Source organism: Lissotriton helveticus, chromosome 7 (genome assembly GCF_964261635.1).
Source record: "Lissotriton helveticus chromosome 7, aLisHel1.1, whole genome shotgun sequence".
NCBI classification, from domain to species: Eukaryota; Metazoa; Chordata; class Amphibia; order Caudata; family Salamandridae; genus Lissotriton; species Lissotriton helveticus.
In genome coordinates this window covers 855,209,358-856,362,790 of record NC_136068.1, presented here as the reverse complement: position 1 = coordinate 856,362,790, position 1,153,433 = coordinate 855,209,358, and the positions used below count along the sequence as shown (strand labels likewise).

The following is a 1,153,433-nucleotide window of genomic DNA, read 5'->3' as shown; positions in this document are numbered from 1 at the left end:
AATGAGATACCTAAGCAAAGGAAACACAGGTGATGTGATTGTGGAATGAGCAAAAAAAATTGCACGTTTTTCAATTACATTACCTGTGTTTCCTAACATTACGCATCACATTGTGTAGATGAGGTTTAGGCCTGTTCCAGGAGACAGAGGAGGTCTGACATTTGTTCAAGAGTGCAGTGGACATGACTCACTTCGTTGGTAGGCCTGCACATGTATTATCTCCTCTGTACTCTTCAACAAGCCTAAATTTCATCTGCAACCCTGAGTAGGACTCACCTGAAACAAATCTGTGGATAGGCCACACCTTATCGTCATCCTGAATCAATCATTTAAAATGTTAAGGGCAGATTTATGATGGCCGTGCGCCTCTTTTGCGCTGCTGTTCCGTCACTTTTGTGACGCAGCAGCAGTGTAAAAGATGCTCCATGTTGCAAGATAGGCCTCACTTCATCTCCAACAAGATACCGTCAGTTTAAAATGTATATAATTAGGACTGTGTAGGGGGCATGCAGAAGCTGAGGCTTCAGTAAGTGTCAAAGTTGTTGCATGCAGTGCTGCACTTCTGCGTACTCTTTCATATGCTGGACTACATCTGCACAATGAGATACCTAAGCAAAGGAAACACAAGTGATGTGATTGTGAAATGAGCAAAAGAAATTGCACGTTTTTCAATTACATCACCTGTGTTTCCTAACATTACGATTCACATTGTGCAGATCAGGTTTAGGCCTGTCCAGGGAGACAGAGGAGGTCTGGCCTTTGTTAAAGAGTGCAGTGGACATGACTCACTTCATTGGTAGGCATGGACATGTATTATCTCCTCTGTACTCTTCAACAAGTCTAAATTTCATCTGTAACCCTGAGTAGGCCTCACCTCAAACAAACCCCTGGATAGGCCACACCTTATCGGCATCCTGAATCAATCATTTAAAATGTTAGGGGCAGATTTATGATGGCCATGCACCTCTTTTGTGCCGCTGTTGCATCACTTTTGTGATGCAGCAGTGATGCAAAAGATGCACCATGTTGCAAGATAGGCCTCACTTCATCTGCAACAAGATACTGTTAGTTTAAAATGTATATATTTAGGACTGTGTAGGGGGCATGGAGAAGCAGAGGCTTCTGTAAGTGTCAAAGTTGTTGAAAAACTGTTTGTCCTTCAATCTTTTCCCTTGTCTTTTCCAATTTTTAAATACATGTTTTAATATTTTTCAAATTTTTGTTCTTTCTTTCACAGATTGAAAGTATAAAAATAACAAGTGACTAAGTTAACCACAATTATAAGGTAAACGTTTTGTACTCTTTTCATTACATTTCTATCACATTTAACTTCTATTAGTTCCACTGCTTCATTTCTTTAACCCTCAGTTTCCTGCCTTTGCTACTTCTCTCATTCCTTTCTCTATTACTTACTTACTCTACTCCTTCCACTCCTTTTCTCACTCTCTCTGTTCTCATAGTTCCTCACTCCTATTCACTCACTCCGTCTCTATTACTCTCACTGTCTCTGACTGATCACTCTTTCACTAATAGTTCATTATGCTTTCTCCCTGTAGTTCAAGCACACTAAGGGGCATATTATCAACACAGGCAATAAAATTATCGCTGCTTTTATTGGCAGAAAACTGCCGCAAAAGCGGCTTTAGCAGCAGATTTCTGCCGATAAAAGCAGTCATTATCGGCAGAAAACTGCCGCAAAAGCGGCTTTAGCGGCAGATTTCTGCCGCAAAAGCGGCTTTAGCGGCAGATTTCTGCCGATAAAAGCAGCGATAATTTTATCACCTATGTTGATAATATGCCCCTATGTTATTTACATTTCTTTGCTGTTTCAATCATTCCTTTTCTGTTACTTCTTCTTTTCTGCTTTCTGTTTTTTCTCTCTGTTATTCCACATGTTTTAATCTTATATTGAACATTCACTCACATTCTCTAAGAAACTCTTGTTTATTATTCTTCTACTCTCCTTTTTTTCTTTCACTTCCTTATCTATTTTGTTTTTCACTATTATACCCTCTTCCATCTTTTCTTCGGTAAATAGATCTATTAAACAGTATCTCTGTGTTACTCCCTATAGCTGTCTTTCTTTTAACATTACTCTCTGTTTCCTTCCCTTATACTTACTCTTCTTTTTTTAAATTTTTTTTTTTTTGTTTCGCTTCCGGTTCGCGTACCGGCGAGCGAACCGGGAAGCGAACCAAAAGAAATAGAGGTTGCCAGAGTGCTAAACATTTCAGCAATTTTTTTATAAAGGGGAGGTAGTTCTGAAAAGAACTTTTTTTTAAATGATTTTTGTTGTTTTATATTTTTTTATTATTTTTCGGAATTTTTTTTACTTTTTTTGTATTTTTTGAACAGTTTGATATTTTTTTTGTTTTTTTTGGGGGGGGGAACGAAAACGATTCATTGTAAAGGGCTCAACAGGAGCAACAAAAAAAAAATAATTTATTCTCTGGGGCGTTTCGGACAATCATGATTATCAATTGCTAAGTTGATTAAATTGATGCTACTTTCTCTGTAGCAAATCAACTGACCGCAACGCACGCACACTGGTTTGATTGTCCCGAACCTCATCTGTATATTTGGGACCATGTCCCTCGCCTCTGGTCCCGTCACTTCCTCCACATTTGATCTTCGAGCCACAGGAGGGGGGTTGTCCTGCATGTCACGTAGCTGCGCAGCACTGTAGTTGATAGGGTGCCACCTCTCCATATGGCGATGCATCGTATAATTGCCATAACTGTATTTTTTATTTGTCCCTCTGGACAGATCTTTCTTGCATATAAGGCAAGTTACATACCGGGCATTCACTTTTTTTTGGCCCCGGGGATATTTAAAAAATTGCCAAATGAAACTCTCTTTGACACGGGACGTCCTAGGCTCTTCTTCCAAAAACTGCCTCCTCTCTTGCTCCTCTTCCTCTTCTTCCTCTTCTTCCTCCTCTTGATTGAGGATTACCTGAGGAGGTGGTCCTCTCTTCCTAGGAGGTGGTGGTGGTGGTGGGGGTGCACTAGCTGAAGCTACAACACTTGCCATTGCTAAGTGATGAAAAAAGGTCTTCCTCTCACAAAGATGAAAGTCAGAGTGAGGAAACAAGGAGGGGTTTTCATCAATTGGGAAAAAAAATAGTTCTGAACCAGTGAAAAGTGTTATTTTTAGGTCACATGACCTAGCCTTACATCATTAGGAAACCAAAAGGGAAATGAACCAATGAAAAGTGTTATTAACAAGTCACATGACCTGTTATGCTTACGTTACGCGCTCTGCGCCGCGTCCCGGATCGCTTCCGGGAAGCTGCGCTTCGCGCCTCGCTTTGCGTACCGGAGCACTTCCGGGTGCGCTAACGCGACGCGTCATATGACGCATTACGCGACAACGCGATACTTCGCGATTACGCGACGCGTCACGATGTTGTTTTCTAACGCGGCAGTTGCGCAAACGGAACGTTTACCGGTTCGCGGACCGGGTCGCGGCAAGAAATTGAGCTAACGGGAAGCTACCCGGTTCGCGGACCGGGAGCGAAACAAAAAAAATTATAAAAAAAAATACATAAAAAATTGTATTAAAAACATATAAAATATATTTTTCGATTTAAATAAGAATACATTTTAAAGCTTTTGATATTTGCTATTAAAAAAACATTGAAATTCACTGAAAAAACCATAGGTTATAGACCATATATAGTTAGGAATTAGCATTTACAAAACCTTGAAAATTCACTGAAAAAAACATAGGTTATAGACCATATATAGTTAGGAATTAGCATTTACAAAACCTTATTTTACTCACACAAAACCATTGAAATTCCATATATAGTTAGTTGCACTAACTATATATCGCGCACCCGCAATCCACTGCTGATGATGTCACATATTACATCATTCATGACATGGTCAGTGACATCACTGATGACATCACTGATGACATCTCAAATGACATCACTGATGACATCACTGATGACATCTCAAATGACATCACTGATGACATCTCATTTGACATTACTGATCACATCACTGATGACATCATTCATGTGATAATACAATGAACTTCTTCAGACTCTAATATAACCTTAGATACACTCAGTGTAAACAGACACTCACAGACTGTCACTCATCCATGAAGTTACACACACACCTAGTCAGTCATGCAAAGAATCAATCACACCTCCATTTTCTCAACTATACAGTTATACACACCTTACTTATTCAAACACATACTAACACATATTTACTCTCTTATACAATCCCGGATACAAGTTCACAATGATCCATACAGCCACTCAAACATTCACTGGCTCTTATGCACAGTTATTTATATATGTCAACTCTCACATGTACTGTGTTTTACATATGTACTTACTTTGACATGTATCACTGAGATATCCATTCACTCACCAATACACTCATGCACACAGTCAACCGCCCATACAGCTGTTTTCACATGTACTTTTGAACCCATACATCTAGTGAATCAACTGCTCACACATCTATGCACAGAGTCATACACCTCCCAGACACCCACACACACACTCAGTCTCCCATACAAATACATGGGCAACCAATCAATAACCCATATAGTTACTCATATAGCTACTGATCAACACATGCAGCAGTTTACAGAACAAAAGATATAATGATGCAGAAATTAAGACAGTTTAGTCACTAACCCATGCACTCAGTGAGACACATTTAATCACTCACTCATACAGTCAGTCATGCACCTACTAAATCCTTCATCCAGACACTTATAAATCCACTCATTCTTCAATATGTAAGACATATTTTAACTTTACAGAAACATACAGTCACTGGATGTTGTCATCAGTGATGTCATCAGTGATGTAATTTGAGATGTCATCAGTGATGTCATCAGTGATGTCATTTGAGATGTCATCAGTGATGTCATCAGTGATGTCATCAGTGATGTCACTGACCATGTCATGAATGATGTAATATGTGACATCATCAGCAGTGGATTGCGGGTGCGCGATATATAGTTAGTGCAACTAACTATATATGGAATTTCAATGGTTTTGTGTGAGTAAAATAAGGTTTTGTAAATGCTAATTCCTAACTATATATGGTCTATAACCTATGGTTTTTTCAGTGAATATATATATATATCCAGCAGTTATAGTTACACCAAATACCGTTGCTTCTGCTGGACCCCTGCTGGACCCCTGGACCCTTGGAAGGAGGTGCGTGCGTCGGCAAAGTGCACCGATCCAAATATATACCATAGATTTCAGAATAATGCACTCTCAGGACACACAGGAATGCTCAGATACTCCGTTTAATGAGCTTCACGTAATGCGTATCGGCTGTGCAGCAGCCTTGATCACACGTAAAGATGAGATTCCTTGTCCAGCCACCCCCAATGTTGTTTTTTTCCTTCTGCAATCAGTGTCAGAAATGTGACAATTACCATTTCCTCCCTTTGTGACTTCTCGTAACTTGAGCCGCCTTCTATTAGTAATAGCTGTGGTTCACATTCTAAAATCAGCACTATGTAGTAGTAGTAGGCATAGTATAGAATAGAACCACATTATAACCACTCCCAAAGCTAAAGCGTTTCCTCCTCACAGAGTATGGATGGCAGTCAATGCAAAACCACACTGTTGATGGGAAGGGTTTGCCCAGAGGAATACCTGCTGGCAGTGGTAGCAGACCGAATCAGGGACCACGCCATGGGCCATAAGGTTGCTAATACCTGGTTGTGTAGGTCAACCAAAAAAGAATAAAAGAGAGAGTCAGCAGTTAACCCAAAACAGAGGCCATCATAAATCATTGCAGTAGACAGAGTTATTTTTATTAAATCAGTTGTTCTATATTTTTGGAAAGCAAAATTAGCCTATTACATTTAACAAAGTTATATAAGTTGTAGGCAAAGTATGGACTATTCTGTTATAATTCTGTATCCAAAGTCAGGAAACAGGAGCGGGTTTTTTCAGCAACTGGATCCTCTGTGGGGCATAAATTATTAAGTACACACGACCCAGCCTGAGACCTCTTTGAATATTATATTCAGCACCAGAATCTTTCAAGTCATTAGCAGGGTAAGGGGATGGTGTGGGTTATTTTGCAATGTTTTAACCTTCTCCTGTAAAAGTTTTGAACTGCTTAAAACTCATTCACTGAATCAAGTGTGAGGTCTGTTAATGTTTGAAATACATTTCAACACAAAAGCTTTCACAACTGAGGCAAGAGGGTTACAAACTCAAAAGATGGTAGGGGGAGTTAAATAAAGTGGAGAGAGAGAGAGAGAGAGAGAGAGAGAGAGAGACATGTACACCATTCAGTCACTCAATGGGCAGGGCTATCTGTTATGTAAAGTAGATGACAATTACCCTAACCTATTCAAAATGTTTTTAACATCCCCAGACTTCAAAGATAGTGATGTAGGATGGGATATGAAATAGGGAGAACACCACAGTTCAAACTTGATATAATACATGATCCTGTGACGGTTTGACCACCAATAATGAAATACGGAGGTCTGAACACGAGAGCGGCAATGGCGGCACCACCACCATGGGTTCAGCCGTCCGATGGACCGCAAAACTCATAATTAGGCCCTAAGACTGAGGAGCATGAGCTAGATTACCATTAACTAAGACCAATCTCCCAAACAACTAGGCAACCAGCTACATAGACCCTGAATGACTGATCACCCAAGCAATACAAAGTCAAGTTTAGTTATGTTCATCATGTCCACAGCATTAATCACTTAGGATGTGACACTTATGCAACTAGTCAGCCATTTCAAATAAACCATCTTTTTCAGTCCTAAGGGTATGCCTCTTTAGTCTTCATTTCCCATGGAAGTAGACAAAGATGGGTCCTTCTCCTGAGTGTTGTTGATAGACCATGCATATTTTATTATTCCAAAAAGATAAGGACCTGTTTAACAAGAAAAAGAAAATAAATTGAAACTTAGAGTCAAAGTAAACTGAGAGGTCTCAGAAGAAACAAGGGAATCTAGAGTACAGTTAACAAATTGACAAACAAGTAACACTCCCTGAGACATGTTGAGGTTTGAACCCAGAGTAGACACCCAAACATTAAAAATACAAAGTTTACCTAAGCCCCTTCCAACTGATACATTAATCTTTTTTGGAATTTAGTATTTAAAGCACATTACATGTCTTTAGATTTTTTCTGAATTGAAGAAGGGATGAGGCTGTCCTTAGGGGTAGTGGAAGGAGGTTCCAAGCTCTGGATGCTCTCACCACAAAACTGCCTCCTCCCCATTTTGCTTTTTTAAATCTGATAAAATTAACTTTAAAAGCACCTAATGATCTTATATTTCTAGTAGGCGTATGCCAGGTTAAGGCTTTTTTCAAAAACAAGGGCCCAGAGTTATGAAGAGCTCTGTAAGTAAGGCAAAGTGCTTTAAACGTGATTCTGTGTTTGATCTTTGATCAGTGAAGATCTTTCAATGCCTGGGAGGCTTATTGGTGACTGGGAAGTCCCAATAATGACATTGCTGCAGAGTTTTGTAAAATTTGCAGTTTGTTCAATTATTGGGCTGGTAGGCTGTTGTAGAAACTATTGCAATAATCGATTATTGTTGAAAACGAGTGTGGAAATAACTGATTTCCTGACTACAGTAGGGAGGAATGTCAGTATTTTCTTTAGAATTCTTAGCACATTATATGAGGACGAGATTACTGCATTGACGTGTTTGCCTAAATTGAGGTGATCGTCCAAAATGACTCCCAAGCTTTTTGCTTTGCTAACTGAGTAGGGAGGGGTCACATTTTGGCTGGCCAGTAGGAAGCTGACCAGAAGTTTGGATTGTTCCAACCAGAATCACCTCTGTTTTCCCAGCATTTAGCTTGAGACAGTGTTTTTCCATCCGAGTGTTCACATGTTATGTTAGATGTGCTTCTATAGCGCTTGGCTTCCCCAGCAAAGGGGTGTCTCGGCGCTTTTACTCACACAAACCAAACCCAAAGCCTAAAGAGCGGGAGCATAACTGTATGTCGATAACAAAACTATTGCGATGGAAACAGATACATTTTAATTGCTCTCCTGAAGTCCATCAGGCCATCCATGTCTCGAATCTCCAGTGGAAGAGAATTCCATAGTTTTGCCGTTAAATAGCGGAAAGACCGGCCCCCAGCTCGAGAGCGCTTTACCCGAGGAACCGTAACTAAATGCTGCCCAAAGGAGCGCAACGCACGAGCTGGTACATAGGGATTCAGAGTGTTACACAACAGGCTGGGTGAAGCATTGCATTGCTGAATGGGATGACCCCCTCCCCCCACCCACTTAGCGCACTTTAACTGAACAGTCCTTTTTCATCCCTTTTTAAACTATCATCCTGCATGATCACCGCCCCAACTTTTTATCCCGGACCGTAATACAGATAGCGGGTTCATGTGATGTACAAACAATACCATTGTTGTAGGAGCACACTTTTAAGTCACAACGATCTCCTTGCCATTTAGATTACTCGTGCTTTCCTTAGCCTTTTTGACCTGCACGGCACCAGATAACACACCACCGCTGAGGCCTTCATTACACAATAACGGTGACAATGTTGCACAGTAATCAGGCTCTTATGAATATCCATGAAGCCTACGACAACATTCCTAAGCGTTAACACGTAATTCCGAACATGGTTTAAATCCACAACCACAACAATGTTTTGCATGGTACCCCTCTCCTTGACGATGTACTCAGTGTCCAACGATTCACACGGCGCAGGACACTGGCCGTGCATGCACACTGCATGCTTTTAATACCACCCTATGCACAACCAGTCAACTTAATAATCACTGACAACAACCAGAAATTCAATTCTGGAAGTAGGATCTGAATCATCATCTTTCACAGGCAATCGCCAAGGCGTCCCAGACCCTTTAAATCCTTCCACCGGCTGGTTTCGAGGAATCAACATGAGTTAAAAGGTATGAGGAGACCCAACAACACGGGCTCCATAACAATAATCCATGTTTTATCATCAATGCACTAAGGTTTCTATCATACATTTATTATAGAACCAGACAGCAACATAGTGCTACATGTGCTCGTCGGCTGAAATGCACCATCCCCAGTAAAATACGAGAAGAATCACACACCTACAATTAAGGGGAGCTCAACATGGTTGTCCCCTTTCTCCAGTTTTAGCACTGACACACTTCAGGCCCTGACCTTATCTTATTTACATTTATAGGTTGTCCAACCGTAATCCAGTCCTGATGAAGACCCGCTCTTGATGCACACAAAGTAGCGCATCGACCCCAGGGTCGAAACGTCGACGTTCTATGCTATATATTCATCTGCAAAAAGTTTCATTGAGCAAAAGAAACAATTTAACTTTCCTGAGACTATTGTGATTTACAGTGGATATTCTGAAAACTTTTTCTTTTATGTATATATGTTTTATCACCTGTAAATACCCAGTCACCAGTCAAGACCTATATTCCCTATGTATTCACAGTCCATGTGTTTTGTGTATTTTGGACAGCACATTTGATTAATTGCATAATTCAAATCTTTGAAAAAGTTAAATACTAAAGTTTGACTTTTTTCACCTTGTTTGTTTGTGGTCAGTGTTTATTACTACTTGTATATATCCTTCATGGGATAAATGTCTCCATCCTTTGAGTAAGCACTATGTTCAATTGAAATGCTCTTTCCGACAGAACCATTGTTTATTGTTTAATATCTTCCAGATGGCGGCTCAGGATGGAATGATCCACCATATCGAAGGCAGCGGATAGGTCCAGTAGAATCAAAGCCACTGAGCCACCACTATCCAAAGTGAATTGAGTTCATCTGTGGCCTTGATCAGAGCCATCTCAGTACTATGCTTCCATCTGAATCCAAACTGAGTGGGATCCAAGCAGTTTCTGTCTTTAAATCAATTGAGTGTTCATGATCTCTCTGCTATTTTAGCGGGAAATAGGAGTCTCGAGATCAATTGATAGTTGGCTGGGTCCTCTTGGTCTAGATTTGATTTCTTAGGTAAGGGCAGGATGGAAGCTTTTTTCCAACAAGAAGGAAAAATGCCTGTTCTGAACATGTTATTAAAAATGTCAGTAAGATTTAATGCGATAATATCAGGGACCTGTTTAAGAACTGAGGGCGGACACAGATCATCTGGCGAACCAGATTTAGTGGTGATAATAAGCTTTTTAGCTTGGGCAACTGTAATAGGACAGAATGCATTAAAAGGCTCCACCATATTATCGCTGGTAGATTGTTCTGATCTTATTAGGAGATTGCCTGCGTGGTTGAATGAGTTAAAAGTTAAGTCGATTTTGTTCTGGAAATGTGCTGCAATCTTATCACAGAAAGACTGGCTAACCCAGTCACTCTTATGCTCAGGTTGTTTGGTTAGTGTATTAATAACCTTATAAAGTTATTTCACCAAATTCTTAGCTGATTCAATTTGCGATGAAAAATACCTCACCTTTTCTTTTACAAGGAGTGATTTATATTTAGTTAATGAACGTTTACAATTGTCTTTCTCCAAGCAGTAGTATTGCGCTCTCCATTTTCTCTCTAAGCATCTGCAGCCTTGGCATTCAAGCCTTATAGATGAAGAATTATGCTATTCAACAAACTAACTGCTTCTACATCGATATTGAACTAAGATTATTCCACCTTGCACAACTCAGCCTGCAGGAAGTCCAACATTGAGTGGCTTGGGTCATGGTGCAATCCTGCTTGCTGTTGTCCTGTGTCATAACCTTAAAAGACACTAGCATTTGGATCAGGCACTCCATTAGCCGCCATTTGCCAAACTCAGAAGCATCTCCGTATGTTAGACCTGTCTGCCTCTGTGAGTTCCCTTACCATTATTATTTATTTTGTCTCCCTTAGCCCCTAGTGTTATCAGTTTTTTTTTCTGTAATGTCCACCTGGATTTTGCTAGTGTTGTCTGGGGGCTAGGTGTTCCTTGACGCTATTCCTCCATTTTCTCTTTTTGAGGCCTAGCCTACCTCCTGGAAATTGAGGGAAACCAAAGGACCTAAAATGGTGGCCAGCAACTGCCATAACGGTTTACTTAGGGAGGCTGACCCATTGGACCAAGTGAGGAAAGTTCTGGAACCCTCTAGCATGTTCTAGTAGTCAGGGGTTAGCCTATAAAAGGCCAAGTCCAGGGCGTCCATTTTGTAGTACACACTGACCAGCGGAGAGTGTAGTGGTCAAGGACAGGAGGGAGGCAACTAAATGAGGAGGACAGCGCTTCAATAGGGAAAGATCGTCCTGTGGGCCGGCTATCGCCCTATACTGATGTTGACCCTCTTGGTTTGACTGAACCCTGACCTGAAGGGCCCATAACTAACTTTTAAGCAGGTCCAATAACTCTACCTCACCAAGGTGCTGGAGCGTGAAATTTCCCTAGAGACTGCCAGAAAGTGAGAGTTACGCTTCAAAAGGTGGTTGCCAACTTAAGAGAACTGGAACCTCTCACCGCTTTGCTGTGGGAGTGAGTATCCCCTCTGCGGGAGTGACGTTGTGTGCGAGACATCGGCTGTCAGCCCTGGGTCCGAACCCGACCGCTGTGGTGGAGGCGGGGCTCAGCAGAGGCCGGCTGACAGGAGGAGGAGATCCGCGGTGACGCTGCGAGAGAGGCGGCATCCGGAACCAGGAAGACCCCTGCGGCGTCGGAGGAGGTGCGCCCGAAGCGAAGGAGGCTGGTCGGAAGAGGCAGAGCCTGTGTCGGAGGGATCGCGGAAGGAGGAACAAGCGACGCTACGGTCCCGCCGGAGGAGCAACACAAACTGACAGAACCAATCGATGCAAACTCCAGCTGAGTCCTCTCATCGTCGGCGCTTGAACGGGTAACCGGAGCACGTAGGCAACTCCAGCCGAGTTGTCCCTTCAGTTCGAAGTAAGCTGGGAAATCTGTGGGGAAGCGGGAGGCGGCACAGCGAGTGAACTGTGAACACTGACTCGCCGGACTAAAGAATAACTGCAAATAGACATCCCGGCTTCGGGCATTAACCTTTAGAGTCCTGATTTAACCCACTTGAGAAACCACTGAGGTATTGAGGGTGTGAGAAGGGAAACGGTGCCCCGAGTAAACGAACCCTGGGCACGAGTGCTAAGAACCGGACTACAGGGTGAAAGTAACAGCCAGAGATCATTGTACTATTAACTCCTCAGGGCAGTAAATGACCTTTAAGAGCCAGAACGTCCCCAATAGAAGTAGAGCATAAAAGTAGCAATAAGAAAGTGTACTTAATTTGCCTGTCTTCTTTTGGCCGTATAGCTGGCTGTGACCATTGCCAAGAACGCTGCTGGGGGTAGAACTCTGTGGAGCCGTGAGCTCGAGCTAATTTAGACCCTGAGTTCGGATGGGTAACGTACATGTCAGGTTATATAATGTGGTGCATTAATCTTGTACAGTGACCTACCCATTCTGCACTATTTAAGTTGACAAGCAATATTGTTGATATTGATGGTGGTTAATCTCAAATGAAATGTAACCAGAATTAATCTTCACTGAATTGAGAAAGTTGATGAATATTGCTAATTGAATGTGGAAACTTCTTTTGAACTAAATGTATGCACTAATTTGACTGAAAAGGAACAAAGAGAACTTTTATAAAAGGTACTGGTATTTTTCTAAACTGGTGTGGCGTCCTTTATTTTTGATGGTAAGTCGCTGAGTTATGGTGAGTGGGGTTGTAAGCACTACACAAAAGCCCCGGAGTTTAGCTTTGTCCACTGTGCCAGGCTACCCTATGTGGACTAGGTTCCCTAGGTCTAACATAATTGGTGTTCAGCGGCGGGATACGGGTTTGTGCTTACACCCACTTAGTAGTAACGCAGTGCTTACCACGGGCCTATACCGGGAGTTTTCTCCAAGCGGTCTCCCTAATTACATTTTTTGCTTTTCCAAATTTACTTCTGGCGGTGGGTGGAGGTGATCCTTGTGTACTGTCCTTACCTACCTCGGAGTGGCTATCCACAACCCCACTGTTAAGATGGAGTTCAATTTTGAAGGGTTGGAGACCTATACTGTGGCGCAACTCAAGGACTTCTGTCAGGAAAGGGGGGGTGTTCTACAGGCGAGGGGCCAAGAAAAAGGAGCTCCAAACTAGTCTGAGGGCATTGGTGGAAGCGCACCCGGAGGGAACGGTTGAGGAGGACGAGTCAGAGAAGAACACTGTCATCGAGGTAGATGGGGTGTGCCCACTGGGGGTGGGGGATATGTCAATTAGCCCCAAAGTAACCTCCCGGGAGGGTAGCAGTGTTTCTTCACGAGGGTTAACTGAAACTGAACTAGCTGATCGGAGGGAGGAGAGGCAGTTAAAATGGGAGTTAGCTAGGTTGGAGATGGAGAGGGAGGAAAATAGGTTAGCTCACGAATTAGTACTCAAGGAGCTGGATCTCAAGGCCCTGCAAATAGGGACTCCCACACCCAACAATGGTGGCAGCGAAACTAATGAAACCAAGGAGATAACCAGGGAACCCAGACCCTATTTACCAAAGGATGTTGTCGCTAGCTACAGCGCAGGTGATGATATTGCTAAGTGGCTAGCTGCCTATGAGGTCTCCTTAGGAGCCCATGGGATACTGGAAACTCACTGGGGGGGTGGTTTGTATAAGTACATGCCTCCTGCTGGAAGGGATACATTGTTGGCCCTAGAGCAGGAAAAGCAAACCCACTACCCTACCATGAAAGTGGCGCTGATAAGAAAGTTTGGACTTACTCCCGAGAAGTATAGGCAGAAATTTAGGAGTAGCCACAAACTAGGCACACAGAATTGGGTGGATTTCCTTGATTACGCAAAAAAGGCCTTGGAGGGTTGGGTGAAAGGCAGTGAGGTAGGGGATTATGAGGGATTATATGACCTCATCCTCAAGGAACACCTACTCGAGAAATGTTTTCCCGAGCTGCGTCAACACCTGGTGGGCAGCAAGCTGACCAGCCCCAGGAAGCTTGCTGAGGAGGCGGACATCTGGGCTAGTACCCGGGTGTCCCCAAGGGGGACTGGAGGGGATTCCCAGAAGTCTGGAAAGGGCGCTCCCCAGAAGAAAGAGGGGGGAGATAACAAGAAGGAGTTCTCTAAAGGTCCCCAAAATAACTTTAAGGGAAAAGGATTCACCCCTAGGGCTAACCCACCCCGAAACCCTAATCCTGGCCAAAGCCAGCAGCCAAGGGTTGTCCATTGCTTTGAGTGTGGTGGTGTTGGACACTATAAAGGAGACGTGAGATGCCCAAAAAGACCACCCCCTCCCACTGGAGGAAAGGCCCCGGGAGTAACTAGTGTAGTGCTCTGGGAGGAATTGCCTTAATAAGGTAGGGGAGTGGGCGGGTGTCACCTTAGTGTCCCTGGGAGAACGGGAGATGGTTCCAAAGATCCAGTTGCCCGCAAATACTGTGAAGTATGAGCAATGGGTCACCATCAATGGCCAGAGAGGGGAGGCTCTGAGAGACACAGGAGCCAGTATGACTATGGTAAGGAGTCATCTGGTGTTTCCAGAGCAGATACTTCCAAATGTACTCCACCCCGCCGCGATGGCTGACGGCAGAATGGGTCACTATCCAGTGGCCGAGGTTCCATTTGAGTGGGAAGGGGTTGCAGGTTCACTTCGAGTTGCCGTAAGCCCTGCCGTGCCTGTCGATTGTCTGCTGGGGAATGACATGAAGCACAATGCTTGGAGGGAGGTGGAATACCGGACTCATTCTGAGATGCTGGGTACACCTGACTAGGCCTGTGTTAGCACAAGGTCCGCGACTACCTGGAGGGGGAGTTCGCTTACGCTGGAGCCTGGAACAATGGCCCGACCAGCTGCCAGAAAAGAGGAGGACGGTAGGCAGGAGGAGCCTGCCACAACATCCCCACCTCGTGAGATGGATAGGCCACCTGCGGAGGTGGACCTGGAGTCCACAGAGGAGGATGTTGCCCCCTTGGAGAACCAACCCATCCCTGCTAGTTGGCATGTGGAGGGAGGTCCTACCAGGGAGGAATTCTGCAAGGGTCAGAAGGAGTGTCCTACTCTTGAGGGACTGAGAAGACAGGCCGAAGCCCAGGCAGCAGGAAACGTTACAGGGCACTACCATATTTACTGGGAGGATGGACTCCTCTACAGTGAACCCAAAGCACCCGTGCACGGTTCATCACGGGCCTTGGTGGTCTCTAAACGTTATCAAGCCTTTCTTTTAGAACTGGCTCATGAGATACCCTTGGCAGGACACTTGGGTCAGGACAAGACCTTTGCCCGGCTTGTCCCCCACTTTTATTGGCCTCAGATGAGGGTGGCGTCCGATACCTATTGTCGGACATGGGTGTCTTGCCAAGCCAGTGGGAAAACAGGGGTGAAGCTGAAAGCTGCCCTGGAACCACTTCCTGTCGTTAGCACCCCCTTTGAAAGGGTGGGCATCGACATTGTGGGGCCATTGGATCCACCAACTTCAGCTGGTCACAGGTTTATCCTGGTTCTGGTGGACCATGCCACACGGTACCCAGAGGCAATTCCTCTGAGGACCATTACTGCACCGGTAGTGGCAAGGGCTCTGATGGGGATCTTTACCCGAGTGGGTTTCCCCAAGGAGGTTGTGTCCGACAGGGGGACCAACTTCCTGTCAGCTTACATGCGGGCTATGTGGAAGGAGTGTGGAGTGACCTATCGGTTCACCACTCCCTATCACCCACAGGCCAATGGCCTCGTGGAAAGGTTCAACAAGACCTTGAAGGGCATGATAAGGAGTCTGCCTGAGAGCCTGCGGAGGAAATGGGACGTCCTCCTACCCTGCCTATTGTTTTCTTACAGGGAAGTGCCACAAAAGGGAGTGGGCTTCAGCCCCTTCGAGCTTTTGTATGGGCACCCTGTACGTGGACCTCTCAGCCTGGTAAAAGACGGATGGGAACAGACTCCCAGGAAGCTACCCCAGGATGTGGTGAGCTACATGCTGGCCTTCCGGAGCCAAATGGCTAAGTTGTGGAAGCAAGCTTCTGACAACTTGGAAGCCAGCCAAGCAGTAATGAAGGAGTGGTATGACCACAACGCTCACCCGGTGGAGTTGGAGCCTGGCCAGAAAGTGTGGGTGATGGAACCTGGGGAGCTAAGTGCCCTCCAGGATCGCTGGACAGGCCCCTTTGAGGTGATGGAGAGAAAGGGTAAGTCCACTTACTTAGTGGATCTTAAGACCCCCCGACAGCCCCTACGGGTGCTGCATGCCAATCGCCTCAAACCACACCACGAGAGGCCCGAGGTTACCTTAATGATGGTGACTGATGGAGCAGAGGAAGAGGAAAGCGAGCATCTCCCTGATCTTTTTTCGTCTCAGGAAAAGGATGGGTCGGTGGAGGGAGTGATTCTCTCCCCATCCCTAACTCCTGAACAGCAGAGGGATTGCTGCCAGGTCCTGGAGCAATTTCCCTCGCTGTTCTCCCTTGTCCCGGGAAGAACCCATCTGTGTACCCATGATGTGGACACAGGAGACAGCCCACCTGTGAAGTCTAAAATCTACCGGCTGTCAGACAAGGTGAAGGCCAGCATCCATAGTGAGGTCGCTAAGATGCTGGAGCTAGGAGTGATTGAACCTTCTAGTAGCCCCTGGTCCAGTCCGGTGGTTCTGGTACCTAAAGCTGCCCCGCCGGGCACCACTCCAGAACTGAGGTTCTGTGTGGATTACCGGGGACTAAATTCAGTAACAAAGACTGATGCTCATCCGATCCCGAGGGCGGATGAACTCATTGACCGGCTGGGGCTGCCCAATACTTGAGTACCTTTGACCTTACTTCGGGGTACTGGCAGATCTCCCTTACAGATGGAGCAAAGGAAAGGTCAGCCTTTTCCATGCCTGAGGGTCACTACCAGTTCTGTGTGATGCCCTTTGGGCTCAAGAACGCTCCTGCCACTTTTCAGAGGCTGGTGAACGAGGTCCTCTCTGGAATGGAGACTTTCGCGGCTGCTTATCTGGATGACATTGCTGTCTTCAGCAGCAGTTGGGAGGATCATTTGCAGCATTTGCAAGCTGTTCTCCAGGCCCTGAAACAGGCTGGCTTGACCATCAAGGCCAGCAAATGTCAGATTGGGCAGGGGTCGGTGGTGTACCTAGGCCACTTGGTGGGCAGGGGAACGGTGCAGCCCCTACAGGCGAAGATCGAGGCTATCATGGCCTGGGAGCCCCCCAAGACCCAAACCGAGGTCCGAGCCTTCCTGGGCCTCACTGGATACTACCGTCGTTTTGTGAAGGGGTCTGGCACCATTGTGGCACCCCTCACTGAACTTACATCCAAGAAACAACCCCAACAGGTAGTTTGGACAGAGGCTTGTCAGCGAGCCTTCGTCACCTTGAAACACGCAATGTGTACTGCTCCAATCCTCAGAACCCCTGATTTCTCAAGAGAATTGTATTGTCCAGACGGACGCATCGGAACATGGCATTGGGGCAGTGTTATCGCAACTCAATGACAAGGGCTTGGATCAACCTGTGGTCTTCCTGTCCAGGAGACTGCTTCTCAGGGAACAGAAGTGGAGTGCAATTGAAAGGGAAGCCTTTGCGGTGGTCTGGGCTCTGAAGAAGCTGCGCCCATACTTGTCTGGTTCACACTTCCTGGTTCAGACCGACCACCGGCCCCTTCGTTGGCTGATGCAAATGAAGGGGGAGAATCCCAAGTTGTTGAGATGGTCCATTTCCCTACAGGGAATGGACTTCCGGGTGGAACATCGGCCTGGAGTGGACCACGCCAATGCAGACGGTCTCTCAAGGTATTTCCGCCTTAGTGATGAGAACTCCCAAGGGGTTGGGTAGCTCTCCCCACTTTCAGCTGGGGGGGACGCGTGTTAGACCTGTCTGCCTCTGTGAGTTCCGTTACCATTATTATTTATTTTGTCTCCCTTAGCCCCTAGTGTTTTCAGTTTTTGTTTCTGTAATGTCCACCTGGATTTTGCTAGTGTTGTCTGGGGGCTAGGTGTTCCTTGACGCTATTCCACCTTTTTCTCTTTTTGAGGCCTAGCCTACCTCCTGGAAATTGAGGGAAACCAAAGGACCTAAAATGGTGGCCAGCAACTGCCATAACGGTTTACTTAGGGAGGCTGACCCATTGGACCAAGTGAGGAAAGTTCTGGAACCCTCTAGCATGTTCTAGTAGTCAGGGGTTAGCCTATAAAAGGCCAAGTCCAGGGTGGCCATTTTGTAGTACACACTGACCAGCGGAGAGTGTAGTGGTCAAGGACAGGAGGGAGGCAACTAAATGAGGAGGACAGCGCTTCAATAGGGAAAGATCGTCCGGTGGGCCGGCTATCGCCCTATACTGATGTTGACCCTCTTGGTTTGACTGAACCCTGACCTGAAGGACCCATAACTAACTTTTAAGCAGGTCCAATAACTCTACCTCACCAAGGTGCTGGAGCGTGAAACTGCCCTAGAGACTGCCAGAAAGTGAGAGTTACGCTTCAAAAGGTGGTTGCCAACTTAAGAGAACTGGAACCTCTCACCGCTTTGCTGTGGGAGTGAGTATCCCCTCTGCGGGAGTGACGTTGTCTGCAAGACATCGGCTGTCAGCCCTGGGTCCGAATCCGACCGCAGTGGTGGAGGCGGGGCTCAGCAGAGGCCGGCTGACAGGAGGAGGAGATCTGCGGTGACGCTGCGAGAGAGGCGGCGTCCGGAACCAGGAAGACCCCTGCGGCGTCGGAGGAGGTGCGCCTGAAGCGAAGGAGGCTGGTCGGAAGAGGCGGAGCCTGTGTCGGAGGGATCGCGGAAGGAGGAACAAGCGCCGCTACGGTCCCGCCGGAGGAGCAACACGAACTGACAGAACCAATCGATGCGAACTCCAGCTGAGTCCTCTCATCGTCGGCGCTTGAACGGGTAACCGGAGCGCGTAGGCAACTCCAGCCGAGTTGTCCCTTCAGTTCGAAGTAAGCTGGGAAATGTGTGGGGAAGCGTGAGGCAGCACAGCGAGTGAACTGTGAACACTGACTCGCCGGACTAAAGAATAACTGCAAATAGACATCCCGGCTTCGGGACATTAACCTTTAGAGTCCTGATTTAACCCACTTGAGAAACCACTGAGGTATTGAGGGTGTGAGAAGGGAAACGGTGCCCCGAGTAAACGAACCCTGGGCACGAGTGCTAAGAACCAGACTACAGGGTGAAAGTAACAGCCAGAGATCATTGTACTATTAACTCCTCAGGGTAGTAAATGACCTTTAAGAGCCAGAACATCCCCAATAGAAGTAGAGCATAAAAGTAGCAATAAGAAAGTGTAATTAATTTGCCTGTCTTCTTTTGGCCGTATAGCTGGCTGTGACCATTGCCAAGAACGCTGCTGGGGGTAGAACTCTTTGGAGCCGTGAGCTCGAGCTAATTTAGACCCTGAGTTCGGATGGGTAACGTACATGTCAGGTTATATAATGTGGTGCATTAATCTTGTACAGTGACCTACCCATTCTGCACTATTTAAGTTGACAAGCAATATTGTTGATATTGATGGTGGTTAATCTCAAATGAAATGTAACCAGAATTAATCTTCACTGAATTGAGAAGGTTGATGAATATTGCTAATTGAATGTGGAAACTTCTTTTGAACTAAATGTATGCACTAATTTGACTGAAAAGGAACAAAGAGAACTTTTATAAAAGGTACTGGTATTTTTCTAAACTGGTGTGGCGTCCTTTATTTTTGATGGTAAGTCGCTGAGTTATGGTGAGTGGGATTGTAAGCACTACACAAAAGCTTCGGAGTTTAGCTTTGTCCACTGTGCCAGGCTACCCTATGTAGACTAGGTTCCCTAGGTCTAACACCGTATATTTGTAGTATGTAATTATTGTTAGACCTATACACTGCTGAAACAGGCATAGTGGCACGTAGAATGTGGAGTTCCATTAAGTTGAGACCTTCTGTTTCAGGGCTTTTATGGGGATTCTCTTAGCACACTGAATAATACTCAGTTTTCATGAACCTGCAAAATTAGGTTGATGCAAATGGTAAACATGGCACTCTGAAGAATCCCCATCTGCCGTAGCTATGTCAGTATTGCTGTCAATGTCAGTGGCAAGAAATCCAATGCCAAGGCATCTGTGATGAAGCAATTCATAGAGTCTGGTACTGAATTCTTCCAGGTTTTTGGAAGCTGTCTGTGCTTTCTCTGTGGAGAACATTGGAACTGTTGGAAACAAATACTTTGAAAAGCATCAGTAATGGTGCAATCAGTTACTAGCTTTTGCTTAATTCCCCTGACAGGCACCTCATTTGCAGTGATGTACATGTAGTCTGTAATGAAATATATGGATTGCACAGCATTCTCCTTCATTGTATCTGCAAGCAATTTCATCACTTAGTGGTACAGCTGTGGCACAGCAACAGTTGACTAAAATGTCAGGTTTGGAACCCTCTATCTGGACAAATGGCCCCCACAAATTACAGACACTCCTCCTCCCACTAAAACATACTAAGGAGCTCAAGAGCTAACATTGTAGCTGGTTTATGGGTTCAATGGTATGTTGACTCCCTTCTGAACACAGCTTTAGTGGTGGATTGTTGTGTTCATGTTTTTTGGGACAGTCCCACCTGACGTGATGTTTGAGGGGGCAGGCTGCATTGGTTCTTTGGCATTCCTTTTGTTTCTTGTGCCAAGATGTGGTTGCTGAAGCAGGTAATGTGAACACATTATGACCATCAGGGCTGATTGAAATGACAACAATATTTTCATGATAAGCACCACCTTCTACTTGTTCAGATTCTTCTTTCTCGGGAACAGTCATGTTTTTTAGGTTCTGTTCTCCCAGGATTGGATGTTGGTCCTTCATATGGGACAATTGTTCCCAATTCCCATAATACGATCCAAGACATGACGAAAGACATCTCTATTGATGGATGATTTTTTTTTACAAGCGCCTTTTTATAATGTGCCATCTTCTTAACTTAGTGTTGATCAACATGAGCAGTAGCACTTATCAGAAAGTTCTATGGACTCTTGTGTCAGAAAATGTACAGACTTCTATCCGTCCTGTTCTCAGTCTCAACCTGCAAGCAATCGAAAATAAGAAGTAATACAGTGAGACTTGCCCATTCTAGTCAATGCAATACAAGTCATCATTATAACAATAATATACCCTGATGCAAACTAATTGTTTTGTTAGAACATGCACTACTCAGTGAAACATCAGTGAAATGCTGCGTAGTAAATATGTGGGAGGTGACAACTATTCACAAGGTAAACTTACATATGAGGCATTCTAGAGGAAAAAATTTGCTTTTAAGCTTTGTATTAAAAATAAACCATTTGCAAGTGTAAATATACTACAAAGTGATACAATAACATATCTTAACCCCATGAAAAGAGGGGATGGAGCCCAATTTACAAATGGAATGCTTCTACTTGTAACTTTCACACATAGGTAGAGATCATCACCACTAGGGCAGAGAACTTCCTAGGGCAAAGTATAAGTACAAATTAAAAAGTTTATTAAACTGTAAAAAAAAATACTAAACATATTTTTATGTTGAAAAATAATGCAAATTAATTTAATATATTTATTTGCAATGAAGAAGAAATTAGAAAAACTGCTGCAGCACAATGTACTTAATTTTGAACTAAATATTTGACTAACTTAACTTTGAATATATAATAATCATGCCTTTGTTGTTTACATTTTATTTATAAAAACTCCTAGAGTAAAATGTTTATATTGATTTATTATGTAGTACAAAAAGTAAAATGTATGTGTGGAATTAACTTACCATCATTTTATATAAAACATAATGTTACATTATTTTATAAATAAAAAATGTACTTAAAATATACTGAAATAAAATAATAACTATTTCGAGCTGTTTTCAATTTTTAAACCATTAATTAAACATATACACATAAAAGATATGAGAGGCAGATATCTTTGCATGTAGGTTTCTGAATGTTATTTTGTAGTTTTTGATTAGTACTATTGAAGTACTACTACTACATGCATTTTGTGAATCGGACTCATGGTGTTCCTCCAGGGCCTATGGTGCCCCTTTGAGAGTCTGTTGAGGCAAAAAAAGTCAATCATATTAATAAAAAATTGTAATATTATTCATGGCCCACAAACTACTACAGAGAGTCCACCTGCATAGTAACAGGAAATATATATGAAGAAAGGACAAATTTGGAAACATTTCTCTAGGCTCAAATGGTCTATAACGCAATGCGCACAGAAGAACCCTTTTAAAATTGGAATAAAATGTCTAATTATAAATGATAACACACACCCTATCTTTTCACAAAATAGTGTAAGAGCACATTGCTTGACAAGGCAAAAGGCATGAAGAACAAAGACACAATGAGCACTGTTAGAACTGGGGGTCTCTAGTTGGCAGAGGTAGGTACCAATGTCCAAATAGGGACCCTTGCTTCTAGTCAGGGCAAGGAGGAAACACTCTTCAGATAACCCCTGCTCACCCCCTTGGTAGCTTGGCATGAGCAGTTAGGCTTACAAAAGGGAATGTGCAAGGTATTTGTACCAACACTCACAGTAACACAGTGAAAACACCACAAACTGACTCCACAACAGTTTAGAAAAATAAAGTTGTTTAATCTAAACTACACAAGACCAAAATGACAAAAATCCGACATACACAGTTCAAGAATATGGTTTCAAATGAGTTCTTAAGGTTGCGTTAAAATAATCCACATTGCGTCATGTTTTAGCCTACAATACCTTTAGATGCGACAATTGTTCCAAGTGAAAGCTGTAGCGTTGAAAAGCAAGCAATGCGTCCCTCCTGAGACCCTGGGGAGGCGGTGTGACAACCCCGCTGGACGTAGTGGGCGTGTTGCGATGACTCCAGTCTGTATGGGGAGGGATGCAATACCTTGCGTGGATTCCGGTGCACATGTCTCGGTGGAAGCGGCTCGCAAAAGGTACGATGCGACGATCTTCAGGGAGGTGAAGATCTCCGGTGCGGCGACGATGCGTGGCTCAGCGTCGATCTTCTCTTCTCTCGGCCCCTCGATGCGATGGCTCTGCGACGACTCTCGCAGTGACGTGATGCGGTCCGCAAGCAAGCTGTGCGACGATCTCACCCAGTGACGACAGGCTCTGCGACGATACTCGCAGCGATGGTAATCTTCCCGCACCGGACTGGTGTGTCCCGCAAGCGAAAGATGTGGTGATTCTGGCAGTGACAAGAGGCACTGCGACGATCTCGGCCTTCCCGGCGGTGGGAATTTCCTCGCACTGACGGGGATGCGCTCCGCAAGCGAGCGATGTGCTAAAACTTGCAGAAAGTCTTTAAAATCTTGGTTTCCAACTTCCCAACACAGGTGCAACTTCCAGAGGCACCACAACTGGCCCAAGCACTCTAGGAAGGACAGAATTCTCTGAGCAGAGTTCAGGCAAGCTGGGGGTGAAGTCCTTTTGTTCCTGGGATTTCTTAACAGAGAGTCAGCTCTTCTTCAGGCCCCTGGAGATTCCTTCAAGCAAGGGGACAGAGCACAAAGCAAAGTCCTTCCCCTCTCCTTGGCAGCAACGCAACTGCTGGTCAGTCCAGCAAAGCAACAGCAGGACAGTCTTCCTTCTTCAGTCTTCCAGCTTTCTCCTTGGCAGAGGTTCCTTCTTGATTGCAGGATGATCTGATTTTCTGTAGTCTGGGGTCCTGTACTTACACCCCTAAAAATCTTTTCTCCCTTTGTGCAGGAGGACTCTGAATCCGGCCTGAATCAGTTCTGGGTGTTCCTTGAGCACTTTGTTTTGCTGGCCTCTCCTTTCCTTTCAGAGAGAGGGGCAGGGTCGTCAGCCACCCAGCAGGAGGTGGAGCCTGCATTGTGGAAGGCAGGCAGAGCCCTATTCAGGCCCAGGTGCTATCCCCTCCCACCACTCTAGAAGCAGATGGAGCTATTCTGCCCAGGAATGGCCCACTCAGCCTCTGGGAGGTACCCAGCTCCTGTCACTCACAAACCAAACAGTCAATTCACAAACAGCCCAAGGCACACAGAAAGGTCAAACAAGAGAACGGCCACTTTCTAAAAGTGTTGTTCTCATACACAGGATTTTAAAATCCACCTTTCCTAAAAGATGTGTTATTAAATTCTGAGTTCAGGGATACCAGACTTTTATGTCCTATCTTGCTCCTATAGGAAGATATGCAGGTAACCACTGTAGCCAGCATTCCCCATGATAGTGAAAAACGAAAATGGCTGTAATTCACTTCAAGGCTGATTTGCATATGGCCATGTCTGAACTGAGGTGGTGTGGTGAGCAAAAAAACTATGGATTTAGGCCCAGATCTCTGTACTGGGGTGAATGTATGACATTGTTCTGCATTCTGTCCATCAACTGTTGTTTTTATGTAATTCACTACCAGAGCATGTCATCTGCACTAGTACATGCTCTACCATTCACATACACTGCACCCTGCCCAAGGGGGTACCTTGGGCCTTCCGTAGGGGTGACCAATGTGTACAGAAAGGGAAGGGTTAGGCCTGGTCAGTGGGGACACTGACCAGGAGGACATGGCAGTTCACAGACTGCACACAGGCACTGCGGTGGCAGGCCTGAGACACCATTTTAGGGCTACTCATGTGGGTGGCACATTCAGTGCTGCAGGCCCACTAGTAGCATTTGTATTACCAGCACTGGCACACTCACTAGGGACTTCTTGGTGATACAAATATGCCACTCATGGATAACTAATTACAATAACAAGTTACACAGAGAGCATATGCACTTTAGCACTGATCAGCAGTGGTAAAGTGCCCAGAGACCTATTGCCATCAACCACGGGTCAGGAAAAATAAGGGAGGAAGAAGCAAAAAGTTTGGGGATAACCCTGCAAAAAGGGCCATTTCCAACAAGCACCTTGAAGCCACCCATTACTTTCATAAAATTGTTGATGAGCACATGACACGAAAGGAAATGGCACGGAGTGGAAAGAGAATATGGTTGTCTATGAGATACTGGGTTTTCACAAAGGTAGATGAGTACAAGCCAAGTACATAGGTGACGTGGAAAATAAAGAGAACATGGCAGCCTGCCTGGAGCCCATTCGTCTGTCTTCCACCAACTAATACATGCAGCATTGCAGGGAATGCATTGCACAAATATATACCTAACATGTGCCTGGAGCCCTTCAAGGGCTTATACTCTACCAATAAAGTAGCAGTGAGGATGTAAAACACATAAGTGAAGATACAAATAATAATTTCACAGCAATATGGAAACAAATTAAAAAAATAAACTTAAACAATGCCCATCACAGACAGTTGTGGGTAACAATTACCTCAGGTAAATGTTTTTAAAAGTTCTGGAAATTAATATTAAGCATCTCTCACTTTCTCTCTCTCAAACACACACACACACACACAAACACACGCACACACACATACACACACACACATACCGCACATGAAAATGGGGAAGAAATGTGACTAAGAAGAAAAACTACATGGCAAAATGGGCTTGCACTCCTGGAGCCACTCTATCCAACAACTGGCACATGCCCACACAGTACCCTATATAAGGCATGAATTCAAGGCAATTCACAAACCCCTAAAAATCTCTAGCATACGAGCAGTAACAATGTGAAAAATACATTAAAACCAGCATCAATGACGTACAGCAGTCTAGGCCCTAAACTGTTACATTCCAGAGGATAATTCACAAATATGGACAAAACACTATGTAAATCAGGAAAAGTGTATATTACCCTTTTCCTCCACAATTGCAAAATATCCATTGTCCTTACACTCTTATCCCTTAATCCCAACTGAGCTTGCCATGATCTCTCCAGAGTCAACTCTAGCAATAAACAAAATGAAAACAAAATACCAAAAAAGGAAAAGAAACATAGTGGTACCTGTCATCCCTGAAACATTCTACAAAGTACAGCACTAAACTTACTTACTTTTACCAACAAACACAGATATTATTTTTTAAACGATTATCAGTGGCCACTGTTCAAACAATAGCCCTTTACATTCAGTTCTTTCATGTTGTTCCTGTGCCCCAGCAACAGTATTTATTAAAACAAAAGAAATCTATGTTATGTGACGTGGCGTAAAATAGTATATTATTGGGCATTATGCCTCACATTTGTAATGTGAAATGCTGGAAATGATCTACGATTACATCAGTGTTAATAAAATTTCACCCAACTAACTCTTAACTTTAGGTCAAAAATGGAGATTGGCCAAAAATCTTCCTATTTTTAATGAAAAAAGTCCATTTCAATAGGTCCACTCTCTGACATGCATTCTTGAGTAATCAATAGAATAAAATCACAATTTGTCAGCAAAGTCAAAATTTTACATTGTTGCCACCACATTAAACCCAATTTAATTTTAAAAAGTCAGGTAGAAAACAGGTGCTAGTTTTAAATTCTATCTTTTTCAAAATACTATTTTCATTTAAAGAAAATCTCTTGACATAAAGCACTGAATATCAGGCATTGGACTAAAAAGATCATAGTGTAAACAGCCCCACTTTGGATGAGGTATATCATAGCAGGTAAAATTAAAAGGGATAGTGGGTTTGGAATTAAGGTCCAATTAATAGTTGGCTACAGACAAAATGTGTTTAAAGACTAAAGGCCTGATTATGAGTTTGGTAGTCTGACCGCCCAAATGCCTCATCCACCAGTAGACCACAGTACTGGTGGTCTTCAGGAGGCAGCTATATATCGAGTTTACCATGGTGCCGAAGATGTGGCTGCGGAGATCTTGAGATGGTGATGATAATTGTTCCATACGTATTAATGCCTCTGTGAACATTTTGTATGCATGTGTGTTGAATGCACACATGCATGATACATGTGGAAAAATACCATCTATCCATTGTGGGAAGCTGGTCCAGATGTGGGCAGTCCAGGCAATGGGTACATGGAACAAAACATACTAACCTATATATCACCGCAAACAGGATTGTAATCCTCAGGGTGAAGATGCTGCTGTGAAGGGGAACCTGAAGACAGGGATCCACATCAATCTCTGATGGGAAGAACAGGAAATATGATGGTTTAGCAACTAAGAGATACATTGAGATTATACCTTGATGGCATCAGGTGATTACCGTGGGAAATAAGAAAAGAAGCCGCTGGCCATCGGTTGATTGCTTTTTATAGGCTTGAGATGGCCTAACACCGAAATGGTTTGATACATGTGTTTTTGTTTTATATTGATGCATGTTTACTAGTAAGGGCATTACATTCTCATGCATTCCCATATTACTCTTCTAGCATACTCTACTTTGGACTCTCCTACTGGGTATTCTGAGAGACTTGCTGTACGCTACTGCTGACAGCTCTTTATATCTTCCACTTTGGCGATTACTTTTTACTGACTTAATTTTCTTTACGCCTAATGGGTGTAGCTACAGTAGCTCCTCTTCTTTCTCTTGGGAGACTCAGCTGAGTTTTCTTGAACTGCTCTTTATGGGGAGTTTGACTTCCTAAATGCTCCAATGATCTCACATTCATTTCAAGAACTCTTTATGGGTTCAACCAAAATGTTTTATCTTAGTGACTTAGAATAGGGACTATTTCAGTTAAGGAACACGCTTGTGGTTTTTGTATGAATCTAACCATGCATTTTCTGATATGTCTGTAAATTGTTTTATCTGACTTACTAATTTGAATACAAAATAAAAAATAAACAATATATTATCCTCCTATCGACAAATAAAAGTTTTAAAATTATCTGAAACTCTCTTTGTAACTTGACTGTAATGATGATATTGATTGAGATGTTTTGACTTATGCTCCATTCTAAAATTGGGGCAAAGATACATTTGTTTGGAGACCAACATAGCGCAGAATTGGAGTCCATCTTTCCAGGTCAAGAGTTGAACTAATCAAATTACATTGACTTCTGTGCTATCAGTTTTCTGGTAGCAGAAATATGGTTCACACCCGGAATGAAACTATAAAATAATTCCCAAGTTAGACTAAAACCCCCAATTCCTGAATCCAATGAACTAGATGATCTGATGAGGCAGCACTAGAAGGTGTTTGCTGTTTGAGGGTGTGAATAGGGGGTTTATTTGCCTATGATAATTGTGTTTTTGTTGAGATAAAAATGCTTTCAGGGTGAATGGATGAGTGAGTAAGGGTATTGATAAATTGTTGAAGAACAGAGGTTAATGATTTTAGATTCACTGTAGTCAAACTATCCTAAACTACCAAGTAAATAAATCGAAGACATGTTTGCCAGATTTGAGGTGTACAGTATGAGGTACCATCACCTATACCATTGAGATAGAGATACTATGCATTGTTGTGATTGATTAACATTGATCGATGTTAGTGAACCTAATTGCACAAACGGGGGAAACTGCCTTTGTTAGGGTGATTTCACGCTGGTCGAGATTTATTTGCGGTTGTGTGAAAATTATTCTTGAGCATTTGTAAAACTATTATTTCTTTAGTAGAGCAAGCAAGAAAAAGTTTTCTTTATGCTTATTGAAGATTAGTTGAAGTTGTGTGAATGTCTGAGAAAATGTAAAGGAGGGTGAATTGCTGCAAGAAGTGAGGTTATATGTCACATTGATTACGCTAGGGATTGGTTGGTGACGTCGAAGTGCCACACAGAGAATGGACAGTAGAAAAGTAAATAAAGTAATTGAATTTGTAAACTATTTGAGAAATAAATAGCAGTAATAGATTTGGTTTAGTGAAATTCAATATATATGACACAGAATCATAAAATTGAATTGAAAATCCCTTGATTCTCCCTGAATTACAAAAATGAAATGTTTTAAGGAAATTAAGAATTTAATAAAGGGAGATCTTTCAATTCCAGTACAGAAGGATGAAAATACATCTCATGAAGGAATGGCTGCATACTTCTTGACAACAGAACATTGGTTAGGAACTTGTATGTGGCTTCACCAATGGTCTAAGATCACTAAGAAAGAAGGAGCTTTGAGATTTCTTAAACATGGAACCTTTAACATCAGGATTCTTGTTCATTTGAAGGGAACATTGTATGAAATGAAGCCACCAACTAGATCTGCTCACTACTAAGCCCCAGGTGTATGGGAAAGGGTTACAAAGAAAAAAAAGGAGGGAAATATCAGATGAGAACAAAAAGAGCAGTGCATACTTATGCAGATGCTCAATGGATGATTGAAAGTGAAGATGAATAAAGGCTATATTAGAGAAAAGTGCGATAAGAAAATTCAAGACACAAGGATAAGTCAAGTAATGCCATCACCTGTCACCAATAAGGGTAGTGATACCCAAAAGAATTTTAAAATCGATGTAAAATCAGAAACAATCAACCTAGTAATAAGTGCCACGAATTGCATATCATAATACATGATACGCTCAGTAGTATGCGAGAGAGAAAGGAAAAAGGGGGGAAGAAAACAGTTTTGACGAGCGAAACACTCACCTATTGCTAGACTAATAAAGTTATTGTTGATAGGAAAGTAATATCAGCGTCTAATAGGGCGTGTTGTCAGGATCTATAGAAAAGTTCAACCAAGACAACATTTGTCAGACTATTGACCAAAATTTAAAAGCTAGGGTCACCATAAATTAGTGTCAAGTCAACTCACGAAATGGTCTGGAGACTCTTGATTCAGTAAATCATGATTCAGGCAAAAATTTCAGAGTCACAGTAGATCCCCAAGTGACCTAATATTCGCAAAAAAATGGAAGAAGAAAGAGACAACACCCTCAGTAAAAATGTAGCTTATCTGGCCCTAGAAACCCCACTAGGTAGAAAGAATAGTAAGTCAGTGCAACCATCAACAGAAAAAATATATATTTAACACAGTATGTTGGTGACACACAACATGTCAATGTGCTGATTTATCCCGAATTAAACTGTATATAACTTCACAATTTAGTAAATATCCAAAAAGAATCACAATATACCCACTCATCTAATCCCCAATGGCAATGGTAAGCATTGGTAACGTTGCTCGATTACATCCAATATATTTAAAATTGAGCAGTCACGCACAAAAATCACGATTCAAATGTCCATTTTCAATTAGACCTGTAGGTATGCAGGTGACATTAGACATCTTATGTTACAACAAACACTTGAGAGTGGTTCGTGTGTATTCTGTGTTTTTCATTGCTTGACTCTTACCTTTTGACTCGAGGGTTAGACTCTATCCAATTGGTTTCTCAGCCATTTGTTTATGATCTTTACTTTTAATTCACTTCGGTATAATTGGTACACTTGTTTGTAGCAATGTTGTTGTATTCAATTTTTGTATTGCGATTACTTCTGACTGTATGTATCATGATGTTCTAGCCCTGAAGAAGTCTGTGGTCTATACCACATAAGACGAAACACATGTTGGTGGCTAGATTCCTTTAAGAAGAACCACATCACAATAAATGAAGAGACGAAGACCATCTTCTTTGTGATTTATTCAAAGAACTATATTGATTATTGCTATTAGCTCATGATATATCTTGTTTATGAATCACACGTGGTATTGATTTTTCTTTACCTTTGGTTGATGGTGGATGGCCATCACCTTATCCTTGGAGCTTTCATTATTGTAACCTCAGATCTTGACATAACCCAGCGCAATTATCACTCAGCCATCCTTCCTTCATTGTACTATAATAGAGGGAACCAAATTGTAGCCAACTATTACTTTGGAAGCAACTCAGACAGGAAATAGGAGGGATAACAGGGAGAAGAGAGGAGATGAGATGGATGCTGACTAAGGAGAAGAGATTTTAAAACAGATGTTGTCTTAGAGACCCCCACCATATGCAACCCTAATTGATCAAGGTGAATTAGGTACTGGTACAAGTAGTACAATGGCAACTGCCCCTGTAGATCCTGGTCTAACACAAATTGAGCAACCTTTACAAATACTTCAAATTGTTCCACCCGTGTGGCTCCACCACAAGTTGTGGCTCCACCACAAGTTGTGGCTCCTGTTGGAACTCATGTAACTTCAGTTCATGGTACAGCTCCATAACTCCTGTAAGCATCCACTCAGTGCCCAGGGTTGTTGCAAGTGCTCCTCCAATTTCAGAATTAAGGTCAGAAACTCAACAGACTGCTGGAGGAACACCTCCAGCAGGAATCATCCAGTCTCCACAGAATTATCAGATCACTGTGTGGAATCCTCTGCAAATGGTGCAAACACTGGTTGATGGTAGTTTTCACAGCTCCTATGCTCCTGGTAACATAGGCTGAACCGAGGAGGGGTATATTCCAGTTTGGTTGGAAGAAGCAGTGGGAATTAAAAAGATGGAAGGAGTAGAGATACAGGGGAAAACAGATTCAGAGGTGTAAAATCCCTTAAATATTACTAAAGGTGGAACTGGAGGAAATAATAAGAGGATGTTTAGAATCTGAAAACATAAAGCAATACCAGAGAACATAATTGATTTATCTGTGTAAGGCAATTGCAAGGAGAGGAGCTATGGCACAAGACAAATTAACTGAAATAGCCCAGAAATACAAAATTTATTTTTACTAAAATTCTCATTTGCAGAAAAGTTATATGGTCCAATTCGGTGATCCAGCCATAGAAAACATGCAATTTGCAGGAATGTGAATGCACATTATGAAATTAGTCGTATGCATTTGCAAATGTAGTGAGACTAAAAATTAGAACTTAAATGGGCAAAGAAGCATGAAAAAAAAAGAGAGAAGCAACTTTACCAGATAAGAATGAAGAGGGAAAGGAGGGAGAAACATCAGCATATCCACTCGGAGAAATAGCAGGAGGAATTTGTGCACACCTCCTTGGAATCGAGGTGATTTGGCAGCATTTACTAATAAAAATTTCAAAAATTAAGGGGCAATCTAGTGCAGAGGTATGCACAAGTAGAGCCCTTTATAAAAATGTCCAAGGTATTGTGGATAGATTTTAATATGTTTCCCAACATTGTGGCTGACATATAGGCTGAATACGAGACAGCTGTACAATGGCTAAAAGAAGAACCGGTGAGGGAAGTTAGAACAAATGCACCATCTCTTCTAGTGATGGAGAAATATGGCTGTTTCGACTGCCCCTTTCTTCATTAAAACTCAAGCCTCTCAAATTTGAGTTCCTTGGGATCGTCACTCAGCCCTACACTTTTAATGTCCATTTGGCTCCACTTGCAGCTCTCAAACGCATTGTTGCCTTATAGTGATGACTTTCACATCTTCATTATGATGGGTAGATACCATCCTGCAGCTTCTTCAAAATTCTGCTCCATCCTAGTGACATTTCGAACTGGATGTCTCTTCACTCCCTTCAGTGTAATTCAAACAAAACGGAAATTCAAACTTTTGGTGGAATACCTTCTATCTAGACATTCTCTTCGTGGCCTGTTTCACTTACCACATTCTAGCCCTATCTCTTGATGCAAACAGTCAGGGAGTTATGTTTTAGCATCTCTCTTAGTTTTCTAAAGCATGTCAACAAAATGACTTCTCACTCTGAAAATACGTTGTAAGATCCATCTTTTTTTCCAGATCGTTGTGGAATGCTAATTCATCCACAGTAGCATCCAAACTGAACCTACAAAAATATTGCAAAAATACTTCAAATGGTCTAGAACACAGCAGCTCAATTCATTTTAGAACTCAGGAAATAGGTTTCTGTTAGGCCTTTTATACCCACAGTTCATTGTCTGCCTTTTGAAAAGGAATCTATTTCAAGTCACTCGGTGGGTACATCTAAGGCAAAAGTGCTTCCTACCTTTGATCGAAATTCAACTTTGAATCTTCTGCAGAGAAATGTAAAATCTGATTATTTTTCTTTAGGTAATATTCGACATATTATCAGCTAGTGCGTTTCCACATGCTTTTTTCTTTTCTGGCAGTAATTACTTGAAATTGTGTCAATCTAAACCTTGAATAAATGTCTATACACTTGACATTTATGAAATTATTACAACTTTTCAATTTTCATTTAATCTTCATATGGCACTTCTTTTATTATACAGCAGAAAATGCAGGTTCAGGCCACCCTAAATAACAGTGTGCTATTCATTCATTCGTTGATGTCTGTTACATTTTAATGTAAGTTCATTTCATATATGTATTGTAAATATTTAATTAATTGAACTATATTAGACTAACATTATATTTTGAAAGTCTTATTTTAATAATTACCTACTTAAAGTGAAATGTAAATTTTTATTTATTGGGCATCAACATTACTAAACGTTATGTATCGAATTAATTTATATTAATATACATTTTGTAAACTACTTACATTTATTTTTAAAATAAGGAAAGTTATTAAAATTAAGCATGGGCGTAAAATCCGCTCCGCTCGCGGATTTTTCGGATTTTCGGCAAATCCGCAATCCGCGAACGCTCGCGAATTTGTCGAAAATCCGTGAATCCGCTCGCGGCGGATTTTTTGCTTGGTTGCGGCGCGCGGCGTGGTGCACGGCGTTCACTTTCCGTCATTTTAGCGTTTGCCGAGTTGTTTTTCTTTGCGAGTGACGCGCCATTTTAGATCTTGCTGCGTGTTCCCGCGGGAGTTTGTCGCCCGCGAATACGTACTCGCGGCTTGCCACCTTGCACAGCACACCTCGCGAGAGTTCGCAATTGCGAACACGTAGTTGCGGCGGAAAGGAACAATCTCGCACTTGCGAAATAGAGATTTTGCAATTTCGCACAAGAAAATCACCAGCAAACAGGATAAACCTTCAGAAAATTATGATTTTTATCAGAATCACTCCTCAGGTTGACATTTGCATGGCTTTTTTTTTTTTGCAAGGAGTCCATTTTGGGGGGGGGGAGGAAGGAAGTGCCCCACAGTCTCCAACTTCCTGTTCCTGTCCAGCAGGCTCCTCCCAGTGCTTTGTCCATCTCCTGGTCACTTTCATTTGGATCTGGAGCTGGAAGGATTACTTTTTGTGGGTGCTGCTGGATATTTGGATTTGAGGCCTTTTTGACTGTCTTTGGATCACTTTTGGATTAGAAATCAACTTTCACAAGTAAGTTTGTTTGGGGCATTACAGTTGCTGCAAGTAAAATTTTGGAACTTTTTCAGAACATTAAATAAATTATATTGTGGGTAGCCACAGTATCCAGTAGGACCAGGGTTGGTTAGGGGTGCATGATACAACTGTTTTGTTGAATTTAAACACCATTGAGGCCATGGATGGGCTGGGATTGTGCTGATTTTTGTCTTTTTTTTGGGACTGCTGGTGGGGCCCTTTGCCCAGGGGTGGTGAGTGTTGCATGGGCCTAGTCTTTCTGTGGGGTGTCTTCTTAAATTTAAACATAATTGAGGCCATGGATGGGCTGGGATTGTGCTTATTTTATTGTTTTTTGTCGTTTTTGGGGGGCTGCTGGTGTGGCCTTTTGCCCAGGGGTGGTGGGTGGTGCATGGACTGAGTGTGCCTGTGGTGTGGTCTCACTCTCTTTAATGTAAACATCATGGATGGCGTTGGATTGTGGTGATTTCTGGCTGTTTTTCTGTTTTTTGGGGGTGTACTGTTGATGTGGACTGGTCATGTGGGTGGTGGTGGTGGCCATCTTGAGTGCTGGCTGCTACAGGCAATATGTGCTTGGGGTGTAAGGGGCCATTTTGAGGAGAGGCAGTGTCTGAGGCCTGCACTTATTTTGCCTACTTTTCATCCATTATGCCCAGGGGTAGTGAGTGTTGCATGGGCCTAGTGTTTCTGAGGGGTGTCTTCTTGAATTTAAACACCATTGAGGCCATGGATGGGCTGGGATTGTGCTGATTTTATTGTTTTTTGTCGTTTTTTGGGCCTGCTGGTGGGGCCCTTTGCCCAGGGGTGGTGAGTGTTGCATGGGCCTAGTCTTTCTGTGGGGTGTCTTCTTGAATTTAAACATAATAGAGGCCATGGATGGGCTGGGATTGTGCTTATTTTATTGTTTTTTGTCGTTTTTGGGGGGCTGCTGGTGTGGCCTTTTGCCCAGGGGTGGTGGTGCATGGACTGAGTGTGCCTGTGGTGTGGTCTCACTCTCTTTAATGTAAACATCATGGATGGCATTGGATTGTGGTGATTTCTGGCTGTTTTTCTGTTTTTTGGGGGTGTACTGTTGATGTGGACTGGTCATGTGGGTGGTGGTGGTGGCCATCTTGAGTGCTGGCTGGTACAGGCAACATGTGCCTGGGGTGTAAGGGGCCATTTTGAGGAGAGGCAGTGTCTGAGGCCTGCACTTATTTTGCCTACTTTTCATCCATTATGCCCAGGGGTAGTGAGTGTTGCATGGGCCTAGTGTTTCTGAGGGGTGTCTTCTTGAATTTAAACACCATTGAGGCCATGGATGGGCTGGGATTGTGCTGATTTTATTGTTTTTTGTCGTTTTTTTGGGCCTGCTGGTGGGGCCCTTTGCCCAGGGGTGGTGAGTGTTGCATGGGCCTAGTCTTTCTGTGGGGCGTCTTCTTGAATTTAAACATAATAGAGGCCATGGATGGGCTGGGATTGTGCTTATTTTATTGTTTTTTGTCGTTTTTGGGGGGCTGCTGGTGTTGCCTTTTGCCCAGGGGTGGTGGTGCATGGACTGAGTGTGCCTGTGGTGTGGTCTCACTCTCTTTAATGTAAACATCATGGATGGCGTTGGATTGTGGTGATTTCTGGCTGTTTTTCTGTTTTTTGGGGGTGTACTGTTGATGTGGACTGGTCATGTGGGTGGTGGTGGTGGCCATCTTGAGTGCTGGCTGGTACAGGCAACATGTGCCTGGGGTGTAAGGGGCCATTTTGAGGAGAGGCAGTGTCTGAGGCCTGCACTTATTTTGCCTACTTTTCATCCATTATGCCCAGGGGTAGTGAGTGTTGCATGGGCCTAGTGTTTCTGAGGGGTGTCTTCTTGAATTTAAACACCATTGAGGCCATGGATGGGCTGGGATTGTGCTGATTTTATTGTTTTTTGTCGTTTTTTTGGGCCTGCTGGTGGGGCCCTTTGCCCAGGGGTGGTGAGTGTTGCATGGGCCTAGTCTTTCTGTGGGGTGTCTTCTTGAATTTAAACATAGTAGAGGCCATGGATGGGCTGGGATTGTGCTTATTTTATTGTTTTTTGTCGTTTTTGGGGGGCTGCTGGTGTGGCCTTTTGCCCAGGGGTGGTGGTGCATGGACTGAGTGTGCCTGTGGTGTGGTCTCACTCTCTTTAATGTAAACATCATGGATGGCGTTGGATTGTGGTGATTTCTGGCTGTTTTTCTGTTTTTTGGGGGTGTACTGTTGATGTGGACTGGTCATGTGGGTGGTGGTGGTGGCCATCTTGAGTGCTGGCTGCTACAGGCAATATGTGCTTGGGGTGTAAGGGGCCATTTTGAGGAGAGGCAGTGTCTGAGGCCTGCACTTATTTTGCCTACTTTTCATCCATTATGCCCAGGGGTAGTGAGTGTTGCATGGGCCTAGTGTTTCTGAGGGGTGTCTTCTTGAATTTAAACACCATTGAGGCCATGGATGGGCTGGGATTGTGCTGATTTTATTGTTTGTTGTCGTTTTTTGGGCCTGCTGGTGGGGCCCTTTGCCCAGGGGTGGTGAGTGTTGCATGGGCCTAGTCTTTCTGTGGGGTGTCTTCTTGAATTTAAACATAATAGAGGCCATGGATGGGCTGGGATTGTGCTTATTTTATTGTTTTTTGTCGTTTTTGGGGGGCTGCTGGTGTGGCCTTTTGCCCAGGGGTGGTGGTGCATGGACTGAGTGTGCCTGTGGTGTGGTCTCACTCTCTTTAATGTAAACATCATGGATGGCATTGGATTGTGGTGATTTCTGGCTGTTTTTCTGTTTTTTGGGGGTGTACTGTTGATGTGGACTGGTCATGTGGGTGGTGGTGGTGGCCATCTTGAGTGCTGGCTGGTACAGGCAACATGTGCCTGGGGTGTAAGGGGCCATTTTGAGGAGAGGCAGTGTCTGAGGCCTGCACTTATTTTGCCTACTTTTCATCCATTATGCCCAGGGGTAGTGAGTGTTGCATGGGCCTAGTGTTTCTGAGGGGTGTCTTCTTGAATTTAAACACCATTGAGGCCATGGATGGGCTGGGATTGTGCTGATTTTATTGTTTTTTGTCGTTTTTTTGGGCCTGCTGGTGGGGCCCTTTGCCCAGGGGTGGTGAGTGTTGCATGGGCCTAGTCTTTCTGTGGGGTGTCTTCTTGAATTTAAACATAATAGAGGCCATGGATGGGCTGGGATTGTGCTTATTTTATTGTTTTTTGTCGTTTTTGGGGGGCTGCTGGTGTGGCCTTTTGCCCAGGGGTGGTGGTGCATGGACTGAGTGTGCCTGTGGTGTGGTCTCACTCTCTTTAATGTAAACATCATGGATGGCGTTGGATTGTGGTGATTTCTGGCTGTTTTTCTGTTTTTTGGGGGTGTACTGTTGATGTGGACTGGTCATGTGGGTGGTGGTGGTGGCCATCTTGAGTGCTGGCTGGTACAGGCAACATGTGCCTGGGGTGTAAGGGGCCATTTTGAGGAGAGGCAGTGTCTGAGGCCTGCACTTATTTTGCCTACTTTTCATCCATTATGCCCAGGGGTAGTGAGTGTTGCATGGGCCTAGTGTTTCTGAGGGGTGTCTTCTTGAATTTAAACACCATTGAGGCCATGGATGGGCTGGGATTGTGCTGATTTTATTGTTTTTTGTCGTTTTTTTGGGCCTGCTGGTGGGGCCCTTTGCCCAGGGGTGGTGAGTGTTGCATGGGCCTAGTCTTTCTGTGGGGTGTCTTCTTGAATTTAAACATAATAGAGGCCATGGATGGGCTGGGATTGTGCTTATTTTATTGTTTTTTGTCGTTTTTGGGGGGCTGCTGGTGTGGCCTTTTGCCCAGGGGTGGTGGTGCATGGACTGAGTGTGCCTGTGGTGTGGTCTCACTCTCTTTAATGTAAACATCATGGATGGCGTTGGATTGTGGTGATTTCTGGCTGTTTTTCTGTTTTTTGGGGGTGTACTGTTGATGTGGACTGGTCATGTGGGTGGTGGTGGTGGCCATCTTGAGTGCTGGCTGGTACAGGCAACATGTGCCTGGGGTGTAAGGGGCCATTTTGAGGAGAGGCAGTGTCTGAGGCCTGCACTTATTTTGCCTACTTTTCATCCATTATGCCCAGGGGTAGTGAGTGTTGCATACTTGCATGTCCGTAGTCTTTCTGTGGGGTGTCTTCAATGTAAACATCATGGATGGCATGGGATTGTGCTCATTTTTCTGTGTTTTGTCGATTTTTTGGGGTGTATAACTGAACTGATGTTCCTCTGTCTTCCATTGCTTTTAGGTGCACAAGAAGACTCAAGAGAACCACCAGTGCCAGGAAGAAGTCCTGCAGCGGTGTGTGTGTGCAGCATAACGTCACGCGACGTCACGTCTGGACACAGAACCCTCTGCAACTCGTGCAACTGCTGCCTGCTGACCTGCTCTGAAGAAGATGGCCCCAAAAAAAGTAACCCGTAGCTCCTCTAGCAAGAAAGGTGCCAGTAAGGAGCAGATGAAGCAAGTTACCAAGGACACTGGTGTGCCACCCGCCCCTTTTTTTGGGAGTAAAAAAAAAAGTATGCCTGCAGCAGCAGCGGGATCTGCTGGGGACCAAGCTGGCAGCAGCACCCCCGCTCCATTGGGCTCAGTGCCACCACCACCACCACGCCAACTTAAGTCCAAGCCCTTGAGTGCTGCAGAGGCAGCCAGTATAGTTCTTCAATCACCATCGACCAGTGATGTTGGCTCATCGTAAGAAAGCAGCAGCAATGTCCCTCAATCAACACAGGTTGTTGTAGCTCATCTGACGAGTGTTGAACAACCACAGCCGCAACAACAATCACATGTGCAAGTACAAGCCCAAGTACATGTGGAAGGAGAGGCAGCGCAAGGAGATGCGCAAGCAGAGGTGCATGGAGGGTCACAAGTGCCCACAATAGTTTTTCCTCCCGAAGTAGGAGCACATCAGGAAATCGACAATCAAGGCGAGGTATCATTTGAGGAAGCCACTCCTCCTGATGATCCTTCATTGTCTTCCACACCCCTAGCAAGGAAGAGATCAAGGGTGGTGTCTACATCTTCTTCAAGCACACCTCCTTCTGATGATACGGATTAAACTTGGGAACCAGCACCACAGCCGTCTGAGAGTGAGGCACACCATGATCCAACAAAGGTACTTAAGCGTAAAAGGAAGCTCGTCCAAAGTCTCAGACTTATGGAGTGTGATGAGGCTCAACAAGAAGTGGCGGATACTGCTGCTGATGAAGACTCTGCCAACGACGACCCAGTCATCATAAAGGTCACTGCAGCCCCAGCGGGCATGCAGCAAACAGACATTTTGACCCTAGCCCGAAGAGCTGCTGCGCGTGATGATGATGATGATGATGTTGTCGATGAGGAGGCAGTGGAAACACCACAATCATTGGAGTTAAGTAGTACACCAACTCGTCCCGCTTCCATATTTCTTTCTGGCAAGAAGAGACCTGCGTCAACCTCGACCTTAATTAGTGGCGGTGAAAGTGGAAAACGTACAAAAGTTGGCCAATCCAGATCCTCCACTTCATCTGGCATTAGCTTCATGACCACCACCACCAGTATCGCCGCCTCCTCCAGGTCCCACAGACACTTCAAGTCCCCAGTTTGGGACTTCTTTACTGTTTGTCCCAAAAATCCAAAGTTTGCCATTTGTACCCTTTGTAAGCTTGCAGTTAGTCGTGGTAAGCCAGGTAGCAACTATGGTACCGGCGGCCAGAGTGGTCATCTTGAGAGAAAGCACGCTGTCAAATGGTTTGCGCACCTAGCTGCGATCAAGAAAGGCCAAAATCAAGGAAACGTTGATGTTTCATCTGATGTTGACGAGCAGGAAGAAGACGTGTCAAACACTTCCCTTACACCCAGTACCCCTCTCAGCAGCACACCCAATGTGAGGCACACTAAGAGTGTTGGAGCGAGTGAGACACCAACGCACAAAAGTTCACCAGCGAGCAAAATTGGGTCAACGAAGTCATTATCAGCCCGTAAATGCTTGGTCCAGGGCAACATTAGAACAATGCTTACTTCAGAGGTGCCATATGAACGCAACCACCCACTGACGCGTCTGTATAACACTAAGCTGGCTAAAATGCTAGCTGTGGACCTTCTACCTTTTTCTTTTGTAGAAGCGGTAGGTTTTCTTGAATTAGTTGCAACGCTCTGCCCTAAATGGAAGGTTCCGAGCCGGTTCTATTTTGCCAGAGTTGCGGTTCCAGCACTACATGAAGATGTGCTGCAGGCGATTGGGGCAGCTTTGCAGAAGAGTGCTGTTCACACAATACATCTGACAACAGACATGTGGACCAGTGGCCCAGGCGATGATTACATGTGCATCACTGCACACTGGGTCTCTTTTTCAGGTGTTATAGCAAAGCTAAACGCAGGTGTTGACCCGGACCAAGTTTTCAAAGCTGCTCGGAAACATGCAACACTAGCCATGTTTGGCTTGGAGAAAAGTCACACAGCAGAAAACCTTTTGCAAGAGTTTAACAAAAAGGTCTTGACAATGCTATCCCCCCTAAAACGCAAGATTGGTTATGTTTCCACGGATAATGGCGCCAATGTAGTTAAGGCCATGTTACAGGGTGACCATGTTAGAGTGCCGTGTTTGGCGCACTGTATCAACCTGGTAGTTCAAAAATTCTTGAGTGATAAAGAGAGTCCAGCGTTCGAGGTAATGGCCACCTGCCGCAAAATGTGCAACCATTTCAGCCATTCTTTTAAGGCCCGGAAGCATCTGCGGAGACTGCTACTTCAACGTGGAATGCCAGTGAAAGCACTCATCCAGGAGGTGGCAACACGTTGGAACTCAACCTTCTACATGCTTGAGCGTCTGCATGAGCAGTATACGGTACTCGATCACTATTTCTTGACAGAGGCTACATCTCAGAAGGAGGACCTGCGGATGAGTAAGGCGCAATGGGCCATAGTTAAAAGCCTGACAGACATGCTTCGTCCTTTTGAGTTCTTCACGCGTGCAGTCAGCCAGGAGGACTGTAATTTGGGAAAAGCTATCCCATTGTTGTGCATACTGGAGCACCAACTGATGGCGGTTTCTTCTGAGTTTGAAAAAGATGAAAAAAAAAAAAACATTTCATTTTGTCTGAGAAATTATTACATCGCCTACGTGGTGATGAACGTCTTAAAAACATCAACTCAGATCAGCATTACATTTGTGCTACTATTCTGGATCCACGCTACAAAAAGGCGCTGGCAGACAACGCATTCTTTCCTTTCGCTGATGCAGATGTTCAAAAGTACAAACATTGGTTAGCCTGGTCAGCCAAGAGGTTTGAAAAAGAACGGCAGGTTATTGAAGGAGAAGCCAGTACATCAGCATCAGCAGGCCATCCGCAGTCACAAGAATCCACTTCTGCACCTGTGGCTGGGGCACAAGTGACCTCTCAGCCGTTAAAGACACCGGCAACTGGATCATCTGCACCACACACAATGACAACACTAACAGTGGCTGGGGAGGAGGATTGGCTAAGTTTGATGGGGTATGGTTCTCGAAAAAATGTCGCAGGCACAGCAAAAAGTAAGCAAAGTGGAGGAACAGTTGATGACCTTGAGTCGATGGTGCAGGACTATCTGAATGACTCAACAGTGGTCTTTCTTAATGAGGAGCCATTGCAGTATTGGCATGGCAAAAAACAATTGTGGCCACAGCTCTACAACCTGGCTATAAACTATTTGTCTTGCCCACTCGCAAGTGTGTCTTCTGAACGTGTTTTCAGTGCTGCTGGTGGCATTGTAACTCCCAAACGGAGCCGCCTATCGCCCAAAAATGTGGAGCGGCTGACAATGATCAAGATGAATCAGCACCTCATACCACCAGATTACAAAGTGCGAGAAAGCACGCCACATGAAGACGAGGAGGACAGCAACGTAGATGAGGGGATTTTTTCTCTGTTCGGTGCCACTGACCTCATCCAGCCTGAATTCGCAGAGTATGATGACGAAATCTTGTTCTTATTCCCTGACACCGAGCCCTGAAAATGAGACAATCAATCAAGAACTTTCTTTTTCGTCCTTATTCACTTTTATTCCTGTGTGCTTTGTGTCTCTCTTTCTTTGTTTTGCACAGTTAATTTAATTCAAACTTTAATCACCTAATCCCAAAAACAAGACCATCATCAGAACTGTCTTCACTTGTTTGCTTATTGATTTGAAGGTGCCGCAGTCTACATTCCTCAGGTTCACAAGTTCTGAAGAACATGCTCCTCTATCCTCCTCCTCCAGACTGCGATTTACCTCCAAGCAGAGTGCTGGATTACGCACAATGAAGAAAGACTCAGCACTTGTGGGGGTGTTGTACTTCTTTGCGGGTGAGTTGACGGTTTTGGGCCCATTGCTGTGAAGCTCTAATAATGGACAAAAGTGTTTTGGACCAAATATGAGGTGGAAATTTCTTGCCGTTTTTGCTGACTTGCTTGCCTTTGAGGTGCTCTTTGGCGGGGTTCCGGGGGTTTGTGTGTAATTTTTGGTGTCTGTCGAAGCACTGCTGCGACAGTCTAATCTTGATTGCATTTGCTTTTCAGGAAATCCGTGGTGGAAAACAGGAGTTATGATGATTGATGATGATGACCTAGCTGAACAGCGCGGCATTTGGAACGAAGGCCGAGAGATATTGTAACTTGTAAGTATGAGATTTAGCTTTTTCGCTGTTTGGGGGTGTTGTCGGGTGTTTTTTTGCGGGTGGGTTGGCGCCGGCGGGTCTTGCCTGGGGCATTCCTGGGAAGGTCTAATACCGGGTACAAGTGTTTTGGACAAAATCCATAAGGAACAGCCTTTTTTTTGCCATTTCTTCAGACATCTTGCTCAATGTAGCGTTTTGGGGGGCTTCCTGCTGTTCGTGGGTGGGTTGCGGCCGGGGTCTCTGTCGAAGCACTGCTGCGACAGTCTAATCTTGATTGCATTTGCTTTTCAGGAAATCCGTGGTGGAAAACAGGAGTTATGATGATTGATGATGATGACGACCTAGCTGCACAGCGCCGCGTTTGGACCGAAGGCCGAGAGACATTGTAAGTATGAGATTTAGCTTTTTCGCTGTTTGGTGGTGTTGTGTCGGGTGTTTTTTTCCGGGTGGGTTGGCACCGGCGGGTCTTGCCTGGGGCATTCCTGGGAAGGTCTAATACCGGATACAAGTGTTTTGGACAAAATCCATAAGGAACAGCCTTTTTTTTGCCATTTCTTCAGACATCTTGCTCAATGTAGCGTTTTGGGGGGCTTCCTGCTGTTCGTGGGTGGGTTGCGGCCGGGGTCTCTGTCGAAGCACTGCTGCGACAGTCTAATCTTGATTGCATTTGCTTTTCAGGAAATCCGTGGTGGAAAACAGGAGTTATGATGATTGATGATGATGACGACCTAGCTGCACAGCGCCGCGTTTGGACCGAAGGCCGAGAGACATTGTAAGTATGAGATTTAGCTTTTTCGCTGTTTGGTGGTGTTGTGTCGGGTGTTTTTTTGCGGGTGGGTTGGCGGGTCTTGCCTGGGGCATTCCTGGGAAGGTCTAATACCGGCTAGAAGTTAGTTGGACAAAATCCATAAGGAAACACCAGTTTTGGCACTTTTTGTAAGTTAGGGTTCGTTAGGGTTAGCCCTAGCAGCAGACAAAGGCTAGACGGGTTTTCAGAAATTTCAGAAAATGGCGCTCTGCCTGGAGTATACGCTGGACAGTATGTGGAGATGAGTTCTTGAGTGTGGCGCGTAAAGAGCGAACGGATTAACCCAAAACCGTTCTAAGACAATCAGAGATTACCCAAACTGTAACACAGCAATGCTCTCGCAGCCACAAAAACAGTGTAAAATTGTTTGAACAACGACAATAAGTAGCAATACAAATGAAAGAAAGCAGCAGATCTTTCTGTTCAGGTTCTTTTTCAATGAAGTTTTAATTGGATCCAAGCTCAGCCGACACGTGTTTCATCGCGTTAAAGTGGAGTCAACACGACTCTTCAGGGCCTGATAAGATATTGGCGAGTCTGCCAATATAACTAATCGATCAAAAACCAGGTTCCGGGTTCAGGAGTATGTATGACACAGGTAAATACGAAGTAAGCACACAAATTGTTGCACGTCTGAATTCGAGGAAGACTATGCACGAGTGCGTGAATAGCCGTACCGGGAGGGGACCCGACTGTTGGAGTTGCGAGTTTCAATTATAAGTATAGGTTTCTTCACGGGTAGCTTCAGACTAACTGACAGTCGGTGTCCCTCCTCCGTTGGTTCCCGGTCGCCGTGTTCCAGACGGAACACGGCGACCGGGAACCAACGGAGGAGGGACACCGACTGTCAGTTAGTCTGAAGCTACCCGTGAAGAAACCTATACTTATAATTGAAACTCGCAACTCCAACAGTCGGGTCCCCTCCCGGTACGGCTATTCACGCACTCGTGCATAGTCTTCCTCGAATTCAGACGTGCAACAATTTGTGTGCTTACTTCGTATTTACCTGTGTCATACATACTCCTGAACCCGGAACCTGGTTTTTGATCGATTAGTTATATTGGCAGACTCGCCAATATCTTATCAGGCCCTGAAGAGTCGTGTTGACTCCACTTTAACGCGATGAAACACGTGTCGGCTGAGCTTGGATCCAATTAAAACTTCATTGAAAAAGAACCTGAACAGAAAGATCTGCTGCTTTCTTTCATTTGTATTGCTACTTATTGTCGTTGTTCAAACAATTTTACACTGTTTTTGTGGCTGCGAGAGCATTGCTGTGTTATAGCCCTAGCAGCAGGATTGCATGTGTTTAGGGGGGTTCGATTGCAACGCGGTTCTGTTGTTGTAGAGCACTGTTGGAGCGATGCTGGCTATGGATACTTTTGCTTGCAGGCAAGTGGTTTGAATACAATCCACGGTCTGTATTTGGGTCTACTGTTACTTTCAAAGTACGTTTTGTAACCATTTTTCTGCTAGGCATCGTTTTTGGAGATATGATTGGGTTCTTCTACATTTTTGCGACTGGCTTTAGTAAGGGTCTTGGTGGGAGCATTGCTGGGAAGGTCAAATTTTGTTCTAAAACACAGTAGTACACCCACCTTGAGGGGAAAGATCCGCTATAATATTTTGGCCATACTTATTGATCCTTAAAAAGGTGACTCAGACAGAGCACGCAATTTCAAAAATATTGTACTGTCTATTAGGGAAATCAAAGTGTCACTTTTTGAACCACACAGCGTACATACCTTTTATTTATTTATCAGTGGTATTGTAATAGCACTTCCTGTTTTCCGTTCAATAATTACAGGCCGGGTTTCAGTCAACATCCGCCAGGCAGGCAGTGGACAGGGTGTCTCTTCTGTCAGTGGTCACCACCACATTGATGGACGAAGCGTCAGCTGGAATGGAGGAGTGCCGCCAATAAGAGGAATTGTTTGCTGCATGCAACTTACTTACCAATTTCAACAGGACAACTCCAACAACATACGCAATACAGATACAGTATCCATTGTTGTCTTTTATTCTATGAGTGTGACTGCATGTGCTTACCTTTAGTTTGTAACCAAAGATTGTCTGTAAACTCTGTATCTTCAATTATTGTTTGTCCATGCTCTGCTTTTTTTTTCTTCTCTCAACAAAACCTACCCAAAAAGAAACCCCCATTCCCATCCATTTTACAAACCCTAACCCTCTTCCCCCGGGCTGTGTTGTTTTGCTTGATGTCTGACTAAAATGACATCAATAATTCCACACACTTGCTGGGGAGGATAAGGTGATAGCAGCAACAGGCTGGTGAAGGAATACGAGGATATCTTCTAGACTTACTCAGCTTCAGTACTATATCTTCTAGTAGTAGTAGCCAATGTCAAATAAATTCAACGCAAGTACTAGTTATACTTGCAATACTTTACCATTTGTTAGGCTACATTATGGCACTGTTCTAGTGTACTGTCACCTGCTATTTTCTCGATCGTACCGTAACCGTTGTAATGCTACAGTAAGGAGTACAAACAAGGTTTCGTTTTCTTTTTTTCCATAGGCATGCAACTGCCACTGTGTCACACCACTAGTAACACCGCAATGAGGAAATGTCACCCGCCCAGGAATGACAACGTTAATCCCCATTTCACCTGGAGCCAGCCCTGGGCCTAGCCCTAATTTCTAACACAAATTACAGGTAAGATAAGCGTTTGGTGGGAGGTAGTATAATGGAGTATTATTTCGGAGTAGACAAGAGATTGACGGTTGTACTACTAAAGTCCTACGACTGTTCAGGAAAACAAAGTTACTGTTACACCCCCGCCCCCCACCCACCAGACTGAAAAGCAGTAAAAAACAGGTATGGTCAGATAAAGTTGAAAAATATATTTATTTATCCCTAACAAAATAATCTCCCTCACCCACCCTAACCCCAACGATTGTCTCTGAAACGTCCCAAAACGATCCCAACTCCCAAATCCCACCCCCCAAAAGTCTATAAAAAAAGGGCAAGGGACACTCCACTACTGGAGGGTGCTGGTGCTGGTGCATGATGCGGCATGGGCATCATACTCCTTGCGGAGGGTGGCAAGCTCGGAGCGGAGGCCCTTAACCAAGGTCTTATACCTCAGGACCTCCTGCTCCAGGTTGGACATGCGGACTCGTAGGCGGCGTTGGCGTTCCTTGCAGCTCCTGTGGGGGGCAGCTGGTATTTCGGGTGCTTGGCGGTGGCGGTCGGCTTTCTTAGCCCGGCTCGGTCCCGCTGGTTTAGTCACGGAGGAGGATGCAGTGGTCACAGTCGAAGATGTTGCCCCGCTCGACTGCGTGTCCTCCTCCTCCTCCAGGGCCACCAGCCGCCGATACTCGGCGACTGTGGCCTCCAGCCTCCGTTGCCGGGCCAATCTAGCCTGCTCCCTCCTTGTTGTTGATTTGGAAGGAGCAACTATATGAAGAAAGAAAGACATAGTCTGTAACCAATGCTCCTTATTAATAACACAAAGTGATTGAGCCGAAAGTTGGGTCACAGAGTACAAGTAGCAAATTGAAAGCACAGTACATAACTATTGAGGACAGTATCTATGTAACCTCCCACTTCTGCATCCTTGCTCTAACAGTAGTGGTAGTTTAATGAACTAATTCTACGACCACTATGGACTTCCATTACAGTCGACTATGACAGTACACCAGTCTTATTCTTCTTCTTCTCTCTTGTTTAGGGAAATGGGTACGTTATCTTATGCAAGCCGGCAGAATGACATGGACACAGCACAGTGAAGTTGCACCCGAGAAAAAAAGTTGCACACCATGATGATGGAGACAGACTTGCGTTACTGTACCGGTCCAGTACATGCAGGTGGTGAAGCTATTACTTTTCTATTACGGGTGGCACTGAGAATACTCTGTTACAAGGGCTACTGCTTAATTAATTTACCTTTCACCCTACAGTGCAAATGAGTACTAGAAAAGGAAACTGAAGAAGCTAACTAATTTGATTATCTATCACTTCACATGGGACGTATTTAATGACAGATGAGATGACTTTAGGTGCTTTGCTTAATATTGAGTGAACACAGTGATACACCCACACATGAATGACGTACTACAAGTAAACTAAAGTTATTAAGAGAGGTACGGAGTGTCCACCGTAATAACCAGATATATGCTGTGAATGCAAACGCAATACAAAGTACTGCTACTATTCATGGTAGTATTGGACACATTTACAATTTCTTTTCCTTGCCTTCCCTGCACTGGGACGGACGTGCGGGTGCGGTGGTACATGCTCTTCAAGGTAACACTTACTTCACCTGGCGACCATCTACTCTCTCTAGATACACATTTGCTATGTAAGAGTCAGAGAATACCATGCTCCAGGCATCCATTCATTCAAAGTATACGCACACATACAGTTTCTGTTTCACCCACCCAGGCTGCTGTCCTTCCACCCATCCTTGCTTCATCATTGACCCAGCCATGCACCATACCATATTCTTTCCTTCCCAGCCACCTCTGGGTCCAAGCAAACACATATCGTTCTTCTTTGCCAGCCATCATACAAGTTCGCGTCCCACTTACTTACACCCTTCTTTCGCTTTTCGTTCATCCCATCCATCACGTTCGTCTAAGAACTTATTGGGATTCTTCTCACCAAAAACTTCACAGCTAAGTCGAAGTACATTTCGAGGAGGCTACTACCTGGTTGATTTGTAATTGTAATACACCCGTGCAGAAAGCACACTATGCAGTCTTCAATCTCAATAAGTAAGGAATATATAGCTTACCTGTTTCCGCCACCACCGTTTGATCCCCCACAGGAACGGCCACCAGCTCTTCTAACGCCGCCTCCTCCCCAGAGGCCTCCGAGTCCAAGTCCAACACAGCCACCTCCGCGCTGGCCCCGTCACCAGATGTTACACCTACAAAGTACATTTAAGAAAGTTAGAATACACCACTCACTACTATATAATATTTGGTCTAGGAGAAATGTTAAAAAAACAGAATACAATGTAATAATTTGTGACTGTCTACTCCATAGTAAAAATGTCCCATTTTCCAGGGAAGGCTGTTGTCTTGCTGCACTTTTATGCACAACTGATGAATGCTTGCTTTTGATTTTTAACACGCACCACTTTTTCTCCTAACAGACAGAAGCTTGACTCCTGAGTCCTAAGAACACGACCAGGATCAAGTTCAAACTAGGTGAGAGTTCGGCTCGACCACAAGAAATGTGTCCAATTAATCGTCAGCACTAACCACTTTTCCGTTTACAGTTAAATAGTTTTATGACAAAGTAGATTTTAATAAATGTGTTTACTTTTAATAAAGCTTTTACACTTAAATAGACTCTGTGGTTTTTGTTCCTCTAGACTAGAGTGGATGAGCTAAAGGTTTTGGAATTTTTGCAAGCATGAGTGCCTCTGACACTTCTTGACTGTGCTGTGACTCCGTACTACTCTCTTGTCCTGCGTACGATAATCTAGAGATCATTGGGGATCTATAATCGGTGACTTCGGGAGCTGAATGACTCTGCCACACTATCTAGTCAGTAAGGAGACAGTGCATAGAGGTATTGCTGAATATAATGGGAGTCCAATGGAATTGCCAAATGTCCAATCTTAGTTAGCTACACAGACAGACTAATAAGAATAGTCTAGTAATACCACAGGGAGTCATATTCGAGGCAGGATAAGAATTTATATCCAGTCTACAAGAAGATCAAAGACGATTTAGAAAAAATCGAATGAGGAACGCTAGGAAAAAATAGGTACTGTTTATTAAAATGTAAACTTACTGGGGCCAGCAAAGGAGCCCTCGCCTGCCCGATCCTGGCCTGCATCCTCAGCACCCTCCTCCTGTGTCCTCTTGCCCTTGGGGGGAGCTGATGTACAACATGAAAGAAAGAAAAACCATAAAACATGGATGAGATTTTTCAACCAAATCAAACATTTCAAAAGAAATATAACAACATATTTTGGAAAAATAGCAAATAGATAGACAACTATTCCACGGGATCTATCTCATGTGGTATACTACGTTATTCGTATTGCCTGATTTGCGGAACGTTGACTTAGAAAGTTCCTATGTAACTCAATAAACAGACTACTAAAGAGGTTTGCCTAGGCCTGGCACTGCAGGCAGTAGTGCGCAACACGTGACAGACAAAGTCCATCCTGCTTGCAGATCAGTGAATACTCAAACTATCAATCCACCCGCCACCACCGCCACTATTTCTTCTGATAGCCATGTGACTGTCTAAAGGAAGGACACTGGACTTCAGTCTGTTGGGGCTGATTTATAAGTCCCTTGCGGAAGTTGCGGCTGATTTTCCTCCATTGTTGCGTGCCTTTTCTGACGCAGCGGCAGAACAAAAGACTCGCCATGGTGTTGGTGCGGCGTATATATTAAAAAAAAAACACATATGGGCATATGGGCGATGCATCACGTTGTAAAGCCCTGCGCCATCAGGGGGCGTTCCGGCGCAAGGGAGGGCGTACCTGCGCAGGAACGAATCCTAAAAGTGGCTGAGGGAAATCTACAAGATGTCAATCAGTCATTTTTAGGACAATGATGCATGACTCAAACCCTGCGCGCTTGAAGCCGACGTACGGCTTGATGCAGCATTGGGGAGATAGGGTACCCCAGAGCATTGCTGGAGCTGCGCCATCGTTGGCACGCAACTCCAGCAATGCGCTGCCTTTACGGCACAGATGCGTAAGGCTTCTGTGACGTTTTGGGCCAATGGGTGGTGGTGGCATGGCACACAATTACTGCCGCATCCCTGCTACTTTGCAGGGATGCGCCGGTAATTGAAAATATGACCCTTACTGTCTAGCATTACGCAGTTCTTTTCTTTACAGTACACTCATACATAATTTCTCAGGCCAATGAAATGCTTCTGAACACAACATACAAAACAAAGAAGCATAGTAGCAAGCAAGGCTACTGAGAAGGAGAGCAGTGCACCTGAAAATGAAATGCATAGAAGATTTTGAAATATAATTTACCTCAATGTAATCGGCAGCATTATTGCTCTTGGTAAAGAACAAAGATTTGCAAATAACAGAGCAGGATAAAACAGAGTAGTAAATGTACTACTACTACTACTCACCAAGCCCGGGGACCTCTACGCCGAGCGCGTCCAGCAAGTCCCGCTCCCGGTCCATGACATCGGTCCAGCGGTGGGTGGCCTGGTTATATGTGCGCCGGACCCCAGAGATCTTGTACATGGCCCGGCACACCTTCTCCCACCGCTGGCGGCGCTCCCGGATGCCATAGCCGGTCGCGATCTTGCCGCCTCCCAGGATCGTCTTGGGGAGGCGGCGCTGGACATGGAAGATCAGTGCCGCCACTTCCTCCGCGCTGAAGATCTCCCTCGGGACCACTTGCTCCCCCCTTAAACGCCCGCACGGGAGCCGGGCACGGGGTGCGGGACCCTTCCCCTTCTCAGGGTGCTTCCCGGCTCCCTTTACCATGGTCTGGGCAGAAATAAACTTAAATGATAAAGAAGAAATAGAATAGTGAAGAAGAAAAGAAAAGAGTTTAAAAAAGTAGTTTAAAAGTAAATAAAAGCTGCAGAAAACACAAAAATATAGAGCTAGAAAAATAGAGGGTTAGATAATAAGTAAAATTAGATCAAAAAAACTTCAAACAAGCAAAGGATGGCAGAGATTGAGAGAGGATACAGAAAGCATGCCCAGAACCATAGCAATGAATGAGAAACAAGATGGCCGCGCCCGTTCACGACCGCGTGGGTAAGTTCGCGCGAGATTTTCCTTGCGAGTACGCGCGAAATTGTACTAGCGAGCAGCACACTTTGCGAGATTACACATAGCGGGCGGAAACGGAATTACGTCACGCCAACAAGATGGCCGCGCCCGTGTACGACCGATAGGGTAACTTGGCAAACGAATAGCTAGAAGCGCCTCGCGAACACGCGCAAGATCACGCGAACATACACGTCGCAACAAAAACAATTTTGTATTCGCACGTATTCGCGGCTTCCGAAATCGATCTCGCACGGATTCGCGCCCCAAATAACGCGCGAAATTGCAAAAAAAACGATTTTAGCTAAAATGAAAGCAATGAGCAGGTGCAAAAGTTCAAACTTAACATTAGTAACATTCAAGGTAGTGCTTCCTGATGGGCCCCTCCAGAGTTTGCAACAATTCTATGACCCTGCTATGACCCAAACAGCAGGCTCATAGAATAGCACCATAAAGGTCCTGTAAAAAAAAAAATTCACTGCAACAAAAAGCAAATTACAGATAAGGAAGGAAGCAGGTGCCAGCCAGACTGGAACTTTCAAAATTACTGACACATTAATGAAACACAAATTAATTGATGGCAGTTGAAGAAGGGCAGGTGTGCTAGCTTTTTTCAACCACCATAATCTACAGTAATAAATAAACCTAATAGGTGCCTGTGAGGATGTACTAGAGGGTGGCATGGGTGTCCCAGAGGGTGGCAGTGGTGAAACAGAGGGTGCTGTGAACCTGTGATGATAAACCAGACGTAGAAACAACATAGTCGCGGCCGTTGCAAGCCGAAAAGTAAGTTCGCAATTGCGAACTTGTCCCAAAATCGGCGCGAACACGCGCCAACACAAAAAATGGAAAAATCCGCAAATCCGCTAGAGTTCGCGGATCTTCGCGGATTGCGAATCCGTAAATACGCAAGTTCGCGGATTGCCAATCCGCAAAATCCGCCCATGCTTAATTAAAATATTTTTTAACATCATTTTTACTTTTTGCTTATATATAATTTTTTTAGACATATTTTTAAAAAGTAGAAATAATTATTTTTAACAAAATTTCGTATGGGATTCTATTTTAAGTCCATGCCTCAATTATGTTCTATGAAAGGGTGCTTGCAGTACGTCGTGTGGTGATGGACTTACTCCAGGTCTGAGATGGAGTACATTTCCAATTCTTTTGGCCCTTTTTGGCTGTGTGTTACACCTAGGGGTCGATTCCGATTCGGGAAAAAAATGTCCGTACGATTTGTATCCGGAGCCCTCTCCGTACGAATCGTACCCGTGCGTCTGAGTCGCGAAGTACGATCCGTATTCCGTGAATCCGTCCGAATCGTCGCGATCCGTACGTATTGCAAGGCTGAAACCGTGAATCGTACAACTCGTACACATGCCGTACGACACTATGAGTACCATCCGGATCGGGGTATGAGGACGCGATTCGTACGGTCCACGTCAGGTAAGGGCGAGTCGTACGGAAAAGCACACAAACACATACACACCGTACGGTCCGTACCCTCAATGATCGCAGGGGTACGCACCACACCCCTGCGATCATGGGGTGTACGAGCCGTACCCCAATTCTACGATCGGTGTACGAGCCATACCCCCATTGTACGATGGGTGTACGAGCCCTACCCCCATTGTACAATCGGTGTACGAGCCGTACCCTGTGTACGATGGGTGTACGAGCCGTACCCCATGTACGATGGGTGTACGAGCCGTACCCCATGTACGATGGGTGTACGAGCTGTACCCCCATTGTACGATGGGTGTATGAGCCGTACCCTATGTACGATGGGTCTACGAGCCGTACCCCATGTACGATGGGTGTACGAGCTCTACGTATCGTACTTGCTGGGTCGTAAAAACCAGCCGCGAACCGTACAGATGTCGTGTACAGCGGGTTCCGAGGGAGAATCGTACGGCGATTAGAGTCGTACGGTGTCTTGTACGACTCGTACGGAGTACGGCTCCTGGTATGAATCGTACTTCGTCGTACGTACGGGGGACGTTGCAGGGTACGATTCGTATGGGATAAACGCTCCGAACGGCTATTCGGAGCGTTTTTTCCCGAATCGGAATTGACCCCCTAGTGCTCAGCCAGTGTGAATGTGGATTGGAATGGTGGTGTGCGAGTTGACTGTTGAATGTTGGATGAGTGAGAATGTCAGTTGGTGTATGGGCTGGGCAACAGGGAGGCTGCTCATGGTGAGGCTCTCTTCTACTTAAGATCATACTTGGAATAAATACTTAAAGACACTACCTGGACTGGACTACTTTCTTTACTACATTTTGGTGACGATTCAAGAAGTACCTGTGCCACCTGATTGGACAAAAACCTGTCAAGTTTGAAGTGATAGGATTCAAACTGAAGAAAGTAAGGAAGAACTTGATGAATCTGGCACCCTGAGCCCCACCAGTGACCACTCCACTGGTCGCTTCAACCTGAAAGTGCCAGTTTCCGTTGTACTTTCTTGCCAAACCCTCCTGTTTTGGAAGATATGTTCCTGTCATGCTGCCTGCTACCTGCCTGACGAACTGTTGGTGTCCTGCTACCTTCCTGCCTTGTTGCCTCTTTTGATGAACAAGGGTTCAGGCAGATCAGGTCATTATACCCCTTTTTTAGGTTTGCCCGGCGTTAGCCGCTTCTCACCCAACTCACGATTACCAAATAAAGAGGCAGGCGCTGGAGACTGGAAGGCAGGAAACAGGAGTTTATTTCCGATGGAACAGAACACCTCAAATCAGACAACAGGGTATCTTCTCGAGGTGCTCTAACAAGTTTTTCTACGGCTCCGTCTTTTATACACAGGTTTATGATGTACAAACATTCCTTATTGTAATAAAGACACTTTGAAGTACGAAAAGGCATGTTTGGAATCCCAGCTTCAGGCCTATTCCCATACCGGTCGCTCTGATGTTGTTTTCCCCTCCCAAATGTAACATGTGATTGTAATCTGCAGCCGGACGTCCCAACAGGACACGAGGGCAAGAGGGGGTGGTCAGATCTAAGGTTGGGCAGGCGATAGGATCACATTTCGCTATGCGGGGCCGGAGGGGGTACGTCCACGAGACCTAGTTTTATGATATGGGACTGGGTCGAGAGGCCAGGTGTAGCCGGGGGGGGGGGGTCATCAGAAGAGAGGAAGGGTGTTCCTGGGAGGAATGTAGGGGTGTCGGTCAGATCTAGGGGTGTGAAGGCCTTGATTAATCACCACTCCTCTGATGTGAGGCGAGGTCCTACTGTAGGGGGCAATAAACTGCATCTGTTGGACTAGGTGATGGCCTGGGATCAGGCCGGGCAATCGGGCAGGGAGGAAGAGGTTACCAAAAGGGCCTGTTCTATGGGTAGGATGAAAGAGCGAGGGGGCAGGGGTTCAGCACGGAGACAGGGTCGTGTTTAGTGGTGCGTTTATGGCCCGAACAGGAGAGACCGGGGGCTGTCGGGGCGCGGGGGGGATACTTGCGAGGCTGGGGGGAGAGAGAGAGGGAGAGAGAGAGAGAGATGCAGGCTATTGGCAGTGGGCAGAGAGGTCATGACACACAAAATGGCTACTATCTATGTTCGCGATGGGGCCTAAAAAGGGGACAAGATGGCGGGGCCACTGTGCCGTGACTTTCGCTTTACCTTCAACAGTGGCGAGGGTGAACACAAATGAACGCCGCTTATGTACATATACATGGTCATTTTCCACAGTCGCCGCTTTTTAACATAAGTTAGGTCATTTGCGTGTTTATCATAGCTGACGGGGTGTACATATAGTCGTGTGTTGTCAATGGAATAGCGTTTGTCAATACTGGTGGATTTGCATATAACCGTGTGCAGTTGATGCGACATACGAGGTGGAATACATATAAATTTACATTTGCCGTATTTAAAAAAATGACCGATGAAACATTTTACAGGCAAAAAGTGGTTGAGGGAGGAATTTAGTCCAATACAAGCAATTAGTCAAGGGGTGTTACGGTGTCCTTTTTTTTTTTTTAGCGAGCCATCACTGGTAGGTTCTGGTAGTTCGTTTTCTTCCGTTGGCACTGTTGAGCACCGGCGGTGGAGCTATAGGTCCAGCTTGGGTCCTTCTTTACACGTCGCAGGGTGTGATCTGTCCTTTGCCGTTAGGCCACAGTCCTGTTTCCTAACTAAGCTCTCTTAAGGGTGCCTTATGCTGGGCACCTGCATTTCTTTCTCGGAGTCAAAATCCACGTGGAAAGGATAGAAGGGGGTTTTGTCGGATAATCGAGGGAGGAGAGGGCGGAGTGGGACCGGATCTTTGAGACGGACCAAGGGAGCAAAAGGGTGATGCGCAGGCAGGTCCATCAATCGGGCTCAAAGGGGCGGGGAATTCTGGCACGCGTGGGTCAACAAGTAGAGGGCTTCAAGGCAGCCCTCCATTCCTTCGTTTTCTGCGTTTGAGAGTGGTGCATCGTTCCGCGTCCCGTTGCTCTGCGGCTCCATCTTAGGTCGAGGTCACACGCGCCTCATGATCTGTGGCCAGGCTGTGCGTCACGTCCAGCCCCTCTCCTCCGGTGACTGTGTATCCTTGAATGGGTACAAAACAGGTTTTAGCGAACTGGCAAGAGAAGGCATTCATACATTTCAATTCCGTCCCAGATCTAGGTAGTTGGGGGTACGTTTCATCGGTCACGGTCAGGAGTTATCACTGTGGAGCATGTATACAGGCATGTCTACTGAGTTTGTACTAAGTCTATTTGGCGTTCATTCATGACGTATGTGGCTTTCTGACCCTAGCCCTGGCAGTCTTCTATCAACGTGAGAGAGAGGGATAGTGGCTAAACATTCTTTTCTCGGGGGGGGGGCAACAGTTAATCGGGGTCATCAGTTATACTTCGTGTTATGGAGCTGGGGCCAATCGGGAGAAAACGGGGACGTTTTGGACATCCGTACTTGGGTGCAGAGGGGTGGGGCAATCTGGGCATTGTTTCTAACGAGCTGAGAACAGAAAGCCACTGACATATAGTCCTCCTGTAAGAAGGCCAGATTAGGGGACTTCAGTCGTCTAACCTGTCCTTTCCTTCATAGCCAATTCAAGTTCCATCATTTTACTAAAAGGAGAGGTAGTAATATGGAAAATTACAATTGTTTTAGTTTCTGTCAATTTGCCGAACTCCTTTGTGTTCGAAAACCAATTAGGCTCGTGCCGGCGGGGCACAACGTTACCACACAAAGGAAGAGGGACCAGGGGTCGTCCGCATTTTAAATGAACTATTCGGTACACGTACAACATGAAGAGAGAGAAAAAGAGAGAGAGTGAGAGAGAAACGTGTACAATAATAGGCCATTTAATGCGCACACAACACAAAACAGTAAGGGTCATGTTATATAGAAACACAGACTGAGGGACAACGTAAATCCATATACTACGTACACATGAATTCAGGCGGGGGGGTACATGTATTATATACAGAACTCAAGACAACACATAGAACAGTACTTGGCCAAAGATATTTCCTCCTGCATGCTGCGCATCCTTAGTATCCTATTTAATTCGCTTGGCTGTCTTTTGCTGTTGGCCTCTGTTGCAAATACTTACACTTTCGTCAATTGTTCGGGAACTAACCTGGTCGGGCTAGTACTTACGGTGGGATCTTTGAATCGTTATTAGCGAATGGGTATCCCGGCTGAGGCAACGGAGGGTGTCAGTCGGGGGAACAATGGGCAGCTTCGAGTTTCATGTCCATGAGGGTGCAAGAAGGAGGTGGTAAATCTTAAACATTGACAATATTCTTAGTCTTCCAGGAGGAGGGTACTTGGGTGAACCTCACCCTGGAATAGCCCTGAACCTTCCCCTATTTAGTTGTCGTATGAACCTACTCGTAGGTGCACGTCATTCTTGGTTGCATTATTCAGGGGCCGGTTGGAGTCATATTTTTGTCATACTGCAATAACCCGTCAAGTTTCTGTTTCGGCCCCCCCCCCCTTCCAGTCGTTGAGTTCAGAGAGAGGGAGAGGGTCGTTTCTAAGTAAGGGTGTGTTATATCTATGTTTGCTCGTCGTGTATAGGCACCATGCTCAGACCCCCTTTTTCCCCATTCCATCGGTCGTTCGATCATCACTCAAGTCGTACAAAAACATCTCTCTTATCAAGTCAACGCGTGCAACGTATATCCAGTCGAGTTATACACATCCGGTCATACACGCGTGCATTCATATCACCCAAAGTCGTCATGTCCTCAGGGGCAGTCCCCATGGATAATGTATCATTTGTCCCCGCGGAACCATGGCGCGTTGCTTAGGTCTTCTCCATACTTTAGTCGATGTTCCAATGTGACCTGCAGAAAGAAGGGGAAAAAGAAGGGATGGGGGCAGCGTTTTAAGACACATCCGCGCGCATAAACCCAAAAGGCTTTTACTTACCACGTATTCGACCTATCTCCGCGGGGTGCAGTCCCTTCCATCTCGGCGTTTTAAGCCCAGAGGGACTGGTAGTGCGGGAGGCATAATCATTGATGGACTGCACATTGCATAGATCGCCCACGTGTGGTATTACGGATCTTGTGTGGGGGGGTCAAAACAAAAGGGCAGTCAGTGTAAAGTGGGGTGAACTCGTGTTCTCCTTCGAGGAGGCGGGGTGGTCTACAGTGGTACCGGGTCTGGTTTAGGGGCGTCTGAAACAATTTCCCTGAGATATGTGGCATACAAAAGTAAAACAGAACACCGGGACCTTTATCGATTGCCTTATGTTGCACAAAAGTAAAAAAAAAACACAAACGCAACAAACTTGGACCATTCACATTTTCAATATTCCTGGGCACTTTGCTTTTTAACCTTTTAGTAATTGACTTGCTTTATTTCGCCTGTATTTTACGTAGATCGGAAACAATGGCTATGTATTCGAACTTACCAATCCAAGAGCTACGACTATATTTGTTTTTCACAAAATCTTTATTTAAAAAATGTTGACGTACAAATGCAGGCCTACAACCACGTGGGCCAGCCACGGAGCAGACTGTAACTGTACATGAGGGCACATTTATCTGAGGTAAACATAACTGAGTCGGTGGTCGTTTTATTTCATCAAGGTACGATAAGTGCAATAAAATCATATTGAAAATTCATTGTGGGCAAGTACCATCAGTGTCAAAAAATTCGAACTTTCAATAATACTGTAATCAATGATGCGTCAGAACTTAATATCAGTTCATTGTCCGAATGTTCAAGCAATACTCATCCCCTCCCGCCATGTGCTTCAAAAACTGCATACATATCTCACGATATCAAGTCTGAGCATCCGGAACACAACGGGGAATTGCGAGTTTCGTTTGTACCGGCGCCATTTTGGGTGGGGTCAGGCGGGTCCAAGTATAGTCAAAATGTCTCCACCAACTCGGGGTTGGACCAGAATCTCTTTCGGCAGTCCAGAAGTTCCGCTAAGGGGCAACAGACGGGACTGGTGACATGAACCATTAATCAAAGAAAAGGGAGGGGCTACAATCTTTCCTACCGGGTCATACTGGTGTTCCATCGGAACTGATCAAATCAGTAGTCTGCAGGATTTTTGGTCGTTCAAACTGAGGCTGGCGTCAGCATGAGAGCGCCAATGTCTCGTGGCTACGTCTTGGTCGTTCTGCGGGCAATCATGGCAGTCATTTCCTATCGGGGGCGGTCGGGGGCCCGCGGAGGTCGAGGGCCCTCCGCAGTTCTCGTAGAATCTTCAAAGCTGAGGAGAACGCCTTCTGGACAGGGGCCAATTTTCTGGTTGACAGGCGACCAGGCCAACTTTTCACGCCAGGCCTATTCCTGCAAAGTCGACCGCCATTTTAAGGAGTTCTGCAGCTACCGGCAGTCACTGGGTCAAATGAGCAGACGGACTCCAGCCTGCTGGGCGAGGTGTCGTAGCACGGCCATAGTGGACGAGACCCTGCTGGGTGAGTGGAGCGTCGCTATACCGCAAGAGTGGACAAACCCTTTGCCGGGTGCGTGGAGCGTCCCTGCACCGCAAGAGTGGGCGAACCCTTTGCCGGGTGCGTGGAGCGTTGGGGGTGCAGCTGAGGGCCTCCACCTGGGGAGGCGGGAGAGGCTCTTCCGCGCCGCCTCTCCCTCCCAGTGTACCCCACGGCATCTCGCTGACATTTGTTATGGCCGGACCAGGCGATGAAGAAGAGGGGGGGGTCGGAGGCATATGCAAGACAGTCCCCCCCCGTGGCCTGCAAGGCGCCGGGAGAAGAAGGGAATGGGAGGACCAGTACATTCCGGGTCGGGCCCATGCCTTCTTCGGCCGATGGCGGCCGGCCGCTCTTTGCCACGGCCCTTGGAACGGGTCCCTTGGTTCATCCTGGGGACAGGCCTTGGCGCGTGGTGTCGCCTCCGGACTATTCGTGTAATGGTTCTCCACCCCAGGCCGCCGCCGACGGCTTTTGTAGACTATCTGACGCCCAAAAACCTACTAGAAAGTAGCCCAAGGTAGCCCGACATTGCTACTTTGGGGAAGGAGGGACAGGAACGGCGTCAAGCAGACGGCGAAATGCATTGTGGGTCTGTTGTTGCAGCCGTTTGCCATGTAAATAGTTGTTTAATATATTTTTATTCAAATAAAAACGTTTTAACCTGTTACTTTGCTATAGTGTTGTATATTTCTAATATTTGCCTAGGGTTTGTCGTCAATTGGGCGGGGTGGTCGGTGGAGCCGAGCTGTCTCGCAGTCATCATGGCGTTGAGTTCGGCTTTCCTCACTAGTTTCATATTTCCTGGGGGGTTGTTCCTAATGCTTCCATTTCAGTGAGGTTGAAAAGAGATCTCATCAGTGGCCTACTGATTTTACTCGATTCCTTTTGTTTTTCCTAACGATTTTTATGTTCTTTTATTTGCTAGCACGATACAGCGGCTAATCCGCATTTTCTTTATATATGTCCTTTTAATTAGGGGTGTTCTCCGGTGGAGCCAGATGGTCTACCTCTAATAAATGGTCCGGGCTGAACCAACTACTGAGCAATGGGGGGGAGATAGGCATGACGGGTTACAACGGGGACAAAAGTCAGCACTACCTATCCTTCACTACTTTGCGGAGACTAGGTAGAATATTTCTATTCTACAGTATTCACAAATAGGGAATACCCAAAGAGAGAACCAATTCCAAACAGTCAAGTTCGGACAAACAATCAATAAATCAATCAAATGAGGAATAAAATAGGCGCGACGGGTTACAACGGGGGCAAAAGCCTGCGCTACCTACCCTTCACTATCTGCAAAGAGAGAGATCTTCCTGTTCCTCTCTGTTTGTAGGCAGAGAAGATCCTTTCCGAGAACCAATTCCGAACGATCAATGTTCGGTCAAACAATCAATCAGTGGGGGATAAAAATAGGCACGACGGATTACAACGGGGGCAAAGGCCTGCGTTACCTATCCTTCACTATCTGCAAAGACTAAACAGAGTATGGCGACTCTGTGTTTGTTTGCAAATAGAGAATGATCCAAAGAGAACCAATTCCAAAACAATAAATGCTTGGATAACAATCAATCAAATGGAGACGGAAGTAGGCGCGACGGGTTACAACGGGGGCAAAAGCCTGCGCTACCCACCCTTCACTATCTGCAAAGGGAGAATACTCCTATCCTTCCCCGTTTGTAGACAGAGAATCTCTCAGGACAAAACAATCAAATGCGTAATACTAGTATTTTCCAATGACAATCAAACAATCAATTCGCAATTTGTCGTGTTTACACGACCTTACCCGGACCGTATGGACAGTTTCTCGTCTTCCGTTTCCAGCGCCCGATCGTCCTCTATTCTCCGTAATTGCTGTGGCACTCCTGATGGTTCCCAGTCAGGACCGTAGATCACTCGAGAGAGGTCTGTTCAGAACCAGTGAAGTTCGGATGATCGGCTGCCAGACAAGGGTCTATCGGGCAGGAGCTCTTCCCGATCGTTGCAGTCGTTCACTCTGTCGTTGGGACCTCTCTCACTGGATCCACGTGTCGCTGATGGGCCCCACGTTTGGGACGCCAATTGATGAACAAGGGTTCAGGCAGATCAGGTCATTATACCCCTTTTTTAGGTTTGCCCGGCGTTAGCCGCTTCTCACCCAACTCACGATTACCAAATAAAGAGGCAGGCGCTGGAGACTGGAAGGCAGGAAACAGGAGTTTATTTCCGACGGAACAGAACACGTCAAATCAGACAACAGGGTATCTTCTCGAGGTGCTCTAACAAGTTTTTCTATGGCTCTGTCTTTTATACACAGGTTTAGGATGTACAAACATTCCTTATTGTAATAAAGACACTTTGAAGTACGAAAAGGCATGTTTGGAATCCCAGCTTCAGGCCTATTCCCATACCGGTCGCTCTGATGTTGTTTTCCCCTCCCAAATGTAACATGTGATTGTAATCTGCAGCCGGACGTCCCAACAGGACACAAGGGCAAGAGGGGGTGGTCAGATCTAAGGTTGGGCAGGCGATAAGATCACGTTTCGCTATGCGGGGCCGGAGAGGGTACGTCCACGAGACCTAGTTTTATGATATGGGACTGGGTCGAGAGGCCAGGTGTAGCCGGGGGGGGGGGTCATCAGAAGAGAGGAAGGGTGTTCCTGGGAGGAATGTAGGGGTGTCGGTCAGATCTAGGGGTGTGAAGGCCTTGATTAATCACCGCTCCTCTGATGTGAGGCGAGGTCCTACTGTAGGGGGCAATAAACTGCATCTGTTGGACTAGGTAATGGCCTGGGATCGGGCCGGGCAATCGGGCAGGGAGGAAGAGGTTACCAAAAGGGCGTGTTCTATGGGTAGGATGAAAGAGCGAGGGGGCAGGGGTTCAGCACGGAGACAGGGTTGTGTTTAGTGGTGCGTTTATGGCCCGAACAGGAGAGACCGGGGGCTGTCGGGGCGCGGGGGGGATACTTGCGAGGCTGGGGGGAGAGAGAGAGGGAGAGAGAGAGAGAGATGCAGGCTATTGGCAGTGGGCAGAGAGGTCATGACACACAAAATGGCTACTATCTATGTTCGCGATGGGGCCTAAAAAGGGGACAAGATGGCGGGGCCACTGTGCCGTGACTTTCGCTTTACCTTCAACAGTGGCGAGGGTGAACACAAATGAACGCCGCTTATGTACATATACATTGTCATTTTCCACACTTTCTCTTGCTGCTTCGTATCTCTGGTTAGTTTGTTTCCCACCATGCTTTCCTGTTGGTACCCTTTCTACCTCTTGTTGACCTGGCCAGTCAGCTTGCTTTGGTATTGGGTTTTCGCTTGTGTTTCATGGCATGGTAGCATGTGTGTTGCATTTATTTGGATTGGATTGTGGAAAGGGTGATGTGGTGAGTGTGCTTGTGTGGCACTTATTTGCTGTGATTGCTGGATTGCGTTTTGTTACTCTTTCATAAATCTATTCTCTGTTTCTTGCATACATGTATATTTTGCATCTTTATCATCCCTACATGTATTACATTTAAATTGCTTTCTTGCCCCAGTTCTGCATGTAATTATTTTATTGTCATCCTTGCATGCACCATTCTTTTTGTGATTCATTTGAAGTTGATTCCAGTTTCAGTAAAAAAGGGAGATGTGTTATACCTGCTGCTCAGCCAGTGTGAATGTGGAGTGGAATGTTAGTGTGAGAGGTGACTGCGGAATGTTAGATGAGTGAGAATGTCAGTTGGTGTATGGGCTGAGCAGGAGGGAGGCTGCTCCTTGTGGGGCTCTCTTCTACTTAAGATCTTACTTGGAATAATTACTTAAAGATACTACCTGGACAGAACTACTTTCTTGACTACACTGTAGTAACTTTGGAAGTGCCGTTTGTGAATAAGAATGAGCTTACAATTCTGGGTGGGTGTATGTACTCCTTAAACCATTCTACTCTTGTTAAACAATTCCCATTTTGCAATTAGTATTCCCCAATTTCAAGCCACTCTCCTCTGTCCCACTCGCATTTACTACTAAAAAGGTTAGCGTATGTATGTGGAGATCGCGGCAGTTAGTGTGGAGCTCTCTGCACAGAAAAGACAGAATAGCCAGAGACCTCCGCAAGGTACCTAGTAAATAACATGTTGCAGTAGGTTTAGTAATACTACTAAATGCAGTTTGTGAATAAGCCCCACTATGTTCAATAGGTTTGAATAGGGTAGTATTTATACGAGGTTGTGTTTCAATAATGACAAAATAATTTAAATGTTGAATCCCTCCTTAAAAGAGCTGAAGAGAAGGTAGCGGCATTCAGAAAGAAGAGACCTCCATGGTCAACAGGTAACTGACAGGCTGGAGGATGAAGTAGTGGGGTGGTGCAAAAGTCGGCTTTTTTGTTCCTGACTACAGAAATGAACTTGGCAAGGGTTCAGTGACTGAAAAGAGCATTATTAGCAGTGTGAGACATGTTAGAGCAGGTATGTAGGAGAGGTGTGCTGTAAGCAGGCTTGCCAATCTAGAGAAAATAAAGGTTGTTTTGGGGAAGAAGATGCAAATCAAGAGACAGACAGGAACAGAGTCGTGGCCGTTCCGAAAGGGAGAGTAAAGAGTTAATATTCTTGATCAAAGATTGAGGGTGGGCTCATTGGCAGGTAAGATGCGATTTTGAGCCCTAACTTGTACAAAATGGTCTGCTACGTTCAGAATGTTCTGCGACAACGGGGAACATCAAACTTGAAAAAAATCACCAGCTTTCACATGTGCCCCAACTGGTATCCAAACCGTAAAGTTAACTACCAGAGTAATTTGCAATAGCTGAACTGATAACGCGTTCCCGTGGCAGACGACATTTGAATCTCGTGCCAGGACTCTAAAAACCACTATTAAATAGAATGAAACACATCATCACGTTTATGATGTTGTTTCAAAGTTATGGAAAAGCAGTAAAGATATTTTATCGAAAGTCATTTTAGCGAGCAGGCACAGTCGTCATCTCGCCTGCCATTAGTTACTGTATTGGGTTTATTACCCTAGGTTTAAAGAGTAACTAATCTTTAGAGCCCTATCCGAGCCTATCGTCCGCATTCACCTTTAAATGGAATTTCCAATAGAACCAGATTTGCTTTAAAGACGCACTGTACCCAGAGCCATTTATTGTGATTCTAAAGGTGGGCCGAGGGGGCGGGGCTCTCTCTCCGCGCGTCTGCCACTGAGGAGGCCCAGACATGCCAGCAGCTGAATACTGTAATTAGGCGCGGCACTGGAATTGCCACAGAGACACGAGGGTTGGTTTCCTTGTTTAGTGTTTCCAATAAAGGCAAGCAGCTGCTGCCAGCTTTCATTAACTAGCGCTTTGGAAAACAAACACGCGTGGTAGGCAGTGCGTCCAGGGATGGTTTAAACAGGACTAATCTGCTTTGGGTTTTACTTATTTCTTAGGGATGAGAGTACGGAGCACTTTTTTGTTTATAGGCAAAACATGAGGGATGGTGGTGACCTGTGTAGTAGATAGGAGTGGCTGCCAACCCATAACACCGTGCAGAATTCAAACATTCCACGGCTCGCTCCCTGGTCTGGCTGCGCTACAATCTCCCCACTGTTCCCAGTTTGTTGGGTTCACGACAAATGGCACTGACGGTTCAACAACCGAAGTGACAGTTAAGCTTTCTACCAGTAAACATTGCTCTTGTATTTTTTCATATTTCATACTAAACAAAGAATTAGACGGGAAGATGTTAATGGCTCCAGAGGTCCGGACTCAGGAGATAAAGAAGGAAATAAATAAAAAAAATGCAAGGGTGAGAAAAATAAGAGACGTCAATCAAACTTACAAGAGCATGAGAAAGAATAAAAAAAAGGAAAATAAATAAACAGAACTTAAATAAATTAAAGAATATGGGAATAAATGACAAATCATAGAGTATAGTAAATGTGAATAAAATGAAAATATAACAGATTGAAAAACAATAATGGAACACAAGAGAAAATAAATGCATGAAAAAAGGAAAGAAAGGAAAAAATAACAGCAGAAAAAGAGAAAATCACGACAGGTGGCAGGTAAAGTAATTGAAAACACTGTTGGCCTTATTAACAAACTGCACTTTGTAGTATGTTTTGTAGTAGTTTAGTAATACTGCAATTCTTCAAAAATTACTACTAAGTGCTATTCACAAACTGAACTTTTATAGTAAATTACACTTTTGTAGTAAGTCCCTACTTCTAATATTTTCTATTGGAAGTCCTCCTGGACCTTACAGCCGCCTTTGACACCGTTTGCCACCACACCCTACACACACGCCTCCACAACGCAGGGATCCGGGACAAGGCCCTGGAATGGACCACCTCCTTCCTAACCAGCAGAACCCAGAGTTTTCGTCTCCCGCCATTCCGATCTAAAGACTCCAAGATCATCTGCGGCGTACCCCAAGGATCATCCCTCATCCCAACACTCTTCAACGTCTACATGGCACCGCTTGCCCACATAGCAGGATCACACGACCTCAACATCATCTCATACGCTGATGACACCCAGGTGATGCTCTCCTTCACCAAGGACCCCACCACTGCCAAAACCAACCTCCACGAAGGAATGAAGTCAGTAGATGAATGGATGAAGAACAGCCGCCTGAAACTGAACTCGGACAAGACGGAGGTCCTCATCCTCGGCTCCACCCCCACCGCCTGGGACGACTCCTGGTGGCCGGCCACACTAGGAGCTGTACCGACGCCCACCGACCACTCACGCAACCTGGGATTTATCCTCGACTCATCGCTATCCATGACCCAGCAAGTCAACGCCGTCTCATCCTCCTGCTTCAGCACCCTCCGCATGCTCCGCAAAACTTACAGATGGATCCCCACAGAAATCAGAAGGATGGTCACCCATGCCCTCGTCAGCAGCAGGTTGGACTACGGCAACACCCTCTATGCAGGAACATCGACCAAACTCCCGAATCGACTACAACGCATACAGAACGCCTCTGCATGCCTCATTCTCGACATCCCCACCACAGCCACCTCACACCCCACAACCCACCTGAGAGAACTGCACTGGCTCCTCGTCAACAAAAGGATCACCTTCAAGCTTCTCACCCACACTCACAAAGCACTCCACAACGTCGGACCAGCATACTTCAACAGATGACTCACCTTCTACACCCCGAACCACCAGCTCCGCTCTTCTCCGCTGACCTCACCCTCGCCACCATTCCCCGCATCGGAAGAGTGACCACCGGCGGCAGATTGTTCTCCCACCTCGCCGCCAAGACATGGAACACCCTCCCCATCCACTTGCGGCAGACCCAGGACCTGCTGACCTTCAGGAGACTCCTCAAACATGGCTCTTCGAGCAGTAGCAGCACCGCTCTCCCCCCACCAGCGCCTGGAGACAGTCACGGTGAATAGTGCGCTTTACAAATGTTGTTGATTGATTGATTGATTACAGTACCACTGCTTGGCCATGTGTAGTGCTGGACTTACTACACTACAAAAGAGTGTAAGTTACTACAAAAGTGCAGTCTGAGAATACCCAAAAATTGTAAACTTACGCACAGATGTAAACTTACTCAACTTACTCAAAAGTGTAAACACTACCAAAAAGCATAAGTTACCACTGTGAATCAGGCTTATAGTGAGCAGAAAAGAGCGTTGCTACAGTAACTATTTTTTGCAGCACTAGGGGGGCCTGATTCCCAAACTACACTTTGTAGTAGGTTTTGTAGTACTATAAAACGTACTAATAAGTGTAAGTTTTCCTAAACCCAGTGGAGTGTGTGGCAAAAAGGGGCAGGCTTACTATTAAGGGGGATAGGATAGATGCAATGATCTCTTTCTACATCTGGCATACAGATATCTTTAGCTGCCTGCCAGAGATTCTGAAAATGATATCGATATTTTAAAACATGGGGGATTTGGGGCAGCCATGTTTATCCTTCGCTTTGTTCAAAATGTAATTCACCTTTAGAAACAACTCACATGCCGCATACAGGGAGCTGGGCAAACAGTCATACTTTTAACCATTCATTTATTTTATGGGGAATGTTGGATTAACTCACAGAATAGCTTTTCAGTGGTTGGAGTGTAAGGATTTCTGAGTGACTTCTTGAGAGCTTAGCATTTCATAGGGAAGCAATTAAGTATTAACTAGGGAGGGGAGATCTATTGTGTGCAATCTCGTTCCAGCTGTCTGATGCAAAATGCATTGTATACAATACTCTATAGCTTTCTTGTCAATCTCAATTCCCTGCTTTCCCTCTTTGTCCTCCTCTGAAGTATAGCTCTTTTCCCCTTGCTTTTGGTGTAGTCTAACACTGCTGTAATCATTAAACTAATTTTGTGTTTTTAAGTGTTACATGATTAGCAATTCATGGGAGAGAATATCTTGTTTTTTAGGGGTAAAATGCACTCTAGACTTTCATTTTCCCCTACTCCCTCATCTCTCACCTCCCATTCTTCCTCGCAGTACTCCACAGAAGTGAACCAGACATGGCATGGCAGATTTTGGTGATGCCCTTTTTGTTCCCTCCAGTTTTGCATCTGATGATCCTTGGTTGTATACCATGCCTTGGATGGTAACCTTGGTTGTGTCCTGGATTCCTCTGTTATGTTATGTTATTTTAATTTGTACAGCGCACAGCTACTCGGAAGTGTCCCGGCGCTTACAACAGAAAGGCAGAAAATGCACAATTACCAATTAAAACAGTAGGGTTTTTAAGGCTTTCCTAAATAGAAGAGGATCCTGGGTGGCCCTCAAAGCCAAGGGCAACGCATTCCAGGCCAAACAAGCTTTGCGCACAAAGGAGTTCCCCCCTGGTCGCTGACGCTTAAACTTCGGGCTCTGCATCAACAGCTGCGAAGACGAACGCAACTGTCTCCCTGGTGTGTAAAAAGCATGTCTCTTCCGCAAATAGATGGGACCGAGACCGTAAAGGGCCCGTTGCACAATTGAAAGCATTTTAAATTTCAGGCGAATTTCGACAGGAAGCCAATGTAGTGACCGTAAAAGTGCGTGCACACCGTGCCTGGAAGACAGCCCCCCTAGAAGTCTGGCAGCCGAGTTTTGTACCACTTGAAGTTTCTTCACAAGGAAACCTGGGATGCCGACTAGGAGGGCGTTGGCGTCATCCAAGCGAGAAAGAATCAGTGCCCGAACAACCGTCTCTCTGGCCGTGTTCAGCAAGAAGGGAAGAAACTTTCTCAAACTTTTCAGTACACCAAAATAGGTGCCAGCCAGTTTTTTTACATGTGACCCAAAATTCAGATTTTCATCGAACCATGCGCCAAGGTTTTTGGCGGCACCGTTATTTTCAGACGAGTAAGGAAAACCAGGAGGCCAGAGTCTCTCCGGAGCAAAAGAGCCGAACAGCAGTACTTCGGACTTTCCCTCAGTACATTTTAGCTGCGCATTGGCCAGCCAATGAAAGACCGATGACAAGCACTGATGGGGTCTCGTAACCGAGTCATCCTCCTTGATCCAGGTAAACAGCAGCTGGGTGTCGTCGGCGTAGGCCATCACCTTAGCCCCCAGTGACTCAGCCCAAAAAATCAGCGGAGTCACGTAGATGTTAAATAACAGCGGGCTAAGCGATGACCCCTGCGGAACCCCAGTGGCTACCCTCAAGGGCATAGAGGCACATGGAGGGAGCCATACCTGCTGCAGCCTTCCTTCAAAAAAATAATTGATCCATTTCAAAACCGACCCAGAGATTCCTATTTCAGATAGGCGATCCAGGAGCATTGCGTGAGGCACCGTGTCGAACGCCGCTGAGAGATCAAGCATTACAGGAGGCACGGAAGCCAGACTGCGCCGGATGAAGCAGACCAGCCCCCTCAACAAAGTTGGTAAGTTGGAAAGTGACCACTTTCTCACAAACTTTAGCCAAACTTGGCAGAAGCGAGATAGGCCGATAGTTTTCTGTTAGCAATGGATCGAGAGACGGTTTTTTAAGTAAAGGAAGGATCAAGGCATGTTTCCAAGCTTTCGGCACACAAGCTTCCAGCAATGATTTGTTGACCATAAAGTTCACCTCCGAATTAATGGTATCTGCCACGTCAGATAGTAGTCGGGCTACGCAGGGGTCATTGGGAGAGCCGGACTTGAGGGCTTTAAGGATTTTAAGAGAACTAGCGAGGTCAATGGGAGTACATTCTGAGAAAAGGGAGACCGGTTCGACTCTGGGCAAATGCAGCGGCAACACAGGGTTGCTGTTTCTGGGAGAGGACAAAAAAGTCTCCTGGATACTGATTATTGTATGCCTGAAAAATTACGCCAGGGTATTACACCAGGACTCCGTGGCAGGAGCAGCCACCACCTGGGCACTGGGGGACAGGAAGCTCTGCACAATTGCGAAGATTTCTTTGGAATTGTTATTAGCCCGCTCAATACGAGCTGCATAATACTGTCCTTTGGCCTCGCCTATCGCCACATAATAAAGTTTTTGTTTGGATCTGAGGATGTTTTTATCAGAGTAGAGGTAGCCGCCAAAACGCCAAGCCCTCTCCGCAACCTTACAGGCATGCTTTAAAGTCTTCAGCGTGGGAGTATACCATGGCTTAGAAGGGGATTCACGCCGCAGCCTTGGCTGACACTGCCCCGACCCATCGGCGACAGCGCCGGCAATCCAATCGGCAAATTGAGTAACATTCTCCTCCAAACCACCCAAAAAAGAGGGCTGGGAAGAGGCAAGTGCAGCGCTTAGCTGGCCTGGATTCACTTTCCTGGAGACGGGGGAGCGACGGCATTTGACCTGCCGAGGAGAGTTATCCAAATCCCATGAAAAAAATATGGGAAAGTGGTCTGACCAGGCCACCGGCCGCGGTTTCATCACTAATATGGGGAAGATGGCACAGATGATATCCAGAGTGTGCCCGCCCGAATGTGTGGGGAACAGAACCCTTTGAGAGAGGTTCACTAGATGGAGGGAGTCCAGCAAAGCCATAGAGTCCCCCTCCTCAGTGTGGTCAAGGTGGATATTAATATCCCCAAGAAGCACAAACTTCGAAAACCATAGAGCCCGCTCGGCCAGAGCATCTCCACAAGCCGCCAGAAAATTCCTTGCAGGCCCAGGGGGCCGATAAATCAAGGAGCCACCCAAAGTAAATTGGGCTGATAGTTGGAGACTAAAATTCAAGGCTTCACACTCACCCCAAAGGGTGGAAATTTCACTCCGGAAGATCCAGACTTCCCTATACCAAATGGCTAAGCCTCTGTGGCATGTCAGCCAGCAAATGATGGCCTTAGGAATACCCTTGATGTTGCCACTCACGTGGTGTTAATCAACATTGGCTTTTGAAACTCCACCAGCTTTGACAAAGTCATTAAAGATGTCCAGCTCTGTTAAAAGTACAGAAACCAATGAAATCTTTGTTTTCTATATTTTCAAAATGGCAATCATGTTGCATTATCATGTTGCAGAAACACATTTGGCGATGCCATGTGCATTGTGTAACACAAGGAAAGCAATGCTTTCACTAATTTTGATACTTTTAAAATGGCCAATCAGGCATTGCAAAGCTGATTTCTGAAGTTGTAGAAGGAAGCTATTGTTTGTGTACCATGTGGTGAAAGTGGACAGCGAAAAGTGTGCAAGTACCATTTTATTGCCAATACTGATTTGGTCATTCAGCTCACATGGTCTGCTTCCAGCATTGGTAACTGGCTTCAATGTTCAATGATATCAGCACTCCAGTATTTGTAGGCTGGGTGTCAGGCTATGCTTCCTTTAGATCACCAACTATTAACTCTTTCCAGCCACTCTTCTTTTGTACAGGCTTCTCCAGGCAGACCAACTACCCTGATGTTCACATTACTGTAGAAGCAGATTTTAAGGAGCAGAGGGGCCACCACCAGGGGGAACTGAAAGCGCGATCTGCATTACTGAAATAATATTTGATAGGGAATCAGGAAGTGGTTTCTCTTCAAGGAGTCCAGGTTCCACCACAGTACGTTGACCCCTGTACATTCCAGTTACTGTTAATCTGCCATTCAACACTTGTCTAGGATGTCTGAGAACCTAGCCATGTGATGCAATATGAGTTCCATATTCACAAAAATATTGAATGTGTGACAATAACGTGTCCTCATGACTTCCATTTGGCCACAGCTTTGGAATCTGCCATCACACCACATGGAAAATATTTATTAACAAAAAATTGTCCCTATGGGGAAGTGTGGCATTTGATTTGCACAGCAATAGAATTACACCAGGGATAGAAGAATACCTCTCAATCGAATGAGTTTCAGTTTTGTATTTAGTGTATTTATTTATTCATATCCCAATTATTAAATATACACAATTAATTTTAACACTATAATGTAATATTTATATTTTTCTTAGAAGCAAGGTGCTCCTAAAAGGAGACAAATGCAAAAAGAACAGGTAATGGACAGAATGCTGTACAATGCAAACATTCCCCCACAGGCAACAGATCTGGGTTTAATGCTTTTTTTTATCAACCCATTACCCCAGTTTGGACTCAGCCATGTGCAAATCAGTCCTGACCCTGCTCCTCGTGGGAGTAGTCCAGCTCGAACAGTCAAGCCAGGTCCTCCCTGGACCATTAAAAAGCATCCTGAGACCTGTTTTGGGCATCACCGCCTCATCAGCCAGGCTAGCTTGAATACATTGGTGCAGTGACCACGGCCCCCACGTCTATACCCTTCTCACTTAGGGTGACAATGCAAAAAGAAGGGATCATGGATGGAATGCTGAACAATGCAAACATTCACCCCCAGTCAACAGATCTCGGTTTAAGCCATCATTTGTTTGCCCACCACGCCACCACAGTTTGGACTCAGCCATATGCAAAACAGTGTTGACCCTGCGCCTTATGGGAAAATTCCAACCCTAACTGCCAAGCCAGGTCCTCCCTGGACCAGAAACAAGTATCCTGGGATTGGTTCCAGGCATCACACCTCATCAGCCAGGCCGCTTGAATCTAATGGCGCAGTGAGTATGGGAAACATGTCTGGGCATACTTTTCCCACTTAGGGCGACAAATGTAGAAAGAACAGATGATGTATGCAATACTGAACAATGCAAACATTCACTCCCAGTCAACAGATCTGGGTTTAATCTAATGTTGGAAGACTTATTTGCATATGGCTGGGTCCAAACTAGGGTTGCATAGTGAGCAAAATAATGATGGATTTATCCCAAATCTCTTGACTGGAGGTGAATGTTTCATTCATTCAGCATTCCACCCATCATTTGTTTCCGCAGCACTTTCTGCACTGGGTGGGACGGGTATGCCCAGACGTGGCTCCCTTGCTCGCTGTACCACTGGATTCAAGCTAGTCTGGCCGATGAGGAGTTTTACCCCAAAACCGGTCCCAGGATGCTTGTTTCCGGTCCAGGGAGGACCCAGCTTGGCAGTTTGGGCTGGACTATTCCCTTGAGGAGCAAGGTCAAGACTGATTTGCATAGGTCTGGGTCCAAACTGGGGTGGCGTTGTGAGCAAAAGAATGATGGATTTAACCCAGATCTCTTGCTGGAGGTAAATGTTTGATTCATTCAGCATTCCATCCATCACTTTTTGCAGCAGCACCCTAAAAGTTGACGGAGCAGTGAGAATAAAATATGGTGAATAAAAAGTGCATATGTGCTGTATACAAAAATATATATGTGTGACTGATAGGGATAATGGAAACTTTAAAGTGAACACCCATAAAATGAGTGTTAATATCCACCATCAAAAACACAGTCCACATATGGTATTTGTCAATGTTTCGACCCCTGAGCATAGGTATTTATAGCAGGGTTATCATAAAGATGCTAAATATATACAGGAGACACCAAAAGATTGGGGCAGAAAGCCTCACAATCAAGCAATTGTCAAACACTATCTCTTGAAGTAATCACACACAGGATTGTGGCAAAAATGCCCCACAATCACAACAGTGTCGAATCTCATTTCAAAGGACAATCTCAAAACAGAATTTAACCCATTGTGATATTGTGACAAGCAGATTGTGTTCATTTTTCGGAGCTCAAGCCTGATGATGACCATGCTATAAACACCTATGATCAGGGGTGGAAAGATGCAGAGAGGAGGAGTGAATGACATCCGTCAGGGACCTCATAGAGAATAAAGGGCCTTTTGGGTCAGCCACTCGAATATAAGATTCCTGGAAGTAAGGCGTGGGAGGGGGCGTTATTTACAGTATTATATACTTACAGAGATCAGGGATGTGATGTGATGTGAGGGGAACAGAACAAGGACATCGGATGGTTACTAAGAGGGTAGGAAGAAGCTCTGATAGCAGTATCTTATTACCAAAACAGGATCATAGTTTGACTTTGCATTTAATGCTGGGTTTCTCCTAGCCAGACTGACTCCTGGCATTTCAGGGGGCACTCTGGGCCCAGAACTATTAGTAGTATGCTGTCCACTGTTGAAGAGTAGGGGAATGGAAATTTAGATGTGGCATGAAGAAAAAAGGTATGCTGAAAGAAGAAATAAGCATGACTAGTCCCACTGGACTCTTGGTGTTTGTCTGCATGAAACAGAAGGGTAAAGAACTCTGTCACTCCCTTTGATTTGTACTTTGGATGCCCCAGAATAGCTACTGTATGTCTGGGGGCATTGAGCATCCAGGAAGAACAAGGGCAACTTCTGGCAGAGCTGCGACTGAACTTTGGTTGCAGACATGGAGAGAGATGTAGAGACGTATGTCTTTCCATGGAAGCCATGTCTGTGTATACCCCCCAAAGAGCTCCTGAAAATTTGGGAGCATTTATTTATATTAGCTTGCAAGTAACCTGACCCTACCCTTGTGCTCCCAGCCTGTATGAGGTACAGCAGTTTCTTGTGAATTGTTTTCGCTGTTTTTATTTGTGGCATAACAGGACCCTCTAGTGACCACTCCTATCAATACAGATATTGACTTTGGCTCCTCCAATGGCTTCGTTTGGCATATATTTTTTAAAATTCCTATAACCTGTACCTCTTTGTTGGTTTTTGTCATTTTTGTGTCATTTTAATCATAAGTTTCTAATTTTTGCCTATTTGGCTTGTGAATTTTACTCTGATGAACTGACTTTTGTTCGAGCTGTCATCCTTAGGGTGGTCTTCTCTCAAAATGTTGCCTTTTTCCTCCACTTTTTGCTGATCTTGTTTTATCTAGCCTTAGGACTCCTCACACTTTACCGCACTGCTAACCAGTACTCAAATGTATTTGTTCACTCCTTAAAACATGATAACATTGACTTTTCCCCAATTGACATATTGAATTTACCTGTACCTGTAGAGCCATTCTACTAGGGACGTATAAGTAAATAAAATGTGCCAAAGGGCTGTATGCCAATTTTACCAAGGAGAGAGCACAAGCATTTTAACACTAGTGGTAAAGAGCACAGAGTCCAAAATCCAACAAAAATGGAGTGCAGAAAACTAGAGGGGTAAAGGCAAAAGTTTTGTGGGTGACCCTGCAAAGAAGGTCAGGTCCAACAATATTTATATTTCTTTTAAACTTTTTAAATACTGTACTTTCTTCACGTTTGACTCACAATGTACCAGTTGGAGTCTTTAGGTATGAACTTTAAATGGAATTGCTAATTGTCAATAAAGTTGCAGTTTTGGACATTCATCTGGATGTTTCATATCTCCGGAACACACATTTGAATGTCTTTGAATGACTGTTCACACCAATGTAAGGAACAGTCTTGATTTTAACTTGGACTAGTTCATCATTATGAAGTCTCTGCTATGATTGTCAACAATGGAATCTTCCATTAAAAGGGGCGCTGGAGTTCCATGTGAGTTTTCATATGGACATGTTACACACTTAAGTTGAGGAGATGGCTTATCTTTGGCAGATTGATGGAAGATGAAAGAAACATTGGGGAACAATGAAAGATATATTACATGAATGGTATATAGGTGTTTGGTCAGTGGAGGGGTTACCAAGCTATATTTCAGTCAACAATGGAATGTATCTGTCGTATAATGAATACCACGGAATGCAGGTAAGCAGCACAGTAGTTTATTCATGAAGCTGTACAACAACCAAGCCACCACTCTCGTTCTCTCTCAGGACTCACTCCAATTGCCACCAGTGGAATGTTCCTCACAAGAGCCACAGCTGTGGAACACCATAAATGAACATTCTACTAACATAATGTGCTACATAACTAAAGTAAATCATGGCATCTCCTTTTTATAGAAAAACAAGAAAACACTAAAGAGAAAAAAAGAAAGAAATAGCAATAAAGAACACAATGATAATAAGAGAAAACTGCGTAATATACATATACAGCTGATCAAAACCTTTATTCAATTGAAGACCTATATCAAAATACAGTAGACAATACCTTAGCACAATTTTCAAGGTACAAATCTTTCCAAAAGAGGACCTCCATAGAACCTCATTAGTCGGGCCAGAATTCTTTGCATACCTTTGGCTCACTGATGTTTCTGGAGAAACAGCTAAACCCTCCAAACCCAGGCTTGATGTCTGCCTTGGATGTCTACTGTATACCTTAAACATGTTCCCAACATTCCAACAATGCCCACCATCTACTCTTACAGCATTACCGCACATTTTTTGCACAGACACAGGTTCTCACTTATAACTAGCATCCCCATTCTTTACAAAGTTGAGTTTTCTCACTCACACCACAGCACCCACATTAATTGCATGGTGTCTGGCACACTTTCTGTATATCATACATTTCTTTTTTTTCCTTTGACTCTCTTCTACTCTACAAACCATTGCCCTATGATTCACAGCCATTTTCAACCTTATTCCTAACAGATCTAGATAACCAGGAGGGATAAAGCACAGATGTTGGTCCTAATTCACATAAACGGAGACACCTGGATTACAGAATGTTAGGTGGCGTGGTAAAACCATAGCATGGATTTTATGGCCGCTTAAATGCTGTCGCCATTATTTGTTGCACATTTAATGCAATTCATTAGCACCTTGTTTATTCTCTCTGTCAAACCTTTGACTTGAGGATGATAGAGAGAACTCTTAAGATGTTTTACACCTGACTCACACAAACATGTCACCATTTACACATTCATGAATTGAACTCTATTATCTAGAATGATAAGTTCTGGGAACCATTCTCTTGTGAAAATATCCCTGAAAAATAACACAGTATTGCAAGCTGTGGGTGAAAAACAAAATGTACTTTCGGCCACTTACTGTGATAATCCATCAGCACAAATGCATAATGTTGATGATGCAGTCAAAAATTGAACGGAACCACCATATCGATCTCCACTTTCACCCATGGTCTTTTTAAGGAACTGAATAAGTTGTAATGGAGGGGTAACCACCTTAAAACTTTTCTCCAACCTATTGCACACCACACATTCTTTCACTAAAGCATCTATTTCTTTGCCCATTGATGGCCACCAATATTAAGCTCAAACTCTCCTCTTCGTCATGGTGGAACCCAAATGCCCTTCATGCGCAGCCTTTATCAACCTAGGACGTGTAGTCCGGGGAAGAACACATTTGCCAACCCTAACAATGACTCCATCTTTTATGGAAAGTTCTTCCACAATCACGCAGAAAGGCTGAATTTCTGGGCACACACAACATTCCTTGGGCCACCCATTTACAATAAACTCCTTTACATGCGCCATCACTGCATCCTGCTCACATGCACTCTTCCATTCTGCTTCCAAACACGCCTCATTTTCTGACACATCCACCAAGGCAACAAAGCAGTTTTCATTGTCATCTTTAAGCCTGGGCGGAGTTTGCGAAGTGCAAAAAACATTCTGCTGTGCTACGCGGAGCTCCGCAAACGGTGGAGTGCGATAGATAATTGCTGTTTGTGGTGATTTTTAGTACCAGGTTCCTGTCCATACTGTGCAATCATCTTGAGTGGCACCATACACAGCACAAGCTGGCGCTGCTTCCTTTCTGCTGCTCGAGTAGACTTTTACTTGAGCGGCAGCTTTCTCAACGCAAATGGACGGTTTGTCAACACCAGCAGTCGCCAGCATTCCCGACCACTCACAATGAGAAATCTGACCACCCGCGTTGAGAAATCTCACTGGGAGGTTGATTTTCCACGTTCATGCTCGCCAACTTGATGTTGACGATCGAGAACCAGTAAAAATCTTGCCGGGACGTGGATTTTCCTTGCTCAAGTTTATTAGAACTCCGCAAGCTCCATGTAACACGGAGTGTGGAAAACTACGCAAACTCCGTGAGCGGGCGGAGTTTACCGCCCAGACTTAGTCATCTTTCGGGTCTACCTCTTCAGGGTTACATACAGGTAGTCTGGAAAATAGGTCCGCAGTAACATTGTCTTATTCTGGTATATGGGTGCCTTCCAAATTGTACTGTAACAGTTTAGTGAGAAGTCGGGTCATACATGGGGTAATGTATTTGAACTTTTCATCACTCAGAATGTAAATAAGCAGCATGTGATCAGTCTGGAGGACAAACTTCCTACCCCAGACATACGATCTGAATTTTTCAATAGCACCATGACATGCAACTAACTCCTTTTCTATTTGAGAAGAGATTACCTCTGGTTCACGGATAGCTTATGGTAACTACATAGTTCATAGTGTTTTGAATCAAAGCCACACTTAGCCCATATTTACTGGCATCTACTGTAAAGGTTGCAAGGAAACCCTGGATCATAGGAGCTAAATGCCCTAGCACTCTTCATCTCTGACTTTACCACTTAAAATGTCTCTTGATAATTTTCATTCCATGCCCTCCCCAGAAATACTGTGATGCAGGAACACAACACTTATTTTACAAAACTCACAGTTCCCTTTCTTCACAACCACCCCTTTCTCAGCAAAAGTCTGAAGAACCACCCTTAGTATCTTGGTGTGTTTTTCCAACCACTTGACATAGATCAGCACATTGTCCTGAAACACAAGCACTGTGAATGTTTCCCATCAACTGATACATGATGCACAGAAAAACAGAAGTGGCAGATGTCAACCCAAAAGGCATTCAACAAAAATTGTATGTACCAAAAGGTGAATTGAATGCCATAGAATGCTTGCAGGATTCTTCCAACACAACCTAATGACAATCTGAGGCCCTGCCCAGCTCTTCCAACAAAACATTAATTCTGGGTAAAGTGTGAGTATCAATCCATATTTCCTTATTGAGACTCCTCAAACAATGCAAAGCCACATATCCCCATTGCGTTTGTGGGCCACAACCAATGGAAATAACCTCAAACTTGACTCCAAAGGTTCAATCACACATCTATTCTGTAGGCTGGTCAACTCTTTTTCTAGATCATCCCTCAGACTAAATGGTAATGATCTGATCTTGTGTTTGACATCGTAATCCTTGCACTGAGTCTAACAAGAGATGTAAGCACTTGTCACCTACCAAAGCATCCATGTATGGTTTTACACAATTGTTGGGATCTCCACTCACCACTTTATCTACAGTTACAACCAAAATCGTAACTTGGAATTATTTTATGATATTCTGATTGACCTCCACTTGGAACTCTACCTCAACCACACTGCTAACTTTGGACACATTGGGGTGGTTGCTTTGGCACACTTTAGCAAAATGATCAACTTTAGAACATATATGACAAGCGACATTTCTAGCCATACACGTTTTTCCTCCTCTTTCATGTGGGCCATTGCCACATCTAAAACTTATGTATGTATATTTAAAGAATTTCTTCATATCATTTCCTACTGGTAAACCTCCTTGAAGCATATTCACATTCTCTTCTATAACTGATGGTACCTTTAACTCCTTAAGAGATATTAGCACAAATTCTACACTCTTGGCAACCTTAATAACGTCTTCCAAAAAATGTGTTTGTCTAAGCAATTGTCTGTGAACTGATCCCTAATCTGCTGGTTTGTGAATTTCCTAAATTAACACTTTAGAGAACAACTTTCCCATCACACTTACATATGTGTCCACATTCTCACACTGCGTTTGTGCTCTTTTAAAGAACTTGTGTTTGAGTAAAATTAAACTAGGTTGGATGTAAAATCTTCCTTTCAACTTTTTGACAACCTCCTGGTTTTCACCAAACTCCTCACCATCAACTACTGCCACCTCAGGAAGATGTTTGAATACGTCCCTACCTTCAAAACCCAGAGAATGCAGTAGTAGGAAAATGTTTCTTTTCTGACCTGAAACGTGATGCTCCAGTCACCCCCAGATACGTTTAGAATACATCAAACAACTGCTTCCATGGAATCCCAGGTTGCCCAGAGATTGAAGAAACAGTGGCGGAGGGTTTACCGACTGCACTCCTAATATAGAGATCAAAATGTGGAAGTGGAAAACTCTTCTGCATAAAATGAGTAACTATAAACAAGATATACACAAAGATAAGATATGATGGTATCACGTCCACCAGCTCCCAAACTAGGTTCTCTCATATACAGATATTTTCCTGAACATTACTGTTTTTCACAGTTTAAGAGTCACATTACAGGCAATTAAAGTTGTGGTGTGTATGTCACTGTTGTTCCACAGGTCCCAGACATGCTCCTGCCTTCATGAGGTAATCAAAGACCAACGTCAAAGGATGGCATTGACTTGAACAAGATGCATCAAATAACTAAGCAGCTTGAAGTGCAAAACTGGACATACACTTGGAAAAACACAGTGCTGAGAATGTTCAATGTCTGGCTCGAGCCTAGAATGCCAATGCACAGATTTAGTGATTTAGTTTTGATTGTCTGGGCGATCCTTCCCAAAACAAAATGGCAGCACAATAACATAGTGAAATAACCTTCTCAAAATGGCTCAGTGGTGGTACCTTTTCAAAATGGTGGTGGTCTACTGTGCAATGCTCCCAATGAAAAATGGCATTGTGGACGCAGCGGCATACTGCGGCCGTCAAAATGACAATGCAATGTTTTACATTGTTAAAGGGCGGGAAGCCCAAAACAAAATTGCGCTGGCTTGACTCATTATTTCAGTCAGTTTCTGGATGCTCACTGGATGCTAACTGGATGCTGCATGCTCGTCTACAACACTGACTGAGTGCAGCCTGCGTGTTCACTGCACCCATTTCGTCGCTCTATGCTAAGTACTCGCAGCAACAACCAGAAGCCTTGATTCATCTTAAATGCAGGCTGCATTACATCACCTTAGGACCTGTGTGAACACCATCACTAGGTGCAGCTACATTGTTCACAGACATTGCATGAATTCCTGATGGTGGCATCAACTCGTCGCTAAATTATGTCATAGAGTGAATACCAGGAATGCAGGTAAGTAGCACTGCAGTTTATTCATGAAGTTGTACAATAAAAAAGCCAATGCTGTCATGCTCTCTCAAGAATCACTCCAACTGCCACCAGTGGAATGCACTTCACGAGAGCCACATGCTGTGGAACACCATAACCGAACAATATACTAACATAATGTTTTACATAATTAAAATACAACTGTATCCTTTTTTAGGGAGGATTTGATGACTGCCAGAATCATGAAAACAGTAAGTAAAAGATTTAATCAGGTTCACAAGGATGGGACAAACAGTCTAGGGTGAAGAGTTGGTGGATGTCTTGATGAGTAGTAAGACTATAATACCTAGATGTTGAATCGATGACTTTTTAAAGTGAAGATAGTGATTGAGAGTCTCTTTAAGGCCATTTATATTTTTAGTCTTCTCACTGAAGAAGTTGCAATGTTGGTTATAATAGGAGCCAATTTTAGATTTTCAAATACTGTTGAGACTGTGCTTAATTCTTTTTACAAGAGCTTTGGGATGAATAATACTATGTTAGTTGCTTTTTTTAAAGTGTTTTAGTTGGTGAGGATACATAGGTATTCATATGGTTTCTCGATTCTTTCAGGGCTTTATATATTTCAGGAGTTTGCATTTTTACTATCCAGCTTTCTAGTTGTCCTTTGACAGGCGTTAAACTTTTTGGTATTCCATGGAGTTTTGATTTTCTCTCTGATGGCTATTTCCATGAGAAGGGATCGTTTATTGATGGTACTCAGAGTGGCATGGTTAAAGTATTTAACAAGTTCTTTCCTAACTGTTGCTAAGTCTTATAAGGGGGGTGATAAATTGCATATATGTTACAGACCTAGTCTTAATTTTAATGATTTTTAATTGGTCTTTTTTTATAGAGGCTCAGAAGAGTAGTATTGGAAGGGGGAACAAGGTAACCCTACTCAATGGGAGCCTGGGTATGAAGATTAAGAAGGAAAACAACGGCTCCTGTGGGATAATACAAAAAATCTTGCGATAGAAATAACGCACAATGGCAATATAGGGGGTGGTGTGGATGTCAGAAAAAGAAGCTGTCTACACACATATCCGGTTTGGTATTTCATTGCATTATTTATATAGACATAACAACTTTATACAATATATATTCACAAAATATACACAATTTAAACTGTACAAAAATTTTAACAGGTGTTTTAGTGTCCCAATGAAAATATCATAGAACCTACGCTACTCTAGTGACATTACAGTGGCATATAAAAAAGGAGGTTTCTATTTTTCATTTGTTTAAAAAAAAGAGGCGACCATGTGATGTATATACAATTGATCATCAACAATTTAGACAATAGGAAACTGTTGTTTGTGGTCTGCCTCATTGAACTGTCGACGGCGTTTCGACACTTTGGGGATGTATGGTCTCCTCAGCACTGAACAGTGTTGGGACACCTATGGAATATAATGGTGGGGTAATGTTAGCTCGAGGGCCATCTGAGTGTAATGTTTCTCATGAAGCAGAGATGCTTTTTAGTAAGAAGGTATTTATGTGAATACCTGGAGGGCCTGCACTTCTAGTGAGAGAAGTGGTGACACCATGACAATTTAGTGAAATAACAGAAACTCACAGGGGTCCCAGCCGGGAGCTGTGGAATGATGATAAAAGATTAGCGGTTTTATACTCACAATTAAGGCGAGTACAGCAGTAAAAAAGTGTTTATAAAACAACAATGTCCTAGTACGATCAGTTACCCCATGTGAGGGTGAAATAAGCAGACACGTGTGATGATAAAGCTGGCCCCTAGGCTCGGTTGTGTCAATACAATTGTTGGTCAGAAGATGCTGGGGACTGAAAGGAAAAATTGTAAATGGTGGGTCGGTCTTGGCACAGGAGGGTGCACTAGAGAACATGAGGAAAAGTACGATGCTGTTCTTACCAACATACGCATGGGGGTGCTCTTAGTACGTAGGAGCTAATTGCGATAAAGCCCGGTGACTCCTTTGCCTTTGATAAAAGTATTTTGCGCATGCTCCAGACTCTGTAGGTGAGGGAATACGGAGCGCGTTTTAGTATACATACGAGGGATAGTGGTATTTTAACATTGGCAGGCGAAATAACTGCAAACCTGTGATAAGCGTGGTTGCAGAGGTGGGCTCCCTACGTGTTCTGTCTCTGGTACGTCCTCTCCTGAAGGTGCAATGACAGTGTCACGCACCGCACAGCATTTATACTTAGGATATGACTAGCAACGTGGCCGTTAAGACGGTGGTGTAGAGAGAAGAGCACGGATGAGCTCTGTGGCTCTGTAGTCTATTGTGTGTTGTTAAAAGACGTGGATGACAGACTGTTCGTGTCTTGCATGTGGTCATGTCTCATGCAGTAGTGATCGTAGAGCAGTGTAATATGTCATAGCGGTTGGTAACAATTCTACACAGTGATAAAAATAATATACTTGCTGATACCATTGTCGATCACTAAAGAAACGGAATGCGAGTTATTGAGCTTGATTTATGTAATTTCTTTTCACATATGCGCTTGTGGACGCGCGTGCAATCTGCCGGTAGGGCAGCATACATGCCTGTCAACAGATAAAGGACTGACCTAGTTTGCATCCTACACCCTCTGTGGGGACCAGTAGAACCATTACTCAAGTTCATAGTTATGTGTACACAGGACCTCTCATTCAGAACTCAAGCCAAAAAAACGGCTGGCTTCTGCTTTGGCCCACTTCGTTCAGCCAGGAAGGTCCTTCCACTTCTTCCCTTTCACTCAAGGAAGCTTCTAATTCAAGGACTGATCCTGTCTAGGCTGGATTATAGTAACGCCCTTTACTTGGGTGCCCCAGAAGCTACAATCAACAAACTTCAACAGATTCAAAATTCTGCAGCTAGGCTGCTCACAGGTACATCGGCAAGGTCCTCTGCGAGACCGGCCCTTAGATCTCTCCATTGGCTGCCAATCCGGGAGAGCATAAAGTTCAAATCGCTGTGTATTGCCCATAAATCTCTGCAGGATAAAGGTCCTCCTATTTTGAAAAGCTTAGTGCCCCCCTATAAGGCTAACACGACTCTCCGCTCGGATTGTGAATGTTTAGCCAAAATTCCCAGAGTGAAGAGGTCGCGAACAGGAGGCTGTCGATTCTCCCTTAATGCAGCGACTCTGTGGAACTCATTACCATTGAAGATGCGAGATGAACCCTGCTACCTGCGGTTTCGGAAGCTTCTCAAAACCTTCCTCTTCCCACAGGTCCCCTAACTTAGTTCTTTCTCCCCAGTATCTTTGGTTCTATTGCGCTGGGATGCCTCCGGGTAACCATGCGCTTTATAAATCTACTTCCATTCCATTCCATTCCATTGCATAGGTGTGGTGACTGCAAGACATACAACCAGAAGTGAATAACTGATTTCACGTATTTGACACTATAGCTTCTGATAATGATGCAAGAGGTATTTCCAGTACGCATGCGTCATTGTAGAAATTATACCACATATTGAACAGAGGAACTGAATTAATAGTTGAACACACGGTTATGAATAACTAGTTTCACATATTAAGCAATATCACCTATCACAATAAGAATTTGGAAAAGAGACACACTGTAAACATACGTGAAAGATGCAAGTCTTTTGCTCATTGGACAATACAACCTGTTTGGTCAATTATATAGGCTAACATATAGTGATATAATATAGGCTGACATACAGACAAGTTTTTCAGGATGTCAGCCTGATAGCCTGATAGCAAGAATGTAATACAGTCTTGTTTTATCTGAGCATGTGTGTTCTACAGTGAACACTGTACACAAGCGTAATGACATCTCATGTAATACAGTCCTGTACTATCGATTCTGGGTAAGCGTGTGTGTTCTGCAGCATGTAATGTACAGCGTGTAATGTACATAGGCATGTGTCATAGTGGTGATGCAGGGTCTGTCTAGCCCTCCTAGTGTGCCACACTGTGAATAACAGTGTAATCCACGTGTGTTTTAGCGGAACCATGACTAGATATGGTAAATGACCAGCATCTGGTGTATTAAACACTTAGGGCCAGATGAAGGAGCCATTTACCGACCGGTAACGGCCGATTTGGGCCGTTACCGACCGGTAAATAGGTATTTGGGATGTAGGGGCATAATTTTACAGAATCGGTAAATTTACCGATTCGGTAAATTTACAGATTCTGTAAAATACCGAATCGGTATTTTTACCGATTCGGTAAATCCCAGATGTAGGTGGGACTCTTCAGAGTCCCTAAAACCTTACAGTATCGGTATTTTACCACCCAATTGGGTGGTAAAATACAGAATCCAGGTGGGCATGCACATGTGTGCATGCACACCTAGCCATGTGACAGACAGACATGCCCTTTGGGGTGCTAGAGGGTGTCAAAGTGACACCCCCTGCACCCTTGCTGAAATCCGTATTTACCGAATCGGTAAACACCGATTCTGTATTGCCCATTGATTCCTATGGGCTTCAAGGCCCATAGGAATCAATGGGCATTACCGAATCGGTATTTACAGAATCGGTAAATACAGAATCTTAACGATTTGGTATTTATCGATTCTGAAACACCTACATACCCCCCCCCCCCCCTCTATTTTACCACTTCTTAAATACCGAATCGGTAAAATTCGGTATTTAAGAAGTGGTAAAATAGAATTATCTACATCTGGCCCCTAATGTGGTGACAAAGTCATCGCCACTCTTCTGCAGAATTTAACCCCTCTGTGATTGAGTTAGTGCGTTCGATCCAACGACATTCTAGTCATTGCTAAATTTGGGAAAAGTCACCTCCTCTCGTGGGACCTGGACTTTGTCGATCACCTGCCACCTGATCTCAAGAGTAGTATGGCAAGATATTGCTTGATGAACTGTCCAGTCGACAATGTTTTCAAGGTTTATGATGATTGGGAGACGATTATTAGAGCCAGAGTATTTCTTTTGTTGGAAAGAGGGAGAAAAGCAAACTAAATGGGTTCATGTAGGGTTCAAATATATTTGTTAAGAGAGTGTATTTGTTCTAATGTTTCATGGGACATAAATGCTTTCTAGAAAAACATTTACTGCATAGTGTGTCGTCTCGGGTGATGAGGTAATTGTTTTTTGGTTTTTTCCCAATATTTTCTCATGCTCTGAGGAATGAAAAAAGTAACGGAAGCAAATATTTGTTGTGGTATAGCTGTTGGGTACCAGTCAAGGATGTCAAATAAAGATGGAAAGAGGATGGAGAAACATTCTAACACATGTGTACGTAGGTGGATCTTTCATTCATTAACATGCGTTTCAAACAAGACTCATTAGGAAGGTCAAAGTCTGGAGATGTTATGGTTTTGAACTGTATTGGTCTTTCAGTATTAAGACCTGCCATTGTTTGAATAGGGAATGATTATGTATCTTCATATTAAGAAAGTGGCACCAGGATTCTCTATGGGTTCTCACAAGCACATCTTACCCAATAATGTCGTCTGAGATGTCAAGTCCTAGGGAGAATGTCTATTAGCAAGTATAGTTCATTAGGTAATGAAAGAAGTACAGATGAGTGAGGGTATAGCATTGAATGGTATACAATCTGACTTTGAGTTATGGCTAAATCTTTGATGTAGAATGGTGAAACATTCGGTGTTCTTGTCACAGTTCACTGGATGTGCAAATCTGCTCAGTCTAACCCTTCTCCCACCATCTAAATCCATCATGGCACTCAGTGATATTTCACGGGCTCATTGGTGGGCTTAGGGTTTGCAATACATAGCATTTTCCTCTTGAATTGTTCCCTAACACGCAAGACAACTATTTGTGCACCCTTGCAGATAAGTTGCAGTGGGAATCAGCTCTTTGTACAGAATGAGTAAAGTTTATATTATATCTCAAAAAAGATGTATCCAAGGAGTGATGGAAATTTGGATCATTCTTACGTGGTCCTTTTTGTCCTGACACAGCAAAGCCCTGTAAAGTTTCCTGTGCTTCCCATTGTCATAACAGCTGTAAGGCGAAGTGATCTTCATGGGAGGGGATCCAAACAAAACAGAGGTACGGTAAAAAAATGTTATGTACCTATCATCAGTTTCATTGTTTACGAAAGCTCTGGTCTGGTTGTGAATCAGTGAAATCTTTGCAGTGCACCTTGTAAAACAGAGAGAGGTTTGTTGTGTTGAAGTCGAAGTTTGCGTTTAGTGAATTTTCCTAGTCATTTATTAATTCTTGTTTTCATCTTGGCTTTCATCTTGAAGAGAATGGCATTAATGTCATGTTTAAAAATGTAGTTCGAGGTTCCCTGGGGTTGATATACTAAAGATAAAAAGGTTAACTGAAGGTCAAATCTAAAAATTCAAATGGTTGATAAGTATTGTAATTGTAAAATAGTAAACATACAGGGGCTCATATTCAACTTTCATTTAATGAAATAAAAGCAACATCTTTGCCAGAAGATATGCAAAGTAAAAACATTCCTAGAATTAACAGCAGCTCCTCATTTTCTTCGTCTTTTTATTCAGTAAGACACATGTCCAAGGGAACATAGGGCCCTTTAGAATAATTAGGGAAAATACTCCCAATAGCAAGTCCTTGAGAACTGTGTTATAATATCTTAGTATTCAGTTTCACAATTTTTTTAATGATTTTTTTTTATTGGTTTTCATAATATAATACAGGTCATCAAAGTATTTCGCAATAGACAACATTTTATACATTTAGTACAAGAAAGATAGTTCTGATGTGGCTTCTGGGGTGCATTGTGTCAGGTTTAGTCACCCCCATCACTGTCTTATCCTGCCATTTCGATTGATGGGGAAAGCAAATCTCTCCTCTATACAAATTCAACTTACCCCACTTTTAATCCCATTGTTTTGGACACCCTCTGTGTTTGAACACTTCCTTTTCAGCAATCATGCATTTATCCATTTCTTTTGCCCATCCTTTCGAGATCGGTGCATCGCTTGCCCCCCAGCACATCGCGATATTTCGTTTGACCATTGTGAATCCCAATGTGACCTGTTGTTGTTCTATCGTAGTGAGATCTGTGTTGTCCCATATATTGAGAAGTCCGAACTTAATTGTTAATTGGCTATCTTTACTAATTGTGTTTTGTAAATGTCGTGTGACTTTTCTCCAGAATGTTACTATATTAGGACAACTCCATAACACGTGATAGAATGTGGCCTCTTCCCTGCTGTGCTGGAGGCAATGTGGGTTATCTCTACACCGTATCTTAGTAAGGGTCGCCCCAGTTAGGTATGATCTGTGTAGTATCTTAAGTTAGATAAGGCGGAATTTGAGTGGGATACCAGCCTCACGGGGGGACATTAACGCAGCTTGCACTCCTCGTTATCAAGTGGTCCCAGCTCTACTTGCCATTTTTCTCGTTGTTGGAGTGGTTCAGGTAGGTTGTTGCAAAGTTTTTGATATGTCATAGATAGGGCTTTTTTATTCAAGGGTTCCGATAGTAGTCTATCCTCTAATGGTGATGCCTCCGGTACTCTCACCCTGAGCAGGGATGGTTTTATTGTATTGTATTGTATTGTATTGTATTGTATTGTATTGTATTGTATGAACATTTATAAAGCGCACTGTAACCCTACAGGCATCCTGGCGCTGTGATACACATATATTACCAACGGGGAATGCTATAGATCATACTAAAAAGATTATATTCTGGGAAAAAGCCAGGTCTTAATTTATTTACAAAACAGCATCAAATCCTGTACCTGTCTCAGTTCAAAGGGGAGGCTATTCTAAAGGCGAGCAGCTGCCACGCCAAACGCTCTTCCCCCCACAGTTACTTTCTTTGTTTTGGGTATGATAACCAAATTGGCTTAAGAGTAGCGAAGGCTGCCTATAGGAGCATACTATTCGAACCTATTCTGTAGCGGTTTGGGCCCAATTCCATGTAGAGCTTTAAACACGATGCAAAGAGACTTGAACTGAACCCTTTGAGCCACCAGAAGCCAGTGCAACTCTGCCAAAGCCAGAGATGAAGATGACCGATGTGGTCTCATAATTGCAAGTTTTGCTACTGCCACCTGAATTCTCTGGAGCCTCTTGAGCAAATACCTCAGAGACTCCAGTAGCAAAGAATTGTAATAATCCAGGCGGCTCATGATGACACTCCTGACCACTAAAGCTCTGGCCTGGGTTGGAAGTACTGTCAGTACCTTCCGCAGTTCTCTAATAAGAGTATAACAGCTCCCCACCAGCTTGTTGACATTAGATTCTAGGTTCAGCTTATCATTAAAGCTGATCCCCAGATTTTGCACCGTCCTCACGGGCATCCATGGAGATAGGCCAAAAATTAGTAGGAAGAACCGGCGGCACTCTGCCTACTCCACAGTGCAGTATCTCAGTTTTGTCATTATTGAATTGCAGGGAGTTGTCTCTCAACCAAATAACCATTTCCTGCATACAAGTGTGGGAATATTCGAGCGCACCATCACGGTCACCTTCCAGACACAAAATGAGCTGGGTATCATCAGCATAGTTCACCAACCTAGTGTTGAATGACTAGATTATACCTATCAGTGGCCTCATATAGGCATTGAATAAAATAAGGCTGATTGAGGGCCCCCGAGGTACCCCATGCTCAATGTCAACAAAGTCAGATTGGAAAGGGGGAGATTCACTGCCTGCTGTTTATCAGCCAAATATGACTGAACCCATCTCAGAGCCACCCCTACCAACCCCATTTCTTCCAGCCTTTCCAGGCAGATCGCATGATTGACTGTATCAAATGCGGCAGACAGGTCCATCAAGATTAAAATAGCCGATTGTCCACTGTCTGCACGCATTCGAATATCGTCCAAAACGGTCAACAGAGCAGTTTCCACCCCATGACCTGAGCAGACCCCAAATTGCTCATCTTCCAGCTTGTTGTTAAGCTCCAGGAATTGAGAAAGCGACCTGCTCACCAGGTGCTCCACGATCTTTACTGGGTAAGGGAGAAGAGAGATGGGCCTGTAGCTTTTTGGACATTTAGGGTCTAGAGTTGGTTTTATCAGAAGGGGAGTTATTATCGCTCGCTTCCAACATGATAGGCCCAACCCGCTACCAAAGGACTGATCACACACTGGCGAAGAACCGCAAAGAGTTCGAAGCCTAACTCCGTCCATATTTTGTGAAGAAGGGGATCCAGAGGCAAGCCAGAGGAAACTCCTGAAGCCACCGTCATAAATTCCTCGTCTGAGGGCAACTCAAAGTGGTCCAGGATAGCTTCCTGCTTAAATAGCATCGTCCCCCGGTCCCTGACCCCGATAGTCTTTGATATTTGTCTATTATCCCGCGTCATAATGACAGCTGAGTTCTCTACTTTCAACCCTTCAACAATCTAGCTTATCTTCTCCAGAAAGAAGGATTCCAGGCCATCACATAACTCCTGTGTAGGCAAGATCTTGTTTTTTATACATTCAGGGCTGACCATCTCTTTTACTGTTTTGAAAATACTTTTAGTGCTATTGGCAGATTTCAGAATTACATCGGCAAAGTATTCCGCTTTGGCCATACAATTGCTTCTTTGTAAATGGCTATTTTCTCCCTCCAGATCGCTTTCTCCTCCTCTGCATATTGCTTCCTCCATTGTCTCACTGCCTGTTTACAGGCCAATTTATGGTTCCTTAAATTGTCATGGTCCCATTGGGCGGACGGTCTTCCCTATAGCAAAATATTTTTAAGGGGGGCAACCTGCTCTAACTTTCTATTTATACACCCGCAAAGGGCTATATAGTTATCATCCTCCTGTTTACTTGGATCAAAATAATTCTCTACGTGAAAGACGGGGGACACATTTGCTCTCCTCAAAAGTCCCTCTAGTCCCTCCCTAGAAACCTTCTTTCTCCCTTAGGAATAGGTCTGTTCATCCTGGTATATATCATTCTGAACTTAACCAGGTGGTGGTCTAACCATCCCACCTGCAAAACGTTATCCATTATGATCGAGTCTTCCCCAGCAAAGATCAAGTCCAATACATGCCCTCCATCATGGGTCAGTGCAGTTACCCATTGCAGCAGGTTTAAGTTTGTGCAGGACTGAAAAATATTATTATAACCTGCGTCCATTTTCCCATTAGTCCAAAGATTGAAATCTCCCAGGATCGATAGTCGAGTATGGGTAAGTGCCATATTGTTAAATACATCCACCAATCTTTGTTGAAATTGTACGCTGACTGCCCTTGGAGGTTTATAACAGACCATGCCTGTCAGGACATGACCTGCAGGTTATTTTATGGAGAAGCCCAGTATTTCCATGCCCACCACTTCATCAATGTCCATAGGTGTAATATCCCCAAAATTCCTTATAAATGATCCCAACCCCTCCACCTCTGCCTGTGAAATGCTTTATACCTCAATGGGCATATCAAACCCATCTCCAGATCTGACCCTGCATCCGTCTAAGTCTCTGTCATATACAGCACATCCAAATTATGCCCCTCTAACATCTCACATTCAAAAGGCCACATTTCAGCATATCCTGTTTAAAAAAATCCCAAACCAGCCTTGCTGTTTTCTCCAGTGTAAATTTACCAACTCTATTCTCCCGCTCACCTAAAGCCCGTAGTTGATTGGCAGAATAACTATAATCAGGTTACCTGGCAGTAGTCGCACTTAAACCGGCAGTGTGGCTGGCGCTGTGCGTGGCCGGTGCATTGACAGGTGCAGAAGGGCTTGCCTTTGGTGCGCCTTTGGCGCACTGGCGGCGCGTCAGCTGCGCGGTAGCTTCACCATGATGTTATATGAGCAACTCTGCGCAACAACTAGAACGCTGATCCTGAAGAATGACAGGCTCACTCTAACAGGTGGAAACCGCCAGGGTACAGAAGCGCTATCAAATGCAATTTAAAATACGGTGATTTAAACAATTCCAATTCCCAATTTCAGTTTTGTTTTAAAATAAAAAGCAGAAAACTCAGTAAATGGCAAGTAACTCTAAGGGAGCGCTGACCGCTATAGCCCCCCGTTCAACTCAGTAGCTATTTAAAACAATTCCAATTCCCAATTTCAGTTTTGTTTTACAATAAAATGCATAAAATTCAGTAAATGGCAAGTGCCTCTAAGGGAGAGCTGACCGCTTTAACCCCCCGTTCAGCTCGGTAGCGAGTATCATCTAATGCACGGTTGCTCCAGCATGACGTTATAAGAGCAACCCTGCGCAACAACTAGAGCGCTGACCCTGAAGCCCAACGGGCCAACTCTAACAGGTGGACACCACCAGGGTACAGAAGTGCTATAAAATGCAATTTAAAATACTGCGATGTAAACAATTCCAATTCCCAATATCAGTTTTGTTTTAAAATAAAAAGCAAAAAAATCAGTAAATGGCAGGTAACTCTAAGGGAGCGCTGACCGCTATAACCCCCGTTCAGCTCGGTAGCGATTATCAAAAATTATCAATCAATCAATTATCAATCACAAATTATTAATCAGTACATGGCGGATTTGCATATATCGAAAAATTTCCCTCTGGTCTAAGTCGTAGTCTTTTTGTAATTCCGAGAACCTTAAAATGTTCCCTTTTTTTCATAAATCCCCTACTGTAGAGATACCAATCATGTCCCATTTGTCAATTCCCGACTGTGTGCCCAGAGTCACTGGGTTGACCACAGTGACATGGCCTGGGTTTTTGTGCCCAGCTAGCCCAATTTTTTACTGGCCTGGTGCCAGGTACCAATGGTTAGGGCAGTAGGGGCGATATATATAGGCCTTTTTTGGGTTTTGAGTATTAGGCTCCATTATATCCTTCCTTCCCCATTTAATATCTATCTAACTGGTATGCGGGGTCTGTCTAGGGGTGGTACATCCAGTGATTAATAACCACCAGCTGTGAAACCCAATAGTAGAGTTGCATATCAGGGGGTGCAATCCCACCGCAATACCAACCTCGGGCTACTTTTTGTGAGGCTATGCGGGCGCTTTGCCATCCCATAACCAAGTCCTGATTTCGCTGTCTATGCTATTGAAATATGACTCTGGAACACTATTTGGGTTGTTTTTTTAGGATGCAGAGGAAGCACAGCAGTGCGAGCATTTTAAAAAAATCTGTGCATCGCAATAATGAGAGAGGTAGGTCCCTCCAGTGCCACACGTTGTTTTGCATTCTGAGTATGGGAGTCTCAAGGTTTTAAGTGTAAAAAAGATCTGGGTCTGTGGTTTTAAAGACACCTAGACATCTGCAGCCCCCAAACCGCTATTGTGACACTGCAGTTTGATGGCAGGGTTGGATTCGGCCCATGGAGTGTGTAAGTTATAGGGGTGGACGGAATTTGCGTAATCACGTTATGCAAATCTCTGCGAAATGGGAAAAAATCTCCACGAACACGCAGAAATTCCGCGAACACGCAGAATTGCTTGTTCGCACAAACACACATTTTGTGAACGCGAACAAGCAGAATTTTGAGCAATTTCGCGTTCTCCGCGGAACGCAAAATTACCCAAATTCTGAAAATTACTCGAGCAGAACAAAATTTACTGCCCAGGCCTAGTAAATTACTGATTTGGGCCAGCTGACTTGTAGCCCGAATATTTACCGAAATTTGTGAGAATATGAAGAATTCGATTTAGTGGTTTTTGCTGGTGACGTGAGGTATATCAAAATATCTTCAGCATATAAGGATATCCTGTCTTCTTGCCCCCTGCCCATTTCCACCCCCTTAGCAATCTGTTGCCTTTAAGCCAGGTCGCAAGTAACTCAAGCATCAGGGAAAAATCAGTAGTGATAGGGGGCAACCCTGTCTAGTACCCCTCTTCATGCGGTTGTTTACTCTAACTTGACCCTTAAGGTCTGCATGTTGGAGCTTGACCCACCCGAGAAACTTCGGGCCAAAGCCAGTTCGGAGCAATACCTCAAAAAGATACGGCCACTCAAAGGTGTTGAATGCCGTTTTGACAGCCAGCAAGAGAATTACTACACCTTCTGCAATTTTATGTTTCCTACCCCGGACGTTATGCACTCAGCGGATGTTTAAGGCCGTGTTTCGGCCTGGCATGAAACCGGATTGGTCCACTTCTACTATTTTAATGATGATGGGGGCAAGTCGGGAGGTAAGTATTTAGGCTAGAATTTTGGCCTCAGGATTTATTAAAGAAATCGGTTGATAAGAGCTACAATTTTCAGCTGTTTTCTCCTTCTTATGTATGACTACTATACTCTGTCACTAAGGCTTTATATTCAAGTAGCTTAAAATGTAATTTGTGTTTATTTGCTTCATTTAGAGTCCTAATGTATTCCATCTCACTGTCTTGGAGCTCGTTCTCGAGTTGTTCTGCCCTTTCCCTCTGTTTTTTTATGCATCCCATCTTGAGTGCTAATGCTTGGCCTTTGAGCACTGTTCTGAAGGCCTCCCATAGAGACTGCGCGGATTCTACCTAACCAAGTTTTTCTTTGAAATAGTAGTCGGTACTTTGCAGCAGATTAAGGGTTATAGTAGGTCTTTGTTGATTTTTATTGAGGGTAAATGTGGCCCAGACAGGGGAGTGGTCTGACACACCACGTGCGAGGCAGTGGGGTTCCCTGTAGTTGCCTAAGTCTGCTGTGAGCGTTAGAATATAATCTATGCAAGAAAGGCTATTGTGGGCACCCGAAAGGAAAGTGAATTGGGAAGTGCACGGGTTAAAATAACGTCATACGTCTGTTAAGCCCATAGCACTGAGAAATTCTGAAATGGGTGTGGTGTTTCAAGCTGGGATACATGGTGGCTGCAGAGCAATGCCACTGACTAGTGTTATATTGAGATCACCTCCCAGGATTAACGATTTTATTGGCACATCTAGAATGATCTCCCCAGATCTGCAAGGGCGGACCAATAGAGCGGGGGTGTAAGTCGATATGATGTTATTCGACCTTCCCTCCCAGGTTGATTCTAAAGTAGTCAATCCATCCTGCGGACAAGTCCATGCTCATTTTGGACTTTATGCAAGATTCTTAGGGATTAATAAGCCGATTCCTCTGGAGCCAGAAGTGAATCCAGTGTGTACCGCTAAGTAGTATCGACATCTGTTCAATGCTTTGCAGTTGTTTGCCCACAAGGTGTGTTTCCTGTAACAGAACCACATCTGGGCTTGTGGCTTGAGGTTTTGTAACAATATTCCCCTTTTTTGCATGTCTCCAAGCCCGTTTACGTTCCATGTGAGAGATTTTTAGTGAAGTTTCAGTGAGATTGGTTGCCATTAGATATATAGGGGTTGTCTATGTGAGCCATTTTATACAATGACTTGCGTCCCATCGTCGTAAAAAATCCTGTTGGTTGCTCCATGGACTGTCTAATAGTGTGACTATGATTTGGTCTGAGTCTGTGGTGTGCGTGTGTGTGTTTTGGGAGTGTTAGTGTGAGTGTTTTTTATGAAGTCTACAAAATCTGTGTCTTGATTTGATTGAATTTAAAACAATTCCCCCGCACCCCCAACAGTCCCCCCTCCCTGCTACCCTGCCAGTGGATTTTGAAATACCCACCTCCCCAACAATGCAGAGTGCCTGTCGCCCCCCTACCCAACTAAAACAGGTGCCCATGGTCTTGGCTTGCCCATCCCAGCCCACTCATGGCCATTTCAAAACAATATTTGCCACACAATTTGGACATTAGCCACTAGGTGGTATCCCCAGTGTTTGGCTAGATGACACATAGTTACCCATTGTGAGTCAATATAAAAAAGGAGGTGATGTAGAAGAGTGTCAAGTCTGCTGTCATGCCTGGTGCGCCAGTTCAAGACATGCAGGAGTGCCAACCTAGGCACACGTTCATATGGAGTGTTTCAGACCACACAGGAGGGGTGTCACAATCCCCCTAGCTTTCCAAGTCCGGTACAGCAGATCCGCAATCTGTGTCATTACAAGCTTGTTGGGGTTGTTTGGTCCGATTCCACCTCAGCACTATGCGCCCCTCTTTACTGGAGTTTCCGACTTGATGCCAACCATCTAGCCATTCCCACACTAGTCTGGCATTGGGAGGAACCGAGTTTTGCCATCTGCCTAGATGCGGAGCTTGGCTAGAAATAGGATTGCACATTTTATGTCTCTGTCTCTAAGTGCCTTTTTCACTTCCAAGAAGCTCGGTCCTTGCTTTTGCACTTTAATCGTGAAGTCCGGGAAGAAAGAGATTGTACTATATTTGATTTTTGTGGGTGGAGCAGTACTAGCCATTTTCAGGATAGCATCCGATCTCAGAAGTTGAAGACTCTTGCAACTATTGGGCGAGGAGGGGACACTGGTCTTGGCCTGCCTCCGGGGACTCTGTGAGCTCGTTTAATTGAAAACTACTTTGAGAGACCCTTTGGTTGCAGGTGTTTGGTTACTAACTCCTTGATGAAAAGGTCTGTTGCTGACCCCTCCGCACGTTCCGGCACTCCAAGGATACGCACATTATTTTGTCTCACCCTGGCTCCATAGTCGTCTAGTTGCGCCTCCATCGTGTCTTATCTTTCTACTAGCTGTCCCACTTGTTGCTTGAGATGGGATGTATCTGTGGATATTGTGTTGGTGGCTTCCTTAACTCTAGTGTCCATATTTCTGAGGTTTGCTCTGACATGGGATATTTTGATGTTGACTGTATCTAGCCTTGACTCGGGGCGGTACGGACATTGTTGATTGCTGCCATTATGTCTTGAAGCATTAGATTGGCTTGCCCTTGGGGGATTGTGCCTTCTCCAGTGCCCACATGCCCACTCAGAGACCTCCTCAAATATTCATGCACCCACTCACATACCCACTCTCATTCTGACATACCCACTCATAGACCTACTGAGCCACTCCTGCACCCACACACAGACCTTGTCAGAGACTTATGCACCCAATGACATCCGCTCAGCCACTAGCATGTGTAGGCACATACCCACTCCGAGATGTATGCACCCACTCACAGATCCACTGACTCATGCACCCACTCTCACATCCAGTCAGACCTCACATTCCCCCTCACAGGTCCACTGAGGCACTTATTCACCTACTCACAGACCCACTCAGATATTCATGTAACCACTCACAGACCTATTGAGATACTCATGCACCCACTCACACACACATTCAGAGATACATGCTCCCACTCACAGATGCCCTCTGGCCCTCACATACCCACTCAAAGAACCACTCAGATGTTCATACACCCACTCACATACCCACTCACACCTCATGCACCCATTCACTGAGCCACTGAGATATTCATGCACCCACTCACAGACCTACCAAGAGATTCACATACCCACTCATACACCCACTCAGACAATCACAAACCCACCAACAGACCCGCTCAGACACTCATGCATTCACTCACAGATCCACCGAGAAACTACTAAATCTGTTGGTTTGTATTAAATTTATATGTTTACTTTATGAATTTAAAACAAATTTGTGAATCAAAAATGTGGTGCTGTATATTGGATGTGTGTTTTTGTCTTGTGGATTCAAGAAACATTCGCAAGCTGAACAAAAGATTATTGAAATACAGGATTTCAACTGAAAATTAACCCTTTTTAAAAAAGGTGGCTCTGAGAAGAGTCTTTGTGTTTATGGCATGTAGGTGGTAACCACGCATAAAACAGGATGCAGTCTTTCAAGTTATGGAATATCCTGTTGCCTTTCTCTGAGAAAAGTACTCCATCACTTGTATATATATTTTATTTTTACAGAGTTTAATATAGTGCAAACTTGACCCGAATCGGGTATCAGAGCACCTTACATAGCACCAGTTGCATTACATGAGGGCACATTCATTGTTGTTAGGCACAGGGAGATTACTTGTTTTTCCAAGAATCACAGGATGTTCAGCGTCATTGCCGAGACTCGAACCCAGTTCCCCAGATTCGAGGTCGACCACCCTAGCCGTTAGGCCAACTCCCCTCCCCATATATGCTCCATGCCTAAGTGCAAGATGTAGTTGTAGATGGAGCCCATGTTATGGTTTCTAAGGAGTGTGGAAATAGTTTTGTTAACATGTTTCCTGGATTTGTCTATTTGTGGACAGAATTCTTCTGACCAGGTCTATTTCTGCCTTTGGCAAATGTTGGAGTACACATAGGCAGTGCAAGGTAAAGGTGCCATTAATTGGCCAAATGTCTCCTTCACTGTGATTTCCAAGCCTAACACCAGTAAGAGTGCCTAGGTTGTTGCTACAACCGTGCTCAATTATGAGGTCAGTATGGTGGCAATCTGTAATACTCTCAACCAAAGGCAGCATTTGGTGCCACTTTAACCCACTCTGGCCAATATAAGTAATGTCTACATTAGGCAACCCCAAGTCCCTGCCAATTCCACTCTTTCTACCATACTCTCTGGCCCTAAAAACATAGCTGTGGCCCACAATCCACACTTTAACCATTATGAAGAAAGGAGAAGTAGCAGAAGTGAAGGCTTCTGAGAGTTGGTAGAATAAAAGGCAGTTAAAATGGAGGAGTGGACCTGGTTTAAGAAGTGGATGTATATGATTGGGCAGTGTAAATGATTTGGTAGCTAAAAATTGTAATGATTTAATAGGTAAAGTAAGTAGATCTCTGATTGGCTCTGGTAAAACTTAAGAGAAGCGATGCTATTGTAGATATGCTTACATTTTCAAGGAGTCAACCACATCTGCTACATTTGAACTTGAAACTGGTATACCTCAGTTAGAAAATGCTGTGAACTTTTCACTTGCTGGTACAGTTAGGTTTTGCAAACAAGGTTTCCATGGAGACTGAGAAAAATCAGTGTGGGTGAAGGGTTTGAAAATGCACAGTACTTTGAAATTACAAAGAAAAGTACTTTACAGGTAACTTCTTTTGTGAAATACCAGTTTCCTAATAATATCATAAGATCGCAAATGTACATGAAAATTATTGTAAATGACAAAATGGACTGTTGTGTGGATTCACAACTCCAATGCGAAGTTAGACAGGGGCCGCGTTGGGTATCACCACGGAATCAAAAATCCACCCACAGTGACTAACGGATTGAGATTCTTATAAGGGGACTAATAAAGGGTTAAAAAAAACTGGTGAATGAAAACTGGATGAACAAGAGGGGCAAATGAATAGAAAGTTTTGATTTGCTAACTACGTCACTATCACTGGAAAAAGAGAGGTTACATTTGCCATTAGTGGTTACTTTTTTGCAAGAGCATTTTCCATGTGAAGACATTTGAAGTGAAAGTGTGTTAAAATTTGATGATCAACAAATCGAGTTGAGAGGTATGTTAAATATGGGGAGGATATTAATGTACACATAGACAAATATTGTCAGTTATAAGTGTATGGTAATTGCACTAAAGTTTGATTTTTAGTTACATATCTCATAACATTCTTAAAGACGGGTAAAATGTTTGCAAGTTTATGAAGTCAAATGCTCATACAAGTAGTCAACCATTTGATTAATAACATAGATATACATATAAACAGACTGACATATAGTCATTAACATATTAAACAAGTCACTACGAAAGATAGCTATGTACTTAGTCATATAGTTAGAATTATGTGACAGAAAAATGTAATAAAGGTCAACTATTATTTTTCTGTCCTACATTAAATTTTGTTAATTTATCCAGAGTTACTATATTTAATTTATTTGTCAAGCTGTAATTCTGTGCTTTAGGTGTTCTGGGATTTGTTAATAACATTCTAGTAGACATTCTGTATGGCTGATTCAGTAATACAGTCAGTACCAAATTCATGCAGCTACTAAGATACACATTTAGAGACCCATACAGTTTGTAAGAGATTTAGTGATATGACAACAGAGATACTAACATATCCAGTGGCACATGCACAGAATAAATGGTACACGCACTAAGAAATGTACTCCAATGCTGACACAACCTGAGAAGCCTTTCAGACAAAGTTACCCTTCAAACTTGTCACAGGCCTGCTACTGCAGAGCATGGGTGTCCAGTTTTACTGTTAGGTCGATTTGCCATTTACAACTTCTTGTAAAGCTTTAAACTTTCCCTATAACTACATATATCACACCTGTAAGGTAGTCTGTAGTTAGGCCATAGGACAGGGTGCTATGTGCTTTAAAGATAAGAAATGTACTTGGATGTTTTAGAGAGCTTCATGCACACTAAGGAGCCTGTATACCCACTTATACATCCAGTTTCCAACCCACAGTGTAAGTTATAAACCTATTTACAACACCATAAAGGAACGTGGGCTGCAGCTGGTCTCCAATTGAAACAGCCCATGCCAACAAACATACATTCCTGCCTGAGAACCTCACCATGTGATGATGGATGGGAAGAGAGCTGCGCAGAAGTGGGTGAGATATATTCATTTTTAGTTGTATGGCTCATTTCACTGCCCCACGTTTTCCTTTCTTGACCATGCCCTTCCCCGTGGTTTTATTACATATGAGAGCTGAAGACTGTGGCCCTGTTTGGAGACAATCTGTGGTGAGCTGGAAGGTGCTGAGAACTAGCGGAATACCAGCTGTGTGCCTGGGTCCGTCTCCCGGCAAGCATGAGCGCATTCCACGTCACTGCTGCCAGTGCTTTAACAGAATGACTGGCATGCAATATCTTCATAAGCTCACCAAAGATAGAAGCACCCCAATCCCGAGCTGCACAAATCTGCAGTGATGCTCGGATGCAAGGGAGATCTTTGTGTTGTGCGTGAACAGCACCTACTTACTGTGCATGCCAAAGAGAGGTGCTCTTTCTTCTGCCAACTCTCAGAAAGATCACTTAAACTGCTCCCAAAATTTAAAAAGTCTGTGCATGGAGGCAGGTTGGAAAGAAGTTACATGTTTTACATTCAGCAAAATGTTTGATCATATATCACATTAAAGAAAGCGGTGCAGAGTTGTATTTGATAAATGGGCTCATTCATCACTCTAAGGCTTTTTTTTAAACTATCTAGGTTTGCTGAATTATTGAATGCACACTCACGACTTATATTTCTTGGCGTTCAGACTCAATGAGAGCAGCTACCCCTTAGTGCGCACCATTTTGCCTTGCCTGTGCCCGCCCTGCATGCAGTGTGCCGAGACTGCTTAGTAATTGCCAGGGGGAGTGCTCTCAGGGGAGTTTTTGAGGTGCAGCCACAGGAGAAAAGGCAAACCTGAGATACTTTCCCTCTGTGCTCATGGCTTCAGTGCTGGTGATCACGTTTCCCCTTTTGGAGGGGGGGAAGATGCATTGGAGATTCCTTTTGATGAGCGTTGGCTCTGAAGAGGAAACTAAGTCCCACTGGCCAAGCACAAGTTAGTGGGGGCTACTGAAAAATTGACAGAGTCTGAACTCTTTTGACATAGCAAATAGCAGGCACCACACCTACAATAAATGGGGGTGGGCCAGTGCCAGCAAACTCTGCTATGCATCGCGGGAGGCAGAGAACTTTTGCAGAACTTCGAGGTTCTAGCCAAGCATGGAGTTGCAAAACTTCACAAGTTCCACCAGCAGAGCGGAGTTCACCACCCACTCCTAATGACACCCCCTACACTCATTTATGCATACAGCGAGACACTCTCAGACACAGTGATACATATCGTTGGACACCCATGGACACACTGATGCATATGATAGTATAGTCAGGCACAGACTGATGAATAGGCTGAGACAGGTAGAGACAGACACATAAACCCAAAATTTAATAGACTACAAGTGGTTTTAATATAGTAACATAACTGTTCATGTCGCCAATTGGAAGTTTAAAATGTGTAATTTAATAATATGTTATGAGAAGCTAAATGTGCTGATTTATTTTTCTGTCCAGACATCTACATCTACTTAAAAATAGAGAATGACAATGCCCAAAAAAGCTCACACATGAAAGAAACAGAAGCAATTATATTTTCTTCTTACAACAGAGAAACAAAAGGGAGACAATGTGGACAATGTGGTTAAAGTGAAAAGAGCTGCTGGTAAGAAAACTAAACAGTTTCTTAAAATTGTATGTAGAAAACTGTAAACTGATCAAAAGCAAGTAAATAAAAAGTGAAGTTCCAATTTAACTATGAATGGACAAAAACAAACTAACATTAAGAGAGAAATGAATCACATGAGAAAGCAAATAATTTAACAAGAAGGCAGAGGCAGATTATGGAAATTAGAGTCAGAATGTTTTGCAGTAGTGTAATTCAGAATCTTGTACAACCTATGGAGCAGTATGAAAGGACATGAGAAGCCCTTGAACAAAAAGAATGTGTTGAGGCTGTAGTTGATAAGGCATTTGCTCTTCAGAGGAACCTATTTATTTTGGTTCTGAGCAATATGAGAACACTGGGGAAACAATGTGTCGAAGAGAAGAAGAAGTCAGACAGAAAAAAAGACGTGTTAATAGAACAAACGTTTGCAAAATATTCAGTGGTGTATGGAAGCACACTTCCAATATTAAGCTTTTCTTTAATGCAGAAAGCTACTTTCAAGAGAACTCATTAGTGCATGCAGTTGAAAAAATTAGTCGATTTTATGAGATGAAGAATGATACTCCCATTCTAGAAGAGGAGATGGTTCTTAGGAATGTAGAGGAACTGACAGCTGAAGAGGTACAAGGAGCGTGTATACAGGCCCCTGTAAACGGATGGAACTGTAGCAGCATTTGCAGTGTTCAGTAGGAATCAACTGATATATTGAGAAGTTTCCCAAGTAAGATTCCAAGCAAAAGGCTGAAACTGAAAATAGCCATGTTACAAGGATTAGAACCAGGCAAAGTGAGGAAGTATAGTATTTTATGGGGACATTCACTGGCATGTCTATCGAACAAAGTGTGCAGAAGCACCTTTCATCGCTTCTGGATGTTTGCTGTTCACCGTTCAAAAATGCAAAATTTAGTTAGGAGACTTTACTATGTGAAATCTCTTGCCTTATGTTTTGGGGAAATGAAAATAGCTCTTTTAAATAGCACAATAGCAGAGGTAAAACAAATTGTGAAGATGTTCAATTACATTTCTTTGACCAGAATAGGTGTCTAGGGAACAGGAGGAGTTGGTACGTGCAGGCGTGGAGGAACAGGAGACATGTATTAGGGTTGATAGCTATGCAGAAGAGATTAGGAAGTTTAACACAGTTTATCTGAAAGCCAAACTCACAATGTAGTTGTATTCTCAAAGACTGAACAGAAGAACAGAGATAAGGGGCAAGAATGTGCTGTTTATTTTATTTGTGGAGGACCCATTTGATTTGTCCTTATGGCAGATTATATGTAAGTAATGCTATAAGTTAGAGGATAACAAAATACCACATAGAGCAGTACATAACAAGTTAGAAGTATTATCTTAGGTCAGTTCAATATTATTTATTTCTGAATTTTGCCATAAAAGAGACAGTGATACAACATAGTAATGTATAATCCAAAATCATTACAATCAAGGTAACATTCCTTACAGATATAAAAAGTTTAAAGCACCTAATAAAAAAAATGTGCAAGGAGAAAGACATTAATCTTTGCTATATGTATACATATTAAGATGGACACAGTAACAATTTTACAATAAATACGGATACAATACTTGTTAAAATATCAACTGAATGCCAAACATTCAAGGGCTAGTTAATATATGAAATGCTCAGCTCCATTACCGCAAGGAGCGGAAAGACATTTCCGCCTAGTAAACTACATTGCTAGTAAGTACCTTGAGACTGCAAAAGCAATGGGTTGACTAAAGTCCAATTGCAAAACTCTACATGCTGTGGCATGCTGGGTAAAACCTAGGTTCTTGCAGATAGGTATCAGCCATTTAGCCCTATCCCTACTATACACTGTGCAGAAAAAAAACATATGGGCCACAGCTTCCTTGGTGTAACCACAAGAGGGGCAGGCCAACTCTTCAAAACCAGCAAAATCCACCCATTTTGACATAAAAGTATGAAAGTGGTTAAGTTCCATGCCTGAACTATACATATAGTTTATTAGCCAGGCTTGGAACTATCTTGTCTAAAAACGATTCTGCAAAGTAGGAGTTGTTACCCAACATGAATGAGCCAGTTATTGTACCCAGGGCCTGTGAGGTTGATAACAGATCTAATTTAAGACTCTTAATCCGCCTTTTAAGTGCCTGTTTGCTGGTCAACAGACATGCGTCCCCCTAGAGCACCCGACATTTTTAACAAGACCCATATTCAAGAGTGTCTCTCTTACATATTTGATCCAAGGGAGATTTCCTGCCCTAAGGTGACTTGGGTATTTCCTCCAGCCCATGAAAATAGTTTAACTATACTGGTATAGCCCAGAGTTTCCTCCAACATGTTAAAGTACTGACTGCAATTTTTTCAGAAATCGGCCTACGTCCTACATCAAACCTTAAAGGGATCAAAGGGGGTACTAACCGGGAGGCACAGCTCTTGCCTCAAAAAACAATTTTACACTATTTCTAATGTTTTTGTGGACTCATGCCACCAAAGCTCTGCACCATATAGGGCCATACCCAGTGCTTGGTAGGAATACAATTGAACAGCTTTGGGGCATCACTGTCAGAGATAATAAGGCTGGCAACCAAATCATTAATATATCAAATAAAAAGGGGTGGGACATCCCTGTAGTATCCCCCTGCTCATGGGGAAGGGGTCTGTAACTTCTCCTAACTGCCCACAATGGACCTGGGCAAAATTATTTTCATGCAGTCTCTCAATGATTAGACATGCCCAGATCAGCAAGCACATTCCACAGTCTGTTTCTAGGAACCAGGTCAGAAGCAGGTCTTAGATCTTCAAAGACCACATATAACCTGCCCTGCTCCAAAATAATGGATTTCTAATAGATCAACTGAAGCCTAAACACTTGATAAATCGTGGATGTACAGGCACGGAACCCTGCTTACAAGGGACAGAGTATCTTATTGTCATTTAGCCAATTTTGGAGCCTCGCGAGAATAACTCTATGAAAGAGTTTCTGCATGATATCGATAAGGCTAATAGGCCTATAGTTAGCTAGGCCCATTGGGCAGCCCTTCTTGTAAATGGGAAGGATTTCTGCCCCTGCGGAAGGAGTGCGTAGCCCATTCACGAAAGCATTAACTGTGACAATAAGATATGGTGCCCTGACATCAATCTCAGACAAAAACAAATCCTCAGGGATTTTACCAATGCCCAAAGCTTTGAGAGGAACAATCTTCCTAATCGCCTGCTCTACCTCCCTGCAGGTAATAACAGGAAGCCCACAGTTGTCAAAAGACCTGTCTATTACTGGCAGGGGGATGCTCCTAGGCAAAGCAGCGTCTGGGCTGCCGCCCCCAGAAGGTGCATACATGTAGGAGAAATGTGCTTTCCAGGCTTCTGCTGCAATGCTGCTTTCAATAATAACTCTCCCCAATTTGTTCCTAGTAGCTACTATATTCCAGAATGTAGTCTGGTCTTCTTCCTGGTAGCCACAAGAAGTGAATTCTATCTCTCTTGATCCCATTCCACTCTGGCTTTATTCACAGTGCTTTTATAAGCGACTCTCGATGCTTGTATCTCAAATCTGTCCTGAGCCCTAATTGCATTGATCAAAGTAAGTTTAGCAATTCTACATTGTTTATTAAACCACAAGGGCAGGCTCCTTTTCGATCCTAGGTGCCTGGATTCTTTCCAGATGTGTTATTTAAGTTTCTCAAATAGATTGCTATGCACTTCCCCCACCTTCACCAGGTAAGTGTCATGCCCATATTAAGATGTAAGTTACCAAGAAACCCAAGACTTATTTCCAATAGGAAGTAAATGGGCTTCACTGATTCTTGGGAGGGAGCTACTTCATGCCAGTGTATCGTGTGCCTATTGGGGGCTAGTTGGTTTGTACCATCCAGGGGTGACAAACGAGCCAAAGATGGCCTAATACAGGGAAGGGCCAAGACAAGCTCTAATGCATTGAGATCCCTCTCATGCCTGGTTATGACTAAGAAATCATACAGACTAAGATGTAATCTTTTAACCAGAACAACTGGACAATCTATTAGAAGTGTGTTTTCTCTCTCTATCAGAACAAGTTCTCCCATTATGTGCATGCATACTTAGGATCAATATCAGGGTATTAAGTTGGAGTGCCAAAGCAGGCCACTTCCTAATAGGACAACTAGTTAAAGTTGGATTACACCACACTCCAGGGGCTCAAACTAGCTGTTGAAATCGCCACCCACAATCTTCTAAGTGCCCATTGATAGTCCAGCCATATGTGTAGCAAGCAAAGTCATTGTCGGGGACTTGTGTGTATTGGCCATAGGTATAGAGTATACATCATATATACATACTTGTTGACCTGCAGAAAATAAAATGATAATACACTGAAGATCTTCAGATAAAACCTCTGACCCCTCTACCGTACAACCCAAATGACTGTCCACCCATGTCATCAGCCCACCAGATGGTCTGCCCCTACCACTGGAAACTGCTTCAGTGCTAAAGGAAGTAAACTCTGCCCCTCTGAACTTTAGATGTTAACCAGGCTTCCTAGATAAGACACATATTGTATTGGTCAATAAACATTCTCCAATCAGTGTTATCTACCTCAGAAGGTATACCTGCAATGTTCAATGATGGAATCTTCAAAGAAAGGTTTGGCCCTCTCAAATCTGCCACCTGATTGCACCCTCTATTGAATTGAATTGAATTGAAGGGGGTCTTATCATGCGCAAACTTAGCCCAATGGGCGTCTATAGTCTGGGAAGGCCTAGAATTGCCACTAGGTGGAATAGGACTAATAAAAGCACCATGCAAATCCCTGCTTCTACATAAATAACTGGCAGTAGGGGTACTTCTAATAGGATGTAGAGAAGAAAATACCTCCACAGTGGTCAATATGATATCCACAATAGTTGGGTCTTGAAGGTTAAGTGCACCTGAAAGTCTGGTGGACAGTCAAATGGGGCCAATACCAGAGAGCCAACCAGGGGATTGTCATGGGAGTCATTACATTCTAAACCAAAAGACTGACAGGGAATGGAAATATAGGTATCATCATCCCCCTATTTGGATCCATCCTTACAACAACTGTAAGTAGTCCAGTTTGAATGACACAAAACAAAGGGCCATTCTCATAGGATAGTCAGTCTACGTAGTCCAAGATCTTAAACCTGTAAGATGCTGACACATTGTCAAAAACATCCAGACCAGACAACCCATTTTGTGGAGTACAGAGTCAGGTACTTTGAAGTGGCGAGAAGGGAACGGGAACCTGGCCCACACCTGGTGGGGCTTTATAAAAGTAGCCTAGTGGCAATAAAACAATACATGATACCCCACTCTAGGCTGAACAGCATAAAAAAGCAAATTATACACCACTGCAGGACTTTTTAAATTAATAACAACACAGTCTCCGGGTCGGTATTTTCGCCCTATCTCAATCCACCTCAATCTGTAAGTGAATAGAATATTGTCTGCCATTGATGTCAGGAAGTTCTTGTTTTTCCCCAGCCAGTTGAGACACATGTTGCCTAGTTCAAAATGGGTTTCATTCTGCCCTTCGTGCAGCCCCGGTACTCCAGTTTTAAAAAGAGGCAAACTGCAGGCGGCAGGATAATGACGGGTATGTCCTTCATACCTTGAATAAGGACTCAAGATCCAGCCCTATGGCACCCAGGGCCCACCTGGGAGTGAGAACAACTATGTTTAGGAACTGTTGTGTGTGTGGCCACTTGTGGCCTTGCACAGTCACCATTACTGTTTTTTTTAGTACTGACGGAAACCAGGTTATACCCACTACCACCCCCTGCCGCATCAGGCCTTACAGATGAACTGGACATGGAAGTCCCAGGATCTCTTCTTTCTGTGGACAGTCGAGGAGGTACCACCGATTTAGTGGCATCACTCAGAGACAGCTCAATCACTTCCAGTCTAGACAAAACAGGGGAAAGTCCTGCCTTTATAATTCCTTCCACCCTATCTTCATTGATCTACCATTAGATCATCCACGCAGCTCGGTTTGGCAATACAAGTAGCTCCAAGATTATAGGTGACAGCACTGGTACACACAAGCAGGGGTGAGCAATGGGCTGAAGGATGGCCACGTCTGGGTTGATTGCCTCTTCCTGGCCTCTTAACTCTTTTGGCAACTTTTTTTTTTTCTCTTTTTTTGTAGAGTTTTATATAGCGCGAACTAGACCCGAACCGAATCAGGTATCAGAGCGCTTTACATAGCACAAGTTACGTTTTTACATGAGGACACACACTTTCATTTTTAGGCATGGGGAGATTAAGTGATTTGCCCAGAATCACAGGAGGTTTTGGCGTCGTTACCGAGACTCGAACCCAGATCCCCAGGTCCGAGGTCGAGCGCCTTAGCCGTTAGGCCAGTTGCAATTCATCAGGGATATTCTCACCAGGTGCCACATTTAGTACATTGCTGGGCTTGTGAGCTGGGACCATGTTCTGCAAAATTGGATCTGCTATTGGGAAAGCCTGGGGTAAGGGTGTTGTAATTGTCACAGCTGGCCCAGGAAGAAAATGGGCACACTCCCATTGAGAACCTTCTCTTAGTTAGCTCAATCTCTGTAGCAACAACCCCAATTCCTCTTTGGAGCATCAGGTGAATTGAGGTGTGTTGGACTTGGCCCTTTGTGGCAAGTTCACCCCTAAACTTTTTGCCTTGTCTGTAACCTGGTGTTGGTGGTCTTAGGCCACTGGGCACTTTAGCACTGTGGTGCAGTGTAAAGAGTGTGTGCTCTCTGTGTACGTGTGGTGAGACTGGCCTGCCCTTCCATAGGAATGCATTGGGATTTCCCTGATCAGTGTGTGTCAGTGGTAATTCATGATATGGGTTGAGCAGAGTGGTCGAGTTTAGTATGAATGAAATTGTGGGAATAAATGCTGCATAATGGTGTGCGCAGATTCATTATGACTATGGGAGAAATGCCACTTTTAGAAGTTGGCATTTCTGTGTGCTATGTGTCTGCCTGCCTGATGTGAATTGCATGTGTGGCTTGTCACAGGGGCTGGAAGGTGTGTGACTCCAGGAGGGGCAGGGTGAGTCAGCGCTAGGCTGACTGGGATATCTACTGGGACATCTACATTTTGAGTAGTGGAAGGAGAAGTCCCTGGGGCCCCCTGAATAAGATGGTGCCTGCCCTAGTGAATGCTAGCTCCGCCCCCTGTGGTCTGCCTGATGACGAGCCCCCACCTGACAAAGGGGAAGAGAAGCTTACAACACAAAGTGCTCCAATTCCCCCTGAACCACTTGCATCTGGTTTTCCCATGCCCTGTACTTCAGACAAAATATGTATAAATGTAGAGGCTGTGACCTCATGAGGTGGTTCTGTACTTTGGTGCTGTTCCTGAAGGTGCGTGCTGCTGCTGGGTCCCAAGGGGGGCCGCCTTGAGGGTTTGCCTCCCTGGGCACTGCATTGCCCCTTTATCTCTAGGACCTTAATAAGGCTTTTGCTGCATTGTTGCACCCTGGGAGTGCTGTTCTTTATTTCTTTTATTTTCCCCAAAGGAGGAGAGCGTGGGGGCAGTGTAGCGCTGAGCTGCAGCCCTTGGCGAGGGAATCCCCACCGTATGGATTCCCCAGTGATGCCAATGTAATTGTGGGTGCCCACCCCGCTTATGCTTTTTACGTACTGCGGGTGCTCACCACGCGTTTTTGATTATTTACCCTGGGCAGGAGCCCACCCCCTCTCAGGCACCTTTGATGGTGGATGCCCACCCCGCATGTGCATTATTTTAAATGACGGGAGCCTACTCCGTATTGTGCCAAAGAAGTCTGCTCCCGGCCACAGCAGCGTGATCAGGAAATCAGGCACCTCTGCCTGGCCTGGGGCGGAGCCGGAGGCCAGAAGCCGGAAGAGGTACCCAGGTTGTGGGTCTGAGCGGGACTCCCATGAGCAGTAGGAAGCCCCAGCAACGGAGGGAGAAGTGGTAGGCAGACGGGAGCCTACCCCACCTGCATGGATGCTGCTGGTCCGGGCGAGGCTCCGGTGTTGATGGGAGGAGCCCTGCGTGCCGCCTCAGATGTTGGGAGCCTCGCAAGCTCCATGCGGAAGTCCCGCTGTGTCAGCCCATAAGAGAGGAGAGCAGAGTTTTCCCCCTCCCCATGTAGGGATTTGTGGGGTCCCGGGTGAAGTGCAGAAATGGTGGCCGAGGCCGCCGATGGCAGTGCGTGGATCCCGCGATTGAGGAGAGAGCCCCGCGTCTTGCTAGCCGAGCCAACGAGAAGCCCATAAGCGGGAAGCCGGTGCCGGAATCCATCGGAGATCCAGTGCATCCCGGTGAGTGGGGCTTGAATCCTGATCTTTAGAGCGGTTCCGCAGGAGAGCAGGCCGCTCCAACCTTGGGGGGCATTTTTTTTCTTTGTGTGTTGAAACGCCCGGAGCAGGGCTTTACGGGTACCGCGGTATCCCAGACTCATTTTCCACAAGTGCCCCGCCAGACAGCAGGCCGCTGCATCGATGGGGCATTCAGTCTAGGAGGTACAGTAGTGCCAGTGGCCAGTTACGCAACACCTGTCCCACTGGACAGTGGGCAGCTGCAACGGTGGGCATGTTTTGTTTAGGAGAGAGTCCCAGTGGAGGACTCAGGGCACAGGAGTGCCCATGCCTACAGTTTTCAACAGCTGCCCAGCAATTAGTGGGTAGCTGCAATGTTTAAGCCAGTGCCTGTGCGCACTTTCTTCTGCTGCATTGGCAGCCGGCGTTGAAATTGGGACATAGGGTATTCAAGCATTTGAGAAGGCCAATTGGCCTGGGGGCAGTTTGGTGACATTGGTAGAGCGCCAGGCTCTACCAAATTGCGTAATGTGTCTATTACTAGGAGTGTTGCCAAAATAATGATTTAGGCCCATTGTATCTATGTTAATGTGTTCATGCTGGTGAGACCTAATACATGGATCACTGACATAACATTGAATACAAAAATATAGAATTACCAAAATATCGATGACAAAATATAGAATGCAAAAATATCGAAGTCCTATCTACAAGCAGGTATGTACAAAAATATTGTTAAAAAATATATAGTTAGTCAAAATATCGATTTCTTTTAAATGTCTTAAAAATAATTTAAAATTAATGGAATAATAAATATAATTAACTTAATCATACTTAAAAATACTTAAATAACCTTAAAATTAGTAAATAATTAATTTAAGTTAAAAAAAATAAACATACAATTTTTTTATTACATATATATATATAAACATAATATTAATAAAAATGATATTATATATTTACTCTAGGATAGCGGGAGGGTAAAATTTACTATTCCCACTTCAGTGAGTGCAACAGTAGGGAAAGCGTTGGATAGCGGGAGGGTAAAAATTAATATTCCCACTCCAGAGAGTGCAACAGTAGGGAAAGCGTTGGATAGTGTAGGGGTAAAAACTACTATTCCCACTCCAGAGAGTGCAACAGTAGGGAAAGTATTGGATAGCGTAAGGTTAAAAATTACTATTCCCACTCCAGAAAGTGCAACAGTAGGGAAAGCGTTGGATAGCGTAGGGGTACAAATTACTATTCCCACTCCTGTGAGTGCAACAGTAGGGAAAGCGTTGGATAGCGGGAGGGTAAAAATTACTATTCCCACTCCAGAGAGTGCAAAAGTAGGGAAAGCGTTGGATAGCGTAGGGGTAAAAATTACTATTCCCACTCCAAAGAGTGCAACAATAGGGAAAGCGTTAGATAGCGTAGGGGTAAAAATTACTATTCCCACTCCAGTGAGTGCAACAGTAGGGAAAGCGTTGTATAGCGGGAGGGTAAAAATTACTATTCCCACTCCAGAGAGTGCAAAAGTAGGGAAAGCGTTGAATAGCGTAGGGGTAAAAATTACTATTTCCACTCCAGAGAGTCCAACAGTAGGGAAAGTGTTGGATAGCGTATGGGTAAACATTACTATTCCCAATCCAGTGAGTTTAACAGTAGGGAAAGTAATGATTTAATATATTAATAAAAATAAATTAAATATCAATACCAATAAAACATTGATTAAAATTAATTACCAATTTAATATTATCTAATAATTAATTAATTAGAAATACAAAGAAATATTAGTTACTAAAAAGTAATTACCTATTAATAATTAATTAACAAATCATTAATTTTCAATAACAAAAACTAATTAATAATAAAAATTAATACCAATTAATAATTGATTAACAGTAAATTAATTATCAATACACAAAACGTATTTTTATTTTTGTAATTAATTACAATCAAAATACTTCCCACCCTATTCCCCTATAAACCCACAAGGCACCACAGAATATAAATTAATACAAATATTGTAATTATCAATTAATCAATTTATACAAATTAAATACCAATTAATAAAAAGTTATTACCAATTCAATAATAATAAACAATACATTAAAAATCAAGACCAATAAATAAATACAAATTATTTACTTAATTACAGTTACATTACTTCCCACCCTATAAACCCACAACCCGCTACAAAAAATACATTAATAAAATTAATATCATTCTCAATTAATCAATTAATAAAAATTAATTACCAATTAAAAATTAATTAACAATAAATTCAAAATGAATACCAATAAATAAATAAAAATATTTAATAAATTACAATGAAATTACTTTCCACTCTAATCCCCTATAAACCCACAACCTGCTACTGAACTAAAACACAAAATTAAATTAAAAATAGTTAGTAATTTCAAAAAATTAATATTTCATTTGATATAATTAAATTACTTCCCACCCTATTCCCCCATAAACCCACAACCCGCTAAGGAATTAAATTACGCAAAAACTAAATAACTTAAAATTCATTACTTAAAATAAATTACAAAAATAATATGCACTTTTCACACATATACTAATTATTAAAAATTCGATATATTTTAATACCTATATTATATACTTCGATATTTTGGCTTTCTATTTTTTGAAAATCGATATTATATTACTTACCTTCAATTCGATATTTTTCACCACTATATTGTGTCCATTCTATATTTTGTCCATTCTATATTTTAACTTCGATATTATGGCTATTCTGGATTTTGAATTCGATTTGTCTAGTTACCCTAATGCATACTGTGTTTATGCTAATGAGGTTTGGGCCTAATGTCAGGTTATGACGTTTTGGTGTAGTACCAATTTGGTGTTTATGCCTATGAGGGTTAGGATAATGTGTTTTATGCCTGACGTAATAATGCTGAGGTCATTATTGTACCTTAAGTTACTGGTTGTGGTTTATATTTACTTACCTGTTCTGATGGTTCTGACTGTGGCCCGATTGGCCTGGTCCTGTATATAATCCCCTGTGAATATTGCTGAGTGCCAGTTGGCACAGTGTAAATGTGTGATTATGTTTCTAATGTGTTTATCACCATACAAAGGATATTTTCTTATATAACCTTGCGCGGAGTTCCATTTGTGGTGTGCTTAGTTTGTTTCTTCTGTGTGTATGTGTGTGTTGCGCAAACGCTTTACACATTGCCTCTGAGATAAGCCTGACTGCTCAGTCCAAGCTACCAAGGTGGTGAGCAGGGGTTATCTTCAGCGTGTAACTCTCTTGCCCTGTCTAGAGTGGTGGTTTCTGCAAGGCTTTGGCGCAAGCCTTATCCAACCAGAAATCCCATTTCTAACAAGGTAGCTTTGGGTGGGGTAAAGTGGCCACGGCTCCCCCTGCACACTTACACTTCCTCATATGAATAGTACTACATGTTATTAAAAGGCAAACCAACTTAGATGGTGAAGATCCACCCCATTGATGTGTTGTTGGATGTGTTCACATGAAAGTTTATGGCAATGAGGCACAGGGCTATGAGTTCATTTACCCAGGCTGATCAAAGCAAATCAACACAAACGTTAAAGATATAGCCCAGCCCAGCCTCATCCAGCTGTGGATGAACGCAGATGGGCCGACTATTGCACAGTCTTTGACCGAATCCCAGCAGGTTTTGCAAAGTGCCTCTGGCACAGACTGGTGTCATTGGCAGCTTCCCTGCTGCTATGTCACTTGGGGCTTGTGCTCTGCCCCCTGTTAGCACATGCGGACTCTTTTCCCTCTGCTGTGGGAAACCTAGCTGGTTTTGAAGAGCACCTTCGGGCACAAACTGGTATTGTCATCAGCTTCCCTAACACAATGTTACCTGGGGCTTGTGGTCTACCCCCTGTTGGCTCATGTGAACTCTTTCCTAGTTTGTAACTATTGTACAAGAAGTATGAGACTTAAATGTTTAATAAATCAATTCTAATATTATGTGTGCACCCAATTCAGGTTATTGTCTGTATGGCTCCAAAGACAGGGAATCTGCCACCAACTGAGATTCAGAAAGGCTTTAAAGGAACAGTTGTCTACTTGCACTAGAATTTAAACTAAATATTGAAACAGTCAGGATAGAGAGAGATGTTCAAGAACCACTCATCATTCTAGTAAATGGTGTGCATACCAAGGATAAAATAATCTTGGAAGAGTTAATGGATGTTAGTAAGCATGAGCGCAAAATCCGCTCCGATCGCGGATTTTGCGGATTTTCGGCAAATCCGCGATCCGCGAACTCTCGCGAATTTGCCGAAAATCCGCAATCCGCGATCGGAGCGGATTTTGCGGTCAAAAGTTCAAGCGAGCCTAATTAACGATGGCGCCGGCAAGCTGCCAGCGCCATCCTGCAATAGTTACTTAATTAGCTTCAACAGGAAGCTCTAATAGATAAGATACAGCAGGGGCTCGAGCGCCTGCTTTATTTTAACAGTTGGAGCTTCCTGTTGAAGCTAATTAAGTAACTATTGCAGGATGGCGCTGGCAGCTTGCCGGCGCCATCGTAAATTATTTCAACGGTGGTGTCTTCTTGAATAAATATGAAGGGCAGGGTTCATTCTGGCACGACGGTCCTGGCACAAAAAAATAAACCTCAACAGGAAACACTTGCAGATATCAATAAAGCATGTGCCCTAGTTGAAGCTTAAATTCAGTGACTCATTCATCAGCCCAAAAATTAATCTGCTGCTCTGATCGGTCTCTGCCCTTTTATACACACAAGAGGCATGCTCGCATGGACGCCCCGTCCGTTTGGCCCCGCCCACACACTCGAGGTGTGCACCGTCTTCCCGCCATTTACCCACTATGATGGACATTTCACTCAAGGGACCCCTGCGCACTTCGGCGCGATTGCATAGTAACACACACTTGGCCGCTGGAACTAGTTGAAGCGCAAATGCAGTGACTCATTCATCAGCCCAAAAAAAATCGTGAGCGTTGGGAGGCTGGGCAGATGTGCCTTCTTCCCAAATATACCATCGAAAATCCGCTGTGATGCTGCTCTGATCGGTCTCTGACCTTTTAGACACACAAGAGGCATGTGCGCTCGCGTGGAAGCCCCGTCCGTTTGGCCCCGCCCACACACTCGATGAAGCCCCGCCCCCCAATCCGCAAATCCGCTAAATCCGCGGATTTTGCGGATCCACGATCCGTGGATCCGCTAAATCCGCGAATCGTGGATCCGCAAAATCCGCCCATGCTTAGATGTTAGTAAAGTGGATAAAAGCCACATTATATCTGGTACAAAATAATCCATACTAATATTATAAAGAGAGAGGCCAAACTTTTGAGGCGGGTAATCTCAGTAACCACAGCACCAATCACAACACCCAATACAGCGTTGGAAAGGGCAGTTGCAGCAGAAGGACATAGGCTATGCAGACGGATAAAAAAATGTATAAATAAAATAGCAAAAAATCCATACTATACTATCCATACTAATTTTATAAAGAGAGAGCCCTAACCTTTGAGGCGGGTAATCTCAGTAACCACAGCACCAATCACAACACCCAATACAGAGTTGGAAAGGGCAGTTGCAGCAAAAGGACATAGGCTAATCAGACGGATAAAAAAATGTATAAAAAACATGGCAAAAAATCCATACTATCCATACTAATATTATAAAGAGAGAGCCCAAACATTTGAGGCGGGTAATCTCAGTAACCACAGCACCAGTCACAACACCCAATACAGTGTTGGAAAGGGCAGTTACAGCAGAAGGACATAGGCTATGCTGACGGATAAAAAAAGTATAAAAAAATTGCAAAAGATCCATACTATACTATACTATCCATACTAATATTATAAAGAGAGAGCCCAAACTTTTGAGGCGGGTAATCTCAGTAACCACAGCACCAATCACAACACCCAATACAGCGATGGAAAGGGCAGGTGCAGCAGAAGGACACAGGCTATGCAGACGGATAAAAAAGTGTATAAAAAAATTGCAAAAAATCCATACTATACTATGTACTATCAATACTAATATTATAAAGAGAGAGCCCAAACCTTTGAGGCGGGTAATATCAGTAACCACAGCACCAATCACAACACCCAATACAGCATTGGAAAGGGCAGTTGCAGCAGAAGGACATAGGCTATGCAGACGGATAAAAAAATGTATTAAAAAATTGCAAAAAATCCATACTATGCTATCCATACTAATATTATAAAGAGAGAGCCCAAACCTTTGAGGCGGGTAATCTCAGTAACCACAGCACCAATCACAACACCCAATACAGCGTTGGAAGGGGCAGTTGCAGCAGAAGGACCTAGGCTATGCAGACAGATAAAAAAATTATTAAAAAATTGCAAAAAACCCATACTATCCATCCATACTAATATTATAAAGAGAGAGCCCAAACCTTTGAGGCGGATAATCTCAGTAACCACAGCACCAATCACAACACCCAATACAGCGTTGGAAAGGGCAGTTGCAGCAGAAGGACATAGGCTATGCAGATGGCCACCATATATATATTTTTTTGCAGAGTTTTATATAGCGCGAACTTGACCCGAACTGAATCAGGTATCAGAGTGCTTTACATAGCACCAGTTATGTTACATGAGGACACACATTCATTTTTGTTAGGCACAGGGAGATTAAGTGATTTGCCCAGAATCACAGGATGTTTGGCGTCGTTACCAAAACTCGAGCCCAAATCCCCAGGTCCGAGGTCGAGCGCCTTAGCCGTTAGGCCAACTCCTCTATACATTTAAAAGGCAAAAAAACTGTGCCAGCAAAGTAGTCCCTTGTGGGCGTGTCTGCGTTGTGCTGTGGGCGTGGGCTGGGGCGTGTGGTACGGCCATCACACCGTAGGCTGTGGGCGTGTGCTGGGGGTGTGACAAACGCTGGGGCATGTGTCCGCCCTTCATGCCTTGTGAGTCGTACATACAAGCGCCAATTACGTTGCTGCGCAGCATCAAGGGACGCTGGGGGTGTGACACGCTGGGGGCGTGAGAAACGCTGGGGGCGTGTGTCCGGCCTTCATGCCATGTGAACGCAATTGCGCCGCATCCAGGGGCACGCTGGGGGCGTGAGAAACGATGGGGGCATGTGCTACGTTCCGCCCTTCATGCCATGTGGGTCGTACATTAATCAGAAGATCGTCTGCTGTGGCCGTGTGCTGGGGTTGTGACAAATGCGTTCACCTGGAGGCCTGGTAAGTAACGATACTGCAGCCTCTCCTGCGCGCTGTTACTGAACTCTCTCATTCAACGAAATTACACGCGCCTACTACCATCAACCAGGGCTCTAGCGGGGCTCAGGTGGCGGATCTGTACACTAATTACATGCGCCTGATAACATTAACCAGGGCTGCGCCTGGGCCTCAAGCGGGGAAACACGTGCCTGCTAACATCAAACAGGCCTGCATCTGGGCCTCCAGCGGGGGAACACGCAAATGAGCATGTATGCGGGGACAATTACTGCAGCCTCTCCTACTCGCTGTCACTCAACTCTCTCATTAAACGGATTTACCCGCGGCTGATAACTCTCAGGCGGCGGATCACTACACCAATTACACTCACCTGCTAACATCAACCAGGGCTGCAGCTGGGCCTTCTCCGTCCCTATTCTAATGAAACAAAAAATGCTGTCTACCGCGAGATTTTAAAATAAATTGCCCTTGCCAAATACACACATTACACACATTCTATTTCATACCCGGACAACGTCGGGACGGGCTGCTAGTATCTATTATAAAAATGCTGATGTTGTTCGAGATGTAACATGTATGGCAGATTAAACTTTACCATCAAGTGAACAGATCAATAAGCTGAATCAATCCAGAGCAGAAGAGATTTATGAAAACTACGGCATCCATCCCCTACTTTCTATAGAAGTCATTGGTGTGCTATTGATCTCTTTCAAATCAAATAAGCAAAAGGAGTTCTGCTATGAGTGTTTGGGAGAAAGGTTTAGAAGCTCAATGTTTTTCACAACTGCTTCCCACTGGAGCAAGTGGCCGCTATGATGACCACCTGTACAGATACCAGCAGCAGAATACTTGTCAACCAGATTTAGGGGCCGATTATGATGGCGGACGGACCTGAATCCGTCCGCCACCATAGAGTAGGAGGGAAACTCCCCATGGCCTGCAGAGTTCCCTCCTGTGCAATTAGGATGTGACCGCCACCCAGGCGGTCACATCCTCTATTTTTACCATTGCGGCGGGTGCGGCTTCAAGCTGCATTCGCCGCAATGGTAAAAATGCATACATTGCATTTGTATGCAGAAAGCGGCAGGCACCGTGCGGTGCCTGCCGATTTCTGCATACAAATGCAGGGGGGTACCATAGGTACCCCCCATGTGCACCCCCCACCCCCCTTCACCCAGGGGGCCCGCAACGGGCCCCCGCAGTGAAGTTACACATGCTTTTCCACGGCGGAAAACCCGCCGTGGAAAAGCATTTTTCACAGGCCATCCTAATATGGCTGACGGTGTCTGAGAGACACCGTCACCATGATCGCATGGGGTGTACGCACCGTACCCCGCAATCGCAGAGTGTACGCACCGTACGTCCAGCGAACATGGAGTACGGTGCGTACACCCCATGATCGCGGGGTACAGTGGGTACACCCCATGATCGCAGGGGTACGGTGCATACCCCTGCGATCATGGGGTGTACGTACCGTACCTGGGGGGGGGGCGTTCCATACCTGTTTCGAGGCGAACTCTGCTTCTCCGGACGTTTTCGGCTCCAGTAGAAAAAGCGTCGTACTGTGCGTACCCCACACGAATCGTGCTTGCCGGGTCGGAAAAACCAGCCGCGTACCGTACGGATGTCGCGTACGGTGGGTTTCGCAGGGAGATTCGTACGGGGATTTGATTCGTACGGTCTCTGTACGATTCGTAAAGAGTCCATCTCCTGGTACGAATCGCACTTAGTCGTAGATACAGGGTGCATTGCAGTGTACGATTAGTGTGGGAAAAACGCTCCGTACGGCTATTCGGAGCGGTTTTTCCCGAATCGGAATCGACCCCTAGGTGTTAAATAGAATAACCTGGAAAATGAGGGAGATATTATTGGTTACTAGTTGTCAAATGCTTCAGGGGTGAACTGATATGCAAATGTTGTTCTCAATGTACTTTTTAATTTACCACATCTTATAAATGCAATTGAACAAAATTCACAGAAGAGATTATGTTCTGAAGTGCGTGGTTTGCTGCAACATTTACATAGTGATCAGACTATAATATATTGTGATTCAGGCAGTCGAGATGTAGTAGATATATGTAATGGATCAATACTATTTACACAGAACATTCAACAAGATGCACAGGAGTTTATAATGATTATCCTTGGAGTTTCAGAAGAAGAAGAAATATGAATTGATGACTTATTTGGATTCAGTTACACATGAAACCATTACTGTGGAGGTTGCTTTTTAATGTCTGCCAATGAAATAAATTCTGAGATATTTCTATACTTATCACCACAGTATTTTAAAACTGTATTTCAATAGATTGGTCAAAAAGGCTAGCTAAAATATGACCTGTCCATATTGTAGATCAGATGTAATGTCTACATTGCATATGGCAAAAAGGGGAAATATATTAATGCTTCAATGATGCAGAGCAGATGGATCTAAATTAGAAATTGAAATTACAAACTTCAAAGCTGGACAAATTTCAGTTTCTGAAAGAACATCCACTACAGTGGTTATCATCTTTCATGAAGGATTTAGTATAAAGTCAGGACAATATACTGTTTACTTAAGAAGTGTAACTGGATGGACGGAATGCAATGACAGCAAGTTTACATTGAAACAAAAACTACCTTTCAAACTTCCTGATTCATAGCTTTTGCTTCTACAATCAAAGTTCTATTGAGGATTAGTGTTCAAAAAATGGTAAACGCTGTTCGTTCTACACAGATCATTAGTGTCTAAGACATCATCCTGTCTGCCAGGGTTGATGTCTTCAAAAGGGACTCAAAAATTAAAGTGTGCTCTACATCTATTACTAGTAATGGACAACTTTAAACATGATAGCAATCTTCTTTTTAAGATATGTTTCTTTAAATTAGTTCAGTGCCAATAGGTAAAATATTTAATAAAGTACTTGTAATGAGAGCAATGCTTAGTATCACTTAGATATAGTGACATACTGTTCAGTTCTGTTTTTTCCCTACAATCTATATGATTTGTTTCCCCACTGTTCAAGGATGAGTCTTTATATACTATATTGTTTATGATGTACAAGTATGAAAGTTTAGAAGAGTAAACAAGAGAAAATTAAATGTTAAAATTAAATGTAAATTTTCTTTACATTGTTACAGCTCTGTAATGTTTTATTAGTAACATGAACTTTTATTTTGCGGAAACATAAACCTTAATGTGCAAGTTTATAACATGCAAAAATAGATTATATTTTTGTTTTATCTCTTTTTACACAGATCAATGGAACACCTTATTGCATTAATGTAGCTGACTAATTACATCTTTAACCTTTATAATACATCCAATAAGACACATAGACATACGTTGCTCAGAAATCCAACCACACACTGATACGGAAGATGACACACCTAGGCACTCTCTCATGCATACACTGATACACTGAGGCACACACTGATGCATGTTCTGACACACCAAGTCACACACTAACACATACACTGACACACCCAAGCACACACTCATTCATATATTAACACACCCGGACAGACACTGATACACACTCTGACACACCCAGGAATACATTATTCATACACTGACATACCCAGGCACACATACAATGAAACACCCAGGCACACAGTCCTTTATATATTAACACACACAGGCATACATTGATCCACACAAACTCACACTCATTCATTCACTGAGACACACACTCATTAATAAACTAATACACAAAGGGACACACTGATGCATACACTAACACACCATGCACACATTCATTCATACACTAACACACCAAAGCACTCACTCATTCATTCACTGAGACACCCACGCACACACTGATGCATACAATGACACACCCAGGCGCACACTTATTTACACATTGACATGCCCAGGCACACATTGATACAAACACTGGCACACCCAGGGACATATTTATTTATATATTAACACACCAGGCATACACAGATACATACACTGACACACCCAGGCACCCACTCATTTATAAACGAATACACCCTGGAGCACACTGACACACACACTAACACATCCAGGCACACATTCATGCTTACATTAACACACCCAAGCACACACTCATTCAGTCAATGAGACTCCCAGGCACATAATGATACATACTCTGACACACCTAGGCACACATGTATTCATAAACTAAAACACCTAGGGACACACTGATGCATGCACACACACACCCAGGCACACACTAACACATGCACTATAACACCCAGGCACACACAGATACATATACTGTCATACTGAGGCACACACTGACACATACACTGACAGACCCAGATATACACTCATTCCCACACAAACAGACTCAGGCACACACTGACGCATACACTGACACATCCGGACACACACTGATTCATTAACTGACAGAAACAGGCACATACTGTTGCGTACACTGAAAAACCCCGGGCACACGCTCATTTATATTTTGACACACCCAGGCATACACTGGTGCATACAGTAATCCACACAGGCACACATTCATTAATTCACTGAGACACCCAGGCAGATACTGACACATATACTGAAAAAGCTAGGCACATACTGACACATACCCTGACACACCCAGGCGCACACTGACACATGCACAGACATACTCAGTCACACACTAACACATACACTGACACACACAGGCACACACACATGTATATGTAAGCACAACCTGGCATACATACAGTGATAGACCCAGGCACACACTCATTCATAACATAATACACCAAAGGACCCACTGACACACAAACTAACACACCCAGGTACACATCCATTCAAACACTAACACACCCAAGCACACAACCATTAATTTAATGAGACACACAGGCCCACACTGATGCATACACAGGCCCACACGTAGTTACACATTTACATGCCCAGACCCACACTGATACATACACTGACACACCCAGGGACATACGTATTTATACATTAACATGACCAGGCACAGACTAATACATACAGTAACACACCCAGTTACCCACTCATTCATAAACTAATACACCCAGGGACACACTGACGCATACACTATCACAAAGCAAACACAAAGAGATGATGGACTGAGTGCTGAAACTTTTCAGATACTCACCCCCGTCACAGATCTGGGTTAAATCCGTCATTGTTCTTTAGCTCACTGCGCCACCCCAGTTCGGACCCAGCCATATGCAAATCAGTCTTGACCCTGTTCCTCATGGAAGCAGTTCAGCCCAAACTGCCAAGCCAGGTCTTCCCTGGAATGGAAAAAAGCATCCTGGGACCGGTTTTGGGGTAACACCCCTCATCAGCCAGGCTAGCTTGAATTCAATGGCAAAGTGAGCAAGGGACCCACGTCTGGGCATACCCAGCCAACTTAGGGCAAACAAAGCAAACACAAGGTTATGATGGACGGAGCGCCAAAACTTTTCAGACACACACCCCAGTCACAGATCTGGGTTGAATCCATCATCGTTCTTTAGCTCACTTTGTCACCCCAGTTCAGATCTAGCCATATGCAAATCAGGCTAGCATGGCTGATGAGGGCTGTTACCCTGAAACCGGTTCCAGAATCTGCAGCATACACTGATACACCTAGGCACACACTCATTTATACACTAACACACCCAGGCTTCTGAAGAGCAACAAACAAATCAAAAGCCTTCTGTATTTTAACTGCCACAAGCTTGTGACAAGTGGCATAGACAGTGACCCTGCCGCCTAATTCTCTGCAGGCAGCTGGCACAGTAATTTTAACAGGAGTGGTAACTGCTCAAGAAGTTGAAGCACCTGTGGCATCTCGAGATCATATCTCCTACTCCCTCACCATTCACAGATAAGCCTGTTCATGAATTGTTTTGATGTGTTTCCACATGCTGGAAGTCCAGTGCCATGTGATAAATCCTTGCCATGCAGTTTGCATTTTACAAATCGGGCACAACCCTTCTCCACTGATGGTATGCTAAAAAACTGCCACACCTCGCTTTGTTTCCTGGTCCTGGATGGTAGTTGTTCTTGTTCATCATCTTTAATGACTTCAGGATCTCCAGACACCGGTGGAGCACTGCCTTCTGCTATTGGAATTTTATTTGCCGACAACAGGTGATGAAAACGAATGCTTCTCCTAGAACAAATAGAGTAGGAATAATTATTTTGGGGTGTGGTTGTAGCCAATAAGACGTGTGATTTTACAATACCTAAGAAATGTGAGCCAAGAAATGCTTTTCCTATGGAAACTAGGTCCTAACTATAACTACCTACTGGTGACCGGCGGTAGGTAATACATATACTTATATAAATATATATTTATATGTACATATATAAATTATATATGCCTGTTTCTCAAATTGCACTTTGCATCACTTCAAGGAACACAGCCATATTGCACCCGCTTTAAAGCAGGGGTAGAGAAGTTTATGTAGCCTTGAATACGGACAGGTTCAGCCAAGTTTTAAAGGTCCAGAGCGGTCAACTTTGTGGTGAAACCGTTTATATTCCAGGAGTACATACGAAGTAGCCTGGTGTTAGCTTCATCTTGTGGCTCCTGGACTGAGCGCAGTCACATTACCGGGGGGATCAGTTTATTGTTCTAATGATGCCCATTGTATTGTCATTTGATTGCTTGTTTTTGATGTCCTGTTCTCCAGTAATTTCTGGTTGCTGATGCTGCTCTAGGCGAAGAGCCCCTTGCGCCCTTTAGCACAGATGTGGTTTCATTCTGTGCCTGGGGTGGCCCTCTTCCAAGGTCAGGAGGGAGGAGGGGTAGGGAATATCCTGACTCAAAACATGGGTCAATCTTTATTCCGCATCTTTCAATGGTAAGCCCTTCTGTGTAGATTATTTTTGCAATGTTGGCTGTGGGCCATGTCCTCTTGTCTTGCTTTCCTGCCTGGGGCTTCTTCTGAGCACTCAAACTGAATTGCTAACAGATTCTTTGAGCTCAGGTCACATAAAGCTGGGATTTCTGATAGCAGCTTGAGAATGTTACCCCTGTTTAGGGCATCATGGTTCCTTCTAGAGTGTATTCTGGGAGGAAGTCTAACAATTATGGTACTGTCTTGGTGGTCCCTGGCAGGTCTCAGGTGATGTTCATTTTCCTGAAGTGCTTGGTTTAGAGTCAGTATGGTCTCTTGTGGATTTACACTGGGTGCTGTGATTTTAGAGACACTCCTTAGTAAATTGCTTTGGTTAATACATGTGTTGGGTGGGGTTTTGTGACCCGTGCTTGTCGCTGGGTTCAGCTCAGCACCCATGTGCTGTTGCCGATCTGATTGTGGGGACCTTCTCGGTTGTGAAACTCCTTATGCTTGTTTGACTGTTTGATTGAGAGCCTGTAGGATGTCCGGTTGCAGGTGAGGCGGGGAGATCAACCGCAATCAACGGTTGTCCTTTTGCACTTGAGTTACTGATTGTTACAAAACGTTGACCGTGCAGTGAGCCCAGCATGTTTTCAGCTGGAGGCCTGGTACTCTTGGCCGCTGATGTTTTGCTCCCCACTTGTGGGTTTGTTGGAATGGGAGTCTGCTCTTCCGCCAGCGATTCCTTTTGCTCTTTCTCCTGGAAGGCTTGGTGGTCTGTTCTGTCTGGGCTCACTGTTAAGTTGAAGATGGGGTACACCCTATTGGTCAGCCATTTTTTAGTTCTATCTCTTTCTTCTTTGTGTCTGTTAGTGTTTGGCATTGTTTCTTGTGCTTACGGCCTTGTATGAGCAAGTCTGAGTTGCTTCTGTTCCTACCTTTGGTCTGATGTTGTATCATCCGGAGTTGAGCTAGAGCCAACTCTCCCTATGTTTGATGGCTTGCTATTTGAGGTCCATGCATTCTCTGAGAACACTGCTGACAATTGGATTGGATTTATGCTCCTTTGGGGGCCTATAGCCGTTGGCTGAAGGCTTATGTGGTTCCTGTGGGTGGTTAAGTTATAGTATGAGGGTTTCACCCCAGTTTGTTGGATCCCCTGTGATGCAAAATTTTGTTTAAAACCAGTTATAAATTGATTCAGCATTGTAGGAAGTATTGACAGCTTGTCGACAATGTTCATGCAGGGACAGTTTGTTTAGATGTATATGGTGTCAGTCTGGACCCATTTGATCAGGGAGTTTAGCTCCCTCACTTTATTATCATTCCCAGTCACAAAACGGCCAAGGTGTTGCCAAGCGATAGTTGAATGCCCATCTTATTCGATTGGTACTGTAGTGTCTCCACATATAGCTTTTCGGTGTTCAGAAGGGATACCCATACTTTGTTCGGGCTTGGTTGTTGTGCCCCGCCTACCTCTGATTTGCTGTCTTGCCGGCAGTGCTGAGCGATGGGTTGCCGGGGAGTCTGAGTACATTGCAAGTATTTCCTCCCATTCTGGTGTTTTTAAATATGAGAGTGCTTTGCAGTCCTTTTCTTCTGAATCATCTTTGGCTCTAATGAGTCCTGTGGGTGACACCGCTGGGCCGTCAGGTAAGGTATGTGGGTTTGGAATACCTGTTAGTGTTGCCTCTGCTAGTGGAATCAGCTTGGCCTTTTTTGGGTGTCCATATTTGGACAGAGCAGACATTGTGTTCCACTGCTTGCTTGCGTTCTGGGGATTATCAGTTGTCTTCTCTGTTGGAGTAGTCTGGGCTGCAGAGTTTTAGCATTTCCATCCATTGGGGGGCTGGGAGCTCTGTTAATCGCCAGCGTTCCTCATTGCTGTTTTGTGAGGGCCTTGTGGGGGCACTAAACTGTTGGTCAGGAGTTTCAGGCAAGGGGATTTGACCCAGTGCTTCTTCAGCATTATTGGTGGTGTCCATAAGTGGTAGAGGTAGTAGGGGTGTTGCAACCCCATGAGCCTCTCATTACTCAAGAAGAGCACTAATCTGGTGTCCGTTACGAAATTATATTTTGTTTACATTTTCAGCTGTTTCAAGTAGTCAGCACGCTTGTTCGTGGATGGTGAGACATTCTCTTGAGCCCCTGGGTTCCCCTTTTTATTGTCCTCCTGGCTTAGAAGGTTTATTAGAGTCCCTTCTTCTGTTTGTGGTATGGGCTTTTCTTTACATCTTACTTGCTTTGTGGCCCCGGTGTGTGATTAGTTGTCTTTACTGCATTTCCTCTTTGAGGCAGTTATGAGGGCCTCCCCCCTAGCCTTCCCAGACTTTATGAGTAGCTGATGCCTGGTACCTGAATTGCTGGCTGATCTGGTCACTGACACTTCTTCACCTCTGTCTGCCACACAACACATTGTCTTGGCAATTCAGGCTGAACTGTTCCCATAAGGAACAGGGTCAAGACTGATTTGCATATGGCTAGGGCCTAACTGGGGTGGCATGGTGAGCAAAATAACAATGGATTTAACCCAGATCTCTTGACTGGAGACAATGCTTGATTTGCTCTGCATTTCATCCATCATCTGTGTGTCTTAGTAAAAACATGCAGGCTCGTGCAGTGGGATTTCACTGGTGGAGACAGGTGGTGGTGGTGGCTGGGGGGTATTTTTCAGCCGTAGCCAATGGTGGGCACAAAGATACAGGTGACAGCCCAATTGCCTCAGGACAGGAGTTAGAAAGGAGATGAGAAGAAATGGATTTGGCATGAAGTTTAGCTCAGTGGTCAAACTGACAGCGTTAGGATTTTGAGAGATGAGAAAACTTGCATAGCCATGGATTACCGACACTCACCTCTGTGCCTTCTTTTGGCCTTTCAGTGCCACGGCTGATGGCTCCTACAGAACCTGCAGTGCAATGATCTCCATGGGCACTTTGGAATTCCCCGTGGCTCTTTATCTGCCATCCCAAGGTTGCAGAACACAATGAGAGTGTTGATGGGCTCATGTGTGGACAGGTGTGGTGCGAGACTGATGCTGAAGAAGGGCATGGAGGAAGCAGAAGAAAAGGGCAGCAGGTTGAGCTCCATATGCTGCAGAAGGAGGAAGAGCACGCCTGCCTTACAACTGGCCTTCCAGTGCTTCCCACCAACCAGCGACTGAAGCCGGCTGCTGCAATTCTCGTGAGAGCCTGGGGAGCACAAAAAAACAAAGGGACTTATTCGAGGGTAATCTCGTTACTAGGGCTGTTACAATAGGAGCAGTGAGCAAAACAGATAGACAATACAAGTAAGTAATTACAACCAGTACTTTCCTTTAAGAATATAGATGCATGGCAGTAAATCTTCCGTGTTGATTTTTTATTCTGATGGCAAAGCGGAGTGGCAGAATTTATTAGTCATTCTGCATTACATGTGCAATGCAGAATGACTAAGGGCCAGATGTATGAAGCCGTTTGAGATTCGTAAACGCCGGGATTCGCAGAATTCCGGCGTTTGAGAATCGCAAACTGTGTTTTGGTATGTTTGTGCAAAATCGCAAAATAAGGAATCGCAAAAATTGCGATTCCTTATTTTGCTCAAGCATTTAAGGAATCGCAATTTTGCGATTCCTTAAATGCTATGCATCAAGCATTTTTTTTGCGAATCCACATTAAGAAATCGCAAATTACCACCAACTTGTAGTTGGTGGTAATTTGCGATTTCTTTTACAAATGCACTTTTTGGCATTTGTTAAGGTGCCATGTGGCGCTCAACAATGCCCTTAGGGCATGTATGTGCGCCATATGCGCACACATGTAAGTTTCAGGAGTGCAGCAGGGTGTCCTTTGGACACCCCTGCACCCTTGAAATTATTCTCAATTTGCGATTAGCAAATTGCGAATCGCAAATTGAGAATAACTTCACATTCATTCCTATGGGCCTCCTGGCCCATAGAAATGAATGGGAAATTATTTCTTAATTGCGATTAGCAATTTGCTAATCACAATTAAGGAATTTTAAGACATCTCTAAAAAAATAGTGAGTTTCTAAATACATCCCAATTTGCAATTCCCAAATAGCGATTTCTTAAAAATCGCTATTTGGGAATCGCAAATGATGGGGATGATACATCTGCCCCTAAATTCCTCTAATCCCCGAGGTGTAATTACGAATTCTAGCCACCCCATTATAAGATATGAAAATGATGTTGGTTCAGAAAGTCAGCTGCGGCTCATTGTTAGAGGACAGGAGTGCTGAAACAGAGCCACTGACCAGCTGTAGGAACTAAAGCAAGGCTGGGTATTATGCAAGACAAGAATTGTTTTTTTTAAACTTTATTTACCATTTCGTCAATAACAATCATCAGGTACATGTTCTGATTGCGACACTTTGGAGAGATTTAAAACATTAACAGATCATAAAACTAAACCCTTTATCCCAGCAATAGTTGAACGTCAACTCCATGGTCAGAAAGTCCTCAATTCAACAGCATATAATTTACCACCTAAGGGTAAGTAACTGGTTGATCATGCTCTACTAGGGCAAGCAAGTCATCAGCCCACCCCTGTGGGGACTATCCCAGAATGAGTCTGTGGGAAGGAGGTCTGATCAAGTTCTAACAGATAGGTTTTCAGTGGCTCCCATACGTCCTTAGGTCTGGAGGTCGCCATCAGGGTAGTGGAAAACAACTCACTGTTAGTGTTGCAGTAATTCAGAATATTTAACCATTCCTTAACAGTGGGAGTACGCTTGGTTCCCAGGCCAACACTATTTCATTTTTCGCTAATAATAAGGCTATCAAGATGTAGCGATGGAGTTGTTTGGGGATGTTCCTAACATATCCCAAAAGGGCAACTTGCAGGACTGCAGCTCTAACTCAGTTATTTTACACAGTATAACATATACCTCCCTCCAATATTTAGCAACTTTCATACAATTCCAGGTCATGTTTGTGAAGTCTGCGTGCTGTGACCCTCATTTAGGGCATATGTGCTGTCTGGAATGATCAATGGAATGACGTTTCGCGGGAGACATGTATGCCCTCCACAGGAACTTGAAATTCAGCAGCTGATGCTTGCTATTCAATGAGACATCCTTAATTTGGGAGCAACAGAAGGCCCACTGTGTGTCATCAATAGGGTGTCCCAAATCTTGCTCCAAAACCACTCGAATTCTGGTATCTTTAGCCGGTAATAACGACATAGAGGTTTTATATAGTATGGAAACTAGGTGATCTCCCTGCGCACTAGTAATCAAGGTTGTCAAAGGCAAATAGGATCCGGTTCTAGGGAGAATTCAGTCATCAGCACATGGAGATAACAGCGTAGTCTATTAAGTGTAAATTTGTCCATAAAGGATGCGTCATGGAATCTGTCATCTTCTGCGCTGTAAAATATCTGTCCACCTGGGAATAAGTCACCGAAGGTGAGTTGTGCGTATTTAGCGAGTGTCCTTTGTACAATCTTTTCCTCAGTGATAGGTACCCAGGGATTATTTGCAAGTGGGATAGCCAACGAGTATAACTTGTATTCCCCAGTGACTGTAGCTAGCTTACACAAAGCCCAACCAGTCGTGGAGACAGTTTGGATGTCGACTGGGTCTCTAGGAAACACCCTTAGGTAGGACCGTGTTTAGAGGGGCCAGACTAACCAAGTCAACTTCAATCTTGGAGTATGGTGTGCGTGCATCCAGGTGGTACCATGAATGCGAGTAGCTACACTGCGCAGCCAAGTAGTATCTGTAGCAATTCGGGACCCCAAAGCTACCTCTCCCCTATGGAAGGGTCAAGACATCCCAGGCGACTCTGGTGTTTTTCCCGCCCTATGCAAGTCTAATGAGGTGTGAACGCAGTGTAAGAAAGAATTTGTTAGGTAGTGGGATAGGTATATTCTGAAATAAATATAGAAATCTAGGGAGTGCTATCATTTTAATAAGTGCAACCCTACTGGCTAGTGAAAGAGGTAGCTGAATCCAGCGCTCCACCTGTTGCTCCAGGGTATATACAGCTGGGATGTAATTTAGTCGAACCAACTGCTCAGCCTCAGTATGTAAATTGAACCCTAGATATTTAGTGGAGCCCTCGCACCATGTCAGCGGGAATTCGCAATTCCAATTGGTGGTGCTAACTGTCAGCGGGAATATTATGGCTAAACCAGAAAAGCCACCAAAACGGATGATTTCCCTAATTAGATGTTCTCGGTTTTCTTGCGGTCTACGAACATACAGGACTACATTGTCCGCATATAACAATATTGGTAACGGTGCAATTGTAAACTGGAGTCTCAGTTCAAATGTTTCTCCTGAAGCTGTCTAACCACCGGATCAAGGGCTATTATGAACAGCAATGGAGACGGTGGACAGCCCTGCCTGGTGCCTTGTGTCAGTTGAAATTAGGAGGAGAGGGTTCGTTTCATCTAAGCCTGGCAGTGGGCGAGATATAAAGGAGTGAGGTGAGTTCAATAAATCTCTTTGGCATACCCAATTTCCGCATAACAGCTAAGAAGAAAGACCACTCCAAAGTGTCAAACGTCTTTTCGATGTCTACAAGCACTGCGGCGGCCGAGGTTTGTGAATCAATCCTGTTGAAGGTGGCAAAAAGAGTATGAATATTTAATGCTGTGGAGCGGTGAGGCACGAATCCCAACTGTACCAGCGATATTATCCGGTCCAGCAGCAGAGCTAAACGTAACGCTAGCATTTTGGGGAGAATTTTATAATCCAAATTTAGCAGAGACAGGGGACTGTATGACCCACACAAGGACGGGCCCTTGCCTGGTTTTGGTAACAGTATAATCACTGCCTCATGCAAAGTGGGAGGCAGAATCTGCCTTTCAAGAGCTTCATTGCAAACTTCCAGTAGACATGGGGCAAGTATTTCCTTATATGCTTTGTCGAAGTCCTCTGTGTATCCATCTAGCCCTGGAGCTGTGGAGCTGTTAATGGTGTCAATAGCACTAATAATTTTGTCTTTCGAAAAGGGTTTCACCAGAAAGTGCTGCATTGCTATTTCTAATCACACTACAGCCTCTTCAGCCAGATATTTATCACGGTCAACAGTATCATACGATAATCACGATGAGCATAATTGCGTATAATACCTCAGAAATTTGTCCTGGATATCAGGGGTGCCAGTAAGCAGGTGCGCCTGCATAGATCGTATTGTCGTAATACAAGCCCACCCAGATGATGGGCGAAGGATTCTTGTAAGCTTGTGACCTGGGCACTCGCCCTGGCGGCGAGCTATAGCGTATTTAGTCAGAAAGCGTGTTTCACGTTCTGCCGCCTCTCTAAACTATGTTAGCAACTTCAATCGTCTATTCCGTATGTCACGGTCTGGGTGTAAGATTAACTCCTGGCCTAGCGCACTCAATTGTGTTTCGATCTGTTTGAGTGTTGTCCTGAGATCTGGCAGGACCCGCACGTGTTTAGAGATACACACCCCTCGCATCTAAGCTTTGAAAGCCTCCCAAAGTGTTGCCCATGACGAGACCGAGCCAATGTTATTGCCGAAGTATTCGATTATCGCTTCACGAAGCGCATCTCAGAATAAGCTGTCAAGTATGGCCTGTCAAGGAATCTCCACTGTTGTTCACTACCCTCGGGTCTAGGTATACGGAGGGTCAAAATCACAGGCGAGTGGTCTGATAGAGTTCTAGGCAGAGGTTGTGACGCTTTGAACCAGGTGGCTAATGAAGGAATCACCAGCCAATAGTCCAGTCACGTCCAGGTGTGGTGCAGAGCAGACTAGTGTGTATAAGCCCGCTCGCCAGGGCAACAGTGACTCCACACGTCTAATAAACCCAAGTCCTAACATAGAGCTAGTAGAGCAGTGCGAGCTCAGGGCTGAGTATCAGCTGATGTGGATGTACCATCTCTAGATGGTTCCGATAGGAGATTGAGATCACCCCATGCATTTGTGATCAGCGTCTAATTGAAGGAGTTGTGAGTGGAATGCGCTAAAAAAGTCTGGATCGTCCACATCAGGGGCAGGTAGGCAAGCAAGCGTGATTTTGTGTCCCATGAGATGTCCTACCACAATCACGTAACAGCCCTCACTTTTGACACATGTCGTGGAGAGCTGAAATGGAAGTTGTTTGTTTATGAGTACTGCCACACTCCTAACATAAGAGCTATAGTTAGCAAAAAGTCTGTGGGGGCCCCAAGCCACAGCTAAGGACGTCGCCGTGGCTTTGGGCAAGTGCTTTTCCTGAAGGAATGCTATCCCTATTTGATGTCTCTGCAAATAGGCTAACACTTGTTTTCCTTTTCTAGTGTTGTTTAATCTCGCACATTCCACCTAAGGAGTGACAAGAAAAGCCATCACGTGCCATCAGGGAAGGTGTCTATACGTGTGTAAGTGCGCATTGTAGAGAACTACCTATCATGTGAACAAATAACCTAAAAAGCATGGTAATAATTTCAAATAACTGCGCACAATTCCACTCCTCTCTCCATCCATTACTACTAACCCCAATGAAGGGACATAACCTCGTACCAAATAAGGAACATGCATAATTACTCTCCCAACTCAATGACAGATAATAGTCACACATACACAATCTAAATAGTGAACCAATCAGGGCTGTAACCACCAGTCTGGGGAGGCAACGCCTCGCCGTTCTACCCAACTAATATGCAACTATTGATAAACTGTAAAACTATGTGCTCTTAGCTTTGCAATGAAAACAAAATGATAGCCCACCAGTACCACATGGCGTTACACAACTCAGTCTGATGTAAACAACTCCAAACCACTTTGCGGCAGAGAGGAGCCAGTCAAGGGCCCGCCTTGGGAGCCCCCCACTCTTTTAAAGTCTCAACAAAATTCGTGGACAGCTGAAGGTGTATCAAACACTTGAGACTTCCCTGCAATGTCTACTCCCAATCGAGCAGGGTAAAGCATGCCGTATCTGAGTCCCAAGTTTCTCAACATAGTTGTTACTCCCGCAAACATTCTACGAGCCTCTTGTACCATCGGGTAAAGTCAGGGAAAATCGTTAGCATTGAACCCTGCCAGGAGAAAGTTCCCATCTCATGCGATAGTCGTAGCACAGTGTCACGGTCTCGAAAGTTCAGCAATCGGGCGATGATCAGTCTGGGAGGAGTGCCCGGGTTAGGCCAGGGACCCAAAGAACAGTGCTCTCTCTCAATCAGGAACATGGGTAAGAACGCTTCCTTACCAAACAAATCTGTGAGCAGTGTTTCAACAAAATGGTCCATTCTGCCAGTGTTGGTGCACTCGGCAATCCCAAGAATAGTAGGTTATTTCGACGACTTCTCGCTTCCAAGTCCTTGTTTTTCATGGCTGTGGACTTTAAGATTTTTTCCATGCGGTCAAGCTTTTTCACGGATTGCGCAGCACCGTCTTCGAGATCAGTGACCCTTCCCTCGGCCATGTCCAAACGACGTTCATGAACATCCAGGTGGGCTCCAATAGTGTCCAGCCTCTTCTCTAGGGAGTCGAAACGACTGTCTAGGGAGCAAAAGCCTGCTCGCAATTGTGCCATAATGGCGTCCCATCAAGGAGGAGTGTCTGCAGCACACGTTTTATCTCTGCCACCCTCTGCCATGTTGGGGGTCAGCCATCACTGCAGGGGCGCCAGACTTGGGGAACGGCAACAGCTTCTTCTTAGGGTCTTTTTTTACCATCCCCTCCACTATGACCTGATTGCTCACCAAGTAGTTGTATTAATAGGCCCAATGTAATTGATAACAGAGTGAAGTTCACTGTATGGCAAAGCCAAGAATAGTCAATATTACAGCAGCCTTCGTAAGCCATCAGTGCGCTGCCCCTGCTCACTGTGTTCAATCCAGGGATAGTACAGTTCCCACGATGCAGTGTGTGGCCTGCCAAAATCCCAGCACTCACAGTAGGGCCGGTATAATGCTGTTGAGCATATCTCAACCACAGCACCGTAGCAACTTTCATGAGGTGGGCCTGCCAGTTGCATAAACTGCCCTCATCAGCCCTCTGGCCCACCCGCACTCAAGCCGCATGATCGCCCCGGCAAGGAGGTTGGCCCCCAGGCTCACCCGTGGCCCCTGTCGCCGCGGGACCTCCGGTTGGATGCGTACATGTTGCGGCAAAGAGGAAGAGAGGTGGGGAAGGCCAGTGGGCCACTCGCTCTTACTGCGATGGGCCCTCCCGAGATCTGGTGTGGTCCGCTTTTGCTACGGTGGCGGGAGCGCGCCCGAGCTCCCCTGAGCGCCAACCATGATCGGAGCCTCCAGGCTTCAAGGTCCTTCTCCGTTACAGGTGCAGGAGTGCCCCACAGCTCTGGGACGCCCTAGCAATCGTCTACGTTGGGCGCGCGCTGTGCAATCAGGCCACTCCCGGCAGCATCACAGAGTAAGAGAGCTCCACTGCGTCGTATCTCAAGAGCCCATGCACCCTGCAAAGCCAAAATCATTTCTACTGGACGGCCAGGTCTTTGGGGTCATACAGCAACCTCCGGTGGGCAGGATGTCTAGCTATTTTAAGGCTTAAGAGCCAGGATATCAGGCGGAGCAGCGGGGCTTCAGATCTACATAGCCATCTTGGTCGGTAGTCTGGTCACGCCCCCATGCAAGACAAGAATGGCCTGGCAGATGGATGGCAGGTAGCCACTAAGGGTGCTAAAGCACAACAGTGGTGTGACTGCATGATGACAGAATCCATGGTGTACTGAAAGATAGCTGGAACCAAGGTTGGATGACAGGGAGCTTTTGGTGCTCTGAAAGATGGCAGCAGTCTGCTGATAGGTAACAGGTACCCGCAGGGCATTCTGAATTACAACAGTGGCCAGATGTAGGATGACATGAGCCACCGGTCATGTTAAATTGTAATATTCCCACTGCGGTTTGATTGAAGAAGGGTACCATTCCTAAAAATGTTCAAGAAATTATGACAGTACTGGTCGAGTTCCAATAAAAAATACTCAGACGTGCCTCTGATGCATGATGATGCATCAGGTTTGAATTGAATTTCCAGTGGAGCTGCAAATGAGCTGCCTTGTGCCCTGCATCTTAAAATAAAAGCATTTGCAAAGCCAACAGGTCTCGCCTTTGTGACCTATTGATTTTGCCAGTGGGATTTAGCCATGCTCCACATCATATGAGATGCTGTGCAGTATGGCTAAACTTAAAAAACAAAAATCAAAAGCCTTTGACACAGTCACCAAATGATGTCGTTTTTTACGTTATTAATCAGAATTGGATCAGTAACTAAAAAGAAAAGAAAATGCACCACATCCAGCTTTATTTTAAAGCTGTCAGGTGGGAGGAGCATAAGTAGCATGGGTATAGTGAGGGGAATGGCAAAGCAACACTGAGGAGGGTGGGGGCAAATGAAGGAACACCACGGGAAGGGTGAAGGAAGCTGAAGCAAAATGAGGAGGGTGGAAGATATGACAAAGAAACACAGAAAGTGTGTGGAGGTGAGCAGCAAAGTAGCATGGGGAGAGTGGAGGGAATGCTGAAACAGCATGTGAGAGAATGTGAAAGCAATTGGGGAAAGGCTGAAGAGGAAGCAAAAGCAACAGGGGAGGGTGGGGACAAAAGCAACACGGGTTGGGGCAAAGCAACAGGAAGGGTACAAGTGAGAGAAGCAATAGTGAGAGACACATGGGTGATAACAAAATAGAGGAGAGTGTGGAGAAGCAGTGGAGCAAAAGAGTGCAATATGTAGTGGAGGGGGTGAGTCGTAATTGAGGACGATGACTCAGAATGAGAAGCATCTTTATTCGGCTGCGAGCAGCCATAAAAGCAATGCAAAACGTGCAAAATAGCAATGAAATACATATAGCATCATAAGAATTAAAACACACAGTAAAATACATAAAATCATGCAATAAAATACACAACAATCTAAAAAATCAAAATTCAATAAGACCAATTCATCAATCGTCTAGGGCATCCAATATATTAGTCTAAAAGCAATGGCCTCCTAGAAAGAACAGTAACTTGGAGAAATAGGGTCATATATCGACACATTTCATCATCGGAAAGTGCTAATAAAAAATGATAGGCTTTTAGGCAGAGTCACAAGTTCCTAAACCTCAAAAATGGTACAAGAATGTATTTGTGTACATTTTGTAGAACATAAAATATATATTTGTTTGCTTATGAATATTACTGTATGGGCATAATCTGGTATCAAGCTTGGGCTGATATCCATCCGGAAAACAAAGAGAGTAATTGTAGGGGTGGGTGAAGAATTCCGCTCTGCAGGCAAAGTTCACAGAGTTGGTTCCACTCTGTGCTCAGTGTGGGGTGCGGAGTTCCGTAAAACTCTGTGAAGTGACGCAGACAAGGTTTTTTTTCACTCGAGCGGGACGCAGACAAGGTTTTTTTTTCACTCGAGCGGCTTGCCAATGGTAAGTCGATGAGCACTCGTAGGATAAAATCACGTGCTAGACCTCCTATCCCAGCGTGATTTCTCATTGCGGGCGGTTGCGGCAGGTTTTGACCCCTTGCATTGAGAAATCTGCTATTCAAGTTGAGAAAGCTGCTGCTCGAGTAGAATGTTTACTCGAGTGGTAGAAAGCAGAAGCACCCTTTGGCGCGACTTGTAGTGCCGTTCACTGATTTTACAATGTGTGGAAACTCCTGGTGCTGAAAATCAGCACAAGCAGAACGACTTAACACACTCTGCCCCTGGGGGAACTCCACAGAGCGTGGTGGAGTTTTTCTGCCACTTCGCGGAGTTCCGCAGAGTAAAACTCTGCAAACTCCACGCAGGATTAAGTAATGTGTGCTGCCAGCCCGAAAGCTGAACAGTAAAAATCTTTCCTATCTTTACTGGTGTTCCGCAAATAGTTTGTAGAACTAGCCCTGGGTTAAGATGTAAATAAAGCTTAACACTTGTTTTATTATCTTCAACCCTCAATCTCTCTTCTTTAGCATGTTCTAACAATAGGGCTTGCACTTGCTTTCTACCAGTGGCTGCCCGTGACGTTCTGTTCAGGAAAATATCAGCTAAGCCAATTCCTGTCATAGATTTCTTAACTTATGATATCCAAGGAATAAAAAGACCCTTGTCACATCCTAAGCAATCTAGAATTATCTCTCTTGTAAGTTTTGTTTCTTCAAAGCTCCAAATAGATGGCCACAAAAGAACCGGTCTAGTATGAATTTGATCGCTCAGCAATACTAAGACTAACTCTATGTGGCAGATAAAACTAGACGTTGAAAGAGGGCAGACAAAACTCTCCAGCAAAAACGGTTCTACTCCCCCTGTAGGACGATTGGATCGTCCTAACTACATATATGTGCCCCATAAGTTGTTATAGCTACACATTGGGCAGAGTATATTTTTAAGAGAGGTATATGAACCCTCTCTCCCATGGATGATGGAAGGCTAAGCAGAGAACTGACAGCCCTTGAAAACTTAATTCTGCTTTGCTCATGATGCACTGACTGTGACCCAGATGAGCTGAAAGTAAGCCCCAAATAGGAGAAAGCACTGCTGTTGAATAACACATTAGTGCCCATAGCAATAGATGATTGCCGTTTACGCTTTGGGCCGCAAGTCATTTTTAAAGACTTAGTCAAATTAGTTAGTAAAATTTACAGAGGAATGCACTAAAAGACACAGGGCTTTGAGGGTATGGGCAATTAACACTACCTCATCTGTATTTAGTAATGCCAGAAGGGGGCACAATTCACCTTGGGAACATCTTGATTACACTTACTAAGCTTCGTACTAAGATCATTAATATATCAAATAAGAAGAAGAGGAGCTACAACACATCCCTGTTGTACCACCCCGGCCAATAGGACGATGAGTCAAAAAAACTATCACTCTAAAGAAAAAGAAAAAAGTAGCACTTGTAAAACAAACAGTGAAAGCAGCGACGCCATTCAATCTAAGAGACTGTGCAGAGGCAATGCTTCATGAGAGGGACAAACACAAGATTGACAAGCTGGGAAATGAATAGGCAGTGGGCAAATTAGAGTGACAAGGAAAGCGAACCAATGATATGCAATGAGTGGGCCATAAGCCCCTCTATGTTCTTGGTAAATCACGATATGCATCGGAACAGACAGCATATGCGCTATCCAGTAGGTTCCAACTAAAAATAAAAGGGCATATTACCAAGCAATAGCGATAATTATCGCTATTGCTTGGTTAGAGACAAAAATTTACCGCTGAGCTGCGGCGATTTTTATCGCAGATAAACCTTGGTATTACCAAGGTTTATCGCAAATGCGATAAAAATCGGCCGCAATGCATGAATATCGCTGAAAAGTCAGCGATATTCATGCATTACCGAGCTAATGCTCTTAGCCATGTTATCCACCTCCCATTGGATAACATGGCTAAGAACTGCTCAGGGCAGGTGTTAGCTTTTGGAGATATTCGCGCTTAGCGCGAATATCTCCAAAAGTTGGTAATAGGAGATAGCAATATTAGCGACTGTTTCCAGTCGCTAACATGTTGGCACGCCCACTTTGCATGTCATTAGTGATAAATATCACTGACATGCAAAGTGGGGCCCAAGATGGTCGCTATCTCCTACTAGCTGTCGCTAACTGGTGTTAGCGACAGCTAGGTAATAGGGAGATAATTTTATCTCCGCTTTCTTGGCTTTTAAAGCCAAAAAAGCGGAGATAAACCCCCTTGATAATATGACCCAAAATTCGAAGTAAGGAACTACTTTGAACCCATTCATAAGGTGAACTCTATGGCAGAATGAATGAACACATCCATGAAATGGTGTAGGCTTGACCAAAAGTCCATTCAAGCAATGACTAATAGGAAGAAAAAACCAGGAAAGCTAAAGGTGGTGGGCCATAACTCAGCATAGAGTAACACAGCACAAAATATATCACGGTTTGGAAGTAAAGAAATATAATGAAATATACATTTTTCAACATACACACAGTGTGCAGAACCTGAGGACTTCAATGTCAATTGAAAAATGTCACTCTACAAGTAAATTTTGTTTATATATGTGTTGAATTTTAGTACATAGGGTAGCTTTGGAATGTTGATTCAAATTTGTTCTAAATATTTATGCTCATATTCAGAGAAATCCTTCTCACCAATAACTTCTTTACAGCACCAGACCATCTGTGCAAGAAGATCATTTGTAGAAAAACACTTTTTTTTAATATCTATGATTTAACACCTTATGTAGTACAGATCTGCCTGAAGGTGTGTTACAACAAACAGATACAAAATGTACATACATGACCTAATAAATACAGTGACAGACGAAGAAAAAGGCTGACACCTTATACAATTATTGAATACATAATTACCAACGAAAGTAAAACCTAAAAAAGTGACACTATGCATCCATATATGGTATAACTCTGCAATGTTGCAGAATGTGTAGCATTAGGAGACATAGGGGAGTGCACCAAAAAGATAATAAATTACTCTGGCTGTAAAATACAAGCAGTGAGGCTAATTACACTGAATGGCAGCTTGTGAAGCGTGAATACCGAACCCAGAGCCAGGTTACCTAGGGCTAAGGAGGTGAACGAAATTAAACCAAACATGATCACGGTGTAGGTGTTTTTAGCTATGTAAAACTAGACATGCTTGGTTACACACCACCAAAGTTCAACCTCCAAGATGATGTTTGCACAAAGTTATCATTGCAAAGAACTCAATTCACTGACTACATACCTGATGCCTCCATCAATCTCACTGCGCATTTAACGGGAGGGAAAATATACTGCTAAAAGATTCTAAAGCCTAGGCAAGGCAAATGAGGGGTCTCCTAACCAGCAGCTGGTGAGCGTCCCTACTCAAATATGGTATTAATTCACTATTGCTTAATCATGCTTGAAGTTTTTTTTTTTGGTAGAGGGGGCACTTCACTCTGGGTGATTAAACACATTCTCTCCACTTCTAAACTTTACCCTTACAATTCACTGCTTTCAAGTGTGTCTATCTAGGTCATTAAATAGAGACAACACAAGCCTAGACACCCACAATGTATTTGGTTTATCTCAGGATAACAGCAAAAACAGTGTCTGAAATAACCTAGATGGACAAGCCACCTAGAGTGTGGCAACCGTCTTAGTGGCTGTGGTTATTTTACTTTGATTGTTACTTTGCAGCTGAATTATATCTGGGGTCCTGGTGGTCACCGAGTAACACAAAGTACAGCATGTTTAATTGGATTTAAGTCATCTTGGTTTCTAATGAAATATATGTTGATCAATTAGAATACAAATTGGCAAGCAATGAGATGCACTTGTGATGCCCTGCTGTATGTACACGCTTCGGGTGTATTTGCCTCCCTGAAGTTTCATCTTTCCTCTGGTATACAAAGATAATTATCTCCTAAAGCTTAGCGAGAGGTACACCTGTATTAAGAGTGTTTTTATAGGAGTTGCTTTGACGTAGAGCTTATCTGGGTGACCCTAGGACAGCATGACAACTGCTTGACACCATCCCCGTAGATAAACACACAATACAAGACAGTGTTCGTGTACCCTTGAGACGCCTTACCAGAGGTCATGTGGGAGGAAAAAAAAAAGCTTTCATAAAAATGTGTTTTGGTAACAAAGTTATCATGCACAATGGAAAGACAAAGATGACAAAAAGTTGATAAACATTACATCAGAGCCTCTGGTAGGAACAGAGTGTTTGGTAAACTTGTACAAGCTGATTAAGCCCTGGCTCCAAATCATCCCCTTGTGACCACTTGCACAGTGAGTTCCTGTTCGGACTGGGTATTGCCATTACCTGCTAACCCAAAATACAAGAACTCTGACGAAAGGCTATCTGTATTTAATGTAAATACGGACAGCTGGTTGTCAGCTGAAGGACAGAAAGGTCATTCTGAAAAGGATGGAAAATTACTGAGTAGACCATACTCAAGGATGTTGTACAATGTTCGAGAAGAACAATGCACTTTCCATTCCCTGATGGATTTATTGGCTCATATTCCTGTGCAATTCCCTAATTTAACTTTACTTTTCTTTGCTAACGGAGTTTACCGTGGCACATGAGATTTAAATTGTACGTAATGTGGCATTTGCTTTGTCATTAAGAGTCCTCCCCATAAAAATAAATGCAACGTGTGTGCCTACAGGAGAAGTTGTGTAGAGGTCAGCTGCCTTACAACATGTTAAAAAATGATCACGATACATTACTGAGAGGACCCTACGGCTCCAACTTGTAAGGGGTCGGATGTTTTCAGACCCGAAGCTACCAGTACTCCCAATATTCTTTACCCCAGAGGTGAGAAAAAACTGGGCCCATTACAGCGGACCTCATAATGAGGCTCTCTATCCTTAAATAGTACTTTTTGACAAATTATCCAATTTGTATGAAGATTATCCTTTGACCACATGTGTAAGTCTTACTTCACAACAACTACTGGTTATCCTAATTATGCTTTAAATTGTCTCCATCTTATCTTAGGGTTTGAATCCAGTTTGTCTCAGGAGCAAGTCGTGCCTGAATCGTAAGTATGACACAGCCTCTCGTGAAGATTTGTGGCCTGGTCCCTAAGAGAGCTCTTATTCTACAAATATCTCCACCAGGTCACGTACTAGTGCAAGGGGCCCATTTTGTGCACCAGTCACAGTGGATTAGTTCTGATTGTCCTTGGGATGCAGGGATGCAGCTAAGAATGAGCTAAATAATAGTGATTTTAATTGTGCCATGCACCAAAACGTGCAAGAGGTGTATGTTTTCCTATCGGTGTTCCTGGCGTCATTTTTTTGTAAAGGTGGAGATGTAATGCTCTTTTGTAACGCTATGTGCACTTGTGAAAAAAGTTGCCGTAACACAATTATGCACTGGCGTTTCTTCATGCCCAGGCAATGCAGCACGTAGACGACGTTGAGCTTGGTGTGCGCGCAGCTTGAAGGCCCGAGGACCCTTTCAAGACCACTCACCGGGGCATATGTCCCTTCCTGCACGAGGCTTGGAGGGTTTGCTGTACCTACGGAATATATGGCAGGGGATTGCCGGTTAGCTTTCCAAAGGTTTCATAATTATTTGAAAATGTCCTTCAATGTACTACCGTTTTATTACACTTTGTATAGGAAAAGCAATGCTCTCAATTAATTAAAATACTAGCTTGTGGGGTAACTCAGAAGAGTGCAAGCTAAGCTGCTGTGGTGTGGTGCTCCGTTTTCATACCGGCTAGTGCATTGCACATTCTGACGGTGTTCAAACGGATTGATTTTATACAGTGCAGATGTGTGGTTGGCGCTCTTTAGGTAACAGAAACTTATTTCCTGTATATGAAGGGGTAACTTCTTGTGACACAAATACAGCAAGTCCTTTCAAATCAATCTCTCGGATAGCAGCAGTTTTAGTATGACAGACCACTGGTAAGATAGTAAAGAAAATAAATGCCTATTAATTAAATATGCAAGTTTACTTTATCTGAGAGCACGCCAATAAAACACTTCAGTGTAAATTTTTACATATTTCTTAGAGGGTTTAACATTATTGCTAAACCCTCTTTGATTGAATGAAGTGAACACGCTCAGGAGTGCAGGCCTTTTAAGATCAATTTCCTTTAAATAGACTATGGGTACAATTTGACCAAAATGCTCCAAGATCAGGCTCAACTTTCTTGGTGTCTAACACTGCAAGGTTGCTGGCTGGCTGCTGCCTTAAATAATTACATTCAAACAGCACCCCCCCTATTCACAGTAAAAAGTCGTTCTAGTTGGCTGTCCGCGCCCTTGGACTTTTTTCAGCCTTTCCTGTAGATATTTAATTGTGTTTTGATTTTTCTGGCTTTTAAAAACGTTTCTGATTTAAAAACACCCATTCGTCGGCCGACTAACAAAGTAGTTTTACTTGGAATTCAGCCTCAGTGAGCGGAACTACTAAGGGGTGCGTGGGGAGGGTTATAAAACAAGGAAGGGTAGGGCTGATGAGGGCAGTGTAAACTGGGACAAGCTCACATCTCATACCACTGAAGCTTGCCTTGTTTATGTTTGTGTCACGCTACTCTTCTCAAAGGCGAGCTTACTTTTCAGTCAAGAGAAGGTGTGTTTATTGAGGATACAATTGGGCCTAGCAGTGGCGAGCATTGTGGAGACGGAACCCCAGTCACCTGGATTTCAAGATGGCTACTCTCAAGTTGAACCGACGCTGAAGTATGATCTGGGAGGCGTGGCTACTGAAGGGCAGTAGTCACCCCACCGATGTGTACCGTTGGCACAATAAAACGGCCGAGCCTTGGTCATTAGCAGAGGTATAACTGCCTGGTTCCTCCATGGTTTATTGCTTAATTATATGGTACCAGCCTAATGTCCATGAGAGCCGGAAACTACGTCATAAACCACTGCACATCAACCTAAGCCACTTCTGAAGTCTCTTCCACGTATACACTGAACAGCTGATTTAAATTAGAAGAACCATTTCGCCTGCAGAGGTGTTATCTTGTACACCTATGCGAATGAGCAGGATAAAGGCTTTGTAAAGTGCATAAGCATGTTACCTTTGACACAGGAGTGATGTACTTCCTATAAATCGTCCCACTCTAGACGCAAAAATACAAGGCAATATGACACACAATGCAAAATGTCACAGTGTAACTTCTGACTTCAGCGTGTTAGAATCTCAGCAGCAAAAACACAAGGAGAGAGGAAACAGATCAGATGGTTTAAATTATTTGCACACCGGAAATGAACATGCCATCTGTAGCAGCCTGGAACAACATATATTACTTTACTTGTCGGGTGCAAAACACTGTAGAAAGTATCAGTGATTTTGCAAACATGCGGTGTGTGGTGTCCATAAACCACTGGAAGCTTCACTGTGTGGCCCTGTCTGTATGTTTCAAAGAACCTATTAGTTTTTTTTCAGAAGAGTGTTGACCCGGGTGCGCTCAGGGGCGTAGCTTCCAATGATGCAGCAGGTGCAGTGGCACCGGGACCCAGACGCCTGAGGGGGCCACTGGACCCTGATCAGTGCTTTATTTCACAGTTCAAACAGCGGCTAGAGGGCCGATGCACTTCCATAGGTAGGGCCCAGGACACATTGGCACGGGCACAGGCTGCGCTCCCTCGTCTACACCAGGCCATTCTCCTTGCCGTAACCATGGATGGCACACTGTGGCATACATGCCCTAAAGGCGCGGCACAGATTACCTGTATTCCCTTCTCGTGGCTCTCAAGCTATAAATAATGCATTCAGATGGGCAGCCATTCATATGTGTCTAGTAACACAAATGATCACTTAATTGAGGGACAACTGTGCAAATCTGAGGACTGATTTAGCAAGACTGTGTGCAAGTTCCATTTTGCAATTCACTCTTTATCTAGAGTTGTTTCAGTAAGTGTGCACGTATTTATCATTAATTGTTGCATTTTCGTCTCAAGTTGCCTATAGTTAGCCACAAACGTAAATTATTTTCTTTCGAAAAACTAGGGTAAGACAGAGCCATGGCGGGGGGTGGGGGGTGCCTGAGAGAAGACTGCACTTTAGGCAGTTTCTCTTCGCTATCAGAGAACATTTACAATCATTTCTCTTGTGTAAGATTTCAGGTAGAACTACAGGCAATCCCCGTCAATCAGAGAACGCTGGGATCAAGGCATAAAGTGCTGTAGCTCCGCGGGGGGCGGCTTTGTTTGCCAGGTTTGTGTTGCTCATTCCAAACAGGGCAAGACTAAAATGGGAGAGAAATGACGGAGAGCAGGTAAACACAACTCTGTTGTACTAACTGGAGTAAGGTATACCTAACAAACTACTGAAGCGTGCATACTGTTAGTTTTTTACCTGGACCAGCTATTCATTTAAAATTCTTCTACATTTTAAGTCATTCAAACACCTGAGATTGAGCACATTAGTCTGTCACACAATACCAAGCGCGTGACTATGATGGAAAACACTCACAGGGATTTTAAAAGGAATCATTTGGAACTTGAACCAATATTGAAGAAGGATGCAGGACGCAAAGACAGGGAAGCAAACCAGTCATAAAATCTACAAGTGCATAAACATAGGCACAATGCTGAGCCCTAGCCATTAGTAGACGGTATGCCTACCTTGTTCATTAAGTTTTATTACTTAATTATATGGTATGAACTTCATTGTCGCGAGAGCTGGAAGAGCACTGTATATGTCTCTCTACATTTACCTAAGGCACATTTACAGCCTTCTGATTGGCTCCTTGCACATAGGATAATAGTCTTCAAACTTTCTAAACCCACACCACCTCTATGTAAAAGAATTTAATTGGGGCACTCAAAAATAACAAACGTAAACTACCACAGTTATTCAATACAATGTTAAGTACTACAAGCAAGTTAAAGAAATTTATGGGCCTAAAAGACACACAAAATAAAAACAAAACGGACTCGCAATAAGGTAAACTATAGCAAGCAAACTGAATATTTCAAGTGATGTCGCTCCGTGAAACGAGGTATAGAAATGATTTCCCAGAGGCCATTTTTTTTATTTTACTCCTTTCTTACACTAAACCCCATACATGAACCTGTACCTGTAAACAATAGATAAAGAATATGTATGGGGCTATAAAGTGTGTCAAAAACATTTTGAAAAAAAACTGTTGTTCATTCTTGAATGTAATTTTGTTACATTTGTATATCCAGCTGGTTCCTAGCCCAAGGTCTCATGTGACATCTCCAGTCTGGCCTGACATTTTAGCCAAAAGCAGTTCAGTTATACTCTGTGCTTAACTTGAGCCAGTGGTTTCCGGTGCTCAGCACCTGGACTTAATTGTCAAAACTGGCGCTTATGACAGTCTGCCACATTTTGATGCAGTTTGTGTAATATAGAGACGAGCACAACGACAGTTGGTTATTAATTCAGTATACCTTAAAACAACCATTACCTGGCTTCCAAGCCATTCCTACCGCTTTGGGGGCCTGTAACAGTCTTAATTGTCACACTTGCAGTCATAGATGGTGCTGACAGGAGCAATGGACTGGTTGAAGCATCAGCGACCTCCTGACGAGGGCCCCAACACTTATTGTTTCACAAATTAAGCACTGGTTATACCATAAAAAGAGCAGTAATATACACGAGTGGCAACATGCTATTGCCAGACATGTCACTCCAGCAGCGGACCCTCCATATGGGCTGAGGGGGCACCCCCCACACTTTTTTCCCAGCAAGAAGAATGTCACTGATTGTCTTGGACCTGGGTGCTTCAGTCTTAAGCATTGAGGTGCCCAGAGCTGAGTGTCAATCAGTGACCTTCGTCACTGAGTGAGGTGGGGTCATCAGTCTCACTGAACCCATCCTGCTCTGTGACAAGTGAGGGATTGCTGCCTTCTCTCATTTGCTGACATTAGGTCAGCCAGTGAGAGAAGGAAGCAGTCCCAACCCTCCTGGGACCTATGAGGCTTTCCTCTCTACAGTGACGGTTAGTTTTGTGATTTTTGTATGTTTGGTGCTTGTGCACATGTATGTATGTGTATTTGTGAATGAATGGGTGTGTGTGAATGCATGGATGAATGGATGCATGGATGTGAGTGAGTGTGTATGTGTCCATGTGTGGCCCCTCATCTCTCTCCCTGGTAAAATTACCAGTTGCCACTGTGACACTCTAAAAGCATGATCCTTTATCATAACAACTATTCCCAACCAGGACATGACTGACATTTTGGTGATTGCACACTGCAATGTGGCTCACATCCACTATTTTCTTTCTTTCACAAAACTCAGAGTGCTGTAATTTAGCATGATGAGCCCCCTCAAGATATGTGCCTATATATGTATACGTGTGTGTGTTTATAGTTAGGATCCTGTTTTAATAGGAAAATGATTTTTGTTTTTCTAATAACTTTGGCACCATTTCATGAATCTTTATGAAACTTTCATTAAAAAATATTCTATCACCTCAGCTCCTTCCTGGAAAGGTTCAAGGTGGTCCGCCAGGTGGGGGCTGAAATAAAAGGGAGGTCGCGAATATCATTTTCTCCATTAATTTTTCCATAGGAAATTTAGCCCAAATGGCTGAACAGATTTACACCAGATCTAGCAGAATGCTAGATATTCATTCAGAGAGCATGCTTTTTGTGATATGGTGTAGTTTTGTTCAAAAGATTTTGAAATATCAGGCTGCAAAAACTTTGTGTAATTTACACCATGGTGGAGACCTCATTATCTGCCACTACAAAAACAAAGATGTGGCGGTAGCCATTTTAAGATTTGGGACTCAGTCCAGAGTCCTGGAAAAAAGGTTAAAAAAAGATACATACACTGGGGCAGGGTATCCATACTTGTGATGTGGTACCAGTGGGACTCCCTCCCCCGCCAAAAAACCAAATATTTTCAAACATTTTGCAGCAGAGTAGTTTACTGCCCAGGGGGAAGTGGCACATACAAATAATGAATGAATTAGGGGAGTGGTTAAAACATACCATTTAAATGAACAAAATTCACTAGGTATCGTTATCTTAAATAACTGTACCACATGCTCTAAATTAACTATAGTTGGCACCCTTGGAATGCACTGCAAATCACCTCACATATTACATCAGTCGTCATGACATGTTCTATGACATCATTTATTTCAACTCTACAACATCTGAAATGGGATAATTGATGATAACACTGTGCATGGTGGGGGGAGCATTATCGTTACTTGAGTACACAATTACAGTTACAGTTACTTGAGATAATTATAACTGGTGAATTTCAGTGATTTTGTTCGTTTAAAACGGTATGAGTTAACAGAAATTTTCATCTAAGTATAACATCCCTTCAACATTTGTTTTTTTTCAGTGAATAATGTATAGAGGAGTAAAATTGGGTTGACTCTCAGAAAAGCTGTAAAAACTAAAAATGTAGTAACATTGTGCATATTCAGAATAATATTTAGTTTCTCTCCTCTTGGCCATTTATACGCTGAAAAAAGGCCAAATATGCTTGAGAGAGTGTAAATGGGTCGCTGAGACCTTCTAGGAAAAACTAAGATGTTTTAATGTGGGGATGATTACTCACTGAAAAAATGTTTTCATGTGACAAATAAAAGAAAAAAAGCTTAATGTCGCACAAGCAGATTGCCTTATCCCTTAATTCTGAGGACTGTCCTCATTACAGAGCAAAAATCCCTCAGGAGCAAGAGAAGGGGAAGAGTGTGCCTGGAAGTTGCATACATTTCCATGTGGGATGGAGGGAGGTTGAGAGTTAGCAGACATTTGGAATTCCCTTCTAATCGTAGAAAAATCCTAATCCAAGAAGAACAAATATCAGGCTTTTTCATCCAGCATGAGCTTGGGTCATTTTACCCTATTGTTTCAGATCTTTTTATATAAGAAAAAGATGCCTTCCCCATAGAATTATGTGATGTTCAATATTTTCTAACACTCACTGTTCAAATTGTATTTTACATTGTATGTAACAAAATAATAATAATAATAATAATAATCATAAGAATGCATTTTACACAGTGCATCATATTGCACTTCTGTTCTTTCTAAGAGCTGTAAATATCAGTCTTTACTATCATGCAACAGATTGGGAAAAAAACCTCTTTAAATAAACAGTAAAGACAAAATGTTAATGCGTTTCTGCGATGGAATGGAAAAGTGTACTTTATAAATCAAACATATAAGTAATATAATTGAAGCAAAACAAACTAAACATATAAGGCATACTTTAACTAAATTGCAAAAAAATATCTCTGCTAGAACTATGAACAACTGTTACCAGAGTTTTCAGGTTATCAAGGTCCATGTGTGAATAGATCATCAAGTCCAGGTTTAGTCGGTGCATGCTGGGAGTTATTATACTATTTAGTCAGTTATAAAAACAGACCTACAATTCCCATAATTGAAAGGAAATTCATTTACTGGGTGAGCTACTCACATATGGAACTGGAAAATTTGAGAACTCTATTCCAGTAGTTCTTAACCTGTGGCCCGAGGACCCCTGGGGGCCTGCGATGCCTACTTAGGGGGCCTGCAACTGCTTAGACAATTAAATGATAACAGATTAATAAAATGCGTATAAATAAATTAGCACACTTTACACATGAAAATTCAAAAATCTTCTGTAGATGTGAAGACATTTGAAATTGGAGGCTGAAAATTAAGTTAAAAGCTTCAGATTCAGTTGTCAGAGCAGTGCAGGCACAACAACCATAGCATAGTATGGATGATGAGTGGTCTCTATTGAATTTAAAAACTCTCCAACTTTCCTATTCAAATTATAATTTAGATTTTAATATTTGTAAATTAAATCAAATTTTTCATATTTTTTTTATTTGTTTGATAAATGCTTGTTTCTGATTTTTTCAGTAATGTTTTTTAGTTCAAATAATTGAAAATGCCTAAGCTGGGGTCCCCAACTTCCAGTAATGACTCAGATGGAGTCCCCGGATTCCAAAAATGATTCAGTGGGGTGCTCATGGGACTAGTATTGATTAAATGGTGGTCTTCAGAAGTAAAAGTGTTAAAACCACTGCTCTAGTCTACAACAAACCCTAATGGCTCACAAATAATGCCAGGGATGAACAAACTATATAAATTGATTGAACAAATATTAGTTAGGATCTCTCCTTGAAGTTGTGAAAACTGTTAAGACACACTCGATTTGAAAAATGACTGTAATAGTTGTTAATTTCTAAGAGGCTTACAAAGAAAGTTTTTGCCCCTAATGCTACCGTCAACCGTGGTCAATAGTGCACAGATGAAGGTGGTACATTTTCTTAGAGGAAGTTTCATTTTGTCTATTGCACTCTGTAAAAAACATAGGGGCAAAATGAACTTGGTGAAGGAGCTAAGAGATCCATTATAAGCTCCTTTCCAAGGAAATAAAGACTGACAATTTTATTGTTTTTTAGCAAGTTATAGTAATGCATATGGAAAAAAATGAAAACCCCAAGAACCACCATATTTTGCATGCCTTCTCAAAATATCTTCCAAGTGTGCCAAATCTAGAAATATAATCTGTTTCATCAAAATGCCTTCTGTGTCTTCCCCTCCTGAAATACCTTCTCAGTATTCCCCTCCAGAACCTCTTCTTTGGTTTAGTGTTGAAAAATACCTTCACTGTCCCGATTCATGAAAATACGGACACACTGTTGTGCGGGCAAAACTCCCTTAGAAATGTACACTATCGCTATTTTGGGCCATGGATTCCAATTCACAGTTGTGACCTGTGGCAAAAAGAACAGCAGTGGCAGGCTACAAGAGTACACTACTGCACATGTGGTTTCATACAGTCAGACATGCGTAATCAAAGCGACGGGTATGTATCCACTACTATTTTATGCATTTACTTCCATGAGCCATATGGGTGTAGTGGAGTAGACCTATTAAGGTCAGGAAAATTCTGGCCCTGTACTCCATTATTCATGGGAGAAAAGTAACATTAAGGTGACCTAAAACCCCTCCACAGGTCAATGAATTGAACTACTAATACCAAGGGCCACTGGACAAATGTGATTCTGTGCTGCTTTCAGCATAGTTATGCAGCAGCCATGTGCTATTTTAGGACTTCCCTAGGCCAACAGGATGGATATCAGTTAAAGATAATACCATACATATTTGTGAATGAGGAATGTAGTGGAGTCAGCAACAAACACACCCCATAGCATGCCCCCTAAAGTGCAAACTTTACATTGGGGAGTAGGTGAATGTGTATAACACAGTTTAGATTGCGTTTTGCAGATTCCCAATTTCTTTTTGTGGATTCATATATGTGTAAAATGGATTTTTTTCGAAATCTTTGTTTAGTATCTGCTCCTATACATGCCTCTCTTGAAATACATTTTTTGTTCTTCCCCCAAAAGTACTAATTGTTTTTGTTTCCCTTTTTTGAAACTGCTTGCACGTCTCTGTCAAACACACATATCAAATATTTACACCATATGGTAATAGTCTCAGTTTAAGCACTGTTATTGCACCTGCAATATCCTTCATATATACAGGGGTTGCAAGAGCACAGCGTTTCAACAAAATGGCAACCTTGCGATATCTTGGTTAAATTACAGTCTTGGTCACAAAATTGCCATGCTTACCTCATCTTATAGGCTAATGCATACAGGAACATAGCACCCTGTAGGGACATCTTTGGCATTAAATCAAGTGACCTTGTAAAGCATTCTCAGCCAGCCTCCCTGAGGTAGTCTTCAATGGAGATACACACCAACAATGCCATCAGGCTTCTCAGCAAAAGGACGGTATTGGTTTTACAAAGAAATGTGTCAACAGACTCGACAAAGACGGTAGCGTTTGTCAAGGCAGAGAGTATACATTAACTAAAATGTATTTTCTATCAATCATTGTGACCTGGTTCAAAGAAATGTTGTCCTGGACAAGCAAAAGCATGCACATAATTTAAATCAATCAATATCTTTAGTCAATAAAGAAGTCTTGACAAGATTAATCAATTTGGTTAACTCCGAGAGTAATCAATCTCACATTCGAAAAATACATTAAAATCTTTTAAACAGCACACTATGGTGCATTGGACTTAAAAAATGAGAAAGTGACATGGTCAACTTTAGTCATGTTAACCAGGTTTGCCATTGATCATTCATTCTAAATATTTGGGCCTCATTAATGAGTTCTTCTGTAGGGCAGCGCCGCAGGCCATCCTGCTGCACTGCCTTTCCGCAAAAGAAAAGGGCAGGAATGCACCATGTCTATCAGATACGGCACATTCCTGTCCTTTCCTTTTCCCCTGCACTGGCGCAAAATGGACTGCTGTGCGCCAACACTTGCACCATGGTGCAAGGATGCCAGCTTTGCAGGAATGATTTTTTTCATGCAGTAAGGGAAACCTTCCTGATCAAAAGCAATCACACAAGGCTTTTTCCTCTTTCTATGTGTGCTGCACATTAAAGCACACATAGAAAAATAAAAAAACAAGGCGAAATAAAGATATTTCTTCTCATTGTGCCTCCCTTACACCTCCCCTGGGAGGCGTAAGTTTTTGGCACTGCCTCAGAGTTATGATTTCTCGTAAATCTGAGGCAGTGTCACAAAGCAATGGATGTTGCTGGGAATGCCCTAAGCAACACCCATTGCATGCCCCATTAACACAGAAAACTATGTTAGAGGGAACAATATTTAGAAGGCAGCATTATGCCAAAAAAGTGGCTTAGAACTGCCTGGTAAATATGGAGCAGTCTTATACACTACCATAAAAAGTGACGCGCCAGTGTCTTAAGGGGTTTATCAATAAGCCCATGTATATGTATATTTATTTTGGTGCATATTTACGACATACTTGTTTCATGGATAACTGGCAGCTAAAACACACTGAAAGATGGAAAACAGAGTTAGATGGATGGATAGATAGATAGACAGACAGACAGACAGACAGACAGACAGACAGACAGACAGACAGACAGACAGACAGACGGATGGATGGATGGATGGATGGATGGATGGATGGATGGATGGATGGATGGATGGATGGATGGATGGATGGATGGATGGATGGATAGATAGATAGATAGATAGATAGATAGATAGATAGATAGATAGATAGATAGATAGATAGATAGATAGATAGATAGATGGATGGATGCTCGGACAAAAGGCAATCCCAAACTTCTCAGCCATCTCCTGGCTAAACGTACACAAAGCCAAACTAGCTAACTGGGAGTTTCTGAGCCATCCAATGGCCAGCATGTCCATCTTCAATCCATTTCAAATTCCACACTTATTTTGAAAAAGAGGAGACAACAGGATCTTTACAGAAGTTCTCCTAAGCACTCTATGTGGAGGCCTGCTGTCCTATGCACGTCATTTGCACGATCATTAGGGAGGCTCCGCGTAACCAAGTCAGAGTGAGCATCAGCAGGTCTCAACATGCTGCAATTCTTTACAAGACAAATTTGGCTTAACTTCACAATGCTTAGACTATCTCCAAAGGTGAATCTGCCCAAAACATTTGCCCACAATCTGCAAATACAGCACAGCTTCTAAGAACTTGCTCTTGCATCTTAAAAACAATTCAATAAATATTCTCCATTGAATGAAAACTACTTCTGCCAGAACCACTGGCCATTAGCAATAATGAGACAACACATTCCACGCGCACTTGTCAGCCTTGAACACACAGATGCAATTTTTACTATGCAATATGCTTTGCTTTCTGTAACTCCAGCTATTCCACTGCAAGCAGTACAGAACAATGCAATGTATGTGCGCCATGTCAAAGCATTTACATGAAAGCTTACTACAGAAAAGTATCGATTCAAGGTGGACAAAATTTAAATTCCATTCACACACTTCTACAAAATGCACAAACTTTGTAGTGCAAAAAGTTTGTAAAAGTAGTAAAACTTTCATTAGTGCAAAAGAGAAAAAGCTTTCTAAAACTGTTTTGGTGATATTTTTTTGCAAAATCTGCTTCTGCGAGAACATTGTATTTGAAGTTTAAACTTCATACCCTAATAAAAGTTTTCACTTTGTGAAGTTTTGAAGAAAAATTGATAACGTTTTCAATGAAAAAGTATGACAGCGTTGGACCACCTGGTATACAAAAATTTGCTAAATAAAATGAAAAACTTATATTTTTACCAGATGCTGCCTCTACCTCTCAAATGGTGTATTTCTATATGAACACCAGAGAAGAAATCCAATGGTGGTAAGAGGACTATGGTTTCAAGGATGCCAAGGTACTTGCAAACCGCATACTAAATAAAGTGGACTACCAATCCAAGGCAGAATGGCCTTTATTATATCCTTTTTCAAGTAATCCTCATGCACGCTGCTGGTTGGAGTCCAACGTTGATATAGACATCTCATGTGCTCATATCCATATAATTTCGTTCCCATTGCTTGCATAAATAGTGGCTGTGATTGGAGGCGTTGACACTGTTCAACAGTGATCTTGTAACTATTTTGGATTTTTGGATTTCCAAATAAATGTGCAACTCCATTCCTACAGAAATTCAAGTCCATAAGTGCAGGTATAACGGCCATTAGATTCCAGAAACATTGGGTAGGCATGCAGGTGATCTCATATTCCTCCTCGTAGACAACCTTTACTTACTGAAGTCTGTGTCTTTGCCTTTGCAGCAGCCCAGTATGGAATCCCATATGAAGAAGTAAGGTGAAGATTCATTCACCCCTGGGTCCTACATCGAATGCATGCCTTCTCTGGTGTGGGGTATTTATAAATGCACTGAGTCTACCACAAACAAAAAAAGCAAATCAATATGTAAATAAAATATGTTCATATTCAACACAGTGGACCTATTTACAACATATTCAGGATAGTTCAGTTTGTTTCAGGGAATGCAGAAAAAGGTTCAACAACTAACACGTAATGTGTCCTGCCAAATAACCCTTTACTTGTTGTTATGAGTGACTGTGTGTGTGTGTCCACTGGTGGTTTGGTGTTATAAGAAACAAATAGGTAAAGTTATTGGAAAGTTCAGTATCAGCAAAGGGGACCTCAGCTGGTGTTATTGTTTTCAACCAACAATATTTTCCTACGGACAAATCAATAACAAATATACAAGCTTGCCATAACAACTGATATTGAATGTAAGCAAGCAAAAAAGGTAATGGTTGAAGGGCAGAGTTTTCAATAAAGAAAGGTCAATAAAGTAAGTTACATTACTTTCACTCTATTCATGGCAATGGTTTATATAAATTGAACTTAAATTCAATCAAATGGCGTGCTGAAATTTGAAGTTTAATATTTGATTTCACAGTTGGGTTTAATTTTCACTGGTACAATGAAAATTTTCAGTGGAGCATTGTGATCAGCGCAAACATTTAGCTAAACATCAATGTATTTGTCACAGAACTTCAACCAGTTGTCATTTAGTTTGTGTTAGTAAATGTAAAATCATATTGTAATCCCTGTTTCATACATGGGCACCCATTGAGGGTCGTGGCATACCTCATTTTATCACAATTATGATCAACATCCGCCTACTATTTTGCAACATAAGTTACTAAGAAGACAGTGGTTGTGTATATTGTCACAAGAAACATGCACATGAACATGTGTGCGAAGAGAGATTTTAGACAGTTTCATGTCATGGTATTTGGACAGCAGCCATATCATCAAAACACCATGAGAGGAAGCTAAGGTGCTTAATGTGACAACTCACTATGTATTTTATTTATTGAACTAGTCTTCATTAAAATCATTGTAAATATATTGCAATTTCAGCTTTTTTAAGTATCAGCTTGCTTGTTTCTTTAAGAAATATCCCACTATTGAAATGTGCCTTTAAATGTGTGAACACTGCATACATGCCTTTCTATGACTAGTGCTACATTTCCAAAGGGTAGCTAAAATGAGCAGGATCAGAGTTATTTTTCTTCTAAAATTAAGTGAAAGGGCTGAAAATATATTTGTTTGTAGACAATAATGACCCGCAGTTCCATCGTGCCCAAATGCCTCCACACTCCAAAACTATACTTATTTTTCAGCCATAGTTGCTTCCCAACCTCTGTTCCCGCCATTTGTTAAAATTCTGCATCCTTTTTGATTCCCATCCGGATAGTCACTGAGAGTTATATGTTTTAGGAAAGGTGATGTCTATACATATCCAAGAAAATGCAAGAGTGCAGAAATGCTCGTGCAAACGTCCCAGACGATATTAAGTAAACAACAATTGAGTATTGTAGGTACGTTTTACGTGTTCAAATTATGCTGTAGGTTTTGAAAATCAGAGTTGTCCCTGTAGATGAAATGTCCTGTCCACAAATGTGGTTAGCACCTTTCTGAATATGCTAGGACAGGTGCACTCTTCTAGAATAGCATAACAGGCATTGTCTCATTCTCACTATCACCCAGATGTAATGTATAGATGGGAACAGAAATTAAGAAGGCTTGACATTTGAAATGGGTTTTCTTATCTTTTTCGAATAAAATAAAGTTTGACTTTTACAGTTGATCAATTAATACTGCTCAGTGCTGTAAACCTCCAACTTGTTGCCAATATTTGCAGACAAATGGCCATTTGACAAGTGGCAGTAGGCAATGCTTCATATAAATGCAGAATTGAGCAAATCCGAAGATGAGAATGGGCTTTAAGGGCAGCATGTTAAGTGGAAATTCTCAGAGAAGGCACAATCAGGGAAAAAGGATCTCTTGTGTGGTGTCCTTTACTTATAGGCACCGCTGGCTTTTACTTTCTGACTTGCACATTCACACTTAACTAGGTTACACAGTCACAGCGGTCTAGACACAATTAGGCCCTTTGTCAAATACATGCATGGCATGATAAAGAGAAGATCATTGAATAGTCTGTCCTGGATGGCACAAATGGCCTTGAGGATTAGATTGAGTTGTGCTGTTGGGAGTGCACTGGATTTCCCCTTATGCATGGTCCGGCTCCAGCTAGCAATGAACGCAGTGGTTAAATAATGTCTCAATACTACAGGTAATAGAGAAATTCTACTGAATCCGATCTGACAATCAAAGCCCAGCGCAAGCAGTAAAACTATGATATTCAAAGACATTAAGTTTCCCACATATATGGTTACCATATTCAAACAACATGTTTAGGATTGTGATCCTTCAACAGTGTATATATCCATGCATTACCGTACGCATCATTTGCATCCTTTTCAATTCATTTCCACCCCTTTAAATACTTTGTACAATTGCTCAACAATCCATTGATTTTCAAGAGGAGGTGAGATGAAGGAACGGCTTGTATACAGGAGTATATAGGGCCGGTACATGGACCAATTACTTTTGATTTCTGTATGAGGTTATTTTGAAGCATGGGCCTGGGCTGGGAAAGCAGCGGAGCCCTGTGCAGTGATGGAATATTGGCACAGAACAGACAGCAGTGAAATGGGGGGGAAGGACCATGCCAAATGATTGAATAGGATGCGCTCTAGGGGCCTCATTTATGAAAGCCTTGCGCCACCGGTGCGTCACTGTTTCCCATGTTAAAAGTGACTCACCGGCGGCGCAACGCCTTCATAAATAAGGCTCTAGGTCTTTCAGGTAAGAGCAGGAAAGGGTGGTGGGACGATCAGTTTGAGATTTTGCTTTAAAGATTATTGGGAAGGTTCATGCATTGTAGGAGGAGCTGCATTGGAACGTTATTGGGTGGGTGGGTGAAAATTCGCAGAACTTTCTTTTGCACAATTAATGGAAATTTGGGGAAAATTAGGTGAAATTATGTAAAAAAGCTAATCTATTATTTACTTCTATATTTTACTTGAAAATGTGCCTTGGTTTCCTTTTTTGACACAAGGATGCCTTTTGTGCTAAAAGTAGTGTGAAAATACAATTGCTGCTCGCATTCTGGCTGTTTGCATTGCTGCTGCTCGTTATATTTTTTACCATCAACAGAGGTGTAACTACGTAACTGGTGCAAAGTTGTTATTTTGGGAATTTCACATAGCAAGAGTAACACAAAATTCCCAAAATTACACAAATTTTGATGACATAATTACATTTTTCCCAATGCCTAGATTCTAGTTGCTGTACAATGACTGAAAAACATCAATAACGTAAACATTTATTTTGTAATATTAGTTATTTAATTTAATGAATAAGGCATAAAAACTTGAATTAAGGGTAACACATTCGTTTTGCGCGTTTAGTAGCTATAGTGCACCTTATGCATCAGCATTCATAGCATCTGTATAATTAGAGTGATATTTTCTGTTTGCTTCTTTTAGATGTGCTTTATTTGCACCAGCAGCAGTGATACAGGTTTGTAAGGCAGAAAATCCCAAGCAACTTAACTACAAAACAGGCCAAACATGCCTCAAAAATCCTTAATGAGTAGTTTGAAAGGAAACATTGCACGGCCGATGCTCTGACTGCCTCACTTCAGATATGCATGTATAAGGCATACACAGTATCTTTAATACATTTCTGTAAGCACAATGGCTGAAAAATACTTAATTAGATCGAAATAAAACAGAAAGAAATGATACTTAAAAGTTTCTATTCAAATGGATAATGTTATGTTAAGAATTCATGTTGTTAAGTTAAAATAAATATACATTTGCACAACAGTGATCCAAACGCAGAAATATTAGTCATTATAATGGCAATTATCATTGCTTAGTTGTTTAGTGTGCAAACAAACTAGGAAAGTAATCAAACACTGTAAAGAGACGCTGCATAGAAACTAATTACACCAAGTGTACCTTTCAGGAAACCCAACTCATGTGTGAGATTCATAATTTAAGAGCAAGCATTACTAACATTTTGGAAAGGAACTGCATGGCATGCTTTGAATGATAGTGCACTAGAGCCTTTTGGCGGTGATACTAGTAAATAAAGAATTATTGCTGTATTTAGAGTTATTGCAGTAAATATGAGGAAAGACCAGGGTGTTAAGAGAATTTGGCGATGATGAACAAACTTGCTAAATCAAATGCTACTGGTGATCTGAGGGGTTCAGAGACAGCCGAGGAAAGCACTTTCAAGGAGAAGCAATGACACTGAAAGAAAATATGGGAAGTAGAAGCACAGCCCTGTATGGAGTTTTTACCAGTAATTTTAATCAGACCATGTGAGTTTCATACATGAAGAGTAAGATCAGAGGAGTAACTTGAGGAGGGGGGGAGGGTTAATACTCTCCCCCTCCCCAGTAAATGCATTTCCTGGTAAGTAGTTGGGTACAGGTGCTTTCAGGCGGGTATACATTTGGTGTCTGTTTAATTTCACCAATAAGTTTTTACATACACACAGGCAAAAAAAACACATAATCTCTCTATTTTGAAAGATCTAAAAAATGGTTATTTTGATAAAATATTGTGTTTTCTTTCACTTAGTACTCCTAGCAAACCACATTCCTCTCTCTTCCCACTGCCCCTTCGGCCCCTCTCATGCGCATTGCTTGCAATAATGATACATTGTATCATTATATGCCAGCGTAATGTTTAGAAAATCGGAGGTCCCCCCCAAATCTTATTGACCAAGCTAGACCCCTGACTATGATAGACCTCAGACTGTATTTCTAAACCACTGTCTAACAGAATTCGTGTATCAGTTCTTCAAGGAAAGTATTCCGATATTCTAGCTGTCAATGAGGCTGCGTGATGTTATAAAAGCCACTTGAAACCAATGAGTACAACTGGTATTTAGACCAGAATCTTGGAATAAATTAGCTTGACAACAGAATAGAAGTGTCCTCAAAGGTTTGGCTTTCTGCTGTGGAAGTTCATAGAATAACTGTGTGTGGGATTGTCACTATCTAATAAAAAGTGTTTACATCAATGAACACTATTGTGAAAAAACACTCTCATGAACATGTACACTGTGGCCGACCATTGACGTCAATGAGGGACGTACTTACAGCTTTAGCTCCACATCCAGGTGTACGTATGTTGTTCAGAGGATTAAAAGAAACACTTTTGTGTTAAAATATTTTAAAACATTCAGTGCAAACTACTTAAAATACTGAGGCTGAGTATCTCGTAGCACACTTATCCCCCCAAACATGCTGCTTGTCTGTCTCAGTCACTTTTTCCAGTCACTATGAGGACCCTTAAAGTTCCAAAAGTTTGGCTTGCACGCACAAAAACAAACTCACACATTGCACTCTGTCGAAAAGTATATGGGGCTTATTTATGAGTCCTTAAGTCACTTTTGCGCTGCGGGTGTGTCACTTTTTGTGACGCACCAGCGGTGTAAAAATGTGCAGTGTTGCATCATATTTACAAAGTAACACATCTAGATAGATGCATCACTTTGTAAACCCCTGCTCCACATTATGCGTGTGCCAGGTATAATGTATGCAGGGTGGGTGTTCCGACGCAAGTAAGCCTCATAGAAGTGACGCAGTGAAATCTATGAGAGTTTACTGCGCCACTTCTAGGACGTGAATACGTCATTATCTTATGCCTGCCTCACAGCAGGCGTAAGACTGACGCAGGCACATTTGAAATGGGACTTGCCCATCTGAAATGACCAATTGCTGAAGTTGGGTCACTTTTGTGTCACACTCCAGCAATGTTTCATTTTTGCGCCTACAGATACGTCAGAAATACTGACGTATCTGTACCTCCATGGAACATGATGCGTCATTCTGTAAATATGACGCATCTAACATGTCGCATGGAGGGCGCAATGAAAAGTCACGCATGGCTGTTTTCGCACAGCGATGCGTCACTTTTCATAAATGAAGCCCTATATTTCTGTACTTACATTTTTTACAAAACTCCCCTGGTACGTCATCAACAACTACCATGAAGGCATCTATAAACTGCACGTCTGAGAAAAATGTGTAGTGTATAGATGCCTTCATAGTAGGCTGTTCATGGATATAACCCACAAATAACCAACTTTGAAGAATGTCCTCCTGAAGAACGAGTAGTAACTTCTAAAACAACGATGGCCCATGGACTTTAATAAATCAGTCCAGTGACATAAAACAAAACTCAACAATAAATGCAGCATAACCAAATTCACACAGACTGTGCCCACTTAACTATTGGCTTTTGTAATTGCTCTTCGTGTTCATTTTATTTTCACATTTCTGTTCTCCTCTGAAAATCTGCTATTTACATGCAATTTTGTTTTTATTTTTATTCTGATACTCATCAACATTATATACGTACGGAAAAAAGACAAATGAACATTATAAAAATGACAGCAACTTCTTAGCATGATTACACGTAGTAGGCGAAGCTAACATGATCCCACAAAAATACAGTGGTAAAACTCATATTTGCAGCTCTGTAATAGCTCAAGAACAGGAACTAGTCACCAGAGTGAGGTTAGTCTTAGCTTCACCCTAAATCGTTCGGTGTTTCTGAGCCCAAATACTTCGGTAGACGATTCTCTAGAAACCAAAAAATCTTGAGAAAGGAAAGAAAACCTAAACTGAAACGTACCTGTCTTTTCCTAATGCTCCAAAACTGATCTCACCCATTCTTTGGAGATGGAAGGGATATTTTTTGCCAAGAATCAAACAGTATCAAAAACACACATATCCACTCAGTCTACCATTAATGAAACCGCTCTTCCATTTTATTGCATAATTTATTCAGAGGTGTTCATTAATAACCAGCATTTCATACAGCAATGAAAGTGGCTTTGTAAAATGGATCTGGTAAATTGCACATTCACAATCTCCATCTCCATCTCAGTTTTTAATGGTATCAAACAGCTCTGCTACAGCCAGACGTTCGGGAAACATGCGCTCAATAGCTACCTGTAAACTCATTGGCACACAGTGATCGTAATTCCACTTTACAAGAACATTTCAGCACGTCCCAGGATCATACAAAAATCTAAGATGAGGGAACGTGCGAAGGCTCAGATATATACGGAAATAAATGAGAACACATTCCTGGTAAACACTGCACCCAAGGGCCACAGTATTTTCTGGGTATGCTAAAATCTCACCCTATTCCAGCCCACTCATAATCAGTGCCTATGTCAGAATGATAGCTCAGTGGATTAGAGTGGCAGCTACAGAGCTTGGTCAGCACCCTTTCAGGATGATACAATTACTTGAATTAAGATCCAGTCATTGGATCTGGCTTCCCGATCAGTCTGTAGTCTGCCGACCTGAAAGCTTTTACCTACAGAATAAGATTCTGCCCTAAGCAACGTGACTCACTCCCGTTTCTGCTCCCTAAAGAATCCAACTGGATGGTGGATTACGCTTCTTTTTATTCTGACAAGGACTCCAAGTGGTACTCCACACCACATCTACTGGCTGTCCTCCGTTTGTCCTGAAGAAGACCCGCTGTGACTCTGTTGCAATTACGCACTATCTAGGGTTGAAACGTCGATGTATCCTGACAAACCATACCCTACATTCTCCATACCACGCAAAATAACAACATTTATAGGAGGCTTATTGGAGATTAATTTGTCTGAGGACAGTTGTCCATTTATCTCAACATTTTATATACTGTTTTGTAAAGTTCACTGTACTTATTATCTTTTCTTAAAAAAACCTTGTCACTTCTAGATCACTTATTCATTTATATGTCACCCTTTCGACCTTCTTTTATTAATTATGAGTATTTTCTTTTGACAGCCATACATTTGTGAAAAATAAACGTAAAAAAAAAGATTACAATATACTAACTTTGATTGACTTCATCTAAGTGTGTTTCCTTTTCATTCCTGTACATTTATTGATGTCACTGTAAAGACATTTTTCACCCGACCGAACCAATTGTAGTATATTTTCCAGCACCCAGGTTCTGAGTGACACTGGGTCACCCCATTATATTTTATGTATGTCAGAATGATAGCTCAGTGGATTAGAGTGGCAGCTACAGAGCTTGATCAGCACCCTTTCTGGTTGATACAATTACTTAAATTAAGATCCAGTCATTGGATACTTGAAGGCTTATGCATTATATGTGGAATGCATTAACACATAGGATAAAGTGGCCCCTGGGGTCTGTTTTGAGGATGCTGCAAGTCATCAGGAATTTCAGGGACCAAGAAGAAGGTTTAAGCCAAAGGCCACTTTTCTTTATAGCATACTGTTGGATCATTCATAGTGGTAGAAGTCCTGGTGCTGCTGCTCAAACTACTACCATGAGTACTGTTACTGGGTAGCACATCTCAGCCCCTGCTGGAAATGTGTTATCCTGCTCGAGGTCTTCGGGAACCTCGTGCTGCTCTAGCGGCAGACACTGTGTTGTTAGATGAATTATTACAGTAGAGAAGTTAAGTCATTTTTTTTTACCAGGGAACTGTGATGTGCCAACTAATTCTAATGAGGACATTATGTACCAACTATTATCGAAAGATTGCAGCCCTCCCAGGTATTGCAATTATATTGACCTTGATGCTGCAATGACCTTGAAATTTCAACATCTTTCTCAGAAGGATGTTTCGGTGGGTTGTATGTTTTTTCAACGAACTCCGTTGTAACGCATGCCTTTACCACGCATGCGTTACAACGGAATGCTATTTACACGCCTATCTTATTTCACGTATTTTAGCGTGGTGACGTCATAAATTTAAAAAAACGGCCGTTTCCTTCCTCTGCGATGCCGATTGCCTGCACATCACGTCTAAAAGTAAGTGTTTTTTTTGGGGGGGGGAGCCCCCCCCAACCCCCCTTTTTTATATGTACCCTTTACCACACATGCCTTTACTACGTACCTCGTAGTAAAAGTATGCGTGGTAAAGGCTGTCGTTGTAACCACGCATGCGTTGTAATGCATGCGTGGTTAAAGTTTTCGTTGAAACGGCCTCGTTGTAGTGGCCGTTTCCCGTTTCGGTGCAAGTAATAGTGACATTGCAGTACCAGAAGAAAGGACCTGACAGGGTGTGTCGCAAGCTGAGAATTAGTCATGTTAAAAAACACCCCAATGAAAGACCAGTTTGCTTTGGATTTAGCAATGGCAGCATGATTCAGATCTTGGCAAGACAACTAATGGAGCCTTGTCCCCACTGCTCCTGACACTAACCTGGAATTATTTTAAGAAACAACTTGGTTTTTAATAACTTAGTGCTTGATTTAGAGCTAGGCCGTCTATTGCAAGTCCATAATATCCAATGGCACTGGTAATATGGCAGGCAGGATATCCATCACATTTGTGAGTGGTAACCAGTCCCCAAACTCTAAATTAGGCCCTAATGCTGGTGGTACATGTGTTCACCGCATACTATGATTTTATTCCATAGCCATAGTTTCACTTGTTGCTGGAAAACCTAATTTAGTATATCAGGCCTATACCAGAATGTGCTGCTGTGCCTCCAAAAATATTCCAAGCTACAATGCAAATTAAAGCCTCATAAACTCTACGGAAACATACAGCATTATCCTTGTAAAGATGTACTAAATATATTCGCTTCTTTACATAATTATCACCTATATTAAAGGATACAGCTACCTCCGGTGATATTATTGATTCAGAAACGCAAACAGGATTGAAACATCTGCACCATCAGATCAACCATTAGAAGCTTCTCCAGAGTATGACGCGGCCCTTCAGTTCAAGGGCTTGTTCTCCTTCTCAGGACCTAGAATGTATCTCCTGGCAAATAGGCAGAATGACTTCACCTGATCCTGGATGATGGCAGAAAGCAAACCATTGACAGATGATCCTCAGAATGCAAACCAAAGCACCATTGCCCACATCCTCCAGACAACAAAAGTGTTGAATCCCATCAATCATCTTGAGCTCAGGCATGCTGTTCTATTCCATGTTGCTTTTCTTCTTGCAGCGTGTCCACCACACACGTCCACGCTGCATTTGACCCAACTGTGAAGTAAAATTTGGAGATCCGGTACTGCAGAATTCTTGCATTTTAAAGAAAGTGGATGACTGTGTCAGATCCCTGTGGAACAATGGAGAGGCATGCTTGCTTTCCTTTCTCGGTGCATGCATGTATTCCCTTCCGATCTGCTTGACCACCAGGCGCGCCGCATTTCAGGCTACAATTCCACCGGAGAAAATGCGTGTCCAGAGCTGAAGAGGACGGAGATTCGTGCATCTTTGGATTCCCTTTGTGAATGCGCCGGGTCTCTGAGCTGGGATTTATATAAATACATTAGTGTCTGTAAACCTCAGAAAATGCAAATCCAATTTTAAATAAAATATTATCATTGTCAACAGTGAAGGCATATTTACTGTTTAGAAAAGAGCATATTTAGGATACTGTAATGTGTTCCAGGGAGCGAAAAAAAGTTTCAACAACCAACACGCAGTGTTTCGTGACAAAATAGGCCTTTAGATGACATTATTTGTGCCCACTTGTGGCTCCATGTTACCGCAAACAAACTGGTAATGTGATATGAAAGGTCAGTAACGGCACATAAGACCTCAACCTGTGTGTATTATTCCTTGGGGAGAGCCATATTTGCCTACAAACACATCAACAAGAAATAAAACTGCTTTCCATAACAGCCGCCATTCAAGGGTAAGCGGGCCCTGTTCTTCATGTCTGAAGGACATGTGAGTGCATGAGTAGAGAGCTTCCTCACACTTCACACGCCTTATTGTTACTGTTCTGTGCAGATTCAAACCCCCTTCATATTTTTTCATTTTTGAAAAATACCAATTATCTACATTCTATATGTCTGGAGGCTTCAACATCTCCTTAGCTACATATAAAAGTATTGACAACACGTTGAAACCAAACGTGGGCTGCTGCACTGTCAACGTTTTCTAAATGTGCATGCCGAGAAGAAACGAAGACTTACTTTGCCTATGAAAGCACAACAGCTGTGAAAGTAGTTTAAAACTTTTTTTATTGCTTATGTAGCTTTTTTTGTGAAAATAAATTTAGTTTGGGAATGGCACAGTGTTTTATTTTTAGTTGTTGAAAGACAAAGTGACCCAGCTTTGTGGATGTAGAATTGTGTTGTGAGGTATTAATATGTTACTTTGGAGGTGTTGCAGTGCCAGTACCGTAGTACTGGAATATGGTAATGTGATCATCTGAGGGTGACAGTCTAGGGTGGCACGGTTTGTTTGGAGCTGTGGAAGATTCACATACCCTGGGACTCACCCACGGTTAACTCATTGTAAAGAGGAATGCATGTGTTTTCCGCCAGTGTCCCCAGGGTAAGGGGCACCGGGCTGGTTACATATGGACACGTGTGCACATGTGTGTGCACCAGTCTAAGGGCTTTGCGTGGGAGATTCCTGTCGTACTCAACCCAAGAGATGGGTACAGATAGACTGGCATGGAAGGGACTATGCAGAGTTGAATGGTGATATGGAGTAGGACTTATATTAAGGGATAATCAGTGTGCTTTTCTGTTTCACTGTAGGAACACTCCATTATACTCCTATAGAAATGGATACCACACTGGGTAGTTTCAGTTCCCTTTGGCCTACAAACTCCAGATAGGCACAAACGTACACTGTAGGTTGTGGGGAAAGAACCATTCTGCTGTGCCCAAAAGCAAATCTGTACCACTTGTGGATCATCAAGAAATGTCATATTCCTCTGATTCATCTCAGAACCAGAGACCAGGCCTTGTGTGACCCAGCCACACTGAATTAATTACTTCTCTCCTCAAGTTGTAGCATCAGAGGCCTAACCCTTTACTGCAAGCATTCCCCAGAGTAGAGGTTTTCTCTCTAGGAGGGAGAGATTGGGAGAAGCTGCAGGTCATTAATCAGCAGCTGTCACTCAGGCCTGTTCCAGGCCTGGGCTGTGATGTCAGCGAGTGGGAAAGTGGGCTTTTCAGAAACTATGTGGCAGGGGACCCCTGGGCGAAGCTATTCTGAAGTATCCCAGAGACCCGTGCAGGACGGTGGGATCAGGAGCAGAGAGGTGATGTGGCACTGCAGAATTGGCCAGACGTGAATTCCTGCCAGCATCATCTGCCCCTCCTTAAAAGGCATTTGTGCAGGAAGAAGAGCTCTCTAGGATGTATTTTTGCTGAGGAACACTTGTACTGGAGGCTGATGCCATGTGCAGTTGGTAGGAGGAACCCCTTGCCTGTCCTCTGGACTCTAGATTGTGCTTCTGGGGGATTCCAGGACCAGTGAGGGAAATCCTGGGTTTCTGCCCAAGGATAGAAGCCCAGAAGAGGAAACCAGGTGAAGGATGGTGCAGGGAGCCAATGAAACCTGCTCCCTGCTGAGTACATCCTCTGGGAGGCCAGGAGGCAGAAAGAGATCACTCACGATGCCTAGGGCTGGCCACCAAGAGTGAAAAGAGGCCAAGATTGCTGAAATTGGCCCAACAGGGGCCGAGATAGGCCCCTGGAAGGTAGGCGACCTTTGACCTCTGGTGGGACTGACGACGAAGCGCATGAGGCTGCGCCGCTCATCTCTAATGTGCCCCCTGGGTGGGTTAGATCCCAGCGGCTGCCCGAGAAGAAGAGAAACTCAGGAAGCACTGTAGAGCCTCCGTAAAGGTGCCAGGGGGCCCAGGGTCCCAACCCTGAGCCCCAACTAAGAGAAAGCTGGGGAGTGCTGATGCGTCCTCTGTAAATGTGCCTGGGGCCCAGGATCCCAAACCTGGGCCCCAACCAAGAGAATGTCAGGGAGCGTCATTGTGTCCCCTGTGAAGATGCCCGGGGGTGCAGGATCTCAACCCTGGACCCCAACCAAGAGAAAGTCAGGGAGCGCCGTCGCACCTCCAATAAACATGCCAGGGGGCCTAGGACCCAATCCCTAAGTCCCAATGGCCTGAGGGAGCAGTGCCATCACACTCCCGCATACCCGTAGGGCCAACCACAGAGCCCACGGCTGCCTGCAGGAGCGGGCAAACCCAAAGAGGAGGGGCTGGCTCCGCAGCAGCATGTGAGTGAGCTGGCCACCTGGGGAGCCAGTGAGAGCAGCAGGGAGTGGGGTCCCCGAACTATTCTCCAACACCTTACCTGCATGTGGGTTGCCCAGGTGGGACAAGGGCCCCTTCATCCGAGAAAAAGTGGAATGCGGAGCAAGGCCACCAGTTTATCCAGCTTAGTTCTTCCCGGAGCATCGAGGAAGCCGCTGTTCAAGTATGCATGCTCTAGACCAAACACCCCATAATGGCCTGCCCATTTTGTGGCCAAAGTGAAGCAACGTGTGGGAGAGCCGCTGAAGCAGCGCAGACCCCCCACCCCCCCAACTGAATGGGAAAGTACCCACCATAAGTCTCTGGGGCTCAGAAAAGAATAACCCCTCAAGGGTTTCCTTCAGGTGTTAAGTTTCTCTGATGCAGGTGCTTCCTATTTTTGAAGGACAAGGATTATGATAGCTGCTAGTCTGGCCAGAGTTACTCCCTGGAGAGTTTTCATATTGAGAGACCATTTCTAGTGATGAAAGGTGGTTAACGCTCAGATGTGCATTTACACAAAGGTGGTCGGTAGGTGACCAAGTTTCACATGCATTGTTTTATGCTAAATGTGATTTTTGAATATATGTGGCTAGCAGTCTTGGCGGGGTGCCTGATGATAATTGCCTAGTCCTGTAATTTAAAATGTTATGCCCTTTAGGGGCTGTGATAGAATTCGTTTTATTCAGGGTTCAGTTTTAATAAGTGTATCCCACTCCCATTCTTATGTGTTCCCAATATGTATTGAAATAATGGGGGGGGGGTAGCCACTATAGGCCCTCACTCCAAGTTATGGTCAATCCTTGGCATTTAGGGACAAGATAATGTTTATGCACGTGAGTGGTGGGAATGTGTCATCAAGAAGTATTTCCATCGCTGTTAAGAGATTTGGCAGAGACTTGGCTTAGAATCAGGAGTGCTTTAAAAATCCCGTATTATAGTTAGATGGCTCTGATTTGGGATGCGCCGGGATCTCCACTTTGGTCTAAGGACTTGTTGGCTCACCCATTAAAAGAGGCGGGCCTTCTGAGATGGAAGCAATTATTCCCGGATGGAAAGTTAATCTCTTGGAGGCATTGTGAGGAGGAGTGGGCTCAAAGTTTCTCCAGATTCAAATATTTACAGATTCAAAGTTGGGCAGCTGTATCGTGGGTCCAAATTGGTTCTTATAATGAGCTGGAGGAGAAGCTTTTTTCTAGCACTGTATTTAAGAAAGAAATAGCCGAATCTATGACATAATATCGACAGACAGAATATAGACATACAAAAATATCGACACAAAAATATCGACATCAAAAATATCGGAGTTCTATCTACATAAAGGTAAGTACAAAAATATCGAAAAAAGATATCGTAGTACAAAAATATCGAAATTAAAAATATCGTTTTTTTAAATGTATTAATAATAATGTAAAAATAATGTAAAAATACATATAATTTAACAAATTATAAATATAAACATTGAAATATATTTGTAAAATATTAACTAATACATATACATTTAAAATAAATTTAAAACTCTACATATAAATTAATATATATACTTACTCCACATATTGCAACAGTAGGAACTGCGTTGGATAGCGTAGGAGTAAAAATTACTATTCCCACTCCAGAGGGTGCAACAGTAGGGAAAGCGTTGGATAGCGTAGGGGTAAAAATTACTATTCCCACTCGAGAGAGTGCAACAGTAGGGAAAGCGTTGGATAGCGTAGGGGTAAAAATTACTATTCCCATTCCAGAGAGTGCAACAGTAGGAAAAGCGTTGGATAGCGTAGGGGTAAAAATTATTATTCCCACTCCAAAGGGTGCAACAGTAGGGAAAGTGTTGGATAGCGTAGGGGTAAAAATTACTATTCCCACTCCAGAGGGTGCAACAGTAGGGAAAGCTTTGGATTGCGCAGGGGTAAAAAATACTATTCCCACTCCAAAGGGTGCAACAGTAGGGCAAGCGTTGGGTAGCGTAGGGGTAAAAATGACTATTCCCACTCCAGAGGGTGCAACAGTAGGGAAACCGTTGGATAGCGTAGGGGTAAAAATTACTATTCCCACTCCAAAGGGTGCAACAGTAGGGAAAGCGTTGGATAGCGTAGGGGTAAAAATTACTATTCCCACTCCAGAGAGTGCAACAGTAGGGAAAGCGTTGGATAGCGTGGGGGAAAAATTACTATTCCCACTCCAAAGGGTGCAACAGTAGGGAAAGCGTTGGATAGCGTAGGGGTAAAAATTACTATTCCCACTCCAGAGGGTGCAACAGTAGGGAAAGCGTTGGATAGCGTAGGGGTAAAAATTACTATTCCCACTCCAGAGGGTGCAACAGTAGGGAAAGCGTTGGATCGCATAGGGGTAAAAATTACTATTCCCACTCCAGAGGGTGCAACAGTAGGGAAAGCGTTGGATAGCATGGGGGTAAAAATTACTTCACACACTACTCCCACTTTAACACACAACACACTACACATACAAATAAACACAATTAATATAAATATCAATTAATCAATTAATAACAATTAATATTATTACATTGATGTAATTATAAATTAACTAATTAACACATATTAATTACCAATTAATAATTACTTACCAATTAATAATTAATTAACAAGATATTTACAAGAATAAACAATATTTATTAATAAATAAATTTATAATTAATATTATGAAATAATTAAAAAAAATGAATTATCAATTAATTAATTAACAATTCATTAACAATAAATACCAATAAATAAATACAATCTCTTTAATTAATTTAATTTAATTATGTCACACCCTATTTCCCTATAAACACACAACCCACTACACATAAATAAATCACATAAAAATATAATTGTCATTTAATCACTTAATAATAATTAATTTTCCAATTAATTATTAATTAACAATAACAAAAAATAATAAATATTACTACATTAACTCTAATTAATTTAAGCAACTAATTATTAATAATGAATTATCAATTAATTAATAATTAATAATTATGTATTAATCAAAAATATAAAAAAATATTAATTAATTAATTATAATTAAATTACTTCCCACCCTATTCCCTTATAAACCCACAACCCGCTCTGATAGTAAAGATCACCTAACCTTCCGTAAACAGTTAAAAACCATTCTGTTCAAAAACGAAATCTAATCATCTTCCATTGTGTAGTTGCGAATTTACTGGGCATGAAGCGCAGAGATACTCCTGGCGGAGTGATTCTAGCGCTATATAAACTCATAAATAAATAAATAAATAAATAAATAAATAGTAAAACACAAAATGTAAACAAAATGACTAATTTCTAAACATACATTAAAAAACATTTTAACAAACATGCAAACAACATAAGAAAATACATATCACTAAACGAAATTTCGATATTAGTAACATACATACCTTAATATCGATATTCTGTCTATCGATATTATTGCACATCGGTATTCTATACCATCGAAATTAAAACATCGATATTAATGTATATCGATATTTTAATTTCGATATTTTGTCTCTCTACCGAAATAGCCCTATGGTACTGGCTGATGCTAGAAATGGATGATGGCCCCTTCAAGTTACCGGAGTTCCTGTGGGGAGAATGCTTGCCGGAGATCGCTACGGAAGACCAATGGCAAGTAACAATGTCTATGCTTTATAAAATTGTGAAGCCTACGAATTTAAGGAGAAATAAATTTTTTTACAATGCATAGGGCGTACTGGTCACCGCGAAGCCTCTCCAAATTTGCCTCTGGTGGCGTGGTGGTGTGTCCCAAGTATAAAAGCCCAAACGAAGACGATCTGCACATGTTTTTCCACTGCGCGAAGATCCAAGCATTTTGAGAGGCTGTGAGTAGCTCTTTGTCGAGTGCCCTAAGGATACAGATCAAGGTAAGCCCGGAGTTAGTTATATCCGGAAGATTCAACCTGCAAGGTAAGGGCACTGACGATAATGCAAAATGTATTTTCTATGCAATACTTTTGGCACGAAGACAGATATGTAAATTGTGGGTCTCTCCGGTCTCGCCAACAGAACTTGATTAGTTACTGGCAATAGATTCATTCCAAAATTGCATATTTCGGATCAGACAAAGAAGAGATACACATTTTGGACTCCTTTTTTGGCATGTTTTGGGTGAGGGTAGGGGGATAAAGCTTTAAAAGAGATATAAGTCCAATGATTAAGCCTTAGTTTGCCTCGGCTGGAGAGGGCCTTTTAGGCTACAGGGAGGCTCCCCATTTCTCTCCATCGTTAGGTCTACCCGTAAAGGAGCCTCTGTTTTGGAAAGCGCTTGATCCCCCCCTTTCTTTATATCCAGTAAATGAGGTTGGAAAGCCCATGGCGGTTTCGTTGAGTTTTGGGCGGTGAAAATGCAAATGAGGACAAAAAAAAAGAAGTATTTCCATCAGATTATATATAGTTGTAAATTGTTGCATAGTATTGAATGGTGTGTGTGGAATAAATGTACTTTTCCTTTTTCTTAAGAAAAGCCCAGACTAGAAAATCTCTTATTGAGTGTTATTATTGCGTATCTGTGAATGGTGATTACTAGCCCACACCACCTCCCTTAAGGAGGCCTTGGACTGGTCTGCAAAGCTACCCTATGAGAGTCAAGTGAGACAATGGGGTGTTTGGTTCCCAGAGAAGGATGAATGTAGAAACATTACTTGTGCAGGCCACACAACTAATGCCTCTTTTTCCAACAATGTGGTCCGGTGATAGTAGTGCCAAGTTGTACATTGGTAGTACAGTGGTTGAAATGGAAGTCTATTTTTGGGGTAGTACTGTTGTTCTCGCTATAATAGTCAGCTTATGAGACTGGTGTGGGTGTTAGTGCAGTAGCGATGAGTGTTACAATATTGTGTATTGTAGTGGTGGTTGGTGATAATGCATTAATGGGTACTGGTTCAATGATGGGATGGTAATAGGATTTAGGGTCATAGGGTGGTGCTTTTGGTGTAGAAGAGAACTTTAGATAGTAAGGCTTTGGTTGGGGTGGGAATACTTGCTGGATTTGTTGAGGTATGTTATTAGTGCAGTAATGTAAGTTGTTGTGCAGTACTGGGGTATCACTGCACTGCTATAACGTGGTGCTGTATTTCAGAAGCTGTTGGAACGGTAGTATTGATCTGTTTGGTCATTGTTAAGACTCTGCAGTAGCTAAGGCCACACTTCACACAGGCCAAATGGAAAAAACGGAACGTAAAGAAAAACTGGGTGGGAGCATTTACCACAGTGTGAGACCAGACAAGCTGTCTCATTTGCAAGGGCAATGATCTGCAGTGGTGCTTGTATTTCACTGCAGAGTGAGTAAGAAAGAAGAGGCAAGGAAATGCAATGATTTAGCCATCAAAATACAGAGTGCTCTGATTTGAAAAGATGTGAAGGCTCTTCATGGGCATTGGTCTCCAACACCAAAGTGAGTAAACTAAATTGTGCATGCCCACCAGCTACAGAACCAGTCAAGTAAAGAACAGTTTTGGTGGGAAGTTTCTGCAGGGGTTATGCGTCCGTCCTCCAAAGAGTGGTGGTGTTTAAAAAAGTGTCGGCAAAGCCAATACATTTGACATATGTATGATGAAGATAGATAGACAGGCAGACAGACAGACAGGCAGACAGACAGACAGAGAGGCAGGTAGACAGATAGACATGCAGTTAGACAGACCGACAGGTATATAGACAGACTGACAGGTTACTAGACAGACAGATAACTCTAGTAGATAGCTAGATACACATAGACAAATAAACACACAGGCATACAGACATATAGGTAGACAGACAGACATACATACAGCCATACAGACAAACAAATAGATAGATAGATAGATAGATAGATAGATAGATAGATAGAGAGAGAGAGAGAGAGAGAGAGAGAGAGAGATAGATAGATAGATAGATAGATAGATAGATAGATAGATAGATAGATAGATAGATAGATAGATAGATCGATCGATAGATAGATAGATAGATAGATAGATAGATAGATAGAGAGAGAGAGATAGATAGATAGATAGATAGATAGATAGAAAGATAGATAGATCAATAGATAGATAGATAGATAGAGAGAGAGAGATAGATAAATAGATAGATAGATAGATAGATAGAGAGAGAGAGAGAGAGAGAGAGATAGATAGATAGATAGATAGATAGATAGATAGATAGATAGATAGATAGATAGATAGATAGATAGATAGATAGATCGATAGATAGATAGATAGATAGGTAGATAGATAGATAGATAGATAGATAGATAGATAGATAGATAGATAGATAGATAGATAGATAGATAGATAGATAGATAGATAGATAGATTGATTGGAATAAATGGAACTGCTTTAATTCATAATATGATTGTTAAACATCTATATGAGCATTATATACAAGAACACTGAAAGCAAACTATAAAGCCATAGAAGCCGGACATACAGGTCGAATTGATTTACAAGTATAACAGTAAATCTCAATTAAGATAGACACCAGCATAACATAAAGGAGAGTTGTTGTGTATGCACTTTATTCTGTGCACACTAAAGAGAGGATAACTTTTTAAAGAACATTTTCAAATAGAAACAATCTGGAATGTTGTGAAACAACAGCAGTCAGATAAATAAAGGTCACTTGCAAAGGAAATTTTTACAACAGGAGATAGGAACTGATAAACCTGGAATATGTCCTGTGCTCACATTTGGTGTACAGTATTCTATGATCACATCAGGCATTAAACACAAAGGCAACAATGAACAATAAATTACAAACAAAAAGAATAGAACTGAGGGGAACTACCTTGTGTGCAAATGTGCTACTTGTGAAAGAGCAAAATGCAGTCACTCAGAGTGCAGTTAGCCAGGGGCTAACGTAGGCTGACCCACTGTAGTTTACTGTAATGGGAGGAAGCAAAACGTGAATGACATATCAACAGACCAACTGATGAAAATGACTGACTGAAAGGCCCCCTAAGTCAGTATATTATACATTTAATTTTAGAAAAATCAAAAGGTCTTTGCTAATGCTAGATATAAGAACAGGGTGATCCTTACATGTGGCTTGGTTCCCTTCAGCAAACCAAAACACATAAAAATGATATCACAGAGCTACATCATCATTACTAGAAGTCTCAGTGGAACTAATCAATTAATTCCACTAATAATCTGTAAAACTGCCGCCTTGTAATTGACAACACGGACTTTTAGTAAAGAGTTTGCTAACTATTCCCATTTACTGCTCACTGAAGTTACAGGGGTCACTAATAAGCATAGGTGTAGAGCCAACAGCAAGTGTACAGTAGCAAAAAGGCTGCTACTAAATGTCCCTGAGAACTAAGGACCCTTATGTTGACTCCACACAAGCATTTAGTAAAACGTGTTTTTGCACCGTTTGTTTTTTAAAACAATAACTTTATCAATGTTAACAATACTGTCAGGAGTGAGCCAATGTTTCAATTTATTTCAAAGTGAGTGTTATAAATATAAATATACATGAATTATTGAACATTATCAACAATGCAAATTCAGAACATAATCACTTCTAATTTCTCCCAAATTTAGATCATGCCCTGTGCCGAGAACCCTCTAAGCAGAATCAAAAACAGTGTGCAGAATATTCCAATGAATGCCACCTCTGTGCAAGGTGATAATCTATTATCTATATTTCACATCGAATTCCATGACGACTTTTGTGCCGCTGAGAGGCAAAGGGCTGAGTACGCCTGCAGCTTCTTCCGCCTGTTTAAACGTATTGGCTTCAAAGATCAGTTCATATGAAGGAAATCAAGCCAACACTTCCTTGAAAACAGAGTACACCTTAACCAATTCCTCCAACATGCAGGGGTACAGAGAGGAAGAGTGTTCAACCACAAGGATCTGTAGAGGAAATCTGTTTTCAGCATGTCAAACTTTCCGTGCTCTACCTTGAGCATGTGAACAATGCATTTTTCTTTCTCTAATTTCTCCCTCCTGCCCTCTATCTTTCTTCTTGACCTGCTTCACTATGCCCAGTCTATCTTGTTGAAACTCTTTCTCCTCTGAAGTTTCCAACTGGGCCTTTCAATTCTAGCTGCATTATCTGTGACTGAGGGACATGTGTACAGAAAATAGGAATTGCAATGACCTGTTTGCTATTCCTACCTAATCACAATTAGGAAATCGTAATTCCTAATGTATAAAATAAAGATTTCCAACACAGCGATACCGCATGAATATTGACGAGGTAGGTTAAAATTTGCAACCCATTGGGAATCGTGGCCATCACAGGGATGGTCGCCTGCTGAGATCAGCAGACTATCATGTCTGTGATTGCTTTAGAGTAAAACAATTTTTATTTAAATGCAGCCCATTTTCCTTAAAGAAAAACGGTGTGTTAAAAGAGTAGGCAATGATCTGTTGGGCCACCACCTGCTTTTAAAAATATTTGTTTCAATATTCACAAAGGGGAAGGGGTCCCTCCATGACCCCGTCCCATTTGCAAATGGTTGCTACCTCCTTTGAGGTGTTCGTAAAAAACGAATGTACTGCAAATGGAATTCGTTCACACAACACTCATACATACCTCTACAATTCTGTATTTGGAAGCAACACCTTTACCATGGCCCTTCTGAATACAAAATCGGAAACACAAATTGTGATCCGGTAAAATGATTTGTACATATGGCCCTGAATCTTCTCTGGAGTTGGCGGTTACTTTGTGCTGGCTTAGTTGAGGTTTAAGGATACACATTAGGTCAGGTAAAATTTTAATTAAGCAGGTGTAGTTTGCTTAAATTTCTGAAATTTTGAAACATGCTTATTATGCAAAATTCCCTACTTATATCAAGCTGTGTAATTATACAATGACCTTTTAGAAAAGGAGCACATGAACAATGAGAATGACCAGAATTCTTGTGCCTTTTGTTTGCAGCCTATGTTCCTTAAAGAAAAACATAATGTGATAAAAACAAAGAAAATGAAACTTTAATAATCACAAAGGGGAAGAGATCCTCCAGGACTCCGTCCCATTTGCAAATGGCTGCTACCTCCTTTGAGGTGTTGGTAAAAAACGAATGTACCGCAATCATAATTCGGTCGCAAAACACTCATACATACCTCTACAATTCTGTATTTGGAAACGTCACCTTTAACATGGCCCTTCTGAATACTAAATCGCAAACACAAATTGCGTTCCGGAAAATGATTTGTACACATAGGCCTGAATCTTCTCTGGTGCTGGTGGTTACTGTGGGCTGGCTTATTTGAGGTTTAAGGGTAGTCCCAGGCCCAGGTAAAATGTAAATTAGGCAGGTGTAATTTGCTTACATTTCTGAAAATTTGCAACATGCTTATTAGGTGAAATTCCCTAAACTATGTCAAGTTGTGTAATTATACAACAAACTTTTAGAAAAGGAGCACATGAACAATGAGAATGATCAGAATTCATGTGCCTTTTATTTACTGCACTTGTGCTTTTGTCACTATTTTATAGTGGGAAATGTGTAATTGCATCCTTCGCCTCAGCCACCTTCCCAGAGAGCTGGAAGCACGCAGAGATCAATGCCCTTCTGAAAAAACCCACGGCTGACCCGAAAGACCTCAAGAACTTCTGCCCCATCTCTCTTCTTCCCTTCCCGGTCATCGAGAAGACCGTCAATAAACAGCTGACTGCATTCCTCGAGGCTAACAACTCGCTCGACCCATCCCAATCCGGATTTCGAGCCAACCACAGCACAGAGACAATCCTCATCGCAGCAACCGACGACATCAGGACCCTGATGGACAATGGGGAGACAACCGCCCTCATACTCCTAGACCTCTCAGCCACCTTTGACACCATCTGCCACCGCACCCTAATAACCCGCCTCTACAACACTAGGATCCAAGGAAAAACGCTGCACTGGATCACCTCGTTCCTCTCCAACAGAACCCAGAGAGTCCACCTCCCGCCTTTCCGCTCCACGGCCACCAAGATCATCTGCGGCGTACCCCAAGGCTCCTCGCTCAGCCCAACCATCTTCAATGTCTACATGAGCCCCCTCGCCGCCATCGCACACAAACACAACCTCAACATCATCTCCTACGCCGACGACACCCAGCTGATACTCTCCCTCACCAAAGACCCTACCACCGCTAAAACCAACCTTCAGGAAGGAATGAAGGACGTCGCGGAAAGGATGAAGCTCAGTCGGCTGAAAGTGAACTCAGACAAAACGGAGGTCCTCATCCTCGGATAATCCCCATCCGCCTGGGACGACTCCTGGTGGCCCACAGCGCTAAGCACCGCACCGTCACCCACGGACCATGCACACAACCTGGGTTTCATCCTGGACTCCTCCCTCACGATGACCAAACAAGTCAACGCCATCTCATCCTCATGCTTCAACACCCTGCGAATGCTCCGAAAGATCTTCCGGTGGATCCCCACAGAAACTATAAAAACGGTCACCCAGGCCCTCGTCACCAGCTGACTGGACTACGGAAACGCCCTTTACGCAGGAACCACAGCCAAACTCCAGAAACAACTTCAGCGCATACAGAACGCCTCCGCATGACTCATCCTAGACATCCCTCGCCACAGCCACATATCTGCCCACCTGAGAAACCTGCACTGGCTCCCCGTCAGCAAGAGGATCACGTTCAGGCTCCTCACCAACGCACACAAAGCGCTCCACGACATGGGCCCCGAATACCTCAACAATCGCCTTTCGTTCTACACTCCTACCCGCCAGCTCCGCTCCACCGGCCTCGCTCTCGCAGCAGTCCCACGGATCCGCAGAGCCACCACCGGAGGAAGATCGTTCTCCTACCGGGCCGACAAGACATGAAACTCCCTCCCCGCACACCTACAACTGACCCAGGACCATCTCACCTTTAGGAAACACCTCAAAACCTGGCTATTCGAGCAGTAGCGTCCCCCCCTCTCCCTCCAGCGCCTTGAGACCCTCGCGGGTGAGTAGCGCGCTCTACAAATGTATTGATTGATTGATTGAATGTGGATGGATGTCAGGATGCATTTATCATTAAAATATAGAACAAACTAAAAGATTTGAATTTGCATAATTATATGTAGTTCCACATACATTTCCTGACATTTGGTATTACTAAGCAAAAACAATTAGCATGCATCTCACCCCCAGAGCAAATGTTTCTCTATCTCAGGAGCTCTTCTCTCTGGTACATTTCCAAAGAATGTGAGTGAAAAAATGGGTTATTAGTTGAAGTATGTTGCCTCCTGCTTGCCTAAGGTGAAAGCCATGACCCATTTGTTCCATCTTATTGGTGGTTTATGCACCATGTCCCACTGGGGCTGGAGACGACCTTTACAATGCCGTTGTTACACCACTGTATGTTTACAACGCAGGTTTTACAACGCAAGTCGTTTCAACGACTTGCGCTGGAGGGCGTTACAAGCTAAGGAATAGTAGGATTTACTATCCAACACCTCCCCTACTGTATTTACACTGGTGTTGGAATAGTAAATCGTACTGTCCCAAAGTCCAGCACCCTCCAGCCCAAGTCGTTGAAACGACTTGCGTTGTAAAACCCACTTTGTAAGATACCGCGATCAACATGATCGCGTAGTATCATCATCCATTCACTGGGGCACCCACACACGTTTGGGCTCACTGGTGGGCTGTGGGTGGGGGAGTCCAAAATACCTGTAGTCCTTTCAGGCTCTGCATGTCCTGAAGGAGCCTGCATACTCTTTGTGCCGCGTCACTCACCGATTCCAGTGGGCAAGAGCAGAATCTATTGTTCTTCTTCCTGTGGGGATTGTGGGTGGGAGGGTTTAGTGAGGGGTGTGCCTGCGCCCCCGACATAGGCACAGAAAGTGGTTGAGAACCCCTCAGGCCCTTGTTCTTGTCTTGGCCTTCCTCTGATCCAGGGATGGGGTCCATACAACTATTTGACTTGTCTTGGACCAAAGAGGATAGGGTCTCTGAGCTGAAAGGTGTATCAAGGAGGTAGTCTCATACATACCTCTGCCTTATTCTCTGTTTGGTACCACAGGGACAAGGCTGTTTGTCGAGGTCCATAGGGCCTATTGCCTCGAGGAAGGTGTCATATTATTTCTGGTGGTGAGCTCTAACCACCATGAGCTTCCTTCTGGCCTCTACAGGTGGTTTTCAAAGGGAGCTTGATTTGTAAAGCTTTCTGCACCAGGCATGTCCTCTGCCTGTTTTCTTGTGCCCTTCTCCCGCTTATGTGGGCATCTTCCACGGCCCCTCTACAACCATCCTGCAGAATACCCTCCCTGCCACACTCTCCAGGTCTAGAGCCTCCATGCTTCTTGAAGAACACCTGTGTATCAGCAGAGTAAAGGGTCAGCCCACAGAGGTTTCAGGGTAACTGTGAGAAATTGGCTTGCTGGTGGAGGGGGTGTAACCCTACTCAAGCAACAGCTGCAATTTTTGTCAGGGTGAACCACAAAAAGTAAATAAATTAACCTGTGGTTAACTCTCTTGTAGCTTGGCACATCTTAGAGCTTAACTTAAATTAGAGGCAATGTGTAAAGTATTTATGCAGGATTTAAACAATAATAAAGTAGAAACATAACATAAGAAAAATCTTACACCAATTTTGAAAAGTAGAGAACATTTTAATAAATGATTTGACACCCAAATGACAAATATCCAATCATTAGAACTGGAGGTATGATTTTGTAATGTTTAAAGTGAAAAATAGCAACTGAAAGCTCAAAGTGCCAACCACTGACATGTAGTCATGCCAGACCAGGGCAAAGTGGAAAGTTATGGCTGACTGCGATGGAGCGCTGTTTAGATTTGCAAAGTGGATTGGGGCCAGTCTCAGCTTACCTTCTGAATTAGATGAATTTTTCAAGAAAAATGTGTGAGAATGTCAAGTTTAGCAAGGCAAGGTAACCGGCGGTGTCCTAGGAGGAGAGGCCATTGTCGAGGAGCCGCTGGACAAAGTTGCGGTGAAGATTTCTACATTTGGACTTAGTCTCTTTTATGGTAGTCGGAAATCTACAGTGGGACGAAGCTGGAGGCTGTAGCCAATGTATTTAAACATGAATAAGACCGAAATGTATAATAACAAAGATTACATTCCTGACCTCACAGACATACACACTTTTTCAAGTACAGTATTTTTAAGAGCTACTTAGAGTAAATACTCAGCTGTTTATGGGTATATGTCCTTATGTCTCAAACAACATACATAATATCAAGCATTGTCTATTTTATCTTTAGTTAAGCTTCCATCAGTGCCTTGTGATTCTTTCTTCTCAAAGTGAGGTACCTAAATAGATCCCTAATTGAAATCTAGCCTTTACATTTTTGTTGTTGTGATAGAAGCTTAATTTTCATACACAACCTTAATTAATTAACTCGAAATAATTTTTTCAATTTGTTTCATTTTTGTAACTTTTATCTTTTTTGTGTTTCATAAAACAGCACAAGAGAAAAATCTTATGCAAAACACAAATAGTCACCCTTTCCACCGCAAGATTTACTGAATCACAGACTTTCTCACTTTGCAATAATAGCACTATAACATGGAATATTACATAACTGGCAACTTTTTAAAGGCACAGTCATCTTAATGCATTTGTGGAGTACACACCATACAAGAATAAAACGTGAAGCGGCTTCACCAACTTCACCACAACAAAAATACAGAAACAATTCTGCCTGCCCAGAATTGTTTTTATTTTTTGGTGTTATTAGTTTAAAATGCAGCAGCTCCTTTTACTGAAGAGTGATAGATTTTGGTGTGCTGTACATGTTTACGAAAGAATAAAGTATTTGCAGGTATCAATGATTCTATGTCAGGACCAGAGGGTCCAAATTTGCTCCTCTGTCTTTACTGCATTTTTAAACAGAAGCCAAATTATAAACAAAAAAACAAACATTTTTACATTTCCAATGAACATCACATTATATCAACATTTGCTGCTCCAAATCACTATGAAGCCAGACCTATATTAACTTCAGCCACCATCTTAGGTCCCCTTTCTCTGATGCTACGCAGTTAATTAAGTGTCTTTTTCATCTTATTGCATGATGTATTTATCAAAACAATTGTGGTGCTGTTAATAGAGGATTTTTGGGGTACAGTTTTACAGGCAGTGTATTTTAAACTTGTTTATGCTTTAGTAATGTATTGTAACACAGGTTGGCCCGTATAACTTTGACAAATTCCTACGTTTTGCCTTTCAGAGGGAGCACGTTTTGCCTCCCGACTCAAGAGGCTGTTCCATGGGCGTCTATTTCTGTTGAGTGGGAGCTGGGAGCAGGACACGCCAGTCTCTCTGACCGGTGTAGTCCCTTTTCTATGTCTATGGGTCTTCACGCACACTCGCTACGGAAATTGCCGGCTCCAGAAAGGGCGGATTCAATCGAACGCATCGGTGGTGTGTTTTCTCTACGCTGTGCACCTCTTGACCATGCAAACTTCCCTGAGACGCCCTGTGGTGTAGATGATGCTGTGGGTTGTAATATACTGATTAGACTTCCAACTGTGAGTGATTCAGCTAGCTCCCTCCATGTTTTATTTCATATTTTGCTTGATTGGGGTATTACACTACCCCAGTAATATTGGGTGTGAAAAATTTCTATCACCCCTTTTTGAAAGTGCACCTTGTAGTCTGTGTGATTGACAGAATGGCCCTTAATGATCCCTTTGAGGTGGATATGAATCCCCACCAGGAGGACTCTCAAATATTCTTCAGACAGAACCCGGTTGAGGCTTTGGACTCCAGTGTCCAGCAATCCGTGAATAAAGCCCTGGCCAGGGTTTGGGGCCCCATTATTTGCCGCCTGGGAGGCTATGTCCATCAACAGGGCTGGAGCCCAAAACTCTCCCTGGTGGAGGGTGACGTGTTGGCTACTCAGGCATGGCAAAACCAGATCCTAATCCGTGACAGGGCCCTCACACAGTGGCCTCTGAGAAACTGTCCAACACACTGTCTGGGGATCTTGACTCTAGTACCCCTCTGTTGAATATCTCTCCCCCCTCTAGATCCCGTTTCAAGACAGAGTCATTAGACTCCGATTTGTCAGATTCCAGTGATATTGATCAAGAGGATGAGCCAGATTCCAGTAAGAAGAAGCGATCAGAGCACCTCAGTGACTCTTCATTCCTCTCAAAGCCTTTGAAAGTGCAGGACTTCGAACCCAGCTACATTATTCTTCTCCGCTCAACTAACTGGGCTCCCCCACAAAAGGTGGCAGGCTGCATTTAAACCCACATCAGATAGGGCTTTGTGAAGGAAGTGAGAGCTTGTCTCCGTTTGGATTGTCCCAGGTAGGGTGACTGAGACGATTAATGCAAAAAGAAGGGGGGGACCAGGAGCAGTTATAGTTCCAGTGCCCCTGCTCCTAATGTTCACCATTTAAATCAAAAAGGGGGGACTGTTCCCGTTTGAGGGGTGCAAATCATCGCCCACTCAATACAAAGAGGGGGGGAGAGCAGAGAAGAAAGAGAGGGAGGTGTAAGTAGTCCTAGGTTTTTGAGATTTTTAAAGATTTTTTAAGACCCACTAGTGAGAGGGAAGAGCAAGTCTTGTCTCTTGATGCCCTCACACACCACAAAGGATGTCATGCTTCATTATCGGGTGTTTTGCTCCTCGTCGGGCCGGCGCTGCAATGCCCCACGGGTCCCCCGAAGGGTCGCTTCAGCGGAGATCTTTTGAGACAAAACGTCGTAAGGTGCATGCGGGTGTGTGAAGTGGGTCCTCTTGGAGGGTGGTGTGCTTAAGTATGGGCGAATTTTGCTGATTTGCGGTCCGCAAATTTGCAAAAAAATCTGCGAGTTTGCGCGATAATCTGCGAACTTGCGGATTTGCACAATGTTAGTGACCACGTGTGTCTGTAACTTTGCCACCGTGCCGAAAGGTGCAGAGGTCCCTCAAGTGAGGAAAGGGCGGGAAGACGTTGCATACCCTAGTGTGTGTGGGGCGGGGCCAAACAGGTGGGGCTTCCATGCAAGTTTCCTTTTTATCTTACAGGTTGTGGTTGAAGAATTGGCGTCACTCCCCCCAAATAGAACCTACAAAGCTCTACGTTCGTGTATTCTGCAATGATGCATGGCCTTTGTAACAACGTCTGAGAAGACTGCTTCGACACGTAGTGCAACCTCTTTGAATCAAGCCAATGGCACAAGGTGAGCAAAAAAGTGTGTTTTTCCGAAACAACAACAAGTTATCTGTGAAAGGAGAGAGTGGGTAGTGTGCAGCATGCGCGCAACACCCAACGGGCTCACGGGGCTTCAGCCCCCTCCGTCGTGTGTGTCAGCATGGGCGGAGACAGCTTCGCAGACTGGTGAGCATCTAATTGCAGCCGCTTCCAAGTACTTAACAGGTCTTTAAAAGACTATTTATTTGTAAATGAGGCTTTTGTTGAGTGTTCACCCCTTCTTACAGCCACTCTGTCTATGGTTGGAAAAATTAGCCCCCACCCAAAAAAAAATTTTCAGCCTCCCCGCCCCGAAATTTGGCTCTAGTAGCCCGCCTGGTGTGCAGCAGCTTGACTGAGTAGAAATATACAATTACCTCCGGGCAGTGAGAATAGATAGGTTACAACAGTCTGAGGAACAGATATACAAGCTTCAGGCGCCACTTTTGTGTCACTTTTAACATGGGAAAAGTGGCGCAAGGAGCTTGCAAATCTGCATCTGTCTTCTCAAGAAAAATACTCACCTCCAGACTCTACGAGTCAATGGGGTGCAACAGTCTAGGTACGCAATATTGAGAACTTACCGCTATGCAGTGGGAGTGCATGGGATATACTACTTTGGAAGAAAAACAGAACAGACACCTCCTTACTGTGGAACTTGATAAAATATATTTACCTGAGTGTAAAATAAAATGAAGCAAAAATATACGTGTGCAGTTGTATGTACTATGTAATAACTCTATATACTATCTTTCAGATCAATAAACTGAAGGGTGGACTATAAACTAGCATGTGTTTGGACTCACAACGGAGGCAAAAGGTGAGCTACGAAGATTTTCTCCACTATTAACGGCTCCACCTATAACTTTCTCTCTCCCACACTTTAATGTCGTTTGTTATCTCTTTCTCTTTCTCACTCTCTCTCACATTGTTTCTCTTTCTCTTTTAAAGTTATGGACGCTGCTATCCACTCTGCCGTGTACAACCTTACCTGAATTCAAGTAGTGAACTCTGTTCACCACAGTGAAGCCTGCTTCGGCACGTAGTACACCCTCTTTGAATCATGCCAATGGCACTAGGTGAGCAAAGAAACTTGTTTCTGAAACAACAACAAGTTATCTGTGAAAGGAGAGAGTGGGTAGTGTGCAGCAGCTTGATTGCGTAGAAATATACAATTACCTCCGAGCAGTGAGAATAGATAGGTTATAACAGTCTGAGGAACAGATCTAGAAGCTTCTTGCGCCACTTTTGTGTCACTTTTAACATGGGAAAAGTGGCGCAAAGAGCTTGTAAATCTGCCTCTGACTTCTCAAGAAAAACACTCACCTCCAGACTCTGCGCCTCAATTGGGTGCAACAGTCTAGATACGCAATATTGAGAACTTACCGCTATGCAGTGGGAGTGCATGGGACATACTACATTGGAAGAAAAACAGTGGACAGACACCTCCTTACAGTTGAACTTGTTGTAATATAGTATCCTGAGTGTACAAAAAAATAAAGAAAGAAAAACGTGCAGTTGTATGGACTATACTATTACTAACTTTTTATACTATCTTTCAGATCACTAAACTGGAGGGTGCACTCTGAAGCAGCATGTGCCTGGACACACAACGGAGGCAAAAGGTGAGCAATGAGAATTTACTCCACTATTAACTACTCCATGTATAACTTTCTCTCTCCCACGTTTTAATGTCGTTTTTTCTCTCTTTCTCTTTCTCACTCTCTCTCACATCATTTCTCTTCCTCTTTTAAAGTTATGGATGCTGCTGTCTACTCTGGCATGTAGAACCAAAGATAAGTTGAAGTTTTGAATTCTGCTACACACAGTGTTTACACATGGTAGGCAGTGCGGCCTAGATATACAATGCCTCTGATTAAATGCATTAGAAATAAAAGAACTTATTTACAATCCAGTTTGCCACTTTTGCGTCACTAACACAGTAGCCACTTTCATACAGACACCGCTTCAACGCGGGCCTATAACACAAGTGAAATGTACCAGGCACACTGTACTCGTAAAATCCTAGTGTTACCTTGACTTGTAATGTTTGACCTCATTTAGTCACATCGATCTAATTTTAAACACTCATTTTCTATTTTGTTTTGCAGATTACCTACCATACGTCTATTGGAGTCCACAGCACATTTTGTTTATTATATTGTTTTATTAAAGTTACGTTTCTAGTTCTTTATTGAATTGTTATCTTTAAGTTACGTTTCCAGTTATTTATTGTTTTAATAAAAGTTAATTTAAAAAAAAAAGTATATATGTCTTTTTTTTGGTGGAGGGTAGCGGTCCCCAATAAAAATAATATTTATAATTTGAAGTACTATGGTAACAGGCAGAAAAACAGTTGGAGGTAGGGCTGAAAGGTACTGGCTGTACAAAAACCGTTATATTTACCCTGGATCCTCTACAAGACAGAAAGTAAAGCAAACTAAAGCAAAACACTGTGTACCAGATTTACAACCCCCTTGCGCCACTTTCGCGTCCAAGACCCCCCTACAAAATTAAAAGTGTATGGGCCTCAATGACGTCCTTCAAACCCCGGGAACAACCACCCCTCCGGAGATTTGTGTATTGTATGACGAGGGCTCCGAGGCCCTCCGCCTGGTGCCCTCGAGAACCCTGGAGACTGGCACGCCAAGAGCCGGTTCCTGCAGTGTCCCGGGGTGCCTACCCCCGGGGCACTGCTGTTTGCTATGAGAGGGCAGAAGTCTTGAGGCTCCCGCACTCCCATAGCAAACTCAGTTTGCATTTTGAAAGACAGAGCAGTAAAATCTGTTCTCACTTGCAAAATCCAAACAAGATTGCATTTCCACATACAAGTTAGCATCTCCCCATGTGTAAAAGCAATGCAGGCTCCCGAAGAACACAGGAAGCCGTCCGGACCCTTGGGGCATAATGGCTCCCCTCACGGTCCCCAAAATATTTTATAAGAACCGGAGGATACGATCCCCACGAACATTAGAAACTTCTGATAGGGGCTATTTTTTAACGGAAAAAGTAAAAGTTGCTCACCCAGCTCAGTGTGGACCCCTGTTGTGCACGCCCTGGATGCACGACTCATAAACCCGCGATTTGAAAAAATATATAAATATATCTTTTTTGGGCCTTGGGGGTCCTTGTGGGGCCCCCTGAGCAGGCCAAGCGGGTCAGAGTGTTTCTACCCTGCCCCCTTTGCGTCTTTTGCTCACTTCTTTTTTGTTTTTTTGTGCCTCGATTCTACTGACACATAAGATGGCTGCCAACACTTCCTGGTTTGGAGTGTTGACAAACAGTTGACAGCCAATTAGCATGCAGCTCGTGCTCATAAGCGTACGCGTATAATCCTCGGACGGTACTTCGTCCATAGATATATCTATGATTTTACTTTTGATTTTCTCAGGAAGCAAACTTAGTTTGCATTTTGAAAGACAGAGCAGTGACATCTGTTCTTACTTTCAAAATCCAAACAAGATTGCATTTCCACATGCAAGTTAGCATCTCTCCATGTGTAAAAGCAATACCGGCTCCCAAAGAACGCGGGAAGCCGGCCGGACCGTGGGGGCATAGTGGCTCCCTCACGGTCCCCAATATTTTTTATAAGACCAAGGGGATACGATCCCCATTAATATTAGAAACTTCGGATAGGGGATATTTTTTAACAAAAAAAGTAAAAGTTGCGCACCCAGCTTAGTGCGGACCTCTGTTGTGCACGCCCTGGATGCACGACTCATGATCCCGCGATTTAAAAACAAAAAGAAAACGTTTTTGGGGCCTTGGGGGTCCTTGTGGAACCCCTGAGCAGGTCTGGAGGGTCAACGTGTTTCTACTCTGCCCCCTTTGCATCTTTTGCGCACTTGTTTTTCAATTTTCTTGTACCTCGGTTCTACCGAGACACAAGATGGCTGCCAACACTTCCTGGTTTGGAGTGTTGACAAACAGTTGACAGCCAATTATCATGCAGCTCGTGCTCGTAAGGGTACGCATATAATTCTCGGACGGTTCGTCGTCTATAGATATATCTAGGATTTACACCATTTAACAAAAAGCATCATCTGTGAACCACACTCTACCTCTCTGCCAAATTTGGTGTAATTCCGTTCAGCAGTTCGGGCTGTCGCCCGTCTTTAAGGTCCCTATGGAAAATTGCATGGGGAAAACACGTTTTGGGACCCCCCTTTTTTTTCAGCCCCCACGAATCACCCCCAAACTTTCAGGGAAGGAGCAGAGCGAAGCAGGCCATCTTCTTGGAGAATTTCTCGAAGATTCATTGACCGGCGCCAACGTTATTCCAAATAGAATGTTGCGGATTTCCTTCGGAAACTAGGTCCTAACTATAATGACCTACTGGTGATATATATATATGTACTTACAATTTGATCTTATATTTTGGTGGTATTGGTTGGTCCTTTGTATGAGTGCGTGGTAGGTGAATTGTGAAGTTGCCCAAAGGGGGTATTACTTTTTTGACTCAACCACATGGAGGCCTGGGATGGCAAAGCAATCTTTGGCTCCCCTCCTGAGATAGGTATTGAATAAGATTCCAGCATCGAGGCTAGGGTGCAACATGCAGCTCAATCTCCACGGGAGGTCGTTGATTGGAATCAGAGCAGAACCTTCTTATCAGCTGCTTGGAACTTTTTGCAGGCTCGTTCAGGATAAGGAGTCAATCCCCTTGAAGACAGACTGCTGCATCCTGCTAAGGATGGACAACATCTCAGCAGTACTGTATGTCAACTTGGGGGAACTAAATCTCAGGTTCTACTGAAAATTTCCAAAGACTTTTGGCACTTTTACCCAGTGGCGGCCACCATGGCTCGCAGGTGGTGAGGCAGGTGCGGCGGTCATGGCGGGGAGGGTGCGCTGGGGTGGTTGTGCTCAAATAAAAAAATACACTTACATTGCCGATGGGTCCCCGTCTCTACTCCTGCTTTCCTCGTCTTGACTCGAGGAAAAGGAACCACAGCCAGGCTCCCCTGACCAATCACAATGCTGCAATGCAATGCAATGTTTTGATTGGTCTGAGCATCTTAGTTCGACGCTCAGCCAGGGAATGGGGGCTTGGGCATGTTCTCCACACAGGCTGTAATGCAGCCTGCATGGAAACCAGGGAAAGTGTGCATGGCTGTTTTGAGAAACCCGAGAGGGCCGGCCAGTCATGTGCACTTAGGAGTGGGCAAATCACTCCTCCCCTGCCCTGCTCTGAGAGCAGAGCAGCCCCGCCCGCAAAGCAGCACAGAAAGATAAAATGATAGAGCTCAAAGTTATTATAATTTTATGTTTCCTTTTCGTTGCATTGCTTAAAAGGAGTAGGGCATTGCTCCTCCGCCACAGCGGAGGAGCCGCCACTGCTTTTGCCTCCAAGACCGAAATTCAGTCATAGCGGAATACATGCCAGGCCAACGGGTTATGATTGTGGATTGGCACTCTCGACACCTCAGGAATTACAGTGATTGGAGACCCAAAGATCTTTGTTGCTGTCAATCACCTTTGGGGACCATGCAAGGTGAATCTGTTTGACTCTTACTTCAATTGACAGATCCCGATCTTCTGCAGCTGGTGTCTGGATACAGAGGCCCAAGCGATGGATGCCTTTCTCTAAGGCTTATCTCCTTTCCTGGGTTATTAATTTCCCCTGTTTCCCAGGTGAGGGGGTAGAAGGCAGAGATAGTTCTAGTGACACTGTTTTGGAAGGTGCAATCCTGGTTTCCTGTTCTTCTGGAGTTGACTTGTGCTGTCCCAAAGCTCATTCCATTCCACTGGAACTTCTTGCTTAACTCAGTGGGACAGCATCATCCGAAATTCTCTTGGGACATCTCTCACTAGTAGCATGGAGGCTTTCCGAGAGAGATGGAGTTTACCAGGCATTTCACAGAACGCTAAAGCCTATATCAGACGTGCATGGGTGTTAGTATCCATAAATATTATGTCTCAGCCTGGCGGCATTGGTGTGGTTGGTGCAGTGAACGAGGTGCAGATCCCATTGGGGCTGACTGATGTGCAGTGATACATTTTCTGTCCTCTTTGGCATCTTCTGATATGGCTTACAGATCGGTTAATATCTGCAGATTGGCAATCTTGGAGGGTCACATCCCTGAGGATGGTGAGCTGGTCGGTGAACACCCTGTAGTTTGCAAGCTAATGCACCCTGAGACCCTCTCAGGATGTCTGAACCCCCCTAATCTAGATATGCCATGTTGTGGGATATGAATATTGCTCTTAATTTCCTGGAACTTTGGCCTGATAATAAATATTTATCCTACAAACAGCTATCCACTAAACTGACAATGTTGCTATGCTGAGTTCTGGTAAAAGCGTTTCAGATGTGTGAGATCTTTATCTCTCTGGTAGAGTTTTCTCTCCTGAACGTGTTTCCTTTTCCATTATTAGGCCAACTAAATCAAATTCCAGGATGGTTTATTATCTGGCATTCCCTGGTAATGCTAAGCTTTGTGTAGTGCAATGTTTGAAAGTGCATGAGGTGAGTACTAGGGAATTTCGATCAGATCCGCTTGACCAACTGTTAATTGCTTTGCAAAACCCCTATAAGCTGGTTGGGGAAGCCTCTTTAGCCATATGGGCATGCTGGCTCTTATCAGAAGCAGATATTGACATGCTAGTGGCTTCCAAGTCCTTTGCTTTAGGTTCACATTTGGATGAAATCCTGAGAGCAGCTGATTGGTCAGAATCAACTTTCAAGACCTTTTATTACAAACCAATTGTTATTTCGTCAGTGCTGGGGCACGGCTTTAAACAAGCATTATCGGAGCCTTCAGTCCTGACATAGAATTAAATAAATTCTAGCTTACGCAATAAGAACTTTAAATTGTATTAAGGACACGGGGGAGAGGATTTTCCCACCCTGGCTTATTGATGCATATATATATATGTTTCTAACTTAAATATTCAATGATATTTGATTGCAATATATTTGCATTCTTATGTGTACCCACTGTGTTGTAATGATTTAGATGTTTATTCTAAGTGGACAATAGTTAGTGCTTGATGTTATGTTTCTGTAGGAAATTACCCTGTAATTTTAAGCACTGACTGGTTGGATACCCTTCTTTTCCTAAGAGGTTTTGAGTGATTCTTCGTGGAGAAGATGTTCTACAGAGTCCATGTCCAGCAGTGCTTTCGAGGAGGACGCCTGTTGGGTCCTAATTTTTGACATTTTTCTTGGTTGGAGGTAATAACAGTTAGAGGATTCCTGATTTAAAGGTTGAAATTTCCAGTTCCGATGGCAATGAAAGATGACCTAAGATGGTGGATGCAGTTAATATAGGGCTGGCTACATAGTAATAGGGCGTTACAAAAGGGGTGGTGATGGAGGGAGCATCTGAACCAATCAAACACTCACACCCAGTCAAAAGATCTGGCCATGTCTGAACTGGGGTGGCAGAGTGGGCTAAAGAACGGTGATGGATTAAACCCAGATCTGTTGACTGGGTGTGAGTGTTTAATTGGTTCAGATGCTCCGTCCATCACCACCCCCTTTTGTACCGCTTTGTTCGCCATAAGTTGGCAGGGTATGCTCAGACGTGAGTCCCTTGCTCACTTTGCCACTGGATTCAAGAAAGCCTGGCTGAAGACGGCAGTAATGCCAGAAACCGGTCCTAAGAAGCTTGAATCTGTTCCCATGAGGCACAGGGTCAGACTGATTTGCATATGGCCATATCTGAACTGGGGTGGCAGAGTGGGCTAAAGAACGGTGATGGATTAAACACAGATCTGTTGACTGGGTGTGAGTGTTTAAATGGTTCAGATGCTCCGTCCATCACCACCCCCTTTTGTACTACATAGTAATAGGAGCAGAAGCGTGTGACTGTTGATATGATGTGATGCTCATAGGAAATGCCGTTTTTTTGTTTTTCTTGTCTATAATTGCCTGCTGTTAAAAAATTCAGTAAAGATAGAGAAGCTTAATCCTTGGCTCTATGTCCTTAATAGAATTGAAACTTCTTATTGTGTAAGCTAGAAAATCTTTTATTCAAAGTTATCGTATGGTAATCATCCTTTGATACACAAGCAGAGCCAACACCCAAAACAGAGAAAAAATGGTAAAACACTGACTAATAGCACTTATTGCATGGGTTGAATTCAATAAATGTCACTTCTGTGAGGAAGATGTGACGAACGACGTGATGAGGCTTATGTGATTAAATAAATGTGTTTCGCACGACTCCAGTTATGATGAGGTATTTTATCTATCACTAAATAAGAAAGTAAACAGCCCCATTACAACGAAAAATAGCTCAAAATTAGCTGAAAGTTGTTCCTCTGATAGGTAGTGTCAGTGCATCAATAACGGTTCATGCACTCCTAAATGTCCATGTCGTACCAACCTTCATGGCATATTACCAAGGAAGTGGCGGAGAGAGGCGTTAGCCGTCTTGGCTTACCGCCTCCCTCCGCCACTTCGGAAAAGCCAGGCTGCACTATATTAGCAAGGATATGGTGCAGCCTGGCATTTCCGCCTGCGATGACGCTAAGTTACCCAACTTAGCGCCAGCGCAGGCACTCTTGCAGCAGAGTGCAAGGGTGTCTGCAAACAGGGAGGTTTGTTTATGTGCAGGAAGGAGTTCCTTTCTGCACATAAACAAACCTAAAATGCCATTTTGTAACTTTCATGTGTGCTGCTTCGTTCAGCACACATGGAAGTTACAAAATGTCATTTTGAAAAACGGTGTTCATGTACAGGAAGGGACACCTTCCTGTACATGAACAAACCTTGGCATTTTGCTTTTTCCATGTATGCTGCACAAGGCAGCACACATGGAAAAAGCAAAAATCTCCTTTCTTCACCTTAAGACCAGGATTTTTCTGGTCTTAAGTTCGGCTCCGCCACCTATTATCGCCAAACTTGATAATAGGTGGCAGCGTCGGCTTCAATGGGTGTTGCAGTGGAACGCCCACCAAAACACCCACTGCACGCCTCCTTTCACGCTAAGTTTAGTGTGAAAGGGGCCCTATTATCAAAGCAGCATTAAGCCACGAACAGCCTGATTCATCAAGCTAAATTGCACTCGCAAAGGGCAAGATTCTCAGAATCGTGCCTTTTGCGAGTGCAATTTTTGCATTTGGGATTCATCATCCCAAATGCAAAATTCGCTATTAAAGAATTCGCACATTTGCGAAGAATTGCATTTAAGGAATCTCTATTTGAGATTCCTTAAATGCAATTCATGAATCATTTTAAAATTGCGAAATTGCAATTTTGGGCCACTATTTACCGAGAGGTCAAACCTCGTGGTAAATAGCAAAAACTTAGAAAAATGCATTTAAATGCATTTTTCTAAGTTGCATGTTACACACACACATGTCCTTTGGACATGTGTGTGCGCAACACCAATGTAGATTACATTTCAGGGGTGCTACATGGTGTTCTTTGGACACTCCTGCACCCTTGAAATCACATCCTTATTTGAGATTAGCTAATTGCTAATCGCAAATAAGGAATAACTCCCCATTCATTCCTATGGGCCTCTAGGCCCATAGGAATGCATGGGGCGTTATTCCTTATTTGCGATTAGCAATTTGCTAATCGCAAATAAGGAACATGTAGGAATCGCAATATTTTTTGCAATTCCTACATGAATCCCGTTTTGCAAGTCCTTAATAGCGATTCCTTATGAATCGCTATTAAAGACTCGCAAAACGGGTCTTTGATGAATCTGGCAGGAAGTGACTTAACGTTGCTTTGATAATAGGGCGCTGACCCTATCGCCACTACAATGTCACAAAAAGTGATGTTGTGGTGGCGATAGGGGCTTGATAATATGCCCCTCAAGTCTTACAAACCAACGCAATCTAGCTACCTGCACAGAACACAGTAGATTAAGTGTTATCTCAAGTTAGATAAAACTATGATACGAGAATTTTCAATTGAATCCTTTTACTATGATGGAGCAAGGATTCGCCCGACATGCGACTTGCTTGTATTCAGTCCTCTCGACATAACGTTAATGTACTACTCAACATGTTTTGTCCTATTAATATTGCATTACATGACATCTAAGTGAAGCTTGCATATGTGCTTTTACTAACGATAATCCGCTTGCATTATTATGGCCGCTGCTACGCGGGATTTCTTACTGCGCATGCGTCTGTCACACTCACGTGACATGACGTACTGTCTGCTTTGGAGGGAATCTTTTGCTTCTACGCACTAGAACTAAGATGGCTGCCTGTGTCCTAAAGCATGCATGAAGCTTGGACTGCTGCTTATGCTAAGCTGTTCGTTCTACCTAATTTCTAATGCAATAGTTAAAATAAAGTAATGGGAATAGAGTAGAGATAAGTGGTATACAGTACATTCAGTTATTCTCTGTTCTAAAACTGTCTCCTTTCTATTTCTCATATGTATCAAACTTTGGGCCTGACATGTATTTCTGAACTCCATCTTTGGAGCAAATGCGACTGCGCAGAAAAGCTCAAGTCCATGAAGCACTGACCTTTGAAACTCGGTCAACTCCTGATTTGCTAGAAGATGTTCATGTGAACGTCAACTCCTGACCCCCGTGAAGGAAGCTGAACTAAAATATGAACTACATTGTAATCAATATTGATACATTCACTGCTGGGTGGAATAAAAGTGCATTGGAAAATAAAATTGATGGACGGGAACACAAACATTAATATTCATTCTAAAAGTTTCATTTTGGTATGGTGTGATGACCTCTCCTCTAAGCATGAGCGAAAAATCCGCTCCGATCGTGGATTTTGCGGATTTTCGGTAAATCCGCAATCCGCGAACTCTCGCGAATTTACCGAAAATCCGCAATTCGCGAGCGGCGGATTCCCGGTCAAAAGTTCACGCCTTGCTGGTCTGTAACTGATTTACGATGGCGCCGGCAAGCTGCCAGCGCCATCCTAAAGTTACTTAATTAGCTTCAGCAGGAAGCTCTAATAGATAAGATAAAGCAGGGGCTCGAGCGCCTGCTTTATGTTACCAATTAGAGCTTCCTGTTGAAGCTAATTTAGTAACTATTTTAGGATGGCGCTGGCAGCTTGCCGGCGCCATCGTAAATTAGTTACAAAAAAACGGTGGTGTCTTCTTGAATAAATATGAAGGGCAGGGTTCATTCTGGCACGACGGTCCTGGCACAAAAATTACACCTCAACAGGAAGCACTTACAGATATCAATACAGCATGTGCCCTAGTTGAAGCTTTAATTCAGTGACTCATTCATCAGCCCAAAAACAATCCTGAGCGTTGTGGAGGCTGGGCAGGTGTGCCTTCTTCCCAAATAAACAGTCGAAAATCAGCTGTGACGCTGGATACAGGCCTTTGCATCTTTGACCTTCACGAGCGCAATCCCCGTGCTGTTCTGTGACCAGGAGCTTCTGTCTCTACATCTGTTGCTCTGATCAGTCTCTGACCTTTTATACACACAAGAGGCATGTGCACTCGCATGGAAGCCCCGTCCGTTTGGCCCCGCCCACACACTTGAGGTGTGCACCGTCTTCCCGCCATTTACCCACTATGATGGGCAGATCACTCAAGGGACCCCTGCGCCCTTCGGCGCGATTGCATAGTAACACACACCTGGTCGCTGTTGACAACTCTCGGGCACTTTAGGTAGCTGTAGTGTAGTAAAAGCACTATACATTTACCCAACGAGGTAGCACTTACTGATTATCCAGTAGAAAGTACTCCAGTTGAGTAGAGGTATGGCACAAAACGGTGGCGTCTTCTTGAATAAATATGAAGGGCAGGGTTCAATCTGGCACGATGGTCCTGGCATGGAAGCCCCGCCCCCAAATCCGCCGATCCGCAAAATCCGCGGATTTTGCGGATCCACGATCCGTGAATCCGCAAATTCGTGAATCGTGGATCCGCAAAATCCGCCCATGCTTACTCTCCTCATTCTTTTGTCCAATCAAAATTGGGGATCCTTACACTTGCAACATTGGTGGGTGGTACACTGACCTGGAAAATAGTATAACTAGGGTAGGCTTAGCTAGTAAATTTGTCCGACTTGTCCGAATAGCTGACCTGTCACTGACCCAACGCACTCAATAGGTGATCGGGAGCAGAGGTGCTTGTGGAGCCCTCTGTCAGAAGGTTCGAAACCCAGATCGGGGTTTGAGAGCTGAAGTGCTGGCGAAGGAGAGATCGATAACTCTTACCGGGTTCTGGCTGTTAGCTGCAGAGAGGGAGTAACGCAGGCGTTGCAACTTTAACTGCGGGTGCTGGTCTTAGCCTGTGGTGGTCCTGTCCTGATCCAATTTGGCTTTACCTGTCCTGATTCTGATCTGCACATGCTTGTCTTTATGGTGCCTGCACTTTCGGGGTTCTGTCCTTTAAACTGACCCGTGGCCAGGGTTAGTTCTTCACACCATTCCAGGTAATTATTCAATGTGGGTATGTCATTGTACTGTTACCCCTTCTCTCTTCTCTCCCTAACACTGGGGTTCCTAATCTTTTTGACTCTGACCCCACTCATTACTGCTCTACTGTGACTCTCATTTACCCATCCCCTCTCCTTCTTTCCATTCTCTCACTCCCCTTCTCTACACCCCCTACTCTCTCTAAATTCAACTCCCTTTTATCCCTCTTTTTATCCCGTTGCTTCTCTGCCCCCCTCACGCATTCAATTCAATGTTTTACCTTTCTGTGAATTTTTCTGCACATTGTAAATTGTTTATTATTTCTTAATATGTCTAACTACCTTGTAAAGCACTCCAATACTCTTGGGTCCAGCAGCGCTATACAAAATCTCATAAATAAATAAATAAATAAATGCGTAAAGTTTGCTCTATAAAATCTCTCCATATTTTCATTCTAATCATTATTTTCCTGATTGAAAGATTTCTGATGTTTAATATTTGGATTAGGACATTTAAGAAATGTAGATAAAGAGTTTAAACCTTTCCCGAGTTTGTGGTTATTATACAAGTGCAAATGTTATTATTCTACCTATTATTCTAACTCCTTTGATCCCTTAGGACTTTAGGTACCAATGACGAGGATTGGTAAGTCAATGGTATAGGTCCTAAATGAAATTTATAAATCACTGATTAGAGCAAGTGCACAGGTTACTTGATTCAACTCACAATAAGTTGTGTTGTTTTATGGGCCCAGGTGAGTATGGTAAATTGAGTCGGGTGACCTGCGTGCTCTATCAATAGGTGTGCATTTTTTCATCAACAGTTTGCAAAGCTCTACATTTTTCCACTTTGTGAAGGGTGCAAGGTTTGCTGTTTTGTTTTGTTTAGGCAAACCTTTTCCACAATGTGAGGCAATTTCACTGCTGGTCCAGATTTTCTTTAGTTTCAGCAATCTCACCAGGTTGGAACATATATGTGAATTTTTCTATGCACTTTTAGCTTTTGCTGAGCTTTTCTATGTATAATGGTATTGTAAAGAACTATTGACAGTTTACAATGAATTATATCTAATGCAGAACCATTTTTGTAGTGTTTACTAGGCATATGCAAATCATGAAATGTGGCAAAAGTCACAAATTTCATGTGGAGAAGTGGAAAAGTCTAAAGTGAAATCTGACACCCTTCATGAAGGATGCAAAAAAAGTTGCCACTTTGATTACCCTTTCTTTATACGACTGTCATATCAAGTACTATTTCTCAGACTATGGCATTGTTTTATATGACCATTAACAATCTAGTTGCGGAATACATTGTTTAATTATTAATTTATGCGAAGCAATGGGATTTCAACGCCTAGGTTTCTTTAATACTGTTAGTGGGTCGTATTGTGAATGTGTTTTCTTCCTATATGTAGTGTCAGGGTCTAAATTATATAAACTGTTCAGTTGGTCCTAATTTGCGCTGATGTTCTAATTAGCAGCAAATGACTTATTTTAAAGAAGCACTACATCACCTTGCCTGTGTAGTTTTAATAATGTGGGCCCACGTGATATCTGAAGCTTTACTTTAATAAACAAAATGTATTTCTTGCCCTACGGTTCCGTACATTTTCCGATAAATACTATATAATGATTAAAAATGGAAATACTTAAAGATACAAAATCTTTAAGTATACCATATATAGATGGGCAAATCCTAGGAGAGTTCAATTAAATGGGATCTGTAGCTATTAAAAGTTAACGAGTCAAGTAAGTGAGGGGAAATGTGAACTCTTTCTTTTAAACTCCAAAAACAAATGTTGCCGGATAACACACATGTGCAAGTGGAAGTGTGCAGGGCGCTTCAGCAAATGGAGTTCATTCTGGAATCTCGAAGGGCATTCGGGCACATTTCAAGGGCACTCGATGATCACATCGAGGGACCAGCACAGACCTGTGAGGCATTACGTTCATAACAACAGGCACAGTGACAAAACTGCAAGCAACTAGCTGGTGAAGGTGAGGTTGTATTGATAGTAAACACAAGAAAAACAGTAACTGGATTATGATCAGTATATGATGTACAGGAACATTAACCCATAACTGGAAATACGTGCTTTGAAAAAGTGAGAAATTGTTATTGGTAGAGGTGGATGGACTCTAAAAATACCCAGAAGATTTTAATGAAATAATCTGTTGACTTCCAGGCCAAGGAACGAATTTTCTAGCTGTTTCACCACCCGCGCACCCCATAATGGCTCATCTCGATCGATCTTCTCCTTCGATCTAGGCTACCACCTCAATGGAATCACTTTTCATTGAGATCATTAAGAAAGTTAAACCATTTAAAGTTCAGGAGGATTACAAAAAGATGATTCTGTCCTCATCAGCTGTTCCAGTTGTCTTATGTGGGAAGAATCCTCTGTGCACATGTATGCACATTATCTCAGACACAATATTCTTACACATGACTTCAATGAAGAACACTCTTTAGATATTCCTGTCATCAAGGAAACATACCATGAGGCTGCCTCCATCCTGGTAGGATGATGGACATCCGTTCTGGATAGCAAATTTCTCAGCTGGACCACCCATTTGACACAGGAGGTGGAGCTCCAATTATTGGCTGCTGCTCCTTTACAATGTACAAACCAACTGGTCTGGAAGCTGAAACCATTGTACTTTCAATCCCCCACCTGCTAAGTGTAAGATGTTTGGCAAATTCTGTATGCTCTAACTGGCTCACCCACTACATTTAAGAAATTAACCATCACTATTCCCTTTATAGTTCATAAAGCCAACCCAACTTTTTTCACTGGATGTGTTGGAAAATGACCCTTTTTTGCATCACCTCACACCAGTATTTTTTTTTATTGATGCTGTTGCTATTTGAACTCTGTGTACTGGGACTCTGCTAAACAAGCCAAAGGGCATGTGCCCCGACCTCTAAAACATGTTGAAATAGACTATACTCATAATTGGCATTTTTAGTTTACCTGTAAGTCCCTAGTATATGGTACAGCGTGTACCCAGGCCCTGTAAATTAAATGTCAGTATTAGATGGAAGCTCACATACTGCCCCCACTTGGGTGACTGTGTAAAACATGACCGCAGGCCCATCATGGAAGCATATCTGTGCATTTTTAAAACTGCGATTTAGACCGGTCAAAAATACCCCCTTTTGATAGGCCTACACCCTGCCTTTAAATATTAATAATCCTACTCCATTACAGGTAGATGTAACTGCACTTGGGTCTTCCCCATCCTTTGTACCTCTATTCAGCCAGGCACTAGTCCCAGTGGGAAATAAGTTGCCCCCAGAACCGGTTTTGAGTGACCACAGAGGAGAAATTGCTTATTTTCCTGGCCATACCGCTGGGTGGGCACAGATGCCCTGCCCAAGGTAAGAAAGTTTCTGCTTTGTTGGGTTTAGGTATTGAGTGACACTGAAGTATTTTTTGCAGTATTTTTGCAGTAGGGCATGCCGAAAACTCTGCAAAAGTGGTATGGTTACTCTTTGGAAATGTTACCCTATTGGTTAGGAAGGGGTCAGGAGTCACCCACACTCAAAGGCTTGTGTCAGTCATAAATGTAGCAACACTGAGCACACTTTTCATAATTCTCCTGAATTTGTGGAAGACAGAAGAAGGACTGCACCTGCTGTTGAGATGTGAGGAGACCTGAAAGGAAATACCTATTTCCATTTGCATCTAGGACAAAGAAGTAGACTCCTAGGAACTTCAGGTGGTCCACATCCTGTTAAGCTACAGGACACACCAAGCTGATGGAGTCAATTGTCCAGAACAGCCCAGCTTACCAGTTCCAAATGGGCCTGCCCAGGACACAGCTGATGGCTTCTGCAGGAGTGAGTCAGGAACCCCAAGTTCTGTCCCTGAGGTCCTGGGAACTTTGCCTGTGTCAAAATGTATTCCTAACATTCTGAAATACCTAGGACGTAAACCTTTTTGCTCCAAACACTTCCAGAAGACCAGATCATTCCTGCCAAGTCAATTTGATGAATGTGCATTGCAGCTGGGCCAAAGATTCAGGCTGCTCCCACTCAGAACATTTCTGCAGCAGCAAATCAATTTTTGTGTGATATAACGGAGAGAGTATCTGGCTTTATGGAGCCCTGTTCAGATACAGTGCTAAACTGTCAGCCTCACCCATCTTGAGGAATTTGAGCTCCAAAAAAGTGACCAAGTCTGAAGGTGAAAATTTTCACTGAGTGAAGGCATCAAAAATATGCAGCCAGCATGGGACCTTTCTTGGGTGACAACTTTTGATATCTTTTACTCAGAGCTTTCTGGCAAAAATTCATTGCTTTCCCTGAAACTTCATCCAACAGCTATCCTGCCTCATGGAGCTCATTTCAGCCTGTTGTACCTCCCTCTGAGGATATCTGGCTTCCATTTCAGAGTCTAAGTCAGAAGACAAAACCTCTGACAGGGACAAGCCTGGTTTCTGTATCCGACCCATGCTCAATTACGGTTGGCCTTAAATTCAACCTGGGTCCCAATCAATTGTAACCAGACGACCACGTTTGCCGTTTAATGCTATTTTTATTTCCACTTATTGGATGTTGATCATTTTGTGTCACTTTGTTCATGAATTTATTCTCTATTTGTAGAAAAAGCAGTGGGATTTTATGTGTTTTGTTGTCAACTTTTTAACTGTTTTGGTACTTCTAAATGGTTTACACATTCTCTTAAGTTAAGACCGTCTTCTCTTTGCCTTAGCTACCAGGGGATGAACTCAGGTTTATATTACAGAAATTTTTAATAGACCTAACAAGAATAGTGATATTATGACTTTTGCTAGAATACCATCTACCCCAAATAATAATTGACTTTCTCACAGGGAGACTTTCATTTTATGGCAGACAGTCCCAATATTTCAGTGGTTATTCATCATACTGATTCGCTTGACACCCTCTTTTTTTGTGATCAAGTGTTTACAGGCCTTTGGCTAACCCCTTTCCTTTGATGACTGGTTAGTCGATATTCTTCAGATGATTCACATTCTCTGGACAGATGCTATAGCCATCAAGTATATTGTGTACATCATCTATACTACCCTACCTAGAACCTGCAAGACCGCTTACCTCACAGGCATAGGTGAAAGCTCCTGCCTTCAGAATTTCTGAACCCTCTAATCAGTAGCGGTTGGCAGTGGGTGTGCTGCTGGGTGGTGATGTGGGTAGGGGGAGGGGCAGGGTGGGGGGTAGTAAACTACGGAATACAGACAAATATAGTTAAGTAAACATAAAAATAAATAAAACGAATTTCATTGCACGCACTGCATTGCATTTGGCGATGCAGTGCGCGCAACACAATTTGTTTACTACCCCCCACCCTGCCCCTCCCCCTCGCCACGTCATTGTCCGGAAGCACTCCCACTACCGACCGCTACTGCCTCTAATTCAGTCTTCACTATGTCTTTCAGAAGACACACGTTGTAGAGCTAAAGAGGTGCATGATTGTATTCTTTTCCCAATAAATGAACAAGTGTGGAAAGCTCAGTAATATAAAGTATGATGGATGAACTATTGGCTTTAAATTATAAATAGGCAAACCCTGCAGCTACATGCAAGCTACACACACATCACATATTAAAATGGAGGTCAAGTGATATTATCAAGCATACTCTACAGCCACATTGCGATTGTCATGTAAAACAGCCATGTTCCATTTAAGAATTTTGTCTCACATCAGTAACATGTAAAATATTAAGAACAATACAAAACAGATATTAATTACAAAGACAAAGTGAAGTTATAATAATCTTCACGAGCCATGCATAGCTCCAACCCTTACAATAAACAATTAGACACCTTACAGAAATATACAGAAAAGAGACAGCGTCCAAAGAGGTCAAGGTCGCCTACATAAAATAGAATACATTATTATATTCCATTAAATGTACTGTATCAGCCATGTGCCCCTGAGGGCCAATAAACAGGTATTATTTGTCTCAGGTCGAGAATAGTAAAACCTAATTGATGCTGTATTTCATCCTAATATCAACTTGGGTTCACACGGCATTGAGAATGATTAGAAATAATTCCTTCTCGGCATAAATTGAATCAGAACTTGGATAGACTTCATGTCAATAGAGATATCTTCGACCAGCATGCCAGACTCTAGCTGAGCATTTCTAGAAAAAATTGTATATTCACAAGATACATCACCCACTTAAACAAAGACTATGAAGAGTTTTTAAGGTATTTTATCATTTGCTAACAATGGAAAATCTCACAGCTAACATCTATCACATACGTCATGCACAATAATTATGACTCTTTTTTTTTGGGAGGTTCATATCGCAAACTCGACCTAAAAGCACTTTGCACGAGAACCATTTGCCTTACACAAAGTCACATTCGTTTTTTTGGCACGGGGGATTAAGGGCCACATTAACAAAGAAAATGATGAAGCACAGCGCTGCAAGCCATTTTGCTGTGCCGAGCTGCATCCTTTTAAAAGCACAAGGATGGTACATATTAAAAATAAAACGCATCCGTGTGCTTTCCCCCGTGCTGGTGCACAACTGGCTGCCATGCGCCAGCGCAGGCACCCTTGAGTCATGTTGCAAGGGTACCTGCGTTGCGGAAATTATAGTTTTTGTGCAGGAAGGGACACCTTCCAGCACAAAAACAATCACTGATGGCATTTTCCTCGCTCTATGTGTGCCGCAGACTGCAGCATGCATAAAAAGAGGAAAAAAAATAGGAAAAAACAAATATTTCTCCTCGTTGCACCATCGTACACCGTTTCTGACCAATCCCAGTTCTACAAAAGTTTGTAAATCTGGGAATGTGTTAGGTTCCATGGATGTTGCATGGGAACGCCAACGGCAACCCCCATTGAACCCCCATTTACACACAGAGTATTGTGTGAAAGGTGCCCATATGTATAAGGTCATGAAAAGTCAAAAAGGGTGACTTTATGTGATGGGTAAACATGGGCAGGCAAACTGTGCCACTGGTGCGTTACAATAAGTGAAGCACCAGTGGCGAAATTGGCCTTGTAAATGAGGCCCTAAGTGATTTTCACAGAATGGCATGATGTTGTTGAGCCGATGTGAAACATTGCACCTAGGGGCATGTTTACAAGGAGATTGTACCACCGGAAGATCTCTTTTTGGATGTTCCGGTGGTGCAATGCCCTGTACCATATTTGCAAAATGGCGTTAAACCACTTATTATGGCTTAATGCCGCTCTGGCATGTGGTACCCTTTCACGCAGGTATCTGCGTGAAAGGGGTGTTGGTGTGGGCATTCCACCGCAACCCCCATTGATGCTGTCCCAGATTTACGAGGTGGTGTAAATCTGACGCAGTGCCAACAACTAACGGCATGCAATAGCAGTCGCTAGAATGGCGCAACGCCCTTCATTTTTTATTTTTCAATGTGTGCTGAATTTTGCAGCACACATTGAAAGAGTAATGTTCAATTAATGATTGTTTATGTGCAGAAAAGTGTCCCCTCCTGCACATAAACATTCATTAAGTAATGGTGATTTGCTAATTCTATGGATCCTGCAGATTCCCCATTATTGATTGTTTATGTGCAGGAAGGGACACCTTCCGGCGGGAAACATTGTTTACAATGCACACATTACAACGCGTGTTATTACAACAAATGATTTACAACTCGAAATACATTAAAACACATGTCCTTACATCGCATAATCCATTACAACGCATTCCCCAAAGTAGCACCCCAGCAGAGTTTGAATAGTAATTGCGTTGTAATGGATTATGCATTGTAATGACATGCGTTTTAACAACATGAGTTGTAATGGATTTTGCTATGTAAAAAATGTGTTGTAATGACACGTGTTGTACCGCTTGCATTGTAAAGTGTCATATTCCCTTCCTGCATATAAGCAATCATTCCCTTCAAAGCAGCACCCTTGTACTATGATGCAAGGGTGTCTGCGTTAGCACTAGGCAGCTATTTTTAGTGCCAGACTATCTTGTGATTTCAGACCACACAGAAGTAGACCTACAAAGGAAATTATATAAATTTGAGGATTATTGTAGGTGGAAAAAACTATTGGTAAATATGGATTAAAGTAGGGTGCTTTGCTTCACTAAGAATAAAAATACATTTAATTGGCTCCTGGGCTCGGAGAAACTTGAATTAGTTAACAAATATAGGTATCTTGGAGTCTGATTTCAGTGCTCTTAGAAATGGAAAATTCACCTAGGCACTGAAGACCAGGGCTATTACCTCTGTGAGTGGATTGAAAAAATTCAATAAGGCCTTTGGAGAAATATCATGCAGACCAGCCCTATAAATTACGTAGCATTGATCCCCCCGCAATTGCAATACGGAGCCAAGTTGTTATACATTAGTGGTAAAAATAGGTGGGATGCCGAGGAGGGGAAGTGTTTGAAGTATTTACTGTCACTCCCCAGTTCTGCCATGATCCAAGCAATTAGATTAGAGACTGGCATGAATTCATGGAATATATTGGCTGCAAAAGCCTTAATATGATTTAGGGTGAAAATTGAGTTGGGTGGACGGACAGAAAGTTTCTCAATGGTGCAAGAATGAATTGTGCAAAGTGGTTTAAAATGGGGAAAAAGTCTTAGGACAATACTGGATGCTGTTTGCAAAGATATGAAAGCAATGTTGCTCCCACTGTCCAAAAAATGCACTATCAATACTTAAGTGAGAATAAATCAGTATATTCAATGTTAATCTCATGGTGGAATAAAGTGAGTTACCTGTATGTGGATACCCTACCAAACCAGCTGTTACCAAACAAAGTATTGAGGGTAAGAATTGGACTCAACCCGTATAAAATGAGGGATATGGTAAAAGTAAAAATGATTCATACAGGAGGAAATTGTACTTGTGGGTTGAATACTAAATGCAATATGTTGCATATTCTGTTGGACTGCTTAAAAACGAAACAGCTGTGGAGACAGTGGTTACGCCCAATATTCCTGAAATATGGGATTATAATCCGTGGGCATGCTGTAGCATTATTAACTGACATGCGCTTTTAAGACATAGCAAGTGCCATTGGGAGATTCATGAAGGCAGTCAGAGCAGTGCTTATTGAATTTTATTATCTATTAGGATTGATGTATTTTATGGGACTATTTGTAGATTTACTTTAAATACATATTTTAAATAGGTAGATTTTTATGGTTTTATTAGATGAAATTGATTTATATATGTATTTGCTCTCTCCTTTAAGAACATGTTTTATAAGGTATTTATATAGTGCAATGGATATTAATGTTGTGTTGTTTAATAGTCAATAGTCTAAATAAACATATATTTGATTGGATTGCTCCAGTAATTGAGAAATTGAGGCTACATTTGTAGAGAAAGGAGGAAGCAATCAGAATGGAAGATGAGGCAGGACTTGTGTAGGTGCTACAGTGAGGTAGGGACACCCCCTCACATAATATTCAGAAATCTCACACTATTTATTGAAAGAAAGGAAACATCACTTTATTTCTGGTTGATACATATCCAGAACAAACAATGGGGGAGCTGAGGAGGGCTCTCAGTTCCCTCCAAACAGGAAAGTAGATCTACCTATGTGATGGTTGAGGTGTCTGCCAGGAGACTCTATATGAATTTTATTTATGTAAGACTTGCCACAGTGTTGTTTAAGGTCTTTGGTAAGACCCCCTGTGGCAATCAATAAAAGTGTGTCGATTTGTGGCACCATCAGAGACCTTCGATTATTATTAGGCAGCAAACCTTTCGGTTTTTATAATAAAAAGTTGCTGTTAAAACCTGTATGCTGATTTTAAATGTGATGAATTGACATGTTCAAGGCATGCTATTTGATGGTGAAAATAATCTGTTAGAGGCAATAGCCTTTTCTGATATATTGTGAATATCCTCTGGTAAAGCCTGCTGGCAGGTATTTTGATACTTGTAATCGCACAGGTTATCTTGGCAGGCAAGGGTTATATTGTTGTTGAACCCCTCTGACACATTTTTGGGGGAAAATATTTAGACCGTGGTCATTCTTGTGATTCCCTCAAGTAGAGTTTGTGTATTGTTTTACCTACTGTAATTGTGTACACAATTGCACTTGTGTGTGTACTATCTGGATACGTGTGCATTAAAGTTTTTTTTGTCTTTCTACAGTAAGAGGAGTCTGACCATTAATTTATTGAGTGGTATTGGTGTGCACGGCTGAGTACTGAATTTCTAACCCACTGCGACTCCCTGTCTCAAACGTGTCCTGCATTATTTTCTACTATCCTAAGAGTCAAATGGGAAAATGGAACCTGATCGGCAGTACGGAGACCCCATGACGAATGTATGACGTTACAACGAATTCCGTTGCAACGCATGCCTTTACCACGCATGCGTTACAACGGAATTCGTTTACCACGCATAACATTTACCTCGATTGCTTGCGTGGTGACGTCATACGTCGTTAAGAGAAAGCGGAAGTTTATTTTCCGTTTTCTCTTAAACGACGCTGATAAAATACATACCCCAACGTGACATCAGGTGAGTTTTTTTATTGGGGGGGAGACCCCCTCAAGCCCCCCTTTTTTTACTTTTTACCTTTACCACATATACCTTTACTACAAAACTCGTAGTAAAGGTATGCGTGGTAAAGGCTTTCGTGGTAACCACGCATGCGTTGTACTGCATGCGTGGTTACCGATTTCGTGGAAACGGCTTCGTTGTAATGGCCGTTTCCCCCCCCATGACACACGAGATAAACATCCCCAGTAGATTCTGTTGTTAATGGTGGCATGACTGTTATTTGATTTAGATGTGTTTAATGACTACTCCTGATATTTGTGGAATAACGTTTACTCTCCCAAACAGTGCAAGTACAGAAAACTGTTGTGATGTAATAGACATCGTTTTTCTCCTTTGAGCCCTGCCAAGTACCACGCAATAGGGGTTAAACTAACCCATTTTGGAGAAAACCCCGCCTCATCATAGGACACTTAATTAGTCATGCATATCAGCTGTGTGGCCTCTTAATTGCAAAGACATTCATCGTAATGATTGGCCCCCACATTCTGGATTGGAGCTTCAGACCTAGCGGGTGTTTCAGAGTGCGCACACAGCTGAATGTTCATCCTCTGCTCTAAGTGCACTGTGATATTTATCTATCCTGCTGCTTCTGTCCCTATGAAGAGAAAGAAAGCAGTAGCACTTTCAAGGAGGAAAATGAGCCCGGGAGGGGGGCCTGGCCAACAGCATGGACGTGCTAGGACGTGCTCTTTCGTGGCTCCGGACGAGCTGCACTGTATCCGACGTTAAACTTATACTGAGAAGCCCCGCATTGCCGTGAAATTACAAATAAGGGTCCCGTCCTGCCCAGGGCGCTTCAACAGCACAGCAGTACGGCCGAGAACTGGCAAAAATCGGAGCCGTCAGCAGACCGGGTCTAGCCACGAGCGCCAAGATGGCGGAGGCGTGCTGAGAGCGGGGACTCCTCCAGAGCGAAGAGAGTTGCCACGACCCACCACATGAAAGGGGGCACCGGAGTAACCGTTGCGAGCTTAGCGGTCACGGCAGGTGAGCCGTAGTTGTGCGGAAAGCGGAGTGAGGCGTCCCGCAGGAGTGTGGCAGGAGGATTGACGCTCCGTGCGAGGCGTTCCGGAGGCCTGGGACGTTCCGCGGCTGATGCCGGTAGAGACCTTGAAGCACCCGGTGGACAGTGCGGAAGACGGAAGGAGGTGAGCTGCGTAGGGACCGAGGGAAGGAGGACCAAGGCACTCTGGGAGAGGTGGAGAGCCCGTCCCTGTGCAGACATCTGGCGGCACCATCTACAAAACGACCCTGGCAACAGTGCGACCGGGAGGAGGGAATGTAGCCCACCCCCACCGAGGCGAGGGGCTGATCCGCGAATGTAAGGCCGCTGAAGAGGAAGGCCTCGCTGAGGGCCCCGACGAGGCATTGGGTCCCGGCGGCCTGCGGGGGCGTGATGCCTGGCATGTGTCTTGAGTAGCCGGGTGGCTGAGGGCCAGGGGAGAGACCGGTGGCACCCAAGTCCGGACGACTTAATCACCAGGCAGCGCTCTCGTGATCTGGAGAGCAGCGCAGACTCTGTCCGTGGACTCTGGCAATTAGGCCGGTAAGGAGGCTGTGGTGGGATGGACCAGCGTAGCATCTCGGCCCTCGCCCCCTGGTGAACACGGCTCACGGCTCTGTCATCAAGGGAGGGGACATCAAGATCATACCTCAACCAAGCCTGGATACGGGGCGGCGGAGTCAACGAAGGCTGTGGGGTGCATAGCGCCGTGTGGGGCATTGGGCCGGACTAGGAATTGGGGTGCAGGCCGGGATTTAATCAAGGATACGGCACGGAGCGTGGCTCCAGAAATAATCCAAGGACGCCTTCAGCTCCCCAGAACCTAACATGCAGAGTAGCTGGGCGCCACCCTCGTGGAAGGGCAGGAAGATTACTGAGCCTCACCCACGGCCTGTTGAGCGAGGAGGCGAAGGGTAGGGGAGTGGGCCCCCCACGCGTGTAATCCCACTGACACATCGGCCATGGGGAAAAAGGATACGGTCCCCAAAACCCTAAAACAGGGGCCCATGGACAACTACGCCGCGCCTTGGCCGCTGGCGAAGGCCGCATTTACTGCCCCCGGCACGCGCTCAGACACTGGCCTGCTCCTGGGTGCTATTCAGGCATCCAGAACGGACATCCAGGAGTCCCGGGCAGCCCTGGAAGTCAAGATCGGCGAGGTGGGTTCGGCGGTGACACTTCTGAGGCAGGACTTCAGAAAGCTAACAGATAGAGTGACTACTGCGGAGATGCGCATAGGTGAGGAGGCAGACTCGATCTCCACCCTTAGAAAAGACATGGCGGAACTCCAGGCCTCCCATCGCCAACTACTGGGGAAGGTGGATGACGCAGAAAACAGGGCACGACGCAACAACCTGCACTTCGTGGGTTTCAGGGAAGGAATCGAGAGGACGAATATGGCAGCCTACCTTCATGCCTGGCTGATAAAAACCTTTCCGACGGCACAGTTCTCGAACTGCTTTATCATCGAAAGGGCACACCGGACGTTACTGGCGAAACCACCCGAGGGTGTGAGACCGCGACCGGTCATTGCCCGATTCCTCAACTTCGCGGAGCGGGACCTGATTCTGAGAGAGGCCAGAAAACTGGGGGAGATCCGATTGGAAAACACAAACATTATGATATTCCCAGACTTCAGCCAGGAAGTGCAAAAACAACGCCGCTCCTTTGACGCGGTTAAAGCGAAACTGAGAGACATGAATATTACCTACATGCTGCTCTTACCGGCAAAGCTAAAGGTGATCCATATGGACAAAACACACTTCTTTAACCATCCGGAAGATGCCTGGCAATGGCTGGAGGAACGACACATATTCCGCAGACAGGAGAACGTTGGTCGAGGAGTGCCGGACAGGCCAACTCTCCACAGAGCCCAATGGGAACTGCCGAAGGCTCAGAGACTGAGGTCACAAAGGAATAAGAGACAGACTCCGACTACGCCCTACCCGAGACGCAGCCCGACGGACAGACGACAAGGGCACTCGGCTTCGCCCGGGTGGAGAGGCGCGACAGGATCTAGATTCAGTCGCCTAGAAAGAAACGCCCGATCGGAGGGAGAAGAAGGAGAAGATTCGGGGGGCCGCTCCTCGGGGGGTAAAGAGGGAGGGGTGCGCTCCGTCCACCCACTGGAGAAGGCAATCTGAGATCTGGAGCAGGACGGTTCGGGGCAGACAACTGACCCACGACAAGTCACCCTATGTCCCAACTGATCGCCACTTTAGGACTCGTAGATGTTTGGCGGTGGTTACATCCCACTCAGAAGGCCTACTCCTATTACTCGGGCGCACATAAGGTGTTCTTGAGACTAGACTATGTGTTTATATCTAGACAATATTTAACGGCGGACGATACTGCGGACTACAAAGCGAGGGGGATCTCCGATCATTCCCCATTGCTAGCTAGAATGGGATGGGAACGGGTTACGGACAGGGCCTCCTGGCGCCTGGCGCCATGGGACTTACAAAGTGAGACGGTCTTGAGATGAGTGCGGGCAGATGTGACGGTCTATATAGCGGAAAATGAGGGAACTGTCGACTCGAGGGTGACCTTCTGGGAGGCGCTAAAGCCTAATGCGGGACACAATACAAAGCAGGTTAGGGGAGGAACGGAGAAAACTCCAGTCGGAGGTGGCGGAGGTGGAGGCGATTATCCGGGTGCTGGAAAGAGACTACCAGACCTCACGGGAGGCTGGGACACTCAGGAAACTCCTTGACCGCCAGAAACATTACAGAGAACTAGTGATGGGGAAGGCTAAAACTCAAGCCCTGGCCACCCTTCATCGCCTTTACGACGTGGGGGACAAGTCGGGCAAATTACTGGCGTGGCTGAGTAAGAAGGAGCGTGCAGCTAGATGGGTGGAACACATTAGAGATCCAGATGGGACCCTCATTGGGTCGAATGCTCAAATAGCTGAGGCATTTGCCGCACACTATGAACTCTTCTACACAGCCAGGGAGCTAGGGACGCGCGAAGATGCTCTACAATATTTGGAGCAAGTGGATCTGCCAGCCGTGTCTCCTGAAGCCCTTAAGGCACTGGAGTCCGACATTACTGTAGACGAAGTATCTGACGCTCTTACCAGACTGCGTCCAGGCAAAACTCCGGGGCCCAATGGCTTCCCAACTGATTTTTTAAAACGCAACGGGGATCTCCTGACCCGTCACCTGAAAGGACTCTTTGACGGAGCACTCCAGGAGGGGAGATTCCCTCTGGACCTCACCGCGGCGACAATTGTTCCAATATATAAAGAGGGAAAAACGCATGACGACTGCGCGTCCTATCGCCCCATTTCCCTCCTTAACACCGAAGTGAAACTCCTGGCGACTATACTGGCGCAACGCTTATGGTCCGTGATATCAGATCTAATACATTTTGACCAGATGGGCTTTTTGACAGACAGGGCCACCAGATTGAATCTCCGACGTTCGCACAATTGGTTACAGGAGGTGCAGAGCAGGGAGGATCCACATTGGTTCCTCTCCCTTGATGCCGAAAAGGCATTTGATGCTGTGCACTGGCCATTCCTTGAGGGAATCTTACAGAAATTTGGCTTTGGACCCAAGTATCAGCAGTGGGTACAGCTCCTATACACTGAACCTAGGGCCAGAGTAAGAGTGAACGGGAAACTCTCACGTGAATTCCAGATCCAGAGGGGCACCAGACAGGGGTGCCAGCTGTCCCCCCTCCTCTTTGCACTCACAATTGAGGCACTGGCCGCTAGGATCCGACAAAACGCAGACATCAGAGGTTTTAGGAGGACTGAGACAGACTCCGCACAAGAGAAGATTTCCCTCTACGTGGATGACATCCTGTTATATATTACAAACCCGGAGTTGGCTATGCCGGCACTGTTCCAAGAACTTGAGCAGTACGGTAGGCACGCGGGCTACCAAATTAATTGGCACAAATCGCTACTTTATGACCCTAGGGGATGGGGCGACTGGGTGACACTCCCAGAACGCTTACTGACTACAGTGGAGGGCTTCCAATATCTCGGATTCTATATAACCCTTGACAGACCATTGTCGTTCCAGTGAGATCTGGAGCGCATTATCTTGAACTCCGTTGCGGATATGGACCGCTGGAGGCAGCTCCCCCTCACACTTCTAGGCCGAGCAGCCCTGTATAAGATGATTATCCTACCCAAGTACTTATACGCATTACAAAACGAGTACTATCCTCTCCCGGCCAATGTGATATCTAGAATCCACACGGATCTGAGGGCTTTTCTCTGCTTGGGTAAACAACCTAGAGTGGCACTAACTACTCTCCAGAGACACCAATACAGTGGGGGGATCTCGCTCCCGAATCTGGAAGCCTACTATTGGGCGGAACATATGGCCCCGATTAATGACTGGTTGCACGCCCCGGCGGATCACCCTACTTATGCCCTGGAAAGACACATATTGTCCACGCGAACCTTACTATACTATCTTTATGGGGGCGTTAGGCGGGAACCGCTTCTCCTCGCAATGGCCATCACCAAACTCTCGTGGAATAAAGCTACAAAGCGCACAGGATGGGAAAAGACGCCCACACGACAGACGCCTTTATGGCATTGTAAGTGGTTAACGGAATTAAACAAACTGACAGGCTTTCAACGATGGGATGACATAGGCATTACCACCATAGGGGATGTGATCGCCAAGGGGGCACTGAAGTCCTTTCCGACGTTAAAGATGGAACTCGGCTCACACCGCTCACAGTTCCTCAAGTACGCGCAGCTGCGGCATGCCTGGCGGGCCCAAAACATCCAATTAACTGAGGTCCCGGAATATGCGCCTTTGGAGGGACGACTGTTGCAAGACCAAATTCAGGGGAAAGCAGTCTCACTCACATATAAAACCTTAACAAATAACATGCTAGGCGACCTGGCGAAGCTTAGGTGGACGTGGGAAGCGGAGGTGGGAGAAATGGATGATTTAGACTGGGACATAGTATTAATGCACCCCAGGGATGTAGCCATCAAGTCTAGGCTGCGTCTTATCCAATTTAATGTGCTACACAGGACTTATTATGACAGGGTGCGCCTCCATAGGATGGGGAGAGCGGCGGACAAGAGTTGCCTTAGATGTAATTTAGAGGACGGAGACTTTTACCACATTATGTGGACGTGCGCTGCGATACAACGCTACTGGACCTACATCTTTAGGGAACTAAGTGAGGTCATGGGGACCCCCCTCCAACTGGAACCTAGGCTAGCACTACTGGGTATGACTAATGACGTGGACCTGACGAGACCCCTACTAACCTTCCTGGTGCTGGCTCTTGTGGTGGCGAAGAGGGACATAGCGAAACGCTGGGGGTCACCGGAAACCCCGGAACTAGAGGAATGGAGAAGAGAACTGGACATGTACATGGCCGCCCAGAGAGTGACTTACAAGGCTAGGGGGTGCACGAAGAAGTTCCTTAGGGTCTGGTCCAAGTTGAGGTATTAACATGGATTGGATGGGGGGATATGAGAGTGCTGGCTACAGTACCAACCTGCACAATGGCACGAGCACACTCGAGATGACTCGGAATAGGATGCCACAAGACATTTATATTGTGCTATATTTAAATTCGGGACGGATTGGGACGAATATGGTCAATAATGTGCAACTCGGGGGCGGGTTGGTGGAGGGGAAAAGTGTGTGTACAGTCGATTACATGATTGCGTTGTTGTGTATTCATAAAATGCAAATAAAAATATTCCTAAAAAAAAAGAAAGTGAGCCCGGGAGCACACACAGTACTGGTAAGCCCATGTATTCCGAGAGCCCCCATCTGACCCTGTGACCCTAAGCTGTGGGCCGGCCTGTTAGTGCAGACATTCACTTACACAGCTGAGCTAGGATGGTGCTGATCTGCTCCAGCCTTTCATTGCTAGCGGCATTCCCATTAGTACAGCCAAGAGCTCAGCTCTGATGAAGGGTGAGCTCGCACAAACTAGAGTGATGCTCTGCTGGTTCAGAGGATGGTTCATTTTATACATTGAATAAGCCCCTCAAGATTTTTTCAACTGTTTTAATGTCCATCCAAGACTATTTCAAAGCACAAAGGATGTCATTATTGAAATTACTCTCATTACATCACAATATTTACTTTGTTATCTCACAATAAATTTTCACTCAAAATGTCACACCAAAGATGTTAAAATGTCACAGGCAAGCACACTATGGCCACTGAAATGTCACACATATGCAAACTGAAAGCTTGTCAGCTCTTTCCTTTAGGTATAATTTCCCAAATACCATGATGGTTTAAACATAACACAAACTACCTCTTTTAGCAATGCTTTACATCAGACTTCAAAATCAGTGTGGGGGTAAATATTTCCCATGTATCAAATGTATTTAAGTTTCATTTAGTTCATGTGCTGTGCATTGCCCAATTATGCTGCTACATACTCACAGGACAAGAAGCAGCAAGCATGCATACTCATGCACATCCATGACATTTATAATAGTAAGGTGGTTAGAACTGTGTACATGAAGGGAGAGAAGACACCATCACCTATCCTTTGTGTCTGTTTCTCGGTGCTCTCTGTGCTCTCCATGGTCAATCTAAAACCTGTGGCTCCTGAGACTAGGCAGTGGTGGACCACAATGTGACTGTGCTACCATCAGGCCCTGGTACAAAGGCATGCCCTGTGCTGCAATTTTCCTCTCCTTCATGACAGGCATGAAGGCACATACATAAATAACATATATAGGCTGTCATGTTTTCAGTTCCTATGTTTGGTAAATTCTGGTGGTTTTTTTTCAGTGTTTTCAATATCTTAAAAAACAGTTGTTATCAGTGGTTACACATTTTCACGCCCATAAAAGAAACAGAAAAAGTGTTTTTCCGGTGTTTATGGAACATTTTGCTTTTATCATTGCTTGCTTTCTGCACTGAAAGAACATGGTATATAGACAGTGGGCCCGATTCACAGAACTAACTTAAGACAAAATCCTAAACTTACTAATTTTGGTATTCACAGAAGTTAGGATTTTGTCTTAAGTTTGTCTTAAGACAGACTTAAGAGAGACTTAAGTTAGGATTTTGTCTTAAGTCTGTCTTAAGTCTGTCTTAAGACAAACTTAAGACAAAATCCTAACTTCTGTGAATACCAAAAGTAGTAAGTTTAGGATTTTGTCTTAAGTTAGTTCTGTGAATCGGGCCCAGTGTACGTATAGTGTATATGAGTTCCAAAGAGATTTTTGCAATTTAATATTATTGTAGTACACCATACAATACTTCTTCAGTGAGTCTTTGGTCATGTGCACTCGCGCTTTCCTTCCCATGTAAACTTTTGTGAAAAGGCCCTCTCAGCATTCATAGCCCCTTGGGCTGAGAACCGTCAGCTAAGGGGCACAGTTTGGATGACTCTTTCTTTGATGCCACATAAAGCACAAAATGATCAATATTTCCGTTTTAGTTCCTGGGCATAAGAAAACAGTGCACCAGAATGGATTAAAAAGTCAATAGCATCCCTCATTAACTCTGAAGATTGTAAAGATGCTTTCAGCATACCATCTAACAAGTGGCAAGGATCTCCTACAGGGAATCAATTCAGCTCAGGTATCAATTTTGACCGGTCATCACACACATTTTATATATACGTAGCTGAATCACTACAAATACAAACAATATCACTCCAATCTTTGTTGAACTTGGAAAGAACCTTTTTTGCAGAGCATAACAAGTGACACTGCGTTCCATGTTTTCCAAAAGTCTGGTGTCACGTTTTCACCACTATGCCAGATGCTTGGTGATATATATACTTGTCACTATACCTTAAATTTAATGTTTAAAGCCGGAGGTGTTGGCAATTCACCTACTATCAATACTGACCCACTAGAAACTATGGTCTGATGTATTAAGGGTTTTTGCCCATTCTCTGTGGACAAATGTGATGACACATATTAGGAAAGATTTTTATGAAACTAGCCATTTTACCTATCAGTGAAAGAATCAAATGCAGCCAAAATATCCATTGCGAGTTTGATATGTCCTGGTTCTCTACAGTTTATAAAATAATTAAACTAAACCTAAAACGTGAAACTAAATCCTGCATCTTTAGACCAAAGGCCATAAAACTGAAAAAAATAAAAGGAAGAAGAAACAATATTTTAGTGGCATCCTTAAAGAACAAAATTCAAGCAGAATAATGTTAGCCAGTCTTTCTTACTGCTAGCTTGTATACCAAAGTTACATTTTATTGACCCCTTCAGTAAGAACAAAATGACTTTCACTTTCTTTTTCCTTTCTTTGAATGGCATTTAGTTTGTGGTTGTGCAGGTGTTTTTTCAGTGTTTATATGTTTTCACGGTGAGGGCTATTTTTCTTTCAGTGGGGTTTTATCAGTTATTATAGGTTTAAACCTAAAACCCCACAGCCTAAACATATATCAAGGTTTGAGACAATTTGCAGCAAGAGGGACACAGCAACATAGAGCAGAGGGGGGCTGCTATTTGGAAATAAGTATATGAGGGAGAGAGCTGGAAAATGCATGCACTCTCAAGGAGTTCTTAAGCAAAACGTAAACAAAATAGTATCCAAAGTGAGCAGTAAAAGGATAGAAGCTGGAAAATCAGATGGCAAAGAGTCTATGCTCCAGAGGAGGGTCAAACACAAGATGAGGAACCTGGAACAAGGAAAGCAATTGGGAAACAAGTTAGCAAATGACAATGACAAAAACCAATGGTAAGCAATGGGTTGGCTGCAAGTTTTTCTGTATGTTAGGATCGAATAATAATCAATCACGTTGTCGTATTGATTCAAAAGTCATGCAAAACAATGTTTACAAGCGTTTTTATGTTTTGTGTGCTTGCACTTATTTCTGCATTGGCCCTGCCATCTTCCTGCACCAATCTGCTGTTTTATGTTTTTCCATGATTTGCTAATTTGGATGCCGTGACATAACATGCAATCGACCACGTCGGAGACGAGCGTTGGTGGCATGGTATGTCGAGGAACGTTCCCCACTGTCTCTGTGACTCCCAGGGATGGCCGATAGAGGATACTAGGACTCGACCACCCTCTGCATATTTGTGGGGCTAGACAGAGCAATCAAAGCGGGGGCTGGCCTGGGTCTGAGTGTGTGTAGAGAGGCATGAGGCGGTCCTGTCGTTGGATAAGGCTAGAGTCATGGATCCCTTCAATTGGTGCAGAACCAGCCGGTGTTAGGCGGGTGCACCTTACTCGTTCGGCGGACCTCATCCGAGACCTATACGCCCACAGTCCATTGCTTGCTGCCTCTGCTGCTGCCGCATTTCTCCTGTATTGCTGGAAACGTCCCGCATTTAACCTATATATTAACCCCAACCGACACATTGAGTCACATTGAGCCAGAGCTTCAGTGCTTTCTCTCAGGGCTCCCTTGACCCTCCAGGGTGTAGGGGATCTTGGATATATTCTGGTTTTGTTGTTAGAGATGTCCGGTGCTGGGTGCTTGGTGGGCTCCCAAGTGCTGGGCCTGGTGGCACAAGTTGAGGTCAGTGCTGGGCCATAAGAATCCTGTTGGGTCAGAAGCAGAAGCCGAGATGGTGTCGAAGTGGAGCTGCAGTATACATAGAGCACCATACTGCTTCCAGGGCAAAGCACTCAGATTGAAAAATCCAGGCAAGATTTGGCACAGTCCTAAGTTCTAGTCCTTTGGTTCTCCAGCTATGATGGCCAAAATAAGCTATAGGTACATTATCCGCAACAACAAAAACAGGTATTCGTCATGAGCTCTGCTAAAACAAGAGGGTGCCTACAATTGTGCGGTGCAGACTGAAGCACTCCAGCGTCCCAAAACACAAAGCAAAGCAATAATGGTTCCAGTATTTTCTATGACAAACACTGCAGATCAAGAATCTAGGCTCCACCTTCCCCGTCCAGCAATTGCAGTACTCAGCCAAGATTTATGGGGAAATTTTGGACTAAATTTGATTTTTTAAATGGATACCCTGTTTTCTTACAATAAAGACACAAATGGCCTACAAACCCCTCTACAACCGCAATTGCCTAATTCTCTTGAATTATGTCCGAATGTAATACAGGGCTGCATAGGGGTTAAAAACCCCTATGGAAATGAAGAAAAAGACTGCTTTACAGTCGGAGAATTGGACAAAAAAAGAGTATAGACGTAGGGTTAGAGAGGCAATCCCTGGCAACAGGTCTTCCCAAGGGAAGCAGCGGATTCGTGTCCTTGCAGTATCCTGTGCCTAATGACCTAGTGGCAGACTTCCAGAGTACCATTGGCCCAGAGCCAGTCAACAGTATCTTGGAGACTAATGGAGCCCTGGCAAAAAAATAAGGACTTTCAAGTAGAAGTTGAGGTACACCATTCTCCTGTGGTAATAACAACATAGTTCTTTCATCAGGAACGACCAATAAGGAAGAGGCAGTCACAGTGGCATCAGACTAGGCAACAGTACAGCCAATGGCAAAAGGTGGAGCATCCCCAGCTTGGCCAAGTTTATCAGCTAGATTCATCAAGCCGAAAACGGCTCGCAAAGGGCCAGATTCTGAGAATCTGGCCCTTTGCAAGTGCAATTTTTGCATTTGGGATTCATCATCCCAAATGCAAAAATCGCTAATTGCGAAATTGTATATTTGCGAGAAATTGCATTTTAGGAATCTCTATTTGAGATTCCTTAAATGCAATTCATTAACCATTTTCTATTAGCGAATTCGCTATTTCTGGCCGATATTTACCACGAAGTCAGACTTCGCGGTAAATAGCAAAAACTCAGAAAAATGCACTTTAGTGCATTTTTCTGAGTGGTATGTTACACACACACACATGTCCTTTGGACATGTGTGTGCGCAACATCTGGCTACATTTGCTTTTCAGGGGTGCTACAGGGTGTCCTTTGGACACCCCTGGCACCCTTGAAATCGCATCCTTATTTGCGATAAGCAATTTGCTAATCGCAAATAAAGAAGATGTAGGAATCGCAATATTTTTTGCAATTCCTACATGAATCCCGTTTTGCAAGTCCTTAATAGCGATTCCTTATGAATCGCTATTAAAGACTCGCAAAACGGGTCTTTGATGAATCTAGCTGTATATCTTTTTCTGAGGAGCCATTAGACAAGGCCTTTCCTGCTTCCCAGGCTGAGACTGCAGCACTTCTGAATGAAAGGACACCCTCGGGAGGTTCCCATTTATCAGTGAGACCGAACATCTCTCTCCATACAGATTCCCTTTTCAGCAAAATGTTTCAGAAGGTAGGAGAGATAAACAAAACATGGGAGGTCTTACTTAGCTCATTTTCAGCATTAGTAAATGCCTTAACATGTCAGTCAAGTAAGTTAGACCTACCTGTGGATCTTAACACTATGGCTATCCGTGTCTCTGATATTGATTCAAAAATGAGTGCACTAAATTAATTGATATAGAGGGCCCAAGCAGAAGCTCAACTTGTATCGTCCTGCCTATGCAGCCCAGTACTTGAAAAACTGGAATGTCTTCCGGGCATTCTAGATTCACTGTTAACAGACATCAAACTCCAGCTGAAAACAGCCATTCAAGCAGCCAAAAAAACAATGGCAACAAATCCTGCTATAAATTCCTTCAAACAATCACAACAGGACATCTCCCTGTGTAATGCGGGGCATCACAGGACTAGCAGCTGACAGTCCTCATTGAATTGCCAACCAATTATGGCAATTCTGACCAACAAATTGCCCATAATAGATGCCTCAGGTAGTAGCGGCGACTCAGATCAACATGGTAACTTGGCTTCATGGCCCTCAACCAGTAAGCCCCTTGAGGAATTCGGTAGTGACATGAGGAGCAAGCAACAAACATCTTCAAACAATACATTGGAGTCTTGTGTGCCTGATACAAACTCTGTCCCAGTGTCAGTTTTACCTGTGATGCCCGCTCCCTCTATGAAAAGACAGCATAAGAGGCTCAGGAAAACCTATAATAGAAAAGTTGCACCTGGCTCAGGAAAAGTGCAGACTGAACAGATTGATCAAGTCTACTCCATCTTTAGACCATCTGCTAAATCAAAAGAGCCAGCCAGCAGAGCAGGAGAAGAGGAAAAGATCAGTGACGCAAACATTGTCAATGACAAGGGGAATGCCATATCAAAAGAAACCATCAAAGAATCCTTAAATAGCTTAAGTTCATCCTAGCCGCAATCCGTTCCAAACTCATACATTTTTTATCTGCCCCGCAGGGTGAGATAGGTATTACTGTCCTGGGTAAGCAACAAGAGCAGGTTCCAGCAGTACGTGATTTGAGTACAAGAGGAAGATCTAGTTTAACAAACAACGAGGCCACAACTGTAATGGTTTGGGAGATTCGCAACCAATCCCCGCGACCAATATTTTCTTACAGGGGAGAACTATTTGTTCACGACAAGAGGACAGATATTCATCGAATTAGCCGCAGAGAAATTCAGGAACTAATCCAACAGCCTGAATATACAGTCCCTCCAATGATCACCAACGATGTTAGGATTACCCCTTAGGTTATCATCGTTTAACAGCCATCTTCAAGATATAACGTAACTTTATCCACTGGACCAGCACCGAATTTTGTCTGCACCCCAATGAATTCTGCAATGTGATTTTTACATCAAAATACAAATTGAGGGGGCATTTTGACAAAATCAGTAGAGCGACAATGCTCAATATGGGACAGGAAAACACTTCTTTAAGACACATTAAATCATCTAACATCCATTCAGTCACCTTCATAAGTTCTCAAATCCCTGGTGGGGAAGAATGGACTGTCATTGCTCGGCAGCTGATTTGCTCATGGAGTAGGCAGAGAAGCAGGAATTTTCAAAATGGGGAATTGAAATCTCCTGAGAGGCTGAAAAAGACTACTCTCAATTTCTCTTGTCCTATAGTTGGGGAAGCTCTTCTCTTGCTCAGGGTCTGTGGGGAGACAGGGTTTCCAAGGTCAGAGCAATGGTCTACGTGAAAATGTTCTGTCTCATCCAGTATCAGTTCTTAGAGGGGCCCGGGGTCAATCGGCAACGTGATCATGCAGACATGATGACAAAACAAATGGACATGGCATTGTGATCCAGTCTGAAATGGCAGGGTATGCTCAGATGCGAGGCCCTTGCTCACATTGTCACTGGATTCAAGCAAGCCTGGCTGAAGACGGCTGGAATGCCAGAAACCGGTCCAAGGAAGCTTGTTTCCTGTCCAGGGAAGGCATGGCTTGGCAGTTCGGGCTGGACTGTTCCCATGAGGCACAGGGTCAGACTGATTTGCATATGTCCATGTCTGAATTGGGGTGGCAGAGTGGGCTAAAGAAAGGTGATGGATTCAACCCAGATCTGTTGACTGGGTGTGAGTGTTTGATTGGTTCAGATGCTCCATCCATCACCACCCCCCTTTTGTACCGCCCAGTCTGAAATAAAGCACAATATGTAGCAACAGACTGGTCTTGGCTTCCAGGTCTCCTTCTTCCCGCATCATACAGAAGCCTGAACAATTGACAGAACAACTACTCAGTTGATAGCCCCTCATAGGAGAGTCTTTCATTTCGTGTTTGGAATATGGAGGGACAATCCGAAGAAATTGAGGATGAGGCCTTCCTAACATAGTAAAAGTGTTCTTGTGGTGATCTTGCAAGAAACTTGGGCCCAAGATGTATTAGATCTTCCAGCATATTTTAGTTTCAGTAAACCGGCAGTTGAAACAAACACAATGGGCTGCTCAGCCAGAGGTCTTGCTTTATATGTAGTGGTTGATCTTAGTGCCAGAATAGAGGATATTATCATTGACCATCCCAAATTTATGAGCAGTAACATTTTGGGAATATTCTTAAAGTCCACTGCCCCTGCTGACTATAAAAGTTTACATTCATCTCTTGCTGGTAAAAAAGAAATAAACCATTGATATTTTGCTGGAATTTATGACTGCTCAATCTATAACAAATTCAGTTCCTCTTATCCTTACGGCCAGCAATTTTAACATGAACTTGCTACAGGCGGTAACCAGGGAATCAAATAGTGGAAACACTTGATCAGATCTGCCGGATTCCCTTGTTTCAAAAAGTGGGCAAAAATGTTTAAGCAAAGTGGAGCATCTGGCCCTGGGTCTGAGAGTCTTGAATGGCCCCATTGAACCTGATATTCTGACGCAGTCAACCCATCACTCAGCAACTCCTCATTCAATTTTTGACTATACTTTAGTGTTGCTCCCTTTATTTCATAGGGTGGCTTACTAAGCGTTGAGAAGTTGGCGGGAAAGTGATCATCAACTGCAGATGATCCAGCTAAATCTGAATGTCTCCCTGCATGAACAAGTCCAACCGGATATTGGAACATTTTCTACAACCAATTATAAGAAGCTGCAGTGGTCTATAGATTCCATTCATAAAGTAGAACATCAAAGCTGAATCATGCCGTACAGGTGCTTAGAAATAATCCAAACTCGAGCATTCTTAGGGAGATTTTCCCTAAACTAAGATCATTATACAAAAAAGCTGCTTGGGACCTAGGGAAATCTGAGATAGACCTATACTGGTGAAAAATCCTCTCTGCTACCAGACGAAATGATGCCAGAGAATGTTTGCATTTGGTGAATCAAGCAGAAGGATAGAGGATGTCTCCTTTACTTTGAACATTTCAGAAGTCTCTTGGTCAGTTTATTTAGAGGAAATGTATGGGGATGCAGAATTGACAAAGGGTGCTCAAAAAGCAGAGTTTCTAAACCTGGAGGGGGAAGCCTCACTTAAAGCAGTCTCGTTTGGAGAAGTGGAGGAAAACAATATTCAGGATTTGCCGTGATGGTGCCACTGGCCCTAACGGATTTCTCCAGGCAATTTTCAACCATGATCCACAATTCTGGGAAAATAATCTGGTCACCTTATTTGATTATTGTAATGATCAAATGTCCACAAGTGATCATGTAGTTTAAAAAAATGTCCTCACCAATTAGAAAATTCCAGATAGCGGGCATGTGCCTCTACTGGCCCCAATTTAGAAATCAGGTCAAACCTCCTTACCTTTCAATTTCAGGTTGATTGCTTTAATGAATGGAGAGGCAAAATATTTTGCAAAAAATCTGCTTGCCAAATTAACATATTGGACTGACATTAGTTCATTTGTCCTGTACCACCAAACAGGATTTATTTTAGGGAATCGGCACACTACCAACATCCAGATGCTTGCCTTATTAATTGAACAGGCAAGGTACAGCTCTCTAATTTGACATTTACTTTAGGTATATTTTTGCTCAGCTTTTGATGTGGTGCAGCAAAACATAGTGTGGCCCAAGCTGCTGAGCTGCGGAATTCTTCTTCTCCTCCTAAGAGCTATCGTATTGCTGTACACAGACACCCGTACAAGGATCTGGTTGGGAAAATGGTACGACAATCTTTAAAAATGTCCCACCAAGAAATGACCTAAAACAAGTCTGTGTACTAATACCGCTTTTATTTAACTTGTTTATCTTCCAGAATTGTCTCCTGCCCTAAATGGGGTCTACTCCCACTCCACACTGTGGGTCGTTATAAGGCTTCACACATGTTGTATGCTGATGATGTCATTTTGATTAGTTACACCAAGGTGGGTCTTCAGCGTTTAATCAATACAACCCCTTAGTATGCTGCTGATCATGGGTTAAAAGTTAATCTTACTAAAACAAAAACCAAGTTTGTATCAAGGGGAAGATCTTTACCAGCTACACACTATATAGATGGGTCAACTTTGGAAACTGTGTCTGAGTATAAATACTTGGGGTGATCGTTGATTATGGAGGCTGTTAGAAATTGTGTTTTCTGGTTGGCTAGGATACACCTAAGCCAGGCAGTACCCACAACTCTAGTCATTGTAAGGGAGTTGCACATCCAAACTAACCCCTGCTCCCCCCCTTGGTAGCTTGGCAGAGTAGTCAGGCTTATCCCAGATTCACACACACACCAATGACACACTAGGCACACCACAAAAAGAGACTCCACTCCAGGTTATACAAAAATATTCTTTGTATTATACATAAGACCACAAATCACATAAATCACTGTGCCACTAGGCACTTGTCATAAAAATGCATATAAAGCACATAAGACCAAGAATCACATAAATCACTGTGCCACTAGGCACTTGTCACAGAAATGCATATAAAACACAGAAATCACTGAGCCACTAGACAATGGTCATAACATCATAAATTCATAAACCACTTTGCCAACTAAACATTTGTCAAGAAATTTCATTTGGTGCAATAAAGCAAATACCTATAATTTGCACCCATTAGGCTTATAGATTGCACGTCATAAAATCACTTTGTAGTATTGGCAAAATATATTAGACCACAACCACTTTGTATCACTATGTAAAACATATTAGGCCACAATCACTTTATGCACCATGTAAATCATATTAAGCCACAGATACAAAGCAGGGGAATGTGGTGAATTTTCACATGGGATTGGGAGCCACCGTCGAAGCCTTTCCTGTGGTGTCTGCAGAACAATTCCCCCAAAGGTGGGTGGCAGCTGCCCATGACACGTGCCGTAGTTGCTGAGGAAAATGGGCAGGGGTCGGGCCACTCTGTTCGGGCCAATAGGACCAGCCATGCCCCTATAAAGCCAATCTAATAACAAAATGACCCCCCAAGGTTTGTGTCAGGACAGTGGGGAAGGGCAAACCACCTCTCTCTGCAGGGCAAACACCCTACTCTTGTAACTTCTTCAAAAGGAATAGAAGTGTTCACCACGTGCTAGTTAATCGGTTAAGCACTTCCTCAGCTTGGACTTAGGAATTCAGTGCTTCACATGCACGATGGGAAGACATCAGTAAAGTGCTCACCCTGCACTTTTCCTTTACTAAGGTGAGGAGCATTCTAGTCCTTCACCTGCACTAGCTTGGAGCAGCACCTGTAGGCTGTCCCAACCCACCTACATAAGGAACAGCGCTCCTCACACAGTTATTTAGCTCTCCTTACAGTCAGGTTCCTTTGTATTTGTAGCAAGGATCTCTCTCTGATGTCTTTTATATATGCATGAGACTTCCAACAGGAGGCTAGCAGACACAAGCCCTTGAAGATTCTTCACAAGCAGGATACCACAGCAGGGCAAAAAGAGTCAGTCCTTTCCTCCACCACCGACAGAATCAGCAACTGCAGGCCAAACCCATCCCTCTCACAGAAAAGGCAGCTCTCCTCATAGAGCCCTTCTTCTTGTCGGGGTCTTCTTGTTTCTTTAAGCAATCTAAAGTCTTGGCGTTTTAGTACTGATGCATATATCCCATATCGTCATTGTTCACTTTGCTATAAGGGTTTCTTAACCCAGTCCAAACCAGTCCGGTCCTCCTTGGAGCAGCATGAACGAAGGCAGTAGATACAGCATTGTGAAAAGGAGACACAGCCTATTTAGGTGGAAGCAAAACTCCTCCCACTACTCTAAATACATACCAGGTCTATTCAGCCCAGCAACGAGTCAACCAGGCAAGGAAGGGCACACTTCAACTCCACCAGTGACTGTCTAGAGTGAATGCACATACCCAGCTCCCGTCACTCCAACATTAGATGCTAGATACACAAACAGCCAGACGCACACAGAATGGTAATGTATGAAAATATCCACTTTGTAAAAGTGGAATTTTCAAACACAGAATTTAAAAACCACCTTCACCAAAAAGGTGTGTTAATAAATTCTGAGTTGAGAGAGCATAAACTCCATTTCTCTATCTAGTCCCTATGGAAATTTATACTTGTAAGATGTTACAAAAAAACTCCCATTTTAGCCTATGGTACAGCTAGCCTTTCAATAGTGAAAAACGAAATTGGTAATATTTCACTATCAGGACATGTCACACACACCTGTACATAACCTACGTTTGCCATACACTGCACCCCGCACATGGGGGTACATTGGGCCTACCTTAGGGGTGCCTTACATGTAAGGAAAGGGAATGTTTGAACCTGGCAATGCAGTGCACTTTCCAGGGCAAAATGGCAGTTTACAACTGTGTGAGCAGACACTACAGTGGCAGGTCTGAAACACATCTACAGGGCAACTCCTGTGGGTGGCACAACCAGTGCTTCAGACCCAATAGTAGCATTTGATGTACAGGTCCTGGCACACTTGGTGCACTTTACTAGGGGCTTACCAGTAAATCATATATGCCAATCATGGATAACCAATCATACCACCATTTATACAGGGAGCATATGCACTTTAGCATGATCAGCAGTGGTAAAGTGCACAGAATACTATAGCCAACAAAAACAGGGTTGGAAAAATAGGAGGCAAAAGGCAACAAGTTTGAAGATAACCCTGTGACAAGGGCCAATTCCAACAGAGGCGCGTTTAGGAACCAGTGTATTGCAATACAAAAAATAAATAATACACTATCTGCAATTTAATCTTTACTATGGAACTCTTTAAATTGCCTGTCCCACCAGCCACTCCTGCATGTAATGACTGCCAAACATGCTCGTTCTCTTGTATATGGAGTTGAGGTTGTGAGAGAAAAAGTGGACAAAATAGTAGACAATGCAATTGTAGGGATCTATCAATGCATGTTTAATGTATCTCAGCAGGCTTCACCTGTCCAAATTCACATAGAAGTTTGACTTTAGGAGGCAGTCTATAAGTAGTCTGAGTGCTTTTTTGAAATTCTGCTATAGGTGAAAAAGCGATCCAAGTTCCACACTAAGCTCTATTAAAGAGAAGTCATGTTGTCTGTGCAACTATTTTAAGGAAGACATTTGTCATATATTATCTGTACCCATCCAGATTTAATGAGAGGAAAGAGCTGTTGAGACCATTTTTATTTAGAACTCCACGTGTACATGTCTGCAAGCAGTTGTAGTCTGTCTCCAATGGGCTGATCCAATGTTTACTGGGAAATACTTGAAGTTTATGTCTATTGTAAAAATTAGCAAATTATGAGTATTAACAGTATCCTTCTGTGGTACAAACATTGTGATGGAGATGCCTATATGTAAAGAGGATATGAAATGGTGACCACATTTAGCATGAATTGTATTGTTTTTACCCTTAAACTTCAAATGTTTATAGTAAAGTATGGTTGTCTGAGTTAAACTAGGAAGTGTTTACTCTGTAGTTTTGCAAACAAAAGAATAATTTCAATATGAAGTATGAATTTAGGATTGGCACGTAGCACTTTGTTTCGAATACTTTGCTCAAACGAGACGGTCGTGGTAAAAACACCACTTGTTTGGGCATCTCTATATGTGACTATATTAAATTGAAACAACAAGGGCCATGCTCTGTGAAACCCTGAACACTAAAGCGCTTTCATTTTTTATGCTTAAATTGGGTAATATTAGCATGGTTTTATTCCAAAGATGATGGTTTTAAGACTTGGGGGCATATTATCATGGGCCATTTTTCCGCTTTTTTGGCTTTAAAAGCCAAAAAAGCGGCAAAAATTACATCGCCCTGTCTACAAGGGGATGCTAACATGCATTAACGCATGTTAGCACCTGTTTTTCCCGACGCTTCGCTTTGCATCTCTAATGAGATGTAAAGGGGGCTTCACTGGGCAGTACTGCTTATAAATTATCGCTGATGTGCACATTTCAATATTTACAAGGAGGCCCATGCATTTTAGCAGACGTTAGTTTTTGGCGAAAACCACGGTTTTCGGCAAAAACTAACGTCTACTAAAATGGTGACTTAGATATACTTACCATTGTGGGAGGATTATGTTGATACGACCACAGGGTCGTATCAGCAAGGTTATCGCTGTTTTCCATTATGCCCTTGCTGAAAAACAGTAATGTTTCATGGAAAACCCTGATATCGCTGGAATAATTGTTGCCATTGAGCAATTTGTTGTTAGTACAGCGCTAGCATGGCAATAATTACCAGTGATAGCCGGCGATAACAATTTTCACGCTGGGTGTGGCCAGCGATAATTATCGCTACAGCTTGATAATATGCCCCTTTCATCGCAATTATGTGACACATGGCTCATGCTAACTTACTTTCCTTCTTACATGGGTTACATGGGTTGAGTTTTACTGAAATTAAACTTGGGTATTCCAATTGATTGATTGTGGATTTTTACTGGATGATGCTATATTTGTGAGAATCCTGTTCTGTATTGTGAGCTTTAATTAACTGAACAATGAAGAATTACGTTAAATTACCTAACCTTTCATTCACCCTGCCTCCCTCCATTTACTTGTGCTGCTTTACCCCATTGACAATGCTTCCCCTGTCTTCGCTGTCGTTTGCTTCTTTTTGGGTCTGCCCTGGCCCTCCGACTCGCTTCTCCATTATTTCTGTCTGCACTTGGCCAGCTTCACAGCAGGTCCCTAGGTAACTATCTTTGAAACACTATTAAGTCCTTGAAGCTATGTTTCTCTGTCCCATGTGTGAGTGCTGTTTTCTCTTAAGTGTCCCAGCCTGCGCAGGTTAGATTTGTAATCATCCAATAAAATATGTACAGTTGGATAGCTGTACCTGGACAGCTCTATGCTGGAACAAGTGCTGTATCAGCAGCTGTTGTTATTGTCAGCTACCGGTCATGCAGGTAAAAGAGGTGGGGTGGGAGGGCCGGATGGGGGATTTCGACAGACGACGAGGGAAAATGTATTATTTATTTCATTTTTCCTTGTGGTCATCTGTCGAAATCCCCCTCCATCCGGCCCTACCACCCCACTGCCCTTACCTACACAGACCGCGGCTGACAATTACGACAGTTTCTGATACAGCACTTGTTGCTGCATAGAGCTGTCCATGTACAACTATCCAACTGTACACAATTTATCAACATCAGCAAGAGGAACGAGTGAACCAGGTCGCAAGTATTAGACCTGTGACCTGCAGTCAGATCTCTGCAACGTCCGCATGAACCCTGTGTGTAGATCATTACAAAAAGGGGGGTGGTGATGGACAGAGTATCTGAGTTAATCAGAACACTCCTACCCAGTCAACAGATCAGGGCTTGATCCATCACCGTTTTTTAGCTCACTGCACCATCCCAGTTCAGAACCTGGCTATATGCAAATTAGTCTGTCCCTGGCCCAGTGCATCATGGGAACAGGGCAGACCAAACTACCAAGCCAATTCTTCACTGGAAAGGAAACAAGCTTCCGGGGACCGGTTTCTGGCATTACAGCCGTCTTCGGCCCGGCTTGCTTGAATCCTGATGGTGCAATGAGCAAGGGACTCATGTCTGAGCATACCCTTCCACACTCATGGTGGCCAAAATAATTACAAAAAGGGGGGTGGTGATGGACAGAGTATCTGAGTTAATCAGAACACTCCTACCCAGTCAACAGATCAGGGCTTGATCCATCACCGTTTTTTAGCTCACTGCACCATCCCAGTTCAGAACCTGGCTATATGCAAATTAGTCTGTCCCTGGCCCAGTGCATCATGGGAACAGGGCAGACCAAACTACCAAGCCAATTCTTCACTGGAAAGGAAACAAGCTTCCGGGGACCGGTTTCTGGCATTACAGCCGTCTTCGGCCCGGCTTGCTTGAATCCTGATGGTGCAATGTGCAAGGGACTCATGTCTGAGCATACCCTTCCACACTCATGGTGGCCAAAATAATTACAAAAAGGGGGGTGGTGATGGACAGAGTATCTGAGTTAATCAGAACACTCCTACCCAGTCAACAGATCAGGGCTTGATCCATCACTGTTTTTTAGCTCACTGCACCATCCCAGTTCAGAACCTGGCTATACGCAAATTAGTCTGTCCCTGGCCCAGTGCATCATGGGAACAGGGCAGACCAAACTACCAAGCCAATTCTTCACTGGAAAGGAAACAAGCTTCCGGGGACCGGTTTCTGGCATTACAGCCGTCTTCGGCCCGGCTTGCTTGAATCCTGATGGTGCAATGAGCAAGGGACTCATGTCTGAGCATACCCTTCCACACTCATGGTGGCCAAAATAATTACAAAAAGGGGGGTGGTGATGGACAGAGTATCTGAGTTAATCAGAACACTCCTACCCAGTCAACAGATCAGGGCTTGATCCATCACCGTTTTTTAGCTCACTGCACCATCCCAGTTCAGAACCTGGCTATATGCAAATTAGTCTGTCCCTGGCCCAGTGCATCATGGGAACAGGGCAGACCAAACTGCCAAGCCAATTCTTCACTGGAAAGGAAACAAGCTTCCGGGGACCGGTTTCTGGCATTACAGCCGTCTTCGGCCCGGCTTGCTTGAATCCTGATGGTGCAATGAGCAAGGGACTCATGTCTGAGCATACCCTTCCACACTCATGGTGGCCAAAATAATTACAAAAAGGGGGGTGGTGATGGACAGAGTATCTGAGTTAATCAGAACACTCCTACCCAGTCAACAGATCAGGGCTTGATCCATCACCGTTTTTTAGCTCACTGCACCATCCCAGTTCAGAACCTGGCTATATGCAAATTAGTCTGTCCCTGGCCCAGTGCATCATGGGAACAGGGCAGACCAAACTACCAAGGTGTGTAGATCAACCAGATTTTCCTTAATGTAGACATTCTTAAAAAGTGTGCTAGAGTCCATTTTTGGGTTCACAGAAAGTGTTTAGCAAAGTACTTTGTGTAGCCTGATACCGCAGCATGTTTTGAGAAGAAATGTGTTTTATCATGTTTTATTAACCACTTCCATGCTAATGACAAGGTCAGCTCGTCATGCAGTACACTGGAGCTGTGCTAATGACGAGCTGACCTTGTCATGAAGAATGGGATCTTGAAAATTTCAGCACCCAGCGGGAATTGCCTTAGCACCAATGTGGTTAAAGGGTTTCCATAAGTGGCTTGAGGTGGGTTGGATAGAAATGAGGTAAAGCATCCCAGTGCTTGAGAAGCATGTTTCTTGTTCTTTTGCAATGTGCAGAACCACGAGGTGCTTTCGATTTCTTGTAATGTGGCATAAAAACATATAGAATGAATCCATAATCATTATTATTAGTAGTAGACTTAATTTTGAATTTTATGGCAAGGCACGAAGGCCAATATTATGCATTTACCTCTTTATTGCCAAACATACAGCAGCAACTACTAGAAACAAGGCCTTTAGAAAAAAACCTTTTTCAACATTCTAATAAATATATGTCACAAGCAAGCAGCCATCTTCCTTCATTGCTGCTCACGCATCAGATTAGTACATTGTGGGGTCGATTCCGGTTCGGGAAAAAACACTCCGAATAGCCGTACGGAGCGTTTTTTCCCCGTACTAATCGTACCCTGCAACCTCCCCGTACGTATGATGAAGTACGATTAGTACCAGGAGCAGGACTCCGTACGAATCGTACAAAGACCATGTGACTCCAATCTCCAGACGATTCTCCTTCGGAACCCCCTGTACACGACATACGTACAGTTCCAAGCAGGTTTCCCCGACCCAGCAAGTACGATTCGTGTCGGGTACACACTCGAAACAGGTACGGAACGCCTCCCCCCGGGTACGGTGCGTACACCCCATGTCTGAAGGGGTACGGTGCGTACCCCTGCGATCATGGGGTGTACGCACAGGACCCCACGATCATGGGGTGTACGCACCGTACCCCATGATCGCAGGGTGTACGGTGCCTACACCCTGCAATCATGGGGTACAGTGCTTACACCCCATTATCGCAGGGGTACACACCGTACTCCTGCGATCATGGTGTGTACGCACCGTACGGTATGTATGTGATTGTGTGGTTGTCCATACGAATCGCCCTTACCTGACGTGGACCATACGAATCGCCTCCTCATAACCCCGGACCGGATCATACTCGTCGGGTCGTGCATGTTTATGAATCGTACAGTTCACTGTGAGGGTCAGTGTCGTACAGTTACAGCCATGCAATTCGGAAAGTTTGCGACGATTCGCACGGATTGACAAGATACGGATTGTACTACGCGATTCGGACGGACGTGTACGATTCGTACGGAGAGGGCTCCGGATATGATCTGGTTGGACGCTTATTTTCCCGAATCGGAATCGACCCCTGTGTGTTTACTTAGACTTTGATGCATGTGAATGATAAAGGTTTAAAGAGGTCAGAGTGGTTTATAACTAACTAGAGAATGACCGATAATATGGAGTGTTGGGTTTGGCATTATAACGTACTAATGATTGATTGTGTTCAAGAAAGTTGAAAGATAAACTGTTTGAATCGAATAATTTAATGGAAATGGAAACTAGATATATCTGGCAAAAGGTAGATGCTGGGAGGTATTATATTTACAGCAAGCATTTCAGGAAACTCAATGTCTTCATTGTAACTGATAATATGAAGTAGTGAAAATTTGTTGATTATATAAAGTGGTGTGAATTAAATTAGCAGGGCTTTTGCTGTTATTTAATTTACAATAGTGTCACTTCATTAGTTTGTCAGGCTGAAGTAGTACAGCAGTTTTAATGGCATGAATACGTGAGCTGGATTTCCAAAGCCAGTCGTGTGAGCATAGGGTTTGTAAAATGTCATCATTTCCGTAGCGTGGGCGGTAGCAGGAGCCGCAAACAGAACATGGAAGGTTGGATTGGTGGCTTGCACTCAGCAGCGTGTGTGTCAGCGCGAGATGTTTGAGCTCAAGAAGGTCATGATAACATACACAAGTCAGGTAGCCGGGAAAGAGTCTAAGAAAGGAAAACAGTTTAAGAGTAGCACTCCTTACCTGTTCCATGATGAGGGAATTTAGCAGTGTTGTCATATTTGGCTTGCCATAGCAGTGAGAGAAGTTCTGGTGGTCATTTTAGATCGGTCTTTTACTGCTTTTTTTACAGGGTTAAGGTTCTGCCATATTTGGGGGGAGAGATTAACAAACAAAACTTCCAGTCGAGCACATGGTAATCATTCAGTGTCAAGGATCACTTGGTAGAAGAGGTGTGTTTTGGGAACTGTCTGTGAATTGCAAAGTTTTTGAAGGAAATTAGAAAAAGCTTTCATGATGGAGATGAATACGGTTGTAGAAATGAGTTTAGATGACACAATTCAGGCTTGTGTACACAAAGCAGTTACTGTGTTATCCTCTCAGTTGGGAAAAAAGATTGATGATTGTATGTAAAGGATGCTTCCTAAGGTCAAGAGTAGGGAGCCTAGTGTAATAGAGGAAGATTTTTGGACTGTAGAGAAGGTAGAGATTGAGGCATCAGGTCCAAATGTCAGATGTAAAGTCACGCAAAAAAGAAAGCATATAGAGTGTAACGAAGTGGCTAAAAAGTTTAAGGACTGTGAAACACCTCAGGCGAAAAGGAAAAGAGCAAGTCATTTGAATTTGAATGAAAGAGTGGCAATAATGGCCAAGAAAGGAAATCACAAGCGTTTGCTTGTGATAAACATTAAGTGGAGATGCTGTGATAAGTTGTACCTCAGAGTTTGAGGATTCTGAGATAATGAAGTTGGATGTTGAAAAAGGAAAGAAGGATCTGAATCAGACTGGTTGCTTCATCCATTGGGAGAAAACATGTTTAATCCACATTTAACCACTTCCATGCTCATGACAAGGTCAGCTCGTCATGCAGTACAATGGTTGTGTGCTTATGACGAGCTGACCTTGTCATGAACAATGGGAATCCAAGATTATCAGCACCCAGCAGGAATTGCCTTAGCACCAATGTGGTTAATTCAGCACCTTCGGTCCCTCACAGGGCACGTTGCACAACATATGCAGTATTGGTTAAGGATGGAAATGCCAAAAAAAGGCACACAATAAAGTGTGGTCAGAGTGTCCAAGACCTTTTTTGGATGACAAAATTGCATGTACACCTGAGTTGGCTGCAAGAATGTTGACCTTTTAAATAGGTCTGGTAGAGACCCAAGAAAGGGGTTAGACAAAAGATTAAAAGGGTGCCAGAATAGGCTTTTTGATGAGCTTGAAAAATTATTCAGATGTATTTGTAAGGAATATATTTTTTGTAAAACAGAAGGAGAAAGGGATGAGACCTGTGATAAACTTAAGGTAACTGAACCAATGTGTCTAATACCATAATTTCAAGATAGAGGGACATATTCTTTTAACCCCTTTATTGCTAGCCCCCCCCATGCTAAGCCTTTTTTTGGCTATTTGGGATAGTTCACGCTTAAGACCCTGTAACTTTTTGACCACATAAGGTATCCATGCCAAATTTGTGTCTTTTTTCCCAACATCATGAGGATTCTAAAGGTATCCAGGGTTTGTGGATTCCCCTGGAGGGAACCCAGAAATTTGCCAAAATGCAGGTAATTTCTTTTTTTGGGGGGGGAATGGGAAAAAAGGTCTACAGATCAAACGTCTGTTTTTTTCCCTGCAAACAGTATCAAAAAAGGGGTTGTGGTGCTGGCATGTTTCTGGGACATAGACTATTTTTGCTATTTTTTTGTGCTTCCAACCTTTTTCCAGTTAATGGTAGAAATGGGTATGAAATAAATAATGGATCCTCCAAAGCAATACATTTTAGAAAAGTAGAAACAATTCTGAATTCAGCAAGGGGTCTATTTGTGTAGATCCTTCAAGGTTTCTTCATAGAAACTAACCGTTGAATATAGGAAAAATTGAAAATTTGTTGAAAAAAATAGCCCTTTGTGTAAACGTTTTCAATGGTAACAACTTCTAATTATGACAGCTGTTTGACAGCCACATACCGTTACAACTGTTGGGCCTTTTTGGGTGTGGGGATATATAGGACTTGTAGGTTCACCAAGAACCCGACGAACCCTGAGCCAATAACTGAGTAGCGTCTTGCAATGGTTTTTTATTATGTACCGGATATATAGCAACTAATTTCGGAAAATGTATACAATGAAAAATTGATATGAAAGACACCTATGTATTTCTGAAATTGGAACAAAATATAGAGTTTAGAAACAGTAGATATTTGCACATTTCCGAAATTGTGAGTACCCATACTAGCATGAGATTTATAGGTCATTGTTCAAAATGACTCCTTTTTTATACATTGTCTTTCATTTGGAAGGTAGAAATGCATGGAAAGTCGATAGGTAAGAAAAGGTGGTCTACAATTCTGTGTTATCCTAAGTCTCTCGATAAAAATGAAACCTCACTTGTGTTGGTAGGCCTAGTGCCCGCAACAGGAAACAACCCAAAACACAACGTGGACACACCATATTGTTACAGTGAAAACTGATCCTTATTTTGTAAAGTGCCTAGCTGTAGATTTTGAACCCTAGCTCTTTCGGCACCTAGGGAAACCTAGCAAACCTATACATTTTTTAAAACGCCCATGGAAATCCAGGGTGGAGTGATTTGACTGGCTGTCACCAGGTTCTATTACCCAGAATCCCTTGCAAACATAAACATTTAAAAAAAAAAACACATCTGCCTCACATTTCTGTGGTGGAAAATTCTGTAATCTGCGAGGAGCCACAAAATTCCCCGACCCCACATTCTCCAAAGTCTTTAGAGATAAATGGTACCTCACTTGCTTGGGTAGGCCTAGTGCCCACGACAGGAAAACTGCCCAAAACGCAACGTGGACACACCACATATTCGCGGTGAAAACGGACCCTTTTTTTGCAAAGTGCTTAGCTGTAGATTTTGAACCCTAACTCTGCCGGCACCTAGTGAACCTAGCAAACCTATACATTTTTGAAAACTAGACACTCAGGGGAATCCAGGATGGGGTGAATTGACTGGCTCTTACCAGGTTCTGTTACCCAGAATCCCTTGCAAACCTAAAAATATTCCAATAAAAACACATTTTCCTCACATTTCTCTGGTGGAAAGTTCTGGAATCTGCGTGGATCCACAAAATTCCACCCATTGCGCATTCCCCAAATTCTTCCTTAGAAAAATGGTACCTCAATTGTATGGCTAGGCCTAGGTCCCGCAACAGGAAATTACCCAAAATGCAACTTGGACACACCACATTTTCACAGTGAAAACTGACCCTTTTTTTGCAAAGTGATTAGGCTCTAGATTTTGAAGCCTAACTCTGCCTAGGCACTAGATTTTGAACCCTAACTCTAGGGAACCTACACAACCTATATATTTGTGAAACCTAGACACTGAGGGGAATCCAGAAAGGGGTGACTTGACTGGCACTCCCCAGGTTCTGTTACCCAGAATCCCTTGCAAACCTTAAAATTTATTTTGAAATAACTACATTTTCCTCACATTTGTGTGGGTAAAAGTTCTGGAATCTGCGTGGATCCACAAAATTCCCCCGACCCCACATTTTCCAACGTATTCCAAGAGAAATGCTATCTCACTTGCATGGGTGGGCCTAGTGCCCGCGACAGGAAATGGCCCAAAATGCAAAGTGGACACACCACATTTTCATAGTGAAAACAGACCCTTTTTTGCAAAGTGCCTAGCTGTAGATTTTGAACCCTAGCAAACCTGTACATTTTTAAAACAAGACACTCAGGGGAATCTCAGATAGGGTGACTTGACTGGCTCTCACCAGGTTCTATCACCAAGAATCCCTTGCAAACCTGCACATTTGTCCAAAGAAGCACATTTTCCTCACATTTCTGGGGTGGAAAGTTCTGGAATCTGCGTGGATCCACAAAATCCCAACCACCCATCATTCCCCAAAGTCTTACGAGAAAAATGCTACCTCACTTGTGTGGGTAGTCCTAGTGCCCGTGACAGGAAACAGCCCAAAACACAACGTGGACACACCACATTTTCATAGTGAAAACAAAACCTTTTTTTGCAAAGTGCCTAGCTGTAGATTTTGAACCCTAACTCTGCCTGCACCTAGGGAAACCTAGCAAACCTATACATTTTTTAAAACTAGATACCAAGGAGAATCCAGGATGAGGTGAATTGACTGGCTCTCATCAGGTTCTGTTACCCAGAATCCCTTGTAAACCTTAACATTTGTAAAACATAAAACACATTTTTCTCACATTTCTGTGATGGAAAGTTCTGGAATCTCTGTAGATCCACAAAATTCAACCCACCCTATGTTCCCCAAAGTCTTTTGAGAAAAATTGTACCTCACTTGTGTGGGTAGGCCTAGTGCTGGTGACAGGAAATTGCCCAAAACGCAATGTGGACTCACCACATTTTCACAGTGAAAACTGACCCTTTTTTTGCAAAGTGCCAGCGGTTTTGAACCATAGCTCTGCTGGCACCTATGGAAACCTAGCATACATATACATTTTTTAAAACTAGACACCCAGGTGAAACCAGGATGGGGTGGCTTGTCTGACTCTCCCTGGGTTCTCTTACCCAGAAACTCCTGCAAACCTCAAAATTTGTAAAAACAAATACCCACATTTTCCTCACATTTCTGTGGTGGAAAGTTCTGGAATATGCGTGGATCCACAAAATTCCACCCACTCCGCATTCCCTAAAGTCTTCCAAGAAAAATGGTACCTCACTTATGTGGGTAGGCCTAGTGCCCGTGACAGGAAACCACCCACAACGCAACCTGGACCCAACACATTTTCACTGTGAAAACTGACCCTTTTTTTTTCAAAGTGCCTAGCTGTAGATTTTGAACCATAGCTCTGCCGGCACATAGAGAAACCTAGCAAACCTATACATTTTTGAAAACTAGACACCCAGGGGAAACCAGGATGGGGTGACTTGTCTGGCTCTCACCAGGTTCTGTTACCCAAAATCCCTTGCATACCTCAGAATTTGTGAAAAAAACAACACATTTTCCTCACACTTCTGTGGCAGAAATTTCTGGAATCTGTGTGGATACACAAAATTCCACTCCTGGATTCCCCAAAGTCTTCCCAGAAAATTGGTACTTCACTTGTGTGGGTGGGTCAAGTACCAGCAAGAGGTAAGAGCCCAAAACCAATCTTTATTTAACCAGTCAACATGGAAGAGTGGGCCATTCTGCTCCAAGTGGAGAAATTATCTATTTAATTGTCATACCTCTGGCTCCATACATCCACTGGGCCCCAAACCATTGACTCTTGGGAATCACTGAGACTTTCCTGAAGAAGGTGCTCAGCACGCCAAAACGCATATAGAGAAAATAAGAAACCTTATTATTCCGCCACTATGTCATTTGTGAAATCTTTTATATGTATGTGTTCATGTACCCAGTTGCGAGAATCATTTTACAAACTATACACCAACTAGAATTGTTTACATGTTTGTTTAATGTACATTTGAATGTGGTTTTATTTAGTACAGTGTATTGTATTATTTTTGTATAGTGGTGTATATGTCTGATACAATTAATTTTTAAATATGAAATTGCACTAATAAAATGAAGGTTTTAATTTGAATCTGTTGGACACTGAGTCCATGTTAGCATCAAGTCGTTTTGAATAGGCCCATATAATTAACTGGGCCTAGGGTTGTTATTCTTCAGATTTGTATTTTCCCTGCCCTGGGAACTGCAATTAGTAGAAGGGGGTCCTTTATTTTGACATTTCAATCACAGCATTTTCCAGGGTTTAGCAATTATGTGGCAGATTGGAATACGAGAAATCTCTGGGATTCGAGTGATTGTATGTTGAACAGGGAAGTGTTCAGGGTGTTAGAAATGAAATGGGGACCACTTCAAATGCATCTTTTTGCGAGCAGCTTGAATGCACGGCTGATAAATTTTTGCAGTTGGAAGCCAGCACCAGAGGTGAGTGTCGTGGATGCATTTCTGCAGAATCGGAGTAAGAAGCGTGTTAGACTTGGCATATTTGGTCTGTTTTCCTCTGACATTTTGCCTCTACCTCCTATATTTTTTATGCTGTGCTGGGTTTAAATGTTGCTGGTTTAGATGCTTTGGGCACTTTGCCACTGCTGATCAGTGTCAAACTGCAAGTGCTCCATGTGAAATTGTGATTACAATTGGTTCTCTCTGATTGGCATATTTGATTTACTGGTAAGCCCCTAGTAAAGTGCACTGAGTGTGCCAGGGCCTGTAAATTAAATGCTACTATTGGGACTGCTGCACTGATTGTGCCACCCACATGAGTTGCCCTGAAAAGGTATCTCATAACTGCCACTGCAGTGTCTGTGTTCAGTTTTTAACTGCCATGTCAACCCAGCAAGTCCACCCACTTGCTAGGCCCTAACCTTCCCTTGTTTTACATGTATGGTAGACCCAAGGTACCCCTCTAGACAAGGTGCAGTGTATGTAAAAGGTAGGACATGTACTGGTGTGTGTGACATATCCTGATTGTGAAATATTGCCAATTTAGTTTTTCACTATTGAAAGGATCTGTCCAATAGGATAGAATGGGAGGTACTTTGTAACATCTTACAAGTATAACTGCCCAATGGGACAAGATCGAGAAATAAAGTTTAGGCTCGCTGAACTCAAAGACTTTAAAATCACATCCTTTAGTAAAGGTGTTTTTTTAACATTATGTTTGAAAATGCCACTTTTAGAAAGTAGGCCTTTTCTTGTTTTACCATGCTGTGTGCCTCTGCCCTTGCACAAACAGAACAAAGACACAATGGGGTATGAGTAGAAGACCTTAAACCCCAGAACCTTAGAACACTTCTGGACTCAAGAGGAACCTTTGCCAAGGAGAAGAGCTTAAGAGCTGTGATGCCCCGTTGCTGTGTGCTGCGTGGTGTTAGCCTGCAGTTGCTGTTTCTGCCAAGGAAAGTAGAAAGACTGGAGCTTTGCTGTGAACCTGCTTGAAGAAGAATCTGCAAGGGCCTCTGTGTGTTGGCCTCCTGTTCTTAAGTCTCAGGAGCACAAAGACTTCACCCCCAGCTCCCATGAACTCTGCTGCTGAGAGTTCTGACCTGCCAAGAGGTGCCTGTTCCAGTTCTGGGCCTCTGGAGTTTGTTCCTGCTGTTGGGAGCTGGAAGAAACCAAAAGAACTGAAGAAATCGATGCATCGCCCTTCTTGTGGCTGTTTTTCCCAATGCAACACCCCCATGCAAGAAGAATCTCCATGCATTGCTGCAACGCTGCAGAGACGATACTGCGCCTGTTGCAGCTGCAAGAACGGACGCATCCTGGGATCGCACATGCAGAAACCAACGAAGGGCCACTTGCTGCTGCCGCCTCGATCACCAGCGCATCCCAGATTTCCACGCATTGTTCCTGTGTTGTGGTATATAAATAAATAATACCGGATCTATTTTTGACTGGACATAGTAATAACAGATAGCTCAATAAATAAGAGTCAGGATTCGAGGTAGTAGGAGTTTGCAGGTTTAATACAGCATAAGGACAGGAACAGGACAACCTGCACAGGAATAGGATGGCAGCGCTGCCGGGGGCAGGATCGGAATCGGGACGACGGCGTAACATTTAATAACAGTGCACAAGTATATATACTAAAACAATTGCATTACAATACATACAATAGGTGGAGCAGTGGGTGTGGTCAATAGCAGTCGCGAAAGATAAGGGTGAAAGTAGGTGTAACAAGAGGCGTATACATAGACATGTGATGTAAACGTAACAGAATATGTCATAAATGGGGCGGAGACATGGAGGGGGCTATCTGAGGAGCCGGGACCTCTAACCTAGTGGTGCGTGCAAACTGACAATGACGTGTTACTAGGAGAAGCTGGGGGCTATGACTTCTGCGCTAGGAGCAGAGACTGAAGTCTGGAGAGTCAGGGCGACATGTACCTAAACACTATCTAGTATCTGATGTTTAGAGAACATGTTGATAGAATCCAGAAGTTATCGGGGTAAAGGCTAACAGACACTAAGACTGGTGCATGCATTATTCTACATGTAGTGCGTGTTGAAGAATATTAAATGACCATTAATACAGTACTTCTCTTACATGGAGACGTAAAGGCTAGACGATGACTGAAACTATTGATGCGATTCAGTAGCTAAGGAATGCAGAGAAGGAGGGCTGGACTGATAACTAGAATCATAACATACTTTTGGCAGACTAGCAGGCAGAGCCAGGCCGAGCCGGGCACTGTGAGGCAGGAAGTAAGTGAAGGGTCAGGAATACAGGTGGGGGCTGTATCGCTCCTCAGCGAGGGCTCAGGAGACAGGAGCTGAATCTGGTGTCCGGGCCCTTTTGAGGCCTAGAAACGGGGACTTTTCAATGAAATAACGTGCACACTGAGAAACGTGGCAACGTAACTTTACATAGGCCTGATACTCGTAGCTTTCACGAGAACTGGAAACTGGCATACTAGAGATGGACGCAACTGTAATTGCGTCTTTAATCGAACATGGGGAATACATATGCATATTAATCATGCACACATAACATAAGATGGGGAACACGTAGGGACACAGAACATGGCAAAATTTACTTTTCCACATTCCCTCCTTGTCACTACGTTTCCATCAGGAAACATCAATATTCATGATACCATCTATTATTTCATACAGTATCATTTGCTCGTCTCGAATTTTCTTGGAACTGGATTTAGAACGGGACTTGGGACTAGGAATACAAGAGGTAGCACAAATGCCGCAAATCGCAGGGCCACATTGTATACAGAGGCAGCAACTGAATATGATCGCTACTGCAATACCTAGAAAGGACAACACTTTCCATCCCCAGGCGGAAATTATATTCCAGAACCAACCGGACCATGTCCAGGTGCCTGGATTTTGGTGTAACAGATGGGCAATTTTATGAAGTCTGGTTATAGCTGAATAAACAGACGGCGCGTTATTAGGAATGAAAATGCAGCAACTGGATCCGATGACTCTACATGCCCCGCCCCTATCGGCCAGTATGACGTCAAGGACGAGACGATTCTGGAGCACGACAATTCTCATAAAAGATTGCTCTTCGGTTAAGTTACCTAGAGCAGAGGTAGTCTCAATCACTACTGCTTCAAGTGTTCTGGTTAATCTACGTATCAGTTTACTATTCACGACAGTACCTAAGTAGGGAAAGACACCTTTATTGATGTCTATGTATTGTTCTAGAGCAGTTTCAGTATAATCGACAATCGGGAGGTCTCTCTTGTGTCTAGTATGTACTAGGTGGGAGTTCCTATGATAGTCAGGTGGGGCTAGAAAAACTGGTGGCAGTAGGAATGCAATGTAACAGGTTCCCTCCCAATCGAGGGGCAGACGAACATATGCGGTCTGACCACAAACAAAATAGGAATGACGTGAAGCTTTGAAAATAGAGTTCCCACTGTCACTATACTTGACAATAGTAGTACAATCACTATGTCCTACATGTACGGAACCATTATTTCTGACACATAATTCACCTTTGACTGGTAGTACTGACATAGCAGGTAAGTCTGGAGTAGTATCAGACTGAACATTCAGGACCATGAAATTCGAAGAATAATTACCCAAATTATAAACTTCATTTTCTAGATCTAACCCTGTTCTGTGGGGAAGACCTTGCTTGTCTGGAAAACATGTACTGTTAAGAAAGGACATATCATTTGAAGATGACGTTAACGTGGACCATGCTCCACATGAACCGTTATGTGAAAATGGATAAGGAAAGAGTGGCAGAACTCCCTTCGGTGTCTGGAAAGGGGGGAGTCGACCACACACCCAACAATTAGTGGCATTGCTGGTCTGGTGTGAATAATGTAACATGCGGATAAAGGAATTATTTCGCATAGCAAGACGATAAGATAGTTCATGAGGAGATAGATCACTAAACGTATGCTCTACTGTAGTATTAGAAGACTTATTTACATGAGAAACTGGAAAATATAAATACAATGCATAACTTATGCAGGTAATCATAAGGCTGAGATATAGCAGAAAACATAAAATAATAATGCAACTTTTAGAGTTCTCACTAACTCTCTCTCTATGGGGGTCTATTTTATACATGTCAGAAACCGGTCTAACCGTTTCACCTAGGGGAGGACTTAGACAATCAAACTGGCTGACTTATTTTACTAGACCTTAATTTTAACTTATACTCCTGCTGCGGAGTTTTCTCTAACAGGGAGGGTTTCGTATCAATGTCATTTGCGGGACAGTCCTTGAGAATAGTACTTTGGCAGTCTTTAAAATCCTCGGAAATGTTCTTGGAAACAGTCTTTAGTCCATAAAACTTCTTTACATGCGACAAATGTACCCAGCCCTTCCTGCCTTCCAGCTTGACGGCAGTACGGGTGGGCAGGAGAACTTGCTTGGGCTCCTTCCAGCGGGGCTCCAGCGGACTTGAACGATCAAAGTTCCTTACAAGAACCAGAGTTCCGGGAACGATTTCATGCGGTGCCACCTCGGTATTGTCTGGAAATGCGGCGGCAACCTGTGAACGACAAGAGTGTAGGGCAGACATCAAGGAAGCTAGGTAATCTGTCAGCATATTACTTGAAACATCTGTAATACTTCGAGGTCTAGGTGTACCCCACATATTAGGGGGGCGGCCGAATACGACCTCGTACGGGGACAGACCTGATCTGGAATGTGCGACCATGCGCATATAAAACAGAGCGACTGGCAGAGCTACTAACCAGTCTACACCTTTTTCTTGACAGATTTTAGCAATGCGGATTTTCAGGGTCTGATTATGTCTTTCTACTAGACCGGCTGCTTCAGGATGGCGTACACAATGGAACTTCCACTGGTATCCTAACAACAGGGAAACGTGTTTCATCAATTCAGATGAGAATGGCTGGCCGTTATCAGAATATACGACCCTAGGGAGTCCATAACGGGGGAAGAACTCACGAACCAACTGCTTGGCAGTGGTCGTGGCTGTGTAATCTGGAACTGGATATGCTTCTGTCCACCTGGACAAAGCGCATACAACTACAAGGACATACTTGAAACCTCGACATCGCTCCATCTGAATATAATCCATCTGGAGGACCTCAAAAGGGTGGTCAGGGGGTTGGAATCCACCTTGTTCCACCGGGACACTTTTACCTGGATTAAACTGGCAACATATCATACAGGTACGGACTTTCTGCTTGGCTGCAGCTCGTAAATACTTGTTAAACCAAATGTTCTGGATACTGTCTAACATAGCTTTTTATCCTAAGTGTGCTGGACTATGTGCGGTATTGATAATGACTTGAACCATTGAGTCGGGGAGAAACCATGTGGCTTTTCCCTTCGTTACCCATCCCTGATCTGTCTGGACCCCTCCTTGTTCGGACCATTTCTTGATTTCATCGGGAGTAGCATGTGACTGGATATCTATGACATCTTGAGTAGGGTCCTTAACTGTCATACTAGTAGTTGGATCTGGAGTATGTGTCTGTGTCGGATTAACTGACATGTCTGGAGTCTGTGCTGTAAGCTTGGCTGTTCGATCTGCTAGATCATTACCTTGGGAAATAATGTCTGTAACTTTCGTGTGTGCCTTGCATTTCATGATGGCAATGGATGTCGGTAAATGTATGGCATCTAACAGAGCTTGGATAAGGAGACCATGCTGAATCTTGGTTCCATGAGAAGTCATGAAACCTCTCTCCTGCCAGAGCACTCCAAAGTCGTGTACGACTCCAAATGCGTAGCGTGAATCTGTGTAAACATTGACTTTCAGGTTCTTGGCGTGTATGCAGGCTTGTGTCAGAGCAACTAGCTCTGCTGCTTGAGCAGACAGGGCGTCAATACGGTGTGTTTCTATAACTTCAGTGTCAGTAGTCACTGCATACGCGGCTACTAGTTCTCCTGTACTTGTTCTCATACATGAACCATCCACATAAAGTGTCAGGTCGGGATCTGGTAATGGAATATCTGTCAGATCTTGTCTTGGCTTAGTCATAGTGTTAACTACTTCCACGCAGTCATGTGTGGCAGGATTCGAATTAACTGACGGTAACAGTGTAGCAGGATTTAGAACGTTGCAGCGTCTGATTTCTATGTGTGGCTGGAACAGTGTCAGTTCATAACCTGTTAAACGTGCAATTGTCAAGTGCTGAGTCTGTGTTCGGTTTAAAAGAACTTCCACGGAGTGTGGAACTTGTACTGTCAAGGAATGTCTTAATACTATGGAATCACTTTGTCTGATAGCCAGTGCTGTGGCTGCAACTGACTTGAGGCACGCAGGCAGAGCCTGGGCTACTGGATCTAATGTGCTCGAAAAATAAGCACAGGGCTTGTACTGTCCTGCTTGATCTTGCGTGAGAACAGATAATGCTGTACCATCACGTTCTGTAACAAAAAGTGTAAAAGGCTTACTGTAGTTCGGTGTAGCTAGAACAGGAGCTTGGCATAAAGCTTTCTTTAACTCATTGAAACTAAGTGTATGTTCAGATGTCCAAGGGAGGACAGTCGATACGGCTGCCTCCTGTGTCGTTAACTGTATCAGTGGCTTAGCTAGAAATGCATACTGAGGAATCCATTGTCTGCAATAAGAAGTAAGGCCGATAAAAGCACGTACCTCCTTCTGGGTCTTGGGCTGAGGAAGACTCGCTATTAACTGGATACGGTCTGGTGTCAACTGCCTACCCCACTTGGACAGCAAGTGGCCTAAGTAGATCACTTGCTGGACACAGAATTGAAGCTTTGAAGGGGACACCTTGTGCCCCATCTCGGCAAGGAAATACAAGACTGTAAGTGATGCTCGCTCGCAAGCACGTTCAGAACGGGCTGTGATCAGTAGATCATCGACATACTGGAGCAGGGCAGTGTCAGTTGGCATGTGAATGTTGTCTAGTTGTCTCTTAAGTGCTTGACTGTAAATACTAGGACTTTCTGTGAAACCTTGAGGAGCTCGTGTGAATTTATAGCTCCTTCCATTTAAACAAAATCCGAAAAGGTACTGGCTATCTGGATGAATTGGAACACTGAAAAATGCGTTTTTGAGGTCTATGACTGTGAAAAATGAGGCTTCGGAATCAATGGCTGTCAATAGGGATGAAATATCTGGGACAACTGGGTACTGGGGAATAATACATTTATTGAGTTCTCGAAGGTCAATCACTAATCGATATACTGGGGGTGCATTTGGATCAGTACGTTTCATGACTGGAATGATCGGAGAATTACATACATTGGAGTCAGTTTCTACAACTACTCCTTGAGCCATGAGCTGGACAATAATTTTGGATAAGGCTGCTACAGCCTCAGGTGGCAATCTATACTGTCTGATTCGTGGCAGGACTATACCTGGTTTGAGAGTCACACGATGAGGTGTGATTTGCATGAAACCAACATCAGTTGGACCTTGCGCCCATAGATGCTGCGGAACCTTAGACAATCTTGGATCAAAATCTCGTAATACATAGTGACCCTTGAAGTCACGTAAAAACAAACGTATTCCCTCGGGGGAACAGCAAATAACTGCACCTAATTCCTTCAGTGTCTTAATGCCTAACAAATTTTCTGGACATGACTTCGTAAGTAATAGATCAGTAGTGCGGGACAATGGACCTACTTCTAGAGTAACTGGTTTTGATATTTCGTTTACAATAGGCTTTCCTGAAAATCCAAGGGAAACATTTCTAGAGCCTGAGAGCGGAGCCCCTGGAACTTCGGCGTGACTTATGGTAGTCCTACTTGCCCCTGTATCAATCAGAAACTTTCTGTCTTTCCCTAGTACTTGACTGTGTATATAGGGACCTTCTTGATCTACAGGAATCTCGATGAGAGGCAAGCCTACCTCCCTCTCTAGGCTGTTTCATGAGTACTGTTGGTACTCTGGATACTCGGACTGTGCGTACTGGTACATCTGCTGTGTAACATGCTGTGTTGCAGCAATAGGCTGCGGTGCTGGAACTGTCTGTTGTGCATTCTGTGGCTGAGAAGTCTGTGAAACTTGTTCTTGTCTAGGCGGACGTGGTCTTTCTTTAGTTTTACCAGTAGCTATATTATGTTTCAGAACTGCACACTCGTTTATGAAATGACCTGGCTGTTTACAATAATTGCAGGTCCTTTTAACGGGAGCTGCAGGATGACTGGCTTGATTCGGACCCCTCTTCTGACTGTCTTGTGGAATAGATTGTGCAACTAGTACTTTCATTTTCGTGTCTTTCATACATTTTCTCTCGTGTTCTTGCTCTTCTCTGATTCTATTCTGGTGATACTGGAGCATCTGTAACATCTGGGACGGGGTACTAGCTTGCCATGTACTTTCGACTTTCAAAACTCGATTCTTAACTTGTGGACTTGAATTCTCGACTAATTTAGTAACAAAAAGATGAGGGTATGACTCGCTACTCGTCTTCAATCCACTGTTTATAATAAAACATTTTTCAAATCTAGAATAAAAATCACTAGTGTCTTCATCTTGTTTCTGTTTACAGGCTGAGATTGCATCCCAGTCTTCCTTTTTAGTGGCTAACAATCTGGGCAAAACTTGTATTAACAGTTCTGGTAATTCTTTACATTTCTCTCCAAGACCGGTACCTGGTACTCGTATCTTATCTTCAGCTTCTAGAACTGCCCAATCGATCTTTTTCTCTCCCACCTCCCATTCTTTTTCCTTGAGTTTCTCATATATGCCCGCAGGCAACAGGACTTTTAACATTTTAATAATATCTGGATACGTATATTCTCCCATACGGAGCATGTCCTTTAATTCTCGGTGGAACCCTGCTGGATCTTTGTCATGACAAGGAATTAATTTCTTCATCTCTAAGAGTTCCATTTTTGTAATCGGGGTGTAAACAAATACTCGTTGCATTTCACCATCGGCTGTCCTGACTGGGTGTACTTCTCGTAACGGATTCTGTCTATCTATGTAAAACGGTTTACTTTCTGGAGGTGAGACATGAACAAACTGCGGGTTCAAAAACATACTATATTTATGGCGCTGTTCTAGAATGACACTAACTAAATCGGTACCTAAACCTTTCCATCTATACTGGAGTAACTCGTTCAGGACATCATGTAACGGACCTGGATCAGAATGTTGACCCTCATATAATGTAATGAGGTGCTGAATCATATACATACCCACCAGTCGTTGCTCGGCTGGGGGCAATTTCAGAAACATTTGTGCCACTATTTCGTCTGGAAAAGTGGTAGAACCAGTAATCCATCGGACTGCTGATCGGACTAGTTCTTGTTCATGCATAGTACTTAACTCACTATAACCGATTCGTGATTTCAAAATGTGATCGGTAGCTTGAAATACTTGTTCTAGAGAACCTTGTCCTGGTGCTGGATGATGAAAGATTTTCTTGTGTTCTAGGTATAAATGTCGGTCTGGAAATCTAGATTTTCCTACATACGCTATTCTGGCGGTATTCTCGTCCTCTACCTCTTCTGTAGGAGAGTCATTCTCTTTCTCGCTTACTTGTGCTGCTTTACGTTGTTCGTGTAACCTTATTATTTCCTTACGAATTTTCTTGTACATACTCTCTATACTACTGATAGTTCTGTGCTTACCCTCGGCTATATTATCACTCCACCTTGTTAGTGTTCTCATTTCGGCCGGATCTTTGGTCGGATAATCTTGTTCCCTTATTAAACAATTAATCAGAAACTTTAATATCATGAGCTGGATCTCAGCTTTCCTTTGAGACATGGCTTCGCCAATACTTTCTGGATCATCCCCTGTACGGATGAAACGATATATTCTGTCTAGATCTTCTTTCATATCTGGTAGGGTGTCCAAATACCCGGTCACCCGTCTTACACGTATGGAGTATATAACCGTACTATCATCGCCTGTGACTGGATCATAGCGGCATTCAGTAAGAGCTCGTCGGATGTCTGCAATGGACTTATATTTGGGCGTACGCTGTAACGCACGTTCATGTAACTCGACTAACGTTACACGTTGGTGTGGTGGCGGGGTACCAGGAGGACCTCCTCCTGCGGCCCCTAGACTAGAATCGTCGACTGATATTCTTCGTGCTGGCAGAGTGGCTGATGTGGCGGGAAGTTGTACTATGGGCTGGACCGGGGGTACCGTAGCAGGTACTGCAAAAGGTGCCCCGGTGTCTGGAGGAGCAGGAATTGCATTATTTACAGGAACTGGCGGAACAGGATTTGCATATTCCGGGACTGTGTCGTCCAAATAGGACGAAATAAAAATACCAGCTGCGGTCGGTTTGTGACGTAACTTGATCGGAACTAAGGGTGGCGGAAAATTGCTGGATGCCTCCGGGGTTGCTTTTGGCAAGCCCTCGGCAAGAAGAGGATACATACCCTTAATGAGGGCATTCCTCTGTCTGTCTGACTGTTCGGTTTTAACTCGCTCACCTATCTCGATTAATTCCCTTTCTTGGGCTCGTTCTAAGGATTCTCTACTTAATTCTGACTTTCTGATTTCTTTTTCGGTTCTTTTATGAGATTCTTTGCGCCATAACTCGATGGCGTCTTTCTGTGACTGTCTGGCTTTCTTTTTCCATAATGCTTCTTCTACTCGCATGATGCACTCGGCATCCCACGTACCTGATACGGGCCATCTATACTTTTCTTCTAACTCTTTGGTGTACTCTACCCATAAATCTAGATACAATATGGCACTTATGCCATGCTTCTGATACATAAAGTGACCTGGACTGTCCCTAGGCGGGACAGGAACTGCTTCTTCTAACAGACCTTTTCTAGTTCTTAACTGACATAGTTTGGAAAACAAAGGCATGACTGAACTGTAATCTAGACACAATACAATACACAATGAACACGATAATTACACCACTTTCATACCACGACATTAAAATACATGAATGACATTTTAAATAACAGTTCTGACAAAATACTACCTGGAATACTGGAAACAGAATACATGAATTTTCTCGAGAACAGAACTGACTAGAACAGAGACTAGATGCACTGCTGAAACAGTACGAAACTTACCGGTCTCATAAAGAGACACGTCAGGACCCGCATCCACCGGAGTGGACGCTTCGTGTTGGGTCTGTGTACCACCAAACCCACGGACCAGAGTCAATTAGATTGACCCTGTCTAGATACTACCCCAGCAACGGTACTCACCGGGCAGCAAGAACGGAAGGCCTCGGACTGGACTGGACTGCTTCGACGCCGGACGGACACACTTCGGACTTCTGTTACGGATGGGCCTCCGGATACCTCGGACCTTGAACTCTCGGCTTGGGCTCTGGTCGGGACTCGCCGCGTTCCTCCACCGCCTCGTCTGGATGCTGGACCGCAACCTCCGTCTCCTCCGTGGGCCTGAGGGATACTTGAAGCAGAAATATCTGCACGTGGCCGGTATGGTTCCGTCACGGCTGCAGAGGATCAGGGGGCATACGTGGCTTCAGCGGCGCGTGGGGAAAGGGCAAGTCCCTGTTCGGGCGCCATTATGTGGTATATAAATAAATAATACCGGATCTATTTTTGACTGGACATAGTAATAACAGATAGCTCAATAAATAAGAGTCAGGATTCGAGGTAGTAGGAGTTTGCAGGTTTAATACAGCATAAGGACAGGAACAGGACAACCTGCACAGGAATAGGATGGCAGCGCTGCCGGGGGCAGGATCGGAATCGGGACGACGGCGTAACATTTAATAACAGTGCACAAGTATATATACTAAAACAATTGCATTACAATACATACAATAGGCGGAGCAGTGGGTGTGGTCAATAGCAGTCGCGAAAGATAAGGGTGAAAGTAGGTGTAACAAGAGGCGTATACATAGACATGTGATGTAAACATAACAGAATATGTCATAAATGGGGCGGAGACATGGAGGGGGCTATCTGAGGAGCCGGGACCTCTAACCTAGTGGTGCGCGCAAACTGACAATGACGTGTTACTAGGAGAAGCTGGGGGCTATGACTTCTGCGCTAGGAGCAGAGACTGAAGTCTGGAGAGTCAGGGCGACATGTACCTAAACACTATCTAGTATCTGATGTTTAGAGAACATGTTGATAGAATCCAGAAGTTATCGGGGTAAAGGCTAACAGACACTAAGACTGGTGCATGCATTATTCTACATGTAGTGCGTGTTGAAGAATATTAAATGACCATTAATACAGTACTTCTCTTACATGGAGACGTAAAGGCTAGACGATGACTGAAACTATTGATGCGATTCAGTAGCTAAGGAATGCAGAGAAGGAGGGCTGGACTGATAACTAGAATCATAACATACTTTTGGCAGACTAGCAGGCAGAGCCAGGCCGAGCCGGGCACTGTGAGGCAGGAAGTAAGTGAAGGGTCAGGAATACAGGTGGGGGCTGTATCGCTCCTCAGCGAGGGCTCAGGAGACAGGAGCTGAATCTGGTGTCCGGGCCCTTTTGAGGCCTAGAAACGGGGACTTTTCAATGAAATAACGTGCACACTGAGAAACGTGGCAACGTAACTTTACATAGGCCTGATACTCGTAGCTTTCACGAGAACTGGAAACTGGCATACTAGAGATGGACGCAACTGTAATTGCGTCTTTAATCGAACATGGGGAATACATATGCATATTAATCATGCACACATAACATAAGATGGGGAACACGTAGGGACACAGAACATGGCAAAATTTACTTTTCCACAGTGTGGCAAGTGGGCCAGAATCATCTTGGAGACGACACATCACTTTCCCCCACAGTCCGGATTTGACGCATCACTTCTCCTGCGTGCAGCTGAACTGTTACATCAATACCCAAAGGACTCAGGAACTGAAGAATCTCTTCGTTTCTCAATGCTTCTCATCTCTGCGGCTGTTTAGCCTTGAGAATTTTGACATATCTACAGGTACTTTGTGTAGAATCACGCATCCATAGGTTTCTATGGGCCCAGTTACTTGAAACATTTAAAAAGTCATATTCTCATTACATGTATGTTGGATTTTTGTCGTTTTGGTCTTGTTGGGTTTAGATAAAGATACTTTATTTTTTTTAACTTGTGTAGTGTCCATTTGTGGGGTTATCACTTTATTACCGTATGTTTTGAGTACAAAAACTTTACACATTGCCTTTCAGATAAGTCAGTCTGCTTGTGCCTAGCTAACCAGTGTGTGAGCAGGGGTTAACTAGAGTGTGTATCCCCCTTACCCTGACTAGAAGCAGGGGTCCCTATTTGGACAAAGGTGGCTACCTCTGCCAACTAGAGACCCCGATTTCTAACAAAGCGCAATTATGCGTTTCCTCCTTTCTCCTTGATTCAGAGGGTATTGATGAGGGTAAGAGGGGAGCAGGCAGATCTTTTGCTAGTAGCTCCATTTTGGCTCACACAGGTGTGGAATCTGGATGTTATGAGCTTGTTGGTGATGATCTGGTACTACTAACAGGTTGTGTTAGATTATTGAGAATGTTACGAGTCGGTTCAGAATTGTTAGATGCAGCTGATGGCATGGATGATTTTAGGCATGTATGGAAACTATCAGGATTAAAGTATGAGGCTTGAAAACTCATCAAGGGGTCTTGGTCTTCTGGTACCAGAAAGGCATACAGACTAGCGTGAAAAATGTGGGTTTGTTGGTATACTGAAAAGAATTTGGATCCCATATCGGCACCTGTGGTGAATGTGGTAAATTACTTAACAGAAGTGATTTTAGGAGGAAAATCATACAGTTATGTGAATTTGAGTAGATCAGCTTTTTGGGCGGGACATGAGCTGTTGAATGGGATTCCCTTAGGCCAGGTAGTTGTTGTGAAATGATTGATCAGAATTATGCGGATGGAGGTTCCCCCGGGACCAAAATATAAATTTATCGAATGTGGAAAGGGTGTTGATTGAGATGTCTGCATGGAATGAAAATGAACGCTTGAACTCAATGAATTTAACACTAAAGGTTACTATGCCTCTTTGTTTAGTATTGTTTAGGAGAGTATCAGATGTGAAGGCTTTATAGGTCTCAAATAGGCGTTTGCTATGTCACAAACAAGTTTTTTTCCCAAATATGGAGGGGAATAACAAGTTGTATGTGGTAAAATGTTTGACGGAATATAAGTAAAAAACTGTGAGATTGAGAAATGAATGCGAGTCTCAATTATTGATTTCATTTAGATTTCCACATTAGGCAGTATCATTTCCATCTTTAGCAAGGTGGGTCAAACTGGTTATGTCAAAAGGAGGTGTAGATATTTCAAAGTATGGGGCACATTCCGCAAGAGGTGCTATAGCTTCAAAAGTTTATTCGGTGGGTGGAAGTCTTTCTAAATTCTTGAGACAGCTGATTGGTCTTCAGATTCAGTGTTTAAAAAAGCTTTACTTTATACCAATTAAAAGTGCATCTCTGAATGTTGTGGCAAGACTTTGAACTTTCATAATATTGGTCTCTGTGACATTCTATAAAATTCAGATTTTTCACAGCTGTGTGGGAAGAAAATCATGATTTTATTAAAGACAAAGAGGCTAATGTCCAACTTCGCAAACTGCGCAAGATTAGACGCTTTTTTAGTAAAGTGGCTATCACCCAAATCGCAATAGCCCTTATCCTATCCAAAATTGATTATGGTAACGCCCTTTACGTAGGTCTTCCACAATTCCAGAGCATCCTTTTCAGATGATTCAAAATCAAGCAGCAAGAATCATCTATCTCAAGGATAGACGCTGCCATATCACCCCCTTGCTTAAAAATCTTCAGTGGCTTCCAGTGGAGCAACAAGCCTTGTTTAAAACGGGATGTATACTTTTTAAAGCTATACAAGACACTGGCCCTGGATTTATTGTCTTGCTCATCAGCAAACACTCACCTAAGAGCACTCTGAGATCTATGCATCGGAACCTTCTGACGGTGCCTAGAATCAGACTTAAATGCATTGGTGGAACCCGGTTCTCCTTTTTAGGTCTGAAAATCTGGAACGCATTTCCGGCCTTCCTCAGGCTTGAGGATGACTATCTACGGTTCACGAAACAACTCAAGACCTGGCTGTTCACCGTGGCCTATAACTAGCTGCTACTCTGGGAGTTGGCGGTACGCTACGATTATATTTTAAAATTGTGTGTTTCACTAGCTTTATTGTGATTTTTTTTGTTTTTTTTAAACAAACAAAGCCTACCTGACCTCATTTAGGGTGGAAACCCACTGCCCGTATACCACTCAGCTGACTTGAACGCAGCAGCGGTAATTGTTTGTTTAGCGGCCGCCATCGCCGGCGTGCTCGCTGACCACGCCCCCTTGAGGCCATGCCCCCCGCCCTGTTAAAAGGCGCTGAATTACAAGCGTCCTTAGAAACTAGAATCCCAGTCCTGAGGCGGAAGCCGGGAGCTGGCGGTACTCTACGATTGTATTTTTAAATTGTGTGTTTCACTAGCTTTATTGTGATTTTTTTTGTTTTTTTTAAACAAACAAAGCCTACCTGACCTCATTTAGGGTGGAAACCCACTGCCCGTATACCACTCAGCTGACTTGAACGCAGCAGCGGTAATTGTTTGTTTAGCGGCCGCCATCGCCGGCGTGCTCGCTGACCACGCCCCCTTGAGGCCATGCCCCCCGCCCTGTTAAAAGGCGCTGAATTACAAGCGTCCTTAGAAACTAGAATGCCAGTCCTGAGGCGGAAGCCGGGAGCTGGCGGTACGCTACGATTGTATTTTTAAATTGTGTGTTTCACTAGCTTTATTGTGATTTTTTTTGTTTTTGTTAAACAAACAAAGCCTACCTGACCTCATTTAGGGTGGAAACCCACTGCCCGTATACCACTCAGCCGACTTGAACGCAGCAGCGGTAATTGTTTGTTTAGCGGCCGCCATCGCCGGCGTGCTCGCTGATCACGCCCCCTTGAGGCCACGCCCCCGCCCTGTTAAAAGGCGCTGAATTACAAGCATCCTTAGAAACTAGAATGCCAGTCCTGATGCGGAAGCCGGGAGCTGGCTGTACGCTACGATTGTATTTTAAAATTGTGTGTTTCACTAGCTTTATTGTGATTTTTTTTTGTTTTTTTTAAACAAACAAAGCCTACCTGACCTCATTTAGGGTGGAAACCCACTGCCCATATACCACTCAGCCGACTTGAACGCAGCAGCGGTAATTGTTTGTTTAGCGGCCGCCATTGCCGGCGTGCTCGCTGACCACGCCCCCTTGAGGCCACGCCCCCCGCCCTGTTAAAAGGCGCTGAATTACAAGCGTCCTTAGAAACTAGAATCCCAGTCCTGAGGCGGAAGCCGGGAGCTGGCGGTACGCTACGATTGTATTTTAAAATTGTGTCTTTCACTAGCTTTATTGTGATTTTTTTTTGTTTTTTTTAAACAAAGAAAGCCTACCTGACCTCATTTAGGGTGGAAACCCACTGCCCGTATACCACTCAGCCGACTTGAAGGCAGCAGCGGGAATTGTTTGTTTAGCGGCCTCCATCGCCGGCGTGCTCGCTGACCACGCCCCCTTGAGGCCACGCCCCCCGCCCTGTTAAAAGGCGCTGAATTACAAGCGTCCTTAGAAACTAGAATCCCAGTCCTGAGGCGGAAGCCGGGAGCTGGCGGTACGCTACGATTGTATTTTAAAATTGTGTGTTTCACTAGCTTTATTGTGATTTTTTTTTGTTTTTTTAAACAAACAAAGCCTACCTGACCTCATTTAGGGTGGAAACCCACTGCCCGTATACCACTCAGCCGACCTGAACGCAGCAGCGGGAATTGTTTTTTTAGCGGCCGCCATCGCCGGTGTGCTCGCTGACCACGCCCCCTTGAGGCCACGCCCCCCTCTCACTTTTAAATATGTGCATAGGCAGGAAGCGGAGCGGATGAGCGCAGCGGAAGCGCCTAAGGCAAGCCCGTCTGCGCCCGTCCGCGCCCCGGCAGCGCACAGGGCTAGGCACCCTGCCGAACCCGCACTGTATGGAGCCATCCCCCCTATCACGTACAACACAGACGAACTGAGAGCCTTGAATCACAACCCCTTATGCAACGGCGCCCATTGGAACGTCTTAGACTCCACTTCACGAACCTGTCCGAGATGTCTTTTTAAATTTAATCCCTCTGATCCCTCCTTCCCCCAGTCTAATACAGCGGGTGAGTCACCTATTCAGGCTGCTCTTATCAACGCCCGCTCCCTATCAAAGCATTCAGAGGAAGTACATGAATTTATCATCGACAAGGACCTTGATATCCTATATATCACGGAGACGTGGCTGAACGAGAGCTGCGCCCCAGTGGTCGAGCTGGCTGTCCCTAGAGGGTTTAAGATCACCAGACTGGACCGTGATAAAGGTAGGGGAGGAGGTTTAGCCGTGATTTATAAGGAGAAGTGGTCACTGAGGAAAGAATGTACAGGGAGGATTGAGGATGGAGAAGCTTTGGAATTCTCCCTAGCACTGTCCCCCCAATTTACCTTAGGGGGTCTGCTGATTTATCGCCCACCGGGTCCTCTAGGCACTTTCATCAAATCCCTGGAGGAGGTCGCCATCCAACGAGCTGTCAGATTCCCACACTTCCTAATGTTGGGAGACTTTAACTTACATATGGATACGAGCCTTGCTTCCGGAGTAAAAGAGCTGAAAGAGATTTGTAGCCTGGCCCAGATGATTCAACAGGTGCAATCTGCCACTCATGTAGGGGGTCATTGTTTAGATCTGGTATACTCTAACTTTAACATCTCGGTAGATCCACCCTACCCTAGCACATGGTCAGACCACTATCCAGTTCACTTTTCTTGGGATATTAACAACACCCGTGTGTTACCCACACCCAAGCCTGGGGAACTCCCTAGAAGAATTAATATTCCGGATTTGGTGGAGGCCCTCACCCACTCCACCCCAATGAAAGCACAAAACTTGGATGAAGCCGTAGATAATTTTTCATCCTGGATAGACTCTTCCATTAGGTCACTACCAGAGAGCAAAGGAAAAAACAACCATAGGGCCACCCCCTCATCCCCCTGGTATACTGAACAATTAAAGATTTTAAAAGTAGGATGTAAGGCGCGAGTTTGGAGAAAGAGTTATTGTCCCACTGCTAAATCGGAACTCCGTGCAGCCCAAAAAAGCTACTACGCAGCGGTTAAAACAGCTAAGAGGGAATTCTACGCGGCTAGAATTCTTAAAGCTAAGAACAACAGCCGAGAAATTTTTTTCCATAGTTAAAAGCTTCACAGCCCCGGTAGCAGAGAAGATACCAGCCCCGATCTCCACAGACTGGTGTGAACAACTATCCAATTTTTTTATTGAGAAAATAAAAAAAATTCAAGATAGTTTGAATACCTACAATCAGCCACCTTCCCCGCAAATCGATCAATTTTTAATTAATCAACCACCCTCACCTTCACTATGCCAAGTAACAAAGGTCAAAGCTGAGTTGACCAAATTTACTTACGTTGAAGAGAGGGATGTGATGACCATATTAAAAACTCTGAAGTCGGGGTCCCCTGCAGATCCTTGCTCCGCGAGGGTCCTGAGTGGAGTAGCTGAAGTAATTACCCCTATGGTCACTGCCCTGGTTAATGAGTCCCTAGCTTCAGGAACGGTGCCCTCCAAGTGGAAACAAGCCAAACTCCTCCCTTTGATAAAAAAAACCACCGCAGATCCATTGATTACATCTAACTACAGGCCCATATCCCTTCTCCCAGCCCTTGCCAAAGTTTGCGAGAAGGCCGCATTCCGGCAACTGGAAAGGTTTGTGGAATCCTCAGAGGCACTTCACCCAGCCCAATCAGGGTTCCGTACCTCTTTTAGTACAGAGACTGCACTTGTGGAGATGGCAGAGGCCTTCAGGGAATGCCTAGACGGAGGCGGCAGAGCGGCCCTAATTTTATTGGACCTCTCTGCCGCGTTCGATACAGTGCCCCACCTCCAGCTTCTATCTAGGCTGGAGGATATCGGCATCTCTGGCACGGCACTAGGATGGATCAGGTCTTTTCTATCTGAACGGTCCCAACAGATCTGGCTACCTCCCTATCACTCTTCTAACCGAAGGGTAGAGACTGGAGTACCACAAGGGTCGACCTTGAGTCCCCTTCTATTCAATGTTTATTTAACACCTCTGATCCGGCTGGCAGAGAACTTGGGAGCAAAGATTATGGCATATGCCGACGACACCCAACTTCTCTTCACCTGGAATAAGGAGAACATTTGTACTTCATGTGTCCGCCAATGCCTATCCTCTGTATTTGCTTGGCTAGCTAGAGCATGCCTCAAATGCAACGAGGACAAATCAGAAATCCTGCTCTACGGCCAATTTCCCACTGACTTTAAGGAGTCTATTTGGCCCAGCGAATCAACATGCCCCACGGGAGAGAGTGGGATTGCCAAGAATCTGGGTATCTGGTTTGGAGCCGACTTGTGTTTTCGTGACCAGATCTCGAGACTGGCGGGGACTTGCTTTGGAACCCTGACCACTCTTCGCAGATTCTTTCCCCTTCTCCCCCTAACGGCCAAAGAAACGGTAGCCAGAGCACTGGTGCTCTCCCGTCTGGACTACTCGAACGACCTTTACATCGGGGCACCTGACTTCCTGATTAGAAAACTACAGCTAGTCCAGAATGCAACGGTGAGACTCATCTATAACATCCCGAGGAGACTCAGCGTTCGCAAACAACTGAAGGAGCTTCACTGGCTTCCAGTGGCCCAAAGAGTGCGCTTTAAAACTCTGGTCCTCGTCTATAAAGCCCTGCATGGACCATGCCCTCCCTACCTTGCCAAAAGATTTACCATCTACCTTCCGACCCGACAGCTGCGATCTACCTCTAGAAAGCAGGTGGTCGTCCCCAGATTCAAAAGAGTTCGCCTGGGGGGACAATTTCTGACGGTAAAGGTAGCTCAGATGTGGAACGCCCTGCCTGATGCTCTTAGACATGCTCCCAACCTGATCAATTTTAAAAAACTGCTAAAAACTCACCTTTTTATAGATCATGAATAGCTGATTCCCTAATTACTCTGATTCAGTTTCATCCCCGCGCCAGGACAGTCTTGACTGTCGGAGCGCGTTATAAATCTATATATAACATAACATATAACATACTCTGCCTACTGTCCCCACCTTGAGACTCCCCAGCGCCAAGAAACCTGTTGGTGTACATGCGCTATGCAAATACCCATGTATCATAACATAACATAATATTTTCCCTCCCCGATAACCCTCCCTTAACCCCTTGCATGCGGCGCAAATTTTCACGCTATGCAGGCGATTTGAATAGTGGGCAGAATTTGGACAGCCGCCGGCCATCCTCCTCACACACCCACTGTGACGTATGATGGCCGAGGGCCGTCCCGAGCATGCAAGGGGTTAATAATTCTTATTTGGCATTTCAGAAAGTATATAGGAAGAATAGGAGGAATTCGAAGATGTTAGACAACAGGGATCAAGGAAGTTTCATCCCTCTTAGTTTGGTGGAAACAGTTGGATTCGATTTGTTTGCAGCAAAAGAAGGCAGATGGCTGCTTGCTTGGGACTTAAATATTTATTAGAAGGTTGAAAAAGTTCTAATTCTAAAAGGTTTTGCTTCTAGTAGATGGTGCTGGTGTGTGTGTGGCAATAAAGAGGTAAATGCACAATATTAGGCTCCATGTCTTTAAAAAAAAATCATGATTTTCCTCCCACACAGCCGTGGAAAATTGAAATTTCTGAAGTGTCTGGTTCTTTTCTAGAAGGGATTGACGAAATGTGCACAGCAAAATCAGAATGCGCAATCTTCTATGTGGCACGATGATGCTACTTTGTTTACATGGTACAACCGATGCTTCTTTCACTGCTAAAATCGCACCTGTCGAATTTGTCAATGTGACTAGTTATGATGGGCAAAGATAACACACCGTACACCAAAAGCTACCCTCAAATAAATATACGCACAAACATATAAGCATCTTTTAAGCAGATGGACATATTTGTGTATACATTTTGTAAGAAGAAAAAAGCGAAACAATAACAGATATCTCCCTTTACTATTGGTAGCGCTGAATGGGAATAAGGCATTCACCTGGAATGCATTCATCAGCATCAAAATTATATTAGCTGACTACGACATTACCTTGAAAGTTATGTCTGGCTATTGGCATGTTTGTGAAACTTACTCTATGAAGAGTTAAAATTACATTTATCAGCTAGCTGTTCTCCTATCGCTCGAGCCACTCACTTAGTTATTATTGGTCACCTGATGCCACCATGAGGCTACTGTGAGGTACAGCAAGTCAATTACAAACGTTTCTTTTCCGTACTGTCAACGACATGAGCAGGGACACGTATCACAGCCAATAGACAGTTCATTAGAGTTTAGCCTAATTGTCTGATTGGTTGCATGTGTAGATACAGTTATTGACACATTTGATTGTAGTGATTGATGTGTCTGTCGTGGAAAGTTCCGGAAGTTAAAAAAAATTCTACAGCGAATCTCAAACAGTGACTGACAGCATTACTCCGAATTGCAATAGCATGTGTGTTTAGTCGTTGTCAGCATTCTAGCAAATAATCCCCCTAATTGGCATACATTCCTAATCTAATCTCTTATAGCCTTTACCTCCATGACGAATATTAAAGCGGTCTGCAATAGTTCTGGAGTCAGATCTTGAATGTCAGGATTCTAGTGGAGTGACCTCGAAGGTCGATAGTAAAGGATGGAGAAGAAGATGAGCTTTGGAGAGAGAAAAAGTTGTCTAAGAGAGAGATTCAGGCATCAACGCTTGTATGAACAGTGCACCGAAGCAGCAATGAAGCAGTTTCTCCGCAGTATGTAGTAGATATAAATGCTTTCCACAGGAAATGATGTCCCATTACCTCTTCAAGTGTACTTTTCCCTAAATAATTGCTCGCAAGAGGTGGTCAGACTCAGTCGCACCCATCAACTAAAACAAGATAAAAAATGTGCCCACCCCTCTCCACTTCCTGTTTTTTTGGTTGTGTCCACCCAGGACACTCACAATAATGGAGAAGCATGGTTAGGCATCAAAATTAGTCTTTCTGCAGCTAGGCAGATTTCTGCGCGGAGCAGGTAAGCTCTCTGTTCAAGGAACATGTTGTGTTGTTTTGTGGACTGAGTGGGGGAGTGGTAGGGGTTTGCGCATGCATGTTTGGCATCTTCTGGGTTACAGCAGCAGGGAGCTTGGGAAGACGCAGACAGAGCAGATGCAGCGTAGCGCCTAGGAGCCAGCCCTGCCAAATACTACGAATCAAGGGCCAGGCAAATTCATTTTAGTGCTGGTGTCCCCATAACTTCATCCATTAGAGGCATTCGGGGAGATATATCAATCCATCTGTGTCTCACCGCAGAACCCCCTGGTGATCTTCTTTACACACCACCCTCCACTACTTTACCTCAGTGTCAGGTTCATTTTCAGCAGCACGCAGTTATTCAGCAAGATCACGCTGCACGGGCGCTATCCTAGTGGTGCGCATTAACATGTAGCATATCAGGTCCACTGGCTGCCTGTTAAGTCGAAATGCCGAGTACAGCCTCGCCCGCCATTGCCGCCATAGCATATTTTAGGATGTTGCTCCCTACCTAGGAGTTCACGATCGTTCAGAGATGTGGCGTTAAGGGCTGCAGTTGGTCTCTACCTTTCATGGGCACTGCGCACTACAGCCTCTGGTAGGGGGGTCTCGCGGCGGCTCGCGCCCGCCATTTTGCAGAGCAGTTTCGCGCCCCTCACTGTTCGGGCGTGCGGTTTGCCTAGGGGTCTCCACTCACGGTATTCTTCAGTGGGTGCCAGCAGGTATGCTACTTCTGTTACTTGGGCTCCCTCCTGTCCCCTAGTATTCCGGCATGTCGGGCATTTAACATTATCCGTTCCGGTCGCGGCATTCACAGGTCGCTGCCATCTTAGGGTCGCCAGGCTTTTTCACTGCTCCTTTCCTGTACTGCTGATTTCCTCAATTTTGGAGCCTTATTGTGTGTTTGTTTTCACTGCAGTATGTGCCGACCACATGCTTTGTTCTTTTCCCGACTTTTTAAAGTTTCCCTTTTGTCAGAGAGCGTAGAGTACATCTTTCAAGAGGATCAGAGGGACATGTTACCACAGTAAGCTTGAAAAGAGGATTCTCCAGGCTCCTCGGGGCGGGGAGAATGGCAGCTTGATGCCCGGGCACAGAAGGGATTCAAATGGAACGCAAACTTTCCCCCTCTGCCGGGAGGGCACAATGAACTGCCGAGAAACGCAACAAGTGCTCACCATGACAGCCTTTTATCTTTTAGCCCCGTCCCACTCGTACAGGCTCGGCCGGACTTCCTGCTGACTTAAAAGGTTTCTTATCTTCTTTATGGGGCCATCTGGACCCATAAAGAAGATAAGAAACCTTTTACGCCAGCAGTAAGTCAAGAAGCCCAGTCTGAAAAGGACGGCGCTTAAAGAGAAAGAAGAACGTCACTAGGACCTCTTCTCCAATGGCTGGCCACCGTTTAGCATGAAAGGTGACGTCAGCCAATGGAAAAGAGGGGCGGGGCTTAACCTCGCTAGGGAAACTCACTCTTTATCATTAACGCCAGCTCGACTGCGCATGTACGCAGTCTTCCGCAGGCCAAGACCTAAAAATGGGTAGGTGCGGAAAATCTTGCGCCCTGTGGCGGTTACCCCAAGGTGCGTGCCACACTGTGCAGGGTCAGAAACAGGGGTCCCATGGATACACCCACGGGCTCAAACCGGAGGCCTCCGGTTGAAGGGCGCCAGCCAGTGACCCCCAAAGTCAGTTTCTGACAGCCTTTTCAAGTCAGACAGGCCCAATCGAAAAAGGCTGTCAGCATCCAACATCGTAGTCGGTCGGTCGGAAACGCTGTCCATTAAGCTGTACAAATCTGTTCCGACCGACTCAGATTCTCCACATGCCGGTTGGAACCGAGTTGGAATGACCAAATGGTGTCCTTCTATCATAAACGGTTGGTCGGAAATGTTTCTGAGTCGGTCGGAAACATGGGTTCCGACACGGGTTAGGAAAATCCGAATGCCAAACGGAGCCTTTCCGTACAACATCATAATGAGGCTCTAAATTGTATAAATCACATATTTATAGCACCCCAGACCACCTGCAATGAGGCGGGCTAGAGAGCTAAGCTGCTTAATTGATAACCAAAGCTTTCCATGCAGCTCACTGAAATCAGCATTCTCTCCATACTGATGCCTCTAATGAATTAAAAAAAAAATCTTTCACTGTTTCTAGGCACTCACATTTTAACATTGCGCTACTGGAAGTTTATATTGCCACTGTACACTTCCCTGGGCAATACGGAGCCCAGCATCTAAGATTGTAGCGGGACCAGTGGTCTATGCTCACAGCAAGGTCACTGATGGACCTGGCCCTTTGTGCAGGGTCACCCCCAAACTTTTTGCCTTCATCCTCCCATTTTTCCTTGAATTTGTTTTTACTGGCTCTAGGACTCTGGGCATGTTACCACTGCTAACCTAGGCTAAAGTGCATGTGCTCTCTCCTTATAAAATGGTAAAATTGGTTTATATCTGTTTGGCATATTTATTGTACTTATAAGTCGCTTGGAAAGTGCACTACATGTGCCCAGGGCATGTCAATTAAATGCTACTAGTGGGCCTGCGTGTTTTCATGAACATGGGAACCCAAAGGTGTTAAAGGAAAAATGGGTACAATTATTTATAAAGGAATAGGTGGCTCCTCACTTCAAATTCACTCAATGATGAACATAGAAATTAAATAAATTCAGCGGAAATCACATGAAATGATACAGGTATTTATTAAATCTTGAAACAAACAGAAACATGATAAAAGTGGGAAGCAAAAAGGAAAGTAAAAATTAACACAGCTCACACTTTTATAGGTGCCTACACAAATAATGAACAAATCATTTTACATCTTTTTTGAAGTACTAATGCTACCATCATTATATAAAGAGCATTTGCGATAGTCATGGTACTCTATGTCGATGATGTTTCAATACCTCATCATCATTACTGAACAAAGAAGAGTTGAAATGGATACTTCGAACTAACATCTCACATACTGGGTTACACAGAGCAGAGGACGGATAGCTGTTCGTGTTTTTGTATGAATATGTATTGTTGTTTCTGCTTCTGTAAATATATGCTTTGTTTGCCAAGTTTGTAAATATTCTTTATTGTCCTGCCTTTTATTTTTTAAGCCCATAATATTGGGTGGAGTCTCGAAAGGCCTTTTCTAGCATATATTAATTGCGGACTAATTCCTGAATGAATCATGGCTACTTACTTAATTCGTGATTAAATGTGATTAAACAAAGAGGAATAGCTTAAGTTGACCAAAGTGTTGCAGTACTCTAATTAGTTCTGTCACGGGCACCTTGTTGGTGTATTCATGAAGCCCTCACCCACCAACCTAGTTGGTGGCATGCTTCATCATCGGGCCCACCCAGTGACACCTAGTATGTCCCGGGTGTGCTACGACGCCTGATTACAGCGGAGCTGGTATATTGCTGAGAGTGCGGTGAGTGAGGTTGAGTGAGTTGTGATTTAAAACGGCTTGGTGGTGGTCCCAGTACCCGAGGGTAAATTACATTTTAATAACTGGGCCGTCACCAGCGGTTAAAAGTAAGGCTACAGGACGCGTGAGGGTGGCGAGTTACTGCCCCCTGCGTCCTTCAGATGGTCGACATGTTTCAGCCAGTGCCTTAGAGTATTCTGGCTTTCCTCAGGAACGTTTTTTAAAAAGGTGTAGTGAAATAAAACAGACTTAGTGTTGTGGTACAGACTATGTGATACACTCACTAAGGCGTTTTTCTATATGTGAGAGGGGGATTCCCTTCTCATGCATACGCTTTGGGTTATTAGCGGCGGCGGGACAACGGGTACAAGGCAGGCACTGACCAGAAAGACTGGTCATCCCCTTACCGCTTCCCTCCAGGAAGCCTTGGCTAATAACCCAAAGGCTAAGGCACTGGCTGAAACATGTCGACCATCTGAAGGACGCAGGGGGCAGTAACTCGCCACCCTCACACGTCCTGTTCTGACGCTGGCCTGCAGTTTGCTGATTTAATTAAGGAGAGGCTAAAGGTACTTTGCCTGTGTGCTGTGTCCCCCTGCTTGAAAGGACTTTTCTGTGTGCTGTGTCTGGAAGTAAATTATCCCCAAGTGCCCTCCCTGTTGCTGTTCTGTGAGCGTGTGCTTTTGGCAGCCTGAGCCCTTTGTGGATATTATCCTGTAATCATGTGCACCGGAGTCCAAGTGAGTCTCAGCGACGCTGTGTGCATGTGCCTTGTGGAGCCTGGGACCTTTGTGAGGCTTGCCCTGTTATCTTGCACCCGGAGTCCAAGTGACTCTGAGCGACGCTGTGTGCGTGTGCTTTGTGCAGCCTGAGACTGTCGTGACGATTGCCCTGTTATCGTGCACCTGGAGCTCAAGTGATTCTCAGCGACGCTGTGCGTGTGCTTCATGCATCCTGAGACTTCTGGAAGTGTACCCTGTGATCATGCACAGCCGAGCATAAGTGAATCTCAGCAACACTGTGTGAGTGTGCCCGGTTGCAGCCTGAGATCTTCGTAGCACCAGCGGCCCGGACCGGTTGCCCCAGAGGAACTGAGCCCCCAGAGCGGAACCTCAAACGAACCCCGTAAGGGATGGCCCGAGTTCCACTACCCGGAATCCACACGCTGCATCGGAGGCCCAAGTCGCAGGAGGAGGAGAGGAGAGTGAAGTTGCACCCACCAGGTAATGTGTGTCGTGGCCTGGGACAGGGTGTGGGCTGAGAGGGACGTTCTCGGCCTCTCCCATTCCTGCAGTGTGAGCCTCTGCTTCGGCTCGTATTGTGCCCCGTACTTGCCAAGGATTGGCAGTACCGGGCCGGAGTGCGGAGCTGTACTTTGGTTTAAATCATAACTGTGTGAGGACATCTGTTGACGGAAGCTGACCGCGAGTCAGTACAAGGGGCAGAGATACCGCCTAAGGCACTGTGATCGGTGCTGGAGTGTATTACAAACTACCTGATTAGTGTATTACGTATTGCATTATTTTTGCATTACAAACTATCTGATTGTTACATTACGCCTTGCATTATCGGTGCTTGTGGAGGCTGTGGAGGCCATCCGGGAGTGTCTGGACGTTGGCAGGAGGGCAGCATTAATTCTGTCTGACCTCTCAGTGGCGTTTGATAGGGTCCCACACTCCTTCTCCTTGCTCGTCTTGCCAAGATAGGCGTGTCTGGCACGGTCGGGAACTGCCTTAAGTCCTTTCTTGAGAGTTCGGCCCAGCAGATTTGGATGCCTCCATCCTCCTCTACTCTTCAGTCTGTAAATACAGGAGTTACTCAGGGCTCCTCCCTTAGCCCCCTCCTATTTAACATATATGTGACACTCTTGGTCTATCTGTCCGAGAGCCTGGGAGCTAAGGTGTTGGCCTACGCTGATGACACAGAGTTGCTCTTTACTTGGGAAAATGACGACAATTCTGTCTCCCTGGTTCATCACTGTCTCTCCTCCTTCTTTAACCCCTTCAGCGCTAATGACAAGGGTAACTCGTCATGGACTTTCCATTGATTTCAATGGAAAGTCAATGGAGCTCAACCAACACCCTTAGCAGCCAAGTGGTTAAATGATTAGCAGCCGCACAATTGAAAGGCAACGTGGAGAAGTCAGAGATTCTCCTGTTTGGAAAACTCCCTCCCAATTTCCGGGAAGTTCTCTGACCACCTGAGTTCTACTTGCCGACCTCTGTAGGGAAACAGGCCAAGAACTTGGTTGGTTTGGTTTGACAAGAGCCTCTCCTTCTCATTTCACATCAAGAAGTTGGCCTGCACTTGTTTTGGTCTCCTCAAGACTTTAAGGAAGTTTTTCCCCTCCTGCCTCAAGCAGCAAGGGAAAGGTTACTGGTTCTCTCATCCTCTCCTGGCTGGACTTTGCCAATGCGCTCTATATTGGCATTCCTGGCTACTTGATCAAAAAGTTGCAGGTGATCCAGAATTCGGCAGCTAGACTTCTTCTGGGCATCTCCGTCAGACATAGCGTGCGTCATCACCTGCGCTCCCTCCATTGGCTTCCCGTCACTGAACGTGTGAAGTTTAAAGCGCGAGTCCTAGTCCATTGTGCTCTGCATCGCTTGGGGCCTTCCTATCTACAGAAGAGGTTCACCTTTTCAGTGCCATCGAGACAGCTAAGTTCAGCATCCCACCGACTCACACTGGTTCCTTGATTTAGGTACCAGAGGCTTGGGGTAGCTCTTTAACTGGGAGGGCTGCGGTTGCCTGGAACGCACATCCTCTAGCTCTACGTAACATCGCAGACCTTACAGAATTCTAGAAGAAACTGAAATCCTACCTCTTTGCTTGCTAGGCTCCTTGCTCCTCTTAAGACATTATGCCGGGACACTCGTGAGTAGCTGTGCGCGCTAAATATTTAAATAACATAACAACATTTCTGCATTACAAACTGCCTGATTGTTGCATTACGCATTGCCCTATTTTTGCATAATGAACTACCTGATTGTTGCATTAGGCCTTGCACTATTTTGGCATAACAAACTGCTTGATTATTGCATAACGAACTGCATTATTTTTACATTGCAAAGTGCCTGATTCTTGCATTACGAACTGCATAGCATTGTATTGAGGACTGCAGTGGATCATTTAGAATTGCTCATTAATATCGCCAGAACTTACAAGCGCTGGCTGGCCTAATAATCGGCGAGGAGGAATAATACAAATACGCATATGTTGGATTTATATTGTGTGGTCATATACTTCAAGCACCTCAAGCACTGACCGAAAGGGACCTACCCAATTAGGAGATGTACCACAATCAACTTCATTTGAGGCTTGCCCCACATTTACCAACTTCTCTCCTCTCTCAACTCAGCAAGTCTCTATCATTATTGCAGCCACTAAATCAGGCTCACTATGGACCCTTGTCCTCCATAAAATCATAAACTTGGCCACAGCTACTGTGGCAATTGTCCTGACCACCTTTTTCAATCCCATGCTGGAATCAGGTCACTTTCCCATGATTTGGAAAGAAGCATCTATCCACCCCCTACTGAAAAGGTCTACTCTAAATCCCAAAGATCAAACAACTATCTATCCATTTCTTGCCTACTCCTCCCTGCTAAGGCAATAGAGAAGGCGATGAACCAGCATATAGCACAATTTCTATCTGATAATCAGCTGCTGCACGCCATAAAATTTGGGTTCAGAAGCAGTCATAGTAAGGAAACAGCCCTGATCAAATCTACTGAAGAGATCAGAACACTTTTTGATGATGGTGGCAGCATGGCACTCGTACTCCTAGACCTATCAGCAGCCTTTGACACAGTCTACCACAAGATCTTCTTCGACCATCTTAAGAAGTCGGTGACAATGGGGCAGCCCTAAAATTGTTAAAATTCTTGATTTATGATGGGAAACAATTGGTGAAAATGGATCCTTATGTATTAAAACCTTTTAGTCTGCCATGTGGGGTTCCGCAGAGTTCCGCACTCAGTCCAAACTTGTTTAATATCCATGTACAACCCTTGGCCATTCTGATAAGATCATTTGAGCTGGATCTTACTCCATATGCAGATGGCACCCAAATTGCGGTTGGTGGACAATAGAACTGGGAGCAAAGTCAGTGGCAATGGATGACAAATTATCTTTTGGGCTGCAGGTTAACGTCGCTGCCAGACTGTTGACAGGGATTGCCAAGCACAAATCAGTCACACAGGCAATTAAAGATCTTCAAGGGCTGCTGGTTAGGCTTTGAACTAAGTTCAAAACTCTTTGCCTTGCTCATAAGGCTCTTCATGGAGCAGGCCCTGAGTTCCTGAAACAATTCTTTAAATGGTATATCCCAGGGAGAAATATGAGGTTCTTTAGTGTATATATCAGTTGTAACCAGTAACCACTGAAAATGTGTGATAAAGTTCAAGACTGTGAAAGGTGAACACTTTGCACTACATGCTTTGTAAAAGGCATGCGTGGCCAACAGAAGCATGGTAACAACAAGTATTCCTTTACTAAGGACCAGGCATGAGTACTTGCTGCCTTATTCCTACACACAGTCGCTGTTAACTTGAGTAAAACAAGCTGAAATAACGCACACTAATAACTCAAACGCACACTTCATTAGAGTTGGTAAAATATGAACACGTTGACAGTTTTCAATGTTATATAGTTAAACATATTCGTTAAAAGATAACAATATAAAAGAGTCCATTTTATTTTATGCGAAAAATGTAACAAAATGAAAAACAAGGACAAGTGTTTTAAACGTCATCATTTGGAAAAAATAAACAATATTAAAAAAATCTATATATATTAGGTTGTAGTTTTACTGTATGTAAGCTAAAACATTCTGTTAGAGACCAGGGGAACTGGGACATAAATGGACCAAAATCTCACAAAGTATAGTTAATGCAAAAATAAAAAATAAACTGTATTAGTTTATATCAGTGTATCTCAGCTTTAATATCTGGCGTACAGTATACTGTCAAACTCCCCCCGCCCCCCACCCTCAACCCCCTCAAATCGAAATACTTGGGAGTAATGTTTAATTTGAGATAAAATCTATAAAAAAATAATATACGACAAGACCATGATAAAAAAACAGCCATAAACTGTAATCTGATATATCCTCACATTGAAATACATCTGAACCTCGAGGTTGTTACAAAAGCATTTTTAAAACTTGCTTGCGAAGTGCGCATTTCTTTTAATGTATTTATTTCCTTTTGATCTTTATCTTTCCGAGGTAAATTATTAATCCAGCAGAGTTAACAGCAGAAATCAACATTTCAACATTTCCTTTTTCGTTCTCTCGCAATAATTTACATTTTACAATTTGCCATCAAATAGCATTGGAAGACTTTGGATTATCCAAGGTGAACCATTTTCGATCGTTAAATGAAGAATAATATTTAACCTGAATTTAGCAATATTTGATTATGAAAGGTCAGATTCATCTGTAGTATCGGCAGAGGGTTGTTGGCAATTTTCATATGTATTTATGCAGAGGTGTGGTAAAGCTCTGAAGATTATTTACACACTGTCAGTAATGTTGCATAGCATTCTCTCTTCAGAGTAATATTTTGGTGCCTCGGCGACCAATAAGTAGAACAAATCACATAACAGCTATGCCTTTCGGTCTTTGTGCTTGAAATCATTCTACACAATTTTACAAATATTACTTCTATGTCCTGGCTGTCTACCATTATCGTCCTCTGGGTATTGCATTATCTAGTAGGTTGACCACAAACTTCTTCTATACCACTTCAATTGTGGATCCAGGAATGTGTGTGAATAATACTTCAAATGCAGACAGGCCTCTTCCTGTGTGGGTAGGTTTCCTCGCCAATTCCTTATTTATATCAATCAGTGTAGATGGGAAACTGCTTGTCGTATCGATATTTGCTTCCTACGCATGGAGACATACACTTTTTTCACCTGCATGTATTCAGGGTGTTGTTATTCACCCTCTTATCTCCTTCCCTAACTTATGCTGCACTACTCTGGCTTTAAGGCATGTGCTTCTTGCCTCTCAGAATTTGCAGGAGCCTAGCCACAAGACCACTGTGTTTTGTCTTTTGTAAAGTAATGAGATGCACACTAGTGATTTCTTTTACCAACTGTATGAGGTTCCCTTGGGAAAGCTGGGCTTTCAGCAGCCCCGTCCGTGGAGGTAAGAGTGTGGGGGAGGTGGGGCCAGGTGGGAGGGATTTATTTTGACAGACGACGAGGGAAAATTAATTATTCATTTAATTTTCCCACGTGGCTGTCTGTTGAATCCCCCCCAACCTGCTCACCGCTCTTATCTGCCCAGCCACTCCTGCATGCGATGCTGGGGGCGCTACGAAATTCGTTCTATTAATTAAATTGTTTACTTACCTCCAATTATCCATAGTCCGGTTTTTAGCATCCCCCACTCTGCCCCTCCCCCACCCCGCCTTTCTGCCCCACCGCAACTCCCTCCATGGGCGGCGGCTGGCTCAGAGACAATTTGCTTGTGTGGAGGTTACTTCCTTGACCCTCCAGAACTGGTGCAAATAAAGCCAGAGAGGTGTGAAGTGCTACATCACACATACCTTCCCCTGGTACCTGACAAACCTTTTCACAGTAGAACCGGTTGCCAAGGTCAGTAAAAGGGGTGTCAGATGACCAGAGGCCTGGACCATTTTTTGGAAATTGAAACTGTATCTTCCTCCTGCAATCCTCTCAATCTAAATCTACCCTTGTTCATTTGTGGTTCCACTTTCCACCTCTGTTAACTTCTAACAGCTTTTCTCCACTTGCTACACTCACTCAGTTACTGACTCTTCACTCACCTGTTTTTGTTGCCTCACTGATTTAGTCTCGTATTTGTGTTTAGCGCATGAACTACTTTGGGGTGGGTGGAGCTCTATAAATGTAACAAGCTTGTACAATCTTTTACGATTTTTAACGAAATCAAATAAAAGTATTATTGACTGTAAATGTCACTATTTATGCTAATAATAATAGTCAATTGGACGCCACTCCCAAAGTGAGAACGAAAATCTCAAGTTGCTGATATGCATTAATGTTTACTCAGACGTTCCCTCTGGGTTTGCTGATACTAAATTATTGCTACCACCAGCTAAGCACATCCTCCTTCCAGGGAATTGCAGGAGTAGTTATACATATGCTTTCGGAATGGTTAATGAAATGAAAAATATTTGTGATCACATACTGAAAACTGACGCTCAAAGCATTTTGCATAGCCATCACCAGCCCCAACAAACATCCTTCCACACTTACAGGCTCGGACTGGCTGACTGGGAATCTGGCATTTTACCATTGGGTTGGCAGGGTGGGAGCTGGTTTTCTTATTGGTGGAGCCAGTTTTGTTGTCAGAAGCTGGACCCACTTAAAGCGCTTCAGCTCTTCACAAACAATGCATAACAAATGGTTTTAAAGTGTGCCGGGTCAAACCACAACTGCTTCAGAACTATTTGTGTATGCATCTGGTTGTTTCCTGTCTCCTGCCTTGTGTTCAGAAAAACGCTGGCCTTTAGGTATTCAGAGAGAAGGAGGGTCAGAGAGTCCAGTAGATATATGATAAAGACTCTTCATAATTCAAAACCGTACACCTTTAAAACGCATTTAGCAAATTAAATAATACCCTTGCATTGGGTGAGAATTGTCAGAAGTGATTCTACTCACGAACTTATAAATCCTTCATGCCCCACAGCGACTGCCCTATCGACAATATTGGTGAACCAAGAAAAAAATCAGATGTCTTTTATCCCCTGTGTGTGGCCTATATTGCTACTATTAATAGACATCAGCATTACAGTGTTTTGTTTTTCTGTAGTGCACACCCTGAACTGTTATAAAGGTGCTCTAAAGTGATGATGAAAGACTAGGGGAAAAGTAGTCCCTATTAAAAAAAATTGTCTAGGATCACACAATATGGTCAAGTGAAGTCCAGGATTGGTGAAAGGTTTCCAGATTTCAAAGTGTGCAATTTGGCCACTATATGGTGCTTTCTTTAATTTCATTGCTAAATCAGTGCACTGTATCAAAATATGTATGTTTCACAAGGATTTGTGGTGGTTGTGTATGGCAGAATGATGTTTGATTCAGAACCTAAAATGAAAAGGAGCGCACCCAAATCAAAGTTTGAGATTACACTTCATTGCTATCTACATACTTCTGGGTTACATACGAAACATTCCTCTCCAGATAAGGGCAGTATATAACTTTTGAAAGAAACAGGTGCAATAGTAAGATATTTACAAAACACAAAATCATATACCTTTTTTTCTTTATTGAAAGTGGGTGTAGTTTTCCTTGTAAATTGTGGCTTTCCAAAATCCTACTTCATTTTTACATATTGAACATTTGTATTAATCTCCTTAGGCACCCAGAAGCCCAGGCTGCCGAACCAAACTCTCCTTCAGCCATACATCTGCAGCACACAACCAACCATAAGACAACATAACAACCAATAAAACACCAGACCCTTATCCTCCCGCTGCATATCTAGCCATCCCATTCACATCACCACACAACACCAGGATATGTATTACGATGAAAATTAGAATATTTAAATTTATAAATTATCATTGTATTGCATACTATACATACCTCGTCACCCAGGCACTACATCTACAGCACATCCTCGCAAAACATTTAGTAAATCCACCATTGAAAAAGTGGCTCGCTCCAGCTATACATAGCAATTAGAATCTTGCAACACCTGCTAGATGCACAAGGTCCATCAGAACTGGACGTGCACTAGGTGAACTTCAGCTGATCCAGGTTAGCCAGAAGGCCAAATGACTGGATCCTTACAAGTCAGAGACAACCCGCATCACACATCACACAGATTAGGATGGAAGGTTGCCGAGCAACCAGATCCTCACTGCAAACAAGTCAGAGGCAGCCCGCTACACACAGGTTAGGATGGAAGGTTGCCTCATGACTGGATCCTCAATACAAACCCCAAGTCAGAGACAGCCCGGTACACACAGATTAGGATGGAAGGTTGCCTCATGACTGGATCCTCAATACAAACCACAAGTCAGAGACAGCCCGCTACACACAGGTTAGGATGGAAGGTTGCCTCATGACCGGATCCTCAATACAAACCCCAAGTCAGAGACAGCCCGGTACACACAGATTAGGATGGAAGGTTGCCTCATGACTGGATCCTCAATACAAACCACAAGTCAGAGACAGCCCGCTACACACAGGTTAGGATGGAAGGTTGCCTCATGACCGGATCCTCAATACAAACCCCAAATCAGAGACAGCCCGCTACACACAGGTTAGGATGGAAGGTTGCCTCATGACCGGATTCTCAATACAAACCCCAAGTCAGAGACAGCCCGCTACACACAGGTTAGGATGGAAGGTTGCCTCATGACTGTGATGGAGCAGATTTCATCTGCAGTCATGCATTGTTTTATTTTTGTGCTACAGACAGGCTGCATCATTTAAATTGCCACGCACATTTTGGTGCAGGTTAAAAACATGGCACATGAAAAACATGAAAGTGAGGCCTGAAAATGCTTTTGCTGAATTAACATGTTTTTTTGCAATGTAGAGAAAAAGTGGCCTTTTTACCTTTGAAGATTAATAGAATGTGTTTCTCTCTTCCCAGCTCATCCGTGTAATCTATATTTATTATTCCTGTCTTAATAGACTTTGACTTGTTGCATATTTTGATAAACATTTTCAGTTAATAACACCTCTTTTTATAATGTGTGTGAATTAATAATACACGTGGGAAACATAATGGACTGATTTACATGAAATTAATATTATCTTTGTGTTTGTTTTATTTTTGGGGCCTACACAAAACATGGCTGCCTGTGAATCCATCAAGGCTATGACTTGCAATTTAATGAGAATGGAGCATGTGCAGACTGTGGCAGCTTTCCTCATGACAAAAAGTCAAGGACAACCTTAACTGTACATTTTTGTGACTGTGCCAATGTACCAGTTAGTTAAAAGTATCCGTTCTGACTACGCTGTGGAAGGAAGAAAGAGAATCAGAATGAAACATTTTTCCTAGTAAATGTTGCAAACATATAAAATGTATTAAGTCATTTGCGCTTTTTTTGTTAAAGCTGGTGAAGTCAGGTTTTTAGAATGAGTCAGGGGGAGTGAGAACTCATGCCCTCATGACTGACCAATCACGTAAGGTTCTCCTGAAAGATGCTACATCTTTGTGTAGTCTGCCAATAATTAGGGTATAAATACTGTCCTCTCTGGATGGGGGCTGGCTATCTCAGCTCAGCTGGCTTCTAGGCTCATTAGGGGTGTGTGAGCCCTTGAGAGAAGGAACAGATTAGGCCAGACATCCTATGGGTTAGGTACGAGAAACGTCCCGGGAGATTGCTGAAGGGGCAGAGGTGCGTCCGAGGAGATTCAGGGGGAGGTTTCATGCTTCCACGTCATATCTTGGCACTTCAGGCCACATTCCTTTGAGGCCTGTGAAGGAGGGGCTGCTTTCCTCTTTTAGACACAGACAGACCGAGTGTGCAGTGGATCAGGATAGAATTAGATGCTAAACTTTAACCCCTTAACTTTAACCCCTTCGACGCTCATGACGAGCTGGGCTCGTCATGAGGTAGCCTCCTCGCACGATTTGTAAATCCCTTTATTCATGACGAGCTGGGCTCGTCATGAATAAAGGGATTTACAAATTCTCAGCGTACGGGGGGGAATCATGCCGCACGCATGCGGTTAAGTTTATGCTTTGACTAATTAATTAGGTCTGAAAAGATTTATTTCTCTTGTGCATTTATTTCTCTTAATGGGAGATTTTTGCCAACTATTTAATTATTGATTAGCCTTGCAAGACTATTTTTCTTAGAAACTTTTTAAGACTTTTGCGCCACATTTTCATAACTACATGTAATGCTTATATGCAGACTGTAATGTGTTCTGTATTATTGATATTTTTCCTGTTTTCCAAATTCTGTAACCCGATTGATATTTTACTAATGAATAAAGGGTCAGAGAAAAACTTAACTTTTGACTAGAAAATAAAACCCTTTAAAATACTCAACAACTCTCTTTATTGGCTTGAATAATAATTGCAGTTTTACTGTTCATGATTATTTAAAGTCTCCTGAAGGTAATACATGGTGTGAAGGGCCCAACACCTTTTGAGCGGTAAATTAGAGGTAGCATGAGGGTTTTGCATTGAGAAACTACCAGAAGAAATTATCGCTCCATCAGTTTTTGGTAAGCAGAGGATGGTCATTATTGATTAGGTTGGTGATTAATGATTATTGATTTCACCATCAACTATTCAACTAATGGATCATTGACCTTAAGAAGGGAAATAAAATAATTGCCCAAGTTAGATAAATGTCCAAGTCCTGATTCCTGACTCCAATGCTCAATACCTGAAGATTGGCAAAGCAGTACTGGCAGGTGATGCAAGAAGTGGTGTGAGTATCAATAGGGTTGTGAAATGTTGTTAATATGCTAGCATGTATTTTTGAAGTGTTGAAAATATTACGTTTTTTTATTGTTGGTGAAATTTTGCTCATTTTGAATTGATGGTGTTATTGATTGTATTGGTAATTTCATAGGACATCATTTTTGGTTATTGATTACATGTTTTAACTCTTCATGTTAAGTCAATGTCTTGTTCTGTGTTGTCTGGAACACGCAGGTATGCACACCTGTGGAATCCCGGGAAGGAATAGCGGGTGGTAAATGGAAGCCACACTGCACTGAGGTTACTCGTCTGTTGGAATAACACTGAGAAGCTAGGTAGGGCTGGCAGTGTTAAATTAGGGACTATTTTCTGTGTGATTGATTAATAGCAAAGTATTCGCTGGTGAAACTTTGGTCTGATATCACCTAGAAAGGGTCACACCAAAGGAGTAGCAGGTTCTTCTGAGCTTGATTGACAGCAAAAGGGTTCGCTGGTGAAACTTTGGACTAAGATATATCCTGAAGGATAAGTCCAAAGGAGTAGCAGGTTCTTCTGAGCTTGAGTGAAAGGTAAACGGAAGTAGTAAACGTACCTGTAGTGTTTGAAGAGTAAACGGAAGGTCTTACTTTGTGAAGGGTAAGCGGAATGTGTTACTCGCAGTGAATATACATCTATCCTTTATTTAGCACAACAGACAGAGTAGCGAATGTATTTATGTTGTTACTAACAGAGTTATTGATTAAGAGAAATATTGCAGTAAGATTTTGTGGAGGGTCAGTGGTAGGAGTAAAACTGACTGAAATTGAGACTGACAGCTTTGGAGAAAAGAAATTGCATTGAACTATTGCAAAAATGAAAATGTTTGAAGGTTTAAAGAAGCTGTTAGGAGGTAAAGTGAAAAATTCGTTTTTTATTGGTGATGCTCCTGAAGGAACACCTGTGCATTTTATGTCTACCAATTTGGGACAACATACATGTATGTGGGTTCACCAATGGTGCAAGATTACTGACACAGAAGGTGCTTTGAGGTTTCCAAAAGATGGTACTTTTGAATTGCAAATTATTGACAAATTAAGGGAAGTGTTATGTGAAAAAAAGACACCATCTAAAGCTGCACAATTTGAGGCCTTAAGCCTGTGGGAGAAGACAGCAAGAGAGAAAGCAAGTGAGGATAAAAAGTTAAAGCTCCAGATACAGGAGAAGGGAATTAATGCTGACAAAGAGCTTCAAATAAATAATGATTCAGGGAATGAAATAATGGATGCATTGTTAACTAAGTGTCCACCACTTTATGTGGTTCCCATAAAAAATACTGAAAATAGTGCACCAGTAAATACTACAGGGGCTACTGCTTCTGTTGAACAGAGAGAAATACAGACTGAGAGAACTGTGCAGACATTTTATATTGACCCATTACCTGTTGATTCAGCACTGACAGTGATACCTCCAGGTGTTACTGCTTCAAATGTGCCTGATTTAGTTCAAGAATTGCAAACTGCAGATGCACAGATAATGCCTAGAAAAATTATGACTGTCCCAATTAATATGGTCCCTACTGAAAAAGTTCAAAGAGCTGCAGAATCAGTGATTTTGCCAGAGTTTATTTCAGAAACTCAGAATACACAGATTATTGAACAGAAATTACCCCAAGCACTGAAAGGTGAGGGAAAAATGGTATTTACAACATCTGCAGCCCAGGATAAAATGAATGTAATTGAAAATGGGATTTTTCAAACCTGCTTTGAGGAAGCAGCAGTGATTAAAAAGATAGAAAACATGGGAGAACATATTAACACAGGCCCTGGAAAAGAGAGACAGCCTAGTGTTTTAAATGGAACATGTGAACATGAAGAAATTAACAGTCCTTGCTGTTTAAATAATGAAAATGTGAACCAGTGTCAGGAAAAAGAATTAATTTCCCTGAGTAAGGAAACAGCTGCATGTGCATTAACTACACATAATGGACTGACAGATTTGGCTCAAAAATATGAAAATGATGTTTCAGGAAGTTTTCCATTTCAGAAAGGTTTCAGGGTACACATGGATAATGAAGCAAATGAGAAAATGTGTTCTTCAGGAATGCAATTGCACATTGCAGAAATAAAATATTTTTTTAAATGCAATGGGCTTGAGCAATTAGGAGACAAGTGGGCAAGAAAACATGAGAAGAAAAAGAAACCACCAGACCTAGCAAGGAAAATGGATAAGGAAAAGAAGCCACCAGATTTTGTTGAGAAAAATATTAAGCAGAATGAGGGAGAAGCTTTTGCTTACTCATTGAGAGAAAAGGTGGGAGAAATGTATGTTCCTATGCTACAGAATAAAAGTGAACTTGCAGCATTTCTGAACACATTCCCACAATTGAGAGACAAGATTTTGCTGTGGTACCCACAAGTTGATGGATTTGATGAAATTTTAAAAGAATTGTACATTAATTTGGAAATGTTCTTTTACATTGACATGCTGACTAAATTGTGGTTTGAATCTAATGTTGTTCAAGGGTCAGGTGAAGAGACAGTGAAAAGGGTTTGCAGGAATGCGCCATCATTTTTTGTTGTTATGGAGGAAAATATAGCAGTGATTTATTTCCTGAAGGGCAGAGTGCCAGCAAAGGATGTTGATTGGGTACAGATTAAAAGAACACAGGATGGAAGTAAAGGTGTTTTGGTTAGTGCAAATTCAGGTATGGATGTTGTACTGCTGGAAAATGTGTCATTTTGCCATCTTTTTAACAGATTTGAGCATTGGATGAAGGAAAATAAATTTAAACATGATGCACAAAAACATGGAGAAATGCAGATGCAAAATATGCCAGTTAAGCAAATGCAAATGTCAGTACAGGTACCAATGGCAGGAATTTGTCAAGCACAGATGGTCCCACAAAATATGGAAAATGCTAAAATTAATTTAAATAATGTGTCCAGAGCAAATGTGAATTATTTCCAGAGACAAAAACAGAACCCAGTCCAACAGGTTACTATGTTTGAAAATGAGAGTTTTAACACTCACAATTCTGAATCTACCAAGTCCATTGTGAAGGCAGTGGAAAGTCCACATTTAGTTGCAGGAGTTTTAAACAGAGAAATTACAAACACAGTGTTAGAAGAATTTGCACCAAAAATAGGCCCATTTGAGGAAAATTGCAAAACAGTTGTCTGTGACTCAGGCCTAGCAGGAAAACAATTATTTTGCAAATCAAGCAGCACAAATTACTGCACACCAGATAATGTTATTTTTCAGATTCCTGATGAGGATGTACATTTTAAAATGGCCCAACAAGAGACAGCTGTAGCATTATTTTCAGAAAAGACAGTTGAAAATGTACCTTCTGCTTTTGAAAAAATAATAAACACAGAAATAAGAGAGTTCACAGAGAAAGATGCCAGATTAATAAAATGTGCAGAGCATGTCTTATTAAAATTTGAACCAGATGACATGTATTCAGGAACACAATCAGTTGCAGGAATTTTACCAATAAAAGGATTTTTGATGGAATTGATTAGAAGTTTGTGTAACTTTCTGATCATAGGTTCACAGAAAATAAATGAAAAGAACAGAATAGTGCAGGAGATTAAAAGCATATTTTTTCCATGTTGTCCTGTGGTACCGAATCCAGCCAATATATTTTTTCACATTCCATGTGCTGAAGAATGGCTTACACTTATTAATTTTTGCAAAAGTCATGTCACAGTGCCATTGCATGAGAATAGTCAGGAGTACTGTCAAAAAGAAGATGAATACCTGGGACACAACATTGGAAAGGGAGGTAGAAAGGTGTCACCAGAGAGGGTGGAAATGATTTCCAAGAAAAATCCACCTCAAATTCAGAAAGAAGTCAGGACATTTTTGGGAATGGTTAGCTGGTGTATAGAGTGGTAACTAAACATTTCCCTAGTGGCTAAGCCTTTACTGAGGCTGACACACTCTGGTGTGTCTGATCCGCTTCCATTGGACAACAACTGCACAAAAGCATTCCTAGAGTTGAAAGAGAAAGAATGTCGCGCCCCAGCACTAGGAATGAAAGTTTCTTTGAAAGAAAATACACTAATTTGCAGTGAGAGGGAGGGCTGCGCTCTCTCATTGCTTATTCAAAAAGATGAATGTGTTCAAAGGTTTGTGATGTATTGCCCAATGACCTTTGACCCTAACTTCACAGAAATGTCAGCAAATGAATTGGATTATGATGAAACTGAATATGAGTGTCTAAATATCATGAAAATATGCATAAAGCCAAATTCAGACTTTAAGGATGAATGTCTGAGTCAGCCCAACAATGTCCATTTTGTAGATGGCCCGTGTTTGAAAGGTGACACATTAAAAGCAGCACATGCTGTGCTCCTTATGCATTATGTTGTCAAAGCTTCATGGCTCTTAGTAATTACCCCAGCCCAAAATTCGAAATTGATTGCCCTTACCATAACATGCAGTATATCTGCTCAATTGAGAGTCACTGTTGTCATGGGAGAGAGAAATGCTAATTCAGTTGCACAAAATTGTGTTCTGTTAGCATATACATTCTATGGAATCTTCACAGATGAATTACAAGAGGCTCAAGAAAATGTTTTTGAAGCAGAACAACAGGGTTGCATCAGAACTATTTTTGAGAAAAATGACAACTGCAAAGTGGCAAAAGTGTTATTGCAAAAATTGATGCCCAGGTATAGATTGCCAGTTTCTCTGAAATCAGATCATAATGTGGTCTTAAAGATAATAAGTGCAGAACAACAGATTGGACAAGGAATGGATTGTAGCTATCTGCCTGAAGTGTCAAGCATAATAAAGCAACACAATGGCAGCACTGAGTTACCTTTTGTAAAAGACTGTTTTTCAGCATCACCAAAGTGGCTTGAAAATGCATATGCAAATGCACTTGTGGAAAACACTGAGGAGAACACTAGCCATTGCTGTGTAGGTCTGGTTGATGTACAGTGTGCAGTTTCTCACCAGATTGCAGCTGCTACACAAGATCTGCATAATGGATGGTGCAACGGATTTGATCTGAGAGATGCTGTGGTGAAACATCTGAATCTGATCAAAGTGAAATAAGAGTGAAAGGCCTTGGTTGAAAAAAGTGCAAATGATTGATGGTGCTCTGTCAGAGTTTCTCAGCACCTAAGTAGTCCAATTTGCATGGAAAGTATGAGCCATACTAATGACAAGCTGATGACAATGAGCAAAGAAATGCTGAAACTGTCCTGGTGAATTCTCCTTTTTATTATTTTAGTTACTTATTTTAAAGAAGACTGTTCCAAGAAGCTACTTACAGAACTCTGCACTAAAACAATTGAGCGTGGCTATATATGATCTGATTACAGACCAGACTTGTGTTTGCCTTAGAAATAGAAGTAACATTCTTATATGCTCAGCTTTTGCAATTTAAAAAAAAATTAAAAAAAATAAAAAAAATACTGTCACTAGTGAAATTAAATATGTGTGATGAATTATAAATCATTTTATTATGATTTGAATTATCAGAAGGGTGGATTGATGGAGCAGATTTCATCTGCAGTCATGCATTGTTTTATTTTTGTGCTACAGACAGGCTGCATCATTTAAATTGCCACGCACATTTTGGTGCAGGTTAAAAACATGGCACATGAAAAACATGAAAGTGAGGCCTGAAAATGCTTTTGCTGAATTAACATGTTTTTTTGCAATGTAGAGAAAAAGTGGCCTTTTTACCTTTGAAGATTAATAGAATCTGTTTCTCTCTTCCCAGCTCATCCATGTAATCTAGATTTATTATTCCTGTCTTAATAGACTTTGACTTGTTGCATATTTTGATAAACATTTTCAGTTAATAACACCTCTTTTTATAATGTGTGTGAATTAATAATGCACGTGGGAAACATAATGGACTGATTTACATGAAATTAATATTATCTTTGTGTTTGTTTTATTTTTGGGACCTACACAAAACATGGCTGCCTGTGAATCCATCAAGGCTATGACTTGCAATTTAATGAGAATGGAGCATGCGCAGACTGTGGCAGCTTTACTCATGACAAAAAGTCAAGGACAACCTTAACTGTACATTTTTGTGACTGTGCCAATGTACCAGTTAGTTAAAAGTATCCGTTCTGACTACGCTGTGGAAGGAAGAAAGAGAATCAGCATGAAACATTTTTCCTAGTAAATGTTGCAAACATATAAAATGTATTAAGTCATTTGCGCTTCTTTTGTTAAAGCTGGTGAAGTCAGGTTTTTAGAATGAGTCAGGGGGAGTGAGAACTCATGCCCTCATGACTGACCAATCACGTAAGGTTCTCCTGAAAGATGCTACATCTTTGTGTAGTCTGCCAATAATTAGGGTATAAATACTGTCCTCTCTGGATGGGGGCTGGCTATCTCAGCTCAGCTGGCTTCTAGGCTCATTAGGGGTGTGTGAGCCCTTGAGAGAAGGAACAGATTAGGCCAGACATCCTATGGGTTAGGTACGAGAAACGTCCCGGGAGATTGCTGAAGGGGCAGAGGTGCGTCCGAGGAGATTCAGGGGGAGGTTTCATGCTTCCACGTCATATCTTGGCACTTCAGGCCACATTCCTTTGAGGCCTGTGAAGGAGGGGCTGCTTTCCTCTTTTAGACACAGACAGACAGAGTGTGCAGTGGATCAGGATAGAATTAGATGCTAAACTTTAAGTTTATGCTTTGACTAATTAATTAGGTCTGAAAAGATTTATTTCTCTTGTGCATTTATTTCTCTTAATGGGAGATTTTTGCCAACTATTTAATTATTGATTAGCCTTGCAAGACTATTTTTCTTAGAAACTTTTTAAGACTTTTGCGCCACATTTTCATAACTACATGTAATGCTTATATGCAGACTGTAATGTGTTCTGTATTATTGATATTTTTCCTGTTTTCCAAATTCTGTAACCCGATTGATATTTTACTAATGAATAAAGGGTCAGAGAAAAACTTAACTTTTGACTAGAAAATAAAACCCTTTAAAATACTCAACAACTCTCTTTATTGGCTTGAATAATAATTGCAGTTTTTACTGTTCATGATTATTTAAAGTCTCCTGAAGGTAATACATGGTGTGAAGGGCCCAACACCTTTTGAGCGGTAAATTAGAGGTAGCATGAGGGTTTTGCATTGAGAAACTACCAGAAGAAATTACCGCTCCATCAACTGTATCCTCAATACAAACCCCAAGTCAGAGACAGCCCGCTACACACAGATTAGGATGGAAGGTTGCCTCATGACTGGATCCTCACGGCAAATCACACATCAGAGACAGACTGCTACACATAGATTAGGATGGAAGGTTGACGCAACCAGATCCTTACTGCGAACCAATAGTCAGAGACAACCCACTAAACAGAGGTTAGGAGGGAAGGTTGCAAGACCTAATTCCTCCTCTTTATGGAGCACCTTCATAAAGTTCACAAACACGCTCCGAACTACCCACCTACGACTAATGTCATTCAAGAACACATTTTCCCAGTAGGAAACCTGTGCCGAATTAGCTTCAACAGACAAACGTCTGTATTAACCAGATAGAGTCCAAGCAATTGGTGAACACTGCACTATGTCAAAATCCAGTAACTTAACCTAACATAACGAGGCAGGGAGGATTGACTGAAACACTGGTGCATCGACCAAAACACAGTGTCTGAAGCTGAGAAACAATATGAGAGAGAGTGAATTTCTGTTTAATAAAATACTTTTATACAGTGTTGAGGCTGAACTAAACACCACTCGCTCTGTGGCCGTGCAACTAAGACCACGTAATATGAAGGTGTAAAATGGTATCAACTTTTTCATCCAGCACTATATCTTCACAGAGCCAGAGAGATTTTGTATCAAACGATGATAAAAATGATAGTTTGACCCATCCTGATTTGTTCAGAATTTCGGACACTCCTGGATAACTAAACAGTTCCCTGTATCAAATCTCATTTTACAGACCTGAAAAAAAGATGCGAGGTTGAGATTCTTCCCATCACATACTGGCTCCAGAAAAACACTGCCTTTCAGCCTCAGCAATTATTCACTATTTTTCAAAGAGATAATCGCTGCTCAAAATATCCAGGACACATCTGTAATACCACATTAAAAACATTAATATGAATATATTTTTGGAGGCGAAGGTGCTACATGCCGAAGGAACAGGGCTCCCCAGTAAAATTTATTCATGTAGCCACCTAACACCCATCTCAGAGGCGAGAATTTTTCTTTCTGTTTATACCTTTTATTAATGTATTTATTTAAATGCTTTGTAAAGTGCTGTCCTTCGACTGAAGCGCTTGCAAGTGCTGCCCGACGACATTTTGCGGCAGCTTAAGAGGAGGCGTACAAGCACGCAGGTGCTCCCAGGTTGCCTGTAGACGTCTGGAGAAGTGCTCTCCTACTTCCATTAGTCTTTGAATCAGTTCTCTATTAGCTGAATTTTGGGGCATATTATCAACACAGGCGTTAAAATTATCGCTGCTTTTATCGGCAGAAAACTGCCGCAAAAGCGGCTTTAGCGGCAGTTTTCTGCCGATAAAAGCAGCGATAATTTTATCGCCTGTGTTGATAATATGCCCCTTTGTTCCTTGCCTGAAGTAAGGCTGCCCTAGAAATTGGCAGTTTAATATAATATTCTCTTTAATTTAACCTAAATTATCAACTGCAGGGACTGGTTCTACTTTTGTGAATTTGCAATACGCTGAAATACAAGCCATATATTTCCAATAGTTTGTATTAGAAGCAGAGACGTTTTAAGGCATGGGCAAAGTGGGCCTTGGCCCATGGCCCCAGCTTTTCAAGGGGCCCCCTGAGAGAGCCATTTGAATTCCCCTAAGCCTCCCTCAGTCTGCAGCACTTTTCTACATATTGGAGATGTGGGAGGCCGTCATTTTTGATCGCTGAGCTCATGTTTCTTCATTCTAATTTGCCGCTGCTGCTGCACCATTATCACAATGTGTTCAGTTTCTTTATATATTTTCTGCTGCTTTTCCTGGTTGTGATGAAGGATTCAGCTTTGTGCTTCCAGTAACAAATTGACTTTTTTGCGAATAATTATTTATTATATTTGGTGTAATATTTTCTTTATACAATTGTCAAATGAAGCACCCTTTTTCACTAACAATGCTTTTCTGAGGCACTCTAATTGTTTATTTTGAAGGTTTCCTTTACTCTGGTCTTCACATCCAGTTTCATTGTCATTGGAATCTACTATTTCCTGGTTTTTCTACGTCACTTATTGTTAAAATCCTTAATTTTACTCCAGTCTTTTGGTGAGTTCTGTACACGCTACAATGGCTAATGATATCCACTCTGCTAGGTCCTCCGTATATGGCACAAAACCAAAGAGGCATAAAAATTACCCACCTTCTCCCATTCACTCATCTCAGAATCCGGTTTTGGACTCTATTTTAGATGAAGTCTGTGGTCTTCAAACTTTTATGGCGGCAACAAATGACAAGCAAAAACAAATTGAGGAGAGATGGATTGTTATGGAATGCAAGGTGTTAGAACTAGAACAATGTGTCAGCGACCTACAGGATGTATCTACAAAGACTCCACTCCTAGAGCAGGAAATTCATGAACTGAAAATTCACACAGAGGACCTTGAAAATCGGAATTGCAGAAACAACTTACGCCCGTATGGTCTTCCAGAAAATATATAAGGTTCGAATATGGTACTGTTTCTACAGAAATTCCTTCCAGAGTTATTGGATCTTCAATCTTCAACTACTCCCCTCAACATACAAAGAGCACATTGTTTGGGGCATTTAAACTCTAATGCTACAAAACCACGTGGCATCATCATACTTTTTCCTAGAGTTTACTGAACTAATGCATATCTTGAAAGCTGCAAGACTTAAACATCTTCTTATTTGGTCTGGCCATAATATCTTCATTTCTCAGGATATCTCCAATGCAACTAACGCACGTCGTAAATAATTCCTTGCTTTGTGCCCTCAGATGAGACATCTTAACATTCAATATGGAATCCTCCATCCATGTCTTTGCAAGTTTACTCATGATGGTCGTTCACGTTCTTTTGATGATCCGGAAAAACTTAAACTTTATCTTCACAACCTCTCTCCCAATGGAATGGATACCAATACCTGATTCTTCTAGTTTTTTTTAGGATTGTCTATTTAATCTAATTTCTCATGTTTATGCAATTTTCTCAGATCCTAACTGTTCTCTTCTTTTTTCTGTTTCTTATTCTCATGAGGCTCTCTTCCTCTCATCTACGTTATTCTTATTTCTGAGGTCCGTACCATCTTGCGTCACTATGCTCCTTTTTCATTGCTTTCTTTTCTTCTTACAGATCTGGTTGTATCGCGATGATCTGTTTGCTTGCTACCTCCTTCTGTTTCTCTTCTTTACCTTCTTTCCTCTTTTTTCTACTTTTCTTGTTGTGTCCAGATTTTCTTCTTTGATACTTGTTCTTTGTTTAGTACTACGCCACAGTGTATCTCACTCCTTTTTCTGTACTTTAATAAATACTGTACTTTTATTAGTGTGTCTTTCCTCTCTCATATTGACCAATGTTTGTCTTTTTTCTTCTGTTCATTTTACAGTTTTGTGTCCCTAGATCCTCATGTACCCCTTAATCCATCGTCATGGTTAATGTGGTTTCGTGGAATGTTCATTGTCTTGGTCATCCCGTCAAGAGTCAAAAGGTACTGTCTCATTTAGCTAAACTTTAGCAGGAAACCCATTGTAACGACAGAGTCTCTTAAACTCAAACGTAATTGGGTCAATCAAATAGTTTTTTCTCCTGCTATTGATCGTCATGGTGGTGTTGCTATATTATTTCATAAGTCTGCTAATGCACAGATCTTGTCATCAGATTGTGATACCTCAGGTCGTTGGGTAATGGTTGATGTTATAATTAACAAAAAACAAATCACCTTCTTTAATATTTATGGCCCTGTCAAACCAGATCCAGAATTTTGGCAATCTATAAAAGTGAAACTGTTATCAATTTCCAATTCAAATATTGTGTTTGGTGGTGATTTTAATAATTGGTTGGACCCGTTCTCAGACAGATTCTCTAAATGTAAATTTAAACCAGATAAATCCCACAAATCATTTCAATCGACCAGTGCCTCTCGTCCTCTGTTTGATTCGTGGAAAACTTGTAATCCAGATACTACAGAATTTACTTTCTACTCTCCTGTACATCATCGTAGATCTCGTATTGATTATATTTAAATTTCCAAATCACTGTTACCTTGCCTTCTACAATCTGAAATTGGGTCTATTTTTATTTCGGACCATGCTCCTGTATCAACATCTATTGATTTATCCATCACCACATGCAAACAGGGTCGGTGGCATTTTAATAATTCTATCTTAACAGATCGTACATTCCTGTCAGAAGCCACGGCCTTTATTAAGGAAATTTTTGTCCTTAATAAATCTATAGATACATCAGTACACAATAATTGGGATGCTTTTAAAGCTTCCTTTATAGCTTTAACTATTGCATACTCTGCAAAGAAAAAGAAACTAATAAATGATAACTATAAAGAAACATTAAATCATCTCAAGACATTAGAACATACTTACTACTCTTATAAATCCCCGTCGTCTCTACAAGACCTGATTAAAGCTAAATCCACCTTGAATAAAATAATCACTACAGACGCTTGTAACATTCTCCTTAAGATTAAATCGAAATATCATGGAGGCCAAAACAAGGCAGGGAAAATGTTAGCAAATTATTTAAAAATCAAATCAGAACGTAAAGTTATCGGCCCCATTCACTCAGAATTAACCAATGCACTCCTATCATCAGATTCTGAGATTATTAATACATTCCAATCATATTATAATCTTTTATATACGGAAACCACTACACCGTCTCAGGAAGATTTTACCTTTTTTTTCCGAGATATTCCCAAACCTATCACCTCATCAGATCTATTTAATCAACTTGAAGAGGATATCTCTCTTCAAGAATTATCTAATGCTCTTAAATCCTTACGAAAAGCGAAGGCTCCTGGCCCTGATGGCTTTTCAACTATATTATTTCTAGCTTTTTCTTCCTTTTTTGCCCCTAAATGATTAGAACTTTTTAACTCTTTCATTTTCAATTCTAAGGCCTGTGGCTCTTTTTTGGAAGCCCTCATTATTGTAATCACAAAACCAGACAAGGATCCCTCCTCTTGCAAAATTTTTCGTCCTATCTCACTAATCAATTATGATTGTAAAATTTTTGCAAAAATATTAGCATCTCGTTTGGAGAAAATTATTCCCATGATTATCAATCCAGATCAAGCTGGTTTTGTTAAAGGACGCCTGGCTTCTGATAATGGTAGAATGTTTTCCAATATTCTGGCTCTTAGTAAAAAATATCCCTCTCCACTAGATGCATTATCTTCAGAGGCAGAGAAAGCCTTCGATCGTGTTAATTGGGATTTCATGATTCACACATTACTTTGGTTTGACTTTGGCCCAAAGTTTATCTCATATGTTAAATTATTATATGCAAATCCAAAAGCTTGTGTTTTTGTTAATGGTAATTTTTCCCCATATTTTAACCTTCAAAGAGGTACACGTCAGGGCTGTCCTCTTTCCCCCTTACTCTTTTTGTTATGTTTGTAACCTTTTTTAGAGCGTATTAGAAGTAATCCTCTCATAACTGGTTTTAAAATGAAATCACATCACATTAAACTGCCTACGCTGAGGATGTCCTTATTTATATGTCTAATCCTGAATCTTCCCTACCCCCCTTTTTACAGGAGATTTCTGCTTTCTCTAAGGTTTCAGGCTATAAATTAAATTATTCCAAGACCAAGATTCTTCCCTTAAACCCTTCATGTTACAAACATATGTTTGACTCGACCAATTTTGCTTGGTGTCCTCAAAAAATTAAGTTATCTTGGCACTTGGTTCTCAGCTAACATCCGTGATACATTACTCCATAACTTCACTGCCCTCAAACTTAAAATTACCAATTTATTAACTCTTTGGTCGCCTTGATTTTTATCATGGTGGGGCAGACTTGACACAATTAAAATGATGATTGTGCCTCAGATATTGTTTTTATTATTGATTTTACCCTTTAAAATTCCTAAATATTATATTACTCAAATTAATTAGTTATTTATAAAATTCCTTTGGAATAATAAACATGCACGTATTGCTCTATCCAAACTGATTCGTCCCAAATGCGAGGATGGTGTGAGATTTCCTGACTTCCAATTGTATCATACTGCTTTTCGACTTCGTCAATTTTATGCTTTATCAAAAGATTATCAAGATTTACGTAAACCTTCATGGATTAAAGTTCAATGTTCATTATTAAATTATTTCTCTGTACAAGATATTGTATACATGACGAACTGTACTTTTATTTCTAAATACCCAATTTTAAAACATCCTCAATACCTATTGCGTAATCTTTTCTTTAAAACATTTGACAAATATCAATCTTTGTTAGCCTCCTCACTATGGTTTAATAAATACATTAAATTTGAACACAAACCTTTCTATTACAAACAATGGAAAGAAAAGGGTATTTTTTATGTCCATCAATTGTTCGTTAATAATACGGTTCTATCCTTCACTCAATTACTAGAGTCCTTTCACCTACCTAATTCCTGTATCCAACAATACAACACCCTAACTCCCATTTTACAAGATTGTATACAAAGTTTTCTTACTTTGGATGAAGTATGTAGGAAGGATGTAGGATGTAGGAAGTTGTACTTCCTACATCCTTCATACCCGATACCCCTTACATCAACTCCCTTCTGATATTATACCTAGTGCTTCAGTTATATACAAAATGTTATCTACACTGATTAGTGCACATAGCATTCAAGTGTGGAACTTGAATGGGAACAAGATTTATCACAGACATTATCTGTCTCTCAGTGGGATAAGTTTTGGCAAAAACTTTTCAAGACATCTAAAGCTGCAAATATCACACAATCTTTATATTTTATTTATAATAGAGTTCTTATCACTCCCATTCTATTACATAAATCCAATCACCCTGTCTCACCATCTTGTTGGTCGTGTCTCAATGACGAAGGATCTTTACTCCACTTATTGTTTTACTGTCCTAAGGTGCATGCTTTTTGGGAAGCTATATGGTCAAAACATATCTTAATTTTGTCATGCCAGAGTCCATTTAATGTGAAAAAAAAATTCTATGTACTATGTCACCAGATTTTGAGCAAATTACTTCTAGATCTATTTCATTTGATCTATTTCTTGCTGTTGCGTTTAAAGTTATATTACCTTGTTGGAAAGACAACTCTAAATTATCTTTCTTACTTTGGTGGAATTTAATTTGTGATGAACATAGAATTGCTTCTATTCCTCAGTCTTCACTTCACCTACAGATTACATATGATTTATTGTGGTTACCATTCACTACTTTTTTATCATCATCATCTTAATCCTTACTATTTTCTACTTTTCATTTCATATTTCTTCCTTCTCTTTCTTCTTCTTCTTCCTTCTTCTCTTCTCTCTCCCTCTCCTTTCTCTCTCCCTCTTCTTTATAAATCTACCATTCTTTTCTCTTAACATTTTCTTCACTCTAATATTTACACAGGTTATATCTCTTTCTTATGTATTCTTATTCTTTCATGGGTACTGTTAAGGAAATTTAATATATATTTCTATACCAAAGTTGATGGCTGTACTTATTTTATGCTTGTGTTCTTTATCTTCAATAAAAATTACTTAACAAAAAAAAATAAGTACCAATAAGCACATTTGCATCCTGGCAGCACTTGTATCAAATGAGGACTGTGCGGTCATTTCTCTGAAAAATAGACCAAATGTGCCTTTTGGTTCCAAATCTCTCAGGCCTATCCCTTCAGCTATGTACGCATTGATGTTGCACAGTGGATAGTACATTTACGTTGATGGGTGCACTCAGGAAAGCAACGGAGAAATAAAAGTATACCAAGAAAAAGAACATGTAATTTGCTTTCTTCTACCTCTGGCCTCTGTACCCTATTATCTAGGCAAAATGCCAGCTGCAATGCCCCAAAAAACAACGGCGACTGTCATGACACCGCAATGCATCCCCTTCAGCTTCTACAAATGGAACTAGTGCATGATGGACATTTTTGTTTGAAATGTTCCATAGAAGTATTATTAACTCTGGGTTTGGACTTGTAGGTCAATTTTTATTGGTATAAAAGAAAAGGATGCTCTAAACCAAGGATTAATTGACTGTGCAGATTCCTTTACAGCAAGCAGTGTTCTGTGGTTTTCCTTTGCTTCTAAGCTCTTCCGGCAGAATGTTTCAACAAGCACTGATATCGCAAATCCCGGTCCTTCCCATCGATCAGCAGAAGCGGCGTTCTCGTGAAGTAGTCTATCATCTGAGGCACCGACTGGAAGTGCTGAATTAAACAGACAAATAAAAAAAAGGTGAACGCTGAACAGCTGCTGAAATATACAAACACTTGAAATACGTTAAATATTAATGTTTTTAACCTGTAATGCGCAGGAGAACATAGAGCTGACACAACCAATCACATGTTATCAGAGCACAATTGGTGGGAGGCTGAGCCTCACTGCCATACCCTCCTGGTCTTGGTCCTGGCACCTGCCAGATGTTTCTCTTCCCAGTCGATTGTCCTTGTAAGTATGCCCCCTACATCAAGCAATACTCTTTTCCCAGCATTTGTCCCACCTTTCTCGATCCACACTTTTTCTAGAATATTTCGCACCCATCATGACAATGTCCATTAGCACTGCCTTCAGCCCATCCTTGATGCTACCATCTCATTCAAACTCAGCATCTACTGGCACAGCTGCCCCTTTGAGGATGTCCCCGCTCTAGTAGTTAATATGCACAGGGGATATTTCATGTGTAGATGTTGACCGTGTCATTAAGTGGAACACACATCAGCCCCTGCTCTTTTGGTGGTTTCACACATGCTTATAATTGTGTGACATGAGCCCAAGGAGCTCTTGCGCGCTCCTCACAACCGAGGATGCAATGAGATGAAGCATTACTAGCCACCTTGCCACTCCCATGATCCAGTATTTTACTCCCGTAATTGTATACTTTTTTTATTTCTGTGCCTGAAACTGAGACTGGAGAACAGACTAGGGCAGAAGCACAGCAAGAAACATTGATGGTAAAAGAAAGGGAAAGACTGAGATTCAGATAGTTGCATGCTGATGAACAGAAACATGAACCAAGGACTGATGTCAATTCACCAACAAATGTCAGCTTCACATCAGATGCATGACCCTGCTTCACTAAATATCATGATCATACCAAGTAAACTCTTCCTCCTCCTGTAAAATTCTAAAATTGTTGCACTCACAGCAACTGCACTATCTCATACTAGCCTAACTGGCATTTTCAATGTGCTTGTTGGAAAACGAGGCAGCATCTGCGAGGCCTGCACAAATAACATCACTACATTTGTCCTTCACTGGGAACCAAACACCCAATTGTAGCGCCTGACTCTCAGAGGGTAGCGTTGCAGAGCAGTCTGGGGCTTACTCAAGGGAGTTGGTGTGGGCTAGTAATCGCCATTTTCAGGTGTGCAGAAATAAAACTCAATAATTGACTGTCCAGTCTGTACTTTGCTTTATAAAAGTAAGAGTACATTTATTAAACACACACTACTCAATACTATACACCAATTTACAAATATACATTAGCTGTTGGAATTACGTTGTGAAATTGCATAACATTTCCACCCCTCCCACGGGGGGGTGAGGTCTAGCATCACCACTCCCATGAATGCACATCATCTCGCCCCCTAATGCAATTAGTTGAACATAACCTGGGGCATGGACCCTGCGCACTGGCGCCATCCCACTGGAGACACCTCAGATTACCTCAACAAGCATTAAAAAGGGTACACCTGTCTTGGTGACACATAACCCTGACTGAGCATCTCCTACGGACCATAAAGTATGCACCTCTAAATCTTCGGGGCTAACAGTCTGGGCTTTTCCTCACCTAACAGCAGCGGCAAGAATACATGTTTAAGCATCACTTAAAATGACAGTACTTATCACAGTCGTTAACCAACTCAGCCCTTCATCCCTTAGTGCACTTCTCAATGCACCTCCAGCTGTAGAACAAAAGATCCAGCCCAGAAGGTTTTTATATGCTGCCTGAGCCCTTGAGGGGTTATTATTTCAGAGGCCCCATGAAACTTATGGGCGGACTGTCCTCCCTTTGTGATGGGGGAGGCTGCGTTGCTCCTGCAGCTCCCCCTGCACAACTTTTCACACATGAGGGTGACCCCCTCCTCTGGGGGCCACCAGCCATCAAAACAATAGATTTCTAAATGCCAAGGCATTGTGGGGCGCTTTGTACTCCTTGTTATGAATATTGTATTAGCGTCTCTCCCGCTGTGCTGGAGAGAGCAGCGATGTCGCAGTGGTGCTTTTGCTCCTTGGTGGGGGGCCCGGTCTCACCCCGACCCCCAGGTGAGGGTAATGCGGCTCAGGGAGCCTACCGCCAGCTGCTCCTGCTGATTGTTGGGGGCCTGGTCCCACCTGGGCCCCTGGCTCCTCCTTCTTGGGTCCCCAGTCCCACCCGGGGGCAAAACATACTGCTCCTCCGTTGGAGGGCAGCCAGGGAGCCCACCCCCGGCTGCCCCCGCCTGCTCCCTCCACCCTTTGGGTCTCTCAGAGGGGGTATTCAGCAGGGAGCTGTCTTCACTGACTCCCTGCCCCAACCTTTCACCTGTCTCTCTCCGTGCGCCTCTCTTATGCTTGTGCAGAGGCCAAGGCTGCTGCTCACTCTTCTTGGACTCTTCTCCTGCAGCTGTTCAGGACCCTGGGGACAGTCAGGGGGTTCCTCCTTCCCACTGCCCATTGCACCAGTCTCCAGCACCTTCTGCTTCAGCAGACCACTCACCAGAGAAAGCGTCTCTTCCTGTGCAAGCACTTTTTAAAAGTTGAGTAGGGGGCTGGCAGGAAATCTCTGTTTGTCTTATCAAACAGCGACACATCACTTCACTGCCCCTGCTCCCTCCTTCCTGCCCAGCCTCTGGGCTTGTTAAAAATGGCGTCGTCCAGGGTCTCTCGTCACATGGTCTCTGAAAAAGCCCCTTCCCTCCTTGGTGCAGCCTGGTGCCTGGCACCCAGTGTTGATTCAGAAAAGGGGGTGGTGATGAACAGAGTGCCTGAATTAAGCAGACCACTCTTACCCAGTCCAAAGATCAGGGCTTGATCCATCACCGTTTTTTAGCTCACTGCACCATCCCAGCTCAGAACTTGGCTATATGCAAATTAGTCTGTTCCTGTCCCAGTGCATGATGGGAACAGGGCAAACCAAACTACCAAACCAATTCTTATACTGGGAAGGAAACAAGCTTCCGGGGACCGGTTTCTGCCATTTCAGGCGTCGTCGGCCCGGCTTGCTTGAATCCTGATGGTGCAATGAGCAAGGGACTCACATCTGAGTATACCCTTCCACGCTTATGGTGGACAAAATGATTCAGAAAAGGGGGTGGTGATGCGCAGGAGAACATAGAGCTGACACAACCAATCACATGTTATCAGAGCACAATTGGTGGGAGGCTGAGCCTCACTGCCATACCCTCCTGGTCTTGGTCCTGGCACCTGCCAGATGTTTCTCTTCCCAGTCGATTGTCCTTGTAAGTATGCCCCCTACATCAAGCAATACTCTTTTCCCAGCATTTGTCCCACCTTTCTCGATCCACACTTTTTCTAGAATATTTCGCACCCATCATGACAATGTCCATTAGCACTGCCTTCAGCCCATCCTTGATGCTACCATCTCATTCAAACTCAGCATCTACTGGCACAGCTGCCCCTTTGAGGATGTCCCCGCTCTAGTAGTTAATATGCACAGGGGATATTTCATGTGTAGATTTGACCGTGTCATTAAGTGGAACACACATCAGCTCCTGCTCTTTTGGTGGTTTCACACATGCTTATAATTGTGTGACATGAGCCCAAGGAGCTCTTGCGCGCTCCTCACAACCGAGGATGCAATGAGATGAAGCATTACTAGCCACCTTGCCACTCCCATGATCCAGTATTTTACTCCCGTAATTGTATACTTTTTTTATTTCTGTGCCTGAAACTGAGACTGGAGAACAGACTAGGGCAGAAGCACAGCAAGAAACATTGATGGTAAAAGAAAGGGAAAGACTGAGATTCAGATAGTTGCATGCTGATGAACAGAAACATGAACCAAGGACTGATGTCAATTCACCAACAAATGTCAGCTTCACATCAGATGCATGACCCTGCTTCACTAAATATTATGATCATACCAAGTAAACTCTTCCTCCTCCTGTAAAATTCTAAAATTGTTGCACTCACAGCAACTGCACTATCTCATACTAGCCTAACTGGCATTTTCAATGTGCTTGTTGGAAAACGAGGCAGCATCTGCGAGGCCTGCACAAATAACATCACTACATTTGTCCTTCACTGGGAACCAAACACCCAATTGTAGCGCCTGACTCTCAGAGGGTAGCGTTGCAGAGCAGTCTGGGGCTTACTCAAGGGAGTTGGTGTGGGCTAGTAATCGCCATTTTCAGGTGTGCAGAAATAAAACTCAATAATTGACTGTCCAGTCTGTACTTTGCTTTATAAAAGTAAGAGTACATTTATTAAACACACACTACTCAATACTATACACCAATTTACAAATATACATTAGCTGTTGGAATTACGTTGTGAAATTGCATAACATTTCCACCCCTCCCACGGGGGGGGGTGAGGTCTAGCATCACCACTCCCATGAATGCACATCATCTCGCCCCCTAATGCAATTAGTTGAACATAACCTGGGGCATGGACCCTGCGCACTGGCGCCATCCCACTGGAGACACCTCAGATTACCTCAACAAGCATTAAAAAGGGTACACCTGCCTTGGTGACACATAACCCTGACTGAGCATCTCCTACGGACCATAAAGTATGCACCTCTAAATCTTCGGGGCTAACAGTCTGGGTTTTTCCTCACCTAACAGCAGCGGCAAGAATACATGTTTAAGCATCACTTAAAATGACAGTACTTATCACAGTCGTTAACCAACTCAGCCCTTCATCCCTTAGTGCACTTCTCAATGCACCTCCAGCTGTAGAACAAAAGATCCAGCCCAGAAGGTTTTTATATGCTGCCTGAGCCCTTGAGGGGTTATTATTTCAGAGGCCCCATGAAACTTATGGGCGGACTGTCCTCCCTTTGTGATGGGGGAGGCTGCGTTGCTCCTGCAGCTCCCCCTGCACAACTTTTCGCACATGAGGGTGACCCCCTCTTCTGGGGGCCACCAGCCATCAAAACAATAGATTTCTAAATGCCAAGGCATTGTGGGGCGCTTTGTACTCCTTGTTATGAATATTGTATTAGCGTCTCTCCCGCTGTGCTGGAGAGAGCAGCGATGTCGCAGTGGTGCTTTTGCTCCTTGGTGGGGGGCCCGGTCTCACCCCGACCCCCAGGTGAGGGTAATGCGGCTCAGGGAGCCTACCGCCAGCTGCTCCTGCTGATTGTTGGGGGCCTGGTCCCACCTGGGCCCCTGGCTCCTCCTTCTTGGGTCCCCAGTCCCACCCGGGGGCAAAACATACTGCTCCTCCGTTGGAGGGCAGCCAGGGAGCCCACCCCCGGCTGCCCCCGCCTGCTCCCTCCACCCTTTGGGTCTCTCAGAGGGGGTATTCAGCAGGGAGCTGTCTTCACTGACTCCCTGCCCCAACCTTTCACCTGTCTCTCTCCGTGCGCCTCTCTTATGCTTGTGCAGAGGCCAAGGCTGCTGCTCACTCTTCTTGGACTCTTCTCCTGCAGCTGTTCAGGACCCTGGGGACAGTCAGGGGGTTCCTCCTTCCAACTGCCCATTGCACCAGTCTCCAGCACCTTCTGCTTCAGCAGACCACTCACCAGAGAAAGCGTCTCTTCCTGTGCAAGCACTTTTTAAAAGTTGAGTAGGGGGCTGGCAGGAAATCTCTGTTTGTCTTATCAAACAGCGACACATCACTTCACTGCCCCTGCTCCCTCCTTCCTGCCCAGCCTCTGGGCTTGTTAAAAATGGCGTCGTCCAGGGTCTCTCGTCACATGGTCTCTGAAAAAGCCCCTTCCCTCCTTGGTGCAGCCTGGTGCCTGGCACCCAGTGTAGCTGCTGATGGATGAGCCTATAGCCCCACCCATCTTCTCTTCATGGAGAGGAGGCCTTAGCTTGTGGAAGAAAGGTTATCAATCCATCCTGCTGAGGTCAGCCTTAAGCCAGGCCCTGGGTATGGCTGACTCAGAGAAATGTGACATTTCTGGATGACCCAAAAGCAGTACAAATATGACTTTGGACTCTGCAGCATACTCCTTCTCACATCCCTTATAGTGGACTTTAGTGCATGTCTGGAATCTGTAGGCCTTATGAAAGTTCTAGCCCATCGGCTTAACACCCCATATAGGGGAAAAATGAAGTGAAACACAGTAGAACACACTGACTTTCCCTGGCATGTTCCTTCCCAGTGTATAAAGCCTACTCCATGTCACCATCCTATTCTGCATAAGTCCTGTCACACCATTCACTTTGTAGCTGCTCCTTTAATCTGCCCTGCGCAGCCCTTACACGTGTGCACACGTGTGCACACGCATGTACACCTGTGTCTGCATGTTACCAGCCCGGTGTCCCTTACTTCAGCTGGTGCACAATGGCCTGGTCAAGCCAGGGGGACACCAGTAAAATCCCCATGCATGCTCCTTCATTATGAGTTTACTGTGGGTGAGTCCCAACTTGTGAGGCTCCCCCACAGTAAAAGCTCAACAATTAGGTGCTCAGAACCACCTTCTAACAGTGCTGATATATCATGCTCTACAAGAACAAAAGTAGGCCACTAAAGAAGGACAACTAATGATTAAACAGCGTCACACGCAAAAAAGAGAGAGAACAGTAAGGCGTGAGGTGTTTGGTAAAGCATTAAGGGTGGAGGCACAGAGAAAATTCATTTCAAAGATATGGGAGAAAAGAAAAGTGGAATAAAAGACGCATGGCAGAGTGTGATGACGTGCAATGAAAGACAAAGGAGGGAAAATGGGGAAATAAGAGCGAGTACATGGAGAAGCTTTTGTGAAAATTCGTGCAGAAGGAAGTGGACATCACAAAGGTCTTGTAGCACCTAAAATTCATAAGAGAAAGCCACTATACTAGTTTGCAGTTGGCATTAAAATAGGCCAGTCCTGACACGGCGTTACCGCCTAGAATCAGGTAACCTATCATACTCATCATAAGTGCAATATTCCTTGTAAACAAACACACACCACAGTGGCAGCAAGAGAAATATTCATCTTCATCAAACATATGTCATACCCATACAAACGCACTGTAGTTCCTCAATAAATATCACAATGATAACTAAAGCAATGCCTCGGGTGATCAATCACTTAAAACACATGAAGTGAACTACCTCTTTCCCCACACACAACCCCATCAAACTGTGCATGAAAGACGTTTCAATGTCCATTACTGGCTTGCTATCCGAAGAGTTGTTATCATATAAACAGGTTTATATATAAGCAGCTGAATGGGATTTTTATTCACACCAGATATCTGATTACAAGATAAGAAAACATACCTCTTTACCTCCGGTTCCTAATAAGTACACAGCTTGGCGCTGGTCATAACGAATTTGAACATTGTAAACTTTATCGTTGAACAACACCATGAGTACAAAGGGTTGTGCTGTGGTTTTCTTAGAGCTGTTTCTCACCAGATAAGTGCCATCCTTAAAGAAAAAGCATTTAGAAATCATGTATATATGCGGCAACATTTACCACCTAAAACGACAAAAAAAGATATTCGCTTAATTTGTACAAGAATTGTCATGATAAAGTCACAGTCATGATAAAACAAGGGTGAAAATAGAGGCCCAATGAAATCTACATGAAGTTTCTCATCACTCTTTAGATCCACTGCCCTTTTCCACGTCCGTTTCACCACCAATGAGATAGTGGTCCTCTTTTGTTTCCATCATTAGCCTCCACGTATGTGCCCGGCAGGCTTCTCAGATCAGCCTCTGCCCATCTACTTAAGGTTCCCAGGATTCGGAGATGATGATAGGGTGGACGCTCCACATCCTTTTTGGCGTTCAAACTATGGAATTCCTTGAATCTTGAACTATGCCTTTTGGAGCAAGAACTCCCTTTTCACAAAGCCTTGAAAACCTGGCTGTTTAGGTAATATTTTTTATTCCCAGATGGTTCTATGGTAGCTGTGGCAGTGCTGGAAGAATAGAATAGAATGTTACATCAGTATCCACTGACAGAAAAAGGAAGGTGGACATGATTTTTGGTAAGGGATATGGTCGATCACACCTGCCCAATCATTGATTAATTGTGCTGACTAAACACAACAGCCTTTAATGTCTCACATTGAAGACCAAAGTGAACTCATTGAGGAAGGCTCAAAGTGTTCAAAATTTCTGGAAAATGTAGAGAAGTAGGCAGGTTTGCTCTTTGATTTGGCTTTTCACTTATAACTCTTTATTTGAGACTGCACAGAAGGAACACACAGTGGTAGGAAATCTCATACATACATCAGTCACAATTTTTTCTTTTCTCCCCAACAATTGACATTGGCAATGACTGTCCTTTCAATGTATCATCAGGTGACAATATCTATACAGAAACATTTCTGCCCTTCATGATACATTACATGTCACCCCGCCGCACGGGGAATCTGCAATGTTCATCCAATTTCTTCGCAGAGAAAAGAAAAACATTTCAATCCCTCCCCTCCTCCCTAACAATTCCCTCCCTGGACCCTCCCCTCTCCTGGTCACTGTAATCGCCTACCGGGCCTCCCTCCTGGCATTTAGTACAAACTACTATACTGTAGTGGGAGGGGTGTATCATGCACGCCAACACGTACCTCTGTATCGCCTACTCATGGAGATATACGCGCAGTGTGTTCATGGCGGTCTATCTTCCTGTGACGGCAATAGGTCTAACCCTTCTAGTTCCAGCAACATAACCTCCCAATCCATTGAAATGGGATGCTTCCGTTGCCCCTTCTCCTCCTTCCTTCTAAGGGCAGCACCCTCCGCCTGGCCCCATTTCACTAAGTCCCTCTGCCACACCGTTGTACTAGGGGGCCTGTTGGATTTCTATCGCATCGTCAATACCCTAACTGCTAAAAGGAGAGGCAGGTCTATAAATTTCAGTTTAGCCTTCATTGTCTTAGATCGTTTGCGGGATCTCACTAAACAATATAGGGCCTCCTACGGTATTGGCATGTGTGTAATCCTGTGTAGTGTCCGGCATATCTCTGCCCAGTATCCCCGCAATTATGGGCAAGACCACAACATGTGGATGAAGCCCGCCTCGTCCTCTTTACAGCGCGGGCAGCTGTGGGGGGAGTCTGGGAACATTCGGTGGATCCTCCTAGGAGTTAGATATGCCCTATGGAGCACCATGGCCTGAATAAATTTAAATTTAACCTTACGTGCTACCCGTTTAGGGTGCTCAAGTATAATCTGCCAAGCTTTATCAGTTAATAATGTGTCCGTGTCCTAATTTGAAGCATTGTTGATACAATTCTAGGACATAAAAGGTGTTAATGATCAGCACGAGGATGAAGTAAGAAAGGCATCTAAATAGATCAAGCATGTCTGAGCAGTAGAGGAAAAGACCTGCAGAATCTCTTCAGCATCTAAAACTATTATCTTCAGGATGTGTTGTTGGAGATTCGAGTTATCCCAATGAAACAACACAACAGTGGGAGTAAGCAGGTGACAGCACCATTAGTATAGATATTGTGTTTGCAGCCACGTTGGCTCTGACTATGGCAAGCATGATCCACAGTGGTTCATTGGAGGAAGACTGACTCATTTACACACGAATTATATGGTGAAAGTCTACTTCTGTCCTCTCGGTAAATGAGACAATGAACTAGAGGTACAAGTCTAAATTCCTGAGAATCCATCTGGATTCAGGGACAATATATGTGCCTTGCTCCAAGTCAATATGGAAGAAGTCGGCCTAGTCCTGCAGGAGTTAAATTTTTTTAAATTTCTGTTACTATGAAACGCACACTTAGGACGTGTATTTAAGCAAATAGTGGGTGTAGAAGATGACAGCTGGTTTCCACATATTCCTGGAGATGATTAAACTCTACAGAACAGGCATTTCATCTTGGAAACACTGCCACATATAAATTCCCTGATTGGTCTGGTAGATGTTCTGCCCTTTTTAGACATCACATATATATGTACGACCCGGACACAGCTATGTTGCTGGATATGATGGACAGTGTGGATCTTAAACAACTTGTTAAAGGGCCAACTCATGCAGCTGGACAGAACCTGGATGGTATATTTTCAAATCATCCAGGCTTGTCATGGACGGGCCTACTACCACTGGTGTGGTCCGACCACGTGGCCATTCTATTTGAGCTCAGTGTGGCGGATCAACATACAAGGAGTAGCTAACATAAAGAACTGATAGATACTAGAGCCTGGAATAGAGTCGATGGGACTGCTTTTCAGGAGTTTTTAACTTACAAGGCAGGTCATCTAACGGATGGGGTTGAGGAGGCCTCTGCCTCCTACATAAAATGGCTTGCACAGGCATGTGACAAATTAGCTCCACTCAAAACTATCCTTCCGAAAAGACTTCATCCCTCGGCTCCATGGTATACTGAGGAGATAAAAATTCTCAAATGTAATTGTAAACGCCTAGAATGCAATTGGAGGAAAGGCTACATGGATGCTGAGAATACATTGTAAAAATCAATCCTCCAAATTTATAAGCAAGCCATTTTCTCTGCTAAACAAAAATTGTATTCTTCCCAAATTGAATTGGTAAGAAATTCACCTAAAGATCTCTTCCGAACGGTCTCCGAATTAGCTTCCCCGAGGTAAGCTATTGTCGAACCCAGTTTAAACCTATGTGAGGAGATCGTCAAATTCTTTCTTAATAAAGTGGTGAGCATATTTTCAGTCTTCAGTGGATCTAATGATGATGGTTCAAATATGGTGAAGGAGGCCTCTGAACATACAAGGTTCTCCCCCTATGCCTTTGACAAATTACTGACTGTACACAACACTTTGGAGCTCCTAATAGGAATTAAATCAGGTTCACCTTTTGACCCTTGTTCAGTAATGATTATAAAATTGGCCCCTGGGCCAATTGCTTTATCTCTTGCTGCCATTTTTAATGGCATGTTTTAAACTGGACAATTTCCTAAGCAGTGGAAGGTAGCCTCAATACTTCCCCTTTTAAAGAAGTCAAGCCTGGACCCCAATGACCCGAACAACTTTCGCCCGATCTCCCGTATTCCTCTCCCCGCCAAAATGGTGGAGAAAGCTATGAATTGTCAACTCAGGGCTTTTTTTTAAGGAAGTTCATGCGTTGGATCCCTCACAATATGGTTTTGGAGAGGGACACAGCAGGGAGGTGGCTCTCATCAAGGCTACAGAAGAGATCAGAGCAGCAGTGGATCAGGGAGGTAGGGCAGTCTTGATTTATTGGATCTTTCTGCTGCATTTGAAAAGGTCCATCATGAGATTTTGATGGACCGTCTCAGAGAGTGTGGGGTATGGGGTAAAGTCTTGGCTCTGCTCAAATCTTTTCTATCAGACAGAGGGCAGATTGTATCCCTGGGGAAATTTCAGTCAAAACTCTTTAAACTGCCATGCGGTGTGCCGCAGGGGTCATCTTTGAGCCCAAAACTTTTTAATGTGTATGTCTCATCTATGGCCCCTGTTATCAGGGCCTTTGGATTAGGGATCACATCCTATGCAGATGACACACAAATTGTGGTGTCTCTATTACTTGGCCAAGAACTGGGAATAGATACCTGTTTTCCGAAGTGATGCTGTTCAGGAATGATCCCAGTTTTTGGACTCACCTCCCAATTGGTGGCCGGACTCTTTCGGTTCACTCCCCTCACCCTCCAACAAGGTGAAGAATCTGGGAGTTTTGTTGGATGAGAAACTGACCCTGGGAGCCCAGGTCAATGCTGTAGTCTCAAAAACAGCACATGTTCTGAGAATTGTCAAGAAGGTAGCACGGCTTCTTCCACTAGGATGCCGGAAAACAGTAGTCACAACATTGGTTTTATCGAGGCTGGACTACTGTAACCTTATACCTAAACATTCAGCAAAAGTTTTTGTATAAACTTCAGCTGCTTCAGAATGCCGCGGGCAGACTTCTTACGGGTACTCCCAAATTCTCCCCAATTTCTAAAGAAATAGAAAAACTGCACTGGCTCCCAGTCAGAAACCGGGTGCAGTTTAAGTCCCTGTGTATAGTTTTTAAAGCACTGCAAAGTGGGGGACCTGATCATTTAAGACACCAGTTTCAGTGGTATAGACCATTAGGAACTCTGAGATCATCAGAAGCTAAACTGGTTGAAGTCCCACCCACAAAAAAGGCCCAGTGGGGTGGCAGAAGCTTCTCTTTAGGTGCAGCCAAAGCCTGGAATGGTCCCCCAGTCCACTTTAGAAATGCTACCAATCTTCTAGCTTTTAGGAAAGGGTTGAAGACTTGGCTCTTTAACAAATAATTATTTCTTCCTAGTTCTGATGCATGAGAAGTAACCTGCGCCAGGTCACCTCCGGGTAATGCTTTAAAAAACTTCATAACATAACATCAATCCCCTTATTAGTATTGTATCATGTCTGGGGAACATCCACATCCAGTTTGAATTTCTATAATTTTAGTTGAAAATAGTGGCAATGGTGCTCAACAAGGACCTGGCTTACCATGGTGTACCACTGCACACCAAGAATCCATCAGTTTCCTCTATCTGGACATCTGGTCACTGTACGCAACAACAAAGAAAAGTTGGGGCAGGTATGAATCTGGTATGCAGAACCCTGCTAGATCATGAGTTCCTAATCGACTGGAAGAAATCACACCTGCATCTGGTTCAAAAGATTAACGTAATGAGAACCAGGTTCTGCACAGACATGAGTCTGGTATTTGCGCCAGCCAAAAAAATTTACAGAAACAAGAAAAGACTCAAGATCTCTTTCAAGAAGCAGCAGGCAATGGCCTGAGAATCAGTGAGCGTCCAGTACAACACACATGCTTGTTATACAAAGGCAGGCTGAGTTTGACGCCTATAGCGTCTCAGCTATATTGTCACTGCCTCCCCTCATCCATGCAAATCAAGATGGTGGAGCCCAATTTCAAAGAACATCAAGTGGTGGTGGACATCACCTAACCTGCTGAAAGGAGTTCCAATGGGTCCCTTCTAAAAGTGAACTTCACTTTGGATGCAAGAGTAGTAGTTTGGGAGCTCCAATGAGGAACAGAAACATTTAAAGTCACCAGTTCTCTTAGATGGCAAAGTTGTCCTTCAGTAAGACAAAACTGAAATGGGTATTTTATGTTGTTAAATCTGAATTGGCTAAGATCCAGCAGAAGCCCGTTCTCATCAATATGGACAAAAAATAATAAAACCAGAGTTTGTTAGCAGGCTAGATCCAAGCACATGGAAAAATGTGTATTTCTTCTGAGTACCTGTGCAGAGATGTATATCAAGGTTGTGTAACATACATGATCAGAAATGAGCAGTATTTTTCTAAGCTCCATAAACCTCACCTAAAGTCTGGAAGTGTTCTCTGAACTTTGTAATAGATGTGATTGCACATTCTGGACTATTTTATATCTCAGCAGACCTTATTCCTACCTTGGCTATACACAGGAGCTCACGAGCAGAGATTCTGTGCAAAGTGTCCCTATCTCTAAACTCTCCCATGTAATGCAGCGTAAAAGCTGATTATGCTTTACACAACATAAAAACTGATAATGACAATGAAACTCTAATGTGCAGTTTAGAAAAACTCTGAAACTGAGAAAAACAGAAGTACCAGCACCATAAAAGTGTGCTTGGATTTGTAGAAATAGAATGATTAATGTAATAATCAATTTACATTTTTTATTAACGGATTACATTATGTTTTTAACAAAGTCTTTCTGAAAGGTTATTGATGAAAATGTTTCCTATGATGCAAAAAAATATATATTTTTTAATACAAACAGTATATCAATAAAGCAAATGAGTCTTACACATGATTGTGCAAATGCTAATGATGAGACTTAGCATTAAGGGTGGGCGGTGAAATCCTGGGAGCGCGTAGTTCAGCAAAAAACTCAGATTGCGCCACATAGTGGAGTTTTCACCCACCCCTTCACCACCCACCAGAGCTTACCATCCCCTCTCTGGCTAGGGCACGCTGGCATGCCTATCCTGCTGACCCAGAGTCCGTGTGATGTTGTTGGTTCTCAGAGATTCGCCAGAATCCGCAAACTGCCCTCTTTCATTAAATTTGGAATTTGTAGAGAATCCTTGTTCGTGGCAGTTGGGGCTCCCCAATATACCCAGGACCTAGGGGGGCTTTAAGGTATATAGTCCTCTGGCTTTAGATTGCGAAAGGATAGAAGTATTCCCACACCTCTTAGGAGACCCTCGTAGTGTCACCTTCACATGGGTACAATGGATGCACCAAGAAACCACTACCTTGCTGTTCATGTTTTATTAACTTCTACACGTTTCATCAAATAGAAGGGCCTTTCATGTACCATGCGTGATAATGAATTGATGATTTAAAATAATGGAAGATATTTTCACACGGCTCAATAAAACTTGTTTTAGCTAACTGTGAAGGAGTAACAGATGAGTTTGCCCCACCGAGATTCAAAGTCAGGAACCGTGGATGATAAAATAGTGGGTATCTTTCGAGAGGGCACTATCCCACTGAGCTTTAGAGCCAGCTGTTTTTCTCATTGAACGCGACAGGCTGGGTTGCAAACAGAACCTGTGCCCCTCTCTGACACCCGATCACTGCATGTGCAGACTGCGGACTCGCCACCTCCCTGCTTCCTGATACACACGACCAGATGAGGCGAGTCCTGCGTGCATACCAGAGCTTCAGATTTACCTCAAGGAATGACACAGGAGCCTGCACTCATTACAAGTAAATGACTGACTAGAGGGGGCTGAAAGGTGGAACCTCCTGTGCCTCTCTCTCGCTCTATCTCTTCAGTGTGTTGCAAACCCTCCTTGCCCATCATTCACACTCCGCACATCCGACGCCTCTTCTTGTGGGCAGGAGGCCCTCCTTGCCCGCATTCATCTTCTTCGGCCCTTCCAGAGCCTACAAATAGAATGCTACTGCTTTGAAAATAGTTGTGCTTTTATTTAAGAGTAAAAATACAGTTCAGCTTGTTGTGACTGATATTTATGTCTATATTTGTAACTTTGGGTAAGAAGGAGTCCGGGGGGCAGTGCTCACACATTTTTTGCACACGCACATTAGAGTTTTGTTTTTTGATGAAACTCTGCTTTGGGTGGGGAGGAGAGTCAGCTCCTGCTTTCACCACACTCCCAGCTCCACATGCTAAACCACATGTAGCCCCTCTGCTCTCATAAAACAATGCTCCAAATGTGGGGGAGGGATGGCTGCAAAAAAAAAGTGCTAACCCTTTCACTGCAGACTGTAGGAGAGAAGCGCCAGGAAGGGGAGCTGGGCTTGCTGAGATGATATGTGCATGGACCTGTGGCTGAGGTTATCAAACCTGGTATGCTGAAGGCATGCAGCGTCCCTGAGCTCAGGTCTTGCCCACCTGGTGGGGTTCAACGATAATTTCTACTGTGAAGCAAGATCAAAGGGCCCAGCGCGGGTAGTGATCCCTCCTTCTGCGGGCTGCTGAATGCTGAGCAGCTAAGGAAGAGGTGGCCTCATCATCATCAAACAACTCTGCAGTGCAGACATAGCTGGGTGCTGCAACATACAGGTATGGCTGGGATTTTTCAAGTAAAGGTGGCTGTGAAAATGTTCGGAGGATCCAGGTGAGACTATTGATGGGCTCCAACTATAATAACTACAACTTTTTACCTCTTAGTAGGGTGGAGCAGAACTCTGCGGAATTCTACAGAATTTTAATGCGACTCTGCGGAATTCCGCGTAGTGCAACTCCACAAACTCCACCCACCCTTGTTTATCATCTCTATCGCTTTCAATGTAATGCACCTTAGCAAATGAGAATTTGGTGCAATTCACTTATAAAATATGTTCTAGCAATGAAACTTTCAGCACAAGTAATTCATACTATTAAAATCCTAAAATTCTGAAGGTTGCGCAGTGCAGCGACGCAAGATGGGCGCTTCCTGAGGAGCTCTGTCTCTTCGAGCAGCGCTCAGAATAGCTGGGACCTTTCACAGAACTTGCTGCCTCACTCCGACGATGGATTTCGATGTCGGAATGTTTGTGGACACCAATGAGCAAGTATCAGACCCTGCTATGGTCTGAATGTTTACTTTTTGCGTATTTGGTTTTTCCGTGACCCAGCGGCCGCCCTTTTGACTTCTCAATGCCTCTTTTTTCTCACCCACATTTCATTAGTCGAGGCAGCTAAAATAAGTGCACTTGTACCTACATAATTCCAAGAACTGCCACTCAAAGTGAGGGAAATGTGTGAACTACTCCGCTATCCACGTTGTGACCTCTAAAACCCAGAATGAGAAAGGTATAACTGCACCGGACAAAAAGCAAGTTTCTGTATTGATATTGTCTTTTGGGCTTTTTTCTTCAGAAATAACACTTTCAAAGAACCCCTTAGCCCAAAACTTAACATACCATAATTTTGACCATCAAGCAGGTATCAGGGACGACACAAAGGAGTTGCGCGACGCAGCGATGCAACAAGGCCGCCTCCTGATGAGCTCCGTCTCCTCGAGCAGCGCTCGGAATAGCTGGGACCTTTCACGGGATTTGCTGCCTCACTCCGACGATAGATTTCGATGTCGGAATGTTCGTAGACACCAATGAGCAAGTATCAGACCCTGTTATGGTCTGAATGTTTACTTATCGCGTATTTGGTTTTTCTGCGACCCAGAGGCCGCCATTTTGACTGCTCTTATTAACGAACCAACTTTTCAGTCAGCGCGATGGTCCTTTGCCATCATTAACCTCTCCTCTTTACTTATTTTGCCTGAATACTTGCTTTCCTCTTGTTAGGACAACTGAATATTTAGTTATTTTGCTGCCTTTGCCTCTTTTACCAAGGAGCTGCCTGGATTTACCGTAATACCACTTTTTGCTCCTATTTTTGAGGTCATGATACTGTTTTAACTCACAGCTCCTAATATTTTTCATCACTTCTTGTGTCAATATTCATTGTGCTACTTGGTGCCACATTTGGGGTCTCTGAAGCACTCTAACCGCTGTCTGTCTGATAACTCCTGGCAGTTCTTAACCACTCTTTTTACCCCTACTCTGCAGCAATTATGGAACACTCTCATAAATCTCAGGGCTCTGCTACTGGTGGGCGCAAAGATGCTAATGCTGCACCTGGCAAGCGACTCAAAAAGGATCTGCTCTCGCCCTCCAAATCACCTCTTCCTCTCACATTGGAGGACATTATGGAGGAATTGCGCCTCATTCACCCATTTGTGACAGCTACTGCTGCCACACTTCAATGTATCGAGGATAAATGGTCTAATCTTGATTTAAGACTCTCGGATGTCGAACAGAAGGTCATTGATGCCCAGGACGTCATTGCTAGAGTAGAGTCCCTCACTAAAGAAGTCGACCAACTGAAAAGAACTACGGAGGATTTGGAAAACTGCAATAGATGCAATAATTTGCGTATTTATGGTATTCCGGAAAATTCTGAAGGTACCGACTTGATCACGTTTTTGAAAGCTCATGTTATCCAACTTGTTGGTCTTCTAAAGTCAATGGACTTTAATATCCAACGGGCGCACAGACTTGGTCCTAAAAGTGCTTCAGATTCTTCAAAACCCAGAGGCATCATCGCCTATTTTCTTATCTATTCAGACCTTATTGCAATCCTGAATGCTGCAAAACAGCATAAGCAACTCTTCTGGTCAGGCCACAGAATCTTCTTCACTCAAAATGTCTCTAAGTCGACCGCCACTCGTCGAAAGAAATTCCTTGATCTGCGTCCTGCATTGCGCTACATGAATGCTCGTTATGGATTAATCCATCCCTGCTTCTTTAAAGTTACTTACAAAGACAGAACATTTTGTTTTGAGGATCCTGCTGAACTTCGAAAGTTTATCCACTCTCACAAAGGAGAATCAATGGAACTAAGCAAGCCCTGATGATGGCTTATTGTTTTTAGCGTTTGTTGTGCTCTTTGTTTGCTAGGTTCCTCCTATTTACTTAACATAGTTTTTGTTGCCCTCTTTTGTGTCTTCCAGGTTCATCTTCCTCACAGTAATTGAGATTTCCCATCCATTTGTTGCCCTCATTTCTACCCTGTGTAAATCGTCTTCCCAGCGGCCCTGTTTTTCCCAGTATCTGGTAAGCCTTTCCTTCTTGTCCCATTTTATAACCTCTCTTTGCTCGTTGTTCCTCTTCTGTGAGGTACTCTTGCTTCCAGCCGCCCCCTTCCTTCTTCAATGGTTTTTCTTATGTCTCGCCCTATTCTCAATGTTCTCAGACTTCTGGCCATCTTCTTTTTGATAACTATTTCGGTGGAGTCCTTTCCTCCACCTCCTTTATGTTTTGCCTCCGTTCTTTTCCATTTCTCTTTTCTCCTCTCTTTTTTTACTGAATACTCTTATGCTCATCGAATGTTTAGCCTTTTTTGCCTCTTTGTTCTTGCTCTTCTATCTTTGCCCCCTTTCTTCTCTTTCTTCTGTGGGTCCTCTCTGGTTTTTTCATCCCTCAGATTTCTCTCTCTCTTTCTTTTCCTCTCCTTTCACCATGTTTTCCGCTATTACTTTTTGTCTTGTTCACTTCACGAATTTCATACTTTTTACTCCCTACATATTATATCTTTTATTGTAAAACTTCTCTATCTCTTCCTTTTCTTGCTTCTTTTCATTTACTCTAAACACCTCTTTATGCTATCTATCCCTCCTTCTAATTTTTCTTGTAACTCTCTAACTTTCTACTTCTCCTATCCATGAAAGGATTACGTATCATAACGTGGAATGTTAAGGGATTGCGTAATCCTATTAAACGACAAAGAGTGTTATCGCACCTTGCCAGACTTAATTGTCAAATTGCAATGTTGCAGGAGTCTCACCTTAAGCTCTATGTTACGTAGGCATTGGGTTGGTGAAATCTTCTCCTCACCTGCTGTCAATAATAAGAATGGTGTGGTCATTTTGTTTCACAAATCCTTAAATGTTTTATTACAGAATAAGTTTATAGATGCTGATGGTAGATGATTATATTTTGATGTTACTGTTAATAATCACCAGTTATCTTTGTCTAATGTATATGGTCCTAATGGCGTAGATGTATCTTTTTGGAGTGATCTTTCCACTTTCCTTTCTTCACATACGGCCGAACACTGAATCTTGGGCGGGGACTGTATCCAACTTATGGACCCTTTCCTTGATAGGAAATCTCAGACCAGATATATTCCGAATAGGATGCAGAAAGGTTTTTTCAAAACTATTACTAAAAGGGGTTTAATAGATACATGGCGCACCTCCCATCCTGATACTCTTGAATTCTCTTTCTTTTCTCCCGTTCACAAGTCACACTCACGGATTGACTATATCGTCCTTACACAACCTGCACTCCAATTTATGATTAAAGTTGAGATTGGTTCTATACTTATATCTGATCATGCCCCTGTAATTCTTTATATGGATTATCCCTCTCCTTCCCCTGCTTCCAAGAGATGGCGCTTTAACAACTCACTCCTTCTAGATACGCAATTTTCTGATCAATTTCTTTCATTTGCCCAGGAGTTCCTTCAACAGAACATTACTTCTGTTTCTCAATTTCACGTTGTCTGTGATGCTTTCAATTCAGAAAAGGGGGTGGTGATGGACAGAGCATCTGAGTTAAACAGAACACTGATACCCAGTCAAAAGATCAGGGCTTGATCCATCACCGGTTTTTAGCTCACTGCCAGAAACCGGTCCCCGGAAGCATGTTTCCTTTCCAGTAAAGAATTGGCTTGGTAGTTTGGTCTGCCCTGTTCCCATGATGCACTGGGCCAGGGACAGACTAATTTGCATGTAGCCAGGTTCTGAACTGGGATGGTGCAGTGAGCTAAAAAACGGTGATGGATCAAGCCCTGATCTTTTGACTGGGTATGAGTGTTCTGTTTAACTCAGATGCTCTGTCCATCACCACCCCCTTTTCTGAATTGTGATGCTTTCAAAGCCTCTGCCAGGGGTTTTATCATTGACTTTGTTTCCCGTAAAAAGAAGAAGGCTCTTTCACATTCAACATCGCTCCTCAAACAAATAAAAGCCCTGGAACATTCATTTTTTACTACCAATTGTCGTGATAATTTACCTCTCCTCATTCAAGCTAAATTCCAATATAATAAGCTCTCTTGGGATTTGGCCAGTAATGCTCTTCTCAAATGTAATGCTAAAATGTATGGCGGTCACAATAAAGCAGGGAGATCACTAGTAAATTATCTCAAGATTAAGAAACAAAAATCTAAAATTGCAGCTATCAAGGATGACTCAGGAACTCTACATTTTTCAGATTCTGTAATACTCGATTGCTTTTCAAAATATTATTCCTCTCTCTATACGCCCGAGACTTGCCCATCTTCCGATCTCATTGATTCCTTGTTTCAAAGCATCCCTCAGTCCTCTGATAACATTCCTGATTTTACCTCCCTTGATGCTCCCATCTCTGATATCGAACTTACGGAGCCATTAGCTCTGTTACCCAAGGATAAAACTTCGGGGCCACACGGCTTTTCGGTTCATTTTTTTCTTCACTTCAAAGCATTCATGATCCCCCATCTCTTGTCACTGTTAAACTCCTTTTTGCTCTCTGGCGATGCAAAGGGCACCTTCACGCAATCAATGTTGTGTTTAATACCCAAAAAGGATAAAGATCCGTCTCTATGCAAGAATTATATCTTAATCTCCTTAATAAATACTGATTGCAAAATTGATGCCAAACTTCTCGCTCTCTGCATTAACAAAGTCGTTCCTAATCTAGTTAACATATACCAATCTGGTTTTGTGAAAGGACGTTCCATTACGGATAATTCACGCACTCTCCTTAACATCATTCATTTAGCTTCGAAATCTAAATTCCCCATTGCAGCTATCACTTTAGGTGCTGAAAAAGCATTTGATAGGGTTAGCTGGGATTTCATATTTGGATCCTTAATATGGCATGGATTTAGCCCCACTCTTAATAATTTCATAAAGCTCTTACATTCTGCTCCCACTACATCGGTTTGGCTAAACGGTTGCCAATCTTGTTACTTCCTGCTTCTCAGAGGTACCAGACAGGGCTGCCCCCTTTCCCCCTTCTTTTTATTCTACCTCTTGAAACTTTCCTAGAGACTATTAGATGTCCCAAGGATTATACTGGGTTTCACTTCCTCAATGTTGACATAAAATTCACTGCTTATGCGGATGACATCCTCCTTTTCATTTCTAACCCAATCGTTTCCCTCCCGGCCTTTTTTCCTTATTGTCATCATATTCTCGTGTTTCGGGTTATAAACTGAATGTAGATAAATCAGAAATCTTACCCCTAAATAAATTCTGTCTCTCGTCTATGTTTACTGACTCAACTCCTTCTTATATTAAATGCCTTGGCATTTTATATAGTAATATTATCAAGGACCCTATTGAACTTAACCATACCGAAATTCTTAATAAAATCACGGCCCTTACCGAGAGTTGGTCTCCTCTTTTCCTTTCTTGGTGGGGCAGATTAGCTACGATAAAAATGATGCTCCTCCCGATTATTAACTTTTACCTCTCTATGCTTCCTATTTCGCTTCCTAACACTTTTTTTTGCACTTTTAATAGTTTGCTTACCAAATTTCTCTGGAATAATAGTAAACCTAGAATATCTCTAGCCCGTCTTCAACTCCCTAAAAATTTAGGAGGTGTCAAATTTCCTAATCATAGACGATACAATTCTGCTTTCTCTTTGAAACAAATTTGGACCTTTCTGTCCGATTCCAACGTTGCATCAAGTACGGCGTGGAGCGCTCTGGAGCAGGCCCAATGCATTCCTTTTTCTCTTCTCACTGCCATGCAGGTCACCTCACCTCCAAAACGTCTGTCCTTCCCCACTCTTGCTCATTCTAAGGCTTAAATCTTTTCCTCGCTTTCTGCGCATTTTTCTTCTACCATTCGCTCTTTTGCTATCCCTCTTTGGTATAACAAAAATTTTAAGATTAATAATCGCGCCTTATTCTGGAAGGAGTGGATTGATAAAGGCATTATTACTCCCAACCCTTGATGAAAGATGACACTTTCTTACCTTTTTCCGAACTCCAATCTCTTTATGATATCTCTCCTTACCATTCTTCTCACTATGAACTTCGTAAGGATGCCCTCACCTCTTATTTTTTCCCTATGTACCCCAGTCCCAATTCTATTCCTGACCACTCACTCCCCTCTTCAACCCCTATTGACTTTTCAACTCAATTTACAGCAACCATCATTTACAAATGTATATCTCACTCCCCTCCAATTAGAATTAAATCCCCTTTGGAACTTCTTTGGGAAACATAGTTGGGTTTTGAAATTCCCATAGATACTTGGGATATCCTTTGGTCCAGGCTTCACACTACCTCTCGCTCGGCTACCACAACACAGACCTTATATTATTTCTATAATAGGTTATTTCTCACTCCCAGTGACCTTCATAGATTTAAACTGCTGAATTCCCCTAAATGCTGGTCATGCCCCCATGTTAAGGGAGACCTTTTTCATATGTTCTTTCATTGTCACTTTATACCAAACCTATGGTCTAGCACTTGGTCCAAATTAAATGATATTCTTCTGTCAGACATTCCTTTTCACATTGAATACATCTTTCTTGGCAACCTCACACCTGCATTCGATAACTACAGGGATTCTGGTAATTTTATCAATTTATTTTTAGCTATCACTTTTCAGATTATTACCTCTAACTGGAAGGACAATTCAAAAGTCTCCTTTCAAGCATGGTGGTACTTGCTTTGTCATCAACACAGACTGGACAGAGCACACGCCACTTCCACTCCTTTGCTGATTAAAAGAGACTTATTATGGTTACCTTTAACTAACTTACTATTGCCTTTTATTTACGACATAAGTTATTAATTTCCTGCTTTTTCTCAAATTTATACTGATGTTTTACGTTGTTTTATCATCTCAATAAAGCATCTTAAACAAAAAAAATCCTAACATTCTTAAAAACACAATTTTATATTGATTTTTAAGAATACTTTGCACGTATGTACTTTAAAAATTGTGGTTGTAAGCCACATCTACAATTGAACATTTCAATGCAATAATCACTGACAAACATTACAATTGTGTCTTTATATGACATGCTTGATTTATTTCATTATGTTTGAACTTAATTGTGAGAGTATTTTACTAAATAAGAATTCTGACTTTAAATTGTATAGACTTGCCTTTTTCCCTTAAGCTGCATTAGTTCATAGCCTGGTGTGATGTAATTTTGCTACATTGTCACAATAATATTCTTTTCAAATGTTCACTCCACATTCCTAAAGGACAAGATACTTTTTCTTTGTCTTTCTTTATGATTGAAACCAAAGGAACATTAACTTTTGACTTAATACATAAATACCAACAAAGGCAAACAGGCTCTTTTTCAACTAACTTGTGAGGATGCAATGAACAGTTGTTTCTCATAAGCAACATGGGAAAATATGTTTGAGTATCAATTTTGTACCTGTGTTGAAGAATGTTCACATCACAATCAGACCACGGTATGGTGACAACTAATGTCACAAATGGATGCTTTGGAGTATAAGTGACTTTCCAAGGAGGAGGAGGCAATCATCTCTTTCTTTCTCCACATCCTCCAGGTCCGCGTTTGGTCTAAATTTTTCTCCATTCTCCATTGCAGACTGCCTGCCAAACTATCTTATCCACGTCTCTTGCTTTTTTCCCTTTGCTGGTGAACTTGCCTGACGGACGATTTTGAGCTGTCTTTTGAGAAACTGAACGGACTATCCTGATTATAGCTCCATTTCCCTTTGCCCATTCCCATGGGCTTTTCATTAGTGGACTCTAACTTGATCCATTTGCCCATGCTAAGAGACTTTAACTTGAACCATCCTCCTACCTCTGTAGTTGGAAGAAATAGATTTATTTTGACCAAATGTGTGGTTTTATACTACATGCTGTAAGACTCATAACTGAGCTGCTTAAAATGTTACTTATATGCATTGATTTTGGATCTTTAATTCAATAACCAAATTATCTGAACCTGTATAAGTCTCTATTAATTGTGTCTTAATGTTCTTTCTACAGAAACTGTGTTTATAAATCTCTGATTTCCAATGCACAATAGAGAGAACTATAGTATTCAAATGTATTCTCTAACTTATGAGTTGGCTACCAATTATTGGTCTTCATTGGGTGACCAACAGTTCGACACCCAAGTTCTCACCCCTCACTGAAATGAGCAAAGTCCATTGGAGGACCATGCCTCAGTGGGTAAAATATAGAATCAGAATGGAGTGACTAAGTTGTAAAGTCATTATTATGGACAGTACCGAAGAAGCAAAAAGCTACTGATGCATCACAGAACAATGAAAATCAAATCAGGTATGTTGGGCTTCATATTGGCCTGGGATTGCAACGTATTGGAATCTCCATAGAGGTTAAAAGGGCTTTCAATTTCAAGACAATGGGATGATTACAATGAATGCCCCATCCAAAATCTTTATCTGTCCATGAGAATAACAAGTGAAAATATTTACAATGCAGAGGTTTATTTAGAGAGAAAGAGAGAGCTAAAATTTTATGACCCTTCTTCCAAGAGGGTCAAAGAAGGTGCTAGAAGGTCTTTTAGGGGTTGCACCTTGCAGAAATTTGATCTTCTGACCTGTAGTATTGCAATAGTTCTGCACTTTAAACTGAAGTCATTTTCCCAAGTATAGATGTATCATCAATTTGTGGGCTTGAGCTGAGAGATAATGGATGAGGATGTTCAATGAAGGATGACGAAGAAGGAATACGAAGTGGGGTGATTCGAACTGTGGGATGAGAAGTGGGAATTAAAGGGTGAGCAGTGAGACATGAGGAATGAAGGAGCATGTCCTAAAATGGATACTGTATATTGCAAAACAAACACATGAGGCTGGGGTTAGGCAAGCACATTGGTGGGATACAGTAAACATGGCACAGTTCTGCAATTTTAGGTTGGTCATGTTTCTAATAAGACATCAATTTTAAGAACATGTTTTAAAACGCTAACAATAATAAGGAAACACAGAAATTATAATCATTGGTTCTTAAATAATATACCTGGTCTATTGTTCTCAGGGCTTCTTCTGCATCTTGTCTACTGATGTTTCCAACATACCATTCTTCATCCAAGGAGCTCTGAAAGTGGAAATGTATGATTTGGGTATTTATCCTTGGATTGAATCTATTCTATACATATTTGCTTGCTTTCTGGTTTCAGACTATTGACTTCACAAACACTGCCATGGTTTTAGAGAACTCAATGAACTGAAAACTGTCTTTCATGGCGAACAAGCCCATAATTTCCTAGGCTTTCTGGTAAAGAGAAGAATAGATGTGTATAAGAAGCATTTTAGAAATTAGGAATAAATAATCTGCTTTAAAGCACATTTTAGAATATATATTGAGTGACTAAAGTTACGGTACCTTGCAAAATATTTTCCTGCAAATAAAGTTGCGTGAAGTTTGCAAAACTTTGCCACATTTGCATGGGGATATATTTGTAACATTTTAAAAACTTTCCTTGAGAAATGTTATTTTGCCCATATAAAAACTATTTCCTTTCGCAGACAAACTCTCAAAAATTGTAACATTTATATCAGCTTACTGTGATGTAGCTCAAACGTGCAAATTCTGCAACAAAAACATGCAGATGTTTATATGAAATGTTCCTGTACACTTGACTTTACTACCCTGTCCCTGCGGCAGACTGGCATTCTTTAGCATTTTTATAGGTAGTTGGAGAGCAGACACTAGCTGGTCGAGCAAAACATTTTAGATGCTTTTTTCAAAGCCTTACCATGTCATTGGCCCTAAAGCTGGACTATATAGGAATCAAATGAGCTTGCATGGTGACAGCACGCCACGCAACAGACCATTGTGAAACAATTCATAACAAAGAGGTCCAAATCAAGATTTAATAAAAAGAAAATGTTAAATGTATTATCTTAAAAGATCAATTGTTCATGAAAAAGTGAGGGTAACAATATAAAGAATATCAGCTCAGGTATTCCAAAAGGAAACAGTGGAAATAAATAATTATATAGCTGGCCTCAATGGCGTTTGAAATAATTCCCCTAAAATAACTATGCTCCTTCAGGGGAATATCAACTTGCCCTAGTTTTCAGGTGAGGCCGACACACATGTGCACACCATTACATAGCATTAAGAACTAGTCTTTTGGCAGAAATCTTACCTTGGACTCAACTTTTCAGAGACAGCAAAATCAGTCAATGAATATGACTTTGGAAACTGGGTCTGTAATGATTTTTATTGCAGTGGAAAAGCTCATCAGGAGCTTTGAGTAAGAAGAAAATTCTGAAAAGACACGTTCCCGCTCGGAAAAGATTCTTTTTGATGACTGATGCAGTATACAAAGTCGGTGCATGCCCTTGGTACTTTCTTTCAATTGGTTTGCTCATTAAGGTTTGTTTTGAGTTCAGTACCTTCTTTAGGCCCTAGATATGTGTCAGTAGGCATACAAAGTATTGCATCACCAGAGAGACCTGTCTGAGTAGGATTCCACACAATTGAACTATGGTCACTGCAGCGCTTGCTGTGCAGGTTTTGCTGTCCACAAAGACCCTATCTATTCCTAACAGCTACTGCTAAACCTCCGCAGTCTTCAGACAGTTCTCACAAAAATAAAGTTTGTAGCATCCAAGAGTATTTAAGTAGCAGTAACATACAGCTGCTTCTAGATCCTCAGGTCTAGTTTTAACAAGCTCATTAAAAATGGACACAGCATCTGGAAGTTTAACAAATACTATGCAACGCATCCAAGGTCCCTCCTAATCTTCAACATTGTCAGGTCTACATCAGAACTCAACGTTCAAGGAAGGAGGCTACTCTTTACTCTAAACCACACAACGGCAGCATACATAGGATTTAGGCTAAAGGTCTCCACAATTGAGTGCTGGCACAATAGCTGACCACTGGTCTTTAAAGTGAACACTGGAGGCAATTTTCTCTAGACATGACAGCCAGCTTTAATCTAAGAGCGGTGCACTCAGAACTAAGGCTGCACCTCCTACTGTTCTTCACCAGAGAGAAGAAATCATCCTCTTCTCTTTTACTAAGGCAGACATGATTCAGTCACCCATTTTTATAGAGCAAACTAGCGTCAGTGTACAGAATACCAAGAAATCAATTCCTATCTAGCCCTACCGTGACATACATCCATTTTTGCCAAAATGTGAGGTCATTAATGCCTGTGAGAATTTTATTCCTATCATGAAGTTCTCACTTGTTAATTCCTCCCTGACCAAAGTCATATCCTTGAGAGCAAGACCACTCTTTTTCTTTTAAATTTGTCCAAACATAGAACATCAAGGACCTTTCCCATCTCCATCATAGTAACACAATTAAACACTGAGAGCTCATTCTAGCCCACTTTGGGATTCCAGCACTTATCTGAAACTCAAACACAGATCATTAAGATTTTCTGTGTGCAAACTCTCTCTAAGCCACTGCCTCCAGGAGCCAAAGTTCCTAGCAATCAAACTGGCTATCCACAGTAGATTTATTAGTCCAAGTGATCAGTTATTGAGGGGTGTTAGTTTCTATGCTGGAGCGCATCCTTCCCAGGAAGACAATTCAAATGTTTGGTTCTGCAAATCCCAAGTATTTCCTCCAGAGATGCAACAGGAAATTGGTTTATCCAGCTTCGTGTTTTGAACAATTGAATAGGGGTCGTGCTGGGCCTTTTGATTAGGCCTGTGTGGAATTTTGAATGATTTTGTTAATTCCACATTACTCTTTGATGCAGAATTACTGATAATTATGCGATTACTCTTCCCTGCGCAATTAAGAGTAATTTTGGGGAAAACAATCCTACTGCGAGAACACAATGGAGTGGCCTCTCACACTTGCTGTTCGTGTTCTACTGCATGAGCGCTGTTTCAAAGAGCAAAATGCACCCACGCATCCATTTTGAACAGTTGGGAGAAAATCGTACTCCAGGAGCACTCACTATTTGTGTTCTGTTGCTTTTAGGACTATTTCACAGAGCAGATTGCTCCCTTGTGTCCATTTTGGACGTGAATGGACATTTTTGTGCTATGAAATAGTGTTAAACACAGAATTACTCTTCTAGCGTAAATCTGCATACTTTCATGGAATTTCTGGGTAACGCTGAGTGATTACGCTACATTGAATTACATGAATTACACTCACCCCTACTTTTAATTCATAATATCCAGCAATGTCACTAGATATGGGACCCCTGCTCAAAATTAAACAAAAAAAAAATTACCCATGCCAAGCACACCTTAAATAGCAGGAAAATTATGTGAATAAAGTTCTGTGTGATTTAGGTTCTGGCACTCTAAGCCCACAGAAATATCTCAGATGAATTTCAGATGGAAGAATTATTTCTAAATAAAAACACTTCCTCTCAATGAAACTGACGTCTACAACAACCAAATGTTCACTCCAAATATTACACACAGAATCAGAATTTCCCTGTAACAGAAATTGCCGCTTCCCCTTCAATGAGATTTTTGGAGTCTGCAAGGCTATAATAGCCTAAATAACTGAATCAGAGCACTGTCCTCGAAGAATAGCACCTACTATTTAGGAAGAGAAATTTCCATAGTTAAAGATGCTATCCTATCCTTAATCCTTCTTGGCTTTGCCCTTCATGCCAGAAAGTCTTTGAGCTACAATATGATTGGCAGTCCTATTATGGTTCGATAGCATAAACTACTTGGATTTACTCCACCTCAGGAATTCAGGCTGCAGGTTTCTTTATACCAGCGGACTTAATCATTGTGTGAATTGTTTGCAGGACAATGAATCTAAATTCACGTTTTTAAAATGATGAATACCTCTATTTGTTTTCCAGTGTCTGGCATCCCATACTTGCTCATTATTTTCATGCCCTCCGGTTGAGAATAAGATCTGCTAATATCACCTGTATAATTCAAGAAATGGATACAAATTAAAATAGACAACAGGATTTACTTTTGGAACTATGAAAACATGTAAATATAACAATATTAATTTATTACATTGAACTAGGATTGTACCAACCTAAAAAGGTTCATGACGTGTTAAACAAAAGCAGAAATATAAATTTTCAAAAAGGACAAATCAATAGAAAGGCCCCAATGATTTCACCATTCAATGGGAATGGGGTTGACACAGTTATAGGGTATAACATTTTTTGAATGGGAAAAGAATAAACCTCAATAATTTCTGTTATATATGTCTTATAAGTAACAATATAGTTTGGTTTTCAAATATTTCTAATTGAATTCAAAACAGGGATACACACATTCACAGTCCCATGCAGATGCTCACAAACCCACTCACAGACCTACACATCTACTCACACACCCACTCAAATACCCATTCTCAAACACCCACTCACAGATCCATACAGAAACACCCATTTACAGACCCACTAAGACTTGCACACACCTACTCACAAATCCACACAGACACTCTCACAGCCACTCACAGATCCACACAGACACTCACAAATTCAGTCATAGACCCACTCATGTACCCACTCACAGACCCTATCAGACACTCATGCACCCATTTATAGACCCACTAAGACACTCACAAACCCACTCATAGACCCACTAAGACACTAACACACAGATTAAGACACTCACACAAACACTCACAGACACTAACACACACACATCCACTCAGACACTCGTGTACTTACTCGCAGACCCACTTGTCTTCTCACACAGACACTCATACACCCACTCATAGAACCACTCCTACATCCACTCACAGACCCACTGAAACACTGTCATAGCCACGCACAGAGCCACTAAGACACATAAATCCACGCAGACACTCATGTACTTACTCTTGTCTACTCACACAGACACTCACAGACTCAGTCATAGACCCACTCATGCACCTACTCACAGACCCTCTCAGACACTCATGCACCCATTTGTAGACCCACTAAGACACTCATAAACCCATTCACGGACCCACTAAGACCCTTACACATAAACTAATACACTTGCACAGCCACTCACAGACCCACTAAAACACACACATTCACTCAGACACTCATGTACTTACTCGCAGACCCACTTGTCTACTCACACAGACACTCACAGACCCAGTCACAGACCCACTCATGCACCCACTCACAGACCACTTGCATACACACACTCACTCAGATGCTCATCAACCCAGTCACAGTTCTTCTAAGACACTCACACACTAACTCACAGGCCCACTCAGACATTCATGCACCCACTCACACATCCAATAACACACCCACTCACACACCCACTCACATATCACTAAGACACTCACATACCCACTCACAGACCCACCAATGCACTCACACAACCACTCACAAACCCAGGAAGAAAATTATGCACCCACTCACAGATCTACTCAGACACTCATGCACCTATTCACATATCTATTCAAACACTGAAACACCCACTCATAGAACTACTCACACACTCATGTACACATCCACTCACACACTCTCACAGCTACTCATACACCCACACAGATACCCACAACCCCACTTCCAGACCCACACAGACACTCACACACCCATTCCCAGATTCACTAAGACACTCATGGACCCACTCACAGACCTATTAAGACACCCATGCATCTACTGACAGATCTACTCAGACACCAATCCACCCACTCACAAACCTACTCAGACACTCACACATCCATTCACAGAGACACTAAGACATACACATCCACTCAGACACTCGTGTACTTACTCGTAGACCCACTTGTCTACTCACACAGACACACACACTCACAGACCCACTCATGCACCCACCCACAGACTCACTCGGATACTTATGCACCCATTCACAGACCACTTACATACTCACACACTCACTCAGATGTTCATCAACCCAGTCACTGACCCTCAGACACACTCACAAACTAACTCACAGACCCACTCAGACATTCATGTACCCACTCACACAACCACTCACACACCACTAAGACACTCACACACCCATTCACAGACCCACCAAGCCACTCACACAACCACTCACAAACCCATAAATAGAATAATGCACCCACTCACAGATCTACTCAGACACTCATGCACCTACTCACATATCTATTCAAACACTGACACACCCACTCATAGAACCACTCACACACCCATACAACAACTCACACACCCACTCACACACTCTCACAGCTACTCATACACACACACAGACACCCACAAACCCACTTCCACACCCACACACTCACTCACAGATTCACCAAGACACTCATGGACCCACTCACAGACCTAATAAGACACTCATGAATCTATTGACAGATCTACTCAGTCACTAACCCACCCACTCACAAACCTACTCAGACACTCATACATCCACTCACAGAGACCCTAAGACATACACATCCACTCAGACACTCATGTACTTACTCGCAGACCCTCTTGTTTACTCACACAGACACACACACACACTCACAGGCCTACTCATGCACCCCCTCACAGACCCACTCAGATACTTATGCACCCACTCACAGACCACTTGCATACTCACACACTCACTCAGATGCTCATCAACCCAGTCACAGATCCTCTCAGACACTCACACACTAACTCGCAGACTCACTCAGACGTTCATGCACCCACTAAAACATCCAATAACACACCCACTCACACACCCACTCACATACCACTAAGATGCTCACACACTCACTCAGAGACCCACCAAGCCACTCACACAACCACTCACAAGCCCATTAAGAGAATCATGCACACTCTCACAGATCTACTCATACACTCATGCACCTACTAACATATATAATCAAACACTGATGCTAATGTCAAGGGGGATGCTGTAAGTTTCCAAATCGCTAACGCTCTTTGCAAGGTCCCAGACGCCGATAAACTTTGTCAGTTGCGAAAAATTATTACGGAGGCATATAAAACCGTGGGCCGTAATAGTTTAGGTGTTAAGCCTTTTGTGAAAAAAGAAAACAACAGCAAACTCAGCAAGGGTCGTCTGATAAAGATGACTGCTAGAAGGTTCAGAAACATAATTGGAGTAAGAACAAAAGACAGGGGAAGCAGCAGCAGCAGAAACAGGGTTTCCGTCCTGCTTCGCCTACACCTGACCCTGTTGAGCGTAAATATGATTTGCGCGACCACAGTACTATTAAGTCGCCTGATAGGTTTCAGGTTCCTGAACAACGTTCTCCTTGCTCTTTGCAGGAAACATCGGTAACAGCCACTGGTGGAGGAGGCAGCGGCAGAGGTCAAGGTGCCCACAGAGCCGTGAACAGCCTTGCAAGGCTGACAGAAAAGGCAAGCAAGATGAGTCACCGCGTCAAGGACCCCAGTTTCAAAAGAAAAAAGTTGCTACTGTAACAGCGAGATATGCCACAGATAGTGAGAACGCAGCTTCGGAATCTGACATGGCTCTGACCCTGCTGGACAGCGCGGCGGAGATTACCATCATTTGAGAGGCGCTGCGATCGCTACTGAAGGTGACAGCGACTGACACCTTCGTTGTAGTGGAACCAGCTGACACTAGGGTGGCTTCCCCTGATAGACTTTATTAAATTGTTTTTGTAATTGAAGGTGACATAGAAAGTACCACAAGAGGTTTTTTTTGTGGAAAATCTAACTACTACGTATGATATTTTGTTGGCGGAGGTCGACTGGCCCCCACCTTTTGTCTTGGCTGCTCCACAAGGGGAGGAGGTGATCCTCCTCGCTTTCGCACATACTGTGCCAAAGGAGCAGGCACTGCAATTTGCAGAAGATTGGGCTAAGGCGCTTGCGCCGGCATTGTACTGTACTTACTGTGGATAGGACAAATTTTCCCCTCGACATGAGATCCCTTTGCGATCCATGCCACAGTCACAACCCCAATACCCCATACGGCGTGAGGCGAAAGCCTCTGTTGCCAAAATCCTTGACTAATTGGAATATCAAGGTGTAATTGAAACGTCCGTGTCTCCGATGAATAACCCACTTTTTACTGTGACCAAGCCAGATGGTTTGTACCGTTTGGTATTGGATTACCGCCACTTAAACTTGCATTGGTTTTTTTGGGGGGGGGGGGTTTGTCCTCATTTTCGCCCTTGGTGACCAAGTAACAGTGCATGGAGAGGGACATACTGACACAGATAACCTGGTAGGGGGAATGAACAATACAAAATAAATCACCCCCCAGTACAGTCTCCATAATCCAAGAGCACCGCACTGGAACAGCCAGGAGGGTAGTTTGCTGCAGTCAAATACCCATTCTTATACCGATGGCGCCCTATTGGGTATACCAAGCATGTAAAAAAGTACCAAGCAGCTTAATCATTGGACCTTGGGGGAGGGGGGAAACCCCTTAGTCAAGTACACAATTATAACCAATTTAATAAGAACCAGAAGTTTTTCTTGACCGGGTTACCAGATCTTAATAAATCCACTTTACAAATTTGTAGCACTGCAGTGCGCCAGTCCAACAAAGTAGGGGGTAACGGGTCTTTCCATTTTCTGCAAATTTCTCGTCTGACAAGCAAGATACTATAAAAAAGTAGATTTTTAGCCGGACCCTGGAACTCTGGTGCAACCCCAAAAATTATAAGAGCAGGACATATCGAAACTTGAGAGCCCAAAGCGGTCGTGAGTGTTAAACATACCGCATTCCAAAAAGGCACTAACAGTGGGCACTCGAGGAACATATGCAGGTCTGAGGCAGCCAACAAACCACATTTAGGGCACGCCACTGATGGATTATTTGAGAATTTTGAAAGTCTCTATGGCAAATAGTAAGCCCTATGAAGGGTGAAAAGATGGTTCCTGCGCAACCAAGAGGGTTTCACTATGTTCCACAGGATCTGAAAGGACTCAAACCACAGGTTCTTCACATTGTGATTAGTAAAATGCGGTGCCCATAACAGCTCTGGGAGATGAAACTCACCCTCAACCTCTTCCAATAGTAGATTATACCAGAGTGAAACCTCCTTCCTGGTAGATGGTTTATCCAGTAAGAGGGACACTATATTACTTTCGCCCCCTATCGAAAATCTACCCTTAGCAGAAATCTGTGAGTGCGCCCAGCTTTTAATTTGGAGGTATTTAAACCTAGAAAGTCCCGCCCCTATTTTAGAGAGTAAAGCCTCCCACGGAAGCAGGCACCCCTCCACAAAAAGGCCTCCCCAAACCTCCATACCTGCCTCTCTCAGTGGTATTGCGAGACTATCTAAAAGCCAACTCGGGGTCCCAGGTGAGTTCCACAGTGGTGACCTACTTGTGAAATAGTCGATTTTTATTGAACACCTAAGTTTCACCCATGTTTTAGCTATATCCCTCAACACCTTCAGTTTTACTTTTTTTTTTTATTTGGGGTCACCGAATTTAAACAAAAACGCATGCTCAGCTATTTTTCCCCCTTAAGCAATGCTGCAAACATATACCCACATCCAGAGTTTATGGGCGATTTTAGTAACATCCTGGCATGGGAGAATTGAAAAGCCCACGCAAATAGCTGTAGATCAGGAGCCGCCAAACCACCCTTTTCTCTGCGGCGCCTAAGTTTTTTCCAGGCTATTCTAGGAGTGTGGTCATTTCAAATAAAGGAACTTATATCACTTTGGAGATTGGCTATCATAGAGGGTTAAAAAAAAAGAGGGATGGTGTTAAACAAAAAAGAGACTTTTGGAAGTATGGACTCGCATTGTTGTACGTGTGCAGTGTAGAATACTCACAGCTCTGCTCTTGTGGATAGTCTTGTATGTAAAAGGTTCAAAACCACGCTTGACATTTCCAATGGCTTCTTTGCCCATAACTTGTCTCCCCTTAGTAGTCAGTGGACGGGTTGTACATGTGGCGGCAAACAACGCCAATTCCTTCGATTGGCGATGGGCTACAAGAAGAGTCCAGGCGTTTTTGCCACCCGGATAGTCTCTCTTCTTGAGAGGCTCGATGCAGATGCATGTTCATATGTGGATGACATTTATCTCACGGACGACGAGTTATGGCAGCATCTTTGCCGTGTTGACCGCATTATTTGCCGTTTTGCGTTCTTTGGCTATAAATTGAACTTTGTGATTTCGCATATTGCAGAATACACAGTGTTGTTCCTGGGCTACGAGCTCAACAATGAAGGTAGAGGCTTGGCTCCTCACTTCATAGAGAAATACGCACTTTTGCGCGTTCCCACAATGCTGAAAAAGCTACAATTCTTACTGTGCTTTTTGAATTTCTGAATAACATACATTCCGGAATATGCCCAGCGTATAAAACCGCTTTATGCATTGATACAACCTACTTTTTCCAAATCGTGCTGGCTGCCAGAACATTCAGCCATCTTGCAATCTTTGCAGGCTGACCTACTTAAATCTAAGTTCTTGTCGACTTGTGATAACCACATGAACCTGGTGATAAGCCTGCTATGTTCCAAAATACAATATTAAGAGTAAGTTCATTAGAAGTTCCTGCCCTTGCGGTATCATATGTGATCAGCCCCGGTTGAGGTTCAGCATTCGTCACGTCCCCTAATGTTCCAAATTCTGTCTCCATAATTATATGTGATGCTAGGCCAGTACTGACTGGGTCACTTTCATCGTGGATAATTTGGGGATCAGATTGATGACTAATTTATAAATTTAGAGCCTGTGGGCTAAGATTAACGATGGAGTCAGGGCAGAGTTGTCCTGACGTGATAGATTTCGCCTGGGTACCAAGGTGTATAGAATATAACTGAGCCAGTCAATCTATCTCTTCTAAGCCTGAAAGCATACTAAACCTGTTGAAAGTCGGGAGATTGTAACATTAACTGTGCACTTCTGCCCCATTTTTCCCAACCCTGTGAGAGGGTGGGTAAAAGAAACCGAGGGGTAGTACGTTGATCCCTTCTACTGATATTGGGTTATTACCTTCCATCCATAAGATTTTTTCCACAAGTGAGGGATTTCTAAACGTTAATACGGAACAATCCCCTGGCAACGTTTCTCCACGGTTACCAACCCACTGGACCCTTCTCGCCCTCTTAAACTCAGTGAAGAGTTGTTGTGTTGACCCTATCCTCCTGCCTAACCAGTGCGGTGTTTTATTTCTTAATGTTTCCCAAGTTTCCCTTTCTAGTGGCCCCAATTTTGGTACGTTGGCCAGAATGATTATATATGGGGTTGCCTCGGGTGGTAAGTCGAGATGTTGGTCTGTTTCAAATCTGTTGTGGTTTTGATCTGGGGGAAAAGCCCCTGCTTGTGAATGGGCATATTGTGATCGAGATGCATAATTAGGCCTGGGGTTTGCAACTTTCCTCATGTTAATACTATTCCTGTCCCCGTTCTCTACCCCGTTCTCTACCCTGTTCATTAATTTAACTGTCACATTCTGTTGTTGACAATCTTTCGCCAAAGGTTTAGCACTTTCTAGAGGGATAATTGAACTGGGCGTTACAACATCGTTGTTATAAGTAGTGTGAGGGTTTGCTGTTAATGTGCTTGGGTGCCGGCTTTGGGCGTTATAACCCCTATTCTCCTTTCTAGGGTCAATAGATATAGGTTTCACGCTATTTCCCTGGTTGGTATAGTTAATTATAGATGCTTCAATAAGAGTTAGTCTAGTGACCATTTGGTCTAGTGTGATACGTAGATAGCGATCTAGCCTTTCAACCAGAGTTGTCAGACTCTTTAGGTCATTACCATCTATCCAGAGCACCACCATTTGAGGAACTGAAATCGGACTATACTCCCATAACACAATGTGATTGCTCATACAGAGTCATCCAATAAGGACGCGCGATATGCTGGATAAAAGGAAGGTGTGGCCGAAAGTGTGCTTTTAACTGAACTCTCGAAACGCATCAGGGTTGCAATTTGCTGTTTAAGTTGACGGACCTGCACGACTGTTTTTACCTGAATTAAGCAATTGGGGACAAGCTCATCTGTGCCTGAGTGCTGCCCGCCTGTTGGACATTCCCCACTAATATTTGATTTATGTGCGGCCGTCCTGCGGCAGGGCTTGCACCACTTCAGCAAATGGGGGCCACGGATCTCCTAATTAAGCAGGGCTCCGAGTGTGGGGCACAGATGTGGATTAATAATGTCACACTGTCCGGGACTCATGCGGAGCCTTGAATTTCAGTGAATCCAGAGCACCACCATTTGAGAAACTGAAATCGGACTACACCTCCCATAACACAATGTGAATGCTCATACAGAATAGTCCAATAAGGACTCACAATATGCTGGATAAAAGGAAGGTGTGGCTGCAAGGGTGCTTTTAACTGCATTCTCCCTTTGATAAAGAGAACTCTCGAAACGCGTCAGGGTTGCAGTTTGCTGTTTAAATTGACGGACCTGTGCAACTGTTTTTACCTGAATAAAGCAATTTGGGACAAGCTTGTCTGTGTCTGAGTGCTGCCCGCCTGTTGGACATTCCCCACTGAGCTTTGATTTATGTGCGGCTGTCCTGCTGCAGGGCTTGGACCACTTCAGCAAATGGGGGCCACGGAGCTCCTAATTAAGCAGGGCTCCGAGTGTGGGGCAGAGATGTGGATTAATAACGTCATGCTGTCTGGGGCTCATGCGGAGCCTTGAATTTCAGTGAATCCAGAGCACCACCATTTGAGGAACTGAAATCGGACTACACCTCCCATAACACAACGTGTACAGAGTCGTCCAATAAGGACTCGCGATATGTTGGATAAAAGGAATGTGTGGCCGCAAGTGTGCTTTTAACTGCATTCTCCCTTTGATAAAGAGAACTCTCGAAATGAGTCAGGGTTGCAGTTTGCTGTTTAAATGTATGGACATGCGCTACTGTTTTTACATGAAAAAAGCAATTGGGGTAAAGTTTGTCTATGCCCGAGTGCTGCCCGACTGTTGGCCATTCCCCACTAAGCTTTGATATATATGTATGTATATATATATATATATATATATATATATATATATATATATATATATATATATATATATATATATATATATATATATATATCTGTCAAACAAATTCCCACCGGTTCGAGGAGCACTTAGAAAGAGTTTCAATAAATATATATATATATATATATATATATAATATATTCAACACACAAGGTCGCCCTCAAGAAAGGAAGCCACAAGCAGGTAAATATTTCAGTTTCTTTATGGAGCCAACCTGCCAGCAAACAGCAACGAGGACATTAACATCAGTTCTTCAGGCAGCCAGACGCGTTTCGAGAATCTCCGTTCCCTTTGTCAATGGCTAATTTCCTCTGCATCACTCTTGACGGCATTCGCAGCATGTTATATATTCATTCAGGGTCCTGCCCCAGTGGGCGCGGCCAAAAGGCATTCTGGTTCCTGTAGTGCCGCGAATGTTTTAACCTTCAGTGAGTCCGTTATCACAGGCAGAGAAAGAACAGTCAATTAAAACCCAAGTGGGGCGATGCCAAGTCTCGTAAAGCACTTTGCCCTGCTTTATGGTGTGCTCTGCTGAAACTGCTTCCCGTGTATGCTGACATCTCATGGCGCCAGCCGGGTCCGCTTGGCGCGGCGAGCTTCCTTTCGCGGCTAAGCAAGCCGCTCAACATTCAACACACAAGGTCGCCCTCAAGAAAGGAAGCCACAAGCAGGTAAATATTTCAGTTTCTTTATGGAGCCAACCTGCCAGCAAACAGCAACGCGGACATTAACATCAGTTCTTCAGGCAGCCAGACGCGTTTCGAGAATCTCCGTTCCCTTTGTCAATGGCTAATTTCCTCTGCATCACTCTTGACGGCATTCGCAGCATGTTATATATTCATTCAGGGTCCTGCCCCAGTGGGCGTGGCCAAAAGGCATTCTGGTTCCTGTAGTGCCGCGAATGTTTTAACCTTCAGTGAGTCCGTTATCACAGGCAGAGAAAGAACAGTCAATTAAAACCCAAGTGGGGCGATGCCAAGTCTCGTAAAGCACTTTGCCCTGCTTTATGGTGTGCTCTGCTGAAACTGCTTCCCGTGTATGCTGACATCTCATGACGCCAGCCGGGTCCGCTTGGCGCGGCGAGCTTCCTTTCGCGGCTAGGCAAGCCGCTCAACATTCAACACACAAGGTCGCCCTCAAGAAAGGAAGCCACAAGCAGGTAAATATTTCAGTTTCTTTATGGAGCCAACCTGCCAGCAAACAGCAACGAGGACATTAACATCAGTTCTTCAGGCAGCCAGACGCGTTTCGAGAATCTCCGTTCCCTTTGTCAATGGCTAATTTCCTCTGCATCACTCTTGACGGCATTCGCAGCATGTTATATATTCATTCAGGGTCCTGCCCCAGTGGGCGTGGCCAAAAGGCATTCTGGTTCCTGTAGTGCCGCGAATGTTTTAACCTTCAGTGAGTCCCTTATCACAGGCAGAGAAAGAACAGTCAATTAAAACCCAAGTGGGGCGATGCCAAGTCTCGTAAAGCACTTTGCCCTGCTTTATGGTGTGCTCTGCTGAAACTGCTTCCCGTGTATGCTGACATCTCATGACGCCAGCCGGGTCCGCTTGGCGCGGCGAGCTTCCTTTCGCGGCTAGGCAAGCCGCTCAACATTCAACACACAAGGTCCCCCTCAAGAAAGGAAGCCACAAGCAGGTAAATATTTCAGTTTCTTTATGGAGCCAACCTGCCAGCAAACAGCAACGAGGACATTAACATCAGTTCTTCAGGCAGCCAGACGCGTTTCGAGAATCTCCGTTCCCTTTGTCAATGGCTAATTTCCTCTGCATCACTCTTGACGGCATTCGCAGCATGTTATATATTCATTCAGGGTCCTGCCCCAGTGGGCGTGGCCAAAAGGCATTCTGGTTCCTGTAGTGCCGCGAATGTTTAAACCTTCAGTGAGTCCGTTATCACAGGCAGAGAAAGAACAGTCAATTAAAACCCAAGTGGGGCGATGCCAAGTCTCGTAAAGCACTTTGCCCTGCTTTATGGTGTGCTCTGCTGAAACTGCTTCCCGTGTATGCTGACATCTCATGACGCCAGCCAGGTCCGCTTGGCGCGGCGAGCTTCCTTTCGCAGCTAGGCAAGCCGCTCAACATTCAACACACAAGGTCGCCCTCAAGAAAGGAAGCCACAAGCAGGTAAATATTTCAGTTTCTTTATGGAGCCAACCTGCCAGCAAACAGCAATGAGGACATTAACATCAGTTCTTCAGGCAGCCAGACGTGTTACGAGAATCTCCGTTCCCTTTGTCAATGGCTAATTTCCTCTGCATCACTCTTGACGGCATTCGCAGCATGTTATATATTCATTCAGGGTCCTGCCCCAGTGGGCGTGGCCAAAAGGCATTCTGGTTCCTGTAGTGCCGCGAATGTTTTAACCTTCAGTGAGTCCGTTATCACAGGCAGAGAAAGAACAGTCAATTAAAACCCAAGTGGGGCGATGCCAAGTCTCGTAAAGCACTTTGCCCTGCTTTATGGTGTGCTCTGCTGAAACTGCTTCCCGTGTATGCTGACATCTCATGACGCCAGCCGGGTCCGCTTGGCGCGGCGAGCTTCCTTTCGCGGCTAGGCAAGCCGCTCAACATTCAACACACAAGGTCGCCCTCAAGAAAGGAAGCCACAAGCAGGTAAATATTTCAGTTTCTTTATGGAGCCAACCTGCCAGCAAACAGCAACGAGGACATTAACATCAGTTCTTCAGGCAGCCAGACGCGTTTCGAGAATCTCCGTTCCCTTTGTCAATGGCTAATTTCCTCTGCATCACTCTTGACGGCATTCGCAGCATGTTATATATTCATTCAGGGTCCTGCCCCAGTGGGCGTGGCCAAAAGGCATTCTGGTTCCTGTAGTGCCGCGAATGTTTTAACCTTCAGTGAGTCCGTTATCACAGGCAGAGAAAGAACAGTCAATTAAAACCCAAGTGGGGCGATGCCAAGTCTCGTAAAGCACTTTGCCCTGCTTTATGGTGTGCTCTGCTGAAACTGCTTCCCGTGTATGCTGACATCTCATGACGCCAGCCGGGTCCGCTTGGCGCGGCGAGCTTCCTTTCGCGGCTAGGCAAGCCGCTCAACATTCAACACACAAGGTCGCCCTCAAGAAAGGAAGCCACAAGCAGGTAAATATTTCAGTTTCTTTATGGAGCCAACCTGCCAGCAAACAGCAACGAGGACATTAACATCAGTTCTTCAGGCAGTCCTCGTTGCTGTTTGCTGGCAGGTTGGCTCCATAAAGAAACTGAAATATTTACCTGCTTGTGGCTTCCTCTCTTGAGGGCGACCTTGTGTGTTGAATATATATATATATATATATATATATATATATATATATATATATATATATATATATGCAAATAAAATGTTCAAAGATTGAATCACAAATCTCCTGGTGTGCGGTGAAGTCCTATGGAAGTTTTGCCTTGAAATTCATATACGAGGGTTGGTCCACCATCAACACCAGCACCCCCCGTGGAAGAGAGCACACTGCAAAGGACTAATTGATGGACGATATATATATATATATATATATATATATATATATATATATATATAATATATATATATATATATATATATATATATATATTCACTGAAAAAAACTACATTTAACTGTGAAATTAGGTTCACGTTTACACACACAAAACAATAGAAATCAGGCAATTTTAGTTAGACTTATAGTTATACTTATCTGAAGAAATTATAACTAGTTATTTAACAGCAAGAGTTATAGTTTTATCAGATAAGTATAATGATAACGGCTGAATTTCTATGTTTTGTGTGGGTAAAACATGAACGTAACTATAACGTCCCTGTAACCTTTGGTTTTTTTTCAACGAATTTCTATGGCTTTATAATGTAAAGTATTATATAAGTACTGTACATTAATACACCCACCGCCGTGCACAGCCTACCAAAATAATGATAATAGGTTCTGTTAGTGGTTAGTGCATATATATATAGGAGACCTTTTACCTGTGTTCTGTAATAAACAATTCTTGAAAAATAATATAATTTTTATATAATTGTTTGATATAGTACTTTGTTATGGCATTGGCAATATTCCTTCCTTTCATGGTATGCTTGTTTGTTAGCCTAATCTACATCCGTTTCGTTGCCATTGTCCTTCATGTTTGGCGCTATCTTTGTCAGGATGGAATGCTTGGCAATGAGTTCCCTCTATAGGCTTTTCAACATTTACTCAAAATGTTGTTTTCACCCAAAAGCTGTAAGGTGCACATAATCCTGGCCTTGAGATTTGAACATGCAAGTAGATGTAGTACAGCTGGGAGAACAATGCATGCTATCTTCACCACTTTAATTATCATTCACTGTTGAAACTGATCAACCTACAAACTGGCATGGTTTTCCATAGCAACAATATAAACTGTCATAATTTAGTTTACAGTAAATTGTAGACAACCATGAGTGATGTCTGTTTTCTGCCAACCAATGGATAGGTTGATGAAAAAATAAACCAGGACACATGCACCATCAATTTTAGTATTGGGCCATATTGGACATTACCTGTTGCATATTTGAAGAATTGCAGAATAACAGATTTTCCAGGATTTGTTTATTCTAAGCAGTATTTCAAATAATAATATATTTGAAGTCTACTCTAGAGAAATAACACTATGCAAGTATATAATACCATCTTTTATGTTAGGCTAAATTTAGAAATAAGAGGTAATGGTAAATCTTTCAATTTCTTGAACAAGTACTTACTCTGGAGGGAAATCAAATGGTGGATTTTCCTCCATTGGATTTTGCAGGTAACCCAAATGTGAGAGGATTTTACTTTACCAAGTAACTATGCACCGGGCTCCTAATGGTTAAACAATACAAATATAAATACATACCTTGTTGACTTTGCGGTGGAAGGGACCCACCATGAAAACTGTTAGGAAATATTGAAAGAACATGTTAATAGAATACAGGAAGATGTAAGAGAATATCTAATTTGCTAGGAAAAATTCTGACTTATGGTTCTCCAGTCTAAGGGCCTTATTTATGAAGACCTTGCGCCGCCGGTGCGCCACTTTTAAAATGTGAAAAAGTGACGCATCGGCGGCGCAAGGCCTTCATAAATAAGGCCCTAAATACTTTAACAGCCATTTACATTAGAATATTATGAATAAAGGGAAATAACTAACTCATGGCGTTTAAAAGGAGAGGGCCATTTGCAAACTCATTATTTATTTTATTTACTTATTTTAGTGTTTTATACAGCGCAAACTTGACCCGTGAGGGTATCAGAGAGCTTTACAAAATATACAGCAGTGTACAAGCAAAGTCCACGGTGCAGACATATACAGAACTGTACAAAGAGATGGCGAGGGGCAGGGGTGTAGGGAACATAGGGGATACTGGGGATACAAAGGTAAGATTGTGTTGTAGTTGAATCTTGATTGATGATAATGGGTAGCCAAGTGGTGTTATCATGTAGAGGTTTATTAGTAATCCATAGTTGCTCCATAGAAGGTCTTAAGAAGGTAACTTAGTTGGAAAAGGGAATCCCACCAGGAGCTGCTTGGCTGCTGCTCAGCCCACTCTCTCTAACTGTCATTCTCTCACACAAGCAAGCACTCTCACACATTCTAAACATGCAGTCATCAGGCATTCTAACATTCTACATATAACTCATTCATTCTTGCTGAGCAGCTGTCTGAGAGGATGTATTAAGATAAATTAGATTACTACATATCCTCTTCCTTTAGAGAGAACAAACAATAATGATTGGGATAATGCATCAATACTAAGATAATTGATTACAAGATACATAGTGCATTATACAATTGAATATATAGATGACAATTTAAAGAGAGTACAGAATGCTAGAAAACACAGCATGAGAAAGCATTGTATGCAAGATAGTACATCACTTCTCCTCTCTTAGGGAAAAACAAATGAACATGTGCATAATTAAACTTTCTAGCAACTTGTATTAGTAAGGAAATTAAGAAAAGGAAAAGAAACAAGATGTGAGTTGAAAGTATAGTTGGAAATGGATTGATTAGGAAGGTACAAAAAGTACTAGTCCAATTATGTTATTGCACAACATATAAAGGACGCATAGTATGGATTATCAATGTCACACATACCTCCGCTAATGACATAAATTGTTAAAATAATCATGAGTCCATGGATGGGACAAAGACCAAAGTGCATAAAATTGATATTAAAATATCTTACAGCATTATCCATGTGACAAACATCTCCAATTTCAAGGATGTTATCTATCTCCAATATCAAGGATGATATCTAAATCCAAAAATGCATCTGAGGCATCTAAATTTAAAATGTAACTGAGGCACTAAACAAAAGTGCACTGCTAACTAGGAGGTAAACACCTCTCACAATGCACCTTAAACGGGTGCTCAAGCTAGTGTAGAACAGAGAAAGTAGAGGATACACATGAAATTCATGAAGTATATACTCCACACTACAGTCATTGTTCAACTAGCTTAAAATACAATACACACCACGACACTACGGGTGTAAACCAGAAGAATGTATGCAAACCATTCTTTAAAAAAAAAACACAAACTCCATGAAGCACTCTTTCACTACTAAATAAAGAGTGTCAAACACTGCTCAGGCAGAAGCTACGCTACAATATGGAGTACACTGTCCTCTGAATACTATACTCAAGGTATTCAAACTAAAGGACGTCAAAAACAAGCAAATTCCAAAACACAGTAAAAAGGAATAAAACTCACACTGCTGTATCGCAAGTACTGCTAAAATAGTAAAAGACACATCATTGTATTTTTAAGCATGGGTTGAATATCACTTTAAGTTACCTTAACTTAAAGTGCAATATTAATAAAGTCACTGTACTAATGAAACAACTGCTAAGATAAATAAAACATACACTGTGAAATGCTTAAGATCAGGCACATATAGGGAGGGACCAGTGAAAGAGTGTGCGCATCACCCAACACTGAGAATAGACTAGAGTAAGGAGACCTGCTCCTACACACCACTTCCCTCAAAGCAATTAGGCTTAAATAACACCAAAATACGATATTTCACTTATCTACCACATATACAGGTTAATAATAGCAGTGAACATTATGAATAGCAGTGAACATTATGAACAGATTTATCTCCAACCTAAAATGATCATTAATTACAGTGAAATGTTGATAAATGATAATGAAACAAATATTCCTGTAAAGAAAATGGGTTAATGTTACGCCGGTGAGCGAACTGTCTCACCCGAGATGTCAAATGTCTTCTGCTCTGATCAATCAGTCTCGAATGTCATACACTACGGCATAAGGATTGTGCTCTCCGAGGTTCATGCAGTTGCTCCGATCAATTAGTATCAGAAATGTCACGCACAAAATGGTAAAAAGGAAGATGTTAATGTCTTTCAATGTCTCTAAACGTATTCCAATGTGTGAACAGCAGGTATCTCTATCGTTTTTCTTTTAACTTTATTGTCTTCTAGAAGCGTGAACAGTAGGCATCTTCACCGTAATGAAAACTAAGGGGCTCATTAGGATGGAGGATTTTCCGCATCCTCCGGGCCGGCGGAGGCCACCGCCGGCCCGGCGGATGCGGAAAATCCTCTGCGGACCCACCAAAGACCCACCGCCAAATTAGGATGGCTGGTGGGTCCTGGTTTCAGTCCGCCGCTTTTCCGCTGCGGTTGGCTTACAACCGTGGCGGAAAAGCTCTAACATGGCTGGCGGTGTCTACCAGACACCGCCAGCCATATTAGGATGGTGTAAAATGTATGCTTTTCCGCGGCGGCTTTTCCGCCGTGGAAAAGCATACGGACCTTCACTTCGGGGGGCCGTTGCGGGCCCCCTGGGTGAAGGGGGGGTGGGGGGTGCACATGGGGGGTACCTAGGGTACCCCCGTGCATATGCGTGAACAAAGCAGCAGGCACCGCGCGGTGCCTGCCGCTTTGTGCACGCAAATGCGGTGCATGCATTTTTAACATTGCGGCGGGTGCAGCTTGAAGCTGCACCCGCCGCAATGTTAAAGATAGAGGATGTGACCGCCACCCTGGCGGTCACATCCTAATTGTACTGGAGGGACCGCCGCGGCCCCTGCGGACGGTCCCTCCTCCTCTAGGGTGGCGGACGGACGCAAGTCCGTCCGCCATCCTAATGAGCCCCTAAGTCTCTTAAAATGGCGTCACGTTGCTTCACGTTGTGCTGAGTGGCTCTCGGCACGTTTGAGCATAGGAGTGTTGGTCAGCAGCTGTTAGTACGTGGAGACTATGACGTTTTACTGGTGACGTTACGAAGAATGGCAGTACAGAGGTAAGGGCGTGCGCTGTGGCATGAATTGGAATGTTTGAAGAATGCAGCACGCGCTAAGGATTTGAAGACAAACTGCTTCGTGGTAACGAGTCATTGCTTTTCTTGAAATTTCTGCTTCACATTTAAAATATCAAGTTGTGTGCAATGTCCATAAATATGCTAAAGCAATAAGTTTTTAAAGCTTGTCATCGTTTTCCATTTGTGCTTTTCATCGGAGGTTCACTCTTCAATATAAAATGTTCCCACATGTCAGAGTTTAAAATAATGAACAGCTGACTCTGAAAAGCTTTCAGGGTTTCCATGTCTCTATAAATCACATTTATGAGCACTTCCGATGTTATCTTTCACAATGTTTAAGCAGATGGCAAGAACTTCAATAAACAATTCGATAATAATATCATTGGTAACTTTCTTTAACATCTTTTGAGACTAATTTGAAGCTGCAGAATATCGTAGTGCTCAACCAAAAACGTAGACAGTAACTTCTAAATGTGACTGCAATGTTGTCTATACATTTTAAATTCCATATTTACAAGAAGGTTGATTTGCCCTTAGTAGGCTGTCCGTGTTTTAAAGGACACTGGTGGGATCCTCAAGGGCATTCTTTTCTTATCTTGTAATTTACTTAAATTGCTAGTCTATCTTTAGTCACAAGTTGATAATATATTTCTTTTAAAATGTCACAATTTCTCTCACCTCTAATGAATTTCACAGGGTTTGTTTCCAAGTGTCGCCAAAATGTTGTAGTTGAATCTTGATTGATGATAAGGTGTAGCCAAGTGGTGTTATCATGTAGAGGTTTATTAGTAATCCATGGTTGCTCCATAGAAGGTCTTAAGAAGGTAACTTAGTTGGAAAAGGGAATCCCACCAGGAGCTGCTTGGCTGCTGCTCAGCCCACTCTCTCTAACTGTCATTCTCTCACACAAGCAAGCACTCTCACACATTCTAAACATGCAGTCATCAGGCATTCTAACATTCTACATATAACTCATTCATTCTTGCTGAGCAGCTGTCTGAGAGGATGTATTAAGATAAATTAGATTACTACAGATTGCAATCATATTTAAAGTCGGTAAAAGATTAAAGACCCAGTAAATTCTCTGTGGGAAGAGTTGGTGATCTGGGGAAGAAGCAATAGTCTTAGAAACATCAGATTTGTGGTCAGGCATCGCAGGCACTAGGCGAGGAATTTACCCATGGGGAAGGTTTTGGCCACCCTCTTGAAACGTGCTAGAGAAGGGATTCTTCGAATGCCGGGTAGGAAAGAGTTCCAGATTCTTGGTGCTGCCCCGCTGAATGCCCTATTATGGGTTCTTTTTTTCTGAAAAAAAGGCAGGTTGGAGTACAAGGTTTCTGGAGGACCGGGAGTTCCTGCTTCCTCCTGATACCACTAGTTTTTGTGCCAGATAAACAGGGGAGTTCGAGTAAAGAGCCTTGTGTGTGATGCATACCAGTTTCAGCTGAATTCTGGCCTCTAGGGGGAGCCAGTTCAGTGCTTTCATACGTGAAGAGATGTGGTCGAATTTCCTGGTGCCGGTGAGTAGTCTGGCGGCCGCGTTGAGGCAAGCTTTTAAGGGTGCTAGGGAGATCTTGGGTAGACCAGTGAGGGTGGAGCAACCATATTCCAGTCTGGAGATGACTAGTGCTTGAGCTGCCATTTTTAAGTCAAGAACCTCAATGAAAGGTTTCAGTTTCCAAAGGTAGCTCAAGTGGAATCTAGCTGCTTTAGCCATTGAGTTGATGTGGTCCCGCATGTTCAAGTTACAGTCTCGGATTATGCCCAGGGATTTGGCAGAGTCCACAATAGTCTGTGATGGCCTTGATCCACATCTGAATCTCGGGGTTGGCTTTAGTGGGGGAGATTAGGAGAAATTTGGTTTTCTTTGCGTTGAGTTTTAGTTGGTTAGCGCATAGCTATTGGACAGTCAGTTTCGGGGTCTCGTTCAGGGAGAGAATCTCCTCAAGCAAAGAGATATTTATATATATTTGGGTATCGTCCGCGTACATGTGGTAGGAAATTTTGGAGGTACGAGGAACTTCAGTGAGTGGGAATCTTAGAAGTAGAGTATGGCTCCACACCAGGACATCTTAACGGTTTTGGGGACCCTGGGCCAAGAATATTTTGGGGGCCCCCTCCTTGCAATAACTTTGAATTCTTTATCAATTTTCAGCTAAATTAAACCTGTGTGATACCAAGCAATAGTGAATTAAAAATGCCAGGAAATGTCAGAAACAATAAAAGAAATGAGACTCCTTAAATTTTGCAGTGCTTACTTTTGTTGAATCCACAGTCTGCAGCAAATGAAGAAAAGCTGAGTCCCCTAGTTGTGCTAGGCTACGATCTCCAGTTGGGCATTTCAGTCACTCAAACTATCACTCATGATTATATCAAAGTGGGTGAGAGCATGGTTTAAGGTTAAAAAAGTAGCAACATCTAGTGCTGTGAGACTGGTGGGAAAAAAGCACTGTGATTGGTTGGTCCAGCGGAAGCAAAAGAACTGATGGACTGGACACAACATGAAAGATATATTGTGGTCACCATTATAGGACCACAGGATTTGCCCTAGAGTCCTGAAAAACAAATCTAAGAGGAAAGAGTAGGGATACCTCTGTGTATTCCTGCAGGAGAGGGATAAAAAAGAACTAGCATAGAATAGCGGTGTGTAAGGGGTGGGGTGCCGGTGAGGGGTTGGGTTTAAGGCCAGGCACTGCATTCAACCCCATGCCACGCATGTATGAAAGTGATGTGTAATGTAAGGTTATAAGCATGATGATGGGCACAAGTTATAGTTAGCTCAGTAAAGTATAACTGGTGAATTTCAGGGCTTCTTTGCATTCTGAATGCCATTTTCACCTAACTATAATGTCACTTCAACCTTTTCTTAAATGTTACGTTAAATATTATTTACCATACCTAACTACATATATTACCTACTGGCGATAGCCAGTAGGTATATATAGTTAGGATTGTTTTCCATAGGGAAATCGCAACATTCTATTGGGAATAACTTTGGCGCCGGTTGAGGAATCTTCCTGAAATTTTCCTTAACTTTGCCTCGCAGCGCTCCAGTCCTTCCACGAAAGTTTGGGGGGGATTCGTCAAGCGGGGGCCGAGATAAAAGGGGGGTCCCAAAACGTGTTTTCCCATGTTAATTTCCATAGGGCGGTTGGACTCACTTTTAGCCCGAACGGCTGAATGGTTGTCCACCAAACTTGGCAAAATTGTAGGGACTGGTAGCCCGATGTGCCTTTGCTATGTCTCAAGATATGTGCTCCAGTGGTTTTTACGAAAATTAACTTTGAAAAAATATATATTGGGCTACATTGGGCTATATATATGTTAGAGCCCAAATGTAGCCCACATGTAGCCCAATGTAGCCCAATGTAGCCCAAAGATGGCCACCAGAGACAAAAAAAAACAAATGTAGCCCAAATATCAGCCAGATGTAGCCCAACTATAGCCCAATGACAGAATGTCCCAGAGTGTTCTAAAGAACAACTAGAGCGCTAACAGTCTTACTTATGACAAAAGTATGGCACACCTGAAGTCATCTTGATTGGAATAAAGTGTTAACACTTAAAACATTTAATTTGAAAAGGAACAAAATGAGGGGGTTCATTTTGCCATAGAAATTATGATTAGTGCTGAAGAAAGAAAAATTAGGGCACATTTTGAGTGACTTCTCAAATCCTCTTATATTTCATAAAAAAATTCTGATATGCAGTCTCCCAAGACGGCCACCAGAAACAAAAGAGCCTGTGCTTAAAAACTCTGTTAGCAAAGCAGGCATTTGAGATTTAAAAAACGTTTTAATATATAAAAACGTTATCCGCTAATAGAATTAGCATTTAAAAAACCTTGCGAATTCAATGAAAAAAACATAGGTTTCAGGCCTTATATAGTTAGGAATTAGCATTTAAAAAACCTTTGAAATTCACTGAAAAAATCATAGGTTTCAGGCCTTATATAGTTAGGAATTAGCATTTAAAAAAACCTTGCAAATTCACTGAAAAAACCATAGGTTTCAGGCCTTATATAGTTAGGAATTAGCATTTAAAAAACCTTTGAAATTCACTGAAAAAACCATAGGTTTCAGGCCTTATATAGTTAGGAATTAGCATTTAAAAAACCTTGCAAATTCACTGAAAAAACCATAGGTTTCAGGCCTTATATAGTTAGGAATTAGCATTTAAAAAACCTTTGAAATTCACTGAAAAAACCATAGGTTTCAGGAGTTATATAGTTAGGAATTAGCTTTTAAAAAACCTTTGAAATTCACTCAAAAAACTATAAGTTTTAGTGGTGTGATAGTTAGCTGGACATTTTACTCATACAAAACCATTGAAATTGCTCCTATATAGTTAGTTGTACTAACTATATTTCGCGCACCCCCAATCCACTGCTGATGATGTCACATATTAGATCATTCATGACATGGTAAGTGACATCACTGATGACATCTCAAATGACAACTCGTGCCCCAAGCAGAGTGCGGAATGGGAAAACTCTGTTAACTCTGCCTAACTGGGTCCCTGTAGCCGGTTTATGCTCCATCGCAGTGAGCCTGAACTTCTGACTTTGTCCGGTTCGGCATGACCAGATATCCACAGTTGGTGCTTTGTGCTTTTTGGCACTATTTTCACTGAAATCTTTAAACCTGCATGTCTCCAGTTCCACAAATTGGATTATTGTAGGTGTTGGTGTTGTTTTATTTATTAAAATCAGCTCTATTTTTCTAAACTGGTGTTGGATCCTTTCTTTGGTGTGCTTTCACTTTGCCACTGTTTGAATTGTTGCACAAATACCTTATACATTGAGTCTAAGTTAAGCATGATTGCTCTGTGCCAAGCTCTCACAGGGTTGCTCACAGGTTGATTTAGAGTTTGCTTGTGACTTCACCCTACCAAGGATTGTGGTTGCTGCTTTAGAAAGGTTTCAACCTCTGCAACCAGTAACTTGATTTCTTTCATCAACCAATATGAGATATGGCATTGCAGCACCCACACCAGCACTTGGAGGTACTTGGAATTGGTTTGGGGAGTGCATCTAACTTTTGTAAAGTTTCCAAGCGTTTTCCATACAAGGGATGTAAGAGCTATATATTACTTACTAAGCCAAGGCTAGGCTGGAGATTCTTCTACTCTATCATTTTTTTCAGTGGGCTGCAGGCTTAGGGTCTGCATTCAGAGAAGGATGGGCTGATATGACCCAACATAATCCCATTCCATAAGTGGCTACTAATGTGTGAACCTTTTTGATATGTTTTTACAAGGACTGATTTTGGTTTTTGATCGGTCCATGGACTCAGCATCAATGTTCCTCTGTTAAAATGGTTACACACTGAAACAGGACAAGGTTTACAAGTTCAGACCAACCACAATGCAGAGCAGGCTGTATACTGGGGCCAAGTTAGGCCTGCTGAACAAAGATCCTTAAATCCTGTGCTGCGTTGCTTTGCAAGGCTTTGCATCATCTGGCATCAGTTCCGATGAAGCTGAGTGGCGTACGTGGTAGGGTTATGCTTCGCTGTGCATCAGTTCTGATGGAGTTGACTACTGTGCAATGAGGCTTTGTGGGATCCTCTCCCTCACCAACGACCCCGCCACCGCCAGAACCAACCTACACGAAGGGATGAAAGACGTAGCCGAGTGGATGAAGAACAGCCGTCTGAAACTGAACTCAGACAAGACGGAAGTCCTCATCCTGGGATCATCGCCCTCCGCCTAAGACGACTCCTGGTGGCCCCCTGCCCTGGGCACCACTCCCAAACCAACGGACCATGCACGTAACCTGGGTTTCATCCTGGACTCCTCCCTCACGATGACCAGACAAGTCAATGCTGTCTCATCATCGTGCTTCAACACCCTGCGCGTGCTCCAAAAGATCTTCCGGTGTATCCCCACCGAAACCAGGAAGCCGGTAACCCAGGCACTCGTCACCAGCCGACTGGACTACGGAAACACCCTCTATGCCGGAACCACAGCCAAACTTCAGAAAAGACTCCAACGCATCCAGAACACCTCCGCATGACTCATCCTGGACATCCCCCGACACAGCCACATCTCCTGACACCTGAGAGACCTACACTGACTCCCCGTCAGCAAGAGGATCACGTTCAGACTCCTCACCCACGCACACAAGGCGCTCCACGACCTGGGCCCCAGGTACCTCAACAACCGCCTGACCTTCTACGCTCCCACCAGCCAGCTACGCTCAACCAGCCTCACCCTCGCCGCCGTTCCACGTATCCGCAGAACCACCACCGGAGGAAGATCCTTCTCCTACCTGGCAGCCAAGACATGGAACTCCCTCCCCATCCACCTTCGGCTGACCCAGGACCATCTCTCCTTCAGGAAGCAACTCAAGACCTGGCTTTTCGAGCAGTAGCGGACTCCTCTCCCCCAGCGCCTTGAGACCCCTCCGGATGAGTAGCGTGCTATATAAATGTTAGGATTGATTGATTGATTGGTTTTGCAGATTTCAGCATCTATTCCAATGAGGCTGGCAGCTGTGCAGCAAGGATTTGTGGGGCATCATTTGAGTTCTGATGGGGACCACAGCTGGGTTGGCAGAGCATCTTCAGGCCTACTTCCAAGGATCCAGCACTAGAGGACACTATTTGGGAGGTTAGGATTCACAGCGAGCAGAGCCCATGTGTCGGGTTCAGGTTTGTGGAGCTGTTCTGAACCTGAGGCTCTGATCAGGAGGCCAGCCAAGTGACCCTTGGAGTCACTCTGATGATCCTGGGTTCAAGGTACAGGTCTAGCCCTTCACTCAGGCAGCAGGGCAGCAGGCAGCAGAGTAGCAGTCCTTCTGGCAGAGTGTCACAGAGTCCTTCTCAGTCTTCCACGTGTCCAGAGGTTTACTAAATAGTTGGGATCTGAGGCCCAATATTTATACCTAGTGCCCACTTTGAAGTGAGAGAAGTTTCTAGAGGCTTCCACCCCTGAGGCAGCAGCCATTCCTGTCTTTTCTGTCTGGCACCAACTTGTCTGTGAACACAAAATGCTAGTGACAAACCCTTTGTGAGAGTGCTCAGGCAGGGCCTGTATAATGTGCAATTGTGGTAGGTGACAGATCCTTCCCCTTGTCAACTCAGTGCCCATCGTACCAACACCTAGATGTCTCGCAGTATGGAAGAAACTACACCTAGTCATGTGACGCAGAACACAGGCAGTTGATACCAAATAGTTGGGACTAGAAAATGCCAACTTTCTAAACATTTACAACCAAAAAAGATGCTGATATCCCCAACAATTTACACACACAGTTATTATGAGCACTCTATTTAACTTTTGTAATTTCTATTGTTTGTCATATACAAAAGAATAATACCACCAAGGAATACATTGCAAATTCCATACACCCAACCACTACATGATGACATTTTGTTACAATTTCTTTTTACAAAAGTATAGAAAGAAACACAAAAAAATAAATAAATCAGACAATACACACATTTTTGACTATACACAAATTTTTCTTTTTAACTCATTTACGCAAATTATACTAATCAATATTTTGATGCAGTTCTGAACTGTATTAACCCATAAAAGAGGACTCTCAAGAACAACTAAGTAATTTACTGGTACTCCTAACTAATGGGCTGGGCAACCTTGTGAAATATGCTGTTGTTGTATAACCAGGAACTATTTTTTGGAGACTCAATATTATTTCCATGAACAACTAGCTAATTCCTTCGCTTGCGCTTGCACTGTTGGTGATGCGTTTCCAACACATGCCTTAATTCATGGGTTCTACTCAGAACTGGTAGTCTCTGTAAGTAAACCCATTTACAAAACTCATGGTGGTTGCACCTGCATTACACCCGTTGTTTACTTGGAAGTGAATCATTACCTCTAGTATACCGACTCAATGTCTTTAGAACTCAAAACAAAACCTTCAGTCTCCCTCTTAGAGTCTGAAAATAATAAACAAACTTCTGAGTTGATAAACAATAGTTAAATAATTGATCCACATTTTTTCAACCATGGAGCTCAATCATACTCACTTCGTATACGGGGAACAGTCTGTATATGAAGACATTCTGAACAGCATCAGTAATTAAAGAATTAAAGAATTGATCTGAAATGAACTACTCTCAATCCAGAATGCTTTCTCCAATCTCAAAACTTTACAAACAACATCCAAGTGTGCTCTGCATTAAATACATCTTCAACAACTGCAACCTGTGTAGTAAACTCGAAGAGTAAAAGTGGAAACCAGGCTCTGTTCATTTAAATGCAGCTCCTGCTCCCGTCTATTAACACTTATTGGCGTGTCCCGCTCATAATAATTATTTTAATAAATTTAACTGAAACAACACCTGACACTATTGGACATCCGGGTGGGGTCGTGAAATCTTTATACAGTTTTGGTAACAAATACAACACTGGTATTCTGTATTTTTTTATTATAGAAACTCAAATTAATATGGTCCAATATACCCACTGTTGAATGCTTGTTTAGTCATTAACGTTATCTTACTTTGAAGTTTTTTTGTGGGATCACTCAGAATTTTTTTGCAGCATTTCACTTAATAAGTTTGCCATTTGCCTTCATTTTTATAATCTTCAACTCCTCATATCACAATGGCACCTCCTTTGTCTGCCTGCTTCTATAACAATAGTTTCATCCTTTTGTAGCTGTGCCAATGCAAATTTCTCTGCACTCGTGAAATTATCTTCAATATTTTCTTGTTTTGTTCCCAGAAACTACATAAAATGCTTTTTTCAAAGATGCGAATGTCCTTTGGAATCTAGTTTGGAAATGGACACAATGTGGACCTATTACTTAGGCTGGAGATCTCCTTAGATGGAGTTAAAAAGAATGCTTTCAAATTCATTTTTTGACAAAATTTGAATGCTTCGATCTTCGTTCCACTAAATTTGTGTGTTTCGCCAGCACAAACGAAAATCCCTTGTTTAATGCACTTTTCTCAATATTAGATAAATGTCTAAAAGTGGCATTTTCAGAATTGTGGCAGGATCGTGCAACCCAGCCTATGTTTGATGGCATCACAAGCCCCAACGCAGTGCGATGCATATTAACTCCAACAACTGGCCTCACTCAACACATTTCAACACATCTTGACACAGGACCATGCATTGCATATTCTTCTCAGCAGCTTCACAAGCATCGACCCTGTGCAACGCATCTTGACACGACAGCTGGCCGTGCCCGACACATCCTGCCATCGATGTCTATGCATCAAGAAGCAAGTCCTTGAAGACACAGTGGCTTCATCGACCTCACCATTGGACCTCACACCGTAAGCTCCTGCCGATGGTTTCATCGGCCCGCCGCTGCGCGACGCACATCATTGAACCTCAATGCCAGTACATGCATCTCCCATTCTACTGATTGGATTTTTGTCATTTTGGTGTCAAATAATTTATGAAAATATGTGTTTTCCAACTTGGTGTGGGATTTTCTTTGTGTTGTGTATTCATGTTATTAATTATTAAAATGCTACATAAATGGATCACACATTGCCTCTAAGTTAAGCTTGACTGCTTTGTGCTAAGCTACGAGAGGGTTAAGTACAAGTTAGTTTGGGATTTGCCTGCATTTCAAGGATTGTGGTTGCTGCCTGAGTAGGGTTTCACCTCCATCAACCAGTAACCAAATTTCTCACATCCTCCTAGTGTTTATACTTTGATTTTGTGAAAGTCATCTTAATAGATTTCAGTTATAAAATATGTCTATGACTAACATGTCTAAAGACAGTTCTGTACTTGGCCAGGATCTGGAGTACACACAAAATGAAATTATACAGTAAAGATCTTAGTTATATGCTGCACCAGCAAGGTGTAAGGGGCCCAGATTGATACAAAAATTAATACACAGTCTTCTAGGGGCACCATGCTATGCAAATCTGTGGCTGGCACCCCAAGCGATCAACCCTGGGATTTCCCATATATCAAATCGACTTATTAAGACTCATTGAATTCAGTCAGGAGAAAGATCCTGGGCACAGGCAAGCTCATGAAGTATTTTTTGATTTTTAAGTGTATGATGGTGTTTGAACAAAATTTAGCTAATATAGAGAATCCAACTGCAAAAGCACTCTAAATTATATTTTATCTGGGTATAACCCCTTTAGCATCTTTTACTTAGGGTCTGATTTAGATTTCAGGTGGACGGGTTACTCCATTAAAACGTGACAGATATCCCGTCCACCGAAATATGTATCCTATAATATCCTATATAAATCAGGCCCTTAGTCATGAAGTCAGTTTCTCTCTAAGACTGGTAACAGTTTTAATTGCCATAATAGCATCCAAACTGAATTCCGTTTCCTTTTATCTTGTCCTTTACACATTATCACTAGGAACAAAAATGCCTGTCAAAGGTTTGTTTGATTATGGCAATGGCACCCATGCCAATATGCTGAAATTAGAAAATTCAACACTCATGTCTCTTTGCCATTTTGCATTTTTTACTGTTCACATAGATGATTCCTTACCTTTCACTTAAACTTGCATTAAAAACAATTCTAATAATGAACTTTTGAAAATATACTCATAAAGAATTTTTGGAAGTCTATATTTTACATAAGTGTAATGTTATTTTTTATCATGTTTCATTTGTGATTTTTATGGCTACATCATCTGAAATAAACATTTTGGCTGCCTGGCTTTTATATAATAATCATGATATACTATTATTTATCGTTTTTAATAGTCTCCTCTGTTGTTTGTCATTCATACAGATTGATATATAGGCAACCCAACTTCCAAGGCTTTAAAAAAAACATAAGATATTACCTTTCAATGCTTTTTACTGCAATAATATACCTTCAAAAGGATACTTAAGCCATACTGAACAAAGAATAAGACAACATATGTTCTATGCAGTTTGATAGCAAATCTAGTTTGTTATGTGTTCTTTGCTTTGATCATGTAAGCACTTCCTTATTACCTTATTAATTTTCTCAAGGATGCGGAAATAGAATCCATGGTTAAGTTTCATGTCTTGGCCAGTAGGTATGGGTGAAATGTGAGAATTTGCGTTCCGCGAATTCGCGCGAAAACGAATTCGCAATCCGCAAAATCCGCGAATTAGTGCAAATTTCGGATTTTTGTTTTTTTGCGCATTCGCGGGGTTTTTTGCGTGTTTGCGGGACTTTTTGCGTGTTCGCGGGCCGCTTGCATGGCGAAGTTACCCATGCATTCGTGTATGGGCACAGCACCCTCTGGTTCACCACTGCCACCCTCTGGTTCACCCCTGCCACCCTCTGGTTCACCACTGCCACCCTCTGGTTCAGCACTGCCACTCTCTGGTTCAACCCTGCCACCCTCTGGTTCAACACTGTCACCCTCTGGTTCACCACTGCCACCCTCTGGTTCACGAATGCCACCCTCTGGTTCATCACAGCACCTCTGGTTCACCACTGCCACCCTCTGGTTAACCACTGTCATCCTAAGGTTCAGCACTGCCACCCTCTGGTTCACCACTGTCACCCTCTGGTTCACCCCTGCCACCCTCTGGTTCACCACTGCCACCCTCTGGTTCATCACAGCACCCTCTGGTTCAGCACTGTCACCCTATGGTTCACCACTGCCACCCTCTGGTTCACGACTGCCACCCTCTGGTTCATCACAGCACCTCTGGTTCACCACTGCCACCCTCTGGTTAACCACTGTCGCCCTCTGGTTCAGCACTGCCACCCTCTGGTTTACCACTGCCATTCTCTGGTTCACCACTGCCACACTCTGGTTCACCCATGCCACCCTCTGGTTCCCCACTGCCACCCTCTGGTTCACCCCTGCCACCCTCTGGTTCACCCCTGCCACCCTCTGGTTCACCACTGCTCCCCTCTGGTTCAGCATTGCCACCCTCTGGTTCACCACTGCCACCCTCTGATTCACCCCTGCCACCCTCTGGTTCACCCCTGCCACCCTCTTGTTCACCACTGCCACCCTCTGGTTCAGCACTGCCACTCTCTGGTTCACCCCTGCCACCCTCTGGTTCAGCACTGTCACCCTCTGGTTCACCACTGCCACCCTCTGGTTCACGACTGCCACCCTCTGGTTCATCACAGCACCTCTGGTTCACCACTGCCACCCTCTGGTTCAGCACTGCCACCCTCTAGTTCACCACTGCCACCCTCTGATTCACCCCTGCCATCCTCTGGTTCACCACAGCCACCCTCTGGTTCATTACAGCACCCTCTGGTTCACCACTGCCACCCTCTGGTTCACCACTGCCACCCTCTGGTTCACGACTGCCACCCTCTGGTTCATCACAGCACCTCTGGTTCACCACTGCCACCCTCTGGTTAACCACTGTCGCCCTCTGGTTCAGCACTGCCACCCTCTGGTTTACCACTGCCATTCTCTGGTTCACCACTGCCACACTCTGGTTCACCCATGCCACCCTCTGGTTCCCCACTGCCACCCTCTGGTTCACCCCTGCCACCCTCTGGTTCACCCCTGCCACCCTCTGGTTCACCACTGCTCCCCTCTGGTTCAGCATTGCCACCCTCTGGTTCACCACAGCCACCCTCTGATTCACCCCTGCCACCCTCTGGTTCACCCCTGCCACCCTCTTGTTCACCACTGCCACCCTCTGGTTCAGCACTGCCACTCTCTGGTTCTCCCCTGCCACCCTCTGGTTCAGCACTGTCACCCTCTGGTTCACCACTGCCACCCTCTGGTTCACGACTGCCACCCTCTGGTTCATCACAGCACCTCTGGTTCACCACTGCCACCCTCTGGTTCACCACTGCTACCCTCTGGTTAACTACTATCACCGTCTGGTTCAGCACTGCCACCCTCTAGTTCACCAGTGCCACCCTCTGATTCACCCCTGCCATCCTCTGGTTCACCACAGCCACCCTCTGGTTCATTACAGCACCCTCTGGTTCACCACTGCCACCCTCTGGTTCACCACTGCCACCCTCTGGTTCACGACTGCCACCCTCTGGTTCATAAGGGTTGGTTGGCACGGCGCACTGCTTCGTGGTAGGAATTGAAGGTATTTAAGGTTTGTAGGATTTTTAGAAAATGTCTAGGTGCACCAGCAGGTAGCGTTACTGTCCTGAAACGCTGGCAATAGAATCTAGGGTCATGTGCATTACCTCACGTGTAAATGCATCCCTGCTATTCGGGCACACTAATGGTGGTTCAAGGTTGAAGAAACAACCGACTTCAAATGTTGTTGTATAACAATTAATTCATTGTTTTAATAAACATAAAGTTTCATGTATGATGATATCTCAAAGTTTTTGAAGTTTCCAAAGGCGTACATTCAATCAAAATAAAGTTTCAATAGATCACTAAGGGCTCCGATGCATTTCGGGCTGGGGTCGCCCTTTCTCAAGGAGCACTGTGAAAAGAATACAAAATACGGGCACATCAATGTATTAAAGCGGTAAACGTATGTATAAGTTGAACTACGAAGTGCTAGATGAGTGTGGGTTGGTTGGCATACTTGGTGAAGGTGTCTGATGCGCAAGCGTGCATACCGGTTTATGAATTTCAAGCAGGGGTTGTGAGGGGTCAAGCTACGGGAAGTGAAGGATTAACATGTATCATGCTGTGGGTTCCCTTACAGGAATGCGGAATGACCCATTAGTGTGACTAAAGTGCTTTTAGTGAGCTTGGTTAAGTAGGTCTTGCGTGATTTAATGAGAGGTAACGGTGAAGTGAGGATCGAAAAAAGATTGAACCCCGTATGGAACCGGGACTTACGCGTAGCGTTGAAGTCCCGATGTGCAGTGACCTGAAGATAGAATGGCGACCGTTAGCGGTGTGGCCTTACGGATGTGATAGTAATACGTGAAAAGATGGTAGCGGACTTACGTTTGTGAAAATTAGTCTCTCTTGGGCGCGGGCTCATTCATGGTCGGGCTGTAGAAGCACCGGGGTGTGCGGCTCTCGTTCAGGATCAGTCAGAGTGCTGCAGTGAAGCTGACTTGCGTAAACCAAGAGTGATAAAAAGAAGGACTATGGGGTCATGCATTAGCGTGGCGGCCATATTGGAATGGTGTGTGGTGAATGTTAAAACGTGGGGTTGTGGTGTTAATAAAGAATAATGCTGTGGAGGAACATACTTTGGTCCGAACTACTTATTCACAATGCGTGTAATAAGTACCACACAGGGTACTATAAATAACAATTAAACTCAAGGCGGTCGTTAAGACCGTGCGGCTTCATGGCCTGGAGTCTGTAAATCCATGATGTTTCTTTTTGCAGGAGTGTCTTGTTCGGGTCTTTACCTTCCAGTTTAGGTACCATCTCTAGAACTAAAAACTTCAGTTGCGCAATGTTATGGGCCGCTTCGTTGAAGTGATTAGCAATGTTCGATTTGATGTTTTTAGTTCTGATATTGGACTTATGTTCCGTGATGCGGGTTTTAATCTTCCTGGATGTTTTGCCTACGTAGATCATGCCGCAAGGGCATTTCAACAGATAGATTAGGTTGCACGAATCGCATGTGGCGTTCACTTTTAGTTTTATGTCGAAGCCCTTCATAGGGTGATTGATGGTGTTCCCTTTTATAATGTTATTGCAGTTGCTGCAATGATGACAAGGGCGGGTGCCAGTGTATGTCACATCTTCCAGGATTTTTTTAGATAGAGTTTCTTTGATGTTTTGTGCTCTGGTGTAAGCAAAAATCGGGGTTTCTTTGAATAAATCTCCAAAGTCGGGTTCTGAAGCTAAGATGCGCCAGTGCTTCCTGATGATTTTTTTGTATGCTTGGCTTGAAGTAGAGTATTTACTTACAATTACCGTTCTAGCGTGTGTAGTCTTTGGGATGCTTTGAAGAGCTTGAGAGCGTGAAATTGCAGATGCCTTTGTGAGTGCCTCATCTATAACTTCTTTGGGGTAGCCTCTTTCAGAGAATCTGGTGGACAAAATTTCCATTTGTGTTTTGCTTTTCACTGGGTCTGACACTATGCGTTTTATTCTCAGCATTTGGCTATAGGGCAAATGTCTTTTCAGGGAATTTTGATGGAAACTTGTGAAGTGCAAAGTGTTGTTCCGGTCGGTGTTTTTCCGATACAAGTCTGTTTGCAGGCCTTGGTTGGTGGATTTGATGAGTACGTCCAGGAAAGTAATTTCATCGCTGCTGATGTTCCACGTGAGTTCGATACGATTATCTTTGGAGTTCAATGACTTTAGTGATGTTTCTAGGTTTTCTCGTGTGTCCTTCCATACAAAGAAAAGGTCATCTATGTATCGGGCATAGAATACCCTGTGTGGTACTTATTACACGCATTGTGAATAAGTAGTTCGGACCAAAGTATGTTCCTCCACAGCATTATTCTTTATTAACACCACAACCCCACGTTTTAACATTCACCACACACCATTCCAATATGGCCGCCACGCTAATGCATGACCCCATAGTCCTTCTTTTTATCACTCTTGGTTTACGCAAGTCAGCTTCACTGCAGCACTCTGACTGATCCTGAACGAGAGCCGCACACCCCGGTGCTTCTACAGCCCGACCATGAATGAGCCCGCGTTCAAGAGAGACTAATTTTCACAAACGTAAGTCCGCTACCATCTTTTCACGTATTACTATCACATCCGTAAGGCCACACCGCTAACGGTCGCCATTCTATCTTCAGGTCACTGCACATCGGGACTTCAACGCTACGCGTAAGTCCCGGTTCCATACGGGGTTCAATCTTTTTTCGATCCTCACTTCACCGTTACCTCTCATTAAATCACGCAAGACCTACTTAACCAAGCTCACTAAAAGCACTTTAGTCACACTAATGGGTCATTCCGCATTCCTGTAAGGGAACCCACAGCATGATACATGTTAATCCTTCACTTCCCGTAGCTTGACCCCTCACAACCCCTGCTTGAAATTCATAAACCGGTATGCATGCTTGCGCATCAGACACCTTCACCAAGTATGCCAACCAACCCACACTCATCTAGCACTTCGTAGTTCAACTTATACATACGTTTACCGCTTTAATACATTGATGTGCCCGTATTTTGTATTCTTTTCACAGTGCTCCTTGAGAAAGGGCGACCCCAGCCCGAAATGCATCGGAGCCCTTAGTGATCTATTGAAACTTTATTTTGATTGAATGTACGCCTTTGGAAACTTCAAAAACTTTGAGATATCATCATACATGAAACTTTATGTTTATTAAAACAATGAATTAATTGTTATACAACAACATTTGGAGTCGGTTGTTTCTTCAACCTTGAACCACCATTAGTGTGCCCGAATAGCAGGGATGCATTTACACGTGAGGTAATGCACATGACCCTAGACCCTCTGGTTCATCACAGCACCTCTGGTTCACCACTGCCACCCTCTGATTAACCACTGTCACCCTCTGGTTCAGCACTGCCACCCTGTGGTTAACCACTGTCACCCTCTGGTTCAGCACTGCCACCCTCTGGTTCACCACTGCCATTCTCTGGTTCACCACTGCCACCCTCTGGTTCACCCATGCCACCCTCTAGTTCCCCACTGCCACCCTCTGGTTCATCCCTGCCACCCTCTGGTTTACCCCTGCCACCCTCTGGTTCACCACTGCCACCCTCAGGTTCATCACAGCACCCTCTGGTTCACCCCTGCCACCCTCTGGTTCAGCACTGTCACCCTCTGGTTCACCACGGCCACCCTCTGGTTCACAACTGCCACCCTCTGGTTCATCACAACACCTCTGGTTCACCACTGCCACACTCTGGTTAACCACTGTCACCCTCTGGCTCAGCACTGCCACCCTCTGGTTCACCACTGGCACTCTCTGGTTCACCACTGCCACCCTCTGGTTCTCCAATGCCACCCTCTGGTTCCCCACTGCCACCCTCTGGTTCACCCCTGCCATCATTTGGTTCATCACTGCCACCCTCTGGTTCACCGCTGCCACCCTCTGGTACACCCCTGCCACCCTCTGGTTCAGCACTGCCACCCTCTGGTTCAGCACTGTCACCCTCTGATTCACCCCTGCCACCCTCTGGTTCACCCCTGCCACCCTCTGGTTCAGCACTGCCTTCCTCTGGTTCAGCATTATCACCCTCTGGTTTACCCCTGCCACCCTCTGGTTCATCACTGTCACCCTCTGGTTCTTCACTGCCACCCTCTGGTTCACCACTGCCACCCTCTACCGAGACCTTTTGTGACGCAGCGGCAGCACAAAAGATGCGCCATGGTGCTGGGTATTAACAACGTGACGCATCTCTCTGTGAGATGCGTCTCGTTGTAAAGCCCTGCGCCATCAGGAGGCATTCCGACTCAGCCTCCTAAAAGTGGCTGAGTGAAATCTACAAGATTTCACTCAGTCACTTTTAGGCCAATGCTGCGTCAAAACCCTTCGCCTGCTTGAAGCAGGCGCAAGGCTTGATGCAGCATTGGGGAGATAGGGCACCCACAGAGCATTGCTGGAGCTGCGTCGCAAGCGCGACGCAGCTCCAGCAATGCGCTGCTTTTACGGCACAGATGCGTGACGCATCTGTGCCGTTTTTGCCTCATGGTGCGCCGCATTGTAAATGCGGCGCACCATGGGTGACGGAGCTGCGGCGCACAATAACTGGCGCATCCCTGGGGATGCGCCAGTTATTGTAAATCTGCCCCCAAACATTTAGCCAATGAGGGAGCACTTACTGATTAGACAGTAGAAAGTACTCCAGTTGAGTAGAGGTATTGCACAAAAAGGTGGCATCTTCGTGGACAAACATGCAGGGCGGGATTCATTCTGCCCCCTGTTAGACTTGTTTTTTTGTGCCCTTCTGCCCTCTGTTATTCCCTTGTTTTTGTACCCTTCTGCCCTCTGTTAGACTCGTTTTTTGTGCCCTTCTGCCCTCTGTTAGACTCGTTTTTGTGCCTTTCTGCCCCGTTAGACTGTTTTTTGTGCCCTTCTGCCCTCTGTTAGACTAGTTTTTCCCTTGTTTTTCTGCCCTTCTGTCCTCTGTTAGACTAGTTTTTCGTGCCCTTCTGCCCTGTGTTAGACTTGTTTTTCCCTTGTTTTTCTGCCCTTCTGCCCTTTGTTAGACTGCTTTTTGTGCCTTTCTGCCCTCTGCATCACCACATCATCACTCAGCGCTACCCCAGCATCACTCAGCTCCACCACATTATCACTCAGCACCACCACATTAACACTCAGCACCACCACAGCACCACTCAGCACCACCACAGCATCACTCAGCACCACCACAGCATCACTCAGCACCACCACAGCACCACTCAGCACCACCACAGCATCACTCAGCACCACCACATCATCACTCAGCACCACCACAGCATCACTCAGCACCACCACAGCATCACTCAGCACTGCCACAGCACCACTAAGCACCACCACAGCATCACTCAGCACCACCACAGCACCACTCAGCACCACCACAGCACCACTCAGCGCCACCACAACATCACTCAGCGCCACCACAGCATCACTCAGTGCCACCACATTATCACTCAGCACTACCACAGCACCACTCAGCACCACCACAGCATCACTCAGCACTACCACAGCATCACTCAGCACCACCACAGCACCAATCAGCACCACTACAGCACCACTCAGTGCCACCACAGCATCACTCAGCACCACCACAGCATCACTCAGCACCACCACATTATCACTCAGCACCACCACAGCACCGCTCAGCACCACCACAGCATCACTCAGCACCACCGCAGCATCACTCGACACCACCACAGCACCACTCAGCACCACCCCAGCATCACTCAGCACCATCCCAGTATCACTCAGCACCACCACAGCACCACTCAGCATTACCACAGCACCACTCAGCACCACCACAGCATAACTCAGCACCACCCCAGCATCAATGTGCGTAACCATTCAACAACAACTGGTTCAAATATGTTCTCTCAATGTTTCAAACTTTATTACAAATGTCACAAAAAGATGTTAATATTTCACTTCTGTTCTTGGATTTTCGTCACAATAAAATACACTGAACATAATCTTCACAAAAGGTATTTATAAAAGTTTAAGCTATTGCCATTATAAATTAAAATCACTTTTATTTAAGTATTAATTATTTAAACATTAAAAGCCATTGTAATTTGTAATATCAATACAGCTAAGTCACGTAAATACAAAACATGCGAGACCTATTGCATTGCAAATGCTTGTTTGTACTTTGTCATCTACGAGATCTTTGCAATGTTTCAAAAAAGAGAAAGAGAGAGAGATAGAGAGAGAGAGGGAGCGAGAGAGAGATTGAAAGAAAGAAAGAAAGAAAGAAAGAACGAAAGAAAGAAAAAGAAAGAAAGAAAAGAGAGAGAGAAAGAAAGAGACAGACAGAGAAAGAGCAAGCAAGTGAAAGTGAAAGGGAGAGAGGGAAAGAGAGGGAGAGAAAGAGAAAGGGAGAGTAAGAGAGAGAGGGGAGAGAAGGAAAGAAAGAAAGAAAGAATGAAAGAAAGAAAGAAAGAAGGAAAGAAGGAAAGAAAGAAAGAAATCGGGAGAGAGAGAATGAGAGAGAAAGAAAGAGAGAGACAGCGAAAGAGCAAGAAAGTGAAAGAGAGAGAGAAAGAGAGAGAGAGACATGGAAAGAGAGAGAGAAAGAGAGAAAGACACACAGAGAGGGAGAGAGAGAGAGAGAGAGGATGAGAGAGAGTAAGAGAAAGAGAGAGAGAGAGAGGGAGAGTGAGACAGAAAGAAAGAGAGAGAAAGAGAGAGCGAGAAAGAGAGGATATGAGAGAGAGAAAGAAAGAGAGGGAGATAGAGAGAAAGAGAGAGAGACAACGGAGAAAGAAAGAGATAAGCAGAGCAAGAGGAAGAACTTGAAAGAGAGAGAGAAAGAGATACATAGAGCAAGAAAGGAGAGGAAGAGTGAGATAGATAGAGAGAAAGAGAGAGAACGAGAGGGAGAGAGAGAACGAGAGAAAGAAAGAGAGGCCGGATCTCTGAAGGGCCAGATTCCTGAGTTGTCCCTACAGAACATACAGCTTTATATTTTTAGCAAAATGCATATGAAAATTCTGCTGTAAAGGTCTCTTTTAGTTTAACCCCTCCTGACAACTCAAAATGGGTGTATTTGCAATCCTCTCCCTTCTCCCTGTTTTTTTATATCTGTAAGTGCTTCCTGATGAGGTTTAATTCCTGGGACAGGTGCCTTGTTGCCTACTTGTAACTATTCTCTGACCCTGCTTCAAGGGTCAGAGCAGGGTCAGAGAATAGTTGCAAGTAGGCAACGAGGCGCCAGGAAGCACTTAGCAGCAGGTGCCCAAGTTGAAGTTAATTTCCTTGTAACCCTTTTGTAAAAGGTTACAAAGAAATTAGGTTCATATTTTGCACCTGCTGCTGTAAAACTTGCTTGGCTGAAAATTCGTCCCCGCTGATTCGCGGATTTTACCGCTATTTTGCGAGATTCGCGGATCGTGAAATTGCGGAAAATCCGCAAATTCGTCCGCGAAACGGACTTTACGCCCACCCTTAGTGGCCAGTCCTCTATGAAATTTTGAAATAAGAAAACGGGGTCTTTCTGTGTTTGTGACTAAGGTCCCTTATTTTCAATTTGGCAGTTGGGATACTCTGTCACACAGGAGGTTGATGTCCCGTCCACCATATTACAATTCAATTATACCCGACGGCTGTTGTAACATGGTAGAAGAGATATCTGCAAGGGGTTGACAGACTATTCTGTCTGCCAAACTCTAAATAAGGCCCAAAGTACAACATGTAGCCCATGCTTTTAAAATTCCTGCCAGATCCTGGATGACAGTTTATCTTCCCAAAAATCTCAAAATGTGAAAATAATCCATTAAAGGAGAATCCCCATGACTAAACAGGGATATTCAAATAATTCACTTCATGAAATAAGATTCAACATATGTAGGCTATTATGGGTAATGAGACAAGACAAACCTTTCTGCATGTGCACTGCTGGCTCCCAAAGTGAATGGCTTTTGTAAAGGTTTTGGTGGATTTCTTAGAGGAAATGTATTTGAATTAGATGGTGATGGCGCTGGTCTGGAGGGCCCTGTTGTGGTATTGGAAACAAAAAATGCAGTTGTCATAAATATAGTCTTTAAAGTGTGTCAAGAAATAAGCATAAATACACTTTTGAAAACATGTTGATGGTTTTTTTTTTAAATGTGTCAAATAAGTTATAGAGTGAGTTTAAATTGTCTTCTCAGGCACCAGCCACCCACTTAAGGAGCCTTTTTACACATTTCTCAGGCCTGCCACTGAAGCCTCTAGTGCAGTTTTAAACTGCCATTTCAACATGACAAAATAAACCTTTTTTCTGTCCCAAACCTCTTTATAAGATACCCTTAAGGTAAGCTATTGGAAAGTGGATTATGAGTAGGTATAGGCAGGCTACCACTAGTAATAAGGCCACAATCACAATATAAGGCACAGTCAAGGTCTCAATAAATTATACACTTGCTCAACCCTTGGTACCTGGCTAAAATTCAAGTAGACAGGCTTAACTTCCTGTGCCACTGGTTTCAAGCTAGCCTGGCTGATATGGGGTGATGCCCTGAAACTGGTCCCAGGATGCTTGTTTCGGGTCCAGTGAGGACCTGGCTTGGCATTTCGGGCTGGACGGTTCCCATGAAGCATAGGGTCAATCAAGACTGACTTGCATATGGCTGGGTCTAAACTGGAGTGGCATCGTGAGCAAACGAACTATAGATTTTACCCAGATCTCTTGACTGGGGTGAATGTTTGATTTGCTCTGCATTCCGTCCATCATCTGTGTGTCTTTTGCTTTCTCTCCCAAGTGCGGCAGGTATACCCAGACATGGGTCCCGGGCTCACTGTGCCACTGGATTCAAGCTAGCATAACTGATGTGGTGAGATATGCCCCAAAACCGGTCAAGACTGATTTGCATATGGCTGGGTCTAAACTGGGGTTAAAAGAACAATGGATTTAACCCAGATCCCTTGACTGGGGGTGAATGTTTTATTTGCTCTGCATTTGGTCCATCATCTGTGTGTCTTTAGGCTTAACTTAAGAGACAGGTGTGTGTAGCATTTAAAAACACCAATGTAGTGAATAAATAAGACACAAAACACAATAAAATCCCAAACTAATATATAAAAATAGGAAATATTTGTATGACAGAAATAACACCAAAATAAAAAATATTCATTGTAGGGAACTGGAGATATGAATTTTTAAAGAATAAATACTTTCTAGTGCCTAAAAGCAAAAAGTGCACTCTGGGATATCTGGTTGTGCGTGCCCGTTAAAAAAGTCAAAGTTACAGGCCGACGGCGATGGAGCATGGATCAGATACACTTAGCAGTAGGGCCCAGTCAACTTTTTATCTTCTAACTTTGTCACTTTTTCCAGCTTTTTCTCTCAACATTGGATGAGGATCCTCGCCAGGCTGGGTTTCAAGTCAACAACAGCGGCTCGGTTCAGCACAAAGCTGCAGTGAAACCCTGAAAATCTTGAGCGCCAGAGCTTTCAGCGGAACAAACCTGAAATCCAGGACGTGTTGCAGTTCGATGTCAGCAGCTTGACCCTTATGGACCCTTTTAAGAAAAATTCACCAATCTTCTCCAAACGTCTGGGTCTTCTTCCAGAAGGTCTGTTTGGGATCCCAAAGTGCCCACAACACCAATTCATGGTTCCAGAAGCTCTGAGTTGCTCCTTGAGATGTTGGGACTACGTCTCCCTGGAGATGATGTGGGTGAAGCTCTTTTAACCTGTTGCTTTCAGGGAGTCGACTGCTTCTCTTTTTAAAGCAAGGCAAAATCCTAAGGGCTTTAGGGCCAGATGTAGGTAGGATTGATTTACCGATTCTTAATTACCGAATTTTACCGATTCGGTAATTAAGAATCTGTAAATCTGAGGGGTGGGTATGTAGGTATTCCAGATGTGCTGGAATACCGAATCGGAGAAATTCGGTATTTACCGATTCGGTAAATACCGAACGGTAATGCCCATTCATTCCTATGGGCTTTGAAGCCCATAGGAATGAATGGGCATTACCGATTCGGTATTTACCGAATCGGTAAATACCGAATTTCACAAGGGAGTAGGGGGTGTCACTTTGACACCCTCTGGCCCCCCCAAAAATGGCTCGGGTGCCATGTGGCAGGCATACATGCCCTAAGGGCAGGTCTGCCTGTCATATGGCATAGGGTGTGCATGCACACATGTGCATGCACACCGGAATCGGTATTTTACCATCAAATTGGATTTGATGGTAAAATACTGATTCGGTAAGGCTTTTGGGACTCTGAAGAGTCCCACCTACATCTCAAATTTACCGAATCGGTAAAAATACCGATTCTATATTTTACAGAATCGGTAAATTTACCGAATCGGTAAATTTACCGATTCTGTAAAATAGTGCCCCTACATACCGATAACCCATTTACCGGTCGGTAACGGCCGAAATCGGCCATTACCGGTCGGTAAATGGCCTGAAACGGCCACCTACATCTGGCCCTTAGTTCCCAAAGTGAACAGCAGGTGCTTTCATTCAAAGTGCAACCCCCTTGGTGCAGTCCATGGTTCCAGCAGGGCAGTCCTTCTTCCTCTTGTAGTTTCAGACAGGGATCTGATTTGCTTGGGCAGCTCCCCCATATTTATCCAGGGTTCTTGGGTGACAAGCAGGGGGCATCCTGAGCAATGGGGTGCAGGGCACCACTGTCAGGTATGACTACTTCCTCCAAAGTGTGGCATTATCTTGTTCCAGAAAGCACTATTCCTTTAAACTCCAAAATGGATGAACTCTCTCTGGGAGGTTACGATATGGCTAAGCCAACCAACTGGTGTAGTTGAGTTCCCCAAATACTCTCCTTTCAGTCTCTCTGCTAATTCAATAACTGGGGCTCCTGTCTGGCTGTTGGCGTAGAATATGGGGGGAGGGGTTGCGCCTGTGTCCTTTCCTGTCTTTTCCTCTTTGAAGACCAGTTTGGCTACCCAGCACCCTTCCTGCCTTTTGCTCTGCAACTTGCAGCTCTCTTCCCACAAGATGTTCCTTGTCTCTATGCAGGTCACTTCACACCTCATCAGAAAAGAAAGTTCTATAACTTCTTTTCTGTGATAGTTATAATAAATCTAACTTTGGCAAGATGTTAGATTTATTCTAAATTTCATTTTAATACTTTGAAGTTTATTTTCAGCTGGTGCCTGACCATATTATACTTAAAGGATTTCTGTATTAGCCTATGGAGCTACTGTGCTACCATGGGGGAAATTAAATTGGCAGTTTTTTCCTCTCCAGGGCATATAAAGCAAATTTTATAATGTCCCTGCTTATAGATACATGGCACCCTATCCACAGGGCACTCAGTGAAGACCTTATGGGTGACTCATATGTAAAAATAAGGTCGTCTGAGACTTTGGAAGTACCTTTAATTCCAAAGTTGAATTTGCATACAATTTACTTTAATAAGCAGCCTGCAAAGTAGAACTGCCTTTAAAATTATAGCAGGCGACAGAGCAGTGCATATTTAAGTGCATTAAATCTGCTGGGCCTCTAATCCTACATTTAGAGGCCCACCATATATTAGGGGCTTACAGGTTGGTTGCCATAACAATTGTAATTCCACCTAATTACCATATACCTTTTACGCAGAGGACAGGCCCTGGCTCTGGTTAGCAGAGCCCAGGGTACGATCAGAGTCAGTTACCACCAGTATCAACCAAAAAATGGAGGTGATCAGGGCAAAAAGGATGATTTTCTCACCTTGGCACTAAATGCTCCTAGTGCAGAGTGCATGGCATATAAAAAAGTGAGACGTGTAATTCAAGCTTTACATGTGCTGGAGGTTTAAAACTCCTAAAAACTTTTCTCAGTCCTGGTAAGACTGAACGTTTGTATAGAATAACACTGGGTTACCTTGTTAACACTGAATAAGTGCTAACTTTAGACCGGGTGCGCTAGACAAATGATGTTTACATTAAAATCAATTGTAATTTAAAAACCTATTTTGTGGTAAAATTCCATATAAAATCTCACTTCTGCGTTTCTGCCAGTGTCCTGGGTCACATGACTTTTAATGGCTGCTGTGGGCAGAATTAGATATGGCCCAAATGGAGAATGAACACCCTCAATGAGTTTCGAGTGTGGTATTCACCATAGTTGTATCCTAGCCCCTTTCTTGTTTCTACTTTATATTGATTGCCTGAAAAAACCTTTCTTTTTCAATATGGTGCCAATGCATTCCAGGCCAGGAAACATTTGATGCTGATGACACAGTACTTTTAGCCAGAACTGCACACACCGTCTAGACTTTATTAGATGTGTTTACAACTTTTATGAGTAATCTTGATTTGAAGGTAAACTTTAGTAAACCTTTCATTATGACAAGTGGACTGAAACATTCAAGATCTAAGTCACATTTTAACAGTAGGCCCGAGGTTAGTAAGATCACTACATTTAATTATTCTGGAATTATGTTTGACACTTCATTGCAGTGGGGGCATCTGCTAAATACCAGATTGCCGCAATTTGCAAGGATGACCGAGGCAATTTTTCATTTTGACAACATTGGATAGAATGCATTTTTCCTCTTCCCTCTGTATCCTTACCTCTCTCTCTCTCTCTCCCTCCCTTTCTTCCTCCCGCTCCCTGAGAACTGAAACTTTAGACCTGTCAAGCTTGTGTTAAATGAGAAAATTGCCTATTCAAGGCAGGATTGAAATTATCAAGCTTGACTTAACAGGCACTTTAAAATAGGCCACAATGTCAGGACGATTGTGATAACTTTAGTATCTTGTGATCATAACAAGAAATAGCACATCCAGGGCGAAATAATAAGATTAGAAAGAAAATAGAGAGGAAATGATAATGAATTAACATTGTAGAGTGATTTGTGCTCACGTTGTCTCTGGAAATTGTGTGATTTTGAATGTAAATTGATCACAATCGAACAACTGTTAGATACTACAAGATGGCCGCCATATTAATGTAATGAATTAAATGTGCCGTTTTTTATGTTGTTTTTAATCACGTGACGAAATGTCATTATGTAACTTTATTTAAACATATCAATTGATAGAATCAGTCGACACTGACGAAGGCGGCAACGCCGAAACGCGTTTGTTTGACTTGATTTTTGCAGCGCTGAAATAAAATATGGCGTTTAAAACTCTGTGATACGGCTTTGATGTGCCCTTAATTGTGAAGCGATCCGAGGAACTAGGATCGTGTGTTTTCAAAGTAATTGTTATATATGTATATATTTTATTTGTAGCCCTGATGAAGTCTGTGAAGGACGAAACGCGTTGGCTACAGCTACAGTTTTTATTTGAAGGAAAATAAAGAAATAAAGAGTGAACTGCAAACAACTCCACTGAATTGCTGTCTTCATCGAAAATTGTCATTATTGTTGAAATACTGAAATGTATTTATAAATTAGTGTGCTGGACCATTGTGTGTTATAAACATGATAATTAAGTGACTTTTGTGGCTCACCCTGACAAGGATTAGGTTTATTTTATGAATGGGGCTTCTACCACTCTTAACTAATAACCCAATTTCTTACTAAACTAATGCAAAAGATTTAGGATTCATATTTAATACTGACTTCTCATTCAACAAACTCTTTGGCAAGAAAACTACGATGGCATGGTATCAGCTCTTCTGTTATTCCCTGAAAATGACTCCAGAACATCTGTCTAGTACCTCCACTGTTGCATCTAGATGAAGGCACAACCTGCTCTACGGCCTCCCTAATACTACTTTGCCCACGTTTAAAAGAATTCCCATACATCAAAAAATGTCTCACAAAAGGCCCAAAGAAATGTTATCACACCATCACAATCCTATCGGAACTGTATTTACCTACCTCCAGGTATGGATGATCTTTGTGATCAGGTGCATAATTTACAACACAACCAAAAATGAAACTCCAACTTACTTGGTCAATAAAATATCTGCCTCTGGTAAACTGTGCCATGCCCAGAGTCAGGACAAAAAACATTGGTGAAACATTTATGCAGCAAGCAAGCAAACAGAAACCACATCTATAAGCATGATCTGAAATATCAGAAACCTCCCTTATACAGCACAACCATCTGGATAGGTGTCATTGTGCTGTACATTAAAACACCAAAATGTACAGTATAATTATATATAAACAAAGTAGGCAGACCTGGAGCTGGACTATCTAAATATCAAAACCATCCCATAATACACTAAAATAGACGTGAAAGAGAATGCAATAGATCAGCCGTTTTTAAAGAAACAGTGAATTGGAAAGTAGAGAAGAAGACAATTGAAGATCATTAGCTCGAACAATAATAATGATAGCTAGAGAATGCGACCTCTACTCCAGATATACTTTGAACAATGACGTTTTTAGTTTTTTCAAATTCATAGTAGTGTTTTCAGAACATCTCAAATCAATTGAGAGAGTATTCCAGAGTGGTACCTCTTATGTTATGTTATGTTATGTTATGTTATGTTATGTTATGTTATAATGGTTTTTGTAGTGCGCACTGTTACTCTGGAGTGTCCTGGCGCGGAAAAGAGCAAATGAGAGAGCGAGTTAGTAAATCCTGCTGAACAGGTGTGTCTTTAGCTGCTTGTTAAAGATCCAAAACTTCGAAATATGTTGGAGATCAGCAGGGAGTAAGTTCCAGGCTTCCGCCGCTTTAACAGAGATAGATTTGCCTCCCAGTCGGACTCTGCGGAAGCAAGGTACAACCATCCGGCGTTGTGCCGCTGAACGCAGATGGCGTTTAGGCACATAGAAAGCGAAACGCTTCCTAAGATAGATGGGGCCCAGACCGTGAAGCGCTCTGTGGGCCAGAGTAATCAATTTGAACTGCACCCTCTGAGCTACCGGAAGCCAATGCAGCTCACGTAGGTACTGGCGCGCGCTAGATCGCGTTGGGGCATTAAAAAGAAGCCTAGCTGCAGCGTTTTGAATAATTTGAAGCCAGTGCAGCAGATAAGCTGGCAGCCCCAGGAACAGGGCATTGGCGTAGTCCAGTCTTGACACAATCAGGGCACGGGTGACCATCTCTTTCGCTGCCCTAGGGAGCAGAGGGAAACATTTCTTAAAAGTTTTGAGGGTGCCGAAACAGATTCCCGTAACTTTTTTATGTGGTCTGAGAAACTAAGGTCCTCGCTAAACCAGATGCCCAGATTCTTTGCTGGCCCTGATTTGGGTACTGGGCAAGGGAAGACCGGGGGCCACACACAAGTCCTGAAATCCTCCGGAAACTGGCCATAGAGAAGGACCTCCGATTTGTCCTCATTACATTCGAGGGAAGCCTTAGCCAGCCATTGAAAAACCGAGGCTAGGCATTTCTGAGCCATATCGGTGTTCAGGTTAGCATCATCCCAGGTGAAGAGCAGCTGCGTATCATCTGCGTACGCGATCACCTTAGCCCCCAACTCCTCAGCCAGGTAGACAAGCGGCGTCAGGTAGATATTAAAGAGAAGGGGCTGAGGGTCAACCCCTGTGGCTCCCCAGTCTCCCGATTCCTGACAGAGGAAGAGCATGAGGCCATGCAAACCTGTTGTGAGCGGGAGTCCAGAAAGGATTTAATCCATTGCCAGACCAGACCCGAAATTCCTACAGCAGAAAGTCTGCCCAGAAGCCAATTGTGGGGCACCGTATCGAAGGCGGCAGAGAGGTCGAGTAAGATCAGGGCAGCTCTGCCTCCCCCGTCCAGACACTCTCTGATAGTCTCCGACATCTCCACCAGGGCAGTCTCCGTGCTGTAGGAGGATCTAAATCCTGACTGGGCTGGGTGGAGTGCCCCCGATGATTCCACGAAAGCCTCAAGCTGCCGGAAGACCACTTTTTCACATACGTTAGCAAGTGCAGGAAGAAGAGAAATGGGTCGATAATTGGACGGCTGCAGGACTTATTTAGGACTTACTACTTCTAAGAACTCTGCATTTCAATGTCAGTTACAAGACCACCACAATTAGCAATTTTGGCTACTTGGCAAAGACAATGCCCACCTCTGGTGGACTGCAACACAACCAGAGCCAGGATATCAACAGACTGAAAAAAGAACCACAAAAAGGAAATAAAAAATAAAACTGACCTTCTATAACTATGCTCGAAGGATCCGGAATGAAACCCCATGTCTCATGACAGACAAGAGCAGCCGAGGGTAGTTACGTGTCAAGGTACCTTTAGTAACCGTGACTTTTGAACATTCTGTCTATTGGTCCTGGTGCCCTAAAAACTGTTGAACCCTGACCCATGAATGAAACAGTCAGGAAAGAAAGGATCACTGACCGACCAGTGAGAGAGAGAGACTGAAAGAGTTCTAGGGGTTTGTGTATGCATGTTGAACTAAGAGAGGCCAAGATTATAGAAACACTGATGCACTTGTGAGTGTTTTTGAGGGAAAGAAGAAATACTTTCAGCTTGAGTAATCAGGTTCACCGAGAGTACTGCACCAAAAATGGAATATGGTTGATTTTGTTATACAAAAAGTTGTCAAGAGCAAAAAAAGTTAAGAAGCCCGTAAATCAAGGTTCATTTAATGTTCAAAAGAAAGACTTGATTTTGTTATCTGCATGAATTGTTTCTCAGAGGCACAGCCAACATTCGTTTCCCTCTGTGAAATGACTGCTTTGGATCCATGCTTAGAAAAAATTAGACGAGAGTTCAGAAATTCTTTAGCACTACAAGATCTACCAGCTCCTACCAGATATTTATAGCTGTATTCCTACGCAGTTACTAAGCATATCCATGGTAAAAACGTCTTTGAGTTGTTGATGGTTAATAGTGAGAAAGTATGCCAAGTTCAAAAGGTTTCAATTCATTACAGACTCAACTTAGGGGTCAATTAGGATGGCGGACGGACAATTCCGTCCGCCATCCTGTCTGAGGACGGGACCGTCCGCCATAGGGGCGGAGGTCCCGTCCGTGGAATTAGGATGCACCTGCCACAGTGGCAAGTGCATCCCGCATTTTTAACATTGCGACGGGCGGTGCTGAAAGCACCGCCCGCCGCAGTGTTAAAAATGCATGTTGTGCGTTTCAAAGCACAACATGACAGGCACCACGCGGTGCCTGCCATATTGTATTTTGAAACGCAGGGGGGTGCACCCCCACCCCCCCTTCACCCTGGGGGCCCGCAACGGGCCCCCAAAGCAAGGACAGTATGCCTTTTCATGGCAGCATTGCCGCCACGGAAAGGCATAGCTCCCAGCACATCCTAATATGGCTGGCGGTGTCTGATAGACACCGCCACCATATTAGAGCTTTTCCGCTGCGGTCGCAAGGCAACCGCAGCTGAAAAGCGGCAGACGATCTTCCCATCCACCACAGTCCCCCCGCCATTGTAATATGGCGGGTGGAAAATAGGTGGCGGATGGGCAAGGATGGCGGACAGATCACAACCGCCTGCATGGCGGTGGCGATCATTCCACCATCCTAATTGACCCCTGTTCTGCATCTTGTTCCAGATCTTCTTCCCCGTTCTACACTCCCTAACAATCATCCCCTCACTTAGCAATGCCAATACTCTAGCAAACTAAGTATGACAGTTGGTGCTGCCAAAATGAAGGATTCTGCAACAGTATTGCCTCAGAGGAGTCAGACTGAATGCCCCATCAACATCAGAACTGCTGCATTCCTCTTATTCAGGAACAAACTAAAGGCTGACCTCAAGACTATATATCATTCCTCCCACTATCTTGCATGCTGTACTCTACCCTTGAATCCTACCTTGTACAGGGTGCTGTTGCTATTAGCTAGGTTTGCACTATAAAAGTGCATATGTACGTATTTGAACACATACATACATACATGTGGACTACTTCAATGCTATCATGTTTGGTCAGGTGAGCAGGTCAACTACTTCTCAGCAACACTACTGCAATGGTACAATATTTGCTTCTGGTTTCTGCAGATCATTAAGTAAGAGAGTGTAAGAGTTAAGTTAGTAAACTATGGATAGAGTGTATATGGAAGCAGCTCAATGGTTTCACCCAAAGTCACAAAAGAAACTCCTAACACGCAACAATATGTGCTAAATGTATTTTCCATGGTCACTGTATTTGACACAACAGTGGCACCCTGCTACTGTTCCTAAGAAATTAAATATTCCTCAAATTTCAACTCAAAATAGTAAAGTCCCTGGAGTTAGCATAGAGTTAGGTTTTCAACCCATGATTAATAATCGTCACAGAAAATGTGAAACCAATCAATCCCATATGTATAGTGAAACAAACATTTAAAAAGCGATAGGTCTCGCATTTGTGAAAGTTAGAGCTCTTGGTGTTGAAAATGACAATGTTTTTTTACTTTTTTTTAAATTTGCAGTGGAGTGATCATATTTGCATAGCACTATTACCATTGGTATAGCCTTATGGCACTGGAGAACCAGAAAAAGTGGAGTAGGTTACGAGGGAGATGAGACAAGAGTAACATGCTGCCTGGAAAAAAGTAACAACATCTTGGAAAAAGCAAAAACTCATAGGGAATGGAAAATTACATAAAGCATGTGAAATGTACGCAGGAAAAGCATGGCTACCTTAAACCCTTTACTCTTATTATTTTTAAATCAATGAGTATTTTTGCCTAAAAGGTTAAGGACATCAATACAGTGCCAGGAAGGGACCCGTTTCAGTGTCCATTTGCTATATCCTTACAAAACATATGCAGCATGGTTTAACACCTTCAGCGCGGCGCGAATTTTCACGCTGTGCTGAAGGTTCTAAAAAACGGGCGGGCCATGACGGAACCGTTCCGTCATAAGCACAGCCCAACCGGCGCTCATGACGGAACCGTTCCGTCACAAGCATCGAAGGGGTTAAAAAGATCATATCCTTGAACACAGCCGCGATACACATTTTATAAACGGGAAACATCCTTTACACTGCATGCCATACTCTGTGTGCCTTTACTCCACAGTTTTTACACCGCACTTTGTACAGCATACTATTACAACGCATTCCCCAAAGTAATGCCCAGGTGGAGTTGGAATATTAAATTGATTTGTAATGGGGAATTGTTGGACGTGGCCCTTTTCACTGAAATTTTTTGCTTTTTGCTTCCCCAAATTCATGATGTCCCCCCTTTATAATGTAATTGTATAGGCTCTGTGATGTTAAAATGCCCTGTGTATTATTGAAACCAATGTTAGGTACAGGTGCTCTACCTTCAACATGGCTGCCATAGGCCCCTGTTACTGGAGCATGGTCTTGGTAAAGCGCATTCTAGTTGCCAGGAGCTGGCAGGGTCCCCAAACAATGTTGCCATTCCAGCCTGCCTTGCCTGCCCACAGTTAGAGTAGGGAAGCTCCTGGCACCTTCTAGAATAAGGGCGGAGCTTAGTTTTGCCGCCTTAGAGGGTGGTCACCTGACCTAGGCCTATATAAGCAAGGGAGGGAAAACTTTCCAGTCAGTTGGGGCATCACTGACCGGGGGAACCCACGCAGGAGTTTTAGGCGGGAGGGCCTAGTTAGGAACCTATGCTACTGGGAGTGACAGGATCTAGGTGCTGCCTCTTAAGCTGGGTGAAGTGTCCAAAGCTAGCCCCCTGATTTGGCCCAGTGGAAGGGAACCCCAGGTCCATCTACAGTGACCTGCAGAGGAAGACTGCCTGCAGGCCTCCAACTCAACCCCCTTCAAGTAACAAGGGACTTATATTTACAAGGGCGCAGAAACCATCAAACACCAAGAAAAAGAAGACCTTCAAGTTACCAAAGGACTGCTGGGGAATCCACCAGGTACTGGACTGTGCTGCCTTTGCGCCCTTTATTCCTGGACAGGACCCCCTTTGCTATCCTGCCACTGTCATGTGGCCTGTCCAGTCTTGTCTGGACTGCTAGACTGCCTAAACTGCCTTCTTAGCACTCTGCTGAAGTGCCCCTGAGAAGCGCTGTGTTGCTCCTGAGAAGCGCTGTGGACTTCTAGAGTTGTTGTGCCTTATAAGCGCTAAATTTCGCCCCCAAGCGCTGTACTGCCCTGAAGCGCTATACTCGTGAAGCGCCGCGAAGTCCCTGGGCGCTAGCTCGGTGAAACGCTGTTCCTGTAAGCGCTGGAATTCCCACTAAAGCGCTCACCTGTGTCGCCGTGCGAAGCGTTGTAATTGCCCCCGGCGGCCCTCGGTGCCAGGAGAGGGCCGCCGCCGTGTTGCTGTGGGCCGTGCCCGACCCGATCGATTGTGTGGTCCTTGCAGTGGCCCCCGGAGCCTTGGGGAGGCCGCCGCGATCGTCAGGGAGTCCCAGCCCTGCTGTGTGCCTCGTTGGGCGGCCCTCGGTGTCAGGAGAGGGCCGCTGAGATTCCTGTCAGGCCGCGCTGGGCCTGGTAGGCCCCGAAGCCTCAGACCAGCGTCACGTGACTGGGGCGCTGCGTCAACAGCCGCACCCCCGCCTTCATTGCCAGCAATTGGAGGAGAGGCTGGGACGCTCCCGCAGGCTGCACTGCCATTGGCAGCCGCGGGCGCGCCTCCCCTCTGCCTCCTGTAATTGGTTCCCGGGCATGGAAGCCACTGAAGGCCCTGGAACGGCCGGTCATTGTCGGGAAGGGCTCCGTGAGAGTCCAAGCCCCCCCACCTGCCAGTGCGGGCCCCGGAAGGGCCGAGTACCAACCGGAGAAGGCGGGAACCCAGAGAGGGCCCGGATCGGCCCCACACCCACCGGAGGGCTTCAGGAGGAGTAGGAGCCCTCCCCACCACCGGAATCCTCCGCAAGGGTTCCCTGAGGAGCCGAAGACCAAAAGGTAAACTCCGTTCGCAGGAGGCCCCAGGGCCGTCCCCCCCCCTGCCGAGACTGTTGTTGGGCCCTATTGGCCCCTGTGATTTGAAAAAGGTACTCTGAACTGGGCCCGGACAACAATTAGACCCTGGGACTGGTAGAGGGTTGAGAGAAACCCCTGGCTAGGGGTCTGTTAATGTTTTTCTGGTTGCTAGGTGCTACTGAAGCCTGCTCCACGAGGGATTGCCCAACTAGGGGAGTTAACCCCTGAATGCACATTTCAACGCCAGGCCCTGTTTCATGCAATGCTTCTTGGTGCCTGAGGCCCGGCTTATCCTTGCCATGATGGAATGCTCATTTTAGCCTTAGACATGGCTAGGCCTAGATTAATGTAATGTTCATGTTTTGCCTGCATATGGAGATAGGTGTTCCTAAGGAAAGGTCTTACAGTTGCATAGAGTGAGCTATTGCAGCTGGGCTTATTAACTGGTTAATCATACTGGCATACTAGGATGTTCCCTAAGCCCTACTCCAGGAAATGTTTACTCCTAATTAATTAAATGTTTTACTCCTGTCTAGGGTAGGAGTTCCCGAATGCCTACAGTGATATAGGAAATGTTTTATTCCTGCTAACAGGACGGCTAAATGACTGTCGTTGTAATGCATTCCTTGCAGGGGCGGGTTTCATGAAAGGTTTTATCCTATCCAAGGAACAGTTGCCCAGAGGCCTAAAGTGTTATACTGCAGGGGTTGTTTATTAATGCAATATTTTACCCATGCTGGAGGCAATGTGCCAATTTACCTGCTGACATACTGGTTGATACCTACTGGAATGTTTACTGCTGTGTAGGGAAACGCTATTTTCTTTCCTGACAGGGTTATTGCGAGAGGCTGTGGTGATTACAGAATCACACCCCCTTTACTTCTGCAGGCAAATGATTATTAAGAGATGCTGCATTGATGATGAAATGGTCATGTTATCCTGTGAGGTGTTCCCTCTGATTGAGGACCTGCTTTATTTCTAATGACCTATTTAATCCTTTTAGGAAATGTTTGGGTTTTGCTTAATGCAACGTTGTTCCTCTAATGAGATGCTGGAAGGAAGATGTTAATGCATAGTGTATCTATGCTCCTTTTACCTTATTCTTGCCCTACTGAAGTTCTCCACAAGTGGTTAATGAAAAGCTTACTGCTGGGCAACGCAGCGACTAATGTCCTTGATGAAATGCTCTGCACATGTTTAATGAACTATTCTTTTGCCTCATGAGAGGTTGCCTGATTTTCCCTAAAGTGCTTAGGCCGCATAGGAAGTTGTTGACTCCAGGTCTACGGTTATCTAAGGAACTGTTGATTCAGGCACTAGGTAATGTGATGGTATTTAATACCTGATGAAATGTTTTACATTTAAAGAAAGGTTCTATCCTCATTTAAGGCACTGTTTATTCCTGCTGTAGGATATGTTCTAATCGTGCCAAGGAGTTTTAGGTACTGTTCACCCTTGCTTGGCGAAAAGTTAATTGTTTTGCCTACTGAACAGGTCACTGACCTGACAAGCTCATCCTTGCCTGATGAGCTGGTTGTCCAAGCTAAGTCTTCTATGAGATGTTTTGCTCCTGTTTAATGAGATGCTAATTCTTCCAAGAAAAGTTCACCTTTAACTACTGAAATGCTAATTATCTACTGAGATGTTATTGTAATGGATTCAAGTGATTATTGAACTGCTCCCTTTTCTCCCCTCCTAGGAAAGGCTTTAATGACCAAACAATACTGTGATTTTCCACTCCTGAATCTTAATCTTACATAAAAGTTATTTGATTTTTTTTCAAACACCCTGGAGTGGCGTCAGTCATTGCGTGCCTTTTATTGTCTCAGGGAGTGTGTGCTGTGTAGTCACTTAACACATAAGGTTTCGGGTGCCTACCTGCTCGTGCCAGGCTACCCCCGGGGAACTGGTGACCCCAGTTCCTACAGGAATCCTTTGTAATGAAATGCGTTGTAAAGCCCGGCGTTGTAAAAGATTTTGCAGTGTAAAAACTGTGGGGTAATGGCACGCGGAGTAGAAGTGTGTGGGGTAAATTGTCCTATTCTTTATAAACTAAAATAAGGAAAACAGCTGATAAGGATCACAGTAAATGTTTTCACTCTATGAATCAACCAGGTTTGGCAGTACCTCCAGGAATGGTGCACTTTCCCACCCGGGGATAGCAATGTTGTTGATAGAAAGACGTGAAACCAAAAATAGTGCTTCACTGGCAAACACTGTAAAGTAGAGCTAATGTGTGTGGGTGTGAATAAAGCTACTTTGCAAACACCCTGTCTTGCTTTATTTAGCTTTTAATTCATTTTTTGTATTTTTAACCTTTTTTTCTCTCCATCCCGAGGATATAGTTTGAAAAAAAAGGCAGAGAAAGATGACATTTGCAGCAAACGTGTTTTTTTCTTTTTTGGATCCATTTCACAGGGGAACAAGGAAAGGAAAGGGAAGGGAAGGGAAGGAAAGGGAAGGGAAGGGAAGGGAAGGGAGGATAAGAGTCGTTTGTTGAAGTCACAGTTTTCAGCAAGTTAGGAGGAGAGAGACAGATACAGAAAGACAGGGAATAAAAGGAAGAGGAAGAAAGAGAGAGGGAGGGACAGCTGCCAGCGGCGGAGAAGGAGAAGTGAACACTGTTGAGAGGTGGGCAGTGTTGAGATGAGTCTGGTGAGGGGAAGGTGGCAGGTTTCATCATATTCAGAAGGGGGCCCCTACACCTTGGTGAGGTAGATAAATCAATTAGATTGGTTGCATTTATGTTGCGTGGACTAAAGACGTGCATTGTGACCAAACATACAAAGACATGCATTTTGACCAAACATACAAATAAATAAAACATTCTTGCTTGCCCAAAATATGAAGCGCGTCATCCATGAAGCGGGTTCTGTGCTAACACACAAGCCAGGGGAAAGCATAAAAAAATAAATGAGCCCAGGAAGGAACATACATAAAAAAATTAAAGCTGGACAGCCTGATAAACACAAACAGTGAAAGCAAATGAAAAGCGGGATGGGCTCCATGCACAGTCAAAGATAGACAAAGCAAATAAAAAGTGGGACAAGCTAATGAAAACATTCATCAAAAGCATATGAAAAGCAGGACAGGCTTTTAAGAACAAACAGCGACGGGTGGAAAGTAACTATTTTAAAAAAAAAGTTCTCCCACACAACAGCTAAAGAAGGAAAGCATAAGGAAACTGTACTTGTCCAGTGCTCCTCAGCTTGAACAGAAGTGATGTATTGGCTGCACAAACGAGTTATGAGGCAGGAAAGAAGAGCAACACTGGAGTGAACCTACGGTAAGCAGCAGGTGGGATCAAAGTCGTTTTTAAGATTACAACAGGTCGTGCAGAAAGCGCAAGCACGCTGCTTAGGTTCAACCTAAAAAGTGAGCCTCCTACACTGTTGGGTTTTACAAACACTTGCGTTCCTCCTATGCAGGGTTTTTGCTAACTAGCTTGCTAATGGTTTCAATAAAATTGCCTAGATTGTTCCTATGAGCATTTGATTTTGAACCTTGTGATTTTGTCTACTTCTAAATTTACTTTCCTTCTAACAAATTTTCCATTTTGCCACGCTAATGTTGTTTTTGTTTAAAGCATTTTTGTTAGGAGGTCAGAATATCAGAACTTGTGCATCAGCTAATATTGTTTGATCACTTCCTGACTCAATGGTAAAACCATTTTTAATTAATCTGGTTATTATTTTCCATTTCAGCACTTCTGCGTATTACAGATCGTATATTTATTTCTTGAAAATAATAAATACCAGCATACAATTTGTTATGAATAAATATGAATGAATAAATCGGCTGCATCAGCGAATGCAATAAAGATAACTTCTTAGTTTCAAATAGAGCCACCAACAAGTAAACATATACATGAAAATCATTCTGTTTTCAAGCTCCTTGAAATGCAGAACTCAATACTAAAAATGTTGAGGTTGCTTGCTGACCTTTCAATCGTGGTTAGATGGAATTCAAATCTATGTTCTGGTAAACCACAAACTGTGCCTTAGAAAATAGTTCTTTGATGTTTCTTGGTATGTTTTGCCATAAACTTTACACATCTGTCTCTCTGAATCCCCTTATGGGATTTTGATTATTTGCATGACTCTACTATGCTTATTACATTTTTCGTGATTTTTTTAAATTAGCTTGAGAATTTAATGCACGGTTTCCTTAGCTTAATGTTTTTTGGTATTACTTGAACTTGACACACATTTCTCTGGGGAACTGAATGCTGGCTGTGCCATTGCCATCAGGGGTTGACCAGAGGTTACCCCAGATTTGTGTATTAACCTAACAAGATGGTGTTTATTAAGCTAGCAGGGGCACACCAATCCCACAGGAATAACCAAATTTCTTACAGTAACTATTTTCGTGTACTCTGCACAGTGAAGTGCAGTTATATATGTTCAGGTACTATTTTCTTCTGAATGAAATAAGATCCCTGTCTGAACATTCTATCTCTATTGCAACATTGATAACTATGTTTTACGGTGTCTAGTTTCAACCTTCACACCACCTAATTTAGATTGGACTTGATTGATAGACCACTCTAACGAGCGAGTCCAAAATGCTTGGTAGGCCTACTTACCATCACAATTCAAGTAGCCAGTGTTCTAGGTAGTGGGAAATATCTGCAAACTTACTTTTAAGATTGCCAGACTGTTCCGAAGACTGAATGGATCTGTGAAAACCTGAGACTTTGTCAGTTTTTTTTAAGCCTACTATTGCATACATGCAACTTAGTGCATGGCTGGATTGAGGATTGAAAGGCCTAGGAAATGGCACAAGTCTATGCTTAAAGGGCACAGTAGTCCCCTGTATTAGTTGGAGGGTAGCTTTTCCTTCTCACCTGATACTGATGCATTATCATGCATTCCATGGTAATAGTAGAGGGATGGGTTTTAGTTGTGCTGACACGGCCATTATGATAATGACACTGGCAAGTATGAATTTCCCAGGGTTAGTTGAGCAGAAAGGGGTTTGAATCTGTGCAGACCATAGATAATTTAGACAATTACTCACCAGCATACAGGTTGGAGATTAAGGCTACTGAGAATACTGGGTTCCAAAGTAACCTGTAGATAAGTGGATAGTTACTTTCTCTTGTGAATTGGCAAAGTCAGCTGTGGCTGTCCACATGCCAACAAACTGGGCCTTTTCTATTCATTATTCTTTAGACTGTAAACATCCTTTACCACTAATCCGAAAGATTGCATGCAATTACAACCGGGTCGACTTGCGGAAGGGTCAGAAGGTGTTTGATTTAAAATCCACCACCTTCTCTACTGTTGCACAGTCAGTAGTTGGAATATTGAATTATACTATTCCAACATCCAGCACCCCCCCCAGAGCAAGTAATTTGTCCGACTTGCGGAGTAATGGTATGCATTGTTACAACACCATCCTTGTAACAATAGTGTTGTGATTGAATGCATTGTAAATGCATGAGTAATAAGATAGCATATTCTCTTTACACTTACTTTCTGAATGTCAGAACAGTGGTGTGAAAGGAGAAAAAGTGGACAAGAGAATCTGGAAGGCTGATATGCTGATACAGATGTAGCAAAATTTGTATCAATGGACAGGCAGAACTTATGCTCCTCAGATCAGGTTCCGTGGCTAAGGCTACGCATCACCTACAGATATATTGCATGATAGGAAAAGAGCTCCAAGAAAGATCTTAGACTTCTAGAAGGTGAGTTACTTGCAGTACCCAGTCTAATTCAGTTGGACTGGTCAGATTTCTTTGCCTAGAAACTGAAATGTCTCTTCGAATGGATAGAATGTTACCTGACCTTGAGCTGTATGGAGAAGGACTTAGTTAAAGAAATTATGTTCTACACATGACGTCTATTATTATCTGTAACTTGCTAACCCAATTCAGATACAAATGCTTTGTTTAAAAGCTAAAGTATACAAAAAGTGATGGATGGAATGCTTGAATTAATCGTAGCCACTGGTAACTACTCAGAGCAGCATTCCAATCCATCATTTTTTTCACACCATGCAACCTCAGTTTACCCAAGGCAATATGCAAATCAGTCTTGACCCTGCTTTAATCGGAACAGACTATGAAGAACTGCCAAGCAGGATCCTCGCATAACCAGAACACAAGCAACCTTGGACCAGTTTAGCGCTTATTGGAGCTCATCAGCTAAGTACAGTTTGGCTCCAGTGTAGAGTGTGCTTGGGACCCACATCTGGGCATACCCATCCTAATTAGGCAACACACTAAAGTATACAAAAAGTGATAAATAGAACAGTTAAATTAACCTCAGCCACTGGTAATTACTTTGGCCGCATCCCAATCCATCGCTATTTTGCACACCAGGTTGGACCCTGCAACATGCAAATCAGTTTTGACCATGTTCCAATTTGAACAATCCAGCCAAAGTTGTCAAGCAGGTTTAAAGGCTAGACATATTTAATTCCTATTTACATGATTGTCACACTGGACAAAAAAACGATCTGTAAGAATGTCTCTATCATTACCATCTGGAGGACTGATATGGGAAGCAAGAATGAAGAAAATATGTTGTCCTGGCCGCTTCTAAAATATAACTTGAAATTTTAGATTGTATGTTTTCTTGGCAGCCTATGCAATAGTACATGAGTATAATGAGAAATTACATTAGTAGCAAAATTATTATCTAAACCAAACTTGATGTAAATGTATAATTAACCAGGCTGAAAATACCAGTGGTAAACATTTAGTTTAATGGACATAGCGCACAAACAGTTTGCCACTGAATTACATTGTCAGGATGCAAAGAGTCATAATACCAGCAAACTAGGGCCATTAAAATGTGGAAAATCTGACGAGACCATAAATGAAAAGGCACATTTGCTACAGTAATCAAATAAAAGCAAAATATCCCAGATCCAATAAAATACTTCAATACATTAAATGCATTTGCAAATCTTTGGCAAAGTGTTAGGCCCATACACATGATTTGCAATCTTTAGATGACCGTGAACACTGAGCTGTTCAAAAACAAAAGAGCAACACATATTAATGAAACGATCCTTTCAGAACACAGTAACTCTTTAAGCAATGTTGATGGTTGCTAACCAATCACTTTTAATTTGTCCACCCCAAACTATTTAGCTTTTAAGTGAGGTTGTAACAGGTCAGTATATAGGTGGTATATAGTTTATACTACTGTCATGGTAGATACATGTAATATGGGGGCTGCAGTTTGTATTTACAGCAGACACATAAAGAAGTTGGCTCCAGAGTGCACCATTTTGTGTCTGACTAGTAGGCAGTCTAAAAATATAGAAGGTGCTTGTCACTATGTAGGATAAACCTACATTTATCGTGAGCAGGCCTAGTTATGGATATATTTTTTTTATTTAAACTCACATTGGTAAATAACTTTCAACCAAAATTATTTCCCACCCACTTTAAAAAAAAGTAATTCAATGGTTAAAGGAAATTTGTGATATAGTTTTGATAAAGTTACTGAAAAAGTAGCTTTATCAAAGTATATTTATTACTGCTTGAGAGCAGGCTCATTTATAACGGACTGGACCAGTAGCCCTGCTTCAAAGTTCACCTCATAGGCTGACAGTTAATGACTCTCCTCCAGGAGGACAATGTGCTTATATCTAGGAGCAGGACAACTGAACAGGTATTAACATTGACCACTAAATCCAGGATTATCCATCTGTTAAGGTGACTGGAGAAATTGTAGACGCAAAAGACAATGTAATCATTCTTAACTTTGAAGCGGATATCCCAAAGAAGGATCTGAGGGACTGAAAGCATTCATGCACTTGGCCAATGCTAGAAATGGGGGTCTCTATTGGCAGAAGTAGATACCTTTGTCCAAATAAGGACCCTTGCTTCTATTCAGGGTAAGGGGATTTCAAAGGGGTTACACTTCTAAAATAATCCCTTCTCACCCCCTTGGTAGCTTGGAATGAGCAGACAGGCTTATTTCAGAGGCAGTCTGTTAAGCCTTTGCGAACACATAAAGTAAAACAGTGAAAACACTGCAAATGAACACCACATCAGTTTAGAAAAAAAATTACCTTTATCTAAACCAAACAGGACCAAAAACGACAAAATCCACAATACAATAATACAAATATGACTTTCAAATAGTAGAAATAGTTCCCTTCAAAGCAAATTGTAGATATGACACTTTTCACATAAAGTACCTTGGATGCGTCGCGCACCCAAACAAAAACGCCACAGGGAAGGTGATGAGTTGGTTCCTTACACTCAGGGAAGGTGATGCATTGTTTCCTTGCTCTAGGGAAGGTGATGCATCGGTTCCTTTTCTGCTGCTCAGGGTAGGTGATGCATCAGTTTCTTACTGTATCCCCCAACGATGCGACAGACTTGGTGCCTCGATGCGATGCTATGATCCAGGACAATACCTGGGTTCTTGCAGCCACTCAGAAGGGCTTGTGTCTGAATCGGTGCGGTGATCTGGGACGTCAGAGAACGATGCACCAGATGCTGCGTGAGGCGATTTCTCGAGCCGCGGGCAGGTGCTGTGACAATTTCTTTGGTGATGCGTCTGAAACAGGTGCAGATGCATCACGCTTCTCGTTGGTACGTTACTTTTCCAGCTCCAAACAGCCAGAACAGAGGCTCTCCAGAGGCCCAGAACAGCTACTGTCACCTCTTGGCAGGTCGGAACTCTCAGCATGGAAGTTCAGTAGAGCTGGGGGTGAAGTCTTTGTGTCCCCGAGACTTCAGAACAGGAGACTAGCTCAGTTTTAAGCCCTTGAAGATCTTCCTCATGCAGGGTACACAGAAAACTGCAAAGTCCTTTTCCCTTTCCTTGGCAGAAAGTAGCCACTGCAGGCTAACCCCAGACAGCCAACAGCACTGGGGCGTTATTCCTCCTCAGTTTCCCCAGCTCTTCTCCTTGGCAAAGGTTCCTCTTGAATCCCAGAACTGATCTAAAGTTCAGGGGTCTGGGCCCCAATATTTATACAGCAAAAGTATATGTTATCTGGTGGCAGAGAAGCCCTATGCTCGGTTAAAACCAGTTCTGTCCTCTCTGGTGCAGCTTCCTGGCAGGAGGTGGGGACAGCATTGTGGAAGGTAGACCAGGCTCATTCAGGTGAAAGGAAATCTCCTACCACTACTCTAGATGTAGCCCAGGTTTATTCAGCCCAGCCCTGACTCATCCAGACTCTCTGGAGCCGCTGCACATCCCCAGGACCTGTCACTCCAAAGCCAGACAGTCAATACTCATCCTAGCAGAGGCACACTGGATGGCTAAGAAAGAAAATACCAACCTTCTAAAAGTGGTATTTTCAAACAGAAAATGTAAAAATCAACCTCACTAAAAGATGCATTTTAACATTTTGAGTTCAGGCATACTAAACTTTCTTTTCCTACCTTGTTCCACAGGAAGTTAGGTGTATAAGATGTTATAAGCAAACTCCCCATTCTATCATTTGGGAACTGCTAGCCTAAACAAATGGGCACTATTTCACTATCAGGACATGCCACATATACCAGGGCATGTCTTACGTTTCACATACACTGCAACCTGCCCACAGGGGTACCTTGGGCCTACCATAGGGGTGACTAACATGTAAGAAAAGGGAAGGGTAGGGCCCGGCAAGAGGGTGTACTTGCCAAGTATTCATGGCAGTACTAGACTGCACACAGATACTTCAGTGGTGGATCTGAGTCGCATTTACAGGCTGCATATGTGGGTGGCACAATCAGAGATGCAGCCCCACTAGCAGCATCTGAATTACTGGCCTTGAGCATACACAGTGCACTGCACTAGGGACTGACTAGTAAATCAAAGAAACCAATTATGGAAACACCAAACCATAATGACACTTGCACGTTGGCACTGAACAGCAGTGGCAAAGTGCCCAAAGTATCCAGACCAGCAAAATGGAGTCCAACACACAGCAAAAACACAGGAGGTAAAGGCAAAAATACAGGAGAAATCCACACCAATGATGGCAGGTCTAACAGCCATCCTAGACATTCTGTCTATGCTCTCAGTAGAAGATAGAAACAACCTCAGAATTGGTAGAGGGGAGTGCAGCTCATCATCATAGGCGAGTGTCTAGAAAGGGGAAAAAGGCTCATGCAGCTTGAAGAGTTCTAGAGCCATTTTGAATGAGAGACTGTGGTTTAGATTAAATTGAGAAAAGATGTGCTGAAAAAGAGGTTGCATTTTGGTGGGAAATGTAACAGGATTGGGTGTTTAAAATTCTACTATCAAATGCTAGTGCACAGAATACTACTCACACCACACTATCACCTCCTCTTAAAGGTCTTAGACCCTGGGAGAAATATCTGAGGAAGGCAAACTTTTTATACTTATGGAAGGCAGAATACCCAATTCTTCCAGACTCCTCCAATGCCCTGAAACTGCTCTCCATGAATCAAGTGGTTAACCTCTTGTTATTGCTAAAGGGACACAAAAGGCTTATGGGCTCCCTTAGTAGAAAAAAGCCCAAATAGACCAGTTAAGCCTGGACCCTCTCTGGCTAGAGTGAAACCTTATGCATCAAAGCTTTCTCAGAGGGCCTAGTATTTGTAGGTTGAACTTTCCAGCATTAAGACATTTTGGGACTTAGGACATTATTTGGAGAACTGCAGCTGTTCCATCAAGGCAAGGGAGGGATCTCTGGAAAGCAAGTTGAGATCTGTGCCTTCAGCAGAGCTTTACTGAAAGGAATGACACTTTGCTATGCAGGTACCAGGTTTAATTTGCACATTAAGTACCATGTTTTTTCTTTCAAAAACAAACTACCAAATTGAAAGTTTGTTATTGAAACACAAAAAGGAAATGGCCCTGACATGCTGAGAACTTTCTCTCAGCATGTGGAGCCTTTTTTGGGGGTTTGATTTCCAGAACCACGAGAAGTTTTGTGGCAGTTCTAAATAGAAAATAATCACAATGGACCTAAAAAGGGTTGACAATCTTAAGTACTTTGAATGGTGGCCCAATCTAATAGGTTGTTGAACAATAGTGTCTGTTAGGTGAACTATCATAGGCTCTTCCATTGGAAACATGCAAATTCCTCTGATTGTTCATACAGAGCAAGAACTACAAGTTTGGCACCTGGTACATCTCTGATGGAGTACCTTATCTGCCAAAATTATAACTAAGGCCCTAAGGTCCATATTATCAAGCAAGTGCGATACATTATAACCGCTTTTATCGGCAGTAAACTGCCGCTAAAGCGCCGATAATGGGCTTGATAATATGCCCTTGTGAATTCCCATAGAAGCCCAGGTTAACACCAGAACCTGGTTTGGTTTGTTCCTCTCGTCCATCGATCGACGATCCAGTCTATGTTCGAAAAAGATTTCTTTAATCCCTCTCTTGGTTAAAAATAATACCTTTGTAGGATCCAACCAGATAGATATATTAAAAAGCCTGGTGAGGGAGGAATTGACATACAGTAGCCAAGGAATACTTAGTACTTAGTACTTCATTCAGGGTTAAACAGTCTAAATAAATTGATCTGGTAAAATCAGTTTCTTCCTTGAATCATATTGAAGCCCACAACAACGGTCTAACCAATAAAAGATCCTCTAGAATCTGTAGTCCGACCTTATGAGGTACAATAGTATTTGATGCAGAGGAGGGTATGCATAATAAGCATTTTAAAAAGCTATTTTCCTCTGTTTGCAAGGCCGAGCAATTTGCGGTACCCCAGATGCCTGGCCATAAAGAGCTGTGGTCACTCCTTTCGTTCTATAGATGGCTACCATCTCATAAATGTGTCGATTCCCTAGTTTTGAAGAACATTTAAAAATCCCTCTGGATGCCCTACCGGTTTTAGCACTAGTGTTTAAAACATATTGTGACCATGAGCCATTGCCTGCAAATAAAATACCCAACTAACAAAACGAGCTCACTAAAACAATTATGGTATTGTCAATAAAAAACGATTTACAGGATTTATGCCATAATCCATGGTAAATGTTTTAGATTTGTTAATTACCATTTCTTTTGGGTTATAAAATCTGCAAAAGCATTGATCAGTCTCTGGAGGCCCACAGGAGTCCGTGCTAATAATACTGCATCATCGGCATATAAAAATACGGACAGGTAATGGATGATTCGCCGCCTGGGGGGCATCAGACTGGATCGTCTCTAAATGGTTATCAACCTCAATAATAAAAAGAGAAAAATAATTGCAGCTAGCACGCACCCTTGCAAATGCCTCACCCCACTTTAAATTTGGTCAAACATTCCTCTCGGGGACCAAATCGGACTTGCCTAGTTAGATTCTCATAAAGACGGGAAAGAAACCCGATAATTAGCCTAGGCGCTTCCAGGTAGGTCAAAGTTGGCCAGAGTAGATTACGGTTGACCAGGTGGAAGGTGCTACTTAAATCAGCAAAGCATAAATAAAGTGTGCCTGCCTTAGCCCTAGTATATTTACCAATAAGTATATATAGATTGGCACATTGTTCAATAGTTCCCAACTGTTTTCGGAACCCAGACTGCACTGGCGATAAAATAGATTGCTCAGGAGGGAAATAGGGTGGTCATTTTTTGGGCCGATTTAAAAACATCTACTGGCACGCCGTCGGGGCCTGGAGTCCGACCCCCGGCACTGGCCTGTATAGCCAGGTGAACTTCTTCATTGGTAAAATTCAAGGGGAGGCGCCCCCCCTCACAAAAGTACGTATACCTTTTGGTAATAAAATGGCTGGAAAATGGGGAATACTTACTACTAAAGGGAAGAGGGTAAGGTAGAGATATAGAGTCATTTTGGAAGGGACATACAAGCACCCTTATAAAGGTGAAGCCCATAGCTATTCACAAACTGCAATCTATAGTTACTACAGCCAAAAAAGTCCCAAAACAGCAGTTATTGTACTCCAGAGTTAAGCACCACCATGGGCAAACATTGGTATTACAACACCGTTCCATAAGATATACACATGTCAGGGACTTAAAACAGAAGCCTATAGGAAGAAAGGTTAAATTAACTTAACATATTTCAGCTTTTAAACATTTTTAATAAATGAATTTTTAAAATACTGCATATAATTATAACTTTATGAATCAATTATAAAATATCTCAATAACTTTTTTAAATTACAAACTAATGTAACTATTTGAACAAATGTGTTAATTTAAATTATTCTATACATAATGTTTAATATTTTTGTTACATAATACATAAAATGTTTTATTTTAGGTGTTTCTTTTTATTTTGTTGTTAAAAATTAAATTTAAATTACATTTAATATAGTAAAAATAATGAATTTAATTCAAAATTAGGCTAATACTGCAGAAATAATATTTTGTTCTAAATTTATCTAGAATAGATAATTTTAGAATAATCATTTTAAATAGTTTTATCTTAATATCCATCATTAGCATACGTTTACAATTTATTTCCATTTGTCAACATTTTCTTTTCACTTTACCACTGGGAGGACTCCGCCGCAGTAGTGGAGACCTCCCTATATGTTAGAAAGTTCCAAGTAGTAACCTTGCACTTGTACATAAGGCTCCATGCCCTGAATTCATTGTGGTAGAAAAGGGGGTGGTGATGGAAGGAGCATCTGAATCAATCAAACACTCACACCCAGTCAAAAGATCTGGGTTTAATCCATCACCGTTCTTTAGCCCACTCCGCCACCCCAGTTCAGACATGGCTATATGCAAATCAGTCTGACCCTGTGCCTCATGGGAACAGTCCAGCCCGAACTGCCAAGCCATGTCTTCCCTGGACCGGAAACAAGCTTCCGAGGACCGGTTTCTGGCATTGCAGCCGTCTTCAGCCCGGCTTGCTTGAATCCAGTGGCAAAGTGAGCAAGGGACTCACGTCTGAGCATACCCTGCCACACTTGTGGCGGCCAAAAGCGGTACAAAAGGGGGTGGACCCCCTTTTGTACCGCTTTGAACGGCCCCTCGCGGCGGGATGCCTGACTTTCACCTTGTGGATACCCTGCTCTCTCACAGGGGAATACCAGGAAGGGTTCCCTAAGCAAGCGCCGGGAAACCCACTGCGGGTAGCTGTGCGCTATATAAGCTCAACTACATTTACATTTACATTCACATGGCCTCGTGCCTATATGACAGATACAACTTCAAAGGGTCTGCTTAAAGTCTTCCCCCTCAGAAAGAGGAGATAAAAGAAGGTCTAAGGATGTGCAAAGTTGTGAAATTCTGGGATTGTACAGCCATTTGTAGTAGAATGGGAGAAAGTCATCCTTTTTTCCTTGATCAACCCCATTTTTTGAGTGACACTAGTGTGATTAGTGACTTTGATTGTGCCCCGGGCCATGCTAACCAGCCAGTGCTCTATTTAAAAGTTATATTATAATTAGGTGTAATTACAATTGGTATGACAGCCTACCTGCAAGCCCTTTGTATATGGTAGGGCATGTAGGTTTAGAGACCCAATAGATTTAATGCCCTTAAGTGTGCATTGCTGTGATGCCTACTGTCTGTTTTAAAAGTCAGTCCTGCTTTGCAGGCTGTTTTGAAAATAAAACTATGTCCAAATTCGGCTTTGGAATTAAAGGTACTTCCAAAGTCTTAGGCTACTCTCTTTTTACAAAGATAAGGTGCTATGTTAAAATAAGAACGAGCATTATCAAATATGTATTATGTGCCCTGGTGAGGGATAAACTACCAATTTAGATTTTTCCCCATTGTAGTGCTTTTGCTCCTTAGGCTAACATGGGAAGGCTTTATTTAACTTGAAAAAAGTCTAACTATTGACGGGAGTGAGCATAAATAATACTTCAAAGTGTTAAAATAATTGTCAAAAAAAATCCAAAAACTTGCCAATGTTCAATTTATTCTAAATGTGATAGAAAAGTAGTTATTTAACTTGCTTTTGTGATGTGCCTGAATCCAGCTCTGGCAAACACAAGGAGATGATGGATGGCTGTTAGGCCCAAACCAGTCCCAGGATACTTGTTTCTGGTCCAGGGAAGACTTGGCTTGGCAGTTGGGGCAGGACTGTTCCCATGAGGCACAGGGTCAAGACTGATTTGCATGTAGATGTGTCTGAACTGGGGTGGCAAAGTGAGCCAAAGAATAATGATGGATTCAATCCAGATCTGTGACTGGGGGTGAGTGTTAGAAAAGTTTAAGCACTCCGTCCATCATTTCCTTGTGTTTGCTTTGTTCGCCCTAAGTGTGCAGGGTATGCCCAGACGTGGGTCCCTTGCTCACTTTGCCACTGGATTCAAGATAGCCTGGCTGATGAGGGCTTTTAGCCTGACACCGGTGTCAGGATGCTTGTTTCCGGTCCAGGAAAGACATGGCTTGGCAGTTCGGGCTGGACTGTTCCCATGAGGCAAAGGGTCAAGACTGATTTGCATATAGCTGTGTCTGAACTGGGGTGGCAAAGTGAGCCAAAGAATGATGATGGATTCAACCCAGATCTGTGACTTGGGGTGAGTGTATAAAAAGTTTCAACACTCCGTCCATCATCTCCTTGTGTTTGCTTTGAATCCAGCTCTGCAGCAGACTCTCCTGATTATCCAGCCTTTGACAGGCTGAGCCAAACTGCTCTAACAAGGTGTGAAGTAGCCTGAAAGGAAACAAAGAAACATCTGGTGGGAGGAGAGCTGCAGCTGCAGAGCAAAAGGCAGGAAGGGGGCTGGATAGCCAAACTTGTATTCAATAGGGAGAAAGGCAGTAAGGACAGGAACCAGATCCACCCCCACTTTCTTCACCCTCTGTCAGATGGGAGCCCCCGTAATTGAATAGGCAGAGGGGCTGGAAGAGGAGTGTTAGGGAAAGACAGCCATACCTGTAGGTTGGGTTAGCTAGACATGAGCCCCCAGGGGAGATTTACTCCATTTTTGATTTTTGTGAACAGTGCTCTCTGGACAAGAACTGCACACTTCAGGGGAAGGGATTATCACAGAGGATGGCGCCCTTTACCCCATTTGTCAGGGGTACCCCCTTCTTGTCAGCCCAGAAATGTGAATAAACATGGGAGAGCTGCTCAGCAACTCAGACCCCTGCCTGGAAGAAACCAGAAGAAGAACTGCCTTGCTGAAATGCTGCTCTGCACCAAGAGGAGTGCACTCTTAAGGACTGTACCTGCTGCACACTTTAGGCTTCACCAAAAGAAGGACTTTGTCTTGCTCTAAATGTTTAATGAGTGGACTCCCTAAAAGCAGCAGGTCAAAAGAACTCCACCTGGATCATCTCCACCAAGAATAACCCAGCTGACCAGCTTCTCCTTGACTTTGAATTTGGCGAGGTGCATTGTGGGTAGTGTAGTCCCAACTTCCCAAGGATTAACTCAGAGGTTCTAGAACCTTGCACTGATGCTGTGGACACTCGAGGACCCCAAAAAGGACCATCTTGAAGAAGATCTAAAAGTTTGAGACAATTTGGAGAATTTGCCTCAAAAAGCTCCATAAGTTTTCCGACCCATCATTGAGAGTCAAGCTGGCGATGTCGAACTGTGACACGACCTGAGATTCAGGTTTGCCCTGCTGAAGCTCTGGAGCTTTTTGCCATCAACAAGACATCCAGAAGTTCACTGAGGCTTCCCGCTGAAGCAAGAAGCCATCGTTGATTCAAAACCCAGCCTGAAAATGAGCCTCACTCAATGTCAAGAGAACAAAACTGCAAGAAAGTGACAAAGTTAGAAGGTAGAATCTTGACTGGGCCGTACCGCTCATTGTATCCGACCCGTGTTCCATTGCGATCAGCCTGAAACTTTGACTTTGTCCCGGTCAAGTGCAACCAGATGTCCCATGTTAGCGCTTATGACTTTTAGGCACCAGAAAGCATTTAATCTTTAAAAATTCATATCTCTGGTTCTCTACATTGGATTTTGGTCATTTAGGTGTCATTGTAAGCTTTAAATATTTTGATTTTTATAAATCGGGATTGGATTTTTATTGTGTGTTGTGTCTTACTTATTTACTATAGTGATATTTTTGAATGCTTTACACACCTGACTCCCAAGTGAAGCCTGACTGCTAGTGAGCCCAGCTACCAAGGGTTGAGCAAGGAGCAATTTATTGAGACTTTACTGGGCCTTATTTGTGAATGTGGTAGCATTACTAGCTGTAGATACTTACTGCAACCACTAATAAACCAACGTCCAACACAGAAGAAACCCATTCCAGCTGCTGCAAATGGTAGCACAGGCAGAGGATGGATTGATACCATTACCAGCCACCCAAACTCTATCCAGCAGCTACCCTCAGTTGCTTCCCCAACTGCTGTACCATACTATCTTTCACTCTGCCCTCCACATTGCCAGTGTCAATTGTAATGTTTACAGCAGACAAGCTTAGAGATTTCCTGTGGCAGAAGTTCCCCATATGGGCATTCTGTTACAGGATAAACTGCCTAACAGTGTACAGGATAGCATTACTTTATCTAGACCAAATTTACAAAACTTGACTCACTGTTGTGAAGTTTCTAACCTCGCTGGCAGAGACTTTTCCTTTATTTAACTCTACAACGGAGGAGAAGTGAGAAAGAAGAGATGTATAAAGAGACCTGTGTTGTTGCAAATTTAACTTAAGCCTTCCGTCAACCCGCACTTACAGTTATTCACTAAAAAATAAATGCTAACCTAAGGATAAACAAAACTGTATACGGATTGGAGAAGATTATGATAAGCCTTCTGTCCTGACTCATTCAGATGTTCACATTCATTTTGAAAAACACAATGCACTAATCTTCGTAATTATCAACACCCATTAAAAAACATGATGGGGTTCATTTACCAAAGGTCAGTGGATTTAATTTACAGAGGGAGCCCAATAGACAACGTTCCTTGGTGTAAAACTATATTATGTCCCAAAACACAGGGCTTTGTCACAAGGGTGGAAGCAGACACATCCCTCAAGGCGACATGTTAAAAATACTAAATTAAGGTCCCACAATTCTTTAGGTACATCAATAGTGTCTAAATGAAGCCAAAGTTCTCCAGTTTTATGGGTGTTGTGGTATTATGAGATATTCAAACTGAGAAAAAGGTGACAAATAACGTCACCAAATCAGAACTTTGCTGGAACCAAGAACTTTCTGCCAGGAGAATGAGCTGCTATGCTGTAGGAGGGACTGCCACTTTCTTAACTGCATTGATGTTTTAACCAGCTGCCTGCTGATTGCTGTGCTGTAGGAGGGACTGCCACTTTGCTACCTGCACTACTGTGTTGGCCTGCTGCCTGCTGCTCCTTGCCTGGAAGTGAGAAGGACTGGACCCGTTCTCCACATCCTTCAGCCCAAGTTTCTCCAAGGGCATGCTGGAAGGCCTACATGTTCGCTGTAGTCACAGAGTCACAAATGACTTCTTGCAACTCTGTTGGTGCTGCTGGACTCTGTCATCTGTGAGTCCTACCCTTACCTAAGGCGGTGCCTCCAGTCCTCAGAAGTGGGTTCTGCATCTGTTCTCTGGAAAAAGCGACACAGTGATGCCATGGTGCCGATTGGAACCAAGGCAGTGCCCTCTGACACACTGCTGATTCAACAATGGCGTGGGCCCGACTGCAAGGTTCAATGATGACACAGGATTGATCCTTCGACACAGACAATGAGGCTCAATTTTGATGAATCGACCGGATAACATGAATCAGAACTGACGCATCGGGCCATCAACGCTGACACTTGCTCCATCCAAGGTACTTTTTGAGTGGGTGCTGTAGCTGGCCTGCCCTTCATCATGGTCACCGTGAACTTTGGATTTACCCTAGTCTAGCGTAACCTCAAGTAACTTTTTAGCGCTATTGACAGCACTGTTTTTTGGATTTAATCTTCAAAAATTCATATCTCAACTTCTCTTATTGGATTTTTATTGTTTTGGTCTTGCTTTAATCCGATAAATATCCTCTACTTTTCTAAACTGGTGTGGAGTCATTTTGTGGTGTTGTCACTGTGTTACTGTAATTTAAGTGTTGAACAAATACTTTGCACATCGCATGTAGTTTGAGCGGGTGACAAAAAAATATACCCTTACCTTCCTGCACGATGCAAAGTCCTCCTCCTTCTCTCAAGGCAGGCTCCAACGTGGGACTCAGCCAACTCGCCTAACCAAACCTTGCACAGCTCTCATCAGCATGTGAGCAGCACCAGGATTAGAGGCAGCAGCCTCACTCAGCGCTCTCAAGAGCACTAGAGACCTGCACTTTCTCTAACCAAGCTGTCCAAGGCAGCTCGGTTAGAGAAGTTTAAAATGCGCATGTCTGCTGGCTGTCGCAAGACAAATGGCCAAAGAGATATTCACATTTTAAACTTTAGCATACAGCTCCCCGCTACCACTCGGCAGCACTGGCCGCCTCCCTTCCTGTAACTCAGTTCGAGACGGGTTGTTTGCTGAAAAATAAAATGGTAATAAATAAACTTTATTTCCATTTTTTGTTTTTCAGCTCTAGCCTGGGGATTTTCTTTGTGAGGCGACACTCCCGCGTGAAACGGAGGAGCCGCCCCTGTTAAAAAGCAATTACAGACATGATGGTCTGCAGAGCCCAGGAGGCCACCATCCCCGTAATGACAGTGATTACTAGTGGGTCCCAAATTGTGACCTACCTCATTAATATTTATGAGGTAGGTCAATTTTCGACACAATAAGAATTGCTACTTTAAAATAAAAAATGTCATACATTAGGAATAGTGTTTTCCTAATTGCAATTCAGAGATAATCACAATTCAGAAATCTCTACTTCTAGTACATCTAGTCCTACGTTTTTTTTGTTTTTTTACGGGAAAGGTTCGCATAATTTTCAAGAGAAGTAAAAAAGGGAATTTATCTAAACCAAGGAAAAATCATCAACACTCAATGAAAGAAGGATGCCTTTCAGTAAGAAAGACACATTGTTCTTCCTATTGAACTTGTAAGCATAAATACACCTAGGTTAGGGCTTGCTACAAATATAATATATTAAAGGTGCAAATAGGGATGTCTTTTTCTCTCTTTTTTCTTTTTATTTCAATAAATTCTCTTGATTTTAATTTTAATGTCATGAACTTACACTCAAAAATCAAAAACAATATCTTCTGACTCCGTAATACAAGATTCCCTAAAGTCAAGCATTGAATTCGCCAGATGGTGCAGGCTCTACTGGAATTTCAGACTCTACTTTCAGGCTCTACTGGGATTTTGTGCAATGCAGTTTTAGATGTCATACAAAAGACGCACATCTATAGGTATGAATAGAAATAACTTGAAATAAGCTCACGGTTGTATTAGTTTGCTTCGAAACTGAGCAATATTTTCCAAATAATTTACAAATATACGCTTCCTCAGTAACATTATATTTAAACAACATGCATGTTATTATAGTAATTAACCGTGCAACTAAATACAGACACTGTTATCCTTCGTTAGACATGTTGATCAAATCATTAAACGTTTATTGATCTCTGTACATACCAGAATGTTCATCCTGAAACAAAAAGAAAAAAAATGTTTACTAAATGTACAGCTACATCCATGAATTCAGAAACCGCTTTTATTTCTGTTGTAACACCAGATTTAGCAATTTGTGATTAGTATACTGTTTTAAATTGTATTAAGTTAATTATTTGATAAGTTACCTTTTCTTCAAATTGTACAATTAATGAGTAAATGGAATATCTTTTCTGGAAATCTAGCTAAATATCCACAGAGTACCTTTTTTAACCTTATTCAATTTAACAGCTGCTCATTTTTTTAAGCTGTAAACTGCTTCAAGACTGATTTGACACGTGTGCACTGGGAAAATCAGAAGGCAGGAATTTCATTGCCACTTTGAGTTATTCAACATTAAATGTTATAATGTGTTGATATGTTATGTTAGGGGACATTTTTTAGGAGTGATCGATGGGTGAGATTAGATGTGGTACGTTCCCCTTACTTTTAAACAATAATGAGAATGCAAAACAAAAGTTGCCTATTATTTCTGAGTTTTTTGTTACAATATTTATATGCAGAAGGTATTTGATGTCTCAGGTCCTACTTCTATACTCTGGTGCCCTGGTTCTGGAAGGTGAGAGAAGCTTCTATAATGTGGCTTTGAAATGCATGGTGTTCCCTTCCTCTCCTGATCCCAAGCTGGCGGAAGTGACAATGTAGGCTTGTTAGGCCCTTTGTGTGAAGACAGAGCACAGGCTATTCAGTTGTAAGTGGGGCTGTGCTCAGCTCTGCCCCCACGTCCAGTCAACAGATGGCCCATTCACACCTAATCCCCCTACTGTGTGAATATCTGGTAGGAATTCTCAAAATCTGACAGTTACACCCAGTAATGTGACACAAAATGGGATACAATTAAACAAGAAGCGGTTCTGTTGGATAGAACAAACGTAAGTTGAGGATGCTCAAAATGCAATCTGAAAAGTAAGGGAATGAGCCATTTCTGACTCTCCTACCAAAACTACAAACTCACTCAGGAGAGGACTGAAACTAACAAAACAAAACAATACCCACCGAAAAGGGGGGGGGGGGTTCATTCAATGTCAGACCCTCCAATAGGATAACTCCAAAATTAAATGCAAGAGGCAAAAGGTGAAGGAAAAGACAGCTTCTCTTAATACTGCCCTCACACACTTTGCAGTGTCATGCTATATCATAGGGCAGTTTCAAACTGCACACACAGGCTGGGACACGTTTTAAGGTGCTACTCAAGTGGGTGGCACAATCAGGGCTCCAGGCCCGCTAGTAGCATTTAATATACAGGCCCAGGTTACAGGTTGCACCACTTTACGAGGGACAGATCAGTAAATTAAATGTTCCAATTAGGTATAAGCCAGTTCAAACATGTTTAAGGAGAGTGAGCACAAGCACGTTGGTGCTGGTTAGCAGTGGTAAAGTGCACAGAGACCTAAGGCCAACTAAAATAGGTTTAGCAAAGTGGAGGAGGAGAGGCAAAAAGTTTGGGGAAGGCCTCCCGAAGGCTGACAGGTCTAACTAGTATGATTTCCATTATGCTCAGTGTAGCCTTTTACCTATTAAATAGCAATAACCACATCCAACATTGAAGGACAAACCCCACTTGGACCTACTAGTTCAGACACAGTTTAGGCATCCAAAAATAGCATTGCAGAACAGCACATTTAAAGTAGGCCTGGGAGGAGTTCCCTGAGTTCCTGTACGCGGAAGTGCACGACGTGACCAAAAACCTCTGCTGCACTATGCGGAGTTCCGCAAGTAGTGGAGTGCATTAGGTCGCACCATTCACGCTGATTTTTAGCATGGGGTGTTTGTCATGAGCTGGAAAATCAGTGTGAAGGGCATCATGCACAGGGCAAGAGGGCGCTACTTCTTTCTGACACTAGAGTAGATGACCTACTCGAGCAGCAGCTTCCTCAACACGAATGGAAGGTTTCTCAATGCGAGCGGTAGTGGCCCTCCGCGACCGCCCGCATTAAGAAAATCTTGCCAGAAGGTGGTCTGGAGTAAGATTTTCCTTGCTTGCCAATGTAACGTTGCCAAGGAAAAAACACTACTCTGCTACGTGGAGTTTTTCAGAGCGTGTAGTGGGAAAAACTCCGCAAATAGAGCTGAATTTTAAGCCCAGGCCTAGTTGAAGGTCAGGTTTGAGTAAACAATCTCATGAACAATTATCCGGTGCCCAGCTAAGACACACCAACAAAGTCTGACTCTAAAGCACCAACTTCAACCAACTGCTGGTCTGCTTTCTGCACTTTACAAACCCTTAACTACATAATTAATAGTATAAATATAACATATACGTACCTTTTCAGAATTTGTGTTGTATGAACGAGAAGGTCTGGAATAAAATATATAGAATATATTGTAATAGCAAAATAACATATCAGTTATGGCAGTAGTGGAAAGAAGGGTAATGTTACCAGTATAGGAATAAGTACAATCTAAAAGTGAAAGCCAATATTCAGTGTTTCAGGCATTCAGGCATAACGGGTTGGGCAAAAATATTCTTAAACGCAATGACATTCTAGACTAAAATCGTTTTTGTCACTTATGCTGATTCATTCTATTCCTAGCTCTCTTACACCAGACTGCCCATAGCCAGCATTTGGGAGTTGCACATGGCTGTAATTGCAGCACTCAGGAGTATAGAAAATGTTATAAAAAGATAAGCGTTTCTTCTTTGAGATGAGTCATCTCCTTTTTCTCTATCACATACAGTAGTGGAGATACGGGTGTCTTTGTGAACTATGCTCTCCTGCTGGAATCAAGCAACTGATGACCAGGCAAAAACCACCAGAGTAAATTTATGACAATGGCATCTTTCAGGTGTCACCACAATGATCAAATTGCCTGACCCTTAAAAATCCTTATCCTTCTTTATAGGATTCTGGAGTTTAATCAATTTTACTCTTATTGTGGTACTTTAACCTACACTCATAATTACTACACAATCTATAGCTTTATAATGTGACTTTTAAGGATGTCACTGGTCATCCAATGTAACTTCCTTCGATGCCCTTAGGAGGTTAAAGCATGAGTTTTAATTATAAACGTGCAATAAAATAGTGATCCGTAAGGAGGATAATCTCCACGTTGATGCTTGAAATGTCAAATAGCTTGTAGTTAAAACTGGTCTATGATAAGGCCTTCATTCCTAGTTTTATGACTAAGAGTTATTAAAATAAAGTTACATTAGGTTTGATTTGGTTAGGGTAGAGTAAGTTAGGCTAAGCTAAGGTAGGTTATACCAAAATACTACCAGAGTGTTCTAATAATGTACGGCTTCATGCTGTTGAAAAGCCAGTGTTCTTTTTTTTTACCGGATTTTGGGCCAGATGTATCAACATTGTATTTTGCGAGTCCCTAATAACGAATTTTACCGATTTGCTATTATGGAATAGCAAAATGCAACTTGAAGTTGGTGGTAATTTGTGATTCCTACATGCAAATGCGCAATTTGCGATTAATACATGAATTGCATTTAGGGAAGCTCAAATTGCGATTCACTACCTGCATTCGTAATTTTGGTAATCGCAAAATTGCGATTACCCATATTGCTGATGCCAAGAGTTTGATTCATTGCAAAATGCATTTCTGCGTTCCCAAATGGGCCGATTCACAGCGAAAGCAAAAAGCATTGATACATCTGGCCCTTTGTGCCCAGTTTAAAGTAAATGCAGCTGCACTTCTACCCTATGCACGCGCAAATTTACATTTCATAAAATTATTGTTTGTGGATAATTGTGATGTAAGATGAATAGCTTATAGATTTTGTGTTCTCCACATTAAACCAAGCGTTGGGAATGCAAATAGATCTGGTACATAAATGAAAGAAGTCTTTATACTTGCACTCTGTCACTCATCTTTGCACTCATGCATCCATTCACACACTCACTGACTCATTCTTGCAATGAGTCACTCTCCCAATCAAGGTAAAACACACACAAAATCAACGTTCATATTTAAGATAAATTAGAGGAATAAGAGTACAATGAATAAAACATGCCTTCAAAATGTTGCAGAAATGTGCTTAAAAATGTAAATTAAACAATAAAGCATTCAGCCATCTAGCAGTTGAGGTGTACATAGATTGTGTTTTATTTTACAATATGGCATCCACGTTAAGAAGCAAGATGTCTGCTTAATAAACATCCCATTGGGCTGCAATCTTCTAATAGTATTGAGCAGATTGTAAGATAATTGTACTGATCCAAAAGGGCCGAAGAAATGCATGTAAGCATGGAGGACATCTTGGGACAGTAGAGCAATAATACCATCAACCGTACCTTCCCAATTTAGGGGCCGATTAGGATGGCGGTGAATCCGCATCCTCCAGGCCGGCGGAGCCACCGCCGGCCTGGAGGATGCGGATTCACCGCCGCGGCCACAGACAACACCCACCGCCAGATTAGGATGGCGGTGGGATTGCGGTGGGATCAGCGGCGGACGGCAGGTCCGTCTGCCGCTGATCCGCGGGGTGTGGAGGGCTATTTGGTGGCGGTGTCTGCAATACACCGTCAGCCAAATTACGATGTGCATTGAAACATGCTTTTCCACGGCGGCTTTTCCGCCGTGGAAAAGCACGTGGTCTTTGGTGTTTGGGGGCCCGTTGCGGGACCCCAGGGTGTCGGGGGTGGGGAGTGCACATGGTTTGTACCTATGGTACCCCCCAGCATTTACATGCACAAAGCGGCAGGCACCGCGCGGTGCCTGCCGCTTTGTGCATGTAAATATAAAACATGCATTTATAACCTTGCGGCGGGAGCTGCTTCAAGCAGCACCAGCCGCAAGGTTAAAGATACGGAATGTGACCGCCAGGGAGGCGGTCACATCCTAATTGCACCAGAAGGACCGCCGCTGCCCCTGCGGACGGTCCCTCCACCTCGGGGGTGGCGGACGGACGCAGGTCCGTCCACCATCCTAATAGGCCCCTTAGTTGCCTGTTTTAGAAGTAGTGGAAAAGTAGAATTAAGTACATGAAAGATAAAATAAGTGGCCCGGTGGCCTGGTAGTGCTTTATGCAGGATGTTCTGAAAATTAGTCAAATAAAAAAAGGGACAGAAATAGAAAATTACCTATTGTAGGAGAACATAGAAAACTAAAGTACTGGCCGTCCTTGGAACTAAAGTGTCCTCATTTTCAGGCAGATGTGCACAATATGATCAGACAAAGTGCCATCACTCACAGTGTTGACATGGACAGAAGCAGGACACAAATGGCACTCAATCTGACCAATGGCAGAAGACTAATGACTTAAAGCCTTAGAATGTGTATGTGTGTATACACGTATATTTATATATATATATATATATATATATATATATATATGCACACAAAACTCCTTCTCCAAGAAAAAGAGGCAGAATCCCAGGAGGATCAGGTAGGAAACGCTTTTTAATGATAACTTGGCGAATGCATTTCGGCAGCACACCTGCCTTCCTCAGCGCTCAAAGCGTCCCGTGGGTTGAATGTCACGCTGCCTGTGAGTCCCTCATTGATGTTCTTGCTTGTGCAAGCTAGCTCCGCCCTTCAAATGAAGTCCTCGCACCTGTGGGCAGTCCCGCGTGTAGTGCAGGACTACAGGCCCCAGAATGCCTCTTAATAGGTGATTGGGACCAAGGTGCAGGGGAACGACTGGAGTGGAAAAGAGTCATTGCGGGCTGGTCGGGGAGCAGCGTGGACCCAATGGGAGACTGCGATGTTAGTCCCGCTTTGATGTGTCACCTGGAAAGCGCCTCCTCCGGTCCCCCAATACCATCGCAGCCATGTCGACCTCAGAGTCCAAAAAGCAGGGGATGGGCTGCAATGAGTCCTACCCAGCATGGGATGGAATATCCCAAAACTGCCAGCCTTCCTCCTTGGTTTCAATGGCGGGCTCCCAACCTTTCCAACTAACGCTGGTAGAGTACATGGACTGCAGGAGTCCAAAAGTATATATATATGTAGATTTTTTTTAATGTTTTTGATTACAAGAGTCCGGCCGAAAATGGAACCTGTCAGGTCCTCCTATAAGACTCTAGCAAAGATTATCACTGTGCAGATCTCATAGTTTAGTCAAACAAGTTAACCAACAGCAAAACCTTTCCCTACTAAGATAATCTGGATATTCCAGCTGACAAAATGTCTTTTATAGCTTTCTTTTTCATAGTAAACAGATTAAACATATGGCAGATGACATACTATTTCCTAATACACAATCTGGACTATGTCCTTTAACACTACATTGTCTTCTTAACCATCTCATGGCTACTGTACTGAGCATAACCTTTTCCACAAAGTAACCATCATAAAATTACAAATATGTACAAATTTACAGTTGGAAAAACAATACACAACTTCCCCTGAAAATAGATTAACAAGAATGTTCAATTTGCAAATCTTCCACCTTTAGCATTTGTCAGAGGGAATAATCAACATCAAAGTCCTTGGCCTTTGCAATAGTCTGTGAGATTTCATATAAAAAATACCTATCTTCAGTCTTTAAGAACGTATACCAACAATCCACCATTAAAAGAATATTGGGTTTCATATTTACTTTTGACAATAAATATGTAAGTCAGTCCTACTGACTTCGTCATAACCTTTCATAATCTATAATATCCTCAATTTACCAAATAAACTAATCAAGCCGTTGGCCTTTATCATTGGTTTGTCACGATAACCAACTCTGACCTATTGTGCCATGAGATGTCTACCAGCAGGCACACAGTCATAAATGTACATATATGTACAACATTACAGTTGGCAAAACAATATGCAATGTCTCCTAGGAGGTTCTAACAGAAATAGTGCAAATCACCAAACCCTAAAGTTTGTCAAGGGGCCAAAAAAACACCAAAACTCTGTGGAATTCCAGTAATAAAATACCTCTCTACAGACATTAATGCAGTGAAGCCTCAAGAGCTGGACGCAAGAGTTGACATCTAGGTTTTGAATTTGTGAATGCAAAGCTTGGACGATTGCCTTCGGAAGCCACCTCGCCAGCCAATGATGGTAACACAAAGCTAAAATGTGCCTTCTAAGGAAACTGCCAGGCTGAATACCATGATGAAAAAAACATCCAGAATTTTCTACCACAACAGTAGTGATGTAGCTCAGATTTCACATAGATTTAGGCATTGCTCTCCTTTAAGTTTCAGACAGACTGCATTTCAAAAATGGCATGCAGATTATGGTGCATGCAAAGTGAAAAACATGAAATGTGGCCTGGTCAAATGCTTTTTAAAAAGTGGCACTTTTGGTGCATAAAAAGAGATAACATGAAAGAGGCCTGCAAATGAAATCATGTAAAACCATGCTCAATTAATTAATTCTGGATGTTTAATTGTGTTTATTTTTAATTTAACCTCACTATAGAATGTACATTTAATTTAGAAAATGTGTTTTGAACTTTCAATTGTGCTGAATTAACACACATTTTACAGTGTAGAAAAGGCTAAAGATGCTTTGGCAGGCTCAGCTCACTGTGCAGCCTTTAGCCTTGATGATAAGAAAGGAATGTTTGCTCTCTGTTTCCTCTTGTCTCCTCTCCATGAACGACCTTTGTTATAATTTACACCTCTGTTTCTGCCTCTTTATGAAGGCATGTTGCAAACTTTTATCTCTATGTAGTTGTTTAAACAAGGCTTACTTCACTTAATAATATGGAGTAAAAAGTGCGAAGCACACATTTTTCTAATAATATGTATTATCTGTTTCCGCATGATTAATACTTTTGTTGCAGAAAATGCAATTGTTTTCATTTAGCACGGGACTCAAATGTGCGCCTGATTGATGACTTGTCCAGTCAGCCCATGTGGTGTCGATGTGTTCTGAAAATCTGATTGGGCAAGCCAAGAAGACCATCACGTGTATTTTTGCTTGAAATATGGGTTGCTAAGCTGGGAGGAGTGGCCTTGCACATATATTTTCAGAGAGGTGTAGGCTAGCCTTGCACATTATATTTTTGGCAGGACGCGAGGCAGATCAAAGGTTCTGTGGTCTTGTGAAGGGAAGGTGTAGTAAAGAGAGACCACCCTGGAGTGATGAAGCCTTTGTAGGTTTATTCAGGGAGCAGGTAGGCAGGTAAACAGGTAAAACAAATCTAGTTATAATGCCACAGCAACCCCACCGGAGAAGCCTGCTACCTGCTCAGCCCCATCCATCAACTGTCATCCCTCATTCAGTCACCCAATCATTCCACTCATAACCCACACACCAAACATTCCATTCAGAACACTCACACAGGCTGAGCAGCCAGGGACAGGGAAACATGGGAGAGGCAATCTATAACATCAGGATACTACATACCTCTTCCCTAATGAACAGAAGAATGATGTAACGTAAAAAAGCATAACATATAAAAACAGCATATAACTATAAAGATAAAATTACAGCAACAGTACATAGGGAAATAACAACATCTCAAGGGAAATAAAACTAATAAAGATGAATCTACAGCCCAGAACCAGGGATTTCGGGAAACATGCATCACTAGAAGGAAAGGAACAAAAGACTATAGAGAAAGATGGATAAACAATAATATCCATCTCCCTCCTCTTATAAAGAAAAAATGAGAAAACGTACAAATGTAACATCTCCATATAAGGAGTAAAGTAAATATGGAAAGAAGGGAGTAGTACCCAACGTCCTGCTCCCACCCTAAGCAAGGGACAACATGCATGTGAATGAGGTCTAGAGGGACTATTACCCAATGTCATGCCCCCGCCAACCAATAGGGACAACCAGTAATTAAAAAAAAAAATTAAATACCCAGTGCAGTGCAAGGCGTCTTATGCACGCAGGGACCCATCCCTGCAACAAAAGCTTGTGCAGCGCAAGGTGTCTTATGCACGCAGGGACACACCACCGCAACAAATACCGATGCATCGCAAGGCATCTTATGCACGCAAGGATCCACCCCTGCAACAAAACCTTGTACAGCGCAAGGCGTCTTATGCTTGCAGGGACCACCCCTGCAACAAAAACCCAATCATCAATCCAAAAATGAGGTCACAAAAAGAAGATAAGGAAGAAAACCCCCCAAAAACTTACCCACACTCAGGGCCAACCCTCATGTAAGGGAGAACTTACCCAGTGTAAAGGTTCCACCCCTATGTAGGGTCTGAGTGTAACACTTTATGGAAAAAGGACATGTACCTAAACACATGACCATCCCCCATGTAATGGAGAAGGATGTGCAGCTACCCACTGTAAACAAGACTAAAACATCCCCAACGTAAGGAGAACTAAACTGTGAAAAGTGGAAGCTGAAACACTGTAAACTGTAATATAAACATGACATTTAAAATTGCCACATAAATATTGAACAATGCGGCATTGAACATGGAGCTTCCAGCTACAGATTTGCCAACTCCATGTACAGAAACAGAAAAGCAGTTGAAATACATTAACCAGCGATGGACAGAAAGTGTAAGAAAATTCCATTAAATTTCCAGCTTGTCACTAGATGGCAGTGTAACACAGGGCAGTGAATACAGAAAAAACATAGCTGCGTGAAACAAGATTTCACAATTGTAAACAATCCTACGCCGCACTCGAGAAAACAGCAAAAATGCTTTGTGCCACCACGAAGAAAAATGAGACACTGCACATGGCGTTAAGACACCATTGCTCCGACAAACCTCTCAGCCATTGTTTTGTCAGTCTTCAAGCTTCAATAAACTTTATTGAAACCACTGCACTTGCAAATTGGACGTGATTGGCAGATTGTTGTTAAATAAACGAGTGAAACAACATGCTCTACCAACTTCAAGATGGCGGCACGCTGGATCACGCCATGACGGGTGGCTCACGGCATGAGCGTGCTCCAAACTCATGAAGGCATCCTCGTAGCAGAGGAGAACAGTGCGTCACAGCCAAGACTCTGAGAAAAGCTCATGACAATGAGCAGGACTGAGGAAGGTGAGTGCGTGCAAAGTTCATTTTTTGGGGAATTCAATACAGCGTTTGGGCGGCACTGAAGACATAAAGCCCCTGCTTAGCCCAACAATCAAAAACGAAAAATGTCTCACCTGTCTTCAATTGTCACAGTTCATAAAAATGCACATTGGAGCTTGTAAATGCATTGTGTAGGAAGTGTCTTCAAACCATTAACATCTGGACTCTCTTTGCCCCCAGGAACACAAAAGCGATCACCGCTGTGTGGCACCAAACGAGTCCACTTAAATGTCATCACTTTTCCACACGTTGCCAGTGTAGAGACATCCAGTAACTTGAATCCCTGAAGCAAAACGGCATGTAAATCTGTCTGAGTACCTTCGTGTGTGTTCTTGAGCAAACCCCAGTGTGTAAGGAAGTGTGTGGCAATGCAGGCAGTGAACAGGCACACACTCTGCACAGCATCAATGTAGTGAAGTTCTGTTCCAATGCCGGCAGTAAACAGGGACATACTCTTGGCAGCATCATTGTAGTGAAGGACAGTTCCAACGCAGGTAGTAATCAGGCACATATTCTGTGCACCATCGATGTAGAGAAGAAATTGGCTTACTGTACATGAAGGCTCAGACTGTGCAACATCACTGTAGTGTCCTGGTGTAGTAGGCCCTTGAGACCATGTACAGCACGTTTGTGTGGGGGCTGTCCGATGTGATGGACACCGGTGGGGCTGCACTGCGTGCTGTCGCTGTACCTGTTTCACATGTTGTCTTTGTAGCATAATGTCTTTAGAGTGACACTTTTGTGTGTCCTCCAGTAACTCTTGTTTGTTTCGTCTTGTTCCTGTTGCTTGCGTTAGTTGGCTTCTCCATGTAGTGGCTCCTTCCCAGCATGATGTAAGAGGCATACGGAAGTTTTTCATGTCCACTTGAACCACTGTAGAGCGTGGGGAAGTCCTCAACTTGTCGCCAAAAATTAATGTAGTAAAGGGGGACCACGCTAGAGTGATGAAGTCAATGTAGGTCATTCAGATAGCAGGTAGGCAGGTAAACAGGTAGAACAAATTCAGGTATAATGCCACAGCAACCTCACCAGGAGCAGCCTGCTAGCTGCTCAGCCCCATCCATCGACTGTCATCCCTAATTCAGTCACTCAAGCATTCCACTCATAGCCCACACAACAAACATTCCATTCAAAACACAGGCTGAGCAGCCAGGGACAAGGAAACATGAGAGAGGCAGTCCATAACATCGGGATACTACAGAGGGCTCATTGAAGCAGCAGTTCTCTGTGTCAGACACAAAAAAGCAGAAATGCACAGCGAACAGACAGAGAAAGAGAGACCAGCTTATATATCATGACAGGTTTAGATTCTAGAACTTTAAAATGTAATGCTTTGACTAACTGGCTTTGAAATATTTATTTGTCTTATGCATTTATTTCTCTTTATGGGAGATTTTTGCAAATTATTAATTATTGATTAGCCTTGCAAAACTCACTCTAGAATTATATTTTCTAATACTTTCCAAGAGTTTTCTGACTGGTATAGAACAAGGTTTTCCCTTCCTTTATGGAGTACCTTGTATGCAACCTATAATATGTTCTGTATTAATTCTATGTTTCCTATTTTTCAATTCTGTAACCTGATTGATATTTGATTAATGAATAAAGAATCAGAGAACCTTAACTTTTGACTAGAAAATAAAACACTTTAAAACTACTCACAACTCTCATTAATGCCTTAAATATTTAATTGCATTTGATTTTCATGTTTATGCAAAGTCTCCAGATGATGATAAATGGTGGCAAAGGTGCATCTACTTTAAGCGGTAACTAGAGGTAATGAGGTATTGCATTAGGAAATTACTGTGAAATTACTGCTGGATCAGTAGCACTCAGTGCTGGAAATGTAAGGCCAGGAACAATGGAACAGGAACATCTGGGAGCGTTGCGATGAACCAGAAGACAATTTCAGAAGGTTTATAAAGGAAAAAATAACCTGGCAGGAAAGCAGGAATCAAGGAATTCTCCACATCTTGGGTTGAAAAGACTCCTTAGAAATCAATGGGAAGGTGGCCGTAATGGATTGGGTGAAGCAAAAGAAAGTTCCGCCCATCATGGTGCATCCCTTCCTGACATTTCTTGCAGCAAGCAAGGTGCTCATTAGAACCTAAATCCCCACTCCCTGAATGGCTGCCGAAAAGGAGGATCCGGGGGCATCCCTGAGAACTGTAGGTAATGTGGAATGTGGGCGTGTTTGAAGGACGCGTCTGCTCCTGCCAATGGGACGCGCTCAGCGGGTGCTCCCAAATCTTAGATAAGGGATATCTTGCGAGCAGGTCCGACAGTATAGTCAACTTCCTGAGGCTCGAGTATCATGAGGATGCAAGTGTAACATCTGCTTACCAACCTTGGGGTATGGACAGCAGTAGCTGGTTCCCATGATTGTTTTCTGATGGGGTAACCCTTCCAATGCACCAAAAACTGTAATTTCCCTTGATAGATGCGGGAATCACAAATGTCTGAGACCTCAAACCTGAGAAAAACTATCAGGAAATAGGGTTTCAAATGTGAATAATACAATACAGGATGACCTCTCCAAGAAGAAAGCATTTGAATCTGGACTGTCACAGGATTAACAAGTTTAACACAAGATAAGGGACCAAGTAAATATGGACCAAGTGGCCCAATATGGAGTGGCAAAAAACAAGAATACAACCAAACCTTATCTCCCACAGAATAACTAGAGGTACAGGAATTTTATATAGCGCAAATCACCAAGCGGTTAGGTAGGGCTATGATGCTGGTCAGCCTGAGTTTTCATACAATTTTTTTTACCAAAGACATACTACTAACAGCATCTCTTACAAAACCAAACCTGGACGCTACTATAAATTCCAAGTCTGCTGGTACCAGAGAGTTGGTAAATGTAAATTGATATTTGTATAGCGCACTACTCACCCACAAGGGTCTCAAGGCGCTTGTACGAATACCGCTGTGGAACCCATCCTGGCTTTCCCTGTGAGGTGTCCACTCCTGGGCACCCCCAAGGTGGAGGCCAGGCATCCTTAGCGTTGTGGGGGCCGTTGTGGAGATTAAGCAAGCTATTGCCCAGAGTTGCAGAGTGGGATTCCATGATTGGAATAGGCACCGAGGTGAGAATTATCAGGTCCGTGGAATTTTGAGCTCAAGACCCGCCGAGGCGGGGAATTGAACCCTGGTCCCGGGCTTGACATCTGCATCAGGGTCTGCCGCTCTAACCATTGAGCCACACTTCTCCACCATTTGAGTAATCATTTCAAACAATAAAAGGGAAAACTCTAGTGGCACTATGTGTACTGTTGTTGCAGGCACATTCAGCGTTGGACAATAAAAAAAGCCAGTTATCACATGTGGCATTACAATTGTAGGTATTTCTCCAAACTTAGATTAGTACGTTCTGTGGAAACCTGAGTAGAACTCTGGAAATTCTAAGGGCAGCACAGACAGCTTTCCAAACTTTAACCATATTGTGGACCTCTATCAGAAATGATGGTTGACAGGAGTACATACAAGTGAAAGATAGAGATGAACCGTGGTCCCTTATTTGATGCTTTCTGTACTTTCTTGAAGGCAGCAAAATGGACCTTCTTTGAAAATGTATCAACAGTTATTATAATCACAGTGAATTCTTCAGATTTCAGCAAAGAAGCAATAGGCCTTGGAATGAGAAATCCTGAATTGGTTAGAGATTGGGCATGAAAATACATATTTTTCCATATCTCATGGTGCAGAGGGGTACCAAAAAGATTGCAAGATTAGAGCCAGGCTTACTGCAATGACCAGCACCTAAGGTGTCATGACACAAATTCAGTATCAACTCTTGTAAATTTGTGACAGGAATAAACAGAGTATTATTGAAGTAGTATAAATCACCTTGCTTCTTGAGTTTAATATGATCACATATCTCTTTTAAGTTCTTCCTTTTTCAAAGATAGATGAGCCTGATTGAGCTCCTTTAAAAAAGAGATGGCTAGAGATATTATCTGTTCAGGAGTAAAAATTGTTTAAGGTTGAGCTTTTGAATACAAAGGTTCTGACGCAACAGAGAATCCGCATGAGTATTTCTGGATCTAGGAGTATAGAGACCAAAAAATTGTCTTGAAAAAAAAAATATTCCAACGCTGAAGCTTTTGCAGCACCTCAAGATTACGGTGATCCGTCCTGATCTCAAAGGGACAATAACTACCTTGGAAAAAGTACCTTCACTCCTTGCAAGCTTCTTTCATTGCCAATAGTTTCTATTGCAGTATACTTTTGCTCCCAGGAGGCTAAGCATCTCTGTACCTGTAACTACTCCACACTAGGATGACCTAAAATGGCAACAGCTTTGGGGAGAGATACAAAGAAGCTCTTTTTTTAAACCATTCAGTCTTAGGGTTGCCCTTCCCTAAAGGTTTTGCCTTACTCCTCCTCTTTTTGCTAAGTTTGTTTTCTTGACCGTGGGACTCTGTGTACTTTACTACTGCTAAGTAGCACTGAAGTGCTTATGCTCTCTCCTTTAAACATGGTGAAATTGGCTTACACCCAATTGGCACATTTAATTTTCCAGTAAACCCCGAGTAAATTGACCCTACGTGCACTCACATTTCTGTAAATTAAATGGTACAGGTAGACTTGCAGCATTTACTGTGGCATCCAATAAAAAAAATCCACCGCTGCTGTTCCCAAAATAAAGTCCCCTCTCCCCTCTGGTCTCCACAAATGCTACAGCGCGGGGATGCCTCCGGGTCACCAGGCGCTCTATAAATCGCTAAATAATAATAAAATAAATAAATAAATAGCCCTTTCAAAATGTCCTATTGTATTTTCATTGTCAATGCAAACGCCTTTAATCCTGGCCCTCTGTTTGATAGGAAGCCAGTGCAGCTGCTGCAGTAGGGAGGTAGCATTTGCCCATCTTGGGAGCCTAGCTGCGTCATTCATGGCAACTTATAGTTTGGTTAACAACTTCTCTGGGAGGACAATGTACAGGTCATAGCCATAGTCCAGCTGCGACACAATCTTTGCCAACACAGCCATCCATAGTGCAGTAAATGAGAGGGGGAAACCAATCTCTGCAGCTGTCTCAGTAAGTCCACGCAGGTCCCCGCCATGGTGGACACTCGGTTCAATATGGAGAGCTTGGCATCTATTTTTATGCCAAGGCTTTTTAAGACCGGGACGGGCGTGGGGGTGATACCCAACTATTGTGGCCAAAAGAGGTCGCTCCACTGGTTATTTCCGGTGGGGATGGCCAGAACCTCGGTCTTGTCGGGATTGATTTTATGTGAGTTGGCTGTCATCCAGTTAACCATATACCTGAGTATATTTTGTATGCCTGCGTGGGCTGGAGATGAGTTGTCGATCTGGATGATTATTTGAGTGTCATCGGCGTACTTGAGTACACCAGCAGCTAGATATGGATGTTGAAGAGAAGGGGGGAGAGCGCTGAATCCTGGGGGACTCTGCACATTGATGCACCGATGTTGGATACCAGATCAGCCAGGTGGTCCCTTTGAGACTGACCTGACAGGAAGAACGAGATCCATTGAAGTGCCAGCCCACGGATACCCAGCTCTGAAATCCGCAACAATAGGTGGTCATGATTGACCGTATCAAATGCCACAAATTGGTCTAGTAGGACCAGGGCACATGGCTTCCTGCTGTCGGCCGTGAGTCTACGTCTGTCCATCACTGCCAGCATTACCAGCTCTGTGCTGTGATGGGTCCTGAAACCTGCCTGTTGCACCTGGAGCAGCTGTTATTCCTCAATTACGTTTGATTGAGTTTTCAGGACATGCTGTTCCACTACTTTTGCCAAGAAGGGAAGTTAGGAGATGGGCCTGTAATTCTTAAATTTGGCTACATCTGCCCCTGGTTTTTTTAAGTATGGGGGTATACCTGGCTTCCTCGAAGTTGGCAGGGACATAACCCGTTTCCAGTGACCAATTGAGCAGGTTGAGGACCTCTCCCTCTACTCCGGGTAGAGCCATTTGGAACACCCTTGGTGGGCAGGTGTCCACTGGCTCAGGACAGCTTGACTTGACACGGCCCGTCAGAAGGATCAGAGAGTTATGGTCATGCCTTGGAAAGGTGGGGAGCGGCTTGCCGCTGGCATAGGATGCTGGGTCCACAGCCAGGGGGCATTGGTCAACGGGCATATTATGTATGTCCGTTAGGATGTCCCTGACTTTATGGAGAGAGAAGGACTGGAACTTGTTACAATCTTCTGGGCTAGAAGTGGATTTCGGTTCTGTGTCTGCCTAAGTTCTTTTAGAATTTGGAAGGTTTCTTTTTGCTTATCATCAGCGTCCAAAATCCTGGACTCATAGTATTCAACCTTCCTAGTCATAATGGCTTTTTTATATGTAGCAAACACATCTTTGTATTCAGCAAGAGCCACTGCGTCAAACAATTTGCGCCAGGCTCTATCATAATAGCGCAACGTTTGTTTCTTCCCCTCAGGTCCTCGTTGAACCAGGGGCCCCTTTGCCCTTGTTCCTAACTCTCTCCCTCCGCACAGGTGCCATTTTGTCGATGGGTTCTCTTAGCCTGCCTGTGAGGGACTCACTTTCCTGATCAAGGTTCTCCAGCATGTGCCTTTTAGGGGAAGTTCTGCGCAAAGTACCCATAAGGTCGCTTGGCTTTATTTTATTCCTCCATCGCAGCATATTCCATTCCGGGGGTGGTTGTGCCAGTGGACCGGCAAGCGAAACTAGGCACTTGATCAGGTAGTGGTCCGACCAGGTGCAAGGACTGATATCGGTCAGGCTGGCCGGTCCAAACAAGGTCGAGGGTGAGTCTCTTATCGTGGGTAGGGGAATTTTTGAGCTGGTGAAGCCCCATAGTGGTCATAGCCTCCTCCAGCTGATTAGCATGTAAATCTTTGGGGGCCTGGTCCCAGTGATAGTTAAAGTCCCCCACCACCAGAAAGCACTGGTACCGAGAGTGTAGATCACTGACTAGTTCTGTGAATACCTCGATGATCCGGGGAGAAGCTCGAGGGGGGCAATACACCACCAGTAGTACTAGACGGGTAGCATGGGAGCAGAGTTTTGGCCCTAGAATTTCCGCGCCTTCGATGCTCTCTGCAACTAGCATCTCTACCGCTAACTGTCTATTGTAGAATATAGCTACGCCCCCTCTTCTTGTCTGTCACATCCTATTATGTCATAGGGCATCATATTCCAAAGGCAGGGCAGCTACAATGTCCGGGGCTGAGGTGTCCTCTAGCCAGGTTTCTGTTACCCCCAGGATATCCACCTGGTTGTCCAATGGGTGGTTCCAGAGTGCTATGGCCTGTAATTCTTCTGCTGAATAAGTAGAAAAGTGACATGGGGTCCTGGCCCCAGTTGGGTGCGGATGGTGGCAGGTGGGCTTGCCTTAGGCGCACCTTTGGCGCGCCAGTGGCACACCCGCTGCGTGCGTCTGCTCCAGCACAGCAGTTAACCAGTTTCCTCCCTCCTCCAACAATCAGCCCTGCTGTGCAGTAACTGATCATCCTGACAGCAGTAGACTGCATCGCTGAAGCTGAAGTGTGAGTGTTGGTGCTGGTGCTGGTGCTGGTATATGCAAAGTGGGCGAGGAGCGCCAAGTGTGATCAAGATAACACACAAATTCAATTCAAATTCAATTAAAAACTCTAACAGTAATTACAAACATGAAGGTTTTACCACGCATTGTGCTGAACCCCAAGGGTGGTTAATGCGTCTCTCTCTGCCTGCACGTCCGCTCCAACAGGTCAGTTAACTGTTTTCCTCCGCCCCCCCACCAATCATGCCTGCTGTGCAGCAGCTGATGACCCTGATAGCACTAGACCGCGTTGCTAAAGCGGTAGTGCTGGTGCTCGTATATGCGAAGTGGTCGAGGAGTGCCAAGCGTGATCAAGGTAACACACAGATTCAATTCAAATCCAATTAAAAACTCTAACAGTAGTTAAAACATGAAGGTTTTACTGCCCGTTGTGCAAACCACTAAGGGAGGTTTAGCGTGTCTCTCTCTCATAGGCTTGCCATTGGATCCTGTGTATTAAACAGCCGATTCAGCCTTGCAAAAAAACTTTTGCCAGGCCTAAATCCTCTTTTTTAGTGTATATATAAGTAACCCCTATTGTGGGTACTATTTAGCCCATATTGCAGATTGTAGAGAAATTAAAAAGTTGGAAATATAATTTTAACTTTTGCATGTTCTGGTAGTTGATTTTTCACCACTGCAAGGACTAGCTCTCCCAAAGATAATATTAGGGTACCTTATTACATTTAATAAGTGATAACATTTGATTGGGAACAGGTAAGAAACTCATGTTTGGTGTATGAGGAATTAGAATTTAACCCCTTCCCGGCTCATGACGAGCTTAGCTCGCCATGAGTTGCGACGCTCACACGCTCATGACGAGCTGAGCTCGTGATGTAACACGGCTTTTTTTTAAACGCCACGCACAGCTGGAAAACCGCTTGCGGCGATGCGGTTAAAACCCTCTTTAATGGTAAAGTTGGATTTTAAGTTACAATTCCAAAAATGCCACTTTTAGAAAGTTGCAAAAAGAACAGTTAATGGACAGAATGCAGAACAATGTCATACATTCACCCCAGTACAGAGATCTGAGCTTAAATCCATCGTTTTTTTTGCTCACCATGCCATTTCCGTTTGACCCCAGCCATATGCAAATCAGACTTGATCCTGTGCCTCATTGGAACAGTCCAGCCCAAACTGCCAAGCCAGGCCTCCCTGGACTGGAAATAAGCATTCTAGGACTAATTTCGGGGTTTCACCCATCATTCGCCAGGATAGCTTGACTTTAGTGGCATGGAGAGCACGGGACCCACGTCTGGGCATACCCGTCACACTCGGTGTGACATATGCAAAAAGAACAGTTGATGAACAGAATGCAGAACAATGTCATACATTCACACCAGTACAGAGATCTGGGCCAAAATCTATCTTTTTTTGCTCACCAGGCCATTTTAGTTTGAACCTAGCCGTATTCAAATCAGTCTTGACCCTGTGCCTCATGGGAACAGTCCAGCACGAACTGCCAAGCCATGTCCTCCCTAGACCGGAAAAAATAATCCTAGGACCGGTTTTGGGTTTCACCCCTCATCACAGTAATTAAGTTCTAGCTCTCTAAACACAGAGGAAAGGAAGGATATTTCTTTTACTCCCCGCCACACAGTACATTCTCCAGCATCAATTCTGCACTGTTAAACCTGAAACATGTAAGAGACATAAGTCATGCTCAATGCCTGAACCTTACCATATTAGACCATGCACAATCAATAATAGAATTTGCATTTGGGATATACAATAAAACTATATCCCACTGCCAATTTCTTGAGATGCCACTGCACGATCCCTCATACAGGGAAGAAGTTAGAACTGCAATTTGGGCCAAGTTCCCGGATAACCAAAACACTGTAGAATTGGAAGGGTATTGTAGGAGGCTTTTAAGGCCACCTTACAGGGGTAGTGTATGATTTAGCATATGGAGTCAGGAAATTGTTACCAACAAATTGCAAATGGGTTCATGGACTCAGATGAACACAATGAGGAACTAAAACAACTAGAGGAAGTTAGTGAATGTCTAAGTACACATGACTATAAATTGTACAGACTCTTTACAAGGCTGGACAACATAGTCATCCAAGGAGCAGCTCTCAGATGAATTGCCTCTTTCTTCACTTGGAGAATGCAAAAGTCTGCCTTTCCCCCTTTACCTCTGAACCCAATAACATAACCTGTGGAGTACTCAAAGGATTCTAGCTCAGCCCCACACTCTTCAACACTTATAAGAGGCCTCTGGCCAGCTTCGCCAAGACCCACAGACTCAACATCATATCGTACGTCGATGACACACAACTCATCCTCTCTGAAGACAGCACCAACACCAAGACCAACTTCCAGAATACATGACAGATGCCACCGACTGCAAGAAGGACAACTTCCTGAAGCTCAACTCGGACAAGACAGAGTCACTGATTTTTGGAAAGAAATGCTCCCCATGATACGAATTCTGGTGGCCTTTCGAATTCGGACCTAACTTACCCCATTGTCCATGCTAGAAACCAAGCTAACTAAGATGACAAAGGGCAACTCTGACTCCTTCTGCTGCTCCTTCATCCTCCACCTGCTTTGTAAGATATTCAAATGACTACCCTGAAGCTACAAATGCACCATCACCCAGGCCTTCATCTCTAGCCGACTGGACTATGGCAATGCTCTCTATGTAGGGATCACAGCTCACCTCCTCCAATGTCTATAGACCATACAGAACGGTACAGCTAGTCTCATCCGGGATGAACCCACATCACCCCCTATCTCAGGGAACTTCACTGGCTCCTGTTACAAAAAAGGTGCCAGTTCAAGCTCCTGGCCCATGCATTTAAGGCCCTACATAACTGCGAATCTGCCTACTTGACTCACCGCCTCCATCTTCTATCAGCCCATCAGACACCTTTGCTCCATTTCCCTTTCTGTAACCCTCACCCCTCACATCTGATGTAGCAGATGCGGACGTCGCTCCTTCTCCTTCCTAGCAGCAAAGACAAGGATTGAGCTAGCCTTTCATCTACAGACCTCCCCATCTCGTTCAGAGTTAGGAGAGTCCCTGAAAATCTAGCTATTTGTCTAATCAACTGGACCCTGCAAGCACCTGGATATCCTCACGGGTGACAAGAATTGCTCTATGAATCTACCGATTTAACAAATGATTGATTGACTCATTCAATGACAATCTGCAAAAGCCTCAATTCATTTAGAGAGTCAATCAATGCACCAGTGCCAGGGACTTTCTTTTGGATTTATAGCTTTTACATTGTCAAATAATTACTTTGGATACTTTTAATTTGCTGAAACTTCACGACTCCTAAACACCATCTATCTTTGTCCACTAAAAATGCCTCCCCAAGCATAAACTACACCCATTCATGATCCCAAATTCTACCGATCCCTGAACCCTAAAAGTCCCTTCTAACCTTAAACTCAACCCTTCCCTGAACCATTAGAAACCCTCACCACACCTAAACTCCACCCATCCCTGACTCATAAACTCCATTCATCCATGATCCTTTAAAGCCCTTTCTACTTCTAAACGGTTCCCCTCTCTTAACCTAAAGCCCCCTCACTACCCCTAAATTCCACCTATACCTGAACCCTAAAAACCCTTTTGTATGCTAAACCCATCCCTCATTCCTCAGAACCCCCCATCACCCCTAAACTCCACTCACCCCTGACCCTAGAATATCCCTCCCCAATACTAACACATCACCAGATCAAGACACCTACTAGCCCTCACACCCCATACATGAATCCTAAAACCCTCTCTACATATATAATCCAAATAATCACTGAACCCTCAAAACCCCAAACCACCCTTAACTCCACCCATTCACGCAAACTAAAATCCTTCACCACAGCAAAACTCTACCCATCATGTAACCTTCAAAGCATTCACCAGCCCGAAACTACACCGATCTGTAAAACCTAAAAAACCTCAACACCCTTACTCACCACCCATCCCTAGACCCTAAAACCCCTCAAGATCCCTAATAACACATCCAAGACTAAAAAATCCTTCTAACTCTAATCTCCACCCATCCCCGAACCCTAAAATGCATCATCCCCCTTAACATCATCCACCCCTGAATCCAAAAAAAACCCTCACCACCCCCTAACCTTCACACAAGTGTCCGTTTTTTGAGCTTTGTATAAAATTATCTTTCCTTTAAATTTTGATTTATTTGTATTTACTTAAAATTTTATTTTTTTTATATTGTTTTTTCATTATTTGCTTTCCTCCAGCTTTGGTTCTCAGTTTTCGATTTTTTATTATTTCACACACATCAGTCTAGTTAGTCAGCAGCCTATTATTCATTCATGAAAATGTGAAATGTCACTTTTTACAATATATAGACCTATTTTTTACCTTGGAGAAGTTGAACTCATCCGAGACCCATCCCACTTTTTCTCAGCTGGCAAAGGAGGTTTTGGTATTTTTGGAACCAACTAAAAAACAAAAACAAATGCAAGTTAAAATAATTTTAAAATGTATGCAACAAAGAGACCATAAGGGGCCCCCGACAGTGTATTTTCGCCGAAAGCATTTGATGGTAATGTAGGCACAAAACAAAAATAAATTACTGTTTACTCAGTTTCCCATCTCTGCCACAACCCCTGTTCTACTTTTAAAAGTGCCTGGAGGGAGAATGCAATTTTTCCTTTCTGACTTTGCTTTCGGCACTGTGAGTCTAAATTAACACAGAGATGCTTACCAGCTGTATATTGCAAAGCCTCATACTTAAACAAATATAGATATGCAATTCTGATTTATTTGACAATGTTAAGTTATATTTACTTAGCATGGTAAGACCTTTTTCTTACTTACCTTTTTAACAGTACAATATACAACTGTATTCAGTAAGCACACATTGCTCTATCAGAGACATTCCCATGTTATTAGAATACTCAGATAAGGCCTTCTTGGAATATCTTCTTATATCTTCTTGACTCTGCTCCAAAGGTCCGACAAGCCTTCATCATCGAGACAGAGAATGGTTTATTGCACTTAGACAAGGACAGCTCAACTACTCCCCAGCCTAGCATTTAGTACCCTCCATTTTCTCTGACTCGCGACTCTGCTGCTCTTCAGCTGCTTCACTAAAGGCTGCTCAGGTTTTCGAGAAACGTGTCACATAGCTAGAGTCCCTAATCTGATGTAAGACCCTAAATGCAGCAAAATGGTTACCTGCCATCCTAAATAATCTCATTGACATGACATGTTGGAAGCGTTAATAATTATCCAAGCTGTCATTTGAAAAAACTTTAAATCAAGGCCACGTTTGAATAAACTCTCAAGCATATTCATCAACCAAGAGAAATCTGAGGCTTCTCAGCATCAGGACCAGTGAAGCCACTGACAAATGTTTTCAGCACTGCTTAGATGCTGTTCTTCACCAAGTCTGGTGATGCAGTGGATCAGGTACTGCACTGCATCTAGTCCGTTGAAGCCATCAATAAAGGTTGTCTGCGTCAATGCTCACCATTAGGTCCAGTGAAGCTTCCAGTTAGGCAGAGTGGATTACACTCCAACCACAGTCAAGAGTCCCGGACCTTGGAGACAGTACTTAGGGGAGTACAGAAGCAAACAGAAGGGTCCAAGTCAGGCACCTTTGGCACTGGTCAGCTGGAAAGCAGGGCAAGACCTCTGAAAGCTAGTTACTGAAGCTTAAATAGGCTGTCAGACAGCTGATCTTTGGAGTCATTTCTGGGGTTCTGGGTTCAAGGCAGTCTTGCCTCAGGTTCTTCAGACAGCACTCTCTGGAATGGGAATAGTAATTTTTACCCCTATGCTATCCAACACTTTCCCTACTGTTGCACTCTGTGGAGTGGGAATAGTCATTTTTACCCCTACGCAATCCAACACTTTCCCTACTGTTGCACCCTCTGGAGTTGGAATAGTATTTTTTACCCCTACGCTATCCAACACTTTCCCTACTTCTACACTCTTTGGAGTGGGAATAGTAATTTTTACCTCTACGCTATCCAACATTTTACTTACTGTTGTTTTTTGGAGTTATATTAGAATTTTATTCCCTCTGTTTTTTAATATATTTTGTATAGTTTTAGCTAATGTAGTATATAACTAATTTTAAAAATATTAAAAGTACATTTCATTTTTTTTAAATTGTTTTGCATAATTATTTAATTCTTATTTATGTCAATATTTTATGTGTATAGATGAATTTGTAATTTATATTTTTAAATATTTATAATGTATTAAAATATTTCTTAAAAATGATTAAGTATGTATATTATATATTATAGGTATACTTAATTTTCTATTAAACTATGTATATTAATTATTACTTTTAAATGAGAAAAAATATTTTTAGCTATGTTTATTATATTTTTAAGTATATTTAATTTATATAAAACATTATTGTAAAAAACAATATTTTTTTAAAAACGATATTTTTTAAATCAATATTTTTTTCGCGATATTTCTGTACTTACCTTGATGTAGATAGGATGTCAATATTGTTGACATCGATATTAATGCTCCGATATTTTTGTACCTCGATATTATGTCTTTCTATATTTTGTCAGACATTCCTTGGGCACAGCCCCAGACCATCCTATCAAGGGAAAGCTAACACATCCTCACACAGACAAAACACAAGGCTATTTTGTTCTGTCTGGGAGGAAGCCACGTCTCACCTCATAGGAACGATTAGCAGTCAAGTGACAGTTTAATCTTGACAGAGAGTTTTCCAGAGGTTTAGGAAGCAAGAGGTAACTGTTCTAAAAGTACCTTTCCCAAAACAGTCAAAATTCTATTTCACCATTAAATGAGATTTTTAATAACTATTAAAATTAATCAGAAATTATATTTCTAGCTGCTCTAAACCTGCATTTATCATTATAAAGTGTTATAACGTAATGCAGAGTTTTCCTATGGAGCAGCTAGCTTTGCCATAATGAAAAATGACTTTTGGGGCATTTTCACTATTAGGACATAACTACTTCATGTACTACTTTTAAATACCCAAAACTGCTTCGACTCTCCAAACCTCCTGACGTTGAGAAGAGAGACAAGAACCACTGGGAGGAATGGCAAAATTATTTCAGTCCTCAGAAATTACGCGTTTCGGACACCACTTGTCCTTGAGCTCATACAGAGAAGCGCAGTTTGCCATGGTTTTTAAATATGCTCGGATTTACACCCACGTGATTGCATAGACATGAAAGAAATACTATTCGCACTTAACTGCATTCTCTGTGAAGTCAGCTTTCTAGTTGTTATTTTAGTTATAATTCAGTGGCTCGTCTTTCTCGTTTCTACTTAATGCACAAATTCTATACAACGTAAAACTGGGCTGTGTGTATTGCGATATGTAATATCAGATCCCTAAAATACCAATACTTTTAAATACCATGCAGTCCTATCTTATGGGTGATTTATAAATATTTAAAAGGAAGGTTTAGGCCTGTCACAAGGGTGATTTTAACAGTTGGCAGTTTAAAATTGTACAGCCAGGTTGCAGCGACAGGCGTGAAGACATGCCTTACAATGCTACTGCACTGGGTGCACAATGAGTGTTGAAGGCCAATAGTAGCATTTCTTGAACAGACCCTGGTTAAATGTAGCACCATATTCTAGTGACTTATAAGTAAATTAAATGTTTTAATCAGGTGTGTGCCAATTTCGGTGTGTTTTAAGGGAGAGCACATCACTTTACTACTAGTTAGCACGAATAAAGGGGCCTATTACCAACGATGAGCGATATTTATCGCTAACGATGCTTAGCAACGAATTTTTTAATGCTAAGCATCGCCGGAAATTATCGCAGAGATAACTTGCTATTAGCAATGTTTATTTCAAAAGTGATAAAAATCCTCACGCTAACTGCCAAATGAGAGATTATCGCTGGAAAACCAACGATAATCTCTCGAAGTTTGACGTTAGCTTGATGATAGGGGCTCACTAACTTAGCCATGATATCCACCTTCCATAGGATATCATGGCTAAGTCAGGTAAATACCAGGTGTAAAAAAAGCAGTGCTAACCGCGGTTAGCGCTGCTTTTTTTTATCCCTAACAGGGTTAGCGAAATCCTTGATAATAGGAGAAATGTAGCTTAACAACATTTCTCCTATTATTTTTCTCTGGAACGCCCCCTTTGCATCTCATTCGAGATGCAAGGGGAAGCGTAGAGAAAAAGGGTGCTAACATGCGAATTTGCGTGTTAGCACCCTGTTGCTGATAGGGAGATAATTTTATCTCCGCTTTCTTGGCTTTTAAAGCCAAAAAAGCTGAGATAAATCCCTTGATAATATGCCCCACAGCGTGCAGGGTCCTAAAGTCAACAAAAATAGTTCACGTAAATATCTGGGGAAATACCACAACAAAGTTGGGAGCATATTATCAAGGGCTTTTTTTTTTTTTTTTAGGGTAAGTAAATTGTTTTTTGTTCAGTTAATTAAAACCATTACAATATAATGCATTCTGCGACATATAAAACAAAACTTTTGGAGCTGTAATAAAGGAATAATAAATAGAAAAAAGGGAAAGAGGTATATAAAAGTGTAAAAGCTATGTAGCAAAGGGTCTATCACGAGGTTCAATAAAGTCTTCCAGAGCACAAGTTTGTCTTACAAGCACTATTCTTAAGTCTCTATGAAGGTCAAGCCTATGGCAGCGGGCCTCGTTTTTTCACAAAACTGTCCAGAAATGTTACTGATCTACAGATCAATTGGGGGTCCGCTGAGCATAGGATCTGGACTATCGTGGATCGGCAGGTGCGGACTCCTAGCTCGTTAACTTTGTCCCTAAGCCAGTGCCGCCGACCCTGGTACATGGCTGGACAGATGCAAACTATGTGTATCATGTCTTGTTTACCTGCACCGCAAAGGTCGCATTCCATTGTGTCTTGTGGTCTCCATTTAGGTTGGTCTAGTCTTGAGGGCAAAATGCCCAGCCTTAGATGGAGGAATTTACGTTTGAGTATCAACAAGAATGCAGTATCTAGGTAGGGTGCTGGGGCAGGCCTTGTATATGATTTGATAGTCATCCAGGCATGGGTTTGGGTACTAAAGGTTATGTTATCGTTAAGGAACGAGTGTTTCGTAGCAACCCTTTTAACCACCTGGTTAAATGAAGGAACTGGCAGTTTTGTTTCCCACAATTTTCCCAGCTCGGTTACCGCTAGTGAGAGCTTTAGTTACTTTGAGTGCTCGAAGTTCGGACTTGTCTGGATCGCTTCCCAAAGTGCACCGTTCATTTTATTCTCCTGTTTCCTCCAGACGTTGTACAAGAATTTAATGGTCTCGTATTTTTTCAGTAAAACTTGAGTTTGTAATCCAAATTCAAGTCTGACTTGCGCTGGAGAGGTACTATTCGATAACAAGAAAACCCCTTTATAGACTTTAGTTTGAATTTTGTCCAGGAGGGTGGCGCTTTTCCCATGGTGCAAGACACTCCCATATGCTATTGTGGGCAATAGTTTTGATTTCATTGCGATTAGCAAAGGGGAGACAAGAGGACCCTTTAGCTCGACTGCCAAACTGGCGAAGGCGTCCAATAAGGTAGCCCCCTTTCTATCTATGTCTTTGAAATGCACTTGGAAGTTTGGGCGCTTGTCTAAGTGCTCCCCCAGATATTTATAGCTGTTTACGGCTTCCAACTGATCATTGTTTATTCGGAAGGTTGGCGGGTTTTTGCGTCTACGTGTTATGAGCATTGTCTTTGTTTTCCTGATATTTATTGTTAACAGGTTCCTTTTTGTGTAGCTGGACAGGTCATGTAGCAGGCGTTGAAGGCCGATTCTTGTCTGGCTCAACAGTACCACGTCGTCCGCGTACGATAAGTGCGTTAGACGAAGGGTGCCTAGCCTGGGCAGATGCGTGTTAACCTTGTCTAGGCTTTCTGCCAAATCGCTCATAAATAAATTAAATAGATGTGGGGCCAAGACGCAGCCTTGCTTTAATCCATCGGCGGTGTGGATCTTCCTGGTCAAGCGGCGCCCATTATCAATTTTTACCTGCATCCAGGTTTCAGTGTGGAGATTAATAATAGGCAAGAGGATTGAGTCCGGTAGGCCGAGATGTTTTAAATTTGCCCACAGCATTTGCCTGTTGACGCGGTCAAATGCCGCCTTGAAGTCCACAAAACAGGTATAAAGCTCCTGGGAATTCTTTAGGCTTTTCTCAGCGATCAAGCATAAGGCCATAGCGTTCGTCATAGTTCCCATACCGCGGCGAAATCCGGTCTGGTTCAGTGGAATTTTACTGTTCATTTCAGACCATTCAGCCAGATCAGCTAGAATCAGTGACGCATAGTATTTTGCTTCGGCGTCAAGGAGGGGGATCAGACGATAGTTGTTCGGATCCTTGCGGTCTCCGCCTTTATAGATTGGAGTTATGATCGCCCCCCTCCAACTCTCGGGAACGCCACCTCTTTTGTTTACCGTTCGAAACAGTAAGTTAAATTTACTAGCCCAGTACTGTGGGTCCTCCTTGTAGATGGATTTATCTCTGCTTTTTTGGCTTTAAAAGCCAAGAAAGCAGAGATAAAATTATCTCCCTATTACCTAGCTGTCGCTAACACCAGTTAGCGATAGCGAGTAGGAGATAGCGACCATCTTGGGCCCCGCTTTGCATGTCAGAGTAATTTATCACTAATGACATGCAAAGTGGGCGTGCCAAGATGTTGCGACTGGAAACAGTCGCTAACATCGCTATCTCCTATTACCAACTTTTGGTACTAAGCGCGAATATCTCCAAAAGCTAACACCTGCCCTGAGCAGTTCTTAGCCTTGTTATCTAATGGGAGGTGGATAACATGGCTAAGAGCATTTGCTCGGTAATCCATGAATATCGCTGACTTTTCAGCGATATTCATGCATTTCGGCCGATTTTTATCGTGTAGGAGATAAACCTTGATAATATCAAGGCTCCTAAGCGATAAAAATCGTCGCTACAGGGCGATAAAATTATAGCCGCTAAGCCAACATAGCGATAATTATCGCTAGTTGTTGGTAATATGCCTCTTGGTTATTTCCACAGGGCTCACTTGCAAGCTGGATCATTTTCTATCAAAATCTAACCAAAAAGTTCCATGGAGATACTATGTCACGTTTTCAGAATGAATAATATTCAGTTCCAGAGAAATCCATCCTACCATTGACTTTGTTCTCAACAGTGACATTTTCTCTGTTTTTTTTCTTGTTTTTCTTCAAATGTGCTGAGCGTAAGAGTTATGCTTACTCATAATGCCCCAAACATGCAAATTTGCTTTTTATTAACTTAATTGAACCCTTATATTTTGTACGCCTTTAACTGTGCTTCTTATTTGAGTTTGTGATCCTTGCACCAAAGCAATTCTCTCAGGGTATTTCCTGAGTCTGCCCCCTGCTACCCAAAATATTGAAAAGGATGCTTTAAAAGTGTATTTGGTTTGCCCCCTTTTTTTGCATATCTGCAAGGCAGCTCTACAAAGGGGATCACATCTTCTCTCAAAACTGCTCAAAAGTAAACATTTCACTCATATTTGTGCTCTATTTTTAATACCATTATTGCTCATCAGTTTGCAGTGAGAACACTGGTCACTATCTTGTACACATGCCACGAGCATCACTAACAGATTGTGAATCGTTTGTATGTGTTTTCAATAGGTACAATACGAACATATTTTAGGAAATTCCCAAGCCTCCATTTCGTGTTTGATTAGAGTAGCATCACTTGTTTCGGGCTTAGCTTCACACAAGGCAGGTATTTTACATGTTGCTAGGTAAGTTTCATTCAAGAGGATCACTTTCCAAATTGTGTTTTCAATATGCCCACACTTTGCTTTAGCTGGGCCACAAATGGAAGTCACAAGAAGAAAAAGTACTTGAAAAAATAATAGGCCCTCTCATCAGCTTTTGCACAATATCAGCTTAATAGTAAGGGCGAAATTATGAGTTTAACTGTCCAAGGACTTTGAAACTCATTGTGGCGCAGCGATGGTGGTCCAGCCACTGCTGCACCGGTGGTGCGACCGCTATATTATAACTGGGCTGTCACACCACCATGGCACCGCCCCAACTGCCATCAGAGATCCCTGGTGGTGGCGCGGCGGTCTGATGGCTGCAATATGTTTGGAGGTGCCCTGCAGCACCGCCAAGCTTTTTCGACTTTCCTCATCAATAGCAGTCTTGTGGAAGTTCTTACTCCATGAAACTGCTGGCAGTTGGGAAAGAAAGAGGGGGGCCACAAGGACCCCTCTTCGCTTTGTGCACATGTTGTGCACCCGTGTGTGCATGCACCCCAGTTCCTGCATAATATGCATTGAGCTCTAGTTACTCCCACTGACTATCCATCTGTTCCGAAAAATCGTTGAGATCTGCCAGTGGAAAATTAAACTCTGATTTTCATGACAACCTGATACAGTATAAACCAAAGAAGCATTCTTTTTTCTCATTTACAGCAGATATACTCACAAGATTGTTTTTTGAAAGAGCAAGGGTGTTTATTGTAAAAAGTGAAAAAATAAAGCTTTATTTTATCAGCATGTTAGAATACTATTCACACTTTTGATGAATTTCGTTGATACAATATTGTTTATTTTCATAGTAGTTACTATTCATATCGTTTGCGCTAAAAGAGGGCTTTGATTTTAAAAATACATCTTAAAAATGTATATGTGGTTTCCTATTGTTCACATTCCAATGTTGCTCAGTGAGTCCTGGAAGGTTGTAGAGCAGCTGATCTTCTGTCTTGGGTTGGCACACTGACTAAGCACTAAGGGGCCAATTAGGATGGCGGATGGATTGCCCCCGCCATCCTGGCGGTAGCCACCGCCGGCCCGGTGGGGGTAATCCGTGCGCCATCCTCACTGAAATGACCCCCCGCCACATTAGGATGGCTGCGGGGTCCGCGGCGGACGGGAAGACCGTCCGCCGCTTTTCCGCCGCGGTCGCCTTGCGACCGTGGCATAAAAGGTCTAATATGGTGGTGGTGTCTATCAGACACCGCCAGCCATATTAGGATGGGCTTTGGGGAATGCCTCATTGCCGCCACGGAAAGGCATAGGGTCTTTGCTTTGGGGGCCCGTTGCGGGCCCCCCGGGTGAAGGAGGGGGTGGGGGTGCACATGGCATTTCAAAGTACAACATGGCAGGCACCACACGGTGCCTGTCATGTTGTGCTTAGAAACGCACAACATGCTTTTTTAGCATTGCGGCGGGTGGTGCTTTGAGCACCGCGCGCCACAATGTTAAAAATGCGGGATGCACCCGCCACTGTGGCGGGTGCATCCTAATTGGACACACGGGACCTCCACCATTATGGCGGACGGTCCTTTGCCTCGACAGGATTGCGGTCCGCCATCCTAACTTAGCATAATATCATAATACGGTGCAAAATTTTATGGGGAAACAGAAAATTCTGACTGCCTGGAAAAGAAGAAGCAGATCAATTGTATCATGATGTCCTTGAGAAACTTCTCCCCCCTCTCAGGTTTGTTCACAAATACGCTTTAGACAAACTGAGTTTGTAGCCTGGCTGTGGAATGCCAGAATTCGTTTGCTTTTCGTTGTGGAACTGAACTGAAGCAGTGAAGATTCTTGCAGCAACTCTAATGTGTGCAAACTACATCACAAACCCTTCCCTGAAATCTTGGAGTCTTTTGCAAAATTACATGACCATTTGCATCTCCCTCAGAACAGGTACAATGTTGTAAGCCTTCACAAAAAAAGACATGAACCAGGGGATGTATCACAATGGACTTTGCTGGCTAGGAACCGAGGACCTGTTTTATTTGCATGGAGTGCATGAAGTGAATTTATTATATGGAATATTTCTCTGAGTGAGTACTTTATTTTCAGATACTACAGGTTTCCCTTTCTGTTTCTGAGCCGTATAGTCTGAAAATAAAGCTCTAACCCAAGAAATACCAAGTTAAATCAACTGATGGGTGGGAAAACAGGCACTCAGATCAACACTGCACCGGCAAAGCCCATCACGATCAAGCCCCTTTGCCTCATTTAGTTATTAGTCCCACTCTGACGTTTTCACAGAGACATCCAAGACTACCGAGAGACTATAAAACAGCAGCACTCAGCCTTGCGGAGCCATTCCTGTATACAATTTATTCGTTTGCCGCACTGAAGATATTTGAAATAGAATATCTTTAAGTTCAAAGGTCAACTTTTTGAGCAGGAAAAAACAACAAATGTTATCCACCATCCAACGCTATTGAATGAGGAACATTGCCTACATGCGATTCTACCACTCCCTATAGAATAACACTAAAATTGCCTTTCCAATTGATTCTTATGGAACCTTTTTGGGCTTTACAAAAATTTAGGACCACTATGCTGTATATACTTCATTTGTATGCAATTATTCTTGTTAAATCATTTTTATTTCAAATACTTGACTTGGAGATTCAACCTTCTTTTTTCTTAATTGTGTTGTTCTTTTAACATTGTTTCAACTGTATCATTTTCATATATATGAAGAAAGCCATGTTGTTTGAGATACCCATCAAGAGTAAACCACAGGCCTTATTTATGAAGGCCTTGCGCCGCCAGTGCGTCACTTTTTCCCATTTTAAAAGTGACGCACCGGCGGCGCAAGGCCTTCATAAATACGGCCCCACATATTTATGGCAGAAATGAGTTTACCTTCTAGTAAGATTATTTAGACATTTTTAAAGTCAGTCACTGCTCTCATCAGGATTGCCACCTCTCTCTCGCTATCTCTCTCACACCCCCAACTCTGTCTCATTGGTTATCATTGGAAATTACCGTCTTTTGTGTAGTATTCACTCAAAGTTTTGTATTTTGTTTCAGAAACTATTTTGTTGGCCGTGGGCCTCTGTGCGCTTTGTCCCTACTAACCAGTGATAAAGTGCTGGGGCTCTACTTTTCAAATCTGTTAAAATTGTTATATACCTCATTGGCACATTCAATTTGCTTATAAGTTCCTAGTATATGGTACCACTTGTACCCAGTGTTTGCAAATTAAATGCTACCAGTGTGCTGCAGCTCTCACTGTGCTACTCACTATTGCAGAATGACAAACTATGTCTCTAGTTCTGCTACTGCAGCCTAGATGTACAGTTTTAAACTGCCATGTCAACCTGGCCAATCAAACCTTACATCAGGTCTAAACCTTCCTTTTTAATACATTTAATTTACCCTTAACTTAAGCCTTAAAAGCCTATAGGGTGGTTCTATAGTATTTAAAAAGTAGAACATGTATATTTAATGTTTTACATGTCCTGTCAGGGAAAAGCCTCCACAGTTGTTTTTCATTGTGGCAACGTAGGCTTTCGCACAAGGTTAACACTGGCTTACACTATTACATTTCGTAAGTAAGTGCTAAATTCAGTTTCGGAATGTCTGAAAAATGGTTAGCCAACTTAACCGCATGCGTGCGGGCGGAATTCCGCCCGTACGCTGGGTTTTTTAAAATTGCACTTTACGTGACGAGCTGGGCTCGTCATGAGCGTGCGAGGAGGCTACCTCATGACGAGCCCAGCTCGTCATCAGCGTCGAAGGGGTTAATGATCATATCCTATTTTATATTACTATTTTGAAATTACCCTTTTAGAAAGTTGACATTTTTCTGCTAAACCAAAAGACTTGTCTACTATTTTCCAGCTGTACCATGACCCCTGATGACTCCCCTGTTGTGGATGTGTTTTGGTTCCAGACATTGGCCAAAGGGATCTTGATGAGGGAATAGGGACTCTTACCATGTCAGGATGGCCTGGGGGATGAACTCAGCCCCTTCTTGAGATGTAAAGGATGCCTATTCACCGGCAGCTGAAACTCACACCTTGGCTTACCTCCCTTTTTTCTCGCTAGTCAGGCTGACACCGGCTTTACCTCCACTCACTGCTTGGCCCTGGGCATAAAAGTGGACCCCACAGAACTCTCTTCAGACACCTCCAGGTGATGTGAAGCATCAGAGAATTAGATGAAGGCCTGCCATGCTGTGAGGAAAACTTGAGGGGAGACTGGACCTGCTTGCGCTGAATGCAAGACCTCTGAAGTGACTCAAGGGGTCAGTCGGTTGACTGCCTATTTGCTCTATAGGGATACAACAAGTGTCCAGGGGCAATTTCTGCCTGCAACTGCCCAGCTAACCAGTTACAACTTGATCTGACCTGGACCCAACTGCTGGTCCCTGCTGAAGTGAGTTCTAACTCCCAATTGGTTCCTGGACCCTTGGGTGGTGTACTACTTCTCTCCCACAACAGCACAAAATGGAACTTAGAAACCTTTACCAACATTCTGCCTGAGGAACAGACAGAGGCCTTGGTCACCATTGAAGGTGAATATGTTGACATCGAATCACTGGTCAGCTTCCACTTGCCAGCTTGCCCGCAGTTGGAGGGAGATATGACTTCCAGAAAAGTTTCTTAGTCCAGACATAGAGGAATTTACCAAGATCAATTGCAGAGCAGCATCAAATAGATGCCACAGCTTTCCTGGCTATCCACTGTGGACTTTGCTCATTTTGAGCCTTCCATCCTTCATCAATGACCAAACCAAGACATCGTTCTCCAGCAACCCACTGTTGTCGAGCCCTGGTTCAGATCCACCTACCAGTTTGCCTCCCTGATGATTCGTCGATGGCCACACTTTCTCTATAGCGGTTTATAAGGCAGAAGGTAAACTTTCCACTAGGACCAACCTGATCCCTCTATCGGACCATGGCTTCACTGCAGTCAGCCTTAACTTTTTACTTTGACCAGATACCCACCATCGGTACTTTATGCTTTTTGGCATTATTTTTAATTCAAACTTTAAACATTCATATTTCCAGTTCACTTTATTGGATTTTTGGGTCATTTTATTTATTAAAATATTCTCTGTACTTTTTAAATTGGTTCGGGATTTTTCTTGAGCTGTTTGAGTGCTGCACTGCATAAATATTTTATACATTGCTTCTAAGTTAAGCTAGACCGCTTTGTGCCAAGGTACCAGGGGGTTGAGCACAGATGTATTTAATGACTTTAGTGGCAGAACCTGATGAGAGGTATGCCTTTTATTTGAAGTGGGTTCTCACTACCTTTAACTAATGCTCCAATTTCTTACAGTTAGCAATTTGCTTTCAGACTCACAATGATCCAGGCATAGTTTTGAAGAATGGCTTATAGTGCCCTTGAGGTCCCTTGAATCCTTTATGGTTAACCTAGCTAACAAACTTTGGCTTTAGAACATGGTTAAGGGAAAATTTGCAGTCCATTCTAGGCTTTGAGGCCTTAGAGGGTGCCAAGACAATCCTGGTCTGCATAATAGTATTCAAAAACAATGTTAAGGTAAAACGTAAAATCAAAGCCATAACAACATATCAACACTCAGTCTAAAAACCTACAAAGAGCATGGATAACATGAATGCATGTTGAAAAGCATAATTTTGTTCCGTGAACATCTGAAAGAAAACATCCCAACTAGAAGATGGATTGACCTACCAAGCAGTGCTTTGCTTTACTGGTGAGAAGCAAGGCTTGCATTTCACCCTTTTTACCTAAGGGAAAATGTTGATTCTTTTTTACTTTCGTATCCTGCCAGTTCTGTTGCAAGGTAATATTTATTGTTACATCCTCCCCTACTTCACCCCTATTATTGTTTCTCACCTCTGGTGTGGCATAATAATCGCACAAATGCGATTCTGTCTAATAAATTGCAAAACATGATGTGATCTTTAAATCAGGTCTGGGCGTAGTTACTAAGCGGAACTCAGCGAAGTGACAAAAAATACTCTGCAAAGTTTTATAAGTGGCAATGTGCAGTGTGAACTGCTGTTCGCATTGTTTTTTTGCCTGCTTAGGTAGAAATTCTACCCAATCGGCAGCTTGTGCTCACAAAATTACCCTCCACGAGTTAAAGCAGGGAAAAATCTCTGCTGCACTACGCAAAGCGAAGTTTTCTGCACTCTGCGAGTTCTGGGGAGGACAGAGTGCGGAAAACGCCATAAACTCTGCGAATGGAGCAGAGTTCACAGCCCAGGCCTATTTTGACTATGCTTTTAGGTTACACTGTGCATATCAAGGGAGTAGTCATAAAATAAAAATAACCCCCACTTTTAAACAAAGCTTTGATGGCACCAAGCAAGCAAATCCCAAACATTCTTATAAGAGCTCCCTTGTCTCTTGCATCAAAGAATCTATACACTCATGCTTTATTCCTACTATTCACACACTGTTATCTTCGATTTTACCTTTACATTCTGTCATCTTTTTATTCTTACATCCATTATTCAGTCTTTCACCATTCCATTCATCCATTAGACATTACATCCATCCATCGATCATCCATCCATTAAGGCTTTCAGCCATCAGTTGATCTTTTGTCTATTCATTCAAGCATCCATGATATATCATCTCAGATTTCTATTTACTATGTCATACATCCTTCCTCTCAGATTTCATTTGCACTTCCATCCTTTCACCGACGCATCCATCTATCCTTTTAAATTTCCATTTACTCTGCCATCAGTTCACTCACCCATCCATCCATCCATTATTTCAGATTTCCATTTACCCTGCTATCCTTTCACCCACTGACCCATCCCTCCATCTTCTCGGATTGCTGCCATGCTTTCACTCGATAGATCGAACTATCCATCCATCGATTTCCATTTACTCTGCCAGTCTTTCACAAACACCTACCCATCAACCAGCCCATCCATCCATCCAGCCTCTGAGATTTCCATTTACTTTTCCGGCCATGCTAATGACCCCCTAAATAAGAACTAAACAAAGTGTGGAAAACTGAACATCACTTACAATGGAAGGGGACACCTGCATCTGAGCCATAATCAGACCACTGCCTTAATCCCAGAGAAGAAGAGTCTATGCCAGATCCGGGGAGAGATAGCAGATAGAGATGTAGCCAAGCTTCAATGCCCATGACATCACCTTTTAACTTGCATATATTGTGTGTGTAGTAGTCTGTTCTATTGTGCATTAGAGTACTTATGTTTCTTGAAAGTAAAGATCTGGGTTAAGACAAAGTTATTGAGGAGATGTTTCCAGAGGGTCCGGTAGCAGGAGACGCTAGGTGCCGAGCGGGTGCTGGGCGTAGCGGGCGGTGTGCCATTGTCGCCCCACCCACCTCCCGAGACCTATGGGGCGTGGATCCTATTTTGTACAAACTATACAGGTTCCTCTAAAGCAGAGGTAATTCCCACAACCTGTTGGTTTGTTTATTTTTCTGCACAATTTTTACACATTCAATTTTAACTTTCACGTCCTCTGGTAGGGTGGACCTTAGCGCGCCCACACCGCCGAGGTACATAAAAACATGGTCCTGAAGAAAGCCCAGTAACTATACACATAAGGGCTGAAACATGTCGATCCCACCGTGAGTGGAAATAACCAATACATTAATTGGCACATTTCCCAACACATATTTTAACCTTGTCAGGCTGACCATGAATAAAAAAAAAAATTCTTTCTGGTGCAGCTTTTTGACAATTTTAACTTCACGTATTTTTCACATCACTGTCACAAAAAACCAGCTCCGCAGTATTCTGGCGTTGTAGCACACCAGGGAGGCATTCGGCTTCTCCTGGTGGGCCCGATGATGAAGCATGTCACCACCCAGGGTGGTGAGTGAGGGCTTCTAATAAATCCCTGTAAGACTTCCAATGCGATTCTTATAGGAAGATTTTCATCTCTGAACTGGTGCTATTTTTCTGTGTTATTTTTGACACTCTCTTGTTGTTTAACTGAGATGTTTCCAGAGCCATAGTAGGACTGACTATAGGAAATCAGAGTCAAATTTCCTAGCCCCAATGGTGGAGGCTCAGTAGCCCCTGCTTGCCCAATGGACCCCAACGGGTTCTGACAGCATATTATCGGAACCCTGAAAGATGTATTAAGGGTAAAAATGTAGAGCTCTAGCAGCTGCAGATAAGTGGAACAGTGCACTAACATAAACATAACTAGAAAAAAGAACTCAAGGAAGCATAAAACAAACACAAAATCACATGGGCTGAATTCTACCTGAGAAAAGTGCTCAGAGGCCAGCTAAATCCTCTGTTAAACAATAAATCAGAAAAAGACTTGCCTAATTCTATGACGGAACAAACTACTACCAAGATAATAAAGCCCATTCCTTCTTAGGAAAAACATTGCAGGCAAAAAGAAATAGAGGTGCCAAATCATTACACGATACAATCGGTAACTAATCTTTGGAAATAAGGCAAAGGGCATAGCCTTCTGCTAGTGTCATACGCAGTTATTTAAATAAGAATAAGATAGGATGCTCAACAGCCAGAATGAAATGCTTAAGCTGGTCAAACATTGTAAAGTTAACAGCACAAATAAATAGCCTAGTCCGATCCTTAGATACTGATACATTTATCGGTAAATTTTACAACACATTTTTAAACTACCTGAAACCAACCCTGAAGAAAGAGCTTCAATCTATCGAATATAAGGGAGAGGCAACTGAGTCCATGAGTGATGCAGATGTCATAGTCATACCCAAATAGGGAAGAGACCCTAGAGTGTGCGCATCTTACAGAACAGCAGGGCTATTATAGACAGAAATTAAACTCTCAATAAAATATTAGCCAATGGGCTTGCGTTAGTCCCTCTGAGTGTGGTACATGAAGACCACTGGGGTTTCATCCATATGGGAAAGATGTTAAAAATGTTAATGAAAAACGATACATTTGCATTAGACAGTGAAAATGTTGTCAACAGCTGAGTTGTCCTTGTACATGTTGATAGAATTTTAACTTGGTGACGACAGGACTAGGCGTATTATGACCTTGTATGCATGACTGAGAGCTGAGCTGTTGGCTAGTAGGATAGTTTCAGAAAGATTTAGTATAAAAAAAGGGGTAGAAGACGGGTGCCTGATATCACCACTACTGTTCACTATAATGAAAGACTTTCTGGCACTGGCAGTGCAACAGTCTTCGTATGTTAGTTTGTTACTTATTTGCTGGTCAATTGAAATAGCATGACAATACACAGTTCTTAGAAAGGCATTGAAATGGCTACCTATTTCATGCCATTTGAGTTATTATCTAAGATGAAAGGAGTACTGTTTCATCTGAAAGTACAATAACAAGTATTTTCAAAAATGCATAACAAAGTAAGCTTCAGCTGGGTCTAGTGGCTTAGCGAGCTAATGCTCCATGGAAAGGGCCTGTGTTTGACCTTGTGGTCACAGGTTCAAACCCTGATGAGTGCACTCAACTTTCCATCATTCTGAGGTCGGTAAAATGAGTACCATTGAGTTGGGTAAAAATAAACATATGTTACTCAGCGCCAAGATACCCTTCTGGGTGAACGTGCGCCTTTCAAAAACATATGTTATGTTAAATGCCACCAGGATTTAACAAATGCAATGGCACATGTGGCAACAAGCAGAGAAAGGGCCCTATCCACAAAGGTACATTTACAGATGCAGATTTACTCGCATGTAAATTTACTGATGCACTTAAGTGTAATTCTACACAGCTTTGCTATTCACTATTTCTGAGTGCACTTTTGCATCTAAGTGTAGAACTGCTCATCTCCACTGCCTAGATTCAAAAGTTGAAGATATCTAAAACTGCATTTTTTACTCTCAGGAAGGGATCTCTTTATGGTAAATTACAGGGGAAAAATAATAAACTTTATTCGGTGTAAAAAAAGTGAATATTTTGATGTAAAATAATGTACATTAAAAAAAAAATTCTTGTCCTCATTCTGCCAACATTCTTGTTAGGGGTACTCTGATCCCTCTAGGTCTTTCAGGGGGAGGCTTGACCGGTGACCCATGAGGCAAACAAAAGTAGTGACCCACAAGTATACTGCTGTGTCCACTTCCATCTCCTGAATCCACTGATACCGCCACATAGGAGAAACTGTAGCTGACAGCAATATTGGCTTAATCATAAGACTCGCGTTGCCTTTTTTCTCCACCTTACCAACGGAGCCCAGATTTCCTCTCACTCGTTGGATCACATGCCATATCAGACTCACTGGTGTATATAATATTTCTAATGCACTCAGTAAACAACAGAGGACTTCCCGATTTTCATAATCTACAAATCTCCTGTCTTGCCAAGAGAATCACATAAAACAAAAACTTTGCGTTGCTCGCTAAGAGCTGCACTTCTTCTTCTGAATTTATCCCAAAAACAATTAGGCGAGTACTGACTGAAATCTGTGTCCCAATTTTTTCCCCATAAAGTCACAAACTGAGTTCCAATAGGATGATTTTTTTGGACATAGCATAAATAAATGGATATCATCTAGGGCAGTTATATGAGTTACTGGTGATCTTAGACAGCTTTGCAGCTGACCAATACACACTATTGGTGGTGAATAATGGATTGCATTTTAGTGGTGATAGTTTAACTGCCATGTGTAGGATCTCGTAGGAGTCACGCCACATTTGCATCAGATCACCCTCTCCAAACTCCTGACCCCATTGTTTTATGATATCAGTTTCTAATTCCATATCTGCTTCCAAAAAAGGCCCAGTACCAAAACAACATCTCTTTTTTCCACTGGTCAATTCTCTTCACCTGACAACATTTTATCTCCTCTTCCTCCACCCAATCTTGTGTGGCCCACCAGGAACTCAGTTGGTAATATTTAAATCTTGTTAACTGCCCCTTAGGCTAATTATTCATGGCTTCCTAACTCATCATATTTAAGCCCTGCTTAAAGTCAGCCCAATATTAAAGACCCCTGATTTCAGGGGCTGACTTAGTTGAACCTTTAATCATTCCGGGGTCCCAGGGAATCCCAAATTGGGGCATAACTCAAAAAGTACGGAACTCTCAGTGTTTTCCTCACATACATCCACATACTCAGTGCAGCCTTCAGGACCTTTAAAAACTTAGGATCTCCGTATTTGAAAAGAAAGTGCTGTTGACCTTGTGGAATATCCACCAGCATAGCCTCAAAAAGTGAGCCGATAGATGGCTTATCTACCTTATTTGCCAACGTGCGCAAGTTTTTAAAATAAAAGGAGTAGCAGTATGCAAGCAGGTCTGGAAGTGCCAATCCACCCACCTCCAATCTTCTCCTCGACTTTTTCCAGGATATCCTGGGACCTTTTGATTCCCAAATAAAACTTCCAATTTTCCCTTGGAGTTTAGCCATGTCCTCTTTCTCAAAAGTTAACGGAATAGAGTTGAAAAGGAAGGTAATTTTTGGAAGGATAATCATTTTTATTAAATTTACCCGACCGTATATATTTAAGGGGAGATTTGTCCAACAATAACCCTACCACTTCCGGACTGGTTTTCTTCCAATTACTTTTTGTGATATCCTCGATTTTCTGTGTAATTAAAATCCCTACGTATCATATTTGAGTTTTTACCCCATGGCTCTGTGAATTCTGATTCCACTCAATTATCTCGGTTTTATCTATATTTACTTTATACCCAGAGACCTGGCCAAATAACTCTGCCTTCCTCATCAAGTTCGGAATTGCATCTTACGGGTTTCTTGTGTACAACATCAAGTCGTCAGCATATAAAGCTAGTTTAACTTCAAAATCATTCGATCTAAAAGGAAGGATAGTGGTGTCTGCTCTTATCAAATTTACCAGAGGCTCTATATATAAATGAAAAAGAAGTGCGGACAGAGGGCAACCCTGCCTTGTCCCCCTAAAAATATCAAACCAGTCAGACAACTCCCCATTTCCCAAAACCCTAGCCTTTGGGCCGTGATATAGGTTTTGCACCGCCACAATCATATTCTGTGGAAATCAGAAACTACGTAGGGACTCCCACAAATACGTCCAGTGCACCTGATCAAAAGCTTTGGCTGCGTCGACCGCTACTGTAGTAAGGGGTACATTCTGAGCCTCAGCTATATCTAACACCCCTACTAGCTGAAATTTTAATTTGTTAAGTTGCCTGCCAGGACTAAAACCTCTTTGATTAGGGTGAATGACCTGTTTTATTACCTTGGCTACCCGAGCTGCTATGACACTGGAAAAGTTCTTGTAAAACATATTTAGTAGGGAAATCGATCTGTATAAGTCAACTCTCCGTGGGTCTTTATTGGGTTTTAATATCAAGGTTGCTATAGCCTCTGACCATGACCCGATTAATTATTATCTAGAACTAATAAAATAAAATGTTACTGCACATTAACTAATGGAATTAAATGCTCATAACATAATGTAATAATTACTCTATTTTATTTAAGACTTAATTTAATAAATATTTTGTAAACAAAATGTAAAGAAATCTCACAATCACTAGCATTTTAATATTAAGCACATTTTATTTAGTAAGATTTAATAAAATATTTTCTTTGAATTATTATCATTTTAATGTTTTATTTAAATTTTTTTAATACGCTATACTTTTTTTAATTACATTTAAAAATAATAAATTTCAACACTAAGGGGTTGATTCCGATCCGGTAAAAACCGCTCCGAATAGCTGCTCGGAGCGCTTTTCCCATACGAATCGTACCCTGCAACGTCCCCCGTACATACGACGAAGTACGATTCGTACCAGGAGACGGACTCCGTACGAATCGTGCAGAGACCGTACGACTCGAATTCCCGTACGAGTCTCTGTCGGAACTCGCTGTACGCAGCATCTGTACGGCTCGCGGCTGGTTTATACGACCCAGAAAGTACGATACGTGTCGGGTACGCACCGTATGACCCTTTTTCTACGGGAGCTGAAAACAGCCGTAAAAGCAGAGTTCGCGACGAAACAGGTACGGAACCCCCCCCGGGTACGGTGTATACCCCCATGATCGCAGGGGTACGCACCGTACACCCAGCGTACATGGGGTACAGTGCGTACCCATGCGATCATGGGGGGTACGCACCGTACCCCATGTACGCTGGGTGTACGGTGCGTACCCATGCGATCATGGGGGGTACGCACCGTACCCCATGTACGCTGGGTGTACGGTGCGTACCCCTGCGATCATGGGGGTACGCACCGTACAGTGTGTATGTGATTGTGCGCTTTTCCGTACGAATCGCCCTTACCTGACGTGGACCGTACGGATCGCGTCCTGATACCCCGGTCCGGATCGTACTCGTCGCGTCGTACGGCGTGTGTACGAGTCGTACGGAGAGGGCTCCGGTTACGAATCGTACGGACTTTTTTTTTTTACCGGATCGGAATCGACCCCTTATTTATTTAATTACATAAAATTATGTAATTATTTAACCTTATCTCCTATGGAATGTTTTAAGTCCCGGTCTCCATTATTTGACTTGATTCAAAGCTGCGCTGCAGAACATTTACAACTACGTTGTGGCATTTTCAACTGTAGTAACTTTAGAAGTTTAGATTATGATTAACAATGGTCTTACTCTTTTGTGGTAGGTTGCTCTCCTTACCCATCTCTAAACAGTTCCTGTTTTGTAGCAAATATTCCCCAATTTTCTTCCACTTACCCCTGTCCCTCCCATATTTACTGCTAAGGTCCCCATGACCAGTATGTTGGAATAGGATTGGGTATTTATCACATGTGTTAATGCCATTAGCATCACACCAGGGTGAATTATTTACCACATGTGGTCATGTGGTGAAAACCTTCAAGCTTTCAACAAGAAAATAAAGCATAACCTGCAGAATTAGTGTTTCACACACCAAATTCTATATGTTTTATCTTTTTTTCGGGCCTTTTCTCTTTATACATTTCAGCTGGTTAGGCCTGCTGGAATTCATCAGGGAAAAATTATGAGGAAGTGTCGCACAAATCGAAATTCTGATCCCTGTTCAAGCACGTTTTCACATGGATCAAAATGTAGTCCTTAACTAGTAATGAGGGAAAAGGTTGTAAAGAGGTGAAGGTGGACATTTCCACCGATAGGTGTGTTAACTGCATTTCGCAGTAAGTAAGTAGTACTACTGTATGGCTGTTTGTATGTGTATGGTATTTTAATAGCACAAACCTAGCCAAAAGGCAGCAGAGTGCTGAACGTGATCAAAGGTTAGTAGTGCTATCTTATGACTACATACTACAAGATGCAGTTTGGGAATTGGGCCCAAGATATCCAACAGAACATCAGACCCCCTTGAACATGTTCACAAAAGCAGAGATATGCCCTTAAGGTCCTCTTTAAGCGGTGCATGGTATTGGGGAAGTGAAAACTCTGCATTCACAATTATCATTCCTGTCAGGTAACACCGCATGAATACTTAGCAAGTATCAGGTAAACATCACAGCCCGGTGAATAACTGGGCTGACCTGGCTTTACCAGGTAGGATTCAGCATTTTTTTATTTTTCTATGGGGTTTAGTGCACACATTTAACACCTGCTTTGCGCAGATGTTAAATGTGTGTGCATGCTCCTGTGTAGGGTATGGGGAATGATGAGGTGGTAAGTGAATGGAAAGATGCCACCTGCCAGTGTAGATCCTTATATGCTCCACGGTGCTCTATCTCTGAGGGCTAACGAATGTGTTTAGGCTACATTTGATTTGATTTGATTTATTGTTAATCGTTTGATTATTTAAAATCATTACGGTAAAAAGATAAAATTGATACCCACCCGTGCCGCCCCTCCTCCCCAGCCATCCCTTCAGCTTTAAAACCCTGTATCCGATAGTCAATCTTGTGTTGCAAAGTCCATTTCGCCATTTATCCGGAGTTAAATTCATGTTGCGACAATATTCCAATCAAAACACAAGGAGTGGCGGGCTAACTCTTCTTTGTCCATAGATGTTATGCCAGTTCCTTACTGGCCCATTAATTAGTCTCTGAAATTCAAGAGTTGCGGAAAGTCATTTATACACTTGCGTCTAAGGCCTGTCTGATCTGATGAATAAACATTGCCGCTCTTGCGAGGTAGTGGGTTTTTGTTTCCAAAAGGCACCAATCTGATGCCTCCTTGCACATTCTGATTCTGAGGCCTCTTAGAATGGGGCGGAGCAGCCTTTGACATTGGCTGGTCAATTTGGGGCACACAAAATAATAGGTGGAGCCAGCATTCCCTTTGGTAGTTGCATAGACGAAAGGAAACGGCTCCGTCGTCTCGTGCCCATGCTGGATTAAAGTCTGCAGTTCTGTTTAGGCTACAATGCAACCTATATGCAAAGTGACTTAATGATTAGGAATGTTTGCTGAGCCTTTTGTTTTGTCCTTTTTTCTACTGTATATGTAACACTTCACCTTTAATTCCTGAAACTGGAAAGGACGAGGAGTGGCATAACGTAGATGATCACTTTCTGCAGGGCACAAAAAGCCTTCATTCCTTCACGGAAGAGAATTGCTGGAACCACGGACTTTGAACAACATTAAGCAAAGAACTCCGTTAACAATATTTACTCATGCAAAGGGTACTGAAACTATGGAACTGATATGTAAGACGGAACTGTAAAGGAGGATCAACTTGGAGATAGGCTTTAGAATGCAGGGTTCTCCAAAATCGGTCCTGGAGGGACGGGATATTTGCCAGGTTTTTAATATACCTACAGTTATCTAAATGTGGATAGGCTAAAAAATTCTGGCACGGATTTGACACTCCAGAACCAACTTTGGAGAACCCTGGAGTAGGGGAAGGCATGTGGGAACCCTGATGAGCATAACAGTCCTCATCCACAACAAACTATTTAGAAATCATTATTTTAAAGATTATGCATTATGTATTTGAAAAATTCTATTAATTCAAAAAAATAAAGTGATCATATACAGTTGTCGAATAAGAATATTAGGAATAAAGAGAATGCAAAATATTACTTTCAAATGTTTAAATAAAACAGAAAGATGAAATTAAAATACCTTCTCTGGTACAGTTCTATTGCCTGAAAGATAATTAAACAAACATAAATGATAGGTAAAGGGTAAGGTTTGAAAAATATCAGAATTTTCACAAATAAATACTATACATGTAATTCTCTTTCACCCCAAAAATATAACTTTCCTTGCAACCTTATTTGTGTTGTCATGTACACACTAGCACAACTGCGATATCAGGTACACATTAAGGCGCCGATTATGATACCGGATAGTCCGCTTCCTCCGGGCCGGCGGAAGCCACCGCTGGCCCGGAGGATGCGGATTATCCGCTGCGGACTAAGAAAAGACCCTCTGCCAGATTAGGATGGCTTGGGCATATTTTTTCAGTCCGACGCTTTTCCGCCGCGGTCGCCTTCCGACCGCGGCAGGAAAAGCTCTAACATGACTGGCGGTGTCTATCAGACACCGCCAGCCATATTAGGATGGCTGTGCTCCTATGCCTTTCCACGGCGGCATTTCTGCCGTGGAAAGGCATACGGTGTTTACTTTGGGGGCCCGTTGCGGGCCCCCAGGGGTGAAGGGGGTGCACATGGGGGGTACCTATAGTACCCCCCTGCCTTTGCGTGCATGAAGTGGCAGGCACCACGCGGTGCCTGCAGCTTCGTGCATGTAAAGGTAAACATGCCTTTTTTAACATTGCGGTGTGTGCTGCTTCAAGCAGCACTTGCAGCAATGTTAAATATACAGGATGTGACCGCCAGGGTGGCGGTCACATCCTAATTGGCACGGAGAGACCGCCGCTGCCCCTGCGGACGGTCCCTCCTCCTCTGGGGTGGCGGATGGAAGCAGGTCCGTCCACCATCCTAATAGGCCCCTATGTTTCCCCTTTGTTTATACAAACGTCTACTTACAGATGGGCAAAGATTACAGTCACTTACGTTTTTGTTTGTGATTGTCTAATGTCATTTTGTGTATAGCAAATGTTGGTGCTCTATTAAAAAATGATGGTGGAGGAATTTTTGGATAAGGGATGAGGGTGAATAAGAGGTGATATACATTATGGCTAACAGGAGCTGTGAGAGGCACAAACCTAACTTGTGCAACTTCACTAAGTCAAAACACCAATTTGTCAAGGGCAGGGAAGCAAAGAAATGTGCTATGAGAGAACAACAACATGGCAAGTGGCACAAGCAGGTCAGAGATTCCATAGGAAAAGCCTTTTTTGTGTTCTAATAAAGTTGGCAACATTTCACAAGTCTTTATTAAACTTTCCCAACAAAAGATCATGCACCTAGCTCCTTCATGAAAGTTTCAGGGTGATCCCTGAAGTGAGGGCAGAGAAAAAGGGAGGTCTCAAGACACATATTTCCATTCAATTTCCCATAGGAACTTTGGGAGGCAATAATAATAAAAAAGGGATGAGCATTCATACACCAACGTGGGAAGAAAGCTAGGTCTTTACTTAAAAAGCCTACTTTTTGTGATTTGGTATAAGTCTTTTAAGTCATTTTTGAGAACTTAAAGGTCAAAATATTGTGATAGCAGGACAGAAGGTATGGCAAATGTTAAAAAAAAAACACTCTGATTGACTGAGAGGGCTTTTAACCCATTTACCCCTTCTGCCCACAGAACCAAGATATCTGACTGGCATGCCGGAACACCAATGTGGCAGCCACCAGTTCAGGACTCAAGGATTCTATCCCTGTGTTCTGCATTTTGTAAAAAAACAGCACACAAGAGAGTCGTGCATGGAGAGGGTTGGCCACCTGTAGGAGTTTGTGAAAGGCCTGGTCGCAGGACAAGCCCTGTGTTCAACCTCTTACTAAGCATGATAAAAATCTATGCTTAGTGAGGGCATTGGGTGGATCTGCTTAAAAAACTACCAAAAAATAACTGAAAAACCAAAGGTTATGGTAATAGGATCTTCCTTTACCTTAAATACCTTAGAAAGTCACAAAAAAACACTGGATAAAGAGAGTTTATAGTTAGGTAATGTAATGAGATTTTAGCTTCTGTTTAAAACACCCTGTCAATTTACTGAAAAAACGAAGTTTAAATTGACATTATAGCTAGTTATTGTAATAGCAGAAAAGCTAACAATTAAAAACTGAAGAGCCACTGAAATTCACTAGTATAGTTTTCAAAGTCACTAGAACTTGTGTGGCCACCATGCACTGTTTATGACTTAACATATTACATCACTCATGACACGTTAAATTACATCATAAATTGCATTATTTATGACATCACAAATGACAATATGAGACAGATGAGATGGGGGACCAAGAGGGGAGCATTGGGTAAATGCTCCAAATTTCCCATAATGATTCATTAACCAGACCCTCCAGGATTTCGCGATTTCGCGATTTGCAAAAAAATCGCGAAATCGGCCGTTTTGTAAAAATGCCGCGATTTTTACAAAACGGCCCGCGAAATTTGAAAAATGTGAATCCATGCTGGGATTTATTTCTGCGTTCTCGATGGCACAGAAATGTTAAATGTGGGGAAACATTTTGCTCGTAATCTCTTGGTCTTCCTTTCATAATATATAGTAGTATATCGCCCTCAAATGGTTATTTATGGAATTACGCATCAAATTATTCTGAGAGGAGTTTAAAAAGTGCTCCTCAGACCTGGAAACGAAGCACACTGCGGCCAGCGAGGGACAACCGCACCAGCCAGAGAACAAGCATTTGCAATGCAATAGGTCTCGCATTATTTAAGTTTGAGCTATTATTATTGTAAATGGCAATGTTTTTTGCTTTATGCTATAGTTTTCTTATGTACATAAAAAGCTACATATAAAGTATTTGTTGTTAAAATTATTTATGCAGTATTTAAATTTGTTTGCATAAAAGATTACAAGAATATCTTAGCAAAAAAGTTAAACTTTTTAATGGTAATTGACTAAATGTCCATTTGTACATTTTAATTTCAAATAGGTAAGTGTAAACATCACAAATATATTGTGCAAACAGTGCAAAATATTTTAGCCCTAAATATTTTTGTTTCACGAGGTAGTTTGTAAGAAAATGATTGTAAAAGGCAAACACTGTAATTAAAATGTAACATATAACAGTACAGTTATGGCTAGTAAACATACATTAGTAGTATAGTATAATTGTAAACAAGATGTAAATAAGACTACAGAAATTAGCATGAATTATCACTTTAACATCAACTTTACAAACATTTTGAAAACACGATCACAGCTGGTAATCATGCATTGGCTTGTTATTACAAGCATTTCATTTTAATAAATATTTCTGATTCCCAAAAACAAATATGACAGTCTCTCAAAATAATGGCTTTTCAGTTTTAGTTGTATTTTTGATCTCCATGTCATCAAGTACTCATGAATATTACTGCCCCATGGACAGAGTCTGGCTTTACATGTCTACATATCAACATCCAATTCCATGAACACCCATCGCATGCCAGGGATGACCATCACCGCTGGTGAAGAGAAGCACAATTGGGTCAAGAATGCCCACAATACGTTGTGGTCCCATTATACCAGGGATGGGCTCAATAATGCCAAAGATGCCAACATCATGCCAAGCATTGCTAGACTAAAAGTGGGAATAATTCTAACAGGGACACCACCAATAAATTAAGAAGGAACACCATTACGCTAAGGCAAGCATTACCGCCTTCGGGTAAAGTCCGCGCTATATAAAAATGCATAAATACATGAATAAAGAAATACCGCCTTCGGGTAAAGTCCGCGCTATATAAAAATGCATAAATACATGAATAAAGAAATACCGCCTTCGGGTAAAGTCCGCGCTATATAAAAATGCATAAATACATAAAAAAATAAATACCGCCTTCGGGTAAAGTCTGCGCTATATAAAAATGCATTATTAAATAAATAAATACATACCGCAAAACATCCTCGTTACTCTGCCGGCCTGCGAACAGGAAGTCAGGCAGGCCGGCGCGACACCCGGAAACAGGAAGTAGGAGGGCGGGAGCCTACCCCGCCTCCCACGGAAGAGCCGCGATTGGAGCCGTGTTGGGAGCAGGGAGCACCGGAGCAGGCAGGAGCCTACCCTGCGCCCCGGTGCCGAAGGAGGGAAGAAGAGTCCTGCTGCCGGGCCTTGCAGCTGAGGAGAGGAAGCCGGTGAGTGCGTTGCTGAGCGGCGGGCGGGCGGAGGGAGAGGAGCATGTAGGCGCGGGGGGAGGCGGCCTGTGTATGTGTGTGTATGTGTGTGCGTGCGTGTGTGTATGTGTCTTGGAGTGCGTGTGTGTGACTGTGAGGGAGGGGGTGTGTGTGTGAGCGAGTGTCTGTCTGCGACGTGTGTGTGTGTGTGTGTGTGTCTGTGTGTGTGCATGCATGCATGCGCGGTAGGCTGGGAGGGCGGCGCATGCGCAGTAGGCTGGGAGGGCGGCGCAGGACGGAACGTGCGCGTTCGCGCAGCCAAATCCGACTGCTAAAAATCGTGCCAGTTTTGTGTCCCTCATTCCCCGGCATCAGACAGCTATAGAGTCTCTGTCCCTGTTCCAGGGCGAGACCTAAAAAGGACAGGACAAGGGGGCTTTGGAAGTGGCAGGCTCGTGAGGTAAATCTTTGAGGCAGGAGGGGGCACAACTCATGAGGGAATGAGCACAGACATTCAGTGGCGTAACAAAGCTTGGGGGGGTGCCCTGCAAAGTTATCGGAGGGGGCCCCCTCACCCAAGTGACACAGATAGATTAATTATCAATCGGATAGTCACCATCTGCTTGAGAGTGCAAGGGTTAAGTGTTGTAGGCCAGACATGCAAACTAAGGGGCAGATTGTTTTATTTTTTAGCACAGCAACCAAAGTTACTAGCACTGCATTACACACGGGAAGAAAGCACCCTAGAGCTATATTCACAAAACAATTGCCTATTGCTGGTGCACATACAGGCTGCCTAACGCAGTGCACATCCTTTGAGCATGCTGCTGTCTCGCATGGATTTGCATTGAAAGCACCCCTTTTCCAGTACAAAACTCTATACATAGACTGTTCTTAACAATTCCACACATTATCTGTGTGCTATACTGTGCAGCACACATTAAATGTGTTTAATGTTTAGAGAAATTAATATATTTTTTCATGCTAGCATATGCTTCAAGGAGGTGTTAGGTTGTTTTGTATGCAAAGCGGACCTGCTTTTTAAACTTCAAAACGTCTTGGCAAAAACTATTATGAACTCATTTAAAAGGAATGAAGACGTCAGGGTCTCTGGCAAATTCGTTTTTGACAGCGATCCCAGGAGGTGACATGAATATGGTGTGTATGTTCCATATGAGACATCAGCCTACTGGGATGCTGACACTGTCGGTGATGTTGCAAGGCGTATTGCATTGGAGAGACCATATTAGGCACTCTAGTGAAGTGTGCACTATTTTGTCAGAGTCTACTGCGCGCCACAATTTATTAAAGAGGCCGGGCATGGGTGTGCCGTCAATCATGTATTAAGTGAGGGGCCCGGGGCCCCCTGGAGCGCGAGGCCCCCCCCGCAACGCGGGGGCTGCGGGGGTTTGTGTTACGCCCCAGCAGACATTCAGGGAATTGTAGAGGGACTTCGGGACTAGTTTCGAGGAAACAGGGTGCTCCGAGGGAGTGTATATGTACTGCAGACCAGTGGAGGGCACTGTTGGATAGTGGAAACCACTGAGAGGAACAGAAGGGAGTAGTGGATGCAGGAGCCCCCATATGCACAGCCCAGGACTAAGGGAGCCTCCAGGCACACAGACAATTCAGAATTCTTATGTAAAGGGCACATGTACCGCAACACAAGCAATGAAGTTATCCGGTAGGGTGTGGCTGTCAAGTTGGAGCAAAAGATAGCGGAGAAGGACAGGGCACCTCCTTCCTCAAGAAGATCCCTGGCAGAGAAGGCAAGGACACTGCACTCTTTTGCATATGGCAAGGGTGATGAGGGGAATACTGGAGATTATGGGGACAGAAAAGCTATATGGTCAGCTGTAGTATTGGTCCTTAAGCATAGTGGTAGGGTGAGCGAGGGGATCGAGAGTAGAAGGCAAGGGTTAAGGTTGTCCGGCATGGCAAGAGTAGGACCGGAAGTATGTTATATCTACATTTCAATCAAACCAAACAAAGTGTCTACATTGTAAATAAACCAAATATACATAGCTTTGTGATGTTAAATAACTAAAAAAACAAAGATATGTGTTTGTTATAGGAAAAATGGCCAAATAAAATGCCGCAAAATTGCCGCTAAATTTCCATATTTGTGCCGCTAAATTTTCATTTTTGTGCCGCTAAATTTGCTAATCCATGCCGCCATATCCTGGGGGGTCTGATTAACACCCATCGTTAGATAAGTCCTAGGTGTCTTTGTGTGTATTTTTTGTGAATTATGGAACTAGCAACAAGCTGGGCACTACTAATCTTGCCTCCTAAAGTGAAAACTGGGTTCAGTGGTAAATGTGTGTTGGAACTTAGACAAAGATCTCAGCCTTCTATCGCTGTCCAAATTCCAGGCAATGCCTTAACCAAATGCCATTTCTGAATAGTGGATCAAAATAAGATTCAAATCAAAACAGAATGCAGGGCATCAATTCATCAACGTTTCAGGTGTAGAGGAAGTGACTTCAGATAACTTTTTTTGACCCAGTAACATCACAGGAAGTGACATCGTATGATCTGACATTGATTCTCCAAGGAAGTGATGTCTACATTGCATTGCTCTATAATTTGTTTTATCGAGCTAAGTGCTGATTGCCTCAGTTTGCCTCCAGAGCTCCAGAAAGTAAATAGTGCAGATCACAGCACAGTTTACATTTTGTTCTGTTCTTGACATTGCCTTTGTGAGATTTCTGAGGCCAGGTTCACAAAGGCAATGTCGGGGGTAAGGAAAAATCAAGCCAGGGGTCTTAAATGACGTCCATGACAGAATGAAGTAGAGAGCCATCTGTCTCGGTTGCGCTAGAGAATGTCAATCAAGATGCCCACCTTGTGAATCAGTTCTGCAGGATGGAAAGCTAGCCTGATAAATGCATTCTGCAAACAATGCCATCCTTTGGTTTTGTTTTTTTATAGGTATGTTGGATTTTGTTAGGGTTATATGTTCTCCGCCCATCCACGAGCCCCATGGCCTCCAGGAAGCCGGAGAAAGAGTGCGAAGATTGAGGCATTGCATGAGGGGAGGTGCCTATCTAAAGAACCAGAGAGTACGGAGTTGAAGTCTCCCCCAAGTACCAATGGCCCATCTGGTAATGCTAGCAGTATGGTGCTTAGAACAGTGAACGTGGTGGATTGTAGGCCCGGCAGTGTGTATATGGACATAAACGTGACGGTTCGCCCCTCCCATGTGCCAGTGATCCCAACGTACCTACCCCGGCCGTAGACGTGAGCGACAGGGGAAATTATCTTTTTTGCATGAAACCCACTCCCCTAGAGTTGGTCCTGAAGCCAGCGTGTGCGAGCATCGAATAGCCCCACCTATTCATTGCCCTGCATGTGTTCCCAACCAGGTGAGTTTCGTGGAGTAGCACAATGTCTGGCGCAAGTCTCTTAATATATTGCAAGACAACACAGTGCTTCATTTTATCCTCAAGACCGTTGACATTCGAACTCAAGATTTTATTATCCTTGTTCCACTGTGCACACATTGACGGCAAAGTAAAATGTAATTTCTTCTACGATCATTACTGACTGTACTGTCAAAACAAATCCGATAACTATAAACTAGTGAAATCATCCCCTCCCAACAACCCCCCCCCCCCCACTTGCTCCCCTGCACTCTGGGCTCAAATCTGCCCATATTTAACAAATGCAGAGTGCCTGTCGCCCAACAAATTACTAAAAGAAGAAGCTGGGGGGAGTCCTAGGTATCCCGTCATCTCACCTCCCTAATATTCTAAAATACAAGTGCTCCGAGCCCAGGTGGACCAACATTACAATATACATTTTGATTCAAAGTTCACCAGTGCACACAATTCTGTACTAATTTCTATATGTGCCAGTAAACGGCTAGTGCCAATCAAACTATAGGGTGGGCAAGCGGTTGGGAGCCACTTGGAGTCTTACTGCTGGAATCTGGCGGTCAGCCTCAGTGGCTGCTGGAGCTCTTTCCCGTCGATTCCCTCCACCCATCCAGCCTGCCGGACGCAGCCTCCGGGAGATCTAAGAATCTAGTATTTCTCTCAGCCTCGACTCGGAGACGAGCAGTGAAAAGCATGGAGTACTTCAGGCCCAAGTTGCGTAGTCTCCTTTTGACGTCTAGAAATGAGGGTCATTGCCTTTGCACGGCTTGCGTAAAGTCTGGAAAGAAAGTGATTTCCGAGTTGTCTACTTCGATTAGCGGAGTGACTCCGGCGGCTTGTAGGATCGTGTCCCTGTCCCCCTGTCCCTGTAATTTATCAATCTAGCCAATATCGGGCGGGGGGGGCTCCAGGCCTCGGGCGACTCCCCAGCACCCTATCCAACAAACAGGTTGGATAGGCCCTTTGGTTGCAGGTGTGTAGTGATGAGGGTTTCCACAAAGAGATCAGTGGCAGGTCCTTTCGATTTCTCCGGCAAGCCTAGGATGCGCACATTATTGCAACTCATGCGCCCCTCATAATCATCCAGCTTGTTTTCAGTGAATTTACGAAATGCCCGGAGCTCCTGAATTTCGGTCTGTAAGTGCTAGGTATCTTCCACAAGGCTGGCCGTGGTAAGCTCCAGATGCTTAACTTTTTCCCTGTGTTTAACAAGGTCAGCTCTGATAAGCATCATGTCCGAAGAAAGGGTATCCATTTGCTGCTCCTTGGAGTTGCGCACCCTGGTCTGGAGAGTCATGTTCCGCCCCTCCCTGCTGTTTGTCCCCTGCCACGTTGAGCTTGGGTAAGTCCGCTTTCAGGCAAGTGTAGCAGTCCAGCCTGCTCTGCTGGGTTGATTTTATGCCCTTTGCGCCAGACATGGTGAGGCCCGTACAGTTACTAAGATCTAACTTCGCAATTAGTATTAAAACCACTTGACCCCGGCCGGACCCGCTTGGAGCTCAACTCACAGGAAGGGGTGAGAAAGAGGCGCTTGCAGGCCGTCACAGCACCGTAAGTGTCAGGCAGAGCTGGTAGCCCGGGACGTGAGGCCTCAAATGCTGGTGCAGCTGTAGATGACCATGCAATCCAGCAGTATTGGTGCAACCAATTCAACAAGAGGCGGGGAGGATCACCCCCAAACCGTCAATAATTCAGGCGCAGCACTCACAGTTAATCCCTTCGCCAAGACGCAGTTCTTGGCTCCTTCGTAGGATTTCACAGCATCCGGTTTTCTCACTGCAGGGATCTTTCCTGGATGCGCAGTGTTAGGGCTGTGCCCCTCCTCAATGCCCGGCAGCCAAAATCAGCAAAGTAGGGAAGAAGGTCAGGGACTCCGGGATCGCGGAGTTCCAATTGTTTCTCATGCTCGATGACTCCAAACTCAGAGTATTTCGGCCCCCCATGGTGGGGGTGTGGAGTCGCACCAGCAAGCACTATCGCTTCCTCGGCCTCAGGGCCATGCAAGGCCCGGCTCCCATGTTGGAGGAGGCCTCAAACGTCAGTGTCCGCAACTTCGGCCCTGGAAGTCCGTCTTGCACCAGACCAAGATCAATGCGCACCACTGCACCTCCAATTTGTGATTCTGGCCCTGGAGGTACAGAATTGTGAGCCGGATTGACGATGTAGGGAGGGAGTCACGGAGACACCTCAGTAAGCAGCCATGTTGCTTAGCGGCGTAGCCACCCCCCAACAATGCCATCCGCAGTTATAAAGTACATGCTTAAATGCAGTAATTATTTGCGACTCCACTGAGCACAGCATATCCTCCTGGTGATGGGGAGGCCAAGCTGGAGGAAGTGCAGCAGGTGTAGCCTAGGCAGGGGCACTGGAGGCCAACTCAGACAAGACTTTACCTTGAAGAGAGGGAGTCACCATGCCCTGCACTGTGTTGCCTGAGGATGCAGCCTCGAGAGCCAGCTGCTGGTAGACTCCCTCACCTGCTAGGAGAAGAGATATAGTGGGATTGGTGGGCCCGCACACACAGGGAAGAAAAGAGTCAAAAAGGGAGGGCTGGAGCGGCATTCAGCAGTAACACATGGCATGCTATTAGCTGCAAGAAGTGGTAGCTGCAGTGATTGTTGCCCTTATCGGTAGGCTGGAATTAGGACGTACATTGCTGAGGCCCAGACTCATTCTAAGCTATGTTATCACTCTTATTAGCTGGGGTGGTGGGAACAATGATACCCCCTGAGCAGATTTTTTTTTTTTTTTTTTTTAATTTATTTAAAGAGTCTTATATAGCGCTGGCTAGACCCGAAGGTATCAGAGCGCTTTACAAGAGAATCAACAATGTGATAGAAAAAGATCAGCAATTACACAATACATCAAAAAATAAGCAATACAATTAGGAGAGGTGGGAAAGGAGAGATAAAAGTGATGGAGAGGGCAGGGTAGGTGAGAGAGGGAGGATAAGATAAGAGACAACAAGGAGAGATGAAAGGAAGTCTGTCTAAAGCCCGACTGGGTAGGTTACGACCTAGGAGGGAATCCACGGCCCATCTCCCCTATAGCTAAACCAGGTAGCTCCATCGGGCATCAAACAGAATAGTTCAGTCTCGATACATTGAGAGAAAAGAGAAGGCGAGACATAAATAGAGGGTGGATGCGGGAATAGACGACAGGAGAGACGAAAGGAAGTGCAACAATGTGGTTCAACAATATAACAGAAAAAGATCAACAATTACACATTATATATAACAATCAGCAAAACAATAGGAGAGAAGAGAAAGGAGAGAGAGAGAAGTAGTGGGGGTAGGGGAGATGAGAAAGTGAGGATAAGGGAAGAGACAAAAGTAGAGACGAAAGGAAGTCTGTCTAAAGACCAACTGGGTAGGTGACGACCAAAGGAGGTCATCCACTGCCCATCTCCCCTATAGCTAAACCAGGTAGCTCCATTGGGCATCAGCCAGAATAGGTCAGTCTCAATACATTGAGAGAGGAGAGAAGGAGAGAAATAAAAAGAGGGAGGAAGCGAGAGGAGACGACAAGAGAGAGGAAAGTAAGTCTGTCAAAAGACCGACTGGGTAGGTGAAGTCCAGGTAGTGAAGCCCCGGCCTGTCTCCCATATAGCTAAACCAGGTAGCTCCATCGGGCGTCGGAAAAAATAGCTAGATCTCAAATGACGAGGGAAAAATTCACAGATAGAACGTGGGGGGCTAAAGGGCCCGGACAGGTGAGGGCAAAGGTCAGAAGCAGGAAAGTGGAGAAGAGTAGAGCGGGGAAGCGTAGGGAGTAGAGGGAGATAAGGTCAGAAGAGACGCTGGAGGGTTTGTTTCAGCCGTCATTTTAGGCAGGTACCAGCAGTATTTACATGAGGATCAGAGTTACAGGCTATAAGTTACATTTGTTCCAAGAGCGAAATAATTATAGGAATTAGTAGTGTGACAGGGGGAGGGAGGGAAAGGAAGGCGGGAGAGACAAAGGGAAGTCTGCCCAAAGACCGACTGGGTAGGTGACGTCCAAGGAGGGAGTCCCCAGCCCATCACCCCTATAGCTAAATAAAATAGCTCCATCGGTCATCAGTCAAAATAGCTAGGTCTCAGCTGAAGAGGGAGAGTTCACATAAGGAAGTCCAGTGGATACATATGGTGGTAACTACAAGAAGGGGCAGGTGACGATCCTTTGAGGTGAGGAGTGTGTTTATTATGGCAGCCAACTCAGAGTCAGGCTACATCAGAAAGAAGCTCCGGAGGTCATTCCGCGATCCTCAGTGGACTCTGGAGATCGCCATGTCCCCTGCTCAGCCTCCTCTGGGGATGTCACATCCGGCGATCTGGGGCTGAGTGGGAGGGGGGCCGTCTCGAATTACCGGTGTGGCGCTGCGGCGCTCCTCACGCAAGTGTGGTCTGTCCATCGCAGGAGGTCCTCCACATCTTGACCGGTGAGAGGAAGCAGGATGGTCGGGGGTGGGCAGTGCAACGGCAGGGCTCAGGCAGGACTTGGGCCCCGCGAGTGAATGCGATGCCGCTCCAGGTCGCCGGGCAGCCAGCGGGAGTTAAATTGCGCCGCCATCTTGAGGTCAGGCACAGCGGCCGTGAGGCAGCGCCGTCGGGTGCATTGCCGCGTGGAAAAGCCGAGAGCGCCCGTTGCTATTTGCGCTGGTGGCCGGCTCACCTCCAGTGCAAGGGCAGGCACAGGGGAGCTCGAGTCAGGAGGCGGTGTAAAATGCCAGCAGCTGCGGGTAGGTGTTCAGGTCCAAGTAGCAGCCACTCCAAGATGGCCGATATAGGAGTAGGATGTAGAATGTCCCCTTAACTGCCCAACAGAGAGTAGAGTCAAGGGGCTGGGGGCGTCTTCATAAGATCAGCAGTAGTGCGGCTAAGTGGTGGCTAATGAGTGGGGGGTGGTGAAAACAAAAAAATAAAGGCTCCTTGATCAACGATGGCAGCAGAGTAGGCGGAGCTGGCCATTTAGTGCTCCCGAGGCAATCGACTTCTAGCTCGTCCGCTTCAGCATCGATTGGTCTGCCTGTCCGGAGCGGCCGCCATTTGGTGCCTGGCCAGTCGGGTTCAAAAGATTAAGAGAATTCGGCAATACCCTCAGGCCCCGATTGTGCGGATTGTGGATAACCCGGGCGGAGCCTCCCTTTAGCACACCTCTCCATGCCGATCTGCACTGCAAGTGTTGGGGTATCCGATGTTAGGGTGAGATTCTCGACCCGAGCTGCCGCGGCCAGACGCCATTTTAGAGTCAGGCGGTAACCGTTCCTCGGCTTGCCCAAAATTCGAGAAAACCACTGCCACATGTGCCGGGGGCTCGTTCCGGGAAGGCCAAGCTCCGACCATTAGACCGCTCCGGGGACCACAGAAGAGACGAGCAGCGATGGGGTCCGATCCGTGTCGGTACTGCACTCAGGACGCCCACATCGGCCGTTCCATAGGTAAGAGGAATCCTGCTTTCCTGCTTTGTACACATACCCTTGTGCCATGAGGTCTTAAGTCAGAGAAGGTGTGATGACTGCTTGGCTCCGTCATGCCCCCTGAACTGACATTGGTTCGTCAGCCTTTGCTGTTCAGTCACAATCACTTTGTACATAACGTCTCATGCTTCTCAGGAAGATAACACACGCCCCTGGTGCTCTCAGCATCCGTCTACCAACCGCTCCATCTGCTTTGCACCGCTCCGGTTACCAGTGCCTTTTATACCTGTTTTTTACATGGCAGCCTTGACCCCGCATTAAATCTTACTACTTTTGGTGCCCTTTGCAGAGGTCTGTAAGTGATCATCTCATGTGCACGCACAACCCATTTGATAATATCTAAGTGTATTGAAGTATACACTGAATGGACTGGCACACAACATTCTACGGCAACATTTAAGTATGGGAGTACAGCAGTACCCTGCCTGACATTGTGGTGACTTGCTTCCCCCAAGTCGATCTCTAAGCCTACATACAACTAGACCTGGTGAGAGGCCATATATTAGACAGAGAGGATGAAGCTGCAGTGCAGGCAAGCAACAGAGGGAGCTGAAATTAGAGCTGGAGAAAGTAAAGGCCAAGAATGAGGACCATGAAGCTTAATACCATCACAGCATCCTTCTCCAAATTAGAGCGCCAAAATCTGCAAATATGGGAAAAGCAGAACACTTTATCAACGCATGCTGAATGATATCTTCAGGCCAGACAACCTGTCTGTGGTATTTGTGGTGCAGTATGTCAACTGATCATTAGGTCCTACTCCTAGGCCATCTCCTGGAGATTTCCATTGCCCAATCTTCATCAAACGATTCAGAAAAGGGGGTGGTGATGAACAGAGTGCCTGAATTAAGCAGACCACTCTTACCCAGTCCAAAGATCAGGGCTTGATCCATCACCGTTATTTAGCTCACTGCCCCATCCCAGCTCAGAACCTGGCTATATGCAAATTAGTCTGTCCCTGGCCCAGTGCATCATGGGAACAGGGCAGACCAAACTACCAAGCCAATTATTCACCAGAAAGGATACAAGCTACCGGGGACCGGTTTCTGGCATTTCAGCCTCGTCGGCCCGGCTTGCTTGAATCCTGATGGAGCAGTGAGCAAGGGACTCATGTCTGAGTATACCCTGCCATACCTATAGTGGCCAAAAACGATTCAGGAAAGGGGGTGGTGATGAACAGAGTGCCTGAATTAAGCAGACCACTCTTACCCAGTCCAAAGATCAGGGCTTGATCCATCACCGTTATTTAGCTCACTGCCCCATCCCAGCTCAGAACCTGGCTATATGCAAATTAGTCTGTCCCTGGCCCAGTGCATCATGGGAACAGGGCAGACCAAACTACCAAGCCAATTCTTCACCAGAAAGGATACAAGCTACCGGGGACCGGTTTCTGGCATTTCAGCCTCGTCGGCCCGGCTTGCTTGAATCCTGATGGAGCAGTGAGCAAGGGACTCATGTCTGAGTATACCCTGCCACACCTATAGTGGCCAAAAACGATTCAGAAAAAGGGGTGGTGATGAACAGAGTGCCTGAATTAAGCAGACCACTCTTACCCAGTCCAAAGATCAGGGCTTGATCCATCACCGTTATTTAGCTCACTGCCCCATCCCAGCTCAGAACCTGGCTATATGCAAATTAGTCTGTCCCTGGCCCAGTGCATCATGGGAACAGGGCAGACCAAACTACCAAGCCAATTCTTCACCAGAAAGGATACAAGCTACCGGGGACCGGTTTCTGGCATTTGCAGCCTCGTCGGCCCGGCTTGCTTGAATCCTGATGGAGCAGTGAGCAAGGGACTCATGTCTGAGTATACCCTGCCACACCTATAGTGGCCGAAAACGATTCAGAAAAGGGGGTCGGTGATGAACAGAGTGCCTGAATTAAGCAGACCACTCTTACCCAGTCCAAAGATCAGGGCTTGATCCATCACCGTTATTTAGCTCACTGCCCCATCCCAGCTCAGAACCTGGCTATATGCAAATTAGTCTGTCCCTGGCCCAGTGCATCATGGGAACAGGGCAGACCAAACTACCAAGCCAATTCTTCACCAGAAAGGATACAAGCTACCGGGGACCGGTTTCTGGCATTTCTGCCTCGTCGGCCCGGCTTGCTTGAATCCTGATGGAGCAGTGAGCAAGGGACTCATGTCTGAGTATACCCTGCCACACCTATAGTGGCCAAAAACGATTCAGAAAAGGGGGTGGTGATAACCAGAGTGCCTGAATTAAGCAGACCACTCTTACCCAGTCCAAAGATCAGGGCTTGATCCATCACCGTTATTTAGCTCACTGCCCCATCCCAGCTCAGAACCTGGCTATATGCAAATTAGTCTGTCCCTGGCCCAGTGCATCATGGGAACAGGGCAGACCAAACTACCAAGCCAATTCTTCACCAGAAAGGATACAAGCTACCGGGGACCGGTTTCTGGCATTTCAGCCTCGTCGGCCCGGCTTGCTTGAATCCTGATGGAGCAGTGAGCAAGGGACTCATGTCTGAGTATACCCTGCCACACCTATAGTGGCCAAAAACGATTCAGAAAAGGGGGTGGTGATGAACAGAGTGCCTGAATTAAGCAGACCACTCTTACCCAGTCCAAAGTTCAGGGCTTGATGCATCACCGTTATTTAGCTCACTGCCCCATCCCAGCTCAGAACCTGGCTATATGCAAATTAGTCTGTCCCTGGCCCAGTGCATCATGGGAACAGGGCAGACCAAACTACCAAGCCAATTCTTCACCACAAAGGATACAAGCTACCGGGGACCGGTTTCTGGCATTTCAGCCTCGTCGGCCCGGCTTGCTTGAATCCTGATGGAGCAGTGAGCAAGGGACTCATGTCTGAGTATACCCTGCCACACCTATAGTGGCCAAAAACGATTCAGAAAAGGGGGTGGTGATGAACAGAGTGCCTGAATTAAGCAGACCACTCTTACCCAGTCCAAAGATCAGGGCTTGATCCATCACCGTTATTTAGCTCACTGCCCCATCCCAGCTCAGAACCTGGCTATATGCAAATTAGTCTGTCCCTGGCCCAGTGCATCATGGGAACAGGGCAGACCAAACTACCAAGCCAATTCTTCACCAGAAAGGATGCAAGCTACCGGGGACCGGTTTCTGGCATTTCAGCATCGTCGGCCCGGCTTGCTTGAATCTTGATGGAGCAGTGAGCAAGGGACTCATGTCTGAGTATACCCTGCCACACCTATAGTGGCCAAAAACGATTCAGAAAAGGGGGTGGTGATAACCAGAGTGCCTGAATTAAGCAGACCACTCTTACCCAGTCCAAAGATCAGGGCTTGATCCATCACCGTTATTTAGCTCACTGCCCCATCCCAGCTCAGAACCTGGCTATATGCAAATTAGTCTGTCCCTGGCCCAGTGCATCATGGGAACAGGGCAGACCAAACTACCAAGCCAATTCTTCACCAGAAAGGATACAAGCTACAAGCTCCCCGGAAGCTTGTTTCCTTCCCAGTATAAGAATTGGCTTGGTAGTTTGGTTTGCCCTGTTCCCATCTTGCAATGGGACAGGAACAGACTAATTTGCATGTAGCCAGGTTCTGAGCTGGGATGGTGCAGTGAGCTAAAAAACGGTGATGGATCAAGCCCTGATCTTTGGACTGGGTAAGAGTGGTCTGCTTAATTCAGACACTCTGTTCATCACCACCCCCTTTTCTGAATCATTTTGTCCACCATAAGCGTGGAAGGGTATACTCAGATGTGAGTCCCTTGCTCATTGCACCATCAGGATTCAAGCAAGCCGGGCCGACGACGGCTGAAATGCCAGAAACCGGTCCCCGGAAGCTTGTTTTCTTCCCAGTATAAGAATTGGCTTGGTAGTTTGGTTTGCCCTGTTCCCATCTTGCACTGGGACAGGAACAGACTAATTTGCATGTAGCCAGGTTCTGAGCTGGGATGGTGCAGTGAGCTAAAAAACGGTGATGGATCAAGCCCTGATCTTTGGACTGGGTAAGAGTGGTCTGCTGAATTCAGACACTCTGTTCATCACCACCCCCTTTTCTGAATCATTTTGTCCACCATAAGCGTGGAAGGGTATACTCAGATGTGAGTCCCTTGCTCATTGCACCATCAGGATTCAAGCAAGCCGGGCCGACGACGGCTGAAATGCCAGAAACCGGTCCCCGGAAGCTTGTTTCCTTCCCAGTATAAGAACTGGCTTGGTAGTTTGGTTTGCCCTGTTCCCATCTTGCACTGGCACAGGAACCGACTAATTTGCATGTAGCCAGGTTCTGAGCTGGGATGGTGCAGTGAGCTAAAAAACGGTGATGGATCAAGCCCTGATCTTTGGACTGGGTAAGAGTGGTCTGCTTAATTCAGACACTCTGTTCATCACCACCCCCTTTTCTGAATCATTTTGTCCACCATAAGCGTGGACGGGTATACTCAGATGTGAGTCCCTTGTTCATTGCACCATCAGGATTCAAGCAAGCCGGGCCGACGACGGCTGAAATGCCAGAAACCGGTCCCCGGAAGCTTGTTTCCTTCCCAGTATAAGAATTGGCTTGGTAGTTTGGTTTGCCCTGTTCCCATCTTGCACTGGGACAGGAACAGACTAATTTGCATGTAGCCAGGTTCTGAGCTGGGATGGTGCAGTGAGCTAAAAAACGGTGATGGATCAAGCCCTGATCTTTGGACTGGGTAAGAGTGGTCTGCTTAATTCAGACACTCTGTTCATCACCACCCCCTTTTCTGAATCATTTTGTCCACCATAAGCGTGGAAGGGTATACTCAGATGTGAGTCCCTTGCTCATTGCACCATCAGGATTCAAGCAAGCCGGGCAGACGACGGCTGAAATGCCAGAAACCGGTCCCCGGAAGCTTGTTTCCTTCCCAGTATAAGAATTGGCTTGGTAGTTTGGTTTGCCCTGTTCCCATCTTGCACTGGGACAGGAACAGACTAATTTGCATGTAGCCAGGTTCTGAGCTGGGATGGTGCAGTGAGCTAAAAAACGGTGATGGATCAAGCCCTGATCTTTGGACTGGGTAAGAGTGGTCTGCTTAATTCAGACACTCTGTTCATCACCACCCCCTTTTCTGAATCATTTTGTCCACTGTTGGACTTGGGCCTTGTGGCAGGGTCACCCCTGAACTTTTTGCCTTAAATTATAGTGATTTCTGGTCTTTGCGCACTTGGACACTGTGACGCAGTGTAAAGTGCGTGCGCTCCCTGAGTGCGTGTGTGAGATAGGCCTGCCCTCCTATAGGAATGCATGGGGAATGTGTGTGTCCCAGGTAGTTCCTGATGCATGGGGAGTGCAGGCTCGAGTTTAGTATGTGTGAACTCGTGAGAGTGAATGCTGCGAGATGGTGTATGCGGCATGTATGTGTCTAGAAGGGAAGTGCTACTTCTGGACATTGAGATATGTGTGCAGTGAGGGTGCTGGAGTGTGATTGGCTGGAGCTGGCTGGCATGCCAGGCTCCAGGAAGTCTGGATGGGTCTGCCCGGTGGTGAGTGTGAGATTAGCATGAGTGATGTCTGGGAGGAGTGTACCTGTGTCCTGGATGGGCTGGGTTTTCCCCACACAATGCTGGCTCCGCCCCCCTGTGGTGTGACTGATGACCCTAGCCTCCCCAGTGAATGAAATGGGTGGTTGGGCCATCAAGAGTACTCAAGAACCAGCTGCGACTGGTTCCGCCCCCACCATGCCCTTAGACAAAGGATTTGTCTGTATAAAAAGAGGCTGTGACCTCTTGAAAAATGTTCTTGTTCCCAACTTGAATCTTGCCAGGGGCGTGCTGCTCCTTGGGCTCAGGGGAAGGCTTGCCTCCCTGAGCCCTGCCCAGCCCCTGGACTGCTGATTACTGGATTACTGAAGGACTTGTTGCTTCTGGTACCTTCATAGCGCTGGGAGAGCTGTATTTCTTTCCTAGCGCTTGGGAGCGCTGTGATCCTCTGCTCTAGCACCTGGGAGCGCTTTATTTGCTATTTCAGCGCCTGGGAGCGCTTTTCTTTCACCTATGGTGCCTGGAAGCGCTTGTGTGCTGTCCCTGGCGCATTGGAGCGCTTTGTGTCCCGCTAGCGCTGAGAGCGCTTTGTTTTCCGAGGCCGGTGCCCACCCGGCGTTTGTTTGCACGCATTTTGCGTGAGGATCGGCGCGGGAGCCCACTCCGCTGTTTTTGCCGACCTCCGCGATCCACAGCCGGTGCCCACCCGGCATTGCCCAGAGAAGGGGAGCTCATCCCCGTGATCCTTTCACTCGAGGGAGCCCACCCCTCGGTGAATTGCCCTCCAACCTCTGCAGGTCTGAAAACGGGCCGCCGCGCTGCCCACGGCGACCCGGAAGTGGTTGGCCGGCCGCCCAATGGCAGCGCGGCCCGGCCGGAAGTCCCGCCCCCGCTGCCGCGACCTGGAAGTCAGGCAGGCCGGGGGCAGGAGAGAGGCAGGCGGAAGCTGCCCGCCGGGGCTCCCACGTGAAGGGAGAGCCCCGGGACAGAGGAGCAGAAGCAGGGAGCCCCGCCCGCGGCTGACCGGCGAGGCCCCGGAGAGGAGGAGCCCCGCCCGCGGTACCCGAGGAGCTTGCGGCTGGAGAAGGAGCCGCTCACCGAGCAAGAGAAGCCGGTGAGTGCGGCGCCTCTGCAGAGAGCTCCTCAGCTCTTGGGGGCATTCCTTCTTTGAACCCGGGGAGGCTCTGGCCTCATATTTGTTTTCGAGCCCTGAGAGGCTCCCAGCCCCCATTTTGGGTTCGGAGCCTAGTGAGAGGCTCGAAGCACCCCCAGTGTTCCCGGGTCCCCCGTGAGGGACCCCAACAGCCCAGTGAGGCTGCATCTTTTTGGTTTACGAGTCCTGAGGGGCTAGTGAGAGCCCCAGGCAGAGCTGATTCCCAGAGCCCCGTGGCTCCAACGAGGGGGACATGTATTTCTTTAAGGAGCCAGAGTGCTCCTGTGCACCCATTATGGATTCACAGCCTGTGAAGGGCTCCAACGTTTTGGGCGCAGTGTTCCTGAGGGGCCAGTGAGGGCCCCTGTCGCAGATTTTTTTTCCAGCTGCCCAGCAATTAGTGGGCAGCTGCACCGTTTAGGTCTCTCTCTTTTAGGGACATGTACTCTGGACTTTAGGAGTGAGGCGCACTCCTTCATCCCTGGCCTTTCCCCGGCTGCGCAGCACTTAGTGCCAGTTGCAGCGTTTAGGCCCCCTGTTCTGTCCCTCAGCTGCCCAGCACTTTGTGGGCAGCTGCTACGTTTAGGTCTTGGCGCAGTGGCGCAACCTGGACCCTGGACTTTGATGTAAGTTCATGTTAATGTGATTTCTGCAAAGTGCTCTTTGCTGCACCGCTGAATGTGTTGTTGATACATCATGTGCCTTGTTTCTCTTACACCTCTGAATGAATGTTATGCATTGCATCATGTGTTTTTGTCCCCAGGTCTATGCCCCTACTTGTATTGTGATACTGAGGTGGTTGTTCTTGCTAGTGCAGGTGGTGCTAGTAAGGTCCTGGTTCCCTGCGTGACCTGTTCCTAGGGTGGTTAGGATTGCGTAGGGGGGACTTACTAGTTACCAGTGGGTACTGGTTGTGTGCTTTATGTCTTATTTTGTACTACAGTGATCTTCTGTTATAAGTGATCCCAAGGGCTTGATACTAAGCTTGCCCCCTGACCAGAGTCCCAGGACCAGTGGACTCTATGGTGCCTTCCCTGCCAAATTGCTGGGACTTGTCTGATCTCCCTGGGCCCCTGGTGCCTCGCTGAAGTGTGCCTCGCTTGTTCCCCTCGGCAGCTCCTGCCGGCAGCCCGTCCAAGCCTCGAGCAGCGCCGCTCTCCCCTGAGCCGCGCCGCTTCGCTGGGTCGCCCGCATCCTGCCTTCCCCTCTTCTTCTGAGCCGCACACATTGGTCGCCCCAGAGAAACGCTTGTACCGTGCCGGCAGCCCGTCCAAGCCTCGAGCAGAGCCGCTCTCCCATGAGCCGCGCGCTTCGCTGGGTCGCCCGCTCAAGCTTACTAAGGAGGTCACTCGCATTATCCCGTGCAACCAGGACGGAAGGTACTGTCTGATAGGCTATGTTCTAAGTTCTAGGCCTATAAGTATTGTATTCTACGTTCAGAAAGTGCTATTCCTGACAGTGGTCCAGGTGGCCCTGTCTTGTAAATAATCCCTTGTAAATTCTGCCCGTGCCTCTGGCACATTGTAAAGTGTGTGTTTTATCTAATGTGTTTTGGTGTAATACAAAGGCTATTTTTATATAACCTTGTGTGGAGTTTCCTTTGTGGTGGGCCTTTGGGTGTTGTTGCTGGGGTGCATGCGCAAATACTTAACTTACATCGCCTCCAAGTTTAGCCTTGCTGCTCGCGCCACGTTACCTAGAGGGTGAGCAGGGGTTATCTTGGCATGTAACTCCCTTGCCCTGACTTGGGAGTGGTGGTCTCTGACTGACTTTGGCGAAAGCCCTGGCCAGCCAGGGATCCCATTTCCAACTTTGGCGGCAAGCGGTGGGATAAGGATTTGTGTTTGCGTTGTACCTTAGTAGCAGCTGGCTGCACCACAAAACTCTGCATTTTAGATAAAAACATTTTGGGGATTATTGTTTTAAGTTTGCTGAAAATGTCATTTCTGTGGAAATGTGTTTCTTGTGCACTTTGAGTTAGGTGTCCCTAGCTCGGGAGGGTAGATCATCCCCCTAAGTGCAGTGTGTTTTCTGGATTCACCAGAAGGGTGGGATCCAGTGGTGGCAGAATAAGTGTGTCGAGTGCATGTGTCCCCAGTCCCTGCCCTGGAGTAATGGTACCTGTGTCAAGTGTGGTCAGGTTGAGAAGTCAGGGGTGGTAGAAACTGCCTTACCAGTCTGGGGAGGGGTGTGTGTGGATGAATGGTGTGTGGCACTGGATGTGTTTGTGAGTTCTCTGGATGGGGAGCTTGCTGAATGCTAGTTTTGTTCAGATACCTAAGTCCTGTGTGTTGAACTTTTCCCAAGAACGTCTGCAGATAGTGGAGCCTGCTTTTTGATTTCTGTGGTCTGTTGAGAGACAGAATTTTGGAGTTGGTAATGTTCTGGGAGGAGAGAGGCATAGGGGATAGAGTGATTCCAAAAGGAGTGTCTGAGGTGTCTTCCAGCCCAGCGTGGTGGAAGAGGTTCAGTGTAGCCCAGCTAGGTCTTGGTGTAGGGGCTCACGTCCTGTCTCAAGAGGAGAAGGATTGGGTGGGACTGCATGTCTCCAGGTGCCCGAAACCCAGTGTCAGGGCCTGGAATGTTTCTGAAGGGAACATCAGGTCGGGGGCCTAGGCTGTACCAATAGGTCATTTGAGGAGGATCTTCCAGAGTGTCTGGAGAACGTGGAACCTCTGTAACCAGGGTTCCAGTAGTTCTGGTGTCTGGCAGTACCGCTCCAGTTGGGAGGGTGCAGAAGTCCAGATGGAGGGGTGCGAGGGGGATAGGTTCCCCAGTGGAAGAGCCAGTGGGTCAGGGGCCAACCAGAAGGGTTGTGTCGCCAGGGAGTGACCATGATGATGCCACTTCTGTCCTGAGTGTCAGGCAGGCTTGTACACGACACATTAGTTGTGTCACCCTCAAGGAAGTCCTGGTGCGCCAGGCATCTGACCAAAGAGGTACGTCCCTTGGTTGGGGAGCCAGTAGCCGGTGTTTCCGGATCTGGACGTAAGGGCAACTGTATGTAGTGTCCTGAAGTTACAAGAGGGAACTCCTGCCTGAAGAGAAGGAACCGGGTAAGCTGTATGGGGTATTAACCTGCAGTGGTTGCCTTGCTGCTGAAGGAGGAGAGAAAGTCTTAGATTTTTGTTTTCAACTTGTAGAAGTCCTGGTGCGCCAGGCATCTAACCAAAGGGTAGCGTCCCTAGGTTGGGGAGCCAGGGTCAGGTGTTGCCTGTCCTGGACGGCAGGGCGACTGTAGCCAGTGTCCTGGCCGGTTTGTCTTCTAGGGGTACCCCTGTGAACACAGGTGGGGCTCATCTTTAGTGAAGAGACCCTGTGTTTCCCAGAAGGGGTGGTACAGGCCTAGCAGGGATCTTTAGGGTTCTTGGCTGAGTGTTGTGGTACTACCCTGAGAGCAGGTGGGGCCTACCTTAAGTGGAGGGACCCTGTTCTACAGTGGGAGGGTGCAGAACTCTGGAAGGGGGTCAGAGGAAGTCTGACCCCTGTGCATCCGGTGAATTTGAATCCCAGGTGGTAGACCAGTTGAGGGAGCGGTGACTCTGTCATGACCAGCCTGGTGTCCTGTAGGCACCGTACTGAGCCGCGTCTGCCTTCGGCCGCGCAGTCTATGCCGCTCGCCGTCCCCGTCTCGACGCGGTCCGCGAGCCGCCGCCTGCGCCGCATCTGGCAACCCGCAAAGTGCGACGCCTTACTACACCGTTCTTGTGCTGGTCTGACTGTGGTCACTGCTGCTGAGGAAGTCAGGTCCTAAACTGGTGGGAGAGTTGTGTTCTGGAGGGTGCTTCAGAAGTAGAGGTAGGGTGGGGCATTCTTGCCCGTGACCTCTGGTCAGCCTGAGGGTGCGGACCCTAGGTTGAAGGATCAGTGGTAGTTTGGAACTACACTGAGAAAGGGAGTGGAGAATGGCAAGTGTAGTCCAGGGGTTACTACCCCCCACTCTGTGGATGGGCATGGACCAGTGGTATCTGGGTGGCCTAGGGCCTGGTCCTAGCCGTGGACAACTAAGGAGTACCAGTGGGGTAGCCTAGTTGGGCCTGTTTTTTTTTTAAGTATGTGCTTGTCTTATGGATCAACGCGGCGTAGAACCGGAGGGTGTCCCTGCAGTGCGGGCCCGCGTCCGTGTTCTATCGCCCCAAGCAGGGAAGTCCATCACGGTGGTGATTGGCCTACCCTGCGTTTTGGCTGGAAGGGGGTTGTGTTGGACTTGGGCCTTGTGGCAGGGTCACCCCTGAACTTTTTGCCTTAAATTATAGTGATTTCTGGTCTTTGCGCACTTGGACACTGTGACGCAGTGTAAAGTGCGTGCGCTCCCTGAGTGCGTGTGTGAGATAGGCCTGCCCTCCTATAGGAATGCATGGGGAATGTGTGTGTCCCAGGTAGTTCCTGATGCATGGGGAGTGCAGGCTCGAGTTTAGTATGTGTGAACTCGTGAGAGTGAATGCTGCGAGATGGTGTATGCGGCATGTATGTGTCTAGAAGGGAAGTGCTACTTCTGGACATTGAGATATGTGTGCAGTGAGGGTGCTGGAGTGTGATTGGCTGGAGCTGGCTGGCATGCCAGGCTCCAGGAAGTCTGGATGGGTCTGCCCGGTGGTGAGTGTGAGATTAGCATGAGTGATGTCTGGGAGGAGTGTACCTGTGTCCTGGATGGGCTGGGTTTTCCCCACACAATGCTGGCTCCGCCCCCCTGTGGTGTGACTGATGACCCTAGCCTCCCCAGTGAATGAAATGGGTGGTTGGGCCATCAAGAGTACTCAAGAACCAGCTGCGACTGGTTCCGCCCCCACCATGCCCTTAGACAAAGGATTTGTCTGTATAAAAAGAGGCTGTGACCTCTTGAAAAATGTTCTTGTTCCCAACTTGAATCTTGCCAGGGGCGTGCTGCTCCTTGGGCTCAGGGGAAGGCTTGCCTCCCTGAGCCCTGCCCAGCCCCTGGACTGCTGATTACTGGATTACTGAAGGACTTGTTGCTTCTGGTACCTTCATAGCGCTGGGAGCGCTGTATTTCTTTCCTAGCGCTTGGGAGCGCTGTGATCCTCTGCTCTAGCGCCTGGGAGCACTTTATTTGCTATTTCAGCGCCTGGGAGCGCTTTTCTTTCACCTTTGGCGCCTGGAAGCGCTTGTGTGCTGTCCCTGGCGCATTGGAGCGCTTTGTGTCCCGCTAGCGCTGAGAGCGCTTTGTTTTCCGAGGCCGGTGCCCACCCGGCGTTTGTTTGCACGCATTTTGCGTGAGGATCGGCGCGGGAGCCCACTCCCCTGTTTTTGCCGCCCTCCGCGATCCACAGCCGGTGCCCACCCGGCATTGCCCAGAGAAGGGGAGCTCATCCCCGTGATCCTTTCACTCGAGGGAGCCCACCCCTCGGTGAATTGCCCTCCAACCTCTGCAGGTCTGAAAACGGGCCGCCGCGCTGCCCGCGGCGACCCGGAAGTGGTTGGCCGGCCGCCCAATGGCAGCGCGGCCCGGCCGGAAGTGCCGCCCCCGCAGCCGCGACCTGGAAGTCAGGCAGGCCGGGGGCAGGAGAGAGGCAGGCGGAAGCTGCCCGCCGGGGCTCCCACGTGAAGGGAGAGCCCCGGGACAGAGGAGCAGAAGCAGGGAGCCCCGCCCGCGGCTGACCGGCGAGGCCCCGGAGAGGAGGAGCCCCGCCCGCGGTACCCGAGGAGCTTGCGGCTAGAGAAGTAGCCGCTCCCCGAGCAAGAGAAGACGGTGAGTGCGGCGCCTCTGCAGAGAGCTCCTCAGCTCTTGGGGGCATTCCTTCTTTGAGCCCGGGGAGGCTCTGGCCTCATATTTGTTTTCGAGCCCTGAGAGGCTCCCCGCCCCCATTTTGGGTTCGGAGCCTAGTGAGAGGCTCGAAGCACCCCCAGTGTTCCCGGGTCCCCCGTGAGGGACCCCAACAGCCCAGTGAGGCTGCATCTTTTTGGTTTACGAGTCCTGAGGGGCTAGTGAGAGCCCCAGGCAGAGCTGATTCCCAGAGCCCCGTGGCTCCAACGAGGGGGACATGCATTTCTTTAAGGAGCCAGAGTGCTCCTATGCACCCATTATGGATTCACAGCCTGTGAAGGGCTTCAACGTTTTGGGCGCAGTGTTCCTGAGGGGCCAGTGAGGGCCCCTGTCGCAGATTTGTTTTCCAGCTGCCCAGCAATTAGTGGGCAGCTGCACCGTTTAGGTCTCTCTCTTTTAGGGACATGTACTCTGGACTTTAGGAGTGAGGCGCACTCCTTCATCCCTGGCCTTTCCCCAGCTGCGCAGCACTTAGTGCCAGCTGCAGCGTTTAGGCCCCCTGTTCTGTCCCTCAGCTGCCCAGCACTTTGTGGGCAGCTGCTACGTTTAGGTCTTGGCGCAGTGGCGCAACCTGGACCCTGGACTTTGATGTAAGTTCATGTTAATGTGATTTCTGCAAAGTGCTCTTTGCTGCACCGCTGAATGTGTTGTTGATACATCATGTGCCTTGTTTCTCTTACACCTCTGAATGAATGTTATGCATTGCTTCATGTGTTTTTGTCCCCAGGTCTATGCCCCTACTTGTATTGTGATACTGAGGTGGTTGTTCTTGCTAGTGCAGGTGGTGCTAGTAAGGTCCTGGTTCCCTGCGTGACCTGTTCCTAGGGTGGTTAGGATTGCGTAGGGGGGACTTACCAGTTACCAGTGGGTACTGGTTGTGTGCTTTATGTCTTATTTTGTACTACAGTGATCTTCTGTTATAAGTGATCCCAAGGGCTTGATACTAAGCTTGCCCCCTGACCAGAGTCCCAGGACCAGTGGACTCTATGGTGCCTTCCCTGCCAAATTGCTGGGACTTGTCTGATCTCCCTGGGCCCCTGGTGCCTCGCTGAAGTGTGCCTCGCTCGTTCCCCTCGGCAGCTCGTGCCGGCAGCCCGTCCAAGCCTCGAGCAGCGCCGCTCTCCCCTGAGCCGCGCCGCTTCGCTGGGTCGCCCGCATCCTGCCTTCCCCTCCTCTTCTGAGCCGCACACATTGGTCGCCCCAGAGAAACGCTTGTACCGTGCCGGCAGCCCGTCCAAGCTCTCCCATGAGCCGCGCCGCTTCGCTGGGTCGCCCGCTCAAGCTTACTAAGGAGGTCACTCGCATTATCCCGTGCAACCAGGACGGAAGGTCTGAATCATTTTGTCCACCATAAGCGTGGAAGGGTATACTCAGATGTGAGTCCCTTGCTCATTGCACCATCAGGATTCAAGCAAGCCGGGCTGAGGACGGCTGAAATGCCAGAAACCGGTCCCCGGGAGCTTGTTTCCTTCCCAGTATAAGAATTGGCTTGGTAGTTTGGTTTGCCCTGTTCCCATCTTGCACTGGGACAGGAACAGACTAATTTGCATGTAGCCAGGTTCTGAGCTGGGATGGTACAGTGAGCTAAAAAACGGTGATGGATCAAGCCCTGATCTTTGGACTGGGTAAAAGTGGTCTGCTTAATTCAGACACTCTGTTCATCACCACCCCCTTTTCTGAATCATTTTGTCCACCATAAGCGTGGAAGGGTATACTCAGATGTGAGTCCCTTGCTCATTGCACCATCAGGATTCAAGCAAGCCGGGCCGACGACGGCTGAAATGCCAGAAACCGTTCCCCGTAAGCTTGTTTCCTTCCCAGTATAAGAATTGGCCTGGTAGTTTGGTTTGCCCTGTTCCCATCTTGCACTGGGACAGGAACAAACTAATTTGCATGTAGCCAGGTTCTGAACTGGGATGGTGCAGTGAGCTAAAAAACGGTGATGGATCAAGCCCTGATCTTTGGACTGGGTAAGAGTGGTCTGCTTAATTCAGACACTCTGTTCATCACCACACACTTTTCTGAATCATTTTGTCCACCATAAGCGTGGAAGGGTATACTCAGATGTGAGTCCCTTGCTCATTGCACCATCAGGATTCAAGCAAGCCGGGCCGACGACGGCTGAAATGCCAGAAACCGGTCCCCGGAAGCTTGTTTCCTTCCCAGTATAAGAATTGGCTTGGTAGTTTGGTTTGCCCTGTTCCCATCTTGCACTGGGACAGGAACAGACTAATTTGCATGTAGCCAGGTTCTGAGCTGGGATGGTGCAGTGAGCTAAAAAACGGTGATGGATCAAGCCCTGATCTTTGGACTGGGTAAGAGTGGTCTGCTTAATTCAGACACTCTGTTCATCACCACCCCCTTTTCTGAATCATTTTGTCCACCATAAGCGTGGAAGGGTATACTCAGATGTGAGTCCCTTGCTCATTGCACCATCAGGATTCAAGCAAGCCGGGCCGACGACGGCTGAAATGCCAGAAACTGGTCCCCGGAAGCTTGTTTCCTTCCCAGTATAAGAATTGGCTTGGTAGTTTGGTTTGCCCTGTTCCCATCTTGCACTGGGACAGGAACAGACTAATTTGCATGTAGCCAGGTTCTGAGCTGGGATGGTGCAGTGAGCTAAAAAACGGTGATGGATCAAGCCCTGATCTTTGGACTGGGTAAGAGTGGTCTGCTTAATTCAGACACTCTGTTCATCACCACCCCCTTTTCTGAATCATTTTGTCCACCATAAGCGTGGAAGGGTATACTCAGATGTGAGTCCCTTGCTCATTGCACCATCAGGATTCAAGCAAGCCGGGCCGACGACGGCTGAAATGCCAGAAACTGGTCCCCGGAAGCTTGTTTCCTTCCCAGTATAAGAATTGGCTTGGTAGTTTGGTTTGCCCTGTTCCCATCTTGCACTGGGACAGGAACAAACTAATTTGCATGTAGCCAGGTTCTGAGCTGGGATGGTGCAGTGAGCTAAAAAACGGTGATGGATCAAGCCCTGATCTTTGGACTGGGTAAGAGTGGTCTGCTTAATTCAGACACTCTGTTCATCACCACCCCCTTTTCTGAATCATTTTGTCCACCATAAGCGTGGAAGGGTATACTCAGATGTGAGTCCCTTGCTCATTGCACCATCAGGATTCAAGCAAGCCGGGCCGACGACAGGTGAAATGCCAGAAACCGGTCCCCGGAAGCTTGTTTCCTTCCCAGTATAAGAATTGGCTTGGTAGTTTGGTTTGCCCTGTTCCCATCTTGCACTGGGACAGGAACAGACTAATTTGCATGTAGCCAGGTTCTGAGCTGGGATGGTGCAGTGAGCTAAAAAACGGTGATGGATCAAGCCCTGATCTTTGGACTGGGTAAGAGTGGTCTGCTTAATTCAGACACTCTGTTCATCACCACCCCCTTTTCTGAATCAATCTTCATCAAACAGCTGAACTGTTGGGATTGAGATAGGATCTTACAATTGGCAACAGAAGAAAGAACATCCAGCATAAAAGGCAGCTCGCTATCTTTTTTCTAGGTTTTTATACAACTGGTCCAAGACAGAAGGTGAAAATTCAATCCTGTAAAAGAGAAGCTGTATGTGATGAACACTCGGTATGCCATGCTCCATCTCAGCCAGCTGCGACTAATGCATAATTCAAACTTGACATATTTAAATCCTCAAGAGTGATGCATTCTTCATGTCTCACATTTTTACTGGCAGAGGAAAGGGGGACCGTGAACGCAATTCCTTTTCAGGTCTTTACAGTGATGTGGAATGACAACTTAGCATAGGACTGATGGTGGCCATCTAAGAGGTATTTCTTTGGTTGCTAACTGATCCTGTAATTGGATTCCAGTTAAAATTATTTTTTGTATTCTTATTGTTGCAATTTTGTAGAACAATTTAAACAAACCTCTGTCGATTGAGGGCCAGTTCGGGGCCGTTAATTGGCTAGCATGACTCATTAAATTGGATCATTCAGAGATGAGGTAAATCGTTTTTAGGTGAGTTCCTTAAATATTTAAGTTCATTTTCATTTCCGGTCAAAACACCGAATTTATGCCATCTATGTGGTATTGTGGTACAATGTAGTATCTGCATTGTTTTCTGCTATTATAGTGGGAAACACTGACAGGAGGGGATATGGAACCCACCTTTAACAGCCCTGCACTGAGGGCCAGAGCCCCCGTCTCACCGTTTTTGATTCTGAAGAACAGGTGGCTTTCCCTTGTCCTATGCCTACCTCATGTAATCAACTACCAGATGTGTCTCTTACAGAGCATCCATTGTAGCTGCAGCTTCAGTGCTGTGAACAACTAGAGTTTCATCGCAGAAGATGAGGAAAGAGAGCCACTTAGTGAATATAGGCCTTAGCCGTGATTCAAGGATCAGATATTCCACCATTCCGGTAGCTATGTTTCTCTCCTGGAAAATAGTAGCTACGTTTACTACTACCCTGTTGGCGCTGGCAACAATGCTTTATGTCTGTGCTTGCACCAATGAGGATGAACCTCTGGAACATTCAGCACTGCTCCTGAACCCAACATTCAGGTTGACTAAAATACATACGAAGATAATACTTGTGCTTCTCACCACTATGCTAACCCGTGTGTGCTAACTTCAAGTCTTCACCACCATGCTAGTACCATTAGTTTCCTCTAACATAAGCCTGTGTGGTTTCCTGTTGTCCTTTTCACTGTGAAAATAACTGACATATAAAATGTTCTGCAGTTTTCTTTTGCATTTTCCTAATCTTTGCTTAAGAAAATTACTAGGTGGTAGTATTGGTGTGACTCATATGAATTTGTTTTCTCCAAACTAAAGACAAAACCAAATTCATTACTCAGGTGATTGGGAGACATAAGTGAGCACTGTATAAAAGTACACATTTTACGAAATCTGAAAAATATTATGCATACTGTCAAATCTACCAAACTCTTGTGGTAATGCCTTGATGTACCATAAATTATTTATTTTTTAGTTCTCTGGAATCTCTTCAAGTTCTTTTATGTCTTAATCCTGCTCCAGTTTGCCCCCTTGTCTGGCTGATCCTGTTCCAATTGCCCAGTCCTTAGCATAAGGACTTCCATTTCATGTTAAATTCGTCTCCATAACAATTAAATGGATTGTTTCTGAAACAGGTGCAGAATCACTCCTGTTCCTGCCAAAGCCCTCCGTTTCTCCTAACTCATGAGGGTCTTGAAAGACCAGAATACATAGTATATAGTGGCAGTAAGAAACATCTTACATTACTCCAACTCCAGTCAGCTGTTCCAGCACTGACTCAACCTGGCATGTGAGCAATAATTGAAGGCAACCATCTAGTATGCAGAGCGATCTGCTTGGTACTGTCGGTTATTCTATTTTCATCTTTATGCTTCTGGGATCTGACAAAGGCCTCATAATAACAAATAACAACTCCCTCTCAGACTTTGGACAGAATCATGAGAGTAACCGTCCCTCTCTATCCCTAGTTCTTACCTACCTCCTATAGTGCTGCCCTGAAACCCATGTTGCTTGTCTAGTGACACCTCTAATCAAACACCGCAGTCATATTATCTTTAAGATAGTTACACAGAGCATTTATCGAAACATCCTCTCTCTTGATATAAAAGACCTTGCAAGATACATGAAAGTGCCTTTGTATAGTGATACTAGGTATATTCCAGCTGTAATCGCTTCATTTTTTTGTGGGGCGACTACTTGGGTTGGGAAACAGAAAGGGTCCTACCTCTTACAGTGGAATTACACCCCTTCCAAGTTACCGAAGGTCTATGATCTGTGCAAAACTCACAGTGAATATTTTAGTTCTAGTCAGATTTTTCCAGATGGCATGAGATATATCCAAAATGGGACTGGAAAACAGTTTTACTTTGCTTAAAACTGGCTTTTGAAGTAGATTTAAAAAAATCCATTTTGCAATCCTATATTTTATTATAAATTGTCATTGTGTCTAAATTTTAATAGATGTGAACATACACTCCACAAAATTTCCTATAGTCAAGTATACATGAATTTAATAATCAGCTACTAGGCTTAGTCATACCATTTTAATTTTATTTATATAGTTGATACCAGGGAAAAACACCCTTACTGTTACAAACCTGTAATACATTAATATATGGATTATAAAATTGCAGTTTTGCAGATTTATGAAAGGGCTTACAAGTGTACAAAATTCTTATTCTACAAAATTATTCCTAAAACTTCCCCAGTTTTGAAGCATCTATCCACCAGATCTTACAATCTTCTTACATGCACTTTCAATTTTTGTTTTGTATAAATTGTTTCCAATATGCATAAGGTCAAGTACATGGCTGGATTTTTCATTACAGCCTGATGGTCTGATTCTATAGCACCTAACTACGGGCATTATACATTATTAATATGTGTTCACAGCGTTGCTCGGACAACAACAGAAACTAATCACATATTCTTGAAATTGATGGATACGTTTCTGACCTTGCACTGAGGAGTTGTTGACACTCATTGATTGTAGGAGAGGTAAACTTGGTTTTGACCTTCTGTCTACCGTTGGAGCTGCTGAAAACAAATGTAAAGGAAGAAGGCACCGTTAGAACACTGTAGAATGGCATTTATAGCTGAAAGTAAAATAAATTGCTGTATTATTTTCACATACGTTTTGAAGGTTTGACGGCTCTTTTATCATCAAGGGTAGGTACCACATGGGAATTAGTCTGCTACAAGAAAACCAAAGAACATTAATTAGTGTGTATATGTGTAGACATGGATAATTGTTGCACCTATCTTCCTCCTCCCAAAACCTTTAAGCAGTCACATGCAAGTGTTAAACAATTGCATTTACGGTGCATAAAGTGGTTTGCATTTCAGGGTACCTCCCCTCTTTAGAGTCACAGAAAGTGTCACAAGTGCCCTTTTTGTGAAACACATAAGCGCTTTATCAACCTTGCACACTGAAGATGTGCCACTAATAGTCTGCATATAAATTGGCGACATCCAATCCACTGAATCAATCTAGGATGGCATGGTGCACATTGTGCCTTTGTGGATGAAATAGTCGCTAAAGTAACCACTCTGGCAATGCTATGACTTTGACTGTTATACCTCCTATCTCATTTTAGGATGATATTGCTAGCATTAAAAATGACTGCATTTAATATGCTGGTTGATCTTAGACAAGCGTCATGCTTGAAAAGTCGGATATTACAATCCTGATTAATTGTTCAATAGGCTGTGCCATGTACCAAATGAAACATTTCAACGCAAGTCATTACAACGCATTGCGCTGGAGGGCGCTCTAGGATAGGGAATAGTTTTAATTTACTATCCAACACCTTCCCTACCATCCACGGGGACTGGAGTTGGAATAGTAAATTAAACTATTTACTATCCAGCACCCCCCAACGCAAGTCGTTGTAACGACTTGCGTTGTAAAACTTGCGTCGTAAAATCATGCGTTGTAATAGCATGCGTTGTAACGACATACATCCGCAGTGAACATGACCAACTTTTTGACAAGCTCCAGTGCAATTTTTAGTCTGCTAGAGAGAAGAAATTCACTCTGGACAATATCAGGGCAGAGCTCGTCTCTCTTTTTGCTGTCTAGTATACTGTTAATCTATAGCGAGAGGGTTGTTTGTGAGATTAGGCACAAGAAATAACGCATACATTAATCATAATGCTACATACGCCTGGATAACATCTCTGAAGGCCACAGCACCATTACCACCAGGACACTCCAAATCCAACACTGGATATGAGAAAGCATTGTCTGAAGAAATAGGAATCAAAACCACACTACCTCTTTACCATTTGTTAAATCATCCAGGAACTAAGAGAAAGCAAACTGTCAAGACTCAAACCTCTCATTCAGCCCCCAAACCAATTCTGTGATCAGGACGGTCAATGTGAAACTATCGGTGCTCTGCAAAATCCTCTTTCTCCTGCAAACCTCTCACAGATCTAAGCAAGAGATCGAAGTGGCAAGATGCATTGTTTTGGGCCATATTGACAACTGCAACATACTCTTCACTGACATGCACAGAGTTTGCTGGGCAGACTTTAGAGCTTCAGAGACTACACAAATAAACCTGCAAACGGTTCCTAATCCTAGCATATGTGACTATGCCTGAGTTGCTTTCCAACTCTCCCATCAGCTAGCAGCTAATGCAGGGTTTACATTTAAAACACCTAGCTTCACCCAGATAGCCTACTTGAACAAAGGCCTGGCATACTTACAAAAGTCGGCCCTTTTCTGTGTTTGCATAAGTAATTTTTGCTCATTTTATTTTTAATATTTTATATATTTGCGTAGTGCACTACTACCCAGGGCGACTAGGCGTCATCAACATTCAACACTAGCTCCTGCCTCTTTCAACAGTTCTCATAATTCTAGCTTTAATAATATGTATGTAGAACGGAGCAGTGTTAGCCCATAGATGTGCCTTTCTTTTGGGTGACTTTGATCGCTCTCGGCTTTGAATCCACTTCCTCTTTCCAATGGCATGGATCATAATGGCCTCACAAAGAGAAGACGCAATTACACGCACATTACTTTCAGGTCTCTCTTTATAGAAGGATTTACATTGAGTGGCTACATTCAGTCGACTTCAGGAGATATTCTTTAGTGATTCAATGCTAGTTCAAATCACAAGTGGCAGAGATAGGACTGTGGTTGACATACACGGTTTATTTAGAGCAAAATCCAAGCCCTCCTTCATTCAGTATCTAAGATCTTTGAAGGTGGGGAAGGGCAAAATCATCTGATGAGTTGCATAAATGCAAAATTTCAGATTAAATATAAACTTTCGCGTATTACCAACTCCCTGTGACAGTTTTAAGTGTGTTGAGTTGTTTCGTTTGAAGAAAGAAAAGAAAAAGCTTTGTAGATTATGTAGTTAACACATAAGTATCTTTCCATTTACCATTTCACTGCATAAAGTTGCACAATCTAAGTCATTGATACGTTGATCCGGTGTTTCTGATGGCCAATGTCATTTGTGTGAAATTTGCGCTGCCGAAGTCAGTTAATCAAATTTAGAATGAAATCTTCTAATTTAATTTTCACTGGTGTCTTTGAGAAGATCGTAATTTTCACTGGTGTCTTTGAGAAGATCGTACAATTACGTGGTGCTTAATGTTTAACATGTTGACTATGAATTATTTTTAGGTCTCGCATAGAGCAGTGCATGAGCTGCTTCTACGAGGCATGAAGTAATCCACCCATTGCATTTCTCTTTGCTTCCTCACTTACCATTGGTGAAATCTGGCATTGCTCTTCTTAACTTGCTCTTTGTTGGCTGGTGGTCTGACACGTCACTTCTGATTTCTCCCGTTTCTGGAGGAAGCAGTATCGATCAACTACTGTTAACTTGCGCTGCAGGGCGGCATCTTTTAAAGTAGGCACTACTTTGCTTTTTTATCCAGGGCGCCTGGTTCGCGCCCCTCATTTATTACGGAGAAAGCGCAATGTAAACAAGCATCTGCCGTGTTACTTTATACCTTATGGGTAGCTTCCTTCTTTCTATGACCCGAAATCACAGATATTTGAAAGAATTCTGCCCCTTCCTTCCTGTTTTAGTAAACAGCTACTATTCGGCTGCAGTCCTGGAAGGAGTTAGTCCCGGGAGCCGGGCCATATCTGCGGGCACCGAGGCACACGGGTCAGTCCCTCAGGATCACCAGTCACCCTCATACACCCTCCAGGCTCCAGCAGACGTACATGGAACAGACCATTACGGGTCATAGTAATTGCACAGACACTCGGGCACAATGGCTCGGGTGTACACACACGCGCCACAAACTGATTGCGACCCCAGTGTGCACGCCCCCACACGTGCACACTCCCGCACCTACAGCGAATGCACGGACGTGCCCAAGAAGCCACCCAGGAACATCAGCAGATTGGAGCCACAATCTGACTGAAGAAAAACACCGCAGGGCAATCGGTTCAGCCCATCCTTTCCAGGTCCTTACACTTAAACTCTACCTGGCCTACAGTGTGACCCTTTCCTGCTGAGCTACAGCGTGCATCAACTTATATATACAGCATGGCACGAGAACGCAGTCAGAATGCGCACACACTCGTTTATAAAATGATTCACTCATAAAATAGCAGATACGGAAACACGCACATATCTTTGTGGACTGAAATATACCGGAACACACACCGTGGCATAAAGCCCCTAAACACGGCATCAATCGCTCACTGTGGCATCGCCATGATGTTAGTGACTGGCCACCTGACTGTCATGCTGTGCTGGATCGGGCTTAGCGGTGCTTTGACCCAGAAACCACTTGAAAGTGAGTACAAGCATTTTTTTCTGTTTTGCAATGCCTGTCTCTTGCTGTGCTGTCGCCCGAAATGACAATCTTGTTGCTGTTAGTTTCTCAGTGGCCTGTGGTGTCTATCACCTTCATAAGTACCACACCATGATTCGAGCCAGGTCGTTATAGTGGTGAAGTCCCTGTTTTTTTTGTTAGTTGCAGTTTTATTTAGCGCAAACTCGACCCAAAGGTATTGGAGCGCTTTACATAACCACCTGTCAGTGTTTACTCTTGTCATTAGAAGTTCCTGCCTGGGTGTGTATTTCCTGGCGACGTTCAGGCACTTGCCTTCAGTTTTGTCTGTGGTTTTCACCTCAGATGCATCTGATGGGGTGGATGGGCTATTCCTTAGTTAGTGGTTTTCTTGCGACCTGGAGGTGACTGTCCGTACCTCTGGTTCTCGTGTGGGTTAGGAGTGTTTGGCTAATCTAGGTTTTTTCCCACTAGGTTTGAAATCTCTGTCTCTGGGCATGTTTTCTTGCACATTGACCCGCCTGTTCGCGCTCATCAGTCCTTCACTCTTAGCTCAATGTGCCCGTCTACTCTTTATGCTTAGTGCTGTCTGGTTAGGGTGCCCGAGTCACAGTTGGCTTGAAGTGCCTGTGCTCAGGCTGCGGATGGCCTTTATGATTAAAGTGCTTGCATAGAGGCCGATGCTCTGACGTGGTCTTGACATCCTCTTGTCCCGGCTGCGGATGTGTGTGTTTGATATTCTTGTACATAGACCGTGGTTCTTCTACTTTGGGTTTAAAAAGCGCATTTTTGTTCCCAGAGTTTTATATAGTGCGAACTTGACCCAAAGCGATCTCTCTTTTATATACGACGCTAGTGTTGTTTCTTCGCCAGCATTTAGTTATTTTCCCGTTTATTAATAGCCACTCTCGCGAGTCGAGGGTCCGCCTCTTGCAAGGGCTTGTTGCTGATATTTTGAGCTGGGCCACAACGCCGCAGGGACTCAAAGCGCTGGCTGTGTTGTTCGCTTTGCGTTTCATTGCAGGAGACTTCTCCTCTGAGGTATATTTCCAAGTACCTTATTATGCATTGTTTGTGAAAACCACTGCCACCCCCCTTTAACTGTTCACATTTTTATAGGCCCGTTTACACATTTACACTGACTTTCTACCTTGGGAATCAGGTTCAAGTCCCAAAGTCGGCTTTGATTCTGGACAAATCACGTTACCCCTCCCTCATTGTCGCACCCTTTTCACTGCCACTACAATAAGGTGCCAGCGTCTACCAAACAGCATGCATGCTGGCAGCCTGTCTCTTCTTGGCGAATGCGACAATTACAGTACAACTACATGGCAGCAAAGTCACAAGCACGCTCTGCACAAGCATGTTACTAAGCAGCATAACACAAAAACAAGCATTTTTTACTTTTGTTCGGGCACTCAAAAGATATCAGAGGACTGGCTCGAACTAGGTTCCCCTGCGTCAAAGTCGCCCGCTCCAGCCATTATGTCAGATCCTCTTTGTTGCCCTGGTCTGCCTGATCCCTCCTCCCGCAATAATCACAGGATCACAGGCATAACCGGATCAGCATCAGAGTTGCCAGATTGTTATGGTTACCAGGGGTCCCGGATTTGCCAGGACGGTCCAAGGGTCGACTAAAAACGGGAGGAGGTTTATTTTATGTTTTACAAAGCAGTTAACAGTTGTTCCAAGAAAGCAATTTAATTCACAGGCAAGCTACTGGGTTTCAAAATCGCATCCTATGTATGTTCTCACTGCCTGTTTTGTAATTCTCTGCTCAGAAGCGCTGTCATTCTGTGCGCTTGCTTGAGGAAAAGTAATAGTCCTTCTTCTATTTATGTGTAATGTCCCGTTTTTTTGCTTTAAAGTTCTGGTCATCCTATAGATTGTGCTATATCCCGCACAAATGGGTGAGACAAAACTCACCTGCCGGTAAACAGATTTTTGGGCTGATTTGTGCCCTGTGTGCCATTTTACCAGATGAGTTTAGCGCCTCGATGTGTCTAGTTGCACACTGCCCTCTGAGGCCAAGCTCAGCTGGCTGCTTTCCTCGGCCTCTCTCCCTGCCTTAGGCAGCCTCAAGCCCTCCTCTTTCCGAGACCAGCCGCCTTCCAGATCACAAACTGTGAGGCAGCAGCAGCCTATCACGGGCACACATACAATAATGACATACGTAGTTACATTAGGGTGCGAGTACACGTCATGCGCCTTAATCACTTAATGTACCTACTTGTGTTATTTTAGGCACCATCCCCCAGTGGTGCCTGGTGACAGGGCCGTCATTCTCATTTAGTGTATGAAAACGCTGCGAATGAGGGCCCTGTTTGAGCGAGGTGGCTTCTAAAGGGGTGGTGTCTAGAATTCTACTTCTGTAAACAGGTACCTAATTTGACCTCTGCATGATACTGGTTTGATGACTTTGGCTGACATGTACTGGCTTCAGAATAGAGGATTTCTAGAGCTTAAAAATTACTTGAATTACTAGACGTTGAGAAATTCCCAGTACTTCGAATAATGTTGACCAATTCCCTTTTATATGTAGTTGCTTCTCTGACAGTGCCCTAGGTGATCATGCTCATAAAGTTCCTTTCAACATGGTATCACCTTCCAGGAGCAGCACTTCCTGGCTCTATGACACCAAGAGGTCTTGGAGCAAATACCTCAAGAAGGCATGCTACTCTCAGGAAAAGGGTCTAAATATCCTGTGGGCCCCAGTTCAGAAAGTTGACTCACCCTGTTCTTAAAACATGATATGGAGTCAATGCAAGGAAGAGCTGAAGCAATCTTTTCCACAAATTCCCTGGTACTTTGTCCGGAAATCTGTGGGCCGAGAATGTTACCAGGAGGGACACAGCAGGCGCCGGTCCAGTCGACTGCACTTCGCTGTAGGTGAAAAATCTTTCGGTGCACGTGCCTGCATTTTGTAATGAAATGCATTCTTCCTCCGTGTGAACAGTTCTTCTCAGACAATAAAGGGGACGCTTAAGATCTTGGGATACAGGTCATGAAACGTACCTGCATTTACTCAGTTTCCCTTCTCTGCATCGTTTCCACCCAATGGAGAGCAGTCTGCTACCCCTGCCCCGTTGCCCCAGCCATGTTTCACTTCATCCTCTGATTAATTTTGTTTTTTAATAGTAACCATCAAAGGGGTTTTTCACCCTTTCACACGTAGAGCTTTTATAGGAAACTCCTAATATTGGAACAAATAATATTAAACAGCAAGCAATTGCAATGCAATAGGTCTCGCATTTGTGAAATTTTGAGCGATCAGCATTGTAAATGACAATGCCATTTTTATTGAAGTTTTTTTTTTAAACAAATAAACAAAAGGCTCTGGCATTTACAATGCCAATAGCTAAAAATCTCGCAAATGCGAGACCTATTGCATTGCAAATGCTTGTTTTCTTTGCAATGAGTCTCTATTACAGTGTTGTTCCTCTTAAGTAAACACATTGTTGAAAGAAGCATTACAAATGTAACATTTCCTGCTAACAATAGTCCACAGTCATAGATTTTACAAACCAGCAGAAAACGGTTTAATTTATAAACCTAAACCGCATACACAACTGAACATTGAAATATTTTAACTTTCTTACATAACGTCCCTTGCTCGCAGACGAAAGAGGCCCAGATGAGGGAAGAGGTCGCTGGGGAGGAACAGGCGCTGCTATTGGGCTATCTGAGGGGGACAAAAAAACACAGTAGAACTGAAGTCAAAATACAGTCTTAATCAAATGACATTTTCCATTACAGTCTGAGAGTATCGCCATATGCTGACTGCCCAGCCAGAATGCACCGCACCAAAGCCAGGGATCAAGCAGACAATTTCAGCCGCGGCCGCTCAGGTAAGAGCGGTGGGGCCGGTGGGGATGGTTGGGGTAGGGGGGATTTTCGAGAGAAGACCGTAAGGGAAAATTAAATAAATTATTAATTTTCCCCTTGAGGTTGTCTCTCGAAATCCCCCAGCCGGCCCCACCGCCTCACCTCTCTTACCTGCAGCGGCCGCAGCTGGACAATTTACTCTACAACGTCACTGAAGACCATGGAGGTGGAATATCTTTCTTTGAAGCCTAGCCTCTTTTCTGATTAAGAATGAGCTTGGAGCGGAACCTGCACTAACCTTCAAAATGGAACATAAAGCAGGTCATCGAGTTTATGTGATGTTTCTCTGATTTTCCACTCATGTATATCTCATGCTCCATGTAAATATATATATTTTTTTACTCAATAAAAAATTACAGAAATTAAAAAAGCAGGTCATCGAGTTGCTGGTGCGTATAAGTGAGATAAATTGAATCTTGGAGACTTCACAGGCACACATCAGAAGTGTGCTTCCTATGCGGAGCAGTGATATATATAATATATGGTATAAAGTACCACCTTGCAGCACATTACAAGGATATTGCAAGTCACTGAGGAGTTTCATAACCATACAGATGAACAAGGCTGAACGGCGTGCTCCTTTATAAGGCTGTGGAAATCCAAGGTGACTTGTGATATCCTTATCATGTACTGCAGTGGGTACATTAGTCCTCATCACACATGGCCACACCATCACCTTTCCCACCAACCAGTTAACTTTTGGTGCATACATCTTTTATATGAAAGAGAGAGTATGTACGCAAATTTGAAGCACACAAATAGATCTCTAGTACAAAATGATACACCTCAAAAAAGCTGTCACATATTTATTGCAAAAAGATATTATTATAATCGGTTTAATACAACTCAGTTTTCAAAGGAATGGTCAGTATCTTGGAATATGAAGAACCATGCAGCAAGATTCACATTTTTCTACTACCTAAAGAGTGCAAACAATAATCGTGTTGCCATAAATATTTCCTGTCTGCTTGTCACTGTACAGCTAGAAAAACACAGCAGAAGAAAGAAGAGCAATGTTTTGTTTCCTTCTTTAAACAGCTGCTTTAATTATGCGGTGTGGCCTGACTTGACTTTCCCCTTAGCTGCTGGCTCTGACAGCAGCCATGGTGATGTCAAAACTCAACTGTAATAAGCTAATATGGTCGTTTACAGTCATGTGGGTTTTTATACAGGGACTACATAAATCAATATATTATACATCACTTAAAATACAAAGACACAGTCAGTGTTGGCTGGGGCCAGACCCTGGTAGGCCAAAATGTTAGCCCTCGTCCCCAATTTCAGCATACATGCTCTGCATTAGAACAGCTAACACTATACAGAACCATTGGCACTGCTTAATTTGAGTCGAAGGTTGCAGGTGGGGGATGCCACAATCACTTTTGAGGTCCTGCATTTATTTTTCCGTATCTGATTTTGATCCAGATTACTTGAATGAAAAGTTCAAAAGGGAGAAAGAAGGAAGGAGTACATGGTGGAAAAACTGAGCAAAAGAAACAAAGGAGAGATTAAAAATACCTGAAAGAGTGAGATTAAGGCTGAAGGAGTGTCTGGTGGTGGATGAAAGAGGCACGAGGAGGAATCAAGTCTATGAAGCCTTGGTATTCAGCACACGACATTCAATTGTGCCAGATGAGAGACTGAGTAAAGCTTTGGGCATTGGCCCTTTTTTTATTACAAATGATGCACTGTCCCTTGATGATTGCGAACATCACTTGCAATACAGAGACACAGCCAGCGTAGGCAAAGCCATATCTCTGGTGAGTCAAAATGTTAATGCTCAACATATTGGAAAGCTAACTCACTGCACGGAGTCTCAATGGTCACAAATATTAGTAAAAACGCAGGTATACAGAATGTAACAAAAGCAATGTTTTTGAAGCTCAGACCTATTAAAAGTTACAAAAAGCTATGTGAACCGTGTGGCTTAGCAGTGGATAGCCGTTCCCAACGTTTGACTGGTCCCCTGTCTGTTGCATATTTCTGTATTTGGATGTGAAACAGGTACTAATGAAGTGAAATATTTGCCCATACAGCGGCAGTACAAAATGACAAAATAAGGAATTAATACTATCACACAATGTGCAGCATTATGTCACATATTTTGCCCTTCCCTGCTGCATAATTTAGCAAACCCTGCCGCAAAATGTATCCCTCTCCTGTGACATAGTCCCAGTGCCCCTGTCCATACTGTAGCAAGGATGCTACGTTGAATTATAAGTTATTTGTTAACTGCTTGCACACAGATGTGTCTTTGTGATTTAGGATGACACGATCTTTAAATCTTCAGCAAAGAGGCGAGAAGGTAATTATTAAAAAGTCAGGTTTTTAGCTGGCCTCTGAAAAATTGTTTCTTCCCATAAACCCAAAAGGGGAAAGTTCCACAGTTTGGCTACTACCGTAGACAATTCACAATCTCCATAAGTAGCCATTCTGGTCTGAGAGGTGGCAAGCAAATATTGGTTTGCTGATATGAGGGAGTCTGACAGTAACAGAATGAAAATGTATTGGCCAGAAAGGAGGGTGATCAGTGGTGTGAGATTTTAAGGGCCTTAAAGGCTACCCAGTATCAAGTGAGTAGCCAGTGTAGAGATCGCAGTAATGGTGACAGATGCGATCATCTGGGAGTTTTTGTACGCATTCATGACACAGCAGTTTGAGCAGCTGCGGGCCGCAAAATGCGATGCTGTGCGCGCTACGAATTTCGTTTTATTAATTAAATTGTGTACTTACCTGCAATTATCCATAGGCCGGTTTTTAGGTCCCTCCACCCTGCCCCTCCCTGCCTCCTTGCCCCACCGTAAATCCCTCCACGGCCCGTGGCTGAGTTTGAGCAAGTTGTAATATACATAAGATATTGTTTGGAATTTCAAGGTAGATTGAATTAGTGTAGTCATGATGTTATTGGGTGATAGACTGAGAATGTTTACGACTGGTGACATCAAAGAAGGATTAAAAAGTATCAAAGAAGGGTAGAGAATATTTTTTAGAAGGCAAGGTCAGTGAAACAGATTTGAGCCACATTTATAGATTGTGTTTCCAAGGACACTGTCCAAAAGAACTCCTAAATTCCGCACCACTGTATACATTCTGAACCACTATTAAAGAAAGTGAACTCAATTTTAGCACACACCCTGCCTTACGGTGGGTAACAATATACACACTATTCAATGAGAGCTAGTCTGTCAAAAAGCACAGAGATGCATTTGAACAAAGCTCCAGCCTTGGCTGGTCAAACATGTTAAATGCGTCTTGTTAGAAATGGGATTCGTGTTTGGCTAGGGCATGCGCCTAAACAAGGCAGAAACCACCACTCTAGTCAGGGCAAGGGAGTTACACGCTGAAGATAACCTCTACTCACCCCCTTGGTAGCTTGGCACGAGCAGTCAGGCTTATCCCAGAGGTAATGTGTAAAGAGTTTGTGCAACACACACACACAACAGCAACACACTAGGCACACCACAAAGGGAACTCCACACATGGTTATATAAAAATAGCCTTTGTATTATCCAAAACACATTAGAATGGTAATCACACCATATACACTGTGCCAACTGGCACTAGGCAATATTTACAGGGGATTATATACACAACAGGGCCAATTGAGCCACTGTCAGAACCATCACAAAGCACAAATAGTAAATGTAGAACACAACCAGTAATTACTGGCAAAATACTGTACTCAACATTATAACATAAATCACACTATGCAATAAAGCCAACCTCATTAACAATGAAACACATTAGGCATAGGTATCACCAGTATAGACACATTATGCAATAATCAGGGCCTCACACACTGAAACTGACCCCAGGCCAAATGGCCTTCTCTAGGGCTCAAATGCCCTATGTCCAAAATGTCAGGGCTGGTCTGCCAATGCATCAACATCAAAGGCGCAAAGCGCTGGGGCAGGGCAGGAGTGTATCTTACTCCTCCATCTCCAAAAATGCCCCCAAAGGAAAAGAATGGCGCTGGCACTACTGTGCCAACTGGGTCCCCACTGTGACTCTACAAACAAATGGGCCCAACATTGCAGCTGCCCGCGCTGGTGAGGTGCAGCTGTGGAAAAGGCCTGGCACCACGTTGCTGCCTGAGCCCCTCTCCGGGACTCTTAAAGTCAAAGGTGCCTTCTCTGAAAATAAGCACAGGCACCACTGTGCCGACTGGGAGCTCAGCTCTGGGACTCCTAAAACCAAAGGTGCCCTCTCTGAAAATGAGCACTGGCACCACTCTGCCAACTGCAAACTCCTCATTGCAGCAGCCCACTCTCTTTCGGGATCGCTGAGAGCAACAAGCACGGGCACCACTGTGCCCAATATGAGGCCCCACTCACCAGGGTCTCCCTCTGGTGCAACGGGCACCAGAAATACTGTCCAGACTCAGCCCCCACTGGCAGAAAGAAGACACTGTCCCCTCAAAGCCCCACTCACCGGGGCTCTCTGCCTCCTCCGGTCTCCTGGGGCAGGGGGGGGAAGGCACCGACAATGTACCTCAGTAGCCCCCCTCCCGGGGCTTCTCCTCTTTTTTCGCTGTGCACCTGAGACCCGCGCCAGAGTCTAGCTGGGAGCCTGTGAGGCTCCGGTCCTCATCAGGCACACATGGGGCACTCCTCGTCCACGAGAGCCCCACCTACCGCCCGAAAGCCTCTCTCCACCGGATTGGCCGCACACCATCCTCCACCAGCAGGCCCCGCCCTCAGTCAGGCAGCTTGTCTGGCTTCCGGGCTGCGGCGGTGATTCTCTGCTCAATATGGGTGGCAATACGGGGGAGGCTCCAGTTTGAAATAAAGACCATTGCGGGGTGAGCACCTGGGTAACCCATCAAAACGTCATGTGGGCTCCCGCTAGGAAGCGCAATGCGGGTTGGACACCCGCTGTTTAGATATGCAAAAAGCAGGGTGGGCACCCGCACACAGAGGCGCGAAACAGCGGTGTGGGCTCCTGCTGAAACCTGGCAAAAATGCGGGTTGCGCACCCGCCTCCCAAATATGCAAAAACCGGGATTGGCACCTGCTCCTTCCACAGCAGTACGGGGGAGTCCCCCTGCAAGCAATTCACAGCAACACGCTGCAAGCCACAAAGGCTCCTCTGTTTGCCAATAAAGTCAGAGCGCCCACAAGGCGCTGGATTTCTAAAAAGGTTCAAGGGCCACGGCTGGGTCCAGGGAGGCCAGCACACAGGGCCCTCCAGCAGGGAGGCAAGCACTTGTGGCAGTTGCTCCTGGGTCCCCAGCAGCAGCAAGCCCCAGCAAGTACAAGAACAGCACAACCATCATGGAGTCACAGCCCCTATATTTATATCGCAATTTCCTTTTGTCTCCAGTACAGGGCTTTGGGGGAACCAGATGCAACTGGTTCAGGGGGAAATTGGAGCACTTTGTTTACAAGGCTCCTCTTCCTCTTTGTCAGGTGGGGGCTCATCATCAGACACACTACAATGGGCCGAGCCAGCATTGTACAGGCTAGGCACAGGCCTATTCAGGGACCAGGGACTACTCCTCCCACTACTCCAAATACAGATGTCCCATTCAGCCTAGTGCTGACTCACCCTGCCCCTCCTGGAGCCACACAAACCTCACCAGCCCCTGTCACTCAAAAACCAGACATGCAATTCACATCAGGCAGGCAGACACATAGCACACAGAAATGGCATCTTCTAAAAGTGGCATTTTTAAAATAGTTATAATAAATCTGCGCACCCCATCGCACAGCATTTATTATCACTATTCCAAATATACCAAACTTGACCACGCTGTGCCTCTCATATCAGGAATTACCGCTGAAACACTTATCAGGGAATCCCCAATGCATTCCTATGGGAAGGCAGCCCCACAGTATTGAGATACCAAAATGGCTGTTTGTCACTCATAGGACATGACACACACTTAAGGTACATGTCCTATCTTTTACCAACAATGCACCCTGCCCATAGGGCTAGATAGGGCGAACCTTAGGGGTCACTGACATGCAGTAAAAGGGGGGTCACAGACATAGCACACACTTTAGGTGCCACGTCACAGTGGCAGTAACACTGCGCGCACGGACCCTGCAATGGCAGATGCCTGGGATAGGTTAGAAAGGCTACTTTGGTGGGTGGCGCATTCAGCGCTGCAAACCCAGCAGTTGCATTTAATTCACCAGCCCTGGGTGTATGAGATACCACTTTACAAGGGACTGACAGGTAAATTAAAGAGGCCAAACAGGTGTAGACCATTCTTACCATATTTACCACAGAGAGCACATGCACTTTACACTGAACAGCAGTGCTAAAGTGCCCAGAGTCCTTAAACCACCAACACTATGTCATAAAAAAGGCTTGAAGAAAGGCAAAAAGTTTAGAGATGACCCTTTAAAAAGGGCCAAGTCCAACACTTCTCAGTACACACATGGCACATCAGAAGAACAACAGGATACACAGCACTGGATGATCACTAACAATACATTGAAGATGGAGACGCAGTGTGCCCAAATGTTACCCTCACCATCTCATTAAATTCTGCATTAGAACAGGTATCACTATACACAGAACTAGCTGACAACAAACATCACATAGAAACTAGAGACAAATACATCATGTATGAATCCATGTCCTGGCAGCACCAAAGTTATCTCACCCTCCCAGCACTAGCATCCCTCATTAAAATGGAATATATTACATATAGAACGTACTGAACAGACACATCTTTTAAAACACAGAGGCACATTTGAATGGGCGCAATCCATGCCTTGGTGTTCACAAATGTTAATCAGCACATCTCAGCATAGACCTCCTATATTAAAATGGATAAAACAATTCAGTGAACATGATGATCGTGAACATCAGAAAAATTACATAGACACATATGACATGAACAAAGTTTATTGCTCCAAGTGGTGCAGGGCAAACTTGCCCACTCTTTGCATGTCACTGAAATTTACCAGAATGTTTGCTGACACACATAATGAATATGCACTTAGCACAATTTTCTTACGTGACAAAAGGATGAATGATGTAAAGTAAAGTCCACATTTGTAAAGCGCACAATCACCCGTAAGGGTCTCTAGGCGCTGGGGGCCGTGTGGAAGATTAAGCGAGCTATTGCCCAGAGTCACATGGTGCTGGGCTAACCTGCCGCCGGAGCTGGGGATCGAACCGTGGTCCCCAGATTCCAGCGTCAGTCGCCCTGGCCGCGGCGCCACACCTCTTCCACTACTGTATTTCCAGGTACAGCTGCTGTCAACTGGAGCAGTGGGCGCCACCCTACTACCCGGGGGAAATATAAAAGGATTAGAAGAAACAGAGAGCAGCTAGCAATACATTGTGCTTGCTGCTCAGTGACCAAGTTGCCTAAATCTGTGGCATTGATAATAGGCGATAGCGATGTTAGCGACTGCTTTCAGGTTGGGTACGCCCACTTTGCATGTCATTAGCGATAAATATCGCTAACATGCAAAGCGGGCCCCAAACCGCTCGCTATCGCCTACAAGCTGTCGCACGCTGCTGTTAGCCACAGCTTGCTAATAGGGCGATCAAATTATTGCCGCTTTGCGGCTGAAAACGGCCGCTAAAGCGGAGATAATCTCATATCGCCCGCCTTGATAATATACCCAAGAGTTTTATTTTGGCCGCTATTTAGGTGGCCCGGGCGGGGTTCAAAGATCTCCATTAATCTAAAAGGTGGGGGCGGGCCGGCCATCGTGGACAATGTAGTAGTGGGTGTGACAGTGATCTCTGCCTCCTTCACTTCCAACGAGCAAATCCTATTGATTACCTTGTATAGGTGGGCTGGGGCCTGGGGGAGGAGTACAGAAACTTTCTTCGAGTTAACCCCTTTAAAGCGTTGTAAATAGACCTCCCCAGTGCTGCGCTGTCCATTGGAACTAGTGCTGAATGGACGTCCAACGGTCGTGCGCAGCACTGGGGAGGTAGTGGCCGTGACGACCGTTGGCCGACGGCAGCAATTAAGGGGTTAAAGCTACTGGGTTCATGTGTGTGCCAGAGCAGTCCCGTCACCTGGCCCCCTGGAGACTAAAACATGTGAAGATTTCTAGTGTCTTTCAGAATGTGTTGTTTGGTGTTTGAAAGTCTATTTTTAGTATTTATGAATATAATTAGCCCAAGCATGTCTTGCTCCCTGTCTGTGAGTGTTCAGAAGAATCATTCATGCACACATCCTCAGCATACGAGGCGCACCCAACAACTCGCTTAGGCCTCTCAGAACACTTAACACATACTTATTTGGCTCCAAGTGCTGACAATAGAGACAAGTGAGCAGCTTTGCCCTGCGGTGGTGTATGGGCTTTAACCCTACACTGCTGGTGTGCCTAACATGGCCTTCCTCCCTTAGTGACACCTCCCTCACCCCCCACACCAGAATCAGTGTCCTAAACTTCTTGATTAACAAGAGAGTCCTGGTGTCCTTATGTCATTGTCTATGTAGCAATAAATCACCCAGTGAAGACATGAATCCACTACATATTTTATAGCCTCAGTTCATGCAGGAAGGGCCTGGAATGTCTAGACGTAAACTTGGGACTGCATCTTGTGAACAACTGCAACCCTCCAGCTCATTCGGTCACTTCTTGCTATATTGAAAGTGCATGTCTGGCAGTGTCTTAACGCTTTGTGTGTGAACTGATGGGGTGTGAAATGCCATCATCCACAGGAGTTTAAGCCGAATCTGATAATTGGATTAACACTCAAGTACTGAATGCAACATGCAACATTATAGCACAGCTGACTACTACAGAGACTCTGGTTTCATCTCACAAATGCATCCGAGCAGGGTTCAGATCATTGGGCGATGCTAGTGCGATACTGTCCTAGTAGTTTAATTATAAAGGAGGGCAGTTGCATTTACAATGATGGGGCTGTCCAATACGAGGGAGGGTAGGGGGTGTAATGGGCTGAGGGATGTCTTTTTATACTAAGTTTGCTTGCCGATCCATTGAAAGCCATGCACCCACCCCTTGTTGCGCAAGTATTGACGACTCATTCCATTGCTGGACATACAGTTTGGCAGTAGAGCACATTTGGGTGTTTTTTTAAAGCCAGGTAGACACAGTCTGGTTCCCATAAATGATGATTTGTTATCATATCCCGTGTAATTGTCACTGTTGTATTCTCAGACTCAATAAACGGGGCCTGCAGCGTATCACTCTTTCACGCTGCAATTCCACTTCTCACCCAGTGGCACTGGCTTTAGGACCCAGCGCCGTGGTGGATGGCTGCAGTCGGAAACAGCCACGGGTCAAACGCTGCAGCAGAGTTCCTTATGTTCCCGGCCCATAGTACAAATGTCCCGATAACGCTTATGGCTAGTGAATCTGCTGGAAAGATCTGAGTTTTGTTTAGTGGCATTTTTGCCTTATCCTAAAGTGGTGTAGAAAGTTAATGTGCCTCCTGCAAAGCACAACACATAACAACTGGAGAGCTCAGTGGGTTACTGCTTTTGTCACAGAGAGATCCTTTTGTTACTTGCAGCGCATACGTTACAATCCTAATATAGCACAGTGAGCTATGAGCTAGCAGCAAACTTCTGCATGCAAACTGGACTGCATATGTTTAGAACTTTTTAGGATTCTTCAGCTATGTTAGTTGGTGTAAGTTAAAAAACAGAAATGGTTGCTTTGGATTGCAATGAATTCTTATTAGTAATTCAGCCACTGCTCATATTAATGCTCCAGTGGCGACGGGCATCTGTGGAGGGTAGGGCACGGGCGCACACAATATTATTTAAAAAAAGAAACTTACCATATGCAATGTCCTCGCTCCGGACCTCTTCTTAATTCAAGAACTGGAGCCAGATGCTGGAACACCATGGCTCAATCCTGGAACTGCTCACATGCAGCATGTGAGCAGCGCCCTGATTGGAGGGAGATGCCTCACTCAGTGCTCCACCGCGCTCTAGAGGACTGCACTTACTCGCAATCCAGCTGTCTTAAGACATTAAGGGGCACATGCATCAACCTATTTAGGAAGTGCAGACGGTGCGAATCGGTAAATTCGGCCGTTTGCACTTCCTAAATACGTTTTTGGGACGCATCAAACTTTTTTTCTTAATTCGCATTTTTTTGCATTTCTAAAAAATGTGAATGCATTTAAGGAATCGCATTTGTGCGATTCCTTAAATGCAATGCATCAATTTTTAAAAAAATGCGAATTATGAAATTGGAAGTGCAAATTAACACAAGGTTGACCCTCGTGTTAATTTGCGAAAATCTTTCAAAAATGAAAAAAATGAATTTTTTAAACTGTCATGTTACAGACACACATGTCCTTAGGACATGTGTGTGTGAAACATGCACTTTCAAATACATTTCAGGGGTGCAGGGGGGGTCCTTTGGACCCCCCCCTGCACCCGTGGAATGCATCAACAAATTGCGAATTCTTAAATGCCTTCCCATTGACTCCTATGGGCCTTTCGGCCCATAGGAATCAATGGGAATTGCGAAAATGCACTATGGAATTCGCTATTTATTTGAGATTCGGTAAAAATTGCGATTTTTACCGATTCTCAAATAAATAGTGAAAAAAATGATGCATAGCATTTTGCAATTCTTAATTTGCGATTCAGTAATTTTCGCAAATTAAGAATTGCAAAACCTATGAATGATGCATGTGCCCCATAGTTTGAGAGGTTTAAAGTACGTAAGTGTGGCTGGCTGTCGCTAGACGGCCGGCCAAAAAGACATGCGCACTTTAAACAGTGCAATACCAGCCCCTCATCCTCCCTGCTGCTGTCAGTCAGCAGTGGCCCAGCCCTTATCCTGATGCTCCGCTTGAGCTATAATTACCATTTTATTTTTCATCTCGGGGACTTTGGAGGGGGTGGGATTGAAGTGGGGCGATGCTCCTACGCTCCAACAGAGAAGCCGCCCCTGAAAAATGCTCTCAGTTCATGATTGTTCATTTTGAACGCTGTGTAAACACAATTCAAAGAACCATTCATTCCTGTAGCTCGCTCTTGCAGTCCAAAAAAGAAGGGCATTGAGCTGAAGCCTGTTGCTGAAAGCTGACCGCGGAAGCGCAGGAGTGAAATATGGCTGTGACTAATTAGGCAATCGCTTCTCTAGCACAAACACACTTAGACATCTGAGCCCATCATGTCACCGAGCAACAGCAAATAACATTCACACACAAGGAAGACAAAAAGGGCAGGTAGAATACATGCATGCAAAAGTAAAGTAAATTACACACATGCAAAAGAAAAAAAAAGAAATATAAGGTACCCTTTCAGAATCACATACATGGAACTGAGTCCTTAAAGACACCAGTATGTGCTTCCTAAAAGCAAAATGTATTGTTGTACATATTTTTGCAAGAGTATTGTTTGCTGATTTTGAGGGTAGTTGTTCTGTAAATCAAATCGTGGAAGCTCGCCTTCCCTGGCTGAAGTCAAGAGGTTGATAGCGGTGACAGGAAGTGAACCTTTTAACAACGCCAGGATCCTTTCTGACATGGTATCCAATTTGTCACTAGTTGCTGCTCTAGCCTATTGCTTAATTATGCACCATCACATCAACACCATGAGCATGGAAGGCGGGGAATGAAAGTTTTTTTTTTATCCCACTGCATGTCTAAGCATTGAGATTTGTGCTCGTCTGAAATCTCATTACAGATGACAACAGAAGGGTGCAAAGGTGGTCAACGTTGCTGCAGCCAGATAAATTGTGACCTATAACAGAGAAGTAAAAAAGAAATGAAAAGAGTTCACTCATCTCCTCAGAGAATAGTGGTGCTCAATATTTGTTCTGGATCATTAACAGAGTGCCAGGGGATGGTGCATAAACACCTTGACCTTCATGCAATACTTGTGCTGATTTATTCTGCTGATAGGGAGTCATGTCCCAGACAGTGAGCATTAAGGTCATAAGAAAATGCTGGTTTTCCTTCTTAAAGGTTCTCACATATTTAGTTACAACCTAACTTGGTCAAATGACATAAATCACCCCTTACTGCTCAGTACCAATTGCAGCGGGAAATAGCCATTTTAACACAACTTTTTCTACATGCGAGCTAACAACGCCTAGCGTTTACTACGCAAACCATTACATTGCATGCGCTTTTTTAACGCTCGCGATGTAATGGCTATCCAAGTCGTTGTGAGGAAACTGAGACTGTTTCCTCACAACGATGTGCACCGCCCCTAGAAACAGGAAGCAGGAACCGGGAGCAGAGACAGCGACGCTGGAGAGGAACCACGAGGAAAGAGAGGTAATGGGGTTTGTGCTTGGGGTGGGGGTTACTTTTGTAGGGTTTAGGGTAATGTCAAAGTAGTGTTGTAATGTTTGTGTTGTGTGGGGTTGTGTTGTACGTTTTAGGGTATTTCCAGGGTGTTTGTGTAGTGTAGTGTAGTATTTTAGGGTAGTGTCAGTGTTTTAGGGTTTAGAGTAGTGTTGTGGTGTTTGTGTAGTGTAGTTTTTTAGGGTAGTGTTTTAGGGTTTAGTGTAGTGGTGTAGTGTTTGTGTGGTGTAGTGTTTTAGGGTAGGGTAGTGTTTTAGGGATCAGTGTAGTGTTGTCGTTTTTGTGTAGTGTAGTGTATTAGGGTCAGTGAATTATGGTTTAGTGTAGTGTTGTAGTGCTTGTGTAGTGTTTTAGGGTAGTGTCAGTGTTTTAGGGTTTAGTGTAGTGTTGTAGTGTTTGTGTAGTGCAGTGTTTTAGGGTAGTGTTGTAGTGTTTGTGTAGTGTAGTGTTATAGGGTTTAGGGTAGTGTTGTAGAGTTTGTGTAGTGTAGTGTTTTAGGGTTCAAGGTAGTGTTGTAGTGTTTGTGTAGTGTTTTAGGGTTTAGGGTAGTCTTGTAGTGTTTGTGTAGTGTAGTGTTTTAGGGTTTAGCGTAGTGTTGTAGTGTTTGTATAGTGTTTTTGGGTTTAGTGTACTATTGTAGTGTTTGTGTAGTGTAGTGTTTTAGGGTTTAGGGTAGTGTTGTGGTTGTGTAGTGTAGTGTTTTAGGGTTTAGGGTAGTGTTGTAGTGGTTGTGTAGTGTAGTGTTTTAGGGTTTAGGGTAGTGTTGTAGTGTTTGTGTAGTGTTTTAGCATTAAGGGTAGTGTTGTAGTGTTTGTGTAGTGTTTTAGGGTTTAGGGTAGTGTTGTAGTGGTTGTGTAGTGTAGTGTTTTAGGGTTTAGGGTAGTGCTGTAGTGTTTGAGTAGTGTTGTGCATTAGGGTTTAGGGTAGTGTTGTAGTGTTTGTGTAGTTTTTTAGTGTTAAGGGTAGTGTTGTAGTGTTTGTGTAGTGTAGTGTTTTAGGGTTTAGGTTAGTGTTGTAGTGTTTGTGTAGTGTTTTTGGGTTTAGGGTAGTGTTGTAGTGTTTGTGTAGGGTAGTGCAATATGGTTTAGGGTAATGTTGTAGTGTGTGTGTAATGTAGAGGTTTAGGGTAGTGTCGAGAGTGTCATGCAGGGTAGTGTAGTGTTATTGTAGGAAGAGGACTGGGGGTCAGGGGAGGGTTATGTAGGGGTAGGGTAGTCACTTACCTTGCAAACTTTAACCATGAGTATAGCTTTACCATGCATGCCTTTGCGTTGTAATGGAATGCGTGGTAAAGGCATAGTCGTGGTAATAGTTTGCGATGTAATGGCACGTCGTTGTCATTGACATCGCGTAGTAATACCCGCGTTGTAATAGCATGCGTGGTATTAGTATGCGATTTAATGACATACATTCTCTGCAATTGCACCAGGTCACCTGGCCTCTAGATACAATTATATCTCTGTTACAGCAAGGTACTGATAAGGAGTGCATAAAAAAAAAAGAGAAAATATATGCCTGCAAAGGAAATACACAAACAAAACTAGAACTGTAGCACAGGTAGGACATTACACTCCTCAACCTCACTGGAATTGAGTTTAGACTGATATGCGGCCAAGATTAGGACAGAAGAGTGGGTCGACAGCTGGTGTGTATGCTGCCTGTGTTTGATGGACCCATCGGGAGTACTGAAGGTAGGTAGATATCCCTGTACATTACCCAGCGGCCTATATCTTTTTGTGTTTCTGTGGGCAGCCCCTCGCCTTAAATACTGCCATTTCTAATGCCATACAACTGTCCAAGCTATGCCTCCACACCCGAGAGATGACGGTGTTGTCCCCTTCCAATGTTGGGTAATGTTCATTTTGCCAAAGAGAGACCCAGAAACAAGAGGTGCTGTTTGTTGTGGTTTCCCCCAAGCTCCTCAGTGCTATATAGTAAAAAAAAAGTTTAGGCTTGGGGTGAGATGCCAAGATAAGGCCCTCTCCAGGCACGTGGCTACCTTACGCCGATATGGCTAGAGGGCCTTGCAGCTCTACACCATGGGGAAATGTCCCCTCCTCTTCATCGGACCAAAGAGAGACGGGGACTGGATAACTCCCGTACGCCAGAGCAGAGACCATGCATAGTAAAATCTATGGACATATTTGAATTGGATCTGGCGGTAACGTGTCCCTATTGCTGCCCCCTGTGGACTCGCCAGCGCCTATGTCCATTCATCATCAGTTTGGCCTGGGATATCTGCTTCTCACGCAAAACGGGTTGAATTTAAGGTCATATCGATGTGTGTGACTAAGGTTTGGTAGATCTGATGGATTTTGTGTGCCTCCAGGTCTTCCATTAATAGTCAGCTCTCCAGAGGGTAAAACTCCCATAGCTCATCTAAGGCGCAGATCATTGGGGTTAGTGCATGCCGAAGCTGTAGGTACCAATAAAATTGTTTACGGTGGAGATAAAACTCTGATTGGAGCTGTGAGAAGGATTTAAGGACTGTGCCCGCATAATGTCCCCTAGCAATGAAATACCAATCTGGTCCCATGTATGGAAACCTGACAGTGAAGCCACTGACTGGAAGTAAGTTCCCTGCCACAGTAGAGTTGTCTGCGTCAGCGGCCCCTCCATCCCATCACTCTCACCATGCACCGCCAGACTTGAATAACTACTTTGCACACCAGGGGCAAGTGATCTAAGCTTAATTGACTGTAGAGAAGACCCAGAAGAGACTCTGTACCCATTGCACGCCTCTCAACTATGAAAGCCGGGTCCGCGTGTGAACTGTATCACCATTCATTTATGTATAGGAGATGGGAGACGGAATAGTATGCATAACTGTCTGCAGCCTCAATGCTGCCACAGCATGTCGATTGTGTCCAAGTTTGCAGGGCGACCCCGACCGCCCGACCGTCCCAAAAGAAAATGGTTAAGGAGTGTATTGACCTGGGCAAGATGGCCGCCGAGGCGCTGTGGGAGTAAGTCGCACCTAGACCCCTCTCCTGAAGTTAAGCAGAAATTCAGGCACTAATGGGGATTTGAAAGCAGCATGCAATTCGCCGCTATAATCCAACACAGAGGAACTATTAATCTCGCAGACTTACTGGAAAAAGCAAAATTGTGGTACTCAAGGCTCCGTAAAATATTGCTGGCAGAAATGGGTACCCGAGGAAAGGAGAAATCACAGCAACAAGTACCCATACCAGGCGTCACAAACAAAGATCTTATACAAAAGGATTCAGGCAAACTGGGCGCTATTCCAAAAACAAAAGCGCCACCCAACAACAAGAAGACAACCCCCACGGTCTCTTCCCTCACGAAAACACAGCTACGTAAACTGGAGAGAGCCGGAGAAAAGGAAAAAACGCTGACTCAACCAAAAGTCGTGAGAAGCACCGGTATCACAACAACGACGCGGGATGCAGCGGGGGAAAAAAAGAAACCCGATACTGGATATCGGCAACCTTCTGTATCCGAGGTCTTCGGAGCCAAAATCCACGTAGAGGCAGCAGGGGCTTCAGGAACATCGGGAGCCCAGCAGAGCACAACAACCGGGCCGCCCGCAGGAGCTGCTCAGAGCGTCCTCGAGGACGCAAGCGGAGGCGTTGCTATGCAACCGGAGGTTACGGTGCTCACGCTTCCCGCAGAGATTCGAGTGGTGAGTCAAGCAGCAGCTGAGCGAGACGACGCTGTACCAGAGCAGGAACAGCCGCAGTACCAGAAAGAACAGAACGAAAACCAAGACTCAGATGCAAACAAAGAGGTGAGAGAGGCCAATTGTGGGAGTGAGACGCTGAACACGGGGCTAATGCTTGAGGCCCTCATTGAGGTAGAAGCTGAAATACGCGAGGAGCAAACACAAGCTAGTTTGGCAGAAACGGTTCGTGCGGATGGGGCTGATGGGGCTGATGGAGAGTTTTTCTCTGTCCCTGAGGGATCAGACTCAATATTGGCAAGCAGCGAGGAAGAAAGAGACTCTTCTGACTCACTATCGAGTTCAGAAGATAGCGACAGCTCGAGGGGCAGAGGTACACAAAAAAAGCGTAAAATATCATCTAGAAGAGCAGGCTCCCCCCAGAACTTCCATAAGGGAACATATAAAAAGCTAGCATGGGATTATTCTGCCACCTCCAGCATATATAAGGAAGACGAGAATGAGGCACAAAATGATGGAGGGAAACTGGACCTAATGTTTGCTATGCTGAAACAGATGCAAATGGAAGCCAGGGCTGAAAGTCGGAGGGCCAGGCATGATACGAAAAAAATCCAAGCCTCAATAAGGAAGATAAACAAAAAGTTTGAAGAAGTTGAGGAAAGAATTATTGGAGTTGAGGAAAGAACCGGACGCCTAGAAGATGATGCAACTGAGTGGCAATCAGCTAGAGAGGGGCAGACTAAGGTCATGGAAGATCTGCAGTGGAAAGTGGAGGACTTGGAGAATCGCCAGAGGCGAAACAATGTCAGACTCCTCGGAATAGAGGAAGGGATTGAAGGCCAAGATCCGAGAGGCCTCGTCGTCAAGTTGCTAAAGGGTGCGTTCCCAGAAGCACCATGGATCTGGGACCAAGAAGTGCAGAGAGCCCATAGATATCCACTTTTTGTAAAAAAATCACATAAGGAAGGCTCAAATATACTCCCCAGGGCTATGTTAGTCTTTTTTGGAAACTTTCTCGCAAGGCAGGAGCTAATGGAGAGAGCTAGACCTGATGCCAAAAAAACGGTGGAAGGGATAACTTTCTTCGCAAGACCTGACTTTTGCCATATAACAGTGGAGAGGAGATGGCGGCTAAGACAATTGATCAATGCATTTCAGGCCCAAGGAGCAGAGGCATATCTATTGTTCCCTGCAAAGCTGAAGGTTGTCGTAGCGGGCCGTAACAGAATGTTTTTCTCTGAAATAAAAGCGGGGGAGTTTTTGACAGAGTTAAAAGAAAAAGGGGGGGCTCGAAGGAAATAGGCAAGGAAGGGAGTAGAAGAAATTTAATATCAAGTATACATATATGGCGACTAAATGCCTGATAGTTCAATGTAGTAGTTGATAAGAGGGGAGGAGAGGGGGAGCGACTCTACAACGCCAAGCGGACACACATAGGTCAGGGATGACCTATTTGCCTGTCACAGGGGGGGAGGGGCAGCAGCCGGGGCGGGGGGGCTTAAAGGGGGGGGAAGGGAAGAATTCACGGGGAAAAGGTGTTGGTGCAAGTTAATACAGATTTGTAAAGAGTGTAGAAGTCTAGTAAAAGAGCATATAGAAAAAGGCAAAAAAATATCTGAGGCGCTGGTAAAAGCTAAACTAGAAACATGGCACTTAGGATAATGTCAATTAACATCTGTGGTTTAAACAATTTGGAGAAAAGACAGAAGTTCTCCGCACTGCTGCGATTTTGGAAAATTGATATAACCTGTATACAGGAAACGCACGTAGCAGCTGATGATAAATTCCTGCTTGGTCAGATGGGGTTGGAGATCCTTGCTAATACAGGACAAGAAGAGCGAAACAAGGGGGTGGCAGTTCTGGCCAGAAAAGGGGTGGTTAAAATTAAAAAGAAAAAAGAGGATTCTGAAGGGAGATGGGTGATGCTAGACCTAGAAACAACAGCGGGAACATGTACTTTGGTCTCACTATACGGTTCAAATGAAGACGAATCGGATTTATTAGAATTCCTGGATAGTGAGCTAGCTTTGTGGCCAGAGCCTGTGATTTGCTGCGGGGATTTTAATATTAATGGGCTGTATGGAGTAATAGGCGCAAGCGGAGGTGGTTATCAAGGAAGAAAAAAAAAGGTGCATAAAGCAATACAAAATCTCGCTAGACACAACGCGCTGGTGGATATATGGCTGGAGCTTAATCCATTAGGATCAGGTAGTACCTATTATTCAGCTCCACATCAAACAGTTGCCCGTTTGGACTATTTCCTTATCTCTAGCTCATTAGTTAACAGGGCTAAAATAGATTGTCTCCCAAGGATAATGTCGGATCATAATCCGTTGGTGTTAAGCTTAGCAACATTACAAAAAGTGGAAAAAATAAACCCGACATGGTCATTTGAGAGAGGTTTGTTGAAGGATGAGGACTATGTCGCAAGGATGCAAGAATGGTTGACACAATTTTGGGACATAAATAGATACTCAACCTCAGCAGATATGGTGTGGGACAGTTTTAAAGCAGGAGTAAGGGGAGAGACATTAAGTTTTTCTCTGACAAGAAGTAAAAAGGAAAAAGACAAGATGGATGAGGATATTAGAAAGCTGCTGGAGATGGAAAAAATGCTAGTAGAAGCAATAGAAAAACAAGAACCTATTGAACAGATTTTAGTGGCCATAGAGATGCAGAGATCAGAAACAGGGACTACTCTGGCACAAAAAACAGCAAGAAAATACTTAGCACACAAAGAGAAATGTTATGAATGTAACGAGAGGGTGGGACATCTGCTTGCGATTAGAACTAGGCAAACCCTAGCGGCAGGAGAAATCAAAGAAATTAAGGACTGTAATGGGATAATTGTTAATAAAGTGGAGGAGGTGCAGGAGGAGTTTAGGAGGTTTTACGAGAGACTATACGAGCAGGATAAAAATGATGAGGAGATAGAAGCAAAGAGCTTGGAATATCTAAGGCAAGGCCAACAGGAGGGGTTGTGCATAGAGGATAGGGATAAACTAGATACACAATTAACACTACAGGAGATAAGAGACGCAACATTTAGTTTACCATCTGGCAAAGCAACGGGTCAAGATCAGATCCCAGTAGAATTTTACAAAACTTTCTGGGATGTACTAGCCAAAGATATCTGGATAATTTGTTGCTTGGCACAAGGAGGCAGAACGGTTCCTCACTCTTGGGCGGGGGCCGACATAATCGTATTATTAAAAAAAGATAAACCCCCCACTGAACCGGGTTCTTATAGGCCTATCACACTGCTTAATGCTGATGCGAAGATATTCTCCAAGGCACTGGCCAACAGATTGAGCAAGGTGATAGAGAAGGTGGTCTCCCCCATACAACATGGGTTTATACCAGGGAAGGGAACCACGGAACATACTAGACAGCTGATAACCATTCTGGACGCTGTAGCGGCTGCAGGCGATCCTGTCGCGGCTATCTTTTTGGATGCCGAGAAGGCTTTCGACAGGGTCTCTTGGGTTTACCTTTGGAAGGCTATGGAGTGGGCTGGTATAGGTCGAGGATACATAAAGGCAGTCCAGGCATTATATAAACATCCCAGCGCAAGGATCCGTATTAATAGATCATACTCTAACGCAGTGCAGATTAGACGAGGGACCAGGCAGGGTTGCCCAGTCTCACCACTATTATTTGCAATATATCTGGACCCCTATCTGAGAAGACTGTCAATAAATAGGACGATTACCCCAGTTATATTACACGGGAAAGAATATAAGTTATTTGCCTACGCAGATGATGTGGCCGTCATAACACCGACACCAGAGGAGTCACTGGCTGAAATTGAACAGGAGGCTAGGAAATTCGGAGAGGTTTCTGGATATTCAATAAACAGGGGGAAAACACAGGTCGTTCAGAACATATACACTACATTTGTAGACGCAAGAGTTGTCTCAGACACAAAGTACTTGGGTGTCAGGGTTACGGCAGACCTAGAAAAACTAGTAGAGATAAATGTGGAACCACTGCTAGCCAAAGTAAAAAGCAACTTGGAGAGAGTAAATAACTTACACCTGACTCTCATGGGTAGAATCAACTTTATCAAAATGGTTACTTTTCCGAAGTTTTTATATTTGTTCAGGGCAATCCCACTTTTTTTCGAAGGGATTTGGTTTAATAGAATAGAATCGGCTGTAAATAAGTTAATCTGGGCACAGGGGAAGACACGCAGAGCATATCGGTTTTTAACACTACCGCGCGAGAGAGGAGGTTGGGGAGCACCTGATTTTAGATTTTACTACTGGGCGGCAGCTCTACAATATTCCAAAGGATTATTAGGCGGAAGTGATCAGGAGGAGGAGATGGGGAGGAAAGGGCCGGAGAATGTATATAAAGTACTTCTAGGTAAAGCGGCAGAAAACGCTTTGGTAGCAACAGTGGACTTTGCATATTTTAAGCACACAAGATTTAAGACACTGACTGCGATATATAAAGTTTGGAAAGCGATAAGGAAAAAATTGGGACTGGGAAGGTACAATCGATATTTAAGGCTTTATAGAAATGATAGCCTTCCGATAGAAATCTTTTGGGATACAGTTATGAAAGAATGGGACGAGAAAGGGATTAAGAAACTGGGAGATTTAATGGATGAAGGGGGAGCAATCTTAACGTTCCAAAACGTACAGCATAGGTATAAAATAACAGGACATAGCTTCTTCAAATACCTACAAGTGAGGAGTTACTTCTATACAAAAACGGGGGGTGCAGGAGGGATGGCGAGATGTAAGATTATGGATTATTTGGGAAGTAATTTCTCATGCTCAATAAGACAGCTGTATGCAGAATTACAAGCCTATAAAACTGATGACAGAGAGAAATTCAGTAGTAAATGGAGAGAGCAGGTAAATGCAAGACCTGAAGACTTACAGATCTCCTTAGATTTTGGTAGAACTATCTTATGCTCTGCTACACTCCAAACCCAACACTATAAAACAGTTTATTCATTATATTATACACCAGCCAGAATAGCCAGTTGGGGAGGCTCCACGGGAATAACGTGTCCAAGGTGTAATTCAGCTCAAGCTAATATAACACATATGTTCGCACAATGTCCACAATTATACACTTTAAAACTGGCAATAGAAGAGTTTCTAGAGAATACACTGGATATAAAAATTAAATTATCTGAGGAATTAATAATCCTGGGGGTAAGCTCAGAGGATAATATAACCTACCCAGAATTCTTATTCATGGCTGCAGCAGTATACAGGATAATTGTCGCAAAAGCATGGAAGGACAAAACTGCACCAACATTCCAGACCTGGGTTGCAAGATTATTATCTACGTATAATTTGGAGGGGGCTATTTATGACAGAAAAGGAAGGAAGGCAAAAGCTATGGGGTGCAAGATATGGTTTCCCATTGAACAGTGGAAGAATAGGAAAAATGGTGTGCGGCAATAATTGAGAATTGTGTTGAATATATAAGGTTAAATAGAGATGTTGTATTATGTGCCACATTTATGTCTTTGAATATTAGTACTCTAAATCTGCATATTATTTTTACTATTATTTAGCAGTACTAATCTGTATTTGTTATAAAAGAATATGTAAATGTATAAAAACACATTGGTTGTAACAGAAAAATGGGGGGGGGAAAAATTTCTTGAATAAAGATATTTAAAAAAAAAAAAAAAAAAGGAGTGTATTGACCTGTAGGAAGCACGATTGTGGGATTTCAAAGGGTTAGTTCTGAATTTGGTATAGTATACGGGGTAGTGATACCATTTTGAAAATGGCTGATCTACCAAATAAAGAAAGGACCCCAACCCCTTGTCTCGTCCCTAGTACAGGGCAGCAATGGGTGAATATTATGGGGCCATGATATTAGTGGATTTAGAGAGATAAATACGCCAAGATATTTGAACCCCTCTGTGTTGTGGAATAGTTGCGCGGACCAGGTTCCTCTCCCCTGATTCCTGCAGAGAGGGAACAGCATCGACTTTGATGGATTGGTACTGAGACCTGTCGTTTCCCTAAACACTCAGAGAATTTGTAGGATTCTTGGGCCGGAGAATCCTGGATCCCTGAGGAAAAACAGCACATCATCAGCTTATAATGCAATCCTGTCTGATGTCTCGGCTGACCAATCAAATCCCCTTACCAAGGGGTCATGCCTCACCCATGTAGCCAGGGGATCATTGGCTAGGGCAAATAACTGTGGGGAAAGAGGACAACCCTGTCTGGTGCCCCTACTACTTGGAAACCATCTGGACTGTGCACCCGCTACGTATACAGAGGCCAATATATCGATATATAGGAGCTGATTATAGGCAAGAAACCGCTGCCCGAAGTTGAGAGCTCAGTGGAGTTGGTATGCTTTATCAATATCAGCCTGCAAGAGGGCTGTAGGGCATCCGAGATCAGCGGCCTTCGCAATGGCGTTATGGACCCGCCTAATGTTGTGCCTGGCAGTGGTAGACCTGCCAGGCATAAAGCCAGCCTGGTCAGGGTGAATCAATTCGTTGACATGCATCCGGAGGCAGTCCGCGAGGAACTTACCCAGTAGTTTTGCCTCCAAATTCAACAAGGAAATGGGGCAGTATGAGGATGGCTCCTCTGAAGAATGCCCTGGTTTGTGGAAGACTACAATCTCTGCGTGGTACCAGTCTGGGGGAAGAATCCTCTGTTCCATGGTTACTTGCAGTACATTTAGGAGGTTTGGACCCAGAAGGGACATATATGATCACAGGAAGTCACTCGGGAACCCTTTGAGACCCAGACGGGCTCCAGGGTTTATTCCCATTAGAGCGGTCCCGAGCTCCTCTAGGTTTGAGTGGGGCATCTAGTTGATCCCGGACGTGGTCTGGTAGAGCCCTGGGGGGAATATCCCTCACAAATTCTCCTATCTGGTCCGATGGGATGATCTCCCTCTTGGCATAAAGGGACATGTAATATGATGCGAAAGTCCAAGCGACCGAGCCCGGGGAGGTACACAGAGCGCCCTCCGCGCAATGTAGCACCGGCACCGGGGAAGGGGCGTGCATCTCACAGCATAGTTGGTGAAGCATCGTACTCGATTTGTCTCCCCATTGATAAATTCTAACCACTAACCAAATCTCCCAGGATTCGTCAGTTACCAGCTGATGAAGTTGTTGTTGGGCTAAAAGAAGGCCACGTCTTGCCTTGGGGTCCCCAGCCTCACCCTCACCCACTCTGGTCTCTAGGTCTCGTTGGCAGTCCTCTAACTCGATGACCTGCGCCATGCGGCAGTGCTTCTCCCCGGTGCAGTAACTAATTTCTATCCCTCGGATTCTGGGTTTTAGGGCTTCCCTTAGGGTGGTGCATGAATGTGCTGTGGTGGCGTTCAAGTCCAGGTAGTTTGTGATCCCCTGCCAGAGGGCATCATGATAGGCACGGCCACGCAAATGCCATGGCAACATGTGCCATCAGAGGGGGGTTTATAGGGTCCGATCAGCAGTTTCAAGGTAATGGGGGAGTGGTCAGAGTGACCTCGGGGAAAATGGAGACAGCTGAGTCCTTGTGAATGTACGTGGGTGTGAGAATTAATGAGTCCAATCTGGAAAGGGAGCCTTGCACAGCTGAGTGATATGTGAAGACTGTGGGGTGGTAAGCTCACCACGCGTCCGCCTACCCCAGAGTTGTGACCAATTGAAGTAGTTTGGTGTCCCCAGTGTGTGGGCCAGGCCCTGCCTCCCACCTCCGGTAGATCAGTGCCATGATAGCGTTCTAGTCTCCCCATCACATATATGCCCTCTAGGAGTTCCCCCCACAAGCCTGTAACCTTATCTATTAATGCCTGCCTCAGGTGGGGCGGGGCGTAAAAGCTGCCTAGCAACAGAGACTCCCCATGTAATGTGCCTGTCACAATAGTGCACCGCCCACCGGTATCTGCCCATGTTTTGGACACTAGGAATGTATAAGGATAGAAGTCCCACGGGACCCTTAGGCAAATCCCGAATGAAATACCTGGTTGTAACCAAAGCGAGCAGGACAAGGGGCTTTATTGACCAGCATGTGGGTCTCCTGAAGGAGAAATACATTATTCTCCATACTTTTGGCCTGTTGTAGGACAGAGCCGCATCTGATCTCTTCCAGGCCCCCGCACATTCCATGTCATGATGTTAATCACACCTGTATGAGTGGGAGCTGACTGCGTGGCAACCTGTCTATCAAAGGGGATGCAAGTAGTGAGGCCTGTATGAAGGAGTGACTGTGACTATGTACCTGTGCATGAACCATGCAAATATTTGTATATAGTAACTTGAGAACAATGCCTTCCACCCCCCACCCCTATACTTCCCCAAAGTATCTGTCGCAGTGATGGGCCCCCCCAGGGCCCCAACTGGGGACCCTAGAGATCCATCGCCAGTGGTACCCCAACTTCCCATAGTCCTCAAACTGAATTGTTTAGAACGGTATACACTCAAAATATTGAGTTTTTAATATCGATTTGCATTAATATTGATTATAAAATATAGAATGGACACAATATCGACTGGACAGAATATAGACCACAAAAATATTGAATGCCCCCCCAAAAACGCCATCAAAACCCTCCTGGATAAATTACATTGGCTCTCAGTTCGTAAGAGGATCAATTTTAAGACTTGGGGGTCATTATGATGTCGGGCGGATTTCCACCGCCAGCCTGGCGGTGGCTACCGCCAGCCTGGCGGAGGAAATCTGCCCGACATCATCAGCACAATTCCCCTCCGCCATATTAGGATGGCGGAGGGGACCGTGGCGGTGCGAAACACCGCCCGCCTGTTTTCCGCCCCGGTCGCCTAGCGGCCGGGGCGGAAAACCTGTAACATGGTGGCGGTGTCTTGTAGACACCGCCCGCCATATTACAATGTGCTTTTCACTATGCATTTCCGTGGTGGCAATGCCGCCACAGAAAGGCATGCGGAGACTCCCTGCGGGGGCCCATTGCGGGCCCCCTGGGAGTCCGTAGCTTGGGGGTTGCACATGGGGGGTACCTACCTACCCCCCCCCGCATTTCAAAGTGCAACATGGCGGTGCCTGTCATGTTGCACTTTGAAAAGCAAAACGTGCACTTTTCACATGGCAGCGGGCGGAGATTTCTGCTCCGCCCGCCGCAATTGCACCCATACAGGATCCTAATGCCCTGATCGGGACCCCCGCCCTTATGGCGGGCGGTCCCGGGTCCCGATGTGATAGCGGGCGGACTAAGTCGCCCGTCATCATAATGGACCCCTTACTGTCTGATCCACTAGAGCCTACATGGATGTGGGCCCTCCTATTGGAAGGATAAATTCATCCCATATAAACCTACTCGATCTCTCAGGTCAAGCAGCCAATTTCTATTAAGAGTACCAATCACAAAGAAGGTCAGACAAGGGGGCAAAGCTCTATCGGTTGTCGGACCCACCTGGTGGAATAAACTTCCTCTTGAGCTTAGGCAATGTCCGGAGCATCTGAATTTTAGAAAAAAACTTAAAACATTCTTATTTCAGACTTAGTCTATGTACCTATGTCCATACTGAACAGCACTATATGCTAAACTGATGCTGCTAGTCTTTTTAGGTCTCGCCTTTACCATTCCGAAGGAATGGGAAATGGCGAGAATTCAAGTGCTCGAACTGATTGTGAAACCACCGCTTTTTTTCGTGGCGTTTTCTTCGAGTGCACGTGGCCACAGGCACGCGCTTTTGGCCCATACACTTTCATGGCCATCTGTTCCTCAATGTCCCTCCCACCCTTCGTTTGATCTTGCCGCGAGTTCAGGCTAATGGCCCTCCCCCCTCCCCCAGCACAGAGCGCGCATCGCGGCCGCACAGCACATCGAAGGGCTTCTCCCAGCGTGTGCTGTGCGGCTTCTCCTCCCCTAATTATGTGGCCGGCCGTACTTGTGTTTCCCAGCCGCTTCCCGGCCACTCTTGTATTTAATTAGCAGCAGCAGCATTTCTCCTGCGCCAGGCCACATCAAAGGCTCTGTGCCACTTTCACCCACACAGCAACACTTACAGACACGCAACGCCACTCACACCCACGCAAGCCCACTATCATCCAAGCAACACCACACTCACCCACGCAACGCCACTCACCCAAGCAACACCACTCACACACGCAACCCCACTCATCCACGCAACCCCACTCATCCACGCAACCCCACTCATCCACGCAACGCCACTCATCCACGCAACGCCACTCACCCAAGCAACACCACTCAAACACGCAACACAACTCACCCACGCAACACCACTCATCCACGCAATGCCACTCACACACCTAACGCCACTCACACACGCAACGCCACTCACACACGCAACGCCACTCACACACGCAACACAACTCACCCACGCAATGCCACTCATCCACGCAACGCCACTCACACACACAACGCCACTCACACACGCAACGCCACTCACACATGCAACGCCACTCACACACGCAACGCCACTCACACACGCAACGCCACTCACACACGCAACGCCACTCACACATGCAACGCCACTCACACATGCAACGCCACTCACACATGCAACGCCACTCACACACGCAACGCCACTCACACACGCAACGGCACTCACACACGCAACGCCACTCACACACGCAACACCACTCACACACGCAACGCCACTCACACACGCAACGCCACTCACACACGCAACGCCACTCACACACGCAACGCCACTCACACACGCAACGCCACTCACACACGCAACACCACTCACACACGCAACGCCACTCACGCAAGCAACGCCACTCACACACGCAACGCCACTCACACATGCAACGCCACTCACACACGCAACGCCACTCACGTTACCACTCACACGTGCAACGCCACTCACACATGCAACGCCACTCACACACGCAACGCCACTCACGTTACCACTCACACGTGCAACGCCACTCACACGTGCAACGCCACTCACACGTGCAACGCCACTCACACATGCAACGCCACTCACACATGCTACGCCACTCACACATGCAACGCCACTCACACATGCAACGCCACTCACACATGCAACGCCACTCACACACGCAACGCCACTCACACACGCAACGCCACTCACACACGCAACGCCACTCACACACGCAACGTCACTCACACACGCAACCCCACTCATCCACGCAACCCTACTCATCCACGCAATGCCACTCATCCACGCAACGCCACTCACACACGCAACGCCACTCACACACGCAAAGCCACTCACGTTGCCACTTACACATGCAACGCCACTCACACACGCAACGCCACTCACACATGCAACGCCACTCACACACGCAACCCCACTCATCCACGCAACCCCACTCATCCACGCAACCCCACTCATCCACGCAATGCCACTCACACACGCAACGCCACTCACACACGCAACGCCACTCACACACGCAATGCCACTCACACACGCAATGCCACTCACACACGCAACACCACTCACGTTGCCACTCACACATGCAACGCCACTCACACATGCAACGCCACTCACACATGCAGCGCCACTCACACATGCAACGCCACTCACACATGCAACGCCACTCACACATGCAACGCCACTCACACATGCAACGCCACTCACACATGCAACGCCCCTCACACACGCAACCCCACTCATCCACGCAACCCCACTCATCCACGCAACGCCACTCACACACGCAACGCCACTCACACATTGTGGGTGCAGATTGTGGGTGCAGATTGTGAGTGCAGATTATGGGTGCAGATTGTGGGTGCAGATTGTGGGTGCAGATTGTGAGTGCAGATTATGGGTGCAGATTGTGGGTGCAGATTGTGGGTGCAGATTCAGAGTGCAGATTCAGAGTGCAGATTGTGGGTGCAGATTGTGGGTGCAGATTGTGGGTGCAGATTGTGGGTGCAGATTCAGAGTGCAGATTCAGAGTGCAGATTGTGGGTGCAGATTGTGGGTGCAGATTGTGGGTGCAGATTGTGGGTGCAGATTGTGAGTGCATATTGTGGATGCAGATTGTGGGTGCAGATTGTGGGTGCAGATTCAGAGTGCAGATTCAGAGTGCAGATTCAGAGTGCAGATTGTGGGTGCAGATTGTGGGTGCAGATTGTGGGTGCAGATTGTGGGTGCAGATTCAGAGTGCAGATTGTGGGTGCAGATTCAGAGTGCAGATTGTGCAAAAATAAAGGGCATTATCATATACAATGCTAATAGTTCAGACTCGCGTTATTGCGAGACCTATTGCATTTCCAATGCTTGTTTTTCTTTCTGTCTCTCACTTTTTTTTCTCCTGTGCGCAGAGATACTCTGTATAGAGTCGATTCTAGCGCGTTATAAACTTATAAATAAATAAATAAAATAAAGGATAGCATTAATATCGAATCAAAAATATAGAATGGACATAATATCGAATGAACAGAATATAGACAACAAAAATATAGAATGGACAGAATATAGACAACAAAAATATAGAATGGACAGAATATAGACTACAAAAATATAGAATGGACAGAATATAGACTACAAAAATATCGAATTTGAGGTAAGTAAGTTAATATAAATGTTTAAAGTGTTTTTTATGTTAGTGTATGTTTGAAAAGTGTATATTTATTTTATTATTTATATTAATTAATAATTTTTATGGTATTTAATTTTTGGGTAGTATAATTCTGTAGCGGGTTGTGGGTTTATAGGGGAATAGGGTGGGAAGTAATTTAATTATATTTAAATAAATATGTTAATTTATTTATTGGTATTTATTTTGAATTAATTGTTAATTATTTTATTATTTGTTAATTCATTAAAATATAATTGGTAATTAATTTTAATTAATTGATTAATTGATCATTATGGTAATTTTAGTAATTTATTTTCTGTAGCGGGTTGTGGGTTTATAGGGGAATAAGGTGCGAAGTAATTTCATTATAATTAATTAAATATGTTAATTTATTTATTGGTATTTATTTTGAATTAATTGTTAATTAATTATTAATTGGTAATTAATTAACATATAATTGGTAATTAATTTTAATTAATTGATTAATTGATAAATATGTTAATTTTAGTAATTTAATTTCTGTAGTGGGTTGTGGGTTTATAGGGGAATAGGGTGGGAAGTTATTTAATTATAAATAATTAAATATGTTAATTTATTTATTTTTATTTATTTTAAATTAATTGTAATAATTAAAATATAATGAGTAATTAGTTTTAATTAATTTATTAATTGATAATTATGTTAATTTTATTAATTTATTTTCTGTAGTGGGTTATGGGTTTATAGTGGAATAGGGTGGAAAGTAATTTAAGTGTAAGTAATTACATTTTTAAATTCTTTTTTTAATCTAATTTTTAATTATTTTTTAATTGTTAATTAATTTATTGTTAATTGGTAAATCATTTGTATTAGTAGGTAATTATTTTTAATAATTACAATTTATTTTTAATTGATTAATTAATATATTATATAAAAGTGTTAATTATTTTAATTAATTTGTAATTGGTATTCATATTTTTTTTTTATTTATATATGAAGTATTTACTTTCCCTACTATTGCACTCACTGGAGTGGGAATAGTAATTTTTACCCTCCTGCTATCCAACGCGTTCCCTACTGTTGCACTCACTGGAGTAGGAATAGTAATTTTCACCCCTACGCTATCCAACACTTTCCCTACTGTTGCACTCTTTTGAGTGGGAATAGTAGTTTTTACCCCTACGCTATCCAACGCTTTCCCTACTGTTGCACTCTCTGGAGTGGGAATAGTAATTTTTACCTTTACGCTATCCAACGCTTTCCCTACTGTTGCACTCTCTGGAGTGGGAATAGTAATTTTTACCTTCCCGGTATCCAATGCTTTCCCTACTGTTGCACTCACTGGAGTGGGAATAGTAAATGTTATGCCTACACTATCCAACGCTTTCCCTACTGTTGCACTCTCTGGATTGGGAATAGTAATTTTTACCCCTACGCTATCCAACGCTTTCCTTACTGTTGCACTCACTGGAGTGGGAATAGTAATTTTTACTGCTATGCTATCCAATGTTTTTTCTACTGTTGCACTCACTGGAGTGGTAATAGTACATTTAACCCTCTTGCTATCCTATGGTAAATATATTGTATATTTCTTATTAATACTATGTTTATATATATATATATATATATATATATATATATATATATATATATATATATACATATATATATATATATATATATATGTGCATTAAAACATTTTGTTTTAATTTATATTAAATATTTATTAATGGTAATGTTATTTAAGTATTTTAAGTATGTTTAAGTTAGTTATATTTATTATTTCATTAATTTAAAATTACTTTTAACTAATTAAAAAATTCGATATTTTGACTATCTATATTGTTTACTCGATATTTTTGTAGGTCTATATTTTTGCCATCGATATTGTTTCAGTGATCCGTTTAGAACATGGATGGGGCAATGCTTTCAGACCCCCGAGCCAAGCGACGAACCCAGGGCGGACCACCATCTGCGAATGAGAGATGTGACCCTTTCCTAAAAGCGTATTAGCAAGTCAACAGCATCTGCCTAGTGGTTAGGACTCTTCTTCTTGAGCTGGAGAACGCCAATTGGAACGCAATCTGTGCCGCCTCTTGGAAGTAGGCCTTGAGTGGAGTCAGACAACTGCGGAGGCGGCTTGTGAGGCCTAAGGTGAACTGTCTTGTGAGGTCCAGGTGAAAATGTCTTCCAGAGAATCGAAGAACAGAGACTTGGACTTGTATACAACCCACATGCAGGCTAGGTACAAAAGCATATTCTGGAGGTTGAGCTCCTGCAGTTTGTGCTAAGCCGGGGCGAAGGATTGGCATTGCTGCTGGACCAGGCGTGTATAGACGGGGAAGAGCATGATGGTGTGGGAGTGGTAGACCACCTTCTCTCTGTTCACTCTGGCAAATTGAAGGATGGTGTCGCGGTCCATATAGTTTAACAATTTGGCAACGACGGAATGAGACTGTTTGCACGTGGGGCTCCGAGTTAGCACCTGGTGGGTCCGCTCCACCACGAAGCAGGGGGACAGGTAGTCATCTGGCATGATAGATTTAAGCCATTTTGCGTTGAAGCATTCCATGGAGGTACCTTCGCAGCCCTCCGGGAAGCCAATTAGACGAATGTTGTTTTGCCGTGAGCACCCCTCAGCATCCTCCACCCAGGAGGCCAGCTCCTGGATCACTACCTTTAGTTGGAAATTGGTTACTGTGTCTTCCAAGGACAAAACCCTGGTTTCAGTTTCCGTGATATGGCAAACAACCTTCCTAACCTCCTGTCTCAAGAATGAGACCTCCAATCCCACAGCATTGATCTTGGCGTCCAATGAGTCTTGGGCATGAGCGATCGTGGCCAGCAGGGCAACATTGTCTGGAACTGGGCTCCCACTCTCCGCACCCCCAGCGCCGCTCCGGTGGAGGTGAACTGGTCAATGGTGCAAGGTTTCACGGCTGAGCCACTAAGCTTATCTTTCACCCTGATGCGCAGGAGGGCCGGACCAGGCTCCAGGCATTGCACTCCCTATTTTTCACCCTCATAGCGCATCCGGTATTTCTCAGAAGGCTTTGAGGATCCATCAAGGGCGGGGGATACACCATGGGCCAGGTCTCACGGAATCAGCCCGCCCCAGGCCACAAGCCTTACCGGGTCTAGCCCAACCACCTCGGCAGCCTGGAGACAGACCGCAAAATGGGCCCCCTACTAGGACCACGCTGGCTGGACACCCAGCCCCTAGCACTCCCCCTGTTTGCTTCTGCTGCAAAAGGCCCCCAGGGCAGGCCACCACCGCACCCTCTGAAGGAGAAGATGGGCCGCAAGCCCTGGGCGTCCCGAGGCCAACGGGCCCCTCACTACACCACTGCCCAGGCCTGGGCCTCTGAAACAACCCAAGAGTCCCCTGTGCCTCTCAGCCAGTCAGCCGTACTTCTAGACATGCAGAAGTCGGTCTTGCACCGCGGGCCGTCCTCATCATCGGTGTATGGGCATACAAGAGTCAGCTGCTGGTGCCACCCCCTGGGAAGACAGAAGCAAGGCCACAGTCCAGCAATGTAATATAGGCAGGGCTCTAACAGAGGCAGGCATGGAGTCCCCTTCGGCCCCCCACAGGTGTCCGCCCATCCCGGTGGGGCGATTCCAGTCCGCAGCTGCAGGGGACGGGTTGTGTCACAGGCCCACCCCGAATCAATCAATGTTGGCCCCCGCCCACGGTTCCAAGCTGTGCAGCGGTCCCAAGCAGATAGTGGAGTTGGCAGTATACACCCTGATGCCACACTGTGGGGCCCTCCGGGAGGCAGCGCAACCTGTGTTGGCCTCCACCGGTCCCACCACATTTACAACTGTCTGTCTACGCAGGAGTCACGATCTCACCGACTCAATGGATGTTTCACTGCCTGGGCTGCGGCCATGCTCCGAGGGCCCCGGCTGGGTGGCGCCACCACAGCCATGAACAGGACAGCCCCAATAGGCCGCAGACAACACAGCGGTCTCTCCTGCCACAGGGTACTCGCATGATGCTTCAGGCTCACCACAGGGCAAAATGCTACCCCGCTGGCACCAGACCGCGGAGAACGGGATACTCTGCCAGAGCCACCGGCTGGAAATCACCACATTCAAGGATTGGGGGATTATTGGAGGATTCCCAAGCATGATGGCTGTCCTAGCCATGCCTCTGCATGCCGACTACATGAACAGCTTTGCTGAAAGCAGGCGCTTTCAAATGCAAGCAATACAATTCAAGCCATTTCAATCACAATAACTTGCAATCACAATAACTGCAGTAGATTTCATTTGTAAAGGTATATCAATAAATAAAGAAATATGTGAGGTACGCAGCATTGTTATGTCAAAGTATGTTATGATGTTCTGCTATGTTTGTCTTTATCATATGAAATCTCTTTATTGAAGTCACGTCTACAATTTCACAATTGCTTTATTAACCTTCTTGCTTTCTCAAATTTGATTGAAAATGCACAATTTGCCCACTCTTTTTTGAAAACTTTCATGGGGGGGAACCCACCCAAACACCTCTTATGAAGGCCAGACTCGCTCGCAGTGCTCGCTCGTCACAGAGCACTCATCTCGAACTTTTAAGCACACCACTTTCAAATATCACCAGCTGCCACTGTGTATTTCCATTTCTGCTAACCTGACTTTCTTGCAGGTATTCACACACACTTGTAGTTTAGAATAGATACATTTCTGTACTAGATATAGATACATGGTCTGAGAAGCAGACCTTTACGAAAGTACACGAGTATCTAGAGCGCTAATGAAAGAACTCTTCTTTGCTGACCTGGGAATGAGAAAAGGATGTTGTTCTGATGTTTGGTGTAGGACATTTTGCAAATGTTGCAGTCTGCAATGCGTGAACCTCATTGGCAATGGACTTTCCATGATGATGTGACCAACGGGGTATCTCCAATGAAATTTATGGAATATATTATACAGGCAACCCCACAACTCAACAGACCTCTCTTTGGAACCTTTCAGGACACTCTCTTCAGAACAGTTGCAGACTTCTTTCCTGAGCCCTCTTCCTGAAGACCCTATGATGGATTCCCTTAGGACTCTTTGCGGACCACTTCCTTGATTCTCAACTACCCTTGAATGGACTCTAAGAGGTTACACCTCTATGTTTCTTTTAAATCCTGCCATAAGTGTGGCTAGGCTGACACTTATTCATCTCCTAAGGCAGCAGAGATTAGGTAGGTCGTCCTGTGCAATCGTCACTATAACAGTCATGCTAAAATTACTCTACCCTACTCGAGGAAGCAAAAGGGCTACCCTAATTAGGTTAGCTTTTTTGGAAACACTGTATAAAGGTACACCATATTTAGGTTATTTAATGATTGGATTATCCTTGATATGAACCCAGATTCCAACCACTGTGTAGATTAGAAATAATCGCCCCAGAGGAATTGACAACTGATCAATAAAGACATTAGCTACAGCAAGAAACATGTTGAACCTTTGACCTTTTGAGCTAGCAGAGAACATTGCCTTTACTGCTATCCGCCAAGTTTCAAATTAGACAAGTAAACTCACTGATTAACTATTTGTTCGAGGACTAATTAGTCTATTTTAACACATCTTTCTATATGTATGCACACTTCCCAACACCAATATACACTAACGGCCCTACACCCACAATTCACATACAGCATTGTAACAAAAGATCTCTGAACAAGAGCCCCTTCATGGGTGCCCATGAGGCATTGCAGCACCAGCCCGACGAGGAAAATGCTTTATAAAGAAGCATGACACCTGTCTGGGTGTGTGGGGGCTCTTGTTCCTAATGGAATGGATGCCCTAGTCCACTTCCTTAGATACTGACCGACTGCATATGCCCCTTTTCTTTCCCCTAAGGACCTGCATACTCTGGTTGATAGATCTGATACTTCGTAGGAGCACGTATGCTGGACCTAAAAGCGCTCCTGGTCCCCCTTTCTTTGTGAAATATAACTCATTACTGACGCCCTGAAGATTCTTTACAGAGCTTTTGAGATGCTAACACTTGTTATGCTATATTTACTTCCCCATCCTTTGGTTCTTACATGGAACTCCTTAATATGTGAGACTCCCTAGATATCTGAATCATTCTTTCCCTGTGAACTGTGCTTGGGACTTTTTAATTATTGATGTATAGACAAGAGAATTTTAGATTGTTTTCTGATGTTGTTTTGCATAGCTGCCACTAAATTGTGTGTATGCCTAATTTTGATCCGCCTCAATTTCTTTAGGTTGCTCAGATTGTCAGTTGTTACACTGTATCTTTATAGCATGGTAGTGAGAGTGATCTATGTGAATTTGATTACTAATTTATAACAAACCTTCTTACACTTGGCTAACAATTCCTGGTCCTCATTCTGTAGCCAAATCGGTTGCACTGTTTAATGAAGAAGATTAACTGCTAACTCACTATCCCCTCAGTGAGACAAAGAAAAGGTCAATTGGAGGACCCGAGTAACTAAAGTGTGGGTCCAGAAAATGCTGCATAAATTCTATTGGTTTGAAGATAGATGAGACATGGCCTACTACATTGTCCTTTTCTAGAGATATGCTCATTGTTTGTAAACCTCTATTTTCAACAAATAAAACATATTTGAGAACGTTAAACAATAATGTGAAAATTAAAAAGAAAATCAGTACAAAGCAGTGGCTCAGAAAATAATCATTGAGATGTGGAGGGCTTGATTTTAACTACAAATTGATGGACTGTGGAGTCATGTGATGTGGCAAATGTATTTATTTATTTTGGTTTTATATAGCACCTACAAGACCCAAAGGCTATCAGAGTGCTTCACAGCAGCAGAACATGAACAGAAACATAGACATTCAAGCAGCAGCATGAATAGCGACATGGGCATTAGAGCAGCATAATATGACTAGAAGCATAGATATTAGGGGACAATGATTAGAGTCAAGAGTATTGGGGGCCCCATAGATCGGGTTCATTGTCCAAAGGCAAAGAGGTGAAGGTTGAGGAGAAATTCTTTTAGTTGTCTCTTGAAAATCGGGAAGCAGGGTTTAGTCGGGGGTGTGGCTAGCTGGCCATGATGGCGGACGGAGTCTGCTAGAGCTCCGGTGCTGCCGGGAGGAAAGATCCTGAAGGAACCCTCTGAGGAACTGAGCACTGCCTGGAAGGGGCGGCCCCCAACTCCGTGGACTCCCCAGCAGACTCGTTGAAACATTGGAGACCCTCGGGGCAAAAATTGTCGAGCTGCTGAGCCCGAGGAACCTGCGGCCTGTCTTCACGTGGGCAGCCGGGACCTTGCGTGACGGACGTGCCCGGGCCGTGGTGCAGCAGAGGCGGGGGATGCCCGCGCCGGCCCCACGGAGCGGGCGCTCTTGACCCTGCTCATTGTGGCGGCTGGGACGGACCTGGACTGGGCCGCGCATGCACCGGTTGAGGTGCGGCGCTGATCGGGAGGTTCGCTGCGCAGTGCGGACTGGATTGACGGGACCTGGACGGGGACGGCCTGAGTGCCGCGCTGACTCGGCGGTCCCGGGAGACGGCCTGGAAGCCGGAAGAAGGTAGGGGGGCATAAGGGTGCCACACGCCAGACAGTCCTGCCTTTCCCTCACCCCTCCTGCCCCTCCCCTGACACGGCCTGGAGACGGTGACATTGTTGGCTGTTGGGACTGCTGCTCTGGGCCGCGGGGTGGCCCTGGGGTGTTGCGGACCGCTGCGGCCGCCCTGCACTGTGTGGGGGCTGCCTGGACCCCCGCTGCGGAGACTGGATAGACCACTGTGAGCCTACCCCAACACCAGTGCCCCCCCCCTGAAGTCTGCGGCTGGCGGATGCCAGTGGCCGCTGACCAGGAGGGCCCGCGGCGTACCCCTTCTGGCGGGGCATAACCCCACTGACGACACCTGGAGACACGGTGTTGCGGTTCAGACCGCGCGGGGCCGACGCTCCGGTTGGGGGGTGCCCGGCCACGACTCCTGACTCTGACCACGGATCGCCCCAGGAGAGAGCAGGCATGGTCCGGAAAGGTGTGAAAGCAGTGGACGGCAAGGATGGCCCAGCGACGACGGAGCACACATCGGGGGCTGGACCGGAGGGGACTGGGCGGCCACCAAATAGCCTGGCCTCTACTGGGGAACAACAGACAGACAAATTAGACCTGATACTACAAGAAATCAGGGATTCCAGAGCTGCAATGGACGCACAACTGGGAACCCTTACTACCAATCTTTCGTTGTTGAAAGCTGACCATGGCAAATTAGCGGACAAGGTCAAAGATCAAGGTGTGACACTGACAGATCGAATGGAGCGCTTGGAGGATGCGGAAGGCCGCAATCGACGCAACATTATCCGCGTCATTGGGCTTTCAGAACGAAGTGAGGGGACCCGCGCAACGGAATTCATGGAACAATGGTTCCGAGACTATGTGGCCACGGAGGGCCTCTCGCTGTTCTTCTGCGTGGAGAGAGCACATCGAATCCCCACTGGGCAGCCGAAACCGGGACAGCCACCACGGCCACTGATTGTTAAAGTTCTTAACTACCGGGACAGGGACATGTTGCTCCAAAAGGCACAGGAGAAGTCCAATATAGAATACGAAAACTGACGCATCTCGCTATATCCGGACTACACTAATCTGGTACAAAAACAACGGTCCTTCTACTTTGAAATCAAACAGAGACTCCGAAAGGCCAACCTCCGCTATGCCTTACTGTTTCCGGCCCGCCTTAAGGTGATTCATGACCATAAGGCACATTTTTTCGAAAGCCCAACGGATGTGGAGGAATGGTTAGAAGTGCTGGACATTGAGGAGCATGCCGACCCGACGCAAGGATCATCGTCCAACGGCTCCAAAGATGACTCAGGACGCACAGGAGGAGCTTCCGCCTCACGGGCAGCGCGGCCGAAAGGCCGTAAGCCTACTAAATCCCAGCAGAAAGAAGGGCAGATGGACGCTGTCGCGCTGGTGGGCGCCTATCGAGACGAACAAGAGATAAGCATCACGGACACAGAAGACAGTATCTTGCACTCAGACTCGGAGCACAGCATGGTCCTGTTCCCGACTGTAACGCCGAGGGCGGCGGATGAAATCCTGGACAATGCCCAAGAGTAGCTGCCCGACTGGATGGGGCCGATAGCCCTAGGACCCCTTGATATCCTTTATCTGTTACATAATTGTTGTCATGTTGGGTTCGGAGGGAGGAGGGAGAGGACCTTGAGGGAGACTAAAGGTTTTGTCGAAATATCCAGATGCTGAGGTTCGCTATATGTATGATTTGTTTGCTATATGACAGGAGTGATAGGTGGACCTCACAACATAACTTCTCGTAGAGAGTTGGGGCGCGGTGATGCAGAGGTGTAATGTAATGTAATGAACACTTTTATAGCGCTACTACCACTCCAAGGAGTATCTTGGCGCTTAACGCCAACCCAGGTAGAATAGGTTGGGGGGAATGGAGGCGAACTTAGTTACAATATACTTTACACCAGTGCTCTACAAGCGGCGTCAGTAAGGGAAAACATCCAAGTTTTAAGTGCCTTTCTAAAGTGGTTCTCATTGGACATCAATCGGAGCTGCGGCGGGAGTTTATTCCAGGCCTTGGCACCCAGGAAAAAAAGAGATTTACCACCTTTGGTCGCCAGCTTAAATCTAGGTGTTACCAACAGGTTCTGATTTGCAGACCTCAGGCAGCGCATGGGCTGATAACGTTTGAAGCCATTGGACAAGTATCTAGGCCCTTGCTGTTGGAAAGCTCTGAAGGTAATCAGAAGAATCTTAAACAGGATCCGTTTACAGATCGGTAACCAATGAAGCGCCTTAAGCGCGGCCGAGGCAGATGACTTGCGAGGCCAGCGTAACACCAAATGGGCAGTTGCATGCTGGACCATCTGCAGCCTGTGGAGAACGGACTTATTTGCTCCCGCATACAGGTCGTTGCAGTAGTCCAGTCTGGATGTTATCAGAGCAACTGCCACCGTTTTTCTTCCTGACAAGGGAAGAAGATCAAAAAACTTCCTTAAGGATCTAATAATATAGAAACAAGTGCCGGCCACGGCCACCACTTGTTGTTTAAAAGACAGCTGGTCATCGAATCTAACCCACATTTTGAGCAGAAGAGATAGTATTTGGAGGGAGGAGAGGCCCCCCCTTGGGGGCCACAAGTAATGGACACCTTGCAAAACAGACTCCGCTGGCGGCACTGTAGAGCCGGCAGCGCACAATGTAGGATCATGTGGCCATGGTACAAGCTTAGTCGACCACCCAGGAGCGTATGTACCGAAGTTCGATTTGTAACGTTTTGTATTTACTTGCTCGGCACAGCAATGTTTTTCAGCTGCGCCTACAGAGTTCAAGTTTGGGGTGGGGTAGGATACGTCTCCTGGCTAACCTTGCTGACATACACATTACAGTACAGGGCACTGTCTAATATGGCATCTGCATCCCTGTATGGCTGACACGAAAGGGCGATATAGGCTGGCTACCTGGAATGTACAGGGACTCGGTGCGATACAAAAAAGACTTAGAATACATGCTTTCTTACTCCGGCAACAGGCTCAAATATTGTTCCTACAGGAATCCCACCTAACATTGTCTGAGGCACACACACTACGTAAGAAATGGAGGGGCACTATATTTTCTACATCATTCTCGGCCTTTTCCAGGGGGGCTACAATATGGGTGCGACACGTTACACCATTTGTGGAACTTGAGAGGAAAGTGGACGACCAAGGACGATATATATTAGTGAAAGGCACACTGGATGGTGCACTGCTGGTTCTGGGCAGCATTTATGCTCCGAACTTCGATCAAGACAGATTCCTTACAGCTGTGGGCCCGGCCTTAGCTGACTGGATGGATATCCCCTGGGTTCTGGGGGGCGATTGGAATTTAGTTCTGGATGTTGGTCTGGATAGATCGCACCCCCCCTCCAGACGGCAGGGGTACACAGGATGTCAGATTCTTTCAGAACCTGGATCCATGGTTGGGGACTGACGGACATATGGCGCACCCTACACCCGACACATAAGGAATACTCATACTATTCCCCGGTGCACGACCTCCACTCTCGCCTGGACAGATTTGTGTGTACCAGCTCTCTGCTGTCCCAAATGCATGTCCTCAGAATACCTTGCTAAAACCTTCTCTGATCACAGACTACTGACGCTGGACCTACACTGGGGAAGGGTGCGTCACCGGTACCCACCTGGAGACTTTAACCCACTGTTATTAGAGGATAACCCATTCCGCACGTACATATCGGATACACTGGATAATTACTTTCGGGAGAACTGGGACTCTGCATCCTCAAACCTACTGGTGTGGGACGCCATGAAGACAGTGATAAGGGGGGCGGCCATTGGCCAGTTAGTAGGGGCCAGACAAGAAATTCACAGAAAGCTCTGTGAGGTAGGAGACCGACTGAAAGATCTCGAGACGGCGGCGGGGATTTACAGTCATGTAACATAGAGCATGCGGAACTCCTGAAAACACTACGGGTTATTGACCACAAAGATCACTTGAGACGCAAGCAGGCAGAATCGGATAGGTATGGGGCCCTGTTGGTTCGCCTAGTGTGTGACAGCCCTGAAGTCCCAGTGATCACGAAAATTAGGGATGGAGCGGGCAGAGACCTGTCCACGCAGGCGGATATTAATGCTGCATTTAGAGCCCATCAGGAGACGTTGTATGCCCCTCCCCCCGTGAGCGGTGGAGACATAATGTTAGACTTTCTAAGAGACTTACCATTCCCAACCTTGACCCGGGACGAACAGTCTATGGTGGACGGTCCAATCACGCAGCAGGAAATAAAACTAGCCATTCGATCCCTCATCCGAGGCAAGACCCCTGGCAAGGACGGGTTTCCTGTAGAATTTTACCAGACTTATTCCACAACGCTAGTATCCATCTTAGAGAAAGTTTAGGAGACGGCTTACGAGGTTGGTCACCTGCCCGTCTCCACCATGCAAGCCTCGGTTATATCCATACCAAAACCTGGCAGGGATACCCTTGACTTGACCAATTACAGACCCCTCTCAATGCTCTCCACAGAGTACAAAATACTTAGCAAAACTATCACCATGCGGATACAGGCCCATCTCCCTTCCCTGATACATCCGGACCAATGTGGCTTCCTCCCAGGGAGGAGCACTTCCCAGAACACGAGGAGGCTCCACGCCCTCATGGCTGCCACACCACTGGACTTTCCTCAAGCCGGTTGTATCGCCTTAGACCTCCGACAGGCCTTCGACTCCCTGACATGGGAGTTTATGTTTGAGGTCATCCGGTGTTTCTGGTTTCCCGACTTCCTGATCAAGTGGATTCGACTATTATATACGAACCCGACAGCCAGAGCACGAACTGGCAGGTACATATCGGACAGTTACGATATCTATAGGGGCACCCGACAGGGTTGCCCGTTATCGCCCCTGCTGTTCGTATTGACACTTGAGCGTTTGGCGATAGCACTCCGAACCCAGGCGGGCGCAATAGGCATCTCGATTGGAGGAACACATAATCTCCTATCAATCTACGCCGATGATATACTGTTGTATTTTCGGGATTTGGATGCGAACCACTCGACTCTAGCAACCATCTTTGACCGGTTTACGGCTGTGTCTGGCCTGGCCATTAATCCGACGAAATCACTTGGCTTCTACTTCCGAGAAGGGCTACGACACTCCCACGTCCAGTTTGGTGATTATCAAATCCAAATAGAGCCGACCACATTCAAATACCTGGGCATTAATGTTTATAGACGACCGGAAGACCAGATTGACGGCAATATTTGGAAGGCCATTACTCGCCTCCGGAGTAGTGTAAACTTTTGGACATCCTTGCCACTATCCGTCATGGGTAGGAATATCAATTTCTAAGATGGTCATGCTCCCGCGTATACTGTACTATTTTGTAAACCTACCGGTTCCCCTCCCACAACAAATATGTGCGGCACTAAACACGATCCTGATTACTCTCATATGGGGCCCTGGGCGACGGCGAATAAGCCTTAGGAAGTTACAGCTAGGCACCAGACAGGGGGGACTCGGAGTACCGGACCTCCGCAGCTACTACTACGCAAGCCAGTTGCAATGGCTGTCACCGTGGGTGGCGGGCAGGAATTTATATGAAATCGACTTCACACGAGAACGATTAGCACGGGGAGAGCTACACTCCCTTCTGCTGCCCGGAGCCAAGATCCCACACGACTGCCACCCTCTCCTGCAAACGGCACTGCTGTGCTGGCATAAGGCACTGGCGTACATGGCAGGGGCTGTACCTTACGCAGATAACATCCCCCTGTTAGGTCTCCCAACGCCGCAAGGACATTTGACACAACGTAGATTACAACCTTGGACGGAGGCAGGGGTTGACAGTGTGGGCGACCTGTTTGGGGACGACACACTACTGGATCATGCCTCCTTCGCGCAGTCAACAGGGGCCCCACCGCGATTGTACTTCCTACATGCTACAGTGACACACTATGTGAGACGCACATGGGCCTCACAGCGCAGCAAACCAGAACAACATGAACTAGTGCATCTCCTTCACTATATGGGGACCGGGGACCACTTAGTACGATGGCTCTACATGGGCATTAGGGAACACGCTGCCCTATCTCTTACTACACTCAGTGACGCCTGAACCCTAGACACATGAGAGGCTATGACAGACGGGGCTTGGAAGGTGGTCCTAGAACACCATAGAAGGGTGTCTAGAAATGTCAAGTTTAAATTTATACAGGCTATGGTATTGCACAGAGCGTATCTCACCCCACAGAGGCTCCATAGGATGTTCCCTGCTTCTTCCCATACTTGTCCCCGGTGTCAGATGGATGAGGCCGGACTCCTCCATATGCTCTGGTCATGCCCACAACTGCGCAGCTACTGGGGGACAGTCTGCCATACCCTAAACACAGTTACAACCCTGCAGATCCCGGAGGGGGCGTTGCCTTGTCTGATAGGACACAGAAAAAGACCTAAGACCCAAAAAGCCTCGCTGAAACTCATAGACCTGGCGTTAGTGCTGGCAATTAGGGTCATAACTATGAGGTGGAAATCAGCCAGGCCCCCGGGTGTGGAGGTGTGGCGGTCTGATTTGCTGAAGTGGGGCAGGGCAGAAGGTGTAATCCTGCGTAGAGAGGAGGAGCGGGGGCTCCTGAAGCATCCAGTTGCGCAGGAATGGGAGTGGATGCTGTTGGAGATGGAGGAAGTGGACCTGATGCCCTCTCAGGCAAATATCCCATAGTTGGGCCTACAGGGTGGTGAACAATGGAATACAGAGCGGGACTGGGTCTGCCGAGTGTACAGGTTAGCCAGCCCCGTGCCAATGCACTTTTATGGATAAGATGGAGTCCATCTGTCGACGAACATAGTACCTAACCACTGGTAGAGCCAGGAGACGTAGGGGGAGGGGTGGGAGTTGGGTGGGATGGCGTCCAGTTTTATGACGACACTGTAATGATAACATGACGTGAACGTAGAAGTACTGAAAGATATTTACTTATTGATGTTACTGTACTTGAGAAGAATCACTTGTTAAATTGCCGAAAGCTATCTGAAGGAAAAGAGAAAAGACTGTTGCAGGATAACATGTATAACTGTAACATGAGTTAATTGGAACAGTCATGAATAAAGAGTTAAAAAAAAAGAGGGTTTAGTCCTGTTATGCAAATCTTATGCTATCATGCTAAATAGTGCAAAAGTTGTCACCTACAAAATGTGCAGTCATGAATCATGACATGATTCATATTCCACCTTCTATGCTTGATCTTGGAGCATTCTTGTCTCACTTTGTGCTCTGTGTGAAGATATTTAGTTCAAACACATCTTTAATCACCATATATATTTTGGATTTTCTTGTAAAATGTGGATTTGAACCTTCCTGCGTTTCTCCATCACCTCATTTTGTTAATTGACAAAAGGCCTATATAAGTCTCAATTACCAAACTTAGGAGAGACAATAATCTCTAGATCGCTGCATTATGAAAGATGTCTACATCTCTTTGGATAATTTCTTGTATTATATGAAGCTATGAAAGAGAAGGAGATATTATCCATTAGGCAAACCATGTTCCTTCCATTAAAGCTAAATATGCATTCTTGACTTTCCTCGAACATGTCTGAGAGAACATTTGTAGAGAAGGTAAGATGGCATATGTAAAGCTGATGGCAAAGCATTACAGATTCTTTCTTGAAACCCTATTAATTTTTTCAAGTCGTCCGAAATGAATCTATTGTCCATCCTGATTTTAGGTAGTGCAGATCAGTGGAATGGATCAGTGGAGCTGATTTACCATTGTCTAAAACGTTCAAAAAGTCTTCCCTGCTTGCCAGTGTTGTCTCAGGAAGCCAGAAAGTGCCATCAGGTGTTCAGCAGGTCTATGGTTTCCAGGGAAGTGATGCAACTGACTGTTTATGAAAATGCTTCATTGCAGGTGCTAGCTGACAAGACTGGATTCTGATCATGAAAAAGAATTGTGTGTGGCTCAATAACTGCAATGTATTCAATGGGAAGTGGAGAGGGTGTTTGTATATATCCCAGTAATTTGATGGAAGACTTTTAAAGTAGTGGCAATTTTTATGTTCTAAATGTGTATCATAGAATTGTTGGGTACAGCAGAGTGTATAGTTGATACATAGGCACTATGATCTCCTGTTAAATATGCAAAGATTGCTCAGTGGGTGTTACTCATTATATATGAGTGGCAGGGTGGCATGCTAAGACCTATGACCCTCTATACTGTAGTCCCACACATGGATATGCAAATAGTTAAAATTAAGCCATTTTAGATTATAGGAAATTATTTGCAGGTTTTATAACTTTAGTTTACCTCATTTGATGGATGGATACTGTCATGATACATTTATGCCCTCTCAAACCTAAAGTAATAATAATGTAGAATGGAATATGCGTAGCACTTTGTAGTTGATGAAGATGGTGAACCAAGTGCTTTTCTGCAAATCTGGGCCTTCTATCACAATCAGATGTAAGCAGGTGAGCATTTTCGCAATGTTCACATTATTCAGTCACTTATCTATCCAGGTTTGAGAAACTGATGAGAGTGTATGTCAGAATATTGGGTACCTAATATTGGGACATAAAAACACTACAGCAAAGATATCAACAACCAATATATCACTAGGTTAAGTATATATTGGTAAGTATAGACTTACTATTCTTAACTCCGCAACAATTAACCTTGAAGATATATATCTTGTCAAGGTACATACTTGTGGAGTTAAACATAGTAAATCTACACTTACCTGCATACACCTATTTTGGTTGTCGATATGTTTGACACAATCATTTTTGTGCAAAAGAAACAATTAATAGACGGAATGCTGGACAATGTAAACATTCACCCCCAGTCACAAGGATCTGGGTTATATCCATCATTCTTTTACTCACCATACCACCCCAGTTTGGACCCAGCCATATCATATGCACATCAGTTTTGACCCTGTTCCTTATGGGAACAGTTCAGCCCGAACTGCCAAGCCAGGTCCTCCCTGGACTGGAAACAAGCATTCTGGGACCGGTTTCAGGGCATTACCCTTCATCAGCTAGGCTAGCTCGGATCCAGTGGTGTTTTTGTAGCATAGTATTTAGTATACAATTTTTGGGTAATATACCTCTAATGACATTCATTTAGCCCTGGATGGGGACACAAATCAGCTTGCTGCAGCAAGAGTTCACATGCTGTTGAGGATATCAGCGTTCTGCTTCTAGTCTTGTTTAACAATCTAGAGACAGAATGTGTCAATTGGAAACATTTTTTGAAAATACAATGAAGTGGAATGTCAAGTTGAAGTTTTCTGCTCTGAAGTCAGCATCAGTCAAAAGGACAGTTGCACCTGGGCTACATCCTTGAAAAATAGTATCTAACATCATAATAAATGATAACGTCATCACTGTACCAGAAAATACTTTGTTTAAATGCACTTACACTTTTCATTGAATACAGTAGAAATCAGCAAATTTAAAGTTAAGGTAGATAAATCCCAACCAAATTTATTTATTTAAGAGTTTTATACAGCGCTAGCTAGACTCGAGGGTATCAGAGTGCTTTACAGCATTATCACACGTAAGATAAATTTACACAGTAATATGTACAGTGAGTCAGGACTCATTGCAGAGTACTTTAAAAAAAAGAGCCCATTGTCCTTCATAAGATATGTTAGCATAGTAGGGTGTCCGGTGTCTTATAATGCTTCACAGAAATGTAATTGAAGAAAGCATCGTGGCTCTAGGTGAGATTAATGAGGTACGGTCCTATTGTCAAAGTGTCTGAGTGCTGCTATAGGCAGGCTTCGTTAGTTAGTCTTTAGCTATGCATTCATGAGAGATCGATTAAGGAGTAGGTATTTGAGCTGCCTTTTGAAAATTAGGTAGGAGGTATTGGTCCTGATATGGATTGGAATGGAGTTCCAGATTTTGGGCGCATTTCCTGCGAAGGAGCGAGATGCAGTTTTTTGTTTGCGAGTTTTCGAAGGGATAAGGAGTAGGGTGTTAGTACTCCTTAGGCTTCTTGTCTGACTGGCCTTCTGGAGTTTTGAGTCCAGATAGGCGGGAGTACCTGTGTGCAGTGCTTTGTGTATGAAGCAGGAAGCTTTGAAGTTGGCATGCATTTCGTTTGGGAGCCATTTTAGCTCCCCAAGTGCAGGAAGATGTGTTCATATTCCTTGACTCCGGTGACCATTCTAGCTGCTGCGTTCAGAATTGATCAGAGGGGACCTAGGTGAGATTTTGCTGATCCTGTGAGGTTTGCATTTCCGTGGTACAGTCTTGACAGCACCAGGGATTGAGTGGCTTGTTTGAGGTAATTGGGAGGTATGAAGGGTTTTATTTTGTTGAGTAGTTTGAGGGTGAGGAAGGCGCTCTTTGCAGTGTTCTTGATGTGTTTCCTCATGTCTAACTTAGGGTCCAGAGTGATTGCCAGCGATTTTACAGAATCGGCTGGGGTAGGGTTGGGATGGAGAGCATCAATAGCTTTTAACCATTCTGTGATTTGGGGGTTCTTCTCCTTGTTGGAGATGAGGAGAATTTCTGTCTTGTCTTAGTTTAGTTTCAGGTGGATGTAGGATAACCAGTGCTGGACTTCTCTCAGAGTGTAGTTCAGTCTCTGAATGTCTTAGATGGAGGAGGTTTCCAGATAGGTCTGGGTATCGTCAACGTAGAGGTGGAAGGGAATGTTGTTGTTTTTTAATATGGTGGTAAGTGGTTCCATATAGATGTTGAAAAGCTGCGGCGAGTGAACTGATCCTTTTGGGACATTTCTGCTAACAGGGAGTAGGTCCGATGAGAAGTTTTTGATTTTTATTCTTTGGGTGCGGTTTTGTAGAAAAGAGGTGAACCATTGTAAGACCACCTCTTCCACTCCAACCATTTCTTTAAGTGTCTTAATGAGAAGTTTGTGGTCAACCATGTCGAAAGCTGCAGATAGGTCCAGGAGTATGAGTAGGCAATATTAACCCGTGTCAAGAGATTTGTGCATATCGACTATTATATTTAGGATCGCTGTCTTTGTGCTGCATCCTTTTCTGAAACCCGATTGGTGGGGGTCAAGAAGGTTGGTGATGTCCAGGTGTTAAGTAAGCTGGAGGAGAATGCATCTTTCCAGGATTTTGGCTAGGAGAGGGAGGTTGGAGATGTGTCTGAAGTTGTTAAGATCGTTTGTGTTGGAGCTGGGATTTTCAGTAGAGGTGTGACTTGGCCGATTTTGAGACGATCCGGCATGACTCCAGTGCTTAGGGAATGGTTTATAATCTTGGTCCAGAGTGGGGCTAGGGAGAGTGAGAACTTTTTGGCCAGTTGGGCAAGTATGGGATCCAGGAAGTGTGCTGAGGGCTTGGAGTTGGAAATCATTTTGATTATCTCTGCTTCAGAGATGGGATTGAAAGATTTCCATAGGTTTGTGGGGTGCTTGGGAATGGTTGTCTCTTCCGTCACTGGTGGCAATTTACTGGCGGTGGGACTACGGTGAACTTCCAGGGAGAGTTCTATCTTGGTGATTTTGTCATTGAAGGATTTGGCAAAGTTATCGCATAGGTCTTTTGAGGCCGCAGCTAGTGTCGAAGTGGGTTTGGAAGTATGCTGCCTAATCAGATTGAAGAGTTCTTTGTCCCTGTTTTTAGCATTAGCAAGGGCGTTACAAAAGAAGGAAGATTTTTAGTTCATTATGTGTTTTTTACATTTTACGCTAACTGATTTGAGTCTATCTCGTAGGATTGTGGACGGTTTGTTTTGCCAGAGTCTTTCTGCAGCTCTTTGTTCTCTTCTTTTGGAGTTTGTCTGTGTTGAACCATGGTCTAGATGGTGTGTTCCTGGCTCTTTTTAGTTTCAGGGGAGCTATTTGGTCCATAATGGAGGCAATAATAGAGTTATAGTGAGAGGTGAGTTTTGTTGTTGAGAGCTCACAATAGTAGATGGGGAGAAGGGTGTTTAACCTTTCCTCCAGGTCTTCAAGAGGAATCTGACTTAGAATTCCTTCCCAGATGGGAAGGGAGGGTCTTGCATGCGGGGCTGACATTTGATTGTTTGACTAGTGAGACCATCTGGCCTAAAGATAATGACTTAGGCGGATGCTAATCAGATCATCATCATCCAACTGTAGGGAGACCATTAGCAACTGCAATCAAGGTTCACCAGTTGTATAATCTCAGTAGCTACGTGGATGATGACGAACTGTCTAAAACTAAATTCCGACATGTCAGAGGTCCTTATAATAGTAGAACCTCCATCAGTGTAGACAAAAAGCAGTAGTGGCTAATTCCTCTAAGAACTTATCCAACCCTGACAAATGCTGTTTCCAATCTTGACTTCATATTTGATGATGAACTCATCTGCTCCAGACAGCTTGGCACAGTTACTTTTACTTGCTTTCATCTTTTGAAGAAAATGGGCAACGTAATTGCTATACATCTTCTGCATAGATTTACTGTCATAGAATCTTGCTCTTCCTACGTATGTAGTAAACAAAATGTACATCACCGACCACATAGCTGTCAGAACCATTTTGAATCTTCCACAGAATATCCTGATCTCCAGATATTTGGATTGATTAGACGCTGCGTACCTGGTTGCTGTGCTGCTGCTGGGGGATCCTGAGGGCTGTGAAGGGACTCGAAGCCCCAGAGAGCCGCGGGCGGTGTCAGGAGACCGCCCCGCCTCTCTCCCTCGCACCGGGCACTGCTTAAACTCCTTGCACCCCCTGCTCCATGGGAGATGCTGCGTACCTGGTTGCTGTGCTGCTGCTGGGGGATCCTGAGGGCTGTGAAGGGACTCGAAGCCCCAGAGAGCCGCGGGGGCCGTCAGGAGACCGCCCCCTCTCTCCCTCGCACCGGGCATTGCTTAAACTCCTTGCGCCTCCCGCTCCGTGGGAGATGCTGCGTACCTGGTTGCTGTGCTGCTGCTGGGGGATCCTGAGGACTGTCTAGGGGACTCGAAGCCCCAGAGAGCCGCGGGGGCCGTCAGGAGATCGCCCCGCCTCTCTCCCTCGCACCGGGCACTGCTTAAACTCCTTGCACCTCCCGCTCCGCGGGAGACGCTGCTTACCTGCTTGCTGTGCTGCTGCTGGGGGATCCTGAGGGCTGTGAAGGAACTCGAAGCCCCAGAGAGCCGTGGGGGCCGTCAGGAAACCGCCCGCCTCTCTCCACCGCGCGCGGACGTGCGCCGGGCGAAGCCAGGGCAAAGGGCGGGCCATCTGTGGCCGTCGGGGGCCGAAGGAGGCCGGGCTGTGCCCCCGCACTTCCATCTGCCTCTCCAAACCCTAAAGGTACTGTACTTGTATGGTCGTTAGCAGCAGGGCTGTTTTCACCAAATCCTACCCGCGGAGCCAAACCCTACTAGAGGGGAGTGTCTGTTTATTCGCTTCGTAAAGGAGGCTTTGTTCACTCTATCTTCCTTTTTCTACTTTCTGCTCTGTCACTTGTTACCATGGGAAAGAGGAAGAATATGGAGGGAGGGGGACATCCACAAATAAAAAAGGAAAAGAAGCCAAAAAAGCGCTGCATGCAGCAATGAACTGTGTGCTGACAAGAATTGAGGAAATAGTCAATGACTGTGAAGAGGTCCTAAGCCACAGCAGCACCAAAACTGCGACTAGTGCCACGCGCGAGGGTATCGAGATCCCTCCCTTGGCCCAAGGAAAACCAATTGCTTCCATGTTTGCCAAACGAAATCCTCACAAGCGTTGTACGAGTGCTGAGAACATTATTCCTGCCCAGACAGAGGAAGGACCTGACCCTTCCCCCACCTCCAATATAACTCCAGCTGCTGAACCTTCCGGTGGGCTGGAAAGGGGTCATGTTCTGGCCTCCTTGGTACTTTGTTCAAATAGATTTGCACTTCTTGATTTAGTACCTGACGATGCCATTCCATCTTCTCTGGGAGGTCATGTCGACAAGTCATCTGTTGAGATTTCGGCTAGTTGTAACCTGTGTGGGCTCTCTAGAGCTACTAGAGAGGATTACCGAGCTGGAAAAGATAGTAGCATCCCTGGGAGACAAGGTGGTGGGTTTATTGGCTGGGCGAGCTGCCATATTAGCTGCTCCTGTTCAATCACTTCTTCGAGGGCCATGCATAACAGCTAAAAAGGCCAACATGGTCTAACCTAGGGGTGCTTCCCCCAATCCCCCTCCTCCATTGGTCCACTACACACAGGGCCCCTTAGGGTCAAACATTACACTCCCTACTGTTAGGTCATATGCTGACTCCGCAAAATCCAGGGCACCCCAAGGGCGCTCCCAGGGGCAGGCCCCATCCATGGCTGCAAATTGTTCCCCGGCCCCCCCTAACCGCGCTCTGAATAGGCTACCCACAGGCACAGGCCCCCAAGGCGATCCATCTCATCGGCACAAAAACAGGTCAACAATATTCATGACACAGGTCCCAAGACTGACCACAGCAGGGGGCTATGAAAGTAGCTAGTCTATCCACAACAAGGCTATACACTGGCTGAGGCACACAAGGGGCTGCAGATCCATCATACGGGAGGATATAGCCAAAGTGAGGTGGGTCACAAGGGCGGACTCGAGTACTGACTGCATTGAGATCCAGTTCTTTGACACCACGATAGCAGAGAACCTATTAACCCTCGAGTTTAGAACATCTTCCCCTGAGCATTCATCCATCCAGATTCGTCGGTTCCCCCTTTGGTCGATGGCCCAGGAGGTGGGTGGCTCCGGGCTGGGCCAAGTCGATTGACTACAGGGGGAGCGACCAGTAGATCTCCCTTCTGCTCCCGTGAGTCACCCTCCAGGAGGCGATGGTGTGCGCACGGCCGCACTAGAGCTAGGTGGTGTAGCACGGAAGGTCACTAGGGAGTCCGCAATAGATACATTTGGCTTGGATGTATGACATTACAACGCATGCTTTTACATCGCATGCCTTTACAACGCTGTTTTTACAATGCATGCCTTTACAACGCATAGTGCTTTGGGGTGCTGGATAGTGAATAGTTTAATTTACTATTCCAACTCCAGTCCCCGTGGATAGTAGGGAAGGTGTTGGATAGTAAATTAAACCTATTCCCTATCCTAGAGCGCCCCCCAGCGCAATGCGTTTTGATGGTTTGCGTTGTAAAAGTTGTGTCGTAAAGGCACTGCGTGGTAAAAGTTGCGTTGTAAAGGATGTTTCCCATTTGGCTTACCTGGGTTGGGAGAGGCGAGACACGCAGATCATATCACTGCCACCGCGGGGGTAATCCAGCTGCTCTCTCGGAACATAGCGGGGTTGCAAAAAAATGTGCTCTTCCTGAATGGAATGACTTTATTGGCAAATATGGCATCTGCTTGTTCCAGGAGACATGAAGCCTGGTCCCCCTATATATGCCGGGGTTTATTACATATCACATCCCCGCGACTAGCTTGGGTAGAGGACGGCCTTCGGGGGGGGCTCCTGATCTGGGCAAGCATCGTACTGAACTGGTCGATATCAAACCACAATATTCTTTCCCAGGACATCCTGCATTTAACCATTGGAGGGGCCATAAACGCTGCCCACTTAGAGATCTTTAATATTTATGTCAGTGGGTCTTCAGGTGCCCAAGCGACATCTACTCTATCAGTTCTAGACTCAGAGCTGTCAGCTATCTCCAAAAATGCAGGGATCATCGTTTCAGGAGACTTTAACTGCATCTTCGAACCCCTGAGTGAAGAAGACATCCTGGGCACTAGGGACGAGGACTCTAAATGGGCTATCCCAACACTCAATTTAGCCCCAATAAAGAAATGGTCCCAAAGAGCCATACAAATTAATGCCCTGACCCTAGAGCATAATTTAAGAGCAGCCAACGGCAGGACTCGCTCTGACCCTAGTGGAGCATATACTTTTAATAGGATAAGCTCCCCATCCCGTATCGACTATATATTGATAGATGTGGCGTTATGGGCCGACCTTATTGATATAGAGGTCATTCCGAGTCTAGAAAGTGACCATAACCCTCTGTCCATGCAACTCACTCGAGCAATAGACACTACATTTATTGCCACGGGTACAACCCCGTTGCTGTCGACTAGGGAGGTTCAGCCATCTAATTGCAACCACCGTTTGAGGTGGCACATGGTCGCAAAGCAGGTCACCTCTGGGACTCCTGACTCAGGGGATGTTTTTGGGCTCAGGGAGGTTCTATCGGCTATTGCAAGCATCGCGCCGGGTAAGGCGGCGGGTCCCGACGGCCTTCCTGGGGATCTAATACGCCATGATGGAGCTCTTTGGGCCCTTTTCATCCTTCGGGTTTTGAATCGCATCGCGTGTGGCCACCCGGTCCCAGACTCCTGGAAAGGTGCTGAGGTAGTGATGATCTATAAGAAGGGGGACAGGGAGGATCCTGCCAACTACAGACTGATTAGTTTAATCGACGTAGTTCAGAAAGTGGTTGGCAGGGTTCTCCTCACGAGATTGAGATCATGGATAGACGAGGATGAGGTTTTATCTCATTTCCAAGCAGAATTTAGGCATGGGGTGGGCACGATGGACCAGGTCTTCAGATTTTTCATGATTTACTGGAAATCTGTAACAATCGAGAAAGGCAGCCTTTATCTGGCATTTATTGACTTAAGAACAGCCTTCAACCTGGTCCCTCGTGCCAGGCTCTGGCAGGTTCTGTCTGACTTAGGCATCCCCCCCCTGATCGTGGATCTGATCATACGCCTCCATGAGGGGAACTAAGCCAGAGTGAGGTGGGGCCTCCAGGGACACCTGACCCAGAGGGTAGCGGTAGTGAGAGGGGTACGCCAGGGTTGTGTTTTGGCCCCGACTTTGTTCTCCCTCTTTGTCAACGGGATGGTGGACCACCTGAGGGAGGACCCAGCTGACGCACCAACCCTGGCAGGGGAAAAATCGCCCACGCTGCTCTTTGCAGACGATACCCTTCTGATCTCTAAAAGCCCGATGGGTTTACAAAAACTGTTAGACCGGTTTAGCCAGTTTTGCGATTCCAGAGGCTTGTGCATAAATACAACTAAAACCAAGCTAATGGCACTGGCTCAATCTAATCGTTTCAGAAATACCATCAAGTTGGATGACTCCCCTTTAGAACTAGTTGAAGCTTTCGACTATCTGGGTGTACCGGTCAAGAACTCAATGAAATGGAACTCCCATTTGTCAAAGATGCTACTCAATCACAAACGAGTGTCGGGGGCTATTGGAAGACACCAGTGTCTTTCACACAGTCGACCTGTCGCCCCTGCCATCAAGGTCTATGAGGGGAAAGCCTTGCCCATGTCCCTATACGGGGCGGAACTGTGGGGTTTTGAGAACATCATGGATCTGATGAGATCGGAGAACAAATTTTACAGGGACCTGGTCTCGCTTCCTCCATCGACCCCTCTGGTTCCTCTCCGTCATGACTATGGTAAACACTCAATAAGCGATATAGCAAGGCTACACCCTCTTTTATTCTGGGTACGTCTCAGAAGGACCCCGGAACTATGCAATTATGCCTCCGCCCTGACCGAACTGGTCCGAATAGATACAGGCCATAAGATATCCTCGGTATCCAAACTGAAGCAGCTAGTGGGGGACATTGTTCTGGCAGATGCCTGGGAAAGCCAGACCCTGCCACCAAAGCAAGTAGTCAAGAAGGCCTATTGGGAGTGGGTGTCTAACGAAGCCATACGAAACTTGAAACATGGCTCTCTGACGGAGAAGTTTCTAGACTTCAAGCCCACCCCTAAACTTGAACCCTTTCTAGATTTTATTGAATCCCCGAGAGACAGGTCACTCTACCTGAAGTTGAGGTCTGGCACACTCACTCTGAATGACTTCATAGTGGGGTGGACACACTCGAGGGAGAAAGAAAGTGGGTGCCCTGGCTGTGCTTCTCCCACGGAATCTATCCCCCATTTTCTCTTCTACAAACAGGCGAGAAGAAAATGATTGAAACCTGTGTGTTCCAATTTGGGGTCCAAGAACCATAGGAAGGCATTGCACATTCTTACAACGGACACCTCAATCCCCAGCGTAATTTGTGGGACAGCAAAATATTTGGGATGTGCCTGGTTAACTAGATCTAAGCTCCTCCGGGCGAACATGATGTAGTTCATGGAGCTCCAGCAATGTCCCCTTTGTTGTTGTGGTTTTAATTGTATATAAATTGTTCTTAAATCCTGCAAAATTTTTAACGAACTTTTTATACCTTGTATATCTTGTTTTTTAATTCCCTTTTGTACTGTATAAATGACAAAACGATACCTTTTCTTTTTATAACACTGATGAACGAACTGTGTACACTTTTATGATATTGTATATCGAATAAAGTCATACAACAAGATTGATTACATTGGCAACATCACATTTTAAACCATTATGATCAGCCATAAAGCCATCTATAGTCTGTGTTCTAAACTTGTCAAGGACATGATTCACCCCTAGATTCCATTGTATAAATTGTGTTCCACATCTTTTAGCTTCCTAACAATCACACTTATAAAGAGAATGAGACATGGTGGCCGTTCCTTTTCATCTGCAACATCACATATGTGATATGCCTTACTGATGAAGTTAGTGTAACAAATAATCATATGGCCTTGAAGATACTATTAAAACATATATGCTTAATTAAATGTTGTTGTAAGCAGTCAACAGCACCAGAACAACTAATTGATAGTCACAAACGAATAAAAATGGTTAACATAATTACTTTTTTACTGTAATCAGAATATTCACTTTGCTGTAACCTGAAGGTGTTAGAGCTTGGTTGCTGTACCAAATATGTTCTTAGTTTCTGAATGTTGATAAACATTAAATACTCAGACCACAAAATACTATTTTAAACATTTAAACTATAGCATTACCTAGGTAGATGGGAGTTGATTGGATTGACTTGCAAGGCAAAATAACTACACGGTGTGGAGGATCATCATTGAGGGGTGGGGGCTCATAATCGCCATCACTCTCAGGATTCCCATCCTCTGCTGGAGACTCGTAATCCACAGCATTATCAGCAGTACTTTCTACAGTCTCATCTGGGCTTTCATAATCTCCTTCATCTTCATCTTCATCGTCATCTTCTTCCTACAAGTAACCAGTCAGTTAATATGTCACAGGAGGCAAAATGTAAGAGATATGATCCCAAAATAAGGATTCCTTTCTGCATGCTATACTGAGTTTAAAAGTGGATGAAAATTGCGTTTGTTTTGCCCGATCTTAAATCGAAGGTTATGCGCAAATTGAGCTCTGTAGGTTTTTTGTGCACAATTTGCTTCAGGTAATATCCAGAAAGATGCTTTGCAAAACAATAAATGAAGGCAAAACCATCGGGTAGGCTGCTGCTGCATGATATTCCCCACTGCATGGTAAACACTCCAGTGGAAAAACTGACAAAGCACTGTGTGCTTACTGTGCTTCAGTTCTTGCATTCAATATCTCGCAGAATGAGGTTTTACATGTCTTTGGGAGATGGACAAAAATCTAGGCATTAAGTAACTATCACTTTGGGGAGTGCTGTTTAGCTATGAAAGAGAAATGGCTTTATTTCGAATACATTGGTGTTCAGTGTGAACATTATCGCACATCAAAGATCTGACCCCTAGATGTTCGAATTGTATCATGTGCCATAATTGTATATTACAAGTTCTAATTTCCAATGGGAGATACCAGGTAGATTTTTGTAATTAACGCATCACAAGCTGCATATCATAATATTCAATTCAATTCAATAAAGCATTATTTAATTTATTTTTAACATACCGATAAAAGCACATAACATCACACATCATTGTAGTCAAAACAATTTTTAAAAATGCATCAGAACATTTTTGGACATACTTCCTCTATACATACACAGAGAATTGAAAACCAAAAGCTGCATATCCTAACATTTAAGGGCATTATTCCAGTAAATATTGGCCTGTTTGACGTGACAAAATGTATCGAGGCTGATTAAATCACATCTGGTATTTACCATCTCCAATAAAATCTTCACAACTCATAATTCGGACATGTACTGTAACAGAAGTCCGTGCACACACTGGAATTGTACACGTAATGAAGATCTAACCTCTTAAATACGTTTAATCACATGGATTCTTTTCGAATAAGCATCTACACTATTCTCCACTATTGAGAAACCTGTGATATTCTATGTCCCTACCTACAGACGGCAAATATCTCATTATTGGTTTACTTATTCATTCATATTTGTATTTTTAAGGTTGGGACCATACCCATAAGTGCATTACCGTGTGAATGTAGGTACAAACAAAGCATGAGAAGCGCAGTTCAGGTACCAACAGACAAATTCATTTTGAAAAATTACTTTGAAAAGCATGAAAACTCTCGGTAGACAGTCTTAAAATATGATTTACCGGTTTGCTGACAGAATTATCCTTAACTTACTTGTGTGGCAGGTCTAGAGCCATCCCGGGAAGTCAAACTTTCTGCAACTTTCCTGGCCAGGGCAGTGGTGATTTGTATATCAAAGGTGGCTCCACTCTTGTGATGTTTATGCCGTACAAAGGTCTAAACTGAGGAGCAAAGGGGCTGCCAATTAATGTCAGCACCTTTGTTACTACTTTCCCCAATACCAGTCCCTTCTATCTGTTATTGGAACGTCCAGTGCTACCCGAACGTTGCACTGCAGATCTACAGAAATGTGTTCAAATTCTTCTCTCTCCCCGACTCGGCCTCAGAAGGAAGGAATGTTTCCTTTAGTATGGCAAGGTACAGCTGTTAATATCCGCTTATAACAGGAAGTTCAGATGGAGTAGAATGTTTTGTAACAGTGGGCAAAGAAATCCATAACTACCACTGATCTATTATGACCAGCAAAGAGAGATTAGGGACCTTCCAGGTACAGTGGGGTCATTGTTAAAAATGTGCTTACTTGGGGTCCGATTAAGACAAAATCCTAAACTTACTACCATTTTGGCATAGGATTTTGTCTTAAGTTAGTTCTGTGAATCAGGGCCAGTTGTCTAGGTAGGTTACACTCTACTTATCTCATGAAAAGGACAGAGACAACATTTTCCAACTCATGATATGGATTCACCAGGACCTACCAGATAGGTGGCGTTGGGATTGGCTCTGGAAACACATCATCCTCATCATCCTCGCCCCCGCATTCTCTTTCCTATGCATGTCAGACGGATGTATGACGTTATAACGCATACTTTTACAACGCCTACCTTTACAACGAAATGTTTACAACGCAAAAACTATTACAACGCATACATTTACAACGCAATTTTTTACAACGCATATACTTTTACAACGCATACCATTACAACGTAAGTATTGGTAAGTATATACTAATTTTTTTAATGTAATATAAGTAAAATTAATATAATTTAATTTAATTTAATTTCATTTAATTAATTTTTTTTTTTTACCCTGTACCCCAAAAACCCAAAACTGACCCTGAACCCTAAAAGTATCCCTTTACCCAAAAACCCAAAACTGACCCTGAACCCTAAAAATATCCCTTTACCCAAAAACCCAAAACTGACCCTGAACCCTAAAAATACCCTTTTACCCAAAAACCCAAAACTGAGCCTGAACCCTAAAAATACCCCTTTACCCAAAAACCCAAAACTGACCCTGAACCCTAAAAATACCCCTTTACCCAAAAACCCAAAACTGACCCTGAACCCTAAAAATACCACTTTACCCAAAAACCCAAAACTGACCCTGAACCCTAAAAATACCACTTTACCCAAAAACCCAAAACTGACCCTGAACCCTAAAAATACCCCTTTACCCAAAAACCCAAAACCGACCCTGAACCCTAAAAATACCCCTTTACCCAAAAACCCAAAACCGACCCTGAACCCTAAAAATACCCCTTTACCCAAAAACCCAAAACCGACCCTGAACCCTAAAAATACCCCTTTACCCAAAAACCTAAAACCGACCCTGAACCCTAAAAATACCCCTTTACCCAAAAACCCAAAACTGACCCTGAACCCTAAAAATACCCCTTTACCCAAAAACCCAAAACTGACCCTGAACCCTAAAAATACCCTTTTACCCAAAAACCCAAAACTGACCCTGAACCCTAAAAATACCACTTTACCCAAAAACCCAAAACTGACCCTGAACCCTAAAAATACCCCTTTACCCAAAAACCCAAAACCGACCCTGAACCCTAAAAATACCCCTTTACCCAAAAACCCAAAACCGACCCTGAACCCTAAAAATACCGCTTTACCCAAAAACCCAAAACCGACCCTGAACCCTAAAAATACCCCTTTACCCAAAAACCCAAAACCGACCCTGAACCCTAAAAATACCCCTTTACCCAAAAACCCAAAACCGACCCTGAACCCTAAAAATACCCTTTTACCCAAAAACCCAAAACTGACCCTGAACCCTAAAAATACCCCTTTACCCAAAAACCCAAAACTGACCCTGAACCCTAAAAATACCCCTTTACCCAAAAACCCAAAACTGACCCTGAACCCTAAAAATACCCCTTTACCCAAAAAAAACAAACATATAACATTTTAAATATAATTATATACTTACCAATACTTACGTTGTAATGGTATGCGTTGTAAAAGTATCTGCGTTGTAAAAACATGCGTTGTAAATGTATGCGTTGTAATAGTTTTTGCGTTGTAAAAGTTTCGTTGTAATAGTAGTGCGTTGTAAAAGTTGCGTTGTAAACGTTACATACCATGTCAGACAGCTGTGGGGTTTGTAGAGGCTTGGCAGAAACTTCTACTGAAGATTACTTCCTAAAGACAGCCCAATCCAAGATGTTGCCCATTCCTTTTTTCTATGTGTCATTTTGTTATTCCATGGTGGTTCTTCCAGTTTCCTGTTCCTGAGGGTCATTTCCTGTGTTTTCATTATACAAGCAAATGCACTTGTTACTGTCTTTAAGTTCCAATGCGTTTGGAGTTCTTTGTCTGATCTTCAGTGCTCCTTTTCCAGTTCTTCACTAGTATCCTCACTCTGCCTTTTTGCCCTCGGTCTGGCCACCTCCAGCAAGACCAGCTGACTGCTGCAAGACAGTATTTCTTGATGGAGGTTTTCTGCCTTTGGCTTTTCCTCCAGTACACTGTGCATCCTTTCAGAGCATCTGGTCCTTCACAAGTTTTAGTAGCTAGGGACCAAAGTCGCCTGTACCTTGGAGATGCAAGGTGCAAGTTATCACATACATCTTCACCCTCAGCCCTTGACAAGTTCTCATTCATAAGAGTAAACTTGAGATATGGGGAAGATCAGGGCAGATCATGTTTTAATCTAATAACCGCACGGATGAGGGGAGTGACAGTCAGCCTGGTCTCTGATTATATGAAGCACAAATAACTGTTTCTGAACTAATTCTCCAGTCACTGACAAAATACATTTATGTGTATGTTTCATACGTCTGTCTATATTTGCGTAGTTGTTTATGAGTTCTAGCATTAAAAAATATGCTTCCTTTTTGAAATTACACGTTTGCGTGTGTACTTTATAAAAGATGTACCACAATAACCTTTCAATACCTAAAATTCATCATGATTTTGAACAAAGCCACATTTTGTTTATTCAGGCAGGGAGCGGAGAGACGGGACATAGCTGTCCTCAGTGCAACAGATGTAGTGCCCCCGGGGTCCAGGGCTGTCAGGGGCCCACTACACATCAATCTGTGCAGACATTTACTCCTCAAAGGAGGTGGGGCAGCATATCCCTTGCCTGCACACAAGACCTCTTTAACACGTCATCAATGACGTCAATAAATATAAATGTAAAAACAACAATTGATAGACAGAATGCAGAACAATGTCATACATTCACCCCAGTACAGAGATCTGGGCCTAAATCCATCGTTTTTTTGCACTCTATAATTTTTTTTATTTTTATAAAGTTTTTTGCAGTCTATAAATATAAACCCTCAGATATAGCCTTCTCAGTGAATGGGCCTGCATTGTGACTCGTAGTAGTGAGAAGAACAGTCCCGAAGCAAGGATCATCTCGGCCATTACTGTTGCCCAGACAGGTTTTTCAAAGCGTGGCTTTCAATTAAACAAATAAAGGCACTGACGATTAATAATAGTAAATGTAGTGAACAAAAGCTAAGTCAAAATAATAGTTTATTTTGCAGCCCAAGAAACGTCCGATGTCATTAGAATTGTTGACATGTTGCTCCTGCTTAGGTAATATGCTCTGTGTTAGTGTTTCAGATAAAGCGCCCTAATACCGCGCAACCCAGGTAGTCGACGTAACAATATTAATTAATTGCGTAAGGAAACATTGCAGCTTGTGGCCGAGGATCCATTACCATAATATGATTGTCAGAACAGTGTCATGAATAGCATAGCCTAAATAGTATCTGCAAAAACATCGGCCCATTGGCGTTATTACAGGAAACATCCATTACAACGCAGTCATTATAATGCACTACCTTTACAACGCAACTGTTACAACGCAACTGCCTTTACATCGCATGCCATAACAAAGCATGCCATTACAATGCATGTCACTACAACGCATGCCAGTACAACGCATTATAAGGTAAGTAATGGAGATTTGTTTTGTTTTAGAATGGGTATGGGTTTCGGGGTACATGGGAATAGTAATTTTTACCCCTACACTATCCAACACTTTCCCTACTGCTGCACTCACTGGAGTGGGATTAGTAATTTTTACCCCTACACTATCCAACACTTATCCTACTGTTGCACTCACTGGAGTGGGAATAGTAATTTTTACCCCCACACTATCCAACACTTACCCTACTGTTGTCCTAAAAGTATTATGCGTTATAATGGTACTTTTAAAAAATGCATTGTAATGGCATGCATTGTAATTGTTTGTGTTGTAACATCATATATTCGTCATTACAGAAAAGAAAGCTTGAATGGAACAGAGAAATTGTGATTCGCACTGCTTGAGCTGTTCCAATGATCTTGGTAGAGCGACTCACAACAAACTTTCTATTTTTTTCCTAGAAGTAAATGAAAAGATTTGTTGATTGTGTCTGACAGTTAGATTCTCTCATTACACAGATTTTGATATAACCATCTATCTGGAAGCGCAAGTTGGGCTGTTTCATTTTTTGCCCCAGTAGACAGAACTATGGGGCATTGTACAAGCACTCAGCGCCACCAGAGCATCACTTTTTTGACGCTCCTGTGGTGCAACACCATTTTCCATATTTTCAAGGTGGCGCTAAGCCACTTTGCATGGCTTAATGCAAAGTTGTACACTGTAAATATACCCCTTTCCGCAACAGTGAACTGTAGCAAAGGGGCGAGCAGTGGGTGTTGCTGTGGCCGTTCCACCGCAACAACCATTACTTTTTGACGTTGCCCCAGATTTACAAGGCCTAAAACTAAAGCCATGGACTACCAGGCATTAGAATGGTGATATGAGGAGAAACTATAACATTATTATTTGCTTTTTCCATGTGTGCTTCATTCTGCAGCACACATACAAGGTGCAAATTACCATCATTGATTGTTTATGTGCCGGAAGGTGTCCCTTCCTGCACATAAACAATTGTCCCTGCAGCACAGGTGTCCCTGCAGCGCAGGCACCCTTGCCACATAGTGGCAGGTAGCCACGCTGGCACTAGGCATCTTTTTTTGCACCAGTGCTAGGGAAAACACAAGGGTGCGCCATATTCTTGTGAATATGGCGCATCCTTGTGTTTTGAAAATGTCGACGTGCGATGGTGCCAAATTTAGCGCAGCTCCATGCTCCGACATTTTATTGTGAATTTGTCCCATAGTATACTATGAAATAATGAACCAAGAATGAACCCTTCGATATCTTGTGCTATCACTTATTGTTCATTCAAGAAAGGTAATGATTTAGAATTTCTTTTACAGATTAGTGCATTATTTAAATTGTACTTTGTACTTAGGAGAGGACAGTCAAGTGGATTAAAATGCACCTACACATAGAGAAGCAGGAGAGAAACAAGGAGGCCATAAATCGCCCTCCCAGCTGTCAACAAAACACACAGAGATTGACAGGTCTCACCACTACCTGCCTTCATTTATGATTCCATTATTTTAAGGCCTTTGTCAAGAGAGGCCTAGCGCGAGTGATTGCGCATCAGTCCTGGTTGGAGTGTGTCCTGTAGAAAGAGAGGGAGGGGGGGGGAGGCAGAAAACCCTGCTACAGGAGGCCAAATCATGCATCTGCACCGAGTTGCCATCGGGGACTCCCTACACACCCCGACTGGGCCACAGCAGCCGGTGGCATGAGTGCAGAGTCCAAGTAAAATTGGACGCCGTTTGTTTTTAAGTTTTGGTGGCAAGTGTATTCTGGGTTATTGTGTACCATTTCTATGTAAATGGGGCATGTGCTGGGGTATACAAGAGGCATGTGTACGGAAGTTCTACAGATACCAGTACTGCTCTTCCAGGGATTGAAATAAATCATTCACACGTGAGAATTCAAACCTGTGGAGCTTGAGGGTAAATGCTTGCAAATATGTCTTAATTCTAGTTCATGCTCTTATATTACAACATAACATAGGAAAACATAGGACAACATACCATAGCATACACTCATATACTTAGCGAGTCTCAGCGTTGTTAACACTACGCCCAATGACGTCAAATCGACCTGTGATGGGGGCAGGCCCACTAGATGCCAAAGGCTGGCATCACGCATCCAGCTGATGGCAATTCAACCTGGATGAATGCCAGGAGCTCTGAATAATAATGAGTCAGACTGTCACTAGGGATGGTGCACAACACTGTTAAGGGTGCAAGCCACCTGTGCCAAACTGGCAAGGGGATGGTACCAAACCATATTGTACACCTGGGATGGTAACCAGGTTCCCCTGATACCCATATGCCCGGCTGGAGCCAAGTACCAAGTCGACATACTTTGGAGAAGGAGAGGCACCTGCTAGCATCACCATGGTGGGGTGCCCAGGGGTGCAGGGGCTGACACTGATGGTCCAAGCTGGCCGGTGGGAAACACTGTGTGCCCAGCAGATTCACTGCTGTCCCAGCTGCTGCTCAGGCACCAAAGCTTGCCTCCCCTCTGAGCCTGGGAGAAGGTCACAGCATATGGGGAGGTGTAGGAGGTGGGAAGGAGGAGAGTGTAACAATCAGCGTGCAGATTAGAGGCATTTTTGGTCAGCGTATCAGATCCCGGGCTCTGCCTAATGATTGTGAGGGTGCAGGAGATGGAAAGTTGAAAAGCTGAAAACACTACTGCTAAGGCAGGCTCCTCCCACCAGAGGAGGGAAGAAGAGAGAAGAGAATGGACTCACAATTTCAGATTGGGTATTTAGATTGTAGTTGATAGATATTCGTCCCATGTCCGCAGCAGTTGTAAAACTAAGTAGACATGGACTGGATAAAGTACCTTAACCCCTTCGGGGCTGATGACGAGCCCAGCTCGTCATGGGCGTAACCTGCGCTACGCTGATGACGAGCTGAGCTCGTCACGTAATGCGGGTTTTTAAAAAATGCAGCGCGCAGCGGGGAAACCGCTAGCGCGCATGCGGTTAAAGAAAGAGGATTGAGGCATGCACAGGCTTCTTTTTATGCCACAAAGTTATTGTGAATGATCCTTGATTCTGCAACAGTTTGAAAGCAGCCCATGTGTACACCTTTTTATTTGATGCTTTGAGTCGCAGCATAGGTGACAAACTGTTAAATTGTTCGATTGGTAAGATGTTGATCGATGTACCACTGTACAATATAAAGGTTATGAGGCAACCGTTGACCTTTAGTGTTATTATGGGGCAATGTCCATTTGAATTCTTGTGTGTCGTTGACTCACTTGTTTTTGTCGTTCATTTGTATTCTTTGCAAGCAGCATGGCCTACGTGTGCATGTTGCTTGTCTTTGAATATGGTATTTGCATATTCACCCTCCTACCTGTGACTCGATGGAACATAAAGGAACTCTTGCAGAATGAACTTGATGATGATCAACTTCATTAAGTTTCCACCTGTTGCAGTTGAAGTTGCTTTTTGTCTTTATGGGCATGGTCAGAAGGCTACTGGAACCTTCTGGTGTCCATTTTCTTGTCTAGCTGTGACACATTATGAAGTGGTTCTCCTTTCTGCAACCTTTGCATGTCTTTTCAATGGCTGGACATTTATTTTCATGTGGAAATGAAAATTCACATCAGAAAGACAGTTTTTCTTTCTTCGAGGATCTCGACTTATGTGCATCCACATTGTGCTTGTATTTGCTCTTCATGATTAACGCAGCTCACTTTTTTCCGCTTCCACATCGGTGGCTTGCTGATCTGCTGTTTCCTCTGCTTTATCAGTCATAAATACTTTTACAAACTGAGCGTCCCTCTTAATATGTGTCTTCTGAACGAGTCCGATAGACAGTCATTAAGGAATCTGAGGAGCATGGCTTCTTCATCATTAAATTCATTAAACTTACAATGTTTAATACACCTGTCTTGTCTCTCAACAAAGTTATCCATCGTTTCACCAATTTGTTGTCTCACTTGATTGAAAATGTACCTTTCATAGTCAAAATTTGGCATTGGATTGAACTTGCCTCAGAGTGATTCTCAATCTGACAGTACAACTTTGTCTCAGTCTATGAGATATTCATTATTAATTCTTTTACTCCATCAACAGTAAGATTCTGTAAGTATTTAATGATTTTCCCATCATTTTCTTCTTCCAGAGCATCTATGAAGTCATTGAAATTCTTGCACCATATGGCCCATCCAGTGCCAATATTATGCTGTTTGGTAGTAAGGAATGGTGAAGGTGGTTTCAAAAATGTGGGTGCTGTGTACTTTGCACTTAGTTCTACTGTCATTGAGAGCATATGCTGTCCGGACAGCACCTGAATCCGCATCTTTTAGAAGTACACGCTTTGGACTTCTGATCTACTCAATAGTCATGTGATGCCTTCCTCATCTTTGACAGTAAGTGTGTTTTCTGTGTCTGCATGCTCTGGTCTTTGCTTTCATCTTTCTGTTTCATTCGAGTCATTTCCTCATGCTTGCTTCAACAACTTTCAACACTCTTGGTCCAACCTGCGACTTTGATAATGGCAGGTAGAGCGTTTGAGTCGTCTTGCTCTAGGTGAGACTTCAATCGTAGTTGATGCTACTTGCTAATTTTCACAAATCATCCTCTGCAACAGGTTTCCGCCAGTCGTGGCAATTGTAGAGCGTTTTACTTTCCTTGGTGAGTATATTGCTGTTTCTCATACCTGATTGTCTCTGCCTTTTGTGTTGTACCTGGTTGCCACTGCATTTAGTGTTCTTTTTGTATCAGTGATGGCTTGGTGTTGTGGCCCAGGACCATATTCTTCTTGGTGGGCTTCTTCAACAGCTATACTCTGCTAGGCCTTTAACTTCTCCACAAGGCCTTGCACTGGCTGGAATGGAGTTTGCACTTCACATACACCGACTGCAAACTCCTTTGCACCGGCTGAGGGTGCATGTGGCATGCACAAGCAATTTGCTGTATCCTTGCAAACTCTCAGGGAGCACCGTCTTGTTTCTTTGGGTCACGTATCCCCTACTTGTCACCAGTTGTTGCATCCTCCACAGCCTGGGAGCAAGCACAAGGACACACCACACACAGAGCTCATATCCAACGTCTTTATTCATCAGTGTACAACATGCAAACTAAAACTTCCCATTATCTGAAAACCGTCAATTACAACACATTAACACCTCCCAAATGATTACGTAGTCCTCTAATTGAGTCCTCCCAGTACGCAGAGTCCTATTGCATTCAGTCCTAAAACACTGCATTGATTAAAGTGGTTAAAGTTGTCCATAGGAATGCGAAATCAATTAGATTTTTATTGGTTTCTTGGACAGGATTTAAAATAAAAATATTTTTGGATAGTTTTAGAGCAATTATTACCCTATCAACCCTCAATTTGTGTCAAAATGTTTTGCACATTTTTTATGCACCCCACAGGGTCAACAGCCTTCTTCAGGGATGGTAGCGCCATACTTGTTTGTCCTCTAAAAAGCCAGTCTTCATGTCGTCATTCAAAACGTGTTAGTTATACAAAGCATAAAAGAGAATCACTCACGTTTTTTCGATTTACAATGGATGATTTTACTCATTTGTCTACTTCTTAACCTGAAGGTAGGAATCCGTAGGAATGCGGCATTGCCCTGTAGTCACACATTTGTCAAGGTTTTGACTCTGTATAGAACCATTCTCTTTCCTCTTCTTGCTTCCAAAATAATTGGGATCTTAAGATAAGGCAGATAGTCTTGTAGTCTAGTGAATTAAACAACGCCTTTCAGCCATCTCAAATTACCTTAAGAAAAATTACTAAGATTCCTAAACCTGAAGTCTTGATGCTTGTGATTACCATAGTTGGGGTACTGAAAGTATACTATGTACAAGTGAATATGGTATTTCTATAGCCTGAACCTAGCCAAAAGACACCAGTGTGCTGTTCATGGTCAAAGGCAAGCTTAAAGTAGGGGGGCGTGGCTGGTGCCCATTGAAGATGGCAGCGTAACCGCAAAGCTCTGGACCCAGGCTGTTCTATAATGAGAATTTTGCTTTCCCCGGATAAACACCCAGGATAGAAATTGGGCTCCCGCATGTCCAAAGTGTTCCTGATTCAGTTGCTCTTGTCTTTTAAGAGGTTTGTGACTTTTAGAGCACAACATAAGGGGCTAAGGCATCTGAAGTCCAATGCACATGAAGCAATCTTCAAAATGGCGCCTGTTTCTCCTCAGAGGCCCCTGATACCTCCTCATACATCGTGCTGTAAGGTCTTATTTCCACACTAAGGTCAACCCTACAGTCAAGCAGGCCAGCACAGCATTCCTTATCTATTCTGGTGTGCATGTCCAAAATCGGTGAGTCCACTAAAGACAACTCTATGGGAATACAGTGCTACCTAAAGCGCTCCGATATAAAATGGCAGCCACAAGTTTTCGATACGTTTTATAAATGTGTCTCAACACCAGCTTTTTAAAGCCTTCTAATGTAGTGCTACATGGTTGGTTCTGGTTCAATGTTCTGCTATACTGCTTTCTATAATTTGGCAAAGTACTGCTGACTGCATGCAGAGGCTAGTAGGGGCATCTAGTGACATGCAGTGACAAGTAGAGGAGGCAAGCAGTGACAAGAAGTGGTGTCTGCAAGTATCCGCAAATATCTGAAATGAGCACGAGTCATTTAAATCATCAACAATTTGAAGTACCTCATGCTACTATTTCTAATGCGATTCTTCTTCGTGTGGAGAAGCTACAAGAGAGAAAGTACTGTAAGGCCTGAAACCGGTCCTAGGAAGCTTGTTTACGGTCCAGGGAAGGCATGGCTTGGCAGTTCGGGCTGGAATGTTCCCATGAGGCACACGGTCAGACTGATTTGCAGATGGCCATGTCTGAACTAGGGTGGCAGAGGGGGCTAAAGAATGGTGATGGATTAAACCCAGATCAGTTGACTGGGTGTGAGTGTTTGATTGGTTCAGATGCTCCGTCCATCACCACCCCCTTTTGTACCGCTTTGTTCGCCATAAATTGGCAGTGTATGCTCAGACATGAGTGATTGGGTTTCCAAGGACAGTGTCCAAAAGAACTCCTAAATTCCGCACCACTGTATACATTCTGAACCACTATTAAAGAAAGCGAACTCAATTTTAGCACACACCCTGCCTTACTGTGGGTAAAAATATACACACTATTCAATGAGATCTAGTCTGTCAAAAAGCACAGAGATGCATTTGAACAAAGCTCCAGCCTTGGCTGGTCAAAAATGTTAAATGGGTCTTGTTAGAAATGGGATTTATGTTTGGCTAGGGCATGCGCCTAAACCAGGCAAAAACCACCACTCTCGTCAGGGCAAGGGAGTTGCACGCTGAAGATAACCCCTACTCACCCCCTTGGTAGCTTGGCACGAGCAGTCAGGCTTATCCCAGAGGCAATGTGTAAAGAGTTTGTGCAACACACACACAGCAGCAACACACTAGGCACACCACAAAAGGAACTCCACACAAGGTTATATAAAAATAGCCTTTGTATTATCCAAAACACATTAGAATGGTAATCACACCGTATACACTGTGCCAACTGGCACTAGGCAATATTTACAGGGGATTATATACACAACAGGGCCAATTGAGCCACTGTCAGAACCATCACAAAGCACAAATAGTAAATGTAGAACACAACCAGTAATTACTGGCAAAATACTGTACTCAACATTTTAACATAAATCACACTATGCAACAATCATCACATTAGGAGTAAAACACATGATGCTCCAACCACATAAACAATGAAACACATTAGGCATAGGTATCACCAGTATAGACACATTACGCAGTAATCAGGGCCTCACACACTGAAACTGACCCCAGGCCAACTGGCCTTCTCTAGGGCTCAAATGCCCTATGTCCAAAATGTCAGTTCGGGCTGGACTGTTCCCATGAGGCACAGGGTAAGACTGATTTGCATATGGCCATGTCTGAACTAGGGTGGCAGAGTAGGCTAAAGAACAGTGATGGATTAAACTCAGATCTGTTGACTGGGTGTGAGTGTTTGATTGTTTCAGATGCTCCGTCCATCACCACCCCCTTTTGTACCGCTTTGTTCACCATAAGTTGGCAGGGTATACTCAGACATGAGACCCTTGCTCACTTTGCCACTGGATTCAAGCAAGCCTGGCTGAAGACGGCTGAAATGCCAGAAACTGGTCCTAGGAAGCTTGTTTTCGGTCCAGGGAAGGCATGGCTTGGCAGTTCGGGCTGGACTGTTCCCATGAGGCACAGGGTCAGACTGATTTGCATATGGCCATGTCTGAACTGGGGTGGCAGAGTGGGCTAAAGGACTGTGATGGATTAAACCCAGATCTGTAGACTGGGTGTGAGTGTTTGATTGGTTCAGATGCTCCGTCCATCACCACCCCCTTTTGTACCGCTTTGTATGCAATCAGCTGCTTAGCAAAGGTCTTTCTTGTACCTCTATTTTCCTGTTGATTTTTTGACTTCCAACTGAGACATTATGAGGTTTTAAGAAATTGCTCCTATAGCTCTGTAACAAGCTCCAGGCTATAGCTCCACAACCTCCATATCAGATATCTCCAAATACTAAGCATCAAGTGGAATTTTTCCAAGAGTTCTCTCTATGCCTACGCTGCATAACCATAGCAGATACAAGAAAAAAAGAACACAGAATTGATCCACAATGGTCCAAAGACCATAAAGACCCCAAAAGAACACAAACTGATCCAAAAGAGAACACGACAAGATCTGCCATCTGCAGATTCTTCAGGAAATGAAAATAGGACTTCTCTAAAGGAATGGACATTATACTATCGAAACTCAATGGTCTCCACAATCTCACTCAATCAACCAAAGTAAATACAGAGCTCCTTCAGTTGGAAAAGGTGGCCTCAGGCAAGATACATGTGCACTGACTAACAGACTGGAGGAAGCAGAATCTCCCATCAGCAAAGTTCAAGATAAGCAGTGCTCTATTACAAAATCATTGGAAGTAATGTAGCCGAAAATATTCTGTCTTATACCAGCCTCAGAAGATAAAAATAGAAGAGGCTACCTCTGAATATCCGGCTTACCAGAAAAACGGAAGACACTAGCAAATACTGTGTCTCCTTCCTAGAATTGTGGATTCCTCAGGTCCTTGAACTTACATTTGATTGAGCTTTCGAAATTGAACAGACCCACAGGATCCCAACACACATCACCTCCATCTCTCTAACCTTGGTCATATTCAGACCTCCAAACTAGAATATTGAAATGATCATTGACTGTATGAAGAAAATCAAAACTCGCAGCTAGAAAGATCAAAAAATTGGCATGACACAAGACTATGCAAGGCCTACAGTGGAGCGAAGAAAAAAGTTCCTACTTCTTCTCCAAGATCTCTGCCCCCTCAACATGCCTTTCTCCTTTATTGGACCAGCAAAGATACGGATCATCTGTGAAGGCACCCCACGTATTTTTGACAAACCAAAATATCTAGAAATCCTCATGCACCAAATATTTGAAAATCAAATTTTGCATTGAATATTGCTTTAAATGACATGATATCCCGCACATCTCTGTAATGCCACTCCACTAATACAAAAAATGAATTGTGTCCCACTTTACTCTGCCAATAATGGTATGCCCTTGGTTTACCCAATCTGTTACTTGTGGTAAATCGTATACTTATAGTATTGTCACCATGTTTCATATTGCAAAGATAAACTCTCCCTTATGTTATAAGATGTTCTTCAGATATGCCTTGTGGCTTAGCTGTATGTTCTCTCAGTCAATATATATGTTCATGCTCATAGATTCGCTTCCATAACTGTTTTCATACTGTTTTTTAGGATTATCCTTGTTCTTCCATTGAATTTGGCTCAGTGCTTGGGGAATTCCTTAGTTCCTTCAAATGTACACATCTATGATTGCAAGTAAACAAGAGGAGTCATCCGGAATGCATAATATCGGAGTGTTTTTTTTTCTGTAGAGACTGTAAAAATATTTGGTTCGCGGGAAAAACGTTATTTTATTAGTTCCCCTAGTCAATATGATTAAAAATTGGGGATGGTGAGAGACTTCGGATGATGTCCCCAAGTTCCTCTGGTCAACTAGTTTCAAGCCCTACCCCAAGGCTTTTCAGCAGGACCTAAGGGGGCTACTCCCTGTTACCACTCCTTCAGTCGTCGAGATACCTTTTTCTCAAGTGAGAGTAGAGACAGATAAAATATAAAAAATATATACAGCACCCAGTCGGTCTGTTTTGTTATCTCGAGGGTATGAGAAAAAAAATGGAATTAAAAGAATTCACGGGCAGTTGGCCTCATTATAGCTTTATGTTTTGTACATCATGCACCCTAGTGAGTAAACGGTGACATAATTCTCATGCATTACAATGTGAGCAGGCTGTGAGAAAAACGTGTGAAGAACATACACCCAAAGCACTTAAAACAACCCAAAACACACATGACATTACATACACATAATTAGCCTCAGTCAGGCATCATGACTCCAAATGGGGAGGAGGGATGCCTATAGTCACACTCAGTTGGTGGAAAATATATGATATCCATTGGGAGGGATAAAGGCAGTGACAAAAAAAGGAATGCTTCATTAGTTTAAAGTTTCAGAAAGAACTGAGTGGAGCTTGGTTCCAAATATACTTACTTCCTCAAAGCTACTCCCTCGCTTAGGGGTAACCGTCCACCAGTGGCTTCGAAGATGTGGGAGGGGCATGGCCGGACTTGTTTAATATGAAGTGTGCTATCATTAGCATCTTAAAGGAGCTCGAACACTAGACCGCATCCCTCCCAACTGATATCTGATTTTCCTGGAGCCGGACTGGCTGTATTCGCACCCGGTGATGGTGTATGGGAAAAAAGGTATTACAATTGAATCTTTATTTTTAATTTAAATAGTACAAATCCATGATATGGGGATGCTGGAGAATTTTTTTTTTTTAAAAAGACTGGGGTATCCTGAGTGTTTCATAATTGATGGCTATATGACATTGCATTCAAGATCAATCATTGTTCCTATTAAATAGTTTGCGCCTTTTATTGGTACGTGCTTGTAAACAAACAGGAGAAGAAGAATTGTATCAAAAAATCAAGAAGGATTTTTTTATATACCCTATGGCTAAAAAATGTTAAAAACAAATTGATTGGAAAAGCATTGAATTTTTTGTCAATCGCTTGTTATGTTCTGTAGGTGTACCAAAGGAAGGTTATGTGTTCATATGAACTGTCCTCATGGGATGTTTTCATTCAGGACACCCACATGTGACTTAAGTCTGTAGAGTGTAGAACCAAAATTGCTCTTGGTTCACTTGTTCGAGGACTGCGCAATGTAGATCATTTACAGTGTGATGGTGTTCAATGTAGTGTGTAGCCATCTTAGTGGTTGCACGTTGGCATCTGAGATTACTAAGGTGTTCACAGATTCTTGTCTTCACTTTGCTTGTCTTCATCCCTATGTAATGCAATTTGCAAGGGCAGGTGATTATATAAATCGTCCATTCTAGGTTGCAATTAATCAAACGTCGCATCTCCCATGTTGTATTGTTGTTGAAAGTGATTGTCTTGGTCATTTGTGTTAAATGGCACATACTACAGTTGCCAGAAGGGTCGTGTGACCTAAGAGGAGTGAAGAAGCACTGTCCGGATAATATATCCCTTGGCATATGTGGCAGAGTGTGTACCAACATGTCTCTTAGACTACAACCTCTTTTATGAGGGAACATCGGTTTTGGAAAAGGGTTGTCCTGCTGTTTACCATGCACCAATGTTTATTAACAATTTTGCTCACTTGATTGGATGCACAAGTATAGGTTGTGATGCATATGGGGCGAAACTCCGATTACTTTTGTGTGGGAAGCTCCAGTAGGGCCTCCCTGTTGTTGTACTTGGCATGTTTCATGGCCTTTTGTACAATCCTGTGTGGGTATTTCCTTGCTTCTAATTTGGAAGCCAGGTCAGCAGCCTTTTTGTTGTAGTCACTCACTTCTGAACAATTGTGTCTACGTCTCAAGAATTGTCCAAAAGGGAGATTTTCCTTCAGGTGTCTCGGATGGAAGCTGTCGAAGGAGAGTGGACAATTTTTTGCCGTTGGTTTGAAATGTATGGTAATTCTCAGTCCACCTTCATCTGAGAAAATGTTTAAGTCTGGGAAGACCAGTTCTGTTCTTGATACACCGTGTGTAAATTTGAGGAAATCATTCTGTCTCTGAGAAAGAACATGAATTGTTTTGCTGTATTTTCATTACCCTTTCAGATGACCAGTATGTCGTCTATATACCTTTTCCAAAGTATGATGCAACAAACAACTATGGTTCACTCATCTGTGGTAAACAATCTATAGTTGAATTAAAATTGTTATCATATCATACACTAGGTTTTTCGATGTTTACTCTATGGTTAATATGATTGATCTATGGTTAACCTTCTAGGGTTAACCATTTATGGTTAATTTAGTGATGTTATCATATCAGAATATAGGTGTTCACAACAACTTCATAATCCTGCCTGGGTCCAGACCCAATATCTTGCTGTTCTTCTCTGCTCCGAGGCCTACATTACTTCTCTTTTTGCTTCAGGGGTAGGTTCCTAGGGGGTAGGGGGTGGTTTGGGTTGGTGTTCTTTTTATCAATATTGAGGTTTTGTTTGTCCATACTGAAAGTCAGGTCTATGTTGTTGCTTATCTCATGTAAACTTTTAATGCAATATTCAGATTATACTATGCTTGTCCTCCTCTTTTCCCCTCTGGTCCTTCTATTTGTCTCATTATCTTTGGAGTCTTCCTCCCCCACATGTTGATTGTCTACTTTAGCCCAGATTTTAGACATGTCTCCGGTATCACTTAAGATTGACTCCCCCAATACCAAGGGGTTAAACCATTCTATCAAAAAGAAAACGATTTTAGATAATTGGGGTAAATCGAAAGTTGATATCCTACTACTCCAAGAGACAAGAACCGGGCTGACTGAAGCCTGTAGCATGCAACATAATTAGATATCTGACTTTGCTTCCTCCCCAAATTGCAATAAGGAAAATGGGTTATGCACCTTGATTTCAAAACATGCAGAGTTTTAGCTTGATACTATTGCCCACGACAATGGCTAATCTCCAAAACCACAAAACAATTTCTCCCTTTAATTGCAAACATTTATACCCTGTTGATGGGCGACCCAACATTATGGTCATCTCTAAACCAGAGAATTCTTAAAACACCTCCCAACAACAAGTTTATATTAGCATGCAGCTTTAACATATCCAATGACACCACCTTGGATAGATTATCACAATATACATATAGGGCCAATCGCTCACATGCTCTGGTTCGTAAACTTGATCTAACGGATGTTTGGTGCCTTCACAACCCAACGGGTAGTGATTTTACCTTTTACTCTCATACCCATAACTCCTTATCCAGAATTGATTCTTTTTTTATTAGCAACTCCCTGATTCAATCTATATCTAATCCCACCATTGAACCTATTATTATATCAGACCATGCAGGCATCGCAGTTACTCTAAACATTTCTGATTCTCCCCCTAAAATTAGATCCTGGATAATGAAAGATGAGGTTCTTGAGGATCCGACCTCAAAGAATTTTTCCGAAAGTGATCCCATGATGCTTGTTTTCCAGTGCAGGGAGGACCTGGTCTAGTAGTTTGGGCTGGACTATTCCAATGGGGAGCAGGGTCAAGACTGATTTGCAAATAGCTGGGTCCAAACTGGGGTGGGGTGATGAACAAAACAACAATGTTGTTCTGCCTTCCATACATCAGTTGTCCGTTCATTTGCTCAAAGAATTTAGTGGCACAAGCATTAATGCATTTTGCAAGCCACCTTGGAAAATCAATTTAGGTTCACGATTTATTCGCCTGGCCATGACAATATACTATAATCCAATAGCCCGCATTAAACTTAATGGACACATTTCCCATGCTTTTAATCTAGCTCAAAGTACGAGGCAATGTTCTCCCATGTTCCTGTTATTGTTCCCTCTATCAATTGAACCTCTACTATACTCTCTTCATACTAATCCAAAAATTAAAAAGGTAACTGAAGTAAGTTCATTACTTGGTGGGGTAGGACTGAAACTGTTAACATTTTAATTGCCCCTCAAATCAACTTCTATCTCAATATGCTGCAACTGCACTTCTCCAACTCCTTCTTTACATCACTCAATGGTCAAATATCAGGTTTCATTTGGAAAGGAAAAAAAGGCAAGAATTTCCCTTTGAAAATTGCAGTCAAATAAACAACAGGATTGGATTAACCGCCCTAATTTCATGTCCTATCAAATTGCCTTATTAGATTTACCAATCATCTGGTGGTTGCACCCATCTGTTCCTCATCACCCTACTTGGGTGGAAATAGAGTTGGACCTAACTCTCCCTTTCGCCTATAAACATTCTAACAACAAAACATATAAAGGTACCTCATTCTTACCAAATCATTAAATACTCTGTCTCCACAGTCAAAACATTAGATAAATGCTTCCCTCACAGAATCAAAGGTTCAGGATTAGCCTCCCAATGGTTCAAACCATTCATAAAACTTGATCATAGTCCCTATTTCTAGGAAAGATGGGCCTCTCTTGGCTTACCATTTCCTAAAGCCATTACCTCCCCGGATGACCCACTAACATTTGCCACACTAACATCTAAATTAATTCTCGAACCAATTGATTTTTTATAACTTCCTGTCTCTTAATGTAGCTCTTAGAGGTTTTCAAAAATCACAAATTCTCCATAATCTATAAAAAAAAGCTTACAAAAACTTTTCAATCTTTAACATGCGACATCCAAAAAACATGGGAAGTATCATGGATTAAATATAACATTGATTCAATTTTACCATCCCAATGGCCAAATATATGGAAATCTATGCTACTTCATAAAGGTTTAGTCTTATCTTAGAATGAAAACTTTGGACAACATACAGAGGAGCATTCTGGACTCTGGAACGGGTAACTAAGAGTGGTCGTTTATTGTCAGCTGCTTGTTGGCATTGCCAAAACCCTACAGGTGATCTAGAATATTTTCTGCTTTACAGATTCCTTTATTACTTACCATAATCTCTCAGGTATTTATGCAGCATCACACTCGGAAACACTAAGCCCACTATCATCTTGGGACTGTTCCCTCATTGATATTTTGCTTACAATGGGCATTAAAATGATCCTTGCTAATTGGAATAATGATAACATCTCACACAGTACTTGGTGGGCTTGGGTATGTTTTATCAAGAGTGGTCACAAGGAGATGATGGACTGAGCGCTGAAACTTTTTCAGACACTCACCCCCAGTCTCGGATCTGGATTGACTCCATCATCGTTCCTTAGCTTGCTTCGCCACCCCAGTTCAGAGCCAGCCATACGCAACAGTCAAGACTGTGTTCCTTCTGGGAACAGTCCAGCCCGAACTGCCAAGCCAGAACTTTCCTGGACCAGAAACAAGCATCGTGGGACCGGTTTCAGTGTAACACCCCATATCAGCCAGGCTAGTTTGAATCCAGTGGCAAAGTGAGCAAGGGGCCCATATCTGGGAATACCCTGCCAATTTAGGGCAAACAAAGCAAACACAAGGAGATGATGGACGGACCGCTGAAACTTTTCAGACACTCACCCCCAGTCAAGGATCTGGATTGACTCCATCATTGTTCTTTAGCTCGCTTTGCCACCCCAGTTCAGACCCAGACATATGCAAATCAGTCTTGACCATGTTCCTTATGGGAACAGTCCAGCCCGAACTGCCAAGCCAGGTGTACCCTGGACTGAAAACAAGCATCCTGTGACCAGTTTTGGGGTAAAACCTCTCATCAGTCGGGCTAGCTTGAATCCAGTGGCAAAGTGAGCAAGGGACACATGTCTGGACATACCCTGCCAACTTAGGGTGAACAAAGCGCACACAAGGAGATGATGGACAGAGCGCTGAAACCTTTCAAACACTCACCCCCAGTCACGGATCTGGTTTGAATACATGATCATTCTTTAGCTCACGGGTCCCAGGATGCTTGTTTGCAGTCCAGGAAGGACTTGCCCTGGCAGTTCGGGCTGGACTGTTCCCATGGAGAACAGGGTCAAGACTGATTTGCATATGGTTGAGTCTGAAATGGAAAGCAAGGGATTTGGCCCAGATCTCTGTACTGGGGTAAATGTTTGACCTTGTGCAGTATTCTGTCCATTAATTGTTGTTTTTGAATGTATCAAGAGTGGTGACAACCTTTTACATAATGAGTCACTTAACAAACAATCCTCTCGCATTTTATGGTTCAAACTGGACTTATAGCTCTAAAAGATTACCCTGCCCTGAACCATATCTGGAGACTCTCCCCATACAATCCCATTATTCAGTACTCATCTCCCTACCTCCTCCCTCTTCTTTTTCTCTCTTTCCTCCCCGATCTCCTTCCTTTCACACATGTGCCATTTTGTGTGATATACTAAATATACACCTTTATTGCCCTCTGATTTCTGTTCAAGATATGATTCAACTCACAGATTTACAAGTTAAATGTGGCTATAACCCTGACTGTTTTTTCAATTGCATTGTAATCTCTCTGTATCTGCTATTTCATGCTGTATGTTGTTCTTTGGAAAAACAAAACTCAATAAAAATATTTGAATTAAAAAAAGGGAATCTCAAAGTCAACAAGTAATAGGAGAGCTAGGTTACGGACAGTTAATGCATTGTGATGTAGTGTTCTGTAAAGAGGTGAGAATTCAACTCTTTCCTAAACTGGAGCAGATTTGGGGCAGTCCTGAGGGATAGATGATCGTGTTCCAGATCCTAGTTGAATAAATGTAAATTACCTGTTTTTGTGTGTGTGTTTTTTAAGTCTGCAGCTGATTGTGTCCTGGCTGCTAATGTAGCCAAATAGCACCAAAGATTGTGATCTTGTCTGCAAGATAAGCAGGAGTGCTTTTCTTTTGAAGGTGTGCAGACCAGCAAGGGGAGCACATGGAGTTTCATCAGGATGGGAGGTGATTTTTATATATTTATACAGGCCCTCCTAATATTGGCCATCAAGGCAGACTGAAGAAATCAGTTATTCAAATCACGCAGTTGACAATGGGACAACAAGCTAGCAGTTTAATCATCTCTGCTTATATAAGGTATGTGATTCCTAGTGTGAATGTTCATATTCCTGCCGCATTACATATTTATAGAATCATTCTCTTGTTATTTGCTGTTATCCAAGCTCTTCCAACCTAGAATGCATACAGATGACTGAGCTACATTTTGAAAAATAATTTGAGAAAATATTTCAACTTCTCTGCACATATTTAGAGCTTCCAAGTGTGAATGCATTATGTACCTAATATGTCAGAATCCCTTGGCCGTTATGCATATACTATCTACTAAAGACTTTACATTATGAACACGACATGATAGAGCAGCACAACAGGTTTTGAGAAAAGAGCTGTTCCAATGATTTTGCTACCCCATTCCCTGACAAGCGATATCCAGTTGGTACTGTACAGTCAGTGTTGCTACCCCTACTCTTTGCATTTGATTCTAGCCATTATGTCTTACAAGGTCTCTCCATTTGTGAATCCTTAGTTTATGAGAACTAACACAAACACTGTAAATCTCACCAAAGCAAATGTAACAATGACCATGAAATTCAGATGAAGCAGTGACGAAATACATTCCTGGTGAGACAGCTTGTTAAGCCCCTGTCTCAAAAACAACTGGAAGACACATAATGAATAGAGTAAAACATTTAATGCACACTACAAAGGATTCTGGTAAAAGCAAATGTACGTTTTCATTTGTACATTTTGCAAGATGTACAATTAATTTGTAATACTTACAAATGACGACCATCCAGGTTCTTCGAGTCTTTGTTCTGCTGAAAAACAAAATACATGTTTTCAACATAAATCATTCCAAACAACTGTACATTGGCCTCACTCTTTATCCCTGTCCACGTTCCAGTCACTACGCTTCAGTGTCTTTGCCCAGTTGTCCTTGTCCAGTAACCATCTGTCGGGATTTTGATGCAGTGAACTCCTCCCCATGGCCTTGCCCCAAGACCTTGAGCTTGTGTCCATGTCCCAACAATCTACTTCCATTTACCTTTTCCTAATGATTCGGTTCAGTGATTTTGTCCCAGTCTAGTTCTCCTTCTGTTAGGAAATTAGTATAAATTGCACCACTGTGCATGTCTGAAAATCTTATACAAAACTATAGTCTGAGGTATATATTGTGTCCTCAATATATTGTTTACAAAAATATCTTCCCCTAGATATTCCATTATTAACTCCAATGGGGTAATATTTCCATAAACGATATTCAGGACTGAATATGTATGCCAGATAATATTCTGACTGTGACCTTGTAACTACACTATTCACAAAGCACGTAAGACGCCCTGATCAAATTTTTATAAATCAACACGTTCATATTTGTCATGCATTACGCATTTATCTAACTTAGCAATGTTTTTTGTGTACAGCATTCTTCCATAACATTTGCACAACTTTCATTTCTTTATTTGACATATATTTTGTTGCTCTCTAGAATATTGACTTGTTAGACTTTCCCCTTCAGAGTTTCAAAACGTCACATTGGCTAATCACTTTTCAGCTATGTTTGGTTACTAAAAACAACACCTCTCCGAGATCGATAGGATAATTATTCAAATTATTTAAGGCTTCTTGAAACCAAAAAAAGTCCTCAACTTCACCAACATGCTTCTACACTTCAAGTCGGTTCCATATATATATATATTTCCATAGGTTATGAGAACTAACACATACACTGTAGATCTCACTACAGCAAGAGTAACAATGACCATGTGTATATAAATTTTGTTGTGGAGTGCGGCTGCCTCTCTGTAAAAGGAGGATTCTTTATGAATATATATATATAGTGTCCTGTTGTGGCGCAAAAAATCACACGGACAGTGAATCTGTACAAACGTCAACACCTAACAAACAAACTATCAGTATGGCTGCAGAGTGGGAAAAGGGAAGAGAGCAAGCAGCACTAGACATATTCACTGATACGGACACAGGCAAAGGCAAAAAGACCGGCTCAGGCGCACAGGTACCAACAACTGAGAAAGATGAAACAAAACAACTATTAAATGAATTGGAGAAATTGCGCAAAAAGGAAGTTGCGAAGTGGTGGGAAGTAAAATCCCTCAGCAGATATCTTGAGGTGAAAAGAGTTCCACGAGGATTAAGGGTTTTGGTTGCACCTACTTATGAGGACCCGGATCCAAAAATGCTTGAAATGTGGGCAGACAACAGTGCCAAATCCTCTGAAAATATGTTGAGAATCCTCATCCAGTTTGCAATAAGTGACAGAGAAAAAATGATCAATCGCATAGAGGAAATATTAAAAGAACTAGACACTAAAGAGAACATCGACGATATTGCAGAGCGAATGACAGAAATAAAAACCAGAGTGGAAAAACATGAAAATGAAATTAAAGAAAGGAAAGCGATAAAATTCCAGAGGGATCGGAATGATTACTTGAACGGTAGAATTTACACGTTTGCAAGGAAATTTGACCAAATCAGACGGCAACCATTGGTAACGGCGGGACAAGCAGTGCCAACAGAGCAAAGTGAAAATGAATTAAGCTCAGAATATGAGACGGATGAGAGTAATCAAAGCACGGAAAGATCTGGTCCGACACCAACTCCGGCTCAGGAATTGGCTTTTTTACGTACACAGCGCCTCAGAACATTGCGCCCACGGATTCCGCCAAATCAAGAAGATGGAGGGGGAAGGAACCGACCGAACAAAAAACGCCAACAAAAAGCAGGAGGAGAAAAAACAGGAGATGGGGGAAATCAAGCACAAAAACCAAACAAGCAAACATACAGACGCAACAGACGCCGATGATAGACAAAACTAACAACAATACAGTCATAAATCTATCAGACTTGACATTATCACCAGAAGAAATGGAAATTTTATCGCTAGGTCTAACGTTCTGCAGAAACACGAACTTTGATTATGCGCAAACACGCATTGACCTGTTCTTATATATTCGCAAACTGAAACTACAAAAATATTTCACCAATTCTTATCAAAAAAGTCCTGAAATGCCGGAAATGACTAACACAGATCAAATGCTGAATGTGGCACATATGGAAACCTTACAAGTCATGATAGACCTAGAAGACCTAAATGAGGACACGAATGATGCAGTCACACCAAGTGGGGCAGCCGTGAGATCAGACATAAACATTTATGAAAAAATTTAAACAGATTTCAAACCGAAATCAACCTTTATGCCAGCAATGCCCAAAGATGGACTAGACCTGTTTTCAGAGTGCGTAACCAAAGATCTGAAAGACTTATCAATATTGAGCACAAAACAACGAAATGTCCAAAATCAAGACCACACGCGGAAATACAGTGAAGTACTCACAAAAATTAAGGCAAGATCAGACATTGTGGTAAGGTGGTCCGATAAAGGGGGCAACGTGGTCCTGTGGCCCTTGGAAATGTACAACAAAGAGGCTCAAAGCCAATTACAAGACCGCGAATGCTACGCAAGGATAACCCCAACGAACATGATAGGTATACAAGAGAAATACCATCACGAACTGTACAAATGGCGTGGAAAAGGCTTGCTAAGCAAAAAAGAGTTTGAGTTCCTAAAAAACGATTACCCTGTGACAGCGCAATTGTACCTTATTCCCAAGATACACAAAAACGAGAAAACACCTCCGGGAAGACCAATAATATCAGCGATTGGGAGTTTATTTGAGAACACCAGTATCTTTGTGGATCACTTTTTGCAACCGGAGGTTAAAAAACTTCCTGCATACATAAGGGATACAGGGGACTTCCTCCAAAAAATATATGATGTCAAGTGGAAAGAACAGTATCTCTTCATGACTATGGATGTGCAATCCCTCTACACCAGCATTAGACACAGCGACGGCCTCAACGCCATCAAGTACTATCTGGGCAAAAGACCAATAAATTTATTTGAACATACAAGAATGTTACTTGAAATGACTGAATGGTGCCTCACGAACAATACATTCATTTTTGATAGATTACACTACAAGCAGGTTCAAGGATCGGCCATGGGTACTTGCTTCTCCCCCAGCTATGCGAATCTACATATGGGCTGGTGGGAGGAGCAGGTACTATGGACACTACACCCAGAAACTATGACCAACAATGTGATCATATACAAAAGATTTATTGATGACATTTTCATTTTGTGGGAGGGAAGTGTGGAGAGTGCGATGGAATTTGCTGAAAACTTAAATGAAAATGCTTTGAATTTGAAGTTTACCTGCAGCAGTAGCAGAGAAAGTATCCAGTTTTTAGACCTAGAACTGTATGTTGAAAATGATAAAATTCAAACCCGTACTTACCGTAAGCCAACAGCAGGAAATGCAGTCTTGCACGCCCTTAGTTTTCACCCAACTCCACTAAAACAATCAATCCCCTATGCAGAATGTCTGAGAATGACACGTAACTGCAGCACAAATGAGGGATTAAAGGAAGCCAAACAGAACCTGTTTTCGAGACTAATGCAAAGGGGATACACATCCAAAACGTGCAGTAGTGCAGAAGCTAAATGTAACAAAAAGACCCGAAATGAATTGTTGTTCCCGAAGGTAACGGAGAAAGTGCATGACAAACAAGAGAGGCAACCACCTAGGTTAATAACAGGATTCAACCGGTATCATGCTAATCTCCGCAAAATCCTAATTAGGCACTGGCCGCTGATCCGTAATGACCCTACAATAGGTCATATGGTGGGCAAAACACCCTTAGTATCATTCAGAAAAGCCAAGTCAATGCGTAGTGAATTAGTCTGTAATGCCCCTGCTGTAAAATCCAAAAAACCCAGGGACTGGTTCCAAGCACAGAAAGTATTCAGAAAATGCAGCAAGTGCAAAGCCTGCAACCATGGTAAAAACACGACGAGTGTGGATGTACCCTTTAGAAGTTTCCCTTACAAAATTAGGGAAGCCTACACATGCAAAACTGAGTATGCAGTATACGTGCTCACCTGTGAGTGTGGGAAAAGATATGTGGGATCAACTATCCACCCTGCTCACGTAAGAATTTTGCAGCACTTGCGTGCAATTACAAATGAAGACCCAGCTTACCCAGTAGCTAGACACATACACGAGAACCATGGTGGCAATGCAACAGGCCTTACGTATTTTGTCATTGACAGCATACCCAGGAATGTCAGAGGCGGAAATCGCAAATTGGCTTTACGCCGCCTGGAGTCTAGGTACATTATTCTCCTAAACTCAAAAATCCCGTCAGGTTTGAACGCGGATGAGGCTTTAAGTGTCCATATTTAAATAGTAAATCGATTTGGTTTTCCTTCTTTCCCTTCCCCCAGTACCACTCATAACCATCTGATGCTCTAAGCATTATACACTCACGTTCTATACTGTACATGTTAACAGTGCCAGTGAGGTTACACGCTCTTCGGTACCACACCCAACAACCTCCCGCCGCTATATATTCTTACATGCCCCCTTGTCTGTAAAAGCACGACTCCGGTCAAATCCCAGTAAATATCCTCCCCCCTCCCGGTTAGGACAGGCACTCCGCACGGTCTCAAAATTGGGGCCTAAGGAAACATCACGGTGATAATCGCTATAGGCACTTGCCTGGTAATATTTCAATTCACTGAAAAAACCATAGGTTATAGACCATATATAGTTAGGAATTAGCATTTACAAAACCTTGAAAATTCACTGAAAAAACCATAGGTTATAGACCATATATAGTTAGGAATTAGCATTTAAAAAACCTTATTTTACTCACACAAAACCATTGAAATTCCATATATAGTTAGTTGCACTAACTATATATCGCGCACCCGCAATCCACTGCTGATCATGTCACATATTACATCATTCATGACATGGTCAGTGACATCACTGATGACATCACTGATGACATCTCAAATGACATCACTGATGAGATCACTGATGACGTCATCCAGTGACTGTGTGTTTCTGTGAAGTTTAAATATGTTTTACATATTGAAGAATGAGTAGATGTATAAGTGTCTGGACGAAGGATTTAGTAGGTGCATGACTGAATGTATGAGTGAGTGATTAAATGTGTCTCACTGAGTGCATGGGTTAGTGACTAAACTGTCTTAATTTGTGCATCATTATGTCTGTTGTTCTGTAAACTGCTGCATGTGTTGATCATTAGCTATACGAGAGGCTATATGTGTTTTTAATTGGTTGCCCAAGTATTTCTATGGCAGATTGAGTTTGTGTGGGGGTGGCTGGAAGGTGTGTGACTCTATGCATAGATGTGTGAGCAGTTTATTCACTAGGTGTATGAGTTCAAGACTGCATGTGGAAACAGCTACATGGGCAGTTGACTGTGTGCATGAGTGTATTGATGAGTGAATGGATATCTCAATGCTACATGTCATAGTAAGTACATATGTTAAACACAGTACATGTGAGAGTTGGCATATATAAATAACTGTGCATGAGAGCCACTGAATGAGTGAGTGGTTGTATCGATCATTGTGAACTTGTATCAGGGATTGTATAAGAGAGTAAATATGTGTTAGTATATGTTTCAATAAGTAAGGTGTGTTTAACTGTATAGTTGAAGAAATGGAGGTGACATTGTTTCTTTGCATGACTGACTGGGTGTGTGAGTAACTCCATGGATGAGTGGCAGTGTGTGAGTGTCTGTATACACTGAGTGTATCTAAGGTTATATTAGAGTCTGAAGAGGTTTATCGTATTAGCACAAGAATGATGTCAAATGAGATGTCATCAGTGATGTCATCAGTGATGTCATTTGAGATGTCATCAGTGATGTCATCAGTGATGTCACTGACCATGTCATGAATGATGTAATATGTGACATGATCAGCAGTGGATTGCGGGTGCGCGATATATAGTTAGTGCAACTAACTATATATGGAATTTCAATGGTTTTGTGTGAGTAAAATAAGGTTTTATAAATGCTAATTCCTAACTATATATGGTCTATAACCTATGGTTTTTTCAGTGAATTTTCAAGGTTTTGTAAATGCTAATTCCTAACTATATATGGTCTATAACCTATGGTTTTTTCAGTGAATTTCAATGGTTTTTTAATAGCAAATATCATAAGCTGTCGAATGTCAAGTACGTGGTAAGTGAAAACATTTTCGTGTTTATGCACACTGATCTGCTTTGAATGGTGCCCCCCCCCTCATTTCTATTAGGAGTACTCTCTCTTTGCAGATAGTGAAAGGTAGTTAACGCAGGCCTTTGCCCCCGTTGTAATCCGTCGTGCCTGCTTCTCTCTCCATTTGATTGATTGTTATCCAAGTATTTACTATTTTAGAATTAGTTCTCTTTGGTTCATTCTCTATTTACAAACAAACACAGAGTCGCAATACTCTGTTTAGTCTTTGCAGATAACGAAAAATCGTGTAAAAAAAAAGAAAAGGAATCGAGCAAAATCAGTAGGCCACTAATGGGATCTCTTTTTGACCTCGCTAAAATAGAAACATTAGGAACAACCCCTCATGACAAATACAAAACTAGTGAGATGAACTGAACTCCACACAATGATGGCTGCAAAACAGCTCGGCTCCGCCACCCACCCCGCCCAAAATAACGATAAAAAGCGGCTGCCATGATTGGTTGCGGAATGGCCACGACGGAGCTACGAAATGGTGCTGCTCTCATGCTAACCCCAGCTTCAGTCTGAAACATCCAGAAACACTGTAGACTACCAATTCGATCAGTTCCGGTAGCGCCCCAATGTAACCCGGTAGAGAAGAACTAGCCCTCCCCTCTTTGACTGATGGTTCTTGTTGCCTGTCCCTTCTGTTGTCATTTAACAGAACTATTTAGCCTGCTGAAAGGGGTTGTGTTTCGACCGCTGGTTGGTGGAGACATTTTGACTATATTCTGGACCTGCGTTGTCGCGTAATGCGTCATATGACGCGCCGCGTTAGCGCATCCGGAAGTCATCCGGGGCGCGCAGCGCGTAACGTAAGCATAACAAGTCATGTGACTTGTTAATAAAACTTTTCATTGGTTCATTTTACTTTTCTTATTCTAATGATGAAAGCCTTGGTCATATCACCTAAAAATTACGCTTTTAATTACTTCCGAACATTATTTTTTCTTAAATATATGTTATAATGTTCCAGGCTAATGTACTTTCCCGGAAATTTTACAACTGTCCTGCAAGTAAAATATATTCTTTTTTCGAGAAAAAGAGCGTTTCTTCGTCCCATGACGGAGGCGTTGAGCAAAAGAGGGTCGACCTGCTGTCTTAGTCGCCGATACGCCTGAATATGAGATTCTTATCGATCACTTTATGTTGCAGGAATAGAAAACACAACAGCCCTTGACCATTTATCTTTACTGCGTTCCTTCGTATTATACCTTTTACCCTTCATGTAATTGGTCTGCTTTATTTCACTTGCCTTTTAATGATTCTAAAACAGTGACTATTATTAAAAACTTTACCAATGTATATACTACTACCATGTTTTCTTTTAAAAACCTTTATTGTGAAAATTTCATTATACAAATACGAGCCTATAACCACGTGGGCCTGCCACGGAGCAAACTGTAATCGTATATGATGAATAGACATTTACACTGTAGAGGAACGTAACGGGTGGGCCATTAGGTTGCAAGAACTAAGGTGTCTAACAGTTACGGAATCGGTGGACGTACATTTTATAATTAAAATACGACAGGGCCAGTTACAATAAAATTATCTAGATATACATTTGCGGGCAAGTACCATGGGTGACGTTAATTCGAACTTTCAACAGTACAGTAATCAATAACACATCAGAACTTAATATCAATAGGGATGTCGAAATATTCAATCAATTCTCGTCCCCGCCCGCCATGTGCTTCAAAACTGCATACGTATCTCGTGATTTCAAGGTTCTGCAACCAGTACACAACAAGGAGTTACGAGTCCCATTTATTCCGGCGCCATTTTGGGCGAGGACGGGCAGGTCCAGGATATAGTCAAAATGTCTCTACCAACCATCGACTATGATGATGTTCATATGCTGTATTTATTAGAGTAACACTCATCTGTCCACATGAAATTAATTTACCACAATCTAAACATGTCATTTTAATCTTTCCAAAGTTCTTCTAAATATTTGGGACCGTTTCCCTTGCCTCTGAAGCTCTCAGTGCCACTTCTTTGATGAATGTACTAGCAGGTCAGGGGTTCTCCTCCAAATCTCTCTTTTATGCAGCACTATAATTAATTGGTGCCACCTCTCCATATGACGATGCATGGTATAGTTACCACAACTATATTTTTTTTCGGTTCCTCTGGAGAGTTCATCGTGGCAGATGAAGCGTGTAACGTACCGGGCATTTACCTTTTTTTGCATGTACAGGAAAGGAAAAAAAAATCGAGCGTCCAAGTTCTAAGGTGTCCCAGGGCCATTTTAGTGGACCAGGCCCAAATCCAGAGAACAGGCCGCCATTTTGAGAGTCCTCTTGCAGCCGCCTGTCGCTGTAGCATCAAGAGCAGCCGAAACTCAGCTGAATGGCAACTGAAACGGTAAATGGGCGCCCCACTACATTTCAGCATTGTAGGATGACCACACCAGTACAGCAACTTGCTAGACATCACCTCGGTGCCATCCGGATCTCGGCGCCCCACTGCAGATGAAGAGCCTCTCAACTATGAAACCACCACGGTGACATCCGGATCTTGGCGCGTTGTGCTGCCTTCGGCCTATTCGCACATCGGTCCGCTACTGACGCCATCTCACAGGCTAATGGGGTGACCCACGCCGAGTTTCAGCATTGTAGGATGACCACACCAACTTGCTAGACATCACCTCGGTGCCATCCGAATCTTGGCATCTCAACGCCTAGTGGTATCTTCCATACAGAAAATATTGTTACGCTGCCTTTGGCCCCATTCGCACATCAGTCCGCAACTTAGACATCACCTCGGTGCCATCCGGATCTTGGCATCTCAGCGCCTTGTGGTGTCAGTCAGAAAATATTGTTGCGCTGCCTTTGGCCCCATTCGCACATCAGTCCGCTACTGACACCATCTCACAGGCCAATAGGGCGCCCCACGCCGACTTTTACCATTGTACGATGGCCACACCAGTGGCACAACTTGCTAGACATCACCTCGGTGCCATCCGAATCTTGGCATCTCAACGCCTAGTGGTATCTTCCATACAGAAAATCTTGTTACGCTACCTTTGGCCCCATTCGCACATCGGTCCGCAACTTAGACATCACCTCGGTGCCATCCGGATCTTGGCATCTCAGCGCCTTGTGGTGTCTTCTACTCCGAAAATATTGTAGAAAATATTGTTGCGCTGCCTTTGGCCCCATTCACACATCAGTCCGCTACTGACACCATCTCACAGGCCAACAGGGCGCCCCACGCCGACTTTTACCATTGTACGATGGCCACACCAGTGCCACAACTTGCTAGACACCACCTCGGTGCCATCCGGATCTTGGCATCTCAGCGCCTTGTGGTGTCTTCAAATCAGAAAATATTGTTGCGCTGCCTTTGGCCCCATTCGCACATCGGTCCGCTACTGACGCCATCTCACAGGCCAACGGGGCGCCCCACGCCGACTTTCAACATTGTAGGATGGCCACAGAAGTGCGACAACTTACTAGACACCACCTCGGTGCCATCCGGATCTTGGCGCGTTGTGCTGCCTTCGGCCTATTCGCACATCGGTCCGCTACTGACGCAAACTCACAGGCCAACGGGGCGCCCCACGCCGACTTTCAGCATTGTAGGATGGCCACACCAGTGCGGCAACTTGCTACACACCACCTCGGTGCCATCCGGATCTTGGAATCTCAGCGCCTAGTGGTGTCTTCTATTCCGAAAATATTGTTGCGCTGCCTTCGGCCCCATTCACACATCGATCCGCTACTGACACCATCTCACAGTCCAACGGGGCGCCCCACGCCGACTTTCAGCATTGTAGGATGGCCACACCAGTGCGGCAACTTACTAGACACCACCTCGGTGCCATCCGGATCTTGGCGCGTTGTGCTGCCTTCGGCCTATTCGCACATCGGTCCGCTACTGACGCAAACTCACAGGCCAACGGGGCGCCCCACGCCGACTTTCAGCATTGTTGGATGGCCACACCAGTGCGGCAACTTACTAGACACCACCTCGGTGCCATCCGGATCTTGGCGCGTTGTGCTGCCTTCGGCCTATTCGCACATCGGTCCGCTACTGACGCAAACTCACAGGCCAACGGGGCGCCCCACGCCGACTTTCAGCATTGTTGGATGGCCACACCAGTGCGGCAACTTACTAGACACCACCTCGGTGCCATCCGGATCTTGGCGCGTTGTGCTGCCTTCGGCCTATTCGCACATCGGTCCGCTACTGACGCAAACTCACAGGCCAACGGGGCGCCCCACGCCGACTTTCAGCATTGTAGGATGGCCACACCAGTGCTGCAACTTGCTGGACACCACCTCGGTGCCATCCGGATCTTGGCGCATTGTGTTGCCTTCGGCCTATTCGCACATCGGTCCGCTACTGACGCCGCCTCACGTGCCAACGGGGCGCCCCACGCCGACTTTCAGCATTGTAGGATGGCCACACCAGTGCTGCAACTTGCTGGACACCACCTCGGTGCCATCCGGATCTTGGCGCGTTGTGTTGCCTTCGGCCTATTCGCACATCGGTCCGCTACTGACGCCGCCTCACGTGCCAACGGGGCGCCCCACGCCGACTTTCAGCATTGTAGGATGGCCACACCAGTGCTGCAACTTGCTGGACACCACCTCGGTGCCATCCGGATCTTGGCGCGTTGTGTTGCCTTCGGCCTATTCGCACATCGGTCCGCTACTGACGCCGCCTCACGTGCCAACGGGGCGCCCCACGCCGACTTTCAGCATTGTAGGATGGCCACACCAGTGCTGCAACTTGCTGGACACCACCTCGGTGCCATCCGGATCTTGGCGCGTTGTGTTGCCTTCGGCCTATTCGCACATCGGTCCGCTACTGACGCCGCCTCACGTGCCAACGTATTTTCTCCGCATTTTACACCCTATGCCGCATAACAGGTCATGTGACTTGTTTATAAAACTTTTCATTGGTTCATTTTACTTTTGGTTTCCTAATGATGGAAGGCTTGATCATGTGACCTAAAAACAACACTTTTCATTGGATGAAAACTTTTTTTTTTTCCCAAACGATGAAAGCCCCACCTTGTTTCTGGATGTTTCAGACTGAAGCTGGCGTCAGCATGAGAGCACCACCATCTCGTAGCTCAGTCGTGGTCATTCCGCGAGCAATCATGGCAGCCGCTCCCCACCAGAAGCCTGCAGGAGTCGGAGCCCCCAAAACTTTTGATGAATTCTCAAGGCGGAGGGGACGCTTTCGAGAATGGGGTCCAAGACCTAGCAGACAAGCGTCCGATTTCCAAGGTGTCCCAGGGCCATTTCAGTGGACCAGGCCCAAAAAGGAAACAGCCTGCCGCCATTTTGAGAGTCCTGTGACAGCCGCCTATCGCTGCACCGCAAGAATGGGCGCAACTCAGCTGAATTGCGGCTTTTGACACAGTGGACCAAAAACGGACGGAATGGCAACTGAAACGGTAAAGGGGCGCCCCACTACAACAGATGACACTCCACCTGGAGAGGCCCGTTCACCGCCTCCCCCGGGGCGCCCCGCGCCGTTATTCGGAGCAGCATTGTAGGATACCAAAACCAGTGCGGCAACTTACTGGACATCACCTTGGTGCCATCGTTCTGCTGCCTTGGAACTATTCGCGCAACAGTTTGCTACTGATGACCCACCCCCCGCGACGCCCCATGCCGTTATTTGCTGGGTGGCAACTTACTAGACATCACTTTAGTGTCATCTAGATTTCAGCGCGTTCTGCTGCCTTGGAACTATTCGCACAACAGTTTGCTACTGATGACCCACCCCCCGCGACGCCCCACGCCGGAAATCTGGACGTTGTGCTGCGTTGGGACTATTCGCACAGCCGACCGCTACTTCGTTGTTTTTCCCTAAAAATGTTTATATGTTATTACTATTTTTGTTTTCTTGTATATATTTATAAATTATTAAAGTTTTATAATCTTACTACTTTGTCGGAGTGCTATATATTTTTAATGTGACACATAATTGTAAAAACTTTGATGTACAAAGAGTCATCCCTGGAATCTTCCGCTTCAGGCTCGGTCCCCTCCCCAATCACAATACAGGATGGTTTTCAGATAATAGCAACGCTTCTGCTGTGACGGATCTCATCGAGTGTGGGCCTTGATCTACTATAACTCCTTTGAAGAGGGGTGATTCTTTACAGCTGTGGCCATAAACTACATCTGCAGGGCTAGCTGATACCCTAGGACCAGCCTGGACAATCGGACACAGAGGAAAAGGAGTGTCAGAGGGTGCGGTAGTGAATAGGGCGAAAGGGAGGTGTCGGGCGGGCACAGGGTGTGATTCTCAGGGAAGAGCAGCGCAGATGGGGGGAGGTTTATTACCCATGCATAAGACAGAGAGCGGGGGTGACCACTGCCTGGGGGAGATGCTTGCGAGGGTGGGGAGCCATGCTAAGGATCGACAGCGTGCACAGAGTGGGTCTGGTCAAGGCATCTAAAATGGCTGCCGTGCACGACAAAAGTGTGGCATTTGAAAAAAGACAAGATGGCGCAGACAATGTTTTTCAACACTTCCTGATTTCCTTCGAATCGAACGTTAACAGACGTTGGGGCATATTACCAAAGTTAAGCGATATTTATCCCTAACGATGCTTAGCAACGATTTTTTTACCGTCAGAAATTATCGCAGATAAACCTTGCTATTATCAAGGTTTATCGGAAATACGATAAAAAACGACCGCAATGCATTAATATCGCTGAAAACTCAGCCATATTCATGCATTACCGAGCTAATGCTCTTAGCCATGTTATCCACCTCCCATTGGATAACATGGCTAAGAACTGCTCAGGGCAGGTGGTAGCTTTTGGAGATATTCGCGCTTATCTCGAATATTTCCAAAAGTTGATAATAGGAGATAGCGATGTTAGCGACTGTTTCCAGTCGCTAACATCTTGGCATGCCCACTTTGCATGTCATTAGTGATAAATATCACTCACATGCAAAGTGGGGCCCAAGATGGTCGCTATATTCTACTAGCCGTCGCTAACTGGTGTTAGCAACAGCTAGGTAATACACATATAATTTTATCTCCGCGAAGCGGAGCGCTGTTACAGATATATATCTTGTTTCTGAACGTTAATTTCTCAAAATGCACTGAAGCACATATATTGAGACCTAGCAAAGGCACATCGGGCTACCAGTCCCTACAATTTTGCCAAGTTTCGTGCAGATCCATTCAGCTGTTCGATCCTACCGAGAGACAAGATGGCGGCCGCTACGGACTGTTTGGAATGTTTACAGACACCGGAGAGCCAATCAGCTTCGCTTCGCAAAGCTCCGTAACGCGAAAAGTACGCGAAGCGGTGCGCTGTTACAGATATATATCTTTTTTTGAACGTTAATTTCTCAAAATCCACTGGAGCACATATATTGAGATCTAGCAAAGGCACATCGGGCTACCAGTCCCTACAATTTTGCCAAGTTTCGTGCAAATCCATTCAGCCGTTCGGGCTAAAAGTGAGGCCAACCGCCCTATGGAAAACTCAATGTTAAAAACACGTTTTGGGACCCCCCTTTTTTCTCGGCCCCCCCTTGACGAACCCCCCCCAAATTTCCAAGGGCTGCTCAGAAACAAAATGTGCCATTTTCCTGAAAATTTCAGCCAATTACGTCCACAAACGCCAAAGTTATTAGACATAGAATTTTCAAAAAACCCATAGAGAAAAAATCCTAACTATATATACCTACTGGCGACCGCCAGTAGGTAATACAATGAGTGACTCGCTAGGACGGCCATAAACAATGAATAGTGAGAGTATACAGGCCGCATGTCCGAGCGTTCATACCAGCAGACACGATGACACAAATCAAACACTCACCTTGAGTATACGTGTCATGGAAAGTTTCTGCGGAAAGGTTGAGAAAAGACTAATCACCGGCTTCCTAAACCAGAGAAACCTTTGTGTCAGGGGCGCGAATGTGCGCATCCAATTACAGAGCGACACATGTCGTCTTGTGGGCTCAGGTTAACCTGGGTGGTTTGGATAGGCCCATGCAGTGACTCATGGGATGAGTATGCAGAAACGTAAAAAATATATATAAAAAACAGACTCAGACTAGGAGGTGAAACGTGACAAATGTTATCTTTTAAGGGGCAATATTAAATTGTGTTTATTTGTTTAAAATTGTTTATTTTGAAAAATTGTGGCAATGGGAAGGTGTATTTTATTTTATTATGTATAAATTTACAAAGGGTTGTTTTTACAAATGTTAAATACAACTAGTGAAGAAAGACTAACATGCAACAATGAAATGTGCAAGTCACTAACTGGTTATGGTAATTCACAGGGTGGGTCCATGTTTAACATAGTAACTAGCCAGTCAAATGGCAGATAAGTGTATCACATGACTTACTTAACATGTATAAAGAGGCAAAGATTTAGCAATACAGATGTTAGTGAGCAAGGCGGGAGCAAGCCGCCGAAACGCGTCTGAGCAGCAACTGAACATGGAATAAACGTTTTGAACTAAGATTCACGGAGTCAGCGCCTTCTTTGAATGGAAAAGTTTGGTGTGGTAAAGAATATATATATATATATATATATCTTACTGGCAGTCGCCAGTAGGTAGTTATAGTTAGGACCTAGTTTCCAGAGGAAATCCACAACATTCTATCTGGATCAACGTTGGCGCCGGTGGACGAATCTTCGCAAACTTCTCCAAGAAAATGGCCTGCTCCGCTCCGCTCCTTCCCTGAAAGTTTGGGGGTGATTCGTCAAGTGGGGGCCGAGAAAAAAGAGGGGTCCCAAAACGAGTTTTCCCCATGCAATTTTCCATAGGGACCTTTAGCCAGGGCTACAGCCCGAATGGCTGAACGTAATTAAACCAAATTTGGCAGAGAGGTAGAGTTTGGTTCGCAGATTGTGCTTATTGTTAAATGGTGTAAATCCGTTCAGTAGTTTCCGAGAAAATCAAAAGTAAAATCATAGCGATATCTAGAGACGAAGTACCGCACGCGTACGGAAATCCGTACAATTACGAGCACGAGCTGCATGATGATAGGCTGTCAACTGTCTGTCAACACTCCAAACCAGGAAGTGTTGACAACCATCTTGTGCGTCGCTAGAACCGAGTCACAAGAAAACAGTAAAACAAAGTTGAGAAATAAGGAAAGGGGGTAGGGTAGAAACATGTTGACCCTCTAGGCCTGGTCAGGGGGTCCCACATGGATCTTTAGGCGCAACATTTTTTTTTTTTTTTTTTAAATAAAAAAAATGCGGGGTACGCGTATGGTACTCGTACACGGTGGAAATGGAAAAACTAGAAGTCCGTTTTATTCTTAATTAGATCCCGGGGGGGGCAAAATCCTGGGGGCAATTTTTTTCTATAATGGGGGCCTGGAAGTGTCCAACAGAAAACAAAAGAATGAAAAAAAAAACTAAAGTCGAGGACAGCGATTCTCCTGCTTACTGCGTTTTATCAGGTCAATAGAATGTTTCCCATAACAAAAAAGTTTATTGCAATAAATGAATAGAATTTTAACTTTGCAAAATCAGGATCAATTTGTGGGTGTGGACTGCTTGCTGAAAATTCTGGTGCAGCAGTTGATGTGCTTGGTGCAGCAGCAGGTGGGTTGTCCTTCAACCTCTATGTTGCAGCTCGAGCAAAGTTGTTGGGGTGTAAGTTCTTCACGTGTCGCTCCATATTTGCTGTGCCAAAGGAGTATTTTTGAGATGGATCACCCCTTGAAAGAGTTTGGAAAATGTTACAGGTTACTTTTGGAGCATTAACCTTTTTTTGCCCTTCTGGAAAAGTAAAAAACTGCCAAATTAGAGCTTCTTTCCTCTTCTTTGGAGGTTCTTCAGGAATGAAATATACCTCTGAAGAATGGCTGGAAGATGAGTCCATTGCTGTTATTATGGTAAACTTCGTTCTATTTGACAAGATTCTCAGAAGAGATGCTTCTTCTTAGAAGGTCAAAGTAGAATTATTAAAATAGGGCGGAAGTTTCAACAGTTGTAATAGGAAGTGTTATGAACCAATCAAATGTCTTCTTTTAAAGTCACATGGCTTTCCGTATGCTTACGCTGTGATTACGGTACTCTTACGATGCGAGTATGCATGACGTTCCACCGCGATTTGTTTAATTGCTTTTAAAAGTAATATAGGATTATTGGAACTTAAAACATTTTTTTTTCATAATTATCCTAGATAATGTCTTCTGTTAGTATGTTCATTAAATATATAAATATATGTTTTTAAACAATTAAAAACATTTGCGTCTTTGCGTACGGGGCGCGGTACATGACGTCACAGGGACGCTTTGATGCGACGTGCAACGTGAAAGCGTATTCGTAGCGTATGCTGAGAATGATTAGCAGTACAAACTGTGGTGCGATCACTCTCTCACTGTCAAATCAGAGCACAGGGCACGCTATGAGAATGGTTAGAAGTGGTCACTCATTGGAGATCCGATTCAGCTGTGTGGCTAATCCACGGTATCATAACGTTACTTTTTAGCCTGTTTAAGATTGAGGTTTGCATGAAATTCTATGCTATAGGCAGATATGGATCTTTAGGCAGCGCTTATCTCCATGAAGCTTGGCTATTATCATTTACATATAGGTGCCTGAGGGAGGGAAAAGAAGTCTATCTGAATGGTGAGGATTGCACAATAGCACCAGATCACTCCTTAATTTGTAGACACATATAATTGCATGGCTCTTGTAATCAAGATGCGCCTAATTTGGCCTGAGTTTTGAAAGGCACTCCGACACCTGCTATCATACCAACATTCAGTTTACTGGAAACGTGAGTTATTTAATTTGAAATAATGCAGAATGTTGTGCAATGTTAGCAGGCATCGTTTACATGATTACGGTAACTGAGTGGGTGGTTTGCTATAAAAAAGTTGTGTTTATTCCTCTGCATGGGAAGCTGAATGTTTCCATCTGGCCGTCGATTCCAACTTTGAAAGAAGAGTCAACCAAATGAGCCGTATAAGAGTGCTCTTACGTCTGCTAAAGAAGCATTTGTCCTTCATGTAGCAAACACCCACACAGAAGTGCATGATTTATTAAACACAGACGTGCCCCTGCATTTTGGGGAGTTAATTCAGAGTATCTTTAATGCGTCCTTGACTACGGGGTTACCTTACTTTTTTAAAGTTAGAAGCAGTGGCCTTGTGACTTCTTTTCAAACTATATTTGGTGTCTTCTTGGCATTTTTTCATTTGATGTTTTCCAGCATCTTTGGTGGATTCCCCTTAATACTCGCATTAGTTGTCGGTGTGCTTCTATTAATTTGTTTACTTAAATACGGATGCACATCCTGCAGCACACGAGAATATGTCCCGGCTGTTGCTGGTCCGCAACCGAATGCTTAGTTATTACGGAGTGCTGCCTCTGGCTACATTGAGTGCAGCTTATGGATTATCATTTCGATTCTCCTTTTTCACATGCATTCAACCTGTCTTCCATTGCCTGAGCTGCGATTTCGACTGGGCCCTGGATTTGTGTCTCTGCTGTACGGAGTCTCCCAACGCGGATTATGACCAGCTGATGAGATCCTTAGTGGTTCATGACTTGCTCTGTTCTGGCGGCGGGATTATGGCCTTAGCAGCGATACATGGAATATTGGGACGTTGGAATGTTTTTGCAGCGGCGCATGACTTCTTTTTTTCACAACAAAATTTTTATTTTATTGATCAGGTAAGGCATATACACAGTTCTCCACAGTCAGGAGTTCACTGCCAGATATCAAAACATGTATTAGCACCTCACAGACCCAATCAAAAAACAACCCCACCTGTCCCCCCCACCTCCCACGTCCACCCGGTGGCCCACCTACCCACCCCTTATCCCTCCCTAACCCAGTGCACGTAATCACAGTGAGCCTCTAGTAACTGTTGGTATCAAGCTAGGAAACATGCGCCCCCTCAGGCCTGGAGTCCATCTTCCAAATCTAGACCATCTTCAGGTTCTACTGGAGGCACCAGAGTTAAACCCCTATATTCCGCCCACCTCTTCCAAATTTTGTAATGTTTCCGGGGGCACCCTCTGGCCTCAAACACTGGGCGCTCCAGCCCCATAAAATAATCCATCCCTGCCTTCCATACATTCAGCGGAGGGGCTCGATCACTCTTCCATGCTCGTGCCAAATCCCGTTTGGCCACGACAAGACCCAGCAATAAGAGGTGGCGCTTGTAGGTATTCCCCCCACGCCCTCCAGCACATGTAGAAGGCCCAGTCGAGTACGGGGAAGATCCCATCCCAACACCTCCGACAGACAGTCCCATATGTCCCTCCAGAACCGGGTCAGGCCTGCACAAGACCATACAGTATGCAGCAGAGTGTCCATATCAACTCCACATCGCAAACATTCTGGGGATCCAATCAAACCTGCTTTCCACAGCCGCTCCCGTGTATAGTAAGCCCTATGCAGATATTTAAATTGGACTAACCTGAGACGCACCGCAATAGCAGTCCCTCGCGGGGACTCCAAAGCCTCCCTCCAATGATCCTCATCCAGGGGTCCAACGTCCCCTTCCCTGGCCTCCTTTAATGTAAGTAGAGTAGAGGAACAATGAACGACTAGGGTTTGATAAATACGTGACACCTTCTTATCCCCCAGGTCACCCATGAAGACCTTTGCCTCCAGGGGGCTGAACTCCGGCAGCGACTCCAGACCCACCAAACTGGGCCTAAGCACGTGGCGGAACTGTAGGTATCTGAAGAATTGAGTATTAGGCATATGGAACTCGTCTCTAAGCTCCTGGAACGATTTAAGGGCTACTCCGGACACAACATCTCCCAGCGAAGAGATCCCTATAGAATCCCATCCGCTAAACCCCGGCAGCGAGGCCAATGCGGGGAGTCGCCCGTTATTCCACAGAGGGGTCTCTGCCGTTAACATGCCCCACCAGCCCAGGCGATGCAGCGCCTGTCGCCATATCACAAAAACCACTTGCGTGGCACGGGGCAACCGCCTCCGTAGTCTGGCCGAGTACAAGATCGTGTGCAGCGTGTTAACACCCATCAACAAGCGCTCTAAGGCGTAAGCCGGGTCTCCTCTATCTCCGTACCACCATTCATTCAACACTAACAAGTGGGAGGCCTGGTAATACGACAGCACGTCAGACGTTGCAAGACCACCACAATATGTGGACAGGAAACAGGTACGTAGCGCCACTCTGGCGGCACCTCCAGCCCACAAGAAGCGTCCCAGTACAGAATTAACTTGCCGGAACCATTGAGGTGCGACCAAGTGCGGATGGTTCTGCAGCTGCTACAAGAGGCACGGGAGTGCGACCATTTTAAAGATCGCAGACCTACCATATATAGTAAGAGGCATCCGGGACCACGTTCTAATGTCCGACTGGACCTTTTCCCATACCAGTATCACATTGCGCTCCCAAGAGATCGCCGCGGACTCGGACAGGAACACACCAAGATACTGCAGGCCTCCGGCCGCCACCTGCAAGGCTGACGCACAAGAGCCCGCATACGCCCCGTCACCCAGCACCCACAGGGTGGATTTACACGGGTTAAGATAAAGACCCGATATCTCGCCAAATATGCACATAATTTCCAATACCCGCGGGCCCGATCTATCCAAGTCCGTGAGGAAGAAGAGGACATCGTCCGCATAAAGTGCGATCCTGTCAGTTAGTCCCCCGTCCCACCTAAAGCCCCGTAGCTGCGCATCGATTCGCACCCAAGAGGCCAGGGGCTCCATGGCCAGCGCAAATAGGTACGGAGACAGCGGGCAACCCTGGCGGGTCCCCCGACTAATTGGAAACCTCTCGGAAACCGCCCCGGAGACTCGCACGGACGCCGTAATGCCAGTGTATAGCACTTTGAAATACGAGATAAACACCGGGCCCAGGTTAAGACGGGGCAGGAGCGCAAAGAGGTAGGTCCAGCTCACGGAGTCAAACGCCCTATCGATATCCGCCAACAGCAGGCTGCCCGCTCCCCCGTGGCCCCCATCGCGACCACTGCCGTCTGCGCCCGTCTAATATTGTACCGCGTTGCCCTGTGCGGCATGAAGCCAGCCTGGTCCGGGTGGACCAGATCAGCCACGTAGGGGAGAAGACGATTCGCCAACGCCTTTGCCAGCAGCTTAGCCTCAATGTTAAGCAAAGATATAGGGCGATACGAGTCATGTCGGTCAGGCGGCCTACCCGGTTTCTGGAACACCACCACTTCAGCGTGGCGCCAGTCAGCTGGCAGCCGACCCAGCTCCCGCACCGCCTCCAACGTAGCCCTATAGTGGGACCCAAATTGGAGCTGGAATTTCTTGTAGAACTCACACGGGAAGCCACTCGGCCCGGGTGCCTTCCCGGCGTTGAGCTGTCCCAGCGCATCGCCCAGCTCCTCCACCGTGAGAGGGAGGTCCAATACCGCTCGCGTCTCGTCAGAGACGGCCCTCGGGGGCAGGTCAGCAATAAATTTATCGACCGCATCAGCCGGAAGGCAATCCTGCGGCGCATATTGCCCCGCGTAATATCGGGCAAAACTAGCCGCCAAATCCACCGGATCCGTCATCGTGACACCGTCTGCATCCGTGAGTCCCGGTAGTGTAAGCGGCTGCAGGGTACGCTGACACAACCTATGGAGCATAGTACAGGACTTGTCTCCCCACTGGTATATAGGCGCAGGACTTCTTGGCACGCAGTTACATTGAAGATGACCCGAGTTTTCCTCCGATGGTGATAGAGGCTCCGGTCATTGAGGAACATGTATGTTGATTCTCACTATTGAATTGGATGGCTGAAATGTTTTCAGATGAGAACAGTGACTTCCTCTTGGAGGCTTTTGCTACATACTGTGCTTATACGCTGTTGGATTAAGACTCTTTGATTTTTCTACCTATTCTTTATTATTTAGTGACTGTTTTCTATCAAACAGTGAATAGTTTTTTTGCAAATTTGAACTTGACTCTGCTTTTCAGGCTTGGACTCTGCATTCCTAATTCGCCCACGTTTATATCACGTGCTTCGATCGAGGGAGGGTGTCGTGGGCTGAGCCTTGCACTCACACCGTGTTAAGTTAGCATGGGTTTATTAGAAGCTTAAATGCCATTTTTGCTTTCCTGCTCTGCTTTGCCCATGACACGCACTTGTGATATTGTTTAGAGAAGGCTGAGTATTTTGCTTCACATGAGAATAATTTGTTATGCTACATTTCTAGGCTGCCTCGCTTGTTTAGTGTGTATAGTGAGAACATGGAACATCAAAGTTATCTTGGATACTTTGTCTGTTATTCGGAATGATCCTCGCACGTTCGACCCATAACACATATGCAGCTGTGGCCACCTCTGATTCTGGTGCATTTAATAATGTATTGTGGAGGCATAATTACACACAGTTGGAGAACATTCGTATCCTGACAGTTTGTGCAGAACTCAATGTGATCCACTACTGTCGAGTACCAGAGGTATGGGTCCACCCATGTAATCCTATGAGACCTTCTGTAGTTATAAACTAACCTGGTAGGTAGGGAGGGTGAAATGTAGGTATATTTTAAATCTGTTTCCCTTTAGCATTATAGGATGCTATCTCCCTTTGTATTTTATGGAATAGTAACAATGCTGACAACCTTGTTTCTGATAATATGCTTGGTTGTATTATCTAAGGTACTGCGCATGAGATTACGGCGTTAGAAAATAACATTTCAAACCTGCACGTGTCTTTATTTACTCCTTGTTTTGGACTGGTGTAAGACTATAACGAAAGAGTGCTCTTTTTATCTACCTTACTTGAGGTAATCTAAGTCGCATGTTCTGGGTTAACTAGTCATTGGTGTTTTTGCTATAGTACGAAGAACCAATGAGTCACTGATTGCTAGTCTGGTAGGGTGTTTGGGTACTAAGGTGGGTTTTGGTACACCGTAATTCACTGAGGTCCTAAGTCTTTATGCACAGTTCTGTGTAGGAGCAGAATTCCTGCAACAGTAGTTACAACAAAAAGGCTCGATAAAGGGCCTTGAGTTTGAACCATAATGATGAAATTGAAGAATAATTGATAACCCCAGCCAACAAAGGGAGCAAGTATGCAAATTTACAGTGCCTTCGGCCGGGGTAGTTGTTACAATAAAAAGGATCAATAAAGGCCTGCACTTTGAATAGGAATATGAAATAGAAGAATAGTTGATAATCACAGCTAAGGAATGCAGCAAGTAGTTGTGTGTATGTGTGGATGATGTGTTGATTGAGTGGAAGATGAAAAAGGTGAAAAATAAGAAAGGCTGGAGACACGCAAACTACCCACTGCCTTGTCAGTGAAGTGGATCTTTGGATTTCCAGCTCAACAGATAGGGTGTTGGATTGCACAGTGGGAGCAAGAGAAATGAGTACCACATCTAAGGAAGCAAGCTAGTGCATAAAGTACACACAGTGTGCGGTAGAAAGGACGCAAGAAAGGACAGAAGTGTGCAAATTACCCACTGCTATTCACAGGTAGTAGTTACCAAGAAGGCTGAATAAAGGGCCTGCACTTTGAATTTGAATTATAGAAGAATAATTGATAAGCCCAGCCAAGAAAGGCAGCAAGTAGGTGTGTGTATTTGGGGATGATGTGTTGATTGAGCGGAAGATGAATAAGGTGAAAAATAAGAGAGGCTGCAGAGATGCAAACTTTCCATTTCTTTGTAAGGGAAGTGGGTGTTTGGTTTTCCAGTGCATGTATATATATATATATATATATATATATATATATTCACTGAAAAACTATAGGTTTAAGGCCTTATATAGTTAGGAATTAGCATTTTAAAAAAACCTTTGAAATTCACTGAAAAAAACCATAGGTTTCAGGCCTTATATAGTTAGGAATTAGCATTTAAAAAACCTTTGAAATTCACTGAAAAAAACATAGGTTTCAGGCCTTATATAGTTAGGAATTAGCATTTAAAAAACCTTGCAAATTCACTGAAAAAGCCATAGGTTTCAGGCCTTATATAGTTAGGAATTAGTATTTAAAAAACCTTTGAAATTCACTCAAAAAACTATAAGTTTTAGGGGTGTTATAGTTAGTTGGACATTTCACTCATACAAACCCATTGAAATTGCTCCTATATAGTTAGTTGTACTAACTATATTTCGGGCACCCGCAATCCACTGCTGATGATGTCCCATAATACATCATTCATGACATGGTCAGTGACATCACTGATGACATCTCAAATGACATCACTGATGACATCATCCACTGAATGTGGTTTGCTTCTTTATTTAAATATGCATTATATATATAGCAATTTGCATTGAGGAATGAGTGGATATATACAAATAAATATTTGGATGGAGGATTTAGTAGCAGTGTGATTAACTGTTTACTTTAACAATGTATAGTTTCTCTCTAAATATAGTGGATAGTGACTAAACTGTGTGAATATCTGTATCACTTTGTCAGTTGTTGTGTAAACTGGTTCTCCAGTTGCTTACTAGCTATGTGAAAGTGTATTTTAGTTATTAATTAGTTAACTGAGTATTTTTATGGGAGCGTGAATGTGTGTGTGGTTCGGTGGGGAGGGGGGGGGGTGTGACTGCCCAAAGATGTGTGAATAGTTGATTCAGTAGATATATGAAGTTAAAACTACATATTCTAACATTTGGCAGTGTATGTGACAGTATAGGTATACATAAGACTCAATGATTGTGTGAGTGACTGTATACTTGTAATAATGATTTTATAATACACTAAGTATGACTTACTATGAAGTGGTGTTTGTAAAAGTGTGTAGCTAAGTAAGTATGTAAGTATGATCCATTGTTTGCATAAGTGAGTAGGATAACTTCATATGTGAATAGGTTGTGTGCTGGTGTGTAATGTCGATATAGGTGTATAAGTATTTTTGATAGTGTTTTATTGTTCATTGACAGCATGTATGAGTGAATATACAGGTAAGTGATTAGATGTGTGTATACATCTAGGAATCACTGAGTGGGTTTTTAGATACTTGTATTGCTGTGTCAATGGATTCAAATATAATACTCTGTATTTTACAAAGAGTGATGAAAGTTTTTACTAGAAAAGGAAAACTTGTATATGATTTTCACGTGGATGATGTCATCAGTGATGTCATCAGTTATGTCATTTGAGATGTCATCAGTGATGTCACTGACCAAGTCATGAATGATGTAATATGTGACATCATCAGCAGTGGATTGCGGGTGCGCGAAATATAGTTAGTACAACTAACTATATAGGAGCAATTTCAATGATTTTGTATGAGTGAAATGTCCAGCTAACTATAACACCCCTAAAACTTATAGTTTTTTGAGTGAATTTCAAAGGTTTTTTAAATGCTAATTCCTAACTATATAAGGCCTGAAACCTATGGTTTTTTCAGTGAATTTGCAAGGTTTTTTAAATGCCAATTCCTAACTATATAAGGCCTGAAACCTATGGTTTTTTCAGTGAATTTCAAAGGTTTTTTAAATGCTAATTCCTAAATATATAAGGCCTGAAACCTATGGTTTTTTCAGTGAATTTCAAATGTTTTTTAAATGCTAATTCCTAACTATCTAAGGCCTTAAACCTATGTTTTTTTCAGTGAATTTGCAAGGTTTTTTAAATGCTAATTCTATTAGCGGATAACGTTTAACCCCTTCGACGCTGATGACGGAGCCGTTCCGTCATCAGTGTCGGTTTGGCTGTGCTGATGAAGGAACCGCTCCGTCATCGGCACAGCCCTCTGGGGAGCGCTGGCCCTGGGGCATAGATCTTGGTGGTTTTCTCTGGGGTGGCAGCGGAAGACTTTCCGCTGCTACCCCCTGGCCCCCCCATGCTTCCTGGTGACATCAGCGCGCACAGCGCTCGCCGACGTCATCAGGAAGCGCTGGACGCGCTGGAAGTAATTTGATTCCAGCGCGTCCAGCTACCAGGTAGGTCTCCGGTGGGGCGGGGGGCCCGTTTCTCAGTGCCTTGAGGCATCGGGGGGGAGGAAACAGTGTTTCCTTTCCCCTGATGTCCCAATGCAGGGCATTCCTGGTGCACAATCGCGCACAGCGTCGCGATCGTACACCAGGAATGCCCCACTAGACACCAGGGATTGTTTTTTTATCTTTATGTTGTGTTCAGGAAGCAATCCCTTGGGCAAGGGTCACTTCCTTTGGAGGCCAATTAATTTACAGACTTTTCTGCCCCCCTGGGGCAGATCGGACTTTTTTTGGCCGTTCTGCACCCGGGGGGTGGGGGGGGGGGGCAGATCGGCTGTTTTTTGGGCCGAATCTTGACCAAAGGGGGGCAGAGACGCCCACTAGACACCAGGGATTGTATTTTATTTATAAAGGAAGCAACCCCTTGGGTAAGGGTCGCTTCCTGGGGGCCAACAATTTTTTTTAGACTTTTCTGCCCCCCCCCCCGTGGGCAGTTCGGCCGTTATTTGGGCCTAATCTCGACCCAGGGGGGGTAGAAAAGCCGATTAGACACCAGGGATTGTTCTTTTTTTTATAAAGGAAGCGACCCCTTGGGCAAGGGTCGCTTCCAGGGGGCTAAATAATTTTTTTAGACATTTCTGCCCCCCCCCCCGGGGGCAGATCGGCTGTTTATTTTACCATTTCTGGACCATGGGGGGTAGAAAAGCCCACTAGACACCAGGGATTGTGTTCTTTTTTTATAGGAAGCGACCCCTTGGCCAAGGGTCGCATCCTTGGACCCATTTGTTTTCAAAAATATGTTCTGATTTAAGATTAGTGTCTTAATTTGGCCTCTCTGCCTCCGTAGAGTTGCTTCCAGGGGGCCCTCATTTATAAAGATTTATATTCTGCCCCCCATGGGGACAGACACCCCATTTGTGACATACCCTGTGAAATAGCCTGTTGTAATGTGTGTTGTTTTTGTTTCTTCTAATGTGCATTGGTTTTTTTCTATTTAGATTGTTGCAGTGTGCAGTTCCGTTACTGGTGGTTCTGTTGTTCTGCTGTTTGTGTAGTTGCATGTGTTTGGTAAGAGACCTTTTTTGTTCAATTGTAATGTAATTGGGTTTTTTGCAAAGTGTGTAATAATACGAGTATGTTTGGTTTCTGTTTTTTGTGATTGTAAAACATGTTTTGCATTTGTTCTTGATGTATACTTCTGTAGATGTAAGTTTTCTTTTTCTTCTTTCTAGTGAGATATCGTTGCCTATTTGCTGTGTCTTTGCAAAGTAGGTGCTGGTGAGTGTAGCTGTCTCTTGTAAGTGAATTGTATATTTTTTCAATACATAGATATTTGTGATAAAGGCTTACATTTTTTTACTTACTTTGCACAGTGATGGGGTTGTTGAGTTTTTTGTGCGGACTCCTTTATTTGTAAGGATAATGGCTAGCCGCCGGATTACTGCTCAGCAAGTTGTTGGAATGCTTTTTGATTCTTCCTCTGACCATGGTCCAGAGACTGACTCTGATTCTGAGCCAGAGGTGGGAGGTGAAGATTCAGGTAGTGAGTTTTCTCTACACATGGCTTCATCTGATGATGAAGATACTCTGAGTGCTTATGAGGCTACTTTTGGTGTGGATGAAGTGCCTGTGGTTGCGGAGGACATTGCTGTGCCAATAGTGCGGCAAGAGGCATCTGGGCTGCAGCCTGGGGCTGCTAGACTTCCAGTTGGTGTAGTGAGACAAGAGGCAGCTGGGCAGCAGCTGGGCGGCAGCCTGCGGCGCAAGACTTGACGTTGAAAGTTCTGAACTCTGGGTTGCACCAGGCATGGTGCAGCCGGCATTGCCTGAATTTACTGGTGTTCCAGGGTGTAGGGTGAACACTGAAAACTTTTTGCCAATTGATTTTTTCAAGTTGTTTATGGATGATGTGTTTTTGGCAGAGATTGTAGAGCAGACTAATTTGTATGCAGAATTTTTTTTGAGGGTGAACAGTGCCACCCTTAAGCCCCACGCTAGAGCTACCCGGTGGACTCCCACAAATTTGGAGGAGATGAAAACGTTTTTAGGTTTAACTTTTTTGATGGGCTTGCTTAGGAAACCATCAATGGCTTCATATTGGTCTACTAGTCCCTTGATGGCAACAGCTATATTTCCGGCAGTCATGAGTCGTGATAGGTATTTGCTTCTGCTTCGGATGATGCATTTTGTTGACAATAGTTCTGCTTTGGCACGAGATCACCCTGATTGCGACCGTCTTTTCAAGATTCGGCCTGTCATTGATCATTTCGTTGATCGATTTCCTGAGATCTTTGATCCTGGGAAAGAAATTGCAATGGATGAGTATTTGCTGTTGTTCAAGGGCCGCTTGGTATTTCGGCAATACATTCCTAGTAAGAGGGCACGCTATGGAATTAAGCTTTATATGCTGTGTGACAGTCTGACTGGATATGTCTCTAATTTCAGGGTGTACACCGGTAAGGAATTCAGGATTAACCCCCCTGGTTGTCCGTCGACTTTTGGAGTGACTGAGAAAATTGTGTGGGAACTTGGTCGTGAATTTTTTAACAAAGGCCATCATTTATATGTAGATAACTTCTACACTGGTGTGCGGTTGTTCAGGGAATTGGCCAAAGTGGACACTGTTGCTTGTGGCACAATCCGCTCAAACCGTAAAGGTTTCCCAAAAGAACTTGTTTGTCAAAAGCTTGCTCGGGGACAGTGCAGTGCATTGCGTTGTGAGGAGCTTCTAGCTGTGAGGTTTTCAGACAGGAGAGATGTCTACATGTTGACTTCCATACATGATGAAAGCACTGAACCGGTGACTGTTTGGAGTCAGGTTGCAGAAGCGCGCAAACCTGTGTGCATAAAGGACTATAATAGGCACGTGGGTGGTGTTGACAGAGTAGATCAGAGTTTGGAACCGTATGGTGCTCTTCGTAAGGCTTACATTTGGTAAAAGAAGTTGGCTATCCATCTTTTCCACTTGGCAACCTTTAATGCTTTTGTTGTGTTCCAGAAATCTTGTCCCCAGTCAACGATGACTTTTGTAAAGTTTCAGGAGTCTGTAATAGGCAGCCTTGTTTTAGTAGAACAGGCAAGTGTTCCTAGAGTTGGAGTGGTGGAGGATGTTGCAAGATTGAAAGATCGCCACTTTCCTGATCAAATTCCTCCTACAACCTCAAAAGACTTTCCCAGTCAGAGATGTAGAGTCTGTTGGCGAAGAGGTTTGCGGAAGGAGGTTCGAATGTACTGCCCCGACTGCCCTTCAAAACCTGGGCTGTGTGTACCTGCTTGTTTTAGATTGTACCACACGCAAAATAACTTTTGGGAGCATCCATGAGTGGTAAAGTGAACTGGTTGGTCTTTATTCTTTAAAACTTATTGTTCAGTTTCAAAGTTGGCATTTGTGTAGTGTTTTTAGATTTAGTTGTTGTGTTAGTAGATTTGTATCAATTTGCAATTTGTTTTTGTTTTTTCATTTGTTTTGAAAAAAAACTAAAGTATGATGTTGGTTTGCATGTAGTGTCCATTGTCTGACGGTGTGCATGGTTTGGCGCTTGGCTGGCGGTGTCTGTGGACTGGTGCTTGTCTGGTGGTATCTGTGGACTGGTGCTTGGCTGGCGGTGTGCGTGGTCTGTTTGGTTGGTGGTGTGCGTGGTCTTGCGCTTGGCTGGTGGTGTGTTGGGATTGGTGCTTGGCTGGTGGTGTGCCTGGGCTGGAGCTTGGCTGGCGGTGTGTGTGGAGTGGCGCTTGCCTGGTGGTGTGTGTGGACTGGTGTTTGGCTGGTGGTGTGTGTCGCCTGGTGTTTGGTTGGCGGTGTGCATGGTCTTGCACTTGCCTGTTGGTGTGTTTGGATTGGTGCTTGGCTGGTGGTGTGCCTGGACTGGTGCTTGGCTGGCTGTGTGTGTGGAGTGGTGCTGTCCTGGCGGTGTGTGTGGACTGGTGCTTGCCTGGCGGTGTGTGTGGTCTGGTGTTTGGTTGGCGGTGTGCGTGCTCTTGCGCTTGCCTGATGTTGTGTTTGGATTGGTGCTTGGCTGGTGGTGTGCCTGGACTGGTGCTTGGCTGGCGGTGTCTGTGGACTGGTGCTTTCCTGGCGGTGTGTGTGTGGACTGGTACTTGGCTGGCGGTGTGCGTCGTCTGGTGCTTGACTGGCGGTGTGTGTGGTCTGGTGCTTGGCTGGTGGTGTTCGTGGACTGGTGCTTGGCTGGCGGTGTGTGGGAAGTGACTTAATGCTGGTTACTACACACAGTGCTAGTTGAGCGCCACTCCATGTAATCCATGAGTTTGTGTAGTTGCTGTGTCAGGAATGTGGGCGTGTGAAAGTGATGGGCCCTTGATTGGCGTTGTCTGTTGGTGGAAGTGTAGTAATGTGATGGGTCCGCGGCTGGCGGTGTGAATGTTTTTTATGTGTCACATGTATGAAAGGTGTATGAATGGACTGTAAAGCGGTTGGTGCCTTGTCGTGGCTTTACAGCTCACGAGCTGTGAGTCAATGGTTTATTTCAGCTACATTTAAAGTTTGCTAGGGATTCTGAGAAAAGGAACGTTGGAGGATCCATGCAAGCCATACGCCCTTAAAAGCCCCCGGATGTCTAACTTCCAAAAATGTGTGGGTATGCTAGGTTTCCCTAGATGGCAACCGAGGAAGGAGTGAAAAACCCATGTGACCCCCTAGCTAAACCAATTAGTTTTGACAAAATTAGTTGTTTACTTGTGCAGCGTGACAATTTGGGCGCAATATTGCAAGGAAAATATGACAGACATTGTGAGTTTTGCAGGATATTGTGAATACAATTCATTGTTAGATTTCACCAGAGAGACATCACCATGTAGTCCCATGGGTTTTCAAGAATATCTACAATTGGCAGGTTATTCGTAAGCGGAATGTACACCTTGGCACAGAGACTAAGAAAAACAAGATCCCTACACAGCCATCTATTCCTCAAACACACACACATACTGGTTGGATTTGGCACGAGGGCGAGTGATGGTTCAGTATATATAATTTTATTAACAAGAGATTTCACAAAAATGAAATGCACAGTCAATTACATGGACAAAAAACTGAACCAATGACTCGCAGCTCGTGATCTGTAAAGCCACTTCAAGGGACCAACCGCTTTACAGGCCATTCACACACCTTTCATACCTGACACACAGAAAACCATTTACACCACCAGGCACAAAAGCAACACATCACAACATTTACAAAAAAGTGACAAGGTGCGTCTTGCAAAAAAAAAAAAAAAAAAAAACTACACAGACATCAGGTATTCAAACCCACTCACATACTGGTTAGATTTGGCACGAGGTGAGTGATGGTTCAGTATATACCATTGTATTAGCAAGTGATTTCACAAAAAATGAAATACACTGTTAATGATGGAAAGGACAAGAAACTGAACCATTTTTTTGGGGAATGCGGGGTTGGTGGAAATTTGTTGTCCACGCAGATTCCAAAACCTTCCACCACAGAAATGTAGGGAAAATGGGTTTTTTTGACAATTTTTTAGTTTGCAAGGCATTCTGGGTAACAGCACCTGGTGGGAGGCAGTTGCGTCACCCCCATCCTGAATTCCCCATGGTGTCTAGTTTTCAGCAATGTATAGGTTTGCTAGGTTTCCCTAGGTGCCGGCAGAGCTAGGGTTCAAAAACGAAAGGTAGGCACTTTGCCAAAAAAGGGCCCGTTTTCACTGCGAAATTGCGGTGCGAACACGTTGCGTTTTGCACTGTTTCCTTTCACAGGCACTAGGCAGACCCAGGCAAGTGAGGTACCATTTTTTTCGGGAGACCTGGGGGAACATGGGGTGGGTGGAAATTTGTTGATCCACGCAGATTCCAGAACTTTCCACCACAGAAATGTGAGGAAAATGCATTTTTTTGACAATTTTTTAGCTTTGCAAGGGATTCTGGGTAACAGAACCTGGTGGGAGGCAGTTAAGTCACCCCATCCTGAATTCCCCTCGGTGGGTGTCTAGTTTTCAAAAATGTATAGGTTTGCTAGGTTTCTCTAGGTTCCGCCAGAGCTAGGGTTCAAAAACGAAAGGTAGGCACTTTGCCAAAAAGGGGCCAGTTTTAACTGCGAAATTGCGGTGCGAACACGTTGCGTTTTACTCTGTTTCCTGTCGCAGGCACTAGGCAGACCCAGGCAAGTGAGGTACCATTTTTATCGGCAGACCTGGGGTAACAAGAGTTGGGTGGAAATTTGTAGATCCACGCGGATTCCAGAACTTTCCACCACAGAAATGTGAGGAAAATGCGTTTTTGGGTCAATTTTTTAGGTTTGCAAGGGATTCTGGGTAACAGAACTAGGTGGGAGGCAGTTGAGTCACCCCATCCTGAATTTCCCTGGGTGTCTAGTTTTCAGAAATGTATAGGTTTGCTAGGTTTCCCTAGGTGCCGGCAGAGCTAGGGTTAAAAAACGAAAGATAGGCACTTTGCCAAAAAAGGGCCCTTTTTCACTGTGAAATTGCGGTGCGAACACGTTTGCGTTTTGCACTGTTTCCTGTCGCAGGCCCTAGGCAGACCCAGGCAAGTGAGGTACCATTTCTTTCGGGAGACCTGGGAAACACGGGGTGGGTGGAAATTTGTTGATCCACGCAGATTCCAAAACTTTCCACCACAGAAATGTAAGGAAAATGCGTTTTTTTGACAATTTTTTAGTTTGCAAGGCATTCTGGGTAACAGAACCTGGTGGGAGGCAGTTGAGTCACCCCCATCCTAAATTCCCCATGGTGTCTAGTTTTCAGAAATGTATAGGTTTGCTAGGTTTCTCTAGGTTCCGGCAGAGCTAGGGTTAAAAAACGAAAGGTAGGCACTTTGCTAAAAAAGGGCCCGTTTTCACTGCGAAATTGCGGTGCGAACACGTTGCGTTTTACGCTGTTTCCTGTCGCAGGCACTAGGCAGACCCAGGCAAGTAAGGGACCATTTTTATCGGCAGACCTCGGGGAACAAGAGTTGGGTGGAAATTTGTTGATTCACGCAGATTCCAGAACTTTCCACCACAGAAATGAGAGGAAAATTTGTTTTTTGGTCAATTGTTTAGGTTTGCAAGGGATTCTGGGTAACAGAACCTGGTGGGAGGCAGTTGAGTCACCCCATCCTGAATTCCCCCGGGTGTCTAGGTTTCATAAATGTATAGGTTTGCTAGGTTTCCCTAGCTGACGGCAGAGCTAGGGTTCAAAAACGAAAGGTAGGCACTTTGCCAAAAAAGGGCCAGTTTTCACTGCAAAATTGCGGTGCAAACACATTGCGTTTTGCGCAGTTTCCTGTCGCAGGCACTAGGCAGACCCAGGCAAGTGAGGTACCATTTTTTCGGGAGACCTGGGGGAACACGGGGTGGGTGGAAATTTGTTTAACCACGCAGATTCCAGAACTTTCCACCACAGAAATGTGAGGAAAATGTGTGTTTTTTAAAAAAATGTTTAGCTTTGCAAGGGATTCTGGGTAACAGAACCTGGTGGGAGGCAGTTGAGTCACCCCATCTTGAATTTCCCTGGGTGTCTAGTTTTCAGAAATGTATAGGTTTGATAGGTTTCCCTAGGTGCCGGCAGAGCTAGGGTTCAAAAACAAAAGGTAGGCTGTTTGCCAAAAAAGGGCCCGTTTTCACTGCAAAATTGCGGTGCGAACGCGTTGCGTTTTGCGCTGTTTCCTGTCGCAGGCACTAGGCAGACCCATGCAAGTGAGGCACCATTTTTATCGGGAGACCTGGGGGAACACGGAATGGGTGGAAATTTGTTGATCCACGCAGATTCCAGAACTTTCCACCACAGAAATGTGAGGAAAATGCATTTCTTTACACTTTTTTAGCTTTGCAAGGGATTCTGGGTAACAGAACCTAGTGGGAGGCAGTTGAGTCACCCCATACTGGATTCCCCTGGGTGTCTAGTTTTCAGAAATGTATAGGTTTGCTAGGTTTCCCTAAGTGCCGGCAGAGCTAGGGTTCAAAAACGAAAGGTAGGCACTTTGCCAAAAAAGGGCCAGTTTTCACTCTAAAATTGCGATGCAAACACGTTGCGTTTTGCGCTGTTTCCTGTCGCAGGCACTAGGCAGACCCTGGCAAGTGAGGTACCATTTTTTTCGGGAAACCTGGGGGAACACAGGGTGGGTGGAAATGTGTTGATCCACACCGATTCCAGAACTTTCCACCACAGAAATGTGAGGAAAATGCATTAAAATGCATTTTTTTAACAATTTTTTAGCTTTGCAAGGGATTCTGGGTAACAGAACCTGGTGGGAGGCAGTTGAGTCACCTCATCCTAAATTCCCCTGGGTATCTAGTTTTCAAAAATGTATAGGTTTCCTAGGTTTCCCTAGGTGCTGGCAGAGCTAGGGTTAAAAAATGAAAGGTAAGCACTTTGCCAAAAAAGGGCCTGTTTTCACTGCGAAATTGCGATGCGAACACGTTGCGTTTTGCGCTGTTTTCTGTCGCAGGCACTAGGCAGACCCATGCAAGTGAGGTACCATTTTTTATCGGGAGACCTGGGGGAACATGGAATGGGTGGAAATGTGTTGATCCACGCAGATTCCAGAACTTTCCACCACAGAAATGTGAGGAAAATGCATTTTTTACACTATTTTTGCTTTGCAAGGGATTCTGGGTAACAGAACCTAGTGGGAGGCAGTTGAGTCACCCCATACTGAATTCCCCTGGGTGTCTAGTTTTCAGAAATGTATAGGTTTGCTAGGTTTCCCTAAGTGCCGGCAGAGCTAGGGTTCAAAAACAAAAGGTAGGCTGTTTGCCAAAAAAGGGCCTGTTTTCACTGCGAAATTGCGATGCGGACACGTTGCGTTTTGCGCTGTTTTCTGTCGCAGGCACTAGGCAGACCCATGCAAGTGAGGTACCATTTTTATCGGGAGACCTGGGGGAACACGGAATGGGTGGAAATTTGTTGATCCACGCAGATTCCAGAACTTTCCACCACAGAAATGTGAGGAAAATGCATTTTTTTTACACTTTTTTAGCTTTGCAAGGGATTCTGGGTAACAGAACCTGGTGGGAGGCAGTTGAGTCACCCCATCTTAAATTCCCCTGGGTGTCTAGTTTTCAGAAATGTATAGGTTTGATAGGTTTCCCTAGGTGCCGGCAGAGCTAGCGTTCAAAAACAAAAGGTAGGCTGTTTGCCAAAAAAGGGCCCGTTTTCACTGCAAAATTGCGGTGCGAACGCGTTGCGTTTTGCGCTGTTTCCTGTCGCAGTCACTAGGCAGACCCATGCAAGTGAGACACCATTTTTATCGGGAGACCTGGGGGAACACAGAATGGGTGGAAATTTGTTGATCCACGCAGATTCCAGAACTTTCCACCACAGAAATGTGAGGAAAATGCTTTTTTTAAATACTTTTTTAGCTTTGCAAGGGATTCTGGGTAACAGAACCTGGTGGGAGGCAGTTGAGTCACCCCATACTGAATTCCCCTGGGTGTCTAGTTTTCAGAAATTTATAGGTTTGCTAGGTTTCCCTAAGTGCCGGCAGAGCTAGGGTTCAAAAACGAAAGGTAGGCACTTTGCCAAAAAAGGGCCCGTTTTCACTGTAAAATTGCGATGCAAACACGTTGCGTTTTGCGCTGTTTCCTGTCGCAGGCACTAGGCAGACCCAGGCAAGTGAGGTACCATTTTTTTCGGGAAACCTGGGGGAACACGGGGTGGGTGGAAATGTGTTGATCCACACCGATTCCAGAACTTTCCAGCGCAGAAATGTGAGGAAAATGCGTTTTTTTTTTACAATTTTTAGCTTTGCAAGGGAATCTGGGTAACAGAACCTGGTGGGAGGCAGTTGAGTCACCTCATCCTAAATTCCCCTGGGTATCTAGTTTTCAACAATGTATAGGTTTCCTAGGTTCCCTAGGTGCCGGCAGAGCTAGGGTTAAAAAACTGAAAGGTAAGCACTTTGCCAAAAAAGGGCCTGTTTTCACTGCGAAATTGCGATGCGAACACGTTGCGTTTTGCGCTGTTTCCTGTCGCAGGCACTAGGCAGACCCATGCAAGTGAGGTACCATTTTTATCGGGAGACCTGGGGGAACACGGAATGGGTGGAAATTTGTTGATCCACGCAGATTCCAGAACTTTCCACCACAGAAATGTGAGTAATATGCGTTTTTTTGGAATTTTTTTTAGCTTTGCAAGGGATTCTGGGTAACAGAACCTGGTGGGAGGCAGTTGAGTGACCTCATCCTAAATTCCCCTGGGTGTCTAGTTTTTAAAAATGTATAGGTTTCCTAGGTTTACCTAGGTGCCGGCAGAGTTAGGGTTAAAAACTAAAGTTAGGCACTTTGCCAAAAAAGGGCCCTTTTTCACTGTGAAATTGCGGTGTGAACACGTTGCGTTTTGCACTGTTTCCTGTCGCAGGCCCTAGGCAGACCCAGGCAAGTGAGGTACCATTTTTTTGGGAGACCTGGGGAAACACGGGGTGGGTGGAAATTTGTTGAACAACGCAGATTCCAGAATTTTCCACCAGAGAAATGTGAGAAAAATGCATTTTTTTGACAATTGTTTAGCTTTGCAAGGGATTCTGGGTAACAGAACCTGGTGGGAGGCAGTTGAGTCACCCCATCCTAAATTCCCCTAGGTGTCTGGTTTTCAAAATTGTATAGGTTTCCTAGGTTTCCCTAGGTGCCGGCAGAGCTAGGGTTCAAAAATGAAAGGTAGGCACTTTGCCAAAAAAGGGCCCGTTTTCACTGCGAAATTGCGGTGCGAACACGTTGTGTTTTGCATTGTTTCCTGTCGCAGGCACTAGGCAGACCTATGCAAGTGAGGTACCATTTTTATCGGGAGACCTGGGGGAACACGGAATGGGTGGAAATGTGTTGATTCAGGCAGATTCCAGAACTTTCCACCACAGAAATGTGAGGAATATGCGTTTTTTTGACAATTGTTTAGCTTTGCAAGGGATTCTGGGTAACACAACCTGGTGGGAGGCAGTTGAGTCACCCCATCCTGAATTTCCCTGGGTGTCTAGTTTTCAGAAATATATAGGTTTGATAGGTTTCCCTAGGTGCCGGCAGAGCTAGGGTTAAAAAACGAAAGGTAGGCACTTTGCCAAAAAAGGGCCCGTTTTCACTGTAAAATTGCGATGCAAAATCGTTGCGTTTTGCGCTGTTTCCTGTCGCAGGCACTAGGCAGACCCTGGCAAGTGAGGTACCAATTTTTTCGGGAAACCTGGGGGAACACGAGTTGGGTGGAAATGTGTTGATCCACACCGATTCCAGAACTTTCCACCACAGAAATGTGAGGAAAATGCGTTTTTTTTTACAATTTTTTAGCTTTGCAAGGGATTCTGGGAAACAGAACCTAGTGGGAGGCAGTTGAGTCACCTCATCCTAAATTCCCCTGGGTATCTAATTTTCAAAAATGTATAGGTTTCCTAGGTTTCCCTAGGTGCCGGCAGAGCTAGGGTTAGGGTTAAAAAATGAAAGGTAAGCACTTTGCCAAAAAAGGGCCTGTTTTCACTGCGAAATTGCGATGCGAACACGTTTCGTTTTGCGCTGTTTCCTGTCGCAGGCACTAGGCAGACCCATGCAAGTGAGGTACCATTTTTATCGGGAGTCCTGGGGGAACACGGAATGGGTGGAAATTTGTTGATCCACGCAGATTCCAGAACTTTCCACCACAGAAATGTGAGTAATATGCGTTTTTTTGACCCTTTTTTAGCTTTGCAAGGGATTCTGGGTAACAGAACCAGGTGGGAGGCAGTTGAGTCACCCCATCCTAAATTCCCCTGGATGTCTAGTTTTCAGAAATGTATAGGTTTGCTAGGTTTCCCTAGGTGCCGGCAGAGCTAGGGTTAAAAAACTAAAGGTAGGCACTTTGCCAAAAAAGGGCCCTTTTTCACTGTGTAATTGCGGTGCGAACACGTTGCGTTTTGCACTGTTTCCTGTCGTAGGCCCTAGGCAGACCCAGGCAAGTGAGGTACCATTTTTTTTGGGAGACCTGGGGAAACACAGGGTGGGAGGAAATTTGTTGAACAACGCAGATTCCAGAACTTTCCACCACAGAAATGTGAGGAAAATGCGTTTTTTTGACAAATGTTTAGCTTTGCAAGGGATTCTGGGTAACAGAACCTGGTGGGAGGCAGTTGAGTCACCCCATCCTTAATTCCCCTGGGAGTCTAGTTTTCAGACATATATAGGTTTGCTAGGTTTCCCTAGGTGCCGGCAGAGCTAGGGTTCAAAAACGAAAGGTAGGCACTTTGCCAAAAAAGGGCCCGTTTTCACTGCAAAATTGCGGTGCGAACATGTTGCATTTTGCGCTGTTTCCTGTCGCAGGCACTAGGCAGACCCAGGCAAGTGAGGTACCATTTTTTCCGGGAGACCTGGGGGAACACGGGGTGGGTGGAAATGTGTTGACCCACACCAATTCCAGAACTTTCCACCACAGAAATGTGAGGAAAATGCATATTTTTTGGATTTTTTTTTAGCTTTGCAAGGGATTCTGGGTAACAGAACCTGGTGGGAGGCAGTTGAGTGACCTCATCCTAAATTCCCCTGGGTGTCTAGTTTTAAAAAATGTATAGGTTTCCTAGGTTTACCTAGGTGCTGGCAGAGCTAGGGTTAAAAATGAAAGGTAGGCACTTTGCCAAAAAAGGGCCTGTTTTCACTGCGAAATTGCGGTGCGAACACGTTGCGTTTTGCGTTGTTTCCTGTCGCAGGCACTAGGCAGACCCATGCAAGTGAGGTACCATTTTTATCGGGAGACCTGGGGGAACACGGAAAGGGTGGAAATTTGTTGATCCACCCAGATTCCAGAACTTTCCACCACAGAAGTGTGAGGAATATGCATTTTTTTGACAATTTTTTAGCTTTGCAAGGGATTCTGGGTAACAAAACCGGGTGGGAGGCAGTTGAGTCACCCCATCCTGAATTTCCCTGGGTGTCTAGTTTTCAGAATTGTATAAGTTTGCTAGGTTTCCCTAGGTGCCGGCAGAGCTAGGGTTAAAAAACGAAAGGTAGGCACTTTGCCAAAAAAGGGCCCTTTTTCACTGTGAAATTGCGGTGTGAACACGTTGCGTTTTGCACTGTTTCCTGTCGCAGGCCCTAGGCAGACCCAGGCAAGTGAGGTACCATTTTTTTGGGGAGACCTGGGGAAACACGGGGTGGGTGGAAATTTGTTGAACAACGCAGATTCCAGAACTTTACACCACAGAAATGTGAGGAAAATGCGGTTTTTTGACAGTTGTTTAGCTTTGCAAGGGATTCTGGGTAACAGAACCTGGTGAGAGGCAGTTGAGTCACCCCATCCTGAATTTCCCTGGGTGTCTAGTTTTTTAGAAATATATAGGTTTGCTAGGTTTCCCTAGGTGCCGGCAGAGCTAGGGTTAAAAAACGAAAGGTAGGCACTTTGCCAAAAAAGGGCCAGTTTTCACTGCAAAATTGCGGTGCGAACATGTTGCGTTTTGCGCTGTTTCCTGTCGCAGGCACTAGGCAGACCCAGGCAAGTGAGGTACCATTTTTCTTGGGAGACCTGGGGGAACAGGGGGTGCGTGGAAATTTGTTGATCCACACCGATTCCAGAACTTTCCACCACAGAAATGTGAGGAAAATGCGTTTTTTTTACTATTTTTTTAGCTTTGCAAGGGATTCTGGGTAACAGAACCTAGTGGGAGGCAGTTGAGTCACCCCATCCTAAATTCCCCTGGGTGTCTAGTTTTTAATAATGTATAGGTTTCCTAGGTTTCCCTAGGTGCCGGCAGAGCTAGGGTTAAAAAATAATGAAAGGTAGGCACTTTGCCAAAAAAGGGCCCGTTTTCACTGCGAAATTACGGTGCGAGCACGTTGCATTTTGCGCTGTTTCCTGTCGCAGGCACTAGGCAGACCCATGCAAGTGTATGAGTGAAATGTCCAGCTAACTATAACATGTGTGAAACCTATGTTTTTTTCAGTGAATTTCTAAGGTTTTTTTAAATGCTAATTCCTAACTATAATGTGGCTAAAACTTATGGTATTTTCAGTGAATATATATATATATATATTGATGGGTTAGTTACACCACTCCAATTTTAGAATTTTAAGTATTGCCAGGTTCTTTTCAGGCTATTTTTAGAAAACAGATTGTTCTCCATACTGTCTTATATTTTGGAAGCCCAAAATATATAAAAATTAAATTGATTATAAAAAACTGTCCCACCATTCTTCAATTCTACACTTCATGTGTGGATGAGGCCATCACAGGTGGCAGGAAAGACCAGAAAATTCAATCATATGTAAGGAAGTAACAAGGTTTTCGAAAAGACAGATGTTTGTCATGGTGATTGCCTTCCATATTTGGGCTCAGGGTCTGCCTTCACCGAAAGAATCCTATCAATCCCTGACATTTATGAAAACAAAATATATGAGAGATTCGTGGAGGTATGGCTAATTTGGATCCCACTATTTTTTGCTTACTCAGAATGCCATTCAAACATTAAACTTAATTTAATTTCTTCAAAAAAAAGTACAAAGATTACATGGGCAATGACAAAACTCTCAGCCCTCCCACTCTTCTCAAAATGAAATTCTAGCTCATCTTTATGGTTGGACCATTCACTGACATCAGAGAAGGCCCCAAAGTGCACTGTAGAAAAATTCTATTGTTTTTTGTTTTTGCAATATGTTTGGGATGTCGGTTTTAATGGTATTCGAACCTGCATCTAGGGTACTCCAGCATGGAGTTATTTGCGTGGACATGGATCAGGCTACTTTTTCTTAGACAGAATGCCCTGTAAAGCAACTTGACCTTGCTTACAACACTGAATTTCCTCTTACTTTTCTTAAGGGTTAGTTGCTGTATTCAGGTCACTTGTCAGCTAGCAAAAATGTTACCCTTATCAATCCTGGTCTTTTCTGAAAAATATAAACCCAAGAGTATCCCTAGTGATGTGGCTTGTGGCTTGTACTTTTTCATACCCTGAATGCTATGCAATGATAATGCTTATTCCTACAAGACAATAATTCCCTCTCCCTTTCCTTTGGATATGGCTGAAATGTTGGACCAGGGGGTTGCAAGGTACTTGGACAATCCACTAGATTTGGACATTCATAAAAATTGGACACAAAGGGATAATCCAGAAAGGTGTGACCTGTGTGGATCCCACCACTTTCTTCCTAGAATGCCTAAAAAATATAAAGGATCCAAGAAAAAAGAATTTCCTCATATTTATGAAAAAGAAAATTGTAGATATTGCAACCAATAGTAAAACCCAGAATTCCTTGCCTCCATTTGTATGTGGGTGTTGGACCCTACCCTGTCTTTGGGGTCACTCCCAACCATTTTGCCATTACCCCTTCTGTTTCGCTGATTTAATTTTTGTTGTCTTTAGGACTTTGTGCAACACGGTACAGTTGGTCTACACCTCATTGGCACATTTAATGTATATGTAAGCCCCTATTAAATAGTACTCCACATACTTAGGACCTGTAAATTAAAGGCTATTAGGATGCCTGCAGCCCTCATTGTGCCACCCACTAAAGTTTAAAAAATGTCTCAGGCCTACTACTGCAGCCCGTAGTACAGTTTTAAACTGCCAATGCAACCTGACAAATCAGACCTTTTGCCAGGCCTGCACATTCATTTTTAACCCATATAAGTCACCCCTAGAAAGCTCTAAAGGTTCATTGGACCGGTGCATTGTATTTTAAATGTATGGCACATGTGCTTAAGCTTCACATGTCTTGGTATTGAAAAACTACTAAAATAGTTTTTCACAATTCAAGACCTATCTCTCCCACAAGATAATATTGGATTACCTTTTTTAAACTTTATAAGTGATAACCTAAGTTTGGGAGCAGATAGGTTTAAGGTTTTACATGACCTGGTAGTGAAAAGTTCTTAAATGAATTTAGCATTACTGCAAGGCCTAAGTCTTCTGCAGGATAACATTGGGCTACCTTACGTTATACAGATTTATAAAGCGCACGGCTGCCCCATCAGCAAGGAGCCCCAGCGCTATAACAAGCAGACGGGGAAAGGACAAGGGAGCTAGTGGCTGGAGAATAGCCACGTCTTGATCATTTTCCTAAAGATCTAGTGGTCTTGCATGCTATGGGCAGCCAGAGCGATGGAATTCCAAAGGGCAGGTGCTAGTGTCCGGAACAAATGCCCCCCTGCTCTGGCCGAGCACACCCACAGGACATGAGCCAGGTGCAAATCCGCAGAGCGCAAGGCTCGAGCGGGCACATACAACGAGCACAGCTCGCTCAAGATTTGAGGGCCCAGGCCATAGAGGATCTTGTGAGTCGTATATAGGGCTTTAAAGTAGACTCTCTGCTCTTTAGGTAGCCAGTGAAGCCGGCGAAGAAGGTCTGAAGCCTGGCAGTATTTAGGTAGTGCAAAGAGCGCGCGGGCAGCTGCGCTCTGTGCCAGTTGAAGTCTTTTAGTCACAGATTTATTAACGCCCAGTAGTAACCCACTATAGTAGTCTAGCCTTGACAGCACGGTGGCTTGGACAATCATCTGTCTAGTAGGTGCATCGGAAAGTCCCAAGATGGGCTTCAGGCCGCGTAGAAGACCAAAGCAAGTACCAGCCACTGCCTTAGTGTGCCCCTCAAACGAGAGGGCACCGTCCACCAGAACTCCCAGGTTCTTGACCATAGATTTGGGTTGAGGGGAGGTTCCAAGAGCCGCGGGCCACCAGCGACAGATGAGTGTTTTGGAATCGCTGGAGAAGATGAACAACAGTTGAGAATCATCAGCTTATGATACCAGGGTGGTGTTTTGGGCTTTGGCCATGATGGCCAGAGGAATATGTAAATATTAAATAGATTCAGGCTCAGCACTGACCCCTCATGCACACCACAGCAGAGAGGGGGGGCAGCGGAGATAAAATGGAGAGCGGAGACCTGAAAAGATCGATCGGCCAAGAAGAACGAGAAACAGGCGGACCTTATTATTGACATCGATCTCCTCAGCCGGCGTAGCAGGATCTTATGTCAAAGGCTGTGCTCAAATGCAGCAGGATCAGAGCCAAGATTCTGCCCTCATCCAAGGCGGAACGTAATTGCTCTGTGGCCGCAAGTAGTGCAGATTCAGTCCTGTGTCTTGGGCGGAACTTTTTGTGACAGATCAAGGATTAGATTTTCTTCCAGATATTGAGTCAAGATGGTGTTCACATAGGACTCCATTATTTTTGCAAGATACAGGAGCAGAGATATTAGGCAAAGGTTTTCCAGCTGGGATGCCTCTAGCATCGTTTTTATTAACAAGGGAATTACTTTACCATGTTTCCAGGACTTGAGGATCGCAACCAATAATAGTGACCTATTGATCAACTCCCGGCTCTCTGGTAGGAGGCAGTGGTGGAATTTTCTGAAGAGGTTAGGTTTCAAAGGACCGTTAGGAGAACCTGTGGGACATGGTCTTTGATGGACATGGGCGGAAGGATGTGTAGGGAGTGAATTGAAACATCCGGGAGTGGACTCTGCCAAATGCAGGAGAGAATGTGCTATATATTCTTTCCACCTCCCTGATAAAAAATTTAGCTGGAGGATACTATGCTGTTGGCAGCTGATGGAATGTTTGCATTTCTTTCATGAGTTGGTTGCTGCTAGTGGGGATCATGTTGGCATGGAACGTCGCCTTGGTCTTCCGGACCAGTTTATGGTATGCTTTGACTGTGTTCCTATAGACTGTCTTAGCTGTGGGATCATAAGATCTTCTCCAGGACCATTCTAGGATTTTACATTTTTTCTTTTCCACATTCAGAGACTTGTTGTACCATGCATTATTTTGTATACTCTTGGAATGGGTTATTTTTGCCGGGATACAGCTATCTAATGATTAACCCACCCCCAGAAGGCTGCATCAGCTGCTTCTATATCAGTTGACCATTCTGGGTGGTGGGACTTTAGCGAAGCTGTAAACATAGTTGGGTCTAATTTATGCCATGGGCACTTCATTGAAGGTGGGCGAGAAAAGTTAACTGGATGGCCTTCTAAACAGAGTCGTAGAGAGATGAGGAAAATATTCATCCAGCGCTTAGGAAGGGGGGTTTGGCCTCCAAATTCTGGAGATTCTAAACTACATGATCCAGGAGGTGACTACCTGCGTGTGTCGGTCCCACGACCAGCTGCATCAGCTGGCCGTGGGACCGACATACGCAGCTGGTCACCTCCTGCCATGCCCCCGGAAAATTGACAATATCATGGGACTCTTGCAATTCCAGGTGTAAACTAAGGTCCCCTATGATGCTAACATTTGCTGACTCTAGAATTAACGTGGATGCAGTGTTAGCTAGGGCTTCTTGAAAGGCTTTCGAAGGGCCCGGTGGGCGATAGATAAGTAGTCCAGATAGTGTAAAATTGTGTGTTAGTGCAATTAAAAAAAGGTGCTTTCACAGTTGGGTATGTCCTTCGGGGTGAGGCTGCACGTATACCCTAATTTAAATATAATAGCCACGACTGTTCTGTTCTGAATGCACATTGTGTAGACTGCAGGTAGGGACATGGCCCAAATGGCCACAGAATGAGCAGTGAACCATGTCTCCGTAAGAAATAAAATGTCCGGGGCAGTCTCTTGCAAGAGGTCTAGTACTGTAGTGTAGTTCCTATATTCCAATAGGCTCTGCGCATTGGAATAATATATCCTATAGATGTGACGTAGGACTTATGTCTACTAGGTCGCTATTGAATATATTAAACTTAATTGTGAGTGCCAGCTAGCTCAGAGGTCACAAACTTTCTCGCGTTCATAAGAAGAGATTTAGTTTCTGACAACCACATAAACATGACAAATTTGTTTCCCCAAGATAAAACTGATCTTCAGAGTCGTGGAAACAATAGATAGATATTATACTTAGTCATTCGTGCATGCTTCGTTTCGCCAGAGGTGCAGAGAAATAGAGAGACGGGGCGTTTTCAATAAAAGTATTTATTGAACAGTCTTCTTTCTCAAGCAGAAGAAATGAACTGCTACAATTGTGATACCGGTTGCAAAGTATAATGTGTACAGTAAGAAGAGTATTATAAAATAATACTGTAAAAGCATTTTATGGTTCCAAGACCATAGATAAATACATACATCTATGCTAATATTATAAAGAAAGAGCCCTAACCTTTGAGGCGGGTAATCTCAGTAACCACAGCACCAATCACAACACCCAATACAGCATTGGAAAGGTCAGTTGCAGCAGAAGGACATAGGTTATACAGATGGCCACCATTTAAATTTGAAAGGTAAAAGAACCTTGCCACCAAAGTAGTCCCTTGTGGGCGTGTGCGTGGGCAGGGCGCGGCATGACGACAAAAAAAGTGTTGCTTAAACATGTGTGTTGTGCGGGGGGCGTATGCTGGGGGCGTGACAAAGGCTGAGGGCGTGTGCTAGGGGCGTGACAAAAATGAGCACGGCAATTGCGCGAGAGCAAGGGGCAAGACAAACGACAATGGGCACGGCAATTGCGGAATTGCACGGGAGCAAGGGGCGTGGCCAATAGGCGCGGAAATGCACGGGAGCAAGATCGTTCAATGGGCGTCTGAGTTCAGCTCGAGGCGCGCCAATTGCACAATTGCGCGGGACCAAGGGCCGTGACAAACGACAATGGGCGCGCCAATTGCGGAATTAGACGGGAGCAAGGGTCGTGGACAATGGGCGCGGCAATCGGCCGCCAACAATCGCGCCACTTTGATAAATTAAGATGCCAATCGTGCACCTGGGCGTATGCGTTCAATGGGCGTCTGCGTTCAGCTGGAGGCGTGGTCAGTAACCGTTCGCTCTACTCACTTGTGGGCCTGCACGTTGTGCTGGGAGCGTGGCACGAATACTGGGGCCTAATGCAGTGTGTTCCTTGTGCTGGGTACGTGTCAAACAGACTGGGGCCCAATGCCGTCGGTGCTTTACCAAATTGCTGTTACGTTCCTGCCTTCACACCATGTGGGTCCTAAAAAAATAATAATACCAGGAAATAACTTTCAAGGGTCACATGATTCGCATTGTAATACAGTCGCTGCTGGAGCCGGGCCTCAAGCGGGGACACACGCCACTGAGCCTGCCTGCGGGGACAATAACTGCAGCGTCTCCTGCGCGCTGTCACTCAACTCTCTGCATAAACAAATTTACACACGGCACACAAAATCAACCAGGGCTGAAGCCGGCCTCAAGCGGTGGCTGACGCAACTAAGCGGCCCTGCTAGCTCACTAACCTTCAAGCTGACTGCACTTTCCCACACGAGCAGCGTCTCTAGTGCGACCTGTCACCCACTCAACTCTTCATACCCGGACAACGTCGGGACGGGCTGCTAGTAAATAATAAAGGCTAAAAAGTACTCAACTGGTGCTTCTAAAATACGCCTACTCCGATGTACCTAACCTAAGTCTAGTATGAGGGAAGAAGTAAGTGAGGTGTAGCATAAATTTAGTATTCTTTGCCAAGAATCTATCCAAGATTTCTCTTAAGGTATAATCAGCTCCGTACCTTGGTTTAGAATGAAGGAGGTCAGTCTCAGGACTAGATTTCCCAACTACCTGCAAGCGTAGCTTTGAAACACTGGAGCTGGATTTCTCAGCAAGAGAAAAGACAGCATCTCAGTGCGTCTGCTGGCGGGTTGACTTCCTTCTGCACTTGCTGTAGCAGGATGCGTTGGACAAGTAGATAGTCGAACTGCTCCAAACCACTGTGTCTTTGCTTGGGCAAGTGTGGGCATATTTATATTTATATTTATATATCCCATGACAAACCTGCGGGGTCCTCCAGAGCCAGGGTTCCTGGCATCTGGCGATGTCCAGGCGCAGACGGGCTTGCCATTGGCACGCGTCCCCTCCGGCATGCATCTGATAAAGGCGTAGGTAGGGGTGCTGAAAACTAGCCTGCTAACTGCTGTGGCCAGCCAGCTCAGAGGAAGTGAGAGTGGCACTGAGTCCCTCCTTCTTCTCAAACGGCACTGCAGCTGTGGCCCAACAGGGCATAGACACACACCGAGGGAATCCCGCCAAAGCGGTAAGACAAAGAATAAACTAATAAGATTGCACTACATTTAATTATTACGAGCAATTAAAAGTACAATTAAAATTGTCATTGTTTGTCTAAAAATACATTCCCCCTTCAAAGAAAGAGTTGTATGCTATGCAGACCCTGCTATTTGGTTGGGAATAAGTAAGACAATCATGTTTGGTGTCTGAGGAATTGTAACTTAGAACCCTCTTTAATGGTGAAGTCTGATTTTAAGTCACGTTTCTGAAAATGCTACTTTTAGAAAGTTGAGAAAGTGGGGGGTTGGGACCTTATCAACAGCCACCTTGGGCCACTAACAAGATACACTAAACAAGAGAGATGACTGTGTTAATTGGAGTCTCTTTACTCATGGACAAGGACAAGTAAATCAATAGACTTGGCCTGTGTATTCATTTCACAGTTTATTCCAACATAGTCATTGTTTATTAACGTGTCATGAAAAGAAAATTCACTGATCTTTAACATTAATCAAGTGTGCCACACAAAAGACAGTGACTATGTGTTATTGCACTTGATAATGACAAAATAGTGATACGCACTGTGTGGTGATTGTTGTACATTCAAAACAAAAGTAGCAAGGAGTACTCTACATTCAACAAACATGTAATGAAGAGTGCTAATACATTTAAGACACAAACTTATAGCCAATTTTTTAAACCAGTCCGATATTTTATGAACCAGAATAGCCCATCAATATTACTCTAAAATATGATGACCCTCTTGGGGCCCTCATAGGGGTTTTAATGTCATCTAGTATGGAAGGATTTGTGATTTCTTAATGTATTTTTCACTGTCCATAATGGTGAAGGTCAGAAAGAAGAAATCCCTGATGATTCTCGCTGATGCGTTTCAGACCACTGGTGATTAGGGGTTCTCATCAGCATTAGGGCTGGTTGTGTTCTTATGTGTCTTTTATCTTCAGGGGCAGGCAAGTTCCATGTTTGGGTGCATTGTTCCAGGTACATTATTTTGTTCCGTCCAGTTTATGTTCAGTGAATGCTTCACCAATCTGCACATCCAGGAAATCTTCTTCCTCTTTGAACCTTGCACTTCTTGGAGAGATTTCTCGATGACTCCCTTTCTGATGCCGTGCTCCATATGGTGCAATTGAATGGATATCCGCAACAGGCCAATGTATCGCTGTCAGGTAGTCCCATGTCACATATGGCACCTTTAACTACTTATCGATCTTTAGCCAACAAAGTATTGTTTACTAAAGATCAATGAGTGGTTAAAGGGGCCCTATCCGTACCATTGCACCGGATAGGGCAGAGCATCAGAATGAAATTCAACAAGAACTCTCTCCAAGAAGTGCAAGGTTCACCTAGCTGAAGATCTGATGGCCAGCCATGAGGCTGTTGAACAATTTGTCTATGTATATGCCCCCAGACAAGACAAGGAACCCAGAGATAAAAAACAACACAGTACTTCCAGGCCTGCTATAGCCCTCACAAAAGTGCAGTGAACAGGCACCTCAACAAACCAACAACTGCAAGTGAGCCCAACAGTTACTTAACCTGGAGAGAAGAATCCCTATATAACTCACTGTGTATCTGTCATCATCAATGTCACTTGCACTGTAGAAGATACCAGGACATTGTAGAAGAGACTAGAACAGTGGAACCTTGCGGTCACAAATTAGTAGCATTATGTAGAGAGAAGAGCCTGCTTGCTCCTGAAATGGCAGATGGTATGCTGTGGCTAAGGTTTATGGAATAAACCTGATGCTTCACTTCACACTCTGGTCTGCTTATTAAGTAATCATTTTTTTTGCATTGGACACTGGCGACGAAGACGGGATACATCCTGGTACACCTCAACATGTACTCTATGCAGCAAGAAGAAAGATTGTGGCCACTCTCAGAAACTGAAGGGTATTCAGGGAGGTAACCTGGTTACACAACTGAGACCAGGATCATTGTGTCAAACTGAATCTGGTACATAATGAGTACTTTTGCAGATTGTCATTGGCTGTGAACCTGAGCAGCAAGTAATTGACTACTAGCGGCAGCCACAGAAGTAACTTAACAGTCATGTCAACGTGACCCCTGTTTACCGCTTAAGTTATTGGCATGGGAAAGAAACTGTGTGCCAGAGGGATGTGCAGATTTCATCCTCTGTCAAGTGTGTAAACACTTAGAAATAGAGATGACTATCTGCTGCTGCTCTCTGCTTCTGACATCAGTGTGATGGGTCTGCTGCTTTGTGACGAGGGTGCACATTGTACATGAGGAGTTCCCTCCTCTTGTACCGCTGAACTTAAGCGGCTACAAACTGATGGGAGCATGTTTGACGCCATGTACATGCAGCAATGAACTGTTGCGAGTGCACGGCGTGGGTGCTGAGTGCACCCCTTTTGGTCCGTGGGCAAAACAGCCGTCTGCCCAGACTGTTAATGCAGCTTTTGCCACATGAGTGCTGAGCCACTGATCAAAAGTCAACAGGAGCTGCAGGCAGAATCTATCCACATTTTAAAGGGCTGTCCAAATCTTGACATAAACCAGGACATAAGCTAACCTTCATAGGTGATTTTCTCCTCATTGTGATGTAAGGCACACCATGTGCATGCTATACTGAAGTACTGTTACATTGCTTTACAGTTTGCATCTATGTTTCTATTATTATATTCATATTTTGGCATTCATAATAACTAAAATCTTGACCCGTAAAAGTCTGAAAAATATTAACAAGGTAATCTGATTTTGGCAGGTTGAATGTTTCTGAACTTCGTTTTGATCTATCCAAACATTTTTATAGATGCAAAATGCCTTCTCTTTGGCACTTCTGTATATATTTTTGAGGTTGACAATCATCTAGCAATCACAAAAATGCTTAATATGTACAACCTGTTTACCATTTCATTTGCATTGTGTTTCCTTTTTTGAATATTTGATGTGCACTTTTAATGTTTGACCTTACTCTTGATTGTAGATGTAATTTAATATCTCTAGTTATTAAAATAGTGTTTTTTAACATCAAATTACTACTGTGGTTTAATGTTCACATCTGTATTGCAACTTTGGTAACTGTTGTACAGGACAGTAACTCTTGCTCACTGAACTTATTCTAAACAAAGCCCTGGCAGCTCTTCCATGGGTAATTGGAGAGTTGTGAAGTTAGGAGAGCCAATTTTCCATGGCTGTCCAAATAACTAGTGTTATGTTTACAAGTTTCTCCTGGTGTGCAACCTTTATCTTTCCTTGTATTGCATGAGCGTGCGCTTTTGGCAGGTGCTTTGCTCCCGTTGAGCCATCTTGAAATGCTGACTACCAATTCTTTCAAACTTGCTTTTATGGTTTATGTTCTCCTGTGTTCATTTTGGATTAATCTGTGTTACCAGTAGCTGAATCTGCATAAGGGACATTGTGCAGGTCAGTAGGAGTTGCTGGACCCTGTTTTTAGTTTGCTTTACCCTCACTTTTTTAGTGTAAGCTCTTCCGGAACGCGTGGAGCAGCGCTACCGCCATGCCCCTCACCACGAACCCTGGATGCCGGAGTTCAAAACAGGACCGACAGGTGATGCACCAAAGACAAGCCCATCCGCACTCGGACGGTGCTCAGTGCCAGTCCCCCTGCTGGTATTGCCTCCCAGCCCTTGAACCTTTGTAGATATTCCAGGGATGAGATGCTTGGGTTAAATTTGCATGCAGGACCTGTTCTGCTCCTACACTACTACCACCTGATGAATCATCCTTTAAGGTATGTCCAGTATGCATGTTCACACTGACTAGTCATAAAATTGATTCACTTATTTATTTATTTATTTATTTGCGTGTTTGTAAAGCGCTTGAATAAACTCCCAAAGGAGTATCTCCGCGCTGAGAGCCACCAAAAGCAAAAACCAGGACAGTATACTCATGCAGAACCAAAGCTCATAAAGTAGCAGATCATTAATTCATATTAACCTAACTAGTTAGTCCTGAAACAAAAAGTTGTCAATAGTTTTCTGAAAACAGAATGCTCAGAACACTGTCTCAATTGGAGAGGGAGGCTATTCCACAAAGTGGGACCTACCACTGACAGGGCTTTGCCACCCATTCTAGTCTTGCTAACCCTAGGTATCCTTAGCAGCAACAGCTCGCTTGATAAACTTAGGCTAGATAAACCGATGATACCCTGCTCTCCGCCCAATAAGATAATCAAATGTATGCTCCTAAATGCTCGCTCTCCGGTAAATAGCACTGTAGAAATGGCAGATTTTCTGGATAGCTTCAATTTAGTTCTTGCCTTCATTACGGAGACATGGGCAGACTCCTCATCTGGCTCAGATCTCATTTCCACCGCCCTCCCTGGATACTCTCTGATCAGATTTGATCGGACATGGAAAAGTGGTGGTGGATTGGTTATTCTATATAAAGATCAGGTTAAAGTCATATATGACCCCTTGCCTAGCAACTGAATATGAAGCGCTAGCCTTCAAAGTAGCTCTTTCTAATCACTACTCCTTCAATGGGGCTCTTATTTACAGACCTCCTGGCCGCAGAAATCTCTTTTTAGACAGGAACAACCCACTATCGGACATCAAAGCCAATTCTTCTGACTTCACTATTTTGGGTGATTTCAATTTTCAATTGGAAAATAGTAAGGATAAAGATACTAACAATCTCTTAGTCTCTCTATCACTTTTGCTACTCTCACATTTTAGTAGAAGATCACACTCACATAGGGGGACATAAATTAGATGGAAATTTCTCACATAACCCCTTTATTCAGGTTTCCTCTACCTTACCACTTACGTGGTCCGAACACAGGGCAGTGATGTTACAATTAGACTGGGAAAATCACCTCTCTGAAGAAATCCTGGTTCTGCCTGTCTCTAATTACCTTCTATGGCAGACAATCTCTTCAGACCAGTTCTCTAACTTTCTAATTAGATCTATGCCAAAAGCAATACCTAACCTAAATGCAGAAACAGAATTGTATCACCAATGGATCGATTCAAGTATTAATATATTTTCTCTAAAATGCGACAACAATAACAGATCCTCGCCTTCTGAACCCTGGTTTTACAAAGAACTTAGAACGCAGAAACAACTCTGTAGAAGATTAGAAAATAAATGGTGGCCTAATTATAGGATAGAAAACAAAACATCATACAAAGCTATGATTCAGACTTACAAAAAAGTGTTGACTAAAACCAAAACAAGTTATTTTATTAATAAAATCCAAACTGCTATTAATATCCCTAAAGAGTTGTTTGCTAAAGTGACGAAACTGAGTAAACTCCCAAAAGCTAAAAACTCCAATGCGGACAAATTGTTCTGTTATAAATTAGTCACCTTTTCTAAAAATAAAGTAGAAGGCATTTTTAATATCTTTTCCATTAGTCAGACCTCTGAAGATACTTGCAAGTCTGACGCGATGCAAGAGGATTCGTTGGGTGATACTGGGAATCTCACCAACAATAGGTTGGAAGCAAACTTAAGTTCCACAGACCAAGAACATCGGCCGCATAGGGAAGGTATTTGTCAATCATTTACCCCTCCTCAAAGAAGAACAGGCTGCTGTACTTTTTGGTCAAATCAAATCAGCCTCACCCTTTGATCCCTCCCCCCCAAGAGTTCTGCACCTAGCCTCGGATGTTGTTCGTGACTGTCTCTTAACCATCTTTAATCAAATGTTTTCTTTAGGATACTTCCTCCAAAAATTGAAAATTACTTCTATTATTCTTGTTTTAAAAAACCCAATCTTTATGCTTGCAATCCCAGTAACTACAGACCAATATCTTGTCTTCCTTTCCCTGCAAAGATGGTGGAGAAAGCTATGAACATTGAGCTCTCACAGTTTATCAAGAATCATTAACTATTGGTTCCATAACAATTTGGCTTTAGACGTGAGCATAGTACTGAGCTGGCACTGATTACGGCCACAGAGCATATGAGCAAAACACTAGCTAGTGGAAGAATGCTGCCTTGATCATGTTAGATCTGTCAGCAGCGTTTGACACAGTGAATCATAGTCTTCTAATCAAACGCCTCTTTTCCTTAGGTACAAGAGACAACAATTTTAAGCTCCTTTAATCCTTTCTTTCAGATAGAGAGCAATTTGTAGAACCAAATGGCAATAGATCCTCTTCTTTTATACTACCTAGTGGGGTACCTCAAGGGTCAGCACTGAGCCCAACCCTCTTTAACTTGTATCTATCACCTTTAGCGCAACTTATTAAAAGCTGCAGTTTCACTGTAGTCTCGTATGCAGATGACACCCAAATTGTGGTGGTGGTCACGTGAGATCTAGAGAGGACCGTCATTTGCTTGCATGACTGCATGCAACAGATTGGGAGATGGCTGTCAAATAACTGTCTGAAACAGAACTTGGATAAAACTGATGTTCTGCTTTTTGGTAACCGTGCATTGTTCTGGACCACACACTGATGGCCCCAGGAACAGGGAGCACTGCCGACCCTGTTGCTAAAGTACAAACGTTTGGGAGTTCGCTTTGATGACAAACACTCTGTTAAAGGACATGCAAATGCCATCACTTCATCCTGTTTTCTAATGTTTACAACACACAGAATGTTTTTTCCATTTATTCCAATGGACTTGCGCAAGGAAGTGATCTTTGCACTCATCTTTTCTAAAAATTGATTACTGCATTGAACTACTCCTTAGTGCACATAAAAAGTTCTTTGCATAAGCTACAGATAGTTCAAAATGTGGCAGAAAGACCTCCCGAGGACACTCGGGATACCTAACTATCAATCTGTCTCCCACACTCTCCCATTACTCTACTGGCTTCCGATGAAGAAGCAGATGGAGTTCAAATCTCTCTGTATAGCTTTCAAGGTCCTGCACTTCAGAGCCCAGAATCCATAGGGGAGTTATTCCAGTGGCATTATCTTCAAGATCACTAAGATCTTCATCCTTGTCTAATTTGGTTGTTCCTAAAGTTAAGAAAGCCACTTGGGGTGGTAGAAGCTTTCTCGTGGCAATGGTCAACTATGGATTGCCATGCCCTTGAACTTAAAAAAAAGAATTAACTTATTGACCTTCCAAAAGGCCCTTAAGAAATGGCTGTTTAATAAATAGGTATGGCCATAGTGATACATCACATCATCTTTCTATTGCCCTTCCTGGTTAGGTTTTCTTCTTGCTCCTCTGCCAGAAATCATCAGCTCCGAGAAACCTTCAGGTAGTAGAGCAATTTATAAATTGCAATTTCATTTTATTTCAAAGGCACTGAAATGTCATGTAGAAGATTGATAAAGTACAGATGACTTTAATGATACCAAGGATCAAAACGCCCACTAAATCCTGGCATCAGCTGCAGTAATTCAAACACCACAATTCAAATTCACTGATTCTAGAGACCCTTGAATGCACTAGTGAAGCCCAACTAAATATATGTAATATTTGGGAAACTGTTATTGAGTAGATCCCACCAGGAACAATAGAAGGAACACATCTACACCCAACACCAAAGGCATAGTAGATCATTCCTGTTAGGATATATGTCTCCTCTCCTACACCACAGTTAGAGCCACACCTCCATGTTGAATAAGAGACATACACAAGTAAATATCGGGTTCTTGTGAAAATTACCTTTATAAGTTAGTAGAATTCGTAAATGTGGATATATGCTAATTTGAACATTTTCAAATTTGGACACTCCCATTAGCTGATTCATTACTTTTTGTGCTATTGTGAGACAGTAGAGTAAGCTGCAAGATATTTAATGGTTGAAAGACCTCAAACCCTCTGAGCTAGGTTAAATAAAGAAATGGCATCATGCATTTTTCAACTGTGTACAAATTGAAACTCAATCAACTTAAAACACATGATACAGACACAAGAAAACATATGAATACATTTTCTGATGGTATGCTCAACATTTCATTCATAAAAAACATGTACCTGGCTCTTCTTGTACTTTTGGTGGTTGATTCCTGTAAAAATATATACACATTTTTAAGATGGCAGCTGAAATAGTTTTTGTTTAAACATGGTAATTACATAGGCACAGCAACATGTAATTGTCTTATTGAAAATGCGGGCAAATGCATGGCAAACTATGAATTTGAAAATCCTGGCACTATGTAATATTTTAGCTTGTAAGTATTTCAAATTATCTTTGAAGCCACTGTGTCATTTGTTAAAGAACACCATATCTAAGCAATTTTTTAAATCACATTGACTTAGTATCCTAGTGTTACAATAAAGACCATTTCTTTAGTTTTGTAAGAGAGCTGGTGGAAAATATGAAGGAGACAGAGAGACAGCTATTAGAAAGAAGGAAATAAAACCTTACTAGCTGAAACTTAAGAACACAGATAGGCTAACCTAAGGAAAACTTAGTGGTGTGGTAAATATAAAGATACATTACAAGAGCAATTTTCCTTAAACATCAATAATATGTAAACATTGAATGTATCCTATGGTATAACACAAGTTACTGCAAATATCTTAATGTATTGGCCCAATCATTATGAGAACCTAAGCTTTTCATGTTAACAAAATGGTTGTGTCTATATCACAATAACACATTCAATATATTCTGTGTAAACGTGGCTCTTGGAAATGTATGTAGTTAAATGAATGTTCGTAAAGATACCAAAGTCAACATTGAAATAATTGTGGTGTCAGAGTGCCTCATAAAGCAGGTAAATGAAATTAGCATTGGAGTATCCCAAATGTCAGTGTGTCCCACCGAGATGGACTTGTTCCTTGCCACATGAGAAAAATTTGCAGAAGGCAGTGCCTCTAACAGCCTATTTGTTGCTTAACAAATGCTATAGAGCTCCCAAAACTGGCACATATTTGTGTGAAAAAAAGCACTACTGCATACATTGGAATTATACGTTTTGCATCTACGTCACCTATGCAGAAAGCAAGATGGCGGCGGCGTAGATCACCGTGGCAGAGCTCCTCTCCTTTTGCTCCCGAAGCACCCTTAGGCCAACGCGGTTACCAGAAGTCAGTTCACAGCTTACCTGCAGACCGCGGAGTGCGATTCATGGCCTTTGGATCGAGGACTGCAGATGGGCTGCTCGCCCCGGGCGTTGTTGGAGCTCCAGTTGGTCTACAGGATGCTCAAGGAGGCACCGGGTGGAGTCTCCACACAGAGGAAACCAGGGACGGGCGGCGAGTCAGCCGATGCAGGATGGAGGAAGAGCAGCGTGCTGGCTGCCAAAATTGCTTTGTCACTACATTCAACCTGGAGGATGTGGGTGGGCTTTGCAGCTGTTCTCAGCCACAAATTGGTTCTGAGGGTGTCCACAGCAGCAACTGGCTTCAGATTGGCAGCAGAGATTGGAAGTATGCCTCCTAACACATCGAGACAAGCCAAAGAGGTGGTGGGGCGAAATTCAATGCAACTAAATGGATCTAGGCAGGAGTCTCCACTGGTCTCCATGAGTCTTGCAGGTAATCCTAATTACCCGTACAATTTGAAGAAGCAGATGGACAGCAGAGGGGTAGGGAAACGGAGGACTCCAGCTGAATGTGTACAAACAGGAGGCGGAAACTGACAAATTTAAAGATAATGGAAGAAAGGGGGCAACCCCGACAGGGCCGATTTAGTCTCAATCTCTGTGCCTCCCCAACAGACTATTAACGATTTTTTTAAAACTAGTGATGGAACTATGAGCCTATGCACTTTTGAACTTCTGCATGAATCAAGCCTGGAAATATCGGATCAGCTTCCAAGTAAACATTTGGGTTATGCTATGGGGTAGACCCCTACAGCTCATTTGGAAGTTTTGGAGATGGGGGATTTGCATAATAATTTTTTAAGCACCCCGAATGAGATGGCTCAAGATGTCACAGAGAGCGGTTCCCGAACCATATCTGATCCCCCATCAGGCATGTTATCAACTTTACCAGAAGGTGCTTCTGGGGGGCTGGCATACACCACAGCTCTTGATGGGTTATCAGTGGATGATATATCAGATAATACAGATAAGTTATTTTCTCTTACAGGGGAATCACTGCCAGGTGTTTCAGATTCTGATCACAGCGAAATCAGGGACAGTGCTTCGACCTCAGGCTCTAGCACTTTTGAAGCACCAGAGACTGCCTTAAAGTGTCAAAAACATCAAAGGAGTTCTAAAGGGTCTAAGGGACATGCCGAGATACTAGAAAATAAGGCAGCGTATTTATACTTTTAAAAAACGAAGAGGGAGACCACCCCACCAGTTTGTGCCCCCCTGCGTAAGGCCACCACTGAGAACACCTTAGATGAGCTGAGCCACCACATTGCCTGCGGCAGCCCAGAAGTCAGGCGGAGTCTGCCTGGCTGTGGGCGGGTCCTGCAAGTGCAGCAGCCTTTGTGGTGGTATGAAGAACCTGGGTTTCTTCAACGTTCACACCGAACATATATATATATATATATATATTCACTGAAAAAACCATAGGTTTCACACCAGTTATAGTTAGGTGGAAATTTTACTCGCATAAAACCATTGAAATTCCCACGTTATAGTTAGTTGGACTCACTATAACTTGCGCGTGCAATGCACTGTTGATGACGTCTCATATTACATTACTCATGACATGGTCAGTGACATCACTCATGACATCACTGATGACATCTCAAATGACATCACTGATGACAACATCCTTGTGACAAAGTGGCAGACCTCCTATCAGCATAAAATAACCTTTGACACACACATTCAAAAATAGAAACTAACATTTTTAAAAAAAAGGAGAAACCAATACCAATGACAACAACTTATTAGGTAATTCCAACATCTACATACACATCCACTTATTCACCAACAGTTCTATATAGTCACTCATGCATGTACTTACTCATCATATGTACTCATACACCTATACATCCTGTTACACACTAATACTCATCCATCCATATAGTTACTCACACACAAATTCACACATGCAAATAAACTATCAAAAAAACATTTACTTGATTATACTGCTATATACACACCACTACACATACTTCTACAGAAACGGAAACATATTTACTCTCTTAAACAATCAATTATAAAAACACATACTCACTAACCCACCCATACACACAATCATCCACCCATACAGTCCTACACACATGCTGTCTTCAAAATACATACAAATAGCGAGTCACTCATTCATGCATCTGTGCTCTAAGTAATATCCCCACCGAACCATACAGACACTGATACTGATACTCAAAAAAACAACTAATAACCCATATACACACTCATGTAGCTACTCACCAACCCATGCAGCCACTTATACACAAAGTGAGACACAGATACAGATATTTAAATATTTAAACATTACTCGCTAATATATGTATTCACTAAGATACATTTAATAAGTCAGTTAACCAATCAATTTTACACAAAAAACTCAATTTAGACATTTATTTACCCATTTATTCTTCCATCAACCTTTAGATATACATATATAAAAAATATTTATTTTTCAGAAAGATACACATTCACTGGATGATGTCATCAGTGATGTCATTTGAGATGTCATCAGTGATGTCATGAGTGATGTCACTGACCATGTCATGAGTGATGTAATATGTGACGTCATCAGCAGTGCATTGCACGTGCAAGTTATAGTGAGTCCACCTAACTATAACGTGGGAATTTCAATGGTTTTATGCGAGTAAAATTTCCACCTAACTATAACTGGTGTGAAACCTATGGTTTTTTGGGTGAATTTAATAGGTTTTTTAAATGCTAATTCCTAACTATAACTGGTGTGAAACCTATGTTTTTTTCAGTGAATATATATATATATATATATATATATATATATATATATATATATATATATATATATATATACATATATATATATATATATTCACTGAAAAAACCATAGGTTATAGACCATATATAGTTAGGAATTAGCATTTACAAAACCTTATTTTACTCACACAAAACCATTGAAATTCGCATATATAGTTAGTTGCACTAACTATATATCGCGCACCCGCAATCCACTGCTGATCATGTCACATATTACATCATTCATGACATGGTCAGTGACATCACTGATGACATCACTGATGACATCTCAAATGACATCACTGATGACATCACTGATGACATCTCAAATGACATCACTGATGACATCACTGATGACATCTCAAATGACATCACTGGTGACATCACTGATGACATCTCATTTGACATTACTGATCACATCACTGATGACATCATTCATGTGATAATACGATGAACCTCTTCAGACTCTAATATAACCTTAGATACACTCAGTGTAAACAGACACTCACAGACTGTCACTCATCCATGGAGTTACTCACACACCTAGTCAGTCATGCAAAGAATCAATCACACCTCCATTTCCTCAACTATACAGTTATACACACCTTACTTATTCAAACATATACTAACACATATTTACTCTCTTATACAATCCCTGATACAAGTTCACAATGATCCATACAGCCACTCACACATTCACTGGCTCTTATGCACAGTTATTTATATATGTCAACTCTCACATGTACTGTGTTTTACATATGTACTTACTTTGACATGTAGCACTGAGATATCCATTCACTCACCAATACACTCATGCACACAGTCAACCGCCCATACAGCTGTTTCCACATGCACTTTTGAACCCATACATCTAGTGAATCAACTGCTCACACATCTATGCACAGAGTCATACACCTCCCAGCCACCCACACACACACTCAGTCTCCCATACAAATACTTGGGCAACCAATCAATAACCCATATAGTTACTCATATAGCTACTGATCAACACATGCAGCAGTTTACAGAACAACAGACATAATGATGCACAAATTAAAACAGTTTAGTCACTAACCCATGCACTCAGTGAGACACATTTAATCACTCACTCATACAGTCAGTCATGCACCTACTAAATCCTTCATCCAGACACTTATACATCCACTCATTCTTCAATATGTAAGACATATTTTAACTTTAAAGAAACATACAGTCACTGGATGTTGTCATCAGTGATGTCATCAGTGATGTCATTTGAGATGTCATCAGTGATGTCATCAGTGATGTCACTGACCATGTCATGAATGATGTAATATGTGACATGATCAGCAGTGAATTGCGGGTGCGCGATATATAGTTAGTGCAACTAACTATATATGCGAATTTCAATGGTTTTGTGTGAGTAAAATAAGGTTTTGTAAATGCTAATTCCTAACTATATATGGTCTATAACCTATGGTTTTTTTCAGTGAATTTTCAAGGTTTTGTAAATGCTAATTCCTAACTATATATGGTCTATAACCTATGGTTTTTTCAGTGAATTTCAATGGTTTTTTAATAGCAAATATCAAAAGCTGTAAAATGTATTCTTCTTTTAAAGGAAAAATATATTTTATATCTATTTAATATAATTTTTTATGTTTATAAATTTTTTGAGGGAACAAATTTATCAACTATCATGCTGAAGAAGAGTGTGGGGAAAAAAAACAAAGAGGAGGACTAAGAGGAAAGAACAATCAGTTCAAAAATACAATTGCTTTAAAGCATGAAGTGCTTTTCCACACATTTACATTTAAATAACCCATATTAGAACATACAAAATATCTACAGAGGAGACGGTGTACATTGAATTTTAGACTCTTCATTGGTACCTACATGTTAGTACTTACATCACCCACACAACACAACAGCTCTATTCAGAGCTACCCTACCTCAAAGCACTCTAAAATATTATTTTACTATTTCCCTTGGTTTTCCCCTTGTTACGCTTTCCGGAACCCTACCCGGTGCGCGGTCCGGGCGCTAACCGTGTGAAAATTTGAAAAAAAAAAGGTGGTTTTTTTTTACATATATGGGCCTCCTCAGCCACCCTCAGAAAACCTAGGGGGTCAGAATATGTCTCCCGTGCCCCCTTATACCCATTTCCAACATTGTTTATCCTCCATCTTGTGACTAAATTCGTCCGAAACACAAGATGGCGGACTCCCGTTACGCTACCGGTGAGCTACCCGGTTCACGTACCGGGTAGCGCTTCCACCGCGAAAAATCGAAAAAAAATGTATTTTATTCTTTTGCCCCGCGGGGCCCTTTAATAGCCCCCACATCAATCCTAGGGGGTCAGGAGGGGTCTACCTTGCCCCTTTCATTCATTTCCCCCTTCGTTTATTTCCACCTATTGTCTCTCGATCCTACCGAGAGACAAGATGGTGGCCGCTCCGGACTGTTTAGAATGTTGAGAGTCACCGGAGAGCCAATCCGCTTCTCCTCGCGAAGTTCCGTTACGCGTCTGGTACGCGAACCGGGGCGCTAACCGGGACGCTGTCACAGATATATATATTTTTTTGAACGTTAATTTCTCAAAATCCACTGGAGCACATATCTTGAGACCTAGCAAAGGCACATCGGGCAAACAGTCTCTACAATTTTGCCAAGTTTCATAGAAATCCATTCAGCCGTTCGAGCTAAAAGTGAGTCCAACCGCCCTATGGAAAACTCAATGTTAAAAACACGTTTTGGGACCCCCCTTTTTTCTCGGCCCCCGCTTGACGACAACCCCCCAAACTTTCAGGGGATGTTCAGAAACAAAATGTGCCATTTTCCTGAAAATATCAGCCAATTCCGTCCATCAACGCCAAAGTTATTCAACATAGAATTTTCAGAAATCCCTATTCAAAAAAATCCTAACTATATATACCTACTGGCGACCGCCAGTAGGTAATATATATATATATATATATATATATATATATATATATATATATATATATATATATATATATATATATTCACAGAAAAAAACCATAGGTTATAGACCATATATAGTTAGGAATTAGCATTTACAAAACCTTGAAAATTCACTGAAAAAACCACAGGTTATAGACCATATATAGTTAGGAATTAGCATTTAGAAAACCTTATTTTACTCACACAAAACCATTGAAAATCCATATATAGTTAGTTGCACTAACTATATATCGTGCACCCGCAATCCACTGCTGATGATGTCACATATTACATCATTCATGACATGGTCAGTGACATCACTGATGACATCACTGATGACATCTCAAATGACATCACTGATGACATCACTGATAACAACATCCAGTGATTTTTTGTTTCTATAAAGTTTAAATATGTCTTACATATTGAAGAATGAGTGGATGTGTAAGTGTCTGGACGAAGGATTTAGTAGGTGCATGACTGACTGTATGAGTGAGTGATTAAATGTGTCTCACTGACTGCATGGGTTAGTGACTAAACTGTCTTAATTTGTGCATCATTATGTCTGTTGTTCTGTAAACTGCTGCATGTGTTGATCAGTAGCTATATGAGTAACTATATGGGTTATTGATTGATTGCCCAAGTATTTGTATGGGAGACTGAGTGTGTGTGTGGCTAGCTGGGAGGTGTGTGACTCTGTGCAGATCAATCTGTACTTGTATCAATGATTGTATAAGAAGGTAAGTATGTGTTAGTATATGTTTGAAAATGTAAGGTGCTCTATGTTTAACTGTATAGACAAGAAAATGGAAGTGTCATTGATTCTTTACAGGACTGACTAGGTGTGTGAGTAACTCCATGGATGAGTGGCAGACTGTGAGTGTCTGTATAGGTGTATGAGTGCATATGATAGTGTTGTAAAGATGAGTGATTGTATGTATGAATGATTGTATGGGTGAATGAGTGAAGGTGTGTGTAGACGTAGCAATCAGTGAGTGCGTATGTAGTAACTAGTATTGGTGTGTCAATGGTTTCAAAAATTATACTCTCTTTTTAACACTGGGTGAAACAGAGGTTATATTAAAATGTTAGGAGATGCATTGTATTGTCACATGAATGATATCATCAGTGATGTGGTCATTGATGTCAAATGAGATGTCATCAGTGATGTCATCAGTGATGTCATTTGAGATGTCATCAGTGATGTCATCAGTGATGTCACTGACCATGTCATGAATGATGTAATATGTGACATCATCAGCAGTGGATTGCGGGTGCACGATATATAGTTAGTGCAACTAACTATATATGGAATTTCAATGGTTTTGTGTGAGTAAAATAAGGTTTTCTAAATGCTAATTCCTAGCTATATATGGTCTATAACCTGTGGTTTTTTCAGTGAATTTTCAAGGTTTTGTAAATGCTAATTCCTAACTATATATGGTCTATAACCTATGGTTTTTTCTGTGAATTTCATTGGTTTTTTAACAGCTAATATCTGTAGCTGTAAAATGTATTCTTCTTTAAATCCAAAAATATATTTTATATGTTTATGAATAATTTTTTTTTTTTATATTTTTTTTTCTTCGTTCCCGCTTCGCGAATCGGGAAGCTTCCCGTTAGCTGACCTTGATGCCGCGAAATAGACCGCGAGCCGGTAAACGTTTCTTTACCGCAAGTGCCGCGTTAGAAAACAACATCGTGACGCCTCCCGTCCGCATGACGTTTCACGTTGTCGCGTGATACGTCATATGACGTGCTACGTTAGCGAACTGGTATGCGAAGCGAGTCGCAAAGCGCAGGTTTCTGGAAGCAAACCGGGAGGCCCTGCAAAGCGCTTAACGTAAACACAGCAAGTCATGTGACTTGGTAATAACACTTTTCATTGGTTCATTTCACTTTTGGTTTCCTAATGATGTAAGACTAGGTCATATAATCTAAAATGAACACTTTTGATTGGTTGAGAACTCTTGTTTTTCCCAAATGATGAAAATCCCTCCTTCTTTCCTCACTCTGACTTTCATCATTGTGAGAGAAAGACCCTTTGTGATCACTGAGCAATGGCTTCTTTAGTAGCTTCAGCTGGTGCTTCCCCACCACCTCCACCACATCCAAGGAAGAGTGGACCACCTGCTCAAGTTATAATTCAAGAAGAAGAAGAAGAAGAGGAACAGGACGACGAGCACGAAGAGAGGCAGTTTTTGCCTGAGCAGCCCAGGACGTCTAACCGGAAAGAAAACTTCATTTGGCAATTTTTTAAAATTCCCAAAGGTCAGAAAAAAGTAAATGCAAGATACGTAACTTGCCTTATATGTCAAGATAGACTGTCCAGAGGAACCGAGAAAAAATACAGTTTCGGAAACTACACAATGCATCGCCATATGACTAGGTGGCATCCTAACAACTACAGTGCTGCACAGTTTCGGAACGACCTAGATAATCTCCCTATTATGGCCAGAAGATCTGTTGTACCGGAAGTAACGGGACCAGAGGGCAGGGAGATGGTGCCAAATATACAAATGAAATTTGGTGAAGTAAAACACACCTGTGTATTTTGCGATGGATTCATTTCCTACGGAGAAAAAAGCATCACTCTGATCAACAGAGCTATTGACTATCATATGCAAGTTTGTACGAAACGCCCAAAATAATAAATACTTCTTTTTTTGTTTTGTTGCTCCTGTTGAGCCCTTTACAATGAATCGTTTTCATTGCCCCCTCCAAGAAAAACCCAAAAAAATATAAAACTTCAGAAAAATTCAAAAAAAGTAAAAAAATGTTCCGAAAAATAATAAAAAAAATATAAAACAACAAAAACAATAAAAAAAAAAGTTCTTTTCAGAACTACCTCCCCGTTATTAAAAAATTGGTACAATATTTGGAACTGTGCCAACCTCTATTTCTCTTAGTTCGCTTCCCAGTTCGCTCGCCGGTACGCGAACTAGAAGCGAACCAAAAACAGTAAGTATAAGGGAAGGAAACAGACACTTATGTTAAAAGAAAGACAGCTATAGGGGAGTAAACTAGAGATACTATTACCCGTAATCCACTGCTGATGATGTCACATATTACATCATTCATGACATGCTCAGTGACATCATCAGCAGAGGATTGCGGGTTTTTTGGCAACGTGCCTTATCCACGGTTTAATAACGCTGCCTTTTGCTTTATATAAGTTTTCAAATTGTATGAAATATATACCAATAGGTCGTTATGAACCTTTAGGTAGTGCTTTTCTTCATGAGGTCTGGTCGCTTCCATACACATACAGATGTTTCAAAGATGATCAAGAAGTTTATCTGAATGGAGAGGAATGCACTGAGACGCCAGATCATTCACTAATGTGTAGGCACATACAGTTACACGGTTCATGCAACAAACACCGACCAATTATGGCTTGCGTGTTGCAAGGCACGCCAGTTCCTGCTATCATCCCCACGTTCAAGTTGTTGGAAAATGGTAGTTATTTGATGCTCAATAATGAAGATTGTTCTGAGTTAATTGAAAAGGGTCTGCACCTCTGTACGGGTGTTCGCTATGTGAAGCACGAAAGTTTCACGGGCCGAACTCAAGGCCACCTCTCTCTGAGACAAAAGAGCTCTTATTCTTGCCATGCCGTTGAAATCTGTCCCAAGGTTGGTATTTGTGGCCAGATTGAAAACTCCCTATGTTCATGTGTGGGAGGAAATAGAACATTTCTGCAGCAAATAACCCGTTCACTTACTGTTACGATAAAAGGAATACTTTTAATTCAGATTTGCCTTTCAATTTCAGCAAGATGGTTCCGACTATCTTTAACGCATCCTCCACAAAGACCCTGGCGCACTTTTTTAAAGTTGTTACCAGTGGTCTCGTGACTTCATTTGAGAAAATCTTTGGAGTCATCCCTGCTTCTTTTCATTCTATTTTCTCCACTCCGGTTCGTGGATTGGCATTTTTACTTGCATTACCAGCGGACGCTCTTGTGCTTTTTTACATTTTTAAATATGGATGTCCCTCCTATGCAACCTCCCACCCTGCAGCTGCTGACACTGTTCCGCAATCGCATGCTAGAATATTATGGCACAATGCCGTTGGCGATATTAAGCACGGCATATGGATTATCTTTTCGATTCTCCTACTTCACCTGTGTCCAGCCTGTATTTCACTGCCTGACCTGTGATTTCGATTGGGCCATTGATTTGTGTCTCTGCGGACCGGTTTCTCCTGACGTCGACTTTAATCAGCTGATGACTCCTATCATTACTCACGAGTTGGTTTGTCCTGGCGAAAGGATTATGGCTGTGGCATTGATGCATGGACTACTTGGTCCCTGGAATTTACTGGCGGCAGCACAGTCTTTCTTGGAACAGAGCTTTCTTGAAAACCCACCGAGCTGTCCTCTGATGGTGATAGAGGACCCGGTGCTGGGAGAGCACGTATGTTCTTTTCCGCTTTTAAATTGGATGGCTGAACTGTTTTCGGATGAAGACGGTGACTTCCTATTGGAGGCTGTTGCAGCTTATTTTGCATACACAGTTATGTCATAGACCTTTTTCATGTTTGATATGCTGAGTACTAGCATTTCATTGACAATTCATTGACTTATTTGTCAAGTTTTTATTATTTACCTTGCCTATTGGCTTAAGACTCGATAAAGTACTTGGCTGTTTTATTTTTCTTTAGCATTAAATTTTCCTAGTTTTTAATGCTTTACCTTGCGGACCGTCCACATATAAACTTGCAATCTGCTCTCATGAGATGGCACTTCTATTATCTTATTCAGTTCGTTTCCGGATCATGGGGAGGTGTCATCTAGGTCCTGGATATCTTTACACCGTGTTAAGTTAGCATGGGCTCATTACCGGTTTAAACGCCATTTTTCCTTTTTTGCAACTTCTGCACACGACACTTAGTTGTTGCTTTAGCTTTCCACCTAGTAGTTCATCGTGGTTTACATGAGAATAATATGTTATTGCTCTACTATCTGCTTTGCTTGTTAAACTATATCTGTACAGCGAGTGCTAAAGTTTCAAGAACAACACGATACAGAATTGTTATGAGGTCTGATCTCCACGACTTCATACTCATAACATAAGTGCAACTTCTGCCAATTCTGGGCATGAGGCGAGTTTTATATTGCTTTGCCGAACACACATACACAACAGTTGATGCGGTTCACATGAAGAGAGAGCTGGTGTATGCTGATGTGATTCCTTCAAATCTAAGACACTAAAGTATGGGCACGCCCTAAACCAACACAAAGAGACCTTCTTAGCAAATAATATAATATGTGTATTAGGGAGGGTGAGATATAAGCAGCCGCGGGCCGTGGAGGGAGTTACGGTGAGGCAGGGAGGCGGGGAGGGGGAGAAGCAGGGTGGAGCCCTCTCTACCTTGCCCCTCCCCCTCCCCGCCTCCCTGCCCCACCGTAACTCCCTCCACGGCCCGCGGCTGCTTATAAGTGTTGCTAACTCTTATTCATTTACAGCATGTTAACATACTGTCACCATTCGCTTTTTATGTACTAGTAACTATGCTGGTAATTTTGCTACTGATAATATGTGTACTTCTATTATCTAAGATACTACGCCTGAGAAGACGGCATTAGTAAATAAACATTTCAAATACACATGTGTCCTTCTTAACTCCATGTTCTGGTTTCTAAGAAATATATAACGACCGACTGTTCATGAGTTCCACGTATCCTGAGGTACTATAAGTTCATATTCTGGATTGTCTAAACATTGAGAGTTTGTTATATCCAATGTGACACTGTACCTAGCTTGCTAAGGAGTTTTTGATTACTAACGTGAGTTTTGGGACACCCTAATTCGCCGAGGTTCCAATCCTCTGTCCTCAGTTCTGTGTGAGAACAGAAACCCTGCGACAGGGGCACCCCCGACCCTTGCTGGAGCTTCATCACACTTGCGATACAACTCCAGCAATGCACCACCTTTACGGCACAGATACATCACGCATCTGTGCTGTTTTTGCCCCATGATGCGCCGCATTGTAAATGCAGCACACCATAGGTGACGGAACAGCGGCACAGAATGACTAACACATCCCTGGTGATGCGCCAGTCATCATAAATGTATCCCTATGCTTCTTATCTTGTTAGAGATGAACCGCCATATGTATCATCAAAGTTTTTTGCATTTCCTAAATAGCGAACTTTAAGGAATAAATAGCGATTCTTTACCATTCCTAGTTTGCGATTAGCTATTTGCTAATTACAAATTACCCATTCATTTCCTTCATTTCCATAGGGCGGTTGGACTCACTTTTAGCTCGAACGGCTGAATGGATTTCCACGAAACTTGGCAAAATTGTAGGGACTGGTAGCCCGATGTGCCTTTGCTATGTCTCAAGATATATGCTCCAGTGGTTTTTACGAAAATTAACTTTGAAAAATATATATTGGGCTACATTGGCCTATATATATGTTGGAGCCCAAATGTAGCCCAATGTAGCCCAATGAAGCCCAATGTAGCCCAATGTAGCCCAAAGATGGCCGCCAGACACACAAAAAAACAAATGTAGCCCAAATATCAGCCAGATGTAGCCCAACTATAGCCCAGTGACAGAATGACCAATCAGCTTCGCAAACCTCCGTTACGCGAAGCGGAGCGCTGTTACAGATATATATCTTTTTTTGAACGTTAATTTCTCAAAATCCACTGGAGCACATATATTGAGACCTAGCAAAGGCACATCGGGCTACCAGTCCCTAATATTTTGCCAAGTTTCGTGCAAATCCATTCAGCCGTTCGATTATTATTATTATTTTTTTTTTTTGCCCCGCGGGGCCCTTTTAAAACCTCCACATCAAACCTAGGGGGTCAGCGAGGATCTACTATGCCCCCTTATAGTTATTTCCCCCTTTGTTTTGACCTCCTCTTGTCTTTCGATCCTACCGAGAGACAAGATGGCGGCCGCTACGGACTTTTTGGAATGTTGACAGACGCCGGAGAACCAATCAGCTTCGCTTCACAAAGCTCCGTTGCGCGTAAAGTACGCGAACCGGAGCGCTGCCTGGTCCGCTGTTACAGATATATATCTTTTTTTAAACGTTAATTTCTCAAAATCCACTGGAGCACATATATTGAGACCTACAAAAGGCACATCGGGCTACCAGTCCCTACAATTTTGCCAAGTTTCGTGCAAATCCATTCAGCCGTTCGGGCTAAAAGTGAGGCCAACCGCCCTATGGAAAACTCAATGTTAAAAACACGTTTTGGGACCCCCCTTTTTTCTCGGCCCCCCCTTGACGAACCCCCCCCAAATTTTCAAGGGCTGCTCAGAAACAAAATGTGCCATTTTCCTGAAAATTTCAGCCAATTCCGTCCACAAACGCCAAAGTTATTAGACATAGAATTTTCAAAAAACCCATAGAGAAAAAATCCTAACTATATATACCTACTGGCGACCGCCAGTAGGTAATATATATATGTATATATATATATATATATATATATATATATATATATTACCTACTGGCGATAGCCAGTAGGTATATATAGTTAGGATTTTTTTCCTATGGGATTTTTTAAAATTCTATGTCGAATAACTTTGGCGTTTGAGGACAGAATTGGCTGAAACTTTCAGGAAAATGGAACATTTTGTTTCTGAGCAGCCCCTGAAAATTTGGGGGGGTTTCGTCAAGGGGGGGCCGAGAAAAAAGGGGGGTCCCAAAACGTGTTTTTCCCATGCAATTTTCCATAGGGCGGTTGGCCTCACTTTTAGCCTGAACGGCTGAATGGATTTACACCAAACTTGGCAAAATTGTAGGGACTGGTAGCCCGATGTGCCTTTGCTATGTCTCAAGATATAGGCTCCAGTGGTTTTTACGATAATTAACTTTGAAAAATATATATTGGGCTACATTGGGCTATATATATGTTGGAGCCCAAATGTAGCCCAATGTAGCCCAATGTAGCCCAAAGATGGCCACCAGAGACAAAAAAGAACAAATGTAGCCCAAATATCAGCCAGATGTAGCCCAACTATAGCCCAATGACAGAATGTCCCAGAGTGTTCTAAAGAACAACTAGAGTGCTAACAGTCCTACTTATTACAAAGGTATGGCACACCTGAAGCCATCTTGATTGGAATAAAGTGGTAACTCTTAAAACATTTAATTTAAAAAGGAACATAATGAGGGGGTTCATTTTGCCATAGAAAGTATGATTAGCGAATATATGACGAAATCCCGCATACCATCAGTCCGCAAAAAAAATCCTGCATGTACTATTAGGCCGCAAATTAAAATAACGAAAACGTTTAGAACGAATATGCCTTTAGCATACACTAAACAACTAAACTACCCTAAACCCTAAAACACTACCCCCAGCATGACCCTACACTACACAAACAGTACAACACTACCCTAAATCCTAAAACACTACCCCCAGCATGACCCTACACTACGCAAACACTCCAACACTACCCTAAACCCTAAAACACTACCCCCAGCATGACCCTACACTACGCAAACACTACAACACTACCCAAAACCCTAAAACACTACACCCCAGCATGACCCTACACTACGCAAACACTACAACACTACCCTAAACCCTAAAACACTACCCCCAGCATGACCCTACACTACGCAAACACTACAACACAACCCTAAACCCTAAAACACTACCCCCAGCATGACCCTACACTACGCAAACACTACAACACAACCCTACACCCTAAAACACTACCCCCAGCATGACCCTACACTACGCAAACACTACAACACTACCCTAAACCCTAAAACACTACCCCCAGCATGACCCTACACTACGCAAACACTACAACACTACCCAAAACCCTAAAACACTACACCCCAGCATGACCCTACACTACGCAAACACTACAACACTACCCTAAACCCTAAAACACTACCCCCAGCATGACCCTACACTACGCAAACACTACAACACTACCCAAAACCCTAAAACACTACACCCCAGCATGACCCTACACTACGCAAACACTACAACACTACCCTAAACCCTAAAACACTACCCCCAGCATGACCCTACACTACGCAAACACTACAACACTACCCTAAACCCTAAAACACTACCCCCAGCATGACCCTACACTACGCAAACACTACAACACTACCCTAAACCCTAAAACACTACCCCCAGCATGACCCTACACTACGCAAACACTACAACACTACCCTAAACCCTAAAACACTACCCCCAGCATGACCCTACACTACGCAAACACTACAATACTACCCTAAACCCTAAAGCACTACCCCCAGCATGACCCTACACTACGCAAATACTACAACACTACCCAAAACCCTAAAACACTACCCCCAGCATGACCCTACACTACGCAAACACTACAACACTACCCAAAACCCTAAAACACTACCCCCCAGCATGACCCTACACTACGCAAACACTACAACACTACCCAAAACCCTAAAACACTACCCCCAGCATGACCCTACACTACGCAAACACTACAACACTACCCAAAACCCTAAAACACTACCCCCAGCATGACCCTACACTACGCAAACACTACAACACTACCCAAAACCCTAAAACACTACCCCCAGCATGACCCTACACTACGCAAACACTACAACACTACCCTAAACCCTAAAATACTACACCCCAGCATGACCCTACAATACGCAAACACGACAACACTACCCAAAACCCTAAAACACTACCCCCAGCATGACCCTACACTACGCAAACACTACAACACTATCCTAAACCCTAAAACACTACGCCCAGCATGACCCTACACTACGCAAACACTACAACACTACCCTAAACCCTAAAACACTAGCCCCAGCATGACCCTACACTACGCAAACACTACAACACAACCCTAAACCCTAAAACACTACCCCCAGCATGACCCTACACTACGCAAACACTACAACACTACCCTAAACCCTAAAACACTACCCCCAGCATGACCCTACACTACGCAAACACTACAACACAACCCTAAACCCTAAAACACTACCCCCAGCATGACCCTACACTAAACAACCACCACAACTCTACACTACACTAACACAACACTACACTACACAACACTACACTACACTACACAATCACTAACCCACGAAAAAATTAACACAAACCCACTTACCTCTCTCGTCATCGTGGTTTTCACAACGCAAATGCATTTACCATACATGCCTTTAAAACGTAATTCTTTGTAAAGGCATGCGCGATAAATGCACATGCGTTTTGAAAAAATGCGGGATAATGGTATGCGAGGTCAATGACCTTGCGGGATAATGGTATGCGGACTGAAAGTCTGCGGGATAAAAAATGCGGGAAAATGGCTGCAAACCATGATTAGCAGCAGACTTCCCTGGTGAGCACTAGCTTTACTACAGTGATCTAATGAGCAACTAGAGTGCTAACATTCAGAATTTATGGCAAATGTGTGACACATCTGAATGCCTTCTTGATAGAACCAAAGTAAACAAGCATTGAAAATGCAATAGATCTCGCCCTCGTTTAAGTTAAAGCCATTCTGTTTGTAATGAGGTGGCTTTTTAGCTTTGCTTTTATTAGTGTTTTTAAAACTTTCATGTAAATAACATGCATATGTATGCATATATGTATATGTATGCATGCATTTATATTTATATAGATATGCAGATTATATATGTTTATATATGTATATTACCTACTGGCGATAGCCAGTGGATATATATAGTTAGGATTTTTTCTCTATGGGATTTCTGAAAATTCTATGTCTAATAACTTTGGCGTTTGTGGACGGAATTGGCTGAAATTTTCAGGGAAATTGCACATTTTGTTTCTGAGCAGCCCCTAAAAATTTGGGGGGGTTTCGTCAAGGGGGGGCCGAGAAAAAAGGGGGCTCCCAAAACACGTTTTTCCCATTCATTTTTCCATAGGGCGCTTGGACTCACTTTTAGCTCGAACGGCTGATTAGATTTACATGAAACTTGGCAAAATTGTAGATATGGTTTGCCCGACGTGTCTTTGCTATGTCTCAATATATGTGCTCCAGTGGATTTTGAGAAATTAACGTTTAAAAAAATATATATATCTGTGACAGCGCTCCGGTTAGCGCCCCGGTTCACGTACCTGACGCGTAACGGAACTTCGCGAAGCGAAGCTGATTGGCTCTCCGGTGTCTGTCAACATTCTAAACAGTCCGGAGCGGCCGCCATCTTGTCTCTCGGTACGATCGAGAGACAAGATGTGGTGAAAAACGAAGGGGGAAATGAAGGAAAGGGGGCAAGGTAGACCACTCCTGACCCCCTAGGATTGATGAGGGGGATATTAAAGTGCCCCGCGGGGCAAAAAAAAAAAATAATAATTTTTTGCGATTTTACGCCGTAGAGGCGCGTCCCGGTACGCGAACCGGGCAGCTCACCGGGCAGCTCACCGGGCAGCTCACCGGGCAGCTAACCGGGCAGCTAACCGGCAGCGTAGCTGTCAACATTGTAAACAGTCCGGAGCGGCCGCCATCTTGTCTCTCGGTAGGTTCGAGAGACAAGATGTGGTGAAAAAAGAAGGGGGAAATGAAGGAAAGGGGGCAAGGTAAACCCCTCCTGACCCCCTAGGATTGATGAGGGGGATATTAAAGTCCCCCGCGATTTTTCGCGGTAGAGGCGCTTCCCGGTACGCGAACCGGGCAGCTATCCGGCAGCGTAACGGGAGTCCGCCATCTTGTGTTTTTGGAGCGTCCGGTTCGCGTACCGGGTAGGGTCCCGGTAAGCGTAACAAGGGGAAAACCAAGAGAAACAGTAAAAAAAAAAATTAAGGGAATAGATTTCCAGCAAACTTGGCAAAATTGTAGGGACTGTTTGTTTGATGTGCCTTTGCAAGGCCTCAAGATATGTGCACGTGTGGATTTTGTCTAATTAAGGTTAAAAAAAATATATATATCTGTAAGCGTGCTCCGGCACGCTTACGTTACGGGTTTTGTTTGCGCTGCAGAGCCGATACGTCACGGTTATGCGACGCGTCATGAGGCGTCTCACGTGGCTACGTGATACGTCACGTAATAAAGAATATATTTTACAGCTATAGATATTAGCTTTTAAAAAACCAATGAAATTCACTGAAAAAACCATAGGTTATAGACCATATATAGTTAGGAATTTGCATTTACAAAACCTTGAAAATTCACTGAAAAAACCATAGGTTAGAGACCATATATAGTTAGCTGGACATTTTATTGACATAAAACCAATGAAATTCCATATATAGTTAGTTGCACTAACTATATATCGCGCACCCGCAATCCACTACTGATGATGTCACATATTACATCATTCATGACATGGTCAGTGACATCACTGATGACATCACTGATGACATCTCAAATGACATCACTGATGACATCACTGATGACATCTCAAATGACATCACTGATGACATCACTGATGACATCTCAAATGACATCACTGATGACATCATGACACACCAATACCAGTTACTACATACGCACTCACTGATTCCTACGTCTACACACACATTCACTCATTCACCCATACAATCACTCATACATACAGTCACTCATTATTACAACACTATCATATGCACTCATACACCTATGCAGACACTCACACACTGCCACTCATCCATGGAGTTACTCACACACCTAGTCAGTCCTGTAAAGAATCAATCACACTTCCATTTCCTCATCTATACAGTTAAACACAGAACACCATACTTCAGTGACATCACTGATGACATCACTGATGACATCTCAAATGACATCACTGATGACATCTCAAATGACATCACTGATGACATCATGACACACCAATACCAGTTACTACATACGCACTCACTGATTCCTACGTCTACACACACATTCACTCATTCACCCATACAATCACTCATACATACAGTCACTCATTATTACAACACTATCATATGCACTCATACACCTAGTCAGTCCTGTGAAGAATCAATCACACTTCGATTTCCTCATCTATACAGTTAAACACAGAACACCATACTTTTCACACATATACTAACACATACTTACTCTCTTATACAATCACTGATACAAGTACACATTGATATGCACAGAGTCACACACCTCCCAGCCAGCCACACACACACTCAGTCTTCCATACATCCACTCATTCTTCAATATGTAAAACATATTTAAACTTTACAAAAACACACAGACACTAGATGATGTCATCAGTGATGTCATTTGAGATGTCATCAGTGATGTCATCAGTGATGCCATTTGAGATGTCATCAGTGATGTCATCAGTGATGTCACTGACCATGTCATGAATGATGTAATATGTGACATCATCAGCAGTGGATTGCGGGTGCGCGATATATAGTTAGTGCAACTAACTATATATGGAATTTCATTGGTTTTATGTCAATAAAATGTCCAGCTAACTATATATGGTCTCTAACCTATGGTTTTTTCAGTGAATATACATATATATATATATATATATATATATATATATATATATATATATATATATATATATATATATATATATATATATATATATATATGTATAAAATTCCTATGGCAAAATGAAACCCCTCATTTTGTTCCTTTTCAAATTAAATGTATTAAGTGTTACCACTTTATTCCAATCAAGATGACTTCAGGTGTGCCATACTTTTGTCGTAAGTAAGACTGTTAGCGTTCTAGTTGTTCTTTAGAACACTCTGGGACATTCTGTCATTGGGCTATAGTTGGGCTACATCTGGCTGATAGTTGGGCTACATTTGGGCTCTTTTGTCTCTGGTGGCCATCTTGGGAGACTGCATATCAGAATTTTTTTAATGAAATATAAGAGGGTTTGAGAAGTCACTCAAAATGTGCCCTAATTTTTCTTTCTTCAGCACTAATCATAATTTCTATGGCAAAATGAACCCCCTCATTTTGTTCCTTTGCAAATTAAATGTTTTAAGTGTTAACACTTTATTCCAATCAAGATGACTTCAGGTGTGCCATACTTTTGTCATAAGTAAGACTGTTAGCGCTCTAGTTGTTCTTTAAAACACTCTGGGACATTCTGTCATTGGGCTATTCGTGGGCTACATCTGGCTGATATTTGGGCTACATTTGTTTTTTTTGTCTCTGGTGGCCATCTTTGGGCTACATTGGGCTACATTGGGCTACCTTGGCTACATTTGGCCTCTAACATATATATAGCCCAATGTAGCCCAATATATATTTTTTCAAAGTTAATTTTCGTAAAAACCACTGGAGCATATATCTTGAGACATAGCAAAGGCACATCGGGGTACCAGTCCCTACAATTTTGCCAAGTTTGGTGGAAATCCATTCAGCCGTTCGGGCTAAAAGTGAGTCCAACCGCCCCATGGAAATTAACATGGGGAAAACACGTTTTGGGACCCCCCTTTTATCTCGGCCCCCGCTTGACGGATCCCCCCGAAACTTTCAGGGAAGGAGCGGAGCACAGCGAGGCAAGGTTAAGGAAAATTACAGGCAGATCCATCATTCGGCGCCAAAGGTATTCCCAATAGAATGTTGTGGATTTCCTATGGAAAACGATCCTAACTATAACTACCTACTGGCGACCGCCAGTAGGTAATATATATATATATATATATATATATATATATATGTATATATATGTGTATATCTGCTTTGAATGCTGCCCCCCCTCCCCCTCATTTCTATTAGGAGTACTCTCTCTTTGCAGATAGTGAAGGGTAGTTAACGCAGGCCTTTGCCCCCGTTGTAATCCGTCGTGCCTGCTTCTCTATCCATTTGATTGATTGTTATCCAAGCATTTACTGTTTTAGAATTGGTTCTCTTTGGTTCATTCTCTATTTACAAACAAGCACAGAGTCGCAATACTCTGTTTAGTCTTTGCAGATAGCGAAAAATCGTGTAAAAAAACAAAAGAAATCGAGCAAAATCAGTAGGCCACTAATGGGATCTCTTTTTGACCTCGCTAAAATAGAAACATTAGGAACAACCCCTCATGACAAACACGAAACTATTGAGATGAACTGAACTCCACACCATGATGGCTGCAATACAGCTCGGCTCCGCCACCCACCCCGCCCAAAATAACGATAAACTCTATGCAAATATTACAAATATATACAACACACCAGCAAAGTAACAGGGTAAAACATTTTATTAAACAACTATTTACATAACTATTTTATACTTTTTATTGCCCGATCCGGCTAGCTCAATCGATCGAGCATGAAACTCATGCACTCTGATGGTTCAAAGTTTTGAGGAGTGCTTGTAACACTGTCTGAAGCCTATTTGCACTTGCTTCAGCTTCACTATTGTCAAAGTAAAGTGGGGACTGTTTGAGGACGTGACTGCATTTGTGAACAATGTAATGCGGTGCCACCCTGAACCGCTTGACGGAGGCCCCCGAGGGACGGTGTGATGGCGCGGACTCGGAGGGGGCGCTTGGCTCCGGCTCCCTCCCCAAGTCGTGTTCTCCTGGTGTAGCCTGAGATCGCCCCCGACATAGGTGGCCGGCTCCCGGGATCAAGCGGAACTTTTTGCCTTTTGGTAACTCTTCCATTCTTGACCTTGTCCCACAATCCGTTTCACCTAAAGACACGCTGTAGTGGGGCACCCCTTTACCATTTCAGTTGCCATTCCGCCCGCTTTTGCTACACTGTGCCTCTTCCGCTATTCAGCTGTTTACCGCCCGCTCTTTCGACTACAGCGTCTCGCTCACCATGTAGTTGAGTTGCTCCCGCTCTTGCGGTGCAACGATAGCCGGCTGCCACAGGACTCTCAAAATGGCGGCCGGCTCTTCAGATTTGGGCGTGGTCCACTAAAATTGCCCTGCGACACCTTGGAACTCGGACGCTTGTCTGCTAGAGATTGGGCTCCATTCTCGAAAGCGTCCCCTCAGCCTTGAAGATTCTACAAAAGTCTTGGGGGCCCCCGACTCCCGCAGGCTTCTGGTGGAGAGCGGCTAGCATTATTGCTCGTCGAATGGCCACGACGGAGCTACGAAATGGTGGTGCTCTCATGCTAACGCCAGCTTCAGTCTGAAACATCCAGAAACACTGTAGACTACCAATTCGATCAGTTCCGGTAGCGCCCCAACGTGACCCGGTAGAGAAGAACTAGCCCTCCCCTCTTTCACTGATGGTTCTTGTTGCCTGTCCCTTCTGTTGTCATTTAACAGAACTATTTAGCCTGCTGAAAGGGGTTGTGTTCCGACCGCTGGTTGGTGGAGACATTTTGACTATATTCTAGACCTGCGTTGTCGCGTAATGCATCATATGACGCGCCGCGTTAGCGCATCCGGAAGTGATCCGGGGCGCGACGCGCAGCGCATAACGTAAGCATAACAGGTCATATGACTTGTTAATAAAACTTTTCATTGGTTCATTTTACTTTTCTTATTCTAATGATGCTTTCGAACATTATTTTTTCTTAAATATATGTTATAATGTTCCAGGCTAATGTACTTTCCCGGAAAATTTACAACTGTCCTGCATGTAAAATATATTCCTTTTTCGAGAAAAAGGGCGTTTCTTCGTCCCATGACGGAGCCGTTGAGCAAAAGAGGGTCGGCCTGCTGTCTTAGTCGCCGATACGCCTGAATATCAGATTCTTATCGATCACTTTATGTTGCAGGAGTAGAAAACACAACAGCCCTTGACCATTTATCTTTACTGCGTTCCTGCGTATTATACCTTTTACCCTTCATGTAATTGGACTGCTTTATTTCACTTGCCTTTTACTGATTCGAAAACTGTGACTATTATTAAAAACTTTACCAATGTATATACTACTACCATGTTTTCTTTTAAAAACCTTTATTGTGAAAATGTCATTATACAAATACGGGCCTATAACCACGTGGGCCGGCCACGGAGCAAACTGTAATCGTATATGATGAGTAGACATTTACACTGTAGAGGAACGTAACGGGCGGGCCATTAGGTTGCAAGAACTAAAGTGTCTAACAGTTGCGGAATCGGTGGACGTACATTTTATAATTAAAATACGACAGGGCCACTTACAATAAAATTATCTAGATATACATTTGCGGGCAAGTACCATGGGTGACGTTAATTCGAACTTTCAATAGTACAGTAATCAATAACACATCAGAACTTAATATCAATAGGGATATCGAAATATTCAATCTATTCTCGTCCCCGCCCGCCATGTGCTTCAAAACTGCATAGGTATCTCGTGATATCAAGGTTGTGCAACCAGTACACAACAAGGAGTTACGAGTCCCATTTATTCCGGCGCCATTTTGGGCGAGGACGGGCAGGTCCAGGATATAGTCAAAATGTCTCTACCAACCATCGACTATGATGATGTTCATATGCTGTATTTATTAGAGTAACACTCATCTGTCCACATAAAATTAATTTGCCACAATCTAAACATGTCATTTTAATCTTTCCAAAGTTCTTCTAAATATTTGGGACCGTTTCCCTTGCCTCTGATGCTGTCAGTGCCACTTCTTTGATGAATGTACTGGCAGGTCGGGAGTTCTCCTCCAAATCTCTCTTTTATGCAGCACTATAATTAATCGGTGCCACCTCTCCATATGACGATGCATGGTATAGTTACCATAACTATATATTTTTTTCGGTTCCTCTGGAGAGTACATCGTGGCAGATGAAGCGTGTAACGTACCGGGCATTTACCTTTTTTTGCATGTAGAGGAAAGGAAAAAAAATTCGAGCGTCCGAGTTCTAAGGTGTCCCAGGGCCATTTTAGTGGACCAGGCCCAAATCCAAAGAACAGGCCGCCATTTTGAGAGTCCTCTTGCAGCCGCCTGTCGCTGTAGCATCAAGAGCGGCCGAAACTCAGCTGAATGGCAACTGAAACGGTACAGGGGCGCCCCACTACAGCAGACGAGCCTCCACATAGGAAGGCCCGTTCACGCCGCCTTCCCCCCCCCCCCTTCGGGCACCCCACGCCGTTAATCGGAGCAGGATTGTAGGATGGCCACACCAGTACGGCAACTTGCTAGACACCACCTCGGTGCCTACCGAATCTCAGCGCCTTGTGGTGTCTTCTATTCAGAAAACATTGTTGTGCTGCCTTCGACCTATTCGCCGCAAGTGCGCACGCAACTCAGCTGCATAGCTTGCTAGACACCACCTCGGTGCTAACCGAATCTCAGCGCCTTGTGGTGTCTTCTATTCCGAAAATATTGTTGCGCTGCCTTTGGCCCCATTCGCACATCGGTCCGCTACTGACGCCATCTCACAGGCCAACGGGGCGCCCCACGCCGACTTTCAGCATTGTAGGATGGCCACACCAGTGCAACTTACTAGACACCACCTTGGTGCCATCCGGATCTTGGCATCTCAGCGCCTTGTGGTGTCTTCTATTCAGAAAATATTGTTGCGCTGCCTTTGGCCCCATTCGCACATCGGTCCGCTACTGCCGCCATCTCACAGGCCAACGGGGCGCCCCACGCCGACTTTCAGCATTGTAGGATGGCCACACCAGTGCGACAACTTGCTGGACACCACCTTGGTGCCATCCGGATCTTGGCGCGTTGTGCTGCCTTCGGCCTATTCGCACATCGGTCCGCTACTGACGCCATCTCACAGGCCAACGGGGCGCCCCACGCCGACTTTCAGCATTGTAGGATGGCCACACCAGTGCAACTTACTAGACACCACCTCGGTGCCATCCGGATCTTGGCATCTCTGCGCCTTGTGGTGTCTTCTATTCAGAAAATATTGTTGCGCTGCCTTTGGCCCCATTCGCACATCGGTCCGCTACTGCCGCCATCTCACAGGCCAACGGGGCGCCCCACGCCGACTTTCAGCATTGTAGGATGGCCACACCAGTGCGACAACTTGCTGGACACCACCTCGGTGCCATCCGGATCTTGGCGCGTTGTGCTGCCTTCGGCCTATTCGCACATCGGTCCGCTACTGACGCCGCCTCACGTGCCAACGGATTTTCTACGCTTTTTATACCCTGTGCCGCATAACAGGTCATGTGACTTGTTTATAAAACTTTTCATTGGTTCATTTTACTTTTGGTTTCCTAATGATGGAAGGCTTGATCATATGACCTAAAAATAACACTTTTCATTGGATGAAAACTATTTTTTTTTCCCAAACGATGAAAGCCCCACCTTGTTTCTGGATGTTTCAGACTGAAGCTGGCGTCAGCATGAAAGCACCACCATCTCGTGGCTCCGTCGTGGTCATTCCGCGAGCAATCATGGCAGCCGCTCCCCACCGGAAGCCTACAGGAGTCGGGGGCCCCCAAGACTTTTGTAGAATCCTCAAGGCGGAGGGGACGCTTTCGAGAATGGGGTCCAAGACCTAGCAGACAAGCGTCCGATTTCCAAGGTGTCCCAGGGCCATTTCAGTGGACCAGGCCCAAAAAGGAAAGAGCCTGCCGCCATTTTGAGAGTCCTGTGACAGCCGCCTATCGCTGCACCGCAAGAGTGGGCGCAACTCAGCTGAATTGCGGATTTTGACACAGTGGACCAAAAGCGGACGGAATGGCAACTGAAACGGTAAAGGGGCGCCCCACTACAGCAGACGAGGCTCCACCTGGGGAGGCCCGTTCACGCCGCCTCCCCCCCCCCCCCGGGCGCCCCACGCCGTTATTCGGAGGGCGGCAACTCAGCTGAATTGCGGATTTTGACACAGTGGACCAAAAGCGGACGGAATGGCAACTGAAACGGTAAAGGGGCGCCCCACTACAGCAGACGAGGCTCCACCTGGGGAGGCCCGTTCACGCCGGCTCCCCCCCCCCCGGGGCACCCCACGCCGTTATTCAGAGGGCGGCAACTTACTGGACATCACCTTGGTGCCATCGTTCTGCTGCCTTGGAACTATTCGCACAACAGACCGCTACTGATGACCCACCCCCCGCGACGCCCCGCGCCGGATACCGAAATCAGTGCGGCACCCAGGCAACATCACCTGGGTGCCGTCCAGAAATCTGGACGTTGTGCTGCCTTGGGACTATTCGCACAACCGACCGCTACTTCCTTCTTTTTCCCTAAAAATGTTTAAATGTTTTTACTGTTTTTGTTTTGTTGTATATATTTATAAGTTATTAAAGTTTTATAATCCTACTACTTTGTTGGAGTGCTATATATTTTTAATGTGACACATAATTGTAAAAACTTTGATGTACAAAGAGTCATCCCTGGAATCTTCCGCTTCAGGCTCGGTCCCCTCCCCAATCACAATACAGGATGGTTTTCAGATAGTAGGAACGCGTGTGGTGTGACGGATCTCATCGGGTGTGGGCCTTGATCTACTATAACTCCTTTGAAGAGGGGTAATTCTTTACAGCTGGGGCCATAAACTACATCTGCAGGGCTAGCTGATAGCCTGGGACCGGAGACAGAGAGCGGGGGTGACCAGTGCCTGGGGGAGATGCTTGCGAGGGTGGGGAGCCATGCTAAGGATCGACAGCGTGCAGAGAGTGGGTCTGCTCAAGTCATCTAAAATGGCTGCCGTGCACGACAAAAGTGTGGCATTTGAAAAAAGGCAAGATGGCGCAGACAATGTTTTTCAACACTTCCTGATTTCCTTCGAATCGAACGTTAACAGACGTTGGGGCATATTACCAAACTTAAGCGATATTTATCCCTAACGATGCTTAGCAACGAATTTTTTACCGCTAAGCATCGTCAGAAATTATCGCAGATAAACCTTGCTATTATCAAGGTTTATCGCAAATGCGATAAAAAACGGCCGCAATGCATTAATATCGCTGAAAAGTCAGCGATATTCATGCATTACCGAGCTAATGCTCTTAGCCATGTTATCCACCTCCCATTGGATAACATGGCTAAGAACTGCTCAGGGCAGGTGTTACTTTTTGGAGATATTCGCGCTTAGCGCGAATATCTCCAAAAGTTGGTAATAGGAGATAGCGATGTTAGCGACTGTTTCCAGTCGCTAACATCTTGGCATGCCCACTTTGCATGTCATTAGTGATAAATATCACTGACATGCAAAGTGGGGCCCAAGATGGTCGCTATCTCCTACTAGCGGTCGCTAACTGGTGTTAGCGACAGCTACGTAATACGGAGATAATTTTATCTCCGCTTTCTTGGCTTTTAAAGCCAAAAAAGCGGAGATAAACCCCCTTGATAATATGCCCCGTTATCTCTCCCACACTACCGGTCCCCCTGGGCTTAAACGCCGAGATGGTAGGGACTGCATCCCGTGAAGATAGGCCGAGACGTCACTCAGCAGAAAAAAAAGTTTAAAAAAAGTCTATAAACATACAATAAGTTAAAAGTCAATCATTCTTCATTCCTTGTAGTACGCTCCCCAGTCCGCTTCCCGTTACGCTAACCGGGCGCACCCCACGGAGCCCTTTTAAAGCCTCCACATCAAACCTATGGGGTCAGGGAGGATCTACTATGCCCCCTTATGGTCATTTGCCCCTTCGCTTTGGCCTCCTCTTGTCTCTCGATCCTACCGAGAGACAAGATGGCGGCCGCTACGGACTGTTTGGAATGTTTACAGACGCCGGAGAACCAATCAGCTTCGCTTCACAAAGCTCCGTAACGCGAAAAGTACGCGAACTGGAGCGCTGCCCGTTCCGCTGTTACAGATATATATCTTTTTTTGAACGTTAATTTCTCAAAATCCACTGGAGCACATATATTGAGACCTAGCAAAGGCACATCGGGCTACCAGTCCCTACAATTTTGCTAAGTTTCGTGCAAATCCATTCAGCCGTTCGATTATTATTATTATTTATTTTTTTTGCCCCGCGGGGCCCTTTTAAAACCTCCACATCAAACCTAGGGGGTCAGGGAGGATCTACTATGCCCCCTTATGGTCAGTTTCCCCTTCGCTTTGGCCTCCTCTTGTCTCTCGATCCTACCGAGAGACAAGATGGCGGCCGCTACGGACTGTTTGGAATGTTTACAGACGCCGGAGAACCAATCAGCTTCGCTTCACAAAGCTCCGTAACGCGAAAAGTACGCGAACTGGAGCGCTGCCTGGTCCGCTGTTACAGATATATATCTTTTTTTGAACGTTAATTTCTCAAAATCCACTGGAGCACATATATTGAGACCTAGCAAAGGCACATCGGGCTACCAGTCCCTACAATTTTGCCAAGTTTCGTGCAAATCCATTCAGCCGTTCGGGCTAAAAGTGAGGCCAACCGCCCTATGGAAAACTCAATGTTAAAAACACGTTTTGGGACCCCCCTTTTTTCTCGGCCCCCCCTTGACGAACCCCCCCCAAATTTTCAGGGGCTGCTCAGAAACAAAATGGTCCATTTTCCTGAAAATTTCAGCCAATTCCGTCCACAAACGCCAAAGTTATTAGACATAGAATTTTCAAAAATCCCATAGAGAAAAAATCCTAACTATATATACCTACTGGCGACCGCCAGTAGGTAATGTATATATATATATATTTATCCGTGTGGCACTGAAAAGGGGAGTTGGGATCCACTAATTACAAAGGATAACAGAAAGGAATTAAGAAATGCGGAAAGCAATTAGGGCCATTCAAAACCGCGTTGCCGAAGAGGAACCCATTTTAAATATTATCACACTTGCAGGCTGTAAAACATTTGCCTTTTTGGAAAGGAGGTTCCTGGCCCCCTTTGCGCCGGGAGGTGTGTTTGCTAACACCTGTGAGTGAGTGGCATGGTCTAATCGCGCTATAAAGCGCTGTGGCAGTCCTGTCCTGCAGGATATTTGGCCCCCAGAGACTGCCCTGAAGCTTGAGTACTTCATCCCCCATTTCCCTTTGTGCCAGGCGGTGCGTTTGCTAACACCTGTGAGGAAGGGACGTGGTCTAATCACGCTACAAAGTGCAGCTGCAGTCTCGTCTTGTGGGACATTTGCTTTTTTGGAAATGGGGTTCCTGGCCCCCAGAGACTTCCCTGAAGCTAGGGGACTCCATCCCCCATGTTCCTTTGCACCAGGAGGTGCATTTGCTAACACCTGTGAAGAAGGGGCGACGGCTAATCATGCTACAAACTGCAGCTGCAGTCCTGTCTTGTGGGACATTTGCCTTTTAGGAAAGGGGGTTCCAGGCCCCCAGACACTGCCCTGAAGCTAGGGGACACCATCCCCCATTTCCCTTTGCGCCAGGAGGTGCGTTTGCTAACATCTGTGAGGAAGGGGCGTGGTCTAATCACTCTACAAAGCACTGAGGCAGTCCTGTCCTGCAGGACATTTGCCTTTTTGGAAAGGGGGTTCCTGGCCCCCAGAGACTGCCCTGGAGCTAGGGGACTCCATCCCCAATTTCCAGTTGCGCCAGGAGGTGCAATTGCTAACACCGGTATGGAAGAGGCGTGGTCTAATCACGCGACAAATTGCAGCTGCAGTCCTATTTTGTGGGACATTTCCCTTTTTGGAAAGGGGGTTCCTGGCCCCCAGAGACTGCCCTGCAGCTAGGAGACTCCATCCCCCATTTCCATTTGCGCCAGGAGGTGCGTTTGCTAACACCTGTTAGGAATGGGCGTGGTCTAATCACGCTACAAACTGCAGCTGCTGTCCTGTCTTGTGGGATGTTTGCCTTTTTGGAAAGGGGGTTCCTGGCCCCAGAGACTGCCCTGAATCTAGGGGACTCCATCTCCCATTTCCTTTTTCACCAGGAGGTGCATTTGCTAACACCTGTGAGGAAGGGGCGTGGTCTAATCACGCTACAAAATGCTGCGGGAGTCCTGCCTTGTGGGACATTTGCCTTCTTGGAAAGAAAAGGGGTTCCTGACCCCCAGAGATTGCCCTGAAGCTAGTGGACTCCATCCCCCATTTCCCTTTGCACCAGGAGGTGCATTTGCTAACACCTGTGAGGAAGGGGCATAGTCTAATCATGCTACAAACTGCAGCTGCAGTCCTGTCTTGTAGGAAATTTGCCTGCTTGGAAAGGGTAGTTGCTGGCCCCCAGAGACTGCCCTGAAGCTAGGGGACTCCATCCTCCATTTCCCTTTGTGTCAGGAGGTGCATTTGCTAACACCTGTGAGGAAGGGGCGTGGTCTAATCACGCTACAAACTGCAGCTGCAGTCCTGTCTTGTGGAATAATTGCCTTTTTGGAAAGGGGGTTCCTGGCCCCCAGAGAATGCCCTGAAGCTAGGGGAGTCCATCTCCCATTTCCCTTTGTGCCAGGAGGTACGTTTGCTAACACCTGTGAGGAAGGGGCTTGGTCTAATCATGCTACAAACTGCAGCAGCAGTCCTGTCTTGTGGGACATTTGCCTTTTTGGAAAGGAGGTTCCTGGCCCCAGAGACTGCCCTGAAGCTAGGGGAATCCATCCCCCATCCCCCATTTCCCTTTGCTAACACCTGTGAGGAAGGGGCTTGGCCTAATCACGCTACAAACTGCAGCTGCAGTCCTGTCTTGTAGGACATTTGCCTTTTTGGAAAAGGGGTTCCTGGCCCACAGAGACTGCCCTGAAGCTAGGGGACTCCATCCCCCATTTCCTATACATACATATACACCCGCACACACACATTCACTGAAAAAAACACAGGTTTCAGGGACGTTATAGTTAGAATTAGCATTTAAAAAACCTTTCAAATTCACTGAAAAAATCATAGGTTTCAGGAACGTTATTGTTAGAAATTAGCATTTAAAAAACCTTAGAAATTCACTGAAAAAAGACAGGTTTCAGGGACTTTAAATTTAGTTGGTCATTTTACTCGTACAAAACCAATGAAATTCAGCGGTTATAGTAAGTTGAGCTAACTATAACTCATGACATGGTCAGTGAAATCACTCATGACATCACTGATGACATCTCAAATGACATCACCGTTGACATCACTGATGACATTATCGTTGTGATAAAGTGGCAGACCTTCTCTCACCCTAATATAACCTTTAATACACACACACTAATACACAAACTACCTTTTTCAAAACAATGGACACACCAATACTAGTTACAACATACCCATTTACTAATTCTAAGATCTACACACATCCATTCATTCACCAAAAGTCCTATACAGTCACTCATACATGTACTCAATGATCATATGTACTCATACACCTATACATACACTCACATACCACCACTCATCCATAGGGTTACTGACACACCTAGTCAGACATGCAAAGAAAGTATAAAACATCTATTTACTTGTGTCTAGACTCCTAAATACACCACCGCACTTACTTGTACAGAAACTAATACATACTTACTTTCTTAAACAATTACTTATACAAACACATACTCTTTTATACAGCTAGTCCTCAAATCTCTCACTCTCACATATACTCACTTATATACACGAAAACTCACATACACTAGTTTATAACATATGTAATTATTCATAGAGATAGTAATGAGACATCCATTCACTCACCTACACACCCATACACACACTCATCCACACATACAGTCCTGCACATATGCTTTCTTCATCAGATACACACAGTGAATCAGTCACTCATTCATCTATGCAGTACGTCATACCCCAACCCAACCACACAGGCACTCAGGCACCCAGTGTGATACTCAGAAAACCAACAAATAACAAATATAGACATTCATGTAGCTACTCAGCATCCCATGCTGCCACTTTTACACAAAGTGAGAGACTGATATAGATATTTACACACTTACATATTACTCACTAACCCATGCATTCACTAACATACGCTTAATAAGTAAATTATACAATCAGTTTTGCACAAACAAAATCATCTATTCAGATACTTATATACCCAGATGTTCTTCAATCGACCTTGGCATATACATATATGAAACATATTTTACATTTACAGATGCACACATTAACTGGATGATGTCATCAGTGATGTCAACAGTGATGTCATTTGAGATATCATCAGTGAGGTCATGAGTGATATCACTGACCATGTCATGAGTGATGTAATATGTTTCCTCATCAGCAGTGAATTGCAGGAGCACAATTTATAGTTAGCTCAACAAACTATAACGGCTGAATTTCACTGGTTTTGTACAAGTAAAACGTCCAACTAACTATAACGTCCCTGAAACCTGTGTTTGTTTCAGTGAAATTAAATATATATAGATATGATGTAACAGGATTCTCCGTGCCCCCCAGAGGCCACCCTGAAGGGTCGGGGACTCCATATATGATATGAGTTTCTATGTGGCGAGGAAGAACGTGCACTCCAGAATGCTTGCAACTAATTTATTAAAGTTGATAATCACCATGCAAAGTGTACACAGAAGGCACAGGTAACAGGGTCTTACCTCTGCCCTCTGTGTTCACTTTGTATGACGTTTACCAACTTTAATAAAATGGTGGCAAGCATTCTAGAGTGTACATTTTTCTTGCCACATGGAAACTTATTAATGATTGAGACAGATCTCACACCGACCACGCACCCCTGCAGACTCTGCCTGGGACCAGTAGGTAGTTATAGTTACAACCTAGCTTCCATAGGAAGAATGTTTTTTGTATTACCAATAACTTTGGTGTCATTTGATGAATCCTCACAAAATCTTCCAAACTGATACAACACTCTCTTCAGCTGCTGTCTTGAACATTTCCTGGTCATCCGTCAAATGGTGGCCAAGATAAAAGCAGGGTCCCACAACGCATTTTCCTTATGTTAATTCCTAAAGAGACTTGAGACACGACTACATCCGGAACTGCTGAACGAATGACAGCAACATTGACAGAAAGGCAGCTGTTGGTCCAGAAAGCAACCTTTTTATAAATTGGCAAAAATCTGTTCAGTGGGTGCAGGCCAAGACCCCTTCGTGATTCGTGGGAAGAACCGTTGGCGAGTATTCCTTTGGAACCCGTCCTTCATTGACTGGTCATTCGTTTGCCCGATTCATAAATCTAAAATAGAAGTATATGGTTGAGCCCAGATGCCTCTGCCCTTTACCTCACGTCCTGTTCATCTCTGGGACGTAGCTCACTTGGAAGGTTGACTGATTCAGACTCGCCCTGTGTTTTTTTCAGCCTGCAATTATCTTTCAGACTTATTCTTCGATGCAGCCCTTATAATATTTGTTCTGCCGCCTTGTTTGGGAGACCGTTGATACTCCGGTCCTCATTTTAGTCACGAGCTGATTTCGGATTGTGAGCAGTCCACTCCTAAAAAGATTGGATATGCTCTTTCTGCCCTTATGTACTACTTGGGACATGTTCTACACCATTCCGTCAAAGGATCTCCACTGAGACCTGAATAATTTGTGCTTTTTATGATATGCGCCCTGATGAAGGAATTTCCCATATTGGCACTGTTCCGAAACGCGCATCGGCGCTTTTCAGTGTTTGTTTGATTATATGTGGTTGTTGATCGAGTAGAGTATGAATGTTTATGGTTTGGGAATGAGTCAGTACTTGATAGAATGAGTGAGTGATTTGTGTGCCAATTTTGAATGTCCTCTGTGTCCCTTGGGCTGATGATTCATCAATTTTTGATTCTTATTTATGTAAAAATGCATGTCCTATTGAATTAAACAAAATGTATTATACTTTTTCTATGAATATAAATAAATGATTTAATACTTGTAATTTGTGAGCGGTTCTGTGGGCGTTCCTTATTTATTGTTGGAACTTGTTGGGTCCCCCGTATAGATTGGGAACTCCCCTTTTCATGTTGTTTTTCATGTATTCTGCCCTGGTAGGTTGTTCCCTCCCCCTTTATCCTTTTTAGGCTTCAGGGTACCTCTTTCGTTTTTTATATCCTTGCTTTGGTCACCCACCTTGGCAAATCGTGACATAATCCCAGTATCTCCTGATTCCAATTCAACCATGTTCTTCATTATCTTTAAAATGTTTAAAAGAAGTAACACCCAAGATACCACCTTCTTAATAAATCTGTTATTTTTTTTACAAAAACCTTATTTCTAACCTAACTTACACACACTTTCACATAAATCCTACAGTCATGCCATGGGTTGTAGTGCCTTTCCTGTATACTCATACTCTCAAAAGAACCACACATGCATTTATTTTCACTCCCACCATTCACTGACTACTTGTGATTAAGCATAGTCTCAACACTCTCAAACAGTGTAATTCCTGTCACACATTTATGAGTCATCCAATGAGCCCATATGAGCTACCTCAAAACACATTGAAAAGGCTTCTTGAATTCACAGCTCTCAACCCAGAATCCTTAACTAACCTGTTCATCTTTGCTGTCAGGCCATTTGCTTGAGGAGAATACAGGGCTGTTCTTTGTTGGGAAATGTCTGGGCATCCCAAAGACTCCCACATCTTGGGTGAAGTGAATTGTACACTCTCATCGGTGACAATACTGACACCTTTAATCCTTGCAGCCTTGACATACTCTATGTGTTCATTACTATACTTTTCACCATTGCAACCCCCAATACAACTCCCTCAATTGGGGTTTGTTCAAGTTTCTTCTTAATGTAATAAATCAGGTTGTGAATAGCCTCAGAAGGGATCCACCTCTCACCCCAACACAGTTCACCTTGTGTTGTACATATCTCAAGTCTAATGTTCCAACATTGGTCTTCCTCTTCCAGAAGTACACTGTAATCTGGCAGCCTTGAACTACACTCTGTCTAATCTTGTCTAAGACATTATCTTTAACTTAGTCCAGTTCCAGTCACCTTGAAATGGGGTTTTGTCTCCAACCTGCAACACTGGTATCACATTGGGTTCCCCTTCTTTCGAATCACTATAGAGTTTTGACAAACAGACTACTGCTATATTTCTCAAACCAAGTAAGTATTCTAGTAGGAAACTGATATCACCAACTCCCTCCATCCACTTTTTGATCTTAGGAGAGGTTTTCTTACTGCCTGTGAAATTGATAAAAATTACCAAAGGTTTATGACGGCTCCAACTGCAATATGTATTCCCCCTAGATAAAACTTAAAATAAAGTATACCATAAGTGCACACCAATGCCTCTTGCTCAAACATAGAATAGTAACTCTTGCTACCTTGAGGAAATGAGGGGTGGAACTACTCATTCCTCGCCATTGATCCTCTGAGTGAACAGGGGACTTACGCCCAAAAACCTGTCATCAGTTGTCAAAACTATTTCCTTTGCAGAATCAACGTGCCCTAAGGTTTGCCTTTCGATCATCTATTTCTGGATGTAATCAAGTACTAGCGGGCACTCCTCCAACCAAATAAAATGTACAAAATTATGAACACATTTTGAATATCAATAAGTCAAACCCAAAATGGAACACTACTGGTCCTTATCTTTTTGTGCTAGAACCACCAGTATTAATTCTACTAATTACATTTTAGGATGTTTCCTTTCTACATATATTGTGTGCTTGAAGTACCTAACTGACCTTACCAGTAACTGATACTTCTCTCACATGAAGACATACATTTTGAATCAACTTAAAAGGTGCAATCTTCTGTGTTGATCTTTATTCTTACAATACATCAAGAAATAATCTTGGAAACATTACCCTGTCCCTTCCCTGGATCATGCTTTTCATGAGCATCTGCAAGCAGGACGACATTCACCTAAAGGGCATTCAATGGAACCAGTATGCTTTAGTGATCTCCCAAAAATACATTCATCATACTGAAGATCTGTGCCTTGCATAGTGGTGCTAATTATTCACAATTTTGGAGGGGTTTGGGGCGCTGTCTAACTACCCAGAAGTGATTTATATGAAAATGCTCTATTAACAATTGTATGTTTTTCTCTTATACATTGGCACCAAAAGACAAGAGCCAACCAATCTGAAGACTCAATCACCTTAATGACATCTAGATCACAACTACCTGGTGAGGAGCACTGAGGATGAGTGTGATACTTAAGCCACTTTCGTGTCTCCATCTAAGGGGATTATTGTCCCTCATACACTTTTCCCACCTTAGCTCTATTTGCAAACTCTATTTTCAAACATGTGTAACCCAACAAATATATTCTCGAACCACCATACCCTACCGAGATAATATCAAGCATAATATACTTCCATATTATTGGTTGGAAATTGGGTTATTTGTGGGGTTAAGTATGCATCTACCACTAGTAATAAGTCTACTAATCCGGTATAGAGTCCAGTAAAGGTCTTAGTAAATTAGCCCCATGTTCAACCCTTGGTAGCTGACAATGAGCAGTCAGGCCTAACTTGGGAGACAGAAGTGTAAATCATTTAAAAACACTAATACATCAACTAAGTATGACACAGCACAGAACAAAAATCCCTCACCAATTTATAAAAATAGTAAATATATTTTATGTGCAAATAGACACCAAAATGACAAATAGCCAATATGGAAACTGGAGTTATGAATTTTGAATGGTTGTGCGCTTTATAATGCTTAAAAACCTATACCACCACTCTGGGACATCTGGTCGTGCTTGACTGGGACAAAGTCATAGTTTCAGGCCACCACGATGGAGCCCTGGTCATATACACTAAGTGAGAGGTCCCAGTCATAATTTGACCTTCAAACTTAGCAACTTTTCTGGAGCTTTTTTTTCCAACTGCCTTCGACCCTCCACAGCAGGCAGGATTTGGAGGGGGTTCGCAGGCTTGTCTTTCCACGAGAGCCCCATCAAATCCTGGAAGTCTTCAGCGGAACAAACCAGAAATCCTTTTTGGGTCGAGGTTGAAGGTAGTCAGCTTGACTCTGGTGGTCAAGCACAAGAGTACTATCAGATGTAAAAGACAGGCAACCAAACTTACCAATCACTTTTTAGAAAAACAACATGCCCCCACGGCATTTACCTGGACTGTATTGGAACAGCCCTACATTCCACCCCATGCCACAGACCTCACAACATTTCTCCTTTACAGGGAACAGAAATGGGTCTTTAAACTGGGGACTAGCAATGGAGGACTCAACAATGATATTCCTTGGTCCATCTTGTGAGGGACTTTATTTATTTGGTTGTGCCGTGTCTTTACTTATGCCTTGAGTAACCATGAGGCCACTACATGAACATCCTGCCTTATTTTTTCCGACTAGCGCAGACCATTAGCCTCTGGCATTATAGCCTGATGCCATATTCTATTTCTCTAGTATTTGGGCACTTTTAGATCCCTCCCAGCCATCGGACCTTTTTGAGCGATCACTGCATAGACTTCAGTCTTGATGATCTATCATATGCATCCCCCATAGATCTATGGTTAAGATGTACCATTTTCACTGCTGATTTATACAATAAACCCCTAGGTCTTGCGTTAAATAACTCACCTGCTCTAACGCTGTGTTCAAATATAATGATTTTACTATTGAGTGACATCACAGCTTTGTTTTTTGAGACTGTAATTACGCTCGATATCAATACTATCAAAATACAAACAAACATGTGACTCCGATCAACCTATGAGAATATCGCATCAGAATGAGGCTCTACTTCCTGTAAAACTTAAACAAAGAGGCTAGTTCTCTAGCCGTGCCATGTGACTGTCTGAACCAATCATGGCACCGCTTTTAAACGAGGCTTCTTCTCCGCTCCGGTACCTCCCCAGTCGGCTCGGAAGCCGGCAGAGAAGTACCGACGGAAAGGTAAGCATGGAATTTTTGCTAACTTGTCTGCTTTTGACAAAGGTCAGCAAGCAGCAGCATCGTGTTAAACAAGCTGTAGCCATCTGCGCCTGCGGCACGCTCACACGCATTGTATGCCCGGCGCCTTTTCACTACTGTTACTTCAATACCTTAATTGTAGCTTGACGAGCACTTAGACACATTACCATTAGACAAACTGACACATGACAGTAGTGTTGCCAGCTCTATCGGTGTGGATTACAACATTGATTATCATGTGCACTTAGGTATTTTAGAAATGTGGTGTCTTTTTTGCATCATGTACTATCAGCTAGCTGGAGATGATGGGACCAGTAACAGTATGCGTAGACAGCTAATCATGCTTTTTTAAGATATTATGCACGGTCCTGGTGTACACCAGGGCTGCTCTCTAATCAACTAAAACATCTATTTACCAACCATCATGGATGTACTGATTCACTTCATTGTATACTGCTCATTTGACAGGCAGCAATCACATATCCCTGTCTGTTTTTTGCTTCCTTTTTAACCATAGCGGTGCTTCTCTCATTGCCTGAGCCGCTGCCAGGCGGGGTGAGGTCCTCAACTCCTATGACTTGGGTAAGATGGAGTTTGTGTCACATGTAGGAATAAAAACTTAATACCTTCGTGTATCAAAATGACAACAAACTTTTATTTTGCCTATGATATACCGATGTTATAGTAAAGTATGGTTAGAAATTACATCTTTATTTTTTCACTGTTTACCATTGTGACTTGTATGTACACTTATTGTGTGTCTTTGTCTGTTTGTTTTCCTATCAGTGACATGCAGACTCAACCGTAATAGGCTAAGAAGAGACCTAGGATATCAGGTGATCTTTTTCCTTGTCATAGCAAGATATGTATACAGTCACTTTATTTTACTTATTTTTTGCACTTTCACTCTGCCGTAGCATAAGTTATATCTAGGTCCTGATGAAGGCAATGGTGTCAAAGCCCAGCTCACCTGAGTTTCTGTTCAGTTCTGATGGAGGTTGAAGACAGTCCGACCCCACCCTGAAACTGCTTGTTCCAGCACACTAGTTTTAAACAGTGCACTAAGAACCAGAAGCTCAAGGGAAGGGGGAAGTGGATAAAATAAAAAAAGAGAGACAACACCATTCTTGCGTTTCCACTGTAGAAGTGCTGCTAAAATCTGCGGCCCTCTCTGACTTCTGTAGAAACTGGTGCGTAATGAAACATAAACAATGAACAGATAAGTGCAACCTATCCCTAAATGTGTTCCTGACTAACCCTTAATCTATTTAGAAATTCTCTTCTAAAAGTACCTCTTGGATCCTGGTCTTTAGCTTCCAGGTTTGGAATGTGTTACTGTTCTGGGATGTGCTTTCTATTACTGTAAAACTTCTGTAAAATCAAATGAATATCATTATCAGAATTACCAACATCTAATATTCACCTTAATATAACTAAAGCCTAAATTCCTAATAGCAAACTCACTTTTCACACATTTCCAGACTTTTTATAAAACAAATACTGTACTTTTACATCAAAGTACAGCAGGTAATTTGTGCAAGTCCTTGATTTACTGTTTGCCTTGCTGTCAATGGTTTCCTCTGTTCGATTCTTAAAAAGTTCCAAGTAAAACAATGTTTATTCCACAAAGTTCCACAAAGTATTCTTGGAACAAAGGGTTTCAACCACAAAATTCGTGGGAGATATCTTATTCCAAATTGTCTTTAAATGAATCCAGAAATCGCCGACAAAGTTCCATCAGGTAATAACAATTTTTGCACTTACTTGTTGCTGAAAAGGGATACTGATCAGTCTAACCTTGTCCTCTTTCTCTTTTGCAGGTCGATTGCAGTGGACAGAAGAGGGGCTGAAGCAAGAAGGAGCCGGAAACCGGAAGAAGGAAGTGCCAGCAGCCATGCCCGTTGAAGCCAATGAAGGTCTGGAGAGAGCAGGAGTGCCAGCGCCGAAGGATCTGTTCTCAGGTAAGTGGGAGGTAGACGAGCACAAGCACTGGGTGAGGCTCAGGGGCTGCCTTTTATAGACAGGGCTGGGTGTGGTTCGAAGAGCTGGGTGTGGTTCGAAGAACTGGGTGTGGTTCTCACAAGCAGGTGTGCAGAGCTTCAGTTATTATGATAATGAGTTGAAGTAACACATGGCCTAGGGAGGAGTGCTCTAAATAAGCCTTGGTAAAAGCAAGGTCCAATGTGCAAACAAGACAGCAATGTCCAAACTTGTAAAGACATTGAGCAACATACATAGAAGTCTTAGGGGGGGGCTGCGATAACAAGAAAGGCTTTCAATAGTATGTTTAAAGAGAGCTAATACAGAGACCGCCAGTGCAATGAGAGGGGACATGCTCTTTGCTGTGCACAAACCCTAACAAATGGACACAGGTGTCCAACATATTTGCTGAAACATGTCGACCAATTTTTTCATCCAGGCAGTTATTTGTTAAAACTGCTATTGCTGCTTTTTTAACATTGGAGGAGTCAGCAGAACATGAATAAAATGCCATACTGCTCCCTCACCCAATTTTATTTTCACCATCACTCAAATTTTCCCTCACATGCACTGCAAATCAGTCTCATACCCACTTGTAAGGTTTTATCATCTATACCTAGACCATACTGGCAACAACCCGGTGTTTGGAAGTGATTTGACCAAGGCTTCCTTGGTTACCAGTAGCTCTCCAAGTGGTGGGTCTTTAAGGAATCCCAAATGATGAAGGGCGGTTCCGTGTGGAGACTGATGGGTATCCTTTCCAGATCACATTGACATTAGGGTATCCTCCACTCTCTCTTGATTTTCACGTTTCTCTGGTAGGACATTATAGGACAGTCAGGACACATACTTTGGTAGACTTCTTAATGCTTTGCAGACCCATCGACACCTTTGTGTTATGTATTCATGTTAGGGAACGTGTCTTTGCTCGGTCTTTAAATTCCCTTAGGCCCCCTCCCACCTTCATGTTATTATTGCCTATAAGCTAAACATCTACAATGAGTAAAGAAATAAAATGGCCAGATTTCACTTGCCAGGGTCTATAAAAACATATTTTATAACAACACTCCGTATAGTTGCTAACCCCCCACTCCTGGGGGAGAACATCCATTACGACGCGGTGTTTACACCACACTACCATTACAACGCTGGTTTTACAATGCAAGTCGTTACCACGACTTGCCCTGGAGGGCGCTCTAGGCTACGGAATAGTAGATTTACTATTCCAACACCTTCCCTACTGTACGTAGGCTGGTGTTGGAATAGTAAATCTTACTATTCCTAAGTCCAGAACCCTACAGCGCAAGTCGTGGTAACGACTTGCGTTGTAAAACCAGCGTTGTAATGGTAGTGCGGTGTAAACACCGCGTTGTATTGACATACAACTCTCCTGGGACACCTAAGGGAGACCCAGGGAGTACCTAATATGTAAAACAATGTACATTATCACTTTTAATGTGCCCATAGCACCAAAGTCGAGTTTGTAGTGAATTTATTTTAAAAGCAGTGATGCAAAACAGGACTGTTTATAAAACGACCTCAGCAGTGTACAAATAGAAGTGCAAACAAAGCTGCTGGCTTCTAAACGTCCATGCCCTATTACATACTCGTGCAATATTGGTACTTTCAATCCCCCTGCCCCATTATCTGCTAGGAGCTTATAGGGTAGGTCATGCCAATTGTAAGAGTTTACTTTTTTTATTTTTTATTTGTCAGAACCAGTAAAGACAGTAGTCAAAATACAATAATACCGCACAGTAAACAAACACATTGAAATATGATACATTCTCACATTTTTGGAGAGGTAAAGAAAGAGAGAAAAAAAAAAAAGAAAAGACACCTCCCCATGACAGTAGAGATTGCTCGTAAGAGAAGGCAGATTTAAGTAATTCATCATAGCCCTGAACAAATCCCCCTCCTCCAGTTAGTGATGGGCTGCCAAATCGCCTTACCACGCATAGCGGATTTTAACCCTCTAGTAGCATCGATTGTGCTTTCCTGATTGAAGACACCAAGGAGGCGGGCTAACCACATTTGAAAGCTCGGTGGATCTGAGTTGTTCCACCGTGCTGCTAGTATTACCCTGAGATCTGCAGAGCCTATAAAGAGCATTGCCTCTTCATCTTTATTCAGACTGAGTGTATTATCAGTACCTAGCAGATACAGAGTGGGGGAGTCAGGTATTTTATGACCGAACACTTCTTCCCAGAATTCGCAAATCATTTTTTATTTAGTATTAGTTTGTCACACTCACTGAACATGTGTATTAATGTTGCGGGAGTGTTACAACATCTAGGGCAGTGATTATTCTCCCTTTTGCCCCAAGCATGTAGCTTAGCAGGGGTAAAATACAAATTATATATGGTTTTGTAGGCCTGGGCTTTTAAGCTAGCTGACATAAGTAATCGTTATGATAAATATAAACTCATATCGATATCTACGTTTGGGTTGTCAAGTTTGTCTGCCCAAGCAGTTTCTGTATGTTCTATATCATCTTGTAGTTTATCCAGCAGTTGGCCATAGATTGTACCTATTCTTGTAGTCTTTTTAGCTATGGTGTCGATTCTCCCCAGGTTGATATTGGGGGCCTTAAATTTAAGCATAGTATGAGTCTGGCTATATTTGAGGTAATGCCCATTTGGGAATTTGAAATTTTTGTTGTAGGTCTGCAAAAGTAGTGACAAGGTTCTCCCCCACAAGGTCGCCTACTGAGGTCATTCCTAAGGATTCCCATTTCTTTGAGATGGCATCATTCGCTAGCTCGGGGAGGAGTTTAGAGTGCCATAGGGGAGTATATCTATTGAACTTTGGAATATGCATATATTTAGCTGTTCTTGACCAAATTTTCCAAGCGCTGGAAATTACTTTGAATTTATTCTTTTTGTAATAGCTTCCCTCCACTTGCCTCAGAAAGAGGCCTTTAGCCTTCTGACCTAGGGACAGCTCATAAATGGATGGGAGATGTGCAGCCTCGAGATCTTCTGAGATAGGATTAGAATAGAGAAGCGGGGCCATCTGTTGGAGAAATGAAGCCCAGAATTAAAACAAAATATTGGGAACTGCTAATCCTCCTCTATTATGAGGAAGTGACAGAAGCTTCAGAGATCTTCTAATTTTGTCCTGTTGCCACATAAATTTAGACATAAAAGATTCTGGTGCTTTAAAGACCTTCTCATCATGAATCAAGGGAATAGCTCGAAAGAGATAAAGCACCCTAGGGAGGATATTCATCTTTAAGAAATTTCCTCTGCCGATTATTGATAAATGTAAGCTATTTACCCGGTCTAAGTCTTTCCTTATAGTGTTTAGTAAGGGCTCATAGTTGAGTTTCTGGATTTGTGTGACATCTGGACTTATGCTGAAACCTAGATATGTAGCTTTATTGGCTTTCCTCTGGTCATTGCAGATGACATTATCCATGCACAGCACAATTGTTTTTCTTTATTTAACGAATATCCAGAGTAAAGGCCGTACGCTCGTGTTACTGCCTCTATTTCAGACATTGCCTCGGAGGGGTAAGGTGTTAATAGCGCAATGTCATCGGCATAAGCCAATACCTAAGTTTCAAACTGGCTAACCACTATAGGTGTAATTAGCGGGTTTTCTAAAAGTTTCAAAATTAAAGGATTTATATAAAGGGCATATAATATTGGGGAACAGGGACAGCCTTGTCGTGTGCCTCTGGATACTTTAATTATGCTAGATTCAGAAGCCCATTATTTATCATTTTGTTTAGGATCAATGTACATAGCCATTATGGATTTAACAAATTTGGGGCCAAAATTATACCGGGTCAGCGCTGCCCATTGAAAACTCCAGGACACACGGTTGAAGGCCTTCTCGGTATCCAGGAGAATCATCCACATCTGGCCTCCCGTTGCAGACATTATATCAAACAGGGAGATTACTCTCCGAGTGTGATCTGTCGTGCCTTTGCCTGGGATAAACCCATGCTGCCATGGGGAGACCAGATGTTCGATGTCCCGCCCGAGCCAGATGGCTATTATTTTAGCATATAATTTGGAGTCTGAATTGATTAGGGAAATTGGGCGATAGGATGATAACTGATCCGGAGGTTTGCCCTTTTTTAGAAAGATAATTATGTTTGTTTCTCTCCATGACATAGGAGGAGTACCACTACATTGAATCCCTAAGAACAGCTCATATATAAGTGGACCTAGGGTATGAGTAAGGATTTTATATAATTCAAGGGGAATTTTATCCGGCCCGCAGGTTTCCCAGAGGCCAGTGAGGACAGGGCAAGCTGAACTTCTGTAAGTGTGATTTCTTTCTCAAGGTCTTCCCTAATGGTATCGTCGAGAATATTACTTGCCTCAGAATGATCAAGAAGATTACTCAAAAACGCATCTGATTCTGCCCTACTGGTTATATTGTCATCCTGTTAGAGGATCTGGTAGTATTGTTGGAAAGCGTTGATTATATCAGGTGTTTGTGTAAGCGTCTGCCCTCCTGATTGTATGTTTGTGATGGCAATTATATGAGATTTTCTGGTGTGTATGTAGTGCGAGTTGTTTGCCAACCTTTTCCCCATTCTTATATACTTCTTTCCAATGTGTTGTATACATCTCAGCAGCTTTCTGAGTCAAGCCAGAGTTAAGCTCGGTTTTTAAAACCAGCAGGTGGTACATAGCAAGCTTCCCATTTTCACCTTGCGTTATTTGCGCAATATGTCCTTCATCGGCTCTGGCCAATTCACCCAGTTTCTGATGGGACCCCATACTGTTTTGCTTCCGTACTCTAGCTTGGTAGCTCGTTGTTTCACCTCTTAGAGCTACTTTAAAGTAGTCCCACAAAACAGTCCTAGAGGCACTGTATCTATTTATGTCAAAAAACTCTTGAGCCCAACTAGTGATGTGCCTAATATATTCCTTGTTGGCTAGCAACTTACTATCAAAGGTCCAGCTTCTGCGTTCTCTCTTAGCGGTTGTAATATTGAGTGTGAGGGTTAGCGCATTGTGGTCAGAGATGATTTTAGGTTCTTTATTAATTGTGGCGTGGCTGGCCAGATCGTTTGTAGTAAATAAATAATCAATCCTAACATATTTGCTATGAGGGCAGGAATAATACGTGTAGCCAGGGTCAGGGTAGTTTTTAAGCTCCCATATGTCGCTTAGGTCAAAGCTGTCGCGGAGTCTACTGATAGCTTTAACCCCTCCCATACTCATGACGAGCTCAGCTCGTCAAGAGCCACAGTTCCCATGTGCTCATGAGGTGCTGAGCTCGTCATGACCGTTAGAACGCTCACATGCGGGGCCAATTCTCCTGCTGTGCGAGCGTTCTATCCAAACGGGTGTGGCCGTGACGAGCTCAGCTCGTCATGAGCACACGCGTGGCTCATGACGAGCTGAGCTCGTCATGAGCACCGGGGCGCAGTGCTCGCCCCCTCGCCCCCCAGCACAGCGGGGGAATCAGACACACAGTGAAGGGGTTAAACACTCGTGGCTTACGACCAGTATAGTGTGGCTGTGCCTGGCTGTTGAAATAGGGGCCTAGCGAGATGTTTAGATCACCACATAATATAAGTGGGCCCTGTATAGCTGCAAGTTCAAGCTCAAGTGTCTCAAATATAGTAGGATCGTCTTAATTAGATCTATAAATAGAGCAGATAATGATACCGAGTCCCAATTTAATATTAACCCATCTGCCCTTAGCATCTACTAGTTTATGAGTGGCTTGTCCCAGGAAAGTTTTATCAAGTACAGCTACCCCCCTAACATTAGATGTTTGTGTGGTACAAGCTAATACATTATATCCCCTAATTTTAAGAAGCTCCCTCTTATCCCAGGGAAGGTGCGTCTCTTGGAGGCAGAAAATATCTACTGGGTTTTGGTATATCATCTCACTCAGACATAGGCGCTTATCTCTATCTAAGAGACCTGCAACATTCCAGGTTCATATGGTTAACTTCCCCATAATGATGTGTTTTGTAGCTCATATTGTGCCTGTATCCTCAACTCGCAGTGAGTTCCATAGTATGTTTGTTCTGACTTAACCTTGATTACACTATTTTCTGAGAATAGTACTGATAGAGTAGAAAAAGTGGTTCCTGACTTGGATCTGGTTCTGTTTTTTCCTTTTGTACGTGCTCCCCACCCACCCCCTCCCCCCGCCCTCCCCTGAGTCCCCCTTCCCCCACTTCTCATTGAGACACCCTGGGTCATAGGGCACCCAGGTGTAGGCTGTTAGGATTCAGTCGACCATTTAGTCCCCTTTCTATGGCCATGTACATGCAGGTCACATGAGACAGAGAGGGAGTGGGCTACTGTTCATAAGGGCTTCCTACCTGTGATGCATTGCTTGGTTTTGCTATTCTGTCATTTGGACCTGGCCACAGTCTGGATTGGACTCGTGTTTTTCCTTCAAGCCTTGACATCCTTGGAGGCGCCTGGGTGTTTCCTTGCATATCCGGCGGCTGCCGGTACATGTTTTTGTACCTTTCTTCCCCTCGGATTCATTATTGAACTGCGACACCTTCCAAAGCTGCCTTGAGGATTCTACCGCCTCCCGCTGCTCACACGGACTCCTGTGACCCCGTATTAGAGTTCTTGTTTTGGGAGTCGGGTCAGTGCGCGGCTGCGTGCTGTCTGAAGAGCGGCGTCTTCCGGGGTCTTCTGTTGCCGCTTCCCCTTATTGTGTCCTGTTTTGGGCCGTTTTATGAACAATGTTTTTGATTCCTTTTTTTCTTTTCACTATTCCCTTAGTTAGTCAGTATAGGTAGTTTTTTTTTTTGCTGGACGTCAGTTTACTCCTCTCTGTACCTAAATCCTGCGCAGAAGGTTTTTTTTCTGTCTATTGACTTTTTCCCCTTCATTTTGCCCTTCCCTTGGATTACGGATCAGCTGACCTGTGGGGACTTCTTTTGCTTTTGGCGTTTTTGCTGCTCTAAGTATTACACAGCATGGGAGTCGTCTAATAGGATTCTGCTATTCTGAACTTACAGCGTCAAAAGACAGTATTTTGGTAAGAAGGGTTTGTGTATGTGTCTAGATGTATCTGTCTATGTATATGGCCACAGAACGAATGTAGAATTGTCTCCATTGAGTCTTTTGTCCTTTTCTGTCTCCCGCTTCAGCTATACTCCACCAGCTGAAGGGATTATCTACCCCAGAAGTCCAGTATAGATTTTCCCTCCCTCTTCCGGCGCTCTGGTTGATAGTGCTCTGTATATATTGTCAGTGCACTTTACTAGGGTGTGGGCAGGGGATAGGGATTATCATCGCCTCCGCAGTATTGGGCTGAGTTGGATGGGTCAATGTGACATAGGCGTCAGTGAAGAGAGTGCGCTTCAGCTTGCCCTGTGGCCTGATCGTCAGTAGGTACATCTTGGGTAGATAGGATAAAGACGAGTTAATTCACTTTGCTATCAGAACAACCCAAATATTAAGAAATACTTTCCCCCTCTGTTTAGTCTTTTATCGTTGTACCCCCGATGTCTAGCCACTGGCGTGAATGTTCGTTTTTTAATACTTTGGTCCTTCAATCATTTTTTTCTGTTCTTTAGAGCCTTTTTGTTATTTTCTGGTGTTTTGCTTGGGGATCTCTGTGATTTCTTTCAGGTAGGATTCAGCCTGGATTTTGCTTATAAAGCTTTTAGTTGTTCCCTTGTAGATGACTTTGAGACGGGCCGGATTTTGTAAGAACACTGTTGCTCCGATTTGCTCAAATGGGGTGAACAATTGCCTCATACTCCACCTCCGTTCTACTGTGGCGTGGGCGAAGTCTGGGCGCGCGAAGAAGGTAAAACCTTTGTATTCTTTCCTATTTGTAGGTCTGGCAATGTCGTAGATTGTCTCCCTTAGGATGAAATTCCCGAAGTTGACCAACATGGCTCTTGGGTATTGTGGGGTTTTATATGCGCGTTTAGGGAGTACCAAGGGGAAGCGATGCGCACGTTGAATTTCGCTGTTCATGTACCAGGCTTGAAGCTCGGGAAAAGTTGTTTTTAGGAGATTGGCCATGAAGCCCCTTGGATCGGTTCCCTCCGCGCCTTCGGGAATGCCGAGAAAGCACAGGTTGTTTCTCCTGCCTCTGTTTTCGAGATCTTCTACTTTTTCCATCAGGTCTTTAATAATTCCTTTGTGCTCTTTTTCTTGAGTTTGGAGCTTGGTAACGTCGGACTCGAGATTTTCAGTGCGAGTTTCGACAGAAGCCATTGGATTAGAGATTTCAGAGCATGTATGGCCTACTTTTTGAACAGCGCCTTGAAGATTTTGTATGGCAGCATTGTTCCTATTGCTGTCCATTTTAACATCTTTATGAAAAAGTTTGATGGAGTTTAGTACTTTGTTTAGTGATGGCTCAGTTGAATTTCCCAATCCGGCGCCGTAATCTTTGTTTTGCTGTGAGGTATTTTCTTCTGGATCCCCATACTGCGCATGTATGATTCAGGTTCTCTAGTACTTTTTGAGGTTGAGTCATTCCGTGTATGGTTAGATTTTTCTTTAGCTTGCTCCGCATTGCTCCCGGGATCTGTGGTTTCATTGTATGACGGTTTGCGGTGCCTTCTGTATCTTGTTCTTTTTTTTCCCAGCCTTTTCTTTGGAGTGGTATTTTGCCAGGGTGCCCCTGATTTCCCTGGGACTGTGATGTCAGAGACCTGCTAGTTTATGGCTAGAGCTTCTTTCCCTTGGGTCACCTTCCTCGCCTGCCTCACTTGAGTCACTTGTCACGCTAGAGATAGATACTCCTGTCTCATATATGTCAGAGTCAGACTCTTCGGCGGATACTTTGGACTCTAGAAGTAGTTTTCTGCCTGGAGAGGATGTTTGTGCCATGAAGGAAGAGTGTTCGGGTTTCGGGGGTTCAATTGGGAGTATAGGCAGGAATTCGCTTTCCTCGAGTGTGATTGTAGGTAACGCTTTCGATCTCTTTCTCTTTTACATTTTTTGCTGGTTTGTTGTGCCCTTCCTTGGATATTGGGGTAAATATATTCGAGATCCGGGGCTGAGCATCTACCTGTTGTCCCGTGATTTTTGCAGCCGCTTTCAGGTTTTTAATAGTCTGTAGTCACTTCGCCTATTTGGCCAATAGCCAAAGAGTTTACTTTTAAGGGCAGTCTTCAAAGCAAGGCTGCATTTAAAATGACAGGTAGTCACTTAGCAGTGCACACATGCAAAGTGCATACATTCTGCTGAGCTTCTAAACCTCCATGCCCTTTTATCTACTAGGAACTTATATGCAGATTAATCCCCCTTGCCCTTTTACCTACGAGGGACTTATAGGGTCTGTCTGGCCAATTGCAAGTGTACCCTAATACATAGTGTACCCTATACATTGTTTGTGTTTTAAACATAGTACATGCGTGGGCCTCCCAGAGGAGCCCAGGGCACAGTCAGAGTCAGTTACCACCAGTATCATTCAGCGAAAAATGGGGGTGAACAAGGCAAAAAGATAACTTTCAAACATGCCCCCCTCTAAATGAAAGGTGATAGGTAACTACCCTACTAGTAGTCAGCAGCTAAATGGAAGAACCTAGAAAGTTCATCTGCATTGGCATGAGCATCCCCAGGTCCGTGTTCCACTGTTAAGCCCATCCCCTGTAGAGAAATGGAATTCTCCCCTCTCACCTGCATGAGCCATAGTTCATCGATTATTGATTACACTATATTGTCAGATAAACTTTCTAATTTAGTTCAAAACTATGAGGTGATCCCAAGGATCGAGAGTGACCATAACTCCCAAATTATTACTTTTAGTTTTGCCTTTGAGAATTTGCCAGAAGCGAGAATATTAAGATCTGTCCCCGTCGCTTATAATCTCAAAAGGCTAATATGGAGTGATAAAACCGAGAAGGATATTATTGAGTTTCTTTCTCTTTTAATTCCAGAAGCCTTGGTTTCAGCCCATGAAGGAAACTCGATTGTTGCCCTTTGGCCCTCCCTGTGTGATTCCCTTGTGGATAAATTTTCTAGGTGGGAACGCACAGGGGATGTTATGTTGAACCCAAAGAACCCGGGCTGGTTTTCTCATCGTTTAATGTATTTGAAAAAATCCCTTAATAAAACAATAAGATCTTTGTACTGAAAAGCAAAAGGGACCACCTACTTCTTACTGTCAATTAAAATCAGAGACCTAAAGAGGGGGTATAAGAAGGAAATCTGGAGAGCTAAACGGTCATATTATGAAGAAACTTGGGCTAAACTTCATTTTGTTTGCAAATCTAGGGATTTACGACTGTTTTGGGGTATTATTAACAATTTAGAAAATGGACATTCTAGAAGTAATAGTGCCAATATAGATGAATCAAGTTGGATACGTTTTTTTAAGAAATCAAAAACTGGACTAGCATTTGTGGACGAAGCACTTTCCGACAATGCTGTCTCTTCGGAGCCAGTAGGTGGGTGTAACCCCCAAAGTGTCAGTGACCCTTTAATTTTGAATGATTTTGAGCCCTGGTCAGTGGACACAGTTAAATAAGTCTTACTTAAGATTAGGTCTAATGGAGCTCCTGGCCCTAATGGCCTGCCGAATTGTATTTTTAAAGCTAAGTCTAAATTGACCAGAGTTATTAACGCTCCTTTTTAACGAGGTTCTTAAAACTAGTCATATCCCGGACTCATGGAGGGGAAGCATTATACAGCCGATTTATAAAAACGGCCCTCAGGACAACCCGGCAAATTACCGACTAATAACCCTCACAGATGTTGAGGCAAAAATTTTTGCAAGTTGTCTGTTAGATGAGTTGGAATCCTGGGCGCTAAGAGAACAATTGATTCCCATTTTTCAAATAGGATTTAGGAAGGGTAAATCGACTCTGACAAATTTAATTTTATTAACATTGTTAGGCGAAAGAGCAAATTGTAGAAAACCAAAATTGTACATATGTTTTATCGACCTAAAAGCCGCCTTCGGTTCCGTTCTCAGGAATATTTTGTGGAAGAAGCTTCTTAATTGGGGTGTATCAAAAACTCTTCTAAAAATGATTAATTTATTGCACTCCAACACATGGGTCCAGATTAAAATTGGCGACGGCAGTCACACCACCCGTCAACTTGATACAAATGTCGGCTTGAAACAGGGGTGTGTGCTCGTCCCTTGCCTTTTTAACTTATTTATGGCCGACCTCCCAGCCCATTTTAATAATGTAATTTCGCACTCGCCCACTGTGATGGGTAAAGAAATTAAAGATTTACAGTATGCAGATGATCATATTTTACTCAGTCATACTATAATAGGCTTGAAAAGACTAATAAATTCATTTAACATATATGTTACCCAAAATGGCTTAACAATTAACGAACAAAAAAACAAAAATAATGTTAAAAGGAAAGGGTAAATTAGGGGTAAAGGATTTGAATATTAATGGTCTAACAATAGACTGTGTAAAATCCTACAAGTATTTGGGAATTACATTTGACAATGGACTGTCATGTAGACAGCATTTTAATAATTTGGAGGCTAAAGGAACTTCTCTTGCCTTTGCCTTTCGAAAACTGCGAGATAAGTTATTATGTCCTAATTATGACCATTTACTTAAAGTTATGAAAGCAAAGCTCATTCCCTCCCTAGACTATGGATCAATAATTTTTAAGGGTAAGGATGCAAAAATGTTAGAGGACATAGTTATAAGGTCTTACAAATCAGTTTTTAGGATACCCAGACAGATCCCGCGTGCCAATGTTAGACTGGAATATGGGTTAAGAAACCAGATTTTGGTCCGCCAAGCAGCATTTTAAAAACTTTACTGGTATTATCTCGAGCGGAGGAGGGCACGTTAGCAAGTCTGTGCAGGTGCGAGATCTCGAAAGGCCAATGTTCGAGAAGCTGGCAGGATTACCTATCTGAGTGCCTTATACGTTTCGAATGCTCAAATCTGGTCGATGAAGTGATGAGCACCATGACATATAAAAAGATGTTGAATACAACTGTGGCTCTTCTGTCAGAAATTATGGATAAAGATGAGTTAAGAAAAAGAACCCACTTCTGGACTATAGCAAATTCTTTTGAGAAATTGTATGTTCAACCATATTTACTTTTTCATTTAAAACCCTTGTTTAAAAAGAAATGTATGCTCTTAAGGTTTGGCATTTATCCAACCAAAGATGGAACCCCTAAGTGGGAGTTTAAATGGTCATCAAACGTCTGTAGGCTGTGCGGGCTCTTTGAGGAAACGTTGCTGCACATTGTTACACTATGTTCAAAAATGTGTCAGGAAAGGAAGCTAATTTTAAAACCTATCTTTAAAGAATTAGGAGTTAGAACTTGTAGATCCGCATTAATATCCTGCTTAAGTGGCGTCAATGTCTATAATACACAGCAATTTGTACAATTTATCTTTAAAGCTAAAAAGAAATTATGTAAGGCTGATTCCTAAAGTAATGGATAAATCTGCTGGGTGCGAAGTAACGATTTTATTGTTTTTAGGGAGTATGTGGGCAATTTTAAGGTACTTTTAAATTATTCTAAAATCTTTTGATATTTTAATGTTGTTTGATAACTTTTGTAGCTATGATCGACCCAATTATTTTAAAGATTTGAGTATGGTGCTATCATGTACAGATCAGTTTGAAAATGTATTAGTAACTATGTTATTTTCAGCACGCAGCACTTTAGTTTCATCAGTGGAAAATGTATTGTATTCTTTAGTCGCTGCTGAAAGCACAGGCCACCTTAGTATTGATGTTGGGGTACTATTGTATCGCTGTTGCCTATAGTTATAGTCATTTTAGAAATCTAGTCATATTGGTTGCTTGTATTTAGCAATTTAATTTAAATTTTTATCTTGTGAGCTCATTGCACTTTAACTGGAAATTATAAGCTGCTATCACATGTACTTATGCACTTTACCTCCTAAACTGGAAAACGGTCAATCTGGGGTCGGGCATGTTATATTTTAACTGGTGATTATAAGCTGCTATCACATGTACCTATGCACTTTACCTCCAAATCTGGAAAACGGTTATCCGATGTCGGGCATGTTATATTTCGGCATTGTATTCATATTTGTTCAATCAGACTTTGTGCTTGTTCTGTATTTTTGTTTTTGTAATGATTTTAATTAATCAACAAATAAAGCATTTACTACTGATGAGCCACTTGAGAGGTCTGTGGTCAGTTTGCACACAAAAGTGAGTACCAAATAGGTACGGTCTAAGCTATTTCAGGGACCAAACCACAGCAAAGGCTTCCCTCTAAATGGCACTCCATCTTTGCTCTCTGTGGAGAAGTCGCCTTCTTTAAAGGCAACTTGATGATCAAGGCCCTCCTTATTTACTTGTGCCCAAACTACCCCAATCGCATGTTCTGGAGCATCTTTCCGAACTGCAAATTTCTTTGTATTGTCAGGGGCCAGTAACACCGGTGCTGAACACATAGCCTCTTTCAGAGTGTTGGATTCCTTCTGACACTTTGGGGTCCACACTACTTTCTTTGACCTCTTCATAGTAGTAAGTTCCTTCAGGGGAGCCACAATGGTCCCATAATTCTGAAAATAAATTCTATAGTGCCAAGTCAGACCGAGGAATGCCCTGATCTGTGCCTGGGTAGTAGGAGCTTTCCAATCCAAAATGGTTCAGATTTTGTCCTGGAAAAACTGTCCATGGCCTCCACTTACCAGGTGGCCCAGGTACACAACAGAACTCTGCCCTAATTTGCACTTGCTGGCCTTAATAGCCAGACCTGCCTGCTGCATAGCCTGAAGCACTTCCCTCTGGTGGTTTAAATGATCCTCCCAGGTGGAATTATGCACATCTATATCATCTAGATAGCTGCACGGAACTACTCCAGTCTTTGGAAGGTGGCAGTTAAATTATTTAAGCCAAAGTGTATCACTTTGAACTAGTAATGTCCTTCTGGGGTCGGGAAAACTGACCTTCTCTTTGCTCCTTCAGTCAGGGCAATCTGCCAATAGCCTGTTAATGAACTCATCAGCTCTAGGTATAGGGTGAGCATCAGACTTAGTGACTGCATTCTGTCCTGGGGATTAGGTTTGAGCAGCAGCACCACTGGACTGGCCCATTGACTGTCAGTGGGCTCAATTACCCCCAACTCCAGCATCTTATCCACCTCTGCCTTGATGTTGGCTCTGACTTTGTCAGACAACCTGTACAGTTTATTTTTGACAGGTGGGCTGTCACCAATATCAATCTGGTGCACACACCAATCAGTGACACCTGGGGTAAAAAAGAATTGACCAGTAAACTGCCCCAGCACCTGCTTGTAGTCTCTGTGCTGCTAGGCTTCAATTTGGGAGAGACTACCACCCCCTCCACATACCCATCTTGCACATTGTTGGAGAGGAAGTCAGGCACTGGCTCAGTTTCCTCCTCTTCTTCCTCATCTGTGACCAGTAACATGGTCATGTCTGCCCTATCATGGTAAGGTTCAATCTATTGACATGCAGGACTCTATGAGGGTTCCTGGGGGCGTTCGACCAGGTAGGTAGTCTCACTATTTTTATCAATGATTGGATAGGGCCCAGTCCACTTGTCATCGAGAGCCCTAGGAGCTACAGGCTCCAACACCCACACCAACTGGCATCGCAGCCTTTTGATCACACAGTGCTTCATGAATTTCTGTCTGGCCTCCAGTTTCCTGCCTACCTTGTACATGTACCCTACCATGCAAGATCTCAGGCCTAGCACATAGTCAAGCACAAATGGCCTTTTCTTCCTTGAAAGGCTTCTCCAAAGACTCTCCCAGCAGACACAATGGCCCTCTCACAGAGTGTCAAAGGAACAGCTCAAAGGGACTGAAACCAACCCCTTTAGTGGGACCTCCCTGTAAGCAAACAGCAGGAATGGAAGGAGAACATCCCATCTGCTCCTGTGTTCATCAGACAATCCACTGTTCATGCCCTTCAGGGTCTTATTGAACCTCTCTATCAGACCATTATTCTAGGGGTGATATGGGGTGGTGAACTCGTAGATAACATCACATTCATCCCACATCACTATCAGATAGATGTATATGAAGTGTGTGTCCCTATCTGAAACAACCTTTTTAGGGGAACCCACTCTGAGGAACACACCAAGTAGTGCCCTAGCCACTGCAGGTGCAGTGACTGTTCTGAGGGGTACTGCACCAGAGTATTGTGTGGCATGGTCCACTACCACCAAGCTATACTTATTCCCCGATGCACTTTAGGGTTAAAGGGGACAAAGAATGTCTACCCCCACCCTCACAAAGGGAGTCCCAACCACTGGCAGAGGTACCAAGGGAACCTTTGACTTGCCCCCTTCCTTGACACTGGCCTGACAGGTGGCACAGGAGCTACATAACTCCTTTACCTTCTCAGACATTTGGGGTCAATAGAAATGGTTCTCCAACCATTTCCATGTCTTGGTTTGCCTCAAATGACCTGCCAAAGGGATATCAAGACCCGAAGTCAGGAGGAATTCTCTGTACTTCGGGGCTACAACCCACTGAGGTTTTTGGCCTAAGTATAGAGCAGCCCATCTTTTCTGTAGATTTTGTGGAACCCACTGTCACCCCCTTCCTCTTGCTTTGATGCAATTCGCTCAAGCCTTCATGGGTCGGACAGTCTCTCTGGCCCTGACATAACTCCTCTCTGGAGGGTCCACTGGCTCCTGTCAGTTCTGCCAAGTCTGACAGCTTTGGCAGGGATGGAGTCTCTTTCTCAGAGGACGGATCCTTCCCCTCAGGGTCAGATTCCTGCTGTACCTCTGGAGTTTCCTAGGCTGGCTCACAAGACCAAGTGCCCTTGTCCCTGGATGCTTGACCCATTGTTCCAGGGTCCAAGTGTCCTTCAGTTCCCTTCTAGCTACTCTGTGACCAGATCACAGCACACACACACACAGGGAGCTCCAATATTCCCATATGGGGCCCCCTCTCCACCTCTGACCAGTCAGATGCTTCAAGATCATTTCCCGGTAAACACTGTACTGAGAGTAAAGGAGATCCAACTACCTTCAAAGGGCCTGTCACACCTCCCCATTACAAATCTACCAAAGCCATTGAATGGAGATTGGTCCTGCCATCTGGCATGATCTGCTCTTGAGACACCAGTGTGTCCATGACCATAGTTACACCTGCTCCTGTGTCTCTCAGAGCCTCAACCTCAGTTCTATTGATGGTAGGCCTCTGTACTTATCCCATGCTTGGAGGTAAGTCAGCCAGGTTTGCAATATCTTCCCACCCACAGGCACTAAGGTTGCCTCTGTCACATCCCTACCCCTCTTTGGAGCACTTTCCACCCCCACACTTACACTAGCAATCCCTAGTGAGTGCCCACCAGTGGGGGGCTTATTTGTGCAGACACCAACCACTTTCTTGTGCCATGGTCGATTACAGTGATAGCACTTTACCACCTTTGAGGGGTCAACAAACCTACCATTCTTTCCTTGATACCCCCTCCCCTTGAACTTGGATTGGCTCCCCCCCCCCTGTTCAGGTTTTTGTGTGTCTTTTGAGGAACCCTTATGTTTTTGACCTTCTTTCCCCTGGGCTTTCGCTAGTGGAAACCTGTCCTCCCTTCTTCTGATCACCTCCCATGTGCTCATTAGAAACCCGGTTCTCGCCTATTCATCACCTAACTCGCCCAGCTCTCTAGGGCTAGTCAGTTTCGAGTCGACTAGATACTGGCACAACTTTTCTTGTTCACAAAGAGTCGAAAAGTGCTCTTTGAAAAGCAAATGATCAAAACCCTCATGTATGTTCACTTGGCTACCAACAATCCAGCCTTCTAGGGGCTTCACTGAGATGTCCACAAAGTCCACCATTGACGGTGTATTTACCTCCAGGGTGTCTCTATTCTATCCTCTGTACTTTTCTGGGGTCAGACCAAACTTCTTGAATAATTATTGCCCCTACATGGTCAGGAGCTTATCCCTCCCATCCACTGCAATCAGTTTCCACAAGAGTGAAACCCAATGCTTGGGGTGGGCCCCCCACATCTCAGGGGCCCTTTCAAATACATTGAGCCATTAGTCAATATCATCCCCTCTGTGTTTCTGGGCACTACACCCTTGGGACGGTTGTGGTCAATTCCCTTCTCCCAGACAACTCACATTGTTCATCATTATTGCTGCCACTATTTGTTAGCTAATTCTAGTCTCTTCTGCATAAAAGCTGCTAAAGCTAGTATGGCCTCAAGCTGCCTCTCTGCAAGGTACAGTGGTGGTTCCTGTGTGGGGGACCCTGTCCTCCTCCCACCTTCTGTAATTATGTACCTAGTACTAGAAGCAATGGAGGAAGCATCATCATCACCCTCCTCCTTGGTGACATTGGGAAGTCAGCCTTCCTCTCCTCTTCATTCTCTGGGGCTGACCCGGCCAAGGTCTTCAGTGACCTAACCAACTCTGCCTTCCTAAACTTGTTAGTAGCAGGTAGCTCCCTAGCTGTGCATAAAACACTTTACATAGTTGTTATCAAACAATTGTGGACTCCTGTTTACATAGACCCAAAGAAATATGGCCTAAAATATGTAAACTCAGCCAGGCAATGCACGTGTGTCAGCACGGATGACATCAGATGTCAGTACGTACATCTATTTTAGGTTGAGAAACAGTGTCGTCCAGTGCAATCAAGAATGGAATGAGTAGTGTGAAAGTGTGAAAGAAAAGAGCTCTCATACCTGTTTCAATAGTTAAACAGGATTCATGTGCTGCCACATAATGATGTTGAATGTCAACATTCCATCACACTGAACTATCAAGGTAAAGATTTACATTACATGGTTCATTGGAGATTGTGTAGTTCAAAAATAAAAGTGATATACCTTGCAAACGTGTCATTACCACAATCCAGTTCTTTAAAGTACACTTAGATTTTTTTGTTTTCGTTGTTGCCTGGAGTTTGTAAAACTAGAGGTGGCGGTGCAAACATGTCTCTCTGTTGCACAAGTGACAGTGACAACTCTTTACCACATTTATGTTCATTCTCCCACTGAAAATGGTGATATGAGTTCTACAGAAATTTCCTAGTCAAGTGACACCACCAAACTCCCGGCAACTGGGCCGTAGGGGTGGGCGTAAACTCAGCCCAACCAGGGGAGTTTGCAGAGTTTTGCCAACTTCGTGTCTCACCTGGACCGCAGAGTTTCAGAAAAACTCTGAGAACTGCTATGTGGCAGAGTTTATCTTGTGTGCAGCTCACCAACATTAAGTTGGCAAGGGCAAACGAGAAAATCAAGCGCTAGGACGAGTCCTGGCATGATTTCTCAACATGGGAGGCCGTGGCAGGCAGCTTCCGTTCACACTGAGAAACCTACAGATTGAGTAAAAAATCTACTTGAGTGGCAGAAAGAAGACAGGCCCAGCAGCCATTTTGGTGCCTGGCGTCATTCGCACTGATTTTACAGCTCGAAACAAGCGCCTGGCATTAAAAATAGGTACGAGCAGCGCAACATGCTGAAGTTCCACCACTTGTGGCATTCAGTGGGATCTCCCTGAGTCTTTATGCAACTCAACGAAATTCCACAGAGTAAAACTTTGCAAGTTCCCCCCACACTCACTGGGCAGCCAAACACCTTCACATCCTTAATATTATATGTTCTACTCACTTAAGTTTTAAATTGCTTCAAAGAACAGCCTGTAACACAGCACATCGCCATTCCATCCCACTCTAAAAGCTGTACACTTAATGTTGCCTTTACGGGCTATCTGCATTGCCCCCAACACTTCTGCAATGGTGATATACTTTGCCATCCTCTTCTCTATCCTTCACTTAACCTTGATACATCAATGTCTAATAAAATGATGTAAAGAGACATTTAAATCTTTCAAAGAGCTTTCCAAGGACACCTTCCAAAAAGAACTCATCAATATAACAAAAAGGTTCCAGGTTTAATTGAATGTCAATATGCTCTTCAATACATACAACATTGCTGTATGGTGCACTCAAAGCTCCACTGAAAACATGATGCTTGTAACCTGAAATAAGTCAACCCCATTGGAACAACCAAGAACTCAGACAGCAGGCGTTCTATTGGCAGACAAGAAAAGAAATAGAGATGAACCTATGGCCCCTACAACCTCACCGAATGCAAAAACACTTTACTCTATATGCAGCTCCCAAATCATCACATCCAAACCCACATTCCACAAGGCAATCAGAAATGAAGTGCACAACATACAGAAAAAACTCTTCAAGGCAGCATCAATCTACTCCCAGGCCCTCTGATATTCATCGAGGCAATATACACAATGCTTCTAAGAGATTGTTAATTGTGAAGATCAACATGGTCAGATATAACCTCAGAAAAATTCAAACAAAATTCACCCGGCCTCCTATCTCTTATCGCTCCACACCCAAGTAGACAGTCTTTAATCCCCAATCGCACACTCACCAACATCGTCACCTCTTTCATGGCCACCTAAATGAGGATGGTATTCTTCCATCATCCATAATGCCATTTCTTAAGCCATCTCAACAGTATCCCATGTCTCCCTTTTCCAATGAATCATCCAAATGTCCTTGAGACAGGGCAGATCCTCCCCACAGAGTACTTATCAGTGGCATTCTTTATCCAAAAATCATTGAGTAATCAGTTTAGATCACCAAAGGAGCCGCTCAGTAAGAAAAACCTCCAAAAGCACAACCAGTTGTGCTTCAGAAAGAATTGGATGTTGCCTGCCTCATCATCGATGATGAGCCCTGACATCCTAGTTCTCCCTGATGTCTCCACAGCCTTTGACACTGTCAAGCACCATAAATTGAAACATCTCCTTGAAATACACATAGGGTACTCTAGTATAGTCATGCAATAGTTCATGACTCTTCTTGGCAACTATTACCTGCTTACCCAAACCTGAAAATCTCACTCTTAGAAACTTCCCATCTGTTGGGAAGTCATCCAGGGATCCATCTGCTACACCAACATCTTTAATTTTACAGGAAAACTAAACTTACCATTAGCATGAAGATCTAGCAACTTGTCCATGACATACAATTTTAACTAAAACTGACATTATTCAATGATTCAAAGCCTCACATGAGCTAGGCCGCAGTTATCTTAAGGTTCACTGTATAACACCTTCCCAGACTCAGGCCTGGCTAGAGTGTTTCTCCCCCCTGATATCATTTATAGTTAAATCATTAACATTAAACCTGGATGACATCACTAAATGCATGGTACCAGCTACCCAACCTAAAAAAGTGACACCCTTCCTACAGGAAAATGACTTCAGAGCAAAGGTGCAAGTGTCAACTTTCCCTCCTATGTCGATGGAGGAAATGCTGTGCTCTGTGGCCTTCCCAATAGCAACTTGGCAACCCTGAAATGCATCCTGCAAGTCATGAGACAACTTGTCTGTACCCTTTAATTCAATTCAATTAATATTTATTATGATTTAGAATTCCGAAGAATTCCACATAAAGTACATGAGTAAAACATCATTCAGTACATACAAAAATGCAGAATAAAATTACAAGTACCATTTTGTGCTAAGATACAAACAATTGGAAGAAAACACTTTTTTCCTTCAGTAGACTAAACTCTACACTGGATAACATCATTTCAATGCAGAAAAGCTTACAACTCAAACAAACTTTTGTTCAGTTAAGAGACACCTTTGATTGCCAGAAAAACTTGATTAAAAAGAGGCACACAGAAAAATGAATAACAGTTGTAATCCAAATTTAGAGAAAAGAGGAAGGCACTACCTTATCATACAAAAGTGCAAGTGCTCTGTGCAATTTTTTTGGAGGAGTATTTATCAGAACTTCCCTAGCAGCTATATAGATAATCAAGACAAAAGATATTAAAAAAAGATAATTGACATGTCATACAAAAAGTGCGAGTGCTCTGTACAATTTTTTTTTTTTTAGGATGAATATTTCCCACCCTCCCCTAGCAGCAGTATAGATAATTTAACATCGAGATGTTGCAAGCTCTCGAATCACTTTAAGATGTTACAATCCTAATAAATGTGTAAGAACTCTTTCAAGAGATCTACACTGCACAACAACATTTCAATGCAGATAGGCTTGCAACTCAAACAAACTTCTTTCAGTTAAAACACACTGTGGACTGTCTGGAAAACCTAATTAAAAAAGGGGTACACAGAAAAATTCATAACAGTTGTAATCCGAATTTAGGGAAAAGAGGAAAGCGCTACCTTATCATAGTAAAGTGCAAGTGATCTGTGTAATTTTTGGAGGAGTATTTATCAAAACTCCCCTAGCAGCTATGTAGATAATCTAGACAAAAGATATAAAAAAAAGACAATTTACATGTCACACAAAAAGTGCAAGTGCTCTGTTAAATTTTTTAGGGCGAATATTTCCCACCTTCCCCTAGCAGCAGTATAGATAATTTAACATTGAGATATTGTAAACTCTCGTGTCACTTTAAAATATTACAGTCCTAATAAACATTTAAAAACTCTTTGAAAAACCGAAATTTTTTAAAACACATCAATTCGGATGGAGGGGACAGAAGACAATTATGGGCCTGTTCAGATGTTGAGATATTATACTTTAAAAAACCAGTCCTTTTAATATCTACGTCGGATTGAGTGGAGTGCAGGACACACAATCAAAACATGATTCAAATCTTGTATACCGCAGTCACACAGATGACAGTATCTTTCATTGTGGGGGATACCATCCCAGGAACCTGTTACAACTCTTAGGGGTAATAAATTCATTCTTAACAACAGAATCACCCTACGTACTCCGTGTTCTAGGTTCCATAGGACATACGGTTGGGGGTTTTTAACAATAGAACTCCCAACAATGCAGTCCATCCTTCCATTCGTTGCACATAGTATCAAATGTCTTTTGCGAGAAACCACATAAAAGGTCTTCTTAATTATCTGCTTTAGCGAGGTTTTACATAAACCTGCTGCCCCTTCCTTATCTAGACCAAACATACTTAATGCCTTTATGTAATTTCTAAAAATAGTGCTTTTCCCCATCATATTTACAAATATTGCCCTGTGTAATGCTACCCTTAACATATTATGGGGCCATTTATCAAAGCATTACACCACCTTAAACAGGCAGCCATTGATAACACGTATGTCGAGAGAAGACCAAATTTGAGCCTAAGCACCGCGATCAGCGCAGCATATTTCAAATTACATATTTGGCGCCAGATCTTCCCTTCCACTTTCTCAAATTTGGCCCATTTGCACTCCTCAACTGTTTCGCTAGCATAATTCAAAGTCGGTGGGATTTTTATTTTGTAAACTGAAATGATGTGGGAAAAATGTCTTTTCCCACATTGAATATACAGGTGATTAATTGCCATGGCGTGTGAAATTGCTTTCCCTTTGCAATGGTCCATATGTCTGGTAGGCAACTTGTCAAAAGCGTGATGACATTTGTCAACATCACCTCAACAGTGAAGGAATAACGTGAATTCCACCTCTATCTTGTATCATTATAAAGAACAGCTATATCACCTATAATGCTATCCATGCCTTTACAGATGCTCACCTGACTGAGACAAACTACCTCAGGTGGTCAGCATGATACCAGTAGCCAATAGACTACAAGACTAGAGACAAAGAAATACAAGAAGCAAAAGACCCGAAAGGAGACGTTCTCTTCCCTTGTAACCAGGATAAAGAACAGCGTAACATGTACCAAAACTGTTCTAAACCACTTGCGAATCAGAAAAGAAACTGAAGACTCATCTCTTCATTGAAAACTAACAAATCACATATTTGAAAATATTTTCCAAGTCCTATTGAAACAACACTAAGGGCTAGATGTAGGTAATCACAATTTACCAATTCTTAATTACCGAATTTTACCGATTCGGTATTTAAGAATCGGTTAATGTGATGTAGGTAATAATTTGGTAAAATTTACAGATTCGGTAATTCCTTATTACCGAATCGATAATACCAATTCAGTAATGAGGTATACCTTCCCATTCATTCCTATGGGCCTGGAGGCCCATTGCAATGAATTAGAAGCCATTCACTATTACCGATTCGGTAAATACCGAATCGGTAATAGCGGGAGCATATTCAAGGGTGGCAGGGTGTCACATTGACACCCTGTTGCACCCCTGAATCTTGCATTTGTGCACATGTGGCGCACTGCAACATGGCACTTTTAAAAAAGCAAATAATTGCTTTTTTAAAGGTATTCAGTATTTACCACTAACTTGTAGTTGGTGGTAAATAACGAATCCTTAAAGCAGAAATGCACTCACTTGAGTGCTTCCTACCTAGGTTTTAAGGATTCGGTAATTTACCGATTCCTTAAAATAACGAATCAGTAAATTACCGAATCCTTATTTAGGGCTTCCTACATTGGAAAGGGCTAAATACCGGTGGGTAACGGGAAAATTACCGTTTTTCAGCCGTTATTGACCGGTATTAATCTACCTACATCTAGCCCTAAATATTATATCAGGGCCATCCTCCTGCTCTGTTACTCCTTATCTAACCTTGGACTATATATGCATAATTACATTCATACTTTCTCTGTGCAATGTTTGATAACGGCAGAAATGACTGAATTTCCTGCTAAAGGCCCTACCATAGCAACGAGGTAAAACATGGATTACGCCAGAAATTGATTCATCATAGGAAGTGAACTAAACTTAAAGAAGACTAAGGTTCAGGCTCCACAGACCAGGAGGAATCAGGATGCGAACTCCGACTCCTGGATGTCAGTGCTCAACGGGTTGTGTATATTACCATGTATAGTGCTCTGCTGTCTTTCATCTAGGCAAATTAAATTGTAATGTTCTGGTGGAGATCCTTACATTGTAAGAGGATTAAAACGTTGTTGACAGCAAATACAATATGTGATTGGACTAGCTTGTGATTTTGTGTTCTGACTCATATGAAATATTACATTTGAGTGTGACTTGAAAACAATTGGCAGAGTAATACGTACGTTATAATATTTCTTTTGGTACAACCCACTAATTTGTGATCATTCAAAATATTTTTCTATAAAAAAAGAAACTGAGAATTTTAACATTTGTGACAGTAGTAGTACATTCATTGATTTAATTTCAGATTAATCTTTGTTTTTGTAGAGACCGTTGTTCTTACAAAATAGAATGCACCCATGCTCCCTATGTACCTTTGGTTACCTTGTTTGCTTGTGTAATAACTGTAAATGCAATACAGCATTTCATTATATTTAAAGCTGGTAGCTCACACACTGCACACTCAGAAAAATGTCGGGGAGTTAGTTCAGTTCTTACATAAACATACATGCCAATCGACCCGAATCGGGAGGGATACTTGGATAGTTTAAGCAAAATTAGCTTTATGTTAGGTGTCAACAACAAGAATTGCCTCTACTGCATTATAAGCCAATGGGGGAAATACATTCCCACAACTTTTATCTCAAATTCTCCCACTTCCGGCAAAAAGGAGTTATTAATATTCTGCTTACCACACTCTAAACGGGCTTTTCTTTTCTGGCTTCTTGCTTATTTCTTGACAGAGTTTGATAATGATCCTGAAAAACAAACATGCATTAATGCACATGTGATTTCAAATACAACAAAACTGCTTTTTATATTAGTGTTAAGACACTCTTGGCACAAACACACTGACTACATGATGTGTACTTTGTTAATATCCAGGATATGAATAAAGACATTCGAGTAAAGCTAAATGTAAAAACAGGACGCCCCTTTGCTGGGGCAGCTGTGCACTATATAAAACTTTTTAACATAACATAACATAACATATATCAATTCCTTTTTAGATCAAGATCAAAGCTTTCAATTAAAATGTTTTTTAGTATATTTTTAAGAAACACTCGATAACCAATTAGACCATTTTAAGTGTCTCCAAAAAGAAAAGAATGAAGTCATTTGTTCAGGTGTATCCAATTTGGTTTCACGTACACAACGTGGCCACTAGTCCACATCACAATATGTGATTTTAACTATTTTGGCCATGTGTAGTCAAATAATATAATGCAGTAACAATGTAAGTGAAAGTGAATGTGGGGGCGCCTGAACCACAAACCCAACATCTGAAACACTTCCATCTTGTTTAAGTCACTTGAACGCATTGCTATCGCACTAATACTTGCACAAGCTTCAACGATAAACATTTAAAGGAATTTCGAAGAGCTCAACTCCGGGTGGCTTAGGAAGACAAGGGAGTAAGATATGATGTTCTCATTCTGGCTTCTGCAAATTATTCTTAAGGTTGCAGCAGCAGTGAGAAGAGCGTACTGTTTAACAAAATGCTATCAATGTCCCAGAAAGGAGGTGTTATAACAATAATGGATGACCATCTGTTTGCTGTGCCTGAGAACTGAACTGTTGAGTGAATTTCAGTTGCTAGAAATGGGTATTACTACCTGTGCTCAGTTGTTTTAACAGCTTAATGCCAGAGGAGCTCCAGGGGCACAATGTCATTCAGCTGAATAAACTTTGTTCTCAAAGAATTATCCTGCTTTAAAGTTCTATTTAAGGTTTAGAAATTGACAACTGCTGACCCTTCTTGTTCTGGAATGAAGACGTGTAATGTTGTTCAATTCATGCAATGAGACATGAAGGTCAAGTGCACACTTTCTGCAATGGGATGTGATTTTATTTTTTTCCCTTCGTATGTGATTTTATTATTAGTTTTAAACTAATCAAAGATAGCTAAACATTTGCGCATTGCACAGTTTCTTTAGTAAAAGTTTTTTGGGGACAGTATAGAATTACTTAATTGGTGCAGGAGAGAGACAAGTGCTGTCTCCATTGCAAAGCATGAATGGTGAGATTTACATGAATTGTAGAGAAGGTGTATTGATGACAAACATGCTTCAAAGCTGAGGTGTAGTGACAGGTACAGTATGAGCAGGGATGGCATTGTTAAATTCCTACTGAAGTAAACACAATTTTGTTCCTCTGAAGATATATCCTAGAGCAAACTTTACTTAGTGAGTCAAATATTTAAAGACCTACATATATATAAAAAACAGGAATCAAACAAATGCAATAAGGATGCATTTTGTGGATTGAGTTCACAAAAATGACAGTAAAGCAGAATCTACATTTTGATTTTGAACTAATATTTTGGGAGGCTAGGAACCCGTAATGTTTCCTTTTATACCAGAGTTAGGACAATGAGGCTTCCTGTCAACAAGAGGATAACCTTCAAGCTCCTCACTCACGCACACAAGGCACTCCACAACATAGGACCAGCATACCTCAACAGACGAATCAGCTTCTACACCCCCACCCGCCAGCTCCTCTATGCCAACCTCGCCCTCGCCACAGTCCCCCGCATCCGAAGAGTGACCTCCGGCGGCAGATCATTCTCCCACCCGGCCGCCAAGACCTGGAACATCCTCCCCATCCACCTACGGCAGACCCAAGACCTGCTGACCTTCAGAAGACTCCTCAAGACCTGGCTGTTCGAGCAGTAGCAGCATTCCCCATTCCCGTCCTCCCTCCCCCAGCGCCTTAAGACCCTCAAGGGTAAGTAGTGTGCTTTACAAATGATATGATTGATTGATTGATTGAGTAAGGATGGAGGCATGGCAGCTAGAATTTAGTTCGCATATTTAATTGATTTAATATCAAAGAAGGTATTACCTTCCAAAGTCATTGGGCTGAAGAAAGGGCTTACATGTTTTGACAGCATGCAAAATGGATCTGAATTTACAACCTATTTAATATAATAAACCATGGTGAGATGTGAGGCTAGCCATATGCCTATTAATTGAACATAATCAATCAACAAAGGAGACAAGCCCTTCCTTTGAGTTTCATTAAGCGATATTCTGTGAACTGTTGTGTACTGTTGATGACTACTCAAAGCACATTCTATTTTCTCTAGATCTATTTGAGTGGTTGATTTTCTGAGCATCTGGCTTTCTGTGACTGAGGTAATCTTCGAGTAGACCCGAGAGTCGTCGTCCTTTTTAATGTATTGCCCTCTTTCTATTTTTATCAGGATTCTCAGCTGTAAAAGATAGGCATTGAAGAGCAAGGCAGCCAGTATTGACTAGTGGGGAACACCACAAACAGCCCGCTCTAAAATCAAGGTGGGACCCCCTAAACTGGCCATTACTTTATGATTGAACAAGAAGTATGTTACATCATCCCAGCACTGCTCTCTCAATGCATATATGTCACTCCAGGACCTCTGAGTCTACGATGGTCAATCATGTAGAATGTCTGACAATAACTCTCGAAGGACAAAGAGGTAGGCAGTTCCATTATCCAACATGAATTGGATATCATCAAGCAATTTATTAGTAACTGTTTCTGTGCTGCACACACTTCTGAAACCAGATTGTTATGAGGAAAGAAGATTGCTATGTTCAATATGATTAGTTAGTTCGATGGTGTTGGAAATCTGTCTTTTCTGCTCGGTAATCTCCAATTTCTTGCCTTTTATTGGGCCCCATATTTTTGCTGGCTTTAGAACTCTGTGCACATCCCTGAAACCTAGTAGTAAAGTCCCTGTGCTCCCCCTTCAAACATGGTTGAATTGGAATATTCATAGTTGAAATATATATCTTACCTATGAGTCCCTAGGATATTGCAGGAGCTGTACCTAGTGTCTGGTAGTTAACTGTCAGTAGTGGACAGCAGCACCCATTGTGTCATCCACCACAGTACATTGAACACAAACAAATGGATGGGAGAAATGCATTCAATAAGTCTAACTACTGGTAATCGTTCAGGGTAGCATTACAACCCATAATTCTTTTGCCCACCATGCCATCTCGTTATATTAATGGGGTAACTCAGTAACCCTCAGATCCTGGGTGGGTGATTTTACAAAATCAATGGTTATGTCGGGAATACAATTACTTTGAAAGATGTACTGAATACATGTAAGAAAAACAATATATCCACTGTAGGATATATCAGAAGAATTGACACTGACCAAAAAGGGAGAGAAAAGATAATTTTTTGTATTCAACTCTTTTATATATTGAATTTCAAATGACTTTAGACAAGCTGTCCAAAAAAAAACCACAACATTGAACTAAAAAGCATACAGTGAGTGAGTCGTGACTGGTGACTGGGTGTTCAAAACATTTAACCAAACATACAGTGAATCATAAACATAAACAAAAACAATACATCAGAACATATCATCTGTAAAGTACAATAGTCTCAGGTAGATTAATTAATTCTTTGGTTCTGTGGGACTCTGTACAGATGAATATATAGAAAGAACGTTGACGTTTCGACCCTATGTAAGATGCGCTGATTTATGTGCATCGGAGGCGGGTCTTCATCAGGACTGCGGAAGTATTAGGACAGCCTATGAAAGTAATAGGATATGGTCAGGATTTCGTGTGTGTCAGATTTAAAAGCAAGGTGAGCTATGTGGGCAATATGCTCTTACCTTGGTATTCGTAGGTGTATTATTCGTCCGTTCTCCAAACCGACAAACTCCTGTGGTGTGATTGACAGAATGTCTCTAAAAAACACATATAAGGAAGACCTCAGTACTCTGAATGTGGAACGGTCGTTGAATCTAGATGGTATGTATCGGGGCGAACATACCTCTTAATGATATATATTCCTTATATATTTCTTCAGCACCGGCCGGTCTGAAGATCATGTGGCGCGGAGTCCCTGGCGATTGCCTGGAAAGATAATCGGGGATCAGGTCTAAGTACACGGTCACTTATGGGCCAGCAATATGCGTGCGTGATTTCTTATTCTGTGCTAGTGGTGTGTTAGCGGCGCTATATACAGTATGTGGTCCAATTTAAACAACAAGGTAGCTTGGTCCACGGATTGGAATAGTGATTAATTGGGTGTTAGTTAAACACGAGCTGGCATGCTTATCGTGTGCGGGTGGGAATCCATTGGCAGAGACAGTGCTGTTTTAATGTGCGCGGTCCATCTTATGGCCTCTCGTTTGGACCAAGCCCAGACGTGGGTCCTGCCCTAACTGTGCCACTGGAACGAAGCTACACCCAACGCACGAACCCTAATTAGAACCATCTGAAGATGATTAGCCTGCTAATGGGAGAGCAAGAGAGTTGGGTAAGCATCTGCATGGGCTAATTAACTCACACTTAATGACAATGCAGGTCTTGCTCTTCCTCACAGAGACAAAGGGAGACCTTAGACACCATTCACACCAGTAGCTCCTTTTTGACGTTTTAAGGAGGAGAAACGAGTTTGAACCCTCCACTATTAAATCCTGAGCAAAGGGAGGACTCTATGTTTCATTATGTTGTAAATTGGGTAGAGAAAAATTTTAATCCACTTAGTCATGTTTTTTCTTATCATTGCTATAGCAGATTTATTGACAACTAGATTTGCTTGGTTCCTTTGGCTGTTTTCCCTTCACTGCTTTTCTTTTACCAATGCACTTCCTTCTAAAACATTTAATGCTAGGTATTTGAACTATTTGATGGTGTCTCAATGGAGGGTAAAAAAAGCTATACTCTTATCCTTTGTGACAACTTTATCAGATTGTCCTTGCACATCACTACATGATTTTCCAGAAGATTGATGTGTTCAATTCTCTGTTTATTCCATATTTGGTCCTGCCAAAAAAGCTACACTCTTATCCTTTATGACAACTTTATCAGATTGTCCTTGTATATCACTACCTGATTTTCCAGAAGATTGATGTGTTCAATTCTCTGTTTATTCCATATTTGTTCCTGCCATGTATATACACAATAGCTTTCTTACATTCTTCACTTGAGGCTCATGTTTATCCATTTTTTTGTTGATATCATTTTAGGTTTCTTTAAGATCCTCCACTGACATTTGTTTTTCCAAGTTTGACTTTAGCAATGTTATATCCAGATCCAAAGAAGTTATTGAGAGTGCAAGTATATCCACAGTTAATAAAATTAAGCTCTCGCGACAACTGGCCGCTGAGCAGGACTCGTGTGCTAACAAATTGACCAATTTCCACGGGAACGAAGAAGAATCCCTCCATCTCCAGGACACAGAAGCAAGAATGCGATATGAAACACACTCCTGTCTACTGTCCCCTAAAAGTATGAGGGAATAACCCAAGGAGTGTCCACCACTCTCCTCATACGAGGGGGTCAGCTTGTAGTAGGAAGAGTCTCAGGTGGTGGTCCAGGCTAGGAAACAAAACCAGGTAGCACTAGGTAATATACACTCTTATCTAGATATCACTGTAACTTTTAAAACATTGACATGCAGAGTTGTACCAGGTATTCTTACCCCAAATGAAGGTCGTGATCGCCGTATAGATGAGTTCTGTGAAGAGGGAATTCAGTAGACCCAAAATAACAGGCCAGGAAGGACAGAACTATCAAAGGACTCACACACCAGACACACAAAAGAAAACAAGATACGGAGTGAGGTGTCCCAACCGGCTGTGTCGGGGAGTGAACAGCGGAGTGGTAACACACTCAGGAGGAGAGACACCCGGCCCTGAGGGACAACCAGGGCGGAGCGCTCTCTCTCAGAAGGTATCAAAACGTAAAAGGGAGAAATAAGGTTGTTTAGTGCCACAAAGCCGCGGCTAAAGAAAGGAGTCGAGCAGGACGCCCGCACAAAGCGTGAGGAAAGGTAGGGAAAGAGCCAAAGCTTGCTCGAGCGCGATAATAGAGAAATGACGAACACCGGCAAGAACTTTCTCACTGCGCACAAGGAAAGCGGCGCACTTCAGCAAGGGTCGACAGCAAGATGCAGGATGGACTTTCTCCACAAACGCCCAGAGGGATCTGCAACACGCCACGAAGGACGCGATCAGGAACCAGGAAGTGGAAAGGGGGCGTGGTACTGGAACAGTAAGCCAAGCAACAACTACGTTCCAACGCGCCTCTTTACTTGCGCTAGGGAGCCTCAATAAATGCTATGAATTTACAGAGGTTAGGGCTATGGTCTAAATACCGGAGTTTCTGCACCAATCCCACATGTCAAGGTTTCTAATTCCTAACATCGTGCCTGGGGGGCCGTCGAACTGATATACAGACAGTAAAAGGCACGTCTCCGAGCTGTTATTGACAGGAAGTTCTCACGCACTTGGTAGGGTTCCTCCAGTTGACCGCCATGATTGACTTGCGGACCTCTGCCCTCCCCGATCTGCAATGCATGGGGGTGAGAGATCGCAAACAATTCTTACGAGTCATGCGACCTTCCCATCCTCTTCGGGGATCGTATGTGAACCACCACACATTCCCTGCCACAGTGGCTGGACGGCTCCCACACTAGTCCATCTTTGATTTTGTTGCGTGCCACATCGTCACATTACTTGTTCCTGTACAAGTATACATTATTAATGCTCTTAAGGTGTTTTCAAGCTTGTTCTTCAGATGGAGGGCCTGGTTCATCAAGCAGCTGATCGTTCTGGCTCGACTGGGATCCCAGGATTTATTGATTAATTTTCAGCGTCTGACTATGGAATCATCGCTTCAAGATGGCTCCCTCGTCCGTACTTCCAAGGGTGCCTACATACATTTTGTTGACTTAAAAAGATGCACACACCACTCTTCACCAAGAATTACCTCTGCAATATGGCGCCAGCATCTAGGCTAACAAACCAAGGCAAAGCTCTACAGTGATCCTTTACCAAAGTGTGAGCATCTGTCAAAAGGGCGGTAGGACTAGCTTCACAATATCTAGATTCTTACCAGATCCTAATGATGGGAAACTATAGTAGGATAACTCCCCTCTTTCTATCAGAGGAGTAAAGACAAAGGTAGGACTCCCATCTTGGTACATTTTAATAATGCCGGCCACCTTTCTACAACCCACTCATTCTGAATAAATACCTACACAGTCCCCTGATAGTTTGTAGTTAGTCTCTGGCTTCTCTGGTTCACAGTCAACATGTCTGCTCCTATTTAATTCCTTCTTTACCCACAGTTTTCTTGCTGCCTTGCTCTTTTTTTTTTCTCGCAACTCCCCCTCCCCAGTCACCTTAGATTCCTTAAGCAGTCTCCCCGGTCTTTGGCTTTCTGCCAATTAACCTACTCCGAAGTCTAAAATAATTGCAAATTAACTATACGTTCCCAAATTATTCTGCCTACCCACTAGGTCCACTATCTGCCTATTTCATGATTTATTTAATAAATAAAGTTACCGTCACCTCCATAAACTCCTTATTGGGGACCCCTTCCTCGCTAGGACACAATATCAGAATGGAGATAAGTCCCGACCCCACAGGATCTAATGCCTTCATTATCAATTACCCGTATAACCTCTCCCAAAATGCCACCAAAAACACAAACATAGCATACTCAAAGCCAGACCTGAAACATTAACCTCAGACGTCTACTTCTGTGCAAACAAGGGTAGTTTACTTAATGACCGCATTTTCTATACTAGAAAACGGACATGCTGGCTGAAAGTTCTCTACTCCATGCTTCGAATAACAGGCACTAGGAAAACACCTCATGGTCTCAAATTAATGATGTTGCCCTCGCTCACCTTCAACGCTAATGCCACTATCACCCTTTACAATAATGGTATCATCCTAATCCAAGCCTCTAATGCTGACCTAGCTAAGATGGTCAATATTTTCCATACTATGAAAAAGGCGGTCTCGGCTAAATCCAATGACCCACACCCTTCTATTCCTCAGGAGTTAACCAGTCCTCCCCCACTGCAGCCGGGACGTCCCCACTCTCTCTAAACCACTCTCCCCCTTTAGGTGATCACAGAGACTCTCAGTCCCCTGTTGGACTGGCCCAATCCACTAGACCTCCGACTCAGAAGGCTGGCGGGCCTACGGGTTTGCTCTACTCGCCGTTTTCCAGTCCGATACAGGGTGATTCTTGAGATGAGAGGTTCCCTCTCGCCCTACCGCCATTGCTCTCAATGAAAGATCCCCTTCCTTCATCCCTCTTTCTATGCCACCGGCTAGGCCGGAGACCTGGCAACTGCCCTCCACGGACCATGATCAGCCAAACCCACTCAACCTTTATTTGACACATGGGTCAATGGCCCACCACCCTCTCACCTTTACCAACCTCTCTATCCTAGTATTCTGGAAAACCGCAAGCCCTCAATGACCAATCACCTTAGACCTCTCTGGCATACATCGAGGCCCTTTCTCTCTGACAGATCACCCCACACAACCTCTACCCCTCTCTCAGCACTCAGACCTGGTGGGACGCCTGGACGATATATCTCTCCAGTTGCACCTTCTCACCGTCGAACTTAATGATTTGACTGCCCTTTCAATCGAACATCTCGCCTTGATCAGCTCCCTCCTCTCTTTTGCGAATTTAGCCAGATCCCCCACTAGCTATACAGCTTGCCTTGGCCAGCATTCCTCCCTCTTTATCTCTAAAACAGTACCCCTACCTAACGCCCCCTCCCGCCCCAGAAGATCGAAGGCCAGTCTTGCGTCTAATGATATTGATGACCTATTCAACTCTTACTTGCTTACTCTAGACACTAACAAGATCCCTCCAGGGCAAATTCAAGCCATTCACGCTAACCCAAATAGAGAACCCTCTCACAACCTTACAGTCATAAATATTGACAACCTCATGAGAGTGAACATCATCCAGACTCCCCCCCATAAACCAGTATGACTTAAATGCTTACTACTCAACTGCAGGTCAGCCAGTAAACACGCCTCTGATATCTTCAAACTCATCCAACACAATGAGTTAGACATCTTCATCTTCACTGAAACTTGGCTCAATCCCTCTTCCAGTCCTATCCCAGACTTCCTAGTGCCTCCTACCCATGACATAATTTGTCTAGACAAAGCTAAGAAGCTGGGCGGTGACCCAGCCTGTATACATCGGAGCACACACTCGGTTTACGACTCGGGGCCCTCTACGCCATCCTCCTGCGAATACGTTTGTCTCAACATCTCAAGTAACAATCTTCTGGTGTGCAAACTACACATATTTTATTCACCCCCGAGGGACAATCTCTACTTCATCAAACAATTAATGGAAATCATCTCTGGCAATGTCGATTCCGTAATGTGGTGATTTCAACCTTCTCTGGTCTAACCCCAATGACCAAGCTGTAACATGCCTTAATTCATTCTTAAGTGTTCATGTGTTGATTCAACATTGTGAAAGGCGAACTCATAATAAAGGAAAAATTCTGGACCTCATCATCACCAAAGGACACACCATCACACTGGATACCATTACCCCTTGCGATTGGTCCGGCCATATCAGCATCTTCTTTTATATTAACAGGGATGTGTCTCTGAGCAAGGCTCAACTAACGAAATCGAAGATTTGAAAAAGGGACCTCAGATATGGGAAACATAATTTTCATTGTGGTGAGTACACTGCGATGCAGTTGCAACGCAGCCGTTACAACGCAAGTCGTTACATCGACTTGCGCTGGATGGCGCTATAACCTAAGGAATAGTAAGATTTACTATTCCAACACCTTCCCTACTGTATGTAGACTGGTGTTGGAATAGTAAATCTTACTATTCCTAAGTCCAGCGCCCTTCAGCGCAAGTCGGTGTAATAACTTGCTTTGTAAAAACTGCAATGTAACATACCACGATCGTTTTGATCGCATTGTTACATCACATATTCCTTAGCTACATCAATACAGCTGATCTAGCAACCCACTGTAAATATGCCCTCTCCTCCCAAGTTGACATATCTGAGTTGCATGTACTCACTGACTTCCACAACTCTACTATCTCTAGCATCATGGATTCCATTGCACCAGTCTAACAATAAAACGTCTCAACAAAAATATCCAAACTGTGGTTCAATGGCAACTTAAACTCGGAACGCTGCAACCTTAGAGTAATTGAACGATCTATGAGATCCAAACCATGCTTGGATCAGCTAAAAATCCTTAGATCAGTAAGGAGCTCCTATAAAAAATAAATCAAGAGCGCTAAGGTCGACTACTTCAGACCCCACATTAATCAAGCAGCTAATCTCCCCAAGAAACTTTTGAACTGGTTAAACAGCAATGAGAGGATGCACCAAACCGCCCTGACTCTGAAGTCAGCCCACCCTCATGCGACAAACTGGCTGATTTCTTTATTGAGAAATCAAGACTCCTCAATATTGAACTTGAGTCTAAGAAGACTCTTTTGCCATTCTATGGGTCTGCGCCCCCTCCAGCCCTCTTAGAGAAGCTCAAACCAATTAGCCTGAGCAACAAGAACAATGCCTCAAGGGACACCTTTACTCCCCTCAGTGAAATAAACCCATCAAATCACTTCAGCGACCCGTTGCCAACTTCCACCTTCAAAGAAATCAAGAATGTTGTCATCCCCATCTGGACAAAGATGGTCAACGCTTCACTGTCATGAGGCACGATCCCTGATTGTCTAAAGGCAGCTCAGGTATCACCTATACTAAAAAAACGTAATCAGATAGTGCTGACCCTAACAACTTCCACCCTATCTCTAACATTCCCACTCTAGCCAAACTCCTAAAAAATGTGTCCAATCACAACTCTGTTCTCACTTCAAGAATTTACAACTCCTGGACCAACATCAATCTGGCTTTAGGAGTCACCAAATTGGACTTCACTCACATTATGGATGACATTTAAAAAATGCTTGACCAAAGTGAATCTAGCCTCCTAATCCTCCTTGACCTTTCCTCTGCGTTTGACACTGCCAATCACGACAACCTCCTATTCATTTTCGAGCACAGGATGGGCCTTTCTGGTCTGCTATTACAATGGTTCTTGTCCTTCCGCCACAGATCCCAAAGAGTCAATGTAAACCACTCTCTCCCAGCCCTCACCAGTATCCATGGGGGTCCCTCAAGAGTCCGCCCTATCTCCCATTCTCTTCAACTTGTTCTTGGAACCTTTAGCTAATGCACTAAATTCCACTAACATTCTCTTCCATATGTATGCTGATGACACGCAACTTTATCTGAAAATTTCCACCCCGGATAACTTCATATCACTCAACACTACCCTAATGAATGCTCAAAACTGGTTACACGAGAACTACCTCCTGCTCAACACCTCCAAAACTGAATTCCTTCTCCTTTCTCCTCTGAATCACATTCCTTAGTTAGACCTTTGGCTGAACCGCCTTACAGACTTCAACAGGTCCCCCCTCATTATTGTCTCATCCAGATCTCTCGGAATCACCCCGGACAAGCATCTGAACATGAAGAATCATATTAGCAATGTGTGCAAGGGAGCTAATCACCTATTGAGGATACTCAGGAATCTCAAACCATTCCTTCTGCAAGCTGACTTCAAGCAGGTGGTCCAAGCGCTTGACTATGGTAGTGCTACGCTCTGTGGCCTCCCCAAATATACCTTGGCCCCACTAAGGGCTTCATTGAATGCAGCTGCCAGATTGGTTACAGATACCAAAAGAAATGCGCACATATGCCCAGTCCTAAAATCCCTAAATTGGTTGCTCTACGAAGCAAGAATACAGCTAAAGATTGCCTGCCTGTCTCACAAAGCCCTCCATTTCAAAGTTCCCAGCTATCTAGCCCAAATCCGGAGGTGGTAGACCTTCAAGAAGTGCTAACTCTTTTCTCTGGAAACCTCAGATCTTTCACAAAAAGAGAACGTGCCACCGAGCTCCGAAAATCTGGAACTCTCTCCCACCGGAAGTACGTAGAATCTCCTCCATGGTTGCTCTCAAATTGGATGTTAAAAGATTCCTTATGAACAAGTTGTTACCTTAAATGTGTTTGAATCATCTGCTCTAATGTATTAGACTTACACCTTGAAGCCCTGAGCTGGATGCTATTCTTCTTTAATTAATCATTTGCTCCCCTCCTAGTTTGCTATGTACCAGTTATTGTCTTGTTCTCTGTTGACCCCTTTTGTAACTGTTTATTTGGTATTCTTATTTGATGTTGGTATTGCAATGATTATCTTCTTTTCCCTCCAATTGTGAAGCATTTTGATATCCTTCGGGATCATGTTCATGCTATATAAAACTTTATAAATAAATAAATAAGTGAAGATTAGTTTAACATTGCATGACGATAGCAGTTTTTCAATCATGACATAATAGGGGTATGTGATATCGCGTAAGTAACTCTGCACATAAAAGTACATACACATCTCTACTTGCATGCTCCTGAGAAATGGAGAAAAACAATTGTTGTGCTTTCTAATCTATGACTGTGTTTTCACATGGACATTTCAACTGCTTAGAACGGAATGAAGTGTAAATGTTTTTTTGATGTTAGTCCTTCCCAGATGTGTGAAGTTGCAAAGTAAGTCAAAGGTTTCACAATTTTGAATAACGTGTATAGCTTTGTGTCTTTGTAACGGTGAAAAGGAGCTTTACAATATAACCCTGCACAAATGCATTACAGCCTTCTCAGTTCTGCCCAGAGTCTTGGGCCTCAGGCTTCAGAAAGCCTTCCTTGACAACCTGCCACCACTCACTTTCCATTTCCTGGCTGCCAGATGTTCTGCTCCTTGGGCAGGGCAGTTCGGATGGGGAACAGATGGTGCACATGAATGCCACATACTCTGTGGCATCGCTAGGCTAAATATCCTTGAGGTATTGCAGAGGAAGTCAATTCGCCAGTTGATATTCCCATCTTGAGACAATTAGCTGCAAGAGAGGTGTCTCTCATTATCAGCTGCAATTAATTGGTACCAGCAAAGTTAAGGGTCACCTCTTCAAAGTTGGACAATGTCAGAAAACTTTGTCCCACTTTGTGAAAAGTACCTTTCCAAAAGCAGGTCTGACTGGGAGGATGAAAGTTAAACTCTGTACACACCAATTAATTCCTAAAGAGATTTTAATCCCACATATTCCATTTCTGGTTTAACTACATAATGCGTCTGTCAAGGAGAAAAACATAAAAAATGACCCTTGATAGAAACTGACCAACAGTTCGTAAGCAAAGATGGGTAAAATTACCAGGTAAAGCCTTTCGTACCATAAGTGGTCAGATAAAGAACAGACTGTGAGATCGTATCTGACAGGAGATAATGTTTCAAAGATGTCTGACTAAAGGGAAGGTCCTATTAAAATCGGCATTTCAGATGTAATAAGTTATCACATATTTTTCATTATCTTTATCCAGGGTCACCACGAAGACAATCCAGAAGTGGATTTCTGTGGCATCCGTAAGATTCAATGAAGTGTCGTGTGTCCTTATCCCAACTATACTGTGTGGTAGAGTGGTTGCTTCAAGTGCATCGTGGTGTGGTGGTTATTGCACCAACCATGCTATATAATGTTATTTGATAGGGTACTGAGAGTGCAGTGTAATATGTTAGTGGCATTGGGCCTTAGGATGTAACGTGGTTTGTGGGTCAAGGTCTCTTGGGATCAATACATGTGGTGGAATAATGATCCAAATTTGGCAAGGAATGCAGTGTGTTACTACCATCCCATGCTATGCAGAGGCAGATGCATGTATCTGCTTGGCAGACTAAAACCACATTCAAATGAAAACAATGTGATTGCTAAACATTGTACAGCCTGTCATGTTTTTAGTTTCCTTGTCTACATTTTAAAGTAAACCTTTTTTTAACAAATACTCTTGTGCATGCTGCTGCTCTTAATCAAGTAAGCTTTGCGTTTTGTCAGTCCTTTCATTCCTCACAACTTCCTCTTTCTGATTGAGCAACTAATTCATAGCTGTTGGCTGCTTGAAACAATGTGCTGAGCAGGAACAAACTAATTCATGTGACGCTAAATTGTGAGGAAGCCTAAATTAGGATGGAAAGCAGAATGTGGGTTTGCATTAAATATCATGCAGAGGGGCGATATTGAGTCTATGTAATAGACTGCAGTGGATTTGTGCCACTTGAATGCAGTAAGGTCCAGTGTTTTGCCAAACCTTGGATGTATTGTTGTATGGTGGAATAGTGTCCCTGGAATGCAAAGAAATATGAATAGTTAGTATCTATTATGCAGTGCAGAGTGGCGTGTTAGTATTCACACAACGCACTATGGTGGCAAGGTGCCCAGCCAAGGAAGGGCAATAATATAGTTTCATTCACCCAAGGTCTAGTGCAGTGCAGTTCATTAGCACCCACAAGGTGCAGTAAAGTGGGCTCTGTGAGTGACCCCAGAGCCCTGGGTGGTGGGTTAGTCTAAGTAGAATACACTATGTTGATAAAATGGTGTTGGTTATTGTGTGAAATTGGGTCGTTGGTTGAGGGGTGTGTGATCCCTTCTCATGCAAAAGCCACAATACTTCACATGGTGAACCAAGGAAGTCCCGGAATTACTTTTGGTGAATCCTTTGAAAGATTGGTACAAAAGCAGTCGGGCTTAACTTAGAGGCACTGTGTAATATATTTTGAAGCACACAAACAGTAATAAAGTGGAAACACAACACAAGAAAAATCTCACAACATAGGACACTTCTGAGTCTATGTATTTTAGGAGAAGCATTAGGTTTAAGAACAAATTTGTGTTCCAGATTTCCAATCAGCCTAATTTACCAGAGAAAACACTCAGAAACTCCTCACATACTATTTTTCCTAAACACTCACGATCATCCAAAACTAACACCTGTTTCAATGCTATTAGGATCCAAAATTAAGTTATGTTTTCTTTGGTCCTACCATCCTAGAACAGAAGGGCCTCTCTTTGAAACGTACATTTTGCAAAAAGCTCGCCTGTTTTTAAACCTAAAGACTATCAGCTAGATTCATTAAGCCAAATTGCGATCGCAATAGCTGCGAATTCGCAATTGCGAGCGCAATTTGACGGAAAGGAATTCAAGAAACAGAAAATACCAAAATTGCGTATTCGCTAAATAAAAATTGCGAGTTCGCAAATAAATTCGCAAAATCCTGGAGGATGGGCATTTGCGAATCTGAAATAGGGAAAATCCATGGATTCTGCGAATTCAATTGCGAACTCGCAAATCAGTCGCAATCGGCATTCATGAAAAATCGCTAAAAGCGAAAAACGATAAAATTGCTAATAGCGGCGCGCAAATTAAGAAGAACTCAAATCAGGTGGTAACCAGTACCGAAAAAAAAACATTTTTGAAAAACAGTTAGGTTAGTCCCAACAGGTGCAGGGCTGACCAAACACATTTAAGGACATGCAGCTGGAGCCTGGGGATTCCCACAATGCCTGGACTCTACATGATGGTGAGGCGGTGTAGGCTGCAGCGAGCTGCACGCAACAGACGGAGGATACAGGACCGGATTTTCCGCCAGCGGGTCACACTTCTGGGCCAAACCAGGGAGCAAATCTAGGCCAAGTACCGCCTGAGAGGGGCTATAATTATCAAGCTCATCCGGGACCTAGACCCCCTGATGCAGCACCCTACAAGGAGGACCAATGCCGTGCCCACACATGTGCAGGTATTGTGCTGCCTGCACCTCCTGGCCTCCGGAAGCTTCCAGGGGATGGTCGCTGTTGCAGGGGGGATATCCCAGCCCACCATGTCCCGCTGCCTAAGTAGTTTCCTGGAGGCAATGCTGACCCGGCTACACCACTATATATCATTCCCCACCAGCCAACAGGACCTCAATGAGACCAAGCTGCAATTTTACAATGTAGCGCAATTCCCACACGTCATTGGATGTATTGACTGTACACACATCCATACTTGCCCACCTGCTGAAACGGAGAACATGTACCGCAACCGGAAAAGCTACCACTCCCTCAACATCCAGATGGTGTGCAATGCAAAAACAATCATCACGGACATTGTGGCACAGTACCCGGGGAGCACACATGACTCCTTCATCTTCAGGCACAGCGGCATCCACACACGACTGGCCAGGGGAGACTTTGGGGAAGGACACCTACTAGATAAGTACACATGCCCTAAAAGTGTACACTGTGACCATGTAGCTGCGCAGAACAGGCACTCACCCTCTGCTCCTTTCATTCAGGTGACAGCGGCTATGCTCTCCGTGAGTACCTCCTCACCCCATACCTCAACCCTGCAACACAACAGCAACGGCGATTTAATGCATCACACATACGCACAAGGAATTGTATTGAGAGGACATTTGGCCTGTTGAAAAGCAGGTTCCGCATACTGCACAAGACAGGTGGGGCCATGAAATACGATCCTGAGGTCTGCTGCTGCATCGTGGCCGTGTGTTCCATCCTTCACAACATTGCTACCAAGCGCAGGATCCCTGTTGACATATCTGGCAGTAAGTCAGAAGGGGACAACCAACTACCTGCTCATATGCATCACGCACGTGGGGAGAATCCTGCTGAGGGACACAGGCGCCGTAATCTGCACGAACCATTTCTAATGCACCCACTCCCCACACCCATTACTTGACTCATGCATGAGGACATTAATAATGACATGAGTCAGATTAAGGTAGTCAAAACATTTTTATTTGTTAAAGCACAATAAACTTGGCATTCTGCTAACTTGTACATAAATGACATATTTGCGTCATATGTCTGTCCTCCAGGAGGGCATGCTTGTAACAGCAGCATGGCCCCTCATGTCAATGTCAATGCTCAATGCCGCCTCCGGGCAGATGCTCCCAGTCTCCTTTCCACATCTTCCTCCTGAGTAGGCCGTGAGGCAGCAGAGGGCCTGCTTCTGCGGCGGGGTGCTACCACCGGAGGGATGGACTGACTGCTATGGCTGGTTGTAGCCTCACTTGTGTCGTCGCCCCCCCCCCCCCGGCCATGGTTGGCAGCCTGCAATGCCTGGACTGCAGTGGCCACATGCTCCAGAGCTGTCGCAACGTCCTGGCAGCACTGGACCATTTGGACCTGCATTGCCAAGAAGCGTTGCGAGAGCTGGGAGGTAGCGTTACCTATTATATAGTTCGACCGCGTGTACGCCGACAGGCGGGTCAGCAGTTGGCGGTGTCTGCGGCGATTGAGTTCCCGCTGCCTGTTAATGGCCTGTTTGTTGGCCTCCATAGCAGCTGTCATCCGCTCAGACATTACTGCAACATTTCGGGCGGTCTTGTCCAGGTGCAGGTGGATGGCCCCGAGATGACGTGCCTGTGTCTGATGCACATGGAGCATCCTGCGCTCGATGGATAGCCCACCTGCTTGCACATTTTACCCCCTACCAGCATGGGAAATGTTTGTGCGCTGACCCCTCACCAGTCAGCTGGACTGGCTCCTCACAGCCACAGGGCGGCGGGTTGGTTGGCGAACTAGAGCTGGTGTAGCATGTCCCACTGGGGACTGTGTGACGGGCAGTGCTACAGCAGCGCGTGCTGGCACAGGGGTGGCACTGGCCACAGGGGCAGGTGGTGTGATAAGCACTGGTGCGGCAGCTTGCACAGATGGTCCGGGCTGTGGGGAGAGATTTGTGTCTCCCTCTGTGTCCTCCGTGATGTCCATGACCAGGCCATCGCTGTCTGTGCTTGGGACTTCTACGCCACCTGTGATGTAAAGTGGACGTTGATTAGTGACATGTTTCTTACACAGTTAGGCTTCCTACATGCATGCAGACTACCATTCCCTGAGTCGCTACAGGATTGACTCCCACTAAACATGTCTGGCTTAATGGGTCAAGATGGTAATTGTGGTCAGACTACATGTCCCACAATGCAATAGCGCTTTAGTGGTGTGCTTTGGCTGCATGACTGGGGTTTGATATGGATGGCTCTGGAGTCATGGACATTGTTAGGGGACAGGGGGTCGCAGTCGCATGGCACTTACATGGTGTGTCTTGTGTGGGTCGGGAGGAGTCAAGCTGTGCCACACCCACGCATGCCTGTGAATTTATTGTGTCCTCCACTCGGTCCTCCAGTGGTGTATTTGGTGGGACAGTGGGCTCCCCTCCACCTGTCGCCACACGCTCCCCCAGCCTCTCTGCTATCTTCTCCTTTGACCTCCCTCTGAGGTCATACCAGCATTTTTTAAGTTCGTCCATGGAGCGCTGGGTCACCCCCACAGAGTTAACTTTTGCGCGGATGTGCAACCATAGCCGCCTCTTATCGGCCTCGGGCGCCCTCCTCGAATCTTTCCCAAATAGCCGATTGTAGTCCTTGCAGACTCCTTCTATCAGGAACTCTAGCTCCTGCTCCGAAAATTTGATTTTTCGTTTGCGCCCACTAGCAGATCCAGCTGCAGTTTCCTCAGTTATGCTTGCCACTGGGGTGTATACTGCACAACTCCTGTAGGCACACTGGAGGGGACCTCTGAATGTGATGCTTCCTGTACAGGCTCTCACTGCTGAATGAGGGTGGAACCTGCCTACTTTCTGGTTGTGATGTCATCACTGTGCTCAAAATGCGACTTCCCGTTTTTGCGATCTCGCACTTAGCGAGATCGCAATTAGCGATCTCGCTATTTGCGATCTCGCTATTTGCGAGATCACAAATTCTAACCGGGTATCGGCCGATTATGCGAATATTTACCGATTTTCTTAAACTCGCAATCGGCGATTGCGGGCGACAGCGATTCGCTTTTTTTTCCGCAAATATTCATGAATGCCAATCTGCGATTCCTTAATTGCGATTCGCTTTTTTTCCCAATTTAGGATTCGCAGATTGGGACATTGATGAATCTAGCTGTAAATTCCTATATCACAACAATTCACTAGATTCAGCAGTGTAACTCTCAGGGGCACTGTCAGCATCAACCAAATTAGGCCCAAGCTTTGCAACCAAATGGATTCATTGACAATAGTAAATGGTGAACCAGAATCCACAGCAATCTGTATATGAACCCTAAACATATGCATGGAACACATAGGTTTTCTGGAATTGTGCCTGCAAGAAATGTTTATTACCACTTTCTCTTTTAGATTTAGAACATTGCAATCCTCTTCGTCACTATCATCACTAGAAGTTGAGATTGCACCCTCCTTGAAGCATTGAACTTTATCCTTTCTGAACTTTTTCAACGCGGCTTAATTGTCCCATCTTGCCACAATTAGTACACATTTGTTTAATTGCTGGACACTTCCAATAATTGGCTAAACGTTATCTACTGTCACAACATTTGAGTTATTTTTTACTTTTATTTGTATCTTTCTTGTTGGAAGATTACCTGAGGTAAGAACTTGGGTTTTATTAGTGAGCACCCTGGCAACAGTCTCCTGCTGCTCACATAAATGGCCATCGTTCTTTAATGCTTTGGTGCACCTGCCCGACATTTCAGCCTTCCTAGCTGCAGCTAGAACGTTTTTCAAAGGATTATCTCCAGTAATCCACAATCTTTCTTGAATAGACGCATCATAAGCATGCATTACTACCTGATCCCTAACTAATTCTTCTTGTATAACAACAAAACGACAATCTAATGCAAGTTTTTTCAGGGCAGTTACATATTCATCAATGGATTCACTCTTATCTTGTTTACTTTGGAAAAACTTAGAATGGGTAATGCCTATACAAACTTTTGGACGAAAATAATTATCAAATGCCAAATGGCTTCATTGAAAACATTTTCATCACCAGAGACCATTTATTTGTTCAATTGACTATAAATTATTACATCTTCAGGGACTAATGAGTGCAACAACAAACTTTTTTTCCTTTTTGCTGACAACTCCTTGGCATGGTCAATATTAATTAAGTAATTCACAAAATATTCCTTCAATTGTAACCAAAGAACTGGTGGATCCGCGGGAACATATACAAATTCTTTGGTGGTGGCAGCTGCCATATTAGGAGTAAAAAAAAAGAAATTATCGCAGGGAAGATCTGTGGAATGAAATTGAATGAATTATACCGATTCAGAACTTAATGCCAATGACAGGACAAAAGCTGTGAGAATCAGTGTGTGAACTGAAGAGAAATATCTCCAGCGCAGAATCCCAGCAAGGAAAAGCTTCTGAAAGAACAGAAAAACAAGGAAAACTTTCACTGTGGAGGAGGTAAAACACTAAAATGCGGCAGGAATGGAATGCTGCGCGACTCAGTGTGTAGAAATTGCGCAGACAATACAGAGGAAACCACTGTGCAATCGCAAGAAGCACACAGCTGATGAATTACTGTGCGAATCAGCACAGCAGAAATTGCACATACTAAATAGAGATAAACACTGCTATCTCTAGAAGCACACCGCCGATAAGTCTCTGTTTGAATTTATTTTATTTTATTTATTTATTTTATGCATTTTTATAAAGCGCAGACTTTACCCGAGGGTGTCAGAGAACTGTACAATAGAACCAGTTACGTTACATGAGAGAACTGTTGCAGGAATAGAACAAACAAATAGCATGCCATCGAGTCAAAGTAACGCAGGTAAAAGGCACACAATCTCAAGCACAGTATGAACAGACTATACAAGCAAAAGTAAGAATAAATGTGACAAATTTTACAATGCCTAAAGAACTTCCTGGCGACCAATAGCAGGCCATAGAATCAAAACAACGCAGGCAAAATGAACACAATTTCAAACGCAGCAAGCACAGGATGTACAAACAAAAATAAAAATATATGTGATAAATTTACAACGACTAAAGAACTTCCTGGCGGGGTCTGAGAAGGAGGGAATTAGTTCTGAAAGTGTCTTTGGAATAAAAGAGATTTGAGGTCCGCTTTGAAGATCTGGATGGAGGTGATGGCACGGAGCGAAGGAGGAAGAGAGTTCCAGATTCTCAGCACATTACCTGAGAACAAGTGTGCCAACAATTCTTCTCTTTTGAAGGAGGGGAGTTCAAGAAGGAACTTTTCCGCAATCCGAGAAGGTCAGGAGCCTCCAGACAGTTTGAGTTTATTCGCCAGATAGCGAGGGGAGGAAGATTGCAAAGCTTTGTGGGTGATGCACACTGTTTTGTAGATAGCTCTAGCCTCGATGGGAAGCCATCGGAGAGAGGACAGGATAGGAGTGATGTGGTCACTTAGTTTGGACCCTGAAATGAAGCGAGCTGCTAAGTTGAGGACAGATTTGAGGGGGGAGAGGTGAGATTTGAGAAGGCCAGTCAGAAAAGAATTACAATAGTCAAGTCTAGAGAGAACTAGCGATTGGACCAGGGTTTTTAGGTCATTCTCCGGGAAGAACCGACGAATCCCCCCGTAAAAGTCACAGTTGACCATCGCTCTTGGCCATGGAGTTGATGTGTGAGATTAGGTTGAGCCTTTTGTCAAGTATGACACCTAAGGATTTAGCGCAGTCCACAATGATGGGTTTACTGTTGAGTAGATTTGATTGATCCATCCAGGCTTGAACAGGAGGCGGAGAGAGAGAGAGCTAGATATGAGGAGGAATACCGTTTTACAGGGATTGAGAATGAGTTGGTGAACTAGCATCCAGTTGTGAATAGTGTTGAGAGTAGAGCTGAGTAGTGAGAGATCATGAGGGGAAGACACCTTGAGGTAGATTTGGGGTCATCCACATAGAGATGGTAGAGGATTCCAGATTTGCTTAGAAGGTTCCCAAATGGTTCAAGATAGAGATTGAACAGAGTGGGAGCAAGGATAGAACCTTGAGGGATGGCTTGACCAACCACCAGTGGGGACGAACCAGTGGGGACGAAAGACTGTTTGCAATCTTGATCATTTGGGATCTGTCTGAGAGGAAAGAGGCAAACCATTTGAGTACTGTGCCTTCCACGCCCATTGTCTGTTGAAGAATGTTAATGAGGGTGTTGTGATTACCAGTGTCAAAAGTTGCAGAGAGGTCAAGAAGAATCAGAAGGCACGATTCCCCCGAATCGAGAATATGCAGCGCATCATCGATCACTTGCAGCAGGGTTGTTTCAGTGCTGCAGTTTTGAATAAAGCCAGACTGGAACATGTCGAGGAGATTATTGTCCATAATGTGTTGGGAGAGTTGTTTTGCAACACATTTTTTCTGTGATCATTGAAAGAAAAGGGAGATTGGTGATGGGGCGGAAGTTATTGAGCTCATTTGCATCTGCAGAGGAAGATATTGACTAGCCTGATCCAGTAGGAGAGAGTGTTAGTATAGAAATCAATGGCGATGCCACTGGGAATAGGGTCAGAGGAATGTTTGGAGGGTTTGGTTTCACGTATGCATTTGAGGAGATCAACCTCTGAGATGGCGGCAAAGTTCTGCCAAGTGACTAAGAATTTTCGCTCCTCGATGGGGGTGGGGTGGGTGACCTATTTCACCAGAAATGTTACCTTTTGATCGAAGAATATAGCGAACTCAGTTGCTTTCTTTGATGCATCCTCAGGCTTGATGGTTTGGGGAGAACAATTTGGGTTTTTGATGAGGTCGAAAAGTTTTTTGGGTCTGTTTTTAGCTGAATCGAGGAGGGATCTGAAATGTGATGTTTTTTCCTGGAAGATGTGTTTGTGATATATGGATCTTGCTGAACGTAAAAGAGAGAGGTTGGGGGTGGATGGAGATTGTCTCCAGTGCTTCTCCAAGATTCTAAGGTTTTTCCTTTCGTTATAGAGAGCTTTGTTGAACCAAGGAGCTGATGGGGTGGGTCTTTTCCTTTTGCTTTGGAGTGGAGCAACCTTGTCAATTTCGACTGTGAGGATTGAGAGGCAAAGGGGAGTGAGATTGTTGACATCCGTATTGGGGTCTAGACTAGGCAGAGACTGCAGAGCAGAATCATATAGAGTCTCAAGATCAATGAATTTTGTGTTGCGGAACCACGTAGAGACTCTTTTGGGTTGGCCAAGAGTTAAAATGTGAGAGAGGTGAAAACAGAAGGGGATGAGGAAATGGTCAGACCAGTTATGTTATGTTATGTTAGGGGGGGTTTGTATAGCCCTCAGCTACTCCGAGGAGTGTCCCGACGCTTCAGACCTAACACGGACAAGAAAACAGGCAAATGGGAGATGAGCCCTACTGGACAAACAGCCATGATTTTAAATCCTTCCTGAAAGCTAACAGATTGACGTTCTTTCTCAGAGACACAGGCAAGGTGTTACATAGTAGGGGCACCAGGCGTCTAAAAGACCGGCCTCCTATCCGCGCTCTCCTAATAACGGGGACCGAGGCCAAGGCCCGGGACGCTGACCTCAGAGATCTAGATGGTTAGTAAAAATCCTACCGTCTTCGGATGTATTTAGCACCGATATCATGGAGAGCCTTAAAGGCAAGAGTAAGCGCCTTAAAAACAATTAGTTTCCGGATAGGAAGCCAGTGAAGTGTCTTCAAGAGATCAGACGCTCTGGCTCTCCGCTGGAGGCCAAAGACGGCTCGCGCAGACGAGTTTTGGATTACTTGCATGCATTGGAGAAGATACTCTGGAAATCTGAGGTACAGGACGTTGGCATAGTCAAGGCGAGACCCAATCAATGCCTGCACCGTAAGTTTCCTATGTACCTGCGAGCGCAGAGGAAGGAATTTTCGGAGCATCTTAAGGAGGCCAAAACATTTCCCTACTAGGCCAAGAATCTGGGGCTTCAACGACAAACCATTATCAATCTTTACTCCAAGGTTCTTGGCCATGGAAGAAGCAGCCAACAGAGGGAACATGTCCACAGGCCACCAATACTGCCACCTAGGATCTGACAGGCAGCCGAAAAATAGCACATCCGATTTATCCGAGTTGCACTTCAGGCTGTTTTGCTGGAACCACTTAAACACCGCCCCCAGGCAGCCTCTGATGCTCTCCCCATCGAAATCAGACCCTTTATTACAAGTGAATAGGAGCTGGGTGTCATCGGCGTATGACACGATCTGGGCGCCAAACGACTCCGCCAGGGGGGCCATAAAGATGTTAAAAAGTGTCGGGCTCAAAATTGAGCCCTGAGGGACTCCCACCTCTAATGGCGGCACCACGGCAGAGAACGGAGGGGCCCAGATCGTTTGACGCCGGCCCGCTAGAAAGGACTTAAACCAGCTGAACACCATCCCCCTCAGACCGATCTCACTGAGTCTTGTGAGGAGACCATCGTGGGGAACGATGTTGAAGGCCGCCGAGAGGTCAAGCATCACCAACATCGCCTTACCCCCCGCATCCAAAACCTCCTTGATTGCCAGCAACGCTGTCTCCGTGCTCATGTTAGCACGAAAACCCGACTGAGTGCAGTGCAGAATGTTATTCACCTCAAGGATGTTGGAGAGGGAGGAGTGAACATGTTTCTCAACAACCTTGGCAACGGCTGGCAGGAGGGAAATAGGTCTATAGTTTGCATGGACCACCGGATCCAAATTAGGCTTTTTCAGAAGCGGTATAATAAGGGCTTGCTTCCAGGCTGAAGGAACCACTCCCGTGCTAAGAGAAAGATTAAGCACAGGATTGATTAAAGGATTAATCACTGCAGCCATTCTAGCAAGAAACTTGGCCGGACAAGGGTCCAGGGGGGAGCCAGATTTTAATTTGGTAAGAAGATCCAATGATGTTGGACAGCATAATCGAGGAAATTCCGAAAGAGTGGGGTCCCCACCCATCAGAGGAGAAGAGGGAAGGATGCTAGCACCAGAGTCTGCCACTACCCCGGACAGCAGAAAGGAGTCCTGGATGGATTTAATTTTATTGGTGAAAAAATCAGCCAATAAGATGACCCACGATTCAGAGCGAGAGCATGGAGCCGTGCTCATCTTAGGAGAAGTGAATTCCTTCACAATTGAAAAAATGTCTTTACTAGTGTTTGTGGCAGCCTCGATTCTTCCTGAAAAATAAGCTTTCTTCTCTAACATAATGTCACTGTGGTATGACTTAATGGATACCCTGTATGCCATCTTAGCCGCGGTATCATAATGGCACCGCCACGCCCTTTCAGCTGTCAACACGGATGGGTGAAGCAGTGGTAATCTAATCTGTTCAGATTTGGAAATCACAAGGTCCAGAATTGAGCCCTTGGCATGTGTAATTTCCGAGCAGTGTTGTGCAAGATCGTTAGCGGAGAAAAAGGTTGCAAGCTTGTTGGCAGCCGAGTCTTCCACAGAGCCCCAGTGGAGGTTGAAATCACCTAGGAAGATCTGCTTGTTGCTCTGTGAGTATTGGTCGCTAATGAAGTCAATGAATTCCTCCATGAAGGAAGAGCAATTACCAGGCGGGTGGTAGATGGTTTGGAACCTGAAGGGTGTGCCATGATTAACTTGGAGTTGTAGGGAAAGGCATTCAAAGGTGCGAAAGAGGGTGGTGGGAGAGGCTTTGATTTGGAGGGTGTTTCTGAAGATAATCGCAACACCTCCCCCGATCTTGCCTGGTCTGTCTTTTCTGAGAATTGAGTAGTCAATAGGTAACAAAAGATCAAATGAAGTGTGAGAGGAGTCATTAAACAAGATCTCAGTGAGAGAGAGCATGTCGAGATTGTGGTGAGTGATGGTGTCGGAGATTTCCGGTTTGTGTGTGGTTGCAGATCTGCAGTTATGGAGCATACAGTGTAGCTCTGACGCAACTGTTTTGGTGATGTGAGTGTCTAGACTGATGAGGGGGATAGGGTTTAGATTCTTGAATGAGGGTGCCCCTTGAGTGGGAGGCTGGTAAGTTCTGATGGAAGAGATGGTCTGAATAGAGTTGTTAGGAGAGGCAAGTGTAGGGAAAATGACATTGATGGTCTTGTAGGTAGCCAATAGGTTGGTAATGTCTGTGGAGGATAGATTGTGGTTGGCTCTATTGGGGCGCGGGAGCAAGGAACTCTTGGTTGTTCGGGGAGGGGGATAACTTAGCACATAGGAGTGGAATGGACGCTTCAAGCAGGGAAATGAACGAAATGAGGGAATCAAGTTTACTTTCCAGAGAGAGGTGTGCTGAGCACGGAGTGAAGGGTGGCTCAATGGTTAAGGGAGAGAGTGGACTAGGCGAAGGAGGACAGGAGCAGTGGGGGACCAGGGAGAGTGTTGGGGTGCGAGGGTCGAAGGTGGGGGAGGAAGTGAAGTATGCAATGAAGGGCAGTGGGCTGTGGGGGCTGGGGGCGATATGTGATGTGAGGGTCTGAGGGGGAGAAAGAAGGTGGTAGAAAGGAGTGAATGAGTTACTGAGATACTTTTACTGGTGTTGAGCAGAGGTGAAGAATAGAGATCATACCTAGGAGGAGAAAGTTGAGAAGTAGAAATGGATGGCTGGAGGAGGAGGGGGGAGGGAGTGGGGTAATGGGAAGGCCATGGATACGTTGAGGTGAGAGGAGAAGGGGTTGAACAGGGAGAGGAGGGAGGGAGGTCAAAGGGAGTCAACATGAGTGGGGAGAAGAGAGAGAGTACAGGCCAGGTACCATGGGTAATGGAAGGTGAATGTAGGGGTAAAGGCACCAGGCAGAGTGGGGGGGTTGAGCAAAATGAAAGTTGTGGGAGGGGTGAGGGGCTGAGCGGTCAGAGGGAAGGAAGAAGGAGGAATTACCAAGAGGGGAAACAGGGTTGTGTAGCATAGGGGGAATGTAAGATGAGGAGAGAAGGGGGGGTGAGATCAGTGGGAGGGAAGATGACGGGATTACCATTAGGGGAGGCAGGGATGTGAGGCATGGGAGGGGGGAGAGAAGGTTGTAGAGAGATGGGGATGTGAGAACAGAATTGAGGGTACGAGGAAAGGGGAAGTGCGGAGAGGGTGAGGAGCAGAGGGGAGGGAGGGGGGAGGGTAAGGCGAGTTGATCAGTAGTTCAGATTGTATGAAAGGTGGATTAAAAAGGAGGGAATGGGAAGGAATAGGGGAGTTAGGGGGTGAGAGAAGGCAGTGGAATAGTGGGGAGATGCAGGATTTTAGGGTGAAGGGGTGAAGTGGGGTGTATAGCAGATGAGGTAAGGGGGGGTACGAGGATCGCCCAAATCACAGCAGTGAAGGACTTGACATCCTGGTTACCATGCAACACTGCCAGCGTACATGGTGAGTACCAGGCTGCTTGCCTGGTCTGTGTGAACCAAAGCGGACCAACCAATTGAACAGGGGAGGCAGAGGAAGGCTTCCAATGAGGCAGAGAGGCAGGGCGGCTCTGCAAATGAGGAAGGAAGCGGCTGAAGTGACGGAGTATTACGCGGGAGCACAATAAAGTTAATATTTTGAGAAAAAAAACCTCATGTGACCGCAGGAGTCCGTGTCAGGAAGCAGCGTTGGCAGTAGCAGCAACCTCCGGACAGAGACACATGCTCCAGGCAAGATTCACGCAGCAGCCTCTGGATAAAGGCACAGCAACGAAGCAGGAGTCAGAGAAGACGGATCCAAAACACGACGAGATGAAACAATGTGAGTCCAGTCTGGTTGAAAATCATTGCCATAATGTGTAGTTAAGACTCAAAGAAAGGTCAGTTTAAGAGTCTTTATTTATTTATGACCAGACATGCAGCTGGACCATCAGCTCAGATACCAACTGTCAACTGCCGGTCCTGTCAGCGAACTTAAATTAAAACAGCAACCAGGCATTATTACATAGGGAGAGTTCCAAGCGGAACATTCTACACAGGGAAACAGCGGAGAGGGAAGCGGCATAAAGAAACACTACAGTTGTGCCATAAACAGTTGGGTGTATGTACCCTCGATGAGGAAGGTATCACAAAGGCAGCGCCTATAGGTATGGACGGACGACACTTCAGACCCTGATTTAGTGTTTGCTATTCCACCCGGATATAAAATCTATCGACATGATAGACAAAGAAAGAAGGGTGGTGGTCTAGCAATAATTGTTCGCAACACCTTTTCGGTGACGCTGTCTCCTATACATTTAATTTCGTGCGAAGCTATTCACTTCTCTATTTTGTTAACACCTTCGCACAACTTTAAAGGAATTCTGTTGTATAGACCCCCAGGAGCTCGTACACAATTTTTTACTAATTTTAATCAATTGTTAGAATCACTTGCAACGGAGGATTGTTTTACGGTCCTAGGTGATTTTAATTTCCACTTAGAAAAACATGACGATAAAGAAACACACACCTTATTGTCGGATATGGAAATTTTAGGGCTATCTCCATTGGTCACTCTGCCTACACATGAGGTAGGCCATACGTTAGATGGCATTTTTTCCAGCTTCAAAGGGATTTATTTAAAGGATATTCTTCTGCTTACATGGTCCGACCATCATGCCGTGCTGTGTGACATTTCCATCAATGATGTTTCATTAGGCAGACCTACCAACCCTTGCCGAACCACTTTTAAAGCGTGGAGTGATCTAAATAAAACGGATTTCAGAGAATTACTGGACAGTACCTGCCCGACCTTTGCAGATGACCCCAACATTGCCATCTACCAATACACAGACTGGCTAGGTAATGCTATAAAGAAACTGGTACCTCAAAAAACTATATCCAGAAATAGGACCACCCCGTCTGCCCCATGGTTCTCGGAAAAACTTAGAACACACAAACAAATTTGCAGGAATAGGGAGAGGACCTGGCGTAGATTCTATGACGCAGAAAGCAAATCTCGTTACAAGGAATCTCTGGCAAACTATAAAAAAATGATCACTGAGGCGAAAAGAAAGTATTTTAGCACTCAAATTGATAACGCAAAAAATTCAAATAAACAGGTGTATGATGTAGTCAAACAATTAGTGGGGAACACCCCTGACCTGGTTCCGCCCCCCTCGCATGCGTTCTGTGATGCGTTGGCCGCTTTCTTTTACACCAAAGTCAATGACATCTACACAGCCTTCTCTGCCAAAGACAACTCTTCCACATACCCCACTCACCTAACCTCCTCCGACATCTCTTTTTCTCACTTCAAAGAAATAACTGAGCGACAAACCATGGACATTATTAAAATTATAAAAACAGGATCGGCCTTAGATCCCTGTCCCCCAAAACATTTTCAGCCTGTCCTGGACTTAATAGCACCAGTAGTCATGCAATTATGCAATGCTATGTTTAACTCAGGGACCTACCCCAACGCTCTGAAGAGTACTCTCTTAAAACCACTTTGAAAAAAACAACATCTGGCCATGGACGAACCGAAAAATTTTAGACCAATAGCTAGTCTTCCTTTTTTGGCCAAGGTGGTAGAGAAAGCAATGAATCAGCAGCTGTATGAGTACATTGAGGAACACCAACTGTTGGACAGCACCCAGTTTGGGTTTCGTAAATTCCACGGCACGGAAACCGCCCTCATCAAGGCCGCCGATGACATTAGGGTCATCAAAGATCAAGGGGGTACAGCAGTACTCGTACTGCTGGACCTCTCTGCGGCTTTCGACGCGGTCGATCACTCCATCTTGATCGACCGTGTCGGGTAACCCCCCGTACCATCTAAAACAGCTCGTAATCTGGGCATCATTTTCGATGATCAACTTTCCATGAAACATCATGTGGTAAAAACTTCCTCCACCTGTATTACCATCATCAAGTGGCTTCGCAAAATCATCGGGATGCTCCCTCAGGAGACCCAGAAAACCGTAGTCCAAGCTTTAATCACCTCTAGACTGGACTACGGCAATATTCTTCTCCTGGGGGCGTGCAAAGAGGTAACCCGTAAATTACAGACAGTCCAAAATATGGCGGCTCGGCTGCTCTGTAAACTACCTAACACATCTCCCACCTCCAACTCACTACGTAAACTGCACTGGTTACGTATTGAAAACCGCACGAAATTTAAGGCCCTCTGCTACATGCATAGGATAAACACAGGCCAGGCCCCACCATACCTGAACACCCTAGTGCATCGATACAGTCCTGCCCGTACCCTTCGATCCTCTAATCTGCATAGGTTCCAAGTTCCCAGAGTCAAGAGAGCCAGGATGGGCGGTCGTTCCTTCTCCGTCCTAGCCCCATCCCTTTGGAACTCTCTTCCTTTATCTCTTCGCACGGAACCGTGCTATGTTAAATTTCGTAAAGAAGCCAAGACATGGCTTTTCAACCAATACTGTCACTTGAGCTATCTATCTGTCTTCCCCTCACCTCTGGTCTCTAGCGCCGGGAAACCTCTGGGTAGCTGCGCGCTTTATAAGCTTAAATATAATAATAAATATAATAATATTATGCAGATGACACCCAGTTAGTCCTCGCCATTAACAACAATGGAGACGAGGTGAAGAAGCGATTCCAGGAGGGCATGCAAGCAATTGGAGACTGGATGTCCTCAAGCTGCCTCAAGCTAAACTCCAAGAACACCGAGGTGGTCATCTTCGGGAAGATCTCACCATATTGGTCATCTGTTTGGTGGCCTTTATCATTTGGAACCTTGCCCAAGCCTGTTTCAAAGGTCAGAAATTTAGGTGTAGTGTTTGATGACCATCTCAACTTTTCCGCGCATGCTAATCAGACAGCAGCAACAGCTTTTTCTAAGCTAAAACTCATTAAAAAAATCCTTCCGTTTCTGCCTGACAGTGCAGGCAAAACCCTGGTTAGTACACTTGTACTATCTTCACTCGACTATTGCAATGGCATTTTTGCCAACGCTCAAGTTCGGGTCATCAATAAAATGCAATTAGTGCAAAACGCTGCGGCTAGAGTACTATCAAAAATCCCTAAATTCAAGCCTATTGCTCACATCATCCGGAAGTATCATTGGTTACCCATAAAAAAGCGGATAGAATTCAAAACACTCTGTCTGGTGTTTAAAGCACTGCATCATCTTGGCCCCCAGTTCCTCAGAAATCAGCTTAAACCATATCTCCCAGCAAGGCAATTAAGATCGGTGACCTTGCACCAATTAATTGTGCCCCGTACTAAGACTGTTTCCTGGGGTGACAGACACTTCTCTGTTACAGCAGCCAGACTGTGGAATTCACTCCCGCTTTCAATCAGATTAAATCACTCCCTATACTCTTTTCGTAAAGGTTTAAAGACTTGGTTATTCACTCAGTAAATCATTCTGGAATTACATCGGAAGAGGCATGAGCTGAGTCTTCAGCGCCAAGACGCCCTCGGGAATACGTTTGCGCTTTATAAATCTCAAAAATAAATAAATAAATATGGAGGGGTTGTCTTAAAATCAAAGGCATTCCTTTTAATTCTTGTCTTATTATGGTAATTTATGAACCTTTAAGGACTTATATGAAAGCTTCTGCTAGACATGGTTGCTCTGAGAATCATTTTGCTTTGTTCGACATAAGTTGGCAGGGTATGCTCAGACGTGAGTCCCTTGCTCACTTTGCCACTGGATTCAAGCAAGCCCGGCTGAAGACAGCTGCAATGGTTTTGCTTTATTCGCCATAAGTTGGCAGGGTATGCTCAGACGTGAGTCCCTTGCTCACTTTGCCACTGGATTCAAGCAAGCCCGGCTGAAGACGGTTGCAATGCCAGAAACCGGTCCTGGGAAGCGTGTTTCCTGTCTGGGAAGGCATGGCTTGGCAGTTCGGGTTGGACTGTTCCCATGAGGCACAGGGTCAGACTGATTTGCATATGGCCATGTCTGAACTGGGGTGGCAGAGTGGGCTAAAGAATGGTGATGGATTAAACCCAGATCAGTTGACTGGGGGTGAGTGCTTGTATTTTCAACGCTCCGTCCATCATTTCCTTTGGTTTTGCTTTGTTCGCCATAAGTTGGCAGGGTATGCTCAGACGTGAGTCCCTTGCTCACTTTGCCACTGGATTCAAGCAAGCCCGGTTGAAGACTGCTGCAAAGCCAGAAACCGGTCCTGGGAAGCTTGTTTCCGGTCCAGGGAAGGCATGGCTTGGCAGTTCGGGCTGGACTGTTCCCATGAGGCACAGGGTCAGACTGATTTGCAAATGGCCATATCTGAACTGGGGTGGCAGAGTGGGCTAAAGAATGGTGATGGATTAAACCCAGATCAGTTGAATGGGGTGAGTGCTTGTATTTTCAACGCTCCATCCATCATTTCCTTTGGTTTTGCTTAGAAGCCTTTCAAGGCACAACTGGCTGGTTCTTACCCAGTGCATACTGTTCAGAAACGTGTTGCACCTTTTCCTTGGGCCTGGTGCAAATTTGCCAGTAGTATTATATGCCAAAGGAAGCCCCTCCAGCGGACAGTGCAGATTTCAGGTCAGAATATGGGCGGAGCTGCAGTCCATACCTTGTTATATCAACATTCCATGGCTCTCAGGTCTAAACAGCAAAATGCATATGCTGTTTTAAGAACACCATATCACTGCAGCTTAGGGTTAAATCTTTTGAGAAGGATTTAGAAGTTTTTGCAAGCAAAAGGCACATTAATTTGGCTGGAAACCAATCATGTAAGAAATACCAGCTTTTTTTTAGCAGGATACATATATTGAGCAATATATATCGTGTTGAAAATAGATCATACACATTGTGTTCTGAACAGTGTGATTTGAGATATATTCAAACTTGAAAAGTGAGCGTGCTTATATCGATTGCAGCTGATGTTTTTAATCAATTCAATTAATTTAATTATCTTTTTTTGACAAAACAAATGTCATAGAAGCATTTATAACACAGCATATATAAACAGTAGAATAAGATCCAGTAAAATTGGAATACAATATACAATGTACAAAGGCTTCTATAGTTAAAAAAAATATAGGCGGCATAACGCTCTATAGCAAATAATAATAGACACAGCTAGTTCATCAGAATGAAATATAAAAGCCAAAGACAAAGTGCAATTATACATTAATACACATAAAATAAAATAAGTCCAATGCATCATGGCCACACAATGTTGGCTACAGAACATGCAATTGGGAGGCTAGGATCTGTGATTACGATTCTCAATGCTACAACGGATCTTCTAGTCCCCAATAGTCTGCATATAGGTGAGAGCCATCTTATTTGTGGTTTATGTAAACTGGACAAACAACAAGACATGGGAAATCGTGTTTTCACTAGATTGACAATGAGTAGACATCATCCATATCAGAGTTCCAGCTTTTAGTAAAGGATTTGATTGAGATGGATCCAACCCTGAATTTGAATATAGCTTCCTATCAAGGGGGGGCGGATACAGCATCCAAATAGGACTCCAACGTGCACCTACATTTAAATTCCTTGAGTCTTCCCATCAGGGGTGAGCTGTCCACTGCACTCACCTCAGTGGCAACATTTGCTTGCCGGAACTGTTCTTTCAGGGTGGCAAACTGCATGGAAGGGAAATCCTAAGGGGTCATCCCATAGCTTTCTCATACCAATATCTAATAGGGAATTTGTAACTTTTTGGAGCCAACCTATCTTTTTAGAGCAATCTGCTCCTATACCATCTATTAGGCCTGCTGCATAATCCGCCAATTCTGGAATGGACCGCAGTCTGCACCAGTAGAGTAAAGGACGAAGCCTTAATTTACTGGCTATTACCTTCCTGAGCAGGTCCAACAACATGGTTTTTAAAGGAGCACTTTGTGGGGTACAAGTACTGACCTCAAAAACGTATTTTATGCATTAGCGAGAGCAGTGATGTGAGAATACCCCCATAATTCGGCACCATACTAGAACTGACCCCGAAACCTTTGAATCACAAATTTGGAGGAGTGGACTAATTGGTTTGGTGAAGGAGCTGCTAAGCTCCTTTAGTAAAATTCCAGCAATTTGACAATGTTTGAGAGACATTACTTCTATTAACGGGCTCCAAGACAAATTCAAAGCAAGTGTTACATCAGGTAGCTAAAACCTCTGTGTGCTCCAAGCTTTTACCCCCACCCCCCCATGATACACTACCTTTAAATGATTTATGCTGGTTAAAAGATATATACTTCGTTTTTTCTGTATTGATTTTGAAACCCCTCAATCCACAAAATCCCTTCAAATGAGACAAAGCACTCTGGAGCCCATTTAAGGGTTTAAGAAATGAACAGTGTATTGTCAGAAAACATTAGAATCGGAATTTTCATTCCTGCTAGTGATGGGGCATCAGGGAGAAAGAATTAAAAAAAATTAACAATGTCATTTAAAAACAATAAAAACAAAGACGGGCCAATACGCACCCTTGGTGTACTCTTTGTCAACTGCAAAACTAATGAACCCTAATGGTGTTATTATCATGTAACCATACTAGCAGAGATAGCAGAGCTTGGGTAATGCCCAATTAGTGCAAGATCAACAACAAGTTGTGACTTGGGACCAGGCCAAATGTGGATTTAAGGACGACAAACAAGCATATAAGCTCCCCTTGCTGATAGAAACTGTCTGCCAGTAAAGCTGCTGAAAGTGCCTGGTCAGTCGCCTTATGGAGCTTTTTCCAAAACTGCCAGGTCAGTCGCCTTATGGAGCTTTTTCCAAATTTTGCTCCAAACTTCTGGAACTTCCTCCTGAAGTTTTTCTTGATGGGTCAAAGTCTACAACACCAATCCAAGGCTCCAGACTTTGAGGTGCTCCTCGGAAGTTGGGACAACAATGCCCACAATGCACCTGGCCAAATCCTTATAAGTCCACTGGATGCACTCTAGGCTGGGGACTTCTTAGGGGAGATGGTGCGGGTGAGCCTTTTTAACCTGTTGCTTTCGGGGAGCTCAGTCCTTGATCCTTTTTGAAGCAATGTGACGTACTCAGGGCTGTAGTTCCAGGTGTGCAACAGGATCAGTCCTTCAGAGTGCAATTCCATGTGGCAGTAGTTCCAAGTGTGCAGCAGGGCAGTCCTTCTTCTTTTTCTATTTTCAGGCAGCAGATCTGTATGCTATGAAGCCCTCACATATTTATCCAATGTTCTGGGATGGCAAGCAGGGGGGAACCCCTGATCAATGGCATACAGGGTGCCACCCAAACGCATGACAACTTCCTCCAAAGTGTGGCATATTCTTGTCCCACAAGGCACTGAACTTTAAAATTCAAGATGGAGATGTCCTTTCCATGGGAGTAAGAGCTAGCTAAGCACTTCCTTTCCAGACTTTCTATACATTCAATTCCTAGAGCTGCCATCTGGCTGGGTGGTATAGGAAGAGGGGATATGCCTGGCTGGCATTCAATACTGTCCGGTTCTCTTTGAAGCCCAGTTTGATTTATCATCCCCATTCCTGGCCAGTTCTCTGCAGCTGTAGAGCTCCATCATCATATAACCTCTGTCTCTATACAGGCCACTTATCACCTCATCAAAGCAGTTTGGCTAAGACTGTTAAGGCTGACAAATCAAGAGAGGCTGCTAGAAGGCCGGATTATGGTTCACAGAATAGAAAGGCCTATAACTTATTTTCTGAATTAGTCATGATACATTCAACAGTGGCAAGTTGTTGGATTTATTGGTCATTTATCATTAAAATCTTTTAAGTCCATGAAATCTTATTTTAGTTCACTCAAATCAATAGTTACACTGTATTACTGTATTTGAATGTTAGCCTATGGAGTCAAAATACTACAATGGGGAAAAAGGAAACTTCACTCACAGGGGCATATAAAACATATTTTATAACGTCATTGCTTTTAGTTACATGACACCCCACCACTGGGGCACCTAGGAGAGACCTTAGTGGAGAGATATGCAAAAATAAGGTAGATTACCACTTTGGAAGTACTTTTAATTCCAACTTCGGATTTGCATATAATTTACTTTCAAAGACAGTCTGCAAAGCAGGGCTGGGTTTACAAATCAAAGCAGGCAACACAGAAGTGGACACTCCAGTGCGGGAAATCTACTGGGCTTCTAAATCTCCCTGCCCTGTTATATACTAAGGACTTAAACGTAGTTTGAATCCCCCTTTTATTGTTAAATACTAGCAACATACATGGTTCTGTAATTGCCAATTGTAATTATGGGCCTGGTTAGCAAATCCCAGGGCACCGTCAGAGTTAGTTACCACCAATATCAGTCAAACAATGGGGGTTAAGAGAGCAAAAAGGAAGACTGTCTCACAGCTGCATTTAATTGTTTTGAAGATTCTTACTAATTCGCAGCATTGCCTTATTTAAAAGGGTGTGCTGCCTTCTGCTCCTGCACTTTCAGATTCCAAGGCTCACGGAAAAGGATGCACAGTGTACAGTAGCGGCCCGTGGAGGGAGTGGTGCCGGGTGGTGGGGCAGGGGGTAGTAAACTACGGCAAACGGTCGCAGGGAGATAGGCAACTAAATAAATAAGGAAAAGGAATTATATTGAGCGCGCTGCAACGCCATCGGGAATGCAGCGCATGCAATGTAATTAGTTTTCTTTATTTAATTAGTTACCTATCTCCATGAGGTCGTTTGCCGTAGTTTACTACCGCCCATCCTGCACCTTCCCCGCCTCACCGCCTCGCACCACTCCCTCCACGGGCCGCTACTGACAGTGTATTTAAGTGCTGCCTTACAAAGTAGTTAATCTGCAAACCCCTGAATTCAAGTGACAGGCAGTGATATTCTGAGACAGCCTGCGAGCTACTGGTAGCTTATAGTTGACATATTGGAGAAGCCTGATCTACAATGAGAGAATACCAGTGATGTTTGCCATTTGAATCTATCAGCCTGATTCATGTACGGGCCGTTTTGCGTGTCCCTAATAGCGATTAATAGCGACTCGCTATTGAGGAAACGCAAAACGGCATTCATGTACTTTTCGGGGAAAAAATAGCGACTCGCACGCGGGCGCTAAAGCCGTTAGCGACCTACAAAAAACGCAGAAAAATCGCTATTTCCGGCTACCTGCGATCGGGATAGCGACTCGCAATCCCGATCGCACGGGATAGCGACTCGCAATCCCGTGAGATCGGGAATGCGAGTCGCAATCTCGCGGGATCTGGAAAACGGGAAGACGCATTTCGAGCACCGTGATGACATCACAACCAGGAAGCAGCCAAATCCCACCCCCAAACACCACAGTGACGCTATCAGTCGAGTGTTCACGACCGAAAGCTGCCGCTAAACCGCCGTTAGCGACTCCCGACCCCGCCGAAATTGCGACCGCCATGTCCGACGAACCTCAGCCAGGCCCCAGCAACAGCGCTGGCCGCAAGCGCAAACTGAAATTCTCCGAGCAGGAGCTGGAGAACCTTATAGAAGGGGTGGTGGCCAACCACGACCAGCTGTTTGGTGCCAACTCCCGCAGGGTCCCAGAGCAGGAGAAGCGGAGGATCTGGGTGGGGATTGCCTCCAGCGTCAACTCTGTGGGCGTTGCGGACAGGTCTCTGGAGGAGCTTAAAAAGCGGTGGTACGACCTCCGAGGGCGTGCCAAGGAGAGGGTGGCGGAGCGCCTTGGTGAGGCATCAGGCACCGGAGGTGGTGGACCGACTGTCCCACCCAACACCCCCCTGGAGGACCAGGTAGAGGACACCTTGGAGAGGGAGGCGTGTGTTGGCGTGACCCCTCTGGACTCCTCCCGCCCCACCCAAGACACCCAAGGTAAGTGGCATGCGACTGCGACCCTGTACCCTATGACCGCCCCTGACCAAATAGGCTCACTCATTGGCCCTTAGTCATGCCTATGTTGTGCATCAGGAAATGCCCTGAAGCATTGTGGGAGGCGTAGTATGTCCACAAAGTAGTAGTACCACAATGCGGCCAGAAAGGTTCCAAAGTGCGCAAATACACAGCCACCCAGGGAATGACACCCAGCATGCATGTAACATCTGCACGTCTGACAGTCACATGCACCTAATGAGTATCCACTTACCCTCACAGGTGCGGGTGATAGCAGTGACAGCGAGAGGCTGCTGATCGATGAGGAGGCCCAGGAGGAGGAATCCCTACCTGATACCCAGCCACCAGCCCCTGCGGCAGCGCCAACACCAGCAGCCAGGCCCCCCACCTTACCTGCTGCAACATCCGCAGGCCCACCGGCTGCCAAGGCCAGGCCCCCGCCTTACCTGCTGCAACATCTGCAGGCCCACCGGCTGCCAAGGCCAGGCCCCCCGCCTTACCTGCTGCAACATCTGCAGGCCCACCGGCTGCCAAGGCCAGGCCCCCCGCCTTACCTGCTGCAACATCTGCAGGCCCACCGGCTGCCAAGGCCAGGCCCCCCGCCTTACCTGCTGCAACATCTGCAGGCCCACCGGCTGCCAAGGCCAGGCCCCCCGCCTCACCTGCTGCAACATCCGCAGGCCCACCGGCTGCCAGAGCCAGGCACCCCACCAATGTGCCTCCAGTGCCTGCCGCACCTGCAACACCAGCTGCTACAACACCTGCAGCACGTCCAACAAGATCTGGGCCAGCCACATCCGCTACACAGCGGCCCAACAGCAGGCGGGGCAATGGGCATCTCCATGCCTGCATGAGCGTGGAGCGGCGCATGCTCCGAATACACCAGCGCCAGTCGCAGCAGCAAGGAGCCATCCAGCTCCAGCTGCATAAGATAGGCCGCAATGTGGCGGGAGTCGGCGAGCGGATGGACCGCATGACGGCGGCCATGGACCGCATGACGGCGGCTATGGAGGACAATACTGCAGCGCTGGTGGAGCACCGCAGTGTTGCAAGCAGGCGCCACCACCAGCTGCTGAGCCGGCTGTCCACCTATAGTCGCTCCAATTATGTGGCAGCAAATGCCACCACCCAGCTGGCGCGGCGCTCGTTGACCCAGCAGCACCAACTGGTCCAGTGCTGCGAGGACATTACCCGGGTGCTGGAGCACTTGACCACCGCCGTCACCGCACTGCATGCACCTGTGCTACCGGCCATTGTGGGGGGAGATGATGCGAGTGAGGGTGCCTCCAGTGTCAGCAGCCACTCTGCCACGCAGGCCCCCCCACCTAGGCGCAGCACCAGGGCTACGCCTGGTACAGCTGCCCAGGATGAGGAAGAGCCTCACAGGCGCCTGGGAATTGTGCGCCGGAGGCGCCAATGACATTGTGTCAGGGACACAGGCACAGGCTGAAGCTAAGCCTGCCATGAACCGTCTCATGCAGTATGCATGAATACTGCATTTTGTAAATAGTTGTTACCATGACCCTTTTTTCTTGTGATTCAAACAAATACATTTATTTTGCTGCACACATTCGCCTTGTGTAATCATTACAGTTTGCATGCAATTGTGATATGTGGGGTGGGGGAAGGGGGTGGGCTAGAAATTGTTAGCTGTGATGTGGTTGCGACGTCTGTGGCCTTCAGCTGGGTTCTCCCCGCGTGCATGGTGCGCATGTGCTGGTGGCCGGTCGTCCCCCTCAGATTCACTGCCTGAGATGTCAACTGGTATCCGGCGCTTGGTTGCAATGTTATGAAGCATTGCACAGACAGCCACAATGCGGCAGCACGCTGCAGGACTGTAATACATGGCCCCACCTGTCTTGTGCAGTATACGGAACCTGCTCTTGAGCAGGCCAAATGTCCTTTCAATACAGTTCCTTGTCCGTATGTGCGCAACATTGTAGCGGCGTTGCTGAGGTGTGGCAGGGTTGAGGTAAGGGGTCAGGAGGTATTCCCGTAGGGCGTAGCCACTGTCACCTGAATGAGAGGAGCAGATGTTGATTGCCTGTGCAGCGCAGTTACTTCATAGCAATGTGACATTGTCGACAAAGTGTACTTACCAAGTAGGTGTCCTTCCCCAAACTCTCCCCTGATCAGTCGTGTGTGGAGTCCGCTGTGCCTGAAGATAAAGGAGTCATGGGTACTCCCTGGGTACTGGGCCACAATGTCAGTGATGATGGTCTTGGCATTGCAGACCATCTGTATGTTGAGGGAGTGGTACGACTTCCTGTTGCGGTACATATACTCCGTGCCAGCTGGTGGGCAGATGGCGACGTGGGTACAGTCTATGCAGCCAAGGACATGGGGAAAATGGGCAACATTATAAAATTGTAGTTTTGTGAGGTCCAAATCCTGTTGGCTCGTGGGAAATGTGATGTGCCGGTGGAGCTGGCTGAGCATGGCGTCAACAAAAGTGTGGAGGCAGCGTGACATGGTGGGCTGGGATATCCCCCTAGCAGCGGCTACTATGCCCTGGAAACTGCCGGAGGCCAGGAGGTGCAGGCTGCACAATACCTGCACATGTGTGGGCACAGAATTGTTTCGCCTTGTTGGGTGCTGCATGATGGGGTCGAGTTCTTGTATCAGCCAGGTGATCATTTCCCCATTCAGCCTGTATTTTGCATAAATCTGTTCTCTGGTTTGCCCCAGCAAGGTGACCCGCTGCCGGTAAATCCTTGCCTGCCTCATGCGTCTCCTCCGTGCTGCTCGCTGTAGCCTTCGCCGCCTCACCACCATGTACATCCCAGGCATTGTGGAACGCCTAATGCTGCTGCTGAATGTCCTTATGTGTGATTGGTCAGGCCTGGACCTGTTGGTGATTGGCTAACAGTTTTTCAAATTTTGGTTAATCATGGTTTTTATGGTTACCACCTGCTTTGAGTTGTCCTTAAATTGCGCCGCGCAAACGTGCAATTTAGCGCTTTTTCGCTAATGTATTTCTTTCATGAATGCCGATTGAGACAATATTGCGTTTCGCTATTCAATTCGCAGATTCCGTGGTTGGTCGCTATTTCAGTATCGCTAATGCTCGACTTCCCGGAGTCTGCGACTATTATTGCGTAATCGCTTTTTCAATCGCTATTATTTTTTAGCGAATTCGCTATTTCGTACTTGAATGCCGATTCCGTGTTTTGCACCCGCAATTGCGTTTTCGCAGCCATTGCGGGCGCTATTTCGCTTCATGAATCAGGCTGTAAGAGACGCAAGTGAACACACAATTGGTTACTGCGAGATATTCCATTTCTCCATTGTTCGTCCCATGTTTTTGCTTCTCTTTTAACGCAATCCTTGTTACATTTTTAATCTCCTGACATTGTGTCTGATCAACTGATTGATTTTTCAAATATTAATGAACGCTACATTTGTACCAGGACCAAAAATAGTCCGTAAGGGATGGACACTTGAAGCTAATGACAGTACGTTCCTCATTTCTTTCTTAAATAAGAAATGAGTGAGTGACTCTATTAATACTCGATTTTCTCCTTTCCCCTTCTATTTATGTTCCCAAGTAATCACATGTTGCGGTTTGAAAGGTGTTTAGTTTAGCTTTATTACTTTTCTGAAACTGACAATGCAGTTAAGAAACACGCGAAGCACTAAAAACAAAATCAAAAAAATGGACCATACTCCAAATACTTGGGGACAGATTTATGAAGACCTTGCGCCGCCGGTGCGTCATTTTTAACATGGGAAAAAGTGACGCACCGGGGGCGCAAGGCCTTCATAAATCTGCCCCTTGGTATACTTCTGTTAAAGGCAGACGCTAACAGTGTCATTGTTATCAGACACTAGGGGGCAGATTTATGTCGGACTTGTGCCACGTTTACACTGCCGTTGCGTCACGCAACGGCGTGGAAACGTGGCGCATCCCTGCAACCTATTTACAACGTGACGCATCTAGGCAGATGCGTCACGTTGTAAAGCCCTGCGCCACATGAAACCTGCGTCAGGTTTCATGTGGGCGTTCTGTCACAGGGTGGGCGTTCCCTCGTAGGAAAGCCCCGTAAAACTGACGCAGTGAAATCTACAAGATTTCACTGAGTCAGTTTTACGACGCTGCTGGGTCAAATCCTTACGCCTGCTTGAAGCAGGCATAAGGAGTGACGCACCACGGTATGTATGGGTGGCCTCTGTACATTGCAGGAGTAGCGTCGCACTTGCGATGCTACTCCAGCAATGCGCCGCCCGTACACCACAAGATGCGTCACGCATCTGCCCTTCCTTGCACCATGCATCTGTGGTGCCGCAAGGAGGGAATTGCGTGACGCATCAGTTCTGGCGCATCCCTGCTGATTTGCAGAGATGCGCCAGAACTCATAAATCTGCCCCTGGGTTATTAGTTTGGGAGGGAATGACCTGTATCAAGTTAATAAACACAAGCAAACTTTAACTTTCTACTTACCTCATCGACTGTATAACGATGTAAGACCTTTTCGTGGCTACATGATTATGCTGCAATGCCTTTTTGTATTATATTGCTTCATAAAATATAATAAAAAGAATAAAAAAATAAACAAAAGCAGGTAAGGTCAAAACACTTATATGGGAGATTATCTGCTCAGCCTCTGGTAGCTATAGCACAACGAAAAAACATTCCCCTGAGAATTCTATGTTCAGTTCAAACACTACCGATCAGTGCCCAAAGCTCTGCTCTGCTGAGAAGCCCACGGCCAATGCAATAAACATCAGCATGCAGAATACCAAGGTTGTATAATCTTGAATCCACCCCATGCCTCTTTAATCCACTAACAGGCACCCTTTACCCCTTTTTCTCACTCTTGCAAGTATCCACTTTCACCCTTTTTCACAGAGTTGCCGGTCTTTCTCTTCCTCCATCTTTCCCACTTATTTGTTTTTCTCTCTTTTGCTCTCAGTCATAGTCTGATGCTGTAAAATAAGTGCCAGACCCCCCAAAAAAGTGCCAGTGGCCCCTCACAGCAACCACCGGCTCAAGTTAAATAGGTCCTACAAACTAAACTGTAGCCAGAGAACAGTGATGCTCCTGACACACATATATTTTAGTTATTTATGTGGGTAGTTTAATTACACACTCTAGCACACATATGACTTGTAATTCCCAAGTCATTGCTGCATTTCCTGCACCATCTACTTTGGCCTTACATTAAAGTTAAATACACTAATTTAACAAGTACCTTTTTATGGCCATGTCATGAACACATTGACACTGAATGGAAGTATGACAGCCCACAGAGTCCAAATACCAGCACAAATTGGGTACAAAGTAAAATACACAAAATGCAAGGTGCCACCATTGGTCACCACTCACTGGAGGAGCGAATTCAAAATTTGAATAAAAAAATAATTTATCTGTATGTTTCATGTAAAGCATTGGAACATTAGACTCAAAACTGAGCAATTACAAATGACATACGCCACAAATCAGAGCTGGCTTTAACTATATTAAATATGTGGATGTGTGCATCTGTAACATTTGGATTCATTTAATTTTTCAAGTGCTTTCAGGGGTGGCTCCTCTTAGTGAGCGGAGGAGCGTCGCCCCACTGCTTTCTTGTAGTGCGAGAAGCAGAAACATAAAATTGTATTTTAAATACCATTTCTGTTTCTCGCAGTGGGAGAAAGCAGAAGGAAGGGTTTGGTTGGGGGCGGGTGGGCGTTCCTACTCCAGGCATGGGAGGCTGCATGCAGCCTACATAGAAAAAAGGACCTCCCCATAGATGCCTATGGGGTCGGAATACTAGCCAATTATAACGCTGCCATTGCAGCGTTGTGATTGGCTTAAGGGAGAGGAGGGAAACTGCCTGCTTCCAGTATGGAGAGGAGAGCGGAGATGTGACGCGAGGCAGGACTGGAGGAGATGTTAAGTTTAATTATTTCTTTTTTCTTTTTAAATTGACCCCCTCCCTGCGTACCCCCCCCGCGCAACCACCTCCGCCCCCCCACCAGCGAGTCATGCCGGCGGCAACTGAGTGCTTTACTTTACGTTCCATAAGCCAGGGAGCAGAAAATAAATTTTGAATGCTTCATTGACTGTCTGCATAAAATATATGTAATATTTACGTCTTTATGCAGAATTAACCTAGCACCGTAGAACATTTTTCAACCCACATTTTGTAAGAAACTGAAGTTCTGATGAAATATAAACTCCTCAATAGTCGCCAGTATGACATAAACCTTTCCCATAAACCCATATAAAAATACACAAACATGATTTGATGAATCCTCCATATATTCATTTGATTATGGCCGCCCAGACGGATAATTAGGAAAATGGCATTGTGAAAGAATTTTCACCATGTTCCTTCATAGTAGTAGATCAAGGTAACCTTTAAATTGTTTGCTAATTGGAGAAATCACTACTGAACCTACAGCACATTAGTATTTGATTGTAGTTTGCATTTAGTATTGTAAATAATCACAAGAAAATGCAATATTTATATAGAGGTTTATTTAAGAGCTTTCCGCATGAAAAAAGCAGAAATATATAAAGACACTTGCATCTCTGCCTCAATGTACACTTGCGCTCTTTTCCAATTATTTTCCAGTTCACAAACTTTCTTATTAATGTGCCAAGAAAACTATGCGAGTTGCATATTTCCAGGCGTGCTACTGGGAATGTGATGTGAGATATGCTCTAGATTTAGGAACTATGGGGCATATTACCAAGGGGGTTTATCTCCGCTTTTGTGGCTTTAAAAGCCAAGAAAGCGGAGATAAAATGATCTCCCTATTACCTAGCTGTCGCTAACACCAGTTAGCGACAGCTAGTAGGAGATAGCGACCATCTTGGGCCCCACTTTGCATGTCAGTGATATTTATCACTAATGACATGCAAAGTGGGCGGGCCAAGATGTTAGCGACTGGAAACTGTCGCTAACATCGCTATCTCCTATTACCAACTTTTGGAGATATTCGTGCTAAGCGCGAATATCTCCAAAAGCTAACACCTGCCCCTGAGCAGTTCTTAGCCATGTTATCCAATGGTAGGTGGATAACATGGCTAAGAGCATTTGCTCGATAATGCATGAATATCGCTGACTTTACAGCGATATTCATGCATTGCGGCCGATTTTTATCGCATTTGCGATAAACCTTGGTAATACCAAGGTTTATTTGCGATAAAAATCGCCGCAGCTCAGCTGTAAATTTTTGTCTCTAACCAAGCAATACCGATAATTATCGCTATTGCTTGGTAATATGCCCCAAAATGACTCCTCTGTGCAAATGCCCATGAGTTTAAATGTTTTCCTCAACAGTTAAAACATTTTTCAAGTAGAGAAAAAGTTCCCTTACACCCTCAACATACTTGGAGTTGGTCGATTACTCTTCCCATCTTGGAAAGGAAGTTACTCCAGCCAAGGAATGGAGTACACTTCTGATGATTTCCAGGCTGGGAGGGGTTGGATCATAGTATGTGAATGCCAACAAACATACACGTTTGCCCACTTCCCACCCTCACGTGGGCTATATTACTGTGGATTTATACACATACATGGTTGATAAATCTGCACTAAAATCAATTTACACCTGCTAGGAATCTTTTAACAAATTGCTGGCAGGTGTAAATTGAGATATTTACTGCATCAGTGTACATTTACAGCAGAAACATTTCTTTGTGAATAGGGCTGCAAGTGTTCACACAGCAGGTGGACCCGCCATGATTATTCTCAAACCTCAAATTTACTCACATGAAATGTTTTCGACAAAAGCAGCACTGTTATGGGGTAAAACCATTTTAATCAGAGAAAAAGTCCCACCATTGGAGGATTGTGCTTGTGTTACTGCCCCTAAAAACTGAGAATGTTTTATCAGTATTGTCTTATGTGAGGCATGACTTGATGAATGATAACTGAATAGAGACATCGCTTGGTGCTGATTCACAGAACACCCCATGACGAAGGACGAAGTGGGGTCCGAAATACAGGTCCAGCACACCCCCCTTGTCATAGGCAGTGATGCTAGAACAATTTTCAGAGAGGGATGCTTCTATTAATGTTACATGACCCAACTCATAGTGATTGTGAAAAATCTAAGCATCTCACAAGGAACAAGCGCAGCAAATGAGCCACTTCTGTTCAGCAAGAGAGTGGTATGGGGTGGTCTATAGCTGTTGGTGCATTTTAGTGCATACTGTCAAAGTTGTATTGCTAAAGCATGGTGTGGTAGTGCACAGTCGTTTACAGACTGTTAAAATGACCACTAAATTGATGAGCTTTTACTGATAAAACTATATAGTATGCAAACGACAATGTGTGGAAAGAGAATTTCAGTAAATTATTATCATAGCACATCATTAGGTAAAATGTCTTGATTTATAAAAAGGTTTGTTTCCATCACGCCTCAGGATGACAAAAAAAATGTGCTCCATTTGTGCTTTCATAATTGCTGATATATTTTGAATAAGTTGTGCTGTTCATGTACACATATTGAAATGCTGCTTTGTTAGAAACAAATATCATCCTGCAAGTTTTACTTTCACACTCCCTGTACTCCAGCAAGATTGCCAGACAACTTACTTTACAAAATCCCCTCACTTTGCAGTTAGAGAACGAAAGAAAACACCAATCTCCATGTTAAACGAATAAACAGCAATTTGTCAGAAAATAGCCTGTCATTTGACCCCCTTTTTTTAACCCATAGCAAACAGGACAAGATAAGGAAAAAATGTAAGGCATATTTTTCCTCATTCACCTTCTGAACTCCAGCGTGGTCATTTCTATGGGTGCTGCAGCACCCCATCCCCACACTGATACTTCCATCGCCTATGAACTACAGCAACAAAATTATCTTGCAGTAATAATGAAGTGAGCAACGTATTAAAAATGCCCAACGACAATTAAAATCGCCCAATAAATCAAGAGATGTATTGGGTTCAAGTGGATTTCATGGTCAGCAGCTCTGGGATGGTTGGATGACTTGCTGAAGAAGTACATAAGTGGACTCAGACATGCAGAAATAGTAATGTTATGAAAGTGCACACAAATGAGGAATGGTGAAGTTATAATCTGCGTTAGACACGACTCAGTCACTGCAGCAAGGTATGTCTGATAGTAAGTATCACAGGAGACCAAGAATAGAACGCGGAATGGGACAGCAGATATCTATTCCACCATCCACCTGTGAACATCCATGTCATCATCAGATGTTCTGAAAATAAAAGGGCATTGAGTAAAATTTAAATTTCTAAAAACACATAAATGAAAGTGCTCTTTTAGCGTTTACTGCATTAGAAGACTGTTTTTTTTAGGGTAGTTAGATTGATTTGTATACGGCGGGTTCTGTTTTGTAAGGTGACAGATATGCTAAAAATGGAATTCTGCTTCTTGGGATCTAAAGTGAATGTCCCAATAGTTAAGAAGTTGTATCTCAAATAACTAAATGCCATCTTTCTTCTGTGAGCAGATAGTAGCCAGCACGGTCACTACAGTTCTGATTAAGAGGAGTAGACAAAAACAATACCAAATCGCAATACGGGCCATTAATTTAAAATATTTTTTTTGTACCACCACTTTAATATTTATGAATACTTTAATGTGAATGCTCCTCCTAACATTAGATTTACCTGTGTTCCACGTCTATTATTTGCAAAGAGTGAACACAGAAATTAGACTGTAAGTGAAGGCAGTGCTTTCCAGAGCATTTCACATAAGCTAAAATTCTAATAATCGATGTGGAAATCTGCAGTTGCACTCTACAGCCAACAGGTGTCTGAACAGGAAAGTATAATGTTATGCTGTGTTATAATATGCATATTTGCAGTGCACACTATCTGCCGGAAGCGTACCCTGACGCTGAGCCTTTGTGAGTCTAGCCAAACCCACCGCCTGTTGTGACTGCTCGAAAAGCCAGGTCTTCATCTTCTTATGGAATTCATAAAGGGAAGAGGAGTCTCCTATGTCTAGAGGCAGGTTGTTCCATGCTTTAGGAGTGATGCAGGAGAAAACTCGACCACCAGATCTGGTTTTCGGTGTGAGTGGGATGTGTGCAAGTAATGGGGCTGGAAAGCTGCAGTAAATTGTCAACATATGTCCTCATAAGAGTACAATGGATATGGAAACTACAGTTGCACCATACCGCCGAAAAGTGTCCTCACTGAACAGTAATATTGTTTATAAGCTTCTTTTGGATGTGCTATTGTGAGTTACAGCTCAAAACAATGCAGGAAGAGGAAGTTATAATTAGTGGTAGGGAAGTGCTTAGTGGGAGTATTGGAAGAGGAATTGCAACAGAAAAATCATACATATTTTAGTATCACCACGTTTGATTTTTAAAATTTCTGATTTCTTAAAAATATACTCTATGTATGGCACCTCAATGTGTCAATGCAAAGAAGAAGTTTATTTACACTGAGACACCAGGACAAGGTGACAGTTTAAAGCATAATATTGTGTTACTGAAATCCCCCATCTTCAGCTCCAGGTAGGGTAAAATATTTTGCATTGTATAACTGACCCTGGAAGAAAAGCTTGTGAAAAATGTTCCATATAACAGTTGTTAGATCTGACAAACTTTGGTGTTGTCGTTGTCCAAACATGTTGCCTTCTCCACTCCTGTTTGGTGAAATTCGTTTTAGTTGACTGTAGGACTCTGTGTACTTTACCACTGCTAACCAGTGATAAAGTGCTTGTGCTACCTCCTTTAACCATGGCAAAATTGACTTACACCAATTGGCACATTTCGTTTACTTATAAGTCCCAAGTAAAGTGGCACTACATGTACCCAGGGCCTGCAAATTACATTCTAGAAGTGGACTTGCAGGCCTTGTTGTGCCAAATACTTACACAGCCCTTTAACACACGCTTCAGGCCTGCCATTGCAGACTATGTGCAGTTTTAAACTGCCAATTCGACTTGGCAAAATGAACCTTTTGCCAAGCCTAAGACTTTTTTTTAATACATATGTCACCCCTAAGGGTCTGCCATAGAGCAGGGTGCAGCATATTTAAAAAGGTGGACATGTACGTTTAAGTTTTACATATCCTGGTAGTGAAAAATTATTAAATTAATTGTTCACTACTGCAAGACCTACCTCTTCTGTAGGGTAACATTAGATTCACTTATTACATGTAATAAATGGTAACGTTTGATTGGGAGAAGGTAGAAAAGTCATTATTGGTCTCAAAAGAATTGTAATATAAAATAGTATTTAATGGTAAAGTCAGATTTTAAGTCACAATTCTGAAAATGTAACATTTAGAAAGTTTGCTTTCTAAAGTCACTTTTTGAAAGTTTTCTTTTTCTAACCATTTGGTACCTGCAGCCTGTTTCCTTGACCACATGACTATGTGTAGTTGGCAGTTGGCCTTTGTGAATTCCTCCCGGACAGTGACACAAAGAGGGACTAGCTGATTGTAGGATGGACCATCCTTGCCCTCATTACATTTTGGAGAGCTGCCTTCAGTACACTGACAAAGAACTTGACACAAGTCCTTTGTCACCCTGGACCTCTTGTGGCCTGGGCGGGGGGGAGAAAACGTCCTTAGACGTTTTAAGGCATGGGCAACGTGGGCTCTGGCCCGGGGCGCCAGCCTTTACGGGGCCCCCTGATACTGCCAGGCCTGTTCTGTGAGTCTTGCCCTGATGACCTTGAATAATTCTCAAACGGATTGGTTTAAATACTCTTTCCTTTAATTTATTTTTGATTTACTTGATGTGTGAGAGTCTAAAACAGAAATTTTGCAGACAAATGTTCTTTTTATGTGTCATGTAATATTCGTTAAAAAGTTTCTTTTAGACCAAAACAGGACCTTACATATGAGAAATGAGAGGGTGTCACAGATATTTTGCAGTAGTATTAGTGCGCTCCTCCTGTGTTACAATAATGAAATCACACATCACTAGCCCTGAACATTAAATGGAAACACATTTAGAATTTAGACGAGTGATCCTGTGCATGAATGAACTGAAATGGGATCATAAATTCAAAGCTTTTCTGAACAGGGGCCCCCAAAATTCATCTGCGCCAAGACCCCCACAATCCTTAAGATGTCCCTAGGAGATGCGTCACGTTGGAAAGCCCTGCGCCATAAGGAGGCGTTCCTGCGCAGGGGGGGGGGGGGCGTTCCTATGAGATTTCACTCAGTCACTTTCTACGTCAATTCCTTACGCCTGCTTGAAGCAGGCGTAAGGGTGACGCACCAGGCATTGTAGGGGTGGCCCCTGTGCATTGCAGGAGTCATGTCGCACTTGCGACATGACTCCTGCAATGCGCCGCCCGTACGCCGAGAGATGCGTGACGCTTCTTCCATGCCTTGCACCATGGTGCGCCGCATTGTAAATGCGGCGCACCATGGGTGGCGGAGCAGCGGCGCCTGATAACTGGCGCATCCCTGGGGATGCGCCAGTCATCATAAATCTGCCCCAGTGACTTTTGTGGTTCACTCTGACAGGATTTACTGTTGTTGCTTGAGAAGTGTCTGTAACCTCCTCAGTAACATACCGAATCTCGGGCAGCTGTGTTCTTCAACTGTAAATCCCAGAGATTGGCCTACCTATAAAGGAGCTTACAAGAACTGTGGCCACAAGGATATTACCTTTTATAAATATAAGCCGCTTACAAAACATTCCTTGTGCTGGAAAGGGCTGTATACCCCAAAGAATAAAAGTATTGGCCCTCAACAAAAACGAATGCTGCCTGTCTCTCAAAAGCCCCTCTCTAAATAAGTACATCCTTCCATAGAGAGGATATTCACAAACCACCACAGAATGTAGCATGAGGGATTGAGTCTGTTTGCAAACTCATTCTAGTAGGCTGGAGATCACAGACATTGCTCAGGAGTGAAGGAAAAGGAGCTGCTGGAAAATTTACTGATTGACCGTGACTGAGTTAAGTCCTGATAATTTAGTATTCGATATCCCAGCAATCCCAGTTCTTCATTCGTACCCCACTCAAGGGATTAAAGAGCTGGGACCAATAACATACTCTGTTTTACTGATTTAAGGTGACAGATATGAGAAAATCAGACACCGCCATTCTACTCCTTTCACTGTGACATTATGAGCACGGGCAGCGTCTTGCTGCTGCTGCAAGGCTTCAATCAAAAACAGCACTGAGAATCGCTAATGGTAGTAGAGCCTGCGAGCGGTCCCACAGAGGGAAAGGATCGATTTGTGTATTTGAGGTCCTAGGAAGGGCAGGAGAAAGGCCGGGATCTCTGTTTGGAACTTCTTTAAATAACCCCGATGCAAATCTGTATGGAAAGTAAGAAGGCAGTTACATAGCGTTTTGCATGCCACATCACCGCCCCAGCCACACAGACGCTGCTGAAACTAGCAGAGAAACTGCTATGACAGCACTGCCAGTCCCTCTTAATAATGAGAGTGACTGCACACACATGCAGATTTTTTTTTTAGAGTTTATTATTGAAGGTTAAATAAACCGTACATAAATCTATCTAACATTAACAATGAAGCAAATCTAAAATATAAACCACAAAGCTGCTAACACGCCGCAAAGAATTAATAAACATTTGTTTTACATCAGTTTTAGTGCGCTTCTTAAAGTTGACCGTATAACGAATTATATGACCGTTACCTAACGCCTTTACAAAAGATGCACATGCTGAAACGACTCCAAGCAACAGGTATAGAATCTCCAAATGCCTTTTATCGTTTGAAATAGCGAGCCATTTCCACAAGACCCATACCCGGAATACGATCAAATTACATTTACACAATCATCTCTCGTGATGCAGGGTCGGAAAAATGTTCACACAACTTCCCTTGATGCCTCAGCTTACTTAAAATACGAGTTCATATGATGGCTTACTGGCCATTACCACTCTAGAAAGTGAAGTGGAACATGCTTCATCAGTGTTTTTCAGCTTAATCTTGAATTTGAACATATTCATTGATTGAGCTTCAAAAATTGCATCACATATACTTCAGAAAATATGACAGTTGAATATCAAAATATTGCTTTAAAACATCACTTAAATATTACGTCGCCATGATCATATTAATGGTAATAAGTGTGGCATCCCAAAAGTAGGTATTTTAGGTCACAGCTACTTTTTTGAAAACATGAATTAAATTTTTTGTGAAAAGTAGTTTGAATGAAAGTCCACTATGAAATGAGGGTACCCACTGTGAATCTTTCACACAGTTGAACTGGAACTAATGCAGCATTTTTAGAGAATAAGACCCATACCGCCCACTACCCTTTGCTCTCCTCCCCTTTCACAGTCAGAAAGCTGCAAATCCACTCTCCACTGCCTTCCTCCTCACAAGTACAAACCACTTTCTTGCGCCCCTTTAACCTCCTTCCAAGCCACGCCCACCTGCTATTAGGCAGTTAAATATTGGAACATACAATTATACAACATCACGGCCATGTACCGCATTTCTGACATATTCTTTTATGTGGTTTTTGAGAGCCAGATTCACAAAGGATAGTTACGTATTCTATTGTCTCTTAGGTGCACAAATACCATAATTTGCAAAACCCTGTGCCACAGAATCAGACATGCTGGATTTTTACCCACACTTGCCTAAATGGCAGGATTTTATGTGTGAATATTTATGCTCACAGGGTGAGAACAGTTGCAACTGGTGGTGAACACCCACAAACTAACAAGCTAGTAGGTATTCACAACATTTTGCAGTTTGATTCCAATCCTAAAAATAACCACATATTTATCCTCTTATAGGCATAATTACATTCATTTTCAGAGTCAAAAAGTGGTGGGACACCCATTGAACTGACTGGGGTTTATGGAAAAGGGTTCTTCACAAGCAAGAATGGGTTCCCATGGAAAAAAAAAAATTCTTTAGTGAACATGTTACTATGATACACACAAAAATGATTACACATTTGAGTACTCCTACAAATCAGGATTCAAATGGGGTAAGACGTGAGCAGACAAAATCATCCATTAGGAAGTTAAGTTCTTTAGGGTAAGCGCCTTGGTACACTAGAGCACAAAGATGGCCACCACATCCTAGTTCATGTTTGCTCTCTTAAGAAAATAGATGTCATTTGTTTTGAGAAAGATACACCAGACATTCACCATTTTGGCTTCTACATTAGAAGTACAGCAAATTGCTTGACTCTGCATTCCATGTTACATTTATGAAATCAATATTGAAGATTCAATGTTCTGAAATACTAAATGTAAGACACCATACATATACCTGATGCCTATATCCATCTACCATGATTGGCTCTCATGACGAATCCTCTCCTACTCTGGCCACACGTAAGGCCTAAAGTGTTGATGCTCCTAACTACTGAGGAATATCAATCTCTTTCTAATGGTCCAGTAGGAGCAGAGCCTTAAAAAAAGCCACTGGGACATGCGAGTATTTGTGCTAAGATGCGCCAGCGTCGAGGACGAGCTGCATCGTGCTGGGCCGGAGTCATTCAGTCAAACAATTTCTTTTATTCGTTCCATTTAAAAATACAGATCATAAAAAGTTCAAGTGGACTAGAGTCAACAGTGAACTGAGTCACACTGCATGGAGTTGCGTTGTTGTTGAGAAAGTCTGTTATGTCCCTTTGGATTGAACAGGGGACAGCCGACTCACCTCTGGAGATACCTGGGTCCATGCAGGTTGGATTCAGCAGGACAGCCGATAGAAGCAGAAGAGCCCTGGTACAACAACAGCAGACTGGGGCAGAAAAGTAGCCCTGGTCAGCAAGCAAGTTAGCAGGGCAGACTTCACAGCTGGACAGTCTTTCTTCCAGGCAAAGTCTACAAATCCAGAAGTGATCTGAAAATTGGTTCTGAGGGCCCATTTTTTATCCTCTGTGCTAGCTTTTAGCGGGAGAAGTTTCTGGAGCTCTTCTCCAGCAGTGTCTGGAATGTCCTTCCTTCCTGTCCCAGAACCCGATTTCTTAGGCTCACAACAGACTAGTGTGAAACCCTTTGTGAGTGTCCTGAGGCAAAGTCTTCAAAGTGCAATAGTGGTAGGTGATAGCTCCGCCGCCTCATTCTGAGAGAGATGACTCATCCTCCAAGCACCTATTTCCCATTTGTCCCACTGTCTTGGTGGAGTACAAAAAGAACAATTTACATTTACACCTAGTCATGTGATCAAGGATACAGGCTTCAGGCACCGAATGGATGGGACAAGAAAACAAAAACTTTCTAAAAGTGGCATTTTCTGAACTGTGAATTAAAAACTGACTTTACCATTAGAAAGATTTCAGATTACAATTTTTAGAAACCAAACTTGACATTCCTAACTGCTACAAATTGAGATTTATCCCTCATTAGATGTAATAAGATAACCCAATGTTATCCAATATGAGTGTTAGGCTTAATATAGTGAAAAACAAATGTAGGAGTTTTACATTACCAGGACATGTAAAACTTAATAGTACAAATCCACATTTTTAAATTCACTGAACCCTGCCCTAAGGACTGCTTAGGGCGTTCCCTAAGGGTGACTTATATGTATTAAAAAGAAAGATTTAGGCCTGGCAAAAGGGTTATTTTGTAAGGTTGAAATTGAGTTTTAGTATCGCCCACACAGGGTTCAATGGCAGGCCTGGAACATTTTGAAAGGGTTACTTAACTGGGTGGCAGGCACAATAAGTGCCGCAGGCCTACTAGTAGCATTTAATTAACAGGCACCCGATACAGGCAGTACCACTTTACTAAGGACTTACAAGTAAATTACATGTGCCAATTGGGTGGAAGCCAATGTTACCAAGTTTCAGAGAGAGAGCACAAACATTTTAGCACTGCTTAGCAGTGGTAACATACATAGAGTCCTAAAGGCCAACATAAATGAGTTCAGAACACAGGAAGGGTCAGGGCAAAAAGTTTGGGGGTGACCCAGCATAGAGAACCAAGTTGAACAGTGAGTGTCCATGTTTTATTTGACTGTGAGCTCATGTGTTAAAAGGATGCTTTGAAACACAAATTCTTCTTCAGATGCTTTAATGGTCTTTGCTTCATATTCGTTTTTCTGACTGGTTCGCATAGAAGCTGCTCCCTTGTTTTCCAGAGCAGGAGGCCCTGAAGAGGAAGCCTAAAAATATCAGGTGGCGTAGTCAGCAGGATTTGAACCTGCCCAGAGAGACCACAATTGATTTCTAATCCATCGCCTTAACCACTCGGCCACAACTACTTTGGCTTGCAGGGGGTGCCTCTTTAAACATAACCCTTTATCCCTGAGTAGGCCGCCTTATTGGCTCCACTCATTCCTCACTGCTGCTTCCTTTTCCTCAAGAGTCCTCTGCACTCTGAAGTCACCTCTAAAAAAACAAATACAGGCACTCCTGCTGATCCACAAGTATTCCAATGGCTCTGCTTGAGCCCTCTGTAGCCCTTATACTTTCAAGCACATCTGGTGCTGACCTTATCTACCTTTACGCTTCTGCTTCCATATTTCTGTCATAACATGTACATGGCATAGTTTCAGGAATTTCATGTAATATGTGCATAGGGATCAGCAGTGCCTGTTAAAACAGCAAGTGTATATAAGTGTAATCCAAACTTTCTTAAATTATACAAACTACAATTGTGTAATTTACATTTCGCCCAGGCCTAATAAGAGCCCGATTCCTGAATTATAGAGATAATAACCTGGTGCCGAAGATGTTTCAGGGACATGAAAGATATTATTTAACTCTTGTAAACTACTGAACTTTCTGGATTACACTAACGTTGTCCAATCACAATGAAAATCACCTGAAAGAAAATGAAATTAATGGGCCTGCAATATATGCTTCTTTATCAGCCCTCATCCTCCTGGACCTGTCAGCCGCCTTCGACACGGTCTGCTATCGCACTCTAAAGACACGCCTCCTAGAAGCCAGAATCCAAGAGAACGCCCTTGACTGGACCACGTCCTTCCTCTCCGGCAGAACCCAGAGGGTCCGCCTCCCGCCCTTATGATCCGAGGCCACGACATCATCTGCGGCGTCCCCCAGGGCTCATCCCTCAGCCCAACGCAGTTCAACATCTACATAGTCCCCCTCCCACAAGTGGCCCGCCAACACGACCTCAACATCATCTCCTACGCCGACGACACCCAGCTCATCCTCTTCCTCACCAAGAACCCGCACACTGCCAAAGCCAACCTCCACGAGGGAATGAAGGACGCCGCCGACTAGATGCAGAACAGCCATCTGAAGCTAAACTAGGACAAGATGGAGGTACTTATCCTCGGACCCACCCCCTCAGCCTGAGACGACTCCTGGAGGCCGATCACACTGGGAGCAGCACCGACACCCACCGACCATGCACGCAACCTAGGATTCATCCTCGACTCCTCCCTCTCCTTGTCTAAACAGGTCAACGCCGTCTCCTCCTCCTGCTACAATACCCTCCGCATGCTCCGCAGGATCTACAAGTGGATCCCGACCGGAACAAGAAGAACGGTGACACAGGCCCTCGTCAGCAGTAGACTGGACTACGGCAACGCACTCTATGCAGGAATCCCAGCCAAACACCTACGACGACTACAACGCATCCAAAATCCCTCCGCCCGACTGATCGTCAACGTCCCCCGCCGCAGCCACATCACCCCCCACCTGCGAGTCCTACACTGGCTCCCCTTCAACAAGAGGATCACGTTCAAGCTCCTCACCCACGCACACAAAGCACTCCACAATGCCGGACCAGCCTACCTGAACAGCAGACTCAACTTCTACACCCCGACCTGCCAGCTCCGCTCCGCCAGCCTCGCCGATGTCCCCCGCATCCAACGAACAACCTCCAGTGGCAGATCCTTCTCCTACCTCACCGCCAAGACCTGGAACACCCTCCCTTCCCACCTACGGCAGACCCAAGACCTACTCACCTTCAGAAGACTCCTCAAGACCTGGCTCTTCGAGCAGTAGCGGCACCCACTCCCCTTAGCGCCTTGAGACCCTCACTGGTAAGTAGCGCGCTTTACAAGTACTCTGATTGATTGATTGATTGATCCCAACTTAAGGGCCTCCTTCAGGGAAATCATTTGTCTTTTAAACCCTAGGGCAGGCCTTGTCTTGTGCTGAAGAAAGACACCCAGATCCCAGAAGAAAAAAGGCGTAATGCAGAGAGTGGGGATGTGATCCCACAAATGGTGGAAAGCACAAGGACCCCAAACCTCGGCAAAGACAAAGAGAAAGAGCAAGAGCACTGCCACTACCTGGGGTCTTTTCAGGTAGCCCTGGTGGGTGTGTTAGCTTCAGTGCATATTGAGACATCATTTGACTCAGCCTACTGACCCTTTATGCACCAAGCCCTACAAAGAATGGATTTTGGTCCTCTCTTTCCTCAATATATAGCGGCTTTATATGAGACCCCTTGAGCCCAATTTAGAATAAAAAGATTAATGACTGCCTTATTGTCAGTGAAGAGGGACACCTGCCTGTGATGTCTTATCTTCCCCTTACTGTTTGCACTGATGATTCAACCAGTTGTGAGTGGATACAGCAGGACGCACAGCTAACGGGGTTCCAATGGAAGAACTGACTCAAAGACAGGGTGTCCCTGTATACAAACACCTCTCCTGACTTTTACCCAAATCCTACAGCTCTATGGGAATACAGCAGGATTAAGTTCAATGCCAGTAAATCAGTTTATGTACCGGGTGAAAGGTCAGCTCCCGCTGTGCCTCGTTCAGACCAAATTAAATGTTGAGGGGATCCGCTACAAATATTTGGGTGTACATGTAGCGAGAGGCCCAACTAGGTACTGTGAACTATATCTCTCGCTGTTATTCAAGCAAACAAAAAAGGAGCTGGAGATATAGGTCTCCCGGAGGATTTCCATAATGGACATAGGGCACTGGTTAAAATGATTTAATTACCAAGGCTCCTTTATACCCTTCAGGACTACCAACTATTGTACACCACTTCATTGAGTTTCAAGCCATGGCCAACAGCTTCCTATGGGAAAGGGGCATTCCCAGGAGGTAATTTGTAAAATGATGTGCAGCCCCATTCAATGGCAGATTGGGGATACCACATCTTAAATTCTATTATTGGGCCTCGCAAATTATTCAAATAAATGACTGGCGATGTGACTGGAGCTCAACCTGCGGGAGGATCACAGTTTGCACTATATGGCTTTAAAATTCCCCACACACTGCAAATGATCAGCAGGGTACCCATGGTGTTTTGGCAGGAGGGCATACAAAGCTCTGCCTGGGAAGACTCACTAAAGAAACTCCTCTATGGCAAGGGACATGGCTCCCCAAGTAAGAAAGCAGGGAAGAGGGCTACCAGAAATGGATTTTAATTGGTATATCTAGCCTGGCATATAGCTGGTCCTCAGATCATATGAAATGTTTTAAGCAGCTGGACATTAACCCTCTGGAGCTTAATCTGACTACGGAACAAAATGAGAAGCATTTCCAGAAGGTACCAAACATTAGTAATCAATTTGCCAGATCCCTTGGAAAATTGTGGGAAAATCGAAGCAGGATCTGGGAGATATAGAAGACGATGAATATTTAAATGTTAAGATGACATCCCGGATTTTGGTCATTTCCACCTGCTTCACGTTAAGTAGGTGCATAGGGCCTATTGCCACTAAGTGCATCTGTAGAAGATGGGGACTGCTTAAACCCCAAATTGTCAGCAGTGTGCCCAGAACTGTTCATTCATACACACAATATGTAGCTGTTCAGTTATTTTCCACTACTGGGGAAAAGTGCTGCGAACAACACGTCGAGTCTTGAGACTAGTAATCGTCATGGGCCTTGCTAAGTATAATGGCAGGTCAAAGGCTTCTTTCTATGAGCCAAACTGCTGCTGACCATGGGGTTCTTGATAACCAAACAAGACATTGCACACCACTGGAAGAAGGAGCAACCCCCTCTCAGTGAATGAGGTATGGATTGCTCTGAGAAGGAGGAAGAAGCCACTTACAAGGCAAGTACACAACGTTGATTTACTTGAAAAATAATAAAGCGATTTATATAACAATAATTGATCTGAAAGATTAAACGAAAGGCATCTTATAAGAAAAATAGAGAAAGTGCTTCATGCAAATATATGAAATATCACACTAAACTTGTGCTTTTTCCCCTCTCCTTTTGTCTTGTGTAAGAAAAAGTTTCATTTTGTGCAGTTGTCCGAATTTTTTGTGAACTGATGATGCTGTTTTTGTGCCTCTGTGTGCTGGGAAAAACATGTTGACTTGGCGAACACTTAATTGGTGTATTTAACCTTTCCTTTAGTCCGAAGAATATGGTGCAAAAAGTTCACTTATGGCATGGAAAATTAAATATCACCTGCAGTCTACTACACTAAGGTACCATCCACTAATGTGACCAGGCAAACAAGACTCCAGGCCTGCTACTTCAACTTGACAGCTGTTGTTTAAAACTGCCCCCAACCTACTAAAAGAAATCCTTTCTGACAGTTAACCTTCTATTTAACTATTATTAAGTCAGCCCTAGGTAGGCATTGTAGCCCACAAGGCAGGGTTAATGGTATTTATAAATAGCATATGTAAAATATTGCATTTAACTTGTCCTCACAGTGACAATCACCCACAAGCTATTTTCACTGCAGTAAAGCTGTCTGTTCCATAGATCATATGAGGGTGCACTATTACATTTATTAATGCTTTCTGTGTTTAGGAAACACTTAGGAATGTCATTCTGTCACTTTCTGTATTATGTATTAAAATCCAAATTCATGGGTAAAGTCAGATTTGTAATAAATATTAAAGAAAAGGTACTTTTAAAAATCTACCTCTTTCCAGGCACAATCTACTGGAGTCTAATTTACATTAGCCTCAAAGCTGAAGACCTCTGAGTGCTCAAGGCCTGACTGAGGCGTGAAAATGTCTCCTAGAGTAGAGACTGACGCTTGGGTGTGAGGAGGGGTATCTGCTCCTCCTGCACGATGATCATTTGGGAAGTGCCCAGGAACTTGATTAACTTCAAAAGGGCCTCCACTGTCATAGGCAGCTGCCACATGACACCAGATCAAGGCCCTTATTTGGTCTTCCAGTAAGGAAGGCTTCAATCCCTTCGGAGAGAGAGCTGCCACCAGAACTGGTTTGAAGTGATCACAGAGGAGGGGTTGCTCCTTTCCCTGATGGAACCACTGAGGTGGGCACACAGGCACTACACAAATGGAGAAGGGTTTCACCATTTTGGATTTTGGCAGAGGTATTTTTCTCAGTCGGGAACACTGGATCTGCTGCTTAAGTGGGTAGAGTTACAATAGGAAACGCTTTCCCTATTGGTGAGGGAGAGACCAGGAGTCATCCCCATCCACAAGAAGCTAATGCCAGGCATAAATGTGGCATCTCCTGGCACCCTCCTCCGAACACTCTAGACCTGCGGAAGAACAGCAAAAGGACTGCACCTGCTGTCTTTGACCTTTGAGGAGACCTGAAGGGCTGGATCAGCTCCCATTTCTACTCAAGACAAATAAGTGGACTACAAAGGCTCCGTTGGCTGACTTCCTGTATATGTTACATTGCCATAACAATCTGCAAGGGGCCAGCTGACAAGTATCAACTGACCTGACTTGGGCCCTATTGTTTGCCTCTGTTGGAGTGAGTTTTGAACCCAAGTACTATTCCTGAGGTTCAGGCACTGTTATCTGTGTCAACATGTGCAATTCCCAGCTTCACTGCATTAACAAGGACTTAGACAAGTTTTGGACTTCAGACCTTTGGAGGACTTGGACAAACTGAGCTGAACAAACAATCCCTGAGACTCATGGAAGAGTGGGGGGTACACGCACTACCAGACTTCCGGTGGCTATGGGCCTATTGTTCTTAAAGAGGATATAGCAAGACCTTGGCATTCAAGCAAAGCCCCTCTACACAGGAATGGATTATTGGCATGGATTACTTAGTTTAGGTGGAGGACTATGTTTACAAGTCAAGGGGCTAGCCTGAAAAATACATTAGCATATGGTGCATGTGGCTGAATTATTCCCAATAATGGAGAGATATACATGTGATTGTAATACATTCACAATCTATGGTTACTGTGATTATTGTTTAGCTGATGGGAAATATATGGCAATGCCTTTTATTTTTCATGTCATTTATGTTGTTTCAAAAAACTAATAAAACAGTGGTATAAAAAAGGAATGTAAAGGATGAACGTTTGTACAAGGATGGTTTAGTGTCACTTCTAAGTAGGCTGGCCCGTGCCCTTGGCTTTAAAAAGGCACCGTATTGATAGTGGACATGAAAGGCACTTAGGCATGTACTGGTGCCCTGGCATGAAATTATTAGTAGGAAGGACAGTACAGAGCTGCTTGAAATGTTTAGATATTGACACAATTTTCAAGTGAAATGTTCACCCTATGATTACCAGAAAGTTACCGAGTGGTCGATAGGACGACATTGCATCAGATATCATCAGTTCAATCAAAACATCCAGCATGGATAAATATGTTATAAGTATTATCAATATGTTTTCACGGTGGTCAGTGATATTGTTTTTTAATTCTGTGGAAACAGAGGAGATAACATCTCTGAATGAGTGTTGTAATATTTCCCCTTTTCTCCCTACCCTAGTGGTACCTTCCTACCCCTCCCCCCAGTTGGTACGGTCTGAACCAGGTGACAGGAGTGCACTTTAGAATGTTAGTGTATGTTGAGGAGCGCCGGGCTGGCAACAGAGGATTGTTGAATAAATATGATTTCAAACTGCAATCTCCTCCGCACTTTTAATTTTAACAAATTGGCGACGAGGATGGGATACAAACCCACACGTGCAAAGCACAATGGATTATGGCGAAGACGAGGAAGAACATAATTGCAATTTAAAAGAGGTTTGCACCAAGCTTAAGGAGGCAGGTTTCACCATTAAAAGAGACAAATGTAAGATAGGTGTAGCATCAGTTGAATTTCTAGGGCATACATTGTCCAGTGAAGGCATGAAACCAAAAATGGACCTAATTGAGGCGGTTATAGATGCTCCGATTCCTGAAAATAAAGAAGAAGTGAAATCATTCTTAGGCCTAGCGGAATATATGTCAAAATTCATAAAAAAAACATCTCCCAAAGAGTTCAACCTATCAGGGATCTTCTAAAAAAAGAAAAGAAATCCGAATGGTCGTTCTCTCAGAATAAGGCTTTTATGGAACTCAAAAAAGCCATGGCTGAAGCACCTTGCATAAGAAATGTTGATAGTTCTAGTGACACCTTCTTAACCACGGATGCCAGCAATAGAGGCATTGGGGCCACACTGTCGCAAATGCAGGGAGGTAAAGAGAAAATTATAGCTTTCGCTTAAAGGACTCTTAAGGATGCAGAAGAAAACTACTCCACTATTGAAAAGGAGGCCACTAACCATTTTAAATTTTTTCTATGGGGCATACCATTTGTACTGAGAACAGATCACAAACCCTTGGTGTCTTTGTTCTCATCTAAGGACATAGAAAAAGCAACACCTCTCATTGGCAAATGGATTCTGTTCCTACATAATTTCAATTTCAAAATCGAGTATGCTCCAGGCAACAAGAACTTAGTAGCAGACTGTCTCTCACGCCTACCCCTTGACAAACAGGGGGAGATAAGCACAGAAGAACTAGAAGTTTTGCAAGTAAACATTCCTGCTATCCTAGAAGAGGAATGGAACATTCAAATGGCCAGAGATACTACGCTTGGAAGAGTTAAAGAACTGATCAGCAAAGGTTGGCCCAAGAAATGTAGTGGTCTTCCAGTAGAGCTACAACCGTTCTGGAATATTAGAGAAGAACTAGCTCTTACGGGTAACAATGTGACCAGAGCAGGCAAAGTAATTCCCCCAGAAGAACTCAGAAATCGCATCTGTGAAATGGCTCATGAGGGTCATCTAGGCAGAAGTCTAACAAAAAGCAAGCTAAGATCAGGGTATTGGTTTCCTAGTATGGACAGCTGCATAGAGGAAATGGTTAAGAAATGACATGCTTGTGGTCTCAGTGACAAGACCAAGAGTACAAGGAAAATACCACTGCAACCAGTTCAAGTACCTATCAAAGCGTGGGAAAAGTTAGGCTTTGACATTATTGGCCCCTTTCAAATTTCAGGTTTGCAAGAAAGATTTATCATAGTTCTGATAGACTATTTCTCAAAATGGATCAATATCAAGTTTGTCAACAAAGGAGACACTAAAACAATAATACAATTCTTGCCTGATGTGTTTATGAATGAAGGTATTCCCCATACGCTCATTACAGACAATGGGGTACAGTTAGTTTTAGAGGAAATGAAAGAATTTCTCAACAGTTTGGCTATAAAACATATCTGTACGCCTCTTTATTGTCCTAGGGCTAATGGGTTGGTGGAACGCTGCAACAGGATGATCAGAGTCCCTACAGTTAGCTATGGTTGCACACAAAACAATTGTCCAATCCATTAAAGACACTATATGGTCATATCATACAACACCTAACAGTGTAACAGGATATTCACCTTTCTGTCTTCTTAGAGGGCGTAAACCAGGGTCCAAACTTACACTCAACTGGTTGTTCGAAGACAACTCTATTGTGAGGGATGACACGACAACCAAAGAAAAAATCGAGCACCATCAGAATATGTACAAAAAGGCATATAATCATAGGTGGGGAGCCACGACATAAAGTTGGAAAGCCGGCCAAAGTGTTCTTAGCAAAAGACCTTACAATCAAAAGACCTTACAATGGATCTAACCGCTAACAAATACTTTGGGCCGGTTAAGATAAAGGAAGTCAAGAAAAATGTGGTTATTTTGTCTGATGGTAGGATGTGGAGTATGGACAGATTATCACCATATCCAGAACAACACAGTGGAAACAAAGTGGATAGTGAATCTAAGGAGAAATCCCACACTCCAGAGTTCAAACGAAGTACCAGAAATGTAGGACCACCCAAATGGCATGGGGACTATGTTATGAAAAGCGGGTCATAAACTATCCAATCTTATGGTATACTGTCTGACAAAAATTTTCAAATGTATTGTAAACGGTTAAAGCTATTCTAGAATGACTATGTAAGTAATGTAGATTATATATCTATGCTTAGTTATATACTTTTTCCTCTTTCACTTTGTGGGAAGGAGGTGTGTTGTAATATTTTCCCTTTTCTCCCTACCCTAGTGGTACCTTCCTACCCCTCCCCCCAGTTGGTACGGTCTGAACCGGGTGACAGGAGTGCACCTTAGAATGTTAGTGTATGTTGAGGAGTGCCGGGCTATCAACAGAGGATTGTTGAATAAATCTGATTTCAAACTGCAATCTTCTCCGCACTTTAATTTTAGCAATGACAATTTCAGCAGGAAAGGTTTTTACTAAAACCATTTTAACAAAATGGGACACAGCAGGTTTCAAAGGAAATGTACGGGTTCTTAAAGGTACAGGGGTTAGGCATAGGAAGATAGCCTTATACATGGGCGAGCAATTCAATATAGCATTAAAAGAGATGATACAATGGGCAATTGTATCTTTTGGAAAGAAGAAATTAAAACAAAGGTGAAAGTGTACAGATGGATACTTCACTCCACCACTGGTCTTACGCCCTTTTACCTCATCAGAAACATGAGGGCCAACACACAACAAACTAGGCAATGGGTTCATTAAAAAAGTAAACACATCGACCATTATCTATGAGTGCCCTCAGTTATTATGTAATTTTTTTTTCATGCCGATGTACATTTGTATTCAATATGTTAAAGTTTTCATATGGGATTTTATTATTGTATTGAGTTTTTAAACTGTTTGTGTTTAATGTTTTACATGGATGTTTATAAGTTTGTACGGAAGTTTTCTGAGCTTCTAAAATTAATCTAATATATTGCTTGAGACGTTTACCATGGCCGTATGATAGGGAATTTTGAAAGCTCTCATCTTAAGAGCAAATCAAGATGGCATTTATAAAATAAAAAGGAAAACATGCTCAATTTTGCAAAAATGCAAAAGAACAGATAGCTAAATAGGCAATGGGTACATAATTTATTAGAAAAAAAACATTAAATAGATCCGTTACCGGCAAGGGAGCATTATGGAGAAATGGAGCACAGAGACAGTTAAAGAACTAATTTATTTTAAACCGCATATGCAGAAGACGTTTGCAGTGCATTCCAATTTGGAAGGAAGGAAGTGAAAACCACACTACTTTGCTACGGTATGTGGAACTAAGATAAGATCATGCAACATCTTTGCAAAACTTCTCTTGCACTTGTAAAGGTTTCAGAGAAGGGGGATTCATGGTACATCTGTCTTCAAAGTTGCTTAAAAATAGAAGAGGTAACAGCTATAGGTATCTAACCCACAAAACCACTCAGCAGTAGTGCTAAATTAATCCTCAGAGAGGAGACTTCGATGCAGAAGTTTAGAATACTTCAGTGTTTAAGTGATGTTTATATTAGAGCAGGCTTTACCAAACTGTGTCGTGATCCTCTGGCGGGTCACCAGCCGATTTCTAATGTTTCACGAAACAGGAATATATAAAGCGGTCCTTTCAGTTTGTCACATTTGCTGTGGTTCAAAGACAGAGGTCGAATGTCAGGCTATGTCTTCTGACAAATTGCTGCTTATTATTTTAACCTCGAAATTGATGTTTATTTTAATTTTTCTGACTGAAAAGTGAGAGGAGTTTGTAGAGTGATTGGTGCAACAATCTTGGTGAGGTAAAAGGAGCGTTGAAGAAAAGGCTTTAGGATGTCATTTTTTTGTAACAGACAACAAAATATAAACAAAATAAATTAACTCTATACATATTTCAGAATATATAAGCAGTCATGAATGCAAAAATGAAGCTTTTTTGTTTCAATTCTGTGATGGACACGAAGATTTTAATAGGCTCAAAACTAGTCAAGACACTTTATTTGGTGATGCGCAAATGATCAATATTCACTGAAGCTTATTTTCACACATTTTCAATTGTGTGCTATATACGTTTATCAATAAAACTTTCAATGGATACTATACTGTCTGTAAATGAATGTGTGTTACTGCTTGTTGCTTTAGTAACTTATCTACTAATGTACGCTGCAGAATGCATCACCAGCTTCTACAACAACCCTACCCCTCTCCTGCTGAATACATGTGCTACATTTTGTGGGAAACTTGTTTTTTTCACAATTTCTATGACTTTAGTGGTGTAATATTGGAGTGATCACCCCCTCTCTGAAACCTTTTCTATCACCGTTAGTACTAAGGTGCTGACCTGTGCCCCCAATTCCAGTTTTAAGAATAATCCTTGCAATTACTCCCATGCAAGACTCTGAGTGACTCTTCCAGCATTTTAGGCTGCTGTGTTTTTTGCTTCACAAAGTCACTTCAACAAAGTATGTGCTCACTATACGCGCTCATACGCAAACATCCCAACTCTGTATTACTTTCATATATACATTGAGAAACTTTGATGTGGCATAGCAGCCACAGCTGCCTGCTATGCATCTGAGGAACCAGGTATGAGTCCTTGCATTGGGTCTGGGCAAATCACTTAATCTCTCATGCTTGAAATTAAATGAATTTGAACTTATGTAATGTAGTCTAGTGCTTATGTTGAGTGTTCTAAAGTGCTTGGGCTATGTGTGCGCTATATACATCTGCAAAATACATACACAGATTCCAAAATGCACCAATGGGCCTCATTTTAACATAAACATGGAGATGAGGGGATGTACGACATTACAACGCATGCTTTTACATCGCATGCTTTTACAACGCGAGTTTTACAACACATACCATTACAATGCATAGCGCTTTGGGGTGCTGGATAGTGAATAGTTTAATTTACTATTCCAACTCCAGTCCCCGTGGACACTAGGGAAGGTGTTGGACAGTAAATTAAACTTATTCCCTATCCTAGAGCGCCCCCCAGCGCAATGCGTTGTAATGGTTTGCGTTGTAAAAGCTGCGATGTAAAAGCATTGCGTGGTAAAAGTTGCGTTGTAAGTGATGTTTCCCAGATGAGGCTTTACTCCATACTCTGCTTCATAACAGTTTTTAAATTTGCTAAAATCACTCATCTGAACATGGTTGTAGGTAAGAGACACGCATGGCTAAACCATGCGTGCCTCTACCATGCAGCCTAAACCACCAAAGCAACTTAACGATGCGTGCCTTTACCATGCATGCCTTTACCACGCAATTTTGTGATATAGGCATGAATGGTAAAGGGGTAAGAATGGCTAAGTTCGCTACTACTCCAACCCCCTTCCCCCACCCTAAGCTACATCCCCCTACCTGCCTCCCTGTCCTGATGCCCAAAACCTTCCTCTGACCCCCTCCCACCACGTGCTATCCCTAGAACTATCCCAACCCCTTCCTACCCTTAGGTCTACAACCATAACCCTGTAGATATACTATCTTGATCCCCCACTCTGTCCCTAAAACTACCCGAATCCCCACTGCCCTTTGGCAAAGCCCCTAATTACCACAATCATTCTTGGCGCTGTAAGTGATATTTTTTTTTAGCTATGCATTTCTGTTGGAGTGCAGTGGATGTATGTGGTGTGGAGTGGAATTCTGTGGGTGAATTGCAAATGCTGGTTGTGGAATTATGTGGGGTGGAATTGTGTGGAGTGTATTTTTGTAGTGGAATTATGGGGTATAGTGAATAGATAGGGGTGAGAGCTGCACAAAATAGATTGAAAGGAAGCCAGAGAAGCCAAGGTAGGTTTGTGTCGGAAGAAGAGAACGAACTCGAGCCAGGCGAACAGAAAGAGTGTGTGAGAAAGAGAGAAAGAAGGGGAGAGCAGTCCACAGATGCAAAAAGAGGGAGGACCCATGCATGCAGGAGACACCATAAGAAGAAGAGAGCGTGGGTTTGAGGGAGGGAAACCTTGAAAAGGCTTGGGAAAGAAATTGTGCTAGAAGAGCTGAAGTGAGGAACGTGAGAGAAGTCCGAAGAGTGCATGAGAGAGCGAGGGAAAGGTGGGCAGTAGCAGTCGGTGGTGGGGGTGCTGCTAGGCGGTGATGTGGGGCGGGGGAGGGGCAGGGTGGGGGTAGTAAACTATGGAATACGGCCAAATACAGGCCAAACACAGGTAAATACACATAATAATAATTAAAATGAATTTCGTTGCGCGCACTGCATTGTATTTGGCGGTGCAATGCGCTCCCTGGCAGCACTCACACTACTGACCGCTACTGCAAGTGGGAGAGGGATCTAGAGTAGGGGGGTGTAGTAATAATGACACACTGGTAAGTTGTGATCCAAGTCGGTTTATTCAGGTAGATACACAGTTCATCATTAACAAGTATATAAGTCCTGTAGGGCAGCCTGTAAGCTGATGTCATCAGACCCACCAGGAGCAGCCTACTAGCTGTTCAGCCCCATCCACCAACTGTCACTCCTCATCCAGTCACCCAGGCACTCTATTCAAGGTACACTCACCAACATTCCACACAGAAGACACATACAGGCTGAGCAGCTAGCACAGAGAAACATAGGGAATAAAACACCATGCAAGAGTACTGCAGGGAGGAGGGAGGCGAGAGGTGTACCCATGCACAGTGTAAGGAGACACAGGAAGGTAGCATGTGTGAGCTGGCAATATAGAGAGGAGACAGAGAGTGTTAGGGAGGGATGAGAGAGGGCAGTGGTATTCTTAGATGAGAGGGGGTAGTAGCAGTGTGAGGGAGAGGGAGAGATGAGTGGGGCAGTGGGTGTGTGGTGAGAGCTGACAGGTTTGGTGGAAGTTCTGTCTAACTAGTAATTAAAACATTGATCTACATTCCTTCCTAAATTAACTGATCATGCTTTGTCCAAGCTCACCCCCTTTATTGAGGAACCATAGTAACTCAGGAGAGGTACCACTTGTAGGTTAGAAGGAATGAAAGAAGAAGAGAAGGGAAGACAGAAAAGCACCAGGAGAAAAAGACAAGGGGAATAAAGAGTGGAAGGGCAGGATGAAGAGATTAGACAGACGAAGAGATAGTGAATAAAAGACAGTCAAAGTGGAGAGAAGTGTAAAATTGCAGCACCATCTACTCTACTGCCTCTCCCAAATAATGTGTTCCCCAAATGTGGGGATCCTCCCTTGGCCTAGTTCTAAAGGGGATGGAGCCTCCTCTAAATATAATTGAAGGACACTGTTGACCCCAGTCTCCTGCCCTGGATTTAACTACTACAGCAAAGGTTCAAGCTGTTGGTCAGAGAAAAGAGTGGAGCAGATATCAGAAATCAACTCGGAAAGCTTCATTTTCTTAACTAGTTTTTCACTTGCTGCAAAATGGTGGATTAACTGTATTCAAGAACCGAATTTTCACCATGCAATACATTTATTTTTTATTTTTCCAACAAATGCCAATTGATTATTGGGGTTGTAATGTTGTTTCCTGCACAAACATTGTCATATTAAGTTTTCTATTTAATACAACCAATCTCTCATGATTTGCAGTACATAGCCTATTGAGAAAAAATCATGCGTTGTAGCTGTGACATAAATTTAGAACTGACACTGGTAAGCAGAACTCAATCTCATCATACACACCCAGTGTGCTAACTAAATGATTCGCTGGCCTGGCTGGATTCAATGCACCTTGAAGGGGATGGCAAGTGTTTGGTTTCATTAGTTAGCTCGCCTTTTAAAAAAAAAGTTGAGAACAAATGTCTGAAGGTCTATTTCATTATAAAGTGGAGTGGTTTCAGTAGTGCTCAGTCTGGCGTACATTCCAAATGGCCAACTGCAAATGTTTTTTGCTGAATTTGTTTGCAGACATATATGCTTTATTGGACTTTGGTAATCTAAAGAGTAGTGATGGATAAACCCAATCGATTCCAGCTCCATCTTGGCCAAGGCCAAGCGCTAAAATAGCGCGCGCCGCCCTTATGGCGGTTGAGCCTGTCCCCGGGGGGGAGGAGTAGGTGGGGCACTCCTACCTCTCCCTATAAGTATCCAAGGAGCGGCGTTCTGAGGGTTGTGAACCGGAAGCACTTTGTGCTTCCAGTTCACATGGGCATCCAGCAGTAGGGGTTTGACCGGTTTAGACCGACCTGTCCGATGGCTCCCCTTTAGAGGGGGTGTGGGGAGCAGAACAGTCTCTTGTTCCTATGCTCCCCACGGGCACAGCAGCCGGGCCACCCCGGCCCGTAATTTATTTTCTTTTTGTCTCCCTTTTGCAGGTTTTACAGTGTCACCGGGGAAAAGTGCTGGCCGAGTGTGTCAATCAGTTGTTTTCAGGCGCCTTTTGAAGTTGGTGCGCAGTGGAGCGGAGAGAGCGAGACATCGGGAGTCAACCCCGCCTCAGGGCCGAATGGTGGCGGAGCGGCCGTTTCTGTGCCGGACGATCAGGTGTTGGGAGTCGGCATGGGAAGGACTACATCGTGTGGATGGGCAGTGCCGTAGGATGGGTCAGGGCCTAAGACTTAGGCCCCACATTACGTAGCCAACTCTAAACGATGGAAAGGCAGCTGACACCATTGAGGTGAGCTTTGAAGATAGGAGAGGCAGGAGATGGCGATACTTGCCGCATAAAAGCAGATGTTGGAAGGTAAAAAGTTGGTAACCCCTAGCACAGATTACGCTAGATAATGTGTGTTGCCAGTTGTGGATTTCTGTTAGCACCACGGCGATGTTTTACAGTCTCGTTATTTAGACAGCAAAGTCAGATATAGTTATTTTGAGAATGTAATGTAATGGATCTGTGGGATGCCTATTTGTAGGGGGATAATGACAGATTATTACGTGATATGCGGTGTAACAAAAATATTATTTTGCAAAATGGTGCTGCTCAAGCTATAGGCAAGTAATATCGTTGGGGATGAAATTAGAATTTAATCATTCATTCGTTCGCATGACATCACTCCTCTCAGAGCGGTACAGGTTACAGCCAAAAGTGTAATTCGCCTGAGGGCCTGTAATTCATTAATTTGCGCGCAAGAATCTATGACTAAAACATTTAAGTGCCAACGCTTTGAGTAAATGTTGGTCCCGACATGCACTCCCACAAAAGGTCAGATTTATCCAAGCAGTCAATCTAGAAGCTGCTCCGGTTTTGGAGATGACCGAGTGTTGGCCTCAAATTATTACCGCAGGGCGGCACGCAGTTGAATGAATTGAATTGAATTGAATGTGGGTTTGTAGAGCGCGTAGTAACCCGGAAGCATCCCAGCGCTAAGAACCAAGACAGCAGTGCCAGAGGGGGGGCAGAACAGGGAGATTGCGGAGGGATCACGGAAAGAGGTGGGTTTTCAGGAGTTTCCGAAATCGGAGGTGACAGGGTTCGCTCCTGAGTTTAAAAGGAAGGGAGTTCCACAGTTTTGCTGTGGTGACCGAGAATCGCCGTCCTCCTGTGCGTGCTTTTTTCACTCTGGGCACAGTGACTAGGCGTTCGTGATCTGAACGCAGAGGTCTGTTGGCTTTATAGGGCACAACTAGGTTTTTTAGGATGGGGGGGCCCTTGTCATGAAGTAGTTTGTGTGCCAGACAGAGGGATTTAAATCTTATCCTTTCTCGTATTGGGAGCCAGTCCAGCAGTTTAAGTGCTGGTTTGGCTGACATTCGGGCTGGGGTGTCTGTGAGAAGCCGTGCTGCGGCGTTCTGGATCCGTTGGAGCTTGTTGAGGGTGGATTCCGGCGCTCCAAGGAAGATGGCGTTGCTATGATCCAGTCTGGACAGTATCAGTCCTTGGATTAGCAGCTTGCGGGAGGTCTGCGGATGGAGGGGAAGGACTTTCCGAGCCGATCGGAGAAGGCCGAAGCAGGTTCCTGCTATTTTTTTGGCTTGGGTCTTAAAGGATAAGTCCTCTTCCATCCAGACCCCCAGGCTTTTAATCTTCTTTTTGGGGGATGGGGGTTCCCCCAGACAGGTATGCCAGATGTTCGGAGGGAGGGTGGGTCCTTTGTGCCCTAGCAGCATGATCTCGGTCTTAGACCCATTTAGTTTTAGGGAGGATTCGCCCATCCAAGTGGATACCTTCGATAGGCAGGTGTGGAGGGAGCCCGGCTCGTGGTCAGATTGGGAAAGGGACACGACCAGTTGGGTGTCGTCGGCGTAGGTAACGATTTTGACTCTGAACGGGGCGACCACCTTCTCCAGTGGGGACATGTACACATTGAATAATGTGGGGCTTAGGGAGGAGCCCTGTGGTACCCCGCACTGGAGGGGAATTGCTGTTGATCGGGTGTTATTCTCCCAGACCTGGAAGGTGCGGGTGCTCAGGAATGACGTGAGCCAGGAAAGGGCCGTTCCTACTACCCCTATGTTGGTCAGTCGCTGAATAAGGATCTGGTGGTTAACAGTGTCGAAGGCCGCACTGAGGTCCAGGAGGATCACTGCCACTGATCCTCCTGAATCCAGAATGCATCTGGCCTCCTCCACTAATGCTAAGAGAGCGGTGTCCGTACCCTGTCCAGGGCGAAACCCAGTCTGCGAGTTCCAGAGCAGGCCGTTGCTTTCCAGGAAGTGTGAGAGTTTTTTATTAACTAGCCTTTCCGTGATCTTGCTGAGACTGGGGAGCAAGGATATTGGCCTGTAGTTGGCCAAGTCCGCTGGGTCTAAGAGTGGCTTTTTAAGAAGGGCCTTGACAATGGCTCTCTTCCATCCAGGGGGAACTGCTCCCTGAAGCAGCGAGGAGTTAATGAGGTCGGTGACGGGTGCGGCGATGGTGGCTGCGATCGTTTTAAGGATACGCATGGGTACCGGGTCACTAGGGGAGCCACTTTTAATGATGGCCAAGGTTTTAAGTACTTCGTCCACTGACGCCGGACCGAAAGTATCAAGGTGGAAGGCTGGCTTTGCTGGTTGACGGGTGAGGTTTGTTCTGTAGTTGTTTTGTGGCAGGGTGGTTAGGATATTTTGACTTTTTTCATCAAAGTAATTAGCCAGTTTGTTACATTTATCCTGAGAGGTGTCTTGAGCTGCAGGAGGGTCCGGTACTTTTAGCAGTTCCTTCATTATAAGGAAGGTTTCTCTGGCCGAGTTGGAGGATTTTTTGATTCTTTCGTCATAGAACTCCTTCTTAGTATTACGCAGGGCCAGTTTGTATGTTCTCATGGTGGTGCGATATTCATCTTTTCTGGAATTTGTCCTGTCTTTCCTCCATGACCGTTCCAGTTTTTTGCATTCTTTCCGTAATAGTTTTAATTCGGGTGTGTACCATGGGGCGGGGTTAGCTCTCTTCTCCTTTTTCTGGGTGCTTTTTTTGGGAAGAATAGAGTCCAGAGACTGGGTAAACCATTTTTTAAATTTCAAGTCTGCAGTAACTGGGTTGCGCGCCGTGGGGGGGGGGGGGTAGGATTGTTCTAGTAAGGCGGTCCAATCTTCAAAAGAAAGTTTGGACCAGATTCTATCCATGACGCGTGTTTTGAGGGGTAGCAGTGGCTGCACCCTAATTTGCCAGGATAGGGGGACCAAAAGATGGTCCGTCCACGAGGGAGGGTGGGGAGGGGTTGTTTTCAGCGCGTGAATGTTGGAGAAGATAGGGTCCAGCAAATGACCTTTGTTGTGCGTCGCCTCCGAATTGACTAGTTTCAATTCATAGGATGTAAGGTCGAGGAGGAGATCAGACGCCACAGAGTCAAGGGGGTCATTAAAGTGGAGATTGAGGTCTCCCAGTATTGTGAAGTTGGGGGTGGAGGCTGCAAGTGTGGTAGCGGCTTCTATTAGGGCGCTGGAGAACCGATTCGAGTATCCCGGTGGACGGAATATGAGTAGGCCGGAGAGGGAGGCTGTGGGGGAGATTTGTATAGCAAAATGACAGCTCTCACAGTCTTCAATGCCACTGTCTTTTGCTCTACATACAAACTTTTCTCTGTATATTATGGCAAGGCCACCTCCTCTACCGAGGGGTCTGTTTTGGGAATGGATTAGGAATCCTTGGGGGAGGGCAATTACGATGTCCGCTTCCGAATTGGGTGTCAGCCACGTTTCTGTGAGAAACAGTATATCTATCTTATGGTCCTGGATTAGGAGGTTAGTCTCTAGGGAATGTTTCGGGAGGGATCTGCAGTTAAGGAGGCCCAGTTGGAGGGTGTGGTGACCAATAATGGTGTGGCGTGGGGTGCATAAGTCGCAATTGATAAAGGTCTTTTCCCCATTATGTATATAGAGACAGTTGGCTTTTTCGTGGGTTTGAGAGACAGAAGGTCTCTTTGAGTATAGACGTATCGGTCCCCTGTTGTGTCGGGCATGGGTTCTGGGCCTAGTGCAGGCTGGGCCCGGACGGGCCCAGACGGGCTTACCTTTGGCGCGCCTTCCGCGCGCTGACGGCGCGCCTTCTGCGCGCTGACGGCGCGCCCGCTGAGCGCGTCCGCTGCGCGTCCGGCTCAGACACATTTTGAATGGGAGAGGGGGCGTGGCCTCTGTAGTGTGGGCGTGGCCTCAGTTCCCTCTGTAATGGCGGCAGATACTTTTCAGCGCGCCGCGGCAGCATTCAAGTCGGCTGCGCGGTGCAATTTCGGCGAATATAGAGGAGGAGGAGTGCTCTGGGCAAAGGTGAATCAACACAGGTAAAAGCAGTTATTAAAATATACAGTGCTTAGAAAGGTTTGCTCGTGTCTCCCGGCTTCCGCCTCAGGAGCTGTCAGTGGCTAATGTGTGCAGATTCTGGAGCGCGACTTATATAGCGATCGAGGGGGGAGTGGCCTCTGTAGTGTGGGCGTGGCCTCAGTTCCCTCTGTAATGGCGGCAGATACTTTTCAGCGCGCCGCGGCAGCGTTCAAGTCGGCTGCGCGGTGCAATTTCGGCGAATATAGAGGAGGGGGAGTGCCCTGGGCAAAGGTGAATCAACACAGGTAAAAGCAGTTATTAAAAGATACAGTGCTAAGAAAGGTTTGCTCGTGTCTCCAGGCTTCCGCCTCAGGAGCTGTCAGTGCCTAATGCGTGCAGATTCTGGAGCGCGACTTATATAGTGATCGAGGGGGGGCGTGGCCTCTGTAGTGTGGGCGTGGCCTCAGTTCCCTCTGTAATGGCGGCAGATACTTTTCAGCGCGCCGCGGCAGCGTTCAAGTCGGCTGCACGGTGCAATTTCGGCGAATATAGAGGAGGGGGAGTGCTCTGGGCAAAGGTGAATCAACACAGGTAAAAGCAGTTATTAGAAGATACAGTGCTAAGAAAGGTTTGTTCGTGTCTCCCGGTCTCCGCCTCAGGAGCTGTCAGTGGCTAATGCGTGCAGATTCTGGAGCGCGACTTATATAGCGATCGAGGGGGGGCGTGGCCTATGTAGTGTGGTCGTGGCCTCAGTTCCCTCTGTAATGGCAGCAGATACTTTTCACCGCGCCACGGCAGCTTCAAGTCGGCTGCGCGGTACAATTTCGGCGAATATAGAGGAGGGGGAGTGCTCTGGGCAAAGGTGAATCAACACAGGTAAAAGCAGTTATTAAAAGATACAGTGCTAAGAAAGGTTTGCTCGTGTCTCCCGGCTTCCGCCTCAGGAGCTGTCAGTGGCTAATGCGTGCAGATTCTGGAGCGCGACTTATATAGCGATCGAGGGGGGGCGTGGCCTCTGTTCTGTGGGCGTGGCCTCAGTTCCCTCTGTAATGGCGGCAGATACTTTTCAGCGCGCCGCGGCAGCGTTCAAGTCGGCTGCACGGTGCAATTTCGGCGAATATAGAGGAGGGGGAGTGCTCTGGGCAAAGGTGAATCAACACAGGTAAAAGCAGTTATTAAAAGATACAGTGCTAAGAAAGGTTTGCTCGTGTCTCCCGGCTTCCGCCTCAGGAGCTGTCAGTGGCTAATGCGTGCAGATTCTGGAGCGCGACTTATATAGCGATCGAGGGGGGGCGTGGCCTCTGTAGTGTGGGCGTGGCCTCAGTTCCCTCTGTAATGCCGGCAGATACTTTTCAGCGCGCCGCGGCAGCGTTCAAGTCGGCTGCGCGGTGCAATTTCGCCGAATATAGAGGAGGGGGAGTGCTCTGGGCAAAGGTGAATCAACACAGGTAAAAGCAGTTATTAAAAGATACAGTGCTAAGAAAGGTTTGCTCGTGTCTCCCGGCTTCCGCCTCAGGAGCTGTCAGTGGCTAATGCGTGCAGATTCTGGAGCGCGACTTATATAGCGATCGAGGGGGGGCGTGGCCTCTGTAGTGTGGGCGTGGCCTCAGTTCCCTCTGTAATGGCGGCAGATACTTTTCAGCGCGCCGCGGCAGCGTTCAAGTCGGCTGCGCGGTGCAATTTCGCCGAATATAGAGGAGGGGGAGTGCTCTGGGCAAAGGTGAATCAACACAGGTAAAAGCAGTTATTAAAAGATACAGTGCTAAGAAAAGTTTGCTCATGTCTCCAGGCTTCCGCCTCAGGAGCTGTCAGTGGCTAAAGCAAGTTGAGGTTCACATGCTTGTTACGACAGTTTACGTCTTGGCTGATAGAAGAGTTATAGGCGGCTATTATCTAGAACGACAGGAGCTTTTTTTTTTCCTGGCAGAACAGCAACAGGTACGCATTTTGTAAAATGGGTAAGCATAGTCCCATGTTGATAGAAAAGAGGTTATGCTGGCGTGTTTTGAATTTCGTGCTGAGGCAGAACTAAATGTAGAAATACTGTTGTGGGCATGCTGGCTCGTTCAGTTGCTTTAAGGTGCATGTTTGCATGCACGCCTCTCAGGGGGAGGGCACGCTCGGGCCGAGGGAGATGTACACAGCAGCCATAAAGTAGATCGATGTTGACGGCGCTACCCGCTTTCATGCTGCGTTACTTGTTTAAGCTCACGCGCAAGCTGAGGCTGGTTCAAAATAGCCATAAGGTTTTACAGTTTATCGGCTGATTACGTTCATGGCAGAATAAGACATAAGTTTAGTGCTTTGTCTGCCTGCTCCATCCTTTTTTATGCTGCATGCCGCCTTCATAACTTAACGCACGTGCTAACTGATGTTTTAAACATGGACATTATGCTTTATGCTTGTCACATGGTACGGTCCACCGCGAGGTAATTCATGAAGATGCCTGCTGGTTACTCATTTCACACTGCTGTATTAACATGACTGCTTTTCACGTTCTTACTTTGGCGAAGGTTCGGGACAATCCCTGTCTTCCTCCGATTGTGGCCGAATTAACTTTAGTGGGAAATTTACAGTATGGCGGCCCTCTGGTTTCCTAAGTGTGCACTCTACCGTGGTAGCCTTCTTTGTTGCAGACTCGGTCAGTTGACTTTTTCTTACGAATCAGATGCGAACTGCCATTCCGTTAATTGCTGATAAGTGAGTAGGCCCAGTCAGCGAGATTTTGCATTGTGTAGTGAGGGTAGACAAAGAGCCGTGTTTTTTCCTCGCTAGTAATTTTGCTGCGCTTAGGTTGCGCTGGCGGTTTCCAGTGCCTGGCAAACGGGCACCAGCGCTGATGTTTGTTGCAGCATGGGTAGCACTGTTGGGTGATTGTTTTTAGGTGATTGCAGATGTCCCTATGTTTGTACAACCTAAAGTTAACATGGGAATAAAATGCAAGGTCTCGCTGCGCTGTGCCAACGTTTGCCAGAGAATGTAACTGGTGCTACGCTAAGCGCTCCCATTAGAAAGTCTGTTTTCAATGTCCCACAGGTAATGCAATTGGTAGTACGCCAAGCTCTCGCATTCGAAAGTGCGTTGACAGTGTTCCTTGTGTAATGAAACTGGTATCATGCTTAGCTCTCTCTAAGTCTCCCCACAAATCCGATTTCAATGTTCCTCATGTAATACAACTAGATATGCTATGCCATGGCTCTCATGGATAGTCTGGTAGATACTCTCACTAAGAGTCACATGCAATTTTCCTTATGTATTGGAATATAGGCTATTCTAAGCAGTCTGAATTGAAAGTCTGATTCAATGTCCCTCAGGTGAATGCAACTGGGGCTATGCGAGGCGTGCTCATTGAAAGTTGCATGCAATGTACCTTATGTAATGGAACTGAGGCTATGCTAGGCAGTCAGAACTGACAGTCTGATTCCAATGTGCATCAGGTAAATGCAACTGGTGCCGTGCAAGGCGCTCTGACTGGGTTATGAGTTTCAATGTTCCTCACCCAGTGCAAGTGGCGCTCTGCTAGGCGCTCTCATTGAAAGTCACATGCATTGTTCCTTAGATAAGGGAACGGAGGTGATGCCAAGCAGCCAGAAGTGTAAGTCTGATGTCAATATACAGCCCTCTTTCGGGTCAGCCAGCAAGGTATATATATATGGTATTGTTGCCCGTTACCCTTGTAGTTCCACAAACAAAGCCTTGGGAGAGCAAACACATTCCTGCTTGTTAAAACATGGGTCTCGTGTTCACACCTTCAAGAAGGCAATAGGCACGCGGGTCCTATTACAAATATGGATTAGGACTCTGTCGTCAAAATAGCCATAGGCATGCAGGAGCTGTTACAAATATGAATACAAATTTGGGGCCTGTGGCAAGTAGAATCTACGCACCCTTCACAGGTACACATATACATTGGAAGCTGGTTATGTCACACCACTTCTGCTGCGTTATGTATTATTTCACACAGTATAGTGGCCCCCTGTGTGGGCGTTGGAATGTCTGTGTTGTATCACACGGTACCTATGTGCCTTTTGGGTTTGTAAGGTGATGCAAATAAGCTTTATGCCTGGGGTTCGTCACCCCCATGCACCCATGCACTTATACTATTAAAGTATGGTGCCGAACATTTATACAGTGGATGCCCGTTTTTTGTCACAGTACATATGCCTAGGTCGCAGCATACAAGACCTATGCACCCTATGCACCCTAGACACGTAGGTGGTGGCACACAGTATCATACCTATGCAGCCTTGGCTGAGGGTGTGGGCGGGCCAAGGGGGGTGCAGTCTCACGAGTTGGGCATTAGGCCTGGCATAAAAGCTGCATCTTTTATCCAAAGGCCAGGAGCACTAACCAGCTGTGCTCTGTGCGGCTGCGCATGCAGTAGCCCATTGGTTCGGTTTCACGTGAATTACAAGCTTCTTTACCCTGTGACTCAGGGAGAAGTGTGCAGCAGTACACTGTTACATGGTATCATGTACAGTAGTGTAAGTATTAGCCTGGCGGTAGGGCACCATTGGTTCTGTTTCACGTGAATTGCAAGTTCTTTGCTCTGTGACTCAGGGAGAAGTCTGCAGCAGTATACTGTTACATGGTATCATGTACAGTAGTGTAGGTTTTTAGCCTGTCAGTAGGGCAATGCACTGACGGACTATTTTCATGTTCGCTTGCAGTTTCCTGAGGCCATGATGTGTAATCTGGAAACGAGAGCATAGTTTTGTAGACATACACCTACGGGGTACCGACCCGGCTCGCCTCGGACGAAGGGGTGTTGTTGAGTCCAGGGGCAGGAGAATTACAGGGCATAACATTCCTAGTGGGCTGAGGGGGAGTACAGATAGTCGGGCAACTATGCTGTCCTGTGGCGGTAAGGTCATGATTGGCAAGCATAGTCTTCGGTCCTTAGCGATCAGAAACATGTAACTCCAGGGGCACTGACATCCGGTAGGTAGGCTGTCGGGGTGTGGGGGCCAGGGGACTCATTCTTCCCAGTTGGCCTGTGGCCACCCCCGCATGAGCATGCGCATCAGGGCGTAAGTATGCAGAATTTCTGCAGCTCCCGTTATGGAGTTTAAGGCACAGGGTGTAGGGGAGACCCAGGGGAAAGTATCCTTCCGATAAGCTGTACCCCCTGCGCAAGCTGACTGGGATCAGGAGGCTGCCAGTCATTGACCTTGCCATAGGCTCTAGAGGGGACACGCAGAAAGTGTATATATGCATTGTTAGATTTACAGTAGGAGTGTTGTGTGTATTAGAGTTAAGGTTAGTCATGTGACATCATCGGTCTAACGATTTATCTGGCCTTTCTACGTAATTGTACAGAATGTTAATAAATAATGTTTTTTAATTTGATAATAAATAAATACGGCCGGGGGGTTACACCCCCAAATCCAAAAATTGGTGTTGTCTCAATACTTGCCTTGAAGGAGGGAGGGAGATCCCATCCGGGCAAGTGCTGGCTGTGGGTACCAAAGGTTAAAAATGTGACTTGGGAGAGTACCAGGCCATATGACACTGTAGTATGGTGTCTGTTGGAGCATATTAGATTAGTTTTATTTGTATTCTACCATTAGAATTATATTTCACATGTAGAAGACCACATTGTTTTCTGCTGGGTCTATGCTTCCATATTCACAACCACACATGTATTGGATCAAGTAGAAGCCATTTCCATTAGTCAAAGGGAGGAAATAAGGAACAAAATACTGTGTGTTTAGGAGACTTTGGGAAACTGTAAGAAATTGTTTGACCGCATGAGGTTTTACAATGTGTACATGTCTACCCCTGGGAGACTCTTACCATGATTACAGCTCAGACTGACTCGCCCTGTCCCGGAAGATGCCAGTCCCTGCACAGCCAGGGCCTGTTCTACATAAATGCAGGTTATGAGCTTGTAAAGGGGGGGAGGGGTTGTGCTGCTGCCACTTAACCAGAATGGCTTGGGACACGACTTTCCTTGAGGACCAAAGGCATGCCAGCTCTTTAGGACACTGACAGGATGCGCCTTAATGTAAATGGGAATTCTTAACATATTTAGTTGTTAATCTGCAAATGTGAGGCATGACCAAACCTCGTGTCGCTACCTCGGATGTAGCTGAACTAGAAAGTCTTTGGGAAGAAAGTAATCAAAGCTAATTATGACTGAATTGCCTCTGTAAAGGTACATCTGTTATAACGCTGCTGAGTGAGGCATGTACAGTGGGAAGGGAGGTGTGTACAGAGCCGAGTGAGGTGTGTAAGGTGCGACAGTAGGAAGTGAATCACTGGTGAGCACTTCAAAAACACGCAGGGTGCTTGGTTGATCATAACAGCACTTTTAGGAACGGTGGTTTTTGAAGATAGTGGCACTGGGATACAAGGGGTGTGATTCATCTTTGGTCTATGACCCACATTTTAGGTGAATCATGGAAAGTTCGGAAGCCAAATTTTGAGCCATCAATGGACCATTTTGCTTCGTATATGGACGGGGAGAGAATGTCATTTTCAATTAATAAAATTATTGGTGTGCCACATTTCAAACATGCAGCAGAGCGTGTGCAGATGTATGAGGTAGTGTTTTGCTTTATGTTGCACAGAGTCCTCGCTCAAATAGGTCAACGATAATTTTCTTGCTAAGATCAATGTGCACAAAAAAAGCCACACTTCTGCACATAGAATAAATAAAATTGAATTCAAGGCCGTCTTATTTGGAAGCCATGTTTATTTGTGTAACTTTGTCTTCATTCCTGCAGAAGCGAAGCCCTTCTCGCTCCAGCTACACAGTGCAACCGAGCGTTCGCCTGCAGATCTAACTTAGATGTCATAAGCCTGCCTATTGTGTACATGACGGGTGGTGCTTGGCGGTCTAAAGTACCAACGATGCTGTTTCCCTGCCGCCACAGTGCTGCCAAGTATCACGCATCCCGTGTGACACTAACGCATTTCAGTGCAGTGATCCGCATCACCGCACTGAAATGCTTTGTCACGCATTTTTAATGCCACTGAAACTGGCGACAGCGCTGGTGTTAGCAAGCTGGCTCTGCTGCTCCAGAGTTGCTGCCAGCAGCTCTCGCAGTGTGGCTCACAGACAGTTAAGTTATTTTGTGAATGCTGGCTGCGGTGCTACAATATTACATTCGCGGCCGCAGCCGCCTCCCAGCCTGGCTGCATTAACTAATTAGTTCCCGGGCCGCCCGCAGTGCCGCGCGCCAGGCTGTCTTGAGCCCCAGACTCGGCCGATGAAACACCCGGGGCGGGGCCTGCCCATAAATTCGGATGTGACTTCACGCGGTGCTTCGGAAAGTGAGGTCCCCAGAGAAGGAGCGGCGGGGGATTCGTAGTATCCTGAGAGGCCTCGGCCCAAGTAAGTGCAGCCTGTGTGTGTATTAATAACAGAAATGCCGACTGATGCCTCGACTCGTGACCAGAGCCCAGTGCTTCTCTCGCAACTAAAGTCATCCGTGGTGGCACTTACTGTCTGTACATGTACAGGCCTGAGTTTCGGCCTCTCCTGGCAGTCCTTGCCCTCGCCTCCGGTCCAACAATTGATCTTTCTTGCTGCAGTTCCGACCCGAACGCCTGCCTCACTTTAGCAGAGCCGCCCGGCTTTTTACTATCTCTCTGACAGGCTGCAATGATCGGCGGTAAACTCAGCTCGTAAAAAATATATTCATTTATTTTAGGTTAGGCCTGGCTGAACTATGTGTGAAAATAAATGCCCGGTGCTGTAGTTGCGGCGGGTCGAGTCAGCTGAAGCATACTGTTGTGTTGATTCTAATTCATTTGGAATTTACAGTTGAAGAGATCCATGTTCGGTGCCGCCTATCACATTCTTTTTTGGGAGGCTCGAGTACGCCAGAATAGACCCTACATGGGACAGAGCGGACTGGAGTCCAAATGAATGCTCTGCAGGCAGCATGCTAATTGATTGCCAGAGCGGGGGGAGGGGGGGAGGGGGTGGGCACGGGGCAGGGTGGCGAGGGGAGTCGGTGTAGGCTGGCTGAGGCAGGATGATTGGTTAATTGTTTTTCCTCCGGCAACACAGGTGCTTTTCCTGCCTCAGCCTGTGCCCCGGCCCCCAGATTGTTGCTTTCTCCTGGCAACACTGGCACAAAGTTCTTCACCACACAAGGATAATTATTACTTTTTCACCATCCACGAGCCTTGTTTGCCTTATATTCTGCATCTATATATTGTTAAAATAATCAAGGTATCAGCTAGTCCGTTTACACTGACAGAGTTACATAACCCATCTTAAAAAAATCTTTATTTTCCAAAAAAGGAAGTTTTCTCTTTTAAAAGGGCTCAGTACTTAAGTGACCACAACGTGTCATAAATCTAAACATTCTGTCTTTGAATATGTGCAAAACCGGTATAATATAATGTCTAACTTTTTTCAGGACTTCGCTTTACAACTTTGTGATAGTGCAAATAAATGCAAATTGCACTACGCATGTTAAGAGCAAAACCCCTCCGGGTTTTGCGCTGCCACTTCCCAGCATTCTTTTTGATCTTACTGCACTACCAACCAATAATGCCTGAGACTGAGTGATGGTATAACCAAACTAGTTATGTTATGTTATGTTATGTTATTTAATCTTTTGTATAGCGCACGGCGACTCAAAAAGAGTATCCCGGCGCTTTTAGTAAAGGAGATCTGCATCATAATAACATAACACGTTTAAAAGAAGGGGAAGAGAAAAAGAAAAAAAGAAAAAGAAAACCAGAAAAGCATACAAAATAAGATCTACTGAGTAAACAACCACGTTTTAAGGCCCTTCCTGAAGGCAAGTAAGCTGGTTGCTCCCCGCAAAGAAAGCGGCAGGGAGTTCCACAGCTGCGGTGCAAGTAAACCAAAGGAGCGACCACCCAAACGGGCTCTCTTCACTCGCGGAACAACCGCCAGGAACAGGGACTCCGACCTCAAAGAGCGAGTCGGATGATAAAAAGTCAGTCTCCTTTGAAGATATTTTGCTCCCACCGCATGAAGGGCCTTATAGGCCAGGGTCAGAGCCTTAAAGGCAATCCGTTTCCGGACTGGAAGCCAGTGCAAGGTCTTCAACAGCCCCGTTGCACTAGCCCGCCTATTTAAGCCAAAAATGGCTCTTGTGGCAGCGTTCTGCACCACTTGGAGCCGTTGCAGCAGGTACTCTGGCAGGCCCAGGTAGAGGATGTTAGAATAATCTAACCTGGACCCGATAAGAGCCTGTACCGTCAGCCTCCTGTGCTCCTCAGACAACAGGGGAAGGAACCTCCGCAGCATCCTGAGGAGGCCAAAACAGGTGCCCGACACCCCGAGAATCTGGGATTTTAAGGTAAGCCCATTGTCCATCTTGACCCCCAAGTTCTTAGCCATTTTGGAGGAACAAGACGGAGGAAACATGTCAATGGGCCACCAGGCCTGCCAATTTGGCTCGGTATCACACCCAAAGAAGAGTACCTCAGATTTCTCGGAATTGCACTTGAGGCTGTTCAGTTGGAACCAATGGAAGACAGCCCCAAGGCAATCCCGGATACTCTCCCCATCAAAATCTCCTCCTCTCGTACATGAGAAGAGGAGCTGGGTATCGTCCGCGTAGGACACGATCTGGGCCCCAAATGACTCCGCCAACGCCGCCAAAGGAGTCATGAAGATATTAAATAGGGTCGGGCTCAAAATCGAGCCCTGAGGGACCCCGACTCCCAAAGGCGGCATTGCGGCGGAATCTGGCGAGGCCCAGACAGTTTGCCGGCGGCCGGCTAGAAAGGAGGAAAACCAGCCGAACACCGTCCCCCGCAAACCTATCTCATAGAGTCTCACGAGAAGGCCGTCATGGGGGACGGTGTCAAAAGCCGCCGACAAGTCCAACATCACCAGCATGGCTTTGCCCCCGAGTCCAGAACACCTTTAACAGTCTCTGAGACCTCAAGGAGCGCAGTCTCTGTGCTGAGATGGGGACGAAAGCCCGACTGGGTGGCGTGCAGGATCTCATTAGTCTCAAGAAAATTGGAAAGCACCACCTGAACGTGCTTTTCCAAAATCTTCGTGAGAGCCGGCAGCAAAGAAATAGGCCTATAGCTGACAGGGGCCTTCGGGTCCAGGCCTGGTTTCTTAAGGAGCGGGATCACCATCGCCTGCTTCCAGGCCCACGGGACTACTCCCTGGCTCAGCGAGAGATTTAATAACGGGTTCGCCAGCGGATTGATCACCTCTGCCAATTTTGCCAAAATTTTAGCCGGGCATGGGTCCAGGGGCGAACCAGATTTAAGATTGCCCATGAGGGCTAAAGAGGCAAGGGCAGACATCGGAGGGAACACGCCCAACGTCGGGCCTGGCGAAGCCAGCGGAGACAAAATGGCCTCACAATTACTATGCTATTTATTTTTCTTTTCTAGGCTAGTGCAGGTCATGAATGAGCAGATCAATGATATCATCTTCTTAACAGCTGCTGTGCCTGCCTGACCTCTGATACTGAAAACCGTTGTCACACAGTCTGTCTGTTTAGTGCCCTTCCATTTCTCGTGTTTTACAGACGTTTTAAGATAATCTTAGAGTTTCTCGTTGTTCACATGGGGGTAATTTCTGATATTTAAATATTTTCCTTGTCTTCATTGCTTGATTTTGCTTGCAATAAAGTGTCACTCATGGTCCTCGTAATGTCACTCATAATTGCTCTAAAATTATGACAATGTCACACATAGCAATCTGAAACCTTGGCAGCTATGCGCTATTCATCAACGCAGCTTAAGTGTCATCTCTACTAGCGGCACAAAAAGATCAATAATGAGGTTTAGAAGATAAAAAGACTTACAGGGAGATTAGAAAATAAAGACTCACAGGGCCGTCGGTAATGCAAGTGCTTACTGCGAAAACGGTGAAAGGTGGGACGGGGGAGGAGGAGTTTAACGTGAGAAGCAGCCAGGGGTAGATTTAAGATATTGTAAAATGCAAGCAGCGGAGCCTAGGTAGTGTTCGGGGAGTGCACAGGAAGATGAAGTGATTTACGGGGAGAAGGAGTAAACCACATGAGGTGGGACTAGATGCCTGATGGTGTAAGCGCAGACGGTGGGGAGGGCTGGTTGTGTGTGAATGCACTGCCATACAATGGCAACGCGAGCGAAGCACGCACTCTGCCGTAGCCACTGTGTAAACAGAACCAACGATAATTATCAACATTAAATATGTTCCCAATTATTACAAATAGAGGTGGGTGAGCGGTGCCATGCAGAACAAAAGCAAAGTGCGGCTGCCATACTTGAAGATAAAACGCAGCACGCTGTGCTGCTACTATTAGAAAAAAGAGTTCTCCCCAACAACTGATGTAGAATGCAGTCGGAAAGAAACTGTAGCTAGCTGGTGCTCTTCTACAAAAAACGGAAGGGAGGTTTCACTAAGGGAACCACTTAGTTGGCAGCATTAGAGGGACATTGCACTGAACCAATGGGAAGACAGCATGCAGGAGTACAGCCCTGTTTGGAATAAAGCAGGTATTCCAGACAGTGCATGCGCTGCCTAGACTCGACCTAAAAACTACCCTGACCCTCCCCATGCCTTAAAAACTACCCAACCCCCCAGCCCTAAAAACTACCACAACTGCCCCAGCCCTGTAACTACCCGACCCCCCAGCCCTAAAAACTATGAAAACTACCCCATAATCCATACAAACTACCCCCAAAATCTGACCTTTGCCCCACTTACCTCACTGCATCCTCTGTTTCCTCGTCCGAGGTTTTCCTGCTTTCAAGTTCCGCTGAGCTGCAGCCAGCAGCTAGACTATGCACTGCCATAACCTCGCATATGTGTGGTTAAGGCATTTGTGTGGTTAATGCAAGCGCGGTAGTGTTCCCTATCAACACAAATATTTTTCAGGTGCCTTATAATTTTAGTGAAAAGATCCCAGAGCACCACTCTGAAATTTTTTCCAACTCCAGTGCAGTCACCATCTGCAGATCAATATCTTGGCAACAGTCCAATAAAACATGTCAAAGGGAATGGTCATGGTTGTGACATTTACAAACAATTTTAAAAGGTGTGTTATGTTGGTAATTTGCACCACTTTGAAGCACTACATGCCCTCACGGGTATGTAGTGTGTTTAAAAAACTGACTGATTGATTGATTGATTACAATACACATCGCCCGCTTCATGACTTTTAAAGCTAGATTGCTCCCAAAAGTGTGTTGTCCTGAAAAGTGGATAGTGTTTCTAAAAATATTGACAACCACTGTATTAGAGTACTTGAACCCTTTGACCAATGTGGATTTCATTTTGATCTAAAAAAGTGAACCTTCTGGTTTAATAGGTGACACATTGTGATAACATAATAATCAGCATGCACAAAACTGCTTTAAGGCCACGTGATATGGCTTAAGTAAACGTTGTATGTCTTGAAATTTATAATTAATCTGAAATCTCTAACATGAGGTGCTTGACCAATTCTAATGTAAATCTCTTTACAAGAGTTCATCAATGATCTGCTGTTAGAATGTTTTTTTGACTTCTTAAAATGAAAATCCCAAATATTTCTTCATCACCTGGCACAATATGAGTGTGCATTTTAGCAACAAGTAGCATCAGTCTTAGGAAAACAGTAAGCAAATGTGAAAAGCAACACAGCTCTCATTTTCAGATCATAGCATACAATGAAACACCTAGGGGGATATTCACAATGACAGGAGTTTTTTTATCGCCGTCGCTACATGGCAATATTATCAGGGAATTGCGGTGAAAACTGCTACTAACATCAGCGCGAAGGCAATAGGAAATCCGGCGTTAGCGGGCGAAAACTACCGATAGGCATATTAGTGGCAAAAAAACTCACGTTAGCGAGCCGAACTTGAGTTTTTTTGCCTCTAAAAAATAGCCTATGAGTCAACATCCAATAGAAAATAGGCATAAACCCCCAAAAATGCAGAATGGAGCTGCCTGGGCCAAGTGCAGCACTCATCAACAACCCCTGCAAGCCACCCAACATCCAGGATGACCAGGATGAGAGTCAGGATACCTCGCTGGACCTGCGTCTGGAGCCTGGATGCCTTGCTGGACCTGCGTCTGGAGCCTGGATGCCTCGCTGGACCTACGTCTGGAGCCTGGAGTGGGATGCGGAGGAGCTGTGGAGTCAATGAGCCGTGGCGGTAGACATTGAGGTGCGACCTGGTGGTGAAGTCTGGTAGGCCGCATGGAGACACGTTGCTGACCTTTGTGAGAAGACTGCCTTGCGCATCTTGGAGCTGTTAATAGTAGAGGCGCTCCTGCGCCCCAACGTGGGGAGGTCTGCATCACATACCACGATCCACCACTACACCAGGGTGCATGGAGGGGATTACCAATGGTGGGTGACGCCTCTCCGCATCACAGGCAAGATGTTGTTGGGCTGGCCGGACGCTGTGGAGGGTGAGGCCCTTGAGCTGCACCAAACTTGTGTTGCAGGAGCGCTGCAACTTCACTCCTAAGGGGGCCCTGCTGCATCAACTGCATCGGGAGGTTCACCAGCGGACTTGGTGGTGATTGCTGTACCCAGGCCTGTGAAATCCCACCTGGCTGAGGCTCCTGCTGGCTGAGTCACAGATTTGGAGAGAGTGCAGCGGATTGTGCCACAGTGTCAATGTCCAGGTAAGGAGAAGGTGGGACGAGTAGTGCAGGATGCCTGGGGGTCCAGTCACCCAGGCCTAACACATGTAGATGAGGAACCCCCAATGGCGGCTCATATGCAATGGTAGAAGAGCATCGCCCCACTGCTTTCAAGCAGTGCAGAGAGGAACAATCATCACATGATGATAACTTACTGATGTAACTGTACTTTGTTTCCTTTGCGTGTGGGCGGGTGGGTAGGGCATGGTATGGGAGGACTGGCATGCCCACTCAAGTGCGCAATGACTGTTTGGTTGGCCCACTCAGGCCACCCAAAGCAGTCATACGCACTTCCCTGTTCGTAATGCAGGCTGAATTACAGCCTGCACGAAGAACATGCCTACCCATCCAGCCCCTGTCTGCATGCCTTGTCCCTTTGCCAGCTATCAATCCCACTGCTACATCGCAGCATAGTGATTGGCTCAGGGGAGGGAGCATGGTGTCCTACTTCCTGTTCGTAGAAGCAGACGCAGGAGAGCAGGAGCAATGAAGACACAGGACCCAGCTTTGAGGTAAGACTTCCCTTATTAAAATATTTACAACACCCGCCCACACACACATCCAGGCGTTCACGGCCCATCCAGTGTTCTTTCCAGTGTTTACCTCCTCCCAGCTGTCCAGCCCCACCAGGACTTCCCAATGGCGGCCGCTGTGCGCCGATGCACAGCAGGTGTACCACTCGTGTGCCAAAGGCACATACGTGGTTGCGACGCATGCCATAATATCGCATTCCATTCCAATGCATACTAATACTAGGCACATTGCAAAAGTAGAGTAGGTGTTGCATAGCGGAGACATTAATATCACTATTCCCACTTCAGTGAGTGATACCCAAAACTAACATTTGCACTCCAAACCCAACCGTGAACCCTGAAATTCCTTTTTGAGCCCCCATAACACACACAAAAATCAAATTTGACCCAAATGCACACCCCAATTGTCATATTTTACCCGAAAACAAACCCCAATTTTCATATTGTACCCCAAAACACACCCCAATTTCCATATTTTACCCCAAAACAGTGAGTGATGTGACGGAGATTATGTTAACAGATATCAGATGAAAGGACTGGGAGCGTACTAATTATTAGTGCCTGACCCCAAGCTGGCCACTGCATATTAAGAACTATCTACAATAACAATACCAATCTCATCCTTAAACTGAAGAACTGCAGCAATAGAAGTGCTGGTACCAGTTCTAACTCAACACCAAAGGTTGGTACTCAGTATATGGATACTAGTGATCTATGCCTACTAAGTAACAGACTACGTATTATTGATTGCTGATTATTGATTGCTAGGCTAATTTCCTGTACAAGAGTTACTGACATCGGTCTTCTGTGCTATCTCTCTTGTGCTTATTACATAAATCTCCCAAAAACTGTACTTCCACAATCACTAACCCACCTCAATCTATCTCTACGAGGGTTCAAGGGTTCAAGGGTTCAAGGGTGCAAGTCAAATAGTGGGCCACACAGCGTGTCTGTTGTCATATGAGAACAACACATGAGAAGACACACAACTCAGGAGAAACCGTACCTTGACTCATGGAAAGCTTTTCCACAAGAGAACCATACAAAAAAACACACAAAGAACATGGGCTCCAAACTCAAAATGGCAGAGAAAGAGATCAAATCGAACCTGAAAAGGATTAAAGCAGATCCGCCAATCGCGGACTCACCAGTTAAAACCAAACAGGACTTAAACTCAACAATGGAGACTATCCTGGCGAAACTAGCTGAAGTGCACAAACTCGCAAAATCGACAAAAGAGAATACTGACTCGATGCAAGTAGAAATCTCAGCAATACGTAAGGACATCAGGGATACAAACAACAGAATTACAGAGGCTGAAAACAGAGTTGGGCAACTTGAAGACACAATGATCTCTACAAAAAAGTCAGTATCTAACCTCGTCCAAAAATCGGAGTCCTTTTCAAAACAGATGGCGGAGCTGTAATACAGAAATAGAAGGGGTAACCTTCTTATTTTTGGAATTCCTGAAGGAAGTGAGGATGAGGATGGGCCATACATCGCATTCCTAGAAAAATGGATACTACAAATGACGAAATTAGTGTTTGACAAATCCTTTGAGTTCGACAGAGGACATAGAGTCCCTACTAGGAAACACGCGAACCAAACACAAGCCAGACCGATTGTCTGCAAGCTGCTGTGATACCAACATGTCGAGCAAATACTTGCACACATGAGAAAACATAATCACCTGCTCTGGAACAAAAACAACATTTTCATTTCCCAAGACTATTCCAAGTCCACAGTTGATACACGGAAAAGCTTTCTAGCTCTTCGATCAAGATTGAGTTACTTGGGCTTCCAACATTCATTTGCAGGTCCGGCAAGATACAGGGTGGTGGCTCATGGTTCACCTCATCTTTTCAAAGATGGCACAGCCCTGAAAAAATTCTTGGACAGCCATGAAGAGCACACGATGGACACATCTAATCCTAAATACTCGCCAATGAAGGAGCGTCGCTGACTCATGTTTTAAGGTGGTATACTTCACGTATGTCTTCTGTCTTATACGTTTTATGGGATGTCAGTCAGGAATGAGTGTATTGTAAGTATACAAGACTAATGGTGATACCAATTGCTGTTAGGAAACAGTACATATCATTCGTCCTTCAGGTGCCATAATAGTGGTGTGATTGCGACATTAGCTATTTTCCACAATTGAATGTATTTGCCTGCACTTTTATGAAACGCTGATTTTAGACGCTCTATTTTTAAACTTGTTTTTTAAAATCATACTCACTGCCACCTAGATCCTCCAGTCACCCGCAGTCCTGTCCGCCCGCTCCCCGGTCCACCACGGGTTTTCCCGCTTGATGTGGAGGGAGTAAGGCGGGACAGGGACATTCTTCCGGGGGAGAGGTCGGGGGCGGGAACACTGCCTAATTACCATAAAAACCGTCAATGTGTTGTTCGCGCAGCGGGAGCGCCGGCGGCGCGCCAAAGGCAAGCCCGTCTGCGCCCGCATGGGACCAGGGGCCACAACCCCTGCCCCAAATGCAATGTTAAGCGCATATTCACGGAGTGAGCTGCTATCCCTAAGACCCATGGAGATCCAACATTGCAATCTATTGAATATGGAACACCGCATGCCCCGTTGTAACAGCTGCAATTTTGCTTTCTCCCATTCAGCATTAGGAATAACCGGCTAGAACACCTGGGTTAGGAAAGATACGACTAGGATGAATGATGAGGTAATTAGACACTTCACATTTACTACCATTAACTGCAGATCCCTCCTGAAACATAAGGAGGATATATTTAATCTCTTAATGGATGTCAAACCAGATGCTCTCTTTCTAACTGAAACGTGGCTCAATGCGAGTTCGGGTCCCGATATTGCCATGGCCCTACCATAAAAATATCTTACAGTGAGAAAAGATAGGGTAAATCAAACTGGGGGAGGCATAGGTATCATTTTTAAGAAAGAATACTCGTGTAAATGGGAAGATTTATCACTCGCCAACTGTGAAGCTGGACTTTTTAAACTTGCCCTATCTCCTCAATCCACGCTTACCGGAATCCTGGTATATTGCCCTCCTGGAGTCGCCAGAGATTGGGTGGCAGCCTTCCCGGAATTCATCCCCCCTTTGCTATTAGAAGCATCCATCTTTACGATTCTAGGAGATCTGAATTTACATTTCGAGGACCATTCATGCCCACTGGTTCAGAATTTCCTAACTGATTTGGAAGCCCTTAATGTACATTTATGCAATTCAGGCCCCACTCATACAGCGGGCCATCAATTAGATCCAATCTTTGCAAACTTTGAGGGCCTTACCTGTGAGCCGGCATTACCTGTAATTTGGTCCGACCACTATCTGACCACTTTCAATGTCAAGCTAACAGACAATAAAGTTATAAGCAGACCCAAGAATTCTTATTTCAGAAGTTGGAAAAAACTGAAGATAGAGGACCTGAACTCTCAACTACATAAATCGAAGCCCCATCTAAATTTAGATGAGCTCAAAGTAAGAGATGAGGACAAAATAACACAATGGTTAACCAGTGCTGTAGAGTCAAACATTCCACTCTCAAGGAGCAAACGGAACTCGGGGAGACCCTCAGTCCCGTGGTTCTCCGAAAGGCTCAAAATAGAAAAAAGTAAATGTAAAAAACTTGAAAGGAACTGGAGGAAAGACTATGATGTGGAAAAGAACGAAACTTATAAACAAGCTCTGAAGGCATACCATCTGCTATGTAAAATAACTAAAGGGGATTTTACAAAAAGTACTATTCTAGAAGCTCAAAATAATTCTGGAACCTTATTCAGGGTTCTAAAAGATCTTGCGGGGGCTGCTCACCAACCAGAACCGCCATCGCTATCTACATCACAGTGTAACGGCCTTGCGCAATTTTTTAGTGATAAAATTGCCAACATTTATTTATCCCTCGGAAAGGAGGAGGTTCAACATCTCTCCCGAAAAGAACCCCGAGTCCCAGGGTAAGTATAGACCCGCCCGGGAACCAACTGTCGAACTGGCAACCCCTAGACCAACAGTCATTTGCAGAAACGCTCAACAGCATTAAATCGGGTTCCCCAAATGATCCTATTCCAGCTGGCATCTTTAAACAACTTGACCCCGACATACTGAACATCATTAGAATACTGCTAAACGCATCTCTAGAGGAAGCGATACTACCGGCTACATGGAAACATGCGATGGTAGTACCATTGTTGAAAAAAGCAAACAGTGACCTAGAGACACTGTCGAACTTCAGACCGGTATCACTGCTTCCTTTGTTCTCAAAATGTTTAGAGAAACATGTAAACAAGCAATTGGGGGAATTCATAACCACCAACAAGCTACTACATCCATCACAATCAGGATTCCGAGCAGGGCATTCGACAGAATCCACCCTACTAGGAGTTACAGAGGCGATCCGTCAAACGTTAGACCAGGGGGGCATGGCGGCACTCATTCTTCTTGATTTGAGTGCCGCATTTGACATGATATCCCATGAAACACTTCTAGAAACCCTGGAGGGAATAGGTATAAAGGGTTCAGCACTGAGGTGGCTTGAATTTTTTTTAGCTGACAGGTCCTACCAGGTATTTTCTAAAAATAACACCTCCGAGATCTTAACTTCCCCACATGGAGTTCCTCAAGGGTCAATCCTGAGTCCCCTGTTATTTAATATTTATATTGCCCCTCTTGCGTGCATAGCGGACAGATTTGGTCTGACAATATTTTCATTCGCAGACGATACACAACTGGTGTTCTACTTGTCATCAACCGATAAAAAGACTCCCTCCTCCCTTCACTCCGGATTACAGAGCATGGCGCAATGGATGCACTCCAAGAAATTAAAACTGAATGGAGACAAAACGAACTACTCATATTCGGGAACGAGAAAGATCTTTGGGGTCCAGTGCATTGGCCGGTGGAAATGGGGCCTCTCCCGAGAGCCGTTGTGTCAGCTCGTAACTTAGGAGTAATAATAGATGACAAATTGACAATGCGTACCCAGGTCAAGAAAACAGCATCAGTCTGCTTTGCCATTCTCAAATGGTTGAGAAAAATTTTGTGGCAACTCCCGGAAGGGGCACAGAGAACTGTAGTGCAAGCGTTGATTGGGTCAAGGCTGGACTACGGTAACATCTTGTTCCTGGGGGCCAACAAGGAAATGATACGCCGACTTCAGGTCATGCAAAATGCGGCAGCTAGGATACTTCTACATCTACCTAGGCGAGCACATATATCGGAACATCTACGAAATCTACATTGGCTCAAGATGGGTAACAGAGTTCAATTTAAAGCGCTATGCTTCATGTATAAAATAAACACAGGAGAAGCACCAGCTTATTTGTGTAAACTGGTCCATAAGTACATCCCGTACCGGTACCTCCGGTCTATCCATCAGGAGAGATTTGATGTCCCTAGATTTAGGCGGGCAAGACTAGGAGGACGCTCTTTTGGATACATGGCGCCAGTACTATGGAACTCAATCCCGCTCATTCTGCGCCTGGAAACGAACTATATGAAATTTAGGAAAGGTGTCAAAGCATGGCTTTTCAACCAAGAATGATACCTGAAGTTATGACCCTATGGAATATTTTGATCCAAGGCGCCGGGAAACCATCAGGGTAGCTGTTGTGCCATACAAATGGAATAAACAAATAAATAAATATATATGCAGGTTTGTTTGCAAGCTTGCAGGTATATATGTTAGCATATAATAGCATAGGATTACAAGTAGTGTCCAATAGGTATTGTATGTATGCTATGAATATCATAGATATGCCATAGACATATAGATACCATATGCATGAATACTCGAGTAGTACAGTAAGGCCAAATTAAATACATTAAATAAACTAAATATACTATGATCTCAGATCATATTACAGACTAAGTTAGAGATATTACATGTTGGTAATCACAAGTTTAGATTGGACAACAGTTTACATGCAACTTACACGTCTCCGAGAGGGAGTCACTCTTCTTTGCTATCGTCACGTCTAATGTTCCTAGAGGAGGGTGGAGGGGTGGGACAGAGGGATGGGATGGGGTGGGGTTCTACTTTGTTATATTAAGTTTTTTAGAATAATGTTCTATTTTCACATATAATTTTCCATCTAAATCCTACCCTCCTTTTCTACCTTTTCCTTGTTACTCCTCTTTCCTTTTCCTCCTCTTCTTCTTTCCCCTTCTCTTGCTGCTCTTCGCTAGCTTACTTGACGGCCAAGGAAGGGCTCACTTCATACAGGTGCAAAGGTCCAAAGACCTACAAAGATTACTATCATATACATATCACGTAACCCTAGTTACACATGTATAACACAAATCATGATTTAAAGCGGAAGGAAAAATGGTAACCAACCTTATCAAAAGTATCTTTTTGAATGTTAACTAACTTAACCATCCAGTCAAAAGGAAAAAGATCCTGAATTATATCCATAAGCCGAGGGTGGACATTATCCTTCTCCAGGAGACCAAATTAGACAAAAAACTGGCGGAAACATTCAAGAACAACCAGTATACTGAGGTACTCTGCTCAGGCACTAAAGGGAAAAAGAATGGGGTCATAACTTTGATTTTGAAGAAATCTAGAATAACCGTAACAGCACACTCCACAGATAATCAAGGGAGATGGATTATTTCCAAATTACAGAAGGAGAATGATGTTGTAACTAATGTATACGCACCCCGTACGATGATGCAGACTTCTGGGAGGAACTGGAGGACAATATTAAATTGATCCCTGATTCAGCAACCTCAATTATTGCAGGTGATTTTAACCTCCCTCTAGACCCTAACTTGGACAGGATTTCATCCTGCATATTCAAGCCAAACAAATCACCTGTGCAATAGGCTTAACATGTTAGACGCATGGAGGCTTCAGAATCCGACGGAAAGGGAATACACATTTTACTCTTTTCCTCACCATTCATACTCCCATATAGACTACTTTTTAATTACAGGGAATGCTATTAATAGAATTGACCAATCTACGATTGAACCAAGAAATATATCAGACCACTCGTGCATCACGCTATTACTTACAGACCCTTCTACCCTCCTCAAAGAATCTCAGTGGCGATTTAACAATGAAGTACTTAACTCACTTGAAAATAAAACAGTAAATGAGGAAGAGATCAAAAACTACTTACTAGATAATAAAGAGAATGAGACCTCACACCTTACAAGATGGGAAGCTCTAAAATCTACCCTTAAAGGAGTAATCATAAAAATTAAATCTAACATGAATAAGAAACAAACTCGCAACGAGCCTCTTTAGAACAAGATATCGCCCAACTAGAAAAGGCACACATCCTTAATAGCAACCCAAGTACACTTATGGAAATCCTAAATAAAAAATACGAATACAACAAGATAATTAGTACGAGGACGGAGATTTTGGATAAATAGACAAAAAAGTCGTCGGCTCAGTGAATCGAATAAAGCCGGGAGGACTCTAGCCTCTTATTTAAAATTAAAAAATCAGAGATAAGCGATTAATGCTATCAAGGACGATAAAGGTAATGCACATACTAATATCAATAAAATTGCTTGTACCTCTAAGGATTTTTACAAAACATTATATGACTCAAACCCAAAAGTTATCCCGCAAAAGATACAGGAATATTTGAACGAGGCATCATTGGAATCTTTAACTGTTGAAGAAATGGAATCCATTAATGGACCGATCAATATGGTGGAATTGGAAAATGCAATTAAGAAGTTAAAAATAGGTAAAGCATCAGGTTCAGATGGGTTTAATGCATCATTCTATAAGGAGTTTGGTGATCTCCTGAAACACCCTCTCCTACTCCTTTTTTACCAGTTCGCCTCATCGGGGCGAGTATCTGGTACCACAGCCGAGGCAATTATCACTGTCATCCCGAAAAGAAGGTAAAGACACCCTACTGACAAAAAATTACAGACCTAGCTCTCTCATAAACCTGGACTGCAAATTATATGACATGATATTATCATACCGAATACAGAAGCACAATTCCAAACTCATACACAAACTGGCTTCCCAAAACAAAGGATGTCTAGCGACAATATTTGAATCTTCTGCCATGACATCGAAAACGCGAAACTAATCAGCTCACCAACTTTTGCCATAACACTAGATGCAGAAAAGGCATTCAATAAGGTTTTTAAAAGAGACAATCAAGAAATTCAATCTTGGGGATAATCTGGTCCAAATGATCGTGGCCCTGGTATCATAATGGCCAAGCCAGCGTGAGAGCAGGAGGTGCTCTCTCCTCTTTGTTCCCACTAAAGCAAGGAACAAGGAACCTGTCCCCTTCACTATTCCTTTCAACGATCAAGCCCTTTCTCCAGCATCTGAGAAAAAAAAACAAAATATACCAGGCATAGACTTTGACAAATTTCACTTTAAAGTTGAAGCCTATACGGACAACGTCTTAGTGGTGACAAAAGAGGCTGACACAGCCATCCCAGCTCTAATGGATAAGATTCATGACTACTCAGAGGTTTCAGGGTACACCCTTCATAAGGATAAAACAGAAGTTACATTACTTAATATGGGCAGGTCAAGAGATGTGTTGGGGGACTCAGGCCTGACATGGCAGACAGGAACGATCAAATAACTTGGTATTGAATTCTCAAACGATCCGATTTCTACGTTAGAGGAGAACAAAACTATTATCTTTAAAAAAAAAATCACAGAACTCTTAGACGGATGGTCACCGAAATATTTAACATAGTCGGGGAAAATAGGACCGGTAAAAATGATGATAACACCTCTCATTAACTATCTCATCAGTATGATACCCATGACACTAGCAGAAACTTTCCTCAAGAAAATAGACAAATCTATTAGTAAGTTTTTGTGGCAAAATAAAAGAGCGAGAATTAGCATGGAAAAGCTAAGACTTGACAAGAAAAAAGGTGGTGTAGGGCTAACTTTAAGATACACCAAACAGCCTACCTTTGTAAACAAGGTGCCATGTGGTTCAGGGATAACTTAGAATACAAACCCAAGTGGCTAGACGCAGAACTTAACCTACTCAAAGAGATCCCACTTAAGGCTTTAATGACTATGCAGGTCTCAACGTTAGGACACTCCAAATACATCATACTCAACACGAAGGAAGCTCTGACCTGCCTTGATTCAATATACTCTACAAAAATAAGTGCCTCAGACACAATAGCAATTTGGCACAATCCCCAAATAAGAATAGACAGGAAAACAATCAACTGGAAGGAATGGCCACAGAAAGGAATTCATTTTATCAAAGATCTTTATGAGAACTCTTTGCCAATTCCATTCAATGTCCTCAAAAATGAAAGAGGGTTAACGGACCTAGACTTCTACAGATTCCTTAAACTCAAGGTACAGATCTCTAAACTTAATACAAAATCTTCACCCCTTCACTTCCTTCCAAATTGAATAGCTTATGTAGCTCCAACCACATGGTCTAAAAAATATACAAAGCCCTGCTGCCTGAACCTCGTAAATCTCATAAAACTAATGAGGCAAAATGGGAATCTGAACAGAATAGCAAAGGAATTAAATCGGATTGGGACCTAATCCATATGATGCCCTTTAAACATAAAATCTCTCCTACACTATCTCAAACAAAATATATGATAATAAATAGGAGCTATTGGACGCCTGCTAGACTGCACAATGCTGGAACTGTAACTCCCACACAGGCGATTTGCCACACATGCTCCTCTTCTGCCCACTATTACAAATTTTTGGGAATTAAGTCCTTAATCATATATCCCTGACATTCAACATCTTCCCGGTGAAAGAATTTTCATATATCCTATTTGGTTTCCAGGATCCAGATTTAAAAAAAGGATGATGACTGCTTTCTGCTTGATCTAATGTTGACCATGGCTTGTAAAATAGTTCTGTGTAATTGGACAAGCTTTAATAAAATCTCATACAAAACTTGGCAGGAATGGCTCACCTTCCTGAGGGGCGCAGATAATATCGCTCTACATACTTTCCCTTGGAAACCAAAACATAGAAAAATATGGAAGCCCCTGGATGAGACAAGCACAGTGTTTAAACCCCCATGAATTTCAATAGAAAAAACTTACAGGTAACACCGGTAATCTGCCGCAATGCCAATATGATGTGGGTGACCCTTGACCTCAAGTGAGCGCTCCTCTCCTATCCCTCAATCTCTCTCCTTCTATTTCTACTTCTATTATTAATATTTGTAGTGGTATTATAGGTATTATAAGTATTTGTGGTATTATTATTAATTATTATTATTCCGTGGATGTAATTGAGGGGGATCTACGTAAGGGACTCGATAAAAATGTATGACTTAAGACTACATTTGTACAAGAAAGACCCTGCCGAGTATACCCAGATGCATTCATGGTTATTATTACTCATGGTTATTATTATGTATGGTTATGTAAGGTTATGCAGTAACACATGTATAATGAATACACCTCTGCCCTCTCACCGCTTAAAAAAACATACCCCAATTTTCATATTTTACATCCGAAACCCATACCCACCCTAAAACGTTACTGACATCACACTGCATTGTTACAAAATGCGATGTAAAGGCACCTGCATTGTCGGAGTTGCGTTGTTAATGAAGTACAGCCTGCGTTGCAATGTTCATCTCCCGTACCAAAGGCAAGCCATAGGCTACGCCGTTTGTGTCCGTCTGCCCCTGGACCACGCTCAGCTCCAAGAAGCCTTCCTCTTGGACACACCAATGCTACAACACCAGCACCCTCCTTGCCATCAACCCTGGACGCCACCTCGCCTGCCAGGACTAACCCCTTATCTGGACAGAACATAGTCATCGCCATCACTGACGGCTGCAGTATCACCCGCAAGATCACCCCAATCTTCAAGGAGGAGGCATTGCCATCACCTACAGAAGCCCACTCCGACTGACCATTCACTCTAATGACCCAAGAGTGACCATAGACCACCTCAACTCCCAGGACCAGACCAAGCCCAAGTACATCTTCTGCGGCACCCTCATGTGCAGGTCTTTGGCCCATCGCTCCCCATTCTCCAATACCATTGTAGACCTCATTGCAGTCCAGAGTCTCCCATCCACTGATGACATCCTCCTCGGTGAACTCAAGTTTCACCTGGACAACCTCAGTGACCAGGACACTACCCCCTCCTGGGGATGGTCCCCTACATCAGACGCAAGCAGCAAGTCACATCAACAAGCCACATAGCAGGACACACATTCAAGCACGTCACCTCCACCAGCGGGAACCTCAACTACAGCCACAACACCGGACTCTCCTGGACCGACCATCATTGGTAACATCACGTCTTCACCTTGCCCACCGGACACCACTGCCATCATGGCAACCACTCGAAGCTGGGTCAAGGCCACCGAAGAATGTCTCGTCAACTCCCTCCGTACCAACACTCCACCAATGCTTACTTTTGGGCACCCCTCATGAACGGCACTGCATCAGTACCTTCCGCCTGCCTGATGGCAGAAAGGTGCTGCTAATGCGGCGATAACTCCTTGTGAATATGCCCCCTAGCTCTTTTACAATGCTAACTTTGGAAGCAAATCCAGAATGAAAGCTTCAGTAATTTACGAACAAGAATGGATGTCCGTTGTAGAAAAAGTTGATATCCTTCTAACAGAAATGTCATAATGAGGCCATTAATCAAGAATATCTGGCAACTGCAAACATTTAGTGAGACATTCCTCCAAGCCCTCAGAAGCTTAGCAGCATATGCTAAGACATGTAACTAGAAAAATCTAAGGAACCCAGAAAATGCACCGGACTACGATAGCTAAGCGCATACTCTGTTTAAGATATGCCCATTGCTAGTTCCTTTGTAACTGACATTGTGATTTAAATTACTGCAATTTGCAAAATAAGTTGGGGCAGGTTTATGAAGGCATTTGCCATTCTAAAACACATATACTGATTCACAATACCTTTATGAGTGTCAACTTGGTGGATATGCAATTGACAAGCAATAGCCACAAACGTATTTTTTTTTTAACTCTGTTTTTTATTATACTTTAGATGACACACATTATACATTCAGCAGTTTGTTTACTCCACAAACAAAAGTTCACTATAGTATTACAGTACAAGCATTTACAGAATGAATAAAAAGAGAAAGAAAATTATCACCAGACCGTTGTACTTTGAATCTTCTGAGATCCCCCTATTTTAAACCAAAATCAAAATTAAATTTTTTACCCTATCCCATCCCTCCATCGAGCTAAAGGCTCCCAAATTCTTACTCCTCGAGCTCTCCCTACCCTTCCCTTCCTAGCATATATAGGTTTCTCCAAATTATATGCAGCTATTAAGTTCGCCAACCAGATTTGCATCAGCGGGGGCGTCTTGTCAAGCCAAGCCCTTGCTAAAGTTAATCTGTAGACTGCCATAACAAAAAACATAAAATCGGTCTGTGCAATATTACTTCCGTCTGGTCCAATTCCCAACAGAATCCAGATGGGGGTTAAAATTATCTGTATCCCTAATGACCTTTCCAAGAAACCCTCTATATCTTTAATTAAAGTGTGAAGTTGTGGACAGGTAGCGAACATGTGAACAATGTCTACTTCAGGGGAATTACATCTGGGACAAGTCGTCCCCTCAGAGCCCCCCCAATTAGCAATGCTAGCTGGCGTATGGTAGAGTGAATATAAGGTCTTATAGTGCTGGGATTGCAGGGGAGCTGAACACAGGATAGTGCGGCCCAGATCCAATGGCTCCTGGAAGGCTTCAGGTTCAGCCCCTAATTTCTCTACCCACTTACTCTTATATTTATCCATGTCATCGGTTTGCCTCTTGCTAAGAACGCATATGCTGATCTAATCGTAGAATCTCCACCGGTAGTTATATTCTCCATGAAATCGTTACAGTTGTACCCTACTGGGCCCCCCTGTTTGTTATTCAAGAAGCTCCTGACCTGTTGATACTTAAAAAAATCTTTTCTGTCTATGCCATATCTAATTACAAGATCCCCAAACTGTACTATTCCCTTAGAATTCCTAAGTCGCCAATCTGTGTAATTCCTTTGACCTCCCAAGCAGCCATTACTGAGTCAGAGAAGATTTCTGGAGGAAAGGATTTATTGTTATATAATTTAATATACCTGTTGTATCTACCCAGGCCCGACTTTTTCAGAAAGGCATTCCATATTTTAAGGGCTGCACTAATAGTCTTTGACTGTTTCCTTCTAAAGTAACCTAACTCAGTGTGATACAAGAAACAATTTTCTGCCTCCTGCCCTAACACTACTGCATATATTTCCGTGGACATAGTTGTTATTTTCTGTAGGATACCCCCCTCCAATCAATCCCTGCATGTATTGCAGAGCAGCCGCTAAATAGTACAGCCTAAAATCTGGCGCGCCCCAACCCCCTCTTTCTCTTGGTAGAGATATAAATCTATACGCCCTCCGAGTTTTTTCATGAGCCCATATAAACCTATTTAAAATGCCTTCCACCGTGTTAAACCATTTGGCTTAAAAAAAAAAGGGGAATCGATCTAAATAAATAAAGAAATTTAGGTAAGATCACCATTTTCACAACATTAGTGCACCCCACCAAAGAAAGATGCAAATTATTCATCCTCTCTAAGTCTTTTTTAACTTTAGCCAGTAACGGAGCCATATTGACCTCGACCACAGTATCCAAGTTCGCGGAAATTAAAATCCCCAAATATGTTGCTGAACTAATCACCCTGCTGTCAATACTCCTAGTGAAATGGTTCCTAACGATTTGAGTCTTGGACTTATTTAGACTATAGCCCGAGACTTGGCCAAACAAATAAGCCTCTGTTTCCACCCCCCTGATAGCTGTGTCAGGGTCCGGGGTGAGTACAGCAACATCGTCAGCGTAAGCTAAAGATTTGACTGTGTAGCCATTCAGTTTCATTGGTGGAATCCCTTCATTTCGTTCCAGTCTTCGTAGTAGTGGCTCAAGGTATAATGCAAAAAAGCAGTGGGGATGACAGGCACCCTTGCCTCGTCCCCCTTAGAATTTTAACTGCCTCTGTGTGCCCCCTATTCACTCTGATCTTTGCAGTTGGATCCTTATACAAGGCTTGTACGGCTGTTATAAAACCTTCACCTATGCCACTCCACCTCAGAACAGCCCATAGGAATTCCCCGGCGACCCTATCAAAGGCATTTTCGGCATCTAAAAAGAGTGCCGTGATAGGATCGCCCAGGACCCCTGCAGCATCAAACATAGTGACTACCATTCTGACATGCTGGGTCGTGCCCTTACCAGGTATGAAGCCGTGTTGTGATGGGCTTACCAGATGTTCAATACTCCCTGCAAGCCTTTTTGCCAGCATTTTTGAACATATTTTGATGTCTGAATTCATCAAAGTAATAGGTCTGTATGAACCAGGAAGTGTTGGAGGCTTCCCTTTTTTTGCGATGACAATAATATCCGCACCGCCCCAGGACTCTGGAGGTAAACAACCCCGTTGTGTATGTTGCATAATATCATACATGTCAGCCAGCATTACATTTTGGAACACTTTATAAAATTCAACCGGAATTTGGTCTGGCCCAGCTGCTTTCCCTGAGGGGAGGCTACCCAAAGCCCCAGTAAGCTCCTCCAAAGACAGTGGGGCATCTAATATCTCCTTCTCCTCAAGAGACAAAGAAGAGGAAACAATATCGCTAAGATATCTATCTATCTCGTCCTGGCTCCTTGCATCACCCAGGGAGTATAATTCATCATAATATTTCCTGAAAACTTCTCTTATCAGGTCTGGATCTGTAACACAAACCCCCTGTGGATCCAGGATCTCCTTTATATCAGTTGCAGCTGTACGCTGCCTGGTTCGCACTGCCAGGATATGACCAACTTTCTCACTCAGTTCGTTCGCATCCTGCTTTTTAACCAAATAGTTCTCAGCTGCTTTCCTCTTGAAGCCTTCTATAGCATCCCCTCTGAGAGCTATGATTTTAAGCAAGAAGGGCTCCAATGAGATGTTTTGTCTTATAGCTGCGGCTAAATTTCCTTCTTCTACGATTAGCCGGTGCCGAATTTCTTCAATTTTAATTCTTTCCCTTTTTCATCTTGCCAAAACATAACTCATCGTTTCCCCTCTTACGCCTGCTTTGAAGCAGTCCCATACCGCCCCTGGAGATGCCGAGCCTCTATTTGTATCCCTAAAAAACTTTATCCAAGCTTCCATATGCTTCTGGTAAGCCCCATCTTTTAATAAAATGCGTTCAAAAGTCCACTGCGTGTTCCTGCTCTGAACCATAGGCATATTCAATGTTAACACCAGGGGGCTGTGGTCTGAGATAATCCTAGGTTGTTCTTCGATTTGGACACCAAGAATTAAAGATTTAGAAATTAGAAAGTAATCCAATCTGACCAAAATTTTGTGAGGGGCGGAAAAAAAAGTACTACCATCCAAAAAAGGATGTTGCTTCACCCACGGGTCAGCTAAAGAATTGTGCTGGGCCATATTGGCTAGTGCACTGTATGTTTTTTCTTTCTCCCTGCATATCTCCCCCCCGGTTCAATAAAAGAACTTTCTGGGTCATGAATGTTGAAGTCCCCGCAACATACAATGGGCTCTGGCCACTGAGCAAGTTCAGTATCAATGAACTGCCAAACATCAGGATCATCATCAGTGGAGCCATATATTGTAACCAAAGTAAACCTCACCCCTTTAAAGCATATTTCCAATATAACCCACCTACCCCATTGATCCTCCTTTTTCCTACGAACCACCACATCCCTATTACTCCCCAAGATTGCCACCCCTCTAGTCCTGGTTCCTTGTTTACTGGCTGCTAAAACTGCAAACCCCATCTGATCCAAAAGGTATACCTGCGTTGCCTCAATGTGGGTCTCCTGGAGACATACCAGGTCTAGATGGAGAGCTCTCAGCAATCCTGCTACTTTCAATCTCTTATTAGAATCGTTGAGGCCGCATACATTAATTGAAGCAATCTTACAAGACATTAAGAAACGTCAAACATGTCTCTGCTCATAAACTGTCCTACAACAGAAAAAATTTAAAAAATATGAAAACAACATTCTGCATTCTTTATGCGTTGCCTGTACTGCCTGTACTGTATCCAACACTCAGTGAAAATGTGTGTTAATACACCAAAAAAAAAAACAATTTTAATCATGTTAAACAAATAGGTCAGGAATGACCTATATGTGACCGTTTCTGGGATGCGTCAGTCGTACCTCTCCCCCATCACCACTCTCCAACTGGTAACCCCCTCAGAAACCCTCCTCACCCGATGACCCTTTAAGACCCACATGTCTCATGGTGTTACTGCTTCACAACCAAACCAGTAATTTAATTCGATCTATTCCTAGTACATCCTATTTTTTCAGCTCTTCCATATATTGCTGTGCTTTAATCTCTGATAAAAACATTCTGACTCTCCCTTTCATGACTACTTTCAGCTTGGCAGGAAACAATAGATAGGCCTCTGATCCCAGAGCCTGAAATTGTGAAATCATCTGCCTCAACCTCCACCTTCTCTCAACCGTCACATGACAAAAATCTGGCCTGGCAAAGAATGTGGTACCCTCAAAAGATCTCTTCCTATCAGGTCTCGCCTTGTCAATAATTTCTTGTCATAACAAAAAGTTCCCCACGTATACTAGGATAGCTCTAGGAAAGGATGCCTGGCCTCCTCCTTCTGCGCCGTGCACTTTCTTCTGAGTGAAAGGGAACCTATTTGCCCTCTGAATCTCCCTGTCCCACTGCCACTGGGACTCCGGGAACGCACCCTCAAGTAGGTTTATCACAAAGCGCCTGGTGTCCTCCCCCTCCAGCCCCTCAGTCACACCCAAGATTCTGACATTGTTACTTCTTTGTCGATTTTCAAAATCCTCCATTTTCCATTGGAGGTCTTCCGACAGCTTTTCCTGTGTCGTTTTAAAAGATTGCCAGCTTCCAAGATCGCCTTCAAGCTTGCCCGTTCGCTCTTCCACCTCTGCGACTCTACCTACAAGATCATCGTAAAGCTTATTCGTCTTCTTCAAAGTCAATTGTATTTTTTTAGAATCCTGCCTTGCATTCCGGCTCACTGATCTGGCCTCAGCCTGCATTTGTTTCAACATGTTGAACAGGAGATCAAATGGGGCACTGTGCTTTGAAGAGCCAGCTGACTCCTCTTCCTGGTATGTCTGGGAGGTTGCTGAGTAATCCCAAAGGAGCCGCTTCTCTGTGCCCCCCGGGGAGCCTGCCAACCGTCTACTCGGTTTTGACTGCCTTTTCTTTTGAGTAGTATCATTACCCATGTCAGTGCCTGAAGAGCTAGAGCCCGACAATAGATCCTCGTCAGCTTCACTCTTTTCCTCAGAGGTCTCTTCATTAGGCTGCACTGAGTCAGAGTCTTCATTTAAAGAATAAAAGTGCTCCCCTTCCACTGAGCCCACATCACCTTTTTTCACCATTTCCTGATCTCCAGAGCTCCCAACAGTACACATATCTCTGTTTGCAAGGCTGACTGAGCTCCCTCATGTGGCATTGGCATTTTTATAGGCACGCAGCTCCTCCTCTAGCGACATAATAGCACTCATCATGTCCGCGCTCCCAGTCTCACCTTTGGATGCGCTCCCCACCAGCGCCGGTATCACGTCTCCCGATAGCGAGTCAAAGGCTAATTCTTTCTGCTTCTGAGGCCGTTCTGCATCCTAGGACCCAGACCCAGAAACGACGATTTCTCGGCTCACAGCGCTCTGGCTGGGCTGTTGCCTAGCAACGGTCGGGGAAGCGAACAGGACATCTGCAGCGTCCTCGAGGACGCCTCCACCATTGACCTGATCTCCAGGATTGCTACCGCCGTGCCTACTTGGGATACTGACACTTTGCCCTGCTGAACGTGCGGTAAAAACCTCCGACAAGGTAGGCTGCCTGAGGGGATTCTCCTTAGATTTGCTTTTTTCCGTCCTGTCAGCGGGTTTTCCCGGCATCACGGAGTGCGTCTCGGCAGGGCTGCTTAGATCGGTGCTGGAGATCGCGCTGGATTTCCCCCGTGGCTCGGTCTTCTTCTTCGACAGTGAGGCCACTGTTTTCCTTATTGCCCTTGGGTTCTTGGCAGGAAGCGTGGTCTCTTCAGCCGGGACATTTTTCCCTGTGTCCGCTTGTTCCTTTGCCTTTTCTTTCCCTTTGTCGATCTTAGCAGGGCGAGGGGGCATTTTAGCTGGCTGCTGATGCAAAGTTCTTTTAGAGCCAAGGGAGCTCATAAGGTCACAAAGCTTTCCCTTTAGCCACAGAAATTCCGCTAAGAATTGGGATTTAAATACCGCACCAACGGAAGATGTCACTCGCGCTTGCCACCACCATTCAGAGGCCATCGGGGGTCATTTATCCGATCATAAGGCTGACATCATCTTAGTGATAACTGGAGAGAGGTCTTGTTGCGACCTTTCAGCACAACCCGTCCGCGGCCATCTTGCCCCCAGTAGCCACAAACTTGTAAGTAGCTAAATATTCACAAATATTTTGCCAAGCCTTGGACAAGCAAGTTTTACTCCTTGGCAGGGTTGGAAGGTATACTGTTTTTTCTAGAAAGAAAGGTAAATATGCACATATAAACTTCTGTCATATTTAAAGGTTGATTAAGATGAGGGTGGAAGAGGAAATCAGCTGCGGATCCACCTTGTGACCATCAAAGGTATATTGTCCCAAGACAAATGTCATTGCATGGCAGTGTCCTACTGGCAGAGACACCTCTTCTCTGACATGAAAGCTGCCATGTGTGTTGTTAAGTTCATCAAAGACTGTTGAAGATCAGCTACTTCATTGACAGCGACAAAAATGCCACATTGTAGTCAGTGAGCAAAAAGTTAGCATGTAAAGAGAGAGGGACTTTCACAATAAGGTAAATATGGAATTCCTGCTGGGACCTGTTAGGGATTCCAGATATATGAGCACTGACAAGGTACTTTTCCCAGGATATAAACTATTGACAAAGATGCAACCACTCTACTTATGTTGACTATATGTCTGCAAAGCTTCCTCTTATAGTGGCTCCTACTAAGTAAGAGACAGTCATTTTGGTGGAGAAACCCCTTCACCATAGTCGTGAACGTGGCACATCTGCCACCACTTCCTTATGGGGACTGTACACATGAGCACACTGGTGATTTGAAATTGCACAATCATCAACTCAATAAAGTCCTGATGACAATTCTGGGGGAACAGTATCTCCAAGTGAGATACTGCTATATTCAATCACAAGTGCCCTGGCGATACTGCACCCAGTAATCCTGAGTCTAATTTTACCAGACAGAAACACCAGCAAATGCAGATCATGCGGGGGATGTTGGATCAAGCAATGCACGCCCCCCAATAAACCCCTTTTGTGGCACAGAGGGAGCATGATTAGCCAATTCCCAAGCCGTACATGTTCTCGATATCTAAATTTCCACCTTCTCAAGTCATGAGGCAAATGGAAGTGGAATGGTTCCTGGAATTTGGAATCTGCATGCAGAAAACAACCTAATAATTCATGGATGCTTCCTCTCCTTTCCAGGGTCAATAACTCACACTTGCAGAATGCATGGGTGCAGTTACTGATCTGAATCTTGTTTAGGCTGTAATAGCAATACTATATATTTAACCTTTTTGCAATTCAACACTTTTCCTACTGTTGCTCTGTTTGGAGTGGGAATTGTATCTCTCGCCCCTCCAAAATCCAACGCTTTCCCTACTGTTTCACAGACTGGAGTGGGAATGGTAAATTTTACCCCTCCAAAGCCCAACATTTTCCTTAATGTTGCACTGACTGGAGTGGATATAGTAAATTGAATCCCTCTGAAATGCAACGCTTTCCTTATTGTTACACAGACTGGAGTGGTAATAGTAAATGTTACCCCTCCGATGTACAATACTTTCCCTACTGTTGTGCTGTTTGCAGTGGGAATAGTACATTTCATCCTTCCAGACTGCAGTAGGAATAGTACATTTTAACCCTCCAAAGTCCAACACTTTCCCTACTTTTGCACTGACTGGAGTGGCAATAGTAAATGTCACCCCTCTGAGATCCAATGCTTTCACTACTGTTGCACAGACTGGAGTGGGAATAGTAAATTGTATCCCTCCAAAATCTAACACTTTCTCTACTGTTGCACAGAATGGAGTGGGCATAGTACATTTAACACCTCTTATGCCCAACACTTCCCCTACATTTGAGGACCTTGGAGTGGGAATAGTAAATGTTACCCCTCCAAAGCCCAACTCTTTCCCTACTGTTGCATAAACTAGAGTGAGAATAGTATATTTAATATTCTTAGACTTCACTAATTTTCATAATGTTGGTTAAAGAGCTAATAGCATTAATGGTTTTATTTTTTATATTTTATAATATTTGATGTTATTTTTAAATTTATTTTAATGTTTATAGTACTTTTTTCAATCTATTTTTTTGATTTTTGATTTTTTAATATTTTGTTTACTGGCTACATAAATTAACGTATTCATTCTCATTCAATTTGTTATATTTTTATGGTTCTGTATGTGTGCATTATATAAATATTTAGAAAGTCGTCCTTTTACCCTGTTCACCCCCATTTTTTGCTGAATGATACTGGTGGTACCTGACTCTAACTGTGCCTTGGGCTTGGCTGACAGGCCAAGGCCAGTGCTATGTTTAAAACACAGCACATGTATAGGGTGCACTATGTATTAGGGTACACTTATAATTTGCTTGACAGACCCGATAAGTCCCTAGTAGGTAATAGGGCAAGGGGGATTATTCTACCTCTAACCCCTGGTAGATAACAGGACATTGAGGTTTAGACGTCCAGCAGATTTTATGCAGTTTGCATGTGTGCACTGCTGAGTGGCTGTCTGCCATTTTAAATGCAGCCTTTCCTTGCAGACTGCCTTTAAAAGTAAATTCTTACAATTTGCATGACCTACCCTATATGTCCCTAGTAGATGCCAGGTCAGGGGTAGAAACTACCTAGAATACCCTAGAATATAATAGGGCATGGACGTTTAGAGGCCAATAGCTTTGTTTGCATGTACTGCTGAGTGTCTGAGGTCATTTTAAAAGCAGCCTATCTACAGCATGGTTTTCAAAAGTTAATTCACCGAAAACACAAATTTGGTGCTATGGTCACATTCAGAAGTGATAATCTACATTATTTTTGCAAATTAGGTACCCCCCTGGGCTCCCCTAGGTGCCCCAGGGGTGGGAAATCATGTAACTTTAAGCAAGGTCCTTTCAAAATATGTTTTATAAAACCCTGTTGAGGGAAATCCACTCATTTTATGTTTTCCCCATTGTGGATACTTGGCCCATAGGCTAACATTGCAATATTTTATGCATGCATACATATTGCTAGGAAAGGAATAAATATAATTTGAAGACTTAACAGAATGGTATTAATAAATCCAACTGATTACTCTTGTTCAATTTATCATAACTTGTACAGAATAGAAATTCTAACACGTCCTTACCTGTAAGCCAAAATCTAGCCCTCCTGCAATCTTACCTGTTTGGTCATTGCCAACAGGCTTAGTAAGACTGCCTTGATTAGGAGAGAAGTGGCTATCCAGGGGAGAAGCTATCTGCTGGAGAGAGCTCTGCAACTAAGCAGAAATGCCAGATAGGGGCGTGGGTTGTAAAGTATGATTCTTGAGGACAGGACAGGCAGGGAATGCCAGGCCTGCCTATGTCTAATACCCTGTGCCCCAGCCGGAGTGGTCTAAAGGAAGGAATTTGCAGGTGTCGGAGGGAGGAGAGCTATGGAAATGAGGCCACACTGAGAGTTGGTTTAGTTAGCTCTTCTCTGCTGAGCTTTCAGCCATCATGGATTTTGGAAGAATAGTGTTTTCTGGGACATAAAGATGCCATACTTTGGAGAAAGTGGTCATACACCTGGGTGGCACTCTGCATTCCATTGCTCAGGGCTGTCCCCCTCTTGACGCGCCGAAGCTGAGAATAAATATGTGGGAGGTGCATAGCCTCAGTGCTGATGCCTGAAACTAAAAGGAAAAGAAGGACTGTCCTGCTTGAATCTGAATCTGCTCCCAATGGCCTGCACTCTGTATTGACTCTGTCTGCTGCACAATTTGGTACTACAGCCCTGGGGACTGTGCCTTGCTTCAAGAAGGATTAAAAAGTGGACTCTCTGCAAGCTACAAGTTAACAGAGCTCACCTGCGTTATCTCCACCAAGAGTCCACATCCTGGAGTGCATCCAGCGGACTTTTAAGGATTTGGCAAGGTGCATTGTGAGAATTGTGGTCCAGACCTTCCAGATACCATCCAAGAGGTTCCAGATCTTTGGATCTGTGTTTTGGACAAGTTGAACCTACAAAGTGGACTTAAGGAACCATTTCCTGAAGTGTGGAGAACTTTTGGAAAAAAGCTCCATAAGATGACTGACCAAACAGTGAGAGTCAAGCCGCCATCTTCAGCCGCGACCAGGACAGGATTCCAGGTTTGTCCCACTGAAATGCTCCAGGGCTTTGACTTTCAGGATTTGACTAGGAGCTCCCTGAAAAGCAAGTCGGCAAACCCTCCCTGAATCCAGTCTGGTGAAGGCCCTCAGAAGAAAAGGATGCAGAAAAGTTCCAAGTGCGAAGGTAACATTCTGACCAGGGACTCCAGCTCAGTGTATCTGGCCAGGGCTCCATTGCATTTGGCCTGAAACTGTGACTTTGTCCCAGTCAAGTGTGACCAGATGTCCCAAAGTGGCGCTATAGGTTCTTAAGTGCTATATAGTGGTTAATGTTTCAAAATTTGTTTCTCCGGTTCCGTACATTAGATCTTTGTCATTTTGGTGTCTTTCTGTTCATAAAAATAGTTACTATTTTTATGAATTAGTGTGGTATTTTTATAGTGTGTTGTGTCCTACTTATTTATTATATGGGTGTTTTTAAATGCTTTACATACCTGTCTTCGAAGGTACACTCAATTGGGTGATTTCTATGGACAGGTGGTGCTTCTAGACTTATCTCACACTTTGTACCCAATTATATGTTATCTCACCTGTGGTGTTTAAAGAGGAGGAAGATTTCACCCTACTTTCCCAAACCCAATTCAAATGGATGGGAAATACAACCTGCACAGCTCTTGCACACCCAATCCTCAAATGAGTCTAGATATCATTATAACCAGTTAAGTAGTAGAGAATAGAAAATCTCAATTCATAGATTTTTTTTTAATTTCGGACCATTGGTCACTTCCTTTGTTTTCATAGCCAGCCAACAGATGTTTGGTTGAGTGAGGGAGTACCTAACGACTTCTTCCGGGCTGCACGCTTGATACTTTGTGATCTTGAAGCAACCTGTACACCAGTTCTAATTCCAACCCGGCAGTCTTGTGTTGTAGCATACCACATATGTATCCAAATCCACTGGGTGTTCTCTGTTTTGTACCATGAAATTTGAAGTTTCCGGCCATTAATAATAAATAATCTTCATATCCTGAATTAATCACACAAGTGTGGAGCAAGTGAGTATGCTGCATATCCTGACCTAATTGCTCAGTTAAATCTACCAAGGGTTGAGCAAGGGATAACATTATTGAGGCCTTTACTGGACCCTATACCATGTTCGTTGACTTATTGCCAGCGATAAGTGTACACTTACCAATATATATATATATATATATATATATATATAATTATACACATATATATATAGATAGAGAGAGAGAGCGAGATAGAGAGACAGAGAGACAGAGAGCAACATAATTAATACAAATATTTATTGTACATTATATTCCTTTTGATGATATTTGTCATTTATCATTGAGGCTATATCTAGATACATATTTTCATATTAATACATTTAAAGTATAAAAAATGATATAGTGTAAAATAAATATTTTATGTTACACTATAATTATATATTTTTTTAATATATGTACATAAATATAAACACATATATATGTATTTGTTTTTTATATACGTATATATTTATAAATAGTATTACATATTGGTGGAATATGTTTAATTTTTTAATTGTTATATCTTAAAATATTTAACATTAACTACTTTAAACTCTATTTATATTTAAACAGATATTAATATTTCTTTCTTTTTTTCAACAATATTAATGTCAATTATATTTTTTTCCGAAATTCGAGTATTTACCATTATAAGCATAAGATCACAATACAATGTAAGTGATTTTTTAAACCCAATATTTTTGTCAACGATATTGTTTACCATGATATTGTGTTAGTGATCCAATTCCCATTAGGAAACCAATCTGTAACAACCAACAAGCACTCTGTCATATAGATCCTCAGAAAAACACTGCATCTCCAGACAGCCCAAAGTCAGATCTAGTTGCCTTTAACTTAGGGTGAAATTTGTTTATTGCAGAGCACATGCACTGTCTACTTGATTTAATAGAAAAACCACACTGTCCAGACAAAGCAGATTTAAAATGAAGGAATGTGGTAGATATAGGAGTGTGAATTATTTAGTGCACAGGGTTGCAATTTCAATAATTGATTCAGGAACATGTAGGCTTCCTTTGTAAACCTCTTTATTTGGCAAGAGTCAACATTATGGAAGATTTAGTGGTGGAAACAGAGAACATTGTATTCGCTCACTGGCATTTTATGTGCATCAACTTATGAAATAGAGCTATATTTGATAAAACACCGCCTTTTTTTAGACATCACTTGATAACTTTCCTAACCCTTCACATGTGTAATTTGCAGACATAGAATTTAAAAAGCACATACAATTGAACAGTTAGAAAAATATGTGTATCTCCGTAATAATTAATGCTAAGTTTTTACTTTATGGTGGTGCTGCACTTCAAATAACGTGTGGCTCTATAGCCTAATTTAATGGTCCTCAATTTAGCATCACCGGAAGAATGAAAGGTCGAGTTTACTTTACCCGATTCCAACTAGTGCACTGCAGGGCACAGCAGAGTTCAGCAATTCGAATTTAGATGATGCTACATCTTGACTGCTGTACAAGAGAAATTATACTAACTTTGTACCTGCATTTGTGCATTGCAAAGATTGTGCTTCAAAGTTTTTCTCTGGGAATCAGTCTGAAAGTTTTCAAGGGCAGTAATAATATATATATATATATATATATATTCACTGAAAAAACCATAGGTTATAGACCATATATAGTTAGGAATTAGCATTTAAAAAACCTTATTTTACTCACACAAAACCATTGAAATTCCATATATAGTTAGTTGCACTAACTATATATTGCGCACCCGCAATCCACTGCTGATCATGTCACATATTACATCATTCATGACATGGTCAGTGACATCACTGATGACATCACTGATGACAACATCCAGTGATTATGTGTTTCTGTAAAGTTTAAATATGTTTTACATATTGAAGAATGAGTGGATGTATAAGTGTCTGAATGAAGGTTTTAGTAGGTGCGTGATTGACTGTATGAGTGAGTGATTAAATGCGTCTTACTGAATGCACGGGTTAGTGACTAAACTGTCTGAAAGTGTGCATCAGTATGTCTGTTGTTGTGCAAGCTGCTTCATGTGTTGATCAGTAGCTATATAAGTAGCTATATGGGTTATTGATTGGTTGCACAAGTATTTGTATGGGAGACTGAGTGTGTGTATGGCTGGCTGGGAGGTGTGTGACTCTGTGCAGATCAATGTGTACTTGTATCAGTGATTCTATAAGAGAGTAAGTATGTGTTAGTATATGTTTAAAAAATGTAAGGTGTTCTGTGTTTAACTGTATAGATGAGAAAATGGAAGTGTGATTGATTCTTTTCAGGACTGACTAGGTGTGTGAGTAACTCCATGGATGAGTGGCAGAGTGTGAGTGTCTGTATAGGTGTATGAGTGCATATGATAGTGTTGTCAAGATGAGTGATTGTATGTATGAATGATTGTATGAGTGAATGTGTGTGTAGACATAGGAATCAGTGAGTGCGTATGTAGTAACTAGTATTGGTGTGTCAATGGTTTCAAAAATTATACTCTGTATTTAACACTGGGTGTAACGGAGGTTATATTAGAGTGTGAGGAGATGCATTGTATTATCACATGAATGATATCATCAGTGATGTGATCATTGATGTCAAGTGAGATGTCATCAGTGATGTCATTTGAGATGTCATCAGTGATGTCATCAGTGATGTCACTGACCATGTCATGAATGATGTAATATGTGACATGATCAGCAGTGGATTGCGGGTGCGCAATATATAGTTAGTGCAACTAACTATATATGGAATTTCAATGGTTTTGTGTGAGTAAAATAAGGTTTTTTAAATGCTAATTCCTAACTATATATGGTCTATAACCTATGGTTTTTTCAGTGAATTTTCAAGGTTTTGTAAATGCTAATTCCTAACTATATATGGTCTATAACCTATGGTTTTTTCAGTGAATTTCAATGGTTTTTTAATAGCAAATATCATAAGCTGTCGAATGTCAAGTACGTGGTAAGTGAAAACATTTTCGTGTTTATGCACACTGATCTGCTTTGAATGGTGCCCCCCCCCCTCATTTCTATTAGGAGTACTCTCTCTTTGCAGATAGTGAAAGGTAGTTAACGCAGGCCTTTGCCCCCGTTGTAATCCGTCGTGCCTGCTTCTCTCTCCATTTGATTGATTGTTATCCAAGTATTTACTGTTTTAGAATTAGTTCTCTTTGGTTCATTCTCTATTTACAAACAAACACAGAGTCGCAATACTCTGTTTAGTCTTTGCAGATAACGAAAAATCGTGTAAAAAAAAAGAAAAGGAATCGAGCAAAATCAGTAGGCCACTAATGGGATCTCTTTTTGACCTCGCTAAAATAGAAACATTAGGAACAACCCCTCATGACAAATACAAAACTAGTGAGATGAACTGAACTCCACACAATGATGGCTGCAAAACAGCTCGGCTCCGCCACCCACCCCGCCCAAAATAACGATAAAGAGCGGCTGCCATGATTGGTTGCGGAATGGCCACGACGGAGCTACGAAATGATGCTGCTCTCATGCTAACCCCAGCTTCAGTCTGAAACATCCAGAAACACTGTAGACTACCAATTCGATCAGTTCCGGTAGCGCCCCAATGTAACCCGGTAGAGAAGAACTAGCCCTCCCCTCTTTCACTGATGGTTCTTGTTGCCTGTCCCTTCTGTTCTCATTTAACAGAACTATTTAGCCTGCTGAAAGGGGTTGTGTTCCGACCGCTGGTTGGTGGAGACATTTTGACTATATTCTGGACCTGCGTTGTCGCGTAATGCGTCATATGACGCGCCGCGTTAGCGCATCCGGAAGTCATCCGGGGCGCGCAGCGCGTAACGTAAGCATAACAAGTCATGTGACTTGTTAATAAAACTTTTCATTGGTTCATTTTACTTTTCTTATTGTAATGATGAAAGGCTTGGTCATATGACCTAAAAATTACGCTTTTCATTACTTCCGAACATTATTTTTTCTTAAATATATGTTATAATGTTCCAGGCTAATGTACTTTCCCGGAAATTTTACAACTGTCCTGCAAGTAAAATATATTCTTTTTTCGAGAAAAAGAGCGTTTCTTCGTCCCATGATGGAGCCGTTGAGCAAAAGAGGGTCGACCTGCTGTCTTAGTCGCCGATACGCCTGAATATGAGATTCTTATCGATCACTTTATGTTGCAGGAATAGAAAACACAACAGCCCTTGACCATTTATCTTTACTGCGTTCCTTCGTATTATACCTTTTACCCTTCATGTAATTGGTCTGCTTTATTTCACTTGCCTTTTAATGATTCTAAAACAGTGACTATTATTACAAACTTTACCAATGTATATACTACTACCATGTTTTCTTTTAAAAACCTTTATTGTGAAAATTTCATTATACAAATACGAGCCTATAACCACGTGGGCCGGCCACGGAGCAAACTGTAATCGTATGTGATGAGTAGACATTTACACTGTAGAGGAACGTAACGGGCGGGCCATTAGGTTGCAAGAACTAAGGTGTCTAACAGTTACGGAATCGGTGGACGTACATTTTATAATTAAAATACGACAGGGCCAGTTACAATAAAATTATCTAGATATACATTTGCGGGCAAGTACCATGGGTGACGTTAATTCGAACTTTCAACAGTACAGTAATCAATAACACATCAGAACTTAATATCAATAGGGATGTCGAAATATTCAATCAATTCTCGTCCCCGCCCGCCATGTGCTTCAAAACTGCATACGTATCTCGTGATTTCAAGGTTCTGCAACCAGTACACAACAAGGAGTTACGAGTCCCATTTATTCCGGCGCCATTTTGGGCGAGGACGGGCAGGTCCAGGATATAGTCAAAATGTCTCTACCAACCATCGACTATGATGATGTTCATATGCTGTATTTATTAGAGTAACACTCATCTGTCCACATGAAATTAATTTGCCACAATCTAAACATGTCATTTTAATCTTTCCAAAGTTCTTCTAAATATTTGGGACCGTTTCCCTTGCCTCTGAAGCTCTCAGTGCCACTTCTTTGATGAATGTACTAGCAGGTCAGGGGTTCTCCTCCAAATCTCTCTTTTATGCAGCACTATAATTAATTGGTGCCACCTCTCCATATGACGATGCATGGTATAGTTACCACAACTATATTTTTTTTCGGTTCCTCTGGAGAGTTCATCGTGGCAGATGAAGCGTGTAACGTACCGGGCATTTACCTTTTTTTGCATGTACAGGAAAGGAAAAAAAAATCGAGCCTCCGAGTTCTAAGGTGTCCCAGGGCCATTTTAGTGGAGGACATGATACAGCGATAATGCCCTGGATAAGGACACTTCCTTCGGGCACCCCACGCCGTCTTTCGGCGCAGCATTGTAGGATGGCCACACCAGTGCGGCAACTTGCTAGACACCACCTCGGTGCCATCCGGATCTCGGCGCCCCACTGCAGATGAACTGCCTCCACATGGAGAAGCGGGAGAGGCTCGTTTGCGCCGCCTCCCCCCCCCCCTTCGGGCACCCCACGCCGACTTTCGGCGCAGCATTGTAGGATGGCCACACCAGTGCGGCAACTTGCTGGACACCACCTCGGTGCCAACCGAATCTCAGCGCCTTGTGTTGTCTTCCATTCCGAAAATATTGTTGGCAGCATTTTGAAAGGAAAGACAAACAGCCGTTTGTGGCCCTCACTACACCGTTCTCCTAGTGAGTCTCACATTGTTACATTTAGGAAGAATGTTGAAGAGTAGTATGTTGAAAATCTGAAGCCATTGTTATACAAACTCTCAACCAGCCTTGGATGGAAAAATCCTGAAGAATGTACAAACTGAAAACCAGTTTTTCTCTGTATAGCATCAGCAGCAACGCTTGAGTCAGCTTTGTGTGAAGCCGCCATTTTGATTCAATCAATAGCGTCCCCCTGCACACATTCAGGGACATGGTCGTGTCTTCAGGTCAAACGGATTGTGGGACAAGATGCACAAAGGAAAAGGAAAAAAGTTCCGCCGGACCCCGGGAGGTGGCCGCCTATGTCATGGGCGATCTTAGGCCACACCAGGGCAATAGTGAAGCTGCAGCAGGTGCAAATAAGCTTCAGACAGTGTTACAAGCGCTGCTCAGAACTCTCAACTATGACACCACCTCGGTGCCATCCGGATCTTGGCGCCTTGTGCTGGTTCCGGCCTATTCACACATCGGTCCGCTACTGACGCCACCTCACAGGCCAACGGGGCACCCCACGCCGACTTTCGGCGCAGCATTGTAGGATGGCCACACCAGTGCGGCAAATTGCTGGACACCACCTCGGTGCCATCCAGATCTCGGCGCGTTGTGCTGCCTTCGGCCTATTCGCCACAAGTGCGCACGCAACTCAGCTGCATAGCGAGTGAAACACCAAGGGGCGCCCCACTGCAGCCGAGGAACCTCCATCTTGGGGGCGACGCACAGCATCACATTGCTTTCCAATGCAGTCAGATCCTCAAACAGCCCCCACTGACTGACGCGAACTCACAGGCCAACGGGGCGCCCCACGCCGACTTTCGGCGCAGCATTGTAGGATGGCCACACCAGTGCGGCAAGTTGCTGGACACCACCTCGGTGCCATCCGGATCTTGGCGCGTTGTGCTGCCTTTGGCCCCATTCGCACATCAGTCCGCTACTGACGCCATCTCACAGGCTAATGGGGCGCCCCACGCCGACTTTCAGCATTGTAGGATGACCACACCAGTACAGCAACTTGCTAGACATCACCTCGGTGCCATCCGGATCTCGGCGCCCCACTGCAGATGAAGTGCCTCTCAACTATGAAACCACCACTGTGACATCCGGATCTTGGCGCGTTGTGCTGCCTTCGGCCTATTCGCACATCGGTCCGCTACTGACGCCATCTCACAGGCTAATGGGGCGACCCACGCCGAGTTTCAGCATTGTAGGATGACCACACCAGTGCAGCAACTTGCTAGACATCACCTCGGTGCCATCCGAATCTTGGCATCTCAACGCCTAGTGGTATCTTCCATACAGAAAATATTGTTACGCTACCTTTGGCCCCATTCGCACATCAGTCCGCAACTTAGACATCACCTCGGTGCCATCCGGATCTTGGCATCTCAGCGCCTTGTGGTGTCAGTCAGAAAATATTGTTGCGCTGCCTTTGGCCCCATTCGCACATCAGTCCGCTACTGACACCATCTCACAGGCCAACAGGGCGCCCCACGCCGACTTTCAGCATTGTAGGATGGCCACACCAGTGCGGCAACTTACTAGACACCACCTCGGTGCCATCCGGATCTTGGCGCGTTGTGCTGCCTTCGGCCTATTCGCACATCGGTCCGCTACTGACGCAAACTCACAGGCCAACGGGGCGCCCCACGCCGACTTTCAACATTGTAGGATGGCCACACCAGTGCTGCAACTTGCTGGACACCACCTCGGTGCCATCCGGATCTTGGCGCGCTGTGTTGCCTTCGGCCTATTCGCACATCGGTCCGCTACTGACGCCGCCTCACGTGCCAACGTATTTTCTCCGCATTTTATACCCTATGCCGCATAACAGGTCATGTGACTTGTTTATAAAACTTTTCATTGGTTCATTTTACTTTTGGTTTCCTAATGATGGAAGGCTTGATCATATGACCTAAAAACAACACTTTTCATTGGATGAAAACTTTTTTTTTTTCCAAACGATGAAAGCCCCACCTTGTTTCTGGATGTTTCAGACTGAAGCTGGCATCAGCATGAGAGCACCACCATCTCGTAGCTCCGTCGTAGTCATTCCGCGAGCAATCATGGCAGCCGCTCCCCACCAGAAGCCTGCAGGAGTCGGGGCCCCCAAAACTTTTGATGAATTCTCAAGGCGGAGGGGACGCTTTCGAGAATGGGGTCCAAGACCTAGCAGACAAGCGTCCGATTTCCAAGGTGTCCCAGGGCCATTTCAGTGGACCAGGCCCAAAAAGGAAAGAGCCTGCCGCCATTTTGAGAGTCCTGTGACAGCCGCCTATCGCTGCACCTCAAGAGTGGGCGCAACTCAGCTGAATTGCGGCTTTTGACACAGTGGACCAAAAACGGACGGAATGGCAACTGAAACGGTAAAGGGGCGCCCCACTACAACAGATGACACTCCACCTGGAGAGGCCCGTTCACGCCGCCTCCCCCGGGGCGCCCCACGCCGTTATTCGGAGCAGCATTGTAGGATACCAAAACCAGTGCGGCAACTTACTGGACATCACCTTGGTGCCATCGTTCTGCTGCCTTGGAACTATTCGCACAACAGTTTGCTACTGAAGACCCACCCCCCGCGACGCCCCACGCCGTTATTTGCTGGGTGGCAACTTACTAGACATCACTTTCGTGTCATCTAGATTTCAGCGCGTTCTGCTGCCTTGGAACTATTCGCACAACAGTTTGCTACTGATGACCCGCCCCACGCCGGAAATCTGGACGTTGTGCTGCGTTGGGACTATTCGCACAGCCGACCGCTACTTCGTTGTTTTTCCCTAAAAATGTTTATATGTTATTACTATTTTTGTTTTCTTGTATATATTTATAAATTATTAAAGTTTTATAATCTTACTACTTTGTCGGAGTGCTATATATTTTTAATGTGACACATAATTGTAAAAACTTTGATGTACAAAGAGTCATCCCTGGAATCTTCCGCTTCACGCTCGGTCCCCTCCCCAATCACAATACAGGATGGTTTTCAGATAATAGCAACGCTTCTGCTGTGACGGATCTCATCGAGTGTGGGCCTTGATCTACTATAACTCCTTTGAAGAGGGGTGAATCTTTACAGCTGTGGCCATAAACTACATCTGCAGGGCTAGCTGATACCCTAGGACCAGCCTGGACAATCGGACACAGAGGAAAAGGAGTGTCAGAGGGTGCAGTAGTGAATAGGGCGAAAGGGAGGTGTCGGGCGGGCACAGGGTGTGATTCTCAGGAAAGAGCAGCGCAGATGGGGGGAGGTTTATTACCCATGCATAAGACAGAGAGCGGGGGTGACCACTGCCTGGGGGAGATGCTTGCGAGGGTGGGGAGCCATGCTAAGGATCGACAGCGTGCACAGAGTGGGTCTGGTCAAGGCATCTAAAATGGCTGCCGTGCACGACAAAAGTGTGGCATTTGAAAAAAGACAAGATGGCGCAGACAATGTTTTTCAACACTTCCTGATTTCCTTCGAATCGAACGTTAACAGACGTTGGGGCATATTACCAAAGTTAAGCGATATTTATCCCTAACGATGCATTGCAAAGATTTTTTTACCGTCAGAAATTATCGCAGATAAACCTTGCTATTATCAAAGTTTATCGCAAATACGATAAAAACCGACCGCAATGCATTAATATCGCTGAAAACTCAGCGATATTCATGCATTACCGAGCTAATCCTCTTAGCCATGTTATCCACCTCCCATAGGATAACATGGCTAAGAACTGCTCAGGGCAGCTGTTACTTTTTGGAGATATTCGCGCTTATCTCGAATATTTCCAAAAGTTGATAATAGGAGATAGCGATGTTAGCGACTGTTTCCAGTCGCTAACATCTTGGCATGCCCACTTTGCATGTCATTAGTGATAAATATCACTCACATGCAAAGTGGGGCCCAAGATGGTCGCTATCTCCTACTAGCCGTCGCTAACTGGTGTTAGCAACAGCTAGGTAATACAGATATAATTTTATCTCCGCGAAGCGGAGCGCTGTTACAGATATATATCTTGTTTTTGAACGTTAATTTCTCAAAATGCACTGAAGCACATATATTGAGACCTAGCAAAGGCACATCGGGCTACCAGTCCCTAATATTTTACCAAGTTTCGTGCAAATCCATTCAGCCGTTCGATTATTATTATTATTTATTTTTTTTGCCCCGCGGGGCCCTTTTAAAACCTCCACATCAAACCTAGGGGATCAGCGAGGATCTACTATGCCCCCTTATGGTCATTTGCCCCTTCGCTTTGGCCTCCTCTTGTCTCTCGATCCTACCGAGAGACAAGATGGCGGCCGCTACGGACTGTTTGGAATGTTTACAGACACCGGAGAGCCAATCAGCTTCGCTTCGCAAAGCTCCGTAACGCGAAAAGTACGCGAAGCGGTGCGCTGTTACAGATATATATCTTTTTTTGAACGTTAATTTCTCAAAATCCACTGAAGCACATATATTGAGACCTAGCAAAGGCACATCGGGCTACCAGTCCCTACAATTTTGCCAAGTTTCGTGCAAATCCATTCAGCCGTAAGATTATTATTATAATTTTTTTTTTTTGCCCCGCGGGGCCCTTTTAAAACCTCCACATCAAACCTAGGGGGTCAGCGAGGATCTACTATTCCCCCTTATGGTCATTTGCCCCTTCGCTTTGGCCTCCTCTTGTCTCTCGATCCTACCGAGAGACAAGATGGCGGCCACTACGGACTGTTTGCGGCCACTACGGACTGTTTGGAATGTTGACAGACGCCGGAGAACCAATCAGCTTCGCTTCACAAAGCTCCGTTGCGCGAAAAGTACGCGTCCTAGGCCGCTGCCCGGTCCGCGCTTACAGATATATATCTTTTTTTTAAACGTTAATTTCTCAAAATCCACTGGAGCACATATATTGAGACCTACAAAAGGCACATCGGGCTACCAGTCCCTACAATTTTGCCAAGTTTCGTGCAAATCCATTCAGCCGTTCGGGCTAAAAGTGAGGCCAACCGCCCTATGGAAATTAACATGGGAAAAACGCGTTTTGGGACCCCCCTTTTTTCTCGGCCCCCCCTTGACGAACCCCCCCCAAATTTTCAAAGGCTGCTCAGAAACAAAATGTGCCATTTTCCTGAAAATTGCAGCCAATTCCGTCCACAAACGGCAAAGTTATTAGACATAGAATTTTCAAAAATCCCATAGAGAAAAAATCCTAACTATATATACCTACTGGCGACCGCCAGTAGGTAATATATATATATATATATATATATATATATATATATATATATATATATATATATATATATATATATATATATATATATATATATACATTCATTCGAAAATCAGCAATAGGATCGAAAACGAGAGAATACTTAAGATGCAAAACCCGCCCCCAAATAAATGCTGCAATCAACAGCAACGTTTCTGGTAACTATCCAGAGAAGCTTAAAACAATTTATGAAATGTATCGGTTGTTTTTTTGGCGAAAGCTCCTACAAGGACGGGCCACTTTAGTAACCTCTTTGAAGATATTTCCACTGAAAACCTCCCAGAGAACTGAAAATATGCAGTTAAAGCTGGATCTTTAAAAGAACTAAAGATAATTGCCACACTATGACAATGTATTAACAGAGCTGCACTTAAAGGAATTCCTAAACTAAATACAAAGAACTCTAGTCCCTCAAATAAAATACTAAGTTTCACAATGAACATAGTTCTTTTCAAGCTTGGCATGGATTGCACAGGCAATCATATTAGTTTTTGAACTGGAAATGTTTTTGCTTATTAACTATTTTCACATGCCTTGCAGGGTCTAACAAGTCTGCTTCTCCCTTTCAAGAGTAGAAGATTAGTGGAGGCACGTAGATTGTTACTTAAAAGCACTTGTGCACTATGCTTGATATTATATTTGTAGTTGCCAGTTATTCATTATCAAAAATAATCTAAGCAGAGATCTACCCCTGACACCGCAACAGTGAAAACAAAAGCACTGATTCAAGTATATTTTTACCGCTGTTTAGTCTGATTTCCTCTTGCAAGCTGTACAGTTATCTGCCATTACTCTGCTGAGTAAGAGTAAGGGAAAGGAGAGAGGCTGCATAGAATGTCTCAGAGGGAGGGGGCAACATACAGATACAGAACTGTGGTACAGTAAGAGATAAGTTAGAGTGACAGAGATATATTGGGTAGAGAGAGGAGAGGCAGAGACATGTGAGCTTGGGAGTACTGAGGTATAGAAAGTGGAAAGTTAACAAAAGATATGAGTAAATAAAGAATGCAGGAGATAAGAGAGACAGACAGAAGAGACACGGGAAAAGGCGAGGTGGTGCTAGAGAGATGACAGAAAGGGAGAGTAAGAAAGTGGAAAATTAATTGAGGTGGATGGTAGTCCACCACAAGGAGTAATGCTACCACAAACGTGTTATGGTAAAACAGTTTCAATCATTAAACATGGGCCAAACTCCCTGATAGCTATAGCACAGAACATACAGGCTTAACTTAGTAAAATGCGTAAAGTATTTAGTAGTAACTAAACAGTTAAAAAGTGAAAACAGAACACAATAAAACCCACAACCAATGTAGAAAGACAGAGAAAAACATAGTGAGTTATATGATAGAAGACCCACAAAAATCCAATAAGGGAAACCGTAGATATGAATTTTTAATGATTTAAGCCAAAGAGCACAAAGAAAACCTAATGTGCAAATCAATAGTCAGCGTTCGTTTGTGGCTGACCGTAATCTAGGCATAATTCAGGCCTTCCGCAATGGAGCACAGGTTGGATATGGTTCATCCTGGTAAAAAAAATTTACTTTCTGACTCCGTTTCCAAAATAGAAGTCAAAATACTCCAGCGGAGCAAAGTGCCGGCTGCATCCCTGGAAGTCTGCTTGAAAGTGGAAAGCCACTGGATAAGGTCCAGCTGAAGCTGTTGATTTTGTTGAGAAAAACTCTTAGTGGGAGAAATTCAAATTTTGTGGCCACTACAGTGCTCATGTTGGGAGGATACTTTACACACCTACACCTAGTCAAGCTTTCCACCTTCAGACTTAGGACCTGCTTGTGAGTTTGGTGGTGTGGGAGTGGGCTGCCTGCTCCCATACTGCCAAACCTCACTGCCGCCCACCCGCCAGATTACTAGTTATCTCGGGGTCTGGCTGGCGGTTCTTTTGTATTCCCATAGAAGTGCCTTTTAAAAAGGCACCACAATGGGAGCGCCAAAGCCTGTTCCTGCTGGAATGGACTGTAAAGTCCATGCTATGCAGGAAAAGGGGTGCATGCAGACAGGGGGGGGCAAACCATGTGCCCCCTGCATGCATCCCATGGCCCTGAGGGAACAGAGGACCCTATAGGTCACCCTAGGTTTCATGGTTGGCACACCGCCATGAAAAGGGTGGACGTGAGGAAACTTGGAATATGCTTGGCAGTGCTGCAGCAGCACTGCCAGCATACTACAGCTCTCAAACCACATTGCCACTGCAGGGGATCACAATACAGCTGTCGGACCAATGGTGCGGTGGTTCACAACCACTACCACACCTACACAGTGGTTTTGGCGGTCCTTATTTAGCTCAAAATCCTCCAGCGGTACAAACCTGGAGTTAAGTGCAATGTGGTTGCTTTGGGAAAAAAATCAAGCCCCAACTTTTCAAAGTTTCTGAAGCAGCTTCTCTTTGTCATTTCTATGGCTCACGGGCCACAGGAACAACATGTGAAGGCCAGGACTCACCCCAGCAGAAGCCACCAGAAGGGTCAAGTCCACTTCCAATTGCTACTGGAGATCAGGGCACATCAAGAAAATGGCCTACTGCCTCTTGTTATGTTCTTGTATCACACAGGAGTTCAGCCAACTGGCCCATGGAGTCCACTTCTTAGTCCTCAGTAAAAGTGAGAGAAGGTTGAGGGTTTCATGTCTTCACACAGGTTTCAAACAGAAAGTCTACCTCTCTTTTTTGTTCTTCTGCAGGTCCAGGTTGTTCTGTTCAGCTGTTGTTTAGGGGCCAGCTTTGTTGGTTTTCCTAGCTTGTGGCTGGTAGAGGCTCCATGACACTCCCCAACCAATCAGAAAAAGGTTTCTAGGGCAATACTTCCCACTTTTTCCGCACATCCTGTTTGCCTTACTGGAAACTATCTCACAGTTTACTATTCCGAGGCACAAAACAACATGGCAAAGTCTTACTGACTCTGAAAGGAATCTATCTGCCAGCCAGTGGCGAGTTGTTAGGGAAGTGATTCTATAGGTAGGATGTTGGCGCACTACTGTTTCTATTGAGGGTGTTTGAATGTTGTGCCGTGCTCCGGGGTATCACTCTCCGATGTGAGTGTAATGATATGAATCAAAATGGATGCATCCCCAAAATCATTGGGGAATGTCCCCTGGGCACTGGATCTGAAGTCCTAAAAAAGGTTTCTATTTTCAAGTGCAATGGTATTGAAAAAATATAAAGTCTTTTATATGATTCTGAATTTTCTTTTATTTGTTGAATCCAACGAGTTATCTTTTACTCGATTTTCTCAATTTTCGAATTCATATCGTTCATGATAATCCTTATGATTTAAACCATATTTTAGAAATCCCAATGCATTTCGGCTGGGTAGCCTTCATCTGGGGAAATTCTGTGAACAAAAATACTGTGTAAGCTCAGAGGTCACATGATATTACTGACAAAAATTAACAGCAATAAGAAGGTAAACTAAAATAGAATATAAACATGATACTATTCCACTGATGGAGCGTTCTACGATGTCTACAAAAATAAATGCATCTATGTGATGAAACATAAACCCTGGGTCTCACAGTTCATGGGTATTAAACATTTGCCAAAATATGATGCCGAGAACGTAACATTTGTCTTGCTGAGAAGTAAAAAAGCGTTATTGCATGATGTTATAAAATGCTTCCTACGCGCTTACCTAAACGCGGTTGTATCATATGGATGCTGTTCGTAAAGTGCTTTCCTGTTCGGTTGGCGCGTTCTATCAGAAAACGTACAAAGGGTGTGTAATGTTATCGCGCGAGCGTTAGTTGCCGAATAACATGTGTGCTGATTGGTTACATCTCGCTAATCATGTTGGTACTTGTGTACCTAAAAGAGGTATAATGTGGAAAAACATAATATAGGGAAAGCTACATATTCGCTTATGCGGGAGATGTTATATCATAGACGCGTAGTATTAGAAAACGAACTTAAAGAATAGTTTACTGTTGCGCATGTGTGCGGATTAGTAGTTAACGCTAGGCATTCTGGTACTAGTATGTCAAAACTGTGTGTAAGGTTAAATAAAGCTAGAGAATAAGTTCTCACAGATAACAAAGAAATTCAGTACGGTCATTGAGTCCATACGGTTTCAGCGAGTTTAGCAAAAAAATCCAAAAGTTCTCCCGTTTTAATAGTAAGCTGTGGTTGCCTCTTCCCTCAGTTTTCTCGATCTTTTCCAACACACAAAATTTCATCTGACTAATATTGTGGTTCGCTTCTATGAAATGTTGAGCTACTGTGGATTTCATGGCTTTTGTCCTTATGTTAGATTTATGTTCATTCAATCTAGTTTTGATTTTCCTCTCGGTCTGTCCGATGTAAATTTTCCCACAAGGACATTTTAGCATATATATGACATTGCTGGTGTCACATGTAGCTGTTGCTCTTACTGAGATTATATGACCTTTCATTGGATGGTTAATACTGGTGCCTTTTATCACGCTGTTACAATGATTGCAGTTCAAACATGGTTGCGTGCCTTTGAATTTTTTCTTGGTTAGATTTTTGTACTGCAATAGTTCACCCAGATTCTGACTTCTGGTGTATGCGAAGGTGGGCTCTGTGACGAATATGTGGTTGAAATCCTGTTCAGTTTTAAGTATTTGCCAATGTTTTTTAATGATTTGTTTGTATGCTTTACTAGATGTTGAATATTTTGACACCACTGTTATTATTTCTCTCGTGGTTTTGTTTTGGGTTGACAGTAATTCCTGTCTTGATTTTTGTAGACATCGTTCCTGTGCATGCTGTAATATGTGATCAGGGTACCCTCGTTGTTTAAATCTTTCGGACATGTCCTCAAGTTGTTCTTTGGTTCTGGTTTGATTAGAGACAATCCTTTTCACTCTTATCATTTGACTGTAAGGTAGATGTTCTTTGAATGGCTGGGGATGGAAGTTCGAATAATGTAGTGTATTGTTTCTGTCGGTATCTTTTCTGAAAAAGTCAGTTTCAAAGCCTGTGGAAGTTTTGATAATTTTAACATCCAAAAATGTTATAGTTTGTGTCTGTATTTTATGAGTGAATTGAATTCTTGAATCGATAGAGTTAAGTTTCTGTATTTCCTGTATGGGGTGTATTTCAGATCCTTGCCAAAGAATGAAGATATCGTCAATGAATCTGACGAAAAATTTGAGATGTTCAGTCCATGGTTGTGATGACAGGATATGTTCTTCTTCAAAGCGATTCATAAAGATATTGGCGTAGGCCGGCACCGCACAATTTCCCATTGACGTGCCAGTTAACTGTTGGTACCATTCATCATTCCACCTGAAATAGCTATACATCAGGGTGTACTGCATTAATTCCATCAAAAAGATTTTCAAATCATTATCGATTTCTGTATGCATTAATGCATGTTCAATGGCTTCTATCCCCAACTGGTGTGGAATAGAAGTATAAAGTGAATTTACATCTATCGTACATAGAAGAGTCTCATCTGGATTTTGTAGGGTAATCTGATTTAGTTTACATAAAAAATCGGTTGTATCTTTGATATGTGATCTCATAGATGAAACCCTAGGTTGTAGATATCGGTCCAGTAATTTTCCTATGGGTTCGTGTAAACTTCCATTGGTGGAAACAATTGGTCTGCATGGTGGATGAGTCGCATTTTTATGAATCTTGGGTACCATAAAGAATGTTGGGCTTTTGGGAATGTTTTGTGTAAGGTATTTTTTGTTTTTTTCATTTATTACGCCATTCTCAAAGGCTCTTTGTGTAATTGCTTGTAAAATATCCATGTATTCACCGGTGTGGTTACCTGGTAGCTTCATGTATGTGGATTGATCCATAAGACGTAAAAGTACTTGTTCATTGTAATACCGGGTGTTGAGAAGAACTAGTGCTCCTCCCTTGTCTGCCTTGACGCACATAACGTCTTCATTAGACAATATTGATCTGATTATAGCTCGTTCCTTAACAGTTAGGTATTGTGTTTAGATTTGTTTTTAGTGTTGAGTTTCTATAAATCCTTTTTAACCAAAGATTCAAATATATCCAGGCTTTTATGGCTGATAGGCGCCATAAATGTGCTCTTTAGACGTAGCCCCCTCAGTTGATCATCGGATTTATTTTGGGTAGATTCAGCAATGTTGTCGAAAAAATGTCGCAATCTAAGTTTTCTCGACAGTTTGAAAAAGGAGATATTCAGTTCCAGAGTGTTTGTGCCCGCTGTAGGGACAAATGATGTGCCTTTTTGTAGGGTTTTCAGTTGAATGTCACTCATGTGGTAGTCAGAAATGTTAATGACAAGGTTGTTAGTTATTTGACTTTCTTGACTTGTTTGGCTGTTGTTGCTCGTGTTTGCGGTAAGTCTTTGTCTTTGTCTTTGGTTTTTTCTCTGGCTCCTCCTGAGTCTTCTTGTTCTTCTGGGCCTAATTCTAAAAAAGGCCCCTTTGTAGTGCTGCTTGTATCGGAATTTGAAGTGGAGGGGATATTCTCAGTTGTTGTCATTCTTAGTGTTTTCGGAACTCTGGCAAATGTTTAATACCCATGAACTGTGAGACCCAAGGTTTATGTTTCATCACATAGATGCATTTATTTTTGTAGACATCGTAGAACGCTCCATCAGTGGAATATTATCATGTTTATCTTCTATTTTAGTTTACCTTCTTATTGCTGTTAATTTTTGTCAGTAATATCATGTGACCTCTGAGCTTACACAGTATTTTTGTTCACAGAATTTCCCCAGATGAAGGCTACCCAGCCGAAATGCATTGGGATTTCTAAAATATGGTTTACATCATAAGAATTATCATGAACGTTATGAATTCGAAAATTCAGAAAATCGAGTAAAAGATAACTCTTTTGATTCAACAAATAAAAGAAAATTCAGAATCATATAAAAGACTTTATATTTTTTCAATACCATTGCACTTGAAAATAGAAACCTTTTTTAGGACTGCAGATCCAGTGCCCAGGGGACATTCCCCAATGATTTTGGGGATGTATCCATTTTGAGTTGTTAGGGAAATCAGCAGTCCCCTAGTCCTCAGATGCATCAAATTGGTTCTATGAAAAGCTCTGCCTCCGACTGGGCTGGTGCCAAACTGGATACAAAGAGCTTATAAAACAAGGGCTTCTCTTCCCCAATTATCCCTAAAAACATACCATGGTTTGAAGGCCTTACCCTTGTCACTCTCATGCTAATGAAGTTCCTGAACCCTACCCTGCTACCCTCCCTGAGCTGAAATGCTGATACCTGTCACATACCTCACACTCAGCCTTCCTGTGAAAGGAACCATTGTTTCTGTGCTGGGAGCACTTTTGTCACCTAGTAAAGGAGTAGCACGGGCAGGCCCATCTGTCAGGAGGCTAATGTTAATTAGATACCACAGGCCCAGGCAGATAAAGTATATCTTTTAAAAGCCATTTTATAAAAATATTCACCAAAACCCTGACTTCATCACTGAACTGGATTTAAATAAATATCACATAATAGAGGTTTGACAGCCCCTACAGCACACTAATGATTTCATTCTGCACTTTAGCTTTTCTCATACATCAACTATTGTTCTTCACAATGAAAATAGTTTTTGGGAGTTAATCACTGAACATGCTAACATTAAATTCTAGCATGTTCCATTTTTAAATGCTAGCTACCCCACCTTGTGGGCTACCAGGACTTTTGCAAGTAACTGTAGTAGATGGTACAATAAGTAATGCAGTTCACATGTAATGCTTAGCTTTCCAAGCCATTTGTGTATTTTACTGCACCAGGTACTATGGCTTTACTGCAAAGTTAATTATGTCAACTGGGGATTAGCCTATTTTCCAATGTTTAAGGGGTCAGAGCACATAAACTGGACCTGGACAGCAGCGATCCAGTGGGGAGGGTTAAAAAAAACAGCAACATCAGTTAAAAAAAAAGAAAAGGTGACTGCACCAAAAGAATCTCTTTCTCATAGGGAAAATGAGATATTTGTAGGGAAAGTGGGAGTGAAATAACACGAGGTGCAACGGTGCAACAGAAAAGAAAAATTCATGTAGGTAGAGGGCAGTGGTAGAGAAAGTGAAGAGGGGAGGAAGAAAGAGAGGGAGAGATTGAGAGCTACAGAGTGAGGCAATAAAGAGTGTTTAGGTAAAGAGGGAGATGTGGTGTAAGGTGTTAGAGAGCATGAGGTAGAGTAAAAAGGCAGTAGAGCGGGACATATGTAGTGAGGTGAGGTAGAGTGTGTAGTGTTTTATCTAGGAAACCTGAATCGATATTCCTATTGTATGCCCTTGTCCGGTTATAATCAATATTATCCATACAAGGGCATAATAATCATATCCATAATTCAGTCGTAGCACATGCTGTCACATTAAGCAAGGCTACTTCTCCGGCCCCCTAGTAAGCACACCGAGTTCTCTAAACAAAACCAAGCCTCCAGCAACCTGGGAAATCCCCCTTGCTTTTGTTTTGATTTCGTCCTAGAACTCCTGTAAAGCACTGTAAGAATGGCCAGTTCTTAGTGACATCTTTATTGACGTCTTATGTCCAACCTTACGTCAAACCCAGGCACCTTTCAGGTATAAATATACCAACGTTGCCTTAAGCAAACACACGGTGGTGAATCTGGAGCAGAGCAGCTATCTACTTGCCCGAGAGCCCAGCTGATGCGAGAGCCCACGGGCGCTGCCCCTCCTCTTTGACGCGCTGAGAAAGACGCTGTCTTTTCTCCTGCCGAGAAATCCAGCTCTGGCGTTTCCAGCCTATCCTTGCGGGTTGCTGGGATATCGAGTCCTGAGAGAGAGATACCAGACCTCCTGCTTTCTATTACCCAGGTACGGAACTGACTAAACCCTTACAGAGAATTCTTGAGTCAGATTCTTGGCAAAACAAACTTAACTTAAACTGCTACTTACTTACTCCCTCCCACGTATTAGGCTTAGGTCAGGTACACCGGGGTAGGCGTATTTAGAAGCACCAGTTGAGTACGATTAGTCAATGTATATATGTATGTATATATTTTATCTATTTTAAAGTATCATATGGCTAAGAAACCATATCAATGCTTTTACAGTATTATTTTATAATCCTCCTTTTACAGTATGCACTTTACTTTACCATGAGCATTACAATCGTGGCAATTCATTTCTCTTGTATGAGGAAGAAGACTGCTCAATAAATAACACCTTTTATTGAAAATGCCAGTCTCTCTTTTCTCTGCATTCTGGTGAAACTAAGTACGCACATTTGACTGAGTGAAATAGCTGTCTTTTGTTTTCACACGACTCTAGAGAAACACTCTTATTCAGGGAGAGCAAAGTTGTCATGTTTTATGGTTGTCAGAAGCTAATCCCTTCTTGTCTATCCAGGGAGGTTAAACTCCTCCTCGTTTATTCGAGAACGTTTCTAGTGACCTCTGAGCTAGCTGGCAAACCTTAAGTCTAATATAGTCAGTAGAGACCTAGATAACCTCAGTCCTACGTCTACACTGCTGAATATATTATTCCAATGCGCAGAGCCTATTGGGAATATAGGAACTACACTACATGGCGCCCAACGTTTGGTAAGGCGATAAATCTAACACAAGACGTTAGAGTAACTCAGTCGTGCTTTTTCACACAGACCCTTTTTCCCGTAAATACTCCAAAAGACGTCTGGAGTGGGTAAAAGGTTAAAAATCCGCCGGAACTTAGTAGGAAGAGATTTCTATGTATAGTTTTTGGTTTAGTCAACGTTGAAGGATACAGTGTTCCAAAAATATTGTGAACCTAATCTTTGTTTCCTTGAAACCTGATCTGCAACAAAAACCTTTCTGCCAGTAAAATGACGGAAAGTGAAGAAGAAAGGGAGACAGCTAGAATAGCAGCTCAACTCCTAGAGGATGACATTAGTCTCCTGCAGACCGACCCGAATGCTATACTCATTCCGGTCAACATAAGAAAAACTATAACTCTTAAACTTATAGAGAATGGACTAACATCGAGAGGTGGCATAGTCGTATTCGTAATTGAGGCACATGAATATCGGCAGACAGAGGTATTCTATTCATGGATAAACTTTCCAGCAGCAAATGCTGTCACCCACGAGTTCCACTATTACAAAATAGAGGAACCCCCGGATGAATACACTCCTTTCGAGGAGGTGGAAATCCCATTAAAATACCAAGAGCACCTGCTCTGGTTTAAAGGCGCCCTAAAACATAATAATCACATCACCAGGCTCGGTCCACTAGGTAGACCAGGAGCAACGTGGCCGGTTCTAGCCAGCTACACACCACATCCAGACATTGAAAAAATGTCAAGTGAAGAACTCCTAGTTAAAATAAAATAATTAACACAGGCATATAGAGAGTTGGTTCAATTGGCAACGGAGGATATAACTTTCCTCCAGAAATTGAAAGAGACAGATATAGCAGAACAGCCATTTGAACTTGCCAGAATCATAGAAAAATCCTATGAAGAACTAGGAAGAGATAGTTTGGGTGGGAAACCAGTAAAACCCCAACTAACTGAAAATCCTGAAAAAATATTTATTAAAAATAATTTAAACACTCCAAAAAAGAGCTGGGATGGAAATAAACAATCGACTCCCAAAGAAAAAAGATTCCAGTCCAGAGGAAAGTCTCCTCGGCGGAGAAAAAGGTCTCCGGACCAAGGACACAAGTCTCCCCAGAGGGAGCCCTCTGAGAAAAGATACAACCTTAGAAATAGGGATAATCTAAAGAAACCTGATAGATATCAAGATATTGATACACGTCCCTCTCGATCTTTTCAGACTTCCTCGCAGAAATCGGAAAGAAGAGAACGGCCAGAACAAAGGGAAGAGCACGTCAAGTCCAAAGACAAAGAACCTGCTCATCAAAGAAAAAAATTACAATTTCCAAGAAAGAAGGTAGCCAGCATTAAAATAGTACAACATGCCAAGGATACTGAGGACACAGCTGAAACACGGAGAGTGGGCCCAGACAGTGCTAGACAGCGCAGCAGAAGTGACCATAGCTCGCAAGATCCTGATGAATCATCTGGAGACAGTGGACATGAATGAATACATTCAAGTGGAACCTGCAGACAGCAGAGTTAGCAAACCTCATAAAATATACGAGATAACACTACGTATAGAGGGAGATAGGACTAGGAAAGTAAGGGGTCTATTTTGGGATAACCTTTCCAAAGGCTATGACATCCTTTTAGCTGAAAAGGACTGGCCACCAGAGTTTGTCAGGGAGTGCCCTGCCTTCTCAAATCACATTCCAATTCATTAAAAATATACACTTGCACGAAAGTGGGCAGTAGCCCAAGCTCCTGCTTTATATAAAAATCATGTAGGATGGGATGAGGACTCTCCTCCTCACAAAATCCAATTAAAATGTCAACCAACTGCACAAAGGCAGTACCCAATTAAGCAAGAAGCTAAAAAAACAGGTCAGGGAGATCTTAGATCAACTTGAATACCAGGGGGTGATTGAAACATGCACCTCACAAATGAACAATCCTTTGTTTCCTGTCTCCAAGCCAGACGATTCATATCGTCTAGTTTTGGACTACAGACATCTTAACTCATGTTGCAAGACATTTGCAGTACAAAACTCACACAGTGCAGCACTAATGAATAACATTGTGCGCAAAAAATACAAAACAACATTAGACATCTCTAATGGATTCTTTTGTCAAAACATTGCACCTGAAAGCAGGTATTTGACCGCTTTCTCAATAATGGGCTCGCAGAAAAAATTTCTGTCGACTCCCACAGGGGTTCAAGAATAGCCCAGGATTATTCTCAGCAAGAGTAGCAGAGTTACTACAAATGTATGATGATGAGGCATTATCTTATGTCGATAACATCTATCTAACAGATGATGACTTGGATACTCACTTGAAAAGAGTGAACACCATAATACTTGGGTTCGCATCAGAGTTTTACAAATTCAACTTTAAAAAGTCACGAATTGCCCATCTAACTGTCCTATTTTTAGGATATGAATTATCAAGTGAAGGCAAGAGCCTAGCAGACAATTTCTTAGAGAAGTGTGCTGTACTCCAAGCACCAAAAACGCTGAGGAACTTACAATCAATACTAGGTTTCCTGAATTTCGGAAGAACATACATTCTAAATTATGCAGAGAGGGTTAAACCTCTCTATGAATTAATAAAACCTGATTTTAAACCAATCAACTGGACTCAAAAACACACAGAGATTTTGAGATCATTGCAAACAGACATGTTAGCAAAAACAAAATTGCAAACTCGCGATAATACACGCAACCTTGTAATCCGAGTCATCCCAGGAAGATGCGGATTCACGTACCTGACCTCTAATGAGGGAGAAAAGGTACCAATAGCATACAAATCACATTTGTACACAAAAGCCGAAATGAAATTTAGTTCAACGGAAAAAATTCGAACTGCCGTTCAGACTGCTGTAGCAACAGAAAGAACTCTAGCACAAGGTAAACGAATATAAGCGTTACACCAGTACCAGCCCTAGAAGCGGAAACAAAGGCAAGCATTCCAAATGCTAAAGCGCTACATCCGAGATGGATCCAATGGGTTAATTCTCTTGTTGCCACAGACGTAGTTTACGAATTTGATCCTAATTTGAAAACACAAGACTTTCTACAATATGAATATGAATGTCCTCTGCCGACCGAAATCCTGCCTCTAGAGCACTACGGCTGTATAATATATACAGACGGATCAGCACAACCCGCAGTTGGGGGTAAGCAGGCTTACAGTGCTGCGTGCGCGATTGTTAAAGGTCGTTGGCACGAAGGAAAATTTAGACCACTTGTCACTAAAACACAATCTCTAGGAGATTGTACAGCTCAGCGAGCTGAACTACTAGCATTTAAGATGGCGCTTGATAATACCGATCGCGAATTCCCCACACTAATAGTGTGCGATTCATATTACTGCGTCCAGTCTTATAATGAATACTTGCAGAACTGGGTTCAAAACGGTTTCAAAGACGCAAAAGGTGGCACAATCAAGCATAAAATGCTTTGGGAACAAGTAGTTCTTTTACAGAAAGAACTACAAAAGACTCACGTGATCCATACACTGAGTCATCAACGTGATGGCGTTCACGTTGCGGGAAATTCATTGGCTGATGAAGCCGCGAAGGCAGCTGTGCAAACGGCTTCCGTAGCTGCTATCACCCGGTCAAAAACAAAAATAGACAGCGATATATTGCAAGCTGTCAGTGCTACGGTAAAAGATGATATAATATCACTCCCGAAAGGCTTTCCAGTAAAGTACTCATACATAACTGATGCAAATAATGTTCCATTTACTCGAATCCCTGGAGTGGGGGATAGGGCAATTCTAAACATGGAACACAGGTTAGGACCAATTACAGCGGCACATGAAGGGCTTGCTTCTGCACACGCTGGTGTTTCCGCCACAGTATCGTTATTAAAACAAAGATATTGGTGGCCACGCATGAGATAACAAACTAGGAAGTATGTTCTAGAATGTGAAATATGCCAAAGAATGAAAGTATCAACAGTGAAACGACCAGAACAGACGCCCCTTCTAATCTCAGATAAACCCTTAGCATGTGTTTACCTGGACCACTGTGGTCCCTTACAAAGGGATGGCAACTATAAATATATCATGGTAGCAGTGGATTCCTGCACGAGATTCATTTGGATGTGGCCCCAGCGCTCGGCTGACGCCAGAACTGTTATAAAAGATTTGCGAGTCTATATCGGCACATACGCAATTGGCATGCTAAATTCTGACCAGGGTCCTGCTTTTAGCTCTCGAGCTTATAAGGAGGCCATGACCAGCATGGGCATTGCATTGCGGTACTCTTGTCCCTTCCATCCTGAGGGAACTGGGATTGTGAAAAGAAAAAAGCGAGACATAAAGCAATCTATAACGGCGAGGGTATTAGGTACGGGTACTGGGTGGGTCCAACATTTAACAAGTGTCCAACGTAGTCTTAACAATCTGCCAAGAAATTCTCTAAAAGGTTTCAGTCCGTATGAACTATTGTTCGGGACTAGAATGTACATTCAGGACCTCGATAGTCAGACTTCAGTGGTAGAAGAAAAATGCTTTGATATCAAAGATCATTTGGCTATTGTACAGGACTTAAATGAAACAAGAAAAGACCTGAGCAACGTAAAGCTAAAACAGCAGCCAACAGCCACTGAAAAGAAACCACCTGTCCCAGCAAGGCCTCTCTGGATTCCAAAGATTGGGGATCTGGTCAGAGAGAAGATCGCGGTGAAGAAGGAATTTGGGCCTTCTTACAGAAAAGCAGTTCCTGTCTTAGCTGTCAACGGAACACGATCAGTTGTACTACCGCCCCTTGCTGGTAAAAAATAGAACCGAGTTGTATCAATCGACCTGGTAAAACCACAATCATGTGGCCGATAATAAGTAGTAGGCCCAGTGAACTCCCAAGAAATAGCAGAAGACCAAATCTTGCTACAATCCAAGAGGTTCAAACTGAGAGACTAATCACATTTGATAAACCTGCAGTGATTAAAAAAGGACTATGCAATAATGCCATGGAACTTGTGCCTCTTGAAACCCAAATTGCAAGCGTTCATCAAGAAACACCAGTCTACAACGATGTAGCCACAGACTATGCTAATGAAACAAAGAAAATTCCAAAAGCAAATAAAAATTCGGAAGTGATTCTAACAATTGACAGAACTGCATCTGGCTACTTCATCATTTTCGATGACTTTTCTGAGGATCCAAGCAAGCCTGAAGAACAGCCAACAACTAAATCTTTTAAAAACAAAGTAACAGAACTCTTTCATCAACTCAAAGAAACCTATCTGATTTCTCCATGGATTGAATTTTGGATTGTGTTAGGTGTACTTTTCCTCCTGCTTTGGCTCATCATGGTTCTTTGTTTGGGAAAATTCATTGAGGGAAAATACAGTACAATGGATACAGCAAGTCAGAACATCAACTTGGTCCTAAAGCCACACAAGTCATCTCACATCGAGAAAAGAGAACTATCATCCGTGAATGTCACAGCCAATCCAATACCCGGTGGTGTAGCTTGGGACAAAACAGATTACGATATTTATGGCCCGGTCAAGCTCTTGAAGTATCCACACCAGTTCTAGATTTCAATGAGTGACTTTGTAAAACCGAGCACATTTTCTGATGATTGGGACTTTGAAAGTATTAATGATATGATGTCAGATTTAGTAATGTCAGCAAAATTTACAGAACATGATTACTTGCAGGGTTCATCTAATTATGAAGACATGTACTGCTACAACCATTTTGCACATCACTATTTGCATAAATCTGCTCAACCTAGAAATGTTTTAATGTATAATCAATGGGAACATTGTGCAACTCCGCCAAAAGGCAGTTCAAAAACATTTTATGAGAAATTCCCATACTTCTCAGGGTTTAACACAAGTGAAGCAGAAGTCTTTTATTTCAAAATGTTAAATAAAACAGGAATGAAAACAATGCTGACAAACACTAAATTAATCTATTCAGAAGCATTTTATGAAAAAATGACTACATTTGGTTTTGATTTTTGGAAAAACAATATTGAAACAAAAACCATCTGGGGTACCAAAGATTGGCATGTTCAAGGTATAGAATCATTATTTAGAGCCTGCATGATCCCAGAACAAATTATATTCTTGAATGATACCATTCAACAGACAACCTGTCTTGGCCTAGCCAAAATTAAAGACTTAAACAAACCATCTATTCTAAAGCCAACACCTTTCAGTAATAGCACTACAGACGTTGAGATAGACGTATCCCATATTTTTAACCAAAACAGAACACATCCTGATTGGAAGAAATGGTTGATCTGGCCCACAGACACAAATAACTGTCAAGATAGATTCCTGAACAAAATACGGGGGTTCAAATTGACCAGGCCAGACCCTAGATACTCCCAGAGAGAACATCCAGGGATAGTTACAACATACAGTGTAGGAAAACTCTGCCTCGAATGGCTACAGAAATCCACACTGGCAGAAATTAAGCAACACTTGACTTTACTTAAAGACGGTGCTGACTTGCGTGATTTCATAATGGGACCACGCAAACAGCGTCCAAAATGTTTCATAGCGGCCGGTATATATGCAGCTTACAACGAAGCTTGGAAAGAAACGCAAATTGAAACAGCAGAAAAAATACGGGAAATTGACCGTCTTAATTTGGAAAAATCACTTTCTGTTGTGGACAATGGGTTAATGACTCTGTCTTCCAGAATATATTCACTGGACAGTATTGTATCATCTGCTATAGATATAATAGAACAGGTCTTGTTAATGTTACAACATGGTCAGTCCCAATTACGTTCTATTGTACAGCTTGGCTGGACGTTACAAAATCTGCATTCAGGCTATGTGCCTTGGCGTTTAATCAACACAACGTCATTATTCTCTATCTTTAACCTTCCTGATACACAAATCAGCTTCGCACAGAAAGGAGCGGAATATACAATTCTGAGCATTGAAAAACTTGAGAGATTACCATTGACAATGTCAGAACAACCTGTCATTGAATGGATAATACACGGAATAATAACTATTCCGATAACTACTTTCAAATTTAAATTCTGTCAAGAATATATACCAGCAGGCCAGTATGAAAGGTTGGGTAAAGGGTACATTAAGTCATCATGGAAATTACCTTACACACACACATGTTATAGTGAAAAGGAACAGAATGTATTTCTTAGTGGTAATAATTGTAAAAGATCACTAAGTGGTATACTTCTGTGTCAAGGTATTAACCTGCATGGGGCCTGTGAGGGGACTTCAAATAACCTTTCATGTCACCAGCATGGCACACCTGCAACTCGAATAGAGCCATTCTTTAGACGGCTTTCTAACGGGAGCTATATTCTAATAGTGGACCACAGATGTTGTGGCATGGTGCCAGGAAAAGCTTATCTAGTAAGCGTGAGTTCCATGGTCACTTGATGTATGCAAGTATTGTTTCCAAACAGCACTCCAGACAGGGAGGAAAACATTTGGCCATTTTTGAATATCTCTTCTATTCGAATTGATACTTTAAGCAGAATGAAGTCTGTCCTTTTGCAGACAACTGTGCCCTTGACGTCATCAAAAGAAACGTATGATCTGCAAGTCGCAAGGACAACGGCAGAGATCCATAGCCTTTTATCAGCTAATTGCCCCCTACATTTACCTGTGCTTCGATGTATGCTATGCGGAGAAGAATGCGTGTTGGACGTCTGTCTTACACTACAATCAGCAGTACCATTGGATACAGATACTTTGCTAAGTCTGGTAACGGCTCATGCATCGTGTTGTCCCCAGCGGTTACCAATCCTGATGACGGCATTCGTTGAGACTTCACCACTGCGATTAAAGGGTGGTGAAGTACGAGATGAGAGCAACATCACCCAGGTACGACCTTCTGTGAGCACTGCTGATCCGGTTATCGATGATAGCAATCATGCTCACGACTGCACAGTTGCGGCATTTTCCAACTTGGTCGAACTTTCACCTGAAGCGGTAAACCACTTTTTTGAAAGTCTGTCTGAAATTATGTTTTCCCCCCGAACAAAAAGAATAACTTTTAAGCAAAATAGTACACAGTGTTCCCTGAACTCTGAATTCGGCCTTCGGCTTTGATAAACAAAAGCTACTGAACATATTTGGAACTATATTTTTCTCTCTCCCCTGAAAGCGAAATTATTTTTTTTTCTTCCCCGATTCCAAAATATTTACCCTTTTTTCTGGCACATGTACTCTGCTTGAAGTAGAACTATTCTTAGAGAACAGAGCTTCTATTTTAGGAACTCTAAAGACAATATATCACGTCAGCCTCTAGCACCTTTACAGCAACTGTAGTTATATGTGCTGGAATGGTCTCGATCCTTTTTTCTGTATTAAGAGCCATTTCATGTGTAAATTTCACAAATCATTCATGCCGATATATATATGCATCCTTTTTAATGAATGATTACACTGCTTGAAAAACGTACAGTACCTATAATCATTTTTCATGTATTTCGCATACACCATTTCAAATGCAAAAATGTATTTTGGGGTGGGTTGGTATACACATGCACCTTTTATGTTTACTATTGCTTAAGTTTTAGTAATGATGGACACTAATTCGTGGAGTGGGTGTAGTGTTTTATCTAGGAAACCTGAATCGATATTCCTATTTTATGCCCTTGTCCGGTTATAATCAATAATATCCATACAACGGCATAATAATCATATCCATAATTCAGTCGTAGCCCATGCTGTCACATTAAGCAAGGCTACTTCTCCGGCCCCCTAGTAAGCACACGGAGTTCTCTAAACAAAACCAAGCCTCCAGCAACCTGGGAAATCCCCCTTGCTTTTGTTTTGATTTCGTCCTAGAACTCCTGTAAAGCACTGTAAGAACGGCCAGTTCTTAGTGACATCTTTATTGACGTCTTATGTCCAACCTTACGTCAAACCCAGGCACCTTTCAGGTATAAATATACCAACGTTGCCTTAAGCAAACACACAGTGGTGAATCTGGAGCAGAGCAGCTATCTACTTGCCCGAGAGCCCAGCTGATGCGAGAGCCCACGGACGCTGCCCCTCCTCTTTGACGCGCTGTGAAAGACGCTGTCTTTTCTCCTGCCGAGAAATCCAGCTCCGGCGTTTCCAGCCTACCCTTGCGGGTTGCTGGGATATCGAGTCCTGAGAGAGAGATACCAGACCTCCTGCTTTCTATTACCCAGGTGCGGAACTGACTAAACCCTTACAGAGAATTCTTGAGTCAGATTCTTGGCAAAACAAACTTAACTTAAACTGCTACTTACTTACTCCCTCCCACGTATTAGGCTTAGGTCAGGTACACCGGGGTAGGCGTATTTAGAAGCACCAGTTGAGTACGATTAGTCAATGTATATATGTATGTATATATTTTATCTATTTTAAAGTATCATATGGCTAAAAAACCATATCAATGCTTTCACAGTATTATTTTATAATCCTCCTTTTACTGTACGCACTTTACATTACCATGAGCATTACAATCGTGGCAATTCATTTCTCTTGTATGAGGAAGAAGACTGCTCAATAAATAACACCTTTTATTGAAAACGCCCGTCTCTCTTTTCTCTGCATTCTGGTGAAACTAAGTACGCACATTTGACTGAGTGAAATAGCTGTCTTTTGTTTTCACACGACTCTAGAGATACACTCTTATTCAGGGAGAGCAAAGTTGTCATGTTTTATGGTTGTCAGAAGCTAATCCCTTCTTGTCTATCGAGGGAGGTTACACTCCTCCTCGTTTATTCGAGAACATTTCTAGTGACCTCTGAGCTAGCTGGCAAACCTTAAGTCTAATATAGTCAGTAGAGACCTAGATAACCTCAGTCCTACGTCTACACTGCTGAATATATTATTCCAATGCGCAGAGCCTATTGGGAATATAGGAACTACACTACAAGTGAAAGATGAGGTAGAAAGCAGGAGTAATATACATTTAGAGAGGTAGAGAGACTTAAGGCAGAGTGAGTGGTAGTAAGTTAGAGGTGTGGTTCAATGACAATAGATAGAGAGAGTAGAAGGAAGATGTATAGATCATACAGAGGACCTATAAACACGATCACATAGTGCAGCAAGACAAAATATTTAAATCCTTCACAGATTTTCAAAGGGCAATAGACTAAATAATGCCCAAAGTACTTTTCCTATTACTACCTGTAAGCTGTTGGGAGGAAAGTATCTGATGAAATCAAGATAATTTGCTTACAAAGTTACGCTAAAATAAACTCAAAGTCCGACAGCTTCAAACATGAACAAGTGGTGCAACAGGAATATTACTTTTGACAGATTTTATTTAATAAGAGAATGACAATCTATAAGTAATTTAAAGGAATCTTTAACCCTGGTATTACCACCACAAGAGAAATAGATTGTCTCCCGACTCTACACAGTAGTCCTCGTCCTTCTATCCCATTTAGAACAATACCTCTGACAAAACCTCAAAACACTGCAAAACCTCTATACCCGATGATACCTGAAAATAAGCAAAATCTGATTACAACAAAAGTCGGACACACATTCAAGCAAACCTTATTGGAAATAACATTCAGAAGATCTGTAATGGGGGCGTGGTTTGGACGCTGAGGTAGTATGGCGGTCCAGCCGCAAGCTCCGCTTGGACGTTGAGCGGTTTTATCAATTAGTGACTCTGAACGCGTTGGTTCCCGGAATTTGACAGCGATCCCGTGTTTAGAATGTATCGTTGAGTCTGCTGCAGCTCTTTGCCTCAGTAATTTGCCCAGGAGCCGCAGCGGTGTTTTTTCCCTTCAGAAAACGTGAGCGCCCACCATTTTGAATCGCGGCGCTCGCATTCTGTTTTTTCCTCATGGCTGTGCTCACTTCACTGTTTATGTTGCCATGAAGACTTGTTAAGGCAACAGGGCTATTCTTTTCAGCAGGCCCTTGCTTTCTGACTGAAATTGTTTCATTTGGTACATCGGAATGTGTTTTTACTACATTTCCACTGCAAATTATTCTTTGGGACTATGCATATAACTAAGTATGGGAGAATTTTGCGGATCTGCGGTCCGTGAATTCACACGAAATCTAAGATTTTTTTGCTTTCTACTGGCTAATCAGTAAGTGCTACCTCGTTGGGTAAATGTATATTGATTTTACTACACTGCAGCTGCGTAAAGGGCCAGAAGATTTGCCTTTAGTGACCCTGTGTGCCTGTAACTTTGCCACCGCACCAAAATGCGCCGAGTTCCCTTGAGTGAGCTGTCCATCATAGTTGGGAAAGGGCGGGAAGACCTTTGATACCGCTAGTGTGTGGTGCGGGGCTTCTATGCATGTTCACATGCCTCTTGTGTATAAAGGGTCAGAGAGCGAGCAGGGCAGCAGGTGAGGAGAAAGTAGCCTCCTGGTCACAGGAACGGGGATCACGCTCGAGAAACTTATGGATGCCACGACCTCCCCCGAGTAGTACAGTTCATTTTCGACGGCAGACATGGGGTTCAAGCACACTTGCCCAGCCTCGACCGTGCTAATGTTTTGGGCTGATTAAAATGTTACTGACTTTGAGCTTCAACTCGGGCACCTGCTTTATTTGCATCTGTAAGTGCTTCCTGCTGAGGTTTAATTTTTGTGACAGGAGCCTCGTTGCCTACTTGTAACTATTCTCTGACCCTGCTTCGAGGGTCAGAGCAGGGTCAGAGAATAGTTGCAAGTAGGCAATGAGGCGCCGCTCAGGAAGCACTTACAGGGTTACAGCAGGTGCCCAAGTTGAAGTTAATTTCTTTGTAACCCTTTTGTAAATGGTTACAAAGAAATTAGCTTCAACTTGGGCACCTGCTGGTGTAACCCTGTAAGTGCTTCATGGAAAATTCGTCCCGCTCGCGGATTCGCAGATTTTTCTGTGATTGTGGGCATAAAATCCGCAAATTCCGCGAGCGGAATGAATTTTCGGCCCACACTTACATATAACCTGACTTCATTACAAGTTGCTCACACCTCATTAACATGCACTGAAGGAGTTTTTATACTAGGCATTTGCTGATGTGTCGAGTCCTCTACTGTTTGGGGTGATTATCGAAGACTCTCTTCAGTGAGTAACACACATTGCTTAAACCCCTTTGTCTGCTTCCACTTCGCCTATATATTCCCTGCTTCTCCATTGATGTATGGGATGAAGCTGCCAGACTTTACTTGCTATTCATGTTCCTACCAACAAACCAAGATGGCCAGTGATCCTCACGCCACCTGCAAACCATGCGCTTCAGGTGCGAAACCCAAAGACATAAAATGACCCACCTGATCCTATCCTCTCCTCACAAAGTCCAGTACTTAACTCTATTTTAGATGAGGTACGCGGGCTTCAACCCTTTATGTTCACTACTAATGAAAAGTTGCAACAAATAAAGGCTCAATGGATTATCATGGAGGGAAAGGTGTCGGAGCTTGAGCAATGTGTGGGAGACCTTCAGGATATTACAACAAAGATTCCTCTTCTAGAACAGCGGATCCATAAACTGAAACTACACACCGAAGATCTTGAAAATCGTAATCGGAGCAACAACCTTTGCCTTTTTGGTCTTCCGGAAAACATTGAATGCCCGGATATGCAAACATTTTTGAAGAATTTCCTCCCAGATCTCTGAGACCTTCAATCTTCCTCACCTTTCAACATACAACGTGCACATTGGCTGGGTTGTCTTCACCCTAACTCAAGCAAGCCACGTGGTATTATAATGCTCTTCCTAGAATTAACTGAACTTATCCATGTTTTTAAGGCAGTTAAACTAAAACGTCGTTTCACTTGGTCGGGCCATAATATCTTAATTTCTCAAGATGTCTCCAATGCAACGAATGCTCAACGTAAATAATTTCTGGATCTTCGTCCTTAGAGGAGACATTTGAATATTCAGTATGGCATTCTCCATCCTTGTCTTTGTTAAATCACTCATTAAGGGAAATTCACATTCTTCCGACGATCCTGAGAAACTGAACCTATTTCTAAACAGCATTTCCTCTCGCAATGTGGATACTAATGCTTAACTTTTTCTCAGTTATCTGGTAGTTATTGCTCCTCTAAAAAATACATATTTTTTTCTACTATAAGTCCCTTCTCTCTCCCTATTATTCTCTTTTTTTTTCTAGTAATACATTTATTCTTTTTTATGTCTTATACTTATTTATTTACTTCCATTTTCTCGCTTTTGGTCTTTTACTTTCTGTCTCCTATTATGTGTTTATTTCTTTATTTCTTAGAGACCTTTTAGTGCCTATTTCCTTTCACCGCCGTCCTTGTCTTCGACATCACCATACTCCTCTCATATTGGTTGCTTATCTCTCTTCAGGTCTGGATTCTTCTCCTTGATCTGTTTACTTACTCTACTTACTCTTCTTTTCTCTGTTTTTCTTCTTGCTTCTCCTCCTTGCTTTTTGTTCTTTGGCTACTTTCTCTTGGATTTTTATTATTATTATCTTATTATCTCTATGAGTGTCTTGCTTTATTTTTTATTACTTTGTTCTTAATTATCATTTTATTTCTTGGAGTGTCTCTCTTTCATCATTTGATAAATGTTGTTCCTTTTTTATTGGTCTTGCAGCTTATTGTTTCTGTTTCCATATGTTCCCCCTCACCCATCAACATGTTTAAGGTTGTCTCATGGAATGTGCCTGGTCAAGGTCATCCTGTCAAGCGTCAAAAGGTATTGTCTTAGTTATCCAAACCTAATACTCATGTTGCTTTTTTACAGGAAACTCATTGTAATGATGTGCAATCTCCTAAGCTTAAACATCAATGGGTCAATCAAATTGTCTTGTCTTCTGCCCTTGATCTTCATGGTGGTTTTGCTATTTTATTTTAAAAATCAATTAGTGCACAAATATTATCAACAGAGTGTGATTCCAGTGGTCGATGGGTTTTGGTTGATGTTATTATTTGTAAAACACAAGTCCCTTTTCTTAATATTTATGGTCCTGTAAACCTGACCCATAATTCTGGCATTGTATTAAATTGAAACTATTCTCTATTTCTAACCCCAATATAATTGTTGGTGGCGACTTTAATAATTGGCTGGATTCCTTCTCTGATAGAAAATCTAAATATAAATGTAAGCCTGATAAGACTCACAAGTCATTTCAGTCTGCCATCACCTCTCGTCCTTTGTTTGATGTATGGAAAACATTTAATCCAGATACTTCCGAATTTACTTTCTTTTCACCTGTCCACCATACCATGTCTTGTATTGATTATATTCTGGCCTCTAAATCATTACTCCCCTGTATCCATTCCTCTGAAAGTGGGTCTATTTTTATTTCTGACCATGCTCCTATGTCTGCTTATTTTGATTTGTCCCTAACTTCTTCCAAACAAGGCCGTTGGCATTTTAATAATCAGCTTCTTTCAGACCGAACCTTCATAACAGAAGCAACCGTCTTTATTAATGATTTTTTTCATTTCAACAAACCTTTAGACACCTCAGTCCATAACAACTGGGATGCTTTTAACGCATCATTTAGAGCCTTTACTATTGCTTATTTTTCAAATTAGAAAAAATGACTAGATGCTAAATATTAGGAAACTCTTCAACAAATCAAAACCCTGGTGCATAATTATTTTTCCTATAAACCTTCTTCCGCTTTACAAGAAAGGGTTGCAGCCAAATCTACCTTGAATAAAATTGCTACTGTGGATAACTGTAGCATTCTTCTTAAGATTAAATCAAAATTTCATGGTGACCAAAATAAAGCAGGGAAAATGTTAGCAAATTATTTAAAAATCAAATCAGAACATACAAATATTGGACCTATCCACTCAGAAACAACCAATACACTTCTTTCCTCTGACTCAGACATTGTAGACACATTTCAGTCATAAACTTTTATACACAGAAGATACCAATCCTTCTGAAGCGGATTTTGAAACTTTTTTTCAAGGTATCCCCAAACCTCATTCTCTCCTTGATACTTTTTTACCTCTTGAAAATATTTCCCATCAAGAGATGACCAATGCTCCTAATTCCTTAAAAAAGGCCAAAGTTCCAGGAGCAGATGGCTTCTCAGTTGAATTATTTTTAGTTTTTTTCCTCAATTTTTGGACCAAAGTTACTAGATCTTTTTAATTCATTAATTTCCAATCCTAAAGTCTGTGGTTCTTTCTTAGTTGCCCTTATTATTGTCATCCCTAAACCAGACAAGGATTCTTCCTTTTGCAAAAATTGTCGACCCATCCCCCCAATTAATTAGGATTGTAAAATGTTTGCAAAGATTTTGCTTCCCGCTTAGAAAAGATTATCCCTTTTCTCAATAAATCTGATTAGGCAAGATTTGTTAAAGGCCGAATTGCCTCTGACAATGCCAGAATGTTCTCAAATATTCTTGGTCTTGGAAAGAAGTGCTCTTCTCCTCTAGCTGCCCTATCACTTGATGCTGAAAAAACTTTTGACCGAAACAATTGGCAATACTTGCTTCATACTCTTCAATGGTTTGGTTTTGGTCAAACATTTATTTCATATATTAAATTATTATTTACTGCTCCACATGCTTGTGTATTTGTTAATTGCCTCTTTTCCTCATATTTTAATCTGCAAAGAGGTACCCCTCAGGACTGCCTCCTTTCTCCATTACTTTTCCTCCTCTGTTTGGAACCCTTTCTCGAACGCATTAGACATAACCCTAACATTACTGGTTTTAAACTTAACTCCCACCAAATTAAACTTTCTGCCTATGCAGACGATATCCTTATTTGCATGTCCAATCCTTGCAACTCCCTTCCCCCTTTTCTTACAAAAGATTGCTTTGTTTTCCACTGTCCCAGGTTACAAATTTTATTTTTTCCAAAACGGAGAGTTTACCTTTAAATTCATCAAGTTACCGCTACATGTTTGACTCAACTGATTTTACTTGGTGCCCCCAAAAGATTAAATACTTAGGAACAATGTTTTCCTCAAATATTCCTGACACTTTATCCCATGATTTTGCTGCCTTAAAACTCAAACTCACTAATTTGTTATCTTCCTGGTCCCTATTATTTTTATACTGGTGGGGCAGACTGGATACAATCAAAATGATGATTGTTCCCCAGGTGCTATTCACACTTTGAATGTTACCTTTTAAAATTCCAAATTATTATTTTTCATAGATTAATTCTTTATGTATACCAAATTTTTATGGAACAATAAAGGTGCTCATATTGCCCTTACTATATTAACTTGACCAAAATCAAAGGGTGGTGTTCGATTTCCTGATTCCAAACTATACCACAATGCTTTTTTGATTCATTCATTTTATGCCATGTTCAAAGATTATCAAGATTTACCTATGCCATTATGGGTTGCTGTTGAACGTTCATTGTTAAATAACTTTTCTTTTCTGGATATTATGTATATGACCAATTGTACTTCCATTTCCAAATATCCTACCTTAAAATACTCTTACCACCTAATACAAACACTTTTCTTCAAGAGTTTTGACCCATATCAATCTTTTTTATCTTCTTCAAAATTGTTTAATAAACACATTTCAAATTCCGACTACAAGCATTGGAAGGAAAAGGGCATTTTTTATTTGTATCACTTGATAGTTAACAATTCGATTTTACCCTTTCCCCAACTACAAGAGAAATGTAGCCTCCCTGACTCTTACATCCAGCAATATAACACATTATCATCTGTCCTGCAAATCTTTTTACAACATTTTAATTCCAATCCCACTCCTATTTTGTTTACACCTGTTACACCCCTGTTTCAAATTCCTTATGACCCAATCCCCAGTGCCTTTGTTATTTATAAAACCTTATCCTTAGCTACTAGCACCCAGAGTATATCTCCTATCGAATTAGCTTGGGAACAGGATTTATCTCCTTTGCTTTCTGTTCCTCAATGGGATCGATTATGGCAAAAGGTTTTCAAAACTTCGAAAGCTGCTAACATTACTCAATCTTTATATTTCATTCATTTATAACAGAGTTGTAATTACTCCCCTCTCTTTACACAAAATTGACCATTCTATATCACCATTATGTTGGTCCTGTCTTTCTTCTGAAGGAACATAGACACACTTACTTTACTATTGTCCCAAGGTTTATGACTTTTGGAAAGCTATATGGTCGAAATGTGCTTTGATCTTTTTCTTGTAAAGTTTCATTTGCTATTCACAATATTTTTCTAGGTACTTCAACTCTGGATTTTGGCCAACTCCTGTCAAAAACTATTTTATTTGACCTTTTTATTGCTGTTGCTTTTAAAGTCATAGTAACATGTCGGAAAGACTAAATTATCCTTTTTACTTTGGTGGAATTTAGTTTGTGATGAACATAGAATTCCTTCTGTCTCTCACTCTTCTATTCATCTAAAGATTAAGTAAAATCTATTATGGTTACCTTTTACTACATGTCTGTCCTCACACATCTTTCCTATAATACCCATTTTTAACTTATTAATTTGTCCTTCTTTCCTCTCTCTCTCTTCTTCCCCTCTTTCTCCTCCCTTTTCTTCCCTCTCTCTATTTTCTATAAAAATTACATATAACATACTCCTTTCTTTTTTCTTCTAGAACACATTATTTTTATTAGGATGTTAGGATGTTTATCCTCATTACTTGCCCTCTTCTTATTTTATTGTGTTTTATTATAATAGTTGCACTATGTCCTTTTTTTTAATTATTCTTGTTTTGGATAGATTGTTTTGTCCTCTGTGTATCTCCTGCTATATATCCTCTGAGTTATGTAATGTTTTAACTCTGTGTGCATTCTCTTAATAAAAAATATTTAACAAAAAAAGATCTGGAACGTTCTCTAGAGCCACGAAGCCTGAAAGAGAAGGTCCGTGCGAGCATTCAAGGACACAAAGCCCAAGCACTGTACTATGAAATGCCCAGTCAAGCTCTACATGAAACAGTTTATTGGGGCTCCTCCTGCACAATAGTGAAGTCTGGGTTCAAACACACCAATGATTACATCTCGTAATCATTCAGCATAAAACTAAATATTCACCGGCCAGTCTACATGACAAGTAATGAAAATGTACTGGAATATCCTGCAGGCAGAACGAGAAAGATTCCAAGGCAAAATTACATACAAAATTCAGACTGGAAATAATGTATCTACCTCGAGAGTAATGAAAAATGATTTAAGCACAAAGGCTAACAAACTGTAGAAATGGGACACCAAATCTCCAACAAGTGGCCATGCCCATAAAGAATGAATGTGCATCTTATGAATCACAAGGACATTTTAAAGGCACAGTACTCTAATCTGATATCATATAAAAGCAAACATCATTATGCACTCCACTGGAAACCCCAAAGAGGAACTCAGTAAAGAAAGACATTTTACAAATGAGCAGAGAATAACTAAAGGGGGCAGAATATTCACTCATTGTGAAGATGCAGAAACCTAAACACTTTTGAATTTATTACGATTTAGAGAGTCAGCAATCTCTATGCGAAACACTGGAAAAGTGTGCCACTTAGCCATCTGGAACATAGCACAAGAAAGAATAGGTAAGAAATATGAAGCAATTTTCGCAGAAAATACACTTCTTCATAAGATGAGATACTACGATGCAAGAGGCTAAATTTATGTGGAATTGTACCACAAGAAGAGTTCCAATCACCTCGAAGAATAATCAGATCAGCAGAGTCCCAGACTCCCCAGCAGTGAGAAAAAAACTTGGCACTGGAAAAATATGAATTGTCAAAGTTTGTCAATAATTGAAACTACAATAAATAATGCATTTAAAGAATGTTTGAACTCCATTTCATCGCATGTAAGGGAGGAAAAATGAGAGAAAGACAGACAGCCAAAGAGAGGTTCCTAGAGGTGATAAAGAGAGAGAGCAAGACAGACAGACAAAAAGACAGACAGAATGACAGAGACAGAGGAGGGATACAGAATCGGGGGAGAAGCACAGACAGAGATGTGAAGTTCAAGCAGGTGGAAGTAAGCCTCTCAGAGGCAGGCGTGAAGTATCAAAAGAGAGATGTATAGATAATTGAGAGACATAAAGGTCCAGAAAGAGGTAGGGTGATAGATAAATGGAGTTTGATAGAGTGTGGTGCGGTACATGGAGGCAGAAGGGTACAGAGAAGGGTATAGCCAAGTTGTGTGAGGCTGAGATGGGTAGGGAGAGTAATATTAGGGAAACTGAAATAAGCAAGAGTTATGAGGGAAAGGGGTCATTTAAACAGGAACAGATATAGTGGAAATAGAGGGGTGAGGCTATAGTGAGAATTGGCATGTCAGAGTGAGAGAAAGCTAATAAAGAGCGAGTTACAAAGAGAGGGAGTGATCCAGAGCGAGAAGGAGTGAGAGAAGAAGAAGTAAGGTTAAAATAGATAAGAGTTGAAAGAGGAAGAAAGAAAGATTTGGATGAGGGAGAGAGATGCCATGAAGCAGAGGGAGAAACATTGCATTGCGAGAAATAGGCTAGGCAGATGGAGGAAGTTCAGGTAGTCAAGAATGGGAAAAGTAGACAGGCGAAAGTCAAGTAGTGACAGTATGGTAGGAAAAAAAAGAGTGGCACAACTTAAGATAGGTAAATAGAGAAAAGAAAGATTTATGATAGAGGCTGAGAGGTGGTTGACAAAGAGGAGCAAGATACAGAGAAAGGCCAGGTGAACAGATGTTTCTATAGAGAGAGAGGTGAAAGGGAGAAAATCTTAGAGAAATGTGATTAATAGATAAGAAAAAGTTATGTACAGAGAGGCAGAGCACAGACAATAAAATAAGCTGCAGAGGGAAGAGGTAAGAAGAAGGTATGTTTAGGCAATGAGAGCGAGGTGAGGTTGAGAGGAGACATACACAGGAGAGGCACAGAAGGATGTGTATGAGTAGCACAGAGCATGGCTTAGTGGCAAATATGCCAACGTTTCCACAGTGCAACTCAGGCTACCAAGAGCACTGGATTGAAGCATGTAAATACCCTTCCACTGAGCAGCCAATTTATGGCAGAGAAGAAGACCAAAGCCACTTGGGGATGGAGAATTGCAGGGTCCTGCTACCCTCTATTGTTGACTAAACCTCTAATATCACAGGCCCTGGGTTTTGTGAATTAGTTTACAGTGTTTCTGCCTTTTGCTTTACAGTCAGTGTACATCTGGTGCTGCACATTCATGCAGAGATGTTTTACATAATCACATAGAGTATTCTTTCCATACATGTACATTTCTACTGTGTATACACTATGCTAACATGGCTCAGTGAGATAAGTGCTCCTGTGAGAATAGTACTTATCTTGTAATTATATAGGAACCCTCTCCTGTATTTCAAAGCATAGTAAATTAAAGGAGTTAATATAGGTCAATTGTATAGTACTCATTTACCTTGCATTGAAAGTATGGAAGCCTGAGTTGTGAGTCTTCAACTAATTCCTAAACTGGAGCAGTGTTGGGGCAGTCCTGCTGGATATAGGGATGTTTTTCTGGAGTGTGGGTGCAAAGATAACTCTAGTGAAGGCTTTGAATACAGTCAATAGGGTCAGCTCTGAGATCCACTCTTCCAAGGTTGATAAATTGGGCACTGTAAGAATTGGGGTTACTGGTTGAATGGGGTGTGAGTCCTGGACTAGCATCAACCATAATCTTTGTCAGGACAAGGAACAAACAAACCCTAAAAAATTCTGTGACCAACCCCCTGGTACAGAGCAGTCAGACTTAACTTAGAGGCAATGTTGAAAGTATTTGTGCAACAGTTCAAACAGTAAAATAGGTGCAACACCACAGAAAAAGGTACCACTGTAAAATACATCAGCATTTAATAAATAAAACAAGACCAGGGTAGCAAACATCCTATCAGTAGAACTGGAGATATGAGTTTTTGAAGAATAAAGTGTAAAATAGCTCCCAAAAGCACACAGCACTAACCACGGCTATCTGGTTGTGCTGGACCAGGTCAAAGTCAAAGGTTCAGGCTGGCCAAGATGGAGCGTGCATTGGATACAGTCCAAGATTACTCTAGCTGAAGTTTTACCGTGTCAAATTTTGTGCCCAGAGTCCCGTTTGCATTGGAGAGGGCCAAGGGGAGCAAGTAGAGTGTTGCAGGCGGTCGTTGGTGTGGCGCGAAGAGCAGGCTGGGCTGGAGCTTCACACTGACAGTAACTTTTGCTGGATTTCAGTGCGAGCAATGAGTTCTCAGTGCACACAGGCCCGTTCACCCTTGGCAGGAGCCCAGAAGCTTGACTCAAACAGTGCTGAGTCAACCAAGGGTCAGGTCCTGAAGTGCACCCCTTGTGGGTCAGGAACTCACTACTGCTATGTCCAAGGGCTGGTTGGGGATCCTTTTATGTTACTGACGCACAGATCAGGAGGCTAGCACACTAGCCCTTGGAGTCACTCTGTGGTGAGGTCCTGAGTTCAAGATGAAGTTGCAGATACTTCCCAAGCAAGAAGGGAGAAAGTCAGCACAGCAGGGCAGACACTCCTTTAGATCAGTAGTCTAGCAGAGTGGCAATCCATAAAACATCCCAGCAGTCCTTCCTAGTAGAGTGTTCACAGGTCCAGAAGTGTACCTAAGAGTTGGTGTTTGAGATCCATTATGTATTCCCAGTTGTTCCTTTGAAGTGGAGAGGGATGCTTCCAGAGGGTTCCTATGGAAGTTCCCAAGTATTATGGCTTCCTTGCCCTTCCCTACCTCCAGACTAACTACACGGGGAATGCAGGCCTTTGTGTGGAATGATGGATTTAACCTAGATCCTTGTGAGTGAGGGTGAATGTTTGCATTGTCCAGCACTCCGTCCATCATATGTTTCTTTTGCATTTGTCGCCCTAAGTCAGAAGGGAAAGCCCAGACATGGGTCCTGTGCTCACCACACAACCGGATTCAAGCTAACCTGGCTGATGAAGAGTGATGCCCTGAAACCAGTCCCAGGATGCTTGTTTCCATTCCAGGGAGGGCTTGGCTTGGCATTTCACACTGGACTGTTCCCACAAGGAACAGGGTCAATACTGATTTGCATATGGCTGGTTTCAAACTGTGGAGGTGTGGTGAGCAAATGAATAATGGATTTAAACCAGATCCTTGTGACTAGGGGTGAATGTTTGCATTGTTCAGCATTCCGTCCATCAATTGTTTCTTTTGCATTTGTTGCCCTAAGTGGGAAGGGTATGCCCAGACGTGGGTCCCTTGCTCACCACACCACTGGATTCAAGATAGCCTGGCTGATGAAGGGTGATGCCCTGAAACCGGTCCCAGGATGCTTGTTTCTGTTCCAGGGAGGGCCTGGCTTGGCAGTTCAGGCTGGACTGTTCCCACAAGGAACAGGGTCAAGGCTGATTTGCATATGGTTGGGTCCAAACTGGGTGGTGTGGTGAGCAAAAGAAAGATGGATTTAACCTAGATCCTTGTGACTAGGGGTGAATGTTTGCATTGTCCTGCATTCCGTCCATCAATTGTTTATTTTGCATTTGCCGCCCTAGGTGGGACCGGTATGCCCAGATGCGAGTCCTGTGCTCACCACACCACTGGATTCAGGCTAGCCTCCCTGATGAAGGGTGATGCTCTGAAACTAGTCCAGGATGCTTTTTTCCATTCCAGGGAGGGCCTGGCTTGGCAGTTCGGGCTGGACTGTTCCCAGAAGGAACAGGGCCAAGACTGATTTGCATATGGATGGGTCCAAACTGGGGTGGTGTGGTGAACAAAAGAATGATGGATTTAACCCAGATCCTTGTGACTGGGTTGGATGTTTGCATTGTCCAGCATTCTGTCCATCAATTGTTTCTTTTGCATTGGCATTTGTGTGGAGGCAGGACACAGCCTATTCAGAAGTAAATGGGGTTGTGCCCAGCTAATCCCTCCCATTCTGCCAGTGATTTCCCCACTGGGCACACCTATGCTTCTTATTGTGTGTGGCTTTCTAGGAGGAACACACAAAGCTTAACTGTCAGATACACTCAGTCATATGACCAGAGACAGGCTACAGGCACTAAATTGCTAAAGCAAGAAAATACCAACTTTCTAAAGTGGCATTTTGCGGAATTGCAATTTACAATCTGATTTCCCCATTAGTTAGGATTTTAAATTGTAATTTCAGAGACACCAAACAGGACTGGCTATCTCTTCCCATTTGAAAATTACACTAATAAAAAGTAATTAGGTAACCCAATTTTATCCTATGGGAGAGATAGGCCTTGCAGAATTGAAAAATTAATTTAAGGGGTTTTCCTTACCAGAACATGCAAAACTTAAAAGTATATGTCCGACTTTTTACAAGCATTGCACCCTGCCCTCTGGGTTGTCCAGAGCCTACCCTAGAGGTGACTTATATATATTAACAAGCATTTGCAATGATATAGGTCTAGCATTTTCAAGAGTTTGAGCTATTGGCATTGTAAATGACAATGCCTTTTACTTATGTGTTGTTCTTAAAACAGATAAATAAAAGGCATTATGATGTACAATGTCAATAGCTTAAACTCTCGCAAATGTCGGGCCTATTGCATTGCGAATGCATTTGGAGCCCCTGCTATACAGTTGTTTTAAAAAGGGTTAGGAGAGATGTGTTGCAGGCAGGACAAAATTATTTGAAAAAATAGTGCTTGGAGACTGTAATTAAAGCCTACCGAGTAACAACACAAGTAACAGGGGGTGTCGCCATGGGAAGTTAGAAAATGAGACGAGGAGGTACTAAGGAGGGAGTACTAAGCCTTTTGACCAATGAACAGCCACAGCTTACAGTGGGCAATGACACAAGCCAATGAAAAAAATGGGGGGGGAGTGGGCAGAGCTTCAAGTCACTACCTGAATACAGCATGCCTCGCAGAGCAGCACATGCGCTGCCCAGACTCGTCCTAAAAAGGAAGGTTTCGGCCTGGCAAAATGTTTATTTTGCCAGGTCAAAATGGCAGTTTAAAACTGCACACACAGGTTCTGTAATGGTAGACCTGAGGCACGTTTACAGGGTTACTTAAGTGGGTGGCACAATCCGTGCTGCAGGTCTACTAGTAACATTGAATGTACAGGATTGGGCACATGGAGTGCCATCTTAATGTGAAATTAAATATGCCATTTGGGTATAAGCCAATGTTACATAAGAAACGGGTTGCACACCGAATTCTTCAACCATATTTTACTTGTCATTTTTAAACCAAATCTTTTCCGAGTGGCGTGCTCACTTTTTTTCGTGCCAAGCCCACACTGCACGTGTAAAACATAAACAACAAAATAGTAGGGTATTCATTTAACCCCACTTCAGTGGCGACAGCCTCCTTTTTCAATAGTGCATTTGCTTCCTTTACTTCATCTGAAACTTTTTTTTTTTTTTTTTTTTTTTCTTCCAATCTTAATCCTTATGTAATACGCTGCGCAATCACTTCACTTTTAGTTAACTTTCATAATCTCCTCCTCATGCAAGGCAAATACGAATTTCCCAGGTTTCTCATGTAATGGCGGGCCATCCGAACCTCTCAACCAAAAACACGACTAAAGCATGGTTCCTTTCAAGCAGTTTGTTTATTTGTCCTGTCCAATGCATTTCGGACCCATTTGGTCCTTCGTCAGGGAACATACTGTAAATAACAATGAAACATATATTAGCAACCAACTATTGTAACCATGGACTAAAATTCATTTTAAACTCTATCGTTTTGTACTACATATCATCCATAAGTGCCATTCTGCTATATCCTTTCTATAACCTGTTTCCAACTTAACATATCTCCCTTCATGTTTTCCATTATTCTTTCTACATTGGAGCACAATGATGGAATAAGAGTAGAGAGCTAACTGTGTTGACCCGAAGGGAGAGTGAAGAAATGTAGAAAGAATAATGGAAAACATGAAGGGAGATATGTTAAGTTGGAAACAGGTTATAGAAAGGATATAGCAGAATGGCACTTATGGATGATATGTAGTACAAAACGATAGAGTTTAAAATGAATTTTAGTCCATGGTTACAATAGTTGGTTGCTAATATATGTTTCATTGTTATTTACAGTATGTTCCCTGACGAAGGACCAAATGGGTCCGAAATGCATTGGACAGGACAAATAAACAAACTGCTTGAAAGGAACCATGCTTTAGTCGTGTTTTTGGTTGAGAGGTTCGGATGGCCCGCCATTACATGAGAAACCTGGGAAATTCGTATTTGCCTTGCATGAGGAGGAGATTATGAAAGTTAACTAAAAGTGAAGTGATTGCGCAGCGTATTACATAAGGATTAAGATTGGAAGGGAAAAAAAAAAAAAAAAAGTTTCAGATGAAGTAAAGGAAGCAAATGCACTATTGAAAAAGGAGGCTGTCGCCACTGAAGTGGGGTTAAATGAATACCCTACTATTTTGTTGTTTATAAGCCAATGTTACCATGTTTAGAGGACCTAGCACAATCACTTTAACACTGGTCAGCAGTGGTAAAGTGCAGAGAGTCCTAAGGCCAGTAACAACAAGATCAGCACAAAAATGGAGGAGAAATGAAAAATGTTGGGGGAAGATCACACTAAGGCTGACAGGTCTAACCTGTGCCTTTCGACACCAGAACCATAAGGGTACAATAAAAAATTATACCTATTACTTATGGTGCCTGGAAATGGTAGAAATGTAGTATTAAGCAATAGATTAAGTTATTGTTATTACTCATGAGAAGGTCCTTACATACATGGGTACATGAGGCTCCGCTGAGTCTGGCTGTGCTACACATTTGTTTTTATTGTTGTATTTACAGATATAGCTGGTGCTACTTTTTGTATGTCTAGTATAATTCTCCACTATGCTGCACCTAGTCAGATTAAGCCAACTTTGAGAGACAAAGGCAAAACCTCTCCCTCTAAGCAGCTAATTCCCAGACACATTGTTCCGATTCCTTTGGGTAGACCATATGTGAACTATGTGATTCGGAACTGGAGAAAGCGTAACATTGTCTCAGACAAGGTCGGGGGACTTTGCCAGCCTTCGTGAAGGAAGACTGTTTTTATTTTCTTTGGTTGACTCTACGGTTGAATTTTCAAAAATGGCACACCTACTACTATTCCTGTACTCTTTTTGAAAAAAATGTAATGCATATGCATGAGCTATCTGTTTTTTTTTTAATGTGTTTATTGTTAATCCATGATCACACAAACAGTCACATTATAATAAATCAGCCAGTCATTCCATATACCTAATTTCATACATGGTACACAACATAAATCGAAAAACACAAAAAAAAAAAAGAAAGAAAAGAACATACAGTTTATTCGCCCATATAGGTGACCACTGGGCCCCAGATTTCCCGGCCTAGTTTCTTTTTCCGTTTGCCTTTCAAAGCATATAAACAATATTCTATATTGAAAGTTGCTAGAAATCTAGCCCTCCAAAATTCAAAAGATTGCACAGCCTTCTGTAGCCACATTGAGGCAATACATAGTCTCACTACTGCAGTTGCCATAAATATTAGGTAACGATGTTTATACATCACTTGGTTCCGTTCCCTCATCTACCCCAATAATAGATGAGCACAAGATAATCGCACCATCCCACCCAGCATTTCCGTCAAAAACTTCTCTATGTGCCCAAACAAATTATTTAAGTGCCTGCATGTATAAAAAATATGTACTATATCCGCCTCATCTGACCTGCAACAAAAATATTTCCCATCATTAGACCCCTCCCATTTAAACAGTTTAGCAGGAGTGTAATATAAATAAAAAATGGTCTTGAATTGTTGTGCACGCAGATTAGCAGCCATAGATAATCTCCCTGTCAAATCAATAGAGGTTTCGACCCGAGTGCCACGGCACCCCAACCGACTATCCCATTTTGAATTTTGAATCTCTAAATCATTGCCCTTAGTATCTAACAGTAAAGAATATAAAAGACCTATACTAGCATTCTTCCCCGCAGCTTCAATAACAGGGTTTGATTCAATTTTCCAACTGTTTTTAAGCAGATAATCACGGACTTGCAGGTATTTAAAGAAATCGGAAGGTCGAATTTGAAATTAATCAACTAGCATTTCAAAAGACATCAGATCCCCATTACTATATAAGTCTCCTATAATTTGAACCCCTTCAGTTCACCAGTTGTCTACTATACGATCCCAAAATATCGATGGCAGGAGCGTTGTAGCGGTTAGCGGGGTATACCCTAATATCTTTCCAAAAATATAGAGTTTTTTAACTGCCCTCCATACCTTATAGGCCGCCATCAAGACCTTAAACTGCGTTCTCTTATAGTAACTCATATCCACATTAATAAACAGTTGGTTTTTGGCATCACTGCCAAGCAACATTTGGTATATGGAGGGCGCTTCGGCTACATTGCACGGTTCTGGCCCGGTTAATAAGATATTCATATGCTGTAAAATGCACACATAATAATATAGAGTAAAATCTGGGACAGCCCAGCCACCTTGTTCCTGAGACAGAATCATAAATCGCATGGCTCTCCGTGAAGTATCCTGTGCCCACACAAATCTAGCACACAAAGATTGCAACAGAGCGAGATTAACCTGAGAAATCTCAACTGGCACAGATCTAAGAAAATATAGAATTTTGGGAAGGACCAACATGTTCAGGACATTACATCGCCCAACCATAGACAAATGTAAACATTCGCACCTGTCCAGTTGTTTCTGCACATCCCTTAAGAGGAGCTGCCAATTAACCTCTACTAGTGCATTTAAACAAGTCCGCAGCTTGATCCCCAAATAAGTCACCTCATTGAAGACCCTTTAATCATCAAATGTCGTTATATTAACACACAGTATTTGTGTCTTGATAGTATTGAGTTTATAGCCTGAAACGGCTCCAAACTGTACTGTCAAAAGGATTTGGCGTTACCGTGGCCACATCATCTGCATATGCAAACACCCGGTAGTGTTCTTGTCGCCACATCACCGGTTCAATCCTAGAATTGAACTCAAACATTTTTTTTAAAAGGATCAATGTACAGGGAAAACAGCTGGGGAGAACAGGGACATCCCTGCCTTGTTCCTCATGTAATATACTCAGGGCTAGATTAAAAACCCATAATACAAATTCTAGCTATGGGTTGGCGATATAGCATTTGTAAGGCCAAAATAACATTTTGCTGGAAATCCCAGTGTTGTAGCACTGCCCATAAAAATCCCAATGCGACCCGGTCAAAAGCCTTTTCGGCATCGAGTAATATAATACTGAGTTCACCTCCTGTGGTATTTGCAATATCCATTGAAGACACCACCCTGTTAATGTGATTAATTGTTCCCCTCTTGGGGATAAAACTGTGCTCTCTTTTAGATACCAACGGAGTTATCACTTCTGCCAACCGGGTTGTGAGGTTTTTAGAGTAAATCTTACTGTCTGTGTTCAAGAGAGAAATAGGACGATATGAGGCCGCATATTCAGCAGGCTTATCATTTTTCTTAAACACTATTATACTCGCCTCATCCCAGGTCCGGGGGGGGGGTGGAACCTGCCTGCGCCTGTTTGAATGTAGCAAGCATGTCAGGTTTCAGAATATCAAAAAAAGATGTATATATTTCGAGTGGGAGCTTGTCCGGTCCGGCAGTCTTTCCCATTGCTAAACTATTAATGGCTCTCTCCAACTCCTCCATAGTAATAGGAGCCTACAAGAGCTCAGCCTCTTGTCTACTCAAATTATTATCACAAAAGCGCTGGACCTGAGCTTCGCCAGCTTGTGCGTCATACCGTTCCCCTGTATATAATGTCTCGTAAAAATCGTGAAATACATCCAAGATCCCAGCCTCTGTTTCTACAAGGTCGCCCATAGCTTCTCTAATCACATTGATCCTCTGGGCTGCCTCTTTGAATCTAAGCTTCTGAGCAAGACACCGTCCACTTGCCTCCCCATATTCATAATTCAAATGCTTTTTAGTCAGATATTTCTTCGCTGTTTCCTTGCTCCAGTAAAGGGTAATTTTAGCCTCGCAACGGGCCACTTCAGTCAGGAGGTCGGTAATCTCGTGGCCCACATGTATACCAAACATAAGCTTTTCTTCTGCCAGCGTAAGCGCAGCATACAATTCTTTTAGTACAGCTCGCAATTGCTTTTGCTTATAAAAGCCAAAACTGAGAACTTCCCCCCTTCCCCCCTGAAAGCGGATTTAAAAGTGTCCCATACACACCCAGTCCCTGCACTATTATGATTTATTATAAAAAAGTGCTTGATCCAGATCTTCATCTCACTTACAAACTGTGTATCAAACAACAATTTCCTATCAAATGAGAAAGCTTGTGGTTTAGTTCCTGTTCTAGGAAGCATTAAGCTAAGTACAAGATGACCATGATCTGAAGTAACTCATGGATACACTTGTATTCTAGCCCCAACCAACGTAAGACTAGATGCAAAAAAATAATCCAACCTTACCAGTGTCCGATGGGGACAGGAATAAAAGGTATACCCAGGTTCCTCACCTCTCAATGTGGCCCAAACATCCACCAAATCGTGGTCAACCAAGAGTGACTGAAGTGCCTTAAAGACCTTTGGCTTCCTCCCTTTATAGCTGATACTACTGTCCTGTAAACCCTTAGGCCCAAGATGTATATTTAAATCGCCACAAATGATTAGTGGGGTAGGCCACTGGGCCAGCTCAACATTGACCCACTCTAATATTAAAGCCTCATCAAAGTTTGACCCATATATAGAACATACAGTATACTTCTGTTTCCCAATAATACATTCAGCAATGGCCCACCTCCCTTACTTATCTGCCAATACCCTACCAGTCCCTTGTACATGATTTTAGCTAGGATTGCAACTCCCCTCATAGTAGTGGACTGCTCTGTACATACCAAGACATTGTAAACCCAAGATCCGCTAAAAGTCTTCTTTTAGCCCATGCGATATGGGTTTCCTGTAGACATATCAGGTCACTCTGCAGCATCGCCAGTTCACTCGCAACCCGCTGCCTTTTATTATAATTGTTTAGACCACTAACATTCAAAGAACAGCAACGAATGGCACTACATATTCCACTACCCGTCATCTATTTCCCCTATACTAATCGACTTACAAACTGCACCAAAGACCCTCGACCATCTTGCTCCGCATTCCTGTATGATCATGGATTATTTCCCCCCCTTCCCACATCCCCCAACCCCAAACACCCACCCTCCAGCTCACCCCACCTCATTAGAGGCGTAAGGACCATTTCCTCAGTGGTGGAAAGTGATTGTGAGATGCATCCCCCCATAACCCGCCCATGACCTACCACACCCCCCTCAGGCTACCCTCTTAACACACACACCAACTAGTTACTGCTACATAAATAAAAAATGTAAAAAAGAGGGATCAGACTTAATCAAGTACAAATTAATTTCACATTGTCTTCATAAACTCTTGAGCAGCGATTTCTGAAAGAAAGTACAAAGTCTTTTCTTTATAAATCACTTTTAGCTTTGCGGGAATTTAAGAGAAACGCCTGCCCCCCTTTTGGCCTGGAATGCTGAAATCAATTGGTGTAGTCTTCATCTTTGTTGCACAGTCACCTGGCAGAAATCAGGGCATACGAAAAGTCACAACCCTTACCAGTCCGCCGCCTGTCAGGCCTGGTCAGCTCATATAGTGCTTCACGTAGCAGAGAGTTATTCAGGCATATAAGAATTGCCCTAGGTTTTTCCTCAGGCCCCCCAGATTTCCCTCTCTGCACAAAAGGAAATCTGTGTGCTCTAATAATTTCAACATCCCAGTTCCAACTCTTTAAATCAGGGAAGGCCTCAGTGAAGAGTTCAATAACGAATCGTCTACTGTCTTTCCCCTCGCTGCCTTCAAGCACATCCAAAACGCGCAGGTTATTCCTGCGTGACCGATTTTCGAGGTCTGTCAGCTTCCAATCAGTGTCTTCCTTTATTTTTTTAGGGCAATGATCGACGACTTTTGTTGTACTAATTGATCTTCTAATACAGAGATCCGCTCTTCTGCCTTGTGTACCCTAGTTGACATTTCCGCACAAGATTTGGCAATGCGACGCACCTTATTTTGCAGAAGGCATAACATAGGCACCGCTCCCCACACTACAGCTGACTACTGCATTGTGGAGCTGGGGAGCAGCACCAAAGGTTTTGGTGGGCCTAATTCTGGGGAGAGCCTACCCCCACACGCAAAAGGGCGTCAAAACCAACAGAACAATATACAATTCTCATGGTGATTTACGACTCTATGATATACAAACGAGTTATGACAAGCAAGTGATTTATGACCAACAAATGATTTATGACGGATGATTCATGATGCTAATGCAGAATGATTTATGGCAGCAAATTTATGACTGATTGTGACAGAATGATTTACGATTCACCAGTGATTTATGACACATGAAGAGCAACAAACTAGGGCCAACAACGACCACAAAAATACAACGAGTGTTGTCTGTCTTTGGTAATACGTATATTTAAGATTTGCATGCCATCCTGGAATGGGCACAGTGTGGGTGTTAATGCTCAGGGTCACTTGGGAGCTCACTGGTAGCACTGCAAACCAGAGCCAGTGCTTTAAACGGGTCAGTACTGTCCAGTACTGAGTACCAGCACTTTCTTATCATGAGTGGGAGAGTAACTGCACTGCCAAGAGTGAAAGTAATACTTTTACTTGGAGTACAGGCACTTCTCAGAATCAAGCAGGCACTCAGGGACAGGGTACCAGCACTTCTATTTTTCCATTTCAAGCAATGCAGAGAACCTCCTAGAACCTATACACTTGAAGGGATTTTAGGGAACAGCTAAGGTAACCAAGAGAAATAGAAAATAACTTTCCAGGAATCAAGAGACTTAATTTTTATATGAGAGAGAAACATCAGGGACTGTCATCGCAAAGCAACATTATTTTAGCATTAAACTCTTAGGACAGGAGCCTAACACAGTTTAAGCCATAATACCATAGACGGTAAAAGATTGATTTTTTGGGGAACATGCAACCACATATGAATACCAGGACATTGATAAAGTCAAGTAAAAAATGTAAAGGGCACCCTGTCAAAGGCTACCATTTTCACTGGCTATATGGCGGGGCCAGGATATTGACTCAAAAGCATTTAAGACTAGCCGGATGGATAAGAAGGAAGATGGACACCAACTATGCTGACTTCTGAATATATGGATTACGCTGGAAAGAATGGATGTGCAACAGTGAATACAAATGAGGAGCTGTGCAGGGGATCAGGCAATCAATGAGGAACTCACTAAAGACCTAATTTACCAATATTTTAGATATGTGGAAATTAGCTCAAAAGGTACTCATCTGTTTCACTGTAACGAAAATGATAAGCAATTAAGCAACATCTCACATTTCAGACAACTGACTGGCAGATGGGGACAGCATAGAGCACCATAGGAGGTTGTAATGCCTCGCAATAGAAAGCAAAAGCCAACATTGAAGCAACTTGGCTACAGGATAATTGAGGTTTATCCTTCCTAATTGCCACTATACAACAGAGACATATTAAATTTAGCTATAGACTATCTATACACAAGCTAATGGACAGTTTATCAACTGTGTCATTTTGTTAGGTATACTTTAACTGCAACACATGTACACCGACTTGCTTACTTAGAGCTGAGAAAGAAAAACATAAGCAATCAATTGCCCCTTGGTACATTATTTAGGATTAACCATGATTAGTTTGGCTTTATTTTTGTGCTAACCTACAAATGTTCAAATGTATACTTTGCTTTCACAGCGTTTCTAGAATGTTCTACTCTCTACTCTAACCAATTGGACCAGTGGTGGTGGTGATTTTCTATGTTGTTCATTTCAAAGTTCATTGTAATACTGAGGGCCATTCACTACTTTTTTTGGCAACCCCTTGGTAACCTAAACATGAAATGCACTACAACGGGTGCAGCCTGATTTGAATACCATCTTCACAGACAACCTCAAATCCTCAGGCAGCCTCAACTAGACAGGGCAACTGATAGTTGGTTGCGTGAGGGAATTTTGAGTTCACGCATGTGGCAGGGTTATGCAAAGTGGGTAACACCTGCTACCACGAGCCTCCTTAAGACTAGGCCTGGGTGGAATTCACAGAGTTTCGCTCAGTGGAATTCCACAGAGTTAAAAAGCAACTTCGCAACATTTTGTGGAATTGCTCAAATGGGTGGAAATAGGCACGCTGCGCTGCTCACACTGTAATTTAGCATTGAGAGCTCACTCCTTGCTGAAAAGTCAGTGTGAACAGTAAAACGCGGTGCACCAGAGGGTGCAGCTTCTCAAGTTAATTTTGCTGCCGCTTGAGTAGATTGTCTACTCAAGCGGCAACTTTCTGACCATGATCGGTTGGTACTGCCAGCGTTGTCGAAATCTCACCAGGTGCCCTCTTAGCGACCAAAAAGCTCAATAGGGGAAGCCAAATCTCAGTGTCACTCGCCAACTTCCCATTTCTGGCAACGTGTGAAAAAACCCCAGTTGGCAGCATTTTGACAACATTTCTTAAATGCTGCCAGCGGAGAAGAATTTATAGCCCACCGCTACATAAGACTGCAGCCCCAACAATGTAATTGTTACTCTACTCTTGCAAGTTAAATACTTCTGTCCAGCAACATGTTTTGCTTTTTCAAATGTGATGGAGTGTGCAACTGTAGAATACAGTCACTACAAGTACTATAGAAAAAAGACCAATTTTGTGCTATATTGCAGGGTTTATGTATAAAGTAAATCAGGATCGTCTGTCCTGGTTTGATAGGTAAAATTACAAACTTTAGGCATTTTCCAGACTGAAGGTTTCCTCGTGGGCTGTTGCAGATGTGCTTAGTTTTACATGCAAGGGACAAAGGATAGTTACTAAATAGAAACCAGTAAACACTGAATCCCAAATGGAATAGAATGCTACACAGTTGATGATTGGCTGTGAAAATGCTACACTACTGATTCTGGTTGAAGAAAATGGAAGGATGAGATAGAACAAATGTGACATGGTTAAACTTCTAAGAAAGTTACAAAAATTATAAACACTATGTTCTGACACAGAAGGCTGAAATACGAGACAAACACGTGACTTGCTGGCCTTTGATGAGCCTTGATTAATTCCATTACATCTATCCATTTTGAGGTGGAATAAGGAGCAAAGTAAAATAGCTTCAAGGGGAGAATACTAAACTAAAAGGTCTGTGCTGTATAAATAACGTAAGAAAACAAGCATAGGGTTTGCTCTAATCAGCAAGGCTGAGCCTAAATGTCAAATAACAAAGAAAAATGCCAATGCTGATAACTTATTACTTATATAAACAACTCCTCATCCATATCAAGAAAGTAAATTCATGAAAGGGTATTGCTACTTAGTCGCAATTTTATTTTAAAAAATTCAATAATTCATTACAAAGAGGTTTTTTACTTTTTCATAAAAAAGAGAGAAGCATTAAGAGAATTGAAACAATTATGGACACATCACACTGAAATTTAATAACTCACTCATATCACAGTCAAAAAACATTCACCACATTCATACCTGAATCAAAACATACCACATACTGTTGTTACAAAGAAAAACATTCTGCTTTAACAAAGAAAGAATGATAACTAAATCCGCATTGGTTATTCAATAATTCAATACAATTGTTTAAACAAAGTACATTCCATTGGATTCCTGAATGTTATACCATTCAATAAAGAGTTTTTTAACTGGTAATGTAAAAAAGATTGTCCGGAGTCTTGAAGTAATAAAGACTCATAAGCAGATTAGTAGAAGAATGGCCTACGCGTTTCGAATCTCCTTTTAATCAACAGGGATTCTCGTCAGGGCCTCACAACACTGTAGAAAGTGAAAAAGCACAGAAAAAGCAGTGGCGAGAGGCCACTGAAGTTCTCCTTTATAAGGGGAATTGTGCGCTTGCGCCGAGTCTCAAAAAATTGGAAGTTCACTTCCAATTTTGACGATCTGAGCCCCTTTCACTCCTCCTATAGTTGATTCCATCAGACCCGCCCCTTGAGACTCGGCGCAAGCGCACAATTCCTCTTATAAAGGAGAACTTCAGCTGGCTAGGTAATGCGCATGCGCTAGAGATTAGCGTGCAGTTAGACGCCGATGGACATCGACATGGACTGACACCCCGGCATACCGGTAAGATTTGCGCTCAAAAACGAAAATTCTAGACCCTCTTTGCGTGTCCCGGTTTTTTATTGTATAGAACCTCAAACTGTGCTTACGGCATTTTTAACAGTCTGCCGTTTCCCTTGCCTTTCAGCACACGCATTGAAGCTGGTATGTGCTGACGCTGCCACCCCTCCAGTTGCAACGGAGAATAAAGTCGATTAAACCAGTTAAAAAGGTGATATAGAGATAAAGTTTCGGTTCCTATTTTGTCTCGGAAGCCTCTCGCCACCCTAAATTGTTTATTTAGAAACGTATTCTTCCCCCCCTTTTTTTGTCACGTAGGAAGAATTCAATCTACTTGCTACCCTCGCTCCATAGGGCATTCATTGTGGTTATCCCTGCGAGTGACACCGGAGACAATCCCCGTCCCATGCACTGAGGTTAATCCTTTTCCACACTTATGGTCGTAGGCTCCTAAATAAACGAGGTACTTATACTCGGACTCAGAGTTTAGTTCATATTAGGCGTTTCCATTGAGCCGTTTTTGTATCACAAGACACGCAGCTTATGGTATGTTTCACCTCATACAGGTCCACGCATTTTTATTTATGCGCCCCAAATCTCGACTAAGTGGTGTCCATCCCCTGACATTCATTGGCTGTGTCACTGTTTGAGAAGCCCATTCTGCTCCTACTCCCATAGGATCCATGCACAACACGTTGGGTGGTAAGTATTCATAAAGTTAGTGTTTAAGAGGGGCTACGTGCGCAATTTGAAAATCCCAGATAAGTTGGCCATACTCCATTTAATTATCAAGAGGTTAAGAGACTCGAGCCCATTTTTTTAATACAGTGTGTTTCGCTGAGTTGTAGACTCCTGTTGTGCCTCTCCAGTTTTGAATTTTGAAGTTTCTTCACTTGGTATTTCTTTGCCTTACACTATGTTTCATGTGCTTTTTCACTTTCTACAGTGTTATGAGGCCCTGACGAGAATCCCTGTTGATTAAAAGGAGAGTCGAAACGCGTAGGCCATTCTTCTACTAATCTGCTTATGAGTCTTTATTACTTCAAGACTCCGGACAATCTTTTGTACATTACCAGTTAAAAAACTCTTTATTGAATGGTATAAAATTCAGGAATCCAATGTAATGTACTTTGTTTAAACAATTGTATTGAATTATTGAATAACCAATGCGGATTTAGTTATCATTCTTTCTTTGTTAAAGCAGAATGTTTTTCTTTGTAACAACAGTATGTGGTATGTTTTGATACAGGTATGAATGTGGAGAATGTTTTTTGACTGTGATATGAGTGAGTTATTAAATTTCAGTGTGATGTGTCCATAATTGTTTCAATTCTCCTAATGCTTCTCTCTTTTTTATGAAAAAGTAAAAAACCTCCTTGTAATGAATTATTGAATTTTTGAAAATAAAATTGCGACTAAGTAGCAATACCCTTTCATGAATTTACTTTCTTGATATGGATGAGGAGTTGTCTGTATAAATAACGTGGCAGTGAAAAATGAGTAATATGTGGTGACTGGGGGTGTGAAAGCTGATTGTTACATCTAAGGGAGGGGGGAGTCATTTAATGAGTTGTATGTTCACACAGATCGGTGTTTTTAGCTCTCTTTCTCTTGCATTCATTTGTAAACATTACCTCTGATAGGTTTTCCTGTTAGTAACCCACATAATATAATGTATTGCAAGCAAATGTACTTCAAAAAAACGAAGTGTTTGAGAAGTTTCCATAGCTGATACAGCATGAACACTTGGGTATGTGAAAACTTTAAGGTTTCCCTGTCTGTGGGCAACTTCCTCTTTTGAACCTTCTATATTTTATTCCATTTCCTTTCTTAAGATTCAACTGTCATTTTACTCATGTCAGCCTCAACAGGAAACAAACTGAAAGCATTTACATAGTATAATACTACAATTAAACATACTAGTCTTATCAGCTAAAACCTGCTCAGCACAAATGCTTTTCACATTATATACAGGGCAGACAGATTTTGCATTAAATTAAATGCTATGGAAGTCATTTAACACGTGGGGTGACATTTGATCCATATCACATATATTAAGAGACACATTTCCTATGTACATTAATGAAAATAGACAGATTTTTGTTTTTCATCCTTTACTCACATATTACCCGCCGCTCTACTCAGACATCTTTTATGCCCTTAATCCGTATAACACTACCATGAACATTCAATTTTTCAAGTTTGTGGACTCAGCTATTAACAAATTAGGTAGGCAGAATACAACTATCAGCCACAAGCTTAAACATCGCCAACCAGGGCGCGTAAGCTTTACAGCACGTGGAGGCAATCCTGACTGTGCAGTCTTGAACAGCCATGTCGATCTGGCAAGTGCACCCACTTGCCAGGCCCTAACTTTCCATTTTCTTAGATGTTAGTCACCCCTGAGGTAGGCCCAAGGTACCCCTGTAGGCAGGGTGCAGATGACACCCAGCGCATTCTCTCACTGTCAGAAGATCCCTGCTCCACCAGAGCCAACTTCCACAGATGTATGATGAACATCACCAACCGAATGAAGGACAACTGTCTCAAGCACAACACAGACAAAACGTATTTCAAAATTTTTGGGAACAACACACTACATAAAACAATTCATTGTGGCCTGCCGAACTGGGACCAGCCCCTGCCTCGTCAGATCATGCCCGCACCCTCTACATAATTTTAGACAGCAAACAATCTATGAAGAATCAGGTGAACGCAATGTCTTCTGCCTGCTTCCACACCCAGCGCATGCTCCACAAAATCTTCACATGGCTACCACTCAACACCAGAAGGAGCTTCATGCAGGCCCTCATCACCAGCAGGCTGGACAGCATTAGCACATTCTAGATATGGATCACTGCACGCCTCATGAAAAGACTAAAGGCAATGCAAAGCGCAGTGGCCAGACTAATCCTTGACCTCCCTAGATGAACCTACACCACTCCCCACCACAGGAAGCTACTGTGGCTACCGGTCCAGAAGGGATGCCAGTTGAAGATACTGCCCCATGCGTAGAAAGCCCTGCACAACCAAGGACCAGCATACATGAAGAACTGCATGACCTTCCACCAACAAACCAGACACTTAGGATCCACTACCCTCTACCTCACATCTACCCCACGGATCCGCTGAAGCAACAGTGGAAGATGCTTCTTCTCACACCCGGCAGTCAAAACCTGGAACGACCTTCCCCTGCACCGCAGGTCTACCCCATCACTTCAGTAATTCAGGAAATAACTCAAGACATGGCTGTTCTAATGAATCAAATCACCTTGAAGCAGTTATCAACTCCAGCACTTTGAGACTCTCATGGGTGATTTGCCGCACTTTACAAATCATGATCGCTTTATTGATTGACACATTTATTAAAGATCACTGGTAAGGAATCCAGGCATGACCTCGTCGTCTATCTCCTTTGTCCCAGCCATTATGGAGTTGAGGTTATACCCAAGCAGGTAGAAGGACACTTACAACTTGGGATGCTTCAGTAAAAAATGTATTTAAGGATCCTAAACAGAACCAGTTTCCAACACTTTGCTAGAAAAGAAAACATCTCTGTTGTGTGATAATGATAAAAATTATCAAAAGTATTTGTTGTAGCCCATGTTATCACTCTACAACTGTTTTTGCAAAGGAGCCCCTTTTGCTTCCTCTCAGAATGGTGCTCCCTGTTGATTTTCTCCGAATGACTTTATTAATGTTCTCACCAATTGACCTATATGTTTGGGATATGGCTAGCTCAATCCCCTACTGATATTAACTACCATAGGTGTCTTTCTCTTTCTGGGCCCTTTAAATGAAACTAAAATTCAGTTAACCAAAATTCTTTCACAGGTTGTAGAGAAGGCATAGAGGCATTTGAGCCCAACATTGCAGCCGAAACCTGCGACCATTACTAGGCCCTCATGTCACACCAGAGGCAAAGGAAATCACAGTTCACTCAACTGGGGATCTGCTACAGAGTGCAGCCCTGGAGTTCCCAGAGATAACCCTGTCCGAGGTACTCAGTTCTATTAACAAAATAGCACAAAGAACCTGGATTGGATAAAATTCCAGGGGATCTTTTTTTCTGGGAACCAACAATCTGGGGGCCATACTTATTGGAAATATATAATGCTGTGCTGGGGGAATGCAAATCCCCAAGACTTGGGCTGGAGCAGAAATTGTCCCAGTCTACAAGAATGGTTCCTCCACTATAGACCCATCAGCCTAATTAATGTGACTCAGAAAGTCTTTGCTTGGGTACTTCTGGCACGCCTCCAGAATTGGGTAGAAGACCACAACCTCCTGAGCCCTTTTCAAGCAAGATTTAGAAAAAACACCTCTACTGTAGATCAAATCCTCAGGATTCCAGCTATTATACTGGAAAACAGATATCCTCGAGCAGGCGTCTCCAACTGGTAGCTGTGAGCTACCTTTGGCCTTCCAGTTCCTTGAAAGTAGCTCTCCTGTGTGCAGCCTAGCTTACTACAAAAGAAGCTTTTGCTTTATTTAAGTTATTATTTCATTGCCAGAATAAAAGAGTATGTACTTTCGGAATTCATAAGCTGTTGCCTGGAGAAAAAACTTTGAATTACCAAAGTGTGTTTTAAGTTATTATTTGAGTTGGAGAGATTTGATACTCCCATTATTACCTTGCCACCGAGGAGGGCAGCTATTGCTGTTATGTATTACACTTTTGGAGGGTACTAATGCTGGTAGCCCTGCCTAATGCAATAATGTGATCAATGCTGACAATTTTGGATTGGTTGGCCACCACAATGTCACTGATATTACTAGCTCGGGATGATTTTTGTTGAACATAAGTAGCTCTTGTTAGAGAAAAGGTTGGAAACCGCTGTCCTAGAGGGTGGTAGCCTCTATTTAATATTTCTTGATTTAAAAACAGCATTCAACTTAGTAACCAGGGATAAGCTATGGTCCGTACTAAATGATATTGGGGTTACCCCATATCTTTGTCACATGATCAGGAGACTACACAAGGTAAATTTTGCCCAAATTAGATATGGGAAACATAGGGAGTTCTCCACCCACTTGTTGTCAACAGAGGTGTTAGGCAGTGATGTGTGATGGCCCCCACTCTATTCTGCTTATACATAAATGCCTTGGTAGACACGCTGAATAGGGTGAAGAACAACAATGCTGCTAAGATTGCGCTAAACAAAGTTTCGGCTTTGATGTTTTCTGAAAACACCCTCCTGCTCTCCAAGCCACCAATTGGCATCCAAAACATCCTTGATAGCTTTGATCTTTTCTGCAGCAGTAGAGGGCAAGAAATGAATATTCAGAAGACCAAATACATGGTTTATAACCCAGTGAATTCAAAACACCACAATCCTTATCTGAATGGCATTCCACTCAAGAGGTTATCCACTTTTCAACATCTAGGGGTCACCCTAACTGAACACATGGATTGGTCGACACACATTGCAAAAACGAGCCTCAAGCGTGCACAGACATCAGGGGTGTGTGGCCAAATTACACAGGAAATCTTCTTGCAATCCCATTAACCCTACTGTTGAGTTCGGGGGAAATTCTGCTGCCCTTGCTGTCTGAAGCCAAGTTTGTTCCAAGCGTCCTGCGGAGCTCTTCAGACCCCTACCTGCCCTCACGGACCCGGCCGCCCGTCTCCCGCAGCCTGACCGCTCTGATTCCAGCTAGAGTGGGGCTGCTGAGAGGAGACCGGCGAGGGGCGTACTACATCCCCCAGAAGCCCTTGCTGGGGTCCGTGTCACCGGGGAGCGCCAGGCGGCGCATTTAAAGCGCATCAGCCCCATCGAGTGGGGGAAATTCTGCTGCCCTTGCTGTCTGAAGCCAAGTTTGTTCCAAGCGTCCTGCGGAGCTCTTCAGACCCCTACCTGCCCTCACGGACCCGCCCGCTCGTCTCCCGCAGCCTGACCGCTCTGATTCCAGCTAGAGCGGGGCTGCTGAGAGGAGACCGGCGAGGGGCGTACTACATCCCCCAGAAGCCCTTGCTGGGGTCCGTGTCACCGGGGAGCGCCAGGCGGCGCATTTAAAGCGCATCAGCCCCATCGAGTGGGGGAAATTCTGCTGCCCTTGCTGTCTGAAGCCAAGTTTGCTCCAAGCGTCCTGCGGAGCTCTTCAGACCCCTACCTGCCCTCACGGACCCGCCCGCCCGTCTCCCGCAGCCTGACCACTCTGATTCCAGCTAGAGCGGGGCTGCTGAGAGGAGACCGGCGAGGGGGGTACTACATCCCCCAGAAGCCCTTGCTGGGTCCGTGTCACCGGGGAGCGCCAGGCGGGGCATTTAAAGCGCATCAGCCCCATCGAGTGGGGGAAATTCTGCTGCCCTTGCTGTCTGAAGCCAAGTTTGTTCCAAGCGTCCTGCGGAGCTCTTCAGACCCCTACCTGCCCTCACAGACCCGCCCGCCCGTCTCTCGCAGCCTGACCACTCTGATTCCAGCTAGAGCGGGGCTGCTGAGAGGAGACCGGCGAGGGGCGTACTACATCCCCCAGAAGCCCTTGCTGGGGTCCGTGTCACCGGGGAGCGCCAGGCGGCGCATTTAAAGCGCATCAGCCCCATCTCGCGGGACGCCGGGCGAAGCCCGGGCCAAGGGCGGGCCCGTTTTAGCCCTTTCGAGACCGAGCGAGGCCGGGCTGGGCCACCCCCTTGGCCCTGTGACCTTCTCTACACGTCTACCATCAAAGGTACATTTGCCAGCTTTTCATTCTTGCCATTTAACGAGACTTGAAGTTAACCATCTCTCCCCATTATGACCAGGGGATCTAGAAGTAAGACGGCCATGAAAACTGCTTTGCTAACCGGGCCCCTTGATCAGTTTATTACCAGAACCAACAAGGCCATTAATTTAAGTATTTCTTTATTGGAGCGGAGGGTGTCACAGGATCTGGCAATCGCTAGGAGATCCTCTCTGGGCCCCCTAGCATTAATACAATTGCCACCTCAGTCAATTACATTGATCCCGGTCCTTTTGCAACCAAATGCTATCGCTGAGATCCATTCTATCCCAAATATGGTCGACCTGTCAGCTACGAACATCATCTCTGACCTTGATTCTACGGGAAACCTCGAGAACTCCCCAGATCTACAGCTATTGATATCTCAAGATCCTTGTCCTGAGATTCAGTCAACGGGGCAAAGGAAGGAGCAGTCCCCAAACAGGTCACCGACTTAAAGAAAGGCAATCTTACGAACTACCAACCTGCTAATACTAACAAGAAGGGGGTAAACATTATTCCATCACAGGTCGCCCCGACTGATTCCAACCTGTCATCTATTAACTTATTGGAACATACAGTAAATTCAGCGCCTATGGCAAAAGTAGGGGGTATTTGTACTTTGAGTGATGATAATTCCCTGCTTCTAGCAAATATTAGGGATCTACTTCATCATGTTTTGAAACCCCTAGAACTGAGCATCATGGCGATAGAAAAACAACTTGCCATTCTCACTCAGAAGCCATCGACTCAGCTTAGCCTGGCCCGAGTTAAACCTGGGACGGGTATATCAATCCCTTCCGGATCAGGTGCCCTAGGGGCCCACTTGGTTAGCGGAGCTATGGGTTCTATGTCATCAATAACTCAGCCCACTCTAACCAAGTGTAAAAAGCCAGAAACTTCATCGTCAACCGCCCCTGGGAGTGTGCGCATGACTGAAGCTACGGCCACCCCTTCTTCTCAACCTACTGTTGCCCAGTCGACTCCCTCCTCCCAGCCCATTGTTACTCAGCCCAATCAGTCTGCCCCCAACAAGGGTTTGTCTCACATTTCCAATAAAAGGCCTATCACCCCACTTTTGCCCCAGCAACCACCACTGACTCGACCAGATGAGGGTAAGAGGGGCCCCAGATTTAAGCGCCCAATTCACTTATCTCAAGAAATGTCCCCTTATACCATCATTCTTACAGGGGTCCCTGAGCTATCCACAAATAAAGAGGAGCCACCTTGGTCCCTTTGGAACAAGGTCCTACAGTGGCTCACAATGAACAGGTCCCTCCATCCTCCCTATAATAGCCGAATCTCAGCAGTACGTCGAGTCCCGTGGATTGGGGATGAACCAAAAAATATACAGGGAGACTGTATTATAGTGACTTGTGACGATCCAGACATGGTGGATTACATTTGCTCTTGGCCTGCCTTGGCCAAGAAGGGGGGGATTGATGCATACCGCCTCTCCTCCTTTTACCCGTATGAACGTAGCCAGCAGAATACGTCAGTTCCCAATTGGGTACATCCCCCTGAGCGTCAGCATCCGACTATACCAAACTGGGCACAACCTTCCGAGCGTCCGCCCCCGACAGTTCCAATCTGGGTTCAACCATTTGAGCGCCAGCTCCCGATAGTTTCAAACTGGGTGCAACCCCATGAGCGTCAACCCCCTTTAGCCCCTAATTGAGTGCAACCTCCCGTGCACCAAAACCCGCAGGTTTCTAACTGGGCGCAACCACCCGAGCGCATGGGGAACAACATAGGTTCTTGGCACCCTCAGAAGAATAGGAGTAGAGAGTGGGTTCAGCGGCCATGGCACCCTAATAGTGACCATTCTTTTGCGGGGAGCGGAGGGGCATCGCCGTTAGTAACAGATTTGATTGCCTGGAAATGGTCGATTGACCTTTGGCCACTCCTGACAGGGATAATCTTACCCAGGGGGACCAGGGGACAGATGTAACGATTGACAGTATTCTAGCTCCCAACCAAGTAACTTGTATAGCCCCAGTTTTACATACCGACCCAAATTCCATTATAAATTTTGCAGGTACCCATATTCTAAGCAGAACCCCTGATGTAGAAGTAACTCTCTTAGTGCCTCATCGGGAGCCATCTGAAGTGTCTATGGGTGATAAGCAGCCTGCCTCTGATATTCCGCCCGCCCCACAACGAGACAGGGCTGCTCACACAGTAGCCGTATCGGCGGGGATAAATTTCGTCACCTGGAATATAGCAGGTATTACAGGTAAATTGAACACCCCTTTTTGGGAGGAATTTATTGGGGCCGGGTATGACATAATCTGTCTTCAAGAGACGTGGTGTCAAGATCCTATCCACGTTGAGGGCTATACTTCCTACTGCCTTACCGCATCAAATTCCCCATCAGGTCGAGCCAAGGGCGGCCTACTGATGTTAATTTCTAATAAGTTGATTAACTTTAATATCAAAAGTTACTCTTTAATTGAACCTTATAGTCAGGTGCTACGGTTAGAGGCCAGTAAATATAGAGACCTAATCATAGTTAACTTTTACAATAACATCTTTGATGCTTCCAGGGGAAATATCTTATTTCCCCTGGAAGCCGTTCTCGAAGATGTATTGGCATACTCCCGAAGAGTGGCGGCCATTCTGTGGGCAGGCGATTTTAACATCCAGCCATGCCCTTTAGCACCAGGTAACCCATGTGGTTTTAGGAGAGAGTCGGGCATTAATGGGGCGGCAGACAGAGTAGAATCTCTTCATTTCCCACATTGTAACTATGGTAGTCTTTTAAATAATATGTTGGCCAAATTCGACTTAGATCTGCTTAGTTGCAATAGAAATAAGTTTAACCATACTTGCCCTACATTTACAGGCAGGCATGCTGACTCTAACATCGATCACATTCTATTGTCAAATACCAGTGAATTTAACAACCTGAGGGTCAGGGAAGAATCCCTTAGTGACCATAATAGTATCCTTTTAACTTTGCTGGGCTGGGGATTTAAATCATCCACTATAGAATTCTGTTCTACTGATATTGCCCCTACGAGACCGAACGGCCCAAGAATCAAATGGGCCGGAATTGACCCTGTGATAAAACTTAAGGAGGTCGTGGGAAAATGTAGGAACGAGATTTCCTATTGCCTAGGAGAAGTCACTAACCCAGCAACTCTGTTGACAAGCTTCACTATGATAAACATAGCTATAGAAGCTGCCTTCACTAAGAAGCAGTCTAAAACCAGAGTAGCTAGGCTGGGATAGTTTGACAAATCATGCACACTGTCCTTACGTGAACTAAAAAAGGCACTGCGTCTTAAACCACGCGACCCTAATAATATCAAAACTCTGCGTGTCAAATATAAGGAGGCCCTCTCCATAAGGAAAAAGGCCCTGCAAGAAGAAGCCTGGGACAATCTTCACCAAGCAGCAGAAACCCAAAACAGTAAACTCTATTGGGAGACTATTAATAGTCCTTTTTTAAACACTGATGGGATTCCGGAATTGACATCGTATGTAGCATGTAATGCATGGATTGATCATTTTTCTAACATTTTTAACCCGGAAGGGAAGCCCCTAGAAACATGGGTCCAGGAGGTATCAGCCTGGTTGCCTCTACCATTGGGAATCAGCCTGGAGGAGGTCTATGAAGGCCTGTCTGATAGTAAAGGAGGTAAGGCCCCTGGCTCCGATGGAGTCCCTATAGATCTTCTTAAATCTGAAATGAATCTGTGGGCACCCATTTTGGTGAGGGTCTTTAATGCTGCAGTTGAGGGATGCCCACCACCATCTTGGGGCCAGTCGGTCATCATTCCCATATTCAAGAAAGGCAGTAAATCGGAGGCAGGTAATTATCGTCCCATCTCCTTACTTGATGCTTCAGTAAAGGTGATGAGTCGAATTATGCTGCAGAGGCTGGAAACCTGGGCAACTGAAAAGGAAATTTTAACTAGGGTCCAATATGGTTTAAGGAAAGGCATGGGGACATTAGAACAGTGTGTAAACTTAGATCTTTTAATTAATAAATACACAAAAGTTAAAGAAGGGAACCTGTTTTTATGTTTTGCGGACTTGAGTAGTGCGTTTGACCTAGTTGATCATTGTATACTATGGCAGATCCTGACAGACGCTGGAGCACCAAAGGAGATTGTACATTTTTTGGCTAGGCTATACGAGAGACTGTCATGTAAGGTGCGCTATGGATCCTCAGGTGAATGTACCCCTTTCTTCAAAGTTTCAAGAGGCATCCGACAGGGTTGTGTTCTGGCCCCTCTTTTATTTTCTCTTTTTATTAATCAAATTGATTTTATATTGTGTCAGACCCCCGCCGATGCACCTTTGATTGGAGGCAAACCGGTGCCAATTTTATTGTATGCGGATGACGCTGTGTTATTATCCCGCACACAGAGTGGCCTACAGCGCCTCATTGATAGATTTATGACGTTCATAGAGAGTAGGAAGCTACTTGTAAATAAATCTAAAACCTTTGTAATGTCCTGCGGGATGAAAGCTAAGAAATCCAATCCCACCTTTTTTATTGATAAGGACAAAATGTCAATAGTTAAAACGTTTTGTTATCTAGGAATCACCTTTGCTAATAATGGGTCATGGCAACCCGAGTTTGATAACATCAGCCTAAAAATGAAGAGATCCACCAATAGCATCTTTAGATTCTCATGCAAACTTGGGGTGAGGAGCATTAAAGATATGACGATCATTTATAACGTAAAATGTGTGTCCTCAGCCCTATATGGTGCGGGGGTCTGGGGTCATAGTGTTGGATCAAATGCACAGAGAGATGAAAATAAGTTCCTTAGAAAACTGTTATGTGTACCACCCTCAGCATCAGTGGATCTGATCCATGAAGAAGTGGGTATAGAATTCATTTCAGATTTGGCAGCATTACGCCCTTTGCTGCTCTGGCGCTCTATTTGGGCCAAGCCGGAAACCGGATTCACCCAGGAGATAATCCTTGACTGCCTCAGACTGGATCATTTTACACGAATATCATGGCTTAAGTATATACATCATTGGTTTCACCTCCTCTTTCAGTTTGACACTTTTCTTGACCACAAATCCGTGGTATTAATTCCTAAAAAAGTCATCAAACAAAGGTTTCTAAGCTATAAAAAAGAAGGTCGTGCAAAGGTGTCCGGAAAGTTGCAATCTGTGATGTTTTATCTGGACCTTAATTTACCTATTGGTTTTCAATCTTATCTCTCTGATGTCACTCGTAATTCCCACCGGTTTGTTTTAACTCGCCTACGATTGGGTATCGTCCACCACCTTGTTGCATTCCCCACAATGAATTCTAGATCCGCTTTAGCATGCCCTTGTGACAATGTCTCTCGCCAGAGCTGTTGTCATTTCTTATTGTTTTGTACATTTTACCATTTCTTTAGGGTAACATATTTAAAACCCATCTTTTTAAGATTCAATGTTCGCTCTACAAAGAATGCTTTACATCTGCTTAGCTCCCTAGAGAACCTGGATATTTGCTTCTTTGTAGCGCCATACATATTAAAATGTACAGCTGCCAGGAAAGCCATAGTTTTATGAGCTTTATGATATTCCGGACTATGTCCCGTTCTACTATGGCTCCCTGTCTGTATATTTTATTAGATATACAGCTGCCAGGTTAACCATAGTTTTATGATATCCCGGATTGTGTTTTGTCCTATCTTGGTTTCCTGTCTGTATACCTATTTATTTATTTATTTATGTGCAACTTATCGTATGTACAATGTATGCTATATGCTTTTTTAAATTTGGTCTAAATAGCTTTTGTACTGTATATATTCAAGTTTGGTCTTATTATGCTCTTAGAATCTCCGCCTACTATGCATCCGATGGTTCTCTTCTGATCGCTTTAATTGTCATGTCCTTGATGCCTTATTTTTACCAATGTTTGTCATATTCGTATGTGTTCTGCTTGTATGATTTGTGCCACAAATCGAATAAAGCTTTGAAACGAAACGAGTTCTATAAAGTGTAAGCTACGGGTGCCAGCCTGTATGGGGTGGAAGTTTGGGGGCACCGCCTTACAAAAAGCATATCCAGAACTGAAAATATTTTCATCAAGCAGTCAGTTGCCCTCCACCCTAGCACCCACTTGTGCCACTCCGACTAGATCTAGGTGTCAGACCGATCTCATAAGAAATAGAACTTAGACCGCTCACTTTATGCCAACGTATCTGAGCTACTCCGGAATAGACTTCTTATAGGCTCGAGTTGAAGGCGGTACAGTGACTTACTGGGGCTGGGAAACTACCCTGGTTTACATACATTAGGGACACACTCCAGAACATTGTCATAAAGAACATGTGGAGCAATACCATAGCGTCTTGTCCCTTAACATCTAGGAACAAACTTGTCAGGAGCATTAGGGGGCATACATTTGGTCTCCTTTAGTGGAGCTCAACACTAGGCTCACTGACAGCAGCTTTTATTTAAATGAAAGGCTACTATAGTTTTGAGTCTTTCCCAGATGAATTTCAGCCAGCCCTAGCTAGGCAAATCTATGTCCAATTTTAACGGGGTCACTTTCTCTATATTCATTCACCAACAAATAGGCAGGCACTGCTACCCTAGGGTGCCCAGCCTGTGGTAAAGCCGAAGAATCAAAGCTATATGAATTTTTCTTCTGCCCAGCCTATAAAAAATTCAGATCAAGATGGCTGATACAACTGTGTAAAAACTTGGGGACCGTCATTGTGCAGAAGCATTTAGGCTTCTGGAGTATGATAGCCACCAACCGATTGTGTTCACTGTCTTAAGATTCTTGTTTTCTATGTGGTGTGCATGCAAGTCATTTTTATGATTATATTATACACATCCAAGTCAAATCGCTCTGCTTTTTGGGGAAGGCCAGGCCAGTCTGCTGTGCATGGTCGCTTTTAAATAGCATTAATGCAGGAATCTTTGGAAGAGGAGTTACAAAATGAAGATGTATCCACTCATTTGTACATATATGCACTAGAAAATGAGCATATATGTTTTTAGAAACACTGACGCATGACCACGGGCAACAAAGAGTATTGCTCAATCAAGCAAGACGGCCAAAGACCCCATCTACTTTTAACTTTGATGTTTATAAATAGATTCATACTCTTGGAGGTGATATTTTCTAACTAATCTTCTAATCAAGAGTGGGGGAGATGGAATATTGATCCATTCACTTTCCAAATCAGTATAATCTAATCACAGGAGAAAGGATCACTTGTCCTGCTCAACCTTAGGTATGCAGGAAAGGGGAAATGTCCCAATAAAAAGACCCTCAGGCACGTGATGGGTATGGTGGTGTTGTAAGCGGTATATCTTGATTCTCCGCTTATGATTCACGTGTGTGCATAATCATTAGGTCTTATTAGGTTATGCAGCCTCCACCAGGAGGTTATTTACCCAAGGTTGGTGCAGTAGTGAGCCAGAAATAAAGAATGTTTTTTAAAAAAAACAAAAACCAAGAAAGCAAAAATTTTATTATGTCTGGTTTCGGGTCTGGTAAACTCTTTAATAGTGCATCTTGTTAACTGGGTAATGAGTTGTAGTTGCACTTAGAGCATCGAAAATTAGAACTAGTAAGAAAAGGTTAAAAATAGGTCGACATGTTTCTGCCTCAGTAGCCTGTATTCTAGGACTTACGGGCATTCATCAGGACCGTTAGTTATGCATACTCCCTTCGGTTGGTGGAGCTTTTGGAGCGGGCTGTTGCGCCCAGTCCTCAGCTTTCTTGGGAAGGCGCTGCTCTGCTCTTACCGAACCGGAAGCTGAGGACTGGGCGCAACAGCCCGCTCCAAAAGCTCCACCAACCGAAGGGAGTATGCATAACTAATGCGCGCGGTACCATAAGACCTCCAAGACATAGGAACAGGTCAAAAACCTTTTTCTTTCACTTCTGAACACTATATTAGTATATTTTTTTGCACGATATTTCACTAACGGTCCTGATGAATGCCCGTAAGTCCTAGAATACAGGCTACTGAGGCAGAAACATGTCGACCTATTTTTAACCTTTTCTTACTGGTTCTAATTTTCGATGCTCTAAGTGCAACTACAACTCATTACCCAGTTAACAAGATGCACTATTAAAGAGTTTACCAGACCCGAAACCAGACATAATAAAATTTTTGCTTTCTTGGTTTTTGTTTTTTTTTAAAAACATTCTTTATTTCTGGCTCACTACTGCACCAACCTTGGGTAAATAACCTCCTGGTGGAGGCTGCATAACCTAATAAGACCTAATGATTATGCACACATGTGAATCATAAGCGGAGAATCAAGATATACCGCTTACAACACCACCATACCCATCACGTGCCTGAGGGTCTTTTTATTGGGACATTCCCCCTATCCTGCATACCTAAGGTTGAGCAGGACAAGTGATCCTTTCTCCTGTGATTAGATTATTTTCTAACTAATAGCAGACTGTATCTATTTTAAATAACCATGAGTCTCAAGATTAAATTATCCTCATATTGATAGGGACTAGATATCCAACATGGCAGGCCCCTTTAGTCCAGTCTATAGGATTTCGGAGGGTTGTTGTTGTTTTGAGTTTACTGTCCCTCCAGACAATTGTATATTGTTTGATGGGCCATTGATTGGTCATTGTACTGTGTACCTATGACAGCTGCTATTTTTATCTATTGTATGCATGTATTGTATTTGCACTTTGATGGTCATGTAACAGAACTTAAGTACTTTGATGATGATGAAAATTCTTTCATCATTTCCAAATGCACAGCAAAAGCTCCTTTTAGATCTACAGGAGTTTCATTCTAACAATCAGGACACACATTTGAGAAAATTGCATCCTGTGAAACACATAACTCAGATTGTACCTTTCAGGCAAAACCTGGTCTAAAAACGATCCTGTCCTGTAGAATATTTTAAACAGTGATGACTAAAGTATTATTCTTTCCCAACCTGAAAGCAGCTGTAATAACTACTACAAATCTAGTCTTGGACCATCACAACTAAAAATCGATTGAAGTCAGAGGTTTAAAAGAATACTCTTGTAATCTCAGCAGAATTATGGGAAGATTGCATGGGGGTAATCGAGAATGAACAGTTGATCCTTTTTTTCTTAAAGCTTCTAGGAAGTCTTGACCCCCCCCTTTTTGAATCAGAAAGGAGCTTATGGGCAGATGTATAAAAAAATTAAGCGTTCTGAAACCCTGTGATTCAGTAAATCAGAGGGTTTGTGAAGTGGGTTTGTGAATGTTAAAACCCCATTTCTAATGTAATAAATCCATTTAGCAGTTAGAAAACGTATTTTTGAATCACTAATTGGTCTCAGAAATGGATGTCCCTTCCAAATTGTGATTCTATCAATCAATCAATCAGAGTACTTGTAGAGCGCACTACTTACCCGTGAGGGTCTCAAGGCGCTGAGGGTGGGGGGGGGGCTGCTACTGCTCTTCAGGTCTTGAGGGGTCTTCTGAAGGTGAGTAGGTCTTGGGTCTGCTGTATGTGGGTAGGAAGCATGTTCCAGGTCTTGGCGGCGAGGTAGGAGAAGGATCTGCCACCGGAGGTCGTTCGTTGGATGCAGAGCTGGCAGGTGAGGGTGTAGAAGCTGAATCTGCTGTTCAGGTAGGCTGGTCCGGCGTTGTGGAGTGCTTTGTGTGCATGGGTGAGGAGTTTGAAGGTGATCCTCTTGTCAACAGAGAGCCGTCTGTGAACCAGGTGGCTCTCTTGCTGGCATGGCTCATCTTGTTTCGGAAAACTCTGAATGATTAAAAAAATCATTCCTGTTTTACCTATTGAGTCCCGCAGAGCAGTAGTACATGCTCTAATTACATCCCATCTTGATTATTCTAACAGTCTTTATGTTGGCGCCCCTGCATATCTCATTAACCAACTGCAACTTGTGCAGAATTCAGCGGCCCGGCAGATCTGCAATATTCCTTATCGCCATTCGATCTCACCCCATCTGGCCAAACTCCATTGGCTACCTGTGAGATATCGCATCCAGTTTAAGGCCTTGGTCCTTGCCTTTAGAGCTCTCAATGGTCGTGGCCCGGCATTCCTAAGGCTCAGAATCAGGCGATCTCTTGCCACTAGGGATCTTAGATCCAAATATCTTGGGCTTATGTTCTGCCCACGCTTTCGTCTGACTCGCACAGGCGGTAGAGCTTTTGCCGTGGCCACTTCCAGATTGTGGAACGCCCTTCCAGAAGAACTCAGATTTCTTTCATCCGAGGTTGTTTTTCGCAGGAAACTCAAAACCTGTTTTTTCTCTCAGATCTAGCCTGATGGAACTCTCTGATGGACCCTCTAGGACTTCACACGTTGTCAGCGCCAGGACACCCCCGTTGGGGGTAGCTGTTCGCGCTTTACAAGTGACTAAATAATAATAATAATAATAATAATAATAATAAATAATAATAATAATGGCTGTTGGAGGGTTTCTTGAGCGGGGCGAGGGTGTTGGCGCAGTCGTCGATCTACTGTCTGAAGTTGGAGGCTGCGGCGTCTGGGTTGGTGGGGTCGGTGGGTGGGTTCTGGGCAAGGGTGGTGATCAGCCATTCTTCGGTGACTTTGCTCCAGCAGCGGCGAGGCAGATGTTGGGTGCGGTGGTGCGTGGTTGGTTTCTTGAAGGTGAAATGAATGCAGAGGTGGTCGGTCCAGTGGAGTTCGGTGGTGCGGTTGAAGGCCACGTGGGTGCCAGTGGAGAAGACAGGGAACAACGTGTGGCCGGCGGCGTGGGTGGGTGCGGTGATGAGTTGTATGAGGCCGAGGTTGTCGAGTTGGCCACGTTGTTGTTCTCGAGGTGGAAGTTCAGGTCCCCAAGAAGGATGAAGTCCATGGAGGCGAGTGCGTGGGTGCTGTCGAGGTCGGCGATGGAGTCGCTGAACTGAGCCCGTGGTCTGGGGGGAGTGTTCCTCTGAGGGTGGTGTTGGGGTCGGTGTGGATCCGGAAGTGCAGGTGTTTGGCGGTGTTGAGGGTGTCATCTGCATGGGTGGCGACCTTGAGGGTGGACTTGTGGACGATAGCCATTCCTCCTCAAGGTTCTGTTGGCGCGATCCCTGAGGGTGATCTTGTAGCTGTCCGGGATGGCTATGGTGATGTCGGGCGCCGAGGAGACGTTGCACCAGGTCTTGGTCAGGAAGGCCACATCTGGTGCGGAGGTGTCGAACAGATCCCAGACCTCGACGGCGTATTTGCATGCGGAGTGGGAGTTGAGGAGTATGCAGCGGAGGTGGTTGGGTCCTGTTCTTGGAGGTTTGGTGGTTCTGTCGCAGGTGAAGCTGCAGGTGCGGCATGAGAAGGGTCCGTGGGTCCGTTTGGGGGTGGCCTGGAAGCAGGTGTGGTTTCGGCCGGCGTTGAGTACGCGGTGGCTGCTGGCGTCGTAGTGGAGTCTGGTGCCGTGGCATTTGCGGAGTCCAGGGGTTCTGGCACTGGGCGCAGTCCAGGCGCGGCCAGGCACAGACGGGCTTGCCTTAGGCACGCCTTTGGCATGCCAGCAGTGCGTGCTGCCGCCATCTGAAGGGGAGCTGGGAGGGAGGAGCAGCTGGGAGGCAGGAGGCGAAGGCAGGGGCTCGCGAATGGGCATGGGGGAGGGGCCGCAGGGGCAGCAGCGGCAGGAAAAGAGTGCAGAGGGCATGGGGGGCGAGGAGAACAGCACCTAGGGATAGGCAGGAACCAACCAAGGGTGCAAGGCAGAAGCGGTGGTGGAGCTGCAGCAGGGGGGAGCGACCTACCTGGCAAGGTCAAGGATCACTCTCCTCACCGTGCAGCTGCCGCCCTCTTAAGGGGGGCTGGGAGGGAGGAGCAGCTGGGAGGCGGGAGGTGGGAGGCGGGAGGCGGGAGGCATGGGCTCACGAATGGGTGCGGGGGGGCGGGGCAGCAGCGCCGGAAAAAGAGTGCAGAGGGCACGGGGGCGAAGAGAACAGCGCCTAGGGATAGGCAGAAACCAACCATGGGTGCAAGGCAGAAGCGTTGGTGGAGCTGCAGCGGGGGGGAGCGATCTATCTGGCAAGGTCAAGGGTCGGTACTGTATTGATGGTTGTGGACATAATTCCAGTCTCAAATCATTGATAGGTTGATTTCCATGTTGGGGTGGTAACTTTTTCACCAAAGTTAAGGGATTTCCTTTTGATCACTTGTCCTTTGGAAATTCTGTGGCAGCTTTAGAGGGAGTGGGCTCTGGACCATGGGACCATTACTGACTTGAAATTAATTTTGTCAAAAGTGTAAACTTTTTTTGTTTTTTTAATAACAAAGCAGCCCTGCTTCCTTTAAGAAATTGGGGTTGGTTTGGGGAAAACGGTTTTCACTTTTGAAATTCAAAAGACATGCATGGTGGTCTGTTGTGCCTGTCTTTGCAGCTATTCAGTGGTTTCAGGCAATTTGCACCCTGCCTAACGAATATTCACTCAGCAGGTCATTCAGTTACACCATCCATGTTGTGACTGATCAACTAGTACATAAGTTGGTTTTCAAAATAATTTAATGGTCACAAAAAGTTGGTATGCAAATTCTGACCACTTTTTGCGACCACAGTATTGGCACATTTAGCCCTGATTTTGTTTAATGAATGCCAGGGCTCCTGAAAACCCTTTATAACTGCCCATTGAGCATTTAGCAAAGAAGTTGGAAGGCCCAATTGAAATTCATGTCTGAGAAAGTCTAGGATTGGAAAAGAATTACAAGATTTAGGATTCTTGATGCAATTTACTTTATACCAATATTCAAAATGGTTCCAAGGTTTCAGATAACAGGCAATAGTAGATTATCTCCTTGTTATCTACTGCGACCTTTCTTGAGCAAGACTTTCCTCAAAGTCCTACCCTTTCAGTTTACACATCCAGGTGAAGATGACCTTGATGCAGTTGGGAGAGCTGAAGGTGTTGTAAAGGTAATGGATCTATGGGAAGATGAACTGGGGAAAGGATCACAGCGAGGGAAAGGTGACTAATGAAGGCAACACCAATCAGGGGCAACCAATATTAGTGTGTCCATCTTCTCTTGAAACGTCCTTAGTTCCCTGGAGAGGAGGGGATTTGTAGAGATAGAGCATGGACCCCTCCCCATGCTTCTTAGCACCTTTTCTTTGTATAGATTTGTGAAAGAACAATTGTTTCTATGATTGCAAAAAGGATTAGAGAGGGGTACTACGCATTCTTTACTATCAGGCTGAATGCTACCTGGGATAGGTGAAAAGAAACTCAGGATGGAAAAACTCTTCTCAGATGAACTGCAGAACTGCCCCCTCATCCCTTGTAATGTAGGCCACCTGAAGAGATTCGGCTTGAATCTCAGCCCAGCCACCAATCTTTTTGACTGCCTGACCTAAACACTAGCTGCGTGCACTCCATTTGCAGTTGGCATATGCATTTGCCACAGTTCTTCCAATGATATTATTTCCCTGTACCAAGAGAGCAAACCCATGAAGAGCAAAGAGAATGACTGTTAGCTCTCTCCATTTGCCAGATGAATAATCACTTTGACTGAGAGGGGTGCTTTCAACCCGGTATCTGTTTGATTCATAATACAGCTCCCCAACCCATTCTGCAGACATTAGGACAACTGGAACTTGGGAGGGCAGTGAATGTCTGGATGTAGCCACAATGTCAGGGAAAGATGTGCTTCTTAAGAAACCAGAATCAGCCTCTTGTAATCCTGAAAAGCAGGTGTCCAATGATGTAGCAGGTGGACTACTATCGTTTTTAAATGTAACCTGGCCATAGGAACCAAAGCAGTGGTGGCTGACATAAAACCGTGTACTCAAAAGTACTCCCTTTACCTGTAGCATCCTGAAGGTATAACAGATATGTCAGCTCTTTTTGTAGTTAACAAAGTCTGTTTTTGAGAAAAAGAACAGCATAGCCCAATTGTGTCTTAAAAGGGGCTTCAATGCATGGTCTCTACTTCCCTGGCTGCAGATGTAATTTCTTTATATTCAGTAAAAATTCCAGTTCCCGTTGTCTCGGCATACCTTCAGTGTACCAAACTCTGCCTTTGAAAAGGAAGAAGATGATATTAACCGATCATCCAGATAAGCATATATCTAAATACATTCGATTTGCAAAGCTTCTACAAGAGGAGCAAATACCTTTGCGAAGTCATTGTGGTTAAAGAGAGTGAGAAAGTTAGTACACTGAATTAGTAATGAAAGATTGAATAGTACATAATTGAAAATCAGGACAATCATACAATTAAAAGACTTGACATCCCAGATCCTGAGGCACTCAAATAATTGCCTGTTTGTTTAGAAATGTGTCAATTCCATATAATAGTTTTAGACCTTTCCTGATCTCTGCAAGCAGTTGTTTTCCTGATTTGAGATTCTTTGAGAGGGTCTCAGAATTCCATAGGGTAACCATCTCTGATTATCTCTACAAGCCACTGTCTTTTATTTATTGAATCCTGGCCCCGAAAAATAGCTGTTGTATCCTCCCACTGTTGATATCCTGGTACAGTCAAGACGATTGGCTCTGTTGGTTTTTTTGTGACTGGGGCTAGGATTTTTCTTCCTGTGCAGTGCCCCGGCCTTAGCAATGAAAGGGAAATGTGACCTCCTCTCCCCTTTTTGGGGAAATTCTGATTGATGATTGATCTGTTTCTATTTTAATAGGATCTAAAAGGACTCAATAGCTTTCCCTCATCTGCGGCTTTTTCAATATAGATCTTTTAATTGAGGACCACAGCTTTTCTGTCCCAAAAATGGTACATTATTCAGATTTTAATGCTGTCCACCATCACGTTTATATGACCACCACATCTGTCTCCTGGCTGGTTTTAAAGTTCACTCAATTGTTGCTAACTTCCATAACAAATCAAAGTTATTATCTGATAAAACAAAATGGGACAGCAGTTCCATGCTACCCAGTCAAGGGATAAGATCTTTATTCTGAAAGGCAATTTTTATGACGATGGGTTGCTTTGCTCATTTGCCAAAATTAGTGACTAAATGTATATACAGGCTGGGCAGTTCTTGGCATATCGAGTTGTCCGCCACATGCTGACCCGATTTGGGGGCTGGAGCAGAATGGGCCTGTCACTCCACAATATAAGAATTAAGCTGTGCTGTATGCAACTCTTTTGGGGCACTGGCAGAAGCCGTTCACCAAATCCCAAGACCATTGGAGTGGATCTTCATCCCCCTTTGACGGATAAACAATGGACCCAGGTTTAAAGCATGGTTAGGACAATTTCAAGGGACTTCTGTTTTCTCTTCACTCAATTTATTTTCTTACATCTGATGTACCTTATACCCCACCACTTACAGTGCATGTTCCCTGCGTTTAATCCAAGTTGCCCGTGCTGTGGGGACCTAGACGTGGGATTTTGCCACATGGTATGGTATTGTCAAGGAGTGAACCGAACGCGGAGGAGGTAACATGGAGTACCTCTGCCCTGGTTGATTTAGTACTCTTGCTCTCTCCTGAGTCCTGACTGTTGGGTATTTGCCCTCAAGCAAAAGGAGACAATTGTCTCCACATATTTGTTGACTTGGCATTTGTGCTTTGCAAACACCAGATTGCCATGGTGTGAAAATCCCCGGCTGCATCCGATTCCACTATTTGGCCACAAACCTTCGTGCATTGGGCAAAATCTGACGTGGTGGTGCTCTCTGATACCCAACGGGGGAAGGGGCTGAGAGGGGAATCACATAAAGGGAAATCTACTTGCAAAAGGTAGAGACGAAGGTGGAGAAAGCAAAGGAGGTCACCAGGACACCATAGTCTACATATGTGGCGGACATTTTTTAGAGATACTGTGTACACTATGCATGGTTCATGCCTAATGCTACGTAGGGGAAGGCCCCATGACTGTTTTTTTTTTTTTACTATTTATTGAATGTTTCTTCTTTTACTTCCTTTGCACTGATATTTTGTATTTGTTTTTCTACCAATGATAGTGGATATGCAGAGAAACGGTTACAAGTGACTCTCCAGCCTGAGGTGTTTTTCTTGATTGTTGCATACAGAGACTGCAAAGTATGTTGTACAATTCTTGGGTGACGGATGGCAAGGATCCACTCTTATTGGCAACAAAGAAATGGAAAAAAAAGGTCTACGTTTAAATGGTCCCAAAGGAAAAGCCTGAAAGTCTTTCATAAATGATTAAGTTGCATGCATTTCTGATGCAACTTGTGCAGGATATCAACTTTTTATTGATTATTCAAACTTTTTCTCAGTGCTTCTAGTAACAAAGCTTGACGATGAGGAAGATACATTTGCTAGAAGATAATTACCATTTGTCATCTCTGAGAAATCTTATTTGAACATAGTAATTGTAAATCTATATGACTGAACTATAGGAATCCTTTCCAATTGACATTCTCCCATTCTTTAAAGAGAATGCCCTTGATAATTAATGAAGAGGACGAAAGTCTAATGCGACCGCCTCATATTGAGCATAAAAGTCACCCATGGTTCCCAATAGAGGTTCTTGAAAACCCAACACCTCTTGGATATGGGTGAGCACTTCATGTAGCTGAGGTTACTGAATATAATATGTTTTAGGCAAGGGAATCTATTCATCATCAAATACACCATCTGATCTGATTCTTGAGTACAAGTGAGTGGACGATCTGCAACATTTAGAACTTAAGACACAGCCTCTGCTATCATGGCTTGTAAGTTTGCTCAAAATAAAGAAGGACTTAGCCAGCTCCTTTTATACCCCACTCGTTATGTTATGTTATGTTATGTTAATAACTTTTATTAGGCGCACAGCTGCCCCAGCGAAGGGGCGTCCTGGCGCCTGATCAAGTGCCATAACACAACAGATCGATGCTGGGAAGAGAGGGGATCAGTCAGTAGTAACGAACAGATGAGTTTTTATGGCGCGTCTGAAAAGAGTCAGGCTGTTCAGGGCACGAATATGGACAGGAAGAGAGTTCCACAATCCTGCCGCCAGAACTCGAAAAGAGCGACCACCCATCCTACTCAGTCTGAACCTGGTCTTAGTCGCCAAATATAAAGATTCCGACCTGAGAGCCCGCGTGGGAGCATAGGGGGAAACAAGACCCACAAGGGCTGGAGGAGAGGAGAGTTTCAAGATCTTGAATGTTAAACAGAGGGCCTTGAATTTAATTCTCTGTCTAACCGGCAGCCAGTGAAGAGAGGTCAAGACTGCGGAGACAGAACAACATCTCGGAAGGCCAACAATGGCCCGCGCCACGGCATTCTGCACCCTTTGCAGCCTCACGGCCTCCGCCTGATTCACTCCAAGCAGCAGCGCACTCCCATAGTCCAGCCGAGAAAGAATGGAGGCTTGGACCACCAGTTGCCGAGTAGGGGGGTCGAAGAATTTGAGGACTGGTCTCATTCCTCGCAGAATACCATAGCAGGTAGCTGCAATCTTCTTTGTGTGGCTGGTGAAGGAGAGTGTAGGATCCAGCCAAACCCCCAAGTTCTTAACTTCGGCAGCTGGGATGGGAGTCACCCCCAGTTCTGGAGGCCACCACTGATCTCCCCAGAGTTCCGCCTGCTTCCCTAGAATCAGGACCTCGGTTTTTTGGCATTTAACTGTAAACAGTTAATGCGCATCCATTTAGCCACGGCTATGAGTCCTGCGCGGAATCTGGGAGCAGTCACCTCAGGATTCCCACTGAGTGTCACCGCCAGCTGCGTGTCGTCGGCATACGATGTCATGGTTAAGCCACTCTGTCTAACGACTGCAGCCAGCGGTTTCACATATAAGTTGAACAAAGTGGGGCTCAACGCTGAGCCCTGAGGGACTCCCAGTCCCAAACGATGGAAAGAGGACTGACCCGGTGGAATGGCCACTTTAAAAAGCCGGTCCGAAAGGAAGGAGCGAAACCATTGAAGAGCCGTCCCCTCAATTCCCACTTCCTCCAGACGCCGCATCAGAATGTCATGAGACACCGTGTCAAACGCGGCGCTCAGGTCTAACAAAAGGAGCGCCGCTGTCTGCCCCGCATCCAGCACCGAACGCAGATGCTCAGTCATAAAGAGCAGAGCAGTTTCGGTGCTGTGTTGTGCTCGAAAACCATTCTGACTCTCGTCTAGAATATTATTACGAGAGAGGTGGGCAAACAAAATAAGAATTGGAACTTGGGAAACACACCCAGAGGTTGTAAGTTTGAGCACTTCACTGTAGACATTCTTTAAATTATGGTCAGACATTCTCCTTCCTAGGTCGGACTCTATGTTAGAATAAATATTGCTTGTTCAGACCTATAGTAAAATTGTATATGTATGGAAACATCCCTGCTTCTGAGCTACAGATTCAGATAATAAGGGGATGTACCCTCCGTTTTACCATTTATGCAAGGCATTTGAAGAAAAAAGGTTTTACACCCCTGTCCTGCCAGAGCACGACTTATGTAACTGGGATATGGTTATCCACAAGCACATAATATCTTCTCTAGTTGAGAAACTGCGCTGTCTGTAGTTACTCTACATGCCCTTTAAGATAGTTAACAAACCTTCAAGAGGAGACTCAACACTCACTAGATAATTTTAAATCTCTTCAGAAGAAGAAAATCTGAGTTCAAATTAGCTATTATTACAAATCTAAAGTGCTACCAACTGCACATAGAGCTTCATTTAATTTCAGGCTAGCTTTGGGAATGCACTGCTTGCTACTCCTTACCAACCCAGGCTGGTAATATTCAATGTCCTCAGGTATACAAAAGTCAGCAGGAGGCTGACAGGTTCAGGGGCCACTAAAACATTGTTCTTTGCATCCTCAAACATCCTTAGATAGGAAACAACCCTTACAACTCAACTTTTACCACACATAGCCTTTACCATGTATTTGTTTGCAATGCATATGCCTTTTCCACGCATGCGTTTACAATGAATTAAAGTTGTAAAGATATGAATGGTAAGGGCATATGAGTGGTACTGGTGGTAAGGGCATATGCGTGGTGGTAAAGGCACCGGTGTGCTAAAGGCTATTGGCGTTGTTAGCGGAAACAGAGAGACCCCTCCGCTTACTCTTTACTACCTTTTTGTTATGGTGAAGTAAGGGGGATAAGGCCTGGGGCAGGGGAGTACTCTGGGAGTGTTTTTTTTAGGGACGGAGGGCCAGTGGGAGGTCGCGCCAGGGTACGACCTTAGGTTTCAGGGCAGGGGATGGGTATTTTTAACAAGTGCTTGGAGCCAAGATGGTCCTGCTTAGGTCTAGTTTTAGTATATATTCCTAACAAAGGTTCAAGAAGCAGTTAGCTTAAATATACAATATCTACACATAAATCAAGCAAAAACAATTAAGCAACAGTATAACAAAGGAAAGGAAATGGAGAAAGAGAAAGAAAACCCAAATGCTGACAAACAATTTCTGAAAAAATATATCACAAATTTATTTCATAATATAAAACAATTAAGACAAAAACGCTCAAGACAAAATGCTGGTATACACAGAATACACATCACAAACCAGACAAGTGGCAAACGAAGAAAAAAAATACACGTTACAGTAAAGGAACAACATGTACAAAATGAATGTGTCCTCTGTAAAATTTTGAACACATAAGCGTCGACGGCGTTTCGACCACTGTAGAATTACACGGTCATCATCAGGACTAAAGTTTCCATTGAGCGTCACAAACAGTTCTGGTTTTTTTAAAAAGGGAGAAGGGAGAGAAATCTAACCTTCATTAGTTGAGTTGGCTTGAAGAAAAATTCCAAGATTATTAAAAGGGCAAGTGTAACTTGAACCCGTCCCAGAGGATATCTAGTTTCCAATTATCTCCATGTATCCTAATAAATAGGAAGTTAGAATCAGGTGAACAAATCACCAAGATGCTTCCACACTGCGAGAGGCAAGCCTGTCCTTGTAGCAGCAGCAAAAATCAGGACGTTCTAGATATCCTCTGGGACGAGTTCTATTAATCTTGGAATTTTTCTTCAGAGTCGGGTATTTTTAACAAGAACTGGCGGCCGGGTGGTGGGGTCATGCTAGGGTCTAGTTTTAGGACTGAGGGCAGGGGTTGGCTATTTTTAAAAAGGGCTGGGGTGGCTTAAAGACATTCACATTGTAACACATGCATGGTAAAGACATGCATTACAATGGAATGCGTTGTTCTCTCATACACCTTTATGCGATGCCATTTTGAAGGAATGCAGAAGTGCACCTCTACAGCACCATGCTCCAAACAAATCCAGAGCTGAAGCCCCGTTGGGCTTGAAAATGGGGTCCAGTTCCACTTGTCTTTTTGAGGGATGCCGCATACTTCCGTGTCCAAAACTCAAATTTAAATGCATCCAGCAATGCAACATGTTAGGTAAAAACATGGAGAAAAATATTCTTTCATAAATCAAAACACGTGTTTCCCTGTACACAAAGCTAAAGATGTCCACAGAGGATGGTGGATTAGATATTACGTCAGCAAAGGAAGGAAAGGGAGGAAAGATTAAAGGTTACTCTATATTCCTCTAATGTGCTTAGGAAAGGTTTTCTCAGTGAGACTGAGGGGCTTATTTACAAGCCCCTTGTGCCACTTTTGCGTCACTTTTAACATGGGAAAAGTGACGCAAAAGTGGCACAAGGGGCTTGTAAATCTGCCCCTGTGTGCCTCAACTGAGTAATAGCTCAGACAAGGAAGACAGACGGGGAAGTAATAAGGAACTATCATACATTTTCCAGGAACCACTCAATAGTACATCAACCAACACTATATGCTAGTTTCCATCAAACAAGATATTTACAATCACTGGCTATAATTTCTTAAATTCAACAGTTCTGTTCTGCACACATGCCATTTTTTAATAGACTTCAAATACCAAGTTACATATGATGCATATCTTTGATGCGGTACAAAAGGGGGTGGTGATGGACGGAGCATCTGAGCCAATCAAACACTCACACCCAGTCAAAAGATCTGGGTTTTATCCATCACCGTTCTTTAGCCCACTCTGCCACCCCAGTTCAGACATGGCCATATGCAAATCAGTCTGACCCTGTGCCTCATGGGAACAGTCCAGCCCGAACTGCCAAGCCATGCCTTCCCTGGACCGGAAACAAGCTCCCGAGGACCGGGTTCTGGCATTACAGCCGTCTTCAGCCCAGCTTGCTTGAATCCAGTGGCAAAGTGAGCAAGGGACTCACGTCTGAGCATACCCTGCCACACTTATGGCGGCCAAAGCGGTACAAAAGGGGGTGGTGATGGACGGAGCATGTGAGCCAATCAAACACTCACACCCAGTCAAAAGATCTGGGTTTAATCCATCACCGTTCTTTAGCCCACTCTGCCACCTCAGTTCAGACATGGCCATATGCAAATCAGTCTGACCCTGTGCCTCATGGGAACAGTCCAGCCCGAACTGCCAAGCCATGCCTTCCCTGGACCGGAAACAAGCTTCCGAGGACCGGTTTCTGGCATTACAGCCGTCTTCAGCCCGGCTTGCTTGAATCCAGTGGCAAAGTGAGCAAGGGACTCACGTCTGAGCATACCCTGACACACTTATGGCGGTCAAAGCGGTACAAAAAGGGGTGGTGATGGACGGAGCATCTGAGCCAATCAAACACTCACACCCAGTAAAAAAATCTGAGTTTATTCCATCACCGTTCTTTAGCCCACTCTGCCACCCCAGTTCAGACATGGCCATATGCAAGTCAGTCTGACCCTGTGCCTCATGGGAACAGTCCAGCCCGAACTGCCAAGTCATGCCTTCCCTGCACCGGAAACAAGCTTCCGAGGACCGGTTTCTGGACTGATTTCATATCCATGTCTGAACTGGGGTGGCAGAGTGGGCTAAAGAACGGTGATGGATTAAACCCAGATCTGTGGACTGGGTATGAGTGTTTGATTGGTTCAGATGCTCCGTCCATCACCACCCCCTTTTGTACCGCATATCTTTGATGCAGCATATATGTGTGCTAATTAGAAATACATTCTTGAGAGACGGGCTGGCTATTATAAGCACAACAATGTGAAGCGAGGGCACCTTTCAATCACCTGAGCAAAAATAGCACGTAACTTGAACAGAAACTTCCGGGACGGATCTTCCCGCTCCTTGTGCTTAAGGCTTTCATGCTCCTGTTTGTTTTACCGTGTTAGACTGGGAATCACCACTCGGTACTTTAATATTTGGAGTCCTTGTACTTCAATAATGTTCGCTTATTTGAGGGTGTGGTAAGAAAAGTCAGCTACTTTGCTTCCAAACAAGATCATTTTGGTTTATCTGAGACCTCTTCTGAGAAAGATAGTACTGTTCCTCATATCAGCGTGTTTTAAAAAACAAATGGTGATTTGAAATAGAAGGTAGAAGGGTAGAAGCCAGGGATGCACTGATCTAGACATTTAATATCGGACTTAATGAAGAAAAGATATGTGACGGTATGTGACCGTATAAGGGGTCACTTGTTACCCTAAGGTTTATAGTTTGCATTTAAGCATGTCTTTATTGCTGATGACAGCTTGACAGTTCCTGCTTTCCTCTTTTAATTTTGTATTTGCCTGGGCCATCAAATTCTGTGCACCATCTACAAACATTGGGGTCATCGAATGTTATGACTTTTTTCTTAGATGCCATTTGTAAAGGGCAGTCTTTCATTTGTTTGTGGCCTTTTGCCATTACCTCAATGTGAAATATAAATCTGAAGCACAGTGGTAGAAAATGTTAACCTTGCTGAGATAAAGATGTCAATGTCCAGTTCTATTAAGCCAGAACATCTACCAGGTCCTAAAAGTCTCCTTTTCTAGGCAGTAATAAGTGTTGAAACTTCTCAAGGAACATAAGAATGAATGAGAGAGCTCAGAGATTTATAAGATGTGCCCTGTCAGATATTAACTCACCACATAAAGATAATGGCACCAACACGTACAAGTAAAATACTGACTTTTCTGGGTGCTGCATTCTTTGACACTTTCCTTGCCTCTCCTTTTCTGTACAAATGAAAGTCCTTGCATGCTGTTGAGATTAGGTTTACTATCTTTTTAAAAGAGTTTGGTGTTGGATCTGTAGCACAAACTCAGGCTTGCAGCACCAGAACGTCACTTTTTTGATGTTCCAGTGGCACAATGTGCCCCAGCATATTTACAAGGCCACGTAAAGTGGCTTTACGTGGCCTTTCATATCCTTGTGTGTCAAATTCATGCAGAAAACTGTGTGAAAGGGGTGTTCCATGGGTGTTGCTGTGGGTGTTCGCACGCAACAACCTTGGAATCTGACACATTCCCAGATTTACGAGAAATAGTAAACCTGGGAATGGTTCACCCAGGGGTGGCGTTAGGGAGGCGCAATGAGGAGAAATATTTTGATTTCTCCTCGTTTTTCCCGTTTTCTAGGAGTACTGCATTCTGCAGCACACATAGAAAGAGGAAATCTCTGAATTTATTTTGTGCAGGAAGGTGTCCCTTTCTACACAAAATCAATCAGCCCTGCCCCGCAGGCCCTATTGTACTATGGTGCAAGGGTGCCTGTCTTGACGCATGGCGGGTCATTGTGCTCCGGGGCTGGGAAAAATGGACAGGGATGCACCGTATCACACAGATCCGGCACATTCCTGCCTTTTTGTTTTGATGTAGGGCAGCGCAGCAAGATTTCTTGTGGAGCTGCCCTATACCATAACCTCATAAATTAGGCCCTGAATGCTTTGGTATTTTGCAAGGCAATACCTATGTTGTAAGGTATTTTCTTGTCTTCCTCCTTTCCACCCTGTCTTCCCTCTTTGTTCAGTCTGGGAACATTTGGAATGTTGAATGATGTCACAGAATGTGGAGTGACTCATGTATGTCAGTTGACTCCTGGCTGAGCTGAAGGAAGCAGCTCCTGGTGGGGCCTTCTTATCAACCTACTTCTTGGCCTACCTACTACCCTGGCTACCTACTTCTTCACCTCTGTAACTATGCATCCAATAAACTACATCTTGGAACTACTACCTGGACTCCTGTGCGGTATTTACTTTCAACAACCTTCAAAAGAAGAAACTCAAGGTGGAAGCCTAAGCCCTGACTTCACAATTTTAAGCCTTTACGAGCTACCTCAGAAAGAAAGAAAGGGGCAGGTATCCCACAGGGCCACATATGCACGTTTAGCACGTGAAATGTAGATCTTTCTACAATTCAATGTGCAGAGGAATATATATGGCTCTGAGGCAGAGCGTTTGCATTGATGACATGTTGGGACAGAAACAAGCATATCACTAGAAAGGAGGGTTATATACATACAGAGAGAGATTTCTTGCAGTTTAAAAGTTTTAAATGTTGCTGATTAGCGTCTGTTTGATCCAGGTGGAACTTTATTTAACTAGTAAGACTTCCAAATGACAAATATAGCTCAATATTCAAAGATCCCTTTGCCGCCATTGACTAAAGTTGGAAACATTTATTAGTCAACCTGACTTTCCACAAAGGATTGTTTGTGTCAGTAACTCCTGCTCCAATTTTCTTCTGCAGAGATCTGGTGTATAATTACAGAATTTAGGCCACGCCCTTTAGGGAGTTTCAAATGCACTGGTCAATAACAAAAAGAGGGTCCCTGAATGCAAAAATACTAGGGAGAGGAGGCAGGGAAAAAATTCAAAACCACACGAAACCTCTCCTAGAACATTATATAACTGTAGGTAATATATGCAATAATTTGTATATACCATCATTGTCCCACACAGGAAGAATTATTAGAAAAACATATAGATTTAATATTTGGAATCCATCAGTGAAAAAAGTTTCATATAAAACATTTATATATATACAATGCAAATCAATCAAATAAACACATCATACAGCCCCCAGCCAAACTCAAACATTCAAACATCCTCTCAGTCAGCCACAACGTCATACACCACAACACAAGAACAATACAATAATAACAAAACCAAAATACAAAGGAAACCCAAAACAAGAAATACAAGCAAAAAGGGCGCCGACGGGTGTTTCAGAAAGGACAATTATCCACAGTTCCTTCATCAGGGTGAAAGGGCGAGATTTCGATCGATACCTTATATCTATTGATCCAAACCTCGATCTGGTCGACTGAACCTTTATTGCCTGTCTGTAAGGAAAGGAAGTGCACCCATTTCCAAGTTAGTTCACCCAAGAAAGGACTCTACTCTCAAAGATCACGGACAACTTCTAGTTTTCAAAAGTTTATTGTAAAGATATAATGAGCTGCAAATACAGGCATCTCAGAATGAGATTCACGAGATACACAGGTCCAATTACATACATGTGCTCTCGGAAAGCCCTCAAACGAGCAACAGAAATCACTAACACAAGTTCTAGAAATAGCAAAGCTATCAGCATAGACGCATATCTCTCCTTCATTTAGGTTGGAGGAAAAAACACACAGGTTAGGCGTCCCTACCCTGTTCTAGATGGTATCCCTACTTAACCAAATCCCAACCTAACAAAGGTGTCAGCAGTGAATGACCCCCAAGGGAAGTCACTCACTCTAAGTCTCTTGGTGAAAACCTATAGTTCTCCAGTCATGACCCCTCTCTGCCTACCCATCCACTCTCTTAGGGGTCCTCAGGTCTCTGCTCTAACTCCACCCAGGGGTGCTGTCCCTAATACAAAACAGTCAACAACATTTGAGACGCCCCTTGTGGAACGCCCCTCACGTGGTGCAACTTCTGGCTTTTTCCATGATGCTTTGTCTTGGGCCTCAGACGTTAGAGTTGACCTTGCTTCTCAGATTCTTCTCCGGCCCGCTGATACCCCTTAAACATTCCAAAACCCTCCTCCATGTCTGGGCCGTCTACTGAACAGACCTCTATTCATTCATTTATAATTGGATCCCCCCTTTCCTGTTGCAGACAGATATCAGTAGCCAAGAACCCAACTCTCATATACTTCTAAAAGAAAAAGGCTTGCAACATTTCTCAGCCCAGACATGTACGTGTAAATCAATGCTAAAACATTTCAGGCCTACAATATTTCTCATTATGATTATAGCATTCAACTTCTTCATTTAATTAAAACATGTTAATACTCTTATTCTATTATTAAGTAAACATTTCTATAAATCATGGCCTATTTAATGCAATGGCCAAAAACCTTAAAACAATCTGTGTCGTGAAAAGAACCACCTTCCCTTTCCCTCCAGCTCTGGCCCTGAGGCCTACCACGTCTGCGTTTAACCGCATACCATCTCATGTTTTAGCAGCTTCACGACATGGATTCAAAATAATCACGTCTAATAAAGTCATATAATGTCACACATTTCTGTATTAGTTCCACTTCTACTTAAATCTCTACATTAGCTATACATTTTAGGATATATTTGCAAATACTATTAGCACTCATGGCATTTCTCTTCATGACTTGTGCTTACTACAGGTAAGTGTGATGTACTCATACATTTATCAGTTTGCGCTCTCTCAGTTCCCCCCTTTGATGACCTCTCGGGGTCATCACTAACATTTAAACTGCAGTTATTGCTGGCATTCTCTGCGCTTCCAGAGCTCTCAGGCTCCTGTACTGATTATCTTGTATGGCAGCCAATCTCTGCAGCTGCTCTCTTTGGGCCCTTTCTGCCTTTCTTGCTCTGTACCATTTGAATACCCTCACCAATCCCCACAATATTATCCCACAGATCAATATTATGATGATAGGCTTTAGGATATACCATATAAAGCTTTTTCCTAAGGTGGAAAACCACCCTCCAACTGCACTCATTCCGTGGCCCACCTTTTCCCAGACATTTTCTCTACTCAAGTCTTCGATCTCCTTGTGAATATTAGTTATGTTCTTAATAACTTTCTCAAGGGGTTTTGAAAGGTCTGGAATATAAGTGCAACATTCCTGAACCTTCAAAGCCTTACAGACTCCGCCCTCTTTTGCTAATAGGACATCTAACGCAAGACGATTTTGAAGAACCATAGCCCTTATCGATTGCATCTCTCCTTCTACCAGCATTAAGGACTGAGCAGTGCTGGCAGACAACCTGTCGACAACTGTTGCCAGTCGTCTAATTTTAACATCATTAAGGATTATTCCCAAAAGAGGAAACATAGCTCCAAAGACATCTCCAACCATTTCTGCATCGCCTAAATCTCTCCTTCCCCTCGATGATGTCTGGCCCTCAATGATCAATAAGTCTTGTGCATGATATATTTTGGGGAAGACAATTGCCAAATAACATGATCCATACCAGTTGTCAGGTAGTCTCACGTAAGCATTTCTTCCACATACAAAATACACATTTGGAATCACTTGCATTCCCTTCAGGAAATCCTTAGTGTAGTACTCTAAATTAAAAGCATGTTCACAGTCAACTTCACCCACGTATACATTTTCATAATACGTTTTGGCTCGGTGAAGACATAACTTTCCTCTCTGCGCTTTATCTAAAGCTATTGGACCACTACTACCCTTTCTCTTGTGTGACTTCTCTTCCTCGGTCCAATCTATTTTCCCTTGTCCTGATTTTTTCAAAATCTTTTGTCTCCTGTAACGATCATCCACCTGCCCTATGAACTTTTTCTCGACTTCTGACACCTTACATGTCAGGTTATTTCTACGGGCATGTGAAGTATCTAAGGTAATCCAAGGAATGAAGAACTTGGCCAATCTGTCTTCACTCTTCCAGTAATCCCATTTGTTCATCTGCTTATAATTTGGGACTTCTGGCAACACTGAATCATAATTAGAGAAATAGTATTCAAAACTATCTCTCTCATAAAATATACTAAGCAATAAGCTACATGTAATGCCATATGTCAGCGGGAGGTGATGGTATCTAATACCCTCGTCTACAGATGCCGGCAACTGCATGCAGACATAGCAATCCTTAACCTCCATGGCATCCACGTATTCATACAAGAGTTTAGCATAAGCATTTGACCTAAAGTCTCCTTGGGACTCGTCTACATGTAACCTGCGGGCTTCTGCAGCCAATAACGCTTTCTCTTGAGTGTTTTCCCTTTTCTCACCTGCAACAGTGGGTGTAAGTGTTACTGCAGAACTCGCATCAGTTACCTCTACCTCTTCTGCATGTCCCTTTACATAAGAAATTGTTACCACTAAAGCTATTAATATTATCACTCCTACTATTAGTGTACCTATTATACATTTAGCTCTGCGGTTCGGGGTGCCGGCCTCCATTTCGTCAGACTATATAGTTCTCTCTTTATCTCCGCAAAAAGTTCTTTTCCTCTCGTTCCTTTACAGTCTCTTTTCAATCCTTTTTGTCTTTAAAATCCACACAGCTGGAGGCTGACAACCTTCTTCGCAAAAGTCCTTTAACAGTTCGAAAAGACAACCCTAGCCCTTCTCCATCAACTCAAGGGAAGTTCCCTACAATTCACTGCTTCCTGGGCGCTAGGTAATCTTCTTTTTCTGCTTGCTTTATTTACAAAGTCCTTTAACAATCGACTATCAGATTTGTGGTTGCAGCTTCAATAGCATAGTTCAATATTTCCAAGCGAAGAGTGTGCTCTTCATGTGCTGTTATCGTTGTACCAAAGTCGGGGAATTGCAATTCTGTAAGAAACATGTGTTTTAACTTACTGAGGCGGGGAGGTCTGGGGAGCACGAATGTTAGTGACCCTTCTTGTTCGACACCGGGTACCAACAGCCGTATTTCCACGGTGATAATGGGCTCAGAACTGGACACCACCACCGCTCGGATCCTCCCTGTCTCCGGTTTCACAGACATTTGTCGCCAGATATGTCCACTCAGGTGTGGAGTATCTTCTGTTAGGCACACGCACTCTTCTTGACCTTCTTCGGTCCGGTGCTTCAGCGCCCTGAGCACCTTCTTCTGGGTCTGAGTCTTCTGATATCGGAGGAAGGGTTAACTCTGGAGTTGACCTCAGGCTAGAGCTCCTTCTTTGCGGCCAATTAGCTTCTCCACGTGCCCTTCTACTCCTTCTCCTTCTGGTCTGTTCTCGCTCTCTTTCAGACCTGTCAGGGTCAGACTCGTACTCCCAGCTATTTTCTCCTTCTGTAGCGTCGTCTGTTTCACTGTTGTACTGACCGTCCTCAGCTTGGTCAGACTCGTTCCCTGCTTCCGCTGGCACCTCTACAGCTTGGCTAGCCCCCTCTATGGCTTCTTGGTCCCCAGCTGGACGTCCATCCGAGAGAGGAGCTGTTTCCAGAGGTGCTGGAACCCTTTTCGTATGTGACGCGTGGATCCAATTGGGCAGGCCTCCCACCTTTACAGCTGTGTTGGTGATCAGGATGACCTGGTAGGGCCCACGCCAACGAATATCCAAGCAGCTTCTTCTCACATGTTTCTTCACCAGGACCCAGTCCCCAGGATACAGGTCATGGCAAGGGCCCTGGCACGCTGGAACCTCGGCAGCCTGTACCTGAAGAGACACAGAACGCATTGCGTCAGACAGCCCCTTACAATAGTCCAGGATCATATCATCTGTGATATTTAACAGTGCAGTAGCTGGAATAGATGGCAGCCTCATTGCTCTCCCCATTAACACCTCATGTGGTGACAACCCTGTTCTTCTGTCTGGGGTACTACGAAGGCTCATGAGGACTAATGGCAGGGCATCAGGCCAACTCAGGGTCGTTGAGGAACAGACTTTAGCTATTCTGGACTTGATCGTTCCATTGATCTGTTCCACAATTCCTGAGGCTTCTGGTCGGTAACTGCAATGGAGCTTTTGGTCAATATTTAGCGCAACACAAATCATCTTCACAAGCTCGCTGTTAAAATGTGTTCCCCTATCTGATTCCAAAAAGGCCGGCACCCCGAAACGAGGGATAAGTTCTCTAAGCAGTAACTTAGCCACTGTGAGGGTGTCGCACCTACGTGTAGGATATGCCTCAACCCACCTGGAGAACACACAAACAACCACCAGGACATAGCGAAGGCGGTTGCATCTTGGCATTTCAATGAAATCTATCTGCATTCTATTGAATGGACCTCCAGACCTTCCTATGTGACTTAGTGCAACTGGTGTTCTTTTTCCTACGTTCAGCTGCTGGCAGGTCACACAACGCTGACACACTGCTTCTGCTGCTATTCTAAACTTAGGGTTGTACCAAGTCTGTCTAAACACTCTCAGCATAGCATCTCTCCCTAGGTGTACTGGACCATGTATGAGTCTAGCCATTGGACTCACCATCTCATTGGGCAACACTGCTCTGCCGTCTGCTGAGACCCAAAAATGGGTCTCACCCATTACACATCCTGCCCTTTCCCATGTCTCTTTCTCAGAATCAGGAGCATTTTCTTGCATGGTTGACAGTTCATCCCAAGTATCAACAGTTTCCAGAATCATGGCTAATTCAGTTCTTACATTTATTCCACCCACATCCACCTCTGTGAAAGAGTAACCCTGTTCCGCGCAATACCGTGCAACTTCATCAGCATATCTATTGCCTTTCGAAACAAAGTCCTCATTTTTGGTATGTGCGATGCACTTTACAACTGCGATACTTGCTGGACATTGCAATGCTTCTAACAACAGGCGCACAAACTCTCCATTGCGAATGGGAGAGCCTGAAGAAGTCATGAACCCTCTTTGAGACCATAACTGCCCGTAATCATGAACTACCCCAAACCCGTATTGGCTGTCGGTGTAGATGGTGACTCGAATTTGATTGCCTGCTAAGCAAGCACGTGTCAGGGCAATAATCTCGGCTACCTGAGCGGAGTTTACTCCTTCCAGGCACCCTGCTTCCACAACTCCTTCAATTGTACAAACAGCATACGCTGCTCTCAATTGCCCAACTTCGTCTCTTACACATGAGCCATCGACAAAGAAAATTTCATCTGGGTCAGTCAGTGGCTCATCCACAATGTCGGGTCTGGGTTTGGTGCATAGTTCAGTCACATCGAGACAGTCATGGTCTGTATATTCATCATCATCCTCAATATCATTTGGAAGTGGCATCAAGGTAGCAGGGTTCAAAACAGAGCATCTCTTGAGGGTCACGTTCTCTGCAGCAAGAATAACTTGCTCATAGCGCGTGAGCCTGCTATTGGTCAGATGCTGTGTTTTGGTCCTGGTCATCAACAGTTCAACAGAATGTGGCACGCACACCTCTAACGGGTGCCCCATGACAATATTTTCACATCTCTCAATGCTGACACCCGTTGCAGCAACGGATTTGAGACATCCGGGCAACGCTGCGGCTACTGGGTCTAAAGTAGCCGAGAAATAAGCAACTGGTCTACGGGCATTCCCATGGATTTGGACCAACACAGACAACGCACAACCTTCTCTCTCACAACAGTAAAGAAAAAATTGTTTATTGTAATCAGGCATTCCCAATGCCGGAGCACGACACAGGTCCTCTCGCAACTGTAGGAACGCCATCAAACAGTCTTTGTCCCATGGTACCGGATCACTCACCTCCTTGTGCGTCAGTTTTTGCAAGGGCTTTGCTTTCAGTGAAAAGTTCACGATCCACTGTCGGCAATAACCCACCATCCCTAGGAACATCCTGACCTCTCTCTGGGTCTGAGGCGCATTCATTTTCATGATCGCCTCTATCCTGTCTGGTGACACTTTTCGTTTGCCTTTCTCAATTCTGTGTCCCAAGTACTGCACTTCTGTCAGGCAGTACTGCAATTTTCCCGGGGATACCTTATGCCCATTGGCAGCTAGGTGATTTAACAAAGCAATGGAGTCTTCCCTGCAAGCTTCTTCTGTTTCTGACGCCACAAGGAGGTCGTCTATGTACTGGACCAGAACTGACTTCTGGGGCAGCACTAGACTTTCAAGATTTTTCTTCAAAAGCTGGTTAAAGATCGATGGGCTCTCTGTATACCCCTGAGGGATACGACACCATGTTAGGACGCGATTTTCCAGCTTAAATGCGAAAAGAAAATGGCTATCTTCGTCCAGAGGGATCGAAAAGAAAGCCTGGCAAAGATCGATCACAGTGAACCACTCTGCTTGGAATGGAATCTGAAACAGTATCACTGATGGATTCGGTACCACTGGACAACATGAAACGACTATGTTATTAATCTTTCGAAGGTCCTGCACTATCCGAAATTTCCCATTTGGTTTCTGTAGACCCATAATCGGGGAGTTGCATGGACTACCCACGATTTCTTTCAGTATTCCCTGTTTAATCATGGACTCGATCACGGGTTTTATGCCTGCAATCGTTTCTGGAGTCAATTTATATTGGGGTGTTCTTGGGAACTCAGCATGCGGTTTCACTACAATTTTCACTGGGTCCACCCCTTTGACCAAACCAATCTCTTCCCCAGTGAAATCCCATACTTCTGGTGCCACTGTCTCTCTCAAGTCCCAGGGGAGCTCCTCTACTGTTAAAGTAGGGTACAGTTCCACGCATATTCTAGAGTTTGCAACTTTGAAATCTGCATCATCATCATTGGTCAATACCTCCACTCCCTGAGGTGTACAATATATAGTACAATTCAATTTACACAACAGGTCTCTTCCTAGCAGACACACAGGACTTGAATCGCAAACCACAAACTGGTGCTCATCGCTGTACTTCCCTATTTTCACCTGCACCGGTTCTGTCAATTGGCTGGTTATTCTCCTGTTTGCGACCCCTACCACCTGTATGGTCTCTCCAGACATGGGCAGGTCTGGAACTGCAGCTGATCTGATCGTGGATCTAGTGGCTCCTGTGTCCACCAGAAATGTCGTAGGGCACCCTGCTACTTCTGCTTCCACATAGGGTCCCCTCTGATCTACCTCTAAGGCTGCCCCGAGGGTGCAGTCTTCTCTTTCCACTCTCTGTCCGGTTAATGGGTCCACATAATAGCACTCTTCACCTTCCACAAACAGGGGCATTTGTCTATAGGTCTTACCCATACTCCCTACTCGAGGAGGTTGCGGGAACTGGGCTCGGGGAGGAGCCCCCCCCCCTTTGAGCACCTTTCCTTGGTATGGCGTCGCCCCTCTCATAGGTGCGCTCTGGACCTCTTCCTCCTCTATCTCTTGCTCTCCTATCTCTACATTGTAAGGGCACTCGCGTTTCCAATGCCCCAACTCGTTGCACTGGTGGCACCTAGTCGTTTTCTTCAAGGTAGCTATGTCTATTCTAGGTCTAAAGGTGGAACTCTCCTCATTACCCTTGTTCTGACTGTACTGCTTCTTTCCTCCGGTACCTGTCCCTTGCTGCTGTTGCTGTTGTCCCCCCTTCCCTGCTGCCTGCATCTGTACCACCATCAACTTTTCTTTTAGTTTCTTAGCCTTGGAGTCTATCTCATCACAGCAGTACCTGGCATATCTCAGTATTTCATCTAGGGGTTTAGTTTGCCAACAAATCGAGTGTTGCTGAATCATTAAACTAATATCCGGTCTCAGTCCCAGGACGAACTTGGACACAAATTGCCCTATGTCTTTTGGATCCATTACATCCAAGCCGCTATACTGTTTAAACGCCTTCAGCAATCTCTCGTAATATTCATGAACTGTCTCTTTGGGTTCCTGTCTTGTTCGGTCTATTCTGACCCAATCTATGTCTTGCATTGGCACCTTCTCTTTCAGCCAAGTCATCACTCTCTCGTATTTTGCCATCACAATCTCGGACGGCCCATTAGTCTTGGCATCTCTTTCTGGCTCCGTTATGGGCCACTCAGCGCTAACCTTGCATGCTGTCCACAGGTCGCCTGGTACTACAATGTCAAACAGCGTGTTCAGATCTATCCAAAGGACCTTTGAGATTTTTACAAATCTCTCCACTTGCTTGTACCACTCCACTGGGCTCTCTCGTAACTTGGGGAAAGAGGTGGTAAAAGCAGCTAAATCTCCCCTACTCCAAGGGACATGTACATAATTCCCATTTGCAACTTCACGCAAAGGGTAAGCTTCTATTCCCTGCTGTCCTGGTGTCATACCAATCATGCTTCTCCTGCCGGTCCCTTTCTTGGACCACCTCTCTTCCCACTTATCTAGTGCCCTCCATGTCCTTATTCCAGTAATCAGTTCCCTTATGTGTGTTTTCAGCCCAATCGTTCTCCTCTCATCTAGGTCTCGATCTGAGTAATGTAGCCTGTGGTTACCCTGTAATGCCTTGGTTCTTGACAAGTCCACCATATATTTGCCTGCTAGTTCGACTAACTTCTCATGGACTGCTCTCGCTTTTCGAGTAATGTCCTTTGCCATATACAGTATTTCATCCTGTTCATACATTTCCATTCTTTCTAAAGGCAGGGTACCATCTACCATGTCATCCAGATCTGACCTTAAACTGGAGACATCGAGTCTTTTGGCTTTTATCTCAGCTCGCAATATGTCTTTCGAAGGGGGCTCACTGGTCTCCCTACCATCCCAACTTCGAGCTCTGCGTTTGGGCTCGGGAGAGTTAATGGGTGGTCTCCCTCGCTCCCATCTCTCCAGGTCCCATGCTCGGCCATCCGATCTAGGAAGGTGATGGAACACGGGCCTGTTACCCCCACTCTCTCTCTGCCCACTCTCTTCTTCTTCTCTCCTCTCACCGCACATCTCTCTGTTATTTTCCCTCTGGTCGCTACACTCCCTTTGCCTCGTATCGCTCAGTATCCGATACGATCCTTCCTGGTTCCCCATATTCCCTGGGCTGCGCTCCTTGCCGTCATCACAGGGACTATGGTGCGACCTCTCACAACTCCCATTCAGTTCTCTGGTGCCGGGCACACAGTGTGGACATTTAAAGCTGTTTCTGTACTCTTGTGCTCTCCTCTCCCCTTCACTGAGTGTTGGGCGCGCCACCCCTTCACTCCCGGGGCCCCCGTTTTCCAGGTCTGTTCTACCTCCACTCCGGGCCCAATGGGTGACTCCCCTACTCCCTCTACAGTCCCACTCCGGGCTACTCTCCCCAGCCCCGCAGTGAGTCCGTGCTCTGCTGTCCTGACTTTCCCTTTCTGCTTCTGCAGCATTGATGCACTTTTGAGCCTTCACTGCCTCGTCCCACTGCTTCATGTACTCATTTAGCTCTTGAAAGGATTTTCGTCCCGATCCCCTCAGATCCATTGGCCATCTAGGGCCCCCAGGATCTCCTCCCGGGTCCCCTGCTGTGTGCATCGGTGTACTCCATTCTCTGGGTATCGGCATCTGACTTGGGGAATTAGTGGTATCGTTCCTCCTAGCCTTCTCTGCTCTTTCTCTGTCTTTCCGTACCCGTTCTTCCCCTCTTGCTCTTTCTTGGTCATATATCGATATTATAGGACCTATGGTAACAGGTACTTGTAGTGCATCTGGTAATGGGTAGGATGTGGCACTTTCCGTTTCCGGCGCTCTTTGTACCACAAACCTACCGACCACCTGCTGCACCTGACTAGGCTGGAACAGCTCTTTCTTTGGCTCAGGATCCCACTGTGAACTGGGAAGCGGTCTATGCTCTCCTGCAATGCCCCCCTTTTCTCCTTCCGTATTCTCGACCTCTCCCCCTGCTTTATTATATGGGGGTGGCCTGTCTGTCAATAATCTGTTTATCAGGCTATCCTCTGTTTCGCTCTCATCATCTTCTTCTAGGGGGCTTTTATTTACTGGCGCCTCTAACACTGGGTACAGTTTATTTATTTCCAAATTATGCACTCTCCATCTTTTAGCATCTGCATCCCACCTGGCATCCTGTACTGCCCTTACCGATCGTTTCACCCTTTCTTGTCGTCTGTTCATATTCTTTTCATGCGCTGCCCTAATCCATGCTTCAAGAGCTTCAACTGGGTTGGTCTAGGCAAGGGTCTAATTGAGGTCATGACTGATTTTAATCGATGTAACACCTCTAATCTGAACGTCCCGTACTTCGGGAACGTCAGTTCCTCGTTTCCTTCAGTAATCTTACTCCACTCTGATATCCAAAGGATCGTATGCAACCCAACATTTACTGCCATGTAACGAGCTGGCGTACCCTCCGGCGGGGCTTCTTCCCCTTCATACGATCCTCCCTTCTCTTTCTTAAACAGCGCTTTCAACCATTTAAAACACTTCATAATTATGCGCACAAAATCCAGCCTCGCTACTCTGTTTACTTCCTGATGACAATCCACCAATCCTATCGCGGCTTTGCTAGCTTGGCCTATCACAGCGCGGTCTTTCTCCTGTCGGCCAATCACGTCGCGACCCTGTGTGACGTGTTCGCTAGCTGGCCTATCACAGCGCGGTCTTTCTCCGGTCAGCCAATCACTGCGCGACACCACCTGACGTCTCTTTTCTCCGCTTCGCAGCAGCACCCCTCCTTTCTCAACTCGTCTCCCGGTTATGCATGCGTCCCATTCATACACCGAAAAATGACTACTTCCGACCAAGCGGTCACTTCTCTCGACTGTACGTCCACAGTCTATCTGTAATTGTCAACACAACTGACGAGATGTCTTATCGTCTCTCTGATAGGTTGCTTACACACACAGTAACTTCCGACCAGCGTCCGTTACTCACGCACTCACTCTTACGTTCCCCCTATCTCGGTCTCTTGGGTGATCAATGGTACCTCATGACCCCCTTCACACTAGTTGACAATTACTCTGGGTGTCCGATACACCCGAACCACTTAAGCTCTCCTTGAACTTAAGATTTCCACCGGTTGCGCGCGCTCACAACCTGTTCCACAGTCACTCTACAGACATTCAGCTCCGCCAGACATTACAACATAGATACAATACAAAACACCGCAATCTAACACGCATAACCCTTTATACTCACTCTCGACCGATACTGCTGCTTTTTCCTGTCTCACGTCATCCGGATCTTCTCCAGCGGGCTGTTCTTCCAATCATCGATCTCTAGGGGCCTTGGGGTAAGCTAACCTGGCCTAGGTCACCGTCCTCAAGAAGGCAACCATCCTCTATAGCTACCAACTGAAAGGGCGAGATTTCGATCGATACCTTATATCTATTGATCCAAACCTCGATCTGGTCGACTGAACCTTTATTGCCTGTCTGTAAGGAAAGGAAGTGCACCCATTTCCAAGTTAGTTCACCCAAGAAAGGACTCTACTCTCAAAGATCACGGACAACTTCTAGTTTTCAAAAGTTTATTGTAAAGATATAATGAGCTGCAAATACAGGCATCTCAGAATGAGATTCACGAGATACACAGGTCCAATTACATACATGTGCTCTCGGAAAGCCCTCAAACGAGCAACAGAAATCACTAACACAAGTTCTAGAAATAGCAAAGCTATCAGCATAGACGCATATCTCTCCTTCATTTAGGTTGGAGGAAAAAACACACAGGTTAGGCGTCCCTACCCTGTTCTAGATGGTATCCCTACTTAACCAAATCCCAACCTAACAAAGGTGTCAGCAGTGAATGACCCCCAAGGGAAGTCACTCACTCTAAGTCTCTTGGTGAAAACCTATAGTTCTCCAGTCATGACCCCTCTCTGCCTACCCATCCACTCTCTTAGGGGTCCTCAGGTCTCTGCTCTAACTCCACCCAGGGGTGCTGTCCCTAATACAAAACAGTCAACAACATTTGAGACGCCCCTTGTGGAACGCCCCTCACGTGGTGCAACTTCTGGCTTTTTCCATGATGCTTTGTCTTGGGCCTCAGACGTTAGAGTTGACCTTGCTTCTCAGATTCTTCTCCGGCCCGCTGATACCCCTTAAACATTCCAAAACCCTCCTCCATGTCTGGGCCGTCTACTGAACAGACCTCTATTCATTCATTTATAATTGGATCCCCCCTTTCCTGTTGCAGACAGATATCAGTAGCCAAGAACCCAACTCTCATATACTTCTAAAAGAAAAAGGCTTGCAACATTTCTCAGCCCAGACATGTACGTGTAAATCAATGCTAAAACATTTCAGGCCTACAATATTTCTCATTATGATTATAGCATTCAACTTCTTCATTTAATTAAAACATGTTAATACTCTTATTCTATTATTAAGTAAACATTTCTATAAATCATGGCCTATTTAATGCAATGGCCAAAAACCTTAAAACAATCTGTGTCGTGAAAAGAACCACCTTCCCTTTCCCTCCAGCTCTGGCCCTGAGGCCTACCACGTCTGCGTTTAACCGCATACCATCTCATGTTTTAGCAGCTTCACGACATGGATTCAAAATAATCACGTCTAATAAAGTCATATAATGTCACACATTTCTGTATTAGTTCCACTTCTACTTAAATCTCTACATTAGCTATACATTTTAGGATATATTTGCAAATACTATTAGCACTCATGGCATTTCTCTTCATGACTTGTGCTTACTACAGGTAAGTGTGATGTACTCATACATTTATCAGTTTGCGCTCTCTCAAGGGCACAAGAATATCAATAATATGTAAATAATTTCTTCCAAGTCGAGGATTTCTTGAATTTTCAATAAGTCAGTCCTTTAGAACGAATTATCAAGGGCTATATCTTGACGCTGATAATACCCAGTATATATACACTATCCAAAATTATAGGTTGATCACGCCAATTCTTAGGTATAGCCGATCGCTATACGATAACCAAAAGACCGTGCACTCAAGAACAAACTCAAGTGCGCACAGAGGACGCCAATTATTTCCAAAAAAGCTGGTCTGTAATAGTGGTCGGGCAAGCTATGAGCAACCACGGTGCTCTAAGAATACATCCTGGGGGTGGGGGGGGGCAAAACAAAGTACAATGCACAATAAACGAGTGCCCTCCGAGTTATCCAAATGGTCCTAAGTAGTCAGGAACAGGGGAGTTCCTTGCAATCAGATACGGGGGCTGTAAAACCAGCGCAAAGTGCCGGTATAAATACCCGGCGCGGCAACACGTCTCTCTGTACTCCGCCGTTTCAAATGCACTGCCCATAGAGTGTGATGGATCCAAACTAGGATTATGGAAGTGAAAGCAGTTGGAATTTTGACCATATATACTCTATTGGCAAATAATTGTGTGGCATTGTCATTCGAATGTGGTCAAGCATCCTAACAGTGCCAGAAAATATGACTTAATAGCATTGATAGAATTGGCAAATGAAGTCCTGGGCCATTGCAAAGTGAGTTTAACCATCTTTTCACATGTAACCGTCTTTTTAGTAAAAATCTTCGAAAGAGGTAATATATGTAAAAGTAGGTCCCAACCTTGTTGAGCTCTGGTGAATGATTAACCAATATTTTTACGCAGGATAAATGGATATTTTTCCAAACGACCACACTGATGAGGTAGTACAGAAGGGTAATAGCAAAGCATACTCACGGTACTCGCAGTTTAGGAAACTTCTGGATATCACTTTCAGACATGCTCTGAAACAAAGAATAGATCTTTAAGTATGTAGCGACCCAATGCATTCATTGCTAGGTATTTAGAGAGGACCATATCTAACAGTTATGTATTTTCTGTAAAACACGCAGATAAATGGATTAAGACCTACAAACTTCTTAAACATTTTAAATTTTGTGGACTAGTTCCATGAAAGTCCTTCACATGTTAAAAAGACAACACATTTCTGCTCTCTAAATACCAATTTATAATTTGAATAGGGAGAACTGCATACAGCTTTCTGGGCAACACTCCATGTCCCTCAGTAATTGAAAAGAAGAGACAGCGATAAATCAGCATGCGACCTTCTTGTGATTTAAATAAAACATCTGCCACTAGGGTGTAAGGAAAGCGAACAAAATGAATTTCTACACCTGAAGGAGGCAAAATAGCACTGAAAGCAAACAGCTTCAATTGTTCGCTTTCTGTGGACTGGGGTAGGATGTGCATGTAAGCAGGAGTAAACCGCCTGCTAAACTTTTTTTAAAATATGTTCACAAAAAATTAACTCCAGCCCTTGCCACTTTTAGGTAGATTCCTGAGCCAGAGCGCAAGCGCTGCTCTGAGATTGATCTGTAGTAGTAGAGTACGAGGGAGAAGCCACGCCTACTCCAGCACCTACTTTTTATTGGCTTGTGTCTTTGTCCTTTCAAAATGCTGCCTTCCATTTGGTTTATAGGCTGGTAGTCCCTCCTTATGACGGCCATGTAGTCATTTGTATCCTTCCAAGATTACTGGCCACTTTACTTCTAGTGTTGCATGAGCACTCTTTCTCCCCGTGCCTTCTCCCCTTCCCACTGTCTGTGCCTTCTCTCCCCTCTCCCGTTGCTCGTGCCTACTCGCCCCCTGCCCCCAGCCACTCGATCGCCCGCACTCATGTTTGCAATGCAATAGGTCTCTTGTAAATGCAAGTCCTATTGCATTGCAAATGCTTGTTTCTATTATAACGAGGTGAATGCTGGGTGGGATTGTACCTCACGAGTAGTCCAACCGTTGCCATAGGATAAATGAGTCTACAATTTGTGACCCGTCAATCATTTTAGATGTAATCCTTACGCTACCTAAAGACGTGGGAGGAAGAGGTAATTCTGGACTCAGCGCCTTAAACGACAACGGTAGATTACAGTCGCTGGGAACTTAAAGCACCAACCCATTGCAGGATGCCTGCCAACGACTGCAAGAGGTGCATGCAGCCAGCAGTTGTGACTGAGCACCAGGCCAGGCATGGGGTGTGCCAGCTAGCAAACAAAAGGAAAACCGCACACGCGTTTGACAACCACACTCTGGGAACTTACAGGTATGGTTAGAAGAATCTCATAACAACAGTTTCACCGTTATTTTTTTTCACAGTTCTTTTCCTGTAGTTATCTTTGTTCCAGTAGTATCCTGTTGCTCGGCCGCCAATGCTTTCCGAGACCCTCCCAAAATCCCTAAATACTTGTATTCTGGAGTGCTGCTGCTTCACTTCCTTATTAGGTTGCTGGCGCTATTCTTTGTCTTGTTCCCGAGTTCTGGTGAAGCTGCCCTTGCGGCACGCCCCCTCCTCACTGCCGTCTGCCTCAGCATCCCTTCCCCTCCTCCCTCCACACATCCAGCCGGTGGCATGGGGTCACCCTGCCTCAGCCTCCTCTGCAGCCCTCAGCCAATCGCGCTGAGCTCCTTGCCCATGTAAAGAGCACCCATACTTCTGGATAGGAAACCAGGGCACTGCACAGAAAGTTTCCCTACCTAAAATGCAGCTGTGTGGGGGCACAGCAGCTTATCTCCTCCCCGCCGTGTCACAGTAGGAGGACCAACCAAGGCCAGGCCGAAGGCTCGCTGGAGTCACTGGTCACAATAAATTATGTTATATGGTATTTTGGGTTATAGTATGTCATGAGATGGGCTGGTACATTACGTTAGGGTCATTTAAGGTATGGTATATTAGGGTAAATTATGGTGTGCTATGATATTATACAGTATAGGTTGGTACTGTATGTATTTTGTGTTATGTTATTATATGGAGTTATATCATACGCTATATGGTACCAGTTTGTCATGGTATGTGGTGAGTATGGACGATATATCATGGTACAGATTAGTATGACAGCTTATGGTGTATTATGATACTGCCTGGTATTGTGTGTTATTATGCAGTATGATGCAGCACTGTATATTACAGTAAGTTATGTTATGGCTTGATATGGTATGTTATGGTAGAGTTAGGTTCCTCATGGTTCACTATGTTGTTGAATACTATTGTGTGTTATGGTATAGTATGCACTGCTTCCCATGTTCCTAAAGGACCTCAAGACCTGATTCTTCGATGGTATGCAGTAAACCTGCCGGGCCGGAGGAACCACCCTGGACCCCCCTTCTCACTCAGTGCCTTGGGACCCGTTCCGGGTGAGTAGCCTGTGCTTTACAAATGTTTGATTGATTGATTGATTAAGCAGAGTAGAGTATATTATGGTATTATATGTTGAGTTCTGTTACAACCATGTGCGTTGCATGTGCATGGATTTTTGGCTGTCCCCTACTGCAGCCCATGTACGATGCGTACACCCATCGTACATGGGGTACGGTGCGTACACCCATCGTACATGGGGTACAGTGCGTACACCCATCGTACATGGGGTATGGTGCGTACACCCATCATACATGGGGTACGGTGCGTACACCCCATGATCGCAGGGTTACGCACCATACCCCTGCGATCATGGGGGTACGGACCGTACGGTGTGTATGTGTTTGTTTGCTTTTCCGTACGACTCGCCCTTACCTGACGTGGACCGTACGAATCGTGTCCTCATACCCTGGTCCGGATCGTACTCGTCGGGTCGTACGGCATGTGTACGAGTCGTACAGCATGTGTACGAGTCGTACGGTTCACGGTTTCAGCCTTGAAATACGTACGGATTGCGACGATTCGGACAGATTCACGGAATACGGATCGTACTAAGCGACTCAGACAGACGGGTATGATTTGTACAGCGAGGGCTCCGGATACAAATCGTACGGACGTTTTTTTCCCGAATCGGAATCGACCCCTTGGTGTTTGTTTCATGAAATGAAGAACTATATAAATGGAACTTTAACCTGACACAGAACCAGAAAAGCTCTCTCTTTGTGCCCAGATAACACCTGTTGGGGAGTTGTTTATATTGTAACTAGAATAAACCTGAAAATATTGGTAATACACTAACTTAAAATGCACTACAGACTCAAAATCCAAATACTTGTTATTCAATTTAAGGATCACAGAAGAAGTGACTGAAATCTAATTTCATATTGGATTAAACTGCATTACAAATTCAGACATGACGTGAACTTATTTCGACCCATTATTCAAGAATATCAGGTTCCACGAGTTTTAAACACATTTACCCAAGAAATAGTTCTATTAGTTAGAATGTATTATATTTTTATTTGCGAAATCAAGAGAGAGAGAGAGGACCAAATAGCTAGTCCTTATCCCCGGGGTAATATGTAAATTAATCAAAAAGAGACTAGCTCATGTTTATATTAGGCTACAAAAAATAAGAAAAGACTCAAGTATGTTTCGTCATCGGTTGGGAACACCTGGTGATTGTGTTCAAAAAGCCCTCACCCACCAACCTAGTTGGTGGCATGCTTCATAATCGGGCCCACCCAGTGACACCTAGCGTGCCCCGGGTGTGCTTCGACGCCTGATTACAGCGGAGCTGGTATGTTGCTGAGTGTGCAGTGAAGATAGTAAAGAAAGTGATGTTTAAAACGGCTTGGCGGGGGTCCCAGTACCCGAGGGTAGGATTAAACTTTAATACCTGGGCCTCCGTCAGCGGTTAAAAAATAAGGCTGGAGGATGTTAGAGGCGAGTTACGACCTCCCACATCCAATGGGTCAACATGTTTCAGCCAGTGCCTTATGTCTATGCTGGCTTTCTTCAGGACCTAAAATAAAAGGGTGAGTGTAAGTAAACTAGTGGGTGTGTGATACAGACTATGTGTCTACACGCCCTAAAGTGTTTATCTATGTGTGAGAGGGGGGATTCCCTTCTCAAGACCACCTGTACACGTAACATGTATGGACAAAGACAAAACATACAGGAAAAAAGGGGGTTGAGTCACTCAGATGTATGAGGTTTGGGCACATCTGATTGCCGTCACTATAGCGGTATACGTGTAGGCTCTAGGCGACTAAGGTGTAATGGTATTGGTGGTACCATTAAGTGAGGATCGCACAAATAACTCGAGGGTGAGGTGGCTAAAAGACGGTAATCACATACATAGTGCATATGTGTAGAGTGGCGCAAGAGAGCATTCTTACGCTAGTTTTTGCTCAGTCTGACCTCATGGTTGGGAGGTGGCAAGGGCTTGACCCTAAGGGGAACAATCAATTGGCCACACTGATTAGAGAGACCTGTAGAAGGAGAAAAAGAGCTTACCAGGAGTGGTGGTGGTTGTTTCCCATACTCACAGCTTTACTGGACCGAGCCTTCTTTGGACCTGTAGTGCCTCCTTCGCATACCGGTGAAGAATGGCAGTTTTCCCCGGTTCTTAAATACCCTGGTTAATTGGATAACCATGTGCACCTGCAGATTTTGGAGGCAAGAGTGGAAAGACTCGGATAGCCGAGTCATGTTGCTGGAGGAGAGTATTGGCGCAGTTAGAGTGCGTACGCGCTATCGTTAGGGCGCGTTGTGCGCATGCGTGAGTCTAGGCGTGTCCTCCTCCGAGGAGAGCCTGACGAGAGCTGGCAGTACGGTGTGCGCGCATGTATAGTGTGACCGGGTGTGGTCTGCGCATGCGCGGGTCGGTAGTGACTCCGACGCGTATGCACAGGACGGTTGTCCTCATCGTCTGTGCCAGTTCAGAGTGTGGATTGCAGGAGTCACTGCGAGTGGGGCCAATGGGATATAATAATCACTAATGGTGTGTGGAACCTTAAATAAAGTTGGGGGACAATCTAAAAACATATATATGCTCAGTACTGTAAGGCTCAACCTCGGGGGAGGTGTGTTACCAGGGGACAGGTAACCAGTTCACAGTTCAATGGGATATGACAATGGGAGTAAGTCAATGATAGGTCAGAGAGTTCCACGGGATGGCATCATTTAACCCCTGGGTAGCTGTGGAAAGGCGATAAATCCATTGCTGTTCTGCATGCAGCAGTTTCTTGTCATTGTCCATAGTGCCTTCAGGCACCTGTTCTATGACCGTCCAGGTTAGGTCATTGGGTGTGTGACATTGAGTAATGAAGTGGCTGGTCATTCTGCTGATGTTCTTTTTGCATCTTATGGTGCTTCGATGTTCTGTTATTCTCGTTTTTATTTTACGGGTGGTCATTCCAACATATCGGAGACCACACGTGCATGTGATGAGGTATATTAGGTTTCGGGAGTTGCAGTTAGTGTGGCTATGTTGAGTCCACACCTTGTTAGGCTCCAGGTCCAGGGTTTTGGTGTGTGTGGTGAGGTGACACACACTGCAGTCATTGCAAGGATAATGTCCGGCAACTTTGGGGAGGCCCCATGCATTCAAAATGGTGTTGGTGGGGGCTTGGGGTGGTTGTTTAGGGCGAGTATTGACCAAGCGGTGTTTGAGATTGTTGCATCATTTGTATGCAAATCTAGGAGTTTCCCATTTCCTCTGTCCTGAGTTGATGATTTTCCAGTGTTTTTTGATAATTTTTGACACTTCATTGGATGCTGTGTTATAGGTCGTCACACAGGTGATGGGTTGGTTCTCTTGGTCTTTAATGACAGTCTCAAGTAGGGCTTCCCGATTCTGGTTTCTCTCCCTCTTCTGGGTTTTTTTAATAATGGACTTGGGGTAGCCACGTTGTTCCAACTTGTCTGCCAGTTCCGCGGATTGCTTCTTGTAATCCGATATGTAGGAGCAGTTTCTGCGTATGCGCAGGAATTGTCCGTAGGGTAGGTTCTCTCGGAGTGGGCGGGGGTGAAAGCTTGTGAAGTCAAGCAGTGAATTTCTCGCAGTTGGTTTGTAGTAGGTTGTTGTTACTAAGGTGCCATCCTTAACAGTGATGTCCAGGTCTAGGAAGGGGAGGTGGCTGTTACTGGCCGAGCTGGTGAATTTAAGATAAGGGTCCCTCTTGTTTAGCCAGGTCATAAAATGGTCCAGGTCTGCATGGGATCCCTGCCAGACCACCAGAATGTCATCTATGTACCTCCGCCAGCTCAGAATATGATTGATGTAGGGGTTTGTGTCTGTTGCTATGTAGGACTCTTCAAAATGATGGACGTACAAACCCGCTACGCTCGGGGCGAAAGCACTGCCCATAGACGTCTCATTTGTCTGTAGGTAGAGAGTCCCGTCAAACTCAAAGTAGTTTTCTTTGAGCGCTAGGGTGGCGCAGGCCATCACAAAGGCTCTTGGGGTGTGGTAATCCCAGGGAGCTGCCATAAGGATATCATGGAGTACCGTGAGAGTGGCATCTTGTGGGAGGCTGGTATACAGACTCTCCACGTCCAAGCCTACCAATAGTTGTGTGGCAGGGTCAAACTCTTTGTTATTTAGAACCTGTAAGAGGTGCTTGGTGTCTTTGATGTACGTCGGTGTCAATTGTACTAAGGGGTTCAAGAAGAAGTCACAGTAACGTGACAGTGGTTCCAATAGGGAGTTTACGCCCGATACGATTGGTCTGCCAGGGGGGGGGGTTGATCCCCTTATGAACCTTCGGTACTGTATAGAAGTATGGGATCCTAGTGTGTTGGGGGCAGAGGTAGTCTGATTCCTGTTTGGAAATGTGTTCAGCATCCGCCGCCCTTTTGACTAACGTATGGATCGTGGTCCGTAGCTCATTAGTTGGGTCATGTTCCAATCGTCGGTAATTTCTGTTGTCGCTCAGTAATCTGCGACATTCCATGTCATAGTCTTGTTTGTCTTGTAAGACGATGCCTCCTCCTTTGTCTGCCGGTTTGATGACGATCAAAGGATTGTCCTGTAGGCGTTGTATAGTCTTCCTGTCTTCCCAGGATAGGTTGTTGAAATGGTTGGTAGGGTTTAGTTTCTCTACATCATTGTACACAGCTTGTTCAAATGTCGTGATTTCAGGGGGGATGGCAGAGGGAGGTGGTGCAAACGTGGATTTTGGTCGGAGTCCAGTGACATTGGGATTGTCATTTACTTGTTGTATCTCAGGGGTAGGTTTTTCGAAAAAAGATTTGAGTTTCAGTTTTCTGAAGAATTGTGCCAATTCTATGAGTAGCTTGAATTTGTCAAGTCTGGTTGTTGGGACAAACGATAAGCCTTTTTCAAGTACCGATTGTTCATTGATGGTTAGGGGTGTGCTGGACAGGTTGAATACCAATGAGGGTTGGTCGTTCGGCCTTATTGTTTGCTGGTTCCCGGGGTTACCTCTTTCGTCTTCTGGCGTGTGTTCGCGCTGACCGGGTTCTCCTCTCCGCTCCAGTGTACTTGGGGTTGTTGTAGTTGTTGTGGGTTTGATCTTCTTCTGCCCTGTGCTCTTCTGCCCTGTCCTAAAAAAGGAATGTGGGGTCCCTGGTTGCCTGCGAATAAAGGCATGGGCCCAGGAGGGTACATGGGCGGGAAGCCGTAGTAGGGGTTTTGTATGGGGCCAAAATTTGGTGGGAAACGGTGGAAGTGTCCCGGTTGTCCTCCTTGCCAGTTGTTGGACCAGCGTTGTCCACGTCTGCCTCGTCCTCCCCGCTTAAGTGAGCCTGTGCTGGAGTCACTGGATACCGAACTGTCATCCCCTGAGGTGTTAGACGTGCTGGTGTTTTTGTTCTGGGGGTGTAATCTTCTTCCGAGTACGGGTAAGCTTTGGCATAACTAAATTTTTTGAGATCTTTGTCAAATTTCTTTATTTTGGCCTGGGTCAGGTAGTCTTTATATTCATTTATGTCTTTATTCTGGTCGTCCAATTTCTTCTTGTAAGCAGTTATGGTGGCTTTAAAGTGGCTTTTTGTGGCTTGGATTTCAACCAGAAATGCCTCCGACAGCCGTTTCGCTGTTTTTATAATGAGGATCATCCAGTCTCTGGTGCAGTGCCAGGCGATCTGGGCCCAGTCCTTCCTGAAGGTTGGATCATCAAGGAAGATCCTGGGGGCATTGGTCACTAGGAGTCCCCTAGGAGCCGTATTGGTTCTGAGATATTGTGTTAAGATTGTCCCATGAAGGATAGTGCGTATCCTGTTGCGCTTTTTTTCGGTCAAGCTCTCCCAGTCAGTGGTTTGTGCGATGGTCAGGCTCTCCACGGAGGAGGACACGCCTAGACTCACGCATGCGCACAACGCGCCCTAACGATAGCGCGTACGCACTCTAACTGCGCCAATACTCTCCTCCAGCAACATGACTCGGCTATCCGAGTCTTTCCACTCTTGCCTCCAAAATCTGCAGGTGCACATGGTTATCCAATTAACCAGGGTATTTAAGAACCGGGGAAAACTGCCATTCTTCACCGGTATGCGAGGGAGGCACTACAGGTCCAAAGAAGGCTCGGTCCAGTAAAGCTGTGAGTATGGGAAACAACCACCACCACTACTGGTAAGCTCTTTTTCTCCTTCTACAGGTCTCTCTAATCAGTGTGGCCAATTGATTGTTCCCCTTAGGGTCAAGCCCTTGCCACCTCCCAACCATGAGGTCAGACTGAGCAAAAACTAGCGTAAGAATGCTCTCTTGCGCCACTCTACACATATGCACTATGTATGTGATTACCGTCTTTTAGCCACCTCACCCTCGAGTTATTTGTGCGATCCTCACTTAATGGTACCACCAATACCATTACACCTTAGTCGCCTATAGCCTACACGTATACCGCTATAGTGACGGCAATCAGATGTGCCCAAACCTCATACATCTGAGTGACTCAACCCCCTTTTTTCCTGTATGTTTTGTCTTTGTCCATACATGTTACGTGTACAGGTGGTCTTAAGAAGGGAATCCCCCTCTCACACATAGATAAACACTTTAGGGCGTGTAGACACATAGTCTGTATCACACACCCACTAGTTTACTTACACTCAACCTTTTATTTTAGGTCCTGAAGAAAGCCAGCATAGACATAAGGCACTGGCTGAAACATGTTGACCCATTGGATGTGGGAGGTCGTAACTCGCCTCTAACATCCTCCAGCCTTATTTTTTAACCGCTGACGGAGGCCCAGGTATTAAAGTTTAATCCTACCCTCGGGTACTGGGACCCCCGCCAAGCCGTTTTAAACATCACTTTCTTTACTATCTTCACTGCACACTCAGCAACATACCAGCTCCGCTGTAATCAGGCGTCGAAGCACACCCGGGGCACGCTAGGTGTCACTGGGTGGGCCCGATGATGAAGCATGCCACCAACTAGGTTAGTGGGTGAGGGCTTTATGAACACACTCACCAGGTGTTCCCAACCGATGACGAAACATACTTGAGTCTTTTCTTATTTTTTGTAACCATATATTTTTATTTGCCAGGTTCACAAGTACAAACTGGCAAAGTTAAACCATAGTACAAAGGGGTGCAGAATCAGCAACTTTTCATAACACTGCGAGATGCAAGGATCCCGCTCACTGCAAGAGAGAACTGATGCTCTTGGTTGCCATTCTCAGTGCCCTCGTCTGGGCACAATCCTTGTATAGCAATATACTGAGCAACGGCATCTCTCCCCCAGGGGCGCGCCCTGCAAGGCTTTGCACCTCGTCCTCTGGCCGAGATCTGAGGTTCATCCTTTCCACTGAACAAGAGAACATCAACTTGCCCCGTGCTTCCTTGCACTCTGCACTTTCATCTGTGGACCTCCCCAGAACGTCCTACCTTGTGATCAGAATTGGGATGCAACCAATGAGGATATCCTGCCACAGGTTGACCTGCCTGCGTGGCATTCGGAAGTAGGAATCACTGGAAGAATGCCAGACAGAAGTTATCACAAGGACTCAAAATATTGTGAAACGGTCCGGGAGCTGAATGGGCCATCACAGCAAATTTTGTTATGGCTGATGCAGCTGAGACTCTGCTGGCAGAAACTGTGGTTCCAGGACATTTACTTTTTTTTGGCAGATTTGCAGCATCTGCCAGAGTCCAATTGACCCCCTTTCCCAAATCACTAACCTTAATGTTTCAAGGGCTCTGCACATTTAGAATCTGGAGCTTGACTCCTGGTGCAAAAGACAGGAGTTTTCTGATTCACAAGTACTTTTTTGACTTAAGGTAGCATGTATTAAACCATTGCAGAGACTCTGTTGCTTTGCTGTAGCCCCTTAATTCTTGACTATGTGCTGTGGAAATGCTGGGACTAAAAGGACTCCTGGTGTCAGCACAACTATTTATCATCTACATATACATGCTTGGGTCCAGTCATACCCATCTTATTGTCCTATTTTTTAAGCTTGTTAATATGTCCCCTTTATTTGCTACTTGATTTATTTTCTTCTGCTTCACTATTTACTTTCAGCATGATTTAGACCTGGTGTCTCCTACAGGTCAATCACAAGCTACATGTAGCTCGCAGACACCTTTAGGGTACCTCACAGCCTTGAGATCATTTTTAAATAAATACTGGGTCAATAAATAAGTCTTATGTTTTCCTTTTTAAAGTTAAGGGAAAGCTGTGTTTATTTTACATTATTAAATGATAGCAGGGCTAATAATGAGCAGTGCTTGACTGCATTTTATGGCTCAGGGTGGGGCGCAGATGTGAAGAACTGAAGCTCTGAGGAATGTAAATCTTAAATAAAGGTCCTATTGGAGAGTGGGAATAAAATGATATTTCTGAATGCTTTTATATGGAAAAAAATTCAAATGAAGAGTTAACTTAATGATTAAGTCAACTTTTCATTTACATTTTCTCCAATTTCAAAGTGTCATATTTACAAAGAAAAGGCATCTTGCTCCCTGTAGGCATTAGACATGATGCCATATTTATAACTGAAAAATAAAGCGTTTTTTTCTTTAAATGGGAGAAATTTAAAGTGAAGAAAAATGCATTAAGTTTTAAAGTTTTACTCTACTTTCAATTAAGCCAATTACGTCTTAATGTTTTATGGAGCATGTATCTTCACTTTCTTTTCCCCTCATTTTATCAAATAGCACCATGTCTACAGGCCATTGGGAGCAAGATGGTTGCTGTTTGTAAATGTGACACTTTGAAATGGGAGTCAATGAAAATGCTATGTTTTATAGAATCCCTGCAAACAGAAAGTTAACTCTTTATTTAAATTTTCTCCCATTTCAAAGTGTTGCATTCATGCACAGCAGGCATCTTGCTCCCAGTGGCTGGTACGCATGGTCCCATATTTATTATTGAAAAAACAGCAATTTTTTTAAATGGGAGAAATTTAAAATGGCTTAAAATGTTCCATATTGTAATCATTTTTGTCTGGTAAAAAAAAGTATGTATGTTTGTGTTATACATGTAACAGTGCCACATATGGTGAAAGGCATGTCTTGTGCCACAAGTACATTCAACACAGGCGCTCAGTCATCCATACACATATTTCTCATTCATACACACACATGTGGCCACCGCCGGCCTGGCGGAGGCAATGCGCCCGACATCGCAAGCCCAAATCCCCCCCGCCATATTAGGATGGCGGGGGGATGGCGGCAGTGAAAAACACCGCCCGCCTGCTTTCCGCCCCGGTCGCCTTGCGGCCGGGGTGCGAAACGAGTAATATGGTGGCGGTGTCTCTTAGACACCGCCACCATATTACTATGTGCATTTCTCAATGCCTTTCCGTGGCGGTAATGCTTGTGTACCTGTGTCACTAATTAATATGGAGATCCTACATCGGGCATAGAAGGGATCGTAGCCTGAGACCATTTGGTGACTTCCATCATTTCTCCGGCAATTCCAGAGTATTCATTGCTCAATGATTAGAAAGACATTACTGGCTACCCAAATCCCCTCCCATATTTACTACTAAAATGTATACTTGTGTGCGCAGAGACTTTGCAGTCAGGCAAAGATCCCAGCACAGAAAAAGAAAGACAAGGCGGAGGCAGAACCTCTGCAAGTGGGTTTGTGAATTGCATTTGTAGCATGTTGGTATTACTATTGCAGCAGTACTACTAAACATACTACAAACTGCAGTTTGTGAATAGGCCCTTAAATGATTTTCTGTACATCTTTAAAGGAAATTTGAAATTTGGATGATGCCAGCTGTAATTTATGATACCAAACATCTGGACAAGCAACTAACCATGGATACATGATCTGAATATTAAATTTCAGAAGTACTTCACAATATACTGAGCTGAGCCCTGATGAAGTTCAAGGAGTGTATGGAATTAAATGCTTTTACTCGATTTTAATGTTTATATTGAAAGATACCAATAAAGAAGAATTTTGGAGAATTACATTGGATGTGGACTTTTTTCCTGGGGTACGTTCCTACATTGTATAAGTTTCTTGAACTGGACAACAGTGGTACTAAACGGTGGCAAGTACTGGAAGAATTGTGCACAGGACACTTTACTTGCTCAGACTGGAGTTTGAGGTGCAGCCTTAACAGTCTGCTGCTGGAGTGTTTTTTGTTTGTACACATGAGGATGTTACATTTTGTAGCTAAGGATCAAGAACGGAGAGGGAGTGTGACATGGCAGCAATATTGATAATATGAGCTCTGGATCAGCCAGCAACCTTTGCTCTTTAATGTAATTTGACTGCAAGCTGTTGAGGCTGGGGAGCAGGTTGTTATGTCCAGATTGTGGGGAGTCAGCAGCGTGGAGAGTTAAGACAAGGTGTGACCTCCAGGATGAGTAACTGCAGGAAATTGAGAAGGTAAGTCCAAACCAAATGGGAACAACAAGGCACACAACAGCTAAAGGACTGGAAGTAGCTTAAATTGCTATTTAATAAGGTAACATTAGCCTCACAATAACTGGATTCCCTCAAAGTCTTGTTTGGAACTAGAACTTACATTTCCCGAAGGACTCAATAAAAGAGCCCCACCAGGGGTGGCAACCTGCAGAGTCGAGGGGACAGCATTGGGTGCTGTCGGGAGTCCACTAGGCACACACCTCTCTGGATCAAGATCGTAAATATGTCCCTCCTTCAAGGATGCATTCCAGACATCCTCCAAACAGGTCAGGTGTCGCCTACCCTAAAGAAAACAACAAATGACCCCTCGGACCTAAATAACCATTGTCCAGTTTCTAATATACCCATGCTAGCTAAACTCCTTGAAAAATGTGTTAACATGCAGCTGAACAATCACATTGATCAATTCAACCTGCTTAACCTATTTTAATCAGGCTTCTGAGCAGGTCACAGTACCGAATCAGCAATGACACATGTAATTGGCGATGCTCTAAAAATCCTGGACCAAAATGAAGCTTGTTTACTTATCCTACTCGACCTGTCATCAGCATTTGACATGTTTAAACCCGACAAACATGCTTGAACTCCTGAAACACAGAATGGGAATGTCTGGAACTGTATTTAACTGGTTTGCCGCCTTCCTCCAAAATAGATCCCAAAGATTCAAGGTCAACCAATCCCTGTCCAACCCCATGCCAGTCACATTAGGAGTTCCACAAGGCACCTCCCGATCTGCTCAGCCTCACCAAGATTCACTTCCATATGCATGCAGACGACACCCAAGTCTACATCAAGATCCACTCACTTGATGACATCAAATCACTCAACGCCACACTACAAAAAACCCAAACTTGGCTGGCCGAAAACCATTTGAAACTAAACTCCCTCAAAACAGAATTCCTCTTTATTGCTACCCCTAACAAAACTACCACTATCTAGGATTGGCTGAGGAACTTAACAGCTCTCAAAGGACAACCTCTCGTAGTGGACTCAGCGAAATCGCTAGGGATAACGCTTGACAGCCACCTAAAGATGCAGAAACATATCAGCGCCGCCACAAAAGGAGCTAACTTTCACCTGAAGACCCTGGGAAAACTGAAACCCTTTCTGCCAGCCTACGATTTCAAACAAGCAGTTCAAGCCCTAGTAATCCCTAGAGTGGAATATGGAGCGGTAACCTTATGCGGCCTCCCAAGGTCATCGCCAGCCCCACTAAGAGCCACTATCAACTCAGCTGCCCGACTCATCAGGGGTTCAAAGAGAAACTCTCACATATCCCCTGACCTGAGAGCCCTCAACTGGCTACCATTTGAAGCTAGAATTAATCTTAAAATCGCTTGTGTGATGCACAAGTCCTTACATCACAATTCCCCTCACTGTGTAGCCCAGAAACTGGTGCTTTCTGCTGGCATCAGAGGCTCCAGGAGTGCCAAGACACTTCTTCTAAAACCACAACAATTTGCCAAGAAAAAAAACGATATCGGATCATTCTCTGGTATGGCGCTTAGGATCTGGAATGCTTTGCCCTCTGAAACAAGAATAAACCCGTCCACTGCCTCCTTCAAAAAAGAAGTGAAAGCAATCCTCATGGCTAAATTCACGTGAACTCTCTGTCCTTTTAGCTAGTTCTACTGTATATTATAACTATCTATGGCTTTGTGCTCTATAGTTGTCATTTTGTTTTTCGCGCTAGCTTATGTGTACGTGTATAAGCTATGTATAGCTGTTATGTATAGTTATCTCATCTATATCTTTGTTTGATACATCTTGTTTTCTACATTTGACTTGTAAATCGCTCTGATACGCGCCACGGTCTGGTTCTTCGCTATATAAAACCCTCAAATAAATAGTGACTAGATCTAGGCAGTAGGTGGACACAGCCTTGGGAGTCGGGTAGATTTGAGTTAATGATACTTTCAATGGATTATGAGTCAGCTTTTTCAAAACTAATTAAAGACATGCAGAAGATTCACACAGAAGGTGCGACCGTGATACACCAGAGTCAAGCTTGTCTGCCTCCATGCTGTGTCCATTACTGGCAGAAATTATGTTCCCCTTTAGGCAAATCTAATATTAGGTCTAATAGATATTTTTTAATGAACCTACTAAACTGCTCTCCCTTTTTTCATTCAAATATATTTTTAAACCACCTAAAATCATTACAACGAGAAGAAAATGAATGCCACTTGGCCCCTTTAGTTATGTAAAAAGCTATTTCTAAACAACATTGTATTGATTTATTCGTATTCAAACTTGAAATTCCTCTCCCTTAGTACCCAGCTTTGTACTCATTGTATGCTCAGCTGTTAAATACTGCCATTTGCACTTAGAAACAGGAAAACTAATGTGGCTTCTATAATGGCTAATATTTAGTGCTAAAAACACTGGGGGGAAAAGGAAGTTCATCATTAAACCACACAGCCATTCATGGAAACTCAAAATGTCACATTTTTCTGTAATGACATAATATTTAAGCACAAAGGTCAGTGAGGAAATGAAAACTCATCTGGGCTGCCTTTCTGGATTTTGATCATGTATATATGCCTTGCAATCCCAGTAAAACCATATGAAAGCAATCAATACTGATGTAGACAACATGCACCACCCAGACAACTAATCAAAAGTACTGGGTCCTTCTTTCGGAATTGAATATTAGTCTATCTCCCCTCCTCCAAGGAACTTCTATTGCTTTAGATCCGCTAACTAATCATGTATCTTAATCTGTTTTGGAAAATTTACTTTTCTTACCAGAAGATCTAACCATCTAATTTGATAAGCGGAATTGAATACTATCAACACAATATTTTGATTTACTAGCAATATTTGGCCTAATTCTAGGACTGACTTCCCCTACCCACTTCAAAGGGGATGTTCTTAATGTCATTCAGGGAACATCCCCCTATATTTAATCCAAGGACATATTTGGCTCATCATTTTGCATTCATTTAAATGCAGTACTCTATCAAAAATGCCTTATCCACGGCTAAAATAGCTCCCATCTGCTTTCCATGCAGTAAAATTCTAACCTGGGATGCTTTGGCTCCCTCAAATCAACTATATAAAAATAATAATTGGCATCCTCTAGACCAAACCAATTGTTTAAGAAACTTACTAGACCAACTTACTCTGGCAATGTACACCTGAAAAGACTATTTAGCCCATGGATTACTCAGATTGCAACATGCCCTGGCAATGTACGCTTGAAAAGATTATTTTGCCCATTGGTTACCTAATAACTCCAAGAAACAGAAACAAATCTGCCGACTACTGCGAACTAGTGGAGCACAGAGAAACACTATGAACTTGACAAACAGTGGCAATAATACTATTGTAAATCTAAACAAGCAATCTGATCCTTCTATTATTGACAAACAATTGTTTACTGCGCCAAATATTCTGGCATTTATGTTTCCAACCATGACCACGTTGAGAACACAAAAAATCCTAATACTGGCTGTAACAAAAAAATTAACAAATGTGCCGATTTTTTGGGGTGAAAAATAAGTTACAGTTGTCATAACCTGGCTTGCTACCAATTTACACAATCGAGATTTCAAGTCCAAAAATCATACATTAAACACTCACAGTTATCTCATTATTCTCAACAGAATTATCTATATTTTACTCTGACCTTCTGGTTCTGTTTTACACCAATGAAGGTCCAACTAGAATTAAAATCTGCTCTGTTGGTCCCTACTTTTAAAGAAACTGACACTGACGTGTGTAGTTTAGTCAGTGAGATTCAGGGGTGTAACTGAAATGTCCCCACTAAAAATGCAGTGGTCTGCAGGGTGGAAGGGTGAGTTCACCATAGTTTGGGATTAACTGTCTCCACGGGGGTTGCTTTTGGTGGACCTCTGTTGAGAGTAACACAGTGGGTGAAAAGTAAAGGGTTGGAAAGCTACTCCTAGTGATTGCCATTGGTTACTTGTAAACATTCCTCTCATCACTTTTGGGTGTTTGATTGCCAGCTGTATGCCTGGACACTTGAGACTAAAGCTGTTTTCCAAGCCTACTACTACCAATGTTGCAAATTCCAAAAAGTAGTGAATTTGCACTAATTCAAGGAGTACTTCTATGGCTGTAGATTTCCTACTTTTTTGGTAAACTAGTCACTATAGATATTTAAGATACTGTTCCAAAACATTAACAAGTTAAAACCTCTTAGTGAAATGAGAACAATGAGACGAACCAACACAGACATAGCAGATCTGACTAAGGGCCACCAGAACCAACTACTAAACCAAGAACATATTTGAAGGATGTCACATTCCAAACGTCCCTGCTGAAGCTACGCCCTTGCCTGCCCCACTTGGGTCTGGTAATTCTAACTGGGAACTCATGACCATGGGCACGTATAACATAACAGCCTGGAGTCAATGTCTTGGGATGACTTATTTTAAATGCATTTCACTTCATGTATTCTCTTTCATCTCGGTTACAAGAAACTTTGATGGTACAGTTGTCATATCAGTGCATATGATCAGGCCTTCATGTTTCTATTTCTCGACCTTTACAAATAACTTATCAAGAGACTGGCAGCCCCATGTACTAAGACTGAGTCACAAATAGAGGAGGCCGGGCAGACAAATAAATAGGGCGAGCCGAGCCAGAGCCGAGCCATACATCTGGCTTTTTTATCTTTGCATGGAAAGACATTTATAAAAGGAGATCGTTTTTAGAAATATTCATTACTCTTTCCCCAACACCAATGCCAAATCAGTAGTCATGTAAACCCTAAATATGGCCTGGATTCTCATTATATATGGAGCAACATTAAAGTCTAATGAATCAGTGGAGAGTATGTGTCCTAACAGCTATACTGGACGACTTTGAAGCGGGGGAACCGGGTGCGATTCTCGGCAGGGACGCTCAACAGCCTGTGATTCTGGGCAAATCACTTCATCTTCCTGTGCCTAACAAAAAATAAACATATCTGCCTGTAACGCAACTGGTGCTCCTTTAAAGCGCTCTGTTACCCTATGGTCTAGTTTGCAGTATATAAAACTCCCCCCCCAAAAAAAATCAAACATAAGAGGTACTTATAATGTGCACATTCTGAACTCAAGTATTTAAAAGTCGGTTCAAATGAATAATAAAAAAAGGAGGCTCTGTGAAATGAAATAGTTACCCAGGATCACCCAATTTGCACAAGAAGGGAAGCCAGTATAATTCCAGGTTTTTTAGCTACCTGATGGGTATCTCTTTCTCTCTCTCTCTCACACACACTCTCCTTTACATCACCGGTTACTGTTTTGTCTTAAACTCTTGGCTCATGATGAGAAAACCTGACACAGACAGAGCAGATCTTATTCGGGGCCCCATACCAACTACCATGTGAAGATGCATACTCGAATCCCCCCACCTGAAGCTATCCCCCTGCCTTCACCGGGCCCAGAGAGTCTCTTGAATAATCAACCAATTTACCAGCTGCTCTAGTATAAATCTAAGCTACTAGAGAGATCTATTTACAATCATTTGCACGAATACGTAAAGAATATTAACATCCCACACTCACTTTCTTTGTGGTGCTGTTTAATTGGCAATCAGCTCACATGTATTGTCCTATGCTATTATTGTAAATGCACCTGTACATTTTCTAGTCTCAAATGTGGGTTGCATATTCGGTTTATATGTCTAGCAATCTGCTGCCAACTTTAGCAAGGTTTGCTCTTTTTAAATACCACAAATAACACGAGATAATACAGAATACTAGACAGTATATCCATGCCAAACTTCTGCGTACATCACTAGGGTAGCTTGAAGATTACTTGTCATACTTACTGTTGCATTGGGACTCTCCAAGCAATGTTCAAAACTGCTGCATTAGCAAGTGCCTGGTAAGTCTAACATATGAATAACTATTTATCAAGCCAGAGGTATTCTAACCCCCTTATTATGAGATGGCCATAGGTTCTAACACTTCACAAATCCCTATTTGCTCAAGTGTTAAAATTCCAAGTTGTGCAGTACTTACCACAACCAGTAATTATTGGGTGCAATAAAAACATTACCCTATGTTAGATTTCAGCAGGTCAAACCTGCCAGAATTTGCAAGAGGAAAAGCGTGCAGTATTTACCCTAACATGCAGATTTGGTGTGGCAAGCACCAAAATAAGCATGGTATTTCCCAAAAAAAACGATTAAGCACTAATCAATGCATCTGATAAACTCTCACACTCCAGTATCAGATTTCTATCTAATCCAATAATTATTGCATCTGACTAGACCACTTGTAATCAGGCCCTAATAATATTGTTCTCCCAAATCCAGGAGTAGTTTCGAGGATATTTGGAAATGTAGAACTTTGGGATATTATTTAGAATTCAGAATACTAATATTTAGAATGTTAGAAATGTTGCATGCTGTCAAAATCCATTTCAGAGGGCCACAGGGCAAGCATGAGCTACAGGGCATGACCATGATGGTAACGGCCTTTTACTCCTGATGACCCAGGGTCCAACCTGATACTGGTCCTGTGCAAATGGAACAAGTACTCCTTAAGCACTTGACTTTCAGTGGTAGGGTAGTATGATTAGTCCATGTCTTCTCAGGGAAGAGGTAGGTAGATGCAAGGTGTACACACCACAGTCAGCAACTCCAATAAGTGAATCTGCGGCCAGATACTGCCTTTTATGAAAAAGTACTATTTATATAAAAACACATTGTGAAATACGGTGCACAATAAAGTCATTGTAAGGCTGACACTTTAGCATTGTCCTGGTAATTCCAGGTCCCACTCCCTTATACATGGACAGTGGTTATTCCCCATTTATGCCAGGCAACATTCGGGTTAGACTCTGCTAATCAGTAGAAGCCTTGGGAGTGTTATGATGTCTTCTTAAAAGTCTAATGGGCCCATTACGATGGCGGGCTGACATTGTCCGCCCGCCATCGTAACGGTAAACGGGACCAACCACTAGAGGTGCAGCAGTCCCACTATGCCAATTAGGATGCGCCCGCCACCCTGGCGGTCGCATCCTGCATATTATGCATTGTGGCGGGTGGTGCTGTCAGCAGCACCTGCCACCCGCATAAAATGCATGTTGTGCATTGGCATGCACCACGTGACAGGCACCGTGGGGTGCCTGCCACTTTGTGTATGGTACCCCCTAAGTGCACCCCCCAACACCCTGGGGGCACGCAACGGGCCCCCAATGCCAAAGACCACCTGCCTTTCCACATCAATCATAATATTGATGGGGGTGACTGCAAGGCACCGCCTCCACATTATCTGCCTTTTCCGCCCGGCTGGCAATCTGACCTGCAGAAAAGCGACTGACGGTCTTTCCGTCCGCCCCGGTGCCCCTTGCCATACTAATGTGTCTGGGGTGTCACAGGGACATGTGGTGGGCGGATCGCCACCGCCAGGCCGGAAGTGAGTTATCATAATAGGCCCCTAAGTGTCCTAGTACCATAGCACCTTGAATCAAGATATGTTCACCCAGAGTCCAAGAGGCTCACCAATAAGTCTTACCCGCTCTTGCTGGAGCTTCAGTTTGACAGATCTGGATGCACATCAGTGGCCTGGCGGTGAGTAGAAGTCTGAATGCTGCATACAAGGCAGGTGTTCACAACACTCCTCCAGGCATGCAGCAAGTTTTCCTGATTACAGCACCGGTCTCAGATATTTCTTGGTGCAAGTGGTTGAATCAATGCTCTGCTTCCATGGGTCGCAATCGGCTACTCTTTATGGTTGCTTGCTGCTCCAGATGAACCAGGGTTATGGTTCCTAGTCTCCATGGAACCCACTTGTCAAATAAGGAATTGCGAACAGCACACCAGGGTGATAGCCCCTTTGTGTCAAAACGCTGCATGAGTGATGGTCGGCTTCTTTTCACAGCAAAACATGAGGGTGACAGCTTTCACTCTTTACCATGGTCCCCACCTGGAATACTGAGGTGACAAATGGAAGAACTCTGGTAGACAGTCCAGTCGATGCAACTGTCCTGAACATGGCTCAAATCTCACACTCAGCTTCAGGGATTCACTTGACAGGATCCCCACTGAACTGCACTCCTTTACAGTTACTTTTGTCCTCCTTGTTATGTTATGTTATGTTACATAGGGTTTTCTAGCGCGCTCAGCTACTCAAAAGAGTGTCCCTCCTTACAGAGTCCTCGTGGTCTTAGCAGGCAGGAAGATGCTGGTGCTCCAGCTTCCAATGTGAGTGGTCTTGTTTCTTCTAGGTCATGTCCCTTACCCAACATGGAGACTGGCAGACATTAAACCACTCACAGTCACACATACATCTTCGAAGCAAATGCACACTCTACACATTGCTACATGCCATGTCTGCCAAAGGGGAGTTAGAAAAATCATAGTAGAATGTAATATGAGTGGACTAGTAGGCCCCACTCCAGTGACACAGGTGCTGATCATCATTACTAAAACACTGTAAGCTGCCCCCCACGATTGCGCTACTTAAGTCTTTGGTGAGGGAAGTAGCCCTTTACGACTTTTTAGGGTAGGACTTTGCATAACCCTCCAGGCCCATCAAGACAACAATTTCTGAGGCAGGCATGGGCCATGGCGCTTCTTTCTTTGCCTATGACTTAAATATCAGCACTAGACATCCAGATATATTTGCATGTGAGGCAATCAGGGCTGGGGTGCCCGTCCATCACCATGCCAGTGAATTTTCTATCCCAATACATTCTATTCAGATGAATAATAATTAGAACTGTTGTAATTCCTGCATTGACCTAATGTTTGAACAAAGACAGGCCCAAATGGGAAATTACAATGCTATCACTAAAACACACATATAAAGTTGCCAGGATACCCTTACTGGTGATAGTTTGCTTCACAAATACATATAACATAACAGGGCTCCTCTATCCTGACTGAGTCACTAACTTTCAGGAGCCAGTATGAACATGTGACAAACAGCCCTGCTTTGTCCACCTCCCCAAAAGCATAGCCAGTCCTCTTCAAACTACTTCTAATGTGCTTCACCACTTTTATCTGTGGAGGAAGAAAGTGCTGCCAGTGGATGGAGACTCTTCTGTGTGTGTGAAGAAAGCTACCAGAGAAGCTTTGAGACTGCTTGGACATATGCCTCATATTCTTCGTTATGTCATTAGTGGAACATTGGCCGCCGCTCAGAACCCATGCAGCAACAGTAGAACACTGAGCGGCCAGTGAGTTACTTGAGCTTACCGGAAGATGATACTGACAATGAGTGGGCAGACATTTTACCTTCTCATGACCGATCTATTCGGGAAGCAAGATTGAAATACATTTACTTCAAGGTGCTCCATAAATGGCTCTGGCATCCATATAGATTGAGTCGAGCCAGACTAATACTGGATGATTGTTGCTGGAGATGCGCCCAGCCTAGATGTGAACTTTACCATGTTCCACGGTCCTATGGACAGCTCAATAACAACTGGGAGGCCATTTGGAATACATTACACAACACTAGCCAACTGGCTTTCACAGAATCTGCAAAACTGGCCATCTGAAATGTCTTCATTGACAAGGACGAGGCCCCCTCTTCCTAGGTGAGGTGGACGGAAACAGCCCTCATGGTAGCAAAAATATGTATCCTTAGACATTGGCGCTCCCTATACAAGGAGTGGGCGATGGAACTTTTCCTCATTTCCACATATGAAAAGAGCATATATAAGCTTCAAGATCGGATCCACACTTTTGAAGACGTGTGGGGTGCATTTCTTCACCTTCTTGAATCCTAATGAATAATCCTGGAGAGCCATTCAGCACTCCTGACAAGCCTATCCGGAAAACCCCACAACAACTTCTGTCCACGCAACCAGAGAGACCCAACATGTGTGAGAGGCATATACTGATATACCATATATCCCACAGAGGTCACACAGCGGTAGAAGGGGGAGTAACTGTCAGTCTTCATAAAAACAGTCCGCTGAAAACCACAGTGAGGTGAGAACTGGAAAGAAACAAACTGGCCAGTAGACAGGATGAGGCAATAATATAATATTATATCACGTGAGGTTGTTGTACATGTGGACTTAGTGCTACAAATAAAAATGGGTGGAGAATTGGATATTTCAGGCTTGCTGAGTCTATAAGTTTTTGTTCGATCTACTTGGGTGTAGACAATGGGCCCGATTCACAAAGGTAAAGTTGGACGTAAATCAAACTTTACGACTTTCGGCATTCAAAAAGGTGCCCTCTGTAAATACCGAACATCAAACTTTATGACTTTTAGTACATTTACGAGTAGTAAATGCCCTTTATAAATACTGAAAGTCATAGAGTTATGCTTTTGGCTCACTTTATTTACCTTTGTGAATCGGACCCAATGTGTTTTATATGTTTTATTAGCTGCGTACACAGGGCCGGACTGGCTACTGGGCAGTTGTGTGTCCTGCCAAGCAGGGGGATGATTTTGTTGATGGGGACCTGTGTGTGCAAAACGAAATTCGTTTTGCTTTTTTTATTTCAAAGCGCACGCACGTCCCCATCAACGAAATAAGTCCACACCACAGAGAAATTAGCCCCCAGCTCGGCAGCACACACAACTGCCCGGTAGCCAGTCCAGCCCTGTGCGTACAGACTACGTTGCAGCGACATGTGGCTTTACAAACTGTATAAATGTTTTAAAACAATTATCAATAAAGACATTTTCTTAAAAAGGTTAAACGAGTTGAAGTTTGTTCGGGCTTGATTAACCTTAGGAACGCCACCATTTATTGTGAATGGTGCAAAATACTAACAGTTATGCAGACATAATAGCCAGTAAGTGACTTGATTGTGGTATCATCTGCCGATCACAAATTCAGATCATGACAAAGCCAAGTGAGCCTAGCTTCTTTATGAGGGTGGTAAAAAGAACAGTGAGGGATGATAACGCCTATTATTCACAGTTCTAAGAAGTACAATATGCTTATTATTGGGAGCTCCCCGTGCTTTAGCTAGGCACAGCATCCGAGGCTCAGCCTTGATCATTTGCCCATTAGATTGGTGAGTCATTATAGAGCTGAGCCCACCATCTCTGGAAAAAAATGAACTAAAAACAAACGGTGGACCTGAATAAACTATGAGGATGCGATTTTCCCTTTGATTTTTTTTCTACTGAACTGCAGTTCAAATAGACAACATAATTTGAATAATATACAGGTTTTCAGTCTGCAGCTGAACCTAGGGTGACCAACAGTCCGTAAATTTCACGGACAGTCCGTAATTTCGGCCGTCTGTCCGTTGTCCGTGAAGGATTCTTTAACGGACGCCATTTGTCCGTCATTTTAACAGGGCACCGGTTGCCCCACCCTGAAGCCGGCACAGCTTCCACCCACCTCCCTTCTTCACTCCGATGCTGTTGAGGTCGGATGTAACAGACTCCGAGGCAGGACCAAAGCTCAGATACCTGCAGCATTGGAGAGGCACAGCGGGGTGGCAACCCTCACACCTCCAGCCCTTGATGAGCTGTTAAGAGGTGCTTGAAGCTGTTAAGAGGTGCTATTTAGAGGGGCCTCACACATTCCATTTCTACCCACGGCCCAAACACCCTAGACTCGGCCAGATGACACCCCTGATTACACCGAGGCAGCATGTGCTTCTCTTCACCGAGCTTAATTACTGTCACTAAATTGTAAGCAAACCTCGGTTCTTCAAACATGCAGTCCATAATGTAATACAATAAAGAAATGGCACAATCACACCCACACTGATTAACAAAGTATGGAGGACAATCAGTTCAATCAGTTCTCTTAGAGTTTCTCCTGTAAGTACTGTACATCACAGTGGGGGATGGCATTTTGGACAGAGAGCCTGTCTTCTCGTTGTCTTGTGCAGGAGGGGGCGAGGAGCCAAAGATGATACTATAATACTGCATGCCCACCCCTGTGCCCACCCTGGTGGATCCTGTTCCCTCTCCTGTGATGTCTCCTGCCCTCCCCTCAGTGATGGCTATTGTCCCCCCATGTTGTGGCTCCAGTCCACCCCCGCCTATGATGGCTCTTGTCCCCCCCTGTGGTGGATCCTGTCTCCGCCCTGGGTGGCTTCTGTCCCAGTCCTGGAACGGCCCCTGCAGCGAGGGTGAAGTTCTTGATGGGCCTCTTCTCAAAGGGGCTCAGCTCAAAATTAATATGGAAAGGTGGGCGAGTAAGTAAGTGAAGGGATGGGTGAATGGCTGGATGAATTAGTGAAAGGGTGAATGGATGAATGAAAGATTGAATAAATGGATAATGAGAGAGGATGGATGGATTGATGAGTGAGGGGAAGGATGGAGAAAAAATGTAAATAGCTGGATGTATGGGTGGAAGGGTAGCTGGATGATGGATGAGGGGAAAGATGGATGAGGGGAAGGATGATGGATGAGGAGAAGAATGGATGGATGGAGGGGAAGGATGGATGGCTGAGGGGAAGGATAAATGGATGGGATGGATGGATGGGTGAGGGGAAGGATGGATGATGAATGAAAGGAAGGATGGATGAGGGGAAGGGTGGATGGATGAGGGGAAGGATGGATGGATGAGGGGAAGGATGGATGATGGATGAAAGGAAGGATGGATGAGGGGAAGGATGGATGGATGAGGGAAAGGATGGATGGATGGGATGGATGGATGGGTGAGGGGAAGGATGGATGATGGATGAAAGGAAGGATGGATGAGGGGAAGGATGGATGGATGAGGGGAAAGATGGATGGATGAGGGGAAGGATGGATGACGGATGAAAGGAAGGATGGATGAGGGAAAGGATGGATGGATGAGGGGAAGGATGGATGGATGAGGGGAAGGATGGATGGATGAAGGGATGGATGGATGAGGGGAAGGAAGGATGGATGAGGGGAAGGATGGATGGATGAGGGGATGGATGGAGGGGAAGGATGGATGGATGGGTGGGTGAAAGGATGGAAGGATGGATGATGAGGGGAAGGATGGATGGATGGATGATGAGGGGAAGGATGGATGGATGAAGGGATGGATGGATGAGGGGAAGGAAGGATGGATGAGGGGAAGGATGGATGGATGAGGGGATGGATGGAGGGGAAGGATGGATGGATGGGTGGGTGAAAGGATGGAAGGATGGATGATGAGGGGAAGGATGGATGGATGGATGATGAGGGGAAGGATGGATGGATGGATGATGAGGGGGTGGGTGAAAGGATGGATGATGAGGGGAAGGATGGATGGATGGATGGATGATGAGGGGGTGGGTGAAAGGATGGATGATGAGGGGAAGGGTGGATGGATGGATGATGAGGGGAAGGGTGGATGGATGGATGATGGGGGGTATGTGAAAGGATGGATGGATGGATGATGAGGGAATGGATGGATGATGAGGGGGTGGGTGAAAGGATGGATGGATGATGAGGGGAAGGATGGATGGATGATGAGGGGAAAGGATGGATGGATGATAAGGGAAGGATGGATGGATGATGAGGGGAAGGACGGATGGATGGATGATGGGTGGGTGAAAGGATGGATGGATGGAGAGTGGGTGGGTGAAAGAATGGATGATGGATGATGAGTGGGTGGGTGAAAGTATGGATGGATGGATGGGTGGGTGAAAGGATGGATGGATGGATGAGTGGGTGGATGGTGGGTGGGTGAAATGATGGATCAGTGGATTGGATAGTGGGTGGGTGAAAGGATGGATGAGTGGGTGGGTGGATGGTTGAGTGGATGATGGGTGGGTAGGTGGATGAGTGAAATGATGGATGGATTGATGTATTGATAAGTGCAAGGGTGAATGAATGGACGTATGAGTAAAAGGGTGGATGTAGGGATGGATGAGTGAGTGAAAGGGAGGGTAGTTGGACAAAAGGATGAATAGATGTGTGAAGGACTGAAATGATAGATGGATGAGTGAAAGGGTCAATGGATGGATTCATGAGTGGATGAGTAGATGGATGGATGGGTGGGTGGATAGATGGATGGACGGAAGGATGGCTAAGTGAAAGGGTCGATGGAGAGAGAGGGGAGGATGGATGGATGACTAAAAGAGTGGATGGGTGGAAGGATTAGTAAGTGAAAGGATGGCTGGATTGGTGAAAGGGTAAATGGCTGAATGGATGAGTGAATGGATGGATGGGATGAAGAGTGGATGGATAAGTACAGATGGATAGCGTGAAAGGGTGGATGGATGGGTGGATGGATGGATGGATGGATAATGGAGGATGAGTGAAAGGATGGATGAGGGGATGGATGAAGGGATGGATGAGTGAAATGATAGATGGAAGGATACATGATGGATAGGTTTGTAAATGGTTGAATATGTTTGGAAATGTCTGGGCTTACTTATAAACTATTGCGCGACCTCTGATGTGTCTGTAAAACCTATCTATTGTCCTGAAGTTTTGTCCTGAATTTTGACCTCCTGTCCTGATTTTGTTTCCTGAATTTTGACCCTTTGTCCTGAATTTTTACACTCACCGTCCTGAATTTGCACCAATGCCAGTTGGTCACCCTAGCTGAACCACACTGCACCGGCCTGTCTTTTTGAAAGCATGAAACCCGAGTAAACTTGGGGCTCTTAGTCACCATTCCCCTATTATAACCCTATTCAATTTCTTCTTTGGAGTACAATGCCTCTCTTAAAATAGGTGTGTTACCTATGTCAGGGAAAGTCTGTGATTTTACCATAAACATGTATGTAAACAGAGCAAATTATATGGATTCATAATACATCCGTGCTCTTTGATGTCCTAAGTATATCCTGTAGAAATGACCTCGTTTGAGACTACTTCACACTAACTTGTTCCTGAAATATTTCTCATACCGTCTGATTACTTAAGAAATAATATTTGTATGTCACAAGTCAGCCTTTCTGAACACAGTAACCTCCTATATGAGAAACATACTAAGCAGTGTCCTTCGTGTGACACTGAGGACAGAAGGCGACATGGTTCAGGGGCTCAAATGCAGAACATAAGTGTGGAAATCTGGGATGGGAGTCTAGCCAAATGTTGTCATTATGATTAAATTGGTTTGCCTCATTTTCCTTGACTGTAGATTTCGGAACCATCCTGAAGTAACTCAGGGGCATATTATCAAGCACCGGTGTTAAAATTGAAACTGCCGATAAAACGGCGATAATGGGCTCGATAATACGCCCTTGTTAATTCCCATAGAAGCCCATGTTCTTGTGTTAACATGGGCTTCTATGAGAATTAACAAGGGCGTATTATCGAGCCCATTATCGCCGTTTTATCGGCAGTTTCCTGCCGATAAAACTGCGATAATTTTAACACTGGTCCTTGATAATATGCCCCTCAGTTCTTAGTGTGTGGTGTACGAAAGCCCCACTTGCTGACATCAGTATGGGTTTATAGACTCTACTGTCACTTCAAAAATTATAACAATACAGCGTGCATTATAAACTGCATACTTTTTGGCTCACTCATGTCAACGTTCTCAGGGCATACAGCCGGGAACATTTTGTGAATTTTGTGACTCTTCACTTCACTTTCATTTTAATAAACACCACGCGGGGCAGATATAAACCATTGTGCACTAGATTAAAAACTAGCAGGTATTTAAAAAAATAGTTTACGAGCCTTCTTATCTGTTTAAATGTACCCTGTTACATGATGTACTTGCCAATTCTCCTAAAGGCCAGTTCCCATGTTGACTCTTAGTGCCAAACCACGACCATGGGTCTGCTCTACTCTCTATGCATTTGTTGGCTTGCTCATCTCTCGCTTTGAGAGCCGCCTAATACAGATGACCCCCCGCACCCCCCCCCCCGCAATATTCTAATGTGCAGTTTCAAAATGAACAAAGAATGGCACAGGGAAAAATAATCAAATCTCTTAGGCCTGGAATTGTAATATTTTTACCATTAGCAGATGGAAATTCTCTGCAAAAAATGCATGACATTGCATGGATGGTGTCTCTCGAGCTGGAGTCAGGTTTAAATAACCAACGATGCTTTGCCCGTAGATAAACACACAAAGGGGCATATTATCAAGCCTGGGCGATAAAATTATCGCCTCTTTATCGGAAGAAAACTGCCGATAAAGTGGCGATAATGGGCTTGACAATATGCTCTATGGAATTCCAATCAAAGCCAACGTTAGATGTGAAGTCAACTAACATGGGCTTCGATTGGAATTCAATAGCATATTATCAAGCCCATTATAGCCGCTTTATCGGCAGCTTTAGGCCGATAAAGTGGCGATAATTTTATCGCCCAGGCTTGATAATATGCCCCAAAGAGACCAAAACAGATTACAAAGCCACTGATGGAGAATATATAATTGCAAATCAATCGTCCTACACGGGGAGTAGGACGATACCTGGGTAAGAGAACAAATAAACACGAGATAAAATTGTAATTGCAGCTTGCATTTAGAAATCTATGAAAAAGCTTACCAGAAATCGCTGGCCATTAATGCTATGCTTTTTCACAACTTTTTCACAGTCTTTATAGTTTAACTGCAAACAAAAAAGAGAAATAGGAACACTGTATTATTTCATATGTAGACAGAACATAAAAACATTAGGATGTAAAAAATAAGTTATTAGTGCCTCTAAGCATCAATCTGTAATCAGCATTTCTATGAGGGTAACCTAGTAAAATAATAACACTGGCGTGTTTGCAGTCATTTTCTGTTTGTAAAGTGAACTGCATACAGTGGCAGGTTGAAAAATCTGCCTCGACATATGTAAATACTTTTTGCAGTAGTAGGGCTTAGAAAAAAACAAGTTTAAAAGATACTGCACAAATCTTTTAAACAAATGTTTTAGTCAGTACATTTGTTGATGTTTTATTTTATGGTTTTCATTCAATTAGGTCTTCAACTAGGAATTAGGAAAACAAAAATGTCTGCCTGATTCTGGATACATCTTAAAATGCGCTTCTTACATTTTTCAGCATTTTAATTTGTGTCGATTAGTATATTATTGTTTACCGTGTATTGTGTAGTGGAATGGTCAAAACTAAATATAATAACTGGATTTATTAGAAACCATAGGAACTACACATTAGGAGTTCCCACCATTAGGAAAATACCGAGCAACAAAGGAAAGGATATAGGTGACTTTAAATTTGAGTAGTCATGCATTTGGGGTTTACTGTGATCCAGAAGGTGTGTGTGCCATTTGTATCCACATGGATGAAATGAGAGTGCCAAAAATGTTCACAAATAACGTAAATCGAACAGTTTTCCCAATGGAATGTTATTCTCCTCTTGCAAATCACAACCCCATAATTTTTAGTCACACCTAAAAATATAAGCGATGTATTTTCAATGCCAAGTCCTCTTTCCTAAGTGACTATCGCTCTTGCTGCACATTCCCTAAACTTTATTTCAATTTATGTCAAAACCTCCCAATCCTGACAACATGAAATAAGCAGTTTCCACAGTCTTTGGAACCCATTTAGAGTATGGTTGAGCGGCTACTCCATCACAAACGTAGTGGAGGACCTTGTCCATTAAACTGACAGACTGCTTCCCTATTAGGAGTCAGACAGACTGCCAAGAACCCAACTGCACTGCTCTCAATTGCTCCGAGGTCGGAAAAACGCGCACAAAGGCAAAACAGAGTTGAACCATCGGTGTAGGTATATCAGGCCGTCCACACTATTTTAATTAGGCGTCTGAAGGATTTCTTTTTCGATTTGGGACTGCCAGGAAAACCGATGGTCCTGAACAGCAGGAAATAGAAAAATTAACCCAGAATCTCTGAGAAAACTCCCAGGGTTTCAGGGTAATTAATGGTTTTTTTTCCAAATCAAGTTGTTTTGGTGAGTAGCTGCCTGAAATAGGCAGTCACTCACCAAACTTGAGGTACCATGACAGCAACTTCTCCAAAGGCACAGAGATATCCACCGAGCCAGTGGAGATCTCTTAAAACGTTAAATGGTATTCGAGTAAGGGTGGTGGATGGAAAATCTGCCACGCAGATGGGCCCGGGCTACCAATAAAAGTATAAATTAGGCCTTTAATCCTGTGCAATAATCTTCTTTCATATTTCAGTAGTAAAATTAAGGACATTCATGATAGTATCTGTGAGAAAGTGTATTATTAGTTGAGGTGGACGGCAATCCACCACAATTAATAATTTCACTTTTCTTGTTCAGTCCAGTAGAGGCTTCAATAATTGAAACCTGAGCTCAACACCTTTTGAGTATGGCGCACAAAAGCATTAAGAAAATGTGTAAAGCATTTAGAAGTACCAAAACAGTAAATTAAAAAGTCCAAAACACAGCACTATAACATTCCCACACCAATTTCTGAATATAAAAAATACTTTGGTGAACAAAATGGCACCACAACAACAAAGATCTGATAAGGCAAGCTGGAGATATGAATTTTTAAACTTCAAAAATATGTACCCAAAAAAGTTAAGCCCCAACTACGGTCATCTGGTTGCACTAGTTGTGTGTTAAGGCTGAAGGCAATGAAGTGCAGATTCAATACAGAAACCGGATTCATCTCAGACAGAAACTTTAACTTCTGGCTAATCACTGAAATGGAAATCAAAAATCATCAGCAGGGCAAGGCAGCAGGCTGTGACAGAGAACGGTTCCATGAGGCAGTATAGCGATCAGGCCAGGTCTCTGTGACGCTGTTGACTTTTGTCAAGGAAGCTTCATGTGGGAGGAATTCAAAATTCACACCCAAGCAAGGTTCAGCCAAGCCTGAACACTTTTTTACCGGTGCCAGTGAACATTTCTACATTCTGACTTTCAGAAGTCTGCAATCTGTAGCTGGACAGGGCTTCTTGAGGCCAAATGCCCTCTACACAAGGTCTCACTGAAATGGATTTGCTGCTGCAGAAAACCTCAGGAGGGAATCTTTGGCCCAGAGGCAATGCACCTTGGTAAATCATAATTGGCAGGTTTGTCCTAGTCCTCAGTAGGACTTTGTAGCCAGACTCCTTCTTGGCCGCATGTTTTTCAGGAATGTTAGGAGGAGTACACTTTGACACAGCCAAGGTTAACATGACCTCAGGAAGCCCAATTCAAGGTCAACACTAACTCCAGCAGAAGCAGCCAGCAGGCAAATGCAGGTCCATTTGGAACTGGTAAGCTGGGTCCTCCAGGAGAAGAGCTTCCGGCAGTTATTTGTGTCCTTGTAGCTTAAGAAGAGGTCAGACAATTGACCCTTGAAGTCCACTTTTTGCCCCAGACAAAAGGGGGAGCAGGGCCAGCCTTCAGTCTCCCACAGGTCTCAACAGCAGGTGCACTATTTCTTCTGTCTCCCACAGGTCTAAGAGTATTCTGAAGAAGGTGCTCAGGATAGCCATATTAATGTGTTATTTGCCTGTGGGTTGTGGTGAATTCCAGCCCCTCCCTAACCAATAGGGACAAGGTTACACGGGGAAACCCTACCACTTTTGCAGCAGTCCCTGTGTTTACTACTGCAAACAATCCCACAGAACCCCTCTCTATCTAAAACCAATAAGGCAGAATTTACTTGCCCTGTGCAAAGCATCTGTGCCACCCTCATAGCAGTAGCGGCTCCTGGGGGGAGTGCTTTCGGGTGGTGACGCAGGGCAGGGGAGGTGCAGGGTGGGGGGTAGTAAACTCCGGATTATGGCCTAATGGAGGTAAGTATGCAAATAAATAAAACACATTTTATTGCGCGTGCTGCATCACATTTGGCAGAATTGGAGGAATTTTGTAATTCTGCATTACTCTCGTAAAGCGGGATTACTATTAAATTCTGCTGTTCTGTTCCTCCAGCAGAATTAAACAGCAGATCAGCACTGACTACGATCAGCACTGACTACGCCATGAAGTGAGTGAGGACATAGGCAGCACACAGAATGCGCGTGTAAAATTCCCAAAGACGCAACTCTTTGGCATGTGTTGAGCGGGACCACATGTGCAGGGTATTACAAAGCATGCGCATGGAAGGGCTACCTCTAAACTGCACTTATGTATCTCTATCCCTCACGTGCAACACTACTGCGCATATGCAATGACAAAAGACTATCCAAATGCTCATGCTCAGTGACACTGGAGGTGCATACATACAAAGCATGCTCACATGAAGCCTGATTCCATGGTTAACAGGGCATGCTCAGAGGCACTGAGCAAGTTCAGCTAGTGGGCAGGCAAGCACCGTGTCCTCCCTAGTGCCCGCACAGACAAGACAAAACCGTTTTATTGTGTACTATACAAGGGCTGCCACTCATAGAGTTCATGACGAGGATACTGTTTACCCTGCCAAAAAAAGGGTCAAGTTCACTCAGTCAGTGTTACGTTATTCGTTTATTTTCAAGTTCGTGTCTCATCGCCTTTCTTAAACATAGTACAACACAGAATTTGGGCAATGTGTGCGGCGCTGCCAGGTTTTAAGCGTGCTTATTTATAATGTTTACAGTACTTGGATGTGACTTTATCATGTCCTGCTCTCGTTACTATTGCTAGCTCAGAGCGTTCACAGAAGTTAAGAAGAAAATAACGACAAAGGAGCGTGCACAATTCTAGGGTGCTAGAGGCATCAGGATGTATAAGGGTACAAAATATGCAGGAAGCACGCGTGTGCGCATGCTCATATTCACAAATACTGACACCACGTTGGAGTTTTCAGACTGCGCTCCTTTTCCCCCCCCCCGCACACAAATTACGGAGCAACGGATGTCAGGTAGAAACTCAGGGCCTCATTTATGAGGCCTTGCGTGAGTTTTGCGCTTCTGATGCGTCACTTTTTGTGATGCATCGGCGGCGTAAAACATGCCTCCTGATGCGCACTATTTACAAAGTGACGCATCTAAGCAGATGCGTCACTTTGTAAACCCCTGCGCTACATTATACCTGCGTCAGGTATAATGTATGCAGAGGGGGCGTTCACCCGCAAAAAGCCTCGTAATAGTGATGCAGTGAAATCTATGAGATTTCACTGCGTCACTTTTAGGATGCTGTTGCGTTAAAATCTTGCGCCTGCCTCACAGCAGGCGTAAGACTGACGCAAGCCCTTTCACATGGGGCTTTCCCCATGTGAAAGGAAGCATTGCTGGAGTTGCGTCACTTTTGTGACACACTCCAGCAATGCGTCACTTTTGCGCCCACAGATACGTCAGAAATACTGACGTATCTGTAACTCCTTGCGACATGATGCGTCATATTATAAATATGACGCATCAATCGTGTCGCAGGGTGAGCGCAGTGAAAAGTGACGCATCGCTGTTTTCACGCACCGATGCGTCACTTTTCATAAATGAGGCCCTCAGCATTCAATGCAAAACTCATATATGAACAAGTGAGTTTTAATACCTTTCACTTTTGAACTTGTAACTCTTCAGTTTGGTTGGCTGTACAGTCTGGAAGAGAACATTTACTACACATTAATCAAATAGGTTTCTGACTAGGTAAGGGACAGAACCTGCTTTAGTTTCAGTGTTGAATGATCCTATACTTTCCCACTTGCCTCTTTGAGCTCAACGTGTTAGGCACATTAGACTTCACTGCCCACATTTTATTCAGATGGAATTAACAGGAGGGTCTGGTGGGTCCCGCTAGAGATGGTCCCCCTCATTCCTCCATAATATAAGACAGTCCTTTATTCGTTCTCCTTTTTTGCAAAAACATCTTCCAAAAGCATTTTCGTAGCCTCCGCTTTGCATTTTATCTTCTCTCAACAGGTGTTGTGTTGTTGCATTTTAGCTCCCGCCACTTTTATTTACAGGCAGGTGCCTCTTATGTTTGAGAATGGTCAGGAAAGATCAAATGATTATCCATATATAATATTAGTTTTTTATTAGCAGGGAATTATTTCCCCATGGGCATAGACACTCTACCATAGAGGCGAATGTTTTAGTTATTGAATCCTTAAGAGTTTATTTCTCACAGCAAAAATATCTCCTCATTTCGGTCCATGACCACTAATTTAGATGCCCTGCAAATATATGTATCTCCGCCTTCCTTGGTGGTTTCTGGCCTTCCAGTCTTCTCCTTTGCAATAGCCCATGTGCTGACACTTTTCAGACAAACGCAGATTTTCTCTCCTATTTCCACGTGTCTACTTTGCCGATGCAGGGAAGGGCAAAGAGAGGCTATATGTGATGAGGTGCACATAGGTCCACTACCACCCTCTACATTTCTGCTTCATAAGTGGTACTTCCCTACCCCAGCTGAGGCTGACTAATACACCATCCAGGCATTTTAGAAGCAAACCAAACCAGCAGAAAAGGCATAGAACTCACAAGAGATTCCAGAACAATGAGATCAGGGTCAGTAACCACAGTTGTGAAAGAGGTGTAGATCACAAGAGCAATGAGGATTTCCACAGATTGCATGGAAAAGAGGATAGAAACAGTCAGGAGATACGAATAAAAAGGAATGGAGGTCTGAATACCCAGAGAATTGAAACAACAAGCATAATGAAGAGCCAGTGATAAAAGCAAAACATTTGTTGCGTTCCTGGATACAGAAAGCCAGCACCGCATCTCTTCCTGTTATTAAACCAAGGCCTAGTCATAGCAAGTATTTTTGCAGTCTTGGTGAGGTCAAGTGGTGAACTCGTTGCCACGGACATATCGGTAATTCATTCACCTTGCTGTCACCTCTATCATTCTTTTTTCAATTGGGATTGTGCTTTCCTTCACCTTACAGGGGCACAGACAGGGCTGGCTTTAGCACTGGTGGCACTGGTGCAACAATCATTTTTGGTGCCCAACGACCGCCTCCTTGGATCCTCTCACCACCACTGGGTAAAAGTGCCCTTCATCTCTCTAATAATAAGTTATTGCGAAATACAGCACCTCTCCTGAGATCAGCACCTTTCACAGGCCAGCGCCCAGTGCTGCCGCATTGGTCCCACTTCCCTAAAGCCGGCCCTGGGCACAGGACCAAAGGGTGCCCATGTATTCATCTGATACAGAGGTGGGATGCATATGGTTGAGTTCACAGCCTGTTCAAGAAGAACACTATCAGTATAGTGACAAGTACACATCTATTGTTAGTGATTGACATTGTACCTCAACCTAACAATTGTTTTTCTTGTTTTTATTTTTCTTGTATTTCTTTGTTATGATGTTGACAAGGAAAAATGACACACCATGGTAACAACACATGTAATGTCATCAAATTGTTCATGACCCAACACGGCTCAAATTGTCCATTCCAGCATCCAGCGGCTACTGCCGTGATCTAACAGAACCAAGTGCAAGAAGATCAAATAAACAGGGAAAGTGTATCATAAAAGGTCATTGACACAGTGGGGAAACAACCTTTACAACGCAACTTTTACATCGCACTACCATTGCAACGCAGTCATTACATTGCAACATCCCTTACATCGGATGCCATTACAACGCAACCATTACATCGCATGACACTACAACGCATGTCATTACAATGCAGTCATTACACCACATACCATAACAACGCTTACCATTACAACGCATAGTACCCTTACACTATCCAACACTTACCCTACTGTTGCACTCCCTTGAGTTAGAATAGTAATTTTTACCATAAACTATCCAAAACTTACCATAAATGCAATGTAATGGTATGCGTTATAATGGTATGCATTGTAAAGATAGTATGCGATGTAATGGAATGCGTTGTAAAGGTAGTTTCTTAAAATGCGATGTCGTGTCATGCGATGTAATGGAATGCGTTGTAAAGGATGTTGCGATGTGAAAAATGTGTTTTAAAGGCATGCGTTGTAAAAGTATGCGTTGTAATGTCATACAACCACACAGTGGCATCCTGGTTTGCATTTGGATAGAAATATCCCCCAATACACCTTTAGAACCCCGTTTAATAGAAGGAGGTTTAGTGTAGCATAGTGTTCTGCAGACATGTGACCAGTCATACAGTGGGAATGAGGATATGACGATGTTGCAAGACATAACCCTATAATGTTGAAATCAAGTCTTTGTCCTTTCTCTCAGAAAGGCCATGTCTACATCGAGAAAAAACGACATTTGATCTTGTAGCGAGTGTACGATTTGTTAAGACAATTTTGTATACTTCCAACAGCATTCTCCAATGTGTGGGTTTAGCGGGCATACACCATTTTCTCAATATGCAAACATTGTTGAGCACCAATGATAACCAATGACAGTAATGAGCACATTCCTGTCTTGTCAGAGTTGTTTTGAAATATGTACAGCTTGCTTCAGGGAGTTAGGGTGAAAGTGTCAGAACTAGCTAGCAAGTTCCATGTGGACTTCCGGTTATGGTCTAGTTGCAAGCATGACTACAGGACATGGATCAGGTAACAGGCTGCACCCACCTCCAACAGTGGGACTAATTTGTCAGTTTTGCTCTATGAAACTTGAAAGGAGCTGAATATTAAAGTTTTGTAATAGCTGAATTTTAATTGGGTCTCTCAGAGTTCATTACTGTGTGATTGTAAGATAAGAAGATGAGAAATTGGTTTGTTGGTTGGCTAGGGTGTGAGCTCTGGTCAAGCAGCAACCAAACCTCTTCTCTGGGTAAAATGTCACAAGCAACCATAAATTAACCTGTGCTCAACCCTTGATTAGCTTGGCACAAAGCGTCAGGCTTAACTCAGAAGAAATGTGTGAGGTATTTGTGTAACCCTTCAAACAGTTACACATTGAAAGCATACCACCAAAGGATTCCAAACCAGTTTAGAAAGATCAAGTAATTTTTAATAAATAAAAGAAGACCAAAATGACAAAAATACAATTAGCAGAACCAGGGATATTCAATTTTAAATATTTTAGTTAAAATAGTGCCACAAAGCGCCAATTAATCAATCAAGCAGGGTTTTATAAAGCGTGCTACTCATCCGTAAGGGTCTCAAGGCGCTGGGAGAGGGGTGCAGCTCTGTTTCAGTCAAAGACCCTGGTCTTGAGGCTCTTCCTGAAGGTGTGCAGAGTAGGGGAGCATCCGATGTTGACTGAGAGCTTGTTCCAGACCTTTGCTGTGACGTAGGTGAAGGCTCTTCCGCCTGCTCTGGTTCTGCGGATACGTGGGCTCTCTGCTACTGGGGATATCTGGTTGCCAGACCAGTACAAAGTGAACCACAATGGAGTGCGGGCCAGCTACAGGGACCCAGTTCGGCCCACAGAATTGAGTACCTCAAATCCTGGTGCGAGGATCCGCAATGAACATGTGTGGCACAGCTGAAACGAGATTATGGTGCAAGGTCCTGCTTCATCATTGAGGATCCTGCTGATGAGGGGTTGTGATGCAAATTCCAGTGTTGAGAATGTGTTGCACAGTCAGGGCCATGGGTCAATTCCGAGAAGCTGCAAAACTGTGATGTGGAGTCTGGCATTGTTGTTGAGGCTTTCATCAGTGACAGATGTGAGGCATTGTGCATAGAATGGCTCATGCAGCAGTGGTTCCAATGCAGTGGCAGGATGCGATGTGATGTGTGTCGCTGCAGCGGTTCCGATCCAAGCAGCAGCTGTGATGCACCTGTGCTGCTCAGGGATGCACCACACAGCAGAAGAGATGCGTTGGTTCCATTGGAACCACAGTGACTGGCAAGCACCTTTAACCCACTTCCAAGGGTTCAGGACTGGGGTTGCCCCACTTGACAGGGTAGACTCATAGATAGCAGAGTCCAGGTGCAGAGTCCAGGTTGTTTAAAGCCTGCTGAGTCCCTGAGCTTTCAGATCAGGAGGCCAGCCAACGAGCCCGTGGAGTCGCTTTGGGTTCTGGGCTGAAGAGATGTAGGTCTAGTCCTTCTCACCAGAGCAATAGGGCAGCAGGCTGCAGGTCAGTAAGCAGGGGAGAAGTCATTCTGAGCAGCAGTCCTGCAGAGTGACCGTCCTTTCAGCACCATAACAGCCCTTCTTCCTGGCAGACTATATACAGGTGTAGGAGTTTACTATAGAGTTGATGTCTGAGGTCCTATTTTTTTACCATGGTGCCCTGGTCTGAAAGATGGGAGAAGTTTATAGATAGTGGCTTTGAAGTGCATGGAATTTTCTGACTCGCCTGACCTGGCGCCAAGCTGGCTGCAGTGCCAGTGTGTGGTTGTTAAGCCATTTGTGTGGCAGCAGTGCACACCCTATTTAGTTGCATGTGGGGCTGGGCTCAGCTACACCCCATCCTGCCAGCAGATGGCCGATTGAGTCACACCTAATCCCTCTATTATATGACTCTCTGGGAGGAATTATCAAAGTCTAAAAGTCAATTGCACACAGTCATGTGACACAAGGCAGGCTATAGGCACAAAATGGCAGGAAATTGCCAATGTGCCGAGGCGTGGGTCCCATGTTTTCCATGCCAATTGAATCAAGCTAGCCTGGCTAATGAGGGGCGATGCCCCAAAACCTGTCCCAGGATGCTTGTTTCCAGTCCAGGGAGAACTTGGCCCGGCAATTCAGGCTGCACTGTTCCCATGGGGAGCAGGTTCAAGACTGATTTGCATATGACTGGGTTTAAGCTGGAATTGCATGGGGAGCAAACAACAATGCATTTAGGCCTAGGTCACTGTACTGGGGTGACTGTTTTTCAGCATTTTGTCCATCAATTGATATATTTGCAACTTTTTAAAAGTGGCATTTTCAAAATTGTAATAAAAACCCGATTTTCCCATTTAATAGGATCCCTGAATACTATTCCAAATACAGCAAGCATAATATAGCTCCTACTCCAAATTGGAAATTGCAGCTTATTAAACATAATAAGGAATCCTCAATGTTATCTTATGGGAGGTGTAGGCCTCACAGTAGTGTAAAATGAATTTAGAAGTTTTTCTAGGGGATGTAAAACTTAAAAATACATGTTCGACCTTTTATTTACACAGCACCATGCCATATGGACCACCTACGGCCTACCTTAGGGGTGACTTATATGTGATAAAAGGAAGTTTATGGCCTGGCAAAGGGGATTTGTTGCCAAATCTACATGGCAGCATGGCAGTTTAAAATGGCAGACCTGTTATATGTTTTAAGGTACTACTTAAGTGGGTGGCATATTAAATGCTGCAGGCCCACTGGTAGCATTTAATTTACAGGCCCTGAGTATATGTTATACCACGGTACAAGGGATTAAATAGTAAATTAAATATGGCAATCAGGTGTCAACCAATTAACCACTTTGGTGCATCATGTGGGCGTGTGCGGAGGATGGCCAGGGGCCGTCCGAATCCCTCCCACTATTTAAATCGCCCGCACAGGGCGAAAATGTGCGCAGTGCCAAAGGGGTTAAACCATGTTTATGAGGACAAGAGCACAAGCACTTTAGCTCTGGTTAGCATTGGTAAAGTGCACACAGTCCTAAGGCCAACAAAAAAAAAATCAGCAAAAAGTGGAGGGAAAAAGTCAAAAATGTTTGGGGGGGACCCAGTAGAGAGGACCAGGTTCAACATCAGCCACCCACAGCATGTTTCTGTCCTAGGATTCCTTGTCACAAGAGACATAGATGTTCCTCTACAGTATAAAGATACAAGTAGTGTATTCTATCCCACCATCACCCCTTTGTAGTGGCCCTGTAGCGGCCCCAATGGGCGAAAACCGGGATGTAAGCAATTCCCAACTTTCTCCTGAGGAAGTGTGAAAGTTTTACATATCATCACTGTTGTAATTTATTTAAGTTAAATTCAGTTTGTAAGGTTCAGAATGGCATAAGCATACCATCCTCTGCTTGCCTATACAGCTTTACCAGGCCAGCATTTGACCCAGGCTGCACCTTACCCTTTGGCTGTCTTTATCTCTACCCACCCCTGAACCTTAAAAAAAAACATTGCTCTCTTTTCTTCTACCCATGAATGCCTAAAACCTCTTTCCTCCCTTTGCCTGTACCCACCACTGAACCCTCTAGCCGTCAAACTAAAAAAAAACTACCCCGTTATCTCTAGTTGCCCCTGAACCCTGGAAATCCCTTACTTTTCTTTACCTGCCTATGAATCCTAAAAAAACCTTATCTCCCTTTCCCTCTGCACACCCCTAAACCCAAAAAGACGTTAACTTCCTTTGCCTCTACTAGTCTCTAAACCTTAGAAACACCTCACCTTCCTCTCCCTCTAATCTCCAATATTTTTATTATTTTTAAAATGACATAATGCTTCTTCAATTAAAAAACAATACATGGGAAAGTACAGCAGGGTAAAGTACCAAAAAGGGCCTGTGTGGTACTTACCTGCATGGTAACGTCCTGCAGCATAAAGACTGCATACCTTAGGACCATCCTCATAAGGATATTACTAAAATATTTTCAGAGATGTCAACGTCAATATTTGTGGGGGATATCGAGTGGTAGCTTGGACAATACAGTGTGTCCTTACCAGGTTTAGGAATCACCTCGATCTGTGCTTTATTGGAGATTGGGGATAAGGTGCCTGAGTTATCTGCTTCCTTGTAGTCCTCCTACAGAATATGAACCATCAGGGCCTTTTTCCATTTGCAAAATGTGCCCAGGAAGGCCCCACCCACTCTAGTTTTTGATGGAAGGCAGATTGGAACTGGCAGCACAGATTTAATCTTTTGATATTTCACCATCTAGGGCAACCCTGTTATTCTGTGACAGTCTTGAGGGTTGAAATCTGGCAAATAACCTCTCCTCCTCCACTACAGTATCTCTGTAGTATTCTCAAAAGGTGTTTTGGATTTCCCATGTGAGGTTCCGTGACAATTTTAGGTGATGTTTTCGACTCATATGGTCGAGTCTGGTATCTAAGAACCGTAAATGACGAGTTTAGTAAGTGTGCGCAGTTTCGCTGTGCTAACTTAAACTGGTCGTTAGTTATGTGGGTTATTCACCTGTACCTACGGGTTCCATCTTAGATACGGCATCCATTTTGTCTCTTGCCCTCAAGTAGCCAGCGAACGGACACTGTCCGCTTCATGACCCTGGGACTCCCACGATATTTGCGGAAGACGCATGTTCTTTGTAAGTTTCTTTATGATGAGGGGGATGATACTGTAAGGCAGATGGCCCCGCTCGAGGCTTATCTTGCCGTGCCAGTTTATTGTCTCAGCCGTGCATCTCATTAGGCACGTCCCTTTGATGCCTGTATCTCGTGTTTCCCGATACCTCCCCTTTTACACCCTTTTCGACTCGCCCACTGTTTCCATCTTCCTCTCCACCTGTTTTAGTTCCTATTTTCGATCTGTTTTACTGCCGGTTGGAATTTGCTAATGTTGGGAAGATGGGTTTTTACAGTTGGGAACCACCAAATGTTTCCGCACTCATGTTCCGGACCTTATGTGCTTCAAAGTGACCAAAGCGACCCCTCTGAGGAATAATTATGGGAACCGGTTGTAAACTTTGTGTATCATGATGTCCTATGGGGAAAATCTGTATAAAAGGAGCGATACACAGAACCAATTTGAAGCAGTCTCCCCAAGTTGCACGTGTTGTACTTGTCGTGACTTCTGTGTTCCCTGCAGTAATAAACCTTGAATCTTTGACGTCGAAGGAAGTGTCCCGTGTCTCTGTAGTTTGTGCGCCGAAACAGGTATCCCATGAAGGTTATAGGTGTTGTTCCCTGGCACCGCTGGTACTGATAAAAGTCCAGTCCTTCAGTTGGCGCCCAACGTGGGGCGACTTCAGCGGTACCGGTCCGGTCCAAAGCCTGATGTTCGTGAGGAACTTCGTGTGAAATCTCCGAGGGAAGGTGCACCCCGCTTCATCGATCCTGTTGTCGAAATAAGTGGCCCGAAGTTTTTCCCTGCGAAGATTCCCGCCTCCTGACGGCTGCAACGGACCGATGCCCTGACTGTCGACCTGTCTTCGACGCCCGGCGTAGATCTTTGTACAAAGCGAGACGATAGACGGGCCTTCCTGGTGACGCCATTGAAGTTCTGAGTTAAGTATTTGTGGGTCGCTCCCAGTCCTTAGTGATTGTTTTTAGCTTTTTGAAAGCTTTGGTGTTAACCTTTAAGGTTTTTGTTGTAATAGCTCTCCGAGCTTTGTAATAGCCTTACGGCTTTGTTGTATTGCATGGTTCCATTGCATTTGTGGTTCTTAGTATTGGTTCTTAGTATTATTTGACAGTTGCAATTGCCAAAAACCGAGGGTTTTGACTTACACGAGGTGTTATTGCTTCGGTAATCCTTGAAGTTTGATACTAGGTTAGTGAGCACGATGCCTAGCCATAGTGGTTTGTTTCGTATTTTCAAATGTTGCGCAATGGACTCCCGGTTGGAGGACTCATGTCCGATACCTCCAGTTGGAACTCCGATACATGATCTATATAGTCGACACGGTGTGGGTCCCATAATCTATAATGATTACTGGATCCGCTACACGAAGAAGGACGGTGACCTTAGATGGCCACCACACGGAACTTTTGAACTTTTGATATTAGATAATCTTGAGGCTAAATTATTTTTAAAGAAAGCTAGGCCAGCTATGTTTGATTCCTTTCGAATATGGCGTAAAGAGGCCAAACAGAAAGAAATCAAACAACTTAAAAAGGATAAAAAGCAGGAATTTGTTCCGATAATGCAAGCTATAAAAGAATGTAGACAAGACAAAGAAGAAAAAGACCTGGAAATAGCTACTAGATTGCATCATATGAAAATAGGTAAATGTTACCCAGCTTTACCGAATAAATCAGAAAAGAAAGAAGAAGATTTGAAGGAGGATTCCTTGCTATCATACTTGATGAAATCACCACCTCCTTATGTACAGGGTGCTACTGCTCCTGTAGTTCCTCCTGTAGTACCCCCTGTTGTTCCCCTTGTTGCTCCAGCGGCTGCGGGCCAGCCCGCTGTTAATCCTACGTTTGTACCTCCATCTGTTATCGTTCCTACTGCTCCTGTACCTGTACCTTCTCAGACTGTTGTTTCTGCTTCTCCGACTACCTTGTCCGTTCCTACTATGTCTTCTTTTACCTCTAATGTTGTTGCTCCTGTTTTTCTTTCTCCTTCTGTTCGTAAGCGTGTTCCTAATTCTATTGCTACCCTTTATTCACCTCTTTCTGGTCCGTTATTTTTGTCTGATACATCTGAAACTCCTCAGAGACGGAGTCAGATCCCTAGTGGTAGGGAGAAAGAAACGTTAGCAACCATGGCACGTAAATGGATAAGACATCCTGCTAATTACACTCCATGTATAGTCTTTGAGACATTTTCTCAGTTTAATGAGCCTACGCAGAGATTCGTATTTGAGGAAATGTGTAACTTTTTGAGGGAGGAATGGTACGATGATGAAGTAGAGAATGTACCGTCCGACATAATTGAACTCCAGAGTAACTTTTCAAATGGTATGATTGTAGGTGACGATGTACGACGTGCCGTGGAACGTTTATTAGCATTTAGACCCGCAGCACGTTCTCGAGTGTCATTAGATGATACCACTGAGAATTGGAAAGCGGTTCCTGGTCAGTATCCCATGAGAGAAGTCCCGCCACTGTGGGTGCCTGGAGATCCGCAAGCTAACCCTCCGGTTCTGCCGCATTTTCAAAGGGTATGGATACATCTTCCATGGAAACGATCGGAAGTTTTGCAGGTGAAGCAATCCTTACCCGATCCGCGTAAAAATCCGGCTGGTTATTATAAGGAGTTATCACAACTGGTGGAAGCTTCTATTATGAATATTGCCGACATCGACATGTTGTTTGGCAACGTTGTACCGCAACCAGTTTGGGCTAAAATTCGTCAAGCCAATCACGCTGTTGAATTAGGGGGTGATTGGGCTGCACTGCTAGCAGCTGATGCATTACAAGTTGGTGGAGCTAAACCTGAACAATTGATCTTGGATTTGCCTCAGAGAATCATTACGCTCATGAAAACTCTCATGCCAGCGATGAAGGTGAACTGGGATAAGTTGTCAGCTTGTAAGCAAAAGAAAGACGAAAGCGTCTCGGATTTCTTTACGAGGTTTGAGGAAGCGTTTATCGACCACAGCGGCCAGGACATGGGCGCTGAGGGAGGTCAGCGGTTATTCGTTGACAAATTTGTGTCAAATTTGCTGCCTGAGCTATGCAACAAATTAAAGAATTCAGAAAGTGCGTGGGCAGTCTCAACCCCTGCGCAAATATTGGCAACGGCTCAGTATTATGAGAATAGGGAAAAGGAAGAAAGTGATCGTGTAGAAAAGAAAACGAAAGAACTCAAAACGAAGGTCTTGTTGCAACAAGCATACCCTCCGCGATCGAACCAAAATGATGCGCAACAGCAGTATCGACCCCGTGCACAGCCTGATAGGATGCAGCAGCGTCCTGACAACTTTGATCCCAGATCTACACTAGGATATAATCAATGCGCATATTGTAGGAAAGAGGGACATCTGAAATATGAGTGTCTTGCTTTAAAAGACCGTTTAAATGGTGTGTCAGCTCGAGGAAATCGTGGCAGTGGTCCTCAGCAGGCACCACGTGGTAGAGGTCGTGGTTCATCCCACAATCAGATTGATCGTCATCAGAATCAATCGGATGCAAATAATTATTTTGACCAGCGAAATGCGGGATCAGTTCGGTCTGCACAATATAATGTTGATGATTATTATATAGACCACGAGACTGTTGTAAATGACCACTACTAGGACAGCCTAAGACAAAGAGAGGGAGTAGTGTCAGTTCCGGTCGATCAGAGTGGGCCTTACGTTGCAGTGACTACATCGGGTGTAGTTGAGCCTTTTCTGTTAGACACTGGTGCGACGAAAAGTTCCATCATGCATTCAAAACTCCCTGGCGCACCTTTGTCTGGCTTAACGAATGTTTCCGTTGGATTCTCTGGCGCCCCTGTTAGTAACCCAGTCTCTAACCCTTTGCCTCTTATGATTGGACCACGTGAGCTAACGGCTCCACTGATTCTATCTACAGGCTGTGGTGAAAATCTTTTGGGCTTGGATTTGTTGAAACGATTATATGCAACATTGTATTGTTCCCCTGAAGGAGTGGAACTTACAGTGGGGAGGAGAGTGATCTCTCCCATGTATTTATCGGTCGATAAATTCCCACCGGAATTGAATTCCCTCCCAGCGTCCTTATGGGCCACAGGTCCCAATGATGTGGGCCTGTTAGACATTCCACCCTATGTGATTCAATTGAAACAAAATGCGCGATTACCACGTTTACCTCAATATCGTATTTCTCTTGAAGGCGAACGAGCACTGTTAGGAATCATTCATGATCTCATTGGAAAGGGTGTTGTTGAAGAAACTCGTGGAAACGTGTGCAATAGCCCTGTATTGCCAATTTTGAAACGAACTGACCCAACTAAACCTCCTGTGTATCGTTTTGTTATAGATTTGAGAGAGGTAAACAAAATAGTGGTTCCGCAATTTCCTGTGGTTCCCGACATTACGGCTTTACTAACAATGATTCCGGCATCTGCCTCCTGGTTCACAGTGATCGATTTAAAGAATGCTTTCTTTAGTATTCCGATCGCAGAAGAAAGCAGAGACCTGTTCGGATTCTCATTAGGAGGTCGCAGTTTTAGGCTAAAACGCGCTCCACAGGGTTACTGTGAGAGTCCATCAATCTACAGCCAAGCACTTAAAAGTCAGCTTGATGACTTTATATTGCCTAAAGGTGCAGCTTTGATTCAATACGTAGACGATCTTTTAGTGGCAGCTGATACAGAAGCTATTTGCAAAACGGCTACAGTATCATTATTGCACTATTTACATGACTTGCACCACAAGGTATCACCTTCGAAGCTACAGTATTGTTGCCAAGAAGTTACCTATTTAGGTCACTTATTGTCAAAAGAAGGGAGAAGGTTGACCCCAGAGAGAATTGCAGTGATTTCCCGAATGACTGTGCCGAAAACCCAGAGAGATGTTCGTGCCTTTTTAGGTATTACGTCTTACTGCAGACAATGGATTCCAAATTTTTCATTGTTGGCAAAACCATTGATAGCCCTTACGTGCAAGGATGTTTCATCTCCAGTACCTTGGTCTGAAGAATGTCAGAAAAGTTTTTCTGAATTGCGTGATGCGTTGTGTTCGGCTCCTGTGTTGGGTACTCCTGATTACAGTAAGCCGTTTACACTATACGTTCACGAGAGGGATGGTTGCGCGTTGAGTGTTTTGACACAATCTTTTGGTGGTAAGCAACGCCCATGTGCATACTTTTCTTCGACTTTAGACCCAGTAGCAAGAGCCTTGCCAAGTTGCTTAAGGGCAACAGCGGCAGCTGCGGCGTCCATTCGACAGTCTGCAGGTCTAGTCATGGGTAATATGCTCACGGTAATGGTTCCGCATGCAGTCGACACTCTATTAAACCGAACGAAAACTCAACATCTGACGAGCGCAAGATTGTCTGGGTATGAGTTGACGTTGTTGGCCAGTCATATACGGATAAAACGATGTAATGTGTTGAGTCCAGCAACATTGCTGCCGATCGACACAGAATCAATCAGTGAAGCAGTACATGACTGCTACCTCAGAACTGAGGAAGAAACCAAGGGTCGCATTGACCTAAAAGATACTCCATTGATAGATCCTGATGGTACTCTGTATGTGGATGGTTCTTGTTTTAAATTACCGAATGGTGATGTGACAACTGCGTACGCTATAGTTACATTAAAAACAATTGTGGAGAGCGCAAGGTTGAGTCAAAATTCAGCTCAGGCTGCTGAGCTCATTGCCTTGACGAGAGCATGTGTATTGTCTAAAGATAAACGAGTGAATGTGTTTACAGATAGCCAGTATGCATTTGGTGTGGCACATAGTTTTGGACGACTGTGGAGAGAGAGAGGATTCCTTACGTCACATGGTAAGAAGATTCAGCATGGCCAGCTTGTGAATGATCTTCTGGATGCACTTACGTTGCCTAAGCAAGTGGCGATTGTTAAGTGTAGTGCGCATTGTAAAGTGACGGATGATGTTGGTCGTGGTAACGCGTTTGCGGATGAGACTGCTAAGGAGACTGCTCGGAACCTTAGCACTCGAATGTATGTGACGAGTTCGGTAAGGTGGCCTACAGAATCAAGTATGTGTGAAAACACTATTGAGAGTGTGAAATCCATTCAGAATGAGGCTACCGAGACTGAAAAGACGAAGTGGAAAGAAAGTACGGGAAAGTTGGATGCGAATGATTGTTGGATTGACTTGTCGGAACAGAAAAGATGGATGTTGCCTGATGCGTATGTGCTGGCTGTTGTGACTATGGCACACGGGTTAGCACATATTAGCGCGAAAGGTATCTGTAAATTGCTGTTTCCTGTGTGGAAGAATGATGGTATTACGAAATGTGCTGAACGTTTGGTTAAGAATTGCATGGTATGTTTGATGCATAATCCTGGTAAGGGCACTCCCACTCCACCTGGCCATTTTGCTCCTCCTGCATACCCTTTCGAAGTTATCCAGTTGGACTTTATTCACATGGAAAGATGTAATAACTTGAAGTATGTATTGGTTGTGGTGTGCGCATTCTCCCGATGGATTGAGGCCTACCCCCTTAAGGATAATACGGCTTTGTCCACGGCAAAAATTTTACTCAAAGAATATTTTTCCCGTTACGGAATGCCTCGGGTTGTGTGGTCAGACAACGGAAGTGAGTTTGTTGGGAGCGTGATGAAGAGTGTGTGTCGCGGATTAGGGATTGTTCAAAAATTTCATAGTGCAAACCATCCACAATCAGCAGGATTGGTGGAAGGGTACAATGGCACCCTTAAACTAAAACTAGCAAAGATTCAGGCTACGACAGGTCTTTCGTGGCCTGACGCTTTACCCTTAGCATTACTGTCAACAAGGGCAACTGTACACTCCCGAGTAGGGCTCAGTCCCTATGAAATAGTGTTCGGTCGTCCTGCCAATGTTTGGGGGGTCCCTAGACCAGGTGTTTTTTGTGAACTTGAGTATCCAATGTTGATTGATTATCTTCATGACTTGACTGCTAAACTGAGGTTAATTCACCAACAGGTTCACAAAGCATTGCCAACACAGACGGAGGGTCCAGGCCACCAACTCCAGCCCGGAGATTGGGTGGTAACGCGCAACTTTTCACGCAAGAACAATTTGGACCCTAGATTCACTGGACCCTACCAAGTCCTCCTTGCCACGAGAACTGCAGTTCGTCTCGAGGGAAAGAAAAATTGGGTGCACGCCACCCACACCAAGAAAGTCCCCATTCCGTTGCCAGCAGACTCGTGGGTAAGGAAAGGCATTGCATCAACTGAAACCGAAGGATTGCCAGCGTTTGTACCTTTCAGCGACGCACAACCTGTCGGAGAATCCTCAGTGCAGCCAAAAGGCATTACTGAACACTTGTCATCAGAAAACTCAAGACCAGAACACTCAACTGATCAACAGGGCGTTGTCCCTCCGATGGATCTTTTGTTTAATGAACAGACACGATCTGGGAAAACTCGTTATTTTCTGCGATCAAGCACCAGAGACTAATAAAAAATCCGTTCTGTCCCTTGATAAGTGTATTATCCCGTTTTTCCTGAACACTGTAAAACACTCACGTTATTACAATTATTTTGTATATTTATTGAGCTCCGTTCTTTACACCTTTTTGTTTCCACAGCTGAGAGACATTGTTTTTGCGTATATATATATATATATTTATGAAATAAAGACCGTAGGGCCGCGCGTGTACTTCCTCCTGGTTAGTAGGTCTTGACGCTAGGTTAAAGACCGTCGATGCCTGGGAACTCCTAGGAATTGACTATTGCTACACAGAACGAAGTGCGTCAAGAAACGTTGCGGACGGTCATAGGGAATGGCATTTTCGAAGCTGATGGACTTGGAAAAAGCTCAAGCAAGAAGATTCAAGCTGCAGCAACTCAGTCGTACCAAATGTTTCATATTTCAAATATTCGTATTGTTTATGACTATTTCTGCATTTTTGGTGGGTGCAGTGTATTACACAATGTTTCACTTCTTGTCTTCTATCATACCTACTCCTACCCCTGACCTTAAACTCATCCCCACTGACTCTCCTCATTCTTTTCACATCTTACCTGAACACGAGCAGGCTAGACGTGCAGAATTCCGCAATAATTCCTTTATTCAACTCCTTCATCAGCATCAGTTAGTGGTTAACACTACTAATTGTTGGGTATGTGGGTTGATGCCCCATACTACGGATAAGGGAATTCCATATCTAGTGTTACCGTATAGCTCCCAAGGGTCTGCTCGAGCATTTCAAACAATGTTTCGAAGCGCACTGGGTTTCCACCCCATTCGAGAACCACGTTCCCCTTACTCTGGTCCTACCTCGTACCAAAAATCTTTGTCGATAGCGATAGAGGATTTAGATAGCGATATCTATGATCTTTCGCTTATCCCTGAAGAAGAGGTACAAGCCTATAGGATTTTAAGTAGAGGCGAATATAGTGTGTTCACTAATGAAAAACAGCTTAAAGATTCACCTCCGATATGGGTCGTACCCCACATTGGTAATTTTTGTCTAATAGGTCGTGGCCGTAGATCGAAAGCTCGACTTGGAGAGAGTGCTTGCACTGAAAATTATATATTGCCAATGGTCTCGTCCCCTGTGTTCCTGGCTGCCAAGGGTACCTACTTTATCTGTCATGATCGTGCATATGCATGGTTGCCCTCTGACTTTGTGGGCTCATGTTTTATCGCAAACTTGTTGCCTCCGACGTTCACTGTAGACGCAGATTATCACAAGACTAGAGTTGTGAGAGGCGTAATTAACGAAGAGGATACTGCCGGTCAAGAGGCAGGAGACTTTTTCAAGGGTTTCCTTCCGTTTTGGGGACCTATGGTTAATAGTAGGAATCTGAGACAGTTGACTCGAGTGGTAGAATCGACAGCTAATATTACTGCCAGTGCCCTTGGTAATATCACCACAGAACTTCAGGCGGATAGACTTATGACGTTACAAAACCGTATGGTTTTGGATGTGATCTTAGCAGATCGAGGTGGGGTCTGTAAGGTGATCCATTCGGCCTGCTGTATTTTTATTCCTGATAACGCTCCGACTGTCTATCAAGCCATCTCAAGGTTGCATAAAATTTCCGAATCCATACACGTGGATGTAGGGGATTGGACGCTACTTGGATGGTTTTGGGGCCTGATGTCGACTTGGGGTTGGAAAATTCTGACGATCATTGGAGTCGTTGTAGTGTTCCTGTTCACGTGTTGCCTTTGTGTACAGTGCGGTCCTGCCTTATGTGGCCTCTGTGCTACAACGTGTATGAGACAGCCACCTGTTACCAAAGGGTCTCGATTGGACAGAGCTATGCTGCAACAACATCTCGAGGGTCTGATGAATATCGAATATGATTCCGACTAGTGCTTGCCTACATGAGGGCAAAAGGAGCGTCTGAGGTTCCGTGACAATTTTAGGTGATGTTTTCGACTCATATGGTCGAGTCTGGTATCTAAGAACCGTAAATGACGAGTTTAGTAAGTGTGCGCAGTTTCGCTGTGCTAACTTAAACTGGTCGTTAGTTATGTGGGTTATTCACCTGTACCTACGGGTTCCATCTTAGATACGGCATCCATTTTGTCTCTTGCCCTCAAGTAGCCAGCGAACGGACACTGTCCGCTTCATGACCCTGGGACTCCCACGATATTTGCGGAAGACGCATGTTCTTTGTAAGTTTCTTTATGATGAGGGGGATGATACTGTAAGGCAGATGGCCCCGCTCGAGGCTTATCTTGCCGTGCCAGTTTATTGTCTCAGCCGTGCATCTCATTAGGCACGTCCCTTTGATGCCTGTATCTCGTGTTTCCCGATACCTCCCCTTTTACACCCTTTTCGACTCGCCCACTGTTTCCATCTTCCTCTCCACCTGTTTTAGTTCCTATTTTCGATCTGTTTTACTGCCGGTTGGAATTTGCTAATGTTGGGAAGATGGGTTTTTACAGTTGGGAACCACCAAATGTTTCCGCACTCATGTTCCGGACCTTATGTGCTTCAAAGTGACCAAAGCGACCCCTCTGAGGAATAATTATGGGAACCGGTTGTAAACTTTGTGTATCATGATGTCCTATGGGGAAAATCTGTATAAAAGGAGCGATACACAGAACCAATTTGAAGCAGTCTCCCCAAGTTGCACGTGTTGTACTTGTCGTGACTTCTGTGTTCCCTGCAGTAATAAACCTTGAATCTTTGACGTCGAAGGAAGTGTCCCGTGTCTCTGTAGTTTGTGCGCCGAAACAGGTATCCCATGAAGGTTATAGGTGTTGTTCCCTGGCACCGCTGGTACTGATAAAAGTCCAGTCCTTCACATGTAAGACCCTTAACGTGTCCTTGATTATCATAAATTGTGAGGATTGTTGTCACCATTTGCCTCTATTGAAGCTGGGCAGCCAACAATATTCCTGCATTTTCTCCTGGTTCATAATGCCTTCCTTCAAACTTACAAAGTTTGGTACAAAGGTACCAACCATATTCAACTCACAGAGTGTAATGGAGTTAAGAACCAATTTGGGTGTCTTCAGTTCGCTTCTATTGGTATCAATGGGTGAAGTATTGTTACGTCAATGGCTTTGATGGATTGTTCCAATTCAGTCTGTTCCAGTCTCAAGTGTTTCTTAGAGACTGTCTTGCCCCCATGCTAATGCCTTTCAGGCTGCCCATGGAGTTTGTGACAACACTACTGGCCTTTTCTTCTCCTTGAGCAAGGTGATAATGTGGTCTTAAAGTAGCTACTTCTCAGCTAGGAGTTTATATTAGAAAGTGCTCATTCATAATGTTCTGACCCCATTCCATAGTACTATTATAGCATGGTCAGAAAGCACCCAACAATATGTTGCAGTCACATATGTAAGAGAGGAAAAGGTGAGAAAGTAGTCACTGCATGATTGGGACCCATGTCTACATACCAGAAAGCTATATGTTATCGCGAGTCTCAATGGATCTATCAGCGATTATCACCTATAATATCTTGAAGTACCTCCCAACTGGCATTGCCAACATCCATTAGTACTTTTCTTTCAAGAAATGGGCTGGGTGCCACATTCCAGTCGCCTCCAATGTCTATAGGTGATGAGCCAATTTTGATGAAAGTCGAGATAGGTGAAAGAGTCTTTTAGACTTCAGTGCTTAAACTAGCTATACCACTAGGCACCTGTTGCACAGAGACTATCTCATAAGTATGCACTGCCACTTATGATCGTACCATATCTTTCAGATTGTATATGGCAGCTTTTTTGCCTATCAAAATTGTGAATACAGATGCCATTTACCAGTCAGGACCAATTCAAAGATCGATGGAAACTTTCCAGCTATGAAGGAAAGGTGTCTTGGGGTCTAAAAGGAAGTTTGGTACCATGGGAAGGGTCTGGTTCCCCGTATTGAAATCAACTCTCACTTATGGTGATGATGTCACCATCTGTAGAGGTGAAGACACCTAGAATCCAACACAAAAGGGGGCCATTACATTCCCTGGAGGCAAAGGAATTATATGCAAGTACCTTGCCTGGGACCTAGATATGGGAGAAAAGTGGGAGGCATAACTTGAAAAGAAATCAAGTAAGATCTACGTTAGAGTCTAACTGAAGGTCATGAGCTGAAATATGGGTTGAAGGCTAACTTTAAAGTTTAAGAAGTGGTCTAGGCTTCTGGCTACTGCCGCTGATAGCCTCTCAACCCAGGCCAGTGGTCTACAATGGGGTCATTACAAGCATTTGGGGAGTCTGAGCCCTAGGGGTAAGATGTGGTATCTTATGGAGTGACTGAAATGGGCTAAAGTCTTGAAAGTGAGTGGCCACTACTGTTCGGGAAGAGTATTGTAATTAGCTACTTGTTAATCCTCCCTGGCCTATGTGCTCTTTGTAGAGGACCATAGCCCTCCATTGTATCAGACAGCAAATTTAAGGCACTGGAACTTCATTCCCCAATAATGGAGAGCGGATGGATGGTGGTAAGGAAACAGCCAGCAGTATACCTCCCTGGGTGTGAGGGGGTAGCAGATTACAAGAAGACGAGAAAGCCTCACTTCAAGAACCTAGCTAGGTCAAGAAGTCAGTGGCTACAGACAACTCCCCAGTGTGTAGGTGCATCAAGGTGATGTGGGAGTTTGGATGGAATATGACTTCCACATCTCCTACTTGCCTGTATCCAAGTCTGTGAGGTTTTGTTTTGCAGTTGATCTTGATTTGCACCTGTCCACCATCAGAGCCTTCACAACTCGATTCATTCCCTCCTTATCTGAGTGTCTACATTGTGGCCTGCCTCTCACCTGATTATTTTGCGTGGCCCTTGATCACAAAGGAAGAGGCTGTTACATTGAACTTGACATTATGAGGGGGAGGGGATGTGTCCATACAGTAGTGTTAATGCTTTCCAAGATCTTTTAGGATCTGCATTTTCAAGTAGTCGATGTTAAGCCACATAGTCGAATGTTTTTAAAAGCCATGTTTAATATCTGATTTCCAGAGTCTGTATATCAGTGCTAAAGAGGACTCTCTTTTTCTGGTGATCTCAGAGAAAAGTTTTGTAGCTATTTCAAACTAGCCATTCCTTCATGCAGCTTGGATGATGTGTCAAGCTTCCTCATAGCGTAGGGAACATGCAATAATAAGTCTCGTATGAGATGCTTCTCCAGATCATCACTGTCAAATCTACATCTGTAGTGCCATGAAGTTGCCATTCAATAGATGTGGCAACTTGTTTGCCAAGAAGCCTGTCATATTGCTCTTAATATTCAATGGGATACAGTAAATAAACACATTGTCCCAATGGAATCTGTACTCAAAATTAATGTTTTTTTGGCACCTGTCAGGTGTGTGCCATTCTGTATTACTATTCATACAGGCCTACAGGTCAGTAATGTTCTTATCAGCCATGTTCTGTCTACTATAAAAAGGAATCCATGTTATAGCACGTTGATGTCACTGATAGTCAGTTCTGCTATTTTAGCGTCAGTGGCACACAACTTCATGCCTACTGAGATACGTTCTTTCATTATGGAATTTAGAGAATTATTCAGCCGAATAGGAGTACCAAGAGGCAGGTTTGCCTCAATACCCACCCTGCTCTGGAGAAGAACTACTTTATGGTAGGCTTCCCCAACTTGATAGCAAATTAGCCCCTCAAAGGATGGTACAAATACCGCTGGAGAGAATCACTGCCACTTAACAGAATTTGTATCCTTTTCCCCTCTGTGTACTAGCAAATAGCATTAGTAGAAAAGTGTTGGTGTGCCTCCTTAGTTTGAAAGCACACAAGTATCAGCCACTTCAATGTTTCTTCACATGGAGGCATTCTTGTTTTTTTTAGAATTACACTTCACACCACATACTTACAATCAACTTGTATCCACTGAACTAAAACAAAATTGCACTCCACAAAAATCAACCCCGTAACATGCCACACAATTCCACTACACACCATGCCACACAGTTCCACACAATACCACGTATTCCACACCACACAATTGAACGCCACACCATTCCACACCACACAACATAATTACACTCCACATAATACAACTCAACACCATATTATTCAACTTCACATACTTACAGTGTACTCCATACCACACAAATACACTCCACATAAATCCACTATATGCCACATAGCAACACTCAATATAAATACACTCCACACCATTCCACATAATTCCACTCAACATATTTTCAATCAACACCACAAACTTCCACTACTCACCACTTACATCCAATCCACAGCATAGAATTCCACAACATGCTTCAAAATACAACATCACACCACATAATTACACTCCACTACACAGCACTCCACGACACACAACATAACTCCACATAATTACACTCCATGTCACACAATCCCACTCAAAATAATTCCACTAGACTCAATACTACATAATTACTAACAACATAATTCCACTATCACACAATGCCACATTACACATAACTCTACTCAACACCCCACAATTTCACAACAAACAATTTCACGCCAACAAACATAATTCCACATACATCCACTCTACACCATACCACATTAACATTGACAATGCCAATAGCGCTCAGATTGCTGAGACCTATTGGATTTGCTAATGCTTGTTATACGTAGGGCAACTCGTGACCATTCTTACCAATGTGGGGAGTGATATGTTAGACAAAAAATATTCTTTTTAGCTGACCTAAAAATTCCAATGCTGCCTGGAAATCTCTTTTCTGCATGTCTCTACTCTCAAAGAATATTCTCCAAAATACTGAATCCATACCTGTTCTTTTACATATTTGGGCACCCTTGCCTCCCATTAGGAAATCCAGCCGTGGCCCGTGGAGGGAGTACCGGTGGGACAAAAAGGTGGGGCGGGGAGGGGCAGGGTGGGGGGGAGGGGCACGTTGGGGGGGTGCTAAAAACCGGAAAATTGATAATTGGAGGTGAGAAAACAATTTAATTAATAAAATGAATTTCGTAGCGCACGCTGTATTACTGTATTGTTCAGGATATGTGTATGTATTGCATAATAATTGCTATAAATATATATGTTGTTTGTAGCCCAGAAGAAGTCAGAGAGGAAACACGTTGGCTATGGTCTATTATCCTGCTGGAAAAGAATTTATGAATAAAGAATTTACTGAAAACAACTCTGCACTCAGCACCGCCCGCCACAATGTTAGGGAGGCATGTTGTGCACTTCCCTGCACAACATGGCAGGCCCTTCGTGGTGCCTGCCATGTTGTGCATGGAACTGCTGGGGAGTACCATAGGTACCCCCATGTGCACCCCCACACCCCGAAATCCCTGGGGCCAGCAACGGCCCCCCTAGCAGACACTGCATGCCTTTCCGTGGCAGCAATGCTGCCACGGAAAGGCATTCCTCAAACCACATTGTAATATGGCTGGTGGTGTCAAACAGACACCGCCACCATATTGCAGCCTTTTCCGCCTGGTCGCAAGTCTACCGGGGCGGAAATGCTGAGGACGGTCTTTCCGTCCGCCGCGGACCCCCCAGCCATAATAATATGGAGGGGGTCTTTCCTACAGGGATGGTGGGTGGATAGACCCAGCCGGGCCGGCGGTAACCACTGCCGGCCAGGCGGGGGCAATCCGCCCGCTATCCTAATGGACTCCATTGTCTTTTTCCTGCCTCTTTTGCTGCAGTCATTTTTGAGATGCCATTCAGTCTGTGCATAGACCATCCTGTTCCAATTAATTTCGTGATTCTATTGGTTTTCATGTGATTCCTAAGATTGAATGAGTCCAAATACTTTAGGGCAACCTACAAGTTAATTTTCATTGAAGCTAAAAGACTTCGGCATTGAACTTAATGATGTGTTCTAAGTAAAAGTCAAAATCGTTCTTGCAGTGGCTGTAGGAAGAGTACTAAAGTCTGATTCACACTATCCTACCTCAACCACTGATTTGTATTTTGTGGTTGGTTGGCAGTACATTGTAGGGGCAAAGCTATTGATTAAGTGTTCAACAAGGATAAAATTGGGGTGTACCTTTAAATATTGAATGCAAAAAAATTTAATTAACCGGGAAGTCCTTCTACTGCAAACAAGTGTACCCTGTTTCAAAAAAGAATTACTGGTTATATACTTTAGAAAATTTAATGAAACAGCTGCTCATCTGTAAGAAAATAAAAACAACAATTTACCATTTTTTTCTTGATGATGCTTGCAATCAATCTATCATATCTTAGTGTGAAAACTGATGTTGAATATCTACATAATTATAATTGCTCTTCCTTTTACAATAAAATATCTTGAAATTATATATTGTTCGTCCTTACAAAATACAATATCTTTAACTATAAATGTGTATAACTTTTATTCAGTGATTCCTAAATTTCTGCAGATGATAGTGTTCTCTGTTCTAGTTCACCATACAAATGAGAACCTATATTTTTGTATCATCTGTATATTATAACGGTAATACTAGTGAAGTCACTAGTGTAATCTTGTGACCTTCTAGTTGGGCTGAACGTTAGTACATGTTAGCAGCCGCCGCCCGTGGAGGGAGTTCAGTGGGGCAGGGAGGTGGTGCGGGGGAGGGGCAGGGTGGAGGGTGGTAAACAACGGAATATGGATAATTGCAGGTAAGTAAACAATTTAATTAATAAAACAAATTTTGTAGTGCGCGCTGCATCGCATTTTGCGATGCAGGGTGCGCTACGAAATTCTGGGGGACAATTACTGCAGCCTCTCCTACTCGCTGTCACTGAACTCTCTCATTACACGGATTTACCCGCTGCTGATAACTCTCTCATTCAACGACATTACACGCGCCTGCTAACTTCAACCAGGGCTGTAGCCGGGCTCAGGCGGCGGATCACTACACCAATTACACGCACCTGCTAACATCAACCAGGGCTGCAGCTGGCCCTTCTCCGTCCCTATTCTAATGAAATAAAAAATGTTGTCTACCGCGAGATTTTAAGATAAATTGCCCTTGCCAAATACACACATTACACACATTCTTTTTCATACCCGGACAACGTCCGGATGGGCTGCTAGTTTTGTATAAAGGTTGACTGTGAGTGAAAGCAAAGAAGTTCGCTGGTGAAACTTTGGTCTTATATCACCTAGAAAGGGTAACACTGAAGGAGTAACAGGTTCTCTTGAGCTTGAATGAAGGGTAAACGCAAGGTTTTACTCGCAGGGTAAGAGGAGCAATTCTGGGTCTACAGAATAGGTTGAAATCTATCCTTTGTTTAGTGGAAAAGGCAGAGTAGTGAATGTTTTAATGTTGTTACTAACGGAATTTAGTTAAAGGAAGAGTAAAAGAAAATGTTTTCGTATTACCTTGTGAAGGGAGGATCAGTTGCCCCGAGTTGCACTGATGTCACAGAGAGCCACGCTGGGATAGGTTGAAACAGCGGGCGTGTGACTGACGTGAATTTTAAAGGAGGGGTCAGTAGTAAGGACCAGAACTGATGACATCAGGAAGGCTGCAGTGGCATTGGTCAAACCACAAGCGTGAGCTGCAATCTGATTGAGTGATTGGATGAAAACTGTTTTTAGATTGGTTCGTGAAAATTTGTATGCTTGATTCCCATTTGCCTTTTTGTGCGAGTCGCCCTAACAGAAGAGCTCGAGGATTTGCAGATTATTGTTTCATGTATCGAGTATCTAGTATGTATGGACAAAAGATAAAAATGTCATTTTGAAAGAAAATTAAGAATTTCTTTAAGAAAGAAAACCTTTTTTTGACTAGAGAAGGAATTCCTAATCGCCACCTAAAACGCCTCCTTTCTTTACGATGATGGAGAGAGGATATCATACATGTGTATGGATGGCGAATTGGATGGAATACACAAAAGATGATGGTGTTTCAGCTTTTCCTGAGCATGGTACCTTTAATGGAAGATTTTTTCAGAATTTGAGGATGCGGATGAATATTTCAGATCTGAGACCTAGGTTAACTCAGTATGAGGCATTAGAAGAATGGGAGACTGAGTCATATGAGCGAGAGAAAAATCAGAGTGGAATATATATGGGTAATTTTCCTTGGTACTTGCGGGAGACACATGAAGGTCCGATGAAGCAATGGAGAAAAGCAATGGTATCAGAAGGTTTATATCCAGTGTTAATGGCTGAGGAACAATCAGGAGGGAAGAGTAAAGAGAAAACAAAACACATAAAGTGACAGGTTATGGTGAATCAGATGATGAATTTATGGAAGATATTTTAACTAAAAACCCTCCACCATACCAAGAAGGACCAAGTAGATGTACCCCAAGCGCACCTGTATTGGGACCACCATTGATTCCACAAAGTCGACATGACCCAACAGTCAATAGGGTACTTCAAAAGAGGGAAAAGGAAGTGTTAAAAAAAATAGAGAAGAATTAATACATAAGATAGGTCAATTGAATTTGAACCCTGAAGCATTCACATTACCAGTAACTATAGGTCCTGTTGTTCCATTATATGGAGATAAAGCAAATTGCCCTAAACCACCAGCTGTAACAACTCCCTTGAGTAACCCCAGAAAAGAAACTGTGATTATAGACGATCAAGCCAGTGAGTGCGATTCAGTAATTTCATTAATGGATCTACTGATAAGAGACTCAGTAAGTGAATCCCCAAAAAGTTTTCCACCCAGTAGTTCAAAAAATCAGTAGTATCCTCTGGAGCCAGAAGTGCAACAGCAGTAACTCCAGAAGATTTGGAGAGATGGTCACAGGGAATAGAAAAACAGAGTACACCCCTAAAATATTAGATATTTACAAACTGAAAGTAGAATTGGATGAGATGATAGCTGGAAACATGGGAATAGAAAGATTGAACACTTACAATGAGGAAGACTTGATGATCATTTGTAGAAGTATAACTAGGAATGCGAGATTATTTCATGAGAAATTTACAGAACTTGCCTCTGAGATGGGGATTGAGATAGGGAGATCAAAAGTGCTACAGAAACCATAGCGAGTGGAGGTTACTGACAAAGATTTAGAAAACATGAATGTGTCAGGAAAGAAGTTACAGGTAAAGGAGTTGTTGAATATTTTGCAAAAGTGGGGAGACATTGACAGGTTGAGAATGAGATGGACAAGGAAAAATGAGGAAGTACATGCGAAAGAAGCATCTACTGCATATATGTTAAGAGAGTCAGGAAAAGTAGAAAGGTTGTGTCCTATGAGAGAGGTACCTGGTGGTGGATATTTTCACGTTCCATGGAGTCGACAAGATATTTTGTCATTTACAAACGATTTCCCTAAATTGAGAGAGAAACCAGTTGAATGGTACAAACAAGTTGAGAGGTCTGTGAAGGTTTGAAGGTTTTGTTGAAAGGCTTGGATGATCTATTTGATATAGTGGTACCCGCTGATTTATGGACAGAATGTAAGATCACAGTTGATTGACCAAGTGAAGAGTATCCAAGAGATGCGAAAACAGGAGCCCCCTCAGATGAAGAAATATCACCAAGTAATTACTTTCCTGAAACGGAAAATTCCTCCTAAAGAAACAGATTGGTTAAAAATAGACAGAAACACCCAAGAACTAAATGAATCTGTTCATGCGTATTATGAATGGTTACTGCAAGTGTTTAAAGAGTATAGTGGCTTTGAAAACATTGGAGATAAGGATATGGGTCATTTTGTGTATTGGATTTGTGTACGGTGTGAAGCCAGAAATTAGTCAGATGATTCAACAGCACATATTGTGTTAGCAGGGAAAGTCCATTGACAACATTTTAAAATACACAAAATATTGTGAGGATGATATTGAGGCAAGGTATAAGAAGTTAAAAGAGAAAATGATGTGCGCACAAGTGAAATTGGCAGAACAACAGGAGATTAAATTAAATAGTCAGGCAGATTGTCAAATGAAAGAACAGAGTCAGAGTGATCATGCGGTAAATGGCGGTAAATCAAGAGGACGAATGAATAGAGAGGATGCAAAGAAGAAGTTTCCGTGTCATGGGTGCGAATGGTGGACATTGGAAAAACGAGTGCAAAAATATTCAGAACCCAAAATTTAAATCTACAGACGCAGAATGAGGTGCTTATGAATCAGCCGCCACAGCAGGTTGTTAATCAACAGTGTCAGGTGCCAACGAGCCCCTATGCCAAATTTTGTGAACCAGCCAAAGTGCAGTGCGGATGCCAGATTTCAAGGAGGAAATGGTAAGAAAAATTCTGTGATTTCACTATACCTTTTACTGAATAACCATGAAAGTGAAGACCAGCAATGACGATGCCTGAGGGGGGAGGAAGAGGAGTGCGTACTCGTCACATCCCTGCCGATAGATCAGTCAGGACCATTTATTGATCGGAAAGTGGAAGGCAATTATATCACTTTTCTATTGGATACTGGTGTTACCTGTTCTACTGTGAGAACAGCAAACATCCCAAACCTACCCCTCTCGGGAGAAGCGATCCAAGTAGTCGGAGTGTCGAATCAACAGATTAGAACCCCAACTACAGAACGTATGGAGGTTCATATTGGAAATTCCGTGGTCTGTGATTCCAGTCCAGTGAATTTACTAGGAAGAGATCTGTTGTGCAAAATTAACTCCACAATTTATTGCACCCCTGATGAAGATATTGTATACAAGCTAATGCTTGCAAAACAAGGCACAGAGGTAGATTGAATGTATTCATTGATGACAAAAGATGACTTACCAGAAGAACTGAAAATAATTGTGAATCCAGAAGTATGGGATTTCACAGGAAAAGAAATAGGGCTAGTGAAAGTGACAGTGAAAGAAGGTGCAGTTTACCCCAACACCAGACAATACAAAATGAGTCCAAAAGTGAAAGCAGGAGTGGCTTCAGAAATTAACCATATGATTAAACAGGGCATTTTAAAAGAAATAATGAGTAGACCTTGTAATTCGCCTACAATAGGACTTAAAAAACTTAGGGGAAAGTACAGAATAGCCCAGGATTTGAGAACAATTAATAAAATGGTAGTGCCTTGTTCTCCTGTGGTGCCAAATCTAGAAGCAATTCTTTATCAGATCCCTTGCAACGCAAGCTGGTTTACCGTGCCAAGCCTTCTTCTCAATTCCCTTACATCCAGACAGCCAGTATCTTTTTTCATTTAAATTTGATGATCGTATCTTGGCATGGAACTGAGTTCCTCGAGGGTATACAGAAAGTCCCTCAAGTTTTAATCAAATACTGAAAAAGTGTTTAGAGAAGTTAGTTATGCCCAGAGATTCAGTTTTAGTGTGATGGAGCAAGGTTTTACACGTAAAGTGACTTGCTTGTACTCAACCCTCTCGTAATAACATTAATGTACTAATTAACATGTTTTTGTCTTATTAATATTGCATTACATGACATATTAGGTATCTAAGGGAAGCTTGTCAATGTGCTTTTACCAACAATAATCCACTTCCACTAAAATGGCTGCTACTACGCGAGATTTTCTACTTCGCATGCGTCTGTCATGCCCACGTGATATGCTTGGAGGGAAAACTTCTGCTTCTGCGCAAAAGAACTTAGATGGCTGTTATGTGTCCTAACGTGCAAGAAGCTTGCACCGCTGCCTTGCTAAGCTGTCTGTTTCACCTAATCTCTAACACAATAGTATAAAATAAAATAATGGGAGTAGAGTAGAAAGAAGTGGTATACAGTGTATTCATTTATTCTGTGTCTCTAAAACTGTTCTTTTCTATTTTTACATGTTAAACTGAATGGGCCTAAATGCTTTACTGAACTCCATCTTTGGAGAAACTGCAACTGCGCGACAAGTCCTGAAGTTACAGAAGCCAAAGCCTTGAATCATAGCCAAGACGGACTTGGAAGGCAGAGAAGAATGAACTTCTTTCCTTGACAGAGGAAGCTGAATTGATAAAATTGTTTATTAAAATAAAACATTTGATACATTTCATTACCGGGAGGAATAAAAAGAATATGGGTTGATAAAGTTATGGGAGGGGATGTCATGAATACATGATTGACAAGTTGCCTCTAGAAAAATATGGTGTGATGGCTACTCCTCGTTCTTGTCCAATAAAATTGTGGGATTTACACATTTGCAACATTTGGGAGTGGTACACTGATCTGAAAAATGGTATAACAAAGGTAGGCTTAGTTAGTTAGATTGTCTGACTTGTCCGAATAGCTGACCTGTCACTGACCCAACGCACTCAATAGGTGATCAAGAGCAGAGTTGCTGGCGAAGCACTCTGTCAGAAGATTCGATAATCCAATCGGGGTTATTGGGAAGGAGATCGATGACCCAATCGAGGTTCGACTGTTAGCTGCAGAGAGGGTTTTCAACGCTGGCGTATGAACATTAACTGTGGTGCGAGTCTTAACCTGTGGTGGTCCTGTCTTGATCCAATTTGGTCCATATCCTGTTCTGGTTCTGATTTCTGGCTTGCACCTGTTCTAACCTACTGGCACCTGTACTTGGGATTATCGTACTCTTTAATTGAGCATGTGACCAGGATTGGTCATCACACCGAAATAGGTAACTATAAAGCGTGGGTTTGTCATTGTTCTGTTTTTTCTTTCTCTTACCCACCCTCTGTCTAAATGCTTAACGATATTTTTCTCCAAATGCATTTGCAATGTCACATTTTTAATAAATCTGCATTATTCTAAAGAATAAGAAGTTAATCTGAATTTCATGTTATCATTTTTCTAAAAATACTTAGATAAAGATTTAAAACTTTTCCTGAGTTTGTGGTTATTCATAAAAATATTAAATGTTATTATTGCTACCTATTTTCTCTCTAACTCCCTTGATCCTTTAGGACGTAGGTATCGGTGACTTGGATTGGTAAGATAAATGGTGTAAAATCCAAATGGTAAAAACCCCAATTGAATAGAGTGTGTAAATTTACCTGTTTAATATATACATAGATATATGGGCCCAGGTGAGTATGTTGAGCAGGTGAGCTTGTGTTCTATCAGTTATTTTGGTAGCAGAGGATGGTTTGGGATTAGTGTAGATAGATAGATAGTATATATTGATTATTGATTGATTAATAATTATTGATTTTATGCATTAACCAAAACTGTTCGTATCTGTTTTATGTTTTGTCTGGAAACACCGGGGCAGAATAGCAGATGGTAAATGGAAGCCATTCCGTAGTGAGGTCACTTGTTTGTAGAAGAAAGTGCATGGTTAGGTAAAACCGGAAGCACTGCGTTAGGGATTTTTCTGAATAAATGTGTGAATAATTGATAGCAAAGAGTTTGCTAGTAAAACTTTAGTGTGATATCACCTAGAAAGGGTCACACTGAGGGAGTAGCAGGTTCTTCTGAGCTTGATTGACAGCAAAGGGGTGAATTGGTGAAACTTTGGCCTTACATCACCTAGATAGGGTAAGCCCGAGGGAGTAACAGGTTCTCTGATGCTTGTGTGAAAGGTAGACGGAAGGGATCTACTTGTAGTGTGTGAAGAGTAAACGGAAGGGAGTTACTTGCAGTGAATTAAAATTCATTCTTTCCTTTTGAATTAGTTACTCAGACACAGTGGTGAATATTTTTATGTTGTTAATTAATAAAAATGAGCATTTAAAGTGAATCGAAATAAACTCTCGTATTACCTTGCAAAGGAGGGACTCAGTTGCGGAGCTGCACTGACGTCACTGGTATTGATTGATACAGCGGGTATGTAGTTGAGGTAGTTTTGTAAAGGAGGGGTGAGCACAGGAGCATGAGAACTTGTCTCACGGAAAAAGCCACGCAACCATTGGTTGAACTTGTGTGTATTCTAATCATTGATTGGTCATTGTAAATAAGAAAATTGTTTGCATTGGAAGCTTTTTGTAATCACAAAGTAAAGCGGCATAAAATATATGTGGCATTTAGATCCAGGATTCATAGGAAATCGACCAGATAGAAAATATCTAGGTTTTGCTAAAGAACAGATGATAAGAGGAAGACCTTATATCATGTACGGAGATAAAAGAAAAATGTTGTTTGCCAAGAAAGTTAAACATTTCCTTAAAAATGATAAGTCAATAAAAACCAGAGAAGGGATTATTATTCCACCACCGAACACTCCTGCATCATACATGATGGTCGAAATGGGCTACCATACTTGTATATGGTTAGAAAACTGGATAGAATATACAAAATATGATGGAATTTTTGCATTTCCAGAAAATGGTACCTTTAATGGTAGAGTTTTGTATAATTTAAGAACACGCATGAATGAATTAGATCCAAGACCTAGATTAACCCAATATGAGGCATTGGAGGAATGGGAAATAGAGGCTTTTGAGCGAGACAGATTCAGAAGTGATAAAAGTATTAGTACATTTTATCCTAAATTTCCTAAAGAGAAAAGAGATAAGCAGATGAAACAATGGAGACAGTCCATGTTAGTGGAAGGATTATATCCTGCCCGAGCTCTAGAAGAACAAACAGGGATTAAAAGTACTGAAAAAACTAAAAATGTAATGTCAAATGCTGATCCAGAAGAAGATTACTTGGAGGATTTATTAATGAAAAATCCGCACCTTATAATGAAGAGCAGAATCAGACAAATGCTAGTGCTCCGTTCTTAAAGCCACCTTTAGTTCCGCAAGTATTACATGAGGCATAATTAGAAAAAACATTACAGGAAAAAGAACGAGAAGCAATACTTTAGCAAAGGAATGACTTAATTCAGAAAATACACAGTTAAATGTCAGTCCTGAAGCCTTGACAATTCCAGTAACTATAGGTCCAGTTGTTCCTTTATATGGAGAAAAACAGACTAGTCCCAGTCCCAGACCTCCTTTTCTAACTACACCTGTAGTACAACCAAGGAAAGAAACATTAATAGTGGATGACCAAGCAAGTGAATGTGGGTCAGAAATTTCTTTGATGGATTTACCTATAAGAGAACCAGTAAGTAGTTCAGCTAGGAAAACCACACCTGTACATACTAGAAAGGTACAAATAGAAAGCTCTTCAGGTACGAGAAATGCAACTGTAGTTACTCCAGAAGAAATTGAAAGATGGTCTTGAGAAATAGAAAAACCAAAATCACAGTCAAAGACTTTGGATATTTTTAAATTAAGAGTTGAACTAGAAGAAATGATTGCTGGAAATGTGGGATTAGATCGATAAAATGTAGATGAATTGTTGTTTATATGTCGGAGTATCACCCGGAATACAAAAACATTTCATAAAAAATTAACAAGTCTGGCAAGTGAAATGGGAATTGACATTGGTAAATCAAAATTGTTACAGAAACCATATCGAGCTGAATTTTCTGACAAAGATTTAGAAAATATGAATGTGTCAGGTCGTAAATTGCAAATCAAAGAATTGCTAACATTGTTGCAAAAATGGGGTGACGTAGACAGATGGAAAGCTAGGGGGTTAAAGAAAAAGGAAGAAGCCCAAGGAAAAAGCACTGTATCAGAATATATGATGAAGGAAACAGAAAAAGTGGAAATATTGTGTCCAATCGGAGAAGTACCAGGTGGAGGTTATGTGCATGTTCCTTGGTCCCGACAAGATATATTGTCATTTATATATGACTTTCCAAAACTTAGAGAGATACCTGTAGATTGGTACAGACAGGTCGAAAGATTTGTAAAGGTTTCAGAAGTGCTATTAAGGGATCTCGATGGATTATTCGACATTGTTGTTCCTGTCGATTTATGGATAGAATGTAAAATTGCAGTAAATTGCCCAAATGAAGAATATCCTAGAGACCCAAAAACAGGAGCACCGTCAGATGAGGTGATGAGAAAGTATGATCAGGTTATACTGTATTTGAAAGGGAAAGTACCACCAAAAGAGACAGACTGGACAAGAATAGACAGAACTACCCAGAACAAAGCTGAATTTGTGCATGCATATTATGAACGTCTTTTACAGGTTTTGAAACAGTATAGAGGTTTGGAGAATATTGACACCAAAGATATGACACATTTTATCTATCGCTTTGTGTCTGGGCTAAGACCAGAAATTTCGCAATGGGTTAAAGATAATAAAATCTGTTGGCAGGCCAAACCTGTAGATGAAATACTGAAATATGCAAAATATTGTGAAGATGAATTGGACAATAAACAAAAGATTTTGGAAGAAAAAGTAATGTGGGAACAGGTAGAATTAGTAGAAAAACAAGAACAACAATTGAAAAACATGCAGTCTCAAGGAGATGGAAATGGTAATAAACCAAGAGGGAAATTTAATCGAGAAGAAGCTAAAAAAAATGTCCTTTTCATGGGTGTGGCAAGTTGGGGCATTGGAAGAACAAGTGTAAGGCTGCACTAAATAATAATAATAATTTGAATCCACAGACGCAGAATGAGGTATCGAAAAAGCAGCAAAAACAGGTAATACAAAATCAGTTACCATTGGCACCTATGCCAAACCCTGGGAGTCAACCTGCATACAGTGTAGATACCACAAGCTGGGAAGGAAGTGGTAAAAGGGACACAGTGACACCCCAATTTCTTTTGAGTGATTCGTACTTTGATGAAGACAGTTTCTGACGTTGCCTGAGGGGGGAGGACGAGGAGTGCGTACTTGGTGCATCCTTGCAGGTAGATCAGTCAGGTCCATACATTGAGGGAAAGGTTGAAGGAAATGATGTTACTTTCCTGTTGGATTCTGTCCTACCCAAGGAAGGCAAACAAACGAACACAGCCATCGCTCCAAGAAGCATGCCCTAATGTTAACGGCCGTGAAACTTTATATTTGTTACATGTCAAAACATAATTCTGTAATGTGTAAATACCAATAAAAAAATATATATTTTTTTAAGTAAACATGCTCAAAAACCACTTGTGTACAATGTTTACACTAGTGCCTGTGTGTAAAGTATCCCACGAATCTTTAACACTTTCACTTACGAAGGCAACAATGGCATTGATGAAAATCACTATTGTAGTAGCAGACATTTCAAAAGCAACATCAGTGCGAACAGACATTGTGGAGACATGTTGTGAAACGTGTGTCGTACGGTGTGAAATACAAATAAAATTACACTTACTCCGAAAGTAAAACATGTACCTCCAGCCGAACTAACAAGCATTTGAGGAGTTTATTCACATAAAGAAATACCAGGATGGCATGATACTAAAGTGTGGGAGTATGTATAAGTTCATGGATAGCAATACTTGTGTGCTCTTCACCTGCCAGGACTTGCCAAGTCAAGCTAAAGTATAGAATAAATCTAGGGCCAGATGTAGGAAGCCTAATACCGGTCGGTAGCGGCCGAAATTACCGAATTTCGGCCGTTACCGACCGGTATTAGGCTTTTCAGATGTAGGAGGCCACATTTCAGGATTCAGTAATTTACCAAATCGATAATTTAAGAAATCGGCAAATTACCGAATTCCTAAAATACCGATTTGGTAAATTACCGAATCCATAATGTAGGGAGCACTCAAGTGAGTGCTTCTTACATTTAAGGATTCGTTATTTACCACCAACTATTAGTTGGTGGTAAATAACAAATTCCTTTTAAAAAGCAATTTTTTGTTTTTATTCAGTGCCATGTGACAGACTTACATGCATGTATGTGTGTCACATGTGCACCCATGCACTATTCAGGGGTGCAACAGGGTGTCAATGTGACACCCTGCCACCCCTGAAAGTTCCCCCTATTACCGATTCAGTATTTACCGAATCAGTATTTACCGAATCGGTAATTCCCATTCATTCCTATGGGCCTGGAGGCCCTTAGGAATAAATGGGAATTACTGAATCGGTATTTACCGATTCAGTAAATACCGAATCGGTAAATACCGATTCTTAATTACCGATTCTTATCGATTCGGGAATTTTTATCGAAAAATTATCTACATCCCATTTACCTATTCTTAAATACCAAATCGGTAAAATTCGGTATTTAAGAATAGGTAAATTGAGATTACCTACATCTGGCCAGTAATTAGGAAGGGGGCCTTGAATGTGCAGATAATCCCCTCACCATAGTATTCAAATGCACTGTGGTCTGTGGAATTATCCTTACTTTTATCTTGAAAAAGAGAGAAAGGGCAGTCTTCTGTTTGTGCACGCCCCTGGGTTGGCATTCCTCACAGTACATTCAACTGGGTAAATGACTATGCCTAAACTGGCTTTCCAAGGTTAGGTGCATTTGTTTTTGACAGGTTAATATAGAGCGAACTCGACCGAGGTACTGGAGCGCTTTAGTTGAGTGCCAGTTAGGTCACATAAGGAAACACTCATTTTGTTAGCGAGATTTAGAGATGTGCCCAGGTTCACAAGATGTTGAGCCGAGAACCAGGTTCCCCAGTTCCAAAGGCGGCAGCTTTGGCCATAACGCCACATCCTGTTCCATTTAACGGCTGCCCTTATTCTGTACCTATTAGGATCAGGCAAATAAAGTTCTTATGCAGTTAAACTTCGGAATAAAGTTATTGCGCTAAAACTTCCACCCGTACAAATCTATCTAATTAAGAGCTCAGTTTGAAATTTGGACTCTGAAAGTGTATAAACAAGTAAAGATGTTCCTTGACCGAATTCGAGACAAACATTGTGGTCTAATCTAAACTGTCTAAAAAAGAACACACGTTTAGCCAAAGATAGACGCTCTCATCTTATCGAGAACAAATACCCTCTTCGGTTCTAATTCTTTTTGGGCTGGTTTTACCCTGAGGCCACTAGCCCTGGAGAAAGGCAGTTGATGCACCTTGCGGTCTGTACGTGGGATTTCCTGCCCAGAATCAGATACAGTGTACAGAATCGGAGTTCTCGCCCCCGAAGGCTTCACATTTCCCCTCTTTAAACCTGTTTGTGCCTCTACGAATTACGAATCATATAGAGAAGTGAGTAAGGGGGAAACTCCAGGTGTGCTGTATAACCCATACATCAGTCACACCTAGATAGGGATAAAATGCTGGGCCTTATTTACAAAGAATGAAGGCTGTGCAGTGCCCCAAGCCATTTGGCCGCGCCGCACTGCGTTATTTCCGAAGCACAAGAATGTGTCATATCTACAAGGATTAGACGATCCCTTTGCTCTCCCCTGAACTGGCACACAATTAGCTGCCATGCGCCTACGCAGGCACACTTGGACCATGGTGCAAGAATGCCTGCATCAAGAAGATGATTGTTTATGTTCAGGAAGGTGTCCCTTCCTTCACATAAACAATCTGAAATTGCGTTTTTCAACGTAGCATTCAGACGCATTTCCAGGTTTATGATTTCTCGTGAGTCTGGAAATGTGTCAGATTCCATGGGTGTTGCATGGGAACAACAACAACAACACCCATAGAGTGCCCCTTTTACCCAAAGTGCTGCATATAAAGGGGCAGTATGTACAAGGACAGAAAAGCCACGCAGGGTGGCTTTTCGAGTCCTTGTAAATACGGGGCAACAAAATACGCCGCCGGTGCTGATGCACCGTGGGCACAAGGAGTTTGTAAATAAGCCCCGCTGTTTCTGTCGAATCATTTTAGCCCTCTCAGAAGGATGTCTGTTTGTGTTAATACACCCTGCACAATTATATAAATATTACTTTTCAGGAGATTGATGTCACTGGTTCCTTTTACAGATTCCCACAACAACTATGCTCTATTATCATTGTCTTCTAGATCTGGCAGACCAAAATCTTTTTATGGGTAAACATGATGTCATGCAATGTCATGATGTCATACATATGCTCGATTTAAAAAATAGTGCTCCATAAAATCTTTTCGTTAAAATGTTTCTGAAACATACCACCGAACCAAATGGTAATATGTGGAGGCTCTTGACCACACTGAGGCCAAACCTGAGGAGAAAATTGTCATCTTTTTCATAAAATTATTTCACTAAATAAAGGCAGAGCAAGGCCTCCCAAGCCCTGTTCATTCAGAGAACCCAGAAAAACAATGATAGCTTGATATTTCAAATTCATCATTTATCAAAAACGTTATCACATGCATATGTTAATGTAGGAAATACCTACAGCAACAATTACATTCATAGTTCGAGCAACTAACATCCACGCCTGCAAGCATCGTCTTGGGACAGTGGATTATGTTACAGGTTGTACAGTCAAATGACTGGGTGGCCAAGTCAAGACAATACAGGTTTTCATTAAAACCTTGAGCATGCCTGAAATTATATGAAGAACAGTTTGTCATACCACGGGCAGTATTACAGAAAGTTACCCAGGGGCACAAAGAGCATGTCCATTCTTTTCTAGGGATAAAACAACATGTGCGCCCTTTTAGAATTACAGCTGGGTGGTCCCAAACTTACAAATGCCCACATGCCAATAGACCCTATTCATGCTGTAGACTCACTATTTTTGTAGTCGGAAATGGCTTTATTATGGCTGTCTCCGGTCTGAAATTGAGTCTGTGAATGGGGAAATACATTCTTCCAATTCTTTTTTTTTTTTTAATCTCCCACTTTCTTTTTCTATAATGTTGCCATGTATACAAATGTTAGCTTCACCACAGGATATCTACTGTTCATTGCCGGACTGGCAATACCTGGCATCCAGCGGGTGGCCGCTTTTGTTATCGTGGGGAAGGTTTTGTAGCAGCGCAGCAGTTTTAAAAGCATTGCAGAGTTCCTTGTACATCCAACACTTTTCAGGCAACAATAAAAATGTTCCAGGATAACTCTGGTGATGAATGTACTTGCTGGAGAACGATTGAGGTTTTGTCTGAAGGCAGTTTTGATTCATCTCAGGTAGTGCAGAGGGTTAATATGTCTGCTGCAAAGAGCATGTACTATGTAGATGGCAGAACAGTATTTGATGTGCATAGCTCAGTGGGTTACTGCTTTAGTCACAGATCTCCTTTTGTTACCGTGGTGTACACAAGTTACAATTATAATCTTGCACGGTGAGCTATGAACTGCCATCAAAGAGCTGCGTGCAAACTGCATGGTACGGGTTAGAAAGTTATATATTTTTCCAAGTCTTTGATTATTTTAATTTTGCTTAAAAGCCTTTGTTAGACTTAGAAATACATTGTTATTAGTAAAGTCAACCCTAACCACTGTGTTACATTCTGAAACCTGTTTTTCTGCTTCCCCAGACCAAGCGCTATAAATCATGCCTACCACGATGGATAACGTAAATCCTACACCTTGTAGTCCCCTTTGTCAACATTTTGTTTACACTGATTCACACAGGTATGATTGATTGTACCTGTATGTGAGTGTGATGTAAAGCGCCCCAACACTCTATTCAGGTAAGAGAGGTGCTAAAAAACATAGGAAATACATGCGAGAGAGGGACTATGAAGACATGAGAGGCACTGTTTAGAGGGTGATGGCGAGGGAATGATTGAATAACCCCAATAAAATTTGCGGTATTCTGGTGTACTGTAAAGTCAATATTTACTATACTTTAAAAAATGAACATAATTAAATAAATAATGAAAAATGTGTTGCAGAATGCACCGTTTTGCCATTTCCCCCCAAATCCCCCAAAGCCTCATTGTAGTGGTCAGGCCAGCTCGCTATGCACCCTTGGCGGTCTGGTCTGACTAAATTTGCAAGGCAGCTTTGGTTCCCAGACCAGCCCAGCTTGTGTGATCAACAAACTGCATCATACATAACAGTAAAAAGACACCGTGGTTCCTACCTTTCTAAAATAATCTGACAGGGTCTCCGGAGTCCAGGCGCTCACTTCGGATCGACTTGGCACGTTTCGCAAATCCATTTCTGCTTTTTTACAACTAAACCGATATATTCATATCACAGGGTGGCCAGAATGACACTGCTCTCGAACCCCAACACGACGGCAGCAAATGGACAACTACCTGGAGCGAGAAGGACGGGCTTTGTCACAATCGATTGCTCCGAATTGATAAATGTGTGGGCTACACCGCCCAAGAAAGGACTCAACTGCTTCCTCTTTCTGATGAATGTTCGCTTCTGAGAATGCGTGTCACTCAGCGAGCTCCTTCACCACTTCCTGCAGCAGTCTAAATAAGTAAACAAGGAAGTCTGTTTGAATGCTCAAATGCTCTGCATCGAAAGCTGCAGCCTTTATGAGCCTTTTATTAAAACGTTGCTGTGTGCAATGAAGGGTTCCGATTACCACACTATACTTATGTTCCAGCGATGGAGAACAACACTATGGAACCAAAAGGCCTGGGTAACTATATCTAGATAAAAAAAGTCGAGGTTGCATAAAAAACTTTATAGTCTACAGGGTAATAGCTACTGTTGGTGAAGCAGGTGCAATAGCGCCGGGGTGAATAGGGACCCACTGAGCCATGACAATACTGTATTTACTTCCCCAAGAACAGACAAAGGCGCCTTTTTTGTTGCCTGCAGTAGGCCCAAGACATCTTTGCTCCACTAATGTACTTTGCTAATAAGCCACAGCGCAATTCTGGATCCCTCTATGTTTTCACCTACAAATATACTGTTGGAATGTGTACTTATGAAATGAAAACTAAGCTTGGGAGCTAGAGAGCACTGAATAAAGAGCTTCGCTTACATTTAATGAAGGAAGTCAAAATCCATGGCTGAAATTTGGGAAGTAATTATGTTTTTACAAATTTAAATATATAATGTCTAAAATGCTGAGAGTGAATGCCTTCCTTAAAAAAAGTATTTAGAAATCAATAATTAATTGATGGAGAGAGGGACTACCATAAACTTTATAGTGAAGAAGTTGGCCTGATTAAAACTACTGATTAAGCTGAAAATTGTAGAGTAACCCCCAAACATTTTGCCTTCATTCACTGATGTTTACTGAACTCTTTTTTGTTGGCATTAGGACTCTGTGCATTTTACCCCTGCTAGCCAGTGCTACAGTGCTTGTGCTCTGTCCTTCGAACATGGTAAAAGTGGACTACAGTTAATCAGTGCATTTAATTAACTTGGAAATCCATAGAAAATAGTACTACATTCATCCAGAGAGTATAAATTAAATGTTACTAGTGGGCAAAAACAATCATTGTGCCACACACTGAAGTGGCCTTTTAAAACATGCCCAGGACTTCCAGTGCAACCTGTAGTGCAGTTTTAAACTGCCATTTCAACCTGGCAAAAGAAACATTTTGCCAGGACTAAACCTTCATGTTTGATACATACAAGTCACCCCTACGGTACGGCCAAAAGGCACATAAGGCAGGGTGATTGGTATCTGAAAAGTAGGACATGTATGTTTAAGTTTTACATGACCTGACAGTGAAAAACACCTGAAGTCATTTTTTATTGTTATAAGGCCTATCTTTTGATGGGAAATTGAGTTACTGGTTGTGTGGGGGAGGAGGGGGTCTTCTCAAGCAGCAACCACAATTCTTCTCAATGTCAAGTCACAAGCAAACCCTAAATTGACCTGTGCTCAACACTCCGGTAGCTTGGCACAGAGGAGTCAGGATTAACTTAGAGGCATAGTGTAAAGTGTTAGTGCAACACTTCAAACAGTAACATACAAAAAGCACACTACAAAAGGATCCCACACCAAATTAGAAAAATAGAGTATTTTATAATAAATAATACAAGATCAAATTCACAAAAGTCCAATCATCAGGACTGGAAATATGAAGGTTTAAAGATTATAAAAATAGCGCCAAAAAGCACAAAGCGTCAGCTGTGGTTATCTGGTCACGCTGGGCGGGACAAAGTCACAAGTTCAGGCCAACCATGAGGTAGTACGGGACAACTACAGGGATACACTTAGGTCCAAATAACACAGTGCCTTAAAACCTGCTGCGCTGCCTATGCTGTGTTGCTTTGCAAGACTTTGTATCATCCAGCATCGGTACTGATGAAGCTGTGGGCGAGGCTGTGTGGTGCTTTGGGTTGATTCTGGTAAGCTGTGTGGGATAACTTGGCAGGACCTTGCATCACTTTGCATCGTTCAAATGAAGCTAGGAGCCACGCGGTGAGGTTTTGCAAGGCTTTGCATCGCTTCTGTTCTGATGAGGCTGGTAGCTGTGTGGTGAGGCTTTGCAGGGCTTCACTTCAGTTCCAACAGCACTAGCAGCTGTGCAATGAGACTTTTTAGGGGTTCGCGTCACTTTGTGTCACTTTGCATCGGTTCAGATGGGGACTGTTAGATCTGGGGGACTCTAGTTGGCGGAGGTAGGTACCAATGTCCAAATAGGGAACCTTGCTTCTAGTCAGGGTAAGGGGGATACACTCTTTGGATAACCCCTACTCACCTCCAGCCGTGGCCCATGGAGGGAGTTCCGTGGGGCAGACAGGTGGGGCGGGGGAGGGGCAGGGTGGGAGGTGGTAAACACCGGAATATAGATGATTGTAGGTAAGTAAACAATTACATTAATAAAACAAATTTCGTAGTGCGCCCTGCATTGCAAAATGCGATGCAGGGCGCGCTACAAAATTCTTTTTATTAATTTAATTGTTTACTTACCTGCAATCATCCATATTCTGGTGTTTACCAACCCCTGCCCCTCCCCCGCCCCGCCTGTCTGCCCTACCGAACTCCCTCCACGGGCCGCGGCTGCTCACCCCCTTGGTAGCTTGGCACGAGCAGACAGGCTTATCAAAGGCAATGTGTAAAGTATTTATACCAACACTCACAGTAACACAGTGAAAACACCACAAATGGACTCCACACCAGTTTAGAAAAATAAAGAATCTTTATCTAAACTTCACAAGACCAAAATGACAAAAATCCAACATACACTGTTCCCAAAATAAGTCTTTAAAAAGAGTTCAAAGGTTTGCACCAAAATAATCCACAGTTGCGTCACTTTTAGCCCAAAGTACTTGTAGATGCGACAAAAGTTCCAAGCGGCAGCTGCAGCATCAGAAAACAAGTGATGCATCACTCCTGAGACCCTGGGGAGGCAATGCGACAACCCCGCTGCACACAGCGGGTGGGTTGCGTCGAATCCGATCTGTAAGGGGAGCGATGCAATACCTTGTATGGGTTCCGGTTTGCAGGTTCTCCGGTAGGAAGCGTCTCACACAGGGATGATGCGATGATCTTCGGGACGGCGACAATCTTTGGTGCTGCGGCGATGCACGGCGCAGCGTTGATCTTCTGTCGTGGCCCCTCCATACGTTCAATCTGCGACAATGTTCGCAGCAACGGGAAGCAGTCTGCAAGCAAGCGGTGCAACGGTTCTCACAGAGACGACAGGCTCTGCGACGATATTCGCAGAGACAGGAATCTTCCCGCACCAGGGCGACGCGCTCCGCAAGCAAACGATGTGTCGGTTCTTGCAGCGGCAACATTGTAGATCTTCTTCTTTTCTTCTTTTCCAGCTCCCCAAACAGCAGGCAACAACCTCCAGAGGCCCCACAAATGGATCAAACACTTTAGGCAGGTCAGAACTCACACAACAGAGTCCTTTTATTTCTGGGACTTCTTAACAGGAGGCCAGCTCTCCCCAGGCTCTTGGAGATCTCTTCAAGCATGGGACACAGCAACAGCAGAGTCCTTCTCCATTCCTTGGCAGAATAGCAACTGCAGGTCAACCTACACACACACAGCAGGGCAGTCCTTCCTCTTCAGTCTTCAAGCTTTTCTCCTTGGCAGAGGTTCCTGCTTGATTCCAGGATGATCTTAAGTCTTGGGGCCTGGGTATCCCTTTTTATACCAATATTATCTTTGTTCTCTAAAGGCAGAGAGGCCTTTGCCCAGTCCAAACCAGTTTGGGTCAGTCCTGGAGCACTTTGTTTACATGACTCCTTTTTTCCTTTGAGAAAGAGGGGCAGGGTTGTCAGCCGCCCAGCAGGAGGTGGAGCCACCATTGTGGAAGGCAGGCATAGCCCTATTCAGGCCCAGGTGCCATCCCCTTCCTCCACTCAAGATGCAGATAAAGCTATTCAGCCTAGTGCTGACTCACCCAGCCTCATGGAGCCACCCCAGCCCAAGTCACTCACAAACCAGACAGTCAATTCACAAACAGGCAACGGCACACAGAAAGGTCAGACAAGAAAACAGCCACTTTCTAAAAGTGCTGTTTTCAAACACAGGATTTAAACACCATCCTTCCTAAAAGATGGGTTATTCAATTCTGGGTTCAGGGATATCAGACTTAAATTTTCTATCTTTATTATACACAGCATTCCCGATTCTAGCCTATGGGCAAGATAGCCTTTCAATTGTGAAAAACAAAACTGGCAGTATTACACTATCAGAGCATGTCACCCACGCTAGTATATGATCTACCTTTCACATACACTGCAACCTGCCCAGAGGGTACCTTGGGCCTTCCATAGGGGTGTCCAATGTGTACAGAAAGGGAAGGGTTAGGCCTGGCCAGTGGGGACAGTGGTCAGATCAGTATTGCAGTTAGCAACTGCAGACAGGCACTGTGGTGGCAGGCCTGAGACACCATTTTAGGGCTACTCATGCGGGTGGCACAATCAGTGCTGCAGGCCACCTAGTAGCATGTGAATCACCAGCCCTGGCACACTCAGTGCACTTTACTAGGGACCTACTGGTAAAAAAAAGATGCCAATCATGGATAACTAATCACAATAACAATTTACCCAGGGAGCACTTGTACTTTGACACTGATCAGCAGTGGCAAAGTGCCCAAAGCATCTAAACCAGCAAAAACGAAATCAGGCAAAAAGTCAGGGGAAACTACACCAAAGATGCCAGGTCTAACACGTGTCCCCTCCAGCTGAAAGTAGGGAGAACTACCCACTCGGTTGGGAGTTCTCATCACTAAGGCGGAAAAACTTGGACAGACCATCACCATTGGCGTGTTCTGAGCCAGGTCGGTGTTCCACCGTAAAGTCCATTCCCTGTAGGGAGATGGACCAACTCAACAGTTTTGGGTTCTCACCCCTCATTTGCATTAACCATCTGAGGGGCCAGTGGTCTGTCTGAACCCGGAAGTGAGTCCCAAACAAGTAGGTCCTTAGCTTCTTCAGAGCCCAGACCACAACAAAAGCTTCCCTTTCAATCACACTCCACCTCTGTTCCCTGGGAAGTAGCCTCCTACTAATGAATGCTACAGGTTGGTCCAAGCCCTCGTCGTTCAGTTGTGAGAGCACCGCTTCCACACCATGCTCTGAAGCATCTGTCTACACTACAAATTCACTGGAGAAATCAGACACCTTGAACTCTGTTAAGGGGGCAAAAATGGTGCCATATCTCTTGACAAATCTTCGGTAATACCCGGTGAGACCTAGGAAGGCTCTCAACTCTGACTGGGTCTTGGGGGGCTCTCAAGCCAGAATGTTATCAATCTTCGCCTGTAGGGGCACCACCTGGCCGCTCCCTACCTGGTGTCCCAAGTACACCACAGATCCCTGCCCTATCTGGCACTTACTGACCTTGATAGTGAGGCCTGCCCTTTGCAGCGCCTTTAACACTTCGCAGAGGTGTTGCAAGTGTTCCTTCCAAGTGGAGCTGAACACAGCAATATCATCCAGGTAAGCGGCGCTGAAGTCCTCCATCCTGGACAGTACCTGGTTGACCAGTCTCTGGAACGTGGCAGGGGCGTTCTTCAACCCAAAGGGCATGACACATAACTGGAAGTGCCCCTCTTACCTCTCCTTGGCCCCCTCAGTTAAGGCAATCTGCCAGTACCCAGATGTTAAGTCAAACATACTGAGGTACTGGGCAGCGCCCAACCGATCCATGAGCTCATCAGCCCTGGGGATGGGGAATGCGTCAGTTTTGGTGACCGCATTGAGCCCATGGTATTCCACACAAAACCAGAGTTCTGGAGTGGCACAGGGCACAGCAGCTTTTGGTACTAAGACCACTGGGCTAGCCATGGGCTGCTGGAGGGCTAAATTACCCCTAGTGCCAGCATCTTGGAAACCTCTCCCTTGATGCTGGCCCTGACCTTGTCAGCTCCCCTGTAGAATGTCTGCTTCAAAGGTAGACTATCTCCAGTGTGCACATCATTGACACACCAATTGGTAACACATGGGGTCAGGGAGAACAGGGAGGCAAACTGACCCAACACCTGGCACAGCCCCTCTGCTGTTCTGGGGTCATGGTGAGCGAGCGGACCACTCCATCCACTGAACCATCTTACTCCTTGGCTGACAGGAGGTCAGGAGGTTGTCAGGAAGAGGGTCACTATACTCTTCCATCCCAGCATCTATAGCAAGGAACATTGTCACCTCAGACCTTTCAAAATGGGGTTTGAGGTGGTTCACATGTAGGACCCTCAAGGAGTTCCTGGGAGTCTGCAAGTTAACCAGGTAGGTTACATCGCTCTTGGCTCCACCACCTCATATGGCCCAGTCCATTTGTCTTGGAGCGCACAAGGCTCCACTGGCGCCATCAGCCACACCTTCTGCCCAGGTTGAAATTTGACCACAGAGGCATTCTGGTCGTACCATCTTTTCATTTCTTCCTGGCTTGCTTCCAGATTCTCCTGAGCGAGTTTCCTGAAGTGTTGTGTCTGGTTGCGGAAGGTCAGCATGTAGCTGAGCACATCCTGGGGGGTCTTACCAGGGGATTTCTCCCAATCTTCCTTCGCTAGACAGAGAGGCTCTCTCACAGGTGGCCGGACAGGAGTTCAAAGGGACTGAACCCTAGGGACTTCTGAGGCACCTCACTGTAGGCGAACAACAGGCATGGTAAAAATATGTCCAACTTCGGTCTCATGGGCTCCGCAAGGCCCATTATCATACCTTTCAAAGTTAAGTAGAATCTCTCAACCAACCTGTTTCCTAGAGGATGGTAAGGAGTGGTGAACTTATAAGTTACCCCACACTCCTCCCACAAAGACTTCATGGACCTAGAGATGAAGTTGGTACCCCGGTCGGAGACCACCTCTCTGGGGAACCCCACACGGGAAAACATCCCCATCAATGCACGGCCCACCACTGGGGCAGTGATTGGCCGGAGAGGGACAGTTTCTGGGTACCGGGTGGTGTGGTCCACCAAGACCAGGATGAACCTGTTACCTAAGGCTGTCTTGGGGTCCAGTGGCCCCACAATGTCAATGCGCACCCGCTCGAAAGGGGAGCTCACCACAGGAAAGGGTTGGAGGGGTGCTTTGCAGTTCCCGCCACTCTTGCCACTTGCCTGACAAGTCTGGCAAGTCCTAAAAAATGTACCAAAGTGCTTCTTCATCTGGGACCAGTAAAAGTAGGTCTTGTCCTGCCCCAGATGTCCTGCGAGAGGCATGTCATGAGCCAGACGCATTAGGAAGGCCCTGAAGCGCTCGGGTATCACCAGCACACAGGCTGCACAGGGCTCAGTGACCTTAGGCTCACTATAAAGTAACCCATCTTCCCAGTGAATAAGATGATTCTTAAACTCTCCACTTGCTGCCTGGTCTGCACCTGTTGCCGCACACCAATGAGAGAAGGGCATTCCATCTGCGCCTTGCAGAACTCTTCCCGGAGGGCCCCCCTTCTTGCTGTCAATGGGTCAGCTCAGGTAGGTCCCCCAGTTCGGTCACCTGTTCCCCGGTAGGCTCCAGGGCATCCCCCTCAGGTTCTGCTCCTTCCTGGGCCGTGGGAACGGCTGGGGTGGGTTTCCCATGACCCCTGTCCCTTCTCTTCCTGGCAGGCACCTGGGCCACTGTTTCAGGTTCCAGGTATGCTGAATCACCCCTACTGGCCACCATGGACCGAGTGGTCACACAGACCCACTCAGGCAGACCCAACATCTCCAGATGAGCCTGGTGTTCCACCTCTTTCCATGGGGAACTCTCAAGGTCATTGCTTAGCAGTCTACAGGCATGGATGGACTCACAACAACCTTCAAGAGACCTGAGACCCCCCTCCTCTCAAAGGGAACCTGCACCACTTTGCAAAGCCGCACTGAGTTGTCGGCTGACACTACTGGGTGAAGTACATTGGGAATGACCTGCTCTTCAGACACCCACTGACACCTTACAGATGTCACACTGGCTCCTGTGCCTCTCAGAGTCTCCAACCTCCTCCCATTGGTGGTCACCCACAGCCCGTATTGTTTTGTGTTCTCGGGTAGGTAGGTTTCCTGGACCATCCCTCAGTCTCCTAAAGAGGCAAGGGTCATTACTGCTGGTTCCTCCCCTTAACTGGAATTTAAATCTTCCCCCAAATCTACACTAACTAAACCCGGTGTTGGAGCACCAGTGGGTGCTTGGGATTTATTGGGCAACTTAGGGGCAACATGTCCCAACTCATTGCAGTAAAAACAGGTACGGGGACCCCTGTTGTCCCCGCCTGCCCTTAGGGGGCCAGGTTAGTTTAGGCTTGGGGGGCTGGGACTCCGTTCCCTGGGAACTGTTTTGGGGCCCTTGAGAGAACTCCTTTTGGTTACCCTTGTCCCCCAACTCTTCTGCTGGGGACCCTGCCCACCTTTGGCTGTGGTACCCACAATCCTCCTGTGGACCCTGGTGCTGGTCCACCAGTCCGCCTCCTTAGCAAGCTCGATGGGGTCAGTCAGCTTGCTGTCAAAAAGATGGTGGCGCAGCTCTGGTACACATAGACTACTCAAGTGCGCCCAACTAATTAAATGCAACAACCCCTTATATTCAGTTACTCTGCTGCCCTTTATCCAACCTTCCAGTTCCCGCATGTACAGATTCACACACTCCATCCAAGTCTCAGACTCTTTCTTCTTGGAGTTCCTAAACTGCTGTCTATACTGTTCTGGAGTAGTATAAACCTGAGGCATAGGGCCTCCTTCATATTGGGATAGGTCATGGCACCTGCCAACTCCAAGGGCTCTAGAGCACTCCTCCCAGTAGCCTCATAATGTTTCCCCAGGTCCACCCCCAATGCTGTTCAGGCACCCTGTTAGATTTGGGGGTCTCTAGTTGGAACAGGTAGGTACTTGTGACAAATAAGGACCCTTGTCTCTAGTCAGAGTGAAGGGGTACACTCCTAAAATAACCCCTGCTCACCCCCTTGGTAGCTTGGCATGAGCAGACAGCCTTATCTCAGAGGCAGTGTGTAAAGCATGTGTGACCACATACAGTAGCCCAGTGACAACACTACAAATGGACACCACACATTTGTGTATTAAAAATAAGTATTCTTCATATAGACTTAACACATGACCACAAACAACAAAAATCCACAATACTATGCTTAAAAATGGTAGTTTTAGCATAGTTCTGTTCAGTTCTTAAGACGCGACACTTCAAGTCAATGTACCTTATGATGCGTTGCGCTTCCACAACAAAAGTGTTGCAGCGATGGAAATGCGGGTTAGTTCCGTTGCAAAGAAATAAAAACGTGAAGATCTTCCAGATGCGGCACGCTTCTCCGATGATGCGAGAAGTCTTGGTTCGATGCATCAACACCCTTGTTCAGTGATACCACAGCAACAGCCTCGGCTGTGGCACTCTTTTCCGATGTTGCGAGAGGCTTCCGCACAATGCGACAACTACAGTGGCGACATCCAAGATGCGACGGCAGCAGCTCCGTGGATGCGTGGGCACTTTTCTTGATGTGGTGCAATATGACAGCTACAGTGGTGACATCCTTGATGCGACGGCAGCAGCAGTGACGGCGACACGCTTCTTCCTCGTTGCGAGACACTTCTCTCGATGCGGTGCAATACAACAGCTAAAGCGGCAACACCCACGATGCGACGGCAGCAGCAACGACAGCAACACGCTTCTTCCTCTTGAGTCCAGCTTCCAGCTCCTTGCGACACGCAGTCCCTCAGAAGGCCCCAAAACAGCAGCAGGCACTTCCAAAGAACTCTGGGGATCTGGGGGTTGAAGTCTGTTGTCCCTGGGACTTCAGCAGGAGGCAAGCTCTGTTCCAAGCCCTTGGAGATCCTTACAAGTTGAAAATAAAGTACACAAAGTTCCTTTCTCCTTCCTTTGGCAGTCATGTAACTACTCCAGGCCAATCCCCCAAGCAGCACTTCAGCTTAGGGATAGTCTCTCCTCAGTTTCTTCAGCTTCCTCTCCTTAGTAAAGGTTTCTTCTTGCTTGTCCAAATGTGATCTAATTTCTTGGGATCAGGGTCCCAATATTTATACCCCAAAATCCTTTGTCCTCTGAGGACAGAGGGGCCTTTGCCCAGTCCAAATCAGTTCTGGAGCACTTTGTTGACATGATTCCTTCTCTTCTTTCACAGTGCAGATCAGAGACATCAGCCGCACCACAGGAGGTGGAGCCAGCATTGTGGAAGGCAAGCACAGCCTTATTCAGGTCCCAGGTGCAACTCCTCCCACCCATCTAGATGAAGCTCTCTCTATTCACCACTGGGCTGACTCATTCTGTCTCCTGGAATCCCCCAGTCTTGTCACTCAAAAACACCAGACAAGGAATATACAACCTAGCAGAGGCGGGCTTTGGATAGTTAGACATGAAAAAACCTACTTTCTAACAGTGGTATTTTCAAACAGAGAATGTTAAATCAACGTCAGTAAAAGATGTATTTTATCATTCTCAGTTCAGGCATACTAAACTCAAATTTCTACCATGTTCCCTGAGTTAGTTAGGATTATAAGATGTAAAAATCTAACGTCCCATTCTGGCCTATGGAGAACAGGTAGCCTTGCAATAGTGAAAAACGAAAATGGCTGTAATTCACTATTAGGACATGCCACACACATCAGGGCTTGTCCTACCTTATACTTACAATGCACCCTGCCCCAGGGCCTACCATAGGGGTGTCTGATAAGAAGAAAAGGGAAGGTTTAGTGACTGGAAAGTTGGAGCACCTGCCCAGTCAGCATGACTGTACCAGACTGCACACAGGCTCTGCAATGGCAGAACTTGGACACATTTTACAAGACTGCTTCTGTGGGTGGCACAACCAGTGCTGCAAGCCCACCAGCAGCATTTGGATTTACACGCCCTGTTCATACTCAGTGCACTATACAAGGGTCTGACAAGTAAACCAAACAAGCCAATCATGGAATCACTAATCCATATATTAATTTACAATAGGGAGCACTTGCACTGTGGCACTGGACAGCAGTGTCACAGTGCCCAAAGCATCTAACACCAGCAAAAACACATGAGGCAACAGCAAAAATGGAATGAAGACCCACGCCAATGGTGCCACGTCTAACACGTGTCCCCTCCAGCTGAAATGTGGGGAGAACTACTCTACCTCCTGGGAGTTCTCATCACTAAGGTGGAAAAACACCGCCGAACACCTGCACTTCCGGATCCACACCGACCTCAACAACACCCTCAGAGGAACACTCGTCTACAGACCACCTGGGCCACGGGCCCAGTTCAGCGACGCCATCGCCGACCTCGCCAGCACCCACGCACTCGCTTCCACGGACTACATACTCCTCGGGGACCTGAACTTTCACCTCGAGAACAGCAATGACGCCAACTCCACCACGCTGATCGACAACCTCAGAAACCTCGGCCTCAGACAAATCGTCACCACATCGATCCATGCTGCCGGTCAGACGCTGGACGCCATCTTCTCCACAAGCAACCACGTCACCTTCAACCACACCACCGGACCCTACTGGACCGACCACCGCTGCATTCACTTCACCTACAAAAAACCAACTATGCACCACCGCACCCTCCAGCTGCCCCGCCGCGGCTGGAACAAAGTCACCGAAGACCAGCTACTCACCACCCGCTGCCAGAACCCTCCCACCGAACCCACCGACCCTGACTCCGCAGCCCGCACCTCAGACAGTGGATCAACGACTGCGCCAACACCCTCGCCCCACTGAAGAAACCCCCCAGCAACCACACCAGCAAGAAAGCCACCTGGTTCACTGACGAGCTCCGGGCCTCCAAACACGCATGCCGGAAGCTGCAAAAGGAATGGCTCCACGAACGCACACCAGACAATCACGCAGCCCTCAAGGATGCCACCCGCAGACACCACCACCTCATCAGATCAGCCAAGAGGTCCTCCTTCAAAGACCACCTGGATAACAACGCACACGACAGCAAAGAGCTCTTCCGCATCGTGAAAGAGTTAGCAAACCCCAGCGCCAACATCAACGACATCCGGCCCTCACAGGATCTATGCAACTCACTGGCAATCTTCTTCCGCCGCAAGATCACTGACATCCACGACAGCTTCAACACCATGACCACGCCAGTCCCCACTGCCCCCGAACACAAGCAACATTAACCACCTTACCTCCTGGTCCAACGTCAGCAACAACGAGATGTGCAAGGTCATGAACTCCATCCACTCAGGATCCCCGACAGACCCCTGCCCCCACCACATATTCAACAAGGCAGATTTCCTGGGAGATTGCTCCCAGCCTTCCTTGACCAGACTCAGAAGTCTTCTGACTGGGTGTCCATAGAGAAGCTCAAAGGGACTGAACCCTAGAGATTTCTGTGGCACCTCATGGTATGCAAAAAACAGGCTTGGTAAGAGGACATCCCACTTACGCCTCATAGGTTCCTCAAGACCCATAATCATGCCCTTTAGGGTTCGGTTGAACCTTTCAACCAACACATACCTTGGGGTTGGTAAGGATTGGTGAACTTGTAAGTTACCCCACACTCCTGCCACAGTGACTTCATATACTTAGAAATGAAGTTGGTTCCCCGGTCAGACACTACCTGTCGAGGGAATTCCACTTGGGAAAAAATTCCCATCAGTGCTCGTCCCACCACGGGGGCTGTCACTGTCCTCAGTGGTATGGCTTCCGGGTACCGGGTGGAATGGTCCACCAATACCAGGATGAACCTGTTGCCCATGGCTGTCTTGGGGTCCTATGGCCCCACAATGTCAATCCCCACCCGCTCAAAGGGGGTACTGACCACAGGGAACGGCTGGAGAGGAGCCTTCTGCTTCCTCCCACACTTTCCACTTGCCTGGCAAGTCTGACATGTCCTGCAATGAGTGTCTGAACTCTTGCGCATTTGGGGCCAATGAAAGTGGGTGACAAGCCTCTCAAAGGTCTTGTCCTGCCCCAAATGTCCTGCCAATGGCCCATCATGAGCCAGCCCCAGTAGGAAGGCTCTGAAGTTCTGGGGTACCACCAGCACACAGGCTGACCCAGGCTCAGCAACCTTAGGTTCACTATACAGGAGACCGTTCTCCCAGTAGCGCCAATGTGATCCAGACCGATCACCTGCTCCCTTCTTGCAGCCTGTTGCCGCAAGCCCTCAAGAGAAGGGTATTCTCTCTGCTCCTGGCACAATTCTTCCCTGGAGGGGCCACCTTCATGCTGCCAATGGGGCAGCTCAGGCAGGTCCCCCAGTTCAGCTACCTGTTCCCCGGTAGGCTCCAGGGCATCCCACTCAGGGTCTGCCTCCTCCTGGGCTGTGGCAACTTCAGGGGCCGGTTTCCTGCACCCCTTGCCTCTTCTCACTAAGGCAGTTTTCTGGGCCTCCCTCTCAGGCTCTAGGTCCTCTTGAGCACCCCTATGTGCTGCCATTGACCCGGTGGTCACACACGCCCAGTCAGGCAGACCCACCATCTCCAAGTGAATACTCTTCTCCACCTTTCCCCAACGTGAGCTCTCTTAATCGTTCCCCAACAAACAGACAACAGGCATGGCGGGCCTCACAGCTACCTGAAGAGTACCAGAGACCCCCCCACTAAAAGGGAACCTGAGCCATTGGACAATGGCTCTCTGTGTTGTCGGCAGCAACAACTCAGCAAAATGCATGAGGGACAATCTTCTCTTGAGACACCAGGTGACACTTGACAGCTGTCACACTAGCTCCTGTATCTCTAAGAGCCTCCACCTTGTGGCCAATAATGGTCACCCACTGCCCATATTTCTTAGTGTTACTGGGCAGTTGGGTCCCTGGGACCACCTCACAGTCTCTAAAAGAGACATAGGACATTTCTGCGGTACCCCACCCACCTTGGACACCAATATCCTTCCCCAAGGCTATACTTGCCATCTGCCGGAGTGGAGCACCAGTGGGTGCTGATTTTCCAAATAGGCGGCACCTGGGATCACTCGCCTTATGGCCCTGGTCCCCACATTTGTAACATTTCAGGGGTTCCTGTGGAACAGGATTACTTGTCGGGACCCCTTGCTTTCTTTCAGGGGAGGCTGGGAACCTTTCATTGGTTCCCTTGGGAATTACTTTGAGGCCATTTACGGAACTCCTTCTGTTTAGTCTTGTCCCCCCCACTCTTCTGCTGGGGACCCTGCCCACCTTTGGCTGAGTCTCCCATGTGACCCTTGTGGACCCGGGTGCTCACCCAGTGGTCCACATCCTCAGCAAGCTTCCTAGGGTTAGTCAGCCTACTATCAATTAGGTGCTGTCGCAGCTCTGGAAAACAATTATTGGACAAGTGCTCCCATGCAACCAAATCAAAGAGGCCTTGAAAATCATTAACTTTGCTGCTCTTCACCCAACCATCCAATGCTCTGCAAAAGAAAGTGACATATTCCACCCGGGTACTGTTTTCTATCTTTTTGCAACTCCTAAACCTCTGCCTATAGAGTTGAGGTGATAAACCATACCTAGACATCATTGCATCCTTCATGTGGCTGTATGAATTGTGGACTTCCAAAGGCAAGTTCAACAGTGTAACCCACCCCTCACTAAGGAACTTTCCCCACATCCCCGCTCCTCAATCTCTCTCAGGGACCCGGTGGGAAGACATGGCTACCTCATAGGCTCTGAACCACTGCCCAATAGCATCGTTTTTATAAAATTTCACCAAATCTTTAGGAATATACACTCTAGCTTCCACAGGCACCGACGGTATGCTGCCACCAGAGGTAGTAATCGCTAAGCTTTTGGCCTTCAATTCCATCTCCCTCAAAACCTTTTCAAGTTCATACTGCAATTTCTTTTCCTCTAGGGCCAATCTCCTATTTTTTAACTCCAGTTGCGCATTCACTTTGAACTTGGTCATCTCCATTTCGTACCTCCTACAACTCTCTCTGTCCTCCAGCTCCTCTGGAGACAGACTCTTGCCAGAAACACTGCTACCTGCGGGGGAAGGTGGTATCCTTCCTCCTGGACCCAATGATCCTTCCAGTTGCACATCTGCATTCTCACCCCTATCCTCATGCTCAGGGGTTTTTCTTGCTTCTACCCAGGCCCTCAGCACCTTGTAGAACTCTTCCTTCCTTTTGAACCCAATGATGGAAACATTGAATCTCTTGCAGAAGTGCTTAAGCTACCTTACTGTGTAGCTTTTCCAGCTTCTCCTCACAATCAACACAGGCTCTGGATTATGCTTCATCCATGACAGTCTCTAAAAAATAGAACATCCCAAAAAAGAAATCTAACAAAAAGTATGTGGTTGCATTTTGGCCTGCACTCACTAGGAGTGTTCACCAATCGCTGTACATAAGTCACAAATGCAAGTCCAGAATCCTCACTGCTGACCACCAATGTTAGATTTGGGGGTCTCTAGTTGGCACAGGAAGGTACTTGTGACAAATAGGGACCCTTGCCTCTAGTCAGGGTAAGGGGGTACACTTCTAAAGTAACCCCTGCTCACCCCCTTGGTAGCTTGGCACGAGCAGACAGTCAGACAGTCTTATATCAGAGGCAGTGTGTAAAGCATTTGTGACCACATACAGTAACCCAGTGACAACACTACAGATGGACATCACACAGTTGTGTATTAAAAATAAGTATACTTTATATAGACTTAACACAAGACCACAAACAACAAAAATCAACAATACAATACTTAAAAATTGTAGTTTTAGCTTAGTTCTGTTCAGTTCTTAAGATGCAACACTTTATGTCATTGTACCTTGGGATGCGTTGCGCTTCCACAACAAAAGTGTTGCAGCAATGGAAATGCTGCAAAGTTCCGGTGCAAAGAAATAAAGACCTGAAGATCTTCTAGATGCGGCACGCTTCTCCGATGATGCGAGAAGTCTCGGTTCGATGCGTCAACTGCAGAGGCGACACCCTTGTTCAGCGATGTGACGGCAACAGCCTCGGATGCGGCACTCATTTCCGACGTTGTGAGAGGCTTCTGCAGAATGCGACAACTACAGCAGCGACATCGAAGATGCGAAAGCAGCAGCTCCGATGGAGGTGCACTTCTCCGTGGTTGCGAGGCGCTTTTCTTGATGCGGTGCAATAGGACATCTACAGCGGCGACATACACGATGCGACGGCAACACGCTTCTTCCTCGTTGCGAGACACTTCTCTCGATGCGGTGCAATACGACAGCTACAGCGGCGACACCCTCCTTCAGGGTTGCGATGGCAGCAGCAGCGACGGCGACACGCTTCTTCCTCTTGGGTCGCGCTTCCAGGTCCTTGCAACACGCAGTCCCTCAGAAGGCCCCATAACAGCAGCAGGCACTTCCAAACAACTCTGGAGAGCTGGGGGTTGAAGTCTGTTGTCCCTGGGACTTCAGCAGGAGGCAAGCTCTGTTCTAAGCCCTTGGAGATCCTTACAAGTTGAAAATAAAGTACGCAACGTTCCTTTCTCCTTCCTTTGGCAGTCAGGCAACCACTGCAGGCCAATCCCCCAAGCAGCATTTCAGCTTAGGGATAGTCCCAATATTTATACCCCAAAATCATTTGTCCTCTGAGGGCAGAGGGGCCTTTGCCCAGTCCAATCCAGTTCTTGAGCACTCTGTTGAGAAGACTCCTTCTTTCCTTTCACAGTGCAGGGCAGAAACATCAGACGCCCCACAGGCGGTGGAGCCAGCATTGTGGAGGGAAAGCACAGCCCTGGAGCACTTTGTTGACATGAATTCTTCTCTTCTTTCACAGTGCAGGGCACTAATCCATACATTAATTTACAATAGGGAGCACTTGCACTGTGGCACTGGACAGCAGTGGCACAGTGCCCAAAGCATCTAACACCTGCAAAAACACATGAGGCAACAGCAAAAATGGAAGGGAGACCCAGCGCAATGGTGCCAGGTCTAACACACCCCATTAATTCTCAAAGCAATGTCATAAGATGTGAACCAGGCATAGATATCCTCACTCCTATTATAATTCTGTACCAAATCCTTGGGGATATATACCTTACTCCCTGCACTGGCTGTGCGCTGTCACCATTTGAGACAAACTCCGCCTGCTTGTCCTTGATATCCAGCTCCCTCATGCTCAACTCATGAGCCAAAAGCAATTTCTTTTCTTCCAGGACACGAGCATCCTTGCTCTCCTCTGCCATCCTTTCCCTTTCTTTCTCTACTTCCAACTGCTTCACCTTGATTCTCATGACTTTCAATTCGTGATCTCTCACTCTTTGATTCTCCTCTAACTCTTCTGGGGTGAAGCCCCTACCAGAATGGTTGCTGCCAGGCCTTGAGCCTTGAGCCTGGTTTGCTCACGGGCAGATCTTGGGGCTAGTACACCAATTACTGTGGGTCAACTACAAATACAAGTTCAAATCCTCACCGCTGACCACCAATGTTAGATCTGGGGGTCTCTAGTTGGCAGAGGTAGGTACCGATGTCCAAAGAGGGATCTTTGCTTCTAGTCAGGTTAAGGGGGATACACTCTTTGGATAACCCCTGCTCACAATGTGTAAAGTATTTGTACCAACACTCACAGTAACACAGTGAAAACACCACAAATGGACTTCACACCAGTTTAGAAAAATAAATAATCTTTATCTAAACTTACAAGACCAAAGCGACAAAAATCCAACAAACACTGTTCCAACAAACATTGTTCCAAAATAAGTCTTTAAAAAGAGTTCAAAGGTGTGCACCAAAATAATCCACAGTTGGGATCACTCACTTTTAGCCCAAAGTACTTGTAGATGCGACAAAAGTTCCAAGCGGCAGCTGCAGCATCAGAAAAGAAGCGATGTGTCACTGCTGAGACCCTGGTGAGATGATGCGACAACCCCACTGCACGCAGCAGGTGGGTTGCATCGAATCCGATCTGTATGGGGAGCGATGCGATACCTTGTATGGATTCCGGTTTGCAGGTTCTCCGGTAGGAAGCGTATCGCCCAGGCACGATGCGATAATCTTTGGGACGGCGATGATCTTCGGTACTTCGGCGATGCGCGGCGCAGCATTGATATTCTTCTGTCACGGCCCCTCGATGTGTTGACTCGGTGGCGAGGTTCGCAGCGACGGGACGTGGTCCGCAAGCAAGCGGTGCGACGGTTCTCACAGTGATGACAGGCTCTGCGACAACATTTGCAGCAACAGGAATCTTCCTGCACCAGGGCGATGCACTCCGCAAGCGAACGATGCATTGGTTCTTGCAGCAACAGGCGCTGCGACGATCTTCACGAACTACGGGAATTCTCTCGCACTGTCGACGATGCACTCCGCAATCGAGCGATGCATGCAAAATTGTAGATGTTCTTCTTTTCTTCTTTTCCAGCTCCCCAAACAGCAGGCAACAGCCTTCAGAGGCCCCACAAATGGATCAAGCACTCTAGGCAGGTCAGAACTCACACAGCTAAAGTTTAGCGGGGAAGCTGGGGGTGAAGTCCTTTTGTTCCTGGGACTTCAGGAGGCCAGCTCTCCTCAGGCCCTTGGCGATCTCTTCAAGCAGGGGACACAGCAACAGCAAATTCCTTCCCCTCTCCTTGGCAGAATAGCAACTGCAGATCAGCCTACACACACACAGCAGGGCAGTCCTTCCTCTTCAGTCTTCCAGCTTTTCTCCTTGGCAGAGGTTCCTTCTTGATTCCAGGATGATCTAAAGTCTTTGGGGGTCTGGATATCCCTTTTATACCAATATTCTCTTTGTTCTCTGAAGGAAGAGAGGCCTTTGCCCAGTCCAAACCAGTTCTGGCCAGTCCTGGAGTACTCTGTTTACGTGACTCCTTCTTTCCTTTGAGAGAGAGGGTAGGGTCGTCAGCCGCCCAGCTGGAGGTGGAGCCAGCATTGTGGAAAGCAGGCAGATTCCTATTCAGGCCCAGGTGCTATCCCTCCCTCCACTCAAGATGCAGATAAAGCTATTCAGCCCAGTGCTGACTCACCCAGCCTCCTGGAGCCACCCCAGCCACTCACAAGCCAGACAGTCAATTCACAAACAGGCAAAGGCACACAAAAAGGTCATACAAGAACACAGCCACTTTCTAAAAGTGCTGTTTTCAAACACAGGATTTAAAACCCATCCTTCCTAAAAGATGGGTTATTAAATTCTGAGTTCAGGGATATCAGACTTCAATTTTCTATCTTGCTCCTATGGGAAGATATGCAGGTAAACATTATACACAGCATTCCCCATTCTAACCTATGGGCAAGATAGCCTTTCAATAGTGATAAATGAGATTGGCAGTATTTTACTATCAGAGCATGTCACCCACACTAGTACATGCTCTACCTTTCACATACACTGCGCCCTGCCCAGGGGGGTACCTTGGGCCTGCCATAGGGGTGTCCAATAGGTACAGAAAGGGAAGGGTTAGGCCTGGCCAGTGAGGACACTGTTCAGGTCAGTATGGCAGCTAGCAACTGCACAAAGGCACTGCGTTGGCAGACCTGAGACACCATTTTAGGGCTACTCATGTGGGTGGCACAATCAGTGATGCAGGACCACTACTGGCATTTGAATAACCAGCCTTGGCACACTCAGTGCACTTTATTAGGGACCTACTGGTAAAACAAATATGGCAATCATGGATAACCAATCACATAAATAATTTACCCAAGGAGCACTTGCACTTTGACACTGATCAGCAGTGGCAAAGTGCTCAAAGCATCTAAACTAGCAAAAACGAAATCCAGCACAGCGTCAGAAACACTAGAGGCAGAGGCAAAAAGTCAGGGGAAACCACGCCATAGATGCCAGGTCTAACAGGGACCAAAGCTGGGCTTTGTGGAGTACCTTCCAATGGGCCTGGACTAGGGTGGCATGACTTGGGATGGCAGGACTCAGATATGCAGGAGTCCAGGTGCTGGGTTCAAGGATGTTAGAAGCCTGTTAGTTCCCTGAGGCCTCTGATCAGGAGGCCAGCCAACTAGTCCTTGGAGTAACTCCGAGGTCTTGGGATCGGAGATGCATGTCCAGTCCTTCTCACCCAGACTGAAGGGCAGCAGGTCAACACAACATAACAGCAGTCCTTCAAAGCAGCAGCCCAACATAGTGGCAGTCCTTTTGGCAGCGCAGCAGTCCTTCTTCCTGGTATCCACAGCTCCAGATGTGTACTGAAGAGTTGGTGTATGCGGTCCAATATTTATGTCTGGCGCCCCACCCCTCTGAAATGTGGAGGAAGGTTCTAGAGGTTTCCCTTTGAAGTCCTCAGACAAACTAATTGCAGGCGGATATAGCCCTTTTTGTGGAGGCAGAATAAAGCCCATTCATGTGTAAGTTGGACTGTGCCCACTTCACCCTTCCATCCTCTCAGTGATGGCCCATCCAGGCACATTTAAGCTTCCAATACTGTGTGGCTGTCTAGGAGGAATACACACAACTCAAATGTCAGCTACACCCAGTCATGTGACTCAGAGACAGGCTGCAGGCACCAAATTGTGAAAGCAGGACAATGTCAACTTTTTAAAAGTAGCAAACATAACAAGATGATGTATGGGGATCTGAAACTTTGCAACCACCCACCTCCAGTCAAGAGATCTGGTTTTAATAAATTATTTTTTTGCTCTCTATGCCACCTTTTTTTGGACTTAGCCTTATGCAAATCAGTCTTGACCCTGCTCCTAATGGTAACAGTCGGGTCCAAACTACCAGGCCGGGTCCCGTCTGAACCAGAAACAAGCATCCTGGGACCAGTTTCAGTATTTCCCCCCTCATCAGCCAGGCTAGCTTGAACCCAGTGGCACAGTTAGCATGGGGCCCACGTCTGGGCATACCCTTGGCCACTTAGCGAAAAAACATAGCAAACACAACCAAATGATGGCGGAGTGTTGAAACCTTTCAACAACTAACCTCCAGTCACGAGATCTGGGTTAAATCCATCATTATTTTGCTCTCTTTGACACCCCAGTTTGGACCGAGCCATATGCAAATCAGTCTTAACCCTACTCCTCATGGGAGCAGTCCAGCCTCAACTGCCAGGCCAGGTCCTCCCTGGACCATAAACAAGCTTCCTGGGACCGGTTTCAGTGTCTCATCCATCATCATCTAGTCTAGCATGAACCCCGAAACCGGTTCCAGGATGCTTGTTTCAAGTCCACAGAAGACCTGGCCTGGCAGTTAGGGCTGGACTGTGAACAGGAGGAGCAGGGTTAAGACTGATTTGCATAATGCTGGGTTTAAATTGGAATAGCATGGGGAGCAACACAACAATTACATTGTATTTTACTATAAGAGAGGATTTTTGGTTACAATTTCAAAGACACCAAACATTATCTGGATACCCTGTCCCATTTGGAAATTGAAGTCTATTAAATTTAATTAATTAACTCCAATATTATCCTATGGGAGAGGTAGGCCTTGCAGTAGTGACAAACTAATTTAAAAGTTTTCCACTACACGGACCTATAAAAACCAAAAAGTATATGTCTTACTGTTTAAATACACTTCACCCAGCCCTCTGTGCTGACCAAGGCTAAATGCAGGGGGGATTTAATGTTCTAAAAATGAAGGTTTGGGCTTGACAAAATGTTTATTTTGGCAGGTCAAAATGGCAGTTTAAAGCTGCACACACAGGCTGCAATGGCAGGTCTGAGACAGGTTTTCAGGGCTACTTAAGTGGGTGACACTATTGAGTGCTGCCGACTCACCAGTAGCATTTAGTTTACAGTCCCTGGGTTCATGTATTACCACTCTACTAGGGACTTATAAGAAAATTAAATATGCCAATTGTGTTTAAGCCAATTCTATCAGCACTGGTTAGCAGTATTAAAGTGCACAGAGTTCCAAGGCCAGCACAGTCTAATTCAGCAAACAAATAGGAGGAGGAAGGCAAAATGTTTGGGGGGTAACCCTGCAGAGAGGGCAAAGTCCAACTTGACCCCCTCCAGCCTAAAGCCAGGGGAGACTAATCAGCACCACAGCAGGCTTTTCTGCTCAGGCGATAGAACGTGGACAATGGCTGTCTGCTGTAGAGCCACTTGTCACTTGTATGACCTTCTGAATTCCACTGGACCTCTTAGTCTACACTCTCCTGAGCCACTGAACTGACCCATGGAGAACGGTTCTCCTCCTTGGTGTACCCCATCTATGAAGCACCTAGTGTTAACTTGCTCACAGATGAATCCCAGTAGGCAAACAGTACAACCACATCCAACAAAATGATATTGCCCATTCTACTATTGGATCAGATTTCTGTCCCCAACCCAAGGAGAACTCTGCCCTTAAGGGCAGAAACCCTTCTTCTGGAAGGTGGGGGAAGCTTCTAGAAGTTTCCCTTTGAAGTCCCAAATATCCTGAATTCCCTACCCTGGCTTCAGACTAACTACAGGGGTATGCAGCCCTATGTGTAGAGGCAGGCCGCAGCCTATTCAAGTGAAAGTAGGACTATGCCCATCTCTGCCCTTCCATCCTGCAAGTGATGGCCAATCCAGACACACCTAAGCTTTCTATTGTGTGTGCCGTGCTGTTTCCGAATGATCCCAAGATAAAGGACTCAATATGGAAACAATTCAAATTAACGCCGTGAGGCTGTTGGCGCCTCACGGCTATGATGCGGATATATCCGCATCATAGCCGTGAGGCGCCAACAGCCATCCTGTGTTTGGGCGTCTTTATCCGTTATAATCCGCTGTAAGCTAGATCGTTTGTTGTGTTAGCCGTTAGACGCCAACAGTTATCTTCTGTTTAGACGTCAACATGTGGGACAAGTGGCTGCAGCTAGACCCATGTGCCTTAAATCGATTATTTTGGCGGCTCATGAAACAACACGATAAAGACATTTTATACACGCAAGTCCCGCAATTCATACAGCGTTAATTTGAAATGTTTCCATATTGAGTCCTTTATCTTGGGATCATTCGGAAACAGCACGGCATCAAGCGTGACTGTATCATTTTTAATCTGTGAAGCATTGCATTCTATTTCAAATACATCGAACAACCAACGCTTTTCTTGTGCGGGAGTGTTCTCATACTCTTTTGGAGATACTACGTGTGCAACTTTTGGAAATACGGTCCATCGAGATTTGAGATACATATGATCAATATTATACTACAATTGCTTGTTTGAAGATCCTATTCCCACGAAAGAACTGTTTGTGGCTCCTGAAGAAGGCGTTTTCTTAACGCCGAAACGCGCGTCGATTGTATTAATTGCCACTTTTTTAATTAAATGTTTTCAAGTCGATTTTTTGTTTATTTGTTGTTTAGTACAGCAATGGTTTTAATTTAATTGTATAATTATCAATAATTATCAATATGTGTTATTAATGTGTATGATTTATCATTGTAATATGAATATGTATTAAAATACAAAATAAGGTTTTTAATAGTGTGTTTTTGCATGTCTCCCCTTTTTTGCAACCTTTACCTCTGTTATGATTGCCTAGGATTGTTATTTACAAACTGTTCTTTTACCCTGTCCTAGGAATTACATTATTTCTCAATCAGGGGGCCCTTGTTATTCTCATAGCTTATTAGGAGGAATACACAAAGCCCCAACTGTCAACGACACCCAGTCATTTGTCCCAGAGACAGGCTGCAGCGACCAAATGGCCAAGGCAGGAAAGTACCAATTCTCTAAAAGTGAAATTTTCAAAATTGTAATTTAAAACCATACTTTACCATGAGAATTTTTCATTAGAATTCCAAAGACACCAAACATAAACAGGATACTTGGTCCCATTTGGAATTACAGCTTATTAAATTCAAGCAATTTACTCCAGTGTTATCCTATTGGAGAGTTGGCCCTTCCAGTCATGAAAAAATAATTTAAGAGTGTTTCACCACCAAGACACGTAAAACTTAAAAGTATATTTCCTGTTTTTTAAATACATTGTACCCTTTCTAGGATTAAATGTAATTTTAAAACTGCACACACAGGCTGCAATGTCAGACCTGAGTCAGGTTAACGGGCTACTTAAGAGGGTGACATAATTGAATGCTGTAGGCCTCCTACTGCATTTAATGCAGATGTTTTTTATGGAAACAAGTTAATTTATCAGCCTCGTTCTGTTGTTTAGAAGGAGGCTGATAAATTAACTTGTTTACATAAAAAACATATTCGAACTGAGCTGCACAGGCATTTCCTGGTGAAGCATTTCAAAGCAAGGAACATACCCTGGGGTCTCCAGGTGAAGAATATACTGGTTATATTTATTAATGATCCCGAGTATAAAAAGGGATTTAGTTTCTTAAATACCAAGTGCAGCCGTAAGTTAATGGTTCACACCATAGAAACAGCGCAAAGACTGTGCAAAAAAGAAGCAGAACTTGAAGAACTTACCTGGGCGTAACCTGTGGCACAAGGCAGGGATGTACCCTGTAACCTAGGCTTTTCGCGATAGCCACGGAACCGCACGCAGCATGTTTGTGGCAACATCACGCAGCGAGAGAGCTGAGTTTCTCTTCCAGAGGGATAATATTATCACAGTAGGCAGACAATATTACTTTTGCCACCAGTGCTCTGGGATATTACTCAATTTGGCGGCCTGTCAACCATACAGATAAATTGGAAAGAGTCCACGCTGTTCCCACTGACTGACGACACTACTCCGTTTGAACTTGACTACCCACTCTGTTGGGCAGAAGGCCCTGTAAAGTACCTGGGGATCTGGTTGAGTAGAGATACCCAAGAATTATGGAACATGAATATAGGCCGCACCATCACCTGGCTTGAGGGGAAAGTCAAACTCTGGTTTGCACTGCTACTATCCCTAGCAGGACGCATAGCAGTCGCCGAAATTATTGCCCTTTCCAAGTTTCTCTACATCTTCACCAACATTCCTCTCATAGTCACTCAAGCATTCTTCACTAAACTATGTTCACTTTTGATATCTCTTATATGGGCAGGAGGGCAGGCTAGAGTCACTTGGGAAACACTGACACTCCCACAGAGCCAGGGAGGTTGGCAGTGCCCAACTTCTCACTGTATGCTTTCTGGGCTTAGGCGCAATATTTACACTTTTGGGTTCACGCGATCCCCTTTCAGTCACACGTGGCGGTCGAATGTGACATGGAGGCACCCACCCCCTTGGAGGGGGTACTGTACAGCCCATACAAATGCCCAACAGGTCATAGACACCTCAGAAACACTGAGTTGGGCCTGGGATAACCTACGAAGGTGAGCCAACATGCAGACACTGTTCGCCCCTTCGGTAATTTTGGCCAAAATCTCACAAATGCCCCCTTTGGAGTATAAGGGTGCTATTGTGAGAGCTCAGAGGCTACGCATCCACGCGATCAGGACGCGACCGGGGCCGGCCCCCCTGTCCGACCAACTAGCCACAACACCGCGGCATACACTCGGATTGATCTGTTGTCCTTAAGACCCCCCCTCTGCGCGACCCACCTTTGCTCTTTTTTGGACGCCCAGAGCCGGAACTATGTCTGCCCAATTTGTCACTTCTCCTTCTTACCCTCAGCTCTAACAACCCGTTCAATCCTCGCTCCTATTCTGACTTCTACCTCTGATGATCTCCCCTCCCTGACCCTTAGAGCTGCGCTTATTAATTGCAGATCACTGGTCAAACATGCCTTTGACATATGGCAGTCCCTCCGAGACAACAACTGGGATTTGCTTTTCCTAACGGAAACTTGACTGAACGACACCACGAACCCCGTCATTTCCCTTGCCCTTCCAGAGGGCTATAGTATTAGCTGTGCTAACAGACCCAATGGTAAACCGGGAGGTGGTGTTGCCCTAATCCACAAATCCACATGGACAGCTACCTTTCCCCCATTCGACTAAATCGATTGCATAGAAGGCTTGCCTTTTAGCATCCAAACCTCTCCGACCTCCTCCTGTTCAGGAATACTCATCTATCGTCCCCCTCATTCCAATCTATCGCACTTACCGGCCTTAATGGACTATATCATCCAGCTTACCACTCGATACGCTAACTTCACCGCCTTAGGATATTTCAACCTCCATGTTGACAACGAATCCTGCTCGTACAGCAGTCACTTTATCTCCACGCTTGTGGCCTGCAACCTAGTCCAAATAATAACCCTACCCACTCACAAAGCGGGTCACACACTGGACTTAATCTGCTCCAATCTCCCCTCCATCCGGGCGGCACCACCTATGCCGGTTACTTGGTCGGACCACTTCATTATCTCTTTCGAGATCGACATCCCCCGCCCCACCAGACCTATTATCAATCCTAAAACCTCAGGCAGAAACTGGAACCGCATCACCCTGGACGCGCTCCAGAAACACCTTAAAAATTCCCAACCATGCCCGTCGTCTGAACCCGACCTAGCTATCAACCATCTGGACACATGGATTGGTCAGGCCTTAGACGCCCTGGCCCCCATTAAACCCATCAAATCTTTCAGGGCGGTACCATCAGCCCCCTGGTACTCCGACGAACTTCGGCAGAAAAAGGCTTTTTGTAAATCTCTTGAGCGCCACTGGAGACAGAATTACTCTCCGGACAGCAACACCACCTATAAAGCTGCCCTTAAAGAATATCGGAGAATGATAGAGAAGCATAAACGGGATTTTCTGGCCTCCAGAATCAAACTCGCTAGCAATGGCGCCAGCGAGATCTTTAACATTGTGAGATCCTTCACAGATCCTATCTCGTTGACCCGATCTCAGCTCGCCTCACAGGCGCTATGCAACAAACTTTCACAATTTTTCGAGGACAAAATTGAGATAATTTACTCATCCTTTCCCTCCTCCAACAGAGAAGGAGGTGACGAGCGATCCATCCCTCTCACACCGCCACCATCCTCCCTGTCCGAATTTGCAGTAATATCGGAAGCCGACTCTATGACTGAGCTACTTAAATGCAAATCAGGCTCTCCTAACGATCCTTGGCTTGCCAAAGAATACAAAAAATTGGCACCCCTACTTAACCCCTATCTAAATCACATCTGGAATGACTCCCTCAGAACAGGAAGCTTCCCTTCCAAATGGAAACATGCCTCCTTAGTCCCCATTCTGAAGAAGCCCAATTTGGACCCTGACCTTCCCAGCAATTACAGGCCCATTTCCCTTCTGCCTGCCCCAGCTAAGATCCTGGAAAAGCTGGCTCACTCTCAATTGGCGAACTTCATCGAGTCCAATGGGCTTCTCCACGACTCCCAGCATGGCTTTAGGTCGGGCCACAGCACGGAGTCTGCCCTTATTGAAATGGCCGACTCTGTGAGGTGGACGCTTGACCGAGGGTCGAGGGCGGTGTTAGTGCTGCTGGGTCTCTCAGCAGCATTTGACACCGTCTCTCATAAGATCCTGCTGAGAAGGCTGGAGGACTTAGGGCTGGGTGGCTCTGTGCTGAAATGGATGTCTTCCTACCTGTCCGACCGCACACAGCAAGTTTTCACCCCTCCTTTCACTTCCTCTGCCAGACCGCTCAAATGGGGAGTCCCACAAGGCTCTTCCCTTAGCCCACTTTTGTTTAATGTTTATTTTACCCCCTTGGCCAAGCTGATTGCTCAGACTGGGATTAAATCCATATGCTATGCCGATGACATTCAGCTACTTTTTACGTTTGACACCTCCTCCGCCTCTGCTTTCGATCCACTGAAATCCTGCCTTAGAGATATCTCTAATTGGATGGACGCCAATTTCCTCCGCCTCAATGCAGGAAAAACGGAGATCCTGTTTTTTAATTCACGATCTCCCCTGGATTCTAGTCTGTGGTGGCCCGAAGACCTGTGCCAAGCCCCCACGCCCAAAGACTCGGTGAGAAACCTAGGAGTACGCTGGGACAACCATCTCAGCTTCAACACCCAGGTACAAACAGTTGCAGCCTCCTGCTTCGCCAAAATCAGAACAATTAAACGGCTCATTAACTATCTGCCGGAGGACTGCCGTAAGACTGTGATCCAGGCATTAATCATTTCCCATCTTGATTATGCCAATGCCCTCTACCTTGGTATCACAGCTGGCCTGTGTCACAAACTACAGACGGTCCAAAATGCCGCTGCTCGGCTGGTGGAGAGAATCCCTGCCAGACATCATATCTCTCCACATCTCCGTAAACTTCACTGGCTACCCATCGCGAAAAGATGCGTCTTTAAAGCAATGACGCTGGCTTTCCGTCCTCTAAAGGCAACGGGTCGGCCCATCTGAAAAAAACCCTACGTCCATACCTTAAATCCAGGGCACTACGCTCCAACTCCCTACTTTTCCTGGAAGCTCCCCGATTTAAACGTTCCCGTGCAGGTGGAAAAACCTTCGAGGTCTGTGCCACTCAGCACTGGAACAAGCTCCTGCTAGCTCTTCGTACCTGCCCAACAGAACCAGCATTCCGCAAATCCCTGAAAACCCATCTCTTTTCCTCCTAGTCTGGTCCCCCGACCTAATTCCTCCTGTTGTCAGAGTTTTCAGCGCCGGGATGCCACGTTGGGGTCGCTGCGCGCTTTATAAAATACACAAATAAAATAAATAAATATGCAGACAACAGAGAGGAGGGATTCCTGGGACCGCCGGCCTTGACGGACACATCTCCCCCTTCTTTCTCTGACACACTGCTCTACCATCATATGCGGACCCCCCCACCTACTCTGCAGGCCTAGAAAATACTCTTACCACTCCCTCAGCGCAAAAATTCCTCACTAGACTCTACTCCTCCATGCAAACACACTACCCAGTGGCAACACCAAATTCGTAGAGAGCATTGGAATGCTGAGCTGCACCCAGAAATGACAGACGAGGAATGGTACTTTTGCTGTGCGCAACTAGAGCAACTATCCCCAAACTATAAGCTCAGGTTAATCCACTTCAATTTCCTAAACCAATATTATAGAACACTCATACAATTGTTCTGTATGTACATTAGGCCAAATGCGGAGTGCTGGAGATGTCACAAAGACCAGGCTAATTTCCTACATTTGGCCTGGGACTGCCCCCAGATAGAGGCGTACTGGAAGAAGATCTTTCAAAAAAATAAGTGAGATACTCATGGTACAAAAAGAGCCTGGGGCATTGATGGGCTTACTGGGATACGTAAGGAATGTGCAGTGGGGGTTCACAAACTATTAGCTATGTTTCTATTATTAGCAAAACGCTGGATTGCAATGAAATGGGGTAGGCCGCACCCTCCCAAGCTTAAGGACTGGATTTTGGATGTTACATTCTCCCACGAATGACCCACTGTCTTTTTGGGAGTTAATGCCTGTTGCATTCAGACCGAAAGACATTTGGGGTCCATTTGTGGGCTGGCTTAGGGCGGCTGGCCAGGACACAACTGAGCCTAGAAAAGAGAGTGCTGAGGCCTATACCGCCTTCCTGCTGCCTAAGACCGGACTTTGAACACTGAAAAAGAGATTGCCTAATGTGATTAATCCTCGAGAAACCTTTCTGTATGATCATTCTGCACGTTATGTGATACTATACAATCACAATTTGCTTCACTTGCTATCTAATATGTCCTAAAATGCTGGGTATGTCAACCTGTATATATTTTGAGATGCCAATAGAAATATAGAAACAAAAAAATATTCTATATGAATAATTTCTCTGTTCCTTACTCTGTCTCTGCCATCAATACAGGTCTTCCTAGACTCTTCTATTGTAAGTAAATCTTTATTTGCTGAATAATTAAAATAATTGCAAAAGAAATAGACTGATACAAAGATTATGTTTTTGTTTGTATCTTACCTACACTGCACATTGTATTAATGGAATTCATGTTTTATTCGCAAGGTCATATACAGATTTTTAATGTTTCTATTTGTCTATTTTTTTTGCAAATAAAGATTTACTGAGACTCTTCAATATGGCTTAACAAACATATTAAACTGGCTAACCATACAATTCTTTAGAGATACTGGGTAGCTAAAGGAATAATTCAGGTTAAACAGCTCTTGCAGGGTGTACATCTCCTCTTCTCATTTAAAGTTCAGAGCAAATTTAACCTCTTCTCTTCTTCAACCCTTAAATAGGACTCTTTAAGAAATGTTCTTACACAACATATATCCACCCTTTCACAAAAGCCTTTTCCCACTCCCACTTTGCGTCCGGAACAAATTACCTTCTCTTTACCTATTCAAGTCTCCTATGTATACAAATATATTCACTATAAACTTCCAAATTGTCCCAAATCTGAAATAGAATCAATATGGGAATCAGAATTACAACACTCATTTTCCTTACAAACCTTAAATTCAATTTGGTCTAAAATCCACAACACCTCTTGCAATGGCAGCACTACACAAATGTTATATTATTTCTGTTGTGTTTTACCCCAACCTCTCCCTGTAAATACAATCCAAGCATACAGAACACATGTTGGACCTGTAAAAAAAACCCTGGTCACATATATGGATATGTTTTTTCACTGCCCAACCATTAAATCTTTCTCGATGAAGATTATAACACAATTTCGTTAATATAATTCATTAATTTTCCTTTTAAGATTGCATCTATCTTTTTGGGAAGTTCTTCTCATATATGGATTGGCATAAACAGATTGGGTAAATTTGTGGATTTACTTATCGCAATTGCTTTTCAAATAATTACATCTGCTACTAAGTTTACTTTTACCAGTTGATTGAACTTACTCTGTCATCATCATCATAGACTCGACAGAGCATCTCCCACTTCCATGCAACAACTTCTTCAGAAGGATGATTTTGGTCATCTCTTACCACATACTTATCTAGTAACTCTACTCGGATCCTGGACAGAAATATTGCATTTGATCTGCCACAAACTTTTCTTTTATTGTTTCCAGCAATGTAATCCAGTATACTTGTATTCATTATTTGACAACCACACAAAACACAAAATATAAATTGCGGTAATATTAAGGTACCCTTCTGTATAGTTCCACTTATAGGTCTATAGTTCTGCAGTGCATTACCTTCCAGGCGCTGCCGTACAGGTAAGAGCAGTGGGAAGGTGCTGGGGCAGGGTGGGGCATGTTAAAAGTAGACAGACTACAGAATACGGAAAATAAAATGAAAAAAAGAAATACAACACCTTACTTTGCATTCGCTGCATTGCCAAGTCGGCGATGTGGCGTGCTCAAGGCAAGTGGTTTTCTTGTTTTCAATTTTATTTTCCCTATTCTGTCATCTGTTGACTTCCCCCACGCCCAGCCCCACTGCCCGACCGCTCTTACCTGTACCGGATACACCTGTTACCTTCCTGTTTCTTAATGCTTAGACTGTACATATTCTTGAATAGAGTTTCTTTATCATTTCGAGTTAAATACTAGACATGTTTATTATGATGTACTTTTTGCTGAAATCATTTAAATAAAGCTTCTTTAAACTAAAAAAAAAGTCTGCAGATGGATCAACCAACTAACCATTCTAATCACCATTCACTCTGGCTGTCACTGATTCCGCCGCCCTATCTTCCCTCAAGTCTTAACAGAGGGCCAGAATGAATTGTGTTGGTTTGGAAAGGTTGTCCGGTGACATCAAAGGGTCCTATTGTGCCTGTCTTAAGCTATATAAGTGAGCTGTAAAATGGCTCCAATTGGGAATTTTCCTGCATTACTATGTGCTTATCAAGTGGCATGCTCAAATGTACATTGGTTTATTTTCATCATGTGACCATATCCTGCTCTTATGACCACGTGACAACGCCATCCTCCATGATAGGAGCATGTGCCAATGGGCCATGATGACACCTAAAGAGGCCCGGTCAAGGAATGGTTTATCTTATCTAATATGTTCTTGGCTTTTGATTCTTGATGAATCGTATAGGGAGTTGAAGAAAAATCATACTCGTTCTCAGTTAAGACTGCAGAGCTTGGTGCGGATTGTGAACCAACCAGTCAGAAGAAAGCATAGCGGGAAAGGCAAAGGCAGCATAAACGCACCTACTAGAATATGTTTCAACATATCTCTTTGAAAACTATGGAAATGTTCCTGTGTGTATATCGAATTGTAAAAGAGAGCTTCAAACTTCTACAAAACATCGCAAATAGTAGGTATTAAGATGTATCAGTGTGTTAAGTGTTCCTTATTTTTTAACTGAGTTGCAGAAAACCTAGACTGTCTTTGTTTGTTTTATTCTGTTATTAATTATGGAAATAAAAATTGCATCATTTAAATACCCTCTTCTGCAACCCTTTTTCTATCTGTTTATGTCAGGTATACAAGTTGCATAGCAAGAACTGATATGAATTTAAAGTTCTCAAGCTTCCTAGTTTTATGCAGGAGGTCATCAAGTCCTGGTTTTCAGTTTACATTCTGGAATATGAAACTCCAATGCATTTGGCACTACATGTCCCAGAATGCAGAGATAAAACATGGACTAAATGAGCTACTTATGCAGATAACTGTAAAACTTACGCACTATCAAGTTTCATGTTCTTTTTACAGTGTGTAAAGACATCGCTGAAGATGAACTTTGTGACAGAGCTTCAAGGTAAAATGTATGGGATTATGTTTGTTATGTATTATGTGCCTACTATGTGGATAGCAAACTGCTCGTTGCCTGAGGCTTAATCTAGTGTCCTAGATTTGTACTTTGTAAATTACAGTTTGGGGTTTTACATTACACTGGCAGGACTACAGGTACAACAAGCATTGGCAAAGCCAATATGTCCCACCTATGTGAGATCTATTGGCTTTGCAATGTTTCCTAGCCATTTTGCAACATGTCTGAAAATAAAGAAAGAGATTTTTACAACACAACCAGCGTTGACTGTGTTACACAAATGGTTTAGAATTTTTTTTATATAAAAAGGTCTGGACTTCCCTAAAATAAATGGCAAACATATACCCTTATTGTCTTATGCAGACGATACTGTGTTAATGACCCTAACAGCAAATAGTATGCAAAAATGTTTGAATGCTTTTAATGAATTTATGTTGGGATTAGACTTAAAGGTTAACTTTACAAATTAATTTACAATGGTTTGTGGCCCAAATAGGACTAAAACCTGTAACTTTGTTGTGGACATTATGGTCATTGAGAAAAGTCCCAAATTGTAATTACTTGGGAAATCTTTTTAATAAAACATTAAATTGGGACCCTTTAATAACAACTCGGGTCCAAAAGACAAGCAGATCGATAGAGGCCCTTTTCCGCTTTGCAAGCAAATAAGGTAAAAAACCAACAGCGGAACTCAAGATACTGTACAAATCAAAATGTTTGCTAATAGCGACCTATGGGGCAGGGGTATGCGGATACCATAAAAGTGCACAAATACAAATTATGGAGAACAAATCTTTAAAATGCCTTTTATCTATTCCAAATGGTTCTCCTAACACTTTTTGTCATTCCGAGGTGGGTTTAGACTTCGTGAGTGATAGTATTCATGTGTCCCCCTGCTCCTATGGGGAAAAATATGGTCCTCAGAAGATCTGCTGTTTTCAAAAGAAGTTTTAAAAGACTGTGTAACTTTGGATAATGCCATGCAGATTCCATGGCTGTGTTACGTAAAGGAAATCTTTTTTAAAATTGGTCTTGGAAAATTTTATGATAATCCTGACTCTGGTAAATCAGACATCAAGATGGTCATTAAGACTGCATATTGTACTACATTAGGTCTGTCCAAACAAGACAAACAACTAACAAATCAAGCGGTTATATCACAGCAACAGTTCTATTTATCTTTTACCACACATACGCAATGCCGTTTTTATTTGATTCGATTTCGGCTAAATGCACTGCACTTTTTAGTTGCTTTTCCTAAGCAACTGGATTGGTGTGAGAGGCTACCCCCTTGCCCTTGTGACAATGTATCTCAACAATGCACAATGCACTTTGTGCTTTTTTGTACACTTTATAAAGCTCCAAGAGATCGTTTTATTAAAAACGTCCTAAGGGAAATTCGACCTTGTACATATAAGGAAAGTTTTGAGCATCTGAGATCATTACAAACTGCTGCTATATGTAGCTCTATGCTTAGCTTTATTAGATCTGTTCATTTAATCAGGAATCGCTATTGATAGTATGCTTTCAGATATGATACATTGTTTTTGCCTCTGAAATCTATGGAAATGAAATACCACTGATGATTTATATGAATGAAATTGGTCTAAATGCATTAAGATTTGGTAGTTGCCCTGCCTAATCAAGGGGGTTGGTGTGAGAGGCTACCCCACCTGTATATGTAATGATGTAGCTTAACAATGCATAGTGCACTTTACATTTTTCTGCTCGCTTTCAAGAGAAGTTATTAAACTCTTCCTGAGGGATATCTGACCTTTAATACATAAGGAAGTTTGGAGCATTTGAGACTATTATTACCTGTCTCTAAAAGTAGTTTTATGTTTAGTGTTATTGGACTGATTTTATTTAGGAATCATTTTGTATTAATATAATGTATAATCGATGTTATGCTTTTGATATACTGCGTATTGTGTTCTTGTTTCTGAACTTTTGGATATGAAATACCATTTGTGAATTTGTATGGTAAATTGTATACTTTTATGATTCTTCTGAATCGAATAAAGGTATTTTGACTGACTGACTGCGTCATAGTGATTTTAGTTTTTTTTCTTTCAGCCATAATGCACTGAAGCCAACGCTGCTGTCCAATATGGCTAAAAAAATGTTGACCAAGCCAATAGATATCACATAGGTGGGACCTATTGGCTTTGTCATTGCTTGTTTTCAATGAGAGAGCACATCTACACCATTGAACAGGCTACCAAAATATAAATAAATAGGATCTTAGATATGCAGCCATTAGTGAGGTTCTTCTGGGTGCTTTACTCAAAATAACATTAGAGGTTGATCTCTGAATTGTTCGAATAAATCTTTTGACTGTTACTGGTTGGCTATATCCATGCTATAGAAAGGGCCGTCCTTAAATGGTAAGAATCAGAGGGGTGACGATTGCGTTCAGAATGCAAAGCCCTGTTCCAGATAAATAAATAAAGGCATTTATTTTACATTTTCCAGAAGATGTCTTTTAATCACAGCATACTGGGTACAACTCTGTAGAATTCCTTGTGGGGTTCCTGCACATCTACATTGATCTAAAACATGATCTAATAATTTGTATGAGTCCTCCACCCCTTTGCTGAAATGTGAGATCTCTATGGCATATGTGATGGGGGTTGCCAATAAGGTTGTAACTTTGTCAAGGAAATGGGAGAATTAAGGCTTCTTCGTGGACAGCCCAGAAACAAACCACTGTCTCTCAACGAATTCTTTTCTGGCGAGTAACAATTTTCGTTAAGACAGTGATGTGCCACTTTTAGACAGCTTTCTGTGGTATGCATAGATATACTCATGCCCACACTGGTACATAAACTGATCTGTGATTTGTGGAAAGGCCAAACAGGCTGGAGTGAGTCAGTCATATGTAATGAGTCTGACACAGGACACCTATCAGCCGTTCAGAGGTTGATAAACTGACTAGTCTGCCATTATGCCACCATCTTTTTGAATGTACTATATAAAAGTATATCTGTATTTTCTGCTCTCGCTTACAATGAAATGGGGAAAACCTATTTTTAAAAACAACGAAATCATGGCATACTGTCCAATATAAATGCACAATTTAAATTAAATAATGACAAAAAAGATTTTTGGAACATGCAATGAAGCAAACTTAGCATGAACACAAACTGTAAAATTTCCCATGCTCCTGTGGCAAAATGAAACCATGAATAGGCGTATAATGTACCAAAAATCAAAGGCTTTGCGAAAGACAGTGAGGTACCTTAGCAACAAGAGGAGGAGGTGCGGTGCAGTGGCCAGAGTGGCTGACTCCAGAGCGCGGTAATCAGAGTTCGATTGACGGTGGCATCTCCAGTCAGCATCATGTGACTCTGAGCAATAGCTCACTTAATCTCCTTGACGGCCCCTAGAGCCTTGAAACCCTCAAAGTGCTTTACAAATAGTAACAAGGAAAACAAGCACACTCCGAAGATATCTGCTGACATGTGACCTCTTGTCTTTGCATCCCCAGCAAATGTGATGAGAAAAGAACAAAATGTACAGGCCTGTTCATTACAGAAAACAAGTTCATGGAAGAATACTATAAACACAGCTTTTGCATAGGGAGTTACGAATTCAAGCTGGACAGCCTAAAGCAAATAAAGCCAGCAAATGGGAAGCAAGAAAAAGTGAGTTAAAATCCGCAATGCCAATGGCAGGAGACGGGCAGAATGATTTCCACGGTCAACTTTCTGAAACTCCATTTGATGTCTTAGGCATACCACATAGCTGAGCAGTCTGGTACATTGTGACCTAAGAATTTAGAGGCATATTATCAAGAAGCTCGTTAAAATTATCACCGTTTTAGCGGCAGGAAACTGCCGCTAAAGTGGCGATAATGGGCTTGCTAATAAGCTTTATAGAATTCCAATAGAAGCCCAGGTTAGATGTGCAGGACATCTAACCTGGGCTTCTATTGGAATTCTCTAGCGCATATTAGCAAGCCCATTATCACTGCTTTAGTACCTAAATCTCAAATTGTACTGCACACAATCTCCACTATTCATACAATGAACAAAGCTTCAGCAACTGTCAGACAAATCAGAATGGCAGAGCCTTGGAAAAATATATGTACATTTTAATCTGACAACATAAGAATATACATATTATTGAAAAAGATTTTCTTGATTAACATTTGATGCATAAACACACAGGTACATAGATTATAGTATGCAGGTAGGGGAAATCTCTTTTTTGGTTTTCAGCTTCCCAGTCCCCTTTGTTTGAGGGGTTCCTCTCTCTTTGTTATTGCCAAATGTTTGTACTTGCCATTACATTCCATGATATCACACATCCCCTAAGCTGCTTTAGAAAATACCAACAGTACTTTTTCATCGAAAAAGTTATGTATTCATAGTATAATTAATTTATATATTTCCCTTCTTCAACTTTCACTTGCCAACTCACACATTGCTGCTGTTTGACACATTGTATTGGTGTTAAAACACTGACACTTAATAAGGCAAGTTATTCACACAGTAAATACCAAGGTATAATGAAGACCCTGTCTTAGAGTAGGGTTCCAGCTCAGGTGTCAAGGCTCAGTACTGCTCAAAGCCATTTGTGATGTTTGCAAATTTTAGAGGTTGGGACCCAAATGCATGCCCTGAATAGTTACTGTTAATCTAAGTCACACCAAGTCCTCCTCTTACTCGTCACAGTCTTTAAAAATGAGGAAGTAGCAGAGAGCAGGTGTCACCCCAGACATACATGGAGAAGTCAAGCTGTGACAACACAAGTCACTCAAAGGTTATTGCAGGACAGTAACGAAATTTCAGTACAGGCAGAACCCAAGCATCAGCAATGCTTAATTGGAAGTGGAAGCCCTGCAAAGCAGATTAGAAACAAATACATCTTCAAAAAACCTTGCTTGTAATGTGAAACAGAGATCTGACTGGAAGCCAAGGTAGCAGAGCTTAATTTTGTTCAAAACCCTGGACAGAAGCGCTAACCATGCAAAGACAAATAACAAACACTGAGACATTTGAAAGGAGGGAACATCTACTCCCCTAACCCAATTTACATCCCTCCCTCATTCCAAATACAGGCAGTAGAGCACTCTGTTTTGTAGAAAACATCTCTAATCCAAGGAGGCCCCAACAGACACTGACCTCCCCCTCGGAGTCAAGAGGCTTGAAGACAATGAAGGTTTGCCTCCACCTGTGTCACCAGGGAGCACATTAGGAGTGTCAGGGCAGTATTTTGGTTACCCTCTGCCTTGTGATATGAGATTTTTTAACCCTGTTTTTCTTCTCTTACTAAACTTTCAGTAGATGTTTATGGCAAAAGATTGCAAATCCATTCAAACAGCTTTCAGTTTTGTACACGTGGAACATACTTCAAACTCCTGATCCAACCACAGAACCTTTGCCCAGCCCAAAGAGGAATCCCAGGACCTGAGATTGGTCTTTGTTTCATAATTAGGGAAAATCAGGCCAAAACTCTATCCCATTCATTAACCGCATCTACACAGACCGATTCAATCAATCAATCAGCTTTTTTCGCATTTGGTAAATGCATTAAAGTTCTGAGAGAAACACACAGTGCAAAAATAGAAAAAAACATTTTAAAATCAACAATTGATTGTTTGTTAAAATATCAATGATCTCAGACATGTCCATTGCTATAAATTAGCAGCACCCATTTCTAAGGAATAAGAACCGGTCAACAAATCAATTTCAGCAAATAAGAATGATAAAATAAGTTATTAAGTAGAACAAGTTAAAACCACACCACTTCTACGCAAGCTCTTCCTAATCCCACCACAAACTCAGACTATTGTATTAACATACTTACAGCAGATCATTAAGTAATTAAAAAAAACTATTAAAGCGGATCCAAAAAGACTACCCACACCCCTACTGAAGAGCCTGTCCTGGTACTGGATATAAAACGTTTGCAGTCATATAACAGACGAAAGTGGTTTCCAGTGTATTCATAGCTGCCATGGCTGAAGAAAGAGAGGATAAACTCAATTTTGTTAACATTGAAAAGATAACAATTTTCCTTTCCATTTTATAAAAACAGTAGAAAATAAAATGTGTGACAGTTTGTGGAGATGGGTCATCTCAAGGGCATAGCAATAAATGATTTAGTGAATATGCTTTTGTTGGATAGCCTACCATTAAGGGGAAAAAAGTTCAGTCTCATCCTAGTTAATAGATATCGGTGCAGGTTATTGGAAACAAAGGAGAGATAGAAGTCATATCCTGTGGCCACTGAAGGCAGGGTCTGGTAAAATAAAACTGTAGGTTTACTTTGATTACAATGCCATCTTTCTGATTTACAATTATTAAAAAAAAATCTCTTAACTTGGTTTTATAAAAGACATGCATTTTGAGGGTGATGTATACAGAAAAGCTTCAATACAGGAGGGCAATGAATATAGAGGTCATAGTTCAGAGAAAATGGCTCCCAAGGTACTAAACTTTATTGGACTAAAGACTTTATATACTACTTTGCTCTCTGGACCACAAGCACACAGGCTGCTGTGCCCCCTGCAAGTGCAGCCACTGACAGACTGGGTGCCTCTTCTGACGGTGAAGAGCTCTCAGACATATTCTGAGCTTCGCTGCCTTTGCCAGTGATAGAAAAACACTTCTCACAGAGGTAGCAAATGGTCAAGAATGAACTTCATCCGACATAAAGGAAGCATTCCTGATGTCTACATTTTTATCATACTGTTAAAAACTGTGATGCTCTGGACATCAGATCAGTATTCACAAGAGGTTGGGTAAGAAAACTGTTAGAAATGGGGTAGCGTGGTGCAGAGCGGGCAGGCTAAACTCCTGAGGACATTTGTGAAGCATCCACGCAGTACACACAGATCACACACAAGGCACACCACAAAGAGAGACCACACCAGATTGGATGGAAAGAAAAACTTTTGTATTGTATAAAACATACAAGAATAACCGCGTATGTAACCACAGTAGTCTCTAGACTGCGCCAACTGGCGCCAGGGCAATATATACAAGGGGGATTATGTACATGGCAGGGCCAATCGGGCCGCTGCCAGAACCATGACGAAGGGCAAAGGAAAAGGAAGAAAAAGGTAAGTCCATTAGTTCCAAGGCGGTCATAAAAACATAAAGCATTAACCTTAGGCGTAAAAGCACATTATGCATGGCATCAGCGTCCCCTGCAAAAAGAAAATCAGGCGTTCAGCATTAACATCAGGCATAGACATGCAGTATACCTAAATCATGAGGCAGGAAACACAGTGACCATAAAAATGGCCTAGAACATTAGGCAGGACTCCTTCAACAGTGGGCATAACATTAGCATGGAGCCGGAACCACACTGCATAGATAACTTTGGCTTACAATGTGGGGCCTAGGTAACAATCAGCAAGCCCCCGCATGTATATATTGGGCACTCTCCTGAGAGGATGGGGCATTAACCTCAGGGTAGAAGCATTAAGTGCGATCATTCCGCCTAACGCATGAGCATAACATCAGGTCACTACCGGCAACCCTACTTAGACACAGGCTCTCCAAAGGTAACAGGATTTATCTCCCTGAACAATATCAGCTTAGACGTATTCAAGCATTAACACTCGCCATACGCCTGTGGGCATAAATCTCAATAGATTAGGCATACAACCCTGGGGCCTCAATCTGAGTAATTGGGACATAAACACATTAGCATGTAGGCATCACCATGCGTAACATCAACAATATAAGCGTTAGGGGAGAAGCACTAGGTACCCCGGATGAACAAAGCCCCCTTTGTGGCAACTGCCCACTGTCCTGCGGGGCAGTTGAATACTATAGAGTCAGTCCTGGATCAGCTGGAGCCCCCAAAACCACACTGGACCGTGGGATTATGCAGGCGCAGGAGGCGGGCACCGGCAATGTGCCCCAACTGACCCCCCCCAACCGCTGTACCACGGAGCCCCACTCACCGGGCCCCTCTTCTGGATTTGGCTTTTGACTCCATTTGTGCTGAGCTGGTGCTGCGGGGCTCTCCTCTCTCCCGAGGGGCACCACCGGCGTCAGCGCTGCTTTCCTGTGCAGGCGGGCTTGGCCAGTCCTCATAATAGCTGCAGGACTCTCTCGCCACATGGAGGCCTGCCGGTGTTGTGCAGCTCTCTCCCGCGGCTCCAGGTCTTCCGACTGCCTTCAGGCCCAGCAGCCAATCCGTGTGCGGTTCTCGCGGGGCGTGGTAGCCTCCGCCAATGGCTGGGTGGCTTCCCTAGGGGCCAGGCACAGGAGCCAATGAGGTGGCGACTTCAGGTGGGCGCGGCCGCAGGATCCAATGGGGCCGCGCCTGCCACCAGATGCGGCCGATGATGTCACCCAACGCTCTGGGCCTTCTGCGGGCTTTCCTCCACCGCATCGGCTGTCCCAGGCTTCGGGGGACCACAGTGGGGATTCGCAGCAGCGCCTTCTCCTCACCCAGCATGTCAAAATCTGCACCGCTTTGCTCACATCTCCTGGGCACGCAGCAGTCCTGGGCCCCAGCGCCCTCTATCCTCGGCGCCCGGGCCGCAGCGGTGAGTTTCCTTACGGGGCAATACGGGGTAGGCTCCCGTTGTGGTCCAAACACTTGCGGGGTGGGCACCCGCGGTGTCTTGAAGTGGCAGGCTCGGCCGCGGCAGTGATTTGGCGGCACACTGCGGGGTAGGCACACGCTTTGATTTAAATTGGCACCAAGGTGGCAGAATCTAGCGCTGTAGCGCTTAAAAGGCACAGCGCAGTTTGGACACACAGCGCTTGGGAGGCAGCAGTCCTTCCAGGTAGTGATTAGGCGGATAGGCCTCAGCTCCTCTTCCCCTGGCACATCAGATGCAGCACTCAATCGGCGCTACCAGGCACAGATTGGGGCGGAAGCGCTCCTCACCTCTGGTGCTGGGAATATAGCGCTGCCCTCTCCAAGCGCTAGTCAGCAGTCAAGCTGGGTACAGGAGATAGCACTCTTCTTTGCTTGCACTCTGATTCTAGCGTGCCTCACCTCCTTCTGGGCGCAGTCAGCAGGCAGATAATGCGCTTTTCCCTTCCAGGCGCTTGGCAGCAGTCGGGGCCCAGGGGTAGCGCTCCTTCTCTCTTCAGGGGCCAGGTAGCAGAGCAGCAGGCACTACTGGGCAAGTTCAGCAGTCAGTGGGCACTCATCAAGACAAGGCGGTAGGCTTTACAAACCATCCTCCACTGTAGCGTGGCACTCCTCCTGTACAGCAGCCTGTACTCCTGCAGTGGGGCTCTCACTAGCCCTGTGGACAGCAGAGGGGTTTCAGTTGGGTGCAGGGTCCAGCACACAGGTCCAAGTGGCAGTACCCCCTGACAGCAGGTCCCCTCACGTTCATGTCCCTGCTCTGTCAGAGCACATGGTGGCACAGCCCCCCTACTTATACGCCCCTCACCCCGCCTCCCAGACAGTGCCAGAAGCTTCTAGAAGCCTCTGGGGAACTGGTTCTAACTGGCTCAGGGGGAGGAGTAGAGAACCCTGGGTGCCAGGCTTTCCCTCCAAAAGCTGGGATGGCTGCGAACCAACAACTAGACTGCTAACCCACCACAGTCAGGTGGCACAACACACAGCCATGGCATCCATTTTAAGAGCGACGTTTCACCAGGGTGCATTTTTACAATGGGGGGTTAACAAGTGCACACACCATTGCATTACATTTCACGTGACATCTCACTCCACACATGGCCCATACATTTCTTTACCATGGGGGGGACATCCTAAAATAGGGGGGGTGAAAAGCGAAACATTTTGGGAAAATGGGCCAAGTCCAACAAGAACTCACATTGATTAATCAGTCATCTACATAAGTATGCAAACGCACCCCTCACAGATGGAGAAGGGCCACCAGTGGTGCCAAGCCTTCATCAATATTACTGAGGCTACTTCAGCCTGAAATAAAGGACTCGGAACTGGAAGTGCCCACAGGCTTTTCAAACCACAGGAATGTCTGATGTTCTGACTTTAATATACATGAAAATAAGCAACCTCCAGCGGTACGGATGTGTAGGTCTCTTGGTCGCTCAGGTACTAGGATCAGCTAATAAAGCTTGGGGAGGTTCAGACTCAGTATTTAACTGTCCTCTGGAGCAATAGTAGTTATGAACTCTTTCCTGCATAAAGAGTTCTATTTCCTTCTTATTTATTACTGTTCAAATAGCTCCTCCAGGTGTGAGAACCAAAACATATGTGTTTACACCATTTACAGCAAAGTATATATTGGGACAGTAATGATAGTGTTTCTCTGCTCTTTTTAAGACAAAATGGCCAATTGATGGATGGTGGCTTTATGTGAGTCTTTAAAGATAAGAGCTCTAAACCTAATCATGTCACCCAATAGAAATCACCCTGACAAAAACACACGAGACAAGCTTCTTAGTACAAACCACAAAGGGTCAACTCAAAATATGCAAAATGTAAATAGGAATCGGCAGTTGAAGCTGAGCCCTAATATAGATAGTAGTAGGAGCCGAATACAGTCTAGCACAATGCAAACAATAAGTCAAAGAACATTTGTCATAAGGGCTGCTCAGTAAGGACGGAGAGAACAACATGTAAAAAATGCTAAGTTCAGGTCCATAAACAAACTATAGTGGAACCTGCTCTCTAAGGGGATCAGGATGAAAACTTGATTGTTTCCCAAATGGTGACTTTTTATAAATGTTTTGACAGAGAAATTGTACAGTCATTGTGGCATGATGAAGAAAGTTACATAGAGCTATCCAATAGTAAAACAGAATAAAACATCACTTGGTATAATGACTTTCAATAAACATCTATTGAATAATCCTGTTTAATGCCCTACAACAGAAAACAAAAACACATTTGAAATATAAATAACACCTCTGATAATCCAAAGTAAATGGCCTTTAATCGTATACAGTCGAAATCCTTCCTTTCCGCAGGAACAACATTAATGGAAAATAATACTTTTTAAAACTTTACAGACCAATCAAGACTGTAGAGCTAGCTGAATTTCGTATAATTATATGAACAATGAAAGTCACATTACAGGCTCCTTGATGCACAGGCGAGAAAAAGAAAGTCAATGTTTCACACTGTACATCACACACATTCTAAAGTGATATTAAATCTAAGAAGCAAACCCTGTGAAAACTGTTTCTATGTTTACGCTAATGGCTCCAAAATGCTGCTGGAAGCTTCAACAGAAATATTATAGTCAACTTGGTACACTCTCCCGTCTGCTTGACCATACGTTCCAATTTCTGTCACATTGAGCTGTATGAGCAGCAAAGACTTTGAAAAACCTCGTATTTTCAGGACATTTTCCAGTATTGCATCTAGCCTGCCAAACCTAACACAAACGTCAGAGCTATTGGCCTTGAGGAGCCTGATGTCGCATCAGAATACAGCTGTCTCTGCTTTTCAATTAGTTCCAAAACAGGACCACAGCCTCACCATTTTCCATAACTTTAATCAGGGTCTAGACATCTAAGGCAGAGTCTAAAAGGCTAAGGCAGATTCAAGCCTTTTAATAAGAGGATCAAAGGGGCATCCTCTTCTGTAGCTGTATTCATGTGATGAACCAACTAGAGGCATGCTTGTCAGTTTTGTCAAAGTCTAGAAACCACAATTTTGTTTAGTTCTGCTCATTACTTTGAAATCATAGTACCAATGCTGGGCAAAAGTGGGGGATGAAAGCCAGGATGGGTTGGTACCAACTGAAAGCATCATCCAGCCCCTGATTAGGAGACTCCAAAATTGAGGCCACAGGAACAGCCATGATCCTTAGAATGTCCAAAATGTAATCTATTCACTTAGGAAAAAATTCACCTCTGTCAAAAGTTTCAAATTCCCCATCATCTCCTATCGCCTCCACCTGCACAGTCTCTGCTCCTGCTCCAGAAGAGCAGGCATGGCACTCGGGAGGATGGACCCAGAACAGAAAACATTTATCAAGGACTGCATGCTGAATTGTCTCAATCAAGGCTTGAGGGTACTAACCAGACGTCGAAGCCATGGCCTGATTCAGGGGTGCAGCAGAAGCTCCCAGTAGAGACCCTTAGATGGGAAGCAGAATACATCATGCATTACAAGAGACATAGATAGACAGGCACATGAGCTGCGTCCCTGCACCTCGTCTTGGAATGGTTATGCATAGACCTAGGTCTCCCAGGACCTCGCAGTTGATTCAGAGAATTATCTGGCTTTAGGGCGCTTCTAAGAACAATCCAAGGCCAGCAGCTATCAAGATTCCAAGCACACCCAGCAAGTGATTGTTAAAAGTGGATCACAGAAAGGCAAAGTAGTACTCCAAACAGGGAAGGCATGAGTACAGCAGAAATTACAAAAGAGGCACCCCAGACAACCTCAGTGAATGTCTCTGGCAACACCAGCAAAATTGTAAATAGCTAGTTACGACTGCAAGGAAACAGCAGAAATAAAAAAATTGAAAAGTACTCACCCTTTATCAGGGTCACACTGGGCCAAAAAATATGCCTGAGCAGCAAAAAAGAATTAGCCCTCATTAACAATCCAGATAGCTAAAAAAGTGGCCCCCATTTGCGAATCATGCCAGTTTTGAAGGCACACTGTATGAGTATTTTGCAAGGTGTGGAAGATTGCATGCTTTTGTGTTTGCTTTAGCCAATACTTATTGTAATATTAGCAAAATCAAAAGTAATCGAATCTGGCCTACTTAGCCATACACCAGGTCCATAAACTTCTAAAAAAAACTGCACATATACTGATTTGTTAGCCCAGCCCATCGGCCTGCCTGATTGCTCTAGAGACCAGTCAGACCCAGCACTTTATCACTTCTTATTCCCCTTATAGAAATGCAACCGGAGTTAGTTGACCCACAGCTGCGGCTGCTTAACAGCACTTTGCCAGATCTTGAATATGGCAGCTTCCTGGAGTCTGCAAACCACAATCACTGTCGTCACAGACAGGTGACGCTCACCTGTGCTTGCTAGAGTACTAGGTCAGTCTTACCATTTATCCTGCAATCTTTTTAGTTGTCTGAGAGGTAAAGGGGCGTTATGATCAAGCTTTCCTCAAGTTTACCCAGCACTTATATACCTCCAGATGGTATCTGATAACTTCACAATGTTTAGAGTAACCTGCTTTTAACTATCTATTATGAATTCAAAGAACTTGCAGAAAGAGTAAGAGCGTTTACTTGTATTATGTGTTTCAGCCTGTTTACATAATGACTCATGTCTTATTGTAATGTGTTTTGTATTCTTCTATCGTCTAAAAAGTAACCGAGTAAAGATATTGAATTGAATTGATCACGCAAGCAATTCAATTTACAGTGTAGGCTATTTGGCCACACTATGGCCCAGAAATAAGTAGGTAGATTTATATGACTTTATTACAAGTTCAAAGTCAAACTGATAGAAATGAATCTCAAGACATATTGTAAAGATACAGAATGACCACAAGTAAACTGAAAAGTTTAATAAAATTAAGTCTTAATAACATAAGGCAAACAAGAAATTCAGTTGCATCAATAAAGAGGGTGAGAAATAGGATTTGATTTTCAGTGTACAGGCTTCGATCCTCCTATTTCTACATGAATAAGTCTAAAGTTGCCCACAGTAATCCTAAAGTAAAGTTGTGAAAACTAGGGAAACCTAGTTTATTTAGGGGAAGTAGGATGGTGTCAGCATATTAGAGACTTCGGTAAAAGTTCTCCAAGTCAGGGCAATGTATAGCATAAAGCCCCACAATGGGAATATAGGCTGAGAATTCTGTACCTCTCTCAGTCCAAATGGTATCTGCGCTAAAGACTAACAAGGCGAGCACCAATAAAACCCACAGAATATTTGATAATTCCACATCATCGACTCCAGTCGTTTTCCACCTTCTCACAGTAGAAATTGGCAACTTTTCTCAATTTTCCCATCCTACGGTTGAACATCTGGACGACCTTGGATATCTCCTTGCTCCTGGTACGACACACATCGGAGTCTTCTCTTAGTTCGCTACCCCCTCTCATCCAGCCAAAAGCTCTCCTCCTGGATCTCACTATCTCTAACACACAATATGCCTTTCATTAGCTATGAGCTCACATGAACGCACCTGCATAGGAAGAACATAGCAGCACAAGAAAAACTTTCATATTGAAGGTTAAACATTAGGGACAGATGCTTAAGACCTTTGGTTAAGCTAACTTATGCAAAACATTCAAAGATGAGTACATGAGAATGACATTTCAGTAAAAATAGTATAGCTCAAAATACACAAAGGTAAATGTGAACAAGAACTAACATTTATTACATTATAATGAAAATATTAGAGCACTCACCTATATGAATGACTTCTTTCTACAGTGAATACACTACACCAGTATTTTGGGTGCTTCTCTTGCATTGGTGAGGTTAAGCCACGCAGTAAATACATTGTGCTAATGCATGTAAGTGTCACTCTTCTGTTACATATAGGGGTGGAGCTTAACTTGTGCGTCTCCAAGCTCAAAATCAAATGCGACTACTACTGTATCAAATACAGCCCATGTCACTTTAGGAGCTATTAGCACATACCTGATCCCGCTTTTCAAGGTGGTTGCCTCCTTTCCTCCAGCAGCCTCAGGCATAGCTGGCAAACTTCCGAGGTTCATCCATGATGAGCTTCCCAAGTCCAGTTTTTTTTTTGATTCCCGAACTTGTAGTCTAGTTGATTCCATTATAAAAAGCATTAAAAAAACAGTAAAAAAAAAAACAGGACTACAAGTCCCAGATTTCAAAGAACAAAATGGGACGAAGTAGCTCATCACTCATGAACCTGTGGAACTTGACAGGGCTTTATCATATATTCTGCTTTCTCTACCACTTTGACAAGTGGACACCACCTTGGCTCTGGGAAGCAGCCGCCACACAGTGTGATACCAGAGGTGACAGCTAAGCTCACAAATACCGCCCTTTTCACCATAAACACAGTATCCTGCTTCGATAGTGGCTTTAATCTGCACTGTATGTCCCACTGCACAAGACATGGGCTGGGACATCAGCGAACAAGGGGGAGTCTGTTGTGTCAATACAGCTCCCTATACACAGCACCAATCCAGCATGCAGTCAAGAATATAGGAACGATTCACTAAAGAACATGCTTGAAGTCCCACATTGAAGGGGACATGGTCTCTTCATGCAGCAATACATATCCCCAACTTTTTCCAAAGAAACGAAAAAATTAAATGAAATAAAAAATGACACCCTTCATTTTTGTGGATGCTCCAAAGGCAGAAAACTGTATTTGATAAAGGAGACGTGCCTTCTTATAGGTAAGCTCCACCTGAAGTGGAAAAGTGTTCTTTATATTCCATGTGCTTGTTAGAATTAGCGTACAAACAAGGTAAAATGTTTCGTGTACGGACTGTGATGATGAAGAGTGTACAACGGCGTAATGTGTTTCTGCTGTTGGGGTGTGCTGGTGGTACAACGGCCTACCCCATTCCATGGCCTTTTGACTTCCAAGGACCCTGGTGGATCACGGAGTAACAATTATTACAGCTTTTATAGAATGGGCCTTTCAATAGCCTTAGGTGATGTAAATTGTGCTTTTGATGCAGCTGGTGTAATACTGAAATATAAAGATAGATAGAAGAAAGCGTACCACTAATTAGCAAGATTAATAAAAGTAAACATTGTGCTGGAGGTTCGCTTGAGTTTGCTAAAAAAACAAAAGGTTGATTTTACGTTGTCAACTCAATACGACCCAATGCGCGTGAGAGATAACCAACCCCTTCTGATCTCATCAGTGGTATGATTTGCATTATATGATGTATTTAGTAAAGGAAGAAGTATTGGCAGGAATCCAGCATTCTAGTCACTGATAAATAACTAGCTTTCTTCAAATGCTCCTGATAACGCTGTATGCTCTAATTCCACATGGGCATAGGAAGCGTGGGGTCCAGAGGGGATTTATATCCCTAGATTTTGGAGTGGGGTATGCAGTGGACAATGCTCCCCCCCAGATTTGAGGATCAAATTGAGGAATAACAGTCGAAGACAGAACATGCCTCTCTGAAGCAAGGGATAACATCACGTGGATCTCCTTGAAGTACTGAAGCCTTATTAGCAAACTCTGTGGGAGTACCAAGAGCTCTTTGCTGTGTTACTTATTTAATTGCAATCAATGAGGTGTTGGGCCTCTCCTAAAATCCATATGTGTGTCATGGCAGGTGAACTAGTAGAGTAAGAGAAAGCAGGAAGTTATATGTCATGTTAATGTTGCTCCTGGAGCTGCTGTCTTGGGAAAAGGAACAGTTTTAGGCGAGTCCCAACATCTCAATGACCTAAATTAAATAATTAGAAAAAAAAGTATCTGAACCCCAGTTGATGTTGCTACTTAGGTTACTGCTCTTAAAGGAGACACGTGCCAGAAAGGAACACCTTTCAATCTTATAATTATGCATGTGCATGTATTGATTTAAAGTTTGAAAAGGGCAATTACTCCCCATACTAACTCTAACTGACTAACAATAATTGAGTTACTGAACACAAACCACTGATCTTTGGTGTTATACGGAAGAGAAAGATATATAACCCTCCAGTCTCTGAACTGCACAATACGCAGTCCTGGACTCACATTTCAACATACCACTGGACCAAATTGTGTGTTCCACAACCTACTGCTTTACTATACTATATATCATTTTCCTTAACTATCCCGTTGTAATGGACATTTGGGTGATTCAGTATAGGATCGGCGCTCTCCGTTATGTATGGCTAATATAAAGTAATTTGCTTTAACATTTAATAACAATAACAACTATTTAAATTGAGAGCATAACTAACTGATATATTTTGGGTAACTTGTGACAGATATATTTTGGGTAACTTGTGACAACATCGTCAGGACATGTGGGTATTCTTGAATGATTAATATTTAAAAATATACTTCTTATAAATGTAATTCATTCAAAAATATATTATTTAATTTAAAGTCTTTATCATATTTTTTATTGACATTTGTTGCCTGATTTAATCATTTTATTGGCTCGACTCCTGCTTCGGCTCTTGGAGCCAAGGCAGACCCATGGCTCGGCTCTCCCAAAGGCCGCCAATGAGAACCCTCCCCAAAGAAATGTGGCGTCCCCTATAACCGTGCATGCCTATCATTAGACTGGTGACTAGGTGGTGCTGCTTCTCATGCTTCTCATGTACAGCCTGGGTCTACCCTGCCTCTGAGCTGACATTCAGTGTTGCCAAACTTCAGCTGCTTGCGGGTCAAAACCAATTTATTTCCATGCCCTAGGCCACTTACTGACTAGACTAGAACCCACTGTGCATGTGTCACAGCAGCCGTCAAATGCTCCTTTGGGGTAAGTACCTTGTTCTGCATCAATTTGGTTAAACCAGTGTTCCTACCTTGTCTGTCTTTCTCCCTTGTTTTAGTCCCTCTAAGGGTCCATGCACCACAGGGCTCTTGCTGACTTGTACACATGGGGTCTGCCATGCCGATTCTCATGCTCCCTTTGGTGGGGGTTGCTGGTGTCCCATGGAAGTATGGATGGTAATGATAATATTAGACCATGGGAATTAATACCTGTTTCTGACCATATTGCATACAACCTGGTTGCGTATACCTCACCCACCCACACCTGTCCTTCAGGTGGGTGGGAGAAATCTTCTTCTTTCACCACCCCTTTCCCATGGGAGGACCCCTTTAAATTAACCATGGAGTGGCCTCTTTTTATCTCTCAGCCTTCCTGTGAAATGCAGCTATAATTGAGCATATGTGAATAGAACCAGAATCTTTGCTGCCTACTGCATCTGTAAATAGCTTTAGTTGGTTGGATGTCACCGGGTCTCCTTCAAAAGCAAGTAGTATTAAAGGGTGCTAAATAATGCTCCAAACAGGCCCTGTCTCGCTGCTGCCCGGTTTTAGATGTGGTGGTACTGCTTATTTACTTTACTTGTCAACTAAGGCTACTAGGATATTTTATCTTTGACCTTTGCTTTTAATTCCTGTGTAAGGAATTGTAAATCAGCTCTTTATTTTATTGCTGTTGTTTGGGTTGTCGAAGTGGAAATTGAGGTCTCCGAGGAACATACAATTCTTGGAGTTGATGGTCAGGGAAGCGAGGAAGTTGGAGATGTCCTTTCAAAAGTCGGGCATGGTTCTGATGGTCTGAATGCCTGGGTGCCTCTGATGGCGGACTAGCTGTCAGATTTGATGTCTGAAATTGAGGTGTTCCATAAAGGGGGTGGTGTCGTAGGCAGCTGCTGTGCAGTGGAGGGACTCTTTGAGGATGATGTCTATACCACCTCCGTGTTTGTTGGTGATTCAGTCTCAGTATATGTACTTGTAGCTGCTGGGAGTGGCAGTGACAATGTCCGGTGTAGAAGTGGGGTTGAGTTATGGCTCAGTGAGGAAGATGACGTTGGGTGTGAGAGAGGTGATGGTGTCCCAGATTTCTCTGGAGTGTTTGTTGAGTGATCGGGCACTGATCAGGAGGCATTGGATTTCTCTTTGTCAGGGAGTATGGGCTGATTTCCGAGGTGGGTGTTGTTGCAGGAGAATCAGCAATGCTGGCAGGATTGCCGGCCATTGATTGAGGGGCAGTGAGGCTGCAGAGGTCACTGCGAGGTCCTGCAATCAGGGCAGTTAACTCAGCTCTGGAGTAGCTGTGGATGTTAGAGATCCATGAGTTCTGGTGCTGAGAATGGTCCAGGCACAGACGACTGCAAACTGGCTTGCCTTTGGCTCATCAGTGATGCCCCTGTGGTGCGCCTGCACTGCTGTCTCCATTAACTAAGTTCCTGGGAGGGTGTGAGGTGCTGGGTGGTGTTAGGAGAAGGCAAGAAGCGGAACGGGGAAACAGGTTAAGTTTAGACAGGAATCCGAAAACACGATTAAGAAAAAGAGGCAATGTTAAAAAACAGGTAAAAAGAGTCAGAATTGGTGGGAGAGAACCTCACAAAAAGACAAAGATGGCTATGATGGCAAAAAGGAGGCAAACGTTTTATTAGGCAGGAGGAAAATAGGGATTATGGTGGCAAAATGTTATGTTTGGACACAAAAAAGACTGTTGATGGGGGGCAAACAGGAGGCAAAAGGTTACATTTCGGTGGGAGAAAAGACTGTTTATGGAAGCAATGAGGAGGCAAAATCTTAAGTTTAGGTGAGAAAAAAATGCATTTTCTCGAAGCAAAAGGTTAAGTTTAGGTGAGAAAATAGACTGTTTATGAAGGCAAAAAGAAGGCAAAAGGTAAATTTTTAGGTGGGAAAATATACTGTTTATGGAGGCAAAAGGTTTTGCTTAGTAAGGAAAAAAGACTGTTTATGTAGGCAAAAAGGAGGGAAAAGGTTAAGTTTAGGATGGAAAAAATACTTCATGAAGGCTAAAAGGAGGCAAATGGTTAAGTTTAGGTGGGGAAAAAGACTGTTTATGGAGGCAAACAGGAGGCAAAAGGTTACGTTCAGGCGGGAGAAAAGACAGTTTATGGAAGCAATAAGGAGGCAGAAGGTTAAGTTTAGGCGAGAAAAAAGACTTTTTCTGGAGGCAAAAGGTTAAGTTTAGGCGGGAAAAAGACTGTTTATGGAGGCAAAAAGAAGGCAAAAGGTTCATTTCTAGGCAGGAAAACATACCGTTTATGGAGGCAAAAGGTTACGTTTAGGCAGAATAAAAGACTGTTTATGTAGGCAAAAAGGAGGCAAATGGTTAAGTTTAGGTGGGAAAAAAGACTGTTTATGGAGGCAAATAGGAGGCAAAAGGTTATGTTTAGGCGGGAGAAAATACTGTTTATGGAAGCAATAGGTAGGCAAAAGGTTAAGTCTAGGTGGGAAAAAAGACTGTTTATGGAAGCAACAAGGAGGCAAAAGTTTACGTTTAGGTGGCAGAAATGACTGTTTATGGAAGCAATAAGTAGGCAAAATCTTAAGTTTATTCAGGAAAAAAGACTGCTTATGGAGGCAAAAAGGAGGCAAAAGGTTAAGATTAGGTGGGAAAAAAGACTGTTTATGGAATCAATAAAGAGGCAAAAGGTTAAGTTTAAGTGTCAGATAAAGGGACCGGGTTAGTACCACTGAAAAAGTTACCTACTCAAAGTCAAGTGTGAAGGGTCCAGTTCGCAGTCAAGGAGCGTCGTGAATGGTCATCACTGCAGCATGTAGATCCTGTCGGGCATCGTGGATAGTAATTGCTGGAGCTTCACATTGGCAGTCACTGCGGGCTGTCTATGAGGTAGCATGACATGCATATCTCATAATGCTGGTCGCTGCTGGCGGTTCCTGTAGCGCGAAGAGTCGGGTCCACCAGAGCTTCGCGTGGGTGGTCATCGTGGGCGGTAAGATCTTGCTATGAATGGGCCCATTCACAGTTGGGAAGAGCCCACAAGTTCAGGATTTCTCCTTTTCTCTACAGGAGGAGCTCAATTGGTGCCAGCCAAGGGTACTGAACTTGGGGATGCACCTCTTGGGGATTAGCATCTCACTCCAGCCGAGGCCAGCAGGGCTCAGGTTGGTCCAGTTGCAGGTTCAGTGCAGCAAGTCAGCTGGGCAGTTGCACTGAAACCTCAGGAGCCTGTTGTGGCCCTGCAGGGGAGGTCAGCGGTCTGACCCTTGAAGTCACTATGCTTTGGATGAGGAACTAGGAGCCGACTTCCTTTTCAAAGTGCAGGGCATATCACAAGCATCAGAGCAGTCCTTCTTCTGTAGTATGTACATATCCTGGAGTATACTGGAGAGTGGGTTGAAGATCCTATTTATATGCCTAGTGCCAGGATTGAAGAGGAGGAAACAGCTGGAGTTCTGCCCCCATCCCCATAAATAGTTCTCCAATTTCCTTATGCCCTGCGCTGATCCCAGGATGTCTGGAGTGACAAAAGGCTAGTGTGACGTCCTTTGTGAGTGTGTGGAGACAGCTCCTTTAAAATGTAACTGGGGGACGTGCACAGCTCTGCCCCTCCCATCCTGGCAGTATGGCCCATCCTGCCAACCTCTAGTCCTCCTTTATGTCACTGTCTGGGAGGAATACACAAAGGCCAACTGCCAACTACACCTAGCCATGTGGCACATGATACAGGCTGCAGGCATCAAATGGTTAAGGCAAGGAAACGTCAACTTTCTAAAAATGGTATTTGCAGAATTGTGACTTAAACTGCGACTTTACCATTGAAGAGGGGTTTTATTCCCAATCATTTGAGTCTAAACAAGATAAATTTACCTGTTCCTAAACAAAAGTTGTCACTTATCAAATGTATCAAGATAACCCAATATTATCCTATGGGCGAGGTAGGCCTTGCAGTAGTGAAAAACGAATTTAATAGTTTTTCACTTCCTGGACATGTAACACTTAAAAAGTATAGGTCCAACGTTTTAAATACAATGCACCCTACCCTAAGGGCTGCCTAGGGCCTACCAAAGTGCACACAGACTGCAATGGCTGGCCTACAACATGTTTTAAAAGGGCTATTTGAGTGGTGCCACAATCATGGCAATAAGTGCTGCAGGGCCATTAGTAGCATCTACATTATAGTCCCTGGGAACATGAAGCATTACTTTAATAGGGATCTTACAAGTAAATTAAATGTTTAAAGGAGTGAGCACAAGCACTGGTTAGCAGAGTCCTAAAGCCAACAAAAAAGAATTTTCAGCATAACAGGAGGGGAGAAGTCAACATTTGGGGAGAAGTCCACCCTAAGCGCTGTCGGGTCTTACAACTATTTCCATGTAACAAGTCCTATGTGAGCTTTAAGTGTTCGAGTGGGTTGTTACCAACTTGCATGTTCATATCTCGGTGGGTCCCGTGATAAGAGAAAGCACCATCACAAACAGCAGGTAGAGGGCCTTTTCCGATCTGAAACCCGAACACTGTATGATGTCTGTCTATCTGTCTATCTGTCATCTTCCTTTCTTCAGTAGACATGGTGCTCTCTCGGGGTAATATGTTGTGCAAAATCATAGTTTATTAAGTGACTGTTTCTAACCAGTTTGGGCCTCAAAATTGATGATCACATGACTGGCATGCTTAACAGAACATTATAAAGTGTACAAAATAGAAAAAGCACATCAATATAATTTAGGCACTGTTCAGGCAAAACATGATTGTATCAGTTTTGCTGGAATCATATAAAACAATTTGGTAACCTTGAAGGTCCATTGGTCTACCAAAAGCCTTGACATCGACAAATGCATAAAGTAGAAGTTACACCATAATGTAAATAAATGTAATGAAATTAAGTAAATAAAGTAAACATTCCAACACTGCTACAGAAATCCACCATTGGCAGCATGATGAAAAGCAATCACTCAATGTTTTGTTTCATGATCAATTCAGCAATGGAATTGTAATAGTGATGGATATATGTGGTAATATCCATCTCAAAATACAGGCATTAAATGTAATTTTGCTTGTTTAGGTGCATAAGAAAAGATATTCAAAAATTAATAATATTACAGTGTTAAGCCCAAGCATGGAAAGATTTGTTAAGATTTGTCAAACGGCACCAATCTATTAATTAAACAAAAATCCATTTCCTTTAGAAAGTAGGCCCTAACTATAACTAAACAGTGGCAACAGCCACTTTGCAATATGTACTGCCTGTGTGTGTGCACACACTCCCCCTCCCCGGGCCAATATTGATCCCAGGGTTCCCATCCCCCGGGGTCTATATTATACATTTTTGGGGCGGGAGGCCAAGTGGCTCCTTCACCGGGCCAATTTTGGGCACATGGGACCCCATCTCTCAGGGCCTGGCTGCATTATCAATGGAAAGAGGGGCATGCAGCCCCTCTCCCTGGACCAATATTGCCCCCCTGAGGGCCTGGCCAGTAACACGTGGGTGCCCAGGGCACCCACTTCCTTTTTGATGGAGGCCACTGGGGGAGCTTCAATGACCCAGTAGTCCACGCCGGCTCACTACCTCTAGTAGCAGCTGGCATTGCTCCCACCCACAGGGAACATGAAAACATGCTTCTCCCTATGGGCTTCACAGCGGGCAGGGAAACAGATGAAAAGTCCGCTCCCAGTGGGTGGGAGCATTTTACATGCACTCGCTTGACAGGAGCTTTAAAATTGTCACCACCAAGCAAGAGAAAGCATGCTATGGCCCAAGGGTAAGAGCCCTGGGACATAGCAGGAGCCCAGCTCTGGGGAGTGGGGTCCATGGACCAATAATGGCTTTGGGAGATACCAATCCACAACTGGGCCTTAGAGATGGGGTCCCGGGGGTTGAATGTGGTCGAGAAGGGTAGCTGTATGACCCTCCTTCCCCATTTCTTTTAAGGCCAAGCCCAGGGACCGACATCGACCAAAGAGGGTGGCAACAAAGTATCCCACCCCATTTATGAAATCAGCTTGACAACGGTGGATGTGGTCCCCAGGTCCAAATTTGGGCTGGGAGGGGGGCCGCTTGGCACTGCTTCTAAATTATTAAATTAACTGGACTGCTAGGGATGTGGTCCCCGTGCTATTTGCACCCCCTCCCCCTTAATATAAAACATATTCCCTCGGGGACCTGGCCCACCCAGGGTGCAAAGAAAAGCAAGCCTGGGAAACTGCACTTTTTAAATGTTGCCAGGATCCGCGGATCATCAGGGATCTCCCTACAAGATTTGGGAATGTTCATACCATGCCCCCTTCTTTTTTTCATCTTTTGTCTTGGGACTCAAGGAATCCGAGTCCCAAGATGGTTACCGACACTTCTTAGTTGAAGTGTTGGCAGCCAATCAGATCACTCGCTGCAAATTCTGGCGAAAAGGAACCGAGGGGTATCAAAATATATATATATTACCTACTGGCGGTCGCCAGTAGGTATATATAGTTAGGATTTTTTCCCTATGGGATTTTTGAAAATTCTATGTCTAATAACTTTGGCGTTTGTGGACGGAATTGGCTGAAATTTTCAGGAAAATGGAACATTTTGTTTCTGAGCAGCCCCTGGAAATTTGGGGGGGGTTCGTCAAGGGGTGGCCGAGAAAAAAGGGGGGTCCCAAAACGTGTTTTTCCCATGTTAATTTCCATAGGGCGGTTGGCCTCACTTTTAGGCCGAACGGCTGAATGGATTTGCACGAAACTTGGGAAAATTGTAGGGACTGTTAGCCCGATGTGCCTTTGCTAGGTCTCAATATATGTGCTCCAGTGGATTTTGAGAAATTAACGTTCAAAAAAAGATATATATCTGTAAGCGCGCTCCAGGCAGCGCTCCGGTTCGCGTACCTGACGCGTAACGGAACTTCGCGTAGCGAAGCTGATAGGCTCTCCGGTGTCTGTCAACATTCTAAACAGTCCGGAGCGGCCGCCATCTTGTCTCTCGGTAGGATCGAGAGACAAGAGGAGGCCAAAACAAAGGGGGAAATGACCATAAGGGGGCATAGTAGATCCTCCCTGACCCCCTAGGTTTGATGTGGAGGCTTTAAAAGGGCCCCGCAGTGCAAAAAAAATTATTTATTTTCTTTGTTTTTTTGCGTGGGGAGCGCCCGGTCCGCGAACCGGGAAGCGTTCTGGGGAGCGTACTATAAGGAAAAAAGAATGATAGACTTTTCAAATACTGTATGTTAATTGATTGTTGGTTTTGTTGATTATTTTTTTATTTCTTTATTTTTTAAGCAATTATTTATTATTGTGATTGTGTTTCAAAATTTAATAACATTTCTAACATTTCACTGTCTGAAATGTCGTCATTTTCATTGAACATAGCTTGTAATCTCTGAGTGTGTAAAATGTCCTCATTTTGAAGGAGGTCATCTACTGCTTGCACACATTGCAGTAGTTCTTGGTCCCAAGTTTCATCCATAAATTCTATATAATTTGGATCAATTAATTCTTGGCTGCTCTCTTGCAGGACAATTTGAAATGAAACTTTCTGTTCGCCTTCCATGTTTCCTGAAATTTGGATAAAAAAAATATATATTAGTAGAGATAGGGCACTGTTAGGATTAATTTTAGATAGGCAGTTTTTATCAGTGAATTTATCTTTGGGCAGTGTATAGTATCAGAGTGGAAGTAGGAATATAAAAAAGTGTATGTGATTTAACGTAAGTAAATTCATAATTATACAAGAGAAACCTAACTCTATCCATAACTATAACAGAGAAGTCTATCTAAATCTATAACTACTACAGAGGGATAGTATATAACTATCAGAAAAAGTTTACCATATTAACTGATAGTGCTCAATATACTTCAGTTTTTAAAATAACAACTTACCTTTACAAAGAAGTTGAAGTGATTAGTGAAAATCCAATTGAAATGTACACCAGGAAGTAGTAGTCAAAATGGCTGTGTTTCCTTCTCTTCCTTTATATATATTCAGGTATATAACCAATCAAATGTCAGGTAAAAAAAGTAGAAAATGAAAGTAACATTTTCATTGGTTGTCAATTCCAACACTTCAGATGTGTTTTGTGAAGTAATTTACCTCACGGTATTTAGAGAGGTCTACAGGCTAAATGGCTAAATGGAATTTCAATCAAATTTGTGAAAATGATAGGGATTGGTATGTAGTATGAGCTAATCTATATTTGGTGAAAGTGTCTCCAGTCGTTTTTCTGTAAATTACTTTCCCACCTTTTTTGATGGAGCGCTTCCCGGGGAGCGTCCCGGTACGCGAACTGGCGAGCGCCCCGGTACGCGAACCTGAAGCGTTACGGGAGTCCACCATTTTGTGTTTCGGTCGAATTAAGATACAAGATGGAGGGCAACTAATGTTCAGAATGGGTAGAAGGGGGCACGGTAGACTTATCTTGACCCCCTAGGTTTTCTGAGGGTGGCTGAGGAGGCCCATATGTGCGGAAAAAAAACATTTTTTTTTAAAATTTCGCGAGGTTAGCTTCCGGTCCGCGTACCGGGTAACGCCCCGGGGAGCGTACTTTGTTGAAAATTAGTGAAAAAAGTTAGAGTAAAATAATAATTGTGAGTGATCAGATGTAGGGTAGCTCTGAGAAGAGCTTTTGGGTTTATGGTACATTTAGGTACTTATAAGTAGGTACCAATGCACAGTCTTAAATTCAGAATGAAAATTCTGTTGCCCTCATCTGAGAAGTGAACTCCATCTCCTCTGTAGATATCTTGCATGTAATAACGCAAGTTATTGTTGTACACGGAGCCCATTCCATGGTCTCTCATGTAAGCTGAAACAGATTTGTTTACATGCTTCCTCGACTTCTCAATTTGTGGACAAAATTGGTTCGACCACCTCCATTTCTGTCTTTGGCATATATTTGAATATACCAAGGCAGTCTGAGGAAAAAGTGCCATTAATTGCTCAAAGGTGTCCTTTAAAAGCATTTCCAGACCTACCCCAGTGAAAGTGCCCAAGTCATTACCTCCACAGTGCACAATTAACAGGTCAGGTTTTGGCAAATGCATAAAGGTTTTCACCAATGGTATCAATTGGTGACATTTTAATCCTCTGTGGCCAAACCACTTAATTTCCACATCTTGTAAATTGAGGTTAGGTAAATTTCTGTTATCAGCATACCTCTGAGCCCAGTAGATGTAACTATGTCCAACAATCCAGACAGAAAACATGGTGAGAGAAGGTTCTGCTGCAGTCAGATGAAGTGTGGCAATGAAATGGCAGTTGAAAAAATAAGAGTTTAAAATGAAAAAAACTGTGGAGTTTCTGTGTTAATGAAGCAGTAACAGTGATTGGTGGATTTTGATTGCTGAAAACAGAAAGTTAGGGTGCATGGATGAGTTCTTTGAAAGATGTATTTTGAATGGTCAAGAAAAAATCATTAAATGAAAGATTGCACTGGATATGCAGGTGCACTGAGAGTTCAGAGTTCAATTGAAACATTGTTGTGTGAACTTGCAAACACCAGAGGTCTTCCAAGAGGTGGTTGCTATGCAAAAAAGGCAGAGAGGGCAGAGGGGGGAAGGGTTTTGATTTGAAAAAAGTGAGGGAAGAGTTTTGATTGGGTGACATGAGAGATATGTGTGAAGAATTACAGCATTTCTGTGCTTTTGATAGCTGCAGACTCTGGAGTGCATACCTTTTGCTCTGCTAAAGACAAAGTGGTGTGTTTCTGAGACTGTTTTGAAACTCATAAAGTATTTGCTAAGGTGAGAAAAGATTCATTTAATTTAGATAGAGAATAGTGTGCTTTAAGGAGAAAATTATGAAGAAAGTTGTGTTTTTAAAATGTTGCTTTGCCTCAAGTGTTTTACAAATAGATTTTGTTTCTTTGAGAAATTGTAATTGGAGAAAATGTGAAGTATTAGTACTGACAGGGTGTTTTTGTGCATAGGAGCTGTGCAGTGTTTTCAAATTATGACTTGAAAATCGTTTTTGAGGAAAAGGAATGCTTTTAACATTTATGAGAAGGACATAATGGTGTCTGCTTCTTTATAAGGCATTGGAGTGTCTCTGATGTTATTTTTCCCATTTTAATGTAAGACCTTTCCCCGTGGTGCAAATTCCTTGTAAATATGCTCCCACCTGTGCTTGGCAAATTTAGATTTTGAATGTTTGAGTTACATAGCCATGTTAAAAGTGACCCAAAAATGCTGCAAAGGCAATCAAAAAACGCTTTCATGTGTCTTAAGGACATTTTAAGTCATTTCCCCATGTGCAGTGTTTTCAAATTAACACTTGAAAATCGTTTTTGAGGAAAAGGAATGCTTTTAACATTTATGGGAAGGACATAATGGTGTCTGCTTCTTTATAAGGCATTGGAGTGTCTCTGATGTTATTTTTCCCATTTTAATGTAAGACCTTTCCCCGTGGTGCAAATTCCTTGTAAATATGCTCCCACCTGTGTTTGGCAAATTTACATTTTGATAGTTTGAGTTACATAGCCATGTTAAAAGTGACCCAAAAATGCTGCAAAGGCTTTAAAAAAACGCTTTCATGTGTCTTAAGGACATTTTAAGTCATTTCCCCATGTGCAGTGTTTTCAAATTAAGACTTGAAAATCGTTTTTGAGGAAAAGGAATGCTTTTAACATTTATGACTAGGACATAATGGTGTCTGCTTCTTTATAAGGCATTGGAGTGTCTCTGATGTTATTTTTCCCATTTTAATGTAAGACCTTTCCCCGTGGTGCAAATTCCTTGTAAATATGCTCCCACCTGTGCTTGGCAAATTTACATTTTGATAGTTTGAGTTACATAGCCATGTTAAAAGTGACCCAAAAATGCTGCAAAGGCTTTAAAAAAACGCTTTCATGTGTCTTAAGGACATTTTAATTCATTTCCCCATGAACGTAGGTAGGCCTCACCTTAAACAAACCTCTGGATAGGCCACACCTTATCGTCATCCTGAATTAATCATTTAAAATGCTAGGGACAGATTTATGATAGGTGTATGCCTCTTTTGCGCCACTGTGCGTCACTTTTGTGACGCAGTGGCGGTGCAAAAGATTTGCTATGTGGCGACAAAATTACAAATTGATGCATCTAGGCAGATGTGTCATGCTGTAAAAAAACCGTGCCACATAAAACCGATGCAGCAGTGATGCAAAAGATGCACCATGTTGCAAGACAGGCCTCACTTCATCTCCAACAAGATAAGAAGCTTAGGGATAGATTTATGATGACTGGTGCATCCCCAGGGATGTGCCAGTCATCCTGCGCCGCTGTTCCACCACCCATGGTGCGCTGCATTTACAATGCGGCGCACCATGGGGCAAAAACAGCACAGATGCGTGACGCATCTGTGCCGTAAAGGTGGCGCATTGCTGGAGCTGCATCGCAAGTGCCATGCAGCTCCAGCAAGGCTCAGGGGTGCCCCATCTCCATTTAATCTGCAACCCTGAGTAGGCCTCACCTTAAACAAACCTCTGGATAGGCCACACCTTATCGTCATCCTGAATCAATCATTTAACATGTTAGGGACAGATTTATGATAGCTGTGTGCCTCTTTTGTGCCGCTGTGCGTCACTTTTGTGACGCAGCGGCGGTGCAAAAGATTTGCTATGTGGCGACATATTTAAAAATTGATGCATCTAGGCAGATGTGTCATGCTGTAAAGTCCTGTGCCACATGAAACCTGCGTCAGTTTTCATATAGGTGTTTTGTTGCAAGGTATGCATTAATTTGCAAGAAAGCCCTGTAAAACTAACACAGTGAAATTTAGAAGATTTCACTGACTCAGCTTTATAGCATTGCTGAATCAAATCATTACGCCTGTTTGAAACAGGCATAAGGAGTGATGCACCATGCAATGTGTGGCTTGCTCCTGTGCATTGCAGTAGACATGTTGCGCTTACGACGTGATTCCTGCAATGTGCTGCTTTTGCGGCACAGATGCGTGACGCATCTGTGCTGTTTTCACTCAATGGTGCTCCACATTGTAAATGCGGCACACCATGGGTGGCAGAGCAGCGGTGCACATTAACTGGTGCATCCCTGGGAATGCGTCAGTTAACATAAATCTGCCACTTTACATTTAAGTATGAGCAGGGGACACAGAGTTGGTGAGGCTTATCCAAGGTTAAGAAGAGATGAGTCCTGTTCACTGAAAACTTGGACAGAGGCCTTACCTCCTCAGCATCGCTGGTCATGGCTAAATAATAGCTGCAAAATGTTACTCTTGTTAAACAATTTTACTATTATAGTCTCTGAGATTTGTGCCTTACTCTGCAACATCTCATTGTTGTTCTCTTTCTTTAAAGATAACGACAACATCAACATGAGCGACAATCAGCAATCAGTTGATCTCGACCTCATAATTGAACTCGTAATTGAAACATCAGTGGAAGTAGATCCCTTGGATGATTTAAATCCTGAGGATGAAGAAGAACATGATGAGAATGCAGATTTGTCAGAATTGTATGACATAGGGTGGGAAGCTGACGTGCTTGAGCCTATGGAACTATAAACATTTATTTAAAATTTTTTATAATAAATGAAAAGTAAAAATGTAAACCGTTTCATTTAAAAATAAAGACACCTTCAAAAACAGGTTATGTGTAGTGTCTTCAATAAAATATTAAAATATGCTCATAAAATTAGATCAGATTCACATATAAAACAGCACAGGTAAAATGAATATGAATTCCATTTCTTTTCTGCTATTTCTGTATTCTAAATTTGCCAAGCACTAAAAATGTCAAGTAGTGTGTTAAGTTTTTGATGACTGTTATTGATTTACTGTTTGGTAATAGTGGTTAATAACATTTTTTATTATATTTTACCACAGATTCAACTGCAGATCATTTCAAGATTTCAGCATGCCAACTAAAGAAAGACTTAGAAAGGCTGCAAAACGTCAAAGACAGCAGGTAAATGATATAATGCAGCAGTCCTCTAAGAAAAAAACTTGTCAAGTCACCAAGAAAGCACCGGGTAAGAGCACAAAAACATTTATAAGAAATATTTGTAGTAAAAAAAATATTAGTACAGAAAATGTTTCAGTCCAGAAAAAGAGAAGCATTTTAAACGGAAAGGAAAGGCCAATCAAAAATGTTACTGCTAGAGCAAGAGATAACTCTGTGCATGATAGTAGAAGGAAACAACAGTTTAGGGACATTCGTAAACGAATGTTCCGCAACAGGATAATTGGCAATTTGTTAAAAAATATTAAGAAAGGTCAACAGAAAGTGGTTTTTTATAAGAGAAAAAAAAAAGTTGAGAAAGTTATTGATCAGGCATTTGAAATTAAACGTAAGTTATTTATTTTGATAATCAATAGAATTAGGAAGCTAAACAAGGCAATTTATGATTTCAAAAGAAATAGTAGATGGAAGAGAATAGTTAATCGTAGTAATTTTTGTGAAGTTTTTTCCGGAGAATGGATGCATAGTTCAAGTTGTGAGGCATTTTTTAATGAGGAGAGTTATTTCCAGGATAATGATTTGGTGCATGCAGTTGACACCAGTGGTCGAGCTTATGAAGTGAAAGATGGTTGTCCAGTTGAAAAAGAAAAACTTGTGACAACAGAGACAGAAGAGGTGTTAGGTAATGAGGTTTTAGGAAGACGTCCTAAGGGTCCTGTGTACACCTGGAAGTGTAGTAGTATTTGCAGTGTGCGACAGGATTCCATCAATTTGGTTTGTGATTTTGTACGGACATTTAATAAGAAAAGTTTGAAGCAGAAAATGAAGTTGTTGCAAGAATTAGATCCTTGCAGAGTGAGAGAAGTGACAGGTTTGCATGGTCATTCACTGGCTTGTCTTTCCAGGAGAGTATGCCAGAGTGTTTTTCATCATTTCAGGATGCTAGCAGTGCATCATAATAAAGTGAGGAAATTAGTTAGAATGTTGTATTATGCTAAGAGTCCAGCAATTATGCTTAAACAATTATGCGCTGCTCTTTTGCATGGTTCAGAAGTAGATGTGAAGAATATTTGTGCAGAAATTGAGTTTGGTTACTTTGGAAGTAAAGAGGAGAATGTTGAAATTGACCAAGAAGAAGAGGGTAATGTGGAAGATAGTGTACAGGTTTCCAGTACAGATAATTTTCAGAGGGAAATTGCGACGTTTCAGGTGAAATCAAGTGAGAGGCCTAATTTCACTTGTGTGTGTTGTCGACGCACTTATTATAAGAATCAGACTAAGTTAGTGGATTTATATGCAAAAAGTGAAAGGGAAAATAATAGTGAATGGAAGGATTTCACAACATATTTGATGGTAGAAAATTGTTTTGATTTGGGATCGGATCAACGTGTATGTACTTATTGTTGTAGCAAATTAAATCAAAACCAGATGCCTGCTAGAGCAGTTCATAATAATCTGGAATTGGTTGAGATTCCTTCTGAATTGAAGGATTTAAATACTTATGAATCTATTTTGATTCAAAGTATCCATCCCTTTTAGGCTATTGTAAGAATGGAGCCAAAGACAGGGAAATTGCCTCCATCAGATTTACAGAGAGGATTAAAGGGAAGAGTTGTTCATTTGCCTCTAGATTTGAAGAAAAACATTAACACAATTGGAGTAGAAAAAGTGGAAGAGGAACCTCTGGTTATCTTAGTTAATGGGGTTCCGACAAAGAATAAGAAAATATGGCAAGATTTAGTGGATGTTAGGAAAGTCAAAAAGGCAACATTGTATTTGAAAAAATAATAATAAGTACTATAAGAATGTTTATGTTGCAGAAGAGGAAGTAAGTGAGGAAGAGGATAGCGATTTGTGTGCTGGTCAAATTGAGAAAGTAGAACCCTCTACTAGTGAAGACATATATGAACATTATAGTGTTCATCCTTTGCATTCCAAGGAAGTCATGGGGAATTCTATTGAGTTGTTTCAAATGAAACAAGCCAAAGGGAGTCCCATTAGTGCTTGGGAGGAAAGTTTGGAAGCTCGGTGTTTCCCACAGCTTTTTCCAACAGGTCAGGGAGGAAGATATGATGAGCGACCTCATCAAATTCCTGCTTCTGAATACCGGACTTTGCGATTGTATGCAGGAGATGCTAGGTTTCGACAATGTATTCCCTATTTGTTTCATCTCCTGTTTGAAAGCGATCTGTCTGGACTGTCATATGCAGTGAACCACATCTTGAAAAGTGGTATACACATGCAAAACATCTCGGCAAGTGACTTTATGGATAAAGTCAATGTCCAAGACAGTATTTTAGATTCTCACCTGATTAATCTCATGGCGTGTCAGCGTGGTACTAATGAGTACTGGTACCGTCGTCATGGTGATTTAAAATGTATGCTGAGGAACTTAGGAACTCCCACATGGTTCCTCACTCTGAGCTGTGCCGAGTATGGCTGGGAAGACTTACTTGAATTTCTACGAGAGGCAAATGGAAACATCGAAAACATCGAATTCAAGACACCCAGAGAACTGTGCTCTTTGGATCCAGTCAATGTATGCCGGTACTTCAATCATAGATTGGAAGCTATGATGTCTTTCATCATGAATAAGAAGAATCCACCTCTTGGAGAGGTGTTGGATTTCTTCTGGAGAAAGGAGTACCAAGCAAGAGGTGCTCCTCACATACATATGCTGTTGTGGATCAAGGATGCACCTAAATTTGGAACAGATCCAGAAGACTCAGTGATGAGTTTCATACAACAGTATTCTACGTGTGCTGTTCCAAACGCAAAGGAGAAGAAAAGCCTAAGAGAAAAAGTTCTACGTTTCCAAAGCCATCGTTGTGGAAAGTACTGTCGTCGTAAATTCCGAAACAAGGACAAGTTCTACACCAAATGTCGTTTCGGCTTTCCACGACCGGTGATTTCTAAAGGAAGAGTAAACAGTTTGATGTCTTCGCTGCGACATAATGTGATGAAGACATCACCTAAAAACACATACAATTTGAAGAGGAACGAAGAGTCCAAGTACATCAACGACTACAACCCAGTGATTTTGTCCATGTGGAATGCTAACATGGATATACAGTTTGTGGCTGATAACTGTATGGCTGTGGCTCGGTATGTGACATCTTACATCACCAAAAAAGAGAAGACAGAATTGAAGGATATGTGGGAGGACATTTCCCATGAAAAGAGCCTCAGCAAGAAGTTGTACAGTTTCAGTCTGAAGATGTTGTCGCATCGAGAAATTGGAGCTTACGAATGTTCTGACCGGTTGTCTTCAGCAAGTCTCTATGCCAAATCCAGGAGTATCGTTTGGGCGAGTCTTGGTCTTGCTGCAACGCGTAATCGAGTTCTGAAACCTGTGCGGGAAATTGAGTATTTGGCGGAAAAGGAGCCAAACAGTACTGACATTTTGAAGACCAACATGTTGGATACATATTATCCAAATCGAAGCAGTCACCTCGAGAATGTTTGTCTGTATGAGGTTCTTCAAAATTACATATTCAAGAGGAATATCAAAGAAGATACTGAGAAAGGAGTGTATGCTGTAATTGGAAGTGAGGGATGTCTGGTCAAGCAAAGAAAATGCCACTTGGTAAACCATCGAAAATTGAGTGGCGAATCTCCTGAAAAAAAGGAGTTTTTCTTTTTAGCACTTTTACAACTTTTCAAGCCTTGGCGTGCAGAAGAGGAACTGCTTGGAGATTTCCTCTGTTACGAAGACTCTTTCACTGCCGCCAAGGAGACCATAGAATGTCCTGCTTTTCCCAAATATGTAGAAATGTTGAATGTGGAAATCGAGCAGGAAGCAACGATTGCAGCCGAGATTGCCAGAGACAGTTCTCAGGACAGTCAGAGTTCTGCTTCATTGAGTCCGGATCCACTAGGAGGACCTGTTATCGAAAATGAAGCTGCCACTGCTATGAATGAAGTGGAAAGAGCCATGGCACATGCTCAGGAGGATGCGGTTAATTTAGAAGAGTTGGAAAGACAACTCAACGTTGAGCAGAGGAAAATATATGACGAAGTTACCATGCAAATTGATCATGGATTAAGTCATGAGAAGAAAGAGTGCTCATGTACGTCGTTGAAGCCTGTCTGACTCTACGTGAGTGGAGAAGCGGGAACTGGAAAAAGTTTCCTTATTAAAGCAATTTCATGTTATTTGCAGGAAAGGACTGAGTCATCGCTGTCTTGTGTTGTCACCGCTCCAACTGGACTGGCAGCACATAACATTAAAGGGATTACTTTACATCGTTTACTGATGCTGCCAGTGGAGCATGACAACAAATTACAATATCACAAGCTATCTGGAGATGCTTGTTGTGAAGTTTCAAGAATCTTGAGGAAAATGAAAGTTCTTATCATTGACGAAGTAAGCATGGTTTCCAATGTCATGCTTGCCTTTGTGCATTTGAGAATGCAAGAAGTTCTCAAAACAGAGTATGATGTGTTATTTGGTGGCAAACACATCATTGTTTTCGGAGATCTTCTGCAGCTGACACCAGTGAAAGGGCAACCTGTGTTCAAAATGCTCACGCATGAAGATACCAGGAAGTGCCTAGGGAGCATTGGCAACGTCAATATATGGTTAAACTTCAATTATGCTGAACTGCATGAAAATATGCGTCAGGCGAAGGATGAAGTTTACAAGAATATTCTTCAAGATGTTAGAATTGGAAAAGTGACTGAGCATGGGAAAGAAGCTTTACATGCACGATTACTGTCAAATTTATATCCAGAACAAGATGTTGTGCCTGAGAATATTTTTCAGAAAATTACTGAGAAGAAATCTGGAATATGTTTGATGCCAACTCTTGCAGAATGTGCCATCTTCAACAACAAAATGTTGCATTTAGAAAAGCAAGAGATTGTGAAACTGGAAGCTATTGACAGAGTAGAGCATATGGGATCAACAATTATTTTGTCTGAGAATTTGAAATCAAAATTGGATTCATTAGAGAAGACTATATCTAAAACTGCAGGTTTTGAAAAGAGTCTGAATGTGTGCTTGAACTGCCGTATCATTTTAAGAAGGAATTTACATGTTGAAAGAGGTCTGGTAAATGGATCAATGGGTAATGTTGTTGATTTTGTGAAATACAGAAATAGAGATGGAATTGAATTTTTAAAAATTAAATTTGATGGCATTGAGGAAGTACAGCTAATTGGTCGTTGTTCTGCTAGATTTTTGCTTGTAAAAGACTTATATGCTCGCCGTAAGCAGTTTCCTGTTTGCTTGGCATATGCGGTGACAATCCATAAATCGCAAGGTTTAAGTGTAGACAGTGCATTGGTGAATATTGGCAGTTCTGTGTTCAAGGAGGGTATGGCATATGTGGCATTGTCAAGAGTTAGAACTTTATCGGGATTGTACTTGATTGAGTGTGATGTCACAAACATTTGTGCGGATCTAGATTGTGTTAAGGAATACAATAGGTTGAGAAGAGAGTATGCACCACATTTGCCTCAATATCCTTTGTTTGAGAAACGTGTGGTAGGCCGGAAACGAAGAAATGTGACCAATACTGGGGAGGTTGTAGCAAAAAGACGAAAAGTCGATGAACCTGAAATTATAAGCAGAAACAAAAAGGATTCTGTTGAAGATGTTGTTGGTTTTCAATTTGAAAACACTTCTGGTGTCAACTGCTATGCTAATGTAGTGGTTAATGTTTTGTTTTCTCTAGAAAATGTAAAAGAAGAGATTGTGGTCAATTCTGATCAAAGATTATGCAGTTTGTTAAATTCTGTGTTAGAGAAATGTAGCACTGATAGAACAAAAATAGAAAGTGTGTCTGAAATTCGAAATCTGTTAGACAGATGTTCAGGCCAAACACAATTCTCTCAAAATATTCAGCAAGATTGTCAGGAGTTTTTATTGTATATGCTTGATGTATTGCATGCTGAAGGTGTAGATGTAGATCACCTGTTTGGGCTTTCTTATCAATGGCAGCATGACTGCGAGAACTGTAGGGTATCAAGTACTACTAGTGTAGACTCAGAAAGATTTATATATTTAAATTTGCCAGACAGTAAATCAGTCTCCTTTAATAAGCTAGTAAAAGCAGCTGATCACAACATGGAATGTAGCCAATGTAAATCTGAAATGATGTCAACCTTATTTATACGAACATATGGCCAGTATGTCATTTTAATGTTCCAACGATGTAGGTCTGATGGAACAAAATTGACAACTTTAATTAAAAATTTTGTGGCTTCACAGTTGTCAATATCAGGAAGGACTTTTGTAACTGTAGCAATTATATATCATGACGGTCCTTCAATAACATCAGGACATTACACAGCTTATTTAAAGTCTAGAAATGGCTGGTCATTCTGCAACGATTCTGTTTTAATTTTCAAAAAAAAATTGCCGTATGACCTTAAAAATTCTTACCCGGTGTTTTTAAAACCAAAATTTTAGGGAAAGAATCTCGGGATGTGCTCTGAGGAATTTCAAGACGTTCTAATGGCTCCTACATGATTTGGCCTTGAGGATAAGTGTAGTACAGAGACATAACTTCTTACCATAACACTGGACGTCATGGAAAAATAAGTGCACTTTGAATGAGTTCAGAAAAACTATTTCTTTTTATAAGATAATTCAAGCAGCCAATCAAAACATGGAGTAGAGGGAATGTAAGTCTGCAATGCTGTCTACTGTTTTATATTGCTTTGTGATTAAAAGTGATGTAGAGAATTAAATAATTGTAGTAGTCATAGAGGTAGTGTAAGTCTGCTTCATAGTAAGCAGTATCAGTGTCATAGGAAATGTAGAACATGAGTGAGCAAGAAGGGTAAGATATTAGTAGTCCAGGATTGTGAAAATGATCTTCAACATTTTAATTCTGAAAGTTGCGGAAATACAACATGATGGGATTGGCTTACAAGAATTCCAAGAGTTATAAATGGCTCTGACATGATTTGGCCTTGTGGAAACGTGTGGTAGAGAGCGAGAAGTCATTTATTGTATGTAACATATTTTTCAAAATGATGGAGCTTTTCTTTCAGAAAGTGGCGGGCTGAAAGTAATAACAGCACAACAGAGTGTAAGCTGTTCATAGGACATCCTTCGACGTCATGGAAGTAAGTTAACTTTAAGGAGTTCTGAATTCTGATTTGTTATGTTGTATGGGTTTTTTAAACACAATCATTTTGATTGTGTTTTTTTTTCCCCGCTGTTATATGATGAATACCTTCAAGTCACTGTTTTTAGTGAAATTTGATACATTCTGAGAACAGCAAAAATAAACCATTTAACATGTATAATTAATTCTGTACTGTTTGCATTTATGATGTACATGTAGAACTGTGTAGGAGGCATGGAGAAGGTGAGGCTTCTGTAAGTGTCAAAGTTGTTGCATACAGTGCTGCACTTCTGGGTACTGTTTCATATGCTGGACTACATCTGCACTATGAGATACCTAAGCAAAGGCAACACAGGTGATGTAATTGTGAAATGAGGAAAAGAAACTCCACATTTTTCAATTACATCACCTGTGTTTCCTAAGTTTACGAATGACATTGTGCAGATGAAGTTTAGGTCTGTCCACGGACACAAAAGAGGTCTGGCCCTTGTTCAAGAGTGAAGTGGATATGACTTACTTCATTGGTAGGCCTTCACATGTATTATCTCCTCTGTATTCTTCAACAAGCATAAATTTGATATGCAATCCTGAGTAGGCCTCACCTTAAAAAAACCTCTGGAGAGGCCACACCTTATCGTCATCCTGAATCAATCATTTCAAATGTTAGGGACAGATTTATGATAGGTGTATGCCTCTTTTGCACCACTGTGCGTCACTTTTGTGATGCAGCGGCGGAGCAAAAGATTTGCTATGAGGTGACAAAATTACAAATTGATGCATCTAGGCAGATGTGTCATGCTGTAAAAAACCTGTGCCACATGAAACCGATGCAGCAGTGATGCAAAAGATGCACCATGTTGCAAGACAGGCCTGACTTCATCTCCAACAAGATAAGAAGCTAAGTCTTCTGTAAATGTCAAAATTGTTGTATATACTGCTCAACTTCTATGTACTCTTTGATATGCTAGACTCCATCTGCACTATGAGATACCTAACCAAAGGCAACACAGGTGATGTGATTGTGAAATGAGGAAAAGAAACTCCACATTTTTCAATTACATCACCAGTGTTTCCTAAGTTTACGAATGACATTGTGCAGATGAAATTTAGGTCTGTCCACGGACACAGAAGAGGTCTGGCCTTTGTTCAAGAGTGAAGTGGACATGACTTACTTCATTGGTAGGCCTTCACATGTATTATGTCCTCTGTTCTCTTCAACAACTCGAAATTTCATTTGGAACCCTGAGTAGGCCTCACCTCAAACAAACCTCTGGATAGGACACATCTTATTGGCATCCTGAAACAATCATTTAAAATGTTAGTGTCTTGCGACACTTTTGTGAGACAACAGCAGTGCAAAAGATGCACCATGTTTTAAGATAGGCCTCACTTCATCTGCATCAAGATACTGTTAGTTTAAAATGTATATCTTTAGGACTGTGTAGGGGGCCTGGAGAAGCAGAAGCTTCTGTAAGTGTCAAAGTTGTTGAAAAACAGTTTGTCCTTCAATCTTTTCCCTTGTCTTTTCTAATTTTTAAATACATGTTTTAATATTTTTCAAATGTTTGTTCTCTCTTTCACAGATTGAAAGTATAAAAATAAAAAGTGAGTAAGTTAACGACAATTATAAGGTAAATGTTTTGTACTCTTTTTGTTACATTTCTATCACATTCACCTACTATTAGTTCCACAGCTTCATTTCTTTAACCCTCAGTTTCCTGCCTTTGCTACTTTCCTCATTCCTTTCTCTATTACCTACTTACTCAACTCCTTCCACTCTTTTTCTCAGTCCCTCTCTTCTCATAGTTCCTCACTCTTGTTCACTCACTCCGTCTCTATTACTCTTAGTGTCTTTGACTGGTCACTCTTTCACTACTTGTTCATAATGCTTTCTCTGTGTAGTTGAAGCACACTAAGGGGCATATTATGAACACAGCCAATAAAATTATTGCTGTTTTTATTGGCAGAAAACTGCTGCAAAAGTGGTTTTAGCTGCAGTTTTCTGCCGCAAAAGCGGCTTTAGCAACATATTTCTGCCGATAAAAGCTGCAAAACTTTTATTGGCTATGTTGATGATATGGCTCTATGTTATTTACATTTCTTTGCTGTTTCAATTAATCTTTTTCTGTTATTTTTTCTTTTCTGTTTTCTGTTTTTTCTCTCTGTTATTCCACATGTTTTAATCTTATTTTGAACATTCACTCACATTCTCCAAGAAACTCGTCTTTGTTATTGTTCTACTCTCTTTTTTTTCTTTCACTTCCTTTTTTATTTTGTTTTTCACAATTATACCCTCTTCCATCTTTTCTTCGGTAAATAGATCTATTAAACAGTATCTCTGGTTTAATCCCTATAGATGTCTTTCTTTTAACATTACTCTTTGTTCACTTCCCTTATACTAACTCTTCTTTTTTTTTTTTTGGTTCGCTCCCGGTTCGCGAACCGGGAAGCGAACGGGGAAGCAAACCAAAAGAAATAGAGCTTGCCAGAGTGCTAAACATTCTAGCAATTTTTTTTGAAAGGGGAGGTAGTTCTGAAAAGAACTTTTTTTTAAAATGTTTTTGTTGTTTTATATATTTTTTTTTTTTTCTGAATTTTTTTTGTATTTTTTTGTATTTTTTGAACAGTTTTATGTTTTTTTTGGTTTTTGATGGAGGGGAAACAACAAAAAACAGGCATTGGAAAGGGCTCAACAGGAGCAAAAAAAAAAATTACTGTCTGCGGCGTTTAGGGCAATTGTGATTTTCATAAGCTCGGTTGAATAAGGTAATACTCATATCACCACAAGACAATAATGCACCACAATACAAGCAGGTAAACTTCATATGGACAAAGTTGTCCTGAATGTTTGGCACGGTTTCCCGTGCCTCTGCTGGTGTCAAAGATATCTGTGATGATGACCTGGCCACAGGAGTTGTTGGGTTGTCCTGCTGGTCACGTATCTCTGCCTGGCTGTAGTTTAAAGGATGCCACCTGCTCATATGACGATGCATGGTGTAGTTACCGAAGCTGTATTTTTTTAAGGTGCCTCTAGATAACTTCTCCTTACATATGAGGCAGGTGACATATCTGGCATTTACTTTCTTCTGCCCTTCAGGGATCGAAAAAAACTGCCAAATAAAACTGGTTTTCCGATGAGAAACCCGGGGCTGCTCTTCTAAAAACTGTGGTCGTTCTGTCTCCTCTTCCTCTTGCTCATCCTCTTCCTCCTCTGTGTTGCTGATGAACTGGGGAGGTGGTCCTCTCTTCCCATGAGGAGGTGGTGGTGGTGGTGGGGGTCCACCAGCTGAAGCTACCAATGAAGCCATTGCTGAACTATCAAAAAAGGTCTTCCTCTCACAAAGATGAAAGTCAGAGTGAGGAAAGAAGGAGGGGTTTTCATCATTTGGGAAAAACAATAGTTCTAAACCAATGAAAAGTGTTATTTTTAGGTCACCTGACCTAGCCTTACATCATTATGAAACCAAAAGTGAAATGAACCAATGAAAAGTTTTATTAACAAGTCACATGACCTGTTACGCTTACGCTACGTGCTGCGGAACGCGCCCCGGATCGCTTCTGGGTCACTGCGCTTCGCGCCTCGGTTCGCGCTCCGGAGCACTTCCGGGTGCGCTAACGCGGCGCGTCATAAGACGCATTACGCGGCAACGCGATACGTCGCGCTTTCGCGACGCGCCCCTGATCGCTTCCGGGGAGCTGCGCTTCGCGTCTCAGTTCGCGTACCGGAGCACTTCCGGGTGCGCTAACGCGGCGCGTCATAAGACGCATTACGCGACAACGCGATACGTCGCGCTTCCGCGACGCGTCACGATGTTGATTTCTAACGCGGCAGTTGCGCAAACGGAACGTTTACCGGTTCGCGGACCGGGTCGCGGCATCAAATTGAGCTAACGGGAAGCTTCCTGGTTCGCGAACCGGGAGCGAAGAAAAAAAAATATAAAAAAAAAAAATTATTAATAAACATATAACATATATTTTTGGATTTAAAGAAGAATACATTTTACAGCTACAGATATTAGCTTTTAAAAAACCAATGAAATTCACTGAAAAAACCATAGGTTATAGACCATATATAGTTAGGAATTAGCATTTACAAAACCTTGAAAATTCACTGAAAAAACCATAGGTTATAGACCATATATAGTTAGGAATTAGCATTTAAAAAACCTTATTTTACTCACACAAAACCATTGAAATTCCGTATATAGTTAGTTGTACTAACTATATATCGCGCACCCGCAATCCACTGCTGATCATGTCACATATTACATCATTCATGACATGGTCAGTGACATCACTGATGACATCACTGATGACATCTCAGATGACATCACTGATGACATCACTGATGACATCTCAAATGACATCACTGATAACATCACTGATGACTACATCCAGTGACTGTATAATTCTGTAAAGTTAAAATATGTCTTACATATTGAAGAATGAGTGGATGTATAAGTGTCTTGATGAAGGATTTAGTAGGGGCATGACTGACTGTATGAGTGACTGATTAAATGTGTCTCACTGAGTGCATGGGTTAGTGACTAAACTGTCTTAATTTGTGCATCATTATGTCTGTTGTTCTGTAAACTGCTGCATGTGTTGATCAGTAGCTATATGATTAACTATATGGGTTATTGATTGGTTGCCCAAGCATTTGTATGGGAGACTGAGTGTGTGTGTGGGTGGCTGGGAGGTGTATGACTCTCTGCATAGATGTGTGAGCAGTTGATTCACTAGATGTATGGGTTCAAAAGTGCATGTGGAAACAGCTGTATGGGCGGTTGACGGTGTGCATGAGTGTATTGGTGAGTGAATGGATATCTCAGTGCTACATGTCAAAGTAAGTACATATGTAAAATACAGTACATGTGAGAGTTGACATATATAAATAACTGTGCATAAGAGCCAGTGAATGTGTGAGTGGCTGTATGGATCATTGTGAACTTGTATCCAGGATTGTATAAGTGAGTAAATATGTTTTAGTATATGTTTGAATAAGTAAGGTGTGTATAACTGTATAGTTGAGGAAATGGAGGTGTGATTGATTCTTTGCATGACTGACTAAGTGTCTGAGTAACTCCATGGATGAGTGACAGTCTGTGAGTGTCTGTTTACACTGAGTGTATCTAAGGTTATATTAGAGACTGAAGAGGTTCATCGTATTATCACATGAATGATGTCATCAGTGATGTGATCAGTAATGTCAAATGAGATGTCATCAGTGATGTCATCAGTGATGTCATTTGAGATGTCATCAGTGATGTCATTTGAGATGTCATCAGAGATGTCATCAGTGATGTCATTTGAGATGTCATCAGTGATGTCATCAGTGATGTCATTTGAGATGTCATCAGTGATGTCATCAGTGATGTCACTGACCATGTCATGAATGATGTAATATGTGACATGATCAGCAGTGGATTGCGGGTGCGCGATATATAGTTAGTACAACTAACTATATATGGAATTTCAATGGTTTTGTGTGAGTAAAATAAGGTTTTTTAAATGCTAATTCCTAACTATATATGGTCTATAACCTATGGTTTTTTCAGTGAATATATATATATATTCACTGAAAAAACCATAGGTTTGACACCAGTTATAGTTAGCTGGAAATTTTACTGACATAAAACCATTGCAATTCCCACGTTATAGTTAGTTGGACTCACTATAACTTGCGCGCCCGCAATGCACTGCTGATGATGTCACATATTACATCATTCATGACATGGTTAGTGACATCACTGATGACATCACTGATGACATCTCAAATGACATCACTGATGACATCACTGTTGACATCTCAAATGACATCACTGATGACATCACTGATGACATCATCCAGTGTCTGTGTGTTTCTGTAAAGTTAAACTATGTTTTACATATTGAAGAATGAGTGTATGTATGAGTGGCTGGATGAAGGATTTAGTAGGTGCATGACTGACTGTATGAGTGAGTGATTAAATGTGTCTTAGTGAATGCGTGGGTTAGTGACTAAACTGTCTGAATGTGTACATCATTATGTTTGTTGTTGTGTAAGCTGCTGCATGTGACAGTTGTCATATATACATGACTATATATAACAGCCTGTGATTGCATAAGTGACTGTATCTATCAATATGTACTTGTATCAGTGATTGTAAAAGACAGTAAGTATGTGTTAGTCTATGTTTAAATAAGCAAGGTTTTGTGTGTATAACTGTATAGTTGTGGAAATGGGAGTGTGATTGATTCTTTACATGACTGACTAGGTGTATGAGTAACTCCATGGATGAGTGGCAGTGTGTGAGTCTCTGTATAGGTGTATGAGTGCATATGTTGATCTTGTATTGATGAGTGACTGTATGTTAAATGTTAAATGTTGTATACTTGTAAAGCGCACAGCTGCCCCAGCAAAGGGTTTTTCCAGATATGATTTATATGTCCTGAGGATGGTCTCTTCAACTCAAGACTAGAGACCGAAAGGTGGACATATACGCTTTGTCTGTTTAAATAATTGATCAACTGTGAAGAAGTGGACAAGCGCTTACAATTGTTATAGAGAGTTTTTGTTTGATTGTCATTCTTGAATCATTTTCTCCTATAACATTGTTATATTTCTGTACCCTTTTTAAAAAAACAATTTATTTTTGGAGTATTAAATACAAACTTTTTCATACACACCTTCTCCCTCTCTTCTCTTTTGGATCACTTGTAGTGACCTATATAAATTGCATACAAATTTGAGATTGTTGCTTTGCACTATTGGTCTTATACATATAAGGACCTCAAATATTGTTGAAATTCTATGTGAATTGTATAATAACAAAACCCCTTGAAGGTATTCCTACCCTACCATATCCTTTGCCCAAACCCTCAAGGGTATATTGGGTTGCTTATTTGCCGTTACTATGTCTCATCTGTGGCACTGTACTTTCCAGGGGGAACCCTGCAAAAAAATATTCATTTGGGAACCATACAATGCTTCGCCATATGCAACGCAGGCACCCAAACAATTATGCTGCGGCAGAGGTCAGAGAACTGACCAGAAACCCTCCCCAATCTTCTCCAAGTACCTCCAAAAGAAATCAACCCACTCCATCGGGTCCAGAGACAAGGGAGATGGTCCCAAATATCCAACGCCAGTTTGGAGATTACAAAATAGTTTGTATATTTTGCTGGACTACAATTTCCTATGGGGAGCAAAGCATCAAACTCATCAACCGTGCTGGAGACAACCACAACTGCAGAAAGAAACCTTAATTTGTTCCTGATTTTTTTTGCTCCAGTTGAGCCGTTTACAATTCCCTGTTTTTTGTTTGTCCCCATAAAAACTAAAAAAAAAAAAATGTTCATAAAAGCCAAAAAAAGTAAACAATGTTCTAAAAAACAATAAAAAAATATAAAACAACAAAAATAATAAAAAAAACAGTTCTTTTTAGAACTACCTCCAAATTATAAAAAAATGCTACATTTTTATAAAACTCTGTCATTCTTTTTTTTCCAGGGTACGCTCCCCGGTACGCTCCCTGGTGCGCGTACCGGGCGCTCCCCCCGCATAAATCGAAAAAACAAATTAAGTTTTTTTTGCCCCGCGGGGCCCCTTTATGGCCCCCACATCAAACCTAAGGGGTTAGGGGGGTCTACCCTGCCCCCTTTTGGTCATTTCCCCCTTTGTTTTTGCCACCTCTTGTGTCTCGATCCTACCGAGACACAAGATGGCGGCCGCTCCGGACTGTTTGGAATGTTGGCAGACACCCGAGAGCCAATCAGCTTTCCGCTCGCGAACTCGCGTAGCGTGCTGGTACGCGCCCCAGTGCGCGTACCGTGGCGCGCTTATAGATATATATATTTTTTTTAACCTAAATTACTCAAAATCCACCGGAGCACATATCTTGAGACATAGCAAAGGCACATCGGGCTACCAGTCCCTACAATTTTGCCAAGTTTGGTGGAAATCCATTCAGCCGTTCGGGCTAAAAGTGAGTCCAACCGCCCGATGGAAATTAACATGGGGAAAACATGTTTTGGGACCCCCTTTTATCTCAGCCTCCGCTTGACGAATCCCCCCCAAACTTTCAGGGAAGGAGCGGAGCGGAGCTGGCCATTTTCTTGGAGAAATTCAGCCAATTCCGTCCATCAACGCCAAAGTTATTCCCAATAGAATGTTGCAGATTTCCTCTGGAAACTAGGTCCTAACTATAACTACTTACTGGCGACCGCCAGTAGGTAATATATATATATATATATACATACTAATATTATAAAGAGAGTGTCCAAAGCCTTGAGGCGGGTAACCTCAGTAACCACAGCACCAATCCCAACACCCAACACAGCGTTGGTAAGGGCAGTTGCAGCAGAAGGACATAGGCTATGCAGACGGCCACCATATACATTTGAAAGGTAAAAGAACCGTGCCAGCAAAGTAGTCCCTTGTGGACGTGTCTGCGTTCTGCTGGGGGCGTGTGGTACGTTCCGCCCTTCATGCCATGTGAGTCGTAATTGCGCTGCAACAAGGGGCACGCTGGGGGCGTGACACACTGGGGCAGTGACAAACGCTGTGGGCGGGTGTCCGCGCTGTGGGCGTGTGTCCGCCCTTCATGCCATGTGAAGCGCCAATTGCACCGCATCAAGGGGCACGCTGGGGGCGTGCGCTACGTTCCGCACTTCATGCCATCTGGGTCGTACATTAATCAGATCGTCTGCTGTGGCCGTGTGCTGGGGGCGTCACAAAGGCGTTCACCTCGAAGCGTGGTAAGTAACCATTCGCAAGACTCCCTTGGGGGATTGCCCTTTGTCTCACACATACTGGGGATGCCAAATGCAGTGTGTGTCTTGGCCTGGGTGCATCTGAAAGGGTCGAACGCAGTGTGTGGCTTGGCCTGGGTGCGTCTAAAAAGCACTCAGGGCCGAAGAGCGTCGGTGTGGGTCATAAAAAAGATAAGAACAGCGGGAAACAATCATTCAAGACTCACACAATTCTAATTGTTAGACGGTCGCCGCTGGCCCTCAAGCGGGGGCACACGCGACTGAGCGTGTCTGCGGGGACAATTACTGCAGCCTCTCATGCGCGCTGTTACTGAACTATCACATTAAACCAAATTACACGCGCCTGCTAACATCAGCCAGGGCTGTAGCCGGGCTCAGGTGGCGGATCACTACACTGATTACATGCGCCTGCTAACATGAACCAGGGCTACAGCTGGGCCTCAAGCGGGGGGACACGCGCCTGCTAACATCAACCAGGGATGCAGCTGGGCCTCAAGCGGGGGAACACGCGAATGACAGTATCTGAATACACACATTACACACATTCTATTTCATACCCGGACAACGTCGGGATGGGCGGCTAGTATATATATATATATATATATATATATTCCATATGCCAGAACCCAAAAATTGAGGCACCTCACAGCAACGCCGTTTAACCTTTTAATCATTCAGGTGGCAGCGGAACAAGCATCTCACGGCAGCAATATTCATATTATCCATATGCGTTTCAGGCTAACATCGCCCTTGTTCACTGGGTTGTTCAGGAGGGAGGCTCAGTTTCGCGCCGTCATCCTGGCACTTAAACATCAATTACCGCCGTAGTGGGCGTGACTTGGTTGCATCTTGGTTTTTGTAGTCAACGCTAAAGTAGCTGCCCCCATACCTCCTTGAATTGAATTGTCCTGTAGTAGGTTTCGCTGTCAGGTAAGTTACTGAGTCCTCTGCCCGTGTTGTCCTGAAAAACGGTTACGTTACTCCCATGCATGCCACCGATGTAATTGCAGCAGCACGCCAGGTCCGCAAATCCGCGGTGGGGTCGCCTTGCGACCCGGGTGAGCCGCTATATATTCCATATGCCAGAAGCCAAAAATTGAGGCAACACACAGCAACGCCATTTAACCTTTTAATCATTCAGGTGGCAGCAGAACAAGCATCTCACTGCAGCAATATTCATATTGTCCATATGTGTTTCAGGCTAACATCGCCCTTGTTCACTGAGTTGTTCAGTAGGGAGGCTCCGTTTCGCGCCGTCATCCCAGCGCTTAAACATCAATTACCGCCGTAGTGGGCGAGGCTTGGTTGCATCTTGGTCTTTGTAGTTACCGCTAAAGTAGCTGCCCCCATACCTCCTTGATTTGAATTGTCCTGTAGTAGGTTTCGCTGTCAGGTAAGTTACTGAGTCCTCTGCCCGTGTTATCCTGAAGAACGGTTAAGTTGCTCCCATGCATGCCACCGATGTAATTGCAGCAGCAGGCCAGGTCCGCACATCCGCGGTGGGGTCGCCTCGCGACCCGGGTGGGCCGCTATATATTTCATATGCCAGAACCCAAAAATTGAGGCACCACACAGCAACGCCATTTAACCTTTTAATCAGTCAGGTGGCAGCGGAACAAGCATCTCACTGCAGCAATATTCATATTGTCCATACGCGTTTCAGGCTAACATCGCCCTTGTTCACTGGGTTGTTCAAGAGGGAGGCTCAGTTTCGCGCCGCCATCCCAGAGCTTAAACATCAATTACCGCAGTAGTGGAAGTGGCTTGGTTGCATCTTGGTCTTTGTAGTCAACGCTAAAGTAGCTGCCCCCATACCTCCTTGAATTGAATTGTCCTGTAGTAGGATTCGCTGTCAGGTAAGTTACTGAGTCCTCTGCCCGTGTTGTCCTGAAGAACGGTTACGTTGCTCCCATGCATGCTACCGATGTAATTGCAGCAGCACGCCAGGTCCGCATATCCATGGGGGGGTCGCCTCGCGACCCGGGTGGGCCGCTATAATTTCCATATGCCAGAACCCAAAAATTGAGGCAACACACAGCAACGCTGTTTAACCTTTTAATCATTCAGGTGGCAGCGGAACAAGCATCTCACGGAAGCAATATTCATATTGTCCATATGTGTTTCAGGCTAACATCGCGCTTGTTCACTGCGTTGTTCAGTAAGGAGGCTCAGTTTCGCTCCGTCATCCCAGCGCTTAAACATCCATTACCGCCGTAGTGGGCGTGGCTTGGTTGCATCTTGGTCTTTGTAGTCAACGCTAAAGTAGCTGGCGCCATACCTCCTTGAATTGAATTGTCCTGTAGTAGGTTTCGCTGTCCGATAAGTTACTGAGTCCTCTGCCCGTGTTGTCCTGAAGAACGGTTACGTTGCTCCCATGCATGCCACCAATGTAATTGCAGCAGCATGCCAGGTCCGCACATCCGCGGTGGGGTAGCCTCGCGACCCCGGTGGCCGCTATATATTCCATATGTCAGAACCTAAAAATTGAGGCACGACACAGCAACGCCGTTTAACCTTTTAATGATTCAGGTGGCAGCGGAACAAGCATCTCACGGCAGCAATATTCATATTGTCGTTATGCGTTTCAGGCTAACATCGCCCTTGTTCACTGGGTCGTTCAGGAGGGAGGCTCAGTTTTGCGCCGTCATCCCAGCGCTTAAACATCAATTACCGCCATAGTGGGCGAGGCTTGGTTGCATCTTGGTCTTTGTAGTTAATGCTAAAGTAGCTGCCCCCATACCTCCTTGAATTGAATTGTCCTGTAGTAGGTTTCGCTGTCAGGTAAGTTACTGAGTCCTCTGCCCGTGTTGTCCTGAAGAACGGTTACGTTGCTCCCATGCATGCCACCGATGTAATTGCAGCAGCAGGCCAGGTCCGCACATCCGCGGTGGGGTCGCCTCGCGACCCGGGTGGGCCGCTATATATTTCATATGCCAGAACCCAAAAATTGAGGCACCACACAGCAACGCCATTTAACCTTTTAATCAGTCAGGTGGCAGCGGAACAAGCATCTCACTGCAGCAATATTCATATTGTCCATATGCGTTTCAGGCTAACATCGCCCTTGTTCACTGGGTTGTTCAAGAGGGAGGCTCAGTTTCACGCCGCCATCCCAGAGCTTAAACATCAATTACCGCAGTAGTGGGCGTGGCTTGGTTGCATCTTGGTCTTTGTAGTCAACGCTAAAGTAGCTGCCCCCATACCTCCTTGAATTGAATTGTCCTGTAGTAGGTTTTGCTGTCAGGTAAGTTACTGAGTCCTCTGCCCGTGTTGTCCTGAAGAACGGTTACGTTGCTCCCATGCATGCTACCGATGTAATTGCAGCAGCACGCCAGGTCCGCATATCCATGGGGGGGTCGCCTCGCGACCCGGGTGGGCCGCTATATATTCCATATGTCAGAACCTAAAAATTGAGGCACGACACAGCAACGCCGTTTAACCTTTTAATCATTCAGGTGGCAGCGGAACAAGCATCTCATGGCAGCAATATTCATATTGTCCGTATGCGTTTCAGGCTAACATCGCCCTTTTTCACTGGGTCGTTCAGGAGGGAGGCTCAGTTTTGCGCCGTCATCCCAGCGCTTAAACATCAATTACCGCCGTAGTGGGCGTGGCTTGGTTGCATCTTGGTCTTTGTAGTCAACGCTAAAGTAGCCGCCCCCATATTTCCTTCAATTGAATTGTCCTGTAGTAGGTTTCGCTTTCAGGTAAGTTACTGAGTCCTCTGCCCGTGTTGTCCTGAAGAACGGTTACGTTGCTCCCATGCATGCCACCGATGTATTTGCAGCACTACATCAGGTCCGCACATCCGCGGTGGGGTCGCCTTGCAACCCGGGTGGGCCGCTATATATTCCATATGCCAGAACCCAAAAATTGAGGCACCACACAGCAACGGCGTTTAACCTTTTAATCATTCAGGTGGCAGCAGAAGAAGCATCTCACGGCAGCAATATTCATATTGTCCATACGCGTTTCAGGCTAACATCGCCCTTGTTCACTGGGTTGTTCAGGAGGGAGGCTCAGTTTCGCGCCGTCATTCCAGCGCTTAAACATCAATTACCGCCGTAGTGGGCGTGGCTTGGTTGCATCTTGGTCTTTGTAGTCAACGCTAAAGTAGCTGCCCCCATACCTCCTTGAATTGAATTGTCCTGTAGTAGGTTTCGCTGTCAGGTAATTTACGGAGTCCTCTGCCCGTGTTGTCCTGAAGAACGGTTACGTTGCTCCCATGCATGCCACTGATGTAATTGCAGCAGCACGCCAAGTCCGCACATCAGCGGTGGGGTCGCCTCGCGACCCCGGTGGGCCGCTATATTTTCATTATGCCAGAACCCAAAAATTGAGGCACCACACAGCAATGCCGTTTAACTTTTTAATTATTCAGGTGGCAGCGGAACAAACATCTCACGGCAGCAATATTCATATTGTCCATATGTGTTTCAGGCTAACATCGCCCTTGTTCACTGGGTTGTTCAGGAGGGAGGCTCAGTTTCGCGCCGTCATCCCAGCGCTTTAACATCAATTACCGCCGTAGTCGGCGTGGCTTGGATGTATCTTGGTCTTTGTAGTCAACGCTAAAGTAGCTGCCCCCATACCTCCTTGAATTGAATTGTCCTGTAGTAGGTTTCGCTGTCAGGTAATTTACTGAGTCCTCTGCCTGTGTTGTCCTGAAGAACGGTTACGTTGCTCCCATGCATGCCACCGATGTAATTGCAGCAGCACGCCAGTTCCGCACATCCGCGGTGGGGTCGCCTCGCAACCCGCGTGAGCCGCTATATATTTTATATGCCAGAACCCAAAAATTGAGGCACCACACAGCAATGCCGTTTAACCTTTTAATCATTCAGCTGGCAGCGGAACAAGCATCTCACGGCAGCAATATTCATATTGTCCATACGCGTTTCAGGCTAACATCGCCCTTGTTCACTGGGTTGTTCAGGAGGGAGGCTCAGATTCGCTCCGTCATCCCAGCGCTTAAACATCAATTACCGCCGTAGTGGGCGTGGCTTGGTTGCATCTTGGTCTTTGTAGTCAACGCTAAAGTATCTGCCCCCATACCTCCTTGAATTGAATTGTCCTGTAGTAGGTTTCGCTGTCAGGTAAGTTACTGAGTCCTCTGCCCGTGTTGTCCTGAAGAACGCTTACGTTGCTCCCATGCATGCCACCGATCTAATTGCAGCAGCACGCCAGGTCCGCACATCCGCAGTGGGGTCGCCTCGCGACCCGGATGGGCCGCTGTATATTCCATATGCCAGAACCCAAAAATTGATGCACCACACAGCAACGCCTTTTAACCTTTTAATCAGTCAGGTGGCAGCGGAACAAGCATCTCACTGCAGCAATATTCATATTGTCCAAACGCGTTTCAGGCTAACATCGCCCTTGTTCACTGGGTTGTTCAGGTGGGAGGCTCAGTTTCGCGCCGTCATCCCAGCGCTTAAACATCAATTACCGCCGTAGTGGGCGTGGCTTGGTTGCATCTTGGGCTTTGCAGTCAACGCTAAAGTAGCTGCCCCCATACCTCCTTGAATTGAATTGTCCTGTAGTAGGTTTCGCTGTCAGGAAAGTTACTGAGTCCTCAGCCCGTGTTGTCCTGAAGAAAGGTTACCTTGATCCCATGCATGCCACCGATTTAATTGCAGCAGCACGCCAGGTCCGCAAATCCGCGGTTGGGTCGCCCCGCGACCTGGGTGGGCCGCTATATATTCCATATGATAGAACCCCAAAATTGAGGCACCACACAGCAACGCCGTTTAACCTTTTAATGATTCAGGTGGCAGCGGAACAAGCATCTCACGGCAGCAATATTCATATTGTCCATACGTGTTTCAGGCTAACATCGCCCTTGTTCACTGGGTTGTTCAGGAGGGAGGCCCAGTTTCGCACCGCCATCCCAGCGCTTAAACATCAATTACCGCCGTATTGGGCATGGCTTGGTTGCATCTTGGTCTTTGTAGTCAACGCTAAAGTAGCTGCCCCCATATCTCCTTGAATTGAATTGTCCTGTAGTAGGTTTCGCTGTCAGGTAAGTTACTAAGTCCTCTGCCCGTGTTGTCCTGAAGAACGGTTACGTTGCTCCCACGCATGCCACCGATGTAATTGCAGCAGCACGCCAGGTCCGCACATCCGCAGTGGGGTCGCCTCGCGACCCGGATGGGCCGCTGTATATTCCATATGCCAGAACCCAAAAATTGAGGCACCACACAGCAACGCCTTTTAACCTTTTAATCAGTCAGGTGGCAGCGGAACAAGCATCTCACTGCAGCAATATTCATATTGTCCATACGCGTTTCAGGCTAACATCGCCCTTGTTCACTGGGTTGTTCAGGTGGGAGGCTCAGTTTCGCGCCGTCATCCCAGCGCTTAAACATCAATTACCGCCGTAGTGGGCATGGCTTGGTTGCATCTTGGGCTTTGTAGTCAACGCTAAAGTAGCTGCCCCCATACCTCCTTGAATTGAATTGTCCTGTAGTAGGTTTCGCTGTCAGGTAAGTTACGGAGTCCTCTGCCCGTGTTGTCCTGAAGAACGGTTACGTTGCTCCCATGCATGCCACCGATGTAATTGCAGCAGCAGGCCAGGTCCGCACATCCGCGGTGGGGTTGCCTCGCGACCCGGGTGGGCCGCTATATATTTCATATGCCAGAACCCAAAAATTGAGGCACCACACAGCAACGCCATTTAACCTTTTAATCAGTCAGGTGGCAGCGGAACAAGCATCTCACTGCAGCAATATTCATATTGTCCATATGCGTTTCAGGCTAACATCGCCCTTGTTCACTGGGTTGTTCAAGAGGGAGGCTCAGTTTCACGCCGCCATCCCAGAGCTTAAACATCAATTACCGCAGTAGTGGGCGTGGCTTGGTTGCATCTTGGTCTTTGTAGTCAACGCTAAAGTAGCTGCCCCCATACCTCCTTGAATTGAATTGTCCTGTAGTAGGTTTCGCTGTCAGGTAAGTTACTGAGTCCTCTGCCCGTGTTGTCCTGAAAAACGGTTACGTTGCTCCCATGCATGCTACCGATGTAATTGCAGCAGCACGCCAGGTCCGCATATCCATGGGGGGGTCGCCTCGCGACCCGGGTGGGCCGCTATATTTTCCATATGCCAGAACCCAAAAATTGAGGCAACACACAGCAACGCTGTTTAACCTTTTAATCATTCAGGTGACAGCGGAACAAGCATCTCATGGCAGCAATATTCATATTGTCCGTATGCGTTTCAGGCTAACATCGCGCTTGTTCACTGCGTTGTTCAGTAGGGAGGCTCAGTTTCGCTCCGTCATCCCAGCGCTTAAACATCCATTACCGCCGTAGTGGGCGTGGCTTAGTTGCATCTTGGTCTTTGTAGTCAACGCTAAAGTAGCTGGCGCCATACCTCCTTGAATTGAATTGTCCTGTAGTAGGTTTCGCTGTCCGGTAAGTTACTGAGTCCTCTGCCCGTGTTGTCCTGAAGAACGGTTACGTTGCTCCCATGCATGCCACCAATGTAATTGCAGCAGCATGCCAGGTCCGCACATCCGCGGTGGGGTAGCCTCGCGACCCCGGTGGGCCGCTATATATTCCATATGTCAGAACCTAAAAATTGAGGCACGACACAGCAACGCCGTTTAACCTTTTAATCATTCAGGTAGCAGCGGAACAAGCATCTCATGGCAGCAATATTCATATTGTCCGTATGCGTTTCAGGCTAACATCGCCCTTGTTCACTGGGTCGTTCAGGAGGGAGGCTCAGTTTTACGCCGTCATCCCAGCGCTTAAACATCAATTACCGCCGTAGTGGGCGTGGCTTGGTTGCATCTTGGTCTTTGTAGTCAACGCTAAAGTAGCCGCCCCCATATTTCCTTCAATTGAATTGTCCTGTAGTAGGTTTCGCTTTCAGGTAAGTTACTGAATCCTCTGCCCGTGTTGTCCTGAAGAACGGTTACGTTGCTCCCATGCATGCCACCGATGTATTTGCAGCACTACATCAGGTCCGCACATCCGCGGTGGGGTCGCCTTGCAACCCGGGTGGGTCGCTATATATTCCATATGCTAGAACCCAAAAATTGAGGCACCACACAGCAACGGCGTTTAACCTTTTAATCATTCAGGTGGCAGCAGAAGAAGCATCTCACGGCAGCAATATTCATATTGTCCATACGCGTTTCAGGCTAACATCGCCCTTGTTCACTGGGTTGTTCAGGAGGGAGGCTCAGTTTCGCGCCGTCATTCCAGCGCTTAAACATCAATTACCGCCGTAGTGGGCGTGGCTTGGTTGCATCTTGGTCTTTGTAGTCAACGCTAAAGTAGCTGCCCCCATACCTCCTTGAATTGAATTGTCCTGTAGTAGGTTTCGCTTTCAGGTAAGTTACTGAATCCTCTGCCCGTGTTGTCCTGAAGAACGGTTACGTTGCTCCCACGCATGCCACCGATGTAATTGCAGCAGCACGCCAGGTCCGCACATCCGCAGTGGGGTCGCCTCGCGACCCGGATGGGCCGCTGTATATTCCATATGCCAGAACCCAAAAATTGAGGCACCACACAGCAACGCCTTTTAACCTTTTAATCAGTCAGGTGGCAGCGGAACAAGCATCTCACTGCAGCAATATTCATATTGTCCATACGCGTTTCAGGCTAACATCGCCCTTGTTCACTGGGTTGTTCAGGTGGGAGGCTCAGTTTCGCGCCGTCATCCCAGCGCTTAAACATCAATTACCGCCGTAGTGGGCATGGCTTGGTTGCATCTTGGGCTTTGTAGTCAACGCTAAAGTAGCTGCCCCCATACCTCCTTGAATTGAATTGTCCTGTAGTAGGTTTCGCTGTCAGGTAAGTTACGGAGTCCTCTGCCCGTGTTGTCCTGAAGAACGGTTACGTTGCTCCCATGCATGCCACCGATGTAATTGCAGCAGCAGGCCAGGTCCGCACATCCGCGGTGGGGTTGCCTCGCGACCCGGGTGGGCCGCTATATATTTCATATGCCAGAACCCAAAAATTGAGGCACCACACAGCAACGCCATTTAACCTTTTAATCAGTCAGGTGGCAGCGGAACAAGCATCTCACTGCAGCAATATTCATATTGTCCATATGCGTTTCAGGCTAACATCGCCCTTGTTCACTGGGTTGTTCAAGAGGGAGGCTCAGTTTCACGCCGCCATCCCAGAGCTTAAACATCAATTACCGCAGTAGTGGGCGTGGCTTGGTTGCATCTTGGTCTTTGTAGTCAACGCTAAAGTAGCTGCCCCCATACCTCCTTGAATTGAATTGTCCTGTAGTAGGTTTCGCTGTCAGGTAAGTTACTGAGTCCTCTGCCCGTGTTGTCCTGAAAAACGGTTACGTTGCTCCCATGCATGCTACCGATGTAATTGCAGCAGCACGCCAGGTCCGCATATCCATGGGGGGGTCGCCTCGCGACCCGGGTGGGCCGCTATATTTTCCATATGCCAGAACCCAAAAATTGAGGCAACACACAGCAACGCTGTTTAACCTTTTAATCATTCAGGTGACAGCGGAACAAGCATCTCATGGCAGCAATATTCATATTGTCCGTATGCGTTTCAGGCTAACATCGCGCTTGTTCACTGCGTTGTTCAGTAGGGAGGCTCAGTTTCGCTCCGTCATCCCAGCGCTTAAACATCCATTACCGCCGTAGTGGGCGTGGCTTAGTTGCATCTTGGTCTTTGTAGTCAACGCTAAAGTAGCTGGCGCCATACCTCCTTGAATTGAATTGTCCTGTAGTAGGTTTCGCTGTCCGGTAAGTTACTGAGTCCTCTGCCCGTGTTGTCCTGAAGAACGGTTACGTTGCTCCCATGCATGCCACCAATGTAATTGCAGCAGCATGCCAGGTCCGCACATCCGCGGTGGGGTAGCCTCGCGACCCCGGTGGGCCGCTATATATTCCATATGTCAGAACCTAAAAATTGAGGCACGACACAGCAACGCCGTTTAACCTTTTAATCATTCAGGTAGCAGCGGAACAAGCATCTCATGGCAGCAATATTCATATTGTCCGTATGCGTTTCAGGCTAACATCGCCCTTGTTCACTGGGTCGTTCAGGAGGGAGGCTCAGTTTTACGCCGTCATCCCAGCGCTTAAACATCAATTACCGCCGTAGTGGGCGTGGCTTGGTTGCATCTTGGTCTTTGTAGTCAACGCTAAAGTAGCCGCCCCCATATTTCCTTCAATTGAATTGTCCTGTAGTAGGTTTCGCTTTCAGGTAAGTTACTGAATCCTCTGCCCGTGTTGTCCTGAAGAACGGTTACGTTGCTCCCATGCATGCCACCGATGTATTTGCAGCACTACATCAGGTCCGCACATCCGCGGTGGGGTCGCCTTGCAACCCGGGTGGGTCGCTATATATTCCATATGCTAGAACCCAAAAATTGAGGCACCACACAGCAACGGCGTTTAACCTTTTAATCATTCAGGTGGCAGCAGAAGAAGCATCTCACGGCAGCAATATTCATATTGTCCATACGCGTTTCAGGCTAACATCGCCCTTGTTCACTGGGTTGTTCAGGAGGGAGGCTCAGTTTCGCGCCGTCATTCCAGCGCTTAAACATCAATTACCGCCGTAGTGGGCGTGGCTTGGTTGCATCTTGGTCTTTGTAGTCAACGCTAAAGTAGCTGCCCCCATACCTCCTTGAATTGAATTGTCCTGTAGTAGGTTTCGCTGTCAGGTAATTTACGGAGTCCTCTGCCCGTGTTGTCTTGAAGAACGGTTACGTTGCTCCCATGCATGCCACTGATGTAATTGCAGCAGCACGCCAAGTCCGCACATCAGCGGTGGGGTCGCCTCGCGACCCCGGTGGGCCGCTATATTTTCCATATGCCAGAACCCAAAAATTGAGGCACCACACAGCAATGCCGTTTAACTTTTTAATAATTCAGGTGGCAGCGGAAGAAGCATCTCACGGCAGCAATATTCATATTGTCCATATGTGTTTCAGGCTAACATCGCCCTTGTTCACTGGGTTGTTCAGGTGGGAGGCTCAGTTTCGCGCCGTCATCCCAGCGCTTAAACATCAATTACCGCCGTAGTGGGCGTAGCTTGGTTGCATCTTGGGCTTTGTAGTCAACGCTAAAGTAGCTGCCCCCATACCTCCTTGAATTGAATTGTCCTGTAGTAGGTTTCGCTGTCAGGTAAGTTACGGAGTCCTCTGCCCGTGTTGTCCTGAAGAACGGTTACGTTGCTCCCATGCATGCCACCGATGTAATTGCAGCAGCAGGCCAGGTCCGCACATCCGCGGTGGGGTTGCCTCGCGACCCGGGTGGGCCGCTATATATTTCATATGCCAGAACCCAAAAATTGAGGCACCACACAGCAACGCCATTTAACCTTTTAATCAGTCAGGTGGCAGCGGAACAAGCATCTCACTGCAGCAATATTCATATTGTCCATATGCGTTTCAGGCTAACATCGCCCTTGTTCACTGGGTTGTTCAAGAGGGAGGCTCAGTTTCACGCCGCCATCCCAGAGCTTAAACATCAATTACCGCAGTAGTGGGCGTGGCTTGGTTGCATCTTGGTCTTTGTAGTCAACGCTAAAGTAGCTGCCCCCATACCTCCTTGAATTGAATTGTCCTGTAGTAGGTTTCGCTGTCAGGTAAGTTACTGAGTCCTCTGCCCGTGTTGTCCTGAAAAACGGTTACGTTGCTCCCATGCATGCTACCGATGTAATTGCAGCAGCACGCCAGGTCCGCATATCCATGGGGGGGTCGCCTCGCGACCCGGGTGGGCCGCTATATTTTCCATATGCCAGAACCCAAAAATTGAGGCAACACACAGCAACGCTGTTTAACCTTTTAATCATTCAGGTGACAGCGGAACAAGCATCTCATGGCAGCAATATTCATATTGTCCGTATGCGTTTCAGGCTAACATCGCGCTTGTTCACTGCGTTGTTCAGTAGGGAGGCTCAGTTTCGCTCCGTCATCCCAGCGCTTAAACATCCATTACCGCCGTAGTGGGCGTGGCTTGGTTGCATCTTGGTCTTTGTAGTCAACGCTAAAGTAGCTGGCGCCATACCTCCTTGAATTGAATTGTCCTGTAGTAGGTTTCGCTGTCCGGTAAGTTACTGAGTCCTCTGCCCGTGTTGTCCTGAAGAACGGTTACGTTGCTCCCATGCATGCCACCAATGTAATTGCAGCAGCATGCCAGGTCCGCACATCCGCGGTGGGGTAGCCTCGCGACCCCGGTGGGCCGCTATATATTCCATATGTCAGAAACTAAAAATTGAGGCACGACACAGCAACGCCGTTTAACCTTTTAATCATTCAGGTAGCAGCGGAACAAGCATCTCATGGCAGCAATATTCATATTGTCCGTATGCGTTTCAGGCTAACATCGCCCTTGTTCACTGGGTCGTTCAGGAGGGAGGCTCAGTTTTACGCCGTCATCCCAGCGCTTAAACATCAATTACCGCCGTAGTGGGCGTGGCTTGGTTGCATCTTGGTCTTTGTAGTCAACGCTAAAGTAGCCGCCCCCATATTTCCTTCAATTGAATTGTCCTGTAGTAGGTTTCGCTTTCAGGTAAGTTACTGAATCCTCTGCCCGTGTTGTCCTGAAGAACGGTTACGTTGCTCCCATGCATGCCACCGATGTATTTGCAGCACTACATCAGGTCCGCACATCCGCGGTGGGGTCGCCTTGCAACCCGGGTGGGCCGCTATATATTCCATATGCTAGAACCCAAAAATTGAGGCACCACACAGCAACGGCGTTTAACCTTTTAATCATTCAGGTGGCAGCAGAAGAAGCATCTCACGGCAGCAATATTCATATTGTCCATACGCGTTTCAGGCTAACATCGCCCTTGTTCACTGGGTTGTTCAGGAGGGAGGCTCAGTTTCGCGCCGTCATTCCAGCGCTTAAACATCAATTACCGCCGTAGTGGGCGTGGCTTGGTTGCATCTTGGTCTTTGTAGTCAACGCTAAAGTAGCTGCCCCCATACCTCCTTGAATTGAATTGTCCTGTAGTAGGTTTCGCTGTCAGGTAATTTACGGAGTCCTCTGCCCGTGTTGTCTTGAAGAACGGTTACGTTGCTCCCATGCATGCCACTGATGTAATTGCAGCAGCACGCCAAGTCCGCACATCAGCGGTGGGGTCGCCTCGCGACCCCGGTGGGCCGCTATATTTTCCATATGCCAGAACCCAAAAATTGAGGCACCACACAGCAATGCCGTTTAACTTTTTAATAATTCAGGTGGCAGCGGAACAAGCATCTCACGGCAGCAATATTCATATTGTCCATATGTGTTTCAGGCTAACATCGCCCTTGTTCACTGGGTTGTTCAGGAGGGAGGCTCAGTTTCGCGCCGTCATCCCAGCGCTTTAACATCAATTACCGCCGTAGTCGGCGTGGCTTGGTTGTATCTTGGTCTTTGTAGTCAACGCTAAAGTAGCTGCCCCCATACCTCCTTGAATTGAATTGTTCTGTAGTAGGTTTCGCTGTCAGGTAATTTACTAAGTCCTCTGCCTGTGTTGTCCTGAAGAACGGTTACGTTGCTCCCATGCATGCCACCGATGTAATTGCAGCAGCACGCCAGTTCCGCACATCCGCGGTGGGGTCGCCTCGCAACCCGCGTGAGCCGCTATATATTTTATATGCCAGAACCCAAAAATTGAGGCACCACACAGCAATGCCATTTAACCTTTTAATCATTCAGCTGGCAGCGGAACAAGCATCTCACGGCAGCAATATTCATATTGTCCATACGCGTTTCAGGCTAACATCGCCCTTGTTCACTGGGTTGTTCAGGAGGGAGGCTCAGATTTGCTCCGTCATCCCAGCGCTTAAACATCAATTACCGCCGTAGTCGGCGTGGCTTGGTTGCATCTTGGTCTTTGTAGTCAACGCTAAAGTATCTGCCTCCATACCTCCTTGAATTGAATTGTCCTGTAGTAGGTTTCGCTGTCAGGTAAGTTACTGAGTCCTCTGCCCGTGTTGTCCTGAAGAACGGTTACGTTGCTCCCATGCATGCCACCGATGTAATTGCAGCAGCACGCCAGGTCCGCACATCCGCAGTGGGGTCGCCTCGCGACCCGGATGGGCCGCTGTATATTCCATATGCCAGAACCCAAAAATTGAGGCACCACACAGCAACGCCTTTTAACCTTTTAATCAGTCAGGTGGCAGCGGAACAAGCATCTCACTGCAGCAATATTCATATTGTCCACACGCGTTTCAGGCTAACATCGCCCTTGTTCACTGGGTTGTTCAGGTGGGAGGCTCAGTTTCGCGCCGTCATCCCAGCGCTTAAACATCAATTACCGCCGTAGTGGGCGTGGCTTGGTTGCATCTTGGGCTTTGTAGTCAACGCTAAAGTAGCTGCCCCCATACCTCCTTGAATTGAATTGTCCTGTAGTAGGTTTCGCTGTCAGGAAAGTTACTGAGTCCTCAGCCCGTGTTGTCCTGAAGAACGGTTACCTTGATCCCATGCATGCCACCGATGTAATTGCAGCAGCACGCCAGGTCCGCAAATCCACGGTGGGGTCGCCCCGCGACCTGGGTGGGCCGCTATATATTCCATATGATAGAACCCCAAAATTGAGGCACCACACAGCAACGCCGTTTAACCTTTTAATGATTCAGGTGGCAGCCGAACAAGCATCTCACGGCAGCAATATTCATATTGTCCATACGTGTTTCAGGCTAACATCGCCCTTGTTCACTGGGTTGTTCAGGAGGGAGGCCCAGTTTCGCACCGCCATCCCAGCGCTTAAACATCAATTACCGCCGTATTGGGCATGGCTTGGTTGCATCTTGGTCTTTGTAGTCAACGCTAAAGTAGCTGCCCCCATACCTCCTTGAATTGAATTGTCCTGTAGTAGGTTTCGCTGTCAGGTAATTTACTGAGTCCTCTGCCTGTGTTGTCCTGAAGAACGGTTACGTTGCTCCCATGCATGCCACCGATGTAATTGCAGCAGCACGCCAGTTCCGCACATCCGCGGTGGGGTCGCCTCGCAACCCGCGTGAGCCGCTATATATTTTATATGCCAGAACCCAAAAATTGAGGCACCACACAGCAATGCCGTTTAACCTTTTAATCATTCAGCTGGCAGCGGAACAAGCATCTCACGGCAGCAATATTCATATTGTCCATACGCGTTTCAGGCTAACATCGCCCTTGTTCACTGGGTTGTTCAGGAGGGAGGCTCAGATTCGCTCCGTCATCCCAGCGCTTAAACATCAATTACCGCCGTAGTGGGCGTGGCTTGGTTGCATCTTGGTCTTTGTAGTCAACGCTAAAGTAGCTGCCCCCATACCTCCTTGAATTGAATTGTCCTGTAGTAGGTTTCGCTGTCAGGTAAGTTACTAAGTCCTCTGCACGTGTTGTCCTGAAGAACGGTTACGTTGCTCCCACGCATGCCACCGATGTAATTGCAGCAGCACGCCAGGTCCGCACATCCGCAGTGGGGTCGCCTCGCGACCCGGATGGGCCGCTGTATATTCCATATGCCAGAACCCAAAAATTGAGGCACCACACAGCAACGCCTTTTAACCTTTTAATCAGTCAGGTGGCAGCGGAACAAGCATCTCACTGCAGCAATATTCATATTGTCCATACGCGTTTCAGGCTAACATCGCCCTTGTTCACTGGGTTGTTCAGGTGGGAGGCTCAGTTTCGCGCCGTCATCCCAGCACTTAAACATCAATTACCGCCGTAGTGGGTGTGGCTTGGTTGCATCTTGGGCTTTGTAGTCAACGCTAAAGTAGCTGCCCCCATACCTCCTTGAATTGAATTGTCCTGTAGTAGGTTTTGCTGTCAGGAAAGTTACTGAGTCCTCAGCCCGTGTTGTCCTGAAGAACGGTTACCTTGATCCCATGCATGCCACCGATGTAATTGCAGCAGCACGCCAGGTCCGCAAATCCGCTGTGGGGTAGCCCCGCGACCCGGATGGGCCGCTATATATTCCATATGATAGAACCCCAAAATTGAGGCACCTCACAGCAACGCCGTTTAACCTTTTAATGATTCAGGTGGCAGCGGAATAAGCATCTCACTGCAGCAATATTCATATTGTCCATACGCGTTTCAGGCTAACATCGCCCTTGTTCACTGGGTTGTTCAAGAGGGAGGCTCAGTTTCGCGCCGCCATCCCAGAGCTTAAACATCAATTACCGCAGTAGTGGGCGTGGCTTGGTTGCATCTTGGTCTTTGTAGTCAACGCTAAAGTAGCTGCCCCCATACCTCCTTGAATTGAATTGTCCTGTAGTAGGTTTCGCTGTCAGGTAAGTTACTGAGTCCTCTGCCCGTGTTGTCCTGAAGAACGGTTACGTTGCTCCCATGCATGCTACCGATGTAATTGCAGCAGCACGCCAGGTCCGCATATCCATGGGGGGGTCTCCTCGCGACCCGGGTGGGCCGCTATAATTTCCATATGCCAGAACCCAAAAATTGAGGCAACACACAGCAACGCTGTTTAACCTTTTAATCATTCAGGTGGCAGCGGAACAAGCATCTCACGGAAGCAATATTCATATTGTCCATATGTGTTTCAGGCTAACATCGCGCTTGTTCACTGCGTTGTTCAGTAGGGAGGCTCAGTTTCGCTCCGTCATCCCAGCGCTTAAACATCCATTACCGCCGTAGTGGGCGTGTCTTGGTTGCATCTTGGTCTTTGTAGTCAACGCTAAAGTAGCTGGCGCCATACCTCCTTGAATTGAATTGTCCTGTAGTAGGTTTCGCTGTCAGATAAGTTACTGAGTCCTCTGCCCGTGTTGTCCTGAAGAACGGTTACGTTGCTCCCATGCATGCCACCAATGTAATTGCAGCAGCATGCCAGGTCCGCACATCCGCGGTGGGGTAGCCTCGCGACCCCGGTGGCCGCTATATATTCCATATGTCAGAACCTAAAAATTGAGGCACGACACAGCAACGCCGTTTAACCTTTTAATGATTCAGGTGGCAGCGGAACAAGCATCTCACGGCAGCAATATTCATATTGTCGTTATGCGTTTCAGGCTAACATCGCCCTTGTTCACTGGGTCGTTCAGGATGGAGGCTCAGTTTTGCGCCGTCATCCCAGCGCTTAAACATCAATTACCGCCGTAGTGGGCGAGGCTTGGTTGCATCTTGGTCTTTGTAGTTAACGCTAAAGTAGCTGCCCCCATACCTCCTTGAATTGAATTGTCCTGTAGTAGGTTTCGCTGTCAGGTAAGTTACTGAGTCCTCTGCCCGTGTTGTCCTGAAGAACCGTTACGTTGCTCCCATGCATGCCACCGATGTAATTGCAGCAGCAGGCCAGGTACGCACATCCGCGGTGGGGTCGCCTCGCGACCCGGGTGGGCCGCTATATATTTCATATGCCAGAACCCAAAAATTGAGGCACCACACAGCAACGCCATTTAACCATTTAATCAGTCAGGTGGCAGCGGAACAAGCATCTCACTGCAGCAATATTCATATTGTCCATATGCGTTTCAGGCTAACATCGCCCTTGTTCACTGGGTTGTTCAAGAGGGAGGCTCAGTTTCACGCCGCCATCCCAGAGCTTAAACATCAATTACCGCAGTAGTGGGCGTGGCTTGGTTGCATCTTCGTCTTTGTAGTCAACGCTAAAGTAGCTGCCCTTACCTCCTTGAATTGAATTGTCCTGTAGTAGGTTTCGCTGTCAGGTAAGTTACTGAGTCCTCTGCCCGTGTTGTCCTGAAGAACGGTTACGTTGCGCCCATGCATGCTACCGATGTAATTGCAGCAGCACGCCAGGTCCGCATATCCATGGGGGGGTCGCCTCGCGACCCGGGTGGGCCGCTATATTTTCCATATGCCAGAACCCAAAAATTGAGGCAACACACAGCAACGCTGTTTAACCTTTTAATCATTCAGGTGGCAGCGGAACAAGCATCTCACGGAAGCAATATTCATATTGTCCATATGTGTTTCAGGCTAACATCGCGCTTGTTCACTGCATTGTTCAGTAGGGAGGCTCAGTTTCGCTCCGTCATCCCAGCGCTTAAACATCCATTACCGCCGTAGTGGGCGTGGCTTGGTTGCATCTTGGTCTTTGTAGTCAACGCTAAAGTAGCTGGCACCATACCTCCTTGAATTGAATTGTCCTGTAGTAGGTTTCGCTGTCCGGTAAGTTACTGAGTCCTCTGCCCGTGTTGTCCTGAAGAACGGTTACGTTGCTCCCATGCATGCCACCAATGTAATTGCAGCAGCATGCCAGGTCCGCACATCCGCGGTGGGGTAGCCTTGCGACCCCGGTGGGCCGCAATATATTCCATATGTCAGAACCTAAAAATTGAGGCACGACACAGCAACGCCGTTTAACCTTTTAATCATTCAGGTGGCAGCGGAACAAGCATCTCACTGCAGCAATATTCATATTGTCCGTATGCGTTTCAGGCTAACATCGCCCTTGTTCACTGGGTCGTTCAGGAGGGAGGCTCAGTTTTGCGCCGTCATCCCAGCGCTTAAACATCAATTACCGCCATAGTGGGCGTGGCTTGGTTGCATCTTGGTCTTTGTAGTCAACGCTAAAGTAGCCGCCCCCATATTTCCTTCAATTGAATTGTCCTGTAGTAGGTTTCGCTTTCAGGTAAGTTACTGAGTCCTCTGCCCGTGTTGTCCTGAAGAACGGTTACGTTGCTCCCATGCATGCCACCGATGTATTTGCAGCACTACATCAGGTCCGCACATCCGCGGTGGGGTCGCCTTGCAACCCGGGTGGGCCGCTATATATTCCATATGCCAGAACCCAAAAATTGAGGCACCACACAGCAACGGCGTTTAACCTTTTAATCATTCAGGTGGCAGCAGAAGAAGCATCTCACGGCAGCAATATTCATATTGTCCATACGCGTTTCAGGCTAACATTGCCCTTGTTCACTGGGTTGTTCAGGAGGGAGGCTCAGTTTCGCGCCGTCATCCCAGCGCTTTAACATCAATTACCGCCGTAGTCGGCGTGGCTTGGTTGTTTCTTGGTCTTTGTAGTCAACGCTAAAGTAGCTGCCCCCATACCTCCTTGAATTGAATTGTCCTGTAGTAGGTTTCGTTGTCAGGTAATTTACTGAGTCCTCTGCCTGTGTTATCCTGAAGAACGGTTACGTTGCTCCCATGCATGCCACCGATGTAATTGCAGCAGCACGCCAGTTCCGCACATCCGCGGTGGGGTCGCCTCGCAACCCGCGTGAGCCGCTATATATTTTATATGCCAGAACCCAAAAATTGAGGCACCACACAGCAATGCCGTTTAACCTTTTAATCATTCAGCTGGCAGCGGAACAAGCATCTCACGGCAGCAATATTCATATTGTCCACACGCGTTTCAGGCTAACATCGCCCTTGTTCACTGGGTTGTTCAGGAGGGAGGCTCAGATTCGCTCCGTCATCCCAGCGCTTAAACATCAATTACCGCCGTAGTGGGCGTGGCTTGGTTGCATCTTGGTCTTTGTAGTCAACGCTAAAGTATCTGCCCCCATACCTCCTTGAATTGAATTGTCCTGTAGTAGGTTTCGCTGTCAGGTAAGTTACTGAGTCCTCTGCCCGTGTTGTCCTGAAGAACGGTTACGTTGCTCCCATGCATGCCACCGATGTAATTGCAGCAGCACGCCAGGTCCGCACATCCGCAGTGGGGTCGCCTCGCGACCCGGATGGGCCGCTGTATATTCCATATGCCAGAAACCAAAAATTGAGGCACCACACAGCAACGCCTTTTAACCTTTTAATCAGTCAGGTGGCAGCGGAACAAGCATCTCACTGCAGCAATATTCATATTGTCCACACGCGTTTCCGGCTAACATCGCCCTTGTTCACTGGGTTGTTCAGGTGGGAGGCTCAGTTTCGCGCCGTCATCCCAGCGCTTAAACATCAATTACCGCCGTAGTGGGCGTGGCTTGGTTGCATCTTGGGCTTTGTAGTCAACGCTAAAGTAGCTGCCCCCATACCTCCTTGAATTGAATTGTCCTGTAGTAGGTTTCGCTGTCAGGAAAGTTACTGAGTCCTCAGCCCGTGTTGTCCTGAAGAACGGTTACCTTGATCCCATGCATGCCACCGATGTAATTGCAGCAGCACGCCAGGTCCGCAAATCCGCGGTGGGGTCGCCCCGCGACCTGGGTGGGCCGCTATATATTCCATATGATAGAACCCCAAAATTGAGGCACCACACAGCAACGCCGTTTAACCTTTTAATGATTCAGGTGGCAGCGGAACAAGCATCTCACGGCAGCAATATTCATATTGTCCATACGTGTTTCAGGCTAACATCGCCCTTGTTCACTGGGTTGTTCAGGAGGGAGGTCCAGTTTCGCACCGCCATCCCAGCGCTTAAACATCAATTACCGCCGTATTGGGCATGGCTTGGTTGCATCTTGGTCTTTGTAGTCAACGCTAAAGTAGCTGCCCCCATATCTCCTTGAATTGAATTGTCCTGTAGTAGGTTTCGCTGTCAGGTAAGTTACTAAGTCCTCTGCCCATGTTGTCCTGAAGAACGGTTACGTTGCTCCCACGCATGCCACCGATGTAATTGCAGCAGCACGCCAGGTCCGCACATCCGCAGTGGGGTCGCCTCGCGACCCGGATGGGCCGCTGTATATTCCATATGCCAGAACCCAAAAATTGAGGCACCACACAGCAACGCCTTTTAACCTTTTAATCAGTCAGGTGGCAGCGGAACAAGCATCTCACTGCAGCAATTTTCATATTGTCCATACGCGTTTCAGGCTAACATCGCCCTTGTTCACTGGGTTGTTCAGGTGGGAGGCTCAGTTTCGCGCCGTCATCCCAGCGCTTAAACATCAATTACCGCCGTAGTGGGCGTGGCTTGGTTGCATCTTGGGCTTTGTAGTCAACGCTAAAGTAGCTGCCCCCATAGCTCCTTGAATTGAATTGTCCTGTAGTAGGTTTCGCTGTCAGGAAAGTTACTGAGTCCTCAGCCCGTGTTGTCCTGAAGAACGGTTACCTTGATCCCATGCATGCCACCGATGTAATTGCAGCAGCACGCCAGGTCCGCAAATCCGCTGTGGGGTCGCCCCGCGACCCGGATGGGCCGCTATATATTCCATATGATAGAACCCCAAAATTGAGGCACCACACAGCAACGCCGTTTAACCTTTTAATGATTCAGTTGGCAGCGGAACAAGCATCTCACTGCAGCAGTATTCATATTGTCCATACGCGTTTCAGGCTAACATCGCCCTTGTTCACTGGGTTGTTCAGGTGGGAGGCTCAGTTTTGCGCCGTCATCCCAGCGCTTAAACATCAATTACCGCCGTAGTGGGCGTGGCTTGGTTGCATCTTGGGCTTTGTAGTCAAGGCTAAAGTAGCTGCCCCCATACCTCCTTGAATTGAATTGTCCTGTAGTAGGTTTCGCTGTCAGGAAAGTTACTGAGTCCTCAGCCCATGTTGTCCTGAAGAACGGTTACCTTGATCCCATGCATGCCACCGATGTAATTGCACCAGCACGCCAGGTCCGCAAGTCCGCAGTGGGGTCGCCCCGCGACCTGGGTGGGCCGCTATATATTCCATATGATAGAACCCCAAAATTGAGGCACCACACAGCAACGCCGTTTAACCTTTTAATGATTCAGGTGGCAGCGGAACAAGCATCTCACGGCAGCAATATTCATATTGTCCATACGTGTTTCAGGCTAACATCGCCCTTGTTCACTGGGTTGTTCAGGAGGGAGGCCCAGTTTCGCACCGCCATCCCAGCGCTTAAACATCAATTACCGCCGTATTGGGCATGGCTTGGTTGCATCTTGGTCTTTGTAGTCAACGCTAAAGTAGCTGCCCCCATATCTCCTTGAATTGAATTGTCCTGTAGTAGGTTTCGCTGTCAGGTAAGTTACTAAGTCCTCTGCCCGTGTTGTCCTGAAGAACGGTTACGTTGCTCCCATGCATGCCACCGATGTAATTGCAGCAGCACGCCAGGTCCGCACATCCGCAGTGGGGTCGCCTCGCGACCCGGATGGGCCGCTGTATATTCCATATGCCAGAACCCAAAAATTGAGGCCCCACACAGCAACGCCTTTTAACCTTTTAATCAGTCAGGTGGCAGCGGAACAAGCATCTCACTGCAGCAATATTCATATTGTCCATACGCGTTTCAGGCTAACATCGCCCTTGTTCACTGGGTTGTTCAGGTGGGAGGCTCAGTTTCGCGCCGTCATCCCAGCGCTTAAACATCAATTACCGCCGTAGTGGGCGTGGCTTGGTTGCATCTTGGGCTTTGTAGTCAACGCTAAAGTAGCTGCCCCCATACCTCCTTGAATTGAATTGTCCTGTAGTAGGTTTCACTGTCAGGAAAGTTACTGAGTCCTCAGCCCGTGTTGTCCTGAAGAACGGTTACCTTGATCCCATGCATGCCACCGATGTAATTGCAGCAGCACGCCAGGTCCGCAAATCCGCTGTGGGGTCGCCCCGCGACCTGTGTGGGCCGCTATATATTCCATATGATAGAACCCCAAAATTAAGGCACCACACAGCAACGCCGTTTAACCTTTTAATGATTCAGGTGGCAGCGGAACAAGCATCTCACGGCAGCAATATTCATATTGTCCATACGCGTTTCAGGCTAACATCGCCCTTGTTCACTGGGTTGTTCAGGAGGGAGGCTCAGATTCGCTCCGTCATCCCAGCGCTTAAACATCAATTACCGCCGTAGTCGGCGTGGCTTGGTTGCATCTTGGTCTTTGTAGTCAACGCTAAAGTAGCTGCCCCCATACCTCCTTGAATTGAATTGTCCTGTAGTAGGTTTCGCTGTCAGGTAAGTTACTGAGTCCTCTGCCCATGTTGTCCTGAAGAACGGTTACGTTGCTCCCATGCATGCCACCGATGTAATGGCAGCAGCACGCCAGGTCCGCACATCCGCAGTGGGGTCGCCTCGCGACCCGCATGGGCCGCTGTATATTCCATATGCCAGAACCCAAAAATTGAGGCACCACACAGCAACGCCTTTTAACCTTTTAATCAGTCAGGTGGCAGCGGAACAAGCATCTCACTGCAGCAATATTCATATTGTCCATACGCGTTTCAGGCTAACATCGCCCTTGTTCACTGGGTTGTTCAGGTGGGAGGCTCAGTTTCGCGCCGTCATCCCAGCGCTTAAACATCAATTACCGCCGTAGTGGGCGTGGCTTGGTTGCATCTTGGGCTTTGTAGTCAACGCTAAAGTAGCTGCCCCCATACCTCCTTGAATTGAATTGTCCTGTAGTAGGTTTCGCTGTCAGGAAAGTTACTGAGTCCTCAGCCCGTGTTGTCCTGAAGAACGGTTACCTTGATCCCATGCATGCCACCGATGTAATTGCAGCAGCACGCCAGGTCCGCAAATCCGCGTTGGGGTCGCCCCGCGACCTGGGTGGGCCGCTATATATTCCATATGATAGAACCCCACAATTGAGGCACCACACAGCAACGCCGTTTAACCTTTTAATGATTCAGGTGGCAGCGGAACAAGCATCTCACGGCAGCAATATTCATATTGTCCATACGTGTTTCAGGCTAACATCGCCATTGTTCACTGGGTTGTTCAGGAGGGAGGCCCTGTTTCGCACCGCCATCCCAGCGCTTAAACATCAATTACCGCCGTATTGGGCATGGCTTGGTTGCATCTTGGTCTTTGTAGTCAACGCTAAAGTAGCTGCCCCCATATCTCCTTGAATTGAATTGTCCTGTAGTAGGTTTCGCTGTCAGGTAAGTTACTGAGTTCTCTGCCCGTGTTGTCCTGAAGAACGGTTACGTTGCTCCCATGCATGCCACCGATGTAATTGCAGCAGCACGCCAGGTCCGCACATCCGCAGTGAGGTCGCCTCGCGACCCGGATGGGCCGCTGTATATTCCATATGCCAGAACCCAAAAATTAAGGCACCACACAGCAACGCCTTTTAACCTTTTAATCAGTCAGGTGGCAGCGGAACAAGCATCTCACTGCAGCAATATTCATATTGTCCATACGCGTTTCAGGCTAACATCGCCCTTGTTCACTGGGTTTTACAGGTGGGAGGCTCAGTTTCGCGCCGTCATCCCAGCGCTTAAACATCAATTACCGCCGTAGTGGGCGTGGCTTGGTTGCATCTTGGGCTTTGTAGTCAACGCTAAAGTAGCTGCCCCATACCTCCTTGAATTGAATTGTCCTGTAGTAGGTTTCGCTGTCAGGAAAGTTACTGAGTCCTCAGCCCGTGTTGTCCTGAAGAACGGTTACCTTGATCCCATGCATGCCACCGATGTAATTGCAGCAGCACGCCAGGTCCGCAAATCCGCTGTGGGGTCGCCCCGCGACCCGGATGGGCCGCTATATATTCCATATGATAGAACCCCAAAATTGAGGCACCACACAGCAACGCCGTTTAACCTTTTAATGATTCAGGTGGCAGCGGAACAAGCATCTCACTGCAGCAATATTCTTATTGTCCATACGCGTTTCAGGCTAACATCGCCCTTGTTCACTGGGTTGTTCAGGTGAGAGGCTCAGTTTCGCGCCGTCATCCCAGCGCTTAAACATCAATTACCGCCGTAGTGGGCATGGCTTGGTTGCATCTTGGGCTTTGTAGTCAACGCTAAAGTAGCTGCCCCCATGCCTCCTTGAATTGAATTGTCCTGTAGTAGGTTTCGCTGTCAGGAAAGTTACTGAGTCCTCAGCTCGTGTTGTCCTGAAGAACGGTTACCTTGATCCCATGCATGCCACCGATGTAATTGCAGCAGCACGCCAGGTCCGCAAATCCGCGGTGGGGTCGCCCCGCGACCTGGGTGGGCCGCTATATATTCCATATGATAGAACCCCAAAATTGAGGCACCACACAGCAACGCCGTTTAACCTTTTAATGATTCAGGTGGCAGCGGAACAAGCATCTCACGGCAGCAATATTCATATTGTCCATACGTGTTTCAGGCAAACATCGCCCTTGTTCACTGGGTTGTTCAGGAGGGAGGCCCAGTTTCGCACCGCCATCCCAGCGCTTAAACATCAATTACCGCCGTATTGGGCATGGCTTGGTTGCATCTTGGTCTTTGTAGTCAACGCTAAAGTAGCTGCCGCCATATCTCCTTGAATTGAATTGTCCTGTAGTAGGTTTCGCTGTCAGGTAAGTTACTAAGTCCTCTGCCCGTGTTGTCCTGAAGAACGGTTACGTTGCTCCCATGCATGCCACCGATGTAATTGCAGCAGCACGCCAGGTCCGCACATCCGCAGTGGGGTCGCCTCGCGACCCGGATGGGCCGCTGTATATTCCATATGCCAGAACTCAAAAATTGAGGCACCACACAGCAACGCCGTTTAACCTTTTAATGATTCAGGTGGCAGCGGAACAAGCATCTCACGGCAGCAATATTCATATTGTCCATACGTGTTTCAGGCAAACATCGCCCTTGTTCACTGGGTTGTTCAGGAGGGAGGCCCAGTTTCGCACCGCCATCCCAGCGCTTAAACATCAATTACCGCCGTATTGGGCATGGCTTGGTTGCATCTTGGTCTTTGTAGTCAACGCTAAAGTAGCTGCCGCCATATCTCCTTGAATTGAATTGTCCTGTAGTAGGTTTCGCTGTCAGGAAAGTTACTGAGTCCTCAGCCCGTGTTGTCCTGAAGAACGGTTACCTTGATCCCATGCATGCCACCGATGTAATTGCAGCAGCACGCCAGGTCTGCAAATCCGCTGTGGGGTCGCCCCGCGACCCGGATGGGCCGCTATATATTCCATATGATAGAACCCCAAAATTGAGGCACCACACAGCAACGCCGTTTAACCTTTTAATGATTCAGGTGGCAGCGGAACAAGCATCTCACTGCAGCAATATTCTTATTGTCCATACGCGTTTCAGGCTAACATCGCCCTTGTTCACTGGGTTGTTCAGGTGAGAGGCTCAGTTTCGCGCCGTCATCCCAGCGCTTAAACATCAATTACCGCCGTAGTGGGCATGGCTTGGTTGCATCTTGGGCTTTGTAGTCAACGCTAAAGTAGCTGCCCCCATGCCTCCTTGAATTGAATTGTCCTGTAGTAGGTTTCGCTGTCAGGAAAGTTACTGAGTCCTCAGCTCGTGTTGTCCTGAAGAACGGTTACCTTGATCCCATGCATGCCACCGATGTAATTGCAGCAGCACGCCAGGTCCGCAAATCCGCGGTGGGGTCGCCCCGCGACCTGGGTGGGCCGCTATATATTCCATATGATAGAACCCCAAAATTGAGGCACCACACAGCAACGCCGTTTAACCTTTTAATGATTCAGGTGGCAGCGGAACAAGCATCTCACGGCAGCAATATTCATATTGTCCATACGTGTTTCAGGCAAACATCGCCCTTGTTCACTGGGTTGTTCAGGAGGGAGGCCCAGTTTCGCACCGCCATCCCAGCGCTTAAACATCAATTACCGCCGTATTGGGCATGGCTTGGTTGCATCTTGGTCTTTGTAGTCAACGCTAAAGTAGCTGCCGCCATATCTCCTTGAATTGAATTGTCCTGTAGTAGGTTTCGCTGTCAGGTAAGTTACTAAGTCCTCTGCCCGTGTTGTCCTGAAGAACGGTTACGTTGCTCCCATGCATGCCACCGATGTAATTGCAGCAGCACGCCAGGTCCGCACATCCGCAGTGGGGTCGCCTCGCGACCCGGATGGGCCGCTGTATATTCCATATGCCAGAACTCAAAAATTGAGGCACCACACAGCAACGCCGTTTAACCTTTTAATGATTCAGGTGGCAGCGGAACAAGCATCTCACGGCAGCAATATTCATATTGTCCATACGTGTTTCAGGCAAACATCGCCCTTGTTCACTGGGTTGTTCAGGAGGGAGGCCCAGTTTCGCACCGCCATCCCAGCGCTTAAACATCAATTACCGCCGTATTGGGCATGGCTTGGTTGCATCTTGGTCTTTGTAGTCAACGCTAAAGTAGCTGCCGCCATATCTCCTTGAATTGAATTGTCCTGTAGTAGGTTTCGCTGTCAGGAAAGTTACTGAGTCCTCAGCCCGTGTTGTCCTGAAGAACGGTTACCTTGATCCCATGCATGCCACCGATGTAATTGCAGCAGCACGCCAGGTCCGCAAATCCGCGGTGGGGTCGCCCCGCGACCTGGGTGGGCCGCTATATATTCCATATGATAGAACCCCACAATTGAGGCACCACACAGCAACGCCGTTCAACCTTTTAATGATTCAGGTGGCAGCGGAACAAGCATCTCACGGCAGCAATATTCATATTGTCCATACGTGTTTCAGGCTAACATCGCCATTGTTCACTGGGTTGTTTAGGAGGGAGGCCCAGTTTCGCACCGCCATCCCAGCGCTTAAACATCAATTACCGCCGTATTGGGCATGGCTTGGTTGCATCTTGGTCTTTGTAGTCAACGCTAAAGTAGCTGCCCCCATGCCTCCTTGAATTGAATTGTCCTGTAGTAGGTTTCGCTGTCAGGAAAGTTACTGAGTCCTCAGCTCGTGTTGTCCTGAAGAACGGTTACCTTGATCCCATGCATGTCACCGATGTAATTGCAGCAGCACGCCAGGTCCGCAAATCCGCGGTGGGGTCGCCCCGCGACCTGGGTGGGCCGCTATATATTCCATATGATAGAACCCCAAAATTGAGGCACCACACAGCAATGTCGTTTAACCTTTTAATGATTCAGGTGGCAGCGGAACAAGCATCTCACGGCAGCAATATTCATATTGTCCATACGTGTTTCAGGCAAACATCGCCCTTGTTCACTGGGTTGTTCAGGAGGGAGGCCCAGTTTCGCACCGCCATCCCAGCGCTTAAACATCAATTACCGCCGTATTGGGCATGGCTTGGTTGCATCTTGGTCTTTGTAGTCAACGCTAAAGTAGCTGCCGCCATATCTCCTTGAATTGAATTGTCCTGTAGTAGGTTTCGCTGTCAGGTAAGTTACTAAGTCCTCTGCCCGTGTTGTCCTGAAGAACGGTTACGTTGCTCCCATGCATGCCACCGATGTAATTGCAGCAGCACGCCAGGTCCGCACATCCGCAGTGGGGTCGCCTCGCGACCCGGATGGGCCGCTGTATATTCCATATGCCAGAACTCAAAAATTGAGGCACCACACAGCAACGCCTTTTAACCTTTTAATCAGTCAGGTGGCAGCGGAACAAGCATCTCACGGCAGCAATATTCATATTGTCCATACGCGTTTCAGGCTAACATCGCCCTTGTTCACTGGGTTGTTCAGGAGGGAGGCTCAGATTCGCTCCGTCATCCCAGCGCTTAAACATCAATTACCGCCGTAGTGGGCGTGGCTTGGTTGCATCTTGGTCTTTGTAGTCAACGCTAAAGTATCTGCCCCCATACCTCCTTGAATTGAATTGTCCTGTAGTAGGTTTCGCTGTCAGGTAAGTTACTGAGTCCTCTGCCCGTGTTGTCCTGAAGAACGGTTACGTTGCTCCCATGCATGCCACCGATGTAATTGCAGCAGCACGCCAGGTCCGCACATCCGCAGTGGGGTCGCCTCGCGACCCGGATGGGCCGCTGTATATTCCATATGCCAGAACCCAAAAATTGATGCACCACACAGCAACGCCTTTTAACCTTTTAATCAGTCAGGTGGCAGCGGAACAAGCATCTCACTGCAGCAATATTCATATTGTCCAAACGCGTTTCAGGCTAACATCGCCCTTGTTCACTGGGTTGTTCAGGTGGGAGGCTCAGTTTCGCGCCGTCATCCCAGCGCTTAAACATCAATTACCGCCGTAGTGGGCGTGGCTTGGTTGCATCTTGGGCTTTGCAGTCAACGCTAAAGTAGCTGCCCCCATACCTCCTTGAATTGAATTGTCCTGTAGTAGGTTTCGCTGTCAGGAAAGTTACTGAGTCCTCAGCCCGTGTTGTCCTGAAGAAAGGTTACCTTGATCCCATGCATGCCACCGATTTAATTGCAGCAGCACGCCAGGTCCGCAAATCCGCGGTGGGGTCGCCCCGCGACCTGGGTGGGCCGCTATATATTCCATATGATAGAACCCCAAAATTGAGGCACCACACAGCAACGCCGTTTAACCTTTTAATGATTCAGGTGGCAGCGGAACAAGCATCTCACGGCAGCAATATTCATATTGTCCATACGTGTTTCAGGCTAACATCGCCCTTGTTCACTGGGTTGTTCAGGAGGGAGGCCCAGTTTCGCACCGCCATCCCAGCGCTTAAACATCAATTACCGCCGTATTGGGCATGGCTTGGTTGCATCTTGGTCTTTGTAGTCAACGCTAAAGTAGCTGCCCCCATATCTCCTTGAATTGAATTGTCCTGTAGTAGGTTTCGCTGTCAGGTAAGTTACTAAGTCCTCTGCCCGTGTTGTCCTGAAGAACGGTTACGTTGCTCCCACGCATGCCACCGATGTAATTGCAGCAGCACGCCAGGTCCGCACATCCGCAGTGGGGTCGCCTCGCGACCCGGATGGGCCGCTGTATATTCCATATGCCAGAACCCAAAAATTGAGGCACCACACAGCAACGCCTTTTAAAATTTTAATCAGTCAGGTGGCAGCGGAACAAGCATCTCACTGCAGCAATATTCATATTGTCCATACGCGTTTCAGGCTAACATCGCCCTTGTTCACTGGGTTGTTCAGGTGGGAGGCTCAGTTTCGCGCCGTCATCCCAGCGCTTAAACATCAATTACCGCCGTAGTGGGCGTGGCTTGGTTGCATCTTGGGCTTTGTAGTCAACGCTAAAGTAGCTGCCCCCATACCTCCTTGAATTGAATTGTCCTGTAGTAGGTTTCGCTGTCAGGTAAGTTACGGAGTCCTCTGCCCGTGTTGTCCTGAAGAACGGTTACGTTGCTCCCATGCATGCCACCGATGTAATTGCAGCAGCAGGCCAGGTCCGCACATCCGCGGTGGGGTTGCCTCGCGACCCGGGTGGGCCGCTATATATTTCATATGCCAGAACCCAAAAATTGAGGCACCACACAGCAACGCCATTTAACCTTTTAATCAGTCAGGTGGCAGCGGAACAAGCATCTCACTGCAGCAATATTCATATTGTCCATATGCGTTTCAGGCTAACATCGCCCTTGTTCACTGGGTTGTTCAAGAGGGAGGCTCAGTTTCACGCCGCCATCCCAGAGCTTAAACATCAATTACCGCAGTAGTGGGCGTGGCTTGGTTGCATCTTGGTCTTTGTAGTCAACGCTAAAGTAGCTGCCCCCATACCTCCTTGAATTGAATTGTCCTGTAGTAGGTTTCGCTGTCAGGTAAGTTACTGAGTCCTCTGCCCGTGTTGTCCTGAAAAACGGTTACGTTGCTCCCATGCATGCTACCGATGTAATTGCAGCAGCACGCCAGGTCCGCATATCCATGGGGGGGTCGCCTCGCGACCCGGGTGGGCCGCTATATTTTCCATATGCCAGAACCCAAAAATTGAGGCAACACACAGCAACGCTGTTTAACCTTTTAATCATTCAGGTGACAGCGGAACAAGCATCTCATGGCAGCAATATTCATATTGTCCGTATGCGTTTCAGGCTAACATCGCGCTTGTTCACTGCGTTGTTCAGTAGGGAGGCTCAGTTTCGCTCCGTCATCCCAGCGCTTAAACATCCATTACCGCCGTAGTGGGCGTGGCTTGGTTGCATCTTGGTCTTTGTAGTCAACGCTAAAGTAGCTGGCGCCATACCTCCTTGAATTGAATTGTCCTGTAGTAGGTTTCGCTGTCCGGTAAGTTACTGAGTCCTCTGCCCGTGTTGTCCTGAAGAACGGTTACGTTGCTCCCATGCATGCCACCAATGTAATTGCAGCAGCATGCCAGGTCCGCACATCCGCGGTGGGGTAGCCTCGCGACCCCGGTGGGCCGCTATATATTCCATATGTCAGAACCTAAAAATTGAGGCACGACACAGCAACGCCGTTTAACCTTTTAATCATTCAGGTAGCAGCGGAACAAGCATCTCATGGCAGCAATATTCATATTGTCCGTATGCGTTTCAGGCTAACATCGCCCTTGTTCACTGGGTCGTTCAGGAGGGAGGCTCAGTTTTGCGCCGTCATCCCAGCGCTTAAACATCAATTACCGCCGTAGTGGGCGTGGCTTGGTTGCATCTTGGTCTTTGTAGTCAACGCTAAAGTAGCCGCCCCCATATTTCCTTCAATTGAATTGTCCTGTAGTAGGTTTCGCTTTCAGGTAAGTTACTGAATCCTCTGCCCGTGTTGTCCTGAAGAACGGTTACGTTGCTCCCATGCATGCCACCGATGTATTTGCAGCACTACATCAGGTCCGCACATCCGCGGTGGGGTCGCCTTGCAACCCGGGTGGGCCGCTATATATTCCATATGCTAGAACCCAAAAATTGAGGCACCACACAGCAACGGCGTTTAACCTTTTAATCATTCAGGTGGCAGCAGAAGAAGCATCTCACGGCAGCAATATTCATATTGTCCATACGCGTTTCAGGCTAACATCGCCCTTGTTCACTGGGTTGTTCAGGAGGGAGGCTCAGTTTCGCGCCGTCATTCCAGCGCTTAAACATCAATTACCGCCGTAGTGGGCGTGGCTTGGTTGCATCTTGGTCTTTGTAGTCAACGCTAAAGTAGCTGCCCCCATACCTCCTTGAATTGAATTGTCCTGTAGTAGGTTTCGCTGTCAGGTAATTTACGGAGTCCTCTGCCCGTGTTGTCTTGAAGAACGGTTACGTTGCTCCCATGCATGCCACTGATGTAATTGCAGCAGCACGCCAAGTCCGCACATCAGCGGTGGGGTCGCCTCGCGACCCCGGTGGGCCGCTATATTTTCCATATGCCAGAACCCAAAAATTGAGGCACCACACAGCAATGCCGTTTAACTTTTTAATAATTCAGGTGGCAGCGGAACAAGCATCTCACGGCAGCAATATTCATATTGTCCATATGTGTTTCAGGCTAACATCGCCCTTGTTCACTGGGTTGTTCAGGAGGGAGGCTCAGTTTCGCGCCGTCATCCCAGCGCTTTAACATCAATTACCGCCGTAGTCGGCGTGGCTTGGTTGTATCTTGGTCTTTGTAGTCAACGCTAAAGTAGCTGCCCCCATACCTCCTTGAATTGAATTGTTCTGTAGTAGGTTTCGCTGTCAGGTAATTTACTAAGTCCTCTGCCTGTGTTGTCCTGAAGAACGGTTACGTTGCTCCCATGCATGCCACCGATGTAATTGCAGCAGCACGCCAGTTCCGCACATCCGCGGTGGGGTCGCCTCGCAACCCGCGTGAGCCGCTATATATTTTACATGCCAGAACCCAAAAATTGAGGCACCACACAGCAATGCCATTTAACCTTTTAATCATTCAGCTGGCAGCGGAACAAGCATCTCACGGCAGCAATATTCATATTGTCCATACGCGTTTCAGGCTAACATCGCCCTTGTTAACTGGGTTGTTCAGGAGGGAGGCTCAGATTTGCTCCGTCATCCCAGCGCTTAAACATCAATTACCGCCGTAGTCGGCGTGGCTTGGTTGCATCTTGGTCTTTGTAGTCAACGCTAAAGTATCTGCCTCCATACCTCCTTGAATTGAATTGTCCTGTAGTAGGTTTCGCTGTCAGGTAAGTTACTGAGTCCTCTGCCCGTGTTGTCCTGAAGAACGGTTACGTTGCTCCCATGCATGCCACCGATGTAATTGCAGCAGCACGCCAGGTCCGCACATCCGCAGTGGGGTCGCCTCGCGACCCGGATGGGCCGCTGTATATTCCATATGCCAGAACCCAAAAATTGAGGCACCACACAGCAACGCCTTTTAACCTTTTAATCAGTCAGGTGGCAGCGGAACAAGCATCTCACTGCAGCAATATTCATATTGTCCACACGCGTTTCAGGCTAACATCGCCCTTGTTCACTGGGTTGTTCAGGTGGGAGGCTCAGTTTCGCGCCGTCATCCCAGCGCTTAAACATCAATTACCGCCGTAGTGGGCGTGGCTTGGTTGCATCTTGGGCTTTGTAGTCAACGCTAAAGTAGCTGCCCCCATACCTCCTTGAATTGAATTGTCCTGTAGTAGGTTTCGCTGTCAGGAAAGTTACTGAGTCCTCAGCCCGTGTTGTCCTGAAGAACGGTTACCTTGATCCCATGCATGCCACCGATGTAATTGCAGCAGCACGCCAGGTCCGCAAATCCACGGTGGGGTCGCCCCGCGACCTGGGTGGGCCGCTATATATTCCATATGATAGAACCCCAAAATTGAGGCACCACACAGCAACGCCGTTTAACCTTTTAATGATTCAGGTGGCAGCCGAACAAGCATCTCACGGCAGCAATATTCATATTGTCCATACGTGTTTCAGGCTAACATCGCCCTTGTTCACTGGGTTGTTCAGGAGGGAGGCCCAGTTTCGCACCGCCATCCCAGCGCTTAAACATCAATTACCGCCGTATTGGGCATGGCTTGGTTGCATCTTGGTCTTTGTAGTCAACGCTAAAGTAGCTGCCCCCATACCTCCTTGAATTGAATTGTCCTGTAGTAGGTTTCGCTGTCAGGTAATTTACTGAGTCCTCTGCCTGTGTTGTCCTGAAGAACGGTTACGTTGCTCCCATGCATGCCACCGATGTAATTGCAGCAGCACGCCAGTTCCGCACACCGCGGTGGGGTCGCCTCGCAACCCGCGTGAGCCGCTATATATTTTATATGCCAGAACCCAAAAATTGAGGCACCACACAGCAATGCCGTTTAACCTTTTAATCATTCAGCTGGCAGCGGAACAAGCATCTCACGGCAGCAATATTCATATTGTCCATACGCGTTTCAGGCTAACATCGCCCTTGTTCACTGGGTTGTTCAGGAGGGAGGCTCAGATTCGCTCCGTCATCCCAGCGCTTAAACATCAATTACCGCCGTAGTGGGCGTGGCTTGGTTGCATCTTGGTCTTTGTAGTCAACGCTAAAGTAGCTGCCCCCATACCTCCTTGAATTGAATTGTCCTGTAGTAGGTTTCGCTGTCAGGTAAGTTACTAAGTCCTCTGCACGTGTTGTCCTGAAGAACGGTTACGTTGCTCCCACGCATGCCACCGATGTAATTGCAGCAGCACGCCAGGTCCGCACATCCGCAGTGGGGTCGCCTCGCGACCCGGATGGGCCGCTGTATATTCCATATGCCAGAACCCAAAAATTGAGGCACCACACAGCAACGCCTTTTAACCTTTTAATCAGTCAGGTGGCAGCGGAACAAGCATCTCACTGCAGCAATATTCATATTGTCCATACGCGTTTCAGGCTAACATCGCCCTTGTTCACTGGGTTGTTCAGGTGGGAGGCTCAGTTTCGCGCCGTCATCCCAGCACTTAAACATCAATTACCTCCGTAGTGGGTGTGGCTTGGTTGCATCTTGGGCTTTGTAGTCAACGCTAAAGTAGCTGCCCCCATACCTCCTTGAATTGAATTGTCCTGTAGTAGGTTTCGCTGTCAGGAAAGTTACTGAGTCCTCAGCCCGTGTTGTCCTGAAGAACGGTTACCTTGATCCCATGCATGCCACCGATGTAATTGCAGCAGCACGCCAGGTCCGCAAATCCGCTGTGGGGTAGCCCCGCGACCCGGATGGGCCGCTATATATTCCATATGATAGAACCCCAAAATTGAGGCACCTCACAGCAACGCCGTTTAACCTTTTAATGATTCAGGTGGCAGCGGAACAAGCATCTCACTGCAGCAATATTCATATTGTCCATACGCGTTTCAGGCTAACATCGCCCTTGTTCACTGGGTTGTTCAAGAGGGAGGCTCAGTTTCGCGCCGCCATCCCAGAGCTTAAACATCAATTACCGCAGTAGTGGGCGTGGCTTGGTTGCATCTTGGTCTTTGTAGTCAACACTAAAGTAGCTGCCCCCATACCTCCTTGAATTGAATTGTCCTGTAGTAGGTTTCGCTGTCAGGTAAGTTACTGAGTCCTCTGCCCGTGTTGTCCTGAAGAACGGTTACGTTGCTCCCATGCATGCTACCGATGTAATTGCAGCAGCACGCCAGGTCCGCATATCCATGGGGGGGTCGCCTCGCGACCCGGGTGGGCCGCTATAATTTCCATATGCCAGAACCCAAAAATTGAGGCAACACACAGCAACGCTGTTTAACCTTTTAATCATTCAGGTGGCAGCGGAACAAGCATCTCACGGAAGCAATATTCATATTGTCCATATGTGTTTCAGGCTAACATCGCGCTTGTTCACTGCGTTGTTCAGTAGGGAGGCTCAGTTTCGCTCCGTCATCCCAGCGCTTAAACATCCATTACCGCCGTAGTGGGCGTGTCTTGGTTGCATCTTGGTCTTTGTAGTCAACGCTAAAGTAGCTGGCGCCATACCTCCTTGAATTGAATTGTCCTGTAGTAGGTTTCGCTGTCAGATAAGTTACTGAGTCCTCTGCCCGTGTTGTCCTGAAGAACGGTTACGTTGCTCCCATGCATGCCACCAATGTAATTGCAGCAGCATGCCAGGTCCGCACATCCGCGGTGGGGTAGCCTCGCGACCCCGGTGGCCGCTATATATTCCATATGTCAGAACCTAAAAATTGAGGCACGACACAGCAACGCCGTTTAACCTTTTAATGATTCAGGTGGCAGCGGAACAAGCATCTCACGGCAGCAATATTCATATTGTCGTTATGCGTTTCAGGCTAACATCGCCCTTGTTCACTGGGTCGTTCAGGATGGAGGCTCAGTTTTGCGCCGTCATCCCAGCGCTTAAACATCAATTACCGCCGTAGTGGGCGAGGCTTGGTTGCATCTTGGTCTTTGTAGTTAACGCTAAAGTAGCTGCCCCCATACCTCCTTGAATTGAATTGTCCTGTAGTAGGTTTCGCTGTCAGGTAAGTTACTGAGTCCTCTGCCCGTGTTGTCCTGAAGAACCGTTACGTTGCTCCCATGCATGCCACCGATGTAATTGCAGCAGCAGGCCAGGTACGCACATCCGCGGTGGGGTCGCCTCGCGACCCGGGTGGGCCGCTATATATTTCATATGCCAGAACCCAAAAATTGAGGCACCACACAGCAACGCCATTTAACCTTTTAATCAGTCAGGTGGCAGCGGAACAAGCATCTCACTGCAGCAATATTCATATTGTCCATATGCGTTTCAGGCTAACATCGCCCTTGTTCACTGGGTTGTTCAAGAGGGAGGCTCAGTTTCACGCCGCCATCCCAGAGCTTAAACATCAATTACCGCAGTAGTGGGCGTGGCTTGGTTGCATCTTCGTCTTTGTAGTCAACGCTAAAGTAGCTGCCCTTACCTCCTTGAATTGAATTGTCCTGTAGTAGGTTTCGCTGTCAGGTAAGTTACTGAGTCCTCTGCCCGTGTTGTCCTGAAGAACGGTTACGTTGCTCCCATGCATGCTACCGATGTAATTGCAGCAGCACGCCAGGTCCGCATATCCATGGGGGGGTCGCCTCGCGACCCGGGTGGGCCGCTATATTTTCCATATGCCAGAACCCAAAAATTGAGGCAACACACAGCAACGCTGTTTAACCTTTTAATCATTCAGGTGGCAGCGGAACAAGCATCTCACGGAAGCAATATTCATATTGTCCATATGTGTTTCAGGCTAACATCGCGCTTGTTCACTGCATTGTTCAGTAGGGAGGCTCAGTTTCGCTCCGTCATCCCAGCGCTTAAACATCCATTACCGCCGTAGTGGGCGTGGCTTGGTTGCATCTTGGTCTTTGTAGTCAACGCTAAAGTAGCTGGCACCATACCTCCTTGAATTGAATTGTCCTGTAGTAGGTTTCGCTGTCCGGTAAGTTACTGAGTCCTCTGCCCGTGTTGTCCTGAAGAACGGTTACGTTGCTCCCATGCATGCCACCAATGTAATTGCAGCAGCATGCCAGGTCCGCACATCCGCGGTGGGGTAGCCTTGCGACCCCGGTGGGCCGCAATATATTCCATATGTCAGAACCTAAAAATTGAGGCACGACACAGCAACGCCGTTTAACCTTTTAATCATTCAGGTGGCAGCGGAACAAGCATCTCACTGCAGCAATATTCATATTGTCCGTATGCGTTTCAGGCTAACATCGCCCTTGTTCACTGGGTCGTTCAGGAGGGAGGCTCAGTTTTGCGCCGTCATCCCAGCGCTTAAACATCAATTACCGCCGTAGTGGGCGTGGCTTGGTTGCATCTTGGTCTTTGTAGTCAACGCTAAAGTAGCCGCCCCCATATTTCCTTCAATTGAATTGTCCTGTAGTAGGTTTCGCTTTCAGGTAAGTTACTGAGTCCTCTGCCCGTGTTGTCCTGAAGAACGGTTACGTTGCTCCCATGCATGCCACCGATGTATTTGCAGCACTACATCAGGTCCGCACATCCGCGGTGGGGTCGCCTTGCAACCCGGGTGGGCCGCTATATATTCCATATGCCAGAACCCAAAAATTGAGGCACCACACAGCAACGGCGTTTAACCTTTTAATCATTCAGGTGGCAGCAGAAGAAGCATCTCACGGCAGCAATATTCATATTGTCCATACGCGTTTCAGGCTAACATCGCCCTTGTTCACTGGGTTGTTCAGGAGGGAGGCTCAGTTTCGCGCCGTCATTCCAGCGCTTAAACATCAATTACCGCCGTAGTGGGCGTGGCTTGGTTGCATCTTGGTCTTTGTAGTCAACGCTAAAGTAGCTGCCCCCATACCTCCTTGAATTGAATTGTCCTGTAGTAGGTTTCGCTGTCAGGTAATTTACGGAGTCCTCTGCCCGTGTTGTCCTGAAGAACGGTTACGTTGCTCCCATGCATGCCACTGGTGTAATTGCAGCAGCACGCCAAGTCCGCACATCAGCGGTGGGGTCGCCTCGCGACCCCGGTGGGCCGCTATATTTTCCATATGCCAGAACCCAAAAATTGAGGCACCACACAGCAATGCCGTTTAACTTTTTAATTATTCAGGTGGCAGCGGAACAAGCATCTCACGGCAGCAATATTCATATTGTCCATATGTGTTTCAGGCTAACATTGCCCTTGTTCACTGGGTTGTTCAGGAGGGAGGCTCAGTTTCGCGCCGTCATCCCAGCGCTTTAACATCAATTACCGCCGTAGTCGGCGTGGCTTGGTTGTTTCTTGGTCTTTGTAGTCAACGCTAAAGTAGCTGCCCCCATACCTCCTTGAATTGAATTGTCCTGTAGTAGGTTTCGTTGTCAGGTAATTTACTGAGTCCTCTGCCTGTGTTATCCTGAAGAACGGTTACGTTGCTCCCATGCATGCCACCGATGTAATTGCAGCAGCACGCCAGTTCCGCACATCCGCGGTGGGGTCGCCTCGCAACCCGCGTGAGCCGCTATATATTTTATATGCCAGAACCCAAAAATTGAGGCACCACACAGCAATGCCGTTTAACCTTTTAATCATTCAGCTGGCAGCGGAACAAGCATCTCACGGCAGCAATATTCATATTGTCCACACGCGTTTCAGGCTAACATCGCCCTTGTTCACTGGGTTGTTCAGGAGGGAGGCTCAGATTCGCTCCGTCATCCCAGCGCTTAAACATCAATTACCGCCGTAGTGGGCGTGGCTTGGTTGCATCTTGGTCTTTGTAGTCAACGCTAAAGTATCTGCCCCCATACCTCCTTGAATTGAATTGTCCTGTAGTAGGTTTCACTGTCAGGTAAGTTACTGAGTCCTCTGCCCGTGTTGTCCTGAAGAACGGTTACGTTGCTCCCATGCATGCCACCGATGTAATTGCAGCAGCATGCCAGGTCCGCACATCCGCAGTGGGGTCGCCTCGCGACCCGGATGGGCCGCTGTATATTCCATATGCCAGAACCCAAAAATTGAGGCACCACACAGCAACGCCTTTTAACCTTTTAATCAGTCAGGTGGCAGCGGAACAAGCATCTCACTGCAGCAATATTCATATTGTCCACACGCGTTTCCGGCTAACATCGCCCTTGTTCACTGGGTTGTTCAGGTGGGAGGCTCAGTTTCGCGCCGTCATCCCAGCGCTTAAACATCAATTACCGCCGTAGTGGGCGTGGCTTGGTTGCATCTTGGGCTTTGTAGTCAACGCTAAAGTAGCTGCCCCCATACCTCCTTGAATTGAATTGTCCTGTAGTAGGTTTCGCTGTCAGGAAAGTTACTGAGTCCTCAGCCCGTGTTGTCCTGAAGAACGGTTACCTTGATCCCATGCATGCCACCGATGTAATTGCAGCAGCACGCCAGGTTCGCAAATCCGCGGTGGGGTCGCCCCGCGACCTGGGTGGGCCGCTATATATTCCATATGATAGAACCCCAAAATTGAGGCACCACACAGCAACGCCGTTTAACCTTTTAATGATTCAGGTAGCAGCGGAACAAGCATCTCACGGCAGCAATATTCATATTGTCCATACGTGTTTCAGGCTAACATCGCCCTTGTTCACTGGGTTGTTCAGGAGGGAGGTCCAGTTTCGCACCGCCATCCCAGCGCTTAAACATCAATTACCGCCGTATTGGGCATGGCTTGGTTGCATCTTGGTCTTTGTAGTCAACGCTAAAGTAGCTGCCCCCATATCTCCTTGAATTGAATTGTCCTGTAGTAGGTTTCGCTGTCAGGTAAGTTACTAAGTCCTCTGCCCATGTTGTCCTGAAGAACGGTTACGTTGCTCCCACGCATGCCACCGATGTAATTGCAGCAGCACGCCAGGTCCGCACATCCGCAGTGGGGTCGCCTCGCGACCCGGATGGGCCGCTGTATATTCCATATGCCAGAACCCAAAAATTGAGGCACCACACAGCAACGCCTTTTAACCTTTTAATCAGTCAGGTGGCAGCGGAACAAGCATCTCACTGCAGCAATATTCATATTGTCCATACGCGTTTCAGGCTAACATCGCCCTTGTTCACTGGGTTGTTCAGGTGGGAGGCTCAGTTTCGCGCCGTCATCCCAGCGCTTAAACATCAATTACCGCCGTAGTGGGCGTGGCTTGGTTGCATCTTGGGCTTTGTAGTCAACGCTAAAGTAGCTGCCCCCATACCTCCTTGAATTGAATTGTCCTGTAGTAGGTTTCGCTGTCAGGAAAGTTACTGAGTCCTCGGCCCGTGTTGTCCTGAAGAACGGTTACCTTGATCCCATGCATGCCACCGATGTAATTGCAGCAGCACGCCAGGTCCGCAAATCCGCTGTGGGGTCGCCCCGCGACCCGGATGGGCCGCTATATATTCCATATGATAGAACCCCAAAATTGAGGCACCACACAGCAACGCCGTTTAACCTTTTAATGATTCAGTTGGCAGCGGAACAAGCATCTCACTGCAGCAGTATTCATATTGTCCATACGCGTTTCAGGCTAACATCGCCCTTGTTCACTGGGTTGTTCAGGTGGGAGGCTCAGTTTTGCGCCGTCATCCCAGCGCTTAAACATCAATTACCGCCGTAGTGGGCGTGGCTTGGTTGCATCTTGGGCTTTGTAGTCAAGGCTAAAGTAGCTGCCCCCATACCTCCTTGAATTGAATTGTCCTGTAGTAGGTTTCGCTGTCAGGAAAGTTACTGAGTCCTCAGCCCATGTTGTCCTGAAGAACGGTTACCTTGATCCCATGCATGCCACCGATGTAATTGCAGCAGCACGCCAGGTCCGCAAGTCCGCAGTGGGGTCGCCCCGCGACCTGGGTGGGCCGCTATATATTCCATATGATAGAACCCCAAAATTGAGGTACCACACAGCAACGCCGTTTAACCTTTTAATGATTCAGGTGGCAGCGGAACAAGCATCTCACGGCAGCAATATTCATATTGTCCATACGTGTTTCAGGCTAACATCGCCCTTGTTCACTGGGTTGTTCAGGAGGGAGGCCCAGTTTCGCACCGCCATCCCAGCGCTTAAACATCAATTACCGCCGTATTGGGCATGGCTTGGTTGCATCTTGGTCTTTGTAGTCAACGCTAAAGTAGCTGCCCCCATATCTCCTTGAATTGAATTGTCCTGTAGTAGGTTTCGCTGTCAGGTAAGTTACTAAGTCCTCTGCCCGTGTTGTCCTGAAGAACGGTTACGTTGCTCCCATGCATGCCACCGATGTAATTGCAGCAGCACGCCAGGTCCGCACATCCGCAGTGGGGTCGCCTCGCGACCCGGATGGGCCGCTGTATATTCCATATGCCAGAACCCAAAAATTGAGGCCCCACACAGCAACGCCTTTTAACCTTTTAATCAGTCAGGTGGCAGCGGAACAAGCATCTCACTGCAGCAATATTCATATTGTCCATACGCGTTTCAGGCTAACATCGCCCTTGTTCACTGGGTTGTTCAGGTGGGAGGCTCAGTTTCGCGCCGTCATCCCAGCGCTTAAACATCAATTACCGCCGTAGTGGGCGTGGCTTGGTTGCATCTTGGGCTTTGTAGTCAACGCTAAAGTAGCTGCCCCCATACCTCCTTGAATTGAATTGTCCTGTAGTAGGTTTCGCTGTCAGGAAAGTTACTGAGTCCTCAGCCCGTGTTGTCCTGAAGAACGGTTACCTTGATCCCATGCATGCCACCGATGTAATTGCAGCAGCACGCCAGGTCCGCAAATCCGCTGTGGGGTCGCCCCGCGACCTGTGTGGGCCGCTATATATTCCATATGATAGAACCCCAAAATTAAGGCACCACACAGCAACGCCGTTTAACCTTTTAATGATTCAGGTGGCAGCGGAACAAGCATCTCACGGCAGCAATATTCATATTGTCCATACGCGTTTCAGGCTAACATCGCCCTTGTTCACTGGGTTGTTCAGGAGGGAGGCTCAGATTCGCTCCGTCATCCCAGCGCTTAAACATCAATTACCGCCGTAGTGGGCATGGCTTGGTTGCATCTTGGTCTTTGTAGTCAACGCTAAAGTAGCTGCCCCCATACCTCCTTGAATTGAATTGTCCTGTAGTAGGTTTCGCTGTCAGGTAAGTTACTGAGTCCTCTGCCCATGTTGTCCTGAAGAACGGTTACGTTGCTCCCATGCATGCCACCGATGTAATGGCAGCAGCACGCCAGGTCCGCACATCCGCAGTGGGGTCGCCTCGCGACCCGCATGGGCCGCTGTATATTCCATATGCCAGAACCCAAAAATTGAGGCACCACACAGCAACGCCTTTTAACCTTTTAATCAGTCAGGTGGCAGCGGAACAAGCATCTCACTGCAGCAATATTCATATTGTCCATACGCGTTTCAGGCTAACATCGCCCTTGTTCACTGGGTTGTTCAGGTGGGAGGCTCAGTTTCGCGCCGTCATCCCAGCGCTTAAACATCAATTACCGCCGTAGTGGGCGTGGCTTGGTTGCATCTTGGGCTTTGTAGTCAACGCTAAAGTAGCTGCCCCCATACCTCCTTGAATTGAATTGTCCTGTAGTAGGTTTCGCTGTCAGGAAAGTTACTGAGTCCTCAGCCCGTGTTGTCCTGAAGAACGGTTACCTTGATCCCATGCATGCCACCGATGTAATTGCAGCAGCACGCCAGGTCCGCAAATCCGCTGTGGGGTCGCCCCGCGACCCGGATGGGCCGCTATATATTCCATATGATAGAACCCCAAAATTGAGGCACCACACAGCAACGCCGTTTAACCTTTTAATGATTCAGTTGGCAGCGGAACAAGCATCTCACTGCAGCAGTATTCATATTGTCCATACGCGTTTCAGGCTAACATCGCCCTTGTTCACTGGGTTGTTCAGGTGGGAGGCTCAGTTTTGCGCCGTCATCCCAGCGCTTAAACATCAATTACCGCCGTAGTGGGCGTGGCTTGGTTGCATCTTGGGCTTTGTAGTCAAGGCTAAAGTAGCTGCCCCCATACCTCCTTGAATTGAATTGTCCTGTAGTAGGTTTCGCTGTCAGGAAAGTTACTGAGTCCTCAGCCCATGTTGTCCTGAAGAACGGTTACCTTGATCCCATGCATGCCACCGATGTAATTGCAGCAGCACGCCAGGTCCGCAAGTCCGCAGTGGGGTCGCCCCGCGACCTGGGTGGGCCGCTATATATTCCATATGATAGAACCCCAAAATTGAGGCACCACACAGCAACGCCGTTTAACCTTTTAATGATTCAGGTGGCAGCGGAACAAGCATCTCACGGCAGCAATATTCATATTGTCCATACGTGTTTCAGGCTAACATCGCCCTTGTTCACTGGGTTGTTCAGGAGGGAGGCCCAGTTTCGCACCGCCATCCCAGCGCTTAAACATCAATTACCGCCGTATTGGGCATGGCTTGGTTGCATCTTGGTCTTTGTAGTCAACGCTAAAGTAGCTGCCCCCATATCTCCTTGAATTGAATTGTCCTGTAGTAGGTTTCGCTGTCAGGTAAGTTACTAAGTCCTCTGCCCGTGTTGTCCTGAAGAACGGTTACGTTGCTCCCATGCATGCCACCGATGTAATTGCAGCAGCACGCCAGGTCCGCACATCCGCAGTGGGGTCGCCTCGCGACCCGGATGGGCCGCTGTATATTCCATATGCCAGAACCCAAAAATTGAGGCCCCACACAGCAACGCCTTTTAACCTTTTAATCAGTCAGGTGGCAGCGGAACAAGCATCTCACTGCAGCAATATTCATATTGTCCATACGCGTTTCAGGCTAACATCGCCCTTGTTCACTGGGTTGTTCAGGTGGGAGGCTCAGTTTCGCGCCGTCATCCCAGCGCTTAAACATCAATTACCGCCGTAGTGGGCGTGGCTTGGTTGCATCTTGGGCTTTGTAGTCAACGCTAAAGTAGCTGCCCCCATACCTCCTTGAATTGAATTGTCCTGTAGTAGGTTTCGCTGTCAGGAAAGTTACTGAGTCCTCAGCCCGTGTTGTCCTGAAGAACGGTTACCTTGATCCCATGCATGCCACCGATGTAATTGCAGCAGCACGCCAGGTCCGCAAATCCGCTGTGGGGTCGCCCCGCGACCTGTGTGGGCCGCTATATATTCCATATGATAGAACCCCAAAATTAAGGCACCACACAGCAACGCCGTTTAACCTTTTAATGATTCAGGTGGCAGCGGAACAAGCATCTCACGGCAGCAATATTCATATTGTCCATACGCGTTTCAGGCTAACATCGCCCTTGTTCACTGGGTTGTTCAGGAGGGAGGCTCAGATTCGCTCCGTCATCCCAGCGCTTAAACATCAATTACCGCCGTAGTGGGCATGGCTTGGTTGCATCTTGGTCTTTGCAGTCAACGCTAAAGTAGCTGCCCCCATACCTCCTTGAATTGAATTGTCCTGTAGTAGGTTTCGCTGTCAGGTAAGTTACTGAGTCCTCTGCCCATGTTGTCCTGAAGAACGGTTACGTTGCTCCCATGCATGCCACCGATGTAATGGCAGCAGCACGCCAGGTCCGCACATCCGCAGTGGGGTCGCCTCGCGACCCGCATGGGCCGCTGTATATTCCATATGCCAGAACCCAAAAATTGAGGCACCACACAGCAACGCCTTTTAACCTTTTAATCAGTCAGGTGGCAGCGGAACAAGCATCTCACTGCAGCAATATTCATATTGTCCATACGCGTTTCAGGCTAACATCGCCCTTGTTCACTGGGTTGTTCAGGTGGGAGGCTCAGTTTCGCGCCGTCATCCCAGCGCTTAAACATCAATTACCGCCGTAGTGGGCGTGGCTTGGTTGCATCTTGGGCTTTGTAGTCAACGCTAAAGTAGCTGCCCCCATACCTCCTTGAATTGAATTGTCCTGTAGTAGGTTTCGCTGTCAGGAAAGTTACTGAGTCCTCAGCCCGTGTTGTCCTGAAGAACGGTTACCTTGATCCCATGCATGCCACCGATGTAATTGCAGCAGCACGCCAGGTCCGCAAATCCGCGTTGGGGTCGCCCCGCGACCTGGGTGGGCCGCTATATATTCCATATGATAGAACCCCACAATTGAGGCACCACACAGCAACGCCGTTTAACCTTTTAATGATTCAGGTGGCAGCGGAACAAGCATCTCACGGCAGCAATATTCATATTGTCCATACGTGTTTCAGGCTAACATCGCCATTGTTCACTGGGTTGTTCAGGAGGGAGGCCCAGTTTCGCACCGCCATCCCAGCGCTTAAACATCAATTACCGCCGTATTGGGCATGGCTTGGTTGCATCTTGGTCTTTGTAGTCAACGCTAAAGTAGCTGCCCCCATATCTCCTTGAATTGAATTGTCCTGTAGTAGGTTTCGCTGTCAGGTAAGTTACTGAGTTCTCTGCCCGTGTTGTCCTGAAGAACGGTTACGTTGCTCCCATGCATGCCACCGATGTAATTGCAGCAGCACGCCAGGTCCGCACATCCGCAGTGAGGTCGCCTCGCGACCCGGATGGGCCGCTGTATATTCCATATGCCAGAACCCAAAAATTAAGGCACCACACAGCAACGCCTTTTAACCTTTTAATCAGTCAGGTGGCAGCGGAACAAGCATCTCACTGCAGCAATATTCATATTGTCCATACGCGTTTCAGGCTAACATCGCCCTTGTTCACTGGGTTTTACAGGTGGGAGGCTCAGTTTCGCGCCGTCATCCCAGCGCTTAAACATCAATTACCGCCGTAGTGGGCGTGGCTTGGTTGCATCTTGGGCTTTGTAGTCAACGCTAAAGTAGCTGCCCCCATACCTCCTTGAATTGAATTGTCCTGTAGTAGGTTTCGCTGTCAGGAAAGTTACTGAGTCCTCAGCCCGTGTTGTCCTGAAGAACGGTTACCTTGATCCCATGCATGCCACCGATGTAATTGCAGCAGCACGCCAGGTCCGCAAATCCGCTGTGGGGTCGCCCGGCGACCCGGATGGGCCGCTATATATTCCATATGATAGAACCCCAAAATTGAGGCACCACACAGCAACGCCGTTTAACCTTTTAATGATTCAGGTGGCATCGGAACAAGCATCTCACTGCAGCAATATTCTTATTGTCCATACGCGTTTCAGGCTAACATCGCCCTTGTTCACTGGGTTGTTCAGGTGAGAGGCTCAGTTTCGCGCCGTCATCCCAGCGCTTAAACATCAATTACCGCCGTAGTGGGCATGGCTTGGTTGCATCTTGGGCTTTGTAGTCAACGCTAAAGTAGCTGCCCCCATGCCTCCTTGAATTGAATTGTCCTGTAGTAGGTTTCGCTGTCAGGAAAGTTACTGAGTCCTCAGCTCGTGTTGTCCTGAAGAACGGTTACCTTGATCCCATGCATGCCACCGATGTAATTGCAGCAGCACGCCAGGTCCGCAAATCCGCGGTGGGGTCGCCCCGCGACCTGGGTGGGCCGCTATATATTCCATATGATAGAACCCCAAAATTGAGGCACCACACAGCAACGCCGTTTAACCTTTTAATGATTCAGGTGGCAGCGGAACAAGCATCTCACGGCAGCAATATTCATATTGTCCATACGTGTTTCAGGCAAACATCGCCCTTGTTCACTGGGTTGTTCAGGAGGGAGGCCCAGTTTCGCACTGCCATCCCAGCGCTTAAACATCAATTACCGCCGTATTGGGCATGGCTTGGTTGCATCTTGGTCTTTGTAGTCAACGCTAAAGTAGCTGCCGCCATATCTCCTTGAATTGAATTGTCCTGTAGTAGGTTTCGCTGTCAGGTAAGTTACTAAGTCCTCTGCCCGTGTTGTCCTGAAGAACGGTTACGTTGCTCCCATGCATGCCACCGATGTAATTGCAGCAGCACGCCAGGACCGCACATCCGCAGTGGGGTCGCCTCGCGACCCGGATGGGCCGCTGTATATTCCATATGCCAGAACTCAAAACTTGAGGCACCACACAGCAACGCCGTTTAACCTTTTAATGATTCAGGTGGCAGCGGAACAAGCATCTCACGGCAGCAATATTCATATTGTCCATACGTGTTTCAGGCAAACATCGCCCTTGTTCACTGGGTTGTTCAGGAGGGAGGCCCAGTTTCGCACCGCCATCCCAGCGCTTAAACATCAATTACCGCCGTATTGGGCATGGCTTGGTTGCATCTTGGTCTTTGTAGTCAACGCTAAAGTAGCTGCCACCATATCTCCTTGAATTGAATTGTCCTGTAGTAGGTTTCGCTGTCAGGAAAGTTACTGAGTCCTCAGCCCGTGTTGTCCTGAAGAACGGTTACCTTGATCCCATGCATGCCACCGATGTAATTGCAGCAGCACGCCAGGTCCGCAAATCCGCGGTGGGGTCGCCCCGCGACCTGGGTGGGCCGCTATATATTCCATATGATAGAACCCCACAATTGAGGCACCACACAGCAATGCCGTTTAACCTTTTAATGATTCAGGTGGCAGCGGAACAAGCATCTCACGGCAGCAATATTCATATTGTCCATACCTGTTTCAGGCTAACATCGCCATTGTTCACTGGGTTGTTCAGGAGGGAGGCCCAGTTTCGCACCGCCATCCCAGCGCTTAAACATCAATTACCGCCGTATTGGGCATGGCTTGGTTGCATCTTGGTCTTTGTAGTCAACGCTAAAGTAGCTGCCCCCATATCTCCTTGAATTGAATTGTCCTGTAGTAGGTTTCGCTGTCAGGTAAGTTACTGAGTTCTCTGCCCGTGTTGTCCTGAAGAACGGTTACGTTGCTCCAATGCATGCCACCGATGTAATTGCAGCAGCACGCCAGGTCCGCACATCCGCAGTGAGGTCGCCTCGCGACCCGGATGGGCCGCTGTATATTCCATATGCCAGAACCCAAAAATTAAGGCACCACACAGCAACGCCTTTTAACCTTTTAATCAGTCAGGTGGCAGCGGAACAAGCATCTCACTGCAGCAATATTCATATTGTCCATACGCGTTTCAGGCTAACATCGCCCTTGTTCACTGGGTTTTACAGGTGGGAGGCTCAGTTTCGCGCCGTCATCCCAGCGCTTAAACATCAATTACCGCCGTAGTGGGCGTGGCTTGGTTGCATCTTGGGCTTTGTAGTCAACGCTAAAGTAGCTGCCCCCATACCTCCTTGAATTGAATTGTCCTGTAGTAGGTTTCGCTGTCAGGAAAGTTACTGAGTCCTCAGCCCGTGTTGTCCTGAAGAACGGTTACCTTGATCCCATGCATGCCACCGATGTAATTGCAGCAGCACGCCAGGTCCGCAAATCCGCTGTGGGGTCGCCCGCGACCCGGATGGGCCGCTATATATTCCATATGATAGAACCCCAAAATTGAGGCACCACACAGCAACGCCGTTTAACCTTTTAATGATTCAGGTGGCAGCGGAACAAGCATCTCACTGCAGCAATATTCTTATTGTCCATACGCGTTTCAGGCTAACATCGCCCTTGTTCACTGGGTTGTTCAGGTGAGAGGCTCAGTTTCGCGCCAACATCCCAGCGCTTAAACATCAATTACCGCCGTAGTGGGCATGGCTTGGTTGCATCTTGGGCTTTGTAGTCAACGCTAAAGTAGCTGCCCCCATGCCTCCTTGAATTGAATTGTCCTGTAGTAGGTTTCGCTGTCAGGAAAGTTACTGAGTCCTCAGCTCGTGTTGTCCTGAAGAACGGTTACCTTGATCCCATGCATGCCACCGATGTAATTGCAGCAGCACGCCAGGTCCGCAAATCCGCGGTGGGGTCGCCCCGCGACCTGGGTGGGCCGCTATATATTCCATATGATAGAACCCCAAAATTGAGGCACCACACAGCAACGCCGTTTAACCTTTTAATGATTCAGGTGGCAGCGGAACAAGCATCTCACGGCAGCAATATTCATATTGTCCATACGTGTTTCAGGCAAACATCGCCCTTGTTCACTGGGTTGTTCAGGAGGGAGGCCCAGTTTCGCACCGCCATCCCAGCGCTTAAACATCAATTACCGCCGTATTGGGCATGGCTTGGTTGCATCTTGGTCTTTGTAGTCAACGCTAAAGTAGCTGCCGCCATATCTCCTTGAATTGAATTGTCCTGTAGTAGGTTTCGCTGTCAGGTAAGTTACTAAGTCCTCTGCCCGTGTTGTCCTGAAGAACGGTTACGTTGCTCCCATGCATGCCACCGATGTAATTGCAGCAGCACGCCAGGTCCGCACATCCGCAGTGGGGTCGCCTCGCGACCCGGATGGGCCGCTGTATATTCCATATGCCAGAACTCAAAAACTTGAGGCACCACACAGCAACGCCTTTTAACCTTTTAATCAGTCAGGTGGCAGCGGAACAAGCATCTCACTGCAGCAATATTCATATTGTCCATACGCGTTTCAGGCTAACATCGCCCTTGTTCACTGGGTTGTTCAGGAGGGAGGCTCAGATTTGCTCCGTCATCCCAGCGCTTAAACATCAATTACCGCCGTAGTGGGCGTGGCTTGGTTGCATCTTGGTCTTTGTAGTCAACGCTAAAGTATCTGCCCCCATACCTCCTTGAATTGAATTGTCCTGTAGTAGGTTTCGCTGTCAGGTAAGTTACTGAGTCCTCTGCCCGTGTTGTCCTGAAGAACGGTTACGTTGCTCCCATGCATGCCACCGATGTAATTGCAGCAGCACGCCAGGTCCGCACTAAGCATGGGCGTAAAATCCGCTCCGCTCGCGGATTTTTCGGATTTTCGGCAAATTCGCAATCCGCGAACTCTCGCGAATTTGTCGAAAATCCGTGAATCCGCTCGCGGCGGATTTTTTGCTTGGTTGCGGCGCGCGGCGTGGTGCACGGCGTTCACTTTCCGTCATTTTAGCGTTTGCCGAGTTGTTTTTCTTTGCGAGTGACGCGCCATTTTAGATCTTGCTGCGTGTTCCCGCGGGAGTTTGTCGCCCGCGAATACGTACTCGCGGCTTGCCACCTTGCACAGCACACCTCGCGAGAGTTCGCAATTGCGAACACGTAGTTGCGGCGGAAAGGAACAATCTCGCACTTGCGAAATAGAGATTTTGCAATTTCGCACAAGAAAATCACCAGCAAACAGGATAAACCTTCAGAAAATTATGATTTTTATCAGAATCACTCCTCAGGTTGACATTTGCATGGCCTTTTTTTTTGCAAGGAGTCCATTTTGGGGGGGGGGGAGGAAGGAAGTGCCCCACAGTCTCCAACTTCCTGTTCCTGTCCAGCAGGCTCCTCCCAGTGCTTTGTCCATCTCCTGGTCACTTTCATTTGGATCTGGAGCTGGAAGGATTACTTTTTGTGGGTGCTGCTGGATATTTGGATTTGAGGCCTTTTTGACTGTCTTTGGATCACTTTTGGATTAGAAATCAACTTTCACAAGTAAGTTTGTTTGGGGCATTACAGTTGCTGCAAGTACAATTTTTGAACTTTTTCAGAAAATTAAATAAATTATATTGTGGGTAGCCACAGTATCCAGTAGGACCAGGGTTGGTTATGGGTGCATGATACAACTGTTTTGTTGAATTTAAACACCATTGAGGCCATGGATGGGCTGGGATTGTGCAGATTTTATTGTTTTTTGTCGTTTTTTTGGGCCCTTTGCCCAGGGGTGGTGAGTGAGTGTTGCATGGGCCTAGTCTTTCTGTGGGGTGTCTTCTTGAATTTAAACATAATTGAGGCCATGGATGGGCTGGGATTGTGCTTATTTTATTGTTTTTTGTCGTTTTTGGGGGGCTGCTGGTGTGGCCTTTTGCTTGCCCAGGGGTGGTGGTGGTGCATGGACTGAGTGTGCCTGTGGTGTGGTCTCACTCTCTTTGATGTAAACATCATGGATGGCATTGGATTGTGGTGATTTCTGGCTGTTTTTTTGTTTTTTGGGGGTGTACTGTTGATGTGGACTGGCCATGTGGGTGGTGGTGGTGGCCATCTTGAGTGCTGGCTGGTACAGGCAACATGTGCTTGGGGTGTAAGGGGGCCATTTTGAGGAGAGGCAGTGTCTGAGGCCTGCACTTATTTTGCCTACTTTTCATCCCTTATGCCCAGGGGTAGTGAGTGTTGCATGGGCCTAGTGTTTCTGAGGGGTGTCTTCTTGAATTTAAACACCATTGAGGCCATGGATGGGCTGGGATTGTGCAGATTTTATTGTTTTTTGTCGTTTTTTTGGGCCTGCTGGTGTGGCCCTTTGCCCAGGGGTGGTGAGTGTTGCATGGGCCTAGTCTTTCTGTGGGGTGTCTTCTTGAATTTAAACATAATTGAGTCCATGGATGGGCTGGGATTGTGCTTATTTTATTGTTTTTTGTCGTTTTTGGGGGGCTGCTGGTGTGGCCTTTTGCTTGCCCAGGGGTGGTGGTGGTGCATGGACTGAGTGTGCCTGTGGTGTGGTCTCACTCTCTTTGATGTAAACATCATGGATGGCATTGGATTGTGGTGATTTCTGGCTGTTTTTCTGTTTTTTGGGGGTGTACTGTTGATGTGGACTGGCCATGTGGGTGGTGGTGGTGGCCATCTTGAGTGCTGGCTGGTACAGGCAACATGTGCTTGGGGTGTAAGGGGGCCATTTTGAGGAGAGGCAGTGTCTGAGGCCTGCACTTATTTTGCCTACTTTTCATCCCTTATGCCCAGGGGTAGTGAGTGTTGCATGGGCCTAGTGTTTCTGAGGGGTGTCTTCTTGAATTTAAACACCATTGAGGCCATGAATGGGCTGGGATTGTGCAGATTTTATTGTTTTTTGTCGTTTTTTTGGGCCTGCTGGTGTGGCCCTTTGCCCAGGGGTGGTGAGTGTTGCATGGGCCTAGTCTTTCTGTGGGGTGTCTTCTTGAATTTAAACATAATTGAGGCCATGGATGGGTTGGGATTGTGCTTATTTTATTGTTTTTTGTCGTTTTTGGGGGGCTGCTGGTGTGGCCTTTTGCTTGCCCAGGGGTGGTGGTGGTGCATGGACTGAGTGTGCCTGTGGTGTGGTCTCACTCTCTTTGATGTAAACATCATGGATGGCATTGGATTGTGGTGATTTCTGGCTGTTTTTCTGTTTTTTGGGGGTGTACTGTTGATGTGGACTGGCCATGTGGGTGGTGGTGGTGGCCATCTTGAGTGCTGGCTGGTACAGGCAACATGTGCTTGGGGTGTAAGGGGGCCATTTTGAGGAGAGGCAGTGTCTGAGGCCTGCACTTATTTTGCCTACTTTTCATCCCTTATGCCCAGGGGTAGTGAGTGTTGCATGGGCCTAGTGTTTCTGAGGGGTGTCTTCTTGAATTTAAACACCATTGAGGCCATGGATGGGCTGGGATTGTGCAGATTTTATTGTTTTTTGTCGGTTTTTTGGGCCTGCTGGTGTGGCCCTTTGCCCAGGGGTGGTGAGTGTTGCATGGGCCTAGTCTTTCTGTGGGGTGTCTTCTTGAATTTAAACACCATTGAGGCCATGGATGGGCTGGGATTGTGCAGATTTTATTGTTTTTTGTCGTTTTTTTGGGCCTGCTGGTGTGGCCCTTTGCCCAGGGGTGGTGAGTGTTGTATGGGCCTAGTCTTTCTGTGGGGTGTCTTCTTGAATTTAAACATAATTGAGGCCATGGATGGGCTGGGATTGTGCTTATTTTATTGTTTTTTGTCGTTTTTGGGGGGCTGCTGGTGTGGCCTTTTGCTTGCCCAGGGGTGGTGGTGGTGCATGGACTGAGTGTGCCTGTGGTGTGGTCTCACTCTCTTTGATGTAAACATCATGGATGGCATTGGATTGTGGTGATTTCTGGCTGTTTTTCTGTTTTTTGGGGGTGTACTGTTGATGTGGACTGGCCATGTGGGTGGTGGTGGTGGCCATCTTGAGTGCTGGCTGGTACAGGCAACATGTGCTTGGGGTGTAAGGGGGCCATTTTGAGGAGAGGCAGTGTCTGAGGCCTGCACTTATTTTGCCTACTTTTCATCCCTTATGCCCAGGGGTAGTGAGTGTTGCATACTTGCATGTCCCTAGTCTTTCTGTGGGGTGTCTTCAATGTAAACATCATGGATGGCATGGGATTGTGCTCATTTTTCTGTGTTTTGTCGATTTTTTGGGGTGTATAACTGAACTGATGTTCCTCTGTCTTCCATTGCTTTTAGGTGCACAAGAAGACTCAATAGAACCACCAGTGCCAGGAAGAAGTCCTGCAGCGGTGTGTGCAGCATAACGTCACGCGACGTCACGTCTGGACACAGAACCCTCTGCAACTCGTGCAACTGCTGCCTGCTGACCTGCTCTGAAGAAGATGGCCCCAAAAAAAGTAACCCGTAGCTCCTCTAGCAAGAAAGGTGCCAGTAAGGAGCAGAAGAAGCAAGTTACCAAGGACACTGGTGTGCCGCCCGCCCCTTTTTTTGGGAGTAAAAAAAAAAGTATGCCTGCAGCAGCTGCAGCGGGATCTGCTGGGGACCAAGCTGGCAGCAGCACCCCCGCTCCATTGGGCTCAGTGCCACCACCACCACCACGCCAACTTAAGTCCAAGCCCTTGAGTGCTGCAGAGGCAGCCAGTATACTTCTTCAATCACCATCGACCAGTGATGTTGGCTCATCGCAAGAAAGCAGCAGCAATGTCCCTCAATCAACACAGGTTGTTGTAGCTCATCTGACGAGTGTTGAACAACCACAGCCGCAACAACAATCACATGTGCAAGTACAAGCCCAAGTACATGTGGAAGGAGAGGCAGCGCAAGGAGATGCGCAAGCAGAGGTGCATGGAGGGTCACAACAAGTGCCCACAATAGTTGTTCCTCCCGAAGTAGGGGCACATCAGGAAATCGACAATCAAGGCGAGGTATCATTTGAGGAAGCCACTCCTCCTGATGATCCTTCATTGTCTTCCACACCCCTAGCAAGGAAGAGATCAAGGGTGGTGTCTACATCCTCTTCAAGCACACCTCCTTCTGATGATACGGATCAAACTTGGGAACAAACAAAGGTAGTTAAGCGTAAAAGGAAGCTCGTCCAAAGTCTCAGAGTTATGGAGTGTGGTGAGTCTCAACAAGAAGTGGCGGATACTGCTGCTGATGAAGACTCTGCCAACGACGACCCAGTCATCATAAAGGTCACTGCAGCCCCAGCGGGCATGCAGCAAACAGACATTTTGACCCTAGCCCGAAGAGCTGCTGAGCGTGATGATGATGTTGTCGATGAGGAGGCAGTGGAAACACCACAATCATTGGAGTTAGGTAGTACACCAACTCGTCCCGCTTCCATATTTCTTTCTGGCAAGAAGAGACCTCCGTCAACCTCGACCTTAATTAGTGGCGGTGAAAGTGCAAAACGTACAAAAGTTGGGCAATCCACATCCTCCACTTCATCTGGCATTAGCTTCATGACCACCACCACCAGTATCGCCGCCTCCTCCATGTCCCACAGACACTTCAAGTCCCCAGTTTGGGACTTCTTTACTGTTTGTCCAAAAAATCCAAAGTTTGCCATTTGTACCCTTTGTAAGCTTGCAGTTAGTCGTGGTAAGTCAGGTACCAACTATGGTACCGGCGGCCAGAGAGGTCATCTTGAGAGAAAGCACACTGTCAAATGGTTTGCGCACCTAGATGCGATCAAGAAAGGCCAAATTCAAGGAAACGTTGATGTTTCATCTGATGATGACGAGCAGGAAGAAGACGTGTCAAACACTTCCCTTACACCCAGTACCCCTGTCAGCAGCACACCCAATGTGAGGCACACTAAGAGTGTTGGAGCGAGTGAGACACCAACGCACAAAAGTTCACCAGCGAGCAAAATTGGGTCAACGAAGTCATTATCAGCCCGTAAATGCTTGGTCCAGGGCAACATTAGAACAATGCTTACTTCAGACGTGCCATATGAACGCAACCACCCACTGACGCGTCTGTATAACACTAAGCTGGCTAAAATGCTAGCTGTGGACCTTCTACCTTTTTCTTTTGTAGAAGCGGTAGGTTTTCTTGAATTAGTGGCAACGCTCTGCCCTAAATGGAAGGTTCCGAGCCGGTTCTATTTTGCCAGAGTTGCGGTTCCAGCACTACATGAAGATGTGCTGCAGGCGATTGGGGCAGCTTTGCAGAAGAGTGCTGTTCACACAATACATCTGACAACAGACATGTGGACCAGTGGCGCAGGCGCTGATTACATGTGCATCACTGGACACTGGGTCTCTTTTTCAGGTGTTTTAGCAAAGCTAAACGCAGGTGTTGACCCGGACAAAGTTTTCAAAGCTGCTCGGAAGCATGCAACACTAGCCATGTTTGGCTTGGAGAAAAGTCACACAGCAGAAAACCTTTTGGAAGAGTTTAACAAAAAGGTCTTGAAAATGCTATCCCCCCTAAAACTCAAGATTGGTTATGTTTCCACGGATAATGGCGCCAATGTAGTAAAGGCCATGCAGAAGGGTGACCATGTTAGAGTGCCGTGTTTGGCGCACTGTATAAACCTGGTAGTTCAAAAATTCTTGAGTGATAAAGACAGTACAGCGTTCGAGGTAATGGCCACCTGCCGCAAAATGTGCAACCATTTCAGCCATTCTTTTAAGGCCCGGAAGCATCTGCGGAGACTGCTATTTCAACGTGGAATGCCAGTGAAAGCACTCATCCAGGAGGTGGCAACACGTTGGAACTCAACCTTCTACATGCTTGAGCGTCTGTATGAGCAGTATACGGTACTCGATCACTATTTCTTCACAGAGGGTACATCTCAGAAGGAGGACCTGCGGATGAGTGCGGCGCAATGGGACATAGTTAAAAGCCTGACAGACATGCTTCGTCCTTTTGAGTTCTTCACGCGTGCAGTCAGCCAGGAGGACTGTAATTTGGGAAAAGCTATCCCATTGTTGTGCATGCTGGAGCACCAACTGATGGCGGTGTCTTCTGAGTTTGAAAAAGAAGGACAAAAAAAAAAAGACCATTTTATTTTGTCTGAGAAATTATTAGAGCGCCTACGTGGTGATGAACGTCTTCAAAAGATCAAGTCAGATCAGCATTACATTTGTGCTACTATTCTGGATCCACGCTACAAAAAGGCGCTGGCAGGCGAAGCATTCTTTCCTTTTGCTGATGCAGATGTTCAAAAGTACAAACATTGGTTAGCCTGGTCAGCCAAGAGGTTTGAAAAAGAACGGCAGGTTATTGAAGGAGAAGCCAGTACATCAGCATCAGCATCAGCAGGCCATCCCCAGTCACAAGAATCCACTTCTGCACCTGTGGCTGGGGCACAAGTGACCTCTCAGCCGTTAAAGACACCGGCAACTGGATCATCTGCACCACACACAACAAAAACAGTGGCTGTTGTAGAGGATTGGCTAAGTTTGCTTGGGTATGGTTCTCGAAAAAATGTCACAGCCACAGCAAAAAGTAAGCAAAGTGGAGGAACCGTTGCTGACCTTGAGTCGATGGTGCAGGACTATCTGAATGACTCAACAGTGGTCTTTCTTAATGATGAGCCATTGCAGTATTGGCATGGCAAAAAACAATTGTGGCCACAGCTCTTCAACCTGGCTATAAACTATTTGTCTTGCCCACTCGCAAGTGTGTCTTCTGAACGTGTTTTCAGTGCTGCTGGTGGCATTGTAACTCCCAAACGGAGCCGCCTCTCGCCCAAAAATGTGGAGCGGCTGACAATGATCAAGATGAATCAGCACCTCATACCACCAGATTACAAAGTACGAGAAAGCACGCCGCATGAAGACGAGGAGGACGGCAACGTAGATGAGGGGATTTGTTCTCTGTTCGGTGTCACTGACCTCATCCAGCCTGAATTCGCAGAGTATGATGACGAAATCTTGTTCTTATTCCCTGACACCGAGCCCTGAAAATGAGACAATCAATCAAGAACTTTCTTTTTCGTCCTTATTCACTTTTATTCCTGTGTGCTTTGTGTCTCTCTTTCTTTGTTTTGCACAGTTAATTTAATTCAAACTTTAATCACCTAATCCCAAAAACAAGACCATCATCAGAACTGTCTTCACTTGTTTGCTTATTGATTTGAAGGTGCCGCAGTCTACATTCCTCAGGTTCACAAGTTCTGAAGAACATGCTCCTCTATCCTCCTCCTCCAGACTGCGATTTCCCTCCAAGCAGAGTGCTGGATTTCGCCCAATGAAGAAAGACTCAGCACTTGTGGGGGTGTTGTACTTCTTTGCGGGTGAGTTGACGGATTTGGGCCCATTGCTGTGAAGCTCTAATAATGGACAAAAGTGTTTTGGACCAAATATGAGGTGGAAATTTCTTGCCGTTTTTGCTGACTTGCTTGCCTTTGAGGTGCTCTTTGGCGGGGTTCCGGGTGTTTGTGGGTAATTTTTGGTGTCTGTCGAAGCACTGATGCGACATTCTAATCTTGATTGCATTTGCTTTTCAGGAAATCCGTGGTGGAAAACAGGAGTTATGATGATTGATGATGATGACCTAGCTGAACAGCGCCGCATTTGGACCGAAGGCCGAGAGATATTGTAAGTATGAGATTTTGCTTTTTCGCTGTTTGGGGGTGTTGTCGGGTGCTTTTTTGCGGGTGGGTTGGCGGGTCTTGCCTGGGGCATTCCTGGGAAGGTCTAATACCGGATAGAAGTGTTTTGGACAAAATCCATAAGGAACAGCCTTTTTTTTGCTATTTCTTCTGACATCTTGCTCAATGTAGCGTTTTGGGGGGCTTCCTGCTGTTCGTGGGTGGGTTGCAGCCGGGGTCTCTGTCTTGTCGAAGCACTGCTGCGACAGTCTAATCTTGATTGCATTTGCTTTTCAGGAAATCCGTGGTGGAAAACAGGAGTTATGATGATTGATGATGATGATGACCTAGCTGCACAGCGCCGCGTTTGGCCCGAAGGCCGAGAGACATTGTAAGTATGAGATTTAGCTTTTTCGCTGTTTGGGGGTGTTGTCGGGTGTTTTTTTGCGGGTGGGTTGGCGGGTCTTGCCTGGGGCATTCCTGGGAAGGTCTAATACCGGATAGAAGTGTTTTGGACAAAATCCATAAGGAACAGCCTTTTTTTTGCTATTTCTTCTGACATCTTGCTCAATGTAGCGTTTTGGGGGGCTTCCTGCTGTTCGTGGGTGGGTTGCAGCCGGGGTCTCTGTCTTGTCGAAGCACTGCTGCGACAGTCTAATCTTGATTGCATTTGCTTTTCAGGAAATCCGTGGTGGAAAACAGGAGTTATGATGATTGATGATGATGATGACCTAGCTGCACAGCGCCGCGTTTGGCCCGAAGGCCGAGAGACATTGTAAGTATGAGATTTAGCTTTTTCGCTGTTTGGGGGTGTTGTCGGGTGTTTTTTTGCGGGTGGGTTGGCGGGTCTTGCCTGGGGCATTCCTGGGAAGGTCTAATACCGGATAGAAGTGTTTTGGACAAAATCCATAAGGAACAGCCTTTTTTTTGCTATTTCTTCTGACATCTTGCTCAATGTAGCGTTTTGGGGGGCTTCCTGCTGTTCGTGGGTGGGTTGCGGCCGGGGTCTCTGTCGAAGCACTGCTGCGACAGTCTAATCTTGATTGCATTTGCTTTTCAGGAAATCCGTGGTGGAAAACAGGAGTTATGATGATTGATGATGATGACGACCTAGCTGCACAGCGCCGCGTTTGGACCGAAGGCCGAGAGACATTGTAAGTATGAGATTTAGCTTTTTCGCTGTTTGGGGGTGTTGTGTCGGGTGTTTTTTTGCGGGTGGGTTGGCGGGTCTTGCCTGGGGCATTCCTGGGAAGGTCTAATACCGGCTAGAAGTTTGTTGGACAAAATCCATAAGGAAACACCAGTTTTGGCACTTTTTGTAAGTTAGGGTTCGTTAGGGTTAGCCCTAGCAGCAGGATTGCATGTGTTTAGGGGGGTTCTATTGCAACGCGGTTCTGTTGTTGTAGAGCACTGTTGGAGCGATGCTGGCTATGGATACTTTTGCTTGCAGGCAAGTGGTTTGAATACAATCCACGGTCTGTATTTGGGTCTACTGTTACTTTCAAAGTACGTTTTGTAACCATTTTTCTGCTAGGCATCGTTTTTGGAGATATGATTGGGTTCTTCTACATTTTTGCGACTGGCTTTAGTAAGGGTCTTGGTGGGAGCATTGCTGGGAAGGTCAAATTTTGTTCTAAAACACAGTAGTACACCCACCTTGAGGGGAAAGATCCGCTATAATATTTTGGCCATACTTATTGATCCTTAAAAAGGTGACTCAGACAGAGCACGCAATTTCAAAAATATTGTACTGTCTATTAGGGAAATCAAAGTGTCACTTTTTGAACCACACAGCGTACATACCTTTTATTTATTTATCAGTGGTATTGTAATAGCACTTCCTGTTTTCCGTTCAATAATTACAGGCCGGGTTTCAGTCAACATCCGCCAGGCAGGCAGTGGACAGGGTGTCTCTTCTGTCAGTGGTCACCACCACATTGATGGACGAAGCGTCAGCTGGAATGGAGGAGTGCCGCCAATAAGAGGAATTGTTTGCTGCATGCAACTTACTTACCAATTTCAACAGGACAACTCCAACAACATACGCAATACAGATACAGTATCCATTGTTGTCTTTTATTCTATGAGTGTGACTGCATGTGCTTACCTTTAGTTTGTAACCAAAGATTGTCTGTAAACTCTGTATCTTCAATTATTGTTTGTCCATGCTCTGCTTTTTTTTTCTTCTCTCAACAAAACCTACCCAAAAAGAAACCCCCATTCCCATCCATTTTACAAACCCTAACCCTCTTCCCCCGGGCTGTGTTGTTTTGCTTGATGTCTGACTAAAATGACATCAATAATTCCACACACTTGCTGGGGAGGATAAGGTGATAGCAGCAACAGGCTGGTGAAGGAATACGAGGATATCTTCTAGACTTACTCAGCTTCAGTACTATATCTTCTAGTAGTAGTAGCCAATGTCAAATAAATTCAACGCAAGTACTAGTTATACTTGCAATACTTTACCATTTGTTAGGCTACATTATGGCACTGTTCTAGTGTACTGTCACCTGCTATTTTCTCGATCGTACCGTAACCGTTGTAATGCTACAGTAAGGAGTACAAACAAGGTTTCGTTTTCTTTTTTTCCATAGGCATGCAACTGCCACTGTGTCACACCACTAGTACCACCGCAATGAGGAAATGTCACCCGCCCAGGAATGACAACGTTAATCCCCATTTCACCTGGAGCCAGCCCTGGGCCTAGCCCTAATTTCTAACACAAATTACAGGTAAGATAAGCGTTTGGTGGGAGGTAGTATAATGGAGTATTATTTCGGAGTAGACAAGAGATTGACGGTTGTACTACTAAAGTCCTACGACTGTTCAGGAAAACAAAGTTACTGTTACACCCCCGCCCCCCACCCACCAGACTGAAAAGCAGTAAAAAACAGGTATGGTCAGATAAAGTTGAAAAATATATTTATTTATCCCTAACAAAATAATCTCCCTCACCCACCCTAACCCCAACGATTGTCTCTGAAACGTCCCAAAACGATCCCAACTCCCAAATCCCACCCCCCAAAAGTCTATAAAAAAAGGGCAAGGGACACTCCACTACTGGAGGGTGCTGGTGCTGGTGCATGATGCGGCATGGGCATCATACTCCTTGCGGAGGGTGGCAAGCTCGGAGCGGAGGCCCTTAACCAAGGTCTTATACCTCAGGACCTCCTGCTCCAGGTTGGACATGCGGACTCGTAGGCGGCGTTGGCGTTCCTTGCAGCTCCTGTGGGGGGCAGCTGGTATTTCGGTTGCTTGGCGGTGGCGGTCGGCTTTCTTAGCCCGGCTCGGTCCCGCTGGCTTAGTCACGGAGGAGGATGCAGTGGTCACAGTCGAAGATGTTGCCCCGCTCGACTGCGTGTCCTCCTCCTCCTCCAGGGCCACCAGCCGCCGATACTCGGCGACTGTGGCCTCCAGCCTCCGTTGCCGGGCCAATCTAGCCTGCTCCCTCCTTGTTGTTGATTTGGAAGGAGCAACTATATGAAGAAAGAAAGACATAGTCTGTAACCAATGCTCCTTATTAATAACACAAAGTGATTGAGCCGAAAGTTGGGTCACAGAGTACAAGTAGCAAATTGAAAGCACAGTACATAACTATTGAGGACAGTATCTATGTAACCTCCCACTTCTGCATCCTTGCTCTAACAGTAGTGGTAGTTTAATGAACTAATTCTACGACCACTATGGACTTCCATTACAGTCGACTATGACAGTACACCAGTCTTATTCTTCTTCTTCTCTCTTGTTTAGGGAAATGGGTACGTTATCTTATGCAAGCCGGCAGAATGACATGGACACAGCACAGTGAAGTTGCACCCGAGAAAAAAAGTTGCACACCATGATGATGGAGACAGACTTGCGTTACTGTACCGGTCCAGTACATGCAGGTGGTGAAGCTATTACTTTTCTATTACGGGTGGCACTGAGAATACTCTGTTACAAGGGCTACTGCTTAATTAATTTACCTTTCACCCTACAGTGCAAATGAGTACTAGAAAAGGAAACTGAAGAAGCTAACTAATTTGATTATCTATCACTTCACATGGGACGTATTTAATGACAGATGAGATGACTTTAGGTGCTTTGCTTAATATTGAGTGAACAGTGATACACCCACACATGAATGACGTACTACAAGTAAACTAAAGTTATTAAGAGAGGTACGGAGTGTCCACCGTAATAACCAGATATATGCTGTGAATGCAAACGCAATACAAAGTACTGCTACTATTCATGGTAGTATTGGACACATTTACAATTTCTTTTCCTTGCCTTCCCTGCACTGGGACGGACGTGCGGGTGCGGTGGTACATGCTCTTCAAGGTAACACTTACTTCACCTGGCGACCATCTACTCTCTCTAGATACACATGTGCTATGTAAGAGTCAGAGAATACCATGCTCCAGGCATCCATTCAGTCAAAGTATACGCACACATACAGTTTCTGTTTCACCCACCCAGGCTGCTGTCCTTCCACCCATCCTTGCTTCATCATTGACCCAGCCATGCACCATACCATATTCTTTCCTTCCCAGCCACCTCTGGGTCCAAGCAAACACATATCGTTCTTCTTTGCCAGCCATCATACAAGTTCGCGTCCCACTTACTTACACCCTTCTTTCGCTTTTCGTTCATCCCATCCATCACGTTCGTCTAAGAACTTATTGGGATTCTTCTCACCAAAAACTTCACAGCTAAGTCGAAGTACATTTCGAGGAGGCTACTACCTGGTTGATTTGTAATTGTAATACACCCGTGCAGAAAGCACACTATGCAGTCTTCAATCTCAATAAGTAAGGAATATATAGCTTACCTGTTTCCGCCACCACCGTTTGATCCCCCACAGGAACGGCCACCAGCTCTTCTACCGCCGCCTCCTCCCCAGAGGCCTCCGAGTCCAAGTCCAACACAGCCACCTCCGCGCTGGCCCCGTCACCAGATGTTACACCTACAAAGTACATTTAAGAATGTTAGAATACACCACTCACTACTATATAATATTTGGTCTAGGAGAAATGTTAAAAAAACAGAATACAATGTAATAATTTGTGACTGTCTACTCCATAGTAAAAATGTCCCATTTTCCAGGGAAGGCTGTTGTCTTGCTGCACTTTTATGCACAACTGATGAATGCTTGCTTTTGATTTTTAACACGCACCACTTTTTCTCCTAACAGACAGAAGCTTGACTCCTGAGTCCTAAGAACACGACCAGGATCAAGTTCAAACTAGGTGAGAGTTCGGCTCGACCACAAGAAATGTGTCCAATTAATCGTCAGCACTAACCACTTTTCCGTTTACAGTTAAATAGTTTTATGACAAAGTAGATTTTAATAAATGTGTTTACTTTTAATAAAGCTTTTACACTTAAATAGACTCTGTGGTTTTTGTTCCTCTAGACTAGAGTGGATGAGCTAAAGGTTTTGGAATTTTTGCAAGCATGAGTGCCTCTGACACTTCTTGACTGTGCTGTGACTCCGTACTACTCTCTTGTCCTGCGTACGATAATCTAGAGATCATTGGGGATCTATAATCGGTGACTTCGGGAGCTGAATGACTCTGCCACACTATCTAGTCAGTAAGGAGACAGTGCATAGAGGTATTGCTGAATATAATGGGAGTCCAATGGAATTGCCAAATGTCCAATCTTAGTTAGCTACACAGACAGACTAATAAGAATAGTCTAGTAATACCACAGGGAGTCATATTCGAGGCAGGATAAGAATTTATATCCAGTCTACAAGAAGATCAAAGACGATTTAGAAAAAATCGAATGAGGAACGCTAGGAAAAAATATGTACTGTTTATTAAAATGTAAACTTACTGGGGCCAGCAAAGGAGCCCTCGCCTGCCCGATCCTGGCCTGCATCCTCAGCACCCTCCTCCTGTGTCCTCTTGCCCTTGGGGGGAGCTGATGTACAACATGAAAGAAAGAAAAACCAGAAAACATGGATGAGATTTTTCAACCAAATCAAACATTTCAAAAGAACAATAACAACATATTTTGGAAAAATAGCAAATAGATAGACAACTATTCCACGGGATCTATCTCATGTGGTATACTACGTTATTCGTATTGCCTGATTTGCGGAACGTTGACTTAGAAAGTTCCTATGTAACTCAATAAACAGACTACTAAAGAGGTTTGCCTAGGCCTGGCACTGCAGGCAGCAGTGCGCAACACGTGACAGACAAAGTCCATCCTGCTTGCAGATCAGTGAATACTCAAACTATCAATCCACCCGCCACCACCGCCACTATTTCTTCTGATAGCCATGTGACTGTCTAAAGGAAGGACTGGACTTCAGTCTGTTGGGGCTGATTTATAAGTCCCTTGCGGAAGTTGCGGCTGATTTTCCTCCATTGTTGCGTGCCTTTTCTGACGCAGCGGCAGAACAAAAGACTCGCCATGGTGTTAGTGCGGCGTATATATTAAAAAAAAAAACACATATGGGCATATGGGCGATGCATCACGTTGTAAAGCCCTGCGCCATCAGGGGGCGTTCCGGCGCAAGGGAGGGCGTACCTGCGCAGGAACGAATCCTAAAAGTGGCTGAGGGAAATCTACAAGATGTCAATCAGTCACTTTTAGGACAATGATGCATGACTCAAACCCTGCGCGCTTGAAGCCGACGTACGGCTTGATGCAGCATTGGGGAGATAGGGTACCCCAGAGCATTGCTGGAGCTGCGCCATCGTTGGCACGCAACTCCAGCAATGCGCTGCCTTTACGGCACAGATGCGTAAGGCTTCTGTGACGTTTTGGGCCAATGGGTGGTGGTGGCATGGCACACAATTACTGCCGCATCCCTGCTACTTTGCAGGGATGCGCCGGTAATTGAAAATATGACCCTTACTGTCTAGCATTACGCAGTTCTTTTCTTTACAGTACACTCATACATAATTTCTCAGGCCAATGAAATGCTTCTGAACACAACATACAAAACAAAGAAGCATAGTAGCAAGCAAGGCTACTGAGAAGGAGAGCAGTGCACCTGAAAATGAAATGCATAGAAGATTTTGAAATATAATTTACCTCAATGTAATCGGCAGCATTATTGCTCTTGGTAAAGAACAAAGATTTGCAAATAACAGAGCAGGATAAAACAGAGTAGTAAATGTACTACTACTACTACTCACCAAGCCCGGGGACCTCTACGCCGAGCGCGTCCAGCAAGTCCCGCTCCCGGTCCATGACATCGGTCCAGCGGTGGGTGGCCTGGTTATATGTGCGCCGGACCCCAGAGATCTTGTACATGGCCCGGCACACCTTCTCCCACCGCTGGCGGCGCTCCCGGATGCCATAGCCGGTCGCGATCTTGCCGCCTCCCAGGATCGTCTTGGGGAGGCGGCGCTGGACGTGGAAGATCAGTGCCGCCACTTCCTCCGCGCTGAAGATCTCCCTCGGGACCACTTGCTCCCCCCTTAAAAGCCCGCACGGGAGCCGGGCACGGGGTGCGGGACCCTTCCCCTTCTCAGGGTGCTTCCCGGCTCCCTTTACCATGGTCTGGGCAGAAATAAACTTAAATGATAAAGAAGAAATAGAATAGTGAAGAAGAAAAGAAAAGAGTTTAAAAAAGTAGTTTAAAAGTAACTAAAAGCTGCAGAAAACACAAAAATATAGAGCTAGAAAAATAGAGGGTTAGATAATAAGTAAAATTAGATCAAAAAAACTTCAAACAAGCAAAGGATGGCAGAGATTGAGAGAGGATAGAGAAAGCATGCCCAGAACCATAGCAATGAATGAGAAACAAGATGGCCGCGCCCGTTCACGACCGCGTGGGTAAGTTCGCGCGAGATTTTCCTTGCGAGTACGCGCGAAATTGTACTAGCGAGCAGCACACTTTGCGAGATTACACATAGCGGGAGGAAACGGAATTACGTCACGCCAACAAGATGGCCGCGCCCGTGTACGACCGATAGGGTAACTTGGCAAACGTATAGCTAGAAGCGCCTCGCGAACACGCGCAAGATCACGCGAACATACACGTCGCAACAAAAACAATTTTGTATTCGCACGTATTCGCGGCTTCCGAAATCGATCTCGCACGGATTCGCGCCCCAAAAAACGCGCGAAATTGCAGAAAAAACGATTTTAGCTAAAATGAAAGCAATGAGCAGGTGCAAAAGTTCAAACTTAACATTAGTAACATTCAAGGTAGTGCTTCCTGATGGGCCCCTCCAGAGTTTGCAACTATTCTATGACCCTGCTATGACCCAAACAGCAGGCTCATAGAATAGCACCATAAAGGTCCTGTGAAAAAAAAATTTCACTGCAACAAAAAGCAAATTACAGATAAGGAAGGAAGCAGGTGCCAGCCAGACTGGAACTTTCAAAATTACTGACACATTAATGAAACACAAATTAATTGATGGCAGTTGAAGAAGGGCAGGTGTGCTTGCTTTTTTCAACCACCATAATCTACAGTGATAAATAAACCTAATAGGTGCCAGTGAGGATGTACTAGAGGGTGGCATGGGTGTCCCAGAGGGTGGCAGTGGTGAAACAGAGGGTGCTGTGAACCTGTGATGATAAACCAGACATAGAAACAACATAGTCGCGGCCGTTGCAAGCCGAAAAGTAAGTTCGCAATTGCGAACTTGTCCCAAAATCGGCGCAAACACGCGCCAACACAAAAAACGGAAAAATCCGCAAATCCGCTAGAGTTCGCGGATCTTCGCGGATTGCGAATCCGTAAATACGCAAGTTCGCGGATTGCCAATCCGCAAAATCCGCCCATGCTTAGTCCGCACATCCGCAGTGGGGTCGCCTCGCGACCCGGATGGGCCGCTGTATATTCCATATGCCAGAACCCAAAAATTGAGGCACCACACAGCAACGCCTTTTAACCTTTTAATCAGTCAGGTGGCAGCGGAACAAGCATCTCACTGCAGCAATATTCATATTGTCCACACGCGTTTCAGGCTAACATCGCCCTTGTTCACTGGGTTGTTCAGGTGGGAGGCTCAGTTTCGCGCCGTCATCCCAGCGCTTAAACATCAATTACCGCCGTAGTGGGCGTGGCTTGGTTGCATCTTGGGCTTTGTAGTCAACGCTAAAGTAGCTGCCCCCTTACCTCCTTGAATTGAATTGTCCTGTAGTAGGTTTCGCTGTCAGGAAAGTTACTGAGTCCTCAGCCCGTGTTGTCCTGAAGAACGGTTACCTTGATCCCATGCATGCCACCGATGTAATTGCAGCAGCACGCCAGGTCCGCAAATCCGCGGTGGGGTCGCCCCGCGACCTGGGTGGGCCGCTATATATTCCATATGATAGAACCCCAAAATTGAGGCACCACACAGCAACGCCGTTTAACCTTTTAATGATTCAGGTGGCAGCGGAACAAGCATCTCACGGCAGCAATATTCATATTGTCCATACGTGTTTCAGGCTAACATCGCCCTTGTTCACTGGGTTGTTCAGGAGGGAGGCCCAGTTTCGCACCGCCATCCCAGCGCTTAAACATCAATTACCGCCGTATTGGGCATGGCTTGGTTGCATCTTGGTCTTTGTAGTCAACGCTAAAGTATCTGCCCCCATACCTCCTTGAATTGAATTGTCCTGTAGTAGGTTTCGCTGTCAGGTAAGTTACTGAGTCCTCTGCCCGTGTTGTCCTGAAGAACGGTTACGTTGCTCCCATGCATGCCACCGATGTAATTGCAGCAGCACGCCAGGTCCGCACTAAGCATGGGCGTAAAATCCGCTCCGCTCGCGGATTTTTCGGATTTTCGGCAAATTCGCAATCCGCGAACTCTCGCGAATTTGTCGAAAATCCGTGAATCCGCTCGCGGCGGATTTTTTGCTTGGTTGCGGCGCGCGGCGTGGTGCACGGCGTTCACTTTCCGTCATTTTAGCGTTTGCCGAGTTGTTTTTCTTTGCGAGTGACGCGCCATTTTAGATCTTGCTGCGTGTTCCCGCGGGAGTTTGTCGCCCGCGAATACGTACTCGCGGCTTGCCACCTTGCACAGCACACCTCGCGAGAGTTCCCAATTGCGAACACGTAGTTGCGGCGGAAAGGAACAATCTCGCACTTGCGAAATAGAGATTTTGCAATTTCGCACAAGAAAATCACCAGCAAACAGGATAAACCTTCAGAAAATTATGATTTTTATCAGAATCACTCCTCAGGTTGACATTTGCATGGCCTTTTTTTTTGCAAGGAGTCCATTTTGGGGGGGGGGGAGGAAGGAAGTGCCCCACAGTCTCCAACTTCCTGTTCCTGTCCAGCAGGCTCCTCCCAGTGCTTTGTCCATCTCCTGGTCACTTTCATTTGGATCTGGAGCTGGAAGGATTACTTTTTGTGGGTGCTGCTGGATATTTGGATTTGAGGCCTTTTTGACTGTCTTTGGATCACTTTTGGATTAGAAATCAACTTTCACAAGTAAGTTTGTTTGGGGCATTACAGTTGCTGCAAGTACAATTTTTGAACTTTTTCAGAAAATTAAATAAATTATATTGTGGGTAGCCACAGTATCCAGTAGGACCAGGGTTGGTTATGGGTGCATGATACAACTGTTTTGTTGAATTTAAACACCATTGAGGCCATGGATGGGCTGGGATTGTGCAGATTTTATTGTTTTTTGTCGTTTTTTTGGGCCTGCTGGTGTGGCCCTTTGCCCAGGGGTGGTGAGTGAGTGTTGCATGGGCCTAGTCTTTCTGTGGGGTGTCTTCTTGAATTTAAACATAATTGAGGCCATGGATGGGCTGGGATTGTGCTTATTTTATTGTTTTTTGTCGTTTTTGGGGGGCTGCTGGTGTGGCCTTTTGCTTGCCCAGGGGTGGTGGTGGTGCATGGACTGAGTGTGCCTGTGGTGTGGTCTCACTCTCTTTGATGTAAACATCATGGATGGCATTGGATTGTGGTGATTTCTGGCTGTTTTTCTGTTTTTTGGGGGTGTACTGTTGATGTGGACTGGCCATGTGGGTGGTGGTGGTGGCCATCTTGAGTGCTGGCTGGTACAGGCAACATGTGCTTGGGGTGTAAGGGGGCCATTTTGAGGAGAGGCAGTGTCTGAGGCCTGCACTTATTTTGCCTACTTTTCATCCCTTATGCCCAGGGGTAGTGAGTGTTGCATGGGCCTAGTGTTTCTGAGGGGTGTCTTCTTGAATTTAAACACCATTGAGGCCATGGATGGGCTGGGATTGTGCAGATTTTATTGTTTTTTGTCGTTTTTTTGGGCCTGCTGGTGTGGCCCTTTGCCCAGGGGTGGTGAGTGTTGCATGGGCCTAGTCTTTCTGTGGGGTGTCTTCTTGAATTTAAACATAATTGAGTCCATGGATGGGCTGGGATTGTGCTTATTTTATTGTTTTTTGTCGTTTTTGGGGGGCTGCTGGTGTGGCCTTTTGCTTGCCCAGGGGTGGTGGTGGTGCATGGACTGAGTGTGCCTGTGGTGTGGTCTCACTCTCTTTGATGTAAACATCATGGATGGCATTGGATTGTGGTGATTTCTGGCTGTTTTTCTGTTTTTTGGGGGTGTACTGTTGATGTGGACTGGCCATGTGGGTGGTGGTGGTGGCCATCTTGAGTGCTGGCTGGTACAGGCAACATGTGCTTGGGGTGTAAGGGGGCCATTTTGAGGAGAGGCAGTGTCTGAGGCCTGCACTTATTTTGCCTACTTTTCATCCCTTATGCCCAGGGGTAGTGAGTGTTGCATGGGCCTAGTGTTTCTGAGGGGTGTCTTCTTGAATTTAAACACCATTGAGGCCATGGATGGGCTGGGATTGTGCAGATTTTATTGTTTTTTGTCGTTTTTTTGGGCCTGCTGGTGTGGCCCTTTGCCCAGGGGTGGTGAGTGTTGCATGGGCCTAGTCTTTCTGTGGGGTGTCTTCTTGAATTTAAACATAATTGAGGCCATGGATGGGTTGGGATTGTGCTTATTTTATTGTTTTTTGTCGTTTTTGGGGGGCTGCTGGTGTGGCCTTTTGCTTGCCCAGGGGTGGTGGTGGTGCATGGACTGAGTGTGCCTGTGGTGTGGTCTCACTCTCTTTGATGTAAACATCATGGATGGCATTGGATTGTGGTGATTTCTGGCTGTTTGTCTGTTTTTTGGGGGTGTACTGTTGATGTGGACTGGCCATGTGGGTGGTGGTGGTGGCCATCTTGAGTGCTGGCTGGTACAGGCAACATGTGCTTGGGGTGTAAGGGGGCCATTTTGAGGAGAGGCAGTGTCTGAGGCCTGCACTTATTTTGCCTACTTTTCATCCCTTATGCCCAGGGGTAGTGAGTGTTGCATGGGCCTAGTGTTTCTGAGGGGTGTCTTCTTGAATTTAAACACCATTGAGGCCATGGATGGGCTGGGATTGTGCAGATTTTATTGTTTTTTGTCGTTTTTTTGGGCCTGCTGGTGTGGCCCTTTGCCCAGGGGTGGTGAGTGTTGCATGGGCCTAGTCTTTCTGTGGGGTGTCTTCTTGAATTTAAACACCATTGAGGCCATGGATGGGCTGGGATTGTGCAGATTTTATTGTTTTTTGTCGTTTTTTTGGGCCTGCTGGTGTGGCCCTTTGCCCAGGGGTGGTGAGTGTTGCATGGGCCTAGTCTTTCTGTGGGGTGTCTTCTTGAATTTAAACATAATTGAGGCCATGGATGGGCTGGGATTGTGCTTATTTTATTGTTTTTTGTCGTTTTTGGGGGGCTGCTGGTGTGGCCTTTTGCTTGCCCAGGGGTGGTGGTGGTGCATGGACTGAGTGTGCCTGTGGTGTGGTCTCACTCTCTTTGATGTAAACATCATGGATGGCATTGGATTGTGGTGATTTCTGGCTGTTTTTCTGTTTTTTGGGGGTGTACTGTTGATGTGGACTGGCCATGTGGGTGGTGGTGGTGGCCATCTTGAGTGCTGGCTGGTACAGGCAACATGTGCTTGGGGTGTAAGGGGGCCATTTTGAGGAGAGGCAGTGTCTGAGGCCTGCACTTATTTTGCCTACTTTTCATCCCTTATGCCCAGGGGTAGTGAGTGTTGCATACTTGCATGTCCCTAGTCTTTCTGTGGGGTGTCTTCAATGTAAACATCATGGATGGCATGGGATTGTGCTCATTTTTCTGTGTTTTGTCGATTTTTTGGGGTGTATAACTGAACTGATGTTCCTCTGTCTTCCATTGCTTTTAGGTGCACAAGAAGACTCAATAGAACCACCAGTGCCAGGAAGAAGTCCTGCAGCGGTGTGTGCAGCATAACGTCACGAGACGTCACGTCTGGACACAGAACCCTCTGCAACTCGTGCAACTGCTGCCTGCTGACCTGCTCTGAAGAAGATGGCCCCAAAAAAAGTAACCCGTAGCTCCTCTAGCAAGAAAGGTGCCAGTAAGGAGCAGAAGAAGCAAGTTACCAAGGACACTGGTGTGCCGCCCGCCCCTTTTTTTGGGAGTAAAAAATAAAGTATGCCTGGAGCAGCTGCAGCGGGATCTGCTGGGGACCAAGCTGGCAGCAGCACCCCCGCTCCATTGGGCTCAGTGCCACCACCACCACCACGCCAACTTAAGTCCAAGCCCTTGAGTGCTGCAGAGGCAGCCAGTATACTTCTTCAATCACCATCGACCAGTGATGTTGGCTCATCGCAAGAAAGCAGCAGCAATGTCCCTCAATCAACACAGGTTGTTGTAGCTCATCTGACGAGTGTTGAACAACCACAGCCGCAACAACAATCACATGTGCAAGTACAAGCCCAAGTACATGTGGAAGGAGAGGCAGCGCAAGGAGATGCGCAAGCAGAGGTGCATGGAGGGTCACAACAAGTGCCCACAATAGTTGTTCCTCCCGAAGTAGGGGCACATCAGGAAATCGACAATCAAGGCGAGGTATCATTTGAGGAAGCCACTCCTCCTGATGATCCTTCATTGTCTTCCACACCCCTAGCAAGGAAGAGATCAAGGGTGGTGTCTACATCCTCTTCAAGCACACCTCCTTCTGATGATACGGATCAAACTTGGGAACAAACAAAGGTAGTTAAGCGTAAAAGGAAGCTCGTCCAAAGTCTCAGAGTTATGGAGTGTGGTGAGTCTCAACAAGAAGTGGCGGATACTGCTGCTGATGAAGACTCTGCCAACGACGACCCAGTCATCATAAAGGTCACTGCAGCCCCAGCGGGCATGCAGCAAACAGACATTTTGACCCTAGCCCGAAGAGCTGCTGAGCGTGATGATGATGTTGTCGATGAGGAGGCAGTGGAAACACCACAATCATTGGAGTTAGGTAGTACACCAACTCGTCCCGCTTCCATATTTCTTTCTGGCAAGAAGAGACCTCCGTCAACCTCGACCTTAATTAGTGGCCGTGAAAGTGCAAAACGTACAAAAGTTGGGCAATCCACATCCTCCACTTCATCTGGCATTAGCTTCATGACCACCACCACCAGTATCGCCGCCTCCTCCATGTCCCACAGACACTTCAAGTCCCCAGTTTGGGACTTCTTTACTGTTTGTCCAAAAAATCCAAAGTTTGCCATTTGTACCCTTTGTAAGCTTGCAGTTAGTCGTGGTAAGTCAGGTACCAACTATGGTACCGGCGGCCAGAGAGGTCATCTTGAGAGAAAGCACACTGTCAAATGGTTTGCGCACCTAGATGCGATCAAGAAAGGCCAAATTCAAGGAAACGTTGATGTTTCATCTGATGATGACGAGCAGGAAGAAGACGTGTCAAACACTTCCCTTACACCCAGTACCCCTGTCAGCAGCACACCCAATGTGAGGCACACTAAGAGTGTTGGAGCGAGTGAGACACCAACGCACAAAAGTTCACCAGCGAGCAAAATTGGGTCAACGAAGTCATTATCAGCCCGTAAATGCTTGGTCCAGGGCAACATTAGAACAATGCTTACTTCAGACGTGCCATATGAACGCTGTTGAAAATTAGTACGTTCTGGTGAACATTATCTGCGCCATCTTGCCTCTTCCCCTGATGCCACACTTTTGTCGTGCGCGCCCGCCATTTTTTTAGATGCCCCGATCAGAACGAACCCTTTTGCATGCCGCTGGCCCCTGACATAGCCCTTCGCCTTCACTAAGCCTGCACGCTGACCACCCCCTGCTTGCACCTGCCTTGAGTCATAAACCCCTCTTCGGCGCTGCTCTGCCCCAGGCCCCCATCCTGTTCCCAGCGCGACACCTCCCTGCTTCCCTTTCATGATCTCCGGCCCTTAGATGCAAACCCCCTTTTCCCCGTGTGCCCGTTTTGTCTTCCCCGTTCCCAGGCCGACACCCAGCTCTGCCGATACCATTCCTTGCCCCTCCCCGTACAATAGAAAGCGTCCCCCATCAAAGGATCCCCGGGTTGATCAAAGCCCCCACTCCATGAGACCCGATCAAACCCCCCACATTCCGTGAATCAGCGGAATATCCAGCTGCGTGATACTCATCACCTGTTATGACTAGGGTGGGGATTTCAACTGTAAATGTGTGTGGGAACGGGCCCCAAAGGGGGATTGCGGGAATGTCTTTCCGTATATCAAAGCTTTGTCACATGTATGTAGACTATAATAAAAACCACAAACACTGTATATAAGGGGCCAGGCCTCAAACGTAAGTTAGAGCACCTCAGAACGATACCTTCTGTCCGTTTCGTTGTGTTCTCCTCCGGAGAGAATAAAAACCTTGTTTCCTGCCTTCCAGTCTCCAGTGCCTGCCTCTTCATTGATTAATTAACTAGAGGGTCACAGAGGCCATACCGCCGGGCAAATATCGATTGTCCCCGACCCGACCCAGGTTTTTACAATTGGCGTCCCAAGCGTGGGGCCCATCAGCGACTCGTGGATCCAGTGGGAGAGGTCCCGACGACAGAGTGAACGACTGCAACGATCGGGAGAGCTCTTGCCCAATAGACCCTCGTCTGGCAGCCGATCATCCGAACTTCACTAGTTCCGAACAGACCTCTCTCGAGTGATCTACGGTCCTGACTGGGAACCATCAGGAGTGCCGTGAGAAATACGAGAAAAAGAGGACGATCGGGCGCTGGATTCGGAAGACAAGAAACTGTCCATACGGTCCGGGTAAGGTCGTGTTACCACGACAAGTTGCGAAAAATTGCTTGATTGCTTGTTTGTTTAAAAATACTAGTATTGCTCTTTTTATTTGTTTGGAGATTCACTGTCTGCAAACGGAGAAACAACGGGCTCTCTCTTTGCAAGCAGTGGAGGATAGGTAGGGCAGCAACCGTGCTTATTTTTTCTCCCCCACGCAATAATTACTTGAAACTGAACTGTTGTTCGCAAAACTATTGTTTCCTGGAGATTCCCTGTCTGCAAACAGGGAAGAGACCACCCTTTTTGCAGATAGTGAAAAGGGTAGGTAACGCAGATCTTTGCGGACCTACTCATTCTCCCCATTGTTATTTATTGGTCGTTTGGTTATTATCATTTTTTTTTTGATCCATGAGGTATTCACTGCCTGCAAACAACGTCGAATAGAAATATTCTGTACGGTCTTTGCACCTAGTGATAAGATAGGCAGTGCTGACTTTTTAGTCCCTCGTTACGAGCCGTCATGTCTGTCTTCTCCCCACTGATAAATAGCCTGTTTAGCCCGGACCGCGTATTAGAGGTGGACCATATAGCTCCACTAGAAGGCACCCCTAATAAGGACATGTTCATAAACTATGGATTAGTCACCATAGCCTATAATAAATTGTGGCACAGGTATACCGAAGAGAGTCAAGACAAACAGTGGCCACTGACAGGATCCTTTGACCTTGATAAAATAGAAACGTTAGAAATAGCCCTTCGAAATAATAAGACAACGCCAATTATGCTCGACAGTCTCGGTATGTGGTGCAGAGAAGCTACGAAACGACAGAGAAAAGACGAGGACAAACCAAGTAGAGAAATATACCGACAGGACAACCCCAGGACACCGCTACCCACAACTTATCCCCCGACACTGTGCAAAAGACGACTAGACTTAGGGCCAGACCAATGCGCTTTCTGTAGGTATGTCGGACACTGGAAAGCCCAATGCCCGACTCTACTGAGCGTGAGTAAAGGCAAAGGGCCGACAGGAACGACAGACCGGCAGTACGGGAAAAAGCGCGAGACAAAGAAGAACCCGACTTACATAGACAGACCAGACAGAACCACCACGTTTGATTATGCCCGATGGCACAGATTTCGCCAGGAAAATCTCAGCGGCATGCTCAAGTTCTCCTAGGTCGGGCAATGTCAAGACAGGAACCCAGCCTCGTTTCAAATTCACAGACGGAAAGAGATAATTATGACCAATAACTGTTTTATATTCGTCTTGGGTCTTTGTATGTCGTACTTGTACTGTCCCCCGTCTGAGTTTGTGTGTATGTAATGTACAAATCTGCGTCATCCCTCTACACGTGTTTCCGTGTTACCCAACCTCTGTTAGCAGAAACTTAGCATAAAAGCAACCTTGAAAGAAAGAAATGGTAAAACAAAATCCGTAGACCATTAATGAACTTGAACTTTTAATTTAGCACAACAAACAAGGAATAATAACGGTAAAACTGTAGAAAAATGAAAGTCAAACAGAACATTCGCCCCCCCCCCATTCTGGAACCTTCCAAAGTTGGGCAGGGTTACGGCTACGCCCAACCAACGGCAACCCATATAAGGCGGGCCCGGCCGCCAACTCTTGGTCAGGAAATCTTCACGTATGGGGGAGCCGGAGGAGAGGCGGGAGCCAGCAGCCCGGGCTGTTGTAGGTAGTCCCGCCACATGTCCAGAGGAGAACGAGGCACCTTTTTTCCTTTTCTCTTCCGTAACAGCCGCAGCAGCTCTGGACGGCGGGATGTCCTGCACGTACCTCCACAACAATTTGTCCAAGTTGGGCTGGGAGGGAGAGGCGACGCGGACGAGCCTCTCCCACCTCCACCGGTAGGAGGTTTCCCAGCCCCCGGCCCGACGCCGAACACCCCCAGTCAGGCGATGGTGCCCATACTTCCACAGCACCGAACACACCATGGTGGCACCCCAGTACTTGCGCAGCACCGAACGTGCAATGGTGGCCATACTCCCACAGCACCGAGCACAGGACTTGGGGAACACCGGATGTGGAGAAACCTTCATGCGGGGCGATGAAAAGGAGCGGCATGGAGTGCACCGGGAGAAGGAGACGATGCGAACCAGTCTCCCTCGCCCCCCAGGTGGGGGCATCACAGCTGCACCCCAGCCGAACGTCCCGCTTTCACAAAACAGGGACCTCTTCCTTTCACTCCGAAGGGTCTCTTCCACTCTTGCAAACTCGACGAGAGTGGCCCCGGTAGGGCCTCAAAATGGCGTCTGGGTCCGCTGGAAGACGGGCCCCGGCCACTAGAGTAACTTTGACCAGCCATATAACTCGAACATTTGCCCCCTGGAGCACGAACCCCCATCTCCGACAGCATCTGGTGAGTCTCAACAAGAAGTGGCGGATACTGCTGCTGATGAAGACTCTGCCAACGACGACCCAGTCATCATAAAGGTCACTGCAGCCCCAGCGGGCATGCAGCAAACAGACATTTTGACCCTAGCCCGAAGAGCTGCTGAGCGTGATGATGATGTTGTCGATGAGGAGGCAGTGGAAACACCACAATCATTGGAGTTAGGTAGTACACCAACTCGTCCCGCTTCCATATTTCTTTCTGGCAAGAAGAGACCTCCGTCAACCTCGACCTTAATTAGTGGCCGTGAAAGTGCAAAACGTACAAAAGTTGGGCAATCCACATCCTCCACTTCATCTGGCATTAGCTTCATGACCACCACCACCAGTATCGCCGCCTCCTCCATGTCCCACAGACACTTCAAGTCCCCAGTTTGGGACTTCTTTACTGTTTGTCCAAAAAATCCAAAGTTTGCCATTTGTACTCTTTGTAAGCTTGCAGTTAGTCGTGGTAAGTCAGGTACCAACTATGGTACCGGCGGCCAGAGAGGTCATCTTGAGAGAAAGCACACTGTCAAATGGTTTGCGCACCTAGATGCGATCAAGAAAGGCCAAATTCAAGGAAACGTTGATGTTTCATCTGATGATGACGAGCAGGAAGAAGACGTGTCAAACACTTCCCTTACACCCAGTACCCCTGTCAGCAGCACACCCAATGTGAGGCACACTAAGAGTGTTGGAGCGAGTGAGACACCAACGCACAAAAGTTCACCAGCGAGCAAAATTGGGTCAACGAAGTCATTATCAGCCCGTAAATGCTTGGTCCAGGGCAACATTAGAACAATGCTTACTTCAGACGTGCCATATGAACGCTGTTGAAAATTAGTACGTTCTGGTGAACATTATCTGCGCCATCTTGCCTCTTCCCCTGATGCCACACTTTTGTCGTGCGCGCCCGCCATTTTTTTAGATGCCCCGATCAGAACGAACCCTTTTGCATGCCGCTGGCCCCTGACATAGCCCTTCGCCTTCACTAAGCCTGCACGCTGACCACCCCCTGCTTGCACCTGCCTTGAGTCATAAACCCCTCTTCGGCGCTGCTCTGCCCCAGGCCCCCATCCTGTTCCCAGCGCGACACCTCCCTGCTTCCCTTTCATGATCTCCGGCCCTTAGATGCAAACCCCCTTTTCCCCGTGTGCCCGTTTTGTCTTCCCCGTTCCCAGGCCGACACCCAGCTCTGCCGATACCATTCCTTGCCCCTCCCCGTACAATAGAAAGCGTCCCCCATCAAAGGATCCCCGGGTTGATCAAAGCCCCCACTCCATGAGACCCGATCAAACCCCCCACATTCCGTGAATCAGCGGAATATCCAGCTGCGTGATACTCATCACCTGTTATGACTAGGGTGGGGATTTCAACTGTAAATGTGTGTGGGAACGGGCCCCAAAGGGGGATTGCGGGAATGTCTTTCCGTATATCAAAGCTTTGTCACATGTATGTAGACTATAATAAAAACCACAAACACTGTATATAAGGGGCCAGGCCTCAAACGTAAGTTAGAGCACCTCAGAACGATACCTTCTGTCCGTTTCGTTGTGTTCTCCTCCGGAGAGAATAAAAACCTTGTTTCCTGCCTTCCAGTCTCCAGCGCCTGCCTCTTCATTGATTAATTAACTAGAGGGTCACAGAGGCCATACCGCCGGGCAAATATCGATTGTCCCCGACCCGACCCAGGTTTTTACAATTGGCGTCCCAAGCGTGGGGCCCATCAGCGACTCGTGGATCCAGTGGGAGAGGTCCCGACGACAGAGTGAACGACTGCAACGATCGGGAGAGCTCTTGCCCAATAGACCCTCGTCTGGCAGCCGATCATCCGAACTTCACTAGTTCCGAACAGACCTCTCTCGAGTGATCTACGGTCCTGACTGGGAACCATCAGGAGTGCCGTGAGAAATACGAGAAAAAGAGGACGATCGGGCGCTGGATTCGGAAGACAAGAAACTGTCCATACGGTCCGGGTAAGGTCGTGTTACCACGACAAGTTGCGAAAAATTGCTTGATTGCTTGTTTGTTTAAAAATACTAGTATTGCTCTTTTTATTTGTTTGGAGATTCACTGTCTGCAAACGGAGAAACAACGGGCTCTCTCTTTGCAAGCAGTGGAGGATAGGTAGGGCAGCAACCGTGCTTATTTTTTCTCCCCCACGCAATAATTACTTGAAACTGAACTGTTGTTCGCAAAACTATTGTTTCCTGGAGATTCCCTGTCTGCAAACAGGGAAGAGACCACCCTTTTTGCAGATAGTGAAAAGGGTAGGTAACGCAGATCTTTGCGGACCTACTCATTCTCCCCATTGTTATTTATTGGTCGTTTGGTTATTATCATTTTTTTTTTGATCCATGAGGTATTCACTGCCTGCAAACAACGTCGAATAGAAATATTCTGTACGGTCTTTGCACCTAGTGATAAGATAGGCAGTGCTGACTTTTTAGTCCCTCGTTACGAGCCGTCATGTCTGTCTTCTCCCCACTGATAAATAGCCTGTTTAGCCCGGACCGCGTATTAGAGGTGGACCATATAGCTCCACTAGAAGGCACCCCTAATAAGGACATGTTCATAAACTATGGATTAGTCACCATAGCCTATAATAAATTGTGGCACAGGTATACCGAAGAGAGTCAAGACAAACAGTGGCCACTGACAGGATCCTTTGACCTTGATAAAATAGAAACGTTAGAAATAGCCCTTCGAAATAATAAGACAACGCCAATTATGCTCGACAGTCTCGGTATGTGGCGCAGAGAAGCTACGAAACGACAGAGAAAAGACGAGGACAAACCAAGTAGAGAAATATACCGACAGGACAACCCCAGGACACCGCTACCCACAACTTATCCCCCGACACTGTGCAAAAGACGACTAGACTTAGGGCCAGACCAATGCGCTTTCTGTAGGTATGTCGGACACTGGAAAGCCCAATGCCCGACTCTACTGAGCGTGAGTAAAGGCAAAGGGCCGACAGGAACGACAGACCGGCAGTACGGGAAAAAGCGCGAGACAAAGAAGAACCCGACTTACATAGACAGACCAGACAGAACCACCACGTTTGATTATGCCCGATGGCACAGATTTCGCCAGGAAAATCTCAGCGGCATGCTCAAGTTCTCCTAGGTCGGGCAATGTCAAGACAGGAACCCAGCCTCGTTTCAAATTCACAGACGGAAAGAGATAATTATGACCAATAACTGTTTTATATTCGTCTTGGGTCTTTGTATGTCGTACTTGTACTGTCCCCCGTCTGAGTTTGTGTGTATGTAATGTACAAATCTGCGTCATCCCTCTACACGTGTTTCCGTGTTACCCAACCTCTGTTAGCAGAAACTTAGCATAAAAGCAACCTTGAAAGAAAGAAATGGTAAAACAAAATCCGTAGACCATTAATGAACTTGAACTTTTAATTTAGCACAACAAACAAGGAATAATAACGGTAAAACTGTAGAAAAATGAAAGTCAAACAGAACATTCGCCCCCCCCCCATTCTGGAACCTTCCAAAGTTGGGCAGGGTTACGGCTACGCCCAACCAACGGCAACCCATATAAGGCGGGCCCGGCCGCCAACTCTTGGTCAGGAAATCTTCACGTATGGGGGAGCCGGAGGAGAGGCGGGAGCCAGCAGCCCGGGCTGTTGTAGGTAGTCCCGCCACATGTCCAGAGGAGAACGAGGCACCTTTTTTCCTTTTCTCTTCCGTAACAGCCGCAGCAGCTCTGGACGGCGGGATGTCCTGCACGTACCTCCACAACAATTTGTCCAAGTTGGGCTGGGAGGGAGAGGCGACGCGGACGAGCCTCTCCCACCTCCACCGGTAGGAGGTTTCCCAGCCCCCGGCCCGACGCCGAACACCCCCAGTCAGGCGATGGTGCCCATACTTCCACAGCACCGAACACACCATGGTGGCACCCCAGTACTTGCGCAGCACCGAACGTGCAATGGTGGCCATACTCCCACAGCACCGAGCACAGGACTTGGGGAACACCGGATGTGGAGAAACCTTCATGCGGGGCGATGAAAAGGAGCGGCATGGAGTGCACCGGGAGAAGGAGACGATGCGAACCAGTCTCCCTCGCCCCCCAGGTGGGGGCATCACAGCTGCACCCCAGCCGAACGTCCCGCTTTCACAAAACAGGGACCTCTTCCTTTCACTCCGAAGGGTCTCTTCCACTCTTGCAAACTCGACGAGAGTGGCCCCGGTAGGGCCTCAAAATGGCGTCTGGGTCCGCTGGAAGACGGGCCCCGGCCACTAGAGTAACTTTGACCAGCCATATAACTCGAACATTTGCCCCCTGGAGCACGAACCCCCATCTCCGACAGCATCTCCGCAGCCTTGAAGATCCTACAAAGGTCCCCGACGGAACCTTCGGCCTTTGCAGGTTTCCGGTAAGGGACGGCTGCCTTGATCGCCAACGAGACAAACACGACATTGCCACTCCTTCTGTTAGCATGAATTCTAGAACTGCCGAAAAGGACTCTGGTCCAAACTGCCAGTAATGGGAAACATTTCCCCTGATGCTGCTTCCGGACTGAGCCGGCCCCGCCCAAAATGGCGCTGGTATCAATCGGAACTTACGAACACCTCGTGGTGTTCCTTCGCACTAATATAAACTTGATGTTCTGAGATTTTATATGATCCTTTGTACACTTGGCTAGAAAAGACAAGGAGAACTCACTCGACGAACAGTATGAAAGGATCCCCGTTACAAACGTTGATTACAAATGTACAATGTATTATATTTTTATAATTGATGTAAACCTCATTTACGACGCACACGTACGGTATGCATATAGGAAATCTGATTACAACTATTGTGATTATGCTTCTAAATTATGAAAATAAATGCCCCCGAACCCCCAGCCAATTAATAGACGTTTTAGTTTCTTACAAATGAAATGAGTAAAACTTTCCGATGTTTTTTGCTGCAAGCGACACCCCCCCACTGTAAGCACTTTAGCCGTTACCACGACCGGCCAAATATGACCGCACCCTCATAATCCACATGCTGAAATAATTTTACAAAATAAAGTTTTTTGAAACTATGGACGGGTATTGCATGCTTTATTTTAAAAATGTGGGATCGGTGGGAAAGTTCTTTTCTGTGCACCCTACTCTGCTCTCTCTTTAAGGTTAAAAGAAGATGGTTGCCCAGCCCCGGAGGACGGATCGGATCGACAACACGACACTCCGCCTTCAAAGTACGCGACTGACCCATGAACTCTCGCGTAGAGGAAGACCTTGACTTCCAAGGATGGGTAAAACGAACGGTGTAAATGAGGGAATGTAAAAGGAGGGTGAAATGAAATAATATAAATGTTATAAAGTACCACGTTCCACAGTATCAGGGACCCAAGAACCGAAGAACCTTAGAACGCCACAGCGTTGAAAGAGGTTTAAGGACCCCGATAGTGAGATACATCCTTTGACTAGATACCTCGCACTAGGCACCTCTGGTTTCCTTTTTACGTTTCCCCGCACACGACCTATATGGACACACTACCCCCCCCTCGACTCCAGAAACCATATCCCCGGGGACCCTGCCCCAAGGAGGAAAGACGAGTAAGAGGTAAGTAAAGGACTTATGAATCCATGTATTTGAATGCGCGCGAATGCTGTCTCCCCCACCCCCCTTTTTCCTCCCTCTGCAGGTTACATCAGAGATTACAGCCGAGGTGTGGCGAAGATCTGAAGCCTCGCCATGTCTAATACACGAAGCGGACTGGCGCCGCAAGGTGGTGTCTAAGCACGCCTGCAAACTACTCACGTATCGAACAAACCCGAAAGAAATTAGCACAACCTGATAAAAAGTGATCACCCTTAAACCAGACCGGACGAATGAACCCATGTCACGTATGATGCGAAACTATGAGGGAATGTGTGTGTGTGACTGAGGCGTTGACCCAACTGGTCGAAGGACCGAGAATGCGAGAAGTGCGACAAAATGGTACCTCCTTTCTTCTTTCCCTTTTTTCTCAAAGCACGTCCCCTCTACCCTGTCTAATGCTCAAACTGCATGATTACAAGATTCTAACGCAGACCCGTGAATGCCTTTTACTGTGTAATGCACTAAATAGCCTTTCTCGAATACACTGCCACCCTCTCTGTTGCACGTGTACTATTTAGTCTGCCGTTGCACTCTCTCTCTCTCTCTCTCTCTCTCTCTCTCTCTCTCTCTCTCTCTCTCTCTCTCTCTCTCTCCCTCTCTCTCTCTCCCTCTATTTTTGCACTCCCACTCTTCCGAGTGATTAGCCCCGAAATTGGCAGACTGCCACCCCTAGCACACCACCTAATTGGCTTCAAATACGGTCAGTATTTGCACAAAAACTTGTCTTTAATACAATCACCCTGAGGCCGCGTCGTTACCTCTCCTTTTCCGCTAGAAGTCAATGAACCAAGGTTGGGCCGTAAGGGAAAGGACAGGTAAGACGACAGAAGTTCCCTAATCTGACCCGAAAATAAGGGAACTACATGTCAACGGCTCCTATAGTATAAAACAAGGACCTCAGAATACGCGACCCTCCCCTCCCCGAATCGTCGCAATACCCAAACCGAAAGAATGATCACCCCTGTTACCTCCCCTGTATCAGCCGCCCAAAACTGGAATTATGAAACTACCCCCCCATTTCCGGTTGTGAGAGATGGGTCGATTTGTGCCCTTACCACAAGTTTCCTATGTCCCTGGTTGTTTCCCATAAAACCCCTGTCCTTCCTAATTAAGTAATCGGGCTATAAAAGGTTACGTAGGACCCAGAATGATGTTTTACAAGGTTAACAGACTAGTCCAAGGTAAAGAAATCATCAAAATGAACCCCGTAGTAGTTAAAAAGCAGGATGCATCAATAGAAAGGAAATGTTCAGCCATGTTCGTCTCTCAGCAAAATACCTGTGTAGTAACTAATTGTAAAGGAAAGTCATAGTAAATCCAACAAACCCGTCACCGGTCATTCATATGCCAGTTGTAAACACTAACATAACGGGCATTTTTCATTCTTTGCCTGGAGCTGGGAGAGAAATAGACTTTTTGATTATCTTCATCTGCAAATTCACTAAAGACTGTCTTTTCAAACTTGTTTAAGGGTACTACCGTTGGAGGAGAGAAGGACCGGATGTGGGAGCACGAGGCCTGACTGCAGACTATGGAACACCTGCGACATTAGCCAAGGCGAGACCACGACAGAAAAGAGCTGCAGGACGAGGCACTGTTTTCGACAACATGAGAAGAAAGGGTCGACCTGATGCCCCTGCTCGATGTCCAGTGTCTGTCGACAAGTCCCCGCTCTCTGAATTCGGTCACACGCCCGCCTATTTGAAGTCTCTCGTTCCCCTAGTTTGTTCCTACTTTGGCCTTGCTCCATCCCCCTTTTCCTCTGACCTACCCTATGGACTGTTTTGTACGCTCTTCTTCCATTTGAACTTTCTGACAATCACCTCAAAGGACACAGGGCGAAAAGGACCTTTCCGACCAGAAACGCGAGGAAAGGGTCGTGCCCTGCAACGCAGAACTTAGAACAGAGCTGGACTCGTAGCTCCACCGCCGGTGCTCAACAGCGCCAACGAAAGGCAACAAAGAATGAACATTGGACATCCCCAATCGCCGTTTCTGCTAGACCTCATTTCTCTCCCAGCCGCCATTGTATTGATCATGCTCCAATCCGAACCTGATATATATGTAATAACCTGCCAGTATGAACTATACTTGCTGCTCATTTTTGTATTGCATTCCTATGACTTTCCTGCTAAACAAATTGATCAAAGTTTATCAAATAGGCCCACCTCCTAAAAACTAGAAACGTTAAAATGTACAACTCTTTTCATCTGGGGTTCCTACCGTTTTCTTTCTCATGACCGAGTAGAAAATGAACCAGCAAGATGTCTTGAATATGTTAAAGGGAGGACTGTTGAAAATTAGTACGTTCTGGTGAACATTATCTGCGCCATCTTGCCTCTTCCCCTGATGCCACACTTTTGTCGTGCGCGCCCGCCATTTTTTTAGATGCCCCGATCAGAACGAACCCTTTTGCATGCCGCTGGCCCCTGACATAGCCCTTCGCCTTCACTAAGCCTGCACGCTGACCACCCCCTGCTTGCACCTGCCTTGAGTCATAAACCCCTCTTCGGCGCTGCTCTGCCCCAGGCCCCCATCCTGTTCCCAGCGCGACACCTCCCTGTTTCCCTTTCATGATCTCCGGCCCTTAGATGCAAACCCCCTTTTCCCCGTGTGCCCGTTTTGTCTTCCCCGTTCCCAGGCCGACACCCAGCTCTGCCGATACCATTCCTTGCCCCTCCCCGTACAATAGAAAGCGTCCCCCATCAAAGGATCCCCGGGTTGATCAAAGCCCCCACTCCATGAGACCCGATCAAACCCCCCACATTCCGTGAATCAGCGGAATATCCAGCTGCGTGATACTCATCACCTGTTATGACTAGGGTGGGGATTTCAACTGTAAATGTGTGTGGGAACGGGCCCCAAAGGGGGATTCCGGGAATGTCTTTCCGTATATCAAAGCTTTGTCACATGTATGTAGACTATAATAAAAACCACAAACACTGTATATAAGGGGCCAGGCCTCAAACGTAAGTTAGAGCACCTCAGAACGATACCTTCTGTCCGTTTCGTTGTGTTCTCCTCCGGAGAGAATAAAAACCTTGTTTCCTGCCTTCCAGTCTCCAGCGCCTGCCTCTTCATTGATTAATTAACTAGAGGGTCACAGAGGCCATACCGCCGGGCAAATATCGATTGTCCCCGACCCGACCCAGGTTTTTACAACGCAACCACCCACTGACGCGTCTGTATAACACTAAGCTGGCTAAAATGCTAGCTGTGGACCTTCTACCTTTTTCTTTTGTAGAAGCGGTAGGTTTTCTTGAATTAGTGGCAACGCTCTGCCCTAAATGGAAGGTTCCGAGCCGGTTCTATTTTGCCAGAGTTGCGGTTCCAGCACTACATGAAGATGTGCTGCAGGCGATTGGGGCAGCTTTGCAGAAGAGTGCTGTTCACACAATACATCTGACAACAGACATGTGGACCAGTGGCGCAGGCGCTGATTACATGTGCATCACTGGACACTGGGTCTCTTTTTCAGGTGTTTTAGCAAAGCTAAACGCAGGTGTTGACCCGGACAAAGTTTTCAAAGCTGCTCGGAAGCATGCAACACTAGCCATGTTTGGCTTGGAGAAAAGTCACACAGCAGAAAACCTTTTGGAAGAGTTTAACAAAAAGGTCTTGAAAATGCTATCCCCCCTAAAACTCAAGATTGGTTATGTTTCCACGGATAATGGCGCCAATGTAGTAAAGGCCATGCAGAAGGGTGACCATGTTAGAGTGCCGTGTTTGGCGCACTGTATCAACCTGGTAGTTCAAAAATTCTTGAGTGATAAAGACAGTACAGCGTTCGAGGTAATGGCCACCTGCCGCAAAATGTGCAACCATTTCAGCCATTCTTTTAAGGCCCGGAAGCATCTGCGGAGACTGCTATTTCAACGTGGAATGCCAGTGAAAGCACTCATCCAGGAGGTGGCAACACGTTGGAACTCAACCTTCTACATGCTTGAGCGTCTGTATGAGCAGTATACGGTACTCGATCACTATTTCTTCACAGAGGGTACATCTCAGAAGGAGGACCTGCGGATGAGTGCGGCGCAATGGGACATAGTTAAAAGCCTGACAGACATGCTTCGTCCTTTTGAGTTCTTCACGCGTGCAGTCAGCCAGGAGGACTGTAATTTGGGAAAAGCTATCCCATTGTTGTGCATGCTGGAGCACCAACTGATGGCGGTGTCTTCTGAGTTTGAAAAAGAAGGACAAAAAAAAAAAGACCATTTTATTTTGTCTGAGAAATTATTAGAGCGCCTACGTGGTGATGAACGTCTTCAAAAGATCAAGTCAGATCAGCATTACATTTGTGCTACTATTCTGGATCCACGCTACAAAAAGGCGCTGGCAGGCGAAGCATTCTTTCCTTTTGCTGATGCAGATGTTCAAAAGTACAAACATTGGTTAGCCTGGTCAGCCAAGAGGTTTGAAAAAGAACGGCAGGTTATTGAAGGAGAAGCCAGTACATCAGCATCAGCATCAGCAGGCCATCCCCAGTCACAAGAATCCACTTCTGCACCTGTGGCTGGGGCACAAGTGACCTCTCAGCCGTTAAAGACACCGGCAACTGGATCATCTGCACCACACACAACAAAAACAGTGGCTGTTGTAGAGGATTGGCTAAGTTTGCTTGGGTATGGTTCTCGAAAAAATGTCACAGCCACAGCAAAAAGTAAGCAAAGTGGAGGAACCGTTGCTGACCTTGAGTCGATGGTGCAGGACTATCTGAATGACTCAACAGTGGTCTTTCTTAATGATGAGCCATTGCAGTATTGGCATGGCAAAAAACAATTGTGGCCACAGCTCTTCAACCTGGCTATAAACTATTTGTCTTGCCCACTCGCAAGTGTGTCTTCTGAACGTGTTTTCAGTGCTGCTGGTGGCATTGTAACTCCCAAACGGAGCCGCCTCTCGCCCAAAAATGTGGAGCGGCTGACAATGATCAAGATGAATCAGCACCTCATACCACCAGATTACAAAGTACGAGAAAGCACGCCGCATGAAGACGAGGAGGACGGCAACGTAGATGAGGGGATTTGTTCTCTGTTCGGTGTCACTGACCTCATCCAGCCTGAATTCGCAGAGTATGATGACGAAATCTTGTTCTTATTCCCTGACACCGAGCCCTGAAAATGAGACAATCAATCAAGAACTTTCTTTTTCGTCCTTATTCACTTTTATTCCTGTGTGCTTTGTGTCTCTCTTTCTTTGTTTTGCACAGTTAATTTAATTCAAACTTTAATCACCTAATCCCAAAAACAAGACCATCATCAGAACTGTCTTCACTTGTTTGCTTATTGATTTGAAGGTGCCGCAGTCTACATTCCTCAGGTTCACAAGTTCTGAAGAACATGCTCCTCTATCCTCCTCCTCCAGACTGCGATTTCCCTCCAAGCAGAGTGCTGGATTTCGCCCAATGAAGAAAGACTCAGCACTTGTGGGGGTGTTGTACTTCTTTGCGGGTGAGTTGACGGATTTGGGCCCATTGCTGTGAAGCTCTAATAATGGACAAAAGTGTTTTGGACCAAATATGAGGTGGAAATTTCTTGCCGTTTTTGCTGACTTGCTTGCCTTTGAGGTGCTCTTTGGCGGGGTTCCGGGTGTTTGTGGGTAATTTTTGGTGTCTGTCGAAGCACTGATGCGACATTCTAATCTTGATTGCATTTGCTTTTCAGGAAATCCGTGGTGGAAAACAGGAGTTATGATGATTGATGATGATGACCTAGCTGAACAGCGCCGCATTTGGACCGAAGGCCGAGAGATATTGTAAGTATGAGATTTTGCTTTTTCGCTGTTTGGGGGTGTTGTCGGGTGCTTTTTTGCGGGTGGGTTGGCGGGTCTTGCCTGGGGCATTCCTGGGAAGGTCTAATACCGGATAGAAGTGTTTTGGACAAAATCCATAAGGAACAGCCTTTTTTTTGCTATTTCTTCTGACATCTTGCTCAATGTAGCGTTTTGGGGGGCTTCCTGCTGTTCGTGGGTGGGTTGCAGCCGGGGTCTCTGTCTTGTCGAAGCACTGCTGCGACAGTCTAATCTTGATTGCATTTGCTTTTCAGGAAATCCGTGGTGGAAAACAGGAGTTATGATGATTGATGATGATGATGACCTAGCTGCACAGCGCCGCGTTTGGCCCGAAGGCCGAGAGACATTGTAAGTATGAGATTTAGCTTTTTCGCTGTTTGGGGGTGTTGTCGGGTGTTTTTTTGCGGGTGGGTTGGCGGGTCTTGCCTGGGGCATTCCTGGGAAGGTCTAATACCGGATAGAAGTGTTTTGGACAAAATCCATAAGGAACAGCCTTTTTTTTGCTATTTCTTCTGACATCTTGCTCAATGTAGCGTTTTGGGGGGCTTCCTGCTGTTCGTGGGTGGGTTGCAGCCGGGGTCTCTGTCTTGTCGAAGCACTGCTGCGACAGTCTAATCTTGATTGCATTTGCTTTTCAGGAAATCCGTGGTGGAAAACAGGAGTTATGATGATTGATGATGATGATGACCTAGCTGCACAGCGCCGCGTTTGGCCCGAAGGCCGAGAGACATTGTAAGTATGAGATTTAGCTTTTTCGCTGTTTGGGGGTGTTGTCGGGTGTTTTTTTGCGGGTGGGTTGGCGGGTCTTGCCTGGGGCATTCCTGGGAAGGTCTAATACCGGATAGAAGTGTTTTGGACAAAATCCATAAGGAACAGCCTTTTTTTTGCTATTTCTTCTGACATCTTGCTCAATGTAGCGTTTTGGGGGGCTTCCTGCTGTTCGTGGGTGGGTTGCGGCCGGGGTCTCTGTCGAAGCACTGCTGCGACAGTCTAATCTTGATTGCATTTGCTTTTCAGGAAATCCGTGGTGGAAAACAGGAGTTATGATGATTGATGATGATGACGACCTAGCTGCACAGCGCCGCGTTTGGACCGAAGGCCGAGAGACATTGTAAGTATGAGATTTAGCTTTTTCGCTGTTTGGGGGTGTTGTGTCGGGTGTTTTTTTGCGGGTGGGTTGGCGGGTCTTGCCTGGGGCATTCCTGGGAAGGTCTAATACCGGCTAGAAGTTTGTTGGACAAAATCCATAAGGAAACACCAGTTTTGGCACTTTTTGTAAGTTAGGGTTCGTTAGGGTTAGCCCTAGCAGCAGGATTGCATGTGTTTAGGGGGGTTCTATTGCAACGCGGTTCTGTTGTTGTAGAGCACTGTTGGAGCGATGCTGGCTATGGATACTTTTGCTTGCAGGCAAGTGGTTTGAATACAATCCACGGTCTGTATTTGGGTCTACTGTTACTTTCAAAGTACGTTTTGTAACCATTTTTCTGCTAGGCATCGTTTTTGGAGATATGATTGGGTTCTTCTACATTTTTGCGACTGGCTTTAGTAAGGGTCTTGGTGGGAGCATTGCTGGGAAGGTCAAATTTTGTTCTAAAACACAGTAGTACACCCACCTTGAGGGGAAAGATCCGCTATAATATTTTGTCCATACTTATTGATCCTTAAAAAGGTGACTCAGACAGAGCACGCAATTTCAAAAATATTGTACTGTCTATTAGGGAAATCAAAGTGTCACTTTTTGAACCACACAGCGTACATACCTTTTATTTATTTATCAGTGGTATTGTAATAGCACTTCCTGTTTTCCGTTCAATAATTACAGGCCGGGTTTCAGTCAACATCCGCCAGGCAGGCAGTGGACAGGGTGTCTCTTCTGTCAGTGGTCACCACCACATTGATGGACGAAGCGTCAGCTGGAATGGAGGAGTGCCGCCAATAAGAGGAATTGTTTGCTGCATGCAACTTACTTACCAATTTCAACAGGACAACTCCAACAACATACGCAATACAGATACAGTATCCATTGTTGTCTTTTATTCTATGAGTGTGACTGCATGTGCTTACCTTTAGTTTGTAACCAAAGATTGTCTGTAAACTCTGTATCTTCAATTATTGTTTGTCCATGCTCTGCTTTTTTTTTCTTCTCTCAACAAAACCTACCCAAAAAGAAACCCCCATTCCCATCCATTTTACAAACCCTAACCCTCTTCCCCCGGGCTGTGTTGTTTTGCTTGATGTCTGACTAAAATGACATCAATAATTCCACACACTTGCTGGGGAGGATAAGGTGATAGCAGCAACAGGCTGGTGAAGGAATACGAGGATATCTTCTAGACTTACTCAGCTTCAGTACTATATCTTCTAGTAGTAGTAGCCAATGTCAAATAAATTCAACGCAAGTACTAGTTATACTTGCAATACTTTACAATTTGTTAGGCTACATTATGGCACTGTTCTAGTGTACTGTCACCTGCTATTTTCTCGATCGTACCGTAACCGTTGTAATGCTACAGTAAGGAGTACAAACAAGGTTTCGTTTTCTTTTTTTCCATAGGCATGCAACTGCCACTGTGTCACACCACTAGTACCACCGCAATGAGGAAATGTCACCCGCCCAGGAATGACAACGTTAATCCCCATTTCACCTGGAGCCAGCCCTGGGCCTAGCCCTAATTTCTAACACAAATTACAGGTAAGATAAGCGTTTGGTGGGAGGTAGTATAATGGAGTATTATTTCGGAGTAGACAAGAGATTGACGGTTGTACTACTAAAGTCCTACGACTGTTCAGGAAAACAAAGTTACTGTTACACCCCCGCCCCCCACCCACCAGACTGAAAAGCAGTAAAAAACAGGTATGGTCAGATAAAGTTGAAAAATATATTTATTTATCCCTAACAAAATAATCTCCCTCACCCACCCTAACCCCAACGATTGTCTCTGAAACGTCCCAAAACGATCCCAACTCCCAAATCCCACCCCCCAAAAGTCTATAAAAAAAGGGCAAGGGACACTCCACTACTGGAGGGTGCTGGTGCTGGTGTATGATGCGGCATGGGCATCATACTCCTTGCGGAGGGTGGCAAGCTCGGAGCGGAGGCCCTTAACCAAGGTCTTATACCTCAGGACCTCCTGCTCCAGGTTGGACATGCGGACTCGTAGGCGGCGTTGGCGTTCCTTGCAGCTCCTGTGGGGGGCAGCTGGTATTTCGGTTGCTTGGCGGTGGCGGTCGGCTTTCTTAGCCCGGCTCGGTCCCGCTGGCTTAGTCACGGAGGAGGATGCAGTGGTCACAGTCGAAGATGTTGCCCCGCTCGACTGCGTGTCCTCCTCCTCCTCCAGGGCCACCAGCCGCCGATACTCGGCGACTGTGGCCTCCAGCCTCCGTTGCCGGGCCAATCTAGCCTGCTCCCTCCTTGTTGTTGATTTGGAAGGAGCAACTATATGAAGAAAGAAAGACATAGTCTGTAACCAATGCTCCTTATTAATAACACAAAGTGATTGAGCTGAAAGTTGGGTCACAGAGTACAAGTAGCAAATTGAAAGCACAGTACATAACTATTGAGGACAGTATCTATGTAACCTCCCACTTCTGCATCCTTGCTCTAACAGTAGTGGTAGTTTAATGAACTAATTCTACGACCACTATGGACTTCCATTACAGTCGACTATGACAGTACACCAGTCTTATTCTTCTTCTTCTCTCTTGTTTAGGGAAATGGGTACGTTATCTTATGCAAGCCGGCAGAATGACATGGACACAGCACAGTGAAGTTGCACCCGAGAAAAAAAGTTGCACACCATGATGATGGAGACAGACTTGCGTTACTGTACCGGTCCAGTACATGCAGGTGGTGAAGCTATTACTTTTCTATTACGGGTGGCACTGAGAATACTCTGTTACAAGGGCTACTGCTTAATTAATTTACCTTTCACCCTACAGTGCAAATGAGTACTAGAAAAGGAAACTGAAGAAGCTAACTAATTTGATTATCTATCACTTCACATGGGACGTATTTAATGACAGATGAGATGACTTTAGGTGCTTTGCTTAATATTGAGTGAACAGTGATACACCCACACATGAATGACGTACTACAAGTAAACTAAAGTTATTAAGAGAGGTACGGAGTGTCCACCGTAATAACCAGATATATGCTGTGAATGCAAACGCAATACAAAGTACTGCTACTATTCATGGTAGTATTGGACACATTTACAATTTCTTTTCCTTGCCTTCCCTGCACTGGGACGGACGTGCGGGTGCGGTGGTACATGCTCTTCAAGGTAACACTTACTTCACCTGGCGACCATCTACTCTCTCTAGATACACATGTGCTATGTAAGAGTCAGAGAATACCATGCTCCAGGCATCCATTCAGTCAAAGTATACGCACACATACAGTTTCTGTTTCACCCACCCAGGCTGCTGTCCTTCCACCCATCCTTGCTTCATCATTGACCCAGCCATGCACCATACCATATTCTTTCCTTCCCAGCCACCTCTGGGTCCAAGCAAACACATATCGTTCTTCTTTGCCAGCCATCATACAAGTTCGCGTCCCACTTACTTACACCCTTCTTTCGCTTTTCGTTCATCCCATCCATCACGTTCGTCTAAGAACTTATTGGGATTCTTCTCACCAAAAACTTCACAGCTAAGTCGAAGTACATTTCGAGGAGGCTACTACCTGGTTGATTTGTAATTGTAATACACCCGTGCAGAAAGCACACTATGCAGTCTTCAATCTCAATAAGTAAGGAATATATAGCTTACCTGTTTCCGCCACCACCGTTTGATCCCCCACAGGAACGGCCACCAGCTCTTCTACCGCCGCCTCCTCCCCAGAGGCCTCCGAGTCCAAGTCCAACACAGCCACCTCCGCGCTGGCCCCGTCACCAGATGTTACACCTACAAAGTACATTTAAGAATGTTAGAATACACCACTCACTACTATATAATATTTGGTCTAGGAGAAATGTTAAAAAAACAGAATACAATGTAATAATTTGTGACTGTCTACTCCATAGTAAAAATGTCCCATTTTCCAGGGAAGGCTGTTGTCTTGCTGCACTTTTATGCACAACTGATGAATGCTTGCTTTTGATTTTTAACACGCACCACTTTTTCTCCTAACAGACAGAAGCTTGACTCCTGAGTCCTAAGAACACGACCAGGATCAAGTTCAAACTAGGTGAGAGTTCGGCTCGACCACAAGAAATGTGTCCAATTAATCGTCAGCACTAACCACTTTTCCGTTTACAGTTAAATAGTTTTATGACAAAGTAGATTTTAATAAATGTGTTTACTTTTAATAAAGCTTTTACACTTAAATAGACTCTGTGGTTTTTGTTCCTCTAGACTAGAGTGGATGAGCTAAAGGTTTTGGAATTTTTGCAAGCATGAGTGCCTCTGACACTTCTTGACTGTGCTGTGACTCCGTACTACTCTCTTGTCCTGCGTACGATAATCTAGAGATCATTGGGGATCTATAATCGGTGACTTCGGGAGCTGAATGACTCTGCCACACTATCTAGTCAGTAAGGAGACAGTGCATAGAGGTATTGCTGAATATAATGGGAGTCCAATGGAATTGCCAAATGTCCAATCTTAGTTAGCTACACAGACAGACTAATAAGAATAGTCTAGTAATACCACAGGGAGTCATATTCGAGGCAGGATAAGAATTTATATCCAGTCTACAAGAAGATCAAAGACGATTTAGAAAAAATCGAATGAGGAACGCTAGGAAAAAATATGTACTGTTTATTAAAATGTAAACTTACTGGGGCCAGCAAAGGAGCCCTCGCCTGCCCGATCCTGGCCTGCATCCTCAGCACCCTCCTCCTGTGTCCTCTTGCCCTTGGGGGGAGCTGATGTACAACATGAAAGAAAGAAAAACCAGAAAACATGGATGAGATTTTTCAACCAAATCAAACATTTCAAAAGAACAATAACAACATATTTTGGAAAAATAGCAAATAGATAGACAACTATTCCACGGGATCTATCTCATGTGGTATACTACGTTATTCGTATTGCCTGATTTGCGGAACGTTGACTTAGAAAGTTCCTATGTAACTCAATAAACAGACTACTAAAGAGGTTTGCCTAGGCCTGGCACTGCAGGCAGCAGTGCGCAACACGTGACAGACAAAGTCCATCCTGCTTGCAGATCAGTGAATACTCAAACTATCAATCCACCCGCCACCACCGCCACTATTTCTTCTGATAGCCATGTGACTGTCTAAAGGAAGGACTGGACTTCAGTCTGTTGGGGCTGATTTATAAGTCCCTTGCGGAAGTTGCGGCTGATTTTCCTCCATTGTTGCGTGCCTTTTCTGACGCAGCGGCAGAACAAAAGACTCGCCATGGTGTTGGTGCGGCGTATATATTAAAAAAAAAAACACATATGGGCATATGGGCGATGCATCACGTTGTAAAGCCCTGCGCCATCAGGGGGCGTTCCGGCGCAAGGGAGGGCGTACCTGCGCAGGAACGAATCCTAAAAGTGGCTGAGGGAAATCTACAAGATGTCAATCAGTCACTTTTAGGACAATGATGCATGACTCAAACCCTGCGCGCTTGAAGCCGACGTACGGCTTGATGCAGCATTGGGGAGATAGGGTACCCCAGAGCATTGCTGGAGCTGCGCCATCGTTGGCACGCAACTCCAGCAATGCGCTGCCTTTACGGCACAGATGCGTAAGGCTTCTGTGACGTTTTGGGCCAATGGGTGGTGGTGGCATGGCACACAATTACTGCCGCATCCCTGCTACTTTGCAGGGATGCGCCGGTAATTGAAAATATGACCCTTACTGTCTAGCATTACGCAGTTCTTTTCTTTACAGTACACTCATACATAATTTCTCAGGCCAATGAAATGCTTCTGAACACAACATACAAAACAAAGAAGCATAGTAGCAAGCAAGGCTACTGAGAAGGAGAGCAGTGCACCTGAAAATGAAATGCATAGAAGATTTTGAAATATAATTTACCTCAATATAATCGGCAGCATTATTGCTCTTGGTAAAGAACAAAGATTTGCAAATAACAGAGCAGGATAAAACAGAGTAGTAAATGTACTACTACTACTACTCACCAAGCCCGGGGACCTCTACGCCGAGCGCGTCCAGCAAGTCCCGCTCCCGGTCCATGACATCGGTCCAGCGGTGGGTGGCCTGGTTATATGTGCGCCGGACCCCAGAGATCTTGTACATGGCCCGGCACACCTTCTCCCACCGCTGGCGGCGCTCCCGGATGCCATAGCCGGTCGCGATCTTGCCGCCTCCCAGGATCGTCTTGGGGAGGCGGCGCTGGACGTGGAAGATCAGTGCCGCCACTTCCTCCGCGCTGAAGATCTCCCTCGGGACCACTTGCTCCCCCCTTAAACGCCCGCACGGGAGCCGGGCACGGGGTGCGGGACCCTTCCCCTTCTCAGGGTGCTTCCCGGCTCCCTTTACCATGGTCTGGGCAGAAATAAACTTAAATGATAAAGAAGAAATAGAATAGTGAAGAAGAAAAGAAAAGAGTTTAAAAAAGTAGTTTAAAAGTAACTAAAAGCTGCAGAAAACACAAAAATATAGAGCTAGAAAAATAGAGGGTTAGATAATAAGTAAAATTAGATCAAAAAAACTTCAAACAAGCAAAGGATGGCAGAGATTGAGAGAGGATAGAGAAAGCATGCCCAGAACCATAGCAATGAATGAGAAACAAGATGGCCGCGCCCGTTCACGACCGCGTGGGTAAGTTCGCGCGAGATTTTCCTTGCGAGTACGCGCGAAATTGTACTAGCGAGCAGCACACTTTGCGAGATTACACATAGCGGGCGGAAACGGAATTACGTCACGCCAACAAGATGGCCGCGCCCGTGTACGACCGATAGGGTAACTTGGCAAACGTATAGCTAGAAGCGCCTCGCGAACACGCGCAAGATCACGCGAACATACACGTCGCAACAAAAACAATTTTGTATTCGCACGTATTCGCGGCTTCCGAAATCGATCTCGCACGGATTCGCGCCCCAAAAAACGCGCGAAATTGCAGAAAAAACGATTTTAGCTAAAATGAAAGCAATGAGCAGGTGCAAAAGTTCAAACTTAACATTAGTAACATTCAAGGTAGTGCTTCCTGATGGGCCCCTCCAGAGTTTGCAACTATTCTATGACCCTGCTATGACATAAACAGCAAGCTCATAGAATAGCACCATAAAGGTCCTGTGAAAAAAAAATTTCACTGCAACAAAAAGCAAATTACAGATAAGGAAGGAAGCAGGTGCCAGCCAGACTGGAACTTTCAAAATTACTGACACATTAATGAAACACAAATTAATTGATGGCAGTTGAAGAAGGGCAGGTGTGCTTGCTTTTTTCAACCACCATAATCTACAGTGATAAATAAACCTAATAGGTGCCAGTGAGGATGTACTAGAGGGTGGCATGGGTGTCCCAGAGGGTGGCAGTGGTGAAACAGAGGGTGCTGTGAACCTGTGATGATAAACCAGACGTAGAAACAACATATTCGCGGCCGTTGCAAGCCGAAAAGTAAGTTCGCAATTGCGAACTTGTCCCAAAATCGGCGCGAACACGCGCCAACACAAAAAACGGAAAAATCCGCAAATCCGCTAGAGTTCGCGGATCTTCGCGGATTGCGAATCCGTAAATACGCAAGTTCGCGGATTGCCAATCCGCAAAATCCGCCCATGCTTAGTCCGCACATCCGCAGTGGGGTCGCCTCACGACCCGGATGGGCCGCTGTATATTCCATATGCCAGAACCCAAAAATTGAGGCACCACACAGCAACGCCTTTTAACCTTTTAATCAGTCAGGTGGCAGCGGAACAAGCATCTCACTGCAGCAATATTCATATTGTCCACACGCGTTTCAGGCTAACATCGCCCTTGTTCACTGGGTTGTTCAGGTGGGAGGCTCAGTTTCGCGCCGTCATCCCAGCGCTTAAACATCAATTACCGCCGTAGTGGGCGTGGCTTGGTTGCATCTTGGGCTTTGTAGTCAACGCTAAAGTAGCTGCCCCCTTACCTCCTTGAATTGAATTGTCCTGTAGTAGGTTTCGCTGTCAGGAAAGTTACTGAGTCCTCAGCCCGTGTTGTCCTGAAGAACGGTTACCTTGATCCCATGCATGCCACCGATGTAATTGCAGCAGCACGCCAGGTCCGCAAATCCGCGGTGGGGTCGCCCCGCGACCTGGGTGGGCCGCTATATATTCCATATGATAGAACCCCAAAATTGAGGCACCACACAGCAACGCCGTTTAACCTTTTAATGATTCAGGTGGCAGCGGAACAAGCATCTCACGGCAGCAATATTCATATTGTCCATACGTGTTTCAGGCTAACATCGCCCTTGTTCACTGGGTTGTTCAGGAGGGAGGCCCAGTTTCGCACCGCCATCCCAGCGCTTAAACATCAATTACCGCCGTATTGGGCATGGCTTGGTTGCATCTTGGTCTTTGTAGTCAACGCTAAAGTAGCTGCCCCCATACCTCCTTGAATTGAATTGTCCTGTAGTAGGTTTCGCTGTCAGGTAATTTACTGAGTCCTCTGGCTCTGTTGTCCTGAAGAACGGTTACGTTGCTCCCATGCATGCCACCGATGTAATTGCAGCAACACGCCAGTTCCGCACATCCGCGGTGGGGTCGCCTCGCAACCCGCGTGAGCCGCTATATATTTTATATGCCAGAACCCAAAAATTGAGGCACCACACAGCAATGCCGTTTAACCTTTTAATCATTCAGCTGGCAGCGGAACAAGCATCTCACGGCAGCAATATTCATATTGTCCATACGCGTTTCAGGCTAACATCGCCCTTGTTCACTGGGTTGTTCAGGAGGGAGGCTCAGATTCGCTCCGTCATCCCAGCGCTTAAACATCAATTACCGCCGTAGTGGGCGTGGCTTGGTTGCATCTTGGTCTTTGTAGTCAACGCTAAAGTAGCTGGCGCCATACCTCCTTGAATTGAATTGTCCTGTAGTAGGTTTCGCTGTCAGGTAAGTTACTGAGTCCTCTGCCTGTGTTGTCCTGAAGAACGGTTACGTTGCTCCCATGCATGCCACCAATGTAATTGCAGCAGCACGCCAAGTCCGCACATCCGCGGTGGGGTTGCCTCGCGACCCGGATGGGCCGCTATATTTTCCATATGCCAGAACCCAAAAATTGAGGCAACACACAGCAACGCTGTTTAACCTTTTAATCATTCAGGTGGCAGCGGAACAAGCATCTCATGGCAGCAATATTCATATTGTCCGTATGCGTTTCAGGCTAACATCGCCCTTGTTCACTGGGTCGTTCAGGAGGGAGGCTCAGTTTTGCGCCGTCATCCCAGCGCTTAAACATCAATTACCGCCGTAGTGGGCGTGGCTTGGTTGCATCTTGGTCTTTGTAGTCAACGCTAAAGTAGCCGCCCCCATATTTCCTTCAATTGAATTGTCCTGTAGTAGGTTTCGCTTTCAGGTAAGTTACTGAGTCCTCTGCCCGTGTTGTCCTGAAGAACGGTTATGTTGCTCCCATGCATGCCACCGATGTATTTGCAGCACTACATCAGGTCCGCACATCCGCGGTGGGGTCGCCTTGCAACCCGGGTGGGCCGCTATATATTCCATATGCCAGAACCCAAAAATTGAGGCACCACACAGCAACGGCGTTTAACCTTTTAATCATTCAGGTGGCAGCAGAAGAAGCATCTCACGGCAGCAATATTCATATTGTCCTTACGCGTTTCAGGCTAACATCGCCCTTGTTCACTGGGTTGTTCAGGAGGGAGGCCCAGTTTCGCACCGCCATCCCAGCGCTTAAACATCAATTACCGCCGTATTGGGCATGGCTTGGTTGCATCTTGGTCTTTGTAGTCAACGCTAAAGTAGCTGCCCCCATATCTCCTTGAATTGAATTGTCCTGTAGTAGGTTTCACTGTCAGGTAAGTTACTAAGTCCTCTGCCCATGTTGTCCTGAAGAACGGTTACGTTGCTCCCACGCATGCCACCGATGTAATTGCAGCAGCACGCCAGGTCCGCACATCCGCAGTGGGGTCGCCTCGCGACCCCGATGGGCCGCTGTATATTCCATATGATAGAACCCCAAAATTGAGGCACCACACAGCAACGCCATTTAACCTTTTAATGATTCAGTTGGCAGCGGAACAAGCATCTCACTGCAGCAATATTCATATTGTCCATACGCGTTTCAGGCTAACATCGCCCTTGTTCACTGGGTTGTTCAGGTGGGAGGCTCAGTTTTGCGCCGTCATCCCAGCGCTTAAACATCAATTACCGCCGTAGTGGGCGTGGCTTGGTTGCATCTTGGGCTTTGTAGTCAACGCTAAAGTAGCTGCCCCCATATCTCCTTGAATTGAATTGTCCTGTAGTAGGTTTCGCTGTCAGGTAAGTTACTAAGTCCTCAGCCCATGTTGTCCTGAAGAACGGTTACGTTGCTCCCACGCATGCCACCGATGTAATTGCAGCAGCACGCCAGGTCCGCAAGTCCGCAGTGGGGTCGCCCCGCGACCTGGGTGGGCCGCTATATATTCCATATGATAGAACCCCAAAATTGAGGCACCACACAGCAACGCCGTTTAACCTTTTAATGATTCAGGTGGCAGCGGAAAGCATCTCACGGCAGCAATATTCATATTGTCCATACGTGTTTCAGGCTAACATCGCCCTTGTTCACTGGGTTGTTCAGGAGGGAGGCCCAGTTTCACACCGCCATCCCAGCGCTTAAACATCAATTACCGCCGTATTGGGCGTGGCTTTGTTGCATCTTGGGCTTTGTAGTCAACGCTAAAGTAGCTGCCCCCATACCTCCTTGAATTGAATTGTCCTGTAGTAGGTTTTGCTGTCAGGAAAGTTACTGAGTCCTCAGCCCGTGTTGTCCTGAAGAACGGTTACCTTGATCCCATGCATGCCACCGATGTAATTGCAGCAGCACGCCAGGTCCGCAAATCCGCTGTGGGGTCGCCCCGCGACCCGGATGGGCCGCTATATATTCCATATGATAGAACCCCAAAATTGAGGCACCACACAGCAACGCCGTTTAACCTTTTAATGATTCAGGTGGCAGCGGAACAAGCATCTCACTGCAGCAATATTCATATTGTCCATACGCGTTTCAGGCTAACATCGCCCTTGTTCACTGGGTTGTTCAGGTGGGAGGCTCAGTTTCGCGCCGTCATCCCAGCGCTTAAACATCAATTACCGCCGTAGTGGGCATGGCTTGGTTGCATCTTGGGCTTTGTAGTCAACGCTAAAGTAGCTGCCCCCATACCTCCTTGAATTGAATTGTCCTGTAGTAGGTTTCGCTGTCAGGAAAGTTACTGAGTCCTCAGCTCGTGTTGTCCTGAAGAACGGTTACCTTGATCCCATGCATGCCACCGATGTAATTGCAGCAGCACGCCAGGTCCACAAATCCGCGGTGGGGTCGCCCCGCGACCTGGGTGGGCCGCTATATATTCCATATGATAGAACCCCAAAATTGAGGCACCACACAGCAACGCCGTTTAACCTTTTAATGATTCAGGTGGCAGCGGAACAAGCATCTCAGGGCAGCAATATTCGTATTGTCCATACGTGTTTCAGGCTAACATCGCCCTTGTTCACTGGGTTGTTCAGGAGGGAGGCCCAGTTTCGCACCGCCATCCCAGCGCTTAAACATCAATTACCGCCGTATTGGGCATGGCTTGGTTGCATCTTGGTCTTTGTAGTCAATGCTAAAGTAGCTGCCCCCATATCTCCTTGAATTGAATTGTCCTGTAGTAGGTTTCGCTGTCAGGTAAGTTACTAAGTCCTCTGCCCGTGTTGTCCTGAAGAACGGTTACGTTGCTCCCATGCATGCCACCGATGTAATTGCAGCAGCACGCCAGGTCCGCACATCCGCAGTGGGGTCGCCTCGCGACCCGGATGGGCCGCTGTATATTCCATATGCAAGAACCCAAAAATTGAGGCCCCACACAGCAACGCCTTTTAACCTTTTAATCAGTCAGGTGGCAGCGGAACAAGCATCTCACTGCAGCAATATTCATATTGTCCATACGCGTTTCAGGCTAACATCTCCCTTGTTCACTGGGTTGTTCAGGTGGGAGGCTCAGTTTCGCGCCGTCATCCCAGCGCTTAAACATCAATTACCGCCGTAGTGGACGTGGCTTGGTTGCATCTTGGGCTTTGTAGTCAACGCTAAAGTAGCTGCCCCCATACCTCCTTGAATTGAATTGTCCTGTAGTAGGTTTCGCTGTCAGGAAAGTTACTGAGTCCTCAGCCCGTGTTGTCCTGAAGAACGGTTACCTTGATCCCATGCATGCCACCGATGTAATTGCAGCAGCACGCCAGGTCCGCAAATCCGCTGTGGGGTCGCCCCGCGACCTGTGTGGGCCGCTATATATTCCATATGATAGAACCCCAAAATTAAGACACCACACAGCAACGCCGTTTAACCTTTTAATGATTCAGGTGGCAGCGGAACAAGCATCTCACGGCAGCAATATTCATATTGTCCATACGCGTTTCAGGCTAACATCGCCCTTGTTCACTGGGTTGTTCAGGAGGGAGGCTCAGATTCGCTCCGTCATCCCAGCGCTTAAACATCAATTACCGCCGTAGTGGGCGTGGCTTGGTTGCATCTTGGTCTTTGTAGTCAACGCTAAAGTAGCTGCCCCCATACCTCCTTGAATTGAATTGTCCTGTAGTAGGTTTCGCTGTCAGGTAAGTTACTGAGTCCTCTGCCCATGTTGTCCTGAAGAACGGTTACGTTGCTCCCATGCATGCCACCGATGTAATTGCAGCAGCACGCCAGGTCCGCACATCCGCAGTGGGGTCGCCTCGCGACCCGGATGGGCCGCTGTATATTCCATATGCAAGAACCCAAAAATTGAGGCCCCACACAGCAACGCCTTTTAACCTTTTAATCAGTCAGGTGGCAGCGGAACAAGCATCTCACTGCAGCAATATTCATATTGTCCATACGCGTTTCAGGCTAACATCTCCCTTGTTCACTGGGTTGTTCAGGTGGGAGGCTCAGTTTCGCGCCGTCATCCCAGCGCTTAAACATCAATTACCGCCGTAGTGGACGTGGCTTGGTTGCATCTTGGGCTTTGTAGTCAACGCTAAAGTAGCTGCCCCCATACCTCCTTGAATTGAATTGTCCTGTAGTAGGTTTCGCTGTCAGGAAAGTTACTGAGTCCTCAGCCCGTGTTGTCCTGAAGAACGGTTACCTTGATCCCATGCATGCCACCGATGTAATTGCAGCAGCACGCCAGGTCCGCAAATCCGCTGTGGGGTCGCCCCGCGACCTGTGTGGGCCGCTATATATTCCATATGATAGAACCCCAAAATTAAGACACCACACAGCAACGCCGTTTAACCTTTTAATGATTCAGGTGGCAGCGGAACAAGCATCTCACGGCAGCAATATTCATATTGTCCATACGCGTTTCAGGCTAACATCGCCCTTGTTCACTGGGTTGTTCAGGAGGGAGGCTCAGATTCGCTCCGTCATCCCAGCGCTTAAACATCAATTACCGCCGTAGTGGGCGTGGCTTGGTTGCATCTTGGTCTTTGTAGTCAACGCTAAAGTAGCTGCCCCCATACCTCCTTGAATTGAATTGTCCTGTAGTAGGTTTCGCTGTCAGGTAAGTTACTGAGTCCTCTGCCCATGTTGTCCTGAAGAACGGTTACGTTGCTCCCATGCATGCCACCGATGTAATTGCAGCAGCACGCCAGGTCCGCACATCCGCAGTGGGGTCGCCTCGCGACCCGCATGGGCCGCTGTATATTCCATATGCCAGAACCCAAAAATTGAGGCACCACACAGCAACGCCTTTTAACCTTTTAATCAGTCAGGTGGCAGCGGAACAAGCATCTCACTGCAGCAATATTCATATTGTCCATACGCGTTTCAGGCTAACATCGCCCTTGTTCACTGGGTTGTTCAGGTGGGAGGCTCAGTTTTGCGCCGTCATCCCAGCGCTTAAACATCAATTACCGCCGTAGTGGGCGTGGCTTGGTTGCATCTTGGGCTTTGTAGTCAACGCTAAAGTAGCTGCCCCCATACCTCCTTGAATTGAATTGTCCTGTAGTAGGTTTCGCTGTCAGGAAAGTTACTGAGTCCTCAGCCCGTGTTGTCCTGAAGAACGGTTACCTTGATCCCATGCATGCCACCGATGTAATTGCAGCAGCACGCCAGGTCCGCAAATCCGCGGTGGGGTCGCCCCGCGACCTGGGTGGGCCGCTATATATTCCATATGATAGAACCCCACAATTGAGGCACCACACAGCAACGCCGTTTAACCTTTTAATGATTCAGGTGGCAGCGGAACAAGCATCTCACGGCAGCAATATTCATATTGTCCATACGTGTTTCAGGCTAACATCGCCATTGTTCACTGGGTTGTTCAGGAGGGAGGCCCAGTTTCGCACCGCCATCCCAGCGCATAAACATCAATTACCGCCGTATTGGGCATGGCTTGGTTGCATCTTGGTCTTTGTAGTCAACGCTAAAGTAGCTGCCCCCATATCTCCTTGAATTGAATTGTCCTGTAGTAGGTTTCGCTGTCAGGTAAGTTACTGAGTCCTCTGCCCGTGTTGTCCTGAAGAACGGTTACGTTGCTCCCATGCATGCCACCGATGTAATTGCAGCAGCACGCCAGGTCCGCACATCCGCAGTGGGGTCGCCTCGCGACCCGGATGGGCCGCTGTATATTCCATATGCCAGAACCCAAAAATTGAGGCACCACACAGCAACGCCTTTTAACCTTTTAATCAGTCAGGTGGCAGCGGAACAAGCATCTCACTGCAGCAATATTCATATTGTCCATACGCGTTTCAGGCTAACATCGCCATTGTTCACTGGGTTGTTCAGGAGGGAGGCCCAGTTTCGCACCGCCATCCCAGCGCTTAAACATCAATTACTGCCGTAGTGGGCGTGGCTTGGTTGCATCTTGGGCTTTGTAGTCAACGCTAAAGTAGCTGCCCCCATACCTCCTTGAATTGAATTGTCCTGTAGTAGGTTTCGCTGTCAGGAAAGTTACTGAGTCCTCAGCCCGTGTTGTCCTGAAGAACGGTTACCTTGATCCCATGCATGCCACCGATGTAATTGCAGCAGCACGCCAGGTCCGCACATCCGCTGTGGGGTCGCCCCGCGACCCGGATGGGCCGCTATATATTCCATATGATAGAACCCCAAAATTGAGGCACCACACAGCAACGCCGTTTAACCTTTTAATGATTCAGGTGGCAGCGGAACAAGCATCTCACGGCAGCAATATTCATATTGTCCATACGTGTTTCAGGCAAACATCGCCCTTGTTCACTGGGTTGTTCAGGAGGGAGGCCCAGTTTCGCACCGCAATCCCAGCGCTTAAACATCAATTACCGCCGTATTGGGCATGGCTTGGTTGCATCTTGGTCTTTGTAGTCAACGCTAAAGTAGCTGCCGCCATATCTCCTTGAATTGAATTGTCCTGTAGTAGGTTTCGCTGTCAGGTAAGTTACTAAGTCCTCTGCCCGTGTTGTCCTGAAGAACGGTTACGTTGCTCCCATGCATGCCACCGATGTAATTGCAGCAGCACGCCAGGTCCGCACATCCGCAGTGGGGTCGCCTCGCGACCCGGATGGGCCGCTGTATATTCCATATGCCAGTACCCAAAAATTGAGGCACCACACAGCAACGCCTTTTAACCTTTTAATCAGTCAGGTGGCACCGGAACAAGCATCTCACTGCAGCAATATTCATATTGTCCATACGCGTTTCAGGCTAACATCGCCCTTGTTCACTGGGTTGTTCAGGTGGGAGGCTCAGTTTCGCGCCGTCATCCCAGCGCTTAAACATCAATTACCGCCGTAGTGGGCGTGGCTTGGTTGCATCTTGGGCTTTGTAGTCAACGCTAAAGTAGCTGCCCCCATACATCCTTGAATTGAATTGTCCTGTAGTAGGTTTCGCTGTCAGCAAAGTTACTGAGTCCTCAGCCCGTGTTGTCCTGAAGAACGGTTACCTTGATCCCATGCATGCCACCGATGTAATTGCAGCAGCACGCCAGGTCCGCAAATCCGCTGTGGGGTCGCCCCGCTACCTGGGTGGGCCGCTATATATTCCATATGATAGAACCCCAGAATTGAGGCACCACACAGCAACGCTGTTTAACCTTTTAATGATTCAGGTGGCAGCGGAACAAGCATCTCACTGCAGCAATATTCATATTGTCCATACGTGTTTCAGGCTAACATCGCCCTTGTTCACTGGGTTGTTCAGGAGGGAGACCCAGTTTCGCACCGCCATCCCAGCACTTAAACATCAATTACCGCCGTATTGGGCATGGCTTGGTTGCATCTTGGTCTTTGTAGTCAACGCTAAAGTAGCTGCCCCCATATCTCCTTGAATTGAATTGTCCTGAAGTAGGTTTCGCTGTCAGGTAAGTTACTAAGTCCTCTGCCCGTGTTGTCCTGAAGAACGGTTACGTTGCTCCCATGCATGCCACCGATGTAATTGCAGCAGCACGCCAGGTCCGCACATCTGCAGTGGGGTCGCCTCACGACCCGGATGGGCCGCTGTATATTCCATATGCCAGAACCCAAAAATTGAGGCACCACACAGCAACGCCTTTTAACCTTTTAATCAGTCAGGTGGCAGCGGAACAAGCATCTCACTGCAGCAATATTCATATTGTCCATACGCGTTTCAGGCTAATATCGCCCTTGTTCACTGGGTTGTTCGGGTGGGAGGCTCAGTTTCGCGCCGTCATCCCAGCGCTTAAACATCAATTACCGCCGTAGTGGGCGTGGCTTGGTTGCATCTTGGGCTTTGTAGTCAACGCTAAAGTAGCTGCCCCCATACCTTCTTGAATTGAATTGTCCTGTAGTAGGTTTCGCTGTCAGGAAAGTTACTGAGTCCTCAGCCCGTGTTGTCCTGAAGAACGGTTACCTTGATCCCATGCATGCCACCGATGTAATTGCAGCAGCACGCCAGGTCCGCAAATCCGCTGTGGGGTCGCCCCGCGACCCGGATGGGCTGCTATATATTCCATATGATAGAACCCCAAAATTGAGGCACCACACAGCAACGCCGTTTAACCTTTTAATGATTCAGGTGGCAGCGGAACAAGCATCTCACTGCAGCAATATTCATATTGTCCATACGCGTTTCAGGCTAACATCGCCCTTGTTCACTGGGTTGTTCAGGTGGGAGGCTCAGTTTCGCGCCGTCATCCCAGCGCTTAAACATCAATTACCGCCGTAGTGGGCGTGGCTTGGTTGCATCTTGGGCTTTGTAGTCAACGCTAAAGTAGCTGCCCCCATACCTCCTTGAATTGAATTGTCCTGTAGTAGGTTTCGCTGTAAGGAAAGTTACTGAGTCCTCAGCCCGTGTTGTCCTGAAGAACGGTTACCTTGATCCCATGCATGCCACCGATGTAATTGCAGCAGCACGCCTGGTCCGCAAATCCGCGGTGGGGCGCCCCGCGACCTGGGTGGGCCGCTATATATTCCATATGATAGAACCCCAAAATTGAGGCACCACACAGCAACGCCGTTTAACCTTTTAATGATTCAGGTGGCAGCGGAACAAGCATCTCACGGCAGCAATATTCATATTGTCCATACGTGTTTCAGGCTAACATCGCCCTTGTTCACTGGGTTGTTCAGGAGGGAGGCCCAGTTTCGCACCGCCATCCCAGCGCTTAAACATCAATTACCGCCGTATTGGGCATGGCTTGGTTGCATCTTGGTCTTTGTAGTCAACGCTAAAGTAGCTGCCCCCATATCTCCTTGAATTGAATTGTCCTGTAGTAGGTTTCGCTGTCAGGTAAGTTACTAAGTCCTCTGCCCGTGTTGTCCTGAAGAACGGTTACGTTGCTCCCATGCATGCCACCGATGTAATTGCAGCAGCACGCCAGGTCCGCACATCCGCAGTGGGGTCGCCTCGCGACCCGGATGGGCCGCTGTATATTCCATATGCCAGAACCCAAAAATTGAGGCACCACACAGCAACGCCTTTTAACCTTTTAATCAGTCAGGTGGCAGCGGAACAAGCATCTCACTGCAGCAATATTCATATTGTCCATACGCGTTTCAGGCTAACATCGCCCTTATTCACTGGGTTGTTCAGGTGGGAGGCTCAGTTTCGCGCCGTCATCCCAGCGCTTAAACATCAATTACCGCCGTAGTGGGCGTGGCTTGGTTGCATCTTGGGCTTTGTAGTCAACGCTAAAGTAGCTGCCCCCATACCTCCTTGAATTGAATTGTCCTGTAGTAGGTTTCGCTGTCAGGAAAGTTACTGAGTCCTCAGCCCTTGTTGTCCTGAAGAACGGTTACCTTCATCCCATGCATGCCACCGATGTAATTGCAGCAACACGCCAGGTCCGCAAATCCGCTGTGGGGTCGCCCCACGACCTGTGTGGTCCGCTATATATTCCATATGATAGAACCCCAAAATTGAGGCACCACACAGCAACGCCGTTTAACCTTTTAATGATTCAGGGGGCAGCGGAACAAGCATCTCACGGCAGCAATATTCATATTGTCCATACGCGTTTCAGGCTAACATCGCCCTTGTTCACTGGGTTGTTCAGGAGGGAGGCTCAGATTCGCTCCGTCATCCCAGCGCTTAAACATCAATTACCGCCGTAGTGGGCGTGGCTTGGTTGCATCTTGGTCTTTGTAGTCAACGCTAAAGTAGCTGCCCCCATACCTCCTTGAATTGAATTGTCCTGTAGTAGGTTTCGCTGTCAGGTAAGTTACTGAGTCCTCTGCCCGTGTTGTCCTGAAGAACGGGTACGTTGCTCCCATGCATGCCACCGATGTAATTGCAGCAGCACGCCAGGTCAGCACATCCGCAGTGGGGTCGCCTCGCGACCCGCATGGGCCGCTGTATATTCCATATGCCAGTACCCAAAAATTGAGGCACCACACAGCAACGCCTTTTAACCTTTTAATCAGTCAGGTGGCACCGGAACAAGCATCTCACTGCAGCAATGTTCATATTGTCCATACGCGTTTCAGGCTAACATCGCCCTTGTTCACTGGGTTGTTCAGGTGGGAGGCTCAGTTTCGCGCCGTCATCCCAGCGCTTAAACATCAATTACCGCCGTAGTGGGCGTGGCTTGGTTGCATCTTGGGCTTTGTACTCAACGCTAAAGTAGCTGCCCCCATACATCCTTGAATTGAATTGTCCTGTAGTAGGTTTCGCTGTCAGCAAAGTTACTGAGTCCTCAGCCCGTGTTGTCCTGAAGAACGGTTACCTTGATCCCATGCATGCCACCGATGTAATTGCAGCAGCACGCCAGGTCCGCAAATCCGCTGTGGGGTCGCCCCGCTACCTGGGTGGGCCGCTATATATTCCATATGATAGAACCCCAGAATTGAGGCACCACACAGCAACGCTGTTTAACCTTTTAATGATTCAGGTGGCAGCGGAACAAGCATCTCACTGCAGCAATATTCATATTGTCCATACGTGTTTCAGGCTAACATCGCCCTTGTTCACTGGGTTGTTCAGGAGGGAGGCCCAGTTTCGCACCGCCATCCCAGCACTTAAACATCAATTACCGCCGTATTGGGCATGGCTTGGTTGCATCTTGGTCTTTGTAGTCAACGCTAAAGTAGCTGCCCCCATATCTCCTTGAATTGAATTGTCCTGAAGTAGGTTTCGCTGTCAGGTAAGTTACTAAGTCCTCTGCCCGTGTTGTCCTGAAGAACGGTTACGTTGCTCCCATGCATGCCACCGATGTAATTGCAGCAGCACGCCAGGTCCGCACATCCGCAGTGGGGTCGCCTCACGACCCGGATGGGCCGCTGTATATTCCATATGCCAGAACCCAAAAATTGAGGCACCACACAGCAACGCCTTTTAACCTTTTAATCAGTCAGGTGGCAGCGGAACAAGCATCTCACTGCAGCAATATTCATATTGTCCATACGCGTTTCAGGCTAATATCGCCCTTGTTCACTGGGTTGTTCGGGTGGGAGGCTCAGTTTCGCGCCGTCATCCCAGCGCTTAAACATCAATTACCGCCGTAGTGGGCGTGGCTTGGTTGCATCTTGGGCTTTGTAGTCAACGCTAAAGTAGCTGCCCCCATACCTTCTTGAATTGAATTGTCCTGTAGTAGGTTTCGCTGTCAGGAAAGTTACTGAGTCCTCAGCCCGTGTTGTCCTGAAGAACGGTTACCTTGATCCCATGCATGCCACCGATGTAATTGCAGCAGCACGCCAGGTCCGCAAATCCGCTGTGGGGTCGCCCCGCGACCCGGATGGGCTGCTATATATTCCATATGATAGAACCCCAAAATTGAGGCACCACACAGCAACGCCGTTTAACCTTTTAATGATTCAGGTGGCAGCGGAACAAGCATCTCACTGCAGCAATATTCATATTGTCCATACGCGTTTCAGGCTAACATCGCCCTTGTTCACTGGGTTGTTCAGGTGGGAGGCTCAGTTTCGCGCCGTCATCCCAGCGCTTAAACATCAATTACCGCCGTAGTGGGCGTGGCTTGGTTGCATCTTGGGCTTTGTAGTCAACGCTAAAGTAGCTGCCCCCATACCTCCTTGAATTGAATTGTCCTGTAGTAGGTTTCGCTGTAAGGAAAGTTACTGAGTCCTCAGCCCGTGTTGTCCTGAAGAACGGTTACCTTGATCCCATGCATGCCACCGATGTAATTGCAGCAGCACGCCAGGTCCGCAAATCCGCGGTGGGGCGCCCCGCGACCTGGGTGGGCCGCTATATATTCCATATGATAGAACCCCAAAATTGAGGCACCACACAGCAACGCCGTTTAACCTTTTAATGATTCAGGTGGCAGCGGAACAAGCATCTCACGGCAGCAATATTCATATTGTCCATACGTGTTTCAGGCTAACATCGCCCTTGTTCACTGGGTTGTTCAGGAGGGAGGCCCAGTTTCGCACCGCCATCCCAGCGCTTAAACATCAATTACCGCCGTATTGGGCATGGCTTGGTTGCATCTTGGTCTTTGTAGTCAACGCTAAAGTAGCTGCCCCCATATCTCCTTGAATTGAATTGTCCTGTAGTAGGTTTCGCTGTCAGGTAAGTTACTAAGTCCTCTGCCCGTGTTGTCCTGAAGAACGGTTACGTTGCTCCCATGCATGCCACCGATATAATTGCAGCAGCACGCCAGGTCCGCACATCCGCAGTGGGGTCGCCTCGCGACCCGGATGGGCCGCTGTATATTCCATATGCCAGAACCCAAAAATTGAGGCACCACACAGCAACGCCTTTTAACCTTTTAATCAGTCAGGTGGCAGCGGAACAAGCATCTCACTGCAGCAATATTCATATTGTCCATACGCGTTTCAGGCTAACATCGCCCTTATTCACTGGGTTGTTCAGGTGGGAGGCTCAGTTTCGCGCCGTCATCCCAGCGCTTAAACATCAATTACCGCCGTAGTGGGCGTGGCTTGGTTGCATCTTGGGCTTTGTAGTCAACGCTAAAGTAGCTGCCCCCATACCTCCTTGAATTGAATTGTCCTGTAGTAGGTTTCGCTGTCAGGAAAGTTACTGAGTCCTCAGCCCTTGTTGTCCTGAAGAACGGTTACCTTCATCCCATGCATGCCACCGATGTAATTGCAGCAACACGCCAGGTCCGCAAATCCGCTGTGGGGTCGCCCCACGACCTGTGTGGTCCGCTATATATTCCATATGATAGAACCCCAAAATTGAGGCACCACACAGCAACGCCGTTTAACCTTTTAATGATTCAGGGGGCAGCGGAACAAGCATCTCACGGCAGCAATATTCATATTGTCCATACGCGTTTCAGGCTAACATCGCCCTTGTTCACTGGGTTGTTCAGGAGGGAGGCTCAGATTCGCTCCGTCATCCCAGCGCTTAAACATCAATTACCGCCGTAGTGGGCGTGGCTTGGTTGCATCTTGGTCTTTGTAGTCAACGCTAAAGTAGCTGCCCCCATACCTCCTTGAATTGAATTGTCCTGTAGTAGGTTTCGCTGTCAGGTAAGTTACTGAGTCCTCTGCCCGTGTTGTCCTGAAGAACGGGTACGTTGCTCCCATGCATGCCACCGATGTAATTGCAGCAGCACGCCAGGTCAGCACATCCGCAGTGGGGTCGCCTCGCGACCCGCATGGGCCGCTGTATATTCCATATGCCAGAACCCAAAAATTGAGGCACCACACAGCAACGCCTTTTAACCTTTTAATCAGTCAGGTGGCAGCGGAACAAGCATCTCACTGCAGCAATATTCATATTGTCCATACGCGTTTCAGGCTAACATCGACCTTGTTCACTGGGTTGTTCAGGTGGGAGGCTCAGTTTCGCGCCGTCATCCCAGCGCTTAAACATCAATTACCGCCGTAGTGGGCGTGGCTTGGTTGCATCTTGGGCTTTGTAGTCAACGCTAAAGTAGCTGCCCCCATACCTACTTGAATTGAATTGTCCTGTAGTAGGTTTCACTGTCAGGAAAGTTACTGAGTCCTCAGCCCGTGTTGTCCTGAAGAACGGTTACCTTGATCCCATGCATGCCACCGATGTAATTGCAGCAGCACGCCAGGTCCGCAAATCCGCGGTGGGGTCGCCCCGCGACCTGGGTGGGCCGCTATATATTCCATATGATAGAACCCCACAATTGAGGCACCACACAGCAACGCCGTTTAACCTTTTAATGATTCAGGTGGCAGCGGAACAAGCATCTCACGGCAGCAATATTCATATTGTCCATACGTGTTTCAGGCTAACATCGCCATTGTTCACTGGGTTGTTCAGGAGGGAGGCCCAGTTTCGCACCGCCATCCCAGCACTTAAACATCAATTACCGCCGTATTGGGCATGGCTTGGTTGCATCTTGGTCTTTGTAGTCAACGCTAAAGTAGCTGCCCCCATATCTCCTTGAATTGAATTGTCCTGTAGTAGGTTTCGCTGTCAGGTAAGTTACTAAGTCCTCTGCCCGTGTTGTCCTGAAGAACGGTTACGTTGCTCCCATGCATGCCACCGATGTAATTGCAGCAGCACGCCAGGTCCGCACATCCGCAGTGGGGTCGCCTCGCGACCCGGATGGGCCGCTGTATATTCCATATGCCAGAACCCAAAAATTGAGGCACCACACAGCAACACCTTTTAACCTTTTAATCAGTCAGGTGGCAGCGGAACAAGCATCTCACTGCAGCAATATTCATATTGTCCATACGCGTTTCAGGCTAACATCGCCCTTGTTCACTGGGTTGTTCAGGTGGGAGGCTCAGTTTCGCGCCGTCATCCCAGCGCTTAAACATCAATTACCGCCGTAGTGGGCGTGGCTTGGTTGCATCTTGGGCTTTGTAGTCAACGCTAAAGTAGCTGCCCCCATACCTCCTTGAATTGAATTGTCCTGTAGTAGGTTTCGCTGTCAGGTAAGTTACTAAGTCCTCTGCCCGTGTTGTCCTGAAGAACGGTTACGTTGCTCCCATGCATGCCACCGATGTAATTGCAGCAGCACGCCAGGTCCGCAAATCCGCTGTGGGGTCGCCCCGCGACCCGGATGGGCTGCTATATATTCCATATGATAGAACCCCAAAATTGAGGCACCACACAGGAACGCCGTTTAACCTTTTAATGATTCAGGTGGCAGCGGAACAAGCATCTCACTGCAGCAATATTCATATTGTCCATACGCGTGTCAGGCTAACATCGCCCTTGTTCACTGGGTTTTACAGGTGGGAGGCTCAGTTTCGCGCCGTCATCCCAGCGCTTAAACATCAATTACCGCCGTAGTGGGCGTGGCTTTGTTGCATCTTGGGCTTTGTAGTCAACGCTAAAGTAGCTGCCCCCATACCTCCTTGAATTGAATTGTCCTGTAGTAGGTTTCGCTGTCAGGAAAGTTACTGAGTCCTCAGCCCGTGTTGTCCTGAAGAACGGTTACCTTGATCCCATGCATGCCACCGATGTAATTGCAGCAGCACGCCAGGTCCGCAAATCCGCTGTGGGGTCGCCCCGCGACCCGGATGGGCCGCTATATATTCCATATGATAGAACCCCAAAATTGAGGCACCACACAGCAACGCCGTTTAACCTTTTAATGATTCAGGTGGCAGCGGAACAAGCATCTCACTGCAGCAATATTCATATTGTCCATACGCGTTTCAGGCTAACATCGCCCTTGTTCACTGGGTTGTTCAGGTGGGAGGCTCAGTTTCGCGCCGTCATCCCAGCGCTTAAACATCAATTACCGCCGTAGTGGGCATGGCTTGGTTGCGTCTTGGGCTTTGTAGTCAACGCTAAAGTAGCTGCCCCCATACCTCCTTGAATTGAATTGTCCTGTAGTAGGTTTCGCTGTCAGGAAAGTTACTGAGTCCTCAGCTCGTGTTGTCCTGAAGAACGGTTACCTTGATCCCATGCATGCCACCGATGTAATTGCAGCAGCACGCCAGGTCCGCAAATCCGCGGTGGGGTCGCCCCACGACCTGGGTGGGCCGCTATATATTCCATATGATAGAACCCCAAAATTGAGGCACCACACAGCAACGCCGTTTAACCTTTTAATGATTCAGGTGGCAGCGGAACAAGCATCTCAGGGCAGCAATATTCATATTGTCCATACGTGTTTCAGGCTAACATCGCCCTTGTTCACTGGGTTGTTCAGGAGGGAGGCCCAGTTTCGCACCGCCATCCCAGTGCTTAAACATCAATTACCGCCGTATTGGGCATGGCTTGGTTGCATCTTGGTCTTTGTAGTCAATGCTAAAGTAGCTGCCCCCATATCTCCTTGAATTGAATTGTCCTGTAGTAGGTTTCGCTGTCAGGTAAGTTACTAAGTCCTCTGCCCGTGTTGTCCTGAAGAACGGTTACGTTGCTCCCATGCATGCCACCGATGTAATTGCAGCAGCACGCCAGGTCCGCACATCCGCAGTGGGGTCGCTTCGCGACCCGGATGGGCCGCTGTATATTCCATATGCCAGAACCCAAAAATTGAGGCACCACACAGCAACGCCTTTTAACCTATTAATCAGTCAGGTGGCAGCGGAACAAGCATCTCACTGCAGCAATATTCATATTGTCCATACGCGTTTCAGGCTAACATCGCCCTTGTTCACTGGGTTGTTCAGGTGGGAGGCTCAGTTTCGCGCCGTCATCCCAGTGCCTAAACATCAATTACCGCCGTAGTGGGCGTGGCTTGGTTGCATCTTGGGCTTTGTAGTCAACGCTAAAGTAGCTGCCCCCATACCTCCTTGAATTGAATTGTCCTGTAGTAGGTTTTGCTGTCAGGAAAGTTACTGAGTCCTCAGCCCGTGTTGTCCTGAAGAACGGTTACCTTGATCCCATGCATGCCACCGATCTAATTGCAGCAGCACGCCAGGTCCGCAAATCCGCTGTGGGGTCGCCTTGCGACCCGGGTGGGCCGCTATATATTCCATATGCCAGAACACAAAAATTGAGGCACCACACAGCAACGCCGTTTAACCTTTTAATCATTCAGGTGGCAGCGGAACAAGCATCTCACGGCAGCAATATTCATATTGTCCTTAGGCGTTTCAGGCTATTCAATTCAAGGAGGTAAGGGGGCAGCTACTTTAGCGTTGACTACAAAGACCAAGATGCAATCAAGCCACACCCACTACGGCGGTAATTGATGTTTAAGCGCTGGGATGACGGCACCAAACTGAGCCCCCCGTGATCAATCGCTGAAACGCGTTGGGGCTACGGTTTTATTGCCTGATTTTCATGCTGAAATGAACTGAATAAATAATCCTTGGACTACAACCGGATTGAGGTGATATTTTGTTCGGATTGGAGTGCATTGGCGTAACAAATGTTGCGCTGTGTGAAAGTGGATACATTGTAACAGGGATACTTCCAACCCTGTGGTGCACCGCTGTCACGGTGTCCCGGTGCTTTGTTGGAAGACGTGAAAAGGAATATATATATATATATATATATATATATATATATATATATGTCCACACAGCAGTTCAAGTTTCCCAAGCCGTTTAGCGCTCATTATGGGTGCGTTTCCCTACGTCAGAACCACACCGTTACGTATTCCAATACTTCTTTCGTTTCCACAAAAGAATTTGGGCACACTCCTTCTGGATTTCCACAATAGGATTTTATTGCGATCTTATTTGCATGAAAGTGAGTGATCTACGCGTTTCGATGCCACAAGCATCTTGCTCACGATCATATGGAAACGAAAGATGTGTTGGAATATATATATATATATATATATATATATATATATATATATATATATATATATATATATTCGACGAAGATCTCTGCAGGAACTGCAGAAAAGACGGTCCACACCAGGATTGCAAGTTAGAAATATACGGGTTTATTCAGCAGTCAGGAACGACGCATTTTGATCTCTAGCGAGATCTTGGTCACATGACCTTCTGTGGAATCCACATAACATTTAAAGGTGTATTACATGTGCACGGCGCAGCGTGCATAGACATAAAAGACACACTGTGGGAAATAGGACAATTGGAATCATGTTCAGTTGATTTTGTCAATAAAGTTTTGTATTTTTTACAAATTTGTTTTCGTAATGAATACTTTAAAATACATAATGATAATGCAGACAAATGATTGCTAGTGCATTATATATATATATATATATATCATATATATATATATATATATATATATATATATATATATATAGGTATATATAGTTAGGATTTTTTTCCTATGGGATTTTTGAAAATTCTATGTCGAATAACTTTGGCGTTTGAGGACAGAATTGGCTGAAATTGTCAGGAAAATGGAACATTTTGTTTCTGAGCAGCCCCTGAAAATTTGGGGGGGTTTCGTCAAGGGGTGGCCGAGAAAAAAGGGGGGTCCCAAAACGTGTTTTTCCCATGCAATTTTCCATAGGGCCGTTGGCCTCACTTTTAGCCTGAACGGCTGAATGGATCTACACCAAACTTGGCAAAATTGTAGGGACTGGTAGCCCGATGTGCCTTTGCTATGTCTCAAGATATAGGCTCCAGTGGTTTTTACGAAAATTAACTTTGAAAAATATATATTGGGCTACATTGGGCTATATATATGTTGGAGCCCAAATGTAGCCCAATGTAGCCCAATGTAGCCCAATGTAGCCCAAAGATGGCCACCAGAGACAAAAAAAACAAATGTAGCCCAAATATCAGCCAGATGTAGCCCAACTATAGCCCAATGACAGAATGTCCCAGAGTGTTCTAAAGAACAACTAGAGTGCTAACAGTCCTACTTATTACAAAGGTATGGCACACCTGAAGCCATCTTGATTGGAATAAAGTGGTAACTCTTAAAACATTTAATTTAAAAAGGAACAAAATGAGGGGGTTAATTTTGCCATAGAAAGTATGATTAGCGAATATATGACGAAATCCCGCATACCATCAGTCCACAAAAAAAATCCCGCATGTACTATTAGGCCGCAAATTAAAATAACGAAAACTTTAAGAACGAATATGCCTTTAGCATACACTAAACAACTAAACTACCCTAAACCCTAAAACACTACCCCCAGCATGACCCTACACTACACAAACAGTACAACACTACCCTAAACCCTGAAACACTACCCCCAGCATGACCCTACACTACACAAACACTACAACACTACCCTAAACCCTAAAACACTACCCCCAGAATGACCCTACACTACGCATACACTACACCACTACCCAAAACCCTAAAACACTACACCCCAGCATGACCCTACACTACGCAAACACTACAACACTACCCTAAACCCTAAAACACTACCCCCAGCATGACCCTACACTACACAAACACTACAACACAACCCTAAACCCTAATACACTACCCCCAGCATGACCCTACACTACGCAAACACTACAACACAACCCTAAACCCTAAAACACTACCCCCAGCATGACCCTACACTACGCAAACACTACAACACTACCCTAAACCCTAAAACACTACCCCCAGCATGACCCTACACTACGCAAACACTACAACGCTACCCAAAACCCTAAAACACTACACCCCAGCATGACCCTACACTACGCAAACACTACAACACTACCCTAAACCCTAAAACACTACCCCCAGCATGACCCTACACTACGCAAACACTACAACACCACCCTAAACCCTAAAACACTACACCCCAGCATGACCCTACACTACGCAAACACTACAACACTACCCTAAACCCTAAAACACTACCCCCAGCATGACCCTACACTACGCAAACACTACAACACTACCCTAAACCCTAAAACAAAACCCCCAGCATGACCCTACACTACGCAAACACTACAACACTACCCTAAACCCTAAAACACTACCCCCAGCATGACCCTACACTACGCAAACACTACAACACTACCCAAAACCCTAAAACACTACCCCCAGCATGACCCTACACTACGCAAACACTACAACACTACCCAAAACCCTAAAACACTACCCCCCAGCATGACCCTACACTACGCAAACACTACAACACTACCCAAAACCCTAAAACACTACCCCCAGCATGACCCTACACTACGCAAACACTACAACACTACCCAAAACCCTAAAACACTACACCCCAGCATGACCCTACACTACGCAAACACTACAACACTACCCAAAACCCTAAAACACTACACCCCAGCATGACCGTACACTACGCAAACACTACAACACTACCCAAAACCCTAAAACACTACCCCCAGCATGACCCTACACTACGCAAACACTACAACACTACCCAAAACCCTAAAACACTACCCCCAGCATGACCCTACACTACGCAAACACTACAACACTACCCTAAACCCTAAAACACTACACCCCAGCATGACCCTACACTACGCAAACACTACAACACTACCCAAAACCCTAAAACACTACCCCCAGCATGACCCTACACTACGCAAACACTACAACACTATCCTAAACCCTAAAACACTACGCCCAGCATGACCCTACACTACGCAAACACTACAACACTACCCTAAACCCTAAAACACTAGCCCCAGCATGACCCTACACTACGCAAACACTACAACACAACCCTAAACCCAAAAACACTACCCCCAGCATGACCCTACACTACGCAAACACTACAACACTACCCTAAACCCTAAAACACTACCCCCAGCATGACCCTACACTACGCAAACACTACAACACAACCCTAAACCCTAAAACACTACCCCCAGCATGACCCTACACTAAACAACCACCACAACTCTACACTACACTAACACAACACTACACTACACAACACTACACTACACTACACAATCACTAACCCACGAAAAAATTAACACAAACCCACTTACCTCTCTCGTCATCGTGGTTTTCACAACGCAAATGCATTTACCATACATGCCTTTAAAACGTAATTCTTTGTAAAGGCATGCGCGATAAATTCACATGCGTTTTGAAAAAATGCGGGATAATGGTATGCGAGGTCAATGACCTTGCGGGATGATGGTATGCGGACTGAAAGTCTGCGGGATAAAAAATGCGGGAAAATGGCTGCAAACCATGATTAGCAGCAGACTTCCCTGGTGAGCACTAGCTTTACTACAGTGATTTAATGAGCAACTAGAGTGCTAACATTCAGAATTTATGGCAAATGTGTGACACATCTGAATGCCTTCTTGATAGAACCAAAGTAAACAAGCATTGAAAATGCAATAGATCTCGCCCTCGTTTAAGTTAAAGCCATTCTGTTTGTAATGAGGTGGCTTTTTAGCTTTGCTTTTATTAATGTTTTTAAAATGAAATGAAAAATTACACTTCTATAGCGCATAACTACCCGGAGGCCGCGCAGCGCTAAAACTTTCATGTAAATAACATGCATATGTATGCATATATGTATATGTATGCATGCATTTATATTTATATAGATATGCAGATTATATATGTTTATATATGTATATTACCTACTGGCGATAGCCAGTGGGTATATATAGTTAGGATTTTTTCTCTATGGGATTTCTGAAAATTCTATGTCTAATAACTTTGGCGTTTGTGGACGGAATTGGCTGAAATTTTCAGGACAATGGCACATTTTGTTTCCGAGCAGCCCCTGAAAATTGGGGGGGTTTCGTCAAGGGGGGGCCGAGAAAAAAGGTGGGTCCCAAAACACGTTTTTCCCATTCATTTTTCCATAGGGCGGTTGGACTCACTTTTAGCTCGAACGGCTGAATAGATTACATGAAACTTGGCAAAATTGTAGATATGGTTTGCCCGACGTGCCTTTGCTATGTCTCAATATATGTGCTCCAGTGGATTTTGAGAAATTAACGTTTACAAAAAAATATATATCTGTGACAGCGCTCCGGTTAGCGCCCCGGTTCGCGTACCTGACGCGTAACGGAACTTCGCGAAGCGAAGCTGATTGGCTCTCCGGTGTCTGTCAACATTCTAAACAGTCCGGAGCGGCCGCCATCTTGTCTCTCGGTACGATCGAGAGACAAGATGTGGTGAAAAACGAAGGGGGAAATGAAGGAAAGGGGGCAAGGTAGACCACTCCTGACCCCCTAGGATTGATGAGGGGGATATTAAAGTGCCCCGCGGGGCAAAAAATAAAAAAAAACGCGAACCAGGCAGCTCACCGGGCAGCTAACCGGGCAGCTAACCGGCAGCGTAGCTGTCAACATTGTAAACAGTCCGGAGCGGCCGCCATCTTGTCTGTCGGTAGGTTCGAGAGACAAGATGTGGTGAAAAAAGAAGGGGGAAATGAAGGAAAGGGGGCAAGGTAAACCCCTCCAGACCCCCTAGGATTGATGAGGGGGATATTAAAGTCCCCCGCGATTTTTCGCGGTAGAGGCGCTTCCCGGTACGCGAACCGGGCAGCTAACCAGCAGCGTAATGGGAGTCCGCCATCTTGTGTTTTTGGAGCGTCCGGTTCGCGTACCGGGTAGCGTCCCGGTAAGCGTAACAAGGGGAAAACCAAGAGAAACAGTAAAAAAAAAAAATGAAGGGAATAGATTTCCAGCAAACTTGGCAAAATTGTAGGGACTGTTTGTTTGATGTGCCTTTGCAAGGCCTCAAGATATGTGCACGTGTGGATTTTGTCTAATTAAGGTTAAAAAAAATATTTATATCTGTAAGCGTGCTCCGGCACGCTTACGTTACGGGTTTTGTTTGCGCTGCAGAGCCGATACGTCACGGTTATGCGACGCGTCATGAGGCGTCTCACGTGGCTACGTGATACGTCACGTAATAAAGAATATATTTTACAGCTATAGATATTAGCTTTTAAAAAACCAATGAAATTCACTGAAAAAACCATAGGTTATAGACCATATATAGTTAGGAATTTGCATTTACAAAACCTTGAAAATTCACTGAAAAAACCATAGGTTAGAGACCATATATAGTTAGCTGGACATTTTATTGACATAAAACCAATGAAATTCCATATATATCTAGTTGCACTAACTATATATCGCGCACCCGCAATCCACTGCTGATGATGTCACATATTACATCATTCATGACATGGTCAGTGACATCACTGATGACATCACTGATGACATCTCAAATGACATCACTGATGACATCACTGATGACATCTCAAATGACATCACTGATGACATCATGACACACCAATACCAGTTACTACATACGCACTCACTGATTCCCACGTCTACACACACATTCACTCATTCACCCATACAATCACTCATACATACAGTCACTCATTATTACAACACTATCATATGCACTCATACACCTATGCAGACACTCACACACTGCCACTCATCCATGGAGTTACTCACACACCTAGTTAGTCCTGTAAAGAATCAATCACACTTCCATTTCCTCATCTATACAGTTAAACACAGAACACCATACTTCAGTGACATCACTGATGACATCACTGATGACATCTCAAATGACATCACTGATGACATCATGACACACCCATACCAGTTACTACATACGCACTCACTGATTCCTACGTCTACACACACATTCACTCATTCACCCATACAATCACTCATACATACAGTCACTCATTATTACAACACTATCATATGCACTCATACACCTAGTCAGTCCTGTGAAGAATCAATCACACTTCGATTTCCTCATCTATACAGTTAAACACAGAACACCATACTTTTCACACATATACTAACACATACTTACTCTCTTATACAATCACTGATACAAGTACACATTGATATGCACAGAGTCACACACCTCCCAGCCAGCCACACACACACTCAGTCTTCCATACATCCACTCATTCTTCAATATGTAAAACATATTTAAACTTTACAAAAACACACAGACACTAGATGATGTCATCAGTGATGTCATTTGAGATGTCATCAGTGATGTCATCAGTGATGTCATTTGAGATGTCATCAGTGATGTCATCAGTGATGTCACTGACCATGTCATGAATGATGTAATATGTGACATCATCAGCAGTGGATTGCGGGTGCGCGATATATAGTTAGTGCAACTAACTATATATGGAATTTCATTGGTTTTATGTCAATAAAATGTCCAGCTAACTATATATGGTCTCTAACCTATGGTTTTTTCAGTGAATTTTCAAGGTTTTGTAAATGCAAATTCCTAACTATATATGGTCTATAACCTATGGTTTTTTCAGTGAATATATATATATATATATATACACATCACAGCAACTCCTCTCGAACTGCAGATTTCCACAGAAGGAAAGACAGGAGCCCTGGCCACGATTTCGTGCAGAGCTGTGAGTTGTTTATTGCAGCTCAATCAAACCTCAGCCATGAATCGCGTTTCGGGTCCATAGACCCTTGATCACATGACATGTTGCACAGTTCTAGGTTTGCCTTTGAAGCCATTTTATTACCTTTTTCTTAAAGTGACAAGTGCAAGGTAAAGCGTAAGGTAAGTCAGCATGAAAGAGTTACTCATACACAGGCAATGCATTTCTTTCTGTTTTTTTCTATCTCATAAATATATATATAAATATATAAATAAATATAAATACATAAATGCAAATGTAAATATAAATATATAAATGAATAATTAAAAGATTTAATTTAAAAAACCTAATTTGTTTTTCTAAACATCTTTCATCGAGAGTTTGCCTGTGTTTTGCATTTATCAAACCGGACATTTCAGTGATGGACATGAATCACTTATTGATAGCTATGCTTTGCTGTTATGAATACAGACAAATTTGATGATCAGAGCTGATTTTAAGACATCCTGGTATGAATAACCAACGGCTAACAAACAAATTGTGAACTGTCCTGTTTCTTGGGAGAAATCTTTGCTTAAATGCTTAATTGCAACTGAAGTATTTATGCTATCGATGTTATGCTAAGTGGTCCTCATCTTCCACCCTTAGACATATTGAATCTGTGGTTATCCCAGATTGGTAAAACATGTCTGCCAAGCATTTACGTTGTTTTGTGAAAAAGTGCAAGTGCAAAAAAGTAAATTTAAGAAAATGATATCTTTAATCCCACCTTGTGTGGAAAAAGCTAAAAACTATTTACAATCTAACTGTGAAGGACATATAGGGAGGCAGCATATTTGTATTGTCTATTTTTATTATTGTTGCTGTAGTTGACTCAGTTTTAGTTGAAATTAAATGAGAGAATCACTTTTCCTCAAGGGACTAGAGGCAGGTATATAGATCCTCTGTCCCGTTGAGACCTCCTGGGTGTTTGCTGTCCATTTCCAAAATATATCTGGTTTCCATTTTTCTAAGGGCCTTTTCCCTATTACCTCCATGTTTATTTGGAGGTATAGAATCAATCAAGAAGTATGTCAAGTCCTTAGGGTCTCCCTTGTGTAGGTCTTCAAAGTGATGTGCTGCTGGATAGGCCTGATCTTTGTTTTTAATGGCCCTTATGTGCTGAAGTATCCTTTTGTGGCCCTGTAGGATAGTGCTTCCCACATATCTAAGGCCACACGGACACTCCAGCGCATAGACCACGTATTCGGATTTGCAAGTCAAATTTTTGTGAATAGGTATCTCCTGATCACTAAATGGAGTTCTATACGTGGATTTCTTGACCCGGTGTTGACATGCTTTGCAAACTCTACCTTTGAAAAAGCCCTTACGTTGTGATAGCCAAGTGGTTTTGGTACAGCTTCCTGGATCGTTATGGACTAGCTCATCTCTCATTGAGGGCGCTTTACTATACCTGATTCCTGCCCTATTGAGTAGCAGATGC

The 1,153,433-nt window shown here is 44.3% G+C and overlaps 2 protein-coding genes across 8 annotated transcripts; both read right to left on the bottom strand.

Moving 5' to 3' along the window:
* Positions 1-5,783: 5,783 nt before the first annotated feature.
* Positions 5,784-152,971, bottom strand: LOC144769303 (uncharacterized). Its single transcript, XM_078653371.1, has 3 exons — positions 152,833-152,971; positions 125,810-126,145; positions 5,784-6,896 (listed from the first exon to the last, which is right to left on the bottom strand). Exons 1-3 carry the CDS (start codon positions 152,902-152,904, stop codon positions 6,876-6,878), a joined length of 429 nt encoding a protein of 142 aa, XP_078509497.1. The 5' UTR covers positions 152,905-152,971; the 3' UTR covers positions 5,784-6,875.
* Positions 152,972-288,147: 135,176 nt separating this feature from the next.
* LCP2 (lymphocyte cytosolic protein 2) lies at positions 288,148-953,565 on the bottom strand. 7 transcript variants are annotated; one of them, XM_078653363.1, is made up of 20 exons: positions 953,272-953,565; positions 910,032-910,094; positions 880,922-880,968; positions 669,032-669,097; positions 604,608-604,639; positions 550,707-550,744; positions 527,330-527,549; positions 472,460-472,542; positions 465,220-465,280; positions 465,042-465,122; positions 433,299-433,321; positions 410,009-410,088; positions 390,496-390,529; positions 388,195-388,207; positions 355,103-355,217; positions 330,862-330,899; positions 316,962-317,047; positions 313,195-313,272; positions 295,565-295,714; positions 288,148-288,387 (listed from the first exon to the last, which is right to left on the bottom strand). In XM_078653363.1, exons 1-20 carry the CDS (start codon positions 953,347-953,349, stop codon positions 288,265-288,267), a joined length of 1,509 nt encoding a protein of 502 aa, XP_078509489.1. In that variant the 5' UTR covers positions 953,350-953,565; the 3' UTR covers positions 288,148-288,264. The 7 variants fall into 7 exon arrangements, with proteins under 7 accessions (XP_078509489.1, XP_078509491.1, XP_078509490.1 ...); XM_078653365.1 differs by having other exon boundaries at positions 465,042-465,119; XM_078653364.1 differs by having other exon boundaries at positions 465,220-465,277.
* Between the last annotated feature and the right edge of the window lie 199,868 nt (positions 953,566-1,153,433).

Excerpts from the sequence above, each read along its gene's own strand:
- LOC144769303 (XM_078653371.1), bottom strand. The coding sequence starts at position 152,904 with ATGAATCTTCACCTTACTTCTTCATATGGGATTCCATACTGGGCTGCT. Across the intron at positions 126,146-152,832 it reads AGGCAAAGACACAGACTTCA|GCTCTCACGAGAATTGCAGC; the intron begins GTAAGTAAAGGT and ends TGTGCTCCCCAG. Across the intron at positions 6,897-125,809 it reads GGCCAAAAGAAGGCACAGAG|GTCCTTATCTTTTTGGAATA; the intron begins GTGAGTGTCGGT and ends CTTGTTAAACAG.
- LCP2 (XM_078653363.1), bottom strand. The coding sequence starts at position 953,349 with ATGGATTTGCGAAACGTGCCAAGTCGATCCGAAGTGAGCGCCTGGACT. Across the intron at positions 880,969-910,031 it reads TTAATGGCCAGCGATTTCTG|AGCATGTCTGAAAGTGATAT; the intron begins GTAAGCTTTTTC and ends TCTTTGTTTCAG. Across the intron at positions 317,048-330,861 it reads TCCACCGCAAAGTCAACAAG|GTGATATTAGCAGATCTTAT; the intron begins GTATGTATTTAT and ends TGAATTATACAG.